Source organism: Lissotriton vulgaris, chromosome 3_1 (assembly GCF_964263255.1).
Source record: "Lissotriton vulgaris chromosome 3_1, aLisVul1.2, whole genome shotgun sequence".
Taxonomy (NCBI): domain Eukaryota; kingdom Metazoa; phylum Chordata; class Amphibia; order Caudata; family Salamandridae; genus Lissotriton; species Lissotriton vulgaris.
Window position 1 is genome coordinate 2,915,364 of NC_141689.1, and position 1,153,433 is coordinate 4,068,796.

General features: G+C 48.8%; 3 protein-coding genes across 25 annotated transcripts in view; 1 reads left to right on the plus strand and 2 right to left on the minus strand.

Annotated features, from left to right (window-relative positions):
- Nucleotides 1–51,466: 51,466 nt before the first annotated feature.
- LOC147725798 (uncharacterized) lies at nt 51,467–143,420 on the minus strand. Of its 4 annotated transcripts, none has more exons than XM_086959946.1 (3): nt 143,153–143,420; nt 126,716–126,837; nt 51,467–53,976 (listed from the first exon to the last, which is right to left on the minus strand). In XM_086959946.1, exon 3 carries the CDS (start codon nt 53,614–53,616, stop codon nt 51,565–51,567), a length of 2,052 nt encoding a protein of 683 aa, XP_086816072.1. In that variant the 5' UTR covers nt 53,617–53,976; nt 126,716–126,837; nt 143,153–143,420; the 3' UTR covers nt 51,467–51,564. The 4 variants fall into 4 exon arrangements, 2 of the variants coding, with proteins under 2 accessions (XP_086816072.1, XP_086816073.1); XM_086959947.1 differs by having other exon boundaries at nt 143,166–143,399; XR_015309251.1 differs by lacking the exon at nt 51,467–53,976 and adding an exon at nt 79,092–80,651 and having other exon boundaries at nt 143,166–143,420.
- A 230-nt stretch (nt 143,421–143,650) lies between these two features.
- LOC147725799 (uncharacterized) lies at nt 143,651–598,611 on the plus strand. Its single transcript, XM_086959949.1, has 6 exons — nt 143,651–143,864; nt 146,658–146,767; nt 267,288–267,419; nt 345,982–346,206; nt 487,847–487,945; nt 584,506–598,611. The coding sequence occupies exons 2-6, from the start codon at nt 146,746–146,748 to the stop codon at nt 586,401–586,403; spliced, it is 2,376 nt and encodes a 791-aa protein (XP_086816075.1). The 5' UTR covers nt 143,651–143,864; nt 146,658–146,745; the 3' UTR covers nt 586,404–598,611.
- A 272,104-nt stretch (nt 598,612–870,715) lies between these two features.
- Nucleotides 870,716–1,153,433, minus strand: part of LOC147725800 (uncharacterized) — a 652,895-nt gene continuing 370,177 nt past the window's right edge. For 11 of the 20 annotated variants that reach the window (XM_086959950.1, XM_086959953.1, XM_086959952.1 and 8 more), the window contains 5 exons: nt 1,130,177–1,130,293; nt 1,098,374–1,098,515; nt 1,081,838–1,081,944; nt 1,075,097–1,075,208; nt 870,716–884,506 (listed from right to left, as the gene is read on the minus strand). In XM_086959950.1, coding sequence (XP_086816076.1) covers nt 877,062–884,506; nt 1,075,097–1,075,208; nt 1,081,838–1,081,944; nt 1,098,374–1,098,515; nt 1,130,177–1,130,293 — 7,923 coding nt within the window. In that variant the 3' untranslated portion in view covers nt 870,716–877,061. Of the gene's footprint in view, nt 884,507–1,075,096; nt 1,075,209–1,081,837; nt 1,081,945–1,098,373; nt 1,098,516–1,130,176; nt 1,130,294–1,153,433 lie in introns of those variants that run through there. The other 9 variants (XM_086959967.1, XM_086959970.1, XM_086959969.1 and 6 more) reach the window with 3 other exon arrangements.

A 1,153,433-nucleotide genomic window follows, 5' to 3' on the forward strand; every position in this document is an offset into this window, starting at 1 on the left:
AGCAAGCTCAAATCCCAACCGCTGCTCACCAATGTGAGAAGTTGGCCCGATATGCAACGTTCGCTATTCTAGCGACCGCTATGTATCGTTCCAACGACCCTTATGGTGTTTGGTTGTAAGTCAACCTATAGACCAGCTATCCTAGTAGCGTGGATACGAGCAGTCTAAGGCTAAAGACTCGAGAGGGCGTGTTAAGCCAGCTGTTTACCACACATGTACCCCTTGAACACCCAGTGAAAGGACACCACACAAGTGTTATGAAAATAAACAGTATATTTATTAAGAATCACAACAGCCCTGTACTCTTTATGAGGACAGGGTACTAAGCACAAACCAAATCTCTTTAGCAAATACTTCAAGTGCACAATTTAAAAACAAGTGTCCGAGGACACGGGAAGGTTAAGGTCTCGGGCGGACCCGATAAGGCAAGTCGGAAGCGAGGGACTCGGGACCCTAAAGTAAGGAGGCTATGCAGGCACTGAAATGCCGAGTTACCTAGCCACGAGGGCTGCGGCTGCACAAGTCTTACAGGCGTCGGGGTCTTCGCTGACGAGCCAGGAGCCGGAAGAAAAGGAGTTGCTGGCCGGCGACCAGTGATGAATAGTTCGTAGAGATCCAAGCCTGGATCGGAGATTGAAGAAACCTGAAAGCAGAGGGGACCAAGTTCGTACTACTAGCCAGTAGTCAGAGGGTACCAGGAAGGCACCGGTTGGCCGTCACCTCGACCAGGTGAGTGGGCGACGCTAGGCTCTGCAGTCTCACGGACCAGGAGGCGTTGTCGGCGATCACGGTGGAGGTGCGAGCTGTCCCACGAAGGATGATGCTGTCGGCGTCGCTGGGCCCAGGATGGGGCAACAAGCCTTGGCAGTTCTCAGGGCCACGTGGTGGGCCTAAGATGGCGTCTTGAGTGGACCAGGAGGGTCCGGGGTGCTTCTCGCAAAGATGGAAGCAAGGGCCAGTCTGGAGCAACCAGACCAGCAGTGATGATTCTCGGATGTCGTCACAGAAGGGCACAAGCCAGCGGCTAGTGACCAGACAACGTGCTGAGCAGCGAGCAGAAGGGCCCCACGCAGATCGTGGAGATGCTGGGAGACTGCACTTCGGTGCTGGAGCGGCTCAGGGTCGGGGCTTCTCGGACCCCAGAGCACTCACCAGAGAGTTACCTCGATGGTCGTGCTGGTTTTTAAGAGCGTGCAGGTTCTGATGATGGCCGGTCCCTCGAGGTCTCGTCGCACCCACAGATCACAGCTGAGCTGATGACGGGGGTAGAGGTCAGAGGTGCCAGGGAAGCCGGTTCTCGTCGAGCTGGGCCGTCGGATTCCTTGAGGAAGGACTTACAGCAAACCGCAGAGTTCTTAGATGGTGCCCGCTGATGCAGGGTGACTACTCCTTAGCCACAAGGGAGAAATCTTGAGAAGAGTCTTGAAGTCCTTTCGTAGAAAGTATTCTTGATTCAAAGATGATCTAATTTGGAAGGGTCCCCGCTCCGGCCTTTATCCTAAAGAAAGGGGTGGGTACATGACTAGGTCCTGCCCTAAGGGTGGGACCAGGAAGGGGGGTAGTTACACCCCTCTCCCCTGCCGGACTTTCCCCAGGCCAGGGCTGTCGCCCCTGGAACTGGTTCTAACCGGCAGATGCGTAGTGAGCACCGGGGTGCCACTCCGCAGTCACCTTCTCGCAAAAGCCCTACCTACCCAGAATACACAAACCCTGTCTGGGACGGTGCGAACACCGCCCTCGACAGGAAACCCTTTGTCCAAGCGCTCCTCGCTGGAAGGACTCCCAGCAGCAGGAGGTCAGACTCGTGTCTGTGGTGGCAGCATCCATTTTGTGGAGCTGAGGCTTTCGTTAACTTTAACCGGGGTTCACAGTTACGTACATGTCGTGTCCCTCTAGAAGGGCGGAATGCTAACCTCGTCGCCAGAGTTGGTGAGAGGGCAGCATCCCGATTCGTATGACACCTTACTCGACATGTCTTGATAACGCGACACCGAGGTTACCGATGTGGCACGCGTTATCATGGAACAGCCATTGGGTCTTTTCTCCGCAAGCTGCAACCGGCTCGGCTCGGGCCAGAACACAGTTCACGCGAGCCCATGCACTCTGCCTTCAGGATTGTCAAGGCCTGCCATAGGAGTGACTGATAGGGACTCGGGTGTCCATTGTATGGTTAGATATAGAGCTACTATATCTAAAGCAAAGGGTGATTACACGACTTCGCCCCAGCTGTCATGCAGCCAGTTGTGTCAAATTTAGGAGGCCAGCCAGGGGTGGCATAATACATGCTGCAGCCCCTGGCGGCCCTGGGTACACCTATGCCCTGAGTTACAGGGTCTGATAAGGTGGCCCAGTACCAATTGGTAAATGCACCTAAGGTACATATCGTAATTTAGAAAGAGAACAGCCAGGCTGTGGGTCTGATTGGCAGGCCCACAGCCAGAGAAAGTCGTAAACCAGTGAAACAAAAGCAAAAAATCTGGGTGATCATAGGATTGCAGACCCTACTCTCCTACATAGAGGCCCAGCGCTCAGCTCCTGCAATCAGGGCAGGCCCTTGTGTCAGGTTTTGGCTCACCCGAGAGCAGCATCTATCTCCAGCTCCAGGGACCGGCGCAGGCTCCCGTGCTTCTCCTGTTCGAGAGTCTCTTGTCTGTGCAGACCCGTCTCCACGTGTTTACGAGCTGTTGCCCCTCACCGCGGCGGTCTCCAAGTCTGCTCCGGTGGGCCAGAATATCTTGGGGAGCTCTCACAGTAATCTGCAGTCCAGCCCGCAGGGCCTCCAATGGGAGACCTCTCACAGGCTCAAGGCACCCACCAGCGCTCCCTCAGCTCCTGGGCAGGCAGAGTTCTGTCGAGCCAGCCGCCAATCCGGTGAGGCCCTTCAGGGAGCCCCAAGACACCACTCTCTTTGGGGGCACTCAGATTGCGGTCTACTTCTGAGCCGCGGTCGCCATCTTGCCTAATCACCACTCTGCTCTTCCCTGCTGCATTCGGGTCCCCCGGCTCTCTCAGCAACTTTACTACCCGCAGGCCAGGGTCGCCCTTTGTCCCCAGGAACTAATGCAGCTGGTTAGGGTCTCTGGGCTCTGCTAGTATACTGGCACTGTATGGGGGCTTGCCACCGGAAGAGCGGATCAAAGCTCCCTTCTCCATCTGCATCAAGCCACGCCCCCATGAACTACTTTAGGTTTTGACTGGTGAAAACGATGCGAAAGCATCGTTTCGCTAGGCGAAAACCTATTGATTACAGTATGTGGGGCATGGAACGTCCCTAGTCTCCCATTGGATAGCTCCATAAATGGAGGCTAGCCATTGGGAGAGGGCTCTGTCCATCAATGCCGGACCAGATTCAGGGGCGTTCCCGAGAATTTTTGGCTTTTGGCGACGTCACGCTACGTCAGCCAAAAGCCAGGAACGCCCCCGAATCTGGTTTGGCATGGTCACCCTGCCTGCCAGACGCTGCTCCCTCATTCCTCACTCTGCTCGCAGCCCTCCGTGCCCACGCCTCATTGCTGCAGGCTGCCGTAGCTCGGCTGTCGTCGTCTGCAGCCTCGCCCCGACTCAGGCCAGCTTCCAGTGGAGGCCCGGCTCTCTGGTGCACTTATTCTATTGGCACTTGACGGCGGCGAGTTCGAAAAAAAACATTATGATCCAACATGTGTTATTCTACTATCTTCTTAACTGTTTTATTCACCTCTATCACCCACGCGAGGAGATGCGCTCTTTTCGACCGCAGGGAATGTGCTGTCACTATCGCCCTCCACAGGCGAGGAAGTCTGCTCATGCCTGTATTATCCAGGACAGGAGATGCGCTCCCCACGTTGTGTGTCTGGGAAAAATGAACACCATGAACGAGTGCTTACTACCACCCTAATGACCCCCGCCCCCCTTGGAGATTAGAAGGCTGTAGTGTGAAGCGAGGCGCAAGGGAATGAGCTCCGACTGCAGCCTTAAACGACCTGTCTCGGTGTCAGTTTCTTGGCGGGCTTTGTCATCGCTCCACGGTTTCTCGGAACCTTTTCCTTACTCATCCAATGGTACACATGACGGCTTTTTCTTTGGTTTGCATACATTCTTGTGTCCATGGTATTAAATGAAACGGTACGTGATGCAGAATGCATCGATTACAGACGGTTTATATTTAAGTACGTGACATCATACACTGCGATAATACGATTCATTGTGTGCAGCGCACACCACAAAGAAAATGCCAGTGCCGGTATAGAGATTTTTTTTCTTTCGTTATTTTGATTGTTCTTGAAAAATTTGCTTTATTGTAGTATTATTTAATGTAATTTTTCATATCCCTTCCGTGGCCTAAAGTATCTCCGATATTTAGTTGGGTGTCAGGACGCCCTTCAGGTGTATGGTTGAAAGAGGGGTGCTGGTTGTTGAGAATGGAGGGCTAACGGTCATGCTTGCAAGAGATTGTTATTTCCAGTACCAGGAACATGTTATGTATTTCCTCCTGGTGGCAGTCTCCATTAGAAGGCATTTTTTAAAGTGTTGCCATTCTTGCTTGCTAGGACATCTAACTTCGAATTCAAAAATCCACAATTGACCATGATATTTTAGTGCTATATAAACATTGTACTCTCTCTCTGGGGCCCCGGTTCTATCACCTACCAACATTGGAAACGCAGAGAATCAGTTTAGGCAATTAAACGCAGGACATTTAGCATTTAAATGAATGTTGCCTCCTTATGCCGTTTCGACTCCACTGTCATAAGAGTCCAGGTTTGATAGATAAATGCAGCAACTTTCCAACACCTCTTTATTACGTGCCGATTGGCAAATAATAATCCATCACCATTTTTTAGCTCACTCCACCACCCAGTTCAGACATGGCTATATGCAAATCAGTCTTGACCCTGTGCCTCATGGGAACAGTCCAGCCCGAACTGCCAAGCCATGTCTTCCCTGGACCAGAATCAAGCATCCCAGGACCTGTTTCTGGCTATCAGCCGTCTTCAGCCAGGATAACTTGACTCCAGTTGCGTAGTGAGCACTTGACCCACGTCTGGGCATACCCTTCCCACATAGGGTGAACAGCAAAACACACAAGATAATGGATGGAATGTTGCACATTGGCAAAACATTCACCCCAGGTGAATGTTTGTTTGATTTGATCAAACGCTCCGTCCATCATCCCCTTTGGTATCGCTTTGTTCACCTTAAGTTGGCAGGGTAAGGCCCAGACGTGGGTCCCTTGCTCACTCTTCCACTGGATTCAAGATAACCTGGCTGATTCGGATTATGAATCCGAAACCGGTCCCAGGATGCTTGTTTCCGGTCCAGGGAAGGCATGGCTTGGCAGTTCGGGCTGGACTGTTCCCATGAGGCACAGGGTCAGACTGATTTCCATATGGCCATGTCTGAACTGGGTGGTGGAGTGAGCTAAAAAATGGTGATGGATTAAACCCAGATCAGTTGACTGGGGTGAGTGTTTAATTTGCTCAAACACTCCGTCCATCATCCCCTTTGGTATCAATCTGAAAGGATAAGCACATTTTCAGGCTTTGCTGCCTATGTTGTGTGAAGGTGACCATGCCCGGGGGAATAGGAGTGTGGGGGAGTTGATGATTTTCTTTTATAAAACATCTACTTGTCGTAGGAACGGTATGCTTCAGAAATCTACTTGGACTGTAAAATAAAATCGACTTGTTCCTATTGATTCCAGTAATGTGACAAAGGGCTCCAGCGTATCTATTATGTAGACTTTAATAATGGCTTCTCTGATTTTATCCGTGCTTTGATCAGGGTTTGAAAGATAAGCTCTGATTTTGCTACCACAAATTTACATACAAGGATTGAAGCGGATGGTGTAGTTCCAGGATTGGAATACCTTATAAGTGTTTACACCCACAAACTAACATATTCAAGGGTATTCTCCAACTTCTCTCCAATCTCTCTCCATACTGGAAAAGGTTGCAAATGTACTCCTGTCAAGGGTAGGAGTAAAACGTTTAACTGGGTGGGAAAAAGGGTGTGCAGGGAAAGTGGATGAGCAATCACTCTGCAGATTTTTACATAAGCAAATAAATGTTTGTATATTCGCCTATGCAAAAATGGAATCCACAAAGTTTTTGGGGTAGTGCTGTCTCTGTAGACGCTAGTGATTTCCTAAAAGTTGTACATCTGCACCAATGCAAGGACTTGTACCTTTGGGTGCACATTTGAGATTATTATTTTTTTAAGTTTAAAAAGAAAAAAAAAGAATCAAGCCCCTACTTTATTTTCGTTTTTCCATAAGGTACCTATATGAGTTTCACTCTGAACCTCTATTCATCTTTTTTTAAATTGGCATGCGTCAAACATGTTTTTGTAAATGATGTCTCAGACAAGTTATATTTAAAGTTGTACAATAGTTCAGCAAAATAATTCTTTCATGCTGTATATTTTTTGTGTACATTTTTGTTTGACACAACCAATCTTGCTTTTATGCTTTCGAATGTATTTTGCATATAGTTAGGGATCATTATAATTTATATATCTTATCAATTATTACATCGTGCACACAAGTGTTCAGATTTTTATACCGGAACCACTGTCACAGCATTTTCTTTCAGCGCTTGTACTAATGGCAAAGGTTTTAATATTCATAAATCATTTCTACAAGTTTGAACAACTTGCAGATATAGATCAAAATCTCGTCTTTAGTGTCAGGCAGTCATGTTACACCAATCCATATTGTGGTACTGTAGACTTGCAGCTAAATTGTTTATGCTGCAAGGAGTTAGGCATATTCCTCCAGTGGACAACATAAAGGTTAAAACTTGTTGCCGTTGACCCAAAATAATATGTTATAGGCATCGGGCTACAGGAATTCCACATCCCGACACACTCTCAGGCATTTGTTTGCTGCTGATCCACCAACAGCAAGTTGTGTGAGAGAACTCTGCAGTAGAATTATAAAAGTTAAAATGTGTTTCGCTTTGTGTCCCATTTTGGGAATGTTTTTTGTTGGTACTTGAAGAATAAAAGCAACATTTATGTGACTTCTCAGAATGTTGGGCGTGTTTTTTGATAATTTTATTATGGTGTGACTGACGTCAGGGCTATACTAGCCTCCATGTGAAATAGCAAAGTCTCCACTCAGTGAGATGTAATCCTTTGTGTAAGCAACACGAAAAGATAATGGGCGAAATGCCAAGGATTGTCAAACATTCACCCCCAGTCACAGATCTGGGTTAAATACATCATTTTTTTTGCTCACAAAGTCACCCCAGTTTTGGCCCAGCCATATGCAAATCAGTCTTGACCCTGCTCTCCATGGTAACAGTCCAGCCCGGTCTGCCAGGCCCTTCCAAAAACGGACAACAAGCATTCAGGGACTGGTTACAGGGTATCACCCCTCATCAACCAGGCTAGCTTGAATCCAGTGGCTCAGTGAGCATAGGACTCTCGTCTGGGCATACCTTTCCCTCTTAGGGTGACTATAGCAACTCAAAAAGATGATGGACGGAATGATGAACATTATCAAACATTCACCCCTCAGTCCGAGATCTGGGTTACATCCATCGTTTTTTTGCTCATCATGACATCCCAGTTTGGACCCAGACATATACAAATCAGTCTTGACCCTGCTCTATATGCGAACAGCCTGAACTGCCAGGCCAGGTCCACCATGGAGCAGGCATGTTTCGTAGTATCACCCTTCATCAGCCAGAGTAGCTTAAATCCAGTGGCTTAGCAAGGGCAGGACCCACATCTGGGCATACCCGTCCCACTTAGGACACCAAATGTGAAAAGAGCAAACCATGAACGAAATGCTGAACAATGTCAAACACTCCGATACCCCGAAACAGGTTTCCATGTTTAATTCATTATTCCAAAGAGCCCACAGGGAGGAACCTTTGTTATATATAATATTACTGTGAGCACAGCTGTAGTTTCTACTCCTTATAAATGGTAACCTATTTCATATACTTTTTTCCCCGCTTTTCACTGATCTAGTGGAAAGAGAAGACTTGGCTTTCGAGAGAGTTTCAAAAACGCTCATTGTTTTTCTTCCTATATCTGTACCGTTGATCCAAAAATATATTTTAGTTTTCTCCACTATAATGATTTATTTGTAATTTTACATTTTGTTTCAAAAGTTTTTATTGGCATTTATAAGGGATAGCAATAAGAGGAAACGCAGCATAATATTTAGTTCAACAATATGCAGGCATTTTAAGGCGAAACAGAAGGAATGAGAGAGAGAGTTTGTGGGCCTCATATCTTCACACTCCGTGTTAGCGTAGCGGGCCGAGGCAGTCCGGTGACATCTCTTTACATATTCCTTTCTAGCATGCCAGTGGTAAACGACAGCGTCAGCTGCACAAATCTCTATTAGTAGCATCTTAAGAGTTCCAATTGTCTAGCAGTGGGGGCATGGAGTTGCAGTGCAAAAGCACCATCTAACAGTTTAGCACTCTTTCTCTAATGAACATGCCTAGACTAAATTACGTTGCCATTAATGTATCTATGCGCTGGAAATTATGAACAATAAAAGACAAAAGAGAAACAAAAAAAGGACAACGAAGACACAACCAATATGCATAGATAAAGAAAGGGAAAGGGATACTGCGAAAGACTGGGTAGTGTGTGGCAGGGGTGGATTGGGGGCGCCTTGGTAGATCTTCCGAGTCATTTCACACTGCTGGAAAACCCTACTCTAGCTATGGCAGATATCATCTCTGATGACATGTGGGGGGGATCGAGGGCGTCAGCGTTGACCAGTGTATCAGAAAGGGAGCTATCTAAGTCTTGGAGCGTAATGGAGGGTGATGTGCTGAGTGACTAGTCAGTGGAGTTCCATAAACGCTCCGGGTCACTGGGGTGTACTGCGTCGTCAAAGAGCTGTAGGGCTCAGGGTCTTGGTGGTTGCAGTCTAGCATTTTCCAGTCTTCCCAGGTGTTCCACAGCTTCGTGAATTTAACTTCCCGAAGCTGTAGGCGCGCCGTGTGCAACTCTATTGTGCCACTGTGTGCCATAAGTGAGTGAACCATACATGATGAAGGGCATTTCTGTTTTTGCTCAATATAGGGTGATAGTCTGCTTCGCGGCTCCTAGCATGTGGAGACTAAGGTGCCGATCTCGGCGTGTCATTGCTCGCAGGTTCGCTGGCTTAAGGCCCAGAATGATAGTGAGTGGGCTCTCTGTTAATGGGTATCCTAGAACCCGTTTAATATGGCTAAGGACTTCTTTCCAGTAGGTAGCGAGAAGAGGGCATGACCACCAAATGTGGAGAAAATCCCTGACCGCTTGTGTACAGCGCCAAAACAGGGGAGATGCGTTGGGAAGCATCTTTTGAAGCCGGCGTGGAGTGTAGTACCACTTAGTCATCACCTTGTAAGCGGATTCTTGCTGGGGGATGCTATGGAAAGTTTTTGGAATGTCGCGCCAAAGGTGTGCCCATTGGGAGGGAGCGATGTCGGCATCGGACACTGATTACCACTGACGCTGGTATGGGTGAGGATCCAAACGGTGCAAGTGTTGGAGGACCTGGTATATGCGAGAGATTAACCCCTTGGAGGAACTAAAGGTACGCGCTAGCTGTTCAAACGGTGTAAAAGGTCGCGTGGCCGCCTGCGACAAATAAGAGCCCTGTAACCAGTGCCGGAGTTGGATATATTGGAACCTATCTTTCTCAGTTAGCCGGAACTCTTGTTTACACTGAGCGAACGTTTTGATGACTTCCCCCATGAATAAGTCGCGAATCGTTCCTCAATCCTTATCTGTCCAATTTGAAAAGTAGGGCAGGCGACACGCAGGGGAACTGTGGGTTGCGAGCAATTGGAGTATGCGGAGACTGGAAGGTAGTGAGGCCCTTACGGACTGCCACTTTGTCCCAGACCTCAAGCACCGTTTTAGTAGGAACCGCCATATAGGCGATACAGTGGCGTGCTTCCCGGGGCAACCATGCATGATCCCAGAGAGGGTGACAAATGACCGCTCTGTCCTTGTGGAACCACACCTTCTCGCTTTCCCACGCTGTCTACTCTGGTATAAAACGGAGGTGGGACGCCCTATATTACTCTATCAGATTTGGGCAGGCGAGTCCCCCTTTATCCAGCGGGAGCATTAAGATTTCACTAGAGAATCGTGGTTTCTTTCCCCCCCATATAAAAGCGGTTAGCTCGCGTTGCAGCCCCTGAATCTGGTGTTCTGGGATGGGTGTCGACAGTGTTTGGAATAGGTAAAGAATTTTCAGTAAATCTTACATTTTAAGTAGTCAAATTAGTCAATGAGAGAGCCATTTAAGTGTCAGCTTTCAGAGCACCACAAGGCTGTTCCCTTTAGCATCACTCCAGTGCTTTTCCTCTTTGTTGATAGTTGTATAACTTCCCGACTTTTACTTGTCATTCTCATGGTACAAAATGCAAGCAAATCCAGCATGCATGCATCTGGTGCCCTATTTAAATTCTTAAACGTGGTCTTCCTTGCATTAGCCTGTATAATGGAACTAACATTGCAGTAGTTGAATTCTTGCAGCCTCTCATGCTTTTTAGGTTTTGCCTGCAAATGAGCACGTAGTGCGCATGCGCTAAAAAACCTTATGAGTCTTACTTGGGATCGATGACCCGCCCCGGCTCCCATTGGCTAGCTCCATAAATGGAGGCTAGCCATTGGGAGCCGGATCTGTCCGTCAAGGCCTGACCAGATTCGGGGGCATTCCCGCCTTTTTTTCCCTGGGCGTGGTTTCACTCTCCGTTGAGCGCTTGAGAGCGTTTTCTCCTCGCTGCTAGCTCTTGGTGTACCTTGGCCGGTGCCCACTCGGCATCCTTTCACCCCGTGTGGTGACCGAGCGGCGCGGGTGCCACCCCGCTCATTTGCCGCCTTTATTTGCTTGTGGTTGCGTGTGCCGACTCCGTTTGGATATTTAATTTAATCGAGGGAGCCCACCCCTCTTCAGTCCCGCATCACCGCCTCAGCCCCAGGTCAGAGGAGACGCCGAAGGAGCAACCGCTGATGTCACCCGAGAGCCGCGCTGCCATTGGTTCATTGGTTTAGGCAGCGGGAGGCTCGCCGGGCGACCTGCGCGGTGATTGGCTGCTGGGAGGACCGAAGAAGCAGGAAGCAGCCTGCTGTGCCCTGCCGAGGCTCCCAAGCGAAGGGAGAGCCCTGGGAGAAGGAGCAGAGCCGCCGCGAGACACCCGGTGAGTGGGGCAGGAGGAGAGGGAGGGGCGCCGGGACACATTGTCGGTGTCCGCCCCCCCCCCCCCCGTAGCGCGAGCTTGCGCTCATTGTCATTGTGAAGCCACGAGGGCTTCAAGGGGGCACTACAGGCATCTACAGGCTTCCTTGTTATCCATTAGAAGTCCACGCCCCATTGTCTATTAACCACTCCACTCCACCACGACCCCGCCTTCCTAGGCGTCAGGTCGCGTGCTGCCCGCCGACCTGGATGTTCAACTCCTTGGGAGGAGAGGAAGTGACAGGAGGAGGTAGAGACCGGAGGAGAGAACGAGCCGCAATAATGGTGAGGGGGTAGGGGTATTAACGGAGGGGGTGACTGAATACTGCGGAGAGCCTCCTCGTCGTCATGGGAGGTGGAGGGTCCATGGTGTAAATGAATGAGGTGTAGCCAGTTACGGTGGTAGGAGAGGTATTGAGTGAATGAGGCTACAGGGACAGTCACACGTCTAGTGGGGTTTGGGGTGCAACCGCTGCAGTTATGAATGACTTCTAACAGCCCACAAATAAAGTGATCGAGGGAAGCTAGACCCTTCGTGGAGTATTGTGCAGAACATTGAAGGTGGAGGCTGCCGGTGGTGTAAGGGGCAGACGGAGTATCACTGTAGTGATGACGGCAGCAAGGAGTGGAGGATACCGGAGTTGAGGGAGTTGAGGGAGCCCCACTGGCAATGCACTGCCATTTCTGTAACTGTTTCAGAAGGGGCGGATGGGCGTGGAAAGTGTTGTTGCTATTAGTGGCCTCTTATTTACTGCCACCGGTTGGGGTTATTTCCCATTCAATCAGAGTAGCTATTGTACGTATTAACATGACGGGATGGCAGCTACCTTTTTTGTGTTTGTCAGGTACCTTATTGATATCTCGAGTTGGTCCAATTATAAGGGCATGTTATTTTACTTGAGACATGTCACTCTTTTAAAAGTGAAACAAGTCTTATAGAAGGGCAGACATTTGCTTTATTTGTGCAAAGTGTGGTTCCTGATTTTAGGGGTCGTTATAAATGCTGTAGCGGTTGACTGATTCACCAGGTACATGTTAGCACAGATCAGGTAACGCTAGTGAAGGTATTTTTTCACGTGAGAGTGACTGTTGCTAGGTACATTCATTTTCACAAGCAAAAATATGATGCTGTGGGACCAATTCAATGCAAAAATGCCCAAACAGGTTTATAAGTTAACTATCAGACCCTATTTCTTATTCTAGAATAAATCTCTACAATTCTAATATGTCAGTTACCAGCCATTACCTCAATAAATCAATTATATTCACCGTATATGTCTTCCTTTTTTGAAATTATATTTTATTTTCAAATATTTTGTATATTAATTTTTAACTTCACTTTGTATATATATATATATTATAAACATATATATATATATAGATATTACACTATTTACAAACAAATACAGTCAACATACACAAATATCTACAAAGCATTGGAAATAATAGGTTCAACATTCACCCATTATTTCTTATAGCCCCTACTGTTTAGATGGATGCTCTATCCCCTATTATCAAAAGGTACATTCATTTTCAGCAACATTGTGCCTCTTTTCAGCGACTACTCATTTTGACCAAGTGCTCGTTATGGGACTTTGTATTGTTGCATGCATTCAGTTTGAAGGCTGCTGAGATTTAAGATCAAAGTTTTGATGTCCGTTAGGTTTTCAAAATAGTTTCAGAAGCTGTCTTTCGAGTTGATTTCTGCATGCACTACGTCATTTATCGTGCCATGTGAAAACCAGATTTAATTGCACCAGAAGGGGTAGAATGCACCTGGAATACTAATTGCTTATCTGCTAATAGACCCCACCCAGAGAGACTGAACTGATTAAATGAATCAGGCGCACATTTATGTCTGGCTGACCCACAGAAAAGCTAACGAACAACCCAACTTTTATATAAATACAATTTTTTGTTGTTGCATTACCAGAGGCATTTATGACTGCCACCGTTGTTGTTAGCCCGCTTAGCTCAGAATTCATTTAACTTCCGTGTTATTCCTCTGTTTCAAAACTTTAGCTCTGGAACAGACTTCTCGGATTAATGACACACTTTCCTGCTGTTGTTCCAAAACACCATTTAAATTTTATTATTTGCTGGTCTTGCCGCCTTTCTCCTGTGCTGCGTTTCCCCAGAGATCAATAAATGAATTCGTGTTTTGTAATTGCCAAATGATTGAACCCCCCCCCCGCCACTTCCGTTATAAGGCAACACGTTTCCGACAAATGATTATTTCTCAGAATTCAAGGTAGTTGGTTTAATTGCTAATGGCCCTAGGTAGTGCTATCTTTATCTATGGCTCGAGGATTGTGAAACTTCTGACACCTGATGAGAGAATCGTTGAGTGTAAATAGTAAAGGAAGTATGTATCCAGGGATGTAGTGCAGTATATTGGGCCTACCCACAGTGACGTTAGTCCTCGACGTAGAGGCTAGAATATGACTGCCTTTACCAGGGATCCAGTATAGTCATATTAGTGTTAGATAGATGAACCGGTCGACAAGTCAAGCTGCATCTATTCATCCACCCATCCATGCATCTATCCATACACCCATCCATGCATGCACCCATCCATGCATCCACCAACTCATCCATGCAAGCATTACAACAGCCCGCAGCTCTCCTTCGTCTCTCCTCGCCCCCCTTCCCTGAGCCCGTAGCTCTCCTTCGTCTCTCCTCGCCCCCCTTCCCTGAGCCCGCAGCTCTCCTTAGTCTCTCCTCGCCCCCCCTTCCCTGTGCCCTGCTATTGTAAATGACAATGCCATTTATTTGTTTAAAAAAAAACATAAATAAAAATGTCAAGAGCAATGCCAATAGCTCTAACTTTAACAAAGGCAAAACCATTGCATTGTAAATGCTTGTTCCTTTTTCTTTCAGGAACAGATAATTGCACAACAAAACCACACTTTTTTTTTAACCTTACATAGGATAACATGCCCATTTATAACAATTTACCAACTACGTTCAAGGGACTAGTAGGTTTTCATACATGATGTTATGCCAAAACAGGGAACTTTACAGCTCAATACAGGTCACTTTTACAAATAGAATAAAGGTATCATTTATAAATATGTATCTTCTCCAGAAAAGCTGTTTGGTTGTCTATATCCCGAGTGCTTTTCGGTACCGTGACAGAAGCCTTTCTATTTAGATTCCTCCAGCATTCTCCATGGCTTTGCGGTGTCCCTGGGGCCAGGCCTCGAGAAACCTACTCCTCCACTCGCTATGGCGAGTCACATTTAAGCAGGGTGAGTTATTTTTTGGGCCTAATCGACTTTTCTGGTGAGCAGTTTTGTTCACTCACAAGTGGATAAGCAATAAAAATGCCTTTAAATCCTGCTTTTATCTTGTCACATGTGCTCTGCATTCAGAGACAGAGGACAAAAATCAGTTTGTCTTCCAATATTTACTTTTCTTTCTCTGACTGTGAAGTCGGAGGATTTTGTAAAGTGAACTGTGTGATAATTGTGCTGTGCAAAGTGTGTGAAATGCAAGGCTGTGAGATGCCAGGCTGTGAGATGCAAGGCTGTGAGATGCAAGGCTGTGAGATGCCAGGCTGTGAGATGCCAGGCTGTGAGATGCCAGGCTGTGAGATGCCAGGCTGTGAGATGTCAGGCTGTGAGATGCCAGGCTGTGAGATGCCAGGCTGTGAGATGCCAGGCTGTGAGATGCCAGGCTGTGAGATGCCAGGCTGTGAGATGCCAGGCTGTGAGATGCCAGGCTGTGAGATGCCAGGCTGTGAGATGCCAGGCTGTGAGATGCCAGGCTGTGAGAGGCCAGGCTGTGAGATGCCAGGCTGTAAGAGGCCAGGCTGTGAGATGCCAGGCTGTAAGATGCCAGGCTGTAAGATGCCAGGCTGTGAGATGCCAGGCTGTGAGATGCCAGGCTGTGAGATGCCAGGCTGTGAGATGCCAGGCTGTGAGATGCCAGGCTGTGAGATGCCAGGCTGTGAGATGCCAGGCTGTGAGATGCCAGGCTGTGAGAGGCCAGGCTGTGAGATGCCAGGCTGTAAGAGGCCAGGCTGTGAGATGCCAGGCTGTAAGATGCCAGGCTGTAAGATGCCAGGCTGTGAGATGCCAGGCTGTGAGATGCCAGGCTGTGAGATGCCAGGCTGTGAGATGCCAGGCTGTGAGATGCCAGGCTGTGAGAGGCCAGGCTGTGAGATGCCAGGCTGTAAGAGGCCAGGCTGTGAGATGCCAGGCTGTAAGATGCCAGGCTGTGAGATGCCAGGCTGTGAGATGCCAGGCTGTGAGATGCCAGGCTGTGAGATGCCAGGCTGTGAGATGCCAGGCTGTGAGATGCCAGGCTGTGAGAGGCCAGGCTGTGAGATGCCAGGCTGTAAGAGGCCAGGCTGTGAGATGCCAGGCTGTAAGATGCCAGGCTGTAAGATGCCAGGCTGTGAGATGCCAGGCTGTAAGAGGCCAGGCTGTGAGATGCAAGGCTGTGAGATGCCAGGCTGTGAGATGCCAGGCTGTGAGATGCCAGGCTGTAAGATGCCAGGCTGTGAGATGCAAGGCTGTGAGATGCCAGGCTGTGAGATGCCAGGCTGTGAGATGCCAGGCTGTGAGATGCAAGGCTGTGAGATGCCAGGCTGTGAGATGCCAGGCTGTGAGATGCCAGGCTGTGAGATGCCAGGCTGTGAGATGCAAGGCTGTGAGATGCCAGGCTGTGAGATGCCAGGCTGTGAGATGCCAGGCTGTGAGATGCAAGGCTGTAAGATGTCAGGCTTTTTTGTAACAACACTGAAACAGCTTATAAGTCAACTGTGCGAACATTTCAAAATATACTTCAGTAGTTAAGAAGGCACATTTTTCTATTTCTGTGTGGTGAAAACAATTATTCTATAGGATGTAAAGAACATTTCACTTGGTGATGTGCAAATTATAAATATTTTTGTTGAAACCCAATTTCCAAACATGGTACGTATAGATTGAACAGTAAAACTGCATGCTAGTGGGAAAGTTTGTTGCCATTTCAATGAAAAACTTAACTGTCCGTAAATGACAGTGCACCACCACATCATGCTTTAGTAACATATTTATTAAAAATAAAGGAGTTTTTAAATATGAACTGAGAAATATTCCTTCTCCCACCCTGACTGCTTTTAGTGAACTAAGGGGCAAGTTAGATGTCATGCGTACCCGATATGTGGACTAGCTTCTTATTATACATGGAGCAAACTTTAGTCTATTAAATCAAGATTATTTTTAGTACAGCAGAAATGCTAAACTTGCATATTTGCTGGTGCTCTTATCTGATAATGAAGAAAAAGTTGACTCCATAAAATAAAATATTTGCCTAGGATCACACAATTTGAAACCACTTTAGAGGACATGTACATTACACTTGGGCAAATGTCAAACGTGTGTTTTGAGCAATGAAAGCAGTAAAGTCTGGTCTCCCAAGTGTGTTTTATACCAGAGTCTTAATTTATGTAGACTTTGTGGAACAATAGGCGATTGACCCGGTCCTTTTAATGTATGCTACCTTCTACCAAGAAAGGGATTCCTTAGAATCACACTGACCCAAGGGTCTTTGTTTACCTTTTATCCCAAAAGACATTTCACGGATTCTGCCCATCCAAGGTCTTAATTTATGTTACTATTTACAACAAGGGTTCCATCCAATCGCCCCCGGCCCTATAGTTAATGTATGCTTCACCTCTGAAACAAAAGCATTCCATTGAATCCCCCCCCTGGCCAAGGGTCCTAAATGTATATGCTCTCTATATCACAAAAGGGCTTTCCTCACTCTGAGTTTGGTGTATTTCAACCGCATCTCAATTCTTCTTCTTTTCTGAATGTATTCCCCATATTTGGAATCTGTTCACCCTCTACCTGCTGCAAACACAATGAGGTCCTTCGTGGAGGCGGGTAGAGAAGTGAGGCTTCGTCAGAGAGGAGGTCTGAGCCCCCTCTAACCTTATAAAAGTGCTGCAGACAGGGCCAGCAGTTTTGCTCACTCACGCAGACAGATGAGCACAAGCCATGTGCTCTCAAACACACACAAATTCTATCTCTCACTCTTTCACCCCTTACTCCTATCAAACAAGCATGCATAATTATGCCTATATTACATTGGTATCACACACTATTTTGTTCCGATTTGGCAAACCTCGCCAAGCAACACCATGTGTAATTAAATGCTGTACAGAACGAAAGCAAGCTCGGCGTGTTCAGACACATATGTGCAACGCTTACTTCCTTGCACCACACTTGTGGCATCAGAATCGTGGATAGCTGATATGAAGGTGCAGGCAGCGTACCCTGTGATGACCCCGCTAGTACTGCAGCAGTGTATAGTGCTCTAGGCCTTGAAATGTATCTACAGCAGCACGTGACACACTCTGTCTTACAGAACTGCTATGAAGTCCTACCATCTGCATCCCGCTTAAGGGGGGAGCCCAAGAGGCGAGGCCAATGGTGTTGTGCAATACTTAAGGCCCACTTTCCAGCCTGTGCGCTTACAACTCGGGTCCCATGACCATAGTGAAATCACAACCCCAGTCACATGATCTTATCACAGTCTGGTCACGTGACCAGACTGGGTCAGCTAAGGTGATGTCAAACCACAGTCACATGACTTACTACGATCATGTGGCACGGAAGTGACATCACTACAGGGCAGGGGTCCAGGAAGTTCTGGAAAAGGAAATGATGTCACTCCTTTGAGGGATAACGGTCACTTTTTCCTGCTCTTGCTACACTCTGAAGAGATAGACTTATGGCCTATTAATAGTGATGTATGTATGCGTGGATTTCTCTTCAAAACTTCTGATCCTTTAGCTAATCTCCCAGACACTAGGGGGCAGATTTACAGGGAACTGACACATCTACATAAATGCGTACGTTTCCTTGCGCCAGCACCAAATGTCCTTGCACACCATGAATGCGCTGTATTTGCAATACGGCACGCCATGGCGAAAGGATTAACCGATGCATCAGAAATTCGGTCCCATCTTTTGCCGAAAAAGTGACGCATCGCTGGAGTTGCTCATGAAAGTGACGCAACTCCGGCAATGTGCCACAACAGACAAGTCAGTTCCATTCAAAAATGCTTAAGTCATTCCTTACGCCTGGTCTGAGCAGGCATAGGGATTTTGACGCAGTGAAGGCATAGAGTGACGCAGTGAAATGTTGTAAATTTCACTGTACCAGTTCATCGTATTTCGCGTGGGAACGCTCACCCTGCATACATTATACCTGACGTAGGTATAAGGTGATGCAGGGCTTTAGAACGTGACGCACCTCCCTAGATGCGTCATATTGTGAATTGGCCGCATTGATTGCACCACTGCTGCTTAAATAAATTGACGCAATGACGATACAAGGGGCTTGTAAGTCTGCCCCTAGGTATGATAGACATACACCTGTAACCTTAACCACAAATAGCGTGGGTACGCTGTGCCAACATTGGTTAGCACATTCCAGCTTTACTGCTGAGACAGAGCATCTGTTCACAATTAGTGAAAAAATTGACTTCATTGATTTCCTGCTGGGTCCACATCCTGTGAAAGTAAACGTTCCATATTATTAGGCTTCATGATCTATTATGAAATTCAAACTTACTCAGAAAGAGAAAATGCTGCAATAATTAAAGAAACTAAGAGGAATTATGTAAAAAATAAAAAAGTTATTAAAAAAGGCATGCAAACATACTCAAAATGAATGTACGCAAAAAGTACCATAAATGTTATCAGCCCATTACCTTGTGAAAGAAGACTAAGGTATTTTACAACTACAACATAGATAAGCTATCAGGCATCTGAATTGGGCGCTACAAACATTAAAATCTGGTAAAGTGCCTTGGCAGTTCATAAATGGGAGGCCCATATTTGAACCTTATAAGTTGACAATTTACCAAAGTAATGGCTAAAAAAAAGATGCTAATCATACCTTATTAAGTGTTGAGGAGATAGAAAGCAACCCGTTTTCAATAGCAGAAATCACACACATTATGTGGCTCCTACAAGAAGTAACCACCCTCACCATTACTACCTTTAATTTCTATGAGAGTCAAAAGCATATGTCCTTGGATTGGTATGGAAAAAATGGACAACACTTTCCTGCATCACATTGTGGAATGTACACTGAACACCCCACCTCTTTTACTGCACAGAGAACCATAGAATGCTGTGGTATGCACCGAGCATTTTGTTAGACACCGCAATTTCCAATAATTAAATATGTTCAGTACGCCTAGTTTAAAACATCTTTAATTGTTTTTAGGTCTCGGACCGTCGCACTGCGTAGCAGTGGGCGGAGTCCTGAGATTTTATGTTTTTGAGTTAGGGGGGCTTGAAGCCGCCTTTCTCCCCCATTGGCTGGCTTCCTAAACGGAGGCCAGCCATTGGAGGAGAGGTGCGTCACTCCATTAAAGCCCCGTCTCTTTCAGATTTGGGGGCGTGTTTTTGGCGTTCTTTCACCCTGTGACGTCATCCGTCACTCAGAAGGTCAAACACACGCCCCCGCTCCCGAAATTTTTGGAGCTTTGCGGCGGCCATTTTTTGTTGTTGTTGTTGAATGATTTTGACTCCGACGCTCCCTATGATCAGCCTTGCAAGTTACCTCGTTCCTACTGTCCATCAAGGGATGCGCTCTCGTTCGCGACTCGTTGGCCACTGGTCACCCGCAGCCTGTGCTCCGGGTCCCTCACTCCACAGCACCGCCTGAAGCCCCCGAAGCCCGTCTCCCTCCCTCCCTGCCCGGTCTGGTCCTTCACTGCCTATCTCGTTCCCGACTCGTTGGCCACTGGTCACCCGCAGCCTGTGCTCCGGGTCCCTCACTCCACAGCACCGCCTGAAGACCCCGGAGGCCGTCTCCCTCCCTTCCTGCCCGATCTGGTCATCACTGCCTATTGCCTCTTTTTGTGTTTCGACATAACATAAGCTATTTTTAATTAATTGGAGTGCTTACAAACGACCTCTTGAGGGCAACTGAACCAACACATGAATTTTATTTCGTCATAAGCTATTTTTAATTCATTTAAGCGTGTACAAACAAACTGTGGACTGCGGGGATTCTCTGAGTTTCGTTGGTCGCACGCTGTGGATGGGGCCGGAGATGGCATCACTGGACCTGTGCTGCACTGCCTGCATGCAGCGCCTGCCGGTGATGAAGCGCTGTGTCTGGTGCAGGGCGACTTTTTACTGGTGAGGATAATCTGCTCCTTATGCGAACGCAACACGCTATCTGGTTGGGCCACCGTCGACGCTCAATGGCCACACACACAAACAGTACAAGGCAGGGTCTCATAAAAGTGTGTGTTGTGGGGCGTGGCTTGGACGCCGATGGCGATGGTCGCCTGAGAGCTCGGCTCCGGGACTGAGCCCGTGATTATCCTGCAGATCGGAGTCCGCGGGGCACCCTAGTCCCCGCAAACCGTTGATCGGACCGATTGGGACCTGCCGAGGCACCCGGTGAAACTCGAACGTGGGTTGATCCGACGGAAAATCGAAGTTTGAGGACCCGCGGAGTGCGGCCCAACATGGCGCCCGGACCTCTTTGTCCCCTTGGCTGGGACCCTTAGTCTGGAGGAGCGTCGTTGGCTACAGCGCACCCTCCACCTTCCATCTCCCTGTGATGTGATGGTCTGGGTGTCGCTCTGATCGGACTTTGGACACGGTGATCGCTCCTGGATGGTCGGATGCCCACACTATCGTGGACCTTGATTCACGGACGCCTGGCGGTCCTGTCTGCGGTGCCGACCCCCTGAGCCACACCCGGCTGCATCCCGCCGAGCGACTGACCTCCATGGGCAGCACGGCGCCTTGGCGCCACAAAGTCTCCGGTGGTGTTGGTGACCCTCGTTCCAGATCCTCATCGGCCAAACGGGCCTGCCCGACCTGGCGCCGATTGTCCCCGCCTCCTCCTCAGTGCTCTCCGACGACGCGGTGGTGGCGCGGCCCGAGGTTGTGGAGGACCAACAGGCCCTGGAGACGGAGATCGTCGGCCCTCGGCCCGAAGACCACCAGCCGAGAGAGACATAGTCGGCACCCGCACTCGGTGGCACCTCTGACTGACTCTCCACCGTGGGACTCCTGCGCCATGGGAAAACCGAGGGGAGCCAAGGGGACCACCCCAGCCGCCTCAGACTCGGAGGCCCCGGACAAAGATGAACGTGGGGACCCGGAGAGCTCTGGTGGCGCGCCATTGCAGCAACAATTTGACCGGGTCCTGGAGGCGATCGCGACCACGCGCTCGGCCCTCCAGCAGGACATTGCCCAGGTTGCGACGAGTCTGGGCCTCCTTAGAGCGGACCACGGCAAGCTTTCGGATAGGGTCAAGGAAGTGGAGGGCTCGGTAAAGACCTTGGAGCCAGCACAGAGAACCCTGGCCGCGACAATGAAGGATGCCCTATCCCGGATTGATGCCCTGGAGCGGCGAGCGGAAGATGCGGAGGGTCGTAATAGGCGGAATAACATTCGAGTGGTGGGCCTGTCGGAGAAGATTGAAGATGGCGACATGGTGGCCTACTTGGAAGCCTGGCTACGGGACACGGTGGTCCCGGAGGGCCTATCCTCCTTCTACACCCTGGAGCGAGCGCACAGAGTCCCAGCGAGGCCGCCGCAGCAGGGCCGTGCCCCGCGACCGGTGGTGGCACGTTTACTGCACTTTCGGGACAGAGACCTCATCCTTAATGCCGCCAGACATAATGGCCCCTACAAGGTGGAGAATAGTCAGGTGAATATCTTCCCGGACTACACATATGAGACCCAGCGCAGGCGGTTCTCTTTCCTGGCGGTCAAGCGCGAGCTCCGGAGCGAGGGCATCCAATACTCGCTCCTGTTTCCTGCAAGGCTCCGCATAATCGTTGATGACAAGACTCAGTTCTTTGATTCCCCGGAGGACGTCTGTAGCTGGCTCGAACTCTATAGAGCCGGAAAGGATGGCTTTGGCTCCTCATCTCAACTAGCTGTGCAGCCTGGACAGCGGCGGCGGTCCAAAAGAATTCGGAGTCGCCGTGGCCAGTCAGGCAGACCTTCGACTGTGGAGACGTCGACGGAGCGGAAGGGAGTGTTGGAGGTGTTGTCTGCACTGTCTGGCTCACGAGATGATCCCATTGAAGAGGAAGCGGACCTTGGTGACGAGGGGGCATCTACGGACTCGGAGGAATCGGTGACCGACAGCGTCCACACGCCGGTGATCACTCCGAACTCGGTTGAGGACCTTTTGGATGGACAGGGATGACGGGGTGAGCTGAGTCCATTTGGGTGGGGGCCCGCAGCGGGGGTGGCGGGGGTAGGCGATTGCTCATGCACTCCGGTGAAGTGGAGGTGGGGTGCCCTGCTCGTGACATGAGGGTTTTCTTTTATTGTTTTGGGCTCACTTTAGTCTCGGTAGCCCGAGAATCGAGGGCCCATTGCCGGCGCCCAGCCCGCACCTAGCCCTTAAGGCCTTCCTGCGGTGGCGACTGCAGGATTAGTTGGGGACAGTGGGTTTGTTGGGGGTATGGTTTGGATGGGAACTAGATGGTACTATTTGGGTCCTGTTCTGGGGAGGGTGGGCAAGGGTTTGGATCGAACGGGGGTTGTTGTCTTTTGGTTGGGGAAAATGGCCGCCATCAGTGCTGGGTTGATTGTTGCTCTTTCTTTGTTGGGACCCGGGTGGAGAGACTTTGCACGAACAATATGGGACAATGGCTGATGTTGCTAATGTGAAATGCATCACTTGGAATGTACGGGGGCTTCACACTATGTCTAGACGTCACAAAGTCCACGCTTATTTAGTGCGTAGAGGGGTACAAATGGCGCTGCTGCAGGAGACCCATCTTAAAAAGGCGGAAGGGGCGGCGCTACAGCGTAGGTGGAGAGGGCAGGTCTTTTGCACTTCGTACTCCGCGTATGCAAGGGGGGCGCTGATTTGGATCAGAACTGGGGTTCTTTTTCAGGTTACGAAATCAGTGGTGGATCCGGAGGGTCGCTACGTGGCCATTTCGGGCACACTGGGGGGGAGGGACCTAAACGTTTGCTGTGTTTATGCGCCTAATGTGGACCAGCTTGCCTTCCTTTCCAGGTTATCGGGCTCGTTGGCCCACTTCTTCTCCGGGCCCCTCCTGCTCGGCGGGGATTTCAATTCAATAGTGGATGTGGAGGCTGACCGTTCGCACCCCCCCCCCTCCCTGACTCTCTGGTTCGCCGTGTGGCTAAAGGTAGGAGGGACTGGCAGACGCACTGGGGTCTGACGGATATCTGGAGGGCACAGCACCCCAACACTAGGGACTATTCCTGCTTCTCGGGCCTGCACGAGTTGCACGTCCGACTGGACGGGTTTCTGGGCTCGGCAGAATTGGTTTCAGCAGCGGTCCGTTCTGAATATCTGACCAGGACCATCTCAGATCATAACCCTCTCCTGCTGGACCTTCGCTGGTTTCCTGGGGTGCCTGCTGTACCCACCTGGAAAATGCGTCCCGAAATCTTGGAGGACATAGTCTTCAAAGCGGACCTAGAGGATAAGATCTCGGAATACTTCGCGTCCAATGGGGGCACTGCGGGTTCGAGGGCGCTGGAATGGGACGCCTTTAAGGTGGTGGTCAGGGGCTTCTGCATTTCTAAAAAGGTGGGCATGAGGCGAATCATCCTTGATGATTTGGCAGTGGCCGATCGGAAACTCCGTGGCGCCCTGAACTGCAGGAACGTACGGCAGCGGCGAAGGAGGCGGTAGCGGCGGAGGTCGAGCGGCTGCGCTGTTTCGACTATAAGGCCTATACTGTTAGGTCGCTCGCGGAGGGGGACAGATCGGGCGCATTGCTGGCGTGGCTGGCTAATCACACGCGCCAGATCTCTCTAACGACGTCCATGCGTACGGCGGAAGGGGCCGAAGTGCACACTCAGCCTGAGATTTTGAGTTGTTACCTGCGCTACTATGAACGCTTGTACCGCAGTCGCTCTGCCAGAGACCCCGACCTGATCGATGACTACCTGCGACCCCTAGAGCTCCCAATGGTGGAGCCTGACGTAGCGAAAGCCCTGGGCTCCGACATTGAACTGGGGGAAATTCGCAGCGCCATTAAAAAGATGGCGAGGAATAAGACCCCGGGACTAGACGGCCTTCCGGTTGAATTTTATGCCGATTATGCGGATCTCCTGGCACCGAGGTTGCTGATAGTTTACAGAGAGGCGAAGCGGCTTGGTAGGCTCCCCGGCTCGATGTGCGAGGCTTTAGTGGTTCCCCTCCTCAAACCGGGAAGGGACTCGTCCGATCCGGCATCCTACCGTCCTTTATCAATGTTGACGGTCGATTATAAGATACTGAGCAGCATCTTAGCATCGAGATTGCTAGGTCACATGAGCTCTCTGGTACATGAGGACCAGGCTGGATTCATTCCCAAGCGAAACACAACCATGAACATCCGTAGGCTGTTCCGCTTGCTGGGAGAACCGCTCGTGGACGCCCCATGCCCGGTAGTCCTCTCGGTAGATTTGGAGAAGGCTTTTGACAGCCTGGAATGGGACTACCTGCGCACTGTATTGCTGCCGTTCGGCCTCGGTGAGGGTTTCGTTAGATGGACCACGGTACTGTATGCCTCGGCGTCGGCCAGGGTACGGGCAGGCCCACTGATCTCCTCGCAATACCCGGTGGAGAGAGGCACGAGGCAGGGTTGTTCATTATCCCCGCTTCTCTTCGCGCTAGCGGTGGAGCCACTGGCGCTGCTACTCCGGTCGGGGGCCCACTATAATGGTTTATGGACACCTTCGGGCCCACATTATATCTCGCTGTACGCCGATGACCTGTTGCTCTTCCTTGAGGACCCGGTTGCTGCCTTGAATGGGGCTGCATCGGCGCTCACGGCATTTGAGGAGGTCTCGGGCCTTCACGTGAATTGGGCTAAGACCTGTCTTTTCCCGGTTCGCAAGGGTACACCTAGCCCTGATATCAGCAGAGAGATTAGGTGGGAACCTGACTGCTTTAAGTACCTGGGGGTGTACGTCTACCATGAACCGTCTGACCTCCTGGATGGGAACATAGCTCGCAGCACTCGCGCGCTGCGTGGTAGCATGGACTTCTGGGCTACTCTACCGCTCTCGGTAGCGGGACGGATCGCTCTGCTTAAAATGGTGGCGCTCCCCCGGCTGCTGTATTATTTCCGGGCGCTGCCGATTTGGGTCCCGCCAGCCACATTTCGACTGTTACGATCAATGGTGGTCGGATTCCTCTGGGGTTCGGGCCGCCGAAGAGTGGCCCTCAAGACCCTGACGAGACCGAAAGCTGAGGGTGGGCTTGCGGTGCCGGACTTTGAAAAGTATTACTTGGCAGCGCAGCTGCAGACTTTGACCCAGGAGGTCGCCAGAGAATTCCGAGGCCCAGAGGACAGGAGGGGCACAGGGATGGCTAGGCATGTTCTCTCCTTCATAGCGCTGCGACAGCGTTTGGCCTTGCAGGACCTGACGCTCGAAGAGAAGACCATTCGATTATGCTGGAACCGAGCCCACGCCCGGGGCCAGTTGCGGATACCGTATGCACCCGAAATGCCTCTGGGCATGCTGACGGCCCTGCCTCATGGCGGTGATTGGTCGCGATTAGCGGACTGGGAGGACGCGGGTCTACAGTTGGTGGGTGACCTTTACGAGGACGGGGCGCTCTTGCCCTTTCAGGAGCTCATTGATCGCTTCGAGGTTCCTCGCGGCGATTTTCTTTTGCACACGGCCCTGGTCCGAGCGATTCAGGCGCACTGGAAGCGCGGACAGGAGGAACCTCCTACATCTCCGGTGTGCCAGTATGTCATGATGTCCGCGAGAACGGTTAAGGCGGTTACTTGCCTATACGGCAGACTGCTCAATGAGGGGTTGGCCCCCCTCACTACCTTAAGAACCCGTTGGGAGGAGGACATAGGGAAGGAGATCCCGGAGACGACCTGGTCCCAATTCATGAGGCGGGCCTGGAAGGGCACGCGCCACGCCCGCTTTCAATTGGTCCACTACTATGTACTCCACAGGGCATACTTGACCCCGGCGAAGATCCAACAATATTTTGCCACGGACTCCGCGGACTGCCCCAGGTGCCATGCGCCTGATGCAGACCTCCTCCACATGTTGTGGTCTTGCCCGGGGCTGTCCTCCTACTGGCTGGAAGTGGGGGATACCCTGAAGGAGGTAACGGGGAGATCCTTATCGGTTGATGCGGCAGTGGGGCTCCTGCACTGGTTTCCGCATACCCCCAAAAATAAAATCACTAGTAAATTCATCGATCTGGGGCTTCTCCTTGCTAAACGGGAGGTAACCAGGAACTGGAAGGCACGGGTTGGTCCAACGGGGGCCAGATGGCACAGCGAACTCTTGAAATGGGCGGCGGGGGAAAGTACGCTGCGATACCAGTTAGCTAGGAGACAACAGAACGAGAAGGCGCAGGAGGCAGCGCTAGAATGGGAGACATTAGTGCAGGCCCTCAGGGATTATTGCGCTCCCAGCGATTCCGAAAGTGAGGATGCAGCTCGCCCCGAGTCCCGATAGACGATTGCACTTTCCATGTCTGTTGCTTTCCCCGGGGGTCCTCTCACAGATCCTATTACGGCTGTTACCGTGCACTGATGGCAGGGTTAGGGGGGGGGTTCTGTTTGGTTCTTAGTGTTTTGGGGGGGGGGTTCGTTTGGCCTTTTTTGTAGGATGGTTTAGAAAAGCAGATGACGGATAGTGGATCATCCGGACCGGCTTCGACTTCCTGTTGAGTCCCCACTGGTAATCGCCGCCCGACCCTTGGGTTGTGGGCTAAATGGCTGTGTAATAGACCATCCTGTTGAGGGTCGATGGGATGTATCCTACTAATTTTGATTGAACTTATAATGCTGGTCCGCTTTGTAAAAATGTACTGATTCCTGCAATAAAAATATATTAAAAAAAAAAAAAAAAAAGTGTGTGTTGAAGATACATTCTCACCTGACATATTTCTGGCACTTTAGGAGTATGTGCATAGCTGCTTAGTAGTCAGCCTATGTCACAATGCCGAATTGTATCCAATCCTGGTTATTTAACTAACAAACAGTGCTACGTACTTCTGGTAATTGTAGGTCCATACTCGTAATCTGGAACTGCAGGTCCTTGCATGTTATACATGCATGCCAAAATTTTATATGAGAAAAGTGAGGGGTTTTAAGAAACATATTTTATTTATTTATTTATTTATTTAGAAAGTTTTATGTAGCGCGAACAAGATCTTCGCAGATATCAGAGCGCTTTACAGAGGAGGGGAGCAAATATACACAGATACATCAATCGTGTTAAAAGTACAGTGAAGTGATATAAACAATCAAGTAAGTCAATTTCAAAGTCAAATAAAAATGCAAAGGGTTCGAACAAGTAGTACAGATGAGTATCGAGTCTTTGAAGTTGATCCCCAGTAGTGGTTCAAGCGTATTTAGCCATGAGGATCGCTTTTACTTCTTTCTTGAAGAGTATGGTAGAGGGGATGAGCCTGGTTTCAGGGGGGAGTGAGTTCCAAATCCTGGGAGCCATTTATGAGAAAGAGCGTTTATAGGTTTTTTCCTTGCGCAATCTTTTGGGCTTTAGCAAAAGATTGTTTGTGCCTCTAGTGTTTCTGGAGCCTCCAGAAATCGTCAGCTTCTGAGCGAGGTATCTAGGTGAGCTCAGGTGGACAGCCTTGTGCGTCAAATAAGCGATTTTCAGGTGTATTCTGGCTTCAAACGGCAGCCAGTTCAGGGATTTGAAGTCAGGGGAAATGTGTGAGTGTTTTTTTAATCCAGTGATAAGTCTCGCTGCGGCGTTTAAAGAGGCTCTTATGGGTGCCGTAGTAGCTAGGGGGAGACCGCAGAGGGCGGTGCTGCCGTATTCTATTCGAGGTATGACTAGTGATTGTACCGCAGTTTGGAAGTCTTTGGCTGGAAGGAAAGGTTTAAGTTTCCTAAGGGTGTTGATTTGGTAGTTCGCTCCCTTAGTTGCTTTGTTGATGTGTTCCTGCATGCTGAGATTGGTGTCAAGTGTTATGCCCAAAGATTTCGCTGAGTCCACGATGGTGGGTTGAACATTGAGTGCCGTTAGGTGTTTAAGCCACATTTGTGCGGTAGTGATCTTCGCGGGAGGTGAGATCAGAAGGAACTCTGTTTTAAGGGCATTGAGTTTGAGATGATTAGCGGCCAGCCAGGATTGGGTGCTTCTGATCGTTGAGTTCAAGAGCGTGATGTCTTTGGGCGATTGTAGTTTGAGATAAAGTTGGGTGTCATCAGCATACATGTGGAAGTGAACATTGGATTCTTGCAGCAAGGTGGTGAGAGGTTCCATAACTAGGTTGAACAGAGTTGGGGATAGGGAGGATCCTTGTGGTACGCCTAGCGATACAGGTCTTGGCGCGGACATCAAGTTGTTGCTCTTGAATTTCTGCGACCTGTTATGCAGAAAGGACGTGAACCATTTGAGCACAGTTCCAGATAGGCCCATTCTTGTGTTTAATAGTTCGAGTAAATTCTCATGTTTGACGGTGTCAAATGCGGAGGAGAGATCAAGGAGGATGAGGAGGCAGGTATCGTTATGATCTAGGATTTGGAGGGCGTCATCGATTATGTGAGTCATAGCAGTTTCAGTACTGTGATTTGCTCGGAAGCCTGATTGGTGAGAGTTGAGGAGATCAAACTGAGTAATGTGTTTGGTCAATTGTATTTGTGCGCATTTTTCCAGCAGTTTGGCAAGGGTCGGAATGTTGGTAATGGGACGGTAGTTGTTTAGGTCAGAGGGGTCGGCTGTAGGTTTCTTTAGCAAAGGTGTGACTTGTCCAACTTTGAGGGAGTCGGGAATGGTCCCTTGTTGAAGTGAGCTGTTAATGATTTTAGTCCAGAGTGGAAGGAGCGACGGGGTAAGGACTTTGACAGCATTAGCAAGAAGGGGGCCCGTGAGGTGATTGGATGGTTTCAGAGTGCTGAGCAGTCTGCCAATTTCTTCTTCCGTGTAGGTGACAAAGGTTGACCAGGTGGCATTGTTTTTTGGTTTAGTGGGTGCTATGCAGTGGGGTTTGGGATAGAGGCTTGCGTCCATGAGGAGATCATTCTTTATGTTGTCAGTTTTTTGGTTAAAGAAAGAGGCGAAGTCTTCGCAGGAGAGAGCTACGCACATAGTGTTGAGAGGTTGGGGTTGTTCTTTGGATTGTGTTCGGATAAGCTCAAACAGCTTTCTCGGACGATTTTTGGCTTGGTCGAGCTGACCACTGAAGTCGTCTGATTTTGATCGTTTTATTTTCCTGAAGTAGGCATTTCTCTTTTTCTTCAGGGTTTTCAGGTTCAGTGCAGAGGGAGCTGATCTCCAGGTGCGCTCTGCCAATCGCGTGGCGCATCTATCGTCATTGAGACTCCCGTCGTACCAGGGATTGGAGATTTTTGCGGAGGCTTTTTTTAGCTGCAAGGGTGCGACTTCATTAATTATTGAGGCCATAGTGTTAAGATAGTGATCAGTCAAGGATTGGACGTCCTTAACGCCAGCAGGAGGAAGTAGTAAGTTGCAGCTGTTGGGGTGCAGAGAGTTTGAGTTTAGTTTTTTCATGTCTCGTTTCCAGACTTTGGGCCTGGCGGATTGAACAGGGTTAAATTTAACTTTTTCATTGATGAAGAATGTGATAATATGATGGTCCGACCAGTCACAGGGTTGGATAGATTTGAGTTGGATAGAGTCCTCTTTGGAGATGATAAGGTCGAGGATAGAGCCTTTCTCGTGTGTTGGACTGTTGCAAATTTGAGTGAGGTCAAGGGCGTTAAGGAAATTCTTCAGACCTTTTACCACCGCATCATTATGATCGTTCCAGTGGAGGTTGAAGTCACCAAGGTATATTTGTGTGAGTTGTCGCCCGGAGTTGGTTGAGATCATATCCATGATTTGTTGGGAGAAGGTAACGTTGTCGCCGGGTGGGTGGTAAACGCCGTGAAGAGTGCAGATCGGTTTGCCCTCGCTGATAATATCGAGGCAGATGTATTCACAGGAGGTTGGGGAGGGTAGGGAAGGTGAAGTTACTTTCAAGACAGAGAGGTTGCTCCTGTATATACATGCGATTCCGACACCTTTTTTATTGCCAGACCTGTCAAGTCTAGTGATGTGGTAGTTGGGGGGAACCAGAATGTCCATTATAGGTGTAGAAGATTCTGTTAGCCATGTTTCAGTCATGATGATTAAGTCAAGATCCAATTTTAGGATGAGATCGACGATAGCGGAGGAGTGTCTAGCGGCTGATCTGCAGTTGAGGAGAGTGCATTTGAGACGGGGTGTATCGAGGGTGGAAGGGGGTTCTAGAGCGAGGGGGACTTTACTCAGGTTACTATGGATAGCGATTCTGTTGTTCAGTGTGGGGGGTCTAAGGGGATTGGAGTGAATCGTAGGAATGGCAGTGAGAGTGTCGGGTGTGTTGCTATGGGGAGCTGAGTCGTAGGAGCGGAGGAGGGTGATTGTGTCGAGGTCCGTGAGAGGGTTGCAGGAGCGATGGGGGCGGTTTTCACAGTTGTGAACAGGGATTGAGGTCCAGTGCGGTGGGAGTCGAGTGCGAGAGTTCGCCGCCCGGGTGGAGGACCAGTTGGGAGGGGAGGTGATGGTGGAGGCGCGTGTGTGGTGTCTGGGGTGTGTGCTGAGTAATTGTTTGATGATGTGAATGTCTTGTTTGATCTGGTGGAGGGTGTTGGGTGAGGGGTGACTGGAGTGTGATAGACAGAGTAGTTGTTGTTTGATGATGTGCATGTCTTCTTTGAGCTGGAGGAGGGAGGCCGTAAAGTGGTCCAGTGTTGGAAATGTGTTGGGGGTGGGGATGGGAGGGTCGGGCGTGGATGACATAGGGGGGAGGTTGGTGGTGTGGATGAGAGTATTGGTGGTAGGCGAAGAGTGCAGGGTGGAGGATGGGCGTTTATTAGTGGTGAAGGGGGTGGAGGTTGGGTAGTGGGGGGTGAGACTGGGGGGGAAGTGGGATTGTAGATGGTTCTTTTTTGAGGGGGTGGAGTTGAGTTGATGGAGGTGGTGTGTTCTGTGTGATTAGTTAATGGGTGGAAGTGGGGGCTGAGAATGGGGGGGGGATAAAGGGTGGGGTTTGCCTTTGTGTGTGTCGGTCTGATGTTGATCTAGGTTAGGCGGGTTGCGGGTGGGAGCTGTGGTATCAGGGGTGAGAGGAACGGGGATGAGGGCTGGGGTGTAGGGGGAAGGGGTGAGGTGGTTGGTGTAAGAGGGAGAGAGATCCATGTCTGTGCTTGAGGGGTGTGGGGTAGCTACGTTAGGTGGGTGAAAGACTAAGGTGCCGGGAGTAAAGGAGTGGTGCATGTCGTTTTGGGTGGGAGCTGTGTTATCCGGGGTGAGAGGAAAGGGGATGAGGGCTGGTGTGTGAGGGGAAGGGGTGAGGTGGTTGGTGTAAGGGGGGAGTGATCTATGTCTGTGCTCGACGGGAGTGGGGTAGCTATGGTAGGTGGGTGAGTGACTAGGGTGTCGGGAGTAAAGGAGAGGTGCATGTCGTTTTGGGGCTGGGCTAGGTTAGAATGAATGTGGTTTGAGGCTGTGGTGTCAGGGGTGACAGGAATGGGTGTGGTATGAGAGGATGACAAGGTGAGGTTGGGGGGGAGGGGGTGCCGCTGGAATGTGTGGGTGAGGGATCTATGTCTTTAAATGTGGAGTGCGAGGTAGCTACATTAGGTGGGTGAATGTCTAAGGTGCCGGGGGTGGAGGAAAGGTGCGTGTCGTTTTGGGGTTGAGCTAGGTTAGAAGGGTTGTGATTGGGGGCTGTGATTTCAAGGGTGATAGGCCTGAGGGTGCTAGTGAGGGTGCTAATGGGGGTCCTAGGTGTTGTTTGAACGTGGGGAACAGGTTGTCTAGTGGTTCCAGGTTCTTGTCTGTGGATTGAATTAGGATAATCCCGTTATTGTATATAGTGATGGTGGTTCTGCCCGGGAAGAGTTGGGATGGTGTGATGGAGAGTTTTAGGCCATGCGCGAAATTCCTGGAGGTGGAGACGGTGAGTAAGGTGAAGAACGCTTTTCTCCATTGGGCTCTGCGTGCGGTGTGGAAGATGATATCAATGTTCAGTGAACCATTGACTGGTGAGAAGTAGGTGTCTGCACAGGGAGTTTCAGGGTGGGACCTCAGGAAGTTGTGTTTAAAGCGTTTAGCGGCTTTTTTAGTGATTGAGGGTGGGTAGTTGATTCTATATGTGTGCTTGCCAACGGGTTCCATGATGGGAGGACAGTCTAGGTAGGTGTAGTAGGGAGGGTGCACTGTCCTCAACAGTTGCGTGGGCCTAAAGTGACACTAGTGAGTGCACAATAATGCTATCCGCAGAGTACAGATGCAGACAATAATAGTGAGATAATGGGAAGTGACACTATTGAGCTGCCAAGGTATTTGAGGTAGTAATCGGTGCATACAAGAATAACACTTGATATGGGTGCGAGTTGCCCAAGTGTAGGGTGCACAATAAAGATATAAGGGAGCAGAATACTGCGAGCAGCTAGCAAATATGAGGTAGTAATCAGTGTATACGGGAAGGAACAATGTAAGTGCAGGTTACATCAGTGACAAGTCTATGTGGGATATTCGTCAGTACATTTTAGGAATAGGAGTGAATTCGATGTAGGTTATAAACAAGTGCAGAACAAGTAGAAATATAATACTGACAAAAAACTGGAATAAAATAACTGTGCAAACCATAAAAATATCTAATCGAAGGTGACAATAGTGAGTAGTCAAAAATATGTAAGGTACAGGAGTCCGTGACAGAATACAATTGCACACACAAATTATATGAAACAACAAGTGGCATTAGTGAGCAGCAACGAAAAATATATGGGGTATAATATATGAAATATAAAACTGACCAAATACTTGAACAAAATAACTGTGCAGACCATAAAAATATTGTTGGACAGGCCACATGAAGGGCTTGCTCCCTCCCCGCATGACAGGGCCCGAGCCCCGGCCCTCCAGGTGTTACCCACAGAAGCAACCCGCACCCCGTCTCATACAGGACTCCTGCCCCCGGACATCTCTGCATCATGGGGCCGAACCACTACCGGCTCCCTCGCCCGGCCCGGCCGCCATCTTGGACACTGCACCACGAGGCCGCGTGGCCTCAGCTCGACCCTAACCCTGGGCCTGGCCAGGCCCCGACATCCCGGCACCACCATCCACCCAGGAGGTGAACGGACCACTTGGCAGGTCAATGGGAGAAAGAAGTGTCGATGGCTCTCCCCCGCCAGGTGCCGATCGCCCCCCAGCTCCCCCGGGCGCTGGCTCCACCCCCCTGCTGGGTGTCTGGACTCCCTCATCCCGGACCTCCCGACCTCCAAGTGCGAGGGTCCGGACATCAAAGGGCGCCAGACCTATAACTGGCGCAGCTCCAGAGCAGGAAGGCAGTTGTATCCTGGAGTCGAGAGACACCGTGAAGAACTCATCCTTGACGAACTACTGGCGCTGCCGTAGCCCTGCCTTGCGAACTATCGTCTTGCCTGCTGGCGCTGCCGCAACCTTCTGAATCCTTCATCCTCGTCGGGACCTGCTGGCGCTGCCGCGGACCGTTGTACTACCACCTGAACCGGGACCTGCTGGCGCCGCCGCGGACCGTCGCTACCTACGATCATCTCGGGACCTGCCGGCGCCGCCGCGGCCGTACATCTAGAACGCCGAGCTTGAGGATTGTGAGCTATCCATCATATCATCACATCTGCCAGATTGGTAACAAGACTGTCCCGCTACCCCCTTCCCATCCAAGAGACTAGAATCGAGGGGACCCCTGAGTCCAGACCTCCTTGTACCATTCTACCGTACTTTAAGATTGCTTATAAAGAACGTAAACCTTATCTTTGTGTGGTGTCCTTCTGTGGGGGGGAAGTTACTCGTCTGTACGATCGCTGGAGACGGCTCTCCCCGGAGACCTCTCCTCTTGTCCTCAGCCGACCCTCCCGGTCCGTCTACCATTGGTGGCCAGCGGCGCAATCCGAATCAACGCGTAATCGTACAGAGAGTAGCTCACCCCACAGCAAAACCACAATGACAACCAAAGAGAGCAGATCCACCGAGAAATTCCAGATGGAGAAATTGGAAGAGTACAGCTATCGTGAATTGAAACAATTCTGCATTGAACTAGGCATTGCTACCACCGGTCTGAGTACTAAAGACGATTTCAAGCACGCCATTGAGTCGTGGGCAGAAACCGGGGCCGTCAGACCCCCGGACCAAAACATTGCAGTATCAGAGAGGAACACCACGGCTCCCAAGGAGCGAAGAACGGGTCTCTCGCAGGAAGAGATCCAAGAAAGAGAAAAAAACAGACTACATGAGTTAGAAATGGCCCGGCTCAAAATGGAGGGTGAACTCAAATTAGCCGAACAAAAACTGAACCTAGAACATCTGCGGCTCCGAGAAGAACGGGAAGAAAAACAGAGGCAAAGAGAGCTCGAAGAAAAGAGATTAGCGTACGAACACGAGCGCAAACTAGCAGAAATAGACCTACGGAAGCAGAACAAAGAACTGGGGGTGCCCGAGCAACCGCGCACCTCAGGAGCGACAGAAAAGAAAGTACACATCCCCAAGGATGTCGTTCGAGAATATTTCCGAGATGACGACATACAACAGTTGTTCAAGGCCTACGAGATCGCCATGACCTCCCACCGGATCGATCGAAGTGACTGGGGAGCCGGTCTATGGGGGAGGTTCGTCAATGAAGGCCGCAATGCCCTGTTACAGCTCCCAGACCATCTGATGACCTCCTATGACCACATGAAGGCTGCCCTCCTCACCCGATATGGGCTCACACCCGAAATGTACCGCCAGAGGTTCCGAGACTGCACCCGGATCCCGGGTACAACTTGGGTGGAATATGTAAACTATTTCAGCCGAGCCTTCGAGGGTTGGATCAAGGGGAGCCATGTAACGACCTACGAGCAACTTTTTAATCTCATGGTGTGGGAGCACCTCTCTAACAACTGCTTCGTCGAGCTCAGGCAGCACCTCCTCGACAGTAAATTGACTGACCCACGGCAGCTCGCCGCCGAGGCTGACCGGTGGGAAAGCACTCGAGTAGGCCGGAGTGGGCCGCACGAACAGAACCGGAACAACCAAGGTCAGCAACGTCCCCGAGGAGGAGGAGGAGGCCAGGGACGAGGAAGAGACACCGTCCCGGCCGCTCCCGCTGCCAGCACCCCGCCCCCGGCCAACCGGGGCAACCCCCCGGTGCGCCCGGGGTTCCGAGCCAATGTCACGTGTCACCGATGCCAGCGAGTAGGCCACTACGCCAATGACCCGAACTGTCCACAGAATCAAACTCCGAGACCCCGCCAGGTAGCTGCCGCCGCCCTGGGGGGAGAACAAATCTCCGAAGAACAGGAAGAATGCGAACAAGAACTACAATAATGGGAAGCGGCCGCCATGGTTCTAGCGTGCCTAGGGGGAAGAGACATGGTCCCGCGGGCTCCCCTACCCGCCAACACCAGAAAATATAGTCATTTGGTGAACATTAATGGGCGCAGGGCCGAAGCACTACGTGACACAGGGGCCAGTGTGACGGCCGTCCGCTGTCACCTGGTGACCCCAGAACAGATCCTGCCGAACATTCTCTGCCCCGTCCGTTCGGCCGACAATTCGGAGAGCCTATGTCGGATGGCCTGCGTCCCCTTCGAATGGGGAGGAGTCTCCGGCATGTTGAAGGTGACGGTCCGAGATGATGCCCCCGTGGACTGTCTCCTGGGGAATGATCTTGAGAGTTCCCCGTGGGCCGCCGTCGAGAGAAGAGAGCACCTGGGGATGTTAGGCCTCCCGGACTGGGCATGCGTCACTACCCGGTCCATGGCCGCCCGTACCATCCCCCGACCAGAAGAACCCGAATGGCCAGCACCTCCTCCCCCGATCTCTCCAGTAGAGGACACCGACCATACCGACCCCCCAGAGCAAACTCCCGAAGGGCTCGCCCAGCCCCAGGACCTTCCCGGCCTGGCTCAGTGGCGTCAAGAAGGGGGGCCCACCCAGGAACAGTTCCGTCAAGAGCAGAAGACCTGTCCCTCCCTCGAGGGACTCCGCCAGCAAGCCCTCGCCCAGAGTGCAGGGGACACCACCGGAGCCCATTGGATTTATTGGGACAACGACCTGTTGTACAGTGAACAGAGAATCGCGGAGTTAGGGGCCAGTTGAGTGCTGGTGGTGCCCCTCCGTTTTAGAGACTTCTTGTTAAATTTGGCCCACGATGTCCCCCTGGCTGGACACCTGGGTCAGGACAAAACCTACAGTCGCCTGGTGACCCACTTTTTCTGGCCCAAGATGAGAAACAACGTCCTCAACCACTGCCGGTCCTGCCCCACGTGCCAGGCCAGCGGGAAGAGCGGCCGCAAACTTAAAGCACCTCTGCAACCCTTCCCAGTTGTCACCACCCCGTTTGAGAGGGTGGGAATAGACATTGTGGGGCCCCTAGACCCCCGTACAGCACAAGGACATCGGTTCATCCTGGTACTGGTGGACCACGCCACCCGCTACCCCGAGGCTGTTCCCCTGCGAACTGTAACAGCCCCGGTGGTCGGCCGGGCCTTAATGGGGATCTTCTCCCGGGTGGGCTTTCCCCGAGAAGTCGTCAGCGACAGAGGCACAAACTTTATTTCAAAATATATGAAGTCCCTCTGGCAACAGTGCGGGGTCACCTACCGATTCACGACCCCCTATCACCCTCAAGGAAACGGACTAGTCGAGCGGTTCAACCGCACGCTCAAAGGGATGATTGGGGGGTTGGAAGAACCCCTCCGTCGCCAGTGGGATGTGCTACTGCCGTGCCTCCTGTTCGCATATCGAGAAGTCCCCCAGAAGTCCCTCGGCTTCAGCCCGTTCGAACTCTTGTACGGACACCCTGTGCGAGGGCCCCTCAGCCTAGTCAAAGAAGGTTGGGAGATGGCCCCCCTAAAGACCCCTCCAGATGTCTTCAAGTACCTCCTGACCCTACGCAATCAGACCAGGCGATTCAGAGAAATGGCGAAAGCAAACCTTGAGGCCAGCCAGGAGGACATGAAAAAATGGTACGATCAAAATGCCTCCTCTATCGAATTCGAACCTGGCCAACAAGTGTGGGTGATGTCCCCCACCGAACCATGTGCCTTGCAGGACAAGTGGACGGGGCCCTTCAAGGTGGTCGAGCGCAAGAGCCCCGTCACCTATCTCATCGATATGGAATCTCCACGGAACCCCCTCCGGGTCCTCCACGCCAATAGACTCAAACCCCACTTTGTGCGCTCGGAGCTCAGCCTCCTGATGGCTACAGACAGCGGAGCGGAAGAAGACTCTGAACCTCTCCCGTGAGAAAGATGGTTCCGTGGACGGGGTCCGACTCTCAGATGCCCTCACACCGGAACAGCGCCAAGGCTGCCGGGACCTCCTGCTGCAGTTTGTGACCCTGTTTTCCCTCACCCCAGGGGTCACCCCCTGGTGCTTGCACGACGTGGACACTGGGGACAGTCCCCCTATCAGACATCGGGCGTACCGCGTACCAGATCGGGTACGGGCCTGCATCCAAGAGGAGGTGTCAAAGATGCTCACGCTCGGGGTCATCGAGGCTTCGGACAGCCCCTGGGCCAGCCCAGTCGTGCTGGTCCCCAAAGCTGCTGCCCCCGGCACCACCCCTGAGCTCCGATTCTGCGTCGACTATCGGGGCCTGAACGCTGTCACCAGAACCGACGCTCATCCCATCCCCCGAGCTGATGAACTGATCGACCGCATGGGGGCTGCCCGCTACTTCAGCATCTTCGACCTGACAGCGGGCTACTGGCAGATCGGTCTCACACCCCGGGCTCAGGAACGATCCGCCTTTTCCACCCCCGATGGCCACTACCACTTCAAGGTCATGCCATTCGGCATGAAGAATGCTCCAGCTACTTTCCAGCGACTGGTAAACCAGGTCTTGGCGGGACTCGAGGAGTTCAGCGCCGCCTACCTGGACGATATCGCTGTGTACAGCCGCCACTGGTCCGACCACCTCCACCACCTCCGAGAGGTCCTGCAGGCCCTCCAACGGGCTGGCCTCACAATCAAGGCCAGCAAGTGCCAAATTGGTCAGGGGTCCGTAACCTACCTCGGACACCAGGTGGGAAGCGGTCTGGTGGCCCCTCTTCAACTCAAGATCGCTGCCATCCAGTCCTGGCAGCCTCCCGTCACGCAGACCGAGGTCCGAGCCTTCTTGGGGCTCACCGGCTACTACCGGCGGTTCGTGAGGGACTATGGCAGCATTGTGGGGCCCCTCACGGAACTCACATCCAAAAACCACCCGAAGAAGGTCAACTGGACCCCAGACTGTCAAGCGGCCTTCGAGAAGCTGAAGGCCGCCATGTGCACTGCCCCTGTGCTCCAGGCCCCCGACTACAGTCGGGAATTCATCGTACAAACGGATGCCTCCGACCATGGCATTGGGGCGGTCCTCTCCCAGTTGAACCCCGAAGGACTTGACCAACCCGTGGCCTTCATCAGCAGACGTCTCCTGGCCCGGGAACAGCGCTGGAGCACCATCGAGAGGGAGGCCTTCGCAGTGGTATGGGCCCTCAAAAAGCTCCGGCCCTATCTCTTCGGTACCCACTTCCGGGTGCAGACAGATCATCGGTCCTTGCAGTGGCTAATGCAGATGCGGGGGGAAAACCCCAAACTATTGCGTTGGTCCATCTCCCTGCAGGGGATGGACTTCACTGTGGAACATCGACCTGGCCAAGACCACGCCAACGCAGATGGCCTGTCACGCTTTTTCCGCCTCGACGAGGAGAGTCCCCAAGTGGATGGGTGACTCTCCCCGCCTTCAGCTGGGGGGGACGCATGTTGGACAGGCCACATGAAGGGCTTGCTCCCTCCCCGCATGACAGGGCCCGAGCCCCGGCCCTCCAGGTGTTACCCACAGAAGCAACTCGCACCCCGTCTCATACAGGACTCCTGCCCCCAGACATCTCTGCATCATGGGGCCGAACCACTACCGGCTCCCTCGCCCGGCCCGGCCGCCATCTTGGACACTGCACCACGAGGCCGCGTGGCCTCAGTTCGACCCTAACCCTGGGCCTGGCCAGGCCCCGACATCCCGGCACCACCATCCACCCAGGAGGTGAACGGACCACTTGGCAGGTCAATGGGAGAAAGAAGTGTCGATGGCTCTCCCCCGCCAGGTGCCGATCGCCCCCCAGCTCCCCCGGGCGCTGGCTCCACCCCCCTGCTGAGTGTCTGGACTCCCTCATCCCGGACCTCCCGACCTCCAAGTGCGAGGGTCCGGACATCAAAGGGCGCCAGACCTATAACTGGGGCAGCTCCAGAGCAGGAAGGCAGTTGTATCCTGGAGTCGAGAGACACCGTGAAGAACTCATCCTTGACGGACTACTGGCGCTACCGTAGCCCTGCCTTGCGAACTATCGTCTTGCCTGCTGGCGCTGCCGCAACCTTCTGAATCCTTCATCCTCGTCGGGACCTGCTGGCGCTGCCGCGGACCGTTGTACTACCACCTTCACCGGGACCTGCTGGCGCCGCCGCGGACCGTCGCTACCTACGATCATCTCGGGACCTGCCGGCGCCGCCGCGGCCCGTACATCTAGAACGCCGAGCTCGAGGATTGTGAGCTATCCATCATATCATCACATCTGCCAGATTGGTAACAAGACTGTCCCGCTACCCCCTTCCCATCCAAGAGACTAGAATCGAGGGGACCCCTGAGTCCAGACCTCCTTGTACCATTCTACCGTACTTTAAGATTGCTTATAAAGAACGTAAACCTTATCTTTGTGTGGTGTCCTTCTGTGGGGGGGAAGTTACTCGTCTGTACGATCGCTGGAGACGGCTCTCCCCGGAGACCTCTCCTCTTGTCCTCGGCCGACCCTCCCGGTCCGTCTAACAAATATCTAAATCGAAGGTGACAATAGTAAGTAGTCAAAACTATGTAAGGTACAGGAGTCAGTGACAGAATACAATTGCACACACAGATTAAACGACACAAGTGGAATATCTGGAGAATGCAACAACCCCCCCCCTATTAACTTCTATTAAGGGGCTCAGACATGAGGAGTAAAGCGTCTGCCCAAGATCATACAGGTTTTCATAAACGGAAGCCGAAGTAAGATCCACTTTGGTTTTTGACTCCGGTGGGCACAAATCCACATTTTCACCACAGTCCATGTTTTTTATTTTAAAGTGTCATAAAGGTGGCGGCAAGTCCTAAATGAAGAATTTGCGTGGTCAGGGTACAGCTGTACGTCATCTTGGTGAAAAAGAGCTCCGTGCACCAATGCACGCCTCTGATTTCTCAGTCTGGGAATCTCCACTTGGGGGGTCGGAAAGCAGTAAGTGAGGTAGGAGGGTGGGGCTGGGGCAATGCGTTCCTCTAAACCACGTGTGGCTCCTTTAATCGTAAACCCTGAGGGGATGCCCCCATGATTGTCACTCCAGAAATCACAGAGTCACAATGCCCTTTCAATGCGGAGTGCCCTTTCTACATTGCTCAGTGGGCCAAGGTGCCGGCTGCAGTCACCAGTGTGCTGCAACGTGCAGTTCACAGGGTTAAATGGTGTGGGGTCAGCTCATTTTCTCATCTGCACGAGGACGATAATAAGTGCATCGCTGAGTAGGGTAACAGCCTGAATGCCACATGAGACTGCAGCAGCATTCCTACCGGCCTTCACCATCCACAGAGAGGACAGTCCGGTCCTGCTCGACTATCCTTATTATGCCGCACTTTCTCACACAGAAGCGCTTCGAAGTAGTTGCTAATCACTCTAGAAAAACTAAATCTAGCACTGAACTATTGGCAGGACCAATGGAACTATGCGATTTTGAAGCTGTGGCCTTTTTTAGTTTATTTGCCGCATTTGCCACATAATCCACTATCTGCTGCATAATCTGACGATTATAACAAATAAAATGTTTCTAGCTCAAACGGATCAAAAGTTACTAAAAACGTGGGGATATGTGTTGCCGCGCTTTAGAAGACCATTGCCAAGGTTAACTGGCCATCTTTCAGTTGCTTATTTATGTATTTGGTTTGTTAAACTAGTACTAATGAGCTGAAGCTTTTGCCCAGACAGTATTGCCAGATGTACAAATGACAAAATAATGAAGTAATAGAATCAAAAATGTGCCTTGTTATGCCACATAGTTTATTCAAGTCTGCCGCGTAATTGTAATAGGCCTGACTGTTGCAGGCAAGATTCGTAGGGGCTAAAGGAAGCCAAGTTATCATTGTTTTACTCTGACTGATGGCGACTTCTTGGCCCACAGTTCCCACCGAGCCCTCTGTTGCTTGCCTCCAAGCTGTGTCATAATAACACCTCATCAAGGGGCTACGAGTCTCATCCTGGAGAGGGAGTGCGCTAAATGTTTTTATTATTACTTTACATTTTCCCTAATGGGTTTAATAGTCATCAGAGTGTGTTACAACAGCCAGAGACAATACTACTTCACATGGAGGTCATGGTGTAGATGGAAGAGGAGTTGCTGACCGGTTGCCATACGATAATACACAATGTTTCATGCGGGTCTTCCCTTGACAATGGAGCATCGACTGATAGAACACAAAATAATGGGCAATCCCTGCAGGAAGTGGAGAGGATGTGGCCTAATGGCTAGAGTGGTTGACCTTGGAGCTGGGGAACCGGGTTTGAGTCTGGCCTGAAACGCTCAACATCCTGTGATTCTGGGCAAATGGCTTAATCTACCCGTACCTAACAAAAATGAATGTGTCGGTCTGTAACGCAACTGGTGCTCGTGTAAAGCGATCCGATACCTTCGGGTCTAGTTTGCGCTATATAAAACTCAAAAACAAAAAAGAAGTCTGTGTGTGTGTGTGTGTGTGCGTGGCTCTGTCTGTGTGTCTGTGCGTGGCTCTGTGTGTGTGTGGCTGTGGATAGCTTTTTTTGTAGGTGGCTCTATGTGTGGGTGGCTCTGTCTGTGTGAGGGTGGCATTGTGTAGGTGGCTCTATGTGAATGACTGTGTGTGGGTGGCTTTGTGTGTTTGGCTCTGTGTGGGTGTAAATTCAATAGGTCATGCATTTGCGAGCGATTAAGCTATTGGCATTGTATGATGATTATTTATGATTTTAAAAAAAAGAAAACAAAAATATCATGAGCAATGCCAATAGCTCTACCTTTAATAATGCAGAGACCATTGCATTGTAAATGCTTGTTTGATACATCCTATGCAGAAATGATTAACTTCTGAGCTCATCGTGCATGACGGAGTTGGTGTGGAGCATTCCAGATAAAATTAGAAAGTCTCCTACAAAGAACTTAGTATTTCCTTCAGGCTTGGCTAAGCCTGAACTGCCTCACCAGAGACAATAAGCGCAGAAGTAAATCATTTCTACATACTGCACCAATGTGCATAAAGACCGCAGTTGGCCACAGAGAAAACCGTACGAGCTGACACCAGCTTACCAGGCAGCGTTGTATGTGGGCTGGTGTGGTCACTTCGGAAGGCACGAGGAGTCGCGAGTGGAGTCACATACCACCACCTTTTGGCACTGGAGAGCTATCGGGGAGGAAAAAAAAGTTTCCAGATCTGGTCTGGCACCTGGAAATATTATGGGCCTCAAGCGTTCTCTTCGGTTTCAATGTCTAAACGTCCGCAATTCATCACAGCCTTTGAGTGAGCCTTTGAGTTGTTTTCTGAACCGGTTCCCCTGACAAAGGAATTGTACATCCCAAAATGCATTGGGAAGAGACAACAACAATGTGAATTCATCGCTGTTTATTGTCAAAAATATTATGTCATGCATATGTTACAAAAAACAATACATTTATGTACAGTAGGTTTTATTATTATATGATTGCGGAGAGTTATTGCAGACAGTTTTTTGAGATTACACTTGGAGTTTCATATTTTGAACGTGGTTATTGGCAACAATTTAAGATGTTTTAGATCAGCAAGGTTTTAGCCAATACAGTTGTGCGGGAAGGGGCAGGTGCGTGTTTATAACTGCATAACACTACCCAGAATTAAGCTACAATAAATGCCTCCATCTCTGGATTCTCTAGACCTATATGACCCATTTCAATGCGTATGCCCATCACTTTCAAATCAGGGGTCGCTAAGCCAACAACGAAAGTTTACTGCACTGATCACTCCTATGCCACTTCAAGTGCTCCAACTCCTTCGGAAAACTAAAACCGGGATATCTTGGAAACTCTATTCCTTCGTAATGGATTGGGGGTGAAAAAAAGAATTTGTCTCAAGATTATTTCAAGCATAAAAAGGTAATTGAATGTCCCAGATTTCCGGGAACAAAATGAAAAAAGCATGCCAAAGGACGTTTGTGCACCCAGCAACATAAAAAATAGAAACAAAATGATTTACTCGGTTTTCATTTGTTAGTTTATTAATGCAAACATAGCATTATATATTGTTATTAAAGCACATATAGCATTATATATTCTTTTGTATGCAGTATTTTTTGCATGTTATGCTGTTTATAGGATGTTTTAAATACATTATCTCAATTCACATTCTGTGACTGTTGTGAACACTGTGACAGCTCCCATTCAAGCGTTTCTATTTCCATTGTATGGTTCGATCAGTCTCTACTATTTCTATTCTCTGCATGTCCTCATAAGCTTTCCTAAAACCTATGAAGTTTACAAGACGTGTTGCATCAGGTCCACTTACTGTCTAAGATGGCATGTTTTTGATGTTTACAATGCTGGTTACCTATAATGTATATGATAATCGAGATAATACAGTTGTTACCATTATCCTCTTCCATGCTCATGATGGCCCCTGGCCATTATGAGTCACGGTGGGTGTGAGCGCACGACTGCCGGGGTCTGTCCGAGCCATGCCCAGGTCTGTCCGAGCCATGCCCAGGATTGGAATGTCCCAGCACAGCAGGGGAATTCGTGCTGCAGCGAAGCAGTTATTCTTCATCGTCGTTGATATTTAGTGCCTGCAAGCTCTCCATTTGTTTTCAGAATATCAGATACAATTGTTGATCAGATACTAAAAAAAAACAAGTATTGAGTAATAGTTAGAAAGGGACTTCGCACAAACACTATCACACCAGCGGTCACACCAGTTTGCAACGCTTCAATCGGAGGCGAAATTGGGGACAGCAAGAAATGGCCTTCAGCCTTTCATGGTTTATTTTACAGCCCTCAACAGGCTGCACTAGAGAATAGCTGGCTTTCTATTTCATAACGAAAACACAGGTATGCTGTGTGATCCATCTCAGAAACACACGCCTGCTATTAATTGCTTCAGCTAAAATGTGGCATAGAGCTTAGCAATGGCCAGAAGGGGGTTAGGATGATAAAAACTCAACCTTGTTAGAAATGTTCATGCTGTTTTCTCTTTGAATTCTGCACAGTTAACATTCACATTATATGCACTACATTGAGATTTTAAAAGAAACATTGTAAAATACATGTTTCTTAGTGCTAATTTGAGTGGGTTATTCTTTTACAAATGAAAGTTTGGAGTTCCATTGTGTCCCAGATCTCATTTTGTTGAACTGACTGTTAGTAGTAAACACTTACTACATAGTATTGTACAGGTTGCAGTCCAACTTGATTTCTAGTTCGTATCGGTGCACTGACTGAGTCCTTGCACCAGGGGGTTAGAAATCCGACCCCTGAGGTAGAGGGGCTGTGCGAGGGCACATGTGCTCCAAGGCCCTTCTCAGCCTCCTTTCTGTCAAGAATTTAGTGAGCAGACACAGAAAGGGATTATTGTGAAAATAACATTGACAGAAGGCGAAGATGATTTGTGGTTTCAGTATCAACTGTTTGGTGTCTCTTCCCTGAACCTAGATTTCTTGTATCAGGTATGCACAATTGTAGAGCTTTACCAGGGTTTGGTAGGACTGCACTTTCAAGCTATGCCTGATAACACGTTTAGGGTGATGTCCCACTGGGTCTGTCTAAGAGTAGCTTCTACTGTGGGCAGGGTAATTTCACCAAAGGTTACCTATCCATGCTTGATTGCCATGTGTAGGAGGCTGGCACCCTGCACCACTCTAGACAACTCTTATGGTGATTTTAGTTTAGTTGTCTTAGACAACCTTAGAAGCTCTCTAAGTGGTAGCAGTGAAGATCAGCCTTCAGGCGTAGTCCAGAAGGAGTTTAAAGCAGCTTGTTTTACCAGTACATAATCTTCTGGTATAGGTTAAGTGAAAAAGAACCACACAGTGTAGTTATAAAAAAAGATGTATTTATTATTAGCACTCACTAACACAATGCAATATCTACTACCCGGAGATATAAACACAATACAAACAATACTTTGCCAAAAGAATTCGTAAATAGCACAAAATACAGTGTTCTCCAGGGGGAGACCAAACCGTACACTAAAATAGTGGAATGCGATCTACGACTTAAGTCAAGAATGTAGAAGAGTCGGGAGCCCAAGGAACCGCCCAAGGTGAGTATCTAGGAACCCCACGGAGGCCGTGTGCAAAGTGGGAACACTACAGAGTATTCAATGTAAGTCTATGGGTAAGTCGCCGTTGCAATTTTAAAAAAGGACCCTTCACAGCTGACCCTGAAAAAACCCAGTGGAAGATGGAAGGTTGGATTCACCCCATCCGTGGATACCCCAGGAACCAGGATACACCGGGTGCATAGGTGTCGTAGACCACAATGGAGGACTTCAGAAAGATGCCGCTGATGAAGGTGAAAGTGTGCGGTGGAACCCAAAGGTGAAAACAAGATGAGGGGTACCTGCAAACAAAGGGGAGAGAGTCTATGCCACTCAGGAGTGACCAGGAGACACGGAAGACAATTGCCCACAGATTTCGTGAATGCAGAAGAGTTGACTGTGCCCTTGAAGTTGCTGCTGCACGGACCAGGCGACACTGAGGAAGAACATGAGCCGTTCACGAGCTGTCCCACGTTGAATGTCGAGAGCCACGGGGTCAGTGATCGGCAGGGGCACCAACAAGCTTTGGCAGCGGTAAGAGACAGTGGATGAAAAAGGTGCAGTGAAGGGACCAGCAAGGTGAAAGTGACTCACCACAGGCAGGCAAACTGGAATCAAAGATGACCCTCAAGAGGACCCATAGGCTGAAGGCATAGGAGTCGCAAGAGGAGCAGCTCACCAAAGGATGAAGGCCCACGGTGCGCAGGATGCGGTGCAAGCGAAGATCTTGGTTACAGGGGATGCTTGGAGCTGGAGGAGAGTAAACAAAGCAAAACCAAAGGAAATGATGGACGGAGCGTTGACAATACAAGCACTCACCCCCAGTTAACTGATCTGGGTTTAATCCATCACCATTCTTTAGCCCACTCTGCCACCCCAGTTCAGACATGGCCATATGTAAATCAGTCTGACCCTGGACCGGAAACAAGCTTCCCAGGACCGGTTTCTGGCATTGCAGCTGTCTTACCTGGTTCCAGTCCAGGTAAGACATGGCTTGGCAGTTCGGGCTGGACTGTTCCCATGAGGCACAGGGTCAGACTGATTTGCATATTGCCATGTCTGAACTGGGTTGGCGGAGTGAGCTAAAGAACGGTGATGGATTAAACCCAGATCGGTTGACTGGGGGTGAGTGTTTGTATTGTCAACGCTCCGTCCATCATCCCCTTTGGTTTTTCGGAGAGAGTAAACAAACCTTGGCAACGGCAAGTCAGCACTGTACACAGGGGTACTGCTTCAGTGGCTCCGACAAGGGATACTGGCCTTCAACTTGCTCGGAAGAGAGTGCAGGCCTGGAAGGAGTTGCAGAACCACCACCAGTGTTGCTGAACCTTTCGGAGTCCGTAGGAGCTCAGAAATTGCATACTGGTCAGCTTTGCTGCAGTGCCTGCAGATGCAGGGAAAAGACTACTTCACTCCAGTGGAGATTCCTTCAGGTGTCTTGGATGTCCACAGGCCTTGGAGGGATCCTGTATGGAGCACAGGCACAGACGTTGCAGCAGACTTGCAGGACGACGATGAGACCAGGAGCAGCAGGAGGCTTCACAGTTGCAGTCTCGGTTCCCCAAAGTGAAGTCCAGCAACATCCAGGGGTGCCCAGATGGTCGAAGTGGTGTTGGATTGAATCCTGTCCCACGACAAATCTAAGGAACCACCTACAGGTAAGGGTTGAAATGATTCAGGGGTTACTCCCAGAGGAGGTAGTGGACAGTGTCCTTGGTCCAGTTTTGCGCCAGACCGGGAGACAACGGCTCCCTGAACTGGAGTATGACCTTGAAAGCAGATCCTACTTTCCTACACTATGTATGAAAGATTAAAATTACAGACAGGCAATACTGTTAAATTCTGGTCCTTATGAGTGCGGGACATTTTGGTCTGCTCCTGGGGTTTGTTTCCTACCTGCGCATCTCTAGGAATGGATATCTTGCCCTTTCCAATGTCGTATCTTGCACCATTTTCATGAATGCCAAGGACTGCACAGAGACACGAAGCAACCGATTTTGGCAAGACAAAGCGGCATCAGATGACTACGTTTCACTTCAGTTTGAGACGGACTTGGAACCTGTGTGAACGCAATGAATGCGAGCAGCATCCATTCAACATTATTCATAACTGAGGGCCTCCAGTTTCTGTTTTTAACAGATGGTCAGAGAGGCAGGACCTTTACAAAAAGGAAGCTAGCCCTTTGTTTTAAGCAACTTGGCAAACATCTATGTACACTTAATTTGTCATCAAATGGCTCCCTTGGGCTTTCTTTTTGATGGATTTATTCTATGTTTTCACGTCTCTACTTAGGTCTTTTACTCACCCCTGATTAGGACATGCAGCGACTTCTAGTCTGACAATTCATCCCATGATGCGTCTCATCTTTGACAGAACAGAAAAGCCTTTTCAGAATTGACCTTAACATATGTTTAAGAGGATTCTCCAGTAAGCAAAGTTTTGTTTTTCATTTTAGTACAGTTAATTAGGTTTTGTTGATTCAACTTATAAAAATTATAAATATGTGAAGAGATTACAAGTCATCTTAAATCCTTTACATCATTACAAAGCATCACAGGAGTGAGTTAAGAACATTACATTCAATAAATTTTGTATACAGTAGAGGCTCAAGAATCTACAAGATAAGGAATGATTTTTCAATTAAATTAAAAAGTTTTCTTAAAAGCATTTGAGAAAGCTTAAAGAAAGAATGCCTTGACAGGGGTAGACATGTTGTTTAGTGTGAACATGTGTTGGAATTATCAACAGAGACTGGACAGAAATAAAGGTACATCAAGAGTGAATACTTAAGGAGTTCTAGAGGTGCAGAAAGAAGCGACAAGCGTTAATTAACAGGCAGCGTTACACAGGTCTCTTGGATTATGTGCATATATGACAAAACTAGTGCTGCATCAGACAATGAAGTAACAAGAAAGTAGATAAAGTGTGCTCATAATAAAGCTCCAGGTCGGCAACAGAACAGGGGCAGTGTTGTACAACACTATTACAAGCTTGAAAGCTTTACTCTAGATGTTACACACAGATTGTTGTGCACTATTAAGAGGTTGCCACAACCATATGTATCTTGAAGTGTCTGAAGTGTTTACCAACAATAGCAGACGAACCCAGAGACTTATAATTTTGAAAGCTTTATTATCCCAATGTTGCTGTCAAGTTAAACCAGTTTTGAATGGCCAGCCCAGAGAGGTTAAAGGAAAAAAATGCTCTGTGTCCTCTACACAGACAATTGACAAATTTGAATGACCCGGGTTCAGGTGACAATGAATTGTCTGCATTAAGGACCTTAGGTTGATCAGCAGTGTACACATCAAAGAGAGGAGGCACTTCTAAGTACCCCTGCTTTAGTCCATTGCTAGTAAAAATAAATATACCATTAAACAGCAAAGGTTTGCCCACACACCTCCACTCAGGTACACTTATGTATTCCGCCAGAGCATCACTATCCAATGAGCAGTAAGTTGCACAGGCACACCACCCTCTTGTCTATGCAAAATAGGTTTCACAGGAGCACTACCCAAGTGCTAGGCCTAGCAAGTTTTCCAATGTACCTTTATTTGTGAGTCTGTGCACAACAGATTCCCCCAGGTGCACCTCCAAGTGATCAAGCATAGCTTCCCAAAATGTTCAAAATGTACTAGTAATCACTTTAGCCTTCTGTGCCGTAGTCCCCTTGTTTTCAAACATTCTGAGTGCCAGTAACACTGTGTACAAAAAAATAATTAATTAGCATCACTGCTTAATCACCGCTCACAAATCTTCATGGCATTACCACAATCAGTGTGATTGCGACCTGGTTACATTCTAAGAGCCTCACATTATACCGTCACTTAAAGTAAATGCACCTTCAAGAGAAGAAGCAAACTGACAGCACTGTACAAACATACCAGAGGAACATTTAAATTGGCCTATTCACTAGTGCCTATCAACTCAAAAGACCAGGCTGCTATCTGCCCCCAGAAGACAAAACCTACTGTGTCCTTGATATCTCCGATTTATTGGTCTAGGGCTATTTTTTCTTAGTAAGAAAGCTACAGAACTCCTTGCCCACTGGAACCTGCACAAAGAAAAATAGAAGATGAAAGCAAACAATAGATGGCACCAGAAACAAGCATTCAGAAAACAGGAGATGCAGTAAAGAAGAATGTCAAACATTATTGAACCCAAACTTAAGTTATATTACAAATACACAAATGGAAGTACAAATACCCAAACCGGGAAACCAGGGCATCAAAAGAACTCACTGAAGAACTATATTCTTTTCCCCTGGTTAGTGGATCATTTTATTAGAGTTTACTATAAATCAAATGCATCAGCTACTCCTCCAGCTTCATCCTCGAAGTCCCTGGAGTTTCCTCAATTTCAAACGCTATCGGCATGGAAATATTCCAAAATAGTGATGATCATAAAGCCCTCTGTGGGCTCCACCAATCTAACTTTATGAAATAACACACCAATGTACTGGTTTTATCCACAATGGAAACAGGCTGTAGTCAATCCAATCCGGAAAAACGCTGCGCTACCCTGGTCGGACCTTTCAAATCTCAGACCCATTTCCCTCCTACCCTACCTCAGTAAACTTACAGAGAAGCATGTTAACACTCACCTGTCGAAATATATAGAAGCAGCGGAAGCCCTGGACCCTTCCCAATCTGGCTTCAGGCCTAATCACAGCACTGAATCAGCCCTCCTCTCCGTGACCGACAACATCAGGATGTCACTGGACAGGGGGGAATCCGTGATTCTAGTGCTGTTAGACTTATCCGCTGCTTTCGACACGGTATCACATGAACTCCTCCTAGAAAGACTGAGTGATGTGGGAATAGGAGGCACAGCTCTTTCATGGCTAAAAAGTTTTCTTACGGATCGCACCCAGGGAGTCAGACTAGGCTCTCACTCCTCTCCATCTAGAGTGCTTACTAAGGGTGTGCCTCAGGGATCATGTCTTAGCCCCACGCTCTTTAACATTTATGTGGCCCCCTTAGCAAATATGATAAGAGCCTTTGGATTTACTCCGGTGTCGTACGCTGACGACACCCAACTTCTGTTTCCCTTCACTACTCTCACACCGGCAATTCTTTCATCATTTGCCAGTGGGATGAGAACGATAGCACACTGGATGGCAAAAAACTTTCTTCAATGCAACGTGACCAAAACAGAGGTCATGCTGTTTGGAGGGGCGACTCTCCTCTGGTCACCTGACTGGTGGCCTCTGGAATTAGGCCCGGTCCCCAATCCTAAGCCCCTAGCAAAAAACCTTGGTGTTAAGCTGGACCAAGCACTCCTGCTCAAGGAACACACCACTCAGGTCGCAGGCGCCTGCATTCACGTGGTGGGGCTCCTAAGACGTGTCTTTCCTTTTCTGCCAGACAACCACAGAAAGACCCTCATCCAAACTTTAATCATAGGCAGAATGGATTATTGCAACGGGCTTTACCTATCGGCGAATAATGAACAAATAGACAAACTTCAGGTTGTCCAAAATACGGCAGCAAGACTGGCCCTTAACGCCCCCCCCCCAGAACGCCCTCCCGCCCCCTACTGCACCAACTCCATTGGCTTCCTGTGAAGCAGCGCATCAATTTTAAAATCTGTAACATCATACACAGATGCCTGTATGGTACCAGCCCCAAATACCTACGAGAGAAATATATACCATACTGCCCTAGACGCGCACTCCGCTCTAGTAACCATCTGCTGCTACAAGTTCCAAAAATAAGAAGAGCAAGACAGGGAGGCCGAGCCCTGTCCTACAAAGGACCCATACTTTGGAACTCCCTGCCCACTGAACTGAAACAGATTAGCAATTTAATGCTGTTCAGAAAAAAACTGAAAACTTACCTCTTCACCAGGCCATAATACCTATCCCCCCTTCAGCGTTCACCTCTGTAGTAAGCTGCCCTAAAACTGCTGGCAACAGCGCAGAGATATCCCTCCGGGAATTGACTCAGGCGCTTTACAAGCAAATAAATAAATAAATAAATAAATAAATGAAATTCCTTGTTCAAAAAAGGCAACATTCCCAAACCACCAAGCAATCAGAATCCAACTACTAAACATTTTGTAGTTTGGCTGAATGCGTTTATCATGATTTCATTGTTGTATCGATGTGGATTTTGTAACTTCAGAATGAGTGGATTGGTGTCTGTTTAAAGACCGAGTATCAGCAAATCTTTTCCCACATTCACTGCACGCATAAGGCTTCTCTCCTGTGTGTATTCTCTGATGCTTGACTAGAGATCGAGAGTCCGCAAATCTCTTCCCACACTCGCTGCATGCTAAGGGCTTCTCCCCAGTGTGAATTTGTTTGTGTTTATGCAATGATCCACGATCAGCGAATCTCTTCCCACATGTATTGCATGCATAGGGTTTCTCTCCAGTATGTATTCGCCGATGGATAGTCAACTGATGTGAATGTCTGAAGCTCTTGTCACACTTACTACACGAATACGGTTTCTCGCCTGTATGTAATGTTTGATGTGCTCTCAGAGCACTTGACGTAGTGAACCCCTTGCCACATTCACAGCATGGATACGGTCTTTCTCCAGTGTGAAGTCGGTTGTGAATGACCAGAGTTCCTGAGTCAGTAAAACTCTTCCCACATTTTTTACATGTGTAGGGTTTAATGCCAGCATGGAGTCGATGGTGTCTCGTTAAGTGCTGTGGATGTCTAAAATTCTGACCACACTTAGTACAAGTATATGGCTTTTCTTGTGTGTGTGTTCGCTGGTGCGATTTTAGATCTTTCAGACACCGGAAACCTTTCCCACATTCACTACATGAATATGGGGTTTCTCCTAAGTGTATCATCTGATGCACAGCTAAGTTCCCGGACTGGCTGAATGCTTTTCCACATTCATTGCAGGCATATGGCTTTACACCCGTGTGCAATTGCTCATGAGTTTTAAGGGTAAATTTATTGGCAAAAAGTTTCCCGCATTTGGTACATGGACATGGTTTTACTCCAATGTGTATCTTCTGATGTGCTTTCAAATTTGAGGGTTGTCTAAATGATTTATCACATTCACTACACGGATAAGGTTTCTCATCTGAGTGTGAAAATTTGTGCGATTCCAAATGTGATTTTCTTTTGAAGCTCTTTGTACATTCACTGCAACCAAATGGTCTCTCTTGGTTCTGCTTCTTTCCTGTGTGAGTTCTCTGGTGCTTCCAGAGTCCAGGCGAGTTGAAAAAGCTTTCTCCACATTTGCTGCATTTATAGGACTTTACTCCTGAATGTATCCTCTTGTGATTTGCCAAAACACCAGGGTGGCTGTAACTCTTTCCACAATCTGTGCACAAGTATGGTTTTTCCCCTGTATGTGTTCGTTCATGAGAACTCAAGCCATCAAGCCGTGCAAAACTCTTTCCACACTCACTACATGTGTACGGTTTCTCTCCGGTGTGTGTTCGCTTATGGGTGGTCAGATCATTAGGGTGGCTGAAACACCTCTCACACTCACTGCATTTATAGGGTTTCTCCCCTGTGTGAACTCGCTTGTGAAGTTTCAAGCATGATGTATCACGAAAGCCCTTCCCACATTCTTCACATTTATGGCGCTTCTCTCCTGTGTGAATGACACTATGTATTTTTAAATGTGAGGCACCTATAAACTTCTTCCCACATACACTACAAACATATGGCTTCTCCCCAGTATGTGTTCGTCTGTGTATCGGCAGATGTGATGACTGGCTGAACCGTTTTCCACATATATCACATGAAAAAGGTTTCTCTCCTGTGTGAATCCTCTGGTGTATCAGAAGATGTGATAAAGGATAGAAACTCTTCCCACATTCACTACATGTGTGGGGTTTCTCTCTTTTCTCTCCCGTATGGGTTCTTCGGTGACTTCTCAGGCCATCTCTCCTATTGAAGCTTCTCCCACACTCGTCACATGCATAAGGTTTCTCTCCTGTATGCGTCCTCTGGTGTGTGAGAAAGTGTGATGGAGAAGAGAAAGTCTTTCCACATTCACTGCACTCACGCACATATTTTCGTTTTTTAGCTTTATCCTCCTGTTGATGTTCACTTATAGCATCTTTACCTCTGGATGCTGATGAAGTCATGGCTGAATGGATCCTTTTGTGCCTACTGAAGACAGACGTATTTCGGAATGTTTTCCCACATTCCGTACATTCAAACATTTTCTTATTTACTGTTTGTTTTTCTGAGTTTGGTTTCTGCTTAGTTTGCTTATGAGAAAAAAGCTTATGGTTCGACTCTAGAATTTTTTCACATGACAAACGATCATTTTGCTCCGGTTCTGCGTGGGATGTCTGTTCACTGTTGGAGTTTAATTTGCCTTTGGTTCGCTCATATTCAGAGGACTGATGCAGTATTTCTTTTACTGCTGATGTAGCCCTTTTTTTCCTTGTTTGTTGCTTTCCAGGTGTCTTTCTGCAGAACCAATGCTTTATTTTCTTCTGGTGCCGATGTATCCATTTTCATTTTGTCCGTAAGAGTTTTACTACTCTGTGTTTCATGTGTATTCATATGCCCAGCATCTGTAAAGCAAACAGAAAATAAGATCTGGATTTAGAACACAGCCATGTGGATTATAGATTTTTTTACTAGTTGCGTTTTGTCGTTTCCAAACACAACTATATAGTACAGAAAACATAAAACTTAGAAACTACCCATCCATCAATATCAGTATGCTGTTACATGATTATATATATATATATATGTATGTATATATATATATACATATATATTCACTGAAAAAACCATAGGTTATAGACCATATATAGTTAGGGATTAGCATTTAAAAAACCTTATTTTATTTGCACAAAACCATTGAAATTCCATATATAGTTAGTTGCACTAACTATATATCGCGGACCCGCAATGCACTGCTAATGATGTCACATATTACATCATTCATGACATGGTCGATGACATCACTGATGACATCACTGATGACAACACCCAGTGACTGTATGTTTCTGTAAAGTTAAAATATGTCTTACATATTGAAGAATGAGTGGATGTATAAGTGTCTGGATGAAGGATTTAGTAGGTGCATGACTGACTGTATGAGAGAATGATTAAATGTGTCTCACTGAGTGTATGGGTTAGTGATTAAAGTGTCTTAATTTGGCAATCATTATTTATGTTGTTCTGTAAACTGCTGCATGTTTAAATCAGTAGCTATATCAGTAACTATATGGGTTATTGAATGGTTGCCCAAGTATTTGTATGGGAGACTGAGTATGTGTGTGGGTGGCTGGGAGGTGTATAACTCTGTGCATAGATGTGTGAGCAGTTGATTCCCTAGGTGTATGGGTTCAAAAGTGCATGTAGAAACAGCTGTATGGTAGGATGACTGTGTGCATGAGTATATTGGTGAGTGAATGGATATCTCAGTGCTACATGTCAAAGTAAGTACATATGTAAAACACACTCCATGTGAGAGTTGACATATATAAATAACTGAACATAAGAGCCAGTGAATGTGTGAGTGGCTGTATGAATCATTGTGAACTTGTATCAAGGATTGTATAAGAGAGTAAATATGTGTTACTATATGTTTGAATAAGTAAGGTGTGTTTAACTGTATAGTTGAGGAAATGGAGATGTGATTGATTCTTTGCATGACTGACTAGGTGTGTGAGTAACTCCATGGATGTGTGACAGTCTGTGAGTGCCTATTTACACTGAGTGTATCGAAGGTTATCGCAATTTTTTTTTCTTTTGCCCCGCAGGGAACTTTAATAGCCCCCTCATCAATCCTAGGGGTTCAGGAGGGGTCTGCCTTACCCCTTTCATTCATTTACACCTTTTTTTTTCCACCTCTTGTCTCTCGATCCTACCGAGAGACAAGATGGCGGCCGCTCCGGATTGTTTACAATGTTGACAGCCAATCAGCTACTCCTCAGACTCCCGTTACACTGCCGGTTAGCTTCCCGGTTAGCTGCCCGGTTCGCGTACCAAGACGCGTCTCTACGGCGAAAAAATCTGATTTTTTTTTTGGCCCCGCGTGGCTTTATAATATCCCCCTCATCAATCCTATGGGGTCAGAAGGGGTCTACCTTGCCCTCTTTCCTTCATTTCCCCCTTTGTTTTGGTCTCCTCTTGTCTCTCGATCCTACCGAGAGACAAGATGGCGGCCGCTCCGGACTGTTTACAATGTTGACAGCCAATCAGCTACTCCTCAGACTCCGGTTACACTGCCGGTTAGCTTCCCGGTTAGCTGCCCGGTTCGCGTACCAAGACGCGTCTCTACGGCGAAAAAATCGGATTTTTTTTTTTGGGCCCCGCGTGGCTCTATAATATCCCCCTCATCAATCCTAGGGGGTCAGAAGGAGTCTACCTTGCCCCCTTTCCTTCATTTCCCCCTTTGTTTTGGCCTCCTCTTGTCTCTCGATCCTACCGAGAGACAAGATGGCGGCCGCTCCGGACTGTTTAGAATGTTGACAGACACCGGAGAGCCAATCAGCTTCGCTTCGCAAAGTTCCGATACGCGAAAAGTTCGCGAACCGGAGCGCTACCCGGAGCGCTGTTACAGATATATATCTTGTTTTAAACGTTAATTTCTCAAAATCCACTGAAGCACATATATTGAGACCTAGCAAAGGCACATCGGGCTAACAGTCCCTACAATTTTGCCAAGTTTCGTGGAAATCCATTCAGCCGTTCGGGCTAAAAGTGAGGCCAACCGCCCTATGGAAATTAACATGGGAAAAACGCGTTTTGGGACCCCCCTTTTTTCTCGGCCCCCCCTTGACAACCCCCCCCCCCCCCCCCCCAATTTCCAGGAGCTGCTCAGAAACAAAATGTGCCATTTTCCTGAAAATTTCAGCCAATTCCGTCCACAAACGCCAAAGTTATTAGGCATAGAATTTTCAAAAGTTCCATAGAGAAAAAATCCTAACTATATATACCTACTGGCTATCGCCAGTAGGTAATATATATATATGCGTACACATATTACAGGGTGTTAGGTTGTGTACAATTAATCTGATAAACTGTACATATTACAAAGATACCAATCATTAATAAAAGTAGCCATTTAGCTCTTCCTCTAAAGCGGTTTGTTGTCAGGCTTGGGTCTTACAGCCTCAGGATCGGTTCCCAATTAAGAGTCACTTTAGGCCTGCGCATACCTCCCATCAGGTGTGAATTCACATCCAATTCAGCCCTGGAAAATGTATATAGGTCTATTGCCCATCTCTCAAAATTAGGGAAGCTAGCGATCTCCAGTTCATGGTTGTTTGTCATTTTCCAAGGCCCATATCTATAAATTTGATGCTGGATTAGTAAACCTTGGCCCTAGTCAGGAGCTCCGGCAAGCAGGTTTAAGGGGGGGGGGATAAACACCCCCTTCCTGACCACTCTATTAGGCAGCTAGTGACCTTTTGCCACCATCGCTTTAAAGCCCTACATGACCGAACCATACAGCCAAACACAACCCCCTCATTGCGGCATATAAGACACACAAGGGTTATCTCAGACCATGTGAACTGGTTATAAGTGTGCTTTATGTACTTAAATTGTAGAAACTTGTAGTGGGCCATTATCAAAATGTACATCACCTGATGTAAGTCCCAGTTCCAATCTGAATTAGTAAGTTCTTCAGACAAATCTTCCTCCCATTTAGCCCAGAGGGAAGTCAAAGTCGTGGGTCTAGTGGCCCTTATAGCTCCGTAAGCCAGTGTAATGAAGTGCCGGACAGTTCATCACCTGGACCATGCTGCATTATTGCACCCGCTAGTAGCTATGTCCTGATGTCACCCCGCGTGAGAGTGATGGCCGTGGGTAACACCGCATGAGTCGGCAATAACCCAACAGGCAGGCCATACACTTGTGTCCTATCCTCAAAGGGCATAAGGTGAATGGAATACTATAGCTTTCCTGGAGATATCCCCGCTCAACACCAGACACTTGTTCTCCCTTCTAGCCAAATGAGTGGGAAAGTCCATAGGGAGATCTCAGGTACATTTACGGTGCCAATAATTTTGTGCTGCTTGTAACAGGATGAAGGTAACTTGGGCTTTGCACCTCTTGTTGATAACATATTCACATCTAGACGGGTCAATTCACCCTGCTGGTATGCAAACTCAAATGACACCTCCAGGCTAAACCATCCTGACAAACAGGAGTTAAGCAGCCAGATAGGATTCAAAGCCAGACAACCCCAGCCCCCCTCAATCCGAGGGAAGGTATAAAGTATCTAGTGTGAAGTTCTCCAGTTTGCCCCCCCCCCCTCCCCCACCACCCCCTCAATAACTTTGTGAGAAGAGAGTTCTTGAAAAAAGTTCAGATTGAGCTGCATGGGAATGTTTCCAAATAAATTAAGAAGCATGGGCAATTACACCCAATCCCTGACAGTGGTGGTAGACTCCAGAAACCTACTGAGGCTTTTGTAGTCACCTGTCCAATATTACTCTGAAGTATGTTTTATTAGTCTCTGTATACCTTGATCCCAAAATACTTAATATAGTATGCTTCACAGGAAATCCCTTAATCAATGCAGAAATAATCAACCAAGCATCCCTCTGTCTCATTGGAAAGAGAACAGATGTGGCTGCGTTCATGTGGATACCAGAGTGTGCCCCATATCTATGGAGCTCCTCAAGAAAACTTCAGTAAATCCTCTGTGATCATGCACAGTAAGAAGTCCGTATATAACGAGAGGACATGTGTGACTTTGGGTAGACACCCAACATCTCCCCGGTGCAACAGATATGGTAGCCTTGTGGATGAATAGTATTATGTAATAATATTTGTAGAGCGCATGGCTGCCCCCGCCAAAGGGTGTCCCAGTGCCAAGCTCAGACAGAAGATAGATGACAGGGCAGAGGAACGTCCCAACCAATTATTTAGAGAACAGAGGAGTTTTAATCGCCTTGCGGAAAGCAGCATGATATTGAATGCTTCTGATGTTAACCAGAAGGGAGTTCCAGAGTTTGGGAGTTAAAGCATCGGAAAGAGCGTCCCCCGGCTCTGGCTCTCTTAACCCACGAGATGGTCGCCTAATGCTGGTTGACAGAGCTCAGGAGACGAGTGGGCGAATAAGGTATGAGGAGGTCTGCTAGGATTTCAGGGGATTGAGAGTGAAGAATACGGTGGGCAGTGCACAGTGCTTTAAAAAGACGCTTCTCCACTGGGAGCCGATGAAGTCTATTAATGAACTACAAAGTGTGACAGGTCCTGGGGAGCCCAAACAGTAGTCATACAGCCGCATTCTGTATTCTGTGGAGGCGCTATGTTTCTGCTCTGTTAAACTCGTAAGTACAGAGCACGAGTGTAATCCAGCCTGGATAGTATGTTGGCCTGGATGATAACATGCCACGTATTAGCCTCAAAGATTTGATACCAAGAAGGAGTCCATAATCAGGCATTTTGTGTAAAGAAAATAGCTATGAGATTATCGCTCTAATTGGAGAAGCAGAGACCTTTCACAAACGAGACCAAAAAAGGCCTAAACTAGATACAAGGTACCAAGATTTTTCAGTGAAAAACATTGGTCACCTTATGGCCACTACTCCTGGCATCTTCTCTTTAGACATAAATATGCACCCATCTCCACAGATAGAGGAATGTCCGGAGACCAAGCGCCTGCAAACCTGCGCTAGACCATGAGGGCAAGCTTGGAAAACTGCTCATTGATTACTCTGGCTCATTTCTTTCCTAAAACTACTTTGTGAGTAAGCTAAATGCAGTACTTACAAGCACGGATATATTCACACAACCCTTGTTCTCTCACTTGGCAATCTGCCCAACTCACCTTTTGTCCTCTACCAACCCATCAAACTCATCCTCATATCAGCCAAGTCCTCAGAGTATCAAGTTCACCTCCCTTTACCAACTCACTAATCTTTACAATCACTCATCTATCTTGACACCACTCACAATCAGCCCTTCGCCCCCTATACTCAATAACTGGTGAGCGCCTAGTTTACACAAATCACAGCCGCAAACCTGGCGACGTCACGCCACTCCACCAACACTGCTTGCAGCCAGTAATCACTTTATTTCCAGCCCTATCACTAGCAGTCAGGGCCACCCATCGCTCCATTCTATATTTCTACTTATTTATGCTATGGACTTGTTTATCTATATAATGTCATTCTTTAGGTTCCCTTGTTGCTCGGAAAGGCTTGTCCCTTGACATTAGTGAGTTCCTGTTCTGGACTTGGAAGGGCGCATCACGAGTGCCCTCTTTGGTTAGACAGTGGAGTACTGTCCCAGTCCGGGGTTTAGCACGTAGTGTTGGTAGCAACAAACAGAGTTTTGATGATCAGAAATTGTGACTAGACCTTTTTTCCATCTCACTGGAGCAGAGACGTACTGGCCAACATGTATAAAGTTCAGCTTCAATGCACTAACCAAGGTCCTATCACTAACGTACCACTTCATATGATTTATTTATGTGCATAACCTGTGTGGCGCATGCATTGTATGTTAACGTGACCCAGACTGACAGCCCCGTGGGCTCCATTTTGAAAGCTCTTGGTCTACTCATACATGCATGGGGGAGTGGAGGTTGTTTTTCCAAACAGTGGACGTGTTGCTGACATTTTTCAGGGAGGAGACCTGAACAATGAAGTAGGGAAAGAGGAGACAGGACTCCCTTTAGAAATATGATTAGGTTATTTTGCTTGGAGAGGCTGCTTCTGGGTCTTTCTAGCACTGACTTCTAGTAGATGGGCGTTGAGGCAGAGCAGGACACGTTACTGTTCAGCGTGCGAAGGATCCTTTAGGTGAGACCAGCCTTTTGTCATCTTTCCAGATCACTGTGGCCGTTGATAGCCAAGTGGTTTTGTTGTGGAACTCTGCAGTGAGTAGCATCACTCTACACAAAAGCTGGAAGAGAGCATGAAAAGGACACCAGAAAGAAGAACAAACCTAAAACTGAGAAGGCAGGCAGAGAATACACATTCCCTGTATACCATATCTTTATAAGAACCCACTTACTAATATTTAATTTTCGTCTTGTGCCCTCCTTGTTCTTCAATGTTCAATTTGCATGAATACTAATGTTGTATCTCATTGGAAACGTTTTGTGCACCGGGCTCAGTGCTGATTTCCTGAAGGATATAGATATTCTTATTTTGGTACAATTCTACTGACTCCTATATAATTATGCAGACAGTACATTGCATTACTCATAATCTGTAGAGTTGTTCCACAAGTCACCATGAAGATATTCAAGCCATATATGTCATCACTGGTAATGATTTGTATATCACCAACTCGTTTCGGCAAATGCCTTCTTCAGGATTTTCTTACCAGTGGTTTACTGTACTGAATTCTTCTTATAGTCTATATAACCGTTACTCTTCATCCGATTAGAATAGACACTTTAAATTGCTCTTCAGTATCCACACTTAAACATGGAATAAGTCCTCAGATATTAAGTGGAGGTCCTAATACGAAGCAGATGTGTTGGTCTTCTCACCAGCTTTCCGGCAAACGTTTGCCGGAAAGCTGGTCATAGTCAAAGCAGTCAGAAATCATATGTTATCGTAGGACATAAGGAAATGGTCGTATTGTGTCAAGAAACAATGGCATCAAGGAAATAGTATATAGGCAACTACCAGCAGATTAATCTTCATTCTAGAATATGAGGGACAGTTTCACCCAGGGCTGGACTGCGAACTGAACGCAGCCCTGGCAAATTTTGCCAGACCAGCCCCCATCCGGCACACAGCGAGCTAGCCAGACCCCACCCAGTAACCCCGGATCCGCCAAGAGGTCGGAACACTCATGAAAAACAAATGAAGACATCTGCATAATACATTCATTGACAAAACATATTGTATTGAAACGCTGGGAGCATGAACAAGTACTGACTGCAGGAATAGGTCTGGCTATGTTTTTATGTGGGGAGGAGAGAGAGGGGGGGAAGGAAGGGGGAGAGAGACAGAGGGAGACAGAAGAAGAGAAAGGGAGAAGTAGAGGAAGAAAAAGAGAGAGAAGAAGGAGAGGAATGACAAAGATGGGGAGAGTGATGAAGAGAGAGGGGCGAAAGAAAGTGGGAGAGAGAGTAAGAGAGGAGAGAATAGCGATCGAGAGAGGGGAGAGAGAAGGGTGAGAAATACAGGGATAGAAAAGAGAGAGGGAGGGATAGAGAGGGAGAGAGAGAAAATGATAGAGAGAAAGGGATAGGGAGTGAGAGGAACCAAGAGAGATATGGGGATACAGAGGGACAGAAGGGGGAGGGGGGGAAAGAGCGAGAGAGGGATAGGTATAGAGAGAGTGAGAGGGATAAATAGAGAGCGCGTGAGGGAGCAAGAGAGAGGGAGCGAGAGAGGGAGCGAGAAAGGGAGAGAGGGGGCGAGAGAGGAGAGAATAGATAGAGAGGGGAGGGAGGGGAGAGAGGGGGAGAGAAATACAGGGATAGAAAAGAGAGGGAGGGATAGAGAAAAAGGGAGAGTGAGGAGGAACTGAGAGATATTGGGAGAGAGGGGGATAGAGGGAGGGGGATAGAGGGAGAGAGAGAGGGGAGAGAGAGTGAGAGGGGGATAGGTATAGAGAGATTGAGAGGGATAAAAAGAGCGCGTGAGGGAGTGAGACCGAAAGATAAAGGAATAGAGAGGGGAGTGAGAGGGGGCGAGATAAAGAGTGGAAGGGAGAAGGAGGGCGAAAGAGAGGGGGCACGAGAGAGAAAGAGAGGGATAAAGAAAGAGAGGCATATACAGAGAGAGGGGGAAAGATGGATGTAGAGAGAGAGAGAGGGAGAGGGAGAGGCATACAGAGAGAGAGGGGGAAAGATGGAGAGGGAGAGGGGGATAAAGAAAGAGGCATACAGAGAGAGAGGGGGAAAGATGGAGAGAGAGGGATAAAGAAAGAGGCATACAGAGAGAGAGGGGGAAAGATGGAAAGCGAGAGAGAGAGAGCGAGAGAGGGATAAAGAAAGAGAGGCATACAGAGAGAGAGGGGGAAAGATGGACAGAGAGAGGGAGATCACACTGTTCCCTTTTCTGTACGCATTTGTCTATTCTTCTACCTTTCTTCTCTAAACCCACGACTGGCTCTGCTTCGGCCACCAAAAGGGCAACATGCATGCCAGACAGAGCACGACTGTGCTACCTGTACGGCCCAATATTGACAGCAGGCAACACTTAAACCAAAAAGTCCATAGTCATACAGACGTTTTAAGGTTATGGACATGAGATAAATACACATCCACAAAGTGAAATGGAACACATTACACAGTCTGTTCTTATCCCAACACCAGCCAAGGATCCAGCCTTCCTGGACCAAACTTGGACGCCTCTGAGTCAGCAATTCTAAACTTGTTGTAAACTGCAGCAGATCCAAAGGAAGAGACAGTTTTTTTGACATTACGTTTGTCAGCCTCACTTTCCTTTGCTCCTCAAAGTACAAACAAATGCGTGATCATACGATTACCTCCAAGGTTTAAACACAACTGGATTTTTAGTCAAAAATATGTAGATTTCACTGTTAGGAGTTATCACAAAGGCACATGCTATGGCAATTTTAATGGACTCCATGGGGTCAGGTTTGCAGGATGCACCGCTGTGTACAGTTGTACTACAATGATGGCCTTTCTGGCTCTGCCAGTGATTTACAACAATAAAGTGTGTCTGCATCTCACTGAATAGTTTCTCAAACTAAGAGCAAAAATAGCTTGGTGCAGCCTACAGTTTCCATGCTCAAAGTTACAGCAATTGCTGATCACTAATATTAATCCAACCCATGCCAAGGCCGTGATTAAAATAGGAGAACGAACAAAGCAACCAGCCAGCCTGCTGCATTAGCTTAGTTCAGTTCTCCTACTTTAAATCGCGGCCTGGCCGCCCGCACCATGCGCACCAAATCAAGAAATGTAATCATGATGATGATTGATTCATCATCATAATTACACATTTCTGATTTATTGCCTGCACCTGCGACGGTCCTGTCATCAGCATGTACACACAGAGCCCCTCAGCCTGGGTTGTGTGCTCAGCTCAGCCTCTCACAGAGGGCTGGCCTGGAAGACAAGGAGTGCCGTGTGCTACTAAACAGATCACTCTGTAGCGGTTACTGGATGGTGGATTGCCACTAATAAGTGGGATAGCTCCTTATCTGGCAGACAACTAGCCTGGGAGTAGTGTCCTGGGTGGTCAAATTACAAGGGGGAATAGTTGACAGGCACTCCAGAAAAGTAGGGAGTTTCCCTTTGTTCTTGAAGCCAGGGAAAGTGCAATCATACTAATAGGCTGGTATAAATTGAGACCGAAGTAGCTGTGGGATTGTCCATTATCAAATGTTTTTGACAAGGATATTGGGGAAAGTGGTGGCGAAATTCGGAAAGGCCACAGTGAACAGAGCCTGTATTCCAAATATCTACCAATTTGAACCTTCAGAAGGAGAATCAGCAGACAAGCAGAATGGTGGTGCAGGCAAATGGTATGCTCGCGGTAGACTCAATGCAATGTGACTAACAATCTGAAAATGTTTGAACGAAGGGCTCTAGCCTACATTCTAGTGCTGGAAAGAGTAAAGTGCATACAAACAAAGTTCATGAGGTCTTTATTAGGGGGTTGCTCACAATGGGACTACTTTCTATGCACTATTGTTGACACGCTGTTACAAGTCGTACCAGAGTTGTAGAATAGGCTGTGGTTGGTTGCCTGTGTGTCTGTGTAAAGGGGCGTTTTTTTCTGGAGTTGTGGGCAAAGAAAGGTCCAAGGTGATTATAACAGGTGTGGATATCATGCGGGGGCATCATGTTTGGCCAAGGGAGATGGAAAGTAGGGATCAGGTCAGTGGCAATAGGAATACATGGAAGACCGTTACACATAATGTCAAGGGTACGAATAGCTACACAAAAAGGCACAAGGGTGCAATATTACCAGAAAACAAAAGGAATCGTAATCCCAGTGTTACAAGAGAAGAATATACCTCTAGCGGAAATAGATAAAGTGCGCAAAAAATGGGAACATTTAGTGCATGTTGGGACTTTCTCAATTCAATTCAATAGTGCTTTATTCGAGTATTACTCATAAAAGCAGACAAACAAACACATAATAAAATACAATTAAATTACAAGATCGAATATGACTTAAGCACATTGCACATTAAAAAGACAATTAGAAATACATTTCATCCTATTTTATACAATCCAAGGTGCAAAGTTCATAAAAAACAGATTAAAAAAAGCAATCCAATATCACTGCTAAAAATCAATATGATTTTTAAAATTATTCATCAGATAAGACACCTCGCATGGGGACAGAGAATAGATAATCTAGCAGTCTCTGGTCAACTAAGCAGAGAGTAGTTACCCTACTAGCAATCTCTGCCTAATTACCCACGCCCACCCCAAATACTTTGCAGTCGCTATTATAATCCAGTTTAAGGAGGTAGATTTTACAATGCGTAGAGCTACAATACTGCTTTTAGTACCCAGGTTTCTACACATAGGAGCCAACCAAACACGTCTGGGAGCGGAATATGCATAACAAGAGAACAAAAAGTGACCCAACGTTTCCTTTCCTTCCCCACATACTGGGCAGGTAGCTGGACCTCCATCTCTCCATTTTGATGTTAAGTTACGTAGAGGTAGAGAGCCAGCCCTCATTTGGAAAAGCAGCTTCCTATCCATGGGTTTCGTTATGAAATCCCAATACATTTCGTACGTAGGAAACAGCTTAGCTTCAAGGAAAGCAGTCGTCATAGACCCATTATTATTGCTAAGCAGACTCCTGTTTTCTACCTGTTCCCAGAAAAGATTTTTTATAAATAACTTAGATGGAAAGGATGACCCGGTTGGATCGGACCACAGTTCGTTTAACCCTAGTTCACATAATGCTGATTTTAATGATCTGAACCATCTGATTTTATGAAATCGGTCTGCTTTGATGACATCAGCAAACCCTGCTGCATAATGTGACAACTCAGGGGTGGTCCAGATTCTACGCCAATATAATATCGGACGAAGTTTGCACATTGCCGAGATTTCTTTCCTACCAAGGTCATACCTGAGAGGCAAAAGGGGGCTGCTCTGTGGGGTGCCTGTTAGTTTCCGAAGGAAGTTATTCTCTGATGTCTGTAACTCCTGAAGGTTTTCTTGCCCCCACATCTCTGCCCCATACAATGCTGACCCTATTGCCTTTGCCTCATATATGATCAAGGGAGGTTTAATTGGTTTGGTCAATGATTTACTATGCTCCTTAATGATGGTACCAGCCAATTGTTTGTGTCTTAACACTGCAATGTTTAAATGTTGGTTCCATCTATTATCATTAGAAATGTGAATCCCCAGGTACATAAAAGAATGTACTACTTCGAGGCAACGGCCACTCATGGATATTTTAGATTTAAAATTTCTACAAGGATTAAAAACCATGAGTTTTGTTTTAGCTGCGTTTACCTCCAAGCCGTGGTCACTACAAAACTTGTCAAAAATTACCAGTGCCTTTTGCAGACCGCTAGGGGATTCCGATAAAATTAAGGTGTCATCTGCGAACATTAAAATAGGAACTTTTACACCTGCAAGGGAGGGAGCATCCACAGGCTGGGATTGCATGCGGGAAACAATTCCATTAATAAAAAGTGTAAACAATGTTGGTGCCATTGAACAGCCCTGTCGAACCCCACGCTCAACAGGGAAATCGACAGTGTCGTTGCCGTATCCACCCCATTGAATTTTAGCATAAGTGCCCTCATGGAGTCTCATGATCAAGGTCAGAATGGTCATTGGGACCCCCAGAGCTGCCAGCACCTCCCACAATTTTGCCCTCGGCACCAGGTCGAATGCAGCCCGTAGGCAACAAATGCTGCGTAAAGACTGCATCCACCCAGTACCACGGTCCTCCACTGTATCAATTGAAAACGGAAGACCTGGTCCACAGTGCTGGTTGCTCTGCGAAACCCGGCCTGAAAAGGAGATAAAACATTCTGCTCCTCTGCCCAATCAAGCAAGTTGTTAATAATTACACGCCCTACAACCTTTTGAACCGTGTCAATTAAGCTGATTGGGCGGTAATTGCAAGGTTGGGCACGGTCTCCCTTTTTATATACTGGGATAATAACAGCACCCCGCCAGGATGCCGGAATTTCAGCGCCCCTAGCAATGTGATTTAGTAAAAGGCAGATGTATTTACTCCACCTGTCGGTGTCATTTAAAAAGACATCCGCAGGGACTCCGTCAATACCCGGGGCTCGGCCACTGTGAACAGATTTCAGGGCAGAAAGTACTTCACCCAGAACAAAGATGTCATCGTCTGCAAACAGATAAGTAGGGCAGGAGCTGTTAACAAACTGGTCCCTGGCAGAGTACTGCTCGCTGAAAAATTTAACCCATGCATCATGAGACATTATTATTGGGAGCTTCTGGAGAACTATCGTGACCCCATTTGACAATATGCCAAAATAGTCTAGAGTGTTTGCGATCACTTGCACATTTCAGCTTCTGCCAGTGGGCTTCGTCCCATTCTCTTTTTGCCCTAGCAATGCAGTTTTTATAGTGCTTCCTGGCAGATCGAATCTCACCCAAGTTGTTACTTTTGATCGCAGCTCCTAGATTGAATCTTGCTGCCCTACAATCTTGATTGTACCACTTTGCTGCTTTATGTGGGCAGGCCCTCTTATTATGTACAGGTTTTAAGAAAAAACTTTTGACTTCGTTAAAAAGAGTCGTGTGTACTTTAGTGACTTCTTCATATCCCTGAGTAGACCCAACTACACTCTCCAGTGCCGTAATGGCCTTGTCTGTCGCTTCTCCTATTTTTTTCGAGGACCTGCTGATCCCTCTTGACACCTGACCACCTTAACCTACGCATATTATTAGATGGAATGATCGTCGGGAGCACAAGTTGAGCACTCCAATCTCCGAGATTGCCTCTCCAACGTCCATCAATGGATGAGTGACTCAGACCTTAAACCAAACGGGTCAAAAACTGAGATCCTGCTCCTAGGTCACAAAACCATGAGCCTCCCCTCCATTCTCTGGCCTGCCTGTATGGGTGAATCCCCTACTCCCAAGACAGAGGTTAAGAGTCTGGGAGTATGGCTGGAGACAGATCTCACCTTCAGGACACAGGCAAGAAAAACAGCCGGCATCTGCTATGGGCTACTGAGATCATGCAGAAAGGTGCTTCCCTTACTACCATTCCAGTCCCGACTTCTGCTGATCCAAGGCTTAATCTTATCTAGGCTGGACTATAGCAATGCCATTTACCTCGGAGCACCGGAATCCACTCTCCAAACACTGCAAAAGACTCAGAATGCCGCAGCCCGTCTACTTACGAACACCCCAGCCAGAACATCAGCCAAACCAGCTCTGAGGAAACTACATTGGCTCCCTGTTAGGGAAAGAGTCGCTTTTAAGGCCCTCTGCCTGGCCCATAAGGTTCTGCACAACGCCGGCCCCCCAATTCTGAACAACTGGATCACACCATACAGACCGACGAGAGCGCTTCGGTCAGAACATGGAAACCTTATCATGGTCCCCAGGGTGAAGAAAGCCCGCATAGGTGGCCGCCGCTTCTCAGTCAACACAGCAAAAAAATGGAACGCGCTCCCCCCGAATCTCAGAGCTGAACCAAACCTCCTACGATTCAGGAAGTCCCTCAAAACCCTACTTTTCCCCTGATTCATCATCAGCTTCTTTTTGCTCCTTTCCTTAGGAGTCCGAGGTTTTAGCGCTGGGATACTCGAGGGTGACTACGCGCTCTATAAATACCTAAAATAAAAATAAAACAAGGGGTTGGTGCTATTTCATTAAATGTCCGCCAATTATGTGAGACGCAAAGAGGGTCGTGGTCGCTTTCTGGCCTAGCTGTTACTACCATGTCACTGAGAGATGACCATATAGATATACTACAAATGACATAGTCAATGCGACTTTTATTTCGCCCATTATTAAAAGTCATAGCAGGGACACGATCTGATTTAGTGCGACCGTTCAGGGCTCGTAGCCCATGCTCCAGACACATTGCATTTAAGCCTAGAATGTCAGCCGTCCAGCGAGTTATAGGTGGAGTATCTAATGTGGGGATGTCCCAAAGCTTATCTTCCTCTGCTCCGAGAGGAGAATCGCCAGTGATGAGAGGTTCAAAAGTGCGATTTAAATCGCCTGCAATTAGAATGTTTTTCCCTGCAGAATGTGTCTCAAGAAGATTAAAAAGACTCAAAAGAACCTCTGATTTACCTTTGTTTCCACCTCTAACATAAATATTGTAAATATCTATGGAGATGGATAGATCGCTGGTCAATCTGATGAGCTGAATATCTTTTTGGTCAAGCTCCACACATTTTACAACAGTTTTTAATGACTGCCTGATCCATATAGTAAGACCCCCCATCGGCCGCCCTTTAGGGCCCTTAGTAGCAGGAACATGAAAATTTATATACCCCAAGGCAAAGATAGGGTCACACGCCCAAGTCTCTTGGAAAATGCAAAGATCGTACTTATTAATAAATCCAAACCAGTCTGCACAATCCAACTTGGAACATAGTCCAGCCACATTCCAAGACAAAAGATTCCCTGAGTTAGATTTCGTAAGAGAACAAGGGTTTATAATAGTCTCATGTGTCGTCCTACCCCCAGTGTCCTGAGTAATATTTTCATTGGATGGTCCTGCTAAATCATCAAAGGGATACCCCTGAGTACAATCTTTAGTTGAATTGCTGACCACACCAATAATTCTTTCGTCACAGACAATCGAAGGCATAGAGTTACAAATAGGTGGTAGTCAATCACAAGCATTCAAGTTAGATAATGCAGAGAAACAATTTTCCAGCCCCAAGCCCCAGTCCACTGAAGCAACATCCTTCCTCCCCCTCTTAGTCACAATGTTCCATTTGGTTCTCAAGATACTTGAATTTGGACCACTTCCCTTTCTTGGATAGAAGAAGTCCAGAGTCAATGGAACAATTGAGGTTGATCTCCGTTGTGGTGGTAAGATGTTGGGTAAGATGTTAGGCAAAACCCCTGGGTCAGAAAAGTGGAGGACAACACACTCCCCCTTAAACTTTTTCACCCTGTCCCCAATCCACTGAACCCTTCTTGCATTTACGAGCTCTTCAGAGAGTTGCTGCTTTCCCCATGGAGAAATTACCATGTTGTTGGTCAACCATGATAGAGATTTATTTATTAAGGAAGATGTTTCACACTCACCTTGGGCCAAGGGAGGAACATTAGCGACAACAAGTACCAATGGGGAGGCTTTGACTACGAGCTCAAAAGTCCCTTTTTCAGTGATTGGGTCATCAGCAACAGGAACTGGGATGGAGGCATTGGGAGCATCACCAGGGAAACTACTCTTGGGTGCCATTTGAGGGTTTGAAACAGGGGTAGGGATAAATCCACTGTTAGCTACAGTGACTGATTTGCTCAGAGTCGCCTCGATCCTAGCGGAAACATTTTCCGGGAGTTTACCTATCTCACCCAAGGTTTTTTCTAGTAGACCTTCTAGTCGGTTGACCTCAGAGGTTAACTTATCTATTTTACTGACCAGAGGCTTAACCACACCTTTAATTTTGGTGTCCATCAGAGCCAGTAGTTTATTAAATTGGGCGTTTGAAAGTGTAACATAAGCCTCGTTAGTCAGATCAGGCTCCTCTTCCTCTGAATGTTTCCTCGGGAGGTTTGCTACTCTGTTCTTGGCTGACCTTAGACCCTCCCGTTTCCCCGGAACTAAAATGGGAGCTGGAGGGGAGATTAAGGGCTCGTTACTAGTGGGTATCTCTATCAGAGCTTCATTAACGCTAAGGTCTTCAATTCCAGCAACAGTACCACTAGGCTGAATGATAATAGTATCGGGAAGAGAATCGAGTATTTCGCCATTTGAGCTACTATTAATCTGAAGCCCAAAGGGATCATCTGACTCAGTATCAATAAGGGGGGATTGGGTGGATGAGTCTATTCCCAGGGATGTTCTCCTGTCACTATTGATTCTTTCTACAACGTGTACAAGATAGTTCTCAATTGAGTTATTAGGAGTAACTAACTTTTTCGGCGGCATATTTCTCAATGCACACAGCCACAATTGAAAACACGTAAAAGAATAGCCAGAGTGTGAAATGAACTGAAGCTTCGTTTACAACACAACAAACCAAGAGACCAGGCCCAACCCAACCTTGTATATTTAACAAGGAAGGAGAGTTAAGGGATTATATCCACTGCTGTGGATGGAAGGGTACTCCCAGTCCCCTAGACAGGTAGCTATATAACAATACGAAGGAGTACCACCAAAGATAAGGCTGAAACAGCCAGTATTGGTGGGATGAGACACTAGTGTAAAAGAAGAAGTCCTCCTTTGTTTTTAAGGAACCCCTCACTCACCGACCTGGTCGGTGACATGCTTCATCATCGGGGCCACCTTGACAGCCGAGTGCCGCCAAGGTGTGCTACAACACCTGAATACAGTGGAGCGGGTATGTGAGTGATGAATGTGAAAAATGAAAAAAAGTCAGTGAGTTAAAAATTGTCCTGGTATAACTTTGACCAAATATAATTTATTCTAAAGCTACTGGACAATATTAAAAACAGTGATGATACAATAAAGGTTTTAATGAGACCTAGTGTATCTGTGATATGTGCTGGGTCTACATGTTTCAAACCATATGGGATTTACCGGTTTTTCATCAGGACCAAAATGATGTAAAGGAGTTGGGTGGTCAGGGTACACTAACACCCTGCCATACCTGCAACCCTTTCAAACCCAAAAATAGCGTTTTGCTAAATGGGTAAAAATAATAGTAACCCAGAAGTGGTTACATAAAAGGAACAAACCTGTAAAAGAGAGAAAATTATCACTCATAAAGGTTAATTACGTGCCTGTAACGTAGTGAAGTGACGTAGTCCGTTCTGTCTGTGCCTCATTCCACATTCAGTGATGCGAATAAACCATGGTGCGGTGTGACAGCATGATTTTCTATATTTAGGACCAAGTGTTCCTTGGTAGGGCACACCTATCAATATGGGTGTGAGTGAGCACGCATGCGTAGTTCTATCTTTTAAACCACTTTTGTCACAAAATTGATTGTGCGTGACTCAGTCATAATTCTAACTCTTTTGTGTCAGGAATTACCGACGTGCAAAAATGCCAACTTGATCCAGAACCACAAATAACATATAACAAAACACCACAATACAAGTTTTTAATACTAAAAACAGCCCTGAGACTATCAGAAGCCATTCAAATTGACATCCAAAAGACAGAGGCACATATAAAGGCCACTATAACTGGATACAAAAGAAGGTTAGACGAAATTAATAAGGAAATAACTGAATACAAAGACAACCTGACCCAGCAAAAAGCCACGAAATTTCAAAAGGATTTAAAAAGATTCTCCTTTGTCAAGACATACCCCTATTCAGATCCCGATTTCAAACCAGCTGATAAACCCACACCTGATTCTGACACATCAAGTGTCTCATCAGGTAGCAGCAACGGATCTAACACCAGCACTAACAGACAAAGGGGTAGAGGAGGGAAAAGAGGCCAAGGAAACTTCTGGCCCGGCTTCCAGCCCCCCATGTTTCAAGATCCTTTCAATCAGACGTCAAATTTCCAAATGTATGGTTGGCAACCTCCTTTTCAACCACATTTCCAGCCTCCCCCTTTCCAATTTCGCCCTCCTTTTTTTCACAGGGGCAGAAGGGGAAGGGGAAAAAACAGACAACCGAATCAGGTACACTGGGAGGAAGACGACCCAGTGAGCAACCGGACAAAGAGCAAGGCGGGCACAAGCAGTGCGAAACCCTAGTCACGAATCTGTCATCAAGACCACTAACAGGCATTGAAGAAAATGTTCTCAATAAAGGACTTGGCTATGTCCCTACAGCACGACTTGACAAATTCCAGTTACATTGTGAGCTGGCCAGTTTTTTCAGAAAATTAAGGCTTAAAGCCTTTTTTGAGAAACAAGGTCAACCAAAAGAATGTGAAGTAGAGAATGAGAGTGGACTAAGATTAAAATCAACCTTTATGCCACCTCCACACACAATACCAGTGGAAATAATGACTTTTGAACAAGCTGTCTACAATGATGTTGAGAAGATGGAAACAACAACCCATTTTCAGAACCTCAGCAACGCAGAAAGAATGGCACTAAAGGAACTACATGCTTGTGAAACAACAATCATAAAACCTGCCGACAAAGGCGGTGGGCTAGTAATCATGGACACTACCACCTATCGTGAAGAATGTGTCCGACTTCTGAGTGACAGAAATCACTATCAAGTTTTGAGCACTGACCCAACAAGTGATCTGAAGGCTGAAATATGTCAACTAATTGAGATAGCTGAATCCAATGGTGCAATATCAAAACAGGAAGCGGACTATCTGTGTACCACTGAAGGGAAGACCCCTTACTTCTACATCTTACCAAAGATGCATAAGGGCAGACTGCCCCCTCCAGGACGCCCAATAGTTTCTGGCATCGGCTCCTTATTAGAGCCTCTCTCTAGATTCTGTGATTTTTTTCTAAAAACGATTGTCCAGAAGTCAACTACCTACCTACAGGACACAAAAAGTCTACTGAATTTACTACAAAATATGGAGGTCGATGAAAACACTGTTATTGAGCTTTGATATCGAAAGCTTATACACAAGCATACCCCAAGACGATACCATTCACGTACTGGGGAATACCTTAGAAAATGCAGACTGGCCGTTTCGTACTCCCAAGGCCTTCATTCTGGAATGCGCAACGCTGGCCCTCAAACGCAACTACTTCGAGTTTGAAGGAACACTTTTCTTACAAACCGGGGGGACCTCAATGGGCAGTGTTTTTGCTCCCAGCATAGCTGGTATGTATGTGTATGATTTTGAGAACAAGTTCATTCTGAACGATGTGAATCCATACCGCGAGCATCTGACCTTCTGGAGGCGATACATCGATGACGTCCTTGCTATTTGGCAAGGACCGACTGAGCTCCTGGAACAATTCGTCGCTTGGATCAACACCTGTGACAGGAACCTTAAATTCACGAGCAGCTATGACAAAAGAGAAATTGTTTTCCTTGATGTAGTAATTAACAAAGTAGGCAACCACCTGGAAACTAAAACCCATTACAAACCAACCGCGAAAAACAATCTTTTGAGGTTTGAGAGTTTCCACCCTCGACCACTCAGGGAAAACCTACCCTACGGACAATTCTTGAGACTTCGCAGGAATTGTAGTAAACTATCTGACTACAAAGAACAAGCGAATGATCTTTCTGAAAAACTGGATAACCGGGGGTATCCTAAGAAAATAATAAACAAATGCCAGAAGAGGGCCAGAAACCAGCCCAGAGAAGTACTCCTTGAAGAAAAGACCAGAAGTGACACGGAAGTACCACTGACATGTGTGACCACATTCAACTCGGTCTCCAACCAAGTAACCAAAAGCATAAAAAAACATTGGAATATTATAAACACTGGCAATTTGCATTGGGAAAAACCACTTTTTTCTTTTAAGAAGTCTAAGAGCCTAAAAGACACCCTTGTCAACACCAGACCTAAAGCAAAGCTGGCTCCGAGCACCCCCTCAATCACCAGAGCATGGGGCCTTCCGGATGTAACTGGACATTATCGCTGCGGAGATTGCAGTGTATGCCACCTAACCAAGAACACAAAGTCCCTTGATCTAGAGGCTGGAAAAACCTGGAGGCAAGTTGCACATACCAACTGCAACAGTGAAAATGTAGTTTATCTCATCGAATGCACTTGCAAAAAAAGATACATTGGGATGACAACCCGGAAGGTTAAGCAGAGAATCTGCGAACATCGCAGCACCATACGCAAGAAAAATGCGACCCGATTGACGGATCATTTTCTTGAGAAAGGTCATACTACGAATGACATGTTTTGGACCGTCATTGAGCAGGTATCTCCAGGACCAAACATACAAAAACGCTTGTACGAAAAAGAACAAAGATGGGTATACAGGCTATCTACAAACAAAATTGGCCTTAATGATAATATCCCCTGGGCCTCTGTCCTCTCATAGACACCTGGTTTTCTAACATCTACGGCATACACCCCATTTTGCTGTAACCCGGTGCCATCTGCAAAGCTAAGGTACTGATGGGCAACACTCCTCGTGATTACATTTTCTATTGAGTATGCCGAAATACCTGACGGTCACATGTATGCCTTTTTATCCCCAGCATTGGATTATTCAGACTCCAGACATAGAGTTCTGAGTAGAAATTTCAAGCCAGGGGTAACACACTTCCATATATATTTTATTCCACACTTGCAGCAAATAGCACGCTATGTTAAATACCCCCTATGGTAACTTGCTCAATAAAACATGTTCGAGTATGCTGAATCACCAGTTATAACCAGACTATACTCCACGCATGGAGAGCGAGTAGCGCGCTTGGTTAAAATCCCCCTTAGCCAATTGCTTAGTGCCCAATCGACTTGCCCGAATATGCCCAATATGTGCATCCTCCCCATAAACGGAGTTCAAAGCATTACGCTGTCTTTGCTAACACTAACTGTCTCCGATCACGGAGACTTTCTCTGTCTCCGATCACGGAGATTGTTGTTTTTACCCTGTTGCCTTAACAACCAGACGCGCGTATGACGATCACGCATGCGCGTGACGTCATCGCACGCTACTGGACCGGCCACGCCCTCCCCGCCCACAATGGCGGCTTCCTTTAACTACAGACGCCGGTTCTTCCTCCAGTGCGGGTGCACGGAGGGAGAGGAGTAGGTTATCGGCCAATTTCCGACCAGAGTAACTGTAAGTAGAATCTGCCCTAATAGGAATACCTCGGACTCCGAACCTTTTTAACTACTAAGGAGGAAATAGACGGCATTGGATACTTTCCTTTGAACCCCTCTCCATGTTCCCTTATTTTTCTCACGCAGAATACGTTTTGAACTCTGTAACCTCCCCTCAAATCCCCGTGAGGAAAACCTTCCTCCATTGAGGAGTAAGTGTTGTTTTTTTCAAAATATATGTATGTATTGTGGTGTTTTGTTATATGTTATTTGTGGTTCTGGATCAAGTTGGCATTTTTGCACGTCGGTAATTCCTGACACAAAAGAGTTAGAATTATGACTGAGTCACGCACAATCAATTTTGTGACAAAAGTGGTTTAAAAGATAGAACTACGCATGCGTGCTCACTCACACCCATATTGATAGGTGTGCCCTACCAAGGAACACTTGGTCCTAAATATAGAAAATCATGCTGTCACACCGCACCATGGTTTATTCGCATCACTGAATGTGGAATGAGGCACAGACAGAACGGACTACGTCACTTCACTACGTTACAGGCACGTAATTAACCTTTATGAGTGATAATTTTCTCTCTTTTACAGGTTTGTTCCTTTTATGTAACCACTTCTGGGTTACTATAATTTTTACCCATTTAGCAAAACGCTATTTTTGGGTTTGAAAGGGTTGCAGGTATGGCAGGGTGTTAGTGTACCCTGACCACCCAACTCCTTTACATCATTTTGGTCCTGATGAAAAACCGGTAAATCCCATATGGTTTGAAACATGTAGACCCAGCACATATCACAGATACACTAGGTCTCATTAAAACCTTTATTGTATCATCACTGTTTTTAATATTGTCCAGTAGCTTTAGAATAAATTATATTTGGTCAAAGTTATACCAGGACAATTTTTAACTCATTGACTTTTTTTCATTTTTCACATTCATCACTCACATACCCGCTCCACTGTATTCAGGTGTTGTAGCACACCTTGGCGGCACTCGGCTGTCAAGGTGGCCCCGATGATGAAGCATGTCACCGACCAGGTCGGTGAGTGAGGGGTTCCTTAAAAACAAAGGAGGACTTCTTCTTTTACACTAGTGTCTCATCCCACCAATACTGGCTGTTTCAGCCTTATCTTTGGTGGTACTCCTTCGTATTGTTATATAACCAACCCAACCTTGGCCAACCTCGGACGGCCTCAGACGGCCCGCCCTTTGTCCGGGCTTCGTCCGGGCGTCCCGCGAGACGGGGGTAACGCGCTATTTCAGCGCCTCCTGGCGCCTGATGACGCGGGATGCTGGGGATTGTGGTTCTGTGTCCCCCCTCACACCGCGCTCCACTCGGCAACCTGACTCGAAGGTGACAAATGAGTCGGCTGCTGGAGGGCGAGCTGCAGAGGGCAAAGGTCTCCAAACGTTCTTCTCAGTGGCAAAGCGAGTGGCAGCAAGGACCGGCACAATCACAGTAAGGTCTCCCCCTCTCGACCGGGGTAACGCGCTATTTCAGCGCCTCCTGGCGCCTGATGACGCGGCGTGCGCCGCTCGGGATGCTGGGGATTGTGGTTCTGTGTCCCCCCTCACACCGCGCTCCACTCGGCAACCTGACTCGAAGGTGACAAATGAGTCGGCTGCGGGAGGCGGGAGGGCGAGCTGCAGAGGGCAAAGGTCTCCAAACGTTCTTCTCAGTGGCAAAGCGAGTGGCAGCAAGGACCGGCACAATCACAGTAAGGTCTCCCCCTCTCGACCGGGGTAACGCGCTATTTCAGCGCCTCCTGGCGCCTGATGACGCGGCGTGCGCCGCTCGGGATGCTGGGGATTGTGGTTCTGTGTCCCCCCTCACACCGCGCTCCACTCGGCAACCTGACTCGAAGGTGACAAATGAGTCGGCTGCGGGAGGCGGGAGGGCGAGCTGCAGAGGGCAAAGGTCTCCAAACGTTCTTCTCAGTGGCAAAGCGAGTGGCAGCAAGGACCGGCACAATCACAGTAAGGTCTTTCTCTAGTTAAGCGTATGGTGTACTTACATGTGGCTGCCCTAGTTTCGCTGCAGATGAGAGAGGGTAAGGTAGACACGAAGGGTAGATATCTACTGGGACGCTAGGCGGTCAGGAAATATATGTCTCATTAAGTTGTATGTGCCAAATGTAGATGTTAGCCTTTTTGGGAATCAATTCTAGATTATGTTTTATATAGAAACAAAACTACTGTAGGTGGGAAATACAAGTTTTGTTCTGCACAGACATGGGGCTAGAATATTCCACCAAGAGACAGCGCTAAGCCAGGGGTGGTGAGTCCTTTGTAGCAGAATATGGATAAAATAAGTGTGATACACTTCTGGAGGGTACAACAACCTGTTAATATTTGTGAATAGATGACACTCCTAATTACCTGGAATACATCATTATTACGAAGGACTTCCTATTTAAATATGAAGAGTCTGCATATTAGGCCAAATTCCTGCTGTCCCATTCCAGACCAGAGGTATGGTAAAAGTCGGGCACAAGGCAGAACGAAGATCCCAACATGGAGATTCACTGTTTGGGCCTTATTGAGAAGGTTGAAGGAGAATGCTAAATATTACAGAGCAAATAAATAGGAGCTATTCAAAAGGGATGATCTGAGGAGAGTGCATGGCCAAAAAGTATAGTAACAAACAATAACTGGGACTGGAGAAATAGAAAACAAAATTGCAGTTAAAAGAAACAGCATCTACAATGCAACCGAAAAATGCTAGACTTGTTATACGTATGGGAAACACGTGGGATACCCTTGACAAATTCACTATTGCTACATATAGACAAACCAGCACAGTGACCATATAAATAGACCATGAACATATGAAATACCACAAAAGACTTGCACATTTGCTCAAAGTTGCGTGAAAAACTATGAAATCCACAATTGTCTCAACCTTATACAAACATATTGTGACTTGAACTTATGTAGGTTGTCTATTTACTTATATATTATTGCGGGACCTCCTCTGATGTGTATGTAAAACGTACCTTTTGCCCCAAAGATTTGTACTGAATTTTGACATTATGTCCTGATTGTGTCCTGAATTTTGACCCTTTGCCCTGAATTTTTACACTCACCGTCCTGAATTTGCACCCATGCCAGTTGGTCACCCTAATCATGCTGGTTACGAGGATCATCATGAAGAAGGCTGGCTGGCGCGTGAGTGCAGGGGATGGGACAGGTGGGAATACTGATGGCGATGGTTTGGCACAGATGTATTAAGGGGTTGTATTGTGCCGTGTGAGTGGGTGATATCTGAGGGTTACTGTTCTGTGTTTGTCTGTGTTTTGTCTAGGTTCAGGGTCCCTTTGAACTGCGATCCTGCTGTGGGATGGATCCTCCAGAGCTGAGGCCCGGAGCCGCAGTTGTGGCATTGTAGCTTGTTTCATACGGTTGGTTGCCCATCCTTGAATCTATCCCTGCCCTGCTGCCAGCCCACACTCCTCCCTTTATGGGGTACAATATCAAGCGGAAGCGCTCAGATTGCACATCATAAAAAAGTCTTATTTATCCCTAGTTAAGTCTTTCACAGCAGCATCATTCAGGACAATCTTGAATCAATACATAGATGTTGTTTTGAAGAATGTATTTACATTGCTAAAATGAATATTTATTCATGTTTTGAAATTAATTCTGTATAAATAGAATAGAAAAATTGTTTTAATACATATATGTCTTTTCTACTCAAAAAAACAAACAAACAAAAAGAACAATAAAATAAAATAAAAAATTCTAGATTGTTTTTTATTGTGTTTTACATTGTTATGGATCTAGAGTTTTCACGGGGTTTGAGCCCGGAGCACAAAACCTTTCCAATGTGTTGTTTTCCCTGTTAGGGTTTATCCTTTTTTCAGGGGCCCGTGTGTTTACCAGAAGTACTAATGTAGTATCACCATGTGCTGTGGAGGCAAGCGTGTTGCTCAAATATGAATTTACCTTGAAAAAACAAAAAACAAGAAGCATTTGGCAAAATAGGGACAGTTGCTTTAATTAAACCTTTCGGCCGGGAGTACCGTTACAAAAGTGCAATCAATTTGAACACATTTTCTTTCACTTCTCTGGTTATCAAAGTGCTTCCAAATATCCTTATTTGATAAAAGAATGCAGGCCTTGTCTATTGAGTTGTAAATTAGGTCCCTGATAAATGCAGGTGGGTCTAGACCTCGCATGGACACAAACGGGGCAGTGAGTAGCAAGTCCAGATTTACGGCATGAGGGGTGCAAGATCACTGCTTGAACTGTGTGTGTGCTGTGTCCTGATTGCCGGTGTTCCTAACTTCATCTGGCATCGGACGTTGGGAGCGTGTGCACCCTCCAGCCACATGTGCTTTATTGGGTCCAATCTCCCTGGACCACGGTGTTGACGCAGCGCTTTTCTGTGGGATTGACCAGAGTTTCCTGTTCACACATTTGTCTGCCAGCTACATGCCGCCTCACCTGTGATCGGTAATCGGTTACCCCAGGCCTAGGTCCCAGAGCCTGCATGACCATGTATTTTTTAGTCTGGGTTGATAGAGTTTACATCGGGCAAATTTGCTAAAAGTGATGTGATTGTTAATGTATGCAAGTGTATTCTTGTGCATAGACATCAATATTAACATTCCCCCTCTAGTTGAATGTTCAACTACATTATCCAACCCATACTTCATGACAGTCACATTATTGGTAACTTGTTGTTGTTCAGTTTTGACCATTACTAGTTACTCGCATTCTATCTAATTCAAGAACTGCGTTTTTACAGCAGGAAACCCCCAATTGCAAGAAACCACATTAGAACAATAAAATGATAAGAACGGGTAACAATGATATGCACAGTCCAGCCAGCCTCCGGGGGAGCCAGGATAACCAATTTGTGTACCATTCCTGCTCAGAGGCACCTCCCTCCTCAAGCATGTCTCTTTGTAAATGGTGCAATGCTTAGATGGCAAGAATTAAAGCTCCATTGTCCATGTCATTGCTTGGGATAAACGTGCAACAAGAAAATCTTGTTACACACCCCTCCCATCATTAAGTCCAGCACATACCAATGTTGCATCACCATGAGGCAGATGGTTCTTAGTTCTTCCCGGATTGCATTAAGGCCGTGCTCAGTGCTGTTCTTCATCTTCAACATTTCCCATCTGTTTTTGTAACTAGCTGGCGTTCGCTTTCACCTGCACGGTGAAGAAGGAACTGGGCCCTGCGTGTTTATTTGTATGTCAGAAAACAGTCTCACTTCTTCCACAATGTCTTTGTACCAAACCCAACCAAAATACTCAGTTTTTCCTCGAGCCTGATGCAAGAGTAGTCTTCTTCCTTAGCGGATGATGATGCAACTCCTACTGATTTTCTCCAGGAATGACAAGGTTTGGGGTGTGTATGTGACCAGGGAGTAGAGGCTACCCATCAGGGGACGAGGTGAATGTAAGCAAACTCGCCACATTGCCAATACATATCTATCAGCATGGAGGTGCCTCACTGCATGTCCTGAATGTGCAGTATTGTGCCACAGTTCTCATTTGTTCCAAGTTGAATGGTTCTTTTATCTCTGAAACACAAGGAATACAGAGTAAGTTTCCATACAAATTGGTGTTGCCCCTTTCCTTCTATTCATGTATATCTATTCAGTTAAGTTGACAAGATTTCCTGACATGGGGTATCTCTGCTGTGGTTCAACTATCCCCTACGAGACTCATTCCCCTTTGTATCATCGAGGAAGATGACCCTACATTGAAACTCCATGTCAGAGTTTCATTTGTTTTTAAAGACGACGGCCCCAGAAATGATAAGGGCCACCCTGGGACCACAGATGGAAGTGGGAGTAGAAGTGTTCGTGAATAGATGTGATGGTTTTGCTACCTCCAAGAATCTTGGGACCAAACAGTCTACCCTCCCATAATGCCCCTATTGCACATCTTATCGAGCTAGGTTTGAATGTTCCTAAACTCAGTGAAAAGGAACAATTTTCATACATTCATTATTCAAATATCTTGTTTTCAGTATTGTAGTGGATTAAAGCCACTAGAAGACCAGAAACAAGATATTTGTATAATGCATGCACTTCTAAAAATAATATCAAACTGCCTGTATTTATAATTTTTGTAAACAACCAAGGCACGCTGTGTTAAAAAAATGACTCTTGTATAAGATATAATGTATACTGTCGCAAGTCTGGGTGAGATGAATGTATGAAGATATGTATGGTGAATAAGTGAAGGATAAAATTAGGGCAGTCTAAACCCAAAGACAATGTATTTGCACTTATACATGGATACAAGATAAAACTAAACACCTTTTTATACTTTTACATTTTGTTAATGATCAATAAAAAAATCTATTTTGACATCACTTGACACAATGTTGTGAGCCCATTGTATCTAGATAGGTTGCAAATTTCAAAACGTATGTGCCACAGGTCTTTGCACATTAGGGTCCTGGGATGGACACAGGACTGTAGTCCTCTGGTGGTTGGGGCTTAATTATTTGAAAGTTCGAAACAAAAGTTTGTAGTTCTCAATTCACATCCGGTTGATCTCATTGGGGTGTCGATGTGGCCACTAAAAAGGTGGTGCACATGGACACTCGATTGCCAACAAGTTCGCTTGATTGCCAACAAGTTCAATAAGAGTAACTAACGTTTATTGGCTACTTTACAAAACAGTGATAGCATGCAGGTATGTTGAGGAAGAGGTGCTTGCTGGTCAAGAGTGTTAGCCTGACCTACACTCCTGAGGCGGAAGCCGGGAGCCACGATTTCTAATTTGTTTTTAAAGCACTGAATAATAGCTGTTTTTTAAAATATTTCTCACCTGTTGTTGCACGTTAATACAGAGCACTCGCCCCTCCCTTGAGCTGCTCTCAGACCGCACAGCCGAGGTAAACGCTGCCGCGGACCGGACAACTAATTTGCCGCCAAATCGCAGGGAAGTGAGGCCACGCCCACCGCCCTTAGGCCACGCCCCCCCGCCCCCTGCAGACTATATAAGACGCTTGGAGAAAATCAACCGCATTAGCCTGACCTACACTCCTGAGGCGGAAGCCGGGAGCCACGATTTCTAATTTGTTTTTAAAGCACTGAATAATAGCTGTTTTTAAAATATTTCTCACCTGTTGTTGCACGTTAATACAGAGCACTCGCCCCTCCCTTGAGCTGCTCTCAGACCGCACAGCCGAGGTAAACGCTGCCGCGGACCGGACAACTAATTTGCCGCCAAATCGCAGGGAAGTGAGGCCACGCCCACCGCCCTTAGGCCACGCCCCCCCCCCCCCCCCCGCCCCCTGCAGACTATATAAGACGCTTGGAGAAAATCAACCGCATTAGCCTGACCTACACTCCTGAGGCGGAAGCCGGGAGCCACGATTTCTAATTTGTTTTTAAAGCACTGAATAATAGCTGTTTTTAAAATATTTCTCACCTGTTGTTGCACGTTAATACAGAGCACTCGCCCCTCCCTTGAGCTGCTCTCAGACCGCACAGCCGAGGTAAACGCTGCCGCGGACCGGACAACTAATTTGCCGCCAAATCGCAGGGAAGTGAGGCCATGCCCACCGCCCTTAGGCCACACCCCCCCTTCCGTCCCCTTAAAGATGTGCCCCTTCCGGACGCGCAGCGGACGCGCCTAAGGCAAGCCCGTCTGCGCCCATCCGCGCCAGTCCGAGCCCCGGGCCCAGCACTCATACTCCCCGTGCGGGAGCCCCCACCTCATACTCGTCTGAAACTATCAGGAAGCTAATACCAAACACCCCTGATCCCTGTCTCCATTTAATCTCCCTAGAGGAGAAGCATGTCAGCTGTAGACATTGTGCGTATAGACTCACCAAGCACACTCCCCGCGAAGAATGGACAGTCAAAATGGCTCGACTTAACTGTAGATCACTACCAAAACATAGCACCGAAATAAATGTACTCATTCAAAACTACAATCTGGAAGTACTATTCCTCACGGAAACTTGGATCACTACCTCGTCAGATCCAGACATAGTCCAATCCCTCCCACCAGGCTACACGATTAAACACCTGGACAGACCAAAAGGGACAGGAGGAGGACTCGCAATTATTACTAAAGCTCATCTTACCTGTCATCTCAAGGACAGCCCAGTCCTTAACTGCGAAAATGTTCAATTCTCGCTACAACTGTCCCCGGAAAAAACTCTGTCGGGTATACTTATTTACAGACCTCCAGGCCCCCTCGAACAATTTCCCAACTCCCTGGTAGAGACTACCACCTCCCTAGCCTGTTTATCCCCCAACTTTACAGTGCTCGGAGATCTCAACGTCCACTTTGACGATCCAGGGAATAAAACAGCAGAAGACATCAAGGAAGACCTCTCAGCAATCAGTCTTTCCTTGAAAAACTCCCAGCCCACGCACAAAAAGGGTCACCTCCTGGACCCCATCTTTTCATATGTACAAGAGCTGTCTACCTCCACTCCTCTTCCCATCCCATGGACAGACCACCATCTGATCCTGTTCAACATTCCTACCTCTCGTCAACCCACTCCCAACCCGATACCCCAAGCACCATCTCGCCCGTGGAATAAATTAAACACAGATGCCTGGTCCCTCCAACTTTTAGCTACCTCTCCTACCCTGAATCTTGATCCCTCGGTAGCAGACAATCAACTTCGAGAATGGATAACATCGTCATTAGACGTAGTCCTACCTATTAAAAAACTACCCAGTAAAAGAAACTCTTACAAATCCCCCTGGTACTCACCAGAACTACGTGAACTACGCAAAAAGTGTAAAAGACTGGAACGGGCTTGGAGAAAAGACTGGACTCCCAACAATAAAGAAACCTATAAAGCAACTATGAAACAATACAAAAGTCTCATCAAAAAATCACAAGCCACCTACTATGAAGAAAGGATCATGGCTGCATCCAACTCCTCCAGAGAGACATATCGCGTAGTAAAAAGTCTCCTGAAAGTACCCGAACCGCAACCAGTTGCCGATCCATCCGGTACTAGATGCACCCAACTTGCTGAGTTTTTCTCAGCCAAAATTTCAAAAATAATAATGACCTTCCCAAATACTAATTCCCCCATGAACCTCCCATCTGGACCCGTCAACCCAGATTTACCTTCGCTTAAAGCTTTCCTTCCCGTCTCAACCGAGAAGCTGTTGGATACTCTCAACCAGGTGAAGAGCGGCTCACCTGACGATCCAGTCCCCATGAGCAAACTCAAATTAGTAGCACCCATTATAGCTCCCCACCTCTCGACGCTGATAAATGCCTCGCTCACCAGTGGCATAGTTCCCATCAGCTGGAAAAACGCGGTAGTCCGCGCACTCATAAAAAAACCGCATCTGGACCCCCTGGACCCCTCAAACTTCAGACCCATTTCCCTCCTTCCGGGCATTAATAAAGTGGCGGAGAGAATCGTCAATGAACAACTCTCAACATTCCTGGAATCTAACGGTCTTCTCCGTAGCTCACAGACAGGATTTAGACCTGGACAAGGTACTGACACCGCCCTTCTGGCAGTGATAGAGGAGGCAAGGTCTATTCTAGACACAGGAGGATCAGTGGCAGTGATCCTCCTCGACCTGAGCGCTGCCTTCGACACAGTGGACCCCACCATTCTTTTACACCGCCTCCGAAAAACGGGCATCTCAGACCTAGCTTTGGCATGGTTAAAATCATACTTGGAAAATAGGACTTTCAAAGTAGCCGACACCCATGGCCAATCCAAATCCCTCCCCTTGAACTGTGGAGTTCCTCAGGGCTCCTCCCTGAGCCCCACTCTTTTTAATGTATACATGGCCCCCCTGGATGACGTCGTCACTCCATTCGGCATCAAGGCGGTCATGTATGCGGACGACACGCAACTAGTCGTCTCCATCAACCAAGCAGACCAATCAATGGACAAACTAGTCTCCTGTCTGAACAACATCTCCATCTGGATGGGCGACTCCAGGCTTAAACTCAATGGAGAGAAATCCGAAGTCATGCTTCTGGGAAACCCAAACAAACTACCCTCGACCCTCGCCTGGCCAGCCAGCATGGGCACCCCTCCCACGCCAAAACAAGAAATAAAAAGTCTTGGCTTTTGGCTGGACCAGGAGCTCAACCTCAGAACCCAAGCAAGAAAAACAGCCGGAACCTGCTTCGGGCTCCTACGAACAACTCGCAAGATCCTCCCGCTCATTCCCCCCCAGTCTAGAAAAATTCAGTTGCAAGGTCTAATTTTATCAAGACTGGACTACGGAAATGCCCTATATCTAGGTGCACCCATAGCAACCATAAAGAAACTGCAGCACACTCAAAATGCTGCAGCAAGACTACTTACGGGAACAAAATCAAGATGCTCAGCCAGACCCTCCCTCAAGGCCCTTCACTGGCTGCCCATCCAAGAACGTATCTCCTTCAAAGCCTTGTGCATCTCCCACAAGATCTTACAAGGCAAGGGCCCACCCACCAATCCTGAGATCCCTGGTTAAGCACCACAAATCCTCCAGAGAACTGAGATCAGACACCCTGTCTTTAGCAGAGATTCCCAGAATAAGATAAGAAAGGCTCGCGCCGGCGGTCGCAGCTTCTCTTACAACGCCGCTAAACTCTGGAACAGTCTTCCCCTTAACATACGAAAAGAAAACAATCTCCTCGCTTTTCGCAGACTGCTGAAAACTTGGTTGTTCCCCAAATAATTCCACCTACTAGAGGCATGTCAAGCTTTATGTTAGCGCTGGGACGCCCAATGGGTAGCTACGCGCTTTAGAAATCCCAAAATCAAATCAAATCAGAACAAGCAAAAATCTATTTCACCTGTGCAGGGCAATTTCTGCATTTCTTTCTCAGCAACAACATGCAGACAGCACGGGGGGCTTTCTTTGTCACCCCCAGATGTGCCAAAGAAAAAGGCAAAGTTAAGGGGCCATCAGGCGGGTACTTTTGATCGAGTATCCTGAATGGACGTGGCCTGGAACCTCACAAATGCAAATACAACGAGGGGAAACAAAGGTACACAGCTTGTTATCTCCTCATAGGTACAAGAGAGGCAGCTTTTGACATTGTTCAGTCCCTTCATGTAAGTAAGTGCATGCACTGTAAGAATGTCAGATGTGTTGGTCTGTCCAAGTATTTACAAAAATAACAATTTAAATAGTGCTATTTTATTTCTTTTATGACACTACTCATCCCAAAGCAGGGTGTCTAAGCACTTTACATAACATACACATTATACATAGACAATAAATCATTTAAGTGTGTAAATCAATGTACAAGATATGTTACAGGAGTCAGTGAGGGTTAGAAGGTGTAGGAGTCACATGTCCTTCATAGGTCACTGTGCTATATTAGAAGCCTTACACTTTATGAACTGCAGCTTACAAAAGGATATCTGTGTTCAAAGCAGTGACTTACTTACCTAGCTACATAAAATAAAAATCGCTCAGTTGCATTTTATGTGCTTTGCAGGAGACACATTAACCTATACTATTTTGATGGAAATCTGGGACTAGACAAAATGCAGATCTAGTCAGTAAAAGCGTTAACCTCCAGAGTTATCTTGCCATTATTATTATTCCATAAGATTTACTGGGCACCACAACAGCAGATGCCTTAGCCCCATCAAATATTTTAAAATGCAGACTTTGCAACCAAATAAGCAGAAGAGATCTACTGCAATGCTTTTCCTTGTTGCCAATTTCTTTGAGGTCCAGATTTTGCGTCAGGAGTGCACCACTTCTTTTTGGCAGCAGCTCGAAGCGAAATCAAATTTGTTAAATCTCATAATGCGCTTAAATGTACTCATGATATTCCTAATAAACATGTGCTAGGTCTTAATATCTGAAGTCACATCCAGAGAGGTCACTTCCTGTGATATGACTGCCACAGTCACAGAAACCCCGGGGTACTCACGGAATCCCATGAGAAGTCCTAAAAAGTCAGAAATCTTCTCCAAGACAGGCTTGGGAGTGAATATCTAGCTTTTCCACGAGCTCCTGTGAACCCGCCTCGGAAGGGGGGTGCCCTTGACGTGAAGGTCAGTCTCTGTGATTGGATGGTGAGGACAGCTATTCAGCCTAGGGTGATGCCTCTGGGTGGTTCACTTCCTGTGCCCCCACCACTCCTCCATCGTTCATTGCTCTTCCTGCATTGAGGTTCCCCCATGTTGTTTCAGCTGGATTCGGGGTTACACTGCAAAGTACTGTGGAATAGTATGTGGTGTGTAACACATTTAACCAGATTATTTTCATGTTTTGACACAAACCTTTTGCTGATGGCAAACTGTTCTAGACCTTTGTACCTTCATGTGGTATCACTTGAGTGTCGCCACAGTATTACCACCTCACTCGAAATGTGCACAAACAGGAGACTTGTGCTCCTGGGGCCTTGTGTCCACAGCACACTGCAATTGTGAGTATTGTCGATATGTTTGTCATTAAAGGCTTACTTTATTGCGGTCTGTCTGCTCTAGTGTTGTAACAACTGCATGCCCAGGAATTCATTCATTCATTCATGGGTTTATTAATTTATTTATAGGGGAGTTTTTTTAAATTACTGGGGCTGTACCTGGTTCATAAGACAATATAGTTCTTGGTGGCCACATCTCCCTTGTACAAGCCTCAAAGCGGGCTTTGACTTTCCTGCACTGGATCGGGAAAAGGGGGGGGGGCAGGGGGGAAGAGGGGGAGCAGGGGATTTGTGGCACCACTGTTTTTCCCTTCACCGGGTGGTCTTTATCAGCCTTGGTTGAACCCCTATGGAATTCACCTACAGTGCCTCTACACCAGCAGTGATGCTGGTGGAAGTCTCTAGGGCCACTGGAAAAAATTACACTACTCCCACCAGCGAGTCTAGTCTGTGGGAGGTCAGATATCAAATATGTAAATCTACACGCATAGGTTTACACATATAATTTGCCGTAGAATTCTGTATTTCATACATAGTTCCAGGAATACCCTTGCATTTCCGTAATTCATACATAGTTCCAGGCGTACACTTGTTTTTCTAAAATTCATACATAGCTCCAGGCGCACACTTGTGAAGCTCTGATCCTAGGCGGCCGCTCCCCTCACGCTCCCTGACCAAGCAATCTGCCTGCAATTCTAGCTTCTGGACGCATTTGCCTGACTACTTGGTATCGTACACACTGGAACCGCGCTGCTAACTTCATTACTGTCATAGCGCTTATTTGCTTTACATTCTGAGCTTTGCGAGTGTGTGAAAGCAGCTTGTGGACCTCGCACTTGATTGGCTGTGCTTTGGGAACATCGCGCCAGACTGTCTTCCATGCAAAAAATATTGCGTTTGTGAAAGCAACATCCGTGCCTCACGATTAATTGCTTATCTCTTGGTGACATCGCGCTTGACTGCAATTACCCTCGTGACGTGGCGCATTGTCTGTAGCATAGCGCCGAACCTCGTGCTGTAACCTAAGGTTGTGCCCAGCTTTATTTCATTTGATTGTGGCTGCTGCTGCCATCTGCATTGTGCATTTGTTGTGTTATGCCTTATTATATTAATTAGTGGAATCGAAACTTGCAGGAGCCGAGCTCTGTTTCACTTTCCTTTCTCCATTTTGGATCCTGGGTTGTTGTGTGTTCCCTTGGCCCGCCCATACTCCCCGCTGACGCCTCCCAGCTGACCCTCCCACGCTCCGCCCCTCCACTATCCATTAAATGCCAAATGCTCCAACGCGCAGAGTCCACGCGCTACGGCCGCACCGAAGGTGCGCCAAAGGTAAGCCCGTCTACGCCCGTCCGCGCCTGTACCGCGCCCAGCGCCATACCCCCTGTTCCTCGCAATGTCCACCCCTCCCGCATTACTTACGATGCCACCACCCTCCTAGCCCTTAACCCCGGCCGTTCCCCCACCTGCGTCCAAGCCACCCCTGGGCACACACATGGACCCTTCTCCTGCTACTCCTGCAAATTCGACGGCACCAAGAACAACTCCTCATCTACGAACACACAACAGATACCCGACCCCAACCACCTACAATGCATCCTGCTCAACACCCGCTCGGTCCACAGGCACGCCATCGACCTCTGGAATCTACTTGACACCATCTCTCCGGACGTTGCCTTCCTAACAGAAACATGGATGAATGCCTCTTCAGCCCCAGACATCACCATTGCCATCCCGGAAGGATATAAGATAATTCGCTAGGACCGTATCGGCCACACAGGAGGAGGCATCGCTATCGTCCATAAGAAATCCATCCGCCTCTCAACAAGCTCAGACGTCAATCTCGCCAACACTGAACACATTCACTTCCAGATCCACATCGACCCAAAGACCACACTCAGAGGCACCCTCCTCTACAGGCCTCCAGATCCCCGCGCACAATTCAGTGAAGACATCACGGACTTCATCACTCCACACGCGCTCCCCTCCGAGGATTACATCCTTTTGGGAGACCTCAACTTTCACCTTGAGAAGAACAACGACCGCAACACCACCACCCTCTTGGACAACCTCTCCAACCTCGGACTTAAACAACTTGTCACTACCCCCACCCACATCGCAGGTCACACACTCGACCCTATCTTCACCTCCAGCAAACATATCTCCTTCAACCACACCACAGCTCTCCTTTGGACTGACCACAGCTGCGTTCACTTTACCTACAACAAGCCCACATCCAACAACCACCTCCATCCCACCCTGCAAAGAAACTGGAACAAAGTCACCTTAGACCAGATCTCATCATCGCTTCTTCTAAACCCCCCAGCCCTCTCCTCAAACCCCGACCAAGCAGCCACCAACCTCTCCCAATGGCTATCCAACAGCGCCGACACCCTAGCACCTCTGAAAAAACGACAATTCAAACTAGGCAGCAAGAAGGCCTCCTGGTTCAACGATGATCTTAAGAAATCCAAGAAACTCTGTCGCTTCCTTGAGAAGGCCTGGAAAAAAGACCCAACAACCAGCGCCAAGGACGCCTTCAAAAACGCCACCCGCATACACCAACTGATCCGGACTGCCAAGAAGGCCGCATTCAAAGACCGACTAGATAACAACGCCCACAACAGCAAAGAATTATTCAACATCGTCAAGGAATTTACCAACCCCGCAGCCAACTCCAACGACATCGCCCCCTCTCAAGCCCTCTGCGACTCCCTAGCCTCATTCTTCCACAACAAAATTGCAGACATCCACAACAGCTTCGACAACCGACCCGAAGACCAACCCACCCAACCCCCTGCAGGACCCCCACCCCCCCTGAACATCCTCAATGACTGGAAGCCAATCTCCACTGAGGACACCATCCGCCTGATTAACTCTATCCACTCAGGATCCCCCACAGACCCATGCCCTCACCACATCTTTAACAAAGCAGACTCCATTATAGCACCGCACCTCCGAGACGTCATCAACTGCTCCCTCAACTCCACAACCTACTCGGAAAGCTGGAAACATGCTGAACTCAGCGCCCTCCTGAAGAAACCCACAGCTGATCCCACCGAACTTAAAAATTACCGCCCTATCTCACTCCTCCCATTCCCGGCCAAAGTCATCGAGAAAGCATTCAACAACCAACTCGCCGCCTTCCTCGAAACCAACAAATCCCTCGACTCCTCACAATCAGGCTTCCGAGCCAAGTACAGCACTGAAACCGCCCTCATCGCAGCAACAGACGACATCCGATCTCTACTGGACAATGGAGACACAGTCGCCCTCATCCTCCTCGACCTCTCCGCAGCCTTCGACACGGTCTGCCATAGCACCCTTTTACATCGCCTCAGAGACGTCGGAATCCAGGGAAGGGCACTGGAGTGGATCGCCTCGTTCCTCTCCGGAAGAACCCAGAGAGTCCGCCTTCCACCATTCAAATCAGAGGCCACTGAAGTCATCTGCGGAGTACCACAAGGATCTTCACTCAGCCCCACCCTCTTCAACGTTTACATGAGCCCCCTCGCGGCCATCGCACGCCAACACAACCTCAACATCATCTCCTACGCCGATGACACTCAACTGATCCTATCTCTCACCAGAGACCCTAACACTGCCAAAACCAACCTGCATGAAGGAATGAAAGAAGTAGCCGAATGGATGAAGCACAGCCGTCTGAAACTGAACTCAGACAAAACAGAAGTCCTCATCCTAGGCACCTCCCCCTCCACCTGGGATGACTCTTGGTGGCCAGAGGCCCTTGGAAAAGCACCCATCCCGACGGACCACGCACGGAACCTGGGCGTCATCCTGGATTCATCACTCTCGATGAACAGACAAGTCAACGCCGTTTCTTCATCTTGCTTCAACATTCTGCGCATGCTCAAAAAAACATTTCGTTGGATCCCCACCGAAACTAGAAAAACAGTCACCCACGCTCTGGTCACGAGCCGACTGGATTACGGAAACACCCTCTACGCCGATACCACCGCAAAACTCCAGAAAAACTCCAACGCATCCAGAACGCTTCAGCCAGGCTCATATTAGACATCCCACGTAAAGAACACATCTCTAGTCACCTGAAAAACCTCCACTGGCTCCCCGTCAATAAGAGAATAACTGAGGAGATGGGCTAAAGATAACATGTTTGACTTTGTAGCCATTTACTTGTACTATTTTGTACACAGATTGGCTTTGTAACCACCTACTTGTACCATTTTTAGGTCTAAGGCCTAAAAGGCTGCGCTTGCGCAGTCTTAGGCCGGAGATTTAATGAGTCTGAGTAGCGGTGAATGTCCCGCCTCCGTGCCCCCTCTCTCCTTCATTGGCTGGCTTCCTAAACGGAGGCCAGCCATTGGAGGAGAGATGCGTCACTCCAAACAAGCTCCGTCCTTTTCGGATTTGGGGGCGTCATTTTTGCTGTTCTTTAGACAGTGACGTCGTCCGTCACTCAGAACAGCAAAATACGCCCCCAATTCCGAAAAAATTTCAAAAGCTTGTGGTCGCCATTTTAAGTCTTCTTGTGATGAGGTAGGCTGCTGTCCTCGTTTCCCGCTGTCTTTTTCCCGCCCCCCCTCCCGCTGTCCGTCTCTGTTTCCGCCCTCCTCCCGCTGAATCGGTCGGCCGTTGTATTCTTTCCCTGCCGTGGTCTTTTTCCCGCCCCCCTCCCACTGTCCGTGTTTGTTCCCACCCTCCTCCCGCTGATTAGGTCGGCCGCTGTGGGATTCGGTAGCTGTTCCCGGCCTTTTTTTTTTTTTGTTGCTGCGTGCGGTTTTTCTCTTTGTTGCCTCCTTCTCCTTGTTTGTTACACGCTCCATATCTAGCGCTGTTGCTGTGGGAGGCATTTGGGTTGAGGGCTTGCAGTCACCCCTCGCTCTGCTGGGTGGCGGCCGAGAGCCTGCGCTGGGCCCGAGGAGCTCTGCCCACAGCCTGGCGAGTGCACCCGGAGCTCCGGCACCGCACACGGCTGAGGAGAAAGAGGAGGACCAGAGGAGCTCAAGGCCGAGGTGCAAGCTCCCCTCGCACGGCATCGAGTGTGTGCTGACAGCCCGCGCCCCTGCCGCCCACCCCGGGCTCTGCCCCTGCTCTGCGCGGTGACCTCCAGGTAAGCAGGTACGAGTCTCTGGGGCGGCTGTGGCACTGGCGGTGCAACCAGGAAGAGCGCGGGGACTGGCAGGCACCGGGAGGGATTCCTCTGCGCACAAGCACGGTGTGACCCTCGGTGCCCCCCTGTCACCGTCCCCACCTGCCGTGCCCTGCCTCTGTAACTCACTCTCAAACCCTGCTTTTCCGTCTTGTCCAGCTACCCACCTACCCACCTAATATCCTAAGAGTCCCGAGCCCTGGTCCCGCTCTTCCCCTGAATCCCCCCGCCCTCATAGACACCCCCGTGCCACGTTAGTGCCCGTGCACACAGGCGGCAGCTAGTTCAGTGCCTCGGAAGCGCGGCCGCTCGGGAAAGGTTGCTTTGGAGGGAACCTGAGGCCGGTGGGACATTTATTCCTATGGACACATCAGCTACACCTAGTTAAGCTAGGAACCCCTCGGTCGGGGTATTTGAGACAAAATGGTAGACATGTCAGAGAGGACTGGAGGTGTGCAGGTCCCCTCACACATCCAGGTACGGTGGACATTACAGTGGTGGGGAGCGGGGGTTTGCGGCCAGTAACATTACACGTTTATAGTCTCGATTATACGGCATGTTATGTGGCGTGATGCACGGGTGGTGTGGAGAGTACCCAAACATGTCCATCATCTCTGGTCGTGGCTGATTTGCAGTTTATTGTATACACAGCACCGTTGTCCTCCCGCTGTGTCCTGTTGTACTGTACTCTACTGTATTGTATAGTTATTTATAAATATGTGTGTAGACTGTTTACTATGTTAATGTGTAAGAGGGTTGTGTTGTGTATTGTGTCGTGCTATGCGCCATGAGAGGCCAGTGTGTGTGGGGCGCTGCTATGCACGTTTAAGAAGCGCATGTGTGCAAAAGTGTCATATTTGTGTGCCTGGTCTAAGGGAGTTGTGTGTGTGATTGTGAAGGGGTTGCTATGTGTCCGAAGGTGTGTGGGCATGGAATAGGTGTGACTGTGTAAGGGATTGTGCAGGTGTGAAGGAGTGTGCAGGTACGATTATGTAATGGGGATCGAGCTGTCCTGGGGTATATTGTGTGCACGGGCACTGTAGGTCTGCACATGCGAGGGGTGCAGGTTGAGTAACAGAGGTATGTGCGCTTCTAAGAGGGGGTGCATTGTGTTTAAGCGTGTACTATGTGTGCAAGTGCTGCAGTGCGTATCAGCATTCTAGGTGTAAATGTATAAAGGTGTAGTGTGTGAAACAGCACAGGGCGTGTAATCTGTAGATGTTTTTATGCATATGGTGCAGTGTGGGCTAATGGAAGTGTAGATATTCGTATTCACTGACACAACGTTTACTTCAAGTACGCTGCAAAGGTGGAACATGCTCACATGTATATGTCTGAGTGGATTGCGGTGTTAAGTGACTACATGGATGGCGTGGAGGTAAAAGGCTGTACTCCGTCAGACGTGTACCGTGTTCAGTGAATTAACGGATGTTGTATGAAAGAGGCCGCGGACCCATCACACCTGTGCAGTGCTCGGTGAATGATTGATGTTGAGTGACAGGCCGGGGTCCCATTTCCAGCCCCTGGAGGGCTGAACTATGCACACACCGACATACGTGTATGCATTTCCTTTCACCATGTACAGCGTCGACGACTCCTCAGCAGACTCCTCGCGCCCCTATTCTGCCCGTTTGTTTGAAGCCCCCGATATAAGGAATCGCATACACAAGCAGGCGTGATTCTATCCCTGTTTGTATATTTTCTGCTGCGCAGCTTTTCCCGCCCCCTCCCCCCGCCCCAACAACCAATAAGACAATGTCTCTTCAGAATACATTGTCATTAGTTTGCTGACTTTCAGTTTGAATTTGTATTTGTTGAACCTGTACTCGGTGTTTGTAGTACTTTGTGACAGGGGAATCAGGTTCAGGTCTTGGCGTCGGCTCAACATTCTGTCATTCTGAGCAAATCACTTAATCTCCTCGTGCCTACCAAAAAGCTGAATGTGTCCTTCTGTAATTTAACTGGTGCTCGTGTAAAGCGCTCCAATAATTTCGTGTCGAGTTCGCGTTATATAAAACTGCAAAAACCAAAAACAAAGTGTTGTGAGATAGGATAGGCCATCTCTGCGCTCAAACTTGTGTCTTGAAAAAAAGAACAAAAACAATTTTTGTTGCGAAGCTTTTACAGCTCACCCCCCGCAGTTCCCTTCATTCCATCGAGGGGGAGTGGCAGGGCCGATACTGCCAAGCTTTCAGTGCCCGGCACTTCCGGTCAAAGGCTTCGCACCTGCACTTCTAAGCAGATCTGCTGCACTAGACCCATCACTTCTCAGCAGGTCTTGCATACTAGTACCTGCACTTCTCAGCTTCATTGGTATGCTAGCTCCTGCATTTCTCAGCAGATCTGTGTACTGTCACGAGCACTTCTCAGCAGACCTCGCATACTAGCAGCCGCACTTCTCATTGCATTTGCTTTCCCTCTTTCGCACGTAAGCACTTCTCAAAACAGGGCTGCTGCTCTTCTAATGGACGATGTAAAGTACATTCTAAGCAGGGTTGCTTCTCTTCTAATGGGACAGTGTAAACATAATTCTAAGCAGGGCTGCTACTCTTCTATCGGGACTGTGTAAACAAGCTCATAAGCAGGGCTGCTAGTCTTCTAATGGGACTGTGTAAACAAGCTTCTAAGCACGGCTGCTGCAGTAGTAGTTTATACAGGGCTTCAAGAGGTGCGGGGCTCGCCATTCGCAGACCTGTTAAAAATTAAAAACCAGCGCTGAAATACCGCCCTTCTTGACACTATGACTATAGTCATGTGACCCGAGTCTAGGCCTGGCCCAGAAGACTCTCTGAGGAGGCTGTGTGATGCTGCGGTGGCTCGAGCTCCTGCAGCTTTGAGAAGTAAGTGGGAGTCGTGGGGTGCTGCAATGAAGCCTGTGCGTGTGTGATTATGTAATTCCAAAAGAGAGCGCACTATCGGCAGATGTCACAGTGGGTGCCGGTCGGGTACAAAAATCACTGTAATTCACAGAAGTTTTGTAGTGTCCTGGCATGCCTGCATGTTGCTCTATTGCTAATTTATTATTTACCATGTTTGAAACTGTTCTTGTCTGCCTAATTGGGGTGAAAGGTGAAGTGGGCCTCTTTCGATTAGAACGTAGCATTTTCCCTTCCATTTCTGCTTTTGGCCATCTCTCTCCTCCAATCTCAACCATACCCATTCTTTTTATTATCTCTTTCCCTCTCACCTCCTTTTGTCTACCTCCTCCACTCTCCCTGCTCCCATTGTCGCTCTCCTCCTCTCTCTCCATTTTTTCTCTTCTTCCTTCGCTTTTTCCTTCTGATCCCTTTACCTCCACCTTTTTTGTGCTAAAAGAATGATAATACCTGTAATCAAGTGTGTGTATCCGTGCCTTCCTTTAAGTTCGCTGTGCTGGCTCTCCTGCCCCCTGGCTGTGCTTGCTCCCCTGCCCCCTGGCTGAGCTTGCTCCCCTGCACACTGGCTGTGCTTGCTCCCCTGCCCCCTCGCTCTGCTTGCTCTCCTGTGTGTGTGGCTCTGGGTGTTTGTGTGGGCTCTGGGTGTGTGTGTGGGCTCTGGGTGTGTGTGTGGGCTCTGGGTGTGTGTGTGGGCTCTGGGTGTGTGTGTGTGGGCTCTGGGTGTGTGTGTGTGGGCTCTGGGTGTGTGTGTGTGGGCTCTGGGTGTGTGCGGGGGGCTCTGGGTGTGTGCGGGGGGCTCTGGGTGTGTGTGTGTGGGGCTCTGGGTGTGTGTGTGTGGGGCTCTGGGTGTGTGTGTGTGGGTCTCTGGGTGTGTGTGTGGGGGGTCTCTGGGTGTGTGTGGTGGTCTCTGGGTGGGTGTGTGTGGCTCTGGGTGTGTGTCTCTGGGTGTGGGTGTGTGTCTCTGGGTGTGTGGGTGTGTGTGTCTCTGGGTGTGTGGGTGTGTGTGTGGCTCTTGGTGTGTGGGTGTGTGTGTGGCTCTGGGTGTGTGGGTGTGTGTGTGGGGCTCTGGGTGTGTGTGTGGGGCTCTGGGTGTGTGTGTGGTGGTCTCTGGGTGTGTGTGTGGTGGTCTCTGGGTGTGTGTGTGGTGGGCTCTGGGTGTGTGTGTGGGGCGTTGGTTGTGTGTGTGGGGCGTTGGTTGTGTGTGTGGGGCGTTGGGTGTGTGTGGGGGGGCGTTGGGTGTGTGTGGAGGCTCTGTGTGTGCGGCTCTGTATGTGTGTGTGGGTGGCTTTGTGTGTGTGGCTCTGTGTGGGTGTAAATGCAATAGGTCCTGCATTTGCGAGCGATTACGCTATTGGCATTGTAAATGACAATGCCATTTATTTAACGATTAAGCTATTGGCAATGTAAATGACAATGCCATTTATTTTTTGTAGGTGGCTCTATGTGTGGATAGCTTTTTTTGTAGGTGGCTCTATATGTGGGTGGCTCTGTTTGTGTGTGGGTGGCTCTGTGATAATGACTCTGGGTGGCTCTGTGTGGGTGGCTCTGTGTGGGTGGCTCTGTATATGTGTGGCTCTGTGTGGGTGTAAAGGCAATAGGTCATGCATTTGCGAGCGATTAAGCTATTGGCATTGTAAATGACAATGCCATTTGTTTATGATTTAAAAAAAAAGTCATGAGCAATGCCAATAGCTCTACCTTTAATAATGCCGAGACCATTGCATTGTAAATGCTTGTTTACTATGTGACCTATTGATTTATCTATCTGACTATGCTACCCCATGTACTTCTCTTTGTAAAGCGCTCTGATATCCGCAAGGATCTTGTCCGCGCTATATAAAACTTTCAAAATAAAATAAAATAAATAAATAAAATAATGCAGGGCTCGAAAAATCCACTCGCCCGTTCGCATTTGCGAGCCAGATTCAATTAGGGTGAGCTATTTGTAGGTCCTACTTGCCCTTTCTGGCAAGTAGGAAGACAAACTGGCTTTTGACCTCGGTCTTTGAAAGCAGAGGAAATGTGACAAGATAGAAAGATTTAAAGGCATCTTTATTGCTCACAAAGTGAATGAGCAATAAAAATGCCTTTTAATCGTGTTAACTTTTCACGTTTGCGCCACTTCCAGAAACTGAGGGCAAGTGTATTTCAGTTAGGCCGAGGACATTTTTTAGGTTACTAGACCTGCCGGTCTAGTAACATGTTAATGATTTTTCAAGCCCTGTAATGTAAATGGTGTTATCTAGTACCTGCTTTATGTTGTTGGGCACTACCACAATAAGAAGGCAAGCACGCAAACGGCCAAAGGCGGGCACATGTCCCACCTCCTGGTTTACTGGTCACTCCCACCAAACTTCAAAACATCTCTGCCAAAACACTTACACGGTCCAAGAGGCAAGACCTATTGGTTCTGCCAATGCTTGTTTAGGACTTGAGCCCTGGAGGAGGTGGAAGGTAGGTAGGGAGGGTGTCAGTTAGTATAATCACGTGTACAACTTGTTTACTGCAGTTATAAAGTGAACAAGCAGATGGGAGAGAATCTAAATACAGTAAACAACGGTGTAGGCTTGTGAGCAGGGCCGTTGGCGGGAGAGTAGTAAGGTTGGTGCCACCGGTCAGGGTAGGGGTGCCTGCGCCCTGTTCCGGGGCAATAGTAGGCCGGAAGTAGGGAGCAGCATTGGGCACCAACGCATCCCCTCACCTTGTTTTGGAACCCAGCAGCGGTGTATTTAGCCTTGCAAGAGTGTCTTAGACTGTTGCATGCATGCATGCCAGTTTCAAAATAGAGAGTTATGATTGGCCCTGGGATCTTTATCTCCCTTGGACCTTCTCGCTCCTGCAGAAGTCAGAGTCCCACAAGTTCTCGGATTGGCTACCAACAACATGAGAAAAATGTTGCAGCCAGCCATTACAGGACTCCGCATAGCAAACAAATACCCTCAGACACTTTAAATATGCCTATTTGAAAGTGGAATACTCTTCTAAAACAGTTTCTGTTGATTTAAGACTGAAAAGGAATGATTACAAGTAAAATAAAGTGCCGCAATAATGCCACAACATTCCAATTTTTGTGCCGCAGTATCCTGGTGAGTCTGCTCAGTGTGCTTCCGATATTGTGGTTTCCGAGATATTGAATTCCCAAAAGCAAGTAAAGGCTTGAATTCCTAATAGTGTCTTATTGGTCCTGCTTTTGAGTTTTGGTACAGTGAATTGTGAGGTGTGCATGAACTGGATGCTTTGCATTGGGGGTTTTGAGTTACTGCACATTTGAGTTTGCATTAGTGCAAAGGCATTGCCTCACCTGTGACCCCTCCCTGCTGATGTTGTGTCCCTGGTCCTTGTTGGGCTGGATTTCCTGTTTGTTGTTGCCATTGCCCGATTTTTGTCTAACTCCCTGATCCTGTTGCAGAGGCGCGGTCCATGAGGCTGTGTGTGATGTGCATTCATGTCCCCATGGGCTGTGTTGTAAGTCGGGGTTTTGCAGAGACTGGCCCAGACTTATTGATATCAGTTCAGAATCGGTTCTCTGTCGGGATCAGTAGGCCATGTGACTCATTCTGTGGCAATAGAAACATTCTCGGACGTCTGGCTGCTGCCAACCTCCCTGACCTTTGCCGTTGTCATTTGAAATTGTTTGGGAGTTTGTGGTTGAACCTTCCTAGTGGGAGGCTGAGTGGAGGGTACGTGCGACTGCCTGCTTAACTTGCTTCCCTCCTTGTATGGGCAGCAGTGACACTTTCTTGTTTTGGATTTCTATCCAACTTATACACTGCATCTCCTACTATGACTGTGTTAGGGTACTCTACCCGACAGCGGAAGGGGAGGCTTCAGGTGTAGGGAATACACAACAGAGTACCAGGCAACCTCGTTTGCATCACTTACCTGTGCGCGACGGCACTAAGGTGGTGGAAGAGGCTGGTTTTGCTCCTACAGGCATTTATGTCCGGCTCATTACTGGCATTGCCCCAGTGTGTCTTAGCCCTGTTTCCACGCCTTGCTCGCCCTAAGTTGGCAGGGTATGTCCAGATGTGGGTCCCTGGCTCACTTTGCCACTGGATTTAAGCTAGTCTGGCTGACGAAGGGTGTTAGCCGGAAACCGGTCCTAGGACGCTTGTTTCCGGTCCAGGGAAGACCTGGCTTGGCAGTTTGGGCTCCACTGTTCCTATGAGGAAAAGAGCCAAGATTGATGTACTGTAACTATTTGATCTACCTCTTACTGGTCTGGGCGGGGGGAATATGAAATTCGGATCCCAGGGGACTGGGGCCCTCTTACTCACCCTTACTAGTTGCATCATTGTCAGAACCACTATGAATCTCACTATCACATTAGTATGTTCACCTGGCCAGTGTGAGTGCATGTTCTTCACACCACTGCGGTTTGATGAGCTGAACACGAAGGACGAGAGCTTGGACTACAAGGAACTCTACCACTTGGGTGGGGTGGTGCTGAGAATATTCAGACCGGCTCGCTGATTAGATTCTCGCGCCTGAACCTAAGAGTTCATTGCCTGGTAGGGGGCCGTTCGGCTCACTCAACTGGTGGATGGTGTACCCTAATCCCGGGACAGCAGGCATCAGGGAGAGCACTTCCATACCTGCATATGGCGAGGGAGATGCCCACACTTTGCTTATTGTCTGTGGGATAGGATTATTTGTCTGGGCCTCCTCAAAGATGGCCTACAGTTTTAATAATGCCTCTCTCCTGTCCTTTGTACTTGGTCCATGTTTATCCTCATGTTCGATTTTGTTAGTGTTAAAGGTTCCCTCCTTTGTCCAGGAAAACGCGTATGCGTTTGTGTGTGCCTGCCTTTCGCAGCAATACTTTTTTTTTTTTAATAAACAGATTTCTATTGATTTTTATGGCGAGAGCATAAAGAACAGTGTGACACACATCTGGCTCCTCCATGACAATTACATTTTGCAATTGCAAGGCATACGGACACCACTGCCCTTAAGCAGTACCATGGAGTTATAGGTCCAGTCACTTCCCCCATACTCGGTTGTGTTTAAGGGGGCAGCCCCTGGCTTCGTAGAGCAGCTTCTCCTGCAACGTGCACAAAACCACCCCCATGCCATTGTGAGAGAGTGGGAGGTGAAGGGGATTTCCAACGGGCAGCAATATCTCTTAGCGACCAAAGGGGCTGTCCCCAGGAATGTTTGGCCCTCAAGGATACCGAGCAAAGAGGGAGAGGGGAACCTCCCATTTATTTATTTATTTGTATTTTATTTTGAAAGTTTTATATAGCGCGGACAAGATCCTTGCGGATATCAGAGCGCTTTACAAAGAGAAGTACATGGGGTAGCATAGTCAGATAGATAAATCAATAGGTCACATAGTAAAAAATGGTACAAGTAGGTGGTTACAAAGCCAATCTGTGTACAAAATAGTACAAGTAAATGGCTACAAAGTCAAACATGGGAGCAATCCGACAGTTAATAAAAATAATCAAGGTTGAGTGAGAGAGTTCGACGGAAGGGTGGAGGACCCGTTGGGCGGGGAGGTGTAGTTGTGTGAGGTGTTGCAGGGGCGACGTGGGGGACGAAGGCATTTGCTGCGTCTAAGAGCGGGGATTGACGCCCGGTTTGGGGCGTGTTGAGTGAGTGAGTCAACCGGATGGGTAGGGGATAAGTTAGGAGGGGAGGTTGGTGAGGGGTGTATGGGGTGTATGGCGAGTAGTTCCTTGATGTTGTGTATGTCATCTTTGATCTTAGTGAGGGTGGCCATGATGTTGTCCATCGTGGGGTAGGTGGTGGAGGTGGGGGCGGCCGTCTGAGGAGAATGGCTGACCAGGGAATTCGTGTGCAGGTGGGGGCGTGGACTGGTGTTCGAGGAGGTGTGCGTTGTGTTGATGTATGGGAAGGTGTTAGGGAGAAGGGATGTTTTGGGCGGAAGGGGTGTGGATGTGGTGGGGAGGGGGTTGGTGGTGTGAGTGAGGGCAATGATGGTAGGTGGGTGGGTCAGGGTGTATGCTGGGATACGGATAGTCGAGGTGGGGGTGCCGAAAGGGAAATGGGGGCTGAGAGTAGGAGGGTAAATGGGATTGGGAGTGGTCATGTTGTGGGGAGGGGGAGTTATGCTAAGAGGAGGTGAGAGGGAAATGGGGACTGAGAATGGGGGGGGGGGGGATGTGGTGGGATCCATGTTGCGATGATGATTTAGGTGGGAATAGGAGAATGCACTATAGTGGTACACATGTGCAGGAAAAACAAAAACATACAGTAGGTTACACAGTGTAAGAATAGTACTAGTGATCAATCGGCGTATCCCAAATGTAAGAGTGTGCCGAGAAACATATACATACAATAGGTTACAAAAGGTTAGAGAGTACAACAGTGGCACTAGTGATCAGCCGGATATATATGGGGTCGTGCCACCATCAAAAATCCAGAATCATAGAAATCAGAAATGACATTAGTTAGCAACCACGGTAAATGAAGTAGCATTGCATTAAAAATGTTCGAAATACAGGTAGAAGAATAAGACTGCGGTAAAAGGTATATGAGGAAGCAATCTGCGCATTACAAATGTTCAAAATACAGGTAGAGGTACAATACTGCAACACTAGGCAAACATTCTTTCAGATATGGTGTAGCAATCTGTGCATTACAGTTGTTCAGAGTAAAGCTAGGAGTGTTCTGCAATAATAGGCAGACATTCTTTCATATATGAGGTGCATTCTGTGCATTACACATGTCCAGAATATAGTTAAAAGTATAATAATACAGTAATAGGCAGGCATTCTTTCACAAGAGGGTGTAGATACCGAACTGCGCAGAGTACTCAGTAGGTCTAGTCTAGAATGATGAATTCTTAGCGAGTGTTCAGATAAAGAAGAGAATGACTAATCCAGGATGTCCGCCCTTGAGAGAGACTAGTCAAACATGTCCGCCAAATAGGTGGGATAGAGACATTAGTCCTCTGTTAGCTGCTGTTGCTTAGCTAGTATAGAAGAGCAGCTTCCCTTCTCCTTCATGCATGCAGGGGAGGTGGAGACATTAGTCCTCTGTTAGCTGCTGTTGCTTAGCTAGCATGGAAGAGCAGCTTCCCTTCTCCTTCATGCATGCAGGGGAGGTGGAGATATTAGTCCTCTGTCTGCTGCTGTTACTTTAAGCATAGGGGGAGGAGTTTCACTTTCTATCTGAGCCAGCAATGCTCCAGCTCGCTGGGTGGAATGCTTATCTCTGTGTGGGGGAGTTAAACTGAGGAGCCTCGTGGACAGAGGTACCGTGGGGGGGGGGAGGGGGATTTATTGTTATAGGTTTATGGCTCCAGCCATTTTGAACAAAGGAGGTAGTTTAAAAGTGAGCAGGCGGGTAGGAAAAATACAAATACCTCAAGTCTCTGTGTGCCCCCTGAGTCCGACCGCAGCGTCTTTCAGAAGCAATGTATTAATTCACAAAGTGTCTCAGTCCCTTCCGATTTGCAGAGAATTTGTGAATTGCGTGTGATTGATCTCCATAGATTAGATTAGATCATGGCTCCAAGCCTGTATCACCGTGAGGCGCAGCGTAGGTAATCACCCGGTATCCAACGGAGCCGATGGGGGCAGGCTTCAGTCTCCTATCGCAGAACCGCTCCCGTTGTTGGTCTCAGGGCTCTCCTCAGTCGCTCCCCTGGGCCGCGGCGGTGCCATACCCTCCGGGCGCATCCATCTCCTGAGCCCGTGTCCTGTCTCCGGTGCTGCGGTGCGGGGGGGGGGGGGGGGGGGGGGGAGGGGGTGGGGGGGCAAGGGGGCGGCGTCCTCCACCGTGGAGCGGACGGTAGGGGGGCCACTTTCAATCCTCTGGCGTCGCTCGCTGTAGCTCCTCTGCTGCGGCTTTACTTAGCCCTCCGTAGCCTCTGAGACTCACTGTGACTCACTGCGGTGGAGCGGGCGGGCAGTTCCGGCTCAGCAGGCTCATGGAGCTTTAGCCGCCTCTGCGCGGGGGGTGCCCTCCTATGCGGTCAGGGGTGCCCTCCGATGCTGCAGTGTATGCCTTTGGGCTTCCTTTGCAGCTTAGGGGTGGATCGGCAGCCGAGCTCCAGTGCCTTCCTCCGCCGTGTAGCGGGGGACCTCTTCCAGCCCTCCGAAGTCGTCGAGCTGTCGGGAACAGGCTCCTGGAGTTTCAGCCGCCCCTGTGACCCGACGCTCTTATGCCACCTTGGATCCAGTGCAGGGCTGGTGGCAGGGTGATCCGTAGTGTCGGCAGGGTGGTCTGCAGTGTCGGCTCAGCAGGCTCCCGCGTCAGCGATGAGGGTGTCTGAGTCGAAAGTCCGATCGCGGGGCATTTCAGTGGTCATTAGTCAATGAAATGAAATGAAAATTAGATTTTTAGAGCGCTGCAGTTGTCCTGAGGCATCCAGGCGCTAGAGCTAGAAACAGACCTGACCTCTGAGGTTACTAGTTGTTAAACAGGAGAGTTTTAAGCTGTTTTCTGAAGCTGGTGAGATTGGCATTGTTGCGCAACTGCAGAGGGAGGAGCGCAACTGCAGAGGGAGGGTGTTCCAAAGTCTTGCGGCGTTGTATGAGAACGAACGTCCCCCTGCTCTGGATCTGAGGATTCTAGGAATTCTGGCAAGTCTGGCGGTTGAGGAACGTAAGGTTTTGTTGGGCAGGTAGGGAGAGATCAAGGAGGAGTTTATCTCTGGTCCTGTATTCCAGAGGGTCTGGTGGGCGATACAGAGAGCCTTGAACTTTACTCTGTCCCGAACAGGCAACCAGTGAAGAGTTTTCAGGCCAGATTTTATGGAGATCCTCCGAGGCACTCCCAGAAGTGCTCGGGCAGCACAGTTTTGGGTGCGCTGGAGTTTCTGCAGGGTATAGTCAGGGGCTCCGAGATACAGGGCGTTGTTGGAAGTCCAACCGTGATTGGATTAGGCCCTGTATAACAGTTTGTCTGGCCTCGAATGGGAGAAGGGGAAGGATTTTTCTGATCACCCTGAGAAGACCAATACAGGTAGCTGATACCTTAGTGCCTGGGTATTAAGGCTCAAAGATTTGTCGAGCCATACTCCAAGGCTTTTGATGTTGTCTTTGGGAAGTGGGGGGGTGCCCATGCTAGGGGGCCATAGTTGCTCCATAGTATTTGTCATTTTTGTTGTTTCTTCCGCCGTATTGCCTGTGTAGAATTGTATTTGTCATATCTGTTGTTCTTTCCGCCGTATTGCCTGTGTAGAATTGTATTGGTCATATCTGTTGTTTTTTCCGCCGTATTGCCTGTTTTTTTCCCGCCTGTTGCCGCCCTCCGTCTTCCCTCCCCGCCACCACCGCTGACCCCGCCCCTTTTTTCCTTCTGTTCCCTCCCCACTCCCGCCTCCCAGCTGCTCCGCCCACCCGCGCACTTGGCCATATATGGCGACCTTGCGACGCAGGTGAGTGTGACCTAGTTCTAGGACACCCCCGCGCCGAACGGCCGCCAGCTGCTGCGTGTGCCTCCCCTCCCATTGTGCCTCGCTGCCCGACTGCCGCCTCGTGACCACGCCCCCTCCTTCGAGCGGCGTGGTCCGTGATCGGCGCTCCTCTCCTGTGCCCCTGGTACATTTACTGTGTAGAATTGTATTTGTCATTTTTGTTGTTTCTTCCGCCGTATTGCCTGTGTAGAATTGTATTTGTCATATCTGTTGTTCTTTCCGCCGTATTGCCTGTGTAGAATTGTATTTGTCATATCTGTTGTTTTTTCCGCCGCATTGCCTGTTTTTTTCCCGCCTGTTGCCGCCCTCCGTCTTCCCTCCCCGCCGCCACCGCTGACCCCACCTCTTTTTTCCGTCTGTTCCCTCCCCGCTCCCGCCTCCCAGCTGCTCCGCCCACCCGCGCACTTGGCCATATATGACGACCGTGCGACGCAGGTGAGTGTGACCTAGTTCTAGGACACCCCCGCGCCGCACGGCCGCCAGCTGCTGCGTGTGCCTCCCCTCCCATTGTGCCTCGCTGCCCGACTGCTGCCTCGTGACCACGCCCCCTCCGAGCGGCGTGGTCCGTGACCGGCGCTCCTCTGTGCCCCTGGTACATTTACTGTGTAGAATTGTATTTGTCATTTTTGTTGTTTCTTCCGCCGTATTGCCTGTGTAGAATTGTATTTGTCATATCTGTTGTTCTTTCCGCCGTATTGCCTGTGTAGAATTGTATTGGTCATATCTGTTGTTTTTTCCGCCGTATTGCCTGTTTTTTTCCCGCCTGTTGCCGCCCTCCGTCTTCTCTCCCCGCTCCCCGCTTCCCGCCACCACCGCTGACCCCGCCCCTTTTTTCCTTCTGTTCCCTCCCCGCTCCCGCCTCCCAGCTGCTCCGCCCACCCGCGCACTTCGCCATATATGGCGACCATGCGAACGTGCAGCGGTCACGCGCAGCGGGCGCGCCGATTGTGCGCCGAAGGCGCGCCAAAGGTAAGCCCGTCTACGCCCGTCCGCGCCTGGACCGCGCCCAGTGCCAGGACCCCGACCGACCCGCCTGACGTACACCGCCGCCACCCTCATCGCACTCAACACCGGCCGAGTCCCGGGATGCTGCAGAGCCACCCCACGACGCGTCCACGGACCCTTCAGCTGCAACACCTGCAAGTTCACCTGCATCCAGACCTGCCCGACACCAGCACCTGCCAAGCCGAACACCAGCAGCAACCACCTCAAGTGCATCCTGCTCAACACCCGCTCCGTCCACAGACACGCCGTCGAACTCTGGAACCTCCTAGACGCCACAGCCCCTGACGTTGCCTTCATCACGGAGACCTGGATGAACGCCTCCTCAGCGCCCGACATCGCCATCGCCATCCCAGAAGGCTACAACATCACCCGGAGGGACCGCAACGCCAACCAGGTGGGAGGAGGCATCGCCATCATCCACAAGAACACCATCCGCATCACGACCAGCACCGACAACACCCCACCCTCCGCCGAACACCTGCATTTCCAGATCCACACCGACCCGAAGACCACCCTCAGAGGCACCCTGATCTACCGACCTCCGGGACCACGCACTCAATTCAGCGAGGACATCGCCGACTTCATCAGCCCGCACGCCCTCCCCTCCGCTGACTACATCCTCCAGGGGGACTTCAACTTCCACCTGGAGAACAACAACGACTGCAACACCAGCACCCTGCTTGACAACCTCGCCAACCTTGGACTCAAGCAGCTGGTGTCCACCCCCACCCACCTCGCCGGACACACACTCGACGCCATCTTCTCATCCAGCAAAGACATCGCCTTCAGCCACGCCATAGAACTCCACTGGACGGACCACAGATGCATCCACTTCACCTTCAGAAGAACGACGATCCACCACCACCAGCAACAGGTTGCCCGAAGAAGCTGGAACAAGATCACAGCCGACCAGCTCGCCGCTTCCCTGAGCCAGCACCCTCCGGCCAGCTCAGCGAACCCCAGCCAGGCCGCCGACAACCTCTCGAAGTGGATCAGCAAATGCGCAGACGAACTCGCCCCTCTGAGGATCCCGCCCAGCAGACCCGGCAGTAAGAGAGCCCCATGGTTCACCGACGAACTCAAGAGCTCCAAGAAGAACTGCCGAGCCCTCGAGAAAGCCGGGAGAAAGGAACCCACGCCGGACAACAGGACCACCCTCAAGCTCGCCACCCGGAAACACCACCAACTGATCCGCACCGCCAAGAAAACGGCTTTCAAGAACCGTCTGGACAACAACGCACACAACTGCAAGGAACTCTTCAACATCGTGAAAGAGCTCTCCAACCCCGACTCCAGAAACAACGACATCACCCCATCGCAAGACCTCTGCAACTCCCTCGCCTCCTACTTCCACAACAAGATCGCGGACATACACAACAGCTTCATCACTCAACCGACGCACGCCACGACCGCAGCAACGCCACCCACCACCACCATCCGCGCCTGGACCCCGGTCAACACCGAAGACACCGTCCACATGATGAACTCCGTTCACTCCGGATCTCCGACCGACCCCTGCCCTCACCACGTCTTCAACAAAGCCGACGCTGTCATCGCACCCCACCTGCGGGACATCATCAACACCTCATTCGACACCGCCACCTTCCCCGAGAGCTGGAAGCACGCCGAACTCAGCGCTCTACTCAAGAAACCTACAGCAGACCCCACCGAACTCAAGAATTACCGCCCCATCTCTCTACTCCTGTTTCCAGCCAAAGTCATCGAGAAGACCGTCAACAAACAGCTGGCCGCCTTCCTCGAGACGAATGGATCCCTCGACCCATCGCAGTCCGGATTCCGTGCCAACCACAGCACCGAGACCGCCCTCATCGCCGCCACTGACGACATCCGAGCCCTGATGGACAACGGAGAAACAGCGGCCCTCATCCTCCTAGACCTCTCCGCGGCTTTCGACACAGTCTGCCACCGCACCCTAGTGCAGCGCCTCAGCAACGTCGGAATCCAGGAGAAGGCACTGGAATGGATCGTCTCCTTCCTCGACGGAAGAACACACAGAGTCCGCCTACCACCGTACAAGTCAGAGGCCACCGAAGTCATCTGCGGCGTCCCTCAAGGATCCTCGCTGAGCCCCACCCTCTTCAACGTCTACATGAGCCCCCTCGCGGCCATCGCACGCCAACACAACCTCAACATAATCTCCTACGCCGACGACACCCAGCTGATCCTCTCCCTGACCAACGACCCCGCCGCCGCCAGAGCCAACCTGCACGAAGGGATGAAAGAGGTAGCCGAGTGGATGACGACGAGCCGCCTGAAACTGAACTCAGATAAGACGGAGGTCCTCATCCTGGGCTCCTCGCCCTCCGCCTGGGACGACTCCTGGTGGCCCCCCGCCCTGGGCACCGCACCCAAACCGACGGACCACGCACGCAACCTGGGTTTCATCCTGGACTCCTCCCTCTCCATGACCAGGCAAGTCAACGCCGTTTCCTCGTCGTGCTTCAACATCCTGCGCATGCTTCGGAAGATCTTCTGGTGGATCCCCACAGAGACCAGGAAGACCGTCACCCAGGCCCTCGTCACCAGCCGACTGGACTACGGCAACGCACTCTACGCCGGAACCACCGCCAAGATCCAGAAGAGACTCCAGCGCATCCAGAACGCCTCAGCCAGACTCATCCTCAACATCCCACGACACAGCCACATCTCCGGACACCTTAGAGACCTGCACTGGCTCCCGGTCAACAAGAGAATCACCTTCCGCCTCCTTACCCACGCACACAAAGCTCTCCACGATCAAGGCCCGAGCTACCTCAACAACTGCATCAACTTCTACGCTCCCAAACGCCACCTCCGATCTGCCAGCCACGCCCTCGCCGCCGTCCCACGCATCCGCAGAGCCACTACAGGAAGAAGGTCCTTCTCCTACCTGGCCGCCAAGACCTGGAACTCCCTCCCGGCCGACCTGCGCCTGACCCAAGACCACCTCTCCTTCAGGAAGAAGCTCAAGACCTGGCTGTTCGAGCAGTAGCGGCCCCCCCGCTCCCCGCTCCCCCCTCCCCCCCCCAAGCGCCTTGAGACCCTACGGGTAGGTAGTGCGCTCTATAAATGTCTTTGATTGATTGATTGATTGATTGGAGGGAGTCGCTGGGCCAATCCAGTTACTCGATCCAATTACTCTTTCATTCCGTTCTTCTTTCTACTTTCGTTCCGTCGTGCTGGTAGGTGCTAACAGGGATAATGCCCGAATGGGATCCCCAGCACTGGGAGCTCCTCACAGGAGCTCCTACCAGGCGGCCATCTTGCGGTGTATGCACCGCACCCACAGTCACCCAGCACCACAATCAACTCACCCACCACTGCTGACCAGAACCATTATATCATAGGGCACAGCTTAACCACATGATAAAAATCGGCAGGAGCATCGCCACACAGAGGCAGGAGACCCCAGGGAGCACCATACAAGTAGATGGTTTGGACACAACTCAGAAGAAGTTGTGACCTTGCTTGGCGCCATTACTGCGTCACACCAGTCATCATCCTCAAGAAGTCCCAGCCGGGCCTCCCATCGGGCTAAAAGATAAGTGGAAGTTGGCCATACCAAATCCTCCGTCGTTGGGGCCCCACTGGCAATGTACAAATGCAAGGCAAGCCATAGTCCCATGCCACAGAAAGGAGATAAGATCTCTATCCAGAGTACAAAACCATTTGCGTGGTATGAGTGGCCACATTACATTTAGCGGGAGGGATTGCCACCTAACCAAGTCAGCTCCATGTATTTGAAGCTCAGACTCCGGATGGGTAATGGCATCCTGCTAGTCAACGCAGTCCCAGGAGGGGACCTGAGGCACCAATATTGATTTAGAGGGGATTTACTCTAAAGCCCAAGGCCTTCATGAAGCAATGTAAATGGTGAAGAAAGCGGGGCGCGCTCTGCAGGATTCTCCAAGTAAAGCAGGATGTCGTCCGCATACAAGGCTATGTATCTTCATGATCAGCGCTCCGTTTCCACCCATTGGTCTGCGCGCATACTCTGATAAGTTGCACCAGAGGATCAATTGCAAGCTTGAAAAGGAGTGGAGATCGGGATCAACCCTGCCTGGTTCCCCAACTCTCGCCATCGGATTAGAGTATATGGCTCGGATCATACCCTTAAAGCGGGCCCGATACCGGCCCGCACCAACACCAAATGGAGATAGCCCGAGTCTGTGTCAAACGCCTTTTCAAAATCTACAAGACGTAAGGCCACATCCAAGGATAAGAAAGGACGGTGGGCCAGGGTCACATGAAGCCGCCTTAGACAATGTTGAGTGGCACAGGTTTGAATTAAATCACATTTATCAGGGTGTATCAATGTGGGTAGAACACCCCTCAGCCAGGCAGACAGTAGGGTGCAGAAGTTCTCAACTTCCCTGTTGATTAGAGATATCGGGTGACGGTCAGCACATGAAATATACAGAGGCTGCGTTTTGGTAATCACCACTTTCGTGGAAATATCCATATATGCCAGTGGGAAAGGAACCCCGTTCCCAAACCACCTTGGGTCAAGGAGATATGGGTTCAAAATACTTCCTAATGCTTGGTAATATTCCTTGGGGAACCCATCCGGCAGGGGATTCTTCCAGGAGCCACCGTTGATCACGCAGCCTTCATCACTTCATTTGAGAAGGGCTCGAGTGGGGCCTTTGCTTCGGCCCATGAAAGGCAAGGAACATCAGAGAGGAATTAAGCATAGAAGGCAGAGTCTCTTCCAGATGGGGCAGTGTATATGTAATGATAAGAATGAGCAAAGGCCTGCGGGAGGGATTGAAGGGAAGCACTGTGTTCATCGATGGTCTCCAATACAATCCTACTCATGGGATTGTGGGAGGCCAGCCAACAGAGCAGCTGCCCATTGTTGTATTAGCCCACCCGTATATCCTAGTCATTCTGGCATGCCATAGATGTTTGGCAACTTCTAGAGATTGGAGGCGAATTTCCTCAGAGCCGAGCAATTATCAGGGGTAATGCAAGTTGTCTGCATGGGTTCGAATGGGTACATGATCCGTAAGCAGCCGGACTCTGAAAACTCAAAAAAATAGGATTCGTTGGCATTGATCACTCGAAGCATAGGGGGAAACTGAACACTATATTGGAGACCCATCGCCCCATGCTTCTATTTGAATCCAGTGTAGGAATGGCGCCTCTGCTGCACCTTCTGGGTGTCAAGAAAGAGTACGACTTTGGCCTCTCCGCAACACAGTTCAGGTTGGGAGCGGGTCTCTGAAGTTTAGGATCTGTGCGATCATAGGTCTTGGAGAGGCCCCTGGAGAAGTTTTTAGTGTCAAAGGGTGATGGGCCCTCTTAATCGCAAACAGGAGGAGAGACGACCTGCAGGTATCTATGTTGCTAAGTGCGCAACTTGCTGGGGCCCACTTTAACAGCTGCCCGAGGCAAGGACGCAACCAATAGCCCAGGATCTTCAGATACAAAACTCTAGGCGCTGCTCTCTCCTGAGGGGGCTTAAGCACCCGATCAGTCCTGCCCCAACAGCACTGTGTACCTCTAAAAAATTGTGACCCCTCCCCAGCCCACATCGCAACTAAGTCCAGTACAGTCCCGCCTCACCGCCAGGGCAAGCTGCAACAGTCCAAGCACCTGGTGGGGAGCAGCCATGCCAGGCAGACGCCTTGGAACAACATTTGAAGGCAGGGCAATACCAAAGGCGTTGATGGATAGAGTGTTGAACAATGCAAGCACTCACCCACAGTCAACTGATCTGGGTTTAATCCATCATCATGCTTTAGCTCATTCCGCCACCCCAGTCCAGACATGGCCATATGCAAATCAGTCTAACCCTGTGTTGTTCTGCATTCTGTCCATCAACTGTTGTTTTTGCATTGGTCACACCCAGTGGGACGGGTATGCCCAGACGTGGGTCCCGTGCTCTCCATTTCACTGCTATCCTGGCTGAAGAGGGGTGAAACCCCGAAACCGGTCCTAGGATGCTTATTTCGGGTCCAGGGAGGACCTGGCTTGGCAGTTCGGGCTGGACTGTTCCCAAGAGGCACAGGGTCAAGACTGATTTGCATAAGGCTGGGTTCAAACTGAAATGGCATGGTGAGCAACGATAGATTTAGGTCCAGATCTCTGTACTGGGGCGAATGTATGACATTGCTCTGCATTCTGCCCATCAACTGTTTTTGCTCTTTGGGTCCAGGCCATAGAGGACCAGCGCGCGGACCGCAGCAAGATCTGTTTGTTCCCTGAGCTCCGCAATTAAACTCTTCAAGGGGGCGCCCGCAAGTGGCATCAGCAGCCACTCCCTGTTGCCGATGTACAGGTTATCTCCTCCACCTCAAGACTTCTCACGCCGGGTGAACTTTCCCCCCTCAGCCCACGCAGGTCTATACCTACCTGGCCGCCAAGACTTGGAACTCCCTCCCGACCCACCTCCGCCTGACCTAGGACCACCTCGCCTTCAGGAAGCAGCTCAAGACCTGGCTGTTCGAGCAGTAGCGGACCCCCCCTAGCGCCTTGAGACCCTCCGGGTGAGTAGTGTGCTATACAAATGCTTTGATTGATTGATTGATAGCACCGCTGCAGGCAGGTCAATAGCACCATGGGTGCCTTGTAGGCCTGGGACACAGCAGCGGTTGCATCCCACCATAAGGGACACAGAGACTGCAGGAGACTCCCCGATGGCAATAAATGAAGCAGATCTAGGTCAGAGCAAAGGGGATCCATGCAAGAGCGAATGCCATGTTGGCTATCCAAGCCCCGCCCAACTGAAATAATTAAGTGTTTTAGTCTGTGTGGGGAACCTGGTTTGCATGTGCATTAGTAGCAAGTCCATGATAAGTTGGGTAGACTGTAAGGGATAGACGCATCTTGATTTTTCTAGTTTTTAGGGAATTTTAAGTTCTACTCAGATCATTGGGGAATGTATTTATACACACGCACACACAAATTAACATTCAGGAGGGCTAAGCTCATGAGGTAGGAACTGGTGGTGAGCAGCTCTGAAACAGTGAATACGGAGGGTTGGTTGAAGGCAAGACCGGGCTTTGTAAAATGTTCGAGGTGCAAGGCCTGTAAATGTGGACTAAAAAAAGAAATTCAATCGCCCCTTTTAAAGAGTCTATGGAAAATGTATAACTGTTTTAAATGTAAGAGTGAATATGTGGTTTATATACAGCAATGTTCTTGTCCCAAATTGTATGTGGGCAGCACCATTCACATGGTGCATATAAGAATTCTCCAACATCTGAGGGAAGTGAAAAAGGATAAGATAAGGGGTGAAAGTGAACAGCACCTACTGCACTTACCGGAGACCAGGACCAGGACGCCGCCACCGCCGAGAGTCACTGGGGTAACCGGCGAGGTCCAAGAGCACACGCCGCCACCGGCCGAGAGTCAGCTGGGTCATCCTTCGCGCTGCCGCTCCGGGACAACAACTCCCGGCAGGCTTTGCGGCGGCACGAACTGCTGACGACGCGCCTACACCTGGAGGTGCTGAAAAGCGGCGCAGAGGCTGGCAGAGGGGGTGAAAGCGAACAGCACCTACTGCACTTACCGGAGACCAGGACCAGGACGCCGCCACCACCGCCGCCGAGATTCACTGGGGTAACCGACGAGGTCCAAGAGCACACGTCGCCACCGGCCGAGAGTCAGCGGGGTCATCCTTCGCGCCGCCGCTCCGGGACCACAACTCCCGGCAGGCTTCCCGGCGGCGCGCACTGCTGACGACGCGCCCGCACCTGGAGGTGCTGAAAAGCCGCGCAGAGACCGCCTCGCGGGACACCCGGACGAAGGCCAGACAAAGGGCGGACAGTCTGAGACTATCCGCGACTGGACTGGGCCATACCCCCTGCATTTGAAGTAAGGAATTTTTCTATTAACTAAATTCGCTACTGCTATTGGAAGTCATACTGAGCCCTTTATATTTTTTTTTCCCCCACTCCACGTTCCTGCAGCTTTTGTGACTTGATACATCCCTCTTAAGTGTACTTATTCATTGGATGTCCAATATGCCTAAAAAACTAGCCCCAATCGCCTCTAAAACAATGGACAACTATCTGGTCCAAGTGGTTACAAAAATAAACAGCAACAGGAGACAGTCACTGGGACTAAGCCAGTCTCCTGATCTCCAACTCCTGAGCCCAACTCCATTATCTTCACAGGCAGATACTCCACTGTTGGATGCTCCCTTTGATCAGATAGTCAATAACACGTATATAGGTGATAACGATGACCAAAGTAATGCCCCGGTAGTTGACCTGGAAAATCTTGTTGCAACCGATCCAGAAAAAAATATCAACTCTGATTGTGAGACGTGTGCCCAAATCACAGACGATGACCTCTTTTACTCCTCTGAGGAGGAAACTCGACCTGCCAGAACCTCTAGAAGAACTCAGCCAAAACGAGTAGGTCTACGATCAGGTCTAAGGAAGAAAAGGGCATCTCCTCCAGGGAAAACCAAGGCTAAAAGCACGTAGTATGGGGCTGACAGTGCCAAATGCATTATGGACGATGAACTGTTTCTCAAGATAGCGGATATGATTGATTCTAAAATTAAAACTATAATCAAGCCTCTGGTCGCCAAGATTGACAAATTAAACACTGAAATTGAAAAAATGGGCGCGGTCCAGACTAAGGTAGTGGATGAGGTTGATAAATTGGCAACACTAGTGACAAAAGCAGCCCAGACAACCGAAGAAAATCCTGGGAGTACAACAATGGAGGGGGGCGGCTCGATGACATGTAACCACCCGGCTCAGGTCCACTTAAGCTCTAACAATCATCCTGACGTAACAGATGGTGGGTTAGTAATACCAAATATCACGCCTGCATTACGCCAAGAAATAGATCCTCTTCAATTTATAGAAGAAGCCTCTCCTGTGGTACTGGTGTTGGCTAATGTCCTACCTTTGACGACCAGCCAATTGGAAACTCCAGCTTCATTGTCCAGTAAGGCGCTGCATTGGCTTACAGGGAACATGCAGATGGCGCCAGGAGGGAAACAGCAACTAGCGGGTGAAATCAAGGCAGTGAAAAGGGTTACCTGGATTGGGAACAGACCAAAAAGGTTCAAAGGAAACTGTGTAGCGGTGACTGTTGTTCCCCTCACTTTAAAATTCTTATATGGCGAACAACAAAATGTAACATTTCCTAAGACCCCGGGCCAGTATGGGATACTATAAGAAACAGACGAGGAATAATGGCTTCAGTTAACGAATGGGGTTTGCCTTTGGGAAACAGATATGAGACTATCAGGGCTGAATGAGTATGATTGACTTAAGAGGGGAAATAACATTGCATGCTCTATCCCACCAGGCGAAAACCAAGTGTGAGTTGCTATAGTTCAGTTGAATACCTCGAAAAATGATAGCTCCACACTCCAGACAAATCTAATGAGTAATCAAAGTATTTTGGAGGGTTCATACAGAAATAATGATCTCTATGATCCACCTGTATTTAATAACAATACTAACGAAAATGTTAAAATATCTTTTAACTTGGTGGTAACTGAGAATTGCATGAGTGAAAATATTCCATCTCAAAACCATAGGGTTAGCCAAACTACCAGCATGGAAGAACCTAATGTCAATGTTGATGCTCATTTTACCCTGGTGTCATGGAATGTTGCAGGTCTGAAAAGTAAAATTACATCTCTGGACTGGCTAGCTTTCCTGGATACTAAGGATATAATCCTTTCTCCAGGAAACCCCAGAACCAAAGCATGGTTACCTACATTTTTATATCTCGGCTATTCCGAGCTTACGGGGAAGGTCAAAGGGGGGACTGGTGACATGGGTAAAACAAAATAGTGGGTACTCTGTCTTCCAGTTGGTTACTAATTCCCCTGACATTTTGATAGTCAAACTCCAGCGACATCAGTGTAAAGATCGTTATATCTTTAACATCTATTCAAGGGGCCTTCCAGGTGGGAAAGCCACTGAGGCAATTGATCAACTAGACATTCTTTTTAAACAATATTGTTTGAACGGCAACGCTATAGTTGCAGGTGATTTTAACTGTGGTTTTGAACCCCTAGATAATTATGATATAGACCTTACGTTGGAAGAAAACTGTATTTGGGAAATCCCTCAGTTGTCCCTACCACCTAGTGGTCAGAGGCCGCATTGCAAATAAATGTTATGTGTGGAGCATGGGTTGCGGGCCACTAATGGAAGAACTGGTTCAGATACACTGGGTGCCCCTACCTTCAATAACGGTATATCACACAATTGCATGGACTACATTCTTTATCAACAAGGAGAACTGGTCTAGTCTTATCGATATGTGGATAGAGCCGCGGGCCGAAAGTAATCATGACCCACTAGTTTTGTTATTTAGGCTGTTTGATCTATCTAATAGCAAAGTACAAAGGGATAATGTGCAAATTTCCCTCTCAAATGACTACAGACGTATTAGATGGTCAAACTGTGTTACAAATGAAGAGAGTGTTGCAGGTATGAGGGACTTAACTACCCAGGCTATTACAGATCTAAGGAGTAACTCCGCTGTTGAGGCTCCGGTATCTAACGTTAGCAAGATCCACAATGCGCTTTTTACCATCCCAGGGGACCGGAAGTAGTATCACCAAATGAGGGTGGGGATACTACCACTAAATACTTTAACTGCAAAATGGCGTGGGAACCAAAGTTCGGTGTGCCCCTTTTGCCCTGACCAAAGGGAAAACATAGGGCATGTATTGTTTGCCTGCCCTGAGTATAATGTAACAAGAAAGTCGTGGCTTAAACCGATTTGTGTTCAGTTAGGCCTCAAAACTGATAGTGAGGCAATTAGGATCTTAAGAACTGATACTTCTCAGCCAGTTGTTATAGCCATGTCGAAATTCTTACAATGGATGTGGATAATTCGCGCCCGTAAAATGAGTTTGGAATAACCCCAAGGCCAGTTGTTATATGCTGCTATCCGATTTTGTAAAATGTATTGAGAAATCGATATATTTAACACTGAATGAATTATCATTTTTATACGGTTTTAACTTTTTAAATGTGATATATTTAATCTTTTTGTATTCATGTATGAGCTAGTAAGCTCTTTTTAGATATAGTTGTAATGATTAATTAATTGTGGATCTTATTTTCTATGGGGCGGGGGATGAATTTGTATTTGTAAATGTCTTTTATGATTGAAAAATATCGAATAAAAACTATTTTGATTGATTGATAAGATATATCCCGTTGCCAGGCATATCAACAATATACATGGTCGTAATGTGAATGATAGTATGTATGTATAGTATTATAGGCATTTATATAGCGCACTACTTACCCGGAGGGTCCCAAGGCGCTTCGACCGCTGCGAAATCCTTCCTGGCTTCCCTGAGAGATGGTCCCTTAATGGGTATCTCCAGGGTGAGACCAGGCATCCCCGGCGGTCTGGTGGGGCCGTTAGTGAAGATGAGGCAAGCTAATGCCCAGAGTTGCCGAGTGTGATCGCTGATCAGAGTGGGCACCGAGGCGAGAGAATTATCGAGTCCGCTGACCCTGGTCCAGAAACCTGCCGCACCGGGAATCGAACCCTGGTCTCGGGCCGTCCACTGCTCTCGGGTCTGCGGCCTCTAACCAGTGAGCCACACTACTATTATATAGTATACAATGATCTTGTATACTATATAATAGACCAAATTGCAAAGAATATAAGAGGTGGAAACCGAGAACAGAAACTAAGACAGCTAGAATCTAGGTACATTGTAATATTAAATATACGAATATCCAGGTTAGCCTGAATCGGTAAAGAGTTCCAATATTTGGGGGCGATGTATGAAAAGGTTCTGCTGCCTGTACGGGTTAGCCTGATACGCGGAGTCTTCAGGAGGGCTAGGTCATTAGATCTTAGGTTACGTTCATGTACTTGTTTAAAAAGTTTATTATAAAGATATGCTGGCCCCTCACCTCTAAATGCTTTAAAGGAGAGGCAGCATACCTTAAAAACAGAATTCTTTTTGACAGGTAGCCAATGTAACTGCCTGAGCAAAGGAAGGGAGGGGGATCCAGACGGCGCATTCAAAACCATTCTGGCTGCGGTGTTCTGTATAACTTGCAGTTTTGCCAGAGTGGTGGTGCCTATTTCCGCCAGCAAAGCATTGCGGTAGTTTAGCCTGCTCACTACCATGGCCTGTACCACAGTACGGCGATGTTCTAAAGGAAGATAGGGAATGATTTTACGTAGAAGGCGTGGGAATTGGAGTTGAATATACACACACACACACGGAATCTAAAATTGGAAAACTTGAGATGAATGATCAAATTAAGAAAATGAGGGACGAGATGATACTTAGACTCAACAGAGATGAGGAAGCAATAAAGAAAAGAAAGGCTTTTAAGTTTGAGAGGGACCGAGAGGACTATCAAAATGGGCAGGTTTTCATGTTTGCTCGCCGATATGATGCAGTTGAAGCAAGAGCAAATAGACCACCTCCGAGGCAAGCTAGTGAAACCACCATAACATCATTGTCCGCTTCTGATCAGAGTTCAGCCGCTGAAAGTGATCCAGAAGTGGATGTGACTAGGGATCCTAATTTGGGGTTTACAAAGCTCTCACTGGCACAAGAAGTCAATTGCTTGTGCCAGGATTGCCGAGAAACATTAATACCACGAGTACCTGTGGGCAAAAAAGGCAAAGAGCAAACTTCAAGCGGGGCCAGCGTCGCAAGTGCAACAGCCGAAAACAAAAATGGAGGCTAAAGAGCAACGCGGGGATGTTGGAATCGATTCCAGGGTCGGAATCTGGAACAGCAAAAAACCCCAACTCAGTAATCAACCTGACGGATCTGAAACCAACTGCGGGAGAAGAATCGGTCCTAGGCTTAGCGCCAAGAAACCGTTTGTGTACGTGCGCTTAACAAGTGCTTTTAAAATAACATAACAGGCTTAGGACTGTCCTATTGCCCGCCTTGCAATCTAAACTATGCGGATACAAGAATGGACACTTTTAGATTCATCTGCAAATTGAAACTGAGCAAATTTCATCGGCTGCAACCAAAAATGAAAACTCAACCAGACATCTTTAGTCCCTCAATACTGTCTGCTGGAGATGTGAGTCCTTTGAAGAAATTTGGGCATTACAGAATGAGCAAGGGGAGTCCTCAGATATGGCTGAACCAACAATAGCTGATGATTTAAGTAAATGTATTACTCCTTTTAAACCGAAATCAGTTTTTCAGCCGATAATGGTCCATGACAATTTGGATGTATACCAGGATATGGTGGTACAGGACATAAAAAACTATATACCACCACTAATAAGAGGAAGAACATTATCAGCAAACAGAATCGGTGTTACAAACAACTGATTAGTAAATTGGAGTCACTTCTGATTTCTTAAGAAAAATTTATCAGGTTTTTTGGGGACCAGCTTTGCTTTTAATGACTCTGGATGTTTCTGCCCTTTATACGTCAATAAGGCACTGTGATGGACTCAAAGCGGTTGAACTTATTCTAAACAGACGTCCAATTAATTTTTCCTAGTTTCCTAGCTAGGGGTTATTCTCATCAAGTTTTGATTAATGCCATCAGACGTATAAAGAACATGACAAGGCAGGAAGCATGGATTCCCAGAGTTAAGCATAATTTGGAAAATGACAAAGAACCCAGTATACCGTCTCGTATAATTCTCACTTACAATCGACAACACACGGAACTTAGAAAGATTTTTTTTATCAAAACTGGAACCTGGTAAGAAGTGATCCTATTATCGGTCAAAGTGTAGCAATTAAACCGGTAATGACTTTTAGAAGGTCTCCTTATATGGCTAAAGCTTTAGTCAGTAACAATTTGGAAACGCAATTTTCCAGTACGTGGTTGTCTTTGAGCAAGGGTTTAAAAAAATGTCCCCAATGTAAAGCTTGTCGATTTGGCATCAATAAAACCCATTATACAAGCCCTTTTAAATCAGAACCGATTGCCATCACAAAACGACTGACATGTAGAACTGATTATGCATTCTATGTGCTGGAGTGTCCGTGTGGGTTGCGGTATGTAGGTAGTACCAAGCTACCCACCCACAAACGGATATTCCAGCACATTAGGGCAATCACAGGACGGGATCAAGCATACCCGGTTGCCAGGCATTTCGAAATTAAACATACAGGAAACCCAGCCCATCTCCAGTATTATGTAATAGACACTGTCAAACCAGTGTGGCTCACTGGTTAGAGGCGGCAGACCCGAGAGCAGAGGACGGCCCGGGACCAGGGTTCGATTCCCGGCGCGGCAGGTTTCTGGACCAGGGTCAGCGGACTCGATAATTCTCTCGCCTCGGTGCCCACTCTGATCAGCGATCACACTCGGCAACTCTGGGCATTAGCTTGCCTCATCTTCACTAACGGCCCCACCAGACCGCCGGGGATGCCTGGTCTCACCCTGGAGATACCCATTAAGGGACCATCCCTCAGGGAAGCCAGGAAGGGTTTCGCAGCGGTCGAAGCGCCTTGGGACCCTACGGGTAAGTAGTGCGCTATATAAATGCCTATACATACATTTATACATCTAAACGAGGAGGAGATTGTGAGGCTAAGCTACGTCTCCTCGAAACTAGATTTATACTGGAGCTCTATAGTAAGAATCCCAATGGGCTTAACGATAGGGAAGATCTACATACCTGTTTATAAGCTTTTAAGATGATATATTCTTATAGGTTTTTCGTAAATGCCTGTCCGGGGGTTTTAAGAAATATTTTTGTATGGATATTTTAGTATAGGGACCCAAACAAGCTGACTAACGAAAAGAAGTTATAACATCTAGGGAAATTGTTTATCCCCATAAATGAGCAATAATGTTGCCTCTGTCACCTTTAAGTTTTTTAATTTTCATAATGTGTAACAATAGGATTGTATATACGATTTTGAATTTTCTTGCACTTTATGCGGTTTTTGCACATTTAGGACACTTTTGCACATTAGATCCACTAGGAAGGCCGGTTTACTAAGGTGAAAATGAATTTAAGTAACAGTGCTTTGGTACTTGGCCCACTATGGGCTTTATGAAATCAATAGGCAACAATGGAAGCTTTATTAGCCAAATTATGAATATAACAATATCTTGTACTGTGCAACAGATCAAATATGCTATGTGATGAAGGGCTATACTTATTGATATTATTTTACAAGGTATTCAAATAAGTTGATTAGGGGTACGATTGGAACTATAACAATCTATCCAGGTAAACTCAAGGCGCGCCCCTACACCAGCCTCGGCTCATTTCCGAGCAGCGCTCGACCATTGTGCAGCTATTGATGCTTTTAAAGCCCCGTTTTTTGTCCATTGGTTTATTTTAGATCTGACATTGTCCCCTGTTTTTAGATAGTTGGCCACGCTTACCTGCACTGCTGTCCTCCTAACTTGCACATTAATTGGAATATCTCACCGCATTTTGCGGGTCCCTCGCCCTTGTCTCGGTGGCGGCCATCTTAAGTGAGGAGTGATCCATTCCGCAGTCTAGTCCTCATTTAGGAGGCTCAACCTACATAAATTCCAGTCATGCATACGCGCAGCGTCATCGCACAGCAGGATCGCCGGAGTTACGCCAGAGTTCAGCCCGTCTGAGCCCATTCGCGCTGAGGACGGACTGCAGGTCGGGCTGGACCTGGATCTTACACCTCCATCATCAGTAAAGGTAATTAGGCGATATGCTCCATCGGTGCTATTGGCTCTTAGGCCTCCGGCACGCCCTTGTCTACATCGCTTCACTCCATTAGGGATACTACAGTCCCGCCGCTGTATGACTTGCTCATCCTCATTTCATCCTCCCGTTTTCTGCCCTACTAGTTCTTGCCCTCTCTCCTCAATGTCTATTACCACTCTCAGAACTGGTTTTCTTATGAATGCGCGCTCGCTAATTAAACATAACTTAGCCTTCCACGACTTCGTGGATGAAAGACAGCCAGACTGGGTCTTCATTACAGAGACCTGGGCTACTGACTCCTCCGGCCATGACCTTCTTTTAGCTATCCCAGGGGGCTACTCCCTACATAGGCTGGATAGACCTATACGTAGAGGAGGAGGAGGAATCGCTATTCTTTTTAAATCCTCCCTTTCCTGTACGGTTAAACCGCTATCCTCGCCTCAAGATCGTTTTGAAGCTCTATACCTTTGTATTACATGTGCTCCATCGATCTCTTTCACGGGGATACTGATCTACAGGCCGCCTGGCTATAGAGCTAACTTTGCCTCTGATATACTGAGAATTCTCGAATCCTACTTTGGAAAGCCCTGTCTCACCATCCTGGGCGACCTCAATTTCCATCTCGATGAGGCCGATTCTAAGGACACCCTATCATTGGTTGAGTCTCTTGGAGCCTTGACCTTGTTCAGCTTGTTACCAGTCCCACTCACAAGGCAGGTCACATCCTCTACGGGGTATTCTCCAATGATTCGAGACTTTCCAGCGGCTCACCTTTGCCGTTGGTCTGGACTGACCATCTTGCAGTACCTTTACATCTTGCTCTTCCTACTTCCTATCCCACTAAGAAGGTGACAACTTCTCTCGTTCTCAGAAGAAATCTTAGAAACCTCACGGATGTGGCTCTCGCCTCTAGTTCCTTCCCCTGAGGTTCTCTCCTCTAAAGACGTGGATGAGGCAGCCCAAGATCTGAAGGATTCCATCATTAATGCTGTGGAAAAGCTCGCCCCAGCATCCCTGCGATATGTAGCCCGACGTAAGCCATGGTTTTCTGACCACCTTAGATCATTAAGAGAGGGCTGCAGAAGCAGTGAGAGGAGATGGAGGAAATCCTGGGATCCTAAGGACCGGGAGGCCTATAAGTCTGCTCTGCAGGAGTACAAGCAGAAAGTGATAATGGAGAAGCAGGAATACTTTTCCAATCTTACTAGCTCACTCACTTCCTCTAGGGAGCTTTTCAAAATCGCTGACTCGCTATGCTCCCTTCAACTCCCCGATCCCGTAGTCAGCTCTCAAGATCTATGTAATGACATTGCAGGCTTTTTTCACAACAAAATCCTCGATATCCATACATCATTAGAAGCACAACGTCATTCTCTGGATGAGAATATTCCTCCTGGCATAAGCTCTTTTGAGTCTTTGGATACAGCCCCTTTTAGCTCTCTTACGGAATTTCCATCCCTGTCTCTGGAAGGATTGAATCTTCTACTTGACAGGACAAAATCCTCCTCCCCATTGGACCCACTACCTCTTAAAAAGCTGAAAGAGTGTAGAAGCAGTCTTCTTCCCTCCTTGTTGGAGGTGACGAATAAGGCGATTGCCCAAGGTTCTTTTCCATCGGTATGGAAGAAGGCTATTGTGAAGCCTCTTTTAAAGAAACCTTCACTTGACCCCGGCCTCCTCAAAAAATTTAGGCCCATTTCCCTCCTCCCTGCACCTGCAAAAATACTAGAGGCACATTTGAATTTCCATTTATCTTCCTTTCTCGATGCCTCCGAGTATCTTGACAGCACCCAACATGGATTTCGAAAACATCACAGCACAGAATCTGCTCTCACTTTTGTAGTCGACAACATCCGACGCAAAGTTGACGCTGGTCAAACTACTGTCCTAGTGCTACTAGACCTCACGGCCGCATTCGATACCCTTGTCTCCCGCCATCTTAACATCTCGGCTTAGGGAGGCAGGTGTTACTGGGTAAGCCCTGAGCCTCCTCGGTTCCTTTCTCCTTGATAGGGAACAGAGAGTGATGCTCGGAAACCACCTCTCCCCAGCCAAGTCTTTGCAATGTGGGGTGCCACAGGGGTCGGCACTAAGTCCGACCCTGTTCAACATCTACGTGGCCCCCCTTTCTAGGCTGGTAAGATCGCAGGGGATGGAGGTGGTATCATACGCCGATGACACCCACATCATGGTGTCATTCACTCATTCCTCTGTCACTACATCTGCCTCCAGCTTCAGGTCATGTATGCAACATGTTGCAGACTGGATGGTCATCAACTCCCTGAAGCTGAACGGCGACAAGAAAGAGGTGTTGGTCTTTGGAAAGGACCAAGATGTCTGGTCGAGTGAGTGGTGGCCTTCCTCTCTCGGCACCTGCCCCACTCCCTCTCAATCGGCCAGAAATCTCGGTGTGGTGTTTGATACTTCACTCTCGATGTCTCTTCAGGTGAATCGGACTGTGGCAACCTGTTGGGGCGTGATCAGGATACTCAACAGAATTCGCAGCTATCTGTCCCTTCATGCACGTAAGCAGATTGCAGTCGCCCTTGTTGGCTCCAGGTTAGATTACTGCAATTCTCTATACATGGAGTCCAACAAGGGCCTCATACATCAGCTGCAAACCGTGCAGAATGCTGCTGCACGTTTTGTCCTAGACCTTCCTAAGACATCATCTGCCACCACCGCGAGGAGAGACCTCCACTGGTTGCCTGTCCAGCACAGAATCTATTTTAAAATTCTGTGCTTGACGTACAGAGCTCTCGAGGATGGATCTAAAGGCGCTATCAGCTCCCTACTTACCCGCTACCATCCCACAAGGTGCCTTCGCTCTGCGGGACTACTTCAGCTTGCTGTCCCTCGCTTCAGGCTTACCAGATGGGGAGCCCGAGCCTTTTCCGTCGCTGCCCCTCAGCTCTGGAACACCGTGCCTATGGAGATTAAAACTCTACCTTCTCTAGACTTGTTCAAAAAGGCCTTAAAAACGTGGTGCTTTTCAAGAGCCTATTCAGGATGAACTGCTTGGTCTTTGTTATGAGCTGTTTTTTGTTTAATTAGGCGCCTTGACGCCCACTGGGCTAAGTTTGCGCACGACAAGACTCCTTTCATTTCATTTCCCTTGTTTTCATTGGCATAACTTCAATTTTTATCTATTTTATAAGCCCTATAGCGTATAATTGGCCTACTGAGAGGCTTAAGACCTGTGCTCAAATTTTTCGATGCCCCAACCAGACAGCTGGTAATCCAGGCTACTATCATCTCTCGCCTGGATTACGCAAGCTCTCTTCTGGTTGGGGCTAACCAGGCTGAGCTTACTCGCCTGCAACGGATTCAAAATGCGCCGGCCAGAGCGATTGTTGGCCTGCCCAGATTTTGCCCGGTGACGAGTGTTCTTCGTTCCCTACACTGGCTTCCAGTGAGGAAGCGTATTCTTTTTAAGCTCCTTTGTCTTACCTTTAAGATCTTGAGAGGTATAGGCCCTGAAATTCTGTCCAGCTGTTTCTCCTATGTCCTTGCACGCGCCCTCCATTCTCAAGGACAGGCCTTTGCTGTAGTCCCTAGATTTAGGCTCAGCCGTATGGGAGGACGCTCCTTCAGCGTAAAAGCTGCACTAACCTGGAATTCTCTTCCAGTTGATATCCGTTTGCTGGAGGACCTCACGACCTTCCGGAAAGCAATAAAAACTTTTCTGTTTTAGCTGTCCCTTTTAGTCTTCTTTTCCCTGTTGTGTTATGTTTCTCCTTGTCTATGCGCCAGGACGCTCCTTGGCTGGAGTAGCTGTGCGCACAATAAAAAACAATAACATAACATAATGTCTGATGTTTTATAGTACCAACAGTATTATACTTTACATGGTGATCTTCCGTAGTTTGCACAGTCTTTTGTCTATGTTTAGGCTTACAACTCATTTGCACTGAATTGGTTCAATTATGTCATGCGCTGGCACTTTAAAAAGCCTTCAGGATCTCACGTAGTATGTCATGTGATCACGCTTCAGAGGGAAGCGAAACGCGCCATGGCGGGCGCACTGGGCACAATAAAGAGTGTTTAATACTTTGCACCAGCAAATTGCGGGTCTACTCTTCGTCATTTTTGCTTAAAGAAGGTCAGCAAGTGGTGGTGACGATTTCTCTCATACATACACATACATACATACATATACACACACACACAGGATTGCGGGCCCAACTATGATGAGTTCAACGCTATTTGCAGATGCATCAATATGGACATTTCACAAACACAAATAGCAATGCATATGAAGGGTCACAACCTGGAAGAACGTGCAATTGTTATAACATAGCAGACTTCACTGTGATACAATTGTAAGAAATAGCAGCGCCTTCATATAGCACATTGAGACACTGAAAACAGTACTTGAGACAAAAATACTGTCATTAATTCACCAGCAGCACAGCATGAAACATAAATAAGTACCTTGCGTCAATTTCAATACCACAATAAGAAAAACCAGACAGGGACAAAATTTTGACCGTAACAAAAGAAATTCCTTAGCCCACTTCATAGCGCATGCCATTGTAGGACATGGGGAAGACCTGCACGATGCATAGGACTACGTGACCCCGATAGTCTGCCAATATCGGCTCTGGGACAAAGATGATATTTTGTGCAGAAAAAAAAGTAACAACTTGACAACTACTAGCCTTCTTTGGCCAAATTGCGAGCTACAGCTAATTTTCAAGATCCAGTTTTTTGTTTATTGTCCAAATTGCAAAGATTCACATCCAGTGGCTTAGCGTACCATCTGGATCACACCCAGCGGTCCAAGTGAACCTGTTTCACTTCTTTCAGATACCAGACGGGCTTTAAGAAATACCACTGAGAAAACCCCTTTAGACTTAAAATAGGATTGAGGAGCTGACCCTATATCACATCTAGGGCCTGTGCATACCATCTCGTTCACGCCCAGCAGCCCAAGTAGTGAAGCCTCAAGCCTGTATCACATCCAGGGGTCCAAGCAAATAAACCTCCCCCTTTCAGGCGTGCTATCGAAAAAAGGTGGTCTTCAAGGCCGCCTTGCGACTACTCAGTTCAGACACATAATATATGTATTATGTCAGATTTCTGTTGGTGGCAGGGCGTGTAGGTTATATTTTTACACTTCTTCCAAATTTGCCATTTGCCAAATGCTGGGGACTAAGGATCAGATGTGGTATCTTACTCTCTGCCAGCAGGCTCAGGACGGACATCCGCCTTGCGAATTCACTTAACTTCCAATCAATTGCGGCGCGTGCTCACCTTCCTTGCTGCGCAGATGCAAATTCGTCCAGGCTTGGTACTTTTCCTTTGGCTGCAGTCAGGTCCGAGGTACCAATCTCTCCTATCTGGCTCGCCAAAAAGTTGCTCGAATATCAGTTTACCTAAAAAAAAAAAAAAAAAAATAAAAGACAAGAGGCGTTTGGAAAAACAGGAACAGTTGGTTTCATTAAACACTTCGGCCGGGAACACAGATACAGAAACGGGTCTGAGGACTGTCTCAAAGTACAATCAATTAGCACACATTTTTGAAACACTTCTCTGGGTATCGTAAAGTGTTTCAGACGATCCTTTTTAGCTAAAAGAATGCAGCCCTTGTTTTTGGAGTCATAAATTAGGCTCCTGATGACAAATGTAGTTGGGCCGCGACAAAAAGGGCCAGTGGGTAACGTGTCCAGATGTCCGGCATAAGTGATCGCTGCATGTACTACGTGTGTGTGTCTGGATTGGCAGTGGGTTACTAACTTCATGTGGCATCTGACTTTATGGAACACACGCACTGGGACCCATGTCTCTCGGCCATTGCGGTGTCGCTACGCTGATCTGTGAGATTGACCGGAGTTTCCTATTTGCATGTTTGTCTGTCTGCTACGGGCCACTCCATCTGTGATTTATCAATCAGTAACCCCAGGCCTAGGTCCCAGAGCCTGCCTGACCACGTTCTTCTGAGTCAGGGTTCATGGACAGTTTATGTTGTGCAAATTTGCTAATAGTGATGAGATTTCGTTCGTATATGCGAATGGGTCATTGTGCATATTGACATTGATTATATACGGGTGCGCGGAGAATGCAGTAGTGAGTATTGGCCAAACTGCAATTTTTAAGTGAACTACGATACAGTTTATAATTTTGTACTATCTAGTATATCTATCGGCACCGGTTTGTAAACTCATCAGTTGACACACAGCAGCTTTCAGCATACTTATAGATACACATGCACTAAAGGTTTGTGTGTAACACAGATCATCAAGTTTTCATTCCCATTTTCACACGGATTGGGGTATATTGAACATGAACAGCACTGAGTTAGTACTTAACGGACACTTTTCGGTTTCATACAGAATATCACGCTTTTCACAGCGGCTCTTGGTGGTTGGTTCAATCATCGTTATGTAGATTAAGCACATCTTTCTTTGTACACGCACTTAAGCAAGGCAAAGCGACATGCACTAAACGCAATGATAGGCATCAGACCGATTTGTTGTTGTAGAGATTCCTTAGGTGCACATAGACAGCGATATGTTGTTTCATTGCAGAGACCCCCGGACGAAGGGTCACAATACCAGAAATAAACTGGGAAGTTGAAGTTGCAGTATAATGAGACTTTTTTTCTGTATATATATATATCTTGAACTATGGGCGATTTACAACTTCCGATCAGTGCTAAAGTGCACTGTGTGCGCCCAGGGCTTATAATGAAAATGCTACTTGTGGGCCAGTTATGTGCCGGAATTAGGCCCATGTAGCAATGCTGCACGTTTTCTTACATTACCCTCTTTTTGCACAATAACATTTTACGATAACCATTTCCCCTTATGTGTGTGCGACAATGTTGGCTCAGTTTCTTTGAAACTACTTTACTTACAACGTACGCTTCGCGCAACACTATCCGGACGCCTCGGACACTGAGTAAAATGCCTTTGCGCACGTTGTACGAATGTTGTTCTATCTTCTTCCACGGGGCGACAGGGCCATCTACATATCTTAAACAGTGCTACTCTGCATATATATCGCAAGGAGGCTTTATATGATAAATAAGCATTTCCACGGGTTAGCTAGAGGAGACAATTCTGCTGACATCGAGAGGTCCCTGCATGGCGAGGCTTCGCTAAGCAGCTGCCTAACATCTCCATGAGAGGTGTCTAGTTTGTGATCAAGACGCACTCCTACATTCTGTCACGCAAGGTAATGGGATTGGACCACCATTGTGGTTGAGGATGGGGGGCGGGGGGGGAATTCTTGGCTATACACACACACACACACACACACTCTAGATGCACAGAGTTGGGATTGCATAGTAGGAATACGCCTGATTATGATCTTGTTTTATAAGTCTGCATATATACATTGTTTTAGCACCACTGTAGAACTATACCTGCTATTTACTATTTTGGTGATTGTAATCACTTTCATCTGCTTCGGTCTACTGATTATCGCAGAACATGTATTCTATACAAGAATAACTTTGGTTCAATAAGTATATTGAAGAACAAGAGTGCACGAGTGACTGAGCGAAAGGGTTATTATATCTGCTACCATGGTTCTGGAGGGGTCATGTTTGGTGGTTGTCAAACCATTTTGCTCCCTTTTAGGTTAGGTGGGCTTATGGTGGCACTGTGAGGTAGCTGGTTTCTTGGCCAACATATACTTCAGGGGTGCATGGAATCAGTCTAGGCACCTCACCCTAAGTTTTTTGTTCACAAACCCACAGATCCTACGTATTAGTGGGAACTACACGACATGGCACCAGCTTTGGTTGGGTTCTTATTTTATGGTTCACTCGGAGTAGTTCAATCGAGCCTTCTCAGAGACTCCTACTCAACTCCAAACCGGAGAAGTCAGTGGTGGTAGGGAAAGCACCCTCAGCTGGGTATGTAGACATGAAGTATAGGCTGGAGGTTGTTCAAGCTTGAAGGAAAAATAATTCCCACATTGTATTAACCCGCTCAGTAATTCATTGGTTTTATGAATGGGACTAAGCAGACCAGGCACTAAACCTTGCAGGGAACTGCAGCTATGCAGTTGCTCTAAAGTTATTAATTTTTGGCCTCCTGGCTATGGATGGAGAGGTCAACTTCGTTGAGGCACCCGAAGCATTTAGGACAGAGATATTGGATTCCTGGGTTCAACTCCCAGCTACAAATGCTCATATACAATTATTTCATACCTACATTGAGGATAAAACACCAAAGGGATACACTCCATATGAAGACAGATTCCTCTATCTTACCAAGAACATATTAATTGGTTTAAAGGCGCCCTCCCACACACAAAAGAAAATGTGAGACTCTGTACACTCAGTAAGGAAGGAGCGACATGGCCGGCGTTAGCTGCATACACATCTCATCCCGACACTCCTAATCTAACAGTAACAGAAATGCAGACTGTAGTAATCTACCTGCTATCTATTATATCTTGCACGTTCATACTATGTCATTTCCCATTCCCATACCAATAGAATGTTTAAGTTTGAATATTCACTTGTTCTTCTGTCTTGGCAGTTTCCTGGGAGCTGCTGAGACTAATGGTCATTAAAGTACTTTTATCCCATCACATTTGTCTGGGTGGACATAACTTCCCATAGCCTATATGGAGAATTAGTAAAAATGTACAGAAATCTGACAGTTCATAATGTGAAAACGGAGAGTAAAGGACTGCTCAAGCTGTACAACCAAAACTGGCTACTACTAGTATCAGCCGACAAACACTGAATGCTGTTATGGGAAAGATTCCTACCAGGCGCAAATTCGAGTCTGGATAGCACAAAAAAACAAGCTAGCTTGAAACATTATTTCCCCATACAGGCCTACAGAATACTGTATTAGCTTGCCGATGGCGATGGCTTTTCTGGTGGGATCGGATCAGGGAGAAATCATGGACAAAAAATAGCATTTGGCCTGTCTCGTAAATAAGGCTCCCTGTTTTCAGTTTTCACAGATAAATACAGACCGAAAACATTCATTTTCTTGTTCGTATTTATTTTTATATGTGAATAAAAACGGAAATTGGGTTGTTTTTTGAGCAATTCTAAATCTTGTCTGCCATGACAATAGCTGTGTGGATTGATGGGCAAGGGAGCTAAAAAATTATTTTTTTTAAAAAGTAATTTTGGTGAAGAAGCTGTAACAGCAGGAGACATGCACACGTTGATAGTGAAATTTGCATATCTTCCTATAAGTGCTTTGATTTCAATTCAAAAATCTTTATTCGACTATTAAAAAACAGCCATAAAAGCACAGACAATATAATACATAAAAATTGGCGCATATTAAAAAAGTACAGACATTGGTGTCAGCCATTATTAATCTATAACACAAAGCTTTCCCTTGCAGAAATGGATTTTAAAATAAACATGGCAGTGCTAAAACATGTCAAAGGATCTTCTAGGCTTACAAGGAATTTCATAGCCAATTCAAGGAAACTGATTCCACGGTTAACAAACAAGGGCTTCAAATAAAAATTCCTAAAATTACAGTTAAATTTGCAGAATATAAGAGTGCAGCGTGCTTTGTTTACTCTTATCACAAGGACAGGGCACCTTATCTGGGGACGTTCTTTATTTTTGGGAAAGCAACACAATAATGTACAATACCACATCTCAGCTGCAATAAAACGAACTGATGCTGCGGGTGAGTCACATGCAACAGATAACCATTAATTCCCTCTTCTAACATATAGGTTTTGTATAAAGCCACAGTTGGTTTACTTAGTTCCATTTTTGCTCTACAGTTTTCTCTAAATGACAAGAAGGAGGCCTTAAGTTCTTTCTTTTTAAAAGTTTGTATTTTTCCAGGGTTCGACCATAACGAAATATTAAATAAATTTCCCAGTGTAGTATTAATTTAGGTCAACCAGGGAATTTTCGGAGCATCGTCCAGGTTTAAGCAGTTTCTTCATTTTTCCAGATTTGGGCCCATAATAACAAGTTTCCTGCCATCAAGATGTCCTCTAAAAATTGCAGCCCCACCTCATGATGTGAGATGGTATTCGATACAGAGGACGGTAAAAACAACAAGTGTTTTATAACAACATTTTTCTTCTATTTGTAAAGCAGCAATATTTGGGTATCCCCAAAGTCCTGCCCCATATATAGCAGTAATTACTCCTTTAGCTTTATAGATGGCAACCATCTCCTTAATAGGTCGTTTTCCCAATTTGGCCGCAAATTTAAAAATCCCTTGGTTGGCCCAACTCATTTTTAGGTTTTGACTGGCGATGCGTACTTCGTACGCATGCGCCAAAAAACCTTTTGATGTGTGTGTGTGGGGTCGGGAATACACCCCCTCCTCCCATTGGCTAGCTCCATAAATGGAGGCTAGCCATTGGGAGAGGGCTCCGTCTGTCAATCTCGGACCAGATTCGGGGGCGTTCCCGAGAATTTTTGGCTTTTGGCTACGTCAGCCGAAAGCCTCTTCTCGGGAACGCCCCCGAATCTGGTCCGGCATTGAGCCGGCACTTTTATTTGCCTTATGCACTCTGCATTTACCGGTGCGTTTTCTGTGTGTGCGAGCAAGTGTGGTACAGAGTGTGTTTTTTTGTCTTTGTTTTGTGTTTGCGCGTGTGCTTCTTTCTGTGCTAGTGTTTTTATGCGTGCTTGTCTGAGCATATATACGCCTGCGTGTGTGATACTTTCTCTGTATGTGTGCTTCTGTGTGTGTTTCTGCCTGTGTGATTATCTGTAAGTGCGTAATCGTGATTTTGTTTTTTTTTGTGGGTGCAGTTTTTGTGTTTCAGTGTTTGTGGTTTCGTGTGTGTGTTTGTGTACACAAGCTTGTGTATTACAATTTACAATGTGTGTTTTTGTCTGTGTGCGCGTAGGTGTGTGTACTTCTATGTGTGCCTGTGTTTCTGTGAGTGTGTATAGGTACTTCTGTGTGTGATTCTCTGTATGTGTGCATCTGTGTATGTGCGTGATTGTGATTATGTGGGTGTGTGTTTCCGTGAGTGATTCTATGTGTATGTTTTAGTGTGCCCGATTCCGTGTGTGATCTCAAGAAGTCCAAGAAACTCTGCCGCTCCCTTGAAAAAGCCTGGAAAAAAGACCCAACCACCAGCACCGAGGACGCCTTCAAAAACGCCACCCGCACTCACCACCAACTGATCCGAAAAGCCAAGAAAACAGCATTCAAGGATCGACTTGACAACAACGCCCACAACAGCAAGGAACTTTTCAACATCGTCAAGGAATTTTCCAATCCCTCGGCCAACTCCAACGACATCACCCCCTCTCAAACCCTCTGCGACTCCCTAGCATTATTCTTCCACAACAAGATCGCAGACATCCACAACAGCTTTGACAACCAACCCGGAAATCAACCCACCCTACCATTTGCTGTTCATCCTCCCCCCGTGAACATTCTCAACGATTGGAACCCAATCTCCACTGAGGACACCATCCGCCTGATGAATTCAATCCACTCAGGATCCCCCACAGACCCATGCCCTCACCACATCTTCAACAAAGCAGACTCCGTCATAGCTCCGCACCTCAAAGACGTCATCAACTGCTCCTTCAACTCCGCCACCTTCCCGGAAGACTGGAAACACGCTGAACTCACCGCCCTTCTGAAAAAACCAACAGCGGACCCCACCGAACTCAAAAATTACCGTCCCATCTCGCTTCTCCCATTCCCGGCCAAAGTCATCGAAAAAGCTGTCAACAACCAGCTCGCCTCCTTCCTCGAAGCCAACAAATCCCTCGACCCCTCACAATCTGGCTTCCGAGCAAAACACAGCACTGAGACCGCCCTCATCGCAGCAACAGACGACATTCGAACGCTACTGGACAATGGAGACACAGTCGCCCTCATCCTCCTCGACCTCTCCGCAGCCTTTGACACAGTCTGCCACAGCACCCTCCTACAACGCCTCTATAACATCGGAATCCAAGGAAAAGCACTTGAATGGATCACCTCGTTCCTCACCGGAAGAACCCAGAGAGTCCGCCTTCCTCCATTCAAGTCCGAGGCCTCTGAAGTCATCTGCGGCGTACCACAAGGATCCTCACTCAGCCCCACCCTCTTCAACGTATACATGAGCCCCCTCGCGGCCATCGCCCGCCAACACAACCTCAACATCATCTCTTACGCGGACGACACTCAACTGATCCTCTCTCTCACCAATGACCCCAGCACCGCCAAAACTAACCTACACGAAGGAATGAAAGAAGTTGCCGAATGGATGAAACAAAGCCGTCTGAAACTGAACTCAGACAAAACAGAAGTCCTCATCTTAGGCACATCCCCCTCCGCATGGGATGACTCCTGGTGGCCGGAAGCCCTCGGAAAAGCCCCCATCCCGACAGACCACGCACGGAACCTAGGCGTCATCCTGGACTCTTCACTCTCAATGAACAGACAAGTCAGCGCCGTATCCTCTTCCTGCTTCAACATTCTTCGCATGCTCAGAAAAACATTTCGCTGGATCCCCTCCGATACAAGGAAAACAGTCACCCACGCTCTGGTCACGAGCCGACTGGACTACGGAAACACCCTCTACGCGGGTACTACCGCTAAACTCCAGAAGAAACTCCAACGAATCCAAAACGCCTCAGCCAGGCTCATATTAGACCTCCCACGCAACAAACACATCTCTGGCCACCTTAAAGACCTCCACTGGCTACCCGTCAATAAGAGGATCACTTTCCGACTGCTTACCCACGCACACAAATCACTCTACGACATCGGACCAGACTGCCTCAACTCACAACTGTCCTTCTACACCCCCTCCCGACAACTACGTTCTTCCAACCAAGCCCTCGCCACTGTACCTCGCATCAACAAAACCACCATGGGAGGCAGATCCTTTTCATACCTGGCTGCCAAAACATGGAACTCACTCCCCGCCTACCTTCGCCTTACCCAGAACCACCTAGCGTTCAGAAAGCAACTTAAAACGTGGATATTTGACAAGTAATCCTCCTCCCCTTCCTAAGCGCCTTGAAACCCTCTGGGTATGTAGTGCGCTTTACAAATCCTATGACTTGACTTGTGTTTCAACGCATCCTCAACGGTTTGTAAGCGCCACATGAATACAATTTGCTTTATTAGGTGTGCTTGATTCCGAATGTGTGCTTGTCTGTGTGTGAGGATCTGTGTGCTTCTGTTTGTGGCTTCCGTGCGCGTGCATTTCTGGATGTGTGCGCGCGCACGTGCAGATGACTGGGGCAGGAGAGCTTGTATCACCCCTGTTTCTAAACAGATGACCATTGTGCCTTTAAGCAGCGCCATTAGCCCGCGTGCTAATCTAGCCGGCGTGTGTCCGGATAGATAGCCACTGATTGGCTGCGGGCTGATTGTCATTGTTTTTTTTTTTTAAATGGAAGTCACACAGGGCCTCTCAGGTGCCCCAAAAGTTTCCATTGATGGATGTGCTTTTGGCCCGGGTTGGTCATTAAGTCTGGGAAACATTTTGAGGAGAAGTAGGTGGTTATGAAAGTCAGGGGTGTAAAATGGCATTGCACCCTCATCTGCCCTCCCCCCCCCCCCCCCAAACCTCTCCTTTCTCTAATATGGGAGTCTGCCTCTATATTAGAGTGTGTAAAACTACATCTCTTCATGTTGCTCCTGTACCCCAAAACAGCCCCCCCCCCCTTGGAGGGAGAGGGTGTAAATGCAGGGTGTGTAAAATGGCACCTCTTCATGTTGCCCTCTGTGCCCCGGGATGCCCCCCCCACCCCCTCCGTAAGATGACACCTGCCTCACCTTGCAGGGAGAGGGTGTAAATGCAGGGTGTGTAAAATGGCATCTCTTTATGTTGCGCTCTGTGCCACACGACGAGCCCCCCCCCTCTTTGCAGGGAGAGAGTGTAAGTGCAGAGGGTGGTAGCTCAGCCTTGGTGTTGGAGGTCCATGCCGTCAGGGGACACCCCTGCTCATCCTTGTATTGTTTTTCTGAAACCGATCTCCCCCTCCCCTGCACAGCTAGACATCTGCCCCTCTGACAGGAGAGCCTCCCCGCGCAGCTGGACATCTGCCCCTCTGACAGCGAGAGCCCCCCCCCTTGCACAGCTGGACATCTGCCCCTCTGACAGCGAGAGCCCCCCCCTTGCACAGCTGGACATCTGCCCCTCTGACAGGAGAGCCCTCACCCCTGGATGACCCTGAATGTTACACCCAAAGTTGACGATGTGTCGGCTAGGGACACTGCAGAGCCACCCGAGCAGTGCAGAGTCCGGGGCACGGCACACAGACCCAGCGGGGCACGGCACACAGACCCAGCGGGGCACGGCACACAGACCCAGCGGGGCACGGCACACAGACCCAGCGGGGCACGGCACACAGACCCAGCGGGGCACGGCACACAGACCCGCCAGGGCACTGCACACAGACCCGCCAGGGCACTGCACACAGACCCGCCAGGGCACTGCACACAGACCCGCCAGGGCACTGCACACAGACCCGCCAGGGCACTCCACACAGACCCGCCAGGGCACTCCACACAGACCCGCCAGGGCACTCCACACAGACCCGCCAGGGCACTCCACACAGACCCGCCAGGGCACTGCACACAGACCCGCCAGGGCACTGCACACAGACCCGCCAGGGCACTGCACACAGACCCGCCAGGGCACTGCACACAGACCCGCCAGGGCACTGCACACAGACCCGCCAGGGCACTGCACACAGACCCGCCAGGGCACTGCACACAGACCCGCCAGGGCACTGCACACAGACCCGCCAGAGCACTGCGCACAGACCCGCCAGAGCACTGCGCACGGACCCGCCAGAGCACTGCGCACGGACCCGCCAGAGCACTGCACACAGACACACCAGGGCAGCAGGGCCGGCTTTAGGCATGTGGACCTGCACAGGGCCACCAAACCCCAGGGGCCACCACACCAATATATATCATTAATATAATAATCCTTTGAGGATGGATACATATTTGCGTGGCGGCACCTGGCAGGTATTTGGCGGCCTCCGGCTCTGTTCCACTTCCAAACACCCTGACCCCCCCTCTTCACTGGCCTCCGCGCTCCGCCCCGACCCGAACCCTTCTTCCGGGGCCCCCTACCTATGCTCCCTGCCCAGGGCCGCCATGAGCCTAGAGCCACCCCTGAGGGCAGTGCACACAGACCCACCAGAGCACTGCACACAGACCCACCAGGGCACTGCACACAGACCCACCAGGGCACTGCACACAGACCCACCAGGGCACTGCACACAGACCCCCCACCAGGGCACTGCACACAGACCCCCCACCAGGGCACTGCACACAGACCCCCCACCAGGGCACTGCACACAGACCCCCCACCAGGGCACTGCACACAGACACACCAGGGCACTGCACACAGACACACCAGGGCACTGCACACAGACACACCAGGGCACTGCACATAGGGCACTGCACACAGACCCACCAGAGCACTGCACACAGACCCACCAGAGCACTGCACACAGACCCACCAGAGCACTGCACACAGACCCACCAGAGCACTGCACCACCCCCACTCCCCACTCCCATAATGGCCCTGTGCACAGATTACATTCCGACACTGCACACAGAACTACCAGAACACTGCAGATACATCTCACCAGACACTACACACAGACCCACCCAGACCGCTTTCACAGATCACACTGGCAATGCACACAGAGATTACATCGGAGACTGCACACGGATCACACTGCACACAGACCACACCGGACACTGCACCGAAATCTATCAGGGCGGTGCACACCGACCCCCAGAGATCCTGTGCCCAGATTACACTGTGGCACTGCACACGTACCTCACCGGATGATACACACAGAAGCACCCGGACACCTCGCTCAGTTTTTCTTACACTGCACACAGACCCACCTCTGACATCGGACACGTCACACCGGACGCTGCAGACAGACCCGCCAGGATGCTGTGCACAAATCACACTCTGGCACTGCAGACAGGTTACACCGGACACTACACAGATCACGCTCGGGCACTTCTGCACACAGATCACACTGCACACAGATCACTCCGGACACTGCAGAGAAATCTATCAGGGCGGTGCACACCGAACCCCAGAGATCCTGTGCCCAGATTACACTGTGGCACTGCACAAAATTACCCTAAAGGGACGTAAAAAAGTGCTGGGCATAAATGGGGTCCCTATTGACTTATTCAAAGACAATAGATTGGTGATCCCCACTATTATTCAACGTATTGAGGAGTGCAGAATACACTGACCCCCTGCTTCTTGGTCTAACTCAGTCATTGCCCTATTTTCATGTTGATCCCCAGTGTGTGTGGGGGGTCTTGCAGTGTGTGGGGGGGGGGCTCGCAGTGTGTGGGGAGGGCTTGCAGTGTGTGGGGGGGCTCTGTGTGGGTGTGTGGGGGGGCTCTGTGTGTGGGGGGCTCTGTGTGGGTGTGTGTGTGGGGGGGCTCTGTGTGTGTGTGTGGGGGCTCTCTCTGGGTGTTTGTGTGTGGCATTTGCGAGAGATTAAGCTATTGGCATTGTAAATGACAATGCCATTTATTTATGTTAGAAAAAAACAAATAAAAAAAATGTCAAGAGCAATGCCAATAGCTCTAACTTTAACAAAGGCAAAACCATTGCATTGTAAATGCTTGTTAACTTTTGTATTTATGATATGTTGGGACCATGGACCGTTATCTGAAAACAGCATACCAAAGTAGGAGAAAGAGTTTACTGTACAAATTAGGGTACCGTCTATTTGAGAGGTTCTACAAGGTTTCTTTTTTAGGCCCACATACCATGGTTAACGTTTTTGATTTGTTGAAGTGCATTGATTTATCTTCTGTGGATGTTTATAGCATTGAAACCTAGTAGGCATGCAAGCATGAATGCATATATACCGGTTAAATACGGAAATATACTAATTTTAGCTTCATTTTTCCACAAAACCCAAAACAAATATGGATAAATACAGATAAAAGTAGCAAAAAAGTAAGTATGGATAAATACAGACGAAATGGCAAAAAATGTAATACTATAAAACCGGGACCCCCTTTCAAAGTGTACCTGTCATGGCTGTCGAAGTAACAAGAACTGTACTTCTTCCGCCCCTTGCTGGTCGAAGAGACAAAAGGTTTGTTTTCATTGATCTTATCAAACCACATTATTTGGCTGATTCTCAACAGTAAGCCACGTGGGCTCCTAGGTTAGCCATCGCTTTCCTCTATCACACAGGAAGTTCAGATGGAAGCTTTAATACCTAAAGAGGAGTCCTTTTTTTCAACGAGAAACAGAAGACAATGAAGTATTGCTTCTCCCTGGTGCAACAACAACCACTGTACAATCAACTAGTACTGAAACACAAATTTCACTAAAATGTACGCCCATTATGCCACAGATTGAGTCATCTCCTGATTCTACAAAACCTGCATCCGGTTACTGTGTGGATTACAACTTTTCAGAGTCAAATGAACCTAAGATAGCGATGCAGCCGCCGCCTCGTCCTTTCAAGCTACAAGTATGTGCTCTCTATCTTTGGCTGAAAAAGACATACTTTGTTACTCCATGGTTCCATCTCTGGATTACAATTGGACTACTAGTCCTGGCCCTCTGGGTCGGTTTGGGGTCTTTTTCCAAGTTCTAAATGGACATTATCTCCCAGGCTGCTCTGCAGTACAACTTGTGAACTTGGTATTGAACCACGTGCATCATCGCACTGTGAACAAAGGGACCTGCCCCTGGTAAACATGACAGGTGTTCTAATTCACAGAGGAATAGTGTGGGAAAGGGGAGAATATGATGCGTATGGCCCTACTGAACATTTGCAAATTCCGTATTTGTTTAAAATGTCTTTGAATTACATCACCTCTAGTACTTGCTCTTATGATTGGGACATTGATACAGAGCATGAAGCCAGTGTACCACAGGCCATTTATAATTTCAACCAATGGGAACACTGTCCAACACCACCAAAAGGTAGTTCAAAATTATTTGTACAGAAATGTGCTTATTTTTCTGGTTTTGACTTATCAGACAGCTTCACATTTGTACAGGCTTGCACCTACATCTGCAAAGAAAAATATGCTAACAAACACCAAACTGATATACTCGGCTTCTTCTCTTTCCCAGCTGTCTGTACAGGGTTTCAACTTTTGGAAAGACACTATAGATACAAAGCCTGTTTGGGGGGCGAAAGATTGGCAGGGTCAGGGAACTGAGGCTTTGTTTAGAGCATGCCTCATACCACACCAAATGATTTTATGGCAAGACCCGGACCGAGGCCAATATTATGCAACCACCTTTATTGCCACCACTCCTGCAGCTCTTTCAAAGAATAAAGAACTTTAAAATTCTGACTAAATAAAATGACAGACCCATCACAGCCTTCTTTTTTTTGGTGCAGCTCCTACATATACGTAACTGTGCGGAGAAATTAATGAGGATTTGTATGGAATATAGGATTTGAAAATCCTTTTGTTTAACCGCATCCGCGCTGAGAGAATTCTGCTCCTGCGCTGAGATATTCAAAAACGCACTTTACATGACGAGCTGGGCTCGTCATGAGCGTGGAAGGGGTTAGATGTAGTTGTTTCTATTTCTGGAAGTAAGATTTGTTTGGAAGAGGTTTGTTATTTTCAAGTGAAATTCTTTACATACAGGACGGGGTTTGGGGTTATGTATCATTATGGGTTTATAACAGTGACTATAGTGTAAAATTTATAGCTGGGACGGAGTTGTGAGGAAAGAAAAATATTTCATTCTTAATTAGAGGCCTGGGGGTGTTGGTTGTCAGTTACCTCAATGGCCTCCATGCGCGAACAGGCTTTCGAAGCCATCAGTGCGAGTAGAGGCGTGTGATTCCGTCTCACTCCAGTAGCAGCTGTGCCTCTGTCGCGTGAAGTGAAGACCTCATTCGCAGGTCGTCTTTTGGCGATTTGAAGGAGGGTGCATCAATTGGGCTTGCGTGCCTTGATAGAATCCATTTAACTAAACTAAATTAATAAATTGTTTGAACGAGGACTGCTGCTATTTTTGGTCACACAGAGGTTTGGCATTTTCAGACTTTCTGAGCACAGCGATGGTGGGAATAAATGAAGGAGTTTCATTTTTCGACTAAACTCAACGGCTATTTCAATAGATTGGGCGATTTCAAACCAATTATCGGGGTGTGTCACTCAGGAATATTAATTCACTGAGAGTTGATTTAGGACTGGAGGGCTGAGTTGTAATAGTGACAGTTGGAGGAAAGGTTGAATAGTTGTGGATCGATCGCGGTTGGATCTCGCAATTGAAAACACTTTTTATTGGTTTTGATTATTAGAGTGAGGAAGGCTTTATGAGGACTGAAGAACGAACTCCGAGGAAGCTCCGTTGGAGGAACGGCTGAAGAAAGCTTAGGAAGAAGAGGCCTGGGGAGTTGAGTTTACAGACGGAGAGAAGTTCAGAGGCCATCATGGGCAGGACTGAGGCAGCTTAAGAAGCAAGGTGCTGGTGAGCGGGGAAGGAAAAGATGAGGTGACCACGCTTCAAGTCTATGCCGGGGGCTGCGCTGGAGCGACCGCTCGCCCTCCCCCGTTCACTGCGGGAGCTCGGCCCACCACACACTGCAGTTGATTCTTTAAGTTTAGAATGCTTTATTGAGATGAAATACGCAGTAGAACATCAGTGCACATTGTAGAAGCAGAGGCCAAAGAGTAAGTAGTAGGAAAATGATCACAGAATGTGACTATAACAGGAAAGATACAAATAAAACCAATTTGAACCTAGAGTTAGAGTCTGTATTAGAGGAGGGGAGAGAAGGAAGGGGGAGAGACAGAGAAGGAAGAAAGAAGGCAGGAAGGAGAGAGAAGGAAGGAAGGAGAGAGAAGGGAAGGAAGGAAGGAGGGAAGGAAGGAGGGAAGGAGAGAAGGAAGGAGAGAGAAGGAAGGGGGAGAGAGAGAGAAGGAAGAAAGAAGGCAGGAAGGAGAGAGAAGGAAGGAAGGAGAGAGAAGGGAAGGAAGGAAGGAGGGAAGGAAGGAGGGAAGGAAGGAGGGAAGGAAGGAGAGAGAAGGAAGGAAGGAAGGAGAGAGAAGGAAGGAAGGAAGGAAGGAGAGAAGGAAGGAAGGAAGGAGAGAGAAGGAAGGAAGGAGAGAGAAGGAAGGAAGGAGAGAGAAGGAAGGAAGGAGAGAGAAGGAAGGAAGGAGAGAGAAGGAAGGAAGGAAGGAAGGAAGGAAGGAAGGAGAGAGAAGGAAGGAAGGAAGGAGAGAGAAGGAAGGAAGGAAGGAGAGAGAAGGAAGGAAGGAAGGAAGGAGAGAGAAGGAAGGAAGGAAGGAGAGAGAAGGAAGGAAGGAAGGAGAGAGAAGGAAGGAAGGAGAGAGAAGGAAGGAAGGAAGGAAGGAAGGAGAGAAAGGAAGGAAGGAAGGAGAGAAAGGAAGGAAGGAGAGAGAAGGAAGGAAGGAAGGAGAGAGAAGGAAGGAAGGAAGGAAGGAGAGAGAAGGAAGGAAGGAAGGAGAGAGAAGGAAGGAAGGAAGGAGAGAGAAGGAAGGAAGGAAGGAGAGAGAAGGAAGGAAGGAAGGAGAGAGAAGGAAGGAAGGAGAGAGAAGGAAGGAAGGAAGGAAGGAAGGAGAGAAAGGAAGGAAGGAGAGAAAGGAAGGAGAGAGAAGGAAGGAAGGAAGGAAGGAAGGAAGGAAGGAGAGAAAGGAAGGAAGGAGAGAAAGGAAGGAGAGAGAAGGAAGGAAGGAAGGAAGGAAGGAAGGAAGGAAGGAGAGAAAGGAAGGAAGGAGAGAAAGGAAGGAGAGAGAAGGAAGGAAGGAAGGAAGGAGAGAGAAGGAAGGAAGGAAGGAGAGAGAAGGAAGGAAGGAAGGAGAGAGAAGGAAGGAAGGAAGGAGAGAGAAGGAAGGAAGGAAGGAAGGGAAGGAAGGAAGGAAGGAGAGAGAAGGAAGGAAGGAGAGAAAGGAAGGAGAGAGAAGGAAGGAAGGAAGGAGAAGGAAGGAAGGAAGGAGAGAGAAGGAAGGAAGGAAGGAGAGAGAAGGAAGGAAGGAAGGAAGGAGAGAGAAGGAAGGAAGGAAGGAAGGAGAGAGAAGGAAGGAAGGAAGGAGAGAGAAGGAAGGAAGGAAGGAGAGAGAAGGAAGGAAGGAAGGAAGGAGAGAGAAGGAAGGAAGGAAGGAGAGAGAAGGAAGGAAGGAAGGAAGGAGAGAGAAGGAAGGAAGGAAGGAGAGAGAAGGAAGGAAGGAGAGAGAAGGAAGGAAGGAGAGAGAAGGAAGGAAGGAAGGAAGGAAGGAGAGAAAGGAAGGAGAGAGAAGGAAGGAAGGAGAGAAAGGAAGGAGAGAGAAGGAAGGAAGGAAGGAAGGAGAAGGAAGGAAGGAAGGAGAGAGAAGGAAGGAAGGAAGGAAGGAGAGAGAAGGAAGGAAGGAAGGAAGGAGAGAGAAGGAAGGAAGGAAGGAAGGAGAGAGAAGGAAGGAAGGAGAGAAAGGAAGGAAGGAAGGAAGGAGAGAGAAGGAAGGAAGGAAGGAGAGAGAAGGAAGGAAGGAAGGAGAGAGAAGGAAGGAAGGAAGGAGAGAGAAGGAAGGAAGGAAGGAAGGAGAGAGAAGGAAGGAAGGAAGGAGAGAGAAGGAAGGAAGGAAGGAAGGAGAGAGAAGGAAGGAAGGAAGGAGAGAGAAGGAAGGAAGGAGAGAGAAGGAAGGAAGGAGAGAGAAGGAAGGAAGGACGGAAGGAGGGGTGAACAGTGGCAGCAAGACAACAATGAAGAGAGAACGACAAGAAAGAAAAATAAAGTATTAGTAAAAGAGGGGAACAAATATTGAACTTGCATCCGTGTCTGACCTGCTTCGGCGGCCTCCCTGGCCCTACGGCCCCGGTCACCGGCGCCTCGGTGCTGTGGGCGGTGCCTCGGTCCCGGTGCTGCCTCCCCCGGTGCCCCCAGTCCCTCGATCCCGGTGCTGCCTCCCCCGGTGCCCCCAGTCCCTCGGTCCCGGTGCTCCCGGTCCCGGTGCTCTCGGTCCCGGTGCAGCCCCCTGGGCCGTGGTCGTCCGCGTGTTGAACTGGGCTCGGCCTCAGTCGGCGGCCTCCATCTTGGGGACCGCCCGGAAGTGAGGTCACGGCGGCCATGTTCGTGACGGGATTCCAGAAACGTACCTGCCACTGACGGCGCCATCTTTGTGCAGGTAAACCCTCGCCAGCCAATCAGTAGCAAGGGATGGCGCGGGACGCTCTTTGAAGCACCTCTCAGAGCCGCCGGACACACTGAACCCCGTTCATTGTCCCGCCCTCGCACACCTGAGATGCCTGACTTCCGGGGACGCAGCTTCCGGCCCTCACAGACATGGCCGTTGCTTTCCTTCCGGTAACGGTTCCCGCGCCGCCCCGGCCGCTGCTCCCGGAGGCCGCTCGGTCTTAGCCGCCGGTGCCCGCACGAAGCCCCCCGGGAGAGCTGCAGAAGCCCCGCACGCACCCCGCTGCCTCCGGGGGCAGGATGTGACCAGAAGAGCCGAGGAGAGGCCACACCCCGCGCGCACACGACAGGAGGCGCGAGCAGGTAGACACGTGGGGGCCTCGGAGCCCCGGGGGGCGGGGGAGGCGGGGGCTGCCCCCTCCGGGCACCCCCAGCGGCGCACACGTGACCACGGGGACGGACCGTGGAGGGAGGGAGGGGGCCCTGGGGTCAATGTGAGCAGCACCGTGAGCTCAACCCACCGTGTGCAGGATCACAGCCCCCCGTGTGCAGGATCACAACACAACCCCATACATGCCAACATTTCAGGAGAGCAAAGTGGGAGATTTAAAAAAAAAATCTGGAGAATGGGACTTTAAATCGCGTTACTGGCATGTATGGGCTTTGGAAGTGGCTGCTGTAGGATCGGACATTTGAAACGTAAATGCACGTTTTTTTCTTACCTTTCAGAAGCATGGAGCATAATGGCAGGCAGAGAGGGTGATGCAAGTGTTGGGCACTGGCCTGGCAGGTTGTTGGCAGTGCATGCACCTCCCACCCCCCTGTGGAAGCCCGGGCTGAAACAGCTGCCCCCCCTCCCCCAGTACTTCGCAGGTCTTTAAATGACTATTCCCTTGTTAATGACGCTTTGTTGGTTTTTCACCCCTTCGAGAGCTCCTGCATCGCCACTCTTTTGTGGAAGAATTAGCACTTTACACAATACCAAGCCCTGTCAGCTAAAACCCCACAGGAATCAGTTTTTGGTTGTAGGAATCGGGAGGCGGGAGACTAGCCTTCAAATCAGTAGTCTCGCGACTGAATCGGGAGGGTTGGCATATCTGCAACCCACCGTGTGCAGGATCACAACACAACCCACCCCACCGTGTGCAGGATCACAACCCAACCCACCGTGTGCACAAGCACAACCCACCGTGTGCAGGAACACAACCCAACCCACCGTGTGCAGGAACACAACCCACCGTGTGCAGGATCACAACCCACCGTGAGCAGGATCACAACCCACCGTGTGCAGGATCACAACCCACCGTGTGCAGGATCACAACCCACCATGTGCAGGATCTCAACACAACCCACCATGTGCAGGATCACAAGACAACCCACCGTGTGCAGGATCACAACCCCTGTGTGCAGGATCCAACCCACCGTGTGCAGGATCACAACCCACTGTGTGCAGGATCACAACACAACCCACCATGTGCAGGATCACAACACAACCCACCGTGTGCAGGATCACAACCCACTGTGGGCAGGATCACATCACAACCCACCGTGTGCAGGATCACAACCCACCGTGTGCAGGATCACAACCCACCGTTTGCAGGTTCACAACACAACCCACCGTGTGCAGAATCACAAGACAACCCACCGTGTGCAGAATCACAAGACAACCCACCGCGTGCAGGATCACAACCCAACCCACCGTGTGCAGGTTCACAACACAACCCACCGTGTGCAGGTTCACAACACAACCCACCGTGTGCAGGTTCACAACACAACCCACCGTGTGCAGGTTCACAACACAACCCACCGTGTGCAGAATCACAACACAACCCACCGTGTGCAGAATCACAACACAACCCACCGTGTGCAGGATCACAACCCACTGTGTGCAGGATCACAACACAACCCACTGTGTGCAGTATCACAAGTTCAACCCACCGTGTGCAGGATCACAACCCACCGTGTGCAGGATCACAACCCGCCGTGTGCAGGATCACAAGACAACCCGCCGTGTGCAGGATGACAACCCACTGTGGGCAGGATCACAACACAACCCACCGTGTGCAGGATCACAACCCACCGTGTGCAGGATCACAACACATCCCACCTTGTACAGAATCACAACCCACCGTGTGCAGGATCACAACACAACCCACCGTGTGCAGGATCACATCACAACCCACTGTGTGCAGGATCACAACCCACCGTGTGCAGGATCACAACACAACCCACCTTATGCAGAATCACAACCCACTGTGTGCCCAAACACAACACAACCGACCTTATGCAGAATCACAACCCACTGTGCAGGAACTCGACACACTGTGTGCAGGGACAGAACACATTGTGTGCAGTATCAGGAACACAGCCCACCATGTGCACGAACACAGCATACTGTGTACAGTAGCAGGGGCACAAACACAACCCACCGTGTGCAGGAACACAACCCACCTTGTTCCGCAGCAGGAATACAGCCCACTGTGTCCACGGACAAAACCCATGTGGACGAGCACAACCCACCATGTGCAGGAACACAACCCACCTTGTGCAGCAGCAAATCAGTCGTGTCTGCCCCTCACTCGTGTGCCGGACAGATTCTGAACAGGTGTAAGTGTAGGATAATGCACAGAGGTGCACTATCCCATTTTATGGTATGCCACTGTGTAGAGTGGGGCAATGTGTTCTGTATGTAACATGGTGAAAGGTGTTGTATTTTGTAATGGATCATGAACTTTCCACTCACCAGTGCCTTGGTTTGGGTCGTACCAAGTTCCCTCTTTGGCCGCTTGATTGATGCATTGCATGCAGTTCTTGCTTTTCATTGAGCGTATTCTGTGGGCCTGGGTTGGGGTATCAAAGAGACCTCCTGACCTGCACTGATCGCCGTTCTCTGGCTTCTGGATTGGGGTGTCGCTCTCCCCTTCTTACCTAGAGTGGGGTCTGCTCGGAGTTCTGATTGGGGCTTTACTAGCCCTGCTCAACCTGCACTGTTTGCTTGTCTCAATTGATTTGTCATAGGCTCCTGCCTACCTGCGCTGCTCTATAATCACCTTCTTTTGTACCCATTCCACTCGCCGTATACTTTTTATTTACTTCTAAGATCCTTCTTTTCATATAATCTCATATTAATTTAAGTTCTTATTTGTCTTTATTTAGGGATTTGTTCTAAACGGATTGGTGCTGTAATTTTCCTTCACCGAGAGCCTGAATTATCTAAAATAATTTCCTGACTCCAGCAAACGAGATGATGGAAAAATCTACAGTAGGTGAGGTTGCCAGATCTTATTGTCATTGGATTGAATGTTATCTTTTGAAAAGCCAATATCCACAATACACGCAATGCTTTAAGTACAAGGTGCTGCCTGTCATGGTACGTGTATTTGTGAAGCACACTATCACCCATGGTGTATCCTGGCACTGAGCGTGTGTGCCAGCCCTGCCTTGGATCTGATGGATATGTTTTATTTTTTATTTTAAACATTTCTTTATTGTTCATTATAGTAAGATGTATACATCTCATAAGTTACACATTACATTACTATGTGGATTTACTGGTTCCTGATGATAGAACTAATGTCTACAGTTTCTATTCGCTTTTTACTGGTTCAGTTTATATCCTGAATGACATTGGTTTTCAAGTCAAGTACGTTATGCAATGAACTAAAGAACTCCTCGAACCCCCCCCCCCCCGCAACTAACCAGTGTCGCTACATGATCCTGTCCTCAACTGTATCCCTATCCTTTAGATGGCCACCACCCCAATGTTCTGATTGTGACCAGCTGTTCCACTGTAGTGTAGTTCCTATATTCCCAATAGGCTCTGCGCATTGGAATAACATAAACAATAGTTTAGACGTAGGACTGAGGTCATCTAGGTCTCTACTGAATATGTTAAACTTAATTATGAATGCCAGCTAGCTCAGAGGTCACTAGAAACTTTCTCGAATGAACAGGAAGGAGTTAACTTTCCTGATTAGACAAGAAGGGATTAGTTTCTGACAACCATATAAACATGTCAACTTTGCTCCCTCCAGAATAAGGAGTATATCTCCAGAGTCGTGTGAAAACAATTGACAGCTATTTCACTCAGTCAATCTTGCATGCTTAGTTTCACCAGAGTGCAGAGAAATAGAGAGACAGGCTTTTTCAATAAAAGGTGTTATTTATTGAGCAGTCTTCTTTCTCATGCAAGAGAAGTGGATTGCCACAATCGCAATACTTGTCATAAAGTAAAGTGCGTACAGTAAAAGGAGTATTATGAAATAATACTGTAAAAGCATTGATATGGTTTTCTGAGCCATATGATACTTAAAATGGATAAAATATATACATACATAAAATCATTGTCTAAACGTGCTCAACTGGTGTTTCTAAAATACGCCTACCCCGGTGTACCTGACCTAAGCCTAATACGTGGGAAGGAGTAAGTAAGTTAAGATAGTTTTGCCAAGAATCTGCTCCAAGAATTCTCTAAGGATTTAATCAGCTCCGTACCTTGTTTATAGAATGAAGGAGGTCTTGTATCTCTCTCTCAGGACTCGATCTGCCAGCAACCCACAAGGGTGACTGGAAACACTGGGGCTGGATTTCTCGGCAGGAGAAAAGACAGCGTCTCTCTCAGTGCGTCAGTGGGTGGGTCGGCTTCCTTCAGCACTCGCATCAGCTGGGCGTCAGGCAAGTAGATAGCCGCTCTGCTTCAAACCACCGGGTGTTTGCTAAGGCAGATGCTGGTATATTTATATCTGGAAGGTGCCGAGTTTGACGTAAGGTTGGACATAAGACGTCACTAAGAACTCGCAGTTCTTTTAGGACTCCAGGAGTTCTTGTACAAATCAAAACAAAAGCAGGGGGAATTCCCGGGCTGCTGGAGGCTTGGTTTGTTTAAAGAACGCATTGTACTTTCTAGGAGTCTATGGGAGTAGCCTTGCCGTATTTAGACTGCATTGGCTATGACTAAATATGGATATGATTCTTATGCCTTTATAAGGATATTATTTGTTATAACCACATAAGGGCAGGAATCGGGAATATTTTAAATAGGATCCTAGATACGTTCACAACACCCACTCCACGTATAATGTCCATCATTACTAAATACTAAGCAATACTAAACATATAACGATGCATGTGTTTTCCAACCCACCCCAAAATACATAAATTGCCTTTGAAATGGTATATGGTATATACACGAAAATGAGTATTTGTACTGTACGGTTTTCAAGCAGTGGTATCATTCAGGTAATGCATATATAAATATAGGCTGAATGAATTGCGAAAATTACATTCATGAAATGGCTCTTAATACAGAAAAGAAGGTCGAGACCATTTCATCACATAGTTTTACAATACTGTACATGTGCTAGAGGCTAAGTCAAAATATTGTTTCTAGAGTCTTTAAAAATAGAAGTTCTGTTCTCTAAGAATAGTTCTACTTTAAGCAGAGTACTGTGTGCCAGAAAAAAAGGTAAATATTTTGGAAATGGAAAATAATTTCACTTTCAGGGGAAAAAAATAGTTCCAATTGTTTTCAGTAGTGTTGTTTATCAAAAAACTGAAGGCCGAATTCGGAGTTCAGGGAACGCTGTGTGCTCGTTGTTTTAAAAGTCATTCTCGTTGTTAGGAGAGCACATCATATCAGACAGGCTTGCGAAAAATTGGTCTACAACAGTAGGTGAGATTTCGACCAAGTTCGAAAAAGCTGAAATAGTGCATATATGAGAATCCTCAATCAATCAATCAATCATGACACTTGTATAGCGCACTACTCACCCGGAAGGGTCTCAAGGCACTTGGGGGAAGGGGTCCGCTACTTCACGAACAGCCAGGTCTTGAGTTGTTTCCTGAAGGCGAGGTGGTCCTGGGTCAGCCGAAGGTGGATGGGGAGGGAGTTCCATGTCTTGGCCGCCAGGTAGGAGAAGGATCTGCCTCTGGCGGTGGCTCTTCAGATGCGTGGTACGGCGGCGAGGGCGAGGCTAGTAGACCGTAGCTGGCGGGTGGGCGTGTAGAAGGTCAGGCGGTCGTTGAGGTACTTGGGGCCCAGGTCGTGGAGAGACTTGTGTGCGTGGGTGAGGAGCCTGAACGTGATCCTCTTGTTGACGGGGAGCCAGTGCAGGTCCCTCAGGTGGCCGGAGATGTGGCTGCGTCGGGGAATGTCCAGGATGAGACGGGCAGAGGCGCTCTGGATGCGTTGGAGTCTTTTCTGTAGCTTGGCTGTGGTTCCGGCATAGAGTGTGTTTCCGTAGTACAGTCGGATGGTGACTATGGCCTTCGTGACCGTCTTCCTGGTTTCGGTCGGGATCCATCAGAAGATCATGCGAAGGGTGTGAAAGCATGATGAGGAGACGGCGTTGACTTGTCTGGTCATCGAGAGGGAGGAGTCCAGGATGAAGCCCAGGTTGCGTGCGTGGTCTGTTGGCTTGGGAGCGGTGCCCAGGGCTGGGGGCCACCAAGAGTCGTCCCAGGCGGAGGGCGATGGTCCCAGGATGAGGACTTCCGTCTTGTCTGAGTTCAGTTTCAGGCGGCTGTTCTTCATCCACTCGGCGACGTCTTTCATCCCTTCTTGTAGGCTGGTTCTGGCGGTGTCGGGGTCTCTGGTGAGGGAGAGGATCAGCTGGGTGTCGTCGGCGTAGGAGATGATGTTGAGGTTGTGTTGGCGTGCGATGGCAGCAAGAGGTCTCATGTAGACGTTGAAGAGGGTGGGGCTGAGTGATGATCCTTGCGGGACGCCGCAGATGACTTCGGTGGCCTCGGATCGACATGGGGGGAGGCGAACTCTCTGTGTTCTTCCGGCGAGGAACAAGATGATCCACTCCAGTGCCTTCTCTTGGACGCCGATGTTGCTGAGGCGTTGGACTAGGGTGCGGTGGCAGACAGTGTCGAATGCTGCAGAGAGGTCCAGGAGGATGAGTGCCGCTGTTTCCCCGTTGTCGAGCAGGGCTCGGATGTCGTCGGTGGCTGCGATGAGGGCGGTCTCAGTGCTATGGTTGGCTCTGAAACCGGACTGCGAGAGGTCGAGGGATCCGTTCATCTCGAGGAAGGCGGCAAGCTGTCTGTTGACGATCTTCTCGATGACTTTGGCAGGAAAAGGGAGGAGCGAGATGGGGCGGAAGTTTTTGAGGTCGGTGGGGTCCGCTGTTGGTTTCTTCAGTAGGGCGCTGAGCTCGGCATGCTTCCAGCTCTCCGGGAAGGTCGCGGTGTTGAAGGAGGTGTTGATGACGTCCCGGAGTTGGGGTGTAATGGTGGAGTCGGCCTTGTTGAAGACGTGGTGGGGACAGGGGTTGGTTGCAGATCCCGAGTGGATGGTGTTCATCGTGCGGGCTGTGTCTTCGGTGGTCACCGTGGTCCAGGTGCGGAGGGTGGCGGTGGGGTGCGTTGGTTCGACGGTTGGGTGCATGGATGGTGCGGCGAAACTGTTGTGGATGTCCGCAATCTTGCTGTGGAAGAACGAGGCAAGAGAGTCTCAGAGATCTTGTGAAGGAGTGATGTCGTTGTTGCTGGTGCTGGGGTTGGAGAACTCCTTGACGATGCTGAAGAGTTCCTTGCTGTCATGGACGTTGTTGTCCAGTCGTTCCTTCAGTGATTTCTTCTAGGTGGTGCGGATGAGCTGGTGGTGCTTGCGGGTGGCGTGTTTCAGGGCGGTCATGTTGTCAGTGGTCTGGTCGAGGAGCCAGGCTTTCTCGAGGGTGCGGCAGGTCTTCTTGGAGTCCTTGAGTTCGTTGGTGAACCAGGGGGCCTTCTTGCTTCTGGGTCTGCTGGGAGGGTTCTTCAGTGGAGCGAGGTTGTCGGCGCAGGCGGTCAGCCACTGCGTGAAGTTGCGGGCTGCTTCGTTGGGGTCCGTTGTGCTGGCAGGTGGGTTCTGGCTGAGGGAGGTGGTGAGCTGGTCGGCGGTGATCTTGCTCCAGCTCCTGTGAGGAACCTGTTGCGGGTGGTGGTGGCTTGTGGTTTTTCTGAAGCTGAAGTGGACGCAGCTGTGGTCGGTCCAGTGGAGTCCGGTGGTGTGGCTGAAGGTGATGTGCTTGCTGGATGAGTAGACGGGATCAAGCGTGTGGCCGGCGTAGTGGGTGGGGGTGTTGACCAGTTGCTTGAGTCCGAGGTTGGCGAGGTTGTCCAGCAGGGCGGCGGTGTTGCGGTCCTTGTTGTTCTCCAGGTGGAAGTTGAGGTCCCCTAGGAGGATGTAGTCGGCGGAGGGGAGGGCGTTTGGGCTGATGAAGTCCGTGATGTCTTCGCTGAATTGTGTGCGTGGTCCCTGGGGGTCTGTAGATGAGGTGCCTCTGAGGGTCGTCTTTGGGTCGGTGTGAATCTGGAAGTGGAGGTGCTCGGAGGCGGCGAAGGTGTCGTTGGAGTCGGTCGTGATGCGGATGGTGTTCTTGTGGACGATGGCGATGCCTCCTCTGGTCTGGTTGACGCAGTCCCTCCTGATGATCTTGTACCCGTCCGGGATGGCGATGGCGATGTCGGGGCTGAGGAGACGTTCATCCAGGTTTCCGTGAGGAAGGTGATGTCTGGTGATGTTGTGTCGAGGAGGTTCCAGAGTTCCACGGCGTGTCTGTGGACGGAGCCGGTGTTGAGCAGGATGCACTTGAGGTTGCTGCTGGTGCTTGGCTTGGCGGGCGCGGTGCAGGTTCGGAGGCAAGTGAACTTGCAGGTTCTGCAGGTGAAAGGTCCGTGAATGCGTTTCGGGGCAGCCCGGCAGCAGGTGGGGTCCCGGCCGTCATTGCTATCATCGATGTCTGGTTCAGCAATGCTCACTGAAGGTTGTACCTGTGTGGTGCTGCTTTCATCTCGTACTTCACCGCCACCTAATCGTAATGGTGAAGTCTCAACGAATGCCATCATCAGAATAGGTAGCCGCTGGGGACAACACGTTGCATAAGCCGTTACCGAACCAAGCAAAGTATCAATATCCATAGGTACTGCTGATGGTAGTGTAAGACAGACGTCCAACACGCATTCTTCTCCGCATAGCAGACATCAAAGCACAAGTAAGATGCAATCTTGTCATTTTGGTCTGAATGAAAGAAACCAGGTAGTATTCAGATCTCTTAGCCGGGCAAAGCCGAGGACTTTAGTGATCCGTTCTCTGTAACGTATGGCCAGGATCGTTTCTTCCATCGTAGCCTGAGTTTTGTCTGTGGCTTGACTTGCCATATCGAAGCAGAAGTAACAAAAATAAAATTCCTGCTACGAGTACCAAAAGAAGAGGCAGGCCGCCGAATACAGAATGCACAAAATTCGGGAAGATGCCAAGAACTGTTTCAAAGGGTGCTAACAGTCCCGAAAAAATTGTCTTAGATACATGTGCAATGCCACTGGTATCAGACATGTTTAAAATTTGAACTAACTTTTCTACGAAATGCACGGGCAATTTGTCGATAATAATGTATGTATTAATGTATGTATCTCTGCCGCTGTCCTTGCAACTTGCAGATCATACGTCTCTTTGGACGAGGTTAAAGGCACAGTTGTCTGTAAAAGAATTCCTTCTGCTTAAAGTATCAATTCGTATAGAAGAGATATTCAGAGAAGGCCATATTGTAGCCTCCATGTCTGGTTTGCTGTTTGGATACAATACTTACATACAGCAAATGACCCTGGAAGTAACGGTTACGAGATAGGCTTTTCCTGGCACCATGCCACAACAGCTGTGGTCACTTATTAGAACGTAGCTGCCGTTAGAAAGTTGTCTGAAAAAAGGCTCTATCTGTGTTGCAAGAGTGCCATGCAGGTGACATGAAAGGTAGTTTGATGAACCTTTGCAGGCTCCATGCAAGTTAATACCTTGACACAGAAGTGTACCACATAGTGATTTTTTACAGTTGTTACCACTAAAAGATACTTCTTTTTTCCCTTCACTATAACATTTATGTGTAAAAGGTAAATTCCAGGTTGACTTGATGTATCCTTTACCCAACCTTTCATACAGGCCTGCTGGTATATATTTTCGGCAATATTGAAACTGAAAAGTTATCGGAATTGTAATTGTTCCATGTATTATTCATTCAATGACAGGTCTCTCTGACATTGTCAATGGTAATCTTTCAAGTTTTTTAATGCTCAGAATTGTATAGTCTGCTCCTTTTTGTGCCAAACTGATTTGTTTATCAGTAAGGTTAAAGATAAAAAATAATGACGTTATGTTGATTAGACGCCATGGCACGTAGCCTGAACGCAGGTTTTGTAACGTCCACCCTAGCTGTACAATAGAACGCAATTGGGACTGGCCATGTTGTAACATTAGCATATACTGCTCTATTATATCAATAGCAGATGATATAATGCTGTCCAGTGAATAAATTCTGGAGGACAGTCGTTAACCCATTGTCCACTACAGAAAGTGATTTTTCCAAATTAATACGATCAATTTCTCGTATTTTTTCAGCAGTTTCAATTTGCATTACTTTCCAAGCTTCGTTGTAAGCAGCGTATATACCAGCGTATATGAAACGTTTTTGACCCTGTTTGCGAGGTCCCAATATAAAATCTCGCAAGTCAGCACCTTCTTTAAGTAAAGTCAAGTGTTGCTTAATTTCTGGCAGTGTGGATTTCTGTAGCCACTCAAGGCATAGTTTTCCTACACTATATGTTGTAACTATCCCTTGATGTTGTCTCTGGGAGTATCTTGGGTCTGGCCTATTCTGTTTGAACCCCTGTGTTTTGTTCAGGAATCTATCTTGACAGTTATTTGTGTCTGTGGGCCAGATCAACCATTTTTTCCAATCAGGATTGTAGGAAGGTAGATACCTGACTATGGTTACCCCCGACTTTTTGCCTGGTGTTTTGCTGGTTTTCCGACTTAGTTGACCTGGGGCCCTGCCAATCGGGACCCCAGGCCTACTGCTCTCTCTCTAAAATGGATTCCATGTACCTTAGGTACCTTTCCAATTGGTACTGGGCCACCGTATCAGACCCTGTAACTCAGGGCATCGGTGTACCCAGGGCCTACCAGGGGCTGAAACATGTATTATGCCACCCCTGGATGGCCATCTAAATCTGACACAACTGGCTGCGCGACCGCTGGGGCAACGTGGCGTACTCGCCCGTTGCTGTAGGTATAGTATCCCTATATCTAACCCTAAAATGGACACCTGAGTTCCTATCAGTCACTCCTATGGCAGGCCTTAACAATCCTGAAGGCAGAGTGCGTGGAACCGTGTGAATTGGGCTCTGGCACGAGCCGAGCCCGGTTGCAGCTTGCGGAACCAAGACCCAATGGCTGTTCCATGATAACGCGTATCATATCGGTAACTTCTGTATAGCGTTATCAAGACATGTCGAGTAAGGTGTCCTACGAATCGGGATGCTGCCCCCTCACCAATTCTGGCGACGAGGTTAGCATTCCGCCCTTCTAGAGGGACACGACATGTACGTAACCGTGAACCCCGGTTAAAGTTAACTGAAGCCTCAGCTCCACAAAATGGACGCTGCCACTACAGACACGCGTCTGACCTCCTGCTGCTGGGAGTCCTTCCAGCGAGGAGAGCTTGGACAAAGGGTTTCCTGTCAGGGGCGGTGTTCGCACCATCCCAGACAGGGTTTTGTGTATTCTGGGTAGGTAGGGCTTTGCAGGAAGGTGACTGCAGAGTGGCACCCCGGTGCTCACTACGCATCTGCCGGCTAGAACCAGTTCCAGGGGCGCGCAGCCCCTGACCTGGGTAAAGTCCGGCAGGGGAGAGGGGTGTAACTACCCCCCTTCCTGGTCCCACCCCTAGGGCAGGACCTAGTCATGTACCCACCCCTTTCTTTAGGATAAAGGCCGGAGCGGGGACCCTTCCAAATTAGATCATCTTTGAATCAAGAACTACTTTCTACGAAAGGACACTCGAGACTCTTCTCAAGATTTCTCCCTTGTAGCTAAGGAGTAGTCACCCTGCACCCGCAGGCACCATCTAAGAACTCTGAGGTTTGCTGCAAGTCCTTCCTCAGGAATCCGACGACCCAGCTCGACGAGAACCGGCTTCCCTGGCACCTCTGACCTCTACCCACATCGTCAGCTCAGCTGAGATCTGTGGGTGCGACGAGACCTCGAGGGACCGGCCATCATCAAAACCTGCACGCTTTCTTAAACCAGCACGATCACCGAAGGAATCCTCTGGTGAGTGCTCTGGGGCCCGAGAAGCCCCGACCCTGAGCCGCTTCAGCATCGAAGTGCAGTCTCCCAGCATCTCCACGATCTGCGTGGGGCCCTTCTGCTTTGCTGCTCAGCACGTTGTCCGATCACTAGCCGCTGGCTTGTGACTCTCTTGACGACATCCGACAAACCACCGCTGCTGGTCTGGTTTCTCCAGACCTGCCTTTGCTCTCTTTTACGAGAGGAGCAACCCGGACCCTCCTGGTCCACTCAAGACTCCATTTTAGGCCCACCACGTGGCCCTGAAATCTGCCAAGGCTTGTTGCCCCAATCCTGGGCCCAGCGACGCCGACAGCATCAACCTTCGTGGGACAGCTCGCACCTCCATCCTGGTCGCCGACAATGCCTCCTGGTCCGTGAGACTGCAGAGCCTAGCGTCGCCCACTCACCTAGTCGAGGTGACGGCCATCCGGTGCCCTCCTGGTACCCTCTGACTACTGGCTAGTAGTACGAACTTGGTCCCCTCTGCTTTCAGGTATCATCGATCTCTGATCCAGGCTTGGATCGCTACGAACTATTCTTCACTGGTCGCCGGCCAGCAACTCCTTCCTTCCGGCTCCTGGCTCGTCAGCGAAGACCCCCGACGCCTGTAAAGACTTGTGCAGCCGCAGCCCTTGTGGCTAGGTAACTCCGGCATTTCGGTGCCCGCATAGCTTCCTTACTTAAGGGTCCCGAGTCCCTCGCTTCCGACTTGCCTTATCGGGTCCGCCCGAGACCACTAAAACTTTCCGTGCCCTCGGGCACTTGTATTGATTGTGCACTTGAAGTATTTTCCTAAGAGTTTTGTTCTGTGCTTAGTACCCTGTCCTCATAAAGAGTCCAGGGCTTTTGTGATTCTAATAAATACACTGTTTATTTTCATAACACTTGTGTGGTGTCCTTTCACTTGGTGTTCAAGGGGTATGTGATGGTATAACAGCTGGCTTAACACGCCCTCTAGAGTTTAGCCCGAAGACTGCTCGTATCCACGCTACTAGGATAGCTGGTCTAAGGTTGACTTACAACCAATCACAATAAGGGTCGTTTGGACCGATGCATAGTGCTCACTAGAATAGTGAACACTGCATATCGGGCCAACTTCTCACAAGGATTTGTTCTGTTTTGGTGTAAAATATGGGATAAGTCCATCTCCACATCTGTATTGCTATTACTATCAGTTATGAGCTTTGGTACAGACGGTTTGTTTAAGTCTGCAAGAGAATCATGTTCAGACTCCTCACCCCACGCACACAAAGCTCTCCACAACCAAGGCCCCAAATACCTCAACGACCGTCTGACCTTCTATGCCCCCCCCGCCAACTACGTTACACCAGCCACACCCTCGCTGCCGTTCCCCGCATCCGAAGAGCCACTGTGGGAGGAAGATCCTTCTCCTACCTGGCTGCCAAGACGTGGAACTCCCTCCCCATCCACCTCCGTCTGACCCAAGACCACCTCGCCTTCAGAAAGCAACTCAAGACCTGGCTGTTCGAGCAGTAGCGGACCCCCCTCCCCCAAGCGCCTTGAGACCCTCCGGGTAAGTAGCGCGCTATACAAATGCCCTGATTGATTGATTGATTGATTTATCTTGGCTAGGCCAAGACAGGTTGTTTGCTGAATGGTATCATTCAGGAATATTATCTGTTCTGGGATCATGTAGGCTCTAAATAATGCTTCTAGACCTTGTACCTGCCAGTCTTTTGTACCCCAGATGGTTTTTGTCTCAATGTTGTTTTTCCAAAATTCAAAACCAAATGTAGAAATTTTTTCATAAAATTTTTCAGAATAAATCAATTTAGTATTTGTCAACATTGTTTTCATTCCTGTCTTATTTAACATTTTAAAATAAAACGTTTCTGGATCACTGTTATTAAACCCTGAGAAGTATGTGAATTTCTCATAAAATGTTTTCGAACTGCCTTTTGGCGGTGTTGGACAATGTTCCCATTGGTTATAAGTAAAAACATTTCTAGGATTAGCAGATTTATGCAAATAGTGATGTCCATAACGATTATAGCAATACATTTGTGAATCTGAGATGTTATTAATATTTTCAAAGTCCCAATCATCAGAGAAAGTACTTGGTGTCACAAAGTCACTTAAGGAAACCATTGAACTAGTGTGGATATTTCAAGAGCTCAATCGGGCCAATGAATTTTCCCAAACTTAAAACCAAGATGAACCAAAGTATGAGGAAAAGTACACCTAACACAATCCATAATTCAGTCCATAGAGAAATCAGATATGTTTCTTTGAGTTGATGAAAATGTTCAGTCATTTTTTAGGGCTCGCCTGCTGATGCGCTCTTGCGCATAGCTGGCGAAGCTCTATAGGGGCCTAAACAGAGTTTAACTACTGGCGATTCCACTGCCGATTCCTTGCAGTCCATGTGCTTTTTAACTCATTGCGCACGCGCAATGAGTTAAAATGCGCGTGCACAGCATCAAATCGTCAGCTTGGTGCCGCCAGCAGCTCTTCCCGCTCCGCCCCCTGCTGCATCAAAGGCTTTTTCACGGCCGGCCGTGGCCCTCGTTTCTGCATTTTTATCAGCGCAGCTCTTTCATGTGCGCCGCGCTGATTCTGCTTTAATTTTTGTATGTATTTACCCTGCTCCTCCACCACCCCACCGCTCTCTCTCCCACCTCCATTTCAATCAATCACGGGCTCCAGCAACACAGCAGAGCCACGTGGACAGGAACAGAGGGCTGTGCAGGTAGTCTCTCATGCCCTCGCTATAAGGCTGAAGAGCTGCTGGCAGAGACCGGTGTCCCTGCCTCGCCCTTTGCTGAAAATCACAGCTCGCAGCGTTTGTTTAAAAGCTGTGTTTTGACTATCCTGCAAGGCTGTGAGCGTTTGAGGACAATCCTCTCAGCACGAACTCTGCTTTGTAAACAATACACAGCAGTTGACCCTGTTCCCTGCAGACTTGCCCATCTTCCCACAGCGGCGCACTCAGAGCGCCATGTTCAATGCAAACAGTGCGCTCTTAAGCGGAGCCATTTACAGGCCAGTCCGTACTTCCAGAACTTGGGAACTGCACTCAAAGCTCCTCGTTCTTTACACGGAGACACGGAAGGCGCTGCACGCCCTAAGCTGGAATATTTATATTTAGCCCATGTTTCCAGAGCTCGGCCATCGCACTGAGCAAGCCGGCAAACATTGTTCTGATTTCATACATGAGCCCCAAGTCCGTTCAGGGCAGCGTTTCTGTGAGGCTACCCACAGCGCTTGGTTTTAATCTGATGCTTTAAAACGTTGAGAGCACGGAACACACCGCCATCTGGCTAGCATTGGTCTGGTTTCATGCACGAGCTCCGAGCTCGTTCAGGACTGCGTATTGTTGGTTGATTGCAGCACGTGTGGTAATGGTCAAACGCAAGAAAATGGTCATTATGGATTCGGGGCAGTTTATTATTGTAAGCGTTTTTTTTTTATTGTCTGAGGTTTACATTTTAATTTTTAACTTCTTGTGCATGCAATTCAACGTAATGTGTTTGTTTGCACTAATGATGGCCGCCTCACACGCGAGGTGCAATTAGGGGGAATCTGCAGCGGCGCTTGGCGGCAACTCAAGCAAATGTATAAGACTTTGAGGTAGTTATTATCGAATGGGGATGTTTTATTTGTTGTCTGAGCAATTATCACGTTCTCAATTTTCACGATGTGCATTCAATGCAGATGTGGTACCGCCAGGACAATGCTTATGTGCCCTGGATTGTCTTGCCCACAATTGCAGCCAAAGGTCCATGTGGTGGTAAGGGCGGCGGCCTCGCTTGGTTCTTCTCATCTATGCTGAGTAGAACAATGTATTTCGGAGAGCCTCCATGGTACCCAGGGTCATTTGGGCCACTAGATGGCGCTACTCTGTGTTTATCGAGTGATGATTATGACCACTAAATATATCATGTTTGTTTGTGTTCTAAGGGAGGCTGTTTACGCATTGTCAGCATGGGAATGCTTTCTTGCCCGGGACTGACTTGCCGTGTTACGCCATCTTTCAAGCGGTAATTACAGCTGCCTATTTGACACGTAGGATTATTACACATTCTGTCCAGTAACATTAGCTGCAGCTAGCTGTCTCTGTACTTCAAATATTGAAACTGACGTATGCTGTCATAACATTTTCTGTTGCTTGTCAGGCAAAATGCTTTCTTTTTGGCTGCCTCCATGCACGCTCATATCAACATATATTAGCATAGAGAAGTGTGGTATTGGATGCCTTTGTTTAGCAAGGGGAACAAGAGGTGAGAATAGTTTCTATGTTGTATACGTCAAGGCAGGGCTCAGGTCCATCTCGGCGGGACCCATGTGGAAAGGTCTTCTCCTGACTCTGCTACCCTCCTGCCTTAATGCATCAGGTCTCACATTTACCCGCGCTTGAGCTATTGGCATTGTAAATGACAATGCCTTTTATTTATGTTTTGGCTTTTGAAACATAAATAAAATGCATTGTCATTTACAATGCCAATAGCTTAAACTTGTTAGACTTTAGTATTACTTTTACTGTTAACACCCACCCCTCCCATCACCTCAAACAGCATACATTTTCTTAAAAACACGTCGCGATATCCTGCAGAGCGATTGCAAGTGGCGCCACCAACATTTACATATTCAAGTGGATGAAAGGACGCAGCAATTCACTGGATCAACTGTCGCTGCCTTCCCCTCGCCTGCAGCCACATGCAACAGCCGCACAGTGACTGGCACGTGCTGGTTTTGTGATCACGAAATCTGTACGAGGGAAGTGTGCAGTGCTGCGAGCCCCTTCACTTCACTATGTGTGTGGCCTCACTTAGCGCTCCTGCCAGCGCTCACAGTTATTCCGGGGCTTTCTTTGTACTGGTGCCACACCGTTTCAAATAAATGAAGATTCACATTTTTAAATCAGTACTTTAAATAAATGCATTGCCATGAGAATTGGTAAATATTCGGATGTAAGGGGGTGGGGCCTTTTAGAAATACCTTTATAGATAAATCTTGAAATCATGCAACTATTTATAATGTACAACATGTTAAAGTCGTCATAAAATACACTGAACATATTCTTCACAAAAGTTATTTACAATACTTTAAGCTATTGCTATTATAAATTACAAGAACTTTTATTTAAGTATTAATTATTTACAAAAATTAAAAGCCATTTGTATTTGTAATATGAATACATCTAAGTCACGTACATATAAAAGATGTTGCATTACAAATGCTATAAGTGTCACATTTGCAAAAGTTAAAAGTATTGGCATTGTAAATGACAAAGCTATTAATTTTGCTATTTTCAAGACCAACACATAAAAAAAAATTGTCATTTACAAAACCAATAGATCCAACTTTTCTAATGCGAGACCTATTGCATTTCCAATGCTTGTTCTTTGAAAGTTTTTGTTGCTGGCGTTTCTTCATGTTCACTTGGATCATCAGAAAAGTCATCGAAATTGATGAAGTAGCCAGATGCAGTTCTGTCAATTGTTGGAATTGCTTCCGGATTTTCATTTGTCTTTGGATCTTTCTTTAGCACATTAGTATAGTCCAAGGCTACATCGTTGTAGACAGGTGTTTGACGAACTGTTGCAATTTGGGTTTCAAGAGGCACAAGTTCCATGGCTTTGTTGCATAGTCCTTTTTTATTCACTGCATGTTTATCAAATGTGATTAGTCTCTCAGTTTGAACCTCTTGGATTGTAGCAAGATTTGGTCTTCTGTTATTTCTTGGGAGTCCACTGGGCCTACTACTTATTATTGGCCACATAATTGTGGTTTTACCAGGTCGATTGATACAACTCTGTTCTCCTTTTTACCAGCAAGGGGCGGTAGTACTACTGATCTTGTTCCACTGACAGCTAAAACAGGTACTGCTTTTCTGTAAGAAGGCCCAAATTCTTTCCTCACCGCAATCTTTTCTCTGACCAGATCCCCAATCTTTGGAATCCAGACAGGTCTTACTGGGACAGGTGGTTTTTTAGGTCGAGCATTCGAGACCTCTTGTATACTTTAGTATACCTCTTGCTTACTTGAATATGTGGACACTAGTCGGACGCGCGCTTTTTCAGTGTCAGATTTGTCCTTGTGAGCGCGCGTTTGCTGCTGGCTGTTTGCTGTGAATGTGTGCGAGCGCTTTCGCTTTCGGTTATGTCCTTTCCCTCACCCGTAGCTGTTAAAACACTCTGCCCCTGGCCCACATCAACCACATCGTTTTAGTAATCGCTGATGTTGCTCCAGACGTACTTCAAAGACCCTCTTCTGTATTTGGGCATTCTTCCCCGTGGTTACCGACTCTTGTTTCTTCTAGCCAACACTGTTAGTCGCTCGTTACAGTTGGATCTCTTTGCCAGGAGTGTAATTTATTTTCAAAAGCCGGCCGCGCAAGCAGCAGTAACGACGGCGACATCTTGCTTTTGCAGGCTTTGCGATCTGCGTGTTTCCCAGGTCTTTACAGCACTTTATTCTTTCATAATGTGTTTACTTTCCGAGTTTGGAGGGAAAGGGATAAAGGTCGTGCAGATTGGAGGGTACATGCTGATGAGACGTGGGAGTTTGCGAAAGAAAGAGGGGCATGTTGGTGTGAGAGGCAGGATATACCGATGAGACAGGGAGGTAGCGTGCATTCGAGGGGTGGCGGTCGGGGGCAATCCAGGCTCCTGTAACCTCTGCTGCCCCTTATCCCTGCATTACCCAAGCCCAGCCTCGCCTCCTCTGCCAGCTTCACGGCCGGCCGGTCGCAGCGCTTCATAGCACTTTATTATTTGCCAATGTTTTTACTTTCTGAGCACAGCCGGTCGCAGGGCTTCACAGCACTTTATTATTTAATAATGTTTTTAATGTCTGAGCACGGCCGGTTGCAGCGCCTCATGGCACTTTATAGAAATAACATTTTTACTTTCTGAGCACGGCTGGTCGCAGGGCTTCACAGCACTTTAATCTTCGATGATGTGTTACTTTCCGAGATTTAGGGTCGGCCGTTCTAGCTGTTAAACCATGTCTAGGGGCCCTGCGCTGCAGGGGCCCGCGTTACCTCCCATCCCCGATGACTTCAAGCTGTGGAAATCGAAGTATGGAGATGAGGGGAGAAAGGTCGTGCAGATTGGAGGGTACATGCTGATGAGACTTGGGGGTTGGTTGCCGAAAGAAAGAGGGGCATGCTGGTGTGAGAGGCAGCACATACCGATGAGACAGGTAGGTAGCGTGCATTCGAGGGGTGGCGGTCGGCGGCAGTCCAGGCTTCTGTAACTTCTGCTGCCCCTTCCCTGCATTACCCAAGCCCAGCCTCGCCTCCTCCGCCAGCTTCACGGCCGGCCGGCCGGTCGCAGCGCTTCACAGCACTTTATTATTTGCCAATGTTTTTCCTTTCCGGGCACGGCCGGTCGAAGGGCTTCATAGCACTTTATTATTTGATAATGTTTTTACTTCGAGGAGTCGAGCGAAATGCTGTGCATGGGCGGCCTGCTGTGCCACTTCTTTTCAATCTCCTAGTACTTGGGCCGGCTCCTCAGGCGTTGCTCCGGGCCCCAGCTGCACGAAAAACCTCTTGTGTGCCTGCGCAAGTAGCCGCTCTTCCTCACACTTTTCAGGTTACTGCTGCTGCACTTTAACTCCAGGGAGCACGCCAGCGGCATGCTGCCGATCCTCGCTGCCCCCCTGCCAGCACACTGCCGGGTCTTTATTGGTGCACCCGTGTATGCCCCCGACAGAGGCAAACCGAGGGCACCTTGGCCACACCACTGCAGTGGTTAGTATTCCTTGAAAGCATTTGCCTCGAGGTAATTTGCAAACGTGAAGCATTCTTCAAAATTTCACCACGCAGCACGCTATTTATTTGCAGTCTGCACCCATTATTGTGTTCCACTGTGCTTGTGCAAATTATCAAAGCAAAAAAAAAAGCAAGCACTCACCTGGACTTCTTCTGGGTGCCTTCAATGCCGGACCAGATTCGGGGGCGTTCCTGAGAACAGGCTTTCGGCTGACGTAGCCAAAAGCCAAAAATTCTTGGGAACGCCCCCGAATCTGGTCCGAGATTGACGGACAGAGCCTTCTCCCAATGGCTAGCCTCCATTTATGGAGCTAGCCAATGGGAGGAGGGGGTGTAGACCCGACCCCACACACAAATCATATGGTTTTTGGCGCATGCGCACTACGTGCGCATCGCCAGTCAAAACCTAACAAAAAATGGAACTAAAGACTTGCAGAAACAAAGCGGCTCCTAAACAAGATAGCCTTCATTTGTCCTTCTTGAGAAAGACGCATAGAACAAAGAAACACATGCCATGCAATTCAAGTTTCAAATGATAACCGCTGCCTCTGAGAAGCATCGTCGTTTCCCATTTTCACAGTTCGAGACTCCGGCTGCTGCGTCTCTCCCAACATGGGGCCCTTTACAAAGGGGCCATTTTTCGGATTCATACTTTCCGAGATAGCCACACAGCTAACCCCGAGCCCCATGTAATGTTATTTTGCATACTTTGAATTCTGAACCCCATACTTACAATTTTCAAAAGGATGCAACATGCTTTCAGATGAAGACACAGAACTGGTTGAAGTTGTAACACATGACATGACGGCATCTGGCAATTATGCTTAAGAAGCATGAATGGTGCTCAGGTGTATCATTCACTGGCTGAGAAGAGTGAAAAAAGTGTGTTTCAGAAGATAAATGCCTGTCGCATTAACCAAAGAGAATCCCTTCCCACTGCATAAAACCTACTTGCTTCTTCTTAGAAACTGCAGCAAGATGATGCCAACATTCAAAAATCAAGCTTATTTTATGTGTAACTTTTCATCCTGCCATTAGCTGTTCGCAGAAGTTCACATGCCATCTGCAAGGGAGTTTGCATTATAGGTTTGCTATACTGTCGGAAGAAAAGTCACTTCATATACCATGAAGCTAAAACACTTGAAGGTAATTTAACAATTAACTGATTTTTTTCAGGGTAATACCATAAGTTGGTAATTGCATTAACTTTATGTGAGCGTACCGAAACGAATAATCCGAATGGCCCATCTAGCCCCAATGCATTTTTCAGAGTACCACTTGCATGCAGTTTCAGCTCAGGACAGCCCTGTGGTAGACCTAAAAACATTTGGAAGTAGATAGCCCTTAGTTAGCATTTCTATAGGCACGGTGTCCTGGCAGAGGGGTGTGTTTTATTTAGTTAATATTTTGTCTGCCTGCTCACACTTCAATGCCACACAATTTAACTCTACACATTTCTATTCCACTCAACATAATTCGACAATATACCATTTAACTCAACACAATTACACAAACCACCACATACATCAAATCCACACAACAACATTCCACCTCATGCCATCAAATTCAGCAGCACATCACATAATTAAACTCCACTACATACCCCTCCACAATAAAAAATAAAAATGCATATAATTACCCTCCCAACCATGCAATCCCACTCCACATTATTCCAAAACACTCAATACCACAAAATTACTCACCACATACGTCCACTGCACGCCATGACACACAATTCCATAACACAAATCAACTCCATAACACACAGTACCACCACAAACAAATACACAACTATCAATTCCAATACAACTCCTGAGGGTCTGCCCGGCATCACCGGAGCGATCCTGAGGGGCGAGAGCCGCAGGAGGGCTCTTGGGTCTGCACCGGACTGGGGAGTTTTGTGCTGTTGGTCGCGCCTGGTACCCCGGGCGCTGTACGACCCACGGGAGGGCTCCTGGATGTCTGACGTCTCACCCGTCGACATCGGAGCGCTCCTGCAGTTGCGGATGTGACAGGGAGCAACACGCTTGCAAATGCAAATCGCCTGCGGCGGAGCGGTCGGCGCCTTCGGGCGTGATTGGAGGGCGCCGGGAGTGCAGACGACTGGATCCACCGGAGCCGGCTCCTTCTCACCGCAGCGCCCCCCCCCGAAGGCAACGAGGTAGCTGGCGCCGCGGAGCTTGACTGGAGCTCACCCCCGGGGAACTCCCTCCCATCTACATCGGCGACTGCAGGCGCGAACCTGTTAAAGGGACGTCCTCTGACCCCCCTCCCTCGACAGCTGCAACACACCTCACCGAGACATCGGTTATCCCCCCCCCCCCCCCCCCCCCCCCCCCCCTGCCGCCGCAGTGGATGCAAGGGGGCATCGAGTGGCCGCCTACAGCCCTAAAGGTGTGTGCTCATAACTATTATTTTCACTGTCACCATAACTCTGTATGCCGGTATTCCCTGCCGGTTTCCCCCCCCTTCGCTACCGGGATGGACCAAACCAAAACCTCCCCCTAACAAAGGGTTTTATGTCGACGTGGCAGAGTCTCTCTGTTGGCTAAAATGGCGGGGGCTATAAACTAGAGTAATAAATCTCCCCACTGCTCATAGCTGACCATGAGGCTGCATTCCAACTCGGTCAGGGGTCACCTGTACTGAGATAAGGCTCCTTCCTCCTCTCTCATCTTCACCAAGCAGCAACATGGAAGCAGCAACATAGAAGTTGGACCAACTGGACCTGCCCATTAATAGAAATGGAAACTGGGCTTGCTAACCCAACAACAACAGACAAAGGACTTATACTCCTACCTCTCTATTCCCTCTATGGCGGCCATCTTAGACTAGTACACCACGGTGGTTGCCATCTTAGACTAGTCAGTCTCCCTCATTAACTCACACCTATAACTATACTTTATTCCTCTCCTCTACTCTCGCCACGCTTCCCACCCTATAACCGCGCTCACACCTTTAGCTACCTTCTATTTCTCTCCTCTATTTCCTCCATGCCTCCCGCCCTATAACCGCATCCACCCTCCCACACACTCCACCCCTCCCCTCCTCTACCTCATCTACCTACACCTCTTCCATTATGGAACGCATGGGCAAGCACACATACAAGATTAACTATCCATCCGAGCTCACCAAAAAAAACGCCAAACGCTTCAAACACAACTTCCTGAAGGCCCACCCAGAAACCCCGTTTGTGGACACCTTCTCGCTAACTAATGGGGCCACGAGCACTGATATCATCTTCTACACCCTACGCAGAGCACAGTGGAGGAAAGTGCTCCTCGCCTCCCTCACCATCTCCACCTCTAGAAAAACCGCTCATGGCCTAACACTTTCTATTACACCATCCCAACTTTTCCCGGGCAGAGCGACCATCTCCATCTACAACAATAGGATTATCCTATTCCAATCCACTGATAGAAACCTTGATCTACTCGACAATCTGTTCCCCACCTTCCTAAATCATATCTCCAACAGGCGGTCCGCCACGCCTAACACCACGGGTTACACAACACCCCCCAACTCCAATCGTCAATACTCACAGCAGAGGAACATCTCACACCTCTCCCCTCTGTCCAGCGTGGTAACCAGTTACCCACCCAATCATACTTCCCAAAATCCCCCATGCACTGGCGAAGATCACTCCCCCTCGCACATTCCCAATACCCCCACCCTCCTCACCCCCCACCTTACGACTCCTGCGAACGTCTCAGATCCCAGTGTAATGAATCACCCATCCGATCTCACTTCCCCACACCCCTCTTGCACTGGCGAATATCACCCCCCTTGCACTGGCGAATATCACCCCCCTTCACACATCCCATATACCCCCACCCTCCTTACCCCCCATCCCACACCTCACACGAGTCTCACAGAACCCACCCCCACCGCACTGAGCATATCTCTCACGCCCGCGACACGACCAACTCTCTCCCATTCTCCCCCCCTACTCTCACTCCTCACTACCCCACCCTACCGGCCAGACTCACGGAACACTCCACCTCCCTCAACCCAACTCCCTACCCTCTATCCCCCCCACTCTTAGCCCTCACCATCCTACTGTCACTCCTTCCTTCACCAGCCTACACTCATCCCTCAACTCACCTGCGCCTCCTTCCTCCAGCGCCATCACCTATGCTACCAACCTCCCCCTGTCCTCATCCACGCCATCCACGCCCCTTGCTCACAAACCCTCTCATCCATCGAATGCCACCCCACCTACTACGGCCGCAGAGCTCTGTACCCCACCTACTACGGCCGCAGAGCCATGTTCACTCGCGTGCACATCCCGCCCCACGCGATCCACTGCCCACCCCTTTGCCCCAGTCAATGACGCACCCACTGCTCTCACGCCCAATACCATCCCCAATCCAACACTGGACATGATCATATCCACCCTCCTACAAGTCAAATAAGATATTCACTCCATCAAAGAACTTCTTTTCACATACCCCAGACACCCCCTACCCTCCACTTCGGCGCCCAACAAGTACACCACTCGCCCCTCAAACCTCTTCACTCATCACTCCCCGCGCTGGCCCTCAATCCCCGACCGCAAGGCCACCGGCCGCCCCCGTCGCACCCTACACCCCCTCTCTGACCGAGACCTGCATACTCTACTTCGCTCATATGGCCCAGGTCCCACAAAACCCCCACCCACTACACACCTACCCACACCCACGATTATCACAAATCCCCTCAGGCCCCCCACACGGAGCAATAGAAGCTCCGTCACCTGTAATCTCAGAAAAGTCCCCCTCGCCCTAGAACACTCACCCACTCTCTTCTCCCCCAGACTAAAGTGTATCCTGCTCAACTGCAGATCGGCCCAGAGACACTCCTCCGGCATCGCGGATCTCATCTCATCAAGGGACCTCGATCTAGCCATTCTGACTGAAACGTGGCTAACTGAAGCCTCCACACCTATAATGGACATACTTGTCCCCCCCAACTATCACATTATTAGACTCGACAGAAATGGCAAGACGGGCGGGGGAATCGCATGCATCTACAGGAGCAACCTAGTCATCACTGAAGGTCCCTCCCCCTCCCTCTCCTCCTGCGAACTCATCTGCCTCGATATTACTAGCGAGGGCAAACCTGTATGCTCCCTTCATGTTATCTACCACCCACCCAGGGACAACCTCACCTTCTCCCAACAAATCATGGACACGATATCCACCGCCGGTCGACAGATCAATCAAATATACTTGGGAGACTTCAACCTCCACTGGAACGACCTGAAAGACGCTGTGGTGAATAGCCTTAAGACTTTCCTCAACGCGCTTGACCTCACCCAAATATGCAACCGTCCAACACATGAAAAATGTAAATGTAAATGTGTTTCGATTTATATAGCGCACACTTTAACCCAGGGGTCTCAAGGCGCTTGCTTAGGGAACCCGTCCTGGTATTCCCCTGTGAGATACCCCGGCCGGGTATCCACAAGGTGAAAGCCAGGCATCCCGCCGCGAGGGGCAGTAGTGGAGATTAGGCAAGCTATTGCCCAGAGTCGCAGAGTGTGACCCCGTGAGTAGAGTAGGCACCGGAGCGAGAATTGTCGACTCCGTGGAATTTTGAGCCCGAGACCCGCCGAAGCGGGGAATCGAACCCTGGTCCACGGCCGATCTCAGCTTCCGGGTCTGCCGCCTCTAACCACTGAGCCACGCTTCTCCATCCTTGACCTTATCATCGCCAAAGAAGACTCTACCCAGCTGGAGGCAATCGAACCCTGTGATTGGTCAGACCACCACATCATCACCTTCCTCATCAACGAAAAGGTCAAACTTAACCCGGCTCAACCTGCCAAAACCAAGATCTGGAAGAGGGACATGAAGAATCTTAACCCAAACTCCTTGCCTGCCCACACAGGCAGTCTCCTGCTTCCCCCGACGGGCGTCTCTGATGTGCACTCACTGACCGACCTCTACCTAGACACTATGTCTACAATAATCAATGAAGCCGCACCCATGCAAAGGAAGAGAGTCTCCTCCAAGACCTCGAACCCATGGTATGATGGTAGACTCAATGAAGACAGACGTGCTATGCGCATGGCAGAGCGCACGTGGAGATCTGACCCCTCAGCACTGCACCTTAGAGCGCTTAAGAGTAAGAGAAACGCTTACTTCAGAAAAATCAAACGCTTGAAATCAGTCTTCTTTAGCCAACAGCTGGATCAAGCAAAAAACCGACCAAGAAAACTGTTTGAGCTAAGCAAAACCCAAACCAAGACGCAGCCTCCACCTAACTGCTCAGCAAAGGATATTCCAAGTTGCGAAGACTTCTCTGCTTTCTTCAAGCAAAAGACCGACAATATAAGAAGTGATCTCCTCAAAGATGTAAGTCGATACTCCTGCTCCATAGGCATAACTAACACTCAACCTAAAAACAACGCTTCATGGACGTCCTTCGACACCTACACTGAAGAATCAATTCACAAGCTGCTCGGCACCTTAAAACCCGCCAATCACCTCACAGACCCACTACCTGCCAACGCTGTTAAAGCCTTCACCCCATGCTCCTCCCACTCTGGACTAGAATCATCAACTGTTCCTTGCAACAAGGATCCATCCCAGACTCCCTCAAAATAGGGCAGGTCACACAACAATAATAGTACATGGCTCCTAGTTTATAGGCTACCTGATTGCTATCTATATTAGACTCTTTTATGACTGCTACTGGACCAAAATCACTGCACGGATGCTTTATTATCTTGTTTCCAGATTGTTTATTAGGGCTGTACACTATGGCCTGAGTGCCTTACTAACTTGCAATCCACTCACTGCTGCCTACTATTCTGTTTTCAACAGTGTGTATACTCACCCTCTGGGGTGCTATAATCTTATTCGAATCGTCACTGCACGGCTTCAATATTATTTCTTCCTGATTGTTATTAGTGTGCATACTCTTGTGCGATTACTACCCTATACTGTTTTCAACAGTTTGCTTATCCTACCTACTGTTTCTGTAAAGCGCTCTGATATCTGCAAAGATCTTGTTCGCGCTATATAAAACGTTAAAAATAAATAAATAAACTCACATATTTCCACTCCACACACATCCACTCTAAATCAAAATACATTTAGATTACGCATTGTCGTTTACAACGCCGGTAGCTCTAACTCTCACAAATGCGAGACCCATTGCATTGCAAATGCTTGTTTTTATTGTTATTGTCTAATGTAAGCTTTGATCCAGTCCGTGTTTTGCAGCCGTTCTAGTAGGAGCAGAGAGCAGAGGAGCAGGCTGCGTGCTGGTGTGAGTGCTGGGAGCTAGGAGCGCTGGGATAGCAACACCGCCGTGGCCTGTAGCATCCAGTGGGGGGGGGGGGGTCGTAACCTGCCATCGAGAACCCAGGAACCCGGGAAGCTGTGGGAGCCAGGCCCGCCTAGACAGACTGAGAAGCAGAGGCGGCTGGAGCCTGGGACAGCACGGAGTGCTATGAGCTTGAGCACTGAGAGAGGGGCCTGACACCGTGCTCTTCCACTGCCCGCAGCTACAGCCTACGGTGTATAGCAACCGACACCTTTCAGGGGGTCTCAGCGCACCACCTTCGTTCCAAGGTCCCAGCAGCTACCAGGGAAACCCACTGGCTGCACCCTCCGGTCTCTATTGGAGCTCACTCGAGCCGCCCGGGGGAAAAGCTTGCGGTAAGCGTTCCCGAATCCTCACTTGCATATCACCTCATCACCTGCGGGAGCCCTCGAGCACCAACTGCGTGCCTCCTGCAGGGAGTGTTTGCGGGGGGAACCTGCGGGGTGGTATCTGCATACCTGTACAAAGTACAAGTGACTGTTGGGCGCTCTGGAGCACCTGTGAGCTCTGCCTCTGAGCCCCACCGAGCATCAAGCACTGGGTCCCCCCTCTGTGTCTCACCGCAGCAGCAGTGGTTGAGCCAGGGACTAGGAACAGGAAGTGGTGAAAACGGGCATGGGTGCAAGGTAGGTGAGGGGAAGGTGAGCGGCAACCCCCATGAGCTGTGGAACCACCTTTGAGACCTACTGTGAACTACTGTGGCCCACCGAGACATCAGCTTTGATTAGCTTTGATCCACGGAGAAGGAAGCAGGGGTTGTGAACCCTCCATAACACTACAACCTGAGGGGGAGGCTAGTGGTCTCTCCTAGTCCCCGCCATCACCCCCCCTACCGACACTCCGCTTCACGGACGTCCCACTCCACAGGGGAAGCCAGCACCACAACAACTCGACCCCTTACCTCCTCGGCTGGTGTGTGAGGTTACCCTTGACAGTCTGCAGAGTTCAGCTAACTCAATATGAGGTCTGGCAAGAAAAGGGTCTACCAGGAAAGCAAGCAGAAGGCCAAATCAAAATCCCAGTCAAAAGCAAAACGAGAACCCACATCGAGCATCAGCGAGACAGGAAACGTCAAAGAAGTCGGTGTGAGCTGGGCAGCGATTCAAGGTGAACCTAGAGTGTCAAGTGATCTAAACTCTCCAGTTGTGATCCATCGACCTAACTTGCGACAACCAAAAATGACATCAAAATTTAATTTTATGAAAGATCCTTTTTCCACTATCTTCTCGCCTAGCGGTAAAATTGCGGGCCTTCAGGATTCACTTCTTCCTCTTTCCCAGATGGATACGCCGCTCTCTCAATCTCTGCAGCAAGCCAGTTGTACCTCATTTCACTTTTCCCCGTTAGTCAGTCAACCAGAATTGAGTCTAGTGACAGCAGGGGCAACGGGGGCCCTGGTCGACAACGAGCCTTCCAACAAGGCTATCGGTAGTCCATCACCACTAGCAGGCGGCCGGGGGGGGGGCAACGTCTGTTCTTCATCTCCCCTCTTCTGCCATGGACCTAAATACTCCATGGGATCCAGCGGCCTTAAACTCATGCACAGCAAGCCAGACACCTAATAGGTTCATGCACAACTCTCCCTCCAGCAGCGGTGTGGAGCTCAACCAACGGCAAGAAGCCCCGAGCAGGGATGACATAGGTCTCCCAAACAACTCGCTGATTGAAGATACCAGCCATCTGCCCCAACCAGATAGTACAAGATCCCTCTCACAGCCCCTTAAAGGAGCAGCAAAAGTTCAGCTAGATGATAGCAAGGAGGACTGTGCCAACAAACCAAACCTTGGGAGCGGCAGTCTTGTCAATACAACCTACTTGGGCTCGCAAGAGTGGGCCGATCTCGTTGCCACATATATTCCACCCACGCGCATGGATCTAGCGTCGCCAAAGGTGGATCCAACAAATAACGCTCAAGCTTTCAGACAGGGTCCCAGCAAGGAGGGTTCCCTCTCAAACTCAACCTCCGTGCCCAATGCCTCATTGTCTTCAACCCCCAACAAAAGGGACCTTGATATGGGGCAACCAACAAGATCACAAGGAACAGAAGTGTCAAAACACGTGGGACATTTTGCTCAATACTATGCAGCGAACTGTTGACACCCTCCACTTCCAATCAGATAAAATGGACCTACAGTTGTCTCTATTAGACACCCTGGCCGTTTTTGTTGGGCGGATAGACAAACTCTGCCAATTAAACTCGCTAATTAGTAGGGCCCAGCAGGAGGCGAAGCTGTCATGTAGCTGCGGTCCCATTATTGATAAACTCGCAGCACTTCCGGAAATGGTATCTTGTCTTTTAGAAGGGCTGCCAAAAGGGACAAACGCACGACCTCAGTGCACCAACCCGGATGGAACAGCCAACCGCGTAGCTCCAATAGGAGGGTCAATCGCACCGAACACCTTCGATAGAGTTCCACCGGAGCCGCCGCTGGGTTGGCAGCCACCAGCCCCGTCTCACATTGCAACTAGCTCCACTCCGCCTCCAAATGCTTGCAAGCCGCTCCTCAACGCAAAAGGGCGGCGCTAGCTGAAAAGGAAAGGCCGGAACAAACAGACCTTAATAAGCATACCAGAAATTTACCCACTCTTTCAATCAGGGAAAAAACCTGAACAGCTGGTCAGGAGCCCTATCGTAGCAAGCTCTGTCAGTAGGGATCCACCCCCTACGGCCCCCGGATTCTCCCCTAATGGAGTACCACCAAAAGCTAGTCTTACCCCTTCCATGTTGAAGGATGGCAGAGTTTTATCCAATGGTAGCAACGGATTCCAACATAAGCCTGAGGAACACTGTATCTGCAAAGCGACCGATGTAAGTCCTCTTACTCTACCTCGGATATCTGAACCCGTAACAGTTCAGCCAACTCAAAACTCGGACCCTGTACGGAACGAACCAACCACTGCAAGCAATGTAAGCCCCCGTCCCCGAGAGCTGGTGGTACCTAGGCTCTTGAGTCCTCAAATTAAATTCTTAACCACCACAGCCAGCTCCATCACAGACCTTTCTATGCCCGCTCTAACACCCCTCACCCCTGGTGAGAATCCTACTAGAATCCAGCATCACCCTGATCATAGTAATTTAAGTTTGCAAGCCCCGAACAACCAGCCAATCCTCCTGCAATCTTATCCAAATGATCTCTCTTCTAGCATTCTTTTTACTCCAGAGTATCAATCAAAGGGCCCATTTGACATTCTGAATAGAGGGAATTTACTGCGGCTACTTAGCAGCATACCAGCTCTTAAGGACTTGTCTTCAGCGGACCTCTTGTCCATTGAATTCATAAAAACAGGCAGGTTGGACGGGAATGAGGCGACAAAAGCTACATGGACTTCCACTGACCTAGTCAACAAAATCTTCAAGGAGCAAGGTCTCCTTAAAGCATGGGGGATCAACACAGCTGCCCACTACAACACAGGATACCCGCTGCCCCTGCTTGAGCGGCCCCATCAGCGACCAGTCACAATCTCAACGACTAGGTCCGTGCTGAGGGGTGCACTGGGTCGCTCTACCACTACAGCACCGCAGGCGATACACACGGAAAATACTTCAAGGCTTACTAACACGTATCGCACAATTGAACATCGGCTCATCAGGATATGTAATTCACAAGGAAATTCTCAATGACAAGGTCGTCGAACAGAGAGAGATCCGCGCATGGAGGCACCGCACATGGACCTATGCTCTTGGAACATCAACGGGTTATACAATAAAGTAGCGTATACTGATTTCCTACAATATGTACAATCGTTTGACATTATCCTTGTGAGAAGTTGGCCTGATATTCAGTGTTCACTATTCTAGTGATCACTATGTATCAGTCTAAACAACCCTTATGGTGATTGGTTGTAAGTCAACCTTATAGACCAGCTATCCTAGTAGCATGGATACGAGCAGTCTTCGGGCTAAACTCTAGAGGGCGTGTTAAGCCAGCTGTTATACCATCACATATACCCCTTGAACACCAAGTGAAAGGACACCACACAAGTGTTATGAAAATAAACAGTGTATTTATTTAAATCACAACAGCCCTGTACTCTTTATGAGGACAGGGTACTAAGCACACAACAAAACTCTTACGAAAATACTTTAAGTTGCACAATTTACACAAATGCCCGAGGGGCACGGAAAACCATATACTATGGAAGTGGAATGCAAAATTACTAGCAGGTAAGTACTGGACTAATAGGCTTTGGAATCACTAGGACTACGTTACTGAACCTTCAGATTACTAGTAGGAGGCCTAGGGGACTCGGGTGCAGAGTGTGCACTCTCACGCGGGATGCGGGACAAAGTCTATGGGAGCTAGCAAAAGCAAAGTTAGTGTTCTCGGGCGAACCCGATAAGGTAGGTCGGAAACGACAGTGGACCTGGACCCTTGGATAGTGAGGCTATGCTGGGGCACCGAAATGCCGAAGTTACCTAGCCCAGGGGCTGCGGCTCCATAGGTCTGAAAAGACGTCGGGAATCCTCGTTGACGAACCAGGAGCCTGAAGAAAGAGTTGCTGGCAGGCGACCAGTGAAGATTGTTCGAAGTGATCCAAGCCTGGATCGAAGATGGATGACACCTGAAAGCAGAGGGGACCAAGTTCTTAATCACTAGCCAGTGATCAGATGGGCACCAGGATGGCACCGGATGGTAGTCACCTCGACCAGGTGAGTGGGCGACGCTGGGCTCTGCAGTCTCACAGACCAGGAGGCGTTGTCGGCGACCAGGATGGAGGTGCGAGCTGTCCCACGATGGTTGATGCTGTCGACGTCGCTGGACCCAGGATTGGGGCAACAAGTCTTGGCAAATTCAAGCCCACGCGGTGGACCTAAAATGGCGTCTGCAGTAGACCAGGAGGGTCCGGGGTGCTCCTCTTTTGGAAGGGAGCAAGGGCCAGACTGGAGCAACCAGACCAGCAGTGGTGATGTCGTCGGGCGTCGTCGGGAAGGCCACAAGCCAGCGGGCTAGTAGCCAAACAACGCGGTGAGCAGGCAAAAAGCAGAAGGGCCCCACGCAGATCTCGTGGATGCTGGGGGGCTGGTCTTCGGTGCTGGAGCTGCTCAGGGTCAGGGCTTCTCGGACCCCAAAGCACTCCACAGAGGATCCCTCGGCGGTCGTGCTGGAAAGAAGTCGGGCAGTTCTGATGATGGCCGGTCCCTCGAGGTCTCGTCGCACCTACGGTTCTCAGCTTAGCTGCAGAGGTAGGTAGAGGTCAGAGGTGCCAGGGAGCCGGGTCTCGTCGTGCTGGTCAGTCCGATTCCGGAGGAAGGACGTGCAGCATACCGCAGAGTTCTTGATGGTGCCTGCGGGTGCAGGGTGACTACTTCTTAGCCACAAAGGAAAAATCTTAAGAAGAAGTCGAGTGTTCCTTTCGTAGAAAGTAGTTTCTTGATTCAAAGATGATCTAATTTGGAAGGGTCCCCGCTCCTGCCTTTATCCTAAAGAAAGGGGTGGGTACGCGACTAGGTCCTGCCCTAGGGGTGGGACCAGGAAAGGGGGTGGTTACACCCCTCTCCCATGCCGGACTTTCCCCAGGCCAGGGGCTGGTGTGCCCCTGGAACTGGTTCTAGCCGGCAGATGCGTAGTGAGCACCGGGGTGCCACTTGCAGTCACCTTCCTGTAAAGCCCTGCCTACCCAAGATACACAAAACCCTGTCTGGGATGGTGCTAGCACCGCCCCTGACAGGAAACCCTTTGTCCAAGCTCCCCTCGCTGGAAGGACTCCCAGCTGCAGGACTCGTGTCTGTGGTGGCAGCATCCATTTTGTGATGCTGAGGCTTGAGTTAACTTTAACTGGGGTTCACAGTTACATACATGTCGTGTCCCTCTAGAAGGGTGGAATGCTAACCCCGTCGCCAGAATTGGCGAGGGGTTAGTATTCCCATTCGTATGACACCTTACTCGACATGTTTTGATAAAGCGATACCAAAGATAGCATTTAACCGCGAGGATTATAATGCACTTAAGAGTATATGGTACGCGTTATCATGAACAGCTATTAGGACTTGGTTCCGCAAGCTGCAAACGGGCTCAGCTCATGCCAGAGCACCATCTTACACGATTCCAAGCACTCTGCCTTCAGGATTGTCAAGGCCTGCCATAGGAGTGACTGATAGGAATCTGTGTGTCCATTTTAGGGTTAGATATAGGTATACTATATCTAAAGCAAAGGGTGATTACACCACTTTGCCCCAGCTGTCATGCAGCCAGTTGTGTCAGACTTAGATGGCCAGCCAGGGGTGGCATAATACATGCTGCAGCCCCTGGTAGGCCCCGCGTACACCTATGCCCTGAGTTACAGGGTCTGATAAGGTGGCCCAGTACCAATTGGAAATGTACCTAAGGTACATGGAATCCATTTTAGAGAGAGAGCAGTAGGCCTGGGGTCCTGATTGGCAGGGCCCCAGGTCAACTAAGTCAGAAAACCAGCAAAACACCAGGCAAAAAAGTTGGGGGAACCATAGTCAGGTATCCACCTTCCTACAATCCTCCTCCAGGAAACATGGCTGGAAGAGCCATTCCATCTGGAGGGTTATACCTGCCATCATTCCCCAGCCACAAGGAAAAACAAGTTTGGTCGTCTGTCAGGAGGCCTAGCAACCTATCTCAAAAAATGAACGATTGGTTACGCTCGGGCACTCAGCACAACCTCCTTGGCTATAAATACAGTGGAGGTACTATTTAACTTCGGGGGTAAGAAGAAAGAGGTACAGCTTACCAACACCTACATCAACCCAAAAAACAAGGGAAAGGAGGGGAAAATCCTAACAGACCACTTATACAACATTATGAACACCCGAACATCCCCAAATCTAATTCTGTCTGGAGACTTTAATCAGTGCATCTTGGGGACTTCAGCAAACAATAATATTCAGGCACAGTCTCATTATTGGGATATCCCGAACCAATCGTTAAGCGGTCATTGCAAGGCATCAACGGCTGCAAAGGCACTATTGGAAGACCTTGAATACATGGGCCTGAGGGTCTTAAAAGGAAGATTCGCAAAGGATTCGCCATCTGTGGCCTCATTCAACTCTGGCACTACCACCTCCTTTATTGATTATACGCTAGTATCCCTCACGCTATTTCATCACGTTTTGGGCTACAACTTAGGAGACACGGGTGAAAGCGACCATCGCCCTCAAGAAATCAGTTTAGGAGCCCTCCCAGACGATATTCTCTCAAACGCAACTTGGCCGTAGGACAGTTACACAATCAACCTTAAGCGAATTAAAACGTCAGTAGCAAATACTGCAGAGGTACTTCTGGCTGCAAAGACTCAACTGAGCACTTCAAACTATCCTTCCGGCAACACGGTCGCAGGCTGGGAACATTTTACGATGGCGTTTGCAAACAACTACTCTACAACTGTACGGCATTTTCCACCACCGGCACATGGTGTCACAAGGAAGATCTCGGGCACCCAGAAACTGGCAATGAAATCATATAAAAAAGCGATTAATAAATCTTTAAGATTGCTGAAGAAAAGCCCGGGGGATGGAATGCTGCTAGCACAGATTTGCAAGCACAGAGCGGATCTCAAAAAATTGAATAGGGAAATCAAAAGAGCTAACAACGCTGACTTCTGGGCCAAACTTCATCATGCATCCAAGGGCAATAACAGTGCTCAGTTCTGGTCGATCATAAATAAATTGCTAAACCCAAATATCAGTGGTATAACATCACATATATTTAAATCAACTTGGGAATTATTTCTTGATGATCATTTTAATCACCAGGAGAGCAAAACAAGGGTGCCTCTTAATCTTCTGGATGGCCGACAACCGCAAATTTGCTCACCAAGAGAAGATGACATTCTAGCACCCTCTGCGGCTCAAATCAGGAAAATAATCTCCAAAGGTAGAAAAGACGGGTCAGCTGGACCAAATGGTATTCCCCCGGCTCTCTTCAAACTTGAACCTGATTATTGGGCCGACATATTGATCCCCCTCTATTCATCCGTCACCAACTCTGGGTGTCTTCCCGTCTCATGGAAGGGCTCGATCATTTCACCGATCTATAAGGCGGGGGATAGACTCCTCCCAAAAAACTACCGGCTGATTGCACTCCTCGACGTCGAGGCCAAATACTTTGCAGGACTCCTATTGATCCATCTGCAAACCAAAGCTTAATACCATCTAGCCAAACGGGGTTCTGAAAAGATATGGGGACAACAACCAATTTGATCGCCATTTCGCTGCTCATTGACAAGGCTAGAGCGACCAAGCAGGCTCTCCACTTCTGCTTTGTGGACTTTAAGGCGGCCTTGGACAACGTCAAAAGAGAAATCCTCTGGCGAAAACTGGCCTCCTGGGGGATTCCCCTGCCTCTATTAAGCCTCCTGATCGAGTTGCACGCAAACATGTGGGTCCAGGTAAAGCTTGGGAACGGCTCGCACCTCTCTAGGCGCATTTCTACCATAAAGGGCCTAAAGCAGGGGTGCGTGTTAGCTCCAACTCTTTTCAATCTCTATACAGCTGACCTGCCTCCCGCCTTAGACGCCTGTAATTCTCATGCTCCGCGGTTAGGAGGAAAAGGGCTGTCCAGCATCTCCTATGCGGACGACGTGGTCCTGGTCAGTCACACGAAAGTTGGTCTTCAAAACCTTATTAATACCCTTCACGGTTACGCCGGCAAAAACCTACTAGAAGTGAACATTAGCAAAACAAAAGTTCTTTCTATAACTAGGAGCAAAAAGACTTACACTTGGACGCTCGGCTCAAAAGCAATTTCAAACTGCTGTGAATACAAATATCTTGGGATCCAAGTCGATAATGGTGGCCGCTACCAAAACCAACTAGAGGCCATCAAGAGGAAAGGCATGCTAATAGCCGTGACTTTGAAACAGTTAAAGACTGACCTGACCGGCGAGACGCTACTTCCACTATTAAGAGTAGCTAAAATCAAAAAAGAGTCATCAATCGCGTACGGCAGTGAGGACCTAAGAGGAATTGACGCAAAACTTCTCGACACAACCATCTCAAAGGCCTACAGTTTTCTCTTTAATCTGCCACTCTATACTTCGCAGGCCCAGATTCGGTTGGAATTTGGGCTGACTTGCCAAACACTTGCTCGAAGAGGCTCATACATCAAGTGCTGGCACAAATTAAAGAATTCACCAGAAAACACCTTGAACCGACAGCTCTGGCAAGACCTGATTACCTCATCACGGATGCCGGCGAAAAAATACTTAGAGGAGTCCCTGACCATCACAGGACTGAAAGACCTATGGGAGACTCCTCTATCACATGCGCAATTCAAGCGCATAGTTAACAAGAGTTTAAAGAGACACTCACATGTGGAGAACAAAGCTTTGCTCTCCTACAGGCGCCATGCCTGGATGACCTTGTGCACATAGAAAACACCGGGGCTCCAAGCATATTTTGGTCTGGGGTATGGCTGGAAAACAAGAGGCCTTTTTCAAACACAGGCTAGGGATTCTACCCGCCATTCCTTACCTACCACCATGGTTGAGGCAGAACTATGCGACCAAATGCCGGCTCTGCGGAACAGGAATCGAAGACTTGGAAGATTTATTGTGCACTTGTCCGAAGTTGAACGATGAAAGAGTAGCTCTGTTGAAAACAGCTTTAAACTAATTAGGAGTCCGCTCACGCAGACAAGCTGTCCTCGCCTGTTTTGATCCTTGTCTCCTGCCACTAAACGGGAAGCTAGTGAAATTCCTGAAACTAGCGGAACTGAAACAAATAACCCAGGCACTTGGCTAAGTGGAAACCCGGGACAGGACCAAGTGCCTTGAACAATTTTCCCTGCCGGGGTTTTACTGTTTTTTATCTTGATATTCGATCAATTATGAACTTTTGCTTTTAAGGCCTTTTTTTTTTTTTAAAACCTTTATTGTGCAAGCAGAGGCGTACAAATACAGGCCTACAACCCATCAGGCCGGCCACGACACATTATGGACGCACAAAATCAGTATTGAATTTCTCCAGCAGTGTCTCAGCAGTACATGAACAATTAGACAACATTAAAAGACCCGATATAACCGCTAGGAGCAGGATAAAAGGAGGTTAATTTTATATTATAGTAGGAAGTATAGCAGGACCAGTTGCGACTGTTAAAATCTGAGTTCCTATTACGGGCAGTTGGTAAAGCATCAGTACAAAGGAGCAGGGAGAATCGGAAATAATAGCAACAATTGGCGAAGTCAAAAACAGTCTCCCCGTTTCTAATCAGTTCACACCGCAGCCCACCGTCCACCCGTCACCACCTGAATATGTGCTAGTACAAATCAAAGGAGTCGGAGCAGCAACGCAAGGATAACCATCTACTATACTAACCCAAAGAGAGGGAAAAAGAAAGAGGATAGAAACAAGGAAGGAATATTAAAGACCAAGAATGAACGCAGCGCCACAGAACGCGCCCCATGGCGAGCAAAGCAAACAATACTAGAAACCCACGGTTGGGGTTGAGGCGAGTAAGACTTGTAAGCGTGCTATCATTATCTTGAAGCGAAGAAGACATATCTTACACTATCGGCTACTATCCCATGGAGTACGTGTGCGGTCACAGCGTCCCGATAAAGGGATACAAAAGAGCCATAGAACTAAGAAAAAGGAACAATATACAGACCCCATCCCACCCTCACCACCCGGCACCCCTGCAGAAGGCTATGGCCTACCCCCCCCAGCAGCGTGCCTGTCGCCCTAATTAGAACCCGAAATACAGAAGAATCAGAAAGTAAGAAAAAAACACATCAGACAAAAAGAGGAAGAAAAGGGGGAAGAAAAACCCCCTCCAGTGGGGGAGGAGACAAGCATTCAAACATCTAGCTCCCACCCCCGCCTGAATACAGTTGAGACCCCCGTCAAAACAAGATCGCCACAAACTTAAACATCAGGACCATGAATCCGAGTCGGTCATACTGTTACAGCTGCGAGCAGTTCTCATCTCCGTACATTAATTAGCAGTCCACCGGTGCAAGACCGTCTCACCCCTGTCCACTCCTGATCATTACTTTAGCACACAATAAAGAGCAATAAAGCAAGCAGTTAGGCATGAAGTGTACATAGGATCGGAACAAGACAGGCCAAGGGTGCAGAACAGGGGATCCCAGTCTCAAGCAGCGATGCAAACAATGGCGGCAGCGGACCAAACAGATGAAGAGCAATGTCAGGAGCAGGAAACAGCAAGGGTGCAGTCCCGCTGACCAAAGTGGAGAGGTGTCCCCCACGGAACAGCCGGGGGACCCCACCAAAGCAGGTCGAGTCAAACAGCCGCTGGGTACCCCAGCCAGACTGACCCAGACGGACCCCAGCATGGGGCCCTCATCCACGTCCGCCACAAACAAAACCTCCCGGAGACTCGAGGCAGCAGGTATATGGTCTCCCAGATGAGCTGCGGCAGTATTCCTCGCTGCAGCCGGGAGAGGCAAGGCAGCACACTCCTCAGTCGGGCCTCATGTATGGGGGGCGGCCCAGCAGGCACGGCGGCAGGACCGCTATCTCTCACAGCTGCGTCAAGAGCCATGGACGCACGCCAGAAACACAGGGCAGCGAAGATATCGCCAATCGTGGGCTCACTCCCACAATCTTCAGCCATAGTGCAGTTCGATAGAACAGAGTCGCCTCCCCCAACAGGTACTAGACCCAGGACGCCGGCCGCCATTTTGTCAGTGCCACAAGGGCGCTCCTTTCCTCAATCCCGAACCGGGCCGTCGAACAGGGCCCCGAGGAGTCTCGCCGGGTCCCGCTAATGGCAATCTTGGTGCAGAAAGATGGGCCGCCAAGAAGCGAGGGGCAGCCGGCGCCACCCCACCATGGGCGCCGTCCGCGAGTCCGGGCGAAGGGCTTCAAGATGGCCTGACGGGACAACAAAGGGGGGACAAGCCCTCCACACGGGTCACCCCCGTCCGAGGCAGGCCGCGCCCCGCAGCCGAGACCCCGGGCCACCAGACCGGGCCCGGTCAGTCGTCACCGGTTCAATCGCTCACTGGCTTCTTCAGCCGACTCCTCCCCTCCATCGGGGGTCGGCGTCGATACCCCGCTCCGGCCGACCGGCGCAAGCGAGTCCCCGGCCTGCACGCCACGGAGGCTCTGGCGCAAACAAGTGCACAGCTCAAGATCCGCGGCACCCAGGAGTTCCCGGGACAAACGGTGAGTGCAAGCAGCCTTTCATCTTCCCTTAGGTCGTCGAGTGTGTCTCCTTGGGTCAGGATAAAGTACAGGATTTGTGATTCAGGCGGGAAGCGCTTTTAAGGCCTTTTACATTTCTTATGAGATTGTTTTTAATGTACTTTTTGTAACGGTTTTTATTAACCTAAACAATAAAGAATTACTTACTTACTTACTAATGTAAGCTGCTGATTTTTATTTCCAAGAGAGGTGTGTGTTTCAAGTTTCATATGAACTGGCATCTGGTGTGTTTTTTGATATTCGCTTTTCGCTTAAAGTGGCTGGTGTTATTTTCTCTGTACTCTATGTGCACAGTATGTACACATATTTACAGACCTTTTTTGCGTTCTTGTACATTTCTTGTCTGCAAAGGGTCAAGATTGAATTGCATATGGCTGGGTTCAAACTGGAATGGCATGGTGAGCAAAAAAACGATGGATTCAGGCCCAGATCTCTGTACTGGAGTGACTGTATGACATTGTTCTGCATTCTGTCCATCAACTGTTGTTTCTGCTTGAACTGACTGGCATTTTTTCTAGGTTTTTTACGTGAGGGTTGTAGGAAGGTACCTCCTGACTATGGTTGCCCCCAACTTTTTGCCCTGTGTTTTAGCTGGTTTTTGACATAGTCGACCTGGGGCCCTGCCAATCAGGACCCCAGGCCTACTGCTCTCTCTGTAAAATGGATTCCATGTACCCTAGGTGCATTTCCAATTGGTACTGGGCCACCCTATCAGACCCTGTAACTCAGGGCATAGGTGTACCCAGGGCCTACCAGGGGCTGAAGCATGTATTATGCCACCCCTGGCTGGCCTCCTAAATTTGACACAACTGGCTGCCTGACAGCTGGGGCAAAGTCGTGTAATCACCCTTTGCTGTAGATATAGTATACCTATATCTAACCCTAAAATAGACACACAGATTCCTATCAGTCACTCCTATGGCAGGCCTTAACAATCCTGAAGGCAGAGTGCTTGGAATCGTGTGAGATGGTGCTCTGGCATGAGCTGAGCCTGTCTGCAGCTTGCGGAACCAAGTCCTAATAGCTGTCCATGATATCGCATACCATATACTCTTAAGTGCATTATAATCCTCGCGGTTAAATGCTATCTTTGGTATTGCTTTATCAAAACATGTCGAGTAAGGTGTCATACGAATTGGAATACTAACCCCTCGCCAATTCTGGCGACGGGGTTAGCATTCCACCCTTCTAGAGGGACACGACATGGATGTAACTGTGAACCCCGGTTAAAGTTAAACGAAGCCTCAGCTCTACAAAATGGATGCTGCCACCACAGACACGAGTCTGACCCCCTGCAGCTGGGAGTCCTTCCAGCGAGGGGAGCCTGGACAAAGGGTTTCCTGTCGAGGGCGGTGCTAGCACCGTCCCAGACAGGGTTTTGTGTATCCTGGGTAGGCAGGGCTTTACAGGAAGGTGACTGCTGAGTGGCACCCCGGTGCTCACTACGCATAGGCCGGTCAGAACCAGTTCCAGGGGCACACCAGCCCCTGGCCTGGGGGAAGTCCGGCATGGGAGAGGGGTGTAACCACCCCCCTCCTAGTCCCACCCATAGGCAGGACCTAGTCACCGGGTCAGCCCCCGTTTTTAGTATAAAGATAGGAGCGGGCCCCCTGTTCAAATTAGATCATCTTTGGAATCAAGACACGACTTTCTGCGAAAGGACATCAAGATTTCTTCTTCAAGATTCTCCCTTGTGGCTAAGGAGTAGTCACCCTGCATCCGCAGGCACCATCCTAAGAACACTGCGGTCTGCTGCAAGTCCTTCCTCAGGAATCCGACGACACAGCTCGACGAGACCCGGCTTCCCTGGCACCTCTGACCTCTACTCACCTCTACAGCCAAGCTGAGAACTGTGAGTGCGACGAGACCTCGAGGGACCGACGATCGCCAAGACTGCACGACTTCTTTGCAACAAGCCCACCGTGTGCTCCACTGGTGAGTGCTTTGGGGTCCGAGAAGCCCCAACCCTGAGCAGCTCCAGCACCGAAGATCAGCCCTCCAGCATCTCCACGATCTGCGTGGGGCCCTTCTGCTTTTGCCTGCTCACCGCGCTGTGTGGCTACTAGCCGGCTGGCTTGTGGCCTTCTTCACGATGCCCGACGACATCACTGCTGCTGGTCTGGTTGCTCCAGACTGGCCCTTGCTTCCTTGCAACAGAGAAGCACCCCGGACCCTCCTGGTCCACTCCAGACGCCATTTTGAGTCCACCGCGTGGGCTTGAATTTGCCAAGGCTTTGTTGCCCAATCCTGGGTCCAGCGACGCCGACAGCTTCAATCTTCGTGGGACAGCTCGCTCCTCCATCCTGGTAGCCGACAACGCCTCCTGGTCCGGGAGATCTGCAGAGCACAGCGTCACCCACTCACCTAGTCGAGGTGACTACCATCCGGTGCCCTCCTGGTGCCACCTGACTACTGGCTAGTAGCCTCGAACTTGGTCCCCTCTGCTTTCAGGTGTCATCTCTCTTCGATCCAGGCTTGGATCCATCGAACTTTCTTCACTGGTCGCCTGCCAGCAACTTCTTTCTTCCAGGCTCCTGGTCCGTCTACGAGGATTCCCGACGTCTTTTGAGACCTATGCAGCTGCAGCCCCTGGGCTAGGTAACTTCGGCATTTCGGTGCCCCAGCATAGCCTCACTATCCAAGGGTCAGAATCCACTTTCGTTTTCCTCCTACCAGGTCGGGTTCGCCCGAGAACACTAACTTTGCAATTTCTAGCTACCATAGACTTTGTCCCGCATCCCGCGTGAGAGTGCACACTCTGCACCCGAATCCCCTAGGCCTCCTGTAAGTAATCTGAAGGTTCTATAGTCAAGACCTAGCGATTCCAAAGCCTATTAGTACTGTACTTACCTGCTAGTAATTTCGCATTCCACTTTCAGAGTATATGGTTTTCCGTGCCCCTCGGGCATTTGTATATACTGTGCTAACTTAAGTATTTTCGTAAGAGTTTTGTTTTGTGCTTAGTACCCTGTCCTCATAAAGAGTACAGGGCTGTTGTGATTCTTAATAAATATATTGTTTATTTTCATAACACTTGTGTGGTGTCCTTTCACTTGGTATTCAAGGGGTATATGTGTGGTATAACAGCTGGCTTAACACGCCCCCTCGAGTCTTTAGCCTTAGACTGCTCGTATCCACGCTACTAGGATAGCTGGTCTATCAGGTTGACTTACAACCAATCATCAATAAGGGTTGCTGGACTGATACATAGTGTTCACTAGAATAGTGAGCACTGCATATCAGGCCACCTTCTCACAAGGGTTACATGCCGACCTGCCATTGGTGCGTGTTTGTAAATATGCAGGGACAGGTGTCACTCTTGTCTTTGTTTTTTGTGTGTATGGTGCGTTACATGTGGAATTCAACACCTTGGTGTATTTCTTCATAGTCTGCTCTTTCTTGCATGCTGTCTCTGTATTTTTAGGTTATCCAGTTCTTTTGCTTGGGTTGGGTTTCACAGATGCCACTGGAGAACTAACACCAGGGAAATCACTAATAATGTAGCCAGGAGCCACACGCTCCGGCATCTGGCGGCTGATCGCCCTTTGAGGCTTCCAGCAGGGCTGGAGCATGTGCAGCCCATGAGCAGCACTGTTTACCGGCAGAGTTGTATCTCAGCTACCAAAGGGCCCTTTGAGGCTGTCAGCAGGGCTGGTGCATGTGCAGCCCATGCATGAGCAGCACTGTTTACCGTCAGAGTTGTATCTCAGCTACCAAAGGGCCCTTTGAGGCTGTCAGCAGGGCTGGTGCATGTGCAGCCCATGCATGAGCAGCACTGTTTACCGGCAGAGTTGTATCTCAGCTACCAAAGAGCCCTTTGAGACTGTCAGCAGGGCTGGTGCATGTGCTGCCCATGAGCAGCACTGTTTACCGGCCGACTTGTATCTCAGCTATCAAAGGGCCCTTTGAGACTGTCAGCAGGGCTGGTGCATGTGCCGCCCATGAGCAGCACTGTTTACCGGCAGAGTTGTATCTCAGCTACCAAAGGGCCCTTTGAGGCTGTCAGCAGGGCTGGTGCATGTGCGGGGCATGAGCAGCACTGTTTACCGGCAGAGTTGTATCTCAGCTACCAAAGAGCCCTTTGAGACTGTCAGCAGGGCTGGTGCATGTGCCGCCCATGAGCAGCACTGTTTACCGGCAGAGTTGTATCTCAGCTACCAAAGAGCCCTTTGAGACTGTCAGCAGGGCTGGTGCATGTGCCGCCCATGAGCAGCACTGTTTACCGGCAGAGTTGTATCTCAGCTACCAAAGAGCCCTTTGAGACTGTCCGCAGGGCTGGTGCATGTGCCGCCCATGAGCAGCACTGTTTACCGGCAGAGTTGTATCTCAGCTATCAAAGGGCCCTTTGAGGCTGTCAGCAGGGCTGGTGCATGTGCGGGGCATGAGCAGCACTGTTTACCGGCAGAGTTGTATCTCAGCTATCAAAGGGCCCTTTGAGGCTGTCAGCAGGGCTGGTGCATGTGCGGGGCATGAGCAGCACTGTTTACCGGCAGAGTTGTATCTCAGCTACCAAAGAGCCCTTTGAGACTGTCAGCAGGGCTGGAGCATGTGCTGCCCATGAGCAGCACTGTTTACCGGCCGACTTGTATCTCAGCTATCAAAGGGCCCTTTGAGGCTGTCCGCAGGGCTGGTGCATGTGCGGGGCATGAGCAGCACTGTTTACCGGCAGAGTTGTATCTCAGCTACCAAAGAGCCCTTTGAGGCTGCCAGCAGGGCTGGTGCATGTGCAGCCCATGAGCAGCACTGTTTACCGGCAGAGTTGTATCTCAGCTATCAAAGGGCCCTTTGAGGCTGTCCGCAGGGCAGGTGCATGTGCTGCCCATGAGCATCACTGTTTACCGGCAGAGTTGTATCTCAGCTATCAAAGTGCCCTTTGAGGCTGTCCGCAGGGCAGGTGCATGTGCTGCCCATGAGCATCACTGTTTACCGGCAGAGTTGTATCTCAGCTACCAAAGAGCCCTTTGAGACTGTCAGCAGGGCTGGAGCATGTGCTGCCCATGAGCAGCACTGTTTACCGGCAGACTTGTATCTCAGCTATCAAAGGGCCCTTTGAGGCTGTCCGCAGGGCTGGTGCATGTGCGGGGCATGAGCAGCACTGTTTACCGGCAGAGTTGTATCTCAGCTACCAAAGGGCCCTTTGAGGCTGTCCGCAGGGCAGGTGCATGTGCTGCCCATGAGCATCACTGTTTACCGGCAGAGTTGTATCTCAGCTATCAAAGGGCCCTTTGAGGCTGTCCGCAGGGCAGGTGCATGTGCTGCCCATGAGCATCACTGTTTACCGGCAGAGTTGTATCTCAGCTATCAAAGGGCCCTTTGAGGCTGTCAGCAGGGCTGGTGCATGTGCTGCCCATTAGCAGCACTGTTTACCGGCAGAGTTGTATCTCAGCTATCAAAGGGCCCTTTGAGGCTGTCCGCAGGGCAGGTGCATGTGCTGCCCATGAGCATCACTGTTTACCGGCAGAGTTGTATCTCAGCTATGAAAGGGCCCTTTGAGGCTGTCAGCAGGGCTGGAGCATGTGCTGCCCATTAGCAGCACTGTTTACCGGCAGAGTTGTATCTCAGCTACCAAAGGGCCCTTTGAGGCTGTCCGCAGGGCAGGTGCATGTGCTGCCCATGAGCATCACTGTTTACCGGCAGAGTTGTATCTCAGCTATCAAAGGGCCCTTTGAGGCTGTCCGCAGGGCTGGTGCATGTGCGGGGCATGAGCAGCACTGTTTACCGGCAGAGTTGTATCTCAGCTATCAAAGGGCCCTTTGAGGCTGTCAGCAGGGCTGGTGCATGTGCGGGGCATGAGCAGCACTGTTTACCGGCAGAGTTGTATCTCAGCTACCAAAGAGCCCTTTGAGACTGTCAGCAGGGCTGGAGCATGTGCTGCCCATGAGCAGCACTGTTTACCGGCCGACTTGTATCTCAGCTATCAAAGGGCCCTTTGAGGCTGTCCGCAGGGCTGGTGCATGAGCAGCACTGTTTACCGGCAGAGTTGTATCTCAGCTACCAAAGAGCCCTTTGAGGCTGCCAGCAGGGCTGGTGCATGTGCAGCCCATGAGCAGCACTGTTTACCGGCAGAGTTGTATCTCAGCTATCAAAGGGCCCTTTGAGGCTGTCCGCAGGGCAGGTGCATGTGCTGCCCATACGCATCACTGTTTACCGGCAGAGTTGTATCTCAGCTATCAAAGGGCCCTTTGAGGCTGTCCGCAGGGCAGGTGCATGTGCTGCCCATGAGCATCACTGTTTACCGGCAGAGTTGTATCTCAGCTATCAAAGGGCCCTTTGAGGCTGTCCGCAGGGCAAGTGCATGTGCTGCCCATGAGCATCACTGTTTACCGGCAGAGTTGTATCTCAGCTACCAAAGAGCCCTTTGAGACTGTCAGCAGGGCTGGAGCATGTGCTGCCCATGAGCAGCACTGTTTACCGGCAGACTTGTATCTCAGCTATCAAAGGGCCCTTTGAGGCTGTCCGCAGGGCTGGTGCATGTGCGGGGCATGAGCAGCACTGTTTACCGGCAGAGTTGTATCTCAGCTACCAAAGGGCCCTTTGAGGCTGTCCGCAGGGCAGGTGCATGTGCTGCCCATGAGCATCACTGTTTACCGGCAGAGTTGTATCTCAGCTACCAAAGGGCCCTTTGAGGCTGTCCGCAGGGCAGGTGCATGTGCTGCCCATGAGCATCACTGTTTACCGGCAGAGTTGTATCTCAGCTATCAAAGGGCCCTTTGAGGCTGTCCGCAGGGCAGGTGCATGTGCTGCCCATGAGCATCACTGTTTACCGGCAGAGTTGTATCTCAGCTATCAAAGGGCCCTTTGAGGCTGTCAGCAGGGCTGGTGCATGTGCTGCCCATTAGCAGCACTGTTTACCGGCAGAGTTGTATCTCAGCTATCAAAGGGCCCTTTGAGGCTGTCCGCAGGGCAGGTGCATGTGCTGCCCATGAGCATCACTGTTTACCGGCAGAGTTGTATCTCAGCTATCAAAGGGCCCTTTGAGGCTGTCAGCAGGGCTGGAGCATGTGCTGCCCATTAGCAGCACTGTTTACCGGCAGAGTTGTATCTCAGCTATCAAAGGGCCCTTTGAGGCTGTCTGCAGGGCTGGTGCATGTGCTGCCCATTAGCAGCACTGTTTACCGGCAGACTATTATCTCAGCTATCAAAGGGCCCTTTGAGGCTGTCCGCAGGGCAGGTGCATGTGCTGCCCATTAGCAGCACTGTTTACCGGCAGAGTTGTATCTCAGCTATCAAAGGGCCCTTTGAGGCTGTCCGCAGGGCAGGTGCATGTGCTGCCCATGAGCATCACTGTTTACCGGCAGAGTTGTATCTCAGCTATCAAAGGGCCCTTTGAGGCTGTCAGCAGGGCTGGAGCATGTGCTGCCCATTAGCAGCACTGTTTACCGGCAGAGTTGTATCTCAGCTATCAAAGGGCCCTTTGAGGCTGTCAGCAGGGCTGGTGCATGTGCTGCCCATTAGCAGCACTGTTTACCGGCAGACTTGTATCTCAGCTACCAAAGGGCACTTTGTGGCATTGACTCTTTGTACTGTACACACTGGGCATGTATAGGGTGACATGAAGGCAAATTCTCCACAGGACTGTAAAAACATGCATTGAAAATGCAACAGGTCTTGCCTTTGATTTAGTTTAAGCCATTTGCTTTGCTAATGGTATTGTATAGCAAAGCAAATGGCTTTAACTTATTAAAAGGCAAGACCTATTGCATTTTCAATGCTTGTTAATGCTTTGTTTAGGATTTCATGACTGCGAAAGAGACTGCGGTTTACTATTAATCTACCCTTTGTTTCTATCGATTCCCCGGCGGTCAGCTGCGTCTCCCTTCTTTTTGGATAGGGAGCTTTTGCGCCACAGCACCACGGAACATTACAGAGGCCAAGGGGGCATTTCCAGACTGCCACAAACCACGTACTACCCTATTCCCGCTGGCACACATGCATTTATTGTGCATGTGTGTTTATTTACTAAACATCTCAAAAGGATGAAGTGGAAATCCCTCAAATACCATATCTGAAATTCAGCGGTGGGCAGTAATGCCAGCGAGATTTTGAGAGAAAGGTGAGGCGAGAGACCCCGTAGGGCCATTATAGAATTTATGATGAGCATTGCGCATTCTTACCTTTACGCTGTATTGTGCAGCGCTCTGCACTTTACTCCGAGTGTTTGACTCATTTTAACAAACGTGAATACATTCACTAGGAATGCAGCTTGCAATATTTTTTATTTTTTTTATTTTTTTTAAAACCTTTATTCAAAAAAGTGCACACAGCTATTCAGCCTGACATCCCGGAGGCAAGGCAGCATAACTGATCAGGAGAACAATAGTGCAAGAATCAATGCAGCAGCACAGTGAAGGTTGATTTTACTTTTTTATAAAGGAACACAGAGAAAAGAAGAAAAAGGAGCGCCAGATAGGGCGCAAAGAGATAGGCAATGGAGTACAAGAAACCAGTGAGGCTTTGTTGTGGGGCAGGGGGGGGGGGGACATAGGGAACACAAGTATGAAAACAGGATAAAAGGTCAAGCGAGGAGGGGAGGGAGGAAAACACAGGATAGTATTCACAGCGTATTGCAGTTGGTGTCGCAGGCTACGGCGACAGATGTTCATCCAGCGAGACAGGTTCCGGGGGTATGCAAATGTCTCCCCTGTATGTATTCCAGGCCCCCCACAACTTCTTTTTGGGTTTACCCCTGGCAACATAGACAGTCTTCTCCCTAAACATACACCAATCCATATTGGCTTTCCATTGCACAACCTTAGGAGCTGCCGAAGCTCCCCACTTCTGAGCGATATCACGTTTAGCCACCATGTTGCCAAGGGTCACCCATTGCGTCTGAGCCACGTTGTGGTCCGTCGGATCCCAGATGTTGAGGAGGCACCTCCTGGCCACCGCATTCACCGCCACCCCAGTCACCTCACCCATAATCAGGTGCACACGTCTCCAGTAAGAGGCTATGGCGGGGCATTCCCAGAGGATGTGCATAAAAGTGCCAAGGGCACCACAGCCGCGGCAACAAAGCCCATCGACCGAATAGCCCATATGCACAAGTCGGGGGCCAGTCACGTATACCCGGTGCAGGATCTTGAGCTGCACCAGTCTGAGACGGGAAGAGATGGCAACCTCCTTGGGGGAGGATACCGCACTCTACCAGTCCTAGTCATCGATTTCCAACTGATCACGCACCCACTGATCCCTCACGCCCAGGAGGAGGTCGGTACGGACATTTATAAGCTTCTTATAGGACAGTGAGATGGAGCTGTCCGGCATATGGCCGTCCAGCACCCTATCTTCCGACGGGGAGCTCTCTGGGATCGCCCCCTCCTCCGGCCTAGCAGAAAGCAATGCGTGCCGTAGCTGGGCATACCGGAAAAATTCCGAGGTACCCAACTGATATTCATCCTGTTGCTGGGGAAAGGTCTTAATCTCTCCTCTTGACAACATATCATCCACTCTGGAGATGCCTATAAGGTCCCACTTATCAAAACCCTTGGTGTGCCACAATTTGCCCAGGATGTCCGAGTCGTAGAGTGGGGTCAGCCTGGTCAGTTTACCTTTCCAGCCCTGCGCCTTGGTGATTGCCCTCCAAATATGGACCACCGTTTTCGTCGGACCCGACATCCGCCCATCTAGAGACCTCGAGTAGAGCGCCCTATAGTAATTCCCGCCACCCAGGAGCCACCTGTCCATGGCGTATCCAGGGTTGTTTTCCGGACCATAGAGACCGTGATTGATGGCAGCTAACTGGGAGGCCCAATAGTATCTACGCGCATCCGGTAGCGCTATTCCCCCATCGTACCACGGAAGCGTGAGCTTCGTGATAGCGATGCGGGGCCGGCCATCCCAAAGCAAAGCACGTTGAAGGCCCTCGATCTCCCGGAAGTACCGGGTGGGGACCGGATGCTGAGTATTCTGCAGGGCATAAAGGAACCTGGGCAAGGACATCATTTTAAATAGTGCCGCGCGCCCAAGCAAAGAGAGCAGAAGTTTGCGCCAACCCTCCACATCTCGCCGGAGGCGGAGAAGAGGGGGAAGCAGATTATGTTCATAGCGCGCCTTCGCAATACTGGAGATATAGATCCCCAAGTACCTGAAGCCCTGGCTGGCCACCCGGATGCCGCAGCCCCTAGGGAGGCGCGGTGTTCCCCCTTTCAGTACATACAGATATGACTTGGCCCAGTTGATAACAAGGCCAGAGTGCCGGCCAAAAAGCCTCAGTACATCACAGGCCACGATAAGGGATGTGCAGGGGGAAGTGAGGTAAAGCAGAATATTGTCCGTGTAGAGGGAGACTCTGTCCTCGAAACCAGGGGCCCACCTGATACCATGCAGATCCGGATGAGTCCGCAACAAGGCCGCGAGTGGCTCGAGCGCGAGCGCGAACAGAAGAGGCGACAAGGGACAACCCTGTCTGGTGCCCCTGTGAAGGGCAAAAGTCGCCGAAACACGGCCATTAACGGCAACATTAGCCAGCGGTTCAGCGTACAGGAGTTTAACCCATCCCACAAACACCGGGCCAAAACCGAGCTTCGCCAACACTGCCCACAGGTAACTCCACTCGAGGGAGTCAAAAGCCATCGTGGCGTCCAAAGACGCCAGGACAGCCGGCTCCTCAAGGGTATGGGCCCTGGCCAGGGCACCGTGTAGCCTTCGCAAGTTAAGGGCAGTGTTGCGGTGTGGAATAAAGCCCGACTGGTCCGTGTGCTCTAAGTCGCCGATAACACCAACCAGACGATTGGCGAGCATCTTGGCGAGAATCTTAGGCTCAGCGTTCAGGAGGGAGATGGGACGGTACGACCGGCACAAATCCCTCGGCTTCCCTTCCTTATGGATGACTACAATGCTGGCCAACCTCTGGTCAAGGGGAAGTAGACCATTCTCCCGTGCCTCCTGGAACATATTGCGCAGGTGTGGGGACACCACATCCGGCCTGGTCTTGTACAATTCAACAGGGATACCGTTGGGACCAGGCGCTTTGCCCGACCGCAGTGAGCGGATCGCAAGTGCGACCTCATCCACGGAAACGTCCCTGTCCAGGTCATTACGTTCTTCGTCCGACAAGCACGGGAGATCGATATTGGAAAGAAATGCAGCCGAATCGGTCTCAGACCGGTCCGAGACAGAGGAGTAGACACCTCGAAAGTAATCCGCAAAGGACTCAGCAATGGCACTCGGGTCAGTGACCACCACTCCGTCCTCCCCCAATATCTCAGGTACGACACGGCTGGCCCTCTCCCTCCTGTCCAGCCAGGCCAGCAACTTCCCGGCCTTGTCGCCGACGTCATAAATCCGTCCCTGCTGTTCTTTAGCCAGGACGAGGGCGGCGTTAGTAGCTAGATCGCGGTACTCCGACTGTTTAAGGGAAAGATCATGTAAGAGAACAGGATCGGGCTCTGCCTCCAGCCGGGAGTCCATCTCCATGATCTCCGCCTCGATGCGCACCAAATCGACATCTCTAACTCTACGGGCTTCTGCTATAAGAGCAAAGGCCTCGCCCCTCAAAACTGTCTTAAATGTCTCCCATAAAGTGGCAGCCGACATGACCGACCCCTCATTTTCGGTGAAGTAGAGATCGATGGCCTTGGCCAGGAGACTACGAGTTTTGGGGTTGCGGAAGTACCACGGGTTGACGACCACCGGTCGTTCCGACATAACAATGTCAAAGTCGAAAGAGACCCACAGCGGGGAATGATCAGAAATACCCCGTGCCAAAAAACGGGCCTCGGAAACCGCAAGCGCGTGAGCCGCCAGGGTAAGAACATAGTCGATCCTGGAAAGACTACCGTGGGCGCCAGAGTGGAAGGAGTAGTGACATTGAGTGGGATGTAGGAGTCGCCAACTATCGACCAACCCCAGCGTCTCAAGGAAGGTGGGCATCCACAACTTGGAGCTACGGAGGTCTCTAGGCGGATGTCGGTCCAAGGAGCCGGAGCAAACAGAGTTAAAATCACCCCCTACAATCAACAACCCAGCGGGCAAATTCAAAATGGCGCCACCAAGGTCCTGGAAAGTGCTAGTCTGTAAGCCCAGGGGACATAAACTGAAAGTAATGTCAGGGCACGCCCTTCCCATCGACCCGCAACGGCGGCATCCCGCCCCCTCTCATCAATCACAGTAGTGTCAATCTCAAACGGAAGGGACGTACGCACAAGAACACCCGCCCCCCGAGATCCCGAAGAGAACCCCAAATGGGCCACCATTTTAAACCCTTTACGGTTAAGCGCTTTACATGTATTGCCAACCAAGTGCGTCTCCTGCAAAAGAACAATATCCGGCATATGTCGTTTGAGCAATTGAAGCACCACCCCTCTCTTAATACGGTCACCCAAGCCGTTGACATTCCAACTGAGAACTTGCAATTTCCTACCCCCCATCATCATGTCACAGGTCCCACCCAACCCCGAAAAGCCTCAACAACAAGTGAAACAGAACAGTATATACGACCCATTGCCTGAAAGACAGAAAAAGAGAATAAAGAAAGAACAATCAAACATATCTAATCTACAAGACAGACCCCGGAGGAGTGAGGAATCCCCGCAATCCCCTCCCGCCACCCTCCATGTAAAAACAGAAGAAACAAAAAAATGGAAAAGCTTTGGCATTAGCAGTCACAGACATCGGGAACACCACCCGCCAGAGTTGGCGCAACAGAACCTAGTCCTGGAGATCAGGGCCCCCGGTTGCGCCTCCGGAGCGCTCATCATGCTCTTTTCGACGTTGCGGCAAGGTATCCAGCCAGTCGCTCGCAGACTCAGGCATGTCAAAGAACAGGGCTCGGCCCTCATACTCGATCGCAGTTTAGCAGGGAACAGCATAGAGTACTTGAAACCCATGTCTCTAAGGCACCGTTTCACCCCCCCGCAAAGCTCTGACGCTGTCTCTGAACGGCCCTGGTGAAGTCCGGGTAGAAGTGCACTTCAGCGTTCTGGAATTTAAGTGGCCCATGTCTCCTGGAAGCTTGAAGGATCACATCCCGGTCTCTAAAGTTGAAGAGCCGGGCGATGATGGGTCTAGGTGCGACACCCGACTTCGGAGGGCCGCCAGGTATCCTATGAGCCCGTTCAACCGAGGAAAAAGTTGCTCAGTCCGGCTGGTGCAAGATGTGTCTGTATCAAGTCCTCCACAAAGAGGTCTACAGCCGCCTCTTCCGCTCCCTCCGGTACACCAATGATACGGACGTTCTGCCGCCTTGCACGCCCTTCGAAGTCCTCCAGCTGTCTAGAGAATTGGTCGTTGACCGATCGTAGGGTCCGGACCTCCGCTTGCAGGTCCGATACATCGGTAGTCAGGCTGGAGGTCTTAATATCAAGGGATTTCACCCGATCATTGGTTTTGCCCAAGTCGGCCCTGATCAGGTTGAGATCAATGGCCAGGGTGTCCACCTTATGAGCCAGGACCTCGTGTTGTTTCTGCATCTCAGTCCTGATGCCTGCGATGGCCCCCATGATATCACTCAAAGTGGGTTCCGAGCCGTCAGGCGAGCCCGTGCGGAGAGAGTCTTTAGAAGGAGCCAGCACAGAAGGCGAGGTCCTTTGCTGGGCATAGCGGTCGATCTTATTCGACTGTGGCTGAGTCGTCCTCCGAACGCCTCTGTTCGCCGTCCTGTCGGGGTCCCCTCTGCCGGCCATGATGGATTCGAGGAGAACAAAGGGCTACCCAGCCCAGACAAAGTGGTCAGATGCGCAGGACCGAGGCGAAGCCAGCGCACAAGCCAGGCCAACAGCAGGCGACTTCGCAGCTACGTGCACTCCGCCAGCAGGGATCGAAGGTTCTCGCTTCGCATATCAATCATGCGGCGCGCCATAACGATCATCAGTCACCATTGAGACAATGGCGAATCCCTGGCACAAAGATCAGCACGAGGAACAACGGATTTGGAGGCGGAAAGCAGTTCCCGCGTCTGCGACCTTTCACCAATCGAAATCCACTACCGTGGAACAGGATAGTCTGCAGGATATTTGCGGAGGGTCGGTGGGTCCGCGGAGCTCCGAGCTTACGCGGCCATCTTGCTCGCCCGCAAAGCTCCTCCCCCCAGCTTGCAGTATTTGATGGCGCCCACAGTCATTAAGCAGTAGAATGAAATTGAATGTGGAAATATTTACACTTCGGGGACGCATTGCATTGGCATAGCCAATAGGTCTCAACTTTGGGACCTTAGTCATTCAACACTTGATGTTGTTGCACCAAGGATATTGTGCTGGATAACTAAACACTTATAAGGTCCCAAAGGCGAGACCTATTAGCTATGCCAATGCTCGTTTTTGTACTAGAACCACTGTCAGTAGTGCAGTTGGAGCTTACATTTATTTAGAGCGCTCACCCTAATAATAAAGGCTTTCAATTAATGAACCATAATACACAGGTTTGAACAGCATTGACATGTGGACAGAAATATTCCCTTAACTGCAGACAGTGCCCTTCCCTGATCCATAATGTGGGACGCAAACCGGCAGCCAAAGGGTTTGTGCTGCAGGGGGCTCGGCTGCTTGTCCCAAGGACAAAATACACATGAAAACGTGTTGCTCTTGACCCCAAACAATATGTCCCGGGCGTCGGGCTATAGGAATTCCACATCCCTGAATCCTTCATCACTTGTGCCGCTCTAGAGCCTTCGGCCCTATTGCGACTCGCCTAATCATTACCCTTCTGGCCAGCATTCAGTAACATCTCTGTTGGATGAATGCCAGAAGTAAGTAGGTAGAAGGGACTATCTTATGATGGAGACATTTATAGTTTGTAAAATAAGACCTTAAGTGACTGATGTAGGAGAGTGGGGTCTGCAATCCTATGGTCACCCCCGATTTTTGCTTTTTGCTTCACTGGTTTACGACTTTCCCTGGCTGTGGGCCTGCTAATCAGACCCACAGCCTAGCTGTTCTCTCTCTAAATTGACAAGCATGTACCTTAGGTGCATTTACCAATTGGTACTGGGCCACCTTATCAGTCCCTGCACAGTATACCTTAGGTATCCAGGGGCTGCAGCATGTATTATGCCACCCCTGGCTGGCCACCCAAATCTGACACAACTGGCTGCACGACAAATGGGGCAAGGTGGTGTAATCACCCTTTGCTTTAGATATAGTATTCCTATATCTAACCCTAAAAATGGACACATATATTCCTATCAGTCACTCCTATGGCAGGCCTTATCAATCCTGAAGGCAGAGTGCTTGGAATTATGTGAGATGGTGCTCTGGCATGAGCTGAGCCCGTTTGCAGCTTGCGGAACCAAGTCCTAATAGCTGTTCCATGATAACGCTATACCATATACTCTTCAGTGCATTATGAACCTCGCGGTCAAATGCTAACTTTGGCATAGCATTATCAAAACATGTCGAGTAAGTTGTCATACGAATTGAAATACTAACCCCTCGCCAATTCTGGCGACGGGGTTAGCATTCCACCCTTCTAGAGGGACACGACATGTATGTAACTGTGAACCCCGGTTAAAGTTAACTCGAGCCTCAGCATCACAAAATGGATGCTGCCACCACAGACACAAGTCTGACCTCCTGCTGCTGGGAGTCCTTCCAGCGAGGGTGGCTTGGACAAAGGGTTTCCTGCCTTGGGAGGTGCTAGCACCACCCCAGACAGGATTTTGTGTATTAGGTAGGACAGGGCTCAATGGAATGAGACATGCCTGGGGCACACAAGGTTCCCTGTGCATACACCGGTCAGAACCAATTCCTGGGGCACTCCAGCCCCAGAGCTGGCGGAAGACCGGACAAAGGAAAGTGGGTGTAACCACCCCCCTTCCTGGTCCCACCCAGAGGAGGGACCGAGTCATAGTACATCCCCCTTTAGCCGGATAAAGGTAGGAGCTGGTCCAATTCCAAATCAGATTACTCTTGACAACTTCCACAAAGAACTCTTGACCTTCAACGTTCTGCTCCCCAGAAGACTGAAGAAATCTCCCTTGTGGCAAGTAGTGTCCACCCTGCACAAGCAGGCACTGTTGGAACTGGGGTCACCAGTCCCCTAGGGTAGCATGGCACGAGCGGGTAGGCATCCGAAAGCTTATGTGTAAAGCGACCATACAGCACACGCAACCACTGAGTCAGAAACATGAGCACGCAATTAGGGACGCCACTCCAGTGAGCTTGTATAAAAACTCAAGTTAACTTTATTAAGATAGAGCAGGATCAGGGTATTAGGAATTCATCATAAGATTAGCTTCATAGCTCTCTTTTCAGGTACCTGTGTGTCCACACTTGGCATTAAACTTCAGTTGAATAAATATTAGATATTCCATAAATAATAAATATTGGTTAAATACATTTTTAGTAAAACACAGGCCTGACCTATGCCTTGCTCCTGGTCAGCACCTGCATCAAATACATTAAGGAGTTATAACAGAAAGCATTTCAATAAATAACAGTAGGTTTCTACTTTTTACTCCTCAAACAAAGCTGAGCGTTTCAGAACAGCAACATGTAAATAAATCACTGTAGGCTTCTAGTAAATTTAGCACTACGTGGAAGAAAACATTTCACTTAACCAGCATTACTCATTTCATCAGGTAAGAATAAACCTTTCTTTTAACTAGGGTAAACTATCACAACACCTGAGGCTGGTATAGCAGTGCGTTATCCCTATTAATCAGGAATAAACCTCTCCTCAAATGGGAGTAACCATCTCCTAATATACCTAGAGGTCTTTAAGAACCATTGCATTAGGCAGGAGTATGCATGACATATGACCCAGGAACCATGTAATTATGTAGTGTAAACATTTCCTGAGGTAGCAGCAGCATTCAGATAACAGTGCCTTAGGCAGTAATATACATGTCATGAGAGTAAAGGCAGAACATTTCATTAGTCATAAACTAACCAGGCAGTTAATTACCAGTTTCACTTGGGAGGAATAACCATTCCATTACCTAGAGCATTACGCAAAGCGTATTCGAATGAACCTTACATTGGGCATTCACTAAGGCATTTAGCTAGAAATAAACAGTTCTCTAGGCAGAAGTTAGGACATTTCTAAAGGCATTGCCCTAGGCAGGAGTGAACATTTAATTAGCCAGTACCCAGTATTTCAATAGGCCCCAAGTATTTCCTTAGCACCCTATAAGCCCTGCATCAGGCTTCAAATAGGCATTACATCACTTCCAACCTGGCATTAGGCAAACTACACATCGGCTGGTGCATAAATGAGCAGTAAATTGCTCCTATTAATCAGGGAACATTCCCATAAGGCAAGGGAAAAACATCCATCAACAATGCAGCCCAATTTAATAATTAACTCACTGCAGGAGTACAAGGTTCCTACTGCAGGGGACCCACAGTGACCTTCGTGGGCCCAGTCCCCATGCCTGAAGGGCTTCTGTAATTAATTAGGGCCAACAGGACCCAGTCACCAGTTTTCCCCAGGGAGGGGCGAACTCGGGGCCTCCCGGGGCCTTCCGCCCTCCTCCCTGGGGGTTTGCTATCTCCTCTCCGTTAATCTGGGCCAACGGGGCCCAACAACAATCTTCCCCAGGGGAGGGGCGAACTCGAGGTCTCATGCAACCTTCCGCCCTCCTCCCCGGGGGTTTACCTGCCTTCTTCGGCCCTTCCCGGGCCCTTGCGTAGGTTCTGGAGGCAAGGGAGGGGTTCCAACCCACCCGTGAGCTTCATTTGGCCCAGCGCGTTGCACAGGGGCCGGATCCGTGATGCGGGGCAATCGGAGGGGGCTCTGGTGCACGTCGGCCCCCTCCGCGACGAGTGCTGGCAGTGAGGGGGGGCTCTGACACTCTCTCGGAGCCCTCCCCGTCGATGACAAGTGGTTCCCGGGCCTTCTACAGCCTCACCGGCCCGGGAACCAATCGCGATGTGGTGCAGGAGAGGCTCGGCCACGCGGCCAATCAGTGCGCGGCGGGGCCGGGGCTTGATGTGTCCCGTCACGTGATACGGGGATTCCTGCCTCAGGGCCTAACGCGACCTTACTGGAATGCGCGGAGGCCTCCTCAGGCGTACAATACGGCGGCCCTCTCCTGGTACACGGGGGCCGCCGAGGGGGGTCACGAAGACGGCGCTGGTTCCGCTGGGATCCCTCACTCTCCGGCCGGGCCGCGGCGGTGACAGCGGCCCCAGGTCACGCCTAGACACAGCGCCTTTTCTCCCTCACGCCTCCGGTTGCTGAGGCGGCCCTCTCCTGGCACTGGGGGCAAAGCACGGCGTTTCACTAGGCGCTACAGGTAGGCGCTTGGCGAGGTTGCGATCAGTGGCGCTCTTCCACTACTTCCGGTCGCTTCACCGGCACAGCGACATAAGAGCGCTTTTCAGGGGTCAGCAGATGAGCAATTAACAGCGCTTGGCAGGTTACTTCGCAGCGCTTTACCGGGTACAAGTCTCAGTTCACAGCGCTTTTGAGGGGAGCAATTATCAGCGCTTGGATGGCACACGATGCCAGCGCTTCTTAGGGGGCATGCAGCGCTCGGTCAGACCAGCAGTTCCCGGGCAGTATAGCGCTTCAGCAGGCAGTCCTAGCACTTGGGGCACTTCACAGCGCTTTACAGGGGGGCAACTTCCACAGCCCTGCAGGCAATTCACAGCGCTCCCACCGGACACAGCAATTCTTCACCAGTCAAGCGCTTGGAGGGCAATGTAGCGCTTAGGCAGTTTCTAGGTTGGCGCTTCATCAGTAGTTGCTTAAAAATAGAGGCAGCTCACAGGACAAGCCACACAGCAGTGGTAGGTTAGCGCAGGGACCCCAGGTGGCGTCAGGGGCACAGGGAGCAACACAGCGCCAATACCTGGGTGGTTCTTCAAATGTCCTGTGGTGATTCAGTCTCTTCTTGGCGCCTTATGTTCCTTGCGCCTTTGTAAGTTTCTTGGTTACTGGTTCCTTGATTTCTTCTTGGCGCAGCTGTTTCTGGCGCCCTTGTAAATAGCAGTTGGTTTCTTGTTTCCTTTGGTTTCTTATTCCTTGAAGGGGGTTAAGTTGGTGGCTGGTGTTAGATCTCCTCAGCCAATCCCCTCAAGTGATCCCTGGGGGTTCCCTGCCGCGGGGCTAGGTCAGTGGGGGGGGAACAGGATACCTCAACACTTGTAAAGCAGCACACTAGGCCCTGTCATTCCAGCATCATAAGACCCTGCCCTGACCCCCACTGCCTATCCTCCTGCGTAGGTACTTCCCCAGGTCTTCCCCTCAGCTTCTCTCCTCAGAAAAGTTCCCTCCCTTTCCTTTTATAGTGCCAGTTGACAGTTGGTAATGGCAGTTGGTGTCACCTCACCTCTCCCAGAAGGTTCCAGAGGCTTCCAGGAGGTTCCACCATTCTACCTGTGGACAGGCTGGCAGGCTAAGATGGATACATTGCCTGAGGGTTCCAGCCAGCCCCTGGCTACTAGAATGCGCCCACTAAACCACGCTGCTGCAGCAGTGGTCTGTGGCAGCCATATTAGGGGTAGAAGGCACCTGCATTTTAACACTAGTTTTAAACTACACAGGGCATTCTCCACCACCCAAGGCCTACACACTGTTGTTTCAATAGGGGCATTCTAAATTAACAGGGGATAAAAGGCGAAAAATTTCTGGGGAAAGGGCCAAGTCTCACAGGCACCATCAGCGTCCAGCGGCTTCCCTTTGTCGTCTTCCTGCAAGGATCCAGACTTCAGAGCCCGACGAGACCTGGACTCCCAGACCTCTCCGACCTCTACCCACATCTCCAGCAGAGCTGAGACCCGTGGGTGCGACGAGACACGTGGGACCGGCCATCTTGGAAGAAGCAGCACCTCGCTCCAGCACGACTTCAGAGGCATCCTCGTCCTCGTCCCTCGTGGGTTGCCTTTGCCAAGGCCTGTTGAACACGAATCCGGAGACGACACCGCCGACAGCGAGAGCCTGCGTGGGACAGCTCGTGCCTCCATCCTGGTCGTCGAAGACACCACCTGGTCCACGTGGCTGCAGAGACAAGCGTCCACCTTCACCTGATCGCGACGACGACATCTGGTTCCACTCCTGGTTCCACTCCAGTCACTGGCTAGTGACTTTGAACTTTGTCTCCTCTGCTTTCAGGTTCTTCTCTTCACTGATCCACCTTTGGATCACACCGGACATCTTCCTCCTGACCGCCTGCAGCATCTTTCCCTCCAGGCGGAACCCGACCCGACTTGGCACCTATGCACCCGCAGCCTGTGGGTGAGGTAAAACGAGCATTTCGGTGCTCAGGGGTAGCTTCACTATCCTAGTGTCCAGTTCCATTGTCGTTTCAGTCCTACCTAGTCAGGGACGTCCGTACTCGCCTTTTCTTTAAACTGTACTGTCCATAGACGATTGTACGCATCTCGCTTGTGAGTTCACACTCTGCACACGCGTTCCGTGGGCCTCCTATTACTTACCTCCAGTTAGTATAGTGTGGTCCCAGCTATCCTACAACCTCTGGACAGCTCCATTCCTTTGATTGAGTATTGCATTCCATTTATTTAGTATATGGTCTGTTACGCCCCTCAGGCGTTCTTGTAAATACTGCGAACTCATATTTCCTTTCAAGTATTGTCATGTGCTTAGCCCTCTGACCTCATAAAGAGTTCAGAGGTGTATGTTAGTTAATAAATATCTGTTTATTTTCATAACAACCTGTGTGGTGTCCTTTCACTTGGTATTCAAGGGGTTATATGTGGTAAAACAGCTGACTTCACATGCCAATAGAGTTTAGCCTAAAGACTGCTTTTGTCCACGCTACTAGGATAGCTGGTCTGTAAGGGTGACTTACAACCAATCACCATAAGGTATGTTTGGACTGATACAAGGTGATCACTAGAACTAGTGAGCATCATATATCAGGCCAACTTCTCACAACTGAAACCACAAAGAAATCAGAGTATTTAATGTTGTAAAATGAATACTACTTCCTGATAGAATGGATGTTCTGAACACCCTCATCACAGGCTCAGCTCTTATAGTAAGGCGTCTGGCAAAGAAATGCCTTTAGTGGTGCCCAACTTATAACTGCTCACATATCATATGTAATAATCGTGGTGGCTTCAGATAGTAGTAAGATATTCCCACAATGTTTAATGCAATACCTGATTATTATTCCTAATCTAGGTGCCTTAAACTAAAGTAAACATCAAATCCCTGTTCTCATATATCCATATTGGGTGCTTGTTTTCAGTATCCATAGATCATAGTATGCATCGTAGTCTTTTCAACTATTACCATAGCATTCATTCCCATTCTTCCTGATCATTTAATCCAGATTTGTATTCTCTAATTTGCTCCGGTAGAATTGTCCATTCCTCTTTCTTTTAGTATCCAAATCACCACCCCTAACTGAGCCCCTGGTGCACTCTAATACACACCGCTTTAAGTCACTTTTTTAGGTCTCGCCTATGCAGCTCTTGGGGCCTTTAGCCGTCGCTCTGCTCATTTTCAAGCACACACTCGTTCTTGGGGCGGCATCCACCTTGCGGGAGCGAACAGGGGCGCACTGCAAGCGCGAGTGCAGTGCTTAAAATTTACCACTCCCAGGCTCACCTGCTTACCCCTCTTTCTCACACCCATTCCTTGTTTTGTCATCTTGCGGATGACTCATCTCCCCGACTTCCCGCATCTCCTGTGCCGTACTAACACCATCTCATCCCTCCCACTTGCCCGCCCCCACCACCACTCCGCGGTCGAGACTTCTTTCCGCTCTGTATTAATATCCCCCTCCTCTTGTGCTTTATACAAAGGGATCTCGACGCTTTACATGAGCACCGGTTTCATTGCACATTTTTTTTTGTCCGCTTGCCCATATCTCATCTCTCCAATCTCCTGTGCAGTGCCCAACTCTGTCGCACCCAACCAATTGCCCACCTCCGCCACCCCGCCCCATCACTCCTAATAGTGCACTGGCCAGACCTCGTGGCTAAGAGAAAATTTTGCAAGAAATCCATCAGAAACGTTGTGAGAAATGCTACACTTTATTGCAGACTTGGTATGTTGCATTTGTCACATGTAAAATGGTTTTAAAGGTCACTTTATGAGTACACTTGCCAGCAGTACTTGCAAGACCTGGAGAGAACATAAATGCACAACTTTACTTTAAGGCTGTCTGCCTTCTTCTACGATTGGCTTTAAAATCCGTTTTTTTTTTTAAAACTATGTAGGAAAACCTCCATCCCAAGAAAGAAGATGGGTAACCATTCCTAGGACAGGGACATGCAAGCTCTGCGTCCCCATAGTCCATTCCAGACACCTACACATGAAGAATATACGTTTTTCAGACAAAGCTGCTACTCTCACAGTATAACTCTATGCTTGTAGCAGGCAGTACTCGTAATCTCATGCCTGCAGCTGATGCATGTGGCGTTGATGCTGTCACTTTGCATCTGTGTGCCTGATGCAGTCACTGTGTAATGTACATGAGGCGTCGTTAGCATTGCTGCTGTTTCACTACTTGTTTACTCCATGCAGATAGTGCTGCAGCTGATCTCTCCCTCCCACTCCCCCCTCATCTCTCCCTCCCACTAACCCTCTTATCTTTCCCTCACATTCCATGTACACCTCTCCCTCCCGCTCACCCATCTCTCATTCCCGCTCCCCCAAATCTCTCCCACCCACTACCCATCTTATCTCTCCCTCGCACTCACACTTCCCCTCTCATCTCGCTACCCCACTGCCCCCTCTCATCCCTCACTCACACTCTGTCTATACTATCTACTTACACATACTACCTTCCTTTACCTCCTCATGCTGTGCACTGGTACAGCTCTGGAGTCCCCCACCCGCCTTTGGGTGCCCGTCCCACTTGTCCCTCTAGGTCTATCTCTCGCACTCTCTCTAACCCCTCTCTCTCATGCACTGTTCCTGCCTCTCTCATATCATTAACTTCAGGTTACAGAACAGAGGTTCTTTCCCGTACCTTTTCAACATTTCCGTTTCTCAAACCCACGCTCTCCTCCTCTGTTTAAGGTGTTTCTTGCGTAGACAAGCGCACCCTCTTTATAAGTCTGTCACCTGCTCTCCCCTTCTTTCTCTTTTTCACTCACTCATTCTGCTCCTCTGTCCGGAGTTCATTCACCACTTCCTGCACAAACTACTTAAACCTTTCTATCTTCCTTTCTATCTGTTCTGTGAAGTTCTCACCCCCATCTATTCACCATGCCACATAATTACACTACACAAATACACTGTCCAACACACAATTCCACATCACACAAATCCACATCACACAAATCCACAACTAACAATTCCAATACTACCCACATAATTCCACTCTACACCACATGCATCCACTCCACTCTAAACCAAACAAGCATTTGAAAGGCAATAGGTCTTGCATTAGGAAAGTTTGAGCTATTGGTATTGTAAATGACATTTTTTTTATTTGTGTTGGTTTTGAAAATAGCGAAATTAATAGCTTGTCATTTACAATGCCAATAGTTATAACTTTCGCAAATGTGAGACTATATCATTTGTAATGCAGTATGTGTTGTATTTACGTGACTTAGGTGTATTGATATTACAAATAAAAATGCTTTTAATTTTTTTTAAAAATTAATACTTAAATAAAAGTTATTGTAATTTATAATGGCAATAGCTTAAACTTTTGTAAATAACTTTTCTGAAGATTATGTTCAGTGTATTTTATTGTGACGAAAATCCAAGAACCGAAGTGAAACATCTTTTTGTGACATTTGTAATAAAGCTTGAAAAATTGAGAGAACATATTTGTACCAGTTGTTGTTGAATGGTTGCACAGATTGATGCTGTGGTGGCGCTAAGTAATGTTGTGGTGGCGACGAGTGATGTTGTGGCGTTCAGTGATGCTGTGGTAGCGCATAGTGATGTTGCGGTGCCCCTGAGTAATGCTGTGGTGGTGCTGAGTGAGGGCGATAGACAGAGTGAGGGCGATAGACAGAGTGAGGGCGATAGACAGAGTGAGGGCGATAGACAGAGTGAGGGCGATAGACAGAGTGAGGGCGATAGACAGAGTGAGGGCGATAGACAGAGTGAGGGCGATAGACAGAGTGAGGGCGATAGACAGAGTGAGGGCGATAGACAGAGTGAGGGCGATAGACAGAGTGAGGGCGATAGACAGAGTGAGGGCGATAGACAGAGTGAGGGCGATAGACAGAGTGAGGGCGATAGACAGAGTGAGGGCGATAGACAGAGTGAGGGCGATAGACAGAGTGAGGGCGATAGACAGAGGGAGGGCGATAGACAGAGGGAGGGCGATAGACAGAGGGAGGGCGATAGACAGAGGGAGGGCGATAGACAGAGGGAGGGCGATAGACTGACAGAGGGAGGGCGATAGACTGACAGAGGGAGGGCGATAGACTGACAGAGGGAGGGCGATAGACTGACAGAGGGAGGGCGATAGACTGACAGAGGGAGGGCGATAGACTGACAGAGGGAGGGCGATAGACTGACAGAGGGAGGGCGATAGACTGACAGAGGGAGGGCGATAGACTGACAGAGGGAGGGCGATAGACTGACAGAGGGAGGGCGATAGACTGACAGAGGGAGGGCGATAGACTGACAGATGGAGGGCGACAGACTGACAGATGGAGGGCGACAGACTGACAGATGGAGGGCGATAGACTGACAGATGGAGGGCGATAGACTGACAGATGGAGGGCGATAGACTGACAGATGGAGGGCGATAGACTGACAGATGGAGGGCGATAGACTGACAGATGGAGGGCGATAGACTGACAGATGGAGGGCGATAGACTGACAGATGGAGGGCGATAGACTGACAGATGGAGGGCGATAGACTGACAGATGGAGGGCGATAGACTGACAGATGGAGGGCGATTGACTGACAGATGGAGGGCGATTGACTGACAGATGGAGGGCGATAGACTGACAGATGGAGGGCGATTGACTGACAGATGGAGGGCGATTGACTGACAGATGGAGGGCGATTGACTGACAGATGGAGGGCGATTGACTGACAGATGGAGGGCGATTGACTGACAGATGGAGGGCGATTGACTGACAGATGGAGGGCGATTGACTGACAGATGGAGGGCGATTGACTGACAGATGGAGGGCGATTGACTGACAGATGGAGGGCGATTGACTGACAGATGGAGGGCGATTGACTGACAGATGGAGGGCGATTGACTGACAGATGGAGGGCGATTGACTGACAGATGGAGGGCGATTGACTGACAGATGGAGGGCGATTGACTGACAGATGGAGGGCGATTGACTGACAGATGGAGGGCGATTGACTGACAGATGGAGGGCGATTGACTGACAGATGGAGGGCGATTGACTGACAGATGGAGGGCGATTGACTGACAGATGGAGGGCGATTGACTGACAGATGGAGGGCGATTGACTGACAGATGGAGGGCGATTGACTGACAGATGGAGGGCGATTGACTGACAGATGGAGGGCGATTGACTGACAGATGGAGGGCGATTGACTGACAGATGGAGGGCGATTGACTGACAGATGGAGGGCGATTGACTGACAGATGGAGGGCGATTGACTGACAGATGGAGGGCGATTGACTGACAGATGGAGGGCGATTGACTGACAGATGGAGGGCGATTGACTGACAGATGGAGGGCGATTGACTGACAGATGGAGGGCGATTGACTGACAGATGGAGGGCGATTGACTGACAGATGGAGGGCGATTGACTGACAGATGGAGGGCGATTGACTGACAGATGGAGGGCGATTGACTGACAGATGGAGGGCGATTGACTGACAGATGGAGGGCGATTGACTGACAGATGGAGGGCGATTGACTGACAGATGGAGGGCGATTGACTGACAGATGGAGGGCGATTGACTGACAGATGGAGGGCGATTGACTGACAGATGGAGGGCGATTGACTGACAGATGGAGGGCGATTGACTGACAGATGGAGGGCGATTGACTGACAGATGGAGGGCGATTGACTGACAGATGGAGGGCGATTGACTGACAGATGGAGGGCGATTGACTGACAGATGGAGGGCGATTGACTGACAGATGGAGGGCGATTGACTGACAGATGGAGGGCGATTGACTGACAGATGGAGGGCGATTGACTGACAGATGGAGGGCGATTGACTGACAGATGGAGGGCGATTGACTGACAGATGGAGGGCGATTGACTGACAGATGGAGGGCGATTGACTGACAGATGGAGGGCGATTGACTGACAGATGGAGGGCGATTGACTGACAGATGGAGGGCGATTGACTGACAGATGGAGGGCGATTGACTGACAGATGGAGGGCGATTGACTGACAGATGGAGGGCGATTGACTGACAGATGGAGGGCGATTGACTGATTGATTGATTGATTGATTGACTGACAGATGGAGGGCGATTGACTGATTGATTGATTGACTGATTGACTGACAGATGGAGGGCGATTGACTGATTGACTGACAGATGGAGGGCGATTGACTGATTGATTGATTGATTGATTGATTGATTGACTGATTGACTGATTGATTGATTGATTGATTGACTGATTGACTGATTGATTGATTGATTGACTGATTGACTGATTGACTGATATGGATACAAAACAGAATAAATTGCTACACTGGGAAATTGTTTTATGCAAAAAGATTTTTGATAAAAGATTGCTACGAAAATATAACTAAAAATCTTTTTGCATTAAACAATTTCCCCGTGTAGCAATTTATTCTGTTTTGTTCTTTTGTTTCAAATAGAGAGACATAAACAATAACGATCAGATAGCAACTTTGGTGGATAGACCATTAGATGTGATAAAATCACTAGTCTACTATCTGTGATTGATTCTAAAAAAAACAAATTCCCTTGTTGGCAAACTTTTGATAATGGATGACAGAAGAGGCACAGCAGTGCGGGAGGATGGTGGCCCACGGCAGGTCCAATAAAAAGCGGTCTCAGTGGCTCTTGATCTCGGCACTGCACATATGCATTACTGATAGGGAATGAGGTAATGCCCTGCACAGTCCGGAAAGCCAGCCCTCTGCTCCAAGTGCTGCGCGCGCTGCTCTCCTGTGACATCATAAGGTCCTCATCAATCCAAACCTATTTACGAAGAACTCACTCTGGAAGGATGGAGTGCCGGAGGCGATCGCGCCATCCGGGAAAAGGCAGAGAGGGCGGCTGAGAAGCGGGCAGTGCTAGGACCCAGACAGCGACGTGCACAAGGCTGACAAAAACAATGAAAATAGAATAATAATAAAAACACGACGACGACTGCAAACCCACCACAGGCCCTGCCTGATCGTCATGGGACGACAGAAGCTACTTTCACTTAAGTATATTTACCCGCCCCAGAAGGGGACGTGTTACTTAATTGAGCTACTAAGCTGGCAGCATGGACATGAACCAATATCTAGCTAATTAAAACTAACTTAAAGTTATTAAAAGACATGGGCACTTTTATGGAGATGCAGTGTAATCAGCGGTAAGCGTGCGCAGTAAGGGAAGGGCATAGGAAGGGCTGTACTCACCAACGAGCAGCGCATAAGACTCCTGGGCGCTGTGTGGGTGGCATTTGCACTGGAAAAGGAACAAGCTCTCGGCATTGCGTGGTGGGGGAGCAGCATTGCGTGGCGGGGCGGGGGAGCGGCTTCCTTTGAAGTCTGATGCAGATGGTGTGCGATATGCACACGCCCGACTCACATGCACTGGAGGCAATCCGCCTTTGGGTGCAGAGCCCTTACTTTATATCTCGCCAAGCATCCCTAACGGGATGCCTACGCTCAACCTAAAAACATGGGTAAAGGCATTGTCATTTATAATGCCAATAGCTCTAACTCTCGCAAATGCAAGACCTATTGCATTGCAAAAGCCAATAGGTCTCGCCTTTGGGTCTTTATAAGTGTTAAGTTACAATTCATCATTGCCCTTAAATAAAATTGTTTACCCTTGTGCTCTGTATTGCCCCCTTTAATGATAAAATTGCGGTTTCCAAAGCTGCCACATGGGAAAGACCTTCATTGATCCCACTTGTTTGTTGTGCCACATTAGAGCCCTTATATGTGCGGACCTGATGATTGTAGATGGTTGTGTCTCCTATTAGCAAAACAAGCATTGAAAATGCAATAGGTCTCACCCTCGTTTAAGTAATTATTACAAAATAGGGTTGACCCAATGGTACTGGGACCTGGGTAGTCAATGTTGCATAGATAGGGGTCCCAGACAAGGTTTGTAGAAAGGTGGATACCTGACTATGGTTACCCCAGATTTTTTGCCTTGTGTTTAGCTGGTTTTTGACTTAGCCTGGGGCCCTGGTTAGCAGTATCCCAGGCCAACTATCTGCTCTCTCTATAAAATGGACTCCATGTACCTTAGGTACATACCTAATTGGATATTGGGCCACTCTTGTGAGTCCCTACACAGAGTACTAGAGGTACCCAGGGCATAGGTGCACCCAAGGCCTACCAGGGGCTGCAGCATATATTTTGCCACCCCTGGCTGGCATCCAAAATGACACAACTGGCTGATCACTCATCTGGGCAAGGTTGTGTAATCACCCCTTGCTTAGATATGTCTAACCTTATATCTGAATTTGGAAGGGTAACTGCACTCTTTTTGTTAGATGTGATAAAACGTTAATCCGATATGTGTGCTGTGCTGGTATGTAGCCTGCAAACTATGAAGTATAAGGTAAGTTAGGCCTGGTGGAGAACCAGGACACCAGTACGCACTACTTGATTGAGCTTAGACGTTAATACATTTATTTAGTATTCATCAGTAAATTATCTTAGGTCAACATAACATTCATATTCATGTTACATTAGTTCAAGCACATATTCATTAGCCAACAGATACATTGTTGTTTTCAAACATATATTATACACCAGGATATCAATACATTCAATGTTCACCCAATGCATTTCGGGGCGCGAAGCCCCTTCGTCAGGGGTCTGTGTGTAGAAAAAAGAAAATGAAAAGAATAAGGAATCTATTAACTGTTGATGCCCTGTCACAGATAGGATCTCTATAGAGTATGTCCGTCTTACCGCAAATTAGGTGAAATATTGGATAATGCTCCAAATTAGGTGGGTGATGTGAATCTGTCATAGCAAAGAGAACTGGGTTTAAATATATGGATTTTATTGAGCAAAGGACATGTACGGAAATATTGCATAAAGCATAGGGTTACCTGTATTTATGTATTGATGGAGTCTATGGAAAAGGAAGAAGAAGAACGTGGGAGGTTTAGAATGTTTTAATTACACAACGCTAAATTGGGTGTATGTTTAAATAATACGTGAGAGCCCTCACCTTATAAATGCCGACTTGGAAGCAAGGAGCCTGTATGAAAAACGAAGTGAAATGCTAATCAATATTGCGAACTAGAGATAGCAGTAAGTAAACGTGCCTAAAGTGGCAAGGTTTACCTGAGAGTCTTATCTGGTGAGCATCAGACTCGGCAAGTACTCGACAAAATGAGTAGCGGAGATCTGCCAAGGAAGACAAACAAACGCAAACGTTTTAAAAGGGGGCTGGCTGGCGTGTATTTTAATAAACACTGACAGCTGCTGTAATGCTCGGCTTGACGGATTAGAGGAGAATCTTACCGGAGCTAGATGTTGAATGTTTCCGTATCGGCGTTTCTTCAAGCGATAGTACAAGGGCAGCCAGTCCTTCCTTTATTAGAGAGATTGTGATATGCGTAGTGAGAGAGAACGGACTCTGGTAATCCCGATCCCGCGTTTGTGTGAGAATAGCAGCTGGTCCTTTCTTTATTTGAATGACCGATTGCTCGTCAAGCACTGACTCCCGTTGAGTCTAGCGTGTCATAAGGCGTTTATTATTTAAACGGAGATAGTGAAAGGCGCGCTGTGTGTGCGCTACTATGGGATATCCAGACGAAACAGAAAAGTAATATGTACAAGCAGACAAGAGTATAGATGGCGGCGGGCGCCATCTTAGAGTGGTGTTGATCGCTACAAGCTCTCTATGTAAAGTGAACAAGATAGGATTGAATGAGATGAAAAAAGAAGAAGAATGAATAAGGTTGAGATGAAAGCATATGAAGAGGTCAATCAATTCCAACCAGGCAAATCTTTTGCCTATTGCATATAAACACCTTATATTTCACTGTGGGCATTATAAAGGTATTAACAGTGTGTAGGCATGCCTGCCTATTTACAATCTACGCATAGAATACATCATATATCCTTGATGGCCTACTTTTGTAAAAGGATATGCTTGTGTAAAGTGGTAGTAAAGAGAATGAGGAAAATAACTAAAGTATTCAAGTGCACATGAATATGCAACCAGGAGTAGGGTAGTGAATGTGCGTCGATGAGATACAGTGTTGGGTTGTATAGGATTATGGTGGTTTGCGGTTTGGAATATCTATAGAAAACATATAAGATCAAGTTTGTCATTCAATCCGTTTGGGGTAAGGGTTTGAAGCCTGCGGATCCAGAATGTTTCTCTCTGAATTAGTGCCTTGGAGTTGTCAATACCCAACTTTTGGGGAACCATTTCAATGACTTGGAATCTTAGTTGAGCGATGGAATGTCCAGCTTCGTTCCAATGTTTAGCTAGTGGAGCAGTTATATTCTTGTTACGGATGCGGCTTTTGTGTTCCGTCAGTCTGATCTTAAGTTTTCTGTCTGTTTTACCAACATATAACAGTCCGCATGGACATTTTATGGAGTAAACCACATGTTCTGAGTTGCAGTTGGTTGTGTGCCTCAGTTTTATCTTTTCACCCGTTCGTGGGTGCAACAAAATATCTCCTGGGATTACATTGTTGCAGTTTTTGCAGTTGTAACACTTCTGTGTTCCTTTATGTATTCTTTTTGATGCCAATTCGTCGTCAGTGACTTTATTCAGTAATTCTTTTAAGTTTCGCGATCTTTTATATGCGAACAATGGTTTACCGTGGAAGAGTGTTGCGAAATCTTTTTCAGCTGTGATGATTTCCCATCTTTTGGAGATAATCCTTTGTATGTCTTTTGACATCGCTTCCAACCGATGGAATGGGCATTACTAAGATCAGAAATACCGGATGAACTAAAGTATCTCTTACTACAACTACTCGAATTTTGTCTTCTAAACAGTTACTTTGTCTGGAATGAAAGTTTCTACATTCAGCAAACGGGTACGGCCATGGGATTTCCAGGAGCCTGTGTCTACGCAAATATTTTTATGGCGAAGTTCGAACATTGGAACGAAGCTGGACATTCCATCGCTCAACTAAGATTCCAAGTCATTGAAATGGTTCCCCAAAAGTTGGGTATTGACAACTCCAAGGCACTAATTCAGAGAGAAACATTCTGGATCCGCAGGCTTCAAACCCTTACCCCAAACGGATTGAATGACAAACTTCATCTTATATGTTTTCTATAGATATTCCAAACCGCAAACCACCATAATCCTATACAACCCAACACTGTATCTCATCGACGCACATTCACTACCCTACTCCTGGTTGCATATTCATGTGCACTTGAATACTTTAGTTATTTTCCTCATTCTCTTTACTACCACTTTACACAAGCATATCCTTTTACAAAAGTAGGCCATCAAGGATATATGATGTATTCTATGCGTAGATTGTAAATAGGCAGGCATGCCTACACACTGTTAATACCTTTATAATGCCCACAGTGAAATATAAGGTGTTTATATGCAATAGGCAAAAGATTTGCCTGGTTGGAATTGATTGACCTCTTCATATGCTTTCATCTCAACCTTATTCATTCTTCTTCTTTTTTCATCTCATTCAATCCTATCTTGTTCACTTTACATAGAGAGCTTGTAGCGATCAACACCACTCTAAGATGGCGCCCGCCGCCATCTATACTCTTGTCTGCTTGTACATATTACTTTTCTGTTTCGTCTGGATATCCCATAGTAGCGCACACACAGCGCGCCTTTCACTATCTCCGTTTAAATAATAAACGCCTTATGACACGCTAGACTCAACGGGAGTCAGTGCTTGACGAGCAATCGGTCATTCAAATAAAGAAAGGACCAGCTGCTATTCTCACACAAACGCGGGATCGGGATTACCAGAGTCCGTTCTCTCTCACTACGCATATCACAATCTCTCTAATAAAGGAAGGACTGGCTGCCCTTGTACTATCGCTTGAAGAAACGCCGATACGGAAACATTCAACATCTAGCTCCGGTAAGATTCTCCTCTAATCCGTCAAGCCGAGCATTACAGCAGCTGTCAGTGTTTATTAAAATACACGCCAGCCAGCCCCCTTTTAAAACGTTTGCGTTTGTTTGTCTTCCTTGGCAGATCTCCGCTACTCATTTTGTCGAGTACTTGCCGAGTCTGATGCTCACCAGATAAGACTCTCAGGTAAACCTTGCCACTTTAGGCACGTTTACTTACTGCTATCTCTAGTTCGCAATATTGATTAGCATTTCACTTCGTTTTTCATACAGGCTCCTTGCTTCCAAGTCGGCATTTATAAGGTGAGGGCTCTCACGTATTATTTAAACATACACCCAATTTAGCGTTGTGTAATTAAAACATTCTAAACCTCCCACGTTCTTCTTCTTCCTTTTCCATAGACTCCATCAATACATAAATACAGGTAACCCTATGCTTTATGCAATATTTCCGTACATGTCCTTTGCTCAATAAAATCCATATATTTAAACCCAGTTCTCTTTGCTATGACAGATTCACATCACCCACCTAATTTGGAGCATTATCCAATATTTCACCTAATTTGCGGTAAGACGGACATACTCTATAGAGATCCTATCTGTGACAGGGCATCAACAGTTAATAGATTCCTTATTCTTTTCATTTTCTTTTTTCTACACACAGACCCCTGACGAAGGGGCTTCGCGCCCCGAAATGCATTGGGTGAACATTGAATGTATTGATATCCTGGTGTATAATATATGTTTGAAAACAACAATGTATCTGTTGGCTAATGAATATGTGCTTGAACTAATGTAACATGAATATGAATGTTATGTTGACCTAAGATAATTTACTGATGAATACTAAATAAATGTATTAACGTCTAAGCTCAATCAAGTAGTGCGTACTGGTGTCCTGGTTCTCCACCAGGCCTAACTTACCCTAACCTTATATCTGGACACATATACACCTATAAGTCACTCCTATGGCAGGCCTTAACAATCCTGAAGGCAGAGTGCTTGGTTTTATGTGAGATGGTGCTCTAGCATGAGCTGAGCCTGTCTGCAGCTTTCGGAACCATGTCCTTATAGCTGTTCTAGGATAATGCCATACCATATACTCTTAAGTGCATTATGAACCTCGCGGTTAAATGCTATCTTTGGTTTGGCTTTATCAAAACATGTCGTGTAAGGTGTCATACGCTTTGGAATACTACCTCCTCTCCAGTACTGGCGACGGGGGTAGCATTCCACCCTTCTAGAGGGAGAAGTCATGTTACTTCCATTAATCCCGGTTAAAGTTAACCAGAGTCTCAGCATCCCAAAATGGATGCTGCTGCCACAGACACAAGTCTGACCTCCTGCTGCTGGGAGTCCTTCCAGCGAGGGAGGCTTGGACATTAGGTTTCATGTCACAGGGAGGTGCTAGCACCACCCCAGACAGGCTATAGTGTATTGGGGCAGGGAGGGCTGAATGAAATGACACTGCCTGGAGCACACAAGGTGTCCCATGCATAGTCAAGTTCAAACCGGTGCTGGGGCACTCCAGCCCCAGCTCTGGCGCGAAACTGGACAAAGGGAAAGGGGTGTAACCACCCCCTTCCTTGGTCCCACCCATAGGAGGGACCTAGCAGGTAATCCAGCCCCTAGATTTGGTATATAGGTAGGAGCTGTGTCCTTAGATTTTAGATATATCCTGACTGAAACTCTGATACGAAACTCTGGACCTTCGACATCCTACTCGACGTAGAAGACTGAAGAATCTCCCTTGTGGTCAAGGAATGACCACCCTGTGCAAGCAGGCACCATCAAGCCTTCAACGGTTTGCTTTGTTGTTGCTCCCGCCGGAGCTTGAACACAGAGCCTGACAAGACCCGGACTTCCAGACATCCAACAGCCCGATCCATAGCAAAGCTGAGACCCGTGGAGGCGACGAGAGACGTGGGACCGGCCATCTTGGAAAGCCAGCGAATTGCTTTTCATTCAACTTCTGAGGCACCCTCGAAGTTGTGCATTGGGGATTGAGAAGCCCCAGCCCCGAGCACCAACTGCACCGAAGATCACCTCTCCACACTCACCGAGTGCTGCGTGGGGCCCTTTTGCATTTTCCTGCTCGACGCGTCTGTCCGGTCACTTGCCCGTTGGCTAGTGGCCTCTGTGACGACGAAATCTGAAATCTACACCGCTGGTCTGGATCCTCCAGACTGGCCCATGCTTCCCTGCGAAGGAGAAGCCCCTCAGTCCTTGCTGGCCTGAGTAAGAAGGCATCGTCGTTTCCTGCGTGGAAAGCATTTGCCAAGGCCTGTTGACTCCGAATCGAGCACCGACACCGCCGACAGCGAGAGCCTTCGTGGGACAGTCCGTATCCAGCTCCTTGTGGTCGACACCTCCTGGTCCACGTGGCTGCAGAGACGAGCTTCAAGACATCACCTGATATCTTCCAGACATCGCCTGGTTCCTTCCTGGTCACTGGCTAGTGACCCAGAGTCTGTCCCCTCTGCCTTCAGGCACTCTTCATCCTCGATCCCCCCCTTGGATCCAACCGGACTCTTCTCTCCTGGTCGCCTGCAGCATCTTTTCTCCAAGGCTCCATAGAACTCCACAACGAAACCCAACACACTTTGACACTTATGCACCCGCTTCCCGTGGGTGAGGTAACATGAGTACTGCGGTGCTCCTGTAAAGTAACTCTCCTAGTGTCCTAGTTTCAAGTGGTTAGCTTCTAGTCCAGTGGCAAGACTCCTAATTCTTTAACTTTGTAACTTTACGCACCCATTGACTTCTATGTGTGCACGCGTGCGCAATTACACACTGCACAAGCATCCCGTGGGCCTCCTGCTCCCTAACAACTGTTAGTCCAGTGTAGCCCCAGCGATTCCCAAGGCCCTAGGCCTTACCATTTTTCTTGACGTGGTTCTTATACCACTATTTTAGTATATGGGTTAGCGGGCCACCAGGGCCTATCCATATTTGTGCAACTTATTGTATGTTATATTAAGTTCTTGTTATGCGCGTGTGCTTCTGTTCTCATAAAGAGTTCAGAGGGTTGTTTTAGAAATAAATACATATATATTTTGAATATATAACCTGTGTGGTGTCCTTTCATTTGGTATTAAAGGGATTGCATATGGTAAAACAGCTGGCTTCACATGCCCTCTTCAGTTTAGCCTAAGACTGCTTTGTCCATGCTACCACTAGGATAGCTGGTCTATAAGGTTGACTTTACAACCATCACCATAAGGGTTGTTTGGACTGGTGCAAGGTGCTCACTAGAATAGTGAACATCATATACCAGGCCAACTTCTCACAAGGTTTTTAAAAAAAAAACACAAAAAACTTTAATTATTTAAAAGCCTTATACAAATGAATAGAAATACAACTTGAATGAGTGATGTTGTTTATTCACATCCTCATATGTCTACATTTCATGTAATTAATACTTTAACAAATCGACGGTGTGCTCAGGGTGAGGTGAAAGAAGAAAGGGAAGGGAGGTGGTAAATGCTTGGTGAGGAATAAAGTAGTGTGTAGTAGATTTAAAGTTCAGATGTGGTCACACATAACCATTTGTTGTTGACATCACATGGGCATATTTTTTAGCCCCACACATTTCTAACAATAGTTGAGTTCTATCCCATACAACAATGACCGTAATAAAGATCTGTCGATTGTGGGTAGAAGTCGTAAAACACGGAGAGTCAACGTTTCGACCCCATATCCGTGTAGGTTGAATTGAACCTTACTTTGGGGTCTTCATCAGGATTTGGGTGTGATGTGAGGGGTGGGGCACCTATAGCCAAATGATAGATACAAATGAGCTACGGAAATGACACCTTACTTACTAAAAACAAAATAAACAATTCTAATAATTACCAGGAAGCCACCTTCAGTGAGTGGCAGCCTTAGTGGCTAGGGGGTGGGCCCGTGAGCGCCTATTTCAACAGAGAGCGTGCTTTGTTCTATGAATAGGTAAATATGTACAAAAAAGTGGGTTATTGTTGGAGTATACCTACAGGGAGAAATGCTTGAGTAATTACAAACATGCGCAATATTACTCCACGTGAAACCCATCCGGGTTAAAAACAACAACAGTAGTATAAGGGTACAGAGGGTATATTTATCAGTGGTGAAATTCAAAAAGTCACTAGTAGTCCTTTACAGGACGGTACGGAGTGTACATGCACAGTAGTTTGGACCCATGTGCCCAACCGGTTTGCGCAATATCCTATGCATAGATGAAAATTGTACAAGATTGAAGCATATTCCCACCATGTGTAAAATTACTAAACAGAAACCCAGCTGGGTTAAAAACAGTCCAGAGGATGTTTAAAGAACAAATAGTTAACCAGCTCCAGGACGATACAGAGTATCCATGCATATATGTATAGACCGAAATGTCCATGCCACAGCGGAATAATAATTGAAGCGAATACAATCTGCATTATTGATGAGGTACGGGACACTAAACAAGGGAGAGGCTTAATGTGTTGCAAGAACTGAATCCATGGTGCCTATGAGGTTGGTGAGAATGCTATATACATCAATAGTGATGACATGGGTATTCGACACATCTGACTACGAACAATTTAAAAAAGCTGTGTGGCAAAGCATGTGTATATTAGGTCCGGTGTGGTTTTAAGGTAAAGAGCACGCAATTAGCGTGTCGAACTAGGGAATCGTACTGATTCAAGGGATCATGGCTAATACGGCTACTAGTATAGAAAACATGTTCCTACAACTCCCACATGAGGTGCAGTCAATTACAGTTACCTCGTGACTCACTCGGGGGACGGAAAATGCTGAAGATCCTAATTCTTCACCCAGTTTTTAAACATCCGTGTGGCACCTTGCATTAATCTAAATGTCGGGGCAAGAAACCGCTATTGTAAAAACAAGTATCAAATGAGGAGGCGAAACAACTCCAACTGATAGGAGCTTAGGATAAAGGCTTACTGCGGTGGTAAAGATGTGTCTCTCTAACGCGTCCGTCTGAAAGAGTGCCGGCGGAGCGATAACCGTTCTTATATCCGCGTGTGCAGTCACAGCAGCTAAATGCTGGCTGAGCGCCGTTTAACGGAAAAAGAAGGCAGACTAACTTGCCGGTGTTGGTGAGCCGGTCCTTAAAAGGAAGAGATACTCGGGCCTTGGACTATTGAAATGTATTGTGTCATGGGGGGGAAAAAAGTCAGACACATAGTGCACGCAAAACTATCAAAATGTGATCTAAAAGGTATATTAGGATGATATTATCTGACACTGCTGAGTGAATACATCAAGTGGGTGGCATTAACCGTGTATCTGTCCTGCATACGGCATTTCATGTATTGTGGCATGAAGGGGAGATAGTCAAACACATAGAATTTACAAAACTATTAATCATAAATGTGATCTGAAAGGTATATTAGCATGATATTTTGTGACGTTGCAAAATGAATGCATCAAGTGGGTGGCATTAACAGTGTATATATATGTGGGTAAACGTCAGTTCTTCTTTTTTCCGCGCCAGCAAGCGCAGATCTGGAAAAAGCAGAAACCCTTAGTCACTTTTTGACTAACTTTTTGATCATTTTTGATCTTTTCTCGAAGTCTTGCGACTCCGATCGGTGCCGTAGGGATGCCTGGCTTCAAGCACTGCGAGGATTGCGACCGCACGATGTCGGTCACGGATCCTCACCACCTGTGCCTCACTTGTCTAGGCGTCGACCACGACGACAAGGCCTGCTCCGACTGGCGGACCCTCTCTTCGAAAGCCAGGCGGGAGCGGTCCCTCAGGCGACTCGAACTCCGGCAGTCGGCCCGCGCCGCGACAGGTCCCGGTCCCACGGGAGGTCGAGGGACAGGTCGCGGGCTCGGAGCCACCACAGTTCCGAGAGTAGGCCGCACTCCTCCGGGTCGAAGTCGTCGTCAGGTAAGAAGCACAAGAAGTCGAAGAGGCGTCATCGCTCTTCGGACTCCCCCCGACGCTCGCGAGATTCGGCCGGGGGTTCAGGTGACACAACCCACGCGGCTCCATCGGAGTCGCGGGCGCCGCGTCACGCTCCATACCCTCCGGTCCCTGGGCGAGGTGCGACGCGACGCAGGAGGAGATCGAGCGCTTCCTCATGGCCATGAGGAAACTCTCTCCTCCGACGGGCTCCGCGGCGCCTTTGGGCCCAGCGGACCCATCTGGGGCCTCTAGCGGGTCGGGGGCTTTGGCCCCGACGCCGTCGGGTGCTTCGGCCCCGACGCCGCCAACGCCTTCTGGCCCGGCGCCGCAGGGCCCCACAGTCCCGACACTGCCGGTGCCTTCGGGCCCGGCGCCGCAGGGTCCAGCGGTCCCGATGCCGGTGGCGCCTTCGGGCCCGGCGCCGCGGGGTCCAGCGGTCCCGGCGCCGCGGGATCACTCTAGACCTTCTTCGGGATCTGGGTTGTCGCCGGTGGACCTTATGACCTCTCTGGCGTCGGGCCATCAGGTGTTACCTCCAGCGCCGTCCTTGGGCGGCGCCGTCCCCGTCCCCGATGCCTCCTTCATTCCGGTTCCGACGTCGGGACGGCCCCGCTGGGCGCCGCTCCAGACGCCGCTTGGGGAGTTTTACTTCTATGTACAGGCCCCATTGGTTGAGGACCCTGAGTATCAGGAGATGGGTGATGAGGAGGATTGGGAGGGATCTGAGGACCCTCTGACCCGGGAGTGTCAGTCTCAAGAGGACTGGGCAGGAGACCTTGGGGAGGCCAGTGGCCTGGACACTTCTCCAGACACTGGTTTTGTCTCCCCTCCTACTGTGGCTTCAGAGGAGGGGGCAACCTATAGTGTCGTGTTGATGAGGGCTGCTAAGGCCTTGGGCCTTGAGCTCCCCGTCGCAGCCGTGAGGACTAATCTCCTCACTGAGGTCCTTAAACCGCAGTCAAGCTCGGCCGAGCCTCTGCTGCCCTTTAATGAGGCCTTGACCGACGTTTTTTAGGGCACCTTCCAAGCCCACTACGGGTTCGCCCGTAGATAGGAACGTGGCCAGACGCCACCGCCCGGCCCCGGGCGACCCATGTTTTCTCTCCACCCACCCCACCCAGAGGGTCTGGTCATCCAGGCCTCCAATTCCCAGACCGCATTCCCGTCGGCTCTGCCGGACAGGGAATCCAAGAGGTACGAACAGTACGGGGAAAAATCTTCTCCTCCCTTAGTCTGGGTCTGCGGTCTTCCAACATCGCATGCCTCTTGGGACGCTACACCCACTGTCTGTGGGAGACGGTTGCGGAAGTGCTCCAGAGTGTCCGTTGGAGGTACGGGCCAAACTCGGCCAAACCCTTGTGGAGGGTCGGGATGCAGCCAAATATTCCATCCGCTGTGGGCTGGATACCACCGACTCACTAGGTAGAGCGATGGCAACGACGGGGGCAGTTAGGCGCCACGCCGGGTTGAGGTCTGCCAACTTTTCGGCAGATGTCCAGAACACTCTGATGGACATGCCATTTGATGGCCGTCGCCTTTTTGGCGACAAGGCAGACCATGCGCTTGAGCGCTTTAAGGACTCCAGGGCTATGGCCAAGTCCTTGGGCCTCTCGGCCCGGCGCCAGCAATCGGGTGCCTTTCACTCCTTTCGTGGCCACGGAAGGGGCGTCCCCACACGTGCTGCCAGCCACACGCCGCAAACTAACATCCAGGGCGGTGGCGGCCGTGGAAATCGCCGTGGAGGCGGTCGGGGTCAGCGGCGAGGCCAGTCCACACCCTCCCCCGCAGCATCCGCCTCAAAACCCTCCTAGTCCGTGCTTTTCGGCCCATGTGACGCCAGTGGGGGGGGGGGGGGGGGAACAGGGTTCGCCATCATCTCTCTCACTGGCGCACTATAACTTCGGACAGGTGGGTGCTGCAGATCGTCCGAAGGGGCTACTCCCTCCCCTTCGAGACGACCTCAAGCCATGCCACCGCAACACCACCGCGTATCGGGGGATCACTTGCGGCTTCTGCAGGAGGAAGTTTCGGCCGTGTTGGCCAAGGGGGCCATCGAGCGCGTTCCTGGGCCAGAAGTAGGACGTGGTTGCTACTCCCACTACTTTCTGGTTCCCAAGAAGGGCAAAGGGGGCCTACGCCCTATCTTGGACCTACGGGAAGTCAACGGCTTCCTCCGGAAGGAGAAGTTCAAGATGCTGACTCTGATTCAGGTCTTAGCTGCCCTGGACCCTGAAGACTGGATGGTAGCGTTGGACTCGCAGGACGCTTATTTCCACATCCCCGTCCTGCCGGCCCACCGGTGTTACCTGCGGTTCAAGGTAGGCTACGAGCACTTTGTTTACCGTGCTCCTCTTCGGCCTTACCAGCGCCCCATGGGGGTTTCATGAAGGTGATGGCGGTTTCAGTCTTCCCCTACCTCGACGACTGGTTGTTGAAGGCGGGCTCGCCCCAGACGGTCGTCAGCCACGTCCAGACGACGGCAGACCTCTAGCACCAGCTGGGGTTCTCCATCAATGTGCCGAAGTCACACCTGTGTCCCTCTCAGAAGCTCCTCTTCATCGGAGCGGTTCTCGACTCGGCGCAGTTTCGGGTTTACCCATCCGAACAGCGGGTTCGGGATATACAGGCCCTGATTCCAATCTTCCGGCCTTTATCCCGAGTTTCGGTCAGGTTGGCGCTGCGGCTTCTGGGGCTGATGGCTTCCTGCATCCTTCTGGTGCATCACGCCAGGTGGCGGATGCGGGCTCTGCAGTGGGACCTGAAGTTTCAGTGGGCCCAGCATCAGGGCAACCTGTCCGACCATGTCCTGATCTCAGAGGGCACTGCGAGACAGCTGCAGTGGTGGCTCACGGACCGCGATTGGGTCAGCGGCAGATCCCTCTCCCTTCCCCAACCGGAGCACGTGGTTGTGACGGACGCGTCCCTCCAGGGCTGGGGAGGCCACATGGGAGAGGCGGAGATCAGAGGCCTCTGGTCTCCGGCGGAAGCCCGGCTCCATATCAACCTTTTGGAGTTGCGGGCGATTCGTCTAGCACTGAAGGCATTCCTCCCCTCTGTCCGGGGGAGTGTAGTGCAGGTGTTCACGGACAACACAACCGCCATGTGGTACTGCAACAAACAGGGCGGGGTGGGGTCGTGGACCCTCTGCCAGGAGGCTCTGCGCCTCTGGCAATGGCTGGAACATCAGGGCGTGACTCTGGTGGTTCAACACCTGGCAGGTTCTCTGAACGCCAGGGCGGACGAGCTCAGCCGCCGGTGCATGATGGTTCACGAATGGCGTCTGAACTCGGACGTGGCACAAGGTCTCTTTCTGCAGTGGGGAGAGCCTTAGTTAGATCTATTCGCCACCGAAGAGAACGCGCAATGTCATCTGTTCTGCGCGTTGGAATTTCCAAGGCGGCACTCGCTCGGAGAGGCTTTTCGTTACGAGTGGAGTTGCGGTCTGTTGTACGCCTTTCCGCCTATACCACTTCTGCCCAGAGTGCTGAAGATCAGGCAAGACTGGGCACGAAGATACTGGTATCCCGAGCTACTCAGTATGTCAGTCCATCCCCCGGTTCGTCTGCCTCTTCAGGGTTACCTTCTATCGCAGCAGCAGGGGACGGTCCTCCACCCGAACCTGTCCAGTCTCCACCTCCATGCTTGGAGATTGAGCGGCGACAGTTGAGGCCATTTGACTTGCCTCCTGAAGTCTGTAACATCATTCTGGCAGCCAGGCGTCCCTCCACAAAGTCGGTATACGCCTGCAGGTGGAACAGATTTGTGGCATGGTGCACAGCAAAGGCTGTGGATACTCTTTCTGCCCCTCTTTCTGAGGTTCTTCTTTTTCTTCTTTCTCTTGCCCAGCAGGGCTCTGCTCTGGGCACTATCAAGGGCTACCTTTCTGCCCTTTCAGCCGTTTTGAGGCTGCCTGATCAAACTTCTTTGTTCAAGTCCCCTATTGTAAATCGATTTCTGAAAGGCATCACGCACACGTTTCCACCTGTTCCCCCTTTGTGATGCCTCAGTGGGACTTGAACTTGGTTCTTACATTTCTGATGTGTGCTCCCTTCGAGCCACTCCACAACTGTCCTCTTCGCCTTCTTACTTTGAAGACTGCCTTCCTGGTAGCCATCACCTCTGCCAGGAGAGTGAGTGAGCTCCAGGCTCTATCCTGTAAACCTCCTTTCCTTTCAGTCCATCCGGACAAGGTTGTGTTGCGGACAAGGCCCTCCTTCCTTCCCAAGGTAGTCACGGCCTTCCACATTGGGCAGTCACTCACCTTGCCCACCTTCTTTCCGCCTCCGCATCCCTCAAGGGAGGAAGAGAGGCTCCACTGTCTGGACCCAAAACGTGCGCTCTCATTCTATCTGGATCGCACACGCCAGTTCCGGGTGGATGACCAACTCTTTGTTGGTTACGTGGGCGCTAAGAAGGGGAAAGCGGTGCACAAGCGGACCATCTCGCGGTGGATCATCTTGTGTATCCAGGCGTGTTACTCCTTGGCAAAGAAGGAATCCCCTGTTGGCTGAGGGCTCACTCTACTCGAGTCACAGCAACTACAGCTGCCTTGGGCCGAGGTGTGCCCTTTCAGGACATTTGCCAGGCAGCTACGTGGGCCTCGCTGCACACGTTTGCAAGACATTATTGCCTGGACAGCCAAGTCCGGAGGGATGGCTTCTTTGGCCGTTCCGTCCTCCAGGACTTTCTGGTGTAATTATCGGTTCGCGGACCCACCACCGGGGATGGTATTGCTGGGGTATCTATTCTAAGGTAAGGAATCTATCACTAACGTGTCTCTTTCAGATGCACAAGTTACTACTTGTGTAACGATATATCTGTAAGAGACATTAGTTAGTGATAGATTCCTTACCGACCCACCCATCCTTCCCGTTCTGCGAACCGATATCTAGGTTTAAGGTCATCCCCTTTCAGGGCCCTAGTTTCATGGCACCAGTGTTGGTTTTTGGCATAGCTCTGCGTTTCTGGCGCGGAAAAGCTGTGTCTAAGAACTGACGTCAGCACGCGGAGGCGGCGTCTAAGTACTCCGACAACGTCATCATGGCGCCCATGACGCTGACGACGGACGCGGAGCCGCAGACGACGCCTACCGACGCGCAAGGGTACTGCTACGCAAAAGTTTCCGGATCCAGTCTGACGCCTGGGGATATTCTAAGGTAAGAAATCTATCACTAACTAATGTCTCTTACAGATATATCGTTACACAAGTAGTAACTTGTGCTTTACGACTTCTACCCACAATCGACAGATCTTTATTACTGTGGTTGTTGTTTGGGATAGAACTCAACTATTGTTAGAAATGTATGGGGCTAAAAAATATGCCCATGTGATGTCAACAACAAATGGTTGTGTGACCACATCTGAACATTGAATTTACTTTACACTACTTTATTCCTCACCAAGCACTTCTCACCTCCCTTACCTTTCTTCTTTCGCCTCACCCTGGGCACACCATCGATTTGTTAAAGTAATAACCCCTCCCATGCTCGTGACGGAACGGTTCCGTCACGAGCCTCGGGTGGGCTGTGCTGGTGACGGAACGGTTCCGTCACGGCGGGCTCACCGCGCCTGTGCGGCGCGAATTCCGTGCCTGCGCTGACGTTCTGAAGAGCGGGCGGGGGCGTGACGGAACCGTTCCGTCACACGCACAGCTCACCCGCGGGCCCTGACGGAGCAGTTCCGTCACGAGCACGGGACCGCAGCGCGGCCCCGCCCCTCCCCCCTTAGCGCTGCGACGGAATAGCCGCCGCAGCGAAGGGGTTAAATATTAGTGTTTTTCAAACTTTTATTTACATAACATGCATATTTATGCATATATGTAATCATGTATTTATAGATATGCAGATGTGTGTATATATATATATATATATATATTTATATATATATATATATATATTCACTGAAAAAACCATAGGTTTGACACATGTTATAGTTAACTGGACATTTACTCATATAAAACCAATGAAATTCCCAGTTATAGTTACTTCAGCTAACTATAACTTGCGCGCCCGCAATGCACTGCTGATGACGTCACATATTACATCACTCATGGTTTGAACATTTTAGTTTCTATTCTTAAATGTGTGTATCCAAGGTTATATTACGCTGTGAGGAGGTCTACCACTCTTTTACAAGGATGATGTCATCAGTAATGTCATCAGTGATGTTTTCAGATATCATCAGTGATGTCATGAGTGATGTCACTGACCATGTCATGAGTGATATATGTGACGTCATCAGCAGTGCATTGCGGGCGCGCAAGTTATAGTTAGCTGAAGTAACTATAACGGTGGAATTTCATTGGTTTTATATGAGTAAAATGTCCAGTTAACTATAACATGTGTCAAACCTATGGTTTTTTCAGTTAATTTCATAGGTTTTGTAAATGCTACTTCCTAACTAGAACATGTGTAAAACCTTTGGTTTTTTCAGTGAATTTCATAGGTTTTTTGAATGCTACTTCCTAACTATAACGGGTTTAAAACCTATGGTTTTTTCAGTGAATATATATATATATATATATATATCTCTCTCTCTCTCTACCATATGGCTCCTTCCTTTCCCATGTAGGCGCTGCTAGATGTGGTCGCGTCACTCCCACAGTTGAGCCCAACTGTTTTTGTATTTCAACAAAATTCTCCCCCTCGAGGGAAAGAATGGCGGAGTCGCAATTCAAAGAAGGTCCAGCACCACGCTGCAAATAGTTTTCTTCAAGTGATTTATTAATCCATGGGGTCAAAAACAAAAAAAACAACGCGTTTCGACAGTGTCCGCTGTCTTGATCACGGTCAGTTTGTGTGTGTGTGCTCACATATTTTAAAACGTTTCCTGAAACCATGATTCACGCCCTCTGTGGGTGTGTCATAAATTGCATTATGGGAATTGTAGTGCTTTGGATCATTTCAACAATTAAAGGCATTTTCAAACATTTCAAACTTGGTAACCTTTTCAAAAATGATTTGGTATACAGACAATTACCAAAATGGATAATATGGTTAATCAGGATGGATGGATTGATATCTTTTTACGTCATCAATCAAAAGTACTGCCCTCCAGTGGGCCAATTACTGTATTCGAGCATATGATGTGTGTGAGCATCAAGTTTCCAAAATGTGAGGGCAAGTGAAGTGAGGGGATGGTAAACATTAACAATTATAAAGTTGAATAAAATCTGGATAAGTGAGATGTCCAACAGAAACAACATTATTTAATTTCACTGTACATTAGAGTCCCCTAGAGGTGTATATAGAGTTCTTCCGACTGGTTGAGGCCCAATGGGTCATTGTTCTGAAAGCCAATATGTGTCTGGATTCCTTACGTCGTAGAAGTTTTTCATTGTGGCCCCCCTGTCCGAGAGAGCCATAGTTTCCAGTCCCCAGAAACGCAATTGCTTCCAGTCTCCATTGTGATTGGCCTCCATGTGCTTGGCAACGGCATTGCTCCTATCCTTGTGGATCGTTGCACGCACATGCTCCAAGATACGTTTTTTTAATTCACAAATAGTACTGCCGATGTATCTCAAGTTGCATGGGCATTCAATCATGTATATTGTATACTTACTGTTGCAGGTTATGCATTCCCTGATTTTCCAAGTTTTCTTGTTTGGCATTGTTAATTCAGTTGTTGGTTTTGCGATCTCGCATACCTTGCAATTATAGCACTTGATGAAGCCTCTGGTTTGCAACCATTGTTTCTTTTTGTTTGAATTTTGGAAATGGCTGTGGACCAGTTGGTCCTGTAGATTTTTTGCCCTTCTGTATGTGATCACCGGGTGATTACCCATTTTGGTTCTTCTTCCATGGTGGTTTTGTTCTGTTTCTTTTTTAAACAATCAACGAGAATGGATTGTTTAAAAAAGAAACAGAAAAAAACCACCATGGAAGAAGAACCAATTAGATTAATCTTGGACTATAGTTTGGAAGCCAAACAATAAAACCAAATACTGAGAAAGAATTGGAAAATTTTACAACTTTATCAAACAATTGGCCGCAAAATGGGTAATCACCCGGTGAACTCTAACACCCGCCCCCGATCTCTGACCTAATGCTGGCAGCTGCAGATGACTTGTGTGAATCCAGACAGGGCAAACTCAATCCCCATCCTTCTTAGGTCGGTAAACTGAGAACCTCCGAGTCAGGTAATAGTAGCGCCTGTTATTCGCGGACCTGGAGATGAAACGCGTGTGTTATAAAGCGCTACACAAACATAACAAATCAAGTAACAATATAAAGAGAGTGCCATTTCCTTCCCTAGTGTGGGCTCGCCATAACGTGTACTTTTGTCTTTTTGAGCCGTCCCACTTGGACTGTCTCGCCTCCTTTCCTTCTGAAGTAAAAGGTTTGTTATCTTTGTGGGGCCGTAAGTTTGGCCCCATAAAGATAAGAAACCTTTTACGCCAGAAGGAAGTCAGGCGAGCCAGTCCAAGTGGGACGTCTCAAAAAGAGTAAAGTGTATGTCACAAAGTGCTCTTAACCAATGGCTGGCCACCGCCGGCCAATGGGAAAGAGGGGGGGTCGTAAAGCCGTTACTGAAAGCTCCTCGGTATCATTAATTCTCGCCAGCGAGACTGCGCATGTGCGCAGTCCACGCAGGCGAAACCTAAAAAAGGTTTTTGGTTGGCAGACTTACTCTATCTAATTCAGTAAGGACCAATTTCTATTTAAGTTCTTAATCTTGTTACTGAAACATGAAAGGTTTGTAGCATATACTATCCTTTGTTCATTCTCTCTAATTGTTTTCTGCTTGGTTGCAAATGGGTTCTCCCTGTTATAATACTTAGCTCTGTCATAAGCTTAGGGTAGCCTCTATTCTGCTATATTTCTTTTAGTGTTTCAACATGGTTCTCAAAATCTTTTTTGTTTGTACAATTTCTTTTTAATGTTAAAAATTGACCAAAAAACAATATTATCCCTTTGTGAACTTGAGTGGTTACTTTAGTGTAGGATGGCGTTTCTATCTGAACATTGGGTAAAAGATTCTACTTCTAATACGTTATCAACAGCCTTGATTTTGATATAAAGGAAATCACAAAATTATTGCCTGCTAGTGGATGTAAATTTAAGGTTCACATCTCTATAATTTATCCACTTAATGAATTCCTCTAGTGTCTCCTTATTACGATGCCAAATAAAAAACACATCAGCAATGAAACGCCCCCAGTGCATTATATTTTCAAAGAATGGTGCCACTTCATTGAAAATTGGTTTATCTTCAAAATCACCTATATAAAGGCAAACTTAATTTGGGGGACATCTTGCACCCATGCTGGTCTCTATAATTTGGCAGAACTGCTCGCCATTGAATAAGAAGATGTTATTTCTTAAAATAATTTCAACACATTAAGTGATCAGCCTGGCATGTGATGTTAGTTCCCCCACATCATCTTATAACATTTTTCAATTTAATAATCTTTATTTCTGTTTTGTTTAAACCATAACAGATACATAATAACAATTCATACACATTGGTTGATAAAACACAATTTAAAAACCGGGCATTCCACAGGTACCGCTTTAGACGAATAGAAGTGCAAAAATGATCACAATTTGAGTAAAAAGGGGGTAAAAAGTCAATCGATCTAGCAAGTTGAAAATATGACAAAAAAGCTAAGCTTTCAGTCCGATATATTTTAAAACGTTGATGGAAATGTAAAATCCAGGTTGGGTTGAGAAGAACCGAGGATTAGAAAAGTACATATGATGAGAGCAGCCTTCCCCATAAATCTGGTCAATAACAAAAGTGCAAGTACTTTAAAAGTGCTAATGGGCTACCATACTCGAGACATAGCATACTCAACAATACATTCTACCTGGTCTCTCAGCAGTTTCTAAAGTGCAAATGCTGTAAAAATACAAATTGAAATTTGAGATTACACATAGATTTCAGAATGTTAAAATGTCAAACCTTTTTTTTCCTCGGATTATGCCCATGGCAAACAAATATCTACTAACACTAAAAACAATTTTCTGGGAAGTGTTGGTTTTCAGTATTCTTTGTGCCTCAAAACAAAACCTAGTTCCCAATACTTTTCTAATCATCTCTATTGTAGCCTCTTGGGGGATATTCGTGTTTAAGGCTTCAATGTCGAAAGACACAAGCGAATCTCTTTCAAGGTTGAATTCTATCCCTTTATTCTTCTTGATTATATCCGTAGTATCTTGACTCGAGACAAGGGGTCTCAAGAAACAATCCACATACCTGCTAAGTGGCTCTGTAAAGTAATTAAGGCTTGAGATTATTTATAGAAGCGGATTTACCCTAACAAAGTAGACTGAACAGGTATCCTGCATACAAAGTTCATGTATAGGTAAGAGTTGAAAGGCATTGCAGTTCTATGGATGGAACCTAAGAACTAAGAGACTACTAACTATATATTTATCCTAAAATAGTGTCTCATCCTAAGAAATTTGTGGAGGAAGCTAATGGAAACAAGTTAATTAAAGTCCACTGAGTGGTGTAACAAGGATCCAAATATAAGGTAATTTAAAGCAAAGCTGGACCTCATATATACTACACATTGTATAATTAATTAAATATGGGCCATAATTTGGTTCTATTTTATTCTAGAACATAATACACCTCCGAATATCCTCCATATAACTGCAACAGAAGGTGGTCATAGAACAACTGTCTGCAGGTAACTATGACCAGTATATATAGAGGGAAGGTCTTAACAAGTGGAAAGCTAACAATTAAGTTTCAATATAAGGTTTAAGCTATTGGATGAAAACAAAACCAGAAAGTAATTATAAATAGAACATGGGGTTCAAAGTAATTATGATCTTTATACTGAACCAGAGAAGTAAATATAGACCTTAAGGTAGTCAAATTTGAGAACCGGAATGAAAGAGCATGTTAGTATATTTATGGGGTAAGGGCAGGCACGTGTGATTCTAGCAGCACTGAACTTATAGATGCGATTTTGCCTGTTTTTAAATATAATTGTGCATCTCATATTTCATAGAGAGATTTGTTGTCAAAAGGTTTTGGTCCTGAAGAAGGTGGTGTCTTATCGAGTTTCATCCACCGAAACGTGCGTTGAGAACCTTAGATTTTTATTGTGATATGTCTGTGCATTTTGATGGTGAAATTATCTATGGAAATGTATGAATTGTGTTTTTAACTTTGAATTTATATATATCAGATTTTTATATAAAGAAAGTCTATTTGTGATAAACATGGAGCAATATATGTACCGTTTCAATATAGCATCAAAGTAATCTTAATGATTTTATATTTCAATAAATTAGACATATTCACATATAGTGGGGTTCAGTGTGTAGGTATTTGAATAAATGTGGGGTAAATACGAGAGTGCAAGACTTCAATTTGTTGAATACATTATTAAAATAAGTAACACAAGAGGAACTTAATTTTGTTTTTGATTATCCCTGACCCTTTCGGATATTAGGGCACCTCTCACGTTTGTGTGGATTAAACACCTTTTGGGACACACTTCATTGAAGTAAAACAAGTTGCAGCGTCTGGGCCCATCACTAGATGCAGGAGGATGGAGAGTATGTGAATCTACAGCGCTACACTCTACGAACAGAACCAATGGTTACTGAGTAATACTTTCCATATACATATATGTTTGTGTGCGCGTGTATGTACACATATATATAAATATATTTCAGTTCTCATAACTATGCTTAAGATTACAATGAAGGAATACTAGGATTACTGGTAAGTAATATTGCTTCTCGTACTTCGTAAAGGTCGGTGAATAGCACATAGGTTTCATGGAAAAGGAAAGTGCTTTAAAAATGTATTTGCAAAAAATAAAACACAACAGAACCAGATGCATGGCTCTAATGGAGCTGAGGAAGGACCGCAAATGGTTTTTTCACACTGTAGCACCTCTCTGTTTGAACAGATGTTCCTCATTAGGGCAGACATTGCTGTCCTGTGGAACCATTCTCATTGCTTGAATCGGTGTTCATCATTAGGGCAGACATTGCCGTCCTGCGGAACCTTTCTCATTGCTTGAATCGGTGTTCATCATTAGGGCAGACATTGCCGTCCTGCGGAACCATTCTCATTGCTTGAATCGGTGTTCCTCATTAGGGCAGACATTGCCGTCCTGCGGAACCATTCTCATTGCTTGAATCGGTGTTCCTCATTAGGGCAGACATTGCGATCCTGCGGAACCACTCTCATTGCTTAAATCAGGGTTCCTCATTAGGGCAGACATTGCCATCCTGCGGAACCACTCTCATTGTTTGAATCGGTGTTCCTCATTAGGGCAGACATTGCCATCCTGCGGAACCATTCTCATTGCTTGAATCGGGGTTCCTCATTAGGGCAGACATTGCCATCCTGCGGAACCACTCTCATTGCTTGAATCGGGGTTCCTCATTAGGGCAGACATTGCCATCCTGCGGAACCATTCTCATTGCTTGAATCGGTGTTCCTCATTAGGGCAGACATTGCCATCCTGCGGAACCACTCTCATTGCTTGAATAGGTATTCCTCATTAGGGTAGACATTGCCGTCCTGCGGAACCACTCTCATTGCTTGAATCGGTGTTCTTCATTAGGGCAGACATTGCCGTCCTGCGGAACCACTCTCATTGCTTGAATCGGTGTTCCTCATTAGGGCAGGCATTGCCATCCTGCGGAACCACTCTCATTGCTTCAATCGGTGTTCCTCATTAGGGCAGACATTGCCATCCTGCGGAACCACTCTCATTGCTTCAATCGGTGTTCCTCATTAGGGCAGACATTGCCATCCTGCGGAACCACTCTCATTGCTTGAATCGGTGTTCCTCATTAGGGCAGACATTGCCGTCCTGCGGAACCACTCATTGTTTGAATCGGTGTTCCTCATTAGGGCAGACATTGCCATCCTGCGGAACCACTCTCATTGCTTGAATCAGTGTTCCTCATTAGGGCAGACATTGCCGTCCTGCGGAACCACTCTCATTGCTGGAATCGGTGTTCCTCATTAGGGCAGACATTGCCATCCTGCGGAACCATTCTCATTGCATGAATCGGTGTTCCTCATTAGGGAAGACATTGCCATCCTGCGGAACCACTCTCATTGCTTGAATCGGTGTTCCTCATTAGGGCAGACATTGCCGTCCTGCGGAACCACTCTCATTGTTTGAATCGGTGTTCCTCATTAGGGCAGACATTGCCATCCTGCGGAACCACTCTCATTGCTTGAATCAGTGTTCCTCATTAGGGCAGACATTGCCATCCTGCGGAACCACTCTCATTGCTTCAATCGGTGTTCCTCATTAGGGCAGACATTGCCATCCTGCGGAACCACTCTCATTGCTTGAATCGGTGTTCCTCATTAGGGCAGACATTGCCGTCCTGCGGAACCACTCATTGTTTGAATCGGTGTTCCTCATTAGGGCAGACATTGCCATCCTGCGGAACCACTCTCATTGCTTGAATCAGTGTTCCTCATTAGGGCAGACATTGCCGTCCTGCGGAACCACTCTCATTGCTGGAATCGGTGTTCCTCATTAGGGCAGACATTGCCATCCTGCGGAACCATTCTCATTGCATGAATCGGTGTTCCTCATTAGGGAAGACATTGCCATCCTGCGGAACCACTCTCATTGCTTGAATCGGTGTTCCTCATTAGGGCAGACATTGCCGTCCTGCGGAACCACTCTCATTGTTTGAATCGGTGTTCCTCATTAGGGCAGACATTGCCATCCTGCGGAACCACTCTCATTTCTTGAATCAGTGTTCCTCATTAGGGCAGACATTGCCGTCCTGCGGAACCACTCTCATTGCTTGAATCGGTGTTCCTCATTAGGGCAGACATTGCCATCCTGCGGAACCACTCTCATTGCTTGAATCAGTGTTCCTCATTAGGGCAGACATTGCCATCCTGCGGAACCACTCTCATTGCTGGAATCGGTGTTCCTCATTAAGGCAGACATTGCCATCCTGCGGAACCATTCTCATTGCATGAATCGGTGTTCCTCATTAGGGCAGACATTGCCATCCTGCGGAACCACTCTCATTGCTTGAATCGGTGTTCCTCATTAGGGCAGACATTGCCGTCCTGCGGAACCACTCTCATTGTTTGAATCGGTGTTCCTCATTAGGGCAGACATTGCCATCCTGCGGAACCACTCTCATTGCTGGAATCGGTGTTCCTCATTAAGGCAGACATTGCCATCCTGCGGAACCATTCTCATTGCATGAATTGGTGTTCCTCATTAGGGCAGACATTGCCATCCTGCGGAACCACTCTCATTGCTTGAATTGGTGTTCCTCATTAGGGCAGACATTGCCGTCCTGCGGAACCACTCATTGTTTGAATCGGTGTTCCTCATTAGGGCAGACATTGCCATCCTGCGGAACCACTCTCATTGCTTAAATCGGGGTTCCTCATTAGGGCAGACATTGCCATCCTGCGGAACCACTCTCATTGCTTGAATCGGGGTTCCTTTTGACACTGTGCAGGCATTCTGTAGAAGAATGCTTTCTATCGTTGAGCCCGGCAGGTCCAGCACAACTTTTAAACGTTTTCTAGAATTTCAAAGTAATCACTGGGTTTTTGGCAGGGCCAGCGGCTATCCAAAATGGCAAGTATTCATGAACGTTTGCTAGTGCCCCTAGACGGCGTCAGACCAATGGTGGTCTGCTTTAGGGATTAACTTGTGGGCTCATATAGTGAAACTTGATAATCATATGCAACATCTGCTGGTTCCCTTGAAGTCCTGGAGTGACACAACAGTGGCTGGACAATTCTTTAGCCTTCTGGATCTTTCCATGCCTGGAACACCTGAGCACAGCATGGTATACTCAAGGGGGACTTTTGCCACAGAGTTAAGGAGAGCTCGGGACCTACCAGTGACGGTGACCAGCATCCAGCCCTGATCCGTGGACACAGGGGCTCGCCTCCCGCCGCCGCACAGTTCATCACAGGTGCGGCCGCCGAGCAGAGCGCGGGCCTGCTGAACTACACTACCCAGCAGCCCTAGCGCCCGGATACCGCGCCAGGGGCGCATATAGCACAGCGTCTGCCCCCGCGACGCGGGAGCGCGCGGGAGCGCCCGGGGCTAAGCCCGGGCAAAGGGCGGGCCCTCTACGGCCCTCATCGGCACGAGTAGGCCAGGCTAGGCCACCCCCCCTAAAGATTCTTCATTGAACATCAGGGATCAGTTCCAGCTAGCTCACTACCAGTGGATGTGTTATTGCTATTTGGTTGACCGCCTTCCAAGATCTAGTTACCAGACGGGGGTCGGCAAGTAGCCTGTATAGCTGCCACCGAATCGCCCAGGAGCTTGGAAAGAGGAGGGGGCCTCCGATGAGAAGTTCATAGCAGTTTCAACCCCACTACGAAGCAGGAGAGGAGTTCGCTGGATACCTGTATAAGATTTTGAAGTAAGACATTGCTTTTAAACTTTGAGTTATACCTTGTTATTTTATTGAGTTGTGGGTACAAGACTATCACACCCTCCTGTATAATTATGCCCAAAAGAAATAATCAAATGGTTTCTGAAACACCAAAGAATACAATGGAGAACTACCTTGTTCAAGTAGTCACCAAGATAAACAGTGAGCGCAGGCAGTCGCTGGGACTGAGCCAGACACCTATTCTCCCTCCCATGAGTCCACCCACTATCTTACAAACAAATGAGTCTCTGTTATCAGACTCTAATAATGATGCTGATGTAACAAACTACCCAGTAAATGTCAGTATTAACACCAGTGCAGCAAATGTGGTGGATACTGAGCCACATGTGGACAATGATTTAGATGCACATGCCGTCATTGTGGTTGAAGAAAGAGAAGAATTGGAGGACGAACCATTTGTAAAGCGGGCCCCGAGGGCAGTTAGAGCCTGTCGTAGATTACAAAATAAACGAGGGGGGGGGGCACGCTCTGGAAAAAACAACGTTACGTCACCACCAAAGACAAAAAGCACTCGCCAGAACTATGAGGAGGACAATTCGAGGGAGATATCGGATGACGACTTAATGTCAAGGATAGCAGAGCTGTTGGAAATAAAAATCCAGACACTCATCAAGCCACTTATTAGCAAGATTGATAAACTTTCTGCGGACATAAAGAAATTGGGAGGTACACAAAATGTACTAGTAGATGCGATAGGAAATGTCTTAAGTAATGATAAAAAGGGCCAGGACTGTCCAAAGGAAGATAATGAATCCGGGTCAACGTCAGATGTTACCCCTCCAGGGCCAACCATTCCGGAATGCCCGCAAACTGGCCCCAATATTAATGTTTTGCCACAAGAAGTCCCAATTGCCCAATTAAGTGACCCACCACATGCTACAGTGCCTCCTAGTTTTGAAGAAGACTCAACACAATTTGTAGTTGAAGCATCACCATTGGTGTTAGTTCTAGCAAATACACCAACCTTACCACCGGTTCAAACCGAGTCAACATCGTCACTAATAAGTAAGGCACTATATTGGCTGTCAAATAATATGCGGATAGCACCGGGGGGCGAACAGCGGCTGGCTGAAGAAATCAAAATGGCAAGGAGGGTTAGATGGATAGGAAATAAGCAAAAAAAATGGAAGGGCGACTGTGTGGTACTACATTTTTTAAATCCAGCTGCTCTTCCTGATATTCTATCCAATATTCTTCCACCACAAAGAAGAAGTAGTTCTATAATCCCCCTTACATTAGAATTCTTTTACAATGAGTCGCAAAAAGCTAATAATCACAAGACTCTGAAGCCAGCTTGGCTAGTGAGAAATAATGGATGGGGTGGGGGACCTACAATGTTTGATACGAACCATGTCTCCAAAAATAGGACTGGCCCATGGCAAGTTAATCAACATAACATTCCTTGTTTTACTACTCCAGGGCAAAATTGGAACTTAATGGGCAGACGAGGGCCGGGTACATCTGCTAATAATTTTGGGCCCTTAGACAATGGTAATTACAATGGAGGAATGCCAGGTGGGCAGCAGAATTTCTTATATCCCATTACCCCTGCACCCATAGGCAATGGCAATCATAACGGAGGATGGCCAGGTGCTCACCAGAATTTGGCATATCCTATTACCCCTGCACCTAGATGGAATGTACCAGCAAGCGGTTGGGGCCATGGGGCCCCATCTTATAATTGGGGAGTTAGCACCTCAAATAGGTTTGGGGCCCTAGCTGATCTAGCTGATTGCGATTGACTTGATGGAGGGGCTTTGGCAATGTCACATCCTATTTTGCATCCCGAAGCTGTACCAAAGCAGATCACACTTGTTAAAAATTCTCAACAGTCACTGCACTACGCTGACATAATGGTACAAACACAACAGTTAGATATAAATGGGTCTATTATACAACAGCAGACAACAGGGAAACCAGATGCCTTAGAAAGAGCAAAAATAATCTGTTGGAACATTGCAGGTCTGAAAAAAAATCTCCCAGATCCGGCCTGGCATGATTATCTGGCTAGTGGAGATCTAATCATGTTCCAGGAAACCTGGGGGCTCGAGAACTATTTCAAGGTTGACTATAGATCCTTTTTTATCCCCGCAGTCAATATAAATGGGGGAAGACCATCTGGCGGCCTAACAATATGGGTGAAAATCACAGGCGGCCTATCTTTTAAGCAAATTGATACAAACAATCCCGACCTTCTACTACTTGAGTTAAACAAGCATTGGAAATGCAATAGGTCTCGCACCATTAGAGTTAGTGCTTTTAGAATTGTTTATGGGTTTTTTGGTAAATGTTTAGCATTTTTGTTTCCTGTAGCCAATGCTAAAGAATTACAAATAAAAAAAGCCATAAACATTTCTAAAAGCTCTAACTGAAATGGTCTGAGACCTATTGCACTGTGTGAGGGTGAGGTGTTGAGGGTGAGTGAGGGTGAGGTGAGGTGTTGAGGTGAGGTGTTGAGGGTGAGTGAGGGTGAGGGTGAGTGAGGGTGAGTGAGGTGAGTGAGGGTGAGGGTGAGGGTGAGGGTGAGTGTGAGGTGAGGGTGAGTGTGAGGGTGAGGGTGAGTGAGTGAGAGTGAGAGTGAGAGTGAGAGTGAGGGTGAGTGAGGGTGAGAGTGAGGGTGAGTGAGGGTGAGGGTGAGGGTGAGGTGTTGAGGGTGAGTGAGAGTGAGAGTGAGGGTGAGGGTGAGTGAGGGTGAGAGTGAGGGTGAGGGTGAGGGTGAGGGTGAGGGTGAGAGTGAGGGTGAGTGAGGGTGAGAGTGAGGGTGAGTGAGGGTGAGGGTGAGGGTGAGGTGTTGAGGGTGAGTGAGAGTGAGGGTGAGGGTGAGGGTGAGTGAGGGTGAGAGTGAGGGTGAGGGTGAGGGTGAGGGTGAGAGTGAGGGTGAGTGAGGGTGAGAGTGAGAGTGAGAGTGAGGGTGAGTGAGGGTGAGAGTGAGAGTGAGAGTGAGGGTGAGTGAGGTGAGGGTGAGGGTGAGGTGTTGAGGGTGAGTGAGAGTGAGGGTGAGGGTGAGTGAGTGAGGGTGAGTGAGGGTGAGTGAGGGTGAGAGTGAGGGTGAGAGTGAGGGTGAGGGTGAGTGAGGGTGAGTGAGGGTGAGGGTGAGTGAGGGTGAGTGAGGGTGAGTGAGGGTGAGTGAGGGTGAGAGTGAGGGTGAGAGTGAGTGAGAGTGAGTGAGAGTGAGAGTGAGAGTGAGTGAGAGTGAGAGTGAGTGAGAGTGAGTGAGGGTGAGTGAGGGTGAGTGAGGGTGAGTGAGGGTGAGTGTGAGGGTGAGTGTGAGGGTGAGTGTGAGGGTGAGGGTGAGTGAGAGTGAGTGAGGGTGAGTGAGGGTGAGTGAGGGTGTGTGAGGGTGAGTGTGAGGGTGAGTGTGAGGGTGAGTGTGAGGGTGAGTGTGAGTGAGGGTGAGTGTGAGGGTGAGTGAGGGTGAGTGAGGGTGAGTGAGGGTGAGAGTGAATGAGGGTGAGGGTGAGTGAGAGTGAGAGAGTGAGGGTGAGAGAGTGAGGGTGAGAGAGTGAGGGTGAGAGAGTGAGGGTGAGAGAGTGAGGGTGAGAGAGTGAGGGTGAGAGAGTGAGGGTGAGAGAGTGAGGGTGAGAGAGTGAGGGTGAGAGAGTGAGGGTGAGAGAGTGAGGGTGAGAGAGTGAGGGTGAGAGAGTGAGGGTGAGAGGTGAGGGTGAGAGAGTGAGGGTGAGAGAGTGAGGGTGAGAGAGGGTGAGAGAGTGAGGGTGAGTGAGGGTGAGTGAGGGTGAGTGAGGGTGAGTGAGGGTGAGTGAGGGTGAGTGAGGGTGAGTGAGGGTGAGTGAGGGTGAGTGTGAGGGTGAGTGTGAGGGTGAGTGTGAGGGTGAGGTGTTGAGGGTGAGAGTGAGAGTGAGAGTGAGAGTGAGGGTGAGGGTGTGAGTGAGGGTGAGAGTGAGGGTGAGAGTGAGGGTGAGAGTGAGGGTGAGAGTGAGGGTGAGTGTGAGGGTGAGAGTGAGGGTGAGGGTGAGGGTGAGGGTGAGGGAGGGTGAGTGAGGGTGAGTGGGGTGAGGGTGAGTGGGGTGAGTGGGTGTGAGTGGGGTGAGTGAGGGTGAGTGGGGTGAGGGTGGTGAGGGTGAGTGAGGGTGAGGTGTGGTGAGGGGAGTGAGGGTGAGTGAGGGTGAGGGAGAGTGAGGGAGAGTGAGGGTGAGTGAGGGTGAGTGAGGGTGTGTGGGTGTGTGAGGGTGAGTGAGGGTGAGTGAGGGTGAGTGAGGGTGTGTGAGGGTGAGTGGGTGAGAGTGAGGGTGAGGTGAGTGAGGGTGAGGGAGGGTGAGAGCGTGAGGGTGAGGGAGGGTGAGGTGAGTGAGGGTGAGGGAGGGTGAGTGTGGAGGGTGAGTGAGGGTGTGTGAGGGTGAGTGGGGTGAGGGTGAGTGAGGGTGAGTGAGGGTGAGTGAGGGTGTGTGAGGGTGGTGGGGTGTGTGGGGTGTGGGTGTGTGAGGGTGGGGTGGGGTGGGGTGAGGGTGAGGGTGGTGGGGTGGGTGTGGTGGGTGTGGGTGTGGGGTGGTGTGGGGTGGGTGGTGTGGGTGAGTGTGGGGTGTGGGTGGGTGAGGGTGGGGTGGGGTGGTGGGGTGAGTGTGGGTGAGGGTGAGGGTGAGTGGTGGGGGTGGTGAGGGTGGGTGAGGTGTGTGGGTGAGGTGGGTGTGAGGGTGGGTGGGTGGGGTGGAGGTGAGGGTGGTGAGGGTGAGTGTGGGTGAGTGGGGGTGTGGGTGTGGAGGGTGGGGTGGGGGTGTGGGGGTGGGTGGGGGTGGGTGGTGGGGGTGGGGGTGGGTGGGTGGGGTGGGTGGTGAGGGTGGGGTGGGGTGGGTGAGGGAGGTGAGGGTGAGGGGAGGGTGAGGTAGGGTGAGGTGAGGGTGAGGGTGGGTGAGGGTGGTGGTGAGGGTGAGTGAGGGGGGTGGGAGGGGAGTAGGGGTGAGGGTGAGTGAGGGTGAGGGGGTGTGGGTGGGTGAGGGTGGTGAGGGTGGGGGGTGGTGAGGGTGAGTGAGGGTGAGTGAGGGTGAGTGAGGGTGAGGTGTTGAGGGTGAGGTGTGAGGGTGGGTGTGTGAGGGTGAGTGGTGGTGAGGTGGTGAGGGTGAGGTGTTGAGGGTGAGTGAGGGTGAGTGAGGGTGAGTGAGGGTGAGTGAGGGTGAGTGAGGGTGGTGTGGGGTGGTGAGGTGAGGTGTGAGGGGAGTGAGGGTGAGGGTGAGTGAGGGTGAGTGAGGGTGGGTGAGGGGTGGGGTGTTAGGGGTGGTGAGGGGAGGGTGAGGGTGAGTAAGGGTGAGTAAGGGTGGTGAGGGTGAGGGGGTGAGGTGAGTGTGGGGTGAGTGAGGGTGAGTAAGGGTGAGTGAGGGTGAGGGTGAGGGAGGGTGAGTGAGGGTGAGGGGTGAGTGAGGGTGAGGGTGAGTATGGGTGAGTGAGAGTGAGGGTGAGGTGTGGGAGGGTGAGTGAGGGTGAGGGTGAGGGTGAGGGTGAGGGAGGGTGAGTGAGGGTGGGGTGAGTGAGGGTGAGTGAGGGTGAGTGAGGGTGGTGAGAGGTGAGGGTGAGTGAGTGAGGTGAGAGAGTGGGGTGAGTGAGGGTGAGGGTGAGTGAGGGTGAGGGTGAGGGTGAGTGAGGGTGAGGGTGAGTGAGGGTGAGGGTGAGGGTGAGTGTGAGGGTGAGGGTGAGGGAGGGTGTGTGGGTGAGGGTGAGTGAGGGTGAGTGAGGGTGAGTGAGGGTGAGGTGAGGGTGAGTGAGGGTGAGTGGGGTGAGTGAGGGTGAGGGTGAGGTGTTGAGGGTGAGGTGTTGGGGTGAGTGAGAGTGAGGGTGAGTGAGGGTGAGGGTGAGTGAGGGTGAGTAAGGGTGAGGGTGAGTGAGGGTGAGTGAGGGTGAGTAAGGGTGGTGAGGGTGAGTGTGAGGGTGAGGGTGAGTGTGAGGGTGAGGGTGAGTGAGGGTGAGGGTGAGTGAGGGTGAGTGTGAGGGTGAGGGTGAGGGTGAGGGTGAGTGAGGGTGAGGGTGAGTGAGGGTGAGTGAGGGTGAGAGTGAGAGTGAGAGTGAGAGTGAATGAGGGTGAGAGTGAGAGTGAGAGTGAGAGTGAGTGAGAGTGAGAGTGAATGAGGGTGAGGGTGAGTGAGGGTGAGTGAGGGTGAGTGAGGGTGAGTGTGAGGGTGAGGGTGAGGGTGAGTGAGGGTGAGTGAGGGTGAGTGAGGGTGAGTGTGGGGTGAGTGAGGGTGAGAGTGAGAGTGAGAGTGAGAGTGAGAGTGAGAGTGAATGAGGGTGAGGGTGAGAGAGTGAGGGTGAGTGAGGGTGAGTGAGGGTGAGGGTGAGTGAGGGTGAGGGTGAGGGTGAGTGAGGGTGAGTGAGGGTGAGGGTGAGTGAGGGTGAGTGAGGGTGAGTGAGGGTGAGGGTGAGTGAGGGTGAGTGAGGGTGAGTGAGGGTGAGTGAGAGTGAGGGTGAGTGAGAGTGAGGGTGAGTGAGAGTGAGGGTGAGTGAGGGTGAGTGAGGGTGAGTGAGGGTGAGTGAGGGTGAGTGAGGGTGAGTGAGGGTGAGTGAGGGTGGTGAGGGTGAGTGAGGGTGAGTGAGGGTGAGTGAGGGTGAGTGAGGGTGAGTGAGGGTGAGAGAGTGAGGGTGAGAGAGTGAGGGTGAGTGAGGGTGAGTGAGGGTGAGTGAGGGTGAGTGAGGGTGAGTGAGAGTGAGGGTGAGAGAGTGAGGGTGAGTGAGGGTGAGTGAGGGTGAGTGAGGGTGAGTGAGGGTGAGTGAGGGTGAGTGAGGGTGAGTGAGAGTGAGGGTGAGAGAGTGAGGGTGAGAGAGTGAGGGTGAGTGAGGGTGAGTGAGGGTGAGGGTGAGTGAGGGTGAGGGTGAGTGAGGGTGAGTGAGGGTGAGTGAGGGTGAGGGTGAGTGAGAGTGAGGGTGAGGGTGAGGGTGAGTGTGAGGGTGAGGGTGAGGGAGGGTGAGTGAGGGTGAGGGTGAGTGAGGGTGAGGGTGAGTGAGGGTGAGTGAGGGTGAGTGAGGGTGAGTGAGGGTGAGTGAGGGTGAGTGAGGGTGAGTGAGGGTGAGTGTGAGGGTGAGTGAGGGTGAGTGTGAGTGAGGGTGAGGGTGAGTGAGGGTGAGTGAGGGTGAGGGTGAGGGTGAGGGTGAGTGAGGGTGAGTGTGAGTGAGGGTGAGGGTGAGGGTGAGTGAGGGTGAGTGTGAGTGAGGGTGAGTGTGAGGGTGAGGGTGAGGGAGGGTGAGTGAGGGTGAGTGAGGGTGAGGGTGAGTGAGGGTGAGGGTGAGTGAGGGTGAGTGAGGGTGAGTGAGGGTGAGTGAGGGTGAGTGAGGGTGAGTGAGGGTGAGGGTGAGTGAGGGTGAGTGAGGGTGAGGGTGAGTGAGGGTGAGGGTGAGGGTGAGTGAGGGTGAGGGTGAGTGAGGGTGAGTGAGGGTGAGGGTGAGTGAGGGTGAGGGTGAGGGTGAGTGAGGGTGAGGGTGAGTGAGGGTGAGGGTGAGGGTGAGGGTGAGGGTGAGTGTGAGTGAGTGAGGGTGAGGGTGAGGGTGAGTGAGGGTGAGGGTGAGTGAGGGTGAGGGAGGGTGAGTGAGGGTGAGTGAGGGTGAGGGTGAGTGAGTGAGAGTGAGGGTGAGGGTGAGTGAGGGTGAGTGAGGGTGAGTGAGGGTGAGGGTGAGTGAGGGTGAGTGAGGGTGAGTGAGGGTGAGGGTGAGTGAGGGTGAGGGTGAGTGAGGGTGAGTGAGGGTGAGGGTGAGTGAGGGTGAGGGTGAGTGAGGGTGAGTGAGGGTGAGGGTGAGGCATTGAGGGTGAGGTGTTGAGGGTGAGTGAGGGTGAGGGCGAGTGAGGTGTTGAGGGTGAGTGAGGGTGAGGGTGAGTGAGGGTGAGTGAGGGTGAGGGTGAGTGAGGGTGAGGGTGAGTGAGGGTGAGGGTGAGTGAGGGTGAGTGAGGGTGAGGGTGAGTGAGGGTGAGGGTGAGTGAGGGTGAGTGAGGGTGAGGGTGAGGCGTTGAGGGTGAGTGAGGGTGAGGGCGAGTGAGGTGTTGAGGGTGAGTGAGGGTGAGGGTGAGTGAGGGTGAGTGAGGGTGAGGGTGAGGGTGAGTGAGGGTGAGTGAGGGTGAGTGAGGGTGAGTGTGAGTGAGGGTGAGGGTGAGTGTGAGGGTGAGGGTGAGTGAGGGTGAGGGTGAGGGTGAGGGTGAGGGTGAGTGAGGGTGAGGGTGAGTGAGGGTGAGTGTGAGGGTGAGGGTGAGTGAGTGAGAGTGAGGGTGAGGGTGAGGGTGAGTGAGGGTGAGTGAGGGTGAGTGAGGGTGAGTGAGGGTGAGGGTGAGTGAGGGTGAGGGTGAGTGAGGGTGAGTGAGGGTGAGTGAGGGTGAGGGTGAGGCGTTGAGGGTGAGGTGTTGAGAGTGAGTGAGGGTGAGTGTGAGGGTGAGGGTGAGAGTGGGTGAGGGTGAGGGTGGGTGAGGGTGAGTGAGGGTGAGTGAGGGTGAGTGAGGGTGAGTGAGGGTGAGGGTGAGTGAGGGTGAGGGTGAGGGTGAGGGTGAGGGTGAGTGAGGGTGAGGGTGAGTGAGGGTGAGGGTGAGTGAGGGTGAGGGTGAGTGAGGGTGAGGGTGAGGGTGAGGGTGAGTGTGAGTGAGGGTGAGTGTGAGTGAGGGTGAGGGTGAGTGAGGGTGAGTGAGGGTGAGGGTGAGTGAGGGTGAGTGAGGGTGAGTGAGGGTGAGTGAGGGTGAGTGAGTGAGAGTGAGGGTGAGGGTGAGTGAGGGTGAGGGTGAGGGTGAGTGAGGGTGAGTGAGGGTGAGTGAGGGTGAGTGAGGGTGAGGGTGAGTGAGGGTGAGGGTGAGGCGTTGAGGGTGAGGTGTTGAGGGTGAGTGAGGGTGAGGGCGAGTGAGGTGTTGAGGGTGAGTGAGGGTGAGGGTGAGTGAGGGTGAGGGTGAGTGAGGGTGAGGGTGAGTGAGGTGTTGAGGGTGAGTTAGGGTGAGGTGTTGAGGGTGAGGGGGAGTAGTTGAGGCTGAGTGAGGGTGAGGGTGAGTGAGGTTGAGGGGGAGTAGTTGAGGCTGAGTGAGGGTGAGGGTGAGGCGTTGAGGGTGAGGTGTTGAGGGTGAGGTGTTGAGGGTGAGTGAGGGTGAGGGCGAGTGAGGTGTTGAGGGTGAGTGAGGGTGAGGGTGAGTTAGGGTGAGGTGTTGAGGGTGAGTGAGGGTGAGTTAGGGTGAGGTGTTGAGGGTGAGTGAGGGTGAGGGTGAGTTAGGGTGAGGTGTTGAGGGTGAGTGAGGGTGAGTTAGGGTGAGGGGGAGTAGTTGAGGCTGAGTGAGGGTGAGTGAGAGTGAGTGAGAGTGAGGGTGAGTGAGTGAGAGTGAGGGTGAGTGAGAGTGAGGGTGAGTGAGGGTGAGTGAGGGGTTGAGGTTGAGGGTGAGGTGTTGAAGGTGGGTGAGGGTGAGGGTGGGTGAGGGTGAGTGAGGTGTTGAGGGTGAGGGTGAGTGAGGGTGAGGGGGAGTAGTTGAGGCTGAGTGAGGGTGAGGGGGAGTAGTTGAGGCTGAGTGAGGGTGAGTGAGAGTGAGGGTGAGTGAGGGGTTGAGGGTGAGTGAGTGAGGGTGAGGAGTTGAGGGTGAGTGAGGGTGAGGGGTTGAGGGTGAGTGAGGGTGAGGGGTTGAGGGTGAGTGAGGATGAGTGAGAGTGAGGGTGTGTGAGGGGTTGAGGGTGAGGGGTTGAGGCGAGACCTAAAAACCTGACGATCGTAGGGTTTAGCAAGATTTTGGGGGTGAATGTAAAGAGGCTTGATGTGTGCATAAGTGCCTCTCAGGCAATACTTAGCATGAGCCCCTTCCCCTCCAAGAACACACCCCCACAGAGTTATTTTAAGTTTGCACAGCTGCATTTCATGTCCAGATGAATACTGAGAATGATAATTTTTCATCACTGAATAGAACTGATGTAGCTTATGAAAATAACACACAGTTTAAACAAACTGGAGATATACCAATAAAATACATCTATATTATTATAAATAACACCACCATTGTTTCATGGCGATCATGTCCGTAAAGGAAAGTAATTTGTGTTACAGCATAAGCGTTTAAAGAGTTTGCAATTGTTTCAAGACTATTTCTATACCATAACTGTGCAACGTTTCTCTACACGGACATAACCGCTTTACTCGCCATTAGAAAGTGACACAGACTATAAGGCAATGAAATATCACACAGGAGCACACTGTAAACGTGCAAATGTCACACTTAAGACTGAAAACTTGGCAACTTTGGACAATGCGGGGGTGGGGTGCCGTGCAGACTGAATACCTGTACCAGTCAGATCCTTCAAGACTGACTCTTCGGCTGTTAGCATCAATTTGCAAATCCCCGCCTCAATACCTCAAGTGATTGTAACATTGTTTGGACACGGGAAGTCTTTTTGCAATAAAGCTTATTTGATTCTACAGCCACGATTTCTACTGAAGACGGAGGGAAGAGAGGGGAGGGGGGAGGAGAAATGCGACACGGCGGGAAGGGGAGGGGGCGGAGCTGATTGGAATTGAATTGGTTGAAGTGTGAATTTTTTTAAGTGGGTGAGGGAATGTAACACTGGTTTGGCAGGAGAGACCACTGGGACAGAAGCAACATAGCAGGGCTGGGGGGTGTTGTAAAGCAAACGGGTGACCGAGCAGTGAGGGGTGGAATAAAGCAAACTGACGAGCGAAACATGAAGCAGGCAAGGAATACTACTGGCAAGAAAGCAACCTGGAGGAGGTGAGGCACAGGAGTTCCAGCAGCCCATTACTGAGGCAGATAAGGGTGAAGCACATGTCAGGCAGCGCATTACTGAGGCAGGCGAGGAACGGGAGCAGGCAAAGCCCAGGTCAAGCAGCGCATCACTGAGGCCGGTGAGGGAGAAGCACATGGGTGAGCAACATGTCGCATGGCAGAGGGGGAAGAGAAGTACATGCGGGAGAGCAACACCGAGCATGGTGGAGGGGGACGAGAAGTACATGCGGGAGAGCAACACAGAGCATGACGGAGGGGGAAGAGCAGTACATGAGGGAGACCACTGCAAAACACTTGCCTGCATACTGGCGCTTAAATAAATGCCTGTTTCGACCCTGGCACGGGACGCTGTCTGGAGAAGGCCGCACCGCCGGTGCATCATCCGCTCGCCATTTTGTTTTGATGTATAGGCCGCGAGCCTCGCGCGTCCTTCTTAATCTGACGAGCAGCCAAGGGAGAGAACGTGCTCAGAAGTGTTGAAAGAAAGGCCCATTCTCTGCCTGGGGAGCTGCGTCTCGTACAGGAAATGAACACAAGTTTTCTGTACGCTTTCCAGCTTCTACATCAGCTGTTCCTTAGCTCAGACCCCAGACTTCCAAAACAGAAGACCGAGACGCCCACTGCTGTATTATGAAAAAAAGCGGGGAGTAGCGCTCCCCTCGTCCTCCCTGCCTTCTTTCATAGCTTGTCTGCGATTTACTCGAAATGCGAGCAGCTTTATTTTAACAAGTGCGAGTTATCAGCGTCTAAATATCAAATGAAAGCCGAATGGATTCTAGAGTTGTTTCAGATTTCCAGCCAGAGGCCCTCGGCTCCCTGCACCGGGCCTGGCGCCCGGCCAGGCCCAGTAATAAAGTGCTAAGCAGAAGACAGGAAATACTCTAAGTCGAACAATGTTATGACAATGTTTATAACTTTTACAGTCAGGCCTGGCCGCACATCTGCACAGCATCAGACCCTGGTCAGGCCCACTGAGAGGAAACCATTCTTTAGCTGGCAGCGGTTCGCTCCAGCCAGATGTTATCACTTTGCCGGTATCTTTTCACTGAACAACAAAAAAAAAACAACACGTTTTTTCACATGTCTAAAGAGGAAATGGGAGTCTCTTGTTTGGGAGGCATTTTGCAATAAATTCATTCGGCTCTCTGGCTGATTTGCTGTGACAGGACTGAATGCAGTTCAGAGACAAAACCGAGCTTCCCTTTGATGTCGCGGCGCTCGGGCCCTGCCAGTGCAAAGGAAGCAGCCTTATATAGAGGCACAGCGCGAGCTGCAGTGTGCGCGTGAATCGCCGGGGCTTCAATGCCTGGGTACATCTCAATAGGCTGTGAAATTGGACAGTCACCTGGCATGTGCTTATTTACACACTGCCCTCCGCTGCTCTTCCTCAAGTGCCTGTGCACGGCGCGACGGGCGTCTCTCATCCTTTCTGAAGCAGCAGTAACTAACGTCTCTGACACCTACTCATTCCGGCAGGCTGTCACGTGAAATGTCAGATCGCCGTCATTACTCGCATTGTTGCTGCAGGAAGCTTGAAGCATGAGTCACCATGGGTACACATGCAAACAAACCCGGAAAATATGTACAAGCAGAATTCAGTTGCGTTGTGGTAAATCCACCGATAATTAGGAAGAAAGCGAGTTTATAAAATGTGTGGCAAGTGCGGGGGGTTTTATTGCACCACAGCTGTGAGATAAAAATATATTTCTACAGGCGAGGGAGTTATTTCGCGAATGTTTGTGAAATATGTATTCCGACCGATGGAGGCCTAGTCAACCGAATTGTGGTATACTTTCTGGGAAATATGGCGAAGGCTAGTCTCAGCCGGACTAGCTTCTCACCAAATTATAAGATTGCTCTAAAAAGAACGCCTTCACCGCCAATCTCTGTAGAATGTTTGTATATGATTGCCTTTATCGTATCAGTGAACTCTGACAAGCAAAGTTATGTTTTGTCATACTTTAGAGCTAGCATGCTACTAAAATCCACATGGCTCACTAGAAATCGACTTGGACTAGCAAAATAGGCATATCTGGGGCTTAGTTGGACCCTTCTGGCCAGTCGAATCTCCTAACTTCTGTGTGACTGAAAGCTTTGAGAAATTTCTCTTGGGCACTCGAGCAGAAAAGTCCACCCTTCAAACGTCACTCATGAAACACCTTCTGATTTCTTTATGGTAAGAACTAATTGTGAGAAGTTGGCCCGATATGCAACGTTCGCTATTCTAGCGACCGCTATGTATCGTTCCAACGACCCTTATGGTGTTTGGTTGTAAGTCAACCTATAGACCAGCTATCCTAGTAGCGTGGATACGAGCAGTCTAAGGCTAAAGACTCGAGAGGGCGTGTTAAGCCAGCTGTTTACCACACATGTACCCCTTGAACACCCAGTGAAAGGACACCACACAAGTGTTATGAAAATAAACAGTATATTTATTAAGAATCACATCAGCCCTGTACTCTTTATGAGGACAGGGTACTAAGCACAAACCAAATCTCTTTAGCAAATACTTCAAGTGCACAATTAGGAACAAGTGTCCGAGGACACGGAAAGATTAAGGTCTCGGGCGGACCCGATAAGGCAAGTCGGAAGCGAGGGACTCGGGACCCTAGAGTAAGGAGGCTATGCAGGCACCGAAATGCCGAGTTACCTAGCCACGAGGGCTGCGGCTGCACAAGTCTTACAGGCGTCGGGGTCTTCGCTGACGAGCCAGGAGCCGGAAGAAAAGGAGTTGCTGGCCGGCGACCAGTGCTGAATAGTTCGTAGCGATCCAAGCCTGGATCGGAGATTGAAGAAACCTGAAAGCAGAGGGGACCAAGTTCGTACTACTAGCCAGTAGTCAGAGGGTACCAGGAAAGCACCGGTTGGCCGTCACCTCGACCAGGTGAGTGGGCGACGCTAGGCTCTGCAGTCTCACGGACCAGGAGGCGTTGTCGGCGACCACGGCGGAGGTGCGAGCTGTCCCACGAAGGATGATGCTGTCGGCGTCGCTGGGCCCAGGATGGGGTAACAAGCCTTGGCAGTTCTCAGGGCCACGTGGTGGGCCTAAGAGGGCGTCTTGAGTGGACCAGGAGGGTCCGGGGTGCTTCTCGCAAAGATGGAAGCAAGGGCCAGTCTGGAGCAACCAGACCAGCAGTGAGGATTCTCGGATGTCGTCACAGAAGGACACAAGCCAGCGGCTAGTGACCAGACAACGTGCTGAGCAGCGAGCAGAAGGGCCCCACGCAGATCGTGGAGATGCTGGGAGACTGCACTTCGGTGCTGGAGCGGCTCAGGGTCGGGGCTTCTCGGACCCCAGAGCACTCACCAGAGAGTTACCTCGATGGTCGTGCTGGTTTTTAAGAGCGTGCAGGTTCTGATGATGGCCGGTCCCTCGAGGTCTCGTCGCACCCACAGATCACAGCTGAGCTGATGATGTGGGTAGAGGTCAGAGGTGCCAGGGAAGCCGGTTCTCGTCGAGCTGGGCCGTCGGATTCCTTGAGGAAGGACTTACAGCAAACCGCAGAGTTCTTAGTTGGTGCCCGCTGATGCAGGGTGACTACTCCTTAGTCACAAGGGAGAAATCTTGAGAAGAGTCTTGAATGTCCTTTCGTAGAAAGTAGTTCTTGAATCAAAGATGATCTAATTTGGAAGGGTCCCCGCTCCGGCCTTTATTCTAAAGAAAGGGGTGGGTACATGACTAGGTCCTGCCCTAAGGGTGGGACCAGGAAGGGGGGTAGTTACACCCCTCTCCCCTGCCGGACTTTCCCCAGGCCAGGGCTGTCGCCCCTGGAACTGGTTCTAACCGGCAGATGCGTAGTGAGCACCGGGGTGCCACTTCGCAGTCACCTTCTCGCCAAAGCCCTACCTACCCAGAATACACAAACCCTGTCTGGGACGGTGCGAACAGCGCCCTCGACAGGAAACCCTTTGTCCAAGTGCTCCTCGCTGGAAGGACTCCCAGCAGCAGGAGGTCAGACTCGTGTCTGTGGTGGCAGCATCCATTTTGTGGAGCTGAGGCTTCAGTTAACTTTAACCGGGGTTCACAGTTACGTGCATGTCGTGTCCCTCTAGAGGGGTGGGATGCTAACCTCATCGCCAGAATTGGTGAGAGGGCAGCACCCCGATTCGTATGACACCTTACTCGACATGCCTGGATAACGCGACACCGGAGTTACCGTTATGGTACGCGTTATCATGGAACAGCCATTGGGTCTTGATTCCGCAAACTGCAACCGGGCTCGGCTCGGGCCTGAACCTAGCTCACACGAGCCCACGCACTCTGCCTTCAGGATTGTTAAGGCCTGCCATAGGAGTGACTGATAGGAACTCGGGTGTCCATTGTATGGTTAGATATAGAGCTACTATACCTAAAGCGAAGGGTGGTTACACGGCTTCGCCCCAGCTGTCGTGCAGCCAGTTGTGTCAAATTTAGGAGGCCAGCCAGGGGTGGCATAATACATGCTTCAGCCCCTGGCGGCCCTGGGTACACCTATGCCCTGCGTTACGGGGTCTGATAAGGTGGCCCAGTACCAATTGGTAAATGCACCTAGGGTACATATCGTAATTTAGAAAGAGAACAGCCAGGCTGTGGGTCTGATTAGCAGGCCCACAGCCAGAGAAAGTCGTAAACCAGTGAAACAAAAGCAAAAAATCTGGGTGATCATAGGATTGCAGACCCTACTCTCCTACATGACCCCCCCCCAAACGTCGGAACAATAAGCTAACCTTGACCAGGTGAGTCTTCTTGTTCTAAGTGGAAATATCTGGAGAGCCCATCGGCATTGCCATGATCAGTACCAGGTCTATGTTCCACTGTGAAGTCCATCCCCTGTAGGGAAATGGACCACCTAAGCAGTTTGGGGTTTTCACCCTTCATCTGATTTAGCCACAAGAGGGGCTTATGGTCGGTCTGAATCTTGAAGTGAGTACCAAACAAGTATGGCCTCAGCTTCTTCAGGGCCCAAACCACAGCAAAGGCCTCCCTCTCAATAGCTGACCAATTCTTCTCTCTAGGGGTCAGCCTTCTGCTTATAAAAGCAATGGGCTGGTCTTGACCATCAAAATTCAGTTGAGAAAGAACAGCTCCCACACCCAACTCAGAAGCATCTGTTTGGACAATGAATGGTTTGGAGTAGTCCGGACTCTTGAGGATAGGCGCCGTGCACATGGCCTGCTTTAGGTCATCGAATGCTTTTTGACAGCTCGCTGTCCACTGAACCTTTTTTGGCATTTTCTTACTTGTCAGTTCGTTTAATGGTGTCACAATTGAACCATAGTTCCTGACAAACTTCCTATAGTAACCAGTCAGGCCCAAGAAAGCTCGAACCTGAGTCTGGGTGGTTGGAGGAGCCCAGTCCCTGATCGACTGTATCTTGCTCTCCAGTGGCTGAACCTGACCTCCACCTACAAGGTGGCCCAGGTATACAACCTGTGTCTGCCCTATCTGGCACTTGGTGGCCTTGATAGTGAGACCTGCTGCTTGCAGTGCCTCTAACGTCTTCCGCAGGTGGACCAGGTGATCCTCCCAGGTGGAGCTAAAGACAGCAATATCGTCAAGATACGCCGCACAGAAGTCATCCAGCCCAGTAAGGACTTGATTCACCAACCGTTGGAAGGTGGCAGGTGCATTTTTCAGACCAAAGGGCATCACCACGAACTGGTAATGCCCACCAGGGGTTGAAAATGCGGTTTTAGGCTTGGCGTCCTCAGCTAACCTGATTTGCCAATACCCAGCTGTCAGGTCAAACGTACTTAGGTAGTTGGCCGAAGCCAATCTATCGATAAGCTCGTCTGCCCTTGGTATTGGGTGGGCGTCAGTCTTAGTGACTGCATTGAGACCCCTGTAGTCTACGCAAAACCTCATCTCTCTCTTACCACCCTGGGTGTGAGGTTTCGGCACTAGAACTACGGGACTAGCCCAAGGGCTATCCGAGGGTTCAATGACTCCCAACTCCAACATTTTCTGCACTTCACTTTTGATGCAGTCTCTAACGTGATCAGGCTGCCTGTAGATTTTACTCTTGACGGGCAAGCTGTCACCAGTGTCAACCTCATGGGTGCACCAATCGGTCTGACTGGGTGTTAGAGAAAACATATGCCGGAACGACTGAAGAACCTGTTTACAGTCGCTCTGTTGATGTTCGGAGAGGCTGCCACAAAAGACAACACCATCTACCGAGCCATCGTCAGGATTCTGAGTGAGCAGGTCGGGGAGAGGGTCACTCTCCTCTTCCTGTCCCTCATCTAGGGCCATGAGCAAACTCATGTCCTTCCTGTCGACATATGCTTTTAGCCTGTTGACATGAAGCACCCTGTGGGGGCTCCGGGGAGTTCCCACGTCGACCAGGTAGGTGACCTCTCCCTTTTTCTCCAGGATGGTGTAGGGCCCGGACCATTTGTCCTTGAGTGCTGCTGGGGCCACTGGCTCCAACACCCGCACCTTCTGTCCGGGCTGGTAAACAGTCAAGACAGCCTTTTGGTCATGCCAAGCTTTTTGGAGTTCTTGGCTGGCCTTAAGGTTTTCAGATGCCTTTTTGCATGTACTCAGCCATCCGCGAGCGGAGGCCAAGCACATAGTCCACTATGTTGGCTGCAGGCTTTTTGAGAGGTCTCTCCCATCCTTCCTTCACCAAACACAGGGGTCCCCTTACAGGATGCCCGTACAGAAGTTCAAAAGGGCTGTAGCCAACCCCCTTCTGTGGGACTTCTCTGTAGGCGAACAAGAGGCAGGGGATCAGGACGTCCCATCTACGCCGAAGCTTTTCCGGTAGTCCATGAATCATCCCTTTTAGGGTCCTGTTGAATCTCTCAACAAGCCCATTGCATTGTGGATGATAGGGTGTAGTGAACTTGTAGTTAACACCACATTCCTTCCACATAGCAGTTAAGTAGCTCGACATGAAGTTTGCACCTCTGTCGGAGACGACCTCCTTAGGGAAGCCCACTCTGGAGAATACTCCAACTAGGGCTCTTGCCACAACAGGTGCTGTAGTGGTCCTAAGGGGAATAGCTTCAGGATACCTGGTGGCATGATCCACTACCACCAGTATAAACTTGTGCCCTGATGCTGTAGGTGGTTCCATGGGACCGACGATGTCGATCCCCACCCGTTCAAAGGGCACCCCCACCACAGGCATTGGTATAAGGGGGGCCTTTGTCGTGCCACCTGACTTACCACTGGCTTGGCAAGTGACACAGGAGCGGCAAAACTCCTTGGTATCCTCGTTCATGTGAGGCCAGTGAAAGTGTGAGACAAGCCTGTCCCACGTTTTCGTCTGGCCTAAGTGACCTGCTAAGGGAATCTCGTGGGCCAAGGTAAGTAGGAAACCACGCTGAGACAAGGGTACAACCAGCCTCCTGGTCATGCCAGGCTTGGGGTCTCTTGACTCAGTGTACAGGAGTCCATCTTCCCAGTATACCTTGTGGGTACCTGTGGCGTTCCCAGCAGCCTCAGCAGCAGCCTGCTGTCTGAGGGGTTCAAGAGAAGGGCAGTCTAACTGGTCCTTCCCCAGGTCTTCCCTTGAGGGTCCCCCTGAACCCAAGAATTCAACTTGATCAAGTTCGAATTCCTTTGGCTCAGTTTCCCTCAATTCCTGTAGGTCAGCCTCCTCTGAGACTTGATCCTCGACCTGGGGCAAGGGGGAAGGCGCAGCCTTAACCCTACTGCTCTTTTTCTTGGGAGGTGTCTGGTCCGTTGTTCCAGGATCCAGCACCTGCTCAGTGGGGCATTTCCTGACCTGTGACCTAGTCACAGCGAACACATGTGCTGGCAAACCTAACATTTCCATGTGAGTCCGGTGCTCCACTTCTGACCATTGTGACGACTCCAAATCATTGCCCAACAAACAATCCACTGGGAGGTCTGGACTAACTACAACCTTCTTTTGGCCAGTTACCCCTCCCCAGGAGAAAGCTACAATTGCCATACTGTGATTGGTAGTGACATTGCTTGCATTGGTCACCAGGAATTCTGTACCTGGCATGATCTGTCCAGTGTCCACAAAGTTAGGCGTCACCATGGTGACGCTGGCACAAGTGTCCCTATAGGCCTGAGCCATCTTTCCATTTATGAAAGGCGTCTGTCGGTATTTGCCCAAAGTATTGGGGCTTACGTCAGGGGTTACGTCTGCGTCCCCTGTACTGACAAGGACAGCCTGAGTGAGTGTGCCAACTAAGCTGTCACGCCCCTCAGAACCCAGGGTTAACCCTACTAAACCCTTGGGAGGTGCACTACCACTGCTGACTGTACTAGGGGGCACAGGTGCCTTAGGGGCTGCAGTGGCAGGAGTCTGCCCTCCTCCTTTCTTGGTGCACTCACTAAACCAGTGAGACTTACTTTTACAGTACTGGCACCATCTTTTGGATTGGCCTTCTTTCTTCTTTTGGGGAGCCTGACCCCCACCCTCTTTGGGTTGTTGGGGACCTGTCGAAGACTTCTGGTCATTTTGTTCCCCTTTAGAATCTTTACCCTTCTGGTCTGCTTTCTTCTGACCACCTTGATTCTGGCCCTGGTTCTGTTTAACTCTTGTACGAACCCATCTGTCTGCCTTCTTTCCCAATTCTTGGGGAGAGGTCAGATCCGAGTCGACAAGATGCTGATGCAACAACTGGTTCTGACAATTGTTTAAAATTTGTTCTCTCATCATCAAATTATACAATCCTTGATAATCAGTAACCTTACTGCCCAGCAACCAGCCCTCAAAAGCCTTAGTGGCACAATCGACGAAATCAGACCAATCTTGAGACTGCGTTTTCTGGGTATCCCTGAACAGCACCCTGTACTGCTCAGTGGTTAGGCCGAACCCTTCAACGAGTGTATTTTTCAAGATCTGGTCATTGTTAGCATCCTCCACCCTTGTGGTGAGGAGCTTGTCTCTTCCTTTTCCCTCAAAGGAGAGCCACAAGATAGCTGCCCACTGACTCTGGGGAACACCCTGCACAGTGCAGGCCCTCTCCAAAGCAGTAATCCATTTGTGGATGTCGTCCCCTTGTTTAAAGGGGGGCACTATCTTACCAAGGTGTTTCGTATCGAAACTCTTTTCCCTATTACTAGGTACATTGCTGCCACCAGTGGGGACTACCCCACTTAACTGTTGCTCTCTGGCAAAGGCAAGCCTTTCTTTGGCCAGGGCAAGTTCTTCCCTTTCGATCCTCAGATTAGCTGCCCTTTCCTTAGCTTCGTACACTCTCCTCTGAGGGGACGTCATCCCTCTCTGAGAAGAGTTGTGAGAGCCATTGGTTCGAAGGGATCTGCCAGAGTCTCTTGACAGAGATCGGGCTCGTCCATTCCCAATGTTAAGCTGACCTGATAGTGGCCCCAGGGGTCCCCCAGTACCGCTATCATGTTTGCTTAAGTTGGACCTGCTTAGTCTGACGACTTCTACCTGTCCCTTATCTGCCTCATCCCCAGAGAGATCCTCATCCTCATCCTCATCCTCCTCCACATCCTCGTTCTCAGTTGCGAGGTGAATGAGGTCAGGATCGTCTCGGGTTCCCTCGAGGGGAGGCATGTCTCCTTCTGGATTAGAAGAGCTACGAAGTTTCTCAGCTCTCCTGGCATCATAAGTCTCCAAGAGACCAATCAGAAAGGACGTTGTGGGGTTAGACCCCTGCTGAATCTTCCTGGAGTGACAGTCGTCTTAACTCCTTGAAGCTCAGCACAGTATATCCTGAAGGGATGACCTGTGGAGGGTCAACTGACACAAGGGGAGACCCAGAGTTTCCTCCTTTGTCCGACATACTGGTTCTAGTGTGGTGTAAGTGATGCACCTACCTACACTACGTGTTTACCTACTGTACCCTTGCTAAGAGTTGTAGCCAAGGTGTGCTAAGCCTTGAGGAGCTACAACAGCTGGTTCAGTAGAACTCAGAGTATTCTAAGCTTTTAGTTATATGTACTAACAGTACTTTGTGCGATCTTTCAACAAGATATTCTTAGGATACGTGTGGTAAAACAACAGCAAGCTCAAATCCCACCCGCTGCTCACCAATGTGAGAAGTTGGCCCGATATGCAACGTTCGCTATTCTAGCGACCGCTATGTATCGTTCCAACGACCCTTATGGTGTTTGGTTGTAAGTCAACCTATAGACCAGCTATCCTAGTAGCGTGGATACGAGCAGTCTAAGGCTAAAGACTCGAGAGGGCGTGTTAAGCCAGCTGTTTACCACACATGTACCCCTTGAACACCCAGTGAAAGGACACCACACAAGTGTTATGAAAATAAACAGTATATTTATTAAGAATCACAACAGCCCTGTACTCTTTATGAGGACAGGGTACTAAGCACAAACCAAATCTCTTTAGCAAATACTTCAAGTGCACAATTAGGAACAAGTGTCCGAGGACACGGAAAGATTAAGGTCTCGGGCGGACCCGATAAGGCAAGTCGGAAGCGAGGGACTCGGGACCCTAGAGTAAGGAGGCTATGCAGGCACCGAAATGCCGAGTTACCTAGCCACGAGGGCTGCGGCTGCACAAGTCTTACAGGCGTCGGGGTCTTCGCTGACGAGCCAGGAGCCGGAAGAAAAGGAGTTTCTGGCCGGCGACCAGTGCTGAATAGTTTGTAGCGATCCAAGCCTGGATCGGAGATTGAAGAAACCTGAAAGCAGAGGGGACCAAGTTCGTTCTACTAGCCAGTAGTCAGAGGGTACCAGGAAGGCACCGGTTGGCCGTCACCTCGACCAGGTGAGTGGGCGACGCTAGGCTCTGCAGTCTCACGGACCAGGAGGCGTTGTCGGCGACCACGGCGGAGGTGCGAGCTGTCCCACGAAGGATGATGCTGTCGGCGTCGCTGGGCCCAGGATGGGGCAACAAGCCTTGGCAGTTCTCAGGGCCACGTGGTGGGCCTAAGAGGGCGTCTTGAGTGGACCAGGAGGGTCCGGGGTGCTTCTCGCAAAGATGGAAGCAAGGGCCAGTCTGGAGCAACCAGACCAGCAGTGAGGATTCTCGGATGTCGTCACAGAAGGACACAAGCCAGCGGCTAGTGACCAGACAACGTGCTGAGCAGCGAGCAGAAGGGCCCCACGCAGATCGTGGAGATGCTGGGAGACTGCACTTCGGTGCTGGAGCGGCTCAGGGTCGGGGCTTCTCGGACCCCAGAGCACTCACCAGAGAGTTACCTCGATGGTCGTGCTGGTTTTTAAGAGCGTGCAGGTTCTGATGATGGCCGGTCCCTCGAGGTCTCGTCGCACCCACAGATCACAGCTGAGCTGATGATGTGGGTAGAGGTCAGAGGTGCCAGGGAAGCCGGTTCTCGTCGAGCTGGGCCGTCGGATTCCTTGAGGAAGGACTTACAGCAAACCGCAGAGTTCTTAGTTGGTGCCCGCTGATGCAGGGTGACTACTCCTTAGTCACAAGGGAGAAATCTTGAGAAGAGTCTTGAATGTCCTTTCGTAGAAAGTAGTTCTTGAATCAAAGATGATCTAATTTGGAAGGGTCCCCGCTCCGGTCTTTATTCTAAAGAAAGGGGTGGGTACATGACTAGGTCCTGCCCTAAGGGTGGGACCAGGAAGGGGGGTAGTTACACCCCTCTCCCCTGCCGGACTTTCCCCAGGCCAGGGCTGTCTCCCCTGGAACTGGTTCTAACCGGCAGATGCGTAGTGAGCACCGGGGTGCCACTTCGCAGTCACCTTCTCGCCAAAGCCCTACCTACCCAGAATACACAAACCCTGTCTGGGACGGTGCGAACAGCGCCCTCGACAGGAAACCCTTTGTCCAAGTGCTCCTCGCTGGAAGGACTCCCAGCAGCAGGAGGTCAGACTCGTGTCTGTGGTGGCAGCATCCATTTTGTGGAGCTGAGGCTTCAGTTAACTTTAACCGGGGTTCACAGTTACGTGCATGTCGTGTCCCTCTAGAGGGGTGGGATGCTAACCTCATCGCCAGAATTGGTGAGAGGGCAGCACCCCGATTCGTATGACACCTTACTCGACATGCCTGGATAACGCGACACCGGAGTTACCGTTATGGTACGCGTTATCATGGAACAGCCATTGGGTCTTGATTCCGCAAACTGCAACCGGGCTCGGCTCGGGCCTGAACCTAGCTCACACGAGCCCACGCACTCTGCCTTCAGGATTGTTAAGGCCTGCCATAGGAGTGACTGATAGGAACTCGGGTGTCCATTGTATGGTTAGATATAGAGCTACTATACCTAAAGCGAAGGGTGGTTACACGGCTTCGCCCCAGCTGTCGTGCAGCCAGTTGTGTCAAATTTAGGAGGCCAGCCAGGGGTGGCATAATACATGCTTCAGCCCCTGGCGGCCCTGGGTACACCTATGCCCTGCGTTACGGGGTCTGATAAGGTGGCCCAGTACCAATTGGTAAATGCACCTAGGGTACATATCGTAATTTAGAAAGAGAACAGCCAGGCTGTGGGTCTGATTAGCAGGCCCACAGCCAGAGAAAGTCGTAAACCAGTGAAACAAAAGCAAAAAATCTGGGTGATCATAGGATTGCAGACCCTACTCTCCTACACTAATGTCAATATTTTAACTAAATCTGACGTAAACACTCACTCATGGAGTTTTCTTACACCGCTAACCTACATAACAGTGAAAGAGCGATAGACGAATCCCTCGGGACGAACCCCAGGAACTTTGGTGCAATGTGGAAGGGTGAGTGACCCCCTTCCTGTTGTCATGAAATAACAAGACGGACGGACGGACGGAGGAGAGGGGAGGGGGGAGGAGAAATGCGACACGGCGGGAAGGGGAGGGGCGGAGCGGGTAAACAAAGACGGACGTGCACGCGCTTTTAAGCTCAATGCGCATGCGCATTGAGCTTAAAAGTCACGGGCACTGCAAGGAATCGCCACGATTCCTTGCAGTGTGGATAAAGAGCGGATAAGTCCTAATACTCTTGCCTTGCTCGATGCGCATGCGCATCGACAGGCGAGACCTAAAAACACTAAGGGTTGTAGCATTTACGTGATCAATATTTATAGCAGACCGCACAGATCGTGTAAAGAATCACCAGTTGTAACCCATTTGAGTAATATTGTGGCGGGGTTTGATCAAATGCAACAGTGATTATAGGTGGTGACTTCAATAGAGGTTTCGAACCTATAATAGGTTTAGAAGACATTCACAAGGACGAGGGCAGGGTCAATAATATCCCCTTGCTTGACACTAACTATAAAGCACCTTGTACAGTGAGTGCCTTACAACTATTGAACTTGACTCTCGAGCGAGGCCTACGTGCCTGCAATGGGCGGTTGCCTTCAGACTGCCCCAGTATACCAACATTCACTAGAGGGGCGAATCCTAGCCATTTACATTATTTTATAGTCTCTCTGAATTCATGGCCCATGATCATCGATCTTATGGTGGATGACCGCACAGAAAGTGATCACTATCCATTGATTTTATCTGTCCAGACTCAGATCTTTAAAACCCTTGATAAAAGTGCTAAAAGTACTGTTTCCCTACCACAGGACCCTTTAGTGGCAAACAATCGTAGATCCCTGAAGTGGCCAGTGGTTTTAGGTAACACAACAATCATCAGTCAAATCTATAATGTATTTGTGAGGCACATGTCCCCTCTCTTAGGAAATAGTACTGTCATCCAAAATCCTTGTCTAATAGAATCTCATGATCATTTAATTGACCAGCTTGGCGAGATCCTAACCAGGGCGGTAAAAAGATCACACAACGCCCAAAAGGGTAAACATACAGGGATTACCTGGTATAACCAGGAATGCCGGAGAGCCAAAACAGACCTAATTACAGCGGTTAGGGGGGATTCAGCGGACATTGTGAGAATTAAGAGAGCCCAGTACAAAAGAGTCCTATTAATGGCCAAAAAAGAGTGGGACAAAAGGGTTTGGTCAGACTTGCTGGACGCATGTAAATGTAAAGATCAGACCTCCTTTTGGAGCCTCATTGCTAGAGGCACCAGGGGGGTGACTGAATGCAAAGATAAATTCTTAGAGGAGGAAACTTGGGTCAGGCACTTTACTTTATTATATGCTTGTGAAGGTTCTGGCGAGACTGAAGGTTGGGACAGTTTGCAGCCTTCTTTGGCTGGGCATGATACACCTCTTGTCTTTTCCTTGACAGAAACAATCCTAGCAATCAAGGCAGTCAAGCCAGGGAAAGCGCCAGGCCCTGACAGAATACCTGGTGACCTTTGGAAGCACGAGAATTATATTTGGGCTCCTTATATCAATCTACTATCTAATGATATCGCTAGAGGAGCATCTGTCCCAGAAACTTGGAAGGGGGCGGAGATTGTAACACTGTTCAAGAAGGATTGCGAGCAGCCCGGTGGCAGTGGGCTTGCTTGCAGGAGCTGAGGGCTACGTTAGCATTTTAAAATTTAGCGCGTTGCCACGCTGACTGAGAGCGGAGGCTCGCTTCCATTTCATTTTATTCTTTTATTCTGATTTGCGACTTTAGTAATGTGCATTCTCTAACGTGTACTGAAAATTAACAGGTCTACTAACTACCTACCTTGCTTCCCAGGGGCTGTGCGGGGCCGGCTGGCAGCTAACTCCATCGCGGGCTCGCAGCGGCCGTGGCCGCCATCTTGGCTTGGGCTGGATCGCCAAACCCCACCCACGCCACTCCCCCCACGCCGCGTCTCCATTTAAACGTCCCCCATGTGTCAGAGCAGCGGGCACGCCGTAGACGCGCCGAAGTCACGCCAGAGTCCAGCCCGTCTGCGCCCGTCCGCGGCAGGCCGGGGCAAGGGGCACCTCCTTATACTCCACGGCTGATTTACTCCTCTCCCGGTCTTCTTTCACACTGGATTCCTGGCACCATTAGTTCGTCTATTTCCGATCTACTGAAACACCTAGGTCTCCTTTCTACTCCACTGCCCATCCCTCCTGCTGTCATATCTGGCCTGTCTCCCCAGCCCTGCACTGGTACCCCCGCCCCCCCCCCACCCCCTCCCCCCCTCCTCCCTTTCACCTTCCCCCCATACTCTGACTTTCAACACCACGGCCGTGCTTCTCAACACCAGATCAGCAGTCAGCCATCAGTATGAGCTATTCGACTACATCGACACCCATAAACCGGACCTCTTGTTTCTAACAGAGACCTGGCTTAAAGCCGACTCCCTGCCCAACGTTCTAGCAGCACTACCTCCCTCATATTCCATCACCCGAGCGGATCGATCGGAGGACAGAAGAGGCGGTGGAGTGGCCCTGATAGCTCATACTGACTTCCATTTCCAGATTCTCCCCTCTCCCCCCATTCCTGAAGTCGACTGCTTGATAATTCGCGCCACTTCTCACTTGGTTCCCCTAACCGCTGTTCTCATCTACCGCCCCCCTCACCCCACTCCCACTTTTGTTTCCAGCCTTCAGGACATTCTTGCTACACTGGTAGTAAACAACTCGTCAGTGCTACTCCTTGGCGATTTAAACTTCTGGCCCAATGATCCTGCTGAAAGCCCCCTCTCTAAAGAATTCACCGACCTTATGACTAGTCTTAATTTTACCCCCCATGTCCACAGCCCTACCCATGTACATGGCCATTTGCTTGACCAGGTCTGGACCCTGAATATCCCCGCTACTCCTCCTACTATCTCCCCCTGTTCCTGGTCTGACCACTTTTTAATTTCCTTCTCCCTTACCATAGCCCCAGCTGCCAAACCTTCTCTCCCCAAGAACACCTGGGTCCGGAAATGGGGCAAAGCTGACATGCCATCCTTCTGTTCATCTCTGGCCAATTCCAGCCCAAACCTTTCCGGTCTCGCCGCCCCGGTCCAACTGACTACCATCAACAACTGGTTGACCCAAGCAGGCGACGACTTCGCTCCCTTGAGGCGGATTGCGGTTAAGCGAGCTCATGCTGCTAACCGCTGGTTCACCCCCGACCTCAAGGAGAAGAAACTGGCCGCACGCAGAGCAGAGCGCGCATGGAGAAGAGAATACTGTCCCGCCAAAAAAACTATTTACCTCTCCATACTTAAGGTATACAAACAAGGTATCCTCGATGCTAAGACCACGTTCTACTCCAATAGAATATTAGCAGCAGAGTCACAAACCAAGGAAATCTTTGCCACAGTGCACGAGCTTGCCTCCTCTAACAGAGCCACGGCTTTGATTCACCCCTCCCAATCGCTTTGCGACTCGCTCAACGATTTTTTTGTTGACAAGGTCGTAAAGATAAAGGCCAACATCCCCCTCGCTTCCCCCACATTCATTAACCCCTCCCCACCTGCTGCCACTTCTAAACTCACCTCCATCCCCCCCCTGACCAAAGCCACGCTCCTTCCTCTGCTTCAAAAGGTGAAGTCAGGTTCCCCCCTGGACTTTGCCCCTGCCCACATCCTGAAAGAGATCTTCCTAGCCTGCCCAACCCCTCCCCTCACACTCCTGAATGATTCACTCAGCAACGGAGTGGTCCCCACTGACCATAAATTTGCGGCTGTTATACCCATCTTAAAAAAGCCCGGTGCTGACCCTTCATCCCCCTCCAACTACCGTCCCATTTCCCTCCTGCCGTACCTGGGCAAGGTCTTAGAAACCCATGTAACCAGCACCCTGAGCACCTATGTAGAAACCAATCACTGCCTCTCCCCCCGGCAGGCGGGCTTCCGCCCCCTCCATTCTACGGAGAAAGTGGTGATCTCAGTGATGGACAGCCTACGCGAGGGCATCAACACCAACCTCCCGCAGGCCCTCATTCTTTTAGATCTGTCTTCCGCTTTTGACACGGTGGACCACTCCATCCTCCTCACCCGTGTCAGGGCGGCGGGCATAGAGGGCCTGGCCCTCGCCTGGCTTGAGTCCTTCCTGAGTGATAGGGCCCAGGCGGTCCATCTAGCTGGTTTCACCGCTGCCTCCCGTAAGGTTGTATGTGGGGTCCCCCAAGGTTCTTCACTTTCCCCTCTTCTGTTTAGTTTATACATCTACCCCCTCATTTTTATGTTACAGCAGCTTGAGGTCACGGTGTTCAATTACGCCGACGACCTCCAGCTAATTTTCAACCTCTCACACTCCCCTTCTTCTTCCCAGAACGTCCAATCTGTCATGTTGTTCATCCAGGATTGGATGAACTGCAACCACCTCAAACTCAACCCGGACAGGACAGAGTTAGTCTTGACCGGAGGTGGTTGCAGTCCCTGGTCCCCTTTCCACTGGCCACTTTCACTTGGTGTTTCCCCGCTCCCTGTCCCCAAGGTCAAAACCCTGGGTATCTCCCTCAATTCTTCACTCTCCGTTCACTCACAGGTCAACTCGGTCGTTTCCTCCTGCTTCTTTTCCCTCAGAACTATCAGGAAGATCTCTCGCTTCTTCTCCCAACCTGCCCTAAAGATCATAATGTTGGCTATGGTGCTCTCGCGCCTTGATTATGGCAACATCATTTACAACGGCGCTCCGGCCTACGCCATTCACCGTTTGCAGCTAGTGCAGAACCAGGCAGCCCGCCTGATCTATGGCCTGCCCAAATTCCACCGTGCCACTCCTCTACTACAGGCACTACACTGGCTGCCGGTGAAAAAGCGAGCCTTGTTCAAGCTTGGCTGTACCACCTTCCAGGCCAAAATGGGCACCGCACCGGAGTTTATCTGCTCCGCTATTAAGCCTTACATACGGGGCAGAGAGCTCCGTTCCACCCATCAGGCTCTTTTAACCACCCACCGATTTAGAAAGAAAAAGGCAGGCGGAACAAAATTTGCAGTTCTTGCTCCGGTGTTTTGGAACTCCCTTCCGGAGGAGCTCCGCACGACACCCTCCTACACCGAGTTCCGGAAAGGTCTTAAAACCCTGCTCTTCTCCCGAGCCTACAATGTCTAATTTCCCTCTGCTCCTGTAGTCTCCTCGCAATCCAAAAGCGCCAAGAAACCGCGTGGTAGAAGTGCGCTATACAAATGTTTTTAAATTCAAATTCAAGGGTGATAGGTCAAATCCTTCGCATTATCGGCCTATCAGCCTAATTGACGTGTTACAAAAGATCTTTGCACGTCAAGTACTTAGCAGGCTTTCCACCTGGATTGAAGAACACTCTATCTATACTAAATACCAGGCAGGTTTTAGATCAAAGATAAGCACTGTAGACCAGGTTTTTAGATTTTTATGTTTAGTCTGGAAATATACGATTATAAGAAGTTCCCATATATACGTGGCTTTTGTTGATTTGAAGGCAGCTTTCGATATGGTTCCAAGGGCAGCCCTATGGAAGACACTAAATAAGATGGGCGTCCCCGGGAACATCCTTCAAATTTTAATTAGACTTCACAAGAATAATTATGCACGAGTTAGATGGGGACCTAATGGAGAAGTCAGTGAGAAGATAAAAATAGCGAAAGGGGTAAGGCAAGGGGGCGTAATGGCACCTACCTTATTCTCCCTATATGTCAATGATATTCCCGACACTCTTTTGGGCTGCGAGCATGACTCTCCCAAATTGAGTGGGCAAGCCGTTCCGGCATTGTTGTTTGCAGACGACACCATTTTAATTTCTCAGACACCTAGGGGGCTTCAAAACCTTTTAAATAAATTTAGCTTGTATTGCCATGACAAGGAATTAGAAATTAATTCCTCAAAAACAAAAGTTATGACAATTAACCCTCATAAAGGTTTCAGTAAAGTTTTTAAGATAAATAATGAACCTATTGAAGAAGTCCCCAATTTTAAATACATGGGTATCATTTTAGACAGTAACATTACATGGAAAACACAATTGGAGAACTCAAAATTAAGGCTGACTCAAAATCAGTGTCCGATTTTAAAGAGGCATAAGAATAGCCATTTTAAAGCAGTTTCACCTGCCATTGAACTATTCAAGTATAAAGTGCAATCATCCTCACTTTATGGCGCGGATCTCTGGGCTTATGCTTCAAAGGACACTTTCCGAGTGAAGGAAAATTCCTTTATTAGGCAACTCCTAGGGATACCTGGGTCAACACCACTGACACCCGTATTATGGGACCTTAACTTTCGACGTACAGATGACTATGCTTCTCTTCGTCCGCTGCTCTATTGGGTCCGCTTATGGTCCACTGAGGAGCTGACTGACTATAGAGAAGCATTGAAAGAGATACTGGCTATAAGGAATATCACGCTTTTGCCATGGTTAGAGTACGTCAAAAAATGGTTTGAAAAACTAGGGTTAAGTGATTTTTGGTTTGACCCTGATTCTCTTACAAATAGCTCAAAAAGGATCTTGAAACTAAGGTACTGGGACTACATTAGAGATTCAGTATTATCAAACCCCAGAACAGGGACTTTAACCTCGAAATTTTTTGAATTTAAAAATGACCATGCAATTAGAGCCCTTTATGGACGAAATTTATCCTCCATTGGCCAAAAGCCTATACTTAAAGTTCCGGTATGGTATTTTGCAACTAAAAGAAAGGACAACTAGCTGGAACTGTAATAAGGGGTTGGCCAGAACCGCTGGTTCAGATACATGTGAGTTTTGCGAGATGGGGCTGAAAGAGGATGTGTCCCATGTTTTATTTATATGCCCAGCATACCTTAAAGCCAGGAAAAAATGGCTAAAGCCAATTTGTAAAAAACTAGGCCTCCGACAAATTAAGGATGGGCTTAGAATTTTTAAGGGAGACACTGCTCAACCGATTGTGTTCAGCCTGAGCCGTTTTCTCTTATGTGTAGCTTTGATTAGGAAGATGAAAGACCAAAAAACCTAAGGAAATAGGCTAGCCTACTATGTTACTGTGTTAACCGTTAGCTGCCAAAGTGTTGCTTGCTTTACTGTTCTGGTATACATTTTTAACAAAAACAGATGTTAATTTATTGTTTTATTCTGTATATTTATTTAGTGTTCTTGGACATTAGGGGGGCCGACTGGGACTAAGCTACTCCCAAGTGGACAATCTGGGAAATGAATTGAATTCTATATATTATATGCAAAGGAAGGGTGTTGACATTTTTATCTATCTGTTATTTTTATGTACTCAAACAACTCTTTTTATGATATGATGTATTATGATTAAATGTATTGTATCTTACAAGGTTTTTTAAACCGAATAAAGATTGAAATGAATGAATGTATACTCCAGGAACAAGAATACCTTTGTTCCTCCTATAATGTCAACAAAGTTCACACCTGGTTCTGGGTGCGTATGACTTCGAAGTCACAGAGTTTAAAGGGAGTGCGCTACACGAGGTAACCCTGGTTCCAGAGGAAACGGTTGCAATAATTGCTGTATTTGCTCCAGCAATACAGGATTCAGTGACCCTCACTCAACGTGGTATCCTAGTGTCTTGGTCCTAGTAGGGAATAGAGTCAGGGGTCAGTGCAGGCAGAAAGGAGCCCATAGGTGCAGAATATGACACGCTGTACTTGACGAACGTTTAAATAAATACGTAGAATTATTGATACTTCTAACAAAGCAAGGATGCAGGTTCCTAAACTCAGACAAATTTGGTACTAGGTGCCCTGAAGTTCTTCTCCTTTGTTTGTTACTCTGTGTATAAAGGTTTGAACGATTTAAAAGTCAGGTTGTCACGTGTTATACATAATTACTGTACAATAGATGCATGTCTCAATCCACTATCTTAAACCATACATTTACTCAAATAATAACCTTCTCTTCCCACACAGATACGGGAGACTTCACGGAAGAGGACGACAACATGCCAGAACCCGGCCAGTGGATCCAGCTGAGACACCCCAGTCGGGTGCTCCCCCGGGTGCCTAGGAGCGTGCTTGCACGGCTAGTAATGGTGCGCCCTGGTACGTAATGCGTCCATGAAGGTTGTCTCTACTTACTTGGGTCAGTCCTCTAGCCTCGCTTTGAACTAGCAGGTTTCTAGTTGCAGACTTGCTGAAAGCATAGCATGGTATCATCTCAACTTCACAGGGACGCAATAATGCCCAACCCTAAGTGACAAGGAAAGTCCAATCACAGTGGGTGGTGTTGGAATAGTCCTTAGGTGATCGACTGTAATTTAAGTATACCACACATGTCTGGTGAGATGAGCATGTCCAACTCTTCCTTTTTGAACATGTACTTTTATTGGTAACAGCAAATTACTTATTGACTTAATGCTTTTCATAACATCTTGTGCGAAAGTTACAGAACATTTACAAATCAACGCTAAAGTTTCCCCCACATGGCAAATATCTTAGTGAGTAAATCTTCCCGCCTGATCAATATTGGCTTTTTAACCCCTTCGCTGCTAGGCCTTTTCCCCCTCCTGTGCTAAGGCTTTTTTTGGCGTTTTGTGGTAGTGCGCGCTTAGGCCCGTGTAACTTTTTGACCACATAAGGTATCCACGCCAAATTTGCGTCCTTTTCTTCCAACATCATGTGGATTCTAAAGGTGCCCAGGGTTTGTGGATTCCCTTGGAGGGGGTCCCAGAAATTAACCAAAATATAGTGATTGTTTTGTTTTTGTCAGAAAAATGGGGAAAACGGGCTGCAAATGAAAGCCTCTGGGTTTTTCCCTGAAAATGTTATCAAAAAAGGGTTTGTGAGGCTGAAATCTCCATTTTCTCAGCTTTTAGGGAATGACAGTCTTTTGTCAGAGAACCAACATTTTTCACACAGTTTTGGCATTTTTCTGGGACATAGCCTATTTTTGCTATTTGTAGAGCTTTCCACCTCCTTCCAGTTAATGGTAGAAATGAGTTTGAAAGCAATAATGGATCCTGGGAAGCTGTACATTTTCGAAAAGTAGACACAATTCTGAATTCAGAAAGGGGTCATTTGTCTAAATCCATGAAGGTTTCTTTACAGAAACTAACAGTTAAATATTGGAATAATTGAATTTTTTTTGAAAAAAACAGCCTTTTGTCTCAACGTTTTCACCTATAACTTTTTCTAATTTTGACAGCTCTTGGAAAGCAATATACCATTATATCCATTAGACCTTCCTGGTTGTGGGGATATATAGGACTTGTAGTTTCACCAAGAACCCGACGAACCCAGATCCAAAAACTGAGCAGCAACTTGCAATGGTATTTTTTCATTTACTGGGTATAGTGCACTTTGTCTTGGAAAATGTATACATGGAAAAATCTGTATGAAAGACACCTATGTATTTCTGAATTGGGTACAAATTATAGAGTTCAGAAACAGTATATAATTGCAAATTTTCAAAATTGGGAATACTCATACTAGCATGAGATTTATTGGTCATTTTTCAAAAATATTTTTTTTTACACAATGTCTTTCATTGAAAGGGAGAAATGCATGAAAGCTCAATTGGTAATACCAGTTGATTTTCAAATCTGAATTACCCCAAGTCTCCCTATAAAAACGGTACCTCACTTGTGTGGGTCGGCCTTGTGCCTGCAACAGGAAACGGCGCAAAATGCAACGTGGTCACACCTAAATTTTGCAGTTACAATTTGACCCTTTTTTGGCAAAGAGCCTACCTGTAGTTTTTGCACCCTAGCTCTGCCGGCAGCTAGGGAAACCTACCAAACCTATACATTTTTGAAAAGTAGACACCCAGGGGAATTCAGGATGGGGTGACTCGACTGCCTACAACCAGGTTTTGTTACCCAGAATCCCTTGCAAAGCTAAGAATTTGACAAAAAAAACACATTTTCCTCACATTTCTGTGGTTGAAAGTTCTGGAATCTGCGTGGATCAACAAATTTCCACCCACCTAGCGTTCCCCCAGGTCTCCCGAAAAAAATGGTACCTCACTTGCGTGGGTAGGCATAGTGGCTGCGACATGAAACAGCGCAAAACGCAACATGGTCGCACCTCAATTTCCTAGTGAAATCTTGCACTTTTTGTACAAAAAGACTACCTTTTGTTTTTGCGCCCTAGCTCTGCCAGCACCTAGGGAAACCTAGCAAACCTATACATTTTTGAAAACTAGACACCTAGGGGAATTCAGGATGGGGTGACTCCTCTGCCTACCCTCAGGTTTTGTTACCCAGAATCCCTTGCAAAGCTAAGATTTTGAAAAAAACCCATTTTCCTCACATTTCTGGTGTGGAAAGTTCTGGAATCTGCGTGGATCAACAAATTTCCACCCCCCCAGCGTTCCCCCAGGTCTCCCGAAAAAAATGGTACCTCACTTGCGTGGGTAGGGATAGTAGCTGCGACATGAAACAGCGCAAAACGCAACGTGGTCGCACCTCAATTTCCCAGTGAAATTTTGCGCTTTTTGGACAAAGAGACTACCTTTTGTTTTTGCGCCCTAGCTCTGCCAGCACCTAGGGAAACCTAGCAAACCTATACATTTTTGAAAACTAGACACCCAGGGGAATTCAGGATGGGGTGACTCGTCTGCTTACCCCCAGGTTTTGTTACCCAGAATACCTTGCAAAGCTAAGATTTTGACAAAAAAAACACATTTTCCTCACATTTCTGTGGTGGAAAGTTCTGGAATCTGCGTGGATCAACAAATTTCAACCCACCCAGCGTTCCCCCAGGTCTCCTAAAAAAAATGGTACCTCACTTGCATGGGTAGGCATAGTGGCTGCAACAGGAAACGGCTCAAATCGTACGGTGGTGAATTTACAATACCCAATTGCAAAACGACCTTGATTTTGGGGGGGGGGGGGGCACCTGAGTTTTTGGCCCGGGGCTCGGTGGTATTCTTTGAAAAGTACCAAACCCAAACAGTTATGAAAAGTAGACACCCGGGGGAGTCCAGGGAGGTATGGCATGCGTAGGTCCCCCAATGTTTTCCTACCCAGAACTCCTTGCAAACCTTAAAATTAGGTAAAAATATCACTTTTCCAAACTTTTTTGCGTGGGATCTCCGTGCCGGCAAAAATGTCCTACCACCCAGCGTTCCCCTTGTTCTCCCGAGTAAAAGGATACCTCACTTGTGTGGGAGCCCCAAAGCGGAACAGGCCAAAAATGAATTTTGAAAAAGTAGTATTTAAGTTTTACAAGTTAAGCCCCCCTGCCTTAGTCAAAGGCCTTTGGCCCACCCACCGCCAGCCGCGGACCCATCACATTACAACACTCACACCAGCAGACAGCGCCATTGAAGGGCCCATCACTTTCACACGCCCATATATCTGCCACAGAAACTACACAAAATGATGGACTGCGTAGAGTGTCACTCAACTAGCAGTGTGTGTAGTGACCAACAGAAAGATAGTACTCGCACACTGCCAGCCGAGCGCCAGTCCACCCACACCACCATCCAAGCACCAGACCATGCACACCGCCAGCCAAACACCACTCAGCGCACACCGACAGCCAAGTACCACTCCACACACACCGCCAGCCAAGCACCACTCCGTGCACAGACAGCAAAGTACCACTCCACGCACACCATCCAGCCAAGCACCACTCCGTGCACAGACAGCCAACGCACACTGCAAGCCAAGCGCCACTCCACGCACACCGCCAGCCAAGCACCACGCACACCGCCAGCCAAGCACCACTCCACGCACACCGCCAGTCAAGCACTTCTCTGTGCACAGACAGCCAAGTACCACTCCACGCACACCATCCAGTCATGCGCCACTCCACACACACCGCCAGCCAAGCAGCACTCCGTGCACAGACAGCCAAGTACCACTCCACGCACACTGCAAGCCAAGCGCCACTCCACGCACACCGCAAGCCAAGCAGCACTCCGTGCACAGACAGCCAAGTACCACTCCACGCACACTGCAAGCCAAGCGCCACTCCACGCACACCGCAAGCCAAGCAGCACTCCGTGCACAGACAGCCAAGTACCACTCCACGCACACTGCAAGCCAAGCGCCACTCCACGCACACCGCCAGCTAAGCCTTACTCCACACACACCACCAGCCAGGCGCCACTCCACACAGACCACCAGCCAAGCGCCACTCCACACACACCGCCAGCTAAGCCTTACTCCACACACACCACCAGCCAGGCGCCACTCCACACAGACCACCAGCCAAGCGCCACTCCACACACACCGCCAGCCAAGCCTTACTCCACACACACCACCAGCCAAGCACCACTCCGTGCACAGACAGCCAAGTACCACTCCACGCACACCATCCAGTCATGCGCCACTCCACACACACCGCCAGCCAAGCAGCACTCCGTGCACAGACAGCCAAGTACCACTCCACGCACACTGCCAGCCACACACCACTCCACGCACACCGCAAGCCAAGCGCCACTCCACGCACACCGCAAGCCAAGCAGCACTCCGTGCACAGACAGCCAAGTACCACTCCACGCACACTGCAAGCCAAGCGCCACTCCACACACATCGCCAGCCAAGCACCAGTCAACGCACACTGCAAGCCAAGCGCCACTCCACCCACACCGCCAGCCAAGCACCACGCACACCGCCAGCCAAGCACCACTCCACGCACACCGCCAGCCAAGCACTTCTCTGTGCACAGACAGCCAAGTACCACTCCACGCACACCATCCAGTCATGCGCCACTCCACACACACCGCCAGCCAAGCAGCACTCCGTGCACAGACAGCCAAGTACCACTCCACGCACACTGCCAGCCACACACCACTCCACGCACACTGCCAGCCAAGCGCCACTCCACGCACACCGCAAGCCAAGCAGCACTCCGTGCACAGACAGCCAAGTACCACTCCACGCACACTGCAAGCCAAGCGCCACTCCACGCACACCGCCAGCTAAGCCTTACTCCACACACACCACCAGCCAGGCGCCACTCCACACAGACCACCAGCCAAGCGCCACTCCACACACACCGCCAGCCAAGCCTTACTCCACACACACCACCAGCCAAGCACCACTCCGTGCACAGACAGCCAAGTACCACTCCACGCACACCATCCAGTCATGCGCCACTCCACACACACCGCCAGCCAAGCAGCACTCCGTGCACAGACAGCCAAGCGCCACTCCACGCACACCGCCAGCTAAGCCTTACTCCACACACACCACCAGCCAGGCGCCACTCCACACAGACCACCAGCCAAGCGCCACTCCACACACACCGCCAGCCAAGCCTTACTCCACACACACCACCAGCCAGGCGCCACTCCACACACACCACCAGCCAAGCGCCACTCCACACACACCGCCAGCCAAACACCACTCGGCGCACACCGACAGCCAAGTACCACTCCACACACACCGCCAGACAAGCACCACTCCATGCACAGACAGCAAAGTACCACTCCACGCACACCATCCAGCCAAGCGCCACTCCACACACCGCCAGCCAAGCACCATTCCGTGCAAAGACAGCCAAGTACCACTCAACGCACACCACCAGCCAAGCGCCACTCCACACACACCGCCAGCCAAGCACCACTCCACGCACACTGCAAGCCAAGCGCCACTCCACACACACCACCAGTCAAGCGCCACTCCACACACACCACCAGCCAAGTGCCACTCCACACACACCGCCAGCCAAGCACCACTCCGTGCGTAGATAGCCAAGTACCCCTCCACACACACCGCCAGCCAAACACCACTCAGCGCACACCGACAGCCAAGTACCACTCCACACACCGCCAGCCAAGCACCACTCCGTGCACAGACAGCAAATTACCACTCCACGCACACCATCCAGCCAAGCGCCACTCCACACACACCGCCAGCCAAGCACCACTCCACGCACACCGCCAGCCAAGCACCACTCCGTGCACAGACAGCCAAGTACCACTCAACACACACCACCAGCCAAGCGCCACTCCACACACACCGCCAGCCAAGCACCACTCCACGCTCACTGCAAGCCAAGCGCCAATCCACACACACCACCAGCCAAGCGCCACTCCACACACACCACCAGCCAAGCGCCACTCCACACACACCGCCAGCCAAGCACCACTCCGTGCGTAGATAGCCAAGTACCCCTCCACGCACACCGCCAGCCAAACACCATTCAGCGCACACCGACAGCCAAGTACCACTCCACACACAGCCAGCCAAGCACCACTCCGTGCACAGACAGCAAAGTACCACTCCACGCACACCATCCAGCCAAGCGCCACTCCACACACACCGCCAGCCAAGCACCACTCCGTGCACAGACAGCCAAGCACCACTCCGTGCACACCACCAGCCAAGCACCACTCCGTGCACACCACCAGCCAAGCGCCACTCCACACACACCGCCAGGCAAGCACCACTCCACGCACACTGCAAGCCAAGCGCCACTCCACGCACACCGCCAGCCATGCACCACTCCACGCACACCGCCAGCCAAGCACCACTCCGTGCACAGACAGCCAAGTACCACTCCACGCACACCATCCAGCCATGCGCCACTCCACACACACCGCCAGCCAAGCAGCACTCCGTGCACAGACAGCAAAGTAGCACTCCATGTAAACCACCAGCCAAACACCACTCCACACACACCAGCCAAGCACCACTGCACACACACCACCAGCCAAGCACCACTCCACACACAACCCCAGCCAAACACCACTCAGCGCACACCGACAGCCAAGTACCACTCCACGCACACCATCCTGCCAAGCGCCACTCCACACACACCGCCAGCCAAGCACCACTCTGTGCACAGACAGCCAAGTACCACTCCTTGCACACCACCAGCCAAGCGCCACTCCACGCACACCGCCAGCCAAGCACCACTCCGTGCACAGACAGCAAAGTAGCACTCCATGCACACCACCAGCCAAGCGCCTCTCCCCACACACCGCCAGCCAAGCAGCACTCCGTGCACAGACAGCAAAGTACCACTCCACACACACCACCAGCCAAGCGCCACTCCACACACACCGCCAGCCAAGCACCACTCCGTGCATAGATAGCCAAGTACCCCTCCACGCACACCGCCAGCCAAACACCACTCAGCGCACACCGACAGCCAGGTACCACTCCACACACACTGCCAGCCAAGCACCACTCCACGCACACCGCAAGCCAAGCGCCACTCACCGCCAGCCAAGCACCACTCCACGCACACCATCAAGCCAAGTACAACTCCCCACACACCGCCAGCCAAACACCACTCCACACACACCACCAGCCAAACACCACTCCGAGCACAGACAACCAAGTACCACTCCACGCACACTACCAGCCAAGCACCACTCCACACACACCGCCAGCCAAGCACCACTCCGTGCACAGACAGCAAAGTAGCACTTCACGCGCACCACCAGCCAAGCGCCACTCCACACACACCGCCAGCCAAGCACCACTCCGTGCACAGACAGCAAAGTAGCACTTCACGCACACCACCAGCCAAACACCACTCAGCGCACACCGCCAGCCAAGCACCACTCCACGCACACCGCCAGCCAAGCACCACTCCACGCACACCGCAAGTCAAGCGCCACTCACCGCCAGCCAAGCACCGCTCCACGCACACCATCCAGCCAAGTACCACTCCCCACACACCGCCAGTCAAACACCACTCCATGCACAGACAAACAAGTACCACTCCACGCACACCACCAGCCAAGCGCCACTCCACACACACCGCCAGCCAAGCAGCACTCCGTGCACAGACAGCAAAGTAGCACTCCACGCACACCACCAGCCAAGCGCCACTCCACACACACCGCCAGCCAAGCGCCACTCCACACACACCGCCAGCCAAGCACCACTCCGTGCGTAGATAGCCAAGTACCCCTCCACGCACACCGCCAGCCAAACACCATTCAGCGCACACCGACAGCCAAGTACCACTCCACACACAGCCAGCCAAGCACCACTCCGTGCACAGACAGCAAAGTACCACTCCACGCACACCATCCAGCCAAGCGCCACTCCACACACACCGCCAGCCAAGCACCACTCCGTGCACAGACAGCCAAGCACCACTCCGTGCACAGACAGCCAAGCACCACTCCGTGCACACCACCAGCCAAGCACCACTCCGTGCACACCACCAGCCAAGCGCCACTCCACACACACCGCCAGGCAAGCACCACTCCACGCACACTGCAAGCCAAGCGCCACTCCACGCACACCGCCAGCCATGCACCACTCCACGCACACCGCCAGCCAAGTACCACTCCACGCACACCATCCAGCCATGCGCCACTCCACACACACCGCCAGCCAAGCAGCACTCCGTGCACAGACAGCAAAGTAGCACTCCATGTACACCACCAGCCAAACACCACTCCACACACACCAGCCAAGCACCACTGCACACACACCACCAGCCAAGCACCACTCCACACACAACCCCAGCCAAACACCACTCAGCGCACACCGACAGCCAAGTACCACTCCACGCACACCATCCTGCCAAGCGCCACTCCACACACACCGCCAGCCAAGCACCACTCTGTGCACAGACAGCCAAGTACCACTCCTTGCACACCACCAGCCAAGCGCCACTCCACGCACACCGCCAGCCAAGCACCACTCCGTGCACAGACAGCAAAGTAGCACTCCATGCACACCACCAGCCAAGCGCCTCTCCCCACACACCGCCAGCCAAGCAGCACTCCGTGCACAGACAGCAAAGTACCACTCCACACACACCACCAGCCAAGCGCCACTCCACACACACCGCCAGCCAAGCACCACTCCGTGCATAGATAGCCAAGTACCCCTCCACGCACACCGCCAGCCAAACACCACTCAGCGCACACCGACAGCCAGGTACCACTCCACACACACCGCCAGCCAAGCACCACTCCGTGCACAGACAGCCAAGCACCACTCCGTGCACACCACCAGCCAAGCACCACTCCGTGCACACCACCAGCCAAGCGCCACTCCACACACACCGCCAGGCAAGCACCACTCCGTGCACAGACAGCCAAGTACCACTCCACGCACACCGCCAGCCAAGTACCACTCCACGCACACCGCCAGCCAAGCACCACTCCACGCACACCGCAAGTCAAGCGCCACTCACCGCCAGCCAAGCACCGCTCCACGCACACCATCCAGCCAAGTACCACTCCCCACACACCGCCAGTCAAACACCACTCCATGCACAGACAAACAAGTACCACTCCACGCACACCACCAGCCAAGCGCCACTCCACACACACCGCCAGCCAAGCAGCACTCCGTGCACAGACAGCAAAGTAGCACTCCACGCACACCACCAGCCAAGCGCCACTCCACACACACCGCCAGCCAAGCGCCACTCCACACACACCGCCAGCCAAGCACCACTCCGTGCACAGACAGCAAAGTAGCACTCCACGCACACCACCATCCAAGCGCCACTCCACAAACACCACCAGCCAAGCACCACTCCGTGCACAGACAGCCAAGTACCACTCCACACACACCACCAGCCAAGCGCCACTCTACACACACCGCCAACCAAGCACCACTCCTTGCATAGATAGCCAAGTACCCCTCCACGCACACCGCCAGCCAAACACCAGTCCGGCTTCCGAGCCAAACACAGCACGGAGACCGCCCTCATCGCAGCAACAGACGACATTCGAACTCTACTGGACAATGGAGACACAGTCGCCCTCATCCTCCTCGACCTCTCCGCAGCCTTCGACACAGTCTGCCATAGCACCCTTCTACAGCGCCTCATAAACATCGGAATCCAAGGAAAAGCACTGGAATGGATCACCTCGTTCCTCTCCGGAAGAACCCAGAAAGTCCGCCTCCCACCATTCAAGTCAGAGGCCACTGAAGTCATCTGCGGCGTACCACAAGGATCCTCACTCAGCCCCACCCTCTTCAATGTATACATGAGCCCCCTCGCGGCCATCGCACGCCAACACAACCTCAACATCATCTCCTACGCCGACGACACTCAACTGATCCTCTCACTCACTAAAGACCCTAACACCGCCAAAACAAACCTACATGAAGGAATGAAAGAAGTAGCCGAGTGGATGAAGCACAGCCGTCTGAAACTGAACTCAGACAAAACAGAAGTCCTGATCTTCGGTACCTCCCCCTCCCCCTGGGATGGCTCTTGGTGGCCAGAGGCCTGTTGGACTTGGCCCTTATGGCAGGTTCACCCCTAGACTTTTTGCTTGTAATGGTGACCTGGTGATGGTGATTTTTGGGTTCTGCGCACTTTCACTGTGTCCCAGTGGAAAGTGCGTGCGCACTCTGAGTGCATGTGATGAGATAGGCCTGCCCTCCCATAGGAATGCATGGGGAATGTATGTGTCCCTGGTAGTTCCTGATGCGTGGGGTGTACAGGTTCGAATCTGATATGTGCGAACTCGTGAGAGTGAATGCTTCGCAATGGTGTGTGTTGCATGAGTGTGTCATATGTAGAAATGCCATTTCCAGGAGTTGGCATATTAGTGTAAAATATGTCTGTCGTGTGATTGGCTGGAGCAGGCTGGTGAGCCTGGCTCCAGGAAGGCTGGATGGGTCTGCCCGGTGGTGAGTGGGAGATTAGCATGCTGATGGCTGGGGAGGAGTGTACCTGTGGCCTGAATGAGGCTGGGTTTTCCCCAGACAATGCTGGCTCCACCCCCCTGTGGTGTGACTGATGACCCTAGCCCTGCCAGTGAAAGGAAGGGGTGGTTGGGCCATCAAGGGTACTCAAGGACCAGCTGCGACTGGGTCTGCCCCCACCCTGTGCCAGAACAAAGGATTTGGTGTATAAAAATGGGGCTGTGTCCCCACTGAAACTGTTCTTGTTCCAGGATCCTGAGGGGGCTGCTGTTGCTGCTGCTGGGCCAGAGGACCGCCACTTGGGGTGTCTCCCTGCCTGGAGACCCAGTGTGCTGGCTCTGGGCCCAGCCTTGCCCCCTGCCCCTTGAAATGACTTTTGCTGGGCTTGTTGGCCCCTAGCGCCTGGGAGCGCTTTTGATTGCCTTTTAGTGCTTAAGAGCGCTTTATTTTGCTTGCAGCGCTTGGGAGCGCTGTGGTCACCCCTCTAGCGCTGGGAGCGCTTTGTCTGCAGAGGCCGGTGCCCACCCGGCATTGTCCACCCCAAGCGAGTGCCACCTCGCTTATTATTGAGTATTTTGTCCCCTGGCAGGTGCCCACCCTGCCAGGGACCTTGCCGACAATTTTAAGTTTACCTCGAGGGAGCCCACTCCTCGGTAAACTCATCCCCCGCCTAGGAGCGCCGGAGACGGGCCGCCGCGCTGCCCGCGACGACCCGGAAGTGTTCCTGCCGGCCGGCCAATCGGAGAGCGGGCCGACCGGAAGTCCCGCCCCCGCAGCCGCGACCCGGAAGTCAGGCAGGCCGGGGGCAGGACAGAGAGGCAACCGGAAGCGGACGGGAGGCCACCCCGCGCTCCGGTGTGGGAAGAAGCCGGCGTCTGTCCTTTCCACCCCCACCCCCCCGGGCTCCCAAAGCAAGGGAGAGCCCAGGAGAGAGAGGGGAGAAGTCTGCAGCGAGCCCCGAGGAGCGGGAGCTCTCGTGAAGCAGCCGCCTGCCAGAGACCGGTGAGTGGGGCTCTGAGTGAGGCGGTTGGGGGGTGTGTCGGGCACGCTTTCGGTGCCGCCCCCGTGACCTGGGCCCCCTTCTCCCTGAAGAGTGACCTGGGGGCATTGGTGCCTTTAGAGTCCCCCGAGTGGGACTCCAACAAAGAGGGGGCAGTCTTTCATTGAGCCCAGCGAGGCTCCAACGATGGCCATTCCTGTGAAGGAGCCCAGAGAGGCTCAGGGGGCAGTTGTTTAGAGCCGGAGAGGCTCTACCTTGTCGGGGCACATTGTCGGTGCCCACGCCCCTCCCCCTCCGGTGGTCAGAGCCCAGAGGGGCTGCATTGCTTCGTTTTGAGCCCTGAGTGGCTCAGGGGCATAATTGATATTCAGAGCCCAGTGAGGCTCTTGAGAGACAGTCAGTTTTGCAGAGCCTGTGAGGCTCCCCCATCGTGTTGGCCCCATCATTGTGCTACCCAGTTGCCCAGCACTTTGTGGGCAACTGCCACGTTTAGGCCCCCTGACATTGGACACAGGGCGTCCTAGCCCCAACAAGGCCAGAGGGCCTAGGGACAGTCACAGGTGGTGACTTACGTGAGTTTGGCGCAATTGTTATTGTTACACCTCTGAATGAATGTTATGCATTGCATCATGTGTTATGTTCTTACACCCCTACAGGTATTGTAATACTTAGGTGGTTTCCCTCTTGCTAGTACAGGTGGTGCTAGCAGAGCCCAGGTTCCCTAATGTAATCTCCTAAGATAGTGAGGGTTCCATAGGTGGTACTCACCTGGTACCAGTAGTGACTGGTTGTATGTTATTTTTGCGCTACAGTGATAATTCTATGATCTAAAAAGTGCTATTTCTGAAAGTGTTACTTCTGATTCCTGACAGTGGTCCAAGTGGCCCTGTCTTGTAAATATCCCCTGTAAATTCTGCCCGTGCCCCTGGCACATTGTAAAGTGTGTGTTTTATCTAATGTGTTTTGGTAATACAAAGGCTATTTTTATATATAACCTTGTGTGGAGTTTCCTTTGTGGTGGGCCTTGGGTGTTGTTGCTGGGGTGCGTGCGCAAATACTTAACTCATATCGCCTCCAAGTTTAGCCTTGCTGCTCACGCCACGTTACCTAGAGGGCGAGTAGGGGTTATCTTGGCGTGTAACTCCCTTGCCCTGACTTAGGAGTGGTGGTCTCTGACTGACTTTGGCGAAAGCCCTGGCCAGCCAGGGATCCCATTTCTAACAAGGCCCTTGGAAAAGCACCCATCCCGACGGACCACGCACGGAACCTGGGCGTCATCCTGGACTCCTCACTCTCTATGAACAGACAAGTCAACGCCGTTTCATCATCTTGCTTCAACATTCTTCGCATGCTCAAAAAACATTTTGCTGGATCCCCACCGAAACCAGAAAAACGGTCACCCATGCCCTGGTTACAAGCCGCCTGGACTACGGAAACACCCTATACGCCGGTATCACCGCAAAACTCCAGAATAAACTCCAACGCATCCAGAACGCATCAGCCAGACTCATACTAGACATCCCGCGTAAAGACCACATCTCTAGTCACCTGAAAAACCTCCACTGGCTTCCCGTCAATAAGAGGATCACTTTCCGCCTCCTAACCCACGCACACAAAGCACTTTACGAACTTGGACCCGAATGCCTCAACACACGACTTTCCTTCTACACCCCCTCCTGCCAGCTACGATCCTCCAACCAAGCCCTTGCTACCGTACCTCGCATCAACAAAACCACCATGGGAGGTAGATCCTTCTCCTACCTCGCAGCTAAAACCTGGAACTCACTCCCCACTCACCTTCGTCTCACTCAGAACCACCTAGCATTCAGAAAGCAACTTAAAACTTGGATATTCGACAAGTAATTCCCCACCCTCTTCAAGCGCCTTGAGACCCTCCGGGTATGTTAGCGCGCTATATAAATCTTTTGACTTGACTTGACACACACACCACCAACCAAACACCACTCCGTGCACAGACAACCAAGTACCACTCCACGCACACCATCCAGCCAAGCACCACTCCACACACACCGCCAGCAAAGGAGCACTCCGTGCACAGACAGCCAAGTACCACTGCACGCACACCATCAAGCCAAGCGCCACTCCACACGCACCGCCAGCCAAACACCACTCCAAGCACACTGCAAGCCAAGTGCCACTCCGCACACACCGCCAGCCAAGCACTACTCCTTTCCCCATGGGGTCGCTTCCTAAAAACAAAATTTAAATTCCCTGGTGCTAGTGGGCATTTTCTACCCCCCCTGGGGGCAAAACGGCAAAAAAAACACGGCCCGATTTGCCCCCAGGGTGGACAGAAAAACAAAAACACAATCATGGCCACCTGGAAGCGACCCTTACCCAAGGGGTCGCTTCCCAAAACAAACACATTGCCCCAACAAAAATCCCTGGTGCTAGTGGGAAATTTCTGCCCCCCCTGGGGGCAAAACGGCCGAAAAACCGGCTGTAGGAATCCAGTATAAGCTTGTATTAAAAGTAGTTTATTGACAGCACAGCATCAGGTACAAGTACAGCAGTATCCAAGTAATAACTGACAGAGAAGGGCAGAATGCTACATTAGCAAAGCTCTGTTCAGAACACAGAATGCATGGCAAGACACTGCGCAGCGCATGCAGTTAGAGGCAAGACAGAATATAACACATCTCCCTCTTTAAATAATAGACAAACAAAGAAAATACATTAAATAAAATCCTGAAGAGAAATAGGTCTCCTTCTGATACGCGAATCATCTTTGACCTGGAAGCCACAGAGTCAGGTACAGAGGATAAGCTAGAATCGACATTTAAGTTATCATTCTGAACATTTTGCAAAGGACATTTAGCAACCTTGCTAATATTCCAAACTTTGCCATCTTGGGTGATGACTGAATTGCTGAAAACCCTTTTAACTTGAATAGGTCTGCCAAATTTACTCAAACCCTTACTAACCATGAAAGGTTTCTGAATTCTGACCCAATCACCAACACACAAACCATGCTCCTTAGTCCTCCATCTTCGATTGTACCACTCAGCCGATTTAGTTTGTTTGCTAACCACTTTATCTGCAACCTTCTGAATATCAACCACATCTTCACCCAAAAACTTGCATTTCTCCTTAAACCACCAAGGGCAAACACTTGAAGCATGATCCCTGCCCTTAAGCAGTTTAAAAGGACTCACTTCTGTTGTAGTATGAGGAGTAATACGATACATCCACAATTTTTCCCTTAACACATTCAACCAGTTACCCTTTTCCTTAATGGCATCAGCCACAAAACCCTTTAACACACGATTGAAGCGCTCAACCTGTCCATTCTCGTGTGGTTCATTCAAGGAAGTGCGAATATGTTTAACATTGCAAGAACGCAAGAAAGATTGCATCTCGGATGAAACTAACTGCACACCATTATCAGAAACCAGAACAGCAGGACAACCTTCCCTTGCAAAAACTTCCTTGAAAAATGAAATGATCACTTCAGAAGTAACCTTAGCAACAAACCTTACTTCTGGCCATTTGGAATGATAATCTATCATAACTAATGCAAAACGTGAGGTCTCCGGACGAATATGGAAAGGGCCTGAGATGCCAAAAGCTAATTTGCTCCACGGTAATACTGGCCACTCAACAGTTTTAAGGGGTGGAACATGCAACCTTAACATTTTGTCCTTAGCACAACAGTCCGAACACTCCCTAACAGTCCGGTCAATGAAACTGTCCATCCCTGGCCACCTAAAATTTAGCCTGATCAACCGCTTCATGGCCGAGATCCCAGGATGCGTTTTGTGCGCCAACTTAAGAATGAGCTCCTGAACACCACTAGGCGGAATACATTTGTCAGACTTGAACACAAAATCACCTTCAAAATGTAACTCATCAGCCACATTGTAAAATGGAAGTAAAGCATCCCTGACGTTAGTTTTGTTTGGCCAACCCTCCAACACAAACTTTTTCAACAACACAAACCTCTCATCCTTAACCTGACACTCCAACCAAAACTGTTCAGATACGTCCTGATATTGAGGAGAAACAACATCCGATAAACATAAGACAAAATCTAACTCCCTCAAAACATTGACCTTGTCATCTTTACTATCACACGGAAGACGTGACAGACAGTCGGCTGTAACATTTTTTTTTCCAGGAATATACTCAACTGTAAAATTATACTCCTGCAACTTGGAAGCTAAACGCGCAATCCTTGCCGTAGCATTCCAACCACCACCAACCGATACAATGTTTACAAGGGGCTAATGGTCTGTTCTGAGAACAAATTTGCTCCCCCAAATATAAATTCTGTAGTGTTCTATGGCCCAAACACACGACATCAGCTCCCGCTCTATGACAGCATACCTTCGTTCCGTTTCACCCAAGGTCCTCGAAGAAAATGCCACATTCCATTCAAGCACACCATCAGTCTGAGATAGCACACACCCTAGGCCATACAAACTCGCATCTGTTGTGATAATACATTTCCTACCCATCCTAAATGGTTTCAGAGTAGGATAATTAGCAATTTCATTTTTGATGTCAACAAAAGCTTTTTCCTGTTCAGAACCCCAAAGAAATTCATTGTTTTGTCTTAGCAATTTTCTTAACGGTTCCATCTTTGTGGCAAAGTTGACCACGAATTTACTATAGTACTCACACATGCCAGAAAAAGAAAGAAGTTGTTCCTTGTTGGCTGGAGAAGGAGCTTTGAGAATAGCCTCAACATTGGATCTTTTAGGAACTAACCCTTCACCTGACAATGTGTGTCCCAAATATTCAACTGATTTTTTGAACAAATTGCACTTGTGTGCTTTAAGAGTGAGACCAAAACTCTCCAGTCTACTACCTACCACATCCAAATGTGAAACATGCTCTTCATCATTCTTAGAAAATATTAAAATGTCGTCTTGAAAGCACTTTACAAACATATCAAGGTCCCTAAAAATATGGAACATTACACGTTGAAAAACTGAGGCTGCGGATGCCAATCCGAACGGCATCCTTTTGTATTGAAATAAACCCATAGGGGTGATGAATGCTGTATATTTCTTGGAATCTTCAGTCAGCTCAATTTGATGGTACGCAGATCTAAGGTCCAATGTGGAAAAGATTTGCGCACCATCAAACAGGGAAACAAGCTCATTAATATTTGGCAGGGGATGGCAGGCAATGATGTTAGAATTGAGAGCCCTCAAATCAACACAGACTCTTAAAGACTGGTCAGGTTTCCGCACTAGAACAATGGGCGAAACCCATTGCGCAGATTCAATAGGCTCAATAATATTATCTTTAAGTAAATCATCAAGCATTTTCTTCAACTCATCCCTGACATTTAATGGAATCCCTCTTAACCTTTGTTTGACAGGAAGGGCACCTTCCTTCAATCTTATCTTATGTGCGAAATTCTTTAACTTCCCTAACTGATCACTGAAAACTCTATCAAACCTTTTGCTCCAATACGAAATGTCACTTCTCTCTCCCACACTAGAGCAAATGGAACTGATCATTTCTTGGTCACTGCACATAGAAATAGGATCCTTGGCCCGTGGATTTAGTTTAATACCAAGCTCCCATTGGTCTTGCCAACCCAACACATTTATACCTTTCACAGCAATATATAATTTGATTTGGGCAACTCTGCCTCTGAAGATTAACGGAACCTTAAGAAAGCCTTCAATGTCAATCAAGTATCCATTAAAGCCTTCTGCTAAAATGTCTGATGGTTGTAGATTGATTAAATCACAAACACTACTTAACTTTTCATTGTAGTAATCTCTAGTAATGATGGTCCACGGAGAACCAGAATCCACCATAAGTTCAATAGCAACTGAGAAAACATGAAAAATTCACTTGGGGGACTTCTTGCTTGTAACCAATAAACATCCACTCTGAACAATCGAAACAACAAAACCCCTCTCAGGATCTTGTTTTGCCTCCTCCAACTCACTAACAGAGGAAACTTTTGTGGGTGTAATGGTGTTAGAAGGCGGACGTGATGGTGGTCCTGTACGCCATTGTGCATTGTAACGTTTTTCCTTACAAACACTGCCAAAATGTCCCACTCTACCACAAACATTACATGTTTTGTTCATGGCAGGACATCCTTGAAATGACGCAATATGAGACCTGCTACCACACCTAAAACATGACAATGCATTATTTGCAACATCAGATCTCCTATTGTTAGTGTTAAAAGTATTCCTATACCTTGGTTGAGTAGAAATGGAATTTTTTCCATCCCACTTAGATCTCACTACACATACTTCTTCTTCAGTGATAGTTTTACTAGAATTAGAACTCTGTTTATCCACTATACCCATCCATTTCTCAGACATTTCTGTTGATATAGCAATAGTTTCTTCCAAATTGGGATCACCAATACACCATAATTTATCTTGAACTTTTTTGTTTTTAACATGCACGATGATTTGATCACGGATCATTTCATCAGTCATTGCTCCAAAATTGCAGTGCAATGTTAAAGATCTTAAGGCAGTGAGGAAGTCATCAAATGTTTTTTGAACCCTAGTATAAAATTTAAAGCGATTCAAAGCAATATTGGCTGTAGGTTTAAATCTCTTTTCCAACCTACTGAGAGCTTCCGTATATACATTTAAGGAGTCACCACTACCTGAGGCAACAGCAATTTGGGGTAAAGTCCTAAAAACATCTTGGCCCTCCAAGCCAAGGCAATGTAACAGGATACTTTTTTTCCTTTCGGACCCCATGCGTTCCCCATCAATAGCCTTCATGTAATTGAAGAACTCCTCCTTCCATCTAGACCAAGGCATAGGAGGATCGCCTTTCACCTGTAAAAACTTAGCTGGGGAATCGAACTGCATTTTAAGGAAATTGCAACAAATTATAGGTACCAAATAATTACTTATAGTATAATCACTTAAGAAGTTCAAAATAAAAAAAAATAAAAATATCACTCCATTGCCCCAACTGAAAGTGAAGAAATCAGCTTGAAATGTAAACAGAAAATACTCTTACAATACATTCAATCATAAAGCTGAAGAATAAAACACTTGTACATAAAAGAAAACCAAAATTAAAGCATTCAGTATCAAATATCAGAATCCCCTTGTGTAAACACTCTTGAAAACGATGTCCAATGTGCACTGTAACTAAATGCAAAATGAGAACTGAGTTCCAGTCTTGAAGTACACTGTGCGTTTGTAATGTTCAAAATTTTCTTAAAAACACTTAAAGTAGCTTAAGAAAACGGACCAAAAACAAGCGCTAATAAAAGTTGAAACGTACACTGCGCCTGAAGTAAATTCTTCAATACACGAAGAAATCCCTTTTTCCTTGTGGCTGCCGATGAAAGCCTCTCCGTGTTATGGTTGCTTGGAAACGCCTATAAACAAAATGGCGGCACGCAACGTAGTTCACGTCAAAACGCGATGACGAAAATACGTCCAAGCGCAATGACACATACACAGAATCCAGGCTCCCAGCTGACGCGCGAACTTCAAGGTGACGTGTGAAAGGCTACACGATGTCACGGAGTCCTTCGGGCGGCGTTCGGGAGGAGAACTTGACAGAAGAATATAGGCGGCTGAGAGATTCCTGCTTGCAACGTAGAAACAACGCGTTGCTTAGAGACAGGTGAGGCACAGTGATGCTTCCAGGAACAAACAGTTGCTGGGCAACCAATGAGGCGCTGTGACGCTTCCGAAGACAGCCAGATGCTCGAAGGAAGAAAAACAGTCAAACTTGAAAGATGCAAATGCCCAAAAGCACATAAAAGGTGCTTCAAAAACTCCGAAATTCAGGAGTATTGCAGGAAAAACAAGTTCAAAGCAAGTTAAAGATAATCCAGGTATTTTAAGAAAAGGCAGTAATCCAAAACGTACCAAAATAGTAAAAGTCTCCCAAAATTTCATAAAAGGGTCCAAAACTCCGCTCCTGTGCTGTAGATGGCTGGAGTAGCTTTACCCTTGTCGCCAATTTTGTAGGAATCCAGTAGAAGCTTGTATTAAGTAGTTTATTGACAGCACAGCATCAGGTACAAGTACAGCAGTATCCAAGTAATAACTGACAGAGAAGGGCAGAATGCTACATTAGCAAAGCTCTGTTCAGAACACAGAATGCATGGCAAGACACTGCGCAGCGCATGCAGTTAAAGAGGCAAGACAGAATATAACACATGCCGATTTGCCCCCAGGGGGGCAGAAAAACAAAAAGTTAAATATGAGGCCACCTGGAAGCGACCCTTGCCCAAGGGGTCGCTTCCTAAAAGCTAAAAACAAAATCCCTGGTGCTAGTGGGCATTTTCTGTCCCCCCTGGGGGCAAAACAGCAAAAAAACGGGCGGATTAGCCCCCAGGTGGGACAGAAAAACGTAAACAAAAACCATGGCCGTCATCTTGGCTCCAAAAAACAACACTGGTGCTAGTGGGAATTTTCTGCTCCCCTGGGGGAAAAACGGCCGAAAAAACGGGCCGATTTGCCCCTAGGGGGTGGCAGAAAATCGAAAATTATATGGCTGCCCACCTGGAAGCGACCCTTGCCCAAGGGGTCTCTTCCGAAAAGCTAAATAAACAATCCCTGGTGCTAGTGGGGGCATTTCCGCCGCACAATCGCGACGCTGTGTGCGATCGTGAGGCAGAAATGCCCTGCAAAGAGACATCAGGGAGAGGAAAATCTCTTTCCTCTCCCCTGATGTCTCTTCGCTGCCCCAAACCCCCGACGGAGTCCCAAAACCTACATTCTTCCACTGGCGCTCAGGAAGCAAATGGCTTCCCGAGCGCAGGGAATCCCTGATGATGTCAGTGCTCGCTGACGTCATCAGGGATTCCCATGGGGGGGGGCGGTGGCGGCAGCGGAAGCTCTTCCGCTGCCGCCCCCAGCAAAACAACCAAGATCGGAGACCCTCGGGGGGAGCGCCAGTGCTTCCCCCGAGGGTGGGGCTGATTACGAGCTGGCCTTGTCATCAGCGCACGGCAGGTAAGCGCCATGACGAGCCCAGCTCGTCATTAGCCCCGAAGGGGTTAAATACCATGTCAGTTCTGTTGAATGTGTGCGTCTTTCCCATGTGCTGATCTCTCCAAAGAAATGTGTTTGAAAAGGGTTCATTGGGTGTGTGAGGTGCGGCACTGATGGCTGTGATTACTAGAGTGGCCACCTGGCCGGATTTTAACCTGCATTTTAAAGTGCAGGCCAGTAATAAAAGTTGCAATCATAGTGATTAATAAATATACACTAACTGAAAAAAACAAAGCTTAAAGTGACATCATAGTTGGGTAAAATGTCAGTTAAAACGTCACCGTTGAAGCCCAAAAAAATTCAAAAAACAAAATCACCAGTTATAGTTTACCGAAGTAATTATAACTTGTGTTCCCGTCATGCACAGTGTTACCATCAATAATGTCTTTTCAGATGTCGCACGATCAGTGATGCCGTAGAACATGCCTGAGTCATGCAGTACGAGAGGCAATAAGCAGGATGCGAGCCCGAGTTACTGTAGGACGAGTTATAGTTACTGCAGTTAACTAGAACTGTTGAATTTCAGTGGTTTTCAGTTTAAAATTTAATGTTTTGAATTAGTTTCACCTAATAACGTCACTTTAACATTTATTTTTCAGTGAATTTCAAGTTTTTTTCTTTTTTATAACAAAATAATATTTTATTACATATCTACCTCACATCACACCCTGATTGGCCTATGGCACCCAACTCCCCACTAAACCTTTATCAATGCGAAGCCTGGGTGTTGACTGCAGGGCCGGGCACAAATCCAAGCCCTGCACAGAGCCCCCATAAGCAGCCAAAACCCCTTTTGCTGGCCAGCCCCCATGGGCTTACAGCTCCCCCAATGTCCCGCCCTTTTTAGGTCTTGCGTGGGCGGAGCAGCGAAGCTGCCACGCATCTGCAAGAGATATTGTTACAAAAAGGGTACTGTGTGCCCCGTCCCTCCTTTCCATTGGGTAGCGTCAGTGTTTATGATAAACTCTGGCTTCCCAATGGAAAGGAGTGTGTTTGGGTGCCACCCTGTTCGTTTTTTGGACAGCCCCTCCGGACAGCATGGCATGCTTTGCGGCATGTCAGAATGTCGTGAAGGCTTTTCTTATCAGCTTGTTTATTTATCAAGATAAGTCTTCACGAGCCAGGCGGCTAACAGGCATTCCGAGGGTGCCTTTTCCGAGCACTACCCCCTCCTCGCGTGTCAAGGAGTTTCCCTCCCCTTTCTTCCCCCATCCCACTCTCGAGCCATGAAGTCAGAAGATTGCTGGCAAGATCGTTCGCCTGATTTCATTCTTTGATAAATGCAGTCACACCAGTAACAGAGGAGCTTTCTTCAACCCAGCTCGTGAAATAAACCATACCAGGTGGGCGCCAGCCATGCTCCTCCTGTCCTGCAACAAACGGGGTGTTTAATGCGCTCATTATACGTTTAAAGGTGTCCATACGTGCCAGGGGGATCCCTTGGATGTGCCACTGAGAGACACCCGCTTCTTCCGGACTGTGGATGGGCATCTCTGGGTGTTAAGGGCGGTGAAAGTACTGCATGGACTCCCCTTCAGTGCAAGACCTTCACCCCTTCCTGGTGGGGGGAGGGGGCGACAAGCGTGAACTCAGAAGGCTTCTCTCTGTAGGATCAAAACCCGGGACAGCTCTGCGGATTGCTACGTCTGATTCTGAAGACTGTGATAAGAGTCGAATGCGATGCTGACTCCGCCTTTTATCCTTCCACAGCAGGCATAATTGGCACCTTGAGATGGGCAGCCAGGTGAGACTGTTCGCTGTTTGGAGTTCAAGCCTCAAAGCTACCCTTGGGCTAAAACAGGTGTAAATGAACAGAAGAAACCCACAGGGCATCCAGTGTTTACACGGAGGGTTCATGAATGAATGAATGAATGAAATGAATGAAAATACATTTCTACAGCGCGATTGCTGCCCTGGGGCGTCCAAGCGCTAGGGAACCAGAGGGGGATGTAATGAGGCTGACAGACTAGGAGGAGGGGGAAGGGGCTGACATGATTACGTAGATTTGAATAGATGGGTTTTAAGTTGCTTGCGGAAGGAGGCCAGGTTGGGATTAGATCTCAGGTGAAGGGGGAGAGAGTTCCAGATTTTTGAGGCGTTTAAGGTGAACATTCTTCCACCTGCTCTAGACCTTTTGATTCTGGGGACTGTTGCCATAAAAGCCTGACTAGAACGTAGTTCACGGCCTGGGTGGTATTGGCTGACTAGGCTACGCATGATTTTTGGGCCCGAGTCCCAGAAGGCCTGATGGGCGATGCACATTGCTTTAAAGGTGACTCTTTTTCGTACTGGTAGCCAGTGAAGGCTAGTCAGTGCCTCTCTGACTGGGGTTCTTCGTGGAATTTGCAGTAGGGTGCGGGCCGTACAGTTCTGCACCAGTTGCAATCTATTTAATGTGTACTCTGGGGCTCCCAGATAAAGGACGTTATTTGAGTCCAGGCGTGATTGAATTATGCCCTGAATAGCTGTTTGTTTAGCCTCCATTGGGAGCAAGGGGAGGACCTTCTTCAATGTCCGGAGAAGTCCAAAGCAGGTGGCGGAGAGCTTTGTGGCCTGGGTGTTAAAGGTAAGATTCCTGTCCAGCCATACCCCCAGGCTTTTGATGTTATCTTTCGGAACCGGGGGGGGGGGGGGGGGGGGCCTAGACAGGTGGGCCATAATGACTTGAAGAGGGTCGGATCGGCCGGGCCTAGCAGCATGAGCTCCGTTTTGTCCCCATTCAGCTTTAGTGAGGACAGCGTCATCCAGGACTTCACCTCCTCCAGACATTTGGTTAGGCCCCCCGATGGAGAATGTTGGGCTTCCTGCGCTAAGGAGACCATCAGCTGTGTGTCGTCCGCATAGGAAATGATCTTAACTCCATACGGACGAACTACCTCAGCCAGTGGCCTCATATAGATATTAAAAAGCGCAGGGCTTAGAGAGGAGCCCTGGGGGACTCCACACTTCATAGGTATGCTGGAGGAGACGGCTTGTCCGTCAAACACCTGGAACGACCTGTTGCTTAGGAAGGATTTTATCCAGAGCCAGGCCTTGTCCACAATGCCGATGTTTGCTATACGGCTCAGTAAGGTGTTATGACTGACCGTGTCAAACGCCGCACTAAGATCTGTAGTGTAGTTCCTAGTTTCCCACTAGGCCCTGCGCATTGGAATAACATAAACAGTAGTATCGACGTGGAACTGCAGATATTCCAGGCCTCCACTGACTATGCTAAACTTAATTGGGTTGTGTTACCAACTAGCTCAGAGGTCACTGGAAACTTTCTTCTCTGCATAGGAAGTGATCAGCTTCCTTGGCACAGACAAGAAGGGATTCAGTTTTCCAACAACCGTGCAACATGACAACTTTGCTCCTCAGATCAAGAGTCAATCTCTAGGGTCGTGTGAAACAATAGACATGTATTTCACTCAGTCAGTCTAGTGCAGTTTACTTTCACAATATGTAGAGAATAGAGAGACGGGCGTTTGTCAATAAAGGTTAACATTTATTGAACAGTCTTTCTTCTCGTACAAGAGAAATGTATTGCCACAATTGCAATAATTGTTATTATAAAAAGTACGTACAGTAAGATAAGTATTGTGGAATAGAACTGTAAAAGCATTGATATGGTTTCTTAGCCATACAATGGTTTAACAGTAATAAAACATATATACAGTCATATATACATTAGGCTAACATACTCAACTGGTGCTTCTAACTAAGCCTACCCCAGTGTGCCTGACCTAAGCCTAACACGTGAAAGGGGAGTAAGTAAGTAGCTTTAAGTTGGTTTTGCCAAGGTTTGTTTCAAGAATTCTCGTCTAAGGGTTTAGTCAACACCATACCTCTGAATAGAATGATGGAGGATTGGTATCTCCTTCAGGGGTCTCTCTCGATATCCCAGTCACCCGCGAGGGTAAACCGGAAGCGCCGGGACTAGATTTCTCTGCACGAGAAAGGCAGCGGCTGCTCTTCAGCGCGTCGAGGAAGGAGGGGGGACAGCGTCCGCGGGCAGCTGGAATCTGCTGGATGTCTTCGCAGAGGGACGGCTGTTCAACTCCTTAAGCGTACTGCACCATAGTTGGCGCTGTAGCGGCGATAATGGTATCAGCAGCTTCACCACCACAGGATAGCAGGCTGCAGCGACAGAGTGCTAGATTTACCAACACGGGGTCGTGCAGGCAGCTGGCTTCAGTAGCTCGTACAACAGGCAACAGGCGATTGCTTAAGGCAACGTTGGTAATATTTATACCTAACAGGTGCCGGGTTTGACGCAAGTTTGCTGGACATAAGACGTCAATAAAAGAAGTCACTAGGAAGTGATAGTTATCAGTTGCTCATTAGAGTTCCATTACTAATCAAAACATAGCAAGCGGGGATTTCCAGGTTTGCTAAGTTTTTATCTTGTTGAAGAACTCGGAGTGTTATCTAGGAATATCAGATAGTGACTACTGCTCTGTCATTGCACTAATTGGTCGCAAAGGAAGTGGCAGAAGGAACTATGCTGGAATGTGGCTCTGTTCGTGTGAGGCCAGAGATGACTTTTCAGAAAATCGCACTTGAACGGTTATGCCAATATAGGGAATAAATGGATTTATAGCCGAATAGGGGCATAAGGTCACAGTATCGATCAGGAGCCTAGATAAACACGCAACAGATCAAGGAGGACCACTGCCACTGATCCTCCTTGATCGATGATTTTCCTGGACTCCTCGACGACCATAAGGAGGGCAGACTCTGTTCCATGCTTCGGCCTGAATCCTGTCTGGGTAGGGTCTAACAGCTGATTGCTTTCCAAATAGTTGACCAATTGGAGATTGATGTATTTCTCCGCAATTTTGCTTACCCAGGGGAGTAGTGAGATCGGGCGGTAGTTGGCAAAGTCCGAGGGATCTAGATGGGGCTTTTTTATTAGTGCTCGGACCATTGCCTTTTTCCAGGCAGGAGGGATAGTGGCAGAGTCAATGGACGCATTCACTAGATTCTTGATGATGGGTAGAACCTTCTGGGATGCAAGTAGCATTGTCTCTGGGGGGGCCAAATCTGTTGGTGAGCCGGATTTCACTTTCCGAGCTGTGGATTCAGTTGTTTCTAGGTCCATACAGGTGAAGTGGTCGAGCGTGGGTGGAGAGGCTAGCTCTGGGTCTGACCCTCCGTTGTTGTTATGAGGTGACGGAGAGGCAGTGCTGGTTGGGAAGGAAGTGTATATTTTGTTCACTTTGGCCAAGAAGAATTCTGCCAGGTCGTTACATTGGGCGGTTGATTTCTCCTCGTGAACACTGGAGGTGGGTGGTTTAATCAGGGTCGGCAGGGTTTGGAAAATTTCCCTGGGTTTGGAAGTTGAGGTTAGGATCTTATTCGAGAAATATTTTGTTTGGGCAGTTTTTATCTCCTCTTTATAGGTTTTTATTTCTTCCCGATATCGGGTTTTGTCCTCCATAGAGTAGTTTGAGCGCCATTTTCTTTCTGCTTTTCGGCAGTGTCGCTTTTTGTCTCCAAGGGCTTCCGTATACCATGGGGCTGTTTTGTGGGAACGTTTAGCCGATGATTTCTTGAGGGGGAGAATGGTCTCAAGGGAGTGCAAAATCCAGCTTTCGTATTCCTGGTTTGCCAGACAAGGGTCTTCATTATTTGAGGGGGGGTTTTCCAATAGTTTGTTTATCCATTCATCTACTTGTATCCGTGCCCACGATCTCGCGTATCTAATTGAAGGGGTAGGGGGAATGGGTTTCTCAGTGAGCCAGATGAGGGGCACCAAGGAATGATCAGTCCAGGGGAGGGGAACAGGGGGTTCAGTTGATAGCTCCGCGCAGTTGCTAAATACTGGGTCCAAGAGGTGTCCCTTTGTATGGGTAGGAGTGTTCACTCGTTGAATAAGTTGTAGTGCGGCCAGGTCGTCAGTCAGGGTAGTGGCAGTTGCGTCTGATGGTGAGTCGAAGTGTAAATTAAGGTCACCTAACACAATGAAGTTGGCAGCAGCGCAGATGCGAAGTGCTACTGTTGCTGGGAGACTACTATGAAATTGTTTCGGAGGGCCGGGTGGGCGGTATATCAAGGTGCCCGAGAGGCAGTGGTTGGGGGAAAACTCCAGCGCGAAAGCTAAGTTTTCACAATCTGGGATGTTTTCCGTGATAAGTCGGCAGCGATATTGGTCTTTTACTATAATTGCTAGTCCTCCCCCTCTGCCATCTAGGCGGTCTTGACGAGTGATTTGATAACCAGCGGGGAGAGCGGCAACCACATCGGGATCAGAGTCAGACGTTAACCATGTTTCCGTAAGAAACAGTGCGTCTGGCTTGCGTTCTTGTAGTAGGAGGGATATTTCCAACCATTGTTTGGGGAGGGATCTGCAGTTTAAAAGAAGCATGCGGTATTCGTGGCGTGGGGGTTTTCTCTGCCTTGTGGGGAGGGAAGCACTGCATTTTGGACAGTTGGCAGGAAGGGGTGTGGTATCAAGAGCGTACCTTCGACAGTCATGTTCCATGGGTCTCAGGTCGTGAAGGGCGGCCGAACTGTAGGCCAGGGTCTGGTTTGCCTGGGTAGTAAGTGGTATGGCCCCTGGCCCAGACTCGGCGCGGACGAGCGCAGACGAGCGTGCCTTATGCGCGCCTTCGGCGCGCATTCGTCGCGCCCGCTGCGCTCGTCCGCTGCGCTTCCTGAAAGGACACATTTTATAGGCAGTGATCAGGAAGTGCGCAAGGAGGCGTGGCCTGTCCGGTGGGCGTGGCCTATGTGGTCACAATGGCGGCGAAAATAAACAAACACTCTCCGGGGCAGCGTATTGCTCAGCTGGCCTCCCGGGGGTTTGTGCAGTGCGAGGTGCTCAGGAGGGGGGTAAGTGCAGCGGATGCTGGATTAAAAACAAAGCAAATACAGTTTTTAAAAGTTGTCAGCGTTTCCGTTCTACTCCCGGCTCAAGCCTCAGGAGGTTCCAATTTTATTAATAGCAGCGCTAGAATTCAGCGCGCTTTTATAGCGAGGAACGAGTGAGGGGGCGTGGCCTGTCCGGTGGGCGTGGCCTATGTGGTCACAATGGCGGCGAAAATAAATAAACACTCTCCGGTGGCAGCGTATTGCTCAGCTGGCCTCCCGGGGGTTTGTGCAGTGCGAGGTGCTCAGGAGGGGGGTAAGTGCAGCGGATGCTGGATTAAAACAAAGCAAATACAGTTTTAAAAGTTGTCAGCGTTTCCGTTCTACTCCCGGCTCAAGCCTCAGGAGGTTCCAATTTTACCTGGCTTCAAGGATGGCCCTATTCAGCTCTCCTAGTGTAGCGCCTGTGTCCCACCTGGTAGCTTTGTGGGGGGAATGTTGCCCCTTTAGATTGTTCTTGGCACCTTTATAGCACCCAATCTCACATTAGCAAGGCATCGCAGCGCTTTTCAATAATGAGGGAGTTTGTGATTTGCCATCCGTTTCCACGGTAGCCGGGTCCTGATTCGGTTTGCTGAAAGTGGCCCCTCAGTGGGGTGAGTTTTTCACTACGATAGGTCGTTGCACCCCGTGATGGACGTCTGTTCCAGAAAGAGGTAGACAAATACGCCAGTTTTTAACGAGGTGTGAGGATTCTTTTGTTGTTTTTCAGTGGTTGAACCTAATGGCTTATGTGGGTCCTTGGTTGCTTGAGGTGCTCACAAATATCTCTTTGGACTGAGCAGCTGAGGGAAGGAAGCGCTTCAAGATGTGTTCATGGATAATTGAATACTCGGCCTGTGAAGAGCATGTGTTCATATAGCGCATAAGGCAAACTGAACTGCCTCTCGGCACTGAAATAACGCGCTCCGAAAGAGTGCATTGCTTCTCCCCTGAGATGGAGAGGGCAGGTGCCAGCCGTGGCACTGATGGGGTTCGGGTGCCACGGTAGGTATGGGCACATGAAGTCTTTGTGGGCAGGTTGTGCCATGTCCGGTGCAGAGCGCCCATCGGCAGGGCTTCGAGGCGCTACAGGCTGTCCTCTCCTCACCACACGCACACCGGACTCTGTGTTGTCACGAGCTACTGTTTCAGGCCCTGTGCGCTGGTCCATTGTGAGAGTGTGTGAGGGGGAAGGTTGGCCGCCGGGTACAGCTGCACGAGCCCAGGACTCTACCCCTGCACACTGTTCACCGGTGGCATCTGCTGCTATCTAGGGGTGGATGCGTGGCTTTACCCCCTCACACTGTTCACCGCTGGCTGGCCCCGCATCTGCAAGAGATATTATTTTATTCTGATGGATACATCTGCCGGTGGATTCCTCACCTTGTGAATATCCCCTGCGCAACAGCCAATCGGAAACTTTTGTAGCTCTCCACGCCGGCGAGGTGATGGACGACGTCACAGAGGGTACGACTCCGCTCGCGACCCCGCTGACGTCACTGGATCCATAATAGGGCCTCGTCGGCGTGATGACGTCAGTTCCCTTTTTTCCGTTCCGTCAACGCCAACGATTTCTTTGGGACTCTCCGTAGTAACTTTGTATTTCTTGCTGTTTTCCTCTGTTTCTCTTGTTTCTTTCGACAATGTCTGCGAGGAAGTCTGGTTTCAAGCCATGCAGGGAGTGCGGTAAGCAGATGTCCATCACTGACCCGCACAAGGATTGTGTGTGGTGCTTGTCTTCTGACCATGAAATCGATGTATGTCCATGCTGCAGGAAGATGAATCGGAAGGCATTGAAACAGAAAGAGCCGAAGTTATTTATGGCCAACATGAGAATGGAAAAGAAAAGCAGGTAGGAGAAGGTCGAGGTCTTGTTCCGAATCCAGATCGGGGTCAAAGTCGACGTCTGGACACTCGAAGCCAAGTAAGCATAAGAAAAATAAGCATTGCTTAAGGCATCGTTCTGAAAAAGAAGCGGCACCGAAATCGACCTCGCCTCGACGTCACAGAAGGGATCATGTCTCTCCTTCATTGTCGAATCCAGTCTCTCCAGAGAAGTCAGCTTCACCCAAAGTTTCTCTGCGGCGATCACCAACGCCGGCTCCATCTCCGGTTTCGGTCCATTCTCCAGATCCGAATGAAGATCATCCTGTGCCGGCGCCGGCTGGCCCAAATCCAGGAACACCGGCTTTGGAGACAGTACCAGGGGCTTACCCTCCATTCCCAGCTCCAGGACAAGACCCATCGCATTACTTTAAGAGCAATGTTCCCTTCTGGTGCGCCTGCGGGTCCCATGGGTCCATTAGCCTTTAATGTGGGGGTTCCTCAGGCCTATGCTCAGGCCCCCTTCATGCCGTTCATCCCGGCGGCTCCGTCTTGGAGTTTTCCGGCGCCGAGGGCTCCGACGCTGTTTGCATCTTCACCAGCGCAGTCTGTTCAGCCTCGTTCGGTGCAAGCGGCGCCGTTGGATCCGTGCACGACACCGGCCCCGAATCCGACTGAGTCGGTTATGGATCCTTCGACGTCTGTTAAGAGGATTCGCTCCAGGAGAGGACCAGAGGGTTTTAGAAGAGGAGCGTTATCGTGAGGAAGTTGAAGAAGGTGAGCTGCTTGATTCAGAAGACTATTTTGCTGAATTGAGGGAGGCCAGTGGCCTGGACATTTCACCTGAATGGGAGTTGTCACCTGATTCCGAAGCACCATCAAAAGATGTAGCCCCCTATCATGTGGTTGTAAGAATATCAGCTGAATTTTAGACATTCAACTCCCTACCACTGAGTTTAAGTCTAATTTGTTAACGGAGGTTCTCCATTCGCCTTCTTCAGTTGTTGAGCCTCTTGCCTTTTAATGAGGCAATTCTTGAACCAATTATAGAGGTCTGGCGAAAACCTAATTCTGCGCCTGCAGTTTCAAGGTCTATTGCTCGAAGATATAGAGTGGCTCCTAGTGATCCGGAGTTTTTATCTTCTCATCCGTCACCTGAGAGCCTAGTGGTTCAGGCTGCATGCTCAAAGAGATCTTCGGGAGCTTTCCCTCAAGTTCCAGCTGACAGGGAATCTAAAAGAATTGACCAGTCTGCCAAGAAAGTATTTTCCTCGGCAAGCATGGCGTTGAAATCTACAGATGCTACCTGTTTGATGGGAAGGTACATCCATGCTTTGATGGATTCATCTAAACAGTTGCTGCCTAAACTGAATGAGGAAGATAGGAAAAACTTTCTGGAAGTTTTGAACGATACCCAGGCTGCTGCACGTCAAGTCATTCAGAGTGGCTTGGACACGGCTGACTCGGTGGCAAGAATTATGGGTTCTGCAGTGGCTGCTAGAAGGGGCGCATGGTTGAAGCCAACTGACTTCATCAGATGTGCAGGCTATTCTGATGGATTTACCATTTGATGGTTCAGGCTCTTTGGTAAAAAGACCGACACTGCCCTTGAGGGTTTATAGAAAGCAAGGCCACAGCAAAATCACTTGGCTTGCAGGCGCAATCTAGAGTTTCCTTTCGTAGATACAGAGGATTTGGAAAGTCATCCTTTCATTCATTTGGACAGCCTCGTCAGCAACAACAACAGAACACTCTATACAAGTCGCATAGAGGAACGAGTAGAGGTCGTCCCAGAGGCCGTCAGCCCATCTCCTCCTCTTCTTCCTCTACCTCCTCTCCTATCACCGCAACAAAGCAGCCCTAGATTCCCCATTACGGTTCATGTTGGTCCTGTAGGGGGTCGGCTTACTCATTTTCTGCAAGATTGGGAATCGGTTACTACAGACCTATGGGTTCTCAATCTTGTAGAAAATGGGTATGCTTTTCCCTTTCGGGAATTCCCTCCAAATTATTCTCCTTGTCAAGGGGCTTGCTCGGAAGAACATCTCCATCTCCTACAGGAGGAAGTTCTGACCTTGTTAAAGAAAGTCAAGTCAAGAGATTTGTATAGCGCGCTACATACCCATAGGGTCTCAAGGCGCTTGAGGAAGGGTGGGGAATTACTTGTCGAATATCCAAGTTTTAAGTTTTTTCTGAATGCTAGGTGGTTCTGAGTGAGGCGAAGGTGGGTGGGAAGAGAGTTCCAAGTTTTAGCTGCCAGGTAGGCGAAGGATCTACCTCCCATGGTGGTTTTGTTGATGCGAGGTACAGTGGCAAGGGCTTGGTTCGAGGATCGTAGCTGACGGGGGGGGGGGGGGGGGGAGTGTAGAAGGACAGTCGTGTGTTGAGACATTCGGGTCCAAGTTCGTAAAGTGCTTTGTGTGCGTGGGTTAGGAGGCGGAAAGTAATCCTCTTATTTACGGGGAGCCAGTGGAGGTTTTTCAGGTGACCAGAGATGTGTTCCTTACGCGGGATGTCTAGCATGAGCCTGGCTGAAGCGTTCTGGATACGTTGGAGTTTTTTCTGGAGTTTTGCGGTGGTACCGGCGTATAGGGTGTTACCGTAGTCCAGGCGGCTCGTGACCAGTGCGTGGGTGACCGTTTTTCTAGTTTAGGTGGGGATCCAGCGAAATGTTTTTTTGAGCATGCTAAGAATGTTGAAGCATGATGATGAAACGGCGTTTACTTGTCTGTTCATAGAGAGTGAGGAGTCCAGGATGACGCCCAGGTTCCGTGCGTGGTCCGTCGGGGTGGGTGCTTTTCCAAGGGCCTCTGGCCACCAAGAGTCATCCCAGGCGGAGGGGGAGGTGCCTAAGATGAGGACTTCTGTTTTGTCTGAGTTCAATTTCAGACGGCTGTGCTTCATCCACTCGGCTACTTCTTTCATTCCTTCGTGTAAGTTGGTTTTGGCGGTGTTAGGGTCTTTGGTGAGAGAGAGGATCAGTTGAGTGTCGTCAGCGTAGGAGATGATGTTGAGATTGTGTTGGCGAGCGATGGTCGCAAGGGGGCTCATGTATACGTTGAAGAGGGTGGGGCTGAGTGAAGATCCTTGTGGTACACCGCAGATGACTTCAGAGGCCTCTGACATGAATGGTGGGAGGCGGACTCTCTGGGTTCTTCCGGTAAGGAACGAGGTGATCCATTCCAGTGCTTTTCCTTGGATTCCGACGTTTCTGAGGCGATGTAGAAGGGTGCTATGGCAGACTGTGTCGAAGGCAGCGGAGAGGTTGAGGAGGATGAGGGCGACTGTGTCTCCATTGTCCAGTAGAGTTCGAATGTCGTCAGTTGCTGCGATAAGTGCGGTCTCAGTGCTGTGTTTGGCGCGGAAGCCGGATTGTGAGGAGTCGAGGGATTTGTTGGTTTCGAGGAAGGTGGCAAGCTGGTTATTGACAGCTTTCTCGATGACTTTGGCCGGGAATGGAAGGAGCGAGATGGGGCGGTAGTTTTTGAGTTCGGTGGGGTCAGCTGTGGGTTTTTTCAGAAGGGCGCTGAGTTCTGCGTGTTTCCAGTTTTCCGGGAAGGTGGCAGAATTGAGGGAGCAGTTGATGACATCTCGGAGGTGTGGTGCTATGATGGAGTCTGCTTTGTTGAAGATGTGGTAAGGGCATGGGTCAGTTGGGGATCCTGAGTGGATGGAGTTCATCAGGCGGATGGTGTCCTCAGTGGAGATTGGGTTCCAGTCATTAAGGATGTTCAAGGGGGGTGAAGGTCCTGCAGAAGGTTGGGTGGGTTGGTCTCCGGGTCGGTTGTCGAAGCTGTTGTGGATGTCTGCGATTTTGTTGTGGAAGAAGGTAGCTAGGGAGTCGCAGAGGGCTTGGGAGGGGGTGATGTCGTTGGAGTTGGCTGATGGGTTGGTAAATTCTTTGACAATGTTGAATAATTCCTTGCTGTTGTGGGCGTTGTTGTCTAGTCGGTCTTTGAATGCGGCTTTCTTGGCAGACCGGATTAGTTGGTGGTGTATGCGGGTGGCGTTTTTGAAGGCGTCCCTGGTGCTGGTGTTTGGGTCTTTTTTCCAGGCCTTCTCGAGGGAGCGACAGAGTTTCTTCGATTTCTTAAGATCATCGTTGAACCAGGAGGCGTTTTTGCTGCCTAGTTTGATTTGACGTTTTTTCAACGGTGCTAGGATGTCGGCGCTGTTGGATAGCCATTGGGTGAGGTTAATGGCTGCTTGGTCGGGGTTTGAGGAGTGGGCGGGGGGGGTTTAGAAGAAGCGATGAGGAGATGTGGTCGATGGTGATTTTGTTCCAATTTCTTCGCAGGGTGGATTGAGGAAGGTTGTGGATTGTGGTCTTATTGTAGATAAAGTGAACGCATCTGTGGTCCGTCCAATAGAGAGCTGTGGTGTGACTGATCGAGACATGTTTGCTGGAGGTGAAGATAGGGTCGAGTGTGTGAACTGCAATGTGGGTGGGGGTAGTGACAAGTTGTGTGAGTCCGAGGTTGGCGAGATTGTCCAGAAGGGTGGTGGCGCTGCTGTCATTGCTCTTATCCAGGTGAAAATTGAGGTCTCCCAATAGAATGTAGTCCTCGGAGGGAGGGCGTGTGGGTTGATAAAGTCAGTGATGTCGTCACTGAATTGTGCACGGGGACCTGGGGGCCGGTAGAGGAGGGTGCCTCTGAGTGTGGTCTTGGGGTCGGTGTGAATCTGGAAGTGGAGGTGTTCGGCGCCGGAAAGGTTGACGTCTGAGCTGGTTGAGATGCGGATGGAGTTCTTATGTGCGATAGAGGTGGTTCCAGAGGAGGAAAGGGGTCAGGGATTCTACTCCCGGTATTTCCTGATTCCCAAGAAGGATGGCAGGTTACGTCCAATCCTGGATCTCAGGATCTTGAATCTTTATCTGAAACAAGAGAAGTTCAAGAGGTTTACCCTTGCACAGGTTCTTCAGGCGCTGCTGGAAGAAGACTGGATGGTGTCCATCGACTTGCAGGATGCGTATTTCCACATCCCCATCCTGAAGTCGCACAGGAATTTTCTCAGTTTCACGGTGGGATCGCAACATTATCAGTTTACGGTTCTCCCGTTTGGACTTACTACTGCACCTCGAGTCTTCACCAAGGTGATGGCAGTGGTGGCAGCCCATTTCAGAAGGTCGGGGATTCCAGTTTTCCCCTTTCTGAATGACTGGCTGATCAAGGCGGAGTCTCCAGAGAAGGTGCTTCATAATTTGTAGGTGACAACCCAGCTGTTGTACAAATTGGGGTTTTCGATAAATGTATCTAAATCACCCCTGGTGCCCTCACAGCGCAACCTGTTTATAGGGGCGGTACTGGACACTACAGTCTGTTGAGCATTCCCTCCACCTCAAAGGATTCTCGACATTCAGGAGATGATTTCCTGGTTTTACAATAGAGCGGACGTTCCAGTCCTGAAGGTCCTTCGCCTGCTCGGTATGTTTGCTTCATTCATTCCGTTGGTCAACCATGTAAGCTGGCACATGAGGGCGCTCCAGTGGTGCCTCCGCAGGCAGTGGTATCCGCACAACGGAGATCTCAGTCTCCTTGCGTTATCGTTATTCCAGTAGCATTTACAGCTGTGTTTGGTTGACCCTCGCAGCGCTTTACTCGCGTAGCGCCGCACTATTTTATTTAATTATTTAATTATTAGCGCGACCTTGCTGAGGCTGGTAAAATTAATATCGCTATACTGAGGCTGGTGTGTTTACTTATAATTAGCCTGCTCACTTAGCGCTGTTGTGCATTTGCTGCCCCTGTCTCTGTTCGCCTTTGACCCTCCATTTTGTTGTTTGTTTCCCCTGGTCCGCCCCTCCTCCCGCCACCGCGTCCCAGCTGCTGCCCCTCCCACGCTCCGCCCCCTCCACTATCTATTTATGACCAATGTCCCAACGTGCAGCGTCCACGCGCTACGGCCGCGCCGAAGGTGCGCCGAAGGTGCGCCAAAGGTAAGCCCGTCTACGCCCGTCCGCGCCTGTACCGCGCCCAGCGCCAGAACCCCTGGTCCACGCAATGCCCAGCCCTCCCGCATTACTTACGACGCCTCCACCCTCCTAGCCCTTAACCCCAGCCGACTCTCCAACTGCGCCCAAGCCGCTCCTGGACACACCCATGGACCCTTCACTTGCTACTCCTGCAAGTTCGACGGCACCAAGAAAAACTCCTCATCCACGATCACACAACCGAGATCTGACTCCAACCACCTAAAATGCATCCTGCTCAACACCCGCTCAGTCCACAGACACGCCATCGACCTCTGGAACCTTCTAGACACCATTTCTCCCGACGTCGCCTTCCTTACAGAAACATGGATGAACGCCTCATCAGCTCCAGACATCACCATAGCCATCCCGGAAGGATACAAGATCATCCGTAAGGACCGCACCGACCAAACAGGAGGAGGCATTGCTATCGTCCATAAGAACTCCATCCGCATCTCAACCAGCTCAGACGTCAACCTTACCAGCGCCGAACACCTTCACTTCCAGATCCACACCGATCCCAAAACCACACTCAGAGGCACCCTCCTCTACCGACCTCCAGGACCCCGTGCACATTTCAGCGACGTTATCACTGACTTTATCACCCCACACGCCCTCCCTTCCGAGGAATACATTCTGCTGGGAGACCTCAACTTTCACCTAGAAAAGAGCAATGACAGCAACGCCACCTCCCTTCTGGACAATCTCGCCAACCTCGGACTCAAACAACTTGTCACTACGCCCACCCACATTGCTGGGCACACACTCGACCCTATCTTCACCTCCATCAAACATGTCTCCTTCAGTTACACCACTTCTCTCCATTGGACGGACCACAGCTGCGTTCACTTTATCTACAAAAAGACCACAACTCACAACCATCCTCAACCTACTTTGCGAAGAAACTGGAACAAAATCACCATCGACCAGATCTCCTCATCGCTTCTCCAAAACCCCCCTGCCCACTCCTCAAACCCCGACCAAGCAGCCATTAACCTCACCCAATGGCTATCCAACAGCGCCGACTTCCTAGCACCTCTGAAAAAACGTCAAATCAAACTAGGCAGCAAAAACGCATCCTGGTTCAACGCGGATCTTAAGAAATCCAAAAAACTCTGTCGCTCCTTTGAGAAGGCCTGGAAAAAAGACCCAAACACCAGCACCAGGGACGCCTTCAAAAACGCCACCCGCATACACCACCAACTTATCCGATCTGCCAAGAAAGCCGCATTCAAAGACCGACTAGACAACAACGCCTACAACAGCAAGGAATTATTAAACATTGTCAAAGAATTTACCAACCCCTTAGCCAACTCCAACAACATCACCCCCTCTCAAGCCCTCTGCGACTCCCTAGCTTCGTTCTTCCACAACAAAATCGCAGACATCCACAACAGCTTCGACAACCGACCCGGAGACCAACCCACCCAACCTTCTACAGGACCTTCACCCCCCTTGAACATCCTAAATGACTGGAACCCAATCTCCACTGAAGACACCATCCGTCTGATGAACTCCATCCAGTCAGGATCCCCCACAGACCCCTGCCCTCATCACATCTTCAACAAAGCAGACTCCATCATAGCACCACACCTCTGAGACGTCATCAACTGCTCCCTCAACTCTGCCACCTTCCCGGAAAGCTGGAAACACGCAGAACTTAGCGCCCTTCTAAAAAAACCCACAGCGGACCCCACCGAACTCAAAAACTACCGCCCCATCTCGCTCCTTCCATTCCCGGCCAAAGTAATCGAGAAAGCTGTCAACAACCAGCTTGCCGCCTTCCTCGAAACAAAAAAATCCCCCGACTCCTCACAGTCCGGCTTCCGAGCCAAACACAGCACGGAGACCGCCCTCATCGCAGCAACAGACGACATTCGAATTCTCCTGGACAGTGGAGACACAGTCGCCCTCATCCTCCTTGACCTCTCCGCAGCCTTCGACACAGTCTGCCATAGCACCCTTCTACAGCGCCTCAGAAACATCGGAATACAAGGAAAAGCACTGGAATGGATCACCTCGTTCCTCACCGGAAGAACCCAGAGAGTCCGCCTCCCACCATTCATCTCAGAGGCCACTGAAGTCATCTGCGGCGTACCCCAAGGGTCCTCACTCAGTCCCACCCTCTTCAACGTATACATGAGCCCCCTCGCGGCCATCACACGCCAACACAACCTCAACATCATCTCCTACGCAGATGACACTCAACTGATTCTATCACTCACCAAAGACCCGAGCACCGCCAAAACTAACCTACACGAAGGAATGAAAGAAGTAGCCGAGTGGATGAAACACAGCCGTCTGAAATTGAACTCAGACAAAACAGAAGTCCTTATCTTAGGTACCTCCCCCTCTGCCTGGGACGACTCTTGGTGGCCAGAGGCCATTGGAAAAGCACCCATCCCAACGGACCACGCACGGAACCTGGGCGTCAACCTGGACTCCTCACTCTCTATGAACAGACAAGTAAACGCCGTTTCATCATCTTGCTTCAACATTCTTCGCATGCTCAAAAAAACATTTCGCTGGATCCCCACCGAAACAAGAAAAACGGTCACCCATGCACTGGTTACAAGCGGCCTGGACTACGGAAACACCCTATACGCCGGTATCACCGCAAAACTCCAGAATAAACTCCAACGCATCCAGAACGCATCAGCCAGACTCATACTAGACATCCCGCGTAAAGACCACATCTCTAGTCACCTGAAAAACCTCCACTGGCTCCCCGTCAATAAGAGGATTACGTTCCGACTCCTAACCCACGCACACAAAGCACTTTATGAAATTGGACCCGAATGCCTCAACACACGTCTTTCCTTCTACACCCCCTCCCGTCAGCTACGATCCTCCAACCAAACCCTTGCTACCGTACCTCGCATCAATAAAAACACCATGGGAGGTAGATCCTTTTCCTACCTCGCAGCTAAAACCTGGAACTCACTCCCCACTCATCTTCGTCTCACTCAGAACCATCTAGCATTCAGAAAGCAACTTAAAACTTGGATATTCGACAAATAATTCCCCACCCTTCTTCAAGCGCCTTGAGACCCTCCTGGTATGTAGCGCGCTATATAAATCTTCTGACTTGACTTGACTCAGGGAGTCAGTCAAGATCTCCAGAGAAACTGCAGCGGATCTGTCTTGGTGGAGCGTGGAGGGCAATCTGTCTCAAGGAAAGCCCTTCCATCTGCCTCCATCGGTTGCCACAGTGATAACGAATGCATCCTCCCTAGGATGGGGTGCTCATCTGGGGGATCTGGAGGTCAAGGGTCTTTGGTCTCCAGAGGAAATGTTGCTTCACATCAACCTTCTAGAGTTACGAGCAATCTGTTTGGTGCTCAAGGCCTTCCTTCCTTCCCTTCGCGGTCGGTCAGTTCAAGTCCTAACGGACAACACGACCGCGATTTGGTATGTCAACAAGCAGGGAAGAGTGGGGTCGCAGTGTCTCTGCAGAGAGGCTCTGCATCTCTGGTCCTGGGTTCAGGACCACCAGATTTGTCTGATGGCAAATCATTTGGCCGGAGTTCTGAACGTGCGTGCAGACAGTCTCAGTGTGCAGTTCTCAGCCAACCACGAGTGGAGGCTTCATCCAGAGGGAGTTCGTTTCGTCTTCCGGACGTAGGGAACTCCTCGGGTGGACCTGTTTGCCACTCACGAGGACCCTCGCTGCCTGTCATTCTGCAGTCTCCAGTATCCGGTGCAGGGAGCTTTTGGGTGCGCGTTTCAGTTGAGTTGGGGCTCACATCTCCTATACGCGTTTCCTCCCATACCCTTGATTTCTGGGGTTCTGAGGAAGATTCGCCAAGATCGGGCCCAAGTTATATTGATCGCCCCGGATTGGCCAAGAAGAGTGTGGTACACAGATGTTCTCCACCTCTCCTCGTGCCCGCCGCTCCTTCTCCCTCTCAGGGCAGACCTCCTCTCTCAGATAGAGGGGCAGTTTCTACACCCCCACCTCCAGAGCTTACACCTTCATGCCTGGAGATTGAACGGGGCAACCTGAGTTATTTTTCTCTCCTGCCTGACGTGGTTGATGTTATTCTTTCAGCCAGGCGACTTTACACCAAGTCAATCTATTCTTATAGATGGTCCAAATTTGTTTTGTGGTGTGGAGAGAAATTTATTGACCCCTAAGGGGCTAGTTTATCCAACATACTTCAGTTTGCTCTTTCTTTGGCCCAGCAGGGTTTTGCTGTTGCAACTGTAAAAGGTTCTTTATCGGCCTTGTCGGCATTCCTTTGTTTGCCGGACCAGCCGTCTTTGTTTAAGTCACCTATTGTGTTACGTTTTATAAAGGGTCTTATCAACAAATTCCCTCCTACTCCATTTATTGTGCCTCAATGGGACTTGAATCTTGTTTTAACCTACTTGATGGGTTCACCTTTTGAACCTTTACACAAGTGTTCCATGAGACTTCTGTCTTTTAAGACTTTTTCTTGTAGCAATTACCTCGGCAATGAGGGTAAGTGAGCTTCAAGCTCTTAGTTCAAAGCCCCCATTCTTGACCATTCATGCTGAAAGAATGGTACTCGGGATCAGGGCTGCTTTTCTGCTTAAGGTGGTAACTCCCTTTCATCTGGGGCAGTCCATTACCCTTCCAACCTTCTATCCTCCCCCTTGCCCTTCCAAGGAGGAGGAGCGGCTTCACCGCCTGGACCCTAAGAGGGCGGTGAGCTTTCATCTCGATAGGACTAAAGACTATCGTGTGGATGATCAGCTCCTTGTTGGATTTGCTGGCTGCAAGAAAGGAAGGGCGGTGCACAAGCGCATGCTATCAAGATGGATTATCCTGTGCATTAAGATCTGCTACGCCCTGGCTTGCAAGGAACCTCCAGAGGGTATAAGAGCATACTCTACTAGAGCAAAGTTTTCTACATCTGCTTTGTCCAGGGGTGTTCCTGTAGAGGACATTTGCAGAGCGGCAACTTGGGCCTCCCTCCACACTTTCGCGAAGCATTAGTGCATCGATTCCGAAGTGAGGATGGACGGCCATTTTGCTCGTTCTGTTGTTCAGGATTTTCTGGTATAGAAGAGTGGACACCCTCCTCCGGGAGTGGGGACTGCTGTTGGATTCTGTTCACAAGGTGAGGAATCCACTGGCAGATGTATCCATCAGAACAAGTTACTTACCTTCGGTAACGCTTTTTCTGGTGGATACAGTATCTGCCTGTGGATTCCTCACTGACCCACCCGCCTCCCCGTTGTCCACTCTTCTATACCTGATAAGTATATATTTGTAATTTTCATTGGAAGTGTTTAATTGTTCATTGCTTATTGCATTGATTTCACACTGTGTGTTGGTCTGAATACTGTGTATACTGTGCCTATTTATTTCGGCCCGTCCGTGTGCCTCGGGGGCACGGAAAAAAGGGCAGAACTGACGTCATCACGCTGACAAGGCCCTATTATGGATCCAGTGACGTCAGCGCGGTTGCGAGCGGAGTCGTACCCTCTGTGACGTCGTCCATGACTTCGCCGGCGTGGAGAGCTACGAAAGTTTCCGATTGGCTGCTGTGCAGGGGATATTCACAATGTGAGGAATCCACAGGCAGATAATGTATCCGCCAGAGAAAAGCGTTACCGAAGGTAAGTAACTTGTTCTTTGTGTTCTTACTGACTCCTCTGTCATTCTATGTTGATGAGCCGTGTCATTCTGTGTGCTCATTTGAAGTAAAATTGCAGTCCTTCTATTTTTGTGAAATGTCCCGTTTTTTGGCTTTAAAATTCTGGTCACCTTACATATAGTTCAAGCGTAGCAAACGAGGCATGTCCGTTCTGCAGGAGTATGACTGGGCTGTAGTAGGCGTCCAGTGGCTTGAAGCCATTGCCCAGAATATACGTGTTAAATATGGAGTGGTTGGGTACTGCCATGAATGTGGAGCAGACATGCAGCTTTACTTGCAAACCTATAGAAGGCACTAATAATGTCTCTTGGAAATTGGCTCCCTGTGAATAGTTATCACAGGAAGTGCATTGGTTTGTTTTGTCAGAGATAGAAAAAAAGCCTTATTAGCTCTTTACTTGCTGAAGATATATTTCGAAATATTTGTAAACTTTATTTACAAGTATTTTGAGTTTGTTGTGTGTTAGAAAACATTTGACATACAAAAGCAGCCTTCTCCTTTCACACTCTCAGTACCCCAGTTTTGCAAAATTCGCTCACTTTGCAGTAAAGCGAAGAAACAATAAACACTAGTCTTCATGTTAGAAAACAGGAACAGGAGCAATTTGTCAAACAAAATTGTCTGGCATTTGACCTGTTTTTAATGCACAGCAACTGACTCAAGATGAACACAAATGGAAATGTTCTCTTTATTGATCTTTGTCCTTTTGAGCCCCTGCAAGATTATTCTGGATGTGCTGCAGCACCTTCTTCACCCTACATTCCTCAGCACGTTGCCACATACACCCCTCTCTGAATCCAGAGAATATATCATTCCTTTCATTTCAGTTATGTGCCTGGACTCCAATTTGAAGGCTACATTGAGCGTGCAATGGGCGACACAAATCTAGGGAAATGGGGGCTGTAGAAATTCTGGTTATACTAGAAACAAAATCACTGATTACATTTCCAACATCCAGTGCATCTGAATATGGTTTAAAACCGGGTAGTGGTTGTTAGTTACATAATCTCGCCCTTATATTGGACCTAACTCTGTGGATGCCGGGTTGTGGAGACCTATAATGTCCTGGGAGTTAGAGTGCAATGTTTTAACATTTATTTTTCGCAAGCATATGCAATAGAGATTAAAAGCATAAAAGGAACAACAAGAGAGTATACTCTCATCTAAAGCAAAAAATGAACAATTTCAAGAGCAAATACAACTTTTCCATGAAATAACTGCAGACATTTCCCAGGCCCTGAAGTGGACTATTTGCTAGGTGGATGTGATGTTATAGTTAGATTTTGAAAATAGTTAAGGAAATGAGATTTAAAAACAAAAAATCCACTCAAATTGAATAGTTGTAGTTTGCTAAGCTAACTGTAATTTGCACCATTGCCTTACTCTGCCTATAACTTCACATATTCCATCACTCATGACATGCTAAATGACATCATTGATTAGATCATTGATTACATCAGTGATGACACAACTGATGACATCATAGTCATACATAGCATAGAGTTACTGAGGGTAGATGTGTGCGTCCATAGCATGTAAATAGAGTAAGCCCAGGAGGCAATTGTGACTATGTATGCTGAAAGCTCAATGGTGCACCGTTTACAAATCACTCCAGTCTGGGTGCATGTATTATTCAGTGTTAAATAAGGTAAAGGCTGAGTGCACCTGATGTTCTTCTAAGATGCATATTTCAAAGTAGGTTGTGGCTTAAAGCCAAATTATGTGTCAAAAAAATCTATGAGAAAAGCCAAAGGCTCTTTTGACAATATATTATCCACCAGTGGATATCTGGGCACTTACCTGTGTTAAATAGTTGTAATACAGTGCTATAGACAAATTCTATCTAGTGAGGGTGTTTATAAAGTATGGATGTTTATTTCCAGAAGTTTGTGGAAGTTTTTGAGGTATTGCAGATTGTTGAATAACAAAGAATGTAGCGGTGAGCCACAAAGAGATAGTGTTCGAGGCATGTGGGCTGCTGAATTCATATCTGTGCATAGATCGCCGTCTAGTGTTGGATCCGGATGATTGCACATTGTTGTCCTGGAAGAGTCTTCGAAGTATCACGAGATAGCTGGCTCCTCCCCTGGACTACAGTGCGCATGGGCATCGACTCCATCCTCAGATTGTTTTTTTCCGCCATTGGGTTCGGATGTCTTTGAATTCCCTCTTGTCGGAATTGATAAAAAACTTTCTTGAGACTAAAAGGTCTTTAGTCTAATACGTCGGTATAGTCTTGCGTTCGGTCTTGGTTCTTCCAGCTCGGTTCCGAGCCGGATTCTCTACACCCGCGTGCTCTCGGCGCGGAAGGCCCAGTCGACGCTCCAGACCTATTGACCGTACATCATGGACCGAAGTCCATTCAAGAGATGTCCCGTCTGCAACTCAAAGTATCCCCACATCGACGTCCACCCGGTGTGCAACAAGTGTCTGTCGCCGGACCACGATGAAGCCAAGTGTATGGCTTGTTCACGCTTCAGGTCCAAGAAGACGCTTAAGCTTCGAGCTGCGCGCCAGGAGGCCCAGCATGCTGCGCCGGCGCCTGTGGACATCTTCGATGCAGGGGATGTCGAGGACAAATCTATCCAGGACATTAGTGAGTCGAACCCCGCGTCGGACGTAGACTACGGCTACGACGCGGATGCTGAGATGTTCGAGGCCGAAGAAGTCGTCGACGAGGTAGGAGACGATGACGGGGCCCTCGGGGCCATGGAGGATAGCTCGGACGAAGAGCTTCCTCAAACTGACTCTGGGGCCGTGCCAATTCATAAGGCTCAGGTCGAGGGATCGCCATCGGGCCTTACCCAAGATCTTACTATGGGTTCTACGGCCCCGCCTTCGGGCTCGGCCACGGACATTGCTGTTGAGCCGCACCCTGGCAAATCGAAACCGAAAGTGAAACCTACGGTCTCGACACAAGAAACTGCGCAAGTGCCGTCCTCGAAACCGAGAATGCGCATCGCTTTGGTCGGCTCCAAAGCCTCGGAGCCCTTGGCACCGAAGAAGCCAAAGGGTGCTGTCGAGCCGAAGGCTCAAGTCAAGGGCGTCGAGCCGAAGTCTGCCGTGCCGAAGACTAAAGTCAAGGTGGTCGAGCCGAGCGCGTCGGCGCCGAAAACGGTCGACACCGGCAAAGCCCTCGGCGAGCCGAAGAAAGCTCTCGGTGACCCGAAGAAAGGACTGCATCACCCGAAGGTTCTCGTGACTCCGCGTCAACAGGACAGGGCCAAGGGCGGCGCACCCCGAGAGTCGACTCCGGGTGAGGCCTCGAAGGATTCCGTCGAACCGGCGCGCCCATCCGCCGCATTCACCAAGAAGGTGACGGACTCCCTACAGCGCATCAGGGATAAGACCTTATCGGTCGGGCCGAAGGATCCTCCGCCTCCGACACCGGTTGAGAAGCTGCATAAGGCGCCCACGCCCATCCATTTTACGTTGCCGCCGAAGACTGCGCCGAAGGCTTCCGCTCCTATGGCGGTCGCCGGCGTTCCCGAGAAGGTTTCCTCGGCGCCAAAGCCGTCGACGGTGGTCCCCGGCCCACAGCCTCGACGACCTTCAGTGGAAGAGCATCAGGAACACTTAATTGATGCCGAAACGGGCAGGCTTTCCCTCCTCAAGCGGAAAATCGCCCCAGAACGTCCAATGGAGTCCTACAAGTTCCCTCTCAAGAAAAAGGACTCCCGTCTTGGTGGAACCACTCTCTCCACAGGCTCATAATGTTTCGCCCACTTACTCTGATGTGGACGCTGGGGAAGGAGATGATGAGGATGAGTACAGTTATCCTGTCTATACAGATCCTGAGGATACCAACCAACCCTGGGCCGCTGGTGCTGACCCAGGTGATCCTCAAGACCCTCAACTATTTTCTGCAAAAACGTCTTCTATAGAAGACTCTGCAGCCTTCAATGCCCTCATTGAACGGGCGGCTAACAATCACAACGTCCAGCTCCATGCTGACCCTGTTTTTTTTTTTTTTTTTTTTTTTTTTTTTTTTTTTTTTTTTAAACCTTTATTTACAAATGCACAATACACAGCGTCTGCCTACAACCCCGCGGGGCCGGCCGCTATGACAAAAAACAGGCTGAGCGAGAAGTGCGTTATGAGGCAGCACGTTGCTGGAGCAATCTCTAAAATCAACATTATCGGCAAGAGCGTAACATCAGACAAATAGGATAAGAAAGGTTTAATTTTATGTTTTTGTCGAAGTGAACACTAACAAACAAACACATGGTATCATAGTGGCATGGGTTGCTGGAGGTGGGGGGGGGAATGAATATAGGAGAAAAGACGATGTCGAGGGGGGGGTGGCGCGCGCAAGAGAGGCATGTGGTAAGAATAGGAAAGGAACGTAAATCACGGAGAGGAGGGAAGAGGGACCTCGTAGTCAAGTGGGGGAGAACAGATATCCCCACGATAAGCATTCCAGGGAGCCCAAACTCTGGACCACTTCCCCGGACGCCCCCGGGCCTCATATACCGTCTTCTCGCGGTACATGGACCAGTCCATGTTCTCCTTCCAGGCACTTAGTACTGGCGGTCTAGGGGAGCCCCAAAGCTGCGCAATATCCCTCTTCGCGATCATATTGCCAAGGGTGACCCAAAGTGTCTGGGCAGCAGTGCAGTCAGACGGTTCCCATACATTCAAGAGACAACGACGCGCCTCAGGAATCAATGGGACCCCCGTGACGCGGCTCATCACATCATGCACCCTGGACCAGTACGTTACAATCACCGGACATTCCCAGAGAACGTGAAGAAAGGTACCATCCATCCCACACCCACGCTTGCATCGTCCATCCGAAATCAGACCCATTCGCACCAGACGCATTCCAGTAAGATACACGCGATGGAGGATTTTCAATTGGACAAAGCGAAGTCTTGCAGGAATAGCCACCTCCTTAGGGGAGGACACGGCAGACTGCCAGTCCTCGTCGTCCAATTCAAGTCCGTCGGCCGTCCATGCAGCCCGGAGCTTCTTGAGCTGGTCAGTTCCATTATTAATGAGCTTCTTGTATATTAAGGAGATGGTACTGTCCGGGACGTGGCCATCTAGAACCCGATCCTCCAAAGGGGAGGACTGCGGAATGTCCGTACCGGGGGGAAAGACAGAAGACAAGGCATGCCTCACCTGCATGTACCGGAAGTGCTCCCTATCATCGAGCCGGTATTCTAGCTTCAGCGATTCAAAGGACTTAACCGTGCCCACAGGTCCCCCACAGTGCTAATCCCAATCATGTCCCATTTCTCAAATCCTTTCGTCTTCCACAGGTTGCCCAGACGTTCCGAATCATACAGTGGCGTCATACGTGTCAGTCTACCGCCCCAGCCCGTGGCCACCGTAGCGTCTCGCCATGCCCGCACCGCACATTTCGTTGGGCCCGTAAGAAGTCGGAAGGGGGCCTTAGAGTATAGCGCCCTATTAAAGTTGCCACCGGGCAACAGCAATTTATCCAAAGCAAAGGCAGGAGCGGGCTCCGGAGCGTACGTCGCATGGTTGATGGCACTCAGGTGTGAGGCCCAGTAGTATCGTCTAATGTCCGGCAGCGCAATACCGCCGTCGTACCAGGAGAGCGTTAGCTTGGACAAGGCAATGCGGGCACGGCCATCCCAGATAAGTTGCCGCTGTAAACTCTCGACTTCATGGAAGTAACGAGCCGGAACAGGGTCGAAGAAATTTTGCAGGGCGTAGAGGAATCGAGGGAGCGACATCATTTTAAAGAGCGCCGCCCGGCCCAATGGAGATAAAGGCAGATCGCGCCAACGCCGAACATCCTGCTTTAGTCTGCGGAGTGGGGCATACAAGTTACGCTCATAGCGGACCGAAGAAATCATGGATACATGGATCCCAAGATACTTAAAACCGTCCGTTGCTACCAGGCTGGGAAATCTGCGGGGGAGAGGCGGCAGAGTACCAGCTATGGCGTAGACACAGGACTTGGTCCAATTAATGACAAGTCCCGAGTTTTTACCGAAGGATGTGAGGACGTCGAAAAGAACATTGAGCGACTTCTGTGGGGAAGTGAGATAAAGGAGGATGTCGTCCGCGTACAAGGAGACACGATCCTCAAGGTCAGGGGACCATCGGATCCCTTTGATCGAGGGTTCCCACCGGAGCCAGGCGGCCAGAGGTTCGAGTGCCAAAGCAAACAAAAGCGGAGAAAGAGGACAGCCTTGACGTGTGCCACGGCCCAAGGGGAAGGGGCCTGAGCACCGACCATTAACCGCAACCTGAGCTAGCGGCTGCTCATAGAGAAGCTTGACCCAAGCGATAAAATTGGGGCCAAAACCAAATTTAGCGAGGGCTGCCCATAGGTAGGGCCATTCAATAGTGTCGAATGCCATCGTGGCATCAAGAGAAGCGACTACTGCTGGCTCGGCGAGAATAGAAGCTCTCGCGAGGACACTATGGAGCCTACGCAAATTAAGAGCAGTGTTTCTGTGGGGAATGAAGCCGGATTGATCTGGGTGGATCAGGTCACAAATCACAGCAAGCATCCGATTGGCCAGCACCTTGGCGAGGATTTTGGGTTCCGCATTAAGGAGGGAAATGGGGCGGTACGAGGCACACCGGTCACGAGGTTTGCCATCCTTATAAATGACCACTATAGTAGCGAGGCGCTGCTCAGGGGGGAGGCATCCAGCCTCAACCGCCTCGAGGAACATGTGACGCAGGTGGGCGGCCATCTTGTCGGGGCAAAGCTTGTAGAGTTCAATGGGGAGACCATTAGGACCCATTGCCTTACCCGAGCGAAGGGAACGGATTGCAAGGGCAATCTCATCGACAGTAAAGGGGGCCTCAAGAGCAAGGCAGTCTGCATCAGACACAGTCGGCAGAGCAATGTCACGTAGGAGTAGCCTGGAGTCGGCCTCATCTCGGTCACTAACAGGCGTATAAACCGTACGGAAGTGGTCAACAAAGCACTCAACAATCTCATCCGGATCAGAGACAGTCACACCAGAATCACGAACAATGGAGGGAACAACACGACTCGCACGCTCAGTCTTATCCAACCACGCAAGAAGCTTGCTAGCTTTGTCACCCACATCATACAGTCGACCAAGTTGATTAGACCGCATCAATTTAGCAGCATCCGTGACACAGGCTTTATAGTCTGCTTGCTTCAATTCCAATTCATGCAACAGTGCAGGCGTGTCATTCCCACCCAGCTCGCTCTCAAGCGCAGTGATTTCAGTTTCAAGAGCCACAACAGCCTCCCTCTTGACCCTACGTTCAGTGGCAATGAGTGACAGGGCGGAACCCCGAATAACCGACTTAAAGGCCTCCCAGAGAACAGTGGGGGAAGAGACAGAGCCCATATTCTCAGAAAAATAGCAATCCATTGCCTTAAGCAAGTCTGAGCGGAGCCGGGGGTTTCGAAAGTGCCAAGGAGGAATCGGGGGAACTCTGTTACCAGGAAGACCGCCCACAGAAATCGTAGTTAGTAGGGGGGAGTGGTCCGAGATACCCCGGGGGAGATGTCGAATCTCACGGACAGTGGACAAGGTGGAGGCTAACATAAAAAAATAGTCAATGCGGGAGAGGCTGCCGTGCGCACCAGAGTGAAAAGTGTATTGGTGGAGTGTGGGGTGCAGTGAGCGCCAGACATCAACCAGACCAAAAGTGTCAGCCATTTCACTGAGCCTCATCTGGGACTGTGGCAATACTCTAGGGGGTAGCCTGTCGCAGTCGCCGGACATGACAGAATTGAAGTCCCCACCCAGGACCAGCAAGCCGTCTGGAAGCCCAAGGAGAGTCCTGCCTAAATCAGCATAAGTGGTAGCCTGCAGTCCCGGGGGGATATAGACAACAACAAACACGACCTGCTTACCCTCCCACCTCCCCGAAACAGCAGCATACCGCCCACGTTCATCAAGGATAACATCGTCGATAGCAAGAGCAAGGGAAGACCTCACCATAATACCCACACCCCGGGAACCCGAAGTGAACCCCGCATGTGCAACAAGTCGATATCCCCGGCGGTCTAAGGCCTTGCAAGCATTGCCAATCAAGTGGGTCTCCTGAAGAAACACAACATCAGGGGCGTGGCGCCTCAAGAATTGCAGTACAATGCCCCGCTTAATCCGGTCACCCAAACCATTCACGTTCCAAGAAAGAATCCGCATTTCACCCCCCCCATTGCAACGAAAACATTCCACACCCACCCCCCAGCAGAGCCCACTATGAAAAGATATTGCAAGATGTGAAGTACCATGAAACACAGAACAAAACAAATTAAACAAAACAAAACCAAGTCCCCAAACACCAACCCCAGGACCCAAACCCGTTACAACACCCCCCTCCCTGCACCCCTGCTGACTAAGAAGCCACCCCCAACTGCAGTGTGCCTGTCGCCCCATACTTCTACACAAAGAACCCCCCGAGGAGTAAGGGAGAAATCACCCGTTACCGCACCGCCACGGGCAGAGTCAATAGGGAATAAGTCAATGTACACAAAACGTTTCATAGTCTCAATCGGATCCTCTGGGGCATCTGTTACTCCTGGGCCGCTGCACCACCTTCTGCACCACCAGGGCCTCCGCTCCCAAAGTCATCTGCCGGCAACGAGTCCAGCCAGTCGGCTACACGTTCAGGTTGATCAAAGAAATAGGCACGCTCCCGATATTCGATCCGGAGCCTGGCCGGAAACAGCATGGCATATTTCAGTCCCCGGTCCCGTAGACGACGCTTCACTCCAAGGAAACCAGATCTTTGTCGCTGCACTTGAGGAGTGAAGTCGGGATAGATGGAGACAGAGTTATTGTCATACTTCAGGGGACCATGTTTACGGGCGGCCTGGAGGATAGCATCCCTGTCCCGGTAGTGAAAAAGCCTGGCGATGATAGGCCTCGGCGGGTTCCCCGGCTTCACTCGACCTCCAGGAAAACGATAAGCGCGCTCCACGGCAAAGAACTTACTAAGTCCCGCCGGAGCCAATTGGGCAACTATAAGTTCCTCGACCAAGAGATCGGTCGCTACAGCACCATCACCTTCCGGCACTCCGACAAGGCGTATGTTGTTCCGCCTGGCCCTGTTATCATAGTCCTCCATCCGCTTGAGCAGTAAGTCGTGCGATGCACGCAGATTGCCAATTTCGGACTGCGCCTCGGCCATGTCGGTCACCAGGCTAGATGTCTTGAGATCCAGTGCCTTCACCCGCTCGTTTGTTTTGGCCAAATCGGCCCGAATCAGGGTCACATCCACCGCCACCGTGTCTATTTTGGTCACCACGGCTTCAAATTGTTGACTCATGTCGGCCTTGAGTCCAGTAATGGCAGCCATTAGGTCTTGGAGCGACACTTCCGAAGTAGACGATGTGTCTGTTGGAAGTCCTTCAGCACCCATACATACAGTCCCGGGGGAGCCCCTCGGCTGGGTGTAGCGTTCGATCATGTTTGACTGGATCGATCCCCCCCGGGTTGCCGCCTTCCGGCGTTTTTCGGCCTCCACTTTCGTCGCCATCTCGCATTCAGTGTCGGTCAGATAGCCAGGGGAGGTGACGAGAAGGTAGAAAAGTCTCGGAACTCCGATGCGCCACTGAGACAGAGGTGTCGCAGCCTCCTTGCCAGTCCAACGGAGGATAGTGCAGGCTGAGAGGGCCGCAGGCAAGGCAGAGTAGGAGGAGACAGGAACAAAGAAAAGGAAACCGAAAGTGAAAGCAATGCACCTCCGGCGGGCCAGATGCCGGGCAGCCGTTGTTGTTCAATTACAGGTCGGCCAAAATGGGCAGCCGAGTCCCCGGTCGCGCCCGCGGGCAGGCCAGAAAGTTGCAAAGTCCAGAAAAATGGTCCCCAGGGTCCGATTTTGACCAGAGAAGGATCAGTAGCATCAGCGATGATGGCGCTGCAAAAGCCCGTCAAAATGACCAGGATGGGTGAAGGATAGATAAGGAAGGACGGTGCGGGTCTCGGGAGCTCTCTGCTCACGCGACCATCTTAGATGCCCGCGTAGCTCCTCCTCTCCATGCTGACCCTGTTGATGTCGACTTCCTTTTTGATACCTTCTCAGTCTCAGAAAGAACTGTCAAGACTCTGCCTATGCTAAAAGGTGTTTTGAAACATGCTGGCGAGATCTTCAAAGAACCTACCAGGGCGAGGGTGATAAACCCTAGGATTGAAAAGAAATACAAGTCAGCGCCTACTGATCCTACCTACATCAAAGGACAGTTGCCTCTGGACTCCCTTGTCGTCTCGAATGCCCGGAAGAGGGCTAATTCTCAGACTACGGGTGATGCTCCTCCCCCTGACAAAGAATCCAAGGTCTTTGAGGCATCAGGGAAGAGGGTAGCAGCACAGGCCGCCAACATCTGGCGCATTGCAAATACACAAGCGCTTCTGGCGAGGTATGACAGGGCACACTATGACACACTGGAGACCCTGTTGCAGCACCTGCCTGATGAATACAAGGAGGCGGCTGAGATGCTGATTCAGGAAGGGAAGCTGATCTCTAATGCTTCGATTAAGTGCGCTCTGGACGCGGCTGATACCGCAGCCAGGGCTGTCAACACTAGTGTTGTGCTGCGACGACATGCCTGGCTGAGAATCTCTGGATTTAAGCCGGAAATCCAAACCACCATCCTTAATCAAACTGTGAATCCAGATCACCTGTTTGGCCCGGAGGTTGACACCACCCTCAAAAAAATTAAAAAGGACACGGAAACTGCTAAATCCATGGGTGCCTTAGTCCCAGCAGTTTCGGGGTGGGTCTTTTCGTCGCTCAAGCACTAGAGGCGTTTTCCAGGGGCCAGCTCTCCCAGTCCACGCAGTACTACAAGGGCAACACTCAGTCCACATACACCAACAAGAGTCGAGGTGGATATCGTGGTAACAGCGCCAAGGGCAGAGGTCGTGGAAATAACTCCAGATCCTCTGCCACCAACAAACAGCGACGCCTTGTCACTGCCCCCCGACCACACAACACCGGTCGGGGGAGACTCCAGCAGTTCCTGCCAGTCTGGAAGCCCATCACCACAGACAGGTGGGTCAGAAAACTTGTACAATACGGTTATTGTCTGGAGTCAACATCCACTCCACCCAACATGCCGCCAAGACACCGTCCTATGTCGGCCGAGCATTTGCACTTAGTGCAGCAGGAGGTCACCGTCATGCTGCAAAAGGGAGCAATAGAACTCGTGCCTATGCAGGAAAGAGGCACAGGGGATACTCCCTGTACTTCTTAATACCAAAGAAGGACGGGTCCCTCAGGCCCATCCTGGACCTCAGGCCACTCAACCACTACATCTTGTCGGAGCACTTCCATATGCTGACTTTGCAGCAAGTGCTCCCGTTGCTCAGTCAGGGGGATTTTCTCGCAACTTTGGACCTCAAGGATGCAGACTTTCACATTCCACTGCACCCTTCACACAGGAAATACCTCCGATTCACCATACAAAACCAGCACTACCAGTTCAAGGTTTTGCCTTTCGGAGTCACCACGGCACCCAGGGTGTTCACAAAGTGCCTGGCGACTGTGGCGGCGCACCTCAGGAGACAGAATATCCATGTCTACCCTTATCTGGACGACTGGCTCATCCAGGCGAAGTCAGCCCAGCAGTGTGCCGCCCACATGTCCCACACCATTCACCTCCTGCACGATCTGGGATTCTCACTGAATTACCCCAAATCCCACCTCCAACCCGCCCACATACGGCAGTATCTGGGTGCGACCATAAACACTCTGGCAGCCACAACACAGCCAAATTCAGTGAGGGTCAGCAGCTTTCAGTCGCTGATACAGAAGTTCAGACCTCAACATTCGCTTCCAGCAAGAGTGTTCATGCAGTTGATAGGCATGATGGCCTCCTGCATCTCCATAGTCCCGCACGCGAGACTACATATGCGTCCGCTTCTGGAGTGCTTAGCACGTCAGTGGACTCAGGCTCACGGGCAGTTGAAAGACCTAGTGTTGGTGAGCGGTCGGGCATACAACTCTCTGCATTGGTGGAATCCACAAAACCTTTGCAAGGGTCGACCGTTCCAAGAGCCTGTGCCACAGATCATCCTGACGACGGACGCTTCTCTCCAGGGATGGGGAGCTCATGTACTCCATTACACTGTGCAGGGACTATGGACACCGCAGCAAAAGAAGATGCACATCAATGTTCTGGAACTGATGGCGATCTTCATGGCACTAAAAGCCTTCAAAGTACATCTGTGCAACAAGGTTGTGTTGATCCGGACGGACAACATGACGGCCATGTACTACATTCAAAAGCAGGGAGGGACACACTCCGCAGCTGTCTCATCTGGCTCAGAGCATGTGGAAGTGGGCCATTCAGAGGAACATCTTCCTCATGGCAGAACACCTCCCGGGCAAGGACAATCAGATGGCGGACCTGCTCAGCAGGTACAGCCACCAAATGCACGAGTGGGAGATGCATCCATCAGTACTCCAACCGTACTTCCAAAGGTGGGGGCATCCAGAGATAGACCTGTTCGCCACAAGGGAGAACGTAAAATGCCAAAGCTTCGCCGCCAGGATCCCACACCCACTGTCGCAGGGCAATGCGATATGGATGAACTGGTCAGGCAAATTTGCGTACGCTTTTCCCCCAACACCTCTGATACCGCTGTTGGCACGCAAGCTCAGGCAGCACTCGATGACTCTCATCCTGGTTGCTCCAACGTGGGCTCGCCAACCATGGTACACCACGTTTCTGGAACTGTCCGTGGTACCGCATCAAAGGCTACGTCTCACACCCAGCCTTCTGACGCAGAGCCGTGGCAACATTCAGCATCCAGATCCGCGACAGCTCAATCTGGCGATCTGGCCCCTGAGGTGAGTTTGGCTACCTGAACTTGCCTCCCGACTGTATGGACATCATCCGGGAGGCGAGGAAGCCCACCACAAGAGCATGCTATGCGGCAAAGTGGAAGCGGTTTGTCATTTATTGTGCAGACCACAACATTAACCCGCTAGATGCATGTCAAGTCAAGTCAGAGAATTTATATAGCGCACTACATACCCAGAGGGTCTCAAGGCGCTTAGGGAGGGGAAGAGGATTATTTGTCAAATATCCACGTTTTAAGTTGCTTTCTGAATGCTAGGTGGTTCTGGGTGAGGCGAAGGTAAGTGGGAAGTGAGTTCCAGGTTTTAGCAGCCAGGTATGAGAAGGATCTGCCTCCCATGGTTGTCTTGTTGATGCGAGGTACAGTGGCGAGGGCTTGGTTGGAAGAACGCAGTTGGCGGGAGGGGGTGTAGAAGGACAGTCGTGAGTTGAGGCATTCTGGTCCGATGTCGTAGAGTGATTTGTGTGCGTGGGTTAGCAGTCGGAAAGTGATCCTCTTATTGACGGGTAGCCAGTGGAGGTCTCTCAGGTGACCAGAGATGTGTTCGTTACGCGGGATGTCTAATATGATCCTGGCTGAGGCGTTTTGGATTCGTTGGAGTTTCTTCTGGAGTTTAGCGGTAGTTCCTGCGTAGAGGGTGTTTCCGTAGTCCAGTCGGCTCGTGACCAGAGCATGGGTGACTGTTTTTCTGGTCTCGGTGGGGATCCAACGAAATGTTTTTTTGAGCATGCGAAGAATGTTGAAGCAGGATGAGGATACGGCGCTGACTTGTCTGTTCAATGAAAGTGAAGAATCCAGGATAACGCCTAGGTTCCGTGCGTGGTCTGTCGGGATGGGTGCTTTTCCAAGGGCTTCCGGCCACCAAGGGTCGTCCCATGCAGAGGGGGATGTACCTAAGATGAGGACTTCAGTTTTATCTGAATTCAGTTTCAGACGGCTGTGTTTCATCCATTCGGCAACTTCTTTCATTCCTTTGTGTAGGTTAGTTTTGGCGGTGTTGGGGTCATTGGTGAGAGACAGGATCAGTTGAGTGTCATCCGCGTAAGAGATGATGTTGAGGTTGTGTTGGCGTGCGATGGCCGCGAGGGGGCTCATGTATACGTTGAAGAGGGTGGGACTGAGTGAGGATCCTTGTGGTACTCCACAGATGACTTCAGAGGCCTCGGACTTGAATGGTGGAAGGCAGACTTTCTGGGTACTTCCGGTGAGGAACGAGGTGATCCATTCAAGTGCTTTTCCTTGTATTCCGATGTTTCTGAGGCGTTGTAGAAGGGTGCTATGGCAGACTGTGTCAAAGGCTGCGGAGAGGTCGAGGAGGATGAGGGCGACTGTGTCTCCATTGTCCAGTAGAGTTCGAATGTCGTCTGTTGCTGCGATGAGGGCGGTCTCAGTGCTGTGTTTTGCTCGGAAGCCAGATTGTGAGGAGTCGAGGGATTTGTTGGCTTCGAGGAAAGCGGCGAGCTGGTTGTTGACGGCTTTCTCGATGACTTTGGCCGGGAAAGGGAGGAGTGATATGGGGCGGTAATTTTTGAGTTCGGTGGGGTCCGCTGTGGGTGTTTTCAGAAGGGCGGTGAGTTTGGCGTGTTTTCAGCATTCCGGGAAGGTGGCGGAGTTGAAGGAGCAGTTGATGACGTCTCAGAGGTGTGGTGCTATGATGGAGTCTGCTTTGTTGAAGATGTGGTGAGGACATGGGTCTGTGGGGGATCCTGAGTGGATGGAGTTCAACAGGCGGATGGTGTCCTCAGTGGAGATTGGGTTCCAGTCGTTACGGGTGTTCAGGGGGGGAGAATGTTCATCGTATGGTTGGGTGGGTTGGTCTCCGGGTTGGTTGTCGAAGCTGTTGTGGATGTCTGCAATTTTGTTGTGGAAGAATGAGGCTAGGGAGTCGCAGAGGGCTTGAGAGGGGGTGATGTCGTTGGAGTTGGCTGAGGGATTGGTAAATTCCTTGACGATGTTGAAAAGTTCCTTGCTGTTGTGGGCGTTGTTGTCTAGTCGATCCTTGAATGCTGTTTTCTTGGCCTTTCGGATTAGTTGGTGGTGTATGCGCGTGGCGTTTTTGAAGGCGTCCTTGGTGCTGGTGGTTGGGTCTTTTTTCCAGGCCTTTTCAAGGGAGCGGCAGAGTTTCTTGGACTTCTTAAGATCATCGTTGAACCATGAGGCTTTCTTGCTGCCAGGTTTGCTTTGACGTTTTTTCAGTGGTGCTAAGGTGTCGGCGGTGTTGGATAGCCATAGGGTGAAGTTGGCGGCGGCTTGGTCTGGGTTAGAAGAGTGGGCAGGGGTGTTTAGAAGGAGCGATGAGGAGATCTGGTCGATGGTGATTTTGTTCCAGTTTCTTTGCAGAGTTGGTTGGAGGTGGTTGATGGGTTTCGGCTTGTTGTAGGTGAAGTGAACGCAGCTGTGGTCAGTCCAGAGGAGATCCGTAGTATGGCTGAAGGAGACATGTTTGCTGGAGGAGAAGATGGGGTCGAGTGTGTGGCCTGCGATGTGGGTGGGGGAAGTGACCAGTTGTTTAAGTCCGAGGTTGGCGAGGTTGTCCAAGAGGGTGGTGGTGTTGCGGTCGTTGTTCTTTTCAAGGTGAAAGTTGAGGTCTCCCAGAAGGATGTACTCTTTGGAGGGGAGCGCGTGTGGAGTGATGAAGTCCGTGATGTCTTCACTGAATTTTGCGCGGGGTCCTGGTGGTCTGTAGAGGAGGGTGCCTCTGAGTGTGGTCTTGGGGTCGATGTGAATCTGGAAGTGAAGGTGTTCGGAGTTGGCGAGGTTGGCGTCGGAGCTGGTTGAGATGCGGATAGATTTTTTATGGACGATAGCGATTCCTCCTCCTGTGTGGCCGGTACGGTCCTTGCGTGTGATCTTATAGTCTTCTGGGATGGCAATGGTGATGTCTGGGGCGGAGGAAGCGTTCATCCATGTTTCTGTTAGGAAGGCGACGTCTGGAGAGATGGGGTCTAGTAGATTATATAGGTCAATGGCGTGCCTGTGGACCGATCGGGTGTTGAGAAGGATGCATTGTAGGTGGTTGGGGTCGGGAATCTGTGGTGTGGTCGTAGCGGAGATGTTGTCGGTGCCGATGAATTTGCAGGAGTAGCAAGAGAAAGGTCCATGGGTGTGTCCAGGAGCGGCTTGGACGCAGTTGGGGGCGCGACCGGGGTTAAGGGCTAGGAGGGTGGCGGCATCGTAGGTAATGCGGGAGGGCTGGGCAGCGCGAGGGGCAGGGGGTCTGGCGCTGGGCGCGGTCCAGGCGCGGACGGGCGTAGACGGGCTTACCTTTGGCGCACCTTCGGCGCGGATTGGGCGCGGTCGCTGCGCGTGGACGCTGCGCGCGGGAGCAACTGTCATATATGGATAGTGGAGGGGGAGGGGCGAGGGCGGCTCAGCTGGGAGGCGGGGCGGGCTATAGATGACCACAACAACAACATACACAAAATGGAGGCGGAGGGGGGAGCACAGCGAAAACGCGCTGAATACAGAAAAGCGGCGATTTTAAAAACAAAAATGCAGACTTGTCAGAGCGGCAATCAGGCACACAGCGGCAGCAATGATTAGGCAGACTGGCAACAGCAGTGCAGTAACGATACCAAGCACAGCGGAAACGCGCTGAATACAGAAAAGCGGCGATTTTAAAAACAAAAATGCAGACTTGTCAGAACGGCAATCAGGCACACAGCGGCAGCAATGATTAGGCAGACTGGCAACAGCAGTGCAGTAACGATACCAAGCACAGCGGAAACGCGCTAAATACAGAAAAGCGGCGATTGTTTTAAACAGAAATGCAGACTTGTCATAACATCATTTGTTATCTTTTCCACCTCTACAAATGTAATCTGGCCTATGCTTCCATTCGCATACACCTATCCGCGATGGCCGCTTATCTCCAGAACAGGCAGCACCTCTCACTTTTCAGGGTGCCTGCCATTGAAGCCTTTCTAGAAGGACTCAAACAAGTCATCCCTCCACGGACTCCACCAGCTCCGGAGTGGAACCTCAATGTGGTCTTCACCCGGCTCATGGGTCCTCCCTTTGAACCACTGCATTCCTGCGAGATTCAATTCATGACGTGGAAAGTGGCTTTCCTTGTAGCAATTACATCGCTGCGACGAGTTAGTGAGCTCCAGGCCCTAACTATCCAAGAGCCATTTATTCAAATTCATTCCAACAGGGTGGTGCTTCGCACTAACCCTAAATTCCTTCCTAAGGTAGTGTCTCAATTCCATATTAACCAGACTATTGAGTTGCCGGTTTTCTTCCAGAATCCTGAGTCATTGGCGGAGAGAATGCTCCACACCCTTGACGTCAAAAGGGCCCTGATGTATTACATCGATAGGACCAAGGATTTTAGAAGGACTAAACAACTCTTTGTTGCCTTTGCGCCACAACACAAAGGTAACCCCATTTCCAAAGCTGGTATAGCTAGGTGGATTGTTAAATATATTCAGATCTGCTATCTGAAAGCCAAGCGTACTCTCACCATTCCACCTAGGGCCCACTCCACCAGAAAGTTGGGGGCCTCCATGGCTTTCCTTGGAAATATCCCTTTGGAAGACATATGTAGAGCAGCCACATGGTCTACCACACACACGTTTACAAAACATTACTGTGTTGATGTGCACTCCAAACAGCAGGCAGCTGTAGGGCAGGCTGTTCTAACAACACTTTTCCAAACTGCTGCAGCTGGCGCGGGCGGCCGCCGTTAATGGAGGGACTGCTATGTATTCTATTCACAGATATGAATTCAGCAGCCCACATGCCTCGAAACGAATATGCTACTTACCAGTATGCATCTGTTCTTGGCATGTAGGGCTGCTGACATTCATATCGCCCACCCTCCTCCCCGGCGCCTGTAGCAGCTGCAGGATTCACATATACTTATAGCATGGTCATCATTCGCTTAGTTTCACTCCATCTTTGCCGCAATGGCTAAAAACAATCTGAGGATGGAGTCGATGCCCATGCGCACTGTAGTCCAGGGGAGGAGCCACCTATCTTGTGATACTTCGAAGACTCTTCCAGGACAACAATGTGCAATCATCCGGACCCAACACTAGGCGGGGATCTATGCACAGATATGAATGTCAGCAGCCCTACATGCCAAGAACAGATGCATACTGGTAAGTAGCATATTCGATTAGCAACACTCTTATTACACTGAGGAGCTCTGTGGCCATCATGGCGCTAGCACAAAGATCAGGCGGTTCGTATTACCTGGAGAATCATATGATGGGCGTTTTACGTGCTGTGGATCAGTATAGTCCATGGCATGAGAGCTTACCCCAGAGAGTCCAGCCTGCCAGGGACAAGGTGCGCTAGGCAAGCATTTTCAGCAGAGGGGTTGCAGTGACAATTATTTAACGTGAGTTACAAACAGCAATGATGGGGGTGAATGGGGCACGGAACAGGCGCATGGTGAACACAGCATCTGACATTTGATCTCGGTCTTTGAATGCTCAGCAAATGTGATGAGATAAGAACATGTTTAACAGTCCTGTTTACAACTGTGCTGTAGCAAGTGAAAACACAAGCACTGCTAATGAGAAACCCACCAAAAAGGAAGCTTTGCCAAACACGAGCAGGAAATAAGGAAAACAAGCATTGGCATAGCCAATAGGTCTCGCTTTTGGGACCTTATAAGTATGTAGTTATGCAGCACAATATCCTTGGTGCAACAACCTCAACTGTTGCATGGGTAAACACTTATAAGGTCCTAAAAGTGAGAGGTATTGGCTGTGCCAATGCTTGTTTACATAGTAACTGTTGAGTATCAGCTAGGTCTTACTCCCAAAAAGGCAGCTAGCATGTCAACCGACCAGTGAGAGAGATTTAGAGTGAGAGAGAGATATTTAGAGAGAGAAAAAAAGATTTAAAGAGATTTAGAGAGAGAGAGAGTGAAAGAGAGAGAGAGTGAGAGAAACCTTGTGCTGCTGACCATGGCTGGCTTTTGTCAAAAAAGTACTTTGTGGTGTACTAGTGTGCACAATGTAGCCTGGTTGTGTCGTTATATAAACAAAAGGCATTGTGATGTACCAGTAAACACAATCCACCTAAATTGGGGTATAAAATAAGAGTACTGCGATACACTAGTGAGCACAATGCACCTGGATTGTGGTATATTTCGTACAAAGGTGATTGTGATATACTGGTGAGTTAAATGTACCTTGTCTGTATCTATACTACTATTATAAAGAGAGAACTTGCACCTTTTGGCCAGGTAAACTCTGGAACCACAGCGCCAATCTACACACCCGATACATCTATTAAAATGTCAGGGTGTGTAGATGGACATAGGCTATATACGAAGGAGGAGCGGCGGTGCAGTGACGAGCGGCTGTGCAGTGAGGTGCGGCGGCACAGGTAAGGAAAGGGAAAGTTTTCGATCTTTTCTTAAACTCTCAGTGCGAGACTGTGTGATGCCGGGGGAGGCGTCTCGGGGGGTGGGGGGGGTGAAGTGAGGCAGACAGACGACATGTCGATGGCCTTCCTAACGCGTTGGAAAATGTCGGAGCGGGAGTGAGTGGGGGCGGGAGGGAGTCAGGGCAGGAGGGGGGCCTGGTCCGTGTCCGTGCATGGGCATGCACGGACAATGTCGGGGCGGGCGGGGGCCTGGGCGTGCGGTTGGCCCTGAAGCCTCATTGCCCCCAGGCAACGCTGGGGCGGGCTGCTAGTTGTTATGTAAACAAGGGCCTAATGATATAGCATGCAAAATGCATCCTATGTGTGGATTATTATGAACAAGGACAAACTGCAGAGACCAGTCTGTGAGGGGAGACAGAGTGAGACACGGAACAGTGGGCAGAAAGACAGTGGAGCTAGACAGAGAATCAGAGGGGGGAGTAGGGGTGAGGTGAAAAGCAAGTGAAAGAGGTGCGAACCCCCTTAAGAAGAGGAAAACAAGCATTGGCCCATCTGGAGAGTGTTGGGGAACAAGGGCGGTGGGGCAAACTTCAGAGACACGTCTGAGTGAGACAGAGTGAGACAGTAGGCAGAAAGAGAGTGGAGCAGGCAACTTGAACAGCAAATGTAAACTAGAGAGGAAAACCAGATGGCGCCGGGAGCAGAAGCAGCCAGCGGGTGGAGCGAGGAGACTGCTTTGGCAGAACACTAATAGGAAAACTTAATAAATAAATAAATGCACGCTTAAAGTGAAAGCAGCACAGTTCTCCTTGAGGGCTGGGGGTGAGTTTTGAAATGGATCATGGTGCCTTGTACCGAACCTGCTTAAATCGAAGCAAGCAAGACGTGTGGCCGCGAGATGCACTCTGTGGTGTGGGAGGGGGAGGAGCGTTGAAGCGCGTGCTTGGGAGAGCAAACGAGAGGAAAGCCAGATGGCGCCTGATCGAGTGATGCGAGGAATGCACATTACTGTGCACGTAACCACACGCTCTAGGCCAGCAAAAGCTTGTGGTCGGATTTCTAAAGCCCACTCACTAAATGTCTGACCAGAACAGCGCATTCGCTGGCTCAGGCGAGACCTAAAAAGGGTAGGGAAAGGAAAACAGGAACTATAATTAAAAATGAATAAGCACGTAGTTAAAACAAGGTTACATTTGAGCGAATCAAGATTTGAAAGTTTTCTAGAGCACCATATACTCTTAATAGCAGCCCTGCACTTACAATGTCGAAGAATGGACTTCGAGGTACAGGGCTCATGCACTTGTACCCTCACCACTGGTATAGGGCACCCAGCTAGAGGGGTGAGTGATCTATGCCAGGGCAGTGGGTTGTAGGCATGGCACACAGGGATGTGCCAGGTCGAATCTTCACTTTGTTCTGCACCAGGACACGCAGCCTGCAAAGGCATTGTGTGAGTGTCAGGGAACAGGACCTCTAAGGGTGGCACAATAAGTGCTGCAGCCCTTAGAGGCCTTCCCAGGTCACAGTGCCCTGGGTACCTGTGGTACCATTTACCAGGGGCTGACCTGTAGCCAGAGATGCTAATTGGGTTTTGTTTTCAATTCAGTTTTAGGGAAAGAACATAGGCCCTGGGTACCTGATTGACAGGAGCCCATGGCACTCTCAGTCAAAGCACATCGGCAATTCAGCAAAAAGTGGGGGCAACCATGCAGAAAGAGGGCACTTTCTCATAGTTGGGATCCTCAAAACAGGAGTGATTAACTTCGACTGGCTGCCTAATCGCAGGTAGAGAAGAGGACTATCACAGAGGACTTGGAGGATTGTACCCCGGGCTGCGAACTGATTGGTCATGGACTGTTGGCTGTAGTGACGTCATTTTTTCCCAAGTGTTTATGGGAAATGAAGTTTGTTATGTTGATAATCTTGAGTACTGACATGGCTGCTGAGCAACAAATGATGAAAAGATGAGCATCCGAGTCCTTAATAGAGTTGAAACTTTCCTTCACATTAGCTAGGACATTTTCCACCCGGATGCCCAGTTGAGTCATTCTGCTTGGGAAGAGTATCCAGCCAGTCACTAACTCTCTCGGGACGATCAAAGAAGAAAGTCTGGTCCTCGTATTCGACACGCAGCCTAGTTGGAAATAGCATTGCATATTTTAGGCCCATGTCTCTCAGCCTCCGCTTCACCCCCTGAAACCCCATCCTTTGCCTCTGAACAAGCTGGGTGAAGTCTAGGTAAAAACTCACCGCCGTGTTCTCGAATTTTACAGGGCCACCCACTCTCAAAGCCTGCAGAATAACGTCTATGTCCCTAAAATTGAAAATTCTGGAGATGATAGGCCTCGGAGGGGCACCCGACTTCGGTTTTCCGCCTGGCACTCGATGGGCGCGCTCCACAGCAAAGAATTTACTCAGGCCTGTAGGGGCGAGGTGATTCAAGACGAGGTCTTCCACAAGGAGATCCGTTGCCAAAGGTCCGGAATTTTCAGGGCCGCCAATAAGGCGTATGTTGTTGTGTCGGGCCCTGTTTTCAAAATCCTCCAGTCGATAAGCCATGAGATCATTGGAGGATCGCAGGTTTCCAATTTCCGTCTGCAGGTCAGACACATCGGTCGTGAGGCTAGAAGTCTTCAGATCTAGCGACTTGACCCTTTCATTTGTCTTCGACAAGTCAGCTCTCATCAGAGTAACATCAATGGCTATAGTGTCAATTTTAAGAGCGAGAGCCTCATATTGCTGGCCAATGGAAGCCTTCATGTTGGCAATGGCACCAATTACATCCTGCAGAGTCAATTTGGTCGACGCAGCCGGGTTTTCCTTCGAGTCCTCCAGAGTTCGACTGGTGCCACCGGGGTACCCTTGGATTGGGTATAGCGATAGAGGTGTTTTGGTTTTCCGCTTCTTGTTGTCAGCCCTAGCAGTCATTTTGAATGGTGTGCACCGAAGGGGCCCGCGAGACCTGGTGAAAATGGCCGCTCACCACCAGACCATCGAAGACCACGAAAGTGGGCCCCAGAGGCGAAAGTATCCGCACAGCCCAACACCAAAGCACTCACGACCACTGGCACACAATGGAGAGGCAGAGTTAGGCTAGACCTTGGGGGGGGGGAGGGGGGGGGGGGGCTGAAGCAATCACGCAATCAGATGAGGCCGGAGGCCCAAGAACGAAACCGAAAGTCAACTCAGGGCAGCAGGGGTAGCCCCTCAGGCCGTTGTTATTCAACTACTCCCCGGCGTCTTGGTGTGTCAAGCCCCCGGTGTCGCCGTGGGGCGGGCCCCAAAAGCTCAGATCGACGTATCGACGGGTCCCGAAGTCCAAATTAAAATTTGAAAGCAGCTAAGGTGTCAGCTGAGGTTCATCTTCGAGAACCCGTCGTCAAAGTCAGGATATCTTTCAGGATATATGCGAAGGGCAGCGAGGGACTCTGGACCCCTGTGCTCACGCGGCCATCTCGGATGCGCGCAAAGCTCCTCCCCCCGCTCGTCTCATTTTTATGTCGATTTTCTCTATCGTAATAGGTGGAGGATTTTAAACTGGATGAGACGGAGTCTGTCTTTTACTGCGACTTCTCTGGGGTGCATAAGGGCCGCTTCCCAGTCTATCTCTTCCATTTCCCCCAGTCCTCCTCCCATGTGTCTTTCAGTTTGTCAAGGGTGTTGGGCATATTGGTATTTATCGTTTTGTAGGTGACGGAAACTGCCTTGGTTGTTAGCTCTTCTTGCAGTATTCACCCTTTAAGTGTTGTGTCCTCTGGTAGCTCAGTTCCCTCCACCCTCTGCTTCCCATGCAGGCTGTATTTGGGCGTATTTGAGAAATTGGGACGTGGGGAGTTGAAATTCAGCTTGGAGGGCAAAAAAGGATTTGAGTTTGACCCTGACTGTGATGTCACCCAGTGTGGAGATCCCGAGCAGGTCACATGCTTCGCATCCCTGGAGTTTGCTCATTTCTTTGAACCAGGTTCCCTTCCACAATGGTGTGGTCCTAGTTATCTTGTGGGCCCATCCCAAACCCTGGTAGTCCTTTCCCATACTTCTGTAGTGAATCTTGTTGCGGGAAGCAGCCTGCGAGTCCCCCTCCCCCATACAAGGAATGCATAAACATGTGTGGTGTCAGTGTTTCCCACTACAAGTCTATAGGTGGGATGGTCCCATGATGTGTGTATCCAGTCGATTATGTGTATGAGGTGGGCTGCCCAGTAGTAAGCTTCGATGTCCGGAAACGCTAGTCCCCCATGATATGGGTTACGTTGTAGTGACTGTAGGGCAATTCTTGGGTGTTCTTTCAGTCAGAGTAGTGCACGGAGTTCAGAGTCGATTTCCCAGATTATCGTTCTGGGGAGGGGGTAGTAAGTATTTTGTGATGCGTATAGGAGGTGGGACAGACAGATCATCTTAAACATGGCTGCCCGCCCCATTGTAGTGAGCTATAGTTCTCTCCATCTGTCTGCTTCTTGTTTAAACTGTGATAGTACCCGCCGGATGTTATGTGAGTGACAGCCCGCTGGATTTGGGAGTAAGAAAGATCCCAAGATATTGGAATCCCTCTGTTGCATGAAGGTCTCAGGGTAGCGGTGGCCTTCCATGTCTTGATTTGGGCTATACAGTATGGATTTGTGGCTGTTGACCTTGTATCCGGAGAGCCGTCTGTATTCCTCCAGGATTTGGAACATTCTGGGGATTGTTGTGTCTGTGTTCGTGGTAAATAAGAGAATGTCATCTGCGTATAATGATATTTTTTCTTCCTCTTGATTGTTGGGTGTAGCCCTAAAGCCCATCACCCCTGGGTGATGTCTGATTGCTCCTGCTAGGGGTTCGATCACGAGTACAAACAGCAGTGGAGACAGGGGACATCCCTACCTGGTCCCACGGGAGATCAGAAATGTGGAAGAGAGCCTGCCGTTGACTCACACCGCTGCTCTGGGTGCTGTGTATAGGAGGGGCACCCACTTTCTAAATTTTGGGCCCAATCCAAATTTAACTAAGATGGCGTCCAAGAAAGGTCAATGTACCCGTCGGAGGCCTTCTCTGCATCTAGTGCCAGGAAGGTGTTTCAGAGTGGTGCGGTTCGTAAAGGCCATCACCCAATTGTGTGGTCTGTGGAGATTCTATCTAGTTGCCATGTCAAGCATCAAACCAGAGCGCGTGGCTAAGATTGTCGCGAGGATTTTGACTTCCGTATTCAACAGAGAGATGGGGCAGTACGAATCGCACCTGTCTCTGGGTTTACCCTTCTTATGAATAACCACTATGGTGGCAGTTCTAGGTCCGCCGGGAGGACACTCTCTCTATAAGCATCTTGGTAGAGACCCAAGAGGTGAGGGTCCAGGAAGTCTTAACATTTTTTAAAGAGTTTGGCGGGGAGTCGGTTTGGGCCCAGAGTTCTTCCGGGACTCAACCGAGTCACTGCTCTCCTACCTTCGCCAGTGCCAGATTCCTGTCCAATGCCTTCATGTCTCTCTCTCTTCTATTCTAAGGGTAGGTATACCTGCAAGGTATTGGCTGATATCATCTGTGTTGCTGAATGTCTTTCTGTCGTAGAAATGTGCATAGTATTAGGCGAATGCTGACACTATTGTGCGTCTGTGGTGTGAGTCTCCCCCGGCCGTCCACAATGTAGCCGATCCACCAGATGTCTGCTTCCTTTTTGCTGAGCCAGGCTAGTAATTTTCCAACCTTGTACCCTAATTCTTATCGGTAGTCTGTCTCTCCACCTCTTCCTGAGCAAGTTCGCGTTATTCTATCCTTGAATCGAGAGGTCAGCTAGTCTGGCCTATCTAGAACTCTCCTCTCTAAAGGGAGACGCTGGCATTCCGTCTGCTCTTTTTTCTCCCTCTCTTTCTTCTTTTCCTGTGATATCCGGTTCCTTACCCTATCTCTCAGTACAGTTTTGTACGCCTCCCATAACCCCTTCACTGTGCTGGGGGGCGGGGGCCATGCTCATGACGAGCTCAGCTCGTCACAGATGCACCCATTCCCGTGGAACGCTCAGCACAGCAGGAGAATTATTCCCACGTGTGAGCGTTCCACAGCTCATGACGAGCTGAGCTCGTCATGAGCACCGGAGCACCATGCCTCATGACGAGCTCAGCTCGTCATGAGCATAGAAGGTGATAATCTAACCTCAGAGTCCACAGGGCCCTTATTTTCCTGAAAAAAAGATTTCCATGTCCGTCTGGAGACCCTTTATGATTACATCGCTTTGTAGGTCCCTTGCATTGTTTTCATGTGGGCTGAGAGTCTAGAGTCCAAGTCCCCCACTGAACCCAGGGGGGTGAGTTGTCCGACAGGCCTCTGGCAAGGTAGTCTGTCCGACCAACCTCCCCCACCTCATCTGAGGGGACAAAAACATAGTCCAGCCTGGAGTATAACCCATGGGCCCCTGTGAAGTATGAATATTGTGTGGTGTTTGGATGCTGAGACCTCGACATATCAGTAAGCCCAAGCGTGTCAGCAAAGCGGGCCAATGGTGTGGGGCCTGAGTTTTTATCAAACTTTCCTGACCGGTCAGTCTCAGTGCACATTGCGTCATTAAAGTCTCCCCCTACCACGCGGAAGGCCGTGGGGGTCTGTAGGAGTATATCTGCCACTTTCAGGAGTACAGGGGGTTGTAGTCGGCTGCAAATGCGCATATAATGGTGGTGTTACGTCTGCCACATGTGCCTGTTACACCTACAAACCTGCCATTCGGATCCACCCATTTACAGGTTATTTCAAAAGGGGGTGATTTTTTGATCAGGATAGGAACTCCTCTAGAGCCGAATGTGAAGCCGCGTGTGCCAGTACTGTGTGCATTACCCTCCCAAGGAAGTTACACTATGTGCCCTGCAGATTAGTTTCCTGAAGTATCTCTACATCTGGGCACAGACACATTATATATTTGGCGACTAGTCCCCACTTAACCCTGTCCCTTAGACCATTTTCATTCCATGTTAGGATCGAAATGGTCTGGTCTCCTGTGTGGGAGGACATGGGTACCACGGCAATTGACAGGCAGTTTTTCCTATGTGTGCCTTGTTCAATCAATCAATCAATCAATCAAATTTATATAGCACACTACTCACCCGAAAGGTCTCAAGGCGCTGGGGGGGGAGGTGTCCGCTACTGCTTGAAAAGCCAGGTCTTGAGTTGCTTCCTGAAGGAGAGGTGATCCTGGGTCAGCCAAAGGTGGATGGGGAGGGAGTTCCATGTCTTGGCTGCCAGGTAGGAGAAGGATCTTCCTCCGTCGGTGCACCTGCGAATACGTGGTACGGTGGCGAGGGCGGGGCTGGACGATCTCAGCTGGCGGGTGGGCGTGTAGAAGGTGAGGCGGTTGTTGAGGTACTTGGGGCCCAGGTCGTAGAGAGCCTTGTGTGTGTGGGTGAGGAGTCTGAATGTGATCCTCTTGCTGACGGGGAGGCAGTGCAGGTCTCTCAGGTGGTCGGAGATGTGGTTGTGGCGGGGGATATCCAGGATGAGTCGTGCGGAGGCGTTCTGTATGTGCTGGAGTCTTTTCTGCAGTTTGGCAGTGGTTCCCGCGTAGAGGTTGTTCCCGTAGTCCAGTCGGCTGGTGACGAGTGCCTGGGTGACCGTCTTCTTGGTTTCGGTGGGGATCCATCGGAAGATCTTACGGAGCATGTGCAGGGTGTTGAAGCAGGATGACGAGACTGCGTTGACTTGTCTGGTCATCGAGAGGGAGGAGTCCAGGATGAAGCCCAGGTTTCGTGCGTGGTCCGTTGGCTTGGGAGTGGAGCCCAGGGCGGGGGCCACAAGGAGTCGTCCCTCTGTTTATGGGTCCCCCAGGATTCAAATGTGGTGTCTAGTGCAAGCAACTTGTACTTTTATAGTAACAGTTGTAAGAAGCTGGCTCTGTATATACTATACCCCAAAGGTAGGCCGAGGTAAAGTTAGATAGCTCCTCACTCTCTATTTGTGGTAGTGTGGTCGAGCAGTAAGGCAGTATCAGGGGACAGTGTTAACCATTTGTTGTACACACTCAGTCAGCAAATGAAAATACACACATTTTAAGACTGAACTTTGGACCAATTGGTTTTGTATAAAAATATTCTTTTCGTTATTTTATTTCCTAGAACCAAGCAAGCCTGGCACCGGTAATTGATAAATACTTTGCAGTAAATATACAGTTGTAATACAGTTTGGATTGTAATTGTATATGCACTCTGCTTTGACTTACAGTATTGTCACTGAGGAATGCAATACTTTGCAAATACAGTACATATACTTTGAAAGGGCTTTATAGTCAAATTACAGGTAAGTCACTTTTGAGATGACTTTTCGTACACAATGCAGTATACCTGGATACTACACAGGGACATTTTCTGTCAACAGGTAAGTAAAATCGTTTTTGTTAAACAGTGGAATTTTAAAGAATTTCTTTAGGTTTTCAAATTCCACATTTCGAAACTTTTCACAGAAAAACATTCCATGTTATCCTATGGAGGAAAATAGTGTTATCGGTTTTGTGGTAAGTACTTGGTAGTGGGAGTTGAGGTTCTGAGGTTAGACTCAGGGGTCCCCCAGGGTGAAGGATGCACTCCCAAAGCACCCTCAGCGGCACTAGAGCGGCCAGGTGCAGAGTACCGAACTCCAATGTTATCCAATGGGGGATAGGGGGCCTCTGGTTGGTGGCTGCTGACTAACAGGCATCTATCTCGGGTATGGGAGCAAAGCTTCTGGACTTTAGCTCAGGGCAAAAGGGGAAACAAAGTAGCACAAAAGGTGCACCCTCAGCCGCACTAGGGCGGCCGGGTGTTGTTTCGACGTTGGGCGACCTGTTGTTTTTCAATAGAGAACCTCCGGTTAGCAAAGACACTGCAGGCTTGGGGACGAAGGTCTTCTGGGTGCGACCACCACTTTGAGAGGTAAGTTGGGAACTTGGGGGTTGGTTAGGCACGGTCGTTTTGGACACCCAAGGCCGTGGGGCATCGGGTGCAGGGGTGCCTTTTGGGTCGGATCTACTTACCAGCTCCTGGTTGCGGTTGGGGGGACCTTCCGGATTCAGGCTGCAGGCATCGGATTGACGTAAATAATTAATTTACTCTCTTAATTTCTATGCAGGTAAGTACTTATCAATAATAACTCAGATCGGATGAAAAAAGACAGAGTCCGTGGTGTTAGAGTTTCTAAGGGTTTTATTCCTCATAAAGGAATGGTCGTGACCAAGATATCGGATTCTGAACACCACAGGGGTGTCAGAAGGGATAGATGAGCGCGCTACAGTTTATTAACAATACATAGCTTATATACTTAATTCACATCATAAGTAATAGTGCAGGAGGCGTAACAGTTGAGAGAAGACAAGATAACAGTATACACGTGGTACTAGTACGTAATCAAGAGGCGTGAACTAGGCGTGAACTGGAGGTGTGTGCTAGAAACGTCACTGATAGGTGACGCAAGGGTGTGGTACTAGGCAGAAATGTGGCAATGTCAGCAGAAATCGGAAGCTTGGATGCGCGCGCAGCTGCATGACGTGTGATTGACGGGGTGCAGGGGACTTGACATTTACACTGACGGAAAGAGACAGAAGTCTGGCATGTCAGATCAACTTGTACTTCTATCATATCTGATATCTGATGTTTAGGAACCATATTATCTGGGCAGAAAGGTCTCTAGGGCAGAAGCTATTCTATGCTAACTGTGGATGCGTGTATAAGCGCCTAAGTGTCTGCATGAGAAGCGTGGGGGCACGGGGCCTTCCATGGAAGCATGGTAACAGAGGCTATGAATTACTTGCACTGGGACAGGTCGGCCCTTTGGCTCTGCAGCTGGGGAGGATGTTTACTGAAGCTAGTAGGCAGGAATGCATCTTCGTGGAGCGGAACAGATAACTCGAAGGTTATAGTCAGTCTTGGCAGAAAGCAGGCTGAGCTGAGCGCGAGGGGCCGCGCTGAAAGTAAGTCAGAGTTCACGGGTACAGATGTAGCCTGGGCAGAGGCTGTCAGAGTCGAAAGCCAGAAAAGAGGCTCGATGGCAGAAATTCAGGGCCTACTCTGTCAGAGCAGGAAAAACATGTAAAGTACACTACAAAAAGACGTTGGCATAGCATACTTAGGAACGGACTATTTAACCCATTCAGGGTGGATCTGAAAGAGGACAAGTTAACGTTGGACGCAAATGTATTTGCGTCTTCATAGCTGGCACAGGAGGGAAGTTACATGCACTTTAAGCTGGTACATGGAGTCGGTGGGGTACGCGCTAGGGAACATAACATGACCAAAAATTTATATTTCCTCAGGATGGAGGCTTGAAGCAGGTCCGGGGTAGCCGGATCTTGGGCCCGGATAGCCAGGGTGACCTCCTCGTGATGTTTGCCCACTCGAGCTCAGGCCGTGGACGGCAGGTGCAAAGTGGTGCGGATTCGCGGTTTCCGGCTGGGGCCAGAGGTTGCAGTCGAACAAATCAGTTGTTCACAGGAGATAGTCTTTGTGGTTGAAGGCAGGCAGGTCAATCTTGGGTTTTCGAGGTTGTTGGCTGCAGGACACACCGGGCTTTTGCAGGGCCAATTTAGTGGGCGTCCTCGTCTTGTTAGCTTTGGCACCTCTGTTTGGTCCTTCTTCTTCTTTTCTTCTTCTGGTTTTTTGTCTGAGAAAGTAAGGTTCAGGGGTGCCCCTAAATACTAGATTTAGGGTTGTTACAGGTAGGTGAAAAGGTTGGGACCAATGGGTCCCTTACCTGGGGTGGGGCATATGCCTGTCACTGGTTGTTTGTGTCCCCCATCTGGAAGGTGGCGGGGAGTGAATGTTGTGCTTCACCTCACCACCTCCACCTGAGGGTGGAGTTGGAAGAGGTGGGCACATCTCTTCTTCACTTGTTTTTCCTGCCGGTTCCCCACCCAAAGTAGCAGACAGAACCAGTGGGGACCAGTTGCTGAAAGCAGCAAGTGGCCTGAGGAAGCTCACAAAGGCGGCATACCTTTGAAGCTTCCCCTTTGTGGACCCTGCCCATCCTAGGGGAGGAGGCTTGGCACCTCGTCCCAGGATGTGCATTGTTTCAGGCCACCGAGAGCGGCAGGCTCTCATCCCAGGTGTCCAGAAACATGTCGGGTGGTGGCAGCTGAAAGCAGCCACTCAGCCTGGACATTAGTGTTGGGTCGTTTTTCAGGGGACATCTCTGAGATGCCCTCTGTGTGCATTTTTCATTAAATCCCACACTGGCATCAGTGTGGGTTTAATGTGCTGAGAAGTTTGATACCTAACTTCTCAGTTTTCAGTAAAGCCATCATGGTGCTGTGGAGTTTGTAATGACAATCTCCCAACACCATAAATTCTTTAAGTTTCAAAAGAAAGTTTATTAGAAGTACAACAAAAAGAAGCATCAGATAATTAGTAATATAATATCAACAGGAGATATTACTAAACATACTATTATTGGTATATAGGCAAGTAATCAAATAAGAAAAGAAGATCTATGGCAAAGGTAACATGCATGTGTTTTGAGAGTTACAGCTCTTGGCATTGTAAATGACAATGTCTTTTACCCATATGTTATAGAGTGGAGTTGATGTATGTTGTGTGGGATGGAATTATGTGGGTTGGATTGGAAGTGCTAGTTGTGGACAGTGTGGTGTGGAGTGGATTTGTGTAATGAGATTATGTGGCATGGTGTGCCATGGAAGTATGCGGATCGTAATTATGTGGTATTGGGTGTACTGTAATTATGTGAAATGGAATTGTGTGTCTTGGAGAGTAATCATGTGGAATGGTGTTTTGTGATGTGAAGTGGTATAAAGTGGAGTTTAATTATGCTGTGTGCTGTTGAATTCTGTGGTGTGGATTGGATATATGTGGTGTGTTGTGTACATTTCTTGTGTTGAATTATGTCTCGTGGAACAGAAATGTATGAAGTTGAATTGTGTGGCATGGAACTGAGTGGTGTTGAGTGAAATTATGCTGACTGGAATTATGTGGCATGATGTGCAGTGTATTTATGTGGATTGCTGCTATGTGGCATAGAGTGCTTTTATGTGGGGTGTATATAGTTGCTATTGAGTAAAGTGCAATTATGTGGAGTTGAACCATGTTGCGTTGAGTGGTATTATGTGGAGTGGTATTATGTTTGGTAGCGTTGAATAGAGTGGCAATGAATTGTGAGGTGTGGTATGTTGTGGTGTCGTGTATCACTCTAAATATCCAGGTTTGCTACGCAGAATTGGAAGCTCAGGATCAATCTACGGAAAAATACGTCAATCACAGAGAATTACAGAAATAAAAGAAAGATCTGACTGTTGATGGGCCTCAGCTGAAAATAAAGAATGGCCTGTTTATACAGACAACAAGCCCACCTGCCACACTCTTTTGAGCCTCCCCTGCTACATGCATGTGGCAACTTGAACGGCGCACTCATCAAAAACTCATACTGCCTAACGTGGACACTTCTAGACATTCTTCCAATCATGCATGACACAGTAGCTAGTTACATGTCGAAACCGAAAGCGCTTGGGTGCTTAAAAGAGGTCTGAAAGCTCAGTATCAATGTCAATCCAATGCTACCCATCGGTGTGTGCCTCTAAGCATTGCCTGGCCACCATCTGTGCTTGGGGCATGCCAAACACTAACATTTCCATGACAACATTTAGACTGGTTAAAAAAAAACGAATAAAATGTTGCCATAGCGATGCACATCCAAAGCTTTCATCCCTTTTAAACACTAAAACATTTAACGGTTATTCACAGCTGTCATTTATCAATGATGTTTCATTTGTTGACATTTGTTTGAGGTTTTCCCTGTAAGTAACCAACTGTGCAAAAGTCACAGTAAACCGGGGAGTCTCATTGAAATGTAATAAGGAGGCGCCCACGCAGGTGAAAGTCAAAACTCCAAGATCAGGAACGGTGTTGTAATAGGATATGATTGGAAAGCTTCTAGTGTCTTCAAGGAGATAATGCGATGGAAGGTGTTAACCCGGACACATTGGTGCATTCGTATTTTGCAGAAGCAGTGCAAGTTATATTTTGGCAAGTGAGGGCTTCTTCCAAATATTGTCAGTGAGCGAAGGACATGGTGTATTTGAATCCAGCCGCTTAAAAATCCAAAAAGCCTATCCCTGGGTGGTGTATGCTATCCCAGACCTAAATATCCCATGGCACCGGGACAAGAAACATCACGCACATCACGTGTAGTAAGCTGAAAGAGCCAAGGTCAATTCAGTTTACCGTATAATATACAATTTCTGTTTAGCACTTTAAATGTCGCAGACAAAAGCGAGCTGCATGAGTTGCGAACTACAATGCCAAATGGAAATGCTTCATTAGCAACACTCTTATTACACTGAGGAGCTCTGTTGCCATCATGGCGCTAGCACAAAGATCAGGTGGTTCGTATTACCTGGAGAATCATGTGATGGGCGTTTTACCTTCTGTGGATCAGTATAGTCCATGGCATAAGAGCTTACCCCAGAGAGTCCAGCCTGCCAGGGACAAGGTGCGCTAGGCAAGCATTTTCAGAAGAGGGGTTGCAGTGACAATTATTTAACGTGAGTTACAAGCAGCAATGATGGGGTTGAATGGGGCACAGAACAGGCGCATGGTGAACACAGCATCTGACATTTGATCTCGGTCTTTGAATGCTCAGCAAATGTGATGAGATAAGAACATGTTTAACAGTCCTGTTTACAACTGTGCTGTAGCAAGTGAAAACACAAGCACTGCTAATGAGAAACCCACCAAAAAGGAAGCTTCGCCAAACACGAGCAGGAAATAAGGAAAACAAGCATTGGCATAGCCAATAGGTCTCGCTTTTGGGACCTTATAAGTATATAGTTATGCAGCACAATATCCTTGGTGCAACAACATCAACTGTTGCATGGGTAAACACTTATAAGGTCCTAAAAGTGAGAGGTATTGGCTGTGCCAATGCTTGTTTACATAGTAACTGTTGAGTATCAGCTAGGTCTTACTCCCAAAAAGGCAGCTAGCATGTCAACCGACCAGTGAGAGAGATTTAGAGTGAGAGAGATTTAGAGTGAGAGATAGATATTTAGAGAGATTTATAGAGAGAGAAAAAAAGATTTAAAGAGATTTAGAGAGAGAGAGAGTGAAAGAGAGAGAGAGAGTGAGAGAGTGAGAGAAACCTTGTGCCGCTGACCATGGCTGGCTGTTGTCAAAAAAGTACTTTGTGGTGTACTAGTGTGCACAATGTAGCCTGGTTGTGTCGTTATATAAACAAAAGGCATTGTGATGTACCAGTAAACACAATCCACCTAAATTGGGGTATAAAATAAGAGTACTGCGATGCACTGGTGAACACAATGCACCTGGATTGTGGTATATTTCGTACAAAGGGCCTAATGATATAGCGTGCAAAATGCATCCTATATGTGGGTTATTATGAACAAGGACAAACTGCAGAGACCAGTCTGTGAGGGGAGACCGAGTGAGACACGAGACAGTGGGCAGAAAGACGGTGGAGCTAGACAGAGAATCAGAGGGGGGAGTAGGGGTGAGGTGAAAAGCACGTGAAAGAGGTGCGAACCCCCTAAAGAAGAGGAAAACAAGCATTGGCCCATCTGGAGAGTGTTGGGGAACAAGGGCAGTGAGGACGAACTTCAGAGACACGTCTGTGAGGGGAGACAGAGTGAGACAGTAGGCAGAAAGAGAGTGGAGCAGGCAACTTGAACAGCAAATGTAAACTAGAGAGGAAAGTCAGATGGCGCTGGGAGCAGAAGCAGCCAGCGGGTGGAGCGATGAGGCGGAGCTTTGGCAGAACACTAATAGGAACACTTAATAAATAAATAAATAAATGCACGCTTAAAGTGAAAGCAGCACAGTTCTCGTTGAGGGGTGGGCGTGAGTTTTGAAATGGATCATGGTGCCTTGTACCGAACCTGCTTAAATCAAAGCAAGCAAGACGTGTGGCCGCGAGATGCACTCTGTGGTGAGGGATGGGGAGGAGCGTTGAAGCGCACGCTTGGGAGAGCAAACGAGAGGAAAGCCAGATGGCGCCTGATCGAGTGATGCGAGGAATGCACATTACTGTGCACGTAACTACGCGCTCTAGGCCAGTAAAAGCTTGTGGTCGGATTTCTAAAGCCCACTCACTAAATGTCTGGCCAGAACAGCGCATGCGCTGGCTCAGGCGAGACCTAAAAAGGGTAGGGAAAGGAAAACAGGAACTATAATTAAAAATGAATAAGCACGTAGTTAAAACAAGGTTACATTTGAGCGAATCAAGATTTGAAAGTTTTCTAGAGCACCATATATACTCTTAATAGCAGCACTGCACTTACAATGTCTAAGAATGGACTTCGAGGTACAGGGCTCGACCCCCTGCAATGGGCTAACTACAGACCGATCTCCCTCCTCCCTGCTCTGGCGAAGGTGTTGGAGAAACATGTTCAGCATACTCTGACCACCTTTATTGAGAACAACAAACTGCTGCATGACTCCCAGTCTGGCTTTCGTGCGAACTACAGCACGGAGACGGCTCTGGTAGAGGTTACCGACGCCATCAGGGAGACGCTCGATCATGGGGGAAAGGCTATGTTAGTCATGTTGGACCTATCGGCGGCGTTCGACACCGTCCCACACGCAGGTCTCCTTTCAAGACTCAGGGAGATTGGTCTGCGAGGGACGGTGCTGGACTGGTTTCAATCCTTTCTTGCCGACCGCCGACAGGTGATCTGGGCTCCGCCGTTCTCGGCTGAAATGCCTTCGCTGGAGGTGGGGGTGCCTCAAGGTTCTATCTTGAGCCCCACCATCTTCAACATATATATGGCCCCTCTAGCGGAGGTAGCGGAGGCGTTTGGGGCCCGGGTCATTTCATACGCTGATGACACCCAGCTCTTGTTCACCTGCAGGAAGGGAGAGGTCTTCAACGGCGGCAGAATCAAGGACTGTCTGAGTGCAGTCTTTGCGTGGTTTCAGCGGCACAGCCTGAAATGCAACTCAGACAAGTCTGAGCTGCTCTTTTTCGGCTGTGCCCCTGATCCGGGTTGGAAGACATGGTGGCCCCAGGACATGTTCCCCCCCAGAGAAACCATCTTCTCAGGTAAAAAAATCTTGGAGTGGTGTTTGACGATGATCTTTCTTTCCGTCCACACATTCTGGGATTAGCAGGGAAATGCTTCGGCATCCTTAAGATGCTTAGGAAATTCCTTCCTCTGCTTTCACTGTAGTATCGTAGGAATGTAGTCCAGGCGCTTGTGGGATCCCGCCTGGACTATGCAAATGCGCTTTTTGCAGGCCTACCTAAGTATCTGTTATCCAGACTGCAAATTGTCCAGAATTCGGCGGCCAGAGCCATCTATGGCCTGCCCAGGAGAGCCAGCGCCTCTGCGCTCCTAGCTAGGTTGCACTGGCTGCCAATCTCTGGGAGAATCAGATTTAAACTCCTCACTCTGGCGTTTAAAGCCCTCCATGCGATTGGTCCCAACTATCTGAGGAAGCGTATTGCTTTCTATGTGCCACGGAGGTCGCTGCGGTCAGCGGACCTGGCCAAAATGGAGGTGCCTGTGGTCAAACGTGTCCGGATGGGAGGTCGATCCTTCCAACACGTGACAGCTTGCTTGTGGAACGAGCTCCCACTTTCTCTTCGGAAAGCGAACAACCTCCTGGCTTTTAGGAAGGAGTTGAAGACTCTGCTCTTTACCAAGTAATCCGCTGTGACTGTAGTGTGTATGCCTTTGGTTTCTTGTTTCTCTGGGCCTCTTTGCTAAAGCGCCGGGACACCCTTTTGGGGTAGCCGTGCGCTCAAAAAGTTCGGCTTAACATTAACATTAACATTAGGGCTCATGCACCTGTACCCTCACCACTGGTATAGGGCACCCAGCTAGAGGGGTGAGTGATCTATGCCAGGGCAGTGGGTTGTAGGCATTGCACACAGGGATGTGTGCCAGGTCGAATCTTCACTTTGTTCTGCACCAGGACACGCAGCCTGCAAAGGCATTGTGTGAGTGTCGGGGTACAGGACCTCTAAGGGTATGTATGTATAGGCATTTATATAGCGCACTACTTACCCGGAGGGTCCCAAGGCGCTTCGACCACTGCGAAACCCTTCCTGGCTTCCCTGAGAGATGGTCCCTTAATGGGTATCTCCAGGGTGAGACCAGGCATCCCCGGCGGTCTGGTGGGGCCGTTAGTGAAGATGAGGCAAGCTAATGCCCAGAGTTGCCGAGTGTGATCGCTGATCAGAGTGGGCACCGAGGCGAGAGAATTATCGAGTCCGCTGACCCTGGTCCAGAAACCTGCCGCGCCGGAAATCGAACCCTGGTCCCGGGCCGTCCTCTGCTCTCGGGTCTGCCGCCTCTAACCAGTGAGCCACACTACTTCACTTGTAAGGGTGGCACAATAAGTGCTGCAGCCCTTAGAGGCCTTCCCAGGTCACAGTGCCCTGGGTACCTTTGGTACCATTTACCAGGGGCTGACCTGTAGCCAGAGATGCTAATTGGGTTTTGTTTTCAATTCAGTTTTAGGGAAAGGACATAGGCCCTGGGTACCTGATTGGCAGGAGCCCATGGCACACTCAGTCAAAGCACATCGGCAATTCAGCAAAAAGTGGGGTCAACCATGCAGAAAGAGGGCACTTTCTCATAGTTGGGATCCGCGAAACAGGAGTGATTAACTTCGACTGGCTGCCTAATCACAGGTAGAGAAGAGGACTATCACAGAGGGCTTGGAGGATTGTACGCCGGGCTGCGACCTGATTGGTCATGGACTGTTGGCTGTAGTGACGTCATTTTTTCCCAAGTGTTTATGGGAAATGAAGTTTGTTATGTTGATAATCTTGAGTACTGACATGGCTGCTGAGCAACAAATGATGAAAAGATGAGCATCCGAGTCCTTAATAGAGTTGAAACTTTCCTTCACATTAGCTAGGACATTTTTCATTATTGCTTCAAAGCGGAGTTCATGTTGTCGGAACCTCCATGGCCAGACTGTCGCCCAGTCATATGCATTATTCATTAACTAAACGAGCTTGCAGTTGTTTGAAAAGTATGATTATATTAACGTAGCTCTTGAACGAAAGTGGCTCCTGCTTTGCTTTTCAAATTGTTCGACTTCCTTTGTTTGAGACCATTTTTTATTTACTGGTTTAAAATTATTAGTTCAACCTTTTTCAGTTTGCAAGTTTTTTATTTTTTGCGAGAATTTCTCAAACTGGCAAGCAATTTGTTTTCATAAACCCATCAATACTGTGCCAACCCTACATCATTTTGTGGGTGGATGTTGTAGCTGTGGGGGTCTCCACACATACATACATGTGTTCGAGGGCTGTGAGGAGCTACACTCACAGGTGTATCTGAGGGGACACGCCCATATCAAATTCATATTAAAGGCTTTCCTCAAACTCTAGTGCCTGAAGGGCTGTGAAGTGGTGCACGCACGTACACACACAACCGCATCTGAGGAGTGTGAGAGGATACACGTACAAAACGCATTGTCCGAGAGCAGTGAGTAGCTACACGGGCACAGACAACCGTGCTTGAGAGCCTTAAACCCCCACACACAAATACTGCTGTGTGCGCCCTGGCACTAGTGTTTGCGGAGTGTGAGTAGATCCTAAAATGTACACTGCAGTGTCTGGGGTTGTGCGCAGCTCCTCAATATTGCTCCGAAAACTCCCTTGACACACACCTTTGCTTGATGCTGTGCATACACCTGTGCTTCTGGACTGATTGATACTTGTTCTGTGAAGAGGGTGGAGTGTCCCTTGCTTTACTGGGACCAGAGCCCTAGGAATTTTGCCTAACTCCCGAAATCTTTTTTTTAACAGACCCATCAATATCCACACCAGGACGAGGCACGACTGCGTCATTTGTTAGGAAAGCAGGAAGTTCAGTGAAGACTGCGCCCCCCTCTGACCAGAAGAAAGAGATACAGTTGAAGGCTGTGTCCTCACCTCAGAAGAGACCGAGGAAAGAGGTGAAGGCTTCCATTAAACCTCGCAAGAAGCCGGGCAGTGGTGCACCTCAACGGAAAAAAGCTGATCCTAAATCAGGTGTGTTTCTTTTCGGTGACCAGTCTTACTGATTGAATGGTGCACAGTATGTTGTGATGGTGGATGCTAGACACACACGCTTCTTGATTGCGGTAGATGTGACATCGTAGAGGCTTCCGTTGTGACTGGTCCAGTGCTGCCAGAAGAGTATCTGTGTGTCGGTGTGACTGCCTGGATGTGACGCTGTCCGTAGGAGTATCAGGTGCATACCCACTTACATGGAACGCAGGGAAAACAAACATGTTGTGTCCCGTGAAACTTCAATACATTTACCCAGAGGGAATTTGTGTTAGGAATGTTACGTTTCAAGTTGAAGACTCGTGTATTTTAGACACCAGGAACCTGACCTAGTGTTTGATATAATTTTTTTAGAAACGGTTCTAGTTAAGCATACATGAAAGAACATTACAACAGCTATTAAATGAAGTGTTGCCATTATAAAAGAGATGGCCATGACAAAATAATGGGGTAACCCAATCATAGCCAAATTACCTGGGTACAGTATAATATGAAAAGCAATTGGTCCTAGACTGATTTAGGAAAAATCGCAAAGTGAGGGAAATTCATCATATGGGGGTTGCCTGGTTGGTCAACCACTGGTAATAAATACTAAAAAATGGAAAATTTGACAAATTCGCACCCTGAAATAAAGAGGAAAAATATATATACAAAATACATCAACTACACCCACAATTTTCTGTTATATGTAATCAATATTTATATTTTTCAAAATTGAATGCAAATAAAGCGGTAAAGACATTACCACACAAGTTTGAGACCTAAACAGGTTGCCCGGGGGAAAAGAGTGGTGGAAAGATGTGCTCTTGCCTGGAAAGGAAGGGTGAAAATCACAAGCATTAGAGCATCAAGATACTTCCTGTTTCTGGTTGATGCTGGTTATAGAGGAGAGCCAGTACAGTATGACCTGTCCACAACATTCTTTTTACAGTACATTTTTCATTCTTCTGTAGGTGCATGAATGCAACATTGATAATAGGGCAGGGATGGTCAAAAGGGGTACTTCTAGCACCTGCTACTCCTTCTGGATCCTGACAGAGCAGCAGGTGTTAGACGTAGCGCTGGAATATGGATTAATTTGTTATTCCGTGTAATTGTTGGGTATTGGATACCCTGTTAGACATTACATATATTTGGAAGCCCTGAGCACGACACTATTCACCGCATGGGAATAGTGCCCTCGGATGCCCTTCCTTGGCACCAGGATTAGGTTGCCTCACACTCCCCTCTGTCCTGAAGAAGACCCACAAGCAGAGGTCCTAAGTTACCCTCTACGCACTAGTCGGGTCGAAACGTTGACGCATATTCCCAAGCAAAGGCCTGTCCCACTTCTGACCACCCCTGCCTTAGTGCTTCTGTTTTTACTTCATTGTTGCTAATATTCCAGCAATAATGACTGATACTGCTCCTTTTATAGTCACTATTATGTAGATGGTTTTTTATTCATTTATTTAATGTATTTACATTCCTGATTTTGCAGCTATTAATTCCGTTCGTATGATCAGATATTAGGTTTCAATACCTATTAACCCATCTCTACAGTGTTGCTACATTACGCTATACCGTCTTTCATTTAACGTGTTTCTCGTGAGTGACTCACTCTTCCTTCTCTTGCTTATTGCTATTCCTTTTGGGCATTATTTTATTATCTTGTATCTGTAGGCATTACAATCCCCTCAGATGAAAAGAACTGGAATGTTACTCCCCTTCGTTGCCCTTATTTAAGATTGAACAAGCTGGCATTGACTCTTAAATATTAAAGGCATGTATACAAATGTGCTGCAATAATTGCACCAGTCTCTTGCTCAAATAATGTTCGAATGCCTTCACTCCGTCTTTGTGATTTATACTAGAGTATAAAGATGTTATGTCAAGTGCTATGCGAAGATAATCACTTTTCCACTCAAAATTGATCAGTTTATTTAAACAAGCATTTGCAATGCAATAGGTCTCGCATTAGGAAAGTTTGAGCTATTGGTCTTGTAAATGACACATTTTTTATTTATGTTTTGTTTTTGAAAATAGCGAAATTAATAGCTTTGTCATTTACAATGCCATTAGTTATAATTTTCGCAAATGTGACACCTATAGCATTTTTAATGCAATATGTGTTGTATTTACGTGACTTACATGTATTGATATTACAAATAACAATGGATTTTAATTTTTTTTAATAATTAATACTTAAATAAAGGTTTTTGTAATTTATAATGGCAATAGCTTTAACTTTTGTAAATAACGTTTGTGAATATTATGTTCAGTGTATTTTAATGTGAAGAAAATCCAAGAACAGAAGTGAAATATTAACATCTTCTTGTTACATTTGTAATAAAGCTTGAAACCTTGAGTAACATATTTGAACCAGTTGTTGAATGGTTGCACAGATTGATGCTGTGGTTGCGCAGAGTGATGATGTGGTGGCGAACGAGTGATGCTGTGGCGTTCAGTGATGCTGTGGTAGTGCATAGAGATGTTGTGGTGCTCCTGAGTGATGTGGTGGTGGTGCTGAGTGATGCTGTATGCCATGCTAGGTTTTATTTTGCTATCCTATGTTTTGTTTTGCTATGTTATGTTTTGCTATCCTATGCTTTAATTTGTTATGCTATGTTGTGTTTTGTTATGCTTTGTTTTGTTATGCTTTGCTATGTTTTGCTATGCTATGCTTTGTCATGCTATGCTATGTTTTGTTATGCTATGCTATGTTTTGTTGTTTTATTATGCTATGCTATGTTTTGCTATGCTATGTTTTGTTATGCTATGTTTTGTTATGCTATGCTATGTTTTGTTGTGTTTTATTATGCTATGCTTTGTTTTGTTATGCTATGTTTTGTTATGCTATGTTTTGTTATGCTATGTTTTGTTATGCTATGTTTTGTTATGCTATGTTTTGTTATGCTATGTTTTGTTATGCTATGTTTTGTTATGCTATGTTTTGTTATGCTATGTTTTGTTATGCTATGTTTTGTTATGCTATGCTATGTTTTGTTATGCTATGCTATGTTTTGTTATGCTATGCTATGTTTTGCTATGCTATGCTTTGTCATGCTATGCTATGTTTTGTTATGCTATGCTATGTTTTGTTGTGTTTTATTATGCTATGCTTTGTTTTGCTATGCTATGTTTTGTTATGCTATGTTTTGTTATGCTATGTTTTGTTATGCTATGTTTTGTTATGCTATGTTTTGTTATGCTATGTTTTGTTATGCTATGCTATGTTTTGTTATGCTATGCTATGTTTTGTTATGCTATGCTATGTTTTGCTATGCTTTGTCATGCTATGCTATGTTTTGTTATGCTATGCTATGTTTTGTTGTGTTTTATTATGCTATGCTTTGTTTTGCTATGCTATGTTTTGTTATGCTGTGCTATGTTTTGTTGTGTTTGGTATGCTGTGCTATGTTTTGCTATGCTTTTACATGTTTTGTTTTGCTATGCTATGTTTTGTTGTATTTTGTTAAGCTACATTATGTTTTGTTGTGTTTTGTTATGCTATGTGTTGTTTTTTATTATGCTATGTTTTGTTATGTTATGCTATGATTTGTTATGCTATGTTTTGCTATCCTATGCTTTGTTTTGTTATGTTATGCTATGTTTTGTTGTGTTTGGTTATGCTATGTTTTGTTTTGCTATCCTATGCTTTGTTTTGTTATGCTATGCTATGTTTTGTTTTGTTATGCTATGCTTTGTTGTGTTTTGCTATGCTATGTTATGCTATGCTATGCTTTGTTATACTATGCTATGCTTTGTTATACTATGCTATGTTTTGTTATGCTATGTTTTGTTATGCTATGCTATGTTTTGTTATGTTATGCTATGTTTTGTTGTGTTTTATTATGCTATGTTTTTTTGTGTTTTATTTTATTATGCTATGCTTTGTTGTGCTATGCTATTTTTCGATGTGTTTTATTATGCTATGCTTTGTTTTGCTATGCTATGTTTTGTTATGCTATGTTTTGTTATGCTATGCTATGTTTTGTTATGCTTTGCTATGCTATGTTTTGTTATGCTATGCTATGTTTTATGCTATGCTGGTGTGGGTGTGTGAGGGTGAGGGGTGTGGGTGAGGGTGTGTGTGTGGGTGAGGGTGTGTGTGTGGGTGAGGGTGTGTGTGTGGGTGAGGGTGTGTGTGTGGGTGAGGGTGTGTGTGTGAAGGTGAGGGGGTGTGAGGGTGAGGGGGTGTGAGGGTGAGGGGATGTGAGGGTGAGGGAGGGTGTGTGAGGAGGTGTCAGGGTGAGGGGGTGTGAGGGTTAGGGGGGTGTAAGGATGAGAAGGTGTGAGTGTGAGGGTGAGGGTGTGTGAGGGTGAGAGGACCTTATAACTGTGTAGCGTTACAGCTTTCCAATGATGGTGCTAAATACAAGATGTGACTGACGTGCGACAGGAGGTTCGTCAACAGCAGAGAGGGAGCAGTGGCAAGATAAAACACTCTTTTTTGGGGAGATACTGTTTTGGTATCACTCATTGGTATTGTATGGGCTAGCTAGCACTAGGAAACTTGCTTTAAGATGGCCATAGGCGCTTTAGACATGTTTAATAAAATAAAATGCAATCTTAATAAGCGGAGAAAACTTCGCACTGTAATATTCGCAATCGCAACCAGACTAGTGGCGCTCACACTGTATCAGCCACAGTGCACTATGAACTCACTGCAACGAGCTGCCCTCTTTAAAGAGTACGTGTTTCCTTGCCCTACAAGAAGATTAAAAAAATAAATCCCAACTAACTTTCTATTATCTTTTTGTAATTGAAACAGTATTTGTTTTTAGAATTTTATAAATAAATATTGATTTTCTATCAGTACTCAAATCATAAATACATTTCACTCAATAAAAATAGTTTATGAAGCACGTTTACAGCGCATGTGAAAATTTGGCCTTTATTCTAAGTTTCTGATGTATTTATATTCATATGATTAGTAAAAAAATAAACTACAAGATGGCCGCTGCAATACTCGCAGGGTGCCGAGGAGTTTCCCGTTGTTTGGCTTTCAGTCGTGCCCTCGAAGCAGGTACGTTTCTCATTGATTCACATAAAGCTAGCTCTCATTGGCTAAAGGCTCAAAAAAGAAAACCGAATGCTGTGTTTGGAAAAGTTCTCGATGTGGGTTACAGAGAAGAGGTGTCTATATGGGGACGCAGTGAAGAGGTATAAGGAAGATCACCTTGTGGGTAAAGGGGCTACAGTCCACAGGTTGCCTAATGATTGGGGCAGGCAGTGCAAGGGGAAGTAAGCGCATTTCTTAGGGAAAGGTTATGGAGAGGCTTCGCGCTGTTTAATAGGTATCAATGAGTTGAAGCTTAGGTTTGCCACCTGTCCTGTTTTTTATTTTTAACCGGCCTGACTTGTATTTGTAAGTCCAGGTCGATAAAAATATTGGAAAAATAGTAAAACCCAAAGATCATTTGTTCGAGGCATGTGGGCTGCTGAATTCATATCTGCATAGATCGCCGCCTAGTGTTGGGTCCGGATGATTGCACATTGTTGTCCTGGAAGAGTCTTCGAAGTATCACGAGATAGGTGGCTCCTCCCCTGGACTACAGTGCGCATGGGCATCGACTCCATCCCCAGATTATTTTTTTCCGCCATTGGGTTCGGATGTGTTCGGTTCCCTCCTGTCGGAATCGATAGTTCTTAATTTCACTTTGCTTGAGACCAAAAGGTCTTTAGGACTTGCGTCGGTATTGTCTTTCGTTCGGGTTCGTAACTTCTCGGCTCCGAACCGACATTGTTCTTCCGCGTGCTTTCGGCGCGGAGGGGCCTAGTCGACGCTCCATACTCTTCATCCATCATGGAACGAAGTCCATTCAAACGTTGTCCGGTGTGTGCCTCGAAGTACCCACATATCGATGTACACCCGGTGTGCAACAAGTGCTTGTCACCGGACCACGACGAGGCCAAGTGTATGGCCTGTTCCAGGTTCCGGTCCAAGAAAACACTCAAGCTCCGTCGAGCTGCGCGCCTGGAGGCCCAGCAATCTGCACCCCCGCCTACGGACATCTTCGATGCTGGGGATGTCGAGGACGACGATATCCAGGAGATCACGGAATCTAACCCCGCGTCGGAGGTCGAGGACGACTACGACGCAGAGGCCGAGGATTTCGATGAAGTCGTCGAGGAGGTAGGGGACGACGACGGGGCCCTTGCCACCGTAGAGGATAGCTCGGACGAGGAGCTTCCTCAGACTGACTCCGAGGCCGTCCAAATTCATAAGGCCCAGGTCGAGGGATCGCCTTCGGGCCTTACCCGTGACCTTGATGTACGTTCCACGGCTCCGCCTTCCGGCCCGACCACGGACATTAATACCGAATCACTCCCGGTACCTCCAAAACCGAAAGTGAAACCTACGGTCTCGACGCCAGAGATATCAAAACCGAAAGTGCGCATCGCGCTGGTCGGGTCGAAGACTTCGGAGGCCTCGGCGCCGAAGAAATCCAAAATGGCCGTCGAGCCGAAGAGCCACACTAAAATGGCCGACCCGAAGGCTACTACATCGAAGCCAAAGGTTAAGGGGTCTGATGCAGCCGCATCGGCGCCGAAGACGGTCCACGCCGTCAAGGGTCGACTCGATGGCAAGAAAACGGTCGACGACCTCAAGAAGTCCACTCTCCAGCCGAAGAAGCGGCAGGACGACCCGAAGTCCCTCTCTGCCTCGCCAAGTGCTTCGACTCCGAAGGGTGCATCGTCGGTCTCCGCTCCAAAACCAGCCGCTAAAGACGGTCGAACCGGCGCGTCCATCCGCCTCGTTCACTAAGAAGGTTACGGAGTCCCTACAACGCATCAGGGAAGGGGCCGCAGCAGTCGAGCCGAAAGACTCTGTGCCGCCCAAGCCTCTGGAGAAACCGGCGAAGGCGCCTACGCCGATCCTTTTCACCTTGCCGCCTAAGACGGCGCCGAAGGCTTTCGCGGCTAAACCGGGGGCTGGCGTGCCCGAGAAGGTGTCTTCGGCGCCGAAACAGTTGTTGGTAGTCCCCGGCCCACGGCAACGACCACTTGCAGAGGAGGAGCGTCAGGAGCATTTTATGGACGCCAACATGGGCAGACTTTCCCTCCTGAAGAGAAAAATCACCCCTGAACCACAATTGGAGTCGTACAAGATTCCACTTAAAAGGAAAATGGACTCTGCTGGTACTTCTGCCTTGATGGAGCCCATTTCGCCACAGGCTCACAAACTCTCGCCCACTCATTCCAATGTCGAGGCAGGTGAAGGCGACGACGAGGATGAGTACAGCTATCCCATCTACACTGACCCAGAGGATGTGACTGAACCATGGTCTGCTGGTGGCGATCCTGGGGACCCGCATTCTGGACAGGAGCCTCAGCTTTTCTCAGCCAAAACTTCCCTCACTGAGGACTCTGGCTGCTGCCTTCTCAATGAGGGCATTGAAAGCCTCAATCACAACGTCGAGCTCCATGCTGACCCAGTGGACGTCGACTTCCTCTTTGACACCTTTTCGGTCTCTGAAAAGACTGTAAAGACTCTGCCAATGTTGAAGGGTGTTTTGAAGCATGCGGCTGAGGTGTTCAAAGAGCCCACCCGGGCGAGGGTCATCAACCCAAGAATCGACAAGAAGTACAAGGCGGCGCCCACTGATCCAACCTATATTAAGGGACAGTTGCCTCTGGATTCCCTGGTGGTCTCCAATGCCCGCAAAAGAGCCAACTCGCAGACTACGGGTGATGCTCCTCCCCCAGACAAGGAGTCTAAAGTCTTTGAGGCTTCAGGGAAGAGGGTGGCAGCGCAGGCAGCCAATATGTGGCGCATATCCAACATGCAGGCGCTACTAGCGCGTTATGACAGGGCACACTATGATACTCTAGAGACCCTTTTACAGCATTTGCCCGATCAATATAAGGAAGCAGCAGAAATGTTAATACAGGAGGGGAAGCTTATCTCCAATGCTTCCATAAAGTGCGCACTAGACGTGGCTGACACCGCCGCACGCGCTATTAACACTATCGTTATGCTTCGTAGACCTGCATGGCTAAGAATATCTGGGTTCAAGCCGGACATTCAAACTACCATCTTGAACCAAACGGTCAACCCAGATCACCTGTTTGGCCCTGAGGTTGATACCACCCTTGAAAAAATGAAGAATGACACCGACACCGCAAAATCTATGGGTGCCTTGCAATCCCAGCAGTTTCGGAGTGGGTCCTTTCGTCGCTCCAATACTAGGGGCACCTCAAGGGGTCAACTCTCGCAGTCAGCGCAGTTCTATAAAAGCAACACCCAAACTTCTTATACCAACAAGGGTTGAGGTGGTTACCGCGGAAACAACATCAAGGGCAGAGGACGTGGCAACAACAGCTCCAGGTCCTCCACCGCCAACAAACAGTGACGCCTTGTCACTGCCCCCCGACCACACAACACCGGTCGGGGGGCGACTCCAGCAGTTCCTGCCCGTGTGGAAGTCCATCACCACGGACAGGTGGGTCAAGACACTTGTCCAATTCGGTTATTGTCTGGAGCTCACATCCACTCCACCCAACATACCCCCAAGGCACCGTCCTATGTCCGGCGAGCACTTGCACTAATTGCAGCAGGAGGTCACAGTCATGCTGCAAAAAGGGGCAATAGAGCTCGTGCCCTTGTAAGAAAGAGGTACGGGAGTTTACTCCCTGTACTTTCTTATTCCAAAGAAGGACGGATCCCTCAGGCCCATCCTGGATCTCAGGCCCCTCAACTTTTACATCCTATCAGTGCATTTCCACATGCTCACACTGCAGCAGGTTCTCCCACTGCTTCAACAGGGGGACTTCCTGGCAACTCTGGACCTGAAGGATGCGTACTTCCACATTCCACTACATCCCTCACACAGAAAATACCTCAGGTTCACCATACAAGACCAGCACTACCAGTTCAAGGTTTTGCCTTTTGGGGTCACCACGGCACCCAGGGTTTTCACAAAGTGCCTGGCGACGGTGGCGGCACATCTCAGACGTCAAAACATTCACGTCTACTCCTATCTGTACGACTGGCTCATTCAGGCGAAGTCGGCCCAGCAGTGTGCCGACCACGTGTCCCACACCATTCACCTTCTGCACGATCTGGGTTTCTCACTGAATTATCCAAAGTCCCATCTCCAGCCCTCCCACATACGGCAGTATCTGGGTGCGACCATAAACACTCTGGCGGCCACGGCACAGCCGAATTCAGTGAGAGTCGACAGCATTCAATCGCTGATCCAAAGATTCAGACCTCAACACTCGCTTCCAGCGAGAGTGTTCATGCAGTTGATAGGCATGATGGCCTCCTGCATCTCCATAGTCCCGCACGCGAGACTACATATGCGTCCGCTTCAGGAGTGCTTGGCACGTCAGTGGACTCAGGCTCACAACCAGTTGAAAGACCTAGTGTAGGTGACCTGTCGGGCGTACAACTCTCTGCATTGGTGGAATCCACGAAACCTTTGCAAGGGCCGACCGTTTCAGGAGCCTGTGCCACAGATTATCCTGACAACGGACGCTTCTCTCCAGGGATGGGGAGCGCATGTACTCCAATACACTGTGCATGGACTATGGACGCAGCAACAGGGGAAGATGCACATCAATGTTCTGGAACTGATGGCAATCTTCATGGCACTAAAGGCCTTCAAAGTACATCTATGCAACAAGGTCGTGTTGATCCGGACGGACAACATGACAGCGATGTACTACATTCAGAAGCAGGGAGGCACACACTCTCCGCAGCTGTCTCATCTGGCTCAGAACATGTGGAAGTGGGCCATTCAGAGGAACATCTTCCTCATGGCGGAACACCTCCCAATCAGATGGCGGACCTGCTCAGCAGGCACAGCCACCAAATGCACGAGTGGGAGATACATCCATCAGTACTCCAGCCGTACTTCCAAAGGTGGGGTCATCCAGAGATCGACCTGTTCGCCACTCAGGAGAACGCAAAATGCCAAAGCTTCGCCGCCAGATTCCCACACCCACTGTCGCAGGGCAATGCGTTATGGATGAACTGGTCAGGCAAATTTGCGTACGCTTTTCCCCCAGCACCACTGATACCGCTGGTGGCACGCAAACTCAGGCAACACTCAATGACTCTCATCCTGGTTGCTCCAACATGGGCTCGTCAACCGTGGTACACCACGTTTCTGGAACTGTCCGTGGTACCGCATCAGAGGCTACGTCTCACACCCAGCCTTCTGACGCAGAGCCATGGCGACATTCAGCACCCAGATCCGCAACAGCTCAACCTGGCGATCTGGCTCCTGAAGTCCTAGAGTTTGGCTACCTAAACTTACCACCCAATTGCATGGACATCATTCGGGAGGCAAGGAAGCCTACTACCAGAGCCTGCTACGCAGCAAAATGGAAGCGGTTTGCAACTTATTGTGCAAACCACAACATTAACCCGCTTGATGCTTCCATTCAAGACATCATCTGTTACCTGTTCCATCTGTACAAGTGTAATCTGGCCTATACTTCCATTCACATTCATCTGTCTGCCATGGCCGCGTATCTCCAAAATAGACAACACCTTTCGCTCTTCAAGGTGCCTGCCATCAAAGCTTTTTTGGAAGGCCTCAAACGAGTCATTCCGCCACGGACTCCACCAGCTCCTGAGTGGAACCTCAATGTGGTTCTTACCAGACTGATGGGTCCTCCCTTTGAACCACTGCATTCCTGCGAGATTCAGTTCTTGACGTGGAAAGTGGCTTTCCTTGTAGCAATTACATCGCTACGGAGGGTCGGTGAATTGCAAGCCCTCACAATCCAAGAGCCATTTATCCAAATTCATTCCAACAGGGTGGTGCTCCGCACTAACCCTAAGTTCCTGCCCAAGGTTGTGTCTCAGTTCCACATCAATCAATCAATCGAATTACCTGTTTTCTTTCAAAATCCTGAGTCACTGGCGGAGCGGATGCTCCACACCCTTGACGTTAAGCGGGCCCTATTGTATTACATTGATAGGACCAAAGATTTTAGAAAGACTAAACAACTCTTTGTCGCCTTTGCGCCACACCACAAAGGTAACCCTATTTCCAAGGCTGGTATTGCTAGGTGGATCGTTAAATGTATCCAGATCTGCTATGCAAAAGCAAAACGCACTCTTACCATTCCACCGAGAGCCCACTCCACCAGGAAGTTGGGGGCCTCTATGGCTTTCCTTAGAAACATTCCCTTAGAGGACATATGTAGAGCAGCAACATGGTCTACCACGCACACATTTACTAAGCATTACTGTGTTGATGTGCACTCCAAACAGCAGGCAGCTGTAGGGCAGGCTGTTCTCAAGACACTTTTCCAAACTGCTGCAGCTGGCACGGGCGGCTGCCGTTAATGGAGGGATGCTATGTATTCTATGCACAGATATGAATTCAGCAGCCCACATGCCTCGAACCGAATATGCTACTTACTAGTATGCATCTGTTCTTGGCATGTAGGGCTGCTGACATTCATATCGCCCGCCCTCCTCCCCGGCGCCTGTAGCAGCTGCAGTATTCACATAAATACTCGTAGCATGGTCATCATTCACTGAGTTTCACTCCATCTTGGCCACAATGGCTAAAAACAATCTGGGGATGGAGTCGATGCCCATGCGCACTGTAGTCCAGGGGAGGAGCCACCTATCTTGTGATACTTCGAAGACTCTTCCAGGACAACAATGTGCAATCATCCGGACCCACCACTAGGCGGCGATCTATGCAGAGATATGAATGTCAGCAGCCGTACATGCCAAGAACGGATGCATACTAGTAAGTAGCATATTCGTTCACTTGGGTTACCCGCTGAGAGGCCTAATCTCTTGGTGGTGCTGCTGCTCCGAGGCCAGCCAGACCCTGCAGAAGGCGCTGATTTATGAATACCAAAGCAGGCTGGCGCCAGGGGAGCGGCTCCTACTGCTGGAGAGCGATGGAGCACATCTTGCCGCATCTGAAAGCTGAACTGCACACTTGAAGCGCTTTAATTGTATGCACGCGCTACATTATAAGTGTTGCCCAGAAGCGGCTGCCAGACAAGCCAGTCACTCCGATAATCTCGCCTCGTTTGCTGAATTCGAAATTTGCCCTTTGTCAGCACAAACAGTTAATTTGATGTTTTTGAACCTAAGTAGGCAAGCGGCATCTTCTGGGCAACCTAATAAAAGGCAAAATGCTTTCTAGACCTCAGCAAACGTATTACGATGTAAAATATTTTAAAAGCACATTAGGAAACCATTTTTTGTCAAAGCTCAGAGTTGACTTTATTTGCCATGAAAAGCTTATGCAGAAATCTTAAGCGAATGAAACGTTTACAGAAAAAGTCTGCAGTAAATAACCTTCCCTGCAGTTAGATGTATTTTAGAGACAGCGAAGACAAAGTGCAATCCAATTGAGATGGGGCAAGACATATGAGCTTAATCCAACAAATGGAACCGCTTGCTGATTTCGATTACTGGCACTTTTATATACTGTGTTACTCAGTACGGCCTTCGAAGCAGTCCGCAGAGCATGTTATTGCGCTTTGTAATCCACTACTATATATTTAAAAAAAGGTGTCATAAGTTCATACATTTTTGTGAACGGAGCATATGTCCCGTAAGAACTTGGACAAACTCCTAACTCTATAAAGTGCTTAAAAAGGGGCTAACTTGGAGCATTGTCCATCTGGGTTTGACGAAGAAACAAAAAAGACAAAGAAAATTGGGTGAAAACCGCCCTGACTTAATCAAAGGCGGCCGCTCCTCACGAAGCTCCCTGCCCTACAGGACGCCTGGTTTCTTAGCGCTTCTACGCTACTCTGCTATCTGCCACCTGTTATCGTAGCGCTTCAACGCTAGACTGCTTTCTGCTTGCCCAGATTCTAGCAGTGCTAGATTGCCTGATTGCCTAACTTGCTGAGCATAACTATACCGTAGCGCTAGTTTACCAAAGTGCGCTTTTATCATCGTTTGTACTGCGCGGTGCTGCCTGTATTTACCATTGTGCTCGACTGTACCGGTGCCACTTCCATAGACTTCGCATTGTTTACACCCCAATCCAGTTTCGTTTCACGGCTTGCGGCCATTTTGTTGTTATTATTGTGCCTCCCTACCCGGATCTCCGCCCCGCTCCCGCCTCCCAGCTGACCCTCACTCCCACTGATGCTGTCGGCCGCTCTACCGCTTGTTGCGCTGTGACTGCCCTGACTCCATCAACGGCGGCCGCTCCTCACGCAGCTCCCTGCCCTACAGGACGCCTGGTTTTTTAGCGCTTCTACGCTACTCTGCTATCTGCCACCTGGTATCGTAGCGCTTCAACGCTAGACTGCTTTCTGCTTGCCCAGATTATAGCATCGCTAGATTGCCTGATTGCCTAACTTGCTGAGCATAACTATACCGTAGCGCTAGTTTACCAAAGTGCGCTTTTATCATCGTTTGTACTGCGCTGTGCTGCCTGTAGTTACCATTGTGCTCGACTGTACCGGTGCCACTTCCATAGACTTTGCATTGTTTACACCCCAATCCGGTTTAGTTTCACAGCTTGCGGCCATTTTGTTGTTGTTATTGTGCCTCCCTGCCCCGATCTCCGCCCCGCTCCCGCCTCCCTGCTGACCCTCCCTCGCCCCTCCCCTTCCACCATCCACATATGACAGATGCTTTTGCGCGCAGCATTCACGCGCAGCAGTCGCGCCCCTTGCGTGCCGAAGGTGCGCCAAAGGTAAGCCCGTCTACGCCTGGACCGCGCCCAGCGCCAGACCCCCTGGCCCCCGCAAAACCCTCCCCAACCGCTTATCGTACACCGCTGCTTCCCTCCTTGCCCTCAACCCCGGACGCACTGCACAATGCTACACAGCTACCCCAGGATACACCCACGGACCATTCGCCTGCCACTACTGCAAGTACACCTGCAGCAGATCCCACACCAAAGCCACTCCCACCAAACACAGATCCAACTCTAACCACCTGAAGTGCATCCTGCTGAACACCCGCTCGGTGCACAGACACGCCACTGAACTCTGGGATCTACTGGACACTACATCGCCGGATGTCGCCTTCCTTACTGAAACATGGATGAACGCCTCATCAGCACCCGACATCGCCATAGCCATCCCGGACAATTACAGGATCATCCGAAAAGACCGCACCATCCAAACAGGAGGAGGCATTGCCATCGTCCATAAGAACACCATCAGAATCACGACCAGCTTTGACGACAAACTCGCAAACGCCGAACACCTTCACTTCCAGATCCACACCAACCCCAGGACCACACTTAGAGGCACCCTCATCTACAGACCACCAGGAACCCGCACACAATTCAACGAAGACATCACTGACTTCATCAGCCCACATGCCCTCACATCCGAAAACTACATTCTTCTTGGAGACCTCAACTTCCACCTGGAAAAGAACAACAACAGCAACACCACCTCCCTTCTGGACAACCTGGCCAATCTCGGACTCGAACAACTTGTTGACTCCGCCACCCACGGTCATACGTTCGACCCTATCTTCACCTCCTGCAAACATATCTCCTTCGATCACACTTCAGCTCTCCATTGGACGGACCACAGCTGCGTCCACTTCAGCTACAAAAAGACCACAACTCACAACCCCCCACAACCTATTCCTCTAAGAAACTGGAACAAAATCACCACCGACCAAATCACCACATCTCTCAACCAAAACCCTCCTGCCATTTCATCAGACCCAAACCAAGCCGCCGCCAAGCTCACACAATGGATCACCCACAGCGCTGACGAATTAGCACCCTTGAAATACCACTAGATCAAACAAGGTAGCAAAATGGCCCCCTGGTTCAACGATGACCTTAAGAAATCCAAGAAGTTATGTCGCACCCTCGAGAAAATCTGGAGAAAAAACCCAACCACTGACAACATGATCACCTTCAGGAACGCTACCCGCAAACACCACCATTTGATCCGATCCACCAAGAAATCAGCATTCAAGGATCGACTCGACAACAACGCCCACAACAGCAAAGAACTATTCAATTGTTAAAGAATTTACCAACCCCACCGCCGGCACCAACGACATTACCCCCTCCCAAGACCTCTGCGACTCTTTATCCTCTTTCTTCCACAACAAAATCGCCGACATACATAACAGCTTTGAAAACCAGTCCGAAGAACAGTCCACTCCATCCACATCCGAACCAAAACAGCACTCTCACAACCTTTGTGCCTGGAACCCAATCACTACTGAAGACACCATCCGCCTGATGAACTCCATCCACTCAGGTTCTCCAACCGACCCATGTCCCCACCACATCTTCAAAAAAGCAGACTCCATCATCGCACACCATCTCCGCGATGTCATCAACTGCTCCTTCAACTCCGCTACCTTCCTGGAAAGCTGGAAACATACCGAACTCAGCGCCCTCTTGAAGAAACCCACTGCAGACCCCTCTGAACTTAAGAACTACCGCCCCATCTCACTCCTCCCATTCCCCGCCAAAGTCATTGAGAAAGCCGTCAACAATCAGCTCGCCGCCTTCCTCGAATCCAACAACTCCCTCGGCCCCTCACAGTCCGGCTTCCGAGCCAAACACAGCACCGAAACCGCCCTCATCGCCGCCACAGACATCCGAACGCTACTGGACCACGGAGAAACAGTTGCCCTCATCCTAGTTGACCTCTCCGCCGCCTTCGACACAGTCTGTCATAGCACCCTCATACAACGCCTCAGCAACATCGGAATACAAGGAAAAACTTTGGACTGGATCGTCTCGTTCCTCGCCGGAAGAACCCAGAGAGTCCGCCTCCCCCCATTCAAATCAGAGGCCACCGAAGTCATCTGCGGCGTACCACAAGGATCATCTCTCAGTCCCACTCTCTTCAACGTTTACATGAGTCCCCTCGTATTCATCGTGAGACAACACAACCTCAACATCTCCTACGCAGACGACACCCAACTGATCCTCTCCCTCACCAAAGACCCAAACACCGCCAAAACCAATCTACACGAAGGAATGAAAGAAGTAGCCGAATGGATGAAGAACATCCGTTTAAAACTAAACTCTGACAAACCGGAAGTCCTCATCTTTGGGTCATCCCCCTCTGCATGGGACGACTCATGGTGGCCATCGGCCCTGGGGACAGCACCCATACCTACAGATCACGCACGTAGCCTGGGCTTCATCCTAGACTCCTCCCTCTCGATGACCAGACAAGTCAATGCTGTCTCATCTTCTTGCTTCAACATCCTACGCATGCTCAAAAAAATCTTCCGCTGGATCCCCACCGAATCGAGAAAGACAGTCACCCACGCTCTGGTCACTAGCCGACTGGATTATGGAAATACCATCTACGCCCGAACCACAACCAATCTACAGAAAAAACTCCAACGCATCCCCGTGATCAAGAGAATACGTTCCGTCTCCTCACCCACGCACACAAGGCCCTCTACGACCTTGGCCCCGAATGCCTCAACACACGACTGTCCTTCTACAAACCCACCCGCCAACTACGATCAACCAATCAAGCCCTCGCCACAATTCCGCGCATCCACAGATCCAACATGGGAGGTAGATCCTTATCCTACTTAGCAGCCAAAACCTGGAATTCTCTCCCCACTCACCTTCGCCTTACACAGAACCACCCCTCCTTCAGAAAGCAGCTTAAAACTTGGCTTTTCGATAAATAATGCCCCCACCATCCCTTGAGACCCTCCGGGTGAGTAGTGCGCTATACAAATTCCTGAACTTGAACTTGAAAGAAGCTCTTACAAACCCTATACTGGTGTAGACTAATTGACAAATTGAAAACACACACCGGGGGGTCGGTCCTAACTGGAACCAGAAGCAGACACACCCCAAGTGCCCGGGAAAGCTTCTACTCCTACCACAGGAAAGAAGATAATGCACACCCACCCCCTACAGGTAAATAAGCCGTTGCAAAAGCGGTACAAAAGGGGGGTGGTGATGGACGGAGCATCTGAATCAATCAAACACTCACACCCAGTCAAAAGATCTGGGTTTAATCCATCACCGTTCTTTAGCCCACTCTGCCACCCCAGTTCAGACATGGCTATATGCAAATCAGTCTGACCCTGTGCCTCATGGGAACAGTCCAGCCCGAACTGCCAAGCCATGTCTTCCCTGGACCGGAAACAAGCTTCCGAGGACCGGTTTCTTTCATTCCAGCCGTCTTCAGCCCGGCTTGCTTGAATCCAGTGGCAAAGTGAGCAAGGGACTCACGTCTGAGCATACCCTGCCACACTTATGGCGGCCAAAAGCGGTACAAAAGGGGGGTGGGTGATGGACGGAGCATCTGAATCAATCAAACACTCACACCCAGTCAAAAGATCTGGGTTTAATCCATCACCGTTCTTTAGCCCACTCTGCCACCCCAGTTCAGACATGGCTATATGCAAATCGGTCTGATCCTGTGCCTCATGGGAACAGTCCAGCCCGAACTGCCAAGCCATGTCTTCCCTGGCCCGGAAACAAGCTTCCGAGGACCGGTTTCTGGCATTCTAGCCGTCTTCAGCCCGGCTTGCTTGAATCCAGTGGCAAAGTGAGCAAGGGACTCGCGTCTGAGCATACCCTGCCACACTTATGGCGGCCAAGCAGGAACGTAATGTGAATCCGCAGCAGAGGTGGAGGTGAAAGAGGACTCCAGTGCTGGTTATTGTTAGCAGTTCAAGCAGCGATGCACCTTTTGGGTAACACGAGTAATAATAACTTTCTTTAGAGTTTTGTGGTTTAAAAGTGCTGGAAATAATAAGAGGTACTAATACCCAACGTAATGGTATTTAATGTAGAGATGACAGAATGAGGTAACATTGTGAGGATTCAAGCTTGTAACCTGCAGGGTTCATAATATGACCCCTACTGGAGGGTATCAAGTAGGAGGTCTGCCCATGTCCCCCCTTCTGTGTGTTCAAACTCCATCCTTTGTGTGACCCTTCCCCACGCACCCTCCACAGAATTCACAATGTGGCACCTATTGCTGGGATGAAGTTGGAGAGGGGGACAAGTCCCCCTCCTGTGCGCCTGAGTTCCTCCTGCATATGACCCCTCATGCACAGATGAGACAATTTTTGTGCGTGTGACGCCCCTCCTGTGTGACGCCCCTCCTGTGAGTATGGCCCTGTCCTGTTTTCGTGAGCCACCGTGTGTCTCTACTACTCACTCTCTACTACTCTCAACTCACTCTCTACTACTCTACTCACTGTAATCACTCTCTACTACTCTACTCTACTACTCACTCTAATCACTACTACTCCCTCTCTACTACTCACTCTACTACTCTCACTCACACTACTACTCTCTACTACTCACTCTTTACTACTCTCTACTACTCACTCTCTACTACTCACCAATCACTCTCTACTAACTTTACTACTCTACTCACTCTCTACTACTATTGTCTACTACTCACCAATCACTACTACTCACTCTTCTACTCACTCTCTACTACTCACTTTCTTATCACTACTACTCTCTACTACTCACTCTACTACTCCCTACTACTCGCTCTAATCACTACTACTCTCTACTACTCCCTCTCTACTACTCCCTCTCTACTACTCTAAAACTCACACTACTACTCACTCTTTACTACTCTCTACTACTCACTCTCTACTACTCTACTCACTCTACTACTCACTCTCTACTACTCTACTCTTTTCTACTCTCTACTACTCACACTAATTACTACTACTCTCTACTACTATACTCTCTACTACTCACTCAACTATTCTCTACTACTCACTCTCTACTACTCCCTATCACTCACACTGCTACTCTTTACTACTCACTTTCTACTATTCTCAACTACTCACTCTCTACCACTCTACTACTCACTCTACTACTCTCTACTCATTCTCTACTACTCTTTACTACTCTCTACTACTCACTCTCTACTACTCACTCTAATCACTCTACTATTCACTCTACTACTCCCCACTACTCACTCTCTACTTCTCTACTACTCACTCTCTACTTCTCACTCTCTACTTCTCACTCTCTACTTCTCACTCTCTACTACTGTCATACTTTCTACTACTCTACTATTCACTCTCTATTACTCACCACTCTACTACTGTCCAATACTCACTTTCTACTACTCTACTACTCACTCTCTACTACTCACTCTTTACTTCTCACTCCCTACACTCTACTTCTCACTCTACTACTCTCTACTCACTCTACTATTCTCTACTCACTCTCTACTACTCACTCTACCACTCCACTACCCACTACTACTCACTCTCTACTACTCACTCTCTACTACTCACTCTCTACCTCTTCACCTCTCGCGCTACCTTTCGCTCTACCTCTCTGCCTCTTTCTACTATTCTCTACCTCTCTACCCGCACACATATGCACATATATATATATATATATATATATATATATATATATATGTGTGTGTGTGTGTGTATATATATATGTAAAACTAACTATATATATATATATGTGTGTATAAATACATACATACATACATATATAAAGATATATATAATCTGCATATCTATATAAATACAAATATAAATGCATGCATACCTATACATATATGCATACATATGCATGTTACGTACAAGAAAGTTTGAAAGACACTAATAAAAGCAAAGCTAAAAAGCCACCTCATTACAAACAGAATTGCTTTAACTTAAACGAGGGCGAGACCTAATGCATTTTCAATGCTTGTTGCTTTGTCTTTGTACACTCAGGAAACTGTATTTCATCAACTTCCACTGCAAGGAGTTGTCTGTGAGCTGTTTTTCTTCCAAAGTACTATACCCCATGCACTCCTACTTCATAACTGTGAGTTCTCATTACTGCGTACCCAGACTGTTGCACCCCATTGACTCCCAGATTCCGGAGGCGAGTGCTTTTTCTTGCACACTCTGGGGCAGATTTACAAGCTCCTTGCGCCACTTTTGCGTCACTTTTCCATTGTTAAAAGTGACGCAAAAGTCGTGCAAGGGGCTTGTAAATCTGCCCCTCAGACTATTGCAACCTATCTATTCTCACTGCCCGGAGGTAATTGTACATTCCTACGCAGTGAAGCTGCTGTACACTACCCACTCTCTCCACCCGAGATGACTTGTCGTTGCTTCGGAAACAAGCTTATTTGCTCACTTTGTGCCATTGGTGTGATTCAAAGAGAGTGCACCATGTGTTGAAGCAGCCTTCTCAGACGTTACGATGGCCATGCATCATCGCAGAATCCTCAAACGTTGAGCTTTGGAGGTGTTGGGTGTGGGGGAGGGGAACGCCAATTTGTGAAACACAACCTGGAAGATAAAATGGAAGTTAACATTGTGAGTCATTTCTTGATCAAGGAAGAGAGGAAGTGAGAGAGTGACTGAAAAGAATATTCGCTGCTCACCTTTTTGGCACCGGTGTGTCTTTCACTAAGTGTCGGGACATAATGCACCCTGAAGCTCTACATCTAAAAGATAGTAAAAGAAAGATGTTATGATTGGTAATTGTTACTATCTTAATGTGGAGTAGAATTACATCGCCCTTTCACACACCTTCCCTCCCGCATTTAAAAAACAACTATTTGTACAGTTTCAACTTGTTTAATAGGATTCGATTTTTTAAAAAAATTACTATAGTAGTAATGTTTTATCAGGTTGTGAAAGCAAGTGGTGTCCAATGATACACGTGGTTTCGATCATCACGAGCGTCTGACATTTGACCGATTTAAAAAAAAAAAACTTTCCTTCTATTGGAAAAAAAATATATAAATGCAATAAGATACGGTATATAGGACTGCGTACGCCTAAATCGCTGCATCGCCTTTTTAGGTCTAGCCTATTCTATCACGTAAGTGATAAATAGGACGAGAGTATAGAGGCTCAAACAAGCTCTGAAACCATTGCGGATTTCGTTAAGTGCATGTGCTCGTGCACGCGCTCCCCGAGCAGCCTGCCTCCGAGAGCTTGGCCCCGCACACCACATCAAAGGCTTCTGCTCCCCCTCACTCACACCTCATCCCCATATGCTCGCTCCTTCCCTCCCTCCCACTCTTTGATTGAAACTGCTTTTCCGCCCCATGCTGTGCCTTTCACGCGCACAACATGCCATGCCCGCTTTCACTTTCAAAGCGTCCCTCATTCCTGCCGCTTTCACTTTCAAAGCGTCCCTCGTTCCCGTTAAGACGGTGCTGTAGAAAGTAAAAGCTCGACTTTCGTAACTGCTTGTTTTATGTTTAAAGTATTTTATTGAAAGAGTACCGAGACAGATAAGAAAACATCAAGCAATTGAAGCAATGCTGTGTGCCGAAGGGCCCATTTGTAAGTAGTGCTCAAGATCCCCGGGCCTTGTAGGGGGGGCCCTTTAGGCTTCGCTCCCGCTTGCTTAGTTTTGTTAAAGAACAAGGATAGAAACAAACCCTCTATACCCTTCTCTTTTCAGCGAAACAACCCCTCCAACTCCCACCCTTACCCCGCCCTCCCCACCCTCCCTCCTGTCCCTCCCCATCCAGTGCTTATGTAGTATAATGTGTGTATGTCTGCCCCTGCTCTCCATCTCTGCCCAGTGCAATAACCGTTAAACCGCGTGTTCTGTCGGTGGCGTAAGTCTCAGTAACCTCAGGTATCTCGGGCATGTAAGTTCCTTGAATTCTGTAGCTAGGAATGCATGAAAAGGTTGCCACAGCTCCTCTAATTGTTCCACCTCCCCGGTCATCATGAGTGATAGTTTTTCCATGCCCAGGACATGCCACAATCTGTGTAGCCAACCCGTAATGGAAGGCGTAGTGGTCGTGCGCCAATGTATTAGGATATTTTGGACCGCTGAGCCCACTGCTATGGCAATTTGCCTACCTCTGCGGGATTTCAGTGGATACATTAAGCCATTAGGGAGACCCAGCAGGACATAAGCCGGGAGGCGGGGCATCTCTATTTCAAAGTGAGCATCAATCTTGTCAATCACCTCCTTCCAGTAGGGATGTAAAAGTGGGCAATCCCATAAGACATGTGTCAGTGTACCTATTTGCCCACACTCGCGCCAACAGGTGTTCTCTATGTGCCGATTCATCTCATGCAGCCGTTCCGGGGTGTAGTACCAATAAGTAGACACCTTGGTAAATGTTTGTGAGGCCTACGTGGTAAGCGGAGTGTCTCGCTCAATACGAAATCTGGTCCCATTCCTTATGGCTCAGCGTCCTACCTAGTTCCCTGTTCCATCTCTCTCTGCCAGAGATGTGAAAGTGGGAAGGAGGGGGCTGTAACATCTTATAGAGATCTGTAATGAGTTTAGGGTCTGAGGTGTGCGTCACCAACCATTTCTCGTATGGTAGCAGCTTCCTGTCTGCCAACTCCCTCACCTGTGGCTGTAGAGCCCAGTGTCGTACTTGCCAATATCGCATTCTGTCCGTTTCGGACAGCTGATAGTTCTCTTTGAGACTCTGAAAAGGAAGGACCTCGTCTGCACCATACAGGTGAAAGAGTTCCCTGCAGCCAATTGTTTGCCAGTGCGTGAAGGCTCCCGGTTCCGTCCCCGGTGTGAAGTCTGGGTTGTCCACAATGGGCGTGAACGGAGAGGGGAACGTGGTGAGGTCAAAGTGCTTGTTGGTAGCATCCCATATTCTCAGCGGGACCCATGTTACATAAGACGCGTATAGGTTCGGAGGGCGGTGGGATCTACGCAGGAATGGTACCTCCTGTAAGGGACGCCCCGCCACCGCCTGGTCCTGGAATAGCCAGTGCTTGTCTGACTCCCACCTGCTCCACTCGACCAAGTACCGCAGCTGCGACGCCTGAAAATATTTGCGTAGGTCTGGGATGCCCAGTCCCCCCGACTCCGTTGCTAAAGTGGTGAGAGCTCTTTTCATCCGGGGTTTACGGCCCTGCCAAACAAAGCGGGATAATTCCGACTGCGTCTGCTGGATCCAACCCTTGGGGGGCTGCAGCGGCAACGCTCGGAACAAGTACAGGATCTGGGGCAAGACCGTCCTCTTGATCGCCGCTATCCTGCCACAAGCCAGGATATCGTGCCCTTACCCCATCTCCCCAGCTCATCCCTGATCTTCCTGCCCAGAGCCTCATAATTAACAGTCACCATCGTCTGCAGCGTGGGCGCCAGCAGGATACCCAAGTACTGTACTTGGTGTGTCGACCAATGCATGGGAAAAAGCCCCTGCAGTTCCCGTCTCGTTGCGGGTGTCAGAGAGATGTCTAGCGCTGTAGACTTCCCTATGTTCATTCTGAATCCCGCTACCTTCGAGAAGGCCTCAAGTTCGTTAATACACGCGGGCAAGGCACGTCTCGGGTCCTCCAGTGTCAGTATCACATCATCCGCGTAAAGGCTAACTGTATGGATATACCCCCCCCCCATCTTCACACCTGTCGCATCTGGGTTCTGCCGTATTCTCTGGGCAAATGGCTCCATATACAGAGCGAAGAGGAGAGGGGACAGTGGGCACCCCTGTCTAGTGCCACGTTCAATGGCAAACCGCTTAGAGCTACAACCGTTCACCCGTACCACCGCCGACGGGAACTTGTAGCAGTTAAACACCAAGGAACGAAATTTCTCCCCTATACATCATTTTCTCCATCACCCGGTCTAGATAAGGCCAGTGCACTCGGTCAAACGCTTTTTCAGCGTCGAACGACAGCAACATCCTCTCTCCAGGGATCCGGGAGGCCTTTTCCAAGATGTGAACTACTCTCTTTGTGTTATCTACGGTCTGTCTTCCAGGCACAAACCGGCCTGGTCCGGCTCCACCAAACCTGGGAGAGGTTGTGCCAGTCTAGCTGCAAGGATCCCCGTGTATAATTTGAGATCAACATTTAAGAGGGAGATCGGCCGGTATGAGCTGCACTGAGTCCGGTCTTTCCCCGGCTTGGGTATGACCGACACCGTGGCTTGCAAGAGATCAGGGGGGATAGCCCCAGGGGCGGAGAAGGAGTTAAACAGTCTGGCTAGAATGGGTGCCAATGTGGTACTAAACGTTCTGTAAAAGAGTGGTATAGCCGTCAGGGCCCGGGGCTTTCCCATGTTTAAGTCTAGAGATGGCAACAATTTATTTATTCATTTATTTATTTGCAAGCTTGTATGGCGCTGCGAATCGACTCCCGGAGGAGTATCTCCGCGCCTTTGGCAGCAACTAAAGAACAGCAACTCGTCATGATTTAATTCAAAGCCCTAAACCAGCTAATATTTAAAAAGGAACGTTTTGAGTTTCTTCCTAAAAGGGAAATGTTCCCTGCATACTCTGATTTCCTTCGGGAGTTGGTTCCACAACTTAGGGCCGGCTACAGATAGGGCCCTACCCCCCTTTCTAGCCTTCATGGCCCTAGGAACACATAACAATTCCTGATCTCCTGATCTAGATGGGACATAAGGGATGAATTTTTCAGTGAGGTAGCCAGGACCCTTTCCCATAAGGCATTTATGGATGACACAGCAGATCTTAAACATCACCCTCTGCCTTACCGGGAGCCAGTGCAGTTTGGCCAACAATGGTTTTGAGGGAGTACGAGGCGGGATGTTTAGAACTAGTCGTGCAGCAGTGTTTTGCACAACTTGCAATCTAGCCAAGATACCCTCATTGGCACCCAGCAACAGACCATTGCAGTAGTCCAGCCTACTTAACACTAGTGACTGGACCAACGTTCTCCTGGTGAAATCCGGTAGCAGAGGGAATACTCTCCTGAGAAGACCAATAACATGAAAACATGAACCCACCACTTGATTAGTTTGTTGTGTTAGGGTGAGCTCATGATCCAGTTTCACTCCCAGATCTTTTACCACCGTTTTGGGCTCAGGGACGGGGCCAAGATCTTGGGGCCACCAGTCCGGAGTCCATAAACGTTTGGCCTCTCCGAAGAGCATAACCTCGGTCTTGGAGACGTTGCACTGCAAGAAGTTGGCTGCCATCCATCGTGCCACCTCCTTCATCCCCCGGGCGAAGGAGTCACGCACCTCGGGAGTCAGGATTTTAAAAGGGAAGAGGAGTTGGGTATCATCTGCGTATGATACTGGAATGAAGCCGTGGGATCTCATGTTAGCTAGGGGTGCCACGTAGATATTAAATAACGTAGGGCTCAAACACGAGCCCTGTGGTACCCCCTTTGAGATCGCCACCACCTCTGATTGGTATGGTCCCAAAATGACTCTCTGGGTGCGTTTACTGAAGAAACTCCTTAGCCAGGCCAAAGCCTTGCCTTCCAGACCGATGTTAACTAGTCTGGAGGTCATGATGTCATGTGACACAGTGTCAAACGCCGCTGACAAATCCAGAAGCACCAGGACGACGGAGTAACCCTTGTCCTGTAGCATCTGAAGATTGTCAGCGACGGACAGCAAGGCGGTCTCAGTACTGTGCCTGGGCCTGAAACCCGACTGAGAGGGGTCAAGTCCACCCGTATGTTCAATAAATTTTGACAAATACTGATTCACATATCTCTCAGCGAGCTTCCCTATAAAAGGGAGAAGAGAGATCGGTCTCAGATTTGTCAAATCCGACCAGGGGATTGAATTGTTTTTACGAAGAGGTCTCACATGAGCCTGTTTCCAGGCTAAAGGGACTTCCCCCGTACACAAAGATAAATTGACTATATGTCGCATTCCAGCCCCCAGATCATCCAGCAGAAGTGGCATAATACGTGCTGGGATGATGTCTGTCGGGCATCCACTCTTTGTTTGCATGACAAGAGCAATCAGCTCTTCAGTGGAGATGGGTGGGAAAGCGGCAAGCTTCTTGGCCTCATTATCTGTGGTCATAGTATGCAGCCGGACTCCACAGTCAGTTGCAACTGGATTGTTAGAGATGGAGTTTGACGCAAGTATTTTATTATATATGGCGTCGATTTTCCTGACAAAAAACTGTGAGATGTTATCACAGAGTTCTTGGGATTCGATCCCCTCAGTGTCACAGGCAGTGGGCTTGGTGAACGTCTGTAGAATGTTATACAGGGTTTTTGCGTTAGAACCCGCAGCTGATAATTGAACTGCTATATGTTGTTTCCTAGCAGCGCGGATTGCTTTATGGTAGTTTTTAGACGACCTCATAAAGTCCTCCTTATCATCTGCCTTGTGTGTAGCTCTCCATTTTTTCTCCAACTTTCTCATGGTCTGTTTTAGTTGTCTGAGATCCCCAGTATACCAAACTTCTTGTTTTGGGGCTGGGCGGGGTTTATAAGTTCTCAGCGGGACCACACGATTTATGGTTCTTAACGCAGCTTCACTGAATGCGCTTAAGGCTGAGGTGGCGTTTTCTCCGCAAACTTCCCAATTGGGCACAGAGTAGTTTTCCCTAAAGTCTGCAGGGACCAGTTTATTCCAAGGCCTTCTAACATTGGCCATCGGCCTATGGAAGGCTTTGACTGTATAATTAGAACGAGTATAAAACGTAATAACCGAGTGGTCTGTCCAATCAACTTGGTAGGGACTGAGACAGTTAATGGCTGTTGAATTACATAGCACTAGGTCAAGAGTATGGCCCGCAGAGTGGGTTGGCCCCTGATTCTTTTTATTAAGTCCAAGTGTGGCCAAATCTGTTAGCACAGTCTGTGCGTCAGTGCATGTGGTAATCTCACTGTGGATGTTGAATTCCCCCACCAAAATGAACTCAGAGTTAGCTTGCATGTGAGCTGCCAAAATTTCCATTAGTTTAATGGAAAAGGTCCCACATGGACCAGGAGGTCGATACACGAGTGCACCCTTCCTGGTTTCCCTAGAAGTGGGATTGATCGTAAAAATCATAAGTTCCATTTCCGGGGTACACACAGTTTCAATGACAGCAACCTCCAACTCTTGTTTGAACACAATAGCCAACCCTCCTCCCGTTTTAATCGGGCGATCCAGCCTTACTATTTTGTACCCAGTCGGGACCCCCAGCGTTATGGCTGGGATTGTATGAGGCTTCAACCAGGTCTCCGTTAAGAAACACAGATGAGGTCTCTCCGTTGTAATGAGGTCCCACACCTGTGTTGCATGAGAGACAAGGGAGCGGACATTGCACAGAAGGCTTTTACACGCTAGGGGCGGATCTTTAGGTACGCTAGTAGGCTGAATTACAGGATTAGGACTCCGCACTGAACTGGCAGGCTTTAGGTGACAAGCAGGTATTACCGCAGTGCTGGTAAATTGCGAGTGACACCCCAAACAAGAGAAAGGTCCCCCCACGCTGGAACGAGTCCAGTAGGGGCACAGTGTGGTAACATACCTGCCTATTTCCATGAGAGTCTGGCGTGTATAAACCTGAGTTGCGACATGACTCTTCTCTGCTAAGAGGGTACATGATGCCATGGCCCCTTGCGCCTAGCCTCGTCCTGTCGCGGACGGGCGCAGACGGGCTGGTCTTGGGCTCGTCTTCGGCGCAGGAAGAGGCGCCACACTGCGCGTCAACACTGCGCGTTGTTGCCGACGAGTTGCTTTATAGTCTTGAGCCTGGGAGAGCTAGAGCGCGAAGCGCTCGCCTCCCCGGATGTTCCTGGCTCTGCCCCGCCTTCCTCGCCCGTGATTGGCTGTAGGGTCGGACTGGGCGGGCAGGCACAGATCTAACAACACGGAAGCAAGTCCCTCAAGTGCGTGTGGGTATGCGATTATTTTCACAGAGTGTAACTAGCAAATCAGTCACAGCCCAGCAACAATTCCAACCCCTATTTAAAACGCTAGTCCTGGTTAGCGAGTGATTATTAAAATAGCTGTATACACAGTTTCACAGTTTCACAAATTAAAACAGTTGAGAGCAAAATGCTCTAAGTGGCGCCAAGCGGGGTTGGGGAAAAGCTGCCACCGTCCCCCTTACCGCACAGACGCTCGCCTCCCCGCTATCTTTATAGTCTTGAGCCTGGGAGAGCTAGAGCGCGAAGCGCTCGCCTCCCCGGATGTTCCTGGCTCTGCCCCGCCTTCCGCGCCCGTGATTGGCTGGAGGGTCGGACTGGGCGGGCAGGCACAGATCTAACAACACGGAAGCAAGTCCCTCAAGTGCTTGAGTCCGAATCGGTCCGAATCTCTCGTTCTAAGTACTCGCCTGCAGTGGTGCTAGGGATGAAAGAGCAACCGTGTCCAGATAGGCATCCGGTTCCCGCAACATCGAACTCTCCTCCACATATAGCTCAGCGTAGAATTGGCGGAAGGCTTCAGCTATCCCGGCATCGTCGGTGACCGTCAGCCCAGCACCAACCGCAATCTCCTTTACCCCACGACATTGGTGTGCCACCCTGAGTTTGTTCGCTAGTAGACGACCACATCTGTCATCTCCCGTGTAGTAAGCATGTTTCAGACGTACGGCCGCGTATTCCGCACTGTCCGAGTCCAGGGTCGACAGGAGTTTCCTCGCTGCCTTCAGCTGCCTCCAAATCCTGGGGGCCCCGGTACGGCGATGTACCTGCTCAAGTTCCCTGACTTTTTGTGTGTTCTTCCCGTTGTAGCAGCCTATCTTTGTTTTCGCCCGAGGAGATCGCGATGAACTCTCCCCTCAATACTGCCTTAAGTGCTGCCCATTGGGTCACCACCTGGGTGTCAGTGTTATCATTGTGATACTGGAAATCCCCTATCGACTCTACTATGCGTTTCACTACAGTTTTTTTGTGTAGGAGAGCGTCTCTAAGGCGCCATACCCCGCGATGAGCTGGGTCCGACGGAAGAGCAAATGTCCCAGAAACCGGCGCGTGATCCGAGAGAGAAAGGACAACTATCTCAGACGCCGTGGCTAAATCGCGGACCGGACCGGTGACCATCAGATAGTCTAGTCTGGCATATGTCTTGTGTGCATGTGAATAGTAAGAGTAGTCTCTATCTGAGGGGTGAAGCCGGCGCCAAAGATCGTGAAGATCCAAGTCAGCCAGTTGTGTTTTCCCTGTTTGCGACAATTCCCCAGTTTGTGGGTGACGCTGAGCCGACCTATCCACCGACGAGTCAAGCACCATGTTCAGATCCCCCCCCCCCCCCCCCCCTAGGATAATGTGTCTGTCAGGTGACGCTGTGACGTCCACTAATGCAGAGTGAAGGAAGCGTTCCTGATGCTCGTTTGGGCTGTAGATTGTCCCAATAGTGAACGTCAAGGCCCCCAGCTTGAATCTATAGGCTAAAAGTCTCCCTTTCTGCTCTGCGAATTTGTGCAAAACTTCCCCCTAAAGGACTTGGACACTAAGATTGCCACCCCAGCTGTTTTGGTGGTGTTCGAGGAGAAAAGCTGCGTGCGGAAGTGGCGTGACCGCAGCCTATGGCAGTCACGCGTTAGTAGATGAGTCTCCTGGAGAAGACCGATGTCTGCTTGCGTGCCCTCTAGTAGCGACAGGACCGCTCTTCTTTTAGTCGGATTGTTAAGCCCCTTGACATTTAGGGTCACAACTTTAAGGCCCGCCATGTGCGAGTGAGACAGTGTGACAGAAGCAGTGGATCAGGGTCACTGAGCAATAGACCGTTAGCCAAACTGACCTGAGAGACCCGACAGGGCGGTGCGGATGCATCAAGAGCACTGGACGGATCTTCCTTACCCTCCCCCCTCAACCCCCCAGTCCCCTGGCCCCCAACTCCCCAACTCCCCCCTCCCATTCCCCCAACTCCCCCTCCAAACTTCCCCTTCTCCCTCTCCCAACTCCCCGGAACCTTGGTACGTATAGTCCCAGTCATGTCCCTACCGGACAAGTCTGTGGTATGATACCTTGGTGGACGTCCAGCCACACGCATCCTCCCACCCGCTCCCTCCCCCCTCTTCACGTCCCCAAGCCTGCAATAACAGCAATGCTATGTCGTTCTCCCCCCGGAGCAGTCTTACGCTGTCAATGCGACACTTCCACCAACAGCCAAGTCCCTGGATACAGTTTGGATGGCACTTGCCATCTCGGCCCTGATGGTGAGTGAGCCCGGCCTCCGTGACGTGGTCTAGTCCTGAGCCTTGAGACCCTTCGACAGCCGTCGTCGGTGGTGCGTCTCCTCCGTGGTGTGGGGGATTCCTCTTCTTCCGCTGTGATCCCTAATACTTCACACGTGTCCTGCAAAGACCGCAGCTGATGCGTCTCGCCATTCCATTTGAAGATGAGGCGGAAAGGGTGTCCCCACGAGTAGGGCGTTTCGTGCTGCCGCAGGAAGTCTGTTGCGATCTTGAACGCTTTACGCTTTTGTAGTGTGATTGCAGAAAGGTCCTGATATAAAGCCACACGGTGACCACGGAACGTTAATGATTGTTTCTTTCATGCCTCAGCTATGATCCGTTCCTTCAGCGGGAAATCGGGGAGGAAGGCCAGCATGTCGGTGGAGGGCCCGCTGCTCGCCGTTGTGGTCCCACTCTATGCGCCCTGTCTATCCTTATGGGAAAGTCCGCAGCCTCGCCCAGTATGTCTCTGAAGAGCTCCCGCAAACAACCGGCCACGTCTGTGCCCTCCTCCGAAGATGTATTCCTCCGACCCTTATGTTGTTCCTCCGAGACCTGTTTTCCAAATCCTCATTGTGCGCTTGAAGGTCTAGTTGCTGATCTCTGAGGCGCAGTACCTCCTGCTGCAGTTGTGCAATTTCTTCGTCCTGTCGCTGCGTTGAGCTTTCCACCGTGGCCACTCTCTCACCCAAGCCATCCACTTCTCTACGTACTTCACGTACCTCTCCCGCTACCTCCTGTTTCAGGGCCTGGAAGTCGTCTCGCAACGTGCCAAAAAGGGATTCCAGAAAGGACCTAGTGACCGGGGGTCTCCGGCTCCCGCTGATTGTGAGCTTCCTGCCGAGCCCGGCGAGGATGGATTCCTGTCCCCCCTGGCCTGGGTCCTACCGAGCATCTCAGGGAGTGTGCGGTCATTTCTCTTGCTGCCCTTCTGTCCCGCCATTTTGTCCACAGGCCAACTACTCCGGTTAAGGACCGCTCGTCGAACCAATGCGCACGGTACCCGCTCCGGCCCCTACTTCCCGGCAGAGGCGTTCGTCTCAATCTGCAGTGTTCCGTATCCAGCCAGACAGGTACTACTCTTGTACCGTCGTCCGTGCCACAGCCCCAGATGACCGGCCTGCGCCCCGGCAGAGCGCAGCCCACCGTGCCGTGACCCCTAGGCGTGGGTGGGCCGCTGTGTCTCTAGTCGCCACCTCCGCTACATCTGAGAGGGGGTCTCACAGCTGTTGAGCGTCTGTGTAGGCCCACGTGCAATGTCCCTGGGCTTAGACCTCCAGTTGGTCAGCGGGGGCCCTTATTCTGATTCGCTGCAGCTATCCCTGCCAACCCCCACGCAGCTTCCTCAGCAGAATCAGGCTCAATCCTCCTGGCCGCTCTGTCTGTACTGCTAGTGCAACCACGGGTAGGCACCCAGGCTCTAGAGATCACTGTGCGTCAACTACTCCTGTGGTCCGAATCTGGTGGTCCCTCCTGTCGTTCCCCGGGGCTCCGGGTAATGCCTCCTACTGCCCAGTCGTCGATGTCCTGCTCCGGCTTTGTAGCGGCTCGCAGAGGGGACCCCAATCTCAGTTTCTCTGGCCGTACGTCCAAACCCACTACGGCAGGCTCCCGCACTCCCGCCTGGGCTCACCCGTTGTAGGCCGCAGCCGCCGCCTCCATGCAATGTGCTGCCCGGCCCGACAAATGGTATTTCTCGGAGTACTTCACCACTACCCCTGGGGTCCCGGTATGCCCCCTCGTCTCGCAGGCCTCCTCCTCACCTCCTGTGGCGTCTCTGGGTGGGGTTTGCACCGCCACCGGGTCACTCGCGCCGCTCGGCCTCTTCACGGCCGCAAGTCTCCTCCGCTCCGGGCCCCGGGCACGCCACACGTCACCCCCGGATAGGGGGACCTGGAGTGGTTCCCAGGACCACGCTGGCACCAGGACTCGTTGCTGTGTCCCCCGGTCCTGCCTCCGCCGCCAGAGCCTCCTCCCCGCAGCTCCAGGTCCTCCGGCCCCTTCCGGTCTAGGCCGCGGCCTCGAGTTATGTTGCGGCCGGCCTCCAGGGGCGGGGTGTCTCGGACGGCGCCTGGCTTCACTTCGGGCGCAATCAGCCTCCGCTGCGGCGCCTCGGACGCCCCTCCACACAGCTCCGCAGTGGGCCTCCAAAGGCTCCGGGGACAGAGCCACTCCCCGCCGAGCCCTGGCCCCTGGCTACTGCCGCTTCCTGGTCTCGGGGTTCCGACGTCCCAGCCTCCGGCACACGGCGTTCTGAATATCAGCGGGCCGGATCTCGGGCTAGGAGCCAACGGGCAGCTCCCCACACCCTCCCGGCACTTTCAAGCGGTAGAGGGGGAGAATAAGCTGTTTTAAGGGCTTAGGGCCTGGACGGGTTCGGGAGCTCCGGGAGAACACGTCCTCCTACTCCGCCATCTTGGCCAAGCCACCGTAACTGCTTGTTTTAAAGGAGGCCGGCATTGTTGTATTATGGATCGCCGTGGTTATCAGATCGCAAGACACAAAGGCCGGTCACACTTTTCACGGCCGCCAGGCCGTGTCTCACATTTCTCCCCCCCACCCCCCCCCTCCCTATTTCTGTTCTGTTTCAGGCGTCTGTCCCTTACGTTTCTGCTCTTCCTCTTACCCCTCCCCTTCCCCACACCCCTCTCTCTTTATTTCCCTCTCTCTTACTTCTCTCGGACTCTCTCTTTCTTCTCTCCCGGGCTCTCTCTCACTCCATTTCTCTGGGTTGCGCTTCTGGCTGAGCTCTATTCCTCGGGCCTACCTTGCCGAATAGCCCTGGAAGACTAAACAGGTGTTATCTACTTTTGATTTCAGTGCTTAAATTAATCCTGTCAGCTCAGCTGTTAAAACAACTGTCATCTCCAGCTGTTCGTAATTTTCGACTTGGCATTTTTACAGGTTGCCAATTTTAAGGCCGCATTGTAAGCCTCCCTGGAAGCACTATAGTAACAGTGTGAATTTTTTTAAAGGAGGCCGGCATTGTTGTATTATGGATCGCCGTAGTTATCAGATCGTGAGACACAAAGGCCGGTCATGGAAATGAAGGACGGGCACACAAAGCTTACAGGCAAGCAATACATGTAAATGGCGCGCCAGCCGCCGTTCGCTCCTGCTGCTGCTGCGCTGTGGCCAATGGTATCACGAGAGCTCGCCTCAGGCGTCCTCGTGTGACAAAAAAAGGGACAGAGTAGGAAATATGTTCTCCATGTGGGCACTTAACTCCTCTTCAAACACTAGCATATTATCTGGATGATGGCGCAGTCATTTGTCAAGCGCAGCAACGTTTTCCATCTGAGGATGATTGTTTTGGAGCACAGTAGATTTTAGGACAGTGCTTAATTTGTAAATAAATGTAAGTGCCGGGGCCCTCGTCAGGAGGCCACCGCAGTTTGCACCACACATGACTGGTCTTAGCTCCCAGTGCATGACTAAGATCTAAGATCGAATTCCAATCTGCTATCTTTTCGCAAACAGCTTAAAACTTTCCTCTTCACCAGCTGAACTCTTCTCTAAGCTGTTGCTTCCTGAGGCACTATCCTTCTTTCTTAGCGCTTGGACGCCTAAGGGCAGCAGTCGCGCTCAACAAAACCCCTTTTCATTTCATTTCATTCATTCATTTCATTTCATTCATTTCATGACTACTATGCCTGGCTGTTTACGTTAAATTGTGAAATACTTGCTGCTATCTGAAATATTCCTGCTGCTATTTTAGAAATTCACTTTTTAAAACTCCGTCGTGTATTTAAAACTATTCGCACCTTACCTGGCTTGTAAATCGTACTGTGTAGTTTCCTCACTGTTTGCTCCCTTCCCTGCCTGTGCCCCGTTCCACCGCGGGTTTGCCCGTTTGCGTGGAGGGCACGTCGGCAGACAGCTGGTCCCCGCTCCCATTGACTGGTGTTGGTCAGGTGGGGCGCCAGACTCGGGCCCTGACATATTTAACCGGGATGACTTTCTACGCGCACAGCGGACGCGCGCCGAAGTTGCGCCAAAGTTAAGCCCGTCTGCGCCCGTCCGCGCTGAGGACGCGCCAGGAGGGCTGGGCCGTGTTTCATACTCCAAGCAGACCGTGAGTTGTACTCTCGCTCCACGCTTGTCTCACTTAGACCTCTGCTCAGAACATGTCACTTCACGACATCTCCTGAAAATCTTGCTAATATACAATGTTGTAAAGTGGCTTTTAAATCAACACTCCATCAGAAAGCAGGTTAATCTGGGGAAATAATTGCCCGAAGATATTTTAATAAAAGAGGCTGGCCTGCTCATAAATGCTAGGTCACTGGCCCGAAACAATGTAGCATTCAATGACTTTGTCTCCCAAAAAAATCCCTCCTGGGTCTTTATAACCGAAACGTGGAGTTCTGAATCCCCAGGCCCTGATCTGGTGGAGGCAGTCCCTGAGGGCTATACTCTGACCAGGATGGACAGTACTGGGCGCAGGGGTGGGGGACTGGGAATTCTATTCAGAGACACTTTTACCTGCCGCACTGAGTCCCTTTCCTCTCCCTCCGACAACTTTGAGGCAATGCACTTTTCTATTAATTTTCTTCCCTCAGCTTCCTTTTCTGGCATCCTCTGTTACAGACCTCAGGGTCCTACAACTACTTTTCCGCAAAATATTCTCAAATTCATTGAGCACGTCCTCCTACTCCGCCATCTTGGCCAAGCCACCGTAACTGCTTGTTTTAAAGGAGGCCGGCATTGTTGTATTATGGATCGCCGTGGTTATCAGATCGCAAGACACAAAGGCCGGTCACACTTTTCACGGCCGCCAGGCCGTGTCTCACATTTCTCCCCCCCTCCCTATTTCTGTTCTGTTTCAGGCGTCTGTCCCTTACGTTTCTGCTCTTCCTCTTACCCCTCCCCTTCCCCACACCCCTCTCTCTTTATTTCCCTCTCTCTTACTTCTCTCGGACTCTCTCTTTCTTCTCTCCCGGGCTCTCTCTCACTCCATTTCTCTGGGTTGCGCTTCTGGCTGAGCTCTATTCCTCGGGCCTACCTTGCCGAATAGCCCTGGAAGACTAAACAGGTGTTATCTACTTTTGATTTCAGTGCTTAAATTAATCCTGTCAGCTCAGCTGTTAAAACAACTGTCATCTCCAGCTGTTCGTAATTTTCGACTGGGCATTTTTACAGGTTGCCAATTTTAAGGCCGCATTGTAAGCCTCCCTGGAAGCACTATAGTAACAGTGTGAATTTTTTTAAAGGAGGCCGGCATTGTTGTATTATGGATCGCCGTAGTTATCAGATCGTGAGACACAAAGGCCGGTCATGGAAATGAAGGACGGGCACACAAAGCTTACAGGCAAGCAATACATGTAAATGGCGCGCCAGCCGCCGTTCGCTCCTGCTGCTGCTGCGCTGTGGCCAATGGTATCACGAGAGCTCGCCTCAGGCGTCCTCGTGTGACAAAAAAAGCGACAGAGTAGGAAATATGTTCTCCATGTGGGCACTTAACTCCTCTTCAAACACTAGCATATTATCTGGATGATGGCGCAGTCATTTGTCAAGCGCAGCAACGTTTTCCATCTGAGGATGATTGTTTTGGAGCACAGTAGATTTTAGGACAGTGCTTAATTTGTAAATAAATGTAAGTGCCGGGGCCCTCGTCAGGAGGCCACCGCAGTTTGCACCACACATGACTGGTCTTAGCTCCCAGTGCATGACTAAGATCTAAGATCGAATTCCAATCTGCTATCTTTTCGCAAACAGCTTAAAACTTTCCTCTTCACCAGCTGAACTCTTCTCTAAGCTGTTGCTTCCTGAGGCACTATCCTTCTTTCTTAGCGCTTGGACGCCTAAGGGCAGCAGTCGCGCTCAACAAAACCCCTTTTCATTTCATTTCATTCATTCATTTCATTTCATTCATTTCATGACTACTATGCCTGGCTGTTTACGTTAAATTGTGAAATACTTGCTGCTATCTGAAATATTCCTGCTGCTATTTTAGAAATTCACTTTTTAAAACTCCGTCGTGTATTTAAAACTATTCGCACCTTACCTGGCTTGTAAATCGTACTGTGTAGTTTCCTCACTGTTTGCTCCCTTCCCTGCCTGTGCCCCGTTCCACCGCGGGTTTGCCCGTTTGCGTGGAGGGCACGTCGGCAGACAGCTGGTCCCCGCTCCCATTGACTGGTGTTGGTCAGGTGGGGCGCCAGACTCGGGCCCTGACATATTTAACCGGGATGACTTTCTACGCGCACAGCGGACGCGCGCCGAAGTTGCGCCAAAGTTAAGCCCGTCTGCGCCCGTCCGCGCTGAGGACGCGCCAGGAGGGCTGGGCCGTGTTTCATACTCCAAGCAGACCGTGAGTTGTACTCTCGCTCCACGCTTGTCTCACTTAGACCTCCGCTCAGAACATGTCACTTCACGACATCTCCTGAAAATCTTGCTAATATACAATGTTGTAAAGTGGCTTTTAAATCAACACTCCATCAGAAAGCAGGTTAATCCGGGGAAATCATTGCCCGAAGATATTTTAATAAAAGAGGCTGGCCTGCTCATAAATGCTAGGTCACTGGCCCGAAACAATGTAGCATTCAATGACTTGTCTCCCAAAAAAATCCCTCCTGGGTCTTTATAACCGAAACGTGGAGTTCTGAATCCCCAGGCCCTGATCTGGTGGAGGCAGTCCCTGAGGGCTATACTCTGACCAGGATGGACAGTACTGGGCGCAGGGGTGGGGGACTGGGAATTCTATTCAGAGACACTTTTACCTGCCGCACTGAGTCCCTTTCCTCTCCCTCCGACAACTTTGAGGCAATGCACTTTTCTATTAATTTTCTTCCCTCAGCTTCCTTTTCTGGCATCCTCTGTTACAGACCTCAGGGTCCTACAACTACTTTTCTGCAAAATATTCTCAAATTCATTGAGCCGTTTGTTGATAAGCCCAATTTTATATCCTGGGCGATTTTAACTTCCATTCAGAGGCCACAGATACCAAGGATACGATGGCACTAATAGATAGTCTAGCTGCATGTGGTCTGGGCCAATTGGTAGAGGGCCCCACGCACTCCGCTGGCCATTCGTTGGTTGGCATTTTTACTAATGATGCCAGATTAACGACTGGCACACCCATCCCTCTTTCTTGGTCTGACCATCGAGCAGTTCCTTTTCACCTTAATATTAATCCTACGTCACCAATAAATCTAAGAGTAACCTTTGGGAGACCAGAAAAAATTACGGAGCGATCAATGATGATACCCTTGCACCTTTCATGGCTGCTTTCAGCTCTCTCTCTTTATCTGATCCCAATGCACCTGCATTGGGTCTCTCTAACGCCCTAACGAACGCCATCGACACCCTAGCTCCGGCTAAACGTCACTACTCAGCGTGAAGGAGTCCTTCCCAGCCTTGGTTTTCTGACAGTCTAAGACTTCTACGTCAGAAGTGCAGACAACAGGAGAGGTCTTGGCATGCACACCCTGACCCCCGGGGAAAATCCCTACACAAATCTCTACTGAGAGACTATAGGAAGGCTATTGTTGAGGAAAAAAGAAGTCATTTTACCATTCTTACTGCCTCCCTAAAATCATCACGAGATCGGTTTAAAATAATTGACTCTCTACGGCTCCTAAAGTTGCCGATCCTATTATTGAAACACAGGAGCTCTGCGATAATATCTCGAGCTTCTTCCACTCCAAAATTGCCGATATTTATAACTCTTGAGATTTGTAATCAGGAGCTGGATGCTAATTCAGCACTTTCTCTTCCTATGCTCTCCTCTCCCATACTGAGACCACTGAAGTCTATCCCAAATTGTGTCTCACCGGCTTCCCTCTCCTGACCTTAGAAGATCTTAACCTTCTCCTTGATGCCACCAAGTCATCCTCGCCCCTAGACCCCTGCCCTTTAAGAACTCTAAAGACCAGCAGAGGGGCTGTCCTCCCTCCGCTACTAGAGGTTATGAACATGGCCATCTGTGAGGGGATTTTCCCCTCATCCTGGAAGACTGCTGTTGTCAAACCACTGCTCAAAAAGCCCGCTCTGGACCCGGGAGTGTTAAAAAACTTTCGTCCTATCTCCCTACTTCCAGCCCCGGCCTAGATTCTTGAGGCCCATATCAATCGTAATCTCTCTGCCTTTATTGAGAGTTCAAACTTATTGGATATCTCTCAACAAGGGTTCCGGGCCGCACACAGCACGGAGTCTGCCCTCACAGCTGTGATTAATAATATCCGCTTGGAGGTTGATAAGGGACATTCTACTCTGCTGGTGTTGTTAGATCTCACAGCAGCTTTTGACACCCTGTCCCCGTCAATTCTGATCTCCAGGCTTAAGGATATTGGGGTAGAGGGCACCGCTCTCAGTCTACTCTCCTCCTTTCTACATCTTAGGGAGCAGAGAGTTAAGATGGGCAATTTTCTGTCCGCCTCTCGAGAAGTGCAATGTGGGGTACCACAGGGCTCTTTTTTGAGCCCTTTGTTATTTAACATCTACGTTACCCCACTTGCCAAGGTGGTGAGATCCTTCGGCCTTGAGGTGCTATCGTGCGCCGACGACACTCAGATCCTTGTCTCTTATCACCCAGTCGGCAAGCGATTCAGCCCTCAAGTTTAGAGCATGCATAGAGGCAGTCTCCCAATGGATGGTGCGAAATTTCTTAAAACTGAACAGGGACAAAACCAAGATTATGGTCTTTGGAGGTAGTCGGGACCTATGGTCAAAGAACTGGTGGCCACCTTCCCTGGGGGAATGCCCTCTTCCTTCCCTCTCCGCCAGGAACCTTGGGGTGCCAATTGATCCCGCTCTATCATTTGACGCTCAGGTAAATAGAACGATGTCCACCTGTTGTGCCATCATAAGAACGTTGAGGAAGATTGCTCCCTATCTGTCCCATGCAGCCCGGAAACAAGCAACAGTTGCTTTGGTCTCATCGAGGCTAGATTATTGTGATGCCCTCTATAGTGGCATTAACAAGAGCTCCATCCACCGTCTTCAGATGGTGCAGAACGCCGCGTCCAGGATGGTCCTTAACCTTCCTAGGCTAGCTTCGGTAACTGGCCAGAAGGGATCTTCACTGGCTTCTGATTCCCTCTAGGATTTCTTTCAAACTTCTGTGTCTGGCCCGTAGTGCTTTTCAGGGCTCAGGCTCAGAGGGTATCAGGTCCCTTCTGTGCGTTTATACTCCCAGAAGAACCCTTCGTTCAGCATATAAGAATTTGCTCTCGGTCCCCAGAGCTGTGAAGGCAAAATGGGGAGGTAGAGCTTTTTCCACCTTAGCTCCAAAACTTTGGAATTCTCTCCCTCCGGAACTCTCCAGTCAGGCCTCTGTCGGTCTTTAGGAAACACCTGAAGACATGGCTTTTCTCCTAGGCATATTAGAGGCCGTGCTTCCGGTGGTTATAGTGGTCTTCACTTGGTAGTCTGGACTTGTTTGTTATCGCGCCTTGATGCCCTCTGCGGCTAAGTTTGCGCGTTATAAAATGCCATTCATTCATTCATTCATTCATGACCACCATCACACTGCTACAAGTGTGACAATTCCGACTGTTCGAGGCCACCTAAGCTTTAAGAATGGCTCTGGGTGCCAGGTATTAGTTGCTTTTTTAATGTATATTAAATTAACAAGCAACTGTTTTTTTTTTTTGCTCTTCCTTCAATTACACAAACAGCGCCACCATGTGGCACTCTCCCCTCTCCCATCACTTTCCCCTCCCCCTCTATCCCCACTCTACCCTCCCTCTCACCACTCCCTCTCTCCACTCCCCACCCTCTCTCCACTCTCCACCCTCTCACCACTCTCCCCTCTCACCACTCTCCCCTCTCACCACTCTCCCCTCTCACCACTCTCCCCTCTCCTGTCTCCTCTCTCTCTCCTCTCTCTCTCCCCCTCTCCTCACTCTCCCCTCTCTCACCCCCCTCTCCTCACTCTCCCCTCCCCTCTACCATCTCCCATCTCTCTCCACACTCTCCCTTCTCTCTTCTCTCCTCTCTCTCCTCTCTCTCCCCACTCTCCCCACTCTCCTTCCTTTCTCCCCTCTTTCCTCACTCTCCCTTCTCTCCCCTCCCCTCTCCCATCTCCTCAAGGTACACACAATTGTCAATGAGAACTAGCACAGCTCATTTATACCATTTCGGCATTAGTCAACACCACTAGAGCATCACTCAGCACACCAAATCATTGAACAGCATCATTTACCACCACTACGCCATCTTTGATCCCCAGCACTGCATTAGGCATTAATAATACAGCATAAATCTGCAGAACTCCCACTACAATTATAATATGCCCCTCAAGCGGGGCACAAATTCACCACCACACCATCACTGAACGCCACAGCATCACTCGTCACCACCACATCATCACTCTGCGCCACCACAGCATCAATCTGTGCAACCATTCAACAACTGATTCAAATATGTTCTCTCAATGTTTCAAGCTTTATTACAAATGTCGCAAAAAGATGTTAATATTTCACTTCTGTTCTTGGATTTTCGTCACCATAAAATACACTGAACATAATCTTCATAAGTTATTTACAAGAGTTTAAGCTATTGCCATTATAAATTACAATAAATGTTATTTAAGTATTAATTATTAAAAAAAATAAAAGCAAATGTTATTTGTTATATCAATACATGTAAGTCACGAAAATACAACACATTGCATTACAAATGCTATAAGTGTCACATTTGCAAAAGTTATAACTAGTGCCAATGTAAATGACAAAGCTATTAATTTCGCAATTTTTAAAACCAGCACATAAATAAAAAATTTGACATTTACAATACCAATAGCTCGAACTTTCTTAATGCGATACCTATTGCATTGCAAATGCTAGTTGTATCCAGTCTGCTGCACCCCATCTCCCCCCCACCTCCGATGCGCACCCAGACCTCACTGCTCACCTTTTCGTGGACAGGGCACCTTCTACATCATGCATCCCGCTCTGCCACCAAGAAGTCTCATATATGATGCCGGGTCTTTGATATCGCTATGGCTAAGGACATACTCGTGCTCCCATTATCATCACTGGTTGCTCACCCACTCAGTCCTTGCGGTACCAAAGAGGCCACGCACGTAGTGGTGCGCCCCCCCCCCCCCCCCTTACTGGGTGGTTCGGGCCTACATGCGCGTCCGAACCACTAGGACGGGCCATCACAGCGCTTGCAACTCTAAAATGGCGTAGAGCACGGGCGCCTCGTTTTTTTTATTGGTAGGGTCAGGTGTGTAGTGACATGTGCTGGATGGGTGCGGTGTTGGTGTATACCAGCCACGAGGGAGGGAGCAGGGGTGGGGAAATCATATCGCCCGACGCCCGAACCATGCAGTTTTTATTGATGGACAAGAAGATTTACTGTCTATTTTGTCCCAGAGCCCAGCTAGCAGCTGGGCTCTGGGCAGTGATTGGCTGAGGAAGTGAAACACCATTCAGTCTCGGCAAGCTGTTGTTCGTGGCCGCCGCAAGGGAATACTTTCAGGTAAAGTAAAAAAAATAAGCACTGCCATAGTGCCGGCCATAGCACTGCTAGAGTGTGCAAAAGTGTTCTAATTTACTCCGCTTGCAGATCGCTCTGAAATTAGAACTGGTGCACCTGCTGTGACGGACCGTGTCTAATGTTATTCAGCTTGTGGCTGCAGAAAACTTGGGGTCTCATTGCTGCTATTGTAGCGTGACTGAGACAGCATTAAACGCAGGGGCAGCGCTAAAGCAGTGGGCTCAGTAAAGCTGCAGGACTGGGGGATCCGGAAGAAGATGCAACTCGACCCAGCCTGACCAAGGGCCTCAGAGAGGGACTGCCGATCGATCGGCCCGGAGACAACACAGTATTGGAAACAAGCTACAGTGGTCTCAAGCCTTAATGGCAAATTCAACTGCCTTGAATTCTTGTTGCCCGACTGGCTGTTACTCTGGTGCATGCCACTGCCCCGAGTTTTTCTATTTATTTCCCAGTCGTCGACCTCCCTCTGTGCAATCGCTGCTGTTCTCCTCCTCGGCATGGGCTAAATACACCTGCTGCCTCATTCCTGGCCTCCAGCAGCTTCCAGATATCAATTAAAATGTCAAGAGAAGCCCCGTGATTAATCGGCTTCCTAGAAAGAGACCGGAGGTTTCTCTAGTGGAAAGTTTGACTCGTCCTAAGGCAGTGCAGAGGGTAAACTGCCTGCTGCTAAGAAAGTGTACCAATAGTTTTTTTCTTTCCTAGTTTACCTATTTTGTTTAAATATGTTTCTTCACATTTGTGAAAAGTACTGAGGCTAGTAGTCTTATTTGTAAGCGCCCTTTCTCACAGAGAATCAGAGAGCCCAGGGCGCAGTGAACACACGAGCACTGGAGAAACACAAGGACGTTACACATGACACTGTTGACTCTTCTCACTTTCAAAGAACCAAATACTGATATTTATTTATTCCCACTGAGCCAGTGTTGAGCAGTTCTTTATTGCACACCTTCACCTCTGGTGGGTGGGCTGTGCTTTTAGGAGTCTGCAAGACTTCTGAAGATCGTGAAGCATTGGTGCAAGAAAAAATGTAAGTAGTTAAGGCAATATGAAAGATTTCTTGATGTAATAGAGAAAAACTGGATTGTTCTAGGGTTGGAAGGAACGGATTCCGTCAGTCTTTAATTGCCACCGCCACTGCTTTGTCATTAGCTAACCAAGTCTGCCAAGGGAAACCCAGATGTCTGCCTTGCGATTGTTAGCCGTGTGCCAAGCGAGTTTCCATATTGACTACAGCTCCGACCCCCGTCTTGCCTTACACTGTAAACAGAGGATGCAAGAATCAAGGACTGCCAAAAATGCACCTGGCACATTTTTACATGCAGGGAAAAATCAGGTCAACCTGTGGAATCACAGCTAAAAAGGAAGTATGTTTTTAACAGGTCTATTTAAGAGTATGCCAATTTGTGTTACTGTTAAATGTGCACACAAAAACAAATCTTTTGCATGGTTTTCAAATGCTAATCTGGCACAGAGTGGAGTGTTCTTTCTCAGTCGTTAATCTACATTAATGTGTCATAACTGATGGCGGGGATTGTGACTATCAGAAAATGTTATAGCTGCAACATTTGCATGCCTTTTCCATTTCCAACTGCAGTCAGGATAATGTCCTTTATAGCGTTAAAAAAATCCCTGCACCTACAGCTTCATTCAAATTTTCGTTTTAACTGTATCAACAACTACCATGGGCCAGTTTTCTCAAACCCATGTTGTTGGAAAAAATGAAGTAAATTATTGGTATTTGTTTATCAAGTCCAAGACACCAAAACACAGTCTACATTTTCCCACTTAGTCTAGTGCCAAAAAAAGAGAGATCAACTTATTTTGGAGCATTATCATGATGGCTATTACCACTTCAGATGACTATTAAAAAATTACTTTTTGTTGTTCTTTCCAGTGCAATAGTAGGTCGTTGGGATGCAAGTGTTTTCCCCTCTGACTGCATTCCACTTTGTGAAGTCTTACCACTGGCAAGCACAGCTCAATTCACATGCTGAAAAAGGAGCTTCTAAGCATCCTAAGGTCTGTGGGTAGGTGGAAATGGAGCAGGAATCAGTTGCCACAAAGCAAAAGGGAGAGTTTGGGCCAGTATGCTGGAGAATGAATGGGAACAGGCATCTGGTGTGTTGTGGAAATGAAATTGAGTCTGTGATGACGGGAAGAAGTTGAAGTGAACTGGAGCATTTGTTAAAAGAGTAGAGGAAAAGGGAGCTTGTAGAGTAGCTGTGCGGAAAGAAGAGAACCTGCTTATGATTAGAAATTGGAAGAAAAATAGGTATGTAGCTAAAGCTAGGTGACTGATATAGCAAGAGTTCCGGAGCCAGCCTGTGGTGAAAGATTGGAAGCAAAGGGAGAATGGCGCCTCTGGTGATAGAGTGGATACCATAAGGCAAGTTTGGACCTGTGATGAGAAAATGGCAATAAAAGGAATTGAGCCTCCATTGTGGAATAGTGAAGCAAAAATGGAAGACTGCATTGTGAGAATAAACGAAAGGGAACATGCAGGTTGTTGTGGGAGAGCAGGAGAAAAGCATGGAGTGTTAAAAAAAATAGAGGGTGAAGGTAATTTATGCTATACTGTTGAAGGAAGGAACTCATAAGTCTGTGTCAGGTGTATAGGGATACTTAAGCCTATGGTGAGAGAGAACAAAGGAACTAATAGGTTTAGCATCCATAGACCAGCAAATCCATTTAGGCAATAGCTGGGACAAGTTGATTATTTTACAGGACAAGTAGATTTCTGTTACTTTTAGTCCCCTGGACAAGTAGACTTTTTTAAAAATTCCACATCCCTGAGGAGTGTGTGTGTGCCGTTCTGACAGCTAGACCTGGAAGTGAGAAATTACTACAATGGCAATCTGGGCCATGTACGTACTGAATTCAAGATGTGAACCGTTGCTGTCCACACTGTAGATCGAAGGCAGTAGTCAGCAGAGATATCGATGAATGATTTTTGTCACTTATTTTAACAAAATCAGAACACATACAGTACAATTGTCTCTGCATTAAATACATTAAGGTTGAATTCCCTACTGTCTGTAGTGTACAAGCAAAGTTGAATTCAAGTTGTGAACCCTGCTATCCGCAGTGTAGATCGAAGGCAGTAGTTCACACAGACATCGAGGAATACTTTTTTTGTCACTTACTTTAACAAAATCTGAGGACACAGTACAATTGCCTCTGCCTTAAATAAATCCAAACTGAATTCAATGTTGTCTGTAGTGCTTCTGCGCCACTGGTATCAAGTTGTAAACTCTACTGACCGCAGTGTTGATCGAAGGTAGTAGTCAGCACAGATATCGACGAAGAATTTTTATCACTTATTTTAACAAAGTCTGAAGACATAGAGTAGAATTGTCTCAGCCTTACAAAAATCAAGGATAACTTCAATGCTGTCCGTAGTGTAGATCCAAAGCTGAATTCAAGTTGTGAACCCTGCTGTCCGCACTGTAGATCGAAGGTAGAAGTGAGGACAGATATGGACAAATGATTTTTGTCACTTATTTTAAGAAAATCAGAGCACATACAGTACATTTGTTTCTGCATTAAATAAATCAAGGCTGAATTTCCTACTGTCCATACTTAAACAAAATCTAAGGACATAGTACAATTGTCTCCGCCTTAAATAAATCAAGACTGAATTCAATGTTGTCTGTAGTGCTGATGCTCAACTAGTATCAAGTTGTAAAATTTACTGACCGCACTGTAGATCGAAGGCAGTAGTCAGCACAGATATCGACGAAGAATTTTTGTCACTTATTTTAACAAAGTCTGAGGACATAGAGTAGAATTGTCTGTACCTTACATACATCAAGGCTAACTTCAATGCTTTCCGTAGTGTAGATCCAAAGCTGAATTCAAGTTGTGAACCCTGCTGTCCGCATTGTAGATCAAAGGCAGTAGTCGATACAGACATAAGTCTGTGGTACTGTGGCACTGAGTTCGCAATGGGCCTGTATCGAGGAGGCACGTGGTCATGGCGGCAGCCATGTGGCAGGGTGAGGACCTTCGCTGTGGCAGAGTCTTTTCTCTTTGCAGAAGTGAACCATGCCCAAGGCGTAGGCTAATTATTTATACTCTTACGCTGGAGTTGCATACATTGGATCAGCCCACTCCGCTTCTGCTTCAAGGGGGGGGGAGGGAGGGAGGGGGGAGAGACAACACAGCTACATGACCGAGATATTCCCCAGAGTCTGAGATAATATGGTTGCGTCCACTGTGCAGTACACTACACGTATCAATGGTATATGAACACACGGAAAAGTTTTTGGTTTGTACAGTGAGTTGTGTATAGCATATCACCGGTTGTATTAGCAGTGTGTACATTATTGTTGATGTGCGAGTTCCTTCCCTTATACATAGTTGATTGCCACATCTCTGAACATTCAGCTAGTGTGCTGTTGAGGGGATATATTATTTTGGGAAGGTCCATTGTTCTGTTTTGCGCTGCCTCTGCTGTAGTAAGGGGGAGGGATCCGGGGGATGGTTGTGGTGGCGCTGGGTGTTGTGATTTTGTTGGTTGTCGGAGGTGCATGATTAGTACCTCTATCAAATATTTGTCTTTAAATATGGGTGTGAGTTGGGTGTAATTCACGCAGTAGATAGTCGACCTCATTACACCATTTAAATGTTGATGTTAATTTGTTACTGGCAAGTGGAGCTATCGCCTGTTCTTTTAGTGGTTTGTGGCGATTTTGTTGGCGGAAGGAATCAATTGAATAGTGGTGATATTTGCAGTTTTTACTAGGTTGAGATTGGAATGATAATTAAAAAAGATAGAAAAAAACAGATATGCTTAATGAACATTATAATGAGTAATTATCGTTTAAAAACCTTTGAATTTCACTAAAAAATCATAGGTTTCAGGTAGGTTTTAGTTAGGAATTATCATTTAAAAAATCTTAGAAATTAATTGAAAAAAACATAGGTTTCAGGGGTGTTATAGTTAGCTGGGCATTTCACTCATACAAAACCATTGAAATTTCTCTGTTATAGTTAGTTGTACTAACTGTAACTCTTCCACAATCCACTGGTGGTGATGTCACATATTACATCATTCATGACATGGTCAGTGACATCACTGATGACATCTCAAATGACAACTTTGAATAGAAGTATTATAGTCAAGAACAAGCACAGGAGCTATAGGGAACAACAATACTCCAAATTAATGAGAAAAATAATTGACCATAACAACATAATTGTGAATAATGCGGATAAAGGGGGTAGTATCGTTCTTTGGCCCCGTGAGGCATACATGACGGAGGCTAATAGGCACCTTAATGACCCAGCATGTTATAAGAAGGCTTATCTTAATGATTTAAAAGGTGTAAAAGAGCTAGTCTTTAAGGAATTAGCAAAGCGGAAGAGGGAAGGTCTCATTAATAAAGATGAATTTAATTTTCTTAAGGTTGACCACCCCATCACACCCACTTTATATTTTATACCTAAAGTACACAAGCAGATCAATCCTTTGCCAGGTCGTCCTATAATAGCTGCACAGCGAGAACTACTAGAAAGCATGTCCAAATATGTGGACTTTTTTCTTAGAGGATATGTAGAGAGCCTTCCTTCCTATATAAGGGCTACTGGTCATTTTTTGAAAAAACTCAGGGAGATCACTTGGGACGATACATATTGTTTCCTTGTTATGGATATATAATAATAATAATAATATAATATGCTCCTTATCCTCATAAGTGCTGCGCCTAGTCCAACGGCCGACGGCACCACTACCTCGGGAGTGCTGCCGTCGGCCGTTGGACGTTCGAACCTCACCTGCGCAATGGAACCTTCAGCACTGGAGCTGGACGTTCCATAGCTGCTAAGGTGTTATACACCAGCATAAATCATGAGGACGGCCTTAGAGCTGTTCAACAATATCTTTCCAATAGAGATTTCAGACTCCACAAACATAATAAGATGTTTTTGACCATGATACGTATATGCTTGACCAATAAATCATAGAGTGGTGGCGGTTCATTGACGACGTCTGTGTAGTTTGGAAGGGATCTGTCGAATCTGCACAGGAGTTTGTTGATGTCATCAATGATAATACACTTAACTTGGAATTTACAGCCCACATTAGCAGGGAGAGGATAGAATTCCTAGATGTAGAAGTTTATATCAATGACTAACATTCACACTAGACTTCATAGGAAGGAAATAGCCAGGAATTCAACTCTTCGCGCTACCAGTACACAGCCCAGACACCTCATCAAAAGCATTCCCTAAGGGGAATTTTTAAGAATCAAACGGATATGCAGCAATGAAAATGATTTAATTACGTGCTTAAACAAATCTGTACAGGGATTCCTAATTAGAGGCTACCGAATGGCAGATTTTAAATCTGCTCTATCCAAAATAGATAACCATCATAACTCAGCAGCAACTTCTAGTGTACATAGATCAAGCACGTCTATAGCACCGAGTGAACCTATTGTAGAAAAAGCTCCAGTTAAAATAATAACAAGCTATAGTTGTCATCATAGATTGGTCTGACGTATTATCAGTAAGAACTGGCCCATTCTTAAATCTGATACTACAGTAGCACCTGAATTAGGAGTCTCACTAGCCATTACATTTAGACGGGCTTCCTCCTTGAGGGATGCCCTGGTTAATTCCAGCCCAGAAGTGCGTGAAAAAGGAAATTGCCTGTCTAACAGAACTAAATTCTTTAAATGTAGCTCCTGCAGAGCATGTAAATTTGGTGTCAATGGAACAGATTTTTTGGATGCCTTTTTCCCGGACGTGTAAAATTAAAGGATTTTTCACATGTAAAACTGATTTTGCTGTCTACATTTTAGAATATACGTCCCAGTTACATTATGTAGGCAGCACAAAATTCCAGGTATACAATCGTATTCTGCAGCACCTACGTGCGATTGTCAACCCCGACTCTAGCTATCCAGTGACACAACACTTCAAATTAGTACTTCAAAACAATCTTAATGATTTGAAGTATTCCGTAATTGATGCTGTGCCCAAGTCTATTAGTGGTGGAAATAGAGAAAGGGAATTAAGACAACTGGAGAGTCAGTATATTGTTCAGCTAGATACTAAAAGGCCAAATGGCTTGAACACAGGGAAAGATCTATACAACTTTTTATGAGCGGATTATGAACTTTTGTGGTCTTAGGAATCTTTATACCTGCTGTTATGCTCTTGTTGCAATAATAGATTATTTGATTTACTATGTAATAATGATTGTTCATGGATAGGGATTTTAATCATGAGTGGGTAGTTTTTAGCGCTTTTTTAGCTTTACTTGTAATGGATTTTAACCGGTTTTATCTGGTGTTTGTGGAGTGAGGGGCCGTTGACTGCTATTTGCACATGGTTTTGGCCTTTGTCCTTTGAAATCATTGGCGCTGTTCAGTTTTATCAATATTCGTACCTGAGTCATGTCAACCAACTGTACATATACTGATCCAATCGGTAGATTAGAATTGAATAATTCTGATGATCCTGATGTTTGAAATATTAGCACTTTAATTATTTAATGTTAGCTAACTTAGCACTAAATTTGCACCGAGTACTTTACTGTTGTGCAATATCTTTGAAATCAATGTGGTCCGTCACTATTACCTCATGTGAATATGTATATGCATATATTTTTTTTTAAAATAATGGCAAGCTATTCATGAATTTAATGATGGAGTTGCTTTTATGTTAGAATATTTTAGCACGCACTGTTTTTTTAAATTAATGGAAATTAATTTTATTTATTATACTGTTAAGCACACAGCACTTTCTGCGTTATCAATAGATCTATCAATATATGTTGTTGTTTTATTGAATAGATTGATTTTCCATTGTTAGATTCGATAAGGGCACTTGCCCATTCTGTCTATAACTATAATTGAAAGATCATTTAAGTTATTTACTCCAACAATGGATTCATTTAAATTTAAGCGACAGAATTTATCTATAATACAGTTTTATAACTTGTTTTCAACAAGTTATTATATATTTATATATACTCACCACACTGCATAGTCTGTTGTCCATGACTGTGGGGGGAGGAGTATATGCTCAGTTTAAATTCACTTGATGAGTTGGGGCATGCCATGTGATCAAGACAGGGGTTTCCCTGTCGGAACTTGTCATGTCTGCTTTGGTGGAAGAGTAAAGCACTGAATACTGCATCTGCTGTGTGGTGGTCCGTTTCCTGGTGTCGCTTTCCTGAAAGTAATGAGGATTTGGCGCTTGACATCAGGACTATATTACCTACTGGCGGTAGCCAGTAGGTAGTTATAGTTAGGATCTACTTTCCATAGGAAATCCGCAACATTCTATTGGGAATAACTTTGGCGCCGGTAGACGAATCTTCGCGAATTTCTCAAAGAAGATGGCCCGCTCCTTCCCTGAAAATGTGGGGGGGATTCGTCAAGCGGGGGCCGAGATAAAAGGGGGGTCCCAAAACGTGTTTTCACTGTTAATTTCCATAGGGCGGTCAACCTCACTTTTAGCCCGAACGGCTGAATGGATTTCCACCAAACTTGGCAAAATTGTAGGGACTGGTACCCCGATGTGCCTTTGCTATGTCTCAGGATATATGCTCCAGTGGTTTTTACGAAAATTTACTTTGAAAAAATATATATTGGACTACATTGGGCTATATATATGTTAGAGCCCAAATGTAGCCCAATGTAGCCCAAAGATGGCCACCAGAGACAAAAAAAAACAAATGTAGCCCAAATATCAGCCAGATGTAGCCCAACTATAGCCCAATGACAGAATGTCCCAGAGTGTTCTAAAGAACAACTAGAACTCTAACAGTCTTACTTATGACAAACGTATGGCACACCTGAAGTCATCTTGATTGGAATAAAGTGGTAACACTTAATACATTTAATTTGAAAAGGAACAAAATGAGGGGTTTCATTTTGCCATAGAAATTTTATATACATATATATATATTATTTGAAATGAGGGGAACTGTGAGTAACAGTGGCGAACTGAACCAGGGGGGCATTTGAAAAAGGAAGTAAACCCCGAAACGCGTCATGCCCATGGTTTAAAAATAAATTGGTTGACACCACGAACCTCGAGTGCCGCCTAGTCTTCTTCTTTTGGAGCAGACTTCTAGGGAAAACATAACATGTCTGTGGCAAGCGCGTGAGGAGAGCACCCCCCGCAAGTGTCAAAGGGGGTCGCTACATGGAAGACCCTCTGACCGCCCCGCATGAAGTCTGGATCGGATGTTGCTGCGGATGCGCAGTCCATACTTGAATGGGACAACACTTTTACTTTAATTGTGTTCTCTGCTCCGCGACGGACTGATGTGCGAGGCAAGGGGAGAGGACCGTGACTGCCAACAGCAAGTGCCCAGAACAATTGCCGCAATCCCCGCCTGACTACATGGCACATCGGTCACTCACCTGATAAATTGTACCGATACTGGGACCGCCACCAGCGTGTGATAGACGCTGCATGCTGGGAAACGTTGTCCACTTGTGGTAACATAGGCGGATCCAGGCCATGTTTTCCAGGCTGCCCACACTACTTGAGGAAGTGGGAAGGACACTATTTGAAATGAGGGGAACTGTGAGTAACAGTGGCGAACTGAACCATATATATATATAGTTTATTTGCATGTGTGAAATTGTGTGTGAGTAACTATATGGATGAGTATTAGTGTGTAACAGGATGTATAGGTGTATGAGTACATATGATGAGTAAGTACATGCATGAGTGACTATATAGAACTGTTGGTGAATGAGTGGATGTGTATGTAGATGTTGGAATTACCTAATAAGTTGAAATTGGTATTGGTTTCTCCTTTTTTAAGAAAATGTTAGTTTCTATTTTTGAATGTGTGTCTCAAAGGTTATTTTATGCTGATGGGAGGTCTGCCACTTTGTCACAAGGATGTTATCATCAGTGATGTCATTTGAGATGCCATCAGTGATGTCATGAGTGACGTCACTGACCATGTCATGAGTGATGTAATATGTGACGTCATCAGCAGTGCATTGCACGCGCAAGTTATAGTGAGTCCAACTAACTATAACGTGGGAATTTCAATGGTTTTATGCGAGTAAAATTTCCACCTAACTATAACTGGTGTGAAACCTATGGTTTTTTCAGTGAATATATATCTATCTATCTATATATACATATATATATATATAAATATATATAATTACCTACTGGCAGACGCCAGTAGGTAGTTATAGTTAAAATTATTTTGTATAGGGATTTCGCAACATTCTATTGGGAATAACTTTGGCGCCGGTTGAGGAATCTGCCTGAAATTTTCCTCGAATTTGCCTCGCGGCGCTCCGCTCCTTCCCTGAAAGTTTGGGGGGGGATTCGTCAAGCGGGGGCCGAGATAAAAGGGGGGTCCCAAAACGTGTTTTCCCCATGTTAATTTCCATAGGGCGGTTGGACTCACTTTTAGCCCGAACGGCTGAATGGATTTCCACCAAACTTGGCAAAATTGTAGGGACTGGTAGCCCGATGTGCCTTTGCTATGTCTCAAGATATGTGCTTATTTATTTATTTATTTATTTATTTATTTTGAAAGTTTTATATAGCGCGAACAAGATCTTTGCAGATAACAGAGCGCTTTACAAAGGCATCAATGAGTGGTAGGGTGGGTACACGAGGGAGCATAGTTAGGAAGGTAAGGTGAGGTAAGGTAAGGTCAAAGCAAGTAGTACAAATAGGAGGGAGCAGGAACAGTCAGGTAGGTCAATAATACAAGTAAAACACATGTGCAAAGGAATCAAACAAATAGTACAGAACGACGCAAAGTCTTAAAAGCTCAAGAGTAGTAGTTCAAGTGTATTTAGCCATGAGGATAGCTGTTACTTCTTTCTTAAAAAGAAGAGTGGAGGAGATGAGCCTGGTTTCAGGAGGGAGTGAGTTCCAGATCCTAGGCTCCATTCCTGAGAAGGAGCGTTTGTAAGTTTTTTCCTTCCGGAATCTTCAAGGCTTCAGCAGAAGATTGTTTGTACTTGTGGTGGTTCTGGACCCGCCGGAAATTGTCAACTTCTGAGTGAGGTAGCCGGGTGATTTCAAGTGAATAGCCTTGTGCGTCATGCAGGCAATTTTCAAATGTATTTTGGCTTCAAAAGGTAGCCAGTTCAGGGATTTAAAGTCAGGGGAGATATATGAGTGTTTTTTAGATCCAGTGATGAGTCTCGCTGCCGCATTTTGAGTAATTTATGTTAAAAAAAATATATATCTTTTAAGCGCGCCCCGGTACGCGCAAGGCCCCCGCCCCCCGCCCCCACCCCCCAGGGTCGCCTAGGTTTGATGTGGGGGCCATAAAAGGGCCCCGGGGGGGCAAAAAAAATTATTATTTTTTTTGATTTGCGCGAGGGAGCGCCCGGTACGCGCACCGGGAAGTGTACCGGGGAGCGTACCATGGGGAAAAAGAATGACAGATTTAAAAAAATATATATATATATTTTTTATAAATTGGAGGTAGTTCTAAAAAGAACTGTTTTTTTTATTCTTTTTGTTGTTTTATATTTTTTTATTGTTTTTTGGAACATTTTGTACTTATTTTGGCTTTTATAAACAATTTTATATATTTTTTGTTATTTTTATGGGGACAAACAAAAAACAGGGAATTGTAAACGGCTCAGCTGGAGCAAACAAAATCAGGAAAAAATTAAGGTTTTTTGGGGCACACGTGGTTGTCACCAGCACGGTTGATGAGCTTAATGCTTTGCTCACCATAAGTAATTGTTTGCCCACAAAAAATACAAACAAATTTGAATTGTGCAAACCGGGTTTGTATGTTTGGGACCATCTCCCTTGTCTCTTGGCCCGATGGAGAGGGTTGTTTTCTTTGGGAGGTGCCCGGAGAAGATTGGGGAGGGTTTCTGCCCATTTCCCTCACATCCGCCCTAGCATAGTTGATAGGGTGCCGGCGTTGCATGTGGCGAATCATGGTGTTGTTGCCAAAAGAGTACTTTTTGTTAGGGTTCCCCCTTAAAAGTACAGTGCCACACATCAAACAAGTCACCTTTGGCACATTAACTTTCTTCTGGTCCTTTGGATGGAAAAAAACTCCCAGACTATGTGCTCCTTTGGCTAATAGGTGGGAGTATCTTCTTGCAGGAACGTCCTCCTCCTCCTCCTCCTCCTCCTCCTCCTCCTCCCCTTCATCTCCACCACTGTGGTGTGGTGGTGGTGGTGGTGGTGGCTGAGATGCTCCTGCTGCTGCTGCTACTGCTACTGTAGCCATTTCTCAGTACAAATTGGGAATAGGTCTCCAAACAGGTCTTCCTCAGTCAAAGGACAAAGTGAGAATAAGGAAAAAAGGTGGGGGCTTTCATCATTTGGAAAACAAAACTGTCCTGAACCAATGAAAAGTGTTATTTTCAGGTCACATGACTCGGGCCTTCATCATTTGGAAACCAAAACTGTTCTGAACCAATGAAAAGTGTTATTTTCAGGTCACATGACCCGACGTGCTTACGCTACGCGACCCGGGCGCTTACGTAGCGCGTTTGTATGCGCGTGGCTGCCTCTGGGTGCGCTTACGCCGTGCGTATCACGCGGCTACGCGATACGTCACAATGATTTTTCCGTTTGCGGCAATAGCGCTAACGGGACGGTCCCCGGTACGCGCACCGGGGCTCGCCGCAAGATTGAGCTGACCGGCGCGCTCTTCGGTGCGCGCACAGGAAGCGCTCTAGGGCAAAAAATAAAAAATGAAGAATATACATATAAAAAAATAGTATTACATAAATATTCAATATAGGATTCATTAAAAAAATATTATATTTGATAGCAATAGAAATTTTCTATTAAAATGCCTATGAAATTCACTGAAAAAAACATAGGTTTCACACCAGTTATAGTTAGGAATTAGCATTTAAAAAACCTATGAAATTCACTGAAAAAACCATAGGTTTCACACCAGTTATAGTTAGGAATTAGCATTTAAAAAAACCTATTAAATTCACTGAAAAAACCATAGGTTTGACACCAGTTATAGTTAGCTGGAAATTTTACTGACATAAAACCAATGAAATTCCCAAGTTATAGTTAGTTGGACTCACTATAACTTGCGCGCCTGCAATGCACTGTTGATGATGTCACATATTATATCACTCATGACATGGTCAGTGACATCACTCATGACATCACTGATGACACCATCCTTGTGACAGTGACAGACCTCCTTTCAGTGTAATGTAATCCTTGAAACACATATTCAGATATAGAAACTAAAATTTAAAAAAAATGGAGATACCCATACCAGTTAAAACAACCAATTCAGTAATTCCACCATCTATATACACATCCACTCATTCACCAACAGTTCTATATAGTCACTCATACATATACTCACTCATCATATGTAGTGATACACCTATACATCCTGTTACACACCGACAGTCATCCAAAAGTTACTCACACACATACTCACACATGCAAATAAACTATTGAACATCCATTTATTTGCATATACAGCTATACACCCACTACCACCTTACTTCTAAGGAAACTTACACATACTTACTCTCTAAAACAATCACTTATAGAAAGACATACTTATTTAAACAGGAACTCTTACAATCTCTCACTCTCACATATACTCATTTATATACATCAATACTCACATATACTAGATTAAAACAAATGTAGTTACTGATAAAGACACTAGTGAGACAGTCATTCACTCACTAACACACACATATACACACTCATCCACCCATACAGTCCTGCACATATGCGGTCTTCAAAACACATACAGTGAGTCAGTCATTGATGCATCTATGTACTAAGTAATACCCCCACCAAACCATACAGACACTCATACTGATACTAAAAAAAATCTAATAACCCATATATACACACACATGTAGCTACTCACCAACCTATGCAGCCACTTATACACAAAGTGAAACACTGATACATATATTTAAATATTTAAACATTACTCGCTAATATATGTATTCATTAAGATACACTTAATAAGCCAGTTAACCATTCATTTTTTTTTTTAAATCGATCAAGACACTTACTTAAACATTTATTCTTCAATCGACCTTTTTCATATACATGTAGAAAACATTTATTTTTCAGAAAGACACACATTCACTGGATGGTGTCATGTAATGAGTGATGTCACTGACCATGTCATGAGTGATATAATATGTGACGTCATCAGCAGTGCACTACACGCGCAAGTTATAGTGAGTCCAACTAACTATAACGTGGGAATTTCATTGGTTTTATGTCAGTAAAATTTCCAGCTAACTATAACTGGTGTCAAACCTATGTTTTTTTCAGTGAATTTAATAGTTTTTTTTTAAATGCTCATTCCGAACTATAACTGGTGTGAAACCTATGGTTTTTTCAGTGAATATATATATATATATATATATATATAATCTCCTTCAAGGAAAACAAGGCTGTTCAATGCATCGGAAATCTACTTTTGCATCAATAGACATGTACTCTGTTTTTAATTCTTTAATACCCACACATAGGAAGAGTAACCGGAAGGAAAAAAGGCATCTGAACTCTCTTTAAGGAGCTGCAGAAGACCTTGTTAGCCCAAAGGCTGCATTGGAAGCATAACAGCATAGAAACTGAAAGAAAACTAGCACTGTGCCTTCGAGGCAGCCATAACCCCCTATCTTCCCATAATGCCTATGTGGTGACAGTTAGGTCAGTTGTTCTTTCCCGCTCCTTCAGTCAGGACCCTGGAGTTTTCAGCTCTGAGTTTTTTGGCTAAGTGTCAAAAAGTTTTTCTTTAAAAATGGATTAGTTCCTGTTCACTTGCCGTTTTTCACCTGTTGGAGTGAGGAGCTACCATTTTCAGACAGAATTTTGTATTTCTTTCTGTCAAAATATGCCTTCTCTTTTTGATCCTTGTCCCTCTTGTGGCGAAATGGAGGCCAAAATAAATTCTCACTTTGTTTGCATTCTCTGTCTCCCTGAGACAAATTCTCCTGAGACCTGCCAACACTGCAAAAATCTTTCACACTCAAGGGAAGAGAGAGGATTCGTCTTTATGGCTTCTCAGAAAAGCAAAAATTCGCTACTTCCAGAGGAAGTTCTCCATCGAGGCCCAAGAAAAGGAGAACCAGTTTAACTTCTAGAAGTAAGATCCCTATCTGTTGTCCTTCGGCATCTGGCTTTAGCGCCAAAAATTCCTCCAGCTGGGGAGAAATCGGCATTGCAGGTTTCCCTGTCAACGCTGTCACTGCCGCCGACTCTATTGAAACGCCGCTCATCCTTGAAGACAGCAGCAAGTTCAGAGTCTTCCCATCAGTGGCATTCACGGACTACACAAGAATGAAAATCTTTGTCGGGCCAATACCCCCAGTTGATGTCAACCCGGCGGCGGTCGACGTCGAAGAGCGACACAGCGCTTAATGTCGAGACATCGGCCTCCGTTGGCGCTACCTCAAAGGCGATCAATGTGAAGACAAAGTCTTCCGTTGTCAACACGGCGGCAGTTAACGCCGAGGCTTTGTACTACATTGACATCATCTCGACAACAATCAATATCCATAGGCCGCTTTCCCTCATCGTCCCCCTGCACGACGTCAAGACATAGGTCTCTGCCAGCCGCTCTACGTCAGACGTCGAAGCAACAGTCTCCATCGACGTGTCCTCATCCGACGTTGAAGAAGACCCCACCGACGGCGTCTCACCTGACGTCAAGACACCAGTCTCGGTCAGTGACACCTCTCCTGACGTTGAGAATTCGAACACTGTCAGCGTCTACCCAGCACACTACGCCGCCTCAAGCTATGTCTGTGGTGCAACATCGGTCGACGGCAAGGCACTCATCCCTGTCGGCATCGGCACACCCAATCTCCATTGGAAAGGCTCTTGAATATCCATTCAGCTTCGAAAGGACACTCAGCGTCTACAGATTTGCAGTCAAGATCACTGGGGGTGCCTCTGTCGAGCAGCTCAATTTCTCCGTCCCCTGAGATTAGCAACAGAAGGGGGCGCCACTGACAGCGGATCCTCCTGCACAGCAAGAAAGGAGACCAAGATCACCTTCTGTGCACCTATCACCCAGATGGCTGTTACCAGTGCATCACTAGTAGAAGTCTACTGCAATGTAAGTGCAGCAACTTCTGGACTACTCTAGTCCTCCCGCAGATGGCCTCTGGCTCGCTTGGTACAGACAGTAGACCTTTCTCCTACCACTCCTCCCAGAGGTCGAGAACGTGCTTCGACAGCTAATCCATCACCTCGAAGGAGGTCCCCTCCCCTAGCCATTGTAAAAGACAAAGATCACCTTTATTGTCCTTATCCTCTACACATTCTTCGAAAAGGGACTATTCTTCCACCTTTATGGACAGTCCTCCTTCGACAATCTCCCTGCGGATGATATTAACACCTTCCACAAGGTGCTAGCTTGAGGGGCGCACAAGATGAATATTGATGTGCCCACTCCTCAGATGTCATCCTCTGTTATTTTTGAGATTTTGCACTAAAGGTCAGCGGCAAGGCTATTGCTAACCTTAGTACTTAAGCTCCTTCAACCGGTCATGGACACCTTCCTCACGCTGGTATCACTCAAGACATCTCCGAGGATCTTGAAGAAGTACAAGCCCCCAAAGCAAGACCCACTGTTCCAGAGGGCGGATCCATCTCCGGATTCTATAATTATTGCAGCTGCAAAAAAGACTCATGCAGTGGCTTCCTCTTCAACTGTGCCTCTGGACAAAGAGAGCAGAACCCAGGACTCTTGGGGAAGAAATGTTTGTGGCACCTCTGCTTCCTTTTTTAAGGTATCCAGTGCTTAAGCCCTCTTATGGGTGCTCTGATAGGGCCCTGTGGTATTCTTTGGAGAGATTCAAAGACACGTTGCCCCAAAGAGGATTGTCAAGACTTTGAGGAAGTTCTCCAAGAAGTGGAGAAGTGTGGCTCAATGGTTAGAGCGGCAGACCCTGATGCAGAGGTCTAGCCTGGGACCAGGGTTCAATTCCCTGCCTCGGCGGGTCTTGGGCTCAAAATTCCACGGACCTGATAATTCTCGCCTCATGCCTATTCCAATCAGGATTCAAGCAAGCCGGGCCGAAGAAGGCTGAAATGCCAGAAACCAGTCCCCGGTAGCTTGTCTCCTTTCTGGTGAAGAATTGGCTTGGTAGTTTAGTCTGCCCTGTTCCCATGATGCACTGGGCCAGGGACAGACTGATTTGCATATAGCCAGGTTCTGAGCTGGGATGGGGCAGTGAGATAAATAACGGTGATGGATCAAGCCCTGATCTTTGGACTGGGTAAGAGTGGTCTGTTTAACTCAGACACTCTGTTCATCACCACCCCCTTTTGTAAATCGTTTTTGGCCACTATAGGTGTGGCAGGGTATACTCAGACATGAGTCCCTTTCTCACTGCTCCATCAGGATTCAAGCAAGCCGGGCCGAAGAAGGCTGAAATGCCAGAAACCGGTCCCCGGTAGCTTGTCTCCTTTCTGGTGAAGAATTGGCTTGGTAGTTTAGTCTGCCCTGTTCCCATGATGCACTGGGCCAGGGACAGACTGATTTGCATATAGCCAGGTTCTGAGCTGGGATGGGGCAGTGAGATAAATAACGGTGATGGATCAAGCCCTGATCTTTGGACTGGGTAAGAGTGGTCTGTTTAACTCAGACACTCTGTTCATCACCACCCCCTTTTGTAAATCGTATTCCAATCATGGAGTCCCACTCTTGATTGGACTTGCTTAATCTCCACAACGGCCCCCACAACGCTAAGGATGCCTGGCCTCCACCTTGGGGGTGCCCAGGAGTGGAGACCTCACAGGGAAAGCCAGGATGGGTTCCACAGCGGTATTCGTACAAGCGCCTTGGTACCCTTGCGGGTGAGTAGTGCGCTATACAAGTATCAATTTACATTACATTTACATTACATTACATTTACAAGAAGGAGGTTTGTTGGTGTACCAGATTATCAGAGCTGCAGCAGCCGGGTCACTCTAGCGGCGCATTCTTACATGCGTGGAATCTATGCGAGGCAGCCATCCTGGTTACACTGAAACCAGAAATGTAAAGGTCATGGTACTTATAGAGCGCACTGTAACCAGACGGTCACCTTGCGGTGTCGCCTATTCGGCTTCCTGGCGCTGATACTCATACCGCTGTGGAACCCCTCCTGGCTTTCCCTGTGAAGTGTCCACTCAGGGGCACTGCGGTGTGGAGGCTAAGCAAGCTATTGCCCAGAGTTGCAGCGTGGGGCCCGTGATTAGAATAGGCATCGAGGCGAGAATTAACAGGTCCGAGGGAATTGAGCCCGAGACCCCGCCGAGGCGGGAATTGAGCCCGAGACCCCGCCGAGGCGGGAATCGAACCCTGGTCCCTGGCCAGAACTCTGCATCAGGGTCTGCTGCTCTAACCATTGAGCCACACTCCTCCACTCCAGAAGCCCAGCATTGTATTCTAAATCTACCCTTTCCCGGAAGTTCTCTCTTTGGCACACACACACAGGCAAGGAAATGGACAGGATGAAGACAGAACTTGACACTCTGAAGTCGTAGATTAAGACCAAATGACCGTAGGCCATTTCATCAGAGGGTTCAAACCGCTCAATGGTCTCATAGGCAACAACAAGACCAACCTGGAGCACACTACCAAGGGCGTCGCTCTTCCCATCATAGTTACCCCTCACCAGTCCTTTTCCTCAGCGAAGACTCAAACAAACCAATGAGCAGTCTCTTCACCCTCGCCATTACCCTCTCCTGGAGGGGTGGGAGGTTGTATTTCCAGCCAATTGCAAGAGTGGCGCAGCATCACAAGAGATCAATGGGTATGGAGTATGTTACAGAATGGGTACTCTCTATGGTTTCGTTATCCACCTCTAGTGATCCCTCCAGTAAAAACTACATGCCACCAGCTGCAACTACTGCAGCAAGAAGTAGCCACTCCTACAAAAACCTGCCATAGAGGAAGTTTCTCCCTTGCAACGAGGGAAGAGAGTATATTCAAGGTACTTTCTGGTGCGAAAGAAAGGTCGCAAAGCAGAGTTCAGACCTATATTAGATCTACGCATTCTGAACAAGTCCATCCGAAGAGAGAAATTTTGCATGCTTACTCTCCATCAAATAAATCCTCACCTCCAGCAAGAGGACTGGATGTGCTTGACAGATCTGCAGGATGTGTATTTCCATGTACCAGTCAGCTCACGCCACTGAAAGTTCCTGCGCTTCATTGTAGGGGCCAAACACTAGCAGTTGAAATCCCTCCCCTTCGGATGGAAGTCGGCCCCTCGAGTGTTTACCAAAAGCATAGCAGTAATAGCCGCTGCTCTACGCCGCCAGGGACTGTAAATTCGACGACTGGCTCCTGAAGAGCTCGTCTCTTTAGTGCATAAAGACCCAATACCAGACCTCTTCTAACTTTTCTGCAATGGCTGGGCCTCCCTGTAAACTTGGCAAAGTCAGTTCATGAACCCACTCAAAGAATACACTACCTGGGGGCAACACTACACTCCAATATAGGAAAGTATATCCTTCGGAGGATAGACTATCATTTATCACTCTGAAGTGCAACCAGCTTCTTCGCACTCTTCAACCTTCAGTCTGGCTGGTTGCCTCACTCATAGGGTCGATGGCATCTTGCATCCTCCTAGTTCCTAATCTCAGGTTAAGGATGTGACCCTTGCAGTAGGATCTGAAGGACAAATGGGATCAGCGGATGGCTCGATGGGACGACAAGGTCCACCTTTCCCAGACTTCAAAATCTTCCATCCTATGGTGGACTAGTCAGAAAAATCTCTTGGTTTGAGTGTCATTCCAACAAACCCCTCCAACGTAATCTCCGATCAAGGATGCTTTTCTCCAGGGTTGAGGAGCCTCACATGGGTCCTCTTCAAACTCTGGGTCTGTGGTCTACCAAAGAACAAGCATATCACTTCAATATGCTGGAGCCACGTGCCGTGCATCTAACCCTCAAGGCCTTCTACCCTTCCATCCACGACAACTCGATATTAGTCCAGACGTACAACACAACCACAATGTACTACTGTATCTAAACAAGCTGGGAGGGCCATGATCTCGCCCCCTATCCTTGGAGGCTTGGGCGATCTCACATTGGCTTCTGGCCAGACAACTCTCAATTACAGCGGTCCACCTGCCAGGAGAGCAAAACACTCAAGCCGATTGCCTGAGTCGTAACATCAAAGATCAGCAAGACTGTATTCTGAAGGACAAGGTGATGGCAGTCATCTTCCGAGAATGGGGTCATCCAAGTATCGATCTTCGCGAACGACACCAACAAAAAATGCAAAGACTTTGCGTCAAGATATTACCGGCCAGGGATAAAAGGGAATGCCCTTTTGATAGATTGGTCATGGGACTTTGTGTACACTTTTTCTCCGCTTCCTCTCTTCCCAAGGGTCATACCCAAACTCTACCATTCTAGAGCGAGGATGGTCCTGGTCGCGCCTTTGCATGTCACGGCAGTGGTGGTACCCGGACCATCTACATCACTCGGAGCGTCCACACAGAAGGCTTCCATGCAGGTCAGATCTCCACTCCAAACTGAACAGGAGAATCCATCATCCAACCTTCCCTCACTGAACTTGGCTGCATGGTTCCTGAGGTCCTTCAGTACGGCCATCTAGGACTTCCTCAGGAGTGCATGAACATTTTAAAGGAATCAAGGAAACCTTCCACGAGACGTTCTTATGCATTTAAATCGAAGAGATTCTCTATGTGGTGTGTGCAAAAAGGGTTCCAGCCAACGCAAGGGCAAGAGGAGGTGATCTTACCATATCTTCTGCACTTGGCCAATTCAAGTTTGGAGTTTGCTTCCATTAAAGTGCACCTTGCAGCCATTACGGCGTATAGAAAGACACTGACCCAACCATCCTTCCAGCTTGAGATGTTTAAGGTTTTTTTGCAAGGGTTAATGAAAATCTTCACCTCTATTCGCTCCCCTTCTCCCTGGGAGCTCAGTTTGGTTCTCTCCAAACGTATGGGTCCCCCCCTTTGAGCTGATTCACAAAGCGACCCTGCAACATCTCACTTGGAAGTCTGGCTTCTTGGTGACAATCACTTCTGTTCGTAGGGTAAGGGAGATCCAAGCTCTCTGCTCTAAAGAGCAGTACACAGCTTTTCACAACAACAGGGTAGCAATGAAAGCCCATCAAGCGTTCCTACCTAAGGCGGTGTCTCTCTCACATTAATTAGTCCATTTCGCCACCTACTTTCCTTCCTAATCCCACCACACTAGCTGAAAGTTCTCTCCTTTCTTTAGATCTAAAAAGAGTCTTAAAGTTCTATCTAGACAAGTGTAAGGCTGTTAGCAAGTCTGATCACTTGTTTGTAGAAATGTTCCATCTCCAGTTGGGTAGGGCCATGCATACCAGTGACCTAGTAAGCTCCTCGTGACCACTCTCAAAGCTCATTCCACAAGGGGAAAGAAGCTACTTTGACTTTAATGCATAATGTACTCCTTTCTGAGATCTGCAAAGCAGCCACTTGGAGGTCGGTTCATACATTCACAAGACACTATTGTCTTGATTCAGATACGAGAGCGGACGCTCAAGTAGGCCAGAAGTGTATTCCAATGCTGAGACCAGCTGCTGTTCATTCTAAATCATTTGCCCGCAGGGGTAGAGGATGGCCTTGCTATTCAATTCAGTGCTTATGACTATTGATGAGGATCCCCTGGAAGAGAAGGAGAAGTTACTTACCTGTAATCCAAGTTCTCTTCCAGGGGTATCCTCATCAAAGTGAAAATCAACCCACCCACCTCCCGGGGCAAATTATCTATAATTAGTTTGTCTCTTTGTGCGTTGATCTTCGGATCTCCGCGAAGAACTGACCTGTCACCCCTAAGGCATAATGGGAAGCTAGGGGTCATGGCTGCGATAAAGGCACGGTGCTAGTTTTCCATAAGTTTCTATGCTGTTATGTTTCCAATGCAGCCTTTGGGCTAACTACGTCTTCTGTCTTGTTTAGGAAAGTGCCCCTTTTTGCATGGTTGCCCATGACTTTTTGCCTACTGTTGATGTACTTTGACTGTGTGTTCCCTGGGTTTCTGCCAACCAGGTACCCATGGCAGTGTGGGGTTATGTTATTTCCCCAAACTGTACTGTTGCAAAACCCAATTGGCAAAACTCTGGTCACATGTAAAGAGGTACCCTAGGTACCAAGGGCACTGTGACCAGGAAAGGCCACTTATTGTGCCACTCTTAGAGGCCCTGTACCCTTACACACACACTGCTATTGCAGGCTGCGTGTTTTGGTACAGAACAAAGTGAAGAGTCGACATGGCACACATCCCAGTGTGCCATGCTACAATCCACTGCCCTGGCATGGGTAAGCCACCCCTCTAGATGGGGCGAACTATGCCAGTTGCAAGGGTACAGGTGCATGATCCCTCTACCCCTAAGGTATCTAAGTCAATTCTTGGCATTGTAAGTGCAGTAAAACCATAAAGAGTATATGGTCTGGGAGTTTGTCCTTACGAACTCCACAGCACCATAATGACTTTTCTGAAAACTGGGAAATTTGGTATCAAACCTTTTAGCACATTAAACCTACACTGATGCCAGTGTGGGATTTAATGTACAATGCATTCAGAGGGCATCTTAGAGATGCCCCCTGAAAAACGACCTAACTCTAGAGTCCAGGCTAACTGGCTGCTCACCAGCTGCCACCCCATCCATGTTTCTGGAGCTCTGGGTTGAGAGCCTCCCGCTCTCTGGTCCTGAAACAAAGCACATCCTGGGCAGAGGTGCCAAGCCTCCTCCCCCAGGATGGGCAGGGTCCGCGAAGGGGAAGCTTCAAAGGCTTGCCGCCTTTGTGAGCTGTCCCAGCCATTTGCTGCTCCCAGCAACTGGCCCCCACCTGTTCTGTCCCCCACTTTGGGCAGAAGAATCATCTGGAAAACCAAGATAGGAGGAGAGGTGTACTCACCTTTGCAAACCACACCCCTCAGGTGGGGAAGGCGAGGTGAAGCACAATTCTCAGCCCCGCCATCTTGCAGATGGGGTGCCCAAGCCATCAGGAGTGAGGCATATACCCCCTCCCACTGAAGGGTGGCATAATAGGGGGTGTACCACCCCAAGGAAGGGACCCATTGGTCCCAACCTTTACCTCCATGTAACACCCCTAAATTTAATATTTTGGTGCAACCCCGAACCTTGCCTCCTCTGACAGGAAACGACCAAGAACTCCGAAGACCTGCCCTGCCTTCCGTGAACACCAGATTTCCTCACCCACAGATTCTGGCTCCGGCCAAATCTGCGACTCTGCACCCGTCACCCGCAGCCTGAGTTTGAGTGGCCCAACACCACGAGGTGGTGATCCGAACCAGAGATCTGGTGATATATGACCTGTCTCGATTCTCCCAGCGAAGCCTGGAGCATCTTTCTGGACCACGACCGGAGATGGTAAGAGAAACCCGACGGTTAAAAATAGCCCTGCACCCGATATCCCACGGCCTTTGGTGGCTCAACCGATGGTGTCCCAGCATCCCCAGGCATCCTAACTTACCTCTCCAACCAGTGGTCACCTCCAGAAGATCTTCATCCCCAAGCCTGCACTCTTTGTTGAAACTGGAGAATCCCCATTGAAATCAACATGGCACCCGACGCCAAAACAGCACCCTGCGCCCAGCCGCCCGTGTACTGCTGTGGGTGTACTTTGGGTGCTAACTCGGATCCCCTTTGCCCTGAGCTAAAACCCAGGAGCTTTGCTCCCACAACCTTGTAGCCAGCTCGTAAGCAGTCACCAACCGGAGGCCCCCTACCCCACTTTGGATAACATTGGGCTTCAGCACTCTGCACCCGGCCTCCCTAGTGCCTCTGAGAGTGTAACTAGAGTGCATCCTTGACACTGGAGGAACCCTGGTTCTTACCTCAGAAACTCAACTCCAAGGACCTAGTAGTTACCAGTAACCGATAACTTAATTTCTCTCCATAGGAATCCATTGACTGTTTTTTGCTGAAAAATGTTTTGAAATTTGTATGGAAGCCTGAAAAACTATAACTGTGCAAAACTTATTTTACTTACCTTCTCTTTAGGAATATCTAGGCATATCACACTGAGTAGAAAAAGTTATCTAAAAGGTAACTGAAAAGTAATCTGCACAGAAATTTTGAATCTTTGTCTTGCCTGTATTTCAATCAAAAAGCGACACGGTTGGTGGTTGGGTAGGGTTATGGTGATCCTAGGTAATACACAAAAAGTATTCATCTATAGCGTAATATGATTGCGGTGCAAAGAGGTAGGGAGAACGACCTCCCTCCCTGAACCATGGAAAACCACTGACAGAACAACACAACAATCCCCTTCACACGCTTAAAGCATTTTAAACAAGTTAAAAACAATGTAAGGGAGGAGCTACAACACCAACCAAGATGGCCGCATAGTCTCCCGGCTCTGCTGACCCCCGTCCTCCACTCACTTATCCTGTTGAATATCCTGATCTCCTGCCCCGGATTCGTGTGGGTGAACTAGTCTGCATCCCGATGGTGTAATCGCGGAATTTTTCTGATGTTCTGGTGTGAAGTAACATCGAAAATGTTTTGAGGCCTAACCCAGACTGGAAGCCGGGGTCCCGATTTCTGGTCTACCCGGGTCCAAAGTGAACAACAACAGACTGCCGAGGGTGGTTGGGTCCGGTCCCTGGAACTTTCGAAAATTTCTCTGAACTACTTTGCAACCATCTGCTGCCGGGTGCTGTACCTGAGGTGAGGCGACGGGTGGTGCGCAGTGCTGCGTCGCGGGGGGCCCCCGCCCGGAGGCCCGGCACTAGCACCGCTGGTGCCCCGGGGTAGGGGGTCCCGCCGCGCGTTGCTGCATGTTGCTGGCCCGTCCCTCACGGCCTGTTTCTGCTCCGGCGTATCCTGCCCCGGAGAGGGAGCCTCTCCGTGGGGATCGTTATGCCTGCGGCCGAATGGAACCTGGCGGAACAGACTCAATGTGGCCCTTCCTTGCGGATGGTAATGGCGGAAGTTGCGGCGCTTCACGCGATGGTCAGGGCCCAGGTCAGTCATTGGCTGTCGGCAGCAGATGGAATCATAGGACCGGGAACGAGCCCTGACTTGCTCTTTGAGACCCGGCAGCCGACTTGCCCCCTGTTGGACGCCCAACTGGTGTGTTTGGACCTGGTGCTGGAAGCTGTGCCTGCCCCCGAAGAAACGGAATTCATAGTGTGTGCTGAGATTGGGGACTCTCTTAAGTTCTCGGAAACATCGGTCCTACAGTTATCGGAGCATTTCACTGCTTCCCCCATCCTGGACACTGTTGGCCCACACTTTGATCTGTGTCAGAACGAGTCGCACCCCCTCCCCACTCGGTCTCCCAATATGGCGGATGGAACGATGCTTGGCGACGGGGAAGGACATCGTTGGTGCAAGCTGTGTGCGTTGGGACCTGCTATTCCTCTCCTGATTGCTGACTCAAGCTCCGGCTGCTTCTGTGTGAACTTTGACTTTCCGGGGATGTGGCTTTTCTTATCCGAGGGACACAGCAACTTTGTTAGACTGGGCCAAGGCTGAGATTGTGGGTTGAATCGTTTACGATGGATCTATTAGCAACGGGACTGCTTAATCAACGGACGGATTCCGGGGCGGGGGGTTTGTGGTTCCCCCCGGGGTATTTTTATGGTGGAGAACTTTACTTGTGTTGGCTTAGGGGGCCCCTTTGATAGGGCGGGGGGGAGAGACCGGGAGCGCATAGACTATCGCCCTCCTCCGCTTCCCCGTTAGGTGGGGTTTCCTTTCTTTCTCTTTTTTTCTCTTCTTCTTCTATACTTCGGGTTTGGTTCTCGGGCGACAGGCACACTGCTGGGGGGGCAGGGGGGGGGGCGTAGTCATCTGCAGGGGGTGGGGTGGGGGGGGATCTTTCGTTTTTATTTTTGTTTCTATGGCCATTTTTCTCTTCTCTTATCTTTCTTTGTCTTTTTCTTTTCTGGGTCAGTGCAGTGGGTTTCCGTTGGTATCAATCCCTGCTTTTTCATCTGTGCCTCAATTTTCGTGGTGGTTTTTTGGGTCTTAGGGTAGGTAACTGCAGGCGCGAATTGGCCGTAATATTTCTTCACATCCTGACCTCTTGTTTCAGCGCCATTGCTTTGATCAATTACTGTTCATTGTCGATACGTTTATTATTCTGCCTGCTATCAGAAGTAGAATGCTCAAAGTTTAAAATGTAAAATGTATTCACATTACCGAACCCAAATTTTAATGATCATTTATTTATTATAGTCATTTGATGAATTTATGGTTTTATGTGTACATATTTGTATATTCCAATGAAAAACTTTTTTTACTATTTTTTAACTTGGTAATCTTATATCTCATAAACTTTATATGTATGTACTGTTTGCTTTTATGACAATCGTCGAATAAAGCTTGTCTGAACTTGAACTTGAACTATTCTGCCTGCCATTTTCGCTGCTGGGAAATTGTTCGGCGCCTGATCCTTCCATCTTATATTATAAAATGAAAACCTTTTATATCCTGTTTATCTAATTGTGCTGTTCAGTGGCCAAGAGTACGCTAGCATGAAGATTCTGCTCCCCGAGGAGCTGCATGTGATTAAAATTGCTCTCTGTTAATCTAGCTGCTTAGCGGCCGGCCCCCGGGGTTGTAGGTCCATACTTGTATTTGGTTTAAATGCCAATAAAGGTTTAAAAAAAAAAAAAACAATGTAAGAAAATTCTTGGTCCATTGCTTGATCTGATAACTCAATTTATTGTTCTTCTTGTGGGCAAACGTAAACAAAGCCTTTGCCAACACAGGTTTTGTCGCGTTCCACTTCTGTAAGTAGCGACTTCTTCATGGCTAAAATCTCTTGGTAAGGAAGCTTAGTTAAGGTTGTAATTCCGTCCCAAAAGGGATCCAAAATTCACACGTTCTGGGACACACAAGACGGTTCAAAAGATTCTTAGTGCCAGATATTAATCCTTGATCATGTATAAATGCACCCTTCTATTTATTGTCATTGACTGGTTTCTTGTTAGTACATTCGCAATGTCTGTATGAATTCCCAAATGATAAAATCGATTGAAGCAAGTCAGCAACCCTTCTGTTTGTATTTTTTGATATCACATTATGCCAGCAGCCACATTACTGCCACCGGTTGCCCGAACCGGTCTTGTGTTCCCCAGAACGTGTGAATTTTGGATCCCTTTCGAGATGGAATTACAACCTAAACTAGAGTTCCTTACCAGTCTTCTAAAGGGCCACAAAACCTGTACAGGGGGTTGGGTCCCAAAACTCTTCCCAGTCCGATAATAGGTACAAGGGAAATAACTTTGATCCCCTAAAGGCCTGGTGTCAACTGTAAGAAGTTGGGACTCTTAACTGGGGATGCTACTTGTCCTGACAAGAAGCTCCCCAGTCCTAATACAGCTACTCCTGGTGTCCAGATGGGATGATCAACAGTGTGTCCAGAACAAATCAGGGTTCAATCTGAATCAGTTCTAGTCACAGAAGGGTAAGTTGAGTTTGCCACTTTAGCTGTGTGGCCACCCAACTTAAAGAAGTACTTACAATACCCTTAGATTCATGGAACTAAGATAGAAGCCATGGGGGATACGGGGGTTAGTGTCACTATGGTGAGAAATGCACTGGTTTCCCCATAGCAATACTTGATTGGGCGTACTTAACCAGTCACCGGTGCTGACAGTGTTACCATTAACCATGCAATGGCTATGGTGACATTAGCCTGGGGTGTCAGGGGCATGTTGGGTGGAGGGGGGCAACTGGCCTGGAACGAGTAGTGGTCTCTCCAAAGCTTCCAGCTGCATGTCTGCTCGGCAATGACCTGGAAACCTCATCATGGGCTGATGGAGAATTAAAAACCCCTGCAGCAATGCTGGACATCCCTGGGACTGTGTGTCGAGGCTGGAGCACAGAGCTGAAAACAGGGTCAAAAGAAGTGTTGGAGCCTGAAAGAATAGCCTAACCTTGCAAGAGAAAAGATAAAAAGATTGGTCAACCAGCTTCTGAACAGCCAAAAGGATTAGGACCCCTCTCCTCAGGGAGAGGACGTGGACACCCCAGAGGGAACTGAACCTATGGAGCTTGATCCTTACTAGGTTTAACTCTTGGGCCCAGGGGGACCCTCTAGAGAAGGGCTGTGCCAGGTTCACCAAGACTGTCCCACTCTTGAAAGCCCGATGCAGCAACCTGCTGCACAAGAAAAGGAAGAGGTCAGTGGTACCAAAAGAGTTCATTGGGAAGAGGAATTACTGTACACTGAGGCCCGAGACCCCAAACCTGGAGCCACTAGGCGAGTGATAGTGCCTCAGAAGTACAGGGCGTTCTTGCTAACTGTATCTCATGACATCCCCCTAGCTGAACATCTGGCCAAACCAAAAACCTGGAAAAGGCTAGTTAACAACTTTTACTGGCCCCAGATGACTCAGAAGGTGAAGTTGCAATAAACGCATCTGTTAAGGCTATTTCTGTGGGGAGTCCCTCCCTATTAGGGAAGCAAACTTCTAGATGAGTTAATTAAAAACTGTACACAAGCATACATGTTTCTCCAGGGTTTAATAAAGTTCAAGTGCTGAGGGGGTACGGCCTGCAGAGTTTAAAATAGATGAACGAGGTGATTTTCTATAGTCTAGTTCAGTTCGTCAGTTCTGGTCTAATTCTTTTGCCACTAGGTTCCAAGATTTTATTGCTGTCGAGTCTCGGCGTTTGCCGATCCTGGGAGACTCCGCCTCTCCTATACAGGAGACCAAGAACCTCACTTCCGGGCGGAAGCAGAGTCCCGGTCTAGTCTTCCTGACTCTGTTTCCCGACAGCGCTTCCGGGGGAATCGCTTAAGACCTGCGACTCCCACCGGGCCGGCGTTTGGATTCCTTTTCTATTCCTGGCCAGCTTCTTGCGGGCAGCCCAAGCTCGTTCTGAAGAAGCCGTGAGCCGTTCTACTTCGGCATTCCTGCACTGTTACAACGCGCTGGAGCGCATTCTTTTGTTTTCGTTTAAACAGCGCAGGAGGGCATTCTTTTGTTATAGCTTTGTCCGCGCTGGAGCACATTTAGTTGCTTAGGGTCCGCACGGGGGTACTGTCTTCCCCTGTTCTCTTGGTTGCAAACTCGCTGGGGCGCTTTTTCTCCTTTACCTTGCCAACCAGTGCAAGGTGCCATATTGTTTGACTACTTCCATAGCGCAGGAGCGCTATTCTTGGGAGCAAATAGATCCTCTGGACTAATTCTCTCAGTAGACACAGGATAGGTTGTGAATACCTAACAACCACCTATATCCTAGGTTCAGTTCAACGCAGGAGTGCTCACGTTATATTCCCCTTCCTGGTTGGAAGTCCTTTTGTTGTCATAAGACTTGGTGAGTGGCCCTGTGATACGGTCTCCAGTATAGGATTGGTTGTGGGTATAGGTCGTGGGAGGTGCGGGAACTTTCTAACCTGGTCTCCCTTATCTCCCCAGCTGTTGACCCCTGCCTTATTTTATTATTTTATTTTGTGCATTTGTATGGTGCGACAGCTACCCTGAGGGTTTCCCGGCGCCTTGGATCTGATTAAGGGAACTGAGACTTGGGAGGAGGGAGTGTTACTGATTAAAAAGCCAAGTTTTCACTCCCCAGCGAAATTGGAGGTAGTTTGATTCCAACCGCAGATTAAGTGGAAGGGCATTCCATAGGACAGGGGCCAAATAAGAGAATGAGCGTCCACTCAGACGTGCTCGCTTAAATCTAGGGACAACAAATTTAGCTTGTCATGGATCGAAGGGCGCGTGATGGTACATATTTCTGAGCCAGTTTACACAGATAGGAAGGTGCCTCATTCATAGTGATCCTAAACATATAGCAGAGTGTTTTGAATTTCACTCTGTTGGCGATTTTCAGCCAATGCAGTTTCTTCAGGTGTTCTGAGATGCTAGTGCGCCCTGGGAGATGAAGAAGCACCCTAGCTGCGGCGTTCTGTACAATCTGCAGACGGTTAATAGTGTCTTTATTGGTTCCGAGGAGAAGAATGTTTCCATAGTCCAATCGAGACCCTATTAAGGCCTGTATTACTGTCCTTTGTGCCCAGGAAGTTGCCAAAGTATTTTCCCTAACCATTTAAGGATGGCAAAACAAGTTGCGGCCGTTTTTGTGGCATGTACACGCATTGATAATTTGTTATCAATAATTATACCTAGATTTCGGGCAGATTGGACCGCAACCGGGGACGGACCCATTTCAACTGGCCAATGAATGGGGCCCCAAAGATCCTTATGATTACCAAAAAGGAGTAGCTCTGTTTTTTCTGTATTCTATTTTAGTTTATTATCATAGAGCCAGTCAGCCATTATCAGAAGTCCAGAGCGGAGAGGGGAGAGATCAGATATGTCTGTGGATGCAAGGGAGAACACTAATTGTGTGTCATCCGCATAGGAATACATAGTAAGACCCATTTCTTCCGCAACCTTGGCTAATGGGGTAACATATATATTAAATAAAAGTGAGCTCAATATAGAGCCCTGAGGTACCCCATACAGAGATTTCTGAAAGTCGGAGGAATTATTTTTGGAGAAGACTTGGAAAGTTCGGTGTCAAAGAGTCTGCAGTCTACACACAAAAGCCTCCTGTTATCCTTCCCTTCTTGTTTTGGCTCCCTTCCCTTGGTCCATCTGCTCCCTGCCGGGTGTTTCCCTCCTGCACGGGGTCAGGTGGGGACAGGGGCGATGGCTCTTGTCGTCTCTGCGGAATCGCTTCACAAGCAAAGGTAAGCCTTGTGGGGTCCTTGACAATTGCCTTTCAAGAGAATTGGACAGACGAGCCTCCAAGACATTTTATAACAGCCGCTCTGCAGGTCCTTATTTGTGGTCTCCTCAGTGGTTCCCAAAGGAGAGTTTTCCGAGTGTTTAGTAGCACAGGATAGATGCATAAAAGGTGGAGTAGACTCATCTCCATGTCCACAAATGTGGCATTGCTTTGTCAGCCAAGTCTGTTTCCTTTTAGAGTGAGGTCTTTCGAAGGAAGGATCCCAGTCTCAAAAGGGTTGAGTTACGCTTATATTGCTTTGAGAAGTGTTCCTGACAATTACGGTTGAGTCTTCAACGATTTATAAGATGACATCACCACCACTGCGTGTGTTTGGTGGGCCATGGAGGCTTTGTTAGTTAACAGCGATTGTTGCATGATGGGTTTGTTAGCTGTATGTTTAAACTTAGAGTTGGTCGTTATTGTGAGCCAGGCCACATATAGCTTAAGTGCGGAAAGGGATTCTTTTAAAACTTCCAAAAGTGGCTTACTTAGCTTGGATTTTTTTTGACCTCCTGCCAACAGTGATGGGCTCGAGTGTTTTCCTCTGCTGCCTCACCAATAGTATTTGACCAGGGCTTCGTCTTGCTGGTATCATTTTATTTTATTTGCATTGAAGGCTTATCTCTGCTTGTGAACTATGACGCGAAATTGAGAACAATTTCTTGCATAGACTAGATTGTGCTGTATTCATAACTGCCGAGTCGTTTGTGTTCATCATTTCCGATCCATATCAAATGAATGGCAAGGATTTCGCTGCTATGACCTTTAGTAGATGGTTTGTTGAACTGCTGAGTTTTTTCTGCAAGATTTTAAAAGCAGTGGTTTGGTTTTTACTTTCCCTTGGTCCAGATGTTGCTAGTAGTTGAGCTGGCGATCTAGATGTACCCTCAGATATTTGGATGTATCCACCTAGGACATAAGGTTGTTGTTCATCAAGGTGAATATAGGGCGGGGGCGCTAGAGGGCGCACACACGGAATGGCCGCCTAGTTACGTGGCTCCCGTTCCTTGGAACATTAATCCTGGAATTATCCTACGCTACTGAAGTGCAGTGTCCCACTAAAACTGCTCAATCGAAGCCGGAGGAGACCCTCTGCTATCGACCCGAACCTCGGACCACTAGCGGTGACTGGGACCGAGAAATTGGACTCGCGGATTTGGCCGGTGGCGCCCTCGGAACTCACGAGGTGAGGAGATCGGCCGCGGGCCGGCACGCGAGGCTGGTGCTTGCCACGAGGCGGTGGGCCTCTCCTGCCTGCTTCGACTGCGGCGCCCGGAGTGAGCCTGTCCCCTGGCCCAATCATCGGCTCATGGACCTGACTCCCCGACTGCGCTTCCTGCCTACTAGATCCCTGACGCAGCTAACCGACTGGTGCAACTCCTGTGGCCGGACGAGGGGCTTGCTGCTAAACCCTGCACGGGGCACGCTGGGAGACGGCCACCGGGCGAGGGGCTGACGCTGCTGACCGGACAGGACCCCTGACGCCTTAGTGGTAAGGCAGACACCCATCGGGGTCCCTGACATTATCGGTGCAGACAACGGGAGAGTGACGGAAGGCACTTGCCACTACTTGCGGCTACGACGTGGCGCCCTGCCGAGAGGCGGGTAGGGAGGTTGGAGCTGCGCCCGTCGCCCTGCTGCCCACCGCGCCTCCATAGGGGTGCGTGTACCAATCCTGTGCTCCTAGTGTCTTCACTGGCCTTAACAGCTGCTGGCGGGCAGGGGAGCGGAGGGGACGACATGGGGCGCTTCTTTGCCCTGGTGTACTGGTGACGCTTGGCTGCCGGGGCCTGCGGTCTGAGATCTCATCAACCGCCTCCCTGCACTCGAGAGGAGACGGAGCCCACCGCAGAGTATTCTACATGTTACCGCTGGTATTTACAGTCCTGTACCATATGTTCAGAGGTGTTGCATACGCTCGGTGCTACTTGTGGCGAGCGGTCTGAGAGGTGCCGACGCCAGGTGCCAACGAGTACTGTACATTTTTGACAATATCTTGTGGATGGCCCCTGCTTATTGCTGCTGACCTGGTGATTGCTGCCGGGCTTTGCTTTGTGTGCTTGCCTGTCATAGCGGAGTTTTTCCCAACGATAGGGTATACCTGGCGTGGCACATAAAAGGTGCCCGGCGTGCATTGGCTCTAATATCAACGCGACGCCCTAACTGACTCGGAGGGGCTCACACTAGATTCGGCGGTCCTGGTGGCGGAGGGAGGTGAAAGGCGTGAAAGCAAGATGGTGCGCCCCGAGAACCGCCAGACGAAAATCAAGTTCGACAGCGCAAAAAGAGGGACGAGGACGAATCCTACCGGGGCCTTGTGCCGTGTCCCCAACCACTACTGCATCTCCCTCTAAGGAACTAGACCTCCATCACCTGTTTCAGGAAGTGAGGCAGGGCTTTGCCACAGTAGTGGAGAAAGTAGACAAGATGTCCTCCAGGATGGACGCCCTAGTACATAAGGTTGACCAACATGAGGAGCGGATCATGACAACGGAACAACGGATCTCCGACAACAATGACCTCACCGCATCCCATACCTCACAACTTGCCCGTATGGATAACCTCCTACGAATCATAGCTGCCAAGAACGAGGACTTGGAAGCCCGTAGTCGACGCAACAACATACGCGTCATGGGAATTCCGGAGTCCACAGACACGGGCAAGATGGAACAATATGTGGAAAAACTCCTCAGGGGATCGGTGGGAGAAGATGCATTCTCACCTCAATTCATCGTCGAGCGGGCACATAGATCACTGGCCCCCGTCCCCAAGCCCGGCCTGCCGCCTAGGCCAATTATTGCTCGATTATTAAATTATCGCGACCGTGATGTACCCTTACGAGCAGCCCGGACACAACAGAACCTGCACTATAATGGGGTCGCATTTTCCATCTATCCTGACTTCACTCCTATGGTGCAGGAGGAAAGACGCAAATTCATTGCGGTCAAAAAGAAGTTACGGGAAGCCCAGCTGAAATACGCCCTGCTCTACCCGGCGAAACTACGGGTGAAACACCAGGGAAAACATCGGTTTTTCACGAATCCACAAAAGGCAGAGGACTTCTTAAAGACGATCCGCAAAGCACGGAAGAATGGTCGGGATGCCGAGGCAGACCCCGAAGATGACCCATCCTCGGCGGCCAACGAACATTGACCAGTTGCTGCCTATATGACCTGATCTGATGTCCTCCTGAACTGGCGGGCACTGCCCTCACTGCGCGATCCCAGAGGGCTTGGACGCTATGATACAGAACGGGACTACATAATCTCTTCAGTGGTAACGTATTCCAGGGATCACAACTCCTGCCCTGGCCTCCACCAAGGGTGGTACAGTACTGGAGGCTACCGGAGGGAGAAGTGGCTGTGTGCCCTTGATGTTGTTTCCCCCACGGGTATACCCCATTCATGTAATTAAGTTGTGGAAGTTGTGGGGGGGAGGGGTAAGGGAGGGATGGGCGGCTGCTGTCATGATTGGGATGCAGTAGTGGGAGGGGGGGTGAGTTCTGCTGAAGTGGGGAGTTTAATGCATGAAATGGACAGAAGAGCGACGGAAAGTCATGACAATATGTATCACTTGCTTCGGAAAGGTATTACTACATTAGTTGGGGTGGGCCTCAAGGATATGTTGTGTCGCAGACTATGGCTGATACGAGAACCAATGCACAATTGAACTGTATGTCGTGTAATATAAGATGGCTTAATAATGCTAAAAAATTTCGAAATGTGCTTGCCTATTTAAACCGCCATCAAGTCCACATTGTCATGTTACAGGAAACACACTTATCTCCGCAAACGCGAGTTGCCTTTGCCGGTAAATGGGCTAGCACTCGAGTATTTTCCTCCTACTCCACCTATGCGAGGGGGGTTGCTATCCTCATTAGACGCACTGTGCCATTCCAAATATGCGGCGAATTAATAGATAAGGAGGGACGCTTCGCCCTACTGTGGGGGCGGTTGGGCCGCGACACTATCACTTTGGCTAATTGCTATGCACCTAACACTGATATGCCCTCCTTTTTCACTACACTTTGGGGTAAAATTGTGGACGTAGGGTCCCGACACATTATTTGGGGGGTGGTGGGGGACTTTAACTTAGTTCTGCAGCCGCAACTAGATAGAGCAGATGGAGTAATGCATTACAAGCCCAGATCCAGGGAGACACTGGGAGGTGTGATCCTAGAAGGCGGATTGATAGACGTATGGAGATGTTTACATCTCTCACGGAGGGAGGGTACACATTTCACCTCACAGACAGGCACATGGGCACGGCTGGATTACTTCCTTACGACCAGGGAGCTATCTACAGGGGTGGAGAAAATACAACACTTACCGAGAACTTATTCCGACCACAGCCCTGTCCTGATGCGCATGCGAATACCTGGTTGGGACACCCCTAGGCCACGATGGAGGTTGCAGCCTACGGCCCATTCTAGACGCTATGTTTCGCACTGAACTCGGAGAGGAAATTACTGCTTCTTTCCTAGAAACAAGGGGTCTGTAGATTCGGTCGAATGCATATGGGAGGCATTTAAAGTAACGATCAGGGGGTATTGCATGTCCAAAAGTTTTGGGGTCCTTTGGGACATTCAACGCACTATATACACACTCGACAGCGAGCTGAAGGCCTTAGAGACCCGAACGGTGGAAGATGACGGTGCCAACGTCCATGCGGAGTTTAGAGATAAGCTGTCAAAATACGAGGAAGAAGCAGACAAGGAAGCAAAATTTAGGGGGAAGCACTGGCAAGCTAGGAAATACTGTGAGGGGGACAGACTGGGTAGAGCACTGGCTGTGATGACACGCACCCCGCATGACCATAACACGATATTGGAACTCACGGATGCCCAGGGACGCACAGTTAGAGATTCGGACGATATACTTACTACCTTCGTTTCTCATTATCATGCGCTTTACACCACAGCCACGACTGCCGATGTACCGTATAGACTTCTTAGGTGATGTAGCCCTCTGTTGGCTTAGTGATGGTGACGGGGCCTTCCTAGCTGCCCCTTTTGAATTAGATGAAATCCGTGAAGCCATTATGTCTCTCAAAAACGGGAAGGCACCCGGGCTAGACGGGATCCCGGCTGAATTTTATAAAACATAAATCGATATTATGGCCCCTGTTCTCCGCGAGGTCTTCGGGGAGTCGCTATCTGACGGTGTCCTCCCCTGCTCCATGCGAGAGGTCGTTATCACCTCGCTCCTGAAACCTGGCAAAAACCCCAGCTCCTGCGACTTTTACCGTCCGCTTTCCCTCTTGAACTGCGATGTCAAAATACTTGCGAAGGTACTGGCAACCAGATTATCCCTCTTAATGACCAGAATTGTCTTACCTGATCAATCTGGATTTGTCTCGGGCCGCTCCACCTCTCACAATCTGCGTGCTTTGTTTTCCTTGCTCCGCACAGTGCACCCTGACCTCCTGGTTGCCGCGGTTTTCCTCGACGCCACGAAGGCCTTCGACTCGGTCGAATGGCCATACCTTTTCACGGTCTTGACGAGCATGGGATTTCCCAAGTTATTTATTTCCTGGGTCCAACTGCTCTATACACAACCAACGGCGAAGGTCCTCATCAACGGTCGCCTTTCGCACTCCATTGCCATCACCAGAGGTACCCGCCAGGGGTGCCCATTATCCCCCCTCTTATTCTCAATTGCTGTTGAGCCCCTTTGCCTGCAGGCTCCGGCAGCTACACCGTGACGGGGCGATACAATGTTTTCTGCGCCAGATAGATGTCCTTATACGCTGATGATATGACACTTTTTGTCAAACACCCAGCCTCGAACCTCAATCCCTTACTTAGAGAGTTTGTTTTATTTGGCAGGATGTCTGGTGTGCACATAAATTGGGCCAAGTCACAATTTTAACCACTCACGGATGCGGTTGCCGACTTTCCCCTTGATTACCCCCTTGAGTGGTGCAGGTCGGACCTACGATACCTCGGGATACAGGTCTCCCGAGACAAAGATGAAACACTACGCTCCAACTACGGCGTGGCGATCATGAAACTCACCGCGTCGGTGGACCGATGGATTGCCCTGCCGCTCTCCATGGCTGGCAGAGCGTCCCTCATCAAAATGATTGTCCTACCTCGTTTTCTTTACCTCTTTCTTAACATCCCTTACTATCCAGGGGCCTTCTTCTTTAAAACATTAAAGTCGGAGCTGTGTCGATTGTTCTGGGGGGAAAAGAGTCAGAGGCTTACATGGTCCGCACTGACACAACCATACGAGGCTTCGATATCCCTGACTTTGAGGCTTATTACCTAAGCGCCCAAGCACATTACGCTTATCATTGGATGGCTCCTACCCCCTTCATGCCACAACTGGCAGTGGAGGACTGGATCGTTCATCCCCTCCCGCTCAATGGACTTCTCCATTGCCCGGAATCATCTATAACGACACTGCTTACCTCCGTCTCATGTACTCTGGATGCTTGGCGCCGCATAGCTAAGAGATTATCTTGCCGCCTACTTTACTCCTCTCAGTTACCATTGACATATCATCCTAATCTGGCACTCCTACAGGAACATGGCTTCCAATTACTCTGCGAACGCGTGCACATCGCCTGTTGGGGTGACCTCTTCTCAGACGGGCTATTCAAGACTGCGGAGTTGTTCTTCGCCTCCCACGCCCGCACTCCACTTGATGTATTTTACTATCTGCGCTTACGCCAAGGGATGAAAGATATCCTACCTGACTTTCTCAGTGAACCTGAAAACACACATCCACTACACTTCATGCTATGTTCACAAGATGGCTCACACCTAGTGTCTGGTCTGTATCGTCATCTTAGGACGAATGTTCCGATGTCTGAAACCAGGGCTCGGCTCCACTGGGACGCTGACTTAGCGATCGAACTCAGCGATGAACAATGGCAATATTGCTGCGCCCTCACTGCCCAAATATCAGGTAGCAGCAGACTTAAGATAATACATTATAAGTTTCTACAGCGACTATACTACACCCCGGTCAAGAAACATAATTTCCGACCGACTGATAATGATAGATGCGAGCGCTGCTGCGCAGAACATGCGGGTTTCCTGCATCTTGCTTGGGACTGCCCTCCTCTTCGTCTCTACTAGCAACAGGTGCATGACGCCCTCGTGGCTATGACAGGGGAGACCATACGTCTTGATCCATTACTTATGCTCCTTGGTTACACGCCACACATCCCTAAATCCTGCAGGAAATTCGTAGAAATTGCACTGCTCTTGGCAAAGCGGCGAATAGCATGTCGATGGGTTTGGGGCAGGGCCCCTAAATTCAAGGAATGGCTAGCAGACATGTCCTATAGACAGGAGCAACACGTAACTTTCACTGAACTACTACCAATCACAGTCAGCCTAAAGACATTTGGGGACCTTTAGTCAGCTACCTACTAGCCCAGACAGACGAGGAGGACAACCCGGAGGGAGGTGACGCCTATAATCCCACTGATTCTAGAGGCTGCATGACATCGCCCGCCAATGAATGCTTCAACAATGTTATTCTAAACTAGTTCATCGGCCCCATACCTCAGTCTGTGTCTCGCCAGATAGCACATCCCGCTATGGCTGGCTGTCAGCCTGCACTACATCTGCAATTACTCATGATATGCCCTCATCTTTTATGTGACTTTATAGCTCAATCCATAATGTGCATGGTTACTCCTTGACAATGTGCCTTACCACCATACAATGTACTCACCCTGATGACGTAATGTTATTGTTGCCTATGATAACGAACTGCAGTATACATTCACTTTACCTATTTGCATTTGTAACTTTCCTGCCTCAAAGCTCCAACTCATGTATGTTTGTTTTTCCTATTAATGCTCTTTGTGTTGAAAAACCAATAAACAGAATTTATTTAAAAAAAATTTAAAAATCTGAATTTAGGGCGTTTTTTGTGGGCGCTAGAAAAGCACACGACCTTTGATTTTCGCTCTCTTCGTTTCCCAGCCCGCTTGTTCAAGCCTTCTCCCCCACCGCCCACCCCTTCCTTCCCTCCTCCAGCTCCTTTGTGGTGCCTCTTCCAGGAGCCACAACTTAAACCATCAGTTCGTCGCCGGTTCTGTGTTTAATCCCGCTTGGTTCCGTGTTTGTTCTGCAATGCAAAGAAAGTGCCTGAGCTTGGGCAGCATCCGAGCGCGATGGCAGTGCTGGCTCGGGCACATTCCTTGGGAGCACTGTACACACACACGGTAAAGGTCAAGCTGCCAGCAATGAATCCGCCAAATCTCAGCCACCAGCTGGGGATCCTTTTCAGGTTTTGCCTAGCCAATGCGTACGAAGTACGCATGTGCTAGGAAAAACCTAATGAGTATAGTATAGGGGTTGGAATCCGCCCCCGTCTTCCATTGGCTAGCTCCATGAATGGAGGCTAGCCATTGGAAGACACGTTTGTCCGTCAATGCAGGGCCAGATTCTGGGGCGTTCCCGAGAATTTTTGGCTTTTGGCGACGTCAGCCGAAAGCCTGTTCTTGGAAACGCCCCCGAATCTGGGCCGGCATTGGAAACACCGGAAGAAGATGTCCGGTCCGCCGCCTGGTTGTGGGCTGGGCCGGGAGGACGTGGTTTCTGCTTCCCCCTTCCTTGGGGAAGCCATTTCCTGCCTTGCCGGTCTCCCGTGTTGTGAGGGAGACCGGAGATGCTGCCCGCAGCGAGATCAGCCCCGAAGGAAGCAGCCGTGTGCCTCCAGCCAGGGCCGCGTTGGGATTGGCCCAGCCGGCCGAGCCTCCGCCACGTCATCCGGAGGAGTGGACAGCGAGTTCCCCGTCTCTCCTGCGCTCTCAGCGCTTCCGGTCACCTTCCCCGTGCTCCTCGTTATGCCCCCACAACAGTCGGGGATCTCTGGTGACGAGTTCGCCACACGCAGGGTAGGCAGCAGTCACGCGAGGGCCCAGGGGCTGGCAGGAGGACTTCCCCGGCAGCAGCGCCTCTTCTCGAGGGGCACAGGCGCGCGTCCAATCCGTGCGCGGCTCTCGGGACGAGCCCCTGATGACGCTGCACGCCTCTCCGGTCCTCGGCCAATAGTAGAGCGGCTCCTTCGTGTAGACCCTGGCGGTGGACCAATGGCAGCGCGTCCTTCTCAGGCGAGCCTCCCTGAGCGAGCCAATCCCAGCGCGGCCGCTCCGATGCTGCTCACGGGTCCCGGGCCGCTGGCGGTGTGTTTTCCTAGCGGTTATGAGTCCCGGGTCGCGGCGGTGATTCGCGGATCTGGCGCTTCGGGGCACAGCAGTCCCCACTACAGGCACACGAAGTAGGAAGGCCGCCCTAATGTCTAGCTCTTGGTATCAATTCTAATCCTAGCTTTGATGTCACGAAAGCCCTTTAAGCAAACACACCCGTTCCCTTCAATAAAAGAAAATACTCTCAATTTTTTGGGAAAATTGTAAATTCACCGATTGAAAAGACCGATAGGTGTATGGACCCAATGACCCCACGGCATCAATGTGTGGCACTTTTTTATAAGCAATAAAACATCGCCACTTTAATAGATATGCCAGGAAGCATAAATAGTAGTGATTCCCCAAAATTACCCTAAAGGGAGGTATTAAAGTGCTGGGCCTAAATGGGGTCCCTATTGACTTACTCAAAGACAATAGATTGGTGAGCCCCACTATTATTCAACGTATTGAGGAGTGCAGAATACATTGACCCCCTGCTTCTTGGTCTAACTCAGTCATTGCCCTATTTTCATGTTGATCCCCAGTGTGTGGTGGGGGGTCTCGCAGTGTGTGGGGGGTCTCGCAGTGTGTGGGGGGTCTCGCAGTGTGTGGGGGGTCTCGCAGTGTGTGGGGGGTCTCGCAGTGTGTGGGGGGTCTCGCAGTGTGTGGGGGTCTCGCAGTGTGTGGGGGGCTCACAGTGTGTGTGGGGGGCTCACAGTGTGTGTGGGGGGCTCACAGTGTGTGTGGGGGGCTCTGTGTGGGTGTGTGTGGGGGGCTCTGTGTGGGTGTGTGTGGGGGGGCTCTGTGAGGGGGGCTCTGTGTGGCTGTGTGTGTGTGGGGGGGCTCTGTGTGGGTGTATGCCAGGAAGCATAAATAGTAGTGATTCTCCAAAATTACCCTGAAGGGAGGTATCAAAGTGCTGGGCCTAAATGGGGTCCCTATTGACTTATTCAAAGACAATAGATTGGTGAGCCCCACTATTATTCAACGTATTGAGGAGTGCAGAATACATTGACCCCCTGCTTCTTGGTCTAACTCAGTCATTGCACTATTTTCATGTTGATCCCCAGTGTGTGTGGGGGGTCTCGCAGTGGGTCGGGGGGGGGGGGGGCTTTCAGTGGGTGGGGAGGGCTTGCAGTGTGGGGGGGGGCTCTGTGTGGGTGTGTGGGGGGGCTCTGTGAGTAGCTAACCCTGGGTACTGTGTCTGGTTCTGGAACACTTGGCTCCCAAAAATGTGTGCGGTGCCCATTTTCACTGCTTAAATGCCATCATTCTGTGGGAACTAAGTTTAACAAGCATTTGCAGTGCAATAGGTCTCACATTTATACGAGTTTAAGCTATTAGCATAGTAAATAACAATGCCTTTTATGTATGCATTAAAAAAAAGCATAGTTATTTGCAATCTCAATAGCTCAAACTCGCATAAATGCGAGACCTATTGCATTGCAAATGCTTGTTTTATTTGGACCCATGTTTCGGAGTAAAGAATAATAATAATTTGTAGGAGCTTGGATCTTGTATCTTGGCATTTTATCGAAGGCTGCTTTGAGGTCTACAAAGCACGCATAGAAATTGTTTGATTTGGCGATGGCTTGATTGGCCAGGAGGGTGACTGCAGATATGTTTGTTACAGTGCCCATCCCTGCCAGAAATCCTGTTTGCGTTATTGGAATAAGGTTTGTGCTGCTGACCCAATCCTCAAGGTTTGCCAACAAGTTTGATGCTTAGATTTTTGCCTCAACATCAATGAGCACTATCAGTTTGTAATTGGATGGATCATAACGCGTCCCTGATTTGTATATGGGTTGTAAGATACTTCCTCATCCGGAATGGAACAAGATTTGAAGATGTGTGTAAACAGGGTTGTTGGGTGACCGGACCAAAAGAATGGATCTTGTCTGAATAATGCATTTAGAAGGCCATTTTGCCACTGGGCTCCGTCCGGTCTCAGGTGTTTTATGGTGTTCAGTACCTGCTTTTGTGTTATATGAAGGTGGTGCTCCGTTGGTTCAAACCTTGTTGTTTCCCAAGTTTCTGGATGGAATTTGTCCTCTATTAGATATTTTGGGTGGTGCAATGAATTTTTCCGTGGCGAGGTACAAACTTTTGTTAATGTTTTCTGGATGTTTCTAGGTTTTTGAGATTAGGACTTATTGTCTGACTGGCATCCATCCCCATCGCTTTTGAAGGTTCGGGAGTATTTAACTCAGTTGTGAGTGAGGTTGATTTGTATGAGGCTTCGATGTGAGCTCTCCATGTATGTTCCGTTATATCAGAGTAGAAATGTCGATTTTTGCCATTTAATAAGTTGATGTTTGCCCAGAAAAGTTAGGAGTTTCTTTGCTTGCTCGCGTGAAGTAGTTTAATCCAAAATTGTTCATTGTATGCTCGCTTTGCTGCCTTGCTTTCTTTTTTTAGGTCTCTTTTTATTTTTACTAATAGAGTAAGGGTCTTTTGTGTCAGTTCTGAGCCCTCAGTACTCAGTGATCTTGGATATTTGTTCAGGTGCTTTTTTTTTGTCCTCAGATTATGTGTGTACCAGGCTGACCCATTGGTTCTGGGGGCTTTATAGCCCCCTGAACCAAGGAATATTTTTTATTTAAATTGTTGACAAGACTCCCAGGCCTCTCTATGATGTGGCTCTGCTTCTGGTGATGCCAATAATGAGAAGCTGATCCCCATGATGGTATCTATGTTGCTATTGTTCCATGTGAGTCGTTTTACATTGTAGATATGGGTTGATGAAGAAAGAGCCTTGGCTTCGTTTAAGCTCCGCCCACTTGCATCCCATTTTTAGGTCGAAGGCCTAAAGGCTGCGCTTGCGCAGTCTGTGGCCGAAGATTTAATGACTCTTAGTAGCGCTGTAGGTCCCGCCTCCCTGCCCTGTCTCTCCTCCATTGGCTGGCTTCCTAAACAGAGACCAGCCATTGGAGGAGAGAGCCATCCCTCCAAAGAAGCCCCGTCTTTTTCGGATTTGGGGGCGTGATTTTTTGCATTCTTTAGCCCTGTGACGTCGTCCGTCACTCAGGACAGCAAAACCACGCCCACAAATCCTCAAAATCCGGAAGCTTGTGTCTGCCATTTTTTATCCTTCGCAGTGAAGGTAAGCCCGTGTTTGTTTCCCTCCGTGCCTTCTTCCCCCTGTCTGTTTCCCGCTCTCCGTGTATTTGAGCGCCTCGGCTGCTCCTCCTTATTTGTAAGATTTCATCTTTATACCCACATGCATTACCCCCTTCTTTTCGCTTCTTTAATGGCTTTTAGTGACCTCAATATCCTCAGTAGCTCCTCCAGCGCTGATAAATAATTGTTTTACATTCTTACAAGAGCCTCTTCATCCGGACTCCCTGGGAGCTCGGGTCACGCTTCATACGACAATCCTATCCCTCTGGGAATTGACCCCCTTCATATGATCACTTTCGAAGCGACGGGGGACCCCACCCGCTAAAACGAGAACGCTGTTTACGCGCTAATCAATAGGCGTTTAGAATCTCGGTTCCCGCGAACAGTGTTCCCTGGGTTATGTTTACCTTAAAGTGCAAACTCTTTTTTTAGCCACTGATACTCTATATCAACTGACAGTTAGCCCATGTATGCAGGTTGACTCTACTACTCCTCCCTATTTAATCGGCTGCCAACAGCTCATATAGGTGTGTAGCTTTAAAATAATAGAAATTGCACAGCTCGCAAAATATCTAAAAGGTCTGTACGTGCGTGTGACACAGACAAATGATCAGACATAATCGAGAGATTCGGGTGTTGACTGTACGATGAGAATATATCTAATTTTTAAGCTTCTGTATAGACTTAAACGTTCGGTGCAACACGTGAACAGAAATTACGTAGTTTATTTTTGTCTCTGAACCGTTCTGAAATTCTTTTTGTGCGCACATTGAAACGTGTGTGGGGGGGTGTGTGTAAATCTACACCATTCATGCAAGTGTGTGCGTCAAATTATATTTAACTCCAAGTGGGTGCACTAAACATCCAACCTGGAAATGCAATCGCCCTTTGGCATAAGTCATATGCTGTGCTTCTATAAGAAAATTAACGCTAACAAACGTGTACCAAGCCACTGTTTACTCTTGGGTATTTTGTGCCCTCTCTATATGGTAGTATTCTTATATCCTGAGTCAGTTGCCAGCGCTAATAATCCTGGCATTTGTGGGCTGTGCTCTAGGAATGGTTGCACAGCAGACGCCACCCTCCCAATAGTACACTTCCGTGCTATGTCTCTTTATGAAGGAAGGCACTTCACATGCTGTCAGGTCCTGCATGAGGCCCACAGTGTTGGTAGTGCAAGTCTGAGCACACTGCTTTCAGCGTAACAAGGAAGAGATGTTAGAATTGACATAAGAGAAGCTAGTGAAAACTATTTTCTTTTTAGAAGGTGACTGGCAGAAAAAAAAAAAATGGCTATACCACGCCCATAAATAACACCGATAAGAGGCCGCTGTTCTATGTGTGTTTTTTTCTGTTCATGTTTTGCCTTTTGTGGCATTGTTTGAATTGTTGGCTTGATAGCACTTACCACTTAATATTTTATGCCATTTTAAAAGGGTTTCGGTTTTTCGATTTCCAAGAATTGCTTGCCAGCCTGCGTCCAGGAGGGTTGTGCATAATTTATATTGTCTGTGTTCCTGTTATATCTGAGGTAGTGGTGGATGTTACAGCTAGAATAAGGCATCTCCATGGCAATAAAGCCCTCGAAGGGAGGAGGAGAGAGGGCTCTCAAATTCACTACAACACTCTCTCACTACCTCACAACTTCACACTCTCTCTAACTCACTGCTTCACTCTCTATCTCACTACCTCACACTCTCTCTATATACTACCTCACTCTATTTCTATCTCACTATCTCTCTCTCACTATATCACAACACACTCTCTCTAAAGTTCACTACATCACTCTCTCACTACCCCACAACTTCACTCTCTCTCTAACTCACTACTTCACTCTCTCTATCTCACTACCGCACTCTCTCTCTCTCTCTCTCAAATACACTAACTCACTTTCACTCTCTCATACACTACCTCACTCTCTAGCTCACTACTTCACATCGCTCTGTTTCTATCTCAATACAGCACAACAACTCTCACCCTCACTACCTGATTCTTTCACTACCTTACTCTCTCTATCTCTCACTACCTCACTCTATATCTACTTCACTCTCCCACAAAACAAAAATAACTACATCACTACTCAAATTATATCTATAAAACTATCTCACTCTCTCTCTCACTAACTCTCTCCATAACATCACTCTATTTCGATATCACTCTCACTACCTAACTATAACACAAGTCACTCACTCAAAAAATAACTACAACACTCTCTCGCTGGCTGACTCACTCTCTATCTCACCAGCTCACAAGTTCACTCTCTCTCTCTCCAACTCACTACGTCACTCTCTATCTCACTAACTCTCTCTCTTTCTATCTCACGAAGTCACTTTCACTCTCTTACACTACCTCAATCCTTCTCTATCTCACTACGTCACAACATCACTCATTGTTTCTATCTCCCTACCACCAAAAATCACTCTCCATCACTAACTCACTCTTTCACTACCTCACTCTATCTACCTCACTCTCACTACCTCACTCTCTCTCTTTCTATCTCACTAAGTCACTTTCACTCTTTCACTACCTCACTCTCTCTCTATCTCACTACCTCACAAACTCACTCACTGTTTCTATCTCACTACCTCAGAACATCCCTCTACCTCACTCTTTCACTACCTCACTTTCTCTGTCTCTCACTACCTCACTCTCTATCTACCTATCTCTCACTACATAACTCTCTACCTCACTATTCCACTCTATCTCACTATCTCACAACTTCTCTCTCTCAAAACATCACTACCTCACTCTCTCACTACCTCACTCTCTAGCTCACAACCTCACAACGTCACTCTCTTTCTCTAACTCACTACCTCAATCACTCTCTATCTCACTACCTCACTCTTTCTATCTCACTAACTCACTTTTACTCTCTTTCACTACCTCTTTCTCTATCTCACTACATCACAACATCACTCTATGCTTATATCTCACTACCTCACAACATCCCTCTACCTCACTCTTTACTACCTCACTCTCTATCTACCTCACTCTCTCTCACTACCTCACTCTCTCTATTTCAATACCGCACTCGCTCTCTCTATCTCACTACCTCACTCTCTCTCTGCTAATGCAATAGGTATCACATATGCAAAATACAAAGCTAATGCCAATACAAATGACAATGCCATTTATTTAGGGATACAAAAAATATAAAAAAATAATGAGCAATTCCAATAGCTCTACCTATAATATTGCCGAGACCATTGCATTGTAAATGCTTGTTTGTATTGGCTTAGGTCCTAAATGCAGCCTTCCCATTTGTTTTATTCTTGTTAGTCCCTCCTCCTGACTCCTGCTCAGGGGGTGCGTGCCTGTGTTTTCCTCCCGGCCTCGTTCGCTCACGTCTGTATTTTCTACTGTTGCTACTGCAGCGTTTGCTGTGTAACAACAACATAGCGACTAGACTTCTCCTCTGTCGCTGCGCTTCCTCGTGCCAGGAAGACGCGCTGCAGAGCCTAGAACAGCTTTTATGGCATAGACCCCTCCTCTGGTGCCAGCCTGGACCAGAGCTCCTAATCCCTTCTCCCCCTCACCCCTCTGACCCCCAGAGTGGCCTCCAGTGTTGTCTCGGCGATAACTGGGCCCCGGAAACAGACCGGGTGGCCAGAGAGCAGAGCAGTCTCTCCTGAGCTCTCTGCGAGACAAGGCGGTAGCATGTGTGTAGTATGTGTCCCCTTCGCAGACTGGAGTGGGGAGACATGACGCCCGAATGACAGCCCAGCCTTCACCTCTGTCGAAACACTCCAGTCAGACACACAAACAGGCAGCCACATAATTACATCTTAGAGGCATGCTCACCGACAACACACAGACTGGCACACCGACAATGAGACACTCAGACTAGTGTCCATACACTCAAAGAGAAAGGGGGGATGCTGCACTGTTCCTGGAGAAAAATGAGGAAGTGGGGAGGGTTTTCCTGGCGTGACCAAGGGTGATTTAGTGATACCCTGGGGCATCCATTATGTTGGATGTAATTGCCTCACACACCCCGAAGAGTGTCATGCTTCATCATCGGCGGTTGCTCCTCGTCGGGGAGGCGGTGCAATCCCCGACGGGCACACCTCAAAGAGGGGCTCTTTGGCGGAGATCTTTTTTCCAACTGCCTTTTGGTGAAGTGGGGGTATGTGGGCAGGATGGTGTATTCCTGTGATTAGGTAATTAAAATGTAACAAGGGGTACCGGAATGGATTTTTATTCTGGGGGGTCCCCTGGCTACTGTTAAAAGGTGGGGCTAGTTACCTAGGTGTCAACTAATTATGTTGTGTGACCCTAGGAGAAACTAGAAGTGCATGTGGTCAACATGTTTCTCGCTAATGGTATGTTAACCGCGATTCTTCAGGACCAAAGTGAAAACAACAACATGCTAGTATCATATGTGTTGTGTTTGTTACCTTAGTGGATCCTCCTATGCCTATACATAGAGAAGGGATAAGGGAACAGTAATTAAACAAATATACATGTCACAACATTGCCAGGGTAAATATATATACATATACTTGCATGTTGGTGGTACTGGGAGTGATTTTACACAACCACCGCATGCCAGGTGTCTTGAGCGTGCAATGTAAAAGGTGAAGAGCACACGCAATAACTGTAACTGTGACTAGGACTGTGATTTAGTGAGGGTGACTTAAAAACATGAATGAAAAGATTCCTAAGTAAAGAATGTACAGTTAAAAATGCCATACAGCTCACCGAGACCTTCAAATGGGAACTCAGACAACACACAAATTGCAATACAACACACTGTATATACTTGCTAATATGCCCGTGTGGCTTACAGTACATAGGGATGACAACACGCTCCATTAAGACTCGAATCATAGAACACCGTAGCAACTTTCGCTGCAGAAAGACCCACACCAAAATGTGCAAACATTATGTGGAAGCCAACCATGATGAGAATTCCATGAAATGGGTAGTTTTGGAATCCAGTCCCAACTGCCCAACGAAAGTCCTCTTCAACAAGGAACAGAGATGGGTGCATCGACTATCGTCTGATAAGCAGGGGCTTAACGAGGATATTCCCTGGCATTCATTATAAATTCCTAATTTCTTAAAATCCCCCCCATGAGACAGTTATCATCCATATTCCCGTGACAAGAGATCTGACATGTACACAGACCACACTCCGACCCAATTCTGGGTCATTCACCACCCTCGCCAGTGCCATACCCCGACCCAACTCTGGGTCACCCGCACCCTCACAAGTGCCACCACTGACCTTTACACACCTACCGCCATTGTTCCCCCTTTACATGGACACCTCGGTCCAAATGTCGTATATAGATCCGATCCAGCCACCGGCTTACATATTTCTGTTCTGGATGGGCAGTCCTTGACACCATGGTCGCCTTGGGTCAGCTGGAACCTATACAGTCATCGGTATCCCTATGCTCCAGCGTTTTCAGGGACCCCCTACACCATGGCCACCACCTGTCATATTACACCGTCCCGGTCTATATTTAAGTGAGTGTAAAAGTTATTGGCTTTTCTTCATAAACCCCTAACCCCATACCCATTGAGGTTCATTCCGTGTCCTGAATCATATACAGGTCTCTACAACCGAGACTCTATTTTACGATCAACACGGAATATAACCCAGGACAGCAGTATCTCCGCTGTTCTGACACCACTTTAAGATGGCCGCCACATACTCGGCACTACACACGTGACCTAGGGAAGGGGGCGGTGATCAGACGCGGCACTCGGGTCTTCCGGTGGTGTTTAAATAACCCTCGCCGCCGAGCTCTCACATCTACTCGAGCTCGGCGGTCAAGGGTAGGTCAAGAAACGCGGAACAAGAAGACTATAGGTGAGTGCTCAAAGCGCTAAATAGAGGGGAAGTGTTTAGTTCCACAACAGCCACTTGGTCTTGTGTAAGCTCCTGACCCAGGAACACGTTTTTTCTACCCCTACTCCAGCCACACTTTTAGGGCTCAACTCTGCAGTTCTGCCCCGCCGACCACTCATGTGGCCTCCATCATTTGACTAGTAGGTGAGTAGGGAACCAAACAGGTGTTTCTACTACCGATCTTCTCAGATCACAGAGGGATTTTGTAACTAGGTTCAATAAGTTGCTAACTGGTGTTTGCACTAAAGACCTGCCTAGTACCTGACATACTACAGGCAGGCATCCATATTTAGACTGCTGCATTTTTAACTGTACATTCTTTACTTAGGAATCTTTTCATTCATGTTTTTAAGTCACCCTCACTAAATCACAGTCCTAGTCACAGTTACAGTTATTGCGTGTGCTCTTCACCTTTTACATTGCACGCTCAAGACACTTGGCATGCGGTGGTTGTGTAAAATCACTCCCAGTACCACCAACATGCAAGTATATGTATATATATTTACCCTGGCAATGTTGTGACATGTGTATTTGTTTAATTACTGTTCCCTTATCCCTTCTCTATGTATAGGCATAGGAGGATCCACTAAGGTAACAAACACAACACATATGATACTAGCATGTTGTTGTTTTCACTTTGGTCCTGAAGAATCGCGGTTAACATACCATTAGCGAGAAACCTGTTGACCACATGCACTTCTAGTTTCTCCTAGGGTCACACAACATAATTAGTTGACACCTAGGTAACTAGCCCCACCTTTTAACAGTAGCCAGGGGACCCCCCAGAATAAAAATCCATTCCGGTACCCCTTGTTACATTTTAATTACCTAATCACAGGAATACACCATCCTGCCCACATACCCCCACTTCACCAAAAGGCAGTTGGAAAAAAGATCTCCGCCAAAGAGCCCCTCTTTGAGGTGTGCCCGTCGGGGATTGCACCGCCTCCCCGACGAGGAGCAACCGCCGATGATGAAGCATGACACTCTTCGGGGTGTGTGAGGCAATTACATCCAACATAATGGATGCCCCAGGGTATCACTAAATCACCCTTGGTCACGCCAGGAAAACCCTCCCCACTTCCTCATTTTTCTCCAGGAACAGTGCAGCATCCCCCCTTTTTGTTTGAATCTCTAGTACTCGGTACGGACACTGAGCTGCTACTGGACCTTCCACCATCTTGAGTGGTAAATAGTGTCCTCGCGTCTCCCCTCCTTTTTGAAAACATACACTCAAAGACTCAGGCAGACACACATCAAGAGTCGCTGACAAGCAGACCGTAAACAAACACACACAGCCATGATGCCACTCAGACATGATTATTACTCGCACACAGACACGAACATTCAGCCTCAGCCAGTCAAACTCACAAAGAATGGCACACACATTCAAGCACGCAGGGATATAACCACAGACACACTAACACACCATTAGACAGTTATGGAGATATGCGCATGCATACAGGAACACAAATCAAGCATACTTACAGACACACACCAGCACTCACAGGCACACATAAATGCACTGTCAGTAAGACACTTCACAGACACACACATAAACACTGTCAGACACTAAGCGGAAACCACAGGCACATGCGCGCAGTGGTAGTCAAACAGAAGCGCATACACGTGTGCACAGCAGCAAGCAAACATGCACACATCCAGCAGGACCTCCACAGTCACACTTACACCTCTCACCCTGCTCACACACATACTTGCGAGCACACAATGTAGACCTCAAAGTGGTGGGAACAATAATCTTTGTTGGGCACAAAATATGAACTGCACCTCTTGCAATTTGGTGGCACATTTTTTAAACAAAAATCACAGTTGCCACTTGTATCTGCAAGGTGCTATAAACGTCCCTGCACTGCTTTCAGTTCTGCCGCAAACACATCACTGCGAACGTGCGGTGCAGGCTCCAGCCAAAGTCCATACAGACCATTGCACAGTCAAAGACAAAGAATCAGTGCAAAGTCAACGCCTCATCTCAGGTTACAGGGGCACAGGCATTGTCATAGAGGCGAGGCTGTACTTAATAACTTTAGAGCTGGGTCGATAGACGGGTAAATGGCTGAGTAGATAAACAAACAAATGGGCAAAGGAAAAGTCAGACAAACCCTGAAGGATGGACAGATAGATGGTGTAAGTCAAACAAGAAGGCTGGGTAGACAGATTGACTGACAAAAGGGACATACAGGTATAGAGACAGTGTAAACAGAGAAACTGTTGTGTGAAAGGCAGTCATTAAATCGTTCAGCCCACTCTCCTGTACCACTCCAGATATATACTGCATTAAGTCAGTGAATGAATGTATACCTTGTTTGTGTATTGGCAATACCTGAAAAAGTCCAAATTCTCTGAGCAGCAATATGCACAGCATAGTATGGGACATATATGTTTCTGTGATTGGATTATATTTTATTATTTAATGTTTTTTTCTAAAGCACAAACATTACACAACAGTCACAGCGCTTAACCTAGTCTGAGAGATTGACATGTGATTCAAGATGTATATATAGTGTGGCATTACTAGAGATCGATAAAGTGATACAAATTTCTTCTCTGTGACATTATTGAGACAATAGGAAGTCATTTGAAAGAAAGTAAGTGAACATTACAGTTTGGGGTGCTAGTGATGATCAATACGACTTAATATACTGAGCTCCAACTTTTCTGAGTTTTCCCAACCCGGACAGCGCCTAGTTCGCGCACTCAGCCCAGGCAGACGTTGTGTGTGCTACCACTTAGAGAGCTTTCTATGGTTGTCTAAAACCACTAAAATCCCCATAAGGGTTAACTGGTTTTACAAGGTTGTGCCCCTCTATTGAAGGACGCAGTAATTTCAGTTTGCTTATTCTGTCCTGTAGTTCCCACACGTTTGATTGTTCCTTGGTTCCTTTACCATATGCACAGACATTGGTCCATAGAAATGGTCTTCAAATCTTATATTTTAAGTAATATGACCACAGAAGGCATTAAAAACACAGCTTTGGACTATACCATTTCCCGCTAAAAGGCAATATGTCTCTCCATGTGTTCCCATACCTGGCGTGTCACTTAGTTTGGTGCTTACTTCCCTCCATATTGAAAAACAGTAGATGTTTCAGCACCCAGGCTAATATGCTGCATTCCTAAATACATATAACGTCCCAAAGGTGAAACCGATTAATTGGAAATGCTTGTTTAGAGTGGTGGTCAATGTAAAGGTTTGAGGATCGTCGACACTTTCTGCGCTTTCCATTATTTGGAAGTCTTGAAAAAAAAAATTGAGGTCCGCCAAGGTGTGTCTGTTTTTGTCGTCACTGTAGTGAATGATGTGGAACAGTCCAATTGGCCTCGTCCATTTAGCGTGTACAGTGAAAGTTCGTCCAGAAAAGCCACGCATCTCTTCTCCAGGGTGTCCTGTCTGCTTGCGTTGCCCTGTCTTGCCTGTATGAGGCCTGATACATATTTTTTCCTCACCTTGCAATAAGTGTATGTTAGAGCTTCAAGTGCGGCGATCAGTTGCTGGATTCTATACCCCTTTTGCATGACGACTGGATATAGATGTTCAAGATTCACAATCTAGTCGAGGGCGAAGCTTCGAGTTTGATGCATTGCAGGGGGAATCAAGGTCGATGACTACGTCTTTCCGGGGAATATCCATTGAGATGAAGGTCGATAGGCCGCCTTTTGCCCTTCAATACTTTGCGTCTTTTATGGCTGAGTTGTGGTATTCTTTGTTGCCTGCTACTGGTGAATTTATGGTCTGCCAGGTTTCTTGAAATAGAAATATGTTGTGCTGTAGGATGAACTCTACAACGTCAGCATCTTCAAATTATGCACTTAAGCCGTTCACGTTCCATGAGCAGAACTTGCAACCCTAAGCTTTTTTTAAAATCCTTGCATACTTTTGTTCATGCAGCTACGAGGTTTGTGGTTAAGTTGAACGCCTGCGGGTTATCAACAGGATTGGCAGCTTCTTAGTGTGGTATTGTGATAATAATTTTCCTAATTGTTTGGCCATCGTCTTTCGTTATGCTGAACTCGTCAGGGCTTTTGCACTTTTAAGGACGCCCACTGTTTAATTGGGTTGTTGTAACAGGCTTGGGTAGTGGAGGTACTTTGCCTTTAGCTCAATGCCCCATCTTGAAAAGGACTCCCTGTGCCGCCAGATCTGTTCTACAAAGGAGTGATCTGACCAAGTTACTATTGTGATTTCTAGGCTGATTCGATTGGGGTTGGATTTGAACTTGATACTCTCCAGATTACTGGATTTGATTGAACTCGGTGCTCGGAGGGCTTCAAGTAGTCTTAATATTGCACTTCTGTTCAATATATCATGAGCTCCCCTCGAAATGTAATGTGGAACAAGCTCTATATTTTTTAGGCCTGTCCTGGGAAGATCAGTGTATTGTTATTTAGGTAGGTCACTTGGGGTCTCTGTTGCTGCGTTGATAAGCTCTGACTAGTTTAGGCTAAGTTTGGGTGGTGTCGTGCACTGTTTTGTTGAGTGCTTTGAAGGTTCATGGCTGATTTGACCTCCGTGCCTCCCAAGGGGTGTGCTCTTATCTTGACTTCTTTGTTGTTACGCCTCTCTCTCTCTCTCTCTCGACAGTTGACTTATTGCTGGCAGCCTCATGTGGGCTGAGTTTGCTAGCTCTTGTCGTTTTACCCCGAGGGGTTAATGAGATGTTAGTTTGTTTAGTGACCTGGGTGGTTAATTGATTCCCGGCCTTCCAAGGGCTTAAATATGCTGTATATTTTCCTTGTTGGTGAGATTGCACTTTTTAGGTCTCGCCTAGCGATGCAGCACATGCGCTGCTCGCCTGGGCTAGACCTATGTTCGTCGGTTTGGTGGAGGAAGGGGGACAGGGATGTGCATGCTCACAGCGCCCGGAGACCCCATGTGCACGCTCACGCGTCTCTTAACTTTCGAGCGCTCCCACCTTGTACATCACATTGGCACACGCACGGCATCTCTTCACTTTCGAGAGCTCCCACCGCGGAAAACACATTGAGGAGCTTGTCATAATTGCACGTATCATGGCCCTGCAGCCATATGCGCATCACCCCTCATGCCATTATTCTGCAGCGTGCGCCGGACCCCCAAGGTCGGTAATTAAGCTCCAAAGACAGCCACTGATAGTGAGTTAAAAGCAGGTCTTTAAATAGTGAGTCTTGCGACGTCGGCTAGAAGGCCCTCTGTGTCTGTTGACCGTGTTGGAACAGTGATGGATTAAACCCAGATCTTTTGACTGGGTGTGAGTGTTTGATTGATTCAGATGCTCCGTCCATCACCACCCCCTTTTGTACTGCTTTTGGCCACCATAAGTGTGGTAGGGTATGCTCAGACATGAGTCCCTTGCTCACTTTGCCACTGGATTCAAGCAAGCCGGGCTGTAGACGGCTGGAATGCCAGAAACCGGTCCTCGGAAGCTTGTTTCCGGTCCAGGGAAGACATGGCTTGGCAGTTCGGGTTGGACTGTTCCCATGAGGCACAGGGTCAGACTGATTTGCATATGGCCATGTCTGAACTGGGGTGGCAGAGTGGGCTAAAGAACGGTGATGGATTAAACCCAGATCTTTTGACTGGGTGTGAGTGTTTGATTGATTCAGATGCTCCGTCCATCACCACCCCCTTTTGTACCGCTTTTGGCCGCCATAAGTGTGGCAGGGTATGCTCAGACGTGAGTCCCTTGCTCACTTTGCCACTGGATTCAAGCAAGCCGGGCTGAAGACGGCTGGAATGCCAGGAACCGGTCCTCGGAAGCTTGTTTCCGGTCCAGGGAAGACATGGCTTGGCAGTTCGGGCTGGACTGTTCCCATGAGGCACAGGGTCAGACTGATTTGCATATGGCCATGTCTGAACTGGGGTGGCAGAGTGGGCTAAAGAACGGTGATGGATTAAACCCAGATCTTTTGACTGGGTGTGAGTGTTTGATTGATTCAGATGCTCCGTCCATCACCACCCCCTTTTGTACCGTGTTGGAAGCTGCCGCCTGCTCTGTTTCAACAGCTAAACCGAAGGAATCGTGAGGCGCTCATCTGCATATGATTCTGCTGGAGGGTGCAGGCAACAGGGAGTGAGTAACAAGATGTCTTTTTTTGCTGCTACTTCATTTCTCTGCTAACACGCCACTTGTCACTGAGAATGCCCCGACTGCACCATATGCCGGGCCGCATCTGCCGGGACCCCCTTGCTGATTGCACAGCAAAGATTTTGTCCTCGGCACGAAGTGCTGTCAGGAGAAATACTGAAAACAAGCACTGGTGTTGCCAATAGTTCTCGCAGTAGGAAAGTTGGAGCTATTGGTTTTGTAAATGACAAAGCCCTTTATGTTTTTAAAATGAAAACAAAAATAAAAGGCATTGTTATTTGCAATTGTTATAACTCCAACTTTCCTACTGCGAGACCTATTGGCAACGCCAGTGCTTGTTTAGATATCGAGCTCCCTATCGATTCATTGAGGAAGATGGGTTGCATACCACCCCTCCCCGCCGCCTTTTCGCAGTCGCTTGATTTCTACTTGCACTGGACCGGAGCCTCCTGCCCCACTACCCCCTTCCGATTCTCACTCGGGGGAGCTTCTGTGTCGCATCTTTAGGGCATGGGAGGGTGTTTCCAACTATAGGGGAGTGTGTGGTGGATCGAGAGTCGCACCTCTGGTTGTGGGTCACTGTGTCCGGAGTAGTTCGCGCTGGTGAGGGAGGCTGGACATATTTTTGTGTGATGTCTGTTTGGGAGGCTGTGGCATTATTTGTTCTCTATTACAATAATGGCCTGCTCCTCATTAGCTCAAAGGCTAAACAAGTGGAAAAAGGTTTATTCTTGTGGTAGAGAGATTATTTGGCTTCTATCCACAGTTTTACACAACGTTGTGATGTTCAATCTGGCAATGTTACCAGCATGTGTGTGTGTGTGTGTGTGTATGTATGTCAGTGTCACCACCTTACTACATGTATGTCCTCCCATCCAAGCGTGAAAAAAGGGGAGGGAAGGTTGACAGTGTCTCACGGAAGCAACACCAAGGAGAGGATTATATCAGACTGGTACTCGCCTGATTCCTCACTTCTCATCATCGACTACTGTCAACCTTTTAAAGAAAATTGGGAGAAAAATAAACATAAAGAAAGTGCATATAGGTCCAACAACCATGTGGTGTTGTGAGTGCTAGAAACCCAGTGTGATATTTTTGTGCCCAATTACGTGAAAAAACAAAATACCACGCTAAAACGAGTGAAACTAACTGGCAACTCACAATTTTATTCTGTGCTGTTAGTTCACTCTGATTAAAAGTCAACCGACATGTTTCATCACTTTGTTTTTAGTGATTTCTTCAGGGTTTTGTTGGTGGGTCAGCGTTTAGCATGCACCTTTCACAAGTCTTCCCTTATTGTACCTGTAGTTCATGGTGGGACACAACAGACAGACACACACAAATATTAAAAGTCTCAGCAATAAACACCGAGCCCAGTGCTCACTGACATATGACAATTTTCAGCTGTATCAATTTACCAGGTGGCCTGCCGTGATGAGCCTACCCGGCCCCCGTGAAAGACTGCGTCACGAGTGTTGTTCCCTGTCTGTGTACTGGGACGCTTTGAACCGCCAAATGGTCGGTATCTGTTATGAGAGAGTAAGGCAAGGCAATATAAAATGTGCTGTGCCTCGTTAGGCTCGTGTCTGTTTACTCACGAGCGATCGAGACCCAGTGCGATCCCTTTGTCCATACAGTTTCTGCCCCCGCTCCCGTTAGTCTGGCTAACGAAACTCCTTACCGCGTAGGTGTGCTGGTGTGGTCTCGGGCTCACCCCTCGTGTGTTGTGGCGGTGCCGGTCGGCTGTTTACCTAGCCCGTTTCCGGGTCACGTGGGTTAACGTGACGTGCTACGTCACGTTTGTACTCCAGGCGCCATCTTGGAACGGGCAGATGTCGTATTGGGGGCAATATCTCTGCTAAATTGCAGTGTACTTTGCTGGTTATGCCTAATTTAGAACGAGGTAGTATAATCCACCCTCGCGCTATGTTTTACATAGATGTTCTTTAATATAAACCATCCGTTTTTTATATTAGAAAAGCGGGGGAAGAAACTTCTTAATACAGCATTGGCCATGTTAGAGTGGGACTCTCTTGTGCAAACATTCTTATTAAAATTCTACAAGTGATATTCCTCCCAGGTGTACTGAGGATCCCATATATGGGGGGTTACTAATATACCGATGTTGTTAATGTGTCCCCATATTTGTTATGCGATATGGTGGTATACAGGTTTTGAATTCCCCTATCGGTCATGTACCTTGCACTGTTTATGCTAGATAGGGGGCCACAGCTCTTGATGTTGTACAGTGTGTTGCTATGGAGTCGTACTCTAGGTCGCTATGACCTTGTTCCATTCAATGATATCATTAAGGCCTTGGTCAGCTGTTAGCTCTTCATAGATCCAACGTGCCTCTTTCTTCGCAAGTCTATTGTTCATATTGTGTGCATCACCATAGACTCTCTCTAACACAGTCCAGCGGAGATCTCTCGGTTTGTGTTTCAAACTGGTAAAGTGTTGTACTAGTTTGGTTGAGAGTTTTGCTGCCTTTAGGGTACTGAGATGTTCTTGGATTCTCACCTTGATTTTTCTGGTGGTCAACCCTATATAATATAGGCCACATGGACAAGTTAGTCTGTATATCACGTTACACGTGTTACAGTTACTAAAGCTGTTTAAATGCCACGTGCTTCCGTTTGTCCTGGTGATGGAGTTTGTTTTCGCTGACAAGACCAAGAGCTGTGGCCCCCTATCTAGCATAAACAGTGCAAGGTACATGACCGATAGGGGAATTCAAAACCTGTATACCACCATATCGCATAACAAATATGGGGACACATTAACAACATCGGTATATTAGTAACCCCCCATATATGGGATCCTCAGTACACCTGGGAGGAATATCACTTGTAGAATATTAATAAGAATGTTTGCACAAGAGAGTCCCACTCTAACATGGCCAATGCTGTATTAAGAAGTTTCTTCCCCCGCTTTTCTAATATAAAAAACGGATGGTTTATATTAAAGAACATCTATGTAAAACATAGCGCGAGGGTGGATTATACTACCTCGTTCTAAATTAGGCATAACCAGCAAAGTACACTGCAATTTAGCAGAGATATTGCCCCCAATACGACATCTGCCCGTTCCAAGATGGCGCCTGGAGTACAAACGTGACGTAGCACGTCACGTTAACCCACGTGACCCGGAAACGGGCTAGGTAAACAGCCGACCGGCACCGCCACAACACACGAGGGGTGAGCCCGAGACCACACCAGCACACCTACGCGGTAAGGAGTTTCGTTAGCCAGACTAACGGGAGCGGGGGCAGAAACTGTATGGACAAAGGGATCGCACTGGGTCTCGATCGCTCGTGAGTAAACAGACACGAGCCTAACGAGGCACAGCACATTTTATATTGCCTTACTCTCTCATAACAGATACCGACCATTTGGCGGTTCAAAGCGTCCCAGTACACAGACAGGGAACAACACTCGTGACGCAGTCTTTCACGGGGGCCGGGTAGGCTCATCACGGCAGGCCACCTGGTAAATTGATACAGCTGAAAATTGTCATATGTCAGTGAGCACTGGGCTCGGTGTTTATTGCTGAGACTTTTAATATTTGTGTGTGTCTGTCTGTTGTGTCCCACCATGAACTACAGGTACAATAAGGGAAGACTTGTGAAAGGTGCATGCTAAACGCTGACCCACCAACAAAACCCTGAAGAAATCACTAAAAACAAAGTGATGAAACATGTCGGTTGACTTTTAATCAGAGTGAACTAACAGCACAGAATAAAATTGTGAGTTGCCAGTTAGTTTCACTCGTTTTAGCATGGTATTTTGTTTTCTCAAGGAATTGGGCACAAAAATATCACACTGGGTTTCTAGCACTCACAACACCACATGGTTGTTGGACCTATATGCACTTTCTTTATGTTTATTTTTCTCCCAATTTTCTTTAAAAGGTTGACAGTAGTCGATGATGAGAAGTGAGGAATCAGGCGAGTACCAGTCTGATATAATCCTCTCCTTGGTGTTGCTTCCGTGAGACACTGTCAACCTTCCCTCCCCTTTTTTCACGCTTGGATGGGAGGACATACATGTAGTAAGGTGGTGACACTGACATACACACACACATGCTGGCAACATTGCCAGATTGAACATCACAACGTTGTGTAAAACTGTGGATAGAAGCCAAATAATCTCTCTACCACAAGAATAAACCTTTTTCCACTTGTTTAGCCTTTGAGCTAATGAGGAGCAGGCCATTATTGTAATAGAGATTTTTGAGTGGGGGGCGGCCTGTCTCTGTTTCCCCCTTGGCTCCTGTTTTTGTGAGAGCATTATTTGTTCTACCAAGAGCCCTTTAATAACCTTTTCCCCACTGGCTTCCAGTCTGTTGTGGGGGTCGGGTGTTCGTTAGACCGAGGTTGCCATGCTACGCTTGTTTTGGGGGACGGGATAGTGGAGAAGTGTGGCTCACTGGTTAGAGCAGGCAGACCCTGAAGCAGAGGTCAGACCCGGGACCAGGGTTCAATTCCCGACGCGGCAGGGTCTTAAGCTCAAATGTCCACGGACTCGATAATTCTCGCTTCGGTGCCTGACCTAATCATGGGTTCACACTCTGCAACTCTGGGCATTAAGCTTGCTTAATATCCACAACGGCCCCCCGCGGCGGGATGCCTGGCTTTCACCTTGGGGATGCCCGTTAGGGGCTATCTCACAGGGAAAAGCCAGGACGTGTTCCCAAGGCAAGCGCCGTGCGCTATATAAGAACATACAAAAAAATAGCGATGGCTGGTCTTATTTTTTGATGTACTTATAATGAGGTGGATTGAGTCCGTGGCGGGAGCATGGTAATTTCTTAGCTGGGGTGGTTAATGGTAGTGGGTAGAAGCTGCCACTCGTTTCTTTTTGAGAATTAGGTGTCCTTTTGCTCTGCACTGGGGACACTGGCCTACAGTGTGGGAGAGGTCTCCGCGTCAGTTTAACTGCAAGGGCTCAGACTGCTGTATGGAGGATGTGGGGATCCCTCTGGACACAGGTGTCCGGGTTTAAGCCGCCCTCCCGGCTGTCTGCCTGCCCAGACTGTCCTTGCAGCCCTGAGGAATGTCCCCTCAGTGTGGGAATCCGCCTCCGGCCCCAGACGGCAGCCGCAGCGCAGGTTCCGATCAATAGACATTCACACAAACTTCAGGGGGCAGCACCAGGACACAAAGAGGCGTGTTTATCATCGCTTGTCGCAGACACGGCTCGCGGCTTTTACGGGGACGCTTGAAATCGGATTTTTTTCTTCTTTTTTTTTTAACCCTCATTAGATGCTAGGATTGCTTGTCCTGTCTGAAATCATGCCCCTTAACAGCTGTTGCTGAACCTAGTAAACAAAGGGATCAAACTGTAAATTTCAGGATCCTTTTCGTTGTCCTTTGTGATTTTATTTTTGTAGTGTTCTTGCATCTGGTTTATGTTATACATGCTCTCTCCACGATCAGTCCATCTTGTAGAATGTTGCAGCTATGATGCGCAAGAGAATGTTAGGATTCATTGGGCTGAGGTCTACAGTTGGCATTGGGCTGAGCATCATGCTGGATGCTCCTGGTGGGGCTGATTTACCATCTTATCTGCATAACCTTAAATAAACATCTAAACATCATCTACTGCATGGGACTCAATTACTTAGTGTTCTTGCATCTGGTTTATGTTATACATGCTCTCTCCACTACCAGTCCAGCTTGTAGAATGTTGCAGCTATGATGCGCAAGAGAATGTTAGGATTCAGTGGGCTGAGGTCTACAGTTGGCATTGGGCTGAGCATCATGCTGGATGCTCCTGGTGGGGCTGATTTACCATCTTACCTGCATAACCTTAAATAAACATCTAAACATCATCTACTGCGTGGGACTCAATTACTACAATTTTTGCATTTGATTACTTTTATTTTGGATCAGAATTTGAAGTGGAACAGTTTACTTCAAACAGTACATGCTTGTACATCGCTTAAAACGCACCTTGTCGGACTTTTAATTTGTTAACTCATGTAAAGCTGAACTCAAATTATATTGCTATTTTGGTTCGGGAGTAAGAAGTTGATTGTGACAAATGATGTATCATTTAGATTTTAGTTATCTGGCAACGGCCTTGAATGTAATAAAGGAAGACGTTGCGCTGGAACCTGCTATACATTTTGATACTGCAATTTTGTGAACCGCGAAACAATATTTTCCAAATTTTTGTATTTGTTGACTCATTTGTATGTGCACGTTTATTTCGCAAAAGAAAACACGACCAGACTTTTTTGGTCTAGTTGTAGGTTTAATACAGTGATAAAATATTTAGATAGTTCTGTAATATCGGAACGGCACGCTCCGTATTATTTCTTCTCATTTTTAATCGATCTGTAATACATACAGAGCAGCCTTTCATTATACTGGTTTGGTGCCACATGTTCGTAAGCGTAAACCCAATTTATGTCATAAGACTTTTATCTGTATATAATTCACATAATGATGCCGTTTTAGCTTTACACTAACTGTACTAAACTTGAGTTTTGCAGCGTGAATCTTTCTGGATTCACTATGCTGTGCATATTCCGCGGTCTTGTGGTTGGGTCCGGATTCGTAGTCTTTTCTCTCTTTTTTTTTTTTTTTTTTTTGTGGCCCAGGTGGGCGTCGGCGTCACCCTTCCTTGGGTGTATTTCCGGTGACGTCGGCATGCTTCCTGCGGAAGCTCCCATCCCTGGGCGCCATCTTCAGATTCTTTTTTCCGCGGTCGGGTCTGGATCGTTCCCGTTGGGCTCCAGACATTTTTGGAGAAAGTACTGCAAAGCGAGAAGTTCGAGAAGAAATTAAAAGAAGAAGACCAAGGAAGACTTCGCAGACCATTGGCGAAGAGAGAAGGAGGAGAGAACGTCGAACTTCGACGATCATCGACGTCCACGCGGTCAGGGAAGCCTGAAACGCTCGAGGATGGACAACACGCCGTTCAAGTTCTGCCCGAATTGCAGACACAAGTACGCGCAGAAAGATCAGCACCCGGTGTGCAACCTTTGCCTACCGGTGGACCACAGAACCGAAGACTGCAACGCCTGCTCCGTCTTCGCCGCGAAGACCCTTCGTGTGAGGAAGAGCCAGAGGGTAGCACACGCCACCCTCGGAGGAAAAGCCCCGACGCCTTCGCTGTACGACCTGGGGATGTCCTCAGAGGAAGAGGACAACGCTGCCGCCGAACACGACAGCTACACGGTCGTAGAGACCGTTTCCAAGAAGACGCCTGATAAGGTAGGAGACTCGACGTCCCACAAGAGCACGAGAGACCCTGAGTCTCGAAAGAACGAGGGCCAGACCCCGAAGGCGCCGACGCAGCGACATCTGCAGTCCGCGACCGCACACAGGCCCAGCGGATCCTCAGAGAAGGAGTCCCTGGCGCAGAGAGCTGTAGAACAGCAGAAGGCTCCGAAGATCGCCTCCGAAAGGGGCCGGGCTGTTGAGCAGCAGAAGGCGCCGAAGATCGTCTCCGAAAGGGACCGATCGGCGTCGAGGGAGAAAGACCCGAAAGCTTTGACGACGTCCAAGGACCCGAAACCAAGTTCGACGTCCAAACCTTCGACGCCGAGAGTCTCGCCGCCGAGCCAGGTGACGAAGAGAGGGGCCGAGCGTTCCGAGGCCGAGAACGCGGCCGAAAGGGAAAAGAAAAGACGGCGTTTGGAGGCCGAGATGGCGAGCATCTTGCAGCGGAAGAAGGATTTCGACGCAGAGATGAGTACCTTTACAATTCCACACAAGACCAAGCACGTGGTGCTAGATCTGGTCGAAGAGGAAGAAGAACTCGGCGACGGACATGGCCCGGCCGCCGAGATGGTCGACGACCAGGGAGATGAGGAGAATCCCTACGAGGATTACGGCTATGACGAGGAGGAGGGCAGTAGGTTGGACGCCGAGTCGGCCACCTCTGACCCCATCGAGGAGGATTACCTGGATATCGACACCGAGAGCCCGGAGGAGGCGGTCGACACATACCCCTCGAGGCCCTCGCCGCCTGACGACATCGGGGCATACAATTCGGCGATACAATCTGCCGCAGCGGCATTTAGGTTAAAGCTCGACGAGGAGAAGCAGAAAGCAGACTTCCTGCTCGAGACTTTGTTCCCAACACAGACAAGGAGCCAGTTCCTCCCAATGCTCGAGAGCGTCTTGGCTCAAGGACAAGAAGCATTCAAGGAGCCCGCAACATGCAAGGCGGTAACCCCTAGAACGGAGAAAAAATACAAACACTCCACGAAGGACCCGGCCTACATTCGAGGCGAGGTCTCCGCAGACTCCATTATCACGGCCACGGCTAGGAAGAGGGCCAACGTATCCACTACCTCGGGCCCACCACCGGATAAGGAGAGCAAGAGGATGGATCTGGTGGGCAGAAGGATCGAACGGAATGCTGCGACCCACTGGCGCATGGCTAACTCCAACGCTCTTCTAAACAGGCACATGTACCAGATCATGGACGGCCTGGGGCACTTGGTGAAGGACCTACCCCAGGAGGCCAGGCAGAAGGCCGAGATGTTGGTCGAAGAGGGGAAAAATGCGGCAAATTCTTGCCTTAAGACGGCCCTGGACGGGGCAGACACCGCCAGCAGGCTGATGATGATGGGTGTCACGGAAAGGAGACACGCCTGGCTCAGGATTTCAGGGTTCAAACCCGAGGTGCAACACAGTATCCTCAACACACCGTTCAACGGCGACACGCTCTTCGGGGCAACTGTGGACGAGAAACTCAGCCAGCTCAAGAAAGATAATGAGACGGCAAGGTCTATGGGGGCGTTGCAGTTCAGAGGCAACAGAAGAGGCACCCCGTCACGGAGGCCCGGCGGGAGAGGTGGAAACCAACCAGGTACATCACACCAGGTTTTCCAGCAAACGCACCAGGCAGACTCACAGGGACAGCAAGGTCAGCAGAAACAGTCCTGGCAGTACCAACCAAGAGGTCAGTCCTTTCGAGGAAGAAACGGACGTGGCCAGAATAGGAGAGGGGGGCAGCAGCCCTCCTCGAAGTGACTCCACAGAACTCTGGGTGCCCAGCCACAGAAAGGACCCGGGGGGGCACCACGTACCAAGGGGTCGGGACAATCAAAACACCTACGACCACATGACACCAGTGGGAGGAAGATTGCAATTTTACCTCCAGGAATGGAGAGAAATCACATCAGACAAATGGATCCTAAACATCATCCAATTCGGGTATTGCCTGGAATTGGAGAAAAGGCCAACAAGCAGGAAACCAAGGGGAAGACCGCCAGCAGGAGACCAGCTGGCGAGGCTTCAGGAAGAAGTAAAGGAACTTCTGCAAAAGCAGGCCATAGAGCGAGTCCCATTCAAGGAAAGGAACAAGGGAGTCTACTCGACGTACTTCCTGGTACCAAAGGTAGACGACAAGATGAGGCCCATCCTAGACCTGAGGTTCCTCAACAAATTCATAAGAACACAGAAATTCAAAATGACCTCCCTGCAGGAGGTGCTACCGCAACTGCAGGTCGGAGACTTCATGGTCACGATAGACCTCAAGGACGCCTACTTGCACATACCGATGAACAAAAAGCACAAACATATGCTCAGGTTCACAATCGGGGGAGGCCACTACCAGTTCACAACGCTGGCCTTCGGACTCAAATCAGCACCAAGGGTATTCACGAAGTGCCTCGCAGCAGTTGCTGCACACCTACGAAGACAGGGGATACACGTATACCCTTATCTAGACGACTGGTTGGTGAAGGCGAGTTCGTACCAAAGGTGCAAACACCACGCACAGACAGTGACGAGCACGCTCATAAACCTGGGGTTCTCCGTCCATTGGGAAAAATCGTCAATGGAACCGGAGCAAGTGAAGACCTTCCTGGGGGCAGTGATCAACACCGTGCAGGCCAAGGTGTTCCCCAGCGAGAAGAGAGCAAGGGCGCTGGTCAAGGAAACTCGCCTCTACCGGAAGGGGCAAGCTCGGACAGCGAGGACGGCGAGCAAGATCATGGGGATGATGGCATCATGCATCCACCTGGTGCCGAATGTGCGGCTACACATGAGACCCATGCAGGAATGGCTCCAGGAACAGTGGTCACAGGCGTCAGGCAGTTGGGAGGATCTTGTGGTGGTGACGCACGCAGTGCAAAGGGAGATGACATGGTGGACCATGGAGAACCTAACAAGGGGAAAGCCTCTAACACCCCCAACTCCGACAGTGACCATCACCACAGACGCATCCCTGAAGGGATGGGGCGCTCACATGGAGGAGCTCAAAGTGAGAGGACTGTGGACGCCAGCAGATGCGACAAAGCATATCAATTACCTAGAATTGAAGACAATCTTCCTTGCACTGAAAGCCTTCCAGACAAGACTGTACAAGCAAAGGGTGTTACTGCAGACAGACAACACCACGGCGATGTTCTACATCAACAAGCAGGGTGGAACACAGTCAACAACGCTTTCAACACTGGCACAGGAGATATGGAGATGGGCCATCCCTCTACAGATAGACCTGCTAGCCATACACCTACCAGGGAAGGAGAATATTCAGGCAGACTGGCTGAGCAGACAGACATCGGCATCCCACGAGTGGGAGCTCAATGCTCAGGAAACGAGGTGGTTATTCAACAGGTGGGGAACGCCATCAGTGGACCTGTTTGCAACACGCCAGAATGCGAAATGCCAGTACTTCGCATCCAGACTACCCGAAAAGGGGTCCCTTGGGAATGCCCTATGAATAGATTGGTCCGGGACATTTGCCTACGCTTTTCCCCCGATACCACTGATACACCGAGTACTGAGCAAGTGCAGAGCGAGCAAGATGACCCTGATACTGGTCGCGCCACAGTGGGCGAGGCAGACATGGTACTCGCAGATCATGGAGATGTCACAGAGTGCACCCCACAGATTCGGCAGAAGAAAGGACCTGCTCTCCATGCAGAACGGAGAGGTGCTGCACCCAGAGCCAGAGACCATGAGCCTAGTAGCATGGCTCCTGAGGACATAGAGTTTGCACATTTGAGACTGCCAGAGAGCACCCTCAGGGTCCTTCGGGAGGCACGGAGGCCGAGCACACGGCGGTGCTATGTCGCAAAATGGAAAAGATACACGATGTGGTGCAAACGTGAACAACTTCACAAGAAAATGAAGAAAGACTCCACAGTGCTGCGATACCTGACACACTTGCTGGACAAAAAACTCAGTTCATCCTCCTTGAGGGTTCACTTAGCGGCTATAGTAGCCTACACAAGGGGTGAGATGGGCAGGAGCTTCTTCACATCCCAGGTTGTCAAGAGGTTCCTGGAAGGAGCGAAGAGGATCGCACCGCCCAAGCGGGTGCCACCACCAGCATGGAACTTGAACGTAGTTCTCACGGAACTCATGAAGGAGCCCTTTGAACCACTGCACAGGGCCTCCTTAAAGATGCTAACCATGAAAACAGCCTTCCTAGTTGCTATAACGTCATTACGCAGAGTAAGCGAACTACAAGCGCTGACACTACAGGAACCCTACATACAAATACATAGTGATAGGGTTGTGATGAGGACGGACCCACACTTCATGCCGAAGGTGGTCTCCAGGTTCCACATGAACCAGTCCATACAGATACCGAGTTTTTTCCAAAAACCAACCAATAGCGCTGAGCGAGCTTTGCACACCTTAGACGCCAGAAGGGCGGTCATGCATTACATTGAAAGGACAAAGGAGCACAGAAAAACGAAGCAGTTCTTTGTGTCATTCGCCAACAGTTACATGGGCAAAGCAGTAACGAAGAACACTATTGCACGATGGATAGCACAGACGATTCAGCTCTGCCACAACAGGGCAGGACAGGAACTAGACGAGGGAGTGCGTGCACACTCCACTAGGAAGAAGGGGGCCACAATAGCCTTCCTGGCTAACACGCCCATACAAGACATATGCCTGGCGGCAACATGGGCTTCAGTGCACACGTTCACAAAACACTACTGCGTGGATGTGCAGATGAACAAGGAAGCGCAAGTCGGACAAAAGGTGCTCCAGCACATATTCAGACACCAGAACTCATCTTCCACCCAGCCGCCACGGAAATGAGAAACCGCTACAAAATCTATGCACAGCATAGTGAATCCAGAAAGATTCACGCTGCAAAACGAATAGTTTCTTACCTGTCAGTGTAGTTTTGCAGCTTGATGATCTTTCTGGATTCACTAGCGAACCCACCCACCTCCGCCAGAAAGATGAGGCTGGAGAGAAAAGGGGTGGTCAAAAAAAAAAAAAAAAAAAGAAGATGAAGAGATAAAATGGATTTTACATACAAGGCGGTTAAGGAAAAATCACCTACATAGAACATTGCCATCACTTCGGAAACGAAGGAAACACGAAAAAAAGAATCCGAAGATGGCGCCCAGGGATGGGAGCTTCCGCAGGAAGCATGCCGACGTCACCGGAAATACACCCAAGGAAGGGTGACGCCGACGCCCACCTGGGCCACAAAAAAAAAAAAAAAAAAAAGAGAGAAAAGACTACGAATCCGGACCCAACCACAAGACCGCGGAATATGCACAGCATAGTGAATCCAGAAAGATCATCAAGCTGCAAAACTACACCGACAGGTAAGAAACTATTCGTTTGACGATTGACTTTTTTAAGGTGCTCTTATTTTATGTATGTTTTCTGAAATTATGTAGGACTTTGTTGTAATCTGGTTGCGAAAGCGCGATGCGCTTGGAGAGAGGCCGGATGGGGGCGGGAGAGCCTGTTGGGGGGGGGGGGGGGAATGCGAGGGAGGAGAAGTGTGGCAGGCGGAATGCCTGTGTGCGAAAGAGCGATGCGCTTGGAGAGAGGCTGGTTGGGGGCGGGAAGCTGCTGTTCGCTAAACAGAGGTTATCTGCTCCCAGCCCAGCGTGGAATGTGAAACATGTTATGGCCACTAAGAGAGAGCGGCTGAGAAACTGAAAGTACGGCCGGCCGGCCAGCCATGATCAATTAGGGGAGGAGAAGCCGCAGAGTGCACGCTGGGCGAAGCCCTTTGATGTGCTGTGCGGCCGTGAATGCGCGTGCTTGTTTGGTCACGTGATTCACGTGAACTTAATGAAAACCGCACCAAGAAGCCCTTGGTTTGACGAGGATTTCGAGCACTTGAATTCTCGCTCCGCTCCATGCGCTTGCGCGCATTGATAGGTCGCGAGACCTAAACACTGCGAGCAGGCTGCAGAGGCAGAGCGCCTGCTGCTCCGCCGCCCTCTCCTTTTGCTGCAGACCTCCTCTTCGCTGAAGGATGAGGAGAACAAGGTGGCGTGCCTCGGCTTGCTGCTGCTGGTTCTGTGACACAGAAGCCTCAGGGTCACTTGCGCGCCATTCATCTGTGTCACCAATTGGACAAGCCATGGTGACTCTGGTGTCACGTGACATTGGCACATGTAGCACGGTGGGAGCACATTCGAGGTGCTGTGTATAATTAGTACACAAGGGCCACGGCAGCACTACAAAATGTGAGATTGAAATATAGACCTGCAAATAAATTAACACCTTTCTTCAAGCGTGCAAAACTGTCCTTAGCGTAACCGATCAAACAGCACTGTTATCGGGCGGTTAATTTTTCGTGGAGCGGTCTGTCTCCGGGCCGAAGCTGCCATAGCATGGTTGGCATTCCTGCCCTGCTGCAGGCCCACACTTCAACCATGACCGCTTACCTTTGCTGTCGACCCGCGCATACGCTGACCTAGGCGAGGCAGGCCCAGCTTCTGGAAAAGCCTGTTTCTCTTTCCATCATAAAAGGTACAGTTTTCATGGCACAAATATTCCTTGTGCCACATTGTGAGAAGGGGTGTTAAAGGGACATGAACCATTGCAAACACCCAGTGATAGAAGTGGGCGGGATCTGAAGAGCACAGAGTGCCCCTACTTTTTAAATTTAACATAACCCCTACTTCTTTACTTTAGACATGTTATTATTATTAAAACCATTTATTAAGCGCCTGGTTACCCAAAAGCCGTGTGTCCCCGCGCTAAATTCTGTACAAAAAAGCCAAGAGGACGAGACAGAGGTGAAACATTTGAGGAGCGGAAGTGGCACAGGGGTTAAGCCTGGGGGAAAAGTCAGGTTTTAAGTTTTCTTCGGAACATACTCTCGGCGGGCTCCATCCGGAGGCCGAGCGGGAGATCGTTCCAACATTTAGCCGCTAGAAATCTGAATGAGCGTCCGCCCATCCTGGCTCTGGTGATTTTAGGAAGTTTAAATATCATCCTGCCGGCTGATCTCAGGTCTCTAGTGGGGCGGTGTATCGTCAGAAGGTTTTGGAGATAGGCCGGGCCTTTGCCTTGAGCGATACGATGAGCGAAACAAAGGGACTTAAATTTAATACGCTCTTTTATAGGTAGCCAATGGAGTTTGGACAGAACAGATTTACCTGATGCTTTGCGGGGAAGTTTAAGTACTAGGCGAGCTGCGGCATTCTGAGCACATTGAAGTTGGTATAATCCTTTTTGGCTCAACCCTAAAAGCAAAGCATTTCCGAAGTCAAAGTGGGGGGTTCCCAAGGCATGGACAATAGTCTTTCTAGAGTCGATTGGTAAGAGATCCAGAATCTTACGGAGAGCTTTCAGTATGCTGAAGCATCTGGCTGTAACTTTGTTCACATGGGTTTTGTAGGAAAGATCAGAGTCCAATGTTATGCCCAAATTGAGCACTGACTCCACAGGGCGAGGGGGACTGCCCAGTTATCCAGTATTTGGGTGTCTTTCATAGATTCACATGCCTGAATCCTTCCCCGTCGTCGAGACGGGAGCCTCCGGTATATAAAAAAGTAATGTCCTAAGACATACATAAAGAGATTAGGTCTAAGGGGCTCGCCTTAGTAACCTATCTAGGTCCTTATGCAGGAAGGACCAAACAGAGTAGGCTCCAGGGTCCCACCTTGGTAGCCTATCTGAGTCCTTTTGTAAAAAAGGACCAAAGTAAAAGAAACAACCAATCAGCAACTACCTCCCTCTAGAACCTTCCTGTGAGGAGCCTCAGTCTCTCAGATTTTCTACCGCACGTTGTGCTAGGGAGTCTCCACCTGAGTTCTCCTCAGGAATATTGGATTTTCTTCTAACTTCACAGTTTTTTCGACTTTCTTGCTATGGCTGATGTCAAGAAGAGAGCACTTTTCCGTCCCTGTGCCTCCTGTGGTAAACTGAGGCTTCACGTGGACGACGAACATGAGGAATGCCTATATTGCCTCTATCCTCACCACCAGTCCATAAACTGCAGGATTTGCCGTAAGTTCTCTGTCAAGACCCAGAAAGACCGGGAAGGGAGACTTCTAATTTGGCTAAACAGGCTTAAGGACAAACCGGAAGGCGACCTCATTTCCGAAGGTGAGAGCATGTCTGGCGCCTCACAGTTTTCCCTGAAGCGGCCTAGGGCTTCCTCGCCTGGCCACTCAGCAACCCCTCCTAAGAAGTCCAAAAGGTCTTCAGAGGGCAAAGCCTACCGTGTCTAGCAAGGACCTTCCTGTCCCCAGGAAGCAACCACTGCTTACGGTGACGACGGCGCAATCGGCGACCACCTCATCGCTAAAGACCGTCTCTACATCGACAACGACGGTATCGACGACGATGGCATCGTCGGCGTCGTCCTCATCGACGACTCTAACTCACTCGTCGTCAGCAGGAAGACCGCTTTCATCCTCCGCTCCGTCGACGACACGACCGTCGACGAGGACGTCGACGACGGCACCGTCGACGAGGACGCCGACGACGGCACCGTCGACGAGGACGCCGACGACGGCACCGTCGACGAAAGTCACACCGTCGACTAAGCCGTCGACGAAGGGCACTCCGTCGACGACGCCGACGACGAAGCAGTCGACAGCGGAAAAGTTACCTAAGGCACCGTCGACGAGAGCGTCGTCGACGGACGCACCGTCGACGAAGACCATACCGACGGCTGCTGGTACCTGGAAAGAATCCGAGCTCCTATCACATGCGATGGACGCTCAGACATCCCATGTCTCCATCAGAATCACCAAAATACCGATTACTCCGGAGATGACATCGCCTAGTAAGGTCCAACAGCTGACGCCATCCTGCTTCTTACAGGACCAAGAACCGGAGGAGGAGATGTTTACCCAGTCCACTAGCCCCTCAGACTTGATTGTCAAGTGCCAGAGTACGGACGAAGAGCAGGAGGTTGAAGAATCAGTTCCTCCAGTTGTGTCTACCCAAGTTCACACCCAGGTGACCCCAATGGTGTGCTTGCCAGCCTCCTTAGTTTCAGACTTGCGCTTCCTCGTTCAGGACTACAAAGAGCGGTTTCCACAGAAAGCCACCCCTGCTGTTCCGCCAACTCCGCAGCCAGCTGTGACCGTTCCTGCGCAGGTGCCAAGACATAAGCCCCCTCCACTGGTTCTTCCTAGGACACAGGACCCTGCTCAAGACCCCGTCTCGTCCGAGGAAGAGGAAAGGGAACATGAAGAAGGGGAAGTCCGAGATGATGATACGGACGTGGATGCAGACCAAGACTATGTCACTCACTCTCCAGCCTCTCCGAAGCCTCAATCCTCTGAGTCTCCACCTGCAGATATTGGAGGTTTCCATAACCTCATGGAAAGGGCAGCCAAAAGGTTCCATATGTCCATGGAATCTCAGGAAACTGAATGTTTCCTCTATGACTTTAAAGAACAAACAAAGAAAACTACAAGATCGATCCCGATAATTGATTATCTACTTAAACAGGGCAAGCAGCTCATGCAGTCTCCAGCCTCCCTACAGGTAATCGTACCCAGGCTGGACAAAAAATACAGAGCTACGTCATCAGCTCCAGCATGCCTTACGGGTCACCCCAAGGCGGACTCTGTGGTCACCCAGGCGGCGCAGAAGAACTCGCGTAACCCTGCATCACCTTTATCGACACCACCAGATAAAGAAGGCAGGAAGTTGGATGCAGTTGGGAAACGTTTTTCCACTACCTCTGCGACAACGGTGAAGATCGCCAATTCCATCGCCCTTCTCGGGCGTTACAACCGCCAACTCTGGGCGGACATCGCGCCCTACATTGCCGACCTGCCAGAAGATCTTAAAGCGGAGGCACACTCGCTCCTCCTCGAGGGCCAAACATCGGCTTCAGAACTGATCGACTGCGCCATTGACGTGGCCATGACTGGATTCAGGCAGCTGGCAGGCGCCGCTGTCCTAAGACGCCAAGGCTGGCTTAAGGCCACCTCTTTCAGACAGGAGGTCCAGACCAAAATTTTAGATATGCCTTATGATGGTGATCATCTGTTCGGCGAGAAGATTGACGAAGCCCTCACTGCAATTAAGAAGGACACCGACACAGCCAGAGCCCTAGGCACTCTGCAATCTCGCAATCAGTCCTTTCGTACCAACAGGGGGAGGGGACAATCCTCCTATAGAGGCTCTTATCAAAATAAGTCCTCTTACTCATACTCACAGGGTAAGACGCAATTCCAACAGCGCCAAAACCAGTCGGGACGTCAGTCCTCCTTCAACAAATCATCCTACAGAGGAAAAGGGCAGAAGAGACCAGCAGGCAATCGCCAATGACTCTACCAATTGGCCAGCCCCTCCACCATCGCTTTCTTTGCGACTTGGAGGAAAACTTTCTTTTTACCTTCAAAATTGGCGGCAAATAACAACGGACCGGTGGGTTCTACAACTTCTTCAATTCGGCCACTCTCTGGAATTCCTCTCAAACCCCCCACGGACACCACCTGTCAAGCGTCCTCACAGACACCTACGGCTGCTTCTACAAGAACTAGCTTCCATGCTCTAGAAGGGCGCAATAGAAAAAGTTCCACACGCCCAGAAGGGGGAGGGCTTCTATTCCCACTTCTTCCTCATCCACAAGAAGGGGAAGAAATGGCGACCGATCCTCGACTTGAGAGCTCTCAATGTGTTTTTAAAGAAGCAGTCGTTCCGGATGGTCACGCTACAAGAGATCCTGGGACTCCTGGAAAAAGGCGACTATATGACATCACTCGACCTACAGGACGCCTATTACCACATCCCTATCCTCAAGGGACACAGGAAGTTCCTAAGGTTTGCAGTCGCAGGGGTACACTACCAATTCCGCGTCCTCCCCTTCGGCCTCAAATCTGCTCCAAGGATCTTTACGAAATGCCTTTCTCCTGTCGCAGCCTATCTCCGCCAGCAGGGTCACCAGGTCTTCCCTTACCTGGACGACTGGCTGGTAAAGGCTCCGTCGAGAGCAGCCGCAGCCGCATCTTCCAGCGCCTGTCTGCATCTTTTCCGCCGCCTCGGCTTGACCCTCAACAAGGAAAAGTCATCCCTAACACCAACCCGAGTCATCACTTTTCTAGGAGCGACCCTGGACACGGAATGCACGAAGGCCTTTCCATCACAGGAGAGAAAGTCGAAACTCATCTCCTTGGCCAGGTCAGTGGCATCCAAAAAGACTCTGACCGTCCGTATCTTCAAGTCGCTCCTCGGCATGATGTCGTCATGTATCCTACTCATCCCGCACTGCCGCCTAAAAATGCGCCCCCTGCAGGAAGAACTGTCAAAACAGTGGACACAAGCGGCGGGATCCTTCGAGGACCGCTTACGAGTCACCCAACCTATGATCAACAGTCTACAATGGTGGAGATCAGACAAACACCTGTCGCAAGGACTGCCGTTCCTGCTTCCGGCGCAACCGCATATCATCACCACGGACGCATCCTTGGAGGGCTGGGGTGCAGTCCTGCAAGAACTACAGACCAACGGAAAATGGACGCCACAGGAATCCAAGCTCCACATCAACATTCTGGAGCTACGGGCAGTCTTCCTGGCGCTCCAGTCGTTCCTCCCGTGCATCCGAAACTCCCCAGTGCTAGTCAGGACAGACAACACCACGACGATGCACTACCTGAACAAACAGGGAGGGACGCGCTCGCTCTCTCTCTCTCGAGAATCTCAGAGAGTTTGGAACTGGCTTCTACAACATGGCATCACCCTCAAAGCCGAATACGTTCCAGGCAAAGACAACGTCCTGGCGGACGCCCTCAGCAGAGAACAGTCCCTGTCCCACGAATGGGAGTTAGACGAGAGTGCACTGGACTACATCTTCGCGAAGTGGGGGACACCACAGATAGACCTCTTCGCCACCAGGGAGAACGCCAGATGCCCAAGCTTCGCAAGCAGGCTTCCCCAACCAGGAACACTAGGGAATGCATTTTCCATAGCTTGGCAGAACGTGTTTGCTTACGCCTTTCCGCCATTCCCACTGATACCCAGGGTAATCAGGAAAATGAAATCGGAGCCCTGCACCCTGATCCTCATCGCCCCATCCTGGCCGAGGCAGCACTGGTACACGGAGCTCCATCGTCTATCGGTCCATCCACCTCTTCGCCTACATAGCCACCCGACCCTACTCACGATGTCTCACGGGCAGGTTCTCCACCCGAACCTGGGCCCTCTGAAATTGTCAGCCTGGCTCCTGACTACCGCGAGTTCAGTCATCTAAACATACCACAAGAGTGCAAAGACGTCCTGTCCAACGCTAGAGCTGACAGCACAAAAAAGACTTATACTCTCAAGTGGAAACGCTTCTGCGTCTGGTGTGAAAAGGAAGGTCTACATCCCTTCCAGGTCACTCCCCAACAACTCCTGCCATATCTCCTACACCTGGCGCACTCAGGCCTTGCCCATGCGTCCATCAAGGTCCACTTGGCAGCAATTTCTAGGTTCACTCGAACTTCTAGGGGCCCCTCCCTGTGGGCGGACAGGCTCATTAAACAATTCCTAAAAGGCCTTTTTAGGTCCTTCCCTAGACCAAAACCTGTCCCTCCAACGTGGCAACTCAACGTAGTTCTTCACCAGTTGATGAGGCATCCCTTTGAGCCTATCCACAAATCGGATATCAAATTCCTGTCGTGGAAGACCGCTCTCCTACTGGCACTAACCTCGGCCAGAAGAGTAGGCGAATTACAAGCCCTATCCATCCAGGACCCGTTCTTAAAATTCAAAGAGGACAGAGTCATCCTGCGTACTAACCCACGATTCATACCCAAAGTCCCTTCGGACTTCCATTTAAATGAGCCCGTGGTTCTTAAATCATTCTTTCCGAACCCATCTACTCCGGCTGAGAGATCACTGCACTCTTTAGACCTTCAGAGATGCCTAAAATTCTATCTTGATAGAACAAGACAATTCAGGAAGTCATCCCAACTCTTCGTCGCATTCAGCAGACCTAGGAAGGGCATGCCCCTATCAAAGCAAAGTATATCAAGATGGATCTCTTCAGCTATAACTCTCTGCCACGAAAAGGCAGGACGACCCCTGGACTCACGGGCCAAAGCCCACTCCACCAGGGCCATGTCTACGTCTGCGGCACTGTTTGCTGGAGTGCCACTCCTGGACATCTGTAGAGCGGCGACCTGGAAGTCCCCGCATACCTTTACCAGGCACTACTGCTTGGATGCCGAGCTGACGAAAGACGCAGAAGTGGGCAGAGCAGTGCTTCGCCATCTATTCCAGTGAGGTGAGCCCTCCTACTTCCCGCCACCCTGGTATGCACATTTCTTTATTACTAGATTCTGCATGACATTGTATGCTGTTGCTTATACAGTCACAAATGTTCCTTATTTGCAGGTGTATACGTTCTGTATCAACACAGGATGTGCATATTGTATTGCTTGCTACTCTGATTCAGGCATGTGAATCTATGAAAGACACCCAAATACTGGATAAGAAATGCGTTACTTACCTGTAACTGCAGTTATCCAGTATTAGTGTCTTTCATAGATTCACATGCACCCTCCCGCCTCCCCTGGCAGGACTCACCTCTCTCTAACAGGTTTACACCTACCAACTTGGTGCGTACGAAAATCTGAGAGACTGAGGCTCCTCACAGGAAGGTTCTAGAGGGAGGTAGTTGCTGATTGGTTGTTTCTTTTACTTTGGTCCTTTTTTACAAAAGGACTCAGATAGGCTACCAAGGTGGGACCCTGGAGCCTACTCTGTTTGGTCCTTCCTGCATAAGGACCTAGATAGGTTACTAAGGCGAGCCCCTTAGACCTAATCTCTTTATGTATGTCTTAGGACATTACTTTTTTATATACCGGAGGCTCCCGTCTCGACGACAGGGAATGATTCAGGCATGTGAATATATGAAAGACACTAATACTGGATAACTGCAGTTACAGGTAAGTAACGCATTTCTTCCGTAGGCCACCACATATGCAACCATACTGAAGCTGATTTCCCTACTACCACCAACTCGGTTTTATCGCCATTAAGGCGTAGACAGTTGTGGTTCATCCAAGCTGCTACCGATGATAGGCAGCTCGAGAAGTTGATGGCATCTTCTCTACACTCAGGCGTGAGTTTAAGCAGCAGTTGTGTGTCGTCAGCGTAGCTGACAATGCCCACCCTAAAAACTCTCAACTATGCAGGCCAGGGGTGCCATATAAATGTTAAATAAAGTAGGGCTTAAACTAGAGCCCTGTGGAACCCCATGGCCTACATTTCTGCGAGAAGATTTAAAGGGGGGGCAATGCACTTGGAAGCTCCTGTTAGTCAAGAAAGACTCTAACCAAGCCAGGGCCAGTCCCTTCACTCCGATGTCCGCCAGCCGAGACAGCAGCGTTGAGTGCAGCACGGTGTCAAACGCTGCACTTAGATCTAATAAAACCAGCGCTGCTGTCTCTCCACCATCCACTATACTCCTCAAGCCTTCGGTGGAAAAAAGTAGGGCTGATTCTGTGGAGTGTCCGGCTCTAAAGCCCGATTGAGTGGGGTGCAGGAGAGTGTGTTCCTCCAAGTAGCTCATGAGCTGCTTATTTACCACCTTCTCCACGATTTTAGCGCAAAAAGGGAGGAGGGAGATGGGGCGGAGGTTCTGAAACTGGGTTATGTAAATATTGGTTTTTTTTTTTTAGGGGGATTACCTGAGCAGTTTTCCACGCGTCTAGTACCTGACATTCTTGGAAGGAGAGCGACACAATAAGACTAATCTGATCTATTATAGTGGTCTCCAATACTCCTTTAAAGCAAGCCGGGGGACAGACATCGCTGGGTGAGCCAGATTGAATGCTGTTGGCAATGCTTACTAGATCTTGTTTCTCAGGTGTGACAAAACAAGAGAGGGGGGTTTGGATGTTTGTGACTTCTGCGTGTTTAAACGGCTGGATGTCATCTTTCGTAAAGGTGGCGTGGATTTTATCAATCTTACCTATAAAAAAGTCTGCAATGGAATCGCACAGCTCTTCTGAATAGGTATCTTGGGCGTCCAGCCTGGTAGGGACCGTAAGCTCTCTGTAGATGGTAAAGAGTTCTTTAGTACGGTTCTTAGCTGAATCGATTCTGTTTTTGAGGTAGCAGCTTTTTTCTGCCCTCAACATTTTCTTATAAATATTGAGTTCTTTTTTGTAGTGCAGTTTATCCTCAGGGTTATGCTGTAATCTCCACCTTCGTTCTAGGTTTTTACATCTGGATCTGGCCAGTTTGAGTGTTTCTGAGAACCAGGGGGGCGGTTTTCGATTGCCTAGCAGGGGGCTTGGTTGTCCACGGAGCTATCTCGTCGAGTGCAGTGGTCACCCATGTTTCGTATTTATTCCAGGCCTCCTCCAAAGAGTTGCTATGGGGAGGGGGATTTTTTTGGAGAGCACATCTAAAAGCTTCTTGGTTAAAATTCTTCCATTTTCTTCGTTTCAGGGGAGGGGGTTTAGAAAGTGTTGTCTAAAAGGGTTTTATCTACTGTGAACGGGATGATGAAATGATCTGACCAGATTATTCTAACCGGAGTAGAGACATTAATACCATCCCAGTTCGCAAAAATGGGGTCCAGGAGATGACCATGTTGATGGGAAGGGGCAGTAGATTTAAGGTTGAGGACCAAAGATGTTAAAGCAGCAGCCACATCCTGAGCTTCCCTGGACACCATGTAATCGAAATGGAGATTAAGATCGCCTAGAATAATACATTTTTTATAGCGAAGAGCCGCTTGGGTAATGCACTCTAAAAGCTGATTGCCAAACTGTCCCGCCGCCCCCGGCGGCCTGTACACCAACAGCCCATGAATGACACTTCTCGGCCCTATTTTAATAGTGAATAAGCCACTTTCGCTATTAGGTAAGGTGGCCTTCAATAGGGTGCATTCTAGCTCCGATTTGTACATGAGGGCTAAACCCCCCCCCCCCCCCACTCTTTGTTTGTGTCTGTCTAAACTAAGTAAACAGTACCCGGGAGGAGTTGCCTCAAGTGCCTCGGGAGACGAGTCCTCGTCCATCCATGTCTCAGTAAGAAAAAGCACATCAGGGTGCTCAGTACCTAATAGATCGTGTATTTCGAGCTTATGTGTTTTTCAACGACCTACAGTTTAATAATATCATATTGGCTTTAGGTGCATCATATACAGTCGTTCTAGGGGATGGGAGAGCCTGTTTACATGTAGCGCATACCAGCGGCAGTATGTCAACTTGAAGAGAGTGGGCACAGCCGGTTATCACACTTGGGCGCAGTAGCAATAACTCCTGTTGAGTATAAGGTAGAGAAAGCCTAGCTGGTACCAACCTATCAGGGGAACCCGCCCCATGCCCCGGTCTGTCGCTGACGGGCTGGACTCTGGCTTGACTCTGGCGCGCCCGCTGAACGCGTCCGCTGCGCGGAGCCATAGCTGTTTGTTTTTATACTGGTGGCTCAGTCCACCAAGGGAGGGAAGCCCTACCCAAGATGGCCGCCGCCGTCACTCCGTCCGATACCCAGGTAGACCAGCCCTTATGACGGCCAGACACTCTGGGGGGAGGCAGCGCTGGATTAAGAAAGTGCAGCAAGTAATTGTATTAAAATCACAATTTAAACAATGCCTTCACCCTGAAATCGGTGAGGCGCCAAGTGTCGCGCAAATCGGCGCGCTGGTCCTGGGGGGGAAAGGAGACACAGGGCAAGTCACTCAAAAATTAAAATGCCTATAGCAGAGCAAATGAATGACCGCCAGGCTCAAGCCTCAGGCGTTTAGTGCAGTATTCAGGACATGTGTCCTCCTCCCCCTTCCCCTCTGTGTCTGGGCTCAGGGGCCTGCAATGCAAAACTGTAGGACTAATCAATCTGCATGGGGAAACGGGTTCCTTTGGTGGCCCTGCTGCTAGAGTGCGATTTACACCTCATTTAGTGAGGAGGACCCTTGCCTGCCCCCACTGTGACCAATACAATGGTCACATCAGGATGCATTTTAGGCACCACCCTTGACCTTTATTTTCGGGCTCACACAGACTGACTACGCCACAAGGAAATGGAAAGTACTCCAGTGTAGATTTCCTGGCAGACTATGCCCAAACTGTGGCGTTTTAAAAAACAAGCGTTTACAATGCAATAGGTCTCGCATTTTAAAACTTTGACCTATTGGTATTGTAAATGACAGTATCTTTTATTATTGCAGGTTTTTTAAAGATAAATAAAAGGCATTGTAATTTACAATGGCAATAGCTCAAAATCTCACAAATGCTAGACCTATTGCATTGCAAATGCTTGTTTGTTGTTCAGGCTGCGTGAGGCGGCAGCTTTTTTTGTAGGGGAAGTGCAGTGGTCCTTAATACAGACGGCTTTCCTAATACATTGTTCAATATTATCCTCCTCATTTTTATGTAATTTACTGTGAGCATTGTAATTTGTGATGACGATGCGTTTGACCCCTGTTTGGTTAATTTACTTTTTCTTGCTTTCCTCAAGGTTTTTCTTTCCCTCTTTGTGAGGGGAGTTATCAATGTTGTCTGTTTGGGGCTTACATCTGCTGTCTGTTGCGGACAGTAGTGGTTGGGTGACATGTTTGGTGCTTCTGCTTGACACCGGTTGCTCGGCTCCCTTGGGGCATAAAAATGGGTGAGCTTGTCCACACAGGGGCATTGTGGGTCTTCTTGTTTCTTGGACTGTTGCTCCTAGGGGTCTGGGGGCTCGCCTGGGCCTTCCCCCCTAAGTGCCACATGATCACAGGCTCTTGCCAGTGTGGACTTTGTTAGGAGGTCCCTAACTGCCCCCAGAATTTCTGACATTTAGGTTGGTACCGCAGCTAATTTCTCAATTATTTGGGGGCAGGGATACGTGTGGTATGTAATGTCCCGGTCTTGCTGGACCTTCGCGATTATGGTGTTGAGAGCATGCAACTCTTGTTCTATCCCCAAAACGTGGATGGCTTAGATGTTTGAGCTCGACTTGAGTGTCTAGCTTGTCAGCATGGTATGTCATTGCCTTTCTAGTGGTTTCCATGGTGTTTAGCAGGTGGGGGGCCATACGGCAGATGTTGGAGAGCCGATCAATGCTTTCGGCCGGAATTGGTCTGATCTGATTGGTCCTATCGGTTTTTGATCCTACTTGCTTGTTTGTTTTTGTGTAAAGCATTAGATACCATCGCTGGGGCTGGTCTGGGCTCTTTAGCTTTGTTTAGCGAGTGCCCACTTAGTTTGTGTTGTGGTGATTCCTGGTCCGTTTGCTGTACCCTTTTATGTGGATCTGGTGATAGGGCAAACGAGTTGTGGTCTTGGCCGCAGGCTATGGCGAGCCCGGTTGTTCTGGTGATGGGTGGGCTGACAGTGAGTGCGGTGAATGGGATAGTGCGAATGGGCTTCTATAGCTCCTGCAGTAGCCAAGACCCCCAAGGGTTTTCTAAGGAGGTGGTTTGAGACAGAGGGTCAGACTTCACGTGTGCTTACCTAAAACACATGTAAAACAGTGTGGAGTGCAGTACAAGACTACACTCTATCACTCACAAACCAATGGTCTTTGTGAGAGGTTTAACAAGACATTGAAGGCATGATTATGGGGCTCCCTGAAAAGCTCATAAGGAGATGGAATGGCCTCTTACCATGTTTGCTTTCCGCTTACAGAGAGGTGCCACAGATGGGAGTAGGATTCCCCCTTTGAACTTCTGTAGGGGACTACTCTGTCTTGTAAGAGGATTGGAAGAAGCCTCTCCAAGAACCCAAACAAGACATTGTGAACTATGTACTAGGCCTACGGTCCAGAATTGCAGAGAACATGGAAAAAGCTTCTAAAAATCTTGAGGCCAGCCAGGAGCTTCAGAAGCACTGGTATGACCAAAAAGCTGCACTGCTAGAATTTCAACCAGGGCAAAAGGTGTGGGTTTTGGAGCGAGTGGCACCAAGGGCTCCAGGACAAATGGAGCGGCCCTTACCCCATCTTAGAAAAGAAAAGTGAGGTCACCTACTTGGTTGACCTGGGCACAAGCAGGACACCCAAAAGGGTGAACCGCCTTAAGCTTTTCCATGACTGGGCTGACATCACCATGCTGATGTGACTGTTGAGGATCAGGAGACAGAGAGTGAACCTCTCCCTAACCTCCTCTCATACAGCCCAAAAGATGGGTCAGTGCATGGAGTTGTCTTTTCAGACACCCTCTCTGCCCAACAGCAGACTGATTGCAAGCAAGTCTTGCAGCAGTATGCAAAGCGCTTTTCCTTGATCCCTGGTCAGACAAACTGGTGTACCCATGATGTGGACACTGGTGACAGTTCACCTGTCAAGAACAAAATCCATTGACAGTCTGATCAAGTCAAAGAAAGCATCAGAGCGGAAGTCAGCAAGATTCTGGAGTTAGGGGTTATTGAACCCTCTGGGAGCCCCTGGGCCAGCCCAGTGGTTCTAGTCCCTAACCTCATCCACAGGTTGGAAAGAGAGAAATGAGGTTCTGTGTGGACTCTAGAGGGCTCAACTCTGTCACCGAGACAGATACTCACCCTATCCCAAGAGCAGATGAGTTGATAGACGAATTGGGTACAGCCAAATGTCTAAGTACCTTTGACTTAATTGCAGGGTATTGGCATGGCACCAGGAGCAAAAGAAAAGACCGCATTCGCTACCCCTGATGTCCATTGTGATCCCCTCACAAAGCGTACCTCCAAGATGCACAAAAAGGTAAACTAAACAGTTAGTTGTCAAAAGGGCACCCTGAAAGAGGCAATGTGCTCAGCACCAATTCTCAAGGCTCCAGGCTATACCAAGCAGTTAATTGTGCCGACTGATGCCTCTGAGCTAGGAATAGGAGCGGTCCTATCCCAGACCAATGATGAAGGCCAAGAGCAACCTGTTGCTTTTATAAGCAGAAGGCTTCTGCCCAGGGAGCAGTGTTGAAGTGCCAATGAGAGGGAGGCCTTTGCTGTTGTTTGGTCCCTGAAGACGCTGAGACCATACTTGTTTGGAACTCACTTCCTGGTTCAAACTGACCACAGCCCTCGCAGATGGCTGATGCAGATGAAAGGTGAAAATCCTAAACTTTTGTAGTGGTCCATCTCCCTACAGGGAATGAAATTTATAGTGCAACTCAGACCTGGGACTACCCATGTCAATGCAGATGGACTTTCCAGGTTCTTCCTGTTAGACAATGAAGACTCTCTAGGGAAAGGTTAGTTCCAACCTCAGGGGGTGGGGGGGGGGGGGGGGGGGGATGCTGTGTAAGAAACTGCCCTCTTCTTGTATGGTTGCCTACACATTTTGCTAAACTGCTGAAGTACTTTGACTTAGTGTGCCCTGGGTTCCTGCCAAATAGGTACCCAGGGCCTATGTTTTTTCCCTAAACTGCTTTGAAAACAAAACCTAATTGTCACTCTTTGGCCACAGGTCAGTCCCTTGTAAATGGTACCACAGGTACCAAGGGCACTGTGGCCAGGGAAGGCCTCTAAGGGCTGCAGCACTTATTGTGCCACCCTTAGAGACCCTGTGCCTTAAAAAAAAAACACACACACTTGTTTTGGTGCAGAACAAAACGAAAAATCGACATGGAATACATCCCTGTGTGCCACGTCTACAACCCACTGCCCTGGCATATGTCAGCCACACCTGTAGCTGGATACCAGTGGTGAGGGTACATGTGCATGAGCCCTGTACCCCTACAGTCAATTCTTAAACATTGTAAGTGCAGTGCTGCCATTAAGAGTATATTGTGATGGGAATTTGCCATTACAAACTCCACAGCACCATGATGGCTTTACTGAAAACGGGGAAGTTTGGTATCAAACTTCTCAGCACATTAAACCAACCCTAATGCCAGTGTGGGATTTAATGGAAAATGCACACAGAGGGCATCTTGGAGATGTCCCCTGAAAAATGACCCAACACTGAGGCTGAGTGACTGTTCACCAGCTGCCATCACCATACATGTTTCTGGACCCCTGGGTCTAGAGCCTGCTGCTCTCGGGGGTCTTAAACAATGCACATTCTGGGGCGAGGTGCCAAGACTCCTCCCCCAGGAAAGGCAGGGTCTACGAAGGGAAAGCTTCAAAGGATTGCCGTCTTTGTGTACTTCCCCAGGCCCTTTGCTGCTTCCAGCAACTGGTCCCTACTCCCACTTTGGGCGGGAGAATTAGCGGGAAAACCAAGTGAGGAAGGGAGGTGTGCCCACCTTTGCCAAACCCACCCCTCAGGTGGGGAAGGCTCGGTAAAGCACAACTCTCAATCCCCGCCACCTTCCAGATGAGGGACCCATCCAACCAGAGTGAGGCATATACCCCCCTCCCACTGGAGGGTGGCATAATAGGGGATGTACCCACCCCAAGGAGGGGACCCATTGGTCCCAACCTGTACCTACCTGTAACGCCCCTTAATTTAGTATTTAGGGGCAACCCCAAACCTTGCCTCCACAGACAAGAAACAACCAATAAGAAAAGAAGAAGGACCGAACAGCAGTGTTGAAGCCAAGGCCACTGACTTTGCACCAGGCCTACTGGCATGTCCCCACCTGGAACCTGCAGAAGCGAAACTCCAGTGTGTCCTGCAGCCAGCAACCTCAAGAACACAGAGAAACTGCTCTGCCTTCCACAGTTAAGAATGTGTCTCCTGTGAGCACTGAATTTGTTCACCCATAGACTGGCTCGTACCAAATCCGCGAGTCTGCACCCGTCGTCCATGGCCCGAGTTCGAGTTTCCCAACACCACAAGGAGGTCTCCCTGGCGATCCAGACCCAAAATCTGATGATCTCTGACCTACCTCAAATCTACCAGCGAAGCCTGCAGCCTCTTTCTGGAGAGACTCTCCAACCGCAACCGTAGCTGGGAAGAGAAACTTGATGGTTAAAGACACCCCTGCACCCGAAGCCCCATGGCCATGGGTGGTCCAACCAACAGTGTCCCAGCATCCCCAGGCATCCTAACTTACCTCTCCAACCGGTGGTCACCTCCAGAAGATCTTCGTCCCGAGCCTGCACTCTTTGTTGAAACCATAGAATCCCCCCTTTGAAAACAACAAGGCACCGACTCCAAAACAGCACCCTGCACCCAGCCGCCCCTGTATCGCTGCGGGTGTACTCTGGGTGGTAACTCGGATCACCTTTGCTAAAACCCAGGAGCTTTGCTCCCTCAACCTTGTGGCCTTCTCATTAGCAGTCACCAATTGGAGGCCACATATCCCCCATTGGATAACATTGGACGTCAGCTCTGCGCACTCAGCCGCCTTAGTGCATCCTTGACCCTGGGGGAACCCTTGTTCTTACCTCGGAAACTCAACCTCAAAGACCGAGTAGTTCTCTCCCTAGGAATTCATTGACAGTTTTTCACTGAGAATGTTCTTAGTGTGGAGTTGATTTGTATGGAAGCCTGAAAAACTATAACTGTGCAAAACTGATTTTACTTATCTTCTCTCTAGGAAATGTCACAGTGTGATATCTAGACCTATCAGGTCAGTTCAGTTCATTTAGTCTTTATTTCGATTGTAACAATCATAGAAGACAAGTGTACAACAATATTTAAAAAGTCATGTTAAAAATCCATAAATCTATACAAAATCCTTGACCAAAAATTAGCAGTATAAGGTCCACAATAGAATGAAACATATCAACATTTAAAACATGATATAAAATAATAAATTTAGAGCGATAATAGTAGCCATAAAACAACCAGGAAACATGGTATCCAAATACTTTACACCCTGAAAAACACGTTTTAAATGCAAAAACATGTGTCTAAATAAATGTAGTGCTACTAAACAAATCTTTGATCTAAACTATTAATAAGATCTAGTTGAATTAGTTGATCCTCATCTTATTGGCGTGGATAACACACATCCAGCTCAGAAACGTAGCCACTGCGATTACTGTTGATTCCTGCATGTTAGTCTTCAGGATCTTTAATGCCTCCACACCTGATCTTGTGCCCATATTGAGGCAAACCTCCTAGGATGCTTCGAGGCAGGGCATTCAAACAACATATGGGCTATTGCTCCAGTCTGAGCTCGGCACGTAGAGCATTTATCATCCAACGCTGAATCCCAACTTCTTGTAAATACTTTAGTCGGGAGGGAACCCTCCCTAAATTGGTGATACAGCTTCCGATCACAAGGTTTGGTGATGACATCCCAGTAGGCTTTAAACTCAGTTTCATGTTTGACATGATGGACCCCGATGTAGATGAAAAGCGCTTAATCTTAACCATATTCCAATATGCTGCCTTGTACTCTTTTTTTGGCAGAAATTGATTATTTACTAGGTCCTCCTACAGACTACTCATCCCCATATTTTTTTTTCTTGTTTAACCATTTAATTCTATGTAGGTAATCTGCCAAGCGCCCCCCCTGGACTTCATACAGTGCTTTAGCATACAGGGACAACTCAGGGGTAGTCCAAAACCTTCGCCAGAATGCAATGGCGGGAAGCGGGCTATATCCTCAATTGCATTACAACCTAAGTCTAGATATAAGGGCAAGAGTGGCATTGATTGCGGAGGACCTATTAATGCTCTCACAAATTTATTTTGAGCTACAGTGAGTAATGACAAGTCCTCAAAACCCCAAAGCTCAGCACCGTACATTGCAGAGGAGCTAATTTTGGAATTATAAATCTTTAGGGCGGGGGCAATAGGCTTTGTCTTTGAGAGCCTCTGTTCTTTAATAAGAACACCTGCTAATTGAGCGTGTTTAAGGACCAACATATCTATCTGGGGTTTCCAGTTCAATCTCCTACCCAGTGTAATCCTCAGATATGTAAATACTTCCTTCTGCTCCAGGAGGACATTATTCATAAAAACTTTCCCTTTTATGGCTTTGTGTTTGTGGAGAATCATAAACTTGGTTTTCTCCACATTTACCTCTAGGTCGTTATCGCGGCAGAATACCTCAAAACTAGACCGGGCAGACCGCAGCCCTATTTGAGTTTTTGACAATATCAGGGTATCGTCCACAAATATAAGCAAGAGTATCTTCATACCAGCCAGTGTAGGGGCATCTGTATGGTGAGCGGAAAAATACTGAAATGCCCTGGCATTCACACGGAGTAGAAAAGGCAATCTAAAAAGTAACATAAAAGTAATCTGTAAAGTATTTTCGAATCTTTGATTTACCTATATTTCAATCAAACTGCATTTGAACCTGCATTTAATTGTAAACACTGCATAAGATTTTGCATAAAATTTATTTCACTTACTTGCGCCAGGCTTGACTTGATTCTAGAAATAAAATAGCTTACAATTTTTATGCAAACAATATTTGTCTCAATTTAGTCTTTGAGTGTGTGACATCATTGGCTGATTGAGTAACACTACCATCTGATAAAACCTTACAGCTCACCCACGCTACCACAAATAGAGAGTAGGGTGTTAACTACTTTTACCTCTGCCTACCTTCGGGATTCCACTGGACTCTGTGCACATTAACCTCAATTTGCTACAGTATATACGGAGCCAGCTTCCTACATTAGGTGCTATGGACAAACACAGTAGGAGCCTGCCTTTTTTTGAACCATCTTTCTTACTGAGTGGAAGTAAAATTGTGTTTGAGGCATGTGAGCTGTAGGTCACATGCTTTGCATACTCCTGCCATGTAGTGTTGGGTTCAGATGTTTGCACGTTATTTTCCTTCGAAGAAGTCTTTCCAGTCACGAGGTAGGTGACTCCTCCTTTTGGTGATAGTGCGCATGGGCAATTACTCCATTGATTTTTCAGCCATCGGGTTCGGACGTGAATTGCTGCGCTCCTGTCCGACACCGTTTCTCGGGTTCCCCTCGGTGCACAATACTCACCCTCAACGGCATTGTTTTCTATCACATATTTACATTCTCCGCGTATTGTATTTACTGAAAATCCCTCTTTCATTTGGGTAGCTGGTGGAAGGCCGGAGTGTGCAACTTGTGCTTACCTCCGGAGCACAAAGAACAGGACTGCGACGGATGTGAGGCTTTCCGATCGTAGAAGACACTTCGCGACCCTCTGGCTTGACGTTGCGACATGCAGAACCAACACACCGATTCCATACTGGATCTCTTCGGAGAAGAGTCAAAACATGAGACCGGAGATGCCATGGGGGCCGAGGAAGAATAAGAGCCTTTCTCTGTCTCTGAATTCGGCTCCAATGTGAACGAAGACATCCGGCAGCATACCGTGCTCCAAAGTCCACCTCAGCATAAGAAGAAGGCTCCGGTCCAAACCCCGCTTGTGGCCACAGTCGGTACTGAGAGCATGTTTCCGACGCCCTGCATTCCGGCTCATCACCGAAAAATACCCCAAAGCCTTTCGGCTCCGAACAGAGCCGTTTGAAATCTGTCACCGAGTTAAAACCTTCGGGATCGAAGTAGAAGGCAGGCTCAGCCCCAACCCATTTGGACTCCCTCCACCACGGTCGCTCCCCCAGCTCTTGCTCCACGGAAGCCTTGTGCTCGCTGCCTGCCTTGACTGCTGCCTGCATTGTCCTGCTGACTGCCGCCCTGCGAGAGCGCATAGACCACTTGACTGCGCTGGGTATCGTTTCTACTCGCACTGCCTGCCTACGAATTTGCATAACGCCGAGCGCTTGTTATTGTCTGTGCTCGCACTGCATTGACCTGTATGTAGTGGCATATGTTTTTATAAGCGTAGCGTGCATTCATTTGCTCATTAACTCTGTGCCTGTGTCTTGGACTGAAGCTCCGGCAGTGCCCCACTTTCGTTTCCTTTCTGGGCGGCCATTTGGTTTTGCTTGTAGTCCCACCCGTGTCTCCTCCTCCCAGACCCCGCCTCCCACCTGACCCTCCCACGCTCCGCCCCCTCCACTCTCCATTTATGGCCACATGCCCCCACGCGCAGCGTCCACGCGCTTCGGACACGCCGAAGGTGCGCCAAAGGTAAGCCCGTCTACGCCCGTCCGCGCCTGGACCGCGCCCAGCGCAAGACCCCCTGCCCCTCGCGCTGCCCAGCCCCCCCGCGTTACCTACGATGCCGCCACCCTCCTAGCCCTTAACCCCGGTCGCGCCCCCAACTGCGTCCAAGCCGCTCCTGGACGCACCCATGGACCGTTCTCCTGCTTCTCCTGCAAATTTAGCGGCACCGACAACATCTCCGCTACGACCACACCACAGATTCCCGACCCCAACCACCTAGAATGCATCCTTCTCAACACCCGCTCGGTCCACAGGCACGCCATTGACCTTTGGAACCTACTAGACACCATCTCTCCTGACGTCGCCTTCCTAACGGAAACATGGATGAACGCTTCCTCCGCCCCTGACATCGCCATCGCTATTCCTGATGACTATAAGATCACACGCAAGGACCGCACCGACCATACAGGAGGTGGAATCGCTATCGTCCATAAGAAATCAATCCGCATCTCAACCAGCTCTGACGTCAATCTCGCCAACTCCGAACACCTTCACTTCCAGATCCACATCGACCCCAAGACCACACTCAGAGGCACCCTCCTCTACAGACCACCTGGACCACGCACAAAATTCAGTGAAGACATCACAGACTTCATCACCCCACACGCGCTCCCCTCCAAAGACTACATCCTTCTGGGAGACCTCAACTTCCACCTTGAAAAGATCAACGACCGCAACACCGCCACCCTCTTAGACAACCTCGCCAACCTCGGACTTAAACAACTGGTCACTTCCCCCACCCACATCGCAGGTCACACTCTCGACCCCATCTTCACCTCCAGCAACCATGTCTCCTTCAGCCACACTACGGATCTCCTCTGGACTGACCACAGCTGCGTTCACTTCACCTACAACAAGCCGAAACCCAGCATCCACCTCCAACCAACTCTACAAAGAAACTGGAACAAAATCACCACAGAGCAGATCTCCACATCACTCCTTCAAACCTCCCCAGCCCCCTCTTCTAACGCCAACGAAGCCGCCTCCAACCTCACCCTTTGGCTATCCAACACCGCCGACACCTTAGCACCACTGAAAAAACGTCAACACAAACTTGGCATCAAGAAGGCCTCATGGTTCAACGACGACCTCAAGAAATCCAAGAAACTGTGCCGCTCCCTTGAAAAGGCCTGGAAAAAAGACCCATCCACCAGCAACAAGGACGCCTTCAAAAGCGCCATCCGTACTCACCACCAACTGATCCGAAAAGCCAAGAAAACAGCATTCAAAGATCGACTTGACAACAACGCCCACAACAGCAAGGAACTTTTCAACATCGTCAAGGAATTTTCCAACCCCTCGGCCAACTCCAACGACATCACCCCCTCTCAAACCCTCTGCGATTCCCTAGCCTCTTTTTTCCACAACAAGATTGCTGACATCCACAACAGCTTTGACAACCAACCCGGAAGCCAACCCACCCTACCATCAGCTGACCACCTTCCCCCCGTTAACACCCTTAACGCCTGGAACCCAATCTCCACTGAGGACACCATCCGCCTGATGAATTCCATCCACTCTGGATCCCCCACAGACCCATGCCCCCACCACATCTTCAACAAAGCAGACTCCGTCATAGCTCCGCACCTCCGAGACGTCATCAACTGCTCCTTCAACTCCGCTACCTTCCCAGAAGATTGGAAACACGCTGAACTCACCGCCCTTCTGAAAAAACCAACAGCAGACCCCACCGAACTCAAAAACTACCGCCCCATCTCGCTTCTTCCATTCCCGGCCAAAGTCATCGAGAAAGCTGTCAACAACCAGCTCGCCGCCTTCCTCGAAGCCAACAAATCACTCGACCCCTCACAATCTGGCTTCCGAGCCAAACACAGCACTGAGACCGCCCTCATCGCAGCAACAGACGACATTCGAACTCTACTGGACAATGGAGACACAGTCGCCCTCATCCTCCTCGACCTCTCTGCAGCCTTCGACACAGTCTGCCACAGCACCCTTTTACAACGCCTCAGAAACATCGGAATCCAAGGAAAGGCACTGGAATGGATCACCTCGTTCCTCACCGGAAGAACCCAGAGAGTCCGCCTCCCACCATTCAAGTCCGAGGCCTCTGAAATCATCTGCGGCGTACCACAAGGATCCTCACTCAGTCCCACCCTCTTCAACGTATACATGAGCCCCCTCGCGGCCATCGCCCGCCAACACAACCTCAACATCATCTCTTACGCGGATGACACTCAACTGATCCTATCTCTCACCAAGGACCCCAGCACCGCTAAAACTAACCTACACGAAGGAATGAAAGAAGTCGCCGAATGGATGAAACAAAGCCGTCTGAAACTGAACTCAGACAAAACAGAAGTCCTCATCTTAGGTAAATCCCCCTCTGCATGGGACGACTCCTGGTGGCCGGAAGCCCTCGGAAATGCACCCATCCCGACAGACCACGCACGGAACCTTGGCGTCATCCTGGATTCTTCACTCTCAATGAACAGACAAGTCAGCGCCGTATCCTCTTCCTGCTTTAACATTCTTCGCATGCTCAGAAAAACATTTCGCTGGATCCCCTCCGAAACAAGGAAAACAGTCACCCACGCTCTGGTCACGAGCCGACTGGACTACGGAAACACCCTCTACGCAGGTACCACCGCTAAACTCCAGAAGAAACTACAACGAATCCAAAACGCCTCAGCCAGGCTCATATTAGACATCCCACGCAACGAACACATCTCTGGTCACCTTAAAGACCTCCACTGGCTACCCGTCAATAAAAGGATCACTTTCCGACTGCTTACCCACGCACACAAATCACTCTACGACATCGGACCAGATTGCCTCAACTCTCGACTATCCTTCTACACCCCCTCCCGCCAACTTCGCTCTTCCAGCCAAGCCTTCGCCACTGTACCTCGCATCAACAAGACCACCATGGGAGGCAGATCCTTCTCATACCTGGCTGCCAAAACATGGAACTCACTCCCCGCTTACCTTCGCCTCACCCAGAATCACCTAGCGTTCAGAAAGCAGCTTAAAACGTGGATATTTGACAAATAATCCACCTCCCCTTCCTAAGCGCCTTGAAACCCTCTGGGTATGTAGTGCGCTATATAAATGTTATGACTTGACTTGACTTGACTTGACGCCGAAAAAGTCTTCGAATCCGAAATCCTCTGCCTCCAAAACACAGGCACCAAAACATTTGGTACTGAAACAAACAAATGTGTGGATTCCATCAAAAGAACAACGTTTCGATGTTCCACCCTCAAAACCGAATTCGAAACAGAGAGAACTCTGGATTCATCCTACACTGGACATATTACCACCAAAGTGATACTCAAACCTAAACCTGATACTGAAGAAGCTTACCACATTCCTTTAAAAAAGAAAAATGTTGGTACTAACTCTTCTCCTTCATCACCTCTTTCTCCGGAGTCTCAGCCATTGCTAATTTCACCTGCTGACTCACCACCACCACCATATACACCTGATGATCAGGATGATGGGGATGGGGCTGGGGATAATGATCCAACACCTACATACCCCTGGAGAGATTATAACACTAAATCTCCGACCGGTAACAATCCTGATCTGTACCCTACTAAGACTTCTCCACCAGTCGACAGTGTAGGATATGTATAGAATTGCTAAGTTGAGCTGCTAATTATCATGGGGTCGAGTTACATAAGGAATCCCTAGAAGATTTCCTTTTCGAAACACGTAGTAGTTCCCAAAAATCCTCGCTCACACTTCCCATGCTCGAGGGTAAGCTTAGAAATGTGGAGGAAATAATTAATGATCCTGTGCGGGCACGTATCCTCACCCAGGGTAGACAAAAAATATTAATCTGCTCCATCAGATCCAGCTTACATCAGGGGGCAGTAACCGTTAGATTCTTTCGTCGTTTCTAATGCACAAAAAAGGACCAGTTCCCAAACGTCAGGAGATGCTCCACCCCAGAAAAGAGTCTAAGTTGATAGATGCATCTAGGGAAAAGAGTAGCCTCCCAAGCTGCAATCTTTTGCGCATTTCCAATACCCAAACACTTTTAGCCATGTACGGTAAGGCGCATTCAGATAAATTGGAGCAATTGCTCCAACTTTAGCCTGATGAGCACAAGTCTAAAGCTCAAGACCTAGTCCGGGAGGGACAGCTCATCTCGAACAATTCCATCAGGTGCACTTTAGATGCGACTGACACTGCAGCTAGAGCCATCAACACCAGCGTTCTATTAAGAAGGCATGCCTGGTTATGCATTTCAGGGTTTAAACCAGATGTTCAAGCTTCTATCCTTAACATGCCATTTGACAAGCAGCACCTCTTTGGCCCGGTAATAGACACGTCCTTAGAAAAGATGAAAACGAAAACGGAGGTGGCGAAATCTATGGGAGCTCTTCAGTCACCTTCAGGCCATGGTTCCTTTTGGCGCTTCTTCAATCGTGGAGGGTCCAAGAACACTCCTCCGACTCTGCCTCTACAAAAGACAATAATCAGCACTCTGCTTCTAAGGATTTATTTAGAGGTGGGTATAGAGGCAATAATGGCAAAGGTAGAGGTTCCAACACATGTACCTCCCCCTCCAACACCAAATAGTGACTTGCCTAAACTCTCTCCCCCCCCCCCCCCCTCACCCCCCACCCCTCCCTCGCCACCGACCCTTTAACACCTGTCGGGGGCGTCTTTCACAATTTCTGGCCGTCGGGCAATCAATAACTACAGATAATGGTGTACTAGGAATTATCCGTTCTGGTTATTGCCTGGAGGTTACCAACAATCCTCCAAATATCCCTCCACGTTCACACACACACACACTGTCCCCAAAATACTTACATCTCCTCAAACAATAGGTTCAGCCTCTCCTTTTAAAAGGAGCTATGGAGCGCGTACCACTACAAAACCACGGGTCGGGCGTATACTCCTTCTACTTTCTCATACCCAAGAAGGACGGTTTTCTCAGGCCTATCTTGGACCTCAGAGAATTAGATCTTTACATACAATCAGACCATTTTCACATGGTCAGTCTTCAACAAGTTCTCCCACTCCTACAACAGGGCGACTTTCTTTCTACTCTAGACTTAAAGGACGCCTACTTCCATATTCAATAGATCCCGTTCATCGCAAATTTCTCAGGTTTGTGGTGGCGGGGCATCATTACCAGTTCAAAGTACTCCCATTCAGAGTCACCACAGCTCCCAGAGTCTTAACAAAGTGTCTGGCAGGGGTCGCTTGTCACCTAAGAAGACAACACATTCATGTCTTCCCCTACGACTGGCTCATCAAAGCCAGTATATATCCAAAGTGTCTCCAACACACTCAGGACAATGCCGTTACAGTCAATGTGTTGAAATCCCATCTCTACCCTTCTAGCACTCAAACCTATGTGGAAGCCTCTTTGAATACTCAAAGGGCTCTAGCCTTCCCCAAGGCAGTCAGAATCCGCAATATTCAGGTTCTAGTTCTCCTGTTTCAGCCCACTCACTCACTTCCAGCTTGAGTGTATATGCAACAGCTGGGAATGATGGCCTCGTGCATCCTGATTGTTCCCCATGCCAGGCTTCACATGCGTCCCCTCCAGGAATGCTTAGCAAGTCATTGGAACCAATCACAGGGTCTGTTAACCGATCTAGTGTTGGTAAGTGGCCGTACTCATCGCTTTCTACAGTGGTGGAACCCACGAAATGTATCAAAAGGATGGCCCTTCATAGACCCAGTTCCACAGGGAATGCTAACAGCGGACAGAACTCTCACTGGTTGGGGAGCTAGTCTTCAGCAGCACACAGCGGAAGGACTGTGGACTCAACATCGAAATATTCTCCACATAAATCATCTAGAGCTGCTAGCGGTGTTTCTAACACTCAAAGCATTTCAGGCTCACCTGGTCGGCAAAATGTCCTAGTTCGTACTAACAACATGACAGCTATGTATTGTATACAAAAACAGGGGTTCGGGGGACACTCAAAAGACATTTTGGAAGTGGGCTATTCACCACAAAATCTTCTCTCCTAGCAGAATACCTCCCAGGAGTGAACAAGATTGCTGATCTTCTCACCAGGCAGAGACCGCAAATCCACAAATTGGAACTTCACCCTCAAGTTCTCCTCCCATACTTTCAAAGTCCAGCAGACCTTCCAGTTCTCGTATGTATGCTGGTAGTGCGTTCCACAGCTTTGCTGCTAGATAGCGGAAGGAGCATCCTCCCGCTCTGCAGCGTTTGATCTGAGACACCCTGACCAAATGTTGAACCGCAGAACGTAATGCGCGGGTTGGGATATACGGGGTCAAAAGGTTGCAGAGCATTTTGGGAGTTGTAAGTTTAAACATTTTAAAAGACAGACCTAATGTCTTAAACTGGATACGCTGAGCCATAGGGAGCCAGTGGAGCCTCCGAATGGTGTCAGTGATGGAACAAAATCAGGAAAGCCAACTAAAGTTCTGGCAGCCGCATTTTGGATTCGCTGCATCCGAGATATCTCGGCTTGATTGAACTATGCAAGTTCCTTGCTTCTGGGAGCCAATCGAGAAAGAACAGTGGATTGAACTATCAGCTGCCTAGTGGAGGAATCAAAGAACTTTAAAATAGGTTTAAGACCTTGTAAAATGCCAAAGCATGTAGCAGCGACTTATTTTGTGTGGATACAAAATCTAAGGGAGGAGTCCAGCCATATCCCCAGGTTCTTGACCTCTCTCTTTGGCTCAGGGGCATTACCCAAAGCATTAGGCCACCAGTGCTCACCCCATAAGTCTGCATTTTTACCAACCAGTAACACTTCTGTCTTGTTTGCAAACAGTTGGATGTCATCCAGTCTGCCACAGCTGTAAGGCCGCTTTTAAACTTGAAGACATTTGGGGTCGATCCTTTAGTTAGGGCAACCACCAGCTGCGTATCGTCCGCATATGAGACGATCGTGAGGTCCCATTGTCTGGCGATGGCAGCTAGTGGCGGAACATAGAGATTGAACAATGTGGGGCTCAATACCGAGCCTTGAGGAATGCCTTGCTCAATAGGATGTGCCTGGGATAGAAAATGAGGGGTGGAAACACGAAAGGACCTCTCAGTCAGAAAGAATCTGAACCAGGCAAGGGCCAAATCAGCGATCCCTGCCTCCTCAAGACGGTGGAATAGAATCTTGTGGGAAACAGTGTCAAAGGCGGCACTGAGATGGATCAGTGCTGCCGTTTGACCATGGTCGAGGATGGCCCGCAGGTGTTTCCGTCATAGCCAGGAGAGCGGTCTCGGTACTATGGCCGGCGCCGAAGCCATGTTGCGTTGCGTCCAGAATGTTATTGGAATGCAGAAAGTTGGTGAGTGTGGTGTTAACGTGTGCTTCTGCACCCTTCGCTACCCAGGGAAGGAGAGAGATAGGCCTGAAATTTTCAGGCTTCCTAGGGTCTAAGCCTGTTTTTTTAAGGATGGGAGAGACCCAAGCCTGTTTCCATTTCGCCGGGACAATGGCGGATGAGAAAGAGGCGTTAATTAGCTGGTGTAGCAGTGTCATGCAGAGCAGTGAGGATTCTCTGAACTGAGCAGGCTTGAGTGGGTCGGCCGGGGAGCCAGATTTAATTTTCATGGTCAGTCTACTAACTTCCTCAGAGGAGATCTCCAGGATAACCGTCAAATTGGAGACTAAGACTGATCTGGTGGAAGGAGGCGGACAAGAAGTATTCTTGGGAAAGGAGCTATAAATTCCCCGTATTTTCTCCACGAAGAAGGAGGCTAATTCTTCACAGTGGAGTTCTGACGTGGGTATGGGCACCGGGGGTTTCTTGGCACTGAGATTTTTGAGAATTTTTAAATGACTTTAGCAGGATTGGGGCTCATTTTAATTCTCAGAAGTATAGTATTCCGCTCGAGTCCTGCAAACGGCTCTATGATATACTTTAAGTTCAGCTAAATAATAGGCTTTTTTCCAGGATCATAATCATTCCTCCACTCATGTTCATGTCTTTTGCATCCCTTCTTCAATAGGGTCAGGGTATCATTATACCAAGGGGAAGACTCCTCCGCGCGACCCTTAATCCAGGTTGCCGGGATAAGAGTCCAGTGCCCGGGTGATCCATGCACAGAATGACTCATAGCCTGTCTCAACATTACTAAAAGGGCCTAAAGGCTCGGCTCCTAAAAATGCGTGGAAGTCTTCAATTCGAAGCTTGCGCCACGGTCTTTTGTATACCGAACATTGAGTGTTATTTCGTGATGGTTTTGATGTTAGGATGGTCATTTCAACTAGAAGATGGTCGGACCAGGCCTTAGGGGTACGGGTAGTCACTGTGGCGGCCTCAATGTTCGTAAATATGGGATCTAGCAGATGACCTCCTCTGTGTGTAGAGCCTATGACTAATTGATGGATCTGGAATGCGGCTCAGTCGGCAAGCAGAGTACGAATAGTCTGGTCCTGAACCAGATCAAAATGGAGATTTAAATCACTGAAAATGCTAAAGTTAGCCAATCCCACCGCCAGTGTTCCAACTGTCTCTAAGAGAGCATTTTTAAAACCGGTGACAGGTCCGAGAGGCCTATATATCAATAGACCGGAGAGGGTAAAATGGGTGTTCACAGAAATACTAAAGCGGACACATTCACCTCCCTCCATATTAACTTTATTAAGGAGACTGGTATAGCAAGACCTGGTAATCACAGCAAGGCCGTCTCCCCTAGTCGCTCTATTCATCAGAGAAATCGAGTATTCAGGGGGTAATGCCAGATTAGATACGGCTGCCAGGTCATCGCAAAGCCATGTTTCGGTCAAAAAGAATATGTCCGGAGCTTCATCGATAATAAGGTCATATATTTCAGCGTGGTGTTTAACTAATGACCTTACATTTAGCAGCAGCATTTTTAACTGATGTTGATGGGGCCTGGCAGAAGGAACAGGAGGCAGCACAGGAATAGAAAGTACAAACGTTCCGCATGGGCAGCTGGTGGGGCCACTAAGGGGATTGAAAGGGGAATTGTTGCAGTGGTGGAACGGAGGCCGCAGATTTAGTAAAGCCTCTCAAATACATCTTTTTTGCCACAGACCACAATGTAAAATGGCCAAACTTTGCCTCCAAGTACCCACACCCGCTCTCCAAAGGCAATGCACTATGAATGAACTGGTCAGGGATATTCGCCTACGCTTCTCTGCCTCTCCCACTCATTCCATTAGTGGTTCGGAAGCTCAGGGAATCCTCCCTCACACTGATCCTAATAGCTCCCACATGGGCCCGTTAACCTTGGTTCAAAATCTTTTTGGAGCTGTCACTAGTTCCACATCAAAAACTGCACCTCCCATCCAGTCTCCTCACACAGAGCCATGGAGAAATCAGACTTCCCAGAACCCAAACAAATGAACATCGCAATTTGGCTCCTAAATGGCTATCTAAATCTCCCACCAGACTGTATATTACATTGAAATAACAAAATCATTTTGTAAAACTAAATAACTTTTCTTTGCATTTGCTCCACCACACAAGGGCAGTCCCGTATCCAAATCAGGTTTTTGCCAGATGGATTGTTAAATGTATTCAAGTTTGTTATGCAAAAGCAAAGAGAACTTTAACAATATCCCCTCGAGCGCATTCCACTTGCAAAATGGGGGCTACAAGGGCTTTAGTAGGAAACATCTCTATAGTTGACATTTGTAAAGCTGCAACCTGGTCTACACCGCACATATTCACCAAGCACTATTGTGTAGATGTGTTAACAAGACAACAAGCTAATGTGGGCCGGCAGTACTTTTTCAAACAACTGCAACAGCCTCAGGTTAGCCACGGCTTAGGGAGAATACTGCTGTATTGTCTATGCAAAGCATGTGATCCACAGCTCACATACCTCGAAAAGATAATGTTACTTACCCAGTAAGCATCTGTTATAGGTATGTAGAGCTGTAGATTCACATACACCCAGCCGCCTCCCTGGGTACCTGTACTTTGTACTTGTTTCAGTTCTCTCTCTTACTCTACATACATACGTATGGACATCTCTGTTCTTTGCTTACATTCCAATCTCACCCTCTGCGGGAAAACAATCATAACCATGGAGCGGAGGCCCCACGAGCACTATCACCTAAAGGAGGAGTCGCCTATCTCGTGACTGGAAAGACAACTTTGAAGAAAAACAACTTGCAAACATCCGGACCCAACACTAGATGGCAAGAGTATGCAAAGCATGTGAATCTACAGCTCTACCTGCCTGGAACAGATGCTTACAGGGTTTGTAACATTATCCTTTCCTTCACCAAACTCAATCAAGATCCTTTTCTGCTCAACCCCGGCACAGGGGATCCAAAAACTGGATGGGGCAGTGGGGAAGGCGTTCTCTGCTAGTACCCGGGCATTGCAGGTCAGGCTGGACTGTTGAGACTTGTGCAGGATCAAGATAGACTTCCATACGGCTTGGTTCCAAACTGAGGTGACATTGTGGTCAAAAGAACAATGAATTTGGAATGCTACCCCAAGGGATTGCCAGTGGGTAGACTTATTGCAAGAATCCTTCCCATCACTTTTTTGTGTATGAGGATGGGTCTCACCTTCTCTGTCAGGAAGTGCTGAGGTTCGCTTCCTGGAAACGCCAGTGTTGACTGAGGCTAGTTGCTATCCATCGACACAGGTCTTTTAACACCTAGGACGACAAACTGGTTCAGAACCTTCATGACTCTTTGCCCAGTGTGGCATGAGATCTCTTTGCTGATCACAACAATCCCAGTGCCTTACATTCTGAGTCCCCTGTACCCTTTGCAGGTAACCTTGGATGAGGCTTTTTGATTGATGTGGAATTTTCCACCTACTACACATTTCCCTCCCATTTTCTTGATTATTTGTATTTGAGGAAGATTTACCAAGACCAAGCTCAAATCCTCTTCATCGTCCCGGAATGGCCACGAAGGGTGTTGTCCCCAAACCTGCATGTCTCCCTTTATCTCCCACTGCTGCACCGTCTACCTTTCAGGGCAGAACTCTTCCCATATTCGCCGGTCCAGGATGGGATGTGGTATACATGATCCTTTCCACTGGTCAACCCTTCATAAACTCAGCCTATTCTGGGAAGCAGAGCAGATTAATCTCTAATGTACTGCTCAAACCTAGGGCTTGCCTGTCGGACTCTAGTCTGGCTGTGTGGTGGGCACCGTCAAAGAGTATATTGTAGCCTTGGCAACTTTTCTGTCTTCTTTATCAGCATTCTGTCTTTGTCGCGTGTAGGGGTGAAAGCCTGAATTGCTGGCACACTTTTCCTCCAGCACCTATCATGCCCACGTAGGTTTTGAACCTGTTTTTGGCTTTTTTAATGTGTGCTCCTTTTCAGCCCCTCCACCGTTGTCAGGCAAACCAACCAAAGAGGAAGGCTAGCGACACAGACTGGACCCCAGGTGCACCAAAGAGATCAGATCCGAAGCCCAGCTCTTTAAAGGGTACATGGGCAACAGAAAGGACGAGGCAGTCCTGAAGAGGACGCTGTGCTTTAAGATACTTTTCTATATTGAATGAAGGAGCCTCATGAGAGAATCCAGGCCCTCTCCACCAGGACAAAAGCTTCTGCCACAGGACTGACTGACTGACTGACTGAGGTTGAGATTTGCAGGGTGGGGTCATATGCTTCCATTCACGCCTTCGCCGAACACTACTGTTTCGATTCAGAGGTAAGAGTGGATGGCCATTTCACAAACTCCATCCTACAGGATTGTCCTCATCAGCCTACTCCTTCAGACCCTCTGCTGAGTAGGCAGCCAACTGATTTGGAATATGTTCAATAGGTGTGGAATCTGCAGGTAAAAGTACCCATCAGAAGAAACTTAAGGCCACCTGCTCCTGGAGCTTGGAGCACCAGTGCCTGACTGCTTCCCAAGACCAGTGTGTTCTTGGAGGAAGCTGAGAGCGCTGGAAGGAGCTAGGTCAAGTGGAGGATCCTGGAAAGTGGATCTCTACAATGAAGTATGAGTAGACGGCTGCTGCAGCGATCGGGTCGTTGCCTGTGTACAGAGGAGAGTCAACGACCCAGATTGCAAGATGGGCTGACGTGAAATATACTGCAATGCCGATTGGGCTGTAGCCCGTGTGCGGAGGAAAGTCAGTAACTCTGTATGCCGGGTGCGGCTGCTGTGAAGTAAACTGTCATAACAATCTGGCTGTAGCCCATGTGTGGAGAAAAGTTGGCAACCCCTTATGACAGGTGGGCCGCCGTGAAGTGTATTGCGGTTCCGATGGGGTCATAGCCTCTGTGAGGAGGAAAGTCGATGACTGCCTGACCCACGCTACCATTGAGAGTCAAGTATTGAAGAGGTACTTGGCACAGTTGTTTATGATACATAGTAGGTCGGAACCTGGGTCATAACCAGTAAAAGGCCTCCTACACGAGGGGCCTAGTTGCTCTTGTTTGCCCTGTTGCTCTGTACAGAGTTCTGATAAGGTTTCACTTGCATAGGTGAAACTCAGGAAGCCCCAGTTTACTTTGTTGTGCTAGTCTCATCATAAGGCCTAACAGCTTCCCTCTCATTGCCTGCTTACTCCAAAGCTGACCACACACATCTGTGTCCGGATCAGCAGACTCCGCTTTCCTCTCACTGCCTACTCACTCCTGATATCTATTGGTGTATGAAGCCCAATTAAGACTTTTTGTCTTCTACATTTCGCAGCTGCCAAAGAATATGTGAGGCCAACGCAGAGAAGAAACCTGGCTGACGAGTCTGTTTCATCCGAGGAGGGCTCCTGGACTGTTCCACTGGTGCGACTTGGTGAGTGAATGTCTTGGTGCACAGTTTCCTGTGAATTTATACTATAACTGCAAACTGAATGACTGCCTTATAGATTAGACCTTTGGCACCAGTCTTCATTGAGACCCCCACCCCTTCTTTGCACACCAAGGCCAATGGTGTCATAGCTCAGAGCCAGAAGACTAAACCCTTTTAGTGACACCCTTACGACTTCTCGCCAAACTTCAAGTGGTGCGATGGGGCTGAGTCCTGTTCAGTGTTCTTGCGCTGATGACAACTTTTTCACTTTGACTTACTGAAAGACATCCATCCGGAATGGGCCTTTGTGCGGGACCGGCCTCATGACTGCAACTGAGAACAGCCTTTCGATTTGGAGCGGGCCTCTGTTTTGAAAGCATCTTCTTCTTATGCTCAGTGAAATAGAGCTTCACCTCCTACTCACGGATCACCTTCAGGTACACTTATCATGCGACTTTGAGTTCTCACGAAAGCCCCGACCTAATAGGTAGATGTTGTTTGGGTCTGTGATCAACATCTGCTTTCTGCAGTCGTAGCATGTCTTGAATCCTGACTTTTTCAGGTGATACATCGTCCTCGGCATACTGTCTAGAATACATTTAGAGTCGTCAGAAAACTGGCACAGTTGGGAGCAATGAAGGGGAGGCGCTGATATCCTGCTCCACTTCCTTCCTTGTGGGATGGTAGGAAGACACCACCAAGCCATACAGCAACACCTACAGACAGGCAGCGGCACAACTTAAAAAAAAATCTCAAGATACAATCTGGAGTTTGAGAATGTTCTGACCGATGTCAGTTAGCACCGGTGTCCTGGGGTCATAATACTACTGAACTCCAACTGCGCGACCAAGAACTGTCTTTAAGCTCTTTAAGGTCTCAGGGTAACGGGGACAAACATTCATTTCTTAATTTAGGAGGTGGTGTGAAGGTAGACACTCAGAAACCTTACATTAAATAATACAGTAATGATTTGAACGTTTGGAAAATTCTTAATTTTAGAAAGAAAAAGACATTGATAGTTAATAAAGTTCCAACGCTTCTACAAGTGTAAGTGGTCCCCTCACAGGATAACTAAACAATCAATCAATAAATACATTTATAAAGCATGCTACTCACCCGCAAGGGTCTCAAGGCGCTGAAGGTGGGGGGGGGGGGGGAGGGGGGGCTACTTCTCGAATAGCCTGGTCTTGAGGTGTTTCCTGAAGGTGAGATGGTCCTGGATCAGTCGTAGGTGTGCGGGGAGGGAGTTCCATGTTTTGGCGGCCAGGTAGGAGAATGATCTTCCTCCCATGGTGGTTCTGCGAATCCGTGGGACGGTGGCGAAGGCGAGGCTGGCGAAGCCGAGCTGGCGGGTAGGAGTGTAGAACGTGAGGCGGTTGTTGAGGTATTCGGGGTCCATGTCATGGAGTGCTTTGTGTGTGTGTGTGTGTGTGTGTGTGTGGGTGAGGAGCCTGAACGTGATCCTCTTGCTGACGGGGAGCCAGTGCTGGTCTCTCAGGTGGGCAGATATGTGGCTGTGGCGAGGGATGTCGAGGATGAGTCGTGCGGAGGTGTTCTGTATGTGCTGAAGACGTTTCTGAAGTTTGGCTGTGGTTCCTGCGTAAAGGGCGTTCCCGTAGTCCAGTCGGCTGGTGACGAGGGCCTGGGTGACCGTCTTTCTGGTTTCGGTGGGATCCACCGGAAGATCTTTTGGAGCAGGCGCAGGGTGTTGAAGCATGAGGATGAGATGGCGTTGACTTGTTTGATCATCGTGAGGGAGGAGTCCAGGATGAATCCCAGGTTGCGTGCGTGGTCCGTGGGTGTCGGTGCGGTGCCCAGCGCTGTGGGCCACCAGGAGTTGTCCCAGGCAGATGGGGTTTGTCCGAGGATGAGGACCTCCGTCTTGTCTGAGTTCAGTTTCAGCCGACTGAGCTTCATCCATTCTGCGATGTCTTTCATTCCTTCCTGGAGGTTGGTTTTGGTTTGGCGGTGGCTAGGTCTTTGGTGAGGGAGAGTATCAGCTGGGTGTCGTCGGCGTAGGAGATGATGTTGAGGTTGTGTTTGCGTGCGATGGCGGCGAGGGGGCTCATGTAGATATTGAAGAGGGTTGGGCTGTACGAGGAGCCTTGGGGTACGCCGCAGATGATCTTGGTGGCCGCGGAGCGGAACTGCGGGAGGCGGACTCTCTGGGTTCTGTTGGAGAGGAACAAGGTGATCCAGTCCAGGGCTTTTCCTTGGATCCCAGTGTTGTCGAGGCTGATTATTAGGGTGCGGTGGCAGACTGTATCAAAGGCGGCTGAGAGGTCTAGGAGGGCGGTTGTCTCCCCGTTGTCCATCAGGGTCCTGATGTCGGTGGCTGCGATGAGGGTGTTCTCTGTGCTGTGGTTGGCTCGAAATCCGGACTGGTATGGGTCGAGCGAGTTGTTTGCCTCGAGGAATGCAGTCAGCTGTTTATTGACTATCTTCTCGATGGCTTTAGCCTGGAAGGGAAGAAGAGAGATGGGGCAGAAGTTCTTGAGGTCTTTTGGCTCTGCTGTGGGTTTTTTCAGAAGGGCGTTGATCTCAGCGTGCTTCCAGCTCTCTGGGAAGGTGGCTGACGCGAAGGAGTTGTTTATGATGTTCCGGAGGTGTGTTGCGATGATGGTGTCGGCTTTGTTGTAGATGTGATGGGGGCATGGGTCAGAGGGAGAGCCAGAGCGGATGGTGTTCATGACGTGGGTGGTGTCTTCTGTGCTGATGGGGGTCCAGGCACTGAGGGTGGTGGTGGGGGTCGCTGGTTTGGTGACTGGAGGCAGATTCTGGTGCCAAAGCTGTTGTGTATATCTGCGATCTTGCGGTAGAAGAACATGGTGAGGGAGTTGCAGAGGTCTTGCGTCGGTGTGATGTCGTTGTTGCTGGCGCTGGGGTTGGACAGCTCTTTTACGATGTTGAAGAGTTCCTTGCTGTTGTAGGTGTTGTGGTCTAGCTGCTCTTTGAACGATGTCCTGTTGGTGGTGCGGATCAGCTGGTGGTGTTCGCGAGTGGCGTTCTTGAGGGCTGTCATGTTTTCTGTCGTCCCTTCGTGGCGCCAGGTTTTATCGAGAGTACAGCAGGATTTCTTTGAGTCTTTGAGGGCGTCGGTGAACCATGTGGTTTTCCTGTTGCTGGTCTTGCATGGGGGTTCTTCAGTGTAGCAAGGTTGTCGGCGCAGTTGGTGATCCTCTGTGCGAGATTGTGGGCTGCGTTGTTGTCAGAGGTGTCGGCTGGTGGGTTCTGGCTCAGTGATGTGCTTAACTGGTCTGTGGTGACTTTGCTCCAGCATCTGTGGCGTGCGGTGGTGGGATGTAGTCTTCGTGGAGGTGAAGTGGATGCAGCTGTGGTTGGTCCAGTGTAGTCCTGTGGAGTGGCTGAAGGAGACGTGGTTGCTGGCGGAGAAGATGGGGTCCAGCGTGTGGCCAGCGTAGTGGGTGGGGGTGTTCACCAGTTGCTGGAGTCCGAGGTTGGCGAGCATGGTGGTGGTGTTGTCGTTGTTCTTCTCCAGGTGGAAGTTCAGGTCCCCTAGGAGGATGTATTCTGATGAGGTTAGTGCGTGCGGGCTGACAGTTGGCGATGGTTTCGCTGAATTGTGTGCGCGGGCGTCTGTAGATGTGTGGTTTTGGGGTCGGTGTGGATCTGGAAGTGTAGGTGTTCGGCGGTGGAGTGTGTGTCTTCGCCGTTGGTCGTGATGTTGATGGTGTTTCTGTAGATGATGGCGATTCCTCCTCCGGTTTGGTTGACGCGGTCCTTCCGGGTGTCTTGTAGCCGTCCGGGATGGCTATGACGATGTCTGGGGCCGAGGAGGCGTTCATCCAGGCTTCCGTGAGGAAGGCGACGTCTGGTGCTGTTGTGTCGAGGAGGTGCCAGAGTTCAACAGCGTGCTTGTGGACGGAGCGGGTGTTAAGGAGGATGCACTTGAGGTGGTTGTTGTTGGTTAGGTCCGGCGGGCGGTGTGCATGTTCGGAGGCAGGTGAATTTGCAGGCTAGGCAGGTGAAGGGTCCGTGGGTGTGCTTCGGGGTAACTTGATAGCAGGCGGGTGTTGTATCTCAGTCGGGGTTCCTGGCATCGGCTGGGACCATGGTTTCTGGCTTTAGGCGCGGACGGGCGCAGACGGGCTTGCCTTTGGCGAGCCAGCGGCAGCTGCGCGGCCTCCATATGAGGCAGAGGGAGGGAGGAGCAGCTGGAAGGTGGGAGCGGGGTGGCCAATGGGAGACGGGGGGGGCGGGGACGCAGCGGCGGGAAAAGGGAGGGGGACACGGAAGGCGAGAGAACAAAAAAGAAAGGGAGCACAAGGGTAAGAAAAACGGGCACAGGTGTACAGAAGGCAAAATGGACACAGCTGCAAAAACAATAACAGAATAGTACTCAGCGTGATGCAGGCGGGCTAACACGGGCGGCAGTGGCAGTGGATCACAGGTCACACAGGGGGCTGCGTGGCGGTGAGGTAAGCGACCTGCCTGGTCACAGCAATTCAGAGGGGGTAAACCCTACTCCCTTCTGAGGCCCTTCCCTTTAAGCGAAGAGCAGGCACGGCAAGAGTACATTCCATCTCCTTTTGAGTTATTTCAGGGAACCCCAAAATCATGCCCTTCAATGTTTTGTTGAACCATTCATTGGCTTGTGGGTGGTAAGTGGTAGTGCCTTTGTAGTTCACTACACACTAATCCCACATGTGCTTAAGGTAAGCAGACATAAGGTTTGTACTGCTGTCTGACACCACCTCCTTAGGAAACCCTACCCTGGTGAACAAACCAATGAAGGTTTTGGCGACTGCAGGAGCTGTAGTAGTCCTAAGGGGAATTGCTTCAGGATACCTGGTAGCATGATCCATTACTACCAGTATAAATGTGTTTCCTTAGGCTGTGGGTGTTTTCAGTGGACCCACTATGCCCACCCCCACTCTTTCAAAAGGAACCCCACCACTGGTTGTGGAATTACGGGGGCCTTTGGGTGTTCAGTTGTATTGATTCACAGGAGATGACAAACTCCTTCACTTTCTGAGACCTCTAAGACCAGTAGAAATGGCTGCCAAGCCTTTCGGAAATTTTTGTCTGGCCCAGGTGCCCAGCTAGGGGAATGTCATGGGCCAAAGTGAGTAAGAACTCTCTATACAGTTTAAGTTCTATCCCTCTCCTACTGGCACCAGCTTTGGGGGTCTCTGGCCTCAGTGTACACTGGTCCCTCCTCTCAAAAGACTTTGTGGGACCCAGTGACTTCTTTCCTTTCCTGTTCAGCAGCTTGCTGTCGCAGGCTCTAACGACTGGGACAAACTTGCTGCCCGTGGCTCAGGAGGTCCCCAGAGGGTCCCCTGGGCCCAGGAGTTCGATCCCTCTTCTGCTGACAAGTCCCCTCCCTGAGGAAAGGGGTCCTAAGTTTGTTGCAGTGTAGAAGATGGTCCACCAGTCTTCTTACCCTTCCTCTTGGGAGGTTGTGCCATACTTTCAGGCTACAACTCTCCATTTTCACCTTGTTCTCGAGTTTGTGCTAGTCTTAACACACATATTGCCTCAGGGGGTTGCAGCATGGCTGCTTCTGTCTTCCTTTCTACCTCGCCCATGCTGAGGTCTCCAAGTCATTTCCAAGCAGACATGCAGCTGAGAGTTGTGGGTTGATCACTACCTGTTTCAGGCCAGCAACGATCCAGTCTAATGTCACCTTAGCCGTGGCATGGTTAGTGGTGACACTGTCAGTGTTGGTGACTTGATAGGTTTTTTCAGTTGGTGTTGCTCTGGGGAAACCAGTGAATCTATCACCATATTGACACTGCACTTGTATCTCTAAGGGCTTCTTTCATGTTTCCATTCACTAGGGCTTATTGTAAGTACTTTTTCAAGTTAGGGGGCAGACAGCCAGAGTGGCTAACCCTCCCTCTCCTTCAGAGACTAGAACAGCCTCAGTGTGAACGCTGATTTGCTCTGGGCACACTGTTGATCCCGTCTCAAGATTATCCTCACCAGTGTTGGATGGGGACTAAAGGCATTCTTGTTGGGACAGGCACCATCTCCAGTAGCGTGTCCAACCTTCTTACAGCTATGAGACCAGGCCTTTAGGTGATCAAAAGTCTTACCCTTGTATCCCCTAGTGGACTGGGAGGACCTCTGCGGTGCAACCTCTTGAACAAGTTTTGGGGGCCTTTAGAAGACTCATGGTTTTTAGGGCTCGCAAGCGAAAAGCCCTTTTACTAGGGTGACAAAAATGGACCTTGACATTTCACATAGCTAGTGCATGTGCATTTCAAGGTCCTTTTTGATTGGGCTTTGGGTGCGTGCTGTTTTATAACACAACACGCAATAGGCCATAGACGGTCGCGTAGCTCCGCCTATGGCCTATTGGTGTCTGTTACGCGGACCAAACCCCATGTCTTCAATTATGGCCGTCATAATTGAAGCCAGATGCTGGCAGTGGCGCATGCTCGTGCACCATTTTTTTTCATCCATTTCACGGCGAGCAACTAAATCAAAACAACCGCTGACGTCTTGTTTTTCTTTGCATTTTATAAATGCGTATTGGATTGATTGAACTAACCCACCCCCACACCACCACCACCTGATAAAAAAGTTATGGAAGCTGGTACTCTGCATCATTGATGTTAATTCCCTCCTGCAAAGCCCAGGTTGTATAGGGCAAATAATATTAAATAAAGTCAGAGTGTATATTCAACTGAAGTTTTTGTAGTGCATGTGCTTATTCTAAAGTTCAAGTAAAAAGAAAACAATTAGCACAATAAATTTCATTGGTGCTTTATTTTTCACATAAAACAGAAAATTTAGGATAGATAAGCAAAAACACTCCCAAAACACAGGTGTGGGAGTGCATGTTTTTCCTCCACAGAGACAATGTGTGGATGGGTTCTTGCTTCTGCCATACTTAGGTTGTGCTCCACTTCCAGTCTTGAGCTATGCTTTTTTGGTAAGTCACTGGTAAATTAAGTGATTTTGCCCAGGATCACAAGATGTTGAGCTGATGCCAGGACTCAAATCCAGGTCCCCAGAACCAAAGTCAGCACCTACGGCATTAATGCCAAATTTGCTCCTCCTTGAAACATCCAGCCTTCCCACTAATATTGGGACGAAGGGGAAAGGAGCGAGGCTTTTAAAAAAATAATACAAAAAGCTCTTCACTCTTACCTGCCAGAGAATGGAATCTTCAGGAAGGATACAACCGTTGTAAACACCTTGCAGTGAAACGTACTTCCAACGTGGGAAGCAATATGGGGTGCAACTAGACCTGAACTTCGGGGGAGGGGGGGTTGCTAAGACTCTGTTAGATCTGGGGGTCTCTAGTTGGCAATGGTTATTACCTTTGTCCAAATAGGGACCCTTACTTCTAAGTCAGGATAAGGGGATTACACTCCTTATTAACCCCTGCTCACCCCTTTGGTAGCTTGGCACAAGCAGACAGGCTTATCTCAGAGGCAGTGTGTTAAGCATTTGTGAATATACACAGTAATATAGTGAAAACACTACAGATGGACACATCACAGGTTTTATAAAAATACGTTTTCTTTATGTAGACTTAAACACAAGACCATAAACGACAACAATTCACAATACTACACTTAAGGTTGCTTAAAAGATGATTAAAGTCTCTTAATTCAAGTTGTTGGTAAATGCGACAAAGTTCTTAACAAAGTACCTGGATGCGAGTAAATAAAGGACTCGCAAAAGGGGAGATGCGTCAGTTCTGTGATCCGGGGGAACAGTTGCGTCCTTCCTCAATGCTTGCGCAGAGTAGGGGACTCGTACTGAGCCTTTTCGGAGGGAAGGTTGCCATGCGCAAGATGGCACCTTGATGCCATGCGATGATCCAGTTGCGATGCGAGAAGATGGCGCCCTTGACGTGGCGATGCGATGACGCCCTAGCAGCCTTGCGACCACTCTGTACTTTGGAGCCGCGACAGGCCCTGCGACACGCTTCTCCGGTGATGCGATGGCGACTCTCTCGATGTTGTCACGCTTCTCAGGGGATGCGACAGCAGACAGCTTTGACGAATCCATGCTTCCGGGGAGATGCGACGAAGACTCGCTTCTCCGGCCTTGAAGCGATTTCAGCTGCGGCGGCGACACGCTTCTTCTTGATGCGTCGCGCTTCCAGCTCCCAGCGGCACGCAAGTGACTGGAGTCAGAATTCACAGCAAGGCCCTGAGACTTCAGCAGGGGGCAAGCACAGTTCAAGCCCCTGGAGAATATTCTGTAGATTAAAGTCCTTACAAAGTTCCTTCTCCTTTCCCTTGGCATATGAAGCAACCACTGCAGGCCAACCCAGCAAACAGCAGAGGGGCAGTCCAAACTCCTGCAGCTTCCTTGGTTCTTCTCCTTGGCAGAAAGGTTTCTTGTTCCAGAAGTGATCTAATTTCTTGGGATCAGGGTCCCAATATATTTATACCCCAAAATCCTTTGTTCTCTGGAGGCAGAGTGGCCTCTGCCTAGTTCAAACCAGTTCCTGAGCACTTTGTTTACATGACTCTCTTCTTCTTTCACTGTGCAGGGCAGAGACATCGGACTCCCCACAGGAGGTGGAGCCAGCATAGGGGAGGGAAGATACAGCTCTGGGGTACTCTGCCGACATAATTCCCCTTCTACTTTCATAGTTCAGGGCAGCGACATCAGACAAGCCACATGAGGTGGAGCCAGCATTGGAGAGGGAAGGCCTAGCCCTATTCAGGTCCCAGGTGCACTCCTCCCTCCCATCTGAATGTAAATCTCTCTGTTCACCACTCGGCTGTCCCAGCCTGTCTCCTGGAATTCCACAGCCCTGTCACTCACAAACCCAGACAAGGAATACACAACTCAGCAGAGGCGGGCTCAAATGGTTAGGCAAGCAAATACCTGCTTTCTAAAAGTGGTATTTGCAAACACAGAATATTAAAATAAACTTTACTAAAAGATGTATTTTATTATTCTGAGTTCAGGCATACTAAACTCGAATTTCTACCATGTTCCCTGAGTCAGTTAGGATTGTAAGAATGTAACAATCTTCACTGCCCATTCTGGCCTATGAGAACAGGTAGCCCTCAATAGTGAAAAACGAATATGGCTGTAATTCACTATTAGAACATGATACACACATCAGAGCATGTCCTACCTTATACTTATAATGCACCCTGCCCTTTAGCCTACCATAAGGGTGTCTGATATGAAGCAAAGGGAACGTTTAGGGACTGGCAAGTGGGTGCACTTGGCCAAGTCGACATGGCAGTGCTAGACTGCACACAGGCCTGGCAATGGCAGACCTGAGACACACTTTACAAGCTGCTTCTGTGGGTGGCAAAACCAGTGCTGCAAGCCCTCCAGCAGCATGTGATTTACAAGCCCTGGGCACACATTGTGAACTGTACTAGGGGCTGACCGATAAATCAAATAACCCAATCATGCAATCGAATCAGTATATCAATTTAACATAGGCAGCACTTGCACTGTGGCACTGATTAGCAGTGGCACAGTGCCCAAAGCATAAATCCAGCAAAAACACATTAAAACAGAGGAGGCATACTGTCAAAAATGGAAGGGAGACTCACGCCAATGATGCCAGGTCTAACAGACTCCCAGCCAGGGCTGGCCCTAACACTGATTGCTTCAGCACATGTTGCAGCAGAAGGCCACGCTTCCGGTTTTAGACGTCACATGGATCGAGGAGAGCTCCAGTGGGCAGTCTCCCCTGTGAGCTGTCCTATTTCAATCTCTGCCCTCCCTGCAAGTTTCAACAGCAGCTAGGGCCGTGGGGTCTGATTGCATTGCTAAACACAGATAATCCATGGTCCTCCTTTGTCACTCACCTCCACACAGACATGGCTGAAGAGCATGGGTACTGAGGCAAGACACAACAGTAAGATATGTTATGGACACGGATTTTATCATATGTGAATTGATAGTATCTGAATCGGTGGCGGCAGCCATGTCAAAGGCCTTAAACATACAGGACCTCCTGTCTGACCAGTTTCGACCTGCAAAGGGTCGCAGTTCGGACACACCCTGTGGGTGCAGGCGGGTCCGCCAAGTGTGGATCAGAGTTAAGAGAAATCTGGAACAAAGGCTTACTCTGTTGACAAGTTGCAGTTGCGAAGACCAGAGGGATGAGGTAGCTGCTGGGCCCAGTGGTGTATTTTGACCAGAGAAGGGTGCCGCCCATAAAGGGGCTGCTGACGGTAGAGAAACATGCGCCTGCCAAGGTTTGACCACCTGTGTGGTCTCCTATGTGGGGTTTGGATTCTATACTTACGTGGGCTTTTTATTAGTACAGGGTGTCGACAGGAAATAAGCTGGATTCAGTGCATTTGGGAAATTTGGGAAGCAACTGAAAGTGAAATGCTGGAGAGCACCTATCTGTATGGAAACATACACAACCATATATTTTCCCCAGTTACACATCCCAAGGTTTTTTATCGCTGGGTGCTAGATTTTACTAATTCTGATTGGATGGCTTGGAGAACAAACTGAACATAATGTAATTAAGGTTAATAGTATTCTTTCCCCCCAAATATGATAGTTTCCTCCTGATAAACACTGCGTGGTGTATTTGGGAAAATTGGAAAGCAGCTGAATGTGAAATGCCGGCTTTAGGTATCTTCCTTTTGGTTTTGGGTTCAACTCCCGGACCATATAGAAACATTGTGTTGTGTATATAGTCTTTTCTTTATCGTAGCATACAGAATAAGTTCAGCATTGTCATTTTGCCATGTACCTTTTCCTTGCAATAATACAACAATCGCTATTTCACTCAACTCCTACCGCCCCCCCCTCCCACACACCCCCCACGTCAGCTCTTGATAGTAAACCAGCACGGTGCCTTGACTGTGCCCATGGTGACATGACCCACTGACCAATCTGTTCAAAATCCCTACAGTGTAACAAAACATTAGGCTCCCTTCTAGGGCATCCCACCAAGTCACTTCCTCCTTCTCATACCAACCAGTGCATACTATTCACCTCCACACGTCCCCAGCTAGCCCCTCACTCCCCACATGCCTAGGGCGCTAGGGTGTTGGGGGGGTGTCTCTTAATGCTGTCAACATAGCTGCCCATGCTCTCAAATAGTCTTCTACCTTATCTAGTCCCCTGCTTTGTTTCGTTTGTAGCCCCTCAGCCACCACCCATTCTGAGATATCTCTGAGCCAGTCCCTATATCCTGGGCGCCTAGTTACCAACCACCAGCCCAGCGAGCATGAACTTACTGCTCAAGGACTATATGGACACATACAACAACCATACATTTTCCACATCTATAAATGTTGTTGCTGGTTGCCAGACCTCCCTTTCCCTGATTGGGTGGCCAGGACAACTTCTCGAAAATGACATTTGTCAGATTTCAGGACTGTTGCTCCCAAAACATGGTAATTCCCTGTAGATTTTCTCCTCCAGGAAGATATCCCTGCCACGGCTTGAACCACAGCTGTATTGAGACTGGTTTTCTGAGTGTGGGGTACCAGGCATGCATGGATATTATTTGGGCTTGAGCATGGAGCCTCACATTAGAAACCAGGCAGTGTTTTTGATGGGGAGCTACGAGTTCTGCAATATTTAGGTTCAGGGTCAACTTACCAACGCCAGACATTGCTAAAAAGTAGAGACACTGGAATCCAGGGCGAAATGACTTGTATAAATCCCCAAATGTCTTCCAAATATCAAAATGTAAACGAAAAATCATAATTTCTTACATTTCCTGTGACAGAAAATACTCACATGTTCAGTAAAAGGCAAAAGCAGCACCATCCAATGATCCCATACTTCTCCTGATGAAAAAGGTGGTCAGCGTGTGTGGATGGGCCTATAGCACAGAACCGGGATATTCCAAAACGTAGACATGTGACACCCATCTTGATTGCATAACTCCTCCACACAGTCCCACTTTTGGCCTGTTATTGCCCATTATGACACACTCCCCACACATGCGAGGTACTGTTTTTATCAGTAGAACTGTTTGACACTGGGTGGTGAAACTTTTGATGTTTCCCAGAAATTCCAGAACATTCCATGACACAGAAATAAAGATTAATTCTGTGACACAGACAGTTTTGGAGCTGCCAGCCGCACCTAGTACTTCACAGGTCTTTACAAGACCATTTACGCGTTAATGAGGCTTTGTTGTTTTTCACCCCTTTTTAAGAGCCCCTGAATCTCCACTCTTCCTATTACTGGAAGAATTAGCCCCCTCCCATTCCCCACCCCCTCCGAAATTGTTGTACCTCTGGCCTTTAAAGACCTGTGACTCCAGACACTCTCGGCCAAGCCCCCGCAGCTGGAGCTGCAGCAGCCCGGGCTGAGGTGCACGACTGGAGCCTGAAAGCAACAATAGACAGTGAAGTGCACGCCCCCTCTTGGAGGGATGCTGCGCCGTCCCAGGGGGCGCGCCCCTCAGTTTGAAGAACTGAGTTAAAGTATGGAAAGGTCAGCGTAAACTTTGAAACTCCTGCTTTAAAATGTTGGTCACCTTTCACAGACAGGACTTGAAGAAGCCATTTAGTTTTCTGAAGACGTACAACCCCCAAACCTGCAAGCAACTCATGATTTTGCTTTATCTACACAGCTCAAGTTGAGCCCACCCTGAGTATATAAAACCCATAACGTTTTTCCAGAACACATCCATACTGGATTTAGCTCTTCATGTGCTCTGTATTGTGCGACTTTAATAACATTCTTAACTCAATGACTCCTTCCTTTTCTCCGCTCCCCATTTATTTATTTATTTATTTATTTAATTTATATGGCGCGTTATAACCACCGGGGTCTCTAAGCGCTATTTGTCCAGATTTGCATAGTGAAGTATTGCATTCCCTTGATACCTCCTGTACACCTAAGATCTGCTCCATGCTTGTTTAAACAGTACCGTTTTTAGTTTTTTTCTGAAGGACAGTAAGTTGCTGTCCTTCCTGAGTTCTGGAGTCAGTTTGTTCCATAAGGCTGGAAGTGTGTTTGAGAACGCGCGACCCCCCACCGTGGTCAATTTGAAGCGGGGTTGGGATAGAAGAGTGGCATCCGACGAGCGCAGAGTCCTACCTGGTGTGTAAGGGGATAGTCGGGATTTCAGATATTTCGGCGCTTTACCATACAAGGCCTTGTGAACAATGCACAACCCTTTAAAGACAATCCTCTGACGAATTGGGAGCCAATGTAACTCCTGCATCAGAGGAGAAGAATGGGCAGTCCTGGGTTTTTTGTAAATCAGTCTAGCTGCATCATTCATAACCCCCTGTAGCTTGCCCAGCAACCTCTGGGGCAAACCTATATATAGGGAGTTCCCGTAGTCCAACCTAGCCAAAATTGTGGCTGAGACCACGTGTCTCAAGGTCGAGAATGAAAGTAAGGCAGAGATCTTCCTTAATTGTCTTAGGAGGCCTATACAAGTTCCCACCACCGTGGTAATTTGTTTTTCCATGGATAGTTTGTCATCCACATATAGGCCTAGGCTTTTTACTGCGGCCGCTGGTTTCGGTGGTAAACCCAGCTCCATAGGCCAAAATTTCTCACTCCAGGGGTTGCCCGAGATGGAGATGGGCAGCACTTCCGTCTTATCCGGGTTGACTTTCAAGGAGTTCTCAGACATCCAGTTGACCGTGGCTTTCAGTATATCCTGCAGCCTAGCGGGTGCTCCAGGGCCATCATCCAGCCGAATGATTATCATGCTCGAGTTGATGCCACAAGTGGTCCTTCGGTTTTAGCTACACTGACTATAGGCACCTATTAATAGTTCAAAAATCCCACTTTTTAGTCACAATGACAATAAGTACATATTAATGTTTATTATATTTGTTCCAGTGTTTCTTTGTGCATGTTTTATTTGTTTCAACGTCTCATTGGTTATACTGTACACCATTCATTAATCAGTGCTTAATTTGTGCCAGTGCTTTCCGGTGCTTAGCACCGGCACTTGCATATCAGGGCCAGGTCTACACGTGTCTGCACATCACATATTGCTTCCATGATATAATTACCTCTCTGACTCTGCGCAGAGTGTTCTCATCTCTCGAGTCCCGGTGAGTGTTGTGGCTGTGAGAGCGTGAGACAAGATTCATGCCTGCATAACTGAGTATTTGTAATCCCGAACGCCTCCAAGTACATGACAGCTGAGACACACAACTCTGGATATCTAGTCCAGACCTTTTGTGTTCTGTAGTATCAATGTTACTATGGGCCACTGTGTGTTGCGTGGCACAACCTAAATTGCCTCTGGGTGGTTAATAACATTATTATTAAATAACTTCTCTATATAGCTCAGCATACTAACAATGCAAATGTGAATTATTGAATTAGTACCTTCAGGGCATGAAATTAGAGAGTGCATCGTTGTTATTTTGCTTTTACATAGCGGTTGCTACAGCACGTTTTGTCATTTCCCGCTAATAGGAAAACAGAGCAATCTCTCCCTCTAATTCTCTCCTTCATTTGATCTCTATCACACTCTGCCTCGTATTCCGTTCCTCTTTTCTGTTCGGTCTCACTTAGTTGCTCTTTCACTTTCTCTCTCATGCTCGCCATCATCAGAGATCCTCACCTTGACACCTGATTTACGCTACTAATTTATACATGCATAAGCACTGGAGTGAGTTAAAAACAGATGAGGATAGAAACATACACCAGGTGCTTATGTAGGGCCCCCCAAAAGTACAAGAAAGAAGAGTTGCTGTTCTTCTGGGGAGTGACATACTCTTTGTTGCTTATATTGATGTTGTCAGTGCTGTACCACTAAAAATAGTTATGTTTTGGAGTATCTGTTACCGCGTAATGTGCTGCTGCTGAACAGTGCCTGATATATTGAAAATCGGTTCATTAAAAGTATTGCTGGCTTTTAAACAGGGCAGGCCCTTCGCAATTAAATATATAAGGTTTTATAGCGAATTACCAGTTCTGTCCCATTTAAAGTATTGCAATCTTTATTTCTAGCCAGTGTTTGCCAGTAGGACCCACCAACACTTACTTTAGGTACTAGCACTTATTTTTTTCTTAAAATAATTTGATCCCGAGTATGAGAGAAAATACAAAAAGGGAAACAAAGGAGGAAGAGAAAAACGGAAAAATATTGACAAAGGTAGAAAAAGGAGTAAAAATTGATGTGAAAGTGTGAGGTAAAGGGGCAGGGAGTTTTGATGGTGAATGCGAGAGGCATGAGGTGAAATCATGACAACGCAGCCTTAGTATTCACCACCGCAACCTTTGATAGCAACGACCCCGTTCTTCTGAGAAATCTTTAGCAACGGCACTTTTTTATGTTACAAACTAAGCACCGTTCTCAAACTCTCCTGGTACGGAAATGACAGCCTTTGACGCTGGTATGTCGAGATCTCTCAGCCGTCTTCTTTAAATTTAGGAAGAGTTGAGATCCAATATACTCAAGAGTTACAGTGAAGGTTTCATTGGTGGTTACAGAAAATTAAACAGCTCCATTTTTATGTAAAACCTTTAACCCCCGCACTCCCCCATACCGTGGAAGTATCTACCCAAAGACCCAAACCAATGTTAACCCCAACACACTTAGCCAACAAGCTCGTAATTGTTGTGGTGGTTGTTGGCCGCAGTTTTTTATTGGGATCATAAATCATATCTGGGTCATATACATGTCAACACAATATCCCGTAAATTATATCTGGGTCATAAATGTGTCATACAACATGTCTGGGTCATAAATCATACATGCCATTGCCGTGGTCATAAATCATAACGGGGTCATAAATCATACATGCCATCATCATCATAAATCATCTCTGGGTCATGAATCATACATGTCATCATCCTTTTCATAAATCATATCTGGGTCATAAACATGTCAATCAACATATTGTGCAGATCATTTCGTGGTACATTCAGTTCATAGATGGCACGCCTACCAAACCAGTTCTTTTGTTGGTCCGTTGGTATTCCTCATTGTCGTGTTACCTCAGGGACCGCCATTTTGGCTGGTCACCCACGCCCTTGCGTGTATGGAGGGGTAGCTTCTCCAAGGAGTTAGGCCCCAACTCGCTACCTTTATGTGCCCTGCCGTCCGGCCGGGTCTGGGCCGCGAGCGCCGTCTCCGTTCGCTACTCCCCTCCTTGGCCAGGCCACCTCACCCTGCCGTGCGGCATCCCAAAATGAGTGGCCTACTTCTACACACCGCCCTGTTGGTGTGTCTCCTTAGCCATCCGATTATAACCATTCCCGTCAAGGCTTGTGTTCCTGTCCAGCACTGCGACAACTGCTGGTTCCTAGGTGTGGGTGGGTGGGTCCAAAAGTTCAGGTGCGCCGCTTCCCCCGCTCCGCAAAAATTAGGAGCTAACTGGTGGGAGCGGTGGCTTATATCCCCCCACTTCTGTACGTCCGTTCCTTGTAGCTGGCCACCCCATTGGGGGGTTTGTACCATGCTGTCCCCCCCGATTGGCTGAGGGGTCCTTGGTGTCAACAGGATGTTCCCCTGCGAGGTGTTAAAGTCTTCCTGCCGCTTCTGGGCGCCCAGAACCGGTTCTTCCACTGGGGCTCGGCGTGGGTTAAGGCGCCGGCCCTTGAGCCTCCTCCCCCCCTTCGGAGGGGATGCGGCGGCCTCTGCAATAACCCCCGCACTCCCCCATACCGTGGAAGTATCTACCCAAAGACCCAAACCAATGTTAACACCAACACACTTAGCCAACAAGCTCGTAATTGTTGTGGTGGTTGTTGGCCGCAGTTTTTTATTGGGATCATAAATCATATCTGGGTCATATACATGTCAACACAATATCCCGTAAATTATATCTGGGTCATAAATGTGTCATACAACATGTCTGGGTCATAAATCATACATGCCATTGCCGTGGTCATAAATCATAACGGGGTCATAAATCATACATGCCATCATCATCATAAATCATCTCTGGGTCATAAATCATACATGTCATCATCATTTTCATAAATCATATCTGGGTCATAAACATGTCAATCAACATATTGTGCAGATCATTTCGTGGTACATTCAGTTCGTAGATGGCACGCCTACCAAACCAGTTCTTTTGTTGGTCCGTTGGTATTCCTCATTGTCGTGTTACCTCAGGGACCGCCATTTTGGCTGGTCACCCACGCCCTTGCGTGTATGGAGGGGTAGCTTCTCCAAGGAGTTAGGCCCCAACTCGCTACCTTTATGTGCCCTGCCGTCCGGCCGGGTCTGGGCCGCGAGCGCCGTCTCCGTTCGCTACTCCCCTCCTTGGCCAGGCCACCTCACCCTGCCGTGCGGCATCCCAAAATGAGTGGCCTACTTCTACACACCGCCCTGTTGGTGTGTCTCCTTAGCCATCCGATTGTAACCATTCCCGCCACGCCGCAGGGAGGCGCACGTCTTCCTGCGGCTCCCCCCAGCTCCCGTGATTCTTGTGGCTTAAGTGCGCACTTGCGCCACCGGACGGCACCTCGCTGACTCTCACCCCTTCTTCCGTCAGCTATACTCGGTTGTGGCCGAGGGGGTCTGTGCGACCTTGCACAACACCCAATGTGGACAACCGCCACACATATCCTGAGCCGGCCTTGCGTACTTTTGCGCAGCTGTGCTTTTCCATTTATGTGTGAGGCCGGCCCTCCTTTTCCACGCCGAGGTGGGCGCAGGATCTGTGCCGGGGGCCCCTCGCACCCGGCGCGACAATCGACTCTTGTTTTCCTTGCGGTATGCAATGGCAACACGTGCCCGGCAGCCGTCTGCCTTCCCCTCTACGTTTTTTTTTTTTTTTTTTTTTTTAAACGCTGCTTGGCTCTGTCAGCCACGTGGGAGCCGCCTGTGTGCGGCGCGTTTATCCTCACCTTCCTCCACAGGTCGATTAACCACTATGCTGCATTAGCTGCCCGGCCGTTCCCAGCCCAACCTGGAGGTTAGCCACTCCTAGTGAACTTAATATTCCACGGGGGTTTCCCGGAACTGTGGCCTTCAGTGATTTTTGCGCATTCCAGCGCTTAACAATGAAATCTGCCGGCCTTAGGTGTCGTGATATTCGCATCGGGCTTCAGGCGGCCGCCCTCACTTAAACCAAGCCAATTGGCTGCGCACTGTTTGCACCTCAAAGGCCCACTCTGTGGCATATGTATTCATCCCCAGTGCTCCCCTTCCACCGTTTTCGGTCTGAGGGCCCCAAGTTCACATCCGGGGGGCGGTCAGGCCGCAACCAATATGTCAAGTTCCTCACGCGACATAGTCTCACTCGGCTGCCTAACGACCGCCCGATTTCTGAGGCATCGCTCTCCTGCTTGCTAAGTTAACGTAGTTAGGCCCGACGGAAGCCTTGCCTACTTTAAAACCCCTTAACCAATGTCAGGCGTTACAAACACAGTACCACTGGAGCGCTTGCGGCGGTGTGCGACAGTTTGCTACCGTTCTGCCCAACACTGCCATGGCTCTGGGATTCCTTAGCATGACATATCCGAACCTGTGTATTTACGAAAGCGCGTTCCCTCGCTGCTGATTAACCGCTGTTTCATGGTCGTACTCGTTTTATCGACCCCAGATGCATGAATGGCTGGCTGGGCCTCACCGGGATTAGAACCTGTGACCCTGATGTCGAACCCCCAGGCCCCGGTGATGGGTAAAGAAAAACCACTGATACACCAGGTGATGCCTCTACGAACGTGACGCTTGGGAACAGATGGTGGTCAGCGCCTCTAACTGGATTACCCGCTTGTCGACAGGCATCCACCATCGCACAAACGAAAAGCCTTACTCAAGGCCGGTGTTGCCCTTCTTTTGAAAGAAATGCGCACCACGTTGCTCCTTTAGTCTATAACTGGATTACCCGCTTGTCGACAGGCATCCACCATCGCACAAACTAAAAGCCTTACTCAAGGCCGGTGTTGCCCTTCTTTTGAAAGAAATGCGCACCACTTTGCTCCTTTGGTCTACCCCCTGGCTCGGTGGGAGTTTGCAACAGAGTAAGCTCATCTCCCCAACAGTGTTTACGTATGGCAGGGCGCGTGCGCCTGGCTTCACCCACAGTGCTTCACCGGTTATCATGCCAGGGGAGAGGCCCTACACTTACATTGTCGGAGGTAGTGCATGCTTGGCACGCCCAATGTGTGTGCCGATTCGCTGGTACAACAGTCGGGTCTGCCGACGGACACAGCCTGCCTTGTGCAGGGGTGTGGAAATTTTTGAAAAATCTACTTGGCCAAGGGACAAAATGTCACAGAAATCTACTTGCCCTTGGAAGATATCTGCTTGCCCTACCTACTCCATAACTAACTAAGGTAGATCTGCACGGAGAGAAGCTTCACTGCAATCAGTGCAACATACTGTCCAATATATATATATATATATCCAATGCAAGTCCAATTATTCAGTGCACAGTCATGCACCCTTAAATGCAAGTGTTGTACAGGCTGGTTGTACAGCATGTGTGCAGATGCATCAGCTGGCACTGCACCCTATTATCAACCAGTTTGCATGTGACAGATGTTAAAATGTAGAGAATTAGTATCTAAAGGTAGATATGCAGACTAGTAATTGACTACATTTCGTGAAGCGTCTTTGGCACAGACTGTGAGTTAGAATATGAACCTGTAGGACAGAAGGGTGTTCTCCATCGTAGCGCCAACTCGTATCTTTCCAGTTTCAAAAATACTCACATGTGATGCTCTGATATGTGTGGATGGAAATAACTGCACTTCTTGGCACAGCTTATGAACTGTTCATGGGGCAGAAAACATTACATAGCAGAGGTGCTTTGATTCAGTGAGACAGTATCCACAACTAAAGAATACACAAGAGGAAGGAATGGGCAATTAAATCAATCTCTCCCTTTACACTGCTGGACAGGTGTGGTGTGATTATATTATTGTGTATTCACTGCTACATCTCCACATTCTTTTCTCACAGAAGTATATGCAGCACTGGACGTAGCAGTACGGGGTTCTCTTGTTCACAGTACTGGTATAGTAATGGCACCAGCAGAGTAAGCTTCCCTAACAGACGTGCAGCTCAGCAATAGATGTGCAAGTTTCTCTCACTGAGATTTGTAAAGTAGTCACTCTTTTCTTTAAAATCTGAGTTCTCTGCCACTAGTCTCTCTCCTTCCAATGTCCTCAGCCCCCCACTGCCTATCCAGATGTCTGTTATCTTCCGGGAAATCGTGTAAATCTATTGCTGGGTGCGGACATGGGAGTTGTGGGAAGCCAGGTGAAATATACAGTTGTAACGGTGCAGCAACTTGTTCAATCAGTTTGTTTCTTTCAGAAGCTGAACATTCCAAGGATCTAAGGTGTGATGCTTAGATATTTTAAAATGGGCACATGCATAAAGAAGGCACTAAGACAGGCCCACAGGAAAAACAGCCAGTGACAATCATTTAGGGATAGAAAAACAAATCTTTACCTCTTCTACATAGGACGAAAATTCACACAGGTGGAAGAATAACTTTTCCTTGGATCTGGTATGGACTTGTTTTTACTGCTGACGTAACTGCGCAACAAACTACAGCGTTTGCATAAAATTCTGAGGTGGGAATATTGTATAATTCCTAGCAGTTGTCAATGAAACGTGATTGTGAGACCTATAGAATTATATTTAGATAATTTCTGTTTTATATTGAGTTTGCTTCTGCAATTTTTGCCAATTTAAATTGTAGCAAATGACAGATGGTCCCCCACTGATGGTAGATCCTGTGTATGTTTGTGACTCGTATATGTTTGTGACTCGTATCCAGAGTCACTCTAATTATGAGGTTATACAGCTGCGTCATTTTCCACATCACTTGAAATATAATTCATCACATGCTGCATAAACTGAGCTAGAATCAACATTTTTTGTTCAAATTTGCAAACAGATCAAACGTTACTAAAAAGGTGGACACATCCTGCCGCTCAGTGGAAAGCCCATTGCAAGTAGTGACTGGTCACTTTTACATTGCTTATTGCTGTATTTGGTAGTTCATCTGAAAGTAATGAGGCACAACATTTATATAGACAGCGTTAACGTGGACAGATGTGAAAATAATGAAGTAATACTTTCAAAAAATGTGCTGCATTATGCTACATAATTCTCATTTTGTGGCCACATAATTTAGTCAACACTGCCGCATAAGTTATACCTTTACTGCCTCTTCATTCGTGTGGCTCTGTTTATTTAGCACAAACCGCCAGAGCGCTGTGCACGGTGGGGGCTGTTTAGATTAGGTTTAGGAGACTAAAAATGGAACCAAATAAAAGGTACAGGGTAACAGTAATGAGCCCAAAATGTGGACAATAAACCGTTTCTTGACTGGATTAAAGCCTATAAAATTGCCACGGGCGCAGTGGCAAGATTTAGAAGTAACATAACATAACATGTCCTTTTGTATAGCGCACGTATCACCCGAAGGTCTCAAGGCGCTGAATAACAGATGTATAATTGTTACCCAACTCAATGGTACTCATTTTATCGACCTTAAATGGATAAAAGGCTGAGTGGACCCGCCGGGATTAGAACCTGTGACCATGACGTCGAACACAGGCCCCTGCTGTGGATGCATTTGTCCACTGAGCCACCAGATCGGCTAGAAGTAAAGTGTGGGCACTGATTAAGCAAGAAGACGTGGAGAGAAGGGGTGGGGGGCCATGTGGGGATATTGGAATAAGGAAAAGGCAAGACTGTGGGGGAGGGTATTGGTAAAGGAGACCTCGTTTGGGTTGCGACGTTTCGATGGCAAGAGTGAACAGTGTGAAATACGATGCACACACAGCATTGCCTGAATCACAAAGATGCCTTCTGTCTGCTGCATTATGTTGCCGTTCTTTTATTCAAATGTAACTTTATATGTATAACCACAGGATAAAAGATGTAATTTAAAAAATGTTTATATTTACCGCGCACGCATACTCTTGCAAGGCAGCATTTTCTGAAATCCTGCCAGGTGTCTAAAGTCTGATTGTTTTCTCGTCCTCGTCCATAAAAGCAGAAACAAAGTTAAGATCAATATCTCTATATAATGAACTTCCTTTTATCGTGTTTGGCTCATGATCAACGCTGCACTGGTTCCCTAGTTACACTGCAACAGGGGCCTCATTGACCGGCTGGCTCCTTCCTACTATATATTGTAAATTATGTTAACATGCCATTCATTTGACCCTGCCCCCACGCTCACTGAACCAAGCCCATTAACATGCCGCATCACAGTTCACGTAATTTTCTTAACGCTGTGACCGCTGCATAAACCATTATCAGACTGACTCACCCGTCAGGGGAGCCAGTGGCGTAACGAAAAGTAATCAAGTAAAGGGAGGTGGTCCCCCTCCCCACCGCACCGTGGAGGTGAATGTTTACACCACTAAGGGGGAGCATAGAGTGTGTCTGAGACAGCAACCTGCCATTCCCGATTCCAGGAAGTGCGCAAAAAAAAAGCGCACCAAAGAAGAGTGGACAGCCTTGGACGGATACCAGTGAACAGGGGGATCAAGCCACACAGCAAACAGCGGCAGAGAGACCGCAAGGCTTCCCGGCCCAAGGAGCTGGGATCTGGCAGCGGAAAAAGTGTTTCCTACCTCTTCGCCCACCCTTGCATGTTCAGCAGCTGGGTTAAGCATGCGGGCAGCACCGGTGTGCAGCTGACTTTTGGCTCAAGACTCCCCCTGCTAATCACTGGCTAGAGCCAGTCACGGGCTTCCAGCCTCTCAAAGGCGTCCAAAGGCTTTCCGAATGTATTTCCAATTGGCTGTGATCTCAGCTTGTATATTTTTATTGATTTAATGTCTACTTGTCCATCGGACAAAATAGACATTAAATCTTCTTGCCCATTAGAACAATCTACTTGGTTCGGGCGTCGGGCGATATGATTCCCCCGCCCCTGCTTGTGGATGTGTTACCTTTGTAACCCGCGTCTCGTTTCTTTAAGACACCAGTAAGGTCGTTTTTTGTTTTTTTTTATATATATTTAAGACCAGTGTCGTGTGGATTTGGTCAATTCTGCTATCCGTGCGAGAGTGGCAAGAGTACTAGTCAACTTGTGGCCCCAGTTCTGGAACTGGCTAGTATTATTAGACTCTCGTACCGATCTATGCCTGTTGGTGTCACATCTCACGATGCGTGGCCTTTTCTAAATACTGTAGTTCTACTCGTAGACATTTTCTTTATACCGTATTGATGTCAGTGGACTTTGTGATGCATCAATAACCAGTCGCTAAGGACTGCGATGAGGATTGAGCATCTGCCGGAACCTGGGATCGAACCTGGAACCCTTACATCTTCAGTCAAACGCTCTTTCAACTGAGCTATTTCGGCGCCGGGTTCCGTGCATGTAAACCGATTCTATGGCCTTGGGAGATTCTGCACGCAACATGACCATACCTTGGTGCTTCTCGTTCGTTTCTATACCCTTCCCTTGTGCCGCAGTCGCCCTATCCTGGGCAATTATTCTGCGGTGCCCTGTGAGGTTATGCCAGGTAAGCGTTTCTGCCTGCCTGGCCTAGCGTGCCTTTCCGTCTGCCCAATCTATTGTGTGTGCTGTCTATGATACATCTCGCCTGACAACCTGGATTCTTCCCTTCCCACTTACGATCACACACGGCCCAATAGCGGGTCTTAATTGCTATTGAACTAGCCCGCCAGCAGTCTTTTTTTTTTTTTTTTTTTAAAGTGGGAGTCGGCCCCGAGGCCCGAAACCCTGGTCTTCCAGCTCTAAAGCCGGCAGACCCCCTCCTATAACCCGCGGGCTTTGTCTTCTTACCGGCAGCAGGGGGCTGCATACAACAGCTTGCTAGGCTTTGGTTCAACACGAGGCCAAAGTAAAACCAAGGAGACCCCTCGCCGAACCAAAAACTGAACATTAGAGATATTTCTATATCCTTTAGTACTGCTCTTTCAAATAATTTCGAATTGCTCCCAAGTTTGTTCAAAAAGGGGGTAATGCAAGGAAGATTGCGAAGTTATCGAATGAAGTGGGCCTGCTGCGAGGAGCGCCTTGCAGTTCATGGTCTCACAATGAAACTCCGCCAATAGGCCGCACCTAGGCCGTCCCTCTTCCCCTCCCCAGCTGAGTTGTCCCTGACCTGAAAGGAACCACCTCCGTCTGAGGGAGGCCCTGCGCACCCCGTAAGTAGCAGTGGGCTCCCCACAATTCAACCCAGGGGAGCTCCACCGTGGCGTGACTGACTCGGTGTGCACACCTCACGCGAGCCTTCTGCCTAAATAACTTTACCCAAAGCCAGCCCATTGTGACACCGGGATCTGAACCCGCGTCCATAGAGACTGGGGCGTTACACGCGCCCCATGGACCGCCACGTTACCCGTGCGGGCTAGGCTTTGTGTCTGTCAGAAACTTCCTTGATCTAGCAGCGCCATTTCGCCCAAGCTGGCGAGCGGTGACACCTATCTTTTTTTTTTTTTTTTTTTTGCTGTTTGCCGCCTTTGGAATTCAACAAGAAATATTACGCACGCGGCTGCGCTTGCCCTCCTTGTAATACCGACTTGGGCCTTCCTCTGGCCCACCGGAGCGCAGCTGCCTCACCCTTGGTCGTAGCTACCGCTTACCAGTATGCGCTCGCATTCGAGCGTTGCAGCCTCGGAGCCAATTTCTGTCCTTCGCCCACGACTCGTTCGCAGCGTCTTGCTCCGTATGGCCGCTCATCCCTGGATCCTGCTGTGCAGTCGGTCAGGTCCACCCTCTCTCTTCTTATTCCTCGTGCGAGACAGAGATCGAGTTCTCCGACCCCGGCCGTTCTGGCTCTAGGTGCTTCGCTAGTACCTTGGGTTTCCTCGATCGCCCTGCCGCCCAGCTGCACGTCGGTCAGGTCCATCGTCTCTCCCCTTACGCCTCGTGCGAGAAGGGGGGGTGGGGGGGGCTCGAGTTCTCCTCTCGAGTTCTCCTGCCCCAGGCCGTTCTGGCTCTAGGTGCTTTTGTCGGTTCCGGCGGGCGGGGAGCAGGCGCACCTCCATTGCTTTCTGCCCACTTTCTTGGACTTTCGGCTTTCGGGATTTTCCCCCTCCTCCTAAGGCAGGCGCCTTCCTCCTTCTCCTCCGGCGAAGCTTGCTTCGTACCAACCCACGGGGTACCGTCTTCGTCTTCCAAAAGTTCAGGTGCGCCGCTTCCCCCGCTCCGCAAAAATTAGGAGCTAACTGGTTGGAGCGGTGGCTTATATCCCCCCACTTCTGTACGTCCGTTCCTTGTAGCTGGCCACCCCATTGGGGGGTTTGTACCCTGCTGTCCCCCCCGATTGGCTGAGGGGTCCTTGGTGTCAACAGGATGTTCCCCTGCGAGGTGTTAAAGTCTTCCTGCCGCTTCTGGGTGCCCAGAACCGGTTCTTCCACTGGGGCTCGGCGTGGGTTAAGGCGCCGGCCCTTGAGCCTCCTCCCCCCCCTTCGGAGGGGATGCGGTGGCCTCTGCAAGAACGGATACCTGCTACATTCATGATTCAGTTCATCCTGAGTGAAGGCTTTGCTTATGAATCGTTTTGCATCATATACGGTGTTATGGGGATTAGCATCTGCGAGATCCAAGGCATCATATCCTGCATATACGCCTTCTTCTGTGAATGACGCTGTAATGGCCGCGTTCATCGGGTATGACCTTCCCTTCACCTGTGCCAGGCTGGAATACCCCAACAGAACAATATGTTGTCCCAAAATATTCCAATCACTCTTGGTGTAGGCAGCGGGAAATTCTGTTGTGCAAAATATCTGGCTAACAGAAGAGCCAAAACTGCGGATCCCAGGATGGTCATTCCCCTGCAATGGTGACTCGTACTATCTGCCAACAAATGTAAGATGACCACCTGTCCACTAAGTGCACGGATGGTCCGTGAACTCAGCTTGCTCTCCGTCGTCGGTAGCTGATGTATTAAGAACAGGACTTGTAATGAAAGTGTAGTGTAATTTCTTGCACTGTCATTAATTCGTAGAGCTGAAATACTCCGCTGCAGTGGGAGGCAAGCTCTCTGCTATGAAATAGAACGCAAAGGAACAGGACTGTCTGTTCGTTTGCTTTCGGTTTTAGCAGAGGAGAGAAACTTCTTGCCTCCCACTGCAGCTGATGCATTTCAGCTATACAAATTAACCCCTTCCTGGGAAGGTTAATGTGTCTCCTCTTAACATAACAAAAGCACGGGCACGTAGTGCCTCTTCAATTTATCCACCCTCCAACCCTGTGTTACCGGCTATCTACAAGAAAAAAGAAACCCCATTTGAAATGGGTGAAGACTTTCATGGTGTGACAGTGAGAGGAACAAAGGTAAGAGAAAAGGGTGGAGTGCACGCCCCCCCATGAGATGGTGTCGTGCCCCCCCTGGGTGGCGCGCCCCACAGATTAAAGAACTCTGTTCTACATCAACAAGCAGGGAGAAACCCAATCAGCCCTGCTATCGAACCTAGCACAAGAGATATGCCATCCCACTCAAAATAGACCTGATAGCCATACACCTACCAGGGAAGGACAATGTGGAAGCAGACTGGCTCAGCAGACAGACATCGGCATCCCACGATTGGGCGCTCAATACACAGGAAACGCAAAGGCTATTCAGAAGGTGGGGAACACCGACAATAGACCTATTTTCAACACACCAGAATGCAAAATGCCAAAACTTCGCATCCAGGCACCCAGGGGAAGGATCCCTGGGGAATGCCCTAAGGATAAGCTGGTCGAAAACATTTGCTTAGGCTTTTCCCCCCGATACCACTGATACCCAGGGAACTCAAAAAGTGCAGAACCAGCAACATGACAATGATACTGGTGGCACCACAGTGGGCAAGGCAAACCCGATACTCACAAATAATGGAAATGGCACAGGGGCCACCACACAAATTCGGAAAAAGAAAAGACCTACTCTCCATGCAGAACGGAGAAGTGCTGCACCCAGGGCCAGAGAGCCTCAGCATAGCTGCATGGCTCCTAAGGACATAGAGTTCGCACACCTAAAGGTACCAGAGAGCACACAGCGGGTGCTACGTGAGGCGAGGAGGCCTACAACACGAAAGTGCTATGCGGCACAATGGAACAAGTACACAAAATGGTGCAGTAGGAAAAAACTGCACAAAAGGATGACAAGGGAATCAACGGTCCGAAGATATATCACACACCTGATGAAAGCAAAACTGAGCTCATCCTTGATGAGGGTACACCTAGCAGCGACAGTGGCCTCCATAAGAGGAGAGACAGGAAGGAGTTTATGCTCGAGGCATGTGGGCTGCTGAATTCATATCTGTGGATAGATCGCCGCCTCGTGTTGGGTCCGGATGATTGCACAATGTTGTCCTGGAAGAGTCTTCGAAGTATCACGAGATAGGTGGCTCCTCCCCTGGACTACAGTGCGCATAGGCATCCTCTCCATCCTCAGATTGTTTTTTTCCGCCATTGGGTTCGGATGTACTTTCTCGACTCCAGTTCGGAAACTTTGTATTCACTCTTTCCTAAGGCCAAAAGGCCTTCGAAGCGTCGGTATTGTCTCGTTCGGTGCCTGTTTCTTTTCCAGTTCTTCAAACCGGACGTCGGAAGCTGTTTCTCGCTTTCGACACCAAAGGCCCAGACTACGACAACGATGGAACGGAGCCCGTTCAAACGATGCCCCGTCTGTAATTCAAAATACCCCCACATTGACGTGCACCCATTGTGCAATAAATGTTTAGCACCCGAGAACGACGAGGCCAGCTGTATGGCTTGCTCGAAGTTCCGCTCCAAGAAGATTCTTCGAGTTCGACGCGCAGCAAGACAGTCAGCGCAACAGTCGGCCCCCGAGCCGGTCAACATCTTCGAGGCCGGTGACGATGAAGGCGCCGTAGAAGACGAAGAAGACGACGAAGCTCCTGACGAGCAGTCGGAACCAGCGTCGGAGCATGACTCCAACTTCGAGGTGGACGAGCAAAATGAGGACTACGTCAACGAAGAAGACGTTGTCGAGGTAGGGGACGACGAAGGGGCCATCGCAGCCGTCGATGACGACTCCAGTGTTGAGCCAGGCCCAACCGCAGTAGCGGGGCCTACAACTGACAATACGCTCCCTACAGCTCAGGTCGAGGCATCGCCGAAAGGCCTTAGCCAAGATCTTCCTTTACATTCTATAGCCCCACGTCCAAGCCAGGCTAAGAATACTTCGAAAGAGCCATCGGTCGATTCTTCAAAATCGAAACCGAAACCTACAGAGCCAAAATCGAAACCGAAACTGCTTAAGATGGTCGTCTGTTCGACGTCGACGCCAGTCAAATCGACGACTATCGACGACCCTTCGGCGTCGAAAGGGGCCGTCGCATCCAAGACTGGAGTGTCAAAGCAGAGCTCGACCGTCAAACACGTCACCTCGACGCAGTCGACGTCGACGCACAAACATGGCGACAAGGCCAAAGGCCTCGAGACCAAGAAGGCTGTTGAGCCGAAGATTTCAGCACTCAAACCGCTGATAACCAAACAACTCGACCCGAAACAGCAAGTGGCGTCGACGCCTAAGGCCGTGCATGCTACGCACCGGGACCTCGAGTCCACGCAATCAGGCAAGCGTACTACTGAGTCGCCAAAGCAGCTCGGATCGACCACTACAGCAAGCTCCAAACAGGTCGGCCATCCTCTGATTAAATTCGGTCTTCCGCCAACGGCTCGAGCCAAGCATCTCGAACAACACAAAGGCACCGACCCTTCCAAGAAGTTGTCTGCGCCTTCGAAGCCCACCCCTGAAGGGGTTGTGTTCCACGAACCCTCGTACGACAACCAGTCGAAACTCTTCATCGACTCGGAATCGGGCAGGCTTACCATCCATAAACGGAAGATCGCACCTGAACATCCCTTGGAGGGTTATAAAATTCCACTTAAACGGAAAAAAGACTCGGCCACCTCACCAGTTCTCTTTGAACATGTTCAGAACTATCCACAACAGATGGTATATTCTCCAGCGCAAAGCGAAGAGGACATGGGTGATGATTATTGTCAGGGGGCCTTCAATTATCACGCTGACACTGATCAGGACGAACCTCAACAGTGGTCTGATGCTGTCGATCAAACTGTAGATCCTGATGATCCACAGGCTGCACCGGACGCTCAGTCCTACAACGTCAAAACCTCGCCAACTGAAGACACGGCAGCGTTCAACGCTTTGTTAGAGAGGGCGGCCCTCAACCATGATGTTGAAATGCAAGCAGAACCTGTGGAAGAAGATTTCTTATTTGACACTTTCTCCACCTCTGAAAGATCCACAAAGACTTTACCTATGCTTAAAGGGGTCCTCAAGCATGCAGCAGACATTTTCAAAGAACCCACAAAAGCGAGGGTTATCAACCCACGGATTGAAAAAAAATATAGGCCTGCTCCGGTGGACCCCACCTACATCAAAGGCCAACTCCCATTGGATTCCCTCGTGGTGGCCAATGCCCGCAAGAGGGCAAACTCGCAAACTAGTGGTGACGCTCCTCCGGACAAAGATCTTGGAGGCGTCAGGGAAGAGAGTGGCAGCACAGGCTGCTAATATTTGGAGGATTTCAAATACACAGGCCCTACTGGCTAGATACGATAGGGCTCACTACGACACACTAGAACAGTTGTTGCAACACCTGCCTGATGTTTACAAAGAGGGAGCAGAAATAATCATACAGGACGGGAAGTTAATTTCTAATGCATCCATCAAATGCGCACTGGATCCGGCAGACACGGCAGCTAGGGCCATTAACACTAGTGTAATGTAGAGACGTCACGCATGGCTCCGCATCTCTGGGTTCAAGCCCGAGATTCAAACAACCTTGCTCAACCAGCCGGTTAACCCAGACTTCCTTTTTGGTCCCGAGGTAGACACAACCCTCGAAAAAATAAAGGACACTGAGACAGCAAAATCCATGGGGGCTCTGCAATCACATCAGTTTCTGGGCAGTTCCTTTCGTCGCTTCGGTAGTAGGGGAGCCTCTAGAGGACAGGCTTTACAGCAAGCCCAATACACCAAAGGGAACACGCAATCCACCTATACAAAGATTACGAGGGGTGGATACCGTGGGAACAGCGCCAAGGGCAGAGGACGTGGCAATAACAATGCCAGATCGTCCGCTCCCAACAAACAGTGACGCCTTGTCACTGCCCCCCGACCATCTGACACCTGTCGAGGGAAGACTCCAGCAGTTCCTGCCAGTCTGGGAAGGCATTACCACGGACAGGTGGGTGAGACAACTTATCCAATACGGCTATTGTCTAGAACTAACCTCCACCCCCCCCCCCCCCCCCAACCTACCCCCAAGGCACCGTCCTATGTCTGCAGAGCACATGCACTTATTACAGCAAGAAGTACTCTCCATGCTGCAAAAAGGGGCAATAGAGCTCATGCCTGTAGAAGAACAAGGTACAGGAGTGTACTCTCTACTTCTTAATCCCAAAAAAGGACGGTTCCCTGCAGCCCATTCTAGACCTCAGACCCCTCAACCAATACATACTGTCAGAACACTTTCATATGTTGACCTTACAGCAGGTCCTGCCGTTGCTCAGTCAGGGCGACTTCCTAGCAACCCTGGACCTCAAAGATGCATATTTCCACATTCCCATTCACCCAAGTCACAAGAAATATCTCTGGTTCACCATCAACAATCCGCATTACCAATTCAAGGTCCTGCCTTTCGGAGTCACCACTGCCCCCAGAGTGTTCACCAAGTGCTTAGCGACTGTGGCTGCGCACCTTCGAAGACAACACATTCATGTCTATCCTTACCTGGACGACTGGCTTGTTCAAGCGAAGTCAGCCCAACAGTGTGCCAGCCACATGTCACGCACGATTCACCTCCTTCACAGTCTAGGGTTCTCCCTCAACTACGCAAAGTCGCACCTGCAGCCCGCCCATGTGCAACAGTACCTGGGGGCAACATTGAACACACTGATGGCAACAGCGCAGCCGAATTCTGCCAGAGTCAGCAGCATGCAGCTGCTCATTCAGAGGTTCAGGCCTCAACAATCGCTCCCAGCGCAGGTGTTCATGCAGCTCATCGGTATGATGGCATCCTGCATATTCATAGTCCCGCACGCAAGGCTGCAAATGCGTCCACTTCAAGAATGCTTAGCACGACAGTGGAACCAGGCTCATGGGCATCTAAAAGACCTAGTCTTGGTGACCGGTCGTGCATACAACTCTCTGCATTGGTGGAATCCACAAAACCTTTGCAGGGGACGACCGTTCCAAGAGCCTGTCCCGCAGATAGTGCTAACGACGGACGCATCTCTCCAGGGTTGGGGAGCGCATGTCCTCCATTACACGGTGCAGACACTATGGACGGCACAACAGCAAAAGATGCATATTAATCTGTTAGAGCTCATGGCACTGAAAGCGTTCAAGTTACACCTGTGCAACAAGGTCGTGTTGATCCAGACGGACAACATGACTGCCATGTCTTACATCCAGAAACAGGGAGGCACACACTCCCCGCAGCTATCTCACTTAGCCCAGAGCATGTGGAAGTGGGCCATTCAGAGGAACATCTTCCTCATGGCGGAACATCTCCCGGGCATAGACAACCAGATGGCGGACCTGCTCAGCAGGCACAGTCATCAGATGCACGAGTGGGAGATTCACCCCTCGGTACTCCAGCCATACTTCCAGCAGTGGGGTCATCCAGAGATCGACCTCTTCGCCACAAAAGAAAACGCAAAATGCCAAAGCTTCGCCGCCAGGTTCCCACACCCGCAGTCTCTGGGCAATGCGATATGGATGAACTGGTCAGGCAGATTTGCGTACGCTTTTCCCCCAGCCCCGCTCATACCGCTGGTGGCACGCAAACTGCGGCAGCACTCCATGACGCTCATCCTGGTTGCTCCAACGTGGGCACGGCAAGCTTGGTACACCACGTTCCTGGTACTTTCAGTGGTGCCTCACCAACGGCTGCGCCTCACTCTCAGCCTCCTCACTTAGAGCCATGGAGACATTCAGCACCCAGATCCGCAACAGTTGAGCCTAGCGATTTGGCTCCTGAGGTCATAGAGTTTGGCTACCTCAACTTGCCCCCTGAGTGTATGCACATCATCAAAGAAGCAAGGCGACCTACAACTAGGGCGTGCTATGCAGCCAAATGGAAGCGTTTTGTCATCTACTGTTCCAACAATGACATTAATCCGCTAGATGCGTCCACGCAAAACATCATATGTTACTGTTCGAGGCATATGGGCTGCAGATGGTACATTATGAATAGATCGCCATCTGGTGTTGGGCTCGGATGATTGCACTTTGTTTTTCTCTTGGAGAGTCTTTTGTATCTTGGTGACTCCTCCTTTGGTTGGTAGTGCGCATGGGCATCGGCTCCATCCTTAGATTGTTTTTTCCGCCATCGGGTTCGGATGAGGATTGAGACGCTCCAGATCTACTTCAAAAAGAAGTGACTTATCGGCGCGTATTCCCTTTCCAATTCGACGGTATTGTTATCGAACGCGATTTCATTTCCATTCCGGCGCGTTTGACTCCAACATCGAAGAAAAAACTTTAATCTACGTCGACGAACAGGAGGCCTTTCTCGACGTAGTCAAGCCTGGAGTCCATGGAAAGGACTCCATCAAGAAATGTCCAATGGTGCTAAGTTCCCACACAAGGACCTACACGAGGTGTGCAACCTCTGCCTATCGCCTGAACACGAATCCAGGGACTGCGAAGACTGCGCAGCATTCTCCTCCAAGTCGACGATTAGAAATTGTCGAGCTCGAAGACACGAGGTTTCCAGAATGCAGTCGGAGGCGATCCCGGAGCTGTTCGGAGACCAGCACCTCGATGAAGAAGACGATCATGACGATCAGTCGGGGTCGGAAGGGGACGAGTCGGATGTCGAAGAACTCGACGTGCAACAAACTGTGAGTGACTACGTCCCCTTACCAAAAAACCGACCCCGTGCGATAACGACCCCGCCTTCGAGCCCGGTCAAACCGCAGAAAAAAGTTTCCGACGCCCCGCCTTCGGGCTTGGCAACGAAACCGAAACTAAAACCGAAACACTCGGTCTCCCACCATGTCGGATCCGAGAAGAGATCGACTTCGACGCCGAAGCTCCATGCAAGGGAAAGCTCGACATCGAAACATTCCATGTCGAAACAGAAACATGATTCGACGTCGAAGACTCACTCGACACCGAAGAAATCGGACTCGAGCAAACACTCGGTGCCGAAAACACCGAACATTGACGATCGAAAACAAAGGCACCTTTCGGAACCGAAGGCTTTGGTACCGACACAGGAGCAGAACACAGATCCCAAACAAAAGATTTTGTTTATCGATCCACAAACTGGCAAAGTAGTGACGAAGAAGAGGAAGAATGAGCAGATAGAAGACAAATCTCTTCCTTCAAAAAAGAGAACACTGGGGACAAATACAACTCCTCCTACTTCTCCTCGACCTAAAGTCACACCCTCTTCTCCTATTCCTCACACTATGCCAAATATTCCTGCACCTTCTACACCAAGACCATCTACACCTCAGTCTGATGTAGACAGTGATACAGGGGAGGGAGAACCTGAAGGGGATGATGACACTATCCCAGATGAGGATGATCCATGGGAAAATTATGACGCAAGGTCAGATGATGACAACGACTTAGAGTTATATCCCTCAAAGACTTCACCACCTGATGATAACACAGGATTTGTACAGCTCATTAATAGGGCAGCAAAATATCATAAGGTAGATCTACATACAGAACCTCAAATAGAGGACTTCCTGTGAGAAGTTGGCCCGATATGCAACGTTCGCTATTCTAGCGACCGCTATGTATCGTTCCAACGACCCTTATGGTGTTTGGTTGTAAGTCAACCTATAGACCAGCTATCCTAGTAGCGTGGATACGAGCAGTCTATAGGTTGACTTACAACCAAACACCATAAGGGTCGTTGGAACGATACATAGCGGTCGCTAGAATAGCGAACGTTGCATATCGGGCCAACTTCTCACATTGGTGAGCAGCGGTTGGGATTTGAGCTTGCTGTTGTTTTACCACATGTATCCTAAGAATATCTTGTTGAAAGATCGCACAAGTACTGTTAGTACATATAACTAAAGCTTAGAATACTCTGAGTTCTACTGAACCAGCTGTTGTAGCTCCTCAAGGCTTAGCACACCTTGGCTACAGCTCTTAGCAAGGGAAAAGTAGGTAAACACATAGTGTAGGTAGGTGCATCACTTACACCACACTAGAACCAGTATGTCGGACAAAGGTGGAAACTCTGAGTCTCCCCTTGTGTCAGTTGACCCTCCACAGGTCATCCCGTCAAGATATACTGCGCTTAACTTCCATGAGTTACGACAAGTATGTACCTCTAGGAAGATTAAGCAAGGGGCTAACCCCACCACCTCCTTTCTGATTGGTCTCCTAGAGACTTATGATGCCAGAAAGGCTGAGAAGCTTCTTAGCCCTTCTAATCCAGAAGGAGGCATGCCTCCCCTCGAGGGAACCCGGGACGATCCTGACCTCATTCACCTCGCAACTGAGAACGAAGATGACGAGGAGGATGAGGATGAGGATCTCTCTGGGGACGAGGCAGATAAGGGACAGGTAGAAGTCGTCAGACTGACACGGTCCAACTTAAGCAGACATGATAGTGGGACTGGGGGACCCCCGGCGCTACTGTCAGGTGCGCTTAACATTGGGAATGGACGAGTTAGGTCTCTATCAAGAGGCTCTAACAGATCCCTTCGAACCAATGGCTCTCGCAACTCTTCTCAAAGAGGGATGACGTCCCCTCAGAGGAGAGTGTACGAAGCTAAGGAAAGGGCAGCTAATCTGAGGATCGAAAGGGAAGAACTTGCCCTGGCCAAAGAAAAGCTTGCTTTTGCTAGAGAGCAACAGTTAAGTGGGGCAGTCCCCACTGGTGGCAGCAATGTACCTAGTAATAGGGAAAAGAGTTTCGATACGAAACACCTTGGGAAGATAGTGCCCCCCTTTAAACAAGGGGACGACATCCACAAATGGATTACTGCTTTGGAGAGGGCCTGCACTGTGCAAGGTGTTCCCCAGAATCAGTGGGCAGCTATCTTGTGGCTCTCCTTTGAAGGTAAAGGAAGAGACAAGCTCCTCACCACAAGGGTAGAGGACGCTAACAATTACCAAGTCTTGAAAAATACACTCGTTGAAGGGTTCGGCCTAACCACTGAGCAGTACAGGGTGCTGTTCAGGGATACCCAGAAAACGCAGGCTCAAGACTGGTCTGATTTTGTCGATTGTGCCACTAAGGCTTTTGAGGGCTGGTTGCTGGGCAGTAAGGTTACTGATTACAAAGGATTGTACAATTTGATGATGAGAGAACAAATTTTAAACAATTGTCAGAACCAGTTGTTGCATCAGCATCTTGTCGACTCGGATCTGACCTCTCCTCAAGAATTGGGGCAGAAGGCAGACAAATGGGTTCGTACGAGAGTTAAACAGAACCAGGGCCAGAATCAAGGTGGTCAGAAGAAAGCAGACCAAAAGGGTAAAGATTCTAAAGGGGAACAAAATGACCAGAAGTCTTCGACAGGTCCCCAACAACCCAAAGAGGGTGGGGGTCAGGCTCCCCAAAAGAAGAAAGAAGGCCAATCCAAGCGATGGTGCCAGTACTGTAAAAGTAAATCTCACTGGTTTAGTGAGTGCACCAAGAAAGGAGGAGGGCAGACTCCTGCCACTGCAGCCCCTAAGGCACCTGTGCCCCCTAGTACAGACAGCAGTGGTAGTGCGCCTCCCAAGGGTTTAGTAGGGTTAACCCTGGGTTCTGAGGGGCGTGACAACTTAGTTGGCACGCTCACTCAGGCTGTCCTTGTCAGTACAGGGGACGTGGACGTGTCCCCTGACGTAAGCCCCAATACCTTGGGCAAATACAGACAGACGCCTTTCATAAATGGAAAGATGGCTCAGGCCTATAGGGACACTTGTGCCAGCGTCACCATGGTGACGCCTAACTTTGTGGACCCTGGACAGATCATGCCAGGTACAGAATTCCTGGTGACCAATGCAAGCAATGTCACTACCAATCACAGTATGGCAATTGTAGCTTTCTCCTGGGGAGGGGTAACTGGCCAAAAGAAGGTTGTAGTTAGTCCAGACCTCCCAGTGGATTGTTTGTTGGGCAATGATTTGGAGTCGTCACAATGGTCAGAAGTGGAGCACCGGACTCACATGGAAATGTTAGGTTTGCCAGCACATGTGTTCGCTGTGACTAGGTCACAGGTCAGGAGATGCCCCACTGAACAGGTGCTGGATCCTGGAACAACGGACCAGACACCTCCCAAGAAAAAGAGCAGTAGGGTTAAGGCTGCGCCTTCCCCCTTGCCCCAGGTCGAGGATCAAGTCTCAGAGGAGGCTGACCTACAGGAATTGAGGGAAACTGAGCCGAGAGAGTTCGAACTTGATCAAGTTGAATTCTTGGGCTCAGGGGGACCCTCAAGGGAAGATCTGGGGAAGGACCAGTTAGACTGCCCTTCTCTTGAACCCCTCAGACAGCAGGCTGCTGCTGAGGCTGCTGGGAACGCCACAGGTACCCACAAGGTATACTGGGAAGATGGACTCCTGTACACTGAGTCAAGAGACCCCAAGCCTGGCATGACCAGGAGGCTGGTCGTCCCCTTGTCTCAGCGTGGTTTCCTACTTACCTTGGCCCACGAGATTCCCTTAGCAGGTCACTTAGGCCAGACGAAAACGTGGGACAGGCTTGTCTCGCACTTTCACTGGCCTCACATGAACGAAGATACCAAGGAGTTTTGCCGCTCCTGTGTCACTTGCCAAGCCAGTGGTAAGTCAGGTGGCACGACAAAGGCCCCCCTTATACCAATGCCTGTGGTGGGGGTGCCCTTTGAACGGGTGGGGATCGACATCGTCGGTCCCATGGAACCACCGACAGCATCAGGGCACAAGTTTATACTGGTGGTAGTGGATCATGCCACCAGGTATCCTGAAGCTATTCCCCTTAGGACCACTACAGCACCTGTTGTGGCAAGAGCCCTAGTTGGAGTGTTCTCCAGAGTGGGCTTCCCTAAGGAGGTCGTCTCCGACAGAGGTGCAAACTTTATGTCGAGCTACTTAACTGCTATGTGGAAGGAATGTGGTGTCAACTACAAGTTCACTACACCCTATCATCCACAATGCAATGGGCTTGTTGAGAGATTCAACAGGACCCTAAAAGGGATGATTCATGGACTACCGGAAAAGCTTCGGCGAAGATGGGACGTCCTGATCCCCTGCCTCTTGTTCGCCTACAGAGAAGTCCCACAGAAGGGGGTTGGCTACAGCCCTTTTGAACTTCTGTACGGGCATCCTGTAAGGGGACCCCTGTGTTTGGTGAAGGAAGGATGGGAGAGACCTCTCAAAAAGCCTGCAACCAACATAGTGGACTATGTGCTCGGCCTCCGCTCGCGGATGGCTGAATACATGGAGAAGGCATCCGAAAACCTTAAGGCCAGCCAAGAACTCCAAAAAGCTTGGCATGACCAAAAGGCTGTCTTGACTGTTTACCAGCCCGGACAGAAGGTGTGGGTGTTGGAGCCAGTGGCCCCAGCAGCACTCAAGGACAAATGGTCCGGGCCCCACACCATCCTGGAGAAAAAGGGAGAGGTCACCTACCTGGTCGACCTGGGAACTCCCCGGAGCCCCCACAGGGTGCTTCATGTCAACAGGCTAAAAGCATATGTCGACAGGAAGGACATGAGTTTGCTCATGGCCCTAGATGAGGGACAGGAAGAGGAGAGTGACCCTCTCCCCGACCTGCTCTCTCAGAATCCTGACGATGGCTCGGTAGATGGTGTTGTCTTTTGTGGCAGCCTCTCCGAACATCAACAGAGCGACTGTAAACAGGTTCTTCAGTCGTTCCGACATCTGTTCTCTCTGACACCCAGTCAGACCGATTGGTGCACCCATGAGGTCGACACTGGTGACAGCTTGCCCGTAAAGAGTAAAATCTACAGGCAGCCTGATCACGTTAGAGACTGCATCAAAAATGAAGTGCAGAAAATGTTGGAGCTGGGAGTCATTGAACCCTCGGATAGCCCTTGGGCTAGTCCCGTAGTTCTAGTGCCGAAACCTCACACCCAGGGTGGTAAGAGAGAGATGAGGTTCTGCGTAGACTACAGGGGTCTCAATGCAGTCACTAAGACTGACGCCCACCCAATACCGAGGGCAGACGAGCTTATTGATAGGCTGGCCTCGGCCAACTACTTAAGTACGTTTGACCTGACCGCTGGGTATTGGCAAATCAGGTTAGCTGAGGACGCCAAGCCTAAAACCGCATTTTCAACCCCTGGTGGGCATTATCAGTTTGTGGTGATGCCCTTTGGTCTGAAAAATGCACCTGCCACCTTCCAACGGTTGGTGAATCACGTCCTTACTGGGCTGGATGACTTCTGTGCGGCGTATCTTGACGATATTGCTGTCTTTAGCTCCACCTGGGAGGATCACCTGGTCCACCTGCGGAAGACATTGGAGGCGCTGCAAGCGGCAGGCCTCACTATCAAGGCCACCAAGTGCCAGATAGGGCAGACACAGGTTGTATACCTGGGCCACCTTGTAGGTGGAGGTCAGGTTCAGCCACTGGAGAGCAAGATACAGTCAATCCGGGACTGGGCTCCTCCAACCACCCAGACTCAGGTTCGAGCTTTCTTGGGCCTGACTGGTTACTACAGGAAGTTTGTCAGGAACTATGGTTCCATCGTGACACCATTAAATGAACTGACAAGTAAGAAAATGCCAAAAAAGGTTCAGTGGACAGCGAGCTGTCAAAAAGCATTCGATGACCTAAAGCAGGCCATGTGCACGGCGCCTATCCTCAAGAGTCCGGACTACTCCAAACTATTCATTGTCCAAACAGATGCTTCTGAGTTGGGTGTGGGAGCTGTTCTTTCTCAACTGAATTTTGATGGTCAAGACCAGCCCATTGCTTTTATAAGCAGACGGCTGACCCCTAGAGAGAAAAATTGGTCAGCTATTGAGAGGGAGGCCTTTGCTGTGGTTTGGGCCCTGAAGAAGCTGAGGCCATACTTGTTTGGCACTCACTTCAAGATTCAGACCGACCATAAGCCCCTCTTGTGGCTAAATCAGATGAAGGGTGAAAACCCCAAACTGCTTAGGTGGTCCATTTCCCTACAGGGGATGGACTTCACAGTGGAACACAGACCTGGTACTGATCATGGCAATGCCGATGGGCTCTCCAGATATTTCCACTTAGAACAAGAAGACTCACCTGGTCAAGGTTAGCTAGTTGTTCCGACGTTTGGGGGGGGGTCATGTAGGAGAGTAGGGTCTGCAATCCTATGATCACCCAGATTTTTTGCTTTTGTTTCACTGGTTTACGACTTTCTCTGGCTGTGGGCCTGCCAATCAGACCCACAGCCTGGCTGTTCTCTCTCTAAATTACGATATGTGCCCTAGGTGCATTTACCAATTGGTACTGGGCCACCTTATCAGACCCTGTAACCCAGGGCATAGGTGTACCCAGGGCCGCCAGGGGCTGCAGCATGTATTATGCCACCCCTGACTGGCCTCCTAAATCTGACACAACTGGCTGCATGACAGCTGGGGCGAAGTCGTGTAATCACCCTTTGCTTTAGGTATAGTAGCTCTATATCTAACCATACAATGGACACCCGAGTTCCTATCAGTCACTCCTATGGCAGGCCTTAACAATCCTAAAGGCAGAGTGCGTGGGCTCGTGTGAGCTAGGTTCAGGCCCGAGCCGAGCCCGGTTGCAGCTTGCGGAATCAAGACCCAATGGCTGTTCCATGATAACGCGTACCATATCGGTAACTTCGGTGTCGCGTTATCAAGGCATGTCGAGTAAGGTGTCATACGAATCGGGGTGCTGCCCTCTCACCAATTCTGGCGATGAGGTTAGCATTCCACCCTTCTAGAGGGACACGACATGCACGTAACTGTGAACCCCGGTTAAAGTTAACTGAAGCCTCAGCTCCACAAAATGGATGCTGCCACCACAGACACGAGTCTGACCTCCTGCTGCTGGGAGTCCTTCCAGCGAGGAGCGCTTGGACAAAGGGTTTCCTGTCGAGGGCGGTGTTCGCACCGTCCCAGACAGGGTTTGTGTATTCTGGGTAGGTAGGGCTTTGGCGAGAAGGTGACTGCGGAGTGGCACCCCGGTGCTCACTACGCATCTGCCGGTTAGAACCAGTTCCAGGGGCGACAGCCCTGGCCTGGGGAAAGCCCGGCAGGGGGAGAGGGGCGTAACTACCCCCCTTCCTGGTCCCACCCTTAGGGCGGGACCTAGTCATGTACCCACCCCTTTCTTCAGGATAAAGGCCGGAGCGGGGACCCTTCCAAATTAGATCATCTTTGAATCAAGAACTACTTTCTACGAAAGGACCTTCAAGACTCTTCTCAAGATTTCTCCCTTGTGGCTAAGGAGTAGTCACCCTGCATCAGCGGGCACCATCTAAGAACTCTGCGGTTTGCTGCAAGTCCTTCCTCAAGGAATCCGACGGCCCAGCTCGACGAGAACCGGCTTCCCTGGCACCTCTGACCTCTACCCACGTCATCAGCTCAGCTGTGATCTGTGGGTGCGACGAGACCTCGAGGGACCGGCCATCATCAGAACCTGCACGCTCTTAAAAACCAGCACGACCATCGAGGTAACTCTCTGGTGAGTGCTCTGGGGTCCGAGAAGCCCCGACCCTGAGCCGCTCCAGCACCGAAGTGCAGTCTCCCAGCATCTCCACGATCTGCGTGGGGCCCTTCTGCTCGCCGCTCAGCACGTTGTCTGGTCACTAGCCGTTGGCTCGTGTCCTTCTGTGACGACATCCGAGCATCAACACTGCCGGTCTGGTTGCTCCAGACTGGCCCTTGCTTCCATCTTTTCGAGAAGCACCCCGGACCCTCCTGGTCCACTCCAGACGCCGACCGCGACATCCGTCGTGGGACAGCTCGCACCTCCACCGTGGTCGCCGACAACGCCTCCTGGTCCGAGAGACTGCAGAGCCTAGCGTCGCCCACTCACCTGGTCGAGGTGACGGCCAACCGGTGCCTTCCTGGTACCCTCTGACTACTGGCTAGTAGTACGAACTTGGTCCCCTCTGCTTTCAGGTTTCATCAATCTCCGATCCAGGCTTGGATCCCTACGAACTATTCAGCACTGGTCGCCGGCCAGCAACTCCTTTTCTTCCGGCTCCTGGCTCGTCAGCGAAGACCCCGACGCCTGTAAGACTTGTGCAGCCGCAGCCCTCGTGGCTAGGTAACTCGGCATTTCGGTGCCTGCCTAGCCTCCTTACTCTAGGGTCCCGAGTCCCTCGCTTCTGACTTGCCTTAACCTTTCCGTGTCCCCGGACACTTGTTTTAAACTGTGCACTTGAAGTATTTACTAAAGAGATTTGGTTTGTGCTTAGTACCCTGTCCTCATAATGAGTACAGGGCTGTTGTGATTCTTAATAAATATACTGTTTATTTTCATAACACTTGTGTGGTGTCCTTTCACTGGGTGTTCAAGGGGTACATGTGTGGTAAACAGCTGGCTTAACACGCCCTCTCGAGTCTTTAGCCTTAGACTGCTCGTATCCACGCTACTAGAATAGCGAACGTTGCATATCGGGCCAACTTCTCACACTTCCTATTAGAGACACTACCTAATGCACAAAGAACATCCGGTACTCTACCTATGCTGAAGGGTCTTCTCAGTCACACAGAAGAAATATTCAAAGACCCAGTGAGGGCTAGGGTGTTAAACCCAAGAATTGATAAAAAATATAAGGCGGCTCCAAAGGATCCAATATTTATCAAAGGGCAGGTACCTCTGGACTCGCTTGTAGTTTCAAACGCTTGTAAAAGAGCGAACTCATTATCTTCAGGAGAGGCCCCTCCACCGGATAAAGAGTCAAAATTAATAGATGCATCAGGCAAGAGAGTAGCATCACAAGCGGCAAATAGCTGGCGTATAGCCAATACACAAGCGCTACTTGCACGTTATGATAGGGCACATTATGATGAATTAGAAAAACTCATCACACATCTCCCTAAAGAACATCAGAAGAGAGCAGATCAGCTAATACAGGAAGGAAAAATAATAACTAACACTTCCATTAAGTGCGCCCTAGACGCAGAAGACACTGCAGCAAGATCCATCAACACCAGTGTCATTTTAAGGAGACATGCATGGCTTAGAATACCAGGGTTCAAACAAGAAGTACAAACATCCTTATTGAACCAACCGTTTGATCAGAAAACACTTTTTGGCTCAAGCACAGATGAGACCTTAGAAAAGATGAAGAAAGATACAGAAACGGCTAAGTCAATGGGAGCATTGCAACAGCCAACACAAAGGGGTTCCTTTCGTAGATCCACCTATAGAGGAGGCTCAAAAAATACAGGAACAAATCAGCAATCCACCTCTTTCACACCTACGTCACCCAAAGGTAATTCAATAGGTAGTTACAGAGTTAACAACAACAAGGGTAGAGGCCGTGGAAATAATAACAACCGCAACGCCTCAACCCCAAAACAGTGACTTAATACAACTTCCCCCAGACCACATAACACCGGTCGGGGGACGTCTATCACAGTTCCTACCTGTCTGGGAAAACATCACATCAGACAAGTGGGTGAGACAAATTATCCAACATGGTTATTGCCTAGAACTCACAGCTACCCCACCAAACATCCCCCCCAAACAGCGTCCAATGAGTCAAGATCATCTGACATTGTTAAAGGAAGAAGTACTAGCACTGCTACAAAAGCATGCAATAGAGAAGGTTCCAAAACCTCAACAAGGGACAGGAGTATACTCCCTATACTTCCTAATCCCCAAAAAAGACTGGTCTCTAAGACCAATCTTAGACCTCAGACCTCTCAATGCATACATAAACTCGGAACATTTCCACATGGTCACGCTCCAACAGGTACTTCCTTTACTGAAGAAAGGGGACTTTCTTTCTACACTGGATCTAAAAGACGCTTACTTTCATATCCCAATTCACAAAGCCCACAGGAAATACCTATGGTTTGTAGTGGAAGGACAACATTATCAATTCAAAGTCCTTCCGTTCGGGGTCACAACGGCACCAAGAGTGTTCACAAAATGCCTAGCAGCACACCTAAGAAGACAACAAATACATGTCTTCCCTTACTTGGACGATTGGTTAATAAAGGCCAAATCACAGGAAGAATGTCTTCACAACACACAGAAGACCATTCAATTGCTGCACCGCCTAGGGTTCACGGTGAACTACAAAAAATCACACCTGCAACCAAAACAGATTCAGCAATACCTGGGGGCTACTATAGACACAGAGCCAAAGCATACCCCAATCCAGTCAGGATACAAACAATGGTCGGGTTAATACAAAGATTTCAACCACAACACTCACTACCAGCACGAGTGTTTATGCAGCTGTTAGGCATGATGTCCTCCTGCATACTGCTAATACCACATGCCACACTACAAATGCGTCCACTACAGGAGTGTCTAGCGACACAGTGGAATCAGGCTCAAGGTCAGATTACAGATCTGGTGTTGGTAGACGACCGTACGCATCGCTCTCTGAAGTGGTGGAACACAACAAACATTTCCAAGGGACGGTTGTTCCTAGAACCGATTCCACAAGTGATACTAACAGCGGACGCATCGCTCTCCGGATGGGGAGCGCATATGGACAAATACACAGTGCAGGGGAAGTGGAGTGTGCAGCAAAAGAAACTGCACATCAACTACCTGGAACTATTAGCGGTATTTCTAGCACTAAAAGCTTTCCAAATGCAAATAACGAACAAGGCAGTCCTGATCAGAACAGACAACATGACTGCAATGTATTATATTCAAAAACAGGAGGGGACACACTCTCTCCAACTATCCAAACTAGCACAGGACATATGGAGATGGGCCATTCCTCAAAAGATCTACCTGTTAGCGGAACACCTACCAGGAGTTCAAAATCAGATAGCAGACATCCTAAGCAGAGAGTCAGAACAAGTACACGAATGGGAGCTGCACAACCAGATACTGCAGCCATTCTTCCAAAGATGGGGGCAACCAGAGATAGATCTGTTTGCCAATCATCAGAACGCAAAATGCCAAAACTTCGCATCCAGGTACCCACACCACCGGTCCCAGGGCAATGCACTATGAATAAATTGGTCCAACAGATTTGCTTACGCTTTTCCCCCTCTCCCACTAATTCCGTTAGTGGTTCGGAAACTGCAGCAGCACTCAATGACAATGATACTAGTGGCACCCACGTGGGCAAGACAGCCGTGGTTCACCACGCTACTACAACTCTAACAGGTGCCACATCAAAAGCTAAAATTATTACCCATGCACCTTACACAGAACCATGGAGAAATAATGCACCCAGATCCCAAACAATTGAACCTAGCGATCTGGCTCCTGAGGTCATAGTTTGGATATTTAGATTTACCACCAGAATGTATGGAAATCATTAAACAAGCAAGACGTCCTACCACCAGAGCATGCTATGCAGCAAAATGGAAGGGGTTTGCTATACACTGTAACAGTAATCACATCAACACTCTGGACGCATCCACTAAACAGATTATTTGCTATTTACTACACTTGCAGCAATGTAACTTAGCATATACCTCTATCAGGGTTCATCTCGCAGCTATAGCGGCGTACCTACAAAACAGGCAACATCTTTCCCTGTTTAAAGTACCAGCAATTAAAGCTTTCATGGAGGGACTCAAAAGAGTCATTCCACCAAGACGACCACCTTCCCCAGTCTGGAATCTCAACATAGTGCTTACCAGACTAATGGGACCACCATTTGAACCTATGCATAGGTGTGAAATACAATTCCTTACATGGAAGGTGGCCTTCCTCATAGCTATCACGTCACTTAGAAGAGTAAGTGAGTTACAAGCTTTTACGATTCAAGAACCATTCATGCAGTTACACCATAATAAAGTGGTTCTTAGAACAAACCCAAAATTCTTACCAAAAGTAATTTCTGCATTCCACATCAATCACTCAGTGGAATTACCAGTCTTCTTTCCAAAACCACACATAGTAGCAGAAAGGGCCCTACATACATTGGATGTCAGAAGGGCAATATTGTACTATATAGAAAGAACACAAACTTTCAGAAAGACAAAACAGCTATTTGTTGCGTTTTCTCCTACACATAAGGGTAATCCCATCTCTAAAGCGGGCATTGCCAGATGGATTGTAAAATGTATTCAAATATGCTACTTAAAAGCAAAGAGAACAGGAACTGTTCCTCCTAGAGCTCACTCTACAGGTAAACTAGGAGCATCTATGGCATTCTTGGGAAACATTCCATTAGATGACATATGCAAAGCAGCTACCTGGGTTACACCGCACACCTTCACAAAGCACTATTGTGTAGATGTGCACACAACACAACAAGCTAGAGTGGGACAAGCTGTACTAAAGACTTTATTTCAAACAGTTGCAACAGACACGGGTGACCACCGCTAGGGAGAGAACTACTGTATAGTCTATGCATAATGTACCATCTCCAGCCCATATGCCTCGAACGGAATATGCTACTTACCAGTATGCATCTGTTCTTGGCATAGAGGGCTGCAGAGTGGTACATGCCCTCCCTGCCTCCCCGGAAACCTGTGTCTGTTCCAACATTATCTTATTTAGATATACTTACATGGGCATTCCTATCTATATTCTATCATACTACTCCATCTAACCCTACTATGGCAAAACAATCTAAGGATGGAGCCGATGCCCATGCGCACTACCAACCAAGGGAGGAGTCACCAAGATACAAAAGACTCTCCAAGAGAAAAACCAGTGCAATCATCCGAGCCCAACACCAGATGGCGATCTATTCATAATGTACCACCCTGCAGCCCTCTATGCCAAGAACAGATGCATACTGGTAAGTAGCATATTCCTTCTGTATCAATGCAATCTAGCGTATAGTTCCATTAGGATACATTTGGCAGCTATGGCCGCTTATCTTCAGAATAGGCAGCACCTTTCCCTCTTCAGAGTGCCTGCCATTAAAGCCTTCTTGGAAGGCCTTAAAAGAGTAATCCCTCCCAGACACCGTCCTTCGCCTGTCTGAAACCTAAACATCGTTCTCACCAGGCTCATGGGGCCCCCCTTTGAGCCTATCCATTCTTGTGAGATACAGTTTCTTACATGGAAAGTGGCTTTTCTGATAGCCATCACATCACTACTAAGAGTCAGTGAGCTTCAAGCCCTGACAATTCAAGAGCCCTTCCTACAAATTCATGCTAATAGGGTAGTGCTGCGCACCAACCCCAAGTTCATGCCAAAGGTCATCTCGCAGTTTCACATTAATCAAAACATATAACTGCCAGTTTTCTTTCCAAACCCAGATTCAGTGGCAGACCGGGCACTGCACACCTTAGATGTTAGAAGAGCTCTCCTGTATTACATCGACAGGACGAAAGACTTTAGGAAAACTAAACAACTGTTTGTTGCCTTCTCTCCACAACACAAAGGCAACCCTATTTCCAAATCAGGTATAGCCAGATGGATTGTTAAATGCATACAGATCTGTTATCAAAAGGCTAAATGCACTTTAACAGTTCCCCAAAAGCGCATTCCACACGCAAGCTAGGGGCATCCATGGCTTTCCTAGGTTACATTCCTCTAGAGGATATAAGTAGAGCAGCCACATGGACCACCATACATACATTTACCAAACACTACTGCGTAGATGTACACTCCAAACAGCAAGCTGCTGTAGGGCAGGCTGTTCTCAGAACTCTCTTTCAGACTGCTGCAGCTGGCACGGGCAACTGCGCTAAGGAGGTAACTGCTATTTATTCTATGCACAGATATGAATTCAGCAGCCCACATGCCTCGAACGGAATATGCTACTTACCAGTATGCATCTGTTCTTGGCATGTAGGGCTGCTGACATTCATATCGCCCACCCTCCTCCCCGGTGCCTGTCGCAGCTGTAGCACTCAGAATCATTCTCAGGCATGGTCATCACTTCCTGTATTACACTCCATCTCTGCCACAATGGCGAAAAACAATCTGAGGATGGAGAGGATGTCCATGCGCACTGTAGTCCAGGGGAGGAGCCACCTATCTCGTGATACTTCGAAGACTCTTCCAGGACAACAATGTGCAATCATCCGGACCCAACACTAGGCGGCGATCTATGCACAGATATGAATGTCAGCAGCCCTACATGCCAAGAATAGATGCATACTGGTAAGTGCATATTCCTTACATCTCAAGTAGTAAAGAGATTCCTGGAAGGGCTAAAAGGATGCCGCCGCCGACATGGAACCTTAATCTAGTCGTCACAGAACTTATGAAGGCACCTTTTGAACACATCCATAAAGCCTCACTACAAATGCTAACAATGAAGACAGCATTTCTGGTGGCGATCACCTCACTGCGCAGGGTAAGCGAGCTGCAAGCCCTAACACTACAAGAACCCTACATCCACATACACAATGACAAGGTGGTAATGAGAACGGACCCACACCATGGCAAAGATGGTGTCCAGGTTCCACATAAACCAGACAGTACAAATACCAAGCTTCTTTCAGAAACCGTCCACAGGCGCAGAGAGGGCGCTGCACACTCTGGATGCTAGAAGAGCAGTAATGCATTACATGGAAAGAATCAAGAAGCACAGGAAAACAAAACAGTTCTTTGTGTCCTTCGCAACTGGTTTCCTGGGTAGACCAGTAAAAAGGGAACCATTGCACGATGGATCGCACAAACTATACCATTCTGCCACAAGCAAGCAGACCAAGAACTTGTAGAAGGGGCACAAGCCCCACTCTACCAGGAAGAAGGGAGCAACAATAGCCTTCCTGGCTAACACACCCATTCAGGACGTATGCCTGGCGGCAACATGGGCGTGCACACGTTCACGAAGCACTACTGTGTGGATATACAAATGAACAAAGAAGCACAAGTAGGACAGAAGGTGCTTCAACATATATTCAACATCCAACGCTCATCTTCCACCAGCCGCCGCAAACATAACAAATCGCTACAAAGTCTATGCACAGCACAGTGAATCCAGAAAGATTCAAGCTGCAAAACGAATAGTTACTTACCTGCCTGTGTAGTTTTGCAGCTTGAAGATTTTTCTGGATTCACTTGCAAACCCACTCACCTCCGCCAGAAAATGAGGCAGGAGAAGGAGATCGAAATAAAGAGGACAGTATACAAGCAGACCCCTTAAAAGACAATGCGGAGAAATAATTTACTTGGAGGAAAAACATTGCCAAAGGATTCACAAACAGAACAAAAAAAAAACCCAACCAAACAAGAAAAAAGAATCTGAAGATGCCGCCCAGGAAGTACACCAAAAGGTGGGACGACGACGCCCACCTGGGCTACGAAAAAAAGAAAGAAAAGACTACCATTCAGGACCCAACCACTAGACCACGGAATAATGCACCGCATAGTGAATCCAGAAAGATGTTCAAGCTGCAAAACTACACCGACAGGTAAGAAACGATTCGTTCTTCAACCATTCTTTCACAAGTGGGGTCATCCAGACATAGATCTGTTTGCCACACACGAAAATGCAAAATGCCCAACCTTCTCTGCCAGGATTCCACACACGTTGTCCAAGGGCAATGCAATATGGATGAACTGGTCAGGCAGATTTGCGTGCGCTTTTCCGCCAATCCCACTGATCCCATTGGTGGTACGCAAGATCAGACAACAGTCTCTCAAAATAATCCTGGTAGCTCCCACATGGGCACGCCAACCATGGTTCACCACACTGCTAGAACTTTCTATAGTTCCACACCAGAAACTGTCTCTGACACCATCCATGCTAACGCAGAACCATGGAGACATCAGGCATCCATCCGGATCCAACTCCACTGAATCTGGCGATCTGGCTTGTGAAGTCTTAGAGTTTGGTTACCTTAATCTGCCACCAGACTGTATGAATATCATTAAAGAAGCCAGAAGACCTACTACCAGAGCTTGCTATGCTGCTAAATGGAAAAGATTTGCCATTTACCGCACTAATAATCAAATTGATCCTTTGGATGCTTCCATCCAAAATATTATCTGTTAACTTCTACATTTGCAAAGATATCATCTGGCATATTCATCTATACGATTACATCTTGCAGTCATTGCGGCATACCTACAAATCAGACAACATATGTCATTGTTTAGAGTACCAGCAATAAAGGCTTTTATGGAGGGATTAAAAAGAATGATTCCTCCTAGGTTACCACCTTCTCCAGTGTGGAACCTAAACATTGCTCTTACCAGGCTCATGGGACCCCCTTTTGAACCTCCACACAAATGTGAACTGCAATTTCTCACATGGAAAACCGCTTTCCTTATTGCTATTACCTTTCTTAGAAGAGTTAGTGAGATTCAAGCTTTCACTATACAAGAACCATTCTTACAATTACACCGTAACAAAGTGGTTCTAAGCACTAATCCTACATTCCTTCCTAAAGTAAATACTCCTTTTCATTTAAACCAATCTGTAGTGTTGCCAGTGTTCTTTCAAAACTCACTCTGTAGCAGAGAGAGCTTTACACACACTAGATGTCAAAAGAGCTCTTCTCTATTACATAAATAGGACAAAATCCTTTCGCAACACAAAGCAACTATTTGTAGCTTTTTCTCCACCACATAAAGGCAATCCCTATTTCTAAGTCAGGAATTGCAAGGGGGATTGTTAAATGTATACAAATATGCTTTCACAAAGCTAAGCGCACATTAACAGTTCCTCCTAGAGCGCACTCCATACCCAAACTAGGAGCCTCTATGGCTTTCTTAGGGAACATTCCCCTAGAAGACATCTGCAAAGCAGCAACATGGTCTACAACACACACCTTTACTAAACACTATTGTGTTGATGTGCAAATCAAGCAGCAAGCTGCAGTGGGCCAAGCTGTCCTTAATACTCTCTTTCAAACTACTGCAACGGATACAGGTGACCACTGCTAGGGGAGACACTGCTGCACAGTCGATGCAAAGTGTAGTATCTGCAGCTCGTATGCCTCGAACGGAAAATGCTACTTACCAGTATACATCTGTTCTTGGCATGTAGAGCTGCAGAGTCTCACTCGCCCACCCGCCTCCCCGGGAGCCTGTATCTGTTCCAGTTTTCTATCTTAATTAGATATACACACATGAACATCTCTTTTCTATTTCTACTAACTCCATCATTTCCCAAAACATTGGCGAAAAACAATCTAAGGATGGAGCCGATGCCCATGCGCACTATCGTCCAAGGGAGGAGTCACCTATCTCGTGAATACAAAGAGTTCTTCCAAGACGACAACAATATGCAATCATCCAAGCCCAACACCAGGTGGCGATCTAATGCAAAGTGTAGTACTCTGCAGCTCTACATGCCAAGAATAGATGCATACTGATAAGTAGCATTTTCCTTCCTAGTTTAGCTTGAATCACACTCCTAACACAGGTCAATCTACACAGGACATTAGGAAGCAGATGAACTCTAGTGAGGGCGCCCTTAGTTACTTATTGTTGCCGTAACAGGCCGTTCAACAAGAATCTTCAGAGAAACCCTACCATTCAGTCCTATGGAGAAAAACACAGTGTTAAGTTTGGTGTTAATTAAATGGTTTCAGAGTTGGAGTTTTGGACGGTAGAACCGAGGTCCAGGTTTGCACTCAAGGGACACCACCAACGGCACTTGGGCTGCTAGGTGCAGTGTGCCAATGTTAGCCATTAGGGCTAAGGGGCCACTCGGTCTCAGGAGCCAAGCTCCTAGGGTTCAGGTCAGGGCAAAGCGGGTCCCAGGGTGGCACCAAGTCCAGGGACAGCCGGGTGCAGGGTGCTCAAGAGGTCTCGGAAGCCCAGTGCTGGATGTAGGAAATTGGGTTTCTGTTTCAATCACCCACTTTTTGCCAGACTACTAATGCACTTTCACTTGATGTGCCCTGGGTCCGTGTCAATCAGGTTCCCAGGGCCTGTGTTCTTTCCCCAAAACTAACCCAGATGACATCCCTGACTGTAAGAAGTTGGCCTGATATATAATGTTCACTATTCTAGTGAGCACTTTGTATCAGTCCAAACAACCCTTATTGATGATTGGTTGTAAGTCAACCGTAGACCAGCTATCCTAGTAGCATGGACAAGAGCAGTCTTTAGGCTAAACTCTAGAGGGCGTGTTAAGCCAGCTGTTATACCATCACTTATACCCCTTGAACACCAAGTGAAAGGACACCACACAAGTTGTTATGAAAATAAAGTATATTTATTTAGAACACAACAGCCCTGGACTCTTTATGAGGACAGGGCGCTAAGCACAATACAAAGCTCTTAGGAAAATAAGCAAAGTCGCACAATTTACACAAATGCCCGAGGGGCACGAAAAACCATATACTCTAAAAGTGGAATGCGAAATTACTAGCAGGTAAGTACTACTCTCATAGGCTTTAGAAAAGCTGGACCTACAATGCTGAACCCTTAGATTAGAAGCAGGAGGCCTAGGGACGTTGTGTGCAGAGTGGAAACTCTCACGCGTAATGCGGGACAAAGTCTATGGTTGCTAGAAATTACAAAGTTAGTGTTCTCGGGCGAACCCGACTAAGTAGGTCAAAAACGAAAGTGGATCTGGACACTTAGAGAGTTGTTCTACGCTGGAGCACCGTGGTACTCTGTTTACCTAGCCCAGGGGCTGCGGCTGCATAGGGTTCAAGTGTCGTCGGAAACCCTCGTTGACGAACCAGGAGCCTGAAGTGGAAGTTGCTGGCAGGCGACCAGTGAAGATGTTCCGGGCTGATCAAGGACTGGATCAGCTGAAGAAGAGGACCTGTAAGCAGAGGGGACCAAGTTCTGAATCACTAGCCAGTGATTCGGTGGGCACCAGGATGGCACCGGACGAGGTCACTCAGCCAGGCGAAGAGGTGACACTGGATTCTGCTACTGCATGGACCAGGGGGCGCTGATGTCGACCAGGCTGGAGGTCTGCGAGCTGTCCCACGTCGGAGATCGGCTGCTGGCGGTGCTGGATCAGTTGGAGGAGGCAACAAGCCTTGGCTAACGCAAGCCCACGTGGCGACACAAAATGGCGTCTTGAGGGGACCAGGAGGGTCCGAGGAGGGTCTCCTTCAGGAGGAGACTAGGGCCAGCGGCGAAACAAACTTGGGACGTCGTCTGGAAGGTCACTAGCCAACGGGCAAGTGACCGAACAACGTAGCAGCAACTCAGGAGCAAAAGGGCCCACGCAGATCTGGTGGAGGCTGGGGGGCTGGTCTTTGGAGCTCGTGCTGCTTGGGGTTGGGGCTTCTCTTACCCCAGTGCACCCACTCGAGGGTCCTTCGGTGGTCGTGCTGGTTCAGTGTCGTGCTGGTTCAGTGTCGTGCTGGTTCTGATTGTCGCCGGGTCCGCTGGTCTCGTCGCACCTACGGTTCTCAGCTGTGCTGTAGAGGCAGGTTGAGGTCAGAGAGGGCAGGGAGTCCGGGTCTCGTCGAGCTGGGCAGTCTGGCTCCGGAGGAAGGACGTTTCAGCAAACCGCAAGATACTTAGATGGTGCCTGCCGCTGCAGGGTGTCTACTCCTTAGTCACAAGGGAGAAATCTTAAGAAGAAGTCTTGAGTTCCTTTCGTAGAAAGTAGTTTCAGGATTCAAAGATGATCTAATTTGGAAGGGGGCCCGCTCCTATCTTTATACTAAGGAAAGGGGCTGGCACGCGACTAGGTCCTGCCCATGGGTGGGACCAGGAAAGGGGGTGGTTACACCCCTCTCCCATGCCGGACTTTCCCCAGCTCAGGGGCTGGTGTGCCCCTGGAACTGGTTCTAGCCGGCCTATGCATAGTGAGCACCGGGGTGCCACTTGCAGTCACCGTCCTCTAAAGCCCTGCCTACCCAGGATACACAAAACCCTGTCTGGGATGGTGCTAGCACCGCCCCTGACAGGAAACCCTTTGCCAAGCCTCCCTCCCTGGAAGGATTCCCAGCAGCAGGAGGTCAGACTTGTGTCTGTGGTGGCAGCATCCATTTTGTGATGATGAGGCTTGAGTTAACTTTAACCGGGGTTCGCGCGCTATATAAATTTATTGACTTGACTTGACTTGACAGTTACATACATGTCGTGTCCCTCTAGAAGGGTGGAATGCTAACCCCGTCGCCAGAATTGGCGAGGGGTTAGTATTCCAATTCGTATGACACCTTACTCGACATGTTTTGATAAAGCGATACCAGAGTTGGCATATAACCGCGAGGATTATAATGCACTTAAGAGTATATTGTACGCGTTATCATGGAACAGCTATTAGGACTTGGTTCCGCAAGCTGCAAACGGGCTCAGCTCATGCCAGAGCACCATCTCACATAATTCCAAGAACTCTGCCTTCAGGATTGTCAAGGCCTGCCATAGGAGTGACTGATAGGAATCTATGTGTCCATTTTAGGGTTAGATATAGGTATACTATATCTAAAGCAAAGGGTGATTACACCACCTTGCCCCAGCTGTCGTGCAGCCAGTTGTGTCAGATTTAGATGGCCAGCCAGGGGTGGCATAATGCATGCTGCAGCCCCTGGTAGGCCCTGGGTACACCTATGCCGAGTTACAGGGTCTGATAAGGGGGCCCAGTACCAATTGGTAAATGCACCTAAGGTACACGTGTCAATTTAGTGAGAGAACAGCTAGGCTGTGGGTCTGATTAGCAGGCCCACAGCCAGGGAAAGTCGTAAACCAGTGAAGCAAAAAGCAAAAATCTGGGGTGATCATAGGATTGCAGACCCTACTCTCCTACACTGACCACAGGTCAGCCCCTGGTAAATGTCACCACAGGTACCCAGGGCACTGTGACCAGGGAAAACCTCTAAGGGCTACAGCACTTATTGTGCCACCCTTAGAGACCCTGTACTTTTACACACACTGCCTTTGCAGGCTGCTTGTTTTAGTACAAAAGAAAGTGTGTGCCATGCCTACAACCCACTGCCCTGGCATAGGTCTGTCACCCCTCTAGCTGGGTGCCCTATACCAGTGGTGAGGGTACAGGTGCATGAGCCCTGTACCCCTACTGTGCCTAAGCCCATTCTTGGACATTGCAAGTGCAGTGCTGCCATTAGGAGTATATGGTGTTATTAGTTAGTCATTACGACATTGTTCATCCCAAACTCGATCCCAAACAAAAGAAGATTTATATCCATCCTGATACAGGAAATATTCATGCTAAACCTCCAGTTAAACGCAAGCTTCCTTCTGAGGACTCTCACTATAAGATTCCTATAAAGAAAAAGAAAATATGGCTATCTTTATTAAATGTCTGCTGCCTCTTGACTCCCTTGTAGTGTCCAACGCTTGCAAAAGAGCTCATTCACAAATCTCTGGTGATGCTTGTGAGAAAGTGGCTATATATACACTGGACCAAAGTAAGGTACAGTGTGTCTCATGGTTGGGGAGTTCTTTGTTACTGTTTACTGTGTATGTTTTAATACACCAACAAAATCAATCAATCAATCAATCAGTGACACTTATAAAGCGCGCTACATACCCGTGGGGTCTCAAGGCGCTGGGGGGGGGGGGAGCCGCTACTGCTCGAACAGCCAGGTCTTCAGCTTCTTCCTGAAGGAGAGGTGGTCTTGGGTCAGGCGCAGGTCGGTCGGGAGGGAGTTCCAGGTCTTGGCGGCCAGGTGGGAGAAGGACCTTCCTCCTGTAGTCGCTCTTCGGATGCGGGGGACGGCGGCGAGGGCGTGGTTGGCTGATCGGAGGTGGCGTTTGGGAGCGTAGAAGTTGACTCGGCTGTTGAGGTAGCTCGGGCCTTGATCGTGTAGGGCTTTGTGTGCGTGGGTGAGGAGGCGGAAGGTGATTCTTTTGTTGACGGGGAGCCAGTGAAGGTCTCGCAGATGTCCGGAGATGTGGCTGGTTCGTGGGATGTCGAGGATGAGTCTGGCTGAGGCGTTCTGGATCCGCTGGAGTCTCTTCTGGAGCTTGGCGGTGGTCCCGGCGTAGAGGGCGTTGCCGTAGTCCAGTCGGCTGGTGACGAGGGCCTGGGTGACGGTCTTCCTGGTCTCGGTGGGGATCCACCAGAAGATCTTCCGTAGCATGCGTAGGATGTTGAAGCATGCCGAGGAGACGTTGTTGACTTGCCTGGTCATGGAGAGGGAGGAGTCCAGGATGAAGCCCAGGTTGCGTGCATGGTCTGTCGGTTTGGGTGCGGTGCCCAGGGCGGGAGGCCACCAGGAGTCGTCCCAGGCGGAGGGAGAGGGGCCCAGGATGAGGACCTCCGTCTTGTCCGAGTTCAGTTTCAGGCGGCTGGTCGTCATCCACTCGGCTACCTCTTTCATCCCTTCGTGCAGGTTGGCTCTGGCGGCGGCGGGGTCGTTGGTCAGGGAGAGGATCAGCTGGGTGTCGTCGGCGTAGGAGATTATGCTGAGGTTGTGTTTGCGTACGATGGCCGCGAGGGGGCTCATGTAGACGTTGAAGAGGGTGGGGCTCAGAGATGATCCTTGGGGGACGCCGCAGATGACTTCCCTACCACTACCATAAAATAGGCCTAATTTATGTGCTTCACGCCGCCGGACGGAAGTTGTTGGCTGTATGGCTGTGTATAATACATGTTGAACACGCACTTTATTTTGATTGCAGCCGGCCCCAGGGTTGTAGGCTCCTGGCTGTGTAACTCTCTGATGATGTGAATAAAGGTCTACCAAAAAAAAAAAAAGTAAGGTACAGTGTGTATAGAGTCCACCGACCCCAGAGGTATAACAGAGGTTAAAGTCAGGGCTGACCTTACTCTCTACAGTGGTAGCTTGGTCGAACAGTAAGGCAGTACCAGAGGACAGTGTAAAGCATTTGTTGTACACACTCTGTCAGCAAAATGTTTTACACACTCAAGGACTGAACTCCAGGCCAATTGTTTTTATATCAAAAGATATAGTAGTTTTTTTTTTAGAACCAACAGGTATCATCAATATAATTTTCTCGAGTCGAGTACTCTCATGTAATTACTATGCAAAGAGGCAATAAACTTTGTAAACACAATAGGTACAATGGTTGCAGTAGGCAACACAATCATAATTCCATCTTGACTGACCATCTTGCTCATAACCATATCTTAGATCCGAGTCAGAATGGCTTTCGACCGGGACACAGCACCGAGACCGCCTTGCTCTACATGATCGAGCATTTGCGTCTGGTGCTTGACTCTGGGCGGACGGCGGCCCTCCTTTTATTAGACCTAAGCGCCGGATTCGATACGGTGTCTCAACGTATTCTGATTCATCGCCTAGAGGAAGCAGGAGTAGCAGGGACTGCTCTTCAGTGGTTCCGCTCGTTCCTTTCAGATCGTTTCTTTAAAGTGGCTATACCACCCTGCCAGTCCACCTCCCATCCATTGAACCTTGGGGTCCCACAGGGCTCCTCATTAAGTCCAACTTTGTTCAATCTCTACGTGAAACCGCTCGCTGCGATCGTCAAACAGTGGGGTTTGATGATGACCTCATATGCAGACGATACGCAGCACTTAGTGGAGACCCTGAAGTGGATGCCCCCAGATTCCGTGCAGGACTTGTGGCAGTGGCAAATTGGTTAAAAAACTATTGTTTACAACTAAATGCCCAAAAAACTGAAGTTATGGTTTTGGGGAAACACGCAGAGCTTTGGGGAGATCAGTGGTGGCCTCCAGAACTGGGCGTCACCCCCATTCCTACTTCAGAAGTAAAGAACTTAGGAGTATGGCTGGATCAGGCTCTTACCTTAACGGGTCACACGAACAAGGTTGCTGCCACCTGCTACGGTATCCTGCGAGGATTAAGGCCAATCCTCAAATTTTTTGACCCCCCAACCCGGCAGCTCGTGGTCCAAGCCTCAATCCTATTTCGGCTGGACTACGGTAGCGCGCTGATGTTGGGGGTAAACCAGGCTGAGGCATCTAGGCTTCAAAGGGTACAGAATGCTGCGGCGCGGGCCATTGTTGGCCTTCCCAGGCACTGTTCGGCCTCCAGCACTATCTCTGCCCTTCACTGGCTACCGGTTAGGCAGAGAATTAAGTTTAAGGCGCTCTGTCTGGCCTTTAAAATTTTGAAGCTCTCCTCGCCGCCTGCACTGGCTAACTTACTCATCCCCTATGTTCCTTCGAGGTCTTTGAGATCGGAGGCCCTTCATCTCGCGGTCTGCCCCCGCTTTAAACTCAGCAGGATGGGTGGCCACTCTTACCGAGTACTTGCCGCTGGGTTATGGAATTCTCTCCCGGTGCACATTCGAGCTCTGAACAATCTGTCCGCCTTCAGGCATGCTATTAAAACTTTCTTGTTTCCTGTACTTGCTTAGCTGTTTGTTTTCTTCCCTTTTTGTGTGTTCTGTTTCGGTACTTGTTCAAGCGCCAGGACGCCCCTTTGCTGGGGCAGCTGCGCGCTGCATAAATAATATTAACATAACATAACATAATACACAATTTAACATTGAGCTCAATGGGTTTTTCTACATAAATGCAGCTGATTACTTTAAGGATTACTTTTGTAACTCCAGGACTGTATCCTAGATTCAGTCCTGGGGTCTAAGCTGAAAACAGTTTATTAAAAACGTTTTAGTTATTGCAATGATTTAAAAAAAAAAAAAGTATTTAAAGTTCACACTTAGCAACTTTTCAGTGGAAATCTAGCAATGTTATCCAATGGGAGAAAATTCAAGTTACAGGTAAAGTAGGTTCTCGTTACTTTTGTAATCCTGTACTGGGCTCCTAGGTCCAGCACTGGGATCTCTACTTGAGACAGGTAAGTAAATACGTTTCAGTAGAAGGTACGATTTGTAAGGAATATTTCAAGTTTTCAAAGTAGACACTTAGAAGAAATTTCATAGTAAAGCAGACAATGGATTCCTGTTGAGAAAATTTAGGTTATTAGTGAACCCGGTTAGGATTACTTTTGGGGTTCAGTACTGGGCTAAAAGGTACAGTACTGGCTTCTCTCCTGATCACAGGTGAGTACTTCGGTATTCGGTTGATTTTATAGGAATATTTTAGAGTTTCAAAACTTCAAAACAGAATTTTTTTCGAGTCAAACCAGTCATTGTTATCCTATGGCAGGAAAGTGAGTTATCGGTTTTCAGGTGAGTACTTGGCTTGTGAAGTTAAGGTTCTGGGCATAGACTCAGGGGTCTCCCAGGGTCAGGTAGGTACAGTTGGTTCACGCCCAGCGGCACAGGGGTGGCCGGGTGCAGGGGTAGTTAGACCCAATGTTATCCAATGTGAGGAGGGGGCCTTTGGTTGGTTGCTGCTGGCTAGCAGGCCACGCGGCTGTGGGAGCTGGGCTCCTGATCAGTTGCTCAGGGCAAATGGGGAAGTAGATAAGGACAAAGTTTGCACTGCCAGGGGCACTCGGGCATCTAGGTGCAGGGTGCTTTTGAGCCGTCTGGCGCTCTGTTATCCAATGTAGATCTTGAAAAGGGAACAAAGGCTGCAGGCTCGGGGACGGAGGATCTTCTGGAGCGACCAACACTTCCAGGGGTTAGTTGGGATCTTGGAGGATAGGTAGGCACCCAGGAGTTGGGCACAGGGGGACGTGGGGCGCCAGGTGCATGGGGTGTCTTTTGAGGTCGGGAAATCTTACCCCATTCTGGTTGCGTTCGGAGGGGTCCTTTGTCCTGAGGCTGCAGGCGTCGTCGGGGGCCTCAAGGAGGGTCCTTGGGCACTGGATTCCAGGTCAGAATCACCGGGGGTTGTTCTCTGGGTCTTGATTCACTCCAGCACAGTCCAGTCCAGGCTTGGCAGGTGCAGAGTGTGCAGGGTTCACGGTTCCAGGTTGATGCCAGGGCTTGTTGCTTGCTTTTAGCAGTACCACTGCTCGTGGGAGACCCAGGTAGTTAGTCACAAGGCAGTCCGGTCCTCCGGGGTTTTTGAGATTGCTGACCACTGGAGACGCCGGGGTTTAACAGGAGCAGGTTCGAGGGTTGACTGGCCAGTAGGGCTGGGGCCAAATCAGTTGTTGTATTCCTCTTCTTAGCAGCTGCACGGAAGGTCTTCGTGTTCCTTGATCTTCTTTCTTGTTTTGTAATGTGGATCTGTGGAAAAAGGTTCAGGGTGCCCCTAAATACTACATTTAGGGGTGTTACAGGTAGGGCAAGGGCCCGGACCAATGGGTCCCTGTCCTGGGGTGGGTACACCCCCTAGCCGACTCCTCTCCTGTGGGAAGGGGGCAGGAGCATAGCTGTGATTGGGCAGGGCTCCCCATCGTCAAGATGGCCGGAGCCCCGGGTCGCGCATCACCTCGCCTCTCCCACCTGAGGGGGGAGTTGGCACAGGCTTGCACACCCCCTTTTCTGATGTAGGGTTTCCCACCACTCTTCCCGCCAGAGTGGGGCTCAGAACCAGTGGGGGCCAGTTGCTGGGTACAGCAAGTGGTCTGGAGAAGCTCACAAAGGCGGAATTCCTTTGAAGCTTCCCCTGCCAATCCTGGGGGAGGAGACTTGGCACCTTGTCCCATGATGTGCATTGTTGCAGACCCAGGAGAGTGGGGACTCTCCACCCAGGGGTCCAGCAACATGTCTGCTGTGTGGCAGCCTAGGCAGCCTCTCAGCCCAGATGTGGATTGTACGTTAGGTTTCAGGGGGCATCTATAAGATGCCCTCTGTAGTGCATTTTACATTAAATCCCACACTGGCACCAGTGTAGGTTTAATGTGCTGAGAAGTTTGATATCAAACTTGTCAGCCTTCAGTGTAGACATTATGGCGCTGTGGAGTTTGTAATGACAACCTCCCAGCACCATATACTCCTAATGGCATCACTGCACTTACTCCAGTATTGGAACTTTCATAGATTCCCATTGCTTGTATCATTCCCAGTCGTCGGAATGGGAGCCTCAGTAATTATATATATATATATATATATATATATATATATATATATATATATATATATATATATATATATATATATATATATATATATATATATATATATATACACATATATATATATATATATACACATACATACCTAGGTAAATACACCCTAATAGGTACAAAAAAGTAAAGCCTAGGCCTCATTATATTTTGTAGCCTATAGGTGTCCTTATGTAAAAAGACCCAAACTCACATTAGCAACCAATCAGATTAGCCTCACCCTGTGGAACCTTCCTGAGAATGCTCAGAGCCTCAGATTTTTTTACTGCATCGTTGGTGACAGGGAGTCTCCTTAGAGCTCTGCTCTAACTTCTACTTTGAGGTATTATTTAAACTGTTTTCTGACAGGATTTGTTCAAAATTTAACAATGGCTGATAAGGAAAAGAAGAGCCTATTCAGGCCTTGTGCCACTTGTGGTAAACAACGGCTTTATGTGGAGGACAAGGACTGTATATATTGTTTATACCCTAACCGTAAGGCAGAAGATTGTAAAATATGCAGAGTGATGTCTGTTAAGACCCTTCGTGATCGTGAGGGAAGATTACTTATTTGGCTCAGGAAGGATGGAGTGGTATCAAGTGATGAGGAGGATGCCAGGTCAACGTCTTCTAAAACGTCTCTAAAGAGGGGTAGATCATCTGTGGAGGTATCATCTGAACCCCCTCAAAGGCTGTGCGTGGGACCTCTGATAGGTCTGGCAAGCCCGAGCCTGGCGAATCTCCTCACGGAAGTGTAAAGGAGAGGGAAAGGCAAGCACCTCAGGTGCAGAAGGCAAAACTTGCTGAGGGCTCGGCCGGGCCTACACATCAGGATAAACTTTCTAAGTCCTTCAAGAAACCAACTGTAGAAGCTCCAACAGTGGTTAAAAAAGGCTCTAAAGCCTCTTCAGTGACTTTGTCTCCTCATCCGTCAACGAGCCATCCCGCGACGACGGCGAAGGCGTCGACGAGGACTTCGACGACGATGCCGTCGACGAAGACTGGTGCGTCGACTACGATAACTACGTCGACAGTTACCACCTCGTCGACGAAGACATTTCCGTCGACGATGACAATCCCGTCGACGATGACGAGCCCGTCGACGATGACTAGCCCGTCGACGATGACGAGCCCGTCGACGATGACGAGCCCGTCGACGATGACGAGCCCGTCGACGATGACGAGCCCGTTGACGGTGACAATCTCGTCGACAGCCCAGTCGACGATGGCTGTACAGCCTATGGATATGGTGGACTCATTTATGACGCCGTCGACGGCAGGTGCAAGGGAAGGCACCAGGAAAACGAGGATAACTCCGGATATGACATCACCTAGAAAGGTGACTCCGTTACCCCCAGTCCTGTTATTAGACGAACAGGACTACTCAGAGGAGGAGAAAGAGATGTATGGAGATGCATATAGTCCATCACAGTTGCATCTTAAATACCATGATTCTGACGAAGAAAATTAGTATTATTATCAGCAAGAACAGCAACAGCAAAATCAAGTCGCATACCAGGAAGCCCAGGTACAGCAGGGCACGGTTACTATGCCTATGAGTCTTTTGACAGACTTAAGGGCAATGCTGGAAGAATATAGAAGCAGACAAGGGTCGCGACAAGTGGAAAGTCAGGCGAAAGTTCAGCCACAGGTGGTGGCAACTCAGTCTGTGCCTCCGTCACATGTGGAAGAAGAGGGGGAATATCCTCGGCAGACACCAGACCGGGATGACACCTTGGATGAGGATGGAGTAGGTGACAACCAGGATCAGAACCCGGATAGTGAATGGAACCAGTATATTATTCCGGATTCGGCTCCTCCGGTGCCTGACCCGATAGATTCACCTCCGGCGGATGTGGGAGGTTTCTTCAGCTTAATGGAGAGAGCCACGGCACGCTTTAAACTAGCCATGCCTACAACATCTACGGATTGTTTTTTATATGATTTTAAAGAGGCTTGCCGTAAGGCAGTGCGTTCGATTCCCATTGTAGAACATATATGGGAAGAGGGAAAGAAGGTGATGCAGGCCCCGGCGACGGTCATTCCGACCCTCCCGCGCCTAGAGAAGAAGTATAAAGCTCCTGATGACAGTCCCGCCTGCTTGATTGGACAACCAAGACCAGACTCGGTCATATCACAGGCAGCGCAGAAAAAATCGCGGAATCCTTCGGCCACCCTCACAACTCCACCAGACAAGGAGGGTAGAAGGTTAGACAACGCTGGGAAGCGTTTTTCATCAATGGCTAGCTTGCTGGTCCGGGTGGCCAATGCCTTGGCAATTCTAGCAAGGTATGGCCGCCAGATCTGGAGTGATGTTGCAGCCTATGTAGACCTACTGGCGGATGACCCTAAGGCCGAAGCACAAAAACCTCCGGAAGAGGGGCAACGTTCTTCTTCAGAAATGATTGACTGCGCGATGGACATCGCAACCACTTCTTTCCGTGCTCTGGGTAGCGCGGCTGTTCTTAGACGGCAGGGTTGGCTCCGAGCTACTTACTTCCGACCAGAGGTTCAAAATAAGATTCTGGACTTACCCTTTGATGGGGACATGTTATTTGGAAAACATGTCGATGACACCCTACACGGAATAAAAAAGGACACAGAGACGGCTAGGGCTCTTGGTACCCTACAATATAGGAAAACACTGTTCCGTGGAGCTAGAGGAAGAGGCTTCACTTCGCCAAGAGGTGGTTATCAACAGCAACGGTACTCTCAGCAGTCGCAGTCGTACAGACCTCAGTACGGCAATCAGTATTATCAGAGGCAGTCACAATCTCAGTTGTTCTCTCGTCAGAACTCTCGTGGACGTCAAGGCAAGGATGCTGGCAAGCGTCAATAGCGGCCTCCTGACTCTGCCAACTGTTCCTCCACTCCATGGGTCTCCAGTGGTCGGCAGGATAACTCAACATCTGAGCAGCTGGGAAGAAATAACCTCGGATCAGTGGGTATTGAACATCAACCGACATGGGCATACGCTAGAATTCCGGGAATTTCCACCTACAAGAGCTCCCCACGCCACTACTTCAAAACATCTAAACCTTCTGCAATTGGAAGTTCAACAAATGCTTCAGAAAGGGGCGATCCAACGTGTTCCCCTATCGCAAAGAGGAGAAGGTTTCTATTCAAGATTTTTTCTGATCCGCAAAACAAAGGAAAAGTGGCGTCCGATCCTGGATTTAAGGGAGCTCAACATCTATCTCAAAAAACTGTTGTTTCGGATGATTTCGCTCCAGGACATATTGCGCCTCTTGAATCCAGGCGACTTCATGGCTACGTTAGACCTGGAAGATGCCTATTTTCATATCCCGATCCACACAGCTCACAGACGTTTCCTTCGCTTCACAGTAGGCAAGAGTCACTTCCAGTTCATGGTGCTCCCATTTGGATTAAAATCCGCACCCCGGATATTCACAAAGGTGCTGGCCCCGGTAGCAGCTTTTCTGAGAAGACAGTCGCTGGAAGTATTCCCGTACTTAGACGACTGGCTGCTGAAGGCACCAAGTTTCCAAGCAGCAACAGAAGCAGTGGAAACATGTTTAAGTCTCTTCATTCATCTGGGTTTGCAACTCAACAGACAAAAATCGGTTCTTTGACCAGCAGGTTCGGTGAAGTTCCTGGGAGCAATACTCGATACTCAGGTGTGCAAAGCCTTCCCATCGGAAGAGAGACAAATGAGACTCATGTCTTCAGCCGCTCGATTGCAGAGGAAAAGTTGGATGACAGTCAGGATGTACAAATCTCTTCTAGGGTCGATTTCATCCTGTATTCAATTGATTCCGCACTGCAGGCTGCGAATGCGCCCCTTGCAAGAAGAACTAGACCTTCAGTGGAAGCAGGTGGAAGGGTCTTTCAATGACAGGGTAACTGTCACCCAGCAGATGAAACAGACGGTTTCATGGTGGATGAAAAAATCTCACCTCTCGGGGGGTCTCAGTTTTAGAGCGGCGCCGGCTCCTCGCGTCATTACAACAGACGCCTCCCTTCAGGGTTGGGGAGCGGTCATGCAAGATCTCCAAGTCAGTGGACACTGGACGCCAAAAGAACGTCGCTTGCATATTAATGTTCTGGAGCTAAGAGCTATTCGATTGGCAATGTTGGCTTTCCTTCCAAGGATTTCAAATTCTGCCATTCTAGTGCGTACGGACAACACCACCGCAATGCATTACATCAACAAGCAGGGAGGCACAAGATCGCCACTGCTTTCTCAGGAAGCCCAGCTGCTGTGGGAATGGGCGATCTCACAGAACATCATGCTTGTGGCGGAACACCTTCCAGGAGTATGCAACACGAAAGCGGATACGCTAAGCCGCCTGAGGGCAGTCTCACACGAGTGGGAATTGGACAACGCAGTTGTCAAGGACATCTTCTCCCGCTTGGGGACCCCAGCGATCGACCTGTTTGCCACTCCGATGAACAAGAAATGCCGGTGTTACGCAAGCAGGGAACACCATCGAGGATCGCTGGGGAATGCCCTTTTGATGTCTTGGTCCGGCGCATTTGTTTACGCCTTTCCGCCATTTCCCCTGATTCCTCGAGTCCTCAAGAAACTCAAGATGGACAAGTGCAGGATGATACTGATAGCGCCTGCCTGGGCTCGCCAGTTCTGGTTCACGGAGTTGCTTCTTCTGTCGGAGGAACAGCCCATTCATCTTCACTCCAACCAGACTCTTCTATCAATGTCCGGCAGCCAGGTTCTCCACCCGAACCCGAGCTCGCTTCAATTGACAGCATGGCTCCTGAACACAGAGAGTTTAAGGATCTAGACATTCCGGAGGAATGCAGGAACATCTTAGCACAAGCACGAGCTCCTAGCACTAATAAAACATATAGAGCGAAATGGAAGAGGTTTTATTTATTGTGTCAGAGAGGAGTGCATCCATTCTCATCAGCTCCGCATCAACTCTTGCCATACATTCTATCTTTGGCACAAGCAGGTCTGGCTCATGCTTCCATAAAGGTCCACTTGGCGGCTATTTCCAGGTATAGAAGAACAAGATCTGGTCCTTCTCTGTTATCAGCAAGAGTGATAAAGCAATTCCTAAAAGGACTGTTTAGAGTATTTCCGCCAGTTCGGCCCCCACCTCCGGTTTGGCATCTGAATGTGGTCCTGGCTCAACTGATGAGATCGCCTTTTGAGCCAATACATAAGGCGGACTTGAAGTTCCTATCATGGAAAGTGGCGCTTCTTTTGGCACTCACCTCGGCAAGGAGAGTGGGAGAACTTCAGGCTTTAACTATCAAGGAACCTTACTTGCAGTTCAAAAATGATACCTTGATCCTCCGAATGAACCCCAAGTTCATTCCAAAGGTACCAACAGACTTTCAACTTAATGAACCGGTGGTTCTGAATTCCTTTTTTTCCTCGGCCTTCAACCCAGGCTGAGAGGACACTTCATTCTCTGCACGTTCAGAGATGTTTGAAATTTTATCTTCAACGCACAGCTGGATTTCGGAAGTCGCCCCAGCTGTTTGTGGCTTTTGGAGCTCCAAGGAAAGGGTTTCCTTTGTCAAAACAGGGAATTTCCTGATGGATATCAAGTGCGATCCGTTTCTGCCACCAGGCGGCAGGCAAGCCGTTGAAAGGACAGGTGAAGGCGCACTCCACAAGATCGATCTCATCGTCTACAGCACTGTTTGCAGGAGTATCGATAAAGGATATTTTCAGAGCGGCTACCTAAAGCAGTACTCACTCATTCACGAGACACTACTGCCTGGACGTGGCTGCGAAGGGGGATTCGGCTGTTGGTCAAGCAGTCCTGAGAAATCTCTTCCAGTAAGAGGTGAGCTTTCCTCTCTTCCCTCCTTCCTGTTTTTTCTCACATTTCGTTAATTATGCTATGGTTACTGATTTATGATTATTATGATGTGTTATATCATTGGTTGATAATAGTTTTGTAACTATGAACGAAATGTTTGAGGCATGCTAACTGCTATCTACTCTGATACAAGCAATGGGAATCTATGAAAGTTTCAATACTGGAGTAAGAAACAAGTTACTTACCTGTAACTTTAGTTTTGCAGCGTGAATCTTTCTGGATTCACTATGCTGTGCATTATTCCGCGATCTGGTGGTTGGGTCCGGATTCGTAGTCTTTTTTTCTCTCTTTTTTTTTTTTTTTTTTGTAGCCCAGGTGGGCGTCGACGTCCCACCATTTGGTGCACCTTCGTGACGTCGGCACGCTTCCTGCGGAAGCTCCCACCCTTGGGCGCCATCTTCAGATTCTTTTTTCCGCCGTTGGGTCTGGATCGTCGCATGAAGCTCCGGAGAATTTTCAGGAGAAAAGAAGGAAATACACCAAGTTTTTGAAGAAAAAGGACTGAGGAAGGTCGGAGAAGAAGACCTCCTAGAGCCAGAACGGAGAAGGAGGAAGAAAACCTCGAGGTTTTCGACGGCCAAGGAGAAAGCGGGGCAGGGGGCCCCCTGACCGAGCACATGGACAACACTCCATTCAAGTTCTGCCGTAATTGCCACCACAAGTACGCGCAGAAGGACCAACATCCGGTCTGCAACCTCTGCCTGCCGGTCGACCACTCCAGCGAGGATTGCAACGCCTGTTCAGTCTTCACGCCGAAGACTTTGAGAGTTCGAGAGAGACAGAGGGTGGCCCACCAGACGATGCAAGGGAAAGGGACCACGCCGACGCTTTACGACCTGGGCGCCTCCTCCGAAGAAGAGGAGAACATCGCCGAGGGACCAGATGACTTCACGGTCGTAGAGACCGATGTGAGACCTTCAAAAAAGGTAGGAGAGTCTACGACCCCGAAAACCCAGACAGGGCCTAGAAAGCCTGAGGGAGAACCCCGAAAAACAGTGGCTAAGTCCTCGAAAGGAGCACCGGCGACGAAATTTTCGACTTCCGAAGTTGCATCCTCCGAAAGGCCCAGCGGATCCTTCGAAAAGGACTCCCAGATGGCGAAGACCAGCGAAAAGCAAAGGTCGTCGAAGCAGGCCCTCGAGAAGGGACCCGCGAGCGAGAAGATGCTCAAAATGGCCTCGACGTCTAAGTCACCGTCGAAGAGACCAGCCGAGAAGCTCGGCGCCGAGCAGGCGGCAGAGATGGAGAAAAAGAGAAGAAGGCTCGAGGCCGAAATGGAGAGTATGCTCCAGAGGAAGAGAGACTTCGACGAGAAAATTAAGAACTACTCGATTCCCTCGAAGACCGCTACTGCCGCCTCGAGCACCGCAGCGGCAGCCGAAGAGGTAGAGTTGCAGGAGGATTTCGAAGCCGAAGAGCCGCCGAAAACTCCAAACCCCACGGATGAAGGGGAAGAGGAGGACTTCTACCGCTCGGAGGGAGATTACCTCCGCGAGAGCTACTACTCAGAATCCTCGGCGTCGTTAGACGAAGAATGGCAGGATCTTGAGGCCGACAACCCCGAGGAACCTGTGGAGACGTACCCGTCGAGGCCTTCGCCACCAGACGACATCGGGGCTTACTATGAAGTCGTCAAGAAGGCTGCAACAGTCTACAATGTAAAGTTGGAGGAGGAACAGACAAAGGCAGACTTCCTGCTGGAAACTTTGCTCCCCTCACAGACGAAAAGCAGTTTCCTGCCCATGCTGAAGAGCGTCACGGCACAAGGAACTGAAGCCTTCAAGGAACCGGCTACATGCAGGTCAGTGACCCCGAGGACGGAGAAGAAATACAAGTTCTCCTCCGGGGACCCCCCTTATATCCAGGGCACCGTGGCAGCTGACTCTATTATCGCAGCAACGGCCAGGAGAAGGGCCAACGTGCCAACCACATCTGGCCCACCACCTGATAAGGAAAGCAGGAGGATGGACCTCACTGGAAGGAAAATAGAAAGGAATGCGGCTATGCAATGGAGGATGGCGAACTCCAATGCACTCCTGAATAGACATCAATATCAGCACTGGGATGAGATGAGCCAGTTGCTGAAACACATGCCTGAGGAGTACAGGCAGAGGGCAGCCCACCTCGTGGAGGGGGGAAAGGCCATAGCAAACGCATGCCTGAAGACGGCCCTAGATGGGGCAGAAACATCAAGCAGACTGATGGCCATAGGTATCACTGAGAGAAGGCAAGCCTGGCTCAGAATATCAGGCTTCAAGGCAGAAGTACAGAACAACATCCTGAACACCCCCTTCAATGGGGAGACGCTGTTCGGAGCATCGGTGGATGACAAACTGGCTCAGCTGAAGAAGGACAATGAGACAGCCAAATCAATGGGAGCCCTACAATTCAGGGGGATGCGGAGAGGCACCCCCACAAGGAGACCAAATGGTAGAGGGGAAACCAGCAATCACATTCGCAACAGTCGCACCACCATGGTCAACAGAGTGACAACCAATGGCACCAGGGCCAACAGAGGCAGAATTGGAACTCTCAGAATAGGGGCTAGTCCTTTCGAGGGAGAGGAAACGGACGGGGCCAGAGACGGAGAGGTGGTGATCAACCCCCCCAAAAGTGACTCCGTGAAGGAGGCGCTCACCCACCCAAAGCCTCAGGGGGGAGAGCACCAACAGCTAAGGGGAGGCTCACACGGACACGGCTCAAGAGAACACACAACACCAGTAGGGGGAAGGTTGAGATTTTTTCTACACGAATGGAGAAAAATTACCACAGACAAGTCGATACTAAACATTATACAGCACGGATACTGCATAGAGTTGGAAAAATATCCATCAAGCAGAAAGCCAAAGAGAAGGGGTCACAAGGGCAAAGAACTGCAGTTGCTCCAAGAGGAAGCTCAAGAACTGCTCCTCAAAGAGGCCATAGAACAAGTCCCGCACAGAGAACGGAACAAGGGGGTGTACTCAACTACTTCCTAGTACCAAAGGCGGACGAAAGCCTAAGACCCATCTTGGACCTACGCTTCCTGAACACCTACGTAAAAACTCAAAAGTTCAAGATGACTTCCCGGCAAGAGGTCATCCCACAAATAAGGCCCGGGGACTACTTGTCCATGATAGACCTAAAAGACGCATACCTGCACATCCCCATGAACAGGAAACACAAACACATGTCAAGATTCAAGGTGAACAAAGACCACTACCAGTTCACAACCCTGGCTTTCGGGCTCAAGTCAGCGCCAAGGGTCTTTACCAAATGCCTCGCGGCGGTGGCCGCACACCTACGAAGGGAGGGTATACACGTGTACCCCTACCTGGATGACTGGCTCGTGAAAGCAGGCTCTTACACGAGATGCAAAGCCCATGCAGAACAGGTCACAAGAACGCTCACGAACCTGGGCTTCTCCATCCACTGGAGGAAGTGCTCCATGGACCCAGAACAAGTGAAAATCTTCCTGGGAGCCCTGATCAACACGGTCGAATGCAGAGTGACACCCAGCGAGAAGAGAACACTCAGCCTGCTGAGGGAGAAACGTCACTACCAGAAGGGGCAAGTTCTGACAGTGAGGACGGTGAGCAAGATCTTGGGGATGATGGCGTCATGCATCCACCTGGTCCCCAATGTTCGGCTACAGATGAGACCACTACAGGAGTGGCTGCAACAGCAATGGTCACAATCAGAAGGAAGTTGGGAAGATCTAGTGGTTGTTACGCACAATGTGCAGGAGGAGATGAAATGGTGGACGAAGGAGAATATAACGATGGGGAAGCCTCTACCTCCACCGGACCCAACTGTGACCATCACCACAGACGCATCCCAGAAAGGATGGGGCGCACATATGAACAGGCTCAGAGTGAGGGGTCTGTGGAACCCAGGAGATGCGGTCAAGCACATCAACTACCTGGAACTGAAAACAGTGTTGCTGGCCCTCAAGGCCTTCCAAAAGCACCTTTACAACAAAAGGGTGATGATACAGACAGACAACACCACTACGATGTTTTACATCAACAAGCAAGGGGGAACTCAGTCATTCCCTCTGTCGAGCTTGGCTCAAGAAATATGGAGATGGGCGATCCCACTCAGGATAGACCTGCTTGCCATACACCTGCCAGGGAAGGACAATGTGGAAGCGGATTGGCTCAGCAGGCAAGCATCGGTGTCCCACGAATGGGAACTGAACAACCAAGAGACAGAGAACCTGTTCAGGAGGTGGGGCACACCAACAATAGACCTGTTTGCAACACGCCAGAATGCAAAATGCCAACACTTTGCATCGAGGGAACAGGAACCAATGTCCCATGGGAATGCCCTATGGATAAGCTGGTCAAAGAAATTTGCCTACGCTTTTCCACCGACGCCACTGATCCCCAGAGTCCTGAACAAGTGCAGGTCGAGCAACATGACTCTCATCCTGGTGGCTCCCCAAAGGGCGAGGCAGACTTGGTACTCTCAGATTATGGAGATGTCGCAGGGCAGAGCACACAAGTTCCCAAAAAGAAGAGACCTTCTCTCCATGGAAGGGGGACAAGTTCTACACCCAGAACCAGAAAGCCTCTGCCTGTCAGCGTGGCTCCTGAGGACTTAGAGTTCGCACATCTAAAACTACCAGAGAGCACACTTCGGGTGCTGAGAGAAGCAAGGAGACCCAGCACGCGGAAGTGCTATGGGGAGAAATGGAAGAGGTTCACGCAGTGGTGCCATAGGAAAAACCTGGAGAGAAAACTGACTAGAGAGTCTACAGTACTCAGATACCTCACGCACCTGATCAAAGCCAAACTAAGCTCGTCCTCGCTGAGGGTTCACTTGGCAGCGATTGTGGCATACACAAGAGGAGAAACAGGAAGAAGTTTCTTCACTTCCAGAGTAGTGAAAAGGTTCTTGGAAGGAGCGAAGAGAATAGCGGCACCCAAGAGGATGCCGCCGCCGGCATGGAACTTGAACGTGGTACTGACGGAACTCATGAAGCCACCGTTCGAACCCATCCATAAAGCGTCACTACAAATGCTGACAATGAAGACAGCCTTTCTAGTAGCAATAACATCGCTACGCAGAGTGAGCGAGCTACAAGCTTTGATGCTGCAAGAACCGTACATACAAATACACAGTGACAGGGTCGTGATGAGGACAGACCCGCATTTCATGCCCAAGGTAGTATCTAAATTCCACATGAACCAAAGTATCCAGATCCCTAGCTTCTTCCAGAAGCCCACGTCAAACGCGGAGAGGGCGCTCCACACTCTGGATGCAAGGCGGGCAGTAATGCACTATATAGAAAGGACGAAAGAACACAGGAAGACAAAACAATTCTTTGTGTCCTTCGCAAGGAGTCTCCTGGGTAGACCAGTGACTAAGAACACCATAGCAAGATGGATTGCCAAAACAATACAGCTCTGCCACATGCAAGCTGGTGAAGAGCTCACGGAGGGGCCACGAGCCCACTCAACCAGAAAGAAAGGGACTACGATCGCCTTCCTGGCAAACACGCCCATCCAAGACATATGCCTGGCGGCAACATGGGCTTCAGTGCACACTTTCACTAAACACTATTGCATAGATGTGCAGATGAACAAGGAAGCACAAGTGGGCCAAAGAGTGCTTCAACATATCTTTAACAACCAACGCTCATCTTCCACCCAGCCGCCACATGAGTGACAAAACCGCTACGAAATCTATGCACAGCATAGTGAATCCAGAAAGATTCACGCTGCAAAACGAATAGTTTCTTACCTGTCGGTGTAGTTTTGCAGCTTGAAGATCTTTCTGGATTCACTAAGCGAACCCACCCACCTCCGCCAGAAAGATGAGGCTGGAGAAGGTGGAAGGACATGGAGCAAGATAGGAACGCTTAACAAAGACATATATACGTGAAGAAGTTTACGTTGAAGGAAAGTTTAATACACATAGCCATGGATTCACCACAAAGGAGAAAAGAAAAAAGAATCCGAAGATGGCGCCCAAGGGTGGGAGCTTCCGCAGGAAGCGTGCCGACGTCACGAAGGTGCACCAAATGGTGGGACGTCGACGGCCACCTGGGCTACAAAAAAAAAAAAAGACTACGAATCCGGACCCAACCACCAGATCGCGGAATAATGCACAGCATAGTGAATCCAGAAAGATCTTCAAGCTGCAAAACTACACCGACAGGTAAGAAACTATTCGTTCTCCAGTATTGGTAACTTTCATAGATTCCCATGCGCCCACCCACCTCCCCTGGGAAAGCTCACTTCTTGTCTAGGTGACTCTGTAGCAAGGCAACGGCTACGAAAATCTGAGGCTCTGAGCTTTCTCAGGAATGTTCCACAGGGTGAGGCTAATCTGATTGGTTGCTAATGTGAGTTTGGGTCTTTTTACATAAGGACACCTATAGGCTACAAAATATGAGCCTATGTTTTACTTTTTTGTACCTATTAGGGTGTATTTACCTAGGTAAATATATAATTACCGAGGCTCCCATTCCGACGATGGGGAATAATACAAGCAATGGGAATCTATGAAAGTTACCAATACTGGAGAACTAAAGTTACAGGTAAGTAACTTGTTCCTTACAGTGCCCAGGAATGGCCCTGGGTACTGTAGGGGCACAGGGCACATGCACCTGTGCCCACACCACTGGCATAGGGCACCCAGCTAGAGGCGTGGCTGATGTGTGCCAGGACAGTGTTTGTGGGCATGGCACACAGGGATGTGGGTCATGTCGACTCTTTGTTTAGTTCTGCACCAGACACTCATCCTGCAAAGGCAGTGTGTGTGGGTGTCAGGGTGCAGGGCCCCTTAGGATGGCACAATAAATGCTGAAGCCTTTAGGGGTCTTCTCTGGGTACCTAGGGTACCATTTACTAGGGGCTGACTTGGTCAGAGATGCCAATTGGGTTTAGGCTTTAATATAGTTTTTAGGGAAGGAACAACAGGCCCTGGGTTCCTGATTGGCAGGGACCCAGGGCACACCAAGGAAAGTGCATCAGGTATCAGTCAAAAAGTGGGGGGGGGGGCGACACAGCAACAGAAACTCACTTTCTCACAATGCTCCTTCCCCAGATACAGAATCTAGGCTCATAGATGCTTCAGGCAAACGTGTAGCCGCTCATGCTGCTAATCACTGGCGCATCACAAATACACAAGGCCCGTTAACTAAGTATGACAGCACACTGGGTTGAGATGGAGCAACTGCTGCAGTATCTCTCAGAAGAACAAAAAAACAAGGCAAAAGAGTTAGTCCAAGGGGGCAAACTCATTTCAACTCTTCTATCAGATGTGTCTTGGATGTTGCTGACACCGCGGCTAGGGAGATTAATACCAGCATTCTACTCAGAAGGCATGCATGGCTTAGGATTTCAAGTATTAATCCTGAGGTTCAACAATCAATTTTAAACACCCCTTGTGACAAGAGCACCTGTTTGTAGTCCATGAGAGCGCTGCAGTCCCCCTCGAATAGAGGCTCCTTTTGTCGCTCTTTTTACAGGAGTGTGCAACACCACATCTTCAGACCCCGAGGCTTTCTCTTATACCGGCACTACCCAATCCTCTCCCTCTGGAGGTTTTTACAGAGGAGGGTATAGAGCAAACCATTCCACAGGTAGGGGTAGATGCTCCTCGACACGCAACACACCTTCCCCTAACAAACAGTGACTTGCCCACACTTTCCCCGATCACTTAACACCTGTCGCTGGGAGACTTCCAACAGTTTCTCCCAATTTGGCAATCCATAACAACCGACAAATGGGCGATCAACGTTATCTGTCATGGTTGTTGCCTGGAGCTTCCCACCAATGCTCCAAACATTCCACCTCACGCTTACAAACTGTCGTCAGACCTCTTAGTTACTCAAACAAGAGGTGAAATCTCTCTTCAAAAAGGGCGCCATAGAACCAGTTCCGTTACACTACCAAGGTTCAGGGATTTATTCTCTATATTTCCAAATTCCCAAAAAGGACAGCTCCTTAAGGCCTATTCTGGATCTCTGAATGTTAAACCAGTACAAGCTCTCAAAACATTGGTGGTAACACAGTGGTAACACTTCAACAGGTGCTTCTGCTTCTACAGCGAGGCGATTTTGTGCCCATACTAGACTTAAGACTCATAGTTTCACATCCCTATACATCCAGCTCATTGCACATTCCTCTGATTTGTGATAGCAGGCAAACACTATCAGTTCAAAGTTCTTCCATTCGGAGTAACTATTGCCCCAAGAGTGTTCACCAAATGTCTAGCAGTAGTGGCAACTCATCTCAGAAGACAGCAGATCCACGTCTAACCATACATAGACGACTGACTCATCAAAGCCAGCCCACACCAAAAGTGTCTACAACACACTCGGGTCACCCTAGACTGACTCCACCGGTTGGGCTTCCCGGTAAACTTATCAAAGTCTCACCTGCAGCCTTCACAGACAGTCCTATCTGGGCGCCACTCTCAACACTTGAAAAGCTCTAGCCTCTCCCAGTACAGCCAGAATTTGCAATTTTCAAACTCTGTTACTTCAGTTTCAGACCAACCCGAAATTACCAGCCAGAACCTTCATGCAATTCCTAGGAATGATGGCGTCCTGCATAGCAATATTGCCTTGTGTAAGGCTACACATGCGTCCCCTACAAGAGTGCTTAGCACGTCAGTGGAGTCAATTGACACATCTAGTGTTGGTATACAGCCGAACCCATCGCTCTCTGCAGTGGTGGAACACACAAAATCGACCATGTTCCACAGATTATACTAACCGCAGACGCAGCGCTATCATGTTGAGGGGCCCATCTCCAAGATTACACAATCCAGGCTCTCTGGGACACCAAGTACAAACATCTACGCATCCACTATCTAGAGCTTCTAGCAGTATTTCTAGCATGCAAAGCTTTTCAGTCTCACCTCATAGGCAAAGTTGTCTTAGTTCGCATGGACAACATGGCAGCTGTGTACTATATATAAAAACGGCGGGACACACTCTCCAACTGTCGCACCTCTCTCAGACCATTTGGATTTGGGCAATCCATCACAGAATTCATCTCCTGTCAGAACACCTTCCTAGGGTGGGCATCAGATTGCTGACCTCCTCAGCAGGAGGAAACAGCAAATACACGGGTGGGAACTTCATCCCCAAATTCTCCTTCCAAATTTACGATTCCCACAAATAGATCTGTTCGCCACAGTGGACAAAGCAAAATGCTCAAACTTCGCCTCCAGGTTCCCAAACCCTCTATCCAAAGGAGATGAATACCCTCTGGATGAACTGGTCAGGGATATTTGCCTACGCTTTTCTGCCTCTCCCACTCCTTCCGTTTCTGGTTCGGAAGCTCATGCAAACATCACTCACGCTGATTCTAGTAACCCCCACATGGGCTTGTCAACTTTGGTTCACCACGCTGTTAGAACTATCAGTAGTTCCACATCAAAAGCTGCATCTCAACTCCAGCCTCCTCCTCACACAGAGCCATGGAGAAATCAGGCACCCAAACCCAAAGGACCTCAATTTAGCTAATTATCTCCTGAAATCCTAGAGTTTGATTATCTAAATCTGCCACTAGACTGTGTGCATATCTTAAAAAAAGGAAGAAAGCCTATCACCAGAGCTTGTTGTGCAGCAAACGTGTTGTCTATTTTGATAACAAAATGAATCATTTAGATGCTTCTGTTCAAAACATTGTTTACCTTCTGCCTCCACAACAATCTAGTCTAGCTTATACATCTATTAGATTGCACCTTGCAGCAGTCCCTGCATATTTGCTAAGCAGACAGTATTTATCCTTGTTAAAAGTTCTTGTGATTAAAGCCTTCATGGAAGGCTTAACAAGAGTCATTCAACCCAGAGTACTTCCGGCACTGGTGTAGGATCTTAACATTGTACTTACAAGACTCATGGGTCCACCCTTTGAGCCTTTACACAAATGTCCTTTGCAGTTCCTTTCATGGAAGGTTGCTGTAATGACTATGTTTTTTGTATATTTTGGTGTCTGTCAGCTAGCAAGCCATCACTTACCACAGCCCTCCTCAGGACTCAAAAACAGCACACTTTTAGAGTACCTACCTGAGAAAGAAATAACACTAATAGCTAGAAATGCTGGAGATATATATATAGTCATAGCTCCGAGTATATGTGTAGCACCACAGCGCACTACTGTGCGACAACGCCTTCCGGCGAATATCGCGCAACTGCGCGAACAACGCACATCAGTACGACAACAACACCTTCCGGTGAAATAAATACATACCTCTTCCACTATGTTGGAATAACATACCTAGAATTTTGATATTCCTGCTGGGAGCAGATTTCCCTTCCTTATCAACAACTCCTCATTAGAGGGGAAAATCACCCATCCCTCTGTAGGCTCTGGGTAAAAAAGGGGCCCGACCTTTCCTCACAAGGAATGCAGACAAATGATATGCTCAGGGGTTTCTTTATTACATGATGATAGGATGACAAGAGAAAGAAATAACTAAACATCACAGTAAACATTTGTAGCAATCACCAACACATACATACATGTAGAACCTGAAAATAAAAGACATAATTGGATACAATAGGTATACATGGAACACCTCACCATAATCTTAGGCATCTTTGTATTTGAAGAAGGGTCCGTCTTTCTCTCCCGCTCTGGTTCGGTCAGGACTCTGTTCCACAGTCACGACTGCACTTCTGCACCGTGATGTATCACCAGACCGCAAAAACCACCAGACCAGCATCTCACCCTCTCTCGGACCCCCTTTCTCTAATATAGAACGCAGCTCTCCATCGAAGTTTCTAGCAAACTCAGTCTACTGTTCTCACTGGATTCCTGTACCAACTCGTACCGAACACGCAACAGCAGCTGGCCAAGCGTTTGTTATGACTCAGGCGCGAAGAGAGCACATTCCACCAATCAGAACCAGTCCTCTCTGGTTCATAGCTAGTGAACAACACATAGGAACTAAAACATAGTCTCTTACCTAAAGAGGTTCAGGAAGATCGTGTCAGAAAAGATCGTGGCGTCACTCGAGCATATGCCTCTGGCCCCGAAAAAGAGCAAAGGCAGTATACAGGAAGGCATAAGATCATGTCAAAGCAAGTAGGCAAGCCCTACCATTAGGTGAGGTAAAGTCGGAAACAGAAGGAGCATCACACATGTCCAAGTAACAGCAAAATATGGGGGGCGCTAGAGGGCGCACACACAGAATGGCCGCCTAACGGTTAGGCTCCTGCACCCTGGAACAAATATCCTGCAACTATCCTCACTAACTGGCGGATATCGGCACTAAAAAGTGTTTCTACAGGAAGCGTATGTGTTTGGGCAGACTCGGTCTGACTTTGGAGCAGATCCCTGCAGCGGGCCTCGAGTATTCAGCGTCGGCACCTTCCCCCCGGGAAGGCACAGGAGACCTGGTGTTACTGGAGGTGGACCCGGCAGCTAGGAAAGTCCGAGGGCTGTACCACGGTGGTGGGCCTGACGCCTTGACAGCCTATACGCCTCTGAGATCCTTGCCTCCCGGTCGAGCGGTAGTGACCGCATTCCTTGCCGGGCGGCATCGCTTAGAGCCCACGAAACGAGAGCCCCTCCGAGGGGCTGGCACGGAGTGACAAGCGGCACTACAGGCCTCGCAGACGACATTGCGTGTGCGGCGGGATCTCTTTCTCGCCATTACCCTTGAGGACCGAGTGGTGTCGGGGGCCCGGGCGGTAAGACGAACAACTGACTGGCCTGACGTAGCGCGCTGGACTTTGGCGTGCTACCTACTTGCTGCTGGGGGACGTGCCCCACTGTCCCTGACTGGCATCCTGAGGCGGGATTGGTATTGATACCCTCAAGGGACTAGGAGGCTGTGTGAGTCGCCATTGCAGGGCCTGCGCAATTGGACACGGCCCCATCATAGTGCTCTGGGACTTACGCACCACAAGTAAGAGCTACTGGCGGTGGCTTGGCGAGCAGAGCAGCGCCCATACATATTGGCGGAGAGGTGGACATGAGGCAAGGCTGACTCCGGCGCTGTGACTGTTGCTGCAGTGGCCGCTGGGTTGTGAAACGATTTGTGGAGCTGCCGCAGAGTAATTGCGCTGGGAAAAAGGCGCTAACATACTAGTGCCGGTTACACGCATCCCAAGCAAGGCATATCTACGTCAGCACAGAGCGGGGACCGACGCTGTCGGAGTCGGGCAGAAATACGGTTCCTCTGGACCTGGAGACATAGCCATTGTGCGTACATTAGCCGTGCATTGAGGAACTGACCGGCCGGCGACAGCATGGTCAGACAAGACAATCGCCAACCTAAACTCTCATTCGAAGCTGCCAAGAAGGGGGCGAAAGTGTCGCAGGCGGACCGGGCCACACGTGGCACAGGAATGGCGGAGCACAGCACCGAAGAGTCCTCAGGCGGATCGGACATCCAGCGGGTACTGCAGGAGATGCGCCAGGGGTTCGCCACGGTGGAGGACAAGGTAGACAAGATATCCTAGAGAATGGATGCCTTAGTCCACAAGGTGGACCAGCATGAGGAACGCTTATCAGCTGCCGAACAGCGCCTATCGGACGCTGAAGATACCTCGGCCACACACACGACCCAACTGGCCCGGATGGATAATATTCTCTGTGTAATAGCGGCAAAGAACGAGGATTTGAAGGCCCGTAGTCAACGCAACAACATCCGCGTCACGGGCATTCCGGAATCCACAGACACTGGTAGGATGGAGTTATATGTGGAGAAATTACTGAGAGCATCTATGGGAGAAGACGCATTCTCGGCCCAATTCATAGTGGAGCGAGCGCATAGAACATTGCGACCTATCCCGAAACCAGGTACTCGGCCAAGGCCCATAATTGCGCGGCTGCTGAATTACCGCTATCGCGACACCACCTTGAGAGCAGCCCGTACTGCACAGCAACTGACGTATAATGGCATAAACTTCTCCATCTATCCTGACTTTACCCCGCTTGTGCAGGAACAGAGACGCAAGTTCCTCGATATCAAGAAAAAACTCTGTGCTGCGCAGATAGACTATGCGCTGTTCTATCCGGCGAAACTGCGTGTGACACATCAGGCAAAGCAATATTTTTTTTACAAATCCCCAGAAAGCGGAAGAATACCTGAAGGGCAACAGACAAGCTCAAAGGGGAGCCAAGGGTGGAGCAGCTGCGCAAGGAGACGATCGGTCTGATGCTGAAGAAGAGGCCTGACCCGCTATGTGGTAACATTATTCTGAACAGTACCGGATTGTTGCCTACTCTACTACCGGCTGCAGTTGGGACTGTCTGGGACTGCTGCGGCACAGGAGCTGCTCCATACGACATTGATGTGCCGGACTGAGCCAGTGGTAACGTATTCCAGGGGCCACTGCCTCTCCCCAGCCGACCCGAGGGCAGTACAGTACTATCGGCTGGAGGCGGGGGTAGTGGTTGTGCGCTCTCGATGTGTTTACCCTAGAGGGTGTACCCCACAGGAGAACAATGTTGATTTTGGGACATGTTCAAAGTTCTTATGGGGCTGGAGGGTGGAGGTTGGGACGATTCTTCAGGCATGTTGGGGTTGCTCCAGTGGGTGGGGGGAGGAGGGGTGAAATACAGTCTATGCTGACTATCCAGCAATGGGCGTTACAAGCCCGCTTGGATAGAGTTGGAAAAGATGAGAAAATCACGCCTGGCACAGTTGGGGTAGGTCAGGCAATGGGGGAGGCGCGGGTGAATTCGTTTTCTATGCAAAACAGGGCACAACACGGACTCAAGGTTGCAGGTGTGGCACAGGGCATAACACACACAGACACGGGATTTATGACACTGCTCGGTAATGGCTGACAATGCTAGGATACCTTATGTGAAGGTACTTTCCTGGAATGTTCGTGGTATTAATGATGCCAGAAAGTGTAGGAAGGTCCTAGCCTATCTAGACAGACAGAAGTGATGACATTCGGGAGGCTCCAACCTACCTGGTCCCCACAATGGTGGCCCCACCAGATGGGACAACCCCCAGAACCTGTAACGAAGGTACGCAACCTGAGCGTTATCTTCGATAACAAGCTGTCATTTCAGCAACATGCTAATGCAGTGGTTTCTTCTTCCTTCCACACACTAAAAAGGATAAAAAAATTAATCCCATATCTTCCTCCTCATGCAGGCAAAACCCTGGTCAGTACTTTGGTATTCTCCAAAACTGACTACTGCAACGCACTGTTCCTCAATGCACAACAAAAGGTCCTCAATAAACTGCAAACAGTGCAGAATGCAGCCGCCAGGATACTGCTATCTATCCCTAAGTTTGCATCGGTCTCCCCCTACATCCGACAGCTGCACTGGCTACCGGTGAGGAGCCGTATCAAATTTAAAGCATTATGCATAGCATATAAGGCTATCCATGATCACGGACCCCTATTCTTAAGAAGAGCCTTCCGACCGCTTGAACACACAAGACCCTTGCGGTCATCCTCAGCACATTTACTCATGGTCCCCCGTACAAGAAGGGCCAACTGGGGCGACAAACGCTTCTCAGTGGCAACAGCCATTTTGTGGAACACACTCCCTCTACACATCAAGTGTGCCCCGACCCTTCTGAATTTCAGAAAGAAACTAAAAACCTGGTTGTTCCCTGCCTAAACCTCCCTACCCCCCCCCCCCCCCCCCCCATGAGAGTTCTGCATCTACAGCGCCGAGACACCCAAGGGTATTTGCGCGCTCTAAAAATCACCAAAATAAATAAATAAATAGACCGCCACCAGGTGAACATAGCATTACTGCAAGAGACTCATCTTCCACCACGTGCGACTCACTCGTTTGCGGGTCGATGGGCAACATTTAGGGTTTTCTCATCATATTCTTCCTATTCCAGAGGCACTGTTATTTTGGTTAAGAAAACCACTCACTTTATGCAATTTGAAGACTTCCGCGATCTAGGGGGAAGGTTTGCTATACTGTGGGGCAGGCTTGGTACTGATACGATCACTATAGTAAATTACTACGCCCCTAATGTGGATACACCAGAGTTCTTTACGATGTTGTGGGGCAGAATTGTTGACATTGTTTCTACTCATGTACTTTGGGGGGGAGTATTTCAACTTGGGATTGATACCTTCCCTGGACAGAACGGATGGAAACGCGCAGTATAATACGAAGTCCACAGATGCTGTATGTGGTATTGTAGAAGAGGGGGGGTCTGATTGACAGCTGGCGTCTCCTCCACCCGGGGAAGAAAGAGGGTACGCACTTCACTTCTCACACCAACACATGGGCCCGGCTGGATTATAGTTTCCTCTCTAGAAGACTGTCAGTCGATATGGGCAGGGCTCTACACTTAGCTAGGACCTACTCAGATCATTGTCCAGTCCTGGTACAACTGAAACCTCCGGGGTGGGATGGAGTCAGAACCACATGGAGATTGCAACCCACGGCGTTGTTGGACGCTGCCTTTAGTGCGGAGCTGGGAGAGGAGATTACAATTTTTTTCCCTCTTAATAAAGGATCGTGGACAGTGTAGAGACAATATGGGAAGCATTTAAGGTTACTGTGAGAGGGTTCTGCATATCTAAAAGCTTTGGGATACTTCGAGACATTAGGGGAACTATATGCAAACTGGAGAAGGAACTGAGGGCGTTGGAAGAGCGTATGGCAGGTACTGGGGATATGGGACTGCATAAGGTCTTTAGACAAAAGCTATATGAATTTGAAGAAGAAGCGCACAGAGAGATGAAGTTCAAGGGGAAGCATTGGGTGGCCCGCAGATATTGTGAGGGCGAGCGACCCGGACGCGCTCTAGCGGAACTCATTAAAAATCCTAAATTCGGTAACACAGTGCAAGAGATCACTATACTGGAGGGGGTGCAATGCCGGAACACCGAGAGTATCTTACAGACGTTTCAGGATCACTACAGTATACTGTACAGAACCCAGGGGCACGAAGTTGAGGGTTCTGAGAAGTATCTGGATGACATAGCACTGTGCTGGCTCAGTGATGTCCATAGGCAATTTTTGGCAGCCCCTCTGGAGATCCAGGAGATTAGAGAGGCGATTATTTCGTTGCAAAATGGTAAGGCACCGGTCAGTGACTGGCTTCCTGCAGAATTCTACAAGCAGTATATTACTATAATGGCGCCTGTCCTTAAGGAAGTGTATGAAGAATCCTTGGAGATTGGAGTCTTGCCGGGTTCAATGCGAGAGGTGATTATTACCTCCCTCCTGAAACCTGGGAAAGAGCCAGGGAGCTGTGATTCCTACCACCCATTGTCCCTTATGAACTGCGACGCTAAAATACTGGCTAAGTTATTGGCCAAGCGTCTCTGCTTGCTTATGCCTACAATAGTGCTCCCGGACCAAGCGGATTTTGTACCGGGACGCTCCACAAGCCATAACTTACGCACCCTGTTCTCACTGATTCAAACTATAGCACCAGAAGTACCAGTGGCTGCGGTGTTCCTGGATGCCACGAAGGCATTCGATTCAGTCGAATGCAATTTCTTATTCGTCATACTGAATAGAATGGGTTTCCCTAAACTATTTATCTCATGGATCCAATTGTTGTATACGCAACCTACCGCCAGGGTACTGATTAATGGCCACCTATCCGCGCATCTCCTAATCACGAGAGGCACCCCGCAGGGATGCCTCCTTTCCCCCCTACTCTTCGCTGTGGTGATTGAGCCCTTGGCTTGCCGCATACGGCAACTACACAAGACGAGTGCGTTCAATTGCTTTCAACGGCAGCTGGGAATATCGCTATATGCAGACAACTTGACACTATATGGTAAGGATCCCCAAACAAATCTTAATCCCCTGTTAAGGGAATTCTTGGTATTTGGTAGAATGTCAGGCATTCAGATAAATAGGAGTAAATCGCAATTTTTTCCCCTCACAGCGGCCGTTCAAGAATTTCCACTAGACTACCCTCTGCAGTGGTGTAGCTCAGACCTCAGATAATTCTGTATTCAGGTGTCAACTACGACTAAATTATGGGACTGCGATCACTTAGCTAACAGACAATGTAACGCGTTGGATTTCCTTGCCACTGTCCCTAGCGGGTAGAGCCTCACTCATAAAAATGGTGATATTACCCCGATTCCTCTATCTCTTCCTGAATATACCCTACTATCCAGGCGCCTACTTCTTCGCAACGCTACAGTCGGAGTTGCTGCGCCTATTCTGGGGAGGGAAACAGCCACTTCTCAAGTGGGCTACGGTGATACTCCCGTATGATAAGGGTGGATTTGACGTCCCTGATTTGGAGGTGTACTACATAAGCGCGCAGGCACATTATGCATACCACTGGATGGCTCCAACACCTTACATGCCGCAGATAGCGGCGGAGGATTGGGTGGCACATCCGCTTCCACTGTCCGGCCTCGTACATGGACCGGTCACAGCGATAGACACTAAGCCCACCACTGTGGCTTGCACACTGGACGCCTGGCGACGGATAATGAGCAAATTGCAGGTGACCTTGCTATATTCTCCGCGGCTGCCACTTACATACCACCCACTTATGCCTTTGCTGCAGGAAAAGGGATTTCAGGTGATGTGCAAGAGACTTGGGATAGCGAGGTGGGGTGATCTGTTTCTGGATGGGAAACTTCGAGATAAGGAACAATTGTTTCAGGACTCTCACCCTAACCCACTTGAAGTGTTTGAATATATACGCCTATCCCAAGGTCTAAGAACAGTGCTGCCGTATTATCCGGCTGAACCAGTCCCAACACCCCCGTTGGACAGACTGCTGCGCTCGGGAGCTGATGGACATTTGGTGTCGAAGATTTATAGGGACATACGAGCACATAGCCCAGAGTTGGATAGCCCGGCTCACATGAAGTGGGGGGTGGATATTGGAAAAGATCTTACAGATGATCAATGGTACTACTGCTGCGCTATGACTGCCCACATATCGGCGAGCTGTCGGCTGAAAGTGATACACTATAAGTTCCTCCAACGGCTCTACTATACGCCGGTACTGAAGCTCCGATACCGCCTGGCAGACGATGATAGATGCCTGCGATGCAGGGCGGAGGGAGCAGGTTTCATGCATTTGGCCTGGGAGTGCCCGGGTGTATGGTACTACTGGATGGAGGTGCATGAGGCTCTCCAGGCCATAACGGGTCACCCATGTGACAGAGACCCACTGATTATGTTGTTGGGTTATACTAAGCTAATTCCTAAACAACACAGGAAAATATTTGATGTAGCGTTGTTACTTGCCAAACGTAGAGTAGCCTGTAGATGGGGCCGAGGTTGAGCGCCGAAATTTAAGGAGTGGTTAACAGATCTCACATACTGCCAGGAACAACAGGCTGTACATGCTGATACACTACCAACGAAATGCAGGCCTAGGGATATCTGGGGCCCTCTGCAGACATATTTGTTAAGCATTTCGGAGGTATCGAGTGACACTGAAACCCATACGCGGGTTGAGGCCGGGTCTCTCTCTTGAGGGCCGGATGAAGGGTGCTGAGGAGGACAAACCAGGCTGTACGTACCATTGGCTAACTGCCGGGGTAGTTGGTAGTAGATAGTGCACAGAGGTAAAGGAGAGGAATATATGATTATACTGTGATACACTCCTAATGTGTTAATTTGAGCTGTGCTATTGGATAGTAATGATTGCCTGATAAATTTGCAGAGAGATGTTAGCTGATGTCATGGAGATAATCAAGCCTGATACAGCAATTACCGTATTCTCAGAGATGCTTGAGCTTTGACCTGTTGATCCACAACTCATGTACCACAATCATTGTTTCTTTTTAACTGCGCCAATGTCTGTAAACTGCCTTACCTGCATTATGTAATGTATCGATAAAACTACAAATAAAGTTAAAAAAAAAAGTAACAGCAAAATATACTGAGGTGGTGGTGGGCAATGGTCATAACCGACCCAATCATTACAAATACCTCTGTCACTACAGTTGCCTACCTCATTGCAATCATCTTCACTAAGGAGAGTTGGTGAGCTACAGGCATTAACTTTAGAAGAACCCTTCTTTCATCTTCATAAAGATAGGATAGTTCTTCACACCAATCCTAAAATTCTCCCTAAAATCGATTCTGCTTTTCACATCAACCAATCCGTTGTTACCTGTGTACTTCCCTCAACTGAATTCGGTAGCAGAAAGAGCTCTTCACACACTTGATGTCAGAAGAGTGTTATTGTATTATATTGATAGGGCAAAGGACATAGCAACTTTTTGTTGCATTTGCTCCACCCACAAAGGCAATCCTATCTCTAAATTAGGCATTTCCAGATGAATTGTTAAATGCATTCAAAACTGCTATGCTAAAGCTAAAAAAAACTATACCTCCAGAGTGCATTCCACTCGCAAAATAGGGGCATCTATGGCCTTTTTAGGTAACATTCCTATTGCTGATATCTGTGAAGCAGCAACATGGTCCACACCACACATTTACTCCACACTATTGTGTGGATGTGTTAGCACACCAACAAGCCGATTTAGGATAAGCAGTGCTAAAGACACTTTTCCAGACAACTGCCACATCTACTGGTTTGCCACCGCTTTGGGAGAACACTTCTATATATTCTGTTCAAAACACATGCCTCGAACGGATTATGTTACTTTCCCAGTAAGCATCTTTTCTTGGCATGTAGAGCTGTAGATTCACATGCGCTATACTACCTCCCCCCCCCCCCCACCCACAGTTGTAGTTGTTCAGTTCTCTTTATTTACATTACATACACATGGACATCTCTTTACTGCACTCACTACATTCTCACTCTGTTGCGGGAGAATAATCTAACAATGGAGTCGATGCCCATGCGCACTATCACCGACAGGAGGAGTCAGCTTACCTCGTGACTCCAAAGACTTCTTCAAAGAAAAACAACTTACAAACATCCAGACCCAACATTAGATGAAAGGAGTATGAAAAGTGTTAGAATTGGGGGTCTCTGGTTGGCGCAGGTGTGTACTTGCGACAAGCAGGGACCCTCTCCTCTTAAGTCAGGGCAAAGGATTACTCCCAGAAATAACCCCTGCTCACCCTCTAGGTAGTGTGGCGCAAGCAGTCTAGGCTAAACTCTGGAGTACATAGGGTTAAACATTTGCAACATCACACACAATGACCACTAACCCACCACACAATGACACCAAACTGTATTTTAGTAAAAATATATCTTTATATATATATTCAACGTAGGCTTGTAAATACAGTCTTATGCTCGAAAATGGTTTCAGTTACTCTTCAATAGGCCACAGTTCTTATTCTGCAGGGACAGTACTTTAGAATGCTTTCACTCCCTTTAAAATGAGGCCACAATTCTTAATGTCACACTGGACAGTTTCTTGTAAGAGGTTTGAATACTCCACAACACACCCTCACAATGTCCAGTCTCTATTAAAAGGGGATATTACTTCTCAGAACAATTTCTGGCTCTCCAGGCACTATGTACCACTTAATTTACTGTTTGTTGAAGGTCTGGGCCCTCTGGGGCGCTCCTGTGCGCTCCTTACGATAACGGCAAAACGGTCCTACCAAGTCTCACGCATCTCGCGTGAGATGCGTACACTGAACCCCTGCCAACTCTCACGCTTCTCGCGTGAGACGGGGTACGACGCGAACACTGAACCCAGCAGTACGAGGCGTACCAGCCTCGGGAGAGCTTCCGTACAGCGCGCACAGGCTCAGGGTGAAGCGGAAGGCGTACCAGCCTCAGGAAACACAGTACGTGGCGCACTGGATGCGAAGCGCTCCACGAGGCACTACAGTGAAGTGGGAGGCGTACCAGTCTCCAGCGAACAGGCATAAGCGGCAAACAGTTTTAAAAGCGCACTATGAGGCGTGCCAGCCTCGGGGACACAGCAAAACGTTGCGCATCCGTTCACAGCGCACAATACCTTGGCTCTTGATGTTGGTTCGGTGCGGACGGCTCTAGGCTGTCGTCCAGCGGGGCGGTGCTGTCCTGGAGGGCGGGGTGACGCGGGGGCCACGGGGTCGCTTCTCTTCAGGCTGGCGGTGCTCCGGGGGACACAGGCTCACAAGGGCAGAGTCCTGGCGTCCTGGAGAGGGGTGCAGCAGATTGGATGATCGCTTACAGCAGGGCTTCTCACGGAAGGCGAGCCCACGCTTCTGGTCCGTCTTTTCTGTACTTTCCGCTGGCGGGGGCCAGCAGATCGTGGTGATTGGACCGGACGGGTCCTCTTATTTGCGTTGAGAGCTTCGGCTCAGGGAGGCAGTCACGGTGCTGGGGTCAGGCGGCGCTGACCTTTGCTGTGCGAACTGCTGCTCGGCGGCAGGAGCTCACAGTGCTTGGCAGGACAGGGACAGCACAGGCTTGTCAGAGGCCACACGATGGAGGCAAAGCGCACTCAGCTTTCCGGGGCAGCGATGCAGGGACACAATCCTCAGCAGCAGTTCCTCTTCCAGGGGGGTAGCGCCCACTGTTCCTGGGGCTCAGTTCAGGGGGCAAGTTCCACCGCAAGCCCTTGGAGATCTTTGTAGGAGTTTGGCACAAGTTGAATAAAAGCAAAGTCTTTCTTCTCCTGCTCTCCTTCAGCAGCAAGGCACCCACCACAGGCCAGTCTCTTGGGGTCAGAGTCAGTACTTTTCCATGCAGCTTCCAGGGTCCTCCTCTTCAGGCAGAGCTTCTTCTTTGCGCAAACAGGATCTAATTTACAAGGAGCAGGGCTCCTACTTTTATACCCCATTTCCTTTGTCTTCTCAGGCCAGGTGGGCCTCTGCATAATTTCTTTCAGCCTCTAAGCTCTTGTTGGGTGTACTCTGGTGTCTTCTTTCAGTGTGAGGGGCAGGCACATCAGACGCTCCACAGGAGGTGGAGCCAGCATTGTGTGGACAGGGTCAGCCAGGAGTACCTTGATGATGGGGCTTCGCCCTTCCTGGGCCAGGTGCAGGCTGAGTCATCAGTCGCCCCCCAGGGGGGCGGAGCCAGCATTGTGGTGGCAGAGCACAGCCTGATTAAAAGTCCAGGGCCACTCCTACCTCCCACTAAGGTGTAATCCTTACATTCACCACCTGTCATCCCCCAGCCCTGTCACTCACACATCCCAGAAAGTCAGATACACATCCTAGCAGAGGCGGGCTAAAATGGTTAGGCAAGCAAATGCTAACTTTCTAAAAGTAGCATTTGCAAACACAGGATATTAAAATAAACTTTACTAAAAGAAGTATTTTATTATTCTGAGTTCAGGCATACTAAACATTATTTTCTGCCATGTTCCCTGAGCCTGCTGGGATTATAGAGTGTAATAATTCCAGCAGCCCATCTGGCCTAAAGGGAGCAGGTAGCCTTACAATAGTGAAAAACGAATTTGGCTGTAATTCACTATTAGGACATGCCACACACATCAGAGCATGTCCTACCTTACACTTACAATGCACCCTGCCCTAGGGCCTACCATAGGGGTGACTAATATGAAGTTAAGGGAAGGTTTAGGGGCTGGCAAGTGGGTGCACTTGCCCAGCCAGCATGACTGTACCAGACTGCACACAGGTTCTGCAATGGCAGACCCTAGACACATTTTAAGGCTGCTTCTGTGGGTGGTGCAACCAGCGCTGCAGGCCCCCTAGCAGTATTGGCATTCACAAGCCCGGGCACTCCTGGTGCACTTTACTGGGGACTGACAGTAAATCCAATGAACCAATCAGGTATACCAATCACAGTTATACTTTGTACAGGGAGAGCATATGCACTTTAGCACTGGTCAGCAGTGGTAAAGTGCCCAGAGTCCTAAACCAACAAAAACAGGTCAGAGGAAATATAGGAGGAAAAAGGCAAAAAGTTTAGGGATGACCCAGCAGGAAGGGCCAAGTCCAACAAAAAGCATGTGAATCTACAGCTCTACATGCCTAGAACAGATGCTTACTGGGTCAGTAACATAATCCTTCGAGCCCCGCGAAAAGACAAGCTTACCCTGTCGCAAGCTGCATGTCAATCCTTTCCAGAAGAACCTGCTTGTAGGGGAACCATTTCATCAGGCTTTACCAACTCAGACACTAATCAAAGATGCTTCTCTCAAAGGGATGGGGTGCTCATATGAGCTCCCTTCAGACCCAGGGAATTTGGTTGAACAAGGAAAAGATGTATCATATTGGTGTGCGGGGATGGATAGCAGTTCATCTGACTCGAGTCCTTTTTCCCGTCTTTAACAACAAACTCTCCTTGTTCAAACCGACAAGAGGGACTCACTCCCGTCCCTTGTCTCTCAAAGCCCAAGCCATTTGTAAACGATTAATAGCCAGGAATTTAACCAAAACAAGCATTGATCTCCCAGGAGTTAAGAATAGCCAAAGCATACTATGTCAGTATTTCCACAAAAATCACAACTGGATCGACGAGGTCTTGCAAGACATTTTTTAGAAATTAGATTACCCTCATATAGACTTGTTCGCAGAAGCAAACAACAACAACAAAAAATGGCAAGTTTACGTATCCAGGTTCATCCAACCAGGGCCAAAGGGGTATGCCTTATTGATAAATTAATCCGGGATATTTCTGTCCACATTTTACCCAATTCCTCTCAAACCAACAATATTTGTCAAACTGTAAAAGTCCGGAACCAGAATGATATTAATAGCCCCATAATGACCTTGTCAGTGGTGGTTCACTTTATTTATTTATTTATAAAAGCACTTGTAAAGCGCGAACGAAGGCCCTTGGGCATCTCGGCGCTGAAGTTACTGCAGTGTTTAACCAACGAGGGGGGCTTGAGTTCATTGATTAAAAAGCTAGGTCTTAAGTTGCTTGCGGAAAGACCAAAGGGAGGTGCAGGTTTTGATTGAGTGTGGCAGTGTGTTCCACAGTTTTGGTGCGGCCACAAGGAATATTCTGTCACCCCATGTGACAGATGTGGTTCGGGGTACCACTAGTTCATATGAGCTGGATGAGCGTAATGTTCTTGAGGGACAGTAGGGGATGAGGTTTTGGGTGAGAATGCAGGACCAACTTTATGTAGTGCCTTGTATACCAGGCAGAGAGACTTGAACTTAATTCTTTTTCTCACCGGTAGCCAATGAAGCTGTCTTATGGTGGGTGACACCGGTTGATATTTGGGAATGCGCCCTAGGAGCCTGGCGGCTTCATTCTGAATAGCCTGCATTTTCAGTAGCACTCTCTCCTGGGCACCTAGAAACAAGGCGTTACAATAGTCTAGGGTAGACAAGACCAGGGAGCTCACCAACGTTTTGCCGGCACTCTCGGGTAGGAAAGGCAGAATTTTCTTAATGAGCCTTAATTTGTGAAAGGCTGAGGAGGAAATCTGGTTTGTTTGTGGAAGAAAGTTCAGGCGATTGTCAAACATGACTCCCAAGTTCCTCACCTTGTTGATCGGGTTCGGGGGTTGGCCCATGGATGATGGCCACCAAAGGGGGGACCACTCCGGGGATAAGTTGCCAAAAATTCCAACTTCCGATTTATCGGAGTTTAATTGCAGGCAGTTATGAGCCATCCAACTCCCAATTGCCAACATGCCTTGATTAAAATTGTTGGCTATTTTGAGTCTGTCATTCTTGACGGCAAGGACCAGTTGAGTGTCATCTGCGTAGGAAGTGAGGCTCATCCCGTGTGCCCTGATGACTTTGGCAAGGTCCGACACATAAATGTTAAATAGTGTCGGACTTAGGGATGAGCCTTGAGGAACTCCGCATGGCAGTGACAGGGGGGAAGATTCAAAAGGTCCGACAGTGACGACCTGTTTGCCAGGAAAGAGGCAAGAAGATTTTTAGCATTTCCTCGGATGCCTACGCTCTCGACACGGTCGACCAGAGTGGCATGGTCGACCGTGTCGAAGGCTGCCGATAAGTCCAACAGGATCAGAACAGCTGTTCCTCCCGCATCCCGGATGGATCTAATGTCATCCGCCGCTTTGACCAGGGCGGTCTCAGATCCGTGGAATTGGCGGAAGCCAAATTGTGATTCATCCAAGAGTTTGTGTTCCTCGATAAAGGAAGAGAGTTGGGAGTTCATGATTTTTTCTACTATTTTCGCCAGCAGTGGGAGACTGGCAATAGGGCGGTAACTTTTAAGTTCTTCCTTGTCGAGGTTGGGTTTTTTGAGGAGAGGTTTTATGAGGATCTTTTTTAACGTCTCTGGGTAGATGCCTGTGCGGAACATGGAGTTACAGATTGCAGTCATGGCCGGGAGAGCTGCTTCCATAATCGGACGTAGGACCTTCAAAGGACATGGGTCTAGGGCCGAGCCCGATTTAATGGACGACACGATGTTCTGTACCTGCAGGCAAGTGACCTCATTGAACTGCGAAAAGGTGGGACCCTGGTGGTGAGTTGGAGGTCTCGGGGAGGTAGTGGCGTTATTGGCGAAAACCCGATAGATATCATCAACTTTGCTGAAGAAAAAGTTGGACAGAGCGTCACAAAGAGCTTGGGAAGGGGGAGGTGTCAAATCAACGGAGAGACCAGCTAACTGTTTAGTGGTCTCGTATAGTGATTTATTCGAGTTTTTAGCAGTTTCTATTCTATCACAGTAATACTTTTTCTTTGCCTCAGAGATTAAGGTTTTGTATATTGCCACTGATTCTTTGTATTTAGATTTGGCTTCGTCTGTATAATCTTTCCGCCAATGTCTCTCTCTGTTTCTGCACTGTTGCTTTTGTGTGCGTAGTGCCTCTGAATACCATGGGGCCGACGGGGTCGATCTGTTGCGGGACCGTTGTTTGACTTGAACCAAGTCTGTGGCCGCAGAGCTCACCCATTTGTGGAATTGGGAGGTAGCAGTGTTGGGGTCGGTAGATAGTGTAGGAGAAGTGTCCTTGAGCAGAGTTTCCAGCCTTGTTTTGTCTATGTCGTCCCAAGCCAAATAAGGTTGTCGGGGATTAGGGCTAGATTTGGCAGCCAGGGAGTCCTGCGCTGACAGGGATGCCAGGATAAGATGGTGATCAGACCAAGTAAGGGGAAGTATTTGGGTGACTTGAAAACCCGGGGCATTGGTGAAGATGCCATCCAACGTGTGACCTCCTTCATGCGTAGGAGAATGAACCAGGGGGATGAGACCAAAGATGGACATGTCTCCTAGGAGAGTGGCGGTATCAGAGTTGTCAGATATGTCGAAATGAAAATTAAAATCACCCAAAATAGTGAGAGAGTTTTCGAGCGCAGATGCTTCCAAAGTGGACCCAAGATCAACGCTAAATCGTTCCTGGGCCCAGGAGGTCAGTAAAGAAGAATCCCCTTGAATGTGTGGGATGGGGACAATTTGATGGCAAATTCTAAGGCTTCACAGGAGGTACAAGTGATAGTTTTGGTCCTTGCTGCGAAGGTATCACGGGCAATGATAGCAATGCCGCCGCCTTTTTTCTTTATTTGCCTATCCAGTCTGTATGCGGCAAACCCAGTAGGAACGGCAATAACTAGATCTGGATCGGACGCCTGATCCATCCATGTTTCTGTCATGAACAGTAGGTCTATTTTGTGATCATGGATCAGCTCATGGATGTCTTGGCTATGTTTGCCGAGCAAGCGGACATTCGTGAGAGCGATAGTGTAGGTTTTCTTAGGGTTGTGCTTTTCACTGGGGGGTGGTTTATGGATAGAAGGTATCGTAGCATGACAGCCTGAACAATGCGTGATAGGGCTAGTGAGCAGGGAGTAAGGGTTGGATATAAGACAAGCCTGACGGATCGGGGGGCGTAAATGCAGGAGCTGGGTGGCGGAATAACAAATGCGTGGGGGAAAAGGATGGGAACCAGGGGGGGTGGCCCTAGGCCAGGCGCGAACGGGCGCAGACGCGCTTGCCTTTGGCGCGCCACCGGCGCGCCCGCCCGGGCGGATCTGTTGTTTATATACATAATTGGAGGGGGCGGGAGGAGGGTGGGAGGGGCGCAGAGCTATCCGGCCAGCCTTCCCTGTCCAAGATGGCGCCTAAAGTTGTGCTGAAGGCTTCCCAGCGCCTGGTAACAGCGGCGCTGTGGGAGGCAGAGTGAAAAAGCCTCGGCGAATTAATCTCGCCTTGAGGTGGGGGGCGGATATTTTAAAATAGCACAGATTAAAATATAATACAAGTTTTAAAAGCGATTATCACATCAATCACGTTTTCAATTGTGAGCAAAGGGCAAGAGAGCGTAGATTACCTCCGGCTTCCGCCTCAGAGGGAAAACAACAGAACCTCACTGATCTTCTACACCTGTCAGAGAGACCGCACAAGAAATTGCTGTGCATACAGGATCACCTGGACAAGTTCGGAGGGCAGATATTACACCCCAACCTTCTCTTCCCTCACTGAACTTGACGGCATTGCTCCATGAGTTCCTCCAACATGGACATTTAGGCCTTTCTAAAGAATGCTGGGCATTTTAAGAGGCTAAAAAACCTTCCACAAGAAGATCATATAGTTTCAAATAGGAAATGTTTAATTTATGGTGTAAACAAAATGATCATAAAGTGATTTTGTGTCAAGAGGATGTGGTCATTCCATATCTTCGCCATTTGCATAAATTTGGACTGCTACTTTCTTCCACTATGGCCAAAATAGAGAGGAGAGGGACCCAACAGCCAAAGGAGTAGGGTACCAGACAAGACCAAGGTCACAAAAGAACCCCCTTTGGGTCAATCCACAATTATCATTTTACACATACACACAGAACCTTAAATCACCAATGTGAGGACAGCGGACAGAGAGACAATGTAATCACAAGATCACTCAATTTTGACAAATACAAGTTTAACAGATAATAAAAATACAGATATCTCAATATCAGTGTGTATCATACAACATACAATCAATATTTAAAAGGATATTATATTATCCTATCTGAGCTACATCTAGGGAAAAAACGTAGTGAAAAAACATTTTTATATAGCGGCCTAATACACAATAACGAATCAAAAAACAAATTGGGAAACCCAGTAGGAAGAATACTTCCAAATCACAGAAAAATGCTACTTAATCAAAAATCAATTGTAGAAGTCTCAAACATTATTTTCTGAATCACATGTAGGCTAATTATTTATAAAGACTTAGAGTAGATTTTTCTTTTCAATGCATCTCGACGCGTTTCGGTGGGCACTAGTATATGGCCATCACCGTCTTCAGAAGAAAAACATAAATAGTTCCCAATATCAATTTTTTTAAATCTTGTCTAATTTCTATGATAAACTAACAAAATCTTCTCCAGAGGCAACCTATTCCAATGTAAAGGTGCCAGTTTAAAGCTGCTGATAGTTCCAGTACCTCAAGTGCGTGATTAGCTATACAGGTTATAGTTGCAACGCCTCTTTCCTCAACACATTGAGTCGCAGTAGCGAGTTATCAGAGCCGTCTTTTAGTTACTCCCCTCACCCGGACAGGTGAGAGCTGTCACAAATCTTGAGACTCTTGTTGATGCTCTAAATCGGGCTTTGATTGGACTGGTTATGTCCTCTGATAGAAACCAACAGTCCCCATTATTTCTTTGTCCTAGCCGCTTAAAATGCCATAATGTCTTTCACTCCCAATACCGAGTCTGATTTCACCCTACACTGGTAGGGGCGTGCTCAGTGGGGGAGGGGCTAGAGCAAAAAAAATCTTGTGACCATGAGGTTGAACACAGGCCCCTGCAGTGGACGCCTTCGTCCACTGAGCCTACAGACCCGGCTTACACACATCTCTCTTGCGCTCTCTCCCCCCTTTCTCCGCCTCTCTCTGCCTCTGTCTCCCTTCCTCCATCTGTCTCCCTTCCTCCATCTGTCTCCCTTCCTCCATCTGTCTCCCTTCCTCCATCTGTCTCCCTTCCTCCATCTGTCTCCCTTCCTCCATCTGTCTCCCTCCATCTCCCTCCCTCTCTCCCTCTCCACCTCCCTCCCTCTCTCATGTCTCTCCCTCTCTCCCCCTCCCTTTCTGTCTCCCTCCTTCCATCTCTCGCCCCCTCTCTCTCTCCCCCTCTCTCTCCCCCTCTCTCTTCCCCTCTCTCTCCCCTTCTCTCTTCCCCCCTCTCTCCCCCTCTCTCTCCCCCCTCTCTCTCCCCCCTCTCTCTCCCCTCTTTCTCCCCCTCTTTCTCCCCCTCCCTCTCTCCCCCTCTCTCTCCCCCTCTCTCTCCCCCTCTCTCTCCCCCTCTCTCTTCCCCTCTCTCTCCCCTTCTCTCTTCCCCCCTCTCTCCCCCCTCTCTCTCCCCCCTCTCTCTCCCCCCTCTCTCTCCCCTCTTTCTCCCCCTCCCTCTCTCCCCCTCTCTCTCCCCCTCTCTCTTCCCCTCTCTTTCTCCCCCTCTCTCTCTCCGTCGCCCCCTCTCCGTCTCCCCTTCTGTCTCTCTCTCCCCCGTCTCTCTCTCCCCCGTCTCTCTCGCCCTCTCCATCTCTCTCCCTCCCTTTCTCCCCGTCTGTCTCCCTTCCTCTCTCTCCCTCTCCATCTCCTTCCCTCTCCTCCTCCCTCTCTCTCTCGCCCGTATCCCCCTCAGTCTCCCTTTCTCTGTCTCCCCCCCTCTCCGTCTCCCTCTGTCTCCCTCTCTCTACCTCTCCCTCTACCTCTCTCTGCCTCTGTCTGTCCCTGTCTCTGCCTGTCCCTGTCTCTGCCTGTCCCTGCCTCTGCCTGTCTCTATCTGTTCCTCTTTCTGTCTCCCTCTCCGTCTCTCTGTCTCTATCTGTCTGACGCTGCCTCTATTTGTCTGCCCCTGTCTCTGCTTCTATCTGTATTTGTCTATGTCCATCTGTCTCTCCTTTGCTCTGCCTCTATCGATCAGTCTTTCCCTGTTTATCTCAGTCTATCCACCCCCTCACCAGCCCAGACACAGCCCCCGCCCGCTCCCCCCTACCCCCTCTCCCTGTGTAATGTAAAAGCCAGCCCTCAGTCCCTGCTGCCCTCTGTCACCTCACCCAGCATGTGTTGCAGCCCGGGCTGAGACACAGCAACATTTCATAAGCATTGAAAGACCTCAGCCACAACGAGTACTTCACAGGTTTTTAAAAGACCATTTACTTGCTAATGAGGCTTTGTTGTATTACGCCTCTTAGCGCCCCTGCATCTCCACTCTATTGCATGAATCTCCCAGCCCCCACAGAGCAAAGTCTCTTGGAGTCCGGCGGTGTGCTGAAGCTGACACACTTTAAAAAAAAAACACCCCAGGTACTATGTCTGCATGGTCCGTGGGCCACCAAGAAAGGCTTGCCGGGCCGCTGGCGGCCCGCGAGCCGTACTATGAGTACTGGTGCCGTAGAGCTACATATTTTCACGAATGAAAACGATGTTTACAGGGAAGTTATGTTAGGTTCAGATTTTATACACACAATTATAACATCCCTGAAACCTTTGATATTTTTTGTGAATTTTTAAGGTTCGTTTAATTGTATTTCCTAACTAAAAAGTCCCTGTAACCATGGGGCCCAAAAACAATGTTTTGGGCAATTTCTAGCCCATGAGTCCTGGTCCCTCAGAGACCCCCTATCTTCAGTCATATGGGGTGACCACTTATTTCCTATTTAATGTTTTTCTCCCCACCCCCTCCATGGGAACAGTGTCCCATATCACAAAATGTCGCCCCAGAACTTTTCCTCTCATTGTTGTGGCCAGTGTGTGTGAATGTACTCTCCTGGTTTCGACGTGTTGCACTCAAGCTGTCACATCGTCAGCTGTACTCATGTTCAGCGCTACGCCACACGCTGACATTGTAATCCAAAGAAAAGGCTTCCTTTCAGTCAAGAATGCCACGGCACTCTTGTACAGTTGATGATAAAGTTTTATACGATCCAGATACAAGAGCAGCATCAACGCGTTTTGGTGCCCCACAGCACCTTGAGCACGACCAAGGTGCTGTGAGCCACCAACCGGGGTCCCCGCAAGTGAGCTGGAATATTTAGTGCTTATGACTTTGATGAGGACTCCCCTGGAAGAGACATAGGATTGGAGTAAGCATTGTTTTCCTGTCTACAAATTCCTCACCAATCTCCTCAACTCTTTTCTCACCTCTCCCCGTTCTGAGAAATGGTCGCATAGCCATCACATACATATGATTTTAGCTTACATTGTTGAACGGCATAGCCACTGATCAAAATACTGCAGGCTGTATCTACCTGTACGGGCTCTAAACAAAAGAATGAGGAACTGACGGCAGGGCACTAGTACCTGCTGCCGGAATGGAGCCGAACTCCACCTAATGGTGTAGGAAAGCTGTTGGAATGTTTTTGCATCCTGTCTTGCACCTTGGGACATTCAAGAAGTGAGTAATCCGCAGGTAGGTAAAGCATTCACCAGAAGATCATTGTCTAGGGTAAGTAACTTGTTCAACATAACTTTCTCTGTGAAGCACTAGTAGAGAGCACAGCTTTATGAATTACACGTTGGTATGTCTGCTGCTTCTATATTTTATTTTTTTATCAAATTAATTTGTCTTGATTTTGTTTCATTCAGAGACGAATACCTTGAAAACGTACACGGAAAAACTTGAAGAGTGTACTGACATACTACAACCACGAAGAGCAAGAGCAGCCAAAAAAGAAGTCTGGTATTCAGAGAAAGATGAGAATGATATCTGGATCTCAGGCGAAGAGGAGGATGATGTTTGGAACTCTGCTGAAGATGATGACTGGGACTCGGATGAAGATGAAGAGTTTAAGTATAGACCTAAAAGACCCAAAAAGATGCTGAACAACACTGCAAAAAAATGGTCCACTGAACGCAAATTTAAAAAGCCTGCTGGAACATCCAAGGCGTCCACAAAAACTGAAAGAACAAAATCGGGAGCGAAAAAGTACCCATGCCCAGACTGTGGGATCGTCTTTTTCCAGAAATCCAACCTAATCGAGCACCAGGTATTCCACAAAGAGGCTGACCTGCCAGGTGTAAAGGCAAAACCTCTTCATAAGAATTCAAATGCCAGTGTAAACAGGAAATTAAGCAAATCAAAATACAGTGACAAGAAGAAGCATTTATATGAGAGGAAAAGTGCAAGTACACATCCGCAAACAACCCAAGGAAAGAAACCACACCCATGCGATGAATGTGAAAGGTCTTTCAATGCTTATGAAATGTTGCTTCAACACAAGAAGGTTCATGCAAGCGAGAAAGCTCACGTGGACGGGAAGAAAGGTGTCAAAAAGCATCATCAGAAAACCCCAGAAAAGAAGCCACACCCCTGTGATGAATGTGAAAAGTCTTTCAATGCGTATGAAATGTTGCTTCAGCATAAGAGAGTTCATGCAAGCGAAAAAGCTTCCAAGTGGAATGATGAGAAGAAAAATGTTAGCAAACCCAAAAGTGATAGCAAAACTAAAGTGGAAAAGAAAGCCTCAGAAAAGAAACCTTACCCTTGTAGTGATTGTGATATGTCTTTTAATTCTGCTCCATTGCTGCTTCAACACCAGAAGGCTCACACAAAAGAAAAAGTTTCCACCAGGGTTGATGAAAAGGAAAGTGTTGGTACACCCAAGGTTGAGACAAAAGCTTCAGAAAAGAAACCTTACCCATGTAGTGAGTGTGATATGTCTTTTAATTCTTCTTTGGTGCTGCGTCAACACCAGAATGTTCATACAAAAGAAAAGGTATCCACAAGGGTTGAGTCAAAGAAAAGTGTTAGTGCACCCAAGGTTGAGACAAAAGCATCAGAAAAGAAACCTTACCCTTGCACCGAATGTGAAATGTCTTTTAATTCTTCAGCAATATTGCTTCTACACCAGAAAGTTCATGCAAATGGAAAAGACTCCATACATCATGACGAAAAGAACACTGTGCGTGAACTTAACACAGACAAAACGTCGACATGCTGTGAAAGCGAGAAGTGTTCCCATGATTCTTCAGCACCTCAACAATCGAAGACTGATACTAGCTTAAAAGCATCAACATGTTCAGATGAGAACCGTGTCAGTACACTTGAGAACAATGCCCCAGAAAAGACAAGTGATGAAAGCGAGAAGTCTTTGACCCCTTCTTCAATGCCACTCAAACAGCAGACACTCCCCACAAGTCCAAAATCGTGCACTTGTAATGTCTGTGGGAAATCTTTTAGCAAATCCTCACTGCTGATCATACACAGACGAGTACACTCGGGATACTTTGCATGTAATGAATGTGGGAAGAGCTTCAGCACATTATCAAGCTTGAAGGTACACCAAATAAAACACGTAAAACACAAAAGTTCAAAATCATATCCCTGCAAGGAATGTGGGAAGACCTTCAAGATCCCCTCATACTTAGAGCTCCATCAGCGGATACACACCTTGGAGAAATGGAGAGACAAACGGGGGTCCGGCTCCAGGAGACGGGTTCTGAAAAAACCCAAATTTGGTAAAAAAGCTGTGAAGGGGATCTGATTGTCTCCAGTGTCTTCTATAAACAACCTTCCCAATCCACAGACGTGCTGCCTTTATGAAAGTGACACCATATACTCCCCATAAGTGAGCTTTGTTTAGTCATCAAAGGTCGTACAAAGAGAGACTTCGGTGCACCATTAAGTGTGGAAATAAAATAAATTGTATTGTTGAATTCATCCTGGTGAAAAAGCAAAAAACTGCAAAAGAAGCCAATGGCATACAATAAATACAAGAGTTTAAAGCCGGAGGAAAAGGTAGAAAGTTCTCTCCTGGTGGAGCAGCTTTTATGCTACGAAAGTGGCAGCAACCAAGAGAGGGTATTGTTGATCATGGTCCCCAAGTTTGCAATAAACTGAAATGAGATTCGCAGTCCAGCAGTAAAAGTACTAAACAGCACTGAAAAATAACACTTGCTGCCAGAGATAAAATAGTATACTAGAAAGGAAATTACTCTGCAAGAGCCTTTACATAATAACATGAGGGGCAGAGGAAATAAATGATGTATTTTGAGCAGGAACCAATGTCATTCTAACCATAACTCCATGTTGCAGATTTCTTATAATGGAAGAGACACGGTCCATCACATTCAAAGTTCTGATCGCAGAATCTGAACAGTTGTCTTCAGGTGACCTCTCAGTGGAAACCTAGCAAGGCTTCTTGATAGAAGAAAGGCAAAAGCTGTGTCATCTTCAGGCCAATTATTTGAGCACGGCTTGGATCAGTCTTTTGGCTTCTAGCTATAATCCCCTGCCCAAAATTGCCGTTCACCTTGTAAAGCTGGGCCTTACAAATATATCTTTTGCAGTGCATTTATTACTAAAATAGCGATAAAACCTCTGTCACCCGCTCCAACCACTCCTAAGTGGTGCCCATATGTTCTATGTCATCTTCAGTGAATTACCTGTTCTGCTAACAACTGTCGACAAATGGTTAATGTACTCAGACAGGGTGATCTATTGACTCAACTCCCATCTTTTCTCTTGTGAAGCAATCACAAACATGAAAGTCTGTCCTTAACCTTCTAGTTGTTCATCAGTGCATCTTAAAACTAATTCTCTAAAAACCTTTTTCATATATGGTGTTCGTTCTGCATGCAGCCTCATGTCCTGTCCAGTGAGGAAGCATTGCCCCTCTCCCCATGTCCTACGCCCATCTTCTTACAGCGAACATCTGGATGCTGTGCAAGGAGCAGCATGACATTTTGTGTGCACGTGTATGATCATGTTAACAAGCACCGTGTGTCATTTTCTTGTCATTGTGCGATCACAACAAGGGCCGCCTTTTTGCGTGTATATGGAGTGTGCGTCATTGTTTCCTAAACAGATCAACATAAAGGTACTGCTGCGAGTCGACTCTTCCCACGCTCATCCGCATATCCTCATAGAGGCCTTTGTATCAATTTATGCACCCAGTTTTCCATTGTCGAACTATTTATGGAAGCAATGTTGCTTCCCATTCAGTGAGCAAAAATGATGGACCCCTTGAACCATTCAGATGTTGTGCCAATATTTATTTGCCAAACGAAGCTTGTGTTTTGCAATACTTGTTTATGCTGTGATCCCTGTGTCCTGTAATTCATACAGTAATAGTTGGCACACGTTAGTGAACGCATATGAGCCCCATCTCAGTTCTCATATTTTTGAGTAAACATCTTGGCTTATCCATAGTTTAGCTGAAACTTTATTTCCTGCAATGCAAACACAGAGAAGGAATGTGAACAATGAAATGCAATGACACTAAAAATGAGACAGCACAGCAAGATCTTCAGTCCATACAGAAAACACACTAGGGCGACCCGTCGAAGGGCTGTAAACATGGAAAACAGCAACCCGTTCATTGGATGAGAACAGATGTCATAGTACAAACTGCAACAAAGAAAATGGCGGTTTGGGTAAAGCGATTAATCAGTGTGCTGATGAAAAAGCTTCCACACTCTCAATCCAATGAAGAAAATGTAAAAAAGAAAGTTGTCACCTTCGGGACAACAATGGCGTCACCTTAGAGGGAGTAGAAATAATTGGGAACATCAAACTGTGCAACTAACTTGTTATGACATTTACTTTGCGGTCTCCATGAATAGAATAAAAGCTTCAGAAGAAATTGCAAATGCTGAATGCGATTGTGGAAAATAGAAAAACTGATGCGAGAAACACAGAAAGCATTCTGTACAAATCTTGTGGGTGAAAAATTGATTAGTGAGAAGTACAAGAAACATTTTGAATAAAGGTTTGTGAGAGCCGTATACGACAGACTTCAAAAGTGTCAGACGCAACCAACCACATCTACTTGTATGAAGAAAGATCTCTTTTCCGGAGAACTACTGGCACATTTGAAAGAACATCACACATTTATTAAAAGACTGAAGACACTGGGACCAGCCATTGTTTGGTTAAACTCCTCATTCAGCAAGGAAGACACTAGAAAGCTATGAGCATCAATTATAAAACTACCTTGATTGACAGCGGCATGTTTAAGACACGAAGCCATGGTTGTTCTTCTCAAGTTCAGGAAAGGGTAGTTCTACTGTTGTCTATGATCAGACTTTGCAGTCACCTCGCAATGTTTAACTAAGACTGAATAAAAAAACATGGAAGGGAAACACATCTGGTGCAACCTATGTACAGACCTCTGCATCTGAAGGCCAATGTGAGCGCACATTCTTTTGGCAAACGGTTATTATAATGAGGATCACAGCCCTTAAAGTGCGAGCTTCATCATGGTGATCTAGAAACGTCGACCGAATGACCAGCTGAACTGATAGGCTAATAGTTTTGGTTCTCTGTGACTGTTTCTCGATATAAAATATTAAAACAACCCCCGAATTGTAGAGAAATCCTGAAATAATGTCTGTTGCTTATACTGACACTTCATAAGGGAAGTCTATTTGCATTGTTACTCATTCTGAACCTATTCTGAACTCTTCAGTCATGACTCAGTCTGAATTTATGAACAGCTCTTACGGCTTATTGGTTGTTTCTAGTGGCCTATTCCAAACTGCTGGAATATGCATGGTGAACTTGAGTCTTCTAAACATCAGCTGAACAAAGAATTGCCCCTTGGGCCGTTGAATTAGAACATGATCGCTTGTTCTGCCAGGCGAGTAGACTCACTGACCTGATCACTACCATGGGGCAATAGTGATGTCTAGGTCGGGATAGGAACAGCTCACCCGATTTGATTATAGTTATTCTGAGGGAGGGTGTGTGCTGTACCCTGATCACTCCCAGTCCCTCTATTATTTCCGAATGCTACTTCTCCACCTTTGAGCATCTTTTAGGTTCTTGCAACTTACCACACGGTTCTCTTCCATGAGGTCAGTCGTCAGTCTCTCCACTCTATCCTGTGTCTCTCTGCAGTTCTCTTTCTGCTGCACCTCTTCTTTTCTTACTCCCTCCCAGCCGCCTCTTCTGAAGCTCAGTCTTTCTTTGCTCCTGGTTCGCCTTCTTTCTCAGTCTCGTCTCCTATCACTACTTTTTCTCATCTGTCTTTGTGCATGTTTGACTTTAATAGTTTTATTCTTAATACATCACAGCACTGTTCATCGCTCAGTGCATGTATTGTAGGGTATCGAAGCACCCATGGGAGAGGCATTCACTTCACTGCAGGTCTGTGTAACCACGTGGGTCCTAACACTTGCACCAAACAGTGTCTTGGATTGAATGATTACTTCATCTTCCTTCTCTCACCGTTGACTTCGATCAGCTTTAGTTGTTCTTGTGTGTCACTTGGTGATTATTGCATTTGACAATTCCTAGAATCAAGTTACTATTAAATATTTCTCAAAGATCGCGTCAGTGAAGTCCGTATAATTCTTTTATCAATCATTTAAAACATTTTCAGGATGTTCTTGATTGTGGTACTAGACAGCAGGCCAGTAATCCCCTTTCTGCCGCTCGGGTTCTGGAGGGTCTCTCCAGATCTTTGCCATCGGGTATACAGGAGGTCCATGAGCCGAATGTGTATGGGGTTAAGGCATTCAGAAACTAAAGAAAAACCTCAAATAACATGAATTTCTGTGACCGGTCTTCTTTGTAACACCCCTTTATTTTAAAATCACAGACTGTTACAATACAGAACCAGATGATATGGTACATCATGGGTAATAATTATGCAAAATGGTTCGCCATTGATCCACAAACTGACATTCCAAAAGGAAACTGTAACGTGGATCACAAGGGCAAGAGATTTGTGAAGAATTACATTCAAAATTCTGGCGGTGGATAATGGCATGGTTTCGCTTAAGAGCACGAAAGGAACTAATCACAAAACATTTTTTAGACCAGTATCTTAAGTTAATATTTAAGCTCAGTCTAAATCACATACGTGTAGCTTAATCTCCATGATTGTATTTCTGTACATTTCATGCACCTCATTTCACAGATCACTTCTCCACCTTTGAAAGTCATACCCCTGCAACCTAACAATACCTAATGTCCTCTAGAACATCCATTAATCTCACCATCCCTCTGCATAAACTCACACCCTCCTCTCCGTCGCCACTGCCGATCACACCTACGACACAGGACTAATCTCAATACCAACTGATATAACCACTAACCTTCGGTTCCTCTGCAGTGCAATGCCTGGCGGAATGCACTTCAAAGACTCTTCAATGGTAGTAAGCAGTATATGAATTCAAGTACAATCCAGTATTTACAGGAAAGAAATGTATAATTTCCAGTAATAAATCACTTGTCTGTAACCTTTCCTGCTACTAGGGGTAGTGTCTGCCATAATCACACCATCAAAAGTAATACTTGCTCTTAGCATGTATTGCTGTGAATACGCATGCTCTGCATACTTGTGTTCTTCAGTGTTGGGCTCGGACATTGCACGTTTTTTTTTCTGTGAAGCACTGGATACAGTGTGACTCACCATAAGTTGCTAATGTGCATGGGCAACGCCTCCTCACTAGTTTTTTTTTCTGCCATCAGGTTTGAACCTTTCACGACGAGGCGCCAAGAATCAACATGTTCTTCATATTCCTTCTGGCTCACACGGTGAAATTTGATTCCTAGATTTTGTCGTTGTGCTTTCCAAGAGACCCAGATTTTGATCATTTACCCACGCCTGCATATCCCTCGGACAACACCACAGCTAACCACGAGGTGATCCAATAGGCAGCCACCATCCATAAGGAAATGGATGAAATGAAATGAAATGAAACATACATTTGTAAAGCGCGATTGCCGCCCAGGGGTGTCCAAGCGCTATGTGATCAGTGAAGTTGCTAACAACAGTATGAAGCTAAGGAAAGGATTAATGGTGAACGTTAAAAAGGAAAGTCTTTAATTGCTTCCGAAAAGAGGACAAATTAGGGTTGGACCTAATCTGGAGGGGGAGCGTATTCCACAGCTTGGCAGTGTTGTAAGAAAACATCCTGCCCCCAGCCCTTGCTCTTTTTATTCTAGGGACTATTGCCAGAAAAGCCTGGCTGGAGCGAAGATTTTTACTAGGGTGGTACTGTGTTACCAGCTCGCGGCTAATTGCCGGTCCTGTGTGCCAAAAAGCCCGATGGGCTATGCACATCGCCTTAAAGGCCATTCTCTGCCGTACCGGCAGCCAGTGCAGGCTGCTCAGCCCAGGTTTGACTGACAATCTACGGGGCACCTGAAGCAGTGTGCGGGCCGCGCAGTTTTGGACTAGCTGCAATTTACGTAGTGTGTACTCCGGGGCACCTAAGTACAAGACATTACTGAAGTCCAGTCGAGACTGGATCAGGCCCTGTACAGCCACCTGCTTGGCTTCTATAGGTAGAAGAGGAAGAACTTTTCTTAACATTCTAAGGAGACCAAAGCAGGTTGCCGAAAGTTTAGTGGCCTGGATGTTAAGCATGTCCTCTACGAGGAAGACAATTTCCAGCTGGAGACTGTATCTACATCGGAGACAACGGTCCAGTTCCTGCCCATGTTAAAGGGCCTGTTAAAATCTCCTGACACATTTAAAAAGCCAGTCATGGACATGGATTGAAAACATACAAGCAGTCTTCCATCATCCCAGTCTACATCTGGAGGCCCGTACCACCGGACTCCCTGGTAATCCACACAGCACGCAAGTGTGCTTCTGCTCAGACTATGGGTGATGCACTCCCACCTGACAAGTAGAGGGCAGGAGCTCTTTGTGGCGCCAACATGCAAGTAGAGGCTTCAAGACTGCTTCATCAGATGTGGCCCCTCATAATAGAGGCAGTAGCACTCTTTTCACCAGCAAGAGAGCACACCCTGGGTGCCTACAGTACAATAATAGGGGCAGAGTTGTAGAGGTGGCCCCAGTAAGGAGGCCTCCACCTCCAAACACTGACCCACCATACCTCAACTCTTCCTCATTACAACATCATTCCAGACCAGTAGGTGGTAGCAGTGGTTCACCATGGCTACTGCCTAGAACTTCTCACAACCCCTCAAGAGGGACCATAGCCTCCTGCAGGAAAGGGACCTTAGAAACTCTACCCCCTCACCTGGGGCAAGGAGGTTTACCTTCTTTACTTCCTCATCCCCAAATCTTGAACCTCTGACTTCTCGATCGATACAGCTGTTCTGAACTTTAGCACATAGTAACCCTGCAGGAGGTCATCCCGCTGCTCCAGTAAGACGAGTATGTGGCGACGTTAGGTGTCAAGGATGCCACTCTCTCCCAACTAAAGCAGCATCCATGGTCTTGGGTGCTCTCTCACCAATTGCATCCCTGCTGGAGTATCTTTTGGGGATGGAAACAACTTGGCAGAAACTATCAGCAGGTCCACGAGCGGGAACTCCACCCTCCAGTCCTAGTCCACTGTTCCAGTGTTGGGGCAGTCCACAAAACAGACTTGTTTGCTACCCCTCAAAAATGTAAAATGCCCAAACTTTGCCTCCCAGTACACACATTCCAGTGACAATGCACTATGAATAAATTGGTCAGGGATCTTTATTATGCTTTTTCACCTCTACTGCTCCTTCAACAAGGGGTGCGAAAAATCCAACAAGCATCACTAACTCTAATCCTGCTAGTCCACGTGTTTGCCAGAAAACCCTGGTACTCACCTCTCCACCAGATGTCACTCAACATCCCCATGAACAGCTCTCCAACAGACCAGGCCTTGCTAGAGAAAGGTCAGTTCGGATACCCCGATTCCACCCAAATCAATCTGGTACTTGAGGGCCTCAAATTCAGCTACTTGCGCTTCCACAGGATGACATGGACATATTGTGAGAGTCATGCAGGCCACTATGCTGACCTACATCTCCGCAAAATGGAGGCGATTCATCCATTATTGCATCCCCAAACATCTTGACGTATTAAGCCCCTGATCCAGGAGGTTATCTATTATCTTCTCTGTCTACAAAAATCAGACCTTGCATATACTTCCATATGGCTCCATACGGCAGCCAGAGCCACTTGCATGCAGAACAGGGAACACTCCTCACTTCTTCAAACTTCTATAATTAAAGCATTTCATGGAGGGCCTCAAGATGCTCATCCCTCCCATAGCTACCCCTGCTCCGGTGTGGAATCTGTGGTTTTTGTTATGTTATGTTATTTTGTGTCTTCTATAGCGCTCGGCTACTCAAAAGAGTGTCCCGGCGCTTTATTGACAAGCTGAAAAAGCCAAACACAACAAACAGATTAAAAGATACAGGTCAGCAGAAAACAAGAATCTAAGAGGCAAAAAGCCAGGTTTTCAGGCCTTTCCTGAAAGCCAGCAGATTTGAAGTACTACGTAAGGTCAGGGGCAGAGAGTTCCAGAGCTGAGGGGCCGGAGCATAAAGGAGCGACCTCCCATACGTGCCTTCCTCACACGAGGGACAGTGGCCAGAAACAACGACTCAGACCTCAAAAATCGGGGAGGGCGATAGGAGACAAACCTCTTCTGCAGGTATTTAGCCCCTGTAGCATAGAAGGCCTTGTGAGCGAGCGTTAAGGCTTTAAAAGTATCCTCTGACGGATAGGCAGCCAGTGAAGCAACTGCAATAAGCCAACAAGGCTCATGCGTCCCCCGCATTTGGCCCTTACACTCTTGCCCTCTCCAGTTCCTTTCTTGCAACTTAGCTTTCCTTATAACCTACCAGTCTTTAGATGTATTGGTGGGTTGAGGCCCCCACGCAGTGCACAGGGTCGTACTCAAAACCAACCCAAAGTTCTTCCTTAAAATGGTTTTCCCAGTTCATCTCAACCCAGCAGTAGAGCTCCTAGTTTTCTTCCCTCTAACGTGCTCATTAGCAGAAAGAGACCTTCACCCTAGAGGTCAAACTGGCTCACGTGTACTACATTGACAGGACCAAACCCCTTCACATAACCAGCCAGCTGTTCATAGCCTTTTCTGAACTCCCTAAGCACTGATCTGTTTCTAAGGTTGAATAGTCAAATGCTCCCAAACTTGCTATTACTAAGCCAAAGGAGTTTTCCATGTCATCCCCAGGGCACACTATACATGCAAAAAAGCAGTAGCCTTGGCCTTTCTGGTCACTATCCATCTAGCTGATATATCTAGAGCAGATACATGTTCAAACCGCCTCCACCCCCAACCTTTACTAAGCACTATTGTGTGGATATAAGCAATGGTTGGCCAGACAGTCATAACCCTGTTGTGTGCGTTGTACGGCCCCTGGCCGTCTGACGTCACAGTAGGCCTGTGTGGAGGACGGCCAGGGGCCGTCCGAACCACGGCAACTCATTAATATGCCTGTACTGCGGCGAAATTTGTGCAGGGGTCAACAGGTGAAAACCTTATTTCAGACACCTGCAGCATCTACACGGTAGCAAATGCTTGTTGAGGGGTACTTACTGCTTTACAGTCTGCTGGGCATATGCAACATATTCTACGAACTGAAATAAGCATCTGTTCTTAGCATGTAGTGCAACATTGGCCCACCCTCCTCACCGGAAGTGTCTGGCTCCTGGAAGTGTGCGGCTCCCGGAAGCGTGCAGCTCCATTAATGAGATCTCCTCTTTGCGAATGAATTCCCCTTTCACGGTAAACGTGTCCATCCTATTGGTGTTACTCGCACCTCCATACTACTCTCACCCGCTGTATGAAAAATTATCTAATATGGAATTGATGCCCGTGCGCATTGCATTGCAAACTAAGGGAGTAGTCGCAGTGGATCCTGCGACTCGAAAGACTTTCTTCGAAGAAAAATTACTTTAAAACGTCTGAGCCCCAATAGCAGAAGTATTGAGAGCGTCTGATTCTGCAGCAGTACACGCTACTAACCAATGCTTACAGGGTTAGTAACAGTTTCCTTTTCATAAAAGAACCTGGTATCATGGTAAAATACCTTCAGTTTACCAGTTCCCCTTATTTGAGAGCTGATAGAGGCGTTACATAATTAGTCCATTCACATTCCAAACTTACCACACGGTATCCTTCTGTTCCGACCACACACCTCACATCTTACCATTCACTTGCTTGCTGTCTCTTGGTTGTCATGCAGGGCATGGCACTGAAGGAGCATTTGGTCAAGTAGCAAAAGACGCCATTCCAGGGCTGGTGGTGGTCTTTTACCATTGCTCTTTGTTCCACCGGTGGCATTTAACCATGTTCCCATAGGCCAGGCTTCTCCAACAAGTAGCTCGTGACCTTCTAGTACCTCTCCAGCTGCCTGTGAGCAGCTCTCCTGTGTGCCGCTCAGCCTACCAAATTAGAAGCTTTTGTTTGGTTGAATTGATATATGTATACCAACATTTTAAATTGTGTATTTGATCTGAAAATGTGTGCATTTTCAGAACCTATAATTTCCTAATTCTTTTTAATGATCCATCATGCAGCCTTGGGAGACTTCTTACTAATATTACCTTGGTGCCAGGGGGCATTGCAACTTGGGCTCCTATGTATTACCGTAGTGGAGGCATTCCAAATATACTAGCGCTTTTTCACATTACTTCTGGCAATCCTGCACTGAGGTTCTCCCGACTGGTAATCTTGCATAGGGTGGCCATTATTGTAATCTTGCCTGATGTGTACAGTACTAATATTATTGGTAGCTTGGAACGGTTTTCATTGAACATAAGTTGCTCTTGTTGGTGAAACGGATGGGGGCCCTGCCAGATGCTATTCCTCTCCTTTCAGAGCACGTCAGTGGGAACGAGTGGCCACACCTCTTGCCATAAAACTCTTCAACCTTTATCTACGTGAAGCTGCTGTGCTATTGATAGGGTCTGACATCTCCGTGCACCAGTGCAAAGGAGGCGCACAGATCTTTGTGTGGGGTCCTACACCTGTAGGCCTTTCTCTGTGCCGTTGAGGACTAGATGTCATGACAGCCCAAGCCTAACGCCTCCAAAACTGAAGTGTGGTTGTTCAGATCCTCACAGTCCATGTTCCCTAAAACATCTGATTAACATTTCCAACTTTGTCCATGTAGGTTTTCCTGCTTTCTCTCATCAGAAACAATATATATTTTCTTCTCTCCTTTAGACTCTTGAATCAACATATCCGTAAGGCAGTTTTCGGCTGTGCTTCACCTTTGTGATTGGAGCTGGAAAATATGGCCACGCCCCTGCTTTGATTCTTTAACAATTTCAAACTTTATTCTGTTCTCCACAAAATTTATCATCTCAGCACTGTTTGGTAGGGAACTTACAGGTCGCTGGTAGCTATTGTATTAGCAGGAAGAAAGAATTGTGATTGAGTTCAATGGTACCAAGACATTCTTTACAAGAGCACCATAGTTGTTCTCTCAGAGATTCATTTATTGTCCCCTTTGAATTCCTGACATTTTTAAATGCATCTATTCAATATGTTTCATCTGTTCTGTTGTCATTAAATGTGACCTCTTCCAGGAGCAGCAAAATTGCTTTAGGGCTTTTGTTACACTGTATTTTATGCACTTACATTTTATTGATGTTTATTCCTTCTGTTTATGGCTGTTGTGCCACACACTGTCCCTGAACTACTCCACTCTTTTTACGGTGTCATGCTTCGCTTCAAGGATAGAACATCATAAATGTAACAAACTAAATTCCCTCTGTAATCTGCGGTTGCATGTCCTGTAGTTATTCACTTCCATCCTCCATCGTTTCCTACTTGTTCTTTATTCATCTGTATCCGGCGTCATCATGTTGTTCTTTGACTTCTTTCATCGACTCCTGTTCGCCGTCTCCTACACAACACACATCCACTCCAGCCCTTCAACTTCCAAAGCTCATTTTCTTTTTTCTCCTGTTCTGCCTTCTGCACTGTTTCATCATAGTTCAGACCTGTTCATCCGTATGCTCGCTTCTGTGCACACTTCTTCCGCAGAGCTGTCCTTTAGAGGACTACTTGGACTGGCATTTAGTGAAAGTGACAGAACGGAAATGGGTACTGTAAATTATTCCCCTGTGTTGTCTGTATTCTCAGTGTGTATAAGCCACTTCAAAATCCAAAGAAGTCTAAAGTAAATATATGATACATTTTGTATGAGAGCCCTGTTGCACACAGCGTATTGCGTTAACAAAACAGCTGGGATGTGGAGTGTTCTGTACACCCTGCGTTGCATCCTTCTGAATACAGCAGGTCGCTGAATTTGTTGGCTATAATCAAAAAGAGCAGTGACTTCCAAATAGCACATCACTGAGAGACGTGTCCCATACAGCCCTGCTTCCACAACGCAGGTAATAAATAAGACATCGCTCAAGGCGGAAAAATGATACACTCTGTGTTTCTTGGTGATGCCAGAAAAGGGGCGTCTAATGATGTTTGTTGGTCTTAAAGAAGTAGTAACAGCATTACCCTGATCAGGACGAACAGTTATGTTGACAGTGACTAAATTGTGGCATGTAATCAGTGTTTAAAAGTTGTGTATCCTAGAGAGGAGTAGTGTCATTGTTCCAGAAAATTTATCCGATCTGTATATAAATGTGTGTTTGTATATATATATATATATCAGTATGCATGATAGTGACATTTTGTAGTGAAATAATCTTTTTATGACCTAATATAAGAAATCGCTTTGTAGATTTTTTTTACTCACCAGTTGACCATGAACAGATTGTTTTACTTAAGACCATGTATAAGAGAGGTTTTTACCACTGGTGTTCACCTTCTGAGAAGTAATATTTTACAAGTAATTGGCTCAAAGGTGCAGAGTTTTCAGTTAACAAATGTGTGTTAACATATGTAAAGCTGCAGACTATGCGAGTCCAGTCTGGGCAGGGAACAAGCAATCCAAACTGGTCTGGTTGTTTCTTGCCTTTGGTCAAGTTCTGTGTTTCTATGAAAACCAATAAAAGTGAATTTGATAAATATTCTGTTGCAAGCTCTATGTTGATGCCAAGCTTGACATTGGGAGAGTGAGCCTTTGGTGTGGTGTGATCATTAAAACCATTAACTTTTTGCTTACCGAACAGCAGCCACGCTGACTGCGCCTTTACCTCTGGTAAGCTCACCATCTCCTGAGACTCTGGGGTCGCCCACCACCAAGACCTCTTCAGATGAAAAAGTATCAGGCCTTCTCCATCAATGCTCTCAGGATCTGGAACAGCATTTCTATATTGATCCGAACTGCCCCAACTGTGCTTTAATTTGGGAAAGATCTGAAGAGTTACATCCTTAACACTGCATCATGAAGTACCAGTCAACCTTTGCTTGTTAGAGCGCTACTACTCAATTGACTTGGTGACTATATATGTGCCTCTGACCCTGTAAAGCACTATGCTGCCTTTCAGCGAAGTTCTTAATTCGTAGATACCGTATACATGAATATATATTTAATTTTCTTTTTCTACCTGCGATCGCCAGTAGGTAAAGTTAGGACCAAAGTTTCCATTGGAAAATATATATATTTTTTGCTGCCGCTTGATACATTTTTGCATAATTTGTATTAAAAAAAGTCCCTTTTTTAGGTCTCGTGGCGTAACAGCGCGTTAGCGCTGTGTCCGCCAGGAGATCTTTTGTTACTGAGTCTGCTTCCCAGGAGACAGCACCTGGCCGCGCGCATCTCGCAAAAGGCGATCGGCGCAGGCCACGTGCGCGCGAACGTGCGGCTGTCTCCTGGGAAGCGCAAACACACAGGCACACCTCCCCCTGCACGCATGCGCACACACATACACAAGCGCACATACACGCACGGAGATACATCCCCCCCCACCCCTCCGCCGTCGCACACACAGACACACACGCACACATACAGGCATCCCTCCCTTCCCCTGAGGGCGTCACAGAAAGGACACAATCATACTTGCGGTGCCGGGTGCCACCCTCCCCGGTGTGAGCCGCTCCTTGCGGGCTCCCGCCGGGTCCTCCGCACTCCTTTCCTGCTACTATCTCCCAGGGCTCCGTCAGCCGGGGCCCGCAGCCGCCACCGCGATCCCAGCCTGCACCGCGCGCCGTCGGAGGGAGGACCTCCAGCGATCCCATCGACCAGCGCACGGCGGGGACTCCGCCTATCACTTCCTGCTTTCCTCTATGATTAGCATAGATAGCAGCCGGCATGAACATACCAAACGCATTTCCTGCCACGGTTTGTATCAATATTGTGCGCAAATGGCGACTTTCAAGTCGTATTGCTAATCACATCCACTGTTCCCCATTTATGATTTTTGGATTGCTTACCTAGGCCTATGTTGGGATTTACGTGGGGTTATATGTTATGTGCGAACGATGCTTGTGATTGAACTGCCGAGTAAGTGATTCATTGTCCGCTGTCTTAATGTCATATTTGTAAATTGCTTCAGTTTCAGAATGAGTATACCATGTCTCCTTTAATAGCACAGTGCTTCAGGTAACGAAGCGGATGCCTTTGACCCTGCACCATACACTAATAGGAGTAGTAGCATTTCTTTAGCGGTGACCTGTAGATGGCACTAGCCACCTACTTACCGAAATTAAATGTAGCAATAGAGCCACAAAACTGCGGAAAGGTGATGAAAAGATTGTGCTGCCTAATCATTCAGTTATTAGATGTTCCCATCAACACATTATTCCTTGAAGTTTTTCTTTACGAAGTTTGGAGGACGGCATATTGATGTACGAGTGCGCGGTTTCCTGCTGTATTGCTTGCCATTCCGGGGCTGACAGGGTAAACTTTGAAAACATTGCAGCTTTTGAGCTGCGGTACTTCAGGGTGCTAGCAACGGGTGCACAGGAACCCTTTGTGTTAGGCCTGCGCAGCCCAGCAGCTGCCTGCATGGACCTCCGGAGCAGCCACTATGGATTTCTTTCTGCCGAAAATGGTCTGCTACATTCCAACACATGGTTTGAGACCAGAGTGGAGGGCTGTTGGAATGCGAACTGTACGATGAGAGAATCACTCTGCTGAAACAGGACACCTGGGGGAAATAACCTGTCCCACCTGTTGATAACACTTTGATATCTTGTCAGCATGACCGCAGCACCGATCCTCCACATCCCCACTGCTCTGTCGTTTCTATTAAGTGGGACTCTGCACATTCCTGCACGCCCGCCCCGTACTAGTTGTATAAAACAGTGTTGCAGAACATGTCATTCCATTGTGGGCATGAACTCTTAAAGCCAGTATTGATAAGAAATACACTGAGTGCCCACGTGGGGGACTTGCCTTTCCCACTGCAGTAGCTTGATGAGGTCTCTAATTTTTTAATCTTTTTCCATAACTCCTTATCCGGAAGTGGCTCGCATTTTGATAGTGCCAAATCTAAGCATTCCAAGAATAACTTTTCCGTTGGATATAAAACCGGTGATTTCCAGCTGCACACCACTGTCAATGACTGGTCTGAGTTTGGGGGATCCATTTACCAGAAAGTGAGTGACAATCTGGACACTGCAGTCAACCTAGCTTGGACAGCAGGCAACGACACTACTCTCTTTGGAGTAGCAGCCAAGTACCAGCTAGATCCGTCTGCTACTGTCTCTGTGAAAGTAAATAACTCTAGCCTTGTCAGTGTTGGTTACATCCAGACCCTGAGGCCAGGTGTGAAACTCCCACTCTCTGCACTCGTAGATGGAAAGAACTTCAAGGCCGGAGGTCACAAGGTGGGGCTTGGCCTGGATTTGGAGGCTTGAAGGGGGCCCCCATTACAGCAAGCAAGCGATTTGATGAATTTGGCCTTAACGATGCATTTTTTGAAACACGACCACAGCGTTTGCCTCGCTCCTGTGGATGGAACCGGAACAAGCTGTATTTGTATGTATTTAAACCATGGCCTGTTAGCTTGTTTCTAGTTGAATTGGTGGTTATCGGACCCTGGAAAAGGCTGACCCTGTCCCCATTATTTAAATGTCTCGTACTGCACCTGCCCGCAGGAATGGATTGGACTTTCTGAAATGTTGAACGGTGTACACCATTATTTTATTGTCTCCAATATTGATGCAAACCATATCATTGGATGTTTTGAAAAAAAAATACACAAATTTTGTATTGTCACCTTTGTCCAAAATACTTTTAGTATCCTGCAAATGTACCACCTAGGAATAAAAAATTACACCTGTCCCTTACATCATAGGGCAGACTGCATAAATGAAACCAGCGGCACCGATCGCTTTTGTAAACAAGCGGGAGTTGTGTAAGCGCGCGGCTGATGTCAGCGGCGCGGCCGTCTGGGCTTGGAGGCTGCTGGAGTGCGAGACGGGCGCACGGGCAAAGAGTTGCTGGTGGAGCAAGGAGTTGTGCGGGGGGCACGCGGGCAGCCGAATGAGGGAGCCGGAGCCTCAGGAAGACGCGCGGGTGGATCGACGTGGAGCAGGGGCGCCTCCCGCTGCCGCCAGCAGCCATGGCGCGGGCACAAGCTGCGATCCCTCTGGACTTTACTTGCGAGACCTACACAGGTAAGGAGAGCTGCGACCTGCGGATGGGACAGATCTGGGTGCTGGGGAGCGGTGGGGTAGGTGAGCCCTTCTCAATTGTGCTGGTGTGCTGTGATAGACTAAGGGAGCACTTCGGGGCGTGTTGACGGGCGTGGAGTCGACAGTGGAAGAAGGGGAAGGGAAAGTGAAAGTGACTGCAGGAGGTTCCAACCCCCCACTCCATCCATCCCCTCCACTCCATCCATCCATCCCCTCCACTCCATCCATCCATCCCCCACTCCATCGCTATCATCTTGCAAATCATCTTTATACACCAATACAGACTTTGCTAAAAATTTAATGCAACACATTGTCATATGCAATGCCAATAAATCAAACTTTAATGCTGCGAGACCTATTGCATTGCAAATGCTTGTGGGTTCAGCTGCTGTGTTAAAGGTTGCAGGAGTCTTTTTGGATGCAGGCTTGTCTTTTATCCTAACCTTCACTGTGGGGTATCTGTTCACATCTCTGGACACTGCCACGCTACACCAGAGGTTGACTCAGGCTTGAGGCTGGCATAAAGCACATTAGATAACCCAATGATAAAGGCCACAACGCTTATGTGGGGCGGAAAAACGATATAAACCGCAAAGAAACTTAACATAGCGTTTTGAGGGTTGTCTAATAGAACCAAGTGTAACGTAGTTACAAGTGTCCTGTCTTGCATTTGATTTGGATTTGGGGAACTGACTGGACACCAATTCCTCCTCCCTATTGTGATTAAGAGAATTACATTTGGTCCTCACACAGCTCATGAAGGGCCCATTTGAACCAGTACATCTATCAGACATGACATTTCTTTCATGGAAATTGGCTCTTCTTCTTGCCCTCACATCAGCAAGACGCATTGGGGAGTTGCAGGCTCTCACAATCCAAGAGCCGTTTCTCCAATTCAAAAGGAATACAGTAATCTTGAGAACTAACCCAAAGTTCATACCCAAGGTGCCCTCGGACTTCCACTTAAATGAGCCGGTTATTCTTAAAACATTCTTTCCTCGCCCTACTACACCAGAGGAGAGGTCACTGCATTCTCTGGATGTACAACGGTGCTTAAAATTCTATTTAGATCGCACCAAGGGATTCCGTAAATCCTCCCATTTGTTCATTGCTTTTGGTGGTCCTTGCAAGGGCCTTCCCCTATCAAAACAGGATATTGCGAGGTGGATTACAAGTGCCATTCTGCACTGCCATACTGCAGCTGGTAAGCCACTGACCAGCAGAGTTAGAGCGCATTCCACAAGATCAGTGGCTTCTTCAACAGCTCTTAGCGGGAGTGCACATCAAAGACATTTGCAGAGCTGCAACTTGGAGCAGCGTGCACACCTTTACAAAGCATTACTGCTTGGAATCCTTGCAATAGGAGGACATTGCCGTGGGCCAGGCGGTCCTGAGGAACCTCTTCCACTAATTGGTGAGCTTTCCTTTTCTCTCCCACCTTCTTTTATTCTGCACATTTTGTATCTTCATGTATTGATGGCTATTGCAATGTATATTTATGCCACAAAATGTGTTTTTTATTTCTAACTGCTTGCTACTCGATACAAAAGCATGGGAATCTATGAAAGTTCCAATACTGGGGCAAGAAAACAAGTTACTTACCTGTAACTTTGGTTCCCCAGTATTGGTAACTTTCATAGATTCCCATGCGCCCACCCACCTCCCCGAGGAAAGTTCAGCCTTCAGCAAATATGGTGACTGTTACACAACGCCTACGAAAATCTGAGGCTCTGAGGTTCCTTCAGGAGGGTTCTATGGGGTGAGGCTCTTCTGATTGGCTGATGCCTAGTTTGGTCTCTTACAAAAAAATGTGGATATGCTACAAAAGGGAATGAGGCCTAGGCCTTTTTTTCTTTCTCTTTTGTACTTACTCCTGTGTTATTTTGTTACCGAGACTCCCACTCCGACGATGGGGAATGATACAAAAGCATGGGAATCTATGAAAGTTACCAATACTGGGGAACCAAAGTTACAGGTAAGTAACTTTTTTTCTTCACATTTATGATGTACGTGTCTCGCGTGTGTACCCCAGGACTTCTGGCCAGGGACAGTTTTGGCACACCATGAATTGTTTGAGATATTTTGGGAGTTTTTCTCCAGACCATATATAGCCTTTTGGACAAGATATGTAAATATTGTGCTCTAAATATGTACCATTGAAATTTGGACCAACTATTTGCACTCACACATCTTTCGAAGACCAGCAGCTTTCACTGCACTTCGATTAATGCCTCAGCAGTTTGACAGTTCACGAGCTATCCCTGACCATAACGTCCCCTAAAACTCAGCACCAAGTCCTGGTCACAAAAGCCCTTGTGGGAATCCTTTGTCAATCAAACACTCGTCTGTTTCGTCACACCTTGTGCTCCCAAAGACTCTTTTGAGAAATTCACCTGATCATTGGACATGAAGAGAGATGACAAGGCAGGGACGATTCGCCCACTCGACCTTCTAAAGTCTATAAAACGTGTATCTGTCAGGTATACACGAAGAACGTCTTTCATTTTAGAGATAATCAATTAGCTGTGTGCACAGCAGAACTGTCCATTTCAATCAAGGATGACAGGGCGGCGGGCAGCAGAGGCCGAGACAGACAGCATTTTTGAGCGCAGATAAGTCATAACATCGCTTGTAGCTCAGACTGAGGCCAGGATCTTTCTATTCCTTACCACGCGGGAACAAGGCTGGCATGGCGGAGGGCCGCTGGCAGGGAGGCGGTTGGCAGGATGCCTGCCTCAGCCCCCCTCGGACAAACAAAGGTGGCGAGCCAACATCACCTCATAGGAAACCGAGCCTGCATTTTCCATAGTAGCGGGATTTTCAGTTCCAACGAGGAAAGAAAACAGTATATAACGTAGGCTGCTGTGACTGGGAAGGGGCCTCTGGTACAGACTAATGAAAATTGTGACGCTTTTTATGGCCTGGTTGGTGCTGATGAAAAGCCAGTGCTGAACCGAAAATCCCTCTATAGTAGTTCTGATGGGTTTTCATGTTCAAGCAGCAACGTGGGCCTGCGCACGGAAGTTGTAAAATGGCATTTTCGCCTGCCCTTGTCAAAACGCGTATTCCCTAAACATACCCGACCTGCTTTCTTGTGCTCTTGTGTTTTTTTTGTGGTTTGTCAGCTGAAATGTGGCTGTGCACTTTGTGTGCTCTCTGAAGGGAGGGTGGAGGGTAGCAAAAGAAAAAAGAGACACCAACTGTGCCACCTGTTTTTAAACACTGGCTTTTTAAAAAGGTTAAGGCGCCTCGAACAGCAACAATTCAGCAGGAAGTGAAGGGATCAATCACTGGGTAATCCTTGACCAGCCTCAATGAAAGTCCGCCTGTGAGACAGCTCAGCGTGTTTGGCACATGCTGCAGAGTTCTGCGTCTCCCCTGCATGCCATCACATTCGACCCCGGTGGGATGGCCCAGAGGCGCGAGGGGAGGCATGAGTAGCCATGACTTGTAATGTGTACTTCTATAGCGCGCATCTTACCCAGAGGGCTTCCTGGCGCTTGGAGCGGGGTAGCCCCCAGGGGTGCTGGGGGCACCGTTGTAAAGTCATGAAAATCTGGTATTAATTCGGCAGATTATGACCTTTTTGTGGAGGTGCATAGAACCCCACCCCTGGCACAGCCAGAACTGGCTGAGTCATAGCACTTAAAAAAACAAGCTTCATTCTACTGCTGTCATTCAAGACGCCTACCTCGACCAGATGGAATGGGTGGCCTCTGGAGTACTCCCTTCAACCTCTTAGAGGAAGGAAAGGAAGGAAGAGCGTGTGGTGTGCTTACATGATACTCGGGTGCTACTCCCCATATATTGCAACAGGAGGTGACATTTTGCACTATTACAAAATGAGTAAATGATTGTATTCCATGCAGCAGATTACTTTTTCTCAGATATATGCTATTTATTGGTACACTTTCCAGTACCACACAAGGAAATGCCAAGTGACTGCAGGTCTGAAAAGAAATCCCATTAAATACAAGCCGTTGTTGGTGTGGCATGCGAGGTATACGACGTGGGTAAGTTTCTGCCAGCCCCTTGGATGGAATGCTCACATCTCTCTGCTAGGCACCAAAACTGGCATTTGAAAATGGCCAAAAGTTCTCCGCCCTGAATGGACCCAGCAGTCTGGTGCACTGAATAGCCACTGCACAAAACGCCTCCATCTCCTGCTAATATGTAACCATGGCAACCGGGTCTCATGATGTCTTTTTTTTAGTCTGTGGAAGGACTCAGCTGATGAGTATATTCAATGTCTGCCACGGCCCAAACAGGATGGCCTAAAGTTTTACCTCAGTCGAGCTCAACTTCTATTAAAGCCACGTGAGTGATGTAAGGATGGCCGCCGCGAGGTCTCCGCTCCCAGTGGGAATCAATGGCCCCTCTCGGCGTCCCCGGGAAAAGCTTAGTACCGGGGACCCTAAATCTGACAGACCGTTCCCTGATCGCCAAAGAAAAGGCTGCGATGTATCACAAAATAATTGCGTTGCGTCTACACGGATAAATTAGTATGGGGAGCCTAAAAAGAGGCAGCAAAAGCAAACCAAAAGGAGAATTTTGACCCCGGCGGAGGGACAGAAAAGGGCCATGGATTTTATACTCTTAATACCTTGCGATCAGAAAAACAAAGACGCGAGTGGTGCGTGCGCCTTTCCTGCAATATGCTTTGAATTATCGCGCCCACGTCTGGCCGCGATAATTGAAAGTAATATGTCCGGAAATGCACATAACGGACACCAATAGGCATGGGGCGGAGCTATGCGCCCACCTCTGACCTATGGTATGCTCACTTTAAAACGAAAACACGTGAAAGCCAATAGCAGACCAGAAAGGAAAAAAAACACGCACGAGTGTGTGGAATTTGTGGAATTTACAGGTCCATTTTTAAAACCCCTACAAAAAGGCGCTTCACTTTGCGAGCCCTAAAAATGAAAAGGAGCAGAGTAGAAATACCCTGCTCCCCCCATATGTCGTGGGGTCGCACAGTGACCCCACTTGGATAAAAAGCATATTTTTTTTCTCACTAATTTGCGGGTGGACACGTGGATCCACAACAAACATTTTTTTTAAAAGAACGTGTGCTCCTGCACGTCTTTTGAAAAAAGACCGTGGGTGGATCAAATCTTGGAGGCATGCATCTTACAATAAAGGTGGGGGGCTCATGGAGCCACCTCCTAGGCTTTTGCAAAGAAGTGGGAGCCGCCACCTCCCCGGGGTACTAAACAATTGAAAAGCGGGGAGCCAACTCTGCCCCCCGCTGCCCTGGGGACCGCCACTGCCCGGGGCCCAAACTGAATAATTAAGGGGATCCATTGTGTATCCCCAACCCTGGGGACCACCAGCTCCCTGGGGCTAAAATACTTGAGAGCGAGGCCATGCGGCCCACCTCTGGAGCCCTAGATGGCCCAGGGAGCCGCCAACTAGGTTTAGCTCCAGCAATGTCCCAGGGTGCCCACCGCCCGGACATTGCAATTTTCTGTGGAGCCATAGCGAACAATGCTCTGCTTGGAGTAAGTGAGAGCATGTAAAATGCTCTCACTTACTCGAAGCAGAGCAGAATTGCTTTTGGACAGGGAGCTGCATGTATGCAGCTACCTGTGTCCACAAGCAATGCCAGCTCCCGCAGGATGTGGGGCGCCGGCAGAGACCTTGGGGGCTTCCAGGCTCCCCCTGCAGTTCCAAACGTAAAAAACTGAATGCCCTCACTGGGACCCTGGCACTCAGTATGGTGGCCAGGCCCTATCAGCCCAAGAGGGGGGCCACACAACCTGCTCCCATGTTTTTTAAATAAATAAATGGCAGGTCCCAGGGCACAAATTTGCCCAGGGAAGGGAACCCTCCGATGTTAAAAAATGTTGTAAAAATTAAAATAAAGGGCAGGTCCTTGGGAGTGAGTCCCTGGGGCACAAATTAGCCAAGGGAAGGATGGCCCCGCCGCCCTCACTCCCTTACATTTATTTTTTTTTAAACAAGAAAAAAACCTCTGTTTATTTGCTGGAGGCCACGCCACCTTCACCACCACCCTACAATCGTTACTCCTGGCTCAGTGGTTGGGGGATAAATTTGCCTTGGATGCTGAGGGGCCTTGGGGTCCAGGAACCACTTCTGTCACCTACAATAAGTCCCAGACAGCAGGATTGCAGAAAAGAGTTGGAGGCTATGACCCCGTTCTCCACCACTCTGCAAATGCTCCTCCTGCCGGGCTGCTGGTTTTGGAATGAATTTCACCTCAGGACTAAAGTGGACTACTTCCCCCTACTAGTAGAGCGCCAGGTGACGTTTTTGAGGAGTCGTGGAGAAAGGGGCCATGGCCTCTGCCAACCTCAGCAATCCAGCTGTGTGGGACTAACTGGAGGTAACAGGATGGGTAGTTGGCCCCTTAGGACTCAAGAGCCAGGGGACTTTATCTCCTAAGTAGTGGTGCGCCTGGAGGCGCATTTGCAGAGTGGTGGAGAAAGATGGTTGCCCTCCGAAAACTTCTCAGTAATCCTGCCATGTGTGGCTTACTTGAGGTAACAGGAGGGGTAGTTGGCCCCCAAGGATGCCCCCTTTCTCCACCACTCTGCAGGCACAGCTCCTGGTGCAATACTGTTTGTGGGATAAAGTCCACTTTACTCCTGAGGGGCCTTGGTGCCTGTTAGACCTGGCACCTTGGCGTGAGTTTCCCTTCCACTTTTTGCTGATGTGCATCAGATCTTTTTGCTGGTGTCCGCTGCTCAGGGCACTGCGCCACGGCCAATCCGTGCCGCAGTGCAAGTGCTCCCTATGTAAAGTGTAACACTGATTGATATTCCTGATTTGTTCATTGGATTTACTGTCAGTCCCCAGCAAAGTGCACCAGGAGTGCCAGGGCTTGTAAATGCCAATACTGCTAGTGGGCCTGCAGCGCTGGTTGCGCCACCCACAGAAGCAGCCTTTTAAAATGTGTCTAAGGTTTGCCATTGCAGAACCTGTGTGCAGTCTGGTACTGTCATGCTGGCTGGGCAAAGTGCACACACTTGCCAGCCCCTAAACCTTCCCTTAACTTCATATTAGTCACCCCTATGGTAGGCCCAAGGGCAGGGTGCATTGTAAGTGTAAGGTAGGACATGCTCAGTTTTTTATTGCAGACTTATGATATACAGGGTACATGTGTGTAGGTACCGCTCTCCTGACGTCAGCGCCCCTCATCATTCGTTGACTTTCGTACACGGCCTTTAAGCCCATAACCGGGAGGTCGGGCGGCCTCAAGCAATATAACTCTAATCCCATTAGTGCAGTAACAGTTGCAGCCGTTTCGCGAGGAATTCACTTGTCCGCTTTTACTTTTCTCCCCCCTCGAACACCCCCCCCCCCCCATATCAGCTTAACTATCCAACTCCCCTCCCACCCCCCCACAAGTCCCTCCACTTACGCCTGAGCTCTCGGTTAGTCTGTGTTCATGAATGTAGTCAGGAGTCAATAAATGTCTAAGTAAGAGATGTATCCTGTGTGTTTTTGGGAGTTTTAGCGTCTACGTTGGGAGTACCCTCTTCTTCTAGTGATACGCTGTCTCGCAAGGCCTGTACTAGCGCGTCCCACGCAGCTGCTGCTTCCAGTGCTTTGTCATCTGATTTACGGCGAGCCAGTTGATATCGGAGTGTACTCTCACTAGCTGCCCATTTCAGGAACTCATAAACCCATCGCCTGTATATAGGGCCCGTTCTCGATTTCCAGTTCCTCGTTATTTCTCTTTTGGCCAAGAGAAGGCCCATATCAATACATTTACTTGTGATCTTATTTTTGGGCGTGTGAGGGAACCAGTGCAATATACTAATGGCCTTATCATATTGTAACCCTCTGTCTGTTATTTCGTTGAGTGTCTCGCCAATCTCCTGCCAGTGTTCTCGCAGGTGAGGACAATCCCATAGCATGTGGCCCAGTTCCACTCCCCCGGCAGTGCATCTGTGGCATGCCGCGTCAGCCACCCCAAAATATTTCCCAATTTTACCTGGTGTTAGATAGGCTCTATGGAGAACATAAAAGTGTATTAGCTGGAAGCGTGCATTTCTCGTACTCTTTTGTGCTCGCCGCACTATTTGCGCCCAAGTCGTGTCGGGGATCTCCTTATAGATATCCGATTCCCATTTAGCTTTCAATACCGTCAATGGCTGTAAAGTCTCCCGTAGCATCCTAGAGTAGAGGCATGTTACCGCCTTATAAGTGCCTGCTGCCATCATGGTATATTGGCAGGCCATGGATGTCGTGGGTTCCAAGAGCCCTTCTTTCCAGTGTGCCTGCATGGCCCTGGTCACTGCGGCGTGCAGCAAATAGTCTCCCCTCGGCAGGTCGAAGCGGTCTTGTAAAGTCTGGTACGGTATTAGCACTCTATCTTCGTACAGGTTGCCAATCATTTGCAGCCCCGCGTCCTCCCAGATCTGTAATCGCGACCAGTCCCCACTTTGGGGAGCGCCGTCACCATTCCCAGCGGTATCGCAGGTGCGTACGGCCGACGCACGCCCGCTCGGCGCTGTGAGCGGTTCCAGCATAGCCTGAACGTCTGCTCCTCTAGGGACAAGTCTCTAAGGGAGAGCTTTTGCTGCAATGTGATATAAGCCAAGACATTGCGTGGGGTGCCTCCGTCCCTCTCGTGTTCCGGGCCTCGGAACACCCTCGCCACTTCCTGCGTGAAGACCTGCAATTGCGCGGCTAGATAGTAAAGTTTGAAGTCAGGGACCGCCAGGCCACCCTCGTCCTTCAGGCGAGTAAGCGTAGCTAACGCTATCCTGCGCCTGCCCGTACCCCAGAGAAACAATGTCAATTGCAATTTCAGTTGTTTGAAGATGGATCCGGGTATCCACACAGGGAGCGTACGGTAGTAATAGAGAAGGCGCGGCAAAGCAATCCTTTTTAACAGAGAAATGCGACCAGTTACCGACAGTGCTTGCATGCATCGGCCCACGTTGCCCTCCAACATATCCGCCGCCGTGTGGTACACGTGCACTCTGAGATATTTTAGGCAGATGGGCTCCCAATTGAGCAAGGGGCGGTTGCCGGGACGTATCTCTCCCTGTCGCAGAGGGAATAGGCAGGTCTTGGACCAATTGACTTTCAGACCTGAGAGCCTGCCAAAGAGCGAGAGGAGTCTCTCCGCACCCTCCAGGGCCTCCTCCGCATTTTCAAGGAATATCAGGAGGTCATCTGTGTACAGCGAGATAAACTGTGGACCCCTCCTGCTGACTATGCCCCTATAATGTTTTCCCATCCTGGCCTCCGCCGCTAAGGGTTCTATTGCCAGGGCGAACAGCAGGGGGGACAGGGAGCAACCTTGTCGAGTGCCCCGGCCCACCGGATATTGGTGCGATACGAGGGAGCCTAGCCGCACCCTCGCCATTGCCGATGCGTACAGCACTCTCTTCCAGCGGATATAACCGTCGCCAAGGCCAAATCATTGCATGACCTTGTACAGGTACTCCCGCTCCAAATTATCGAATACTTTCTCTATGTCCATCGATAATACCAAGGGCGTCTGTGCTCCCGGTAGCGGATCGTCCAGCAGGCGTATAAGTCTCCGAATATTTATGGTAGTGTTGCGCGTGGGAATAAATCCAGACTGGTCGTTGTGGACCAACCCTGACATATACTGCAACAGTCTGGTCGCCAGTATGGTACTTAGGATTTTGTAATCTGTGGTCAGCATTGATAGTGGCCGATAAGAAGCTGGACTGTGGCTCTCCCTCCCCGGTTTCAGCAAGGGGATCACCAGTTCCTCACACATGGATTGGGGCAGTCGGCCATTGGACTTGGCCTCGTTGTACACCTTTTGGAGACGCGGAGCGAGCAGGTCCAGGTATTTACTGTAAAATTCTATGGGCAAGCCATCCAATCCCGGAGTTTTGTTACGGGCCATTCTTTTCACAGCACCCCTGATCTCACCTAAGTCGATATCCCTGCCCAGGGTACTGGCCTGCTCTTGATCCAATGTGGCAACTGGAGCCCCCCGAGGAAGGGGTCAATATCGCACTCCCTTCCCTCTAATGCGCTTTTATAAAGAGTCTCATAATAGTCGTGGAAGCTGCTCAATATCTCCTCCTGGGTGCAGAGTGCGTGTCCTCCCTCCCCTTCCAGGGTTAGGATCGGGGGGCTGCGCTTGTCGGGGTTAGCCGACCACGCTAGGAGTGTCCCAGCTTTGTCCCCTTCCGCGTGCGCTCGCAGCAGGTAGGCCTGTGGTCCAAGCTACGGAGGAGCTCCACCTCGCCTGCCACTGCTTCCCTAGCTGCACTAACAACTTCTTGGAGCTCAGGGTGACCTGGTCATGCCACTTCTGCTTCTCGCAGCTTTTACTCCGCCTTGTCAAGGTCATCTAATAGGATCCTGCGTACTCCTGCGAATTTCCCTATACACTGTCCTCGAATTACAACCTTGAAGGCATTCCATTCCATCGCTCTGGATGTAGTGGTGCCCTCATTTTCGGCAAAATAATGTGTGATCCCCTCTTCAAGCGCCGCCCGAAACAGTGGGTCGTCTAATGTGTCCGGTCGCAGTTGCCAAGTAGGGACCTGCGAGACCTCCGTCATCCAGTCCAGTGTCAGCAGCATGGGGTTATGGTCAGAGAGTGTGCGGGTGAGGTATTCGGTGCGCGTCACCGCAGATAGCACAAGTGGGGAGCACAATATTGAATCGAGTCGAACATGGAGGTCATACAAGCTAGAATAATACGAGTAGTCTCTTGCAGTTGGGTGTTGCGCGCGCCAAGCGTCCGCCAATCCCCACCTCTCCTGCCAATCAAGCCTGCCCTTTACAACTCGATGCACCGCGGTGGGTGGGATCTATCCAATGCAACATCCATCACCGAGTTAAAGTCCCCTCCCAACATGATAGGGCCCGCTAAGTATGTCGCAAGCGCTCCAGAAAGTCTCGTCAAGTAAGATAGCTGGTCAATGTTGGGTGCATACACGCTACATAATACTATATCCCGGCCTCTAAGTTTGCCCTCGACAGCCACGTATCTGCCCTCAGGGTCTATGATGTGCCTGACCACCTGGAAGGGAGTGCCTGCTCTGATCCAGACTAACGCGCCCCTTGCAAACGCAGAGTAAGTGGTGTTAAACAACTGCCCTCTCCACCTGCGCTGCAGCGCTACACCCTCTTGTTTTGTCAGATGTGTTTCCTGCAGGAACGCAATATGGATCCCCCTAGGAACCAAGTAAGCGTGAACCCTATGCCTTCTCGCCATAGTATGCAGCCCCCTCACATTCCAGGTTATACATCTCAATGTACCTGAACTAGCCATAGTCCAACAATGACCAAAACAGTGTAGCACAGTTCCGTGCCACATCGCAAGTGGTGGAACCCTCCCAACAGAACTTCAGGCGGACTTTCTCCCCCTCCATATAGTTCCCGCCCTGAACAGAACCAAACAAACTCCATCGGATAGCGTCCCCAACTACCCTCAGTGCCCTCCCCCCCAGAACAGGACCCAATTTCGAAGCATCAGCTCCTATCCAAACTCAGAAAACAACCCAACTTCTGTAGTAGGGGATCTCTGTGTATAGTCATAATCTAGTGAATAGTCACGCCCATGTGCGTGGACCCCGGCAATCAAAAATAATTTCTTAAGTTGTCAAATCATGCAGAACCTGCAAGACACTTAAGAGAGAATTTAAAGACAAATAATGCAGCCTATATCCACAGGCTACACTGTCCAGTACTTCAACTAGAAATTCCACCAAAAACACCACACATACAACACATCCAGCCCAGTTTCTTCACAGAGAAATTTGCCTCTACCAGTAAAAGCCTCTGGAATGATAGAGAGGAGGGCATGGACAGACAAGACCCATAGGCTGCCATTAGTGGCTTAAATAGGATACTGTGCCTTTAAGAGAACTTTCCAGAACTTTCTCCCAGTATCCCAAAATGCATAGCAGGTCCCTCTTACTTTCAGTTCTTTTTTCCGGCTCCTGCTAACAGGACCCTGGCATTGAGCTCTCAACCTTTTTCAAGGGTTTATTGGATTTTTGTCACTTTTTGGATAAAAGTGTTTGAGTTTATATTTTTCTTGGTGCTTCTCTTCTCTCCTGTGTGTTTGTTCAGGATTTTTAGGGCTTTAAAATGCCTGGTCTATTAGACAAATGCCCAGCATGTGGAAGGAAGAAGGCCAAGAGTGATCCACACGACGTCTGCATCGCCTGTCTCCCTGAGACACATGTCCCTGAAGACTGTGCCATCTGCCAGCAACTTTCAGCAAGGACCCTGAGGGACAGGCTGAAGATTAGGCTTCAAGGCCTTGAGGAGAGACGGCTGCAGGTGTGTCTGGGCAGGCTGGGAAGGTTCCCTCTGCCTCTGCTGAGGCCTCTGGGGGGCTCCCCAGAGGCAGGAAGACCAGCAAACGGTCCCGGTCGTCGTCGATTGCTTCGCCGACGGCGTCGAGAGGGATGACGATGGTGTGTTCCCCATCTCCCCGGGGCTCCCGGTCGAGACGGTGTGAGGATTCGACGTCGAGGGGCCTGGTTCGGCCACCGTCGACTGCATCTTCATCGTCTGCGTCGACCTACCGACGTCGAAGAAGGAACGACGGGCGTCGGCGCTCGCTGTCGAGGCGACACCGCTGGTCGCCGTCGAGGGGATCCTCGGCGTCGAGGACCTCGAGAAAGAGGAGTCGATGCTCGTCGCCGAGACTGGAACGATCGACGTCGCGGAGGCGGCGTTCGGCGACGAGACAGAAGAGGTTGACGTCGCGGAAGCGGCGTTCAGCGTCGAGACAGAAGGGGTCGACGTCGCGGAGGAGGCGTTCGGCGTCGAGGATGAAGAGGTCGACGTCGCGGAGGCGGCGTTCGATGCCGGAGGCGACGTTCGACGCCGTGAAGAATGAGATCAGCGTCTAGGAGTCGCTCCATCTCTCCTAAACGGCGCAAGAGGAGTTCTGGCGCCAAAAGTCAGGCTGGATCTAGTGGGGGACGCAAGATGAAGCGATCGCCGGCTGAAGGGGCTGGGTCGCGGTCCCCTTCGCCGAAGGAGTCACCGGGCTCGGTGTACTCGGTGGTGTACACACCTACGCAGCCTAAGTCGCCCCCTCCTCCGGGGTCGGTGATACCCCCGGTCCCTGCGCCGAGGTCCACGTCACTGCCTCCTCTGCGGACGCCTCCCAAGGGGACCCCTCGACCGAGGCCCCAGGAGGAACCGAGGAAGACGCCTCCACGTAAACCTGCGGAGCGTCCAAGGACCGGGAGATCCCGCTCTCGCTCTAGGAGGAGGGAGCGATCGCGCCACAGGTCGTCCACGCTGTCGAGACACCGCCATAGGAGGCACAGATCTCGCTCACGCACGAGGTCCTCAGGAACCAGAGACTACGCTCCGACCTTGTCGGGTTCACCGGACACGAGGGTGTCGCCGATTGATGACCTGGTGGCCTTCCATGATGTCCTTTTGAGAGGCGCTGCCAAATTGGGCATATCTTTGACGGTGCCCACGCCTAAAACATCAGTTATTTTCGAGACACTGCACCAGAAACACCTGTCTCGGCCACTGTTACCTCTGGTGCCGGGCCTGGAGGAACTGGCCATGGACCTTTTCCTCACCCCTGCGGTGACTAAGGCGGCTCCATCAAGATTGCTGAAAAAATATGGCTCCCGATTCGGACCCGGCCTTTCTGAGGACGGAACCTCCTCCGGACTCTGTGATTGTGACGGCGGCCCGCAAACAACATGCCACCACCCCGTCCTCCACGGTTCCACCGGATAAAGAGTCTAGATGGATGGATTCGGCTGGAAGGAAAGTATGTGGAACATCGGCGACCTCTATGAAGGCTGCGAGTGCCACGGCTTTGTTGGGCCGCTACGACCGCGCCCTCTGGGACTCCCTCCAGCAGTTTGCGGAACACTTGCCTTGCGATAAGCGGGAAGACTTCCAGGAAGTACTCAACGAAGGGATGCTGGTAGCGCATCAGATTATCAGTGCTGCAGCGGACTCTTCCCTGTTAGCGGCACATGGTTTTTGCCATGGGGTTATCCAGCGACGCCACGCCTGGCTCCGCCTTACGTCACTTAAACCGGACGCACAGCAAAGGGTAGCCAACCTTCCATTCTCTGGCGAGACCCTTTTTGGGAAGCATGCGGATGACGAAATGGCCTGCATGAAGGCGGAGGCCGAGACGCTCACGGCTGTGGGCCTGGAAAAGCCCAAAGAAACGAAGAAATCGTACCGTCCGTTCAAACGGCGGTTCGGTGGGCAGGGCAGAGGACGTGGCCAGACTGCGGGACAGTCGCAGCAACATCAACAGTTCCGTAAGCCGTTCCAGAAACGCCCGAAGGGCAGAGGAGGCCAACAGTCGGCTCCAGCGTCCAAAGGCCCGGCCGGGTCTAGGCCCTGAGCACTTACTTCCCCCGGATCTGTTACCCACTCCGGTAGGGGGAAACATTCAATTTTTTCTGGCAGAGTGGAGAAAAATTAATCAGGACAAGTGGGTGCTGAATATTGTTTGCAATGGATGCAGTCTTCGGTTCATCAGCCCTCCTCCAGCAATTCCGCCAGTCGGCTCGCAGTTTCAGCTGCGCGAGCTTCAGGCGGAAGCGGATATCCTGTTAAGGAAAAGGGCGATAGAAGACGTACCTCTGTCTCAGAGAGGAAGAGGTCTGTACTCCCGGTTCTTCCTGGTTCGCAATAAGGACAAGAACGAGTTCAGGCCCATTCTGGACTTGCGACAGGCAAACAGATGGATTCGCAGGGAAAAGTTTTGCATGCTGTCGTTGCATCAGATTTATCCTTAGTTGCAACAGGGAGACTGGCTACGCGCTATAGACCTACAGGATGCGTACTTCCATGTGCCCATTGCACACAAACACAGGAAGTTCCTGCGATTCCAAGTCGGCGCCAATCATTATCAATACACAGTACTCCCATTCGGACTAAAGTCTGCGCCGAGAACATTCTCGAAGTGCATGGCAGTGGTAGCAGCACACCTAAGGAAGAACAAGGTGTTTGTCTACCCGTACCTGGACGATTGGTTGATCAAGGCATCCTCCTTCTCGGAAGCGCGAGCACACTTCCAGAAGACGTGCGTTCTCTTGAACAAGCTGGGGTTGCACATCAACATGTCCAAGTCTGTCCCGACTCCGGTCCAATGCATACAGTACTTGGGAGCCTCCATCAATACGCTGTCAGCAAGCGTGTCTCCTTCAGAAGAGCGACGATTACCACTCCTTCGGAAGGCTCAGGCTCTTATGACCAATCCATCTACAACAGTGAGGACGGTGTCTTCTCTACTGGGATCGATGGCCTCTTGTATCTTCCTGACGCCAAACGCACGGCTGCACATGAGGCCGCTGCAGGAGTGCTTGGAGGACCAGTGGGATCAGAGGAAAGGATCTTAGGACGACAAGATAAGACTGTCTCTGCATGCTCTTCAGTCTCTGAAGTGGTGGTGTTCAGCGGAGAATCTCCTCAGAGGGGTTCCCTTCCACAAGGACATTCCCACGCAGACTGTCGTGACGGATGCTTCTCTCCAGGGGTGGGGAGCGCACTCCGGAACCCTACAGATTCAAGGAACGTGGTCCCCGATGGAGGTCACGTATCACATCAATTTCCTTGAACTCGGAGCTGTTCACTTGGCGCTGAAGGCCTTTCTTCCGTCCTTTCAGACCGACTCTCCGCTTGTACAGACGGACAATACGACAACGATGTATTACCTCAACAAGCAGGGGGGCTCGAGATCACACACTCTGTCACAGGAGGCGCAGGCGATCTGGCACTGGCTTCTGGCCAGAGGACTGACGATCGCGGCTACCCATCTACCAGGTGTGCAGAATGTTCAGGCGTACGCACTGAGCAGACTGATTCAGGAAAACCACGAATGGGTCATAAACGACGAAGTACTAGGAGAAGTCTTTGCAAGGTGGGGAACTCCAGACGTAGATCTGTTTGCCACCGCCAAAAACAGCAAATGCCGAGACTTCGCCTCCAGGTACTACCAGCAGGGGACACTGGGGAATGCGTTATGGATCAACTGGTCAAACAGCTTTCTGTACGCTTTTCCACCGATTCCCCCTGATTCCGGCGGTGCTCATCAAGCTGGCCCGGTCCAGGGCTCGGATGATACTCATTGCCCCGGAGTGGCCCAGACAGTGGTGGTTCACGGACCTGCTTCACCGGTCTCTCCTTCCTCACATTCGGCTGCCGTGCAGGCCGGACCTTCTCACGAAATTCGGGGGACAGATGTTGCACCCCAACCTCTCGTCTTTGAGTTTGGCGGCATGGCTCCTGAGATAGTGCAATATGGCCATCTGAATCTGCTCGAGGATTGTATGGACATACTGAAGGAGTCTAAGAGACCTTCCACTCAGACTTCCTATGCTGACAAGTGGAAGAGGTTCTGTATCTGGTGCCAGTCTAAGAACCATGACCCGACGACGTGCAAGGAAGATGTCATCCTTCCTTACCTTCTGCTTTTGGCGCAGTCTGGACTTAATTTTCATTCCATTAAGGTTCATCTCGCTGCATTGACTGCCTACAGGAAATGCCCTTCACAGACTTCCTTCAGATTCCTGTGATCAAAGGTTTTCTGGAAGGCTTGAAGAAAGTATTCCCTCCTTTCAGGCTTTCTTCGCCTTCGTGGGAACTGAATGTGGTGCTGTCCAGGTTGATGAAGGAGCCTTTTGAACCTATTCATAAGGCTTTGTTGCAGCACCTGTCCTGGAAGGCGGCGTTCCTCGTGGCCATTACATCGGCCCGCAGGGTGAGTGAAATTCAGGCGTTGTGTTGCTAAGAACCTTATACTGTATTTCATGCTGCTAAGGTTGTTATGCGTACTCACCCTAAATTTCTTCCCAAGGTTATTTCTGATTTTCATGTCAACCAGACCATAACTTTGCCTACGTTTTTTCCCAATCCTTCCTCTCCAGCGGAACGGTCTCTCCATTCCCTGGATGTTAGGAGGGTGTTGAAATTTTATCTGGATAAGACCAAAGATATTCGTAGGTCTGACCAATTATTTATCAATTATGGCTCAGTCAGGACAGGTCTTGCTACCTCTAAGCAGTCCATTTCTAGGTGGATTGTGTCCTGTATACAATTATGTTACCAGAAAGCTAATAAGACCTTAGGAGGTAAGCCTAAGGCTCATTCCGCCAGGGGCAAGGCTGCCACGACAGCTTTGCTTCGTAACGTGCCGATTGCTGAAATCTGCAAGGCAGCCACTTGGCAGTCGGTTCATACCTTTGCTAAGCATTACTGTCTGGAGACTGATGCCAGGACAGACGCTCAGGTTGGGCAGGCTTCGCTGCGAAATCTGTTCGCACAATAGTGATGTTATTTCTCTTCTCTCCACTGCCGCTTTGGTGTGGGGATGGGCTTGCCATTCTATTCACTAGATTATGACTATACACAGAGATCCCCTATTACAGAAGGAGTAGTTCCTGTCCTGTAACTCCAGTTCTGTAGTAGGGGTATCTCTGTTATAGTCATAAGCGCCCGCCCTCCTCCCCGGTGGAGATAAGTATTCAATAAGGAATGCTACAGTCTGGCGTGCTTCGCCTTCAAAAAGAACTGAAAGTAAGAGGGACCTGCTATGCATTCTGGGATACTGGGAGAAAGTTCTGGAAAGTTCTCTTAAAGGCACAGTATCCTATTCAAGCCACATAATGGCAGCCTATGGGGCTTGTCTGTCCATGCCCTCCTCTCTATCATTCCAGAGGCTTTTACTGGTAGAGGCAAGTTTCTCTGTGAAGAAACTGGGCTGGATGTGTTGTATGTGTGGTGTTTTTGGTGGAATTTCTAGTTGAAGTACTGGACAGTGTAGCCTGTGGATATAGGCTGCATTATTTGTCTTTAAATTCTCTCTTAAGTGTCTTTGCAGTTTCTGCATTTTTTGACAATTTAAGAGATTAGTTTTTGATTGCCGGGGTCCACGCACATGGGCGGGACTATTCACTAGATTATGACTATAACAGAGATACCCTACTACAGAACTGGAGTTACAGAACAGAAACTACTCCTTCCACCTATTCCGCAGTCGACACCGTGGCAGCCTTATGGGCCAATAGGGTGTCACTCGGACCCGAAGGTGGCTACTGTAGTCCCATCTCCCCGCCCTGCAATCCCCTCATAAATGCATGTAGTAATCCCAATCCGTTTTGCTATGCATTTCTGCATCGTTAGGTACAGGCCCCCCCAGTTACCACAAGTGGCCACCTCAATCAGCGTCCGTGTCAGGGTCCCACGATTTCCTCCGATGTCTGTGGCGTCACTATCGGTCCTTTAGCGCCGTTAACATCTAACTGGTCCGTTTCCGAACCCGTGGCTAGGGCTTCCGAGTCTGTGCCCTGGCGTGATTGGGCTGCATCAGTCCCTGCCAGGTCCACCACTGCCTGCAGCGCCGCCCTCTTCTCTTCTTCCGTGTGAGATCCCGTGGGCTTTCTGGATCCTTGTCGGCGCCTACGGAGCCTCTCCGACTAGCGCACTGGGAGCCGGTGTCGCTCCTCCTCCTCCCTGAATTTCGCTCCATCCGTTCCTGCCTTGTACGTTTCCCACCATGCCCAGGCTTCCGCCGACGTGGGGAAAAGGAGCGTCTTGTCATCCACTACCACTCTGAGCTTGGCCGGGAAGAGTAGAGAGTATTGTATGCCTTCGGCTCTCAGTTCCCGTTTAATGGATAAGAAGGAAGCACGCAGTTTCTGGGTCTCAATAGTATAGTCAGGGAACAGCGTCACATTGCTATTGTCCACTTGAAATGGACCCGCGTCCCTGGCCCTCTGAAGCAGCTAGTCTCTGTCCCTATAGTGCAACAACTTGATCACCAGCGGTCGGGGGTTTGGCCGGGCTTGGGAGGCCTAGCCAGGACCCGGTGCGCCCGCTCAAGTGTGAAGAAAGGTGAGAGTCCCTCTGGTACCACTTGCGATCGGAACCAATCGTCCAAGTATCCGACCATGTCTCCACCTTCTTTTTTTTCTGGCAGGCCCACCAGACGGACGTTTTTGCGTCTGCTACGATTTTCGGCGTCCTCTGCCCGTCTTTCCAGCGCCTGTATCCGGTCAAGTGAATCCGCCAGCCTCACCTCCACCGATTTATGAGCCGGGACCAGCTCCTGCAAGGCATCCTCCGTGCTTTTGACTCTGTGTTTGAGTTTAGTGTGGTCCGCACGAAGGATCCCCAACCCTGTTGCCACCTGCGCAATGTCTTGCTGCAATGCTTCCTTTGTTGCCGCTATGGCCTCCAGAATGCGGTCCTGGAGTTGCTGCAAGTCGGCAGGTCCCGGCACAGTACCCTCCGGCGTTTCAGAGCTGGCAGCCCTCTCCTGCTTCCCCTTGGGCTTCCCCATCATGCCTCTGCGCCAGCCGAACGTGCTACACTCCAGCACCAAAGGGGCGCACACAACCCCACAGAGGGGGAGTGCTCGACAGGGGCTCTCCCAGAATCGGTGTCATCCCAAGCCTGAGCTCCAACGCAGCCACAGCACTTCTAGTAAGCTAGCGCGTAGAGTTTAGACAGCAGTGATGTCTCAGTAGTCTCCCAGCGCGTAGCCGCCTCCGATCTCACCTCTCAGCCCTCGCTTCACTCAGGGGCCAGGGACGCGAGGCTCCCCCCAGTAGGAAACTGTCACTCCCGGCTCGACATCCAGCACTGCAGAAGTCCGCCAGGCAGCAGCCGTGTAGAAGCACGGAGGATCTCCCAGTCTCTCCCACTCCACTCCACGCCTCTGTGCCTCTCGGTCGCCTACCCAGGCCAGGAGCGTATCTCCGCTGTCATTGCGCCGCCGGCCGGAGGGCTCAATTCCGCCAAGGTGTGCCGCCACTCTACCTCACGGGTCTCCAGTGCCAAGCAGTACTAGGCCATCGTGGTGTGGTAGTCGTCACTCCAGGGTGCGTCCAGAATGAGGGCCCCGCTAGCGCAGCTCGGGTAGCGTCAATCACCCACGAGGAGTGTCCCGCTTCACCCAGCAAATGGCGAGTAACAGCAGCACAACTCGGGGCGACGGCTGCAGATCAGTCACGGTGCATGCACGCCCGCGGGGCTCCTTCCGCCCCTGGGCCGGTGAGCTCGCCTGTCCCCGGAGTCCCGGGCGCCTCCTGCGGTCCGATCTGGTCCTCACGCCTCCGCCGTCCCAGGGCGCCGGCGCTCCTCTAGCTCGCCACAGCAGTGCAGACTATGGCTCCACCACCGCCCTCCGCAGCAGGCGCAGCCTGTACCGCCCCGCTGGACAGGAGGCCCCTCCAGCGCGGCCGGCCCTTCGCAGGACCCGAGGGAATCCGGCGCTCCCCGCTCCGCTGCAGTCCTCTCCTTCTCCAGGCTGCACCCAGCCGCACAGCGCTCCGTCCTTCGCGCCCGAGGGTGCACCCCCCGTGCAGGGCAGATGAGCCGTGCCCCCCCCCCCACGGCCGAGCGGCAGTGAGGATGAGCCGCAGCTGCAAGGGACCGCAATTTCCTTCTTCCTTCCCCGTCTACGGCCACCGGCAGCCTCCTCAGTGGCCGGTACGTGCTCTGGCCGCCATTTTGTAGAGCTCTGTGTCAGCTAGTCGGCGGCCGAGGAGGACTTCATCATCGGGGCAGCAAACATCGGCGTCTAGCGCAGCCACGGGGACATCGCTATTGACCCCGCCTCACTCCTCGACATAGTTCTCGTGACTGTGCTTTGCAGGTCTGATCTTCAGTGTCTGCGATCCTTGGCCGCGGCTGTCTCCGTCATTTTGGGCAGCCCCGTCCGCAAGGCCAGTCGTCTCCTCGTCCGAGCCCGTGTGACGCCGTAGAAGCGTCTCCTATGGCTCCCGGGGTGCTGCCACCAATCCGATCAATGTTAGCGCGTTGATGGCTTCATCCACGCGGGATATCACTCCTAGTTTCAGGATGTTAGCGGGGATCAGGCGCGGAGCTCCGGGCTCACGCTACCAGTCCCTCCGGCATCCAAACCACACACCGTAGGACATGCTCTGATGTGTGTGGCATGTCCTAATAGTGAATTACAGCCAAATTCGTTTTTCACTATTGTAAGGCTACCTGTTCTCTTAGGCCAAGATGGGCTGCTGGAATTATTACACTCTATAATCCCAGCAGGCTCAGAGAACATGGTAGAAAATCAAGTTTAGTATGCCTGAACTCAGAATAATAAAATACTTCTTTTAGTAAAGTTTATTTTAATATCCTGTGTTTGCAAATGCTACTTTTAGAAAGCTAGCATTTGCTTGCCTAATCATTTCAGCCCACCTCTGCTAGGATGTGTATCTGACTGTCTGGGTTATGTGAGTGACAGGGCTGGGGGATGACAGGTGGTGAATGCCAGGATTACTCCTTAGTGGGAGGTGGGAGTGCCCCTGGACTCTGAATAGGGCTGTGCTCTGCCACCACAATGCTGGCTCCGCCCCCTGGGGAGCGACTGATGACTCAGCCGACACCTGGCCCAGGAAGGGCGAAGCACTGTCAACAAGGTACTCCTGGCTGCCCCTGTCCACACAATGCTGGCTCCACCTCCTGTGGAGCGTCTGATGTGCCTGCCCCTCTCACTGAAAACAGAAACCAGAGTACACCCAACAAAGTGCTCAGAGACTGAAGGAAGTTATGCAGAGGCCCCGCCGGCCTGCAAGAACAAAGAAAATGCTGTATAAAAGTAGGAGCCCTGCTCCTTGTAAATCAGATCTTGTTGACGCCAAGAAGAAACTCTGCCCGAAGAGAAGGACCTAGGAAAGCTGCATGGAGAAGTACTGTCTCTAAGCCTGAGAGACTGGCCTGTGGTGGGTGCCTTGCTGCTGAAGGAGAGGAAAAGAAAGACTAGAAGAAACTTTGCTTTATTTCCTACTTGTGCATCTGACAATCTCCAAGGGCTTGCTGTGGAACTTGCCCCATGAACTCCGCTCCAGGAACAGTGGACGCTACCCCCCCTGGAAAGAGAAGCTCCTGTGAGATCTGCATCTGCCTGGTAACCCTCCTGAGGAAAAGCTGAGTGTGCTGTGAAGGAGTCACTGCGCCCTCTGAGAGGCCCTGGGCACCCCCGTCCCGCCGAGCAACGCATCTGCTACCTAGCCGGCCCCAGCTAACATCGCAAAGACCAGCCTCACTGGCCCTAGCACCGTGCCTGTCGCCTGCCTAACTGCGGACTGCATCGCAAGACCGGACTCTGCCTTTTGCCCGCCTGCTCCTAAAGGAGAAGTTGCCCTGAAGCCCCAGCCGCCGCCGTTCGTGTGCAGCAGCGGCGCGGGGAGAGAAGGAGCACCCCCTGTGCTCATCGAGGCTTGTTTGTGCCTCACTCTGCTGCCCGGGGCCCCGCCCCCTCTTTCCAGGACCCGAGGTGCTTTGCCGGACTGAACCGACCCGCGCCGCAACGCCGACCTGCCGAGCCAACGCTCGCATCAGCCAAGGACTACACCGCGACGTGGGACTTCGGGCCGACCCCTGCATTGCCGCCTTCATCCCCTACAAAGATCTCCAAGGTACTGTGTGCGTGCGCGGTGCGAGCCGTCCTGTCTTTGAAGCTCGCACCACTCTTTGTCCCTCGGCAGCCCCTGGAGCCCCGCAGCGTGTAACCCGAGCCGCGGTACGAGCCGCCCCTTTCAGCGAGACTCGCACTGCTCTTTGTCCCTCTGCAGCCCCCGGGATCCCGCAGCGTGTGACTCGAGCCGCGGTACGAGCCGCCCCTTCAGCGAGGCTTGCACCTCTCCTTGTGCCCTGAGGCGCCCCTGGTACGCTCTGTGTCCTGCGCACCCTCCGGTTCGAGTCGCACACAGCAGTACATCTCGTACTCAGACCCGGCCGGGCCGTACGCGTCTCACGCGAGAAGCGTGAGCTTTGGCAGGCCGGGCCCGCATCACCAACCACAAGCGTACAGAGGCGCTAGGAAGCGCACAGACCCCCAAACCATTTTGAACTGCAGAAAGACTGTATTTACAAGCCTGCTTTAAATCTATATAAAAGAGATATATTTTTACAAGAATACAGTCTGGTGTCATTGTGTGGTGGGTTGGTGGTTATTGTGTGCGATACTGCAAATGTTTAACCCTATGTGCTCTAGAGATTAGCCTTGACTGCTTGTGCCACACTACCTAGAGGGTAAGCAGGGGCTGTTTTTAGAGGGTAATCCTTCGCCCTGACTTAGAGAGGGTCCCTGCTTGTCGAAAGTACATACCTGCGCCAACCAGAGACCCCCAATTCTAACATTGGACGCAGCGGTAAGGATCACGAATTTGCATTTGCAGTGTCCATACAGTGATTATTGACCATTGCATAGTGATTACAAATCCAGTAACTTAGCCACAGACGTTTTAATTATTTTACTTTGCTGGAAGAAGAAGATCCCTTTTGTTTGAAGCCATGCCTGGCACCAACAGCGTAGGAAGGGCAGAATCTGAAACCTCGGAGGTGTTGGAAGTGGAATGGGATGTGTCAAAACTGGACAACTACAAGAGAGCTGAGCTATTTTACTTTCTAAAAAAAATTCAAGGTTCCACGTGCAGGGTGCAAGAACAAGGAGGATTACTACAAGGCCCTGAAAGCCTGGATTAAATCAAGGAATGCACCTGAGGATCAGAATACACCTGAGGATCTTGTTGTACATGAAAGAGCAGACCGCGTCCATAGGTTTGGCAGAGGTCTGTCGCCAGAGGAGCTGGCAGACCTAGGCAACCAGGGATCATGAAATGAAGCTGGCGAAGTTAAAATTGAAGGGCCAACTGGAGCTAGAGAGCAAAGAATGGCTCTGGAAGAGCGAAGAATCCAAATGGAACATGAAATGAAATTGAGGGAGATGAGTCTAAAGGAGAAAAGTTTGGAGCATCCTCCCTCTGGTGGCAGCACAACGCCGCTGCAGGTAGAGTCCAGGGTGTACATACCCAAAGATGTAGTTAAGGAGTTCTTTAAGGGGGATGACCTAGGACAGTGGTTTAGGGCATATGAGGTAGCCATGTCCTCCCACCGGGTCCCTGACAAGGATTGGGGAGCGGGGTTGTGGGGGAGGTTCCTTAGCGAAGGGCGGGACACCCTACTAGATTTGCCCACTGAAGAGCAAAGTTCCTATCCCCACATGAAAGAGGCCTTAATAATAATAATAATAATAATAAGGCATTTATTAAGCGCCTGGTTACACAAAACTGTGTGTCCCCGCGCTCACTGCAATGCAGACTCATCCAGGGGAAAAATCGGAGAGGTGACAGAAGTTAATGTTTAGGGAAAAGGTGGGTTTTCAATTTTGCTCTGAATATCGTTTCAGAGGGCTCCATCCGAAGATGGATTGGTAGAGCATTCCATGACTTAGTGACCAAGTAGCGGAAGGATTTTCCACCCATTTTGGCTTTTGTGATGCGAGGTATTTTGAATAGCATCATGCCCGATGATCTCAGATCTCTGATCGGGCGGTGAATGGTGATGAGGTTTTTGAGGTAGCTGGGGCCTTTATTATGTGCAATGCGATGAGCATAGCAGAGAGATTTGAATATAGTTCTTTCTCTAATTGGTAGCCAGTGAAGTTTGGCAAGGGCATTTTTAATGGATGTTTTCCTCGGGAGACCGAGCACCAGTCGGGCTGCTGAATTCTGTATGCATTGGAGTTGGTGCATTCCCTTTTGATTTAGACCTAACAGGAGTACATTTCCATAGTCCAAGTGGGGGGATATCAAAGCGTGAACTATGGTTTTTCTCGCTTCGGTTGGCAAGAGGTCTAGTATTTTACGCAGAATTTTTAAGGTGCTAAAACATTTGCTTGTCACTTTATTCACGTGGGCTTTGCCTAAGAGGTCGGCATCCAGCATGATGCCTAGGTTTTTCACTTTCTCCACTGGTATGGGTAATTCTCCTAGTTCACTAGGCCACCAAGCCTGGGACCACACAGATTTGCCTACTATTAGTACCTCTGTTTTGTCTCCGTTTAAACAGAGGCAATTGTTGTCCATCCAAGTTGCTATCCCTGACATACAGTTGGAAAAGTTGTTAGCTAGGTCTCTGCTGTCTGGAGTTAGTTTGAAAAAGCGTAGCTGACAATGCCCACTCCAAAATTCTCTGCGATGCGTGCCAGGGGTTCCATGTAGATGTTAAATAAAGTAGGGCTCAAGCTAGAGCCCTGTGGAACCCCATGGCAGACACTGCGCGGCGAAGACTTAAAGGGTGGGCAGTGAAGTTGGAATGTTCTGTCAGTAAGTTAGGACTGGAGCCAGGTGAGGGCTAGATCTCTAACTCCCATGTCTGATAGTCGAGACAGCAGCGTTGAGTGCAGCACGGTCTCAAACGCTGCACTTAGGTCCAATAGGACCAACGCTGCTGTCTCTCCCTCATCCACCAACTTCCGAATCTGTTCGGTCGAGTACAGAACAGCAGATTCAGTTGAGTGGCCTGATCTAAACCCTGACTGAGAGGGGTGGAGGAGAGATTCTTTATCCAGGAACTCCATGAGTTGTAAATTGGCCACCTTTTCTATAATTTTGGCACAGAAAGGAAGAAGCGAGATCGGCCTGAGATTTTGGAGCTGAGATATTGGGATATTTGGCTTCTTTTTTAAGGGTATAACTTGAGCAGATTTCCAGTTTTTCAGGACTTGGCCTTCTTGGAATGATAAGGTGATCATGTTGCTAATTTGATCTAGCAATATATTTTCCATGACCGCTTTACATTGTTCCGGGGGGCAGGCGTCCATAGGGGATCCTGAGCCAATTCCATTAATGATTTTTATTAATTCCTGTTTGTTTGGGGTCCTGAGATTGGTGAGGAGAGATTTTGAAGAAAGGGATCCTGGGTTGTAATCAATGTTTGTTGTTGTGTTAGTGCTACTGGAGAAGGTAGCATAGATTTTTTCAACCTTATCCACGAAGAAATCTGCTATCTGCTCGCATATCTCTGTGGAGTATGTATCTTTGGTATCTAGGCGTGACAAATTGGTAATTTCTCTATAGATACAGAAGAGCTCCTTCGTAGGGTTTTTGGATTCCACAATTCTGCTTTTAAAATAGACGCTCTTTTCTGCTCTTACCAATTTTTTTTTATTTTTTTTAATTTTTTAAAACCTTTATTGTGCAATATCAGCAAACAAATACGGGCCCACAACCATCCAGCCGGCCTCGATGTCATTGTAAGCACTTTTGCAAGTTATACGGCGACTCAGCAGTATCGCAATACAAATCAACAATCAGTCTGAGTTACACTGAAAATCATCGAACTGCCGAGAAACAGGAGGTATTAAGGTTCATTTAAAAAAAAATTTAAAGTATATTTTGAAGAATAGAAACTAAGAAGGATCAGGGACCAAACAACCCACTGAGGACCAGAGCGGGCAACGTCTACCAGTGGATATCCAACAAGCAAAAAACATAATAGGAGTAGCGGCACAAGGTTACATAGGAAAGGATAAACCATCACAAATTATGCTGCGTGCCGATCGTTAACCCCCCCCCCCCCCCCCCCCCCCACCAAACGACCCCACTGACCCAAAGAAAGAAATAAGAAAAGAACAGGATTCAAAAAGGAAGAGAGAAAAATAAGGCCCATAGAAACTGAAGACAAAATGAAACCCCCACCCTACACGCATGCAGAGGCTACGGCCTACCCCCCCCCCTTGCAGTGTGCCTGTCGCCCAAAAAGAGTACCCGAAATACAGACAAGGAAGGAAAGGAAGAAAAGGAAAAAGGAGTCATATAAAACCGGAGGAGGGCCAAACATATGTGCTCCCGGTCTCCCCAGCCACGCATTCATCCTCCACCCCATGAACCAGAAGCAACAGCAGCAAGTAACAGTTACGGTAGTGAATGGGGAGAGTTATCACATATTGCGCAGCCGAATTCGTCATATAAGCATTCCAACCCTATTCTCCACCAGCCAATCAATCACAAACGTGAAAGGGAACCACTTAGCCCTGGCCTGTTCGTGGAAGTCCCCCTAAACATGGCCCCTGAGGAAAGCCCGTCCCAACCAAAACAAAGGGACAAAATGGCCACGAACGGCAGAGGAGAGGCATGTAAATACAAAATGGACTTCGCCAGTCGCCAATAGTTCCGTCTTCCTCAAAGAATAGCGCCCCCAGGTTCGCTCGATGGCACACGTTCCACAGCAGGGAGAGCAGGGCCTGCGAAGAGAAGGCAGGCAAGGGGGCCAGTAGCTGCATAAACGGTGCCCGAGTCAATAGTGGTGATAAAATGAACAAAGTCTCATTCCTCGGATGAGGGAGAAACATTGTAGCGCAGTTAGAGCTGGCGGATGGCTGTCCGCAGGCGCCAGTACAATCCGGGACAATCCGCTCCCCTTTGCAACCATGTGGAAACATAGTAGCCCCTTCAAGAACCGGCAAAGGCAAATCTTCATGTCGCTGGGAGCAGGCCAGCCGTGTTCGCCCCAGTGCGAACGCGATGTCGTCAAACTTCTTACCCAGCTCTCGGGAACCATCTTCCAACGCAGACCGTAGATCATAAAGGGCAGCTAGAACGGCGCCACAGGATAGCGCAGACTGCGGTCCCCTCATCCCAGCATCACGAGAGGACTCGCGCAATCCGTCACACAGCTCAACACTAGGCAGGGTAGTGCAATCCCTGAGGCAGGTAAAGCAGTCCTTCCCATTCAGGGAGCCATCGGACATGTCCACCCCGTCGGAAAAGTAATGATAAAGTGGGGGCGAGATCGGCACAGGCAAGCTGCAGTCCGAGCCACTGACGCTAGCATGGCACACTGCTATAGAGCGACCCTCAATAATAGCCATCTCTTCTCCGGTGCAGGGCTGGGGCAAATTCAGGAGTGGTCCGCAGATGCCGGGCAAGATCGAAAATGGGGTCTTCACAGCACACCTCCAGTATTCCACAAAGAAGAGGGATTCCCAGTGAGCCCCCACCTTGCAAACGTGCTTCGGTCGCGTTGTGCGAGAAACAGTGTCACGGCAAAGAAATCTGGTCCTTTTCCCCTTCGACAGGCAATACGTCCCAATGACCATCACCGCCCGGGCTAAGCTGGCCGAAGTTGATCAATCAAAGTCCGGCGGTGTACGGCAGCACAGGTCCCGGCTCCAGGGCTGCAGAGGCCGCCAAACGACTTCGCAAATATCTCCGGTCACCAGGCAGGCAGAGACCTCGGGAGAACGCGAGCGATAACAGTGCGTCTTCACCGGCATCCCGCTGCAGCGCAACTCCAGAATGGAGGTCAGGATTTCAGTGCGGGGCTCAAGGGCTGGCGGAGCCGGGAGCCTACGCTTCTGCTCCGGTCGCCATCTTGGCTCCTCCCGCTCTTACCAATTTTTGATATTTTTTCAGTTCGCTTCTGTAATTTTCTTTGAGTTCCGGAGTATAGTTTTTTCTCCACTTCTGTTCTATGGATTTGCAAAGGGCCTTGGCAGTTTTGAGTTTTTCTGTGAACCATGGGGCACTTTTAGATTGTCTGGTTGGGGGTTTATTAGTCCATGGAGCAATTTTGTCCAGGGCTTTAGTTAGCCAAGATTCATAGTTATCCCAAACTTCCTGTAGGGAGCTTCCTTTTAGAGGAGGATGTTCAGTTAATTCATGTAAGAGAAGTTCAGGAGTACATTTCTTAAAATTGCGGCGCCTATAAGGTGGCAGTTTAGCATGGGTGTTATAGATATGTTTTCTAGCAATCTTAAACGGCACTATACTGTGGTCCGACCATATTAATGGGATGGGCGGTAGACTGTTAATGCCTTCCCAGTTGGCAAAAATGGGGTCTAGTAAATGTCCTTGTTGATGAGTGGGCAGAGTGGAGAGGAGTTTAAGATCAACTGAGTTAAAGGCATTCAATAGGAGCTGGGCTTCTTTGGAGTGGCTATCCTCTAGATGTATATTGAGGTCGCCAAGGATGATAACCTTTTGATGTCTAATGGCGAGCTGGGTTGCAAGTTCAATCAGTTGGCTACAAAAGGGTATCGCTGCACCCGGAGGTCTGTATATAAGTAAGCCAGTGATTGTGGTGGTAGCATCTAGTTTAATGGTGAATCTGCCACATTCACTGTCAGTGATCTTAAGTTCAGTCAAGGTACATTCTAGTTTTTCTTTGCAAATCATTGCCAGGCCTCCCCCCTCGTTGTTTTTGACGATCGATTTTTAGAAGGCTATAGTTGTTAGGGATGGCCTCCAGAATATCCGGGGAGGAAGCTTCGTCTAGCCATGTTTCTGTAATAAACATGGCGTCAATATCTTCTTTAGTCAGCATATCATGGATTTCTGTTTTATGCTTAGGCATAGACCTGCAATTGAGTAGTAGTAAATTGAGATGCATCGTATTGTTAGAAGTCGGGGTTTGTTTGGGGAGAGGTTGATGGCATAGGCTACACTGCGCGGGTACATATTCTGGGGTAATGGAGTGCAAACCGGTATGGGGAGGTGACTTACCCAGTTTTAAAAGGTCAGATTTAGAGTAATAGATGCGAGGTTTTATAATGTTGAGTGAATGAGTAGGAGCAGTGGATCATGGATTGTAGAGTCTTGCCCCGCGCCCCGTTCGATCGCGGACGGACGCAGACGGGCTGGACTCTGGCTTGAGTCCGGCGCGCCCGCATTGCGCGTCCGCTGCGCGGAGCCGTGAGCGTATGTTTTTATAGTGTCGTCCGAGCGACGTTACCCAGCGAGCCCTCACTAAGATGGCCGCTGTTCTGAAGCACCGAGTCCCCGCAGATGACGGCCTTTAGATCGGCCACACCCACAGACAGAATCCAAGCAAGTAAGCTGCTCGAAGAATGGTGAATGAAACAGTCGCTAAGGTACACACACCTTTTGATTGTGGCAAGGTACAAGGCAACGTTAGGAAGTATATGCCAGAATAAACGCTGTAGCGTTTTGCAGCTTCAGCGCGAGGGAGGGGGAGGACACACAGGTAAAATTCAATACGTTTCGAATAGTTTTTAAAATAACAGCAATTAAAATGCGCACCTCCCGGCTCAAGCCTCAGGAGAGAAAGCAAGCAGTCTGCAGTGAAGAGTCTTGTCCTATTTTTATAGCGTCGTCCGAGCGACGTTACCCAGCGAGCCCACACTCAGATGGCCGCTGTTCTGAAGCACCGAGTCCCCGCAGATGACGGCCTTTAGGTCGGCCACACCCACAGACAGAATCCGAGCAAGTAAGCTGCTCGAAGAATGGTGAATGAAACAGTCGCTAAGGTACACACACCTTTTGATTGTGGCAAGGTACAAGGCAACGTTAGGAAGTATATGCCAGAATAAACGCTATAGCGTTTTGCAGCTTCAGCGCGAGGGAGGGGGAGGACACACAGGTAAAATTCAATACGTTTCGAATAGTTTTTAAAATAACAGCAATTAAAATGCGCACCTCCCGGCTCAAGCCTCAGGAGAGAAAGCAAGCAGTCTGCAGTGAAGAGTCTTGTCCTATTTTTATAGCGTCGTCCGAGCGACGTTACCCAGCGAGCCCACACTCAGATGGCCGCTGTTCTGAAGCACCGAGTCCCCGCAGATGACGGCCTTTAGGTCGGCCACACCCACAGACAGAATCCGAGCAAGTAAGCTGCTCGAAGAATGGTGAATGAAACAGTCGCTAAGGTACACACACCTTTTGATTGTGGCAAGGTACAAGGCAACGTTAGGAAGTATATGCCAGAATAAACGCTATAGCGTTTTGCAGCTTCAGCGCGAGGGAGGGGGAGGACACACAGGTAAAATTCAATACGTTTCGAATAGTTTTAAAAATAACAGCAATTAAAATGCGCACCTCCCGGCTCAAGCCTCCGGAGAGAAAGCAAGCAGTCTGACCAGGTATGGGCTTACCCCTGAAATGTACAGACAGAAGTTCAGGGAGAGTGAAAAGCGTCCTGGGAGTACGTATGTGGAGTATGTGACTTTTTTTTTTGCAGAGCACTGGATGGTTGGGTGACGGGTAGCAAAGTAAATGATTTTCAGGGGCCTCTTGATTTAATGGCATGGGAGCACTTGTCACAACATTGTTTTTCTGAGCTACACCAGCACCTGATTGATAGCAAGCTGTCCAACCCGAGGAAGCTTGCTGAGGAGGCGGACCGCTGGCTCAGCACCAGGGTCCACAAGGGTCCAACGGGAGAGTCCGCCATGGGTGGGCAGGGTCCCCAGCAGAAGAGTGGGGGGGACAGGGGTAAACAAAGAGGGTTCCAGCGAGGCCCCCAAAGTAATCCCCAAGGGAACCAGCAGAAAGGTTCTCAGCCTCCCCCACCCCCGAAGCAGACGGGGGGCCCAAAGGTAGCCAACAACAACAATGAGCAAAGAGGACCTAGGTCGCCCTCCACTCATCAAGTCTCAAAACTAAATTTGACCTAGATCACGGCGCTCAGTCCACAAACACGCAACTGAACTCTGGGACCTACTCGACACTGCGTCACCGGACATCGCCTTCCTCACTGAAACATGGATGAACACTTCTTCAGCATTCGACATCGCCATAGCCATACGGGACTCCTACAAGATTATCCGTAAAGACCGCTCCATTCAGACAGGAGGAGGCATCTCCATCATTCATAGGAACAGCATTAAAATCACGACTAGCTCCGACGACAATCTTACAACCGCCGAACATCTCCACTTTCAAATCCACACTGACCCTAGGACCCCACTCAGAGGCACCCTCATTTACAGGCCTCCAGGCACCCGCACTCAATTCAGCGATGACATCACAGAATTCATCACCCCTCATGCCCTCACCTCTGAGAACTACATTCTGCTAGGAGACCTCAATTACCACCTTGAAAACAAACACGACAGCAACACCACCACCCTTCTGAACAACCTGAACAACCTCGGACTCAAACAACTTGTTGATACCCCCACCCATATAGCCGGACACACGCTCGACCCTATCTTCACCTCCAGCAAGCACATCTCCTTCGACCGCACCACAGCTCTCCACTGGACGGACCACAGCTGTGTACACTTCAGCTACAAAACCACCCTGACCCACAACCGCCCACAACCTATTCCTCGGAGAAACTGGAACAAAATCACCTCCGACCAACTCCTCGCTTCACTCAACCAAAACCCTCCCACACTCTCATTGGACCCTAACCAAGCGGCCACCAATCTCAAGCAATGGATCACCCACAGTGCTGACAAATTAGCACCCCTGAAAAAGCACCAGATCAAATCAGCAAGCAAAAAGGCTCCCTGGTTCAATGATGACCTAAAAAAATCCAAGAAGCTATGCTGCACCCTAGAGAAAACATGGAGAAAAAACCCAACCAATGACAACATGGCCACCCTCAAGAGAGCCACCCGCAAACACCACCAACTGATTCGTTCAGCCAAGAAATCAGCACTCAAGGATCGTCTCGACAACAACACTCACAATAGCAAGGAACTTTTCAACATCGTCAAAGAATTCACCAACCCCACTGCAGCATCCAACGACATCACTCCCTCCCAAGTCCTCTGCGAAGCGCTATCTTCCTTCTTCTGCAACAAAATTGCAGACATCCACAACAGCTTCGAGAATACTCCCAGCGATCAACACTCCCCACCCCCCTCAGATCCTACTCCACCAACTAACATCCTTAGCGCCTGGAACCCAATCACCACTGAAGACACCATCCGCCTAATGAACTCAATCCACTCTGGCTCGCCAACAGACCACTGCCCCCATCACATCTTCAACAAAGCCGACTCCATCATCGCACCCCATCTCCGTGATGTCATCAACTGCTCGTTCAACTCTGCCACCTTCCCAGAAAGCTGGAAACATGCCGAACTCAGCGCCCTTCTGAAGAAACCCACAGCAGACCCCTCTGAACTTAAAAACTACCGACCCATATCCCTCCTCCCATTCCCGGCCAAAGTCATTGAGAAAGCCGTCAACAGCCAGCTCGCCGCCTTCCTTGAATCCAACAACTCCCTCGACCCCTCTCAGTCCGGATTTCGGGCTAAACACAGCACCGAAACCGCCCTCATCGCAGCAACAGACGACATCCGAAACCTACTGAACAACGGAGAAACAGTGGCCCTCATTCTACTCGACCTCTCAGCCGCTTTCGACAGTCTGCCACAGCACCCTCATACAACGCCTCAGCAACACCGGCATTCAAGGCAAAGCCTTGGACTGGATCATCTTGTTCCTAGCTGGAAGAACTCAGAAAGTCCGACTTCCCCCATTCAACTCAGAGGCCACTGAAGTCATCTGCGGAGTCCCACAAGGATCCTCACTCAGTCCCACCCTTTTCAACGTCTACATGAGCCCACTCGCATCCATCGCGCGGCAACATAACCTCAACATCATCTCCTACGCCGACGACACCCAGCTGATCCTTTCCCTCACCAAAGACCCCAACACCGCCAAAACCAATCTGCACGAAGGCATGAAAGAAGTAGCCGAATGTGTGGTAAATAAATTTTACCGTATCATTTTTCCATACAATTAGAAGTAAAAAGACAGCTCATTCAAATGAGAGGCAGAGTCCGTGGGATCTGAGTCATACGGGCTTTAATGGAAAATCCTCGAGGATTGGACATCATGTTCCATCACCACTAAGGTTCAGGAAGGGACATTCAACTTTTTATTAACAGTACACATTATATATAGTAAAACGGTATACTTGATTCCAATGCAGTAGGCGTAACAGGTGAAAAGAGAGAGATAAGAACACAAGTACGTAACAGGAGGCGTGTAAGAAGGCGTACACATGGGCGTGCACTTGACATGTCAGAGAAACGTAACATGAAACGTCACAAGTGGGTGGATGCTTAGTGAAAGTTTGCAGAGTCGGCAGAAACTTCTAACCTAGATGCGCGCGCAACTGAGCATGACGTGTAACTGGGGAGAACTGGGGGCTTTGACTTTTGCACGAGTAGAGGAGACTGATGTCTGGGGTGTCAGAACGACCTGCACCTATAGCATATCTGGCATCTCATGTTTGGAGGATGTAGTGTCTGAAGTAAAAGGTCTCTCGGGCTAGTGCGTGCAAAGGGATCTTCATGTAGAGTGCGGGGGCCATGGGCCTACCATGGTAACGGGAGCAGTAAATTACTTGCATGGAGACAGGAAGACCGGGCCCTTTGCTCTGCAGCCGGGAATATGTTTACCTATTTCACTAGACTGGAATGTGTTTTCGCGGAGTCTGAACAGATAACTGTAGGCAAAATAACGTTTTGGCAGGCAAGCAGGCCGAGCCGGGCACCGCTCGTCTGTGCAGGATGTAAGGTAGAGGTCAGGGATGCATACCTAAACTGCAGCTTTCAGAGGCAGAAATGAACTTGGAGACTCGTTAAGGGCCTAGCTCGACTGGGCCAGGAAACATGGAGAAAACGTGTGCTTTATTCAAAAGTGTACCATGTAAAGACGTTGGCACCATAGGTTTAGAAACCTATGGAACTGGATTTTCATGCATGACTGGATAGCTAATATGTTAAGGATGGACGCAAATCCATATGCGTCTTTCTAGCATGAACAGAACAGAAGTTACACGACATACAAGGAACATGGGTGCATGGATAGGGTGCGAGTTGGGGGACACTTTGGCTACCTGAAAATTTCTATTACCTCATTCCCTCCTTGGCCCCTACTTCACCCTTTAGGATATATCTATATTCATTAGACCATCTATCTGTTCATATAACATCATTTGCTCATCTCTCTATATTCGGGAACGTGAACTTGGACTGGGAATACAAGCTGTGGCGCACAAGCCGCAAATCGCTGGCCCACATTGCAGACAGAGGCAACAACTGAATACAATAAGCAGTATTATTCCTAGGAATGATAGCAATCTCCATCCCCAGGCGGACAACACACTCCAGAGCCAACCGGACCAAGTCCAGGTGCCTGAATTCTGGTGAATCAGGTGAGCTATTTCGTGAAGTCGTGTTATAGCCTTATATACGGATGGCGCGTTATTTGGAATAAAAACGCAACAACTGGATCCGATGACTCTACAAGCCCCGCCCCTATCGGCCAGTATGACGTCAAGGACAAGGCGATTTTGAAGAACAACAATCCTCATAGCAGATTGTTCTTTAGTCAGGTTACCTAAAGCAAAAGTAGTTTCGTTCACTACCACTTCAAGAGTTCTTGTTAATCTGCGTATTATTTTACTGTTCTGGACAGGACCTATGAACCAGAAGTATCCTTTAACATAATCCTTATACTGATCCCATGCTGATTCGGAATAATCAATAACAGGAGGAAGGTCTCTTCTGTGTCTGGCATTCACAAAGCGTGAATTCCGATGATAGTCAGGCGGGGCTAGAAAAACAGGTGGCAATAGGAACGCAATATAACACGTCCCATCCCAATCAGGGGGCAGATGTACATAGGCTGTATGACCACAAATAAAATAAGAATGGCGTGAAGCTTTGAAAGTAGACTTTCCTTTATCGCTGAATTCGGCCACAGTATTACAATCACTGTGTCCTAGATGTACTGAACCATTCTTTCTAACACATAGCTCACCTTTCACTGGTAAAACTGTTATAAACGGCAAGTTCGAATTAGTCTCGGACTGGACGTTCAGGATCATGAGATTGAGGGAGAAGTTACCTAATGCATATACTTCATTTTCTAGATCGGTCCCTATCCTTTGAGGGAGACCGTCTGCGTCTGGGAAACATGCTTTATTCATGACTGTATTCAGGTTCCCCCATATCCAATTGCCTTGGGAAACTTTGGACTTACTATCTAGGGAGGACATTAAAGCAAACCATGCACCACATGAACCATTATGTGTGAATGGGTAAGGAAAAAGGGGCAGAGCTCCCTTATATTTCTGATAAGGTGGGAGTCGGCCGCATACCCAACAATTCGTGGCATTGCTGGTCTGGTGAGTATGATGTAACATACGAATGAATGTATTGTTGCGCATTGCTAATCGATAGGATAATTCGTGTGGAGGCAGGTCGCTGAAAGTGTGCTCTGCGGAATCGTTAGAGGAAGTATGTATATGTGAATTGAAAGGAGGAAAGAAATCATGTAACCAGAAGCTTGCACATATTATCAAAATGCTCAGAAAAGACATGAAAATTAATGTTATCACACAACGACTGTGCAAGTTCTTACAATACTGTTCTCTCTTTTTGATACGCCTATCTCTCTGACTACTGGGGTCTATCTTATTCATGTCAGAAACCTGTCTAACCGCTTCACCCAGGGGGAGACTTAAACAATTAAACGCTGTCTGACTTACTAGACCTTAACTTTGTACGGTACTCCTGTTGAGGAGTTTTTTCTATCAGGGGGAGTTTAGAGTCAATGTCCGAAAGGGGGCAGTCTTTGTTCAGAGTTTCTGGGCACAGTCCGTGAAATTTCTTTATGTGGCTGGAGTGCAACCACCCCTTCCTGCCTTCCAGCTTGACCGCGGTCCTCGTCGTCATCAACACCAACTTAGGCTGCCTCCATCTGGGTTCCAACGGACTTTTCCTGTCAAAGTTCCTCACGTAGACATTCTCGCCGCGGACGACTTCATGTGGTTTTACTTGGATGTTGTCTGGGAAGGCAGCCGCAACCTGTGAACGACATGATTGTAGTGCAGACATCAAGGAAGCTAGGTAATCTGTCAACATAGTACTTTCAACATCGGTAATTTTCTTGGGCATAGGCGTACCCCATATATTGGGAGGCCGCCCGAAAACAATTTCATAAGGTGACAATCCTGTTCTGGAGTGAGCTACCATGCGCATATAGAAGAGTGCAACTGGCAGTGCTACGATCCAATCTACACCTTTTTCTGCACATACTTTGGCTAATCGTGTTTTCAGGGTCTGGTTGTGTCTTTCGACCAAACCAGCTGCTTCGGGATGTCGTACACAGTGAAATTTCCATTGGTAACCTAACAGGAGCGATACCTGTTTCATAAGCTCGGACGAGAATGGCTGTCCATTATCTGAGTACACGACACGGGGCAAGCCGTATCGCGGGAAAAATTCACGAACCAGCTGCTTGGCAGTGGTCGCGGCAGTGTAATCTGGGACTGGATATGCTTCTGTCCATCTGGAAAGGGCACATACAACTACAAGGACATATTTGAATCCTCTACATCGGTCCATCTGGATATAATCCATCTGAAGGACTTCAAAAGGATGATCGGGAGGGTGGAAACCACCTTGTTCCACGGGAACACCTTTGCCTGGATTGAACTGACAACAGATCATGCAGGTACGCACTTTCTGTTTCGCTGCTGCTCGTAAATGCTTGTTGAACCATAAATTCTGAATGCTGTCTAACATAGCTTTTTCTCCTAAGTGTGCTGGACTATGTGCTGTGTTAATGATAACTTGAACCATAGAGTCGGGGAGGAACCATGTGGCTCTTCCCTTCGTCATCCACCCCTGATCTGTTTGGATCCCTCCTTCTGTCCATTTCTTGATTTCGTCTGGTGTGGCATGTGTCTGTATGTCGAGTACTTCTAGTATGGGATCCTTTACTGTCATACAATGTGTCTGTGTTGGTACTATAGTCTTTGTCGGGTTTGTCTGAGTCTGAGCTGTGTGCTTAGCTGTTTGATCTGCCAGGTCGTTACCCTGGGAAATAGTATCAGTGACTTTCGTATGTGCTTTGCACTTCATGATAGCAATGGATGCAGGTAAGTGTATTGCTTCTAACAGAGCTTGAATAAAGGGACCGTGCTGTATCTTGGCTCCATGAGAAGTTAAAAAACCTCTTTCTTGCCAGAGAATACCGAAGTCGTGAACAACTCCGAATGCATACTGTGAATCTGTATATAAGTTTACTTTCAGGTTCTTGGCTCGAATGCATGCTTGGGTCAGAGCGATGAGCTCTGCTGCTTGGGCAGACAGTGTGTCAATGCGATGTGTTTCTAAGACTTCAGTTTCAGTGGTCACTGCATAGGCGGCCACTAACTCTCCTGTGCTTGTTCTCATACATGAACCATCCACGTAAAGTGTCAGGTCTGAATCTGACAATGCAATGTCTGTCAAGTCTTGTCTGGGCTTCGTTACAGTATTGATGACTTCTACGCAGTCATGTGGTGTCGGGTCAATTGTCATTGAGGGTAACAATGTGGCAGGATTTAATGTATTGCAACGTCTGATCTCTATGTGTGGCTGAAACAATGTCAATTCGTATCCAGTCAGTCTTGCTATGGTCAAGTGTTGAGTCTGGGTTCGGTTCAAAAGAACTTCCACAGAGTGTGGAACCTGTACTATCAGGGGATGTCCTAACACTATTGAATCGCTTTGTCTGATTACTCAGGCTGTTGCTGCAACTGATATCAGGCACGCAGGCAGAGCCTGGGCCGCTGGGTCTAATGTACTAGAAAAATAAGCACAAGGCTTGTTTTTTCCTGCTTGATCTTGTGTGAGCACAGACAATGCTGTGCCGTCGCGTTCAGTAACAAAAAGTGTAAAAGGCTTGCTATAACATGGTGTCGCTAAAACAGGTGCTTGACATAAGGCTTTCTTTAACTCGTCAAAAGCTTGTGTGTGTTCCTGAGTCCAAGGGAGGACAGTCGAAGTCGCTGCCTCCTGTGTTGTCAACTGTATGAGTGGTTTGGCTAGATATGCATACTGAGGGATCCATTGTCTGCAGTATGAGGTGTGGCCAATGAAGGCCCGTACCTCCTTTTGTGTCTTGGGTTGTGGCAGATGTGCAATTAACTGGATACGTTCTGGTGTCAGTTGTCTCCCCCATTTGGACAGCAAGTGCCCAAGGTATACCACTTGCTGGGCACAGAATTGTAGCTTCGAAGGGGACACTTTATGCCCCTTTTCGGCCAAGAAACATAGGACAGTCAGTGACGCGTGCTCGCAGTCACGTTCGGTCCGTGCAGTGATTAACAAGTCATCTACATATTGGAGCAGAGCAGTGTCAGCAGGCATGTGAATACTGTCTAGTTGTCTTTTCAGGGCTTGACTGTAAATACTGGGACTTTCCGTGAACCCTTGAGGTGCACGTGCAAATTTGAAACTTCGGCCATTTAATGAGAATCCGAATAAAAATTGGCTTTCTGGATGAATGGGGACACTAAAGAAGGCGTTCTTGAGATCAATTACAGTAAAGAACGCAGCTTCGGAATCAATGGCAGTCAACAAGGATGATATGTCTGGCACTACTGGGTACTGGGGAACGATACATTTATTTAGTTCTCGAAGATCTATCACCAATCTGTAGACTGGTGGTGCATTCGGGTCAGTTCGTTTAAGAATCGGAATGATTGGAGAATTACATACATTGGAGTCAGTTTCTATAACTACTCCTTGGGCAATCAATTCGTCAATAATTTTCAATAAGGCTACTACAGCCTCGGGGGGCAATTTGTATTGTCGGATTCGGGGCTGTACAACACCTTGCTTGAGAGTGACACGATAAGGTGTAATGTGCATACAACCTACATCAGTTGGGCCTTGTGCCCATAAATGTGCTGGTACATTTTGCAATCTTGGATCAAAATCTCGTAACACATAGTGACCCTTAAAGTCACGTAAGAACAATCTCACTCCTTCCGGAGAACAACATATCACAGCTCCTAAAGCTTTCAACGTTTTAATACCAAGCAGATTTTCAGGACATGCTTTCGTAAGTAAAAGATCTGTAGTTCGTGATAATGGACCAACTTCAAGAGTAACTGGCTTTGATACTTCATTAACAATAGGCTTTCCTGAAAAACCCAGGGATACATTCTGTGAGCCTGAGAGGGGTGCCCCTGGAACTTCGTCATGACTGATGGTCGTTCTACTTGCCCCTGTGTCAATCAAAAACTTTCTGTCTTTCCCTAATACCTGACTATGTACATAGGGACCCTCTTGATCTACAGGAACCTCAATAAGAGGCAAGCCAACCTCCCTCTCTAAGCTGTTTCATGTGTACTGCTGGTAATCGGTGTAATCTGACTGTGCATACTGGTACATTTGTTGCGTGACATGTTGAGTGGCAGCAATAGGCTGTGGTTGAGGTTGGGGTACAGTTACTGTCTGTTGTGATTGTTGTGGTGGTTGCGTATTCTGTGCGACATGCTGTGGAACGTGTTCCTGTCTAGGAGGACGCGGTCTTTCTTTCGTCCTACCGGTAGCAATATTGTGTTTCAAAACGGCACATTCGTTTATATAGTGACCTGGCTGCTTGCAGTAATTGCAATTCCCTTTAACGGGAGCTGCAGACTGACCTGGAGGTGCTGCACCCTTTCTTTGACCGTCTCCTGGAACAGTCTGAGCTACTAGAACTTTCATTTTCGTGTCTTTCATACGTCTCTGTTCATGATCATGTTCCTCTCTAATTCGGTTCTGGTGGTACTGTAACATTTGTAACATTTGGGAAGGTGTATTTGCTTGCCATGTGCTCTCGACTTTCAGGACTCTATTCTTGACTTGGGGTAAGGAATTCTCAACTAATTTAGTCACAAAAAGATGTGGATATGATTCACTACTTGTTTTCAGGCCGCTATTAATAACAAAACATTTCTCAAATCTGGAATAAAAATCACTAGTGTCTTCATCCTGTTTCTGTTTGCAGGCTGAGATTGCATCCCAGTCTTCCTTTTTAGTTGTCAATAACCTCGGTAAAACCTGTACTAATAATCCTGGTAATGCTTTAGTTTTGTCCCCAAGACCTAAACCTGGGGTACGTGTTCTTTCTTCGTCTTCTAATTCAGTCCAATTAATCTTTTTATCTCCCACCTCCCATTCTTTTTCTTTGAGTTTCTCATAAATACCTGCCGGTAACAGTACTTTTAACATTTTCATAATATCGGGATATGTGTAATCTCCCATGAGTAACATGTCTTTTAATTCACAGTGAAACCCTGCTGGATCTTTATCATGACAAGGCACTATCTTCTTCATTTCCAATAATTCCATTTTACTTAAGGGTGTATATACAAATACGCGTTGAAGCGCACCCCCTGGAGTCTGGACGGGATGAACTTCTCGTAAGGGATTCTGTCTGTCTATGTAAAAGGGCTTCCCTACTGGAGGTGGAACGGGAACAAAATGTGGAGTCAAAAATGTTCTGTATTTATGACGTTGTTCAAGAATCACATTAATCAAATCGGTACCTAGGCCTCTCCATCTATTCAGTAGTAATTCATCTAATATATTGTATAGGGGACCTGGATCAGAATGCTGACTCTCATATAGCATAATGAGATGCTGGATCATGTACATACCGGCTAAACGCTGTTCAGTTGGAGTAAGGCTCAAAAATGTTTGCGCTACTGAATCATCTTTATATACGCTGTTATTATCAGCCCACTGTACTGCGGACCGTGCTAATTCTTGTTCACGCATTGTACTAAGTTCGTTGTAACCTACTCTATCTTTCAGGATTTTATCAGTAGCTTGGAATAAATGTTCAAGAGAACATTTTTCTGGTATGGGAGCAAGAAAACGTCTTTTATTTTCTGGGCGTATAGGTCTGTCAAAAGGTCTATCAAAAGAATACTGTTTAGGAAGTTTCACTCTACCTACGTACGCCATCATCTCTTGGCGGTTCTCTGACTCTTCTAACCCTTGATCCTCATTCTCTTCCTCCTCGGTTTCACTCTTTCTCGGTTCCCGTAGCTTCTTTCTCTTTTTCGTGTATTATTACTATTTCTTTGCGGATCTTTCTGTACATGGCATCTATGCAATTTTGTTTATCATGTTTACTATCTGCAATATTATTACTCCATTTCATCAATGCGTCCATCTCTTCTTTGACTACACCTGGCCGATCTCGTTCCCTTATCAAACAATTAATAAAAAATCGTAAGATCATACTTTGTGTCTCAACTTTCTGATATGCCATGGCCTCGCGAATACATTCTGGTCTCTCCCCTGTTCTAATAAAATGGTATATATTGTCTAGATGGTTAGTCATTTCCGGTAAAAGCATCAAATAATCTGTAACGCGTCGTAGACGTAACGAGACTAACATCATGTCGCCTTCCTTGCCGGGTACTGGGTCATATCTACAATCTGTTAGATACTGTCTAAGGTTTTCGTATGTAACCGCTTTCGGCGTACGTTGCAATGCGAATTCTCTGACTGTCATTCGTTTAATTGGAGGCGGGGTGCGAAGGTGGCCTCCTACGGCACCTCCTGAAGCGGAAGCGAGGGCATGAACTGACTGGGCTGAAGCTGTGAGAAGAGGTGGCATATGTAACGGAGGTGTACTCTGGGTCACGTCTGTCGCGAAAGGATTATGAGGACCAATAGTAGGTGGGACAGTAACAGTAGCAGTAGCAATAGGGGAAGTAACAGGCGCAGGAAGCGTGACTTGGGAACGTGGAGGGGTCGTGGCTTGAACAGTGGGTTGAACAGTCGGAGCAGGCTGCTGTGCATTGTTAACGGGTGGTACGGGTATATTAGTATATGCTGGAGCAACATCATCTAAATAGCTAGAAAGGAAAATATCTGCTGCGGTTTGTTTGACGGAGTTTAGTCGGGACCAATGGTGGTGGCAAGTTACGTGTTACTTCCGGGGTCGCCTTGGGCAGGCCCTCGGCTAGAACTGGATACAGTCCTGTAATAAGGGCGTTTCTTTGTCTGTCTTGTTGTTCTATTCTAACTCGTTCTCCTTCTTCTAGTAACTCTTTTTCTCTAGCTTTTTCGGATTCTTCTCTACTTCTCTCTGCTTTCCTGATTTCCTTTTCATTTCGTCTATGCGCTTCTTTACGCCATAATTCTATGGCATCTTTCTGGGATTGTCTGGCTTTCTTCTTCCATAATGCTTCTTCTACTCTCATGATGCAATCAGCATTCCATGTCCCTGAGACAGGCCATCTATACTTCTCTTCCAGAGCCTTGGTGTAGTCCACCCACAAATCTAGGTACAGTATGGCATCTAAGCCATGCTTATTATACATAAAATGTCCAGGAGTGTCCCTAGGCGGGACGGGAACTGCTTCTTCGAGTATCCCTTTCCTAGTTCCTATCTGGCGTAATTTCGAGAACAGTGGCATGTTGAGACTGATTTGAACGTGAACACAATAAACACAGTAATGAATTGCAAACAATCATTCATACCACGACATGAAAAACATTAAAACATTTTCGAACAGTTACTAGGTGGTACATGAAAACACAATACTGGATGATTCTTACTAGATGTACTGGATTACTAGATGCACTGCTAGAACAGTACAGACCGGTCCCATAAAGAGACACGTGTTGTCGTATTAAATAAACACGTCCGGACCAGGTCTGTGTACCCAGACCTGTCTTGACCGGGCACAAATTAATGAACCCGTCTAGATGCGTTCCCAATAACGGTACTCACCGGGAAGCAGAAACTGAAGGCCTCAGAAACTGGACTGGACTGGACTGCGTCAGGTGACGATTCTCCTACGCATGCGCTTCGGAACAGGTGGGCCTCTGGATACCTCGGACCTTGCTCTCTCGACTAGGGGCTCTGGTCGGGATCCTCCTCATTCCTCACCGCCTCGTCTGGATGCTGGGCCGCAGTCACCCTCTCCTCCGTAGGCCCGAGGGAGAATAGCAGGAAAACCCGCGGAAGTGCACTGGTTCCGTCGCTGCCGCAGAAGGGGTCAAGGCCTGCGAGACATCTCCGGCGAGTGGGGAAGGGGTGGGGTCCCTGTTCGGGCGCCAAATTACAGCACCCTCATACAACGCCTCAGCAACACCGGCATTCAAGGCAAAGCCTTGGACTGGATCATCTCGTTCCTAGCTGGAAGAACTCAGAAAGTCCGACTTCCCCCATTCAACTCAGAGGCCACTGAAGTCATCTGCGGAGTCCCACAAGGATCCTCACTCAGTCCCACCCTCTTCAACGTCTACATGAGCCCACTCGCATCCATCGCGCGGCAACATAACCTCAACATCATCTCCTACGCCGACGACACCCAGCTGATCCTTTCCCTCACCAAAGACCCCCAACACCGCCAAAACCAATCTGCACGAAGGCATGAAAGAAGTAGCCGAATGGATGAAACACAGCCGCCTAAAACTCAACTCAGACAAAACTGAAGTGCTCATCCTTGGATCCTCCCCATCTGCCTGGGACGACTCCTGGTGGCCTTCCGCTCTGGGCACTGCACCCACAGACCACGCACGTAACCTTGGCTTCATCCTAGACTCCTCTCTCTCGATGTCCAGACAAGTCAACGCAGTCTCATCCTCCTGCTTCAACGTACTTCGCATTCTCAAAAAGATTTTCCGCTGGATCCCCCTCGAGACAAGAAAGACCGTCACCCACGCACTGGTCACAAGTCGACTGGATTATGGCAATACATTATACGCAGGAATCACAGCAAAATTACAGAAAAAACTCCAACGCATCCAAAACGCATCAGCAAGACTCATATTAGACGTCCCTCGCCAAGATCACATCACCGGACACCTAAAAGACCTCCACTGGCTTCCCGTCAACAAAAGAATTACGTTCCGTCTTCTCACCCACGCACACAAGGCCCTCTACAATCTAGGACCCGAATGTCTCAGCACACGACTGTCCTTCTATGAACCCACCCGCCAACTAAGGTCGTCCAATCAAGCCCTCGCCACAGTTCCGCGCATCCGTAGATCCACCATGGGTGGCAGATCCTTCTCCTTCCTGGCTGCCAGGACCTGGAACTCGATCCCCACTCACCTCCGCCTTACTCAAAACCACATCTCCTTCAGAAAAGAACTTAAAACCTGGCTATTCGACAAATAATGAACCCTTTCCCCAAGCGCCTTGGGACCCTCTGGGTGAGTAGTGCGCTATACAAATGACCGAACTTGAACTCTTCTCTTATGCTATGTAGTTATATCCCTCATGTTGCATTCAATTTACAACTACCTCCCCTCTTTTAATGATTGTGGGGTAGGGGGTATATCACTCTCGTGCCCAACTTAAAAAAGCCCGTCCCTCTAAACCGACAATTGTGAAACCAATCAACTACTGTGTAAAAAAAATGTGTGAGAGCGAGATGGCACCTCACGGGCGCACCACCAATGGGGAACCTGGCAGGTACTTACCAGGATAGCCCTGTTCTCATCATTGGTGCCATCAAGCTTAAAGAAATGTGCCCAAGTGAAAACAAATAGGTGTTTGTGAAGAAAGAAGTGCAGTGGAAAGAACGAACAAAACACACAATGGTGTCACACAACATAAAACATATGCCTACAGCACAGACGTACAAACTTTATTCCTGTTCTTTTGTGCTGATTGCATAGATTTAAAAAAGTGAATCTGACTGCTGCTTATACAGCCATATTCTACTTGCCGACATGTTTCATTGCCATAATGTTCATCTGGCAATTTCTTCAGGGCGTATAATTTTTTGGCCACTGCTTTGGACACCGGGGCTTCACAACTGTCAAAACATAAAATCCCCAAATCATGGTTTTTCACTGCCATGTGGGTATTCAACTGTAAATTGCTGCGCAAACACGCTCTATATTGCTGTTTATCAATATTTACCCTCTAACGGCAGCTGTATCTCATACCAGCTGAGAGGTATTTAAAAACACACTTGTAGATTAACTCCTTCTGTGAGCTATCTTGCGTCCCCTTCGTATTTTTACTGAAACGAGACGAACATCGAGATGTATCTTTTAAAAACACTTACTTCTTACTTCTCTTCCTCCGTTTTCCAAATTGCGCCACTTTAGAACCCATTACCACCTTACCGATAATCGGAGAACTGCCGGCTTCTACTTGACCCGTGCACCGTTCGCGGGTGCCAGCCATTCCTTGACATGTTGACGCGAGCGAGAGGCCAGCTCTGATTGGCTCTCTCAATCTCGCGTTTTTGGCGGCCATCTTAGATTGGGTTCTTCAACATGTGGGCTATAAGAAAGTGTGCATCTTTCTTCATTTATCGCGAGATCACGCGTTTTCTCATATTAAAGATTTTTTCTATTAGCAAAACTTTATTTATACTCGTGAATACAAACTAATAGTTCTAACAATTAGATTGCAGCGTGCACCGCGTTTTATGTAGACCTCAGCTCTACATTCACATGTAGGGGATTTATAAAGAATTTTTTTTTGAGTGTATGGATCAGCCTATTAAGCCCACACATACTGCCTGAATGAATTGTAATGTCATCAAGATGAAACAGTGAATATATTGATCAACACACATCATTGCATCATCATGCATATCTCCATAGATGCAAAAGAACACCTACATCAGGTCAATATATAGAACCCAAACTGCACTGCCTGGATGTCAGTGTAATTTATTCCATTCCAGGAGTTCGTTAAGCCCCCTTTGTTCACTTCTCTACAGATAGATCCACCTCGCTTCTTTCGTGGCTAGTAGTCCATCGATCATTTGGGGGTCTCCTGTTACTTTCTCCAACACCACCCATGTAAATGTGTGTTTACTCGTATAGCAATGCTGGACTAACTTCGTGGTATTTTTGCCTGATCTTATAGTGCTGATAGTGCTCCTGAACCTGACCTGAGCGGACCCTGTTGGACTGTGTGTTGAGCTGGTTGCCCCTTATTCTCGGCGCTTTGTACTCACTGAGCGGACCCTGTTGGACTGTGTGTAGAGCTGGTTGTCCCTTATTCTCGGCGCTTTGCACTTACTTCTCGCCGGACCCGCTGCGCGGGTCCCGCTTCGTCGAGGGGGTCTTTGGGGGACCTGTCATCTGTGTGGCGGCTGGGGAGTGTTGGGGCTGCACACAGGGCTGCGAGCAGATCTGCAGGGACTCCATATCCCAGGAGTCCCTGACTGGCCAATTGAATACACCTGGCCCGCTCTCCCTGTTTGCCCGCCCCCTCTGCGGCGCTTTACCTATAATAGAAGAACTCACCGCCGCTGCGCCGGTGCGTCCCGGGAGAAGCCCGGGACAAGGGCGGGACCGTCTGCGGCCGTCAGAGGCTGAAGCAGGCTGGGCTGGGCCCTGTCCCTTTGGGCTTTGTTCTTTGATATTTCCTACTGGTTTTATTCTCTCTCTAGTTAGAGTTTTATATTATTGTCTTGTATTTTAGCTGCCCTCCCTCGTAGGAATTTTGTTTGTTTTAAATAGGACGGCAAAAAAACTTCGCTCAGGTCGAGTATTAGTGGGGAGGACAGGTTCCAAAACAAAATCCAATCCCCTGCGGAACAAAATTAATTCTACTTTGCAATTGAAAGGTAAATGTCAATTGTTTAATTTATGGGAAAGGGGGAAAGAGAAAATGTCATCAGATGTTTCAAATCCCATCGATCTAAAGGGCGTAGTCTCAGTGGTAGCTCCTCTCCCTACTAAAGATATTATTAATTTGTCTGATCTTCCATTATCGCTACATCCTGGGAACACCTCCCCTGATGGGGCTTCTGGTGCTAATGATTTAAAATCCTCTAAAGACTTATTTATAAAATCACCTGAGGTAACAGAAATTTCTCTTCCAGGGGATCCTCATCAATAGTCATAAGCATTAGAATATTCCCGCCTATGTGCGGGACCCCGGAAACACTATATTATATGTGCCCCACATATAAATACACATATATATATAAATAATATATATATAAAAAACAAGCAATAGCAGCCAAATCACATTAGAGCTGAAATATGCTGTGAAGAATTTCCACCATACATGAATAATAAGCATTAGAAACAGGAGAAAACAACACCAAAGTTTGTTTAGGAATTGTTTTAATGCTCAGAAAGCAGTAGAAATTCTCAGAACTCACTGGAAGCATAGGAAGCTCCCAGGCTGCATTGCAAACACACAGTCTAACCAGACTGAAAAGCTAACCTGTAGCTAAATAACAAAAACTGACACTGTGCCTTTAAGGCACTCATGACCCCCTGAATCCCATCATGCCTCAGGAGTGGCAGTTAGGTCAGTTGTTCTTTCCGGCTCCTTCAGTGAAGGACCCTGGTTTCACAGCTCCACTAATTTTCTGATTTTTTGCAGAAAAATTGCTTCTTTTTGAAACTTTTACTCTTACTTCGACGTCTACCACCTGGTCAAGTAAGATACTGCTTTTTTTGAGCAGTTTGGAGGGCATTTTACTTCGAAAATGCCTTCTCTTTTTGATAAATGTCCTTCTTGTAACAGCAAGAAGGCCAAGACAGACAGCCACGAGGTCTGTATTGTTTGCCTGCCTGATGACCATGATCCAGACACCTGTCCACATTGTGAGAACCTGTCAGGAAGGACTCTCAAGGACAGGGAGAGAATTCGGATTTATGGCCTGGCCCACAGAGCTTCGAGAGGGAGATCTCCAGTGAAGAAGGGCTCCAAGAAGGCCCATTCGTCTTCAAAGAAGAAATCTTCACACCCTTCTACCTCAGCGTCGGGCTCGGCGCTGAGAAAAGATCCACAAGAAGGACTTTCCTCTGGGAAGCTGCCGTCGACGGCGGGCTCGCCGTCGGGAGGAAGGCCAGGTACGTCGACGACATCGAAGGCACCGGCGCCATCTTCGAAATCGCCTCCGCCGTCGTCAACCGGGCGGCGATCGGTGTCGAGGAAGGCTACTCCGCCGCCGTCAACCGGGCGACGGTCGACGTCGAGATCCATTACCCCTCCGCCGTCATCAACCAGGCGACGACCGGCGTCGAGGGACGTCACCTCGCCGTCGTCAACCAGGCGACGATCGGCGTCGAGAAGGGTGACTCCTCCGCCGTCGACAGGTGCTCGTCGATCGGCGTCGAGGACGCGGTCTCCGTCGGTGCAGCAGCAGCGCTCGGCGTCGAGGGTGCCCAATACCCCTCCGCCGTCGTCGCACAGGCATCCGACGTCGAGACATGGCTCTACGTCGGCGACAGGACATCGTCGTTCGACGTCGAGGCTGAGGTCCCCGTCGACGACCGGACACCACCGTTCGACGTCGTGGCAGAAGGCTCCGTCGGCGGTTGCTCATCGCCGCTCGACGTCGAGGGACTACGAACATTCTCAAGGACATTCGAGGTCGAGATTGTTTGATCCCCCAACTCCTCGGAAGCGGTCGGCTGCGAGAAGTGAGCGCTCGACATCGAGGCACTCGGACACGATCATGGTGACAGAATCTGCTTCTCTCCATTCATCTTATCGGTCCTCGGGCTCCTCTACTGCGCATTCAAGATCCAGAAGCCCTGTGCACAGGACTCCTGAACGTCGTCCAGACCCTTCTGCTGGGCGCATCAGCCTGTCGCCGAGATGGTACAGGTCCCTGGACCATTGGAGAGACGATGGGCCTACCAGGCGTATGCAGGAATATGCCAGCCCACGCCACAGGTCAGCTCTCCAGGACCTGGTGGAGGAGATGGACAAGCGTAGCCCTCCCAGGCGCTCAACGCCTGTGAATCTACCCACCAAAGCGCCAAGGAGGTCCCGCTCGCCTACAAGGGAAGCTAGACGGGATGGTCGGGGAAGATCTAGATCGCCTGCAAAGGACCCTAGACTGGATGGTCGGAAGACCTCTGTCCCTCCCCGGGGCAGATCTCCTGTGCGGTCGCCGACCAGATCCCCCAGGGCGTCCCGATCCCCTAGAAGAGGCCATCGTCCAGGGGGCCGGGCCAGGTCTCGCTCTCCTAGATGGGAGGAGCGTTCCAGGAAGTCGAGGGAGCGGGGACGCAGTTCTCACCATCGACATAGACGTACCCCGTCTACCTCTTCCACTTCATCTACCAGATCGTCAAAGAGGGACTACTCGCCGACTTTGACGGACAGTCCAACGTCCAGGTCCTCCCCTGTGGATGATATTGGCAAGTACCTGGACGTTCTGCAGAGAGGTGCGCTTAAACTGAACATCGAAATGTCTGTCCCTCAAGTGACGACGACGGTCATTTTCGAAACCTTGCACAAAAAGGCCATCTCCAGACCTCTGCTGCCCTTGGTTCCGGGGATTATGAACCCTGTCAAGGAAGTTTTCCTAACCCCAGCGACGATCAGAGCAGTGCCAGCTCGCATTACAAAGAAGTACAAACCGGCGGCTTCTGACCCGGTGTTTGTGAAGTCTGACCCTCCGGCGGACTCTGTCATCGTGGCAGCGGCGAGAAAGACACATGCGGTTGCTGGTTCATCGTCGGTCCCACCAGATAAGGACAGCAAGACCCAAGACTCCTGGGGTCGGAAGGTTTGCAACTCTGCTGCCTCCACTCTTAAAGTCGCCAGTGCAGCTGCGCTCCTGGGTCGGTATGACAGAGCCTTATGGGACTCGATGGAGAGATTCAAAGCCAAGCTGCCCAAAGAGGACCAGCAGGACTTTGAGGAAACTGTTACGGAGGGGTGTCTGGTGGCTAACCAGATGATCAGCACGGCCGCGGATGGGGCGGTGCTTTCGGCTCATTCCTATTCCCATGGAGTTTGTGCCAGAAGATCGGCCTGGTGGCGCCTTACAGGGCTGAAGCCGGATGCCCAGCATTGGATTCTGAATCTCCCCTTTTCGGGTTCCGCCCTCTTCGGGGAACACGCGGACGAAGAAATGACCCGAATGAAGACTGAGCTGGACACGGTGAAAGCGGTGGGCTTGGTGAAGAAGAAGGAGTTCAAGCGCCGCTTCAAGTCCAACAAGGGGAGAGGGGCCCAACAGAGGGTTCAAACCCCTCAGTGGTCGCAGAACAAAGCTCAGGGAAAACCCCAGTTTCGTGGTAAGCCCAGCAGGGGCAGAGGAGGCCATCAGCAGTCCTCCAACGCCCCGAGAGGAGGAAAGGCCTGAACAGTGGCTTCCTCTGACACCGTTGCCCACTCCAGTGGGAGGAAGTGCATCTCAACACCTGGAAGAGTGGGTCAGCATCACAAGAGATCAGTGGGTGCTGAATATACTGCGAAATGGTTACAGGATACGTTTCCGTGCTCTTCCGAAGAGCATCCCTCCGAAGAGCTCTTGCCCTCACCAACTGAGCTTGCTCCGACGAGAGGTGACGATCCTGCTGCAGAAAAGAGCGATAGAAGAAGTTCCTCGCGCTCTAAGAGGCAAAGGAGTTTACTCCAGATATTTCCTTGTCCCCAAGAAAGATCAGGAGGACAAGTTCAGACCCATACTCGACCTACGACTCCTAAACAAGGTTATCGTCAAGGAAAAGTTCCGCATGTTGGCGCTTCACCAAATATGTCCTCATCTACAAGCCGGAGACTGGATGTGTTCGGTGGATCTACAAGATGCGTACTTTCACATCCCGATTGCGCAGCAACATCGAAAGTACCTGAGGTTTGTCGTGGGGCACAAACACTACCAGTACAAGGTGTTACCCTTCGGTCTCAAGTCCGCACCACGAGTCTTCACCAAATGCATGGCGGTGGTGGCGGCTTTTCTTCACAAGAAGGGTCTCTTCGTTTACCCATATCTAGACGACTGGCTCCTGAAGGGTCCATCCCCGGTACGGGTAACACAAGATCTGCATCTGTGCCTGCAACAGCTTCACAGGCTCGGCCTCCATGTGAACCTGGAGAAGTCGGTCCTGCGGCCTACGCAATCCATCCACTACCTAGGCTCCGTTCTGGACACAAGCGTGGGAAGAGCGTTTCCTTTGGTGGAGAGACTTTCTTCCATGAACCTGAAGTGCGGGATTCTGCTGGAGTCTCGTCCTCCAACAGCACGACAGGTGGCGTCTCTTCTGGGTTCCATGGCGTCCTGCATTTTTCTCATCCCACACGCCAGGCTGAGAATGCGTCCTCTGCAACAGGCCCTGGAGGATCAATGGGACCAGGCAACAGGTCGTTGGGAGGACCATATCCATCTTTCCCAGGCGACAAAAGAGTCCGTCAGATGGTGGACTCGGAGACACAATGTGATGGTGGGAGTGCCGTTTCATCAACCCATTCCGTCCCTATCTATAGTGACAGATGCCTCCCTGCACGGCTGGGGAGCACACATGGGTCCGCTTCAGATTCAAGGCCGGTGGTCTGCGCAGGAGCAGTCATACCACATCAACATGCTGGAACTCAGAGCGGTATTCCTGGCTCTCAAAGCTTTCCTGCCAGCGATCACATCCAACTCGGTCCTGGTTCAGACGGACAATACGACTACCATGTTCTATCTGAACAAACAAGGAGGCACAAAATCTCGCCCACTGTCTCGAGAAGCTCAGACAATATGGCATTGGCTCCTCGCTCGAGGTCTCACAGTGGTGGCAGTGCATCTTCCGGGCGAGTTGAACGTCAAAGCAGACGCACTCAGCAGGCACTTCGAAGATCAGCCAGACTGGGTGCTAAACGACGAAGTAGTAGAAGAGCTTTTTCGTTGCTGGGGACGTCCGTCCATAGACTTGTTTGCAGACGACGAAAACACCAAGTGCCTCGCCTTCGCTTCCTGGTTCCACAGACCAGGGACGCTGGGGAACGCTCTTCTGTTGGATTGGGCAGGGATGTTCGCGTACGCGTTTCCTCCCCTGGCTCTGATCCCGAGAGTGGTGTCCAAGCTCCTCAGGACGAACATGGAGATGATCCTGATTGCTCCAGACTGGCCTCGGCAGTGGTGGTATCCGGACCTTCTACATCTGTCTGTGTGTCCACACGAACGACTCCCTTGCAGACCAGACCTGTTGAGCAAAATGAACGGGAGGATAATGCATCCCAACCTCCCGTCATTGAACCTAACAGCATGGCTCCTGAGGTCCTGCAATACGGACATTTGAACCTGCCTCCAGACTGCATGAGCATTTTGAGGGAGGCTAAGAGGCCGTCAACGAGGGCATCCTATGCCTTCAAGTGGAAAAGGTTTTACTTGTGGTGTAGGGATCATAATTTGGATCCTATTAAAGGGCAGGAGGACGTCATCTTACCATACCTCCTTTCCCTCGCAACGGCTGGTTTGAAGTACGCTTCCATTAGAGTACATTTGTCAGCTATTGTGGCCTATAGGAAGTCCCCTGACCAGGTGTCTTTCTTTCAAGTTTCGGTGGTCAAGGATTTCCTTCAGGGTTTGAAGAAAGTGTATCCCCCTGTGCGCAATACTTCTCCTCCGTGGGAATTGAACCTGGTTCTATCTCGGTTAATGTCTCCCCCTTTCGAGCCCATCCACAAGGCTTCCTTACAACATCTCTCTTGGAAGGCAGCCTTTTTTTTTTTTTTTTTTGAAAACCTTTATTGGTGCATCAAAGAAATACAAATAGTGGCCTACAACCCTCAGGCCGGCCACAAAACTGTTAAGCACAAAAGCATACGATACAGCGACGCAGTAGCATATCAATATCAATGGGTAAGCATTTAGCAGTTACACTAGGGGTAGCGTGCTACCGCGCCTCAGGAGTGATGAAGGTTAATTTTAAAGGTTTTCATAGCAAGCATCAATGTCCAACTTTTCCGTTACAATAAAGAAACATAATCGAAGAAAGACCAGGGTACCTGGAGACGTGAGATGGTAGTAATGATGGAAGCACACACAACCCATCTGCTCAGATGACAAACCCCACCCGGCGGCATGGCGGCCAAAGTGTACGCCTCAAGAAGGCAGATCCAAGGTCCTAACAGTGATCCACCGCCACCTGCCCGCCAGCAACATCAACACGAACCCAAGAGAGAAAAAGGATAGAGATAAATAAAGGGAAGAAAAAACAAGGCACCATAGGAACAAAAAGAAACGAAAAACCCATCCCCCAACCCCCACCCTACACGCATGCGAAGGCTACGGCCTATCCCCCCCCCCTGCAGCGCGTCTGTCGCCCCATAAACCCGAAATATAGAATAGAGAGTAAGAGGAAGAAAGAAAAATATAAGATCACCTTAGATATAGGGAGCAAGAAAAGAATTTCTAATCTAAAACTCCCATAAAAGAACGAACCCCGGAGGAGGGCCATATGGACTAATCCCCGTTCGCCACCACCCGCTCAAGTTCTACACCACATTTACTACATCAGAGCATTACAAGCGACCCTATCACGAAAGAGGTGGGACTCCTAAGCAGAGCCCCTACAGACATCCAGTCTACGTCCCAACCCGAGTCCCTCTCAGCTGATCAGAACAAATTTAGTACCACCCACAGTCCCAGTCGTCCCCGGGTTCCCAGCCACCAATTACATCCACATCGTGTGAAGAACCAAAAATCTGATGCATCAGGTGAAACCCGTAATGAAAACAGACATGTCACGTAATAGCAATCGCAGACGAGAGTAGGGGAGAACACAAATGTATCTACACCAATGTGGCAGCAAGTGTTCCAGTCCGGGTCCCAGCCAGTCAATCAAGCAAGAGCAGCGGGGGATACCACTGCAGCCCCGGTCGAAGCGTTTGAAAGGGTCTAGGAGGGCGTCCAATAACAAGAAAAACAAGCTTTCCTAGCCCTGGCCCGATTTCAGGTGTCCCCCTGTACGTGGCTCCGGAGATAGGGCCGCCCCATATAGAACAAAGGGGTAAGATGGCCGCCCTCTGCATGAAGAAGGTCCCCTAACACAAAATGGACGCCACCAGCCAGATGTAAAGATAACGATGTAGAAGAGTACTGCTCCCAATGCCGCCCAGCAGTGAATAAGCCAGTTAAATAAGATCTCACCCCACTTGCGATATACAGTCAAGGCGAGCAGCAACAAAGCCAGAGGATCCACAAGCAGGAACAGCGACTTAGTATTCAAGAATGAAAGCTGGGGCAGGGTAGGAAACATTGTAGCAGCGGAGGTACGGACTGGCCATAATCCAGCTGAATAGTCGCTGTCAGGAAGCTGTTCCAGTTCTCAAGCAGACAGTAACACTGTGGCAATGGCACTGCAAGGGGGGGGGGAGCGGTCGGTGCAGCAAGGGGAGCCGGTCGACGTTATACTCTGTAAACCAAGAGCGGCTACATCCAGCTTCGCGCCGAGAGCGCGGGAGCATTCCAGCCATTCCGCCCGTAAATCAACAATCGCTTCAAGGACGGTGACGGCGGTGGGCACAGTGAGGAAATATAAATTTTATGGTCAAGTTGTGTTCCCTAGCGCGTACCCCACCGACTCCATGTACCAACTTAAAGTGCATGTAACTTCCCTCCTGTGCCAGCTATGAAGATGCAAATACATTTGCGTCCAACGTTAACGTGTCCTCTTTCAGACCCACCCTGAATGGGTTAAATAGTCCGTTTCTAAGTATGCTATGCCAACGTCTTTTTGTAGTGTACTTTACATGTTTACCTGCTCTGACAGAGTAGGCCCTGAATTTCTGCCAGCAAAGCCTCTTTTTCTGGCTTCTGACTATGACAGCCTCTGCCCAGGCTGCCTCTGTACTCGTGAACTCTGACTTACTTTCAGCGCGGCCCCTCGCGCTCAGCTCAGCCTGCTTTCTGCCAAGACTGACTATAACCTTCGAGTTATCTGTTCCGCTCCTCGAGAATGCATTCCTGCCTACCAGTTTCAGTAAACATCCTCCTCAGCTGCAGAGCCAAAGGGCCGACCCGTCTCCGTGCAAGTAATTCATAGCCTCTGTTACCATGCTCCCATGGAAGGCCCCGTGCCCCCGTGCCCCTACGCTTCTCATGCAGACACTTAGGCGCTTATACACGCATCCACAGTTAGCATAGAATAGCTTCTGCCCTAGAGACCTTTCCGCCCAGATAATATGGTTCCTAAACATCAGATATCAGATATGATAAAAGTACAAGTTGATCTGACATGCCAGACTTCTGTCTCTTTCCGTCAGTGTAAATGTCAAGTCCCCTGCACCCCGTCAATCACACGTCATGCAGCTGCGCGCGCATCCAGGTTTCCGATTTCTGCTGACATTGCCACATTTCTGCTTAGTGCCACCCCCTCGCGTCATCTATCAGTGACGTTTTCTAGCACACACCTCCAGTTCACGCCTTCTGATTACGTACTAGTACCACGTGTATACTGTTATCTTGTCTTCTCTCAACTGTTACGCCTCCTGCACTATTACTTATGATGTGAATTAAGTATATAAGCTATGTATTGTTAATAAACTGGAGCGCGCTCTATTCTTCTATCCCTTCTGACACCCCTGTGGTGGTCAGAATCCGATATCTTGGTCATGACCATTCCTTTCTGAGGAATAAAACCCCTAAGAACTCTAACACCACGGACTCTGTTTTCTTTCTCCGATCTGAGTTATTATTGATTAAGTACTTACCTGCATAGAAATTAAGAGAGTAAATTAATTATTTACGTCATTTTGGCGCCCGAACTGGGACCCCTCCCCCACCTCACGCGCCGGTTGGCGCATTGCAAGCTCTGTCCCCTGCCATCAGTTAGATGGAACAAACGCGTACCGGCAGGATTTCCTGCATCTCCCTCTGACCCAAGGAGGTGACGAAGACTGCGATCAGTGCCCAGACGAGGCGGTGAGGAGTGCGGAGGATCCCGACCAGAGCCTAGCCGAAAGAAGCAAGGTCCGAGGTGTCAAGAGGCCCACCAGTTTTCCGAAGTTTTCCGAAGTACCGAGTCAAGTCCAGTCGAGTTTTCCGAGGCCTTCTGTTTCCGTGCTTCCCGGTGAGTACCATTGCTGGGACGTATCTAGACGGGTTTGGGTACACAAGTCCGGTCTGCACTGTTTTTAGGCAGTGTATCTGTACTGTTTAGCAGTATATCTAGTATTCTGAATTTCTGCACTGTTACACCAGTGTATCTGTACTGTTGAGCAGTACATCCAGTATAGAGGGTAGTCATCTATGTCTCAAATGTCTTTTCATGTGATTAATGTCGTGGTATGAATGTGACCGTTTTAATGTGCATTATTGTGTTTCTTGTATAACCTAGCTGTAACCAGTATTTAAGGAGTAAGGATCGAGCATTCAGTAATAAGTAAACAAGATGCCGTTTTTCAGCAAGTTAAAGCAGATAGGAACTAGGAAAGGGATACTGGAGGAAGAAATCCCTATTCCCCCTAGGGACACTCCAGGTAACTTTATGTATCATAAACATGGCATAGATGCCATATTGTATCTGGACTTATGGGCCGATTACACCAAGCACCTAGACGAAAGACACAGATGGCCTGTTACCGGAACATGGGATGCCGAGTGCATCATGAAGGTAGAAGAAGTATTATGGAAAAAGAAAGCTAGACAATCTCAGAAAGACGCCATAGAATTTTGGCGTAAGGAATCACATAAGCGTGCTGAGAAAGCACTCCGTAGAGAAGACAGACTTAAAGAATCAGAAAAAGCCCAAGAAAACGAGTTAGTTACTGAAGGGATCCGAGTAAAAACAGAACAAATAGACCGTGCCCGAAACAATCTCGTAAATGGTATGTATCTTGCGGCCGAGGGTTCACCTGAGGCCCTATCAGAAATACCGAAAAACTTACCGCCACCATTAGTTCCAACTAAAGTAATGCATAAGACTACTAAAGACATATTCCTAAATTCTTATCTAGAGGATGTAGCACCGGCTTACACCAATCTGCCTGTTCGTGCCTTGCCTAATGACAGGGACGGGGATGGCACCCCGCCCCCGGATCATGTCCCACCAGTACCGCGACAGACCTCCCCCGTTCCGCCAGCTCCGTCACTTCCCGCACTCAAAACTGACCTACCGAAACCACTTCTACCTGATCTTACTAAACGACAAATTCAAGTTCAGATCCAGACTCCGCAAGGAGATAATGCTCAAGCGTCCGCCTCAGGAGGTGCGACCGCGGGTCTACGGACCCCGCCATTAACACACAGATTCAATCTCAGAGATATGCAGAGTCCTCTCACGTTCAGGTCACCCCGACTTGACGCATTTAAAGAAAACCTTACCGTTTTCAGATATGATCCAGTACCCGGTAAAAACGATCTAATGATATTGGCATCACTACGGTTAAGATCTGCTACTGATATCTTGCTATGCTATGTAGGGATGAAGGACCGTCTAGATAGAATATATGAGTTTGTTCAGACAGGGAAAGACCCTGACAGTATCAAGGATGCCATGGAGAAACAGAAAGTTGACATTCAAGCACAAATACTACGATTTTTCATAAATTGCCTAATAAGAGAACGAGACAGGCCTGGAACAGATCAAAGTGAATTAGATGCACTAAACAAGTGGGGTCAAAATATAGCCGAAGGAAAACATGATAAGGGGGCTTGCATAGCCAGTATGTACAAGAAAATTAGAAAAGCAGTGATAACAGCACACCAGAAAGAAAAAGCTTCCTCCGAGGAGGAAGAAGAACCCGAAGAACCAGAACAAACTACAGATACTATAGCGTATGTAGGTAAGGGAACTTACCTTAGGAAGGGCATCCGTCCGGAAAACAGAGTTTTTCTCTCTGCTTTAACAAACCCGAATTCTTCTGAACACCAGTTCCAGGAGACTGATAAAAGATTACGAGAAAGAATGGGGTACCATGTACTCAATTCAATGGATGAACAAGAACTAGCCCGGTCAGCCATATTATGGGCTGAAAATCCAGACATATATAATGATGATACCTTAGCACAGACGTTTCTAAATCTTTCCCCAGAGGAACAGAAATTAGCAGGTGTATACATGATTCAGCACCTCCTCACGAAATACAGAAATAAACATTCCGATCCAGGTCCCTTACACGAAACATTAGAAGCACTACTCATGGATAGATGGAGAGGTTTCAGTACCAAGTTAATACAAATAATTCTAGAACAACGACATAGATATAACACCTTCATAAGCTCCGAATATGTTCCCGCCCCGCCTCCAGAAAGGAAAGTGTACCACATGCAATGCGGAAGTGGCATTGAAAGTCAGAACCCCTTACGAGAAGTACACCCAGTTATGGGTACGGATCACATCTTGAAACGAGTATATGTACACACGCCACTGACTAAGTTAGAACTGTTAGAAATGAAGAAACTAGTTCCGTGTCATGATAAAGATCCTGCAGGTTTTCACAGAGAGCTTAAAGACATGTTGTTAATGGGGGATTACACGTATGATGATATTATGAAAATGTTAAAGGTACTGTTGCCCACGGGCATTTACGAGAAATTAAAGGAAAAAGAATGGGAGGTGGGGGACACAAAGATTGCATGGGCAGAAATAGAAGACGAAGAAAGTAAACGGGTCCCCGGGGTAGGCCTTGGGGACAAGACTAAAGCATTACCCGGATTAATAGTACAGGTTTTGCCAAGATTATTGACAACTAGAAAGGAAGATTGGGACGCCATCTCGTCCTGTAAACAGAAACATGATGAAGATACTAGTGACTTCTATTCAAGATTCGAGAAATGTTTCATTATAAATAGTGGCCTACAACCAAGCAGCGAATCATATCCACACCTTTTTGTATCAAAACTAGTCGAGAACTCCTTACCATTAGTTAAAAATAGAGTGTACAAAGTTGAAAGTACTTGGCAGGCAAACACGCCATCCCAGATGTTACAAATGTTACAATATCATCAGAACAGAATTAGAGAAGAACAAGATCAGGAACAGAAACGTATGAAAGACACCAAGATGAAAATGTTAGTAGCTCAGACGGTCCCAGCCGACGGCCAGAGAAAAGGTGGTACCCAGACAAGTCACACTACAGCTCCCGTTAAAGGGACATGTAATTATTGTAAACAGCCAGGTCATTACGTACATGAATGCCCAGTCCTGAAACATAACATTTCAACAGGTAAAACTAAAGAAAGACCGCATCCGCCTAGACACGATCAGGTCCAGCAACAGACCTCACAAAATGTACAGCCAATGCAGAATACACAGCCTATGCATGCTCCATCTCATACAGCACAGACAGTAGCAGGACCACAGCCCATTGCCGCGACTCAGCAAGTTTCGCAACAGATGTACCAGTATGCCCAATCTGCATATCCAGATTACCCCCGATATACATGAAACAGCCTAGAGAGGGAAGGTGGTTTGCCTCTTATTGAAATTCCTGTAGATCAAGAAGGTCCTTATGTACACAGTCACGTATTGGGAAAAGACAGAAAGTTTTTAATTGACACAGGGGCAAGTCGCACTACAATCAGTCATAATGAAGTCCCAGGGGCACCCCTCTCAGGCTCACGGAATGTTTCCCTTGGTTTTTCAGGACAGCCTATTGTAAATGAAGTATCGGAACCAGTACCCTTGGCTGTGGGTCCATTATCACGAGTTACAGATTTGCTACTTACGAACTCATGCCCAGAAAATCTGTTAGGAATTAAAACACTGAAGGCTCTAGGAGCTATAATATGCTGTTCCCCGGAGGGAGTCGGACTCTTTCTACGGGATTTCAAGGGTCATTATGTTTTACGAGAATTTGATGTCAGATTGAAAAATGTACCAGATCACCTATGGGCAAAAGGCCCAGCTGACGTAGGTTGTATGCATATCACACCATACCGTGTTTCACTCAAGACAGGAGTTGTTCTACCCAGAATCAGACAATACAAGTTACCACCCGATGCTGTAGTGGCTTTACTGAAAATCATTGAAGAGCTTATTGCCCAGGGAGTGGTCGTAGAGACCGACTCCAATATCTGTAATTCACCCATCATCCCAATTCTTAAACGTACTGACCCCAATGCACCGCCAGTATATCGGCTGGTGATTGACCTTCGAGAATTGAACAAATGCATTGTACCACAGTACCCTGTGGTCCCCGATATCTCTTCCCTATTGACTGCTATTGATTCAGAAGCAACGTTCTTTACTGTAATTGATCTCAAGAACGCTTTCTTCAGTGTACCTATTGATCCGGAGAGCCAATATCTCTTCGGATTCAGTTTAAATGGACGAAGTTTCAAATTTTCCCGCGCACCTCAAGGATTCACAGAAAGCCCCAGCATCTATAGTCAAGCACTGAAAAGACAACTAGATTGTATTCAAATGCCAGTTAACACCGCTTTACTGCAATACGTCGATGATCTACTGATCACCGCACGAAGTGAGCCCGAATGTGAACAAGCATCACTGACAGTTTTACATTTCCTGGCCGACAAGGGACACAAGGTGTCTCCTTCGAAGCTCCAATTCTGTGTTCAGCAAGTTGTGTACTTGGGTCACTTGCTGTCCAAAGTGGGGAGACAGCTCACTCCCGATCGCATTCAGTTAATTGTAAACATGCCACGACCCCAGACACAAAAGGAAGTACGGGCCTTTATAGGCCTCACCTCATACTGCAGACAATGGATTCCTCAATATGCATTTCTAGCTAAACCACTCATTCAGTTAACGACGCAGGAGGCAGCAACTTCGCCTGCCCTCCCTTGGACTCAGGAACACACACAAGCCTTTGAGGAATTAAAGAAAGCATTATGCCAAGCACCAGTTTTAGCGACACCATGTTACAGCAAACCGTTTACACTTTTTGTTACAGAACGTGACGGCACAGCATTGTCTGTCCTCACTCAAGATCAAGCAGGTTCACATAAGCCTTGCGCTTATTTTTCAAATACATTGGATTCCGTAGCTCAGGCACTCCCTGCGTGCTTAAAGTCAGTAGCAGCAACAGCGTTAGCAATCAGACAGAGCGACTCAATTGTTTTAGGACATCAGTTAACAGTACAAGTACCACACTCTGTAGAGGTTCTGTTAAACAGAACCCAGACTCAACACTTGACTATAGCACGACTGACAGGTTACGAATTGACACTATTCCAGCCACACATAGAAATCAGACGCTGCAGTATCCTGAACCCAGCAACACTGTTACCTACCATTATGACAGATCCAGCTCCGCATGATTGCATAGAGATCATTAATGCAGTAACAAAGCCCCGACGAGACTTAACAGATGTTCCATTGACAAATCCAGACCTGACACTTTATGTGGATGGTTCATGTATGAGAACAAGTACAGGAGAATTAGTGGCCGCGTATGCCGTGACCACTGAAACTGAAGTTAAAGAAACACATCGTATTGATACACTATCTGCACAAGCGGCAGAGCTCATCGCTCTGACCCGAGCCTGTATTCTAGCCAAGAACAGAAATGTCAACATATACACTGATTCCCGTTATGCGTTCGGAGTTGTACACGACTTCGGCATGTTATGGCAAGAACGAGGTTTCCTGACCTCTCACGGTACCAAGATCCAACATGGTCCCCTCATTCAAGCACTGTTAGAAGCAATACATCTGCCTTCAGGCATATCCGTCATGAAGTGTAAAGCACATACTAAAGTCACAGATTCTGTTTCCCAGGGTAACGACCTGGCAGATCAGACAGCAAAACATACAGCACTGACTAACACTCAGACAATTGATACGACAAAGACAATAGGACCGACACATTGTATGACAGTCAGGGATCCCCACTAGATGTTATTGATATTCAGACACATGCTACTCCAGAAGAAATAAAGAAATGGATTGAACTAGGAGGGATCCAGACAGATCAAGGTTGGATGACGAAGGGAAAATCTACATGGTTTCTCCCTGACTCTATGGTTCAAGTCATGATAAATACAGCACATAGCCCAGCACACCTAGGAGAGAAAGCAATGTTAGACAGTTTACAAAATCTTTAGAATAATAAACACTTACGAGCAGCAGCAAAACAGAAAGTGCGTACTTGCATGATCTGTTGTCAGTTCAATCCAGGTAAAAGCGTCCCTGTAGAGCAAGGTGGATTTCATCCTCCCGATCACCCTTTTGAAGTCCTCCAGATGGATTATATCCAGATGGACCGTTGTCGAGGATTTAAATATGTTCTCGTAGTTGTCTGTGCTCTGTGCCGCTGGACCGAAGCATACCCAGTCCCAGATTACACTGCTCCGACCACTGCCAAGCAGCTGGTTCGTGAATTCTTCCCACGATACGGCTTGCCTCGTGTCGTGTACTCCGATAACGGTCAGCCATTCTCATCTGCATTAATGAAAGAAGTTTCTTTATTACTGGGATACCAGTGGAAATTCCATTGTGTCCGACATCCCGAAGCCGCAGGCCTTGTAGAAAGGCATAACCAGACACTAAAGATCCGCCTTGCCAAAATATGTCAGGAAAAAGGGGTCGACTGGATAGTCGCCCTGCCAGTGGCACTATTCTACATGAGAATGGTTGCCCATTCGAGATCAGGGCTATCTCCGTACGAGGTGGTCTTTGGCAGACCACCGAATATGTGGGGGACGCCCATTCCGAAAAAGATTACTGATGTTGATTGTAACATGTTGACAGATTACCTTGCCTCCTTGATGTCTGCACTCCAATCATGTCGTTCACAGGTTGCCGCAGCCTTCCCTGACAACACTGATGTAAAGCCGCATGACGTCCGTCCTGGGGACCTCGTCCTAGTGCGCAATTTTGATAGAAAGAGTCCGTTGGAGCCCCGCTGGAAATCGCCGAAGACCGTCCTTCTCACCACGAGGACCGCCGTGAAGATCGAAGGGAGAAAGGGGTGGGTCCACACGAGTCATGTGAAAAGATTTTTTGAACTGAAACCTGACCGAGACTCGTCCACCCCCACCAAAGACTGTGTTGAGCCAAAAGACTTTACAGAATCTAAACGAGAAAAGACTCCCCAAGAAGAGTATCGCATGAAACTCCGATCTAGCAAGTCAGACAGTTTAATTGTTTAAGTCCTCCCCTAGGTGAATCGGTTAAATAGTTTCTGACATGTATCCCCTAGATCGAGATAGAGAGAGAGAGAGGCGAATTAAGAAACATGTATACTGTAAATCGCTCCGTAGTCACTGTATAGTGACACTATTAATCATGTTTATTCTGAGTATTTTAATTATTGTTGCTAGCATCCTTTTACCTATCTACTACCCTATTTTCAAGCGTGAACAATCTGTTTACAATGTCTCTGCTGAACACACTTTTAGCAAGTTACCTCCACATGAACTCTCCTACAGACTTGCGCTGCGCAACAATACATTCATTAGTATGTTACACCATTCCCATCAAACTAACAATGCTACAGACTGCTGGATATGTGGCCGACTCCCTCCCTACCAGAATTACAAGGGAGCTCTGCCCCTCTTTCCGTACCCGTTCACTCACAATGGCTCCTGCGGTGCATGGTTTAAAATAATTAATTCCTTAGATCCTGATATTGCTGTTTTCGATGGGGGTTGGGTTTGGGGAAACCTGAACTTGGTCCTGCTTGACATTTGTTACCCTGATAAGGAGGGACTCCCCACTAGAATAGGAACTGATCTAGAAAATGAAGTGTATGGATTAGGTAACTATACAATTAGCCTTATGATTCTTACTGTTGAATCCGAAGCCGCACCTGTTATACCCACTATGTCAGTATTGCCAGTTACTGGCGAATTATGTATCAGGAAGAAAGGTTCAGTACACTTAGGTCATAGTAAATGCACTACTGTGGTCGAATTCAGCGATCATGGAAAATCGTCCTTTAAAGCTATCAGTCATTCTTACTTTGTTTGTGGTCATACCGCATACATACGTCTACCTCCAGATTGGGATGGTACCTGTTACATTGCTTTCCTTCTGCCACCTGTTTTCCTAGCCCCTCCTGATTACCATAGAAATACTAATCTAGTAAAGAATAGACCCAGAAGAGATATTCCACTTGTCGACTACACAGAAACGGCATGGGAACAGTACACCGATTTTAATAAAGGGTTCTTTTTCTTTTTAGGACCTGTTCAGAATAGTAAATTAATACGCAGATTAACTAGAACACTTGAAGCAGTAGTAAATGAAACTGCCTCCGCCTTAGGTAACCTAACAGAAGAGCAGTCCGCCATGCGGGTTGTTGTCCTTCAGAATCGTCTTGTTATTGACGTCATCTTGGCAGATAGAGGCGGAGCTTGTAAGGTCATCGGGTCAAGTTGCTGTGTTTTCATACCACAAAATGCACCATCTGTATATCAAGCTATTACACGTCTCCATAAAATTGCAAATCAGATACATCAGAATCCGGGCACCTGGACTTGGTCCGGTTGGTTCTGGACAACGTTAACGGCTTGGGGATGGAAGATCCTATCCTTCCTAGGCATTGGCCTAGTCCTAGTATTCAGTTGCTGCCTGTGCCTACAGTGTGGGCCAGCGATTTGTGGACTGTGTGCCACCTCTTGTATTAAACATTCCAGTTTTTTATCAAAACGTAAAAGAAAGAAAGAAGAACAAATGATGTTACAAGAACAAACTGATCGATTCATGAGGATCGATATATCATGAAGGGTCCGTAGGGAACAAGGAGGGAATGAGGAAATATAAATTTTATGGTCAAGTTGTGTTCCCTAGCGCGTACCCCACCGACTCCATGTACCAACTTAAAGTGCATGTAACTTCCCTCCTGTGCCAGCTATGAAGATGCAAATACATTTGCGTCCAACGTTAACGTGTCCTCTTTCAGACCCACCCTGAATGGGTTAAATAGTCCGTTTCTAAGTATGCTATGCCAACGTCTTTTTGTAGTGTACTTTACATGTTTTCCTGCTCTGACAGAGTAGGCCCTGAATTTCTGCCAGCAAAGCCTCTTTTTCTGGCTTCTGACTATGACAGCCTCTGCCCAGGCTGCCTCTGTACTCGTGAACTCTGACTTACTTTCAGCGCGGCCCCTCGCGCTCAGCTCAGCCTGCTTTCTGCCAAGACTGACTATAACCTTCGAGTTATCTGTTCCGCTCCTCGAGAATGCATTCCTGCCTACCAGTTTCAGTAAACATCCTCCTCAGCTGCAGAGCCAAAGGGCCGACCCGTCTCCGTGCAAGTAATTCATAGCCTCTGTTACCATGCTCCCATGGAAGGCCCCGTGCCCCCGTGCCCCTACGCTTCTCATGCAGACACTTAGGCGCTTATACACGCATCCACAGTTAGCATAGAATAGCTTCTGCCCTAGAGACCTTTCCGCCCAGATAATATGGTTCCTAAACATCAGATATCAGATATGATAAAAGTACAAGTTGATCTGACATGCCAGACTTCTGTCTCTTTCCGTCAGTGTAAATGTCAAGTCCCCTGCACCCCGTCAATCACACGTCATGCAGCTGCGCGCGCATCCAGGTTTCCGATTTCTGCTGACATTGCCACATTTCTGCTTAGTGCCACCCCCTCGCGTCATCTATCAGTGACGTTTTCTAGCACACACCTCCAGTTCACGCCTTCTGATTACGTACTAGTACCACGTGTATACTGTTATCTTGTCTTCTCTCAACTGTTACGCCTCCTGCACTATTACTTATGATGTGAATTAAGTATATAAGCTATGTATTGTTAATAAACTGGAGCGCGCTCTATTCCTCTATCCCTTCTGACACCCCTGTGGTGGTCAGAATCCGATATCTTGGTCATGACCATTCCTTTCTGAGGAATAAAACCCCTAAGAACTCTAACACCACGGACTCTGTTTTCTTTCTCCGATCTGAGTTATTATTGATTAAGTACTTACCTGCATAGAAATTAAGAGAGTAAATTAATTATTTACGTCTGGCTGACTCCAGGCATTCACAGTCCGCAGCGCGCCCCAGCGATCCACATGCCTTCCGAGGCCATGCGGGGCAACCCAGTCAGGGGCCGAGATGAAATCCACCACTGGCACAGGGGGGACGGCCGCCATTTTCCAGACTGGTAGGGGAGCACCGGAGGCGTAGGCAAGTCGCACAATAGACAATGGGGGGGGGCCAAACTCACGACCCGGTCCGGGCACCACACTACACCGTGACAAGTGATACAATCCACCTCGTGTAGGCTCTGCAAAGGAAACAGCGTCACAGCGGTCAGTTCCTTGCCGACAATGAAGAAACCCCCAGCGCGGCTCACCTCGGCTCTGCACAGTGAAGGGGCAGCGGAGCGGACCCTCAGTCAGTCAGTTCTCCGTCCCAAGGGAGAAATCCAGTGCGGGCGCAGCCACAGTCTGCAGAGCGGCAGAGGGTGCCAGCGCCCCCGCTCGTCGGTCAGCCGCGGGTCCTCCAGCCGCTCAGGCGGCTCACAGCAGCAAGGGGTCCGGTATCCGGGTAGACAATGGACGGCGGGCAGAACGCCTATATCTCCGTCTTGCAGGCAGGTGGGGAAACCGGGAAAACACCCCCGGCAGCAGCGCGCTTCCCCCGTGCTTCGACGGTAGCGCCGTGAAGGATAAGGCTCAGGATAGTAGTGCCGGGAGTACAGGATCAGGGAGCCGGGCGTCTACACGTCCGTCTCCGCCGCCATCTTGGCTCCTCCCCCCGAAGGCAGCCTTTTTGGTGGCGATTACCTCTGCACGCAGGGTCAGTGAGATACAGGCGCTCTGTGCAAAGGAACCTTATACGGTATTCCACCATAACAGGGTAGTTCTAAGGGCTCACCCTTCTTTCTTGCCTAAGGTCATCTCTGATTTTCATATAAATCAGTCTATTTCCCTCCCTTCCTTTTTTCCAAATCCGACGACCCCGGCTGAGCGGTCACTTCACTCCTTAGATCTTAAAAGAGTGCTGAAGTTTTATTTGGAAAAGACTAAAGGGATTAGTAAAACAGACCAACTGTTTGTGAACTATGGTGCAATGAGAACTGGCTTTCCAGCGGCAAAGAGGTCCATTTCCAGGTGGATTGTCTCTTGCATTAAGTTGGCCTATCAACTAGCAGGGAAACCTTTGTTGATGTCTCCGAAAGCGCATTCCACTAGAGGGAAGGCGGCTACAGTGGCTTTCTTGCATGACGTTCCCATGTCAGAAATATGCAAGGCCGCGACCTGGAAAGCAGTGCATACTTTTACGAGGCATTACTGCCTCGACTCTGATTCCAGGACTGACACTCAAGTAGGGCAAGCCTCCTTGAGGAATCTGTTTGGGTAGTCTATTTTGTCTACTCAAGCTTATTGATGAGATTTCTGTCTTGTCTTTCCTTTGCCCGCAGAGATGAGGAGAGGCTCGCTATTCTATTCTAATGCTTATGACTATTGATGAGGATCCCCTGGAAGAGAATGATTAGTTACTTACCTGTAATCCTAGTTCTCTTCCAGGGGTATCCTCATCAAAGTCATAAGCAACCCTCCCGCCTCCCCGGGCAAAGGATACTCGTTCATAAGGAGATATTGTTGACCTAAGTGTTGTTGGGTTTGGTTTTCAGTCTCCGAAAAGAACAACTGACCTAACTGCCACTCCTGAGGCATGATGGGATTCAGGGGGTCATGAGTGCCTTAAAGGTACAGTGTCAGTTTTTGTTATTTAGCTACAGGTTAGCTTTTCAGTCTGGTTAGACTGTGTGTTTGCAATGCAGCCTGGGAGCTTCCTATGCTTCCAGTGAGTTCTGAGAATTTCTACTGCTTTCTGAGCATTAAAACAATTCCTAAACAAACTTTGGTGGTGTTTTCTCCTGTTTCTAATGCTTATTATTCATGTATGGTGGAAATTCTTCACAGCATATTTCAGCTCTAATGTGATTTGGCTGCTATTGCTTGTTTTTTATATATATATATTATTTATATATATATATGTGTATTTATATGTGGGGCACATATAATATAGTGTTTCCGGGGTCCCGCACATAGGCGGGAATATTCTAATGCTTATGACTTTGATGAGGATACCCCTGGAAGAGAACTAGGATTACAGGTAAGTAACTAATCCTAATCTATTTTTTCCGACTGGAGAGGAACTAAAAGTTTTCCCTGGCCCTTCTCTAAGTCAATTCTGGAGGGTGACTTCACTTTACCTGATATTGACTTACAGGTGCAAAAGAGGTACTCGAAGTCCGTTCAAGCCAAAGCTACGGTCACGACAATCGATAATGAAGCCCCCCATTACCCCTAGGCTCCATCTCTACAGTAGTACCCCTTCCAATAAATCAGATCTCTCTCTACCCCAACTAAACCTCTCTTCCAGCCAATGCACTAATTTGAATAACCTCCTTCCCAGTTCTCCGATTAGTAATGATAATTTAATTTCTAAAACCATGTCTTCTTTGGAATATTTGTTATCTTCCATTCTCAGTTTATTGGAGAAATTTGTTGGAGGCTCTGATTGTGTCCTAGATACGGTTACCCAAATCCTTAGGGTTTTATTACACAAAGGGGGGTCCATTCTTGAGTCACATCCTGAGTCTGACAACTTATTGTTGAATCCAAATAAAGACAAGAGGTTACTCAAGGAGATGGAAAATGTAGATCTATCCCAAAAGGATATGAAGCCAGTAGCTGATGGGCGGATTGGAAATAATCTAGCAAGTATCCCGGATGATCTCAGTGTCCACAATGTAGTGTCTGCCGGAAGTAATTGTATTGCCATCCTTGATGATGTGATAGAACCCATGATAGATTTAGTTATTACTCAAAATATAGAAATGCCCCCTATATTTCCTATATTTACTCCACATTTAAAGATGGGAAAGCAGGCACCCATTGAACCCCTAATTAATGATGCCAAGGTAGCCCCTATAATGCAAAAAAAGAATAGAGTAAAAAAAAGGAAACCTGTTCGAAGATTTTATAAAAAAAGACAGAAGAAACTCAATTTTGAAAATAACTTAGTCCTCTTTAGAAAAATCTTGCCAGAAAGAGCCATCTCCTAATTCTTTGAATGACTTAACTGGGGTATCTCAAAGGGAGCAGGTGAATACTACTATTGCCCCCAAAGGTCCTTTGAGAAATTTAGAACCTGTTGAACCAAACTTTCCCGTAAATCTTTCACCTCTAATTCTCAATCCTTTGGCTGTGCCTTTTCAGGACCTTCGTGCAATTGAGCCTGTCCCCTGTTCGTCCACCCAGGTGAAGGAAAGTGTTGATACTGTCTTCTTGGATTTTGTTCCTCTTTTTGATTCCGATCTTATTTTAAACAGATCACCACTTATCAAGTGTTTTCAAGATATCGAAAGTCTAAAACTTATTCAAAACTCCGACTTGGACTTGGTAACACTTATGAATTCCGCTATGGGGAAAATAGCCAGAGTCAAGTTTCACTCTAAATTGGTATTAAAACACATCCTTCACTGGGCAGAGGAATTACAAATTAGAGGGATAGATGTTGCCCCCTTCTTCAAGAAGGAACAGGGTAATAAATCGTCCACTAATTTGTTATCCATTCATGGAGTTAAGTCTTCTACTTCAGACTGGTCTTCAGCAAAGACTAAGGATTTAAAAATTCATGTAGCAAATAATGAACGCCAAGTACTGTACAAAAATCCTCCTCCTCCTCCTCCTAAACCAGTCTTGATGAATGATTTATCCAAATGGAGTTGGTTGCCAGGTGTCCTCTCAAGTAAATCCGCTTCTTCCCTTAAATCTCATTTACATTTTTAACATGGATTTGAAGATTATTTCTTGGAACATTGCGGGTTTAAAGAATAGTCCAGATAAAATGTTATTTTTAAAATCCTTAGCAGCTGACATTATTTGCCTTCAGGAGACTTGGGTGGACGGTAAACTGTCGATGGAAAAAGACTACTTCGTTTTAGATGGTAGCGCACTGCCCTCCAGGAGAGGCCATGCAAAGGGCGGAATAGCATGTTTACTCTCCAATTATTATTATTATTATTATAATTGCATTTATTGAGCGCACAGCTACCCAGAGGTTTCCCGGCGCTAAAGGCAAACAGAAGGTGAGCTAAGTTGAGAAGGAATGAGCACGCATTTTAAGAATTAAAAAGCCAGGTCTTAATTCCTTTACGGAATTTCAGGTAGCAAATTTCAGATCGCAGGGATTGAGGCATGGAGTTCCATAGGGAGGGAGCAAGTAGCGCAAACGAGCGACCGCCCATTTTGGCTTTGTTGCAACGAGGGGTCTTAAACTTGTTTTGCGTGGAGGATCTCGGAGTGCGGGAAGGGACATAGTGCTGTACTAAAGAGGACACGTATTTCGGGGCTTTACCAGTTTTGATATGGTGCATTATGCAGAGAGCTTTCAATTTCACTCGGCTCTCAATGCGCAGCCAGTGCAGCTTGCGCAGATGGACGGCGGCCGAGGACCTGGCAGGCAAGTTAGGCAAGATAAGGCGAACTGCCATGTTCTGAACCACCTGCAATTTCTTTATGACCTTCTTACAGGCACCCAGGAGCAGAATGTTCCCGTAGTCCATCCGTGAGGTGACAAGGGCCTGGACTACGGTCCTCAGGGTGTCAGCTGGAAGCATCCATGTAATTTTTCTCAGCCACCTTACGATGGTGATGCAGGTGGCTGAGACTTTTACAACATGTTGCTTCATTGACAGCTGGTTGTCAAGAAGGACCCAGAGGTTGCGGGCTGTGGCTGAAGGGGTAGGAATAGGGCCCACTTGATGAGTGCCCCAGAGCGATGGATTTGGGCCAAATAGAAGCAGCTCCGTTTTGTCACCATTAAGTTTTAATTTATGACTATGCATCCAGTTGGAAATTTGTTCCAGACCAGACTGCAGGGAAGACATGGGGAGATGTTTATTTGTAGATATAGAGTAGACGATTTTAGTAGAGTAGTCTGCTCCGCCAGGAAAGCTAGAGTTCTCACATAAAGATTAAAGAAAAGGGGGCTAAGAATAGAACCCTGGGGAACACCATGAGGGGAGGTGAAGATGGAGGAGACAGAAGTAGAGGAAAAGACTTGAAAGGTGCGGTTAGAAAGAAAACTAGCAATGCAGGCCAGGGCAGGGCCGTCGATACCCACAGATTTCAAGGTGGACAACAGGATGGAATGGGAGACGGTGTCAAATGCGGCACTCAAATCTAACAGATAGAGTGCCACTGTCTCCCCGTTGTCCAATAAAATTAATTGGAACTTTTCCCACTTCCTAGACCCGAATAAATTGTTCCAGGCAATAACTTTGAAAAATCTGGTTAAAGACGGTTCAAATAAATCGTTTGTTCTGATAAATACCTATATTCCCCCTGATACCTGCTTCAATGTTGGCCTAATGTCGCTTTTTTCTTTTATTTCTAAACTTATGGATGACCCTTCCCCTCCTTATGTATTGTTATTAGGTGATTTTAACTGTAATATTTCTAATTGTGGTCTTGATTTATTCAGGAACAAGTTAAAGGAAGAATCTCTCCATATTCCACAAGCGCAATTCCCGGCGAATATTAGGTCCAACAAAAGAGGGAAATTATTTTTGGATGGTCTTTCTAAAGTGGATTGTATAGTATTAAATGGTAGGCTTCCATCTGACACCCCTGCCGCTTTTACTCACAAATCAAAAAATAGAAAATCGATTATTGATTATGTGGTGGCTTTTACTTCCTTTTTTCCATTTATGAAGGATATACTGGTTGTCGACTCTATATTAAGTGATCACAAGGTACTGTCTCTTACAGTCGATCTTAAACCTCCCCTGTCGGATTCTTGGCATATTGATTCTAACTTAGTGAGTTTTGGAGCTAAGTCAGGGAAATGCTATTGGAACTGTGGGGTTATTAAGAATCTATTGAGCCTTTTGGTATCTACTGTGGAGAATTTGTCCTAATGGAATGGGAGGGAACTTTTGGGCTTTTCAGATTTCTTGGCTTTAGTAACCTTAACTGCTAGGAAAGTTCCTCCTATTAAAAAACCTCTAGTCTTTCCCAAACCACTTCGACAATTAAACATTGAAATAAATAAATTGATAAGGGGGCAATACTTACTATTTAACAAAGATCGGTATCATAAATTGGTCTTATTAAAAAAAAGGAGATCAAGGTTGAGGGCTAGATTAAAAAGAGACAAGGATGATTCTCTATGGATCAGACTCCGGGAATCCTCACATAAGGGCCATGCCAGGACATTCTGGTCTCTAATTGCCGGAGGTTGTGGCTCTAGATCCCGCCCCACGTCAATCTCCATTGAAGAGCAGATTTGGGTTCAATATATCAAGCAATTGTATAGTACTAATGGTTTGCAACATGATATTGATCCTTTGTATGAGGATCATCTCCCCTATGATCCCCCGTCCGAAAAGGATATCGAATTAGCTATTAGGAGCATGCGCTCTTCTGGCGCGATGGGTCCAGATGAGATACCGATTTCTGCTCTAAAACATCATTGCGAACTATGGAGTAAAATTCTCTATCCAGTGTTCAAATTCTGTTTTATTAGCGGTACTGTTCCTACATCTTGGAAAGGGAGCATACTAGTTCCTCTCTTTAAGAAGGGAGCTAGAGATCTCCCTCAGAACTATCGCCAAATTGCCCTTTTAGACGCTATTGGCAAGGTTTTTGCTAGATGTCTCCGTAATCTAATTAACGATTGGGTATCTCTGGCTAAAATCTTACCCTATGAACAAACTGGCTTTAGGAAGAGGCATGGTACCCTTGATAATTTGACCGCACTCCAAGTTTTAACAGAGAAATATGTCAAGGTTCGTGGAGGCCGAGTTTATGGCGCCTTTATCGATTTCTCCACAGCTTTTGATAAAGTGGATAGATCAGTACTGTGGGGAAAGTTATTCGATTTGGGGATGCCATCTTCTCTCATTAGACTGGTCCGTGCTTTGCATACGGATACCTGGTGTAGAGTGTTGCTGGGGGTGGGGGGGGGGGGGAAGAGGTCTGTCTAAAATTATTGCTACATCCAATGGGTTAAAGCAAGGTTGCCTGTTAGCTCCTTTGCTGTTCTCTTTATATGTGGCGGATTTACCCCAGGCTCTTTCTGCGAGTACCGGTATTGCTCTGCATTTGGGGGGTTCCCCAATTATATGTCTTATGTATGCAGACGACATTTTAATTCTTGATTTAACGCCTAAAGGGTTGAACAATCGACTGCATGCATTACATAAATATGCAGGAAAGCATCACTTGACAATAAATATTGCAAAAAGCAAAGAGATGTGTCGATCAGGCACGAAAAATCCCAAATATGTGAACTTTCTTTGGACTGTGGGGGGCCAAAAATTGGAAACAGTAAAATCTTATACTTTCCTTGGCAAAATTGTTATGAGCAATTTAAGTGAAAAAGCCCATATAGCCAACAATATCCGGAAAGCTATTGTCCAAGGAAAGAGCTTGGTGTCACAGGCAGAAGACATCTTTTGATATTGTTGGAGGTATTTAGAGCAAAAATACCCGCCTCCTTACTATATGGAATGGAATTAATTGATATTAAATGTTGGAGTTTTTTAAACTCCTCTGAAGGTAAAATCCTACGTAGCCTTCTTTCTATCAATACAGCCAGTTCAACAGCTGCTCTTAGACAGGAACTTGGTTTACGTAGCAGCTGGGTTCAAGGTTTAGCAGGGTGTGTCCCCTGGGCTTTTAGCCTGACTAAGGGTGAACCAGGCTCGTTACGATATCTTATTAAATCCGAGCTACTGGGGAATCTTAATGAACACTCCTTGATCCTAAAATTTTTTAGATATGCTGTGAACCATTTACAATTAGATGAAGAAGTTTTATTTTCTTTATCGTCATATCAATTGAAATTCCTTCTGAAGTCTGCATACTGGGAATTAGGGTTTAGATTAGACAGAGAGTTTTGCATTCAGAATAAGGGTACCACTCCAGTCACTGATTCCTGTATGATTAGGAAAGCGCAACCTTATGTTCATTGGAATATTCCTCACGGAGTTAGGCGTTTGGTGCTTCTATTAAGGCAGGATTTACTCCCTTTGAAATCCCTTTTATCAAAATGGTATGGTTCATCAGCCATATATGATTTTTGCAATATGAATAATCAGGATTTGACGCATGTTATGTTTGTCTGCCCAGCTCCAATGTCGCACTCACCAAAGACCCTAACACCGCCAAAACCAACTTACACGAAGGAATGAAAGAAGTAGCCGAGTGGATGAAGCACAGCCGTCTGAAACTGAACTCAGACAAAACAGAAGTCCTCATCTTAGGCTCCTCCCCCTCCGCCTGGGATGACTCTTGGTGGCCAGAGGCCCTTGGAAAAGCACCCATCCCGACGGACCACGCACGGAACCTGGGCGTCATCCTGGACTCCTCACTATCGATGACCAGACAAGTCAACGCCGTTTCATCATCTTGCTTCAACATTCTTCGCATGCTCAAAAAAATCTTCTGCTGGATCCCCACCGAAACTAGAAAAACGGTCACCCACGCACTGGTCACGAGCCGCCTGGACTACGGAAACAACCTATATGCCGGTACCACCGCAAAACTCCAGAAAAAACTCCAACGCATCCAGAACGCTTCAGCCAGGCTCATACTAGACATCCCGCGTAAAGAACACATCTCTGGCCACCTGAAAAACCTCCACTGGCTCCCTGTAAATAAGAGGATTACTTTCCGCCTCCTAACCCACGCACACAAAGCACTTTACGAACTTAGACCCGAATGCCTCAACTCACGACTGTCCTTCTACACCCCCTCCCGCCAGCTACGATCCTCCAACCAAGCCCTTGCCACTGTACCGCGCATCAACAAAACCACCATGGGAGGTAGATCCTTCTCCTACCTGGCAGCTAAAACCTGGAACTCACTTCCCACTCACCTTCGCCTTACTCAGAACCACCTAGAATTCAGAAAGAAACTTAAAACTTGGATATTCGACAAGTAATTCCCCACCCTTCTCCAAGCGCCTCGAGACCCTATGGGTATGTAGCGCGCTATATAAATCTCTTGACTTGACTTAACATGAACAATCCCCCAAATGAAATGTTTTGCTTTAAATTGTTTAATTTTTTAAAATGTTTCTTGAATCTGTATTAGCCGAAAGTTTTGATGTCAAGTTTTATCATGTATATTTGGAATGTAATATTTTGTCTTTTATATGGATCTCATGTGAGTTCCGTAATCATAATAAAAATAAACTTGAAACTTATAGTGCTGAGGTGTTCTTGAATCCTTAATTTCACCTTGCGTGTAGTAAGGCCGATATATTGAAGGCCACACTCACATTGGAGTCTATATACCACATTATTGGTATTACAATTGCTGAATTGTCCTAAAAAACATTCTTTTCCAGACTGTAAGGTTACGGTAGATGTTTTTGTGGTTAGCGGACAAACCGAACAACTCCCACAGGGATAATGACCTTTGGGAATGGTGTTATTTTTCAAATCCTTAGCTGGCTTTCCCCTCGTGTGAACCAACTTAAAATTTAGATTGCATGATCTTCTAAATGCAAAACGGGGCGGTGGCATCTTAAACTCGTTACTTGACAACACGGACCAATGTTTCCTAATGGATTGTCGTATTTTAGTGGCCAGGGGATCATAAGTCATTATGACAGGAATACAATCCTCCTTCTTCTTTACTTTAGTCTCCAGCAGGACACTTCTTGGAGTATTTAATGCCCTCTTTTTTGCCTGCTTGATTGCTCGTACAGGATAGTTTCGGTCTTCCAACTTCTTACTCAGGACCTTGGCCTGTTCGTTGTAACCCGCTGTGGAAGAACAATTCCTACGGTAACGGAGGAACTGACCCACCGGCAGGTTGTCTCTAAGTGCCCTGGGATGGTATGACACGTAAGAAACTAGAGAGTTTCTGTCTGTGGGTTTCTGATGGACACTGGTTACGAGGCCACTCTCACTGGCCTCAATATCCAAATCCAAATACACAGCTGTGTTCCTACTGTAGGACCATGTAAATCGGAGACTGTGATCCTGCCCATTCAGCCAATTAAGGAATTCCAGCAATGTGATTTCCTCTCCAGTCCAGACGCAGAGCACGTCATCTATATATCTCCTCTAGAGGCGTAAATGGCCTCTGAAGGGATTGGTGGTAGGATAGATGACGTGCTCCTCGAACTGCCCGACATAAATGCATGCCAAGCTCGGTGCCATGGTTGCACCCATTGATGTTCCGGTGGTCTGGAGGAACAAGTTGTCTTTATAACAGAAGAAGTTACGTGTTAAGGCCAGTTCTATGCACTGTAGAATGAAGCTTTGAGGGGCATCATAGAACCATTCCTGTCCCGCAAAGGGGCCTTCATTTGTTACAGGTGTGGTGACCCGGGTCACATTGCCTCTGACCCTAAGTGTTGCCTGTTTGGTAAACCAGCACCCACTGGTGCTCCACCCCGGCAAGTAGCTAGTGTTAATTTGGGGTAAGAAGTAGTAGTCCCCGGGGGTGGTGATCCTGTCCAAATGACCCTAGTCTCTTTAGGAGACAGTGAGATGGTCCCTGAGAACTATCTGCCCTCTAACACTAAGAAATATGGGCAGGTGGTGACCATCAATGGTAAGAAAGCTGAGGCTCTTAGGGACACAGCAGCCAGTGTGACTGCAGTGAGGCAGCACCTGGTGTCTCAAGAGCAGGTTGTACCCCTTGCCTACTGTAGGGTTATCAATGCTGACAGCTCAGAAAGCCAGTGTCCGATGGCTCAAGTTCCCTTCGAGTGGGGTGGGGGGGTCTCTGGTACTCTGCAGGTCTGTGTGAGAAAAACCATGCCTGTAGACTGTTTGCTAGGGAATCACCTGAAAGACTCCCCCTGGGAAAAGGTGGAGAAGACGACTCACCTGAGGATGGTGGGTCTGCCTGACTGGGCGTGCATGACCACCTGGTCAATAGCAGCCAGTAGGGGTGCTCAAGAGATCCTTGGGCCTGAAGGTGAGGCCCAGGAACCGGCCATAGGGAGAAGGCGCAGGGGGTGCGGGAAACCGGCCCCTGAAGTTCCCACGGTCCAGGAGGAAGCAGACCTTGAGGGGGATGCCCTGGAGCCTACCGGGGAACAGACTGCTGAACTGGGGGACCTGCCTGAGCTGACCCATTGGCAGCAAGGAGGCGGCCCCTCCAGGGAGGAATTCTGCAGGGAGCAGAAAGAATGCCCTTCTCTCGTGGGTATGCGGCAGCAGGTGCAGACCAGGCCAATGGTGTTCAGGCCAAGACACATTATGTGTACTGGGAGAATTACCTCCTGTATTCAGAGCCTAAGGCTGCTTAACCTGGGTCAGCCCGTGTGCTGGCAGTACCCCAGAAGTTCAGAGCCTTCCTACTGGGACTGGCTCATGATGTGCCATTAGCAGGACATTTGGGGATGGACAAGACCTATGACAGGCTTGTCACCCACTTTTATTGGCCCCAAATGCACAAGAGCTCAGATGCTCACTGTAGATCTTGTCAGACTTGCCAGGCAAGTGGTAAGAGCGGAGGGAAGCACAAGGCACCTCTGCAACCCTTCCCCGTGGTCAGTACTCCATTCCAGCGAGTGGGTATTGACATTGTTGGGCCTCTGGACCCCAAGACAGCCATGGGCAACAGGTTCATCCTGGTTTTGGTGGACCATGCCACCCGGTACCCTGAAGCCATCCCTCTGAGGACAGTGACGGCCCCCGTGGTGGGACTCGCACTGATGGGAATTTTCTCATGAGTGGGATTCCCTCTAGAGGTGGTGAGTGACAGGGGCACCAATTTTATATCCAAGTATATGAAATCCCTTTGGCAAGAGTGTGGTGTAACATGCAAGTTCACCACCCCTTACCACCCCCAAGGAAATGGGTTGGTTGAGAGATTCAACCAAACCCTAAAAGGCAGGATCATGGGCCTGGAAGGTCCAATGAGGCGTAAGTGGGACGTCCTCTTGCCATGCCTTCTCTTTGCATACCGTGAGGTGCCACAGAAGTCCCTAGGGTTCAGCCCCTTTGAACTGCTGTATGGTCACCCAGTGAGAGGACCTCTGAGTTTGGTAAAGGAAGGCTGGGAGCAATCTCCCAGGAAACCTCCCCAGAATGTATACAGTTACATGCTGGCCTTCAGAAACCAGCCCAGGCGATTCAGGCAACTTGCTGAGGCAAATCTGGAAGCCAGCCAGGAAGAGATGAAGCAGTGGTACGACCAGAATGCCACTCTGGTGGAGCTTCAACCTGGACAAAAGGTGTGGGTCTTGCCCCAGTGGAGCCTTGTGCACTTCAGGATAAGTGGACAGGTCCATTTGAGGTTGTGGAGCGCAAAAGTCCTGTCACCTAGTTGGTGGACATGCAGTCTCCCAGGAACCCTTTGAGGGTCCTACATGTTAACCGCCTTAAGCCCCACTTGGAGAGGTCCGAAGTGGGCATGTTGTTGGCAACTGATGAGGGAACCTCTTCCTGACCTCTTAGTAGCCTCTGAGAAAGATGGGTCAGTGGATGCAGGTAACCCCTCACCCACCCTGACGCCTGAGCAACAGGAAGACTTCCGCCAATTGCTGAGGCAGTTTCCAGATCTGTTCTCCCTGGTTCCTGGTGTCACAGATTGGCGCGTCCATGATGTGGACACAGGAGACCGCTTACCTGTGAAGCATAAGGTCTACAGAGTAACTGACAGGGTCAGAGCATGCATCAAGGAGGAGGTCTCCAAAATGCTTGCTCTTAGGGTGGTTGAGTCCTCCAGCAGTCCTTGGTCCAGCCCCATGATCTTGGTCCCAAAGGCTGCTGCGCCGGGAGCCACACCTGAACTCCGGTTTTGTGTGGACTACAGAGGACTCAATTCGGTCACGAAGACTGACGCGCACCCTATCCCCAGAGCTGATGAGCTCAGTGATCGGCTAGGGGCTGCCCGGTTCCTTAGCACGTTTGATCTAACGTCTGGGTACTGGCAGATCGCCTTGACCGATGGGGCAAAAGAGAGGTCAGCATTCTCTACACCAGATGGGCATTTCCAGTTCCGGGGTATGGCATTTGGAATGAAGAATGCCCCTGCCACCTTCCAGAGGTTGGTCAACCAGGTGTTGGTTGGGCTGGATGAGTTCAGTGCCGCCTACCTGGATGACATTGCAGTGTTCAGTGGCACCTGGCCAGAACACCTGCGACACCTCTGGGAAGTGTTGATGGTGCTACGCAAGGCAGGCCTCACAATCAAGGCAAGCAAGTGCCAGATTGGGCAGGGGTCAGTGGTGTACTTGGGACACCAAGTGGGGAGTGGCAAGGTGGCTCCCTAGCAACCCAAAATTGAGACCATCCTGGCTTTGGAACCCCCGAAGACCCAGACTGCAGTGAGAGCCTTCCTGGGGCTCACTGGGTACTACAGGAGGTTTGTCAAGGGCTATTGGCACTATTGTGCCCCCCTTGACAGAGCTGACTTCTAAGAAGCAGCCCAGTAATGTGATCTGGACTGACACCTGTCAGAAGGCTTTTGACACCCTGAAAACTGCTATGTGCACGGCACCCGTGCTCTTGGCCCCTGATTTTTCCAAGGAATTTCTAGTGCAAACAGACGCTTCAGAGCATGGTGTAGGGGCTGTTCTCTCACAGATGACTGAGGAGGGCTGGGACCAACCTGTAGCCTTCATCAGTAGGAGGTTACTTCCCCGGGAATGTAGGCGGAGTGCAATAGAGCGAGAAGCATTTGTTGAGGTCTGGGAGCTGAAGAAGCTAAGACCCTACTTGTTTGGGTCTCACTTCCGGGTTCAGACACACCACAGGCACCTCAGATGGTTGATGCAAATGAGGGGTGAGAACCCAAAGCTGTTGAGGTGGTCCATCTCCCTACAGGGTATGGACTTCACAGAGGAATATCACCTTGGCACAGATCACGCCAATGCTGACGGTCTGTCCAGATTTTTCCGCCTTAGTGATGAGGAACTCCCTGGGGAAGGGTAGTTCTCCCCACATTTTATCTGGAGGGGACACGTGTTAGACCTGGTACCTTGGCGTGAGTTTCCCTTCCACTTTTTGCTGATGTGCCTCAGATGTTTTTGCTGGTGTCCGTTGCTCAGGGCACTGCGCCACGGCCAATCCGTGCCGCAGTGCAAGTGCTCCCTATGTAAAGTGTAACTGTGTTTGGTATACCTGATTGGTTCATTGGATTGACTATCAGTCCTCAGTAAAGTGCACTAGGAGTGCCAGGGCTTGTAAATGCCAATACTGCTAGTGGGCCTGCAGCGTGGTTGCGCCACCCACGGAAGCAGCCTTTTAAAATGTGTCTAGGGTCTGCCATTGCAGAACCTGTGTGCAGTCTGGTACTGTCATGCTGGCTGGGCAAGTGCACACACTTGCCAGCGCCTAAACCTTCCCTTAACTTCATATTAGTCACCCCTATGGTAGGCCCAAGGGCAGGGTGCATTGTAAGTTTAAGGTAGGACATGCTCTGATATGTGTGGGATGTCCTAATAGTGAATTACAGCCAAATTCGTTTTTCACTATTGTAAGGCTACCTGTTCTTTTAGGCCAAGATGGGCTGCTGGAATTATTACACTCTATAATCCCAGCAGGCTCAGGGAACATGGTAGAAAGTCAAGTTTAGTATGCCTGAACTCAGAATAACAAAATACTTCTTTTAGTAAAGTTTATTTTAATATCCTGTGTTTGCAAATGCTACTTTTAGAAAGCTAGCATTTGCTTGCCTAACCATTTCAGCCCGCCTCTGCTAGGATGTGTATCTGACTGACTGGGTTATGTGAGTGACAGGGCTGGGGGATGACAGGTGGTGAATGCCAGGATTACACCTTAGTGGGAGGTGGGAGTGCCCCTGAACTCTGAATAGGGCTGTGCTCTGCCACCACAATGTTGGCTCCGCCCCCTGGGGAGCGACTGATGATTCAGCCGACATCTGGCCCAGGAAGGGCGAAGCAATGTCGACAAGGTACTCCTGGCTGCCCCTGTCCACACAATGCTGGCTCCACCTCCTGTGGAGCGTCTGATGTGCCTGCCCCTCACACTGAAAACAGAAACCAGAGTACACCCAACTAAGTGCTCAGAGACTGAAAGAAGTTATGCAGAGGCCCCCCTGGCCTGCAAGAACAAAGAAAATGCTGTATAAAAGTAGGATCCCTGCTCCTTGTAAATCAAATCCTGTTGAAGCCAAGAAGAAACTCTGCCCGAAGAGAAGGACCTAGGAAAGCTGCATGGGGAAGTACTGTCTCTAAGCCTGAGAGACTGGCCTGTGGTGGGTGCCTTGCTGCTGAAGGAGAGGAAAAGAAAGACTAGAAGAAACTTTGCTTTATTTCCTACTTGTGCATCTGACAATCTCCAAGGGCTTGCTGTTGAACTTGTCCCCTGAACTGCGCCCCAGGAACAGTGGGTGCTACCCCCCCTGGAAAGAGAAGCTGCCGTGAGATCTGCATCTGCCTGGTAACCCTCCTGAGGAAAAGCTGAGTGCGCTGTGAAGGAGTCACTGCGCCCTCTGATGGGCCCTGGGCACCCCGTCCCGCCGAGCAACGCATCTGCTACCTGGCAGGCCCCAGCTAACATCCAAAGACCAGCCTCGCTGGCCCAAGCACCGTGCCTGTCGCCTGCCTAACTGCGGACTGCACCGCAAGACCGGACTCTGCCTTTTGCCCGCCTGCTCCTAAAGGAGAAGTTGCCCTGAAGCCCCAGCCGCCGCCGTTCGTGTGCAGCAGCGGCGCGGGTAGAGAAGGAGCACCCCCTGTGCTCATCGAGGCTTGTTTGTGCCTCACTCTGCTGCCGGGGGCCCCGCCCCCTCTTTCCAGGACCCGAGGTGCTTTGCCGGACTGACCCGCGCCGCAACGCCGACCTGCCGAGCCGTCGCTCGCATCAGCCAAGGACAACACCGCGACGCGGGACTTCGGGCCGACCCCTGCATTGCTGCCTTCATCCCCTACAAAGATCTCCAAGGTACTGTGTGCGTGCGCTGCGAGCCGTCCTGTCTTTGAAGCTCGCACCGCTCTTTGTCCCTCGGCAGCCCCTGGAGCCCCGCAGCGTGTAACCCGAGCCGTGGTACGAGCCGCCCCTTTCAGCGAGGCTCGCACCGCTTTTTGTCTCTCTGCAGCCCCCGGGAGCCCCGCAGCGTGTGACTCGAGCCGCGGTACGAGCCACCCCTTCAGCGAGGCTCGCACCACTCCTTGTCCCATGAGGCGCCCCTGGTACGCTCCGTGGCCTGCGCACCCTCTGGTTAGAGTCGCACACAGCAGTACGACTCGTACTCCGAGTTAGACCCGGCCGGGCCATACGCGTCTCACGCGAGAAGCCTGAGCTTTGGCAGGCCGGGCCCGCATCACCAGCCAGAAGCGTAGAGGCGCTAGGAAGGACACAGACCCCCAAAGAGCTACAAAAGCAAACTAAATTTGACACTGAGAACTGTGGCAACCTGAACAAGTAACTGGAACCATTTTGAACTGCACAAAGACTGTATTTACAAGCCTGCTTTAAATCTATATAAAAGAGATATATTTTTACAAGAATACAGTCTGGTGTCATTGTATGGTGGGTTGGTGGTTATTGTGTGCGATACTGAAAATGTTTAACCCTATGTGCTCTAGAGATTAGCCTTGACTGCTTGCGCCACACTACCTAGAGGTTAAGCAAGGGTTATTTTTAGAGGGTAATCCTTCGCCCTGACTGAGGGGAGAGGGTCCCTGCTTGTCGCAAGTACATACCTGCGCCAACCAGAGACCCCCTATTCTAACTGCCAAAAAGCCCTCCTGGTACTTCCTGTTTGTCCTACACAGTGGGATTCCGGAGACCTGGTCGGAGGTCCGCCCCCTTTCTCCATTACTCTGCAAATGCAACTACTACTTAAAGAAAACATAAAAATTCACTGAAAAAAACAAAGGTTAGAGGGACGTTATAGTTCAGAAATACAATTTTAAAAAACGTAAAAATTCACTGAAAAAAAGAAAGGTTACTGGGACGTTATATTTTGGCTCAAGTTTCACTCGTACAAAATCAGTGAAATTCAGCCGTTATAGTTACTTAACTATAATTTGTGCCCCGCGATGCACTGCTTATGACCTCACATATTAAATCACTCATGACATCTATTAGAAATGGGATTTCTGGCCACTCTAGTCAAGGTAAGGAAGTTACACTCCTAAAATAACCCCTGCTTACCCCCTTGGTAGCTTGGCACAAGCAGCTAGGCTTGTCCTAGAGGCAGTGTGTAAAGCTTGCACATAACAAACAGTAATATCGTGTATGCACTACAAAAGGGCACCACACCAGTTTAGAAAAATAGCTAATATGTTTATATACTTTAAGACAAGACCAAATACAATAAAAATCTCCAATACTATACTTAAAAATCTGCCATTATCACATTAAGTTTCAAACCCAGTTCCTTGATGTCGATAGATCCGTCCGCGGCTTTCACGGCGTTGTGAACAACAAATCCAACAGTTCTGGCTGGTCGTGGGCCAGCTGCGGTGTCGGGAATACCTGCCAGCAGTACCTGTGAGAAATGCAGGGCGATGGGGCCCATGAAGTCCCTCGCGTTGCAGGTCGAGCTCTTCTCTGATGGAATCTGTAGCTCTGGCGCTGACAGGCGTCGGGTGCTGCAGTGCGAGCAGCGACTCGGTGGCAGTGTCAGATGGCATCACCGGTAAGACCGGGGTCGCGGTGCGAGATGAAGGTGGTGCTAGTAGGTCAAGGTGCAAGCAGCGGCATCGTTGCTGAAGTGCTATCGGCTGATGAACTGGAGTCGATGCCACCGGCGTTGGTAAGCCAAGGCTGCGGTGCGGGATGAGGGCAGTGCGTCAAGTGACTTACGAGCGGTGCCCTCGAACCATGGTGCAAGCAGCAGTGTAGACTTTGGCATGGAGCGGCGGTGTCAGGGAGGCCAAGGCGTCCTCTTGAAGCCAGGCGGTGCAGAGTGTGGTGCCCACAGGTCGCGGTGCAAGCAGCAGCCCGGGAGCGGCGTCGGTGAGACCAAGGTTGCGTGGCGGCGGTGCTCTCTGTGGTACCTTTAAGACATGGAGTCGGCAGCAGCGTCATAGACGTCATCGAGTTGCTTTTCCTCTATTTGCAGCATAAAACACAGAGTCCCCAGTGCTGCTGGCAGAAGAGCTTGAAGTCTTTGTGGTTCCTGAGTCTTCTTGAACAGGGGGCCAACTCTACCTCAAGCCTTTGGAGAGACTCACAAATTAGGTTGCAGAAAGTTCAGCCCAGGCCTTTCACTGCCCAAGACAGAAGCAGCCACTGCAGGTCAGCCCAGCAAAGCAGTTGTTCCTATTCGCAGCTTCTCCGGCTCTCGGATCTTCTTATTGGTACTCTTCTTGTTCAAAATGAGTTCTAAAGTTCAGGAGTCTGGGCCCCAGAATTTGTACACAAAAATCCTTTGATCTTTCATACAGAGGGTTTCTGTGTCCGGCCAGAATCAGTCCGGCCTACTCAATCAATCAATCAATCATAGTATTTATAAAGCGCACTACATACCCATGAGGGTCTCAAGGCGATGGGGGGTGAGGGGGGAGCTGCTACTGTTCAAAGAGCCAGGTCTTGAGAAGTCTCCTGAAGGTTAGGAGGTCTTCAGTCTGCCGCAGGCGGATGGGGAGGGTGTTCCATGTCTTGGCGGCGAGGTGGCAGAATGATCTGCCGCCGACGGTCACTCTTCGGATGCGGGGGACGGTCGTGAGTGCCTGGTCTACGGATCGGAGCTGGTGAATGGGGGTGTAGAGGCGGAGTCGGCTGTTGAAGTACGCTGGTCCGGTGTTGTGGAGTGCCTTGTGTGCGTGGTTGAGGAGCTTGAAGGTTATCCTCTTGTTGATGGGGAGCAAGTGCAGGTCTCAAGTGGAGTGTGATGTGGCTGCGGTGAGCGATGTCGAGGATCAGGCGTGTGGAGGTGTTCTGGATGCGTTGGAGCCGTTGTATAAGTTTGGTCGTGGCTCCTGCGTAGAGTGCGTTTCCGTAGTGCAGTCTACTTCTGATGAGGGCCTGGGTGACCGTTCTTCTAGTTTCGGTGGGGATCCACTTGAAGATCCTGCGAAGCATGCGTAGGGTGTGGAAGCAGGAGGAGAAGACGGAGTTGACCTGCTTCGTTATGGAGAGGGTGGAGTTGAGGATGACTCCTAGGTTGCGTGCGTGGTCGGTTGGTGTAGGGGGTGCTCCGAGTGCAGTCAGCCACAAGGAGTCGTCCCATGCCGAGGGGGTGGACCCAAGGAAGGGTACCTCCATCTTGTCCGAGTTCAGCTTCAGTCGGCTGTTTCACATCCAGTCGGCGACTGCCTTCATTCCTTCGTGGAGGTTGGTTTTGGCAGTGTGGGGGTCTTTGGTGAGGGAAGATCAGCTGGGTGTCGTCTGCGTAGGAGATGATGTTGAGGTCGTGCCGTCGTACGACGTGGGCGAATCCCACTCCCGCCTTCCCAGCTGACCCTCCCTCCCACTAATACTATCAGACCCGCTCTGACGAGATTGCGCTGTGACCGTCCTGTTTACCACAGACACGGTCGCTCTCCCACACTGCTCCCCGACCTGCCTCGCCTCACAGCCTGGTATCGTTGCGCTTCTCCGCTGCTTTGATAGATCGTATTAATTAACTCACATTGCTGGACTAAATTGCCGATTTAAATTGCTGCAAATTCACCTTGTATTTCATTGTGTCATCGCTAGACTGCCCTGACTGCTAAATCATTTTGTGCTGCATTGCTTGTATTACTTTGCTAAATAGCGCTGAACCACCTCGCCTGCTAATTGACTGCATGAATCATTGTGTCGTCGCTGTGTTGCCTTGACTGCCATTTCATTTATGTGTTTGTGACATCGTAGCGCTGCGTAACCGGGGCCAGCTGCAAGTACAGTTTCCCTTATCTTTGGTGCTGCGCTGTTCGAGGCGTGACTGACTAGACCGGGCCGCTGCTTTTTTGCATTATATTGGCTGCTTGTTCAGTTTTACGCTGCCGGCCATTTTGTTGTTGTTGTTGTGTCGCCCTGCCCGGGTCTCCACCCCGCTCTAGCCTTCCCAGCTGACCCTCCCTCCCACTAATACTATCAGACCCGCTCTGACGAGATTGCGCTGTGACCGTCCTGTTTACCACACACGCTGTCGCTCCCCCACGCTGCTCCCCGACCTGCCTCGCCTCACAGCCTGGTATTGTTGCGCTTTGAGAAAACCGTCAATAGCCAACTCGCCGCCTTCCTCGAATCCAACAACTCCCTCGATCCCTCACAGTCCGGCTTTCGAGCCAAACACAGCACCGAAACCGCCCTCATCGCAGCAACAACATCCGAGCACTACTGGACAACGGAGAAACAGTGGCCCTTATTCTACTCGACCTCTCCGCCGCCTTCGACACTGTCTGTCACAGCACCCTCATACAACGCCTCAGCAACATCGGCATAAAAGGAAAAGCCTTGAACTGGATCTTCTCGTTTCTACCTGGGAGAACTCCGAGAGTCCGACTTCCCCCATTCAAATCAGAGGCCACCGAAGTCATCTGCGGTGTACCACAAGGATCATCACTCATGGAGGAGCCTAGCCTGCAACCATGATGGCCGCCTAAACCCTCGGCTCCGCCTACCCTCTCGTTTTCCTCCCAAAAAGCTATTGATCCTGCAAGCTATCCTGTGATCGCGTCGATGTGTCGGAACCGGGAGGCGCTCCTGACTCCAACGGTGTGCTCCCCGGTGTGCTCCCTGCGGCAGAAGCGACAGGGCGTCCTTGCTTACTTTCCAGCGCTGAATGGCGGTGACCGGGTCTTTGTTCTTTGAAGACGGCCGGCCCTGATCACAACAACAGCGGACACTGAAGGCAGGGTGGGGTTGGCCGGCGGGGAGCGGCTGCCGCATTGAATTCCCTGCTGCAGCGAGCCACCCTGTCCTGTAAACCTCCACGCTCGCACGATATTACCGCTGCCAGTGATACATTGTATCCTTTCTCCAGCTTGTGGACGGCTTTGAGAGCCTTCTCGTCCTCCAGTGCTGCGGTGGGTGCCATTTTTAACCGAGCGCTCGGCACTTGGAACTGACGATCCCAGGCAACTATTTAGGGTGTTTACTACGGCTGACGCTGCACTGCAACCGTGTGCGAAGTCGGAAGGGACTGTGCTGCTCCTGTGCCCCCGACGTGGCTGTGCCCTGCGGACCGGCGACGGATGACCGGCTCCTAGCAATGGATATCGGCGGACAGCCTCGAGGGCTACTTTATGATTGTGAGCCCCATGTGCAGGAGGCTGCAGCATCCTCTTCTCCTGAGGCGTCATTGAAGATTAGCGATATTCTGGGCGCCCTGAGTATTCTGCGAGTTGCCCTATGTGACAATGCCCAGGACCTGGGGGGGCCGACTAGATGCCACTTTGCCCGCAGTGCCCTCGACTGGCCGTGCTGCCTTTCGTGTGCTGTGCACTTCGCCACACCCTGTGCTCGACTACCGTGAATTGCCTACCCAGATGTACATAGAGGCGCTGGAGGTACGAGATATTGATGCCGCCGCGGTACCTGTTAAGGTTGTGAAGAGGTATGGGATGCTTGGACCTGTGCAACGGTTGGGGATTCGTCTTTGGACGCCACGTCTAACAACTCCTTCGTGGTCTACTGGCGTGTCTCTTTGTCTTATCCTGGAGTTGCTGCTATTGCTTTGGCCGGTTGACTTTCGAGGATTGCTGCTGTGTGTTGCCCTTTTTTGTGTAGCCGTAGACCACTTGGCTTTGAGTTGGACAGACCTTTGTGGACGGCGCCCTGTCCTGTTGTGGTCATTATGTTTGCTTATCACATCCAAGATGGCTGCTATACAACTGGACCTCGTCGACATGCTAGATCGAAAGGGACAAGGTTGAGGATGTTTTTCCTTTCTTGCATCCTGTTGCTTGTATTGCTGGGACTGTGATGGACAGACGGGGGAGGTAAACGTTGGTTCTGCATCGGTTTGGGGGTCCGGGGAGGGGCGGCCGAGAATACACATGTTGGTTGTTTTGTTCATCTACGTTTGGCCCTCCTCCGGTCTTATGTGATTCTTCTTTTCCTTCTTTCTTCTATTTCTGTATTTCGGGTACTCTTTTTTGGGCGACAGACACACTGCTAGGGGGGGGGTAGGCCGTAGCCTCTGCATGCGTGTAAGGTGGGGGGGTGGTGGGGGGGGGGTTTATTTTGTCCGTTTCAGTTTCTATGGGCCTTATTTTTTTCTTTATTCTTATATTCTTTTCTTCTCTTATTTCTTCCTTGGGTCATTGGGTGGATCGATGTGAGGTGGGTAGTGGCTGGCATGCAACATTATGTCTGTTTGTTAACTCTTCTGTGTTATTCATATGCCGCCATTTGATTAGGTTGTACTGCTCGCTGGATTTCCTCTGGTGGAAGTCGCCCACTTATGTCTTAGACGGATTGTTTGGACCTTGATCCTTCCTAGTTCCTACTATTTTAGACATACTTAATAAACTTTAAAAATAAACCTTAATTTCTCCTACTTCTCGGTAGCGCAAATACTTCCAGTGTAACTCAGATTGATTGTACTTTGCTCCGATATGCTACTGAGTCGCCAAACAGCTTGCTATTGTGCTTCAAAAGATGTCGAGGCCGGCCGGATGGTTGTAGGCCCGTATTTGTTTGATTATACTGTGCAATAAAGGTTTTCAAAAATTTAAAAAAAAAAAAAAAGGATCATCACTCAGTTCCACCCTCTTCAACGTCTACATGAGTCCACTCGCTTCCATCGCGCGTCAACACAACCTGAACATCATCTCCTACGCTGACGACACCCAGCTGATCCTTTCCCTCACCAAAGACCCCAACACCGCCAAAACCAACCTTCACGAAGGCATGAAAGAAGTAGCCGTATGGATGAAAAACAGCCGCCTTAAACTTAACTCGGACAAAACAGAAGTGCTCATCCTAGGATCATCTCCCTCTGCCTGGGACGACTCATGGTGGCCATCGGATCTGGGCTCAGCACTCATACCCACAGACCACGCACATAACCTTGGCTTCATCCTAGACTCCTCACTCTTGATGACCAAACAAGTCAACGCCGTCTCATCCTCCTGCTTCAACGTACTTCATATGCTCAAAAAAATCTTCCATTGGATCCCCGCCGAAACAAGATAGACTGTCACCCACGCACTGGTTACGAGTCGACTAGACTATGGAAACACCCTCTACGCCGGAATTACAGCCAAATTACAGAAAAAACTCCCAACGCATCCAAAACGCATCAGCGAGACTCATCTTGGACTTCCCTCGCCAAGATCACATTCCGGCCACTTGAAAGACCTCCACTGGCTTCCCGTCAACAAGAGAATAACATTCCGTCTCCTCACCCACGCACACAACGCCCTCTACAAACTAGGGCCCGAATGCCTCAACATTCGGGCTCATTTGCCCTCTTTATCTGCACCTTCGCCGCTATTATCTTAGACCCGTTTTTAGAAAACACTCTGTGTATACTACAGCCCAAGCCCTGAAATTATTTGCACTTGACTCTGTGGATACTTGTTTTTTTACTGCCACCTTTCTACTCAAAGCTGTTTCGCATAGGAAAAGTTTGGTGTTTTAATATCTTTTTTAAACCCCGATACTGATGAGTTCTTTTGTCGTTTCCAATATAATGTGTATTTTGTGTATCTTTTACTGTATGCTTTTGTGATTGTTTTTAATAATCGAATAAAGCTTTGAAATTGAATTGAATTGCCTCAACACTCGACTATCCTTCTACACAACCACCCGCCAACTAAGATCCTCCAATCAAGGCCTCGCCACAGTTCCGCGTATCCAAAGATCCACCATGGGAGGTAGATCCTTCTCCTACTTGGCGGCCAAGACCTGGAACTCACTCCCCACTCACCTCTGCCTTACACAGAACCACATCTCCTTCAGAAAAGAACTTAAAACCTGGCTGTTCGATAAATAATGAACCCCCTCCCCAAGCGCCTTGAGACCCTCTGGGTGAGTAGTGCGCTATATAAATTCCCGAACTTGAACTAGACGTTAAACAATGTTGGGCTGAGGGATGAGCCTTGGGGTACGCCTCAGATGATATCTGTGGCTTCTGAGTGGAAGGGGGGGAGGCAGAAGCTCTGTTCTGCCAGAGAGGAAGGAGGTGGTCCAGTCCAGGGCCTTCTCTTGGATTCCGGCATCATGGAGGCATGTTCGTAGTATGCGGTGGCAGACCGTGTCAAAGGCGGCTGTCTAGTCCAGGAGTTTAAGGGCCGCAGTTTCTCTGTTGTCAAGCAGGGTCTTGATGTCGGTGGTGGCGATGAGGGCCGTTTCGGTGCTGTGGTTGCTGTCGAACCCGGACTGTGATGGGTCCAGGATGCTGTTCTCGAGGAAGCTGGTCAGTTGTTTGTTGACGGCCTTTCGAATGACCTTCGCCAGCAGCAGGGAAATGGGTTGGACGTTCTTGAGGTCCTTGGGGCCTGCCTTGGGTTTCTTGACTAAGGCGTTGATCTCTGCGTGTTTCCAGGTCTCCGGGAAGGTCGCTGTCGCGAAGGAGATGTTGAAAGTTTTCCGGAGATGGGGTGCGTTGGCTTTGTTGAAGATGTGGTGTGGGCAGGGGTCTTCCGGGGATCTGGAGTGGATGGTGTTCATGATCTTGATGGTGTTGTCATCCTTGATGTTGGTCCAAGCGAGCAGTCGGTTGGTGCGGGTGGTGGTCGTAGGGGCGGGTGTCTCAGCAGTTGCCGGGGTAGTGACTGTGTCAAAGCTGTCGTCGATGTCTGCGATCTTGCAACGAAGAAGGTGGCCAGCGAGTCGCACAGGTCTTGTGACGGGATGTCGTTGGTGTTGGAGCTGGGGTTGGAGAGTTCATTCACGATGTTGAAGAGCTCTTTGCTGTTGTGTGCGTTGTTGTCTAGGCGGTCTTTGAAAGAGGTCTTTTTGGCGGATCTGATGAGATGGTGGTGTCTGCAGGTGGCGTTCTTGTGGGCTCTGTAGCTTTCCGGTGTTCTTTCACAGGTCCAGGTTTTTTCGAGTTTTCGGCAGGTTTGCTTGGAGGCCTGGAGGTCTTCGGTGAACCGGCTGGCTCTCTTGTTGGGGGCGAGAGTGCTGGCACAGTCGTCGATCCACTATCTGAGACTACAGGCTGCGGCATCTTGGTCTGCGGGTCGGTAGGGGGCGTGGGCTGTGGTTAGCTGGTCCTTGGTGACTTTGCTCCAGCGGCGGTGCAGTATCTGCTGTGTGTGGTGGTGTTTGGTGGTGTAGGAGTGTAGGGTCTGCTTCCTATGGTCACCACCACTTTTTGCAGTGATTCTCTGGTTTTTCGACTTTAAAGTGGCTGTGGGCCTGCTAATCAGACCCACAGCCCAGCTGTTCTCTCTCTAAATTGATACCATGTACTTTACGTGCATACCAGATTGGGTACTGGGTCACCCTTGTGAACCCCTGTATAGTGTACCATAGGTACCCAGGGCATAGGTGCACCCTAGGCCTACCGGGGGCTGCAGCATGTATTGTGCCACCCCTGGTTGGCCTTCCAAATTGACACCACTGACCTGTTCACACAGCCTGGGTAAGGTGGTGTAATCACCCCTTACTTAGATATAGTATACCTATATCTACCTTTACATATAGACACATATACACCTATAAGCCAGTCCTACGGTAGGCCTTGAAAATCCTGGAGGCAGAGTGCTTAGTTTTATGTGAGAGGGTGCTCTGGCATAAGCTGAGACCCTCTGCAGCTTTCAGAACCATCTCCTTATAGCTGTTCTATGATATAGCCATACCATATACTCTTTAGTGCATTATAATCCTCGCGGTTAATGCTAACTTTTGTTTGGCTTTATCAAAACATTCCAGAGGCAAAAGACATGTATGTTACTGCTTTACCCGGTGAAAGTTAAACAGAGCCTCAGCATCACAAAATGGATGCTGCCGCCACAGACACGAGTCTGACCTCCTGATGCTGGGGAAAACTCCAGCAAGGGCGGACTGGACAATACGTTTCCTGTCTGGGGAGGTGTATTGGGGCAGGGAGGGCTGCATTCAGTGAATGCATCTAGACACTGCCTGGGGCACACAAGGTGCTCCATGCATAGCCCGGATCAAACCAGTTGCTGGGGCACTCAAGCCCCAGCTCTGGTGCGAAACTGGACAAAGGGAAAGGGGTGTAACCACTCCCTTCTCAGGTCCTCCCATAGGAGGGACCTAGCCAGGTAATCCAGCCCCCTTTCTTAGTATAAGTATAGGAGCTGTGTCCCCAGGACTTTAGATTATCCTGGACGAATCTTTGAAAGACCTATCTTGGAGCTTCGACATTCCATTCTAACTGGAAGACGGAAGACATCTCCCTTGTGGTCAAGCAGTGACCACCCTGTGCAAACAGGCACCAACAGCAACTTCGCTGGTCTACAGTTTCAAGGCTCCCGTCGAAACCCGAAGACTCTGGAGCGGCAGCTTCTCTTACAACGCCGCTAGACTCTGGAACAGCCTCCCCCTTAACATACGGAAAGAAAACAATCTCCTCGCATTTCGCAGGCTGCTAAAAACCTGGTTGTTCCCCAAATAATTCCACCTACTGGAGGTATGTCAAGCTGTATGTTAGCGCTGGGACGCCCAATGGGTAGCTACGCGCTTTAGAAATCCCAAAATCAAATCAAATCAAATCTGCAACTCAAGAACTGGACTTCCAGACTTCTCTGCCCCTGACCCACATCCACAGCAAAGCTGAGACACGTGGTGGACACGAGAGACGTGGGACCAGACATCTTGGACATCCTGCATTTTGCTAACTGAACTCCTTTCCTGAAGCCTCAGTAAGTTGTGCACTGGGGTACGAGAAGCCCCAGCCCCGAGCAACATTTGCACCGAAGCTCAGGCCCCCTCACTCTGCGGGTGTCCCGTGGACCCCGCCTTTACATTTGTGCTCGACGCGTCTTCCCGGTTCCTTTCTTGTTAGCTGGTGAGCCCCCTGAAGAGGCTATCTTGAATTTAACTTGCTTTCCTGGTTGCTCCAGGCTTGCTCCAGCTTCCCTGAAAAGGAGAAGCACCACAGACCTTGCTGGTCTGCAACAGACAAGTGTCAAGCAGAAAGTCCCCTTTGGGCAATATTACATAACAGGCATACTCACATGAGCAATGATGCATTCACTACAGAGTAACTGAACAATGAGGAAATGTAAAAATAAATTCTTATGTATACCATTTATTCAGACAATCATTAAAAACATAGTCCTGCCCTATCAGCTATACAGTACTAATCAGTAAACAATTCTTTATACTTAGGTAGCCATGCTAATGCGCAGCAGCCACGCGCAGCGGGGACGCCGGAGTTACGCCGGAGTTACGCCAGAGTTACGCCAGAGTTACGCCAGAGTTCAGCCCGTCTGTGCCCGTCCGGGCCCAGACGGGCCCAGGGCTGGTCCTTATGCCCGATCCACTGGAGCCACCTCACATTCGTATTGGGTATGGGAGGGAGGAACTCATGTCGTGGCGGTCTTTGAAACTCACCACATGCAGTTTTGCCGACGAGGGCGGACTTCCGTTCCTACCTTGCGGGCCTGTATTGCGGGTCAGGATAGGGCCCCTGACAAATCGGTGCTCTCAATAGCTTTGTTGAACTGTCGGTCTTTACCCAGTCACGCCACTGAAATTAACTCCCTCATTCTGGACCACAAGTTGGATGTGTTATTTTTAACAGAGACCTGGATTTCCTCCTGCTCAGGCCCGACATGGTGAGAGCACTTCCTCCAGGCTTTCTTATATCACATCTGGACAGACCTGTGGGGCGGGGAGGAGGAATCGCCATCCTTTATAGGGATTCGCTAGTGTGTAAGGTTCAGGACGGAGGGATGAGTGATTGCGAGAGCTATCAGTTCTCTCTTCGCTTGTCACCTACTACGTCCTTGGCGGGCCTTCTGGTCTATCGTCCACCGGGGTCTCTGGGGAATTTTCTTAATTCTTTCTTAGAAACAACCGCGCTCCTCGCTTCCTCTACTGGTAACTTTGTAGCTTTGGGTGATTTTAATATCCATTTCGATGACCCCTCCAACTCTCTGGGAATAGATTTGCAAGGCGATCTTAAAGCATTTGGGATCAACTTGGCTAACTCGGGTGCCACACATGGGAAGGGCCACTTGTTGAACCCTATATTTTCAAACTCAGATTGCCTTAAAGTACTACCTACATTGGCTCTGCCTTGGACAGACCATTTTTTGGTGCCTGCCCAGTGGCAGTTTGATGTCCCAGTGGCATCAGCTCCCAGGGTGTACACCGTGGAAAGAGCATGGTCCAGGCTCCCAGTGGACACCTGGGCGGTACATCTGGAGGCGCCTCGGCCTCGCCCTGGGTCTAATCCGTTAGTTGCTGATGAGAACTTAAACATCTGGCTCACTAACTCGCTTGATGCACTCCTCCCCAAGAAGAAACAACTCTCCAGGGGTAAGAGATTGGGTCCGCGGCCTGGTATACACCTGCGCTGAGAACACTGAGGAAGGGCTGCAAGAGGCTGGAGCGGACCTGGAGGAAAGATTGGAGCGAAACGAGCCGGAGAGAATATCGGGCGGCTCTTAGTACCTACAAATCCGCAATCCGGGCAGCGAAATCTGTGTTCTTTGAGGAGAGAATAGGCTCTTCAGCCAATTCCTCGAAAGAATCGTTTAGGGTCATCAAAGAACTCTTGAAAGCTCCCGAACCTCAGGTCATTCACGACAATCCACGTGAAAAATGTTCAGAACTTGCCTCCTTCTTTAAAACCAAAATAGATAACATCTTTTGAGGTATGGGAAGGCCACGAGAAGTCATCATCGGTCCCTCTCCAGTGTGGTGTGCCACAGGGCTCATCGTTGAGCCCTACTTTATTTAACATTTACATGGCCCCACTGGAGAGTGTGGTACTGCCTCTGGGTATCAAGATCATCAGCTATGCTGATGATACTCAGTTGGTGGTAGGGCTTCCCCAGTCGGCCTACCATCCTGACCGGCTGCACACGTGTTTGGCTAAGATCTTTACGTGGATGTGCAGCTCAGCACTCAAGCTTAACGGCTCAAAAACAGAAATGATGATGTTGGGGAACTCCCCTCCCTCCTTATAACCGAGCAGCTGGCCCAGTTGTCTCGGAGCAGCACCCACCCCCAAACAGGAGATCAAGCGCTTGGGGGTGTGGTTGGAGCAGGACCTTTCCTTCAAGACACACGCTAAAAAGACCGCAGGCGTGTGCTTCGGTCTGCTCCGATCAGCCCGGAAGATCTTACCACTCCTCCCAGTGGCCTCTAGGAGGTTACTCATCCAGGGGCTCATCATCTCACGGCTGGATTTCAGTAACGCGCTGTTTCTGGGGGCCCCAGAAGCCACCCTAAACAAACTGCAGCAAGTGCAGAATGCGGCCGCCAAGCTCCTGATGGACCTTCCCAGGCGTCAGTCGGCTCACCCTGCGCTGAAGGCGCTACATTGGCTCCTTGTCAGAGAGAGGGTGAAATTTAAAGCACTCTGTATGGCCCACAAAATTCTGCAGGGGAAAGGCCCACCCATCCTACGGGATATGGTTCAACCCTATAAGGCCTCCCGCGCCCTCCGCTCAGATCATCAACACCTGCTGCAAGTTACGAGGGTAAGGAAGGCAAGAACCGGTGGCAGAAGATTTTCCATAAATGTGGCCTCACTGTGGAACTCTCTTCCTCTGTACTTGCGCTCGGAAATGAGCTTCTTAGGTTTCCGCAAACTTTTAAAAACTCATCTGTTCCCTGCCTAATTCCTGTGTCTCTTGTTTTGGCGTTTCTCTCTGGATGAGCGCGGGGATGCCCAAGGGTAACCAGGCGCGATATAAAACTCATTATTAATAATAATAATAACTTTAGAGCACATACATTAAAAACCCAAGAATGGGAAGCACAACAAGGAAATATGGTTCCTATTTAGGCGAGAGAAAATACAATGGTTAAACAGAAATCAACTCTGATTTATAAAATGCAACCCCTCCTTCCCTCGCTTCAAAAAGGAGTTGAAACTACTGCTCCTCAACCAATACCTCTCTGACCAATTCAACCACCCCAGGCATTAACAGACTAATGGTCTCCCCTCTCGCTCAGACTTTCAAGGAGGGGGTTTATCTGACTGTTTCAACCACCTGCATTTTTCACTCCTTCAATGTATATTTAAGTGTGATGTCTTTGCTTATATATTTTATACATCCTCTTGTCCCACGATGTAGTGCAACTTTTTCTTTTCCTTTGTGTATATAAAGTGCTCTGATACCCCCGGGTCTAGCTGGCGCTATATAAAACTTTATATATATATATATAAATATAGATATAGATATAGATATAGACATATATTACCTACTGGCGGTCGCCAGTAGGTATATATAGTTAGGATTTTTTCTCTATGTAACTTTTGAAAATTCTATGTCTAATAACTTTGGCGTTTGTGGACGGAATCGGCTGAAATTCTCAGGAAAATGGCACATTTTGTTTCTGAGCAGCCCCTGAAAATTCGGGGGGGTTTCGTCAAGGGGGGGCCGAGAAAAAAGGGGGGTCCCAAAACGCGTTTTTAACATTGAGTTTTCCATAGGGCGTTTGGCCTCACTTTTAGCTCGAACGGCTGAATGGATTTGCACGAAATTTGGCAAAATTGTAGGGACTGTTAGCCCGATGTGCCTTTGCTGGGTCTCAATATATGTGCTCCAGTGGATTTTGAGAAATTAACGTTTAAAAAAACAGATATATCTGTGACAGCGTCCCGGATAGCGCACCAGTTCGCGTACTTTTCGCGTTACGGAGCTTGGCGAAGCGAAGCTGATTGGCTCTCCGGTGTCTGTCAACATTCTTAACAGTCCGGAGCGGCCGCCATCTTGTCTCTCGGTAGGATCGAGAGACAAGAAGAGGAGAAAAACGAAGGGGGAATTTAATGAAAGGGGGCAAGGTAGACCCTTCTTGACCCCCTAGGAATGATGTTGGGGTTATTAAAGGGTCCCGTGGGGCAAAAAAAAAAATATTGATTTTTTGCGGTAGAAGCGCTTTCCGGTTCGCGAACCTGGTAGTGAACGGGGACGCGAATCGGGAATTCGCCATTTTGTGTTTCGATTTAATTAAATTACAAGATGGAGGGAAAACAATGTGAGAAATGGGTACAAGGGGGTACGGGAGACGTATCCTGACCCCCTATGTTTTCTGAGGGTGGCTGAGGAGGCTCATATATGTTGATACTTGTCTTCCAGCGGCTGCGCGTGAGCGTTTTTTCTTTTTTTTTTTTTGCTGCGTGACGTCTGTTAACGTTCGATTCGAAGGAAATCAGGAAGTGTTGACCGCCATTTTGACACTGCGAGTAAATATATTGTTAAAAATAATTGTTATAAATTAATCCGTATTGATAAACATTGTCTGCGCCATCTTGCTTTTTTTCCAATGCCACACTTTTGTCGTGCACTGCAGCCATTTTAGATGCCTTGACCAGACCCACTCTCTGCACGCCGCCGATCGTGACGTCTATTAACGTTCGATTCGAAGGAAATCAGGAAGTGTTGACCGCCATTTTGACACTGCGAGTAAATATATTGTTAAAAATAATTGTTATAAATTAATTCGTATTGATAAACATTGTCTGCGCCATCTTGCTTTTTTTCCAATGCCACACTTTTGTCGTGCACGGCAGCCATTTTAGATGCCTTGACCAGACCCACTCTCTGCACGCCGCCGATCCTCGGCATGGCTCCCCACCCTCGCAAGCCTCTCCCCCACGCACTGGTCACCCCCGCTCTCTGTCTTATGCATGGGCCATAAACCTCCCCCCATCTGCGCTGCTCTTCCCTGAGAATCACACCCTGTGCCCGCCCGACACCACCCTTTCACCCTATTCACTACCGCACCCTCTGACATTCCTCTTCCTTTGTGTCTGATTGTCCAGGCCGGTCCCAGGCTATCACGTAGCCCTGCGGATGTAGTTTATGGCCTCAACTGTAAAGAATCACCCCTCTTCAAAAGAGTTACAGTAGATCAAGACCCCCACGCGATGAGATCCGTCAGACCACACACGTTCCTACTATCTGATAACCATCCTGTATTGTGATTGGGGAGGGGATTCTCACTGTGAGGGTGTGTGGGACCAAGCCTCAATCGGAAGATTCCAGGGATGCCTTTTTGTACATCAAAGTCTTCACAATTATGTGTCACATTAAAAATATATAGCACTCCAACAAAGTAGTAGGATTATAACACTTTAATAACTTATAAATATATACATCGCAACAAAAACAGTAAACACCTTAAAACATTTTGTATTAAAACAGAAGCAACAATGGTCAGTAGCAGTCTGTTGTGCGAATAGTCCCAAGGCAGCACAACGTGCTGAGTTCTGGACGGCACCCAGGTGATGTCACCTGGGTGCCGCACTGGTTTTGGTATCCTACAATGCTGCTCCGAAAAACGGCGTGGGGCGCCCCGGGGGGGGGGGGGGTGATGGGGAGGCGGCGTGAACAGGCCTCCCCAGGTGGAGGCTCGTCTGTTGTAGTGGGGCGCCCCTTTAGCGTTTCACTTGCCATTCAGCGGTTTTACGCCCGCTTTTGCTGCACTGTGCCTCGTCAGTAGCGGTCTGTTGTGCGAATAGTCCCAAGGCAGCAGAACGCGCTGAGATCTGGACGGCACCCAGGTGATGTCTTGTAAGTTGCCGCACTGGTTTTGGTATCCTACAATGCTGCTCCGAAAAACGGTGTGGGGCGCCCCGGTGGGGGGGTAAGGCGGCGTGAATGGGCCTCCCCAGGTGGAGGCTCGTCTGCTGTAGTGGGGCGCCCCTTTACCGTTTCAGTTGCCATTCCGCCCGCTTTTGCTACACTGTGCCTCATCCGCCATTCAGCTGTTTACCGCCCGCTCTTGCGGCTACAGCGTCTCGCTCACCATGTAGTTGAGTTGCTCCCACTCTTGCGGTGCAGCGATAGGCGGCTGCCACAGGACTCTTAAAATGGCGGCCGGCTCTTCGGATTTGGGCCTGGTCCACTAAAATGGCCCTGGGACACCTTGGAACTCGGACGCTTGTCTGCTAGGGCTTTGGCTCCATTCTCGAAAGCGTCCCCTCAGCCTTGAAGATTCTACAAAAGTCTTGGGGGCCGCCGACTCCCGCAGGCTTCCGGTGGGGAGCGGCTGCCATGATTGCTTGCGGAATGGCCACGACGGAGCTACGAGATGGTGGTGCTCTCATGCTGACGCCAGCTTCAGTCTGAAACATCCAGAAACACTGTAGACTATCAATTCGATGAGTTCCGGTGGAGCCCCAACGTGACCCGGTAGGGAAGAACTTGCCCTTCCCTTTTTTGAGTGATGGTTCTTGTTGCCTGTCCCCTCTATTGTCATCTAACGGAACCTTTTTTGATTGCCGAGTGAGAAAAAAAAAGGTGGGTCTTTCATCGTTTGGGAAAAAAAAATCTTTTAATCCAATGAAAAGTGTTATTTTTAGGTCATATGATCAAGCCTTCCGTCATTAGGAAACCAAAAGTAAAATGAACCAATGAAAAGTTTTATAAACAAGTCACATGACCTGTTATGCAGCTATGGGTTATAAAAAGCATACAAAACCCGTTGGCCCATGAGGCGGCGTCAGTAGCGGACCGATGTGCGAATAGGCCGAAGGCAGCACAACGCGCCGAGATCCGGATGGCACCGAGGTGGTGTCCAGCAAGTTGCACTGGTGTGGCCATCCTACAATGCTGCGCCGAAAGACGGCGTGGGGTGCCCGGGGGGAGGCGGCGCGAACGGCCTTCTTCCGCCTCCCCAGGTGGAGGCACCTCATGTGCAGTGCGGCGCCCCTTAGCGTTTCACTCGCCTTCCAGCCGAGTTGCGCCCGCACTTGCTGCTACAGTAGGCCGAAGGCAGCACAACGCACCGAGATCCGGATGGCACCGAGGTGGTGTCCAGCAAGTTGCCGCACTGGTGTGGCCATCCTACAATGCTGCGCCGAAAGACGGCGTGTCCAGCTGAGTTGCGGTCACTCTTGCTGCTACAGTACGCCGAAGGCAGCACAACGCGACGAGATCCGGATGGCACCGAGAACTGGGATTGTTAATGGAAAAACATCTACAGAGAAAACTATTGGTGAATTATACTTCTCCGGAAATTTAAAACTCACAAATGTTTCATTTGTGTAATCGTTTCATAAACATGTACATTAAAAAACTAAACACGCTCCACTGTTTTAGAAAATCTTTACAGCTTGCTAGATCACCCTTTAAAGTTACAACTACGAAAACCTACTTACTTAAGCTGTTGAATTCGGCTTCAAATGTAAAGCATAAGTTCAAGCTAGCATATCATATGTCTAAAAGGTTAAACATAATTGATATGCAAATTTAAATACTACCCTTTCTTAATGGTGACACCTTATCTCTCCTATATCCCACAATTTCCATGAGCAAAGCAAAAGAAATTCTGAGGCCCTGAAGAAATAAGGCTTACTGTGGGGTTCAACTCAATCTGGTGTTTGGGCGCTTCCATGTTTTGGGGTGATATTCTGTGACAGGGTGCAGGCACCAGAAGAATTTTAGCCTAGTTCATCACATTGGAGAATGAGGGTCTGGGTAAATATCTAATCTGGTGAAGAACCATCCCTTCTTTAAACCCCATGGTGACCAACTATAGTTTATTCTCTATTTCCTTCCCTTGCCATAACAAAATAAAAGTCTTGGGTTATTTATGGAAGGGAAGACTTTTTGTTTCTTCCAATTTTATTTAAAAAACAAAGGTTTAAGGAAAGGCAACCCTTAATGTGCATGTTTTCCACAGAAATTTGCCTTTGAAAACTAGATCCAATAAATAAGGCCGAAATCTGTATTTTGTTTTTGGATACACATGTTATTTGTGTCTGTGTATTCATTTTTATGCATGACTTTATATGGAATGGTTAAAATAACTTATGATGCAACTTAACAGGAAAGATCACAAACATTCCAATGAGTGCTATGTCCCAGGTTTTACATAAAGTAGTGTTTACCTAGAGTGGTGCTGTGTAGGACACTCTGAATGGAAATTGACCAGAACTATAACCATCTACTTCCAATAATATAACTTTTATGCCCAAATTTCGCAAAGATTTAGCTTATCTGCTAAAGGGGGGAGTCGCCATTTCTTTTGATAATTTATTCACCCATCCGTAGCCTCTCTAATCTCCATTACAATGTGTTTGTTGCTGTCGCTAGCTGATGAAAAAACTAAAGTGACAACTTCCTCATCCTTAATTTGTCTTTCTTTGTTCCTTAAGATGTCATCTGTGTCAACCTCTTCCGAGAATGCTGATGCGTTAGGGATTTCCTTGTGTTTCTTAATAGCATTGGTGTCTGCACACTTCTTTGTCAATTCTGTGAACATGACAGCTGCTTCATAGACAGACGATATCTTTGTTAAGTCATTAGTGTTAAGTGTGTCTGAAACTACAGTGCCCTTCTCTGTTTTACTTTCCTCAGACACTACAGAGTTTTGTGTGTTGTTCTTCTGAGCGACAATTTTTCCAGAGGTTTCAGGTTCACTTGTTTTGTCCTGCAGTGAGTTAACAGCTTCAGAGACTTCATGTTTATTTGCTATGTCCTGCTGTGCGTCAACTGCTTCAGAGACGTCAGCCTCATTTGTTATGTTTGACTATATCCTGGACCTGCCCGGCCGCGCCCAAAATGGCGCCGGTATAAATGGGACTCGTAACTCCTTGTTGTGTACTGGTTGCCCAACCTTGATATCACGAGATACGTATGCAGTTTTGAAGCACATGGCGAGCAGGGACGAGAATTGATTGAACATTTGGACATCCCTATTGATATTAAGTTCTGATGTGTTATTGATTACTGTACTATTGAAAGTTCGAATTAACGTCACCCATGGTACTTGCCCGCAAATGTATATCTAGATAATTTTATTGTAACTGGCCCTGTCGTACTTTAATTATAAAATGTACGTCCACCGATTCCGCAAATGTTAGACACCTTAGTTCTTGCAACCTAATGGGTCGCCCGTTACGTTCTTCTACAGTGTAAATGTTCCCTCATCATATACGATTCCAGTTTGCTCCGTGGCCGGCCCACGTGGTTATAGGCCCGTATTTGTATACTGACATTTTCACAATAAACGTTTTTAAAAAAAAACATGGTAGTAGTACCTACATTGGTAAAGTTTTGAATAATAGCCACTGTTTTCGAATCAGTAAAAGGCAAGTGAAATAAAGCAGTCCAATTACATGACTGTTAAAAGGTATAATACGCAGGAACGCAGTAAAGAAAAATGGTCAAGGGCTGTTGTGTTTTCTACTCCTGCAACATAAAGTGATCGATAAGAATCTGACATTCATGCCTATCAGCGACTAAGACAGCAGGCCGAGCCTCTTTTGCTCAACGGCTCCCTCATGGGACGAAGAAACGCCCTTTTTCTCGAAAAAGGAATATTTTACTTGCAGGACAGTTGTAAATTTCCCGTGAGAATACATTAGCCTGGAACATTGTTAGTGATAAACTGTAAATGCATCTGGGTCCTTTGCTTTACAAAGGACCCAGAGACAATCGCTCACTCCTGAGGCGGAAGCCGGGAGCTTTTAGAACTGTTAAAACTTATTTTTGTGTCACGAAATAACCTGTTGATTTTAAAAACTCACCACGCGCTAGCAAAGCGCCAGGGCACTCACCTTTTGTAATTTCACAGCGAGCAGCGGAACTATCGCTGTCTCGTAACCGAACTTATCTCGGACAAAAACGCCAATCTCGGCGAGGACTGAGGCCACGCCCCCTGAAGGCCACGCCCCCCTGTCGCAGTACTTAAAGCGCTGACCACTAGCGCCTAAGTCAGACAATCGCTCACTCCTGAGGCGGAAGCCGGGAGCTTTTAGAACTGTTAAAACTTATTTTTGTGTCACGAAATAACCTGTTGATTTTAAAAACTCACCACGCGCTAGCAAAGCGCCAGGGCACTCACCTTTTGTAATTTCACAGCGAGCAGCGGAACTATCGCTGTCTCGTAACCGAACTTATCTCGGACAAAAACGCCAATCTCGGCGAGGACTGAGGCCACGCCCCCTGAAGGCCACGCCCCCCTGTCGCAGTACTTAAAGCGCTGACCACTAGCGCCTAAGTCAGACAATCGCTCACTCCTGAGGCGGAAGCCGGGAGCTTTTAGAACTGTTAAAACTTATTTTTGTGTCACGAAATAACCTGTTGATTTTAAAAACTTACCACGCGCTAGCAAAGCGCCAGGGCACTCACCTTTTGTAATTTCACAGCGAGCAGCGGAACTATCGCTGTCTCGTAACCGAACTTATCTCGGACAAAAACGCCAATCTCGGCGAGGACTGAGGCCACGCCCCCTGAAGGCCACACCCCCCTACCCTCTACATCATGTGCTGTCACCGGAAGCGCAGCGGACGAGCGCAGCGGGAGCGCCGTTTGCGTGCCGAAGGTGCGCCTAAGGCAAGCCCGTCTGTGCCCGTCCGTGCCACGGCCGGGCCCAGGGCCGGTCACGCTGCCCAACCTAAGGTACGTACAAATCAAATATCTACCTATACCCGAGATGATTTACTTGCCCTAAATCACAACGAAAATCATTGTCTCAACATGATCAATGCCGAGACGTGGTTAGGACCCACATGCTGCTACCTTTGCAGAACTCTCCTCACCCCGGAAAAACAGTCACCCAACATGAATAACGCGACCTCTCTCCGAGGAGCCTTGATCAATGCTAGGTCTATTTGTAAAAATGGGGAGCACATTCATGACCTCATTACGGAGAACGACATTGACATGCTCTTCATAACCGAAACATGGCTAAAATCATGGTGCAACCCGATCATAGCCCAAACCGTCCCCCAAGGATACCTCATTCAGAGGACCGACAGACAAGAACTGAGAGGAGGTGGCTTAGCCATCATCCATCGAGACTCTCTGAAATGCACTACCTTCGAACTCTCGGACGTAAAAGGGGCAGAAAGCATGGGATTCTGCATCCAGCTAAATGAGGAAAACACCTTCGCGGGAGCCCTCATCTACCGCCCCCCAGGACCCCAAAACGGCTTCTTCGAAAGCTTCGAAGACGCACTTAGTGCTTTAACCCTGAAATATGCAAATTTTACAGTCTTGGGCGACCTAAATTTCCACCTAGACAAACCCAACGACCCCAATACTATATGGCTCAACGACTTAACCGATATCCTGGGACTGGAATTATTGACCAAAATGCCCACGCACAAAGCAGGCCATGTACTAGACTGCATCTGCAGCAATATCAAAACCCTAACTGTCGAAAACCCCCTGATCCAAACCTGGACCGAACATTGGCTAATTCCTTTCAAACTAACCACCAACAAGAAAATATCTAATACTGCCAACTTAAAAATCGACGTCCCAATGCAAAAAGACTGGAAGAAGCTTGCCAGCTCACCCAATCTTCAGCTCACTGCAGAGAAATCTAAACCGTCTCTGACTGGAGACACAGAAACCGACTACAACATTTTTTGTAACTGGATCTCAGACTGCTGCGGTCCGGCTAACTCAGAAAAAGTAAGAAAAAAACAGAACAGAAAATCAGCACCCTGGTTCTCCCCTGAGCTAAAAATCAAACGTACAGAGGTCAGAACCCTCGAAAAGAAATGGCGCCAGAACTATGATCCAAAGGAAGCTCTTGCCTATAAAATCGCTAGGAAACAATATCATTCTATGATAAAAAAAACGCCAAAAAAGACCATTTTCTTCAAATCATTAATCTGTCCAACAACAATCAGAAACAGATCTTCAAAATTGTTGTCATGAACCCCAGAATTCTCAGGCAAGAGATACCACCCTCACTGGCTCTCTGTAACGACATAGCCAACTATTTCGAACAGAAAATACTAAAACTTACCATAGACTTCCCAGACCCTCCTGAACCCCCCCCTTACGTTGCAATACGACCAACCGACAATAAACCTCAGCTGAAAACCTTTACTCCCATCAGTCTCGACGAATCCCGACTAGCAATTCTCTCCAGTAAATCAGGCTCCCCTTTTGACCCGTGCCCCCCACTGCTGCTCCACACCTTGGTGGACACGGTAAATCCAGCTATAAACTCAATCATAAATTCCTCTCTGGCCACTGCCTCCATTCCATCTGAATGGAAACTCGCTGCAGTAAAACCTCTGCAGAAAAAGCCCCTACCTGATCCCACCACCCTCTCCAACCTTCGCCCCATCTCGTTGCTTCTACTACTGTTTAAACTGACCGAAGCAGCAGTAAATAAACAGTTGACTAAACATCTAGAGGAAAACCACCTATTTCACCCAAACCAGGCTGGTTTCAGGGCAAAACACTCCACGGAGTCAGCCCTTCTACATACAGTAGAGACCCTCAAGATGGCACTGGACCAAGGAAAAAAGGCCGTCCTGATCCTGCTCGATCTGTCGGCGGCCTTTGATACGGTCTCACACCCCGTGTTGATAGGCCGCCTGACAGAATCAGGGCTAGCAGGAACCGCCCTCGAATGGCTGAAAAACTTCCTAAGCCATAGGAGACAAGTCACCATACTAGGAAACTATTGCTCGGATGAAAAAACCATAAAAACAGGGGTACCACAAGGCTCAAGCCTGAGCCCTGTTCTATTCAACCTTTATATGACCCCCCTGATTGAACTCATCACATCCTTTAACATCAGCACGATATCTTACGCTGACGACACCCAGCTCATCCTAGTACTGGATAACAACTCTACCAAAGCAGAGGAAAATCTAAGGAACTGTCTCACTGCAACCTTTGAATGGATGAGAACTCACCATCTCAAATTCAATTCAGGTAAAACTGAAATCCTCCCTTTTGGCCAAAATAACCTTTTTTCCCCCACCAACTGGTGGCCCCAAGACGCCGAAGTCCCACCAAACACCATCACGTCGGCCCGCAACCTCGGGATAAGGTTTGATGAAGCCCTATCCTTTAAGCAACAAGCAGGTACAGTGGCAGGGTCCTGCTTCAATATCATCAAAGGTCTTAGAAGGTTCTTCGACCTACTTCCCCTGACAGCCAGAAAGACTGTAGCAGTAGCCCTCATCACATCCCGCTTAGATTACTGCAACAGCATCTATGCAGGCTCTAACAGAGCTGTTCTGCAGATGGTTCAGAACGCCGCCGCCCGCCTGGTGCTAAGACTACCCAGGAAATCATCTGCTTCAACAGCACTTAAAACCCTGCACTGGTTACCCATCCACAAAAGAGTGCTATTTAAAATCTTACTCATCACGTTCAGAGCCTACCACCAGTCGGGACCGACATACCTGTCCCAAAGGTTTGGAAGATACACTCCTTCCCGTTCACTCAGATCATCCAACCTAAACCTACTTGCAGTCCCCAAATTCAGACTAACCACAAAAGGTGGAAAATCCATCGGAGTACTAGGAGCCAAAGCCTGGAACAAGCTCCCACCACAAATGCGCTTGATCCATTCCGAGAAACTGTTTCGTAAAACGCTTAAAACATGGATCTTCAAGGCCGCAGACTCACTCTGCTTAGCGTTAATCTAACCCTACGCTCTAATTATCGACCCTTTTTCTCCCCCTCTATGATCAATCTTAATCAGCATCTCCCCCCTCCTTTTCGGGACAGTGATGTCTAGCGCCAAGATGCTCCATGGAGTGTACGCTGCGCTCTATAAAAGCCTATTCATTTCATATCAAGTCAGAGTGAGAAAAAAAAGGTGGGGCTTTCATCATTTGGGGAAAAAAAAATGTTCGAAAGCAATGAAAAGCGTTATTTTTAGGTCATATAACCAAGCCTTTCATCATTAGAATAACAAAAGTAAAATGAACCAATGAAAAGTTTTATTAACAAGTCACATGACCTGTTATGCTTACGTTACGCGCTGCGCGCCGCGCTCTGGATCGTTTCCGGGAAGCTGCGCCTTGCGCACCGGAGCACTTCCGGGTGCGCGAACGCGGCGCGTCATATGACGCATTACGCGACAACGCAGGTCCAGAATATAGTCAAAATGTCTCCACCAACCAGCGGTCGGAATACAACCCCTTTCAGCAGTCCAAAAAGTTCTGTTAAATGACAAGAGAAGGGACAGGCAACAAGAACAATCAGTCAAAGAGGGGAGGGCAAGTTCTTCTCTACCGGGTCACGTTGGGGCTCCACCGGAACTGATCGAATTGGTAGTCTACAGTGTTTCTGGATGTTTCTGATTGAAGCTGGCGTCAGCATGAGAGCACCCAATTCTAAAACAGTAAATGCTTGGATAACAATCAATCAAATGTAGAGGGAAGCAGGCACGACGGGTTACAACGGGGGCAAAGGCTTACGTTACCTACCCTTCATTATCTGCAAAGAGAGAATACTCCTAAAAGAAAAGAGAAGGGGGGGGCAGCGTGCATAAATACGAAAATGTTTTTACCTACCACGTACTTGACATTTTGCAGCTTTTCATATTTGCTATTAAAAAACCATTGAAATTCACTGAAAAAACCATAGGTTATAGACCATATATAGTTAGGAATTTGCATTTACAAAACCTTAATTTACTCGCACAAAACCATAGAAATTCGCATATATAGTTAGTTGCAATAACTATATATCGCGCACCCGCAATCCACTGCTGATGATGTCACATATTACATCATTCATGACATGGTCAGTGACATCACTGATGACATCACTGATGACATCACTGATGACATCTCATTTGACATTACTGATCACATCACTGATAATATCATTCATGTGATAATACGATGAACCTCTTCAGACTCTAATATAACCTTAGATACAATCAGTGTAAACAGACACTCACAGACTGTCACTCATCCATGGAGTTACTCACACACCTAGTCAGTCATGAAAAGAATCAATCACTCCTCCATTTCCTCAACTATACAGTTATACACACCTTACTAATTCAAACATATTCTAACACATATTTACTCTCTTATACAATCCCTGATACAAGTTCACAATGATCCATACAGCTACTCACACATTCACTGGCTCTTTATCACAGTTATTTATATATGTCAACTCTCACACGTACTGTGTTTTACATATGTACTTACTTTGACATGTAGCACTGAGATATCCATTCACTCACCAATACACTTATGCACACAGTCAACTGCCCATGCAGCTGTTTCCACATGCACGTTTGAACCCATACATCTAGTGAATCAACTGCTCACACATCTATGCACAGAGTCATACACCTCCCAGCCACCCCCACACACACACTCACTCTCCCATGCAAATACTTGGGCAACCAATTAATAACCCATATAGTTACTCATATAGCTACTGATTAACACATGCAGCAGTTTACAGAGCAACAGACATAATGATGCACAAATTAAGACAGTTTAGTCACTAACCCATGCACTCAGTGAGACACATTTAATCATTCTCTCATACAGTCAGTCATGCACCTACTAAATCCTTCATCCAGACACTTATACATCCACTCATTCTTCAATATGTAAGACATATTTTAACTTTACAGAAACATACAGTCACTGGATGTTATCAGTGATGTCATCAGTGATGTCACTGACCATGTCATGAATGATGTAATATGTGACATCAGCAGCAGTGGATTGCGGGTGCGCGATATATAGTTATTGCAACTAACTATATATGCGAATTTCTATGGTTTTGTGCAAGTAAATTAAGGTTTTGTAAATGCTAATTCCTAACTATATATGGTCTATAACCTATGGTTTTTTCAGTGAATATATATATAGATATGTATATATATATAGATTCACTGAAAAAACCATAGGTTATAGACCATATATAGTTAGGGATTAGCATTTACAAAACCTTATTTTACTCGCATAAAACCATTGAAATTCCATATATAGTTAGTTGCACTAACTATATATCGCGGACCCGCAATCCACTGCTAATGATGTCACATATTACATCATTCATGACATGGTCAGTGACATCACTGATGACATCACTGATGACTTCTCAAATGACATCACTGATGACAACATCCAGTGACTGTATGTTTCTGTAAAGTTAAAATATGTCTTACATATTGAAGAATGAGTGGATGTATAAGTGTCTGGATGAAGGATTTAGTAGGTGCATGACTGACTGTATGAGAGAATGATTAAATGTGTCTCACTGAGTGCATGGGTTAGTGACTAAACTGTCTTAATTTGTGCATCATTATGTCTGTTGTTCTGTAAACTGCTGCATGTTTAAATCAGTAGCTATATCAGTAACTATATGGGTTATTGATTGGTTGCCCAAGTATTTGCATGGGAGACTGAGTATGTGTGTGGGTGGCTGGGAGGTGTATGACTCTGTGCATAGATGTGTGAGCAGTTGATTCCCTAGGTGTATGGGTTCAAAAGTGCATGTAGAAACAGCTGTATGGACAGTTGACTGTGTGCATGAGTGTATTGGTGAGTGAATGGATATCTCAGTGCTACATGTCAAAGTAAGTACATATGTAAAACACAGTCCATGTGAGAATTGACATATATAAATAACTGAACATAAGAGCCAGTGAATGTGAGAGTGGCTGTATGGATCATTGTGATCTTGTATCAGGGATTGTATAAGAGACTAAATATGTGTTAGTATATGTTTGAATAAGTAAGGTGTGTATAACTGTATAGTTGAGGAAATGGAGGTGTGATTGATTCTTTGCATGACTGACTAGGTGTGTGAGTAACTCCATGGATGTGTGACAGTCTGTGAGTGTCTGTTTACACTGAGTGTATCTAAGGTTATATTACAGTCTGAAGATGTTCATTGTATTATCACATAAATGATATCATCAGTGATGTGATCAATAATGTCAAATGAGATGTCATTGATGTCATCAGTGATGTCATTTGAGATGTCATCAGTGATGTCATTTGAGATGTCATCAGTGATGTCATCAGTAATGCCACTGACCATGTCATGAATGATGTAATATGTGACATCATTAGCAGTGGATTGCGGGTCCGCGATATATAGTTAGTGCAACTAACTATATATGGAATTTCAATGGTTTTATGCGAGTAAAATAAGGTTTTGTAAATGCTAATCCCTAACTATATATGGTCTATAACCTATGGTTTTTTCAGTGAATTTCATTGGTTTTTTAAAAGCTAATATCTATAGCTGTAAAATATATTCTTTATTACGTGACGTATCACGTAGCCCGTGAGACGCCTCATGATGCATCGCATAACCGTGACAAATCGTCTCTGCAGCGCAAACAAAACCGCAATCGCAATTTTTTTTTTCTTTTGCCCCGCGGGGAACTTTAATAGCCCCCTCATCAATCCTAGGGGTTCAGGAGGAGTCTACCTTACCCCTTTCCTTCATTTAAACTTTTTTTTTTCCACCTCTTGTCTCTCGATCCCACAGAGAGACAAGATGGCGGCCGCTCCAGACTGTTTACAATGTTGACAGCCAATCAGCTACTCCTCAGACTCCGGTTACACTGCCGGTTAGCTTCCCGGTTAGCTGCCCGGTTAGCTGCCCGGTTCGCGTACCAAGACGCGTCTCTACGGCGAAAAAATCAGAATTTTTTTTTTTTTGGGCCCCGCGTCGCTCTATAATATCCCCCTCATCAATCCTAGGGGGTCAGAAGGGGTCTACCTTGCCCCTTTCCTTCATTTCCCCCTTTGTTTTGGCCTCCTCTTGTCTCTCGATCCTACCGAGAGACAAGATGGCGGCCGCTCCGGACTGTTTAGAATGTTGACAGACACCGGAGAGCCAATCAGCTTCGCATCGCAAAGTTCCGTTACACGAAAAGTACGCGAACCGGAGCGCTGCCCGGAGCGCTGTTACAGATATATATCTTTTTTTAAACGTTAATTTCTCAAAATCCACTGAAGCACATATATTGAGACCTAGCAAAGGCACATCGGGCTAACAGTCCCTACAATTTTGCCAAGTTTCGTGCAAATCCATTCAGCCGTTCGAGCTAAAAGTGAGGCCAACCGCCCTATGGAAAAATGAATGGGAAAAACGCGTTTTGGGACCCCCCTTTTATCTCGGCCCCCCCTTGACGACCCCCCCCCAAATTTTCAGGGGCTGCTCAGAAACAAAATGTGCCATTTTCCTGAAAATTTCAGCCAATTCCGTCCACAAACGCCAAAGTTATTAGACATAGAATTTTCAAAAGTTCCATAGAGAAAAAATCCTAACTATATATACCTACTGGCTATCGCCAGTAGGTAATATATATATATATATATATATTTCGATATATAGATATATAGATATATATATATATATATATATTTATATATATATATATATTATATATATATATATATATATATGTATATATATATATATGTATTACCTACTGGCGGTCGCCAGTAGGTATATATAGTTAGGATTTTTTTGAATAGGGATTTCTGAAAATTCTATGTTGAATAACTTTGGCGTTGATGGACGGAATTGGCTGAAATTTTCAGGAGAATGGCACATTTTGTTTCTGAGCGTCCCCTGAAAGTTTGGGGGGGTTTCGTCAAGCGGGGCCGAGAAAAAAGGGGGTCCCAAAACGTGTTTTTAACATTGAGTTTTCTATAGGGTGGTTGGACTCACTTTTAGCTCGAACGGCTGAATGGATTTCCACAAAACTTGGCAAAATTGTAGGGACTGGTAGCCCGATGTGCCTTTGTTATGTCTCAAGATATATGCTCCAGTGGTTTTTACGAAAATTAACTTTGAAAAATATATATTGGGTTACATTGGGCTATATATATATGTTAGAGCCCAAATGTAGCCCAATGTAGCCCAAAGATGGCCACCAGGGACAAAAAAAAACAAATGTAGCCCAAATATCAGCCAGATGTAGCCCAACTATAGCCCAGTGACAGAATGTCCCAGAGTGTTCTAAAGAACAACTAGAGCGCTAACAGTCGTACTTATGACAAAAGTATGGCACACCTGAAGTCATCTTGATTGGAATAAAGTGTTAACACTTAAAACATTTAATTTGCAAAGTAACAAAATGAGGGGTTTCATTTTGCCATAGAAATGTTATATACATATACACACATATATATATATATATATATATATATATATATATATATATATATATATATATATATATATATAACCTACTGGCGGTCGCCAGTAGGTATATATAGTTAGGATTTTTTTGAATAGGGATTTCTGAAAATTCTATGTTGAATAACTTTGGCGTTGATGGACGGAATTGGCTGAAATTTTCAGGAAAATGGCACATTTTGTTTCTGAGCGTCCCCTGGAAGTTTGGGTGGGTTTCGTCAAGCGGGGGCCGAGAAAAAAGGGGAGTCCCAAAACGTGTTTTTAACATTGAGTTTTCCATAGGGCGGTTGGACTCACTTTTAGCTCGGCTGAATGGATTTCTATGAAACTTGGCAAAATTGTATAGACTGTTTGCCCTATGTGCCTTTGCTAGGTCTCAAGATATGTGCTCCAGTGGATTTTGAGAAATTAACTTTCAAAAAAATATATATATCTGTGACAGCGCCCCGGTTAGCGCCCCGGTTCGCGTACCAGACGTGTAACGGAACTTCGCGAGGAGAAGCGGATTGGCTCTCCGGTGGCTCTCAACATTCTAAACAGTCCGGAGCGGCCGCCATCTTGTCTCTCGGTAGGATCGAGAGACAAGAGGTGGAAATAAACTAAGGGGGAAATGAATGAAAGGGGCAAGGTAGACCCCTCCTGACCCCTAGGATTGATGTGGGGGCTATTAAAGGGCCCCGCGGGGCAAAAAAATAAAATACATTTTTTTTCGATTTTTCGCGGTGGAAGCGCTACCCGGTACGCGAACCGGGTAGCTCACCGGTAGCGTAACGGGAGTCCGCCATCTTGTGTTTCGGACGAATTTAGTCACAAGATGGAGGATAAACAATGTTGGGAATGGGTATAAGGGGGCACGGGAGACATATCATGACCCCCTAGGTTTTCTGAGGGTGGCTGAGGAGGCCCATATATGTAAAAAAAACCAACTTTTTTTTTCATATTTTCGCACGGTTAGCGCCCGGTCCGCGCACCGGGTAGCGTTCCGGAAAGCGTACCAAGGGGAAAATCAAGGGAAGTAGTAAAATATTATTTTAGAGTGCTTTGAGGTAGGGTAGCTCTGAATAGAGCTTTTGTGTTGTGTGGTTGATGTAAGTACCAACATGTAGGTACCAATGAAGAGTCTAAAATTCAATATACACCGTCTCCTCTGTAGATATTTTGTATGTTCTAATATGGGTTATTTAAATGTAAATGTGTGAAAAAGCACTTCATGCTTTAAAGCAATTGTATTTTTGAACTGATTGTTCTTTCCTCTTAGTCCTCCTCTTTGGTTTTTTTTCCCCACACTCTTCTTCAGCATGATAGTTGATAAATTCGTTCTCTCAAAAAATGTATATACCTAAAAAAATTATATTAAATACATATAAAATATATTTTTCCTTTAATAGAATACATTTTACAGCTTTTGATATTTACTATTAAAAAACCATTGAAATTCACTGAAAAAACCATAGGTTATAGACCATATATAGTTAGGAATTCGCATTTACAAAACCTTAAAAATTCACTGAAAAAAACCATAGGTTATAGACCATATATAGTTAGGAATTAGCATTTACAAAACCTTATTTTACTCACACAAAACCATTGAAATTCGCATATATAGTTAGTTGCACTAACTATATATCGCGCACCCGCAATCCACTGCTGATCATGTCACATATTACATCATTCATGACATAGTCAGTGACATCACTGATGACATCACTGAAGACATCTCAAATGACATCACTGATGACATCACTGATGACAACATCCAGTGACTGTATGTTTCTGTAAAGTTAAAATATGTCTTACATATTGAAGAATGAGTGGATGTATAAGTGTCTGGATGAAGGATTTAGTAGGTAAATGACTGACTGTATGAGTGAGTGATTAAATGTGTCTCACTGAGTGCATGGGTTAGTGACTAAACTGTCTTAATTTGTGCATCATTATGTCTGTTCTGTAAACTGCTGCATGTGTTGATCAGTAGCTATATGACTAACTATATGGGTTATTGATTGGTTGCCCAAGTATTTGTATGGGAGACTGAGTGTGTGTGTGTGGGTGACTGGGAGGTGTATGACTCTGTGCATAGATGTGTGAGCAGTTGATTCACTAGATGTATGGGTTAAAAAGTGCATGTGGAAACAGCTTGTCATATGGATACTTCGTTACATATATTGCGTTAAGTTAGCATGAGTGCATTACATGTTTAAACAGCCTTTTTTCCTTCGGCTTCAGTTTTGCACACGACACATACTTGTTGTTGTCGCTTTCACCCTAGAAGCGGTGAGGTGGTTTATTTGAGAATAATATGTTATTTCTATGCTATCAGCTTTGCTTGGTACAACTGTCTGCACACTGAGAGCTGCACACTCTAAGATTAACCTAACACAAGGTTGCTGGGAGGCCTGATCCTCGCACCACATTAGACATAACACAAATAATGTTGATGCCAACATTTTGGGCTCTACGCGGGTTTAAGATAGAGTTACACGGAATGAACGTACACACTTGGTGCTGCGCATGAAGAGAGCTGGTAGCTGTTGATGTGATCTGCTCCTACTGACATTGAGAGGTATGGGGCCGCCCTGCTAAAGCCCGAATGAGACCTTCTTAGATATAAAATAATATGCTAGATAGGGTGCGCGAAATATAGGTGTTATAGATTTCTATAGATTTTGCATTATAACATGCTAGCACCTTTTGCTTACTATGGATTAGTGACTATGCTGCTGACTCTGATTTTTATAATCTGCATTTTGGTATTATACAAGATACTGCGTTTGAGAACTTTGCATTGAATAATAAATATTTCAAACTTGCACTTGTGTTCTTTGACTCTCAGTTTTGGTTTGAAATGATTATATAACGAAAGAGTGTTCATGTGTTCCACGATTCCTGAGGTATTCTAAAGATCATGTTCTGGTTTGTCTAAGACATGGATCATTCCATAATGATCCATGAGACACTGTAGCTAGCTAGGTAAGGGGATTTCTGACACTGAGATGAGTTTTGGATCATCCTAACTCACTGAGGTTCTAGATCTCTATGCACAGTTCTGTGGGAGAACGGAAACCCTGCTACATGGCGCCCGTACGTTGTTGGCCTTAAACATGACACTCGAGTAGTATATCATTCATACCTTGACACCTTCATTCCCGTTTCCGGTAAACGGTGGTGTCGGAAAAACCTACCTATTTTTTAAATAGGTCTTTTCAAGCTTGAATTCTTCTAAAAACAGTTTCTTTGAATTACTACCCAGTTGTGCTACAAACTGCTCTTTGTCTCTTTTAACTTCCTGTGCTAACATGGCCGTGGACATAGCGCAGCATAGCCGCGTCGCGGTTCGCGACCACTTGCGGGCATATAATGTACCTGCGGAAGGCTTGGCTGTGGTTCTAGTGGTGAGTGCGGAACATGCGTACCCGTACGAATTGTTTTATTCCTGGGTGACATTTCCGGCAGTGGACGCTAATTCGGGTGTCTTCCATTTATACACTGCCTCGGATGTACCGGCGGCTTATGCTCCGTACAGGGCACTGGAAGTACCTATCGACGCTTGGCAGCACGGAGTTTGGTTTGGTGGCGCCCTACCCCATTCTTTAACGGCTCCGAGGTTAGGTCCTTTGTCCATTCCGGGCACAAATTGGCCCGCTTTGGGTGGATTTACTCCTCATCCTAATCGCGCCACTTGTAATGTGGGTGACCTGCGGCGTCTTCATGATGTCGCGGTTGGAGTGATTAGAGCGCTTGTTCATTACATTGGTCGTAATATTCATGGCGCAGCCCCCGCAGGTGCGCAGCTTCGGGCAGAACTGGCTGGTTTGAAAATCAGTCCTGTCTTGGTGAATTCCGTTATGGGCAGAAAGCCAGAGAATAAGGATGATTTTCCTTACTGGCTTGCCGAGAAATTCGACCAGCTGGAGGCTGTGTTTCCTAATACGACTCCGGGTGAAAAACACCGGATTCTTACGCTTAGTTTACCGAAAGATTTAGCCCCTGAACTTGCTGACTGTGAAACATGGGGTAAGACTTTTGCAGCGGTTTACTCGAGGTGCTATGGCACCCCGTCTGTGTCAAACCTTTCTGCGGTCCTTAAACGTGTTCAGGATGATCACGGACCAGAGTCGGCGGTTGAATTGGGTATGCGCCTGAGCGGCTCGTTTGAGACGGTTTGCGGTCTTATCCTTGCAAATGTCAAGGGGGATGCAGTGAACTTTCAGGTGGCCAATGCTCTGGCGTTAATTCCCGATGCCGAGAAACCCCGTCAGCTGGCAAGAATTATTGTGGCGGCTTATAAAATGGTTGGCCGCACTTCTAAGGGTTTAAAAGCTTTTTCTGAAAAAGAGAAGAAGCAGCCCCAGGGACAGTCTTCGGAAACGGGTGGACAACCCAAGTCCAAAAAACAAAATTGGCCTAAAAAGCAGAATCAGGGTAAGCAACAACAACAGCAGACACAGGTTTCCAGTCCTACGCCTTCGCAGCCTGCGCAGTCAGATCGAGTTTATGATTTGCGCGATCGCGCGACGATTAAATCGCCTGAGAGATTTCAGGCTTCTGACCAACGCTCTCCTCGTTCCTTTCAGGACTGATCGGCTCCGTCAACCGGTGGTGGAGGGGGCGGCAGGGGCAGGGGTGGCCAGCAAGGACGTGGCCAGCCCCGCACGCGAAGTGAAGGGGATCAGCGGGACGACTCTACGCCAAAGAGACCGCAGTTTGCCAAGAAGAAAGTCGCAGCCTTAACGGCGCATCGATATGCCCCAGATAGTGAGAACGCGGCTTCGGAATCTGACGTGGGCTCTGACCTTGCTGGACAGCGCGGCGGAGATTACCATAGTGAGAGAGGCCCTCCGTCCACTGTTGAAGGTGACAGCGACTGAAACTTTTATTGTGATTGAAACGGCTGATACACATGTTGCTCCCCCTGAAAGACTTTTTGAAATTGTCCTGTTAATTGAAGGTGACATGCAGCGAACTGTAAAAGGGGTATTTTGGGAAAATCTTTCGGATACGTATGACATTTTGCTTTCGGAGGCTGACTGGCCCCCACCTTTTGTTCTCGCAGCTCCGCGAGGGGAGGAGGTGATCCTCCCCAGTTTCGCGCACACTGTATCGAGAGTGGAAGCGCTGCATTTTGCAGAAGAGTGGGCTCTGGCGCTTGCGCCGGCTGTGTACCGAAATCAGTGTGGCTGGGATAAATTGTCCCCTAGCCATGAGATTCCTTTACGGTCACAGCCGCAGCCACAACCCCAGTATCCCATACGGCGTGAAGCTAAAGCTTCGGTCGCGGCTATCCTTGAACAATTGGAATATCAAGGTGTAATTGAAACGTGTGTGTCACCAATGAATAATCCCCTTTTTACTGTTAACAAGCCGGACGGCTCATATCGTCTGGTTTTGGATTACCGGCATTTGAACTCGCATTGCCGTAACTGTGCAGTACAGAATACTCACGGCTCTGCCCTAGTAAATGGTCTTGAGCGTAAACGGTTCAAAACCACGCTTGACATTTCCAATGGTTTTTATGCACATAGATTAGATGGTCTAAGTTCCCAATGGACCAGTTTTACGTGCGGCGGCGTACAAAAAATGTTCAAACGACTCCCAATGGGATATAAAAATAGTCCTGGAGTGTTTTCCGCCCGCATAGTCTCTCTTTTGGAGAGTTTCGATCCAGTTGCATGTTCGTATGTGGATGACATTTATCTCACAGACGACGAACTTTGGGTGCATCTGTGTCGAGTAAATAGCATAATTTGTAACTTTGCAGACATGGGTTACAAGTTTAACTTTGCAAAATCACACATTGCGGAGTACACAGTGTTGTTTCTGGGTTATGAACTTAACCACGAAGGAAAGGGGTTGGCTCCTCAATTCCTGGAGAAATGCGCGCAGTTGCGCTCTCCGACAACGCTGAAAAAATTACAGTCTTTACTGGGTTTTTTAAATTTCGGGAGGACATACATTCCGGAATATGCCCAGCGTATCAAGCCTTTATATGCCTTGGTACAACCATCTTTTTCCAAATCATGCTGGCTGCCTGAGCATTCAGCCATTCTGCAGTCTTTGCAGGCTGATTTGCTCGCTTCTGACTACTTACAGACTCGTGATAACCAGACCAACCTGGTGATAAGAATTATCCCTGGGACGGTGGGTTTCACGTACCTGACTTTTAATGAAGGGGATACTGTACCTATTGCTTACAAGTCACACTTGTACACTTCGGCTGAACTGCGTTTTTCCACGGTGGAGAAAGTTTTAACGGCTGTGCAGATGGCAATTCTTAAGGAACGTGCCCTGTCGCAGGGAAAGCGCATGTTGGTTGTTACCCCGTGTCCTGCCTTGGAGGCGGTCACGAAAGCCAGTGTACCGAATTCTAAAGCTTTGCACCCTCGGTGGATTCAGTGGGCTACATCCTTGACATCCCAGGATGTCACGTTTATTTTTGACGCCGCTTTACGGTCGCAGGAGTATTTACAGTATGAATTTGTTCATCCTGCTCCTTTAGCGATGCGGCCGTTGGAGGATTTCCATTGTATCATTTACACTGATGGTTCGGCGCAGGTTGCGCATGGCTCTAAACATGCCTACGTTTCCGCTTGCGCCATTGTAGTCGGTGCCATGGTGAACGATGAGTTCAAGTCCAGTGTTGTGCACACGCAAACACTAGGGGACTGCACCGCACAATTGGCAGAGCTTCGTGCTCTTATGCTCGCATTGGAGTACGCTGATCCTTGTGTGACGACTTTAATCGTAAGTGATTCTTACTACTGTGTCCAGTCTTACAATGAGAACTTGTTCTTTTGGATTCAGAATGATTTTCGTGATTCCAAGGGTAGCACAATAAAACATAAAATGATCTGGGTCCGAGTGGCGGAACTTAAAGAGAAACTGCCGCTCGTGTTTGTGATTCATACTCTCGGCCACCAGCGCGTGGGGGTCCACGCTGTTGGTAATTCGCTTGCTGATGAGGCAGCGAAGTCTGCGGTATCGAAATACTTGGTTGCAGCAGTCACGAGGTCCAAAAGCAAAATAGATGATGACATCTTGGCGGCTGTTGCTGCCACGGAGAAGGGAGGTAAATATCCTGCGGGGTTCCCTTCGAAGTACACATACCACTTAAGTCCCGATAAGGTTCCTTATGTGAAAATTCCTGAAGTTGGAGAGCGTCTAGTTCCCAACTCGGATCGCAGAGCTTCTCTGATTACAGTGGCTCATGAAGGTGTGGCGTCTGCGCATGCGGGCGTCTCAGCCACTGTATCTCAGCTACAACAGAGGTTCTGGTGGCGGGGACTGTACAAACAGACGCGCGATTATGTCCTTATGTGTGACATTTGTCAGCAGATCAAGCCTTCTACTGCTGCGCGTCCGCCTCAGACACAGTTGTACATCTCTAATAAACCACTTGGATGTGTTTATTTGGATCACTGCGGTCCTTTTTCTTCTGATACTGCGTATAAATACATCTTAGTAGCAGTTGACTCATGCACACGCTTTGTATGGGTATGGCCGCATCGAAGCGCTGATTCGCGAACTGTCATTAAGGATTTGCGTGTCTTTGTGGGAATCTTTGCTTGTGGTGCTTTCCATTCGGACCAGGGTCCGGCTTTCGCCTCTAAGGCGTATAAGGATGCTATGGTTTCGTTGGGAGTACAGGTGAAGTTTTCAAGTCCCTACAGGCCTGAGGGCAATTCTGTAGTAGAAAGAATGAACCGCGACTTAAAGCAATCTTTGACAGCCCGTGTTATAGGCACTGGTAGAAACTGGCTGACCCACCTCTATGGCGTGCAGCGTGCGCTTAATAATCTCCCTAGAAGGTCTCTGGGTGAGCGGACCCCATACGAAATGCTCTTTGGTATCAAGATGTACGTCCCTGACCTCGATGGTGCAGACTGCCAGGCCCAGGCCGCGGCCTTTGACGTAGATGAACATTGCAATGTTTTACAGGATCTACAAAAGACCAGAGACAGTCTTGCAAAGGAACACTTGCCCTCCACGTCGGATGATGCGTTGCAGATCCCGGTAGTTGGCTGGCTACCCCAAGTTGGAGAACTGGTTCGAGAGAAGATCGATAACAAGAAAGAGTTTGGTCCCTCATATCGTGCACCAGTTCGGGTTCTTGGAGTGAAGGGCACAAGAACAGTCATTTTACCACCACTTCCAGGTCGTAAAGAAAACAGATTTATTTCTATTGACAATGTCAAGACACACAGGGTGGCCGATTCTTCATAGCATGACACCGGCTGTATCCTGTCCTTCCATGGTGAGGCACTCTGTGCTGGCTATTACATCTGGTGCAGATCAGGAGGTGTCCCTCGAGATGCCTGCTATGTCCAGTCCTTTATTAAATACTATTCCTGTTACTAACATTGATGAGCTGACATATGCAGATCCTGCTGATTTATCTATGTCTGATTTACAAGCTCGTTTGGCTAACCAGTCCAGATTCTCTTTTGACTCTGTTTCGGAACTTTCAAAGAAACCATCGACTATTGCAAAATATGCCACGTTGTTTAAAAAACATTTTCTGATTCCACCTTGGACATACATTTGGCTGATACTATTTTCATTTTATCTTTTTATGTCAATTGGTTTTGTGTTTTATTTTTTCCGCCTGATCGATGGCCATTATGTGAAAGAAAGAACAGGAATTCGGTACCTTAATGGAACATTGGCCCCTCTTTCCTCCTCACATTCAGCACACAGACTGAAAAGAGACTTACATACAGTAGAGATTACTGCTTGGCCTGTCCTTGATGGGATTGTGTGGGATGCGGTTAGGTTTCAGATACATGGCCCCACAGAAGTTATTAATGTTCCTAATGTGCTTAGAGTAAACATGGGAGATGTGATTAAGCAAAATATTCGTTCTGATGATTGGGATCTTCAGGCCGTAGAAGCATTGTTCTCTGATTTGAAATATTATGCGGCCTTTGATGCTGAGGATTTGTACTTGGATTCTGTTAATTATGGTGATTTGTTTTGCTATCAACATTATGGAAATCATTTCTTACACAAAACGAGTTCCGGGAGGGTTCCGGTGAACTACACACAGTGGGAACATTGTCCTGCGCCTTTGCAAGGGAGCTCGAGTACATTTCTGGGAAAATACTTATATTTTACAGATTTTAATCAATCAAATCCTGAGTCGTTTTATTTTAAAGTGAAACAGAAATTCATGTCCAAAGTCAGACTTACCGATACAAAATTGCTGTATTCAAAGTCCTTTCTTGACAGGTTAGCTGTAGATGGCTATGAGTTATGGAAGGAAGCTATTGACCTTAAATCGGTTTGGGGTACCAAAGATTGGCAGGTACAAGGCACTGAGGCTTTGCATCGTGCATGTCTCATCCCGAATCACATGTTGTTTTTAAATTCTACTATTTCCCAGACAACATGTTTTGGATTGGCTACATCTAAAAAATTAAATGCACCAACCATCCCTGATTTGGAAGAATATTCAGGTTGGAATAATTTCACTACATTGTCCATAAGTGAGATGCGAGACCTATTGCACAATTCCTCCTTTAATATTTCCAGTTTTGATCCAGAGGGGTGGCTTTTGTGGCAAAGAAGCTCTGATTCTTGCCAACGTCGTTTTTTGGGTTTGTCTGAAGGTTTTAAACACATCAGGCCGGATCCCCGTTTTGAAACAGATCACACAGTTACTACTTATTCAGTAGGCAAATTGTGTCAGACCTGGTTGCAACATTCCACTTTGGCTGCAGTAAAACTGCATCTGTCACGTTTGAATGAGAATATAGACCTGAATGATTTTATAAAAGGCCCGGCTAGGGGTAGATCTAAACGCTTTATTTATGCTGTTTACAATGAAATTTGGAAATTTTCACAAGTTGAGGCAGCTAAACGCCTGAGGGCTATTGATCAAGCAAATTTGGAAAAAGTGCTTGCAGTGGTCGATAACAGTATTAACATGCTTTCTTCCAGAATTTACACATTGGATAATATTGTTTCTTCTGTTGTTGATATTGTACATGATGAAGTGTCCACGTTATACCATGGTCAAAATCAATTGCGTTCTGTAATGCAGTTTGCCTGGACCTTACAGACACTTAAGGCTGGTCGAGTTCCCTGGACCTCATTGAACGTTTCATCCCTTTTCGCCCCTTTTAATCTGACTGAAAAACAGCGCATGCTTTCAATGCGTGATGCTTCATTTTCTATGTTACATATTGAGAAGCTAGAATCCTTACCTTTCTCTGTTGCTGAAACCACTACTGCCACGTGGCTTATTCATGGATTGATTACATTACCATTTCCCTTATATAAATTTACTAACTGTATGCGGTATATTGCTATAGGACGTTATGAACCACTAGGCAATGCATTCCTACATGAGGCATGGTCATTACCATACACATACAGATGTCTGAAGGATGGAAAAGAAGTGAATCTTAATGGTGAGGAATGCACACAGTCACCTGACCATTCATTAATATGCAGACACATTCAGTTACACGGTTCTTGTAATCAGGACCGCCCAAATTTAGCATGTGTTTTAAAAGGCACGCCAGTTCCAGCAGTGGTTCCCACATTTACATTATTGGCTAATGGTAGTTATTTGCTTTTAAACAACGAAGTATGTTGTGGGTTATTAATTGGTGTGGCTTATGTGGTAACTGTATCAGAGCGTGTGGTGTGTTGCAAGAATGTTCTATACCCACCCACGCATGGGTCTTCAGATGTCTCCATCTGGCCACGGATTCCAACCTTGGAAGCGAAGTTCAATGGTTTAAGCAGAATAAGGGCCCTTTTGTCTCAAAAACAAGTGACCCTGAGTTCGGCCCGGGAAACTTATGTCCTTCACATAGCTAACACCCGCACAGAGGTGCAGGCGCTTTTAAATACTGATTTGCCGTTTCATTTCTGTGAGCTAGTGCACCAGATTTTTAATGCTTCTTCCACGACTGGGCTCGCACATTTTTTTAAATTGGTAAGCAGTGGCCTCGTGACTACGTTTGAAAAAGTTTTTGGTATCATTCCCACGTTTTTCCACTCTATTTTTTCGAGTTTGTTTGGCGGACTACCTGTGTTGCTGGCTGTAGCCGCTGGCATTTTATTGGTGTTTTTCTTCATAAAACATGGATGCCCATCCTGCACAAGAAGCCGTTCAACGCCTCCTGACACTGTGCCGTAATCGGATGCTCAATTACTATGGAACATTGCCGCTTGCGGCATTAAGCACGGCCTATAGATTGTCATTTCGGTTCACCGACTTCACGTGTGTCCAACCTGTGTTTCACTGCCTGAGCTGCGAGTTCGATTGGGCCATTGATTTGTGCCTATGCTTGAGGACTGCTCCTGACGTCGATTTTGATCAGCTAATGCGTCCCGTGGTGGCTCACGAGCTGATCTGTTCTGGCGAAAGAGTTATGGCCTTGGCAGCGATAAAAGGAGTTCTGGGCCAATGGGAGATCTCTGCAGCGGCGGATGCCTTTCTGACACACAGCGATCTGGTGAACCCACCGAGTTGTCCTCTGACGTTACAGGAGGATCCGATGCTGGAGGAGCACGTATGTTCTTTCCCATTGCTGAATTGGATTGCTGAACTATTTTCGGATGATGGCAGTGATTTCATACTGGAGGCTGTTGCAACTTTCTTTGCATATACTTTCCAATCATGACATGCCTGGGAGGAGTGCTTTGTTGTGAAATATGACTTTCCCCTCGCTGAATTGGAGGGATGGACTGTGTTCAGCTGATGGAGAGTTCAATCACGTGATGTCGCTGAGGATAACGTCAATGTGGCACATGACTTTGGATATCGGATAAGTGCCTTGTTTTTTCTCTTACAGACATTTGAATTGATGCGGCCTGGTCCTACATTTCATATTTTTGAGACCTGGCGGATAACTTTTGGTTCGAAAGTTTTGTTTTTATTTTTAGACTTGAGGCCACTGTAGGCATTCATACATATTCATTCATACACATTTTTAGCTTATTTTAGCTCAAGATTATTGAACTTTGCTTTCAATTTTTGTATCTGATTTAGTATTGCCTTTTCCCTTATGTTTGACGGTGCTCGGACCAATGGGGGGGTGTCATATGGATACTTCGTTACATATATTGCGTTAAGTTAGCATGAGTGCATTACATGTTTAAACAGCCTTTTTTCCTTCGGCTTCAGTTTTGCACACGACACATACTTGTTGTTGTCGCTTTCACCCTAGAAGCGGTGAGGTGGTTTATTTGAGAATAATATGTTATTTCTATGCTATCAGCTTTGCTTGGTACAACTGTCTGCACACTGAGAGCTGCACACTCTAAGATTAACCTAACACAAGGTTGCTGGGAGGCCTGATCCTCGCACCACATTAGACATAACACAAATAATGTTGATGCCAACATTTTGGGCTCTACGCGGGTTTAAGATAGAGTTACACGGAATGAACGTACACACTTGGTGCTGCGCATGAAGAGAGCTGGTAGCTGTTGATGTGATCTGCTCCTACTGACATTGAGAGGTATGGGGCCGCCCTGCTAAAGCCCGAATGAGACCTTCTTAGATATAAAATAATATGCTAGATAGGGTGCGCGAAATATAGGTGTTATAGATTTCTATAGATTTTGCATTATAACATGCTAGCACCTTTTGCTTACTATGGATTAGTGACTATGCTGCTGACTCTGATTTTTATAATCTGCATTTTGGTATTATACAAGATACTGCGTTTGAGAACTTTGCATTGAATAATAAATATTTCAAACTTGCACTTGTGTTCTTTGACTCTCAGTTTTGGTTTGAAATGATTATATAACGAAAGAGTGTTCATGTGTTCCACGATTCCTGAGGTATTCTAAAGATCATGTTCTGGTTTGTCTAAGACATGGATCATTCCATAATGATCCATGAGACACTGTAGCTAGCTAGGTAAGGGGATTTCTGACACTGAGATGAGTTTTGGATCATCCTAACTCACTGAGGTTCTAGATCTCTATGCACAGTTCTGTGGGAGAACGGAAACCCTGCTACAAGCTGTATGGGCGGTTGACTGTGTGCATGAGTGTATTGGTGAGTGAATGGATATCTCAGTGCTACATGCCAAAGTAAGTACATATGTAAAACACAGTACATGTGAGAGTTGACATATATAAATAACTGTGCAAAAGAGCCAGTAAATGTATGAGTGGCTGTATGGATCATTGTGAACTTGTATCAGGGATTGTATAAGAGAGTAAATATGTGTTAGTATATGTTTGAATATGTAAGGTGTGTATAACTGTATAGTTGAGGAAATGGAGGTGTGATTGATTCTTTGCATGACTGACTAGGTGTGTGAGTAACTCCATGGATGAGTGACAGTCTGTGAGTGTCTGTTTACACTGAGTGTATCTAAGGTTATATTAGAGTCTGAAGATGTATTATCACATAAATGATATCATCAGTGATGTAATCAGTAATGTAAAATGAGATGTCATCAGTGATGTCATCAGTGATGTCATTTGAGATGTCATCAGTGATGTCATCAGTGATGTCATTTGAGATGTCATCAGTGATGTCACTGAATATGTCATGAATGATGTAATATGTGACATGATCAGCAGTGGATTGCGGGTGCGCGATATATAGTTAGTGCAACTAACTATATATGCGAATTTCAATGGTTTTGTGTGTGTAAAATAAGGTTTTGTAAATGCTAATTCCTAACTATATATGGTCTACAACCTATGGTTTTTTCAGTGAATATATATATATATATCCAAAACAACAGGTTCCCCAAAGTAGAAGTGCCACAAACAGTGAGGTTTACCTTTCCGTTTATTTGCGTGCAAGACACAGCCAAGTGAAATAAAAGCAGTCCATCATTTTCATCAGCCTGACGCGTTTCACGTTCATTCGAGCATTTCATCAGAGGCTCAAAAGTTCAACCGTCACAAACAGCAAGCGCACTACTTGTAATTATAACCACCTGCCCCAGTGGGCGTTGGCTCTCCCTGAGCCCGATGGTCCTTGTAGTGCCAGTAATGTTTCTCAAGTGAGCTGCTCCCTTTGTGAGGCACGAATCAAAAATAGTAAAAAACCACAGTGGGCTTGGAAAGTCATTTCATTCCTTCCTTGCTGCATATAATTCTTGCACAAACTGGCCTCATTGTCCTTTGCGCTGCCTTTAAATACCAGCAGCTCGGTCCACAAAAACTCGTGGCTCACTTGAGAAACATTACTGGCACTACAAGGACCATCGTGATCAAGACAGCGGACGCTGTCGAAACGTGTTGGTTGTTGTTTTGTTTTTGAACCCCCAATGGATTTATGAAATAAATCAAGAAAATCTTCACAAGACTAAGCGATTGAAGTCTGTTTTTTCTGCGACTCCAAACCTTCCCCAGGACTGGGGAAAACCTGTTGAATATATATATATATATATATATATATATATATATATATATATATATATATATATATATATATATATATATATATATATATAATCCACTTGCAGTCAGAGTTATTGTCTCCACAAACTTGATGTCATCCAAAGCCGGCTCACAACTGTATCTATCTTTAATTTCTAGAAGGCTGAGGTTATCTTGCCTACTCGGGGGTTACTATAAAGCTGTGCTAGTTTATACTCCCCATAATGAGCGTTTAACAATTTCCTGGGGAGTGAGGGGCAAGCGAGCTCCGGGTCAGCCCAGAGTTCCCTCAGCCCCGTACTGGCTAGCGTGTTTTTGATATACGCATTCCAAGGCAATTTGGCTGCCCCCTGCAGATTCATCACTTCTTTTAATTCCTCCCTGTATGCTAGAAGTTCTGGAGTAACCCACAGGCAACGCCAATATAAGAAAGGTCTAAGATTAGATTAATCGGCGATTGCCCTAACACCCAGATCTAATCGGAGCGGAGTGAGCGGGGTGCTCTGTGGGAGATTTAACAACTGTCTGGGTTAGGTTCTCAGAACTACAGTGGCCCCATAATTTGGCGCAATATAATGCCCCTCCCCGGGCTTGAACCTTATAGACCAGCAGTGCTCACTGGTTTCTGGCTGGCTTTACAGAAAACCTTCATAATACCACCTGACGATTGCGACAATTTCAGAGATGATTTTTTGATTTGTGCCCCCCAATCCATAGTCTCTGTGATTGTAATGCCGAGATAATCGAAAGAGGAAACTCTCTTGAGGGGTTTACCATTTAGGGGAGGAATAACTTGTGTGCTTTTAGCGCTGTTAAATGCCATGAATTTGGTTTTCTGTAAATTGATGTCTAATCCTCTTTCACTACAGAATGCTTCAAATCTTTTAAGTACCCTCTGGATCCCCATAGGTGATTTAGATACTGGTAAAGTGTCATCGGCAAACATCATTGCTGGGATTGAGCACGAGGCCAGCTTGGGTGCATCAAGGTCTTCTTTTGCAGGTAAATAATCTATTAAACCATTTATATATAGGCTAAAAAGAGTAGGGGCAAGCACGCAGCCCTGTCGTACACCGCGTTTGATCGGGATGGGTGCCATTAGCTTTCCATCCTTACCAAACCTTATTTGGGCGAAATGTTTCTCATGCAGTGGCTTTACAAGTTGGGATAGATGTGCTGGAACCCCCATTACGTGGACGACTGCCCACAGCTTTTCCCTTGGGACCAAATCAAAGGCTGACCTCAGGTCAGCAAATATTAAGTAGAGGCTGCCACCCTCTCAACGCACGGTCTTCCTGTGTAGTAGTTGTAGCCTAAGTATTTGGTCCAATGTGGACAGATTTTCTCTAAACCCTGCCTGTAACGGGGTCAGTATCTTCCTTTCCTCCATCCAAGTTTGTTACCGAAGCAGCAGCACACGCGCACATTTTGTTTGCATAATGTCTAGGAGGCTAATTGGCCTATAATTGGTTGGTAATAGCTGTGAACCTTTTTTATAAATGGCCATTATTTCGGCTCCAGCCTAACTGGGGGAAATCTTCATGCCTTGTGGCATTAAATAGCACCCAGAGGTATGGTGCCCATACAGATGGTTCACTACGAAATAGACCCCTAGGGATTTTATCTAATCCAGGTGCTTTATCTGGAGCTATTTTATACTAGGACTATCGTCATAATGTTCATTGGTTTCCTCTATAGTGGACGGATAGTCAGTCCCCACGGGGCATCCCTCAGTTGTCTCGGCATTCGGTATATCTCCCTTGGAGTAGAGAGATTCAAAATGGTCCCGCCAGACCTGCTTCCAGATTCGGCTCTATCGGTGATTTAGCACCAGAGCTACCTGTGTTGATGACTTTCCAGAAAGTCCTCATATCCCTAGAACCCAAGGAGCTTCTCAAAGTATCCCACTTGTCCATTTCCCATCCTTTTTTAGCTTCAATAATGGCGGCCTTATAGGACGTCCTTGTAGATTTAATTAGTTGACGATCATTCGCCTTGATGGACAGTACCAGAGATATTTTGGCTTTGCGACAATGAACATTGTACCAAGGATGGGAGGGTTTCCTGGTTGGCCGAATAGTGTTTTTAGGATAAAAGAAGTGTAATGTGACTTCTCTTAACCTGCCATGGTTCATTGTGACCATCTTAGTCTATACTATCCCCATGGTGAGATATTGCTTTAGATGCTGTCAAGAACACTGGGATCAGGGCCTCATATAAAGTGCTAAGTTTATCTTGTGTTTGGCTGATGTCTGACCGTCGCAATTTTCTCCTACAGTTTGAAAGTGTCAACCTGTCATCACCTGTCATAAGATTCTGCCCCAATCTGGAAACATCTTGTGTCTCTGCCCCTGAGGGGGGGGCTGTGTCTCCTGCCCCTGAGGGGGGCTGTGTCTCCTGCCCCTGAAGGGGGGCTGTGTCTCTGCCCCTGAGAGGGGGGGGGGGGCTGTGTCTCTGCCCCAGACGGGGGGGTGCTGTGTCTCCTGCCCCAGACGGGGGGGTGCTGTGTCTCCTGCCCCGGACGGAGGGTGCTGTGTCTCCTGCCCCGGACGGGGTGGCTGGGTCTCCTGCCCCTGAGGGGGGGCTGTGTCTCAGCCCTGAGGCGTGGGCTGTGCCTCCTGCCCCTGAAGGGGGGGCTGGGCCTCTACCCTGACGGGGGGATGTTTTTCTGCCCCTGAGGGGGGGCTGTGTCTCCTGCCCCGGACGGGGGGTGCTGTGTCTCCTGCCCCGGACGGGGTGGCTGGGTCTCCTGCCCCTGAGGGGGGGGGGGCTGCGTCTCCTGCCCCCAGGGGGGCTGTGTCTCTGCCCCTGATGGGGAGCTGTGTCTCCTGCCCCTGAGGGGGGTCTGTGTCTCCTGCCCCTGCAGGGGGGGCTGTGTCTCCTCCACCTCAGGGTGTGGGGCTGTGTCTCCTTCCCCTGAGGGGGGCTGTGTCTACTGCCCCTGGGGTGGGGCTGTGTCTGCACCTGAGGGGGGCTGTGTCTCTGCCCATGAGGCGGGGCTGTGTCTCTGCCCCTGGGGGGGGCTGTCTCTCTGCCCCTGAAGGGGGGGGGATATCTCCTGCCCCTGGGGTGGTGGTGTCTCCAGCCCCTGATGGAGGGGGGTCGTTTCTCTGCCCCCGAGGGCGGGGCCGTGTCTCTGCCCCTGAGGGGGTGCTGTGTCTCCTGCCCCTGATGGGAGGCTGGGTCTCCTGCCCCTGAGGGGGGGCTGTGTCTCCTGCCCCTGAGGGGGGGCTGTGTCTCCTGCCCCTGAGGGGGGGGCTGTGTCTCCTGCCCCTGAGGGGGGGGGCTGTGTCTCCGGCCCCTGAGGGGGGGGCTGTGTCTCCTGCCCCTGAGGGGGCTGTGTCTCTGCCCCTGAGGGGGGGCTGTGTCTCCTGCCCATGATGCTGTTTCGATCTGCTTGGCCGTACAGCCTACGTGGACTCCCACCCATGTGCTAAGGCCTCCCGATGGTCTCCCTTTTCTCCCCGATGTTGCGGGAATACTAAAAGTGGCAAAACCCAATTTGGAAATGTCCCCTTTGTGATTGGCTGATGTGTGACCATCGCACTTTTCTCCTAAAGTTTGACCTGTCATCAGTAGGATTATGCACATTGGGGGCGCTCCCAGGATGAAGCTCGTTTAGTTCAAGTACTGAAGCATAATGGTCGCTGTTGAGCAGTGGAATAACTTTCAAATCAATTAGCTTGTCCCAGGATTTAGAGTCAATCAATATATAATCTAATAAAGAGCCTTGCTCATTCCTGTGGAAGGTATAATTACTCGATGTATCCGACAGGGTTCTACCATTGCAAGCTCTTAAGGGGTGTTTCAAAGCAAGGCAGTTCGTCTGGATCACCAGGGGGCACCATTTTTTAACTGGTGGACACCTGGTCTCCGGGATTGTCCAAAATGTATCCTCACCGACAGACTATCCTGGAGCCATTCCTCAAATAGCTCAAACTGACAATTGAAATCCCCTCCTAGGATCACCATGTGTTTAACTGCAATGGTAGCTAAAAAAGTAGTTAGATCTTCCAGCGTTTTTGACTCCTTACCCTGCATGGCTGTTCTGGAGCACACATTTAAGAAGGCTACAGAAATCTTTGATGAAAAATACAGTTTAACGCACAGAATATTATTGGATGCTGTCGATCTGCTTGGCCGTACAGCCTACATGGACTCCCACCCATGTGCTAAGGCCTCCCGATGGTCTCCCTTTTCCCCCTGATGTTGCAGGAATACTAAAAGTGGCAAAACCCAATTTGGAAATGTCCCCTCTGGCCCACGTCTCCTGGAACATGCAGATCTCATGTTGGTCAGTAAAGAGGCCCCAATTTTGGTCATCTAACTTGTTATTCAGACCCGCAATGTTCCACGATAGGACCTTTGTCTTTGGGCAATTGGGGCAGTTTGATTTGTTAACCACTAGAGGGGGTAGTTGCGGTGGGGCCTTTCTCTGTACACGGACTTCCTTCAAATCGGCCTCTAATGAATGATGGTTTTAAATGATCCCTCAGTACCGTGTCACCGCCATCGTGGGCAGAACCAGGGGAGCCTCTCACCTTCCCCACGCGGCATGCAAGGTCCTGTATCCATGGCCCCGGTCTTGGTTGCCGTTGGGAGCGGCCATAACTGGTCTTTGGTATTAGGGGCCTGATCCTCCAGTCAATCTACTCCTTCCAGGCTGCTGTACCTATTCCCTGTAGGAATATTAAAAATGAATTGCCTTTACCAATGCTGATCTGGGGGAGATAACTCGCCGTTATTGGAGTCATTTCTCCTGCCCCGCTCATAGCGCCTTATGTCCGGGTGAGACCTGTTGGGGGGTTGGGGGGGGGTAAAAATAGCCCAGTGGAAGGACTTGGGTAGTTCCCCATTTTCTCCCATCCTCTCTAGCTAACATTTTTTGGGCCTTCAACGTGTTTGCTAAAATTAAGTACTATGCAATCTCCATGTAAATCCTGTGTCTCCTGCCTAACCAACCCACCCTGCGTGTGGTTAAAATCTTCTCCACATGGTCGTAACTAAAGTGCCTGTGGTTTGCAGCCAATGGATCCATGTATTCTTCAGTTCTTGATGGGATTCATATTGGTCCCTTCTAAGTTCAGGAATGCCTGCAAGGATGAGAATGTGAGGAGTAGCTGCGGAGGTAGATTAATGACTGGGGGATGAAGGGAGTCATTGGTGGGTTCCATGCACGTGGGGGCAGATTAATGACTGGGGGATGAAGGGAGTCATTGGTGGGTTCCATGCACGTGGGGGCAGATTAATGACTGGGGGATGAAGGGAGTCATTGGTGGGTTCCATGCACGTGGGGGCAGATTAATGACTGGGGGATGAAGGGAGTCATTGGTGGGTTCCATGCACGTGGGGGCAGATTAATGACTGGGGGATGAAGGGAGTCATTGGTGGGTTCCATGCACGTGGGGGCAGATTAATGACTGGGGGTGAAGGGAGTCATTGGTGGGTTCTATGCACGTGGGGGCACCGGCCCCTACCTGCTGTACATTTGTATACCATTGTCCTCTAGATTTATGGAGTAAAGATGGACAATTGGCTTTATTAGATATGACAATTTGAGGCCTCGCAATACTGTCTCTAGTGGAAGCCTCCAGTGTATGTCTCTCCCTATTTGGTGCTAGTGACGGAGGATGCCCACTGGGTTTGGGGTCTGGAATGGCCACTGCAGTGACTGCAGGCGACTGGTCTCGTATTCTACTCTCAGGACCAGCGTTACAGTGAGTTAGCCCCCCAGTGCTTGTCCAGTCAACCTGTCGACCCTCTCTTGTAATGGTCTGAGATCATCTTTGACTATATCTCTCATTTGGATCTGCAAGTCCACCTCTAGCTTTGTGAGCCGCACTGGCGGATCGTTTGTGGTTTCTGTGCTGTCTTTTGGATCACCATTCCCAGGCTTCCCATTATCAGAAGTCGCTCCTACGGGCTTCTTCCTTCTTACTACTGGTCTCACTTTGGGATTGGGTTTCCCTTTTTTTTGCCCGATTGATTAGATGTGACTGCCCTAGATTGCTCGGGGATAACTACTTCAGTTATTAATATTTGATCACTAGGAAAATCAGTTATCGAGACCCCTTTAAATTGTGAAGTACTAGGGTCAGTCATTGCGATTTCTAGGTTTGGAGTCAGGTACACTCGTCTCTGTCCGCTCTATTTCAGTGGCCACGGCTCCTAAAGCCTTTTCCAGCGTCCTGTCAATTGAGGTTGGTAAGGTTAGTTTGGTATTGGGTTTGGGCAGAGCCGGAGCCGGTTTCTTTTCAACGCAGGCTCATCATCTCTAGGTTAGACTCGAGCGTTGATTCAAAGCTCTACATTTAGAGTGGACACAGATGCTTAATATTACAAATCTCCACTCCTTAGGCTCTGTTGGGATACACAACCGCAGGGATGCCTGTCGGAGGAACCTAGAATGGGGGGGCACTATCTGGGACCAGGGAACTTAAAGTACCTGATTCTACAGACACAGAATTTCAAAGCCAATGCAGGCGACCACCAGTATAATTTGCTTTCTATCATTTAAAAGTATTAAAGATAAGATAGCAGAGGTTCTGTACAAGAACTCAAGTAAACTCATAAAAAATGGTTCAATGTGTGTCAGTATACATACAGTTCCAATGTCTTTAACATAACGATCAGCCACAGTACCTTGTTTGCTGATCCCGGGGCTAAAACGTTAGAGGAATGCCCAGCCCATCCTCCTCCGGCCTCTGCCAGGCGCGGATGAGCCCGCCCTAGGCCCGGGGGGAGGCCTGGGTGTTTTTATCCCACCTCTGGGCGTGATTTCTTGCATGTCAGGCGGCACTGAAGGATGCTGGGAAATGTGGTCCGCTCCAGCCATTCCTCTCATGGCGTGCGGAGAAGCAGAGCACTGGTGGTAGCCGTTTCCCTCACGGTGGACTGGGAGAAGAAGCAGTGTCTCACGGCTGTTCACCTCATGGCAGAGCAGCTGTGGTGAATGGACTTTGGCGGGGCGTCCCGCGTTGCGGGAGGCCTGGGTGCTTTTTATCCTGCCTCCGGGAGCGATTTCTTGTGCCTCGCGTCAGGCGCCACTGAAGGACGCTGGGAAATGTGGTCCACTCCAGCCGTTCCCCTCACGGCGTGCGGACAGGCAGAGTGCTGATGGTAGCTGTTTCCCTCACGGCGGACTGGGAGAAGAAGCAGTGTCTCACGGCTGTTCCTCTCACAGCAGAGCAGCTGTGGTGAATGGACTTTGGTGGGGCGTCCCCTACAGCCCCTCAAAAACGCTCATTAACCCATACAGCCTCTGACTCACTCATTCATACAAAGCAAACACAAGGAGATGATGGACGGAACGCTGAAACTTTTTAGATACTCACCCCAGTAACAGATCTGGGTTGAATCCCTCATCGTTCTTTAGCCCACTCTGCCATCCCATTCAGACACAGCTAAATGCAAATCAGTCTGACCGTGTGCCTGATAGGAACAGTCCAGCCCGAACTGCCAAGCCATGTCTTCCCTGGACCGGAAACAAGCATCCTGGGACCGGTTTTGGTGTAACACCCCTCATCAGCCAGGCTTGCTTGAATCTAGTGGCAAAGTGAGCAAGGGACCCACGTCTGGGCATACCCTGCCAATTTAGGGCAAACAATGCAAACACAAGGAGATGGACAGAGTGCTGAAACTTTTCAGACACTCACCCGAGTCACAAGTCTGGGTTGAATCCATCATCATTCTTTAGCTCACTTCGCCACCCCAGTTCAGAGACAGCTGATGATGGATTCAACCCAGGTCATGACTGAGGGTCAGCGCTCCGTTCATTATCTTGTGTTTGCCTCACTCATTCATACAGGCAGTCACACACCCTCTCCCCCACCCACTCACACATCCATAGAGGTACTCAGACAACCAATCACTCACCCATACTGAAACAAGTACCCACTCACACTCCCATACAGCCACTTAGACAACAACTGACAGACTGATACGGACATTCATAGAACCAGTGACTCCCCCATGCAGTCACTGAGACACCTAATGACTCGCTTATACTGTCAGTCACGCACCTACTGAATCATCCAAACAGGTACTCATACACCCACTGATTCACCAATACACCTTGGTGGATGTATGACCCTACATCGCGCACAAACACATCGCGGCATGTAACACTGCGGCTAGGACATCGCACAGGGCAACACTTCGCCCGCTGTGATATCGCCCGCCTTTACAACGCTGATGCCTCCATTCCTATTGGCAAGGCTGTTTTATCGAAGGCGCCTACATCGCACGTCACCACAACGCGTGCTTTGCATTTGCGTCCTTGTACCCGCCCCTAACCCTTGGCCCCCATCCTCCCCACGACGCTAACAGCCTGATTCATCAACGACCCGTTTTGCGAGTCTATAATAGCGATTCATAAGGAATCGCTATTACAGGCTTGCAAAACGGGATTCATGTAGGAATCGCAAAACAAAATGCGATTCCTAAATAGTCCTTATTTGCGATTAGCTAATTGCTAATCGCAAATAAGGATTACTCCCCATTCATTCCTATGGGCCAAAAGGCCCATAGGAATGAATGGGGAGTATTCCTTATTTGCAAATAAGGAATATTTAGGAATCGCATTTTGTTTTGCGATTCCTACATGAATCCCATTTTGCAATAACTCCCCATTCATTCCTATGGGCCAGGAATGAATGGGGAGTATTCCTTATTTGCGATTAGCAATTTGCTAATCGCAAATAAGATAGCGATTTAAAGGGTGCCAGGGATATCCAAAGGACACCCTGTAGCACCCCTGAAATGGAAATTTAAACAGGTGTTGCGCGCACACATGTCCAAAGGACATGTGTGTGTGCAACATGCAACTTAGAAAAATGCTTTTAAAAGCATTTTTCTAAGTTTTCGCTATTTACCACGAGGTTTGACCTCGCGGTAAATAGCGGGCCGAAATTGCGAATTCGCTATTTCAAAATGGATCATGAATTGCATTTGAGGAATCTCAAATAGAGATTCCTTAAATGTAATTCCTCGCAAAATAGCGAAATCGCTATTACCGATTTTTGCATTTGGGATGATGAATCCCAAATGCAAAAATCACACTCGCAAAGGGCCAGATTCTCAGAATCTGGCCCTTTGCGAGCGCAATTCAGCGTGATGAATCAGGCTGCTAATCTTTAATTTGTATTCCCCACAATTTTCTTTCGTATTTTTTTACACTAAATGTAATAAAATCCACATTATTTAAATGCACTTGTAAGTGTGGTGCCTTGATAGGAGGCGCGAACCTTGGATGGCAGCACGAAAGTCGGCAGCGCTCAGTCAGACCGCATCTGTCGTGCCCAGGACAGGGGCACTAGGACCCTGGGACACAGGACATAAGCCAAGGGAAACCGGACACCACATCCGGTCAGGGGAGCAGCGATGACATTGAGGACCTCCTAGTGACGATACCAACAAAGGAAACAACTACTTATAAAAAACTAAAGAAATGTTTAACAACGAAATTGGACCAGCAAAGAAATATCGATCTTGAACGATACCCTTTCGCAACTGCGTCTCAACAAATGGACGAAACACCAGATGACTTTGCGACCAGACTGAGGAAACTTTTAACAAATGGTGAATTTGATAAATTTGACAACACACAAGCAATAAGACTGCGAATAATAGAAGGCTGCCGTGACACGGGGTTCCGTGCAAAAATACTAAAAGAGCCAACATCACTAGAAAACATCGTGGCCCTAGCAAGAGCGGAGGCTAGAGCGACAGCAGACGCAAAAGAAAAGGAGCGAGAAAAGTTCACAGAAGAAACAGCGCCGTGCCTGTTGAGCAACATCACAACGCAAATGATGGGTCTCATGGCAACTGAAAGACTGGAAGAAGATGATGCTGCCACAAGCACCACACGGAGGGGGCTAACAAACAAAGGGAAACGTTTCACATGGTCCGAAGAGCACCACAAAGAATTGAAAGAGATCAGATTTGCTATGACGGCCGAGGACGACACAGCACATGCTGACCGGAGGCTGCGCAGAGAGCCAAATTCAGATGACAACGAAATAGAACTGGTAGCAAAGGTGACACAACATAAACAAGAAAAAAATAACCGAAGACAGGTGGTGGAACAAGAAAGCAGAAATGGAACGGCGATGAGAGACTCAAAAAGAGTGAGACTATCACACACAAGAAGGGAAAGAAGAGTGGAACAAGAAGACACTGATGCAAGAGCTCAAAAAGCAAACGCCACAACAAAGGCTCATGAAAAGAAAGGAAGACATGCAACGAAACGAAAAAGAAGAAAAAGAGGCATCGCGATGGTCAAAGAAGGACAAGCGAGGAAATGGAGCAACGAAATCCCCGGAGGCAAGTTGAAGACAAAAGCAAAAGAACGGATGGCAAAGGCGGCAGTTTGGCCAGTGTCACATCACAGGGCACCTTTCGCGTGTCAGCAAGGCAGAAGCAAGAGAAGCGGGAAGGTCAAAGCAAGAACTATAGAAATACACACAAAAGGAAGAAGCTCAAGCAGATATCAGAAAACAGTGATCAAGAAGGAAACACATGGAACCAAAGAGACTATTTGAGGAGGTGTAAATGAAGAGGCCTATGGGCCATCGAACAACATCTCTCTCTTTCTCTCTCTCTCTCTCTCTCTCTCTCTCTCTCTCTCTCTCTCTCTCTCTCCCCCTCTCTCTCTCTCTCCCTCCCTCTCTCTCTGACCACAGGTCGCATTCAAAAAAAAAAAAAATGTTTGTTTTGCAACAAAGGGGGAGATGTCGTGCCCAGGACAGGGGCACTAGGACCCTGGGACACAGGACATAAGCCAAGGGACACCGGACACCACATCCGGTCAGGGGAGGGGACAGGGGACACTCGGAAGCAGGACCTCGAGGTGAGAGGTCGGGGTAGCAGCACGCTGTACAACATCAGTAATAAAGTGGTACCTGATCAGCCCCACCGTTTCCTGTGTGTTTCCTGGGTCAGGGGACACGACAGCATCCTCTCCCTGGAAGCGGTAATTCTAACATATAAAAAACATGTAGTGGTTTGGTGTAGAAAGCAGTACCATTGCAAGAATGTTTGACCCTGTCTGATGCTCCGTGTGCTCCTGTGCGGAAAGGAAGCTACTTCCAAACGATTATCATAGACTTCAAAGACCAGGTCAATCACGTTTATGTCTTGTACACTTCCCTACCCTGCTCCGTACCTCAAGGCGCTTTTACAATGAACTGACAGGACACTTCTAAGGCGCGATACATTATGCGGATGACAGGAGGAGAGTGAGTCATCAAGATGTTACCCAACGGGCGGCCTGGGTCAGACTGACCCTATTGCCTCAATGACGATGGAACTGACCTCTCTCGGTGAATTCCAGCCTTTCATTCAGCCCAGCTGAGTGCCTCGAAGGCGTCAGCGCCTCGATATGCAGCCGAGGGTGGGGCGCCTGCCAGCACCCAGGCGCTGTGAAGGGGCACTTTCTGGCCATTTCTAAACGGCATGTGAAGTCCGTGGTTTTTTATTTCTGAATGTTTAAACAGTGCTGTGTTAATCGCCCTGATTTGAAAATATCTATATCGGGCCGGTCTGAAATAGTTTGAACACTGAATTTCCTAGATTTCTAAGTATCCATCATTCGTTCATGCATGCATCATTCATTCATGCATCCACCCACCCATCCTGCATCCATCCATCCACCATTCATTCACCATGAATCCACCCATCATTCATTCACCATGCATCTATCATTCATCCATCAACATCTGCGAGCCTGAGCAATGTTTATTTGCACATGAAATCACACATTGTTTCCATGTTTATTGCATAGTATTGTTTATGAATCCATTCTATCCATGGAGCCATGTTTTTGGAACAATGGAGGCTCGAACCTTGGTTGCCAGCACCAAAGTCGGCAGAGCGAGCCGTCAGACCACATCCTCCCCCTTTGCCTTGTGCGGCGATTCCACATACAAAAACACGTTCCTTTGACACCCGTTTCATGTTCATTATAATGTAATATTAAATATTGACATCTGCGCTGAAATTCACGTTATTTAATTAATTTATTGTATTTTACACACGATATTGAGCAATTGAGCTGCAATTCACGTTGTTTAAAGAGCCTGTTACATGTTTATTCATGTTTAGAAATACTAAGACAGGGGTACAGGGTAAGACGCTTGACTGCACTCTATTCACTATGTCTTGGTCTAGTTGGGTTTGTGGGTGCCAGAAACCTGAGGCCACATACCCCTAGGCCTCCAAAGTCAATGCCCAAGGCACTGTATACAATTCAACACAATGGTTCAGCACACCATACAGTATATAACAACAATATTAATGATATCAATAAGCCATGGAATTTTCTTTCTTGTTTTTATTCCAAATCTTCATACACAAGTAGCCAACACGTTTCGTCCGAAGGACTTCTTCAGGGCGAATGATTATCAGAATTACGTCATGGATTACGTGTTCCAGAGCTTTATCAGTGAGAACCAGTCTTCAGAAAATTAAATAGAGAGGATCCTTATCTTAAGATGGATAAGTCAATTTCTCTGCGAATGCTGTATTGGAAGTAGAAACAGGATTTGGATGCCAAAATTCACATCCATTGACAGTGATATCAATATTCACCTTGGCCGATCTTCATATCTCCGTTCTTCCCGGTCGCGGCCTCGAAAGGGTAGTTCGAGAAGTCCTTCGGACGAAACGCGTTAGCTACTTGTGTATGAAGATTTGGAATAAAAACAAGAAAAAAAAATCCATGGCTTATTGATATCATTAATATTGTTATTACATGTTTATTCATGTATTTGACACCCGTTTCATGGCATCGGTTGCCACGTTGGCATCGCTAGCGATGTCTATTTGAATGCGGTGTAGTAGCATGCGTCGGGATAACTTGCGTTGCGATGCCGGGAGCGATGTAATAGTCGCGTTGCGATGGCAGTGCGATGCGATCCATTCGATGTAACGGGTGTTTCCCCACCCCTAAACAGTCACTTGATGAGGTTATCAGTGATGTCACTGACCATGTCATGAGTGATGTAATATGTGAGGCCATAAGCAGTGCATTGCAGGGACGCAAGTTAAAGTTAGCTCACTAACTATAATGGCTGAATTTTACTGGTTTTGTACAAGGCTCGGGTTTCACTTGTACAAAACCAGTGAAATTCAGCTGTTATAGTTAGCTCAGCTAACTATAACTCGTGCCCCTGCAATGCACTGCTTATGACTTCACATATTACATCAATCATGACATGGTCAGTGACATCGCTGATGATACCTCAAACGACATCACTCATGACATCATCCAGTGACTGTGAGTGTTTTTAAAACGTTTGAGTGTTCAATATATATACCAAGGTGTATTGGTGAATCAGTGGCTGTATGGATGGCTCAATGGGTGCTTGACTAACTGTATAAGTGAGTGATTTGGTGTCTCAGTTAATGTATGAGTAAGTAACTGGATGTGTAAATGTTTTTTTTTTACCCACTGTGGATTGCACCACCATATAACAAATATCCAACAAACAGTAAATAGAAAAATGTCCATCCAGTGATAATCCGTTTCAAAATCTTTTTCTTTATACTTCTTTAATTTGTAGCAATACACCGAGCAGCCAACGCTTTTCGTTCTCATAAAAAGGACTTCGTCGGGGCTGAAAAAACATTTAAAAAAATATATATAATAACATGTAAAATATACAGACAAACAATAAAAACATGAATTTCATCAACACACAGAAGTATTCCTAAGAAATCTCCCAAAACTAGACATTTTCCTTTATACATTAACAATTCAATGTAAAAGTAAATCAATCAAGCACCTGAACATATAGCCATTCTTCTTCTAAACTAATACCAACGTTTCTTGTCAAAGCTCTTCTCTTCATCTTTAAAAATAGCTACTATTGGCATTGTTTCGGCAACTTTCATTTTTTTATATATTTTTTTTATTGAGGTTTTATACCCTTTTTTGCAAGCAATACAGGATTACCATTACATCAAAAATAACAGAAAGAATAAACATCTGGTACATACATAGCAGGAGATAATTCAGAAACAGAAAAAGCACAAAGAAAAAAAACAATTATCTAAAAATAAAGTATTCGTCAGACAAAACATAAAGGAAGAAATGGGCAAATGACTAAAATAATCAAATCAAAAAAGAAGTTAATTACAATCAGGCCAACTCCCACTGAATCCACTGTCGAACAGGGGCCCAAATTTTCATTCCAAGTAATCGTTTTCTTCTGCCTTTCGTTCTATATATGGCTTCTTCCATATTGTAGGAAGCTAAAAAACGTGCCTGCCATACATCAAATGAAGGGGGAGCAGTATTGATTCATTCTTGAGTGATACATGCCCTAGTTATTGCCATAGCTATAAATAATAGGTTTTTTCTCCCATCGGGTGATGTATCAGAGGTTACGCCAATTAAAACTAATTCCCCCGTTAACATAACTGTAGATCCAAACAGTACACTCAAAAATGTTTGAATTGCATCTATAAAGGAAGATAGCCGAGGACAGGAAAAAAACATGTGTACGGCATCAGCTGCATATAACCCACATCTATTACAAGATATTCCTGCCGTCGCCCCCCATTTTGAAATTTTTGAGGGCGTATAATATAAATCATATCAATTCAATTCAAAACAACTTTATTCGGTTTTCATTATGAAAGCCATAAAAGTACAAATATACACAGTGAAAAGCTATTAAAAACATTAAAATTCATGGTATGTTAAAATTAGTCTCTCTTAGAAAGGACAGAGCATTTACTAAGGTCCATATTTAAGGCAGCTCTATAATTCTCATAAGTTCATACGATGTCTGAGGCACATTTTAAGATAATGTGCCACGGATTTTGACACTAAGCTGTTTTCCAAAAACTGCAACGCCAGGTATGCTGGGCGACATCTTCTGACCTTCATTACTTTTAAGATTGGTAGAATCCACCTCTTACGGAATGGCATATAAAATTTACAGAAGAAAAGAACATGAATTGTGGACTGAGGGGAAATAAAGTCACAAGGGCACGCTGTTGTATTGTGTGTCCAGATATTCTGAGATGGGAGTGAAAAAGATTGAACCTGAAACGGGTGAGAAGTAGTTTTTCAAATTGCGTCAGGTCGTGCTGCAGATACGGTTGTATAGATGGAGCCGTTTGTATCATTAGGCTGTGTTGAACTGATGGCTTACCTATTTCTGTCATCATCCGTAATTGGGTTAAGTGGGACAGGCATAGCTTTTTTAGTTCTTTTTTCGCTATGTCTGTTACTGACTGTGGTTCGTCAAAGAACCTCGAAAGACCAATATCTGCAAGGAAAGATTTTACGTAGCATAACCATTTTATCTTTTTCATATGCTCTAGTTTCATACAGTCCTCAATGATTGCTCTTGTGAGCTGGCATTCGTCCGTGGCCCATATTCTACGCCATAACATAATGGGCTGGATCTTGATAAGATCTGAAATATGATCCACTCCGAGTTCTAAATGGCAGCCAAAGGTAGTCGTGCTCTTTGGGACAGCTAGTAAGAATTTCAGGAAAGAATTCTCGATTTTCTGGATTTGTTTGACGTTTGTTATTCCCCAAACTCCTGCTCCGAAAATAGCCGTGCTGATGCATTTTGCATTATATATCTTTATCATCTCTGCCAGAGGTCTTTTTCCTAAACGGAGAGAGAAAGCTTTTAGAGCGCCCACTGTTCTTATGAGTGATAACTTACGAGAGATGATTGCTTCTTTCCATTTAAACTCTTCGTCAATGGTGATGCCGAGATATGGGTAAGTTTTAGTTCTCTCAAGGGGCAGATTGTCCACAAAAATTGTCTTCACCTTTTTCCCCTTGGTACCGGCGTGCATCACATAGGTTTTTTTTATATTGACTTTTAAGTTAAGATTTGTCATAAAAGTACAGTAGTTGTTTAGGGCCCGCTGTAGCTGGATCGGGGTTCGTGCGAGGATCACCGCATCATCGGCGTATAGCAATGCTGGGATCGGTCGCCGGCCCGCTACTGGAAAATCTTTTACGCCCTGTAGCATTGCAGCTTCGAGTCCATTAGTGTAGAGCGTAAATAAGAAGGGGGCCAGCACACACCCTTGCCTGACCCCTTTCTGTATTGGGAAGCTATCTGTAAGTTGACCTTCCAACCCATATCGTACCTTTCCCGTGGCGCCAGAGTATAACTCGCGTAAGAAGTCTACAATTGCCGGCTCAATCCCCATTTTCAGCATTATTAACCAGAGTTTGGAATGTTCTACACAGTCGAACGCTGCCGTAAGGTCAACGTAGACCATGTGTAGACTTGCTTTTTTCACTGTTGTGTATTTTGCGGCCAGTAAAGTTAAATTCAAAACTTGGTCCACGGTACTCAGGCCAGCCCTGAACCCGTATTGAAGATCTGAAAGTACCCCGTGTTCTTTAGACCACTCCTGGAGACGATCAAGAAGTATCCTCCCTGCCATCTTTCCAACCGAGTCCAGAATCGAGATGGGTCGATAACAGGAAGGACTGTCTCTGTTGCCTTTCTTGAAAATAGGGATCAAGATTGATGTTGACCAAGAGTTAGGGAGGTTAATTTCCTTAGCTGCGTTCAGAACCTTGGTTAAAAGAGGGGACCAGAGATCAGGAAGGAGTTTGTAAAGGTCCATGGGAACGGAGTCTGGTCCTGGCGCTTTGCCATTTTTAGCTGATTTAATGGCTTTCTTTGTTTCGTTAATGGTGAAGTGTATTTCTATCGGGTATTTCACCAATGGGAGGAGAGGTGGAGGAGCTGAGTCTCCGGATTTAACTTCTCCAAAGACCCCTGAAAAATGCTGCACCCAGTCCTCCGCATTTATTGCAACATCTAAGGAGGGACCCTCGTTGTTTCCGGCTAGAAATGGGGTCTTGACTATTCTCCAAAAGGCTAGACTGTCTTTTTGAGTGCTGCTGTTTAGAAGTTGAGTCCAGAGGTTGCATTGTAACTCTTTTTTCCTTTGTTTGAGTGCGTACGCATATGATTTCCTTAGTTGCACTATCTCTTCTCTACTTCGATCTTTCTTTGCTAGGGCTTTCTTTAGGTTCGAATAAGCTTTTGTGCACTGGGTGTTAAACCAACCTTTTCTTAGTGTGTTGTTTTGTTTTCTGGGTTTGGTTAATTCGTTTCCTATAGTTTTCACTATTGCATTGTAGCCGATCAGAATTTCAGATGCAGTTGCAGTAGGGTTTAGGCAATTGTCAATGTGAGTCCTGCATTTTTTGATTATTCTTGCGCTGATTATTTCTTGGTCTAGGTTACCCCATTTTAGGGTGAAGCCGTTCAATCTGTTTAATGTGAGTGTTTCTTGGTGCAATAAAGCCGAATGGTCCTTAACTTGTTTCTTATGGTGATCAGGCTCTAGATAGGTTAGTTTGAGTGGATAGTGGTCACTGAGTGCATTGTTATTCACTTCAAAGTGCTTTATGCGTGTAGCGTTATTGGTAGAAACTAGAATGTAGTCAATTAATGTTTGAGCGCCTCTTCCGTGGAAAGTTGATGTAAATTGGGTTATCGGCGTCATTATCATATTCTCGAACCCTATGTCTAGCTCGAACATGATGGCCTGCATATTATTTCCTTCCTCCGTGTGAGAAAAGTGAGTTAAAAGATTGTCCTGATCGTCTGTGATCCCACATGTAGGGGCATTGCTTTTGCTGCATATATGTAGATTGAAGTCTCCGCCCCAGATTATTGAGTGTGTGACTTTGGCGTATTTGATTTTTTGCTCATTTGTTACATCGCTGATTTCGCTTAAGGCTTTGATTAGTTCCGTCTGCCTCATATTGTTATAAAAGTTTATTATAGTGTAAATAACTTGGTTAGTTACTTTAATGTTGATGACCTGATAATTCTGGTGGAGTGCTATAGGCGTTGTTTCCTGACAGGGCCAAAGGTTAGAAATGTATGTAATTAGACCCCCTTTGCTTCTCCCTGAATGTGATTTTGTTGCATGGGAGAAGTATGTTCTATATCCCACCAGGTGGACTGGATCGTTCAACCATGTCTCCTGAAGACAGATTAAGTCATTTGTGTGAACCAGGTCCAGGAAAGTTTTCTCCAGATGCTTGGTTGCTAGACCCGCCACGTTCCAGAATAACATGTTCCTCTCGGCGTCAGTTGTGATGTTAACAGGTTGGATCAGCAGGTCGAGGGGTACTACTTCTGCCATTGAGTTAGGAGGGTCTATGTTCAAAGCTGCCTCGCATATTCGGTTATTTGAGGCAGGTAGTGGCATAGTCTGCAGACCAGTGACGGACTTAGAATGATGAGAACCAACTTTGATCTGACTGCCTGCGTTTTGAGTTACGGGTTTTGAGGTGCGGTCGTGTATTCTAAGTTTTGATGAGCTTTGAACCTTTTCAGACGTCTTAAACTTTGGGGTGCTAGCTGGAGAAAGTAAATGTACTCTAGTTTTAAGCAGATAACTCGAAGTGTGAGGCTGTGATGATGGTCAGCCGACCATGTCTAGGCAGCTGTAATGATTGAAGGTTGGAATTCCAGTCCAGGGTTCTCTGTACAGATGTTGGTATGCTCTCCTGCCATAATTATTCCAGTCGCCTCGTTCTCTGTGTTCATATCCCCAGTCCCCCTGGGGATGGTACCTTTGGTTGATTCCCTGACCGCTGTCACCCTGATTCCAGTTTCTTGGTCCTTGGTCGGGTTGACTCCAGGACCAATTTGATGGCCAATTAGGGTCCTCGAAGCGATGATTTTGTCGAGGGTAAAAAAAGGATAAACGTTTAACATTTATTCCTTCATTATTTTCTGGAGTATCCCATGAACAGATGTAGACCACTGCTCGTGGGTTTTCAAAGTTTACTATTATACAATCACCATGGATTGTTTTTGGCTGGTGGCCTATCCAAGAGACCCTTCTCACCGTGGTGATTCTGGTGCATCATATAAAACCATGTAGTGCTGTGTGTGCGATCTACCTGTGATCAGAATAGTGTTCGCCAAAGCGATAGATTATTCTAGGCATACAGTTTCGATACTGAATTTTTCAGCCCATTTTAACGACTGAGCTGCAATATCATCTGAACATGCCGATATAAGAACTTTGTAATAATGACCAATCCATTTTTTTAGAAAACATGTCATCGATAATGGAGATTCTGGTAAGACCAGAAACTTCAGATAGTGACAAGGTATTTAAGAAACTTTGAATCTGTAAATACTTGAAATAGTCCTGAGTTGTAAGGTTATATCTATCTATAAGTTCCGAAAAAGTAAGTAATTGACTATTCTGCCACAGATCGCCCACACAGTGAATTCCTTGATTACGCCATCTAGTCATTACGGAGTCGTGAAATACAGGGGGGAAACATGTTGGATGCAGATAAAGGTGTATAAAACAGAACTTTCTGGATCCTTAACTGGCGCTTGACTATCTTCCATACTCCAAAAGCTGCTTTCAAGGTCTTTAAATTGTTTTTTTGTAGTAGCTTGGTTCTATATTTTTAAGAAAGCAGCCACGACATTCCTCTCCCAGTATAAATTCATATATTGATGGTGAGTGGCTCAGCGGGATCCTTGCTTTTTCACCGATAATCAAGGGCTAAAACTGATGCAATATAATAATACAAAAGATGAGGGATTCCCCAACCCCCCCTAGATTAAGGTAGAATCATTTTCTTGTAAGATCTACGGTGTCTTTTGTATCCCCAGATAAACCTGCCTGTCATTCTTTCCAATTGTTTAAAAAAACTCAAGGGGAACTCAAGAGGAATTGTCCGGAACATATAAAGAAATTTTGGAAGTATAGTCATTTTTTAAACACTGTTCCGGCCAAAAAGGGATAAATGACAGTGATCAATACGTTCAAGCATAGAATTTGCTTTTTGAAGAACTGTATTAAAATTTAACTCTGGAATGGCCGAAACAGGGGATGTGATTTTAATGCCCAGGTATGTTGCTACTGCCACTGTCTTAATCAAAGGAGGAGGGTTCTGACCAACAAATAAGATTTGAGTTTTGGAAATGTTCAGCTTGTAGCTGGAAAACGCCCCAAACTGAGTGGCCAAATCCTCTATCACTGGTAGTGCTCTCTGAATATTGGTTGTAATGACCACTAGATCATCTGCATAAGCGAGGACTCTATAATTAATATTGGAGACATGTACAGGCGCTATGTCCACCGCTTGATTCAATTTATTCAGTAGTATATCAATATAGATGGCGAAGAGAAGTGGGGAGGACGGACAACCCTGCCGAGTTCCCCTTGAAATAGGAAAGAAGGCAGATTTTTGGGTACCAATTTTTACACATGATATCGGGAACACATAGAGTGACTTTAAAGCTAAGATCATCTGCGGGCCAAAGCCTTTCAATGCCAGCACCTCCCAGAGATACGGCCAGGCTACCCTGTCGAATGCCTTCTCGGCATCCAACAGGGTAATGCGGAGATCAGTCTTAGTCGCTTGGGCCCAGTCCATTAAGGCGATTACACGCCCGACATGATCTGAAGTATCTCGATTAGGGATAAACCCATGCTGCAGAGGTGAAACTATTGTAGAAATTATGCCCGAGATGCGACATGCTAAGATCTTTGAAAAGATCTTGCTGTCTGCATTTATTAATGAGATCGGTATAAAAGAAGAGGGGAGAAGAGGAGGTTTATCTTTTTTAAGAAATGCCAAAAGGGTCGACTGTCTCCAAGATTCTGGTGCTACCGCTTTTTGAGCCTCTACGCACGTTTGAAGAATATCTTGCTTTAACACATGCCTAAATGTTCTATAGAACTCTAACGGTATGCCGTCTGGCCCCGTAGCTTTTCCGGTCGCTAACAAGACAATGGCTGTTTCTAATTCCTCCCATGAAATTACTGACTCTAGTGCCGCAGATTGCCCAGCAGTTAACTTAGAGATTTTATCTGTGCGACAAAAATTTAGCAGTAGCTCCGATGAATAGGATGGATTTTCCTCCGTATATAATTTGCCATAGAATGAGCGGAAAACCTCTACAATTTCTTCAGGTTGTCGGTAAATTTGTCCCATCTCATCCTGGATCTCATTCACATTGTTAAATACTTCCTGCTGCCTGATTTTTTTAGCCAGGATCCGCCCTGACATTTCCCCCACTTCATAGACCTGGGAGCGGAACACTGCGACCTGTTCTGCTAATCTTCTGGCGAAGATCTCATATATACAACATAAGAAACACAGGGGGTCTGCCAGCTAACTATTGAAGCTACACTGTCAATACTGAGTCGACTAGATCTCAGAGTGTATACATCACGAAAACCGTGTATTTGTGAAGAAAATTAAGGGGAATGGACATGCATCAAAGAGACCAATACATTACAGAGTATTCATGAATGGCTGACCAGTCCAAAACCAATCATATAGGGTTTCCATCAAAGAGACTTAGTGATCAGTCATATCATCTGGCCAAACCCTGGTGTGGAAGGCTGATCCCCTGATCATAGGGACCGAACCGCACATTGTTGATGTTTTGGGGTTTGGTCCACCAACGTAAATGAAACATCCACAATGACTGATCTTTGATGGTAGAAAAGACAGGTGCAACAAAACAAAAAGTGACTTAAAATAGGATGGAATGCCCTCCTTTCAACAACTTTATTCTATGGACATGACATACCTCCTAATTAAAAACCAGAACAGTGCAAGAAGACAGTAACAAATATCTGCCTATAAATGGGCCTCAGATGGAAGCTTGAGGCACCGACGGATAGTGCGGGGCCTCCTATACCTGAGCAGAGTCCAGGTGAGGTGAGGCAGCTTCACCCATCATTCAGGGATTCACTGTAGCGTAAGTGAGTCGGAGGGTGACAGTTCATGGTTATTACAGGTTGTACCGTATTTAACCATTCCATTTCAGTTATTTATATTTTTCTTATGGTGAAGGTGGTGATCCTTTTATCTCACTACTGAGAGTGCAACTAGTATAAGAGCAGAGGCCCTGATGAATGCCGAGGGATTGAACACCCACTAGGCAGAAACATGTTGGCCCATTTATAGGCAGATATTTGTTACTGTCTTCTTGCACTGTTCTGGTTTTTAATTAGGAGGTATGTCATGTCCATAGAATAAAGTTGTCAAAATGAGGGCATTCCATCCCATTTTAAGTCACTTTTTGTTTTGTTGCACCTGTCTTTTCTACCATCAAAGATCAGTCATTGTGGATGTTTCATTTATGTTGGTGGACCAAACCCCAAAACATCAACAATGTGCGGTTCTGAGGTAATTGAATTTTTATGGTCAAGTGTGTCCCCTAACGTGTACCCCAACGTCTCCATGTACGAGTTTAAAGTGCATGTAAGTTCCCTCCGCGACCGAATCTGAAGACGCAAATACATTTGCGTTCAACGTTAACATGTCCTCTATCAGATCCACCATGAATGGATTGATAATTCAGTTTCTAACCATGCCATGCCAACGTCTTTACATGGTGCACTTTCACGTTTTTCCTGGCTCTGCCGAGCTAGGCCCTGATTCCTGCCCTCGAACCACTTCTGTCTCTGCCTCTGGAAGCTGCAGCATGGAGATGCATCCCTGACCTCTGCCTTACTTCCTGCCAAGCGAAGCGGTGCCTGGCTCGGCCTGGCCTGCCTGCCAAAACAGTATTTTGCCTACAAGTTATCTGTTCAGCCTCCTCAAACACATTCCAGTCTAGTGAAATAGGTAAACAGCTTCCCGGCTGCAGAGCAAAGGGCCAAGCCTTCCTGTCTCCTTCATGTAATTCATTGCTCCCGTTACCATGGTAGGCCCATGGCCCCGCGCATTGCACTTAGACACATATGCATTCAGTATAGAATAGCCTCTGCCCGAGAGACCTTTTACTTCAGATTATACATCCCCCAAACACAAGATATCAGATATGTTATAGGAACAGGTCGATCTGACATGCCCGACTTCTGTCTCCTCTACTAGTACTAAAAGTCAGACCCCCAGCTTCCCCAGTTCCACGTCAATCACACGTCATACTAAATTGCGCGCGCACCCAGGTGAAAAGTTTCAGCTGACTCTGCAAAATCCTCTACGCACCCACCCACTTATGACACTTTTCTGTGACGTTTCCAGCACACACCTCCGTGTACGCCCTTGTACACGCCTTTTTGCTACGCACATGTGTTCTTATCATATTCTTTTCACTTGTCACGCCTACTGTATCCATCACCATTGTACAGTTTTACTATATATGTCATGTACTGTTAATAAATCGTTGACATCTTTTGCCATCATTTTTACCCCTTCCCGTACCCTTGTATTGATGGATCTGATTTCCATGGCTCGAGCCATTCCGATTAAAGCCCGTATGACTCAGATACCACGGACTCTGACTCATTTGATTGAGCTATTACCTGTTATATATTTATATGGAAAAATTGTACGGTATTTAATTTACCACAGTTCGGTCCCTATGATCAGGGGATCAGCCTTCCACACCAGGGTTTGGCCAGATGATATGACTGATCACTAAGTCTCTTTGGTGGAAACCCTATATGATTGGTTTTGGACTGGTCAGCCATTCATGAATACTCTGTAATGTATCGGTCTCTTTGATGCATGTCCATTCCTCTTCATTTTCTTCACAAATACACTGTTTTCATGATGTATACACTCTGAGATCTAGTCGACTCAGTATTGACAGTGTAGCTTCAATAGTTAGCTGGCAGACCCCCTGTGTTTCTTATGTTGTACATTGAGTTGGAGCTGGGGATAAAACCAGGTGTGGATCTTTAAACCTCATATCCCTTGGACCCTTTTGAAACTGAAGATCTCATATAGCCTAGATTTATGTATGGCGAGCCTTGATTTAATATGGTCAATATTTTGCAGAGCATTAATAACCACGACTAATTTAGCCTCCCACTCTTGTACTGCCCTATAGTGAGCAGCAAGTATAGCCCGAGATGATCGCTGCTTATTAATAGAGAAAGAGAGAGTCTCTCCCCGAACCGCGGCTTTAAACGAGTCCCAAACCACTTGTGTTGAGGTAGACCCTCGATTGATATAAAAAAACTCTTTTATCCATTTAGACATATATTCAACATATATTGGGTCTGCCAAAAGTTTCCGTTCAAATGTCCATGAAACCAAGTTCCGTATAGCGCCTGACTCAGTCTTAATCTCTATTAATATAGGATTGTGATCCGATATTATTCTTGGAAAAATCTCGTAAATAATGTTATTAATGAGTGCAGAGGTGACAAAAAAGTAATCCGAGCGTACCAATTTCTGGTACGGGGCTGAGAAAAACGTATACCCAGGTAGCATGGCACTGTTAACAAACCCCACATCAGACAGCCCGAACTCACTCACTAATCCTTTTAGTGCTTTAAAAGTCTTCTTAAGCCCTCCATATATGATATCCAAGCTTATATCAAAGTCTCTTTCAATATATATGTTAAAGTCCCCACACAATATTAAAGGAGCGGGCCATCCAGCTAATTCTAAACTAAGAAAATGTAATAACTCAGAATCATCCACATTCGGACTATAAATTGAGCAGACAGTCCACAATTTACCTTCTATAAGAATTTCAATTATCACCCATCTACCATACTGATCGGATTTTATACGGTTACAGCTTCCCATGCCTTTTTTCATAAGAACTGCCACCCCCCTAGTAGTGGTACCTTGACTAGTACATCCCAAAAGTTGCATAATTACCCAGATCATTAAACCAGTTTCTGTTATTCCAAACGAAATGTGTTTCTTGTAAACAAAGTAGGTCTATCCTCATACTCTGAATGATCTGTGCACACATACCTCTTGTTTTCCTATTATTTAAGCCACAAATGTTCCACGAAAAAATCTTTATTTTAGCCATTTAAAAATTTTTTTGTATTTATTTTTAACACAACAATTTTTTGGGGGGATGACAAGCCCTGCCTTAAAGTTGTCATATGAGAATAAACAGTATTATCATCAGATGTTTTTCTTAAATCAACACACTTAATAATCCTGTAATTGCTTGCCCCACCACCAAACCCCTCCCTCCCCTTAGCCCGCCCTCCCTCCCCCCAACCCCCCCAAAAAAGAAGGCAAAGGGACTGAGCAGTCCCTACAGGTGACGGCCTGAGAAGCATAGTTTAACTCGCTACACACTCCCATCTGCTTAGAAGTCATCCTGATTTCTCCCAAAAAGACATTTGAGCTGTAGAAAAGAAGAAAACAGTCCAGTCTAGAACATTCTAGTCAGAATATTTTCCAATATGGTTCAAAATTAGACCAGTACAAGCAAGCAAATTGAGAAATCACAAATTGGCTAATAAGTCCTTTGCTGCACTCTCCGAAGTTAGGAAATGAGTTTTTTCCTTATATATAACTTTGAGTTTTGAAGGATTAAAAAGGAAGGCTTGGGCTCCCTTCGCCTGAAAGGAAGGGATAAGTTGTCGGAACTGCCAAAGTTGTTGAACTGTAAAGTGACAGTAATCAGGACGAACAAAGAATTCTGGGGCATATTATCAAGCCTGTGCGCTAAAATTATCGCCGCTTTATCGGCCGAATACGGCCGATAAAGCGGCGATAATGGGCTTGATAATATGCTCTGTGGAATTCCAATCGAAGCCCATGTTAGATGTCTTCACATCTAACATGTGCTTCGATTGGAATTCCATAGAGCATATTATCAAGCCCATTATCGCCGCTTTATCGGCCGTTTTCGGCCGATAAAGCGGCGATAATTTTAGCGCACAGGCTTGATAATATGCCCCTCTGTTCCTTTCCCCTTTCGTTTCCGATCTGGCCTGGCTAGGTCGTACAGCGCTTCGCTAGCCAAAAAATTGTTCAGGAGGATCAAAATGGCTCTTGGCTGGGTATTGAAAGTGCCTCTAAGATTTTTATTCCGTTGAAAAGGGAATCTATGAGCTCTTTGAAGCTCCCGGTTCCACAGCCACTGGGATAGCTCCAGGAAAGCTTCAGTAAAGAGCCCGATGATGAACTGCCGGACATTGGACCCTTCACTCCCTTCAGGAATACCCAAGACTCGTAGGTTGTTATGCCTAGACCTGTTCTCTAAATCCACCAGCTTCCAATTAACGTCCTCCTTTAGATTTACCAAGGTAGAGAGCTGAGAGTTTTGCTGTGACACTGCATCTTCAACTACAGAAATTCTACCCTCTGCCTCCTGTACTCTAGCTGATGTTTCATTACAGGTTTTTACCACCCGCCTCAGATTATTTTGAAGTTTACGTACAGCACCTTGCGTGCGCAAATTCTCTGCTCTAGTTTCCTCTCGGTGTTGGACCATCACTTGATACAGCATGCTCAATGTAATCTCGGGTACATGAGACTGATCTGTGGACGTAGTATCAGTATAGGTGCTGAGAACAGGAGAGCCTTGATTCTTGCTGAGCCCCAACTCTGGTGGGGCAGCCCTGATACTATCAGCTCCCCCCCTCCGAACAGTGTTCTCTTCAGCCCCCCACTCCATTCACATTAAGGGAGATTCAGTCTTATCTCCATCATCTTCTATAAGTGAGCTCGATCTCTCTTGAACCCCACCAGTTAAGCTGGAAGTACTGGCAACACTGACTTCATCTCTCCAGTCAAGACTCGCTAGCTCCTGTGCATTGGATAGATCCAACATTGAGTAGAAGTTCCTTGCCGAATCAACCGATTGCGCATCCCCGGTAGCATCAGCTTCCTCCTGAGTATGGGTAGTAGTAATGATTCCAGATACGCCACCTTGTGGATTCACCCCTTCAACACTGGCAGGATTTGTGACATTCAAGTTCAAGTTTAAATACTTTATTCGACAGCATTGTCATAAAAGCATGTTTCCCTAAACTAAACAGAATAAATACTACGCTAGAATTTTAAGAGCAAGATAAAATACATATTAAATACCATCAATTTATACAGTGCTGACGAATATTTCAATTTATAAAATTCATACATTGTAAAATCCAAGTCACAGCACAAGGCCTTAGTAAATTAAGTTGTCAATATGATTACATTTCCCATAATTAATTTACAGTTTTAAAGTGCGCGTGAGTATTATCCAGGCCCACCCCATGTATTTGGCTACAGCGATTGCAAGGTTGGGGGCACAGTTTGATCTTAATATCCTTAGTGCCTCCAGATGTTTCCTTGTCCCCAAATTCCTACAAACCGGTGTTAGCCATCTACTTCTTGGGGCAGCATATAATGGGCAGGCAAACAGAAAATGTGGGATGTCCTCTACATGTGCTTTACAATAAAAGCAAGTATTTACATTGCCAGGGGACCAATTGGCTGTGAAGGCGTTAAGGGTTAAAGAGCCAATTCTAAACTGGAAATACAGCTTCCTGTCTAGGGGTTTAGAAATCAAATCCCAGTATTCACATTTAGGAGTAGTTTTAAAATCCAGGAACTAGGATGTCAACATGGATGGTTGGTTGGAAATCAGTACAGTATTCTGTATCATGTCCCAGTACATTTTTTTCAATGATGCCTTCGATGGAAAGGCATATGGGTCTACTGCAGTCCACAAATGGTCTAGGTGCAATTTTTGGAGCAAGTTCCTGATTTCTTTAAGCCAAAGTATTTTGTGAAACCGATCAGAGCTAACAACATCCGTGAGGGCAGCTGCGTAATGTCCCAGTTCAGGGGTAGTTTTTATATGCCTCCAATATAGGAGCGGACGCAATCTAGCCATTTCCTCGATCTTTTTCCTCCCAAGATCATATTGGAGCGGAATCGATGGGGTGCTCTGGGGGACACCAGTCATTCGACGAAGAAATTTGTTTTCTGCAACGACTACTGTACTCAAATTGGTGAAGCCCCATAGCTCTGATCCATAGAGGCAAGCGCCCAGCACTTTCATACTGTAAATCTCCATTATTGGCTGAATGGGTTTTGTAAATGAAGATTTACGTTTTTGCGCTAATGCCCCTGCCAATTGATTGAACTTTAGCACCACAGAGTCCATATGGGATTTCCAGTTCATGTTGGCCTGTAGGGAAATACCTAGATAGGTGAAAGCATTCACCTCCTCCAATAAGGATCCATTAAAATGCATTTTCCCCTTGAATTTCTTGGCAGGATTCAGGTTCATAAACTTAGTCTTTGTTGTATTTAGTTCCAAGCCCCGAATCCGACAGAAGTCACCAAAAGCGTTGATTGTCTTTTGTAGGCCACTAGGGGTCCGCGAGACCAGCAAGGTGTCATCAGCAAACATTAATACTGGAACCCGCTCCCCATCTAATTTCGGGGCATCTGCCGGGAATTGCTTTAAAAAGTCAACTATGCCGTTGATGTAGAGGGAGAATAGGGTGGGGGCCAGGACACAGCCCTGCCTTACCCCACGCTCCACAGGGAAGGATTCAGTGACATCTCCCTGGGCACCCCACCTAATCCAGGCATAGTTGTTTTCGTGCATCCTCACGAGCATAGTCAGCAATTCCGGGCTTATTCCGAGATCCCGCAGAACAATCCAAAGTTTTTGTCGGGGTACTAAGTCAAACGCTGACTTCAAGTCAACGAAAACAGCATATAATGGGCCATTTGTCAGGGTTACATTTTTCCAGTACATAGTTAGGAAGTGGAATACCTGGTCAACAGAGCTAGTTAATGGGCGGAAACCAGCTTGGTACGGGGAAAGGATATCCTTATCATCTATCCAGGCTTGTATTTTGTTTTGTATCATCCTGCCCATCAGTTTTTGTGCAGAGTCGATAAGGCTGATGGGCCTGTAATTACTTGGTAAAGCCTTATCCCCTTTTTTGAAAACTGGTATTATCTCCGCACCCTTCCATGTTGCTGGGATCATTGCTCCTTGTGCGATGGCATTATTGAGCCATACAAAATATTTACACCAGTTGGCCCTGTCACATTAGGGCTGGTCATTTTCTCAGTATGGGAAGTAGTGACCTGGACTTCCTGGACTGGCCCAGCCCCAGAAAGGGGAGTCATGTCCGTATTTTTACTGCTGCTCATGCCATCCATATCATTGTTAATAGGGTGAACCTGAAGAGAGTCAGAGTTTATAGCTACATTGTGGTTATTCTTCGGCGTATTTAGTGCCTTATTGCCCTTTTTAAACATGCCCGGTATTTGTTTGGCGTAGCTCCATTCCTACAACTCCCATCATTCACCACTACTGGCTCTTTTGAGAGAGGACCTGGGCAGCAGGCACAGCCTCCGTATTTGCAGTATTTACCTCAAAATTTAGCTCTGCATTCAAAATATTTCTCTCCGTACCGGCATCTCCAGCGTTATCCCCCATCCCCGTTGCCGCAGCAGTCACTGCCCGGGGTTTGGGCTCTACAGCCTTAGGGAGCTTCGGGTTCTTCAGAGCCATCGATGATCTTCGTCCCTCCACCGCTCTTTCTCCTCAGGAATGTTCTCCTGTCAAACTGAGATTTCCAAGCGGTTTTACTGATAATTCTGCAGCGGTCGCTCACCATTCAACAACTCCGGATCGAAGCCGCTCTGAGGTAACGGTCGCTGCACGCCACAGCCTGTAACCAGCAGCGATCAGATTAAGAGGACGGGTAGGGGCGATGTAACTGATAACGCCAGCACTTCAATCCGAGTATACAGTAATCAGCAACCTTTTAATCTATAATCATGCCGGGAGAGTGTTCACCATCGGCAGCAGACGGGAGTGAGTTCAGCTGCTCACTCGGACGCAATGTGCGTCCGCCAACTTGCCTCCCCTCGGCAACTCTTTCAAGCATTTAAACATTGGAGCATTTGTGCTACAAAGCACAACCCCATTATACAAGCTCTACAATTCAAATGATATGTATATGCATTTACAGCCCCTCTTCGTTTGATAACCAGGTATTTGAATCGCCTCTATGTGGCACACCAAGCAGGCTTCCATGAATACTCAGGCCACTATTGTGTGTATTCAGCGTTCTGACCTCCACCTCCTTATATTTATTATTTGTTAAGTTCAAGATCGCAAACAAAGGTGCCATCAGTAAGAATATCCCGTCATATCGAATACTACAAATTCACATTGTCCTCCATATGGCTGTTCATAGACAGGTCTAAAGTTCAGGCCAGCATATATAACCCTCAGTAGATCTATCTCTTCATTAGAAAAAAAGGAGCAACATCTATTATAATGTGTGTCCAATGACCCCCAAAATGTCAATCTTTTCATTTTACACAAAAGAGCAACGTCTAATATACTGTATATTCCATGCCAGAGATATAGAGGGACAGAAAACGACTATCTCTAACTAGTCCCTGCTTGTAACAACCACGACTTTAACATGTCTGTAGCCTTTATCTGATAACAAACACCCCATACCAAGAGGAAACTGTAAACCTACCAGTTCTTCTAAAGGAGATGACTTGCTAGTAACAGATCCCGTGGTCAACGATGGCTTAAACGCAAACTCTCCGGGTATTCCTTTGTAATTTCCAACCAGCTCGAAAGTCCTTCTCGGTTAGGATCCTAGTATGGGTAAAATGTATCATTACTAAATAAATGTCTGTATTTCTATCGTGTTATCAACATCCGACTATTTCTGTATTTATTTGTTTATATATTCTATCGACTGTCCTCACATACTTGTATCTTACCTGTTGCTCCTATATTTCTTGTCCCTTCGATCTGTGACTCTATTGTGCTTGATGGCTGCTGTGCCTGCAATAAAGCAGCATATATATAATACCCTTAATGCTAGCAGACTGGCAGCTTATTCCCTCTCCTTTTAGACCCAACCAATATTTGAACGCCAGGGGTATATCCGAAGCAGTTCTACACCTACATAGATATTTGCGACTGTAAACGATTTTAAATTTAAATGCATCGTAACTGCAAAACCTGTGTCTTAACCAAAGTAATCTAGATGACAACTAATAAGAACAAGCAGAGCACGCAGAAACAGCACCTATGATATATAGGCCAGTTCTATTACAGTAAAACTTTACAATCATGAGTCGACAACTTCACTATCTCTCGATTGCAGCAGTGCAAAAGACCAGGCGTGTAACGAAAGGAGCTGTTATTTTGTAACTAAGCCGACATATACGCTTCCAAAAAGGCGCCCTCTCCTATACCTTACCCATTTATATCGCATGCAACTTATTTGTCCCAACGCTCCATATTTAAACAATAAACATTCCTAATTTTATTGCCCAATTTCTGCTTACAGCCTGACTCTAAATTACAGCCTGATTCCGTATGGACTTCTAACACAACGCCATGTGTGGTAACAACCTTCTTTCAGTCCCTCATTATGTGCTGCCCTCTAAATGTAAATCATTCTCAAATGTTATCTGTATTCACCGACACCGTTACTCACAAGTGTCTAAGTCCCACACCACGATCACGCCTCTTCCGCATCCTCTCGGAAATGGAACTCCATTTCTTCAGACAAATGGGTTCTAGATATCGTCGCCACACACTGGAATTCATTTGGCATCCTCCAAATGTTCAACTGTAGAAAGTTCTGCTTCGTCACCTTTCGGATCTCAAAAAGGAAATAAAGTCACTTCTTCTCAAGCAGGCCATAGAGTAAGTGCCCCTCGACCAGCAAAATCGGGGGTTTTATTCATACTTCTTCCAAATGGAGGCAGGTCGTGGACCTCGGAAGGCTTAAAATGTTCATCAAAAAAGCAATCTTTCAGGGGCCCTCCATTTAGGAGATTCTTCTTCTCGGGGAAAAATGAGACTACCTGGCTTCTCTTGATCTCTTTAACATTTATTCTGATATTCCTGTCCAACCTTAGCATTGAAAATGTCGAAGGTTCAAAGTGGCAGGGCGCTATTACCAATTCAAAGTGCTTCCATTCGATTTGAAATCTGCCCCCAGGGTGTTCACCAAGAGCATGACACCGATAGCTGCATTTTTAAGATGTTCAGGTCACCAGGTGTTCCCTTACTTGGACGATTGGCTCTTAAAGGCTCCGTCTTTTCAAGCGGCTTTGATTGCAACAAGGGCCTGTCGGGTTCTCTTGCAGTCTCTAGGTCTTCACATCAATCTGCAAAAATCCTCCATCATCCCAGCCAAATCGTTAGTCTTTCAAGGTGCACGTCTGGACACAGATCTGGGCACGGACTTTTCCACTCAAGAAAGAATATTGCAGATTCTGGGTACGACAAAGCTTCTTTCAACACAAAAGTTTGTTTCTGTGAGGCAGTACAAGTCCATGCTGGGGATAATGTCCTCTTGCATCCCGCTCATCTCTAATTGCCGGCTCCGCATTTGACCGCTGCAGGAGCAGCTCGATGCACAGTCGATTCAGTCTCAAGGCTCATTCAACAACAAGGTTCACATTTCAAGAGCTATGAGAGCCGCAATGGCCTGATGGATAGTCAAGGAAAACCTTTCGCAAGGCCTCTCTTTCATTCACTCTGTGCCACACCTGGTGATGACCTTGGATGCGTCAATGGAAAGATAGGGGGGCAAGAATTACAGGTTCACAGCAAGTGATCTAAACAGGAATCGGAGTGCCACATAAACATTCTGGAGCACAAGGCAGTGTTTCTGGGTCTGAAAGCCTGCCTGCCTCGGAACAGGGGTGTGTTTGTGCTCGTCACGATAGACAATACTACAACAATGTTTTACCTACAAAAGTAAGGCGGCACAAGATCTTGAGCGCTTTCCTTTCTTGCTCAACAGATATGGGAATAGCTCCTTGTCAACCACATTTCTTAGCGAGTGGAGCACTTGCCGGGTGTTCAGAACGAGAGTGCCGACTGTGTCAGCAGGGCCGCCAATCAGTGTCATGAATAGAAGCTCAACAACCAGAATATGAAGGTGGTTCTTCAACCCTGGGGTTACCCAACATTAGATCTGTTCACTACTTTCCTCAACAAAAAGTGACCTCTTTCCGCAAGCAGACATCCTCATCCAAATTCGTGGGGAGATGCCTTCCAGCTTCTTTGAAAGGGGATGTTCTACGCATTTCCCCCGTTTCAACTCATTCCTCGAGTACTTCAGAAGATGAAGCAAGAGCCTTGTCGACTCATTCTCATTGCTCCAGGTTGGGCATGACGATTCTGTTACACCGAGCTGCATCGCCTATCAGAGTGTGCTCTGATTCTCTTCTCTCCAAAGGAGGATCTTCTCTACATGAACCAGGGCCAAGTGGTTCATCCACAAATGCCCTCTCTTCATTTGTCTGCTTGGCTGCTCACCATGCTGAATTTGGGGGATTCAGGTTTTCCGAGAAGTGTTTTACGATACTACAGATGTCTCCGGCTCCTTCCACGTTGAAATGTTACATCGCTAAATAGAAGAGACTCTGTGCTTGGTTTATCTCGTAAACATTACCTTCGTTGTCATCATCTTCCGGAGCAGGTGCTGCCTTGTCTCTTACACTTGGCAAAATCAGGACTTTCTCACTCTTCTATAAGAGTTCACCTTATTTCGATATCCAGATATAGAAGACACTTAAAGACACTTAAATAAAACTTCCCTTTGGTCTAATCAACTTGCCAAAGAATTTATGAAGGGGCTTTTTAGAGCTTTTCTGCCTATTAAGCCTCCTCCAGTTCTGTGGCAATTAAACCCGGCCCTGTCACTTCTATTGCGTCCTCCCTTTGAGCCAGTACACAAATGGAAACTGAAGTTCCTTTCTTGGAAAGTGGCTTTTCTCTTGGCCATTATGTCAGCCAGACCTATCGGTGAAATCCAAGCTTTCACTATCAAAGAACAGTATCTTCAATTTTTGATGGGCCTGGTTATCCTAGGCACTAACCCTTCGTTTATACCTAAGGGGCCTTCAACTGTCCACATCAATGAGCCGATTGTCTTACCAACGTTCGTTCCCGATCCATCCTCAGCAGTGAAAAGGGTGTTGCATTCACTGGACATTAAACGATGTTTAAAATGTTATCTTCAAAGAAACAAAGATCTTCTGTAAATCTTCTAAGCTACTGACTGTAGGAAACTGGCTCTATATATACTACACCTAAATGAGGTATAGTGTGTATAGAGTCCAGGTGACCGCAGAGATAGGCAGAGGCTAAAGTTAGACAGAGCCTTACTCTCGATTTGTAGTAGAGTGGTTGAGCCGTAAGGCAGTATCGAAGGACAGTGTTAAGCATCTGATGTACACACTCAGCCAGCAAATGACTTCACACTCTCAAGGACTGAATTCAATTGTTTTTGTAGAAAAATATACTGTTGTTTTATTTCTAGAACCAAGCGAGCCTGGCACAGGAAAGCATTAAATACTTTACAGTAATAAGTTGCTGATTGTAGAACAGTTTGAAAATGCCATAGGAATTGTACTTTGTTTGATTTACAGGAGATGCAGTAGGTTGCAATACTTATCAAATACAGTACATTGAAATGAAAAGGCTTTTTCAGTAAATTACAGCTAAGTTACTTTTTACCTTACTTTTCTAACTCCGTGCTAGATACCTAGACTCATCACTGGGACATTTCCTGCAAACAGGTAAGTAAATATGTTTTGGTTATTCGTGCCATTTTTTAAGAACATTTTTAGATTTCAAAACTCCACACTTCTGTCAATTATCAATGTTCTCCTATAGAGGAAAAACTGGTTATCGGTTCACAGGTAAGTGATTGTCTGTGGGAGCTAAGGTTCAGTTGTTGGACTCAGGGTTCCCCAGGGTCAGTGATGCACTCTTGTTACACCCTCAGTGGCACTAGGGCGGCCGCATGCAGAGTGTTGATGTAGGAGAGTAGGGTCTGCAATCCTATGATCACCCAGATTTTTTGCTTTTGTTTCACTGGTTTACGACTTTCTCTGGCTGTGGGCCTGCCAATCAGACCCACAGCCTGGCTGTTCTCTTTCTAAATTACGACATGTACCCTAGGTGCATTTACCAATTGGTACTGGGCCACCTTATCAGACCCTGTAACTCAGGGCATAGGTGTACCCAGGGCTGCCAGGGGCTGCAGCATGTATTATGCCAGCCCTGGCTGGCCTCCTAAATTTGACACAACTGGCTGCATGACAGCTGGGGCAAAGGCGTGTAATCACCCTTTGCTGTAGGTGTAGTATACCTATACCTAACCCTAAAATGGACACACAGATTCCTATCAGTCACTCCTATGGCAGGCCTTGACAATCCTGAAGGCAGAGTGCTTGGAATCGTGTGAGATGGTGCTCTGGCATGAGCTGAGCCTGTCTGCAGCTTGCGGAACCAAGTCCTAATAGCTGTTCCATGATATCGCATACCATATACTCTTAAGTGCATTATAATCCTCGCGGTTAAATGCTAACTTTGGTATTGCTTTATCAAAACATGTCGAGTAAGGTGTCATACGAATTGGAATACTAACCCCTCGCCAATTCTGGCGACGGGGTTAGCATTCCACCCTTCTAGAGGGACACGACATGTATGTAACTGTGAACCCCGGTTAAAGTTAACTGAAGCCTCAGCTCCACAAAATGGATGCTGCCACCACAGACACGAGTCTGACCCCCTGCAGCTGGGAGTCCTTCCAGCGAGGGGAGCCTGGACAAAGGGTTTCCTGTCAGGGGCGGTGCTAGCACCGTCCCAGACATGGTTTTGTGTATCCTGGGTAGGCAGGGCTTTTCAGGAAGGTGACTGCTGAGTGGCACCCCGGTGCTCACTACGCATAGGCCGGTCAGAACCAGTTCCAGGGGCACACCAGCCCCTGGCCTGGGGAAAGTCCGGCATGGCAGAGGGGTGTAACCACCCCCCTCCTAGTCCCACCCATAGGCAGGACCTAGTCACCGGGTCAGCCCCCTTTTTTAGTATAAAGATGGGAGCGGGCCCCCTGTTCAATTTAGATCATCTTTGGAATCAAGACACAACTTTCTTCGAAAGGACTTCAAGATTTCTTCTTCAAGATTCTCCCTTGTGGCTAAGGAGTAGTCACCCTGCATCAAGCGGGCACCATCCTAAAGAACACTGCGGTCTGCTGCAAGTCCTTCATCACGAATCCGACGACCCAGCTCGACGAGACCCGGCTTCCCTGGCACCTCTGACCTCTACTCACCTCTACAGCTAAGCTGAGAACCGTGAGTGCGACGAGACCTCGAGGGACCGACGATCGCCAAGACTGCACGACATCTTTACTGCAAGCCCACCGTGTCCTCCACGGGTGAGTGCTTTGGGGTCCGAGAAGCCCCGACCCTGCGCAGCTCCAGCACCCAAGGTCAGCCTCCCTGCATCTCCACGATCTGCGTGGGGCCCTTCTGCTGTTTGCTGTGCACCGCGTTGTTTGGCTACTAGCCGGCTGGCTTGTGGCCTTCTGAACGACGCCCGACGACATCACTGCTGCTGGTCTGGTTGCTCCAGACTGGCCCCTGCTTCCTTCTTGAAGAGAGGCACCCCGGACCCTCCTGGTCCACTCCAGACGCCATTTTAGGTCCACCGCGTGGGCTTGAATTTGCCAAGGCTTTGTTGCCCAATCCTGGGTCCAGCGACGCCGACAGCTTCTATCTTCGTGGGACAGCTCGATCCTCCTTCCTGGTCGCCGACAAAGCCTCCTGGTCCGTGAGATCTCCGAGCCCAGCGTCACCCACACGCCTTGTCGAGGTGGCTACCATCCGGTGCCCTCCTGGTGCCCACTGACTACTGGCTAGTAGTCTCGAACTTGGTCCCCTCTGCTTTCAGGTGTCATCTTCCATCGATCCAGGCTTGGATCCACCGAACTTTCTTCACTGGTCGCCTGCCAGCAACTTCTTTCTTCCAGGCTCCTGGTCCGTCAACGAGGATTCCCGACGTCTTTTGAGTCCTATGCAGCTGCAGCCCCTGGGCTAGGTAACTTCGGCATTTCGGTGCCCCAGCATAGCCTCACTATCCAAGGGTCAGAATCTACTTTCGTTTTCTCCCTACCAGGTCGGGTTCGCCCGAGAACACTAACTTTGCAATTTCTAGCTACCATAGACTTTGTCCCGCATCTCGCGTGAGAGTGCACACACTGCACCCGAGTCCCCTGGGTCTCCTAGAAGTAATCTAACGATTCTATAGTCAAGTCCTAGCGATTCCAAAGCCTATTAGTACTGTACTTACCTGCTAGTAATTTCGCATTCCACTTTTCTAGTATATGGTTTTCCGTGCCCCTCGGGCATTTGTATATACTGTGCTAACTTAAGTATTTTTGTAAGAGTTTTGGTTTGTGCTTAGTACCCTGTCCTCATAAAGAGTACAGGGCTGTTGTGATTCTTAATAAATAACTGTTTATTCTCATAACACTTGTGTGGTGTCCTTTCACTTGGTATTCAAGGGGTATATGTGTGGTAAACAGCTGGCTTAACACGCCCTCTCGAGTCTTTAGCCTTAGACTGCTCGTATCCACGCTACTAGGATAGCTGGTCTATAAGGTTGACTTACAACCAATCATCAATAAGGGTTGCTGGACTGATACATAGTGTTCACTAGAATAGTGACCACTGCATATCAGGCCACCTTCTCACATTGGTGAGCAGCGGTTGGGATTTGAGCTTGCTGTTGTTTTACCACACGTATCCTAAGAATATCTTGTTGAAAGATCACATAAGTACTGTTAGTACATATAACTAAGCTTAGAATACTCTGAGTTCTACTGAACCAGCTGTTGCAGCTCCTCAAGGCTTAGCACACCTTGGCTGCAACTCTTAGCAAGGGATCAGTAGGTAAACACATAGTGTAGGTAGGTGCATCACTTACACCACACTAGAAACAGTATGTCAGACAAAGGAGGAAACTCTGAGTCTCCCCTTGTGTCAGTTGACCCTCCACAGGTCATCCCTTCAAGATATACTGCGCTTAGCTTCCATGAGTTACGACAAGTATGTACCTCTAGGAAGATTAAGCAAGGGGCTAACCCCACCACCTCCTTTCTGATTGGTCTCTTGGAGACATATGATGCCAGAAAAGCTGAGAGACTTCTTAGCTCTTCTAATCCAGAAGGAGGCATGCCTCCCCTTGAGGGAACCAGAGGAGACCCTGACCTCATCCACCTCTCAGCTGAGAATGAAGATGTGGAGGAGGATGAGGATGAGGATCCCTCTGGGGATGAGGCAGATAAGGGACAGGTAGAAGTCGGTAGACTAAGCAGGTCCAACTTAAGCAAACATGACAGTGGTACTGGGGGACCCCTGGGGCCACTATCAGGTCAGCTTAACATTGGGAATGGACGAGCCAGATCTCTGTCAAGAGGCTCTGGCAGATCCCTTCAAACCAATGGCTCTCACAACTCTTCTCAAAGAGGGATGACATCCCCTCAGAGGAGAGTGTATGAAGCTAAGGAAAGGGCAGCCAATCTGAGGATTGAAAGGGAAGAACTTGCCCTGGCCAAAGAAAGGCTTGCCTTTGCTAGAGAGCAACAGTTAAGTGGGGTAGTCCCCACTGGTGGCAGCATTGTACCTAGCAATAGGGAAAGGAGTTTTGACACAAAACACCTTGGTAAGATAGTGCCCCCCTTTAAACAAGGGGATGACATCCACAAATGGATTACTGCTTTGGAGAGGGCCTGCACTGTGCAAGGTGTTCCCCAGAGTCAGTGGGCAGCTATCTTGTGGCTCTCCTTTGAAGGAAAAGGTAGAGACAAGCTCCTCACTACAAGAGTGGAGGATGCTAATGATTACCAAGTCTTGAAAAATGCACTGGTTGAAGGGTTTGGCCTAACCACTGAGCAGTACAGGGTGCTGTTCAGGGATACCCAGAAAACTCAGTCTCAAGATTGGTCTGACTTTGTAGATTGTGCCACTAAGGCTTTTGAGGGCTGGTTGCTGGGCAGTAAGGTTACTGATTATAAAGGATTGTATAATTTGATGATGAGAGAACACATTTTAAACAATTGTCAGAACCAGTTGTTGCATCAGCATCTTGTTGACTCAGATCTGACCTCTCCCCAAGAATTGGGAAAGAAGGCAGACAGATGGGTCAGAACAAGAGTTAAACAGAACCAGGGCCAGAATCAAGGTGGTCAGAAGAAAGCAGACCAGAAGGGTAAAGATTCTAAGGGGGAACAAAATGACCAGAAGTCTTCGACAGGTCCCCAACAACCCAAAGAGGGTGGGGGTCAGGCTCCCCAAAAGAAGAAAGAAGGCCAATCTAAAAGGTGGTGCCAATACTGTAAAAGTAAAACTCACTGGTTTAGTGAGTGCACCAAGAAAGGAGGAGGGCAGACTCCTGCCACTGCAGCCCCTAAGGCACCTGTGCCCCCTAGTACAGCCAGCAGTGGTAGTGCACCTCCCAAGGGTTTAGTAGGGTTAACCCTGGGTTCTGAGGGGTGTGACAACTTAGTTGGTACACTCACTCAGGCTGTCCTTGTCAGTACAGGGGATATGGATATGTCCCCTGACATAAGTCCCAATACTTTGGGCAAATACAGACAGACACCTTTCATTAATGGAAAAATGGCTCAGGCCTATAGGGACACTTGTGCCAGTGTCACAATGGTGACACCTAACTTTGTGGACCCTGGACAGATCATGCCAGGTACAGATTTCCTGGTGACCAATGCAAGCAATGTCACTACCAGTCACAGTATGGCAATTGTAGCTTTCTCCTGGGGAGGGGTAACTGGCCAAAAGAAGGTTGTAGTTAGTTCAGACCTCCCAGTGGATTGTTTGTTGGGCAATGATTTGGAGTCATCACAATGGTCAGAAGTGGAGCAGAGGACTCACATGGAAATGTTAGGTTTGCCAGCACATGTGTTTGCTGTGACTAGGTCACAGGTCAGGAAATGCCCCACTGAACAGGTGCTGGATCCTGGAACAATGGACCAGACACCTTCCAAGAAAAAGAGCAGCAGGGTTAAGGCTGTGCCTTCCCCCTTGCCCCAGGTTGAGGATCAAGTCTCAGAGGAGGCTGACCTACAGGAATTGAGGGAAACTGAGCCCAGAGAGTTTGAACTTTATCAAGTTGAATTCTTGGGTTCAGGGGGACCCTCAAGGGAAGACCTGGGGAAGGACCAGTTAAGCTGCCCTTCTCTTGAACCCCTCAGACAGCAGGCTGCTGCTGAGGCTGCTGGGAACGCCACAGGTACCCACAAGGTATACTGGGAAGATGGACTCCTGTACACTGAGTCAAGAGACCCCAAGCCTGGCATGACCAGGAGGCTGGTTGTACCCTTGTCTCAGAGAGGTTTCCTACTTACCTTGGCCCATGAGATTCCCTTAGCAGGTCACTTAGGCCAGACAAAGACTTGGGACAGACTTGTCTCACACTTTCACTGGCCTCACATGAATGAGGATACAAAGGAGTTTTGTCGCTCCTGTGTCACTTGCCAAGCCAGTGGTAAGTCAGGTGGCACCACAAAGGCCCCCCTTATACCAATGCCTGTGGTGGGGGTGCCCTTTGAAAGAGTGGGGATTGACATTGTTGGTCCAATGGAACCCCAGACAGCATCAGGGCACAAGTTTATACTGGTGGTAGTGGATCATGCCACCAGGTATCCTGAAGCTATTCCACTTAGGACCACTACAGCACCTGTAGTGGCAAGGGCCCTAGTTGGAGTGTTCTCCAGAGTGGGCTTCCCTAAGGAGGTTGTCTCTGACAGAGGTGCAAACTTCATGTCAAGCTACTTAACTGCTATGTGGAAGGAATGTGGTGTCAATTACAAATTCACTACACCCTATCATCCACAATGCAATGGGCTTGTTGAAAGGTTCAACAGGACCCTAAAAGGGATGATTCATGGACTACCTGAAAAGCTCAGGCGTAGATGGGATGTCCTGATTCCCTGCCTTCTGTTTGCTTACAGAGAGGTCCCACAAAAGGGGGTTGGCTACAGCCCTTTTGAACTTTTGTATGGGCATCCTTTGAGAGGCCCCCTTTGTTTGGTGAAGGAAGGATGGGAGAGACCTCTCAGAAAGCCTGCAACCAGCATAGTGGACTATGTACTTGGTCTCCGCTCCAGGATGGCTGAGTATATGGAGAAGGCATCAGAAAACCTTAAGGCCAGTCAAGAACTTCAAAAAGCTTGGCATGACCAAAAGGCTGTCCTGACTGTGGAGCTTAGAGAAAACGCCATCCTGCACATGGGATTAAATACGCATCATAAAAGGCCCTGCCGAGTACCTAGTCACGTGGGCACTTTGAGGGTGCTCCACTACCCGCAGGGCTAAGTGGGAGACACTGCAAAGATGCGTACACGGGCCAAGTGGACCCTTTGAAAGGGCTCTAATGGTCTCAGGGGCAGTGGAGTCATTGCTTAGGCAGCTTGAGGTGCGTACACTACAAAGGAGGCCCGTATCCTCACTGTCCATATACTTTCATCTGCTAAGTGCATTAAGGCAGAGTGGAGGAAACGACACACTTCAAGGTTCTACTAGTAATAGCGCCGCTTAGAATTGGCCATTACTTACTTCTATCTCTCTATCGCTCGTCTCTGAATCACGTCACTGAGCTGCAGGGGGGTCTCCAGACTCTCCGACTGCTGCAATATGGATGTTTACACTGCCTGATGCGCGGGCGGCCCATGCTGAGAGTCAGTCATGGACAGGTGTGGGTCGCTGCGGTAATAATTACATTTTTAAACGCACCCTAGGCCCCGAGGCAGCAGAAGCTCGACTCTCTGCCTCTCTCCAGGTCCCCGCCACTTCTAATGACTTCCTTCCTGTGTTCTGGAGGCAGCCGGAATTGAGGTTCCAACACCCGATAATCCCCCCCTCACCTCTGCTCTGTTGAGCTAAGGGCAGGAAGTCTTCAGTGATTGACAACCGCGCCGAGGGCCCGGGGTGCGCCGGGTCCGTCGCAGCGGCAGATTGCAACATTGTAGCATCTCATAGAGTCTCATAGGAGAGACAGATTTAACTGTGACTATCTGACGGAGCTAGCTGCTGTAGTAAGTCTGCAGCGCCGGGGAGCAGCATGGTGTCACCCCATGTGAGGGGTGTCACCCGGTGCGGTCCGCACCCCCCGCACCCCCCTAGTGACGCCACTGGACGTGACTATAAAAACACACTCTCAAAAAGGAAGAGGAAGCTGCAATTGGAAGCATGGGATAGTTTATCTCGGGCAGCAGAAACCTCTGATAGTTGTTTGTTTTGGTCCACGGTCAATTCGCCCCTTCTTAAGGATGATAAAGTTCCACATTTTGCATCTAATGTTAGTAGTGAGGCGTGGGTAACTCATTTTTCGGCCATATTCCATGCTGGTGGCCCCAACGTGGGAGAACAAAGTTGTTGGCCTATAGTCCCGTTGGACATCTCCTTGAGAGAAGTTGAAAGTAGTATTGGGGCTAGCAAGGGAGGAAAGGCAAAGGGCCTGATGGAGTCCCCATTGATGTGTATAGGGCTGTTCCGCTGATGTGGGGACCTATTCCTACGCTGGTTCTTAACCCAGCTGTGACGACCCTCATCCCGCCTACATGGGGAAGACTCCATTATTGTCCCTATTTATTAGAAGGGGGACAAGTCAGCAGCAAGTAACTATCGTCCTATAAGTCTGCTCGACTCATCGGTGAAAGTCATGAGCAGAGTGCTGCTGTCTAGATTGGAAGTTTTGGCGGAGGAGAAGGGGATCCTTGCGAGCTCCCAGTATGGTTTTAGAAAGGGCCGAGGGACACTAGATCAGTGCCTGAATTTAGAACTCTTACTTGGCAAGTACACAAAGGCCAAGCCGGGTACCTTGTATCTTTGTTTTGCCGATTTAAGCAGCGCATTCGATCTAGTAGACCATTCTATCCTATGGCCAGTCTTGCTAGAACTGGGTGCACCAGAGGCTATTATCTTTTTCTTAGCTAGACTCTATGAAAAGATGCAAGCCTGCGTGCGTTATGGGGTAAATGGAGAGTGCACCCCTAATTTCAATGTAAAGCGGGGAATCAGACAGGGCTGCGTTCTTGCCCCCTTGTTGTTTACTCTTTTTGTTAACGCTGTGGTCTCCGTTTTGAAAATAGTCACGGCGGATGCTCCACAGGTTAATGGATCAGGCGTGCCAGTTCTGCTCTATGCAGATGACGCTGTGCTATTATCAAGGACCCCTATAGGTCTACAGCGCCTGATGGAAAGAAAGCTGCTGATTAACAAGAGTAAAACCCATGTAATGATCTGTGGGGCTAAGAACAATAAAAAGCATGCCTTTTTTATCGCAGGGGTGAAAGTGAAGCAAGTGGAAACATGTTACATTTACGAGTACTGGTAGCTGGTCCCAAGAACTTTTAAATGTCAGGACTAAGATGGCAAAGAGTGCCTATGGTATATTTAAATTCTCCTCCAAGATCGGCGATAGGCGGATCAGGGACATGATGTTGATTTACAAGGCCAGGAGTGTCTCAATTGCGTTATATGGAGCAGGGCTATGGGGCTAAACAAATGTAGGTTCTGTGCAAAGGGAAGAAAATACCTTCCTTAAAAAACGTCTTTGCCTACCAACCTCAGCCCCAAATGAGTTGATCCATAGGAAATTGGGTGTCGCTTATTTAGGCGACCTCATCCTGCTGAGACCTCTGATGACATGGCGTGCGATTTGGCGGAAGGAAGAGACTGCTTTTAATCAAAACGTCATCAAGGACTGTCTAGATCTGGACAATTATATCAAGATACCTTGGCTCAAGTATGTTGTAGACAGCTTCCGGGATATTTTTGGGCTTAACTTACTGGTAGAACCATGTTCTGCAGGAAACCTCTCTAAATCAGATACGGAAAATACCTTTATGTTGTATAGAGCCCAGAAACGTCTGGTAGTTAACTGTCGCCTTACTACAGTCCATCTTTATAACAAATATATTGAAAGCAATGTTTTCCAGTTATACTTAAACATGGTAACTAGACCCGCCCAGAGGTTTGTTTTAACCAGACTCAGATTTGGTACGGCCCACGTTTTGGTGGCTTTCCCCAACCAAAGAAGCACCCCGTCGGGCCGCGCCCATGCGATGGGCGTTCGAAGCAAAGCACCCTGCACTTTATGCTAATTTGTACTCTCTTCTCGAATGTCAGGGTGGCCTACTTGAAGCCAATCTTTGTAAAGTATGGTGTCAGAAATGTGGAGGACGCAATGAAGTTGATTTACAATGTGAATTCTATGGACAAATGTTTTTATACAGCGACTTTTATATGTAAATCAATCCAGTTTAGAAACAGCATGATATTTTAAACATATTTATTCTTTTCCATTCTTAAATTGTACCTGTATTTTACTATGCATTTTGCTTGTGCGCTTTTATGGTCATTGTCAAACATGTACCGAATAAAGCTTCATGAAATGAAATGACATCTAGTCCTCAACGGCACAGAGAAAGGCCTACAGGTGTAGGGCCCCACACAAAGATCTGTGCGCCTCCTTTGCACTGGTGCATGGAGATGCCTGACCCTATCAATAGCACAGCAGCTTCACGTAGATAAAAGTTAAAGAGTTGTAAGGCAACAGGTGTGGCCACTCGTTCGAAAGGAGAGGAATAGCATCTGGCAGGGCCCCAATCCTTTTCATCACCAAGAGCAACTTGTGTTCAATGAAAACCGTTCCAAGCTACTAATATTATTAGTATTGTACACATCAGGCAAGATTACAATGACGGCCACCCTATGCAAGATTACCAGTCGGGAGAACCTCAGTGCAGGATTGCCAGAAGTAATGTGAAAAAGCGCTAGTATATTTGGAATGCCTCCACTACGGTAATACATAGGAGCCCAAGTTTCAATGCCCTCTGGCACCAAGGTAAAATTAGTAAGAAGTCTCCCAAGGCTGCATGATGGATCATTAAAAAGAATTAGGAAACTATAGGTTCTGAAAATGCACACATTTTCAGATCAAATACACAATTTAAAATGTTGGTATACATATATCAATTCAACCAAACAAAAGCTTCTAATTTGGTAGGCTGGGCGGCACACAGGAGAGGGACTCACAGGCAGCTGGAGAGGTACCAGAAGGGCACGAGCTACTTGTTGGAGAAGCCTGGCCTAAGGGAACATGGTTAAATGCCACCGGTGGAACAAAGAGCAATGGTAAAAGACCACCACCAGCCCTGGCATGGCGTCCTTTGCTACTTGACCAAATGCTCCTTCAGTGCCATGCCCTGCATGACAACCAAGAGACAGCAAGCAAGTGAATGGTAAGATGTGAGGTGCATGGTCGGAACAGAAGAATAGAGTGTGGTATTTTATTTTATTTTGAAGGTTTTATATAGCGCGAACAAGACTCTTGCGAGTATCAGAGCGCTTTACATGACAAGTAGAAATATATACTGTTGGACCTGGGGTTACCAGTCCACATAGGGTAGCCTGGCACAGAGTGAAAAGTCCTTTCTCGGAGGCAATTGTGTTATGCTTGCATCACACTTATCACAGTAATCCAGCGCCCATCCACTAAAAGAAGACACCACACCTTGTTAGAAAAAAATAAGGAATGCTTTTTAAAAATCTTTTAGTTTGATTTATACTTTCAGCAGTGTCAAATTTCAACACATTAAGCACCCCCACATTTGATTATTTGCATCAATACAGTTCCACAGTGCATTAGGTGATAAACTTGTCCCCAATACAATAAATGCTCAACCAGAACCTTGGTTCCTCAACCTTCCCGTAGTTATTTCACAGATCAACTAAGCTAGACCGCAAAATTGATACTTTCTTTTAATGAATCAAGTCTGTTCATTCCTGGGATCATGACACAGAATTACAACCCTCTTTTAGTAAAGCGGGTAATTGCAGTATTAAGACCAAGTTCAGGCTCAGGTATCCCCAGTGGTTAGGATCAGGCATTAATTCTGGCCAGTAGTCTTATACTCTGTCTGTTAACATACCCCCCCCCCGGCCGCTGGATGACCGTAGTAGAACTCCAGTAGGGGTCTTAAGCTTGACAGGACCTGGAATGGGGAAGGGCAATTTGGTCAGTTTAAGCTCTCCTGGTTCTCATCACGGCTTCTACCAGGGAACAAGAAGACGAGCCTTTCACTAGGCCCTGTAGTGTTTTCTCTGCGTCTGGGTCCCGCACCAGCCCCAATCCCCTGCTTACTTGTAGGCTCGAGGCTTTAGTCAGTCAACCGGCAACTCGGGGAGCTTACTTCCTCACCGGTGCACCTCCGATGAGAATATCCACCCTCATGCCAGTTATGGAGAGCGGGCGCTACTGAGAGAGAACCCAGGCAATGCTGCCAAAGCTCTCAGATCTCATCAGGCCGCTCCTCCTCAGCTCCACTGCAGGTCTGCCTCACTGGCTAAGGCGCCGAACTCTCCTCTGGGCCTGCGCGATCAGAAGACACACAGCGCAGCGCCGCCTCATCCGTGACGCCAGGACTCCCCCTGCTGAGCTGCGCGGATGAAAGGCGTCTCGCTAGCGCGCCGCCCCTTCAGCGAGGATGATAGGACCTCACTAGGCCTGCGTATAGAAGGGACGCTTCAAACCCGCTCTGCCCCTTTGGAGAATGACGAGCCGGGTCGGTGCTAAGGTTGGGACACCTCGATGTCGCACTGCCGCTACCACTGCGATTCTCTCATCGAAGGCAGCGCACAACTCCCCCTGCTGCTTACTCTGGGCAAAAATCCCACTACCCACATGGGGCACCTCCAGGACCGGTGTCTCAGGTCAGGCGTCCGCTATCCCCCGGCAGTCCACGGCACAGGTGAGATGGGACAGGCCAACACAGGAACGAGTCCACTAGAGGACGGGGGGGGGCGTCAAGATCTCCCAGTCTCAACTTTACCCCTAGAACTATCCAGTGGCCTCGGGGCAGCTCTCACCCTCGGAGATTAAAAGAGGCGAGACTTCCCCCTCAGCACAGGCCCCTGAATTATTTAGATAAACTTAGTGCGAGGGACAGCTCCTCCCCTCGCAAGGAGACACCAAAGCAGGGCTCATTAGGTCCACTTCCTAGGCAAGGTCAGGTCTACGGTTAAAAGGGGCGATGACGGTGGTAAGGAAGCAACCCACCAGAGAAGTCAACCCTCTCAGTGCCCTATCCCCCCTCTGACGCCACAGCCTGTACTCCTGCTAGCCCTCAGATACTCAAAATGGCCGCCCAGCTTCTGTCCTTTTACAGCCTGGGCTCTGGTCACTGGAATCAGCTGGAAGGTTCTAGAGTTTCCCCATTGTATTCCTATAGCTAAGGGTTCTGAGGTAAAATGTTGTCAGTTACATGCCTCCATCTTGTGTCTCCCTCCATTTTGAAGAAGCACCTGTACCTCATGATTATGTAGATTCCATGAGGCACCCAAAGCCCTAGGTACAACACGAAAAATTATCGTGGTCACCAGAGGGAAAAGAGAAAAAGAAAAAGGTTAGGAGGCAAGAAGGGGGAGAAAAATTAGGAGGGACCACCCGAAGGGCTGTCAGGTCTAACATATACAGTATATATTACGATATAGTGAATCACAAAATAAGTAAGTAATACTTCCATCTAGATCAAGAGAAGGATGAATATGAGCGAAGAAAAGCAAGTAATACAGTACAGTGAATACACAGAGTTCACATGAATTGAGCCACGAGGATAGCTTTCACTTCTCTTTTGAAGGAGGCAGAGGAAGGGTTCATTCTAGTTTCACTGGGCAGAGCGTTCCATATAGTTGGAGCCGTACTGGAGAAGGACCGGTTATACTTTTTTTCTTGGAAAATCGTTGAGGTTGTAGGAGAAGAGTCTTGGCGCTCCTGGAAGCTCTGCTGCCCGCTGAGAGCACACGTTTCTGAGCTGGGTATTGTGGGGTGTTGTGGTAGAGAGCCTTGTGTGTCATACAAGCAATTTTTAAGTACATTTTTGCTTCAAACGGTAGCCAGTTGAGGCTCTCATTTCTGGGAAAATGTGAGCGTTTCTCTTAGAACCTGTGATGAGTTTCGCAGCTGAGTTGATCGTGGCTCTTAGCGGGGCTGTCGATGACCTAGGGAGTGCGCATAAGGTTACTGCTCCGTATTCCAAGTGGGGGATAACTAGGGCTTGAACTGCTTGTTTGAAATCTAAGGCGGGCAGATAGGGTTTCAGTTTTGGCATAGTCTTTAGGTGGAAGTTGGCTCCCTTTGTTGAGGCGTGGATGTGTTTCTGCATCTTAAGGTTACTGTCCAGCGTTACCCCTAGAGATTTTGCTGAGTCGACTATGAGCGGTTGTCCATTGAGAGTGGTTAGGTGCTTCATCCAGTCTATGATAGTGTGAGTTTTGTTAGGGGGAGCGATTACAAGGAATTCCGTTTTGAGGGAGTTAAGTTTCAAGTGGTTTTTGGCCAGCCAGATTTGAGTTTTTTGCAGTGTGGTGTTGTGTGATTTTATGTCTTCCAGAAAGTGGATTTTGATGTATATAACTGGGTGTCGTCAGCATGCATGTGGAAGTGTATCTTGGTGAGACTGGAAAGATCAGTGAGGGGTTCCACGAAAAGGTTGAATAGGATGGGAGAGAGGGAGGAGCCTTGTAGAACTCCCAGAGTGACAGATGAGGGGAAGGACAGGGATTGGTTGACCTTGAATCTTTGGGATCTATTTTGGAGGAAAAAGGCGAACCAGTTAAATACACTTCCAGACAACCCCATTCTGTGTTTCAAGAGACTCAGCAGGTTGTAGTGTTTGACGGTGTCAAAAGCAGATGACAGGTCGAGGAGGATTAGAAGACAGGCTTCATTTTGGTCTAAGATTTTTAGAGCGTCGACTAATACATGTGTCATGGCTGATTCTGTGCTGTGACCTGCTCTGAAACCAGATTGAAATTGGTTTAGCAGGTTGAAACGATCAATGTGACTGTTCGGTTGTATGCTAATGCATTTTTCCAGGAGTTTGGCTAACATAGGGATGGTAGAGATCGGGCGATAGTGATTAGTATCTGCAGGGTCCGCTGTCGGTTTCTTTAGGATTGGCGAGACCAGCCCCGTTTTCAAGGTGTCTGGAATGGATCCTTGAAGGAGGGAAGTATTAATGATCTTGGTCCAGAGGGGTAGTAAGAGAGGAATGAAGTATTTTTTTTTTTTTAAAGGAATGAAGTATTTTATGTAGTTTGCCGGGAGTGGGCCAGTGAAGTGATTGGAGAGTTTCAGCGCGTTTAACGTTTTTAATATGGTATCTTTACTGCAAGTGTTGAAGTGGGCCCACGATGCATTGTTTTTTAGTTTAAATAACGGGAGATCCTTAGCTGGGGCACCAGCTAGGGCCAGTAATGGGGTCTCTGTCAGGTCTGAGATGGATATTAGGTCCTTGAGTAGATCTGATTTTATGGATTCTGTCTTAGAGGCGAGAAGGAGGAAAATTCATCACAAGTGGTTGGTGTTGATGACCTGATGTAGGCTCTTGGTTTGGGCTTTGATAAGATAGAAAAGTTTTTTGGGGCGGTTCTTGGCTTGGTCTAGTTGAGACCTAAAAAAATCGGTTTTAGATTTTTCTAAAATAAGTGTTTCTGGAGGTTCTGAGAAGTTTGAGGAGGTCAGTTGGGGATGTAGCTCTCCAGCATCGTTTGATTACTCGAAGAGAGCGTATGTCATCATTTAGCCTCCCATCGTACCATAGTTTGGAATCTTTGAGGAGGTTCTCTTCAGTTGCAATGGGGAAATTTTGTCTAGCAGGTTGTTCATGGAGTTAAAGATGCTGCACGAGGGGGGCGTGGCTAGCAGGCCATGTGAGCAGAAGGGCTCTGCTTGAGCTCCGGCGCTGACGGGGGCTAAATCCTGAATTTAAATACCCTGGGGGGCCTCAGGGACCTTAATTCTGTGAGCAGTGTCCAGCGGAGGACCCCTGGTGACCTCGACGCTGGTCGGCTGCCGGGCGGCGTGCACATCGCCGCGATCCTGAGAGTGAGGCCTGCGGCCGCCGTGCATGGTGTGGAGCCGGGACCCACAGTGGAGTGAGAGTCCGGGAACCTTGCTACCGGTGCTGCAGGAAGTCATCGGCGGGCCGGCTCGGACGTCGCCGGGGCCACCGGAGGCAAGAGGCGACCTACACAGTGGTAGCGGGAGGTGCCTCACTGTTGTCCCGACCCCAGGAGGTGAGGGGGGGGGGGGCGGCGGGTCCACGGGTGACGCCGGCGCCGAGGAGCGGGATGAGGATAAGCCTGGACGCGGAGGAGGGGCCCAGTGGAGCTGCTGTAGGACCGGGGGCGAGGGAGGTCTAAGGCCCACGGACGGTTGCTTCGGGCTCGGACTGCCTCCCCCCCCCATTGCCCGTGACTGTGTCTCACCCCCGCATACACCAGCTTGCGGCTCATCGGCGGCCGGGGGGGGGCAGGGGGCTGAGCGCGAGAAACCGTGAATCCACTGAAGACACCCCCCCTGCTTTACGTTATCAGCGGTGAAGAGGGGAGACCCTGTACGCCACGAGGACGGCCGGGGCCGGTGCTGACGCCCAGCGTAACACCCACAACTAGGGAGCCACGCGGTGCGAAACCGAGGAGCAGCCCTGAGAGACTGGTCCCCCCCATGTCCCCCCCCACAAAACGGGCGAACGGCCAGGGGGTTTCCCCCCCACAGCTATATCTGCATCGGAGCGACGTGGTGTGAGAGTGGGAGGTAGCCCGACCGCTCCAGTGAAACACGCGTCATGAAGATACAGCACTACACCCAAGTGAGCTATGCCTCCCGCGCAGGCCGGGCCACCCGCTCCTATATCTGGTCTACTGTACTGGTAGCAGCAGTTCTCCCTCCTGTGTGGCCTGGGCGTGGTGGACTGCGATTGCTGTGCACCATGGTCCGGAAGGGGGCCAAATCTGTGGAAAACCCGGGGGGACTAAATGCAGCTCGTACCATGGAACTACCTGAGGGAGAGGGGGCCTCGTCGACACCTGTGTTACAACCTCAAACAGAGGATCAACCTATGGACAAACTGGACATTATCCTGCAGGAAATAAGAGACTCTAGGGCAATATTGGAACAGCAGATGGGTACCCGGACGACAAACCTATCCCTGCTCAAGGCAGATCACGGCAAGTTGGCAGACAAGGTCAAAGACCATGGACTGACGTTGGAGGAGATCAAACCAACTATAACGGACCATACTGTCTCCATCCAACAGCTCCAACAACTGGCTGTCTTCCTCATGGATCGAGTCGAGGATGCGGAAGGCCGGAACGGCCGCAACAACATTCGTGTCATAGGCCTTCCGGAACGATGCGAGGGGGCTCAAGCGGCGGACTTTATGGAGCGCTGGTTCCAGGATCACGTTGCTGAAGAGGGGCTATCACCACACTTTTGTGTGGAGAGAGCACATAGGATCCCGACGGACAGACCCAAATCTGGCTACCCCCCCACCCCCCGACCCCTCATAGTGCGCAACTACTGAGATCGAGATATCCTTTTGCAGAGAGCACGTGAGAAATCCCTCATCCAATACGAAAACCAGAAGATCTCCCTCTACCCAGACTACACCAACGCAGTCCAAAAACTACGCTCTTCATACTTGGAGGTGAAAACGGTATTGCGTAAGGCAAACATCAAGTATGCATTGCTCTTCCCGGCCCGAAAACAAACTTTTTTGAGGGCCCCTCGGATGTCTTCGAATGGCTGGAGGACCGCACAGGAGACGGTTATCGACGGAGCAGATACCTCGTGTGAGAAGTTGGCCCGATATGCAGTGCTCACTATTCTAGTGATCACTATGCATCAGTCCAAACGACCCTTATGGTGATTGGTTGTAAGTCAACCTTAGACCAGCTATCCTAGTAGCGTGGATACGAGCAGTCTTCGGGCTAAACTCTAGAGGGCGTGTTAAGCCAGCTGTTATACCATCAAATACCCCTTGAACACCAAGTGAAAGGACACCACACAAGTGTTATGAAAATAAACAGTATATTTATTAGAATCACAACAGCCCTGTACTCTTTATGAGGACAGGGTACTAAGCACAGAACAAAACTCTTAGGAAAATACTTCAAGTGCACAATCAATACAAGTGCCCGAGGGCACAGAAAGTTTAGTGGTCTCGGGCGGACCCGATAAGGCAAGTCGGAAGCGATAGGGACTCGGGACCCTTAAGTAAGGAGGCTATGCGGGCACCGAAATGCCGAAGTTACCTAGCCCCAAGGGCTGCGGCTGCACAAGTCTTACAGGCGTCGGGAGTCTTCGCTGACGAGCCAGGAGCCGGAAGGAAGGAGTTGCTGGCCGGCGACCAGTGGAAATAGTTTGTAGAGATCCAAGCCTGGATCAGAGATGGATGACACCTGAAAGCAGAGGGGACCAAGTTCGTACTACTAGCCAGTAGTCAGGGGGTACCAGGAGGGCACCGGATGATCGTCACCTCGACTAGGTGAGTGGGCGACGCTAGGCTCTGCAGTCTCACGGACCAGGAGGCGTTGTCGGCGACCAGGATGGAGGTGCGAGCTGTCCCACGAAGATTGATGCTGTCGGCGTCGCTGGGCCCAGGTTTGGGGCAACAAGCCTTGGCAAATTTCAGGGCCACGTGGTGGGCCTAAAATGGCGTCTTGAGTGGACCAGGAGGGTCCGGGATGCTCCTCTCGCAGAAGGGAGCAAAGGCCAGTCTGGAGCAACCAGACCAGCAGCGTTGGTTGTCGGGTGTCGTCAAGAAGGGCACAAGCCAGCGGCTAGTGACCAGACAACGTGCTGAACAGCAAAGAGCAGAAGGGCCCCACGCAGATCGTGGAGATGCTGGGAGGCTGCACTTCGGTGCTGGAGCTGCTCAGGGTCGGGGCTTCTCGGACCCCAGAGCACTCACCAGAGGATTCCTTCGGTAGTCGTGCTGGTTAAGAAATCGTGCAGGTCTTGATGATGGCCGGTCCCTCGAGGTCTCGTCGCACCTACGGATCTCAGCTGAGCTGACGATGTGGGTAGAGGTCAGAGTTGCCAGGGAAGCCGGTTCTCGTTGAGCTGGGCAGTCGGATTCCTGAGGAAGGACTTGCAGCAAACCGCAGAGTTCTTAGATGGTGCCTGCGGATGCAGGGTGACTACTCTTTAGCCACAAGGGAGAAATCTTGAGAAGAGTCTCGAAGTCCTTTCGTAGAAAGTATTCTTGATTCAAAGATGATCTAATTTGGAAGGGTCCCCGCTCCAGCCTTTAGCCTAAAGAAAGGGGTGGGTACATGACTAGGTCCTGCCCTAGGGGTGGGACCAGGAAGGGGGGTAGTTACACCCCTCTCCCCTGCCGGACTTTCCCCAGGTCAGGGGCTGCGCGCCCCTGGAACTGGTTCTAACCGGCAGATGCGTAGTGAGCACCGGGGTGCCACTCCGCAGTCACCTTCTTGTAAAGCCCTGCCTACCCAGGATACACAAAACCCTGTCTGGGATGGTGCGAGCACCGCCCCGGACAGGAAACCCTTTGTCCAAGCTCTCCTTGCTGGAAGGACTCCCAGCAGCAGGAGGTCAGACTCGTGTCTGTGGTGGCAGCATCCATTTTGTGGAGCTGAGGCTTCAGTTAACTTTAACCGGGGTTCACAGTTACGTACATGTCGTGTCCCTCTAGAAGGGCGGAATGCTAACCTCATCGCCAGCATTGGTGAGGGGTCAGCATCCCGATTCGTATGACACCTTACTCGACATGTCTTGATAACGCGATACCGAAGTTAGCGATATGGTAGGCGTTATCATGGAACAGCCATTGGGTCTTGGTTCCGCAAGCTGCAACCGGGCTCGGCTCATGCCAGAGCCCAATTCACACGATTCCATGCACTCTGCCTCCAGGATTGTTAAGGCCTGCCATAGGAGTGACTGATAGGAACTCGGGTGTCCATTTCAGGGTTAGATATAGGGATACTATACCTAAAGCAACGGGCGAGTACGCCACGCTGCCCCAGCTGTCGCGCAGCCAGTTGTGTCAGATTTAGATGGCCATCCAGGGGTGGCATAATACATGCTTCAGCCCCTGGTAGGCCCTGGGTACACAGATGCCCTGAGTTACAGGGTCTGATAAGGTGGCCGAGTTCCAATTGGGTAATGCACCTAGGGTACACACATCAATTTAGCGAGAGAACAGCTAGGCTGTGGGTCTGATTAGCAGGCCCACAGCCCGAGAAAGTCGTAAACCAGTGAAACAAAAGCAAAAAATCTGGGTGATCATAGGATTGCAGACCCTACTCTCCTACATGACCCCCCCCCAAACGTTGGGACAATAAACTAACCTTGACCAGGTGAGTCTTCTTGTTCTAAGTGGAAATACCTGGAGAGCCCATCTGCATTGCCATGATCAGTGCCAGGTCTATGCTCCACTGTGAAGTCCATCCCCTGTAGGGAAATGGACCACCTAAGCAGTTTGGGGTTTTCACCCTTCATCTGATTTAGCCATAAGAGGGGCTTATTGTCAGTCTGAATCTTGAAATGAGTGCCAAACAAGTATGGCCTCAGTTTCTTCAGGGCCCACACCACAGCGAACGCCTCCCTCTCTATAGCTGACCAATTTTTCTCTCTGGGGGTCAGCCTTCTGCTTATGAAAGCAATGGGCTGGTCATTACCATCAAAATTCAGTTGAGATAGAACAGCTCCCACACCCAACTCAGAAGCATCTGTTTGGACAATGAATGGTTTGGAGTAGTCTGGACTCTTGAGGATAGGTGCCGTGCACATGGCCTGTTTTAGGTCATCGAATGCTTTTTGACAGCTCGCTGTCCACTGAACCTTTTTTGGCATTTTCTTACTTGTCAGTTCATTAAGCGGAGTCACAATTGATCCGTAATTTCTGACAAACTTCCGGTAGTAACCAGTCAGGCCCAAGAAAGCTCGAACCTGAGTCTGGGTGGTTGGAGGAGCCCAGTCCCTGATTGACTGTATTTTGCTCTCCAGTGGTTGAACTTGGCCTCCACCGACAAGGTGGCCCAAGTATACAACCTGTGTCTGCCCTATCTGGCACTTGGTAGCCTTGATAGTGAGACCTGCTGCTTGCAGAGCCTCTAACACTTTCTGCAGGTGGACCAGGTGATCCTCCCAGGTGGAGCTAAAGACGGCAATATCGTCAAGATACGCCGCACAGAAGTCATCCAGCCCAGTGAGAACGTGATTCACCAACCGTTGGAAGGTGGCAGGTGCATTTTTCAAACCAAAGGGCATTACCACAAATTGATAATGCCCACCAGGGGTCGAAAATGCTGTTTTAGGCTTGGCGTCCTCAGCTAACCTGATTTGCCAATACCCAGCTGTCAGGTCAAACGTACTTAAGTAGTTGGCAGAAGCCAATCTATCTATAAGCTCGTCTGCCCTCGGTATTGGGTGGGCATCGGTCTTAGTGACTACATTGAGACCCCTGTAGTCTACGCAGAACCTCATCTCTTTCTTACCACCCGGGGTGTGAGGCTTCGGGACTAGCCCAAGGGCTATCCGAGGGTTCAATGACTCCCAACTCCAACATTTTCTGCACTTCAGTCTTGATGCAGTCTCTAACGTGATTGGGCTGCCTGTAGATTTTACTCTTGACGGGCAAGCTGTCACCAGTGTCAACCTCATGGGTACACCAATTGGTCTGACTGGGTGTTAGAGAGAACATATGCCGGAAGGATTGAAGAACCTGTTTACAATCCTCCTGTTGATGTTCGGAGAGGCTGCCACAAAAGACAACACCGTCTACCGATCCATCGTCAGGATTCTGGGTGAGCAGGTCTGGGAGAGGGTCACTCTCTTCCTCCTGTCCCTCATCTATGGCCATGAGCAAGCTCATGTCCTTCCTGTCGACATATGCCTTGAGCCTGTTGACATGGAGCACCCAGTGGGGGCTCCTGGGAGTTTCAAGGTCCACCAGGTAGGTGACCTCTCCCTTTTTCTCCAGGATGGTGTAGGGCCCAGACCATTTGTCTTTGAGTGCTGCTGGGGCCACTGGCTCCAACACCCACACCTTCTGTCCGGGCTGATAAACAGTCAAGACAGCCTTTTGGTCATGCCAAGCTTTTTGGAGTTCTTGGCTGGCCTTAAGGTTTTCGGATGCCTTCTCCATGTACTCAGCCATCCGGGAGCGGAGGCCAAGCACATAGTCCACTATGCTGGTTGCAGGCTTTTTGAGAGGTCTCTCCCATCCTTCCTTCACCAAACACAGGGGTCCTCTTACAGGATGTCCATACAAAAGTTCAAAAGGGCTGTAGCCAACCCCCTTCTGTGGGACCTCTCTATAGGCGAATAAAAGGCAGGGAATCAGGACGTCCCATCTACGCCGGAGCTTTTCAGGTAGTCCATGAATCATCCCTTTTAGGGTCCTGTTGAACCGCTCAACAAGCCCATTGCATTGTGGATGATAGGGTGTAGTGAACTTGTAGTTGACACCACATTCCTTCCACATAGCAGTCAAGTAGCTCGACATGAAGTTTGCACCTCTGTCAGAGACAACCTCCTTAGGGAAGCCCACTCTGGAGAATACTCCAACTAGGGCTCTTGCCACAACAGGTGCTGTAGTGGTCCTAAGGGGAATAGCTTCAGGATACCTGGTGGCATGATCCACTACCACCAGTATAAACTTGTGCCCTGATGCTGTTGGGGGTTCCATTGGACCGACAATGCCAATCCCCACACGTTCAAAGGGCACCCCCACCACAGGCATTGGTATAAGGGGGGCCTTTGTCGTGCCACCTGACTTACCACTGGCTTGGCAAGTGACACAGGAGCGACAAAACTCCTTGGAATCTTCGTTCATGTGAGGCCAGTGAAAGTGCGAGACAAGCCTGTCCCACGTCTTCGTCTGGCCTAAGTGTCCTGCTAAGGGAATCTCGTGGGCCAAGGTAAGAAGGAAACCATGCTGAGACAAGGGGATAACCAGCCTCCTGGTCATGCCAGGCTTGGGTTCTCTTGCCTCAGTGTACAGGAGTCCATCCTCCCAGTATACCTTGTGGGTACCTGTGGCGTTCCCAGCAGCCTCAGCAGCAGCCTGCTGTCTGAGGGGTTCAAGGGAGTCAAGTCAAGTCAAGTGATTTATATAGCGCGCTACATACCCAGAGGGTCTCAAGGCGCTTGAGGAAGGGAGGGGAATTACTTGTCGAATATCCAGGTTTTAAGTTGCTCTCTGAATGTAAGGTGGTTCTGAGTGAGGCGAATGTGAGTGGGAAGTGAGTTCCAGGTTTTAGCTGCCAGGTAGGAGAAGGATCTGCCTCCCATGGTGGTTTTGTTGATGCGAGGTACAGTTGCAAGGGCTTGGTTGGAGGATCGTAGGAGGCGGGAGGGGGTGTAGAAGGAAAGTCATGAGTTGAGGCATTCGGGTCCAAGTTCGTAACTGGTCCTTCCCCAGGTCTTCTCGTGTGGGTCCCCCTGAGCCCAGAAACTCAACTTGATCAAGTTCGAGTTCTTTAGGTTCAGTTTCCCGCAATTCCTGGAGGTCAGCCTCCTCTGAGACTTGATCCTCGACCTGGGGCAAGGGGGAAGGCGCTGCCTTAACCCGACTGCTCTTCTTCTTGGGAGGTGTCTGGTCCGTTGTTCCAGGATCCAGCACCTGTTCAGTGGGGCATCGTCTGACCTGTGACCTAGTCACAGCAAGCACATGCGCTGGCAAGCCTAACATTTCCATGTGAGTCCGGTGCTCCACTTCTGACCATTGCGATGACTCCAAATCATTGCCCAACAAACAATCCACTGGGAGGTCTGAACTAAACACAACCTTTTTCTGGCCATTTACCCCTCCCCAGGAGAAAGCAACAATCGCCATACTATGACTGGTAGTGACGTTGCTGGCATTGGTCACCAGGAAATCTGTACCTGGCATGATCTGTCCAGGGTCCACAAAGTTAGGCGTCACCATGGTGACACTGGCACAAGTGTCCCTATAGGCCTGAGCCATTCTTCCATTGATCAAAGGCGTCTGTCGGTATTTGCCCAAAGTATTGGGACTGACATCAGGGGATATATCCACATCCCCTGTACAGACAAGGACAGCCTGAGTGAGTGTGCCAACTAAGTTGTCACACCCCTCAGAACCCAAGGTTAACCCAACTAGTCCCTTGGGAGGCGCACTACTACTGCTGGCTGTACTAGGGGGCACAGGTGCCTTAGGGGCTGCAGTAGCAGGAGTCTGCCCTCCTTTCTTGGTGCACTCACTAAACCAGTGAGTTTTACTTTTACAGTATTGGCACCACCTTTTAGATTGGCCTTCTTGATTCTTCTTTTTCTGGGAAGCCTGACCCCCCCCTCTTTGGGTTGTTGGGGACCTGTCGAAGACTTCTGGTCATTTTGTTCCCCTTTCGAATCTTTACCCTTCTGGTCTGCTTTCTTCTGACCACCCTGGTTCTGGCCCTGGTTTTGCTTAACCCTTGTTCTGACCCATCTTTCTGCCTTCTTTCCCAATTCTTGGGGAGAGGTCATATCCGAGTCGACAAGGTGCTGATGCAACAACTGGTTCTGACAATTGTTTAAAATCTGTTCTCGCATGATCAAATTATACAATCCTGTGTAATCAGTAACCTTACTGCCCAGCAACCAGCCCTCCAAAGCCTTAGTGGCACAATCAACGAAATCAGACCAGTCCTGAGACTGAGTTTTCTGGGTATCCCTGAACAGCAACCTGTACTGCTCAGTGGTTAGGCCAAACCCATCAATCAGTGTGTTCTTCAGGACCTGGTAATTGTTAGCATCCTCGACTCTAGTAGTGAGGAGCTTATCTCTACCTTTACCTTCAAAGGAGAGCCACAAGATAGCTGCCCACTGACTCTGGGGGACGCACTGTACAGTGCAGGCCCGCTCCAAAGCAGTAATCCATTTGTGGATGTCGTCCCCTTGCTTAAAGGGGGGCACTATCTTACTCAGGTGCCTAGTGTCTAAACTCCTGTTTTCCCGTGGGGGAATGCTGCCACCAGTGGGAATTGTCCCACTCAATTCTTGCTCTCTAGCGAAGGCGAGTCTTTCTTTGGCTAGGGCAAGTTCTTCCCTTTCGATCCGCAGATTGACTTCCCGCTCCTTAGCTTCGTACACTCTCCTCTGAGGGGATGTCATCCCTCTTCGAGCAGAGCCTCGAGAGCCATTGGTTCGAGCGGATCTGTTAGAGCCTCTCGACAGAGACCTAACTCGTCCACTCCCAATGTTAAGCTGGCCTGAGAGGGGCCCTAGGGGTCTCCTAGTACCATTCTCGTGCCGGCTTAAGTTGTCCTGAGTTAGCTGGCTAACTACGACTGGACCTTTGTCTGCCTCGTCCTCAGATGTCTCTAGATCCTCATGCTCCTCTTCACCTTCTGCGGAGAGATGGATAAGGTCAGGGTCACCTGCGGTTCCCTCGAGGGGGGGCATACTCCCTTCCGGATGAGAAGGGTCGGTGTTACCCGCCCTCCTAGCATCATAAGTCTCCAAGAGACCGATCAGAAACGGAGTGGTAGGGTTTGAACCCTGTTTTAGCTTCCGAGATGTACAGAGTTGTCGCATCTCTTGGAAGCTAAGTGCAGCATATCTGGACATGACCTGTGGGGGGTCAACTGACACAAGGGGAGACTCAGAGTTTCCTCCTTTGTCTGACATGCTGCTTCTAGTGTGGTGTAAGTGATGCACCTACCTACACTATATGTTTACCTACTGATCCCTTGCTAAGAGTTGTAGCCAAGGTGTGCTATGGAGTACTTATGCGATCTTTCACAAGATATTCTTAGGATACGCGTGGTAAAACAACAGCAAGCTCAAATCCCACCCGCTGCTCACCAATGTGAGAAGTTGGCCCGATATGCAGTGCTCACTATTCTAGTGATCACTATGCATCAGTCCAAACGACCCTTATGGTGATTGGTTGTAAGTCAACCTTAGACCAGCTATCCTAGTAGCGTGGATACGAGCAGTCTTCGGGCTAAACTCTAGAGGGCGTGTTAAGCCAGCTGTTATACCATCACATACCCCTTGAACACCAAGTGAAAGGACACCACACAAGTGTTATGAAAATAAACAGTATATTTATTAGAATCACAACAGCCCTGTACTCTTTGAGGACAGGGTACTAAGCACGGAACAAAACTCTTAGGAAAATACTTCAAGTGCACAATCAATACAAGTGCCCGAGGGCACAGAAAGTTTAGTGGTCTCGGGCGGACCCGATAAGGCAAGTCGGAAGCGATAGGGACTCGGGACCCTTAAGTATGGAGGCTATGCGGGCACCGAAATGCCGAAGTTACCTAGCCCCAAGGGCTGCGGCTGCACAAGTCTTACAGGCGTCGGGAGTCTTCGCTGACGAGCCAGGAGCCGGAAGGAAGGAGTTGCTGGCCGGCGACCAGTGGAAATAGTTCGTAGAGATCCAAGCCTGGATCAGAGATGGATGACACCTGAAAGCAGAGGGGACCAAGTTCGTACTACTAGCCAGTAGTCAGAGGGTACCAGGAGGGCACCGGATGATCGTCACCTCGACTAGGTGAGTGGGCGACACTAGGCTCTGCAGTCTCACGGACCAGGAGGCGTTGTCGGCGACCAGAATGGAGGTGCGAGCTGTCCCACGAAGATTGATGCTGTCGGCGTCGCTGGGCCCAGAATTGGGGCAACAAGCCTTGGCAAATTTCAGGGCCACGTGGTGGGCCTAAAATGGCGTCTTGAGTGGACCAGGAGGGTCCGGGATGCTCCTCTCGCAGAAGGGAGCAAAGTCCAGTCTGGAGCAACCAGACCAGCAGCGTTGGTTGTCTGGTGTCGTCAAGAAGGGCACAAGCCAGCGGCTAGTGACCAGACAACGTGCTGAACAGCAAAGAGCAGAAGGACCCCATGCAGATCGTGGAGATGCTGGGAGGCTGCACTTCGGTGCTGGAGCTGCTCAGGGTCGGGGCTTCTCGGACCCCAGAGCACTCACCAGAGGATTCCTTCGGTGGTCGTGCTGGTTAAGAAATCGTACAGGTCTTGATGATTGCCGGTCCCTCGAGGTCTCGTCGCACCCACGGATCTCAGCTGAACTGACGATGTGGGTAGAGGTCAGAGGTGCCAGGGAAGCCGGTTCTCGTGGAGCTGGGCAGTCGGATTCCTGTGGAAGGACTTGCAGCAAACCGCAGAGTTCTTAGATGGTGCCTGCGGATGCAGGGTGACTACTCCTTAGCCACAAGGGTGAAATCTTGAGAAGAGTCTCGAAGTCCTTTCGTAGAAAGTATTTTTGATTCAAAGATGATCTAATTGGATCACTGAAATATTATCGACGGTCACATTATCGACTTACCAAAATATCGTTGACAAATTATCGACGACAAAAATATCGACTTTCTATACTTATTACACAAATTACAAAAATATCGAGTAAAAAATATCGAGTACTTACTATATCGAATACATAAATATCGCTTCAAAAAATATCGACTACAAATATATCGTTGGACATGAAATTTGCCCTAACACTACAAAAATATCGACTAAAAAAATATAGACTACCAAAATATCGTAAAAAAAAAAATATCGAGTTCATGTTTGTACACTTTCATTTGTAAAATACCATCTTAATCATCAATACAAGTCATTGCTCTATACAAAATACATTTCACATATAATACCTGTTACTTAAATAAAATTACTATTAATCAACATTTGCTATACATTCTATTACATGCATTTTATCATTTTCTAAATTTTCTTTGCATTTAACTAACATTTTCATTACTTATTTTCACATAAAAATCTATTTCATTTAAAAACGAACCTGCTTTAATGCGGGAATCACCACATACCACCATTCTCACATCAACAAACACTCCAATTAACTAAAAAAAATTCAAACTAGCCTATACAATGCTTCATTACATCCTACAACCAATCAAATCAAAGCACACATAATACATATACTATAAAAGGGATACATGCATTCTACCATTTGTTGCTGCTACCTCTCTGGAAAGTAGATGCCAACACTCTGAAGATTTTGTTGCAGAATAAACATCTTCAAAGATCCAGCTCACTAGCTAATTAATCAAGTAAGTAACACTGCATTTTTTAGAAATCTAAATTAGAAGTGCACTATTTTCCTTACATGTCCTAACTCTTACACTTATTTTATTTTCATCTCTTCCTACATTTCTGATAGAAACTACTCCAACACAATTCCTATTACATGGTCATATTTCTTCACGTGCAAAATCAGATAGTAAGTATATAATAATGCTCTGTTATACACCAACTGCTGTTTTTAAACACTAATTTACAAGAGTATTTAATTTTTATAAACATTATATTTACAGATATACTGAGATTGTCCTATTTCTACACCAAAAAGGATAAAACTACACTAATTACACATGTAAGTATAGATGTGTTTGTTATGAAACAGCCAATTTTATTATTGCACATTTCTAAGCAACATATCTTGCTTTTTACATCTTCCCTATAGATCATTTGAAAGATCCAACATCAACTATACCAAAAGACAAGAGTACCCTTCTGAAAAATGTAAGTATAATTGTAATTTGTCTAAAACTGGCCAAAAAAACGCAAACTATATTCTTAACACCATGTTATATATTTTGAATTGCCTCTACAGATATTCTCAAAACATCATACATCTATTCTACATATCCTATGAAAACATCCAACACAAACTATACCAATATACAAGAATACCCTTGTAAAAAATGTAAGTATACTTGTCATTTCTCTAAAACTGCCGAAAATAACACACACTATGTTCTTAACAACATGTTATCTATTTTATATTTCCTCTACAGATATTCTGAATACATCATACAGCTATTCTGCCTACATCAAAGAAAACGACTTATTTAGAAGTTAGTATACTTTTAAATATTTCCCATTTCCAAATGGTTCAATATAAAAATTATAATAATTTTCATTTATTTCTTCTATCTACTCTACAGATCAGACCTGTACTAACTTGATGTACTCCACCAATTACTACAACTCTACTATTTAAACAAGTAAGTATATGTAATGTTTACATCAAATGTACAAGTAAGCAAAAATGAAAACTGCCTTTTAGTAGGAAATACGTTTGTTATGTGTAAACATTAACGTGGCTTTTCTATATTTTCATACCAACAGCAAATAAAGACATACATACATGAAAATCCTTCTAAAGACATTTCTGCTTTTGTGACTACTACTTTGATTAACTGTAAGTATAAATACATCATTAATGATGTTAGCACCACAAAAGGAAAAATATGTGTTTTGATTTTGTTTCTTTCTACTCTTTCCTAGAACAAGTAAATCAAAATGACTGAAGGTGCAGAATTTGTCATGTCTCAGAAAAATAAATTACTATTATGCTACATGGGTTATGTGTATAATCAGGAAAGACGAAGTGGTAGAAAAGTTTTTTGGAAGTGTACCAAATATTACTCCAACAAATGTTATGGGAGGGCTACTACTGAGGAAACGAATGTGCTATTTACTAGGGAACACAATCATCCCCCAAATGTCACAGAAATTGAAATTAGAGATGCTTTAGAAAGTATTAAAAGTGCTAGCACACAAAGTGATAAACCAACAACACAAATCCTTAAAGAAGAACTGGTAAAAGTCCCAGCCCATGCTTCAGGTCAACTACCCTCTATTGACCCCCTTTAAATGTTCTCAAAACGGAAATCAATAATTATTTTCCTGAAAAAATAATTATTGATTTCGAATTAGCTATGATTAATAGCATTTTGAGAACATTTCCCCACACAGCAATCCAGGGTTGCTATTATCATTTTAATCAGAGCATATGGAGGCATCTCCAAAAATCTACTTTAAGTATACTATACTCTACAGATAGCACCTTTGCCTATCAAATTAAAAAGTTAATAGCCCTGGCCTACGTCCCTGTTACAGATGTAGCGGAACATTACAATTTATTAATTGACAGCACATATTACAAGAGGAATGAGGATAAACTAACCCCATTACTGGACTATTTCGAAGACACTTGGGTGGGAAGGTTGCACAGATCTGGACATCGACGCCAGCCCAAATTCCAAATCCCTTGGTGGAATGTCTATCTTAGTACTTTAAACCAAGAGGCTAAAACCAACAACAGTGTAGAAGGGTGGCATAATGCTTTCCAAGCAACTACAAACCGAGGCAAACCCACATTCCATAACCTTCTAGAAGCTTTGAAAAAAGAACAAAGCTATCAGGAACTAAGAATGGAACAATCAGTGTCACAAATAGGTCCAAAACTCACTAAACAAACTAAACAAATGTTCCAACTACTTCAAAGTCAAGTCACACTATACCCTACAACTAGAGGATTAGAATACCTGTCAATAATAGCTAAAAGTCTACTATAAAAATGTCAACTAAATAGACTGTCTTCTTACAATAATAGTAAAATTTAAATGTCATAAACATATATAATCAATTATAAATAATACATATTTGTTTGACAAACTTATTAAAATTAATAAAAATATTTCGTAACAAATATGCAATGTTTATAATTTCATCACACATACACATAACATTAAAATTCGACATTTCCCACCCAATGAAAATTGTAAATAAAATACTTACAATTTTTGGAGATGAGAAAGACGCAATCAAGCAAAAAGCAATCCATAGAATCCAATCCAATATCTTACAATTCCAATATGGGAAACCCTCAAAAACCCGAAAATGAAAGTGTAAAATTTAAAAAAACGCTCCAGGAAATCCCGAAAACAGTAGTGTGGACACTTTAGTATTTAAAGTGATATACACACAACTTTTAAAAAACGGTCACGCATATCAATGTATCAATCCGATTCGAAACCCTCCAAAAAACCCGAAAAAGGTTGAAAAAGTGTTAAAACCGCTCCTGGCAAACACGAAAAATAGGAGATAAATGTCAAAATATAAGCATAATAAGTCAAACATTTGTTTCTCCGTAAAAAAACACGCTTCCTTCCATGTAGTTTTCATGCGAGGAACCGGAACCTGTAAAATAACATACATAACGAAACCCACCCACAAATACCCCCTTCACATTTGTAAATATACTAACAATTAACATTAACCATGTAAGAAGACATTTCCGAACACTTAAAATAACACTTGAAGCAAAAAAATCACGACACATCTATAACGGAGACTTTTGACCAAAACGCTACTTAAACAATTAATACATACACCAAGAAACACTACAAAGTTCGATTATACCCTCAAACATGACCACTTACTTATAATTTGTAGGTAAAAATAACCTTACCTCTCTCCACGCGAAGCAACTCCCAACCGCGAGCTTCTCCAGTCCAGAATGGAGCGCAATAACCTTACGCGGTAAAAAAGTAGTCCCCTTAACCCATTTGTGTAAAAGTATAATAGACAATACAATGTAATAGTTAAAAAATATAATACATACACATGTATAATTTAACAAATTAATACACTATATTCATTACAATTTTCCTTATTTAAGAAAAATAAATATATTCAATATAAATTAATATATAATAATTATTATATATTAATAATATTAAATAAATATGTAAGACTTTGAATAAAAGATGTAAATATTTGGTTATTGTGTACATTTATATGAATAAGTTTGTGTTTATTTGTAAGTAAACATTATAAATGTTTATGGTAATAATTAATAATAATAAATAATATAACTTTTTTATTGTTATTAATATAACAATTTGAACGATTTACTATATAAACAATGGCCTGAAAAAAAAGTATTTACTTTATCTGTGAATGTATGTTTTTTTTAAAACAATAAAGGAATGTTTATGTTTATTAATTAATAATAATAATAATAAATAAAATAGTTATTATTTTTATTAATTATTACAAAATGTTTTATAATAATTTCTAACTATAACAAAAGTATATAATAGCTTAACTAATATTTTGGCAATACCAGATATTATAATTCAACATATTGTTTCCCTATACAATTATAAAGTTTACAACCGAATAGATTTCTATGTTTAATTTAAAAACAACATTTTCTGAAATATATACCAACAAATATTTTATTTTGTATTTCAATTTCTTCTAACAAATGTAATAATAGTCATGTTACTTGTTAAAAAAAAATGTTTTATATATATTTAATGATATTAATATTTAATATTAACATTATTAAATATTAATGTAAGAAATGTATTATAAATCATTTTTTATGTATTTCAATATAAATACTTGTAACTGTAAGTGAATGATGGGAATATGTTACATTTACTGAAATAATGTTGTAAACAATTTTATTTTTATTATTGACAACATGTATATAAATGTAAATGTGTTATTCTGTGAATACTAAAAGTCAAAATAATGTGATGTTATTTTTGTTTGTGATTGTATTGTAGTAAATTAAAAAAATTGTTTAATAAAGTTTTTTGAAAACATCCATGTTGCATTATTTTTTAATATTAAAAGACAGTAATGAACACATGTATGCAAATGTGCTGCACACTGACCAATTTAATATGTCCTATTGCTACTCCAGTCAAGCTAATATCATAGAAGCTGCAGGACACTAGCTAAAAATTATTTACTATTCCTACTCCAGTCAAGCTAATATCATAAAATGTGGTGGACACTGACCAATATTTATTTAGTAATCCAACTCCAGTGTAGGTAATATCAGTGATGGTGCTGGACACCAACCAATTAATAATTAGAATTCCAACTCCACTCTAGCTACTGTCTGCAAAGATGCTAATACATATATTTTTTAGATAAAAGTAAAACTTAATAATGTAAAGTTATATATTTTTGTATTTTCCTGTAATAGCTTTAATGTATAAGTGTTTTATTTCACACTATACACCAGCACTCCAAAATACCCCAAACTGTCCCTGAACACTAAAAATACCCCTTCACCCCAAAGCCCAAAACTGACCCAGAACCCTACAAATACCCCTTTATCCACAAACTTAAAACTGACCCTGAACCCTACAAATACCCCTTTACTCAGAAACTGAAAACTGACCCTCAACCCCAAAAATACCCCTTTACCCAAGAACTGAAAATTGACACAGAGCCCCAAAAATACCCCTTTACCCACAAACTGAAAACTGACCCTGATCCCCAAAAATACACCTTTACCCAAGAACTGAAAACTGACCCTGACCCTTTAAAAAACTCCTTTACCCACAAACTGAAAACTGACCCTGAACCCTACAAATACCCCTTTACCCACAAACTGAAAACTGACCTCAACCCAAAAAATACCCCTTTACCCAAGAACTGAAAACTGACCCAGAACCCCAAAAATACCCCTTTACCCACAAACTGAAAACTGACCCTGATCCCAAAAAATACACCTTTACCCAAGAACTGAAAACTGACCCTGACCCTTTAAAAAACTCCTTTACCCACAAACTGAAAACTGACCCTGAACCCTACAAATACCCCTTTACCCACAAACTGAAAACTGACCTCAACCCAAAAAATACCCCTTTACCCAAGAACTGAAAACTGACCCAGAACCCCAAAAATACCCCTTTACCCACAAACTGAAAACTGACCCTGATCCCAAAAAATACACCTTTACCCAAGAACAGAAACTGACCCTGAACCTTTAAAAAACTCCTTTACCCACAAACTGAAAACTAACCCTGAACCCTACAAATACCCCTTTACCCACAAACTGAAAACTGACCCTCAACCCTAAAAATACCCCTTTACCCAAGAACTGAAAACTGACCCAGAACCCCAAAAATACCCCTTTACCCACAAACTGAAAACTGACCCTGATGCCAAAAAAACACCTTAACCCAAGAACTGAAAACTGACCCTGAACCTTTAAAAAACTCCTTTACCCACAAACTGAAAACTGACCCTGAACCCTACAAATACCCCTTTACCCACAAACTGAAAACTGACCCTCAACCCAAAAAATACACCTTTACCCACAAACTGAAAACTGACCCTCAACAAAAATAAAACCCCTTTACCCAACACCTGAAAACTGACCCTGAACCCTATAAATACCCCTTTACCTACAAACTGAAAACTGACCCTAAACCCTATAAATACCCCTTTACCCACAAACTAAAAACTGACCCTGACCCCAAAAAATACACCTTTACCCCTGAACTGAAAACTGACACTGATTCTTAAAAAACACCCCTTAACCCACAAACTGAAAACTGACCCTCAACCCAAACAATACCCCTTCACCCAAGAACAGAAAACTGACCCTCAATCTTTAAATAAGCCCTTGACCCACAAACTGAAAACTGACCCTTAACCCTTTAAAAACCCCTTTACCCACAACCTGAAAAATTTCCCAAATCCCACTAAATACACCTTTACTCACGAACAGAAAAATGACCCAGAACCCTAAAAAATTACCCTATACAAAAAATTATTTAACTGACCCTGAACACTATAAATAATAATGTACACAACATTAAACAATAATATTTAATTAACAAAAAAATAACAATTAACTAAAACAAAAAGAAAATATATTATCACATTAGCTATAATAATAAATTTGATTAATTAATATTGTTTATTTCCAATTAATTAATTAACATGAACATACATTTATACATTAAATTTAAATGCATCCAATTAATGTAATTAAGTCATTATTATTAATTAATTACCAATTAATGAATTAAAATAAAATGCAAAATAGTAATAAGATAATTAACTAATTATAATTAATTTTTTACCAATTTCTAAATTTCAATAATATGCTAATTAATAATAAGATAAATCACTAATTATTATTAATTAATAACCAATTTATCAATTAAAATAATATACAAGTCAATAATAAAAAACATTCACTAATTATTATTAATTAATTACCAATTAATCAATTAAATAATATTCTAAATAGTTAATAAAACATTTAACTAATTAATATTAATTAATTACCAATTAACATTTAATTAAAACAATTAGCAAACATATATTAATTAATTAATTATTATTAAATTACTTCCCACCCTATTCCCCTATAAACCCACAACCCGCTCCTAAACATTAACTACTATTTATTTATATTTTAATTTTTTTTTTTTAACAATTTTTTTCTACATATTCTCGATATTTTGACTTCCACTATTTTTCGATATTTTGTCTGGTCGATATTTTTGAGTCGATATTTTTGTATTCGATATTTTTTGGTCATTTTTTCAGTCGATATTTTGTCCAACGATATTCCTATAGTTGATATTTTGTTAATGTCGATATTTTTCCGTCGATATTTTGTCCATTCGATAATATGTAGTCGATATTATGTCCAGTTACCGATCTAATTTGGAAGGGTCCCCGCTCCAGCCTTTATCCTAAAGAAAGGTGTGGGTACATGACTAGGTCCTGCCCTAGGGGTGGGATCAGGAAGGGGGGTAGTTACACCCCTCTCCCCTGCCGGACTTTCCCCAGGTCAGGGGCTGCGCGCCCCTGGAACTGGTTCTAACCGGCAGATGCGTAGTGAGCACCGGGGTGCCACTCCGCAGTCACCTTCTTGTAAAGCCCTGCCTACCCAGGATACACAAAACCCTGTCTGGGATGGTGCGAGCACCGCCCCGGACAGGAAACCCTTTGTCCAAGCTCTCCTTGCTGGAAGGACTCCCAGCAGCAGGAGGTCAGACTCGTGTCTGTGGTGGCAGCATCCATTTTGTGGAGCTGAGGCTTCAGTTAACTTTAACCGGGGTTCACGGTTACGTACATGTCGTGTCCCTCTAGAAGGGCGGAATGCTAACCTCGTTGCCAGCATTGGTGAGGGGTCAGCATCCCGATTCCTATGACACCTTACTCGACATGTCTTGATAACGCGATACCGAAGTTACCAATATGGTACGTGTTATCATGGAACAGCCATTGGGTCTTGGTTCCGCAAGCTGCAACCGGGCTTTGCTCGTGCCAGAGCCTAATTCACACGATTCCACGCACTCTGCCTTCAGGATTGTCAAGGCCTGCCATAGGAGTGGCTGATAGGTACTCGGGTGTCCATTTTAGGGTTAGATATAGGGATACTATACCTACAGCAACGGGCGAGTACGCCACGTTGCCCCAGCTGTCGTGCAGCCAGTTGTGTCAGTTTTAGATGGCCATCCAGGGGTGGCATAATACATGCTTCAGCCCCTGGTAGGCCCTGGGTACACCGATGCCCTGAGTTACAGGGTCTGACAAGGCGGCCCAGTTCCAATTGGGTAATGCACCTAAGGTACACACATCAATTTAGCGAGAGAACAGCCAGGCTGTGGGTCTGATTGGCAGGCCCACAGCCCGAGAAAGTCGTAAACCAGTGAAACAAAAGCAAAAAGTCCGGGTGATCATAGGATTGCAGACCCTACTCTCCTACACACAAGACACAAGAAGACGGGGAGGGAGGGGAATGTTTGGGGGGGGGGAGGGACAGGGGAGACAAGTTAATCCCTTGTTGAAGTCCCACGACACTGCGGTCTATGAATACGGAGGAGTATATTTGATATGTTGCACATCATGATTGGTCTACCTGTATTGTAGACGGCTCTCCGTTTAGCCCCTTTACTGCTAAGGCATTATTATTCTTCTCATATAATTTCCATTGAAATCAATGGAAAGTCCATGACGAGTTACCCTTGCCATTAGCAGCCAAGAGGTTAAGAACCGACAAGAGGAAGTGGGTTGTTGTGTTCAGAGGGGTAAAATAGAAAATACCAGCTGATGCACCGTAGAGATTTAATACTGTCATTGTTTTGATAATACAGCTGTGAATAAAGAGTTTAAAAAAAAAAGATGCTGCACGAGTCCTTTTTCTATTTCTAGGGTTGTAGTCCTTTTTTTTCTATTTCAGGATAGATTCGGAGTGGTAGCCCTTTTTCTGTGATACTTAGTTGCGGTAATTTTGGGTCTCAGTGGAGGAGGTAATGAAGTCTTTCTTTCTATTACCAATAGAGCAGTGAATCATGGGAGGTAGTCCTTTTTCCACTTTAAGAGTAGACGCGGCCATTTTGATATGCAGTGAGGAAAAGGACGAGACAAAACCTATATTGCTCCGAAGTTATTGAAGCCCATGCAGGAAGAGAAATGCCTTTAGCTCTGATCATGCTCACCGGAAGTCCACTGTTCTCCCTCCCCCACCCAGATCTGATACATGGTCCTCTCAAGGTGCCCTATCCTAGAAATATGCAGGTAAGCAACCTCGCTTCTAGACTGAATTGCAAACCCCTGCCCCGATCCCCTCCGATGCCGAGAGGAGGACCGGAGGCGTCTCGGAGGGAGAGCGGGAGGAGGGGGGATTGAGGGGGGTGAAGGGGGTGAAGGGGGGTGCGGGGAGTCCTGAGGTGCCCACTCACAGCAGAGAGCCGGGGGGGAGAGGGGGTCAGATCAGGCACTGGCCCGTTACCTTGCTGTAGCGCAGTCGAGACAGAGTCCGCTGCATCAGTCGTGCTCCTTCTTCAAGCCAGTAGAAAGGAGTCTTCAGAATCTTCATGGAAGCCGATCCGGTGTCCGCACCACCCCTGAAGCTCCGATCCTCAACAGCTCCAGGTGAAGCTCCGCCGTGAAGCTCCAGGGCCTATAGACTGTAGGCAGCTCCCACGCCGCGCAGACGAGCAGGAGCTCCCTCGCTCGCTCCAAGGGGGTGTCAGGACACCCAGGTGCTCCGGGGACAGTCCGACCAGTCGCCAGCAAGGGGGGAGGCGTCCCGCGCTCAGGCACGCTCAAGCTATAGATCCGGCAGAGACGTAGGGGCTGGCATCGATGGCGGATCCTCCGCCCGAAAGTGCCCTTCAGTTGTTTTTCTGTTGCTCCGAGGGCACCGTCCGTGTCCGCCACCACCAACGGGGATCCCGGGCACCGCTGCCTCGTCCAAAGTCCTCTGTTGCTCCGAGGGCACCGTCCGTGTCCGCCGCCACCAACGGGGCGCCTCGTCAGAAGTCCACAATCCCGGACTCTTGGCATCAGTCAGCTGTAAGTTTGGAATGTGAATGGACTAATTATGTAACAGCTTTATTAAGTATCAAATAAGGGGAACTAGTAAACTGAAGGTATTTTACCATAACAGGTTCTTTAATGGAAAGGAAACTGTTACTAACCCTGTAAGCATTGGTTAGTAGCGTGTACTGCTGCAGAATCAGACGCTCTCAATGCTCCTGCTGTTGGGGCTCAGTCGTTTTTAAGCAGTTTTTATTCAAAGAAAGTCTTTCGAGTCACAGGATGCACTGCGACTACTCCCTTAGTTTGCAATGCAATGCGCACGGGAATCAATTCCATGTTAGAATATTTTTCGCTAAGAGGGTGAGAGTAGAATGGAGTGGTGAGTAACACCAGTAGGAAGGACAGTGAAAGGGGAATTCATTAGTAAAGAGGAGATCTGCAAATGGAGCAGCACGCTTCCGGGAGCCGCACACTTCCGGAGAAGAGGGTGGGCAAATGTTAATTTACAGAACTACATGCTATGAACAGATACTTATTTCAGTAGCATATGTTGCATATGCCCAGCACAGACTGTAAAGCAGTAAGTAACCCTCGACAAGCATTTGCTACCATGTGGATGCTGCAGGTGTCTGAAATAAGGTCTTTAACCCGTTGACCGCGGCGCAGATTTCGCTGCGTTGCGGGCATATTAATGAGTGGGTGCCCCTGGCGGTCCTCCGTAGAATGCCCACTGTGATGTCGGACGGCCGTCCGACACAAGCAACGGGTTAAGACTGTCTGGCCAACCATTGCTTATATCCACACAATAGTGCTTAGTAAAAGTTGGGCGGGAGGGGACAGTTTGAACATGTATTTACTATAGATATATCAGCTAGATGGATATTGACTGGAAAGGCCATGGCTACTGCTTTTTTGCATTCCTTTTGTCTTAGAAGCACAAGTTACTACTTGTGTAACGATATATCTGTAAGAGACATTAGTTAGTGATAGATTCCTTACCTTAGAATATCCCCAGGCGTCAGACTGGATCTGGAAATTTTTGCGTAGCAATACCCCTGCGCGTCGGTAGGCGTCGTCTGCGGCTCCGCGTCCGTCGTCGGCGTCGTGAGCGCCGGAATGACGTCGTTGGAGTACTTAGACGCCGCCCATGCGCGCTGACGTCAGTTCTGATACACAGCTTTTCCGCGCCAGATACGCAGAGCCATGAGAGAACCAACACTGGTGCCATGAAACTAGGGCCCTGAAAGGGGATGACCTTAACCCTAGATATCGGTTCGCAGAACGGGGAGGATGGGTGGGTCGGTAAGGAATCTATCACTAACTAATGTCTCTTACAGATATATCGTTACACAAGTAGTAACTTGTGCATCTGAAAGAGACACGTTAGTGATAGATTCCTTACCTTAGAATAGATACCCCAGCAATACCAACCCCGGTGGTGGGTCTGCGAACCAATAATCACACCAGAAAGTCCAGGAGGACGGAACGGCCAAAGAAGCCATCCCTCCGGACTTGACCGTCCGGGCAGTAATGACGTGCGAACGTGTGCAGCGAAGCCCACGTAGCTGCCTAGCAAATGTCCTGTAAGGGGACTCCTCGGCCCAAGGCAGTTGTCGTTGCCGTGGCTCAAGTGGAATGAGCCCGCAATCCAGCAGGGGGCTCCTTTTTGGCCATGGTGTAACATGCCTGAATACACAAGATGATCCACCGCGAATTGGTCCTCTTGTGTACCGCCTTTCCCTTCTTCGCGCCCACGCAACCAACAAAGAGTTGGTCATCCACCCGGAATTGGCGTGTGCGATCTAGGTAGTAGGAGAGCGCACGTTTTGGATCCAGACGGTGGAGCCTCTCCTCCTCTTTCGAGGGATGCGGAGGCGGAAAGAAGGTGGGCAAAGTGATGGACTGCCCGATGTGGAAGGCCGTGACAACCTTGGGCAGAAAGGAAGGCCGTGTACGTAACACCACCTTGTCAGGATGAACAGATAGGAAAGGTGGAGAAGAAGAAAGAGCCTGGAGCTCACTCACTCTCCTGGCAGAGGTGATGGCAACCAGGAAGGCAGTTTTCAACGTGAGAAGACGGAGAGGACAGTTATGGAGTGGCTCAAAGGGAGCACACATCAGATAAGTGAGAACAAGATTCAAGTCCCACTGGGGCATCACGAAGGGAACAGGAGGGAACATCTGTGTGATGCCCTTCAGAAATCTGCTTACAATGGGGGACTTGAATAAAGAAGGCTGATCAGGTAGCCTTAAGAAGGCGGAAAGAGCAGAAAGGTACCCTTTAAGAGTGCCCAGAGCAGAGCCCTGCTGGGCAAGGGAAAGAAGAAAGAGCAGCACTTCCGAAAGGGGTGCAGAGAGAGGATCCACAGCCTTTGCTGTGCATCATGCCACAAATCTGTTCCACCTGCAGGCGTATACCGACTTTGTGGAGGGACGCCTGGCTGCCAGAATGATATCACAGACTTCAGGAGGCAAGTCAAATGGCCTCAACTGTCGCCGCTCAATCTCCAAGCTTGTAGGTGGAGACTGGACAGGTTCGGGTGCAGCACAGTCCCCTGCTGCTGCGACAGAAGGTCCTCCCGAAGAGGCAGTCGAATCGGGGGATCGACTGACATGCTGAGTAGCTCGGGATACCAGTATCTTCGTGCCCAGTCCGGAGCCACAAGGATAACCTGGGCCCGGTCGCACCTGATCTTCTTCAGTACTCTGGGCAGAAGTGGTATAGGCGGAAAGGCGTACAACAGACCGCAGCTCCACTCGCGACGAAAAGCGTCTTCGAGCGAGTGCAGCCTTGGAAATTCCAACGCGCAGAACTGATGACATTGCGCGTTCTCTTCTGTGGCGAATAGATCTAACCAAGGCTCTCCCCACTGTTGAAAGAGACCTTGCGCCACGTCCGAGTTCAGACGCCATTCGTGATCCATCATGCACCGACGGCTGAGTTCGTCCGCCCTGGCATTCAGAGAGCCTGCCAGGTGTTGAACCACCAGGGTCACGCCCTGATGTTCCAGCCATTGCCATAGGCGCAGAGCCTCCTGGCAAAGGGTCCACGACCCCACTCCGCCTTGTTTGTTGCAGTACCACATGGCGGTGGTGTTGTCGTGAACACTTGCACTGCACTCCCCCGGACAGAGGGGAGGAATGCCTTCAGTGCTAGACGAATCGCCCGAAGCTCCAACAGGTTGATATGGAGCCGGGACTCCGCCGGAGACCAGAGGCCTCTGATCTCCGCCTCTCCCATGTGGCCTCCCCAGCCCTGGAGGGACGCGTCCGTCACAACTACGTGCTCCGGGTGGGGTAGGGAGAGGGATCTGCCACTGACCCAGTCGCGGTCCGTGAGCCACCACTGCAGTTGTCTCGCAGTGCCCTCCGAGATCAAGACATGATCGGACAGGTTGCCCTGATGCTGGGCCCACTGAAACTTCAGGTCCCACTGCAGAGCCCGCATCCGCCAATTGGCGTGATGCACCAGAAGGATGCAGGAGGCCATCAGCCCCAGAAGCCGCAGCGTCAACCTGACCGAGACTCGGGATAACGGCTGGAAGATGGGAATCAGAGCCTGAATATCCTGATCCCGCTGTTCGGGTGGAAAAACCCGAAACTGTGCCGAGTCGAGAACCGCTCCGATGAAGAGGAGCTTCTGAGAGGGACACAGGTGTGACTTCGGCACATTGATGGAGAACCCCAGCAAGTGCAGGAGGTCGGCCGTAGTCTGGAGATGGGTGACGACCACCTGGGGCGAGCCCGCCTTCAACAACCAGTCGTCGAGGTAGGGGAAGACTGATACCCCCTGCCTGCGCAGATGAGCTGCGACCACCGCCATCACCTTCGTGAACACCCGTGGGGCGCTGGTAAGGCCGAAGGGGAGCACGGTAAACTGAAAGTGCTCCTGGCCTACCGTGAACCGCAGGTAACGCCGGTGGGCCGGCAGGACGGGGATGTGGAAATAGGCGTCCTGCAGGTCCAACGCTACCATCCAGTCGCCCGGGTCCAGGGCAGCTAGGACCTGAGCCAAGGTCAGCATCTTGAACTTCTCCTTCCGGAGGAAGCCGTTGACGTTCCGCAGGTCCAAGATAGGGCGTAGGCCCCCTATGCCCTTCTTGGGCACCAGAAAGTAGTGGGAGTAACATCCACACCCTACTTCTGGCACAGGAACGAGCTCGATGGCCCTCTTGGCCAAGAGGGCTGTGACTTCCTCTTGCAGAAGTTGCAAGTGATCCCCCGACACACGGTGGTATTGCGGTGGCATGGATGGAGGGGATGCCTCGAAGGGGAGGGAGTAGCCCCTTCGGACAATCTGTAGCACCCACCTGTCCGAAGTGACTGTGCGCCAGTGGGAGAGGTGATGGCGAACCCTGCCTCCCACAGGCGTCACATGGGCCTGAAAACTCGGACTAGGAAGGTTTTGAGGCAGGCGCTGCTGAGGGAGGTGTGGACTGGCCTCGCCGTGGTCCCTGACCGCCGCCACGGCGGTTTCCACGTCCGCCACCGCGCTGTTGGACATTCTGCGGTGCGTGGCTGACGGTACGTGGTGGGGCGCCCCTTCCGTGGCCACGAAAGGAGCGAAAGGCACCCGATTGCTGGCGTGGGGCTGTGAGGCCCAAGGACTTGGCCGTAGCCCTTGAGTCCTTGAAACGTTCCAGCGCATGGTCTGCCTTGTCGCCGAAGAGGCGACGGCCATCAAACGGCATGTCCAGGAGTGTGGCCTGGACATCGGCCGAGAAGTTGGCGGACCTCAACCAGGCGTGGCGTCGAACCGCCACTGTCGTTGCCATCGCCCTGCCCAGTGAGTCCGTTGTATCCAGCCCACACCGGATAGAAAAGCATGCTGCATCTCGGCCATCCGCAAGGGCTTGGCCGAGTTTAGCCTGGACCTCCTCCGGGCATTGTGGCAGCACCTCCGTAACCGTGTCCCACAGAGTGTGGGTGTAGCGGCCCAAGAGACCGGCGGTATTCACAGACCGCAGCCCTAAGCTAACAGACGAGAAAACCTTCTTCCCGAACTGTTCGTATCTCTTGGATTCCCTGTCGGGCGGGGCCGACGGGAATGCGGTCTGGGAGTTTGAGGCCTGGATGACCAGACTCTCGGGGGTGGGATGGGTGGACAAAAAGCATGGGTCACCCGGGGCCGGGCGGTAGCGTCTGACCACGTTCCTATCCACAGGCGGGCCTGTGGCGGGCTTGGACCAAGTGCCCACAAGAACGTCACACAAGGCCTCATTGAACAGCAGCAGGGGCTCCACGGAGCTTGACTGCGGTTTGAGGACCTCAGTGAGGAGATTAGTCCTCACGGCCGCGAAGGGGAGCTTAAGGTTTAAGGCCTTAGCTCCCTTCGTCAACACTACGCTATAAGTAGAACCCGCCTCCGAAGCCACAGTCGGAGGTGAGGTAAATCCAGTGTCTGGCGATGTGTCAATACCACTGGCCTCCCCAAGCTCATATGTCCAGTCCTGCTGTGACTGGCAATCTAGTGCCAGAGGGTCCTCGGACCCCTCCCAATTTTCCTCGTCACCTGTGTCCTGGAAACCAGGATTAGCAGACAGGGCCTCCTCGTGGAGATAAAATTCCCCAAAGGCTGTCGGAATCGGCGCCCAGCGGTGCCCTTCCGGCGCCTGAGTAGGGCCGCAGGAAACATTGGGGGCGGCACCCACAGCGGGCGCCGGGGACGACACCTGTAGGGACGGCGCCGGCGAGGTCGTAAGGTCGACCGGCGAGGTCCCGGATCCGGAACCGGATCCGGTGAGGTCCTGCGGCGCCGAAACCGAAGTCGCCAGCGGCGTCGGAGCCAAAGCACCTGACGGCGTCGGGGCCGAAGCGCCCGAAACGGAAGGACCTCCAGACGGAACCGATCGGCCCGAAGGCGCCACGGGAACGGACTGAGGAGGGAGGGCCCTCATGGCCATGAGGTACCTCTCGACCTCCTCCGACGTCGCGCCGTGCCCAGGGACCCGAAGGTGTGGGGCAGGCGGCGACGCTTGCTACTCCGGCGGAGCCGCGTGGGCGGTGTCGCCCGAGCCCCCGGCCGCATCGTGCGAGCGTCGGGGCAGGTCGGAGGAACGATGACGTCGCTCCGACCTCTCATGCCTCTTACCTGAGGACTTGGAACCAGACGATCGGTGTCCACTTCCGGAGCTTCGATGACTCCGACCTCGCGACCTGTCCCTCGACCTCCCGTGGGACCGGGACCTGCAGCGGGTCCGATCGTCGTGGTCGAGGCCTAAGCACTTCAGCACCGGCGATGGGGGTCCGTGACCGACATGAGTCGATCGCACTTCGAGCAAGGCTTGAACCCGGGCATCCCTGGCACCGATAGAGTCGAGAACTCGACAAAAATGAGAGATCAAAAGATCAAAAAAGTTCAGTCAAAAATTGACTGGGGGTAGAGCTTCTTCCGGATCTGCGCTAGCTGGCGCGGAAAAAAGAAGAACTGACGTCAGCGCGCATGGGCGGCGTCTAAGTACTCCGACGACGTCATTCCGGCGCTCACGACGCCGACGACGGACGCGGAGCCGCAGACGACGCCTACCGACGCGCAGGGGTATTGCTACGCAAAAATTTCCGGATCCAGTCTGACGCCTGGGGATATTCTAAGGTAAGGAATCTATAACTAACGTGTCTCTTTCAGATATAGCAAGTTTTGGAGCATTTGACTATCCAACCTTAGAACAGATCAGTGCTTAGGGAGTTCAGAAAAGGCTATGAACAGCTGGCTGGTTATGTGAAGGGGTTTGGTCCTGTCAATGTAGTACACGTGAGCCAGTTTGACCTCTAGGGTGGAGGGCTCTCTCGGCTAATGAGCACGGTAGAGGGAAGAAAACTAGGAGCTCTACTGCTGGGTTGAGATGAACTGGGAAAACCATTTTAAGGAAGAACTTTGGGTTGGTTTTGAGTACGATCCTGTGCACTGCGTGGGGGCCTCAACCCACCAATACATCTAAAGGCTGGTAGGTTATAAGGAAAGCTAAGTTGCAAGAAAGGAACCGGAGAGGGCAAGAGTGTAAGGGCCAAATGCGGGGGACCCATGAGCCTTGTAAAAACCACACAGATTCCACACCGGAGCAGGGGGAGCTATGGGAGGGATGAGCATCTTGAGGCCCTCCATGAAATGCTTTAATTATAGAAGTTTGAAGAAGTGAGGAGTATTCCCTGTTCTGCAGGCAAGTGGCTCTGGATGGAAGTATATGCAAGGTCTGATTTTTGTAGACAAAGCAGATAATAGATAACCTCCTGGATCAGGGGCTTAATACAGTTGACATGTTTGGGGATGCAATAATGGATGAATCGCCTCCATTTTGCGGAAACCTAGGCTAGCATAGTGGCCTGCAGGACTCTCACAATAGGTCAATGAAATCCTGTGGATGCTCAAGTAGCCGAATTTGAGGCCTTCAAGTGCCAGATTGATTTGGGTGGAATCGGGGTATCCGAACTGGCCTTTCTCTGGTGAGGCATGGTCTAATGGGGAACTTTTCATGGGGGCGGATTGACATCTGGAGAAGAGGTGAGTACCAGGGTTGTCTGGCCAACACGTGGACTAGCATGATCAGAGTTAGTGATGCTTGCTGGATTTTTTGCACCCCTTGTTGAAGGAGTAGGAGAGACGAAAAAGCATAATGAAGATCTCTGACCAATCTATCCATACTGCATTCACTGGAATGTGTGTACTGGGAGGCAAGGTTTGGGCATTTTACATTTTTGAGGGGTAGCAAACAAGTCTGTTTTGTGGACTGCCCCAACATTGGAACAGTGGACTAGGACTGGAGGGTGGAGTTCCCGCTCGTGGACCTGCTGATAGTTTCTGCCAAGTTGTTTCCATCCCCAAAAGATACTCCACCAGGGATGCAATTGGTGAGAGAGCACCCAAGACCATGGATGCTGCTTTAGTTGGGAGAGAGTGGCATCCTTGACACCTAACATCGCCACGTACTCGTCTTACTGGAGCAGCGGGATGACCTCCTGCAGGGTTACTATGTGCTAATGTTCAGAACAGCTGTATCGATCGAGAAGTCAGAGGTTCAAGATTTGGGGATGAGGAAGTAAAGAAGGTAAACTTCCTACCCCAGTTGAGGGTGTAGAGTTTCTATGGTCCCTTTTTGAAAGAGTACTTCTACCTCTTCCTGAAGGAGGCTATGGTCCCTCTTGAGGGGTTGTGAGTAGTTCTAGGCAGTAGCCATGGTGAACCACTGCTACCACCTACTGGTCTGCAATGATGTTGTAATGAGGAAGTGTGGAGGTATGGTGGGTCAGTGTTTGGAGGTGGAGGCCTCCTTACTGGGGCCACCTCTACAACTCTGCCCCTATTATTGTACTGTAGGCACCCAGGGTGTACTTTCTTGCCGGTGAAAAGAGTGTTACTGCCTCTATTATGAGGGGGATAGATCTGATGAAGCAGCCTTGAAGCCTCTACTCGCATGTTGGTGCCAAAAAGAGCTCCTGCCCTCTACTTGTCAGGTTGGAGTTCTGGACTTTTTGGTTCCGTCCAGAGGTGTCAGGGATAACACCCGAAGACCCCGGAGTTCTACCTGTCTCGGTGCACAAATAAACAGAGACACGGGCTTCTCGATGGTGGCGTCAAAGACCAAAGGTTTATTACTGCAGGGACACAGAAGTCACAGAAACTACACACGGGCAGTATCCAGGAGCCTGTTCGATTTGTACAAGAAGGGTTGCTCCTTATATACGAAATATTAGCCTTCAGGCGAATTCTTCACAATGTTAGTACATTCCCAAACCTTTGTGTCCTAAACAATAAATATTTGGCGTTGCACAGGAATCGTTGATAATATCTGATGTCAAACATTACGAAGAGGGGTTCCCACTATTCCATCACAATCCCATGTCAACATTTCATTCAAGAGCCGGACCGCCTCATCGTAAATTTCGTTACCTCCCCCTAATAAAGGCCCAGAAGGAAAGGAGCAGAGCCAGGTGCAGAAGATAGAAAAGCAGGATAAGAGATGTTTGTGGGTCGTAAATGGGCAAGGCTACCAGCTTCGGCCGCCTAATCATGATCAGGCCAACGAACACGAGAACCAGTATAGCAGGACTGGCCTCAGGCAGAGGTGGCAGCCTTGTTGAGTCATGCAGCCACGGCATGTTCTGTTCTAAGGTGCACGTGTCACTAGAGAGGTGAATCGCCGGCTAAGCCTACGTGTCCTTAATCGAAATGAAGTAATCAGGGGTCATTGCGTGTCCATTGTCTATGTGAGGGCAAGAAACACAAAATGGCTGCCATGATCTAAGATGGATGCCATGGGTAGATCGGAAATGTGTTTGTAACAGGAGTACTCTTGCTCGTAGCATAGCGAAAACACCAGGATATGCTAAATGGACCATTTGCGGTTCGCTGATACCAAAATTATGTATTTACGACAATGTTGAAAACACGGGTTCAAATCGTCACGGAACCTCAGACCCTCCTTTTGCCCTTACATAGGCAAATACTCAGTCTATGTCCGAGTCTAACTCTATGCTCATCAGGTCAGTGACATGCTGTTGTATCATCATCCTTTCTCGTGCCTTTTCTCCAAACGCAGGTGACACCAATGACCATCAGAACCTTCCATCCCCACTCTGATATCAGAGTCCAAAACCACTCCATAAAGGACCAGTTTCCCTTGTCTACATGTATAGAGTCGGAAATCTTGTGTAGCTTAGAGATCGCCTCATAGACTGTTGGAGCGTTATTGGGAATAAAGACACAGCAGCTCGATTGGATCATTCTGCATACCCCACCTCGATCTGCAAGTATCACGTCTAGAACCATACGGTTCTGCAACGTCATGAGTCGATCCGCCTGAAGCTCAGCTGTTAAGTTGCTAAGGGCACCAGTAGTTTCGGTAATAGTAGATTCAACTACCCGTGTTAGCTGACGTATGTTTCTACTATTGGCCATAGGCCCCCAGAACGGAAGGAAACCTTTGAAGAAGTCTCCAGCTTCCTGACCAGCGGTATCTTCCTTGCTGAAAACACCTCTTGCTACTCTGGTCTTGTGATAGTCCGAAGAAGCAGTGTACGTTGGAGGCAACAATCGCGCAATATAACATGAACCTGAAAAGTCAGCAGGCAACCATGTATATGCTCTGTCTTGACAGATGAAGTAGGTACCCCTAGCAGTAAGGAAGGCAGGGGAAGAGTTAGACGGAAACACGTAAGTCTCAACGCACTCACTCCTCCCTAGCTGAGCTCTCGGATTTCTCCCATTTCCTTGCAAACAGACCTGACCTCGGTGAGGCACGACCCAGATTGGAGTTGAGCTTTTACGCTTGCTTTCTCCCAAACTAAGGCGATACCCTGTAGAGTTCCAACTCAAATATACTCGTAATTCGTCTCTAGGGTAAGATGGAGTATTATTGACGTCCTTGATCATGTCAATAATTCCCTGGACTAATGCTTTGTTGGCAGAGTTATATTTAGTGGAACGTGGTGGACGCGGAGGATAGGTTTCAAGGGCATAGGCAAAAATGGTCTGAAGGGCCTGAAATGATCCATTATAGCTAAAAGGCAAAACCAGGTAGGGAATGCCTTTATCCATAGTGTGGGGTATCAAGCCGCACACCCAGCAGTCTGTAGTGTTGACTACCAGTTGGTGTTGGTGCAAGAGCTGTACGAAAGTGTTATTAATAAATTCTGAGCTTGCTCATGTTCAGGGAATGAGTGAAAAGAGTGTATAGAAGAAACAGTAGAAGTAGCAGGATCAAGGGGAGGTACTGTAGTTACTGGCATAAAAATTAAATTCACACCATAGACGATTCCACCCACCAACGTTATCAAGACAATTAAAAATGTAATAGCACATTGCATCAGAAAACATTTGCTATGAAGAATTCTATAAAGTCTGTTTCTGCGAACATAAATCACATTTTCTCGTTGCAGCGCAGGAAGCTCCATCTTCTACAATCCGCTCGCGACCACTGATGATGTGTACGTAGATGAAAATGCCTCTATCAGCCCTGGGAGTTCCCAGAACTAACAGAAAGATCGACCTTGTGTCTGACCCCTGCAGATTCAACTAGGCACACAGCCACGACCCTACGGCTACCCAGACAGCAAGGCAATTTTAAAAACAATAAAACAATAGCAAACTTCCTGGCTGGAGGCAAAGTGTCAAAATTTCAAATGTGTAAAATAGGCAGTTTCCTGCTTTATTTGTCCATATTGCGAGATCGTAAGTTGTATCTCAGTTTTGCAGGAGCTGTTTGATCTAGAAACAGTGTGTTATCAGCAGAGGTTGCAATGTTCAAGTTCGCAGATGGCAAAGTTTCTTCTGATGCAGAGGGCAAGTGTTCAGGAGTCAAAGATGTAGTTTCAGGAGGAGAGTCAGAGTTCGATGTGTCAGTTATCAGTTCGGCATCGCTGAAAGGGATAAACTTGGGTGTTCGCTCGGACTCAGAGGCACCAATTCCCTTCTTAACCCAGTTGTCATAAGGAAGTGGCAGGGGCACACGTATGACGTGCGTTGTGTGTATCCAGTGTTTGCGGCCGGCCACACGAATAGCAGTTCTCGTTGCCAGCAGCACTTGATAGGGGCCGACAAATCTGGGTTGAAGATTCTTCGTCCTCGCAAAGTTGCGCACCACCACGTGGTCTCCTGGTTTCAGCTGATGACCTGGACTCTCCGGTGGCTTTGGCAATGCATCGAAAACCTGTTGGTGAATAAGACTCAATTTATCAGTCAAGTCGTAAAGGTAATCAATCAACATTGGATATTCCAGGGAACAGAATTCTTTCGGCCTTGGCACTCCCCAAATGTTAGCGGGACGACCAAAGACTATTTCATATGGACTAAGCCCTACTCTAGAATGTACAGTTGCTCTCGTGGATAACAAAGCCAAGGGTAGTGCGTCTGGCCAGGACAAACCCGTGGATGCCTGTATTTTAGCAAGTTTCAGTTTGAGGGTGCCATTGTAACCCTCAACTAAACCAGCAGACTGGGGATGGTTTGCACTGTGAAATTTTTGCTTGATCCCTAAACCGGCACACACACTCTGCATAACTTTCCCTACGAACTCACTTCCGTTATCTGACCATACAATCCGTGGCATTCCAAACCTAGGGAAATATTCCTTGAGAAGAATTTTGGCAGTTGATAAGGCAGTGTTGTCCTTCAGTGGATATGCTTCATTTCCATCTGGAGAAAGCACAAACTACCACCAGGACGTATTTTAGGTTGTTGCAACGATCCATGTGAATGAAGTCTAACTGAATCACTTCAAAGGGGCAAGAGGGAGGAGCGAAGTGACCAGCAGGCGTGGGGACTCCCTTGCCAGGATTATGCATCAGGCATACCATACAATTTTTCACCACTCTCTCTGCACATTTACTAATCCCATCATTCTTCCAGACTGGGGCCAACATCTTACAGATTCCTTTAGAACTAATATGCGCTACTCCATGCGCCATTGTAACCACTGCAAGCACATACGCATCAGGCAACATCCAACGCTGTTGTTCTGACAAATCAATCCAACATCCACTCGAGTCCAATTTACCCGTACTCTCTTTCCATGCACGCTTTTCCTCCTCAGTCGCCTCTTTCTGAATCTCTTTCACACTTTCCACTGTGTCCTCACACATTCCAGACCCGGATATCCATCTCGCGGACATAGCAACATACATTCTACTCATCATATTTCTAGCTGTCTGTTTAGCGGTCTCGTCAGCAAACGCATTCCCACGACCAACATCATCCGTGATTGCTTTATGCGCGCTGCATTTCACAATCGCAACTTCAGTCGGCAAGGTTAGAGATTCCAACAAGTCGTTAACTAGCTGACCATGTTGAATCTTAGTCCCATGGGACGTAATGAAACCTCTTTCTTTCCACAAACGGCCAAAACTATGGGCCACGCCAAATGCATACTGACTATCTGTGAACACATTCACTCTCTTTCCCTTTGCTAAAACACACGCTCTCGTTAGAGCGATTAATTCTGCAGCTTGGGCAGAATTCTGACTCACTCTTGCAGTCTCCACAATCGTCCTCAAAGTCGTTACTGCATAAGCAGCAGTCACATCACCATTCTCCAATTTAAAGCATGACCCATCAACATACAACGTGCCATCTGGATCTAACAATGGAGTGTCTTTTAAATCAATTCGTCCTTTTGTCTCCTCCTCGGTTCTGAAACAGCAATCATGGGGTTCGGAATCACTCGACTCTTGATTAGTCGGCAACAATGTTGCTGGATTCAATACATTGCATCTTTTGATCTGTATATGACTTGCTAACAATGTCAGCTCGTAGCCAGATAATCTAGCACTGGTAAGGTGTTGCGTCTTGGTTCGGTTCATGAGTGTATCCACAGCATGAGGAACCATGACCACTAGCATGTTATTCATCACCAAACCAGCAGATTGTCGAATGGAAGCCGCAGCTGCCGCTGTAGCTCTCAAACAACTAGGCAACGCTCTAGCTACCGGATCTAATGTTGATGAGAAATACGCACAAGGGCGTTGTTTATCACCAAATCTCTGTGTCAGAACACTCAACGCGCAACCTTCTCTCTCGTGAACATAGAGTGTAAATGGTTTACTGTAATCGGGTGTACCCAACACAGGAGCTGAACATAGTGCATTTCGTAACTCAGAAAAACTCTCCTGACATTCAGCAGACCATGGCACCGGACTCGGAACATTTTTCCCAGTCAAAGCTACCAATGGTTTTGCTAAAAGAAAAATTTGGGATCCACTGCCTACAGTACGAGGTAATACCTAAAAAGGCACATACTTCTCTCTGTGTGCGAGGAACACTCATCTGCGTAATTGCTTTTATTCTCTCTGGGGTCAACTTCCTTCCCTCCTTTGACAAGAGATGACCTAGGTAGGTCACTTCTTGGCAGCAGTATTGCATTTTCGAAGGTGACACCTTGTGATTCAAATTAGACAAATGATGCAATAACGAAATTGTAGCTGCTTTGCAAGTTTCCTTGTCATCAGCAGCCACCAGAAGGTCATCTACATACTGTACTAGAGCAGAACCTGGTGGAAGTACAAAAGAATCTAACTGACTTTTTAATGCCTGACTGTAAATGGATGGACTCTCACAATAGCCTTGTGGAGCACGTTTAAACCTGAAGCTTCGACCTCCTAGAGAGAAGCCGAAAATATCTCTGCTTTCCTCGGCTATCGGAATGCTGAAAAATGCATTTTTCAAGTCGATGACTGAAAACCATGTGGCTGTTGCAGGAATCAACGTTAACAATGCAGTAATGTCTGGAACCACAGGAAACTGCGGAACCACAATTTTATTAACCTCTCTGAGATCGATAACAAACCTATATACTGGAGGCTTCGAAGGATCAGTACGTTTCAAAATTGGTAAAACAGGACTGTTACAGACATTTCCTCTAGTTTCTTCAACCACCCCTTTCTTAATCAAATCTTGCACAATCAATAAAAGTGCACGTTCACCTTCACTAGATATTCTGTATTGAGGGATTCGTGGAAATTTGACATTTGCTTTCAAAGTGACTACATATGGTGGTATTTCCAAAAGGCCTACATCGTTAGGACCAGTCGCCCAAAGAGTATCAGGGAGAGAACGCAGCTCTGGCGGGAGTGCATCCATTGACAAGTACATTGGAGAGGTGATTCGTTTACCCAACGTAAGCTGTACTGCTTCCGGAGAACAGTACAATGTCGCATATAGGCGTTTTAACAAGTCTAAACCAAGCAGATTTTCATTACAACCTGTCGTCAAAATTAGGGGTGCTTTCAATTGACACGGTCCAACAGAAATAGACAAAGGACCGGATACAGGATTGTAAACAGGGGCGCCTGAAAAACCTACAGAAACATTTGTTAAGCCGGACAAAGGTGCGCCAGGGAGTTTCGCATGAATGATAGAACTTTTTGCGGCATCAGTATCCAACAGAAACGGTTCGACTACACCTGATGTTGCTACTGCGACATAAGGCCCACTCTGATCCACTGGAACTGATACTACTCCCTCTCTCTGTCCATGGCTGTCCTAGTACTCATTTTGCTGAAATCCCTCATCATTTTCACAATAGTCTTCAACATGATACTGTTGCGACCTATTCTGTTGGGCAGACTGTCCGTTTCGCTGATCAAAGTGATTGGGAGGGCGATCGTTCGTTTGTGGAGGCATAGCACCTCGTCCTCGACCTCTAGAATTTTGCACAAAACCACCACGACCTCTCTGAGCTGCTGCAGCATTATTCTGCGCTAAGACTGGACACTCATTCTTATAATGACCCTCTTTCTTACAATACGCACATTGATTCCACTGGTATTGCGGTCTTTGGGAACCATAATCTGTCCTTTGATATGACCCTTGCTGGGTATTGGTCTGATTCATGCGGGGCGGATATGCTTGTTGCAGAAGAACTTTAGTCTTTAAATCTTTCGTTTTCTTATCTGATTTCTCTTTCTCCTCTTTATCCCTATTTTCATAATACTGTGCAGTTGCAAGTATTTGCGCAGTTGTAGAGACAGCCCACGCACTTTCGGAATCTTTCAATTTATTGCAGAGCTCTGGTAGCAGATTGTGTACAAATTTATCGACAAACAATCTCTGTCCTCCTTCTGTGCTCATATCCTGACCACTGTGATCTACAAAAGTCTCTTCGAATCTCGTGAAAAAGTCGGAGACACTTTCGTCTTTCTTCTGCCTGCATGCGGACAACTTGTCCCAGTTAACGCGCAATGCTGGCATCAGAGTCTTCATTAAGTCAATTATTCTACCTGGAAGATTAGCAATTAGAGGTTCGGGTTTGGAACCACCTATTTGCTGACCATCTGCTGCAATGATAGCTGCCCAATCACCACCTAGGGCAACTGGATGATTCTCCTTACGAATTTTAGCCCAAATTGGTTGCGGAACTACATTCCCAAATAACATGTCAATGTCCGCTAGATTCATTACACAAGCCTCAACTGTCTGCGCTAACTCCTTATAGTATCCAGCAGGATTCTTACGTGGATCTGGCAAGGCCTGTTTCACTGCTAACACTTCGGCTCGCTTCCACGGAATGTGTATCCACACTCTTTGGAATTGCTCCGGAGCGGCTGCAATACCAAGGTTTGCATTAGCTTGCACAGCTTCGCGCCAAATTGGAGGAACCTCCCTCATTGGATATTGGCGATTCTGCTTCGTATTACTCTTTTCTAAGTCCCTTGGTGAACGGAGTGATGGATCATTTCTATAACTTAAAATTAGTTCCATCGTTTCTTTTATATTTTGACCTACTATCATGCCTGCAGCAAACTCTTTCTGAACATTAATTAATTCTTCTAAATTCGAGTCAGAGTCATCTTCTTCTAATTCTTCACGTAAAAGAGAGCACATTTCGTCGAACACATATCGTTGTGTTGGTTCATTCCACTGCATAAATGTATCTAATACATCTCTAGTACTATATCTCCTACTCTTCGAAATCCATCTGAGAGCCGTGGAATCTAAGATTCCCCGTTCTTCAGTACTTGGGAGCTGACTACGTCTCTGTACAGGGTCAGAAGTAGGAGTCTTAATTAAAGTTTTATAGAAGGGAGACAGAATGTTAGAGACAGAATCAGTGATTCTTCGACGGACAGAAAGTGGAGTCATAATACTAGCAGATGTAGAGAACACAGTAGCAGTTGGAACAGATAACGCAGGGACAGTAGGAGTATCAGGTAAGGTAGCTTGTGAAACAGTAGGTGTAAGCGATACAGGTATAGGCAAAGAAGCCGGCAACCCAGGAAGAGGGGGTGCCGAAGGAACATTCACATTAACCACAGGAGGTACAGGAGCTTGATTCTGAGGGGCAGGAGCAGGAATACCAGGTTGTCCAGCAACCGGCAATTGAACATTCGGTACAAGCGGAGCCGTAGCACCTTGTGCATACGGTGGAGGTGACCGTAACAAGTAAGACAACAGAGGATCATTTTCGGGGTCCTCTACTATCTTAGTTGTACTTGATGGCAAGGCAGGGTAGCACTTGTCTATCGCTAAATTACGCTCTCGAGTAGCTATCTCTATTTCCCTTTCAGACTCGTTGACTTGCAGCTGCTTAGCAGACTGTTCTAAAGTCAACTCTTGCTCTTTCTGTTCTTTCTTCAACCTTTTAATTTCTCTCTGTTTAGATTCTTTTCGCCAGTAACGGAAAGAATCAAACATTGCCGGCCGGGCTTTCTTTTTAAACAATTTCACCTCTAAATTGTCAAGGACTTCAGGTTCAAAACTACCATGCAGTGGCCAACTAAGGACACCGTCTTTTTCAGTATATCGGACCCACACCTCATTATAAGATATAGGACCTACACCGTGTTTACAATAAAGATCGTATAGAGGAGTTCCAATCGGAGGAACCAGACATGAGTCCTCCAACCGGGAATCACTGTTGCAACCAAAACACGACAACATACAATTTTTCCGACTTACCATTTTGTAATCCGGAACACAGAACGAACAAAAACAAACAAAAATGTGCACTTGAACCAAGAACTTAGGCCTACCAAAAGCGAACCAATGTATCGATACCCAAACTAAACCAATAGATTATCGTAACCAGAACAACCAGTGATAATCTTACGAAACCAAACCAAACCAAGAACTAAAAGGATTTTAACAACCCTTACGAAGTAACCAACTAGCAACCACTAAATACTTAACTGAGGCACTGAAGACGTCACCAAGGAGAAACCCGTCACGTCTCGCCGTACTAAGGACTGCACCTCGGGTCCAAGACAGGGCGACGATCAAGGCAACGGACCACTGCAGCCGTCCTGAACGGGAACCCTCGTGGAAGAGAACGTCGGGCCACTTTTGCGATATGCCGGGATCGATGACGTGGGGCGCCTCCCTCAGGAATCTTCACACGAAGCTTCTCGAACTCTTCAGGCTTTTGGACCGGTACCGAATGACGTCGCCCCACATTGGGCGCCAATTGGAGTTCTGGACTTTTTGGTTCCGTCCAGAGGTGTCAGGGATAACACCCGAAGACCCCGGAGTTCTACCTGTCTCGGTGCACAAATAAACAGAGACACGGGCTTCTCGATGGTGGCGTCAAAGACCAAAGGTTTATTACTGCAGGGACACAGAAGTCACAGAAACTACACACGGGCAGTATCCAGGAGCCTGTTCGATTTGTACAAGAAGGGTTGCTCCTTATATACGAAATATTAGCCTTCAGGCGAATTCTTCACAATGTTAGTACATTCCCAAACCTTTGTGTCCTAAACAATAAATATTTGGCGTTGCACAGGAATCGTTGATAATATCTGATGTCAAACATTACGAAGAGGGGTTCCCACTATTCCATCACAATCCCATGTCAACATTTCATTCAAGAGCCGGACCGCCTCATCGTAAATTTCGTTACCTCCCCCTAATAAAGGCCCAGAAGGAAAGGAGCAGAGCCAGGTGCAGAAGATAGAAAAGCAGGATAAGAGATGTTTGTGGGTCGTAAATGGGCAAGGCTACCAGCTTCGGCCGCCTCATCATGATCAGGCCAACGAACACGAGAACCAGTATAGCAGGACTGGCCTCAGGCAGAGGTGGCAGCCTTGTTGAGTCATGCAGCCACGGCATGTTCTGTTCTAAGGTGCACGTGTCACTAGAGAGGTGAATCGCCGGCTAAGCCTACGTGTCCTTAATCGAAATGAAGTAATCAGGGGTCATTGCGTGTCCATTGTCTATGTGAGGGCAAGAAACACAAAATGGCTGCCATGATCTAAGATGGATGCCATGGGTAGATCGGAAATGTGTTTGTAACAGGAGTACTCTTGCTCGTAGCATAGCGAAAACACCAGGATATGCTAAATGGACCATTTGCGGTTCGCTGATACCAAAATTATGTATTTACGACAATGTTGAAAACACGGGTTCAAATCGTCACGGAACCTCAAGGTGGGATGCATCACCCATAGCCTGAGCAGAAGCACACTTGCGTGCTGTGTGGATTACCAGGGAGTCCGGTGGTACGGGCCTCCAGATGTAGACTGGGATGATGGAAGACTGCTTGTATGTTTTCAATCCTTGTCCATGACTGGCTTTTTAAATGTGTCAGGAGATTTTAACATGCCCTTTAACATGGGCAGGAACTGGACCGTTGTCTCCGATGTAGATACTGTCTCCAGCTGGAAATAGTCTTCCTCGTACAGGACATGTTTATCCTCCTTATGGATGGTGGCTGCCTATTGGATCACCTCGTGGTTAGCTGTGGTGTTGTCCGAGGGATATGCAGGCGTGGGTAAATGATCAAAATCTGGGTCTCTTGGGATCAGGGGGCACTTGGTAAAATTGTGCCTCATAAGAACCGGGGCGGCCAAAGGGGCTACCGGACCCATAAGAGGAATGTGGCCATCCCTCTGGTGGGTGTGGAGGCAGTGGGGGTGGTGAGAGAGAGGGTGGCGGTGGAAGGTATGGGAGAGTGCTGGTGCCCCCGTCTATATGGGTTGTAAGCTAGGGAGCTGGAGGGGACTCCAAAGCAAGCTCCTCTCGAATGTTAGCTTCCTCTCCTAAGGCAGGGTCCCTGAGAGTTTCAGCAGAGGCAGCTTCGTTGAACTACTCCCAGTTTGGACATGGATGAATATTCTTATGCACCATGCATCCAGTTTGTCTTGAAGTCTTCGTGGGACAGAATTGCTCCAGCAGGCAGCAGATGGAGACTGCGGCACCAACTGCAGCTTCACAGTCTGGTGGCTTTAGCGCAGATGTTGGCCTTGGAGCCAGTGTAGAAAGGGCCCTTGGCTTCTTAGAGGCTGAAGCATCGTGGATCTTTTTGCTTGAGGTGCTTTGCCGGCGGTTGACGGCCTTGATGGCAGCACAGATCATACGGTCCTGGTGGGAAGACTTAGTTCACGGATTGGTGGGTGTCGAGGGCAAAAGGACCTTCTCCGTTTCCCCCTCGTAGGATTTATAGGAGAAAACTTCCTTCGGACTAGGCGATAGTTGGTGGGGTGGAATGCCCAGAGGATAGGCGTCTTCACCCTCCCCGAAGTCGATTAAGGCTAGTCCTCCGAAGATTTCCGGGATGTTGTCGAAGGATTGCCGTTGCATCTTTTGATGTTCCAAATGCCTCAGCCAGTGGTAGCAGTCTTTTTCAAATGGAAGGCAAGACAGTTCTTGCACAAGATGTTATAGTCGGAGGAGATGCAAACCGTGTGCCAGCTGGGCCACAGGTACTTTACGTGGCACTGGGGACAGTTCTCGGAAGGTGTCTATTCCATCATCTTGTGTGCCTTGTGTACAAAGAAGTTGAAGACAAGGGGCATGCAGCACGAGAGAGGGTCCGAGGCTCTAGCAGTTGGGTGTCAGTCGACTAATGTCAGTCTGCCAAGCATGTCTCCAAAGAAAGCACAACAAAATCTAGGAATCAAATTTCGCTGTGTGAGCCCGAAGGAATATGAAGAACATGTCGATTCTTGAAGCCTCATTGTGAAAATTCAAACTTGATGGCAAAAAAAACATCTAGTGAGGAGGCGTTGCCCATGCGCATTAGCAACTTATGGTGAGTCACACTGTATCCAGTGCTTCAAAGAAAAACAACTTGCAATGTCCGAGCTCAACACCGAAGAACAGGAGTATGCAGAGTCCAATGTGTGGATTGCACCTGCCTGTCTCCTAGGAGATTCTGAACAGGAAAAGCAGCTCCCCAGCCCCCCCGCTCCCCCCCTGCAGGCTCAGGACTGGGGATTGGCTAGTTCACTACCAGGCACCTCTGAGCCCTCCCCTCACACTAGCCCAGGCCCCTTAAGGCCTTGCTGAGTTCACCCCCAAATCATTCTCCTCCATCTTGTGAGTTGCAGCCTCCCTGTGCCCCAGATGATTCAGAGTCCAGGAAGTGGTAAGAAGACAGACTAGTGCTGTCTCTTACCCATTTTTTTTTTTTTAAACGATTTTCCCTTTCTGTGATTACTGCCTGTGGTTGTTACAGTTTAAACATTGTAGTTTTGACCTGCCTGTGATTGGATATTTCATCACCTGTTTTGTGTATTAAACTTGTGTTGTTTCCTGCCCATGATTTCTTCCATTTAACGTGTTGAATTGTCGGATTTGTAGTCCAAACTCTGTAGTTTTTCCCTCTTATTGCTGATGATTTTCAGTTTTCCCTCCAAATTTCTCCTTTGCTCTGTGCTAAGACCTGTATGTTAAAACAGTGCACCCCCAGCCACCATTTTGTGTTCACAAGCCAGTGAAACCAGCCCCTCTGCCTCCCCCCCAGCAACAGGGATATGCTACATCAGAGGGTGCTTCTGTGAGCTGTTAAAACTGTGTTTACTATGGACTGTGCACTTACTTTTTGGCCAATAGAGGGAGTACAGTTTTATTCAAACAGTATTGTTAGATTTCAAGTTAGTGAAGTCTTTACCTGCAGAAGTCCAAAGTATGGATTGAGCCTGTCTGTCTCCTAGGAGATTCTGAACAGGAAAAGCAGCTCCCCAGCCCCCTCCCCCTCAGGCCAGCAGAACCAGGACTGGGGATTGGCTATTCAACTACCAGGCAACTCTGAGCCGTCCCTTCACACTAGCCCAGGCCCCTTAAGGCCTTGCTGGGTGCACCCCAAATCATTCTCCTCCATCTTGTGAGTTGCAGCCTACCTGTGCCCCAGATTGCAGTGAGCAGAGTCCAGGGAGTGGTAAGGAGGCAGACTAGTTAGTGAGGCCTTTATCTGCAGAAGTCCAACGTGTGGAATGAGCCTGTCTGTCTCCTAGGAGATTCTGAACAGCAAAAGCAGCTTCCAACTCCCTGGCCAGCAAACCTTGTCTGAGGTCGCTGGGACCGTATGTGGTCTGATATTGTTTGGTACATGTGTACACTGATTGGTGGTTATATCTGATGTTTCTATTGGATTAGGGTTAGTGTGTCCTCATTGGTTGGGCATTTGAGTGTCCTGATTGTTTTCTGGGTCTGTGATTCAATCAATGTAGGGTTGGGACTAGGGCTAAGATTTCTATTGGAAGTAGCGATTAGGGCTTCTGGTGTGTTTGGTTGCTGGACTTTTTGTGGGACTAAGAGTAGGGTTAGACTTTCTATTGGAAGTAGGGACAAGGGCTTCCTGTGCCATTGGTTGCTTGGACTTGGGGTGTGACTACTAGTAGGGCTATGGCCTCTATTGTACATAGAGATTAGGGTTTTTGAACTGATTGGGTGCTTGGGCTAAGATTGGCTGTAAGGTCCTGGTCTCCTATTGGTTCTAGATTTTTAGGGCTAGTGTTTCCATTGATTGGATAGTGTTAGGGCTAGGGTTTCCATTGGCTGATGGGGTCACCTGTTTACTAGGGCTATTAAAGACCAGGCTTAGGGCATCTCAGCCCGGGCGTCGAGGCTAGGTGCGGAGAGGACAAGGGCAGTTGCCTGTTTGAGTCTGTTCGAGACTGACCAGGGCCAGAAATGCTGCCCAATATACATACCTCCATTATGCATCTATATACTTTCAATGTACTTATGGATCTATATATTTATTACTTTCTCTAATTAAGCATTTCGAATGCACTTCCCTATTTCTCAGCCTATACTTTGCTCAATATATCCTCTACATCCACTCTCTAATTTAACCCCAAACCCCATACCACTACTATGATCCCCCAAATAACCCTTTCTAGACTCTCTCCTACTCTACCCCTCCTTGCATCATCTTACACCTCTTACTATACCGAACCCCCAAAACAAACGTTTCTAAACTCTTCTAAACAGAGAGAGAGGCAAGATGGCCGCAAGGAGGCAGCTACCGGGATTAGCTCCGGGTCAAAGGATCAGTTAGTGAAAATCCCGACTGGAACCTTCCCCCTGAACCCCACCTATGATAGGCACGGCTAGCAATGGGCCCCTCGAGCGAATCCTGAACCCTGGACCCTGTAACCCTTGAGGAACACGGAGGAAGACAGCATAGGGGTCGGCGCGGCCAGCACGGGTGACCTGGTCCCAAACCCACCGGAGTGCCCCCCTCCACGACAAGGTAACCGGAGCGTCCCCCTTCCTCGCAGCAGCCCCAGCCAAAGCGAGCAACAAGATTAGCACTCACCTGAGACTGGGAAAGGTGGTAAAGTGACCCACACCAGCCGCAAGAAGGGCCGCAGCTCTAAGAAAGTCACGAGCTGCGGCAGAACCTGAACCTTTCGCCAGGCAACCGAAGGTTCAGCGGAGGTCGCAGTCAAATCGCCGACCTCAGCGAGCAGCAGAATCAGAAGCGGAGACCCCTTTGCAAGCAAGCGCTGGCCACAACGTCGGACCTGTGTTGCGCTTCACTGCACCGGGGCTGCCTGCTCCCAAAATGGCCGCCCACTAGTCTCAACCCGACACAAGTGAGAACACCCAGGCCAGAACTGACCCAAAAGCCGCCATTCTCGAGTCAAGTAGAGAGGGCCCACGTGACGACCTAAAGGGGTGCCAAAATCAATGTTACTCTTGAAGACGCCGAGCACCGGCTCGCTTCTCGGCAAGTGGGCCGCCTGATCTTAAAATGGCCACCACGCTCAGACACTAACGGCTCAATCAAAGAGACCGGGTCTAGGCTCACGATGCCTCCCTCTAACGTCTAGGTGGCCGGAGCGACCCCCCCCAATGGCCAAAGCGACCCCCCCTGCGCGGCAGGCATGAGAGGCGCCATAATCGAGGCACCCCCTGAGGTTATCTAGCCCCAGCTCACACTTTTACGAGGGGGCTGCCTGACCACAATATAGCCGCCATTTAAAGTCAATAACTCCTAAATCGAGGAGATGGGGTCCTAGGCTCTCCGGTGCTCCCACCCCAATGTCTATGTGGCCGGACTGACCCCCAACCGCAGAAATCCAGAAGGGCGCTAAAAACCAAGACTCCCCCCCCAAGGATTCGGAGCCCTAACGCGCATTAATACGAAGGGGCTCGCCTGACACCTAAATGGTCGCCAATCAAAGACACCAACTCTCAATTCAAGGTATCCTGGTCCTTGGCTCACTGGTGCCCCCTTCAACATCAAGGTGGCCGGAGCGACCCCAATTAATCCAACCAGAAGACCACCCCTCTGGTTGAAACCCCCAAGAGGAACGCTTGGAAGGAGTTGCCTGGCTGAGCCCCCGACCGGGAAGCTCTGCTAATGACTGGGACAGCACATGGAGAATAGACTCCCGACGACCTAGCATGCCCAGGTTAGTGAGGTCCCACATCCTGCTACACACCCACAACTGAGAGAGCCGAGGGCTTCTGCACCCTTGGAACTCCAACGTCACCCCAGAGAGGTCTCCTGACCGCACCTCCAACTCCCCCACCCTCCACCCGGGCAATCAGCTTCCCCCCGACGCAACAATCTCCCTCCTTCGCACAAGTGGGTCACACAGGAGGACACCTTTTCATCTAGCCAATAGGCCATGCCACTAGAAAGACCTCACCATGCTCTACCCTACCACACACCTCATCGAACAGCTCAGCCTCCACCTGACACAGCAGTCTCCCCCCTCGCACCAGAGGATCACCTCCTCCCCTTGCCCAGCTAAGATGCCCCCGGCCTTGCAATTGGACACCTATCCATGCCCTACACCTAACTACCTGACACCCCACGGACAGAACACCTTCACTATAACTTTCCCCCACAGACTCTCCTTCAAAGCGAAAAAACACTTTAAACACAAATTAATCAGGCAGCATCACGAAATACTAGTTGTTGATACATACCACTGCCCATCTAGAGGGCAGCGGAAAATGGGCTTCATCTTCCATACAGACAGACTCGACCTCTGGGTCACTATCTTCAACTCTCACCTCCTCGTTTTCAAAACCACCATCACAGCCCACAGCAGTAAACTATCAATATCTCTCTTGAAACACCAGACCCTTACCGGATGCATTTCCATTACCATTTTTGAGAACAGCACCATCCTAATTCAGGCTGAAGACGAGAACCTCGAGTTCTTCGACTCCCTTTTCCCCGCACTAAAGAAGGCAACATCTCACAACTCACACCATTCGCGGATCCCCCCCAGAAGCCCTCTACAATCATCAAGCCATCTGATCTCGCCCGCGCCCGCTCCTCGACCCCATCCCCTACGTTTCGTGAATCCACAAGCCCCGTGTTCCCTTCAACCATAGCTCCTCCTATTGCCCAAACCCGTCCCCCCATCCATCTCACCCAGCCTCCCAGAACTGAGCCCTCCTCACAACCACAACTGATCCACAGCCCCCCCACCATCCTGATCGCTCCCAGTAGACAGACAGACATCCGCTCAAAGCGAAGTCCGACTCCCAAGCAAAACCAATGTACAGCCCCCGCCAACCCCAACTCAACCAGAGCACAACCACCCCCCCAGAGAGGAACACTACTCCCATCCACATCAGGGCCACAACCCAGACGAACACTAAGCCAGAGTCAGCACCCCCTCCTCTCCTGAACCCCTCTAGAAACGAAATGGCCTGTAGCCCCTCCCTCCTAGGATTCAGCTCCTCCCACCCCCCCTCCTCATCCCCTCATACAATCTGAAGCAACGCCTTGACCTTCTGGAATCTCAGCTCGAAACCCCAATTCGTGGCCTGAAGGAAACCTTATCCTCCCTAGGGAAAATCCATTTGTCCACCCTACATTCCGCAGCTCCCCCATCCCACCTCAACCCAGAAGGAATGATTCACCGCCCCCCAACCGGACCCCAGCCCCCCCAGGATCTTTTCCTTCATTCACAAAACCATGGACTGAGTCACAAGCAGACAGACCCAGAACAAATCCCAACCTCTTCCCCAGGAAGCGACCACACTCGTCTCATCATATGATCATTCCACAAGCCCTTACCCTAAGCCCGCACTTCCCTCTCAGATAACGATTCCACCCACCCTAGCTCAGGCTCCGCCGTTGAACTCTACGCCCAAATCCTTGATCCAAGTTATTACTGGAATGGGTAGGGACCCTCCCCCCGTAGAGCCACCAGACCCCTAGCGTACCAATCCTCCATACCTAGAGCCCAGCCCTGCAAATCGAAGCCCAAAGAAGAACATTCCATTAATTGCATGCTCATCAACAGCATATCTGCTTCCGAACATGCAACTGAAATAGCAAAAGCCACCCTCTACCTTGACCTAGATGTTACTTTCATCACAGAAACCTTACTCAACACCCTGTCTTACCCCAACATGGATCTGCTGATGCTGCCCGGTTTCTCAATTATCCACAAAGATAGACTTGAGCATAGAGGTGGCGGCATAGCAATCATTCACAAAACTGACCTCTCCATCTCAGAAAGTCCCTTGTGCTTTTATAACTCCTTCGAATGCCTATCGGTTAACATCAAATCGCGCACGAACAGGTCACTACATTGCCATCTCCTGTACCACCCTCCAGGCAACTCCAATGAATTTGGAGCACAGCTCTGGGACCTGATCACACAATGCGCCCTCAGCAGCAACAACAGCATTATTCTGGGCGACCCCAACCTAAGATGGAATGAATCAAAAAACCTGCTTATCCAATCTCTCAACAGCCTCCTTCTAGATAACGGTATGATCCAACATTGCTCAGAAGAAACACACCACAGAGGAGCGGTCCTGGATGCAATCATCTCAGACAGAAACTCAATCACTAAGGACTACATCATTCCTGTCGACTGGTCCAATCACCACATTATTCTTTTTTCATATCAACCAACCAGCCCTAACCCAACCCCCAATTCAGGCCCCTCCTAAATGGGTCAGGAACACAGCCCGAGTCCCCCGGGATAAACTAGAAGAAGGGCTAAGCCCTCTCCTCCCAAGCACGTCGGAGCACCTCTCAACCACGAAGCCACAACCTTGTCATCTCCTGAGGCGGAAGCCGGGAGACCACTTATTTTAAAATTGTATTTTGTGTCACCATTTAGCAAATTCCTTGTATTTTAAAACTCACTCACCCGTCTGCCACCACTGGAGCGGGCTCCTAAAACGCCGAAACAGCGACCCCTTCGCTGCAACAGAGAGTTTGTCAACAAACAATCCTGACGCCATTGACGGCGAGGGAGAGAGGCCACGCCTACTCTTAGGCCACGCCCACCCGCCGATCAGAGTATAAAAACGCTGCCTTCAGCGCCACGAAGCCACAACCTCGTCATCTCCTGAGGCGGAAGCCGGGAGACCACTTATTTTAAAATTGTATTTTGTGTCACCATTTAGCAAATTCCTTGTATTTTAAAACTCACTCACCCGTCTGCCACCACTGGAGCGGGCTCCTAAAACGCCGAAACAGCGACCCCTTCGCTGCAACAGAGAGTTTGTCAACAAACAATCCTGACGCCATTGACGGCGAGGGAGAGAGGCCACGCCCACCCGCCCCCTTTTCTTACCATAAAAGATGTGCAATTACCGGACGCGCAGCGGACAGGCGCAGCGGGCGCGCCGTCAGCGCGCCGAAGGCGCGCCAAAGGCAAGCCCGTCTGGGCCCGTCCGGGCCCAGACGGCCTCAGGCCCAGACACTATGCCCAAGTCACAGAATCACATATCCTACACTCCGGATACACTCCGACTCTGGAATACTAAAAAACATCCTCAGTGTGAATTCATCCTTAAGGATAACACCCCGTTTACAGGATGCACCCTCTGCGACACCCCTGAAGCCACGGACCCCAGCCACACCCTTCAACTCGGGCTCCTGAACTGCAGGTCTCTGGTAAAACACTCTCACAAGATAAACCTCCTCACTCAAGCCCTCTCGCTAGACGCCCTATTTTTGCCCGAAACATGGCTGACCCCCAGCAACGACTTTGACTTGGTCAATGCAACCCCCCCCGGCTACCAAATCTGCTGCCTGAACAGACCGGTCGGAAGAGGCGGCGGGCTCGCCATACTCTACAAAGACTATATCAGCTGTAGAATCGATGGCGGCTCGGTCAAGGACTGTGAAAACTGTAATTTCATCCTTCAGATCTCCCCTACCACCTCACTATCGGGTCTTCTGGTATACCGACCACCAGGCTCGCTAGGAGATTTTTCAAGCACCCTGATGGACCACATCCTTCTAAAAACTATATCAACGCCCAATTTTCTCCTCCTAGGGGACCTGAACCTACACTTCCTAGACCCGGCAGACAACACTGCCGCCAACCTCCTAGCAGACCTTATGTCAGCTGACCTCCTGCTTCTGAACTCGAAAGCCACCCACGAGAAAGGACAGCTCCTAGACCCGGTCTTCACCAACATTAGGAACCTCCAAACCCAAGACCCCACTCCTCTCCCATGGACAGACCATTTATTGGTCCCTATGTACTGGCCCCTTCAGCCCACCCCGGCTCCCAAACAGAAAACTAGGATACAAACCAGACGATGGCACAAGTTAAGACCAGAGGAATGGGAAGCGAAGCTACGGGAATCTGATGGCCCCCTCCCAACTGATCCTAACAGCGCCGATAGAGAATTCAACAGCTGGCTCACCAACCCCCTAGACAGCCTCATCCCACTAACTAGCTCCCTTAAGCATGTAAAAAGGATCAACCATGCACCTTGGTACACTCCGCCCCTGAACATTCTAAGGAAGGAGTGCAAAAAGACAGAGCGTACATGGAGAAAAAATAAATCGACGACGGAGAAAGACGCTTATCAAACAGCTATGAAAGCTTACAAACAAGCCCTCCATAACGCAAAAAGCTCCTTCTACGAGGAAAAAATAAAGAACTCCTCTTGCTCGGCCAAAGAGACTTTCTCTATCCTCAAAGAGCTCCTCCATGTCCCAGCCCCCGCGCAGACACCCATGGACCCCATAGCAGCCGAAGAAAAATGTGTCAACCTGGCCAATTTTTTCGACGATAAAATCAAAAAAATCCTTTCCTCTCTTCCTGCCACCAATCAGGCCACCTCGGGAAAAGCCAAGGACCCATCCCCTGCATTAGGGAACCCCCCTGATATACCTGATCTACCTCGTTTAGCTTCATTCGGACCAGTCACGGAAGAGGAAGTGGCAGCTACTCTAGCATCGACGAAGAGTGGTGCCCCCAGCGATTCAGTTCCCATACGGTTCACTAAAAACATCGCTCGGACCATTACAGCTAGACTTACTGCCCTTATTAACACCTCGTTTATCCAAGGAGAAGTCCCACAAAGCTGGAAGGAGGCCGTCGTCAAAGGACTTCTTAAGAAGCCCTCGCTAGACCCCGCGGACCTATCCAACTACAGACCCATCTCGCTCCTCCCTTGGATAGGTAAGGTCGCGGAGAAGCTTGCAAACAAAAAACTATCTCACTTCTTAGAAGCAAACCATCTCCTGAAAAACTCTCAAACAGGCTTCAGACCAGGCCAGGGCACTGACACCGCCCTCCTGGCTGCTGTAGAGAAAGCTAGGGAAATCATTGACACTGGAGGATCAGTGGCAGTGGTCCTCCTAGACCTAAGCGCGGCATTCGACACTGTCAGCCACCAGGTCCTAACCCAGCGCCTGGATAACACTGGCGTGAAAGACAGTGCGTTGAAATGGCTCACATCCTTTCTCTCCCGACGCTCCTTCCAAGTCTGGGAAGGAGAAAGCCGCTCCCCCTCGATCCCCCTCCGGTGTGGAGTGCCTCAGGGTTCCTCATTGAGCCCCACGCTTTTCAACGTGTATATGGCCCCACTGGAGGAGCTGGTCTCTCCATTCGGAGTCACTATCGTCAGCTACGCTGACGACACTCAGCTGGTGGTGACACTCACACACCCCAAGCTAGAGCCCTCCAATCTTCGAGACTGTCTCTCCAACGTCCATCAATGGATGAGCGACTCAGACCTAAAGCTAAACGGGTCAAAAACGGAGATCCTGCTCCTAGGTCACAAAACTCTGAGCCTCCCCTCCAACCTCTGGCCCGCCTGTATGGGTGAACCCCCTACTCCTAAGACAGAGGTTAAGAGTCTGGGAGTATGGCTGGAGACAGACCTCACCTTCAGGACTCAGGCTAGGAAAACTGCCGGCATCTGCTATGGTCTACTTAGATCATGCAGAAAGGTGCTTCCCTTGTTACCATCCCAGTCCCGTCTTCTGCTAATTCAGGGCTTAGTTCTATCCAGGCTGGACTATAGCAATGCCATTTACCTCGGAGCGCCGGAAGCCACCCTCCAAATACTGCAAAAGACCCAAAATGCCGCAGCTCGCCTACTCACGAACACCCCAGCAAGAACATCAGCCAAACCAGCTCTTACGAAACTTCATTGGCTCCCCGTGAGGGAAAGAGTCGTCTTCAAGGCCCTCTGCCTGGCCCACAAGGTTCTGCACAATGTCGGCCCCCCTATTCTGAGCACTTGGATCACTCCATATATACCGACGAGAGCGCTCCGGTCAGAACAGGGAAACCTCATCGTTGTCCCTAGGGTGAAGAAGGCCCGCACCGGTGGCCGCCGCTTCTCGGTCAACACTGCCAAGAAATGGAACGCCCTCCCTCCGAGCCTCAGAGCTGAACCAAACCTCCTTCGATTCAGGAAATCCCTCAAAACCCTCCTTTTCCCCTAATGCATCAGCAGCTTCTCTTTGCCCCCCTTAGGAGTCCGAGGTTTCAGCGCTGGGATACTCGAGGGTGACTACGCGCTCTATAAAAACCTAAAAAATAAAAATAAAAAAAAATAAACCACTGAACTCACCTTGCTCTACCACTCCAATATGACGCTCACCCTGGACCTTCTGGCGCCCCTAAAACTAAAAAATCCCAGAAGCACCCCCTCTAGGTCCTGGTTCACCACCGACATCAATGAGGAAAGAAGACACCTCAGAACCTTAGAAAGAATCTGGAGCAATAATCCCTCCTCCCTCCATCGTGATCAACTCAAGGTAGCACGCAGAAACTACAATAAACACATCAAGAACAAAAAGACAACTTTCTTCTGCTCCGCCCTAGACAATGCAAAAAAACGCCCCAAAGAACTCTTTAACATCATTTGGAACCAAACATCCAAACCGATGACATCCAACACTGTGGCGTCCAAAGAACAAAGCGACAACTTTGCCAGCTTTTTCAACAAGAAAATCGCCAAAATTGATCTATCGCTCAGCACAAATCTCTCCACCCCCACGGAGACCTCGACACTAACAACAAAAGGCAACACCCCAGTGAATACACTTACTCTCTGGTCCTCCTTTCGCCCCATCCAGGAAGAAGAGATAATCAATCTGATCGCCGCCGCTAAACACTCATCCCACTCCCTAGATCAGCTACCCACTAGCCTGGCGAGAGACCTGAATTTTGCCCTAGCCCCAATTTGGTGCAAGATCATGAATAGCTCACTGAGCACGGGAATCATTCCAGAGTGCCTCAAAGTAGGACAAGTCACGCTGATACAAAAAATACCTGGCCTTGACACTGAGGACATGAACAACTTTAGACCGGTATCGAACCTTTTATCCAAAACTCTAAAAAGATGTGTTCTTCCACAGCTAACCCAACACCTAGGGAATATAAAACTATTAGACCCACACCAATCAGGATTCAGAAAGGGATGCAGCACCGAAACCGCAATCTTGAATGTCTTAGACAATCTTCACAGGTCACTTGACTCTGACCAATGTAGCCTTCTCATCCTCCTAGACTTATCGGCCGCGTTTGACACCATTGATCACACCCTGCTCCTGAAAGTCCTCCATGAGAGAGAGGGCATTGAAATGACGGTACTAAAATGGTTCTCCTCCTTTCTTCACAACCGCACGCAAAGAATAAAAATCAATAACTCTGAGTCTGACACCCTTCCCGTCAGCAGAGGAGTTCCACAAGGGTCAGAACTCTCTCCACAACTTTTCAACATCTACATGGAACCCCTCACCACACTTCTAAGGAACTCCAACATCCCCTTTCACCTCTATGCAGACAACATACAACTTTATCTGGAAACCACCTCTATCGAAGACATACACAGATTAAATGTCACGCTCAAAGAGGTCCAACATTTGCTCTCACTGTACCACCTAAAACTCAACCAAGAGACAACATTAGTTCTCCTCATCTCTAATAGAGACGAAAAAACCCAAATCGAAGAATGGCTCAAAGCCATAGAGGCCCTCAATGCCATAAACGCCCTCAATGGTGCCCTTACGCCAATGGACTCGGTGAAATCCCTAGGGATTAACCTCGACCCCAAACTGGACATGAAAAAACACATCTCAAAAGCCACCAAAAGTGTGGTCCTAAATCTGAAACTGCTTTACAAAATAAAAGCCTTCCTCCCCCAAAAGATCTTAAACAGGCCACTCAGGCACTGGTGCTTTCCAGAATTGACTATGGAATCGCAGCCCCGACAGGGACAGCAAAATCTCACCTAGGTCCCCTGACCACTACTCTCAACACCGCAGCAAGAATGGTCACAGGAACTAAGAAATACGAGCACATTTCGCTGGCACTCAAGGAACTGAAGTGGCTCCCTATTGATCAATGAGCCAGCTTCCATACAGCCTGTCTCACGCACAAAGCCTTGCACACAGGTAAACCAGAATATCTGGCCGCCAAACTTAAAAGGGCCGGTCCAGTCCAGGAACCTCAGAAGTTCCAACACGCTTCTACTCATCCCACTGAAATCACGGAAACACAAAACCACAAATAAATCCTTTGCAGGAAATGCACCAAAGATTTGGAACTCCATCCCCCCCCCCCCCCCCACATCAGAATGACCACCTCCTTCCCGAAATTCAAGATACTGTAGTGTAGTTCCTAGTTTCCCACTAGGCCCTGCGCATTGGAATAACATAAACAGTAGTATCGACGTGGAACTGCGGATATTCCAGGCCTCCACTGACTATGCTAAACTTAATTGGGTTGTGTTACCAACTAGCTCAGAGGTCACTGGAAACTTTCTTCTCTGCATAGGAAGTGATCAGCTTCCTTGGCACAGACAAGAAGGGATTCAGTTTTCCAACAACCGTGCAACATGACAACTTTGCTCCTCAGATCAAGAGTCAATCTCTAGGGTCGTGTGAAACAATAGACATGTATTTCACTCAGTCAGTCTAGTGCAGTTTACTTTCACGAGATGTAGAGAATAGAGAGACGGGCGTTTGTCAATAAAGGTTTAACATTTATTGAACAGTCTTTCTTCTCGTACAAGAGAAATGTATTGCCAGAATTGCAATAATTGTTATTATAAAAAGTACGTACAGTAAGATAAGTATTGTGAAATAGAACTGTAAAAGCATTGATATGGTTTCTTAGCCATACAATGGTTTAAAAGTAATAAAACATATATACAGTCATATATACATTAGGCTAACATACTCAACTGGTGCTTCTAACTAAGCCTACCCCAGTGTGCCTGACCTAAGCCTAACACGTGGAAAGGGGAGTAAGTAAGTAGCTTTAAGTTAAGTTGGTTTTGCCAAGGTTTGTTTCAAGAATTCTCGTCTAAGGGTTTAGTCAACACCATACCTCTGAATAGAATGATGGAGGATTGGTATCTCCTTCAGGGGTCACTCTCGATATCCCAGTCACCCGCGAGGGTAGACCGGAAACGCCGGAGCTGGATTTCTCTGCAGGAGAAAGGCAGCGGGTCTCTTCAGCGCGTCGAGGAAGGAGGGGGGACAGCGTCCGTGGGCAGCTGGAATCTGCTGGATGTCTTCGCAGAGGACGGCTGTTCAGCTCCTTAAGCGTACTGCACCATAGTTCGCGCTTTAGCTGCGATAATGGTATCAGCAGCTTCACCATCACAGGGACAGCAGGCTGCAGCGACAGAGTGCTAGATTTACCAACACGGGGTCTTGCAGGCAGCTGGCATCAGCAACAGTAGCTCGCATTGCTTAAGGCAACGTTGGTAATATTTATACCTGACAGGTGCCGGGTTTGACGCAAGTTTGCTGGACATAAGACGTCAATTAAAGATGTCACTAGGAAGTGATAGTTATCAGTTGCTCATTAGAGTTCCATTACTAATCAAAACATAGCAAGCGGGGATTTCCAGGTTTGCTGAGTTTTTATCTTGTTGAAGAACTCGGAGTGTTATCTAGGAATATCAGATAGTGACTACTGCTCTGTCATTGCACTAATTGGTCGCAAAGGAAGTGGCAGAGAGAACTATGCTGGAATGTGGCTCTGTTCGTGTGAGGCCAGAGATGACTTTTCAGAAAATCGCACTTGAACGGTTATGCCAATATAGGGAATAAATGGATTTATAGCCGAATAGGGGCATAAGGTCACAGTATCGATCAGGAACCTAGATAAACACGCAACACCCACTCCACGGGTTAATGTCCATCTAAATTACTAAAACTAAAGCAATTAGATGCATGTGTAACATTGCCCACCCCAAAATACATAAATGCATTCGAAATAGGCGTACTTGTAATACATGAATTTAGGTACTGTACGTTTTTTAAAGCATAGAAATCATTCAAAAAATTATTGCATATGAAATCAATGAACGATTATACAAAAGGAATTACACATGAAGTATCTCTGACAGAAGAAAGGCGAGATAAATCATCACATAAAAATGCATTGTAATAACATGTGTGCTAGAGGCTGGTGTAATGTTGTTATGTCTCTAGATGTGTTTAGAAATAGAAGTGTGAAGCTTCTGTTCTCTAAGAATAGTTTTTACGTTAAGCAAAGAATTGTTTGTGCCAAAAAAGGTCAATATTAGAAAAATTGTCCAATTCAAAGAAAATAGATTTCCAAAGCTCTTGGCAGTTTTTGTTGATCAAAACTGAAGGCCGAATTCAGAGTTCATGGGAACGCTGTGTGTCGGAAAGCTTCTTAAAAGTTATTGTTTCTGTACGGGTGAGAACATCGTATCAGACAGGCTCTCAAAGAATTGGTCTACAAATTCAGGTGATAGTTCAACCAAATTAGATAGCGCTGTAACTTGGCAGGTGTGAGAATGATTGCTGTCATCATAGTCGGGACCAGCAATGCTCACAGAACGTTGTACCTGGATGATGTTGCTTTTGTCACTCGCTCCACTGTTACCACTTGGCTGTAGTACAGGAGTCTCCACAAATGCCGTCATCAGGATTGGTAGCCGCTGGGGACAACACAATGCGTGAGCCGTTATTGGACTGAGCAAAGTATCGACGTCCATTGGTACTGCTGATGGAAGTGAAAGACAGATGTCCAACACGCATTCATCGCCGCAAAGCATACACCGTAGCACAGGTAAAATGCAATTTTGCCATATCGGTCTGAATGAAAGGAACCAGGTCATGTTTAGATCTCTCAGCCTGGCCAATCCAAGGACGTTAGTTATCCTGTCCCGGTAGCGCATTGCTAGGATTGTCTCTTCCATTCCCATGGGAGCTATGTCTGAGCCGAGGCTTGCCATAACGAAGCAGGAGGGTCAAAAATAGAATCCCAGCGATGAGTCCCAAAAATAATGGTATGCCGCCAAAAATGGAGTGCACAAAATTAGGAAAGATTCCCAAAATTGCCTGGAAGGGTGTTAGCAGTCCCGTAAAGACTGTCTTAAATATGCCTGGGATGCTTGTTGCACTAGACATGTTAAGGAGTTGGCTGAACATTTCTACGAAATGCACGGGGCAATTTGTTGATAAAAGGTCATGAACTTCAGTAGCTGTCCTTGCAACTAGAAGATCATACGTCTCTTTAGATGACGTTATAGGCACTGTTGTCTGTAAAAGTACAGATTTCATTTTGCTTAATGTATCAATTCGTATAGAATAGAGATTCAGACGAGGCCAGATGGGAGTCACTATGTCTGCAGGCCCACTCGGAAACAATGCTTGCATACAGCATTTGACCATGGATGTTACTTCTACTAGATAACTTTTCCCTGGCACGAGGCCACAACATCTGTGATCCGTTCTAAGAATGTAACTCCCGTTCGCGAGTTGCATAAAGAAGGGCTCTATCTGAGTTGCAGGTGTGACTAGCTGGTGGCATGAAAGGTTGTTTGAATTTCCATCACATGCTCCGTGTAAATTAATACCCTGACACAAAAGTATACCGCTTAGTGAATGTTTACAATTCTCACCACTAAGAAATACATTTTTGTTGCTGTCACTATAGCAAGAATGAGTGTATGGTAATTTCCATTCGGATTTTACATATCCTTTACCCAATTGTTCATACTGGCCAGCAGGTATGTACTCAAGGCACTTTATAAATCGGAAAGTTGTTATCGGAATTGTGATAATTCCGTGTATTATCCATTCAATGACAGGACTCTCTGACATTGTCAATGGTAATCTCTCGAGTTTTTCGATGCTCAGGATTGTATAGTCTGCTCCTTTCTGTGCCAAACTGATCTGTTTATCAGTAAGGTTAAAACTGGAAAATAATGACGTTGTGTTGATTAAACGCCAAGGCACATAGCCTGAACGAAGATTTTGCAGCGTCCAGCCTAATTCTATAATAGAGCGTAATTGAGACTGGCCATGTTGTAACATTAGCAAATCTCTGTCTATCACATCAAAGGCAGAGGATACAATATTGTCCAACGAATATATTCTGGAAGACAGAGTCATTAACCCATTGTCTACCACAGAAAGTGATTTCTCCAAATTAATACAATCAATTTCTCATATTTTTTCAGCAGTTTCAATTTGCTTTACTTTCCAAGCCTCGTTGTAAGCAGCATAGATATTGGTCGCTATGAAACGCTTTTGACGCTGTTTGCGTGGTCCAAGAATGAAATCGCGCAAATCAGCACCATCTTTTAGTAAAGACAAGTGTTGCTTAATTTCAGCCAGTGTGGACGAGGTTAGCCATTCAAGGCAGAGTTTCCCTACACTGTATGTTGTTATAATCCCTGGATGTTGTCTCTGGGAGTATCTAGGGTCTAATCTGGTCATTTTTAACCCCTGTGTTTTATTCAGGAATCTATCTTGACAGCTATTTGTGTCTGTAGGCCAGATTAACCACTTTTTCCAATCAGGATGTGTTCTGTTGAAATGTAAAATTTGTGACACGTCTAACTCAATATCAGCGGTTGCATTTTCTGGTATTGGCTTCGGTATAGACGGTGTTTTAAGGTCTTTGATCTTAGCTAGGCCAAGACAAGATGTTTGGTGTATTGTGTCATTTAAAAACAACATTTGTTCTGGTATCATGCAGGTTCTAAATAGTGCTTCAATGCCTTGCATCTGCCAATCTTTTGTACCCCAAATTGTTTTCGCTTCAATATTATTTTTCCAATAATCAAAACCAAATGTCATAATTTTGTCATAAAATGCTTCTGAATATATCAATTTAGAATTTGTCAGCATTGTTTTCATTCCTGTTTTATCTAACAGTTTGTAATAAAACGTTTCTGCATCACTGGTGTTAAACCCTGAGAAGTATTTGAATTTCTCAAAAAATGCTTTAGAACTGCTTTTAGGTGGTGTAGAACAATGTTCCCATTGATTATACATAAAAACATTTCTAGGCTGTGCAGATTTATGCAAGTAATGATCCCCATAGTGGGTGTAACAGAATAACTGCTCATAACTAGATGAACCTTGTAAATAATCATGATCTGTGAATCTAGCTGACATTACTAAATCAGACATCATGTCATTAATACTGTTAAAGTCCCAATCATCAGAGAATGTACTAGGTGTCACAAAGTCACTTAAGGAAACCTTTAGTTGATGAGGATACTTCAGGATTTCGACCGGACCATATATCTCATAGTCTGTTTTCTCCCATACTACCCCACCAGGTATTGGAATTGCTTTGACATTTACTGTTGACAGTTCTCTTTTCTTCACGTGTGATGATCTGTGTGGTTTCAGGACTAGGTTGATGTTCTGACTTGCTGTGTCCATTCAATTGTAATAAACTTTCCTAAAATTAAAACTAAAATTAGGCAGAGTAGGAGTATGAATACCCCTGAGATAATCCAATGCTCAATCAACGGTGAATCCAGATATAGTTCTTTGATTTGTTGAAGGAGTCCTGTTGTATTTTCTTTAGAAATCTTTTTTGTTTCTGGCATCACTTCGGGGTCGTTTTGATCTTCAGAGAAGTTGTCGAAGTTGATGAAATAACCAGAGGCAGTTCTGTCAATTGATGGGATTGTTCTTTCAATCTGTCTCTCGGTAGCACTTTCTGATGCCACATCATTGTAGACTGGTGTTGTTTCTTGACGAACTGTTTCAATCTGTGTTTCAAGAGGCACGAGTACCATGGCATTATTGCATAGTCCTTCATTGTGCACTGCAGGCTGATCGAATGTGATGAGTCTTTCAGTTTGAACCTCTTGGATTGTTGCAAGTTTGGGTATTCTGTTGTTTCTTGGGAGTCCACTGGGCCTACTGTTGATTATAGGCCACATGCTTGTGGTTTTACCAGATCGATAGACACGACTCTGTTCTCCTTTTTACCAGCAAGGGGCGGTAGCACAACTGATCTTGTTCCGGTGACTGCCAAGACAGGTACTGCTTTTCTGTAAGAAGGCCCAAATTCCTTCTTAACCGCGATTTTTTCTCTGACTAGATCCCCAATCTTTGGAATCTAGACAGGCCTTGCTGGGGCTGTTGCGGGTGGTGCCTCTTCAGTGGTACTTGGCTGTTGCTTTAACTTTATGTTGCTTAAGGATTTTCGTGTTTCATTCAGTTCCTGTAAAACAGCCAAACGATCCTTTACATCAAAGTGCGTTGTTTCTTCTTGTACCACTGACATCTGACTATCGAGGTCCTGAACTCGCATTCTAATTCCGAACAATAGTTCGTATGGGCTGAAACCTTTTAGAGAATTTCTTGGCATGTTGTTAAGACTAGTCTGGACACTTATTAAATGTTTGACCCACCCAGCGCCTGAACCTAATACCTTCGCTGTTATAGATTGCTTTATGTCACGGTTTTTTCTTTCTACCACACTATTCCCTTCGGGGTGCGACGGACAAGAATACCGCAACCCAATTCCCATGCTAGCCATGGCCTCCTTATAAGCTCGAGAGCTGAAAGCAGGACCCTGGTCAGAATGGAACGTGGTAATTGCGTATGTGCCGATATTGACTCGCAAATCTTTTATAACCGTTCTAGCGTCAGCCGAGCGCTGGAGGCCTCATTTTTTTAAGTGCTTTTCGTCTTAACTATTAATAGGACGCAGGATGGGGTGTAGGCAGCGTTACGCTCTTTCTGATTGGTAGCCGGTAACCAGGTTCGCTACTGCGATCCCTATTGCAGTTTTCACAGTTGTTTGCATATATTTGGTGTTCTACACTCATTCCCGGCCACCAGAATACTGATTGTAATTCAGTCAGTGATTCCTTGATCTCTCTGTGCCTAAGACCCAAACCCATGTGTGCGTCTGCTATTAAAAATATTCTCCTGTTCATGTTTGGAATTACTCTGTCCCCCACTCCAGGGATTCGAGCAAAAGGAACGGAGTTTGCATCGATTATGTATGCATAATTGAGTGGATAGTTCACGGGCAGTGCTGCACAGTCGCCTTTTACGGTCGTTTTTACTGCCAGCATGGTTTCCCCGTCTATGTACTTATCTGTACGCTTTTTTGTGGCTACGGAAGCCGGTTTAGTTGCTTCCGCTGTGGCTGTATTAGCCAATGAATTCCCTGCAACGTGAACGCCATCACGTTGAAGACTCTGTGCGTGAATCACGTGAGTCTTTTGTAGTTCTTTGTGTAAAAGAGCTACCTCGTTCCAGAGCAATTTATGCTTTATTGTGGCACCTGTGTCATCTTTGTAATCGTTTTCGATCCAACTCTGCAGTTTATTGTTGTAAGAGTTGACGCAAAAATGAGAATCGCACACTATAAGTGTCGGGAATTCACGTTCTGCATTTTCTAGCGCCATCTTTAAAGATCTGATTTCAGTTCTCTGAACCGAACAGTTTCTTACAGATTCAGTTTTTGTTACTTTCGGTGTAATTTTACCGCACAGCCAACGACATTTAATAATCGCACATGCTGCATCGTAGGATTTTCTCTCTACGTTGAAATGCTGTACAGAGCTATCTGTATAGATTATACAGGCGTATTGTGGGAGAGTGTAATGCGGGGCGATCTGCGGGCCGGAAAAGCAGGCGAGGAGGCCGTATGTAGTGTGCTATTCTGTAGGTTTATTTATACAAGGAGGCAGAATCAATGTCACAACAAAAGGAATGCAGGGAGGGTTCCGGGTTCGCAGTCCGCTCCGGGTCTTGGGTGTAGTCCTGGGTCTGGGATTCTCCGACAGCTCTGGTGTAGGGGAGATCCACGGAGGGCAGTAAGAGAAGAAACAAAGGACCGTTAGTCTTATCCTTGATCAGATGTTATACCGAACACCGTCACCCGGGTCGTGAGGGGGCGGGAAGAGAAAGGATATCGTGAGGAAAGGAGGGTGTAGGGAGGTCCGAACACAAAGGGGTTTTTAGAAAGGGTGTCGGGAAGGGATGTGTGGGAACGGGGACACGGGGCCACTTCAAACAGTGCGAGTGCTATACAAATATACTACAGTGTGGGGTACGTGATGCTAAAGAGAGGGGTTTATTTACAGGGCGTTAATAGGACTCCTAATGAGTAGGGGTAAGGAAGGCTTAAGACACTCACCCGGTCCGCCGTAACTCTCCAAGTGAGTTACGGCCGCTCTTCAGCCACCTCCTGTGGGCTCCACCACTCTTCGGTCCACACCTCTCCGTCACCCGTCTGCTCTCCTTCTTCAGCTCCAGTCCGAATCTCCTGCCACAAAACTCCGACGGGGTGTTCCACTCGGATCCCGCTTTTATCCTGTGCTGACTCTGCCGCTAAGGCGGGACTTCCGGGGTCAGAGGGATATACTTCCTCCGGGCTTGTGGTTCTGGTTGGTCCCTGGGGAAGAGAGAAGGGCGGAGCCTCGTTGGTTATGGCCGGATTGCCGAGTTCTGTCTTTACCATAGGATATGGTGTGCGCTTTTGTAGTCCCAGTGGTGGAAGAGACCGAGGTAGGTGCGGGGTAGAACAGCCGTCCTGGGAGGCCCGCGGGGGCGCCACCTCACAGAGAGGTAGAATTTCGATTGGCAGAGGATATTCTTCTTCATATTCTAAATCATTCAGTTCTTCAAATTGCGGGGCGAAATAGTATTTCACATCTTCCGCTCCTAGAGAATCTATGCGCTGTATCCATTTCGGATCCAGTGACACTGTAGGCAGGTTTACTGGGCTGAATAGCGCTTCGAAGGCGGATTCCGCTGTAAGGATATTAATCCGTTTGCCGTGTGCTAGTTCTCGTTCATTTGCTAATGCGATTTGCACTGCTTTCACAGTTCTTTCTGTGTGACTGAATGCTTTTTCTGCTTGTGTGTACAAGTGAGATTTAATTGAAATTGGTACCTTTTCTCCCTCATTAGAGGTTAGGTACGTGAATCCGCATCTTCCTGGGATGACTCGGATTACAAGATCGATCGTGTTGTCACGTGTATCTAATTTTGTTTTTGCTAACATGTCTGTTTGCAGTGATCTCAAAATTTCTGTGTGTTTTTGAGTCCAATTGATTTGTTTAAAATCAGGTTTAATTAGTTCGTAGAGAGGTTTAACCCTCTCTGCGTAATTTAGAATGTAAGTTCTTCCGAAATTCAGAAAACCTAGTATTGATTGTAAATTCTTCAGCGTTTTTGGAGCTTGGAGTACAGCGCACTTCTCTAAGAAGTTGTCCGCTAGGCTTTTCCCTTCACTTGATAATTCGTACCCTAAAAATAGTACTGTCAGATGGGCAATTCGGGACTTTTTAAAGTTGAATTTGTAACCCTCTGCTGCGAACCCAAGTATAATGGTGTTCACTCTTTTCAAGTGAGTATCCAAGTTGTCGTCTGTGAGATAAATATCATCTACGTAAGATAATGCTTCATCATCATAGATTTGTAGTAACTCTGTTACTCTAGCTGAGAATAGTCCTGGGCTGTTCTTGAACCCCTGTGGGAGTCAACAGAATTTTTTCTGTGACCCAAATGCGGAGAAAGCGGTCAAATATCTGCTTTCTGGTGCAATGTTTTGACAAAAGAAACCATTAGAAATGCCTAATGTCGTTTTATATTTTTTCCTAACTATGTTATTCATTAGGGCTGCACTATGCGAGTTTTGTACTGCAAAAGTTTTGCAACATGTATTAAGGTGTCTGTAGTCCAAAACTAGACGATATGAATTGTCTGGCTTGGAGACAGGAAACAAAGGATTGTTCATTTGAGAGGTGCATGTTTCAATCACCCCCTGGTACTCAAGTTGATCTAAGATCTCCCTGACTTGTTTTTTAGCTTCTTGCTTTATGGGATACTGCCGTTGGGCAGTTGGTTCACTTTTTAGTCGGATTATGTGAGGAGGTGAATCCTCATCCCATCCTACATGATTTTTATACAATGCAGGTGCCTGGGCCACTGCCCATTTCCTTGCATATGTATATTTTTTATGAATCGGAATGTGATTCGAGAAGGCAGGCATAATCACTTCTTCGCCACGAGGGCACTCCCTGACAAACTCTGGGGGCCAATCTTTTTCAGCTAACAGAATATCATAGCCTTTTGAGAGCTTATCCCAAAATAGACCCTTAATTTTCCTAGTCTTATCACCCTCTGTACGCAATGTTATTTCGTATATTTTATGGGGCTCGCTAAGTCTGGCGTCGGCAGTTTCAACTTGAATGTATTCATTCGTGTCCACTGTCTCCAGATGACTCATCAAGATCTTGCGTGCTATACTGATTTCTGCTGCACTGTCCAACATTGTCAATGCCCACTCCCCGTTTTTCAACTGTGTCCTCAGTATTCTCGGCATGGTTGATTACTCTAATACTGGCTACCTTCTTTTTCTGAAATTGAGATTTCTTATTTTGAGCAGGTTCCTTGTCTTTGGACTTGGTGTGCTCTCCTGGGTCTGACCGTCCTCTTCTTTCCGAATTCTGTGGAAGAGATCGAGAGGGACGTGTATCAATACTTTGATATCTATCAGGTTTTTTCAGATTATCCCTATTTCTAAGGTTATATCTTTTCTCAGAGGGCTCCCTCTGGGGAGACTGGCGTTCTCGAGTCGGAGTTCTTTCCCTCTGTCGAGGAGACCTTCCTCTGGACTGGAAAACTTTTTCCTTGGGAGTGGATTGTTTATTTCCATCCCAGCTCTTTTTAGGAGTGTTTGAATTATTTTTAATAAATAATTTTTCAGGATTTTCGAGTAGTTGGGGCTTTACCGGTTTCCCACCCAAGCTGTCTCTACCTAATTCTTCATAGCATTTTCTATGATTTTTGCAAGCTCAACAGGATCTTTTATATCTGTTTCCTTCAACTTCTGGCGAATCGCCACAGATGCTGCTTCTCCCTTTATGTTGGCTAATAATATAGCCGTGACCTGCTTGAAGTCTTTCAGTAATTTCATACCTAGATTTAAAGCGGGCTCTGGACCGAATTCATTTTGAATCTGTTTTAGCACTTCTGGTATTACCGCCATAGACGGAACACCGTGTGTTTTTGTGTAAATGGAAGCAAAGACTGTACCCCAAGTGTCACAGTCCTCCACGTGTGGTGCGATTCCCATAGGAAGGCAGATGGTCAAGATTCTGTGTTTCTCAATAGGGGTAGTATCAGGAAATACTGCCTCTATTTGAGTGATTTTCTGTGCTAACCAGAAAGGAATTTGTTCCCGTTTTACGGGTGTTTTACCAAGACATGACTGTATGTTCTGTGGTGTAATTTTATTTGTGTTCCCCTGATGAGGGGTCAGCTGTGGTATATTGACAGCTGGCTGGACTGTTGCAGTCCGCATTACATATTGGACTAATTGCCTATGTATTTTTATTAGTGTGTTTAGCTGTACTAACAGCTCTTCTCTAGACATTTTTTCAATGTCAGGATGTGGTGTGTAGCTGGCTAGAACCGGCCACGTTGCTCCTGGTCTACCTAGTGGACCGAGCCTAGTTATGTGATCAGTATGTTTTAGGGCACCATTAAACCAGAGCAGGTGCTCTTGAAATTTAAGTGGAATTTCAATCTCCTCGAAAGGAGGGTACTCTTCCGGAGGTTTCTCTATTTTGTAATAGTGAAACTCTTTTGTTCTAGCGTTTACCGCTGGAAAGTTTATCCATGAATAGAATACCTCTGTCTGCCGATACTCGTGAGCCTCTATCACGAAAATTACTCTACCACCTTGTGGTGTCAGTCCGTTTTCTATAAGTTTTAACGTTATAGATCTTCTTAAGTGGACCGGGATGATAATAGCATCCGGGTCTGTGTATTCGGGACCTTGCTGAGTCGCATCTGCTGCGGCCCCAGAGGTTCCGTTTTCTGGCATTGTAAAAATGCAAGGTTTGCAGAGTAGGTCTCCAAGGAGACAAAGATTAGGTGCACAATATTTTGGAACACTGTATCCTTCAACGTTGAATAAACCAGAGCTTTACATAGGAATCTCTTCCTACTAAGGTCGGGCGGATTTTAACCTTTCACCCACTCCAGACGTCTATTGGAGTATTTACGGGAGAAAGGGGTCTGTGAAATATGCACGACTGAGTTACTCTAAAAGTCTTGCGTTAGTTTATCGCCTTACCAAACGTTGGGCGCCATGTAGTGTAGTTCCTAGTTTCCCACTAGGCCCTGCGCATTGGAATAACATAAACAGTAGTATCGACGTGGAACTGCGGATATTCCAGGCCTCCACTGACTATGCTAAACTTAATTGGGTTGTGTTACCAACTAGCTCAGAGGTCACTGGAAACTTTCTTCTCTGCATAGGAAGTGATCAGCTTCCTTGGCACAGACAAGAAGGGATTCAGTTTTCCAACAACCATGCAACATGACAACTTTGCTCCTCAGATCAAGAGTCAATCTCTAGGGTCGTGTGAAACAATAGACATGTATTTCACTCAGTCAGTCTAGTGCAGTTTACTTTCACGAGATGTAGAGAATAGAGAGACGGGCGTTTGTCAATAAAGGTTTAACATTTATTGAACAGTCTTTCTTCTCGTACAAGAGAAATGTATTGCCACAATTGCAATAATTGTTATTATAAAAAGTACGTACAGTAAGATAAGTATTGTGAAATAGAACTGTAAAAGCATTGATATGGTTTCTTAGCCATGCAATGGTTTAAAAGTAATAAAACATATATACAGTCATATATACATTAGGCTAACATACTCAACTGGTGCTTCTAACTAAGCCTACCCCAGTGTGCCTGACCTAAGCCTAACACGTGGAAAGGGGAGTAAGTAAGTAGCTTTAAGTTAAGTTGGTTTTGCCAAGGTTTGTTTCAAGAATTCTCGTCTAAGGGTTTAGTCAACACCATACCTCTGAATAGAATGATGGAGGATTGGTATCTCCTTCAGGGGTCACTCTCGATATCCCAGTCACCCGCGAGGGTAGACCGGAAACGCCGGAGCTGGATTTCTCTGCAGGAGAAAGGCAGCAGGTCTCTTCAGCGCGTCGAGGAAGGAGGGGGGACAGCGTCCGCGGGCAGCTGGAATCTGCTGGATGTCTTCGCAGAGGACGGCTGTTCAGCTCCTTAAGCGTACTGCACCATAGTTCGCGCTTTAGCAGCGATAATGGTATCAGCAGCTTCACCACCACAGGGACAGCAGGCTGCAGCGACAGAGTGCTAGATTTACCAACACGGGGTCTTGCAGGCAGCTGGCATCAGCAACAGTAGCTCGCATTGCTTAAGGCAACGTTGGTAATATTTATACCTGACAGGTGCCGGGTTTGACGCAAGTTTGCTGGACATAAGACGTTAATTAAAGATGTCACTAGGAAGTGATAGTTATCAGTTGCTCATTAGAGTTCCATTACTAATCAAAACATAGCAAGCGGGGATTTCCAGGTTTGCTGAGTTTTTATCTTGTTGAAGAACTCGGAGTGTTATCTAGGAATATCAGATAGTGACTACTGCTCTGTCATTGCACTAATTGGTCGCAAAGGAAGTGGCAGAGAGAACTACGCTGGAATGTGGCTCTGTTCGTGTGAGGCCAGAGATGACTTTTCAGAAAATCGCACTTGAACGGTTATGCCAATATAGGGAATAAATGGATTTATAGCCGAATAGGGGCATAAGGTCACAGTATCGATCAGGAACCTAGATAAACACGCAACAATACTACTCAAAGCCCTCTTCCTAGAGCGCAACGAGAAATCCACAAAAGAATTTGGGAAGGGCAACTAACTCCTCTTCTTGAAACCCCTCAACAGCCTGAAGTTAGTACTGTAACTTTGTCCATATTGCCCTTGAGTTGGTAAACTGTAGATTATTTGTTTTCTTTTTCTTTTTTTGTTCTCGTCTTTGCCCAAATTTTTTTGCTCATAACTGTACATGCTGTGAAGTGCTCTGATACCCTCGGGTTCATCCAGCGCTATACAAAACTTCAATAAATAAATATAAAAATAAATCTTCCCTCTTTTCTACCCCTCCCCAACCCTTCTCAATCCAAATAACTAACTAAAATATCCACCATTAAATTCACTTTCATGTTTCACCATACTAATTCAACACTAATCCTGATGGATTCCAGAGTAGTGTGCAACTTGCGCTTCAAAACCCCATCAGGTGTAACAAGTGCTATATAAATACAAACCTCTTTCCCTTCACTATCCCGCCACCTACCCTTCTCTACCCAAATAACTGAATAACATATCCACTACTCAAATTACCTCATATTTTACTATACTAATTTTTAACACTAATCCTTTATTAGTTCCGGAGTGGCGTGCTACTCACCAGAAAAGCGCTTCAACATCCATCAGGGGTAACAAGTGCTATATGAATGCAGACCATTCTTCCCCTTTTTATCCCTCCGCTATTCTTCTTACTCCAAATAACTGACTAATATCCACCCCTGAAATTACTTTCAATTAATTCACCACTAATCCTTTATGGGCTTCCTGAATAGCATGTTTCAACACCCCATCAGGGGTAACAAGCGCTATATAAATACAAACCTTTTTTTCCTCCTCTATCCTGCTATCATTCCAAATCCAAATAACGGACTAACCTATCCACCACTTAAAATGTACTTGCATGTTTCACTATACTAATTCAACACTAATCGTCTATGGGTCCCAGAGTAGCGTGCTACCCGCCGAAAAAGCGCTTTGACGCCTCGTCAGGGGTAGTAAGCGCTATATAAATGCAATTACAATACAATACAATGTGTATTCACAGCAATACATGCTAAGAGCAAGTATTACTTTTGATGATGCGATTATGGCAGACACTACCCCTAGTAGCAGGAAAGGTTACAGACAAGTGTTTTATTACTGGAAATTATACATTTGTTTCCTGCAAATACTGGATTGTACTTGAATTTATATAGTGCTTACTACCATTGAAGAGGCTTTGAAGTGCATTCCGCCAGGCATTGCACTGCAGAGGAACCGAAGGTTAGTGGTTATATCAGTTGGTATTGAGATTAGTCCTGTTTCGTAGGTGTGATCGGCAGTGGCGACGGAGAGGAGGGTGTGAGTTTATGCAGAGAGATGGTGAGATTAATGGATGTTCTAGAGGACATTAGGTATTGTTAGGTTGCAGGAGTATGACTTTCAAAGGTGGAGAAGTGATCTGTGAAATGAAGTGCATGAAATGTGCACAAATACAGTCATGGAGATGAAGGTATACGTATGTGATTTAGACTGAGCTTAAATATTAAATTAAGACACTGGTCTAAGAAATGTTTTGTGCATAGTTCCTTTCGTGCTCTTAAGCTAAACCATGCCATTATTCACAAATCTCTTGCCCTTGTGATCCACGTTACTGTTTCCTTTTGGAATGTCAGTTTGTGGATCAATGGCGAACCATTTTGCATAATTATTACCCATGGTGTACCATATCATCTGGTTCCGTATTGTAGCTGCCGGTGATTTTAAAATAAAGGGGTGTTACAAAGAAGGCCGGTCACAGAAATTCATGTTATTTGAGGTTTTTCTTTAGTTTCTGAATGCCTTAACCCCATACACATTTGGCTCGCGGACCTCCTGAATACCCAGTGCGAAAGATCTGGAGAGACCCTCACAGAACCCGAGAGGCAGAATGGGGATTACTGGCCTGCTGTCTAGTACCACAATCAAGAACATCCTGAAAAAAATGTAAATGATTGATAAAATAATTATACGGACTTCACTGACGCGATCTTTGAGAAATATTTAATAGTAACTTGATTCTAGGAATTGTCAAATGCAATAATCTCAAAGTGACACACAAGAACAACTAACGCTGATTGAAGTCGACGGTGAGAGAAGGAAGATGAAGGAGTAGTTTCTGTCCTGTAACTCCAGTTCTGTAGTAGGGGTATCTCTGTTATAGTCATAATCTAGTGAATAGTCCCGCCCATGTGCGTGGACCCCGGCAATCAAAAATTATCTCTTAAGTAGTCAAATCATTCAGAAAACTGCAAGACACTTAAGAGAGAATTTAAAGACAAATAATGCAGCCTATATCCACAGGCTACACTGTCCAGTACTTCAACTAGAAATTCCACCAAATAACACCACACATAATACAGCCTGCCCAGTTTCTACCATAGAGAAACTTGCCTCCCCCAGTAAAAGACACTGGAATGATAGAGAGGAAGGCATGGACAGACAAGCCCCATAGGCTGCCATTATGTGGCTTAAACAGGATACTGTGCCTTTAAGAGAACTTTCCAGAACTTCTCCCAGTATCCCAGAATGCATAGCAGGTCCCTCTACTTTCAGTTCTTTTTGAAGGCGAAGCACGCCAGACCTGTCGCATTCCTTACATGACGAAATATCTCTACCGGGGAGGAGGGCGGGCGCTTATGACTATAACAGAGATACCCCTACTACAGAACTGGAGTTACAGGACAGAAACTACTCCTTCTGTAGTAGGGGATCTCTGTGTATAGTCATAATCTAGTGAATAGAATGGCAAGCCCATCCCCACACCAAAGTGGCGGTGGAGAAAGAAATAACGCCACTACTGTGCGAACAAATTCCGCAGCGAAGCCTGCCCAACCTGAGCGTCTGCCCTGGCGTCAGTGTCCAGGCAGCAATGCTTAGCAGAGGTATGAACTGACTTCCAAGTGGCTGCCTTGCAGATTTCAGCAATTGGCACGTTACGGAGCAGAGCCGTCGTGGCAGCTTTGCCCCTGGTGGAATGAGCCTTAGGCTTACCTCCTAAGGTCTTATTAGCCTTTTGGTAACATAATTGTATGCAGGACACAATCCACCTAGAGATGGACTGCTTAGAGGTAGCAAGACCCGTCCTGACTGATCCATAATTAATAAACAACTGGTCAGACCTACGAATATCTTTGGTTTTATCCAGAAACACCCTCCTAACATCCAGGGAATGGAGAGACCTTTCCGCTGGAGACGAAGGGTTCTGAAAAAACGTAGGCAAAGTTATGGTCTGGTTGACATGAAAATCAGAAATAACCTTGGGAAGAAATTTAGGGTGAGTACGCATAACAACCTTAGCAGCATGAAACACAGTATAAGGTTCAGTACAACACAACGCCTGAATTTCACTCACCTTGCGGGCCGATGTAATGGGCACGAGGAACGCCGCCTTCCAGGACAGGTGCTGCAACGAAGCCTTAGGAATAGGTTCAAAAGGCTCCTTCATCAATCTGGACAGCACCACAATCAATTCCCATGAAGGCGAAGGAAGCCTGACAGGAGGGAATACTTTCTTCAATCCTTCCAGAAAATCTTTGTCTGTGAAGGGCATTTCCTGTAGGCAGTCAATGTAGCCAGATGAACCTTAATGGAATGCACATTAAGGCCAGACTGCGCCAAATGTAAAAGGTAAGGAAGGATGACATCTTCCTTACAGGTCGTAGGGTTATGGTTCTTAGACTGGCACCAGATACAAAACCTCTTCCACTTGTAAGCATATGAAGTCCGAGTGGAAGGTCTCAGACTCCTTCAGTATGTCCATGCAATCATGGGGCAGATTCAGATGGCCATATTGTACCATCTCAGGAGCCATGCCGCCAAACTCAAAGACGAGAGGTTGGGGTGTAACATCCGTCCCCCGAACTTCGTGAGAAGGTCCGGCCTGCACGGCAAACGAATGTGAGGAAGGAGAGACCGGTGAAGTAGGTCCGTGAACCACCACTGCTTGGGCCACTCCGGGGATATGAGTATCTTCCGAGCCCTGGACCGGGCCAGCTTGATGAGCACCGCCGGAATCAGGGGAATGGGAGGAAAGGCGTACAGAAAGATGTTCGTCCAGTTGATCCATAACGCATTCCCCAGCGTCCCTTGCTGGAAGTACCAGGAGGCGAAGTCTCTGCACTTGATGTTTTCGGCGGTGGCGAACAAATCTACGTCTGGAGTTCCCCACCTTGCGAAGACTTCTCCTAGTACTTCGTCGTTTATGACCCATTCATGGTTTTCCTGAACCAGCCTGCTCAGTGCGTCTGCCTGAACATTCTGCACACCTGGCAGATGGGTAGCCGTTATCGTCAGTTCTCTGGCTAGGAGCCAGTGCCAGATCGCCTGCGCCTCCCGTGACAGAGTGCGCGATCTCGAGCTCCCCTACTTGTTGAGGTAATACATCGTGGTGGTATTGTCCGTCTGTACAAGCAGAGAGTTGGTCTGGAAGGACGGAAGAAAGGCCTTCAGTGCCAAGTGAACAGCTCTGAGTTCCAGGAAATTGATGTGATACGTGGCCTCCATCGGTGACCACGTTCCTTGAATCTGTAGAGTCCCGGAGTGCGCTCCCCATCCCAGGAGAGAAGCATCCGTCACGACAGTCTGCGTGGGAATGTCCTTGTGAAAGGGAACCCCTCTGAGGAGATTCTCTGCTGAACACCACCACTTCAGAGACTGAAGAGCATGCAGCGACAGTCGAATCTTGTCGTCCCAAGATACTTTCCTCTGATCCCACTGGTCCTCCAAGCACTCCTGCAGCGGTCTCATGTGCAGCCGTGCGTGTGGTGTCAGGAAGATACAAGAGGCCATCGATCCCAGTAGAGAAGACACCGTCCTCACTGTTGTAGATGGAGTTGTCATAAGAGCCTGAGCCTTTCGAAGGAGAGATAATCGTCCCTCTTCCGAAGGAGACACGCTTGCTGACAGAGTATTGATGGAGGCTCCCAAGTACTGTATGCATTGGACCGGAGTCGGGACAGACTTGGCCATGTTGATGTGCAGCCCCAGCTTGTTCAAGAGAACGCACGTCTTCTGGAAGTGCGCTCGCGCTTCCGAGAAGGAGGATGCCTTGATCAACCAATCGTCCAGGTACGGGTAGACTGTTGGACAGGCCTCGTGGAAGGCCCGATCCCTCCCCGCATGGCGGGCCACGGACCTCTGCTCCTCCTGTTGTCCGGACAAGAACAATCCCTGCAACCCGCCGGGGCAACCCACGGCCCTTCCCCGAGGGAACCCCAGCTCCTGAACACACCAGTATCGGCTGGCCCGGGCCCCTTCCAGAACCACTGCCCCCGGCCCAGCCGCCATTTTGGACACTACACGACCAGGCCACGTGGTCTCGGGTCGACCTCGACTTCGGGCCTGGCCAGGCCCCGACATCGAGGCACCACCATCCGCCCAGGGGGTGAAGAGACCACTTGGCAGGTCAATGAAAGGAGGAGTGTCGATGGCTCTCCTCCGCCAGGTGTCGATCACCCCCAGCCTCCCTGGGCGCTGGCTCCACCCCCCTGCTGGGTGTCTGGACTCCCTCATCCCGGACCTCCCGACCTCCAAGTGCGAGGGTCCGGACATCAAAGGGCGCCAGACCTATAACTGGGGCAGCTCCAGAGCAGGAAGGCAGTTGTATCCTGGAGTCGAGAGACACCGAGACAAACTCATCCTTGGGGGCCTGCTGCCTCCTCGTCGTGAACCATCTTCGAAGCCTGCTGGCGCTGCCGCGGCCCTCCTTCTCGTGAACCACCTTCAAGGCCTGCTGGCGCTGCCGCGGCCCTCCTCGTCGTGAACCATCTTCAAGGCCTGCTGGCGCTGCCGCGGCCCTCCTCGTCGTGAACCATCTTCGAAGCCTGCTGGCGCTGCCGCGGCCCTCCTTCTCGTGAACCACCTTCAAGGCCTGCTGGCGCTGCCGCGGCCCTCCTCGTCGTGAACCATCTTCGAAGCCTGCTGGCGCTGCCGCGGCCCTCCTCATCTTGAACCATCTTCGAAGCCTGCTGGCGCTGCCGCGGCCCACCTCATCGTGAACCATCTTCGAAGCCTGCTGGCGCTGCCGCGGCCCTCCTTATCGTGAACCATCTTCGAAGCCTGCTGGCGCTGCCGCGGCCCATCTTTCGAACTCTCCAGCTCGGGGATTGTGAGCTCCATCGGTTGCTGCTTCTGTACCAGACCGGTACTCAGACTGTCCCGCTACCCCCTATCCCCAAAGAGACTAGAATTGACGGGATCCTCGTATCCTGGTCCCACTGTACCGCTCATCACCTTGCCTAAAAGATATATAAAAGTGTGCAGAACTCATCTCTGTGTGGTGTCTATCTGTGGGGGGGGAGGTTACCTGCCTGTACGATTACCGGAGAGGGCCCTTGCCGGAGGCCTCTCCCCCTGTGCTCGGCCGACCCTCCGGGTCCCCGTCTAACATTGGTGGCCAGCGGCGCGATCTGAGCAGACGCATAATCGTATAGAGAGTAACTCACCCCACGACACACAGCCACCATGACGACAAAGGAAAGTGGAACAACAGAAAAATTTCTGATGGAAAAGCTGGAAGAGTACAGCCACAAAGAACTAAAACAATTCTGTATAGAACTGGGCATTGCTACCACGGGACTGAGCACGAAAGATGACCTCAAACACGCCTTAGAGTCTTGGGTGGAGACGGAAACATCCCCACCTCAAAATCAAAGCCTCGAGACCACCGAAACAAGTACCACCCCTACGGATGAAAGAAGATCGGGCCTCTCGTCCGAAGAAGCCCAAGAACGGGAGAAAAGCCGGCTTCACAAATTGGAGCTGGCTCGACTTTGCTTAGACGGAGAACTCAAATTGGCAGAACAAAAAATAACCCTCGAACACTTACGGCTCAGGGAAGAACGAGAAGAGAAAAAGAGCCAGAGGGAGCTGGAAGAAAAAAGATTAGCCTACGAGCATGAGCGCAACTTGAAGGAACTAGAAATTCGGCGGCAGAACAAAGACCTCGGAGTCTCCGGGCACCAGAGCCCCACTGCCCCTACGGACCCCATGGTCCACATCCCCAAGGATGTCGTCAGGGAATATTACCGGAACGATGATATCCAGCAATGGTTTAAAGCCTACGAGGTAGCAATGACCTCCCACCAAATCCCACAGAGCGACTGGGGAGCCGGGTTATGGGGGAAATTCGTCAACGAAGGGCGAGACGCCCTGCTGCAACTCCCCGACCATCAGATGACATCCTACGACCACATGAAGGCCGCCCTCCTCACTCGCTATGGACTCACGCCCGAGATGTACCGCCAGAGGTTTCGAGACTGCAAACGAATCCCGGGTACAACCTGGGTGGAGTACGTGAACTTCTTTAGCCGAGCCTTCGAGGGATGGATCAAGGGCAGCCAGGTTACCACCTACGAGCAATTGTTCGACCTTATTGTATGGGAGCACCTCTCTAATAATTGCTTCGTCGAACTCAGGCAGCACCTCCTTGATAGTAAACTGACGGAACCTGGGAAACTCGCCATCGAAGCAGACCGATGGGAGAGCACCCGAGTCCCTCGGAGCTGGCCCAGCGAACAGAACAGAGCCTCCCAAGGGCCCCACCGCCCACGGGGGGGAGGAGGAGGCCAGGGTCGGGGCAGGGACACCGTCACGGTGCCCACCACCAGCAACCCCCCGCCCCCGGCCGGAAGAGGAAGCCCTCCAACGCGACCAGGGTTCCGCTCCAACGTTACCTGCCACCGATGCCAACGACCCGGCCACTACGCCAATGACCCCAACTGCCCGAAAAATCAGAGCCCCATGACCTGCCAGGTCGCCGCCACCGCCCTGGGAGAAGAGCCGGCCCAAGAAGACACCGAAGAGTACGAGCCGTACCAGCCCGAGTGGGAACCCGCCGCCATGTCCCTGGTCTGTCTAGGGGAGAGAGACATGGTCTCGCGGGCACCCCTCCCCGCCAACACGCAGAAGTACAGCCAGTGGGTCACCATCAATGGACACCGGGCTGAAGCCCTCCGTGACACAGGGGCCAGTGTGACCGCAGTTCGTTGCCATCTGGTGACCCCTGACCAGATCCTACCCAATGTGCTTTGTCCAGTGCGGTCGGCCGACAACTCCGAAAGCCTGTGCCAGATGGCCTGCGTCCCCTTCGAATGGGGAGGGGTGGCCGGCATGCTAAAAGTAACTGTCCGCGACGATGCCCCAGTAGACTGCCTTCTGGGGAACGACCTCGAGAGCTCCCCCTGGTCAGCAGTGGAGCGGAGGGAGCACCTGGGGATGCTTGGTCTCCCTGAATGGGTCTGTGTAACGACCCGGTCCATGGCCGCCCGCGCCATCTCCAGCCCGAGGAACCGGAGTGGCCTGAACCTCCTCCGCCGATCGTCACAGAAGAAACAACACCGGAGCCCGGTCCCCCGGGGTCCGGCAATGAAGAACCTGATCGACTCCGAGACCTCCCAGAGCTGGCCCAGTGGCGTCAAGAGGGTGGCCCCACTCAGGAACAATTCCGCCAGGAACAAAGAGCGTGTCCCTCCCTCGAGGGACTCCGACAACAAGCCCTAGCCCAGAGCGCCGGAGATACCTCAGGGGCCCACTGGATTTATTGGCACAACGAGCTGCTCTACAGTGAGCAAAAGATTGCCGAGCTGGGAGCCAGCCGGGTGCTGGTGGTCCCCCTCCGATTCAGAGACTTCCTATTGAACTTGGCACACGATGTGCCTCTTACCGGGCACCTGGGGCAGGACAAGACGTACAGCCGCCTGGTGACCCACTTCTACTGGCCGAAGATGCGGAACGATGTAGCAAACCACTGCTGGGCCTGCCCCACCTGCCAGGCCAGCGGGAAGAGCGGCCGAAAACTCAAAGTCCCCCTGCAACCCTTTCCCATCGTCACCACCCCCTTTGAGCGGGTGGGAATAGACATTGTGGGGCCCCTGGAGCCCCGGACAGCGCACGGACACCGCTTTATCCTGGTCCTGGTGGACCATGCTGTAGGAAGGTGGATACCTGACTATGGTTACCCCCAACTTTTTTGCCTGGTGTTTTGCTGGTTTTCCGACTTAGTTGACCTGGGGCCCTGCCAATCAGGACCCCAGGCCTACTGCTCTCTCTCTAAAATGGATTCCATGTACCTTAGGTACATTTCCAATTGGTACTGGGCCACCTTATCAGACCCTGTAACTCAGGGCATAGGTGTACCCAGGGCCTACCAGGGGCTGAAGCATGTATTATGCCACCCCTGGATGGCCATCTAAATCTGACACAACTGGCTGCACGACAGCTGGGGCAAGGTGGTGTACTCACCCTTTACTTTAGATATAGTATACCTATATCTAACCCTAAAAATGGACACACAGATTCCTATCAGTCACTCCTATGGCAGGCCTTGACAATCCTGAAGGCAGAGTGCTTGGAATCGTGTGAGATGGTGCTCTGGCATGAGCTGAGGCCGTTTGCAGCATTCGGAACCAAGTCCTAATAGCTGTTCCATGATAACGCATACCATATACTCTTAAGTGCATTATAATCCTCGCGGTTAAATGCTATCTTTGGTATTGCTTTATCAAAACATGTCGAGTAAGGTGTCATACGAATTGGAATACTAACCCCTCGCCAATTCTGGCGACGGGGTTAGCATTCCACCCTTCTAGAGGGACACGACATGTATGTAACTGTGAACCCCGGTTGAAGTTAACTAAAGCCTCAGCTCCACAAAATGGATGCTGCCACCACAGACACGAGTCTGACCTCCTGCTGCTGGGAGTCCTTCCAGCGAGGAGAGCTTGGACAAAGGGTTTCCTGTCAGGGGCGGTGCTAGCACCATCCCAGACAGGGTTTTGTGTATCCTGGGTAGGCAGGGCTTTACAGGAAGGTGATTGCAGAGTGGCACCCCGGTGCTCACTACGCATCTGCCGGCTAGAACCAGTTCCAGGGGCACACCAGCCCCTGGTCTGGGGAAAGTCCGGCATGGGAGAGGGGTGTAACCACCCCCCTTCCTGGTCCCACCCCTAGGGCAGGACCTAGTCGCGTACCCACCCCTTTCTTTAGGATAAAGGTAGGAGCGGGGACCCTTCCAAATTAGATCATCTTTGAATCTTGAAACTACTTTCTACGAAAGGAACTCAAGACTTCTTCTCAAGATTTCTCCCTTGTGACTAAGGAGTAGTCACCCTGCATCCGCAGGCACCATCTAAGAACTCTGCGGTTTGCTGCACGTCCTTCCTCAGGAATCCGACCGACCAGCACGACGAGACCCGGCTTCCCTGGCACCTCTGACCTCTACCTACCTCTACAGCCAAGCTGAGAACCGTAGGTGCGACGAGACCTCGAGGGACCGGCAATCATCAGAACTGCACGACTTCTATCCAGCATGACCGCCGAGGGATCCTCTGGTGAGTGCTTTGGGGTCCGAGAAGCCCCGACCCTGAGCAGCTCCAGCACCGAAGTCCAGCCTCCCAGCATCTCCACGATCTGCGTGGGGCCCTTCTGCTTTTTGCTGCTCACCGCGTTGTTTGGCTACAAGCCCGCTGGCTTGTGGCCTTCTTAACGACGCCCGACGACATCACCGCTGCTGGTCTGGTTGCTCCAGACTGGCCCTTGCTCCCTTCCAAAAGAGGAGCACCCCGGACCCTCCTGGTCCACTCCAGACGCCATTTTGAGTCCACCGCGTGGGCTTGAATTTGCCAAGACTTGTTGCCCCAATCCTGGGTCCAGCGACGTCGACAGCATCATCCATCGTGGGACAGCTCGCACCTCCATCCTGGTCGCCGACAACGCCTCCTGGTCCGTGAGACTGCAGAACCCAGTGTCGCCCACTCACCTAGTCGAGGTGACTACCATCCGGTGCCCTCCTGGTGCCACCTGACTACTGGCTAGTAGACACGAACTTGGTCCCCTCTGCTTTCAGGTGTCATCCATCTTCGATCCAGGCTTGGATCACTCAAACTATCTTCACTGGTCGCCTGCCAGCAACTTCTTTCTTCAGGCTCCTGGTTCGTCTACGAGGATTCCCGACGTCTTTTGAGACATATGCAGCTGCAGCCCCTGGGCTAGGTAACTTCGGCATTTCGGTGCCCCAGCATAGCCTCACTATCCAAGGGTCAGGATCCACTGTCGTTTTCGATCTACCTTATCGGGTTCGCCCGAGAACACTAACTTTGTCTTTACTAGCTCCCATAGACTTTGTCCCGCATCCCGCGTGAGAGTGCACACTCTGCACCCGAGTCCCCTAGGCCTCCTACTAGTAATCTGAAGGTTCAGTAACGAAGTCCTAGCGATTCCAAAGCCTATTAGTACAGTACTTACCTGCTAGTAATTTCGCATTCCACTTCCATAGTATATGGTTTTCCGTGCCCCTCGGGCATTTGTGTAAATTGTGCAACTTATAGTATTTTCATAAGAGTTTTGTTGTGTGCTTAGTACCCTGTCCTCATAAAGAGTACAGGGCTGTTGTGATCTAAATAAATACACTGTTTATTTTCATAACACTTGTGTGGTGTCCTTTCACTTGGTGTTCAAGGGGTATATGTGATGGTATAACAGCTGGCTTAACACGCCCTCGAGAGTTTAGCCCGAGGACTGCTCGTATCCACGCTACTAGGATAGCTGGTCTATAAGGTTGACTTACAACCAATCACCATAAGGGTTGTTTGGACTGATACAAAGAGCTCACTAGAATAGTGAACATTATATATCAGGCCAACTTCTCACACATGCCACCCGCTATCCCGAGGCCATTCCTCTTCGAACCGTGATGGCCCCTGCGGTGGGCCGAGCCCTGATGGGGATCTTCTCGCGAGTGGGCTTCCCCCGAGAAGTCGTCAGTGACAGGGGCACAAACTTTATCTCCAAGTACATGAAGTCCCTATGGCAACAGTGCGGGGTCACCTACAAATTCATGACCCCCTATCACCCGCAAGGAAACGGACTGGTGGAACGATTTAACCGCACTCTCAAGGGGATGATCATGGGCCTGGAAAAACCCTTACGTCGCCAGTGGGACGTGCTGCTCCCGTGCCTCCTGTTCGCTTACAGGGAAGTCCCCCAGAAATCTCTGGGCTTCAGTCCGTTCAAACTATTGTATGGACACCCCGTCCGGGGCCCCCTCAGCCTGGTCAAAGAAGGGTGGGAGGTGGCCCCTCAGAAGACTCCCCCTGATGTATACAAGTACCTCTTGACCCTCCGTAACCAGACCCGGCGGTTCAGGGAACTTGCCAAGACCAACCTCGAAGCCAGCCAAGAGGACATGAAGCACTGGTATGATCAGCATGCCTCATCCATCGAGTTCGAGCAGGGACAACAGGTCTGGGTGATGTCCCCGGTTGAACCTTGCGCCCTCCAGGACAAATGGACGGGACCCTTCAAAGTGGTAGAGCGCAAGGGACCCGTCACCTACCTGGTAGACATGGAGTCACCCCGAAACCCCCTACGTGTCCTCCACGCCAATAGACTCAAGCCCCACTTTGTGCGCTCGGAACTTAGCCTCCTGATGGCTACCGACAGTAGGGCTAAGGAAGACTCCGAGCCCCTCCCTGATCTTCTGAAAACGCTCGAGAAGGACGGCTCCGTGGAGGGGGTCCACCTCTCCGAAGCCCTGTCCTCAGCGCAACGCCAAGACTGTCCAGAACTGCTACTCCAATTTGCCGACCTGTTTCCCCTCATCCCTGGGGTCACCCCCTGGTGCCTTCACGACGTTGACACCGGGGATAGCCCCCCTATCCGACACAGGGCGTACCGGGTGCCTGATCGAGTGCGCGCCTGCATCCAGTCGGAAGTCTCCAAAATGCTAGCTCTGGGATTGATCGAGCCGTCCGACAGCCCCTGGCCCAGCCCGGTCGTACTGGTCCCCAAGGCCGCCGCCCCGGGCGTCGCCCCCGAGCTCAGGTTCTGTGTGGACTATCGAGGTCTGAACGCCGTCACCAGGACAGACGCTCATCCCATTCCCCGGGTAGATGAGCTGATTGACCGCATGGGGGCCGCCCGCTACCTGAGCATCTTCGACTTGACAGCGGGCTATTGGCAGATCGGCCTCACCCCAGGGGCCCAGGAGCGATCCGCCTTCTCTACCCCAGATGGCCACTACCACTTCAAGGTGATGCCATTCGGCATGAAAAACGCCCCCGCCACATTCCAGAGACTAGTGAACAAGGTACTGGCGGGGCTCGAGGAATTCAGCGCCGCCTATCTGGACGATATTGCTGTGTACAGTCGGCACTGGGCAGAACACCTCCACCACCTCCGGGAGGTCCTGAACGCCCTCCGGCAAGCCGGGCTCACCATCAAGACCAGCAAGGGCCAGATCGGCCAAGGGTCCGTGACCTACCTGGGACACCAAGTGGGAAGCGGCCTGGTGGCCCCCCTACAGCTCAAGATCGCCGCCATCCAGGCCTGGGAGCCCCCGGTCACCCAAACAGAGGTCCGAGCCTTCCTGGGGCACACCGGGTACTACCGGCGCTTCGTGAGAGACTATGGCAGCATTGTGGGGCCCCTCACAGAACTCACGTCCAAAAAGAACCCCAAGACAGTCAACTGGACTCCTGAATGTCAGGCGGCCTTCGAGAAATTGAAGTCCGCCATGTGCACCGCCCCCGTGCTCCAGGCCCCCGACTACAGCCGGGAATTCATTGTACAGACAGACGCCTCAGATCATGGCGTTGGGGCCGTCCTCTCACAACTCAACACTGAGGGAGTCGATCAGCCAGTGGCCTTCATCAGCCGACGCCTGCTGGCCCGAGAGCAGCGCTGGAGCACCATCGAGCGGGAAGCATTCGCCGTAGTGTGGGCCCTCAAGAAGCTCCGGCCCTATCTCTTCGGTACCCACTTCCGGGTGCAAACAGACCACCGACCCCTGCAATGGCTGATGCAGATGCGGGGAGAAAACCCGAAGCTGTTGCGTTGGTCCATCTCCCTGCAGGGGATGGATTTCACTGTGGAGCATCGCCCCGGCCAAGACCACGCCAACGCAGACGGCCTGTCCCGCTTCTTCCGCCTCGGCGAGGAGAGTACCCAAGAGGATGGGTGACTCTCCCTGCCTTCAGCTGAGGGGGGACGCATGTTGGACAGGCCTCGTGGAAGGCCTGATCCCTCCCCACATGGCGGGCCACGGACCCCTGCTCCTCCTGTTGTCCGAACAAGAACAATGCCTGCAACCCGCCGGGGCAACCCACTGCCCTTCCCCGACGGAACCCCAGCTCCTGAACACACCAGTATCGGCTGGCCTGGGCCCCTTCCAGAACCACTGCCCCCGGCCCAGCCGCCATTTTGGACACTACACGACCAGGCCGCGTGGCCTCGGGTCGACCTCGACCTCGGGCCTGGCCAGGCCCCGACATCGAGGACCACCATCCGCCCAGGGGGTGAAGAGACCACTTGGCAGGTCAATGAAAGGAGGAGTGTCGATGGCTCTCCTCCGCCAGGTGTCGATCGCCCCCAGCCTCCCTGGGCGCTGGCTCCACCCCCTGCTGGGTGTCTGGACTCCCTCATCCCGGACCTCCCGACCTCCAAGTGCGAGGGTCCGGACATCAAAGGGCGCCAGACCTATAACTGGGGCAGCTCCAGAGCAGGAAGGCAGTTGTATCCTGGAGTCGAGAGACACCGAGACAAACTCATCCTTGGAGGCCTGCTGGCGCTGCCGCGGCTCCTTCTTGTGAACCATCTTCAAGGCCTGCTGGCGCTGCCGCGGCCCTCCTCGTCGTGAACCATCTTCGAAGCCTGCTGGCGCTGCCGCGGCCCTCCTTCTCGTGAACCACCTTCAAGGCCTGCTGGCGCTGCCGCGGCCCTCGTCGTCGTGAACCATCTTCAAGGCCTGCTGGCGCTGCCGCGGCCCTCCTCGTCGTGAACCATCTTTGAAGCCTGCTGGCGCTGCCGCGGCCCTCCTTCTCGTGAACCACTTTCAAGGCCTGCTGGCGCTGCCGCGGCCCTCCTCGTCGTGAACCATCTTCGAAGCCTGCTGGCGCTGCCGCGGCCCTCCTCATCGTGAACCATCTTCGAATCCTGCTGGCGCTGCCGCAGCCCTCCTCATCGTGAACCATCTTCGAAGCCTGCTGGCGCTGCCGCGGCCCTCCTCATCGTGAACCATCTTCGAAGCCTGCTGGTGCTGCCACGGCCCATTCTTACGAACTCTCCAGCTCGAGGATTGTGAGCTCCATCGGTTGCTGCTTCTGTACCAGACCGGTACTCAGACTGTCCCGCTACCCCCTATCCCCAAAGAGACTAGAATTGACGGGATCCTCGTATCCTGGTCCCACTGTACCGCTCATCACCTTGCCTAAAAGATATATAAAAGTGTGCAGAACTCATCTCTGTGTGGTGTCTATCTGTGGGGGGGAGGTTACCTGCCTGTACGATTACCGGAGAGGGCCCTCGCCGGAGGCCTCTCCCCCTGTGCTCGGCCGACCCTCCGGGTCCCCGTCTAACATAGACGAACACCTTGTTCTTCCTCAGGTGTGCTGCTACCACCGCCATGCACTTCGAGAATGTTCTCGGCGCAGACTTCGTCCGAATGGGAGTACTGTGTATTGATAATGATTGGCGCCGACTTGGAACCGCAGGAACTTCCTGTGTTTGTGTGCAATGGGCACATGGAAGTAAGCATCCTGTAAGTCTATAGCACAGAGCCAGTCTCCCTGTTGCAACTGAGGATAAATCTGATGCAACGACAGCATGCAAAACTTTTCCCTGTGAATCCATTTGTTTGCCTGTCGGAAGTCCAGAATGGGCCTGAACTCGTTCCTGTCCTTCTTGTGAACCAGAAAGAACCGGGAGTACAGACCTCTTCCTCTCTGAGACAGAGGTACGTCTTCTATCGCCCTTTTCCTTAACAGGATATCCGCTTCCGCCTGAAGCTCGCGCAGCTGAAACTGCGAGCTGACCGGTGGAATTGCTGGAGGAGGGCTGATGAACCGAAGACTGTATCCATTGCAAACAATATTCAGCACCCACTTGTCCTGAGTAATTTTTCTCCACTCTGCCAGAAAAAAATTGAATGCTTCCCCCTACCGGAGTGGGTAACAGATCCGGGGGAAGTAGGTTCCTAGGGCCTAGACCCAGCCTGGCCCTTGGCGCCGGAGCCGACTGCTGGCCTCCTCTGCCCTTCTGGCGCTTCTGGAATGGCTTACGGAACTGTTGTTGTTGTTGTGACTGTCCCGAAGCCTGGCCACGTCCTCGGCCTTGCCCACCGTACCGCCGTTGGAACGGGCGGTACGACTTCTTCGTGTCTTTAGGCTTCTCCAGGCCCACAGCCGTGAGCGTTTCGGCCTCCGCCTTCATGCGGGCCATCTCATCGTCCGCATGCTTCCCGAAGAGGGTCTCGCCGGAGAATGGTAGGTTGGCCACCCTCTGCTGTGCGTCCGGTTTCAGGGACGTAAGACGGAGCCAGGCGTGACGTCGTTGGTTAACCCCATGGCAAAACCCATGAGCTGCCAACAAGGAAGAGTCCGCTGCCGCGCTGATAATCTGGTTAGCCACCAGCATCCCTTCATTCAGCACTTCCTGGAAGTCCTTGCGCTTCTCGCGGGGTAACATCTCCGCAAACTGCTGGAGGGAGTCCCAGAGGGTGCGGTCGTAGCGTCCCAACAGCGCCGTGGCACTCGCAGCCTTCATGGAGGTAGCCGAATCCATCCTCCCTGCCGAATCATCCATCTGGACTCCTTATCCGGGGGAACCGTGGATGACGGGGAGGTGGCATGTTGCTTGCGGGCCGCCGTCACAATTACAGAGTCTGGAGGGGGTTCCGCCCTCAGAAAGGCCGGGTTCGAGTCGGGAGCCCGGTACTTCTTCAGCAGTTTCGATGGAGCCGCCTTCGTCACCGCAGAGGTGAGAAAAAGGGCCATAGCCGGTTCTTCCAGGCCCGGCACCAGAGGCAGGAGAGGACGAGACAGGTGTTTTTGATTCAATGTCTCAAAAATGACTGTAGTTTTAGGAGTAGGCACCGTCAAGGATATGCCCAACTTCGCAGCGCCCCTTAAAAGGACGTCATGGAACGCCACCAGGTCATCAATCGGGGACACCCTCGTGTCCGGTGACTCCGACAAGGTAGGAGAATAGTCTCTGGTACCAGAGGACCTTGTGTGGGAGCGAGATTCGCGCCTCCTATGGCGGCGTCTCGACCTCGTAGACGATCTGTGTCACGATCTCTCCCTTCTCCCAGAGCGAGAGCGAGACCTGCCAGCCCGTGGCCGCTCCACCGGTTTCCGTGGTGGGGTCTTCCTAGGCTCCTCTCGGGGTTTAGGTTTTGGGGTCCCCTTAGGAGGTACAGGCAAAGACGGCAGCGAAGTGGACCTCGGCGGAGGAACCCTCGGCTGCGGGGCGGGCCCATGCGGAGGAACTGGTGGCGGTGGGTCGCCTGACGGAGGTGGAGGGTTGGGTGGAGGATCCTCTTTAGGAACAGGTGGAGGTGGCGACCGAGGCCGAGATGGCGTGTACACCTCTGAGTACACCGAGCCCGGTGACCCCTTAGGCGAAGGGGGCTGAGATCCAGCCCCTTCAGCAGGTGATTGCTTCCTCTTGCGCCCTCCACTAGAAGCAGTCTGACTTCTGGGACCAGAACCCCTCTTGCGCCGTTTTGGAGAGGCAGAACGACTCCCAGACGCCGACCTCTTTCTTCTCGACGCTGAGCGTCGCTTTTCTGGCGTCGAACGTCGCCTCCGCGACTCCGGTGTTGAACGCCGCCTCCGCAACGTCGACCTCCTCTTCCTCGACGTCGAACGTCGACCCCTCGACGTCGACCTCTTCCTCCGTGATGTCGTACGCCGCCTCCGCGACGTCGAACGTTCCTTCCTCGACGACGAGCGGCGATTCCGCCGTCTAGATGCTCTCGACGTCGAGGAGCCCCTCGACGTCGACCGGTGCTTCGACGGCGATCGGCGGTGTCGCCTCGACGGCGAGCGCCGATGCTTGTCACTTCGTCTCCGACGTCGATAGGAAGACCTTGACGTGGATGATGACGATGACGTCGACGGTGGCTTCGACGGCGACCTCTCCAGGCCCTTCGACGTCGAGCCGTCACGCCGTCTCGACCCGGAGCCCCGGGGAGAAGGGGAGCACACCGCCGTCATCCCTGTCGACGTCGTCGTCGTCGATGCAATCGACGTCGACGGAGACCAGGACCGTTTGCTGGACTTCCTGCCTCTGCAGCAGAGGCAGAGGGAACCTTCCCAGCCTGCCCAGACCCGCCTGCAGACGTCTCTCCTCAAGGCCAGAAAGCCTGATCTTCATCCTGTCCCTCAGAGTCCGAGCAGTAAACTGCTGGCAGATGACACAGTCCTCAGGGACATGATCTTCAGGGAGGCAGACGATGCAGACATCGTGGGGATCACTCTTGGCCTTCTTCCTCCCACATGCTGGACACTTATCAAAAAGGCCAGGCATTTTAGAGCCCTAAAACGCCTGAATCAGCACACAAAAGAGAAAGAGAACACCAAGAAAGTAAACTGAAACACTTTTAAAACACAAAAGTGCCAAAATATCCAATAAACCCTTGAAACAAGGGAGAGCTCAATGCCAGGGTCCTGTAAGCAGGAGCCGGAAAAAAAGAACTGAAAGTAGAGGGACCTGCTATGCATTCTGGGATACTGAGAGAAGTTCTGGAAAGTTCTCTTAAAGGCACAGTATCCTGTATAAGCCACATAATGGCAGCCTATGGGGCTTGTCTGTCCATGCCTTCCTCTCTATCATTCCAGTGTCTTTTACTGAGGGAGGCAAGTTTCTCTATGGTAGAAACTGGGCAGGCTGTATTATGTGTGGTGTTATTTGGTGGAATTTCTAGTTGAAGTACTGGACAGTGTAGCCTGTGGATATAGGCTGCATTATTTGTCTTTAAATTCTCTCTTAAGTGTCTTGCAGTTTTCTGCATGATTTGACAACTTAAGAGATTATTTTTGATTGTTGGGGTCCACGCACATGGGCGGGACTATTCACTAGATTATGACTATACACAGAGATCCCCTACTACAGAAGTAATAATTCAATCCAAGACACTGTTTGGTCCACGTGTTAGGACCCATGTGGTTACACAGACCTGCAGTGAAGTGAATGCAGCACTGGCAGTATCTCCCATGGGTGCTTCGATACCCTACAATATATGCACTGAACGATGAACAGTGCTGTGATGTATTAAGAATAAAACTATTAAAGTCAAACATGCACAAAGACAGATGAGAAAAAGTAGTGATAGGAGACGAGACTGAGAAAGAATGTGAACCAGGAGCAAAGAAAGACTGAGCTTTAGAAGAGGCGGCTGGGAGTGAGTAAGAAAAGAAGAGATGCAGCAGAAAGAGAACTGCAGCGAGACACAGGATAGAGTGGAGAGACTGACGACTGACCTCATGGAAGAGAACTGTGTGATAGGTTGCAAGAACCTAAAAGATGCTCAAAGGTGGAGAAGTAGCAATCGGAAATAATAGAGGGACTGGGAGTGATCAGGGTACAGCACACACCTGCCTTCAGAATAACTATAATCAAATCGGGTGAGCTGTTCCTATCCCGACCTAGACATCACTATTGCCCCATGGTAGTGATAGCCTACTCTCCTGGCAGAACAAGCGATCATGTTCTAATTCAACGGCCCAAGGGGCAATTCTTTGTTCAGACGATGTGGTTGGTTGCGTCTGACACTTTTGAAGTCTGTCGTATACGGCTCTCACAAACCTTTATTCAAAATGTTTCTTGTACTTCTCACAAATCAATTTTTCACCCACAAGATTTGCACAGAATGCTTTCTGTGTTTCTCGCATCTGTTTTTCTATTTTCCACAATCGCATTCAGCATTTGCAATTTCTTCTGAAGCTTTTATTCTATTCATGGAGCCCGCAAAGTAAATGTCATAACAAGTTAGTTGCACAGTTTGATGTTCACAATTATTTCTACTCCCTCTAAGGTGATATCATTGTGGTCCCGAAGGTGGCAACTTTCTTTTTTACATTTTCTTCATTGGATTGAGAGTGTGGAAGCTTTTTCATCAGCACACTGATTAATCGCTTTACCCAAACCGCCATTTTCTTTGTTGCAGTTTGTACTATGACATCTGTTCTCATCCAATGAACGGGTTGCTGTTTTCCATGTTTACAGCCCTTCTACGGGTCGCCCTGCTGTCTACCAAGTGTGTTTTCTGTATGGACTGAAGATCTTGCTGTGCTGTCTCATTTTTAGTGTCATTGCATTTCATTGTTCACATTCCTTCTCTGTGTTTGCATTGCAGGAAATAAAGTTTCAGCTAAACTATGGATAAGCCAAGATGTTTACTCAAAAATATGAGAACTGAGATGGGGCTCATATGCGTTCACTAACGTGTGCCAACTATTACTGTATGAATTACAGGACACAGGGATCACAGCATAAACAAGTATTGCAAAACACAAGCTTCGTTTGGCAAATAAATATTGGCACAACATCTGAATGGTTCAAGGGGTCCATCATTTTTGCTCACTGAATGGGAAGCAACATTGCTGCCATAAATAGTTCGACAATGGAAAACTGGGTGCATAAATTGATACAAAGGCCTCTATGAGGATATGCGGATGAGCGTGGGAAGAGTCGACTCGCAGCAGTACCTTTATGTTGATATGTTTAGGAAACAATGACGCACACTCCATATACACACTAAAAAGGAGGTCCTGTACTTTATTTTAGGAGTTGTATATAGCGCTAGCTGGACCCGAGGGTATCAGAGCGCTTCACAGCATATACAATTATGTACAAATAGACGGTGCAGATAGTTGGTAGAACATGAGGGTTCGAGCCGGGTGAAGAACCAACAAAGAAGCGAACAGGCAAAGGGGCGGAGGGTGCAGGTCGAACAAGACTAGCATCAGAGCAGATTCCTTGTTCAAACAGGATGGGTGTCTAAAAAGTTTTCTTGATCTGAGTCAGTGTCATCGGACCCAAAATTAAGGTAAGATGGAGCGCCGGCTAAGGTACTTCCTTGGCTCTTATCGGTTCGCTTGAGAGCGGTTGAGGAAGAGGACTTTGAGTAGGTTCTTGAATTTTGGAAACGAGTGGGTTGTTCTGATTTGGGGGGGGATGAGGTTTCAGATTTTGGGGCGTTTCCAGAAAATGATTTGGCTGCGTTTTTTTGCTTACTAGTTTTCAGTGGGATGAGTACCAGGGTATTGGAGCTCCTGAGGTTCCTGAACTGGCCGGCCCTTTTGAGTTTGGCGGCCAAGTATTCCGGTTTGCCTGTGTACAGGGCTTTGTGTGTGAGGCAGGCTGTTCTGAAGCTGGCTCGCAACTCAATTGGGAGCCATTTAAGTTCTCTGAGAGCGGGAGAGATGTGTTTGAATTTCTTAGTTCCGGTGACCATTCTGGATGCTGCATTGAAGGTTGTCTTCAGGGGTCGAGGTGTGATTTTGCTGTTCCAGTCAAGGCTGCAATCCCATAGTCAATTCTTGAAAGCACCAGTGCTTGAGTGGCCTGTTTGAGATATTTGGGCGGGAGATAGGGTTTTATTTTGTATAGTAATTTCACGTTGAGGAAGGCACTTTTAGTGGATCTTATAATCATGTCCAGTTTCGGGTCTAGGGTGATACCTAGAGATGATTTTACCGAATCCGCCAGGGTGAGGTTACCATTGAAGGAGTCAATAGCTTTGAGCCATTCTTCAATTTGGAGTTTTTCATCTTTGTTGGAGATGAGGAGTATTTCCGTTTTTTCTTGATTGAGTTTCAGGTGGTTGATTGTGAGCCAGTGTAGAACCTCTATGAGTGTGCCGTTGAGTGTCTGGATGTCATCAATGGGGGTGGTTTCCAGATAAAGCTGCGTGTCGTCCACATATAAGTGAAAGGGGATGTTGAATTTCCTGAGTAGAGTGGTAAGGGGTAAATGTTAAAATGCTGAGGAGAGAGCACTTACCCTTGTGGAACACCCCTGATGACGGGGTGGAGGTCAGACTTGAAGTTTTTAATTTTTATTCTTTGTGAGTGGTTGTGGAGAAAGGAAGAGAACCAGTGGAGGACCGTCTCTTGGAGACCAGCCCTTTCTTGTAGAACCTTGATAAGCAGTTTGTGATCGAGTATATCAAATGCAGCTGATAGGTCTAGGAGGATGAGAAGGCAACATTGGTCCGAGTCAAGTGACTTGAGTAGATCTTCTACGACATTGAGGATTGCGGTTTTAGTGCTGCAGCCCTTTCTGAAGCCCGATTGATGGGGATCTAAGTGATTGATGTTGTCCAAGTGTTGGGTCAGCTGAGGAAGTACACATCTTTCCAGGATTTTGGACAAAAGAGGTAAGTTTGATACAGGTCGGAAGTTGTTCAGTAGCCCTGGCTTTTTCAGCAGTGGCGTGACTTGGCCCACTTTGAGACAGTCAGGTACAATTCCAGAACTCAGTGAGATGTTAATGATCTTGCAGCATAGTGGGGCTAGGTCGAGCTTCAAGTCCTTGGCCAGGTGCGGGGATAGCTGATCCAAAGCATGGGATGAGGATTTAGCATTGGATATTAGTTTGACTATCTCTGCTTCCTGGATGAAAATGGAGGACCAATGTTTAGGGGGGTTCAAGGAGGCGCTATCGTGAGTTTCGGATGCCTTAATCTCGGTGGAGGGGATGAGATTTGAGCCAAGTGAGAGATCTATCTTGGCGATTTTGTCACTAAAAAAGATGACGAAGTTGTCGCATCGTTCTTTGGATGCCTGTGTTAAGGATGTCATAGGCTTAGAGGTTTGATTCCTGATGATATTGAAAAGCTCTTTGGTCGGTTTTTTGCAGTGTGTAGCGCAGAGCAGAAGAGAGCTGTCTTTTTGTTCTTAATGTGCTTTTTGTAATTCCTGCGGGCTGCTTGGAGTTGATCGCGATGGAGGGCGGAGGGATTGTTCCTCCAGATTCTTTCTGCGGCTCTTAGATGTCTTCTTTCTTCATTGATGTTAGTGGTGAACCATGATCTGGAGGGAATGTTCCTGGATTTTTTTTAGTTTCAGGGGGGCAAGGTGGTCCAGGGAGAGCATCATATTAGAGTTGTAAAGAGAAGTGAGTTCGGTAGTTGAGAGGTGATCAGTTGTGTTGAGGAGGAGTGAGCTAATTCTTTCTTTAAGGTCAGCTCGAGGGATCTGAGCAGTGTTCCTGACCCATTTGGGGGGACTTGCTTGGGGTGTTGAGTTACGACCGCATGGTAGATGTGGAAAAGAACTATGTGGTGATCGGACCAGTCTACGGGAAGTATGTGGTCGATGGAGATTGCGTTGCTTTGGCAATAATTGCGTTGAGGAATGCTCCTCAATGGTGAGTTTCTTCCGAGCAGTGTTGGGTCAGATTGTTTTCTAGTAGGAGGTTGTTTAGGGTTTGGATAAGCGGGTTTTTTGTTTCATTCCATCTTAGATTGAGGTTGCCCAGAACTATGTTGTTAGAGTTGCAGAGTGCGCAATGGGAATCAGGTCGGAGAGGTGATCCCAGAATTCGGAGGAGTTGCCTGGGGGGTGGTACAGAAGATGGCAAAGTGTAGGCCTGATACTGCGTGTTTTGATGTTGACTGAGAGACTCTCAAAGGAGCTGTACAGACAGGAGGTAATTTCCGTGATTGAGATGTGGTTCTTGTGGATGATTGCTATGCCCCCACCACTTTGCACTTGCCTGTCTTTGTTGATCATTGTGAATCCGAGAGGCACCCGCATGTCCATGCTGGGGTAGGAGAGATTGTTGAGCCAGCTCTCCGTGATGAATGCTATGTCTATATCATGGGAGAGGATGGCTTCTGCTAGTTCGGTTCCATGTTTAGAGGCAGATCTGCAGTTACGAGCATGCAGTTGATGGGGGGCCCTTCTTTGCTCCTGTTCTCAGTGGATTGGGCTCTAGGTAGGAAGGCTAGGTGGGCTGGGGTTCTAGGGTCTCTCGGAGGGGGGTGTTCTCTTCTAACTCCCTTAATTACTTGGATCGTGGATTTGGGGGAGAAATTTGTAGGGGGGGGGTCGTAGGATGAGGCTAGAAGTGCCGCTTCCTGAGAGGAAAGTGAGGTTGTAGCTCTTCTGGGTCTTTCGGAGCGATCATTCCTATTTCTGTTGGACCAGGATCTGGGGGGGACATGGGGCTCGCTGGAGGGCGGTACCGTACCACGACTGGGTTGGGTGAGAATGGGTGGCGCAGTGGCGGCTGAATGGGCTTTCAGGTCGTGGTCATGTTGGATAGAGTTTCGTTCAGGCCTCGGATCAGGATTTCAAGCTGAGTTTCCAGGAGGTTGAGGCATTGCGTTGGGTTATCCAGGGAGGGAGGGAGGGAGGGAGGGTGTCTGGGGCAGCATTGCCTGTGGGGGAGGGTGGTGGGTCCCTGTCGTGATGGTTGTTGAAGGAGGGGGTGTGTCCCAATCCTGATGGTTATTGGGGGAGGAGCTGCCTGGTTTGATTATGGGAGAGCTCAGGGGTAGGGGGGAGTGCTGGCTCATGTCGGGCGCCATCTCTCGTGTCGGGTGGAGACGGGGAGGGGCTGTGAGGAGGCTGAGCTTGAGGGTAATGCTTGATCCTGGATAGCAGGAAGGGAGGGGGGCAAGGGTGGGCGGGTCGTCTGTCAGAGGAGGTGTGATAGTTATTTGGAGGTGCAGAGTTGCAGTAGGTGCCGCAGGATGGCGGGGAGGGGGGATCTCAGAGGATGAGAGAGGGTTCCGGTGCCTCCCCTGTCGTGGAAGGCTCACTGGGGGAGGGATGCAGTTGGTCCAGTGCATGTGGTGATCACGGGGGCCTTTATAGGTTGAGCCTATAGCAGCGCATGCGCGGCTTGCTCTACTTTTTGTAAAGGGTAAAAAAAAGTGCTACCTACCAGAGTTTTGCTGGCCTGAAGTTTGAGTGCATGTGTTCGCGCAGGCGCCGCCATCTGTCTCCTCCATCACAGGTCATTACGTTGCTTTCCCTTCTGCCTCCGCCCCATAACTTTCACTTTCGTAGCTTGGTTTTTTTCCTCCTCCGTCACGGTTCATTAATTTGCTTTAAAACAGAGTTCTTTCTTTAATCAAATTTGTGATCACTGCGTCTCAAAAGTCGATCCTTAATTGTTTTTAGAATGCTATTTATGTCTTTTACTTATTCCAACTAAGGTAATCGTTGTCCTCGAACCAACCAAAATATCAAACATTCCTGTAGAAAAATGCCGCAGTTTGGCAGACATTTGACAGAATGACTCTAGTGCGAACACGTCATTTCCATCATCCTTTGGTTCCGTGGGTGAACTTACCTGCCCCATTGTGAGATTGTGTGCTTAGCCATGCCTTGTTTGAGGGATCTGGAAAGAACAGTTTAAATGACTCATGGGAGGGAAAGCGACACGCGCACACAACCACAACACAACCATAACCACAACCACGCACACACACACACAACCACACACCACCACACACACAATCACCACACCCACACATCACCACAAACACACATCACCACCACACACACACAACCACCCACACACAAACCACACCCACACCCACCCATATACACACACACAACCACACACAACTACACACCCACACCCACATCAATAACAACACACACAACCACAAAAATCGGATACTTGGGAATCAAAGAATTACACATTTAAAAAGCAAACTTGCAAATAAAAAAAACTTTAATAGACATTAAATATATTTTAAAAATTTTTTAATGTCATACTTTCACAATTAAAAACCGATCGTGGGGAAAGGAAATTCAAAACCAAAAACCACAGAAAGTACAGCCAAAACCATAAACATCAATCTAAAAGATTACAAAAAAGCATTGACAGAGACAAGGAATCTCGCATTTGGAAAATTATAAGTATTTAATTATGCAAAGTTGGTGTTATTGCACCAAGGATATGGTAATGCATAACTAAATACTCATAAGTTAAAAAAAAAAGACTGTCAATTGTCAATGCGCTGCCACTCACCCTTGACCCTCCTGGCACTAGCCAAGTTTCCATCAAGAACAAAAAATAACAAGCTTTGGCATAGCCAATAGGTCTCACCTTTAGGACATTATAAGGTTTGAGACATGCAACAGTTGGTGTTGTTGCATCAAGGATACTATGCTTCTTATCTAAATACTTAGAAGGTCTCAAAACCGAGACCTATTGGCTATGCTAATGCTTGTTTAATGAGAGGAAGAGGGAGTCTAAGACCTCAAGGTTAACGCTCTTAGCCTGTATCAGAGCGGTGCCATTCGCATACATGGTTATGGAGATATTACCGCTCATCATCTGGTTGTTCGGGAGAGAGGTCGTCAATTTGCGGCTGTGGGATATAATGGTAGTTTTGGAGATGATGAGATGTGTGTGAAGAATGATGGTCCAGTTGTCGGATCTTTTAGTGTGGAAGATGAAGTTAATTTTTATCTGCATTGGTAAGTGTCTACGAATAGTGTCTCGGGGTGTTGTCTGATCAGTCTATGTTTGAAGTGTTTCTTCGCTTTACAAGAGGTTGGGGGGGAAGTGGAGGTCAGTCCATGGGGTATCAGGTAGTTTGGTGTTCGAGGGGCAGCAGCCAATTGCGTGGCCGGTGGCATTTTGCGGAGGAGAGAGTGCTGTCTGGTCAGGTGGGGGGGAGGGGAGTAAGGGGTATTGCCTCTTGGGAGGGGGGAGCAGTGGGGAGGGGCGTGCAGAGAAGGGCTACTCTGGGCCCGGGTTTGGGAGTTGGTGTTGGTCTGATCTCCTAGTAAGGGGGCCTGTAGTGTTAGAGGTATTCTCTATAGGTGACGGGGACACCTCTGTCTAGATGTGGCGGTGGGTCAGAGAATTAGGTCCCGGGTAGACATTGTGAGGGCGCGTGTCAGGAGGTTACCTACATTACCCTATGGGATTAAGGCCGCTTTGGAGGGGCATTGGATCGAGACTTTCATGTGACCGGTCCTTGTTTGGACCCTAGTAGACCATTAGGGGCCAGGCACCAAGGGGCTGCCTACACTGACCTTTGAGTCCTTGTTGCAGTTGTAAGAAATATCGAGGCTGTCGGAGGTCTTTTTGTGGCCTTATCGCTGGTCGCTTTCTGTGTTGGTTCTGGTATTGGCGGCCATTCCTAGATCAGGCATCTGGGGCTCATGACGTGTTGTGTCCCGGGGCTCCGCTCCCGTCTCAGGACAGCCCTTATCCTTCAAGGGTCTCAAGTGACCCGCTTCACTCTGTATGGGAGGATCCCAGTGCACAGGGTCTTCGTGTGGCCATATTTCTAGCTGGTTCCCTCGGTGATTCGGAGATTGGCGGCCATTGCACAGTCTGGCATCAGGAGCTATTCGCGGGTTGTGTCCTGGGGCTCTGCTCCTGCCTCAGGACGGCTTGTGTAGCGTCACTGGTCTCAGATGCCCCGCCTTATACTTTTCTTAAAAATCACGTCAGACCGAGGTCTTCTTAAGGCCTTGAAACGGGCCGGTTTCATCTGAGATTGACGGCCATTGCCCAGTCAGGCATCAGGGGCAACTCGAGTGTTGAGTCCTGGGGCTCAGCTTCCTCCTGAGGACAGCTTATGTAGCGTTGCGGGTCTCAAATGACCAAACTTGTACTTTTAATAAAGATCGCGGCACACCGAGGTCTTCTTAGGGCCTTATGACAGGCCACTTTTGGTCTCGATTCTAGCAGCCATTACTGGGTCAGGCATCTGGGACTCCTGCCGCGTTGTGTCCCGGGGCTCTGCTACCGTCTCGGAACACCCCAGTCTCCCTCAAGGCTCGTCACTGACCCACTTCAACCCGTTTGGGAGGATCCAGGTGTTCCGGTCCTCCCGTGGTCCTAGAGCTGGCTGGATGCTTCTGTGGCTCCGTGACCTCAGGGGGGACTCGTGCAGTTAGGCATTTTCAGTTGGGGCTCAATTAGACTTAGCTGCTCCTTCCCCGGTCCACCACGGCTTGCGGATTGTTGTGGAGGGAAGAGAGGACTCGATTAGGCTCCTCCTTTCTATTTCCGTTTTGTCAGCGCTGTGGGATGCGCTCTAGTCTTTCCCCAGCTCCAGGTATTTAATCTCATGCCAGCCCAGACGCACAGCGGACGCTCGCAGCGGGCGCACCGCTGGCGTGCCGACGGTGCGCCAAAGGCAAGCCCATCTGCGCCAAGTCTGCGCCAGGGACCCTGGCCAAATCATCCCAGGCACTGATTTTCGTCAGGTTTACTCCAGGGATCAGCTCCTAGAACTTCAACCTCAGGCGAAGGGGTCATGCAGGCTTGCTAACCTGGAGGCTCTAGCGGAACATCACAGGTTTACATGTGACAACTGCGAGGTGGTCCTTCCACTGGGTGCTGGACATTCTTCTCCTCAGGATGGGGGGGCTGGGCCTAACCATGTGCCTTTGAAACAATCATTTATGGGGTATCTTCTTAATGCTCGATGTTTAATTAAACATGCCATTGAATTCAATGACTTTGTGTCCCTTCAAAAAACCCGATTGGGTATTCATTACAGAAACCTGGGCCAGAGAATGTTCAGGCCCTGACTTAGTGGAAGCTATCCCGGCTGGATATCTCTTGGTGAGAAGTGATAGGGAAGGGAGGCTGGGTGGGGGGGCTAGGGGTAATATATAAAGACATTATGGGCCATATGTGTCCAGCACAAACGTTTTCGGGTGCAACAGGGTGTCCCTTGAAATTGCATTCTCAATTTGCGATTCGCAAATTGAGAAGGTCATCCCATTCATTCCTATGGGCCAGTAGGCCCATAGGAATGAATGGAGAGGTTTTCCTTCATTGCGAATCGCAATTTGAGATTCGCAATTAAGGAATATGTAGGAATCGCAAAATTTATTGCAAACCCTACATACATAGCATTTTGCAATTCTCAAATAGCGATTCGCAAAAAATCGCTATTTGAGAATCGCAAAATTACATTTTGATACATATGCCCCTTACTCCTGTTGTGCAGAGGCCCTCACCTCCCCCTCAGATCCCTATCAGGCTTTGTATTTCTCCCTGGAGGTTCTTCCAACTGAAAGTTTTTGTGGAGTGGTCACCTACCGGGCCTCTGGACCTAAAGCACAGTTTCCCCAGGATTTCAGTAACCGAATAGGACCGTATCTAGGTTACTTTTCTGGGTGACTATAATTTCCACTTGGAAAATATGTTATGCCCTGAAACCCAGGCTTTTGTGGAAGTTATGGAATCTGGCGGCTTCTCTCAGCTGGTTAAAAGCTCTACACAGTTGGCTGGAAATATCCTTGATGGGATTTTCACCAATGATTCTAGGGTTAAGGTGTTGGATCCTATTCCCCTTTCCTGGTCTGACCAATCTGCCATACCTTTTCCCCTGGCAATGGCAGTACTCCCCCTGGACTCTAGTAGTAGGAAGAGGGTGGAATGGGAGAGAAATCTCAGACAGGTTAATAAGGAAGTGCTTCTTGACAAACCTGGTGATTTTTGCCCTTCTTCCTTTGCTGACATTAATGTTACATATCATGGGTTTACTAGCTGGTTAATAACTGGCTTGGACTCTCTTGCCCCTCTCAAGAAGCACTATGAAGCAAGAAAACGTCCCTCCTCCCCTTGGTTCTCTGAGATATTGAGAAAGCTGAGGCAGGCTTGTAGACAGCAGGAAAGAAAATGGCGGATGGACCTTTTCTTAGTAGAGAGGGATTTGCATAAACTTCGGTTAAGGGAATATAAGGAAGCCATTAGAGAGGAAAAGGTCTCCTATTTTATGGCAATGACCGAATCTACCAGATCCACTAGGGATTTTTTTCCATTATCAACTTCATTTTAGTCGCTTCAACCAGGGTCTTCCTAAGTTTCACTCGGTCACAGTCTCGATTAGGAGCCTTCTTTGGCTCCCGCTTGGGCAGTGAATTGTGTTTAAGGCCCTATGTTTGGTTCATAAGGCCTTTCACAATAGGGGGGCTGATGCCATCAACAAAATGTTCCATAGGTATGTTCCCTCAAAGAGCTTGAGCTCTGCTAATAAGAATAGGGTAACAGTTCCTAGGTTTAGGGAAGTCAGGTGGGGGGGGGGGGGAGGGCATTTTAAGTGAGAGGAGCTAATTTGTGGAACCTACTCCCTCTCCCTATTTCAACTTTGGAAACACAATCTTCATTCCGTAAATCCTTGAAAACCTGGCTCTTCACCTGTTCTGATGGTCATCTGCTGTAACTTTCTAGCATCCCATTTCGCAATCCTTTGACACTATGATCTCTGTCCAAAGCGCCTTGATGCCCCTGGGCTAAGTTCGCGCTGTAAAAATGTTATATTCATTCATTCACTGGCAGCCATTATCCAGTCAGGCGACGCAGCTATGGCTGTGCGACTCAGTGCCTAGATTCGGGTGTCCTAACCTACTGGATTTCCTGCGCTTCTCGAGTCCAGAGTGGAGTTCTCCCTCGTTCGCGGTGGGGCTCGGAGGACCTCCAAGAATGACCTCCTTAGGGTGCACTGACCACACTGCAGCCAGGGTCCTTCTCGCCGCATCTGCATCTTAGTTACACGTTTCATCCGAGGTCATCCCGGTGAGTGAATTAGTCGCACCTATCGTCAGGGGGGGCTGACTATGGTCGATCCGGTCGGGATTTAAACTTTAGTGATCCCGGACCTGGAGGCCAGTCCTGCAGCCATCTTGTATCTTGAAAGTTCCTGTCTCCTTTCTTTAGCAGTCAGGCAACCACTGCAGGCCAATCCCCCAAGCAGCACTTCAGCTTAGGGTTAGTCTCTCCTCAGTTTCTTCGGGTTCCTCTCCTCAGCAAAGGTTTCTTCTTGTTGTCGAAAAGTGATCTTGTGCTGGATAGCACGGTGACAAGAAAATGACACATGATGCTTGCTAACATGAACATACGCATGCACACAAAATGTCATGCTGCTTCTTGCACAGCATCCAGATGCTCGCTGCAAGAAGATGGGTGCAGGACATGGGGAGAGGGACAATGCTTCCTCACTGCACAGGACACGAGGCTGCATTCAGAACGAGCACCATATAAGGAAAATGATTTTGGAGAATCCGTTTTAAGATGCACTGATCAACAACTAGGAAGGTTAAGGACAGACTTTCAGGTTTGTGATTGCTTCACAAGAGAAAAGATAGGAGATGAGCCACTGGATCACCCTGTCTGAGTACATTAACCATTTGTCGACAGTTGTTAGTAGAACAGGTAATTCACTGAAGATGACAGAGAACATATGGGCACCACTTAGGAGTGGTTGGAGCGGGTGACAGAGGTTTTATCGCTATTTTAGTAATAAATGCACTGCAAAAGATATATTTGTAAGCCCCAGCTTTACAAGGTGAACAGCAATTTTGGGCAGGGGATTATAGCTAGAAGCCAAAAGACTGATCCAAGCCTTGCTCAAATAATTGGCCTGAAGATGACACAGCTTTTGCCTTTCTTCTATCAAGAAGCCTTGCTAGGTTTCCACTGAGAGGTCATCTGAAGACAACTGTTCAGATTCTGCGATCAGAACTTTGAATGTGATGGACCGTGTCTCTTCTATTATAAGAAATCTGCAACATGGAGTTTTGGTTACATTGACATTGGTTCCTGCTCAAAATACATAATTTATTTCATCTGCCCCTCATGTTATTAGGTAAAGGCTCTTGCAGAGTAATTTCCTTTCTAGTATACTACTTTATCTCTGGCAACAAGTGTTATTTTTCAGTGCGGTTTAGTACTTTTACTGCTGGACTGCGAATCTCATTTCAGTTTATTGCAAACTTGGAAACCATGATCAGCAATACCCCCTCTTGTTGCTGCCACTTTCGTAGCATAAAACCTGCTCCACCAGGAGAGAACTTTCTACCTTTTCCTCTCGCTATTAAACTCTTGTATTTATTGTATGCCATTGGCTTGTTTTACAGTTTATTGCTTTTTCTCCAGGATGAATTCAACAATACAATGAATTTTATTTCCACACTTAATGGCACACAGACGTCTCTCTTCGTACAACCTTTGATGACCAAACACAGATCACTTATGGTGTCACTTTCATAAAGGCAGCACTTCTGTGGATTGGGCAGGTTGTTTATAGAAGACACTGGAGACAGTCAGATCCCCTTCAGGGCTTTTTTTTACCAAACTTGGGTTTTTTCAGACCCCGTCTCCTGGAGCCAGACCCCCGTTTGTCTCTGCATTTCTCCAAGGTGTGTATACGCTGGTGGAGCTTTAAGCATGAGGGGATCTTGAAGGTCTTCCCACATTCATTGCAGGAATATGATTTTGAACTTTTGTGTTTTACGTGTTTTATTTGGTGTACCTTCAAGCTTGATAATGCACTGAAACGCTTCCCACATTCACTACATGCAAAGTATCTAATGTGTACTCGTCTGTGTATGATCAGCAGTGAGGATTTGCTAAAACGTTTCCCACAGACATTACACGTGCACGTTTTTGTACTTGTGGGGAGTGTCTGCTGTTGGAGTGGCATTGAAGAAGGGGTCAAAGACTTCTCGCTTTCATCACTTGTCTTTTCTGGGGCATTGTTCTCAAGTGTACTCACACGGTTCTCATCTGAACGTATTGATGCGTTTAAGCTAGTGTCCGTCTTCGATTGTTGAGGTGCTGAAGAATCATTCTCCAAGGTGTGTATACGCTGGTGGAGCTTTAAGCATGAGGGGATCTTGAAGGTCTTCCCACATTCATTGCAGGAATATGATTTTGAACTTTTGTGTTTTACGTGTTTTATTTGGTGTACCTTCAAGCTTGATAATGCACTGAAACGCTTCCCACATTCACTACATGCAAAGTATCTAATGTGTACTCGTCTGTGTATGATCAGCAGTGAGGATTTGCTAAAACGTTTCCCACAGACATTACACATGCACGTTTTTGTACTTGTGGGGAGTGTCTGCTGTTGGAGTGGCATTGAAGAAGGGGTCAAAGACTTCTCGCTTTCATCACTTGTCTTTTCTGGGGCATTGTTCTCAAGTGTACTCACACGGTTCTCATCTGAACTTATTGATGCGTTTAAGCTAAAGTCAGTCTTCGATTGTTGAGATGCTGAAGAATCATGGGAACACTTCTCGCTTTCACAGCATGTCAATGTTTTGTCTGTGACTAGGTTGTCAAGTTCATGAACAGTATTCTTTTCGTCATGATGTATGGAGTCTTTTCCATTTGCATGGAGTTTCTGGTGTCGAAGCAATGTTGCTGAAGCATTAAAAGACATTTCACATTCGGTGCAAGGGTAAGGTTTCTTTTCTGATGCTTTTGTCTCAACTTTTGAAGTAAAAACACTTTTCTTTTCATCAATCCTCGTGGAAACTTTTTCTTTTGTATGAACGTTCTGGTGTTGAAGCAGTACCAAAGAAGAATTAAAAGACAGATCACACTCACTACATGGGTAAGGTTTCTTTTCGGAGGCTTTTGTCTCACCCATCAGTTTACTATCATCTTTCTTCTGATCACTTTGCATGGAACGTTTTTCTTTTGTGTGAGCCTTCTGCTGTTGGAGTGGCATTGAAGAAGGGGTCAAAGACTTTTCGCTTTCATCACTTGTCTTTTCTGGGGCATTGTTCTCAAGTGTACTCACACGGTTCTCATCTGAACATATTGATGCGTTTAAGCTAGTGTCAGTCTTCGATTGTTGAGGTGCTGAAGAATCATGGGAACACTTCTCGCTTTCACAGCATGTCAATGTTTTGTCTGTGACTAGGTTGTCAAGTTCATGAACAGTATTCTTTTCGTCATGATGTATGGAGTCTTTTCCATTTGCATGGAGTTTCTGATGTCGAAGCAATGTTGCTGAAGCATTAAAAGACATTTCACATTCGGTGCAAGGGTAAGGTTTCTTTTCTGGTGCTTTTGTCTCAACCTTGGGTGTACCAACACTTTCCTTTTCATCAACCCTGGTGGAAACTTTGTCTTTTTTATGAACATTCTGGTGTTGAAGCAGTACCAAAGAGGAATTAAAAGACAGATCACACTCACTACATGGGTAAGGTTTCTTTTCGGAGGCTTTTGTCTCACCCATCAGTTTACTATCGCCTTTCATCTCATCACTTTGCACGGAACGTTTGTCTTTTGTGTGAGCCTTCTGGTGTTGAAGCAGCAATGGAGCAGAATTAAAAGACAGATCACAATCACTACACGGGTAAGGTTTCTTTTCTGAGGCTTTTATCTCAACATTGGGTGTACCAACACTTTCCTTTTTATCAACCCTGGTGGAAACCTTTTCTTTTGTATGAACGTTCTGGTGTTGAAGCAGTACCAAAGAAGAATTAAAAGACAGATCACACTCACTACATGGGTAAGGTTTCTTTTTGGAGGCTTTTGTCTCACCCATCAGTTTACTATCAACTTTCTTCTCATCACTTTGCATGGAACCTTCTTTTGTGTGAGCCTTCTGCTGTTGGAGTGGCATTGAAGAAGGGGTCAAAGACTTTTCGCTTTCATCACTTATCTTTTCTGGGGCATTGTTCTCAAGTGTACTCGCACGGTTCTCATCTGAACATATTGATGCATTTAAGCTAGTGTCAGTCTTCGGTTGTTGAGGTGCTGAAGAATCATGGGAACACTTCTCGCTTTCACAGCATGTCGACGTTTTGTCTGTGACCAGGTTGTCAAGTTCATGCGCAGTATTCTTTTCGTCATGATGTACGGAGTCTTTTCCATTTGCATGGACTTTCTGGTGTAGAAGCAATATTGCTGAAGCATTAAAAGACATTTCACATTCGGTGCAAGGGTAAGGTTTCTTTTCTGATGCTTTTGTCTCAACCTTGGGTGTACCAACACTTTCCTTTTCATCAATCCTCGTGGAAACTTTTTCTTTTGTATGAACGTTCTGGTGTTGAATCAGTACCAAAGAAGAATTAAAAGACAGATCACACTCACTACATGGGTAAGGTTTCTTTTTGGAAGCTTTTGTCTCAGTCATCAGTTTACTATCACCTTCCTTCTCATCACTTTGCATGGAACGTTCTTCTTTTGTGTGAGCCTTCTGCTGTAGGAGTGGCATTGAAGAAGAGGTCAAAGACTTTTCGCTTTCATCACTTGTCTTTTCTGGGGCATTGTTCTCAAGTGTACTCACACGGTTCTCATCTGAACATATTGATGCTTTTAAGCTAGTGTCAGTCTTCGATTGTTGAGGTGCTGAAGAATCATGGGAACACTTCTCGCTTTCACAGCATGTCGACGTTTTGTCTGTGACTAGGCTGTCAAGTTCATGCACAGTATTCTTTTTGTCACGATTTATGGAGTCTTTTCCATTTGCATGGACTTTCTGGTGTAGAAGCAATATTGCTGAAGCATTAAAAGACATTTCACATTCGGTGCAAGGGTAAGGTTTCTTCTCTGATGCTTTTGTCTCAACAATGGGTGTACCAACACTTTCCTTTTCATCAATCCTCGAGGAAACTTTTTCTTTTGTATGAACGTTCTGGTGTTGAAGCAGTACCAAAGAAGAATTAAAAGACAGATCACACTCACTACATGGGTAAGGTTTCTTTTCGGAGGCCTTTGTCTCACCCATCAGTTTACCATCACCTTTCTTCTCATCACTTTGCATGGAACTTTCCTCTTTTGTGTGCGCATTCTGCTGTTGGAGTGGCATTGAAGAAGGGGTCAAAGACTTTTCGCTTTCACCACTTGTCTTTTCTGGGGAAATGTTCTCAAGTGTACTCACATGGTTCTCATCTGAACATATTGATGCGTTTAAGCTAGTATCAGTCCTCGGTTGTTGAGGTGCTGAAGAATCATGGGAACACTTCTCGCTTTCACAGCATGTCGACGTTTTGTCTGTGACTAGGTTGTTAAGTTCATGCACAGTATTCTTTTCGTCATGATGTATGGAGTCTTTTCCATTTGCATGGACTTTCTGGTGTAGAAGCAATATTGCTGAAGCATTAAAAGACATTTCACATTCGGTGCAAGGGTAAGGTTTCTTCTCTGATGCTTTTGTCTCAACCATGGGTGTACCAACACTTTCCTTTTCATCAATCCTCGTGGAAACTTTTTCTTTTGAATGAACGTTCTGGTGCTGAAGTAGTACCAAAGAAGAATTAAAAGACAGCTCACACTCGCTACATGGGTAAGGTTTCTTTTCAGAGGCTTTTGTCTCACCCATCAGTTTACTATCACCTTTCTTCTCATCACTTTGCATGGAACGTTCCACTTTTGGGTGAGCATTCTGCTGTTGGAGTGGCATTGAAGAAGGGGTCAAAGACTTTTCGCTTTCACCACTTGTCTTTTCTGGGGAAATGTTCTCAAGTGTACTCACACGGTTCTCATCTGAACATATTGAATCGTTTAAGCTAGTGTCAGTCATTGGTTGTTGAGGTGCTGAAGAATCCTGGGAACACTTCTCGATTTCACAGCATGTCAACGTTTTGTCTGTGACTAGGTTGTCAAGTTCATGCACAGTATTCTTTTTGTCATGATGTATGGAGTCTTTTCCATTTTCATGGACTTTCTGGTGTAGAAGCAATGTTGTTGAAGCATTAAAAGACATTTCACATTTGGTGCAAGGGTAAGGTTTCTTTTCTGATGCTTTTGTCTCAACCTTGGGTGTACCAACACTTTCCTTTTCATCAATCCTCGTGGAAACTTTTTCTTTCGTATGAACGTTCTGGTGTTGAAGCAGTATCAAAGAAGAATTAAAAGACAGATCACACTCACTACATGGGTAAGGTTTCTTTTCTGATGCTTTTGTCTCAACCTTGGGTGTACCAACACTTTCCTTTTCATCAATCCTCGTGGAAACGTTTTCTTTTGTATGAACGTTATGGTGTTGAAGCAGTATCAAAGACGAATTAAAAGACAGATCACACTCACTACATGGGTAAGGTTTCTTTTCTATTGCTTTTGTCTCAACCTTGGGTGTACCAACACTTTCCTTTTCATCAACCCTGGTGGAAACGTTTGCTTTTGTATGAACATTCTGGTGTTGAAGCAGCAATGGAGCAGAATTAAAAGACAGATCACAATCACTACAAGGGTAAGGTTTCTTTTCGGAGGCTTTTGTCTCACTCATCAGTTTACTATCACCTTTCTCCTCATCACTTTGCATGGAACGTTCCTCTTTTGTGTGAGCCTTCTGCTGTTGGAGTGGCATTGCAGAAGGGGTCAAAGACTTTTCACTTTCATCACTTGTCTTTTCTGAGGAAATGTTCTCAAGTGTACTCACACGGTTCTCATCTGAACATATTGAATCGTTTACGCTAGTGTCAGTCATCGGTTGTTGAGGTGCTGAAGAATCATGGGAACATTTCTCGATTTCACAGCATATCGATGTTTTGTCTGTGACTAGGTTGTCAAGTTCATGCACAGTATTCTTTTCGTCATGATGTATGGAGTCTTTTCCATTTGCATGGACTTTCTGGTGTAGAAGCAATGTTGCTGAAGCATTAAAAGACATTTCACATTCGGTGCAAGGGTAAGGTTTCTTTTCTGATGCTTTTGTCTCAACCTTGGGTGTACCAACACTTTCCTTTTCATCAATCCTCGTGGAAACTTTTCCTTTTGTATGAACGTTCTGGTGTTGAAGCAGTATCAAAGAAGAATTAAAAGACAGGTCACACTCACTACATGGGTAAGGTTTCTTTTCTATTGCTTTTGTCTCAACCTTGGGTGTACCAACACTTTCCTTTTCATCAATCCTCGTGGAAACTTTTCCTTTTGTATGAACGTTCTGGTGTTGAAGCAGTATCAAAGAAGAATTAAAAGACAGATCACACTCACTACATGGGTAAGGTTTCTTTTCTATTGCTTTTGTCTCAACCTTGGGTGTACCAACACCTTCCTTTTCATCAACCCTGGTGGAAACGTTTGCTTTTGTATGAACATTCTGGTGTTGAAGCAGCAATGCAGCAGAATTAAAAGACAGATCACAATCACTACAAGGGTGAGGTTTCTTTTCTGACTCCACTTTAGTTTCGCTATCACTTTTGGGTTCGCTAACATTTTTCTCCTCATCATTCAACTTGGAAGCTTTTTTGTTTGCGTGAACTCTCTTATGCTGAAGCAACATTTCATATGCATTGAAAGACTTTTCACATTCATCACACGGGTGTGGCTTCTTTTCTGGGGTTTTCAGATGATGCTTTATGACATCTTTCTTCCCGTCCACGTGCATGAAATCTTTCTTGCTTGCATGAACCCTCTTGTGTTGAAGCAACATTTCATAAGCATTGAAAGACCTTTCACATTCATCGCATGGGTGTGGCTTCTTTTCTTGGGTTGTTTGCTGATTTTTACTTGCACTTTTCCGCTCATTGTAACGCTTCTTCTTGTTGTTGTATTTTGATTTGCTTACTTTTCTATTTACACTGGCATTTGAATGGTGTGGTTTCTTTTCTTGGGTTGTTTGCTGATTTTTACGTGCACTTTTCCGCTCATTGTAACGCTTCCTCATATTATTGTATTTTGATTTGCTTACTTTTCTATTTACACTGGCATTTGAATAGTGTGGTTTCTTTTGTTGGGTTGTTTGCTGATTTTTACTTGCACTTTTCCGCTCATTGTAACGCTTCCTCATATTATTGTATTTTGATTTGCTTACTTTTCTATTTACACTGGCGTTTGAATAGTGTGGTTTCTTTTGTTGGGTTGTTTGCTGATTTTTACTTGCACTTTTCCGCTCATTGTAACGCTTCCTCATATTATTGTATTTTGATTTGCTTACTTTTCTATTTACACTGGCGTTTGAATAGTGTGGTTTCTTTTCTTGGGTTGTTTGCTGATTTTTACTTGCACTTTTCCGCTCATTGTAACGCTTCTTCTTGTTATTGTATTTTGATTTGCTTACTTTTCTGTTTACACTGGCATTTGAATTCTTACAAAGAGGTTTTTCCTTTAAACCTGGCAGGTCTGCCTCTTTGTGGAATACCTGGTGTTCGATTAGGTTGGATTTATAAAAAAAGACGTTTGAATTCTTACGAAGAGGTTTTTCCTTTACACCTGGCAGGTCTGCCTCTTTGTGGAATACCTGGTGCTCTATTAGGTTGGATTTATAAAGAAAGACGTTTGAATTCTTACGAAGACGTTTTTCCTTTACACCTGGCAGGTCTGCCTCTTTGTGGAATACCTGGTGCTCGATTAGGTTGGATTTATAAAAAAAGACATTTGAATTCCTAAGAAGACGTTTTTCCTTTACACCTGGCAGGTCTGCCTCTTTGTGGAATACCTGGTGCTCGATTAGGTTGGATTCATAAAAAAAGACGATCCCACAGTCTGGGCACGGGTACTTTTTCACTCCCGATTTTGTTATTGGAATTTTTTGGGACGACTTGGATTTTCCAGCAGGATTTTTAAATTTGCGTTCACTGGAGTATTTTCTTGCAGTGTTGTTCAGCATCCTTTTGGGTCTTTTAGGTCTATAATTAGACTCTTCATCTGCGTCCCAGTCATCATCTTCAGCAGAGTTCCAAACATCCTCCTCGCCTGAGATCCAGCTATCATCATCTTTCTCTGAATAGCTGACTTTTTTTAATGCTCTTGCTCTTCGTGGTTGCAGTTTGTCAGTACACTCTCCAAGTTTTCTCTTGTACTTTTTCAAGGTATTCATCTCTGATTGAAAAAAAATTAAGACACAAATTAATTTGATACAAAAATAAAATATAGAAGCAGCAGACATACCAACTTGTAATTCATAAAGCTGTGCTCTCTACTAGTGCTACACAGAGAAAGTTCTGTTGAACAAGTTACTTACCCTAGACAATGATCTTCTGGTGAATGCTTTATCTACCAGCAGATTACTCACTTTTTGAATATACTAAGGTGCAAGACAGGATGCAAAAACTTTCCAACAGCTTTCCTAAACCATTAGGTGGAGTTCGGCTCCATTCCGGCATCAGGCACATACCAGGACAAGACATCATTGGAGCCATATAGCGCCAAACTAGAGCCCTGCCGTAAGTTCCTCATTCTTTTTTTAGAGCCTGTACAGACACAGCCTGCAGAATTTTGATCAGTGGCTATGCTGTTTAACAATGTAACCTAAAACCATATGTATGTAATGGCTGTGCGACCATTTCTCAGAACAGGGAGAGGTGAGAAAAGAGTTGGGGAGATTGGTGAGGAATTTGTAGGCAAGGAAACAATGCTTACCTGTAATCCAATGTCTCTTCAAGGGGAACCTTCACCAAAGTCATAAGCAATAAATATTCCAGCCCACATGCGAGGACCCTGGTTGGTGGCTCACAGCACCTTTGTCGTGCTCAAGGTGCTGTGGGGCACCAAAACGTGTTGATGCTGCTCTTTTGTGTCTGGATCGAATAAAACGTTACCATCAACTGTACAAGAGTGCCGTGGCATTCTTGACTGAAAGGAAGCCGTTTCTTTGGACTAAAACGTCAGTGTGCGGTGGAGCGCTGAATATGAACGCAGCCGACGAGATGACAGCTTGAGGGCAACACTACGAAACCAGGAGAATACATTCACACACACGGGCCACAACAATGAGAGGAAAAGTTCTGGGCGCCATTTTGTGATGCGGGACACTGATCCCGTGCAGGGGGTTGGGAGAAAAACATTATATAGGACATAAGTGGTCACCCCATATGACTGAAGATAGGGAGTCTGAGGGACCAAGACTTATGGGCTAGAAATTGCCCAAAACATTTTTTTCGGGGCCTGAGTTTATAGGGACTTTTTAGTTAGGAAATAAAATTAAACAAACCATAGAAAATCACAAAAAAAGAAATAGGGTTCAGGGATGTTATAATTTTGTGTATAAAATCTGAACCTAACATAACTTCCCTGTAACGTATCGTTTCCTACCGGTCGGTGTAGTTTTGCAGCTAGAAGACTTTCTGGATTCACTATGCTGTGCATTATTCCGCCATCTAGTGGTTGGGTCCGGCATTGTAGTCTTTTTTTCTTTTTTTCTTCGTGCCCCAGGTGGGCGTTGACATCCCACCATTTGGTGTCTTTCGTGATGTCGGCGCGCTTCCGGCGGAAGCTCCCGCCTTTGGTCGCCAGCTTCGGATTCTTTTTTCTTTTCTTATGTTATTGTTTTTCCTCTTGTTTCTTAAGTCTTGTCCATTTTTTAATCCCCTTCCTCCTTTTTCATCTTTCTGGCGGCGGAGGGTGTGTTCGCTATTGAATCCAGAAAGTCTTCAAGCTGCAAAACTACACAGACAGGTAAGAAACTATACGTTTTGCAGCGTGAATCTTTCTAGATTCACTATGCTGTGCATAGGCTATGTAGCAGGTTTGTCCTTATTGCGGTGGCTGGGTGGAAGATGAGCACTGGTTACTGAAAATGTGCTGTAAGACCTTCTGTCCCACTTGCGTTTCTTTGTTCATTTGGATATCCACACAGTAGTGCTTAGTGAACGTGTGCACGAAAGACCATGTTGCAGCTTGGCAAATGTCTTGAATTGGTGTGTTATTTTATTTATTTATTTTATATGCTTATAAAGCGCCAGAATAGACCCCCGAAGGGGTATCTCCGCGCTGTGGCTGCAAATGAGGTGAGGTATAATAGTGTGTCCAATGGTGGAAAAAGACAGTTAGTTACTGGGGAACAGGTAAGTTTTTAGGTTTTTCCGAAACATCATATGGCTGGTGAGAGACCTTAGTTCCGGCGGCAATGAGTTCCAGAGTGTTGGTCCGGTATAAGCCAGCGCACGGCCACCCTGCCTGGTCTTCTTAACTCTAGGTACCTTCAGTAGTTGTTGGTTACTGGAGCGCAAAGAGCGCCCGGGAGTATAGGGCTGGAAGATGTCAGTCAGATGTTCAGTTAGATGTTAGCTAGAAACGCAATTGTTGCTCCTTTCTTCCTGGTTGAATTAGCATGAGCTGCCCCTTCTAACTGTTGGCCAGCTAGTTTGTGGCATAGTTGTTTGGTTTGTGAGATCCATCGTGCAATGGTATTCTTGGTAACAGGTCGTCCCAAGAAACTGCTTGCGAAGGAAACAAAGAGCTGCTTTGTCTCTCTGCACTCCTTTGTTCTTTCTATATAGAGCATCACCGCCCTCATGGCGTCCAGTGTATGCCGCTCTCTCTCTGTGCTTGTTTTTTGGAAATAAACAAGGTATTTTGATTGTTTGGCTGATGTGGAACTGAGACACCACCTTTGGCATGAAGTGGGGGTTTGTTCTCATTACAATCCTATCATTGTGTATTTGCAGGTAGGGTTCTTGAAGTGTTAGCACCTGCAACTCACTTACTCTCCGTAGTGATGTGATCGCTACTAAGAAGGCCGTCTTTAGTGTGAGCATGTGCAGAGTAACCTTGTGCATGGGCTCGAATGGTGCCTTCATCAATTGTGTCAGTAATTCATTGAGGTTCCATGCTGGTGCTGGCATTCTGTTTGGAGGTTCGATACTCTTTGCTCCTTCTAGAAATCTTTTTACTACTTGGGTGGTGAAGAAACCTTTCCCTGTTTCTCCTCTTGTGTAAGCCACTATCGCCGCTAAGTGCACCCTTAGTGATATGTAGCTTAGTTTACTTTGTAGTAGATGTGGTAAGTATTTTAGTACTGTTGATTCCCTTGTGATTTTTCTTTGCAGTTTCTCCCTAATGCACCATTTGGAGAATCCTTTTCACTTTGCACGTTCTTGAGGTAGGTCTTCTTGCTCCCTGAGCACTGCCATTGTGTTTGACGGTAGTTTGAGGTGTGTAAACTCTAGGTCTTCAGGAGCCATGCCACTAGGTTGAGGCTCTCTGGCTCTGGGTGTTGCATCCTTCCGTTCTGTATTGTTAACAGGTCCCTTCTTTTTGGGAATCTGTGAGCTGGTGTCTGCTCCATCTCCACTATTTGTGAGAACCAGGACCTGCCTGGCCCACTGAGGTGCTATTAGTATCAGCGACATGCTGCTGATCCTGGATTTGCTGAGTACACTATTTATCAGTGGGATCGGGGGAAAAGTTTATGCAAATGTCTTTGACCAACTTATCCATGGCGCATTCCCTTGTGACCGATGGTCTGGTTGTCTGGATCCGAAGGGTTGGTTTCTTGCAAATAGGTCTACTTGCAGTAAACCCCACTTCCGGAATACCTTCTGTAATACCTGTTGGTTGATCTCCCATTCGTGTGATGATGATGTCTGCCTGCTGAATCGGTCAGCCTCCACTTTGTCCTTCCCTGGGACATGTATTGCTAGTAGGTCTATACTTAGTGGGATGGCCCATGACCATATCTCCTGTGCTAGGCTTTGTAGTGTAGTTCCTATATTCCCAATAGGCTCTGCGCATTGGAATAATATATCCTACAGATTAGACATAGGACTGAGGTCAGTAGGTCTCTATCGAATATACTAAACTTAATTTTGAGTGCCAGCTAGCTCAGAGGTCACTAGAAACTTTCTCGAATTCACAAGAAGGGATTAGTTTCTGACAACCGTATAAACATGACAACTTTGTTTCCCAAGAATAAGAAATGTATCTCTAGAGTCGCGGAAACAATAGATAGTAATTTCACTTAGTCAATAGTACATGCTTTGTTTCACCAGAGGTGCAGAGAAATAGAAAGACGGCAATTTTCAATAAAAGGATTTATTGAACAGTCTTCTTCATCACACAGAAGAAATGAACTGCAACAATCGTAATAGAGGCTGCAAAGTATAATGCGTACAGCGAGAACAATATTATAAAATAATACTGTAAGAGCATTGTATGGTTTCTAAGCCATATAAAAATACATACATAAATAAAGGCTAAAAGTACTCAACTGGTGCTTCTAAAATACGCCTACCCCAATGTACCAAACCTAGGTCTTGTACAAGGGAAAAAGTAAGTGTGGTGTAGTATAGGTTTAGTATTCTTTGCCAAGAATCTATCCAAGATTTCTCTTCGGGTCTAATCAGCTCCGTACCTTGGTTTTAGAATGAAGGAGGTCTGGTATCTCTGTCTCAGGACTCGATTTCCAAAAACCCCGCAAGGGGAGCTTGGAAACACTGGAGCTTGATTCTCAGCGAGAGACAGGACAGAGTCTCGATCAGTGCGTCAGCTGGAGGGTCGGCTTCTTTCGGCACTTGCTGTAGAGAGCTGCGTTGGGCAAGTAGATAGTCGAACTGCTCCGAACTACCGTGTCTTGCTAGAGCAAGTGAAGGCATATTTATTCCTTGAAGGTGCCTAGTTTGACGTAAAGTTGGGCATAATAAAGTCAGAAAAGAACCACAAGGGAATGGCAGTTCTTTGAAAACTCCATGAGTTCTTGGACAAATCAATATTCAAGCAAGGGGATGTCCCAGACTGTTTAAGCCGATTTTCCAAGAAATGATTGTGGCTTTTTGGAACGGGTGGAAGTAGCCATGCCTGTATTTGGACTGCATGGGCTATGTCTAAATATGGGTATGATTTCTATGCCTATATTAGGGCAATGTGAATTGTACCTATATAAGGGCATGAATCGGAATTGCACTCAGATCCCAAATCGCCATACAAAAGCTTGACATTGCTACTGACTGTGTTCCAAACTGCTTGTTGATGTAGAACATGGTCGTGGTATTGTCTGTTTGGATCAACACCCTTTTCCTGTACAGCTGCTTTTGAAAAGCTTTCAGAGCTAGAAAAACTGTCTTCAGTTCCAGGTAGTTGATGTGCTTGACCGCATCCTGTTGCGGCCATAGCCCCTCACCTTCAGTCTGCTCATGTGCTCTCCCCACCCCAGCTGGGAGGGGTCCGTCGTGATGGTCACTGTTGGAGTTGGTTGTGTGAATGGTTTCCCCTGTGATAATTTTTGTTCGTTCCAACACGCCATTTCCTGATGCACTGCGGGTGCGACACCACTAGATCTTCCCAACTCCCGGTTGCCCGTGACCACTGCTGCTGTATCTATTCCTGGAATGGCCTCATGTGTAGTCAAATATTTTGGCCTAGGTGAATGCAAGACGCCATCATTCCCATCAGCTTGCTCTCCGGCCTCACTGTCAGAACTTGCCCCTCGCAATAATGACGTGTTTCCTTCAGTATCGCCAAAGTTCTCTTCCTGCTGGGGAACACTTTGGCCTCTATTGTGTTGATCTCTGCCGCTAAGAATATCTTGACTGCTCTGGCACTGTTGACGATTTCTCCCAATGAATCGAGAAGCCCAGTTCTGTTAGTGTTAGTATGACCTGCTGGACGTGTAGCTTTAATGATCGCACAAACTTGCCTTTACGAGCCAGTCGTCGAGATGAGAGTATACATGTATCCCCTGGCTTCGTATGTGCGCTGCGACAGTTGATAGGCATTTTGTAAACAACCTTGGTGCGGATTTTAGTCCGAATGCCAGTACTGTGAACTGGTAGTGGCTTTGGTTGATCACAAACCTTAGCAAGCGCTTGTGTTTGATGGGAATGTGTAAGTATGCGGCTTAAGTCTATAGTAGCCATGAAGTCTCCTTGCTGTATTTGTGGTATTACCTCTTGTATGGAAGTCATCTTGAATTTTTGAGTCCTTATGAATCTGCTGAGGAACCTCAGATCTAGGATAGGTCTTAGTGTTTCGTCCACCTTTGGCACCAGGAAGTAAGTTGAGTAAACTCCCTTGTTCTTTTGGTTTTGTGGTACCTCTTCTATTGTCTCCTTGCTGAGCAATCCCTGTGCCTCTAGCTGCAAGAGCGAGAGCTCCTTTGCTGAGTGTGCCTTTCTCCTTGGGTTTCTGTCTGGAGGTTGTCTTTCTAACTCTATACAGTATCCATTTTGTATGATGTTTAGTATCCATTTGTCCGATGTGAACTTCCTCCATTCCTGGATGAAGTCTCTTATTCTCCCCCCTATTGGTGTTGAGTGTTCGAGGTACTGTTTGCTGTTGAACGTTTGGGTGCATCTTTTCTTTTTCTTTTTCCGCCCACCCTGAGGTGTTGCTAGGGTGAGGGCCTGATGCCTGGCGGAGTCACTTGTTTGAGGGCTGTTGTCCTCCCCTCTGTGTCTGTCCTTGTCCGTTTCCGCGCCCTCGAAAGGACTGTCTCCTGGGTTGATACTGCAAGTTCTGCTGCTGCTGACCCTGCCGTGGCTGGCCTTGGTTGTTCCCTTGGTAGCCTTGCTGAAACGTTTGGTGCGATGTGGTCAGAACGTTTCCTCGACTTCTACTACCAGGTCTCCTTGTGGGTGTGCCTCTTCTCATCCCCCTGAACTGCAGCGCTCCAATGGCCCTTGCGGTTTCGTTGTCTTTATTGCGCTGTGCCAACTTGTCGTTCACTGGTGTGCCGAACAGTTGCTCTCCATTGAAGGGTGTATTTAAGATGTTGCTTTTTTACCTCCGGCTTGAATCCTGAAATTCTCAGCCATGCGTGTCTTCTCTCAGTCACCCCTATTATCAGTAGCCTGCTAGATGTTTCTGCAGCATCCAGTGCCTATTTTAGGCATGCGTTCGCCAAGTTCTTTCCTTCCTCTACCAGGTGAGCAGCTCTTTGTTGGTACTGATCTGGTAGGTGCTTTAGGAGTTGCCCCACCTCAACCCAGTGTTGGTATGTGTGCCTGTTGAGCAGGGTGTTGGAATTCGCAATGCGCCAGTGTATTGCCGCATTTCTCTCCACCTTTCTCCCTGTGAGATCCATCCTCCTACTCTCCTTGTCCGGAGGTGGTCCGGTATTTGTGGGGACATTGGCCCTTTTCCTAGCCGTTGCTGCATTTATGGAGTCGGCTAGCATGGACCCCATGATGTATGAAGGATCCTGTGAAGGTTTGTATTTTTTCTTTGTTCTAGATATCACAGCCTTGCATACTGCGGGCTCCTTAAAGGCCTCTCTTCCCTGGTCCAGCACACTGGCGAGCATGGCCAGGAATTTGCTTCTGGTCTGTTGAGTCAGTAGAGTTTCCAGGAGGAAACATGCCTTGGGCTTTTCCTCCTCCATTTTCACTCCATAGTCTGTGCAGCCTTCTGCATGATCATGTTGTAGATCCCTAGGTCGTCTGGCGGCGAAGGGCTCGAAGGGTAAGTGGCTACGCCTTCTTCCGGAGATTCGGCGTCAAGGTCTTGCCATTCCACGTCTTGTGCCTCTGAGGACGTCGAGTCCCGATAGGATTTTTGATAGTCACCCTCTCCCTCGAAAAAGTAGTCCTCTTCTAGCAGTTCCTTGACTGGTTTTGGTGTTTACGGCGGTTCAGCGTCTTCGCCGTTGTCGTCCCTTTCGACCTCGACCGCGGGTTTCGGCGGGATGGTGTATTGACTCATCTTCTCGTCAAAGTCCTTCTTCTGCTGTAGGATGCTCGCCATTTCGGCCTCGAGCCGCCTCTTCATCCTCTCCATCTCTGCGGCATGTTCGGCGTCGAGGCTTCGGTCCCTCTTTCCTCGGCGCCGGGGTGTCCTTCTCGAGGGCAACCTTCAAAGTTTTTTTGAGGCTTTATGCCAATTGGGAGTCCTTTTCAAAGGATCCGCTCTGTTGACTGTCTCTGGAGGCTGTTGCTTTTGTCGAATGTTTCGATGGCAGAGCTCCTTGAGAGGACTTAGCTTCACCACTACAAGTGTCACTCGGGGCTTTTGCTTCACTTTTTCAAGCGTCACTTGGGTGTTTTGGGGTCGACGACTCCCTTACCTCCTTGGACGTTTTCTCATGGACCTTGACGACCGTGCAGTTCTCAGGCCCTTCTGTGATGTTGTCCTCTTCTCCACTGCAGAGGCCCAGGTCTCGTAGTGATGGAGGTGGCCCCTGCGCCTGCATGTTATGGTTTGCCATTATCTGTCTCTCCCTTACTCTGAGGGTCTTGGGTGTAAACGCCAAGCAGGCGTTGCAGTCTTCGCTTCTGTGGTCGAGCGTCAAGCAGAGGTTGCAGACTGGATACTGGTCCTTCTGTGCGTACTTGTGGTGGCAATTGGTGCCAAACTTGAACAGTGTTTTGTCCATACCCGAGCTCAGGGAGCCCCCTGCGAGTGTATTTTCCGACGAACATCAAGGTTTGTTCATAACTTCTCCCTTGTCACTCCGGATACCTGACCTGTAGTCAGGTGAAGTTGAAAACTTGACTCTTCGTCAAATATCTTCGATTTTGCTTGAATTCCTCTTCCAAAATTCTGGAACTTCTCGGCAACGATCCAGACCCAACGGCGGCAAAAAGAATGTGAAGATGACGACCAAAGGTGGGAGCGCGCCGACGTCGCAAAAGACACCAAATGGTGGGATGTCGTCGCCCACCTGGGCCACGGGAAAAAAAAAAGCACAATTCTGGACCCAACCACTAGATGGTGGAATAATACACAGCATAGCGAATCCAGAAAGATTCACGCTTCAAACCCTTTGTTTTCTTTTGTGAATATATGTAGCTCTGCAGCCACAAGCTAAAAATGGCCAATTACACAGAGTTTTCATTTTAAACAACTGTCACAATTCAAGAAATATTGTCATTAATACACAATGACTATAAAAAAGTTTCACAAACCTTTAGTTAAAAGGAAATGTGAGTCATTATTAAGAAATAGACTGCCATACAAAGAATTACAGAGAAAATTGGCACAGTGTCTATAAGAACCTTGCAGTAACCCTTGTATCCCATCATGCCTCACAGGTAACAGTTAGGTGAAATCACTTTTATGGAAATTAGGAATCCTGGGTATAGAATTTGTTGAGGGTGGTAGTTGGTATGAGGGATTACAGGTAAGTAACGTATCCTTCTCTTCCAGGGGATCCTCATCAATACAGCAAACACAAGGAGATGATGGGCGTAGAGCTGAATCTTTTCAGACACTAGCCCCCAGTCACAGTTCTGGGTTGAATCCATCATCTTTGGTTAGCTCACTTCGTCACCCCAGTTCAGACCCAGCTACATAAAAATCAGTCTTGACCCTGTGCCTCATGGGAACAGTCCAGCCCGAACTGCCAAGCTAGGTCTTCCCTGAACCGAAAACAAGCTAGCCTCAGCTAGGCTAGCTTGAATCCAGTGGCAAAGTGAGCAAGGGACCCACGTCTGGGCATACCAAGCCAACTTAGGGCAAACAAAGCAATCACAAGGAGATGATGGACGGAGCATTGAAACTTTTCAGACACCCACCCCCCGTCACAGATCTGGGTTGAATCCATCATCGTTCTTTAGCTCACTTGTTTCTGGTCCAGGGAAGACCTGGCTTGGCAGTTTGGTCAAGACAGATTAGCATATGGCTGGGTCTGAACTGGGGTGGCGAAGTGAGCTAGAGAACGAGGTCTCCCTCGAATCTGGGGAACTGGGTTCAGGCCAAATCACTTAATCTCTGAAAAATGAATGTGCCTTTATGTATGGTGCTCATACTGCGATCTGATACCGGATACCTGCAGGTTAAGTTTGCGCTATATAAAACTCAGAGAAAAAGAACCGCCCAGTAAAGGTCTGAGCAGATTTCCAGGTAGTAGCTTTACAAATTTCAGAAACAGTTACACTCTTTAATAGAGCTGCAGCCGCAGCTTTTCCGATTGTAGAATCTGCCCTCGGTCATAAGGATTTTGTTTAGCTGGCTGGTGAGAAAGGAGTTTACAAGAAACTATCCAACTGGAAATAGGTTGTTTAGAGGTTGCAAAACCTCTTTCATCAGACCATACTTAACACAAAGGTGATCTGATTTCCTTATAACTTTGGTTTTATTCAGGTAGAACTTTAGCACTCTTATAATATCAAGAATGTGTAATGACCTTTCAGTCGGAGTTGCAGAGTTAGGGATGAAAGTAGTTCTTAGCACCACTGAAAGAATGTGTACGACTCCTCAGAACACAGAGCTTGAGTTTCACTTACCCTACGAGCCGAAGTGATAGCAACAAGAAAGCTGCTTTCCATGTGAGATGATGCAAAGAAGGCTTAAGTATCGGTTCAAGTGGGGTACCCATCAGTTTGGCAAGGACAATACGAAGTTCCACAGAGGAGAGGGTGACCTAATTTGAAGGAACACCTTTTGATGCCTTCCAAAGAGTCTTTGAATTTTTAAGAAAGACTTCTATAAAGGAGATTCCCTACAGGCCGTACAGACCGTAATGGCCACAAGATGTACGTACCATAGTGGAAGAAAACTGCTGTCCAAATTTTGGTAAATGGCGAAGATATGGAATGATCACATCCTCTTGATACAAAATCAGTTTATGAAATGAAACCTTTTCTATTTGAAAGCATATGCTCTTCTAGTGGAAGGTTTTTGAGCCTCTTAAAATGCCCAGCATGCTTTAGAAAGGCCTAAATGTCCATATTGGAGGAATCCAGGAGCCATGCAGTCAAGTTCAGTGAGGGAAGAGAAGGTTGGGGTGTAATACATGTCCTCCGAACTTGTCCAGGTGATCCTGTCTGCACGGCAATTTCTTGTGCGGTCTCTCTGACCGGTGTAGAAGATCTGTGAACTACCACAGACAAGGCCATTCTGGGGCTATTAATATCATTCTGGTTATGGATTTGTACAGCTGGACTATTGTTGGTTTTAGAGGAATTGGGGAAAATGCAAACAAATTCCCCTGATTCATTTATCAAAAAGGGCATTTCCTTTTGACCTTGTTTGGATGGACCTGGATGCGGAAGCTTGCCATTTTTTGTTGTTTGCTTCTGCGAGCAAGTCTATATGAGGGTAATCCCATTTCTAAAAATAATTCCTGTAAGACCTCCTCGTTTAGGATCCAGTTGTGATTTTTGTGGAAATTTTGAGTCTACGTTGGGTATTTGACCTGTGGGAGATCACTGGCTGTTTTGGTTAAATTCCTGGCTATTAACCATTTCCAAATGGATTGGGCTTTGAGAAACAAGGGACGGGAGTGACCCTCTCTGTTTATTCAGGTAAAATATAGATGTTGTGTTGTCGTTTTGAACAAGGAGAGTTTGTTGTTAAAGATGGCAAAAAGGACTTTATAGTTAGATGAACTGCTCTCAATCCCCTCATACCGATATGATACATCTTTTCCTTGTTCAACCAAATTCCCTGGGTCTGAAGGGAGCTCATATGAGCACCCCATCCCTTTGAGAGAAGCATCTTTGATTAGTGTCTGAGTTGGTAAATCCTGATGAAATGGTTCCCCTACAAGCAGGTTCTTCTGGAAAGGATTAACATGCAGATTGCGACAGGGTAAGCTTGCCTTTCCGCGGGGTTCGACGGATTATGTTACTTACCCAGTAAGCATCTGGTCTTAGCATGTAGAGCTGTAGATTCACATGCGTTGCATACTCCTTTCATCTAGTGTTGGGTCTGGATGTTTATAAGTTGTTTTTCTTTGAAGACATCTTTGGAGTTACGAGGTGAAGTGACTCCTCCTTTCGGCGATAGTGCACATTGGCATCGACTCCATTGTTAGATTGTTTTCCCACAAGAGGGTGAGTGTAGTAAAGAGATGTCCATGTGTATGTAATGTAAATAAAGAGAACTGCAACAACTACAACTGTTGGGGGAGTTTGGACGGCGCATGTGAATCTTCAGCTCTACATGCCAAGAACAGATGCTTACTGGGCAAGTAACATAATCCGTTCGAGGCATGTGTGCTGTAGATACACATGCTTTGCACAGAATATATAGCAGCGTTCTCCCAAAGCGGTGGCTAACCAGTAGATGTTGAATATGTCTGTAAAAATGTCTTTAGCACTATTTGTCCTACATTGGCTTGTTGCCGTGCTAACACATCCACACAATAGTGTTTTGTAAACGTGTGTGGTGTGGACCATGTTGTTGCTTTAAAGGTGTCAGCAAAAGGAATGGTACTTAAAAAGGCCATAGATGCCCTTATTTTGCGAGTGGAATGTGCTCTGGAGGTACAAAGTTATTTAGCTGTAGCATAGCAGGTTTGAATGCATTTAACAATCCATCTGGAATTGCCTAATTTAGAGATAGGATTGCCTTTGTGGGTGGAGCAAATGCAACAAAAAGTTGCTATGTCCTTTGTCCTATCAATATAATACAATAACGCTCTTCTGACATCAAGTGTGTTAAGAACTTTTTCTGCTATCGAATCCGGTTGAGGGAAGAACACAGGTAACTCAACTGATTGGTTGATGTGAAAAGCAGAAACAATGTTATGAAGAAATTTAGGAATGCTGTGAAGAACTACCCTGTCTTTATGAAGATGAAAGAAGGGTTCTTCTAAAGTTAATGCCTGTAGCTCACCAACTCTCCTTAGTGAAGTTGATTGCAATGAGGAAGGCAACCTTCCATGAAAGGAACTGCAAAGGACAATTGTGTAAAGGCTCAAAGGGTGGACCCATGAGTCTTGTAACTATAATGTTAAGATCCAACACCGGTGCCGGAGGTATTCTGGGTCGAATGACTCTTTTTAAACCTTCCATGAAGGCTTTAATCACAGGAATTTTTAATCAGGTTAAATGATGTCGGTTTAGCAAATATGCAGCGACTGCTGCAAGGTGCAATCTAGACTAGATTGTTGTAGATGTGTAAGAAAGTGGCTCTGTACATACTGGACCAAAGTAGGTACAGTATGTATAGAGTCCACAGTCCCCAGAGGTTTGGCAGAGACTAAAGTTAGATATAATCTTACTCTCTAAAGTGGTAGCTTGGTCGAGCAATAAGGCAGTATCAGGAAAGTGTAAAGCATTTGTTGTTCACACACAGTCAGCAAATGGTCTCACACACTCAAGAGCTAAACTCTAGGCCTATGGTGTGTATCAAAAGATATAGTTTTATATTAGAACCAATATAGGTATCAAAATATACTTTCTCAGAATGAATTACTTTAGTTAAATACTTTTCAAATAGGCAATAGACTTTTTAAGTACAGTAGTTACAGTTGTTGCAAGAGGCAACACAATTTCAAACACAATGCAACATTGAGCTCAATGGGAATTTCGAGTTAATGCAATTAATTACTTTATGGATTACTTTTCTAACCACAGGACTGGATCCTAGATTCAGCCCTGGGACATCTCCTGTAAACAGTTGAGTAAAAGTGTTTGTTACATTAGAGATTTTTAAGGAATATTACTGTATTTTAAAAGTTGACACTTAGAAACTTTTTCCGATAGAATCACCAATGTTATCCTAAGGGAGGAAATTCACTTAGCAGGTACGTAGTGTTATCGTTACTTTGTCTTACTCAGTGTTGGATCCTGGATCCAGCACTGGTGCATCTCCTGTAAACAATTGAAAGAATTCGTTTAGTTCATACAAGCGATTTTTAACTAATATTTTCAGTTTCAAAAATTCAAAATTCAACACTTTTAAGAAACTTTAACAGCAAAAAGCAGGCAATGTTATCCTACGGAAGGAAATTCAAGTTACTGGTGAGTATGGTCAAAACTACTTTTCAGGGTCCGTGCTGGGCACCAAGATCCAGCACTGGGCTCTCTCCTGATCACAGGTGAGTAAATCAGAATTCATTGTTCGGCTGATTTTAGATGAATATTTTAAAGTTTCAAAACTCCACACTTGGAAGAATTTCCAAGTGAAACCAGTCAATGTTAGCCTATGGAAGAAAAGTGAGTTATCAGCTTTTGGGTAAATACTCGACTGGCAGAGTTAAGGTTAACCAATGGGCGGCATAGGGCCTGCGGTTGGTGGCTGCTGGCAAGTATGCCACTTGGCTGTGGGAGCTGGGCTCCTGATCACTTGCTCTGGGCAAAGGGGGAAGTAGATTAGGACAGAGGTTGCACTCCCAGGGGCACTCGGGAAGCTGGGTGCAGGAAGCGTTTGAGTCATCGGGTGCTCAATGTTATCCAAGGTGAACAAAGGCTACAGGACAGAGATTCTTCAGGTGCGACCACCACTTCGAGAGGTAAGTTGGGATCTTGGAGGATAGGTAGGCACCGTGGAGTTGGGCACAGGGGGCCGTGGGGCACCAGGTGCAGGGGTTCCTTTTGACGTCAGCAAATCTTACCCTCCGCTGGTCGCGTTTGGAGGGGTCCCTGGTTGTGAGGCTGCAGGCGTTGTCCGGGTCGTCGAGGAGGGTCCTTGGGCACTGGAGTTCAGGTCACAATCGGGTCTTGGATCACTCAGGCACGGGCCAGGCTAGGCGGGTTCAGAGTGTGCAGGATTCACGGTACCTGGCTGGTACCAGGGGTGTTGCTGGTTGAGCAGAACCACTGCTCATGGGAGTCCCAGTCTTTAAGAGGTTCAAAGCAGGCAGGTGCTCCGGGGTTTTCGAGGTTGCTGTCCGCAGGAGATGCTGGGATTTAGCAGGAGCAGATTCAAGGCTCAACAGGCCGGGTGGGCTGGGGTCAAGTCAGTTGGTGTCGTCCTCTTGTTAGCAGTTGCACGGCAGGTCTTCTTCTTCTTGGTCTTCTTTCTTGTTTTCAAATCGGGATCTGAGGAAGGAAGGTTCAGGGTACCCCTAAAAACTAAATTTAGGGGTGTTACAGGTACAGCAAGGGCAGGGACCAATGGGTCCCTGTCCTGGAGTCTACACCCCCTATCTTGCTCCTCTCCTGTGGGAGGGGGGCAGGAGCCTATCTCTGATTGGGCAGGGCTCCCCAGCCTTAAGATGAAAACAAGTTACTTACCTGTATCTTTGGCTCCCCAGTATTGGTAACTTTCATAGATTCCCATGCTTTGTATCATTCCCCGTCGTCGGAATGGGAGTTTCGGTAATAAAAAATACCATAGTAGTAGGTACAAACGAGAAAGGAAAGGCCTAAGCCTCATTCCCTTTTGTAGAATATCCGCCTCTTTTTGTAAAAGAGACCAAACTCTAGGCATCAGCCAATCAGAAGAGCCTCACCCCTAGAACCTTCCTGAAGGAACCTCAGAGCCTCAGATTTTCGTAGCCGTTGTGTGCTAGACACCCTACTTGCTAAGAAGTACAGTATAACATTAGAAATAAAAGTACAAAATGTGTTACCCATGGAAGGTGGGATAGAAAGGAAAGCTCACCAATCACTTGAAGAGGTTTCTCAGGACAGCCTGGCCCACTGCCGCGTCATCTTGCTGCAATGACTCTAAGCAGTAATGCTTAGTGAACGTGTGCACGCTGCTCCAGGTAGCAGCCCTGCAAATGTCTTTGATATGTACCCCCGCAAAGAGGGCCGTAGAAGATGCCACTGATCTCGTTGAGTGAGCACGGATCCTGCCCACCAGAGGTTTTCCTGCTACCTTGTGGCAATGCAGAATAGCACTCGAAATCCATCTTGAGATCCCCTGTTTGGACAGAGGGAGACCTTTGTTTGGACCGCCGAATGCAATGAACAATTGCGAAGACTTCCTAAAGTCTTTGGTTCTGTCTATGTAGAATTTTAGACATCGTTGTAAATCCAGAGTGTGCAATGTCTTTTCCGCTGGAGTGACTGGGTTCGGAAAAAATGTCTTTAGAATCACTGGCTCATTTAAGTGAAAGTCTGTAGGAACTTTAGGAATGAACCTTGGGTTCGCCCGCAAGATGACCGTGTTCCTTTTGAACTGCAAAAACGGTTCTTGGATAGTAAGGGCCTGCAACTCCCCCACTCGCCTTGCCGAGGTGAGGGCCAAGAGCAAAGCCAACTTCCATGACAAGTATTTCAGGTCTGAGCGGTGAATCGGCTCAAAAGGTCCCTTCATCAGTTGAGCCAGGACCAAGTTTAAGTGCCACGTCGGAGGAGGAGATCTCACTGGCAGATAGACCCTGAACAGGCCCTTGAGGAATTGCTTGACAATTCGTGAAGACCATAACGAAGGACCAGAGTCAGATCTTCTGACTCTTGAAATTGCCGCCAAATGGACTTTGATTGTAGAATGGGACAGATTAGACTTAGCTAGCGAGAGTAGGTAAGGCAGGAGTTGATGAGGTTTTGAAGTGAAAGGGTCAACCTTTTCCTTTTTACACCAAATACAGAATCTCTTCCATTTCAGTCTGTATGTCTTGTTTGTTGAAGGGGCCCTTGCCTGGGAAAAGAGGTCTTTGATCTCCTTGGAAAGAGGGACATTCATGAATTCTCGCTGGTCAGGAGCCATGCAGTCAGGTGTAACGACCTTGGGTCTGGATGCCAAACCTGTCCTCCAGACATTGTCAGGAGATCCGGAACTTCCTCCAGCCATATTGGAGTGACTAGCGACAGCAGATGCAGCTCAGTGTACCAAAATTGTCTCGGCCATGCCGGGGCTTGCATGGTTCCGTCTTCATTTTCCTGATGAGGCATGGAATCAGAGGAATCGGTGAAAACGCGTAAAGAAACCTCCCCTTCCAGTTTATTGATAGGGCATTGCCCAATGAGCCCTGATGGTGGAACCTGCTGGCGTAGGCTTGGCACTTCTTGTTGGTTGGCGTCGCAAAAAGGTCCACCTCTGGTGTGCCCCATGTGTGAAAGAGCAGATCCAGAACCTGTTGTTTTAGCTCCCACTCGTGACTGACTGAGTTGAGTCTGCTCAGCCTGTCGGCGCCCTCGTTTAGCACTCCTGGTAAGTGCTCCGCCTTCAGAGAAATTCCGTGAAGAATTGTCCATTCCAGTATCCGTTGAGCTTCTCGCGACAAGAGGAGTGACCTCGTTCCTCCTTCCTTGTTCACATAATGCATAGCCGTGGTGTTGTCCGTCCTGACTAGCACTTGTGAACCCTGGAGTCGCGGAAGAAAGGCTTGAAGAGCTAGCCTGATCGCTCTCAGCTCCAACAGGTTGATGTGTAGCTTTTGGTCGCGAGGAGACCAATGGCCGCTGATCTGCAGATCCTGCATCACTGCTCCCCATCCCTCCAATGACGCATCTGTTGTCAGTATGTGAGGTGATGGAACGCTTGCGAAGGATAGACCTTGGCACAAAGTGTCTTGATGCGACCACCAAATCACTGCCTCTTTCATCTCTCGAGTGACAACCACTTTGTCGTCGAACGATCCGTGTACTTGTTGCCACTGGAGGTCCAGTTGCTCCTGCAGGGGACGCATCCGCAGTCTGCAGTGCGGAATCAGGGGAATACATGATGACATCACCCCTAGCAGCGACTTGTAGCTGCGTACAGAAAGAAACTTTTTTCCTCGAAGGTCTCGTGCCAATCGTTCTAGTTTCTGTATCCTCTCTTGAGTTGGAAATGCCCTTGAGAGCTTTGAATCTAATACTGCTCCTTGGAACCGTGCTCTTCTTGAGGGCATCAGTGTGGATTTCTCCCTGTTCAAAGTGAGACCCAGATTTTGGAACAGATTGGTGCAAGCCTGCACCGCGTCCTGCGCTAATGTTCTGGTTGGGGCCTTCAGTAACCAATCGTCCAGGTAAGGGAAGACCTGGAAGTGCTTCGTAAAAATCCTTGGGGCAGAGCCTTTGCGGAGCATTTGTTGTACTTCGAGCCTTAGGAGACGCAGATGTTTCGATGGAATGGCTGTCGGGGGTCTGGGTGGAGGGACTTCCATAAATTCCAAAGTATGTCCTCGTTTTATGATGTTGAGCACCCAACGGTCCGATGTAATTTGGGACCAGTTCTGAAGGAATTTTGACACCCTGCCTCCAACTGATGATCTCTTGGAGGAGGGAACAGTAGGCAGAGCCAGGAGGCCGCTGTTGGCGTTTGGACGAGTCCCATCCACGGGCAGCCTGCTTGCCTTTGTTGTAAGGCCTTGAGTAACCTGAAGATTGGCCCTGTCTTTGCTGGTATGACTGGCGGTTTGGTTGGTATTGTGAGAAGTTGGCCTGATATATAATGTTCACTATTCTAGTGAGCACTTTGTATCAGTCCAAACAACCCTTATTGATGATTGGTTGCAAGTCAACCTTATAGACCAGCTATCCTAGTAGCATGGATACGAGCAGTCTTCGGGCTAAACTCTAGAGGGCGTGTTAAGCCAGCTGTTATACCATCACATATACCCCTTGAACACCAAGTGAAAGGACACCACACAAGTGTTATGAAAATAAACAGTGTATTTATTTAGATCACAACAGCCCTGTACTCTTAATGAGGACAGGGTACTAAGCACACAACAAAACTCTTACGAAAATACTATAAGTTGCACAATTTACACAAATGCCCGAGGGGCACGGAAAACCATATACTACAAAAGTGGAATGCGAAATTACTAGCAGGTAAGTACTAATCTCATAGGGTTTGGAATCGCTAGGACTGGCCTACTGAACCTTCAGATTACTAGCAGGAGACCTAGGGGACTCGGGTGCAGAGTGTGCACTCTCACGCGGGATGCGGGACAAAGTCTATGGAGGCTAGTAAAAGCAAAGTTAGTGTTCTCGGGCGAACCCGACTAGTTAGGCTGAAAACGAAAAAGGATCTGGACCCTTGGATAGTGAGGCTATGCTGGGGCACCGAAATGCCGAAGTTACCTAGCCCAGGGGCTGCGTATGCATAGGTCTGGAAAGACGTCGGGAATCCTCGTTGCAGTCTATGGAGCCTGAAAGAAGAAGTTGCTGGCAGGCGACTAGTGAAGAAGTTCGAAGTGATCCAAGCCTGGATCGAAGATGGAAGACACCTGTAAGCAGAGGGGACCAAGTTCTGAATCACTAGCCAGTGATTAGATGGGCACCAGGATGGCACCAGATGGAGTCACCTCGACCAGGTGAGTGGGTGACGCTGGGCTCTGCAGTCTCACGGACCAGGAGGCGTTGTCGGCGACCAGGATGGAGGTGCGAGCTGTCCCACGATGGTTGCTGCTGTCGACGTCGCTGGACCCAGGATTGGGGCAACAAGTCTTGGCAAATTCAAGCCCACGCGGTGGACCTAAAATGGCGTCTGGAGTGGACCAGGAGGGTCCGGGGTGCTCCTCTTTTGGAAGGGAGCAAGGGCCAGTCTGGAGCAACCAGACCAGCAGTGGTGAAGTCGTCGTTTGTCGTCAGGAAGGCCACAAGCCAGCGGGCTAGTAGCCAGACAACGCGGTGAGCAGCAAAAAGCAGAAGGGCCCCACGCAGATCTCGTGGATGCTGGGGGGCTGGACTTCGGTGCTGGAGCTGCTCAGGGTCGGGGCTTCTCGGACCCCAAATCACTCACTCGAGGATCCCTCGGCGGTCGTGCTGGATAGAAGTCGTGCAGTTCTGATGATGGCCGGTCCCTCGAGGTCTCGTCGCACCTACGGTTCTCAGCTTAGCTGTAGAGGTAGGTAGAGGTCAGAGGTGCCAGGGAAGCCGGGTCTCGTCGTGCTGGTCGGTCGGATTCCGGAGGAAGGACGTGCAGCAAACCGCAGTGTTCTTAGATGGTGCCTGCGGGTGCAGGGTGACTACTCCTTAGTCACAAGGGAGAAATCTTAGGAAGAAGTCTTGAGTTCCTTTCGTAGAAAGTAGCTTCAGGATTCAAAGATGATCTAATTTGGAAGGGGGCCCGCTCCTATCTTTATACTAGGAAAAGGGGCTGGCACGCGACTAGGTCCTGCCCATGGGTGGGACCAGTAGGGGGGTGGTTACACCCCTCTCCCATGCCGGACTTTCCCCAGGCCAGGGGCTGGTGTGCCCCTGGAACTGGTTCTAGCCAGCAGATGCATAGTGAGCACCGGGGTGCCACTTGCAGTCACCTTCCTCTAAAGCCCTGCCTACCCAGGATACACAAAACCCTGTCTGGGATGGTGCTAGCACCGCCCCTGACAGGAAACCCTTTGTCCAAGCTACCCTCGCTGGAAGGACTCCCAGCTGTAGGGGGTCAGACTTGTGTCTGTGGTGGCAGCATCCATTTTGTGATGCTGAGGCTTGAGTTAACTTTAACCGGGGTTCACAGTTACATACATGTCGTGTCCCTCTAGAAGGGTGAAATGCTAACCCCGTCGCCAGAATTGGCGAGGGGTTAGTATTCCAATTCGTATGACACCTTACTCGACATGTTTTGATAAAGCGATACCAGAGATAGCATATAACCGCGAGGATTATAATGCACTTAAGAGTATATGGTACGCGTTATCATGGAACAGCTATTAGGACTTGGTTCCGCAAGCTGCAAACGGGCTCAGCTCATGCCAGAGCACCATCTCACACGATTCCAAGCACTCTGCCTTCAGGATTGCCAAGGCCTGCCATAGGAGTGACTGATAGGAATCTGTGTGTCCATTTTAGGGTTAGATATAGGTATACTATATCTAAAGCAAAGGGTGATTACACCACCTTGCCCCAGCTGTCGTGCAGCCAGTTGTGTCAGATTTAGATGGCCATCCAGGGGTGGCATAATACATGCTGCAGCCCCTGGTAGGCCCTGGGTACACCTATGCCCTGAGTTACAGGGTCTGATAAGGTGGCCCAGTACCAATTGGATAATGCACCTAAGGTACACGTGTCAATGATGAGAGAACAGCAAGGCTGTGGGTCTGATTAGCAGGCCCACAGCCAGAGAAGTCGTAAACCAGTGAAGCAAAGAGCAAAAATCTGGGGTGATCATAGGATTGCAGACCCTACTCTCCTACATGACCCCCCCCCAAACTTTGGGACAATAAACTAACCTTGACCAGGTGAGTATTCTTGCTCTAAGTGGAAATACCTGGAGAGCTCATCTGCATTGCCATGATCAGTGCCAGGTCTATGCTCCACTGTAAAATCCATCCCCTGTAGGGAAATGGACCACCTAAGCAGTTTGGGGGTTTCACCCTTCATCTGATTTAGCCACAAGAGGGGCTTATGGTCGGTCTGAATCTTGAAATGAGTGCCAAACAAGTATGGCCTCAGTTTCTTCAGGGCCCAAACCACAGCAAAGGCCTCCCTCTCAATAGCTGACCAATTTTTTTCTCTGGGGGTCAGCCTTCTGCTTATAAAAGCAATGGGCTGGTCATGACCATCAAAATTCAGTTGAGATAGAACAGCTCCCACACCCAACTCAGAAGCATCTGTTTGGACAATGAATGGTTTGGAGTAGTCTGGACTCTTTAGGATAGATGCTGTGCACATGGCCTGCTTTAGGTCATCGAATGCTTTTTGACAGCCTGCTGTCCACTGAACTTTCTTTGGCATCATTTTGCTTGTCAGTTCATTAAGTGGAGTCACAATTGATCCATAATTTCTGAAAAATTTCCTATAGTAACCAGTCAGGCCCAGGAAAGCTCGAACCTGAGTTTGGGTGGTTGGAGGAGCCCAGTCCCTGATTGACTGTATTTTGCTCTCCAGTGGCTGAACCTGCCCCCACCTACAAGGTGGCCCAGGTATACAACCTGTGTCTGCCCTATCTGGCACTTTGTGGCCTTGATAGTGAGACCTGCTTTCTGCAGAGCCTCTAACACTTTCCTCAGGTGGACCAGGTGATCCTAAAGGTGGAACTAAAGACAGCTATGTCATCAAGATATGCTGCACAGAAGTCATCCAGCCCAGTGAGAACTTGAATCACCAGCCTTTGGAAGGTGGCAGGTGCATTTTTCAGACCAAAGGGCATTACCACAAATTGATAATGCCCACCAGGGGTTGAAAATGCTGTCTTGGGCTTTGCATCCTCAGCTAACCTGATTTGCCAATACCCAGCTGTCAGGTCAAATGTACTTAAGTAGTTGGCAGAAGCCAATCTATCTATAAGCTCATCTGCCCTTGGTATTGGGTGGGCATCAGTCTTAGTGACTGCATTGAGGCCTCTGTAGTCTACGCAAAACCTCATCTCTTTCTTACCACCCTGGGTGTGAGGCTTTGGCACTAGAACTACTGGACTAGCCCAAGGGCTATCTGAGGGCTCAATGACTCCCATCTCCAACATTTTCTGCACTTCTGTCTTGATGCAGTCTCTAACATGACCAGGCTGCCTGTAGATTTTACTCTTGACTGGCAGGCTGTCACCAGTGTCAACCTCATGGGTACACCAATTGGTTTGACTGGGTGTCAGAGAGAACATATGTCTGAAGGATTGAAGAACCTGTTTGCAATCCTTCTGTTGATGGTCAGAGAGGCTGCCACAAAAGACAACACCATCTACTGATCCATCATCAGGATTCTGAGTGAGCAGGTCTGGGAGAGGGTCACTCTCTTCCTCCTGTCCCTCATCTGTGGCCATGAGCAAGCTCATGTCCTTCCTGTCAACATATGCTTTGAGCCTGTTCACATGGAGCACCCTGTGGGGGCTCCTGGGAGTTCCATGGTCCACCAGGTAGGTGACCTCTCCCTTTTGCTCAAGGATTGTGTGGGGCCCAGACCATTTGTCGTTGAGTGCTGCTGGGACCACTGGCTCCAACACACACACCTTCTGTCCAGGCTGATACACAGTCAGGACAGCCTTTTGGTCATGCCAAGCTTTTTGGAGTTCTTGGCTGGCCTTAAGGTTTTCAGATGCCTTTTCCATATACTCAGCCATCCTGGAGCGGAGACCAAGTACATAGTCCACTATGCTGGTTGCAGGCTTTTTGAGAGGTCTCTCCAATCCTTCCTTCACCAAACACAGGGGTCCTCTCACAGGATGCCCATACAGAAGTTCAAAAGGGCTGAAGCCAACCCCCTTCTGTGGGACCTCTCTGTAAGCAAACAAAAGGCAGGGTATCAGGACATCCCATCTACGCCTGAGCTTTTCAGGTAGTCCATGAATCATCCCTTTTAGGGTCCTGTTGAACCTTTCAACAAGCCCATTGCATTGTGGATGATAGGGTGTGGTGAACTTGTAGTTGACACCACATTCCTTCCACATAGCAGTCAAATATCCTGACATGAAGTTTGCACCTCTGTCAGAGACAACCTGCTTAGGGAAGCCCACTCTGGAGAACACTCCAACTAGGGCTCTTGCCACAACAGGTGCTGTAGTGGTCCTAAAGGGAATAGCTTCAGGATACCTGGTGGCATGGTCCACCACCACCAGTATAAACTTGTGCCCTGATGCTGTCTGGGGTTCCATTGGACCAACAATGTCAATCCCCACTCTTTCAAAGGGCACCCCCACCACAGGCATTGGTATAAGGGGGGCCTTTGTTGTGCCACCTGACTTACCACTGGCTTGGCAAGTGACACAGGAGCGACAAAACTCCCTGGTATCTCCATTCATGTGAGGCCAGTGAAAGTGTGAGACAAGCCTGTCCCAAGTCTTTGTCTGGCCTAAGTGTCCTACTAAGGGAATCTCATGGGCCAAGTGTGAGAAGTTGGCCCGATATGCAACGTTCGCTATTCTAGCGACCGCTATGTATCGTTCCAACGACCCTTATGGTGTTTGGTTGTAAGTCAACCTATAGACCAGCTATCCTAGTAGCGTGGATACGAGCAGTCTAAGGCTAAAGACTCGAGAGGGCGCGTTAAGCCAGCTGTTTACCACACATGTACCCCTTGAACACCCAGTGAAAGGACACCACACAAGTGTTATGAAAATAAACAGGATATTTATTAAGATTCACAACAGCCCTGGACTCTTTATGAGGACAAGGTACTAAGCACAAACCAAATCTCTTAGGCAAATACTTCAAGTGCACAATTAAAACAAGTGTCCGAGGACACGGAAAGTTTAAGGTCTCGGGCGGACCCGATAAGGCAAGTCGGAAGCGAGGGACTCGGGACCCTAGAGTAAAGAGGCTATGCAGGCACCGAAATGCCGAGTTACCTAGCCACGAGGGCTGCGGCTGCACAAGTCTTACAGGCGTCGGGGTCTTCGCTGACGAGCCAGGAGCCGGAAGAAAAAGGAGTTGCTGGCCGGCGACCAGTGATGAATAGTTCGTAGAGATCCAAGCCTGGATCAGAGATTGTTGATACCTGAAAGCAGAGGGGACCAAGTTCGTACTACTAGCCAGTAGTCAGAGGGTACCAGGATGGCACCGGTTGGCCGTCACCTCGACCAGGTGAGTGGGCGACGCTAGGCTCTGCAGTCTCACGGACCAGGAGGCGTTGTCGGCGACCACGGCGGAGGTGCGAGCTGTCCCACGAAGGATGATGCTGTCGGCGTCGCTGGGCCCAGGATGGGGCAACAAGCCTTGGCAGATCTCAGGGCCACGTGGTGGGCCTAAGATGGCGTCTTGAGTGGACCAGGAGGGTCCGGGGTGCTTCTCGCAAAGATGGAAGCAAGGGCCAGTCTGGAGCAACCAGACCAGCAGTGTTGATTGTCGGATGTCGTCACAGAAGGGCACAAGCCAGCGGCTAGTGACCAGACAACGTGCTGAGCAGCGAGCAGAAGGGCCCCACGCAGATCGTGGAGATGCTGGGAGACTGCACTTCGGTACTGGAGCGGCTCAGGGTCGGGGCTTCTCGGACCCCAGAGCACTCACCAGGGAATCGCTTCGATGGTCGTGCTGGTTAAGAGCGTGCAGGTTCTGATGATGGCCGGTCCCTCGAGGTCTCGTCGCACCCACAGATCACAGCTGAGCTGATGACGTGGGTAGAGGTCAGAGGTGCCAGGGAAGCCGGTTCTCGTCGAGCTGGGCCGTCGGATTCCTTGAGGAAGGACTTACAGCAAACCGCAGAGTTCTTAGATGGTGCCCGCTGATGCAGGGTGACTACTCCTTAGTCACAAGGGAGAAATCTTGAGAAGAGTCTTGAGTGTCCTTTCGTAGAAAGTAGTTCTTGATTCAAAGATGATCTAATTTGGAAGGGTCCCCGCTCCGGCCTTTATTCTAAAGAAAGGGGTGGGTACATGACTAGGTCCTGCCCTAAGGGTGGGACCAGGAAGGGGGGTAGTTACACCCCTCTCCCCTGCCGGCCTTTCCCCAGGCCAGGGCTGGCGCCCCTGGAACTGGTTCTGACCGGCAGATGCGTAGTGAGCACCGGGGTGCCACTCCGCAGTCACCTTCTCGCAAAAGCCCTACCTACCCAGAATACACAAACCCTGTCTGGGACGGGGGGGCGCTAGAGGGCGCACTGCGGAATGGCCGCACTGTCGTGAGGCTCCCGCTGCCCGGAGCTATTATCCGTCTAGGTATCCTGATTACCATCGCTGCGCCCTGAACTGACCCCACGGTTCGGTTGGGATATCGACTGTCCACCCACGGTCCAACTCCTGAGCCATTCGAAGGTTGCTGGCCGAAGTTACGAGGGTCCCAAGTTTCTCCGACTCGCGCTCTGGAAGTCTGATGCCCTCTTGCCCGGCGTCACTGTTCATGCCAGTCCGGGGCTCTGCACGTGGGGTGTAGGCCTAGCTCCGCCCTTCTCCGCCAGGCCCGATCGCTGGTCGGGCGAGACGCTTGGCTCTTCCTTGTTGTCGGACTTATCTCTCGGCTCACCCATCTGCCTGTCCAGATACCATCGCCCACGGAGGCGCAACGGATTTTCTACTTTGATTCTGAGGGTTTGCCCTCTTGGGCTGGGAACGAAGACGGCCATTGCTCGTCGTTGGGAGTGGCGGGGCGTGCTGGCCTGCTCGTGCCCCCACGATTCGAGCTGCTTTCTGCTTGGCCGGGTCCCTTGTCCGACCTGTATCCTGACTCCCATTTGCCTCGTTCCCCTACTGTGCCACCGTTATGGGGAAGCCGGACACTAAACAGTCCAAATTGTCCTTTGACTCTGGAGGGGCCAGGCGTGGGGCGCGTTTGCTCCAGGAAGCTGGGCCTTCGCGGTCCCCCCCCCCCCGAATGTCGCTGAGAGTGTCCCGCACCCACCTCCACCGGACTTCGCCCAAATGATGCAGGAGATGAGGCAGGGGTTCGCCACTATAGTGGACAAAGTGGACAAGATATCGTCGCGCATGGATGCGGTCGTTCAGAAATTGGACGTGCATGAAGAGCGCTTGACGGCGGCAGAACAGCGCATTTCGGACCACGATGACACGGCGGCCACCCATACCACCCAACTGGCGAGAATGGACAATATCTTGCGTGTCATTGCCGCCAAGAACGAAGAGTTGGAAGCGAGGAGTAGGCGCAACAACGTGCGCATTGTAGGTGTACCGGAGTCCACGAATGTGGGCAAAATGGAGACTTATGTGGAGAGGCTACTGGTGGGCGCCATTGGGACAGAAGTTTTCTCGTCCCAGTTCATCGTCGAGAGAGCGCATCGGACATTGGGACCTCGTCCGGCCTCTGGGGCTGCACCGCGTCCCATCATTGCGCGCCTCTTGAATTATCGTGATCGAGACGCTGCTCTTCAGGCTGCCCGCACTAACAGGGCTCTCTCCTTCGAAGGGGTGTCTTTCACCATGTACCCCGACTTCACACCGATGGTGCAGGACCAACGTCGGAAGTTCTTGGGGGTGAAAAGGAAGCTTCGGGACCTTCATGTGGACTACGCCTTGCTTTATCCGGCTAAACTTAGAGTGACGCATCAGGCTAAACAACACTTTTTCACCAACCCACAGCATGCTGAGGATTTTGCGAAGCGCCTCCAGCGCGAACGCGCTGCTGCGGATCGTGGTGACGATCGAGATCCGGAGGGTGAACATTCGGCGGCTGAGGAGGAGGTCGCCTGATTCTGGTGACTTTGGACTTTGTCTATTTTCTTCCCGGTTTTTGGAGTATTGTGGACGTGTATCTTTTGCATTGAGACCTGCTGGCCTCCTTCTCAGTATTTGCGGCCTAGCTATTGTCCGTTTTTGATTTTTTTTGCTGACGCGTGGGTCGTGTCTGTATTGTGCTGAGTGAGTGCGTTTTGCTGTTTTTGTGGGGTTGGGGTGGCACCGCAGGATGGTGTTATGGGATGTCGCGCTCTGGGCACCCACCCCCCCGCGCTGCGCCTGGGGCCGCCTGATACTCGTTGGCGCGGGCACTGGCGTGGCGTGAGGGAGTGGCGTCGTGCACCTCTGGAAGGTTCCCCGGAGGGTGTGCCCCATGTTTACCTTTTGTTTGGTTTCTAGTCCTATGTTGGTTGACTGGATGTGTGTTGAGGGATGGGGGGGGGGGGTGTACGTGGCCTGATAGTTGGGGTGGTGTCAGGTGGGTGGATGGGGGGGGGGGTGAAGCTGTCCATGTCTGTTTGCCTGGGACTTCTGGTTCGCTTTGATAGCTGCTACTGTTGTTTGAGTGCACGGAAATGTCGTGGCGCCCGCTGTCCAGGCTGTTCCACCTTCCTATCTTGCGGAACTGGTTCTGGGATCCGTGCTCCCGTCCATTTTGGGCCCGTGTGCGACGGCCGCCATTTTAGGCTGCCACGTGCCGGGGCGCACTCTGCGAGCGTAGCACGTGTGCGAGTTGTGGGCCGTGTGGGATGGCTTGGCGGCGCGTGGCGCGTAGTCTGTCCTGAGTGCTTGCTGCATGGATGGGTCGGTTGGGGGGGAGTTGTTGTGTTTTTGTTTGGTTGTTTCGGAGATGACTGGGAAATGTGTGGAGTGTATGTGGGGGTCTGTCCGTGCCCTGGGGCGTGGACCTATCGTTGGCTGTTGCTGGTAGTTGGATGCCCTGTATTTGGTTATAGGGTCCCGTGGGGCCCTTATACTATGTGATGTCGACTGCTGTTGTAGATCAGATCTCGATTTTGTCCTGGAATGTACGGGGCCTTAATGATGCCAGGAAGTGTCGCAGTGTGATCCAGTATTTGGACAGGCATGCTATTCATGTTGCTCTTCTCCAGGAGACGCATCTGCGCCCCGCTCCCTCCCCCACTTTCGGCGGAAGGTGGGCTGCGGCCAGGGGGTTAGCTTCATATTCTTCTTATGCCCGTGGGGTTGTCATCCTTGTTAAAAGGTCGCTTGCATTTCAGGAACTTGGATCTATGGGGGACCCTGAGGGGCGCTATGTGCTGCTGTGGGGACGGCTTGGGCAGAACACTATACTGTTTGTTAATTGCTATGCTCCCAATGTTGATACGCCTATCTTTTTTGTCACTCTGTGGGGGCATGTCCTTGCAGTGGATGCTACTCACATTGTGTGGGGGGGTGATTTTAATTTTGCATTTCAGGCCCAGTTGGACAGATCGGAGGGTAGCCCTCAGTACAATGTACAGGCTAGGGATGTGCTGCGGGGGATAGTGGAGGAGGCTGGGATGGTTGACAGCTGGAGGTACACCCACCCTGCCACTAAGGAGGGCACTCATTACACCACACATGCTCGCTCGTGGGCAAGACTGGACTATGTATTTCTCTCTAGAGGGTTGATGGCTGGCCTAAGGAGGGCTACACATTTGGCTCGGACGTATTCAGATCACTGTCCGGTGAAGGTTGATCTGTCCGTCCCCGGGTTACACAGGCCGCGCCCGCCTTGGCGCTTGTTTCCGACTGCTTTGCTTGACCCGGTGTTCAAGGAGGAACTTGGTGCGGAGGTGGAGGCGTTCTTCCCTAGAAACAAGGGCTCTGTGGAAAGCATTGAGGTCATTTGGGAGGCGTTCAAGGTCACGATCCGGGGTGTCGCTATTTCTAAAAGTTGTGGAGTACTCCGTCTGATTGTTCGGACCCTCGAGAGGTTGGAGGCTGATCTGCGAGACTTGGAGCGCAGGATGCAGGCGAATTCGGACCCCGCTCTTTTGGCACAGTTCTGCACTAAGCTCTCCGAGTACGAGGAGGAGGCTGCTCGAGAGGCTAAGCATAGGGGGAAATACTGGACGTCGAGGCGTTACTGCGAGGGGGAGCGACCCGGTAAGGTCCTCGCTGCCCTTACTAGACATCCTAGGCATGGGTCGGACGTGTTGGAATTGGTGTCTCCGGATGGCACTCGCTGTCGAGACACTTCGGAGATTCAGCGCACTTTTATTGATCACTATGCACACCTTTACACGACACAGCAGACGAGTGAGACTCGATACGGTGGCTTCCTCGATGAGTTGGCGCTTTGCTGGCTATCGGATGGTCATCGGGAGTTCTTAGGCAGGCCCCTAGAGGAGGAGGAGGTCAGGAATGCCATCATGTCTCTTTCTAATGGGAAGGCCGCCGGGTTGGATGGCCTTCCTGCTGAATTTTATAAGTGTTATGTTGACATCATGGCCCCTGTGCTCCGTGAGGTGTTTGAGGAATCTCTGGAGGAGGGACGCCTACCGGGCTCCATGCGGGAGGTCGCCATCACGTCGCTGCTCAAGCCGGGTAAGGATCCACTGGATGTGGGCTCCTACAGGCCCCTCTCATTACTCAACTGCGATGTTAAAATTCTCGCGAAGGTCTTGGCGGTGAGATTAGCCGAACTCATGCCCATTATCGTGTTGCCAGATCAGTCGGGATTTGTGCCCGGCCGCGCTACCTCTCACAATCTTCGCACTTTGTTTTCGCTTGTGTCGACCATTGACCCCACTGTCCCGGTTGCCGCTATCTTTCTTGATGCCACTAAGGCGTTTGACTCTGTCGAGTGGGGCTACCTTATTGATGTTCTTTGTCGGATGGGTTTCCCCAGGATTTTCATCTCTTGGGTTAAGCTTTTATATACTGATCCGATGGCGAGGGTAGTAGTGAATGGGGTGCTGTCCCCCTCGTTCCCTCTCACGAGAGGGACCCAACAGGGTTGCCCCCTCTCACCCCTCTTGTTTGCTATCGCCATTGAGCCGCTAGCCTGTAGGATACGTCAGTTTCATCAGCAGAGTGCCTTTAATATTCTTCAGCGGCAGGTCGGCATTTCTTTATACGCCGATGATGTCACACTCTATGTCAAGGACCCTGAGAACAACCTTAATTCGCTCCTGCGGGAGCTGGTCGCTTTTGGAGGTGTCTCCGGGGTTCATATCAACTGGCGGAAATCTCAATTTTTCCCCCTCACAGCTGCGGTGGCCAGGTTTCCCCTTGACTACCCTCTGGAATGGTGTGACTCGGAATTGCGATATCTCGGTATTGTCCTATCCTTGGACAGGGGAGACGCGGTTCGGCTCAACTATGGTGTGGCCATTACTAAACTGGCAGATGATGTCACCAGGTGGATGTCTTTGCCTCTCTCCATGGCCGGTAGGGCGTCTCTTATCAAGATGGTAGTTCTGCCCCGCTTTCTTTATCTCTTTCAAAACCTCCCATATCATCCTGGTGCTTATTTCTTTCGTAGACTTCGTTCCGAGCTTCTGCGGTTGTTCTGGGGGGGCAAGCAGCCACGGGTGGCCTGGGCTACCCTTACGTTGCCTTATGCTGATGGCGGTTTCGACGTCCCTGACTTTGAACTTTATTATCTCAGCGCTCAGGCGCATTATGCCTATCACTGGATGCGCCCCACGCCGTTCATGCCCCAGATTGCTGCTGAGCATTGGGTCGCCCACCCGCTCCCACTGGAGGGGATGGTTTTGGGCAAGGTGTCAGATGTGGAAACGCCCCGCACGACGGTGACGTGCACGGTGGATGCTTGGAAGCGGATGGCTCATTTGCTAGGTGTTTCCTTTCTCTACTCGCCGGCCTTGCCTCTGTCTTATCATCCGGACCTGTCGCTGTTGTTGGAGACGGGGTTTCAGCGAATGTGCAAGCGGCTAGGTATCCTCACGTGGGGCGACTTGTTTCATGACGGTGCCTTCCGTACGCAGGCTCATTTCTTCGGTTCGGCTGCCTGCTCCCCTCTAGACCTGTTTTACTTTGTCCGCCTGCGGCAGGGCATGCGTGCTCTGCTACCGGACTACCCTTCGGAGCCTGGGGTTACCCTCCCCCTCCACGTGCTGCTGGTTTCAGATGGGCGACACCTGGTGTCGAAGTTATATGGGGCTATTCGCCGACAGCGATCGGTCCCGGCCAATCGGGTGCGCGAGCAGTGGGTTGCCGAATTGGGCGCTCCTATTACAGACGAGCAGTGGAAATATTGTTGCGGGCTCACGGCTAATGTCTCTTCTAGTTGTCGCCTTAAAATTATCCATTACAAATTTGTACAGAGGTACTACTATACCCCGGCGAGGAAACTGCGGTTTCATTTGGCGGAGGATGACAGGTGTGCTAGGTGCCGGGCGGAAGGCGCTGACTTTTTGCATTTGGCTTGGAGCTGTGCGGGGGTTTTGGAATATTGGACTCAGGTTCATGAAGCCCTGCAGGTTATGGCGGAGGACGGGGTGGCGTTTGACCCCTTAGTGATGTTGCTAGGCTTCTCTAAGGATGTACCTGCCTCCCACCGTAGGTTTGTTGACGTGGCCCTGTTGCTGGCTAAGCGTAGGGTTGCTTGTTGCTGGGGTCGTGGTAGGGTGCCGCGCTTTCAAGACTGGGTGACTGACCTCATTTACTGTCAGGATCAGTATAATATCTATTCTGACTTGATGCCTGTTCGATGCAGACCAAAGGACTTTTGGAGTCCGCTCCAGGTGTACCTCCTGACCAGGGCTGCGCGGGACTCTGATTCTGAACCTGAGGACCGTGAGGGGATAGGTTGATGACAACGTGATGGGCTGGGATTTTACACGACACCTGCTGTTCTTCCGATATCGGGGGGGGGGGCTGACTGTCTCCTTTACCTGCGAGCTATTGGGGGGTGGGAGTCTCCCTTCGGACTGGCATTTTATCGGGAATCCAGATTGTATCCCTATGCGGCACCCTTATTTCCTGTGTTCCTCATACTTGTGTCCCCTCTGGCTCACGTGTTCTCCGCTAATGTACTGTATTCATATCGCATTGTCTTATTGGCTCGCCTGCCCATGCTGGATCATTGTCTTTTAATGTCTATTGCACATTTCGTTGTTGCTCCTTGTATTGACCGATGCCCTGCCCTGTACTTCCTCGTGTATCCTTGTTTATTTTTTGTATGCTTTCTAGGCACTGACGTACCACTGTAATGGCCGAATGTGATTGTATGTTTTGTATGTGCACTTCCCTTGTACCTGCTTGTCTCCAAATAAAGGTTTAAAAAACCCTGTCTGGGACGGTGCGAACACCGCCCTCGACAGAAAACCCTTTGTCCAAGCTCTCCTCGCTGGAAGGACTCCCAGCAGCAGGAGGTCAGACTCGTGTCTGTGGTGGCAGCATCCATTTTGTGGAGCTGAGGCTTTAGTTAACTTTAACCGGGGTTCACAGTTACGTACATGTCGTGTCCCTCTAGAAGGGCGGAATGCTAACCTCGTCGCCAGAGTTGGTGAGAGGGCAGCATCCCGATTCGTATGACACCTTACTCGACATGTCTTGATAACGCGACACCGAAGTTACCGATGTGGTACGCGTTATCATGGAACAGCCATTGGGTCTTGATTCCGCAAGCTGCAACCGGGCTCGGCTCGGGCCAGAGCCTAGCTCACACGAGCCCATGCACTCTGCCTTCAGGATTGTCAAGGCCTGCCATAGGAGTGACTGATAGGAACTCGAGTGTCCATTGTATGGTTAGATATAGGGCTACTATATCTAAAGCAAAGTGTGATTACACGACTTCGCCCCAGCTGTCATGCAGCCAGTTGTGTCAAATTTAGGAGGCCAGCCAGGGGTGGCATAATACATGCTGCAGCCCCTGGCGGCCCTGGGTACACCTATGCCCTGAGTTACAGGGTCTGATAAGGTGGCCCAGTACCAATTGGTAAGTGCACCTAGGGTACATATCGTAATTTAGAGAGAGAACAGCCAGGCTGTGGGTCTGATTAGCAGGCCCACAGCCAGAGAAAGTCGTAAACCAGTGAAACAAAAGCAAAAAATCTGGGTGATCATAGGATTGCAGACCCTACTCTCCTACATGACCCCCCCCCAAACGTCGGAACAATAAGCTAACCTTGACCAGGTGAGTCTTCTTGTTCTAAGTGGAAATATCTGGAGAGCCCATCGGCATTGCCATGATCAGTACCAGGTCTATGTTCCACTGTGAAGTCCATCCCCTGTAGGGAAATGGACCACCTTAGCAGTTTGGGGTTTTCACCCTTCATCTGATTTAGCCACAAGAGGGGCTTATGGTCGGTCTGAATCTTGAAGTGAGTGCCAAACAAGTATGGCCTCAGCTTCTTCAGGGCCCAAACCACAGCAAAGGCCTCCCTCTCAATAGCTGACCAATTCTTCTCTCTAGGGGTCAGCCTTCTGCTTATAAAAGCAATGGGCTGGTCTTGACCATCAAAATTCAGTTGAGAAAGAACAGCTCCCACGCCCAACTCAGAAGCATCTGTTTGGACAATGAATGGTTTGGAGTAGTCCGGACTCTTGAGGATAGGCGCCGTGCACATGGCCTGCTTTAGGTCATCGAATGCTTTTTGACAGCTCGCTGTCCACTGAACCTTTTTTGGCATTTTCTTGCTTGTCAGTTCGTTTAATGGTGTCACGATGGAACCATAGTTCCTGACAAACTTCCGGTAGTATCCAGTCAGGCCCAAGAAAGCTCGAACCTGAGTCTGGGTGGTTGGAGGAGCCCAGTCCCTGATTGACTGTATCTTGCTCTCCAGTGGCTGAACCTGGCCTCCACCTACAAGGTGGCCCAGGTATACAACCTGTGTCTGCCCTATCTGGCACTTGGTGGCCTTGATAGTGAGGCCTGCTGCTTGCAGAGCCTCTAACGCTTTCCGCAGGTGGACCAGGTGATCCTCCCAGGTGGAGCTAAAGACAGCAATATCGTCAAGATACGCCGCACAGAAGTCATCCAGCCCAGTAAGGACTTGATTCACCAACCTTTGGAAGGTGGCAGGTGCATTTTTCAGACCAAAGGGCATCACCACGAACTGATAATGCCCACCAGGGGTTGAAAATGCGGTTTTAGGCTTGGCGTCCTCAGCTAACCTGATTTGCCAATACCCAGCTGTTAGGTCAAACGTACTTAAGTAGTTGGCCGAGGCCAATCTATCGATAAGCTCGTCTGCCCTCGGTATTGGGTGGGCGTCAGTCTTAGTGACTGCATTGAGACCCCTGTAGTCTACGCAAAACCTCATCTCTCTCTTACCACCCTGGGTGTGAGGTTTCGGCACTAGAACTACGGGACTAGCCCAAGGGCTATCCGAGGGTTCAATGACTCCCAGCTCCAACATTTTCTGCACTTCACTCTTGATGCAGTCTCTAACGTGATCAGGCTGCCGGTAGATTTTACTCTTTACGGGCAAGCTGTCACCAGTGTCAACCTCATGGGTGCACCAATCGGTCTGACTGGGTGTTAGAGAAAACATATGTCTGAACGACTGAAGAACCTGTTTACAGTCGCTCTGTTGATGTTCGGAGAGGCTGCCACAAAAGACAACACCATCTACCGATCCATCGTCAGGATTCTGAGTGAGCAGGTCGGGGAGAGGGTCACTCTCTTGTTCCTGTCCCTCATCTAGGGCCATGAGCAAACTCATGTCCTTCCTGTCGACATATGCCTTGAGCCTGTTGACATGAAGCACCCTGTGGGGGCTTCGGGGAGTTCCCAGGTCGACCAGGTAGGTGACCTCTCCCTTTTTCTCCAGGATGGTGTAGGGCCCGGACCATTTGTCCTTGAGTGCTGCTGGGGCCACTGGCTCCAACACCCACACCTTCTGTCCGGGCTGGTAAACAGTCAAGACAGCCTTTTGGTCATGCCAAGCTTTCTGGAGTTCTTGGCTGGCCTTAAGGTTTTCAGATGCCTTTTCCATGTATTCAGCCATCCGCGAGCGGAGGCCAAGCACATAGTCCACTATGTTGGCTGCAGGCTTTTTGAGAGGTCTCTCCCATCCTTCCTTCACCAAACACAGGGGTCCTCTTACAGGATGCCCGTACGAAAGTTCAAAAGGGCTGTAGCCAACCCCCTTCTGTGGGACTTCTCTGTAGGCGAACAAGAGGCAGGGGATCAGGACGTCCCATCTACGCCGAAGCTTTTCAGGTAGTCCATGAATCATCCCTTTAAGGGTCCTGTTGAATCTCTCAACAAGCCCATTGCATTGTGGATGATAGGGTGTAGTGAACTTGTAGTTGACACCACATTCCTTCCACATAGCAGTTAAGTAGCTCGACGCGCACTCTGGAGAATACTCCAACTAGGGCTCTTGCCACAACAGGTGCTGTAGTGGTCCTAAGGGGAATAGCTTCAGGATACCTGGTGGCATGATCCACTACCACCAGTATAAACTTGTGCCCTGATGCTGTTGGTGGTTCCATGGGACCGACGATGTCGATCCCCACCCGTTCAAAGGGCACCCCCACCACAGGCATTGGTATAAGGGGGGCCTTTGTCGTGCCACCTGACTTACCACTGGCTTGGCAAGTGACACAGGAGCGGCAAAACTCCTTGGTATCTTCGTTCATATGAGGCCAGTGAAAGTGCGAGACAAGCCTGTCCCACGTCTTCGTCTGGCCTAAGTGACCTGCTAAGGGAATCTCGTGGGCCAAGGTAAGTAGGAAACCACGCTGAGACAAGGGTACAACCAGCCTCCTGGTCATGCCAGGCTTGGGGTCTCTTGACTCAGTGTACAGGAGTCCATCTTCCCAGTATACCTTGTGGGTACCTGTGGCGTTCCCAGCAGCCTCAGCAGCAGCCTGCTGTCTGAGGGGTTCAAGAGAAGGGCAGTCTAACTGGTCCTTCCCCAGGTCTTCCCTTGAGGGTCCCCCTGAACCCAAGAATTCAACTTGATCAAGTTCGAACTCCCTAGGCTCAGTTTCCCTCAATTCCTGTAGGTCAGCCTCCTCTGAGACTTGATCCACGACCTGGGGCAAGGGGGAAGGCGCAGCCTTAACCCTACTGCTCTTTTTCTTGGGAGGTGTCTGGTCCGTTGTTCCAGGATCCAGCACCTGTTCAGTGGGGCATTTCCTGACCTGTGACCTGGTCACAGCGAACACATGTGCTGGCAAACCTAACATTTCCATGTGAGTCCGGTGCTCCACTTCTGACCATTGTGATGACTCCAAATCATTGCCCAACAAACAATCCACTGGGAGGTCTGGACTAACTACAACCTTCTTTTGGCCAGTTACCCCTCCCCAGGAGAAAGCTACAATTGCCATACTGTGATTGGTAGTGACATTGCTTGCATTGGTCACCAGGAATTCTGTACCTGGCATGATCTGTCCAGGGTCCACAAAGTTAGGCGTCACCATGGTGACGCTGGCACAAGTGTCCCTATAGGCCTGAGCCATCTTTCCATTTATGAAAGGCGTCTGTCTGTATTTGCCCAAGGTATTGGGACTTATGTCAGGGGACACGTCCGCGTCCCCTGTACTGACAAGGACAGCCTGAGTGAGTGTGCCAACTAAGTTGTCACGCCCCTCAGAACCCAGGGTTAACCCTACTAAACCCTTGGGAGGCGCACTACCACTGCTGACTGTACTAGGGGGCACAGGTGCCTTAGGGGCTGCAGTGGCAGGAGTCTGCCCTCCTCCTTTCTTGGTGCACTCACTAAACCAGTGAGATTTACTTTTACAGTACTGGCACCATCTTTTGGATTGGCCTTCTTTCTTCTTTTGGGGAGCCTGACCCCCACCCTCTTTGGGTTGTTGGGGACCTGTCGAAGACTTCTGGTCATTTTGTTCCCCCTTAGAATCTTTACCCTTCTGGTCTGCTTTCTTCTGACCACCTTGATTCTGGCCCTGGTTCTGTTTAACTCTCGTACGAACCCATCTGTCTGCCTTCTTTCCCAATTCTTGGGGAGAGGTCAGATCCGAGTCGACAAGATGCTGATGCAACAACTGGTTCTGACAATTGTTTAAAATTTGTTCTCTCATCATCAAACTATACAATCCTTTGTAATCAGTAACCTTACTGCCCAGCAACCAGCCCTCAAAAGCCTTAGTGGCACAATCGACAAAATCAGACCAATCTTGAGACTGCGTTTTCTGGGTATCCCTGAACAGCACCCTGTACTGCTCAGTGGTTAGGCCGAACCCTTCAACGAGTGTATTTTTCAAGACTTGGTAATCGTTCGCATCCTCCACCCTTGTGGTGAGGAGCTTGTCTCTTCCTTTACCTTCAAAGGAGAGCCACAAGATAGCTGCCCACTGACTCTGGGGAACACCTTGCACCGTGCAGGCCCTCTCCAAAGCAGTAATCCATTTGTGGATGTCGTCCCCTTGTTTAAAGGGGGGCACTATCTTACCAAGGTGTTTCGTATCGAAACTCTTTTCCCTATTGCTAGGTACATTGCTGCCACCGGTGGGGACTACCCCACTTAACTGTTGCTCTCTCGCAAAGGCAAGCCTTTCTTTGGCCAGGGCAAGTTCTTCCCTTTCGATCCTCAGATTAGCTGCCCTTTCCTTAGCTTCGTACACTCTCCGCTGAGGGGACGTCATCCCTCTTTGCGAAGAGTTGTGAGAGCCATTGGTTTGAAGGGATCTGCCAGAGCCTCTTGACAGAGATCTAGCTCGTCCATTCCCAATGTTAAGCTGACCTGATAGTGGCCCCAGGAGTCCCCCAGTACCACTGTCATGTTTGCTTAAGTTGGACCTGCTTAGTCTAACGACTTCTACCTGTCCCTTATCTGCCTCATCCCCAGAGGGATCCTCATCCTCATCCTCCTCCACATCTTCGTTCTCAGTTGCGAGGTGGATGAGGTCAGGATCGTCTCTGGTTCCCTCGAGGGGAGGCATGTCTCCTTCTGGATTAGAAGGGCTAAGAAGCTTCTCAGCCTTTCTGGCATCATAAGTCTCTAGGAGACCAATCAGAAAGGAGGTGGTGGGGTTAGCCCCTTGCTTAATTTTCCTAGAGGTACATACTTGTCGTAACTCATGGAAGTTAAGCGCAGTATATCTTGAAGGGATGACCTGTGGAGGGTCAACTGACACAAGGGGAGACTCAGAGTTTCCTCCTTTGTCCGACATACTGTTTCTAGTGTGGTGTAAGTGATGCACCTACCTACACTACGTGTTTACCTACTGTTCCCTTGCTAAGAGTTACAGCCAAGGTGTGCTAAGCCTTGAGGAGCTGCAACAGCTGGTTCAGTAGAACTCAGAGTATTCTAAGCTTTAGTTATATGTACTAACAGTACTTATGCGATCTTTCAACAAGATATTCTTAGGATACGTGTGGTAAAACAACAGCAAGCTCAAATCCCAACCGCTGCTCACCAATGTGAGAAGTTGGCCCGATATGCAACGTTCGCTATTCTAGCGACCGCTATGTATCGTTCCAACGACCCTTATGGTGTTTGGTTGTAAGTCAACCTATAGACCAGCTATCCTAGTAGCGTGGATACGAGCAGTCTAAGGCTAAAGACTCGAGAGGGCGCGTTAAGCCAGCTGTTTACCACACATGTACCCCTTGAACACCCAGTGAAAGGACACCACACAAGTGTTATGAAAATAAACAGGATATTTATTAAGATTCACAACAGCCCTGGACTCTTTATGAGGACAAGGTACTAAGCACAAACCAAATCTCTTAGGCAAATACTTCAAGTGCACAATTAAAACAAGTGTCCGAGGACACGGAAAGTTTAAGGTCTCGGGCGGACCCGATAAGGCAAGTCGGAAGCGAGGGACTCGGGACCCTAGAGTAAAGAGGCTATGCAGGCACCGAAATGCCGAGTTACCTAGCCACGAGGGCTGCGGCTGCACAAGTCTTACAGGCGTCGGGGTCTTCGCTGACGAGCCAGGAGCCGGAAGAAAAAGGAGTTGCTGGCCGGCGACCAGTGATGAATAGTTCGTAGAGATCCAAGCCTGGATCAGAGATTGTTGATACCTGAAAGCAGAGGGGACCAAGTTCGTACTACTAGCCAGTAGTCAGAGGGTACCAGGATGGCACCGGTTGGCCGTCACCTCGACCAGGTGAGTGGGCGACGCTAGGCTCTGCAGTCTCACGGACCAGGAGGCGTTGCCGGCGACCACGGCGGAGGTGCGAGCTGTCCCACGAAGGATGATGCTGTCGGCGTCGCTGGGCCCAGGATGGGGCAACAAGCCTTGGCAGATCTCAGGGCCACGTGGTGGGCCTAAGATGGCGTCTTGAGTGGACCAGGAGGGTCCGGGGTGCTTCTCGCAAAGATGGAAGCAAGGGCCAGTCTGGAGCAACCAGACCAGCAGTGTTGATTGTCGGATGTTGTCACAGAAGGGCACAAGCCAGCGGCTAGTGACCAGACAACGTGCTGAGCAGCGAGCAGAAGGGCCCCACGCAGATCGTGGAGATGCTGGGAGACTGCACTTCGGTACTGGAGCGGCTCAGGGTCGGGGCTTCTCGGACCCCAGAGCACTCACCAGGGAATCGCTTCGATGGTCGTGCTGGTTAAGAGCGTGCAGGTTCTGATGATGGCCGGTCCCTCGAGGTCTCGTCGCACCCACAGATCACAGCTGAGCTGATGACGTGGGTAGAGGTCAGAGGTGCCAGGGAAGCCGGTTCTCGTCGAGCTGGGCCGTCGGATTCCTTGAGGAAGGACTTACAGCAAACCGCAGAGTTCTTAGATGGTGCCCGCTGATGCAGGGTGACTACTCCTTAGTCACAAGGGAGAAATCTTGAGAAGAGTCTTGAGTGTCCTTTCGTAGAAAGTAGTTCTTGATTCAAAGATGATCTAATTTGGAAGGGTCCCCGCTCCGGCCTTTATTCTAAAGAAAGGGGTGGGTACATGACTAGGTCCTGCCCTAAGGGTGGGACCAGGAAGGGGGGTAGTTACACCCCTCTCCCCTGCCGGCCTTTCCCCAGGCCAGGGCTGGCGCCCCTGGAACTGGTTCTGACCGGCAGATGCGTAGTGAGCACCGGGGTGCCACTCCGCAGTCACCTTCTCGCAAAAGCCCTACCTACCCAGAATACACAAACCCTGTCTGGGACGGTGCGAACACCGCCCTCGACAGGAAACCCTTTGTCCAAGCTCTCCTCGCTGGAAGGACTCCCAGCAGCAGGAGGTCAGACTCGTGTCTGTGGTGGCAGCATCCATTTTGTGGAGCTGAGGCTTTAGTTAACTTTAACCGGGGTTCACAGTTACGTACATGTCGTGTCCCTCTAGAAGGGCGGAATGCTAACCTCGTCGCCAGAGTTGGTGAGAGGGCAGCATCCCGATTCGTATGACACCTTACTCGACATGTCTTGATAACGCGACACCGAAGTTACCGATGTGGTACGCGTTATCATGGAACAGCCATTGGGTCTTGATTCCGCAAGCTGCAACCGGGCTCGGCTCGGGCCAGAGCCTAGCTCACACGAGCCCATGCACTCTGCCTTCAGGATTGTCAAGGCCTGCCATAGGAGTGACTGATAGGAACTCGAGTGTCCATTGTATGGTTAGATATAGGGCTACTATATCTAAAGCAAAGTGTGATTACACGACTTCGCCCCAGCTGTCATGCAGCCAGTTGTGTCAAATTTAGGAGGCCAGCCAGGGGTGGCATAATACATGCTGCAGCCCCTGGCGGCCCTGGGTACACCTATGCCCTGAGTTACAGGGTCTGATAAGGTGGCCCAGTACCAATTGGTAAGTGCACCTAGGGTACATATCGTAATTTAGAGAGAGAACAGCCAGGCTGTGGGTCTGATTAGCAGGCCCACAGCCAGAGAAAGTCGTAAACCAGTGAAACAAAAGCAAAAAATCTGGGTGATCATAGGATTGCAGACCCTACTCTCCTACACCAAGGTAAGAAGGAAACCTCTCTGAGACAAGGGGATAACCAGCCTCCTGGTTGCACCAGGTTTGGGGTCTCTTGCCTCAGTGTACAGGAGTCCATCATCCCAGTATACCTTGTGGGTACCTGTGGCGTTCCCAGCAGCCTCAGCAGCAGCCTGCTGTCTGAGGGGTTCAAGGGAAGGGCAGTCTAACTGTTCCTTCCCCAGGTCTTCTCTAGAGGGTCCCCCTGAGCCCAGAAATTCAACTTGATCAAGTTCAAATTCTTTAGGCTCAGTTTCCCTCAGTTCCAGTAGGTCAGCCTCCTCTGAGACTTGATCCTCAACCTGGGGCAAGGGGGAAGGCAATGCCTTAACCCTACTGCTCTTCTTCTTGGAAGGTGTCTGGTCCATTGTTCCAGGATCCAGCACCTGTTCAGTGGGGCATTTTCTGGCCTGTGACCTAGTCACAGCAAGCACATGTGCTGGCAAGCCTAACATCTCCATGTGAGTCCTCTGCTCCACATCTGACCATTGTGATGACTCCAAATCATTGCCCAACAAACAATCCACTGGGAGGTCTGAACTAACTACAACCTTCTTTTGGCCATTTACCCCTCCCCAGGAGAAAGCAACAATCGCCATGCTATGACTGGTAGTGACGTTGCTGGCATTGGTCACCAGGAAATCTGTAAATGTAAATGTAGGTGTATTTATATAGCGCAACCTGTCACCCAAAGGGCATCCTGGCGCTTGCTTAGAGAACCCGTCCTGGTATTCCCCTGTGAGAGGCCCCGGCAGGGTGTCCACAGGGTGAAAGCCAGGCATCCCGCCGCGAGGGGCCGTCGTGGAGATTAAGCAAGCTATTGCCCAGAGTTGCAGAGTGAGACCCCGTGAGTCGAGTAGGCACCGGAGCGAGAATTGTCGAGGCCGTTGAATTTTGAGCCGGAGACCCGCTGAGGGGGGGAATCGAACCCTGGTCCACGGTCGATCCCAGCTTCCGGGTCTGCCGCCTCTAACCACTGAGCCACACTTCTCCACAAATCTGTACCTGCCATGATCTGTCCAGGGTCCACAAAGTTAGGTGTCACCATGGTGACACTGGCACAAGTGTCCCTATAGGCCTGGGCCATTTTGCCATTTATCAAAGGTGTCTGCCTGTATTTGCCCAAAGTATTGGGACTGACATCAGGGGATATATCCACATCCCCTGTACAGACAAGGACAGCCTGAGTGAGTGTGACAACTAAGTTGTCATACCCCTCAGAACCCAAGGTTAACCCAACTAATCCCTTGGGAGGTGCACTACCACTGCTGACTCTACTAGGGGGTGCAGTTGCCTTAGGGGCTGCAGTGGCAGGAGTTTGCCCTCCTTTCTTGGTGCACTCACTAAACCAGTGAGTTTTACTTTTACAGTATTGGCACCACCTTTTAGACTGGCCTTCTTGAGTCTTCTTCTTCTGGGAAGCCTGACCCCCACCCTCTTTGGTTTGTTGGGGACCTGTCGAAGACTTCTGGTCATTTTGTTCACCTTTAGTATCTTTACCCTTCTGGTCTGCTTTCTTCTGACCACCCTGGTTCTGGCCCTGGTTCTGCTTAACCCTTGTTCTGACCCATCTGTCTGCCTTCTTTCCCAATTCTTGGGGAGAGGTCAGATCTGAGTCAAGGTGCTGATGCAACAACTGGTTCTGACAATTGTTTAAAATCTGTTCCCTCATGATCAGATTGTACAATCCTGTATAATCAGTAACCTTACTGTCCAGCAACCAGCCCTCCAAAGCCTTAGTGGCACAATCTACAAAATCAGACCAATCCTGAGACTGAGTTTTCTGGGTATCCCTGAACAGCAACCTGTACTGCTCAGTGGTTAGGCCAAACCCATCTATCAGTGTACTCTTCAGGACTTGGTAATTGTTAGCATCCTCAGCTCTAGTAGTGAGGAGCTTATCTCTACCTTTGCCTTCAAAGGAGAGCCACAAGACAGCTGCCCACTGACTCTGGGGGACGCACTGGACAGTGCAGGCCCTCTCCAAAGCAGTTATCCATTTGTGGATATCATCCCCTTGTTTAAAGGGGGGCACTATCTTACTCAGGTGTCTAGTGTCTAAACTCCTGTATTTTTCTCTTGGGAGAATGCTGCCACCAGTGAGATCTAACCCACTTAACTTTTGCTCTCTAGCAAAGGCAAGCCTCTCTTTGGCCAGGGCAAGTTCTTCCCTTTCAATCCTCAGATTGGCTTCCCTCATCTTAGCTTCATGCTCCCTTCTCTTAGGGGAAGACATCCCTCTATGAGAAGAGGTCTGAGAGCCATTGGTTCGAATGGATCTGTTAGAGCCTCTGGATAGAGACCTATCTCGTCCATTCCCAATGTTAAGTCTGCCTGAGAGTGGCCCTGGGGGTCCCCCAAATCCATTCTCATGCCTACTTAAGTTGGTCCTAGTGAGTCTACTGACTTCTACCTGACCTTTGTCTGCCTCCTCCTCTGATAACTCCTCTTCCTCCTCCTCCTCCTCCTCCGCATCATCTGCTGTCTGGAGGTGGTGGTCAGGGTTACTAAAGGCTCCCTCTAAGGGGGGCAGATTCCCATCTGGATGAGAAGGATCTGTGTTGGCAGACCTCCTTGCATCATAAGTCTCTAAGAGACCAATCAGAAAAGGAATGGTAGGGTTGGAACCCTGTTTTAGCTTCCTGGATGTACAGATTTGTCTCATCTCCTGGAAGCTAAGAGCAGCATATCTGGAAGGGACCTGTGGAGGGTCCACAACCACCAGAGGGGTCTCTGAAGACTCTCCGTGGTTAGACATGCTTTTAGTGTGGTGTAAGTGATGCACCTACCTACACTATTTGTTTGCCTACTGATCCCTTGCTAAGAGTTGTAGTCAAGGTGTGCTAAGCCTTGTTGAACTACAACAGCTGGTTCAGTAGAACTCAGAGTATTCTAAGCTAAGTTATATGTACCTAGGTACTTATGTGATCTTTCACAATGATATTCTTAGGATACGTGTGGTAAAACAACAGCAAGCTCAAATCCCAACCGCTGCTCACCAATGTGAGAAGTTGGCCTGATATATAATGTTCACTATTCTAGTGAGCACTTTGTATCAGTCCAAACAACCCTTATTGATGATTGGTTGTAAGACAACCTTATAGACCAGCTATCCTAGTAGCATGGATACGAGCAGTCTTCGGGCTAAACTCTAGAGGGCGTGTTAAGCCAGCTGTTATACCATCACATATACCCCTTGAACACCAAGTGAAAGGACACCACACAAGTGTTATGAAAATAAACAGTGTATTTATTTAGATCACAACAGCCCTGTACTCTTTATGAGGACAGGATACTAAGCACACAACAAAACTCTTACGAAAATACTATAAGTTGCACAATTTACACAAATGCCCGAGGGGCACGGAAAACCATATACTACAAAAGTGGAATGCGAAATTACTAGCCGGTAAGTACTAATCTCATAGGGTTTGGAATCGCTAGGACTCGCCTACTGAACCTTCAGATTACTAGCAGGAGGCCTAGGGGACTCGGGTGCAGAGTGTGCACTCTCACGCGGGATGCAGGATAAAGTCTATGGAGGCTAGTAAAAGCAAAGTTAGTGTTCTTGGGCGAACCCGACTAGTTAGGCTGAAAACGAAAAAGGATCTGGACCCTTGGATAGTGAGGATATGCTGGGGCACCGAAATGCCGAAGTTACCTAGCCCAGGGGCTGCGTATGCATAGGTCTGGAAAGACGTCGGGAATCCTCGTTGCAGTCTATGGAGCCTGAAAGAAGAAGTTGCTGGCAGGCAACCAGTGAAGATTGTTCGGTGGATCCAAGCCTGGATCGAAGATGGAAGACACCTGTAAGCAGAGGGGACCAAGTTCTGAATCACTAGCCAGTGATTAGATGGGCACCAGGATGGCACCAGATGGAGTCACCTCGACCAGGTGAGTGGGCGACGCTGGGCTCTGCAGTCTCACGGACCAGGAGGCGTTGTCGGCGACCAGGATGGAGGTGCGAGCTGTCCCACAATGGTTGCTGCTGTCGACGTCGCTGGACCCAGGATTGGGGCAACAAGTCTTGGCAAATTCAAGCCCACGCGGTGGACCTAAAATGGCTTCTGGAGTGGACCAGGAGGGTCCGGGGTGCTCCTCTTTTGGAAGGGAGCAAGGGCCAGTCTGGAGCAACCAGACCAGCAGTGGTGATGTCGTCGTTCTTCGTCGGGAAGGCCACAAGCCAGCGGGCTAGTAGCCAGACAACGCGGTGAGCAGCAAAAAGCAGAAGGGCCCCACGCAGATCTCGTGGATGCTGGGGGGCTGGACTTCGGTGCTGGAGCTGCTCAGGGTCGGGGCTTCTCGGACCCCAAAGCACTCACTTGAGGATCCCTCGGCGGTCGTGCTGGATAGAAGTCGTGCAGTTCTGATGATGGCCGGTCCCTCGAGGTCTCGTAGCACCTACGGTTCTCAGCTTAGCTGTAGACGTAGGTAGAGGTCAGAGGTGCCAGGGAAGCCGGGTCTCGTCGTGCTGGTCGGTCGGATTCCGGAGGAAGGACGTGCAGCAAACCGCAGTGTTCTTAGATGGTGCCTGCGGGTGCATGGTGACTACTCCTTAGTCACAAGGGAGAAATCTTAGGAAGAAGTCTTGAGTTCCTTTCGTAGAAAGTAGCTTCAGGATTCAAAGATGATCTAATTTGGAAGGGGGCCCGCTCCTATCTTTATACTAAGAAAAGGGGCTGGCACGCGACTAGGTCCTGCCCATGGGTGGGACCAGGAAGGGGGGTGGTTACACCCTCTACCATGCCGGACTTTACCCAGGCCAGGGGCTGGTGTGCCCCTGGAACTGGTTCTAGCCGGCAGATGCATAGTGAGCACCGGGGTGCCACTTGCAGTCACCTTCCTCTAAAGCCCTGCCTACCCAGGATACACAAAACCCTGTCTGGGATGGTGCTAGCACCGCCCCTGACAGGAAACCCTTTGTCCAAGCTCCCCTCGCTGGAAGGACTCCCAGCTGTAGGAGGTCAGACTTGTGTCTGTGGTGGCAGCATCCATTTTGTGATGCTGAGGCTTGAGTTAACTTTAACCGGGGTTCACAGTTACATACATGTCGTGTCCCTCTAGAAGGGTGGAAGGAGTAGTTTCTGTACTGTAACTCCAGTTCTGTAGTAGGGGTATCTCTGTTATAGTCATAATCTAGTGAATAGTCCCACCCATGTGTGTGGTGTAGGAAGGTACCTCCTGACTATGGTTGCCCCCAATTTTTTGCCCTGTGTTTTAGCTGGTTTTGGACATAGTCGACCTGGGACCCTGCCAATCAGGACCCCAGGCCTACTGCTCTCTCTTTAAAATGGATTCCATGTACCCTAGGTACATTTCCAATTGGTACTGGGCCACCCTATCAGACCCTGTAACTCAGGGCATGGGTGTACCCAGGGCTGCCAGGGGCTGCAGCATGTATTATGCCACCCCTGGCTGGCCTCCTAAATTTGACACAACTGGCTGCATGACAGCTGGGGCAAAGTCGTGTAATCACCCTTTGCTGTAGGTGTAGTATACCTATACCTAACCCTAAAATGGACACACAGATTCCTATCAGTCACTCCTATGGCAGGCCTTGACAATCCTGAAGGCAGAGTGCTTGGAATCGTGTGAGATGGTGCTCTGGCATGAGCTGAGCCTGTCTGCAGCTTGCGGAACCAAGTCCTAATAGCTGTTCCATGATATCGCATACCATATACTCTTAAGTGCATTATAATCCTCGCGGTTAAATGCTAACTTTGGTATTGCTTTATCAAAACATGTCGAGTAAGGTGTCATACGAATTGGAATACTAACCCCTCGCCAATTCTGGCGACGGGGTTAGCATTCCACCCTTCTAGAGGGACACGACATGTATGTAACTGTGAACCCCGGTTAAAGTTAACTAAAGCCTCAGCTCCACAAAATGGATGCTGCCACCACAGACACGAGTCTGACCCCCTGCAGCTGGGAGTCCTTCCAGCGAGGGGAGCCTGGACAAAGGGTTTCCTGTCAGGGGCGGTGCTAGCACCGTCCCAGACATGGTTTTGTGTATCCTGGGTAGGCAGGGCTTTTCAGGAAGGTGACTGCTGAGTGGCACCCCGGTGCTCACTACGCATAGGCCGGTCTGAACCAGTTCCAGGGGCACACCAGCCCCTGGCCTGGGGAAGTCCGGCATGGCAGAGGGGTGTAACCACCCCCCTCCTAGTCCCACCCATATGCAGGACCTAGTCACCGGGTCAGCCCCCTTTTTCAGTATAAAGATGGGAGCGGGCCCCCTGTTAAAATTAGATCATCTTTGGAATCAAGACACGACTTTCTGCGAAAGGACTTCAAGATTTCCTTCTTCAAGATTCTCCCTTGTGGCTAAGGAGTAGTCACCCTGCATCAAGCGGGCACCATCCTAAAGAACACTGCGGTCTGCTGCAAGTCCTTCATCACGAATCCGACGACCCAGCTCGACGAGACCCGGCTTCCCTGGCACCTCTGACCTCTACTCACCTCTACAGCAAAGCTGAGAACCGTGAGTGCGACGAGACCTCGAGGGACCGACGATCGCCAAGACTGCACGACATCTTTACTGCAAGCCCACCGTGTCCTCCACGGGTGAGTGCTTTGGGGTCCGAGAAGCCCCAACCCTGCGCAGCTCCAGCACCCAAGATCAGCCTCCCTGCATCTCCACGATCTGCGTGGGGCCCTTCTGCTGTTTGCTGTGCACCGCGTTGTTTGGCTACTAGCCGGCTGGCTTGTGGCCTTCTGAACGACGCCCGACGACATCACTGCTGCTGGTCTGGTTGCTCCAGACTGGCCCTTGCTTCCTTCTTTAAGAGAGGCACCCCGGACCCTCCTGGTCCACTCCAGACGCCATTTTAGGTCCACCGCGTGGGCTTGAATTTGCCAAGGCTTTGTTGCCCAATCCTGGGTCCAGCGACGCCGACAGCTTCTATCTTCGTGGGACAGCTCGATCCTCCTTCCTGGTCGCCGACAACGCCTCCTGGTCCGTGAGATCTCCGAGCCCAGCGTCACCCACACGCCGTGTCGAGGTGGCAACCATCCGGTGCCCTCCTGGTGCCCACTGACTACTGGCTAGTAGTCTCGAACTTGGTCCCCTCTGCTTTCAGGTGTCATCTTCCATCGATCCAGGCTTGGATCCACCGAACTTTCTTCACTGGTCGCCTGCCAGCAACTTCTTTCTTCCAGGCTCCTGGTCTGTCAACGAGGATTCCCGACGTCTTTTGAGTCCTATGCAGCTGCAGCCCCTGGGCTAGGTAACTTCGGCATTTCGGTGCCCCAGCATAGCCTCACTATCCAAGGGTCAGAATCTACTTTCGTTTTCTCCCTACCAGGTCGGGTTCGCCCGAGAACACTAACTTTGCAATTTCTAGCTACCATAGACTTTGTCCCGCATCTCGCGTGAGAGTGCACACACTGCACCCGAGTCCCCTGGGTCTCCTAGAAGTAATCTAACGATTCTATAGTCAAGTCCTAGCGATTCCAAAGCCTATTAGTACTGTACTTACCTGCTAGTAATTTCGCATTCCACTTTTCAAGTATATGGTTTTCCGTGCCCCTCGGGCATTTGTATATACTGTGCTAACTTAAGTATTTTTGTAAGAGTTTTGGTTTGTGCTTAGTACCCTGTCCTCATAAAGAGTACAGGGCTGTTGTGATTCTTAATAAATAACTGTTTATTTTCATAACACTTGTGTGGTGTCCTTTCACTTGGTATTCAAGGGGTATATGTGTGGTAAACAGCTGGCTTAACACGCCCTCTCGAGTCTTTAGCCTTAGACTGCTCGTATCCATGCTACTAGGATAGCTGGTCTATAAGGTTGACTTACAACCAATCATCAATAAGGGTTGCTGGACTGATACATAGTGTTCACTAGAATAGTGACCACTGCATATCAGGCCACCTTCTCACATGTGGACCCCGGCAATCAAAAATAATCTCTTAAGTTGTCAAAATAATGCAGAAACTGCAAAGACACTTAAGAGAGAATTTAAAGACAAATAATGCAGCTTATATCCACAGGCTACACTGTCCAGTACTTCAACTAGAAATTCCACCAAAAAAACACCACACATAATACAGTCTGCCCAGTTTCTAACATAGAGAAACTTGCCTCCCCCAGTAAAAGACTCTGGAATGATAGAGAGGAAGGTAGGGACAGACAAGCCCCATAGGCTGCCATTATGTGGCTTAAATAGGATACTGTGCCTTTAAGAGAACTTTCCAGAACTTCTCCCAGTATCCCAGAATGCATAGCAGGTCCCTCTACTTTCAGTTCTTTTTGAAGGCGAAGCACGCCAGACCTGTCGCATTCCTTACATGATGAAATATCTCCACCGGGGAGGAAGGCGGCGCTTATGACTATAACAGAGATACCCCTACTACAGAACTGGAGTTACAGGACAGAAACTACTCCTTCTGTAGTAGGGGATCTCTGTGTATAGTCATAATCTAGTGAATAGAATGGCAAGCCCATCCCCACACCAAAGCGACGGTGGAGAATAAACATATACCGCCACTACTGTGCGAACAAATTCCGCAGCGAAGCCTGCCCAACCTGAGCGTCTGCTCTGGCGTCAGTGTCCAGGCCGAATGCTTAGCAAAGGTATGAACCGACTTCCAAGTGGCTGCCTTGCAGATTTCAGCAATCGGCACGTTACGGAGCAGAGCCGTCGTGGCAGCTTTGCCCCTGGTGGAATGAGCCTTAGGCTTACCTCCTAAGGTCTTATTAGCCTTTTGGTAACATAATTGTATGCAGGACACAATCCACCTAGAGATGGACTGCTTAGAGGTCGCAAGACCCGTCCTGACCGATCCGTGATTGATGAACAACTGGTCAGCCCTACGAATATCTTTGGTTTTATCCAGATAAAATTTCAACACCCTCCTAACATCCAGGGAATGGAGAGACCTCTCCGCTGGGGATGAAGGGTTCTGAAAAAACGTAGGCAAAGTTATGGTCTGGTTGACATGAAAATCAGAAATAACCTTGGGAAGAAATTTAGGGTGAGTACGCATAACAACCTTATCAGCATGAAATACAGTATAAGGTTCAGTACAACACAACGCCTGAATTTCACTCACCCTGCGGGCCGATGTAATGGCCACGAGGAACGCCGCCTTCCAGGACAGGTGCTGCAACGAAGCCTTATGAATAGGTTCAAAAGGCTCCTTCATCAACCTAGACAGCACCACATTCAGTTCCCATGAAGGCGAAGGAAGCCTGACAGGAGGGAACACTTTCTTCAAACCTTCCAGAAAATCTTTGATCACAGGGATCTGGAAAAAGGAGGTCTGGGAAGGGCATTTCCTGTAGGCAGTCAATGCGGCGAGATGAACCTTAATGGAATGAACATTAAGTCCAGACTGCGCCAAATGCAGAAGGTAAGGAAGGATGACATCTTCCTTGCACGTCGTCGAGTCATAGTTCTTGGACGCACACCAGATACAAAACCTCTTCCACTTGTAAGCATAGGATGTCCGAGTGGAGGGTCGCTTAGACTCCTTCAGTATGTCCATGCAATCCACAGGCAGATTAAGATGGCTATTGCAAATGCTACTTACCAGTATGCATCTGTTCTTGGCATGTAGGGCTGCTGACATTCATATCTGTGCATAGATCGCCACCTAGTGTTGGGTCCGGATGATTGCACATTGTTGTCCTGGAAGAGTCTTCGAAGTATCACGAGATAGGTGGCTCCTCCCCTGGACTACAGTGCGCATGGGCATCGCCTCCATCCCCAGATTGTTTTTAGCCATTGGCAGAGATGGAGTGAAGAATGTGAGTGATGACCATGCTATGAGCATATGTATATATATGAATGAATACTGCAGCTGCTACAGGCGCCGGGGAGGAGGGTGGGCGATATGAATGTCAGCAGCCCTACATGCCAAGAACAGATGCATACTGGTAAGTAGCATTTGCAGTTCGAGGCATGTGGGCTGCTGAATTCATATCTGTGCATAGAATACATAGCAGTCCCTCCATTATCGGCGGCCGCCCGTGCCAGCTGCAGCGGTCTGAAAAAGTGTTTTTAGAACAGCTTGACCAACAGCTGCCTGCTGTTTGGAATGCACGTCTACACAGTGGTGCTTAGTGAAAGTATGTGTGGTAGACCATGTGGCTGCTCTACAGATATCTTCTAAGGGAATGTTACCTAGGAAAGCCATAGAGGCCCCCAACTTCCTGGTGGAGTGGGCCCTCGGTGGGATAGTGAGGGTGCGCTTAGCTTTAGCGTAACAGATCTGAATGCACTTTACTATCCACCTAGCAATCCCTGCTTTTGAGATAGCGTTTCCCTTGTAGTGTGTGGCAAAAGCAACAAAAAGCTGCTTGGTTTTGCGAAAATCTTTTGTCCTGTCTACATAATACATCAAGGCCCTCTTAACATCAAGGGTGTGGAGCATGCGCTCCGCCAGCGTCTCCGGGTTTTGGAAAAACACCGGCAATTCAATTGTCTGGTTTAAGTGGAATTGGGATACCACTTTGGGTAGGAATTTAGGGTTAGTGCGGAGCACCACCCTGTTAGCATGTACCTGGAAGAAAGGTTCTTGGATGGTGAGCGCCTGCAGCTCGCTAACCCTCCGTAGCGATGTGATTGCTACTAAGAACGCAACCTTCCAAGTCAGAAACTGAAGCTCACAAGAGTGCAGTGGCTCAAAGGGAGGACCCATCAGCCTCGTAAGAACCACATTGAGGTTCCATTCTGGAGCTGGTGGGGTCCTTGGTGGAATGACCCTTTTGAGTCTTTCCAGAAAGGCCTTGATAGCAGGGACCTTGAAGAGTGACAGGTGTTGCCTATTCTGGAGGAATGCTGCCATAGCAGACAGGTGAATGCGGATGGAAGAGTATGCCAGATTGCATTGATACAGGTGGAAGAGATAGCAAATGATGTTTTGAATGGAAGCATCTAGAGGGTCAATATTGTGGTTAGCACAGTAGATGACAAACCTCTTCCATTTAGCCGCATAACAAGCTCTGGTAGTGGGCTTCCTTGCCTCCCGAATGATGTTCATGCAATCGGGAGGAAGATTGAGGTAGCCAAACTCTAGGACTTCAGGAGCCAGATCGCCAGGTTGAGCTGTTGCGGATCTGGGTGCTGAATGTCGCCATGGCTCTGCGTCAGAAGGCTAGGAGTGAGATGAAGCCTTTGATGCGGCACCACGGACAGTTCTAGAAACGTGGTGTACCATGGTTGGCGAGCCCACGTTGGAGCAACCAGGATGAGAGTCATCGAGTGCTGCCTGAGCTTGCGTGCCACCAGCGGTATCAGAGGTGCTGGGGGAAAAGCGTACGCAAATCTGCCTGACCAGTTCATCCACATCGCATTGCCCTGTGACTGGGGGTGTGGGAATCTGGCGGCGAAGCTTTGGCATTTTGCGTTCTCCCTTGTTGCGAACAGGTCTATCTCTGGATGACCCCACCTTTGGAAGTACGGTTGGAGTACTGATGGATGTATCTCCCACTCGTGCATCTGATGGCTGTGCCTGCTGAGCAGATCCGCCATTTGATTGTCCTTGCCGGGGAGATGCTCTGCCATGAGGAAGATGTTCCTCTGAATGGCCCACTTCCACATGCTCTGAGCCAGATGAGACAGCTGTGGAGAGTGTGTGCCTCCCTGCTTCTGAATGTAGTACATGGCCGTCATGTTGTCCGTCCGGATCAACACAACTTTGTTGCACAGATGTACTTTGAACGCCTTCAAGGCCATGAAGATTGCCATCAGTTCCAACACATTGATGTGCATCTTCCTTTGCTGTAGTGTCCATAGTCCCTGCACTGTGTACTGGAGTACATGCGCTCCCCATCCCTGGAGAGAGGCGTCCGTCGTCAGGATAATCTGTGGGACAGGCTCTTGGAATGGTCGGCCCTTGCAAAGGTTGTGTGGATTCCACCAATGCAGAGAGTTGTATGCCCGACCGCTCACCAACACTAGGTCTGTCAGTTGCCCATGAGCCTGAGTCCACTGACGTGCAAGGCACTCCTGAAGCGGACGCATATGTAGTCTCGCGTGCGGGACAATGGAGATGCAGGAGGCCATCATGCCTATCAACTGCATGGACACCTTCGCTGGAAGCGAGTGCTGGGGTCTGAATCGTTGGATCAGCGCCTGGATACTGGCGATTCTCACTGAATTTGGCTGCGCGGTGGCTGCCAGAGTGTTGATCGTCGCGCCCAGGTACTGTCGCACGTGGGCGGGCTGGAGATGGGACTTTGGGTAGTTCAGAGAGAATCCCAGATCGTGCAGGAGATGAATGGTGCGTGACACGTGGTCTACGCACTGCTGTTCTGTCCTTGCTTGAATGAGCCAGTCGTCCAGGTAGGGAAAGACGTGGACGTGCTGGCGACGGAGATGCGCTGCCACAGTCGCTAGGCACTTGGTAAACACTCTCGGTGCCGTGGTGACCCCGAACGGCAGAACCTTGAACTGGTAATGCTGGTCTAAGATCGTGAATCTGAGATACTTCCTGTGGGAAGGATGCAGGGGGATATGAAAATAGGCATCTTTCAGATCCAGCGTAGCCAGGAAGTCCCCCTGTTGAAGCAGGGGAAGCACCTGCTGCAACGTGAGCATATGGAAGTGCTCCGAGAGGATGTACCAGTTCAGGGGCCTGAGGTCCAGGATCGGCCTGAGGGATCCGTCCTTCTTGGGAATCAGAAAATACAGGGAGTAAACCCCTGTTCCCCGCTCTTGCAATGGAACGAGCTCTATTGCCCCTTTTTGCAGCATGACAAGAACTTCTTGCTGCAACAAGGTCAAGTGCTCGCCTGACATAGGACGGCTCCTTGGGGGTATGTCCGGTGGAATGGACGTAAGTTCTAGACAGTACCCGTACTGGATAATAGACCTCACCCACCTGTCCGTGGTGATGTTTTTCCACGCCGGCAGGAACTGCTGGAGTCTCCCCCCGACTGGTGTTGCATGGTCGGGGGGCAGTGACAAGACGTCACTGTTTGTTGGTGGTGGTGGACCTGGAACTATTGTTTCCACGTCCCCTGCCCTTGACATTATTGCCTCTGTAACCACCTCGACCCTTGTTGTTATACGAGGCTTGGGTGTTACTTTTGTAATATTGGGTTGACTGGGACACCTGTCCCCTTGAGGTGCCTCTGGAGTTTGAGCGGCGAAAGGAACCACTCCGAAACTGCTGACTTTGTAGAGCCCCCATAGACTTGGCAGTTTCCGTATCTTTTTTCATTTTCTCCAGTGTGGCATCCACCTCAGGGCCAAACAGGTGGTCAGGATTCACTGTTTGATTGAGGATCGTAGTTTGGATGTCGGGTTTGAACTCCGAAATTCTAAGCCAGGCATGGCGTCGAAGCAGCACACTGGTATTGATAGCCCTGGAGGCTGTGTCTGCCACATCCAGGGCACATTTGATGGATGCATTCGTAATGAGTTTACCCTCCTGAATGAGCATCTCCCCCGCCTCCTTGTATTGGTCAGGCAAGTGTTGCAGTATGGCCTCTAATGTGTCATAATGGGCCCTATCATAACGTGCAAGTAATGCTTGGGTGTTAGATATTCTCCAGATATTAGCTGCCTGTGCAGCAATTCGTTTGCCTGAGGCCTCAAAGATCTTGGACTCTTTGTCCGGGGGAGGAGCGTCACCAGTAGTTTGAGAGTTCGCCCTCTTCCGAGCGTTGGAAACAACCAAGGAGTCCAATGGCAAGTGTCCCTTGATATATGTAGGATCCGTGGGCGCTGCCTTATATTTCCTGTCGATGCGAGGGTTGACCACACGCGCTCGGGTGGGCTCCTTGAAAACCTCCGTTGCATGCTTCAGCATCCCCTTAAGCATCGGTAGCGTTTTGACAGTCTTTTCGGCTACCGAGAAGGTGTCGAACAAGAAGTCCACATCCACGGGGTCCGAGTGAAGCTCGACGTCGTGGTTAGCAGCAGCTCTCTCTATCAGAGCATTGAAGGCCGCCGAGTCCTCAGACGGGGACGTCTTGGCCGCGAAAAGTTGAGTGTCCTGAGCCGACTGCGGGTCCTCCGCGTCGCCTCCGGCGGACCACGGTACGTGCTCCTCCTCCGGATCCGAGTACGCCGGATAGTTGTACTCGTCGCCTTCCTCGTCCGCATCGGCCGCAGCGGAATGCGTCGGCGAGTGACCTAGGGTTTGCGGGGACATAGGTTCCACCAAAGCCGGAGAGTCCTCAGAGTCCCTCTTGTTTTTGAGAGGAATCTTAAAGGGTTCCAACGTCGGCTCCGTCGTGATCTTCCGCTTGAGGAGCGACAGCTTTCCGGTGTTGGCGTCGATTATTACCTCACGACGTTCCTCTTCCGCAAGCGGCTGGAGACGCAGCTTCGACACCGCCAAGGCAGCCTTCGGCGTTAACACCTCCCTCGAGGGTCCGCCCTGTTTCGGTGCGAAGGCCTTCGGCGCCGACTTGGGCGGCAGGGTGAAACGGATAGGCGTTTGCTCCCTCGCAGGCTTAGTCGTCGGCTTCGGCGCACTGGTGTCCTGTGCGGGAACCACACTGGCCTTTCGAATCCGTTGCAAGGATTCCGCCACCTTCTTTGTCCAGGCCGGAGAGGGCTGGGCCGGTTCGAGCGACCCCTCATCTTCGAGAGCCTGTGCGCCGGCAGGCACCGTCTTCGGGGCCGACGCCCCCTGCCTATGCGCGTCGTCGCCCTGACGCTTCTTCGAAGCAGTCTTCGGGTCCGCGACCCCTTTCGGCGCCGACGCAGCCGCGTCGGAGGACTTCGCCTTCGGCGCCGACCCCGAGGGCTTCGGGTCGGCCATTTTGGCGTGGCTCTTCAAGTCGGCCATTTTGGTTTTCTTGGAAGTTGACACCTCCAGAACCTTCTTCACCTGCGCCACTTTCACTTTCGGTTTCGCATCCGAGGATGCGTGACCAGTCGGCTTCACTTTCGTTTTCTTCGACGTAAGTGATGGGTCATAAGTGTCCGTGACCGGGCCCGGAGGCGGGGACGTAGGACTCATAGTTAGATCTTGGGTAAGGCCCGAAGGCGATCCCTCGACCTGGGCCGTATGAAGGGGAACAACCCCTGAGTCAGTTTGGGGATGCTCTTCCTCCGAGCTATCTCCCATCGTGGTAAAAGTTTGTTCGTCGTCCCCTACCTCGTCGGTGACTTCGTCAAAGTTCTCCTCACCCGCGTCGTAGGCCTCTCCCTCGGATGCGGGATTAGAGTCCGAACCTTGCACGTCGTCTTCTCCCTCGACATATTCTTGGAAAATGTCGTCCGGCGGGGGCGCCGTGGCCGATAACCTAGCCTGGAGCCTATTGGCTCGACGAATCTTTAAAGTCTTCTTGCTCCTGAATTTCGAACACGCCATGCAGGTGTCCTCGCGGTGATCCGGCGACAAGCAGGTATTGCACACCGGGTGCACGTCGAGGTGCGAGTATTTAGAGTGACACAAAGGGCACTTCTTAAACGGAGTTCGCTCCATAGCAAGAGTGTAGTACAGGCCCGACCGCGCCGAAAGCACGTGGAAGGGCAGCAAGAGATCGGAGCTGAGAGTCAGATAGAAACCCGTACGCAACTATACCGACGCCCAGCCTAAAGACCTTTTGGTCTCGAGTAGAAGTTAAACAACTATCGGTTCCGACAGAGGGGACCGAAACACATCCGAACCCAATGGCGGAAAAAAACAATCTGGGGATGGAGGCGATGCCCATGCGCACTGTAGTCCAGGGGAGGAGCCACCTATCTCGTGATACTTCGAAGACTCTTCCAGGACAACAATGTGCAATCATCCGGACCCAACACTAGGTGGCGATCTATGCACAGATATGAATTCAGCAGCCCACATGCCTCGAACATTGCACTATCTCAGGAGCCATGCCGCCAAACTCAAAGACGAGAGGTTGGGGTGCAACATCTGCCCCCCGAACTTCGTGAGAAGGTCCGGCCTGCACGGCAGCCGAATGTGAGGAAGGAGAGACCAGTGAAGCAGGTCCGTGAACCACCACTGTCTGGGCCACTCCGGGGCAATGAGTATCATCCGAGCCCTGGACCGGGCCAGCTTGATGAGCACCGCCGGAATCAGGGGAATGAGAGGAAAGGCGTACAGAAAGCTGCTCGTCCAGTCTATCTATAACGCATTCCCCAGCGTCCCCTGCTGGTAGTACCTGGAGGCGAAGTCTCTGCACTTGCTGTTTTCGGCGGTGGCGAACAAATCTACGTCTGGAGTTCCCCACCTTGCGAAGACTTCTCCTAGTACTTCGTTGTTTATGACCCATTCATGGTTTTCCTGAACCAGTCTGCTCAGTGCGTCTGCCTGAACATTCTGCACACCTGGTAGATGGGTGGCCGTTATCGTCAGTCCTCTGGCTAGGAGCCAGTGCCAGATCGCCTGCGCCTCCTGTGACAGAGTGCGTGATCTCGAGCCCCCCTGCTTGTTGAGGTAATAAATCGTGGTGGTATTGTCCGTCTGTACAAGCAGAGAGTTGGTCTGGAAGGACTGAAGAAAGGCCTTCAGTGCCAAGTGAACAGCTCTGAGTTCCAGGAAATTGATGTGATACGTGGTGTAGGAGAGTAGGGTCTGCAATCCTATGATCACCCAGATTTTTTGCTTTTGTTTCACTGGTTTACGACTTTCTCTGGCTGTGGGCCTGCCAATCAGACCCACAGCCTGGCTGTTCTCTTTCTAAATTACCTCATGTACCCTAGGTGCATCTACCAATTGGTACTGGGCCACCTTATCAGACCCTGTAACTCAGGGCATAGGTGTACCCAGGGCTGCCAGGGGCTGCAGCATGTATTATGCCACCCCTGGCTGGCCTCCTAAATTTGACACAACTGGCTGCATGACAGCTGGGACAAAGTCGTGTAATCACCCTTTGCTGTAGGTGTAGTATACCTATACCTAACCCTAAAATGGACACACAGATTCCTATCAGTCACTCCTATGGCAGGCCTTGACAATCCTGAAGGCAGAGTGCTTGGAATCGTGTGAGATGGTGCTCTGGCATGAGCTGAGCCTGTCTGCAGCTTGCGGAATCAAGTCCTAATAGCTGTTCCATGATATCGCATACCATATACTCTTAAGTGCATTATAATCCTCGCGGTTAAATGCTATCTTTGGTATTGCTTTATCAAAACATGTCGAGTAAGGTGTCATACGAATTGGAATACTAACCCCTCGCCAATTCTGGCGACGGGGTTAGCATTCCACCCTTCTAGAGGGACACGACATGTATGTAACTGTGAACCCCGGTTAAAGTTAACTGAAGCCTCAGCTCCACAAAATGGATGCTGCCACCACAGACACGAGTCTGACCCCCTGCAGCTGGGAGTCCTTCCAGCAAGGGGAGCCTGGACAAAGGGTTTCCTGTCAGGGGCGGTGCTAGCACCGTCCCAGACATGGTTTTGTGTATCCTGGGTAGGCAGGGCTTTACAGGAAGGTGACTGCTGAGTGGCACCCCGGTGCTCACTACGCATAGGCCGGTCTGAACCAGTTCCAGGGGCACACCAGCCCCTGGCCTGGGGAAGTCCGGCATGGCTGAGGGGTGTAACCACCCCCCACCTAGTCCCACCCATAGGCAGGACCTAGTCACCGGGTCAGCCCCCTTTTTTTAGTATAAAGATGGGAGCGGGCCCCCTGTTCAAATTAGATCATCTTTGGAATCAAGATACCACTTTCTTCGAAAGGACTTCACGATTTCTTCTTCAAGATTCTCCCTTGTGGCTAAGGAGTAGTCACCCTGCATCAAGCGGGCACCATCCTAAAGAACACTGCGGTCTGCTGCAAGTCCTTCATCACGAATCCGACGACCCAGCTCGACGAGACCCGGCTTCCCTGGCACCTCTGACCTCTACTCACCTCTACAGCCAAGCTGAGAACCGTGAGTGCGACGAGACCTCAAGGGACCGACGATCGCCAAGACTGCACGACATCTTTACTGCAAGCCCACCGTGTCCTCCACTGGTGAGTGCTTTGGGGTCCGAGAAGCCCCGACCCTGCGCAGCTCCAGCACCCAAGGTCAGCCCCCCTGCATCTCCACGATCTGCGTGGGGCCCTTCTGCTGTTTGCTGTGCACCGCGTTGTTTGGCTACTAGCCGGCTGGCTTGTGGCCCTCTGAACGACGCCCGACGACATCTCTTCTGCTGGTCTGGTTGCTCCAGGCTGGCCCTTGCTTCCTTGTTCAAGAGAGGCACCCCGGACCCTCCTGGTCCACTCCAGACGCCATTTTAGGTCCACCGCGTGGGCTTGAATTTGCCAAGGCTTTGTTGCCCAATCTTGGGTCCAGCGACGCCGACAGCTTCTAACTTCGTGGGACAGCTCGATCCTCCATCCTGGTCGCCGACAACGCCTCCTGGTCCGCGAGATCTTCGAGCTACAGCGTCACCCACTCACCTTGTCGAGGTGGCTACCATCCGGTGCCCTCCTGGTGCCCACTGACTACTGGCTAGTAGTCTCGAACTTGGTCCCCTCTGCTTTCAGGTGTCATCTATCTTCGAGATCCAGGCTTGGATCCAACTGAACTTTCTTCACTGGTCACCGGCCAGCATCTTTTCTTCCGGCTCCTGGTCCGTCTACGAGGATTCCCGACGTCTTTTCAGACCTATGCAGCTGCAGCCCCTGGGCTAGGTAACTTCGGCATTTCGGTGCCCCAGCATAGCCTCACTATCCAAGGGTCAGAATCTACTTTCGTTTTCTCCCTACCAGGTCGGGTTCGCCCGAGAACACTAACTTTCTAATTCCTAGCTACCATAGACTTTTGTCCGCATCTCGCGTGAGAGTGCACACACTGCACCCGAGTCCCCTAGGCCTCCTAGAAGTAATCTAACGATTCCCTAGTCAAGTCCTAGCGATTCCAAAAGCTATTAGTACTGTACTTACCTGCTAGGAATTTCGCATTCCACTTTCAGAGTATATGGTTTTCCGTGCCCCTCGGGCATTCGTATATACTGTGCTAACTTAAGTATTTTTGTAAGAGTTTTGGTTTGTGCTTAGTACCCTGTCCTCATAAAGAGTACAGGGCTGTTGTGATCTTTAAATAAATAACTGTTTATTTTCATAACACTTGTGTGGTGTCCTTTCACTTGGTATTCAAGGGGTATATGTGTGGTAAACAGCTGGCTTAACACGCCCTCTCGAGTCTTTAGCCTTAGACTGCTCGTATCCACGCTACTAGGATAGCTGGTCTATAAGGTTGACTTACAACCAATCATCAATAAGGGTTGCTGGACTGATACATAGTGTTCACTAGAATAGTGAGCACTGCATATCAGGCCACCTTCTCACATTGGTGGGCAGCGGTTGGGATTTGAGCTTGCTGTTGTTTTACCACACGTATCCTAAGAATATCTTGTTGAAAGATCACATAAGTACTGTTAGGTACATATAACTAAAGCTTAGAATACTCTGAGTTCTACTGAACCAGCTGTTGTAGCTCCTCAAGGCTTAGCACACCTTGGCTGCAACTCTAGCAAGGGACCAGTAGGTAACACATAGTGTAGGTAGGTGCATCACTTACACCACACTAGAAGCAGTATGTCGGTCACAGGAGGAAACACTGAGTCTCCCCTTGTGTCAGTTGACCCTCCACAGGTCATCCCTTCAAGATATACTGCGCTTAGCTTCCATGAGTTACGACAAGTATGTACCTCTAGGAAGATTAAGCAGGGGTCTAACCCCACAACTGCTTTTCTGATTGGTCTCTTAGAGACTCATGATGCAAGGAGGGCTGGTAACCCAGACCCTTCTACTTCAGAAGGCAATATGCCCTCCCTACAGGGACCCTTTGATAACCAGGACCCTCCACATCAGGAAGCAGATGATGCTGATGATGAGGATGATGACTTGGAGTCTAGGGGTGAGGCAGACCAGGAACAGGTAGAAGTCGTCAGACTAACCAGGACCAACTTAAGCAGACATGAGAGGGACTCTAGGGGAGCCCTGGGGCCACTCTCAGGTCAGCTTAACATGGGGAATGGACGAGTTAGATCTCTATCAAGAGGCTCTAACAGATCCCTTCATACCAATGGCTCTCAACGTTCCTCTCAAAGGGGAATGACATCTCCCCAGAGGAGAATGTATGAAGCTAAGGAAAAGGCAGCCAATCTGAGGATTGAAAGGGAAGAACTTGCCCTAGCCAAAGAAAGGCTTGCCTTTGCTAGAGAGCAACAATTGAGTGGGACAGTCCCCACTGGTGGCAGCATTGTACCTAGCAATAGGGAAAGGAGTTTTGATACAAAACACCTTGGTAAGATAGTGCCCCCCTTTAAACAAGGGGATGACATCCACAAATGGATTACTGCTTTGGAGAGGGCCTGCACTGTGCAAGGTGTTCCTCCAAGTCAGTGGGCAGCTATCTTGTGGCTCTCCTTTGAAGGTAAAGGAAGAGACAAGCTCCTCACCACAAGGGTAGAGGATGCTAATGACTACCAAGTCTTGAAAAGTGCACTGGTTGATGGGTTTGGCCTAACCACTGAGCAGTACAGGGTGCTGTTCAGGGATACCCAGAAAACTCAGTCTCAAGATTGGGCTGACTTTGTAGATTGTGCCACTAAGGCTTTTGAGGGCTGGTTGCTGGGCAGTAAGGTTACTGATTATAAAGGATTGTACAATTTGATGATGAGAGAACAAATTTTAAACAATTGTCAGAACCAGTTGTTGCATCAGCATCTTGTTGACTCAGATCTGACCTCTCCCCAAGAATTGGGAAAGAAGGCAGACAGATGGGTTAGAACAAGAGTTAAACAGAACCAGGGCCAGAATCAAGGTGGTCAGAAGAAAGCAGACCAGAAGGGTAAAGATTCAAAAGGGGAACAAAATGACCAGAAGTCTTCGACAGGTCCCCAACAACCCAAAGAGGGTGGGGGTCAGGCTCCCCAAAAGAAGAAAGAAGGCCAATCTAAAAGGTGGTGCCAATACTGTAAAAGTAAAACTCACTGGTTTAGTGAGTGCACCAAGAAAGGAGGAGGGCAGACTCCTGCCACTGCAGCCCCTAAGGCACCTGTGCCCCCTAGTACAGCCAGCAGTGGTAGTGCACCTCCCAAGGGTTTAGTAGGGTTAACCCTGGGTTCTGAGGGGAGTGACAACTTAGTTGGCACCCTCACTCAGGCTGTCCTTGTCAGTACAGGGGATATGGATATGTCCCCTGACATAAGTCCCAATACTTTGGGCAAATACAGACAGACACCTTTCATTAATGGAAAAATGGCTCAGGCCTATAGGGACACTTGTGCCAGTGTCACAATGGTGACACCTGGCTTTGTGGACCCTGGACAGATCATGCCAGGTACAGAATTCCTGGTGACCAATGCAAGCAATGTCACTACCAATCATAGTATGGCAATTGTAGCTTTCTCCTGGGGAGGGGTAACTGGCCAAAAGAAGGTTGTAGTTAGTTCAGACCTCCCAGTGGATTGTTTGTTGGGCAATGATTTGGAGTCATCACAATGGTCAGAAGTGGAGCAGAGGACTCATCTGGAAATGTTAGGTTTGCCAGCACATGTGTTTGCTGTGACTAGGTCACAGGCCAGAAAATGCCCCACTGAACAGGTGCTGGATCCTGGAACAATGGACCAGACACCTTCCAAGAAAAAGAGCAGTAGGGTTAAGGCTGTGCCTTCCCCCTTGCCCCAGGTTGTGGATCAAGTCTCAGAGGAGGCTGACCTGCAGGAATTGAGGGAAACTGAGCCTAGAGAGTTTGAACTTGATCAAGTTGAATTCTTGGGTTCAGGGGGACCCTCAAGGGAAGACCTGGGGAGGGACCAGTTAGACTGCCCTTCTCTTGAACCCCTCAGACAGCAGGCTGCTGCTGAGGCTGCTGGGAACGCCACAGGTACCCACAAGGTATACTGGGAAGATGGACTCCTGTATACTGAGTCAAGAGACCCCACGCCTGGCATGACCAGGAGGCTGGTTGTACCCTTGTCTCAGAGAGGTTTCCTACTTACCTTGGCCCATGAGATTCCCTTAGCAGGTCACTTAGGCCAGACAAAGACTTGGGACAGGCTTGTCTCACACTTTCACTGGCCTCGCATGAATGAGGATACCAAGGAGTTTTGTCGCTCCTGTGTCACTTGCCAAGCCAGTGGTAAGTCAGGTGGCACAACAAAGGCCCCCCTTATACCAATGCCTGTGGTGGGGGTGCCCTTTGAAAGAGTGGGGATTGACATTGTTGGTCCAATGGAACCCCAGACAGCATCAGGGCACAAGTTTATACTGGTGGTAGTGGATCATGCCACCAGGTATCCTGAAGCTATTCCACTTAGGACCACCACAGCACCTGTGGTGGCAAGGGCCCTAGTTGGAGTGTTCTCCAGAGTGGGCTTCCCTAAGGAGGTTGTCTCTGACAGAGGTGCAAACTTCATGTCAAGCTACTTAACTGCTATGTGGAAGGAGTGTGGTGTCAATTACAAATTCACTACACCCTATCATCCACAATGCAATGGGCTTGTTGAAAGGTTCAACAGGACCCTAAAAGGGATGATTCATGGACTACCTGAAACACTCAGGCGTAGATGGGATGTCCTGATGCCCTGCCTTCTGTTTGCTTACAGAGAGGTCCCACAAAAGGGGGTTGGCTACAGCCCTTTTGAACTTTTGTATGGGCATCCTGTGAGAGGCCCCTTGTGTTTGGTGAAGGAAGGATGGGAGAGACCTCTCAAAAAGCCTGCAACCAACATAATGGACTATGTACTTGGTCTCCGCTCCAGGATGGCTGAGTATATGGAGAAGGCATCTGAAAACCTTAAGGCCAGTCAAGAACTTCAAAAAGCTTGGCATGACCAAAAGGCTGTCCTGACTGTTTACCAGCCTGGACAGAAGGTGTGGGTGTTGGAGCCAGTGGCCCCAGCAGCACTCAAAGACAAATGGTCGGGGCCCCACACAATTCTTGAGCAAAAGGGAGAGGTCACCTACCTGGTAGACCTTGGAACTCCCAGGAGTCCCCACAGGGTACTCCATGTCAACAGGCTCAAAGCATATGTCGACAGGAAGGACATGAGCTTGCTCATGGCCATAGATGAGGGACAGGAGGAAGAGAGTGACCCTCTCCCAGACCTGCTCACTCAGAATCCTGATGATGGGTCAGTAGATGGTGTTGTCTTTTGTGGCAGCCTCTCTGAACATCAGCAGAAAGACTGTAAACAGGTTCTTCAGTCTTTCAGACATATGTTCTCTCTGACACCCAGTCAGACCAATTGGTGCACCCATGAGGTTGACACTGGTGACAGCCTGCCAGTCAAGAGTAAAATCTACAGGCAGCCTGATCATGTTAGAGACTGCATAAAAACTGAAGTGCAGAAAATGTTGGAATTGGGAGTCATTGAACCCTCAGATAGCCCTTGGGCTAGTCCAGTAGTTCTAGTGCCAAAGCCTCACACCCAAGATGGTAAGAGAGAGATGAGGTTTTGCGTAGACTACAGGGGTCTCAATGCAGTCACTAAGACTGATGCCCATCCAATACCAAGGGCAGATGAACTTATAGATAGATTGGCTTCTGCCACCTACTTAAGTACATTTGACTTAACAGCTGGGTATTGGCAAATCAGGTTAGCTGAGGATGCCAAGCCCAAAACAGCATTTTCAACCCCTGGTGGGCATTATCAATTTGTGGTAATGCCCTTTGGTCTGAAAAATGCACCTGCCACCTTCCAAAGGTTGGTGAATCAAGTCCTTACTGGGCTGGATGACTTCTGTGCAGCATATCTAGATGATATTGCTGTCTTTAGCTCCACCTGGGAGGATCACCTGGTCCACCTGAGGAAAGTGTTAGAGGCTCTGCAAGCAGCAGGCCTCACTATCAAGGCCACCAAGTGCCAGATAGGGCAGACACAGGTTGTATACCTGGGCCACCTTGTAGGTGGAGGCCAGGTTCAGCCACTGGAGAGCAAAATACAGTCAATCAGGGACTGGGCTCCTCCAACCACCCAGACTCAGGTTCGAGCTTTCTTGGGCCTGACTGGATACTACAGAAAGTTTGTCAGGAACTATGGTTCCATTGTGACACCATTAAATGAACTGACAAGTAAGAAAATGCCAAAAAAGGTTCAGTGGACAGCAGGCTGTCAAAAAGCATTCGATGACCTAAAGCAGGCCATGTGTACAGCACCTATCCTTAAGAGTCCAGACTACTCCAAACCATTCATTGTCCAAACAGATGCTTCTGAGTTGGGTGTGGGAGCTGTTCTTTCTCAACTGAATTTTGATGGTCAGGATCAGCCCATTGCTTTTATAAGCAGAAGGCTGACCCCCAGAGAGAAGAATTGGTCAGCTATTGAGAGGGAGGCCTTTGCTGTGGTTTGGGCCCTGAAGAAGCTGAGGCCATACTTGTTTGGCACTCACTTCAAGATTCAGACCGACCATAAGCCCCTCTTGTGGCTAAATCAGATGAAGGGTGAAAACCCCAAACTGCTTAGGTGGTCCATTTCCCTACAGGGGATGGACTTTACAGTGGAACATAGACCTGGTACTGATCATGGCAATGCCGATGGGCTCTCCAGATATTTCCACTTAGAACAAGAAGACTCACCTGGTCAAGGTTAGCTTATTGTCCCAAAGTTTGGGGGGGGGTCATGTAGGAGAGTAAGGTCTGCAATCCTATGATCACCCAGATTTTTTGCTTTTGTTTCACTGGTTTACGACTTTCTCTGGCTGTGGGCCTGCCAATCAGACCCACAGCCTGGCTGTTCTCTTTCTAAATTACCTCATGTACCCTAGGTGCATCTACCAATTGGTACTGGGCCACCTTATCAGACCCTGTAACTCAGGGCATAGGTGTACCCAGGGCTGCCAGGGGCTGCAGCATGTATTATGCCACCCCTGGTTGGCCTCCTAAATTTGACACAACTGGCTGCATGACAGCTGGGGCAAAGTCGTGTAATCACCCTTTGCTGTAGGTGTAGTATACCTATACCTAACCCTAAAATGGACACACAGATTCCTATCAGTCACTCCTATGGCAGGCCTTGACAATCCTGAAGGCAGAGTGCTTGGAATCGTGTGAGATGGTGCTCTGGCATGAGCTGAGCCTGTCTGCAGCTTGCGGAATCAAGTCCTAATAGCTGTTCCATGATATCGCATACCATATACTCTTAAGTGCATTATAATCCTCGCGGTTAAATGCTATCTTTGGTATTGCTTTATCAAAACATGTCGAGTAAGGTGTCATACGAATTGGAATACTAACCCCTCGCCAATTCTGGCGACGGGGTTAGCATTCCACCCTTCTAGAGGGACACGACATGTATGTAACTGTGAACCCCGGTTAAAGTTAACTGAAGCCTCAGCTCCACAAAATGGATGCTGCCACCACAGACACGAGTCTGACCCCCTGCAGCTGGGAGTCCTTCCAGCAAGGGGAGCCTGGACAAAGGGTTTCCTGTCAGGGGCGGTGCTAGCACCGTCCCAGACATGGTTTTGTGTATCCTGGGTAGGCAGGGCTTTACAGGAAGGTGACTGCTGAGTGGCACCCCGGTGCTCACTACGCATAGGCCGGTCTGAACCAGTTCCAGGGGCACACCAGCCCCTGGCCTGGGGAAGTCCGGCATGGCTGAGGGGTGTAACCACCCCCCACCTAGTCCCACCCATAGGCAGGACCTAGTCACCGGGTCAGCCCCCTTTTTTTAGTATAAAGATGGGAGCGGGCCCCCTGTTCAAATTAGATCATCTTTGGAATCAAGATACCACTTTCTTCGAAAGGACTTCACGATTTCTTCTTCAAGATTCTCCCTTGTGGCTAAGGAGTAGTCACCCTGCATCAAGCGGGCACCATCCTAAAGAACACTGCGGTCTGCTGCAAGTCCTTCATCACGAATCCGACGACCCAGCTCGACGAGACCCGGCTTCCCTGGCACCTCTGACCTCTACTCACCTCTACAGCCAAGCTGAGAACCGTGAGTGCGACGAGACCTCAAGGGACCGACGATCGCCAAGACTGCACGACATCTTTACTGCAAGCCCACCGTGTCCTCCACTGGTGAGTGCTTTGGGGTCCGAGAAGCCCCGACCCTGCGCAGCTCCAGCACCCAAGGTCAGCCCCCCTGCATCTCCACGATCTGCGTGGGGCCCTTCTGCTGTTTGCTGTGCACCGCGTTGTTTGGCTACTAGCCGGCTGGCTTGTGGCCCTCTGAACGACGCCCGACGACATCTCTTCTGCTGGTCTGGTTGCTCCAGGCTGGCCCTTGCTTCCTTGTTCAAGAGAGGCACCCCGGACCCTCCTGGTCCACTCCAGACGCCATTTTAGGTCCACCGCGTGGGCTTGAATTTGCCAAGGCTTTGTTGCCCAATCTTGGGTCCAGCGACGCCGACAGCTTCTAACTTCGTGGGACAGCTCGATCCTCCATCCTGGTCGCCGACAACGCCTCCTGGTCCGCGAGATCTTCGAGCTACAGCGTCACCCACTCACCTTGTCGAGGTGGCTACCATCCGGTGCCCTCCTGGTGCCCACTGACTACTGGCTAGTAGTCTCGAACTTGGTCCCCTCTGCTTTCAGGTGTCATCTATCTTCGAGATCCAGGCTTGGATCCAACTGAACTTTCTTCACTGGTCACCGGCCAGCATCTTTTCTTCCGGCTCCTGGTCCGTCGACGAGGATTCCCGACGTCTTTTCAGACCTATGCAGCTGCAGCCCCTGGGCTAGGTAACTTCGGCATTTCGGTGCCCCAGCATAGCCTCACTATCCAAGGGTCAGAATCTACTTTCGTTTTCTCCCTACCAGGTCGGGTTCGCCCGAGAACACTAACTTTCTAATTCCTAGCTACCATAGACTTTTGTCCGCATCTCGCGTGAGAGTGCACACACTGCACCCGAGTCCCCTAGGCCTCCTAGAAGTAATCTAACGATTCCCTAGTCAAGTCCTAGCGATTCCAAAAGCTATTAGTACTGTACTTACCTGCTAGGAATTTCGCATTCCACTTTCAGAGTATATGGTTTTCCGTGCCCCTCGGGCATTCGTATATACTGTGCTAACTTAAGTATTTTTGTAAGAGTTTTGGTTTGTGCTTAGTACCCTGTCCTCATAAAGAGTACAGGGCTGTTGTGATCTTTAAATAAATAACTGTTTATTTTCATAACACTTGTGTGGTGTCCTTTCACTTGGTATTCAAGGGGTATATGTGTGGTAAACAGCTGGCTTAACACGCCCTCTCGAGTCTTTAGCCTTAGACTGCTCGTATCCACGCTACTAGGATAGCTGGTCTATAAGGTTGACTTACAACCAATCATCAATAAGGGTTGCTGGACTGATACATAGTGTTCACTAGAATAGTGAGCACTGCATATCAGGCCACCTTCTCACATTGGTGGGCAGCGGTTGGGATTTGAGCTTGCTGTTGTTTTACCACACGTATCCTAAGAATATCTTGTTGAAAGATCACATAAGTACTGTTAGGTACATATAACTAAAGCTTAGAATACTCTGAGTTCTACTGAACCAGCTGTTGTAGCTCCTCAAGGCTTAGCACACCTTGGCTGCAACTCTAGCAAGGGACCAGTAGGTAACACATAGTGTAGGTAGGTGCATCACTTACACCACACTAGAAGCAGTATGTCGGTCACAGGAGGAAACACTGAGTCTCCCCTTGTGTCAGTTGACCCTCCACAGGTCATCCCTTCAAGATATACTGCGCTTAGCTTCCATGAGTTACGACAAGTATGTACCTCTAGGAAGATTAAGCAGGGGTCTAACCCCACAACTGCTTTTCTGATTGGTCTCTTAGAGACTCATGATGCAAGGAGGGCTGGTAACCCAGACCCTTCTACTTCAGAAGGCAATATGCCCTCCCTACAGGGACCCTTTGATAACCAGGACCCTCCACATCAGGAAGCAGATGATGCTGATGATGAGGATGATGACTTGGAGTCTAGGGGTGAGGCAGACCAGGAACAGGTAGAAGTCGTCAGACTAACCAGGACCAACTTAAGCAGACATGAGAGGGACTCTAGGGGAGCCCTGGGGCCACTCTCAGGTCAGCTTAACATGGGGAATGGACGAGTTAGATCTCTATCAAGAGGCTCTAACAGATCCCTTCATACCAATGGCTCTCAACGTTCCTCTCAAAGGGGAATGACATCTCCCCAGAGGAGAATGTATGAAGCTAAGGAAAAGGCAGCCAATCTGAGGATTGAAAGGGAAGAACTTGCCCTAGCCAAAGAAAGGCTTGCCTTTGCTAGAGAGCAACAATTGAGTGGGACAGTCCCCACTGGTGGCAGCATTGTACCTAGCAATAGGGAAAGGAGTTTTGATACAAAACACCTTGGTAAGATAGTGCCCCCCTTTAAACAAGGGGATGACATCCACAAATGGATTACTGCTTTGGAGAGGGCCTGCACTGTGCAAGGTGTTCCTCCAAGTCAGTGGGCAGCTATCTTGTGGCTCTCCTTTGAAGGTAAAGGAAGAGACAAGCTCCTCACCACAAGGGTAGAGGATGCTAATGACTACCAAGTCTTGAAAAGTGCACTGGTTGATGGGTTTGGCCTAACCACTGAGCAGTACAGGGTGCTGTTCAGGGATACCCAGAAAACTCAGTCTCAAGATTGGGCTGACTTTGTAGATTGTGCCACTAAGGCTTTTGAGGGCTGGTTGCTGGGCAGTAAGGTTACTGATTATAAAGGATTGTACAATTTGATGATGAGAGAACAAATTTTAAACAATTGTCAGAACCAGTTGTTGCATCAGCATCTTGTTGACTCAGATCTGACCTCTCCCCAAGAATTGGGAAAGAAGGCAGACAGATGGGTTAGAACAAGAGTTAAACAGAACCAGGGCCAGAATCAAGGTGGTCAGAAGAAAGCAGACCAGAAGGGTAAAGATTCAAAAGGGGAACAAAATGACCAGAAGTCTTCGACAGGTCCCCAACAACCCAAAGAGGGTGGGGGTCAGGCTCCCCAAAAGAAGAAAGAAGGCCAATCTAAAAGGTGGTGCCAATACTGTAAAAGTAAAACTCACTGGTTTAGTGAGTGCACCAAGAAAGGAGGAGGGCAGACTCCTGCCACTGCAGCCCCTAAGGCACCTGTGCCCCCTAGTACAGCCAGCAGTGGTAGTGCACCTCCCAAGGGTTTAGTAGGGTTAACCCTGGGTTCTGAGGGGAGTGACAACTTAGTTGGCACCCTCACTCAGGCTGTCCTTGTCAGTACAGGGGATATGGATATGTCCCCTGACATAAGTCCCAATACTTTGGGCAAATACAGACAGACACCTTTCATTAATGGAAAAATGGCTCAGGCCTATAGGGACACTTGTGCCAGTGTCACAATGGTGACACCTGGCTTTGTGGACCCTGGACAGATCATGCCAGGTACAGAATTCCTGGTGACCAATGCAAGCAATGTCACTACCAATCATAGTATGGCAATTGTAGCTTTCTCCTGGGGAGGGGTAACTGGCCAAAAGAAGGTTGTAGTTAGTTCAGACCTCCCAGTGGATTGTTTGTTGGGCAATGATTTGGAGTCATCACAATGGTCAGAAGTGGAGCAGAGGACTCATCTGGAAATGTTAGGTTTGCCAGCACATGTGTTTGCTGTGACTAGGTCACAGGCCAGAAAATGCCCCACTGAACAGGTGCTGGATCCTGGAACAATGGACCAGACACCTTCCAAGAAAAAGAGCAGTAGGGTTAAGGCTGTGCCTTCCCCCTTGCCCCAGGTTGTGGATCAAGTCTCAGAGGAGGCTGACCTGCAGGAATTGAGGGAAACTGAGCCTAGAGAGTTTGAACTTGATCAAGTTGAATTCTTGGGTTCAGGGGGACCCTCAAGGGAAGACCTGGGGAGGGACCAGTTAGACTGCCCTTCTCTTGAACCCCTCAGACAGCAGGCTGCTGCTGAGGCTGCTGGGAACGCCACAGGTACCCACAAGGTATACTGGGAAGATGGACTCCTGTATACTGAGTCAAGAGACCCCACGCCTGGCATGACCAGGAGGCTGGTTGTACCCTTGTCTCAGAGAGGTTTCCTACTTACCTTGGCCCATGAGATTCCCTTAGCAGGTCACTTAGGCCAGACAAAGACTTGGGACAGGCTTGTCTCACACTTTCACTGGCCTCGCATGAATGAGGATACCAAGGAGTTTTGTCGCTCCTGTGTCACTTGCCAAGCCAGTGGTAAGTCAGGTGGCACAACAAAGGCCCCCCTTATACCAATGCCTGTGGTGGGGGTGCCCTTTGAAAGAGTGGGGATTGACATTGTTGGTCCAATGGAACCCCAGACAGCATCAGGGCACAAGTTTATACTGGTGGTAGTGGATCATGCCACCAGGTATCCTGAAGCTATTCCACTTAGGACCACCACAGCACCTGTGGTGGCAAGGGCCCTAGTTGGAGTGTTCTCCAGAGTGGGCTTCCCTAAGGAGGTTGTCTCTGACAGAGGTGCAAACTTCATGTCAAGCTACTTAACTGCTATGTGGAAGGAGTGTGGTGTCAATTACAAATTCACTACACCCTATCATCCACAATGCAATGGGCTTGTTGAAAGGTTCAACAGGACCCTAAAAGGGATGATTCATGGACTACCTGAAACACTCAGGCGTAGATGGGATGTCCTGATGCCCTGCCTTCTGTTTGCTTACAGAGAGGTCCCACAAAAGGGGGTTGGCTACAGCCCTTTTGAACTTTTGTATGGGCATCCTGTGAGAGGCCCCTTGTGTTTGGTGAAGGAAGGATGGGAGAGACCTCTCAAAAAGCCTGCAACCAACATAATGGACTATGTACTTGGTCTCCGCTCCAGGATGGCTGAGTATATGGAGAAGGCATCTGAAAACCTTAAGGCCAGTCAAGAACTTCAAAAAGCTTGGCATGACCAAAAGGCTGTCCTGACTGTTTACCAGCCTGGACAGAAGGTGTGGGTGTTGGAGCCAGTGGCCCCAGCAGCACTCAAAGACAAATGGTCGGGGCCCCACACAATTCTTGAGCAAAAGGGAGAGGTCACCTACCTGGTAGACCTTGGAACTCCCAGGAGTCCCCACAGGGTACTCCATGTCAACAGGCTCAAAGCATATGTCGACAGGAAGGACATGAGCTTGCTCATGGCCATAGATGAGGGACAGGAGGAAGAGAGTGACCCTCTCCCAGACCTGCTCACTCAGAATCCTGATGATGGGTCAGTAGATGGTGTTGTCTTTTGTGGCAGCCTCTCTGAACATCAGCAGAAAGACTGTAAACAGGTTCTTCAGTCTTTCAGACATATGTTCTCTCTGACACCCAGTCAGACCAATTGGTGCACCCATGAGGTTGACACTGGTGACAGCCTGCCAGTCAAGAGTAAAATCTACAGGCAGCCTGATCATGTTAGAGACTGCATAAAAACTGAAGTGCAGAAAATGTTGGAATTGGGAGTCATTGAACCCTCAGATAGCCCTTGGGCTAGTCCAGTAGTTCTAGTGCCAAAGCCTCACACCCAAGATGGTAAGAGAGAGATGAGGTTTTGCGTAGACTACAGGGGTCTCAATGCAGTCACTAAGACTGATGCCCATCCAATACCAAGGGCAGATGAACTTATAGATAGATTGGCTTCTGCCACCTACTTAAGTACATTTGACTTAACAGCTGGGTATTGGCAAATCAGGTTAGCTGAGGATGCCAAGCCCAAAACAGCATTTTCAACCCCTGGTGGGCATTATCAATTTGTGGTAATGCCCTTTGGTCTGAAAAATGCACCTGCCACCTTCCAAAGGTTGGTGAATCAAGTCCTTACTGGGCTGGATGACTTCTGTGCAGCATATCTAGATGATATTGCTGTCTTTAGCTCCACCTGGGAGGATCACCTGGTCCACCTGAGGAAAGTGTTAGAGGCTCTGCAAGCAGCAGGCCTCACTATCAAGGCCACCAAGTGCCAGATAGGGCAGACACAGGTTGTATACCTGGGCCACCTTGTAGGTGGAGGCCAGGTTCAGCCACTGGAGAGCAAAATACAGTCAATCAGGGACTGGGCTCCTCCAACCACCCAGACTCAGGTTCGAGCTTTCTTGGGCCTGACTGGATACTACAGAAAGTTTGTCAGGAACTATGGTTCCATTGTGACACCATTAAATGAACTGACAAGTAAGAAAATGCCAAAAAAGGTTCAGTGGACAGCAGGCTGTCAAAAAGCATTCGATGACCTAAAGCAGGCCATGTGTACAGCACCTATCCTTAAGAGTCCAGACTACTCCAAACCATTCATTGTCCAAACAGATGCTTCTGAGTTGGGTGTGGGAGCTGTTCTTTCTCAACTGAATTTTGATGGTCAGGATCAGCCCATTGCTTTTATAAGCAGAAGGCTGACCCCCAGAGAGAAGAATTGGTCAGCTATTGAGAGGGAGGCCTTTGCTGTGGTTTGGGCCCTGAAGAAGCTGAGGCCATACTTGTTTGGCACTCACTTCAAGATTCAGACCGACCATAAGCCCCTCTTGTGGCTAAATCAGATGAAGGGTGAAAACCCCAAACTGCTTAGGTGGTCCATTTCCCTACAGGGGATGGACTTTACAGTGGAACATAGACCTGGTACTGATCATGGCAATGCCGATGGGCTCTCCAGATATTTCCACTTAGAACAAGAAGACTCACCTGGTCAAGGTTAGCTTATTGTCCCAAAGTTTGGGGGGGGGGTCATGTAGGAGAGTAAGGTCTGCAATCCTATGATCACCCAGATTTTTTGCTTTTGTTTCACTGGTTTACGACTTTCTCTGGCTGTGGGCCTGCCAATCAGACCCACAGCCTGGCTGTTCTCTTTCTAAATTACCTCATGTACCCTAGGTGCATCTACCAATTGGTACTGGGCCACCTTATCAGACCCTGTAACTCAGGGCATAGGTGTACCCAGGGCTGCCAGGGGCTGCAGCATGTATTATGCCACCCCTGGTTGGCCTCCTAAATTTGACACAACTGGCTGCATGACAGCTGGGGCAAAGTCGTGTAATCACCCTTTGCTGTAGGTGTAGTATACCTATACCTAACCCTAAAATGGACACACAGATTCCTATCAGTCACTCCTATGGCAGGCCTTGACAATCCTGAAGGCAGAGTGCTTGGAATCGTGTGAGATGGTGCTCTGGCATGAGCTGAGCCTGTCTGCAGCTTGCGGAATCAAGTCCTAATAGCTGTTCCATGATATCGCATACCATATACTCTTAAGTGCATTATAATCCTCGCGGTTAAATGCTATCTTTGGTATTGCTTTATCAAAACATGTCGAGTAAGGTGTCATACGAATTGGAATACTAACCCCTCGCCAATTCTGGCGACGGGGTTAGCATTCCACCCTTCTAGAGGGACACGACATGTATGTAACTGTGAACCCCGGTTAAAGTTAACTGAAGCCTCAGCTCCACAAAATGGATGCTGCCACCACAGACACGAGTCTGACCCCCTGCAGCTGGGAGTCCTTCCAGCAAGGGGAGCCTGGACAAAGGGTTTCCTGTCAGGGGCGGTGCTAGCACCGTCCCAGACATGGTTTTGTGTATCCTGGGTAGGCAGGGCTTTACAGGAAGGTGACTGCTGAGTGGCACCCCGGTGCTCACTACGCATAGGCCGGTCTGAACCAGTTCCAGGGGCACACCAGCCCCTGGCCTGGGGAAGTCCGGCATGGCTGAGGGGTGTAACCACCCCCCACCTAGTCCCACCCATAGGCAGGACCTAGTCACCGGGTCAGCCCCCTTTTTTTAGTATAAAGATGGGAGCGGGCCCCCTGTTCAAATTAGATCATCTTTGGAATCTAGATACCACTTTCTTCGAAAGGACTTCACGATTTCTTCTTCAAGATTCTCCCTTGTGGCTAAGGAGTAGTCACCCTGCATCAAGCGGGCACCATCCTAAAGAACACTGCGGTCTGCTGCAAGTCCTTCATCACGAATCCGACGACCCAGCTCGACGAGACCCGGCTTCCCTGGCACCTCTGACCTCTACTCACCTCTACAGCCAAGCTGAGAACCGTGAGTGCGACGAGACCTCAAGGGACCGACGATCGCCAAGACTGCACGACATCTTTACTGCAAGCCCACCGTGTCCTCCACTGGTGAGTGCTTTGGGGTCCGAGAAGCCCCGACCCTGCGCAGCTCCAGCACCCAAGGTCAGCCCCCCTGCATCTCCACGATCTGCGTGGGGCCCTTCTGCTGTTTGCTGTGCACCGCGTTGTTTGGCTACTAGCCGGCTGGCTTGTGGCCCTCTGAACGACGCCCGACGACATCTCTTCTGCTGGTCTGGTTGCTCCAGGCTGGCCCTTGCTTCCTTGTTCAAGAGAGGCACCCCGGACCCTCCTGGTCCACTCCAGACGCCATTTTAGGTCCACCGCGTGGGCTTGAATTTGCACAGGCTTTGTTGCCCAATCTTGGGTCCAGCGACGCCGACAGCTTCTAACTTCGTGGGACAGCTCGATCCTCCATCCTGGTCGCCGACAACGCCTCCTGGTCCGCGAGATCTTCGAGCTACAGCGTCACCCACTCACCTTGTCGAGGTGGCTACCATCCGGTGCCCTCCTGGTGCCCACTGACTACTGGCTAGTAGTCTCGAACTTGGTCCCCTCTGCTTTCAGGTGTCATCTATCTTCGAGATCCAGGCTTGGATCCAACTGAACTTTCTTCACTGGTCACCGGCCAGCATCTTTTCTTCCGGCTCCTGGTCCGTCTACGAGGATTCCCGACGTCTTTTCAGACCTATGCAGCTGCAGCCCCTGGGCTAGGTAACTTCGGCATTTCGGTGCCCCAGCATAGCCTCACTATCCAAGGGTCAGAATCTACTTTCGTTTTCTCCCTACCAGGTCGGGTTCGCCCGAGAACACTAACTTTCTAATTCCTAGCTACCATAGACTTTTGTCCGCATCTCGCGTGAGAGTGCACACACTGCACCCGAGTCCCCTAGGCCTCCTAGAAGTAATCTAACGATTCCCTAGTCAAGTCCTAGCGATTCCAAAAGCTATTAGTACTGTACTTACCTGCTAGGAATTTCGCATTCCACTTTCAGAGTATATGGTTTTCCGTGCCCCTCGGGCATTCGTATATACTGTGCTAACTTAAGTATTTTTGTAAGAGTTTTGGTTTGTGCTTAGTACCCTGTCCTCATAAAGAGTACAGGGCTGTTGTGATCTTTAAATAAATAACTGTTTATTTTCATAACACTTGTGTGGTGTCCTTTCACTTGGTATTCAAGGGGTATATGTGTGGTAAACAGCTGGCTTAACACGCCCTCTCGAGTCTTTAGCCTTAGACTGCTCGTATCCACGCTACTAGGATAGCTGGTCTATAAGGTTGACTTACAACCAATCATCAATAAGGGTTGCTGGACTGATACATAGTGTTCACTAGAATAGTGAGCACTGCATATCAGGCCACCTTCTCACACGTGGCCTCCATCGGCGACCACATTCCTTGAATCTGTAGAGTCCCGGAATGCGCTCCCCATCCCAGGAGAGAAGCATCCGTCAAGACAGTCTGCGTGGGAATGTCCTTGTGAAAGGGAACCCCTCTGAGGAGATTCGCCGCCGAACACCACCACTTCAGAGACTGAAGAGCATGCAGCGACAGTCGAATCTTGTCGTCCCAAGATCCTTTCCTCTGATCCCACTGGTCCTCCAAGCACTCCTGCAGCGGTCTCATGTGCAGCCGTGCGTGTGGCGTCAGGAAGATACAAGAAGCCATCGATCCCAGTAGAGAAGACACCGTCCTCACTGTTGTAGATGGAGTTGTCATAAGAGCCTGAGCCTTCCGAAGGAGAGATAATCGTCGCTCCTCCGAAGGAGACACGCTTGCTGACAGCGTATTGATGGAGGCTCCCAAGTACTGTATGCATTGGACCGGAGTCGGGACAGACTTGGCCATGTTGATGTGCAGCCCCAGCTTGTTCAAGAGAACGCACGTCTTCTGGAAGTGTGCTCGCGCTTCCGAGAAGGAGGATGCCTTGATCAACCAATCGTCCAGGTACGGGTAGACGAACACCTTGTTCTTCCTCAGGTGTGCTGCTACCACCGCCATGCACTTCGAGAATGTTCTCAGCGCAGACTTCAGTCCGAATGGGAGTACTGTGTATTGATAGTGATTGGTGCCGACTTGGAACCGCAGGAACTTCCTGTGTTTGTGTGCAATGGGCACATGGAAGTAAGCATCCTGTAGGTCTATAGCACATAGCCAGTCTCCCTGTTGCAACCGAGGATAAATCTAATGCAACGACAGCATGCGAAACTTTTCTCTGCGAATCCATTTGTTTGCCTGCCGCAAGTCCAGAATGGGCCTGAACTCGTTCTTGTCCTTCTTGCGAACCAGAAAGAACCGGGAGTACAGACCTCTTCTTCTCTGAGACACAGGTACGTCTTCTATCGCCCTTTTCCTCAACAGGATATCCGCTTCCGCCTGAAGCTTGCGCAGCTGAAACTGCGAGCTGACCGGTGGAATTGCTGGAGGAGGGCTGGTGAACCGAAGACTGTATCCATTGCAAACAATATTCAGCACCCACTTGTCCTGAGTAATTTTTCTCCACTCTGCCAGAAAAAATTGAATGCTTCCCCCTACCGGAGTGGGTAACAGATCCGGGGGAAGTAGGTTCCTAGGGCCTAGACCCAGCCTGGCCCTTGGACGCCGGAGCTGACTGCTGGCCTCCTCTGCCCTTCTGGCGCTTCTGGAACGGCTTACGGAACTGTTGTTGATGTTGCGATTGTCCCGAAGCCTGGCCTCGTCCTCGGCCTTTCCCACCGAACCGCCGTTGGAAAGGGCGGTACGTCTTCTTGGTCTCTTTAGGCTTCTCCAGGCCCACAGCCGTGAGCGTCTCGGCCTCCGCCTTCATGCGGGCCATCTCATCGTCCGCATGCTTCCCGAAGAGGGTCTCGCAGGAGAATGGTAGGTTGGCCACCCTCTGCTGTGCGTCCGGTTTCAGGGACGTAAGCCGGAGCCATGCGTGGCGTCGTTGGTTGACTCCATGGCAAAATCCGTGAGCAGCCAACAGGGAAGAGTCCGCTGCCGCTCTGATAATCTGGTTCGCCACCAGCATCCCTTCATTCAGCACTTCCAGGAAGTCCTCACACTTCTCCCGAGGTAAGTGCTCTGCAAATCGCTCGAGGGAGTCCCAGAGGGCGCGGTCGTATCGGCCCAACAGCGCCGTGGCACTCGCAGCTTTCATGGAGGTAGCGGAAGTTCCACAGACTTTCCTCCCCGCCGAATCCATCCACCTGGACTACTTATCCGGGGGAACCGTGGATGACGGGGTGGTGGCATGTTGCTTGCGGGCCGCCGTCACAATTACAGAGTCAGGAGGGGGTTCCGTCCTCCGAAAGGCCGGATCCGATTCGGGAGCCCGGTACTTTTTCAGCAACCTCGATGGAGCCGCCTTCGTCACCGCAGGGGTGAGAAAAAGGGCCATAGCCGGTTCTTCCAGGCCCGGCACCAGAGGCAGGAGAGGACGAGACAGGTGTTTTTGATGCAATGTCTCAAAAATGACTGAAGTTTTCGGAGTAGGCATTGTCAGGGATATGCCCAACTTCGCAGCGCCCCTTAAAAGGACGTCATGGAACGCCACCAGGTCATCAATCGGGGACACCCTCGTGTCCGGTGACCCCGACAAGGTAGGAGAATAGTCCCTGGTCCCAGAGGACCTCGTGTTGGAGCGAGATTCGCGCCTCCTATGGCGGCGTCTCGACCTCGTGGACGATCTGCGTCGCGATCTCTCCCTTCTCCCAGAGCGAGAGCGAGACCTGCCAGCCCGCGGCCGCTCCACCGGTTTCCGTGGCGGGGTCTTCTTTGGCTCCTCACGGGGTTTCGGTTTTGGGGTCCCCTTAGGAGGTACAGGCAAAGACGGCAGCAAAGTGGACCTTGGCGGAGGAACCTTCGGCTGCGGGGCGGGCCCATGCGGAGGGACAGGAGGTGGTGGTGGGTCGCCTGAAGGAAGAGGAGGTTTGGGTGGAGGATCCTCTTTAGGAACAAGGGAAGGAGTTGGAGTCCGAGGCCAAGATGGCGTGTACACCTCTGAGTACACCGAGCCCGGTGACCCTTTAGGCGAAGGGGGCGGAGATCCAGCCCCTTCAGCAGGTGATCGCTTCCTCTTGCGTCCTCCACTAGAAGCAGCGTGACTTCTGGGACTAGAATCCCTCTTGCGCCGTTGGAGAGGCTGAATGACTCCCAGACGCCGACCGCTTTCTGCTCGACGCAGAGCGTCGCTTTTCTGGCGTCGAACGACGCTTCCGTGACTCCGCCGCCTCCGCGACGTCGAACGCCGACCCCTCGACGTCGACCTCTTCCTCCGCGACGTCGTACGCCGCCTCCGCGACGTCGAGCGTTCCGTATTCGACGACGAGCGTCGCCGTCTCCGTCGTGATGCTCTCGACGTCGAGGAGCCCCTCGAAGTCGACCGGTGCCTCGACGGCGATCGACGGTGTCGCCTCGACGGCGAGCGTCAATGCTTGTCACTTCGGCGTCGATAGGAAGACCTTGACGTCGACGAAGACGTCGACGGTGGCTTCGACGGCGACTTCTCCATGATCTTCGACGTCGAGCCGTCACACCGTCTCGACCCGGAGCCCCGGGGAGAAGGGGAGCACACCGCCGTCATCCCTCTCAACGTCGTGGTCGATGCAATCGACGTCAACGGAGACCGGGACCATTTGCTGGACTTCCTGCCGCTGGGGAGCCCCCCAGAGGCCTCAGCAGAGGCAGTGGGAACCTTCCCAGCCTGCCCAGACCCACCTGCAGCCTGCAGACGCCTCTCCTCAAGGCCAGAAAGCCTGATCTTCATCCTGTCCCTCAGAGTCCGAGCAGTAAACTGCTGGCAGATGACACAGTCCTCAGGGACATGATCCTCAGGGAGGCAGACGATGCAGACATCATGGGGATCACTCTCGGCCTTCTTCCTCCCACATGCTGGGCACTTATCAAAAAGGCCAGGCATTTTAGAGCCCTAAAACGCCTGAAACAGCACACAAAAGAGAAAGAGAACACCAAGAAAGAAAACTGAAACACTTTTAGAACACAAAAGTGCCAGAAAATCAAATAAACCCTTGAACAAGGGAGAGCTCAATGCCAGGGTCCTGTAAGCAGGAGCCGGAAAAAAGAACTGAAAGTAGAGGGACCTGCTATGCATTCTGGGATACTGGGAGAAGTTCTGGAAAGTTCTCTTAAAGGCACAGTATCCTATTTAAGCCACATAATGGCAGCCTATGGGGCTTGTCTGTCCCTACCTTCCTCTCTATCATTCCAGAGTCTTTTACTGGGGGAGGCTAGTTTCTCTATGGTAGAAACTGGGCAGACTGTATTATGTGTGGTGTTTTTTTGGTGGAATTTCTAGTTGAAGTACTGGACAGTGTAGCCTGTGGATATAGGCTGCATTATTTGTCTTTAAATTCTCTCTTAAGTGTCTTTGCAGTTTCTGCATTATTTTGACAACTTAAGAGATTATTTTTGATTGCCGGGGTCCACGCACATGGGCGGGACTATTCACTAGATTATGACCATACACAGAGATCGCCTACTACAGAATGCTAACCCCGTCGCCAGAATTGGCGGGGGGTTAGTATTCCAATTCGTATGACACCTTACTCGACATGTTTTGATAAAGCGATACCAGAGATAGCATATAACCGCGAGGATTATAATGCACTTAAGAGTATATGGTACGCGCTATCATGGAACAGCTATTAGGACTTGGTTCCGCAAGCTGCAAACGGGCTCAGCTCATGCCAGAGCACCATCTCACACGATTCCAAGCACTCTGCCTTCAGGATTGCCAAGGCCTGCCATAGGAGTGACTGATAGGAATCTGTGTGTCCATTTTAGGGTTAGATATAGGTATACTATATCTAAAGCAAAGGGTGATTACACCACCTTGCCCCAGCTGTCGTGCAGCCAGTTGTGTCAGATTTAGATGGCCAGCCAGTGGTGGCATAATACATACTGCAGCCCCTGGTAGGCCCTGGGTACACCTATGCCCTGAGTTACAGGGTCTGATAAGGTGGCCCAGTACCAATTGGATAATGCACCTAAGGTACACGTGTCAATTTAGTGAGAGAACAGCAAGGCTGTGGGTCTGATTAGCAGGCCCACAGCCAGAGAAGTCGTAAACCAGTGAAGCAAAAAGCAAAAATCTGGGGTGATCATAGGATTGCAGACCCTACTCTCCTACAGGTATCCAGAGCTGTTCGAAGAATAGCGCTGCTGCTGTTGTTGGTATGAACCTCTATAACCACCTCCTCTGCCTCTCGCACCTCTAAAAGGAGTCTTGCGATACTGGAGGGTTCCCAGCGATCTAGCTGTTTCTGTGTCTTTTTTGATCTCTTGAAGAGTATCATCGATCAATTTACCGAAGAGGGCCTCGCCATCAAAGGGCAGATCAAGGACCTTGTTTTGAATTTCTGGTCTAAACCAAGTTGCCTTTAGCCATCCTTGGTGTCTCAACACTGCCGCTCCTGCCAAAGCCCGAAAGGACGTTGTGGCAATGTCCATGGCACAGTCTATTTCCATCGAGACCGCCTCACCTTCTTGCAAACTTTTCTTTGCTTCCAGCACTGACTCTGGTGGAAGTTGTTCTAAATATGGAGCTATATGGCACCATAACTGGCGATCATATCGTCCCAATATTGCCAAAGCATTGGCGGCGCGAACCAGAAGGCTAGCTATCGATGAAAACCGCTTGCCCGTGTTATCAAGCCGTCGTCCATCCTTGTCAGGAGGGGCCGTCAAGGGAGCAGAAGGGTTCCGTGACTTCCTTTGTGCTGCCTGTGAGATAACAGAGTCAGGTTTGGGATGGCCCGTTAGCGCTGCAGGTCCATCATCTGGTGCTTTATACTTTTTATCCAGGCGCGGTAGCACAGGGACCACTGTCGCTGGGTTTTTCATGGCCTTCAAACCATCCTCCCACAAATGTTCCACAATTGGAATCGACCTTGTTGTTTTGCGGTGAGTTTCTTTAAAGTCGTATAAGAAACAGTCTGTGGTTTGAGCAGGCATTACCAATTTAAATCTTCCAGCTGCACGCTCCATCAGTTGGTGAAAACTGCCGATGTCAGCATGAGGAGAATCTCCTAAGTCTTGATGAGGCGAAGCTTGATCTGGGATGATGTAGTCATTGTATTCATCCCCGTCCTGATCCGAGTCTTGATTATCATCGGATGATACATCATTATCATCATCATTATCTCCATCCGGATCATCAGCTGGCTCCGACGTAGCCTGAGGCACTGGCCGCTGCGGTTGAGGTAGTGTCTGTATCGGGTGCACCGGAGGGACTACAGATGATTGGTTCCTCACTGGTGTCGACGGAGCAGACCTACGTGGTGCTCGTCTTTCAGCTTTCGACTTGTAGTCCTGCAGCATCTTGTGTAGGTCATGCAGGAATGTTGTCGGAACTGAAACCATCTCTTGTGGCTCATAGCTTTTAGAGTGGGCTGTATGGTGATATTCGCCTTTGCCTTGTCCATATGCCTCCTCTGATTCTGTGTCCTGACTCTTGATGAGAAGCTGAGATGGGCTATTGGCATATTCAAAAGCATCCTGCCCGTCTCCCTCAGAGTCCTCCTGGTCCAACAACATAGTCGGCGGTAAAGAGGTCACCCTTCTCGGGGATGTCATCTCAGGCGTGATTCTTGTCAAAGAAATAGTCGCCCGCCTCTCCGCAGCCAGTATCGTCGGTTGTTCCGTCGACGCTGGAGAAATCCTCGTCGACGATATAGGAATTACAGATGTTGTCGTCGACATCGACGACGAGCCCGCCGACGATGTAGATATTGTCGTCGTCGATGCACTCGTCGACGACATGACCGTCGACGTCGTCGTCGTCACTGCCGTCGTCGTCACTGCCGTCGACGATGATGGTTTCTTCGTCGACAATGTCTTCGTCGACGACGGCACACTCTCCGTCGACACTGCCGTCGACGACCCCTTCTTCGACGACGGAGCTTTCGTCGCCGACCCTCCCGTCGACGAGCCCGTCGACGGGACCAATTGGATTTTGGGCTTTATTTCCGTCGTCGACGGAGCCACAGTCGACTAAGTCTTCGTCGTAGAGGACTTGGAACTCCTGTCTGAAGAATGTGAGGAGGGTTTTTTGAAGGCTGGGTCTGTCTTCTCACCCTTAGGAGGCGAAACCAGTTCTGCCTTATCCGTCCCACTGTGGTGGGGGGAACTTCCTGAACCCCGGCCATCAGACTCCCTGGGGGTCTTCTTTGAAGCCTTTGAGGGGCGCCCAACGGAGGAAGATGGGGAACCTCTACCCCTTTTCACTGACCTTCTGGAGGAAGCAAATGAAGCCGATTCCTCCTCATCACTGGAAACTCCATGCTTCCTCTCCTTCTGCCTCTGCAGCCATGTAAGAAGTCTTCCAGCACGATCTCTCAAGGTCTTGGTAGAGAGAGTGCGGCAAATCTTACAGTCCTCTGGCTTGTGATCTGGATAAAGGCAGTAGATGCAATCCTTGTGTTTGTCCTCCACAAAAAGCCTTTTCTTCCCACAGGTGGAACAGGGCTTTCTTTTTCTCAACCTCAGACATCTTGAAGAAAAATAGAGCTTTCTGAAGTAATCTGAAGAAAATCCTGCAGAAATAACTGTAGAAATGTAGTAGAAAGAGTTGAAAATAGAGCAGAGCTCAATGGAGACTCCCTAGCACAACGTGCGGTAGAAAATCTGAGGCTCTGAGGTTCCTTCAGGAAGGTTCTAGGGGTGAGGCTCTTCTGATTGGCTGATGCCTAGAGTTTGGTCTCTTTTACAAAAAGAGGCGGATATGCTACAAAAGGGAATGAGGCCTAGGCCTTTCCTTTCTCTTTTGTACGTACTACTATGGTATTTTTTATTACCGAGACTCCCATTCCGACGAAGGGGATTCATACAAAGCATGGGAATCTATGAAAGTTCAAATACTGGGGCAAGGCCGGAGCCCGGAATTGTGCTTCACCTCGCCTTTCCCACCTGAGGGGTGGAGTTAGCACAGGCTGCCGCACCCCCTTTCCTCACTTAGGGTTTCCTGCCAGAGTGGGGGTCAGAACTGGCGGGGGCCAGTTGCTGAATACAGCAAGTGGCCTGGAGAAGCTCACAAAGGCGATATGCCTTTGAAGCTTCCCCTGCCCATCCGGGGGAGGACATAGCACCTCGCCCAGGACGTGCATTGTTGTAGGCCCAGGAGAGCGAATGGCTCTCTACCCAGGGGTCCTGCAACATGTCTTTTGTGTGGCAGCCTAGGCAGCCTCTCAGCCCAGATGTAGATTGTAAGTTAGGTTCAGGGGGAAACTCTAAGTTGCCCTCTGACAGGCATTTTACATTAAATTCCACACTGGCATCAGTGTGGGTTTAATGTGCTGAGAAGTTTGATATCAAACTTCTCAGTCTTCAGTGTAGCCAATATGGTGCCGTGGAGTCCGCGATGACGACCTCCCAGCACCATATACTCTTAATGGCATCACTGCACTCAGTGCCCAGGAATGGCCCTGGGTACTCTAGTGGCACAGGGCTTGTGCACCTGTGCCCATACCACTGGCATAGTGCACCCAGCTAGAGGGGTGACTGAGATATGCCAGGGCAGTGTTATTTGCGGGCATGGCACCCAGGGATGTGTGCCATGTCGACTCTGTTTAGGTTTGCACCAAAAAAAACTCAGGCTGTAAAGGCAGTGTGTGGGTGTCAGGTTATAGGGCCCCCAATGGTGGCACAATAAGTGCTGCAGCCCTTAGGGGTCTTCTCTGGTCACAATGCCCTGGGTACCAAGGGTACCATTTACCAGGGGCGGACCTGCGGCCAGAGATGCCAATTGGGTTTAGGCTTCAATACAGTGTTAGGGAAGGAACACAGGCCCTGGGCACCTGGATGGCAGGAGCCCAGGGCACACAAACTTAAAGCCCATCAACAATTCAGCAAAAAGTGGGGGCATACCATGCATTCTCACCTTTGTACTTCCTAACTTGAATGGACTGGCCACTCAACCTCTGCGCACTGTTGCTATATGTGAAACTAGTCACAATCTCAATTTCTCTACAAAATAATGCTCTACACAAAATACTTTGAACTTGGGGGGCGTGGCTAGCAGCCGATGATGGCGGTAGCAACCTAGAGAGGCTCCCGTAGCAAGGCGGCTTCCCGCAACAATCCGCATGCCTATCCGCTCAATACTCGTCCCAGAAGGGGTGTCCTGGGTGCGGTGACCGAACGACAGCCGCAGGAGAAATTTGGGAGCTCTCCAGCCCCGGGAAGAGGAGGAAAGACCTACTTTGTCCTCCACTGAAGTGCGGCCTGGTGACACGAGTGCAGCCGCGGTGTCTGGTCGAGCTCCAGCCGAGCGGAAGTGGACCCTCTTTGGCGCAATTGACAGGAAGTACCCGCTGAAGACATAGCTCGACACCAACGAACCACCGGACCGGCGGGTCCCTTTTGAACACTCGATCTCCAACTCTAACTTTCCGGTGGCGGGGCAGTGCCTTGCAGCGGCAAACGGCCGCGGCTGAAGTTTGAAACTTACTGCGCGATAGCCGCCATCTTGCTCTGGCCTGCCGGAGCTGAGACAGATCTGCCGCCGCCGGAGGGACTAAAACGTCGACAGTGATCACCGAACTGTGCCTAGCTGAGCTCCTCGATCGGACGCCTCGGCACCGCTGGCCGTGGACGGCCTGCCTCCCCTATCACAGAGAGTGCCCCGCCGTCGAGCCAAAATGGCGGGGAAAGGGCCACGACAAACCGCCGCTCAGGCGAAACTCGGCAAATTCGCCTACGACAACCAGGCACTCTCCCAGCCTGAGCAGCGCAAGTCCATGGGCAAAGGTGCAGACAGTGACGGGGCAAAAAAGGCTACTTTGGATGATGTCCTACGCGCCCTGGAACAGGTTTAGGCAACGGTGGGCTCGACTGCTACCGAGGTGACCCTCATACGAGCCGACCTCCAAAAGATGGGTGAGAGAGTGAAACAAGTGGAAGTGGTAGCTAAATCACTCGTAGAAAACGTCTCAGATCTACAGGTGGCTATGGAAAAATTGCAGGCGGACAATAAACTACTGAAAGAAAAGCTGGATGATCACGAGGGGCGCTCCAGGCAAAACAACGTCCGCATTTTGGGGGTCCCGGAATCCGAGACGAAAGGGCCATGGACTTATACGTGGAAGATCTAATCAAGAACCACCTGGCCCCTAAGGGGCTCTCCAACTTCTTTACTGTAGAGCGGGCCCATAGGGTACCCGGTGGGACACCTAAACCGGGGGCTGCCCCGCGTCCCATCCTGGCAACACTTTTCAACTTCAGAGATCGAGACACGATTCTCCAAGCAGCCAGGGTGGCACCACCTATTCAGATTCAAAACTCACGCGTATCCTTCTTCCCAGATTACACAGCGGAGGTCACTCGCAGGAGGAGAACTTTCTTGGAGGTGAAGAAGACGCTCCGCAAACAGGAATTGCCGTACTCCATGCTGTTCCCGGCCCGGCTGCGAGTGGTGGCCGACAAGAAGGTCTGGTTTTTTGACTCTCCAGAGACAGCGAGAGACTGGCTGGAAGGATGGCGCACGGTGGACCGCACGTCTAGCCGTCGACGCAACAGGCCCGAAAACGACAGCCGGCCCGGCTCGCAGACTTCGGCTAGGAGGAGTGCGAGTGCATCGCCATCACAGGATCGATCTGGGGCTGCCGAGGGCGAATGAGACTCTTAAGCAATGGATTGGTTGGACTCCGACTTTCTCCCATAAGGATTGCTCTATCTCGTCGTTCATGGACGCTGGCCTAAACATCCCGAGGGCGGCAGAGGGACCGCCTGCTTTGGGGGACACTCTCCCCTGACGCGCAAGTACTCTGTTTTTGGAATGGGATAAGCGCTCTGCTGAGTTGGGGTGGCGGGCAGTTGAAGGTCCGTTTAGCAGGGAGGCAGGGTGGGAAGGGGTGGGGGGGGGGGGTTGGTTCTTCTTCATGGGAAATTCACAAAGTCGATCTAGAACTGTACAGTGTGCTTTGACTAAAATTGTACTATTGCAGGTGCGGATGATTCTTTATGGACAAACTGTGTGTCTGATGATTGGTGATGGCGGATGAACGATTCAATGCTGTGAGGGTGGATGGGGCGCAGACTAGTGGCTCCGCCCTCAGGCTTCTCTCTTGGAATGTGCGGGGCCTAGGTGATAAGCTGAAACGCGGCCTTGTCCTGTCCGAAGTAAAGCGCTATAAACCAGACTTAGTGCTCGTGCAGGAGACCCATTTGGTGGGTGGAGCTACCAAGGCCTTGGACAGGAGGGGGTATAGAATGCTGGTCCACTCCGAATTTTCTACTGGCTCACGGGGCACAGGTATACTGATCAAAAAATCCTCCCATTTCATTACCCTTAGTACTAAATCCGACAATCAGGGGTGCTTTGCGGCGGTGGTGGGGCAGTGGGACGGTCGCCCATTAACGGTGGTCTCAGTGTATATCCCGCCTTCCCTACACTCGGTGATGCTTCCAGCCCTGGGAGACTTCTTGCTGTCCCTCCCGGAGGGAGACATACTCGTGGGTGGGGACTTCAATGCAGCTGCAGACCCGCAGCTCGACAGGTTTCCGGTGACTGCTTTGCCGGGGGGACCCTCCCGGTTTCGGCGGTTCTTGGAGGCTCTGGGGCTGATAGATGTTTGGCGCCATGTTCACCCACTGATCAAACAATACACGTTTCACTCCACAGTCCACAACAGTCTATCCCGCATTGATTACTTTTTAGCGTTGGGGGACGGGATACAGCGCGTGGACGAGGTAGGCATACACCCTCGGGGCATCTCCGACCACTCGCTACTGACCCTCACCATTACCTCCCGGACACAGTCCCGTCGCCGCATATACCCCATTCAGGCCTCTTACCTTAAAGTCCCGAAAATCAGGAGGGCTCTTCAGAAGACCACAGAGCAGTACTTCATTGAAAATGAACCAACTGCGGCTTCTGCCGAGATTCTCTGGGAGGCCTATAAAACAGTGTTACGGGGGCAGGCTATCGGCTCGATAGCGGCGCATAGGAAGGAACGGACAGCTGAGCACTCTGCTCTCGAGCTCCAATTGCGCTAAGCCACAAACGCCCACGAAGCTGACCCCACGGACGACACGGCACACACCCTTACACTCCATCAGCAGTTATACACAGACCATGCACGCCTCACGATACAGGGACATATCACTGACACACAGAATCGGGTGTATGATGTGGGGGACAAGGCAGGGAAGATGCTGGCCTGGCTTGATAAGAGAGGGGGTAGCTCCAGGGGGATCCAGCAGGTGAGGGATGGCAATGGCACAATGCTAACTGACCCCGACCGAGTGGTGGAGGCGTTGGCGTCCCACTTCGAAAAAGTGTATACTCCCGGAAGGGAGGTGACCGTGATTGCGGCCCAGTGTGCACTGAGCGACATAGATATTCCATCGCTGCAACCGGAGGCCGTGGCCGACCTGGAGGCGGCGTTGACCACCGACGAACTTCGGTTAGCCATTGGGGCGTTCAAACCCGGTAAGGCACTTGGGCCGAATGGCATTCCGGTCGAGTGGTTCCAAGCACGCGCTGAAGATCTTTGTCCCTACTTACTTAAGATGTTCGTAGAATGTCGTGAAAAGGGACAACTCCCGCTGGATCAGCGGACGGCCACAATAGTGGCTATACCAAAGCCCGGCAAACCTCCAGAGGAGTGCTCGTCCTACCGCCCTATCTCTCTGCTAAATGCGGAAAGTAACATTTTAGCGAAGCTCCTGGCCAACCGCCTATTGCCTCACCTGTCTGACCTTATCCACCCAGACCAATCGGGGTTCATGCCTCACAGAAACACTGCCCTGAATCTCAGAAGATTACACGGGGTGCTGGCGAGGGCGGACCAACTTAGCGATAGTGCAGTCATACTGGCCCTGGACGCGAAGATGGCCTTTGACCTGGTGGAGTGGACCTACCTCTTCGAAGTCCTATCACACGGCCCAACTTCATATCGTGGATAAAGCTACTCTACACAGCGCCGGTGGCACATGTGGTGGCAAACGGCCACATATCGCGCACGTTCCCGCTTGGCTGTGGCACCCGGCAGGGCTGCCCTCTATCTCCCCTGCTCTTTGCTCTTACCCTAGAACCTCTGGCTATTCGCATCAGACATACTCCCCTACTCAGGGGAATTCAGTGGAAGGAAGGATGGGAGGACCGTTTATCCCTCTATGCGGACGACATGCTGGTGTATCTGACAGATCCCGAGCATGGAGTTCCAGCTCTTCTGCGCCTGTGCGACGAACACGGCGAGGTTTCAGGCTACACCATTAACTGGAACAAGTCGGAGTTGTATGTGCTGGCTGGGAACCCCCCGACACTCGGGCCAGACTGCCCTCTGAGACTGGCCGGCTCCTCCTTTAAATACTTAGGTATTCATATCACGAGGGACCCTTCCGAACACAAGAGGCTTAACCTCATGCCACCACTGGACCGTCTCAAACAGGACGCGGGCTTCTGGGCAGGGTTGCCGTTAACAATGTTGGGGAAAGCTGCATTGTTCAAAATGAAATCACTGCCCCATTTTCTGTACATCCTGGATAACACACCATTCCCGGTGGCAGCGGGATACTTCAGGAAGGTCGCAGCGGTAGTTTCCGGGCTGCTGTGGGGCAATCGCCCTGCGCGCATAGCCCAAGCTAAACTCTGCAGAAGCTGGTATGAGGGAGGCATCGCACTTCCAAACTTGCATCTATATTACTGGGAAGCACAACTCCGGCCCATTAACCAATGGCTACATGCTCCACAATCTGACCCGGCATTTCAGGCGGACAGGGCACAGTTGGGCACCAATAACATACTTGCCCCGCTTTACGATCGGAGGAAGCTGAGACTGCTCGTAGGCCCCACTAGACTCACTGTAGACACCTGGCACGCGGCGACCGCTGCGTTAGGATGGAAAGGCACGCTCACTAAGCTCACTCCGCTCTGGGACACGCGTGCTTTGGGCAATCTAAGGACCAGTAAGGGGTTCTCCCGTTGGGACTCCATCGGCATCTCCACAATGGGGGACATGTGGGAACGGGGAGATGGTATTTCATTCACCCGCCTGAGAGAAATATATGACCTCGGACCGCACGAGTCATATCGATACGTGCAGATCCGCCATGCCCTGCTCTCTGCCATCCCGGCTGGATCGACTCTCCCCGAGTCCTCCCCGCTGGAGGATCGCCTCCTGACCGACTTCATGGTGGAGAAAGCAACCTCCCTAACATACCGGAAGCTTCTAAATCACTCACCAGATCCTCTGACACCCCTCAAGGACAGATGGGAGCGGGAGGTAGGCGCTCTAGATGAACACGAGTGGAATGAGGCTCTAGCTTCCCCCAAAGAAGCGGGCATATCGGCCAGGATGAGGTTAGTCCAGCTCAAGGTCCTCCACAGAGTATACTACACTTGAACACTGCTACACCGCATCCACCGAACTCCGCACCCCTTTTGCTTGCGTGGCTGCGGGGATGAGGGTACCTTCTTCCACACATTCTGGGACTGCCCACGCATACAAAACTACTGGCGCCAGGTCTTGCGTACTATATCCTAGGTGCTGGCGGTCTCGGTCCTGCCGGAGCCACGGCGGTGCCTCCTCAATGTATGGGAACCAACAGACCTGTCACGGTATGGCCGCCTTTGGGTGACACTGGGAATGATGGTGGCGAAGCGGGACATTGCGCAGCGTTGGGGGGTGGCGGACCTTCCGACAACATCACAATGGTGCACAAACATGGATAGAACGATGGTAACAGAAAGGGCGGTGTACCTAAGTCGGGCCTGTCCTGGCAAGTGGAACAAGGTCTGGTCCCCATGGAACGCATATCGGGGTGACATCTGCGATCCACTGCCAGAAGATGACCCACTGGACTCGGATGACGATGATGGGATGGAGTGAGGGGGGTTGATTGCGGGGTGGGGGTCCTTTCAGGGGGGCTATGGGGGGGTGGTAATCTCTTCACACCCCACGTTGATTCCCAGATAACAAAATGCTTTATCCTATCCCAGGAATACTCCCATGACTATCCTGCAATGTACATTGTCACTGATCGCACTGTGATTTCCCGATGTTCTTTTGTTCCTTTTTGTTATTTTCAAAAAATAGAAAATGTAAACCTCACCTACTCTGTACGAAAAGTTTGCTAGCGCCCTTCATTCATTCCTGTGGCAAGCCTTTTACTACAATGACTTTTTCAACACATGGACTGTACTTCCTTAAGGCTGTCATTACGTTTTTTTCCTCTTTCATTTAGCGGCCGGCCCCTCGGGGTTGTAGGCGGCATGCTGTGTAACAATATGACGGTACAATAAAGGTTTTCAAAAAAAAAAAAATACTTTGAACTTGGTTTTAGACCTTATCCATCTTATACAAAAACATATACTTTGTTTTTACTCTCCAAACATAGTTTTAATTTGATTTTAGTCATCAACTTTGAAAATCAGTAACATATTTCAATAATTTCACACATTTTTCTCAGGGGCCTGAAACTGAATATGTACATAACATGAGTAAAACACCATGTTATAGAAGCTTCACATAAATCCTTTAAAACATTCTAAATGTGGCAAGCAATACGAAAGTTCACTTTTATCTGAAAGGGTGTCTCAAAAGTGTGCAAATTCCACCACCACACCATAATCTGTGAAAAACAACTCTTAAATGTACTCACTCTCCAGACGAGAAATATATACACCGTCTGTCAAAACGCAAAAAGTAACAGTGAATGAAGCTCCGATCAACTTCAAACTGAAATGGACACATATACTCACGGACGTCACTACGTCTTACCTCCGTCTTTACTAGGTCTCAATCCGTCAGCCTCTGCCTCCAAACAACAATCTTCCGACACCTTAAAAGAACGGTCTCACTCAAACTCTGTCCACACCGATTCGCTACTCGCGCAGCGAGCTATTAGCATTGCACAAAGTCAATACGGTCACAAAACCGCATCTCTGTACCCAAACTGGCCCAGGCTTATCTTCTGGACCCATCTCCTGCCTCACCTGTCGCTGGTCCAGCATGAGTCAAACCCCAACAGACAACCACACAAGCCCTGATAAAAACCACCTTGGGTTGAAGAACAATTGTTACTTACCTGTAAACAGGTAGTTCTCCAGTATTGGTGTCTTTCATAGATTCACATGCTTGAATATTCCCCCTCGTCGGAGTGGGAATCCCACGGTAAATAAAATAGCAATAAATACTAAATATATATATATATATGCACAAATACCCATATATAATTAGAAGAAAAAAACAGAAATATGTAAAGAAGAGGCATAGGTCGCCTGTCCAAAATTCTACATAGGAATGCATGGGAATAGATAAGACCCAATGCAGCCTATCCTTGTCATTATGTTGGTCCAAACTGCAGATAATCAGGCGACAGCAACCCTCTAGAACCTTCTCCTCAGAGCTCAACACCTCAGATTTTCGTAGCCCAGAGTGACCCAAAGAGTTTATGAGGAGAAGAGAGCCTCTGAGGGGAGGAGGGTGGGTTGCATGTGAATCTATGAAAGACACCAATACTGGAGAACCACCTGTTTACAGGTAAGTAACAATTGTTCTTCTCCAGTATTGGGGTGTCTTTCATAGATTCACATGCTTGAATATAGAATAGTTAGCAGTCCGTACTAAAAAACAAAGTTTCCATAGATGCAATGCATGAGCAAAGACTGAAAACAATTTTAGGTGTAAGAACACCTGCAATAGAAAATATATATACATATGTATACACAATGAATAGACATAAATCATATGGAAACTGAAGGAGGAGGGTAGAACAGAGGCTCACCTTATTGAAAAAGATTACGGAGCACAGCTTGTCTTATTGCGGTATCCCCTTCAGCCATGGCACCCAGACAGTAGTGCTTCGTGAACGTGTGCCTGCTGGACCACGTGGCTGCTCTGCAAATCTGATGCAATGGGACACCAGCAAAGACTGCAGTAGAAGACGCCATAGATCTGGTGGAATGGGCCCGTACTGCACCTTTGAAAGTGGCCATAGGCCACAAAGAGCTGATCCGATCTTCGGAACTGGGCTGTTTTGCTGATGTAGAACTTCAAGCACCGTCTAATGTCTAAGGAGTGCAAGCGTTGTTCCGCAGGAGACTGCGGGTAAGCAAAGAAAGACTTCAGGATAACAGGCTCATTAATATGGAAGTCTGAAGGCACTTTTGGAAGAAAAGTAGGGTTAGTGCGTAACAGCACAGAATCCGGTTTAAACTGAAGAAAAGGTGGTTTGATCGTGAATGCATGCATGTCACTCACTCGACGTGAAGACGTCAAAGCAAGAAGAAGCGCGACCTTCCAGGTGATATACTTGAGGTCTGCTCTATGGATTGGTTCAAATGGTGCATTCATTAACTGTGTTAAGACAATGTTGAGGCGCCACTCGGGAGGGGGACGCCGAACTGGAGGAAATGTTCGAAAGAGTCCCTTGAAGAATTGGCGTATTACCCTGGAAGAACATAGGGAGGCGGAGCCATCATGGCGGAAGCGTGTAATTGCCGCCAGAAAAACTCTTAAAGTAGCATGAGACAAACCCGACTGAGCCAGTTGAAAAAAGAAAGGGAGGAGCTCAACGGGCGTGGCACGCAAGGGATGCACCCCGGCGTCAGCACACCAATGGCAGAAGCGTTTCCATTTTAACTTGTAAGTCTTTATAGTTGATGGAGCTCTGGCCTGTGCAAGGATGTCACGGCCCTCTTGAGGAATGGCTAGATGTGCAAATTCAAAGTGCTCAGGTTCCAGGCTGATAAGCTCAGAGAAGAGGGGTCCGGATGGTAGACTAGACCCCTGTCCATGGAAAGAAGATCCATCCGAGGATGAAGAAGGATGGGCTTGCATTGAGACAGGAGGAGCAGCTCCGAGAACGACGCCTGCCGTGGCCACCTGGGAGCAATGAGAAGGATGTGGCAGGGTTCTCTCCGTATCTTCCAAAGCACTCGCGGCACCAGAGGGATTGGAGGAAAGGCGTAAGCAAAGAGATTCGACCAATCCATCAAAAGGGCATTGCCCTGTGACCCTTTGTGGGGAGGCCAACTTGCGTAAGCGGGGCATTTGCGGTTCTCTGGAGTTGCGAAGAGGTCCAGTGCTGGGTGACCCCAGCAACGAAAGATCATATCGAGTGTCGGTTGATGTAGTTCCCACTCGTGGGTGGATGATCGGGATTTGCTTAGGGAATCTGCCAGGAGGTTGGACAACCCCGGAAGATGAACTGCAGTGATTGTGATTTGATGATTGATGGACCAGTCCCAAATCGCCTGTGCTAAGCGGGATAACACCGGAGACTTTGTTCCGCCCTGCTGGTTTATGTAGTGCATGCAGGTTGTGTTGTCTGTCTTTATGAGGACAGACTCTCCCTGCAGCACGGGTTGAAATGATTTCAGGGCTAAAAAGATAGCCATGAGCTCCAATTTGTTGATGTGCCAGGCTTTCTGATGCAGAGTCCATTTCCCCTTGATGGACAGGTCTTGGAGGTGCGCTCCCCTACCCTCCAGAGATGCGTCCGTAGTTAGTGTCAGATCTGGGGTGTTGAACAGGAAGGACATCCCTGCTGCAAGATGACGTGGCTGTGCCCACCATCTGAGCGCTTTCTACATGGGAATGGTGACAGAGATCTGATCGTTGAAGGAACCGGTGACTTGACGCCACTGTCCGTCCAGTCCCTCCTGAATAGGTCATGCCCGTAGTCTGCAATGAGGGATAAGAGCGATGCAGGAAGAAGCCATCCCTAGAAAAGACTTCAACAGACGGACTGAAATGCACCTCTTTGTCAGTAGAAGCAAGACTAGGCGTAGAATCCTTTGTTGACGTTCCAGGGAAACAAACGCCTTTGCCAGCTTGGTGTCCAGCGTGGCTCCTAGGAAATCCTTGCAAGTTGTTGGCTGCAATTGAGATTTTTACAGGTTGATGGACAGACCCAAGGAACGAAATACTGTCTGACAAATGGAGGTATGATGCAGCAGTTGTGAGCGGGACTGCGATTTCAGGAGGCAGTCGTCGAGATATGGGAATATCTGGATACCTTGGAGGCGAAGGAAGGCCATGACCAGAGCCAATATCTTGGTAAAGACTCGGGGAGCCGACCGGAGGCCAAATGGAAGGACCTTGAACTGGAAATAAAGTTGCCCCACCTTAAAGCGCAGGAACTTCCGATGACCTGCGAGTATAGGGACATGGAAGTAGGCGTCTCGGAGGTCGATGGTTGTCATGAAATCTCCGACCGAGAGTAAGCGCAAGATTTCTGCAAGTGTCAGCATATGGAAGGATTGATCCTTGAGATATTGATTGAGCGCTCTCAAGTCCAATATGGGTCTCCATTCTCCGTTTTTCTTGACAATAAGGAAAAAACGGGAATAAAACCCGTTCCCTCTCTGAGACTTTGGTACTACTTCTACCGCACCCTTCTGAATGAGAAGGCGAACTTGATGAAATAGTTCCTTGAGGTGCGGAGGGGGTGGTCCGGAAGGTGGCGTTGAAAGAGGTACTTCGACAAATTCCAATGCATGGCCTTTTCCCACAACGTCGAGTACCCAACGGTCTGTTGTAATGGAGGACCATTGAGAACCAAACAGAGAGATTTGACATCCAATTCTTAGATTGACGGGCAAGTCATTGACGTTTGTTGGAAGTTCTCCTGAAAGTGGACTTTCCTCGATAGTTTCTGGCAGGCTGCTGATGAGAAGACTGTTGACGGTTTCCGGTGAAACGTTGGTTGCCTTGGTTATAGGACCGGTATTGACTGTTTCCTCCTCGAAAAGTGGATGTAGTGCCTCGTCCTCAAGCACCCCGAAAGGGCTGCTTCTTAAATTGAAGGGTACCTAAGGCACGTGCAGTGTCAGTGTCTTTCTTTATGGATTGCAACGCTTCGTCAATATGCGCTCCAAAAAGTGATTTGCCGTCATATGGCATATCTAGAATCTTTGTTTGAACTTCCTGCCGAAAAGAAGTTGAGCGTAGCCAACTTTGTAGATGTAGGACGGCCGCTCCAGCGAGTTGTCGAAAACCAGTGCAGGCCACATCCACTGCACAATCAATTAGCTCTTCGGAAGTTCTCTCACCTTCTTGCAGAAGCTGCTGCGCTTCTGCCTTTGAAGCATCTGGGAGTAACGCCACATTTATTTATATTTATTATTTATTTAAAATATTTATAAAGCGCGACTGTCACCTGGCAGGTATCCTGGCGCTGATAGCTACTCCTGTGGTTTATTGACGGGGGGGAGCTGAAAAAGGCCGGTTATTTGTTTTATCGGGACAGGGGAAAGAGCCAAGTTTTGATACGTTTCCTGAATGGGAGGAGGTGAGGGATATGGCGAATTTCGGCAGGTAGACTGTTCCATAGCTTGGCTGCAGCTACTCTGAACGATCTTCCTCCCATCCTGGCCTTCTTACATCTAGGCACTCTCGCGAGGCAAGCAGTAGTGGACCTAAGTGTTCTGGTGGGGGTATACCAGGAGAATAGACGTTGGAGAGGTCTGGGTCCTGTTCCATGCAGTGCCTTGAAGACCAAACAAAGGGCCTTGAAGGCAATGCGTTGCCTCAAAGGTAGCCAATGTAACTCGGCCAGTGCAGCAGTGGCCGAGGATCTCCTGGTCCATCCCAGAGCCAGTTTGGCTGCTGCTGACTGGACTCGTTGGAGTCTGTCCAGTAGTGTCGCCGGAGATTCAAGCAGCAGGGCGTTGCAGTAGTCAAGGCGACTAAGAATAGTACACCTGACTACTAGTGCTCTGGCGGAGGATGGAAGCAGAGGCAAGACTTTGCGCAGTGAGCGCATAAGGCCGGTGCAGGTTGCGACTGTTCTTGAGACCTGAGTCTCCATGCTCAATTGATGGTTGAGCATGACGCCCAGGTTGCGGACGGTGGTAACTGGTGGGGGGTTGTTGGAGTTCTCCGGGGGCCAGAACTCAGCGGGCAGAGGGCGGGGTATGCGACTCGCAGGGCAGTACATCACCTCAGTCTTTGAGGAGTTGAACTGAAGTGAGTTCTGGTGCAGCCAGCGTGCCGTGTCTCGTAGGCAGTCGTGGAAGGCTTGTAAGGAGATGGAGTCTTCGCCTTCCCACGAGAGAAGGAGCTGTGTGTCGTCCGCGTAGTTTACTGTGGTCATGTTGTGTGACTTGATTAACGTGACCAGAGGTTTTAAGTAAACGTTAAAAAGAATCGGACTGATAGAGGAACCTTGGGGGACACCGTGTGGGACCGGGGAGAAGACCGATTGAAAAGGGGGAAGGGAGACAGCTTGTTTTCTGTCGCTGAGGTAGGAGTGGAACCAGATAAGGGCCGTGCCGTCAATCCCTGCCGCTCTCAACCGCTGGAGCAGGATTCTGTGATTGACAGTATCGAATGCGGCAGACAAGTCAAGTAAAATGAGGGCCACAGCTTGGCCCCTGTCTGCGCGCATTCGGAGCTCCTCCATGGCCGTGAGCACCGCGGTTTCCGTGCCATGGGCTGGGCGAAACCCAAATTGGAATTCGTCCAAAAAATGGTGCTGCTCAAGGTGGGTTGAGAGGCATTTACTGACCCAGCGTTCGAGCACCTTCACTGGGAAGGGCAAGAGTGATATGGGACGGAAGTTGGACAGACAGTCTGGATTGAGCGTGGGTTTCTTTAGCAGCGGGGTAATAAGCGCTTGCTTCCAAGAGCGGGGAACGACGCCACAGCTCAGGGATTGGTTGCATATCAACCGAAGGGTGTGAAATAGTTGGTGCCCACAGGCTTTCCATATTTTCGGTGGCAGAGGGTCAAGGGGGGATCCGGAAGTAATGCCCTGTGCGACTGTTTCAAATTGTACTTGAGAAATAAGAGGGAAAGCCAGCAATTTGTTCGTGGAAAAACAGGTTGGCCTCAGAGAATCAGGGTTAGTGGAGATGATTTCGGGGAGGGTGGAGAGAGTGGAAGGCGGGGGTGTTGCCAGGTTATTAATGATGGTCTCAATTTTATCAGTTAAAAACTGAGCAAGATTGTCACAAAGGGACTGAGAGGGGGGGATGGAGTTTTTGACGCAGTCGGGGTGTAAGATATTGTCCAAAATCTGGAATATGCTTTTTGGACTGTTGGCTGCATTGGCAATGGTGGAGCAGTAGTAGTTCGCTTTACTTTCTGCAATGGCGGACTTGTAGTCACGGAGTGCCTTCTTCCAGAGGATTTTATTGTTGTTACAGTATCCGTGTCTCCACTTTCTCTCAGCTTGTTTGCAGGCTGATTTAAGGGTTTTCAAAGAGTCGTTGTACCAGGGAGCCGGGGCTCTACCTTTCGGTTTACAGAGCTTAAGAGGGGCAGCAGCGTCCGCAAGAGAAGTGATTCTTGAGCTAAAGGACCTGTAGTTGTCTTCCACTGAGCTGGTAATAGCGAAACTGTCTTCCACCTCAAAGGTTCCGGTGGAGGTACTGAGTTTTTCAAGCGCTTTCCAGTTTCGGTACGAGAATTGTGGGGGTGGGTGGGATTTGATTTTGCTTGTTGTGGCACTCTTAATGTAGAGTTTGATGAGCGAGTGGTCTGTCCAACTCATGGGCAGAATGTCGCCTACTTGGGTTAGACCTGGGCTCGAGAAGATAAGATCGAGTCGGTTGCCTGCGGAGTGAGTGGGGTCCTTTATCAGTTGTTGGAGGCCTACATTATCACAGGACAGCCGAAGATTGTCTAGTCCTGCATCAAGACTGCCGTTTGGCCAAAGGTTAAAGTCTCCTAGAAGTATAAGGTTACTGTGAGAAGTTGCCATATTGGTGATAGTCGTGAGGAGGGCTTGCTGTTGCGGGATAGAAAAGGCCCCAGGCGGGCGGTAGCAGACGATTACCGTGAAGGTTTCGCCTTGATGGCAGTTTATAGACAGCCCAAAGAGCTCGGTTCCAGGGGTCGGGTCTATGTCTAGGATGTTCGTTTGCCACGAGGCTTTGAAAATGACACCAACTCCGCCACCGCGGCCTTTAGGTCTGGGGAGGTGGAGGATGTTAAAGTTTAGCGGACAAGCAGCTGCTAGGTCTGTCTCACAGTTTGCATGTGTCCATGTCTCAGTTAGAAAGAGTACATCTAGATGGTGAGACTCGATAAGAAGATTAATTTCAGTGGCGTGTTTAGGTAAGGATCTTACGTTCAAGAGGCCTCCTACAATTAGGTTCCGTTGTAGGAAGTCAGTTAGTGGGAAGGCCGATTCTTCGAAGGAGAGCTTGCCTTCATGCGCATACCCCCGAAGGTCGAGAAAAGCATCCCGAGTGGAGCCAGGGGATGAAGGGCTGTGCCGGGCAGGGTTTGTGGCGCTAGGCGCGTCCTCGTCGCGGACGAGCGCCGACGAGCTTGCCTTAAGCGCGCCTTCGGCGCGCAATCGGCGTGCCCGCTGCGCTCGTCCGCTGCGCTTCCGACAGTGACACATAGTTGTAGTGGTGACGGGTAGCGTAGGAGGGGGTGTGGCCAACAAGAAGTGGGCGTGGCTGTCGTCTCCCTTCGGCGTTCTATGGCGCCAAGAAACGAGTGGTTTCCGTGTCCCAGCAGCTAATGATCAGCTGTTATGGGATTAGGTGTATTTCAGGTAGGCAAGTATTTTAAAAGCAAAACAATTCACAATATTAAAAAAGCGAGTGAATTACACCTCCCGGCTTTTCGCCTCAGGAGTAGCAGCAATGGAGCAGCGTTCAGCGGCAGCGCGCTCTATTTATGACTGCGGAGGGGGCGTAGCCAACAAGAAGTGGGCGTGGCTGTCGTCTCTCTTCGGCGTTCTATGGCGCCAAGAAACGAGTGGTTTCCGTGTCCCAGCAGCTAATGATCAGCTGTTATGGGATTAGGTGTATTTCAGGTAGGCAAGTATTTTAAAAGCAAAACAATTCACAATATTAAAAAAGCGAGTGAATTACACCTCCCGGCTTTTCGCCTCAGGAGTAGCAGCAATGGAGCAGCGTTCAGCGGCAGCGCGCTCTATTTATGACTGCGGAGGGGGCGTGGCCAACAAGAAGTGGGCGTGGCTGTCGTCTCCCTTCGGCGTTCTATGGCGCCAAGAAACGAGTGGTTTCCGTGTCCCAACAGCTAATGATCAGCTGTTATGGGATTAGGTGTATTTCAGGTAGGCAAGTATTTTAAAAGCAAAACAATTCACAATATTAAAAAAACGAGTGAATTACACCTCCCGGCTTTTCGCCTCAGGAGTAGCAGCAATGGAGCGGACATAGGCGGACATATCCGCCCAAACCTGACGGTCATAGCGACCTAAAATGGCCATAGCGTTAACCACTCGTACAGTTGTAGAGGTGTGACGGGGCACGGGTGTCGGAACCTGAGACTAATGCAGAATGGTGGACATCCACACCTCTTTTACCGTGCCCCTTGTCCCCACAGAATACTCCTTCGTCATGGACCGAAGAGGACGAGTCAGGCTGGATTCCGATCAGTAATTCAGACGGTCCCTTTAAGACTTCGGACCAAGGAGACGAGTCTTCACCCCCTGAGAGCGTAACGGCGTCAAAAGCCGGAAGGACAGAAACCTCAACGGACGGCGTTTCCCCAGGAGTGGAGGTACACGTGGAAGACGACGGGAGCTACCAGGACTCGGACCAGAAGGAGAACGACATGACTCCTTCTTCGCTTTTGGGCAGAGTGGTCGCTCCCCAATGTTTCTGAAATCTGGTATCGTTGTGCTTCGCTTTCTAACTAAAATTCCTCATTATTACTGCCTGCAATCTGCCTTGCTTGCCGCTTTGCTCTGTATGCATTTTTGAATTGCCACTGTTATTTTTACTGTGATTGCGCGTTATCCCCAAGCGCTCGGCTGTGCTCACCCCTCCGCTGCCATTTTGTTTGTTGTTGTCGTCCTAGTAAGCCCGCCCCACCTCCCAGCTGAGCCGCCCTCCCACAGACTACATACAGCGCTCCATTACCTCGAAGCGCTGTGACTCCCTCTTCGCTTTTGGGCAGAGTGGTCGCTCCCCAGTGTCTCTGACATCTGGTATCGTTGTGCTGCGCTTTCTAACTAAAATTCCTCATTATTACTGCCTGCAATCTGCCTTGCTTGCCGCTTTGCTCTGTATGCATTTTTGAATTGCCACTGTTATTTTTACTGTGATTGCGCGTTATCCCCAAGCGCTCGGCTGTGCTCACCCCTCCGCTGCAATTTTGTTTGTTGTTGTCGTCCTAGTAAGCCCGCCCCGCCTCCCAGCTGAGCCGCCCTCCCACAGACTACATACAGCGCTCCATTACCTCGAAGCGCTGTGACTCCCTCTTCGCTTTTGGGCAGAGTGGTCGCTCCCCAGTGTCTCTGACATCTGGTATCGTTGTGCTGCGCTTTCTAACTAAAATTCCTCATTATTACTGCCTGCAATCTGCCTTGCTTGCCGCTTTGCTCTGTATGCATTTTTGAATTGCCACTGTTATTTTTACTGTGATTGCGCGTTATCCCCAAGCGCTCGGCTGTGCTCACCCCTCCGCTGCCATTTTGTTTGTTGTTGTCGTCCTAGTAATCCCGCCCCGCCTCCCAGCTGAGCCGCCCTCGCCCCTCCCCCTCCAATATCCATATATGACAGTTGCTTCCGCGCGCAGCGTTTACGCGCAGCCATCGCGCCCCAGTCGCGCCAAAGGTGCGCCAAAGGTAAGCCCGTCTACGCCCGTCCGCGCCTGGACCGCGCCCAGTGCCAGAGCCCCTGGTCCTCGTAATGTCCACCCCCCCGCATTACCTACGATGCCACCACCCTCCTAGCCCTTAACCCCGGCCGCTCCCCCAACTGCGTCCAAGCTGCTCCTGGACAAACCCACGGACCTTTCTCATGCAAGTCCTGCAAATTCAACGGCACCGACAACAACTCTGCTACGATCACACCACAGATACCCGACCCCAACCACCTACATTGCATCTTGCTCAACACCCGATCGGTCCACAGGCACGCCATTGACCTATGGAATCTACTAGACACCATCTCTCCGGACGTCGCCTTCCTAACAGAAACATGGATGAACGCCTCTTCCGCCCCAGACATCACCATTGCCATCCCAGAAGACTATAAGATCATACGCAAGGACCGTATCGGCCACACAGGAGGAGGAATCGCTATCGTCCATAAGAAATCCATCCACATCTCAACCAGCTCAGACGTCAATCTCGCCAACTCTGAACACCTTCACTTCCAGATCCACATAGACCCCAAAACAACACTAAGAGGCACCCTCCTTTACAGATCTCCAGGACCCCGCGCACAATTTAGTGAGGACATCACGGACTTCATCACTCCACACGCGCTCCCCTCCAAAGATTACATCCTTCTGGGAGACCTCAACTTTCACCTTGAAAAGAACAACGACCGCAACTCCACCACCCTTTTGGACAACCTCGCCAACCTCGGACTTAAACAACTTGTCACTTCCCCCACCCACATCGCAGGTCACACACTCGACCCTGTCTTCACCTCCAGCAATCATGTCTCCTTCAGCCACACCACGGATCTCCTTTGGACTGACCACAGCTGCGTTCACTTTACCTACAATAAGCCCAAACCCAACAACCACCCTCAACCAACTCTGCAAAGAAACTGGAACAAAATCACCATCGACCAGATCTCCTCATCGCTTCTTCTAAACCCCCCAGCCTACTCCTCAAACCCCGATCAAGCCGCAACCAACCTCACCCTATGGCTATCCAACAGCGCCGACATCCTAGCACCACTGAAAAATCGACAAATCAAACTCGGCAGCAAGAAGGCCTCCTGGTTCAACGATGATCTTAAGAAATCCAAGAAACTCTGCCGCTCCCTTGAGAAGGTCTGGAAAAAAGACCCAACCACCAGCACCAAGGACGCCTTCAAAAACGCCACCCGCATACACCACCAACTGATCCGAAATGCCAAGAAAGCCGCTTTCAAGGACAGACTAGATAACAACGCCCACAACAGCAAGGAACTATTCAACATCGTCAAGGAATTTACCAATCCCGCGGCCAACTCCAACGACATCACCCCCCCCCCAAGCCCTCTGCGACTCCCTAGCCTCATTCTTCCACAACAAAATTGCAGACATCCACAACAGCTTCGACAACCAACCCGAAGACCAACCCACCCATCCCCCTGCAGGACCCCCACCTCCCTTGAACACCCTCAATGATTGGAAGCCAATTTCCACTGAGGACACCATCCGTCTGATGAACTCTATCCACTCAGGATCCCCCACAGACCCATGCCCCCACCACATCTTTAACAAAGCAGACTCCATCATAGCACCGCACCTCCGAGACGTCATCAACTGCTCCCTCGACTCCGCAACCTTCCCGGAAAGCTGGAAACATGCCGAACTCAGCGCTCTCCTGAAAAAACCCACAGCTAACCCCACCGAACTCAAAAACTACCGCCCCATCTCGCTCCTTTCATTCCCGGCCAAAGTCATTGAGAAAGTGGTCAACAACCAGCTCGCCGCCTTCCTTGAAACAAACAAATCCCTCGACTCCTCACAATCCGGATTCCGAGCCAAGCACAGCACTGAAACCGCCCTCATCGCAGCAACAGACGACATTCGAACTCTCCTGGACAATGGAGACACAGTCGCCCTCATCCTCCTTGACCTCTCCGCAGCCTTCGACACAGTCTGCCATAGCACCCTTCTACAGCGTCTCAGAAACATTGGAATACAAGGAAATGCACTGGAATGGATCACCTCGTTCCTCACCGGAAGAACCCAGAGAGTCCGCCTCCCACCATTCATCTCAGAAGCCACTGAAGTCATCTGCCAGGGAACATCTCTATGACCGTGTGTATCGGCTTACCCTGGCGTCGTCCGGTTACGATTTGGTAACTAGGCAACTGCTCGAAATTGGGGCTGTTGGTCCGGGCTTAAATTGAGCATCGACTCGTGCTAAGGACCTTACACGCACTGCCTCGGCAATTTGAGGTTTAGTGTAAAAAGGCAATTTAACTTTTTGTCCTGATGATGGTTCCCATGACCCTTTAGGGGAACCGAAACGCCGTCGACTTGCTCATGCACCCTATACAAATAATTGATTGTTTAATTTGTTGTAACGGTGCTGCTAGATATTTTCTGTACAATGCACATGTAAACAGAAAAACGCTTGTTTTGCCTGTAAACCTTTCCTGTTCTCTCCATCTTTGACCACCCCGCCAGTGTTGGGCACAGGCTTGTGTACCACACAGGGGCTTTTGTGGAAGGTATTCTTGATTTATTCTGTAAATGTTGTTTATTCAGTAAACCTGGAAGACCTCTGTCCGGCTGGGCATGTCGTTCTGAAATATAGAGCTGATTTGGTCTATATTTATTTGTTGAGAATTGATTCATGCACGGGACCGTTGTTGCTTTATAAAATTGTTCCCCGAGGTCCCTGGCTGACTGAATTGGGGTCCCTTGTTGCTATAGAAGATAACTGAAGTCATCTGCGGCGTACCCCAAGGGTCCTCACTCAGTCCCACCCTTTTCAACGTATACATGAGCCCCCTCGCGGCCATCGCACGCCAACACAACCTCAACATCATCTCCTACGCGGATGACACTCAACTGATCCTATCACTCACCAATGACCCTAGCACCGCCAAAACTAACCTACACGAAGGAATGAAAGGCATAGGCTGCAAATGGTACAAAACGCTGCAGCTAGATTAGTGCTAAAAACATCGAGAAAGTCCTCGGCATCGGCAGCACTAGATACTCTCCATTGGCTCCCCATTCAAAAGAGGATATTATTCAAACTGCTGATAATTTCCTTCAGGGCATTCCACAAAACAGGCCCAACCTACCTGTACAACAAATTCAACCGCTACCACCCTGGACGTCATCTAAGATCTGCCACGGCCAACCTAATGATTATCCCAAAATTTCGACTATCCACTAGAGGAGGAAAGTCTCTGACGGTCAAAGGATCAAGAGCATGGAACAAACTCCCTCCTCAAATCCGGGAAATCTCATGCGAAAGTAAATTCAGGAAAGCCATCAAAACCTGGATCTACAATCAAACAGCCACTACTTGCAAAGCCCTGGTCTAATTCTGAAACATCTTCTGGGGTTGATACACCTTTTCCCCTCCTTTGGATCCACACAATTTACATCCAGCGCCAAGATGCTCCTCGGAGCGATAGAGCGCTATATAAAACCCCCCAATCAAATCAAATCAAATCAAATCAAAAGAAGTAGCCGAATGGATGAAACACAGCCGTCTGAAACTGAACTCAGATAAAACAGAAGTCCTTATCTTAGTTACCTCCCCATCTGCCTGGGACGACTCTTGGTGGCCAGAAGCCCTTGGAAAGCACCCATCCCGACGGACCACGCACGGAACCTGGGCGTCATCCTGGATTCCTCACTTTCGATGAACAGACAAGTCAACGCCGTTTCTTCATCCTGCTTCAACATTCTCCGCATGCTCAAAAAAACATTTTGTTGGATCCCCATCGAAACTAGGAAAACGGTCACCCACGCTCTGGTCACGAGCCGACTGGACTACGGAAACACCCTCTACGCCGGAACTACCGCTAAACTCCAGAAAAAACTCCAACGAATCCAGAACGCTTCAGCCAGGCTCATATTAGACATCCCGCGTAAAGAACATATCTCTGGTTACCTGAAAAACCTCCACTGGCTCCCCGTCAATAAGAGGATCACTTTCCGGCTCCTAACCCACGCACACAAAGCACTCTACGAAACCGGACCCGAATGCCTCAACACACGACTGTCCTTCTACACCCCCTCACGCCAGCTACGATCATCCAACCAAGCCCTTGCCACTGTACCTCGCATCAACAAAACCACCATGGGAGGTAGATCCTTTTCCTACCTGGCAGCTAAAACCTGGAACTCACTTCCCACTTACCTTCGCCTTACTCAGAACCACCTAGCATTCAGAAAGCAACTTAAAACGTGGATATTTGACAAGTAATTCCCCACCCCTCTGCAAGCGCCTTGAGACCCTCTGGGTATGTAGCGCGCTATATAAATTTTTTGACTTGACTTGACTTGGAGGCCAACGGTTCCACGCTTCCCCCCGCCACGTTCCCACGGGAGGAGCGTGGCTCCAAGAGGTACGGGGCCGGGTAGCGGGTTGGGTCGGGCAGAGGAAACAGCAGTGATTTTCCTGTAGCAAAAGCCCTAAACCCTCTGCCCCTTCACGAGCACTTCCTTTCCCCACCTATAGGGGTAGATTTAATTAGTGCACTAGCTCACGGCGGTTCTTCCCTCACTCCCGGTCCCTTGAGAAGTATCAGTCCATTTCTTTGTCCTGACCCCCGTTTTCCTTTTCTTTGCCGGTACCGGAGTGGAACCAAGAAGACGACGCCCGGTTTAGAGCACGGCCACCCTATACCAGGACAAGAAGTTCCGAAGCCGAAGAATCGACGCTAGAGAAAAACGCATTTTCTTTGCTTAAGTTTCCAGGACTGTGTTTCATGAAAAAAACTTACGTCCCAATAAAGCCTTCGTTAAAACCGCTACTGAAGGCACCTGTGTTCCTCTTTTCACCCGCTCCAACTGTAGAACCAACAGTACCCAGTACAAATCCCAACATTCCGACCCCCTCGGGACAACTGGTGTCAGAAGTGGGATCACCATCCGTCTGTAAAGAAAAGATGGAGGCCCTAATTGACCATATCATTAAAGGACAGGAGAAATTGGAAAAAGCTATGGAAAATCAAATGTCGTCCGCACAGGCAGACCGGGATATGTTCACGACAACGATGACATCACAACTGGAAAGCCTAAAGAGTATAACACCTTCTCCACAGGTCGTCCAAGGGGAGGTTAGAGTACATAACCCCCATCCCCCAGGTGTGGCCCTACAGAAATACGTTTCAGGTGAAGATCCGGACGCATTCCTTGTAAACTTTGAAAGGGCGGCCCGCGCACTGAGTTGGCCAGAAGAGAAATGGCCGTTCTTTCTAGCGCCTCTTCTCACAGGCGAAGCCCAGTCAGCCTATCAGGCTGCTAACCCCCTCGGCACAACTCCTTATGCCACCATCAAAATGGTGATCCTGGATCATCTGGGTTTGGATCAGGAGGCCTATCGTGTGCGGTTCAGGAAAGAAAGAGGCGTCCAAGGTGAGAACCCAAAGACTCTTTTTTAGATTATAAATGCCAGCAGACAAATGGTTGCAAATGCTATCTTTGGTATTGCTTTATCAAAACATGTCGAGTAAGGTGTCATACGAATTGGAATACTAACCCCTCGCCAATTCTGGCGACAGGGTTAGCATTCCACCCTTCTAGAGGGACACGACATGTATGTATCTGTGAACCCCGGTTAAAGTTAAACGAAGCCTCAGCTCCACAAAATGGATGCTGCCACCACAGACACGAGTCTGACCTCCTGCTGCTGGGAGTCCTTCCAGTGAGGAGAGCTTGGACAAAGGGTTTCCTGTCAGGGGCAGTGCTAGCACCATCCCAGACAGGGTTTTGTGTATCCTGGGTAGGCAGGGCTTTACAGGAAGGTGACTGCTGAGTGGCACCCCGGTGCTCACTACGCATCTGCCGGCTAGAACCAGTTCCAGGGGCACACCAGCCCCTGACCTGGGGAAAGTCGGGCATGGGAGAGGGGTGTAACTACCCCCCTTCCTGGTCCCACCCCTAGGGTAGGACCTAGTCGCGTACCCACCCCTTTCTTTAGGATAAAGGTAGGAGCGGGGACCCTTCCAAATTAGATCATCTTTGAATCCTGAAAATTACTTTCTACGAAAGGAACTCAAGACTTCTTCTCAAGATTTCTCCCTTGTGGCTAAGGAGTAGTCACCCTGCATCCGCAGGCACCATCTAAGAACTCTGCGGTTTGCTGCACGTCCTTCCTCAGGAATCCGACCGACCAGCACGACGAGACCCGGCTTCCCTGGCACCTCTGACCTCTACCTACCTCTACAGCTAAGCTGAGAACCGTAGGTGCGACGAGACCTCGAGGGACCGGCCATCATCAGAACTGCACGACTTCTATCCAGCACGACTACCGAGGGATCCTCTGGTGAGTGCTTTGGGGTCCGACAAGCCCCGACCCTGAGCAGCTCCAGCACCGAAGTCCAGCCTCCCAGCATCTCCACGATCTGCGTGGGGCAATTCTGCTTTTTGCTGCTCACAGCGTTGTTTGGCTACTAACCCGCTGGCTTGTGGCCTTCTTAACGACGCCCGACGACATCACTGCTGCTGGTCTGGTTGCTCCAGACTGGCCCTTGCTCCCTTCCAAAAGAGGAGCACCCCGGACCCTCCTGGTCCACACCAGACGCCATTTTAGGTCCACCGCGTGGGCTTGAATTTGCCAAGACTTGTTGCCCCAATCCTGGGTCCAGCGACGTCGACAGCATCATCCATCGTGGGACAGCTCGCACCTCCATCCTGGTCGCCGACAACGCCTCCTGGTCCGTGAGACTGCAGAGCACAGCGTCGCCCACTCACCTAGTCGAGGTGACTACCATCCGGTGCCCTCCTGGTGCCAACCTGACTACTGGCTAGTAGTCACGAACTTGGTCCCCTCTGCTTTCAGGTGTCATCCATCTTCGATCCAGGCTTGGATCAACTGGAACTATCTTCACTGGTCGCCTGCCAGCAACTTCTTTCTTCAGGCTCCTGGTTCGTCTACGAGGATTCCCGACGTCTTTTGAGACATATGCAGCTGCAGCCCCTGGGCTAGGTAAACTCGGCATTTCGGTGCCCCAGCATAGCCTCACTATCCAAGGGTCAGGATCCACTGTCGTTTTCGATCTACCTTATCGGGTTCGCCCGAGAACATTAACTTTGTCTTTACTAGCTCCCATAGACTTTGTCCCGCATCCCGCGTGAGAGTGCACACTCTGCACCCGAGTCCCCTAGGCCTCCTACTAGTAATCTGAAGGTTCAGTAACGTAGTCCTAGCGATTCCAAAGCCTATTAGTACAGTACTTACTTGCTAGTAATTTCGCATTCCACTTTTAGAGTATATGGTTTTTCGTGCCCCTCGGGCATTTGTGTAAATTGTGCAACTTGAAGTATTTTCATAAGAGTTTTGTTGTGTGCTTAGTACCCTGTCCTCATAAAGAGTACAGGGCTGTTGTCATTCTAATAAATACACTGTTTATTTTTCATAACACTTGTGTGGTGTCCTTTCACTTGGTGTTCAAGGGGTATATGTGATGGTATAACAGCTGGCTTAACACGCCCTCTAGAGTTTAGCCCGAAGACTGCTCGTATCCACACTACTAGGATAGCTGGTCTAAGGTTGACTTACAACCAATCACCATAAGGGTTGTTTGGACTGATGCATAGTGATCACTAGAATAGTGAGCACTGCATATCAGGCCAACTTCTCACACCAAAGACTCTCTTTTTTAGATTAAAAATGTCAGCAGACATATGGTTGCGCCCGGACGTGTGCAGCAAAGAAGGCATACTAAAGAAAATATATCTAGAGCAGTTCATGGAAGCCTTGCCTTACGCTACACAGCGCTGGTTGCGTCAACATGTGGGACTTACTGTAGAACACGAGATCGAAATGGCTTCCCAATATGCTAGAGCTCAACCAAAAACCCTTACTTGGGAGCTAGAAAAAGTTCAGAAAGTGGTTCCCCCGCCTAAAATGGAGAAAAAACCTAAGGGAGGAGTAGAGCTGCCTCGGCTGCTACGCCCCACAAGTATGATCCTTCCATCAAATAAAGGACCCCAGTGCTTTGAATGCGGAGAGTGGGGCCATATCGCGAGAATGTGTCCCAAACGTAAGCCACCGGAGGAACCGATGGAGGTCGGCTATCTCCCAAGGACAGTGATGTACTCCGCAGAAATGGGCAGCACCTTCTACGTGAGTATGAGGATGAATGGTTACACGGTAAGAGCCTTGCTAGATTCAGGGTGCAGGCAATCAGTAGTTCAAACCCGGTTTGTTAAGCCAGAACAGATGAATCCTAAAGGGCCCGTTTACATAAGGTGTGTACATGGAGATGTAAAACCGTACCCTGTAGCATCTATTACTATAGCACTTCCAAATAGGGAACCCTGTACAGTTTGGGTAGGGGTGGTGGACTCCCTTCCTGAAGACATGATCTTGGGAACAGACAACCCTGAGTTTTTGTCCCTTTTTAAAGAGACCCTATCCCAATCAAAACAGAGTAAAAGTCTTCCTTCATACCTGTCCCCCGAGCCTTGGGTTATTGATCGAAGCTTTCGTTTTGCTCAGAGTGAGGACAGGACTTTGGTCAATGCATGGGAAGCTGCGCATGCTACTGGTGATCTTGCCTCTCCATCTTTCCCTCGCTTCCTGATTAAAAATGATCTACTGTATAGACAAAGCAGAGCCGAAGGAGAATTACAACTGCTTGTACCCCAGTCCTTTAGAGAGCAGGTTCTTTTCTTTGCTCATGCCCATCTGACGGCTGGTCACGCAGGGAAAGAAAAAACCATGGATAGCATAACTAGACATTTCTTTTGGCCAGGGATCTATAAAGACGTGCAGGACTATTGTGCTAAATGTGAAGTTTGTCAACGACAAAATACACGTTGACCGTCCATGGCCCCGTTACAAAAGATGCCCATTATTGGAGTGCCGTTCGAAAGGGTCGGCATGGATATCATAGGCCCCTTGCCCAAGTCGAGTCGAGGATACCTGTATGCCCTCGTGATAGTCGACTATGCCACCAGGTTTGTTGAAGCCTTTCCTTTGCGAACCACCACAACTGCAGCCATCGCTGAAAAATTTGTGGAATTGTTTTCAAGAGTAGGATTCCCTAAAGAAGTGCTGACTGATCAGGGAACTCCATTTACTTCGAAGTTGATGAAAGAAGTCTGTGCTTCCCTAGATATTAAACACCTGAAGACCTCAGTGTACCATCCACAGACCGATGGTCTAGTGGAACGGTATAATCAAACCCTCAAAGCAACACTGAAGAAAATGCTGTCAGCTGAGGGACCTACCTGGGACAAACTTTTGCCCATAGCCCTATATGTTATTAGGGCCCAGAAACAAAGTAGTCTGGGGTGCTCCTCCTTTGAGCTCCTATATGGAAGGATACCACGTTCCTTGCTGGAAATCACCAAAGACATGTGGGAGAATGAAGAAGCAGAAGAACAGAAGACAATGTTAGAATACACGACCCAATTAAGAACCAAACTAGGGAAGCTGCAAGAGTTAGCATACTCTAACTTGGAAGTCCAGCAGAATAGGTACAAACGAACCTATGTTAAAGGAAAGAAGTTGAGAAAACTGGAAAAAGGAAGCTGGGCTCTCGTGCTATTACCTTCTTGCATGAACAAGCAGAAACATGAATGGCAAGGGCCATTTCAGATAACTGATACCATTGGACTGACGACCTATAGGCTACGCCTGTCTCCGTCCAAGACCCAAACATACCACATCAACATGCTAAAAGAATGGCTGGGACCAGCGCCTCGAAAGGGACATTTTGTAGGACAGACGGCTGTGGACCAGACTTCAACCCTGGACCATTTGGTGGTGAATACAGAGCTGTCCACTCAAGAAAAGGAGGAGTTATCCGAGATGCTGAAACCCTTTGCTGACGTCTTCTCCGACCTACCCGGAAGAACTACACTAGCTGAACATCGTATAGAGACCTTACCCGGTAAAGTTGTGAAACAAAGACCGTACAGGATACCGGCTGCCCGAAAAGATGCTGTCCGAAAGGAAGTCCAAGATATGCTACAACTAGGTGTCATACGCCCCTCTCAGAGCCATTGGTCGTCACCCATAGTGATGATACCCAAACCGGAATGGTCCAAATGGTTTTGTATGGACTTCCGTGCCTTAAACGCGGTGTTGCATTTCGATACCTACCCTATCCCAAGGGTTGATGATTTGATAGAGAAGATAGGTGATGCCCGCTATATAACAACTATCGACCTCACAAAGGGGTATTGGCAAGTGCCCCTTCGGGAAGAAGATTGGAAAAAAATGGCCTTTGTAACAGATGATGGGGCTTATGAATTAACGGTTCTGCCCTTTGGGTTACATGGGGCCCCAGCGACTTTTCAGCGCTTAATGAACCTAGTGTTACAGCCCTACACTGCATTCAGCTCGGCCTACTTGGACGATATAGTTATTTACAGCCGAGATTGGAAAGAACATCTAATGCATCTGACAACCATCCTCTCTGCATTAAGGAAAGCGGGACTTCACATTATTGCAAAAAAATCAAAAGCCGCCTTTCACACTGTAAACTACCTGGGATATGTCTTGGGAGAAGGATCCATAGCTCCTCAAAGTGAGAAAGTACGAGCGATAGCAGCAGTCCCTTTACCATCTAACAAAAGAGATCTACGAGCTTTTCTAGGACTGGTGGGGTACTACCGTAGGTTCATACCTCACTTTGCTGCGATAGCAGCCCCTTTGACTGACCTCCTCAGAAAAGACACAAAACCTCGTGAATTCAAGCAACCCTCACCAGAGTCCTTAAAAGCCTTTCAGTTCCTAAAAACCACCATGACTACGGCACCAATACTGACCTCTCCTGACCATTCTAAACCTTACATTCTAGCCACAGATGCCTCCAACGTGGGCATCGGTGCTGTACTGTCCCAAGTCAGCAAAGATGGAATCGAGAACCCGGTTTTGTATGTAAGTAGGAAGCTGTTTCCGAGAGAATGCAGGTATTCCACTATTAAAAGGGAGGCCCTGGCCATAAAGTGGGCTGTAGAGAAGCTTAGATATTACCTGGAGGGAAAACCATTCATCCTTCATACAGACCACGCGCCCCTGAAGTGGATACATCAAAACAGTAGCCATAACCCTAGAGTCTTGAGATGGTTCCTGTCCCTACAACCGTATTCCTTTACCGTACAACATCGTAAAGGAAAAGACAATGGTAACGCGGACTTTCTTTCGAGGGTATTCCCTCTCCCCGAACGGGAGAAGCCAGGGGGGAGGAATGTGACGGGGCACGGGTGTCAGAACCTGAGACTAATGCAGAATGGTGGACAGCCACACCTCTTTTACCGTGCCCCTTGTCCCCACAGAATACTCCTTTGTCATGGACCGAAGAGGACGAGTCAGGCTGGATTCCGATCAGTAATTCAGACGGTCCCTTTAAGACTTCGGACCAAGAAGACGAGTCTCCACCCCCGGAGAGCGTAACGGCGTCAAAAGCCGGAAGGACAGAAACCTCAACGGTCGGCGTTTCCCCAGGAGTGGAGGTACACGTGGAAGACGACGGGAGCTACCAGGACCCGGACCGGAAGGAGAACGACACGCCTGGAGGCCAACGGTTCCACGCTTCCCCACGCCACGTTCCCACGGGAGGAGCGTGGCTCCAAGAGGTACGGGGCCGGGTAGCGGGTTGGGTCGGGCGGAGGAAACAGCAGTGATTTTCCTGTAGCAAAAGCCCTAAAACCTCTGCCCCTTCACGAGCACTTCCTTTCCCCACCTATAGGGGTAGATTTAATTAGTGCACTAGCTCACGGCGGTTCTTCCCTCACTCCCGGTCCCTTGAGAAGTATCAGTCCATTTCTTTGTCCTGACCCCCGTTTTCCTTTTCTTTGCCGGTACCGGAGTGGAACCAAGAAGACGACGCCCGGTTTAGAGCACGGCCACCCTAAACCAGGACAAGAAGTTCCGAAGCCGAAGAATCGACACTAGAGAAAAACGCATTTTCTTTGCTTAAGTTTCCAGGACTGTGTTTCATGAAAAAAACTTACGTCCCAATAAAGCCTTCGTTAAAACCGCTACTGAAGGCACCTGTGTTCCTCTTTTCACCCGCTCCAACTGTAGAACCAACAGTACCCAGTACAAATCCCAACGTTCCGACCCCCTCGGGACAAGAGGACATGGAGGAAAACTTACGGCCTATCGCATCCAGGCGTCGGCCCTCTCGGTCTGGAGGAGCGGTGATGGTAGATGCTGGATTTCTCGATCCTCTCTGAGCTGCCTGCGTAACGACAGAATCAGGCTTAGGCTGACCCGTAAGGCATGCCGGAGATCCCACCGGCGCCTTATATTTCTTTTCCAACCTTGGCAATTGTGCTGGTAAAGAGTTTGGGGTCTTCATGAGTTTTACCCCTTCAGCCCAGATGAAATCTATAATCGGGACAGTGTGAATCTGTTTGAACGGTTGGTTCTTAAAATCATAGAGGAAGCAGTCTTCCTCTCTCTGGACTCGTGGTAACTTGAATCGTTGCGCCGCCCTGTCCATCAATTGGTGGAAGCTGGCAATATCCACCGGAGGAGAATCCCCTGGCGTCACCTGAGATGGGGATGGTGTCTGAGCACGATAGTCATCCCACTCCGCCATCTGTTCATCATCACCATCCACATCCGAAACTTCTCCATCCTCACGCTCTGGAGGATTCTCCTCATCATCATCGGGATAAAGCGTTGCGTGAACTTGAACTGATGTGCTTCTATGAATGGTAACAGGCGGTGCTGGGTGTGAAGGAACAGGTGACGGTTCCGTAATCGGGTTCAAAACCGATGGGACAGTACTTGTGGAGATGGCGGGAATCGCAGATTGTAATCCTCCAACATGCTTTGGAGGCTCGAAATCATAGATAAAGGCAACATCGCTGCTGGTATTTGAGAGTGAACTTCATGATGTTGGCCATACTGTTCATCTTCATCATTACTGAAGTCTTGGCACTTTATATGCAAGTCCGAAAGACTTTGAGCTTGGCCGTCAGACTCCTGGTCTGAGTCAGTAGCAAACAAAGGAGAGGGTGGAAGAGCCATTTCCCCTTCTGTGAAAGTTCCGAAATCGTCCGATTTGCTAGACTGTAGTGGTAACAAAGGTAGCGAGGCAAATGAAGAGGTTGACATTGAAACCGCATCCTGCGACCGTGGGAGCTGTAATTGAAATCGTCGTCGACGAGGACATAGTCGACGGAGACGTCAGCAGTGGTGCCGACGATGGAACCTTCATGGACTTAGTCGCCGACGGAACCTTCAATTTTAACTTTTTCGTCGACGAGACAGTCGTCGACAGAGCAGTCGTCGACGGAGCAGCCGTCGCTGGAGCAGCCGTCGACGGAGCAGCTGTCAACGGAGCAGCCGTCGACGGAGCAGCCGTCGACGGGACAGAGGACGCAGACACTCTCGTCGACGGGGCAACCGTCGACGGAACACTCGTCGTCGAGGGCGCCGACGAAACCAACATCTTTGAGCCTTTCGTCGACGACAAACGGACTGTCGACGTCTGAAGTTTCTTCGTCGACGAGGACAAAATTGGAATAATTGAAGAAACAGTCTTGGAGCTAAGAACAACCCTCTTCGACGACGAAGACGTCAACGCAGGGCCTGACGACGATCCAGAGGCCAGCGTCGTCGTGACGATCGTCGTCGACTTTGATCCAGAGACAGCCATTCTCGTCGACGGCGTAGAAGCCACCGTCATATCGGAAAATCAGTTTATTTCAGAGAAAAACTGGAAGTGGAAGCAGAAGGAGCCTGAGAGCCATGTCTCGTGGGCCCAGAAGTGGTAGGCAAAGGTGAAGACACCGCAGGGGTTAATGAGAGAGAGATTTTCCTCTTCTTTAAAAACGGAGAAGGCACCTCCTGCACACTACCACGCTTTGAAGCTGCTTTAGAGTGGCCTGAAATGACACTTTCAGCATCCGAAAGTACATTGTCTTTATCCTTCAGCCTCTGAAGCCAGAGTAGTAAGCAGCCTTCTCTATCCTTTAGAGTCTTAGTGGAGAAAGTTCTACAGAACTTACAGCTTCCCACCTCATGGTCAGGGTAAAGGTAGTAAATACACTTACTGTGCGGGTCCTCATGAAACAGTCTTAGCTTTCCACAGGATGAACAGGCTCTGAAAAGAGACTTCTTACTTGTAGACATTGTAGAGAACAGGAAAAAACCTGAAGAGAAAGAAAACTGAGCAGAGCTCAGGGAGACTCCCTTACACACGACGTGCGGTAGAAAATCTGAGGTGTTGAGCTCTGAGGAGAAGGTTCTAGAGGGCTGCTGTCGCCTGATTGGCTGCAGTTTGGACCAACATAATGACAAGGATAGGCTGCATTGGGTCTTTTCTATTCCCATGCATTCCTATGTAGAATTTTGGACAGGCGACCTATGCCTCTTCTTTACATATTTCTGTTCTTTTCTTCTAATTATATATGGGTATTTATGCATATATATATATATATATATATATATATATATATATATATATATGTATGTATGTATGTATGTATGTATGTATGTATGTATATATATATATATATATATATATATATATATATATATATATATATATATATATATATATATGTATATTTAGTATTTATTTACCGTGGGACTCCCACTCCGACGACGGGGAATATTCAAGCATGTGAATCTATGAAAGACACCCCAATACTGGAGAACTGTCTATATTTTAACGCCAGATCCCTACCTAAACATGCCCTGGACATCTGGGATCTACTCATATCTAAAACCCCAGACCTGGTTCTCATCATCGAAACCTGGTTATCTGAGACCAGTGCGCCAGACCTAGCAAACTCCCTCCCCTCCAACTACAAAATCATTACACGAGATAGACCTGGTAAAAGAGGAGGCGGGGTTGCCGTGATATTCAGGGACTATCTAACATGCCTCGCTGAACCAACAATTGCCCACATTGAACATCAGACCCTACCATTCAAAGTATTTTCTGAGGGCCTCACCATCATAGCTGGTGCAGTTATATACAATCCCCCAGGATAACAGGCCAGTCTTGGCGCCAAACTATTGAATCAACTGCTACCACTCTGTCTAAAAAAACAAAAACTACATGGTTGTTGGCGACTTCAACATCCATTATGAGAAAACGGATGCCCCTGGAACCTCCCAGCTGGAATACGACATGGGAATTCTCCAACTGAGACAGTGGATAGTGGGCCCCACGCACTTAGCTGTCCACACCCTAGATCTACTATTTACCAACATCGAATCCACCGACATAAGACCCCTTATCCTGGTCAGGCCACTCACGGATATCTTTCTCATTTAACCTCCCCGGTAAACCCCTGAAGCCCAAAACAGCCCCCCTGATCTCCAATAGAGCCTGGAGGCTAATTAATGAATTAAATTTTGAGAAATCTTTTCGAGAGACGGACGTCACATTACCGGACGATTCCCCTGTCTGCAACGATGTCGCCCTATTAGACGCCGGAATACGGCAAACATTAGACGAACTAGCCCCTATGCGGGAATGCAGAAAAAAAACCATAAACGAGAAATGGTATACCCCCCACCTAAAAAAACTTAAAAAGGAATGCCAAAAAAACGAACATTTATAGAGACAGACGAAAGACAGTGAAGCAAGACTAAATTATGTCCATAAACGGAAGCAATATATTTTGGCCATTAAAGATGCAAGGAAGGTCTATTTTACCCAACGTATTCAAGAAAACAGTAACTCAGCAAAAGAACTGTTCAGAATAGTGAAGGAGCTCAGTAAACCATCCAGCACCTCACAAACCCTCACCCCCTCGACTGAGGCTTGCGAGCGTATTAGCACCTTCTTTTCTGATAAAATCAAGAAAATATATTCCAGCTTCACCCCCCGAAATACCTTCAACACCCCAGACAACCCATGCAAAACTGCCATGTCATCAGAAAAATGCAAAGACCAATCAGACTCAGGCAATGCACCCCGCCTAACCAGTTTTGAACGACTCTCTGAAGACGAGGTCTTAGCAGTCTTGAACACAGTCAAATCTGGATCCCCCTCGGACCCCTGTCCCCACTTCGTGTTCTCAAAAATCGCACCCACGCTCTGCCCCCTGATCACCCAACTCTTCAACAAATCATTAGTCACTGCCACCTTCCCTGAGGCCTGGAAGCACGCTTCCGTGACCCCCCTCCTGAAGAAAGCGGGATCCGAAATTCTCAACCCAGAGAACTACAGACCTATCTCCCAGCTCCCTTACCTCTCCAAAGCCCTGGAGAAATTGGTCAACGCACAACTGACTAAGTATCTAGAAGACAACTCTCTTCTGGACCCCTCCCAGACTGGTTTTAGAGCTAACAACAGTACCGAGGCAACGTTGCTGGCAGTGTCGGACAGTATCAGATCCTCCACCGATCAAGGTGGAGCAGTGGCACTGATACTGCTTGACCTGTCAGCGGCGTTTAACACGGTATCCCACGACTGCCTGCTGAACACACTCCTGAGCAAGGGAGTTCAATCTACAGCATTGAACTGGATTCAATCTTTCCTGAGCAATCGCACTCAGGCAGTGCATATGGGCCAGTTCCACTCAAAACCCAACCCCATCAGCTGCGGGGTCCCTCAGGGGGCCTCACTGAGCCCCACTCTTTTCAATGTCTATATTTCATCTCTGGCTGACATTGGAAGGAAGTGGGGCATTGGCATCTGCTCCTACGCGGATGATACACAGCTGATGGTGGCCATGGACGAAGGGCCTGAGATAACCAAAAAAAATGCTACATGACTGCCTCTCCGAGATGGCCCAATGGATGCACAACCACTGTCTAAAATTGAACGCAGGCAAATCGGAGATTCTCCTGTTCGGTGGAGCCAAACGTATGTGGGACGCCACATGGTGGCCACCCTCACTGGGATTGGCCCTCACTCCCAAACAACACGCCAGGAACTTGGGAATCATCATGGATGACGCCCTGTCCATGAAGGATCACGTCCGTTCCCTCTGGGGCAAGGGCTTTGCCATACTAAAACTTCTCGCCAGGATATTTCCCTTGATACTCCTGGACTGCAGACGCTCAGTCACACAGGCCCTACTGGTCAGCCGCCTAGACTATGGCAACGCACTATTCGAAGGGATGAATGAACAGTTATTCTCCCGCCTACAGGTCTTGCAAAACCAGGTGGCCAAACTGGTCTGCAATAAAGGCAAACGAGACTCGGCATCGGAATGCCTAAAGAAACTCTACTGACTCCCGATGCGCCAGAGGGCTGCCTTTAAACTGCTTAGCCATGCGCACAGAGCTTTACATAAAACTGGCCCCACAATTCTTCAAGGGAAGATCGATTTTTATGTTCCCAATAGGAATCTACGGTCAAGTCAATCAGCCCTGGCCAAAACTAAACAAATCTATTAAGTCAGAACAGGCGGTCGCTCCTTTTCTTACCTGGCAGCTAAGAGGTGGAATGACCTGCCTACCGACCTAAGACACAACACGAACTACCTTCAGTTTCGAAAAAAATTGAAAACACACCTCTTCCCCAAAGCGTAACCTCTCAGCATATGCCTTCAGTAGTCCCTTCAGGTTCATAGCGCCGTGATATCCCTAGGGATGAGTGTCGCGCTCTACAAATACCGCAAATAAATAAAATAAACGGAACAAACTATTCAGCCTCTCATCCTCCTCGTAGACACAAGTTCACCCTACCCCATAACACCAAAATGTTACCTTAAATTCGCCAAGTTGATGCTTACTCGTTACTCTGAAATTCTCAATAATTCCTCACATGCTCCTCCAGCATCTCCCGGCTTTTGATGAACTCCACCACTCGCAACTCTCGAATACTTCTGCTAACAACATAAAAAGCGGACTTCTCAACCTTCTGTCTAATCCCTCGCGCCATCTTAACCTGATGTAAAAACCTGTGGAGCCTATCTCTCGAACCGACCTGACAAGGCTCTCTCAACACAGCGTGAATGTTCTTGCAAACACCTCGCCCATTCAGACAACACCATAAACCTGCCGCTCAAAACATGAACGAAAGACTACACTGTTTATTGTCAAAAACCCTCCTGACTTCACATGCACCATCTTGGTGCAGTGTGGGTCAATAAATGTGTCACAATATAAGATCTCCAAAGGTTTGAAACCGACCTCTAAAAAACGACGGCGACAATGAATAGTGCATAAATAATGAAAATAAAAATAGTGATGAATAATAAATAATAAAGTGTGAAAAAATATGAAATATATGGAACCAAAAGGTTTTTTTTCGTGAACAATATTTACATTACAGCAATACAACTGAATTGTAGCGATCACGCAAGCAGGCACGAGGAAGAAAAAGTGCATTTTCATTACGCTTCCCAAATGGAAGAACTACTGGTACCAGAAGGCAATGCGGCGCCAAGAACCAGGGAAGTGGGAGGACGCTATATAGGTTCCTCCCAGTCACCGGACCAGTGCTTGTCAATGTTGTTCCTGAGACGGCACCGTTTCCTATCCTGTGGATGCCTGTTTTCTATCTGCCGACGGTGAAACCTGTGAGGTTGGTGGGCCTGTGTTTACCATCGCCGACGAAGAGCCAGCGTGGTCAGAGTCCGAGTGTTTTCCAGCGCCGACGAAGAGCCAGCGTGGTCAGAGTCCGAGTGTTTTCCAGCGCCGACGAAGAGCCAGCGTGGTCAGAGTCCTTACGAGCGCCAACGCCTGGAAAGAGCCTGCAAGGTCCCGGTCACCGCGGAGTTGGTGTGCAAGCCGTGTCCTGTAAACTGCAAGTATTGAGAGGAGTGCGGGATCGCCTCCTTATTTCCGTTGTGTTGTTGTCAAACTTTTGAATTCCATATACGCCTGAGCATAAGTAGTGTAACGAGCTTGTGGACTTGCCTGTTTACCCTGTTACATTACTACGTACCTGTAAAGACGAAGATTACGGAATCTGTTTCCTTCTTATCCACAAGAAGTATTGTGGTGATGACTAGACGTGCTGTTAACGTCTAACAGAAGGATACTCTGCTACCTAATTATAAACAAGTCGAGGTGGATCCAACCATTGAGAAGTGAAGTAACTTCTCATACACTTTTGGCCATCCTATTTGCTTCTGATTCTCCTGATATCTCTACGGTGTGTAGAAGAAAGGATATTGGTGAGTTTAACTATAGGGGGGATTGCGGGAAGGGCAACAACAGTTTAGGTACTAAGTGTAGGAGAGTAGGGTCTGCAATCCTATGATCACCCAGATTTTTTGCTTTTGTTTCACTGGTTTACGACTTTCTCTGGCTGTGGGCCTGCCAATCAGACCCACAGCCTGGCTGTTCTCTTTCTAAATTACGATATGTACCCTAGGTGCATTTACCAATTGGTACTGGGCCACCTTATCAGACCCTGTAACTCAGGGCATAGGTGTACCCAGGGCCGCCAGGGGCTGCAGCATGTATTATGCCACCCCTGGCTGGCCTCCTAAATTTGACACAACTGGCTGCATGACAGCTGGGGCGAAGTCGTGTAATCACCCTTTGCTTTAGATATAGTAGCTCTATATCTAACCATACAATGGACACCCGAGTCCCTATCAGTCACTCCTATGGCAGGCCTTGACAATCCTGAAGGCAGAGTGCATGGGCTCGCGTGAACTGTGTTCTGGCCCGAGCCGAGCCGGTTGCAGCTTGCGGAGAAAAGACCCAATGGCTGTTCCATGATAACGCGTGCCACATCGGTAACTTCGGTGTCGCGTTATCAAGACATGTCGAGTAAGGTGTCATACGAATCGGGATGCTGCCCTCTCACCAACTCTGGCGACGAGGTTAGCATTCCGCCCTTCTAGAGGGACACGACATGTACGTAACTGTGAACCCCGGTTAAAGTTAACGAAAGCCTCAGCTCCACAAAATGGATGCTGCCACCACAGACACGAGTCTGACCTCCTGCTGCTGGGAGTCCTTCCAGCGAGGAGCGCTTGGACAAAGGGTTTCCTGTCGAGGGCGGTGTTCGCACCGTCCCAGACAGGGTTTGTGTATTCTGGGTAGGTAGGGCTTTTGCGAGAAGGTGACTGCGGAGTGGCACCCCGGTGCTCACTACGCATCTGCCGGTTAGAACCAGTTCCAGGGGCGACAGCCCTGGCCTGGGGAAAGTCCGGCAGGGGAGAGGGGTGTAACTACCCCCCTTCCTGGTCCCACCCTTAGGGCAGGACCTAGTCATGTACCCACCCCTTTCTTTAGGATAAAGGCCGGAGCGGGGACCCTTCCAAATTAGATCATCTTTGAATCAAGAATACTTTCTACGAAAGGACTTCAAGACTCTTCTCAAGATTTCTCCCTTGTGGCTAAGGAGTAGTCACCCTGCATCAGCGGGCACCATCTAAGAACTCTGCGGTTTGCTGTAAGTCCTTCCTCAAGGAATCCGACGGCCCAGCTCGACGAGAACCGGCTTCCCTGGCACCTCTGACCTCTACCCCCGTCATCAGCTCAGCTGTGATCTGTGGGTGCGACGAGACCTCGAGGGACCGGCCATCATCAGAACCTGCACGCTCTTAAAAACCAGCACGACCATCGAGGTAACTCTCTGGTGAGTGCTCTGGGGTCCGAGAAACCCCGACCCTGAGCCACTCCAGCCCCGAAGTGCAGTCCCCCAGCATCTCCACGATCTGCGTGGGGCCCTTCTGCTCGCTGCTCAGCACGTTGTCTGGTCACTAGCCGCTGGCTTGTGTCCTTCTGTGACGACATCCGAGAATCATCACTGCCGGTCTGGTTGCTCCAGACTGGCCCTTGCTTCCATCTTTTCAAGAAGCACCCCGGACCCTCCTGGTCCACTCAAGACGCCGACAGCGTCATCCGTCGTGGGACAGCTCGCACCTCCACCGTGGTCGCCGACAACGCCTCCTGGTCCGTGAGACTGCAGAGCCTAGCGTCGCCCACTCACCTGGTCGAGGTGACGGCCAACTGGTGCCTTCCTGGTACCCTCTGACTACTGGCTAGTAGTACGAACTTGGTCCCCTCTGCTTTCAGGTTTCAACAATCTCCGATCCAGGCTTGGATCTCTACGAACTATTCATCACTGGTCGCCGGCCAGCAACTCCTTTTCTTCCGGCTCCTGGCTCGTCAGCGAAGACCCCGACGCCTGTAAGACTTGTGCAGCCGCAGCCCTCGTGGCTAGGTAACTCGGCATTTCAGTGCCTGCATAGCCTCCTTACTCTAGGGTCCCGAGTCCCTCGCTTCCGACTTGCCTTAACCTTTCCGTGTCCTCGGACACTTGTTTTAATTGTGCACTTAAAGTATTTGCTAAAGAGATTTGGTTTGTGCTAAGTACCCTGTCCTCATAAAGAGTACAGGGCTGTTGTGATTCTTAATAAATATACTGTTTATTTTCATAACACTTGTGTGGTGTCCTTTCACTGGGTGTTCAAGGGGTACATGTGTGGTAAACAGCTGGCTTAACGCGCCCTCTCGAGTCTTTAGCCTTAGACTGCTCGTATCCACGCTACTAGGATAGCTGGTCTATAGGTTGACTTACAACCAAACACCATAAGGGTCGTTGGAACGATACATAGCGGTCGCTAGAATAGCGAACGTTGCATATCGGGCCAACTTCTCACATTGGTGAGCAGCGGTTGGGATTTGAGCTTGCTGTTGTTTTACCACACGTATCCTAAGAATATCTTGTTGAAAGATCGCGCAAGTACTGTTAGTACATATAACTAAAGCTTAGAATACTCTGAGTTCTACTGAACCAGCTGTTGTAGCTCCTCAAGGCTTAGCACACCTTGGCTACAACTCTTAGCAAGGGATCAGTAGGAAAACACATAGTGTAGGTAGGTGCATCACTTACACCACACTAGAAACAGTATGTCGGGCCAAGGAGGAAACTCTGAGTCTCCCCTTGTGTCAGTTGACCCTCCACAGGTCATCCCTTCAGGATATACTGTGCTGAGCTTCAAGGAGTTAAGACGACTGTGTCACTCCCGGAAGATTCAGCAGGGGTCTAACCCCACAACGTCCTTTCTGATTGGTCTCTTGGAGACTTATGATGCCAGAAGAGCTGAGAAACTTCGTAGCTCTTCTAATCCAGAAGGAGACATGCCTCCCCTCGAGGGAACCCGAGATGATCCTGACCTCATCCACCTCGTAACTGAGAACGAGGAGGACGAGGATGAGGATCTCTCTGGGGACGAGGCAGATAAGGGACAGGTAGAAGTCGTCAGACTAACCCGGTCCAACTTAAGCAGACACGATAGTGGTACTGGGGGAACCCCGGCGCTACTGTCGGTTCCGCTTAACCTGGGGAATGGACGAGCCCGATCTCTGTCAAGAGACTCTGGCAGATCCCTTCATACCAACGGCTCTCACAACTCTTCTCAAAGAGGGATGACGTCCCCTCAGAGGAGAGTGTACGAAGCAAAGGAAAGGGCAGCTAATCTAAGGATCGAAAGGGAAGAACTTGCCCTGGCCAAGGAAAAGCTTGCTTTCGCTAGAGAGCAACAGTTAAGTGGGGCAATCCCCACTGGTGGCAGCAATGTACCTAGTAATAGGGAAAAGAGTTTCGATACGAAACACCTTGGGAAGATAGTGCCCCCCTTTAAACAAGGGGACGACATCCACAAATGGATTACTGCTTTGGAGAGGGCCTGCACTGTGCAAGGCGTTCCCCAGAGTCAGTGGGCAGCTATCTTGTGGCTCTCCTTTGAAGGAAAAGGAAGAGACAAGCTCCTCACCACAAGGGTAGAGGACGCTAATAATTACCAAGTCTTGAAGAATACACTCGTTGAAGGGTTCGGCCTAACCACTGAGCAGTACAGGGTGCTGTTCAGGGATACCCAGAAAACGCAGGCTCAAGACTGGTCTGATTTTGTCGATTGTGCCACTAAGGCTTTTGAGGGCTGGTTGCTGGGCAGTAAGGTTACTGATTACGCAGGATTGTATAATTTGATGATGAGAGAACAAATTTTAAACAATTGTCAGAACCAGTTGTTGCATCAGCATCTTGTCGACTCGGATCTGACCTCTCCCCAAGAATTGGGAAAGAAGGCAGACAGATGGGTTCGTACGAGAGTTAAACAGAACCAGGGCCAGAATCAAGGTGGTCAGAAGAAAGCAGACCAAAAGGGTAAAGATTCTAAGGGGGAACAAAATGACCAGAAGTCTTCGACAGGTCCCCAACAACCCAAAGAGGGTGGGGGTCAGGCTCCCCAAAAGAAGAAAGAAGGCCAATCCAAAAGATGGTGCCAGTACTGTAAAAGTAAATCTCACTGGTTTAGTGAGTGCACCAAGAAAGGAGGAGGGCAGACTCCTGCCACTGCAGCCCCTAAGGCACCTGTGCCCCCTAGTACAGTCAGCAGTGGTAGTGCGCCTCCCAAGGGTTTAGTAGGGTTAACCCTGGGTTCTGAGGGGCGTGACAACTTAGTTGGCACACTCACTCAGGCTGTCCTTGTCAGTACAGGGGACGCGGACGTGTCCCCTGACATCAGTCCCAATACGCTGGGCAAATACCGACAGACGCCTTTCATAAATGGAAAGATGGCTCAGGCCTATAGGGACACTTGTGCCAGCGTCACCATGGTGACGCCTAACTTTGTGGACCCTGGACAGATCATGCCAGGTACAGAATTCCTGGTGACCAATGCAAGCAATGTCACTACCAATCACAGTATGGCAATTGTAGCTTTCTCCTGGGGAGGGGTAACTGGCCAAAAGAAGGTTGTAGTTAGTCCAGACCTCCCAGTGGATTGTTTGTTGGGCAATGATTTGGAGTCGTCACAATGGTCAGAAGTGGAGCACCGGACTCACATGGAAATGTTAGGTTTGCCAGCACATGTGTTCGCTGTGACTAGGTCACAGGTCAGGAAATGCCCCACTGAACAGGTGCTGGATCCTGGAACAACGGACCAGACACCTCCCAAGAAAAAGAGCAGTAGGGTTAAGGCTGCGCCTTCCCCCTTGCCCCAGGTCGAGGATCAAGTCTCAGAGGAGGCTGACCTACAGGAATTGAGGGAAACTGAGCCCCGGGAGTTCGAACTTGATCAAGTTGAATTCTTGGGCTCAGGGGGACCCTCAAGGGAAGACCTGGGGAAGGACCAGTTAGACTGCCCTTCTCTTGAACCCCTCAGACAGCAGGCTGCTGCTGAGGCTGCTGGGAACGCCACAGGTACCCACAAGGTATACTGGGAAGATGGACTCCTGTACACTGAGTCAAGAGACCCCAAGCCTGGCATGACCAGGAGGCTGGTCGTCCCCTTGTCTCAGCGTGGTTTCCTACTTACCTTGGCCCACGAGATTCCCTTAGCAGGTCACTTAGGCCAGACGAAAACGTGGGACAGGCTTGTCTCGCACTTTCACTGGCCTCACATGAATGAGGATACCAAGGAGTTTTGCCGCTCCTGTGTCACTTGCCAAGCCAGTGGTAAGTCAGGTGGCACGACAAAGGCCCCCCTTATACCAATGCCTGTGGTGGGGGTGCCCTTTGAACGGGTGGGGATCGACATCGTCGGTCCCATGGAACCACCAACAGCATCAGGGCACAAGTTTATACTGGTGGTAGTGGATCATGCCACCAGGTACCCTGAAGCTATTCCCCTTAGGACCACTACAGCACCTGTTGTGGCAAGAGCCCTGGTTGGAGTATTCTCCAGAGTGGGCTTCCCTAAGGAGGTCGTCTCCGACAGAGGTGCAAACTTTATGTCGAGCTACTTAACTGCTATGTGGAAGGAATGTGGTGTCAACTACAAGTTCACTACACCCTATCATCCACAATGCAATGGGCTTGTTGAGAGATTCAACAGGACCCTAAAAGGGATGATTCATGGACTACCGGAAAAGCTTCGGCGTAGATGGGACGTCCTGATCCCCTGCCTCTTGTTCGCCTACAGAGAAGTCCCACAGAAGGGGGTTGGCTACAGCCCTTTTGAACTTTTGTACGGGCATCCTGTAAGAGGACCCCTGTGTTTGGTGAAGGAAGGATGGGAGAGACCTCTCAAAAAGCCGGCAACCAACATAGTGGACTATGTGCTCGGCCTCCGCTCGCGGATGGCTGAATACATGGAGAAGGCATCCGAAAACCTTAAGGCCAGCCAAGAACTCCAAAAAGCTTGGCATGACCAAAAGGCTGTCTTGACTGTTTACCAGCCCGGACAGAAGGTGTGGGTGTTGGAGCCAGTGGCCCCAGCAGCACTCAAGGACAAATGGTCCGGGCCCCACACCATCCTGGAGAAGAAGGGAGAGGTCACCTACCTGGTCGACCTGGGAACTCCCCGGAGCCCCCACAGGGTGCTTCATGTCAACAGGCTAAAAGCATATGTCGACAGGAAGGACATGAGTTTGCTCATGGCCCTAGATGAGGGACAGGAAGAGGAGAGTGACCCTCTCACCGACCTGCTCACTCAGAATCCGGACGATGGCTCGGTAGATGGTGTTGTCTTTTGTGGCAGCCTCTCCGAACATCAACAGAGCGACTGTAAACAGGTTCTTCAGTCGTTCCGACATCTGTTTTCTCTGACACCCAGTCAGACCGATTGGTGCACCCATGAGGTCGACACTGGTGACAGCTTGCCCGTAAAGAGTAAAATCTACAGGCAGCCTGATCACGTTAGAGACTGCATCAAAAGTGAAGTGCAGAAAATGTTGGAGCTGGGAGTCATTGAACCCTCGGATAGCCCTTGGGCTAGTCCCGTAGTTCTAGTGCCGAAACCTCACACCCAGGGTGGTAAGAGAGAGATGAGGTTCTGCGTAGACTACAGGGGTCTCAATGCAGTCACTAAGACTGACGCCCACCCAATACCAAGGGCAGACGAGCTTATTGATAGGCTGGCTTCGGCCAACTACTTAAGTACGTTTGACCTGACAGCTGGGTATTGGCAAATCAGGTTAGCTGAGGACGCCAAGCCTAAAACAGCATTTTCAACCCCTGGTGGGCATTATCAGTTCGTGGTGATGCCCTTTGGTCTGAAAAATGCACCTGCCACCTTCCAACGGTTGGTGAATCACGTCCTTACTGGGCTGGATGACTTCTGTGCGGCGTATCTTGACGATATTGCTGTCTTTAGCTCCACCTGGGAGGATCACCTGGTCCACCTGCGGAAGACATTGGAGGCGCTGCAAGCAGCAGGCCTCACTATCAAGGCCACCAAGTGCCAGATAGGGCAGACACAGGTTGTATACCTGGGCCACCTTGTAGGTGGAGGTCAGGTTCAGCCACTGGAGAGCAAGATACAGTCAATCAGGGACTGGGCTCCTCCAACCACCCAGACTCAGGTTCGAGCTTTCTTGGGCCTGACTGGTTACTATAGAAAGTTTGTCAGGAACTATGGTTCCATCGTGACACCATTAAATGAACTGACAAGTAAGAAAATGCCAAAAAAGGTTCAGTGGACAGCGAGCTGTCAAAAAGCATTCGATGACCTAAAGCAGGCCATGTGCACGGCGCCTATCCTCAAGAGTCCGGACTACTCCAAACCATTCATTGTCCAAACAGATGCTTCTGAGTTGGGTGTGGGAGCTGTTCTTTCTCAACTGAATTTTGATGGTCAAGACCAGCCCATTGCTTTTATAAGCAGAAGGCTGACCCCTAGAGAGAAGAATTGGTCAGCTATCGAGAGGGAGGCCTTTGCTGTGGTTTGGGCCCTGAAGAAGCTGAGGCCATACTTGTTTGGCACTCACTTCAAGATTCAGACCGACCATAAGCCCCTCTTGTGGCTAAATCAGATGAAGGGTGAAAACCCCAAACTGCTTAGGTGGTCCATTTCCCTACAGGGGATGGACTTCACAGTGGAACATAGACCTGGTACTGATCATGGCAATGCCGATGGGCTCTCCAGATATTTCCACTTAGAACAAGAAGACTCACCTGGTCAAGGTTAGCTAGTTGTTCCGACGTTTGGGGGGGGGTCATGTAGGAGAGTAGGGTCTGCAATCCTATGATCACCCAGATTTTTTGCTTTTGTTTCACTGGTTTACGACTTTCTCTGGCTGTGGGCCTGCCAATCAGACCCACAGCCTGGCTGTTCTCTTTCTAAATTACGATATGTACCCTAGGTGCATTTACCAATTGGTACTGGGCCACCTTATCAGACCCTGTAACTCAGGGCATAGGTGTACCCAGGGCCGCCAGGGGCTGCAGCATGTATTATGCCACCCCTGGCTGGCCTCCTAAATTTGACACAACTGGCTGCATGACAGCTGGGGCGAAGTCGTGTAATCACCCTTTGCTTTAGATATAGTAGCTCTATATCTAACCATACAATGGACACCCGAGTCCCTATCAGTCACTCCTATGGCAGGCCTTGACAATCCTGAAGGCAGAGTGCATGGGCTCGCGTGAACTGTGTTCTGGCCCGAGCCGAGCCGGTTGCAGCTTGCGGAGAAAAGACCCAATGGCTGTTCCATGATAACGCGTGCCACATCGGTAACTTCGGTGTCGCGTTATCAAGACATGTCGAGTAAGGTGTCATACGAATCGGGATGCTGCCCTCTCACCAACTCTGGCGACGAGGTTAGCATTCCGCCCTTCTAGAGGGACACGACATGTACGTAACTGTGAACCCCGGTTAAAGTTAACGAAAGCCTCAGCTCCACAAAATGGATGCTGCCACCACAGACACGAGTCTGACCTCCTGCTGCTGGGAGTCCTTCCAGCGAGGAGCGCTTGGACAAAGGGTTTCCTGTCGAGGGCGGTGTTCGCACCGTCCCAGACAGGGTTTGTGTATTCTGGGTAGGTAGGGCTTTTGCGAGAAGGTGACTGCGGAGTGGCACCCCGGTGCTCACTACGCATCTGCCGGTTAGAACCAGTTCCAGGGGCGACAGCCCTGGCCTGGGGAAAGTCCGGCAGGGGAGAGGGGTGTAACTACCCCCCTTCCTGGTCCCACCCTTAGGGCAGGACCTAGTCATGTACCCACCCCTTTCTTTAGGATAAAGGCCGGAGCGGGGACCCTTCCAAATTAGATCATCTTTGAATCAAGAATACTTTCTACGAAAGGACTTCAAGACTCTTCTCAAGATTTCTCCCTTGTGGCTAAGGAGTAGTCACCCTGCATCAGCGGGCACCATCTAAGAACTCTGCGGTTTGCTGTAAGTCCTTCCTCAAGGAATCCGACGGCCCAGCTCGACGAGAACCGGCTTCCCTGGCACCTCTGACCTCTACCCCCGTCATCAGCTCAGCTGTGATCTGTGGGTGCGACGAGACCTCGAGGGACCGGCCATCATCAGAACCTGCACGCTCTTAAAAACCAGCACGACCATCGAGGTAACTCTCTGGTGAGTGCTCTGGGGTCCGAGAAACCCCGACCCTGAGCCGCTCCAGCCCCGAAGTGCAGTCCCCCAGCATCTCCACGATCTGCGTGGGGCCCTTCTGCTCGCTGCTCAGCACGTTGTCTGGTCACTAGCCGCTGGCTTGTGTCCTTCTGTGACGACATCCGAGAATCATCACTGCCGGTCTGGTTGCTCCAGACTGGCCCTTGCTTCCATCTTTTCAAGAAGCACCCCGGACCCTCCTGGTCCACTCAAGACGCCGACAGCGTCATCCGTCGTGGGACAGCTCGCACCTCCACCGTGGTCGCCGACAACGCCTCCTGGTCCGTGAGACTGCAGAGCCTAGCGTCGCCCACTCACCTGGTCGAGGTGACGGCCAACTGGTGCCTTCCTGGTACCCTCTGACTACTGGCTAGTAGTACGAACTTGGTCCCCTCTGCTTTCAGGTTTCAACAATCTCCGATCCAGGCTTGGATCTCTACGAACTATTCATCACTGGTCGCCGGCCAGCAACTCCTTTTCTTCCGGCTCCTGGCTCGTCAGCGAAGACCCAGACGCCTGTAAGACTTGTGCAGCCGCAGCCCTCGTGGCTAGGTAACTCGGCATTTCAGTGCCTGCATAGCCTCCTTACTCTAGGGTCCCGAGTCCCTCGCTTCCGACTTGCCTTAACCTTTCCGTGTCCTCGGACACTTGTTTTAATTGTGCACTTAAAGTATTTGCTAAAGAGATTTGGTTTGTGCTAAGTACCCTGTCCTCATAAAGAGTACAGGGCTGTTGTGATTCTTAATAAATATACTGTTTATTTTCATAACACTTGTGTGGTGTCCTTTCACTGGGTGTTCAAGGGGTACATGTGTGGTAAACAGCTGGCTTAACGCGCCCTCTCGAGTCTTTAGCCTTAGACTGCTCGTATCCACGCTACTAGGATAGCTGGTCTATAGGTTGACTTACAACCAAACACCATAAGGGTCGTTGGAACGATACATAGCGGTCGCTAGAATAGCGAACGTTGCATATCGGGCCAACTTCTCACACTAAGAGCCTGTTGTTTGTCTTTTCCTCCACTTGCAGTACTGTCATTCCCTATGCCTACCGGGGTAGCTTTGACCTGAGAAATTCGAGGAACCAAAGACGTCCTCTGCTCATTCACCTCGCGGCCTCCTTCCAGATTCCCTCAGACAGTGGTGGACTACCCAGTGTTGAGGGTTTATGGGGAGAGGTTTTGGGGACTATCGTCTTGTCGTCTCTGCTGGCCCTCAGAGCAAGGTTAGTGGCGCATGCGTGTTCTTGCGCTGCTTGCAATCACGACAGATTGACAAGCCCAAGAATACTGTCCAGCCTAGACGATGGATACGAACGCTGTCCTTACCTCCTTACTTGAAAGCTTTTCAAACTTGCAGCAAGAAGTCCAGACCTCTCGAGCAGAGAATCAAGCTCTGTATAAGGAAGTGGCGGATTTGCGTAAAGAGATGTCTGATCTTGCACAAAGAGAACCAGTTGTAAAACCATTGTTAAGACCAGCCACTTTGCCCCCACCTCCTTCCTTCCCGTCAGGGGGTTCCTTTGTGGCTCCTTCCACCTCCACCGAGACTACCCCTACCGTACACATCATACAAAACCAGTGTATACCTCTAGCTCCGCCCGAAAGATTCTACAAAGACCCTAGAAAATTTGACACATTCTTGAACCAATGTCGTCTTCATTTCTTATGCAAACCCATGGTGTTTCAGGATGAGGCGTCCAAAACAGCATTCATGATGTCTTATATGGGAGGGAATGCGTCCAGTTGGACGATCCCTTTACTGGAACGGGATGATCCTGTATTACGTAATTTTTCCGAGTTTTGTCTTGAGCTACGGAAGTTGTTTGACAGAAAGTCTCACATGTTGTCCTTGGACCGGGAGTTAATGACTTTACGACAAGGGTCACAAGACCTCTTGTCTTACATTACTACGTTTAATCGCCTTATAGTAGAGACGGATTGGCCAGTTCAAAAAAGAATATCCTTGTTTTATCAGGGCCTGAGGAGTGAACTGAAGGACGTATTGGCACAGGTGGTGCAACTACCGTCCACCTGCGAGGAACTCATTGATTTAACGGTCCAACTTGATCACCGGTTGTTAGAACGGAAGGGGGATCGAAGTAGGGGAGACTACAGGTTCTCATACCCCATGGTCAGAGCACGGCAACGGGGTGAAGAAAAGACCAAGGCACCAGAAAGTCCTGAACCAATGCAGATAGGGGGGATCCGTGGTCCTCTCACCAAAGAAGAGAAGGACAGGCGAAGAAGACTCAAACTTTGTCTTTATTGCGGTAAAGGTGGTCATTTCATAAATGATTGCCGAGCTAGAAATTACGTTCCGGGAAAAACCCCTCTCCCCAGAGTACAGGCCACCTCGAGAATGGACGAGCCGACGGAAAACTAAAGGTCTCGGATCAGTTAGAGACCTCTGATTCGAGACACCCATCTACCATGGTCTCCCCTTCTGTAGCGAATACCCTACATCCTGCGGTCGCCCATATGAATGTCAGCGTGTCCTTATGGATCACGGCTCAGGAGTCTTTACTTGTAGATGCCCTGTTGGATTCAGGGGCTACAGGAAATTATATTGATCGAGAATATGCCCTTCGAATTGGCATTCCATGTGAAAAGAAACAAAAGCCTGAAACCGTCAAGGCAGTGGACGGAACGGTCCTTTATTCAGGTCCAGTAGTGTCTCATACCCTTTCAGTACGGATGGAATTTGGGAAGGAGCACAGTGAAAACATTCAGTTCGATCTCATTGATGCGTCGCAATTCCGTCTTATTTTGGGAATGCCCTGGCTTACTTTACACGATCCTGTGGTGAGTTGGTCCTCTAGAACAGTCAGTATGACGTCTGATTATTGCAAGGAGCATTGTCAGAGTCAGGCTACTTATAGCTCCGCACCAGACCCATCACCTGCTACATACTTAGCAAACTCTTGTACAGTCGACCAATTCTGTTGTGCCAAGGCATTGCCAGTAGAGTACCTAGAGTATAGTGCTCTGTTCGACAAACAAAAAGCCACCCAATTGCCTCCTCATCGGGCATATGACTGCCGCGTAGACCTTGTCCCTGGAGCAGACATTCCTTGTAGTCGAGTGTATGCCTTAACGGAGAAAGAGACACGGTATCTAAAGACCTACATTGATGAAAACCTGGCCACTGGATTTATAAGACATTCCACCTCCCCTGCCTCATCACCCATGTTCTTTATTCCAAAGAAAGACTGTGAAGAATTGAGACCCTGTATTGACTGCAGAGCCATAAATAAAGTGACGATCAAGAACAGATACCCTCTCCCCCTGATTCCAGTCTTAATGGACCAGTTAAAAGGCGCTCGATACTTCACCAAACTTGATCTCCGCGGAGCTTACCATCTAGTGAGCGTGAAACAGGGGGATGAGTGGAAAACAGCGTTCAGAACCAAATTTGGCCTCTATGAGTACAGGGTGATGCCTTTCGGTCTCTGCAACGCCCCAGCAGCTTTCCAGTACTTTATGGATGAGGTTTTAAGGGGGTGCTTGGAATCTTTTTGCATAGTGTACATAGATGATATTTTGGTGTATTCTGTGTCTTATTCAGAACACATTACACATGTGAAGACCGTATTGGACAGATTGAAACAGAATTCCCTGTATGCTAAGCTAGAGAAATGCCTATTTCATGTACAAGACGTGGCTTTTTTGGGGTATGTCATTGACGCCCAAGGGTTCAGGATGGACATGAGTAAGGTTGAAGCCATTTTATCATGGAAGACGCCTAGAAACGTAAAGTCAGTGCAGAGCTTCCTTGGCTTTGCCAACTACTATCGGAGGTTTTTTCAGGATTTCTCCAAGACCATTCAACCTATCACGGCACTACTGCGAAAGAATGCTCCATTCATATGGGGAGAGGAAGCAGAAAGTTCCTTTCAACTTCTGAAGAAGAAATTCACACAAGCACCTGTACTACGACATCCAGACCCCCAACTGCCGTTCATTTTGGAAACCGACGCTTCACAGTATGCTCTCGGGGGAGTGCTGTCCCAAAGACACCCTTCTACAGGACAGCTTCACCCTGTGGCATATTACTCAAAGAAACTCACTCCCTGTGAAGTTAATTACACCATTACGGACAAAGAACTTCTTGCCATTAAAAGAGCATGTGAAGAGTGGAGACATTATCTTCTAGGGGCCTTGCATACAGTAGAAATAATTACGGATCATCGTAATTTGTTGTTTTTAAAGACAGCGAAAGCCTTGACTCCTCGACAGCTGAGGTGGACTCTCTTCTTTTCTGACTTCGATTTCGTGATTAAGTTCAGACCCGGAACACGCAACGGGAAAGCAGACGCACTCTCCCGGCTTGGGGATGAGGAGACAGCCGCCCCCACAGAACCACCGTCCATCCTTAAGGAGACACACTCTCTGGAGGACACAGTAGCCTTAATCACCTCCAAGGATTTTTTGGAGGATTGCAAAGTTGCCCTGTCTGTTTTGGATGTTCCTTCCTGGATACGAGAAGATCCAGCACATCGATGCGAGAAAGACCAGCTTGCATACCATTATCATGCATTGTACATACCTCAGAGTGATTTACAATTACAGGTGTTACAATGGGCTCATGATTCAGTATTAGGTGGACACATGGGCATACATAAGACCATTGCCACGGTGGAACGATCGTTTTGGTGGCCTAGTCTTAGAGCCGACGTGAAAGAATACGTTAAGAATTGTGCTGTTTGCGCCCAAGGGAAGTCTAGTCATGCTAAACCTTCAGGTCTGCTACAACCATTGCCGATACCACACAAAACCTGGCATACCGTGTCTATGGACTTCATTGTGGAGATGCCCCCTTGCGAAGGCCAAACCGTTATACTGGTGGTAGTTGATCATCTCACGAAAATGGGACATTATATATCCTTGCCCGGTCTACCCTCCTCATTTGAATTGGCTAAGGTTTTCTTGCAACATGTCGTGCGGATGCATGGCTTACCAAGTGTGTTGATAACAGATCGTGGAACACAATTTACTTCCCGTTTCTGGAAGGCTCTATGTACACTGCTCCAAATCGATGCACGCCTCTCCTCTAGTTACCATCCGCAAACGGATGGAAAAACGGAAAGGCTAAATCAAACACTCGAACAATACCTCCGTTTTACATTGCAAAACACCACTGACTGGACCACCCTTTTGTGGTTGGCGGAGTTCGCCTATAATAATGCTGTACATACCACCTTGGGGTGTTCCCCGTTCTTTTGCCTGTATGGTTTTCATCCTAACATGCTTCCCTTTGAGTGGCCTGCCACCTCTTTGGTACCTACTGTTCATGAACATCATGCTCACCTTAGGGCTATCTTGATTGACGCTAGACGTTGCTTGGAAAATGCCCAAAAGGCCCAGAAGCTTTATGCGGATACAAAACGCTCCTTGGAGCCTGAGTATGAAGTGGGGGATAAAGTATGGCTCTCCACACGTAATCTGCATTTGAAGGGAGTCAGTAAACTGAAGCCTAAGTTTATTGGTCCCTATGGTATTAGTGAGGTGATAAATCCGGTAGCCATGAGGCTTTCTCTCCCTGTGTCATGGTCGATACACCCTGTGTTTCACGTGTCACTTCTTCGCCCATGCCTTCCGGATGTCCGGGTGCCAGACCGCCCTCAACCTCTGGAGATCGAGGGTCAGGATGAGTACGAGGTCGCATCTATCTTGGACTCCCGTATGGTGCGAGGTAGGATCCTATATCTGGTTGATTGGAAGGGGTTTGGCCCTGAGGACCGTACCTGGGAACCTAGTACCAACCTTCATTGTCCTGACTTATTGGCGCAGTTCCATGAAAAGTACCCTGGGAAACCAGGTCGTCCGCCGGGACGGCGGTCCTCGAGAGGGGGTACTGTAGCGATCACGCAAGCAGGCACGAGGAAGAAAAAGTGCATTTTCATTACGCTTCCCAAATGGAAGAACTACTGGTACCAGAAGGCAATGCGGCGCCAAGAACCAGGGAAGTGGGCGGACGCTATATAGGTTCCTCCCAGTCACCGGACCAGTGCTTGTCAATGTTGTTCCTGAGACGGCACCGTTTCCTATCCTGTGGATGCCTGTTTTCTATCTGCCGACGGTGAAACCTGTGAGGTTGGTGTGCCTGTGTTTACCATCGCCGACGAAGAGCCAGCGTGGTCAGAGTCCGAGTGTTTTCCAGCGCCGACTAAGAGCCAGCGTGGTCAGAGTCCGAGTGTTTTCCAGCGCCGACGAAGAGCCAGCGTGGTCAGAGTCCGAGTGTTTTCCAGCGCCGACGAAGAGCCAGCGTGGTCAGAGTTCTTACGAGCGCCAACACCTGGAAAGAGCCTGCAAGGTCCCGGTCACCGCGGAGTTGGTGTGCAAGCCGTGTCCTGTAAACTGCAAGTATTGAGAGGAGTGCGGGATCGCCTCCTTATTTCCGTTGTGTTGTTGTCAAACTTTTGAATTCCATATACGCCTGAGCATAAGTAGTGTAACGAGCTTGTGGACTTGCCTGTTTACCCTGTTACATTACTACGTACCTGTAAAGACGAAGATTACGGAATCTGTTTCCTTCTTATCCACAAGAAGTATTGTGGTGATGACTAGACGTGCTGTTAACGTCTAACAGAAGGATACTCTGCTACCTAATTATAAACAAGTCGAGGTGGATCCAACCATTGAGAAGTGAAGTAACTTCTCATACACTTTTGGCCATCCTATTTGCTTCTGATTCTCCTGATATCTCTACGGTGTGTAGAAGAAAGGATATTGGTGAGTTTAACTATAGGGGGGATTGCGGGAAGGGCAACAACAGTTTAGGTACTAAGAGCCTGTTGTTTGTCTTTTCCTCCACTTGCAGTACTGTCATTCCTTATGCCTACCGGGGTAGCTTTGACCTGAGAAATTCGAGGAACCAAAGACGTCCTCTGCTCATTCACCTCGCGGCCTCCTTCCAGATTCCCTCAGACAGTGGTGGACTACCCAGTGTTGAGGGTTTATGGGGAGAGGCTTTGGGGACTATCGTCTTGTCGTCTCTGCTGGCCCTCAGAGCAAGGTTAGTGGCGCATGCGTGTTCTTGCGCTGCTTGCAATCACGACATGAATCTACTGCAATACATCAAAAACTCTTACTGACAGTCAGAAACCTACACATGCACTACACTATGGGTGCACCCTCCTTATAGTCACAGGAAACATGAATAATCAATTTTCTCATTGAGCCCTTTTGGCTCCTGGGTCCCTAATCCTTTTATCCAAAATATTTCTCTTTGAAGGAGGGATCTGGTCAGATCCACACCTTCTACTGGTTTAATTTTTTCCAGGACTGAAACCTGTATCTGGGAGATGTTGTGTTTGTTTTCCAGCCAATGTTTTGGGAGATTGCTTTTAATGTTGGCATTCCTAATGGTGCTCTTATGCTCCCATATTCGGATTTTCAGTTTTCGTTCAGTTTTTCCAACATAAAGTTTACCACAAGGGCATTTGATGGCATAAATCAGATTATTGGAATTACAATCACAATCATAGTATAATGATAAGGTTTGACCCGTATGTGGGTGATGTAAATTTGCCCCAATGATGACATTGGGACAATGGACACAATTCATACAACGTTTCATCCCTTTTTGAACTCGCTCTTGATTTGTCAATGGTGTGTTTAACAGTTCCTGGTGTAGCGGTAACGCCGGAGCATACAGGGGTAGTTTGTGCATCAGCTGACCCAACCGTCTCCATGCCGCGTTTGTGGTGTCAATTGTGTTAATGTCATTGCTGTGGAGTGGGGGCCTGTCCTGTGTGGTGATGGTGTCTAGTGGGATAGGCGCCGCGTCACCCTCCTCAACAGCTACATGTGTCAGAAATGGGGTTTTGTGGTACCAGTGCGTGGCGTATTGGTCCTGGGCACATAAGTAATATAGCAAGAGGTCTGGTACTCCCCACCCGCCCTTGTCATAAGGTATTGTCAACACAGCCAAGGTGATACGCGCCTGTTTACCCGCCCAAATCAGCTTCAGTTATTATTATTAAAGGGGTTTGTAAAGCGCCTGGTGACGCCTCCCGGCGTGTCCCCGCGCTGTGGAGATAGAGTCTTAGGAGGGTGGAGACAGAAAGACAGGAGACTATAGAGTGAACAGATATGTTTTCAGTGATTTCCTAAAAGATGCCTCATTTATTTCCTGTCTGATGTTCAAAGGGAGGGTATTCCACTTCTTAGCTGCAAGAGTGCGGAAGGACCTGCCTCCCATTCTTGCTTTTTTTGGGAGCGTTGTTTTAAGCAGACCCATTCCCTTGGAACGTAGGGATCTGTTGGGCTCATAGAGTGAAGCTAGATCAGACATGTAGGAGGGGGCTTTTTGGTGAATAATCCTGTGGCACCAGAGGAGAGCTTTGAATTGTATCCTCTTGCTGATTGGCAGCCAGTGGAGGGTGGCCAGGGAAGGTCTGGAAGGAGCTCTGCGGGGAAGTCTTAGCACTAGGCGTGCTGCTGAGTTTTGCAAGACTTGTAGTCTTCTGATGTTTTTTTCGGACGTGCCCAGCAGCAGCACGTTACCATAATCTATTCGGGAGGTGATAAGTGCCTGAGTCATGGTTCGCCTGGAGTTCAGCGGGAGCAAGTCCAGGGTACGATTGAGGGTTTTCATGACTCCAAAGCACTTACCTACTATTTTATTGACATGGCTGTCAAAAGAGAGCTTGTTGTCTATCCAGACACCCAAGTTCTTGGCTTCCTGACTGGGAGTTGGTAAGGGTCCCAGAGAGGTAGGCCACCAGTCTTTAGTCCACTTGGTGTCTTTTCCTCCTATTATGAGCACCTCGGTTTTTGTGCCATTTAGTTTGAGGCAATGTTCAGTCATCCAGGTAGCTAGCTTGCTCATGCAGGATTTGAAATTGTCGGCCTCGGAGCAGGGAGCTTGAGACAGAGAGATCAGGAGTTGAGTATCGTCGGCGTAGGAGACAAGCTCTACGCCGAACGGTTGGACCACCTCTGCCAGCGGTGCCATGTACAGGTTGAACAGGGTGGGACTCAGGGCAGAGCCCTGAGGCACCCCCTGTTCTAGTGTCATGTTGTCCGAGAGAAAGGTCCCTCTTTCAACCTGAAAACTCCTGTTGGTGAGGAAGGCCTTCAGCCATCCCAAGGCCTCTTTGGTGACCCCCGCTCTGTTTAGACACTGTATGTTATGTTATGTTATGTTATATGGTTTTTGTATAGCGCACGGATGCCGCAGCAAAGTGGCGTCCCGGCGCTTGGAGAATAATAACACAACACGACAGAAAAAAAGGAGAGGATAAGCAATGGGGAAAAAAAGGCCTAAATTGTGGCAAAAAGGAAGGTTTTAAGTGCCTTCCTGAAAGGAAGCAACTCAGGAATGGAGCGCAATGGAGCAGGCAGAGAGTTCCAAAGGGATGCTGCCATCACTGAAAAAGAGCGGCCACCCATCCTAGATTTTTTAAAACGTGGCACGATAGCCAGATTAGTTCCGGCAGAGCGAAGAGCTCTAGCAGGGACATAGTACTGGATGGTATGTGCAAGGATAGGAGGGGAGGCTGTTTTGAGAATTTTAAAAGTTAAGCAAAGAGCTTTAAACTTAATTCTCTGCCCCACCGGCAGCCAATGAAGATCCTGAATGGTCCGACGTGCCGAAACAAACTTTGGAAGGCCAACAATCATCCTAGCCGCCGCGTTCTGAACCCTCTGAAGGCGGGATAGCTCAGCCTGGTTTAGGCCCAAGAACAGGGAACTAGCATAGTCCAGTCTGGTAAGAACCAGAGCTTGAACAATGATCTGTCTAGTCTCAAGTCTGTAGCAAGATGGAGTGTGCTACAGTGTCAAACGCGGCACTGAGGTCCAGCATGATGAGGGCCATGGTCTTGCCCTCGTCAGCTCCTTCTCGTAGAGTTCCAGTCGCTCTCAAGAGAGCTGTCTCCGTGGAGAAGCTCGATCTGAAGCCCGACTGCGATGTATGAAAAGCATTCTGGGCTTCAAGATGGGCCATAAGTTGGACATTGGCTACTTTTTCTGCTAGTTTTGCTAGATAAGGTAGCAGGGAGATAGGGCGTAGGTTCTCCAGTATGTCCTGACTCATGTTAGGTTTTTTTTTGATGGGGAGCACTATGGCCTTTTTCCATTCTGCTGGTAAACAGGCAGTGGAAAAAGATATTTGGAGCATATGTCTGAAGTGGGGCTCTAAGACCGAAATGCTAGCAGCTAGGATTTTAGGTGGCGCAGGATCTCGTGGAGAACCGGATTTGATGCTTTTGCAAATTTTTACCAGTGTTTCGGCGGGGGGAACGGAGAAAGCACATAGGCAGGATTGCGTACGTATATGGTCTTCATTCTCTATAAATTCAGTGCCAGGTTTTATGTTGCTGGAGAAGTTCGCATATATGTTAGTTATTTTGCCTGAGAAATATTTAGCAATTTTACCAATGAGGTCAGTCTCTTGAAGACTTCCCTAGGCAGTTGGATGGGGATATTGTTAAAGAGGTAAAGGAGTTTAGGAAGCACGACCATTTTTACAATCGCTAGTCTTTCAGCCAAGGATATCGAGAGCTGAATCCACCTCTTGACTTTGTCTTCTAGTGCGTCTATGGCCCTACCATAATTTGTCCTTAGTACTAGTTCCGGGTCCCTGTGGAACCATATATCTAGGTATCTTATGGGGTCCGACTGCCATGCTAATGGGTATTCAATTGGGTGTGGTAGTGTAGCGTCAGTCAATGGGAATATGCAGGATTTGTCCCAGTTTAACTGCAGACCGGAATATCCCTCAAATTTAATGTATGCGCGTAGGAGGGAGTCTAGGTTTTGTGCAGGGTCGCGGACATAGAGCAGCATATCATCCGCATACAAAGAAATATGTAGCGGCCGGCCTGGAAACTAAAGCGCCAGGTGATGGTGTTGCTGCCTCACTATACAGGCCAGGGGTTCCAGTGCCAGGGCAAACAGGAGAGGAGACAGGGGGCAGCTCTGCCTCGTCCCTCTACCTATCAAAGGCTTCCGATACGTAACCATTAATCTTAACCCTAGCACTGGGTTTGGTATATTACCACTGGATCCATTGAATGAAAATCAGGGGGAAGCCCATTCTGTGCAATATTGTAATTAAGTATGACAATTCAATTGAATCGAACGCCTTTGCGGCGTCTAGCATCACCGCTACCGCTTTCGTAGATGGATTCAGGTAGTGGGAGACTGCAAAGAGCGTTCTGTTGTTGTGTGCAGTATTTCTAGTGGGTATAAACCCTGATTGGTCTGGGAGGACCAGATTCACTATGAGCGGCTGTAATCGCATGGCAAGTGTTTTAGCGAGAATTTTTGAGTCCACGTTTAGCAGAGACAAAGGGCGGTATGAATGACACCTGTCAGGGTCCTTGTGAGGCTTAAGAAGCGCTATTATCATTGCTTCGCGCAGTGTGGCTGGGAGTACCTGAGCGTCATGGGCATCACCAAACATTGCAACTAAACGAGGCGCCAGAATATCTTTATACATTTTGTTGAATTCACAAGTGAATCCATACGGACCTGGCAATGATTGAATCACCTCCGTAACCTCCTGTATGGTTTTCGGCTGAGACAAGTATTGTCTTTGGGTGTCGGAAAGCCAAGCTATTGCAATGTACTTCAAATAATGTAGTGTGTCGCGTTGTGTAGCTACCGGTCGTGATGTATACAAATCTCTATAGTTATGGACAAAACTGTACATTATACCCATCTGATCAGTATGTAATATCGTCTTCACCAGTAATCTGCGTTATAGTGTGTGCTTTATGACCACCACCGGTTTAAGCCGCTAGTCGCCCCCCTTCCCCGTATGCCCTAGCTGCGTGTCTCTTACTTAAGTATTTAATCTCATCGGCTGCGAATGTTTGATGTTCAGTTAATGCGTTTCTAATTTGACTAAGTATCGTTGGATGTGGAGTACGCTCATCAAGCCGTTCGAGGGTGCTGAGTTTGGACTCGCAACGCGTCAGTTGCGCTCTAATATTCCGTAATATCCCTGCCGTTGTGCTAATACAAACACCACGAATCATGGCTTGAAACGCTTCCCACAGGAATGTCGAGGCGTCATTAAGTTGAAAATATTCCTTAATTGCCTTTTCTATGGTATCTGCGTAAAGTGAGTCAGATAAAGCTGCATCATTGAATCTCCAACTGTACGGTGGTGGCGTATAATTGGGAATTTGTAAGGACAGTTTGACAGGGTTGTGATCTGATAGAGTTTTGGGCATGTGTTTGATTGCCTGTGTCCATAACAGTAATTCATCTGAGCCTAGCCAGTAATCAATACGCGACCAGCTTCCATGTGCAGCCGATGTGTGCGTCTCTTCAGTAATCCCCGGATTACGCGCTCTCCATATATCTTTTATATTTAGCTCTAACATGACGTCGCGCAATTTAGTTCTAGCTTGGGTGTGGGTGCTCTGTCGTGTTGCCCGATCTGTCCACCTTGTCATCTATTGCGATATTCAGGTCACCGTTCCAGAGCACTGCTTGATCCGACTCAGAGGACAGCTGCAACCCAATCTCATGAAAGAAGTCAGGGGAATTGGTATTGGGACCATATGTGTTAACCAGTGTTAGCTGTCTACCTCGTATCCTACCTCTTAGTATAATGTAGCGACCATGTTCGTCTATAGTCGTCTTGTCAATTTTGAAATTCGTGCCTTTTTTCACAAGTATGGAGACCCCTCTCGAATAAGAGGAGTATTTGGCACTATGTACCGATTCCGCCCATCTCCGTCCTACCTGACTGTGTGATTGTGGGGCTTTGTGTGTTTCCTGGAAAGGGGCGACCACTCGGTCCCCCCGAACGTATGGTGGAGTGCCCCGATCCCCCCGGGAGGCCATCTTGGGCGGGAGGCGAGTCTCGGCTGGTATGCCCGAAGCGGCGTAGCCGGGGCGCGCCTTTTCCCGCCCTGGAGTGGGTTGTCCTAGACGCTGACGCCGCCGGCCACGCCCCCGGAGGCAGGCGGAGGCGGGTTTACGCCCGCCCGAAGACGGATAAAAGGAGCAACAAGCCAAGAAAGCATCCTCTTGTTCCTGTGCTCTGAAGCTGCACCTCCCCGCTGCACGTGAGCTCGAGACGGAACGAAGAGCCAATTTTGAGCGTTGTAATTTTTGTTCTTGTTTTACAGATATCTTCGTTGGAGAATGCCGGGCAAGAAGGTCGGAAAGCGGGTCGGTACCGATCAGATGCTCCGCATGCTCGTAAAGGAGGTAGCCGAGTTGAAGAAACAGATGGCGGTAAAGAACGGGGAGGGAGGCCCGAAGCAATCGTCGGACCAGCATTGCCGGGAGTAGTCCCTAGCGGGAGAGGCAAGAGGTCCAGGAGGGGGGCACCTGGGGGGGAGGCCCCGGTTCCCGATACACCGATAGAGGAGCCAATCCCGGTTCCGAAGGAGGGGCATCCGATCCCCGTGGTAGTCACCCCCGTGAACGGGGAAGATATGCCTCCCGAGTTGGCTGCACAACTGGCAGCGTGGTTGGGAAAGGATAGTGAGGGCACCACGGCGGACGACGCCAGGGCAGTAATGAGACAATTGCGGGAATCTAGAGAGGCTGCGAAGGCACCATCTTCTGTTCCCCCACAGGTTCCGGTGGCTGGGATTGCAGCAGGCGCGAGTTCGGCAGCAAGTACAGCACCTAGTTCAGGTAAGCGGCTACTGCCGATTGCGGGGGAGGGGTCTGTACCCTCACGAAGGGAGAAAGTGGCCCAGCATGTTCCACTCGAAATTAAGGAAAAGATTTGGGCTGATAAGTATGTGAACATGTTTTCTTTGCTTACTGACCATTACGAGATCGAGCATGTGAAGGCCCAAAAAGAGCTTATGCATCCGAGTGTTTGGCGTGCAAAAATGGCCGCCTTTAAGGTCGACGAGAACATAGGTACTTGGGGCAGAGCGTTTGGCATTTTCACCTCCATTATGGGTGAGCGAAGGCCTGAGTTGTTGACGGAATTGCCTATTTATCAGACACGTATTATGGAGTATTCTCTAGCGTACGAGGGCAATCAGTGGTTTTGTTATGACAATATTTTTAGGAAGGCTAAGGAGCACGACCCAGCTCTAACTTGGGATTGTTATGACTCCATTTCTTGGCAAAAAATGGAGAATTCAGGCATGTTAAAGGTACCATTGTCGGGGGGTGTCGGGGGTGAGTCTTCCCGCCAAACCTCTGGGACACCCTTTCGGACGGGTGCAGGTAACGAGCATCACTCGAAGTCGAGTGGCAACACAGGTAAAAAGGGGATTTGTTGGAATTTTAACAGGGGAAAATGTACAAGGCCTCAGGGGTCATGCAAGTTTAGACACAAATGTGGGGGGTGTGGACAGTCCTCTCATCCCGAGACCATGTGCAGAGCCAAAACGGGTGATAACGGTGGTAGGGGAAGCGCCAAACAGGTCTGAAATAGTCCGAGGGGCGCCTTTACCTACCCCGGTTGATACCATGGCAATGATTCCTTGGCTCAATGAATACCCGGATCATGTCTCCGCTGGGGTGTTGCGAGACGGGTTTTCGTATGGTTTCCGCATTCCAGTGGGGGATTTTCAGGGTAAAACTAGTTGTAAGAACCAACTGTCGGTCCTGCAGCATACGGCGGTGGTACAGGTAAAGATTGGGAAAGAGGTGACTCGAGGGCGGGTTGCCGGTCCATTCGATTTACCACCGGTTGCTAACTTTGTTTGTTCCCCCTTAGGGGTGGTCCCCAAGAAGGACCCGGGTGAGTTTAGGCTAATACATAATTTGTCAGCCCCACGAGGTCTTTCCGTGAATGATGCGATAGACCCGGAAGTGTGTTCGGTGCGGTACGCATCTTTCGATGAGGCCGTCGCCATGTTGAATCGCCTGGGGCCCGGAGCGCTGATGGCCAAATCAGACATCGAGTCAGCGTTCCGGTTGCTCCCGGTACACCCAGACGATCAGCGTCTCCTTGGTTTCATGTTTCAGGGTCGCTATTACATGGATAAATGTATGCCAATGGGTTGCTCCATATCTTGTGCTTATTTTGAAAAGTTCAGTTGTTTTTTGCAATGGGTATTCACAAGAAAGACGGGTTTTCAGCATGTGATGCATTATCTCGATGACTTTCTGTTCCTGGGGGCAGCCGGGGATCCAGAATGTGGACAGGCTTTAAAAGAGTTTTGTGTCCTAATGAATCACTTTGGCGTGCCATTGGCACCAGGTAAGACTGTGGGTCCCTCGACTTCACTCGAGTTTCTGGGGATCGAGCTCGACTCGGAGGAAGGTTGTTTTCGGTTGCCCAAAGAGAAGGTGTTGAAATTCAGGGCATCTCTTGAAACATGTATTCGAGAGACTAAGGTAAACCTGCATCAATTGCAACAAACGGTGGGCCAGTTGAATTTTGCCCTTAGAGTAATCCCAATGGCCCGCCCCTTTTCCCGCTCGATTGCACAAGCCATGGTCGGCCTTAAGGAGGGACATCACCGCACGAGGCTCTCGGCAGAGATTCGCCAGGACATGCGCATTTGGTTGGCATTCCTGACGGATTTCAATGGTCGAATTGTCTGGAACAAGCCGGCAGTGTCCTCCGAGGAGCTGGGGCTGTGGACAGATTCGGCGGGGAGTATAGGTTTTGGCGCCATATTCGGTACGCAATGGTCGGCTCAGAAATGGCCGTCATGGTGGCACGAGTGCGGGCTGACAAGTAACATTGCTTTCCTCGAACTCTTCCCTATTTTGGTGGCCCTGAGAACATGGCCTGAGGGGTTCCGAGATCACTCTGTGGTGTTCTGGTCTGATAACATGACCGTGGTTGAGTGTATCAATAGTCAGGCAGCACGTTGTAAATGGATTCTGAGATTGCTTAAAGAAATTGTATTGTTGTGTATGCAGTTGAATGTGCTCTTTAGGGCGCGACATGTTCCAGGGGTGCTGAACCAAGCGGCTGATGCGCTTTCTCGTTTCCGTATGCAGGCCTTCTGGGGTTTTCTGCCCACAGCGGACCCGGTGGCGGCACCCTTTCACGAAGCTCTCTGGTCTCTCAGTGCCCCGAACTACAAAACCTCGTGGGAGAGAGTTTAGCACCCAGGACAAGGAAGGCATATGAAGGGGCGTTCCGTTCCTATTGGTCCTTTTTGGGTTCTGCTAGGGGGGAGCTTTGGGGCCAGGAAGAGCTTGTCGTAAAATTCTTGCTGTCTTTACATCAGGCAGGCAAATCAGTAGCTACGGCCCAGAGGCATCGGGCCGCCATTTCCTTTATGGCAAGGGCTCATGGGATCCAGGACCCGACAGCGTCTTTTGTGGTGCAGAAAGCGCTACGTGGGTGGCAACGCCTTGAGGGTCGCAGAGTAGATGAGAGGCACCCGATAGGTCTGGATAGGTTGGCCCTGTTATTATCCGTACTCCCTGCGACATGTTCATCCCAGTATGAAACCGTGTTATTCCGGGCCGCCTTTGCGTTAGCATTCCATGGGGCAATGCGGGTCAGCGAACTGGTGGCGAAGAACAAGCGGGATACGGTGGGGGGACTGTGCCGAGAGCACATTCAGGTAAAGAGGGAGACAATGACTGTCTCGTTTGTCAGGTCCAAGGCCGATCAGGGTGCGATAGGGGATTGTGTAGTCATACATCCGATTCCCGGATCTCCCATGTGCCCTGTTGTTTGCTTAGAGGAATATTTAGCGCAGAGGGTGTCATCATTGGGGGGGACCTTGTTGAGGCACGCTGATGCCACCCCACTGACGAGGTTTCAGTTCCAGCGGGTGCTTGCAATGGCGCTTTCGGCCGCGGGCTTGAACCCCGGCGAGTTTGGGACCCATTCCTTTCGGATAGGGGCTGCTACTGAGGCTACAGCCAGGGGTCTGAGTGTAGAAAAAGTGAAACGTTTGGGGCGTTGGTCCTCGAATTGTTACAAAAGGTATGTGCGGTTGCACATGTTGTGAAGCTGCTATCATGTACTCACGCTTCTTGTTTTTGTTTGGTTTACAGTTTCGCAAGCTTACGAGGCGGGGCGGACTGTGCAGTCGACCCGACACCTGGGAACCAGCGGTTAAACATCACCGGCTGCGGAAAAAGTGGTGTGGGTCGTGGGCCACTCATACGTGAGGCGTGCCGCGGACGTATTCAAAGCAGGTGACATGATTCACAAGGCTGGGGAATACGGGTACAGGGTGACCTTCTACGGAAGGGGCGGGCTCTGTATTGACCAGTTTCAATCCTTTTTCGAGGGTTTGTTAGGGCGGACAAGGTCACCGCCGTCTATAATCATAGTCCATCTTGGGGGTAATGATTTGGTGACCACTGGTAGACGACTGCTTCTCGAGGCAATGCTTTCCACTGTAAGTTGGTTGGCGAGAAGAGTTCCAGGGTGCACAATTGCATGGTCCCATATGATTCCACGAAAAGTGTGGCGGGGGGCGATTTCGGTTTCTGCTCTGAATCACTCAGTGAAGAAAGTAAATAACAAGTTGGGTAGATTGTTTCGTTCAAGGGCACTGCATTCTATTCCGCATGGTTGTATCAAGGGGGACAGTATGTATTTGGGAGATGGGGTCCATTTGTCCCGGGTGGGGAATGAGTTACTCATAGGAGACCTCATAGCTTGGCTAAAGAGTTTAAAACATGACCTTTAGGCAGGAGTTGTTGTGGGGGGTCCGGATAGCCGGTCAACTATCCGGCCTGTGGCGGTAAGGTCATGATCGGTGAGCAGTAATTGGAAGATCCCTATGGGGGGGCGTCACCTATTACGGATGGGAGCGCCCGGGGGAGGTGGCCATTGGCCCCTCAACGGGGAGGCGGTCCCTTCTAAGGATGGGCCGCCGAAAGAAAAGGAAAGGCGGTCAAGGCCCCTTCCTTGATAGGAGGGGCTACGGGCCCCTCCTGGGGAATTTCCCGGGGCCAGGACACCTGCGACGGCAGATGTGGTAAGTTGTGTGGGGTGGGGAGGGGGTTTACGCTACCTTCTAGACACCTCACACGAGTCCTCGGACGACCTTTAAATGGCGTCGAGTTCATTGGGGCCCCCGTCAAGTCAAGGGAAATTGGTAGATGCATTTGAGGTACAGCCTCTGTGCGGTCGCCCCGCCCAAGTGGGGGGGGTAATTCTGGTTTAGGGATCTGACACCGGTTACGACCTTGCCGTTGGCCCTTAACGTTAGGATGTACAATTTCAAGTTAAATGTTTTATAGGATGTTAGTTCGGCTAGGAGAACCTTTGTATTAGAAATATGTTAAGGTTAGCCAAACATCGTAATGTGGAAATGAAATTGTACATAATATGAAACTGTTATTTTAATAGTTTGATTTTGTTTCATATTTTAATAAATACGGACGGGAGGGTCACTCCCTCCCGCCTTCCAAAAGTTCAGAACCGTTTCTGTTTCCCATCCTTGGGGACTGCGTCGAGAGGGGGTGGCGGGTATCTCAGCCATATGAAACATTACAATATCAATGTGCCATCTATCTAAACATTTTGTTATAGGCAGGGGAAACCCAATAGACCCTTGTAGGCTTGGGCAATATGTAATTCAAAACAAGGGGTGCTACAAGGGATTTATTTTTAAATTATTCAGTCTGAATTGTGAGTTGTACCACAGTAACAGACTCAATAGTATCCACAGGATAACGATTTTGTTGTATATAGATAAATTAATTGATGGAAGGTGAAAAGTAAAACAGAGCAGAGGGATATGTATTTCAAAAAATCTTTACTGAAAACAAATTTTGGGAGATAGATACACAAATTAATTTTAGCAAGGAATCATGAACTTAGTTTTAGCAAAATTTTTATCTATAGTTCATGACTTAGCACATCAGCTCCTATTTAGTGAAGAAAAACAACTCAAAATAATCAATAAAATGTGATTGTAAATTTGTGCTATAAAACAACATTAGAGGAGTTAATGGAATGTCGACGTTTCGGTCTTGGTTGCAGATGTCAAGAAGACCATCATCAGGACGATGTCTATTCAATTGCTGAAGAAAGGACTCCCTTAGGATTTTGAAAGATTAGACCTCCTTTGTCGGTCTGTGAAAATCCCAATTCACCTTCAGAAGCGCTGGGTATAACATAGCGTATTCCACCTTTAGGTCACATAGTTTAGCTTTAGCTGAATTAAATTCTCTTCGGGCTTGTTGAACCGCCATCGTGTAGTCAGGATAGAACTCCAAACGGTTATTTTGGAAGGAGAGGTCTTTGTGCTCACGCGCCAGTCTCAGAATCGCATCTCTGTCGCGGTAGTTCAAAATGCGCGCCACTATTGGTCGTGGTGGCGTTCCTGGCGGGGGACGAGGTGCCAGGGTGCAGTGAGCCCTTTCTACTATAAACACTGGGGCTTCCTTGCCAAACAGCGCCAGGCAGAGTTCTTCCACATACGACTCCATCTTGCCCGTGTTTGTGGATTCTGGTACACCTGTGATGCGTACATTATTGCGACGCGATCTAGCTTCCATATCCTCCGCCTTGGATCGTATTACATCCAGTATCTTTTCAAAACCAGTGCTTTTAGACGTGCTCGTGTGCGCTTCATCCTCCACCGCCGATATCCTGGTTTCAACCTCATCCAGCCTTTCGTCATGCTTGTCCATTTTCGCCGCCATATTATCTACACGACAGGTTAGGTGGTCCAGCTTACCGTTTATGTCCTGGAGACTGGATTGGATGGCTTTCAAAATGGATTCCATCCCCTGTGTCGCGCCGCTCCCAGCATCTGTCTCGGTGCCCGAGTGTGATTGAGGCGCCCATGTTGTCTTACGTTACGTTGTTCAAAGTTGATCTTTGGTTGCTGCCTGACCGGTTTCCCCATTTTGGAATGATATTCTCCGCTGGAGCTTCGCGGACAGATATAACACTGTATAGAACCACTGTAATATCAGGATGTTAGGTATGGGAGGCTCTCTCTATTCCTCTAAATGTGCCTGCGAACATGCGGTCACCAGTGGAGCTTGCCCAGGGTCTTCAGCTGGGTAGCGTTTGACCTCGTGTTGTCTTATGTCCGCAGTGCTCAGGTTGGACTTATGCAGGTTGCAGGCAGCAATGCCACTCACCGTCGACCTCACACTGACCTAAGTGTGCCTCTATATTGAGCACAGAAGTGTCACTTTACAGCGCGGAGCTAGGAGCCTTGATCTGCAAAACAAAGCGCAATGCCATCATTGTCGTAGTCCGACTTGTACCGTCTTGTTCAGCGTGCCCCCCAGGTGGACACGTGGGGGTGCTTGTCGTAGTATTCAATGTCTGCACTGGGCGATGGTACAGTTCCGAAGTCGGTTTGAGCCAGGCGAGTGCTAGTCAGCCTGGTGTGTGGGGAAGGGAATGGCCGTGTCTCAGACCAACCCGCAATCCCAGCGCAGCCCTCTCTTCGGTGTCTTGATGTAACGCGAGTCGTTACCAGGACGCTGTTCTATGGCTAAGAGTCTGATATCATTCCGTCGCCTGCTGTACTTTTCACGCCCCGCATCCGATGAGTCCACAACGAAGTCTATACCTGGGCAGAGGTGTACGCCCAAAAGAAGAGTATTTCCAAAAAAGAAAGCACCAACAACATCTGAAGAAAGCCTAGTGTCAGACACCGACCTCAGTGCAAATAGACCATCAGCACAAACACAAATTTCAGGAACATCTGGAGGAGTGGGACCCATAGAAACTGCTTCAGCTTCTAGAACATCAAAGTCTTCTTTTCCCCAAGTCGGGGAGCTAAATCAACCACCAGGAAAAATCAAAACAAAACAAGGAGAGGCAAAAGAAGGAGCACGAACACGGAGCAACAAATACATTTGGTAATGAACATATCCAAAACGGAATTAACAGCAGATGAACTAAGAGTTTTAAACCGAGGATTGGGCTTTGTCCCAACCTATGACATGAACATTCTGGGAAGTGAAGTAGCTCTTTTCAAATTTATGAGAGTTCTTAGATTAAGGCATTTTTTTACGAATGTGGTCCCTAAAAAACCAGAAAAGGAACCGGTGGAATTGATGGAGTTTAAACCAAAGTCCAAATACTTTTGGAGGAGTGTGGCTCAATGGTTAGAGCGGCAGACCCTGATGCAGAGTTCTGGCCCGGGGCCAGGGGTTCAATTCCCACCTCTGCGGGTCTTGGGCTCAATTTCCTCGGACCTGACAATTCTCGCCTCTGTGCCTATTCTAATCCTTGGCCCCACGCTGCAACTCTGGGCAGCTTGCTTAACCTACACACCGGCCCAAACAGCGCTAAGGATGCCTGGCTTCACCCTGGGGTGCCCAGGAGTGGACATTTCACAGGGAAAGCCAGGAAGGGTTCCACAGCGGTATGAGTAATAGCGCCAGGAAACCGCTTGGTGACAGTGCGCTCTACATATACCTTGACATTTACATTTACCAAACTCCAGTATCACATAAAATCCTGGATGCATTCGAAAAGTCAGTGCGAAATGACATAGACAAATTGAGCTTTCCGAAATCTAAAACAAAGAATCTCTCGGATTATGACAAACATTTTGAAAAGCTTACAGAATAATGATAAATTATTTATCCAAAAGGCAGATAAAGGAGGAGCTATTATCGTGATGGATAAAGAATTCTATCTACAAAAAGTTAATGAACATGTCTCTTAAGAGACAACCTATTTGAAATTAGATGAAGATCCCACCAATGAATTGGAAGCAACATTAAAAACAATATTGGATCAAGCCTATGAATGAGGTTATATTTCAAATGCCACAAAACAATTCCTCACTGTACAACATCCCAGGCGTCCTTGCCTTTACATGCTTCCTAAGGTTCATAAGGACAAACACAATCCACCAATGAGACCCATCGTAACCGGATGTGGAACTATATTCGAGCCATTGGGTCAATATATGGATACATTTTTGCAACAGTTTGTGCAGAATTGGCCTTCTTATATCAAAGACACTAATCATTTTCTATTGAAACTTAAAGAAATACCTATCACTCAAAATTTGTTACTCTGTACAATAGATGTTAAATCTTTATATACATCTACTTCGCACCAATCAGGACTGGAAGCTGTGGAATGTGCTTTTTTGAATCAAACAACCATGAGAGCTGAAAAAGTATTTATTTTGGAACTTCTACATTTTTGCTTGTACCATAGCTACTTCCAGTGGGATTCTAAGTTCTTTTTGCAGCAGAATGGAACGTCGATGGGATTTGCTGGGGCACCAGCATATGCCAATACGTTTATGGCAAAGTCATAAATCAGATTTCATTTACACAGATGAAGAGCGGCGAGATAAAAGCATTCTGTACCAAAGGTTCATCAATGATATTTTTGTGTTATGGTCAGGAAGCAGAGAAACCTTGGAACAGAAAATTGATTTATTAAACACACACGTTGAGCAAATAAAGTTCACCCACACCATCAGTGATCGTGAAATCTCATTTTTTGATGTAGCAATCATTCTAAAGGAAGGAAGAATTTGCACTGACGTATTTCGAAAAGAAACAGATGTGAACAACTCACTCTTGTATCAGAGTTTTCATCCGCAAAATCTCAAAGACAATTTACCAATGTCACAATACATGAGGATTAAAATGATTTGTTCAGACCCTTGGATTTGGAGAAACAATTAAATCTACAACATTTCAAATACAATGAAAGGGGTTACCCCCAAGAGGTCTTGGAGAAAGTTAAAGATCGGATCAAAGTGTACGACAGAGAGAATCTTCTCAAACAAAAACCTAAGAAAGTTCAAGAAAGGCATGTGTTTGTCTCTAAATTCTCCACCAGTTCTATGAAGATTAAAAACATCATCACACGACATTGGGAACTGTTGCAGCATGAACCTGACTTTGAAGGGATCTTTTCACAAAGACCAATTTTTGCGTACACCAGATAAAAATTTGAAGGAACTGTTAAACACACCATTGACAAATCAAGAGCGAGTTCAAAAAGGGATGAAACGTTGTATGAATTGTGTCCATTGTCCCAATGTCATCATTGGGGCAAATTTACATCACCCACATACGGGTCAAACCTTATCATTATACCATGATTGTGATTGTAATTCCAATAATCTGATTTATTCCATCAAATGCCCTTGTGGTAAACTTTATGTTGGAAAAACTGAACGAAAACTGAAAATCCGAATATGGGAACATAAGAGCACCATTAGGAATGCCAACATTAAAAGCAATCTCGCAAAACATTGGCTGGAAAACAAACACAACATCTCCCAGATACAGGTTTCAGTCCTGGAAAAAATTAAACCAGTAGAAGGTGTGGATCTGACCAGATCCCTCCTTCAAAGAGAAATATTTTGGATAAAAGGATTAGGGACCCAGGAGCCAAAAGGGCTCAATGAGAAAATTGATTATTCATGTTTCCTGTGACTATAAGGAGGGTGCACCCATAGTGTAGTGCATGTGTAGGTTTCTGACTGTCAGTAAGAGTTTTTGATGTATTGCAGTAGATTCAGTTGTATTGCTGTAATGTAAATATTGTTCACGAAAAAAAACCTTTTGGTTCCATATATTTCATATTTTTTCACACTTTATTATTTATTATTCATCACTATTTTTATTTTCATTATTTATGCACTATTCATTGTCGCCGTCGTTTTTTAGAGGTCGGTTTCAAACCTTTGGAGATCTTATATTGTGACACATTTATTGACCCACACTGCACCAAGATGGTGCATGTGAAGTCAGGAGGGTTTTTGACAATAAACAGTGTAGTCTTTCGTTCATGTTTTGAGCGGCAGGTTTATGGTGTTGTCTGAATGGGCGAGGTGTTTGCAAGAACATTCACGCTGTGTTGAGAGAGCCTTGTCAGGTCGGTTCGAGAGATAGGCTCCACAGGTTTTTACATCAGGTTAAGATGGCGCGAGGGATTAGACAGAAGGTTGAGAAGTCCGCTTTTTATGTTGTTAGCAGAAGTATTCGAGAGTTGCGAGTGGTGGAGTTCATCAAAAGCCGGGAGATGCTGGAGGAGCATGTGAGGAATTATTGAGAATTTCAGAGTAACGAGTAAGCATCAACTTGGCGAATTTAAGGTAACATTTTGGTGTTATGGGGTAGGGTGAACTTGTGTCTACGAGGAGGGTGAGAGGCTGAATAGTTTGTTCCGTTTATTTTATTTATTAGCGGTATTTGTAGAGCGCGACACTTATCCCTAGGGATATCACGGCGCTATGAACCTGAAGGCATATGCTGAGAGGTTACGCTTTGGGGAAGAGGTGTGTTTTCAGTTTTTTTCGAAACTGAAGGTAGTTCGTGTTGTGTCTTAGGTCGGTAGGCAGGTCATTCCACCTCTTAGCTGCCAGGTAAGAAAAGGAGCGACCGCCTGTTCTGACTTAATAGATTTGTTTAGTTTTGGCCAGGGCTGATTGACTTGACCGTAGATTCCTATTGGGAACATAAAAATCGATCTTCCCTTGAAGAATTGTGGGGCCAGTTTTATGTAAAGCTCTGTGCGCATGGCTAAGCAGTTTGAAGGCAGCCCTCTGGCACATCAGGAGCCAGTGGAGTTTCTTTAGGCATTCCGATGCAGAGTCTCGTTTGCCTTTATTGCAGACCAGTTTGGCCGCCTGGTTTTGCAAGACCTGTAGGCGGGAGAATAACTGTTCATTCATCCCTTCGAATAGTGCGTTGCCATAGTCTAGGCGGCTGACCAGTAGGGCCTGTGTGACTGAGCGTCTGCAGTCCAGGGGTATCAAGGGAAATATCATGGCGAGAAGTTTTAGTATGGCAAAGCCCTTGCCCCAGAGGACGTGATCCTTCATGGACAGGGCGTCATCCATGATGATTCCCAAGTTCCTGGCGTGTTGTTTGGGAGTGGTGGCCACCATGTGGCGTCCCACACACGTTTGGCTCCACCAAACAGGAGAATCTCCGATTTGCCTGCGTTCAATTTTAGACAGTGGTTGTGCATCCATTGGGCCATCTCGGAGAGGCAGTCATGTAGCTTTTTTTTGGTTATCTCAGGCCCTTCGTCCATGGCCACCATCAGCTGTGTATCATCCGCGTAGGAGCAGATGCCAATGCCCCACTTCCTTCCAATGTCAGCCAGAGATGAAATATAGACATTGAAAAGAGTGGGGCTCAGTGAGGCCCCCTGAGGGACCCCGCAGCTGATGGGGTTGGGTTTTGAGTGGAACTGGCCCATATGCACTGCCTGAGTGCGATTGCTCAGGAAAGATTGAATCCAGTTCAATGCTGTAGATTGAACTCCCTTGCTCAGGAGTGTGTTCAGCAGGCAGTCGTGGGATACCGTGTCAAACGCTGCTGACAGGTCAAGCAGTATCAGTGCCACTGCTCCACCTTGATCGGTGGAGGATCTGATACTGTCCGACACTGCCAGCAACGTTTCCTCGGTACTGTAGTTAGCTCTAAAACCAGTCTGGGAGGGGTCCAGAAGAGAGTTGTCTTCTAGATACTTAGTCAGTTGTGCGTTGACCAATTTCTCCAGGGCTTTGGAGAGGTAAGGGAGCTGGGAGATAGGTCTGTAGTTCTCTGGGTTGAGAATATCGGATCCCGCTTTCTTCAGGAGGGGGGTCACGGAAGCGTGCTTCCAGGCCTCAGGGAAGGTGGCAGTGACTAATGATTTGTTGAAGAGTTGGGTGATCAGGGGGCAGAGCGCGGGTGCGATTTTTGAGAACACGAAGTGGGGACAAGGGTCCGAGGGGGATCCAGATTTGATTGTGTTCAAGACTGCTAAGACCTCGTCTTCAGAGAGTGGTTCAAAACTGGTTAGGCGGGGTGCATTGCCTGAGTCTGATTGGTCTTTGCATTTTTCTGATGACATGGCAGTTTTGCATGGGTTGTCTGGGGTGTTGAAGGTATTTCGGGGGGTGAAGGTGGAATATATTTTCTTGATTTTATCTGAAAATAAGGTGCTAATACGCTCGCAAGCCTCAGTCAAGGGGGTGAGGGTTTGTGAGGTGCTGGATGGTTTACTGAGCTCCTTCACTATTCTGAACAGTTCTTTTGCTGAGTTACTGTTTTCTTGAATACGTTGGGTAAAATAGACCTTCTTTGCATCTTTAATGGCCAAAATATATTGCTTCCGTTTATGGACATAATTTAGTCTTGCTTCACTGTCTTTCGTCTGTCTCTATAAATGTTCGTTTTTTTGGCATTCCTTTTTAAGTTTTTTAGGTGGGGGTATACCATTTCTCGTTTATGGTATTTTTTCTGGATTCCCGCATGGGGGCTAGTTCGTCTAATGTTTGCCGTATTCCGGCGTCTACTAAGGCGACGTCGTTGCAGACAGGGGAATCGTCCGGTAATGTGACGTCCGTCTCTCGAAAAGATTTCTCAAAATTGAATTCATTAATTAGCCTCCAGGCTCTATTGGAGAGGAGGGGGGCTGTTTTGGGCTTCAGGGGTTTACAGGGGAGGTTAAATGAGAAAGATATCAGTGAGTGGTCTGACCAGGATAAGGGGAGGACTTCTCTTATGTCGGTGGATTCGATGTTGGTAAATAGTAGGTCTAGGGTGTGGCCAGCTAAGTGCGTGGGGCCCACTATCCACTGTCTCAGTTGGAGAATTCCCATGTTGTATTCCAGCTGGGAGGTTCCAGGGGCATCCGTTTTCTCATAATGGATGTTGAAGTCGCCAACAACCATGTAGTTTTTGTTTTTTAGACAGAGTGGTAGCAGTTGATTCAATAGTTTGGCGCCGAGACTGGCCTGTTGTCCTGGGGGATTGTATATAACTGTACCAGCTATGATGGTGAGGCCCTCAAAAAGTACTTTGAATGGTAGGGTCTGATGTTCAATGTGGGCAGTTGTTGGTTCAGCGAGGCATGTTAGATAGTCCCTGAATATCACAGCAACCCCGCCTCCTCTTTTACCAGGTCTATCTTGTGTAATGATTTTGTAGTTGGAGGGGAGGGAGTTTGCTAGGTCTGGCGCACTGGTCTCAGATAACCAGGTTTCGGTGATGAAAACCAGGTCAGGGGTTTTAGATATGAGTAGATCCCAGATGTCCAGGGCATGTTTAGGTAGGGATCTGGCGTTAAAATATAGAAAGTTCAACGCAAGGTGGTTTTTATCAGTGCTTGTGTGGTTGTCTGTTGGGGTTTGACTCATGCTGGACCAGCGACAGGCGAGGCAGAAGATGGGTCCATAAGATAAGCCTGGGCCAGTTTGGGTACAGAGATGCGGTTTTGTGACCGTATTGACTTTGTGCAATGCTAATAGCTCGCTGCGCGAGTAGCGAATCGGTGTGGACAGAGTTTGAGTGAGACCGTTCTTTTAAGGTGTCGGAAGATTGTTGTTTGGAGGCAGAGGCTGACGGATTGAGACCTAGTAAAGACCGAGGTAAGACGTAGTGTATTTTCTTAATTCCATATGGACAGCCGATCTCAGCCAGCGGTCACACGTAAACGTAAAATAACGTTGGGCTCAACGATGAGCCCTGAGGGACTCCACAGCCCAGAGGTTTGCTGGAGGAGATGGCATTGTTTTCATATACCTGGAAGGCTCTGTTGCTAAGATAAGATTTGAGCCATTCAAGGCTCTCCCAGATATTCCAAGATCCAAGAGACGCTGCAGGAGGGTCCCATGATTTACAGTATCAAATGCAGCGCTCAGATCGAGGAGGATGACTGCCACCGATCCTCCTCGATCGTGACCGCCAACAGAGCGGTCTCCGTCCCATGTTTGGGTCGGAATCCCGTCTGAGAAGAGTCGAGCAGCTGGTTGCTCTCAAGAAAGGATGTTGGTAGGCCATTTATGTACTTCTCTAAGATTTTACCAACCCAGGGAAGCAGGGAGATCGGGCGAAAATTATTAAAATTGTTGGTGTCAAGATTAGGTTTTTTGACCAGAGCCCGCACCATGGCCTGTTTCCACGCCAATGGAACGGTACTTGTAGAAATAGAGGAGTTAAGTACTTTTAGCATAGTGGGGAGGATGGTATGAATCGCGGCAACCAGGATACGGGGATACTGGGTGAACCTGATTTCACCTGCATCATTAGAGAGGTGAGTAGTTCAGGACTCAGCAAGGGAAATTCGTCTAATGAAGGCGAACAAGTATGTCTAACTTCCTGTGAAGGAGAGAGAGGTAGATCCCCCAGAGTGATCAAGTCTGTGGCCGGAAATGAGGAATAAATGTGATCAATTTTCCGGAAGAAAAATGCTGCCAGATCCTCACACCGGGACTGGGGGTTCACTTAATGGCAGTGGTGGCAGCTTAGTGAGACTTTTCACGATCTGATAGATCTCTTTGGAGTTTGAACCAGCTTCAGAGATTTTATGTGTGTAATATAAAGATTGGGCCCTCATTATGTCATTTTTATAAGCTCTGATAGCCTCTCTATAAATAGTTTTGTCCAACTCAAGATACCCCAAACCCCATTTCCTCTCAAGTCTTTTACATTGGCATTTTTTCTCCCGGAGCTCAACCGAGTACCAGGGGGCAGAGATTCTAGATCGTTTTAAGACAGTTTTCCTAATAGGAAGAATAACATTAAGAGAATTCTTTATCCATGTGTTGAATGTATCATTAGCGAACGACGGATCCTAATCAATTGATGGTTTTGAGATTTCAAGCTCAGATGACCATTGGTCCAGCGGGAGTTTTGACCAGTTGCGTACTTCCCGCACTGCAGGTGTTAGGGAAAAATTTTATGGGTCTCCCATACTAGGGGAATTAATGAGTGATCTGTCCAGGGGAGAGCTATGGGTGAATGTGCCCTCAGATTAGGTTAGTTGCTGAACACGGGTCTAACAGGTGTCCTTTAGTATGCGTAGGAGATAAAATGAGCTGGGTCATCTGTAGAGCAGAAAAATCTCCAATTAACTCTCTTGCGATGTTGTCAGTCAAATTATCAAAATGAATATTCAAATCGCCTAGTAGCGTATAATTGGATGGAGAGGTGGCAAGATCTGCGACCATCGGAGGCAGTGATTCATGAAACTGTTTGGCAGGGCCTGTTGGACGATAAATGAGTGCCCCAGTGAAACTTACATTGGGAGAGAACTCAATACAGAAAGACATGCTTTCACAATCGGTTAGTCAAGAAACACCTGTCTACAATGATATAGCCTCTGACTATACCAATATGGCAAAGGAAGAAACAGCTCCTGCGATTCCGAATAATCCAGATGTAATCCCAACAATTGACATAACTGCCTCCGGCTATTTTGTCAACTTTGATACGTTTTCTGAGGATCCCAGTGAACCGGAAACAACGCCATCAAATAAACCTTTCAAAGAAAAAATAACAGAACTCTTTCATGAACTTGACAAAACATATCTGGTTTCACCATGGGTTGAATTTTGGATTGTGTTAGGTGTACTTTTTCTCCTACTTTGGCTCATTCTTGTTTTAAGTTTGGGAAAAATTATAGATGGAAAATACAGTACAATGGACACAGCAAGTAAGAAAATCAACTTGCTCCTGAAACCTCACAAATCATCTCATCGTGAGCAAAGAGACCTGTCATCAGTGAACATCACAGCCGTTCCTATACCTGGTGGTATAGCATGGGACACAATTGATTATAACATTTATGGCCCGGTGGAACTATTGAAGACACCACACCAGTTTAAGGTTTCTTTAAGTGATTTTGTTTCACCAAGCACTTTTTCTGATGATTGGGACTTTGAGACTGTTAATAACATGATGACAGATTTAGAAATGTCAGCTAAATTCACAAAACATGAATACCTAGCAGGTTCATCAGATTATGAACAAATGTATTGTTTTAATCATTATGGTCACCATGATTTGCACAAATCTGCAACCCCTAGAAATGTTTTTAATTATAATCAATGGGAACATTGTCCATCGCCGCCAAAGGGCAGCTCTAAAACATTTTAAGAAAAGTTTCCATACTTCTCAGGTTCTAATATCACAAATCCGGAAACGTTTTATTTCAAAAATATGAATAAGACAGGAATGAAAAACATGTTGACCAATACTAAACAAATTTATTCTGCGAACTTTTATGCTCAGCGGTCTACATTAGGGTTTAACTTTTGGAAAGACAATATTGAGACTAAAACTACCTGGGGCACAAAAGACTGGCAGGTACAAGGTTTAGAAGCCTTATTTAGAGCCTGCATTATCCCAGGACAGATAATGTTTTTAAATGATACTATTCAACAAACATGTGGTCTTGGCTTGGCTAAAATAAAAGATTTTAACAAACCGTCCTTACCTAAGCCCACACTTGATAGTAACACCACTACAGAGAGGAGGTAGACGTAAAACAGATTTTACAACACAACAGAACTAGTCCTGATTGGAAAAAATTGTTAATCTGGCCCACAGACACGAATAACTGTCAAGATAGATTACTGAACAAAACACAGGGATTCACAGTAAATAGGCCAGATCCAAGTTATTACCAGAGACAACATCCAGGGATAGTAACAACTTACAGTGTAGGAAAACTATGCCTAGAGTGGCTACAGAAATCCACACTTGCAGAAATCAAACAACACTTAACTTTACTTAAAGAAGGCGTTGATTTACGAGACTTCTTACTTAGACCTCGCAAATCACGTCAAAAACGGTTCATATACGCCGGTATATATGCTGCTTACAATGAAGTTTGGAAAATCTTGCAATTAGAAACTGCAGAAAAAATACGAGAAATTGATCATATTTATTTAGAGAAAGTTCTCTCTGTAGTGGACAATGGGTTAACAACTCTGTCCTCCAGAATTTCCTCTTTGGACAGCATTGTATTCTCTGCCATTGACATAATAGAACAGGATTTGCTAATGTTAAAACATGGCCAATCTCAATTGCGTTCTATAATGCTACTAGGCTGGACGTTACAAAATCTCCGTTCTGGCAATGTGCCATGGCGTCTAATCAACACCACGTCATTGTTTACTGTGTTTAACCTTTTAGATAAACAAATCTCGTTGGCACAAAGAGGAGCAGACTATACGGTGCTGAGCATTGAAAAACTGGAAAGATTACCATTAACTGTTTCTGAGAAACCTGTTGTGGAATTGATAATACATGGCACCATCACAATACCAGTAACGATTTTCAAGTTTCAATATTGCTTGAAACACATACCAGCAGGCATGTATGAAAGGTTGGGTAAAGAATACGTCAAGTCAACCGGGAATTTACCGTATACACACAAATGTTGGAGTGGGGGAAATGAAGTATTCTTAGTGGACAAAATGGTAAAAACTCACGAAGCAGTACACTTTTATGTCAAGGTATTAATTTACATGGAGCCTGAGAGGGTTCTTTAAATAACCTTTCTTGCCACCTGCACGGTTCACCAGCAGCAGCGATAGATCCAGTTTTTAGGCAGCTATTCAATGGTAGCTACATAATGTTGAATGATCACAGCTGTTGTGGCATGTTGCCTGGTAAAGCCTATCTAGTTAGTGTGTCGGCCAGGGTCACTTGTTGTATGCAAGTATTGTTTCCAAAAAGCAAGACAGACAGGGAGTCGGCGTTATGTCCATCACTGAATATCTCTTCTATACGAAGTGATACTTTAAGCAGAATGAAAGCCATTCTTTTGCAAAAAACTGTGCCACTGACCTCGTCCAGAGAGACGTACGAACTGCAAGTTGCAAGGACTTCTACAGAGATACACACCTTAATATCAACAAACTGCCCAATACATTTCGCAGAAATGTTAGGTCGTATCTTAAACATGTCTGATACGAGTGGTATTGCACATGTATTAGGTACGCTGGGGTAGGCGTATTTTAGAAGCACCAGTTAAGTACTTCTAGTCATTATTTAGTAATGTATGTATTTTATGTTATTTTATATGGCTTAAAAACCATACCATGCTTTTACAGTATTATTTCATAATACTCTTCATACTGTACGCACTGTACTTTGCAACCAGTATTACGATTGTAGCAGTTAATTTCTTATGCATGAGAAAGAAGACTGTTCAATAAATACTTTTATTGAAAAACTCCCGTCTCCATTTCTCTGCACCTCTGGTGAAACGAAGCATGTATGATTGACTGAGTAAAATATCTATCTATTGTTTCCGTGAATCTAGAGATACATTTCTTATTCTTGGGAAACAAAGTTGTCATGTTTATGCGGTTGTCAGAAACTAATCCCTTCTTGTTTATTTGAGAAAGTTTCTAGTAACCTCCGAGCTGGCTGGCACTCACAATTAAGTCTAATATATTCGATAGAGACCTAGTCGACCTCAGTCCTACGTCTAACCAATAGGATATATTATTCCAATGCACAGAGCCTATTGGGAATATAGGAACTACACTACAGAACTCTAGGCCAATTGTTTTGTATCAAAAGATATAGTTTTATTTTAGAACCAGCATGGGTATCAAAATATACTTTCTCAGGATGAGTTACTTTAGTTACATACTTTTCAAATAGGCAATAGACTTTTTGATTACAATTGTTACAGTTGTTGCAATAGGCAACACAATTTCAAACACAATGCAACATTGAGCTCAATGGGAATTTCTCGTTAAATGCAATTAGTTACTTTGAAGATTACTTTTCTAACCTCAAGACTGGATCCTAGATTCAATCCTGGGAAATGTCCTCTAAACAGTTAAGTAAAAGCGTTTTGGTTACAGTAGCGATGTTTAAGGAATATTATTGTATTTTAAAAGTTGACACTTAGAAACTTTTCCAATGTTACCCTATGGAAGGAAATTCAATTTGCAGGTAAAGTATGTTCATGTTACTTTTGTAATCCAGTGCCGTGCTCCTAGGTTCAGCACTGGAACCTTTATCTAAAACAGGCAAGTAATTATGTTTTTATCGTTGGCACGATTTTTAAAGAATATTAGTAAGTTTCAAAAATCGACACTTAGAAACTTTTTCAGCAAAAAGCAGGCAATGATATCCTATGGAAGGAAATTCAAGTTACTAGTAAGTAAGGTTAAAACTACTTTTCAGGGTCAGTACTGGGCTGAAAAATGCAGCACTGAGGTCTATTCTGAAAACATGTGAGTAAATCGATATTCGTTGTTTGGCTGATTTTAGATGAATATTTTAAAGTTCCAAAACTCCACATTTAGAAGAATTTCCAAGTGAAACCAGTCAATGTTAGCCTATGGAAGAAAAGTGAGTTATTGGCTTTTAGGTAAGTACTCGACGGGCAGAGTTAAGGTTCTGAGCATAGACTCAGGGGTCTCCCAGGGTCAAGTAAGTACAGTTGGTACACAATCAGCGGCACAGGGGCAGCCGGGTGCAGAAGTAGTTAGGCCCAATGTTATCCCATGAGGGCAGGGGGGGCCTTAGGTTGGTGGCTGCTGGCAAGCAGGCCACGTGGCTGTGGGAGCTGGGCTCCAGGTCACTTGCTCAGGGCAAATGGGGAAGTAGATTAGGACAAAGGTTGCACTGCCAGGAGCACTCGGGCAGCTGGGTGCAGGGTGCTTTTGAGCCCTCGGGCCTCAATGTTATTCAATGGAGATCTTGGAAAGTGAACAAAGGCTGTAGGCTCGGGGACTGAGGATCTCTTGGAGCGGCCAACACTTCAAGGGGTAAGCTGGGATCTTGGAGGGTAGGTAGGCACCCAGGGGTTGGGCACAGGGGGCAGGATCTTGGAGGGTAGGTAGGCACCCAGGGGTTGGGCACAGGGGACAGTCTTTTGGCATCTGGAAATCCTACCCTCTGCTGGTCGAGATGGGGGGGTGTGGGGGGGAGATTCCCTGGTTCAGAGGTTGCAGGCGTCGCCTGGGTCGTCGAGGAGGGTCATTGGGCACTGGATTCCAGGTCAAAATCGATGGGGGTACGTCCTCAGGGTGTTTGTCCACTCTGGCACAGGCCGGGCTCGGCGGTTGCAGAATCGAATAGTTTCTTACCTGTCGGTGTAGTTTTGCAGCTTGAAGATCTTTCTGGATTCACTATGCTGTGCATTATTCCGCGATCTGGTGGTTGGGTCCGGATTCGTAGTCTTTTTTCTCTCATTTTTTTTTATAGCCCAGGTGGGCGTCGACGTCCCACCATTTGGTGCACCTTCGTGACGTCGGCACGCTTCCTGCGTAAGCTCCCACCCTTGGGCGCCATCTTCGGATTCTTTTTTCCCTTTTCTTTTTGTGGTGAATCCATGGCTATGTGTATTAAACTTTCCTTCAACGTAAACTTCCTCACATATATTTGTCCTAGTTAAACGTTCCTATCTTACTCTATGTCCTTCCACCTTCTCCAGCCTCATCTTTCTGGCGGAGGTGGGTGGGTTCGCTAGTGAATCCAGAAAGATCTTCAAGCTGCAAAACTACACCGACAGGTAAGAAACTATTCGTTTTGCAGCGTGAATCTTTCTGGATTCACTATGCTGTGCATCGATTACGTAGCGGTTTTGTCACTCATGTGGCGGCTGGGTGGAAGATGAGCGTTGGTTGTTAAAGATATGTTGAAGCACTTTTTGGCCCACTTGTGCTTCCTTGTTCATCTGCACATCTACGCAATAGTGTTTAGTGAAAGTGTGTACTGAAGCCCATGTTGCCGCCAGGCATATGTCTTGGATGGGCGTGTTTGCCAGGAAGGCGACCGTTGCCCCTTTCTTTCTGGTTGAGTGGGCTCGTGGCCCCTCCGTGAGCTCTTCACCAGCTTGCATGTGGCAGAGCTGTATTGTTTTGGCAATCCATCTTGCTATGGTGTTCTTAGTCACTGGTCTACCCAGGAGACTCCTTGCGAAGGACACAAAGAATTGTTTCGTCTTCCTGTGTTCTTTCGTCCTTTCTATATAGTGCATTACTGCCCGCCTTGCGTCCAGAGTGTGGAGCGCCCTCTCTGCGTTTGACGTGGGCTTCTGGAAGAAGCTAGGTATCTGGATACTTTGGTTCATGTGGAATTTAGATAATACCTTGGGCATGAAATGCGGGTCTGTCCTCATCACAACCCTGTCACTGTGTATTTGTATGTACGGTTCTTGCAGCGTCAAAGCTTGTAGCTCGCTCACTCTGCGTAGTGATGTTATTGCTACTAGAAAGGCTGTCTTCATTGTCAGCATTTGTAGTGACGCTTTATGGATGGGTTCAAACGGTGGCTTCATGAGTTCCGTCAGTACCACGTTCAAGTTCCATGCCGGCGGAGGCATCCTCTTGGGTGGCGCTATTCTCTTCGCTCCTTCCAAGAACCTTTTAACTACTCTGGAAGTGAAGAAACTTCTTCCTGTTTTTCCTCTCGTGTATGCCACAATCGCTGCCAGGTGAACCCTCAGCGAGGATGAGCTTAGTTTAGCTTTGATCAGGTGCGTGAGGTATCTAAGTACTGTAGACTCTCTAGTCAGTTTTCTCTCCAGTTTTTTCCTATGGCACCACTGCGTGAACCTCTTCCATTTCTCCCCATAGCACTTCCGCGTGCTGGGTCTCCTTGCTTCTCTCAGCACCCGAAGTGTGCTCTCTGGTAGTTTTAGATGTGCGAACTCTAAGTCCTCAGGAGCCACGCTGACAGGCTGAGGCTTTCTGGTTCTGGGTGAAGAACTTGTCCCCCTTCCATGGAGAGAAGGTCTCTTCTTTCAGGGAACTTGTGTGCTCTGCCCTGCGACATCTCCAAAATCTGAGAGTACCAAGTCTGCCTCGCCCATTGGGGAGCCACCAGGATGAGAGTCATGTTGCTCGACCTGCACTTGTTCAGGACTCTGGGGATCAGTGGCGTCGGTGGAAAAGCGTAGGCAAATTTCTTTGACCAGCTTATCCATAGGGCATTCCCATGGGACATCGGTTCCTGTTCCCTCGATGCAAAGTGTTGGCATTTTGCATTCTGGCGTGTTGCAAACAGGTCTATTGTTGGAGTGCCCCACCTCCTGTACAGGTTCTCTGTCTCTTGGTTGTTCAGTTCCCATTCGTGGGACACCGATGCTTGCCTGCTGAGCCAATCCGCTTCCACATTGTCCTTCCCTGGCAGGTGTATGGCAAGCAGGTCTATCCTGAGTGGGATCCCCTATCTCCATATTTCTTGAGCCAAGCTCGACAGAGGGAATGACTGAGTCCCCCCTTGCTTGTTGATGTAAAACATCGTTGTGGTGTTGTCTGTCTGTATCATCACCCTTTTGTTGTACAGGTGCTTTTGGAAGGCCTTGAGGGCCAGCAACACTGTTTTCAGTTCCAGGTAGTTGATGTGCTTGACTGCATCTCCTGGGTTCCACAGACCCCTCACTCTGAACCTGTTCATGTGTGCACCCCATCCTTTCTGTGATGCGTCTGTGGTGATGGTCACAGTTGGGTCCGGTGGAGTTAGAGGCTTCCCCATCGTTATATTCTCCTTCGTCCACCATTTCATCTCCTCCTGCACATTGTGCGTAACAACCACTAGATCTTCCCAACTTCCTTCTGCTTGTGACCATTGCTGTTGCAGCCACTCCTGTAGTGGTCTCATCTTTAGCCGGACATTGGGGACCAGGTGGATGCATGACGCCATCATTCCCACCGTCCTCACTGTCAGAACTTGCCCCTTCTGGTAGGGACGTTTCTCCCTCAGCAGGCTGAGTGTTCTCTTCTCGCTGGGTGTCACTCTGCATTCGACCGTGTTGATCAGTGTGCTAGAGGCTGGTGTAAGGTTGTTATGTCTCTAGATGTGTTTAGAAATAGAAGTTGAAGCTTCTGTTCTTTAAGAATAGTTTTTACTTTAAGCAAAGAATTGTTCGTGCCAAAAAAGGGTCAATATTAAAAAGTGTTCAATTCAAAAGAATTAATGCTTGAACGGGGAAATAGAGTTCCAACGCTTTTAGCAGTTTTTGTTGATCAAAACTGAAGGCCGAATTCAGAGTTCATGGGAACGCTGTGTGTCGGAAAGCTTCTCCAAAGTTATTGTTTCTGTTCGGGTGAGAACATCATATCAGACAGGCTCTCAAAGAATTGGTCTACAAAATCAGGTGACAGTTCAACCAAATTCGATAGTGCTGTAACTTGGCAGGTGTGAGAATGATTGCTGTCATCATAGGCTGGATCAGCAATGCTCACAGAAGGTCGTACCTGGTGAATGCTGCTTTTGTCACTCGCTCCACTGTTACCACCTAGTCGTAGCACAGGAGTCTCAACGAATGCCGTCATCAGGATTGGTAGCCGCTGGGGACAACACAATGCGTGAGCCGTTATCGGACTGAGCAAAGTATCGACGTCCATTGGTACTGCTGATGGAAGTGAAAGACAGATGTCCAACACGCACTCATCTCCGCATAGCATACATCGAAGTACCGGTAAGATACAGTTCTGCCATATAGGTCTGAATGAAAGGAACCAGGTCATGTTTAGATCTCTCAGCCTGGCCAATCCAAGGACGTTAGTTATCCTGTCCCGGTAGCGCATTGCTAGGATTGTCTCTTCCATTCCCATGGGAGCTATGTCTGAGCTTTGGCTTGCCATAACGAAGCAGGACGGTCAAAAATAAAATCCCTGCTACAAGTCCCAAAAATAAGGGTATGCTGCCAAAAACAGAGTGGACAAAATTAGGAACGATTCCCAGAATTGCCTGAAAAGGTGTTAGCAGTCCCGTAAAAATCGTCTTAAATATGCCTGGGATGCCTGTGACACTAGACATGTTAAGAAGTTGGCTAAGCATTTCTACGAAATGCACGGGGCAATTTGTTGATAAAAGTTCATGAACTTCAGTAGCTGTCCTTGCAACTAGAAGATCATACGCCTCTTTTGATGACGTTATGGGCACTGTTGTCTGCAAAAGCACAGACTTCATTTTGCTTAAAGTATCAATTCGTATAGAATAGAGATTCAGACGAGGCCAGATGGGAGTCACATTGTCTACAGGCCCACTCGGGAACAATGCCTGCATACAGCATTTGACCATGGATGTTACACTTACTAGATAACTTTTCCCTGGCACGGCCACAACATCTGTGATCCGTTCTAAGAATGTAACTCCCGTTTGCAAGTTGCATAAAGAAGGGCTCTATCTGAGTTGCAGGTGTGACAAGCTGGTGGCATGAAAGGTTGTTAGAATTACCTTCACATGCGCCGTGTAAATTAATACTCTGGCACAAAAGTATACCGCTTAGTAACCGTTTACAATTTTCACCACTAAGAAATACATTTTTGTCGCTGTCACTGTAGCAAGAATGTGTGTATGGTAATTTCCATTCTGATTTTACATATCCTTTACCCAATTGTTCATACTGGCCAGTAGGTATGTATTCAAGGCACTTTTTAAATCGGAAAGTTGTTATCGGAATGGTGATAATTCCGTGTATTATCCATTCAATGACAGGACTCTCCGACATTGTCAATGGTAATCTCTCAAGTTTTTCGATGCTCAGGATTGTATAGTCTGCTCCTTTCTGTGCCAAACTGATCTGTTTATCAGTAAGGTTAAAAATGGAAAATAATGACGTTGTGTTGATTAAACGCCAAGGCACATAGCCTGAACGAAGATTTTGCAGCGTCCAGCCCAATTGTATAATAGAACGTAATTGAGATTGGCCATGTTGTAACATTAGCAAGTCTCTGTCTATCACATCAAAGGCAGAGGATACAATATTGTCCAACGAATATATTCTGGAAGACCGAGTCATTAACTCATTGTCTACTACAGAAAGTGATTTCTCCAAATTAATACGATCAATTTCTCGTATTTTTTCAGCTGTTTCAATTTGTTTGACTTTCCAAGCCTCGTTGTATGCAGCATAGATACTGGTCGCTATGAAACGCTTTTGACGCTGTTTGCGTGGTCCAAGAATGAAATCACGCAAATCAGCACCATCTTTTAGTAAAGACAAGTGTTGCTTAATTTCAGCCAGTGTGGATGATGTTAGCCATTCAAGGCAGAGTTTCCCTACACTGTATGTTATCATCATCCCTGGATGTTGTCTCTGGGAGTATCTAGGGTCTAGTCTGGTCATTTTTAACCCCTGTGTTTTATTCAGGAATCTATCTTGACAGCTGTTTGTGTCAGTAGGCCAGATTAACTACTTTTTCCAATCAAGATGTGTTCTGTTGAAATGTAAAATTTGTGAAACGTCTAACTCAATATCTGTAGTTGTATTTTCAGGTATTGGCTTTGGAATAGACGGTGTTTTAAGGTCTTTGATCTTAGCTAGGCCAAGACAGGATGTTTGGTGTATTGTGTCATTTAAAAACATCATTTGTTCTGGTATCATGCAGGTTCTGAATAGTGCTTCAATGCCTTGTACTTGCCAATCTTTTGTACCCCAAATGGTTTTCGTTTCAATGTTATTTTTCCAATAATCAAAACCAAATGTCATCATTTTGTCATAAAATGCTTCTGAATATATCAATTTAGAATTTGTCAGCATTGTTTTCATTCCTGTTTTATCTAACAGTTTGTAATAAAACGTTTCTGCATCACTGGTGTTAAACCCTGAGAAGTATTTGAATTTCTCAAAAAATGTTTTAGAACTGCTTTTAGGTGGTGTAGCACAATGTTCCCATTGATTATACATAAAAACATTTCTAGGCTGTGCAGATTTATGCAAGTAATGATCGCCATAATGTGTGTAGCAGAATAATTGCTCATAACTAGATGAACCTTGTAAATAATCATGATCTTTGAATCTAGCTGACATTACTAAATCAGACATCATGTCATTAATACTGTTAAAGTCCCAATCATCAGAGAATGTACTAGGTTTTACAAAGTCACTTAAGGAAACCTTCAGTTGATGAGGATACTTCAGGATTTCGACCGGACCATAGATCTCATAGTCTGTTTTCTCCCATACTACCCCACCAGGTATTGGAATTGCTGTGACATTTACTGTTGACAGTTCTCTTTTCTTCACGTGGGATGATCTGTGTGGTTTCAGGACTAGGTTGATGTTCTGACTTGCTGTGTCCATTGTACTATATTTTCCCTCAATGAATTTTCCCAAACAAAGTACCATGATGAGCCAAAGCAGGAGGAAAAATACACCTAGACCGAACCAGAACTCTAACCAAGGGGAAATAAGGTAGATTTCCTTCAGTTAATGAAAGAGTTCTGTTGCTTTTTCTTTGAAAGTCTTTTTTGTTTCTGGCATCACTTCGGGGTCGTTTTGATCTTCAGAGAAGTTGTCGAAGTTGATGAAATAACCAGAGGCAGTTCTGTCAATTGTTGGGATTGTTCTTTCAATCTGTCTCTCGGTAGCACTTTCTGATGCCACATTATTGTAGACTGGTGTTGTTTCTTGACGAACTGTTTCAATCTGTGTCTCAAGAGGCACGAGTTCCATGGCATTATTGCATAGTCCTTCTCTGTGCACTGCAGGCTGATCGAATGTGATTAGTCTTTTAGTTTGAACCTCTTGGATTGTTGCAAGTTTGGGTATTCTGTTGTTTCTTGGGAGTCCACTGGGCCTACTGTTGATTATAGGCCACATGCTTGTGGTTTTACCAGGTCGATAGACACAACTCTGTTCTCCTTTTTACCAGCAAGGGGCGGTAGTACAACTGATCTTGTTCCGGTGACTGCCAAGACAGGTACTGCTTTTCTGTAAGAAGGCCCAAATTCGTTCTTCACCGCGATCTTTTCTCTGACTAGATCCCCAATCTTTGGAATCCAGACAGGCCTTGCTGGGGCTGTTGCTTGTGAAGCCTCGTCAGTGGTATATGGCTGTTGCTTTAACTTTATGTTGCTTAAGGATTTTCTTGTTTCATTCAGTTCCTGTAAAACAGCCAAACGATCTTTGATGTCAAAGTCTGTTGTTTTTTCTTGTACCACTGACATCTGACTATCGAGGTCCTGAATGTTCATTCTAATTCCGAACAATAGTTCGTATGGGCTGAAACCTTTTAGAGAATTTCTTGGCAAGTTATTAAGACTAGTCTGGACACTTAATAAATGTTTGACCCACCCAGCGCCTGAACCTAATACCTTCGCTGTTATAGATCGCTTTATGTCTCGGTTTTTTCTTTCAACCACACTATTCCCTTCGGGGTGCGACGGACAAGAATACCGCAACCCAATTCCCATGCTGGCCATGGCCTCCTTATAAGCTTGAGAGCTAAAAGCAGGACCCTGGTCAGAATGGAACGTGGTAATTGCGTATGTGCCGATAAAGACTCGCAAATCTTTTATAACCGTTCTAGCGTCAGCCGAGCGCTGGAGGCCTCATTTTTTTTAGTGTCCTTAGCCTTAACTGTGTACAATGGGACGCGCTTCTCTTCTTTGATTGCGCAGATAGACCGCCTTATGCTGTCTAGCAGGGATCCTGAAACTACACTGGCCTGTTCATTACTGCGATCTCTGTTGCAGTCTTCACAATTTTGAGCAAAACATTGAATATCTATGCTCATTCCTGGCCACCAGTACTCTGATTGTAATTCTTTCAGAGAATCTTTAATTATTTGATGTCTCGGACCCAACCCCATGTGTGCTTCCAGTAAGAGGAAGCCCCTCCTGCTCCTGTTTGGAATTACTCTGTCCCCCACTCCAGGGATTCGAGCAAAAGGAACGGAGTTTGCATCGATTACGTATGCATAATTGAGTGGATAGTTCACGGGTAGTGCTGCACAGTCGCCTTTTACAGTCGTTTTTACTGCCAGCATGGTTTCCCCGTCTATGTATTTTTCTGTACGCTTTTTTGTGGCTACGGAAGCCTGATTAGTTGCTTCCGCTGTGGCTGTATTAGCCAATGAATTCCCTGCAACGTGAACGCCATCACGTTGAAGACTCTGTCCGTGAATCACGTGAGTCTTTTGTAGTTCTTTCTGTAAAAGAACTACCTGTTCCCAAAGCATTTTATGCTTTATTGTGCCACCTTTGTCATCTTTGTAGTCGTTTTCAATCCACCTCTGCAATTTATTGTTGTAAGAGTTGACGCAAAAATGAGAATCACACACGATTAGTGTCGGGAATTCACGTTCTGCATTTTCGAGCGCCATCTTTAAACATCTGATTTCAGTTCTCTGAACCGAACAGTTTCTTACAGATTCAGTTTTTGTTACTTTCGGTCTGAATTTACCGCACAGCCAACGACCTTTAATAATCGCACAGGCTGCATCGCAGGATTTACTCTCTACGTTGAAATGCTGTACAAATCCATCTGTATAGATTATACAGGCGTATTGTGGGAGAGGCAGAATTTCGATTGGCAGAGGATATTCTTCTTCATATTCTAAATCATTCAGTTCTTCGAATTGCGGGGCGAAATAGTATTTCACATCTTCCGCTCCTAGAGAATCTAAACACTGTATCCATTTCGGATCCAGTGACACTGTAGGCAGGTTTATTGGGCTGAATAGCGCCTCGAAGGCGGATTCCGCTGTGAGGATATTAATCCTTTTGCCGTGTGCTAGTTCTCGTTCATTTGCTAATGCGATTTGCACTGCTTTCACAGTTCTTTCTGTGAGACTGAATGTTTTTTCTGCTTGTGTGTACAAGTGAGATTTAATTGAAATTGGTACCTTTTCTCCCTCATTAGATGTCAGGTACGTGAATCCGCATCTTCCTGGGATGACTCGGATTACAAGATCGCGTGTGTTGTCACGTGTATCTAATTTTGTTTTAGCTAACATGTCTGTTTGCAGTGATCTCAACATTTCTGTGTGTTTTTGAGTCCAATTGATTTGTTTAAAATCAGGTTTAATTAGTTCGTAGAGAGGTTTAACCCTCTCTGCGTAATTTAGAATGTAAGTTCTTCCGAAATTCAGAAAACCTAGAATGGATTGTAAATTCTTCAGCGTTTTTGGAGCTTGGAGTACAGCGCACTTCTCTAAGAAGTTGTCCGCTAGGCTTTTCCCTTCACTTGATAATTCGTACCCTAAGAATAGTACTGTCAGATGGGCAATTCGAGACTTTTTAAAGTTGAATTTGTAACCCTCTGCTGCGAACCCAAGTATAATGGTGTTCACTCTTTTTAAGTGAGTATCCAAGTCGTCGTCTGTGAGATAGATATCATCTACGTAAGATAATGCCTCATCATCATAGATTTGTAGTAACTCTGTTACCCTAGCTGAGAATAGTCCTGGACTGTTCTTGAACCCCTGTGGGAGTCGACAGAATTTTTTCTGCGACCCAAATGCTGAGAAAGCGGTCAAATATCTGCTTTACGGTGCAATGTTTTGACAAAAGAAACCATTAGATATGTCTAATGTCGTTTTATATTTTTTCCTAACTATGTTATTCATTAGGGCTGCACTATGCGAGTTTTGTACTGCAAATGTTTTACAACATGCATTAAGGTGTCTGTAGTCCAAAACTAGACGATATGAATTGTCTGGCTTGGAGACAGGAAACAAAGGATTGTTCATTTGGGAGGTGCATGTTTCAATCACCCCCTGGTATTCAAGTTGATCTAAGATCTCCCTGACTTGTTTTTTAGCTTCTTGCTTAATGGGATACTGCCGTTGGTTCACTTTTTAACTGGATTTTGTGAGGAGGAGAGTCCTCATCCCATTCTACATGATTTTTATACAATGCCGGTGCCTGGGCTACTGCCCATTTCCTTGCATATGTATATTTTTGTGAATCGGAATGTGATTCGAGAAGGCAGGCATAATCACTTCTTTGCCACGAGGGCACTCCCTGACAAACTCTGGGGGCCAATCTCTTTCAGCTAACAGAATATCATAGCCTTTTGAGAGTTTATCCCAAAATAGACCTCTTATTTTCCTAGTCTTATCACCCTCTATACGCAATGTTATTTCGTATATTTTATGGGGCTCGCTAAGTCTGGTGTCGGCAGTTTCAACCTGAATGTATTCATTTGTGTCCACTGTCTCCAGATGACTCATCAAGATCTTGCGGGCTATACTGATTTCTGCTGCACTGTCCAACATTGTCAATGCCCACTCCCCGTTTTTCAACTGTGTACTCAGTATTCTCGGCATGGTTGATTACTCTAACACTGGCTACCTTCTTTTTTGAAAATTGAGATTTTTTACTCTGAGCAGGTTCCTTGTCTTTGGACTTGGTGTGCTCTCCTGGGTCTGACCGTCCTCTTCTTTCCGATTTCTGCGGAAAAGATCGAGAGGGACGTGTATCAATACTTTGATATCTATCAGGTTTTTTCTGATTATCCCTATTTCTAAGGTTATATCTTTTCTCAGAGGACTCTGAGGTGGGAGAGCAGGTGGTGGCAGCTCCTGTTCCTCACTGGGGACATTGGATCAGCGTGAGGCTGCAGTGATCACTACTGTGGTTTTAACGTAATATTGGCATCGCTTCTGCATGATTTGGATGCAGACGCCGTGTCAGCTTTTTAGCCTTGTTTATTTGTCTATGTAATTCTATTTCACTTTTAAATTGCACTGCGCACTCACCCCTTCTTTGTTTGGCCTCCCCAGCCCCGGTCCATCACGGCTGCTCGTGCCGATTGTGTGGAGGGCGGGCGGGCGCCATCTTGGGTGTAGCCTGAAGGCTGCCAGACCGCACTTAGCGGTCCAGCTGCTCGGGGGTAATTTACATAAATCGACAGGATCTCCAGTGCTCGCTGTGGGATAGCAGGTGGTGGCAGCTCCTGTTCCTCACTGGGGGCATTGGATCAGCGTGAGGCTGCAGTGATCACAACTGTGGTTTTAACGGAATATTCGCATCATTTCTGCATGATTTCGATGCAGACGCCGTGTCAGCTTTTTAGCCTTGTTTATTTGTTTATGTAACCCTATTTTACCTTTATATTGCACTGCGCACTCACCCCTTCTTGTCTGGCCTCCCCAGCCCCGGTCCATCACGGCTGCTCGTGTCGATTGTGTGGAGGGCGGGCGGGCGCCATCTTGGGTGTAGCCTGAAGGCTGCCAGACCGCACTTAGCGGTCCAGCTGCTCGGGGGTAATTTACATAAATCGACAGGATCTCCAGCGCTCGCTGTGGGAGAGCAGGTGGTGGCAGCTCCTGTTCCTCACTGGGGACATTGGATCAGCGTGAGGCTGCAGTGATCACTACTGTGGTTTTAACGTAATATTGGCATTGTTTCTGCATGATTTGGATGCACGCGCCGTGTCAGCTTTTTAGCCTTGTTTATTTGTCTATGTAATTCTATTTCACTTTTAAATTGCACTGCGCACTCACCCCTTCTTGTTTGGCCTCCCCAGCCCCGGTCCATCACTGCTGCTCGTGCCGATTGTGTGGAGGGCGGGCAGGCGCCATCTTGGGTGTAGCCTGAAGGCTGCCAGACCGCACTTAGCGGTCCAGCTGCTCGGGGGTAATTTACATAAATCGACAGGATATCCAGCGCTCGCTGTGGGAGAGCAGGTGGTGGCAGCTCCTGTTCCTCACTGGGGACATTGGATCAGCGTGAGGCTGCAGTGATCACTACTGTGGTTTTAACGTAATATTGGCATCGTTTCTGCATGATTTGGATGCAGACGCCGTGTCAGCTTTTTAGCCTTGTTTATGCACTGCGCACTCACCCCTTCTTGTTTGGCCTCCCCAGCCCCGGTCCATCACGGCTGCTCGTGCCGATTGTGTGGAGGGCGGGCGGGCGGGCGCCATCTTGGGTGTAGCCTGAAGGCTGCCAGACCGCACTTAGCGGTCCAGCTGCTCGGGGGTAATTTACATAAATCGCGATGTGCCCTCGTGCGCGCAGCGGACGAGCGCAGCGGCTGCGACGAATGCGCGCCGAAGTCGCGCTTAAGTCGAGCCTGTCTGCGCCCGTCCGCGGCCAGACGGGGCTAGGGGCCGGTCCTTATGCCCCTTTCATCTCTTATTCATCCAAGGGCCTTAAAACCCTACAAGGTAACTGGCCACTATCGATATCCACTATCAGCACCATCTCCTCCCTTGGCCTCACTCCTCCATCGGCGCCGCCCCTCTTCTCCCCCTCTCCCTCCCCTTCCGCTCTGTCTATCATCTTACTCAACACCAGGTCGGCAGTGAAACATCACCAAGACCTGTTTCTCCTACTTGATTACCACAAGCCGGACATACTGTGTCTAACCGAGACCTGGTTTTGTGAGTCCTCCCTTCCATCCCTCTTAGCTGCCCTTCCCCCTGCGTATGCGGCCCTTCGTGCCGATCGCTTGGCAGATAAGAAAGGGGGTGGCATGGCGTTTATCGCCAGGTCGGAGTATAACTTTCAGCTCCTCCCCTCTACTTTTATCGACTCCACTGAGCACTTTGTGGTTCGTTCTTCTACCTTTTCTCCCCCGCTCATTTGCTTGCTAACATACCGACTGCCCCAGCCCACTCCTTCGTTTATACCAGCTTTTCAGGATTTACTGGCCACATTGGCGGTTAATTATGCCTCAGTTTTAGTACTAGGGGACTTTAATTATTGGCCTAACGACCCTTATGAATGTCCAGCTTCCAAGCAATTTACTGAATTACTTCAATTAATGAATTTTACCTCCCACATCAAAGTCCCGACTCATGTACGTGGCCATGTGCTTGACCAAGTCTGGTCCCTCAATTATGCCATCTCTTCTTTATCAGTGTCCCCATGCCCATGGTCGGATCATGCCATTATTTCTTTCTCCCTCCACATCAACCCTGTTATTAAGACTCTGCTACAAAAAAACACCTGGGCACGGAGTTGGAATCGTGCCGATCTTGTCTCCCTATCATCCTCCCTGTTAAATTCTTCTCCTGACCTGGCTGGCCTACCCTCCTCTTCACAAGCTATTGCGATTGATACCTGGCTTACGGAAGGATGCAATACAATAGCCCCCTTACGCCGGATATCGACCAAAAGACCTAAGGAGGCGAACCGGTGGTTCAACGAACATTTAAAGGAAAAAAAGTTGTCCCTCCGGCGAGCTGAGAGACTGTGGAGAAGGGAGTATTGCCCTGTACAGAAAACTCGCTACCTCGCACTATTGCAGGAGTATAAAAAATCCATCCTAGAAGCCAAAACTGCCCACTTTTCCTCCAAAATCTTAGCGTCAGAGAATAAATCGAAAGAAATTTTTACTATTGTTAATGAGTTGGCCTTTTCAGACAGGACCAGCTCCAACCCCCCTCCTACCCAATCCCTGTGTGATTCTTTGAATCATTACTTTTTGGACAAAATCTCTAAGATCAAGACTAACATCTCCCCCCCCTCCTCGAGCTATGTTGATCCCCTTCCCCCCACTGTCCAATCCTGCTTACTTTCGAATCCCCCCCTGACGGAAGAAGTTTTCCTGGGATTACTCCCCAAGGTAAAGTCGGGTTCCCCGGCCGACATTTGTCCGGCCCATATTCTCCAACGGATTTATTCCGTCTGCACTCAGCCCCCGATTACCTTCCTCAATAGCTCTCTTGCACAAGGGGTTGTAATTCCTGCCCTAAAATCGGCTTCTATCGTGCCTATCTTAAAAAAACCTGGTGCCGACCCATCCTCCCCAACCAACTATCGGCCCATCTCCTTGCTACCCTATTTAGGCAAGGTGCTTGAGCGATATACCACCTCGGTACTCAGTGCTCACGTGGAAGCAACCGGCGGCTTGGCATCTTGTCAAGCGGGATTTCGACCCAGGCACTCGACTGAATCCGTTGTGGTGTCGGTCCAGGACGAACTCAGGGAGGGCTTGGACCAGGGCAAACACCAGGCTCTGGTGCTCCTCGATCTCTCCGCCGCGTTTGATACGGTGGACCACTCCATCTTGCTTTCACGTATCAGAGCGGCGGGAATCGGGGGCTCAGCCCTGGTCTGGCTCTCGTCCTTCCTGCGGGACCGCACCCAGGCGGTCCGGCTGGGGGATTTCACATCAACTCCCCTCAAGATCACCTGTGGTGTCCCCCAGGGTTCCTCTCTTTCCCCTCTTTTGTTCAATCTGTATATCTACCCTCTTATTTTCGCACTCCAGCAGCTAGAGGTCACTGTATATAATTATGCAGATGACCTCCAGCTCGTCTTCAATCTCTCCTCTTCTCCCCACTCTATCTCTAATTTTCAAACTGTTATAATTTTCATCAGGGACTGGATGAGCCACAACCATCTGAAGTTGAACCCGGATAAAACCGAGCTGGTTCTCACGGGTGGCTCCTCCAGTCCCTGGACTTCCTCCTTTTGGCCCTCTTCCTTTGGTCCCCCTCCCACTCCCTCTCCTACAGTCAAGACCCTAGGCATAAAAATGAATAACCTCCTCACCCTTCACTCACAAGTTAGCTCTGTCGTCTCTTCCTGCTTTTTCACTCTTCGCACCGTTTCTCGTTTTTTTTCCCCTCTGGCACTAAAATTAATCATGTCTGCCCTTGTGATCTCCCGGCTGGACTATGCCAATGCCCTGTACAACGGCATTCCGGCCTACAGTCTACGGAAACTCCAGCTAGTGCAAAATCAGGCGGCTCGGTTAGTGTACGGCCTTTCCCGATCTCATCACTCCACGCCACTTCTAAAGGCCTTACACTGGCTGCCTGTTCGGCAACGCTCTCTTTTTAAGATCGGCTGCATGGTCTTTCAGTCACGCCAGGGAACTGCCCCTGCTTTTATCTCCTCCCTGTTAAAGGAATATGTCCCCACTAGGGAGCTCCGGTCATCGTCCCAAGCCCTCCTACAGGTACCCCGTTTTAAGAGAAAAAAATGGGGTGGGTCCAATTTTTAATTTCTGGCACCTACCTTTTGGAACTCCCTCCCCGCCCATTTACGATTGGTCAAAGATTACTCTCTCTTTCGCAAGGGCCTGAAGACCTTTCTGTTCAGCCAAGCCTTTCCACAGTGAATCCATCTCCGAATCCATCTCTTTTTATCTCTCTGCTTCTGCCTTCCATGTTCCTAAAGCGCCAAGAAACCGTTCGGTGAACGCCGCGCTATAGAAATATTTTAAATTCAAATTCAAATTCAATTCAAATTCCCTCTGGGGAGACTGGTGTTCTCGAGTCGGAGTTCTTTCCCTTCCTCTGGACTGGAAAACTTTTTCCTTGGGAGTGGATTGTTTATTTCCATCCCAGCTCTCTTTAGGAGTGTTTGAATTATTTTTAATAAATAATTTTTCAGGATTTTCGAGCAGTTGGGGCTTTACCGGTTTCCCACCCAAGCCGTCTCTACCTAATTCTTCATAGCATTTCTCTATGATTCTGGCAAGCTCAACTGGCTGATCTGTTATTTCTGTTTCCTTCAACTTCTGGCGGATCGCCACAGATGCTGCTTCTCCCTTTATATTGGCTAATAATATAGCCGAGACCTGCTTGAAGTCTTTCAGTAATTTCATACCTAGATTTAAAGCTGGCTCTGGACCGTATTCATTTTGAATCTATTTTAGCACTTCTGGTATTACCGCCATAGACGGAACACCGTGTGTTTTTGTGTAAATGGAAGCAAAGACTGTACCCCAAGTGTTGCAGTCCTCCACGAGTGGTGCGATTCCCATAGGAAGGCAGATGGTCAAGATTCTGTGTTTCTCTATAGGGGTAGTATCAGGAAATATTGCCTCTATTTGAGTAATTTTCTGTGCTAACCAGAAAGGAATTTGTTCCCGTTTTACGGGTGTTTTACCAAGACATGACTGTATGTTCTGTGGTGTAATTTTATTAGTGTTCCCTTGATGAGGGGTCAGCTGTGGTACATTAACAGCTGGCTGGACTGTTGCAGTCCGCATTACATATTGGACTAATTGCCTATGTATTTTTATTAATGTTTTTAGCTGTACTAACACCTCTTCTCTAGACATTTTTGCCATGTCAGGATGTGGTGTGTAGCTGGCTAGAACCGGCCACGTTGCTCCTGGTCTACCTAGTGGACCGAGCCTAGTTATGTGATCATTATGTTTTAGGGCGCCATTAAACCAGAGCAGGTGCTCTTGGAATTTTAGTGAGATTTCAGTCTCCTCGAAAGGAGCGTACTCTTCCGGAGGTTCCTCTATTTTGTAATAGTGAAACTCTTTTGTTGTAGCGTTTGCCGCTGGAAAGTTTATCCATGAATAGAATACCTCTGTCTGCCGATATTCGTGAGCCTCTATCACGAAAATTACTGTACCACCTTGAGGTGTCAGTCCGTTTTCTATAAGTTTTAAAGTTATAGATTTTCTTAAGTGGACCGGGATGATAATTGCATCCGGGTCAGTCCGTAGGAGACTCGTGTCTTCCTCTATTAGTAGGGTTGCCAGTCTAACTGCTTCCCTTTCTTCTTCACTGTCTGTCATTTTATAAATGCAGGCTTTGCAGAGTTGGTCTCCAAGGAGACAAAGATTAGGTGCACAATATTTTGGAACACTATATCCTTCAACGTTGAATAAACCAGAGCTTTACATAGGAATCTCTTCCTACTAAGGTCGGGCGGATTTTAACCTTTCACCCACTCCAGACGTCTATTGGAGTATTTACGGGAGAAAGGGGTGTGAAATATGCACGACTGAGTTACTCTAACGTCTTGCGTTAGTTTATCGCCTTACCAAACGTTTGGGCGCCATGTAGTGTAGTTCCTAGTTTCCCACTAGGCCCTGCGCATTGGAATAACATAAACAGTAGTATCGACGTAGAAGTGCGGATCTTCCAGGCCTCTACTGACTATGCTAAACTTAATTGAGTGTGTTACCAACTAGCTCAGAGGTCACTGGAAACTTTCTTCTCTGCATAGGAAGTGATCAGCTTCCCTGGCACAGACAAGAAGGGATTCAGCTTTCCAACAACCGTGCAACATGACAACTTTGCTCCTCAGATCAAGAGTCAATCTCTAGGGTCGTGTGAAACAATAGACATTTATTTCACTCAGTCAGGTTAGTGCAGTTTACTTTCACGAGATGTAGAGAATAGAGAGACGGGCGTTTGTCAATAAAGGGTTAACATTTATTGAACAGTCTTTCTTCTCGTACAAGAGAAATGTATTGCCACAATTGCAAGACTTGTTATGATAAAAAGTACGTACAGTAAGATAAGTATTGCAAGATAATACTGTAAAAGCATTGATATGGTTTCTTAGCCATACAATGGTTTAAAAGTAATAAAACATATATACATTCATATATACATTAGGCTAAAATACTCAACTGGTGCTTCTAACTACGCCTACCCCAGTGTACCTGACCTAAGCCTAATACTTGGGAGGGGAGTAAGTAAGTAGCTGCAGTTTAAGTTGGTTTTGCCAAGGTTTGCTTCAAGAATTCTCACTAAGGGTTTAGTCAACACCATACCTCTGAATAGAACGATGGAGGTCTGGTATCTCCTTCAGGGGGAACTCGGTATCCCAGTCGCCCGCGAGGGCAGACTAGAAACGCTGGAGCTGGATTTCTCAGCAGGAGAAAGACAGCGTCTCTCTTCAGTGCGTCGAGGAGGAGAAGGAGGGGGGACAGCGTCCGCAGGCAGCTGGCATTTGCTGGGCTTCTTCGCAGAGGGACGGCTGTTCAGCTCCTAAGCGTACTGCACCATCGTTCGCGCTTTAGCAGTGATAATGGTATCAGCAGCTTCAGGCGATGGGCAGCAGGCTGCAGCAACAGGAACACATTGCTTAAGGCAACGTTGGTAGTATTTATACCTGACAGGTGCCTGGTTTGAGTAAGTTTGTTGGACATAAGACGTCAATTAAAGATGTCACTAGGAAGTGATAGCTATCAGTTGCTCATTAGAGTTCCATTACTAATCAAAACACAGCAAGCGGGGATTTCCAGGTTTGCTGAGTTTTTATCTTGTTGAAGAACTCGGAGTGTTATCTAGGAATCTCAGATAGTGACTTCTGCTCTGTCATTGCACTAATTGGTTGCAAAGGAAGTGGCAGAGAACTATTCTGGAATGTGGCTCTGTTCGTGTGAGGCCAGAGATGACTTTCTGAATATCGCACTTGAACGGTTATGCCAATATAGGGAATAAATGGAGTTATAGCCGAATAGGGGCATAAGGTCACAGTATCGATCAGGATCCTAGATAAGCACGCAACAAGACCCCGCAGTCACCGAGATCTCTTACCTCACTTACCTTCAGGGGTTGACCCTGCAGTACCTTCCTAGGGCGGTACTGGACGAGCTGGATGAAACACCGACACTGCGTGAAGTACGCGCAGCGATGGCCTGCCTGCCGAGGGCTAAATCCCCGGGGAGTGATGGCTTCCCCCCTGAATTTTATCATGCATTCGGGGATACTCTTTCCTGCCTCCTCTTGCCAGTATTTCTTGAAGCGTTCAAATGCGAGACTCTCCCACCAAGTATGTATTAGGGCGAAATTTGTATGATCCTGAAGCTGGGGGGAGATAATTATGACCCTTCGGCATATCGTCCCATCACCATGATTAATACGGACGTGAAGATTTTGACCAAACTCTTGGCCACTCGTCTGGCGCCACATATGACCCACCTGGTCCACCCGGACCAGTGCAGATTTATCCCGGGACGCAACACAGCCATGAACCTGCAGCGGGTGAATCACATAATGCACGAGGTTCGCGACATGGAGGAACAGATGGTCTTGGTGTCGATCGACCTCGCTTAAGCATTCGACACAGTCGACTGTGGGTATCTGCTGGAGGTCCTCCGTGTGATGGGGCTGGGCCTTAAATTTTGTCGATGGATTCGCATCCTATACAAGGCCCCACGCGCCAGGGTGAGACTGGGAGCGGCACGATCAGAGGAGTGGCAATTGGGACGGGGTACACGCCAGGGGCGCCCCCTCCCGCCGCTCCAGTTTGCCCTGGCCATAGAGCCCTTGGCAGTTCAAGTCGGTACGGAAATGGCGCAGTGGGGCATAACGGTAGGGGACACGTGCAATGTGGTTTCCTTGTATGCGAATGACGCCCTCTTATTTGATGGCCCCGCGGGAGTCGCTGCCTATCCTGCTACAACACCTGGACCGGTTCAGTGAGGCTTCAGGTTTGAAACTTAATCGAGGTAAGTCTTTGATATTCCCGCTTGCGGGGTATGGCTCGGTGCCACTGACAGATCTGCCGGACCTTGGGATGCGCTGGGAACTGGAGGCATTCCGTTATCTCGGACTTCAGGTGGCCCCAACGAATGCGCAGAAGCTGGTCCGGAATATCGATCGGATTCTTAAGTCCCTACAGCAATCGGTGTCCTTTTGGAACTCCCTGCCGCTCTCCCTTATGGGACGGCTAGCCGTTGCTAAGATGGTAATGCTTCCCAGGACGCTTTACGTCCTCCAGAATTCACTTTGCCCTCTTCCCCCGCGAGTATTCCGCACCCTTAACACGTTCCTTACGTCCCTGCTTTGGGCGGGACGGCGCAGCAGGGTCGCCCTTCATACTCTTGTTCGGAGCTATGAGGAGGGAGGTCTGGAGGCGCCGCGATTTGACTTATACTATTATGCGGCAAAACTACTGCCGGCAGCACAGTGGTTTGCGGATGCAGACAGCTGAGAGATGCGACTCTTGGCAGGTAGAGCAAACGTGCGGACGTTACAGGTTGCGCTGATGCAGGAACTGGGAGCAGACGACACCCTACCATATGTGGTACCTCACACTGCAGGCATCTGGCAGTGATTTGTGGAGAGGGTTTTACGGCGGGCACCCTTTCATAGGGAGCTGCAGATATGGATCCGGGCCCCTATAGTTGCCATGGAAGAGCACATGTCCTTTCGCGACTGGCGAGCGGGAGGCTGCGAGACCCTGGCTGACCTCTACCCCAGCGAGCCTTCCTGTCTTTTGAACAGGCCGAGGAGACCTTTGGACTTGGAGGGGGGCAATACCTACTTTACGGGGTTTCCAGGATGTAGAGAGGGTTGCCTGGCCCCAGTTCCCGGACGCGCCCCTGATGACCCACACCCTGAAAATCATTCTTTCCTGGGGTAGGGGGCGTAGATTGATCTCTGTTATATTCGGCTATGAAACAGGACGCAACTCCACCGGTCCCGCCTTTTTGGTCAGCCTGGGATCTCGTTGCCGCCCTGGAACAGGGGCAGCGGGAGCGTATAGGGAGCCTCATACGCAAGGTATCATGCAACGCACGGTTCAAATGAATACACTTCAATTTTATGCATCGTGCATATTTGACTCCCATGTCATTGAAACGCATCTCCAGGGATAGGGGGGACAGCTGCCTGAGATGTGGTGTGTGGGGGGGGGGGATTCCTACATTTAACATGGGACTTCCCATTGGTCAAGAGCTTCTGGACGGCAGTGGTGGAACGCAAAGTCTCCACCACCGGCCTTCGGATAGTCCTGAACCCGCTTCATTGTTTGCTGGCCCTGGTCCCCAAGCCCAAGAAAAGGAACCTTTCCTACAAACTATTGCAATTAATGTTGGTACTGGCTAGACGTAGGGTAGCGATTACCTGGATGGGGCAGAGGGCCCCTGAGATGCCAGCCTGGCTTGGGGATGTGAGGGAATGATCCCTGGTCGAGGAAACACATATGCAGCTTACACGCAGGGATGAGAAACGGCAGGATGATCTACTCGCCTGGCGAATTATGTGTACTTCGGGATTGTCTCAGAGTGATTCTGATGGGACGAGTGATGAACTGTTTTCGCCAGAGAGGTCGGGGTCAGATGGAGAGGGGGACTACTAGGACTTTTTTATTGCAAGGTATTGTGTGGTGCTCGGCTGCTTCCTCATGCTCTTTCCTTTTTTATTTCATGCTATTCAGTCATTCCTCATGGATCTTACCTGTCGCCGTGATACCTGTACCCACCAGTGCCATAATGAGGGTGTCAAACTGTCTACGTGTGTTCTTATTGATGCCAATTGAAGGGGGAGTTCTTATACATGTTGTATAACCAATAAATAAAGTTTTAAAAATGTTTTTTAAAAAAAGTACATCAGCAGTTCAGCAAAAAGTGGGGGCATACCATGCAAGAAAGATGGCACTTTCTCAAACCACACCCTCCATCACACCAAGCATTGTGACTCGAAAACACCATTCTAGTCACTCGTGCACCACACCCTCCATCATACCAACCATTGCGACCCAAGACCCGATTACACCACTCTAGTCACTCGAACACCACACCCTCATCACACAAAGCATCATGACCCAAGACCAGATGACACCACTCTAGTCACTCGTACACCACACCCTCATCACACAAAGCATCATGACCCAAGACCCGATTACACCACTCTAGTCACTCGTACACCACACCCTCATCACACAAAGCATCATGACCCAAGACCAAATTACACCACTCTAGTCACTCGTACACCACACCCTCATCACACAAAGCATCATGACCCAAGACCAAATTACACCACTCTAGTCACTCGTACACCACACCCTCATCACACAAAGCATCATGACCCAAGACCCGATTACACCACTCTAGTCACTCGTACACCACACCCTCATCACACAAAGCATCATGACCCAAGACCAGATTACACCACTCTAGTCACTCGTACACCACACCCTCATCACACAAAGCATCATGACCCAAGACCCGATTACACCACTCTAGTCACTCGTACACCACACCCTCATCACACAAAGCATCATGACCCAAGACCAGATTACACCACTCTAGTCACTCGTACACCACACCCTCATCACACAAAGCACCATGACCCAAGACCCGATTACACCACTCTAGTCACTCGTACACCACACCCTCATCACACAAAGCATCATGACCCAAGACCAAATTACACCACTCTAGTCACTCGAACACCACACCCTCATCACACAAAGCATCATGACCCAAGACCAAATTACACCACTCTAGTCACTCGTGCACCACACCAATCTGCTTCACATTGAGCATAACATTCTTGCAACCAGGCGCCCGCTCACGGTGTAGAGTACTACCTGAAACCGTATGTAAGATATGAAGCACTACACAAATGCGAATCCTACTACTGTGCCTCGGAGAGGCTTCCCTGGATTGTCTCATTCTCACTATGCGTATTCTACCTTTCAGCATCCGTGTGGCCTGACAGAGAAATAGTTACTTACCTGTACACTATGGTTCTCCAGTATTATCTTTCATAGATTCACATGCTTGTATCTTCCCCGTCGTCATGGTGGGAGTCTCCCGGTAAATAATAACCATAGCAGTAGAAGAAAAAACAGCCTGGAAGCCATAGACCAGTGAAACCACTAGGCAACCTCTCCTCCTCATTATGAGGCCCAAACTACAGCCAATCAGCTGCCTGCACCAGCCTACACCATTCCCAGCAGAGCCACTATACCTCAGATTTCCAACAGCCCAAGAGTGAGCTATGCAGGAAACCAGAGATAAAAAAGGTTGTCTACCTAATAGAAACGGGGAGGCGGGCGGACGCATGTGAATCTATGAAAGATAATACTGGAGAACCATAGTGTACAGGTAAGTAACTAGTTCTTTCTCCAGTATTCAATCTTTCATAGATTCACATGCTTGTATCAGAGTAGATAGCAGTCCTTGTAGTTAGAGCGTTTCTAGGCTAGACCCCTTTCTTTTCTCGGGGCTGTGAGCCATAAATTTCTTTCAGAAAAAAGAACTGATTACGAATTAAAAGGTAGTAACAACCAAACATAGCTATTCCAGATATTAGCATAAAGGAAAAAAAACACATTATATATAAAAACAGTAGCATAAAATTCATAAACATGTACCTTATTTAGAGAGATGTTGCAGAACTGCCTGTCCCACTGCCGCATCTGCTTTCCATTCCGTGTCCAGACAGTAATGTTTGCTGAATGTATGAACATTCAACCAGGTTGCTGCTCTGCATATGTCTGGAAGGGGTACTCCTGCTAGCAATGCAGAAGACGTCACCATCTTCCGTGTATCAGGGGCACGGACTTTCATGTCGAGAGGCCTTCCTGCTTTCTCTTGACAAAAGACAATGGCGGATGCAATCTATCTGGAGATGGAAGAAGGTGAAAGGGCCAGACCTTTTCTGGGCCCGAGTAAGAGACAAACAGTTGGTTTGATTTGCGAAAGCTTTTAGTCTTCTCAATGTAGAACTTTAGGCATCTGACAATGTCTAAATTATGTAGAGCTTTTTCAGCCGCTGTAGAAGGATTTTTAAAATATGTAGGCAGGATCGCCGGTTCATTTAGATGAAAAGACGAAGGTATTTTAGGCACAAATTTCGGATTAGTTCTTAGCATCACCTTATCTGGCCTGAATTGTATGAAGGGATCCTGTATAGAAAAAGCTTGGATCTCGCTCGCTCTTCTGGCTGATGCGAGTGCCAGCAGCAATGCTACTTTCCATGACAGGAATTGCAGCTCAGATTTGTGGATCGGCTCGAACGGAGCTTTCATAAGTTGTGACAAGACTGTGTAAAGCTGCCATGGGGTGGAGGATGCTTAACCGCATCGCTGCGGCGGTTATTTTTGCGCTACGCAGCTTTTTTCTAAAAGTCGCGTTAGATGACGAGCTCAGCTCGTCATCCGCACACGCCCCCCGTGGCTGATGACGAGCTGAGCTCGTCATCAGCATCGAAGGGGTTAATTGGAGGAAACCTTCTGAATAGTCCTTTTAAGAACTCCTTGATTCATCTGTTAGACCACAGAGATTGGCATCCTGGAGATCTTCTGTATCTAGATATTGCTGCTAAATGGACTTTAATAGATGAGTGCGCAAGCCCTGATCTGGCTAAATGCAGCAAATAAGGAAGAATTTACTCAGGAGAAGACGTCAAAGGATGCACTGTATGAGCAAGGCACCAATTACAGAATTGCTTTCATTTTGCAGTATATGTCTTGTTGGTAGACAGCGCTGCGGAACTTTGCAATATTTCACGACATTCCGGAGTGATATCTAATGACTGGAATTCGTGCTCAAAAGGTTCCAAGCCGACAATCTTAGAGAGGTCAATTGCGAATGAAGTACTTGGCCTCTGTACATGGAAATCAAATCCCTGGTTGTTGGGAGCTATATTCTTGGCTCCACCGATAATTGAAGAAGCTCTGTATACCAAAACTGCCTCGGCCAGGCTGGGGCTATTAGTATTATTTGGCAAGGTTCTGATCTCATTTTCCTCAGTAATCTGGGAATTAGGGGAAACGGAGGGAAGGCATAAGCAAACATCCCTGTCCATCGGAGGTGAAGAGCATTCCCTCTTGAACCCTGTTGAGGGAACCTGCTGGCATAATGTCGGCACCTTTTGTTGGTCTGAGTTGCAAACAGATCCAGGCTCGGTCTGCCCCACACATTGAAATTCCGATTCAGCTGGACTTGACATAGTTCCCACTCGTGGCAAATGTCGGATGACCTGCTTAACAGATCCGCTTTTGTGTTGTCTACCCCTGGAACATGTTCCACTTGCAGCGTTATGTTCTGACACAATAGCCATTTCCAGATCCTTTGTGCCTGAATCGACAGGGGTTTTGATCTCGTGCCACCCTGCTTGCGCAGGTAAAACATTGTTGTTGTGCTGTCTGTTCGCACTAAGACCGATGAACCTTGGATCCTGGGAAGGAAGGCCTGAAGGCCCAGAAAGATGGCTTTCAATTCCAAGAGATTGATGTGAAGTTTTGTCTCTTGAGGAGAAAAGGCCTGGAATCTCCAGGTCTTGCAGATATGCTCCCCAACCTCGTAATGAAGCATCTGTTGTCATGACGTAGCTTGGAGATTGAGGTTCGACTACCAGGCCCTTTGTTAGGTTGCTCCTGATACTCCACCATGACATTGCACATTTGATCTGACAGCCATGACCAGCTTATCGTCGAAGGAACCCAAGGCTTGGACCCATTGTTTGTCCAGGGCTTCTTGCAGCGGTCTCACCTGTAAACAGCAGTTGGGAATCAATTGGATACAAGAGGACATCATTCCCAGTAATGACTTGAATATTCTGATGGAAGTGAACTTTTTTGTTGCCAGAGATGCAGTCAGATTCAAGATTTTTGTTACCCGTACTTCTGATGGGTAAACTTTAATTTCCTGTGTTTTCAAGATTGCTCCTAGGAATTGTAGAGTACAAGTCGGAAGAAAAAATTATTTTTCTTTGTTTATCCGAAGGCCTAATCTTTGGAAGAGATCCGTGCACATCAGTAGAGATCTTTGTGTTGCCTGAAACGATGGTTATTTTATTAACCAGTCGTCCAGGTATGGGAAAACCAGGAGACCTTGCTGCCTTAAATGCGCCGCTATTGGAGCCATGCATTTTGTGAATACTCTGGGGGCAGACTTCAGGCCAAAAGTCAAAACTCTGAACTGGTAATGGCGCCCCGCCACCATGAATCGCAGATACTTCTTGTGTTTTTTGTGCATCGGTGAATAAAAACCTGTTCCCCGCTGGTCTGATGGGACCTCCTCTATCGCTCCTTTCAGTACGAGTGATAAGATCTCTGCTTTGAGAGCTGCTAGATGTTGATGAACTCTGCAGAGAGGCCTTTGTGAGAATTCCAGGGTGTGACCCTGTGTAATGATGTCTAATACCCATCTGTCCGATGTCATGGACTGCCAATGCGGGAGAAACTGAGAGAGGTAGTGGAACTGGTCGATCTGAAGCGGTATTTGAGGCGCCTGAGCAACATCACTGTCTGCGACCAGAGTCTTGCTTCCCTCTGGCGGCGGACTTTCTTCTTCCTTGCTGTTGGAAGTGTTCGAGGACCGATATTGCTGGTTGGAGGAGTACTGACGGTATCCCTGTTGGTTGTAAGGTTGGTACCGATTAGATTGGTAAGAGGAACGTTGCTGTTGAAAGTGTCCTCTGGATCCTCGGCCACGAAAGGACTGATAACGGCCTTGCTGTAATGATCCCAAGGATCTAGCAGTATCGGTATCTGCTTTTATCCCCTGCAACGCCTCATCGATCTGTTTACCAAAGAGGCTTTCGCCATCAAATGGCATGTCCAAGATTTTAGACTGGACCTCCGGCCGAAAGGATGTCGCTTTGAGCCATCCTTGCCTCCGTAGGGTTACCGCCCCAGCCATCTGGCGAAAGGCTATAGACGCTATGTCCATTGCCACGTCTATGGACTCCGACGCTGCTCTGGCTCCATCCTGCAGGATGGTAGTCGCCTCCTCTTTCTTGTCCTCCGGAAGGTGCGACAGGAATGGTGCAATGTCAGACCACATCTGTCTATTGAAGTGGCTCAGAAGGGCCATTGCGTTGGTTGCTTTGATGGAAGCTGCTGCCATGACTGCAAAACGTTTACCTATGCCGTCCATCTTCTTGCCCTCCTTATCGGGGGGCGCCACACATGTTGCCATTGGGTTCTTGGAGCGCTTCTGCGCTGCTTGAGTCACAACCGAGTCCGGTAGAGGATGACCAATAAGTCATGCTGGAGCCGTCTCTATAGCGCGATACTTTTTGTCCAACTAGGGTATGGATGCTGGGACTGAGGCTGGATTCTTCATCAGTTTGAGTCCTTCATCCCAGATATGGTCAATAATTGGTATGGCTCTTACCGACTTCCTGGAGGACTCCTTGAAGTCGTAAAGGAAACATTCGCTTTCCTTGATTGGCATAGTAAGCTTGAATCTTTTAGCCGCTTTTTCCATCAAATCGTGAAAACTGGCTATGTCCTCTGGTGGAGAGCTTGATTGAGGCAAAGGTGACACCGGGGACGTTGGAGCAATATATTGGTCCCATTCATCTCCAACCCCCTCATCCTGAGGAATTTCCCCTTCCTCCTCTTGATCGTCCTGATCAGAATCATTTAAGTCATCACGAATTGTAATAACTTTTTGGACCTCCATCCGAGGAGGAGGAGGCAGCTGAGTTAGGGGTGTCTCTTTTGCAGGTTGAGAGACTTTCTCAGCGGCCGCGGAAGCATTATCTTCCTGAAGGCTACGGTAATAGCTATTGATCATGCTTCTTAGGTCTGATATTAAAGAAATAGGCACCGACATGGCCTCTTCCCGCACAGGCGTATCCACTTCCTCTTCATCATCATAGTGATAGGCCTGGTGAAATGACTTGTATCTCATCTGGCCTTTGACCCGCCGATCTGTAAAAGTGAAGTGCTCCTGGGCCTCTTGGTGGTCTTCGTCATCGGAATCCTGATGTTTAATATGGAGCTGCGAAGGACTGTAAGCAACACCAAAGGATCCTTCCTCCTCTGATTCCTGGCAATCCAGAATGGTAGAGGGCAGTAGAGGTGAAATCTTCGGCGTGGAAAACTCCCCCTTTTTTGCTTGTCAACGCTCCCGTCGACGGAGCAATCCTCTATATGGAAATATAGGTTGAAGTTATCTTTGTTAGAGATGGACGGGGCCGTCGACGCAACAATTATCTGCATCGTCGACGGGATACTTGTCAACGAAGATCTTGCAGTCGACGAAGGTCTGGCACTCACCATCGACGGAGTCATCGTCATCGTAGCTGTCGTCGAGGTCGTCGACGGCCTCTTCGGCGATCTGACTGGAATTTCAGCAGATTTCGTCGACGGAAGCGACAACGGAGCATTTTTTTCTGAGGAAGGCTTGAGAGGAGTTGGAGGGAGTGAAGTAGAAGGTTCACCTTCCTTAGTTTTTCCTGCTTTTTGTTTCCTCACATCTCCCTTTTCCTCAGATGTCCCTCTTTTTTGTTTCTTAGAGGTGTGTCCCTTGGATTCTCCCTCAGACTCTGAGTCTTGAGTTTTCCTTTTCTGAAGCCATAATAAGAGGCGCGCTTCTCTATCCTTCAGTGTTTTGGCAGAGAAGGTCCGGCAATACTTGCAGTCCTTAGGAATATGCTTAGGGTACAACCAGTACAAGCACTCCTTGTGAGGATCTTCAGAAAACAGTCTGGCCTTGCCACAGGACCTGCAAGCTCTGAAAAGGCTCTTCTTGGAGCTTTCAGGCATTTTGAATGAAATGATGCTTGATAATAAGAGAACAGTACCTGTCTTCCAACTGTGAAAGGTCAAAAGTTCAGTGAAGAGAGAATAAACTGAGCAGAGCTCAGGAAGACTCCTCACACAAAGGCGGTTGGAAATCTGAGGTATGGTGGCTCTGCTGGGAATGGTGTAGGCTGGTGCAGGCAACATAATAAGGAAGAGAGGTTGCCTAGTGGTTTCACTGCTCTATGGCTTCCAGGCAGTTTTTTCTTCTACTGCTATGGTTATTATTTACCGGGAGACTCCCACAATGATGACGGGGAAGATACAAGCATGTGAATCTATGAAAGATTGAATACTGGAGACACACGAGCGCCATGAAAGGGATAGCGAAGCCCACTGGAATCGTGCGACAATGTTGGATCAAATTAAGGATGGGTGACTGATTTATGCTGCAAGAAAAGGCAATCATGTGACATAATGTGGCACTTTGTATGGCATTATTTTTCACAATTTAACACACAGTTAAGCAGTCTGGGCAAAGCCTGCAGCTTATTAGTAGCAGTTTAGAATCTGAATACAGCTCTCAGCACTTAAAGGCCACCCGTTAAACATTACAAAAGGTCTGCAACTGAAAGGTGGTAGGCCTTCGTGCACAGCTTGCGGTCATAGATCCGCAGATTACCTCCATCAATGGACCGGAAGCAATAATCCTCTGAGACGGTCCTTCCATCGCCTCCTGATTCTCTTCTCCGTTTCTTGGGCTTCTTGCTCTTGTCTGAGGGGGTTGATGTGCTCTGGAAAAGGGACCACAAGCGAGTTGTAACAACAACGTAGTCTTCAGCTCTCATACCACTAAAATACTAGGACCTTAAAATGATTGAAACTACTTGTTGCTGTTTCAGGGGAGGAGCACGAAAATCAGCTGTATAAAAAAGGGAGGAGTGGAAAAAAAACAGGGGAGAGAAAAAAGCAGACCCCAGCAAGGAAGAAAGTTCGGTGCACCCTTGAAAAGGCTGCTCTGTCGAACATGCGAAACAATGGACGCAATGTTAAAGTCGATCTCACTGCCTCTCCTGATAGTTTGGGTATACTGTGAATCATCTGGAGATGCCTGCAGCGGTCCCTCAATGTCCTAGACTCTCAACAGACAGGACTCCATGGTAGAGCTGACGAGGGCTCGCCACTATGGGATGCGCACCTGAGCACGCATCTTTGCGCATAGCCATGTGCCCAGAAGGCCTTTGTTTGGTTCTAGAGCCTTCTTTGCCTTCAGGATGAGGCCGAGTTTCGGTCTTCATAGTCTGTTATTTCCTGTAGCAGCGAAAACAAGACTAGTTGTATTTTGAAAATTAGCCGGGTCACTTGTGAGAAAGCCACTGGCCCTGTATCTTATTAACATCCTGTGAGAAAGTGGCTCTATATATACTCGACCAAAGTAAGGTACAGTGTGTATAGAGTCCACCGACCCCAGAGGTATAACAGAGGTTAAAGTCAGGGCTGACCTTACTCTCTAAAGTGGTAGCTTGGTCGAGCAGTAAGGCAGTACCAGAGGGCAGTGTAAGGCATTTGTTGTACACACTCAGTCAGCAAAAGGTTTCACACACTCAAGGACTGAACTTCAGACCAATTGTTTTTATATCAAAAGATATAGTAATTTTTTTTTTAGAACCAACAGGTATAAAAATATACTTTTCTCAATAATAAGTGATCTCAGATATTTACTTTGCAGAAAGTTAATGACTTTGTAAACACAATAGTTACAGGGGTTGCAGTAGGCAACACAGTTCTAACACAATTTAGCATTGGCCTCAATGTTTTTTTTTACACAATTACAGTTGATTACTTTGTAGATTACTTTTTTGAGTCCAGGTGTGGATCCTAGATTCAGTCCTGGGGTCTTAGCTGGAAACAGTTTAGTAAAAACGTTTTGTTATTCTAATGATTTTTAAGGAATAAAAAGTTATTCTAAAAGTTCACACTTAGAAACTTTTCAGTGAAAATCTGGCAATGTTATCCAATGGGAAAAAATTCAGGTTGCAGGTAAAGTAGGTTCTCGTTACTTTTGTAATTCAGTACTGGGTTCCTAGGTCCAGCACTGGGATCTCTACTTGAGACAGATAAGTAATTACGTTTCAGTAGCTAGTACGATTTTTAAAGAATCTTTCAAGTTTTTAAAAGTAGACACTTAGAAGAAATTTCACAGAAAAGCAGACAATGGATTCCTATGGAGAAAATTAAGGTCACTAGTAAACCCGGTTAGGATTACTTTTGCAGTTCAGTACTGGGCTACAAGATCCAGTACTGGCTTCTCTCCTGATCACAGGTGAGTACTTCGTGATTCGGCTGATTTTATAGGAATATTTTAAGTTTTCAAAACCTCACACTTAGAAGATTTTTTGAGTCAAACCAGTCAATGTTATCCAATGGCAGGTAAGTGAGTTACCGGTTTCGAGGTGACTACTCGACTGGTGAAGTTAAGGTTCTGGGCATAGACTCATGGGTCCCCCAGGGTCAGGTAGGTACGGTTGGTTCACCCTCAGCGGCACAGAGGCAGCAGGTGCATAGGTAGTTAGGCCCAATGTTAACCAAAGAGGAGCAGGGGGCCTTCGGGTGGTGGCTGCTGGCCAGCAGGCCACGCGGCTGGGAGAGCTGGGCTCCTCGTCACTTGCTCAGGGCAAATGGGGAAGTAGAACAGGACAAAGGTTGCACGGCCTGAGGCACTTGGGCGGCTGGCTGCAGGGTGCTTTTGAGTCGTCGGGCCCTCAATGTTATTCAATGGGAAAGGTAAAAAGGGAACAAAGGCTGCAGACTCGGGGACAATGATTCTTCAGGTGCGACCACCACTTCGAGAGGTAAGTTGGGATCCTGGAGAAGAGGTAGGTACCCCAAAGGAAGGCGCAGGGAGCCGCAGGGTGCAGGGGTGTCTTTAGGTGTCGGGAAATCTTACCCTCAGCTGGTCGCGGTTGGAGGGGTCCCTGGTTTTGAGGCTGCAGGCATCGTCTGCATCGTTGAGGAGGGTCTTTCGGCACTGGACTTCCGGTCCCAGTCGCCAGGGGGATGTCCTCGTGGTCTTGGATCACTCGGGCACGGGCTGGGCTTGGCGGGTGCAGAGTGGGTAGGTCTTGAGCTTCCTGGCTGGCACTAGGGGGTTGGTTGTTGAAGCAGAGCCTCTGCTGATGGGAGTGCCAGTTTTTAAGAGGGTCAAGGCAGGCAGGTCCTCCGGGTGTCCCAAGGTTGCTGTCCGCAGGAGTCGCCTGGAGTAGGCAGGAGCAGGTTCCAGGATCAACAGGCCGGTAGGGCTGGGGCTAAGTTAGTTGGGGGTCGTCCTGTTGTGAGCAGCTGCACGGCGGGTCTTCTTCTTGATCTTTTCTTTTCGGGATCTGAGGAACGAAGGTTCTGGGGGCCCCTAAATACAAAGTTTAGGGGCATTGCAGGTAGGGCAAGGGCAGAGACCAAAAGGTCCCTGTCCTGGGGTGGGTACACCCCCCAGCCTGCTCCTCTCCTGTGGGAGGGGGGGCAGACGCCCAGCTGTGATTGGGCAGGGCTCCACATCTTCAAGATGGCCGGAGCCCGGGGTTGTGCCTCATCTCGCCTCTCCCACCTGAGGGCTGGGGTTGGCACATGCTGGCACACCCCCCTTCCTGACGAAGGCTTTCCCGCCAGTCTTCCTTCCAGAGTGGGGGTCAGAACTGGTGGGGGCCAGTTGCTGAGTACAGAAAGTGTCCTGGGGAAGCTCACAGAGGAGGCATGCCTTTGAAGCTTCCCCCTGCCCATCCTGGGGGAGGAGACCTAGCACCTCGCCCAGGATGTGCATTATTGCAGGCCCAGGAGAGCGGGGGCTCTCCACCCAGGGGTCCAGCAACATGTCTGCTGTGTGGCAGCCGCTGCAGCCCCTCAGCCCAGACGTGGATTGTAGGTTTGGTTTCAGGGGGCATTTCCAAGATGCTCTCTGTGGTGCATTTTACATTAAATCCCACACTGGCATCAGTGCGGGTTTAATGTGCGGAGAAGTTTGATACCAAACTTGTCAGTCTTCAGTGTAGCCATTATGGTGCTGTGGAGTTCGTAATGTCGACCTCCCAGCACCATATACTCTTAATAGCATTACTGCACTTACAGTGCCCAGGAATGGCCCTGGGTACTGTAGGGGCACAGGGCTCATGCACCTGTGCCCACACCACTGGCATAGGGCACCTAGCTAGAGGGGTGACTGATGTATGCCAGGGCAGTGGGTCTTGTGGGCATGGCACACAGGGATGTAAACCATGTCGACTCTTTGTTTAGTCCTGTACTTAGACACTTAGCCTGCCAAGGCAGTGAGTGGTTGTCAGGGTACAGGGCCCCTAAGGGTGGCACAATAGGTGCTGCAGTCCTTAGGGGCCTTCTCTGGTCACCATGCCCTGGGTACCTAGGGTACCATTTACTGGGGGCTGACAGGTGGCCAGAGATGCCAATTGGGTTTTAGTTTCAACACAGTTTTAGGGCAGGAACACAGGCCATCGGTACCTGGTTGGCAGGAGCCCAGGGCACACACAGTCAAAGCACATCAGCAGTTCAGCAAAAAGTGGGGGCACACCAATACAAGAAAGATGGCACTTTCTCACACATCCATCCTGGGACAGCGAGAAGGAACTGCTTGTACATGTAACAGCGGCACATCTGAATGAATATATTCTAACACGGAGATACACACATCTCTGGTGGCAGCGAACAACATCTGGTAGGCTTCCCTTTCCATCATGCACAGACCAGACTTAAGCTTGAGCTTCATGAATGTGTTGGGGATTTATCAAACTGTGGCCTTTGATACATTTTATAAAAGCCCTCAAGAGTGGCCCTCGTCTCCAAGTCACAACCGTTTGCCAAACAAAGGTGGAATCATTTGAGGACTGCAGAGGGTTTCTTGACGTTCCTTAATGAAGACCCTTCCGTAGTCACTGGGAGCTCCTACTACACTGACGACCCCAAGAAGGAAACCACCTGCAAGGTCAGCGTGTCCCTCATCAACCACACAGGAATCCGTGGGCACAGGAGCCTCCTGTTGAAGCCCGTCTGAGCCGACACAAGTAGCTCCAGCCCTTACAGGGCTCTTTCTTGTTGAGGGCCACGTGGACATCTTTCTGCAAGCAGGAAATTACCCGTGAGTTGAGAAGAGTTGTAAACCACCACTCTCAGGCATCGGGGGATGACTGTGATAGAAGGCGTGGAAAGATCAGAGTACCTGGCTAGGTAGAGTGGTTTGGAAACCCACCACAAGAACATCAAGTTAAGCTATTAAATGCCATGTGTTTTGAAATGTAGCTGTAACATCCGAGTTAAATTGTCTGCATGGAAGAGGTGGCCCTGCTGCTTTGGCAAGTGGAGTTCACGGCTTTTCCAGTCCTTCACCTTCTGGGATGAGGTCAGTGTTGCCACTATCTGCCATAAAAGGAAACTGCAAACCAAGAATTAAACCCGAGACGTGTCCTGCTGAAGATGCTCCTCAGTGTCGAGAGCCCACACTTCCAGGCACTGCGCCAGATGTGTACAAGAGGAGGTGAACGCGGCACATCATCCGTTGTGCTGACGTAGCAACGAGCTTGACCAGTGACTAACACGTCCCTGGAGTAGGCATACAACTGGATACATCAGATGGTAGGGGTAGCAGAACGGACATCACACACAGCAAGTGACTAATGACCTTTGATCCTGAATAAAATGACGTGAAGGCATAGGATGTTGGCTGTGATTATAGCTCTACAGCTATTTTAATTTGTGATCATTTGAAAGGAAATACAGAACCACATCGTTCGGAGTGGCTTAGAGATCGCTCTAGTTCTGAAACCCTCAGGTTAATAAAAAGAGTCATAAATGAAACACAAATATACACATCTATAGAGATCCTCTGGGTCAGTTTCTTCGTCCATTGCTATGTTCAGCAGTCATTCACATTTTGTTTCTACCCACTGCAGTGTACAGCATGGAGCCGTGGGTGAGCGAAATTGCATCCACTGGCTGCCGTGTGCTGTGGGTGTTTCAACTGGGCCGGGAGGTTACAGAAATTCCAAGCCAATAGCTCTTTCTTTCGCTACTAAGAATTATATTGTTCAGTGACTACATTGACATCAACAAGAGTTTCTGTACCTGTTCTAAGTACACTTGCCTGCTAGGATGGATCCTTACTATGTTATTCATGTTGAATGCGATTGTTATTTTTTAATTCAAAATTCATATTGCAAGCATATGTCACCAAGTTTAGGCAGCATTTTTTTCTTCTTTTTTTCCCCGTGGCATTTCCTTTAAATAATAATTAAAAAAAATCTCATCACCTTGCTTTGCCAATGCTTTTTTCCTATGTAATGTAACAACCTGGGGTTGTCACACGCACAGGAATGTTGTCAAAATACGAAAGGACAAATGGCCACCTCTACCTTTAACTCACTGTACCCTCTATAGAACGTCGACACGGACGTGGACAATCAATCGGAACACTGGCCCTTTAATGATGACTGGCAATACCAGTGGGAGGAGTCACGTCAGGACACGGAGACGTCTTATTCCAGGTAGAACGAATCAGGTGTGTGTTTATTCACCCGGAGGGAGGAGACGGAAGAGCGGAGCGGAGACGGAGAGAGAGACGAAGCAGAGCGGAGTTTGGAAACGTGTGACGAGAGGAGACCGGGAGTCGTTGAAGAGGAGGTGGAGGACGAGAAGCCAGGAAGCCACCGACACCACGAGCCGCCCAGCCATACACCCGCGGGAGGTGAATGGCTCAGCCAGGTACGAGACAAACTCAGGGGCTGGGTCAAACGTAAAACAGCTAGTACCGATTAATCCTGTGATATCCCCACCCGGTCTTGGTGTACCCTTCCCCGAGCACTAATATCCCTCACGCCGGCAATAGTTACGTGTGTTTCACCGGTAGTGTGGTCCTCACTCCCTTACCCTATGAGCCAGTGGACAGAGCAAACAGATCACTGATACATACTATCTTTTCCCCTGTTCTCTTAACGAGCGGCAAGACGGAGACCGAAGAGCCTATTCCGCGGAGAAGACTCGACAGGGAGCATAGAACATCGGCGGCGGAATCTGGGATCAGAAAGACCGCGAGAAGTCGTTCTCCAAGGGCAAAGATAACAACTAAGAAGAAAAGCTCAGACTCGTTGTATACTAAAATAAAACCCACGAAAACTAAGATCAGTGTGTTGCCTATTCATCCCGCACCCGTAACAGTTATGAAGTGTGCTGAATGCATTTATTTTAGTTAGTATAGTCTTCCATCTACTGGAAGTAAACTGTGCATATCAGGGCTTTATTTACCTTCTGCTCTTGACACTTCTGTCACCTGAGATCGAAGGGGGCGCAGTTGGGACCTTCTGGTGATCACTAAATTACATTTCTGCATGATCAGAATAAAAGTATAGAGATCATCGCCGTCACCCACCTTTGGACTGTCTCCAAGGAAGACGCTGCAGTTGGGGGCACCGCATCTACACACAGCCTTATTGTTACCAATGCATTCCAAGTTGTAGTTATAGGTGAGCTCCACTCCTAAATGGAACAAAAATACACATTTGCAATTTACACATTTTCAAAAACTTGCTAACATCAGTATTCTTTCACCATGAAGGATTTCTCATTGAAACTAGTCTCAAATTACAAAACAATAAAAGGGAAAAGGAATATGGTAAGGTGACATCTCCAACAAGCATTGTTCAGCATAATCCTTGCTCGCTTAATGAAGCCTCGCCTGCGTACTATGGAGACGCGCATAATACGAGCTAAAGAGCTGCAGCTGTTCAGCGTCCACACAGGCACTCACACCCAGACAACCCATGCCTGCTCAGCTGTCGGCTTAAAGTTTTCAAAGCGATTCGTGTGGGGCTTGTTCTCTCTCACGCACAGCAGCTGTCAGATGTGATTTCCTCCCTGGGCAAGAGGAAGTTGCAAATCTTCTCCCCAAGGAGGAAGAGGGAAGGTAGGAGGGATGGGTGTGGGCTGAGGTTAGGAGACTATGGGGGTAGGTGGAGCAAGTGTCCAGCTGGAGGTGGCAGCTCCTGCCCCTGGTGTTATCCCTGTATGAGCCTCTGTTGTGCTCCCTGCTGGCTCACTAGTGGTAAACCTGTGCTTCCTCCGTTAGGAGTGGTGGGATTGTTTGGGCCAGTTGGCATTTGGCCCCCACAAATCCCTAACTGCCAACACCCTAAACTCCAACTGCCACTCTCCTTGTTTGCAGGCAACCTAGGCTTAGGCGCGCTTGTGGGCAGTGTGCACCACCAGGAAGACGGGTAGAGACTGTCTTCTAATACATGTTGGGTCGCTGGGAGACCGTTTCAATTTCTTTTCGGCCCGAAAGGAGAGTACCTGGCCTGACAGGCTCCTTGAAATTATCACAAGCAGAAAACAGCACACCCACGAGCACGGAAGGAATTGGACAGGGAGATTAGATTTGGACAGCATCTTCAGGAAAATCTGGTGACGGGCGTGGCCTGACGCAGATGGAGTGAACAGCACTGCTCTGAGCTCCTCGTGGAAAGGCCCAATCTGGCACCATCTTGACCCCTTACACACAGGTTTGGGCCTTAAACCCAGAACGAGCATGGCTGCGATAACAATACCTTACTGAACGACGCCTCCTCAACTGTGCAGCTCTGGTATACTGCGGAAATTGGCCTTGAACAGCAGCCCCGTGGACCAAGATGGTGATGCTCGACCGGGGTGGCCAAGGGTATAGCGGAGTGGCTGAGGAGACTTTTGAATGGGAGAGCCCCTACTCAAGAGCCGCCTGCCCTCGAAAAAAATGACTAGAGAAAAAGTGCAGCGTCTGGAATTTGATCCAGGTCAGCAGATTGCAGCGGCTCAGATGGCAGAGTTCCCGAGGCCGGGGAACAGGGGCCTAGCGCACGAAGGACTGCAACTCCCCTTGGAGGTGAGATGGACTGGACGGGATGAGGACCGGACACCACCTTGTTGCCGGAAGCACTGACCCAGCCGAGAAGACGGCCTACACCTCCGAGCAGGTGTCTCTGTGCATAACGATCTCACATGTGAGCAGCCTGGCATGTCGGAGGGAAGCGAGATCCGCAGGCCTCCCGCGGGGCTGAACAGAGGTGCAACAGAGCTGAGCACTGAACCAGAATCGCAAGCGAGGAGAGGGAGTGCCAGTAGCAAGGACGTGGGAGGAGGGACACCCACCCACTTTGGGAGATCAATTAGCAGAGGCCCCTGACATACGAGAGGGCTCATGGAGCCGAGGGCATCTGTGTGACGACTGGGGACCACACTGTATGGCGGGATTAGCCCTGCACCATAAAAACCTGCTGCATAGTCTATAAACGCCCGCTCACTTCAACACTTTGCGATGCGAGAAGCTTAGAGCAGATGCTTGCCCGCTTCCTTCTGGTACACCAAACAGGCGACAGCAGGTTTGAAAGTGCAGCCCGGCCTGAGGCGCATCACCGACCTGTACCCACTTGCGGTGGATGGCCCATGACCTACGAGGAATTTTCTCTGCATAGCACTTGACCGACAGATTAGGAGCCGCATGTACAGACCTGGCAGAGGCCACAGAGCTGGACAATAGAGGAGGCGGAAAGGCCCGCCTATATTGCTCAGCAAGCCCTGACCCCAAGCATCCAGAATCCCTGGGACACTTAAACGAACACCAGTGGTGCTGAGACCACAGCCCCCAGTGCACTATAGAGAATAGGACCCTGAACAACCCTGGAGAGAAACAGATGACACAAACTAGAACCTGTGCTGCATAACAAGTACGCGCCCTGCAAGAGCTGAAATCCTGAAGAAAATGTCAAGTGCTCCAGAAGGAAAGAACCAGGCCAAGGAGAGTCGGGCACGGCGCCATCTGTGAGGAGGGCTGCGCCATCAACAGCGAGGCCTGCAAACGACCCCACAATGCTGGATATACTGCAAGCCATAACTGCATCTCGGGAAGCTTCGGAACTTAAAGTTGACACTATTGGCACAGACCTTAACTTGTCTAAGAACGACCATAAGAAACTGGCATAGAAAGTGACCAATAATGAGCGTACACTAGCCGATCTCTCCCCAGCTAAGAACATGATGCAGAAGCGCTTGCAAATTATGTAATCTAAAGTGCAGACACTGGAGAATAGAGCAGAGGATGCCGAAATTTGCTCACACCGCAACTACATCGGAGAAGTGGGCCTGCCGGAGAAAATTGAAGACACAAATGCAGAACAATACATGGAGCAATGGCTGCGTACAGCATCAGCCCCTGAAGGCTTGTCTGCGTTCTTTGATCAGGACTGAGTGCACCAAGTTCCGGCCAGACCTCCCCAATCTGGCGCTCCGCCGCGACCAATAGTGGCAAGACTTCTTTTCTACAAGGAACGTGATTGCATGCTGGCGCAGGCACGCAGGAAAGGAGAGCTAAAGGTCAACAATGCGACTGTGTGCATCTACCAAGACTTTTTCAGGGAGGTCGAGAGACAAAGAGCCTCCTATCAAGAGGTCAAAAAGAAACTGCAGCAGCTGCCCCTCCAAAATGCAATGCTCTTCCTGGCGCAGCTAAGAGTAGTGACCCTGAGTGGGGCGCAGTCCTTCCAATCCCTGCAGGAAAAATGGGTCTGGCTGAAGACCCAAAATGAGCCAAAGTCTGACATTGAAAGTGGAGGGTGGCATCACCACGCAAGAGCTCCAGAAACAAACGACCGCTGCAGAGCCTGGCAGAGCCTGGCAGTGCCCTCTCATGCAGAAGCTCGGCTGGGATGCCGGAGAGCGATGGAGGTCGTAGCCGAAATAAGTGGACGTAAGACTAGCCAGGAGACACCAGAAAAAATTTAAATGTAAATGTAAAAATGTAAATTGATACTTGTATAGCGCACTACTCACCGCAAGGGTCTTAAGGCGCTTGTACGAATACCGCTGTGGAACCCATCCTGGCTTTCCCTGTGAGGTGTCCACTCCTGGGCACCCCCAAGGTGGAGGCAAGGCATCCTTAGCGTTGTGGGGGCCGTTGTGGAGATTAAGCAAGCTATTGCCTAGAGTTGCAGAGTGGGACTCCATGATTGGAATAGGCACCGAGTCGAGAATGATCAGGTCAGTGGAATTTTGAGCCCAAGACCCGCCGAGGCGGGGAATTGAACCCTGGTCCCGGGCTCGAAGTCTGCATCAGGGTCTGCCTCTCTAACCATTGAGCCACATTTCAGAACAGGGATCCTTCCCTCTGGACTCTGAATCAGACCCTGAATCCAATGTGTCGGAGGATTCCAGCCTGGAGCTGTCCAAGGTCACACTGCGAGGGGTGAATACAGCTCAGAGAAGCTAAGACAGGGCTGAGAAATATAGAGGTGGCCAGATCCTGGGAACCAAGATATAAACAACAGGGGGAGAGAGAGAGTCAGTGGATTCAGTCTCCCTTAGTACTGCGAACAAACAAAATGGAATCCACTCAAAGTGGTGGTGGTCCCTAAAGTGATGGGGAACACACAGTGTTGTTTTAAATGCCCCTCACACACCAACAGGCCCCTTGGTGTCATGCTTCATCATCGGGGCCTTCGCACCCCTCTACGGGATGCGGCGTGCTACGACTCACGACTACGTAGGAGCACTAGTTAGTGAACTATGTGAGGGGGTGTGTTTCTAAATAAAAGTGTGAGTGAGGTGAAGTAAAAAGTGAGTTACTTAAAAAATACCTGGCACGTAGGTGAAAAAATATATTTTATTAAGTCCTCGGCTGGTATTATTAAAAGAAAGTGCAAAGCGGGGTTGTAAATATACGTGTTAGGGTATTACAACCACTTCAGTGTGTCAACATGTTTCGGAGCTCATGGGCTCCTTCTTCAGGACAAGGATAAGCACATATCCTCACCTTACTCACATGTAGATATAAAAGTGTTTAGTTAAAAATTTACAACAATGTGTAATGTACCTAACAATGTTTTATGTGTAGGTGAGGTTTTTGTTGCGCCCAATTGGCGTTGAAGAGAACCTGTGAAAGAGAAAACACAATAAACACAATAGTCTAAAGTTCAGGAACTGAGGAAAAACACTGTTTCTCTCAGTGTCTTTAGGGTAATTAGTAGAACCCAAATTAAGGTCCAGAGAACCCTATGAAAAGTAAAACATTCAAAAACATTTTTTTTTTAAAAAAGGAACACACTCAGTAAAATACAATACAGCCATACATTTACAATATTGAGACATTCCCTCATTAGATTGGAAAAAGAGGGAAAAAGGTAAAGAAAGACAGGATTTAAAGCTTACTTATTGTTCTCAAAATCAAAGCCTCATGAGCCTATGCGTAGTATTGGGGGATCCTTCCTTACTATTCAGTAAAGCAACCTGTAAAGTGTTAATTTGAGGGTCTTAGTTGGTTCAAAAACACAAACCATATAAAGCACCCAACTAGTGCTAGTTTCTACAAGGTTACTCACTGTTACTGCAAAGCTAGTCGCCTGCCTTCCCCTCAACGCTGCTCCGAGGAAGTGAGCGTTTGGAAAAGCCAGTGCCCGATTTATACTATCCTAACTAGCAATTAGTGAGGTTAATTGAATAATTGGACTCGGAAACCAGCCCAAATACGGCAATACTCAGGATCATAGATCCGGAATTGCGCGCCCGCCTATGTTCTCGGAGTCTGGTAAGAGCCGCGCACGCGTGTTGGGAGTAGTGCCCTCGTTAACGCGCATGCGTGGACAACGCGCATGCGCGAAGCTTTTCCTTCGTTCGGGTTTAGAACCGGCGAGAAACACAGCGCAATTGCGCCTGTGCAGTGCTCGCTGTTCTGATCTAAAAGCGCTGTCTACAAGTATTTACAAAAAAGGGAGCATGCGGAATACTTGCAAAATTAATCTTGAAATGGACAGGCACATTGGCAGGCAGAAAAGTAATTAAGTCCTGAACTAAACAGGCACATTGGTGGTCCGAAAAGTATATAAGAGTATCATGAAACATATCTAGACACTCAAAACCTGAAATTTCGAAATGGGCAAAATAAGTCTATTCAATAGTGAGATAAAAAAGCAGATGTTGCTACAGTAAAAGGCAAGGAGGTTCAGGATAACCACCTAAGGAGGTCGCCAGTGATAGTTATTGAGGCCAGGTAGTTAGAACCATCTCATACTTCGTAGTTCTGGCATTATATAATTCATTTTAATTGGTTCCATGGAATGGAGTCATTGAGGCCAGCGGTATCGATCCCAAGACGGAACACCCACCGTTGTTCTTTTTGTTGTATATTTGATCACATGTCCATGTGGAAAAGAGTATGTGGGAATGACAACAAGACCGGTAAAAGTAAGAATTAATGAGCACAAAAGCAATATTTGGTGCAAAAAGTCTACAACAAAAATGTCAGCCCACTTTCTGGAAAAACAACACTGTGCCAACGAAGTACATTGGACAGTGATCGAACAGTTACCTTCAGAGGTAGGCCTTTTGGAAAAAGAACAACGGTGGGTGTTCCGTCTTGGGATCGATACCGCTGGCCTCAATGACTCCATTCCATGGAGCCAATTAAAATGAATTATATAATGCCAGAACTACGAAGTATGAGATGGTTCTAACTACCTGGCCTCAATAACTATCACTGGCGACCTCCTTAGGTGGTTATCCTGAACCTCCTTGCCTTTTCCTGTAGCAACATCTGCTTTTTTATCTCACTATTGAATAGACTTATTCTGCCCATTTCGAAATTTCGGTTTTGAGTGTCTAGATATGTTTCATGATACTCTTATATACTTTTCCGACCACCAATGTGCCTGTTTAGTTCAGGACTTAATTACTTTTCTGCCTGCCAATGTGCCTGTCCATTTCAAGATTAATTTTGCAAGTATTCCGCATGCTCCCTTTTTTGTAAATACTTGTAGACAGCGCTTTTAGATCAGAACAGCGAGCACTGCACAGGCGCAATCGCGCTGTGTTTCTCGCCGGTTCTAAACCCGAACGAAGGAAAAGCTTCGCGCATGCGCGTTGTCCACGCATGCGCGTTAACGAGGGCACTACTCCCAACACGCGTGCGCGGCTCTTACCAGACTCCGAGAACATAGGCGGGCGCGCAATTCCGGATCTATGATCCTGAGTATTGCCGTATTTGGGCTGGTTTCCGAGTCCAATTATTCAATTAACCTCACTAATTGCTAGTTAGGATAGTATAAATCGGGCACTGGCTTTTCCAAACGCTCACTTCCTCGGAGCAGCGTTGAGGGGAAGGCAGGCGACTAGCTTTGCAGTAACAGTGAGTAACCTTGTAGAAACTAGCACTAGTTGGGTGCTTTATATGGTTTGTGTTTTTGAACCAACTAAGACCCTCAAATTAACACTTTACAGGTTGCTTTACTGAATAGTAAGGAAGGATCCCCCAATACTACGCATAGGCTCATGAGTCTTTGATTTTGAGAACAATAAGTAAGCTTTAAATCCTGTCTTTCTTTACCTTTTTCCCTCTTTTTCCAATCTAATGAGGGAATGTCTCAATATTGTAAATGTATGGCTGTATTGTATTTTACTGAGTGTGTTCCTTTTTAAAAAAAAAAATGTTTTTGAATGTTTTACTTTTCATAGGGTTCTCTGGACCTTAATTTGGGTTCTACTAATTACCCTAAAGACACTGAAAGAAACAGTGTTTTTCCTCAGTTCCTGAACTTTAGACTATTGTGTTTATTGTGTTTTCTCTTTCACAGGTTCTCTTCAACGCCAATTGGGCGCAACAAAAACCTCACCTACACATAAAACATTGTTAGGTACATTACACATTGTTGTAAATTTTTAACTAAACACTTTTATATCTACATGTGAGTAAGGTGAGGATATGTGCTTATCCTTGTCCTGAAGAAGGAGCCCCTGAGCTCCGAAACATGTTGACACACTGAAGTGGTTGTAATACCCTAACACGTATATTTACAACCCCGCTTTGCACTTTCTTTTAATAATACCAGCCGAGAACTTAATAAAATATATTTTTTCACCTACGTGCCAGGTATTTTTTAAGTAACTCACTTTTTACTTCACCTCACTCACACTTTTATTTAGAAACACACCCCCTCACATAGTTCACTACTTAGTGCTCCTAAGTAGTCGTGAGTCGTAGCACGCCGCATCCCGTAGAGGGGTGCGAAGGCCCCGATGATGAAGCATGACACCAAGGGGCCTGTTGGTGTGTGAGGGGCATTTAAAACAACACTGTGTGTTCCCCATCACTTTAGGGACCACCACCACTTTGAGTGGATTCCATTTTGTTTGTTCGCAGATCCTGGGAACCTCCATTACATGACTTAACAGACCTTGACACAGAGACCTAAGAGGGAGCGCTTGCAGAACTGGAAAGAGCAGCCTCCACGATGGACACATAGCCACTATTCGAGCTACACATGCAGAGCCCCTAGTCAAGTCAAGTCAAGTCAAATAATTTATATAGCGCGCTACATACCCAGAGGGTCTAAAGGCGCTTGAGGAAGGGTGGGGAATTCTATGTCAGGACCGGAGGCTTCAGATTATGCTATATCTTCCTTCGCTTTATTAACATAAAGAACCCACAGCAGCTTAGGAAAAGATATAATAAGAACAAAAAATGCTTTAAACATAAAGCATTGACGTAATGTTCAACAAAAAATCAACAACAACTCCCAAGAGTCTCTTTGTTATAATCATAGTCCACAGTCCTTTGTCACTGTTCATCATCCCTATATAACCGGACTTCCCATCATCTTCCTCCTCTTTCTTCGCTGCTCCCGCAGCCAGATAAGTGCTTTTCTATTTGTCTTCTTGTATTGTGCTTGTGTCTTGCGGTCTTTGGGGACTCCTTGCATGGTTTATTTCCTTTCAGAGTCCCCTAGTTGCGGGAACGTTCTGCCGTTCCTACGCGACTTTTTTCCCACTTGTGTGCGGTGTGTACATAGACCGCAAGGGGGCGGCCTGTCGCCTCGCCGACCCTCCGGCGCGCCTCCGCGGTGCGAGGAGCCGCGCCGTGGGGTCTGCTTGCGCAGGGGCCGACCCTCGCGTACCCCTCTGACACCTGGTGCTCCGGGTCTGTACTTCACAAATTGACGCCCTTTGGGGTCTGTATGGCGGTTTGACCGCGTGAATCGCCTTCGGGCGTGATCTGTGCACCTCTTTATTCGTGTGTGGCCTAGCGCGCTTGAGGGGTACGTAGACCCGGTCCCGGCGAGGAGTGTCTGCGCGCTTGGGGGTTGGTGCAGCCCACCTGCCACGTCAGCTGGCCCAAAACGTGATCGCAGCCGCTGGGCCTGCCCACATTCGAGAACTTTCTCGGTTGCCGCCCTCTTGGGTGCCCCGCATTTGCCCTTGGTTCCGACATGGAGGGGGAGTATGATGAGGAGGCCTGCCCCTATCTGCAGGATGATGAGTTTTATCAGGCGGTGGACAGCTCCATCTATCGTTGTGTGACGGAGGTGGTAGGGCCCATGGAGGACCGCCTTTCGGCCCGCATCGTAGAGGAGTGTGCCAAGCTGGCAGCGGCGCAGGTGCCGCCGTCCCCCGAGCTCCCGGGGACGTCCGGCGGGTTGCCGCCCGCTCTGAAGAGACCCCGGGGTGAGGGGCCTTCATCGGAGGCCCAAGGCGTGGATAAGGGCGCCTTCGAGCGTCTTCGTGACGCCTTCCTGGCCAAGGCGACGGCGGTGCCTCCGACGCCCTTGGTGGACCCTGGCACTTCGGGCGGTCTGTCAACGGCGCCCGCTTCCCCGATCTACGACTCTCCGGACACGGATGACGACGGGGAGTCGACCCGGTCTTGGCTCCCGGCGCCTTCGGGAAAGGAGATGCCCCGAGATGAGTCGGGCATGCTGGACCCGGACGAGATCGTCCACCCCCGATCCACGGCCTGGGCCCCGGGGGAGACGGTGGCGAAGTTTGTCGCGGGCCGGCTGCGCAAGCCCCTGGAGAAGGAGGCGAGGGGTTGCCTGCGCGGGGAATGCCCTCGGCCTACTTTGGAGGGGAAGGTGGCTATGACCCCAGAATTGGACCCCAAGATGGCCACCTTCCTGGCGAAATTCATGAAGGACCCCAGGAAGGGGATCGATCGGTCCTGGCGGGCCTGCCAGGACAAGCTGTTGGATGCGGTCGGGCCCGCCACGAAGATCCTCGATATGGCGGAGGAGGCTCGAGCGAATGGCACCGCCATTTCACCGGAGGTGCTCTCCAACTGGGCCCAGAGGGTGATCGTCTTCTTGGGCAACGCCAACTGTGCCCTGTCCACGGAGCGGCGGCGGTCGCTCCTTATTAAGCTGGACCCGAAGCTGGGGGACCTGGCCTCGTCGGAGGCAGGTGCAGTGGCCCAGGGTGGCCTCTTCGGTGAACCTTTCATCCGCGAGCTTGGAAAGTTCGTGAACACGTTCACGTCGCTGGACAAGGCCCAGTCTAGCATCAAGAGGGTGTTTCACCAGCGTTTTTCTGGAGGGGCCGGTCGCGGCAGGGGCCGCGCGATCGGCCGTGGTCAGCAGACCAACAACCGTGGCCAAGGCTCCGGAAGAGGTCAGTACCAGACCTCGGCCAACTACACCAATTTCTACCCCACGAGGGGACAACGCTATGGTGGAAGAGGATTCCAAAAGAAGTCCGGACAAGGAAATGCTCCCGGTAAGTGTACTTTGCTTGGATCAAGTTCCGATTGGGGGGCGGCTGGCAAGCTTTTACGGGGAGTGGGAGTTGCTCACTGCCGATGCTTGGGTTTTGCAAACTGTGAGAGGTTTCCATATAGAGTTTCACGACCAGCCAACTCAGGTGAGGCCCCCGCGCCCAATGGTTTTCTCAGATTCCGACGCGCGATTGATAGACGGGGAGGTCTCGGACTTGCTGCGCAAGGGAGCCATCCGCCTATCAACGCGCCACCCGCATGGGTTCCTCAGCAACGTCTTCTTGGTAGACAAGACGGATGGGGGCAAGAGGCCTGTGATCAATCTCAAGGAATTCAATGGGTGGTTGGTCTACCGTCACTTCAAGATGGAGGGGATCCACCTCCTTCGGGACGTGCTCCTCCCTCGGGATTGGATGGTGCGACTGGATCTCAAGGATGCCTACTTGGTCGTTCCCATCCACCCCCCTCATCGTCGTTTCCTACAATTCCTGTGGGACGGCCAGGTGTTCGAATTCACCGCCCTGCCGTTCGGCCTTTCTTCGGCCCCGTGGTGCTTCACGAAGGTCCTTCACCCGGTAGTGGAGTTTCTCAGAAGCCAGGGGGTCCGTATGATAGTTTACTTAGACGACATCCTCCTCATGGGGCAGTGCCCGGAGGTGCTGGCAGGACAACTGCGTCAAGCGGTCGGCCTGCTTCAGAGACTGGGGTTCGTCGTCAACGGCTCCAAGTCGGTCTTGGTTCCCACTCAGCAGATCACCTTTTTAGGTTTTGTGGTGGACTCGGTGCAGGCGGTCTTGAGCCTACCGAGCCGGAAGGTCGCAAAGATACGGCACCTGCTTCGGCAGACGATCGCGAGGGATCGGACGTCACTGCGCCATGTCGCCAAGGTGGTGGGTCTTCTGTCGTCCTCCATCCAGGCGATTTTCCCAGGCCCGCTGCACTACAGGGCTCTTCAGCGCCTGAAAGCGCAGCATTTGCGCCGTGGGATGTGTTACGATCAGTGAGTTCCCCTCACGGACGAAGTGAAGGAGGAGATGTCATGGTGGCTGTCTCACATGGAGGCATGGAATGGGCGAGCGATCTTCGGGTCGGCTCCGGACTTAATAATAGAGTCCGACGCCAGCAGGTCGGGCTGGGGCGCCCGGTGCGGGGATTTTTCCACCGGCGGCGCCTGGTCGTCAGAAGAACAACAATTGCATATCAATTGTTTGGAGCTCCTTGCGGGCTCCTTCGCGGTTCGCTGTTGGACCAAAGATTCGGTCAAGGCTTGTGTCCTGCTCCGGATGGACAATGTTTCGGCGGTCCGATATGTGAACCACCTGGGAGGTCCTCGGTCCCGCGCCTTGGCGGATTTAGCGAAGGACTTCTGGGATTATTGCCTGTCTCGTCACATTGCGGTGACGGCGGAGTATCTGCCAGGCCAGTCCAATCAGGTAGCGGATTGGCACTCTCGCCATCTCAGGGATGCCAGCCAGTGGAAACTGGATCCGGGAGTCTTCCGGTGGCTACACTCCCTTTGGGGCCCCTTCTCGGTGGACCTCTTCGCGTCCCGTCTCGACCACCAGCTGCCGCGGTTTTACAGCTGGAGGCCGGACCCTCTGGCGGAGGCCACGGACGCGTTCTTGCAGGATTGGAGTCGGGAACAGCCGTTTGCGTTTCCCCCGTTCTCCATGATCATGCGAACGGCGGCTCAAATACGCCGCCAGGGTGCGGACCTGGTGTTGGTTACACCGCTGTGGAGGTCTCAAGTATGGTTTCCGGTTCTTCTGGAACTTTCCTGGGATTTTCCAATCCTACTCCCCCTGTTTCCTCTGCTCCTGACGAGCCCGGATCGGGAACCTCACCCTCTCGTCATGCAGAACACTCTCCGCCTCGTGGCGTGGAGGCTCTCAGGAGACGCTGGACGCTCCCGGGCCTTTCGGGGTCGGCTGAGCACTTGCTCTCCAAAGCATGGGCCGATAGTACGACGAAGCGTTACAGATCCGCTTGGCTTAAGTGGATGCGTTGGTGTTTACGAAGGGATTTGGATCCCATGGTCGCCGGCCTTGTTCCCGTGCTGAATTTCCTGGCTCATTTGGCCGACAAGGGTTTGGCGTATAGAACGATCAATGCTATCCGGTCGGCGATTTCTGCGGGCCATGATAACATCGATGGCCATCCGGTAGGGGAACACCCTTTTGTGTGCCGGCTTCTGCGAGCGGTTCGCCTCGCGCTGCCGCCAGAGCCCAGGTACTCCGTCCTTTGGGACGTCAATTTGGTCCTGAACCTGTTCCTATCGTGGCCAGCGAATTCTTATCTGTCTCTGAAGGAGCTTTCGGCGAAATTAGCCATGTTGTTATGTCTGGTTTCTTGTAGGCGCGTCTCGGACGTGCGCGCGCTGGATGTTTCTGCACGCATTTTTTCCCCGGAGGGGGTTACTTTTACGGTGGGTCGACGCACTAAGACGTCGTCGCGTTCCATTTCTTATCCAGCCTTTACTGACACTCCTAAGTTGTGTGTCGTGCAATGCCTCAAAGCATATGAGGACCTGACCTTGGATCTACGCCCTCCGGGCGAGCGTCAGTTGTTGATTGCCCTGCGGAAGCCACACAAAGCTGTCTCCTCCCCCACTATCGCTATGTGGGTGCGTTGGGTCATGCAGGAAGCGGGCATCAATACTTCTCTCTTTGGAGCACACTCCGCCAGGGGGGCCATGGCCTCTAAGGCATTCTCGGTGGGTGCTCGTCTGGAGGACCTTATGCGAGCGGCGGACTGGTCCTCGGATTCCACCTTCAAGAGGTTTTATTTTAAGCCGGTGGTGGATTTAGCTCAGTTGGTGGTAAGTAAGCTTTAAACTAGCATAATCTGAAGCCTCCGGTCCTGACATAGAATCGAAATTTGCCTAGCTTACGTAACGGTAAGTTTCAATTCTATTAAGGACACGGAGGCGAGGATTATCCCACCCGGACTACGGTGGTGTCTCTACCCACCCGTATGGCAGTAAGTAAAGCGTTTTCCTTTACGTTGTCTGTACTGTGTTGTTCACTGAATGCTCCTCGCCTTGTTGTAGCCTTTTCCTGGGCCACCTCGCTGATGCTGTTCCTTTTTTGGCAGGCAACGACGGTGCTAAACAGGACCAATGAGGCTTAGCGTGATCTGCGCGAAGAAAGAGGAGGAAGATGATGGGAAGTCCGGTTATATAGGGATGATGAACAGTGACAAAGGACTGTGGACTATGATTATAACAAAGAGACTCTTGGGAGTTGTTGTTGATTTTTTGTTGAACATTACGTCAATGCTTTATGTTTAAAGCATTTTTTGTTCTTATTATATCTTTCCTAAGCTGCTGTGGGTTCTTTATGTTAATAAAGCGAAGGAAGATATAGCATAATCCTCGCCTCCGTGTCCTTAATAGAATTGAAACTTACCGTTACGTAAGCTAGGCAAATTTCGATTACTTGTCGAATATCCAAGTTTTAAGTTGCTTTCTGAATGCTAGGTGGTTTCGAGTGAGGCGAAGGTGAGTGGGAAGTGAGTTCCAGGTTTTAGCTGCCAGGTAGGAGAAGGATCTTCCTCCCATGGTGGTTTTGTTGATGCGAGGTACAGCAGCAAGGGCTTGGTTGGAGGAGCGTAGCTGGCGGGAGGGGGTGTAGAAGGAAAGTCGTGTGTTGAGGCATTCGGGTCCGAGTTCGTAGAGAGCTTTGTGTGCGTGGGTTATGAGGCGGAATGTTATTCTCTTATTGACGGGGAGCCAGTGGAGGTTTTTCAGGTGGTTAGAAATGTGCTCTTTACGCGGGATGTCTAGTATGAGTCTGGCTGAAGCATTCTGGATGCGTTGGAGTTTTTTCTGAAGTTTTGCAGTGGTACCGGCGTATAGGGTGTTGCCGTAGTCCAGGCGGCTTGTGACCAGTGCGTGGGTGACCGTTTTTCTAGTTTCGGTGGGGATCCAGCGAAATGTTTTTTTGAGCATGCGAAGAATGTTGAAGCAAGATGATGAAACGGCGTTGACTTGTCTGTTCATCGAGAGTGTGGAGTTCAGGATGATGCCCAGGTTCCGTGCGTGGTCCGTCAGGATGGGTGCTTTTCCAAGGGCCTCTGGCCACCAAGAGTCATCCCAGGCGGAGGGGGAGGTACCTAAGATAAGGACTTCTGTTTTGTCAGAGTTCAGTTTCAGACGGCTGTGCTTCATCCATTCGGCTACTTCTTTCATCCCTTCATGTAGGTTGGTTTTGGCGGTGTCCGGGTCTTTGGTGAGTGAGAGGATCAGTTGAGTGTCATCAGCGTAGGAGATGATGTTGAGGTTGTGTTGGCGTGTGATGGTTGCGAGGGGGCTCATGTATACGTTGAAGAGTCTGGGGCTGAGTGAGGATCCTTGGTTGTCGGCGCTGTTGGTTATCCATTGGGTGAGGTTAATGGCTGCTTGGTTGGGGTTCGAAGAGAGGGCAGGGGGGTTTTGAAGAAGCGATGAGGAGATCTGGTCGATGGTGATTTTGTTCCAGTTTCTTCGCAGAGTAGGTTGAGGATGGTTGTGGGATGTGGTCTTTTTGTAGACAAAGTGAACGCAGCTGTGGTCCGTCCAATGGAGAGCTGTGGTGTGACTGAAGGAGATATGTTTGCTTGAGGTGAAGATGGGGTCGAGTGAGTGACCTGCGTAGTGAGTGGGGGTGTTAACAAGTTGTTTGAGTCCAACGTTGGCGAGATTGTCCAGAAGGGTGGTGGCGTTGCTGTCGTTGCTCTTTTCCAGGTGAAAGTTGAGGTCTCCCAGTAGAATGTAGTCCTCGGAGGGGAGGGCGTGTGGTGTGATGAAGTCAGTGATGTCATCACTGAATTGTGCACGGGGTCCCGGTGGCCTGTAGAGGAGGGTGCCTCTGAGTGTGGTCTTGGGGTCGGTGTGGATCTGGAAGTGGAGGTGTTCGGCGCTAGCGAGGTTGACGTCTGAGCTGGTTGAGATTCGGATGGAATTCTTATGGACAATGGCGATGCCTCCTGTTTGCTTGGTGCGGTCCTTACGGATGATCTTGTAGCCTTCTGGGATGGCAATGGTGATGTCTGGGGCTGAGGAGGCGTTCATCCATGTTTCTGTTAGGAAGGCGACGTCCGGAGAGATGGTGTCTAGTAGATTCCAAAGTTCGATGGCGTGTCTGTGGACTGAGCGGGTGTTGAGTAGGATGCATTTTAGCTTGTTGGTGTCAGATCTCTGTTTGGTGTTCGTGGATGTGGAGTTGGTCTTGGTGCTATCGTACTTGCAGGAGTTGCATGTGAAGGGTCCATGGGTGTGTCCGGGGGCGGCTTGGGCGCAGTTAGGGAGGCGGCTGGGATTTAGGGCTAAGAGGGTGGAGGCGTCGTATATAATGCGGGGGGGATGGGTGGAGCGGGGGCCAGGGGGACTGGCGCTAGGCGCGGACGGGCTTACCTTTGGCGCACCTTCGGCGCGAGTGGGGCGCGGTCGCTGCGCGTGAACGCTGCGCGTAGGTCCTACTGACATAAGTTGGGGAGTGGAGGGGGCGGAGCGTGGGAGGGGGAGCTGGGAGGCGGGAGCGAGGTTCAGGGAGGGTCAGGGATGGTCAGAAAATCAACAAAATGGTAGTCTGGTAAACAAACGTTATGAGCGTCTCAACCAACAAAAGCCACAATGAAAATGGAGCGCTATGCAGGGCAAGACTATCTCAGGCCAGCAGAGGAAAGCGCTATATCAGGTGAAGCCAGAAAGCGCTGTGCAGGGCTAATCACTAATCACCACACTCGAAATGTTATTCAATTAGGCAGCAGGGCACAGCAGTGTCACAAAGCGCGGCGCAGCTTTAAATTCCAAAATAAAATGAAATGCGAGGCAGAATTCAGCAGCAATAGGTACGATACGAGACGATACGATACTAGCAGACTACCGTAATAATTTAACATTACGCTGCCCTCTAAGCAAACTTAACATGGATGGTTCCTATAGTATTCATGTACACCACAAATAAGCCTTCACAACATTGCTTGCCTTCTCTTAGCATCCGCGCTTTGGGTCCAAGCCCAGCTCCAGTGGGAGTGGTGCTGTGCCTCAGCATGGGACTTCTCCTGGAACCCCATACCGGTGATGTGGTTCAAAGGGGCTGAAGGGATACTGAAAGCCCTGGCCATGATCTTCATGTTCGGCCGGTCCTCTATACTTGTTCAAAGTCCTTTTGGCCGTCTCACTCCCTTGACGACGAGGAACGCTGAGCTCGCTCAGTGCATGTCAGAAACCATTGATTACTGAGTCGGTGCCCCTGCAAATGTACACCAAGGGGAGTCGAAGCACATTTTGTGACTCAAGAGACTTCTTCGAACAAAAACAACTCGCAAATGTCTGAGCCCAACACTAGATGGAAGGAAAAGGAATGTATCTGTTAAGATGCAGGCTGTTCCATATTAATAGAAAACAAGTAGGTCACACCGTCTTACCAGCTGGAATATCACATAGTGCAAAGAGGCCGACTCGGGTGCTCCCATTCACCGTCCACTTCTGGGTCTCGCAGTTGGGCTGGCAGCTGTGGTTCATGAAGCGGGAATGATTCCCTTTGCGGCCAGCATCAATAATGTGGTCCTGAAAAACAAACCATAACAGGAGTAGACTTGTGAATTATGAGATCTTGAACCAGAATATATGAAGATAAAAAGGAAGAACAAAGACGAAAGGGGCGGAGCTAGCTAGGGAGAGCGATGGCTGCCTGAGCCCGGTGCTCCGTATAGTCATCACTCTATTCTGCAATTATCCTGATGCATTAGTGTGTATCTACCCCCCTGGCTTGCTGTAGACACGTCTTAAGGGGTGAGGTGCCCTCCGTAAGTGAGTATATCGACGTTGCAGGCTGACAGACGAACAGCTGCGGGGGGAGAGCTCGCGGCAACTGGGCCACAGATCCCCGAGCCACAGTCTTGATTGCTGCCGGGCTGCGTCTCACGACGTGCGGCTGGGCCTAGCCTGGGTCGACGAGGTCTGCGGTGAGCGTGGAGGACGGCCGGCGCGAGACGCTGCCTGCTTAGGGGGAGATCGGAGGAGCACTGAGGGGCTGTGGAGCACTTGCGGGATTGCCTGGAGGCTGGCGGTGTCAAGCAGAGGAGCTGGTGAGGCCGCGGCGTATGGAGAGGCCCTGCTGTGGGAGCTCCCCGGCGTTGAAGTGGGAGCGCCGCTGAGAGGTGCGGAGGCTGTGCATACATACTGCTCCTCGCCTGCAGTGCTGCATGCCTGTGAGATAGCGGTTGGCTTGCACTATTGGGGCCTTGCTTCAGCTTGGTGCTGCGGCAGGGGCCCAGAGAGTGTCCTGGTTTGGCGGAGTGGGAGTGGAGCTTGTGAGAGATGAGCACTGGGCAGTGGCAGTGTGGCAGCTGCTGGGACTTGACCTTGGTGGGGATTTGTAGAGAGCTGAAGGGCATGCCCTGGGGCAGGGGCCGGCTGTGGTGTTGCTGGGGTGGAACGGCCCATAGATAACCTGGGTTGAGCTTGGCACGGGTTGCAAGGACTGGATTGAGGCTTGAGGGGAGCAGCTTGCTGACTCGCTGGCAACAGATGGACGGCTGGCGATGTACAGAGGTATAGGGGCTCTCTGACGTCTACTGGGAGAATAGCTGTGTGGTGGGCAGGAACATGCTATTCATGCACGAAGATTGATCCCTGTGCTACTCTGCACTGTGCGGTGCGGTGGGAAGTGGATCAGAGGTTTTGGCGCAGAGACATATTTATACCATCTTCGGTGCCCTGCTAACTTGTGGTCTGCTAGAGGAGGTTTCTACTGCACAGATAATCCGGACGTGGGCGCAGGGCTTTGCTGTGGATATATTCAGTGACCTGGGAGAGAGAAGCACGGAGTGAAGAGTGGATAAAATAGCGGGCTTCCTCTGGAGGTCCTGTTTTTTTACTCTGACCGGTCACTGGGATGTGTGGAGAGTGTGACGGTTGGTGGAAGGTGGCAGAGTGAACCCACAGTGACCATGGGTAAGGGAGATAAGACCCAGACGAAGCTGGCCTTTGATCAGAAGCGATCGAAATGTCAGGATCGGGGGTGCTAAGGGCAGGCGACGGCGCAAGAAGATAATGGTGAGGACATTCGTACTATCCTGAAGTCTATGGAGAAGACTCTGCAGAGTGGCATTTCCTCCCTAGGCACGAAAATGGATGCCTTAACCTATAGGATGGACAGAATGGCAGAACGCCTTGATAAACACGCTGAAAGGCTGGATATGTACGAAAGGCGTCTAACGGAAGTTGAGGAGGCTCAGACCACGCTTGATGCAGACCATAAACAATTGGGAAAGGTTCTGCGCGTGCTACAGGACAAGACAGAGGACAGGGGCGCGTTCCCGGCGCTGCAACCTGCGTTTAGTTGGCCTGCCGGAAACGACGGTCACAGGAAACATGGAACAGTTCATCAAGAAACTCCTGGTAACACTGCTAGGAGATGATGTCTTTTCGGCAATGTTTATAGTGGAGAGAGCGCATACGGCTCTGGAACCTCGCCCACCGCCGGGGGTTGCTCCGCGTCCGATTATAGCAAAGTTGCTCAATTATAGGGATCGTGATATGGCCCTCCGTGTAGTCAGAGAGAAGAAAATATTGCGATATGAGGGGTCGGACTTGTCCCTATAGCCGGACTTCATCACTTGTGTACACGAGGCCCGCAGGCACTTTGTGCCACTCAAAAGGCAGCTTCGGGATATGGGGGTGGACTATGCCATGCTGTACCCTGCGAAGCTACGTGTGAACAGGCAAGGGAAATCGCATATTTTTATGGACTCTAAGGTTCTGCAGCAAGCCTCCAAGAATTGGATGAAAGAGCGGAAGTGTAAGCCGGAAAGACAGCAGCTGGAGGAGTCGGAGAGGACTGTGTTAGATGATCAGGACTGACATGTTGCACTGGTAGGTATTGGGGTTGTGTGAGGTGCTGGGAACTATTTGACGGGGTGGCTAATGTCCTTAGACAGATGGCATTATTGTATATTTTCCTGAGATGTCTAGCTATTATGGGTGGTTTGAGACACTGCACAGAGTATGGGCGGGGAAGTAGAGACTAAGATTTTATTATTGTGTCACGCCTGGAAGGGTTCTGCAACAAGGGTGCATTTAGAGTGAGGCTGGGGTGGGCGACACTGGGAACCTTCCCTTATTTAATAGGATAACTGCGTATAGAGCTCTGTAATGTGACATGGGGGCTTGTTCAATTGTTTGGGGGGGGCGTGACTGGTACAGAACTAGGCAGCAAAAATGTGCGTGATGACGAGCGGGGGCCAGGTCTGGCTTTATATGCTGTTAGTATTGTTCTAGTTAAGTGCGAAGGGGTACCTCCGCCCACGCGTGCCTGCCACTGTTGCTGTACTCCTCACTGAGGGGGATTAAAGGGTTTTGGGGCCATGGGAATGTTTTTCATGCGGCCATGTTGGGGGAGGTCTGCTGTGGATGGAGGTAGAGGGTGTTTTTTTTGTGAGGGGTTTTCATGGAGTTTCGCTGTTTATGGAGCGGATGATGCACTGTGCGATGGTACACCAACGTATTGGTTTGGCATTATGCACGGATTTTGTAGTTCATGGCACGTAACGGGCAGGAGGCCATTGAATGGGCGGGGGACATACGAGTGTTGTCATGGAATGTTAGGGGTCTTAATGATCATCGGAAACTTTGGAAGGTTCTGAATTATCTAAATAGGCAGAATATTGATTTGGCTCTTCTGCAGGAAACTCATTTACCACAAATCCAGGGGGCTGGAGGGTAATATTGATTCTGCGGGGTTCACCTCACAAGCTAGAGGAGTGTTAAATTGGGTTAATCACAGGTCGTCTCTCAAATTCACCTTGCTCCAGGAAGTCCCGGGCGGTAGATAGGTCATGTCTAGGTGTAGAGGGCGGGGCCTGGACCTTATCGTTCTTCATATATACGGGCCCAACTATGACTGTCCGGAATTTTGGAGGGAAATTGCTAGAATGGTGGCTCCCTATGGAGAAGCCAGGATTTTATGGGGGTGGAGGGGGGGACTTTAACTTGGTTAGGGACCCTGGCCTGGATAGATCGGCGGTTCCGCCTTCACTCAGTCTGCAGCTTAATTCTCGCGGCCTTCCTCATGTACTGTCTGCGTTAGCGCCTTGATGCCCTTGGGCTAAGTTCGCGCTCTATAAGACTCAATTTTATTCATTAATTCAAGTCCGGCGACGGCAGCGAGGAAGTTATGTTATGTCTGGGTGTGTGTGATGTGTGGAGAGCTAGGAGTGGAGTGAGAGGGCGTTTTACACATCACTCGGCGTTTCACAACATACACACACGTATTGATTACTGGTTGGCATCCACTGCGCTGATTAATTCGATACAGCATTGTATAGTGTTGCCTCGCACATTATCGGACCACTCGCTATTGCTGTTGGTCATGGAGCCACTTAGGAAACGTCTGCCGCCTTTCACATGGAGGTTTCCTCCCTATTCCTTATTAGATCCAGTGTTTAAGGAGGAGTTGGCAGACGCCATAGAGACCTTTTTTGATACTAACATTGGCTCTGTGGATAGTTTCCAGACTGTCTGGGAAACGTTCAGAGTGTATATCAGGGGTGTAGCTATGGCTAAGCATTCGGGAGTACTAAAGACTATTTGTAGGACTTTGTCTGAAATAGAAGGTAAACTGAAGGCGCTTGAGCGGTGGTGGCTTGCTGAGGGAGATGAGACTATAGATGGGGAGATTAAGGTTCTTCTGGAAGAATATCAAGCTGCATCCGATAGCGAAGTAAAACACTTGGGTAAATACGCCACGGAGCGTTCATACAGAGAGGGCGAGAGGCCGGGATTAGTCCTGGCTCGTCTGATGAGAGCGCGGCGCGGTAGGACACAGGTAACGGAAATCAAGACGGAGAGTGGGTTGTTATTGACAGAGGAGGGGGAGATCGCTGAACGTTTCCGACAGTACTATGCGGATCTGTACAGGTCCCGGTCCTTAGGGACTGATGAGCAGATGGCGGACTATTTGGAGCATATACAGCTCCCTTTCCTTCCGAACGCGCATAGGGCGCTTCTAATGCACCCGAGAGAGAGGGTTGAGAATATTGAGGCTTTGGACGGCATGAGGGTAGGTAGTGCCCCGGGAACGGATGGATTGATAGTTGCCTTTTAATAAGACGTTCTTAGAGCAGTTAATGCCTCACCGTATGGCCTTAATTGAAGATATGTAATGGGCACTGCCCCCATCCATGAGAGAAGCCATGTTGGTGGTAATTCCTAAACCGGATAAGGCGCTAAATGAGTGTGGTTCGTTACGTCCCCCCTCCCTTCTTAATGTGGACATGAAATTGTTCGCTAAAATTCTAGCTACTAGACACAAAGCAGCATGTTCGTCAGGAAAAAAAAGCAGTGGCCGTTTCCCTAGACATGGAAAAGGCATTTGATTCAGTGGAGTGGGCGTTTTTAAGGCAGGTATTAACAAGAATGGGCCTGGGAGCAGTATTTCTGAAATTGCTAGGGACTCTATATTAGAAGCCCACGGCACGTGTCCGCATTGGCGATCTAGTTACTGCCTCCTTTAATATTACTAGAGGCACCCAGCAGGGCTGCTCTTTGTCCCCATTGCTTTATGCCCTGGTGGCAGAGCCCTTAGCTTGTGCCCTATGGGAATAGCATGGAAATGAGGGTATTGGCTTTCCAACGTATAGAATAGTGATATCCACATATGTGGACGATACTCTTCTTTACGTGAGAGATCCAGAGAATAATTTAGCCTCGGTTATCAGGGAAGTAGTTAGGTTTGGCACGCTCTCGGGGCTTAGGGTTAATTGGGAGAAGTCAATGGTGTTTCCCCTTACGCCAAGTACGACTGAATTTGCTATAGTTCAAGTTCGTGGATTTGTATAGCGCACTGCTCACCCAGAGGGTCTCAAGGCGCTTGGGGAAGGGGGGTTCATTGTTTGTCGAATAGCCAGGTTTTAAGATCTTTTCTGAAGGAGAAGTGGTTTTGAGTAAGGCGGAGGTGGGTGGGGAGTGAGTTCCAGGTCTTGGCAGCCAGGAAGGAGAAGGATCTGCCTCCCATGGTGGATTTTCGGATGCGCGGGACTGCAGCGAGGGCTTGATTGGACGATCTTAGTTGGCGGGTGGGTTTGTAGAAGGACAGGCGATTGTTGAGGCATTCGGGACCTAGATTGTAGAGGGCCTTGTGTGCGTGGGTGAGAAGGCCGAAAGTAATTGTTTTGTTGACGGGAAGCCAGTGGAGGTCTTTTAGGTGTCCGGTGATGTGATCTTGGCGAGGAATGTCTAATATGAGTCTAGCTGATGCGTTTTGGATGCGTTGGAGTTTTTTCTGTAATTTTGCCGGGATTCCGGCGTATAGTGCGTTGCCGTAATCCAGTCGACTCGTGACCAGTGCTTGGGTGACAGTCTTTCTTGTCTCTAGGGGGATCCAACGGAAGATCTTTTTGAGAGTGCGAAGTACGTTGAAGCAAGAGGATGAGACTGCGTTGACTTATCTGGACATCGAGAGAGAGGAGTCTAGGATGAAGCCAAGGTTACGTGCATGGTCTGTGGGTGTGGGTGCTGTGCCCAGAGCGGAAGGCCACCAAGAGTCGTCCCAAGCAGAGGGGGAGGAACCTAGGATGAGCACCTCCGTTTTGTCTGAGTTGAGTTTGAGGCGGCTATGTTTCATCCATTCGGCTACTTCTTTCATGCCTTCATGAAGATTGGTTTTGGCGGTGTTAGGGTCTTTGGTGAGGGAAAGGATTAACTGGGTGTGGTCGGCGTAAGAGATGATGTTAAGGTTTTGTTGACGCGCGATGGAGGCAAGTGGACTCATGTAAACGTTTAAGAGGGTGGGACTGAGTGAAGATCCCTGTGGTACGCCACAGATGACTTCAGTGGCTTCGGAGTTGTACGGGGGGAGTCGGACTCTTTGAGTTCTCCCAGCGAGGAATGAGGTGATCCAGTCCAAGGCTTTTCCTTGTATTCCGATGTTGCTGAGGCGTTGTATAAGGGTGCTGTGGCAGACTGTGTCGAATGCGGCGGTGAGGTCGAGTAGAATGAGGGCCACTGTTTCACCGTTATCCAGTAGTGTTCGGATGTCGTCAGTAGCTGCAATGAGGGCAGTTTCGGTGCTGTGCTTGGCTCGAAATCCGGATTGAGATGGATCAAGGGAGTTGTTGGATTCAAGGAAGGCGGCGAGCTGGTTGTGGACGGCTTTCTCAATGACTTTGGCCGGGAATGGGAGGAGGGATATGGGCCGGTAGTTTTTGAGTTCGGAGGGGTCTGCTGTGGGTTTCTTCAGGAGGGCGCTGAGTTTGGCGTGTTTCCAGCTTTCTGGAAAGGTGGAAGACCTGAACGAGCAGTTGATGACATCACGGAGATGGGGTGCGATGATGGAGTCCGCTTTGTTAAAGATGTGGTGGGGGCAGGGGTCGGTTGGCGAGCCAGAGTGGATTGAGTTCATTAGGCGGATGGTGTCTTCAGTGGTAATTGGGTTCCAGGTGGTAAGGTTGTTAGTTGGCGGAGTAGGGTCTGAGGGGGGTGGGGAGGTTTGAACGCTGGGAATGTTCTCGAAGCTGTTGTGGATGTCGGCAATTTTGTTGTAGAACAAGGAGGATAACGCATCGCAGAGGTCTTGGGATGGAGTGATGTCGTTGGATGCTGCGGTGGGGTTGGTGAATTCTTTAACGATGTTGAAAAGTTCCTTGCTGTTGTGAGTGTTGTTGTCAAGACGGTCCTTGAATGCTGATTTCTTAGCGGATTGAATCAGTTAGTGGTGTTTGCGGGTGGCAGCTTTGAGGATGGACATGTTGTCTGTGGTCGGGTTTTTTCTCCATGTTTTCTCCAGGGTGCGGCATAGCTTCTTGGATTTTTTAATGTCATCATTGAACCAGGGAGCCTTTTTGTTGGCTGATTTGATCTGGTGTTTTTTCAGGGGTGCTAATTTATCAGCACTGTGGGTGATCCATTGCTTGAGATTGATGGCCGCTTGGTTTGGGTCCGATGAGAGGGTGGGAGGGTTTTGGTTGAGTGATGTGAGGAGTTGGTCAGAGGTGATTTTGTTCCAGTTTCTCCGAGGAATAGGTTGTGGGCTGTTGTGGGTCAGGGTGGTTTTGTAGCTGAAGAAAGCCGCATTCAAAGACCGACTAGACAACAACGCCCACAACAGCAAGGAATTATTCAACATCGTCAAAGAATTTACCAACCCCTCAGCCAACTCCAATGATATCACCCCCTCTCAAGCCCTTTGCGACTCCCTAGCTTCGTTCTTCCACAACAAAATCGCAGACATCCACAACAGCTTCGACAACCAACCCGGAGCCCAACCCACCCAACCTTCTGCAGGACCCCCACCCCCTTGAACATCCTCAATGACTGGAACCCAATCTCTACCGAGAACACCATCCGCCTGATGAACTCCATCCACTCAGGATCCCCCACAGACCCTTGCCCTCACCACATCTTCAACAAAGCAGACTCCATCATAGCACCACACCTCCGAGACGTCATCAACTGCTCCCTCAACTCCGCCACCTTCCCAGAAAGCTGGAAACACGCCGAACTTAGCGCCCTTCTGAAAAAACCCACAGCTGACCCCACCGAACTCAAAAACTACCGCCCAATCTCGCTCCTCCCATTCCCGGCCAAAGTCATCGAGAAAGCCGTCAACAGTCAGCTCGCCGCCTTCCTCGAAACCAACAAATCCCTCGACTCCTCACAGTCCGGCTTCCAAGCCAAACACAGCACGGAGACCGCCCTCATCGCAGCAACAGACGACATTCGAACTCTACTGGACAATGAAGACAGTCGCCCTCATCCTCCTCGACCTCTCCGCAGCCTTTGACACAGTTTGCCATAGCACCCTTCTACAGCGCCTCAGAAACATCGGAATCCAAGGAAGAGCACTGGAATGGATCACCTCGTTCCTCACCGGAAGAACTCAGAGAGTCCGCCTCCCACCGTTTAAGTCAGAGGCCACCGAAGTCATCTGCGGTGTGCCACAAAAATCTTCACTCAGCCCCACCCTCTTCAACGTATACATGAGCCCCCTCGCGGCCATCGCACGCCAACACAACCTCAACATCATCTCCTACGCGGACGACACTCAACTGATCCTATCACTCACCAAAGACCCTAACACCGCCAAAACCAACCTACATGAAGGAATGAAAGAAGTAGCCGAGTGGATGAAGCACAGCCGTCTGAAACTAAACTCAGACAAAACAGAAGTCCTCATCTTAGGTACCTCCCCCTCCGCTTGGGATGACTCTTGGTGGCCAGAGGCCCTTGGAAAAGCATCCATCCCAACGGACCACGCACGGAACCTGGGCGTCATCCTGGACTCCTCACTCTCTATGAACAGACAAGTCAACGCCGTTTCATCATCATGCTTCAACATTTTTCGCATGCTCAAAAAAACATTTCGCTGGATCCCCACCGAAACCAGAAAAACAGTCACCCATGCACTGGTTACAAGCCGCCTGGACTACGGAAACACCCTATACGCCGGTATCACCGCAAAACTCCAGAAAAAACTCCAACGCATCCAGAACGCATCAGCCAGACTCATACTAGACATCCCGCGTAAAGACCACATCTCTAGTCACCTGAAAAACCTCCACTGGCTCCCCGTCAATAAGAGGATTACTTTCCGCCTCCTAACCCACGCACACAAAGCACTTTACGAACTTGGACCCGAATGCCTCAACACACGACTTTCCTTCTACACCCCCTCTCGCCAGCTACGATCTTCCAACCAAGCCCTTGCTACCGTACCTCGCATCAATAAAACCACCATGGGAGGTAGATCCTTCTCCTACCTCGCAGCTAAAACCTGGAACTCACTCCCCACTCACGTTCGTCTCACTCAGAACCACGTAGCATTCAGAAAGCAACTTAAAACCTGGATATTTGACAAGTAATTCCCCACCCTTCTTCAAGCGCCTTGAGACCCTCCGGGTATGTAGCGCGCTATACAAATATTCTGACTTGACTTGTGAACACAGCTGTGGTCCGGGCTGTGGTGTGGTAGAAGGAAATGTGCTTGTTCCCCTTGGTACTGCCCTGCCCCTTCTTTGCTTGGGCGGGTAAGCAAGCTAGGGTTCAATGGGGGGTGCTTACGCTTCCGTGTCAGCTCAGGGTCTGGGGCACCAGACTTCGAACTGTACTATAGGGCGGTGCAGGCTGCTTACCTGCATGCCTGGATACATGGCGGGGCTGATATTCCCTTCCTGCGAATGGAGAGACTATTTGCAGACCCCATCCCCTTGCCGGCAATAATTACGGAACCAGCTGATCGTAGAGCACGTGTGGCACTGGCTCCTGCAGAATCAGGCAGGTGCTTTGCTGTACTCGTCTGCTATGCCAATAGAGTGGATGAGATGGTTGGAACCGTGCACGGAGAGGGGTGTCTTGCGGGATCTACGTGCACTGAACTTGGTGGTAGCTGGAGACCTATTCCATGAGGGAACGGTCCATACCTCCGAGCAAGTTTTGGATGGTTCGGAGGGTGACACAATCCTGAATAAATTTCCATTTCATAGAGTGAGGGGGGCACTCCGGGCTTTGCTAGGTGACGGTATGGAAGAGCCTCCTGAGGTGCTAGAGTTAACTCATTTCATCTATTTGTGTCACCCCGCAAAATGATTACGGCTATTTATAAGACAGCGATGTCTCACAGGGCGCATAAGTTTACCAAGGCTAAGCTTGCATGGCAGTGTGATCTGAATGTCCAGTTAGATGATAAGTGGTTCTATTGTTGTACTAACACTAGTAAAATATCACTGCATGGTAGGCACAGGTTGGTCCACTTCAAATATATCGATAGGATATATTACACCCCGGAAAGGTTGTATTGATACGGAATTCGGGAGGATGCTAGGTGCGAGAGATGTCACACAACGCCTGCTGATTTTTTTCACCTGGCATGGTTGTGCCTGGCAGTTTATCAATTTTGGGAGGGAATCTTTGAAGAATTGGGAAGGGTGGTAGAGATGGAACTTGCCCCGGACCCGATGATGGCTCTTTTGGTGTATACGAACGCGTTATTGAAAGCCATTCGTAGATTGGTAGATATGGGGCTGCTTATGGCCAAGAGACGAGTGGCTCTGTGCTGGATGAGGGGGCCTGTTCCAATGCTGCAGCAGTGGTCACGCGATATGTTGTACTGTGCCACACAATCGGAGACGTACAGCGAGATGCTTCCGCCTAGGAGTCGACCCAAACATTTTTGGGGATTATATACAGCATATGTGCAGGGTGCGGGGAGCTAAAATGGTGAAGAGGCAGTGGTTGTGCAAGATGTGGGTGCTACTAGTGTTGATGAACCTGCGGGGATTGGCTGAGACTTGGGTGGGGGGAAATTTCGTTGACTCGGAAGGGTGATGGGGTGCGTCTGGATGGATTACTGGGGAAAAAAGCTATGCTCACGGACAGTGTAAGTGAGGGAGATGACGGGAGGGGTGCTTATTCTGAATGTTTCTTTTGGAGATTGTTTATTGGAGCATAACAGAAGGGATCGTAACCCCATGTTGCCCCTGAGATTACGCTGATGCTGCACATGTAGTTCCGATTTAAATGTTCTACTGTTCCTCGCCGCCTGCCCAGATTGGGATGTTGGCACAATGGTTGTGTTAATGAAGCAATGATAGTATTGAGTGACCAATGTGTAGTTGTTATCAGAGAACTCTGTACCTGAATGTGTATTTGTCTGCTGTTACAATGAAAATGATTAATACAATTTTTTTTTTAAAGAACAAAGGCAAAGGGAAAAAAAACATCTCGAAGTTCCATCCCTATTTCTTCACCTTAAAGCCTGAGAATGTAGAAGAAATAGCCGTGAACTGTCGCTTTCTATAGGGGTCAAGAAAAGTCCAGCAAGATCTGCACGGCTCACCTTAGGCACAACCCAGCCAGTAGGCGCGCGACAAAAGAAAGAACACTAATGAATGCTTATAAGAAGCTAAAGCATAGTCGGAGCCATCAGCAATTATAATGACGAAAAAGAAGACATCCCTTTAACGTGACCTTATTCCTACCCAGGGGCTCTCTCAGGGGGATATACAGCGGGAAAACCATGTTAGGAGGACAGTTGTGCCCACCTTTGCCAACCCCACCCCTCAGGTGGCGAAGATGAGGAAAGGTGGGCACACCGCTCCTCCTAACTTGGTGTTCTGTCAGATTCTCCTGCCCAAAGTGGGGGTCAGAACCGGTGGGCGCCAGTTGCTGGGAGCAGCAAATGGCTGGGGTGGCTCACAAAGGCGGCACGCTTTTGAAGCTTCCCCTTCGTGAACCCTTCCCATCCTGAGGGAGAAGGCTTGGCACCTCGTCCCAGGATGTGCATTGTTTCAGGCCCCAGAGAACAGCAGGCTCTCGACCCAGGGGTCCAAGAACATGTCTGGTGGTGGCAGCTGAAAGCAGCCACTCAGCCTGGACACTAGTGGTAGGTCGTTTTTCAGGGGGCATCTCTAAGATGCCCTGTGAGTGCATTTGGCATTAAATCCCACACTGGCATTAGTGTGGGTTTAATGTGCTGAGAAGTTTGATACCAAACGTCATAGTTTTCAGTGCAGCCATTATGGTGCTGTGGAGTTCGTAAGGACAAACTCCCAGCACCATATAGTCTTAATGGCAGCACTGCACTAACAATGTCTAAGAATGGCCTTAGACACTGTAGGGTTACAGGGCTCATGCACCTGTACCCTCACCACTGGTATAGTGCACCCAGCTAGAGGGCTGACTGACCTATGCCGGGGTAGTGGTTTGTAGGCATGGCACACAGGGATGTGTGCCAGGTCGAATCTTCACTTTGTTCTGCATCCGGACATGCTGCCTGCAAGGGCAGTGTGCGTGTGTCAGGGTGCAGAACCTCCAAGGGTGGCACAATAAGTCCTGCAGCCCTTAGAAGCCTTCCCTGGTCACACAGCCTTGGGTACCTGTGGTGCCACTTACCAGGGGCTGACCTGTGGCCAGAGATGCCAATTGGGTTCAGGCTTCAAAGCAGGGTTAGGGAAAGAACACAGGCCCAGGGTACCCGATTGGCAGGAGCCCAGGGCACTCTTAGTCAAGGAGCATCAAACTTCAGGCAAAAAGTGGGGGGAAGTGAAGAGGGGGGGTTTACAACCATGCAAAAAGGGGCCCTTTCCTACAGAAAGAAGAGCATTACATCGATCGGCTCTATAACTCACTTATGTTGGCGGCATGAACACTGATCTGTCACTAGCGTGCATTATAGTGACTGCTGAAACGCCAATCACAGTCAGGGCATTAAACGTTTCCTTCCTCAATTCGAATCTTTGCCTGCCAAGAAGCAGTGAAGGGATTCTTTTCCAAACAGACTATGATGCAAACGTTCACATCAGATGCCTCAAACGCCTCATGTGGCGAGCAGTCTGGCTATACCTTACACTTTACTGCTGTGGCAAGGAACAGGAGTCAGCTCGGACCACGGTACAATCCCAGCAGTCCTCAACACCAGTCATTCATCCGTACTGCACAAGAAGCAAAACTGCTTCAGTGGCTCCGCAGTACCTGAAAGAACACAGGACAACCTCTTGTATGAAAGAACCGCTTTTTGAGAAAAGCCTTTGCCCGTCATACAACCAGCGACTTCCAGAAACCGGAAGAAGACTGCCTGAACTTTGAAAAAGATGAGAACTCCAGAGGACAGCGGTTCCGTCCCCAAGAAACCAACAACCAGGACTCCAGTGCCATCAGGATCCGCAAGTCCAGCACTCTGCACCAGAGGCCTACGGCTGCTGCCCCGGTGAACCACCAACCCAGAACTGGTTCCCCAGCAATCCTGAACTCCAATCCAGGGTTGGCTGACCCCTCTTGGACTCCAAGACGACCCCCGCAGCCTGAATCCAAAGGGGCTCCCCGGCCCGCGACCAGCTCTGGTAAGAAGACTAATGTCTAAAGCACCCCTGCACCCGGAGCCCCGGGCCTTGTTGAGCTGAATAGAGCCCTAGTGCCCCTACGACCCCCTACTTCTCTACTAACATCTGCTGTCGTTGGTCTCCCTCCTGCAACATCTGGTGTGTTGTCTGCAGCCTGTTTGCCCGAAACAAGTTATCCATTGAAAAGCACTGGACGCCTGACGCTGAAATTGCACCCTGCACCCGGCCGCCCCTGTACTGCTGGTGGTGTATGTTTGGTGCTGCCTTGTACCCCGCCCCTGTGCTGGATCTAACCTCCAAAGCTTGGCCCCTGCAACCAATGTACCTACCTGTAAGCATTATGGGCTTGAGCAATGTAAGAAAGTGGCTCTGTATATACTCCACCAAAGTAAGGTACAGTGTGCAAAGAGTCCACAGTCCCCAGAGTTATGGCAGAGGCTAAAGTTAGATAGAACCTTACTCTCTAAAGTGGTAGCTTGGTCGAGCAGTAAGGCAGTATCAGAGGACAGTGTGAAGCACTTGTTGTACACACTCAGTTAGCAAAACATTTCACAAACTCAAGAACTGAAGCACAAGTTACTACTTGTGTACCGATATATCTGTAAGAGACATTAGTTAGTGATAGATTCCTTACCTTAGAATATCCCCAGGCGTCAGACTGGATCCGTAAATTTTTTGCGTAGCAGTACCCTTGCACGTCGGTAGGCGTCGTCTGCGGCTCCGCGTCCGTCGTCGGCTTCGGAATGACTTAGTCTGAGTACTTAGACGCCGCCCACGCGTGGTGACGTCAGTTCTTAGACACAGCTTTTCCGCGCTAGAAGCCCTGAGCCATGTTAAAAACCAACACTGGTGCCATTGAAACTAGGGCCCTGAAAGGGGATGACCTCAACCCTAGATATCGGTTCGCAGAACGGGGAGAATAGGTGGGTCGGTAAGGAATCTATCACTAACTAATGTCTCTTACAGATATATCGTTACACAAGTAGTAACTTGTGCATCTGAAAGAGACACGTTAGTGATAGATTCCTTACCTTAGAATAGATACCCCAGCAATACCAACCCGGGTGGTGGGTCTGCGAACCAATAATCACACCAGATAGTCCTGGAGGACGGAACGGCCAAAAAAGCCATCCCTCCGGACTTGACTGTCCAGGCAGTAGTGTCTCGCAAACCCGTGCAGCGAGGCCCACGTAGCTGCCTGGCAAATGTCCTGCAAGGGCACTCCCCGGCCCAGGGCAGTTGTCGCCGTAGCCCGGGTGGAATGAGCACGCAATCCAACAGGAGGCTCCTTTCTAGCCAAGGAGTAACATGCCTGGATACACAAGATGATCCACCGAGAAATGGTCCGCTTGTGCACCGCTTTTCCCTTCTTATCGCCCACGTAACCAACAAAGAGTTGGCCATCCACCCGGAACTGGCGTGTGCGATCCAAATAGAATGAAAGCGCACGTTTTGGGTCCAGACGGTGGAGCCGCTCTTCCTCTTTAGAGGGATGCGGTGGCGGAAAGAAGGTGGGCAAGGTGATAGACTGCCCGATGTGGAAGGCCGTGACAGCCTTGGGCAGGAAAGATGGCTTAGTACGCAACAGAAACTTGTCCGGATGGACAGAAAGGAAACGAGGAGTACATGACAGAGCCTGGAGCTCACTCACTCTCCTAGCAGAGGTGATGGCAACAAGGAAAGCAGTCTTCAAAGTGAGAAGACGGAGAGGACAGTTGTGAAGAGGCTCAAAGGGAGCGCACATCAGAAATGTAAGAACAAGGTTCAAGTCCCACTGAGGCATCACAAACGGAACAGGAGGTAACGTGTGTGTGATGCCCTTCAGAAAACGATTTACAATAGGGGACTTGAACAAAGAAGGTTGATCAGGCAGCCTTAGAAAGGCTGAAAGGGCAGAGAGGTAACCCTTGATAGTGCCCAGAGCAGAGCCCTGCTGGGCAAGAGAAAGAAGGAAGAGAAGAACCTCAGAAAGAGGGGCAGCAAGAGGATCCACAGATTTTGCTGTGCACCATGCCACAAATCTGTTCCACCTGCAGGCATATAACGACTTCGTGGAGGGACGCCTGGCTGCCAGAATAACATTACAGACTTCAGGAGGCAAGTCAAATGGCTTCAACTGTCGCCGCTCAATCTCCAAGCATGGAGGTGGAGACTGGACAGGTTCGGGTGGAGGACCGTCCCCTGCTGCTGCGACAGAAGGTCCTCCTGAAGAGGCAGGCGAACCGGGGGATCGACTGACATACTGAGTAGCTCTGGATAACAGTACCTTTGTGCCCAGTCCGGAGCCACAAGGATGACTTGGGCCCGGTCGCGCTTGATCTTCTTCAGCACTCTGGGCAGAAGTGGTATAGGCGGAAAGGCGTACAATAGACCACAACTCCACTCGCGACGAAAAGCGTGTCCGAGCGAGTGCCGCCTTGAAAATTCCAACGCGCAGAACAGATGACATTGCGCGTTCTCTTCGGTGGCGAATAGATCTAACCAAGGCTCTCCCCACTGCTGAAATAGGTCTTGCGCCACGTCTGAGTTCAGACGCCATTCGTGATCCATCATGCACCGACGGCTGAGCTTGTCCGCCCTGGTGTTCAGAGAACCTGCCAGGTGTTGAGCCACCAGGGTCACGCCCTGACGTTCCAGCCACTGCCAGAGACGCAGAGCCTCCTGGCAAAGGGTCCACGACCCCACCCCGCCCTGTTTGTTGCAGTACCACATGGCGGTGGTGTTGTCCGTGAACACCTGCACTACACTCCCCCGGACAGAGGGGAGGAAAGCCTTTAGTGCTAGACGAATCTCCCGCAGCTCCAGAAGGTTGATATGGAGCCGGGACTCCGCCGGAGACCAGAGGCCTCTGATCTCCGCCTCTCCCATGTGGCCTCCCCAGCCCTGGAGGGACGTGTCCGTCACAACTACGTGCTCCGGTTGAGGAAGATCTGCCACTGATCCAATCGCAGTCCGTGAGCCACCACTGCAGCTGTCTCGCAGTGCCCTCCGAGATCAGGACATGGTCGGACAGGTTGCCCTGATGCTGGGCCCACTGAAACTTCAGGTCCCACTACAGAGCCCGCATCCGCTACCTGGCTTGATGCACCAGAAGGATGCAGGAGGCCATCAGCCCCAGAAGCCGCAGTGTCAACCTGACCGAGACCTGGGATAAAGGCTGAAAGAGCGGAATCAGAGCCTGAATATCTCGGACTCACTGTTCGCGAGGATAAACCCGAAACTGTGCCGAGTCGAGAACCGCTCCGATGAAGAGGAGCTTCTGTGAGGGACACAGGTGTGACATCGGCCCATTGATGGAAAACCCCAGCTGGTGCAGGAGGTCTGCCGTCGCCTGGAGGTGGTTGACGACTGCCTGGGGCGAGCCCGCCTTCAACAACCAGTCGTCGAGGTAGGGGAAGACTGAAACCTCTAACCTGCGCAGATGAGCTGCGACCACCGCCATCACCTTTGTTAACACCTGTGGGGCGCTGGTAAGGCCGAAGGGGAGCACGGTAAACTGAAAGTGCTCGTGGCCAACCATGAACCGCAGGACGGGGATGTGAAAATAAGCGTCCTGCAAGTCCAACGCTACCATCCAGTCTCCTGGGTCCAGGGCAGCTAAGACCTGAGTCAGTGTCAGCATTTTGAACTTCTTCCGGAGGAAGCCGTTGACATTCCTTAGGTTCAAGATAGGGTGTAGGCCCCCTTTGCCCTTCTTGGGTACCAGAAAGTAGTGGGAGTAGCAAACACACCCTACTTCTAGCCCAGGAACGCGCTCGATGGCAGAAGTCGCAAATGGTCCCCCGATACGCGCTGGTTCTGCGGTGGCATGGTTGGAGGAGTCACCTCGAAGGGGAGGGAGTAGCCCCTTCGGACGATATGCTGCACCCACCTGTCCGACGTGATAGTGCGCCAGTGGAGGAGGTGATGGCGAACCCTGCCCCCCACTGGCGTCACATGGGCCTGAAAGCACGGACTAGGAGGGTTTTGAGACGGATGCTGCGGGGGAAGGTGTGGACTGACCTCGCTGTTGGCCCCGACCGCTGCCACAGCAGTTTCCACGGCCGCCACTGCGTTGGGTATTACCCAGTGGTGCGTGGCTGGCAGCACGTGTGGGTACACCCCTTCCGCGGCCACGAAAGGAGTGAAAGGCAGCTGATTGGTGGCGCGGGGGCCGAGAGGCCCAAGGACTTGGCCGTAGCCCTGAAGTCCTTAAAGCGCTCAAGCGCATGGTCTGCCTTGTCACCAAAAAGGCGACGGCCATCAAACGGCATGTCCATGAGTGTGCTCTGGACATCAGCCGAGAAATTGCCGGATCTCAACCAGGCGTGGCGACGAATCGCCACTGTTGTTGCCATCGCTCTGCCCAGTGAGTCGGAGGTATCCAGTCCACACCGGATAGAATAACGTGCCGCATCTCGGCCTTCCAAAAGGGCTTGCCCGAGTTTAGCCCGTACCTCCAACGGGCATTCTGGCAGCACGTCCGCGACCGTGTCCCACAGAGAGTGGGTGTAGCGGCCCAAGAGGCATGCGGTGTTGGAAGACCGCAGTCCCAGACTCAGGGAGGAGAACACCTTCTTGCCGTATTGCTCATACCTCTTGGATTCCCTGTCAGGCGGGGCCGACGGGAATGCAGTCTGGGAATTGGAGGCCTGGATCACCAGGCTCTAAGGGGTGGGGTGGGTGGACAGGAAACAAGGGTCGCCCGGGGCCGGGCGGTGGCATCTGGCCACGTTCCTATCTACAGGCGAACCTGTAGCGGGCCTGGACCAAGTGCCCAAAAGAACATCGGTTAAGGCCTCATTAAACGGCAGCAGAGGCTCAGCCGAGCTTGACTGCGGTTTAAGGACCTCAGTGAGGAGGTTAGTCCTCACGGTCGTGACTGGGATCTCAAGGCCCAAGGCCTGGGCCGCCCGCGTCAACACCACACTGTAGGTTGCCCCCTCCTCCGTAGCCACAGTAGGAGGTGCGACAAAACCAGTGTCTGGCGAGGTGTTCAGACCACTGGCATCACCAAGTCCACCTGTCCAGTCCTCCTGGGACTGACATTCACGTGTCAGAGGGTCCTCAGACCCCTCCAATACTCCTCATCACCCATCTCCTGGTACTCAGGTGGATCTAATGATGGGGCCGGTTCATGGAAAGTGAACTCTCCGATCGGCGTCGAAAGCGCCGCCCAGCGGCGCCGTTCCGGCGCCGGAACCGGGTCGAGGGAGGCATCCGGGACGGCGGCGCCCGAAGACGGCGTCGGGGGTGACACCTGAGGGACCGGCGCCGGGGAGGTCGTCAAGTCCACCGGCGACGACCCGGATCCGGAACCGGATCCAGTAGGGGCCTGCAGCGCCGGGCCCGAAGGCGCCGGCGGCGCAGAGGCCGAAGCACCCGACGGCGTCAGGGCCGAAGCCCCCGTCCCGCAAGGGCCCCGAGACGGGTCCGCTAGGCCCGAAGGCGCCGCGGAGCCCGTTGGAGGAGTGAGGGACCTCATGGCCGTGAGGAAACGCTCGATCGCCGCCAGCGTCGCGCACGGCCCAGGGACCAGAGGCTATGGGGACGGACGCGACGCCTGCGACTCCGACGGAGCCGCGTGGGCGGCGCCACCTGAACCCCCCGGCCGCGTCGCGCGAACGTCAGGGGGAGTCGGAAGAGCATGACGTCTCTTCGACTTCTTGTGCTTACATGACGACTTCGACCCTGAGGAGTGATGTAGACTCCCGGAGCTCCGATGGCTCCTCTCCTGCGACCGGTCCCTCGACCTCTGCCCAGACCGGGACCGTTCCTGGCGCGGGGCCGACTGCCGGAGTTCGAGTCGCTTGCGGAACAGGTCTTGTCGTCGTGGTCAACGCCGAGACAGTGGAGACACCGACGGTGAGGGTCGGTGACCGACATCAGTCAGTCGCAATCCTCACAGGGCTTAAAGTCTGGCATCCCTACCGGCACCGTTCGGAGTCGAAGACTCGAAAAAGAATGATCAAAAGAGATCAAAAAGTTTAGTCAAAAAAGACTAAGGTACCACTTTTTCCGGATCTGCGCTGCTGGCGCGGAAAAAAGAAGAACTGACGTCAGCACGCGGAGGCGGCGTCTAAGTACTCTGACGACGTCATCACGGCGCCCACGATGCCGACGACGGACGCGGAGCCGCAGACGACGCCTACCGACGCACAAGGGTACTGCTACGCAAAAAAATTCCGGATCCAGTCTGACGCCTGGGGATATTCTAAGGTAAGGAATCTATCACTAACGTGTCTCTTTCAGATCTCTAGGTCAATTGATTTGTATATAAAAATATATAGTAGTTTTATTTTAGAACCATAGTAGGTATCAAAGACTTTCTCAGTATGAGATGTTGCAATTGAATACTTTCAAATAGCAGTAGACTTTTAAATGCAATAGTTACAGTTGTTGCAATATGCAACACAAGTTTAAACACAAAATAACATTGAGCTCAATGGGTAGTTTTTAGTAAATGCAATAAAATTGCTTTACAAATGTTTTTTTACTCAGCGCTGGATCCTGGTGCATTTCCTGTAAACAGTTGAAAGAAATCATTTTTGTTACACAGGTGATTTTTAAGGAATATTTGTACGTTTAGAAAATCGACACTGAGGAATTTCTCGTGAAAACCAGGCAATGCATTCCAACAGAGAAAAATTGAGTTAGGAATACATCACGGTTATAATTACTTTTTAGGGTCAGTGCCGGGCTCAAAGATACAGCACTGTGATCTCTCCTGAATGCAGGTGAGTAAGTTCGTTTTTGATACTCGAACGATTTTTTAAGGAATCTTTTAAAGTTGTGAAAATCAACACTTAGAAGAATTTCCAAATGAAACCCAGCCAATGTTACCCTATGGAGAAAATCAGGTTATCGGTCTTTGAGTAAGTACTCAGCTGGCAGAGTTAAGGTTCTGGGGGTAGACTCAGGGGTCTCCCAGGGTCAGGTAGGTACAGTCGTTACACCCTCAGCGGCACATGGGCATCCGGGTGCAGAGTGAATAGGCCCAATGTTAGCCTATGAAGGGTAGGGGGCCTTTGGTTGGTGGCTGCTAGCAGACCACGCGGCTGTGGGAGGTGAGCTCCTGGTCACTTACACAGGTCAAGTGGGGAAGTAGAGTAGGGCAGTTGCTGCACTTCCAGCGGCACTCGGCCAGCTGGGTGCAGGGTGCTTTTGAGCCGTCGGGTGTCCAATGTTAGTCAAAGGGAAAGCTGGAGAGAGGTAAGTTGGGATCTTGGAGGATAGGTAGACATCCAGAAGGTGGGCACAGGGGGCCGTGGGGCGCCCGGTGCAGGGGTGTTTTTTGGTGTTCGCGGTTGAAGGGGTCCCTTGTTGTGAGGCTGCAGGTGTCATCAGGGTCGGCGAGGAGGGTCCTTAGGCACGTGATTCTTGGTCACAATCGCCAGGGGGACGTCCTCAGGGTCTTTGTCGACTCAGGCACAGGCCGGGCTCGGCGGGTGTAGAGTGGGCTGGATATGCGTCTCCTGGCTGGCACCAGGGTTATTGTGTTTGAGCAGAGCCACTGCTCGTGGGAGGCCCAGTCTTTGGATGAGCAAAGCAGGCAGGTCCTCCGGGGTTTTCAAGGTTCCTGTCCACAAGAGACGCCAGGGTTTAGTAGGAGCAGGTTCAAGGATCAACAAGCCAGGAGGACTGGGGCCAAGTCAGTTGGTGTCTTCCTCTTGTTAGCAGCTGCACGGCAGGTCTCGAGAGCTTAACGCAGGACCCTGGTCAGAATGTAGCGTGCCAACTGCGTATGTGCCGATAAAGACTCGCAAATATTTTATAACAGTCCGTGCGTCAGCCGAGTGCTGGGGCCACATCCAAATTAATTTTGTCCTACTAGTTGTGGGGCCGCCTTTGTCCATGGTGACGTCGGCATGTATAAAGTCTAATGCTGTCTAACAAGGGTCTCTGAACTGGGCTGGCTACACTGTTGTCAGGTATCTGGTGGTGGTCAAAGCTGTGATTTCTAGAGCAGACATCGCAATTAATTCCAAATTCATAAATGTGGAAACTCATCCCTGGCCACCAGTACTTTTGTTCCCGTTCTAATAGAGATTTTGGGGTCCCCTGATGTGTCAGACTTTCTCCCGTATGTGCTTCTAGAATTAAAGCACCTCTTAGGTTCAGCAAAAAGAATGGAGTTTGCGTCAATTATGTATGCATATTTGAGTGGATAGTTTAGCGGTAATGCTGCACTGTTGCCTTTCATCGTGGCATTGACAGCTAGCATTGTTTCACCGTCTATCTTTGTTTGAACGAGTAATTGCAGCTACTGAAGACGTTTGCACAGCAGCCTTCGCGGCTTCGTCAGCCAATGTATACCCTTCAACGTGAACGCCATCACGCTGATGACTTAGTGTATGGATCACAAGTGTCTTTTGTAGTTCTTTCTGTAATAGAACTACCGGTTCCCAAAGCAATTTATACTTAAATTGTGCCACCTTTTGCATCTTTAAACCCGTTTTGAACCCAGTTCAGCAAGTATTCATTGTAAGATTGAACGTAGTAATACGAATCGCACACTAGGTGTGTGGGGAATTCGCGATCAGTATTTTCAAGCGCCATCTTGAATGCCTGTAGTTCAATGTCCTAGAGATTGTGTTTTTGTGACCATTGGTCGGAATTTACCATTGTGCCAGTGACCTTTAACAATCGCGCACGCAGCACTATACGCTTGTTTACCCCCAATTGCGGGCTGTGCTGATCCATCTGTATATATTATACAACCGTAATGTTCTAGAGGGAGAATTTCAACAGGCAGAGGACATTCTTATTCGTACTGTAGAAATTCTTGTGTCTTCAAGTAAGGGTCAAAAACGTATTCAACGTCTGTTACAGCAAGAGAGTTAACCCATTGTATCCATCTTGGATGTAAAGCCTTTGCATTTGGAATGCTTGCTTTGTCACTGCCTCTAAGGCAGGCACAGGCGTAACGACCATTATGCGTTTTTCCTGTGTGAGGCCTCTCTCTTTTGCTACTGCAGTTTGAACCGCTGTCAGAATTTTCTCAGTTGAAGTAAATTTCATTTAAGCTTGTGTGTACACGTGTGATTTATAAGCTATTGGTACCTTTTCACCTTCATTAAAAGGTTAGGTATGTAAATCTGCATCTCCCTGGGATGATTCGGATTACTAGGTTGCGTACGTTTACGCGTGTTTGGAAGTGTTTTGTTGCTAACATGTCTGTTTGCACTGAACGCAAAATGTCTGTGTGTTGTGGAGTCTAATTTGATGGTTTGAAATCAGATTTGATTCGTTCGTAGAGAGGTTTAACCCTTTCTGCGTAGTTTAGAATGTAAGTTCTTCCGAAATTCAGGAAACCTACAATCAACTAAGTTTTTCAGCGTTTTTGGAGGTGGAGCAGCGCACATTTTTCTAAAAAGTTGGCTGCCAGGCTTTTGCCTTCACTTGAAAGTTTGTATTCTAAGAATAGGACGCTTAGGTGGGCAATTCGTGATTTATTAAAATTGAATTAGGACCCTTCAGATGCAAAACCAATTATTATGGTGTTCACTCTGTTCAAGTGCCTGTCCAAATCATCCTCTGTAACATAAATGTAATCGACATAAGATAATAACTCATCATCATCATTTGTAGTAACTCTGTTACTCTGGCTGAAAATAACCCTGGACTATTCTTGAATCCCTGGGGGAGACGGCAAAATTGTCGCTGTGAGCCCATTGTTGAGAAAGCGGTTAAGTACCTTCTTTCAGGTGCAATGTTTTGGCAGAAGAAACCGTTAGAAATATCTAATGTGGTTTTATACTTCTTCCGCACTATGTTATTCATTAGTGCTGCACTGTGTGAATTTTGAACTGCAAAAGTTTTGCAACAAGAGTTTAAATGTAGGTAGTCCAAAACTAGACGATATGTATTGTCTGGTTTGTAGAAAGGAAACAAAGTATTGTTCATGGACGAGGTGCATGTTTCAATCACCCCTTTGTATTCAAGTTGATTTAAAATCTCCCTGACTTGTTTTTTAGCTTCTTGCTTGACAGGACATTGTCTTTGCATTGTTGGTTGTGTTTTTAACTGGATTTTATGGAGAGAAGAGTCCTCATCCCATCCTACGTGATTTATATATAATGCTGGAATCTGGGCTGCAGCCCAATTTCTGGCATATGTTTATTTCTTATGAATTGGAATGTGATTTGAGAAGGCTGGCATAATGATCTCTTCTCAATGTTCTTCCATTTCTTTTTAGGAGTTGTTAAATTATTTTTAATAAAGGTTTTTTCTGGATTTTCTGTTAGTTGGGGTTTTACTGATTTCCCACCCAAACTATCTCTTCCCAGTTCTTCATACGATTTTTCAATTATTCTGCCCAGTTCATATGGTTGCCCAGTAATAATTCTTTTAGTTTTTGGCAGATTGCCACGGATGCTCCCTCACCTTTTAGGTTAGCTAATAATATAGCCGAGACCTGTTTGAAATCTTTTAGTAATTTCATACCAAGTTTCAAGGCAGGTTCTGGTCCATATTCATTTTGAATCTGTTTCAGGACTAATGGTATAACCGCCATGGAAGGGACACCATGAGTTTTTGTGTAAATCGCAGCAAAGACTGTACCCCAAGTGTCACAGTCCTCAGAGTTTGGAGCAATCCACATTGGTAAACAGATTGTTAAGATCCTGTGTTTCTCATGAGGAGTACTATCAGGAAATACTTCAATCAATCAATCAATCAAGGACATTTATAGAGCGCACTACTTACCCGGAGGGTCTCAAGGCGCTTGGGGGAGGGGGGTGCTGCTACTGCTCGAACAGCCAGGTCTTGAGCTTCTTCCTGAAGGAGAGGTGGTCTTGGGTCAGGCGCAGGTCGGTCGGGAGGGAGTTCCAGGTCTTGGCGGCCAGGTAGGAGAAGGACCTTCCTCCTCTTGTCGTTCTTTGGATGCGGGGGACGGCGGCAAGGGCGTGACTGGCTGATCGGAGATGGCGTTTGGGAGCGTAGAAGTTGATGCGATTGTTGAGGTAGCTCGGGCCTTGATCGTGTAGGGCTTTGTGTGCGTGGGTGAGGAGCCGGAAGGTGATTCTTTTGTTGACGGGGAGCCAATGCAGGTCTCTCAGATGTCCGGAGATGTGGCTGTGTCGTGGGATGTCGAGGATGAGTCTGGCTGAGGTGTTCTGGATCCGCTGGAGTCTCTTCTGGAGCTTGGCGGTGGTTCCGGCGTAGAGGGTGTTGCCGTAGTCCAGTCGGCTGGTGACGAGGGCCTGGGTGACCGCCTTCCTGGTCTCGGTGGGGATCCACCGGAAGATCTTCCGTAGCATGCGCAGGATGTTGAAGCACGACGAGGAGACGGCATTGACTTGTCTGGTCATGGAGAGGGAGGAGTCCAGGATGAAGCCCAGGTTGCATGCGTGGTCTGTCGGTTTGGGTGCGGTGCCCAGGGCGGGGGGCCACCAGGAGTCGTCCCAGGCGGAGGGCGAGGAGCCCAGGATGAGGACTTCCGTCTTGTCTGAGTTCAGTTTCAGGCGGCTCTCTTCTTCTATTAGAGTAATCTTTTGAGCCAACCAGAACGGAATTTGTTCCCTTTTTGCGGGCAATTTACCAATGACTGATTGTATGGTCTGCGGTGTAATTTTATTTGGGTTTCCTTGTTGAGGGATGTGCTGTGGAACTCTCACAGCTGGTTGGACTGTTAATGTCTGTAGGAGAGTAGGGTCTGCAATCCTATGATCACCCAGATTTTTTTGCTTTTGTTTCACTGGTTTACGACTTTCTCGGGCTGTGGGCCTGCCAATCAGACCCACAGCCTAGCTGTTCTCTCGCTAAATTGATGTGTGTACCTTAGGTGCATTACCCAATTGGAACTGGGCCACCTTGTCAGACCCTGTAACTCAGGGCATCGGTGTACCCAGGGCCTACCAGGGGCTGAAGCATGTATTATGCCACCCCTGGATGGCCATCTAAATCTGACACAACTGGCTGCGCGACAGCTGGGGCAACGTGGCGTACTCGCCCGTTGCTTTAGGTATAGTATCCCTATATCTAACCCTACAATGGACACCCGAGTTCCTATCAGTCACTCCTATGGCAGGCCTTAACAATCCTGAAGGCAGAGTGCGGGGAATCGTGTGAATTGGGCTCCGGCACGAGCCGAGCCCGGTTGCAGCTTGCGGAACCAAGACCCAATGGCTGTTCCATGATAACGCATACCATATCGGTAACTTCGGTACCGCGTTATCAAGACATGTCGAGTAAGGTGTCATACGAATCGGGATGCTGACCCCTCACCAATGCTGGCGACGAGGTTAGCATTCCACCCTTCTAGAGGGACACGACATGTATGTAACTGTGAACCCCGGTTAAAGTTAGCTGAAGCCTCAGCTCCACAAAATGGATGCTGCCACCACAGACACGAGTCTGACCTCCTGCTGCTGGGAGTCCTTCCAGTAGGGAGAGCTTGGACAAAGGGTTTCCTGTCCGGGCGGTGTTCGCACCGTCCCAGACAGGGTTTTGTGTATTCTGGGTAGGTAGGGCTTTACAAGAAGGTGACTGCGGAGTGGCACCCCGGTGCTCACTACGCATCTGCCGGTTAGAACCAGTTCCAGGGGCGCGCAGCCCCTGACCTGGGGAAAGTCCGGCAGGGGAGAGGGGTGTAACTACCCCCCTTCCTGGTCCCGCCCCTAGGGCAGGACCTAGTCATGTACCCACCCCTTTCTTAAGAATAAAGGCCGGAGTGGGGACCCTTCCAAATTAGATCATCTTTGAATCAAGAATACTTTCTACGAAAGGACTTCGAGACTCTTCTTAAGATTTCTCCCTTGTGGCTAAGGAGTAGTCACCCTGCGTCCGCAGGCACCATCTAAGAACTCTGCGGTTTGCTGCAAGTCCTTCCTCAGGAATCCGACTGCCCAGCTCGACGAGAACCGGCTTCCCTGGCACCTCTGACCTCTACCCACATCGTCAGCTCAGCTGAGATCCGTGGGTGCGACGAGACCTCGAGGGACCGGCCATCATCAAAACCTGCACGCTTTCTTAACCAGCGCAACCACCGAAGGAATCCTCTGGTGAGTGCTCTGGGGTCCGAGAAGCCCCGACCCTGAGCAGCTCCAGCACCGAAGTGCAGTCTCCCAGCATCTCCACGATCTGCGTGGGGCCCTTCTGCTTCGCTGTTCAGCACGCTGTCCTATCACTAGCCGCTGGCTTGTGACTCTTTGACGACAACCGACAACCAACGCTGCTGGTCTGGTTGCTCCAGACTGGCCTTTGCTCCCTTCTGCGAAAGGAGCACCCCTGACCCTCCTGGTCCACTCAAGACGCCATTTTAGGCCCACCACGTGGCCCTGAAATCTGCCAAGGCTTGTTGCCCCAATCCTGGGCCCAGCGACGCCGACCGCATCAACCTTCGTGGGACAGCTCGCACCTCCATCCTGGTCGCCAACAACGCCTCCTGGTCCGTGAGACTGCAGAGCCTAGCGTCGCCCACTCACCTGGTCGAGGTGACGATCATCCGGTGCCCTCCTGGTACCCTCTGACTACTGGCTAGTAGTACAAACTTGGTCCCCTCTGCTTTCAGGTATCATCGATCTCTGATCCAGGCTTGGATCTCTACGAACTATTCACCACTGGTCGCCGGCCAGCAACTCCTTCCTTCCGGCTCCTGGCTCGTCAGCGAAGACCCCCGACGCCTGTAAGACTTGTGCAGCCACAGCCCTCGTGGCTAGGTAACTTCGGCATTCGGTGCCTGCATAGCCTCCTTACTTAAGGGTCCCGAGTCCCTCGCTTCCGACTTGCCTTATCGGGTCCGCCCGAGACCACTAAACTGTCCGTGCCCTCGGGCACTTGTTTTAATTGTGCACTTAAAGTATTGGTTTGGTTCTGTGCTTAGTACCCTGTCCTCATAAAGAGTACAGGGCTGTTGTGATTCTAATAAATATACTGTTTATTTTCATAACACGTGTGTGGTGTCCTTTCACTTGGTGTTCAAGGGGTATGTGATGGTATAACAGCTGGCTTAACACGCCCTCTAGAGTTTAGTCCGAAGACTGCTCGTATCCACGCTACTAGGATAGCTGGTCTAAGGTTGACTTACAACCAATCACCATAAGGGTCGTTTGGACCGATGCATAGTGGTCGCTAGAATAGCGAACGCTGCATATCGGGCCAACTTCTCACAATGTCCACATGACAAATTGAATCAGTTGCCTATGTATTTTTTATTAACTGTTTTAGCTGAACCAATAGTTCAGCACCTGTCATTCTTTCAATGTCAGGATGTGGTGTATAGCTGGCTAGTAACTGCCATGTCGCTCCTGGTCTAACTAGTGGACAGAGCCTGGTAATGTGATTTTGATGTTGTAGGGCGCCTTTAAACTAGAGCTGATGCTCTTGGTATGTTAATGGAATTTCAACATCCTCAAAAGGAGTGTATTCCCCTGGAGGTTCCTCTACTTTGTAGTAGTGGAACTCATGTGTTACTGGGTCTGCTGTAGGAAACAGAATCCATGAGTAGAATACCTGGGTCTGTCGATACTCGTGTGCCTCTATAACAAATATTACCCTACCACCTCTCAATGATACGCCATTTGTTCTGAGTTTTAGAGTGATGGTTTTTCTTACATTTACCGGGATGATTAGAACATCCGGGGAGGCTTCATTAAAACCTGGTTGGGCAGCATTTAATGTTCCTGGATTGTCTTCGGTGGACATTTTGTTGACTGAAAGTTTGCAGAACAAGTTACAAGGAAACAAAGATAAGGTGCACAATATTTTGGAACACTGTATCCTTAAACGTTGACCAAAACCAAAAACTAATACGTAGGATTTTTTGTCCTACTCAGTTTTGGAGGATATTTCATCCTTTTACCCATTCCAGACGTCTATAGGAGTATTTTACGGGAAAAAAGGGGTGTCTGTGAAAAGCACGACTGAGTTACTATAGTATCTAGCGTTAAATTAGTGCCTTACCAAACATTGGGCGCCATGTAGTGTAGTTCCTATATTCCCAATAGGCTCTGTGCGTTGGAATAATAGATCCTATAGATATGACGTAGGCCTTCTGTTGAGTAGGTCTCTATCGAATATATTAGACTTAATTGTGAGTGCCAGCTAGCTCAGAGGTCACTAGAAACGTTCTCGAATGAACATGAAGGGATTAGTTTCTGACAACCACGTAAACATGACAACTTTATTTCCCCAAGATAACATCGTATCTTCAGAGTGGTGGAAACAATAGATAGATATTTCACTCAGTCATTCGTGCATGCTTCGTTTCACCAGAGGTGCAGAGAAAGTAAAGAGACGGGCATTTTCAATAAAAGGTGTTTTATTGAACAGTCTTCTTTCTCATGCAGGAGAAGTGAACTGTTACAATCTAAATACTAAAGTATAACGCGTATAGCAAGAAGAGTATTGTGAAATAATACTGTAAAAGCATGGTATGGTTTCTAAGCCAAAAAGGACATACATAAATAACAGGGACTAAAAATACTCAACTGGTGTTTCTAAAATACGCCTACCACGATGTTCCTAACCTGAGTCTAGTACGAGGGAAGAAGTAAGTGTGGTGTCGTTTAGATTTAGGATTTGTTTGCCAAGAATCTATCCAAGATTTCTCTCACGGTCTTATCAGCTCCGTACCTGGGTTTAGAATGAAGGAGGTTTGGTATCTCTCTGTCTCAGGACTCTATTTCCCAACACCCCGCAAGGGGAGCCTGGAAACACTGGAGCTGGATTTCTCGGCCAGAGAAAAGACAGCGTCTCTCCCAGTGCGTCAGCTAGAGGGTCGGCTTTCTTCGGCACTTGCTGTAGCGAGCTGTGTCGGGTAGGTAGAAAGTCGAACTGTTCCCAACCACCGTGTGTTTGCTAGGGCAAGTGTGGGCATATTTATACCTTGAAGGTGCCGAGTTTGACGTAAGGTTGAACATACTAACGTCATCAATGACTAGAGTTCGTTGAAAACTCCATGAGTTCTCAGATAAATCAATATTCAAGCAGGGGGAAGTTCCTAACTGCTGAAGGCGGGTTTTTCCAAGAAATAGTTGTGGATTTTCGGAACTGGTGGAAGTAGCCATGCCGTATTTGGACTGCATGTGCTGTGTCTAAATATGGTTATGATTTCTATGTCCATATAAGGACAATTTGATTTATACCTATATATGGGCATGAATCGGGAAAATTACACTAGGTTCCTAAAATCCTACACAACACTACAAGCAAGCACAGTCTCCATTGAAACGCATTGGGCCAAACTCCGATTTTGACCCCTGCAGCCGGCCGCACCTGTACCGTTGCATGAGCAGCTTTGTTACTCACCTGCTCGTTGCTGACCTTTGGTGCCGAAGACTGGGACTGTAAGTTGCGTAGTTACGTTTGTAACCGTGTTATTGTTTTCGTCCATAGGATAATATTGAACTGTTCAGAAACTGCACTGTCAACTTTTAAAAGTGAAAAATATTTTCATTTATAAATGTACTTACCATGTTGCTAAGATCTTGGTCTTTAAAAAAAATACAAACAAAGCTTATTTTTATAAAGTTGGTGTGGGTCACCTTCTTGAGTTGTTTGTCATTATTGGTCAATGTTGTACAATAAATGTCTTACACTCCAGTGTTAGGCCTAAAGCTGCTCGCCCACACTACCACTAACAGAGCAGTTTGGGTTTACATTGAGCCCGTACACTTCTGGGGAATCTCTTGACTCTATGCACGGTATAGCCACTGTCAGCTTCATACAACACTGTTTGCCCACTTTGACACCGGCTGGGAGAGGCGGGAGCAGCGGTGGCTTCATGCATCGGGGTTTGGTGTTTCCGGAGTCCTCAGAGTCTTTTCTTTTGGAGTTTCAGCAGAATAACAGGAGCAGTTTCGTTGTTCTTCGGGAGGTCTTGGTCTTTACTGAAGGCAGTGAGTGCTCCCAGGTTTGGGAGGCACAGCTGCAGGACGAGACGTCTTTGGTGCAATTTACATGGAGTCAGGTGCTCTCTTCAGTCTTCTGCTTTTGCGGCTCTTTGTGTCCTTTTCCGTATGTCGTCAAGATCTGCCTTTCTGGTGCCAGGGACTCCATTAGATACTGAATTTAGGGGCCTTAGGGGAGTGTAGGGTAGTAGCATGTAGGCTACTGATCCCTGGAGTCACTCCACCCCGTATATGACCACATCCTGTGGGTGGGGGGCATAACCCTGTCCCAGAATTCCGAAGCATGCCATTACAGAGATGGGTACTTCTGAAAAATCATGTCCACCTTAGCGTAGCCCACCTTAGGGTTGGTACTAGCCTGGAGGTGGCAGGCCTACCTGACTAGCTAATTTTCCTGCTTGTTTAGGTGCCAAAGGGGTCCTGGACAAAAGGGGGATACCTCTCTTGCGAGGGGAGCAAGACTCGAATTCCAAAGGCAGCAGCTCTTTGAAGCTTGCCGGTCTGGGGAGGATAATCAGCAGGTCACCCTATGGGAGGGGGTTTTACAACATCTTCCTGGACAGGCTTTTGTTCTGGGTCTCCTGAGAGCAGAGGCTCTCACCCAAGGACGTCAGAACAGTGTATTGGTGCTAGGCTGGAAAAAACCAGTCAGGGAGCACATCAGAGGCTTGTAGGTTTTCAGGGGGCACCTCTAAGGTGCCCTCAGGGTGCATGTATTGGTAAACCCATCACTGACATCAGTTTCGGATTATTAATAGAAGATGTTTGATACCAAACATCCCCATCTTCAGTGAAGCCCTCGTGTAGCTGAGAACTTGTTTTTACCAGTATCTAGCCCATTCTAAAATGGCCTCCCTGGTCACTTGCACTGGCAGGAATAGACCTGACCAGCACAGGCACAGGCCTGACCAGCACAGGGTCCCTGACACACTAAGAGCCTGTGTCAGGTTATGATAGACTCGGAGCAGTGACTCCAGGACACACTGAGGACCTGCGTTTTAAGCCCTCCTGTTCATCTCAGTAAAGGCTACAAAATATACCTTTAACACTCCTCCCTGAGAAGCTTGCCTGGGAGAAATGTTGACGGTGTTGGTGGTACCAGTTTTAAGGTCTTTCACAGATTCCAGATCCCTTTGTATAGAGTTCCCGGCACTACTGTTAAATTTCCAGATTCAAATTAAAGCATACTATGCTAACTTTTATTTAGGACTCGTGTGCGTTTTATTGTTCTGCTGTAACACATTACTACACTTAATGTAAAATAACAAATAAAAACATATTAAAACACACTAGCAACTGACCTTAGGAAGAACATTTACAGTGGTCTCGATGCCAGAAGACTCTACGACTACGCAAAGACATCAAAATCTCTGCAGCGGTTGGCATCCACTCTGCGGCTCATGTCCAGTTCAGAGCTGCAGTGTAGTCTATTGATCATGTGCACATGCTAGAATCATAGGGGCAAGGTTTCTTGTTTATGTTTTGAAGATTAAAACATTTCTCAGAGCAGAGGAAAGAAGAGAAGTTCACTAATGCGTAGGAGCCAGAATGTGCGGCATACCTTGTCAATGGTCAGCATGTAGAAGTGACGGGCATTCTCCTCTTGTCCCTGTTTTATCCGTGCCAAGCACTCCTCTTCATTAATAACTTCCCCAACATATTCATTTACAAATTCTCCCTGTAAGGAATAAAGGAAACAAGGACTCTCAGATTATTATGGTACTCACATAACTGGTCCCTGCTCCGGCACAAATCAAACAGTTTCCTAATAAAAACCATCCAACTTTAAAAGAATGTGTGCATATCCATCAGTGTGTGTTGGCACTTTTCCAACTTTCCAACCAGTGTCACATTAACCACTACATCATTAGCTACAAATATGGCCAACATTGAAGGTTGGTGGAGACATGCCAACAGAACACAGAGCCGAGCCGGACAAAACTGTTGCCCTCCATGTTCACTACCAGCGGGTTGAGAACCAGATTCCATGGCACCATGACGCAGGGAGTGCATGCGAGGCCAGGCTTCGGCAACCAAGTCAACCAGAACAGAGGACTGGAAACTGAACGGATATCCATTAAAGGGATAACTTCAGAGACTGGAATCCTGCGACTCCTCAGCCTTGCAACTGGACAGTCAGGTTGGAAAACAGGACAATATGTCCCGTTAATGTAACAGTTTGCAAGAACTTTTAGGAAAAAAGGATAACCGTATTTATGTAAAAAAAAAGCCTACAGCACTTCAATGCTTCTGGTAGAGACTGTAGCCTTCAAGTCAATAGATCCAAGTTATCAAGTAGATTCAGATTGAAAAGGAGCATCCATTAGACGAGGACAGTCCTCGATTCAGGTCTCATTGAGGAGATGCAAGAGTTTGAACACAGTGAAGTATTCTTAGAGGCCTCAGAGGCCTCAGTGGCTGCAGGAATCAAGAGTCCTCTTTTGGCCAAATAATAAATAAAGCCAACAAAAGCTTTGACAGATGAACACTACACAGTAACCTACTTTTTTACTAATTTATTTTTTATTCATTTACACTGAAAACGTGCCAACATTCACAATTTTCATAATAACATTAAACCCCCAGCATGTGGTGCTGTCGCAGCCCTTCAGTCCTTTACCAGCAAACGTCTTCATTTACACTTTAATATCTTCCCATCCTGTATTCTCAACTAATCCGAGATCCACAGCCAAGGTGTCCTGGACTATGTACGGGGAACGATCACTGCAAGCCCGTGCCGCAGTCTCATTAACGTTGGCCCCGTCTTGGTCAGACCGCTTCCCTTCTAGAAACATTTCCCGTTTCGAGCCCCACAAGGCAGCCTGGTGCCTGGGGAATCAGTCAATAACCCGATTATTTCTACCTACACCATCAAATCACCGGTTAGTTTTTCATCTCGTCAATCCCGTGTCATTTGAATTTTTTCTGCAGTGGTCCATTCTATAATATCCTTAACCCTCGCGTCACAAGCCAGCGGCTAGTACTTGGGCAATATAAGGCTATTCGTCTCCTAGCGAGCAGAGCGCCCAGCAGTATACATGTTTTGCACACTTCTCTCGTTTTTGGTATTAATCCCAGAATACACTGCTTAATCGTGGGGACCACTATTCCACCTGTGAAGCGCTCTGCATACTAACCTATTTGAAAGTCTGCTCTGCTCCAGACATCCAATGCCTCACACACTGCTTCCACCTCATCGAGACCAGACGTCCACCACCTACCTGAAGTTCAACCCAGCCCAAACAAAATGGAAATCCTACTATTTGCCAGAATAACAAACAATAAGGAGTTTACACCTGGCTCAGCAATATAAACCTAAACAGGTTCAATCTCAAACTTTCACCCAAAACTAGATCACCTGGGAACCGACTGTACTCTGAAGGAACACATCACAAAGAAATCTAAGGCAGCCTTAGAAGAGCTTTCTCAACATAATCTACCGCCAACATCCACCTACCTGGTTAACAATCGCACCACCTCCAGCGGCTCTCAGCACACCTGCTACCAGATGCTACGAAGACATCAGACTGGAGAAGACGAAGTGCCAAAAGAGAAAAAAAACAAGGCAACAGGCCCTCTCCATGTATGTCCACAGAATCAGGAACAATATCCTCACATCCACTAAGGTTGCCTGAGATCTCCTCAAAATTAGGAAAGAGCTGAATCCACACAGCTATAAAGGCACCATTTCACGATGCAGTAACAGTACGCTTCCAGCCTCCGGAGCCCACATTACGTTAATTCTGTTTCGCTGCATCTCTGCCGAGGACATTGTACAAAGCTCTACTGATGTTCAGCGAGGTTTGGTGACACAAATACCACCAACGTACATAAGTCGCCAGACCATGACTGCCCTCTGATAGCCCCTTGCCATGACAGCGACGTTCCCTTCAGTTATTCATTCCATGTGTTTCACAAGCTGGATGCAAAGTGTAGCTATGGTAAAATCAGATGATGAGTGAAAACAAATAGTTTCTTAACTGTCGGTGTAGTTTTGCAGCTTCAAGATCTTTCTGGATTCACTATGCTGTGCATTATTCCTCGGTCTAGTGATTGGGTCCGGAATCGTAGTCTTTTCTTTATTTTTTTTTCGTAGCCCAGGTGGGCGTCGACGTCCCTCCTTTCGGTGTACTTCCTGTGACATCGGCACGCTTCCTGCGGAAGCTCCCACCTTGGGGCGCCATCTTCGGATTCTTTTTTTCTCGTTTTGTATTTTGTTTGCGAATCCTTTGGCAATGTTCAAGTAAGTGATCTATCCGCTATGTCCTTCAAGGTGTCTGTTTTTGTATTGTCCTTGTATTACCACCTGCTTCTCCTGCCTCATCTTTCTGGCGGAGGTGGGTGGGTTCGCTAGTGAATCCGGAAAGATCTTCAAGCTGCAAAACTACACCAACAGGTAAGAAACTATTCGTTTTGCAGCGTGAATCTTTCTGGATTCACAATGCTGTGCATAGACTTTGCAGCGGTTTGTTATGTTTGTGGCGGCTGGGTGGAAGATGAGCTTTGGTTGTTGAATATATGTTGAAGCACCTCTGTCCTACTTGTGCTTCCTTGTTCATTTGTATATCCACACAGTAGTGCTTCGTGAACGTGTGCATCGAAGCCCATGTTGCCGCCAGGCATATGTCCTGAATGGGTGTGTTAGCCAGAGAGGCTATTGTTGCTCCTTTCTTCCTGGTAGAGTGGTCTTGTGCCCCTTCTACAAGTTCTTGGTCTGCTTGCTTGTGGCAGAATGGTATAGTTTGTGCGATCCATCATGCAATGGTTCCCTTTGTTACTGGTTTACCCATGAAACTGGCATTACTGCCCATCTAGCGTCCAGAGTGTGCAGTGCCCTCTCTGCGCTTGTGGTCGGTTTCTGAAAGAAGCTTGGTATTTGCACCGTCTGGTTGATGTGGAACTTAGACACCCCCTTTGGCATAAAGTGTGGGTCAGTTCTCATCACGACCCTATCATTGTGTATTTGGATGTAGGGTTCTTGTAGCGTCAGCGCCTGTAGTTCGCTCACCCAGCGCAGCGAGGTGATTGCCACTAAGAAGGCTGTTTTCATAGTCAGCATTTGTAGGGAGGCCTTATGAATGGGCTCAAAGGGCGCTTTCATGAGCTCCGTTAGGACTATGTTAAGGTTCCAAGCCGGTGGCGGCATCCTTTTCGGACTCTTCCCTGTTTTCCTCTCATGTAGGCTTCAATGGCTGCTATGTGTACTCTCAGCGAGGATGAACTTAGTTTTGCCTTCAGCAGGTGCGTGAGATACCTTCACACCGTTGATTCTCTTGTCATCTTTTTGTGAAGCTTCGTCCTGCTGCATCATAGAGTAAACATTTTGCCACATAGCACCTTCGTGTGCTAGGTCTCCTTGCCTCTCGTAGTACCCGTAGGGTGCTCTCAGGTAATTTCAGGTGCGCAAACTATGTCTTCAGGAGCCACGCTGCTAGGCTGAGGTTCGCTGGCTCTGGGTGTAGTACTTCTCCGTTTTGCATGGAGAGTAAGTCTTACCTTTTTCCCGAACTTGTGGGGAGCGCCTTGTGCCATTTCCATTGTCTGTGAGTACCAGGTCTGCCTGGCCCACTGTGGTGCCACCAGGATCATTTGTGCAAAACAAATTGCCTCTGACACCATCAATTAAACAGAAATGTATCTTCCCATATGATTTTTTATTTAACGTTGGGATATAGACATTTATATTTATCTCATTATTTTTATTTAAATTGCAAAACAAACATACCCAACATTGAGCAAGCTAGACCCAAACTTACAAATTCTTGTCAATATGTACATTGGAGCATTTGAAAAAATACTTTGTTTCCAAAGGACAGTGTGTCCAACAATTATATACAGTGAAAGAACTTAAATATATAGTGTTTTATACATTCAAAAATGTGCATCAAATCAGCACAAAAGGACTTCAAAGGTACGGATTGGAAAGAGTAGTCCTGTTGATTTCTAGACAGGGGCAACGCCAGATTGCTATATTTTACTGTCCTCAAGTTTTGTGTTGCTTTTTAAGCCAAGGGAGAGGTCCGTGTGGATTCTTAGGACAGGAGAATAGACCCTGAGTTAGGGGCTGGTTTTAGTCCAATTTTGGGACCTAGTTTTAACTCTGTACATCTGTGAACCTCTCTCAAAGGGGATCATTGTTATGTTGCTGGTTCTGCACTTGTTGAGTACTCCGTGTATCAGGGGTATTGGTGGAAAAGCGTAAGCAAATGTCTTTGACCAGCTTATCCTTAGGGCATTCCCCAGGGATTCTTCCCCTGGCTGCCTGAATGCGAAGTTTCGTCATTTTGCATTGTGGCTTGTTGCAAACAGGTCTATTGTCGGTGTTCCCCACCTTCTGAATAGCTTTTGCGTTTCCTCTGTATTGAGCTCCCACTCGTGGGAGGCCGATGTCTATCTGCTGAGTCAGTCTGCTTCCACATTGTCCTTCCCTGGTAGGTGTATGGCTAACAGGTCTATTTTTAGTGGGATGGCCCATCTCCATATCTCCTGTGCTAGGTTCGATAGTGGGGCTGACTGTGTTCCTCCTTGCTTGTTGATGTAGAACATTGTTGTTGTGTTGTCTGTTGGGATCAACACTCTCTGGTTGTACAGTTTTGTTTGGAAGGCTTTCAGGACAAGGAACACTGTCTTTAATTCCAAGTAGTTGATGCGTTTGACCGCATCCGCTGGAGTCCACAGACCCCTCACCCTGAGCTTGCTCATGTGTGCTCCCTATCCCCTCTGGGATGCGTCCGTGGTGATGGTCACCGTTGGGGTCGGTGGTGTTAAAGGTTTCCCCTCTGTTATGTTTTCCTTGTTCCACCACAACATCTCCTTCTGCACTGCGTGCGTTACAACCACTAGATCTTCTCAACGTCCTGTAGCTTGTGACCATTGTTCTTGCAGCCTTTCCTGGAATGGTCTCATGTGTAGCCGTACATTTGGGACCAGATGTATGCAGGAGGCCATCATGCCCATGACCTTGCTCACTGTTCTCACTGTAAGAGATCGCCCCTTCTGGTAGAGGCTTCTCCTTCAGCAGGGCCAGTGTCCTCTTCTCGCTGGGGAACACCTTGCGCTGTATGGTGTTGATCTGTGCTCCTAGGAAGATTTTTACTTGTTCTGGTTCCATAGAGGATTTCCCCCAGTGAATGGAGAATCCTAGGTCCACCAGCGTATCTGTCGCGCGTTGTGCGTGCTCCTTGCATGTCCTGTGCGAACTTGCCCTTATTAGCCAGTGTTGGACCCGGCCTCGTGGCGTGGTTCCCCCCCCCCCCGTGAATCAGCTCCCCATCAGCTCAGCTCTGTACATAGGGACTTCCTAGCTACCCTACCCATGTCCGACCCAGTGCCCATTGTCCGTATCGGCCTGTCCCTGGCCACCCTTCCAGCCCGCAGTCCCAGACCCGCAAGGCCCCATAGGCTCATCAGCAGCCATTTTCCCTTCCCGAGATCCCCGACGCCGTGGGTCTCACCTGACCCCTGCCCCAGCGTAGCGTAGGCTCCAGACGCGCCAGCCCCCGTTGGGAGGGTGAGGGCTACCCTAGTGAGAGAAGGCGAGGAGTTTCGATGGCCCCTCCGGCCTCCCTTGAGAGACCGGTTTCGATCACACCTCTGAATCCCCCCTGAGGGCCAGTTTCGATGTCACCTCTGGCCTCCCCGAGGGCTGGCTCCAGACCTGCTGGGCGTCTGGGAATTCCCGGACGCATCCTCAAAGGGATCAAAGAACCAACCGCCGGACCTCACCCCCGGACCGCCCCCACAGCCTCGGACCCCCCTGCCAGGGTCCGGACATCAAAGGGCCACTGAACTATATCAAGGGTTGCCCCGGAACTAGCGGGCAGTTGTATCTTGGACAAGGAAGCCCTGCTGATCTGATCGCGGCTGAACTGAACCTCGTGAACTCTTGAGCCCTGCTGACGTCGTCGCGGCTCGTTCTGGGAACTGAACCATCGGAGCCCTGCTGACCTCGTCGCGGCTCGAGCTTGAATCTTAAAGACATCTATGAAACTCTGAGCCCTGCTGACGTGGTCGCGGCTCCCCCTGAACCTCCTACAGAGCGAGCCCTGCTGACGCTGTCGAGGCTCAAGAACATTCTAGTCCGGCTGGACTGTCTAAGTCATCATCCCGAAGAGACTATCCTCAAGTGAGTAGGATCACTAGTGCGTTTACCATCTTCCGTATCCCCCCCGGCTCGAGGATTGAGAGCTGTGCGCAGGGTACGCCACGTGCTGGGTTACAACCCTTAGACTGCCCCGCTACCCCCATCCCTAAAAGACTTGAGACTCTCTGCGATCCCTCGATCATTGTACATAAGTGTGATATTGCTTTCTTCGTGTTTATAAAGAAGTTCCTAACTTACCCCTCGGTGTTGTGTCTGTTCATAAGTGTGGTGTGGTCCTCTGGTGTACGATTCACTACCTGAGGTCTTCCTCAGCGAAGGTCTCTCATAAGGCTCGGCAGTATTGGTGGGAGAGGTAGGTCACAGAGGAGCTGGGTAGACATAACCCGACCTCTGGGGCCGTCCCTTCTAACATTGGTGGCAAGCGACGGGATAAGAGCCTACGCCTAGAATCGTACAGTAATGCGCCTGACACACCACCCGAACAAGACCAACCATGAGTCTCACTGGAACCAGCGAGAAGACCACATTTCAGAAGGAAAAGCTGGAAGATTACACCAACAAAGAATTGAAACAATTCTGTAAAGATTTCCGCATCGCTACCACTGGGTTGAGCACAAAAGACGACTTCTAGAAGGCCCTGACGGCCTGAGTAGAAGCCGGGGCCCCTCTACCCACGACTGAAGGAAACAGTGGAGAGGAAGAGCCGCTGACCGAAACTGACAGCCCTAGGGATGAGGGAGCCGACTCCATACCGCGAGCTGCCCACACAGAGAGAGGTCTGTCGGTGGAAGAACTGGCAGACCGGGAACGCAACCGGAGCCACGAGCTGGAACTGGCCCGACTTAAAATTGAAGGTGAACTCAAACTGGCAGAACAAAAACTGGCCATCGAGCAGTTACGGCTGCAAGGGGAATTGGAAGATAAAAAGCTCCAGCGGGAGCTGGAAGAAAAGAAGCTCCGGCGGGAGCTAGAAGAAAAGAAGCTCCAGCTGGAGCACGAGGGGAAGAAGCTCCAGCTCGAGCATGAGCGCAGCCTGAAGGAGCTCGAGATCAAAGCCCGGAACGAAGAGTCCCTGCTCCCCCGGTCGAACCGAAGGTACACATCCCCAAGGATGTGGTGAAGGAATACTACAAGAACGACGATATCCAGCAGTGGTCCAAAGCATACGAGGTCGCCATGTCCGCCCACCGAGTACCTGAGAAGGATTGGGGGGCCGGATTATGGGGCCGCTTCCTCAGCGAAGGGAGAGACACCCTGCTGGATCTGCCCTCCGCCGTCGTGAACTCTTACCCCCACATGAAAGACGCTCTCATGGCCCGCCATGGGCTAACCCCCGAAATGTACAGGCAGAGATTCCGGTACTGCAAGAAGATACCCGGCACCACATGGGTGGAATATGTGAATTTCTATAGCAGAGCTTTGGACGGGTGGATCAAGGGCAGCAAAGTGACCAGCATCAAAGCGTCTATCATACAACTGCTTTGTAGAGCTGAGACAGCACCTTCTTGACAGCAAGATGGCCGACCCCAGGAAGTTGGCTGTCGAAGCTGATCGGTGGGTGAACACCAGAGTCCCACGAAACACAGTAGGGGACTCCAACCGAAACGAGCAAGAAAAGCCACGGCAGAGGGGAGGGGGGGAATCAGAATAGACAGCGGGCTCCCCAGACAGGGCCTCCTCGCAGTCCCCCTAGAAACCAGCCAGGGACCCCCCTACCAGACGCAAAGACCGGATTGCCTCCTGTTAGATCAGGACCCAGAATAGCCACAGCCTGCTACCGCTGTAACCAAACAGGGCACTATGCCAATGACCCAAACTGCCCCATGCTCAAGAAGACCCCTGCTGTAGTCCCCCTGCGTGCCACCTCGCCAACATAGCTCTAGAAGAGGAAGAGGAGATAGAGGACCCAGAGGGGTGGGAACCAGCAGCCATGACCTTAGTTTCCCCGGGGGATAGAGAAATGGTCCCTAGAACCTTCCTACCAGATAACACCGAGAAGTACCGACAGCAGGTGACTGTCAACAGGTTCCGCATAGGAGCCCTCCGAGATACTGGGGCCAGTATCACGGCTGTGAAAGAGCATCTTGTCACCCCAGACCAAATAGTACCCCGTGCCTCCTGCAGAGTGATCTCCGCGGACAATTCCGTCCGTACCTGTAAGATAGCTCAGGTCCCATTCGAGTGGGAGGGCGTCTCCGGAGAGTTATGAGTTGCAGTCCGCACCGACATGCCCGTGGACGGTCTCCTCGGTAACGACCTAGAGAGCTCTCCCTGGAAGCAAGTAGAGAGCAAGACTCACCTCGAGATGGTGGGCCTACCCGAGTGGGCCTGCGTGACCACCCGGTCCATGGCGGCCCGAGTGGCCACCCCCGAGGAGGTGACTACCGAATTACCTCCCCCCGTTCCCGCCGAACCAGAGGGTAGCGGGCCGGCGGAAGGCCTGGATCTCTTTCCCAGTGAAAGCAGCGACCCCCGACTCCGGTCATTTGGATCAAGCTGGTGAGCCAGCCCCGAGCTCGGACGATCTCCCCGAGTTGGCCCAATGGCGCCAAGAAGGGGGGCCCTCCCGAGAGGAATTCTGCCTAGAGCAGACCTTGTGTCCCTCTCCAGTGGGGCCGCGGCAGCAGGCCGCCGCCCAGGCCGCCGGTGACCAGTCCGGCTCCCACCACATTTACTGGGAAAATGGCCTACTATATAGCGAACAGAAATCCGCCGAACTAGGGTCAGCCCGAGTGCTGGTGGTACCCCTACGTTTCCGCGGATTCCTCCTGAACCTGGCCCACGATGTACCCCTGGCGGGACACCTGGGTCAAGACAAAACCTACCACCGGTTGGTCACCCATTTCTATTGGCCACACATGCGCTCCGATGTGGAGGTCCACTGCAGATCCTGTCCCACGTGTCAGGCCAGCGGAAAGAGCGGGGGGCGACGCAAGGCTCCCCTCAAACCTTTCCCCGCGGTCAGTACCCCCTTTGAGCGGGTGGGAATTGATATCGTGGGGCCCCTTGACCCCCAAACGTCCCTGGGACACTGGTTCATTCTGGTCCTGGTGGACCACGCCACCCGTTACCCCAAAGCCATCCCCCTCCGGACGGTGACAGCCCCAGTGGTGGGGCGGGCCCTCATGGGGATCTTCTCCCGGGTGGGATTACCCGAGAAGTAGTGAGCGACAGAGGAACGAACTTCATCTCCCGGTACATGAAGTCTCTCTGGCAACAGTGCGGGGTGACGTACAAGTTCACCACCCCGTACCATCCCCAAGGGAATGGCCTGGTCGAGCGGTTCAACCGCACCCTCAAGGGGATGATCATGGGCCTTGAGGAATCCCTGAGACGCAAGTGGGACGTCCTCCTCCCCTGCCTCCTGTTCGCATACCGCGAAGTCCCCCAGAGGTCCCTGGGGTTCAGCCCTTTCGAGCTGCTCTACGGGCACCCCGTCTGAGGACCCCTTAGCCTGGTCAAGGAAGGGTGGGAGACGACGTCCTTGGAGCCCCCGCCAGATATGTTTCGATACATTCTGGCTCTTAGGAATCAGACTCGGAAGTTCCGAGAACTGGCCGAGGCAAACCTCGAAGCCAGTCAAGAAGAAATGAAAAGGTGGTATGACCAGAATGCCACTCTGGTAGAGTTCCAACCCGGACAGCAGGTCTGGGTGATGGCCCCTGTGGAACCCTGTGCCCTACAGGACAAGTGGACGGGTCCCTTCAAGGTGGTAGAGCGGAAGAGTCCGGTTGCCTACCTTGTGGATGTCCAGTCCCCGAGAAACCCCTTGCGGGTTCTCCATGTGAATCGCCTGAAACCCCACTTCGTGCGGTTCGAGTTGAGTTTACTCCTCGCCACTGACGACGGAGCCGAAGAAGAGACGGATCCCCTCCCTGATTTCTTGTGCATAAAGTAAAAAGATGGCTCTGTAGAGGGAGTGAGACTCCCCCCTCCCTCACCCCCGAGCAGCGCGAAGACTGTCGCCAGTTGTTGGGGCAGTTTTCGGACCTATTTTCCCTCGTCCCCGGAGTCACCAGTTGGTGCGTCCACGATGTGGACACCGGGGACAGCCCTCCGGTACGGCACAGAGCCTACCGCGTTCCCGACAGAGTCTGAGCCTGCATCAAGACTGAAGTCTCCAAGATGCTAGCCCTGGGAGTGGTCGAAGCCTCTGACAGCCCATGGGCCAGTCCAGTGATTCTGGTTCCGAAGGCGGCCGCACCCGGCGCTGTTCCTGAGCTGAGGTTCTGCGTAGACTACCGCGGGCTCAACGTCGTCACCCGAACCGACGCTCACCCTATTCCCTGAGCAGACGAGCTCATTGACCGCCTAGGGTCTGCTCGATACCTCAGTAGCTTCGATCTGAGCAGTGGCTACTGGCAGATTGCCCTGACCGAGGGGGCCCGAGAGAGGTCCGCCTTTTCCACCCCGGATGGCCACTACCATTTCCGGGTGATGCCCTTCGGCATGAAAAATGCCCCCGCCACCTTCCAGAGACTGGTGAAACCAGGTACTGGCAGGATTGGAAGAATTCAGCGCCGCATATCTGGACGATATTGCGGTGTTCAGCTCCCACTGGCCTGAACATCTCCATCTCTTGGAGGTCTTGTTAGCCCTACAATGGGCCGGTCTCACCATTAAGGCTAGTAAGTGCCAAATCGGACAGGGGTCTCAGGTGTACTTGGGGCACCAGGTCGGCAGCGGCCTCGTAGCCCCCCTCCAACCCAAGATCGATGCGATCGTGGCCTGGGAAGCCCCCTCCACCCAAACGGAAGTGCGAGCCTTCCTCGGGCTCACGGGGTACTACCCCAGGTTCATAAAGGGTTATGGTAGCATCGTAGTGCCCCTCACAGAATTGACCTCTAAAAACCAGCCGAAGAAGGACAACTGGACCCCCACCTGCCAAGAGGCGTTTGAAGCCCTGAAGCACGCCATGTGCACTGCCCCTGTGTTGCAGGCCCCCGACTACTCCAAAGAGTTCGTGGTCCAAACGGACGCCTCCGAGCATGGCATCGGGCTGTCCTGTCCCAGTTGAATGAGAACGGCCTGGACCAACCAGTGGCCTTCATTAGCCGGAGGTTACTCCCTCGAGAACAAAGGTGGAGCACCATCGAGCGGGAGGCCTTCGCGGTGGTTTGGGCTCTGAAGAAGCTGAGGCCCTACCTATTCGGTACTCACTTCCGAGTCCAAACCGATCACCAACCCCTCCGGTGGCTAATGCAAATGAGAGGGGAGAATCCCAAATTGCTGCGATGGTCCATCTCCCTCCAAGGAATGGATTTCACTGTGGAACATCGGCCAGGTGTTGACCACGCCAACGCTGACGGCCTGTCCCGTTTCTTCCGCCTCAGTGTAGAGAACCCCCAAGGGGATCGGTAGTTCTCTCCGCCTTTCAGCTGGGGGGGGGACGCATGTTGGACCCGGCCTCGTGGCGTGGTTCCCCCCGCGAATCAGCTCCCCATCAGCTCAGCTCTGTACATAGGGACTTCCTAGCTACCCTACCAATTTCCGACCCAATGCCCATTGTCCGTATCGGCCTGTCCCCGGCCACCCTTCCAGCCCGCACGCCCCAGACCCGCAATGCCCCATTGGCAGCCATTTTCCCTTCCCCAGATCCCTGACGCCGTGGGCCTCACCTGACCCCTGCCCCAGCGTAGCGTAGGCTCCAGACGCGCCAGCCCCCGTTGGGAGGGTGAGGGCTACCCTAGTGAGAGAAGGCGAGGAGTTTCGATGGCCCCTCCGGCCTCCCCTGAGAGACCGGTTTCGATCACACCTCTGAATCCCCCCTGAGGGCCAGTTTCGATGTCACCTCTGGCCTCCCCGAGGGCTGGCTGTCTGGGAATTCCCGGACGCATCCTCAAAGGGATCAAAGAACCAACCGCCGGACCTCACCCCCGGACCGCCCCCACAGCCTCGGACCCCCCGCCTGCCAGGGTCCGGACATCAAAGGGCCACTGAACTATATCAAGGGTCGCCCCGGAACTAGCGGGCAGTTGTATCTTGGACAAGGAAGCCCTGCTGATCTGATCGTGGCTGAACTGAACCTCGTGAACTCTTGAGCCCTGCTGACGTCGTCGCAGCTCGTTCTAGGAACTGAACCATCGGAGCCCTGCTGACCTCGTCTCGGCACGAGCTTGAATCTTGAAGACATCTACGGAACTCTGAGCCCTGCTGACGTGGTCGCGGCTCCCCCTGAACCTCCTACAGAACGAGCCCTGCTGACGCTGTCGCGGCTCAAGGAACATTCTAGTCCGGCTGGACTGTCGAAGTCATCATCCCGAAGAGACTCTCCTCAAGTGAGTAGGATCACCAGTGCGTTTACCATCTTCCGTATCCCCCCCTGGCTCGAGGATTGAGAGCTGTGCGCAGGGTACGCCACGTGCTAGGTTACGACCCTAAGACTGTCCTGCTACCCCATCCCTAAAAGACTTGAGACTCTCTGCGATCCCTCGATCATTGTACATAAGTGTGATATTGCTTTCTTCGTGTTTATAAAGAAGTTCCTAACTTACCCCACGGTGTTGTGTCTGTTCATAAGTGTGGTGTGGTCCTCGGGTGTACGATTCACTACCTGAGGTCTTCCCCAGCGAAGGTCTCTCATAAGGCTCGGCAGTATTGGTGGGAGAGGTAGGTCACGGAGGAGCTGGGTAGACATAACCCGACCTCTGGGGCCGTCCCTTCAAACAGCCAGTCATCTAGGTAAGGGTATACATGGATCCCTTCCCTCCTTTGGTGCGCAGCCACTGCTGCCAGGCACTTTGTGAAGACCCTTGGTGCGGATTGTAGTCCGAATGATAGGGCTGTGAACTGGTAGTGATCTTTGTTGATGGTAAATCTTAGTAGAGATTAGTAAGGTGGCCATGAAGTCTCCGTCTCTTATCTGAGGAATGACCTCTTGTAGAGACGTCATATTGAACATTTGTGTATTTATGAACTTGTTTAGGAACCTTAGGTCTAGGATAGGCCTCAGTGTTTCGTCCACCTTTGGTACCAGGAAGTAGGTTGAGTACACTCCCTTGTTCCTTTCTCGGTATGGTACTGGTCCAATAGCCTCCTTTTTGAGGAGTTCCTTCGCTTCCCTTTGAAGTAGCTCTAGCTCTATTCCGGACTTCGTCTCCCTTTTTGGTTTCCAGACTGGTGGCCTCTTTTCCAGTTCTATGCAGTATACAAACTTTATAATGTTGAGTATCCAATTGTCTGTGGTTATCTTCTTCCACTCCCGGAAGAAATGACTTAGCCTGCCTCTTACTGGCGTTACATGTTCTTCGATGTACGGACTGTATAACCCTGTTTTGGTCTTGTTGTGCTCCACCCCGGGAGGGTTTCTCTGGGTGGGCACGTATTGTGAGATGAAGTCACTTAGAGGTGGGCTGTTGGCCCCATCTTATTTTGTCGCCGTCTGTTCCCTCTCCCGTGAAAGAACTGGCCCCTTTGCTGGTGGTGCCAAGTTTGTTTTAGGTGTCCCTGCTGTGTTTGGCTGTCACCATGGTGTGACTGTTGAAATGTCTGATGTGACGTTCCTGGCTTGTTTCCCCCTCTTCCGTTCGGTCTCCGTGACGGGGTACCCCTCTTAGCTCCCCTGAATTCTAAGGCCCTTATGGACCTTGCAGTTTCGTTCTCTTTTTTGAGCTGGGTGAGTTTTTCATCCACCGGTGCCCCAAACAGTGTCTCCCAATTGAATGGGGTGCTTAGGATGTTGTGTTGTACCTCCGGTTTGAAGCCTGAGATCCTGAGCCAGGCGTGCCTTGTCTCAGTGATGCCCAACATCATCAGTCTGCTGGACGTGTCTGCTCCATCCAAGGCTGTTTTGAGGCACGAATTTGCCACATCTTTCCCCTCTTCCACGAGGTGTGAGGCTCTTTGCTGGTAATCGTCAGGGAGGTGCTTGAGCAGCTGCCTGATCTCGTCCAGAAGTTGGTATTTGTGCCTGTTCAGCAGCGCATTTGAATTCGCCATGCACCAGTGCATTGCGGCATTTCTTTCAATCTTTCCTTAAAGTTGGGTCCATCCTCCTGCTTTCCGTGCCAGGTGGTGGCCCTGATGTGGTTGGCACATTCGCCCTTTTCCTGGCGGTCGCCGCAATAATGGAGTCCGCCGTGACCGACCCTCGGATGTAGGGAGGGTCCTTGGAGGAGTGTTTGTATTTCTTCTCTGTCCTGGGCGTGACGGATCTGCATGTTGCCGGCTCTTTAAACGCCTCTTTCCCCTGGGCCATGACACTCTGAAGCATAGGTAGGTACTGGCTCCTAGTTTGCGTGGGGGGCAGTGTTTCTAAGAGGAAGTCTGCTTTTGGTTTTTCCTCATCGAGCTTGACCCCAAAAGCTGTTGCTGCATTCTTTTTTTTTTTTTTAACTTTTTATTTGCACTTCAAAAACTATACATATGTTTGCATGAATCACGTCATCAATCCATAACATTTCTTTCCATAGACAATTAGGGAATAGTCCAGCGAATTTTACAGTGTCCGGGTGAGGCAATGTAATGTAATGTATAGGCATTTATATAGCGCACTACTTACCCGGAGGGTCCCAAGGCGCTTCGACCGCTGCGAAACCCTTCCTGGCTTCCCTGAGAGATGGTCCCTTAATGGGTATCTCCAGGGTGAGACCAGGCATCCCCGGCGGTCTGGTGGGGCCGTTAGTGAAGATGAGGCAAGCTAATGCCCAGAGTTGCCGAGTGTGAACGCTGATCAGAGTGGGCACCGAGGCGAGAGAATCATCGAGTCCGCTGACCCTGGTCCAGAAACCTGCCGCGCCTGGAATCGAACCCTGGTCCCGGGCCGTCCTCTGCTCTCGGGTCTGCCGCCTCTAACCAGTGAGCCACACTACTTCACAGGTTCTGCCACAGTCTATTGCATAAGCAGCTTTCGATCATGTTCCCAGCGTCCCCCCTCAACATACCCACCCACTGCAGTACAATTGTGCCACCTGGATTCCAGGGCAAAACCTTATAACATCCTAAATAACTCTGGATACTGTAAGCAGTTAGTAGATCTTGTTCTGGCCGTGTACATGGAGAAATATTGATATCTTCTACCCTCTACCAGCATCCTCGCCTGAACCATCCCAGGCACACCATATCAGTATAACATCATCTTATGGGCTATGATCGTGGACAGTCAACAGCTGCGGCGGTTCGCAAATGTGTCCTCGGGATTCATTCCATTTCTCCGAAACTTTAGACCACTTCTTGGGACATCCCCTGTGTGTATAGACTGCCCTTTCCGCCACCATTGCAACGTCCATGTCATTTTCCCACTGTGTCAGTGTGGGTACCGTTCCTGAACCCCAATTTTTCGCGATGTTTCTCTTTGCGATGGATAATCCCAGCGTAGCCCAGGTCTGAAGTCCCAGGCTAAGGTCTGTAGGGGGCCAAATATTGAGGAGACACCATCCGGGGTCCAATTGGACATCCGCCTCACCCACCAGCGCTATTTCTTCCAGTATGTGTTCCCAATATGTTTGTATTCTAGGGCATTCTCATAGGTGTGGAAGAATGTTCCCGCCATGCCACAGCCTCTGAGACCGAGTGGGTCTGTTGCCCGTCCTAACTTGTGGAGTTGTTGCGTGTTTATCTAGGTTCCTGATCGATACTGTGACCTTATGCCCCTATTCGGCTATAAATCCATTTATTCCCTATATTGGCATAACCGTTCAAGTGCGATTTTCAGAAAAGTCATCTCTGGCCTCACACGAACAGAGCCACATTCCAGCATAGTTCTCTGCCACTTCCTTTGCGACCAATTAGTGCAATGACAGAGCAGAAGTCCCTATCTGATATTCCTAGATTAACACTCCGAGTTCTTCAACAAGATAAAAACTCAGCAAACCTGGAATTCCCCGCTTGCTGTGTTTTGATTAGTAATGGAACTCTAATGAGCAACTGATAACTATCACTTCCTAGTGACATCTTTAATTGACGTCTTATGTCCAGCAAACTTGCGTCAAACCCGGCACCTGTCAGGTATAAATATTACCAACGCTGCCTTAAGCAATGAGCTACTGTTGCTGTTGCTAGCTGTCTGCAAGACCCCGTGTTGGTGAAGCTAGCACCCTGTCGCTGCAGCCTGCTGTCCCTGTGGTGGTGAAGCTACTGATACCATTATCGCTGCTAAAGCGCGAACGATGGTGCAGTACGCTTAGGAGCTGAACAGCCGTCCCTCTGCAAAGACATCCAGCAGATTCCAGCTGCCCGCGGACGCTGTCCCCCCTCCTTCCTCGACGCGCTGAAGAAGCCGCTGCCTTTCTCCTGCAGAGAAATCCAGCTCCGGCGTTTCCGGTCTACCCTTGCGGGTGACTGGGATATCGAGAGTGACCCCTGAAGGAGATACCAAACCTCCATCATTCTATTCAGAGGTATGGTGTTGACTAAACCCTTAGACGAGAATTCTTGAAACAAACCTTGGCCAAACCAACTTAACTTAAAGCTACTTACTTACTCCCCTTCCACGTGTTAGGCTTAGGTCAGGCACACTGGGGTAGGCATAGTTAGAAGCACCAGTTGAGTATGTTAGCCTAATGTATATATGACTGTATATATGTTTTATTACTTTTAAACCATTGTATGGCTAAGAAACCATATCAATGCTTTTACAGTTCTATTTCGCAATACTTATCTTACTGTACGTACTTTTTATAATAACAAGTCTTGCAATTGTGGCAATACATTTCTCTTGTACGAGAAGAAAGACTGTTCAATAAATGTTAACCCTTTATTGACAAACGCCCGTCTCTCTGTTCTCTACATCTCGTGAAAGTAAACTGCACTAGACTGACTGAGTGAAATACATGTCTATTGTTTCACACGACCCTAGAGTTTGACTCTTGATCTGAGGAGCAAAGTTGTCATGTTGCACGGTTGTTGGAAAGCTGAATCCCTTCTTGTCTGTGCCAAGGAAGCTGATCACTTCCTATGCAGAGAAGAAAGTTTCCAGTGACCTCTGAGCTAGTTGGTAACACACCCAATTAAGTTTAGCATAGTCAGTGGAGGCCTGGAATATCCGCAGTTCCACGTCGATACTACTGTTTATGTTATTCCAATGCGCAGGGCCTAGTGGGAAACTAGGAACTACACTACATGGCGCTCAACATTTGGTAAGGCGATAAACTAACGCAAGACGGTGGAGTAACTCAGTCGTGCATATTTCACACAGACCCCTTTCTCCCGTAAATACTCCAATAGACGTCTGGAGTGGGTGAAAGGTTAAAATCCGCCCGACCTTAGTAGGAAGAGATTCCTATGTAAAGCTCTGGTTTATTCAACGTTGAAGGATACAGTGTTCCAAAATATTGTGCACCTGATCTTTGTCTCCTTGGAGACCAACTCTGCAAACCTTGCATTTTTACAATGCCAGGAGAAAACGGAACCACTGGGGCCGCAGTAAATGCGACTCAGCAGGATTCCGACGATATGGTACCGGATGCTATTATCATCCCGGTCCACTTAAGAAGATCTATAACTTTAAAACTTATAGAGAACGGACTGACACCTCAAGGTGGTACAGTAATTTTCGTGATAGAGGCTCACGAGTATCGGCAGACAGAGGTATTCTATTCATGGATAAACTTTCCGGCGGTAAACGCTAGAACAAAAGAGTTTCACTATTACAAAATAGAGAAACCTCCGGAAGAGTACGCTCCTTTCGAGGAGATTGAAATTCCACTTAAATTTCAAGAGCACCTGCTCTGGTTTAATGGCGCCCTAAAACACAATGATCACATTACCAGGCTCGGTCCACTAGGTAGACCAGGAGCAACGTGGCCGGTTCTAGCCAGCTACACACCACATCCGGACATTGTAAAAATGTCTAAGGAAGAGCTGTTAGTACAGCTAAAAACACTAATAAAAATACATAGGCAATTAGTCCAATATGTAATGCGGACTGCAACAGTCCAGCCAGCTGTTAATGTACCACAGCTGACCCCTCATCAGGGGAACACTAATAAAATTACACCACAGAACATACAGTCATGTCTTGGTAAAACACCCGTAAAACGGGAACAAATTCCTTTCTGGTTAGCACAGAAAATGACTCAAATAGAGGCAGTATTTCCTGATACTACCCCTATAGAGAAACACAGAATCTTGACCATCTGCCTTCCTATGGGAATCGCACCACACGTGGAGGACTGCGACACTTGGGGTACAGTCTTTGCTTCCATTTACACAAAAACACACGGTGTTCCGTCTATGGCGATAATACCAGAAGTGCTAAAACAGATTCAAAATGAATTCGGTCCAGATCCCGCTTTAAATCTAGGTATGAAATTACTGAAAGACTTCAAGCAGGTCTCGGCTATATTATTAGCCAACATTAAAGGAGAAGCAGCATCTGTGGCGATTCGCCAGAAGTTGAAGGAAACAGATATAAAAGATCCTGTTGAGCTTGCAAAAATCATAGAAAAGTGCTATGAAGAATTAGGTAGAGACAGCTTGGGTGGGAAACCGGTAAAGCCCCAACTGCTCGAAAATCCTGAAAAATTATTTATTAAAAATAATTCAAATACTCCTAAAAAGAGCTGGGATGGAAATAAACAATCCACTCCCAAGGAAAAAGTTTTCCAGTCCAGAGGAAGGTCTCCTCGACGGAGGGAAAGAACTCCGACTCGAGAACGCCAGTCTCCCCAGAGGGAGCCCTCTGAGAAAAGATATAACCTTAGAAATAGGGATAATCTGAAAAAACCTGATAGATATCAAAGTATTGATACACGTCCCTCTCGATCTTTTCCACAGAATTCGGAAAGAAGAGGACGGTCAGACCCAGGAGAGCACACCAAGTCCAAAGACAAGGAACCTGCTCAGAGTAAAAAATCTCAATTTCAGAAAAAGAAGGTAGCCAGTATTAGAGTAATCGAACATGCCGAGAATACTGAGGACACAGTTGAAAAACGGGGAGTGGGCATTGACAATGTTGGACAGTGCAGCAGAAATCAGTATAGCGCGCAAGATCTTGATGAGTCATCTGGAGACAGTGGACACGAATGAATACATTCAAGTTGAAACTGCCGACGCCAGACTTAGCGAGCCCCATAAAATATACGAAATAACATTGCGTATAGAGGGTGATAAGACTAGGAAAATTAAGGGTCTATTTTGGGATAAGCTCTCAAAAGGCTATGATATTCTGTTAGCTGAAAAAGATTGGCCCCCGGAGTTTGTCAGGGAGTGCCCTCGTGGCGAAGAAGTGATTATGCCTGCCTTCTCGAATCACATTCCGATTCACAAAAAATATACATATGCAAGGAAATGGGCAGTGGCCCAGGCACCGGCATTGTATAAAAATCATGTAGGATGGGATGAGGATTCACCGCCTCACAAAATCCAACTAAAAAGTGAACCAACTGCCCAACGGCAGTACCCAATTAAGCAAGAAGCTAAAAAACAAGTCAGGGAGATCTTAGATCAACTTGAGTACCAGGGGGTGATTGAAACATGCACCTCTCAAATGAACAATCCTTTGTTTCCAGTCTCCAAGCCAGACAATTCATATCGTCTAGTTTTGGATTACAGACACCTTAATGCATGTTGCAAAACTTTTGCAGTGCAAAACCCGCATAGTGCTGCACTAATGAACAACATAGTTAGGAAAAAATATAAAACAACATTAGACATTTCTAATGGTTTCTTTTGTCAAAACATTGCACCAGAAAGCAGATATTTGACCGCTTTCTCTGCATTTGGGTCGCAGAAAAAATTCTGTCGACTCCCACAGGGGTTCAAGAACAGTCCAGGACTATTCTCAGCTAGGGTAACAGAGTTACTACAAATCTATGATGATGAAGCATTGTCTTACGTAGATGATATTTATCTCACAGACGACAACTTGGATACTCACTTGAAAAGAGTGAACACCATTATACTTGGGTTCGCAGCAGAGGGTTACAAATTCAACTTTAAAAAGTCCCGAATTGCCCATCTGACAGTACTGTTCTTAGGGTACGAATTATCAAGTGAAGGGAAAAGCCTAGCGGACAACTTCTTAGAGAAGTGCGCTGTACTCCAAGCTCCGAAAACGCTGAAGAATTTACAATCCATACTAGGTTTTCTGAATTTCGGGAGAACTTACATTCTAAATTACGCAGAGAGGGTTAAACCTCTCTACGAACTAATTAAACCTGATTTTAAACAAATCAATTGGACTCAAAAACACACAGAAATTTTGAGATCACTGCAAACAGACATGTTAGCAAAAACAAAATTAGATACACGTGACAACACACGTGATCTTGTAATCCGAGTCATCCCAGGAAGATGCGGATTCACGTACCTAACCTCTAATGAGGGAGAAAAGGTTCCAATAGCTTACAAATCACATTTGTACACAAAGGCTGAAATAAAATTCAGTTCAACTGAGAAAATTCTAACTGCGGTTCAGACTGCTGTAGCGAAAGAAAGGCCCCTAGCACAAGGTAAACGAATAATAATCGTAACTCCTATACCAGCTTTAGAAGCTGTAACTAAAGCAAGCATTCCTAATGCTAAAGCTTTGCATCCGAGATGGATTCAGTGGGTTAATTCTCTTGCTGCAACAGACTTAGTTTACGAATTTGAGCCTAACTTAAAAACACAGGAATTTTTACAATATGAATATGAATGTCCTCTGCCAATTGAAATCCTGCCTCTCGAAGAATACGGAAGTATTATATATACTGACGGATCGGCACAACCCGCAGTTGGGGGTAAGCAAGCTTACAGTGCTGCGTGCGCGATTGTAAAAGGTCGATGGCACAAAGGAAAATTCAGACCACTGGTCACTAAAACACAATCTCTAGGAGATTGCTCGGCTCAACAAGCTGAATTAGTAGCATTTAAGATGGCGCTAGAAAATACCGATCGCGAATTCCCCACACTAATAGTGTGCGATTCTTTTTATTGCGTACAATCTTATAATGAATACTTGCAGAATTGGGTGGAAAATGGTTTCAAAGATGCAAAAGGTGGCACAATAAAGCATAAAATGCTTTGGGAACAGGTAGTTCTTTTACAGAAAGAACTACAAAATACTCACGTGATACATACACTGAGTCATCAACGTGATGGCGTTCACGTTGCAGGGAATTCATTGGCTGATGAAGCCGCGAAGGCAGCTGTGCAAACGGCTTCCGTAGCTGCGATAACTCGGTCACAAACAAAAATAGACAGCGATATCCTACAAGCTGTCAGTACGTCAGTAAAAAATGATAAGAAAACACTCCCAAAAGGCTTTCCTGAGAAGTACTTGTACTTAACGGATACAAATAATGTTCCTTTTGCTCGAATCCCTGGAGTGAGGGATAGAGTAATTCCAAACAGGGAACACAGATTAGGACTAATCAAAGCGGCACACGAAGGGCTTGCTTCTGCACGCGCTGGCGTTTCCGCAACAATATCACTATTAAAACAGAGATATTGGTGGCCTCGCTTGAGAATACAAACTAAAAAGTATGTATTAGAATGCGACATATGCCAAAGGATAAAAGTATCAACAGTAAAACGACCAGCGCAGACACCCCTTCTCATCTCGGATAAACCATTTGCATGCGTTTACCTGGACCACTGTGGTCCCCTACAAAGGGACAGAAACTATAGATATATCATGGTAGCAGTGGATTCCTGTACGATGTTCATATGGATGTGGCCCCAGCGCTCGGCTGACGCTAGAACGGTTATAAAAGATTTGCGAGTCTTTATCGGCACATACGCAATTACCACGTTCCATTCTGATCAGGGTCCTGCTTTTAGCTCTCGAGCTTATAAGGAGGCCATGGCTAGCATGGGAATTGGGTTGCGGTATTCTTGTCCGTCGCACCCCGAAGGGAACAGTGTGGTAGAAAGAAAAAACCGTGACATAAAGCAATCTATAACAGCGAAGGTATTAGGTTCAGGCGCTGGGTGGGTCAAACATTTAATAAGTGTCCAAACTAGTCTTAACAACATGCCAAGAAATGCAAATGCTACTTACCAGTATGCATCTGTTCTTGGCATGTAGGGCTGCTGACATTCATATCTGTGCATAGTCCGCCACCTAGTGTTGGGTCCGGATGATTGCACATTGTTGTCCTGGAAGAGTCTTCGAAGTATCACGAGATAGGTGGCTCCTCCCCTGGACTACAGTGCGCATGGGCATCGCCTCCATCCCCAGATTGTTTTTAGCCATTGGCAGAGATGGAGTGAAGAAAGTGAGTGATGACCATGCTATGAGCATATGTGTGTATATGAATACATACTGCAGCTGCTACAGGCGCCGGGGAGGAGGGTGGGCGATATGAATGTCAGCAGCCCTACATGCCAAGAACAGATGCATACTGGTAAGTAGCATTTGCAGTTCGAGGCATGTGGGCTGCTGAATTCATATCTGTGCATAGAATACATAGCAGTCCCTCCATTAGCGGCGGCCGCCCGTGCCAGCTGCAGCAGTCTGAAAAAGCGTTTTTAGAACAGCCTGACCAACAGCTGCCTGCTGTTTGGAATGCACGTCTACACAGTAGTGCTTAGTGAAAGTATGAGTGGTAGACCATGTGGCTGCTCTACAGATGTCTTCTAATGGAATGTTACCTAAGAAAGCCATAGAGGCCCCCAACTTCCTAGTGGAGTGGGCCCTCGGTGGGATAGTGAGAGTGCGCTTAGCTTTAGCGTAACATATCTGAATGCACTTTACTATCCATCTAGCGATTCCTGCTTTGGAGATCGCATTTCCCTTGTGTTGTGTGGCAAAAGCAACAAAAAGTTGTTTGGTTTTGCGGAAATCTTTTGT

Excerpts from the sequence above, each read along its gene's own strand:
- LOC147725798 (XM_086959946.1), bottom strand. The coding sequence starts at position 53,616 with ATGTTTGAATGTACGGAATGTGGGAAAACATTCCGAAATACGTCTGTC.
- LOC147725799 (XM_086959949.1), top strand. The coding sequence starts at position 146,746 with ATGATGGAAAAATCTACAGTAG. Across the intron at positions 267,420-345,981 it reads GCTAGTAATGGTGCGCCCTG|ACCCATCAATATCCACACCA; the intron begins GTACGTAATGCG and ends TTTTTTTAACAG. Across the intron at positions 346,207-487,846 it reads AAAAGCTGATCCTAAATCAG|CTGCCAAAGAATATGTGAGG; the intron begins GTGTGTTTCTTT and ends TACATTTCGCAG.